The sequence below is a fragment of the Mobula hypostoma genome, chromosome 3 (assembly GCF_963921235.1).
Source record: "Mobula hypostoma chromosome 3, sMobHyp1.1, whole genome shotgun sequence".
NCBI lineage: Eukaryota > Metazoa > Chordata > Chondrichthyes > Myliobatiformes > Myliobatidae > Mobula > Mobula hypostoma.
This window is the reverse complement of record NC_086099.1, coordinates 133,107,723-134,261,155: the sequence shown is the minus strand read 5'-3', so window position 1 is coordinate 134,261,155 and position 1,153,433 is coordinate 133,107,723. Positions and strand designations below refer to the sequence as shown.

The following is a 1,153,433-nucleotide window of genomic DNA, read 5'->3' as shown; positions in this document are numbered from 1 at the left end:
ATGGAGATTTGTGTTCATTTCCGGTTACCACACTAAAGAAAGTGTTTGGTTGAGCTGCAGAGTTGTTCCATCAGGTTGTTGCCTGGATTGGAGAGACTTCACATACACACTGATCGTGGTTAATATCTGGAACTCACTGTCAGAGAGGGTGATGGAATCTAATGTTTAAAACCTTTCAAATGTTGAAAGGCCTAGACAGAGTAGATGTGGAAAGGATGTTTCCCATTGTGGGAGAGTCTAGACAAGAGGGCACAACCTCAGGATGGTGAATTTGTGGAATTTGTTGCCACGTGCAGCTGTGGAGGCCAGGTCATTGGGTATATTTAAGGCAGATAAATAGGTTCTCGATTGGACACGACATCAAAGATTATGGGGAGAAGCTGGGAACTGGGGTTGAGGAGGAGATAGAAAAAAGGATCAGCTATGATTGAATGGCCGAGCAGACTCGATAGACCAGATGGCCTAATTCTGCTCCTATGTCTTATGGTCAAAGGGTGTATCTGAAGGATGAAATAGTCAAGAGCAGTTTTGACATCATGGAAAAGACCTCACCTATATGCACTCAGTACCTCATTAATGAAAATATCTACTCAGCCAATTATGTGGCAGCAACTCAATGCATTAAAGCATGCAGATATGTTCAACAGGGTCAGTTGTTGTTCAAAACAAACATCAGAATGGGGAAAAAATGTGACTTAATTAACCGTAGAAGGATCGTTGGTGTCAGACGGGGTAGTTTAAGTATCTCAGATACTGCTGATCTCCCAGGATTTTCAGTCACAACAGTCTCTAGAATACAGAGAATGGCACAAAAAACAAAAAAATTCTAGTAAGCAGCTGTTCTGTGGATAAAAATGCCTTGTTAATGAGCGATCAGAGGAGAATGGCTAGACAGGTTCGATCTGATAGGAAGATGATTGCAACTCAAATAACTATGCGTTACAGCAGTGGTGTGCAGAAGAGCATCTCTGAACATGCAATACACAGATCCTTGAAGTGGATGGGCTACAGCAGCAGAAGACAATGAACGCACACACAGTGGCCACTTTATTAGGTATAGGCGGTACCTAGGAAAGTGAGTTACAATTTAATGAATTACACTCAATTGATATTTTTTGCCCCTATGTCAAACAGGTCTTAAAGACCCCTGTCAGGTGACTTCTTAAAGTTTTTAGTTACAGTGAAGTAAGCCCCAATTGCTCATATTTTCATAAATTACATCCCTCATAATGTTAGAAGTCTTTGTATCTTTATATTTATTGGTGTCATAATATCATAACATAAACCTGCTCTAATTAAATAGTAAATTCAATTTTGCCTTCATCTCTTGGTATCTAGCCGTTTAATGTCATAAAATAGCTTCTTTTTTTGAAGCTTTCCCTGTATTTGCACAATGAATACTTTTTCCATTCACAATCATGTAATTTCAAGCATATTTAAATGTACATTGATTACATTTTTTTAATTTAAATTCTCTTAAAATTTGGCCTACATACCAATAAAGATATACTGTTTCCCTTATCATCAGAAGGGGTTAGAAGAGGGAACACAAACCAATCCTCATAGAGGGATCGGAAGTGGTGAGAATGAGCAATTTTAAGTTGTTGGGTGTTAATATCTCTGAGGATCTACCCTGGTCCCAACATATTAATGCAGATATAAAGAAGGCGAGACACCTGCTATATTTTATCAAGAGATTGAAGAGATTTGGTTTATCACCTAAAACACTGAAAAATTTCTAAAGATTCACCATGGGGAGCATTCTGACTGGCTGCATCACCTTCTGGTATGGGGGAAGGGGTGGCTACACCACAGGATCATAGTAAGCTGCAGAGAATTGTTCAGTTGACTCCATCATGGGTACTAGCCTCTGCAGTATCCAAGACATCTTTAAGGAGCGGTGCCTCAGAAAAGTGGCTTCCATTATCAAGGACCCCCACAACCCAGGATATGCCCTCTTCTCATTGTTACAGAAGCCTGAAGGCACACACTCAGCAATTCAGGAACAGCTTCTTCCCCTCAGACATCCAATTTCTAAATGGACATTGAACCCATAAGCACTACCTCAGTACTGTTTTTTTACTACTTACCTTAATTTAACTATTTAATATACATATATACTTACGGTAATCCATTTTTTTCACTATTTTTATCATGTATTGCATTGAACTGTTGCCGCAAAGTTAACAAATCTCATGACTTTGGCCAGTGATATTAAACCTGATTCTGATCTATAACCTCTCGCTTCAGCAGTCTGAGGTACCCATCTCCTTCCAGCAGGCTTCAGTTATACTGATGCCTAAGAAGAACGTGGTAACCTGACTCAATGACTACCATCCAGCAGCACCCTACATCCATTGTGATGAAGTGTTTGAGAGGTTGGTGATGAAACATATCAACTCCTGCCTGAGAAGCAACTTGGATCTGCACCAATTTGCTTAATGGCACAACAGGTCAACATCAGATGACATTTTATTGGCTCTTGACTCAACACTTGAACATCTGGACAGCAAAGATGCAAAACTACAGTTCAGCATTCAATACTATCATCATCTCAAAACTGATCAATAAGCTTCAAGACCTTGGCCTCTCCTTGTGCAATTATATCTTCAATTTCTTCACTTCCAGTCCCAAGTCAGTTTGGACTGGCAGCAGCACCTCTTCCACAGTCTCCATCAGCACAGATGCACCACAAAGCTGTGTGTTTAGCCCCCTGCTCTACTCGCTTTACACTTGTGAACTGTGTGCCTAAGCCAAGCTCCAATACTATATTTAAATTTGTTGACAACATCACTGTTGTTGACCAAATCAAAGATGGTGACGAATCAGCATATGGGAAGGAGATGTAAAATTTGTCTGAGTGGTGCCACAACAACAATCTCTTACTCTTTGTTAGCAAGACCAAGGAACTGATTATTGACTTCAAGAGGAGGAAAGCAGAGGTCCATGAGCCAGTTCTCATTGGAGGATCAGAGTTGGAGAGGGTCAACAAACTACACTCCAGGACAAAGGAGGGAATTTATAGAGCCAGGGAAACTGGATGAAGCTCTAAATAACTATTTAGGATGGGTATTGACAAAGAAGGATATGGAAGATGCTGAGATCAAGAAGGGACATTTGTTGATAAGACCTTAATAGAAGCAGAATTAGGCCATTTGGCCCATCTAGCCTGCTGCACCATTTCAACATGGCAGATCCATTTCCCTCTTAACCCCATTCTCCTGCCTTTGCCACTCCCTTTCATCTTTCATGCCCTGCCTAATCAAGAACCTATTAACCTCCTCCTTATATACACCCAGTGACCTGGCCTCCACAACCACCTATGGCAAATAATTCCACAGATTTGTCACTCTCTGGCTAAAGAAATTTCTCCTCATCTATGTTCTAAATTGAAGTCCCTTTGTCTTGAGTGTGTCCCTTTGATCCAAGACTCCCCCACTAAATATAATATCCTCTCCATATTCACTTTATCTAGGCTTTACAACATTCAATAGGTTTAGATGAGATCCCCCCTCATCCTTCTAAATTCTAGCAAGTACAGCCCAAGAGCCTTCAATTGCTGCTCAGATGATAACCCTTTCATTCTCAGAATCATTCTTGTGAACTTCCTCTGAACCCTCTCCAATGTCAGCACATCTTTTCTCAAACAAGGGGCCCAAAACTGCTCAGGATTCTCCAAGTGAAGCCTCAGCATTACATCCTTGTTTTTCTATTCTAGTCCTCTTGGAATGAATGCTAACATAGTATTCACCTTCCTCACCACCAATTCATCCTGCAAATTAACTTTTAAGGATTTTTAAATGAGTATTCCCAAATCTCTTTGCACCTCAGATTTTTGAACTTTCTCATATTTAGAAGTCAGCTTTTTTCCTTCTACCAAAATGCAAGATCATACACCTTCCAACACTGAATTCCACCTGCCACCTCTTCGCCCATTCTCTTAATCTATCTTTCCGCAGCCTCTCTGCTTCCTTAACACCACCCTCGACTTACTTTCATATCATTTGCAGATTTTGACTACAAAGCCATCAATTTCATCATCCAAATTGTTGATACACAATGTAAAAAGAAGTGGTCCCAACACAGACCACGTTGGAACACTAGTCACTGGCAGCCAATTTGAAAAGGATCCCTTTCATCCCCCTCTTTGCCTCCTGCCAATCAGCCAATCCTCTATCCATTCTGGCAAATTTCCTCTAATACTCTGGGCTTTTACCTTTCTTGCTGCTTCATGTACATCACCTTGTTAAAGTCATTCTGAAAAATCGAAGTCCACAACATCAACCGATTCTCTGTCTACCCTACTTGTTATTCATAGAAAAACAGAAATCTACAGCACATTACAGGCCTTTCAGCCCACAATGTTGTACCAACCATGTAACCTATTCTAGAAACTTGCCTAGAATTTCTGTACCACATAGCCCTCTATTTTTCTGAGCTCTATGTTTTAAGAGTCTCTTAAAAGACCCTATTGTATCAGTCTCTACTACCTTCACTGGCAGTGCATTCCATGCAACCACCACTGTGTGGAAAAACTTACTGCTGACATCCCCCTTGTATCTTCTTCTAAGCACCTCAAAGAATTCTAACCGATTTCTCAGGCAGGATTTTCCCTCAAGGAAACCATGCTGATTTTACCCTATTTTGTCCTGTGCCTCCAAGTGCCCTGAAAGCACATCCTCAGCAATCGACTCCAACATCTTCCCAACCACTGACATCAGGCTAACTGGCTTATAATTTCGTTCCTCTGTCTTGCTCCCTCCTGGAGTGACATTTGCAATTTTCCAGTCCTTTGGAACCATGCCAGAATCAAGGGAGAGGAGGACATGGTGTTAAATGTCTTGAAAAATATTAAGGTCGATATTGCAAGGGTCTGATGGAATCTCTCACTGGATATCAGGACAGTGAATTGCTGGAGACTGTCTTGCTGGAGATCATTGGATGTCACAAAAGACTCTTGCAGGTTTCATAGATGAACGGTGGTGAGCATTCCGACTGTTTGCAATACAGCCTGGAATGTACCTTCCAACGCATAGGATCACAAGAGGCTTCAGAGGGCTGTAGACTTAGCCAGTTCCATCACAGGCACAACCCTCCCCAACACCAAGGACATGTTCAAGAATCAGTGCTTTAACAAGGTATTCATTATTAAATAACCTCACCAGACAGACATGCCCTCTTCATATTACTACCATTAGGGAGGTGGAGGGTCTGAAGACTCACACTCATCATTTTAAGAATAGTTTCTTCCCCTCCACCATCAGATTTCTGAATGGTTCACGAAAAGCATGAATTTGTAAGTGTTGGTCAGCATGGCTTTGTATGTGGAGGTCCTGTCTCACAAATTTGACTGAGTTTTTTTTTGAAGTGTTTACAAAGGTGATTCATAGGGACAGGGGAGTAGATGGTGTCCATTAGGCAATGTTTACACAAGTAGGATACTGTAAACCCTTCTTATACAAATGATATTCAGCCCAGAGTTTGGTAAAGATTGGAAATCCTTCATGTATAATTACAAATCAGCTCAATGAACAAAACACAAAGACAAGTAATGCTTAACTACGTGAGCACTATCATCAAGAAGCACATATTAAAGGAGGACATATTTTTTCAATATTTTCAGTATGAACATTACGCACAGAATGTTTAGAGTTCATAGCATAAACACAAACTGTACTTTTTGGATAATGGACAAGCAGCACAAATTCATTTCTTTGGTAATGCACTTTCAAAAGTGTGCCTTGGAGGAACTACCTACACACTTATTTTCAGATAACTCCACATATTATTGCTATATTTGTAATAAATCTCACTCAAACTTGGACATTTTGACTGTTTAGGAACAAAAATGGCAACTTTAACTACATTAAAATTGTTCAGAAGATTGTGACTAAAGGCAATTGTCTCAATTTTTATAACTACATTTATAATTTTATAACTAAAAACTGCTTCTCTGACCACTCAAATAATGCACTCTTCAAATATCACGGAACAGTGTATTATTTGAGTGGTCATAGAAGCAATCTTTAGTCAAGTTATAGTTCACTAACTTCCACCGAAGAACCAACAAGGTTTGCTTAATTTATCAATGTTTAACTGCTTTTCACCTATGGTTGTCTATTATTCAAAAAGTACAGTTTGTATATACGCTATAAACCCCAAACATTCTGTGCATAATGTTCATACTGAAAACATTGAAAAAATATGCCCTCCTTTAATATGCATTAATAAAAAATAAATAACAGTCCCATTTCATGTGAAATATAGTACCTATTTCATCAAAAGTTATTTGCAAAATAAACTTCTGTACATTAGCATGAAGGAGGAAGTCAGCAGGTTCAAAATCAAACGCAGAGGCAGAAGGCTGGTCGATAACTCAAGTTGAAACTCTGCATCAGACCCAATCCTAAAGCAGTGTCAGGATCCAAAATGTAGACAACAGAAAACAAACACAAGAGATTCTGCAGATGCTGGAAATTCAGCAGTTCAGGCAGCATCTATGGAAATGAATAAACAATCAACTTTTTGGGCGGACACCCTTCATCAGGAATTAAAAGGAAAGGGGAAGATGCCAGAATAAAAAGATGACGGGAGGAGGAAGGATGACAAGCTAGAAGGTGATTGGTGAAGCCAAGAGGATGAGAGGGGTGAATCAGGAAGCTGGGATGTGATGGGTGGAAAGGGCAAAGGGCTGGAGAAAAAGGAATCTGATAGGAGATGAAAGTGGACCATGGGAGAAAGGCAAGGGGGAGGGGCAGCAGAGGGAGGTAATAGGCAGGTGAGGAGAAGAGGTAAGAGTCCAGTGTTGGAAATAGAACAAGGGGGAAAAATTACCGGAATTAGAAATCAATGTTCATGCTATCAGGCTGGAGGCTACCAAGTTGCTCCTCCAACCTGAAACTGGCCTCATTGTGGCCATGGATTGACATGTCGGAACAGGAATGGGGATAAAAATTAAAATGATTGGCCACCGGGAAATTCGGCATTTTGCAGATGAAGTGGAGGTGCTTGACGTAACTGTCTCCAATTAACATCGGGTCCCACCAATGCAGAGGACACCACATTGAGAGCACCGGATATGATAGACGACCCTGACAGTTTCACAGGTGAAGTGTTGCCGTAACTGGAAGGACTGTTAGGGGCCCTGAATGGAGGTGAGGGAGGAGGTGAATGGGCAGGGGTAGCATTTCTGTTACTCCCAGGAGGGAGATTAGTGGAGAGGGGTAAATTGTGAAAGGAATCATGGAGGGAGTGATCCCTAAGGAAAGTGGAGAGTTTCAGAGAGGTAAAGATCTGTTTGGTGGTAGCATCCCATTGAAGGTGGCAGAAGTTGCACAGAATATGTTGGATGTGGACACTTATGGGGTGATAGGTGAGGACAAGAGGAACTCTATCCCTGTTAAGGCAGTGGAAAAATGGGGTAAACATGAATGTCAGGAAAATGGAGGAGATGCAGGTGAGGGCAGCATCAATGGTGGAGGGAGGGAATCCCCATTCTTTGAGGGAGGTGGTCATTTCTGATGTCCTGGAAAGGAAAGTCTCATCCTGGGAACAGATGCAGAAGAGATGAAGGAACTGAAAAAAGTGAATAGTGTTTTACAGGAGACAGAGTGGGAAGAAGTATAGTCAAAATAGTCATGGGAAATTATATGTTTATAAAAGATATCGGTAGACAGTTGGTCTCTAGAGATGGAGACAAAGATTGAGAAAGGGAAGATAAGTGTCATAGATGGACCAAATTAATTTAAGGGGAGGGTGCATGTTGAAGGCAAAGTTGCTGAAATCAACAGGCTCAGCATTGGTGCATGAATATAGTGCCAAGAGTTGGGGAGTATTACCAGGGAAGAGGTGCTGTCTGGTCTCAACATGGTAGAGGTCAGTCCACCACACTGCAACAACACCCTATGTCTCTGGATTTTATAAGATTGGGATTGGTGCTGAAAGAGTGGAAGGCAGTGCGCTCGGTGGGGGTAAGGTTTGAAGAGGAGAGGGGAATGCTGAAGTTGAGCCTGTTGATGTCTCGTCGGCAATGCGAGATGAAAAGATCCAGAGCGGGGTGTCCAGGAATAGGTGAGGTTTGGAGACGAGAGAACGGGCCATTGGTGCGTGGTGGGAAATCCTTGCCAAAGATGTCGGCTTGGAGATGGAGCCAATGGAAGAAGAACTTGGCATCATGTCAGGCGCGAAACTCACTGAGGTGCAGGTGAAGGGGGAAAAAGTAAGGCCCTTGCTGAGGATTGAACGTTCCGTCTCAGAAGGGGAAAGGTCAGAGGGAATGGTGAAGACCCAGCCAGGATTAGACCACAGATGCTGCCTAAACTGCTGAGTTCCTCCAACACTTTGTATTTTCTCTCCAGATTACAGCATCTCTTTCATCTATGTTCTCATTCGATGCTCAGAAGGGAAAGTTTTCTGCATTCAAAACTTGTACAGCTTTTGCTCTGCTTATTCATATTCATTAGTTGTGAAACATCAGCACACTCAAGAGGAGGAGGAAGGTGTTTTTTAAAAACTAAGTTTGTGCAATATGGCATTGTAAAATTATTTTCATAAGTTTCATTATTGGACACTAAAGTAGCAAAAGGTTAAAAAAGCTAAACATGGAATCATTCTCCAATAACTTATATATACTAACAGTATAAATAAAAGTCTGTTTCAAATTTACAGTACTAAATATTACATTCATTGTTTAGTACACTAACAAATAATCAGAGCAAACCAAAAATGAGCTTCTCAAATTCAAATGTATATATCAAAAAACTAAAACAATTTCCACATTAAAACTTATGTCAATTTGCAAATTTGTTGAATATATAAAACTAAGAGTTCCTTCAAAAGACTACTTGAGTTTTTCTGCTTCTCTAAAGAAAAATAGACTATTGTAAATATGTAAAAAATATAAATTTCACAAAGCCAAATCGTGTTTATATAATCCTCCTTTCCAATGCCTGATAAGTCAGTTTTCTCTGGGGAAGGTTACAAAAGCACAATAAATATAGCATATAACTAGACAATTTATTCTGAAGCTTTAAGCATTGATAAATTTTAGATTATGAACATGTATGAAAACACAAGCAAAAACCATATTTCAATTAATACTTTTATTTAGTGTGATACTTTTCATCTGTCCTATTGAACAATTTAATAGCTTAAAGTAAAGTTGAAAATTTAGATTTCTTCTTCAGTCTATTAAAAACCACCAAGACATTCTGATTGATATTTGTTCTTTCATTACAGAAATAAGAAAAAGTTGACAGTACAATTAGGCACACCGTTGACACTGTACAATGAAATGCACAAATTCATTAACAGCTATTTACCATGTGCTCTTAGGTTCCCCCTGTAGTTTACAAGCTGTGCTCGGATGAAGAATTTTCATCCATGACAAGTGAGTCTTACAAGGAGTGACAACCAAGACTTTTAAAACAAGTCTTTAAATAAACTTATGCATCAACAACAGAATGCAAGTTGTTGGGTTAAGAAGACTGCTAAACATAAGATTCAAAACATAAAAATTTTTCATTATTTAGATGCACACATATGCTAAAGAAAATATTGCACAAAATTAAAATTTCTGTACAAAGTATGAGTGTGGGTCTACTTAAATTAGTTTTCATGAAGAAATATGTCAGAATTAAGAATAATGCATCTAACAGATCTTACTTTCCTGATAATTGCAGAAATGGGCACTTTATTTCTGTGGCACAAGTGAAAAACCAGCATTCAGGAAAAAAGTCTGGTCAGATTAAAACGAGAAAACTATTTTTGTTTTAAACAGGACATTTAAGGCTAATTTCAATTACATTTGTTAGTGGCAACATTATTCTGATCAATCCTAATCAGAGCACTCACTTGTTACCTTGGACATTCCGACTTTGAAGTACATTAAAATCTCTGTACATTAAAATCTACAATCATGTCTGGAGGCTTTACAGTTGTATGAAAATACACGGCTCAGTAATTTCTTGATAATGGATAAAGCACAGACATGTACACGAAAAAAGCTCTATTCAGATGTTTGGGGAGTGCAGGCAATGGGAGGGAAGATAATCCAAAGTTGTGGATTATTCAGTTCAGTGAGCAAGTTTCCATTTAAGTCAAAATCCCAAAGGATCATTCCTGTCAATAGGAATGTTAATTTTGGACCTTCAGACTCTTTCACATTTCTACTCTCTAAATGTTACTTTTAACATCAATTTTAATTAACCATCACATCCTCTAAATCATGCAGTTTTATGTTTTGAGTTGTGCAGAGTTCATCGTCTCCAAGCTGGGTGCATACCAGTTTTATTCCAATGCAAAATCATTATAATTGTGCTTTGCTTTATCATTGGCAATATTGCTGCTACTCCCACTAACTGTCCACAAGAGAATTTAAAAGATGTACAATTGGTTTAGATGGCAACTACTTACAAGAAGACAGCTACAAGATGCAGCAGTTGGACCATGCATCTACAGCTCTTCCATTAGAAATTAATACAGATTTTCTTGATGAACTATGAACAGGTAATAAATATAAATCACTTATGGTACACAGGGGCATTATGAGCAAGAAAGTGCATTAGAAATCAAACACGGCAGACAATAATGTCTTCCAATGTAAGCCACTGAGTCATGGCTCTGGAGGCTAGCACAAAGGTGGCATTGTAATTGGAACTTAGCTTTGAGAGCCCCAGAGAAATTGCCATAACATAGACTGAACTAGAGAAGGTGCCTAAGATCCTCCTTCAGAGCACAGTTTTCATGCTTGGCAGCGTCACCTCTTTTGAGAGGAAGCAACTTGAGCAGACTGAGATTTTTGTTTGCATCTTTGCATTCGCTGCGATCGAGAATGCAATTTCATGAAGAGCTCTCGAAACTTATACTGTGGAAAAAGGGTTTCAAGGAAGCCTTCGAGAAACACATAAACCAATCTTCTGTTCAGCTGGTTATGTTGAAACATCTCAAAGACTCGTAAAATGCCCTTGCGTGTGGTTTCAGCTCCAATAATATGTTTTAGCTCATCTGGGGAAAGAAAGGCATGAAGATAGAATTAGTGAATGTTACAACAGGGTAGAATCTTAGTAATAGTTGGAACACAAGCTTCCTTTAAATATTCCACTGCTCCAAATAACCTAAAGTAAATCTAAAATGGGAAAAAATCTCCGAAGGAAGCAGGAAAGGTTTATCGGAGATGTGTAACATGATTCTGTTTTGTTAGCACCTACTAGTTCAACAATGTATGCTATACAGATTAAAAATAGAATATATTTCCAATTCTCCACTATTATCAATATGGCCTCTCAAACTCATTTAGTACTAATAAGTAGAGCTTGATGGTATGCCACTATAAATTAGGATATTGTCCTTTTAAACACAACAGCTCAAACCTAACTCTATGAAGAAGTCTTCTATTATTCTATGATATTCCACTCAACTCATCAGCAACAACACCTGACTAAATGTTCTCACATTAACTTGTGCAATAAAATTATAACTCAAGAGGCCTTGAGAATGAGGAAATATCTTACCTGGCATGATCATTAACATTTTAGTTTTAGCTGCGACTCTTGATCTCATTCTTACAGACTTTTCCCTGCGTGGTGCAGTCTCTGCTAAGATACCATTAGGCCAAAATGAATCTCTGTAAGCAAAACAATTATTTTCAAGATGTTATGAAACAAAAAAAATGAATAAAGGAAATGTGCGTAAATATGCGCTGTTGAATACCTGAATCGCTTTACAGTTTCTGCAACTTGTTCTGGTGAAGTCATCCAATCAACATGGTCCACTATTTTTCTAGAAATGGTGAAATATCATAGTTGATAACAGAACTTGTACAATTATTCTGAAAAATATTTCAATGAATTCATCACCTCCCAGCACTCCAAAAACATTTTGGTCATGTGCAATATCTGACTATAGCACGGTTTCATTCAACCTGCCCCAGTGAGCAATTTTGTATGCAAGAAACTTTACTCATGTATGAGTTCATTAATGCTTGAACTCACTGCCAGGTGCTCCAGGAAAGAATGTTCTGGTCATTGCGTTTTTTTCCGAGGAATTTGGGAAATGCCTAATTTGACAATACATAACAGATACTTTTTAAACCAAAATATTTTCCTTTTGATACTGATCTTAAGCCAATCTCTTCCTGAACAACATTTTTTTTCTTTTATCCTGAATAAATAAATATAATCCAATTTCAATCACAATTCAAAATAATGCTCAATGAGTGAAGCGAAGGGTTGCTGCCAAAGAGATCTGAAATATTCCATTTGCTGGAATTCTAGAAGCAACAAACCATCTGGCTTAATAATTTAATACAGCGATTAAAATAAGAAATGGGGGCATTAGAACAGTCACATCCCCAAAATTGTTTTGACAGCTGGATATGCCACAGTCTTATGCTTACCATTGTCAAAATTGTCAAAGGCATTCATGTATGTCAGATGCTCACAACATTTAAACACTGAATAAGCCATGCAAGCTTTCAACCCACTTGGAAAAAACCTCTGGTCTCCACAAAAATATTCCATTCCCTTGAAATGAATGGATTTTCCTGAAACAGGTCTAATTCAGCATACTTTCAGTGCACAGGTTCCCCAGCACAAGTGGTAGGAAACTGCAGGAAGTTGCAGCTCGATTACAAGCAGTCCATAAAACTGTCAAGATATAGGAGCAGAAATAGGTCATTAGGCCCATCGAGTCTGCTCTGCCATTCAATCATGGGCTGATCCAATTCTTCCAGTCAACCCCACTCCCTTGCCTTCACTCCATACCCTTTGATGCCCTGGCTAATCAAGAACCTATCTATCTCTGCCTTAAATACACCCAATGACTTGGCCTCTTCAACCACTCGTGGTAACAAATTCCACAGATTAACCACCCTCTGACTAGAGTAATTTCTCTGCATCTCTGTTCGAAATGGACGTCCTTCAATCCTGAAGTCGTGCCCCCCTCTTGTTCTAGAATCCTCTACCATGGGAAATAACTTTGCCATATCGAATCTGTTCAGGCCCTTTAACATTCTGATTGTTTCTATGAGATCCCCCCTCATTCCCCCGAATTCCAGGGAATACAGCCCAAGAGCTGCCAGACGTTCCTCATATGGTAACCCTTTCATTCCTGTGAATCTTCTCTGAACCCTCTCCAAAGACAGTACATCCTTTCTAAAATAAGGAGCTTAAAACTGCACACAGTACTCCAAGTGTGGTCTTATGAGTGCCTTACAGAGCCTCAACATCACATCCCTGCTCTTATATTCTATACTTCTAGAAATGAATGCCAACATTGCATTCGCCTTCTTCACCACCGATTCAACCTGTAGGTTAACTTTACGGTATCCTGCACAAGGACTCCCAAGTTTGCATATCTGCATTTTGAATTTTCTCCTCATCTAAATAATAGTCTGCCTGTTTAGTTCTTCAACCAAAATGCATGACCATACACTTTCCAACACTGTATTTTATTTGCCACTTCTTTGCCTATTCCTCTAAACTATCAAAGTCTCTCTACAGGCTCTCTGTTTCCTCAACACTACCCGATACTCCACCTACCTTTGTATCTTCGGCAAATTTAGCCACAAATCCATTAATTCCATAGTCCAAATCATTGACATACATCGTAGAAAGCAGCGGTCCCAACACTGATGCCTGTGTGACTCCACTGGTAACTGGCAGCCAGCCAGAATAGGATCTCTTTATTCCCACTCTGTTTTCTGTCAACCAGCCAATGCTTCACCCATGCTGGTAACTTCCCTGTAAATTCTATGGGCTCTTATCTTGCTAAGCAGCCTCATCTGCAGCACCTTGTCAAAGGCATTCTGAAAATCCAAGTACACCACATCTACGGCATCTCCTTTGTCTACCCTGCTTGTAATTTCCTCGGAGAATTGCAGTAGGTTTGTCAGGCAGGATTTTCCTTTCAGGAAACCATGCTGGTTTGGCCTATCTTGTCATGTGCCTCCAGCCACTCCGTAATCTCATCCCTAACAATCGATTCCACCAACTTCCCAACCACTGATGTCAGGCTAACAGGTCGATAGTTTCCTTTCTGCTGCCTCCCACCCTTCTTAAAGAGCGGAGTAACATTTGCAATTTTCAATCATCCGTTACAATGCCAGAATCTATCGATTCCTGAAAGATTATTGTTAATGCCTCCGCAATCTCTCCAGCTACTTCCTTCTGAGGATACATTCCATCAGGTCCAGGAGATTTATCCACCCTCAGACCATTAAGCTTCCTGAGCACCTTCTCAGTTGTAATTTTCACTGCACATACTTCACTCTTGAATGTCCAGTATACTGCAGATGCCTTCCACTATGAAGACTGATGCAAAATACACATTCAGTTCCTCTGCCATCTCTGGATCTCTCATTACAATATCTCCAGTGTCATTTTGTATTGGTCCTATATCTACCCTCGACTCTCTTTTACCCTTTATATACTTAAAAGCTTTTAGCATCTCCTTTGATATTAGTTGTGAACTTCCTTTCATAATTCACCTTTTCCTTCCTAATGACTTTCTTAGTCAGAACGCCAGCAATAAGGAAATCTTGTACTTTTGAGCTTGCATAAAAGGATTCAAGATAGCCAACTTTCTCCAAAAGAAGTTGTGTGCCACTAAAGTTGAGAGTGGAAATGGGGAGGGTAGGGGTGAGGAAACAAAGCAACAATCTGTGAAGACAACCAGCAATGTGAACTGCTCCAAATTACAAGCCGCTCTTTTGCTTCTAATGGGATAATGCTGCTAGTTCCTACTAGAATGCACCAGTCACTACTTGTGCATAGCAAAAACACCTTCTCAGAACTAGTCAAACTCACTGCAACTGAAGCCTTATTTTGTCACAATATTTATAGCACTGAAGTTTGAGATTACACAACATTCAGCCCTTTATACGATGCTATTAAGGGAAAACAATTTGGTGTTAACAAACCTGTTAATTGTGTCTCCATAGGTAGCCCGGATAAGTTGTTGAAGAAGGTTTTTGATGTTCCTTCTTAACCAGTGATTTCTTTCTTTCAAATCAAATACCTCATCCATTAGCAGCAGCATAACTCTAAGAGGAATATTGTCATCAACCTGTAAAAAGTTTCAGGATAAGTCAGTATCAATCTTGAAGTATTAAAAAATCTCTTAATAATGCTGAATTAGAATTTAATTAAAGTTTAAAATTGACTTGATCAATAGTTGCATATTCCGAGACAATTTCTCAAAACACTACTTATGATGTTCTCAATATTGTGTCTAGGTATTAAATTAATACATCTCATACAGTAACAGAGATGGCATCATAATCAATGAGCAGCAATACATTTCAATATTTATACATTTTAAGAAACAGTAATCATAGAGTCCTTGGCCCTCCACTGAACACCAAATATTCATTTTTACATCAATCCTATTCATGCTGATTTTATTCACCCCACATTTTTATCAGCTGCCCCCTCACCACTGATTCTGCCACTCAACTACACACCAAGGGCAGTCCACAGTGGCCAGCCAACATAACAATCTGCACACATTTTGGAATGTGGCAGAAAGTGCAGCACCAACTGGAAACAAATACAGCCACAAAGAGAAACTGAAAGCTCCATACAGTACATAGCACCACCAGTCACAAGTAAATTTAGGTCGCTGGAGCTATAAGGCAGCAGCTCTGTTCGCTGAGCTGCTGTCCTCTAATCCTTTAGAGCAGGCGTTCAAAACCTGGGGTCCACAGGCCCCTTGCTTAATGACATTGGTCCATGGCATAAAAAGGGTTGGGAACCTTTGCTCTCGCATGTGAATTTAAAATACAACCATTGTTTTAAGAATGGTGAATAAAAAGGATCCTAGATACATATAGAGCACTGCTTAATCATCATTCCATCAGCAGAGATAGAATAAATACAAAACTACAGGCAAAATAATTCCTTTGAACAAAAAGAAGTTAATCAAATATTAAGATTCACTGATTTCCCATAATGTTAAACACAAAAATATAACGCACATTATCATCCAGTTGGGCAGAAACACGAATATGTCCACTACCTTCTTCTGGCTTTAAAGGAGGAACCTGCAACAACAACAAAAAAAATTCGATAAGCTATTCTTATTTGTAATAGTAAAATTAAAGCAAGAAAAATATTTTTTAATATGGTATTTTGAGGGAACCTTTACATCTCCCAAATCAATAATGTTCGTTACAGTGCCAAGTTTTAAGAATCCTCACTGATTCCTGCCACACTGCCATATTGCATACCTGAATCAGATCATTTTATCAGTGGCAGCTGTGTCTTGATTCTGAACTTTCTCTACTCCAGACCTCACCACCTCTTTCTCTAGTATGATATTTCCTGCAGCCTTCTTCATTGATTGAGTTCTGCCCTAGTATCTCTATCTGGCTTGGTGTCAAAGTTTATTGTGAAGTGTCTTAAGATGTTTTAAAATAGTTACATTAGTACAAGTATTGTCGGAATACCTTTAAAAATGTATTCTTAATTTCATGTCCTAATTTATCAGACATTTTGCCCATATTGTCTGATACTTTTGTCATTCCTTCTGCCAGACTGTCTGGAAGTGATTTCACAACATTTGAAACATTTCTCATTGAGTTACGAAGGGGATTTACTAGCGTGTCCATCTGCAAAACACAAACAAGTTGCAGAGAATATATTAAAAAAATGACATGATTCACAGAAATTCTGCAGGTCAAATTATATATCTTACAATTAATAAAGCTTTTCACACAAAGAAAAATGTATATATTTTAACCAATTTCCTACTCCCCATTTAGCCCGTTTGGCATATTATCCCATTTTCAACCTTAAGACTGATTTATGCTTGTGCATCAAATCGACGCCATAGGTACGGTGTGGCTGCGAACCTTATGCAGTGCCTACGTGGATCCCTACGCTGTAGCCTGACGCGCATCTCTCCCAAAATGTAACTACGCGTCGCGGCAACGCAGACTGTAACAACTATGAGTGGTCCGCCTGGTAGCATCACATTTCCTCCTACGCTGCAATAGCTTCCCATTGGGCGACTGAAGGGCAGGGAAGGAACTCTGGCTGCAATGCAGTCCCTGAAACAGACCACCGAAATTATGCAGGACACATTTCGCTTTTACGAAAAAAGATGCTCGCTTCAAACTTGTTTACCCCGAGAAAGACTACCATGACCATGAAGCCTTGCACGGGCAGGTGTGTGTGCATGCATGATGTGCGCGAAATTGCAGAGCAACGCAGACACACCAACGCGCAAGTATAAATACTCACAACGGCGTAGCCCACTTGCGTAGGCTACGGCGTAAGGTGGCACGCACAAGTATAAATCAACCTTTATACTTCACTTATAACTGGTGAAGGCTCTTCATGAAAAGGCAACCTTTTTTTTGTAATGAATGATCAGGTGAAACTATAACATTTTTTGTATACATCGAAACTGGGCAGTTAAGGTAACTCATGGTACCGTTGGATATGTTTTAACCCAATAACCAGGCATAATTAGTAATATATTAGGAAATTGGACTTTGTGGATCATAGAAAGCAACTTACTGATGGTGGCATTCCCATGTGTCTACCTTTAAGCTCCTAGATGGTTGATGGTATGGAAAGCAGTAAGTGGTATGGTAATTGAATAGGCTCTTTAGTTCAGGATACTCTTCACCTATCTGCTGTTGTTGGGTAATGCACAAGATCTGGCCAGTGATGATCATGAAACTGTTGATAGTGAGAAGCTTCAGAATTTGCCCTACTTTGTGGACTGTACATTTCCATGATTTCCATTTGGTTGAGGGAATACCAGTGTTGTAGCCATTATGGAACAGCTTGGTTAGTGGGCAGATTAGCTCCATAGTACTTCATTTTTTCTTTTAGCTGGGCATTCACTGAGTCAGCATTTTGAATGAGATCAACTTTTTTAATATTACAGAGACCTAACCTTAATTGGTTGAAGATTTGTTTCTGTGTGAGGCACTATCTTCCCAAACATCCTATTTAGCATGGTGATAGAAAAAAATAGAAATGACTGGTGTCACGAGGATAACACAACTCTATAATGTAGCTAGCATTTCTACCATAATTGCCATAGATAAATGGTAGAAGTGGTGAGCACTAGATCAAACACATTTATTAATTATGCTGGTTTTCTTAACACCAATTGCACCAACCTGACAGCTACATCTTTCAGGATTGTCATTTTGTCAGTGGTGTGCTGCCAAGTCATTCTCAGTGGTTACGGATATCCTTTATTGTATAAAATTATATGTTCTTACTGAATAGTGCTTTGTTATTTCAACTGGTTCACCAGCATGGCTTGGGGACATGAGGGTGGATGGAGAAAACGCTCAGGGATGATGATAGATAAGTCTAGAACATTCATTGATAGGTATGATTCTGTAACTACTTCAGAACGCTTTATTAATCTTTGGGACAGTGCTCTCAAAATGAACTTTGCAAGATTTACATCAAAAGCTCAGTTAATTTGAGGTGTTTATGTTTGATTTTATTTTTACCATGTGTAAATGGCACACAATCAACTTACCATTGTAGTATGTAAAGCATGGGCCTGCTACAAACCTGGTTCACTCTAGAATCACTTGGTGGAGAAGCTTTCTGTAGGGTTTGCTTTCTACATGACTCCCTTCGTCCACTCGTCCCTCCAAACTGATCTCCCTTCTGGCACTTATCCTTGCATGCGAGACAAGTGCTACACTTGACCCTACATCCCCTCCCTCACTACCGTTCAGGATCCCTAATAGTCCCTTCAGGTGAAGTGACACTTCACCTTTGGTCTGCCTGAGTCATCTATTGCATCCGGTGCTCCCAGAATGGTCTTCCCTAAATCAGTGAGGGCCAACATAGATAGTGGGACTGCTTTTGCTCTGTCTGCCACAAAAAAGGGGGGGGGGGGGCAGGGGGAGATTTCAATTCAACATCCCATTCCAACATGTCGGTCCATAGCCTCCTCTACATTTATGGAGGGAAATAAACAGCCAATATTTCGAGCAGAGACCCTTCATCAGGAAGGAAGGGGGCCAGAAGCCTGAAATGTCGACTGTTTATTTCACTCCATGGATGCTGCTCGACTTGCTGAGTTGCTCCAGTATTTTGTGTATTGCTGAAGATTTCCAGGTTACGGCACCATAGTGGTTTACAGTATCAACGACCCAGGTTCATTTTCCTTTGTTTTCCTACCACAGTCCAAAGACTGGTAGGTTAATTGGTCATTGTAAATTGTCCTGTGATTAGGCTAGCATTAAATTGGGGGATTGCTGGGCAGCACAGCTCGAAGGGCTCAAAGGGCCTATTCCATGCTGTATCTCAATCAATCAACCTGCTCTGTGCACTTGGGCAATAGCTATCTATAGGGGGAGTGGGAGAGCACCCTCTAGGTCTCATGCAATTTTTTACTAATCCAACATGAAAAAAAGAGGCTTTGCTAAGCAGTATTATATAATATGGCCAACAGATGGCAGGCTTACCTTACGAGCAAAGTCACCTTTTCCTTTGCTATAGGCTTTATTTTCCAGAAAGTCATTAACATATGGTATCAAAGCTGGGCAAGCTTTTATCACTTCAGGGTTGATTAATAACTAAACAAAAGCAGAAAATGATTTGAAGTACTATGTTTTAATCATTTAATAGTGAAATATTTTGAATTTACAATAAACTTTCTTGAAAGAGACATTAATGGTTATTATGATAATGAAATCTAATTATTATGCTGTTTGGTTTCAATAGATTTGAACTCGTGAAACAATTTAATATCTTCTTACATTTTACAATCAATCAAGATCTGGTTTATTTGTTTCAATTAGCAATGCTATTTGTGCAGTTGGTCATATATTTTGATTTGTGTTTTGCTTTTAATATCTCATACAGAACTTACTTGAAATCACTTCAAAATAGAACAATTCTAAAAGCAGCAACCTTAAAATTAAAACACTGTATAGCAGTGGCTCAAAAGATTTACCTGCAAATATGTGTTGAGGTCTTTTTTCCTCTTCCCCAAGAACTCTTTGTCCATATTATTGAAGGTTTTTTTCCCAGGAAGTTTAAGATAAGTTGAAAGATGTTCGAACTGAATGAACAAAATATTGTCATTTTTTTCATATTATTCATAATTACATTCATTCAACTACATTTTGCATAGAACATTTACTCTAAGAATACACATTATATGGTAGATTCAAACCACAGCTGTTTAAATGGTACATTAATCCACTTCTTCTCATTTCCAGGTGTTAAATTGTAAGAATGCAGACAGATTAGTACAGGGCAGAGGGTACAGCTTTTGTCAACTGCTCCTTTTCAGTGGCAGCTGTTAAGTTCTCAGTCCTGCCAAATCTTATGCATTTTATGTGATACTTTAACATTTGCTGTTTCCCAAGCATAAGTTTGAGTTCTCATGCTTGGTAACAACAGGTCTGATAGTGAAAATTCTCTTTAATTCCTTGGATTTAAGATTGGTCACATATATTACCCTCTAAAAATACTCCATATATGTCACACAGGTGCAGAAGTTATGCATTTCTAAATCAAATCAAACTGAAAAATCAAACTGAAGTCAATGAGTGTTTTTGTTTTCATTCTGGGATTGGGAATACATGTTGGAAAAAATACTCTTGCAAATGAAAACTACATTACAGCATTGAGCTTGGTTTATGGGGAAATGCTTTGTAGACTGTGGGCAATTATTAAAGTACCCTTTTCAAAGATTTTTAAAGATTAAACCTTCTGTAATATTTCTTTGTAAACACAAAATGAAATGCTGCTTTCTTTAAATAATTAAAGTGCTGATTGTTGACTTCAGGAAAGGGAAGGAAGACAAACATGTGCCAATTTACATTGGTCGCTCTAAGTGGGGAGAGTCAGCAGCAATTCTTGATTAGTAAGGGTGTTAATATAATCGATTGACCTTCTCTGGGCCCAAATGCATTCATAAGGAAGACACACCAGTAACCTTGAAGAGTTTCACCTTGTCATTGAACACAAGACCAAAAGATATAAGAGTAGAATTGGGTAATTTGGCCCATAAAATCTGTGCTGCTCTTCCATCAGGGCTGATTTATTATCCCTCTCAACTCCATTCTCCTGCCTTCACCCAATAACCTTAACATCCTTACTAATCAAGAACCTATAAACTCCACTTTAAATATACTCAGTAACTTAGCCTCCACAGCCAGCTATGGCAATGAAGTTAAAAGATTCGCCACACTCTGGCTAAAGAAATTCTTCGCCATGTGTTCTAAAGGGACATCCTTCCATTCTGATCTGTGCTCTTTGGTTGTAGACTCCCCACTATAGGAAACATCCTCTCCAAGTCCACTCTACCTAGGCCTTTCAATATTCCATAGATTTCAATGAGATCACTCACCTCCCCAACATTCTTCTAAACTCTAGCGAGTACACCGCCTGAACCATCACATGGTCCTCATATGTTTCATTCCCATGATCATTCTCATGAACCTTCTCTGGACCCTCTCCAATGTCACCATATTCCTTCTGACATAAGGGGCCCAAGATTGCTCACAATTCTCCACATACTGTCTGACCAAAGCCTTATAAAGCCTCAGCATTACATCCTCGCTTTTCTGTTCTAGTCCTCTTGAAAAGAATGTTAACATTGCATTTGCCTACGATACCACCAATTCAACCAGCAAATTACCCTGAAGGAATCCTGCACGAGGACTCCCAAGTCCCTTTGCACCTCTGATTCCTGAACTTGCTTCCTGTTTAGAAAATAGTCTACATCTTTATTCCTTCTACCAAAGCGCATGACCATACACTTCCCTACACTGTATTCCCATTTGTCACTTTGTTGCCCATTCTCCTAATCATCTGCAAGATTAGCCAAAAAGGCATCAAATTCCATCATGCACATCATTGACACCCAAAGTGAAACGAAGCAATCCCAATACCAACCCATGCAGAACACAAGTCACCAGCAGCCAATCAGTGAATGCCCCCTTATTCCCACTCTTTGCCTCCTGCCAGTCAGCCAATCTTCTATCCATGCTAGTATCTTTGCTGCAATACCATGGGCTCTTATCTTGTTTAGCAGCCTCACGTGCAGCACCTTGTCAACGGCCTTCTGAAAATCCAAACATACATGAGGTGTAGAGAGTAGTGGGCTCCATCCAAAAACCTCCGACACATCCTACCCCATAAATGGTATTGTCTACAGGAGGCATTGCCTCAAGGCAGCACAATCTATCAAAGATCCCCTCCATTTGAGCCATGTCATATTTTCACAGCTACCGTGTGGCATGTACAGGTATTTGAAATCCCACGCAGCCAGGTTCAATAGCAGCTACATCCCTTCAACCACTCTGTTCTGGAACCAACTGGCAAAACACAAATCACTACAGTTTAGCAACACTGTGACCACGTTGCACTAAAATTGACTTTGTGATTTTTCTTAAAAAAACACTTAATTGTGTTTTAAAAATTATGTATAACCAATGTTTATGTGCTTTTGTTGCTGTTGCAACAAGTTTTTCATTGCACCAGTGCACAAATGCACTTGTGCATATGACAATAAACTTGACTTTGGATTGCAACTACTTGAGCTGTCACACTGTCTGTCTGTTAATCTGATATTAAAATCACAAATTAATGTCAAACCCAGAATACATACAACGTGTAGAAAGCACTAAAACCAAGATACTTGGTGCAATTAGCTCAAAGAACAAAGGTCAAAGAGCATGGAAACAGGCCATTCTGCTTGCCATATCTATGTTGACCAGTAGGCTCCCCCTTCTGTATTAATCCAACTTCTAATACTTGGCTCATGTAGCCACCGATAGCATATTTACTTTTTGTCCTTATGTGCTGATTATTGAATTGATACAAATAATTCTGCAGCTGATCTTTGCTGAAATACAAGGATAACATTTAATACAAATAAAAAAAGTCAACCATATTAATCCTAAAAGGATCAGAGAAAGATATACAGTATGTAACAGCATGGTAATTAAAATAAAAAACATTGAAAACCAAATCAATGTTGATCTTTTTAATAATTCATTCATAATGGGTAACAGTTATGTGAGTGTGTCATAATCTATTAAATATTTAGCTGTGCACAACCTCAATGAAACAATACTGACCAAATTCAAGCTTTACATATACAAACAAGTTTTAGATACAAATGCTTTTTGTAACCTGCTCGAGAAATACTGGGGGACAAAAGTATCAAGTATTTTAAAACACAGTAACTCATATACAAGTACACATTAATTTAGTTTTGCCTCTTGAGACTAAATACAAATGCTTGTGTTCCTTATCTAAGAAAATATGTGCTGGCGGTGGAGAAGGTCCAGAGAAGGTTCACAAGAATGATTCCGGGAACGAAAGGGTTAACGTATGAGGAGTGTTTGGTGACTCTGGGCCTGTATTCGCTGGAGTTTGAAAGAATTGGGGGGGGGGGGAGGAGTCATCTCACCGAAACCTATTGAATATTGAAACCACTAGATAGAGTGAATGAGGAGAGGACGTTTCCCCATAGTGGGGGAATCTAGAATCAGCCTCAGAATAGAGGGACATCTATTTACAATGCAGATGAGAGGGATTTTCATTAGCTAGAGGGTGGTGAATCTATGTATTAATTGCCACAGATAACTGTGGAGGCCAAGTCATTGAGTATATTTAAAGAGAGAATTGATAGGTTCTTGATTAGTCAAGGTGTCAAAGGTTACTGGAAGAAGGCAAGAGAATGGCATTGAAAGGGACAGTAAATCAGCCATGATGGAATGGCGGAGATGACTCGACAGTTCAAATAGCCTAATTCAGCTCACATGTCTTATGGTCTTACTTTTATTTATTAACTATTCAATAGACCTTCTGTTCTCAAGTTAATTCCAATCCTTTATGCACTTAATTCAACCATGCTTACTAACAATTGGACCCATGCTAGATTGTCAATAAAAAAAAAGTAAACAATGAAAACAAAATACAATAAGAAGCAACTGAACTTGTTTCTCTAACAGTAAAGATAGCTTGAAATCTTCAGTGTATGTCCTTTCCATGATTAGAAGAGAAAAATCAGCATTCTGGCACATTTGGAGCAAAAGATTAAAGAAAATGACTAGTGAATGGAATCACTAGTGGCAATTGCAAGTGGATGAGCGATATCAAATCTTAGACTAAAGCTTCCATCTTGTATTGGATGAGTTATCCCTAGTCCTAGCCAAATAGTGAGAAAGCATTAGTTATGCTTTGAGCAACGTTGAATAAGACATGTCAAAGTCAGATCACTGTTTGAGGATGCATGCCCCAATTCATCACAGAATAGAATATTAACAATAATTCAAAACTGGCGGCAAACCACTTTGGGACTTCCTGAAAAGGGAAAATAAAGCATTATACCACTAGGGAATGCAGGAAAGGTAATTTCTTTTGAAAAAGTGCTGATACTTTTTCTCAGGAAAGATAAAATAATAGGGCAACCAAAGAGATACTTAAGTTATGAATGGGGCAAATGTGGGAAACATTTTCTACTGATGTGAACAAGCATCTAGAGGAGCTTAAAATTTTGAGGCTACTGTATTTGAGCAAGCTGCAGTTACAGCAGCAGCCCATAAGTATCCCCAAAAGTTGAAGTAGAGATGGTGGAAAAATAAATCCTAGATCAAGTAGAAAGAGCAATATTTTTAAGACAGCGCCTTGAGCAGCGATAGTGAGTTCAACTGTGGAGGACAGTCAACTTTTAAACAACTCAACACCAAAATCCAAAAACTGACTTTGATCAAAGTCAGAATGGTCCACATTTTTAAGTTGCCATTTCGGTCATCTTCAGAGCAGTCTAGCACTGAATATGACAAAAGTGGCCAAAAAGTTGTCATAAGATGCACCAATTCTCTTGAGTCTCCAATTTCTTGTCTGGCAGATATACAAATCAACTAAAATGCAAAAGTATGAACTGCATATATTTAACCATATACTACCATGAGATTCATTTTCTTGTGGACATTCACAGTTAATATAAAGAAATGCAATAGAATCAATGAATAAACATACACAAAGACAAACAACCAATCTGCAGAAGACAAATTATGCAAATACAAAAAAAGTAAACAAAACAATAAATGTCAAGAATATGAGTTATAGAGTCCATAAAAGTAAATCCATAAGTTATAGAATCAGTTCAGTGTTGGGGTGAGTGAACTCTGGTTCAAGAGCCTGATGATTGAGGGGTAACAGCTGTTCCTGAACAGGGTGATGTGGGCCTTGAGATTCCCAAACCTCAGTCCTGATGGTAGCAGTGAGAAAACAGCATGGTTTGGATGACAAGGGTCTTTGATAATGGATGCTGCTTCCTGCAACAGCGTTACTTGTAAATATGCTCAATGGCGGAGAGGACTTTACCTGTGAAAGTTGTATCCACTACTTTTTGTCGGGTTTTCTTTTCAAGGGTATTGGTGTTTCCATATCAGGTTGTGATGCAATCAGTCAGTATACTCTCCATTGCGCATCTATAGAAGTTTGTCAAAGATTTAGATGACATGCTGAATCTGCGCAAACTTCTAAGACAGTAGAGGCACTGCTGTGCCATCTTTGTAATGGCACTTACGTGCTGGACCCAGGACAGATCCTCTGATACAATAACACCGAGAAAGTTAATCTCCTGATGAAGACTTGCTCATGGACCTCCAATTTCTTCCTCTTGTAGTCAATAACAGACTGAGACTGCTTCCAGTCTAGATGCCGCCTGCATACAACACTCCTTTAGTCAACATATTCCGGACAGATCATGAAACCATACATTTCACTCCTTTTATGTCTTTTACATTCATTTTTTTGTCTTCGATGTGATTTGTTTTGTCTTGCTGGAGCCTGTGATTGCTGTTTGAATGTATTTTAGGTGTTCCAGTGCTCTGCAGTCTCTGAGAAGATTCCTGGAGGCAGAGGTAGCATGCGGGAACCATGTGGCGAGAAGGGTTCGAGCTGATGTTCGACTCCATTTCACCAATTAAAGTGATGAGGGAGATCAAGGCAAATGCAGAAGATTGAAGATCATTTTGATGCTTCAGTGCTCTAAAGTCTCAGAGGATTCCGGGAGACAGAAGCAGTGCACGCGAACTTTGTGGCAACAAGGCTTCAGGACAGGGGTGGCAAGCCTTTGTTTGACTCCATTTCACCGATTAAAGAATCAAGGCAAGTGTGTTGGGTGAGTGCCGGCTGCCTGTTTTTTGATCAATCTGCTAGAGAGGGTGGTGGTGGATCCAGAGAGTGTGTGTCCCAGGTTTTCTGCGTTTTGGATGCAGACTATAGACATTTTTTTCCATCTAATAATTTTTTTAATATTATGTTTTTCGCTTGATCTTTGTTTCTTTGTGCAGGGAGGGGCACTTAGGGGGTCAATGTGACTGTTCCCTTTTCTTCAGTTTTTGTGCAGGAGGAAGGATTTGTGGGTTGAAGTGCTTATTCAGTTTTGTTTGTTTTTTTTTGTACAGGAGGAGGGATTTGGGGGGGCGGGGTTGAAGTGCCTGTTCTATTTTTGTTTGTTTTTTTTTGTGCGGAAGGAAGTATTTGTGTGGTCGATGTGCCTGCTCTGTTTTATTCAGTCTTTTGTGCCGGAGGGGAGATTCTTGGGGGTCGAGGTGCCTGCTCTGATTTTGTTCGTCTTTCTGGCGGGAGGAGGTATTTGTGGGATCGATGTGCTTGCTCTATTTTTGTTTGTTATTTTGTGTGTTGAGAGGGATTTGGGGGTGGATGTGCCAGTTCTGTCCTTTTTTTTTAACGTGCAGGAGGAGGGATTCAATCTCCCCTTTCGATTCAGCCAACAGTAGTGTCGTCAGCAAACTTAAATATGGCACTGGAGCTGTACAGTAGGGGCCAAGCACACAGCCTAATGGTTTACCTATGCTAATGGTGATTGTGGAGGAGATGGTGTTGCTAATTCAAACTGATTGGAGTCTGCAAGTAAGGAAATCAAAGATCCAATTACACAATGAGTTACCAAGGCCACAGTCTTGTAGCTTCATGATTAGGTTTGAGGGGATGATAGTGCTGAGTGCAGAGCTGTTGTCAGTGTACAGCAGGGTTTCTCAACTAGGGTTCTGTAGAACTATAGTGTTTTGTGAGTCGCTGGGTTTTCGTGACAGATATTTAAAGAAAGATATCTTTTTCTTAAAAAAAAAGTTGCGCAATGTGTGGTGTAATTCTGGCAGTGGTAGGCAGAGACCGAGCAGCCCCATTAGCAATCTCATTAGTAGTCTCTCAGCCCAGTATTGCAGTGGGGTCGTGTTTATTTGGTTGAGTCCATTTTGAGATTTTGAAGTGAGATAGGGGAGGCCGTTGATAATTGGTAAGCACTGTATTGCATAGAGGGGAGGATGGTAGGCTGATGAAGAGCATATGAAATTGTGTCTTAGGTCATATTTTTATTCATATTGCTTTGGGTTATGGTTTTTAGTTGCTTTACTATTCAACATTGTCAATAAATTTGCATATTGTAAATATTTAAAATCAATCTGCCCAGCCTACCTTTAGAAAAATTAAATCCCATTTTGGCTTAAGCCAGTTATTTAACAGAAATTTATTATGCTTGCCTTATGAGTTTTTAAAATTTATGAAAGAGAAAGGAAGAGATTAATTTCAAGAAAGGGAAGCTAAGCTAAACTGTTTTTTTCAAAAAAGGTTGCCTCAAAATTCATTCTCTACTCAAAAAAGCACTGACAACTATTTTTGATTATATCTACAATTTACTGATCACATACATATACCATGAGCTGTAGATATAATAACTTTTTTTACGCAGGGGTTCCTCCAGGGCAAAAAGGTTGAGAAAAGCTATGTAGAGCATCCTGATGTATGCATCTTTACTGTCTAGACGTTCCAGGATTGAGTGAAGAGCCAATGATATGGTATCTGCCGTGGACCTGTTGTGATGGCAGGCAAATTTAGAGTGGATCCAAGTTGCTCCTCAGGAAGGAGTTGATGTGCTTCATCATCAACCTTTCAAAGCACTTTATCAGAGTGGATGTAAGTGCAACTTGACGATAATCATTAAGGCAGTTTACCACGTTCTTGGGAACTGGAATAATTGAAGTCGGTTGGTACCTCTTACTGACAAAGCAAGAGGTTCAAGATATCAGTGAACACTCCAACCAGTTGAATAGCATAGGTCTTCAGGTAGCCCGTCATTACAAAGGAAGAGAGAAAATCTTTAATACCTAAATTTAAACCCCTACACTGCTAACATAACAAAACAATTTATCATTTCAGCATCTGTGGGAGAGCAGGTCAGTTTGGACATAGTCAAAGGGCCACCTTCTGTGTTCTAACAGTAAAGATAAAAGATAAAAATGAAAAACAAATTTGTTTTGGAATAAGAAACATAATTGAACATTCAATAAGGAGTAATTTAACGGCAACCATAGATATTCTGATCACAGGTAGTAAATGGATTTTAATAACAGAAATCGTGAATTTTTGAACCTAAACTTCTAACCAGAACTTCAACCAGAATCCCCAGTTAAAAGCTAAATGATTAATGTGTATACCAATCAAAGCAGGTGAAATTCATATTAACTTGTGAGGTATAGGCACCATCTGGCAAGCACACTCAGAACAAATAAGACAAACTTTAAATCTCTGAAATTTCCAGTAGAAAACAGAAGTGGTGACAGACAACAGGAATTCTGCAGATGCTGGAAATTCAAGCAACACATATCAAAGTTGCTGGTGAACGCAGCAGGCCAGGCAGCATCTCTAGGAAGAGGTACAGTCGACTGGACTAACTGAAGGAAGAGTTAGTAAGAGATCTGAAAGTGGGAGGGGGAGGGGTAGATCCAAAATGATAGGAGAAGACAGGAGGGGGAGGGAGGGAGCCAAGAGCTGGACAACGTTTCAGGCTGAGACCCTTCGTCAGGACTAACTGAAGGAAGAGTGACGTCCTTACCACCATTCAGGGCCCCAGACAGTCCTTCCAGGTGAGGCGACACTTCACCTGTGAGTCAGCTGGAGTGATATACTGCGTCCAGTGCTCCCGATGTGGCCTTCTATATATTGGCGAGACCCGACGCAGACTGGGAGACAGCTTTGCAGAACACCTACGCTCTGTCCGCCAGAGAAAGCAGGATCTCCCAGTGGCCACACATTTTAATTCCACATCCCATTCCCATTCTGACATGTCTATCCACGGCCTCCTCTACTGTAAAGATGAAGCCACACTCAGGTTGGAGGAACAACACCTTATATTCCATCTGGGTAGCCTCCAACCTGATGGCATGAACATTGACTTCTCTAACTTCCGCTAATGCCCCACCTCCCCCTCGTACCCCATCCGTTATTTATTTTTATACACACATTCTTTCTCTCACTCTCCTTTTTCTCCCTCTGTCCCTCTGACTATACCCCTTGTCCATCCTCTGGGTTCCCCCCCGCCCTTTGTCTTTCTCCCCGGACCTCCTGTCCCATGATCCTCTCATATCCCCTTTGCCAAACACCTGTCCAGCTCTTGGCTCCATCCCTCCCCCTCCTGTCTTCTCCTATCATTTTGGATCTCCCCCTCCTCCTCTCAAATCTCTTACTAACTCTTCCTTCAGTTGGTCCTAACGAAGGGTCTCGGCCTGAAACGTCGACTGTACCTCTTCCTAGAGATGCTGCCTGGCCTGCTGCGTTCACCAGCAACTTTGATGTGTGTTAGTGGTGACAGACAACCTTTTCAAGATTTGCAAATAAAGTTAATGCTAGAATCAAGAAATTCAAGTAACCTCATATACCACCTGGATAGTGTACAGTAACACACTTCATATACCACCAGGATAGTGTACAGTAACACACTTCATATACCACCCCGATAGTGTACAGTCCGTCACCTCATATCCCACCTGGATAGTGTACTGTCCCTCACCTCATATACCACCCGGATAGTGTACAGTGCCACACCTCATATACCACCCGGACAGTGTACAGTGCCACACCTCATATACCACCTGGATAGTGTACAGTGCCACACCTCATATACCACCTGCATAGTGTACAGTGCCACACCTCATACCACCTGGATAGTGTACAGTGCCACACCTCATATACCACCTGGATAGTGTACAGTGCCACACCTCATATACCACCTGGATAGTGTACAGTGCCACACCTCATATACCACCTGCATAGTGTACAGTGCCACACCTCATACCACCTGGATAGTGTACAGTGCCACACCTCATATACCACCTGGATAGTGTACAGTGCCACACCTCATTTACCACCTGGATAGTGTACAGTCCCACACCTCATTTACCACCTGGATAGTGTACAGTCCCACACCTCATATACCACCCCGACAGTGTACTGTCCCTCACCTCATATACCACCTGGACAGTGTACAGTGCCACACCTCATATACCACCTGGACAGTGTACAGTGCTACACCTCATATACCACCTGGACAGTGTACAGTGCCACACCTCATATACCACCTGGACAGTGTACAGTGCCACACCTCATATACCACCCGGATAGTGTATAGTCCCACACTTCATATACCACACCGACAGTGTACAGTCCCACATTCATATACCACCTGGATAGGGTACAGAACCTCACCTCATATACCAGCTGGATAGTGTACAGTCCCCACACCTCAAATCTGATTAAAATATGAACTTAAGCCTAGGGAAACTGCAACAGCAACAGCAAAATATACCCTAGATCTTAATCTGGCACAGTTTGTGATTTTCTTTGAAGCTAACCACAGAAACGTTAATTGTGAACATGGTTAACAAACTGCAGGATTCCAAAGATGTGTAATTTATTAAGATCATTCAGTAAAGAAGTGAGACAGGTGACCAAGAACTGCTAAGATTGACAAAACTAACCAGATAGGAAGTCTAAAAGAGGTCATTATTTGTTTGTTCGGGGAGCCAGAAACAAAAGTTGGTAAATATTATTTTCCTCTTTTATTGGGTTTTGGTGAGGATAGTATCTCTGGCTGTGTCCTTAGATCAGTTGGCAAGGGCATTAGTAGACATCTCTAATCTCACTCCGCTTCAAGGCCACGGTTCACTCCTGCTTTAAGGCGGCCACTATAATCCCAGTAAACAAGAAAAACAAGATAATGTACCTCAATGACTACTGCCCAGTGGCTCTGGCATCTACCATCATGAATTGCCTCAAGTAGCTGGTCATGTCATGCAACAACTCCAACTTTCCAGATAACCTCAACCCACTGAAATTTGCCTGCTGCCGAAACAACTTTACAGCAGATACCATCTCCCTAGTCCTCATCTCTGGAGCACTTCTGCTGATTTACATAATCAGATCTCCTTAACGTTTTCTAACTTTTCTAACTTGAGGCCATCATGAAGGAATGCCAAGAATTTTTCCAGAGTTATAAAATTATGGATATCAGATACTAATTAAAATGAGGACACACGGGTCTGCTGAACCCATCTTCAGGAAATAAAATCTGTTCACAATTTAACTTCAACTTATACCTTAAGGTTATTGAAACCAATCACGGGGTATGAGACATTCTGATTCTGTCCCATTGAAACAATGCAGCAGGAGTCGACAATGGTTAAATGGTAGTTAGTGAATGGTTCCAAGGTTGTCAAGCCAAGGAGTGGTAGTGGGGACAAGCTCCCACTACCTAAAAGTGCTCCTCACGGCATGCGCCTCAAATAGCCTCTGACAACCAAGTACAACTCCTGGCCTTCTCGTCTGGCTTAGCCTTTAAGCCCGATGGAACTGTTTCTACTAACAGGAGAAGGGGCGAAGGTGGTCCTGGCGCCTTAAAACCAGTGCTTCGGGTAGATGAAGCTCGTTAGTCCATCTAAGAGAGGGAAAACTCTGATTTCAAACCTCCGCTGCCTTGCGGCCATACCCACTCATGGGAAAGGCTTTGGGAGTAAATCCTGAGGACAAATCTGGAGCTGGAGGCCCTAAGGCAGTCCGACATTGCCTTCAATCTTGTTCTGGCAACTCCTGCGACGACACTGGTGCCAAGCTGTATCGGCCCTTGCCCTTCCCTTGGACAACGTCGGTGTCGTGGAGAGGAGAGACTTGCAGCAGAGGCAACTGCCGGTCTTCCATACAACCTTGCCCAGGCCTGTGCCCTGGAAACCATTCCAGGTGCAGATCCATGGTCTCACGAGACTAACGGATGCCACCACCACAGTTAATGAAAACTTCAGAATGCATTCAGGGATGGCTTTAAGTAACCATCTCCTTCATTAACATATCATTAATAGCGTATCACTGAACACCAACAAAAGCTTTTGGACTAGCCAACAGAATTGAATATTCAAAGCAGACATGCTACCATTGTAAACATGTATTTCTGCTAAATAACCTTCTTTGTATTCAAAATGATAAAGTACATGATTACAGCCATTGAAACTGAAGTTTATTGTTTTTGTTTTCAATAAGTACAAACCACTGTCAGGAGAGGTGAAAATTATTTTCCTTAGAAAAAGCTACTGTCCTTAATAGTCCCAGATACAACTTCTCTGTGGCTCAGTTCAGTCAGGTGCAGCAGACAGCAACATACAAATAGAAAGAAAAAAAACTGTTTGGTAGGATGACTCTGAAAGAGATGCACATACAATAGGGTGACCAAAATTCATCAATTCTTCAATAGTAATCTATAATTGCTTAGTGGAATTGGGGGGGGGGGGCCGGGAAGCTGGTTCCTTTAAACTTCTATATTACATAATTGGTGATCTCATTACATAAGTGCAGATGGGATGGTGGAATCAAAAATACACTGACTGAAGAAAGCAAAAGTAATTATCAGGCAGGACTTTTACCTGCTCAGTTATCCGCATGTGAAAGTCATGGAAATCGCTGTAGCGGCGATAAGTCTTCCAACCATCCTCACTTCCATCTGGGTTTCTCCTCCGAACAGTGATTGCATACAGAGCATAGGTCTTGCCATGGTCATTGCATACTCCTGCCACAGGATATGGTTCATAATCAGCATGGACTAGTCACAATGAAAAAGAAACAGAGGAGAGAAAAATGGAAACACAAACATCCATGAAAATGGGACAGAACAGAAGAAGAGAGGAGAAACCATGAAAAACAACAATATGAAGATAACTATAGAATGACAAATGAATGTAGACAGTATAGAAATATTCCATGTCTGTTGCCATTATTCCCAGTTCCCCAAGTGACGTTTAAATGATATCAAATATTTTCAATTGTGCTTCAATTTATGAGCTTTCATCTTTTATTTCTGGATTATAAACAAATGCGCACCACTGTTTTCTCTATCAGTCCTAAAACCCAATATAAGATTAGCTGTTAGCAGTAGATGAGCTTTTAATATGTCAAAGCTCATTGTAGAAAAGCCTTTTGCAAATTGATACGTTCACCATTATCACAAAAGTGTTCGCAAAATAGCTGAAACTAAAATTATCTAATGGAGTAGGAGAATATGGAGGATTCAAAAGGAGGACATCCTGGAGAGAGAATATAGGGAGTTAAATAGAGAACTGAAAAGAACGACCTCCAGGGTAATAATCTCTGGATTGCTGCCTATACCATGCACCAGTGAGGGTAAGAATAGGATGATTTGGCAGATGAATGCATGGCTGAGCAATTGGTGCAGGAGGCAGGATTTCAGATTCCTGGATCATTGGGACCTCTTCTGGGGAAGTAATGACCTGTATAAAAAGGACAGGTCACATCTGAAACCAAGTTCTTGTGGGCAGGTTTGCTAGCTAGAGCTGTTGGGGAGGCTTTAAACTAATATGGCAGGGAAATGGAAATCACCCAGTGATATGGCTGAGGATTGGGCAGTTGGCATACAAGTAGATGCAACGTGTTGTGAGACTGTGAGGAAGGACAGGCAGATAACAGACAGTGGGATAAGTTAAAGTATAATATAGAGACAAAATCAAAAAGCATGATCAATAGAGGACTAAAGGTGTTATATTTCAGACCATAAGACATAGGGGCAGAATTAGGCCAACTGGCCCATCGAGTCTGCTCCACCATTCAATCCTGGCTGATCACTTTATTGCCCTCCTCTACCCCACTCACTGGCCTGCTTCCCGTAACCTTTGATACCACGCCCAATCAACCTATCAAGCTCTGCGTTAAATACACCCAATAACCTGGCCTCCACTGCTGTCTGTGGTAATAAATTCCATAAATTCACATCTGTTTTAAATGGACACCACTCTATGCTGAGGCTCTGTCCTTGTCCTAGACTCCCCACCAGGGAAACATCCTTTCCACATCTACTCTGTATAGGCCTTTCAACCGTCGAAAAGTTTCAATGAGATCCACCCTTCACCCTTCTAAATTCCAGTGAGTACAGACCCAGAGCTATCAAACATACCTTGTATGATAACTTTCATTCCCAGAAAATTTTTCTGAACCTTCTCTGAACCCTCTTCAATGCCAGCACATCTTTTCTTAGATGAGGAGCCCAAAACTGTTCACAATACTCAAGGTGAGACCTCACCAGTGCCTTATAAAGCCTCAGCATCACATCCCTGCTCTGGTATTCTAGACCGCTTGAAATGAAAGCTAACATTGCATTTGCCTTCTTCACTCAGACTCTTTGAATGTATGCAGTGTACAAATAAGGTAGATGACCTTGTAGCGCATTTAGAGATTAACAGGTATGACTTTGAGGGCATCACTGAGCCGTGGCTGAAAGAAGATCATAGTTGGCAGCTTAACATCCAAGGACACAGACTGTATCAAAAGGATAGGCAGGTATGCAGAGGGGGTGGGGTAGCTCATTTGGTAAAACAATGAAATTAAATCCTTGGAAAGAGGTGAGGTAGGATGAGAAGATGTGGGTAGTTAACAAACTACCAGGGTAAAAAGAGCCTGGTGGGAGTGTGATGCAAGCCTCGGAACTACAGCCAGGGTGTGGGATACAAGTACCAGAGATTAAAAAAAATCATGTAAACATGGCAATGTTACCACAGTTGTTGGGGATTTCAATATACAGGGAGATTGGGAAAATCAGGTTGGTGCTGAATCCCAAGAGAAGGAATTTGTAGAATGCCTATAGGTTAGTTTTTTAGAGCAGCTTGTGGTTGAGCTCACTTGGGGAAGTCAATTTTATATTGAGTGTTGTGTAATGAACCAGATTTGATTGGGGAGCTAAAGGATCATTAGGAGGTAATGATATAACGTAGCCTGCAGGTTGAGGAGGAGAAGATAAAGTATGTTGTATCAGTACGATAGTGGAGTAAAGGAAATTACAGAGACATGAGGGAAGAACTGGTCAAAGATAATTGGAAGGAGACACTAGTAGGGATGACGGCAGAACTGCAATGGTTGGAGTTTCTGGGGCAACTCCAAAGGCGCAGGACAGATGTATCCCAAAGACAAAGAATTATTCTAAATGTTGGATGAGGCAACCATAGTAACAAAGGAAGTGAAGGCAACATTAAAGGAAAAGAGAATGCTTGTAATATAGCAAAAATTAGTGGGAAGTTAGAGGATTGGGTAGGTTTTAAAAACCAGTAGAAAGAAACTGAAACAAAAACATAAGGAGAAAAAAAGCTGAGATGTGAAGGTAAGCTAGTCAATAATATAAAAAAGGATACCAAACGTGTTTTTCAGAGATATAAAGAGTAAAAGGGAGGCAAGAGTGGATACTGTCCCGATGGAAAATAACGCTGGAAGGGTAGAAATTAATGATAAAGAAGTTCATCAGCCATAGGTATTTTTGTCAAGTCTTCGCTCTGGAAGACACTAGCAGTATGCCAGAAATCCAAGAATGTCAGGGAGCAGAAGTGAGTGCAGTTGCTATTACTGAGAAGGTGGTTGGAAAGCTGCAAGTTTTGAAGATAGATAAGTCACCCCAACCAGATGGACTACATAGACTCTGGGGTTCTGAAAGCGATAGCTGAACAGATTGTAGAGGCAATCTTTCAAGAATCACTAGACTCTGGAATGGTTTGGAGGACTGCAAAATAGTAAATTTCACTCCTCTCTAAGAAAGGAGAGAGGCAGGAGAAAAAGAAATTATAGGCCTGTTAGCCTGGCTTCAGAGAATATCTTGGAGTCCATTATTAAGGATAAGGTTTCAGGGTATTTGGAGGTGCATGATAAAATAGGCCGAAGTCAGCATGGTTTCCTTAAGGGGAAATGTTGCCTGATAAATCTGAGGAAGTAACAGGCAGGATAGACAAAGGAGAGTCAGTGAATGTTGTTTACTTAGATTTTCAGAAGGCCTTTGACAAGGTGCTGCACATAAGGCTATTTACCAAGATAAGAGCCCAAGGTATTACAGAAAAGTTACTAACATGGAAAGAAGATTGGCTGATTGGTAGGAGGCAAGGAGTGGGAACTTTCCTGGTTGGTTGCTGGTGACTAGTGGTGTTCCGCAGGAGTCTGTGTTGGGGCCGCTTCTTTTCAAATTGTATATTGATGACTTAGATGATAGAATTGATGGTTTTCTGGCCAAGTTTGCAGACAATACAAAGGTAGGTAGAGGGGTAGGTAGTGTGAGAAAGCAGAGTCTGCAGGAGGATTTAGATTGGGAGAATAAGCAAGGAAGTGGCAAATGTAATATAGAGTAACTAAGTGTATGGTCATTCACTTTGGTAGGAGTGAAGGTATATTTTCTAAAAGGGGAGTATACCGTATAGCCTACAGTAGAATAAGGTACCACTTCATGTATTAGTAACATGTGGTTGCATGTGCTATTAGGTGCATATTGATCTGTACGTGTGTGCCGAGTTCGGTTTCTGCCGGTAAAGAACCATGAACCTTAGCTCCAGTCTCCAGCGTTTTTATTAATAGCATTGATGTGTAACCAGGCCACATACACAACAAAGTGGCGACGAGGTTAATGAATCTACATCTTATCGGGAAGCTGGGTTTTAGTTGATAATGACACCCGGAGGAAGAGCGCAAGGAACAAGCCAAGGAGCGGGAGAAGGAGGCAGAGCGAAGCTGCGAGTCTGAAAGCAAGCGGGAGCACAGCTGGAGTTGGGAACATTGGGAGACCAAGAAATACAGTCGGAGCCGCAGCACGTCCAGCCAAGACCACCGGGGCTGAGGGTCTGCCTATCTCAGAAGGGAGATGGACTTTCCAGCAGGGGACCCATGGAGTGAGCTGTATTTTGGCATCACTCCGTACCCTTTACTCTCTTACCTGTAACCACTCTTAATCACTTTATCTATACCTACAATAATCGATTTATATCGCATTTATATCATTGAACTATGGCTTTTACTTACTGAAAATGAATACCAGAGCACGAGAAGTTAAAGAAGGCAAAGGTTCCAGCAGGAATGGGAAAAAAAATGGTGATTCCGGAACATCGAAGGAAGATCCGATAACTATGGCACTAACGAAGAAACTTCTAGAAGATAGTTAATCGAAGACTCACTGCAATTGAAGAAGTGTTGAAGTCGATGAAAGAAGAATCAAGAATATTCAGACGTGAAATTAATCAACATCAAGTCAGAATCTCGGAACTAGAATGAAGATGGCCGCAAAAGAGATTAAAAAAAAATTGAAGCTCTTGAAGGAAGTTTAACTTCAGTAACTCAGCAACTGGAACGTTATCAAGCTAAAACTATCGATCTTGAAAATCACTCCTGACGACAGAATTTGCGAATAATCGGTTTTCCTGAAGATGCTGAGACGGGAGATCCTACCAAATATTTTTCTAAATTGCCTATGGATGTGTTTGGCACCGATATATTGGAGGAGCCCCCACTAATAGATCGTGCACATCGTTCATTTCGTTTTAATCCGGAGAACTTGGCCAGACCGAGACCGACCATTATTTGGTTTCATTATGTCCATGATAAGGAATGAGTTATTCGAGCTGCTCGGAAGAAAGGTATGATCAAATTTCAAGAATTCAAGTTCAGAATTGTTGAGGACTACAGCCAAGATGTACTGAAAAAACGGATGGCTTTTAAACCACAGATGGCAGAACTTTATCATCTGGGCTATAAAATAGCGTTATTGTTTCCAGCCCATCTGACAGTGGTTATGCCGGACAACTCGCGTAGCCTGTTTAAAAATCCGATGGAAGCCCGAAGTTATTTCAATGATCTGCCTCCCTCTGCGGAGGATTAATTAATGTATCGTTTCGTTTTCTCTCTCGTCTTTGATTTGTATAGTTCGAGGGTTTTTTCCCCTTGATCTTGCGGTGTAGGTTCGCTTTATATTGTTAAATGATATTATGCTTTTCTGTTAGTGATCTTGTATATCTTACTCTTAATACCTTTTGAAAGTTATTTAGTTACAATTTTAATGCTTGTTTTCTTTCTGAAATGTTACTGGAGTATTATATTTTAAAATGGATTGTTTTCTTCTTCTCCCCAGAATCCTCTGTCTCTAACGTCACTTCCGATCATTTATATATGAAAAATTAATATAGTAGTACGATCTAACGTTTGATGTTCTCCGAAATATGAGTAGGAAGGAACTATTTGATGCTTATAAACGTTGTAAGATGTTTCTTATTGTTATAGCTAGTTTTTACTTCTTTTTAATATGGGTGGTATCTTTTTTGATAAACATATTTCTTTTGGGTTGCCTTCTGGAAAGGTGGGGTTAGGATTAGCTTTAGATTTAGCATTGGCCACTGTCTGGCTTTTTTCTAGGTTTTTGTGGGAGGTGGGTGGTATTTTGTTCTTATTTTTATTTCATTTTTGCTTTTTAAACGGCCTGACCTGAAACTACCAAAATGTCTGAAATGTCGTAACTTCCAGTTCCTCTTTGGACCTTTTTTCCTCTTCTGGGGTCATAAGTCCGTACTCTGGTTAACCCTTTACATACCTTATACTCGAGCTTATTATGATGGATAAGACTATCAATTTGGTTTCTTGGAATACAAATGGCTTAAACCACCTGATTAAACGGAAGAAAATTTTTAAAGTATTCCATAGGATAAATGATCATATTATTTTTGTACAAGAAACTCACGTCCGGAAAGAGGATAATCAGCATTTTTTTAGATTCTGGAAGAGACAACAGTACCACTTGAATTCACAGGTTAAAGTAAAAGGCATTTCTATTTTTATAGATCCGTCAATTTCATTTCTGCACTATGAGACGATTTCAGATTCTAATGGCAGATCTTTGTTGATTACTGGCTTGCTATTTAACAAAAAAGTTGCTATGCTTAATGTTTATGCCCCAAATGTTGACTCTCCTGATTTTTTTAAGAATCTCTTCACATCTCTTCCTAACTTAAATGACTATGTGCTGATTATGGGTGGAGATTTCAATTGTTGTTTAAATCCTTTGATGGATAGATCCAAGTTTAATCAAGTACTTCCGAACAAATCAGCCACCCTTATTAACTCTTTTATGACCGACTCTGGAATCTCAGAAATTTGGAAATTATTACATCCAAATGAGAAAGACCCCTAATTTTTTTCACATATATATCAGCACTATTCAAGAACTGACTATTTTTTTTAAAATCGACTCTCAATTAATTCCTCTTGTTACTGGTTGCGAATATGATTCTATTGTTATTTCTGACCATGCACCGTTGAAATTGTTCATTAACTTAAGGGATACATTTATTAATTCTAGACAATGGCGATTTAATACCACTTTGCTTCAAGATTCAGATTTTGTTAGGTTTATTGAGGAACAGATTAAGTTTTTCTTTACAATGAATTCCACAGAGGATACTTCCAATGGGACACTCTGGGATACTTTTAAAGCATATATTCGTGGACAAATTATTTCATGTACTGTCGGACTAAAAAAGCAAACTAATATGGAAATACTTAAACTGGTTGACAAGATTAAAGAAGTTGATAAGAAATATTCTATAGCTCCTAATCAGGAACTTTATAAACAGAGAATTGAACTTCAAATGGAACATAATCTCTTATTATCATCTTCAATTGAAAGTCAATTAACCAAAACTAAGAGTCAATTTTAAATACATGGTGATAAAACTGGGAAACTTTCAGCTAATCAATTGAAATCGGCCTCGGTTAAACGACAGATTCTTAAGATTCGTAAAAAGATGGCACTTTAACAGTTGACCATGACGAGATTAATAAATCTTTTCAAGAATTCTATACCTCCTTATATCAATCAGAATTTCCTGATGACTCTACTATAATGTATGAATTTTTAAAGAAATTGAATATTCCAAACTTATCATCTAATGAATGTTCAAAACTAGATGTACCTATTACAGCAGAAGAAATAAAGAACGCAATTTTTTCGATGAACTCAGGTAAAGCACCTGGCCCAGACGGATTTACAGTGGAATTTTTAAAATGTTTCTCTACTACACTGACTCCTTGGCTATGTAGTGTTTTTAGGGATGCAGTATCTATAGGTAAATTACCACAATCTTTTTATCGAGCTTCCATTTCCCTAATTCTTAAAAAAGATAAGGACCCTACTGAATGTGCATCTTATAGGCCTATATCTTTGCTGAATGTGGATTCTAAGATTTTTTCTAAACTATTGGCAATGAGATTGCAGAATGTATTACCTCAAATTATTTCTGCTGATCAGACTGGATTTATTAAAAATCGTTACTCTTTTTTTAATATTAGGAGATTAATGAATATTGTTTATACGCCTTCACCCAAAATTTCAGAATGTGTTATTTCATTGGATGCTGAGAAAGCTTTTGACAGAGTTGAATGGACATATTTATTTAACACGCTTGAGAAATTTAATTTTAGTTCGATATTTATATCTTGGATTAAACTGATACATCTTACCCCTTTGGCTTCAGTATTTACTAACAATCAAAGATCACCTCTTTTTCATCTATTCCGTGGTACTAGGCAGGGCAGTCCTCTTAGTCCACTACTATTTGCTATTGCTTTGGAACTGCTAGCTATTGCCATTCATGATTCCCCTAATATACTTGGCATTACCCGTAGAAATGAGCCTCATAAATTATCACTATATGCAAATGATCTACTATTATATATTTCTAACCCAGGAAAATCTATTCGGGCAGTATTAACTTTGCTTGCCCAGTTTAGTAGTTTTTCTGGTTATAAACTGAACTTTAAGAGTGAACTTTTTCCATTAAACATGCAGGTTCCCACTTAAAGAAATCTCCGTTTAGAGTGACTAATGACTATTTTACTTATTTAGGAGTTAAAATTACTAAGAGACATAAGGATCTATTCAATTTTAACCTTTTGCCATTAATTGATCAGGTTAAACAACTGATTACTAAGTAGTCCCCATTGTCTCTATCACTGATTGGCCAAATCAATGCTATTAAAATGATTATGTTACCTAAATTTTTATATTTATTTCAAATGATACCAATTTTTATTCTTAAATCTTTTTTTGATACTATTGGTTCTTAAATTTCCTCTTATATATGGCAAAATAAAAAAATACCTCAGAAATCTAAGAAAGAGGGTGGTTTGGCATTGCCTAACCTAAGATTTTATTATTGGGCAGTTAATATTCGATATTTAATATTTTGGACGCAAGACTGGAATACAACTCCAAGCCCATATTGGGTAAACCTTGAAGGCCACTCTGTACTAGGGTTTTCTTTAGCTTCCATTTTAGGAACTTTACTGCCTTTTGTACTATGTAAATTGAATAAACAAATGTTTAACTCTATAGGTAAACATACATTGCGAATATGGTTTCAATTTCGTAAATTTTTTGGCCTGAATGAATTTATGTTATCAAGTCCTATTATATCTAATTTCTTTTTTCAACCCTCGGTAATGGACCAAGCCTTTTTGATATGGAAAACAAAAGGTATAATATGTTTTCGTGATTTATTTTGGGATAACTGTTATATGTCTTTTGAGCAGTTATCTGAGAAATTTGATTTGCCTAGATTCCATTTTTTTTAAGATATTTATTTAGATATTTTTTATATACTACGTTGCCTACCTTTCTGATTTCAAATCCTACTTGCATTATTGATAAAATTTTAGGTTTAAACCCTTTGCAGGAGGGATTAATACCAGTGATTTATGATATAATTATGAAATTACAGCCAGATATATGTGATAAAATTAAAAATGAATGGGAACGGGAACTTCAACTTTGTCTACCTATAGAGAAATGGGATAAAATTTTTCAATTAGTTAGTACATCTTCTATATGTGCTAAACATACATTAATACAATTTAAAGTAGTACACAGAGCCCATATGTCCAAAGATAGACTAGCTCATATTTATTCCCATATAAACCCTACTTGTGATAGATGTCACACTGAGGTGGCTTCTTTAACTCATATGTTTTGGTCTTGTCCTCTTTTGGAAAAATATTGGAAAGATATTTTTGATATTATTTCAACAGTTCTATGCTTTGATTTAAAACCCCATCCTATTATGGCAATTTTTGGATTGCCAATGGTAGAACATAGATCTTTGTCTTCTTCACCCTGTCGGATGATAGCATTTGTCACTTTAATGGCGAGAAGATCTATTTTGTTGAATTGGAAGGAAATCAATCCTCCAACTACATTCCAATGGTTTTCTCGAACTATATTAAGTTTAAATTTAGAAAAAATTAGAAGTGCTATTTTTGACCCTTCGGTTAAATTTGAAGAAACTTGGAAACCTTTTATGCAACATTTTCATATGATGTAATCTGACCTTTCCAAATCTTTTTTTTAAACTTAAATTATATGATTAGAGGAGCAGAGTTGACAACATTACTGAACGTGTCTGATACAAGATATTGGTCTAGCCCCGTTTTGTTCTTTTTTTGGGTTTTTTTCTCTTTTACTTCTGGGGATTTTTTTTGTTTGTATATTTTTTCTTTTTATTTCTTTTTTTATGACTAATTTCATTATGAGTTTGGAAGGCTATTATATCTATGTTACTTAAAATCTTTTTTGTATATGCTGATTAAGATTATTCCAATCTCTTTATACGAACTTTGTTATTGAGTTTATAATTTTGAAAATCAAAAAGATTTAAAAAGAAAAGAAAGAAGGGAGATAAAAAGGAGCGACACGTGCATCTAGACGGAGTGCGCTCGTGGTGCTAGCAAAAAGGACACATGTGTCAAAAAGAAAACAAGGGGGAAACGGGCCTAAATTAACATAACAAAGATGGCGATGATTGGAACCATTACAGCATTTGATAGTGGCATTAAAGACTGGGCAACTTACATTGAGAGAGTGGAGTTATTTGTGAGGCTAATGGTGTTAATGATGAAAAGAAAGCCAGCGTCTTACTCAGTATTATAGGAGCAAAAACATACGGGCTGCTATGGAGTTTGTTAACCCCTGAAAAGCCAGCTGACAAAACGTTCAAGAAATAGTAGACACTCTCCAACAGCATTTAAACCCCAAACCACTGTCATTGCTGAAAGATTTAAATTTCACAAACGGAATCAGAGCAAAAATGAAAGCATTTCTGAATATTGTGCTGAATTGCGCTAATTATCAGAACATTGTCAATATTGCGGGAGGAGAGAGAGAAGCGCGCCGCCCTCCAGTGAAAAATAATATTGTATCTGTTAAGTAGGGGCTGTGGACAATTCTGATTTGATGTAGATAGACGTGAAAGCACAGAGGAACATCTGGAGAAATTTCTGAAACGCTAGTTTGCTGCTGTTGTTACTGCGCGATCCGGAATCTTTCAGAGGGAAGGCCTCAAAATCCCCGGCTTTGCCTGCTGTTGGCGACCGAGATTGAGGTCGAATCGTTCGGATAGAGATGGCGCTCAGTACGTGGAGTCGGAGAGCTGATCGGAGCCTCAAAGTTTTCGGATGACTCAGAGTCAAACTGTGATGTATGGCAGGAAGAGTTTTTCTTCCTTCTCCCGTCTGCGTGAGATGTGGGACATTTGAGAGACTTTGAACTTTTTACTGTGCTCGTGGACTTCTTCATCAAGCTACGGTATTGTTGCACTGTTGTAATTATATGTTATAATTATGTGGTTTTGTTAGTTTTTTCAGTCTTGGTCTGTCCTGTGTTTTGTGATATCACACCGGAGGAAATATTGTATCATTTCTTAATGCATGCACTACTAAATGACAATAAAAGAGGACTGCATGTCTTCATAATCTAAAAAAAAATATTTGGAGCTGGTCTATCAGACGTATTGAAGGGCAGGTTAGTGTGTGGCATGCACTGTGAAACCATAGAGAAGAAGCTCCTGGGTGAAAATGACCTTACATTAGAGAAGGCGCAGTAGGGGATGCTTCAGAGATACAACAAAAATCTCTGAATATGCTACAAATAAAATGTCACTGAACAGAAATGAAGGAAAGAAATGTTACCGTTATGGGAACATGTCACATGACCCTGATCGCTGTTGGTTTAAAGACAAAGAATGCAGAAACTGTGGCAAACAGGGCCACATTGGCAGAGTATGCAAAGCTACTAAACAGCAGAAAAAGTACAAAATACAGAGAAACAAGAAACCGCAGAAAGGAAAACACAACAATGTATACAAAATGGAAGGAAGCAGTTCTGATGAAAACGACTCAGATGAAAGTGAATTGTCTTGTCTGCAACTTCACAGCGTGAAAGAGACAGATGATTGAAGAGTAATAAGGATCACTCCACAAGTGGCAGCCGTGAGACTGAAAATGGAGTTGGACACAGGCTCAGCTTTAACGGTGATCTCAGAACACGACTACAAATGACTGTTTGTTCACATACCTCTGAAAGGAACTGAACTACTGCTAAAGACTTATGCAGGACAGAAAGTAAAAGGTAAAATTAAAGTGACAGTGACCTACAGAGACAAAACACAGCAGCTGAACCTCTATGTACTGAAAAATGGAGGACCACTGTTTCTGGGACGTGAATGGCTCAGGAAAATCCAGTTGGATTGGCACACTATCAAAGCACTAGATGTGTCAACAAAGGAGGGCAGCTTGGCAGGGAAGATGTCCGCAGCTCTCCTCTCACGCATTGTCGACTATCACAATGACGAGGAGGAGCTAGACAGCGTCGACGATGAGGACGAACGCAGTATCCGTGGCTGTGACTCGGATGAAAATACAGAGGATACAAGGGAGACAGATATTGCCAATAAGCAGGATGATGAAGACTACCTGGAAGTAAGAGATCAGATGTACCAGGAGAAATTGGCATCTCTCAAAAGACAGCTACAGCAGTTACAGGAAGGCACACTGAGGAATATCAGAAAAGGATGAAGAAACTAGATCAACAATACAAGGGAAGAATACGAAATGCAGAGCTTTCTTCTGCAACTGGAGACAGAACAAGTGAAAAGGAATTATATTAAAGAGAAGAAAGCTGCAATGAAGGAATTTAAAGATAAAAAGATTGAGTTAGAAGAAAAGAAAAAGATGATTGAGAATGAAAGGCTAACAATGGAACTCACAGGAGATTCTATGGAGGTAAAGCCAGTAATGACTAGGAAACTAAGGAGGAGACCTAATGACCCTGTTCCAATTACAGACAAAAGACGAAAACCTGCATCTGCAGTTAAATTACTTGTTAACAGATGAACAGATAATGGAAGATATGTGAACTCTCAATAAGCTTAAATCTCTGACAAGACCAAAATCTCCGTCTTCTCCTGAGTATCTTCCCAGCACTCCGGCTGAATCACCAGCACAAAGATATGAAGCATGAATAGAAGATGGAAAGTTAAATTACGATAAGAGATGTAATCATAAAGGTCAGGCTATCTATTTGGAATCTAAGGAGAATATGAAGATTGGCTGTGCAATTAGCTCAGTTGGAACAAATGAGATATGGGTAAGGAAGACAAGTGATAGCACAAAGATACGTATATATCTAGGACAGCTGCACAAAGGAGACTTCATTATACGGAGGCGATCTGCTGCCTAGAGCTGTTAGCAAGTTGGAGGCGCACATCTTCTTAACTCCCCGTGCTCAGAGGTCAACTTTTCATGACTTTTATATGGAAATTGGTACTAAAACAAGCAAGTTTATTGACAGACTGAAGAACATGCTATTTGAAGACACTTTTCAATGCCACCTCAGTTTTGATGATTGTACATATTTTTAAGAATAACATTCACCTTTTTGCGGATTTCACTTTGCTTTCGTCATCTTTCTAAGTTGGAGGTGACTACTCTTTATGATTGGAACCTGACAATTTGTGGATTGTTTAATTTATTCCAGACAATAGAGTGAAGACCGATTTGCTTCAGTGCCGGACAATCTAGAGAACCTCCCCACCCCTTCCCAGAGACTTGACTTATAAATGGGTCTTAGTCCAAAAGTAAAAAAAAAAGGCTTGTTATACTTTGATATTATTATGTGACTTTGTTATAATTTGATATTGTTACTAAGTAAACAAATGGTAGGCGTTTGTATGTTAAGGATAAACATATTTGTTTATCATACTGCCCCAGTAAAAAAAAACAGTTGATACACAATTAAAATAAAAGGGGAGGAGTGTACCATATAGCCTACATTATAATAAGGGACTACTTTATGTTTTAGTAACACGTCATTGCATGCGCTATTAGGCACGTGTTGATCTGTACGTGTGTGCTGAGTTCGGTTTCTGCCAGTAAAGAACCATGAACCTTAGCTCACATATCCAGCATTTTTTAATTAATAGCATTGTTGTGTAACCAGGCCACAAACACAACAGGGAGAAAATTCAAAAATCAGAGGAACAAAGGGAGTTGGGAGTACTTGTGCAGTACAGGTGCCCCCTGCTTTTCGAACGTTTGCTTTAAGAAACCTCACTGTTATGAAAGACCCACATTAGTTACCTGTTTTTGCTAATAGAAGGTGTTTTCACTGTTACAAAAAAAGGCAGCACGCGAAAAAAAAATCGGCGTGCACCTGAGCAGCCGCTCCTTCCCCGGATTTGGAACGGCATTCTCACTCGCATTGCTTAAACACGTGCTTGTGAGCATCCGTTAGCAAGATGAGTTCTAAGGTATCGGAAAAGCCTAAAAGAGCTCTAAGGGTGTTACACTTAGTGTAAAACTAGACATAATTAAGCGTTTCGATCGTGGTGAACGAAGCAAGGACAAAGTGAGTTTGGCTTGTGGAAGTTGACGAAGATGATGTTGAAGAGTTTTTGGCATCCCATGACCAAGAACTGATAGATGAAGAGCTGATGCAATTGCAAGAGGAAAGGATAAAATCGAAACCAAATGCAGTAGCGAATGGACCGAAAGTGAAGTTGTCCAGGAACTGAACGTGAAGTAACTGCGTGAGATTTTCGCTGCAATGATAAAGTACGACTTTAATTTTGAAAGGGTACGTCGGTTTAGAGCATATTTGCAGGATGGTTTGAGTGCTTACAAAGAACTGTATGATAGCAAAATGCGCAAGGCTCAGCAGTCAAGCATACTGTCGTTTTTCAAGCCTTCTACATCAGCCACCGCAGATGATGAACCTCCACCTTCGACATCGAGGCGGGCAGACATAGAAGATGACTTGCCTACCCTAATGGAAACAGACAATGATGAGATGACACCCCAGTGCCCCACCACCCCAACCCCCAGGCCGCGGACAGATACTGATTCGCGGAGAATGCAGCGGTAGCCAGGAGGCACACAGCGCATCTTTAAGAAAAAAGCTGAAATAAACAAGCTAATTAATTAGGTGCCGCCGACACGTAAATGTCGACACAATCGGCAATCGCCTCTGATCTGGGCCGACAATTACGTGCCAGGCGGCACATAATTAATTAGCATGTTTATTTCGGCCTTTTTCTTAAAGATGTGCTGTGTGCCTCCCGGTTACCACTGTACCCCTGCATTCTTTGCAGATCGGTATCGGTCGGCGGCCCGGAGGGTGAGGGCCACTGCACCACCCCAACCTCCAACGACTCAGCCTAACACACCATCATCAGTGTACTCGGCGCTGTCTTCCCAATTCCGGTAAGTGATACTACTACACTGTACATACATTATTTCTACTTTATATAGGCTGTGTATTTTTACGAGTTATTTGGTATGATTTGGCAGCTTCCTAGCTTAAAGGTTACTGGACAGTGTTTTTGCCAACAGCGCTTGCGTGAGATTTCTGCTGAGAGCGCTTGCGCCGTGTTTTTGCCGACGGCGCTTGCGTAATATTTTTGCTACAGAGTACAGTGCAGGCAATGATTGTGGAAAAGTATTTCTACTTTATATAGGCTGTGTATTTGTCATATCATTCCTGCTTTTACGATACGTTACTGTTATTTTCTGTTTTATGTGTTATTTGGTATGATTTGGTAGGTTATTTTTGCGTCTGCAAACGCTCACAAAATTTTCCCATATAAATAAATGGTAATTGCTTCTTCGCTTTACAACATTTCGGCTTACGAACCGTTTCATAGGAACGCTCTACCTTCGGATGGCGGGGGAAACCTGTATTCCCTAAAGTTTACCTTGCAGGTTCAGTCAGTGGTAAGGAATGCACAAGTAATGGTAGCATTCATTTCCAGAGGACTGGAATACAAGAACAAGGATGTAATGCTGAGGCTTTATAAGGCTTTAGTCAACCACACTTGGAGTACATGAGAAGTTCTGGGCCCTTTAGCTAAGAAAAGATGTGCTGGCATTGGAGAGGGTCCAGAACAGGTTCATAAAAATGATTCTGCGAATGAAAGGGTTAATGTATGAGAAGCATTTGATGGCTCTGGGCCTGTACTTACTGGAGTTTTGAAGATTTTGGGGGGTGGGGGGGCAATCTCATTGAAACCCGTTAAATATTGAAAGGCCTAGATGGAGTGAATGTGGAGAAGATGTTTCCTATAGTGGAAGAATTTAAGATGCATCCTCAGAATAGAGGGATGTCCATTTAGAACAGAGATTAGGAGGAACTTCTTTTGTCAGAGGGTACTGAATCTGTGAAATTCATTGCTACAGGTGGCTATAGAGGTCCAGTCATTGAATATATTTAAAACAGATGTTGATAGGCTCTTGATTTTTCAGGGTGTCAAAGGTTACAGGGAGATGGCAGTAGAGTGGGGCTGAGAGGGATAATAACTCGGCCATGATGGAATGACAGAGAAGACTATGGACCAAATGGCCTAATTCTGATCCAATGTCTTAAGGTGTAATGGACAATATATTTTCACCTCGAGGGTAATGGGAGTTTGAATTTACTTAGAAAGATCTGTAGAACAAGAAACCATCGTGCTTAAAGGGTACTAGAATCCATACTTGAGCTACATATAGGACTAGATAGATAAGTGTGGAAATTAGGAATAGGCTGGATAGCTCTTACTCAATTGCTATGCATACAGTGGACAAGTATCACCTTGTATATTTACTGTGATTAGATGACTTGAAATAATAACAGAATCTAACAAGTATTGGCTTTAACATACACATGACTCAAAAGCAAATTCAATTGTCTGAGGAAAAAAAACATTTTAGGCTGTTCTTGCATTAGAAATGCAAAGAAAAAACATGACTGTTTCAATATCACTTAAAGCACACAGATATTGTCCCAAACCTACATTTTTGGCGAAAAACTATAGTTTGCTTTAAGGCCTGGTGAGCAGGGCTTGAATTAAATATTTGAGCAGTGCAAGTCAAAATGAGCACTACGAAAAAACTGCTACCAGCCTGTTTGCCATGTGGATAGAAACAAAATATTTAAACTCCTTAGTATTTAATTTACACTGACAATGGAAAACAGCTGTTACCTTTGAAAATATCTGGCAACTCATTATGCATGCAACCCACTAACTTTTTCCATGAAACTATATAAAAAAATTCTGTTGCCTACAGAGGACTTTATATTCTGTAATCAAATTAACATCAATTGAAAAACTATAAAGTAGCTTTCCCTCACAGTAAAGCTAAACCACCTTGAAGATATGGAGATGTGAAAATAACAGATGGTGAAAAATGAACAGAAATGTAAACATATAAAGGGAGAATGATATTCAGAATAGAGGACATTGTCCAATTCAATTACTGCCACAAAGAGCTAACAGATCACTCGGAAAAGCATATTCCAAAAAGGCCAACCAAACTCCTGACAAATAAACCTTGTTTTACTTAAGCTTAATAGTAATGCACATGACCTGAAAATTCATCAATTAGCACTACGTATTTTCTGTTGTTAAATAGGGAGTCCGAATTTACAAGGAAAAACAAAGTGTTCTCCAGACTTCTAGCGTCTGGTGACTCATACCAACTCATACACTAATCTATAAAGAGTACAGTATGTATAAGTACTTATGTTACTGTTCTAGTTTGGCTCAACAAAAATGCTTCATTTTTGAATCAACAGGCATTATTTCAACTAGTGCAGCTGCTCTGTGAGCACACAAATCATAATGTATCTGATACATCAGCAAATTTTGCTATATTTGTGAAGTAAATCTAATAGTTAAGTGACATGCATACAAAATAACTAGATTTGTACACATTAACTTATCTGCAGGCTATATACTTCTTTTTACTTACCAGTGTCACTAATAGTTACTTGAAGTTGCAATGACTCTTCAGAACTGGTATTTGAAAGATCATCTAGTGACTAGAGAAGAAAACATACAAATTTTTCAATACAAATGTCAAATTAACTTATTTTCCAAACTGCTTAACTCAGCTCATTCTCACGAGTTGATTATGCACATATACTTTATGCCACCTAAATAATGATTGATAAAGCCTTCAGGATGACACAAAAAAATCAAATTATCACTAAATTATATATTTTCAAGGAAATTTGTTTTGATTATCAAAAGTAACAACCATTAATTACCAATACCCACAAAGAGAAAGATAGTGAGTGAAGACCTCTGGTTTCTTCACCATGCATTTACTTTTCTGAAATTTATTTAATTTTCACTTAAATGGAACCTGATCATATTAGAATAAGAATCAGCTTAATATCATCAGCATGTGTCATGAAATTTGTTGCCTTTATGGTAGCAGTAGAATGCTATATGTAATAATAGGGAAAAATAAAACATGAATTTAGCGAGTTCAGGGAGTTAGGTGCTAAGTTAATGGGCAGGAACTGTAGAAAATACTAATACTAATCTGTAGAAAATATTACTGATCTAAAGGCAAACCACAACTTATTTTGAAAACATCACCCAAAAGGAAAAAGATTGCTAAGTTGGGTATGCAACAGGAACAACAATATTTGATACATGGTGTTTGATACAAAGGAACACAATTATACAAGTGTTCATTCATTTCTGACATGAAACTGGACCAAACAAATAGAGATTCATGTTAAAATACTGACATAAGCAATTTAACTTCACATAGCTATCAAGTTTTGCCTCAAAGCACAAAGAAATAAAAGCCATAGCTTAGTTTCAGGATTGACAAATAGATAGAAATTAGGTTATTTTGTTCTATGCAAAAACAGACAAAGGTGATATCATCACATGATCTCAGTGAGGCAAAAGTCTCTTATAACTTACCGAATTTAAACTACCATTTGGAGAGCCATTGAAAGACTCTGGAGAGGGAAAAAAAATCAAAGTAACAATCTTTTAGTAAAGAACAACAAAATACACTAAGTCATACACTTAAAATTAAAATCACAAAGTATTAACAAAGAAAGATTACAATTTCCTCCCACGCCCCAAAGATTAGCATAACTGGCTAATGTAAATTACTCAATTTAGCTGGATGGTAAAATAGTCAGGGTGGAGTCGATCGGCATTTGAAAGAAGAGGTAATAGGAAAATGTATGGTTGTATGAGGTTGAAGGGATTTCTCTGAGAGTCTGCATGGACTCTGGGTTAAGTGTCATACAACTACGTCATAACAAACATGAAGACATGAAAGGGGATTGTTATTTTAGATAAATGCCTGTGATTTATCTAGTTTAAACAATTAACTGTTTAACATTTCAAAATCACTTAGCTACTGCATTACAAGATTGTGACAACCTTCACTAGTGATATGTGCCTTTACAAAGCAAATTAAATTCAATGGAGAAAACTGTAATGCAAAAGATTTTGGTGGACTGAATCCAAAGCAACACACGCAAAATGCTGGAGGATCACAGCAGGTCAGACAGCATCAATGAAAATGAATAGACGGTTGACGTTTTGGGCCGAGACCCTTCTTTAGGACTGGAAAGGGGGAAGATGACAGAATAAAAAAATTGAGGGGAGGGGAAGGAGGATGGCTCAAAGGAGATGGGTGAAGTTAGGTGGGTATAAAAGATTCAGGGGTGGAAATGAATCAGGGTTTTGATCTCAGGATTGCTACCAACGCCACCTGCTCGTGAGGCCAGAAATAGGAAGATTATACAATTTAACATGTGGCTAAGGAGTTGGTATCGGAGATTTTTGGATCATTGGGCTCTCTTCCAAGGAAGCTAAGACCTGTACAGAGAGATGGTTTGAATCTGAACTGGAAGGGGACTAATATCTTAGCGGGGAGGTTTGCTAGTGCTGCACAGTGGGGTTTCAACTAGAGTTGCAGGGGGGTGGGAACCAGAGTGGTAGAACAGTTAGTTAGTGGAGAGGTTGTGGAGATGGATATTGTTAAGACCTCAGACAAAGTCAGGAACCAAAAGTATGAGCATGGTGCAACTAATGTCCTGAGTTGCTTATATTTTAATGCAAGTATCATAGCAAATGCAGATGAACTCAGGGCATGGAACAACACCTTAATTATGATTTTGTAGCCATTAGTGAGAAGTGGTTGCAGGAGCGGCAGGACTGGCAGCTCAATATTCTGTGGTTCAGTTGTTTTAGATGCGACAGAGGGGGGGGGATTAAAGGAGGAGGGGTGACCTTACTAGTCAGAGAAAATATCACGGCAGTGCTCAGTTACAACAGGCTGGACAACTCAGCTAGTGAGGCATTATGGGTGAGAACTAAGAAAAGTGTGACTACGTTAACGGAGCTATCTTACAGACCACCCAACAACTGGAGGGTTTGAGAGAAAGAAATTTGGAGAGATTGCAGACTGATGCAAGAAACATAAGGGCATTATAGGAGGTGATCTTAACTTTCTACATATTGATTGGGACTCTCGTACCATAGAAGAACCATATGGGAAGTCGAGAGGATTGGAGGATAGCCAATGTTGTTCTACTGTTCAAGAAAAGTTCTAAAAATAAACCTGGAAATTTCAGGCCAGTGAGCCTGACATCAGTAGTGGGAAAGTTACTGGAAGGTGTTCTGAGGGACCAGATATATAATTATTTGGATAGACATTGACTGATTCAGGATAGTCAGCATGGCTTTGTGGCTGGCAGGTTGTGTCTAAGCAATCTTGTAGAGCTTTTTGAAGAAGTTACTAGGAAAGTTGATTAAGGCAAGGCAGTGGATGTTGTCCACATGGACTTTAGTAAGGCATTTGACAAGGTCCGGAATGGGAGGCTGGTCAAGAAGGTTCAGTTGCTCAGCATTCAAGATGAGGTAGTAAACTGGATTAGACATTGGCCTTGTGGGAGAAGCCAGAGTAGATAGTTGCCTTTCTGACAGGAGGCCTGTAACTAGTGGAGTACTGTAGGGATCAGTACTGGGTCCATTGTTGTTTGTTATTATATCAACGATCTGAATGATAATGTGCTTAAGTGGATCAGCAAATTTATGGATGACACCAAAGCTATCATGGCCTGCAGCAGAATCTGGACCAGATGGAAAAATAGGCTGAAAAATGGCAGATGGAATTAAATGTAGACAAGTGCAAGGTGTTGCACTTTGGTAGAACCAACCAGGGCAGGTCTTACACAGTGAACGGTCGGGCACCGAGGAGTGTGGTAGTACAAAGGGATCTGGGAATACAGGTTCATAAGTCGGTAAAAGTTTTGGTAATCTACATACAGCAAAGATGTAAATAACATGGAAAGAGTACAGAGACAATTTACAAGGAAGTTGCTGGGTCTGGAGGACCTGAGCTATAAGGAAAGATTGAATAGGTAAGGACTTTATTCCTTGGAATACAGAAGATTGAGAGATGATTTGATAGAGGTATACCAAAATTATGAGGGGGTATCAATAGGGTATACGCAAGCAAGGTTTTTCCATTGCGGATGGGTGAGACTACAACTTAGAGGTTATAGGTTAAGGCTGAAAGGTGAAAAGTTTAAGGGAAACATGAGGGGAAACTTCTTCACTCAGAGGGTCATGAGAATGTGAATCTAGCTGCTAGCACAATTTCAACATTTAGATAGATACATTATAGATCGCAAAGGAAATTATAGTGTCACAGAAGCATTACAAGTGCACAGATATAAATATTAGAAGAGAAGTAAAAAGAATAAAAATTAAGTTTCCACAACAGTTTAACAGGAGGGATCGTCACTTCCCTGGCTCTAGGTAGACTCATTATGGAGCCTAATGGCCGATGGTAAGAATGACCTCATATAGTGCTCTTTGGAGAAGTGCAGATGTCTTAAGTCTATCACTAAAAGTGCTCCGCTGTTGAGCCAAGTTTGCATGCAGAGGGTAAGAAACATTGGCTAGAATTGCCAGGATTTTCCATAATGTCCCTAAGTGAAGTTTGGATAAGTACAGGGATGGTAGGGGTATGGAGGCTGTGGTCCTGGTGCACGTTAATGGGAATAGGCAGTTTAAGTGGTCTGTCACGGACAAAATGGGCTAAAAGGCCTGTTTCTGTGCTGCATTTTCTATGACTCTACGAATTACAGTATAAAAAAAGTTAAATAAAGTACATAGTGCAAAAATAGAAATTGAAAAGTAATGAGGTCATGTTCATGGGTTCACTGTCCATTCAGAAATCTTATGGCAGAGGGGAAGAAGCTGTTTCTGAATCATTGAATGTGTGTTTAGACTTTTGCACCTCTGTCCTGATTGTAGCAATGAAAACAAAACACAACTTTGGTGATGAAGCTCCTTAATGATGGATGCCACCTTTTTGAGGCAACACTCCTTGAAGATTTCCTGGATACTATGGAGGCAGTGCTCAAGAAGGAGCTGACTAAGTTTACAACTGTCTGCAGCGTATTTCGATCCAGTGCAGTAGTACCTCCCTGCACCACCATCCTCCCCCAGACCAGCTGGTGATGCAGCCAATTAGAATGTTCTCCATGGAGAACTTTGCAAGTGTCTTTGGTGACAGACCAAATCTCCTCAAACTCTCAATGAAATATAGTCACTGTCACTCAGTTATCTGTCATATCTCGCTCCTATACACCTTCTCATCACCATCTGAAATTCTGCTAATGATAGTTGTATCGTCAGCAAATTTATAGGTAGCATTTGAGCTGTGCCTAGCCACATAGTCATAGGTGTAGGGAGCAAAGCAGTGAGTTAAGCACGCATCCCTGAGGTGCGCCAGTGTTGATTAACGGGGAGGTGGATACGCTATTACTGATCCATGCACATTGTCCGCATGGAGAGAACCGATGACGATATCAGCACAAGGTGGAGTAGGGCTGATGTTGAACAGCAAGGCGAAGAAGGCACTAAGGGGCATAGTCTCAGTTAGTGACAGAATCCTTACTGCAGAATTCGATGGAAACTGGGTGACATCTGTCATCATCTGTTAGTCTCCGCACAACTGCAGCGAGGAGGAGGTGGTGGAGGCCTTCTACAGTAAACTTCATGAAACTGTTACTTCAATACCGGCACATAACTTCCTGGCTGCACTCGGCGATTTTAATGCCCAGGTCGGACTCGAAGATGTTCCATGCTCATACCAAGACTTTACTAACAGAAATGGACAATATCTAGTTGATTTCATCCAGGAACACAGTCTCATTGCCGCCAACACACAATTCACACACAAGCCAGCTGGTAAACTGTGGACATATGAAAGCACAGCCTCCATCGACAGGAAACAGCTCGATTACATCCTCGTAAGAACAAAATGGCGTAATTGTGTGATCAATATAGATGCCTACAGCACCTTCAACTCAGTCAGTTCTGACCACAGAGTAGTGTCAATGCAAGTGAGACTGAGCCTGTGACAACCTAAAGCCACAGGTCCCAAGGAGAAGATAGACTGGAAGGCATTCTACTCACAACCTATTGTTCAAGCCCAGTACACAATGGAGGTGAGAAATTGCTTCGACCCACTGGACGGGGGGAGGAAGAGACTGCCACCGACCGCTATCAGCAGCTCACAGACGCACACACAGATGCAACAAAGAGTTTGCCTAATGTGAAGCGAATCAAGAAGAGCCGGATCTCGAAACATCCTGACGTCGTCGCAGCAAGAAGTGTGGTCAATGCTTGTCATGCCAAACTTAGAAGGAGCGAAACAGAAGAGCTAAGAGACAAGATCAAGACAGCAAAGAAGAATCTCTTTGCCACCTACGACCGACTGAAGGAAGAGGAACTAGCTGAGAGGATTAGACAGATAGAAGCTGCTAATGAAGACATGCAGCATGGAGAAGCATGGCGCCTAGTCAATGAGATTGGTAGATGGAAGAAGTCCCCATCAGGTCAAATAAGTGGTAAAACAGCGGAGGACCGTGCCCTGACATGGTTTACCCACTTTAAGAACCTGCTGTGAAGCCCTCCAATGATCACGGAAGAAGAAGAGGACATACCCACGATACTAACGCAAGTTGACATTGATGATGGCCCATTCACCACTGAGGAACTGAAGAAGGCCAAATATGCACTCAAACAGGGCAGGAGCGCTGGACCAGATGGGATACTGCCAGGTGTCCTGAAGAACTGTGACCTGGACGACACCTTGCTGGACATATGTAATACGGCACTGATGAAAGGTGACAAACCAGAACAGTGGTCACTATCAAATGTTACCCCAGTCCCCAAGTTTGGATCCCTCACAAAGATAGATAACTACAGCAGTATCAACTTGACCTGCATCTTAGCAAAGTTATACAATCGGATGTTCTTGAACAGGATTCGCACCGCCATTGACCCTACACTAAGATTCAATCAGAATGGTTTTCGGCAGAAGCACACAACAGTAATGCAAATACTTGCTCTCCGTAGGATCATCGAGGAAGTTAAGAAGAACAACCTACCAGCCGTGCTTACTTACATCGATTTTTGCAAAGCTTTTGACTCCATTCACCGAGGTAAAATGCGGAAGATCCGGAAAGCTTACGGAGTGCCAGACCGTCTACTGAGAGCAATAGAGTCCAGCTATACCAAAACCATGGCGAAAGTTGTATCACCATACGGAGAAACAGCACTGTTCGAGCTCCTAGCTGGTGTGCTGCTAGGAGACACTCTGGCACCCTACATCTTTATAATCATCCTTGATTACAGTCTGCGTCAAGCTACCAGAGATCATAACAAGCTTGGTTTTTACCATAAAACCATGGCGAACCAAAAGGGTCAGACCAGTTGCACTCACCGATCTCGATTTTGCAGATGACATAGTCCTCAGATGGAGGAAGCACAGCAGCTACTGACAAAAATGGAAATTGAGTGCAATAAAGTTGGACTTCACCTAAACACTAAAAAGACAGAGTACGTGGTGTTTAACTGTGACGAAGGGACTCTCAAGTCCGTAGAGAATGATACCATTAAGAAAGTCTTTGACTACAAGTACCTTGGGTCAAGATTGACGAGTTCAGAGAAGGACATAAAGATACGGAAGGCGCTGGCGTGGATGGCTATGAATGACATGAAGGGAATCTGGAAGTCGAGCCTGACCAGAGGGCTTCAAAAGAGGATTTTCATAGCAGTCATAGAGTCCATTCTCACGTATGGATGCGAGACGTGGACACTCACCAAGACAATGCGAAAGTCTCTAGATGGTTGCTATACACGAATGCTCCGGATGGCTCTTGACGTGAGTTGGCAACAGTACATGACAAACGTCGAGCTCTATAACAACCTACCGATGCTCACCACTAAAATCGAGGCGAGAAGACTGCAACTCGTGGGGCACTGTCTACGCCACCCCGAGCTACCTGCCAGCCTACTCATCATATGGGAGCCCAAGCACGGGAGGATGAACCCTGGGCATCCTCCAAGACTATGGTCAACACGCTCCTAGAAGACAGTGGCGCGGCTAATGTAGATGAACTGAACACACTGATGAGGGAGAGGGAGAAGTGGAGAGTCCATCATTGTGCCTGACGCCGGCCCCCTAGGCCTGAGTTGACATAATAGTAGTAGTAGTAGTAGTATGCACATTGTGGTCTTCCAGCAAGAAAACTTTTTTTCCATTTGCAGAGGGAGCTACAGGGGCCCAGGTTCTGGAGCTTTTTGATGAGAACTGTAGGAATGATTGTGTTAAATGTTCAGCTCTAGTAAATAAACAGCATCCTGACATAGGTAGTTATATTGTCCAGGCAGTCCAAGGCTGCATGAAGAGCCAATGACATCGCATCTGCTGTAGATCTATTGTAGTGATAGGCAAATTGCAGTGGGTGCAGGTTCTTGCTGAGACAGGAGTTAATTCTTTCCGTAACCAACCTCTCAAAGTAATTGATCACTGTAGATGTGAGTGCTACTGGACGATAGTCGTTAAGGCAGTTCACCCTGCTCTTCTTGGACACTGGTATAATTGATGCCCTTTTGAAGCAGGTGAGGACTTCTGACTATAGTAATGAGGGATTGAAAATATCCTTGAACACCTCCACCAGTTGGTTGGCACAGGTTTTCAGAGCCCTACCAGGTACTCTATCAGGGCATGTCACCTTGCGAAGGTTCATACTCTTGAAAGACAGCTTGACATTGGCTCAGGGACAGAGCTCACTAAGTCGCCAGGTGCTGCAGGGATGCTCATAGCTGGTATTATTCTCCCTTTCAAAGGGTGCTTAAAAGATGTTGAGCTCATCTGTGAGTGAAACATCATTGCCATTCATATTAGATTTCGCTTTGTAGAAAGTAATGGCCTGCAAACCCTGCCAGAGTTGACATGCATCCAATCTGCCTCCAACAGTGTTCAGAATTGTTCCCTTTGCTCTTGAGGTAGCCCTCCACATGTTGTACCTGGTTTTCTTGTACAGATCTGGGTTGCTAGACTTGAATGCCACAGATCTAGCAGACTATGAACCTCCAGGTTCATCCACAGCTTTTGATTTGGCTATGTACTGTTTGTTCTTCTAGGCACACTCATCCACACAGGTTTTAATGAAGTCAGTGACAGTGTGGCATACTCATTCAGGCTCGAAGATGAATCCCTGAATACAGTCCAGTTTACCAATTCAAAGCAGTCTTGTAGGTGCTCTTGTACCTCCCTTATCCACACCTTCTTGGTCCACACTACTGGTACTGCAGTCTTCAGTCTCAGGGAGTAGAGTACAGCCAAGTGAACAGACTTTCCAAAGAGTGGGTGTGAGATAGCAGAATAAGCACTTTTGATGGTGGTATAACAGTGATCCAGTATGTTGGTTCCTCTGGTACTAAAAGTGATTGGTTGGTAATAATTATTTCGAGACTTTTTCAAGCTAGCCTGGTTAAAATCCCTCAAAATCACAGGGAAGTTATCAGAATGCACTGCTTCATGCCAGTTGATTACGTTGCTCAGTTCACCAAGTATCTGTTTTCTCTGGCCTGAGATGGGGATGTACACCACTTATCAAGGTGATTGCTGAAATCTCCTGCGGCAGATAAAATGGACACTTGATTGCGAGATGTTCAAGGTTGGGTCAGCAGGACTGAGATAGCACCGTAGTATTTGTATACCACAAGGAGTTGATCATGAAGCATACTGCACCTCCTCTGCATTTGAAAGACTCAGCAGTCCTATCTTGGCGGGGTATTGTGAAACTGTCATACTGTATTGCTACATCCGGAATGGTGGGGATAGTCAAGATTCTGCGAAACAAAAATGCAACAGCTTTTAATGTCCCTCTGGTACAGCAATTTAGCCCTGAGATCTTCGATTTTATTTACCAGAGACTGTACATTTGCCAGCAAGATAGTTGGTATTCGGAGTTGAAAGCCACGCTTCCTTAGATAAACTTAGGAGAAAGGGAAGGAGGAGCGGATCCAAGGAGGTAATAGGCAGGTAAGAAGAGTAATGAGCCACTGTGTGGAGAATAGAAAAGGGGATGGGGAGGACTTTTTTTTTAAACTGAAAGGAGAAATCAATATTCATGCCATCAGGTTGGAGGCTACCAAGATAAAATATAAGATGTTGCTCCTCCACCTAGAGGGTGGCTTCATTGACACAAGAAGAGGCCATAGACCGGCACGTCAGAACGGGAATGTGAATCAGAATTAGTTGTTTGGACATTAGAAAGTTCCACTTTTGGTGGATGGAGTAGAGGTGCTCAATGAAGCGGTCTGCTACTTTACAGCTGGTCTTGCCACTGTAGAGGAGGCTGTATCGGGAGTCCCGTACACAGTAGACAACCCCAACAGATTCACAAGTGAAGTGTTGCCTCCTCTGGAAGGGCTGTTTGGGTCCTAAATGGAGGGAAGCAAGGAACTGGATGGGCAGGTGTAGCACTTTAGCCGCTTGCAGAAATAAGCGTTGAGAGGGAAGTTAGTGGGAAGGGACAGTTGGACAAGGGGGGAGGGGGGGAGATATCCCTACAGAAAGCAGACCGTGGGAAGAGATAGATAAGTTAGGTGGTAGGATCCCTTTGGAGATGGTGAAAGTTGTGGTGAATGATGTGTTGGATGCAGAAGCTCATGGGGTAGTAGGTAAGGTCATGAGGAACTTTATCACTGTTAAGGAAGCAGGAAAATTGGTTGATCACAGATGTTTGGGAAATGGAGGAGATGTGGGTGAGGGCAACAGAAATGTTGGGAAACCCTGTTCTTTGAAGGAAGAGGACAGCTCTGATGTCCTGGAAAGAAAATATGCATCCTGGGAACAGATGCGGCAGAGACAAAGGAACTGGGAAAAGGGAATAGCATTTGTACAGGAGGCAGGGTGGGAAGGGGTATTGTCAGGATAACTGTGGGAATCAGTAGGTTTATAAAAGATGCCAGTCGACAGCTTGTCTTTAGAGATAGAGACAGGGAGATTGAGAAAGGGAGGGAGTTATCAGAAATGGACCAAATGAATTTAAGAGTATGATAGAAGCTAGAGGCAAAGTTGATGAAATTGATGAGCTCAGCATGGGTGCATAAATAGCACAAAAGCTGTTGTCATTGTAGCACTGTAAGAGTTGGGGGACATTACCGGGGAAGGCTTGGAACACGGACTGCTCTACATAGCCAATGAAAAAGCAGGCATAGCTGGGGTTCATGCGGGTGCCCATGGTTAGACTGAAGAAAGTGGGAAGAGCTGAAGGAAAAATTCTTGAGGGTGGGGACCAATACTCCCATACAAAAGAGGGTGGTGGCGAGGAACTGGTTGCTTCTTTTACTAAGAGAGAAGAGAGCCTTAAGGCCTAAGTGTATAGGGACTGGACATCCATGATGAAAATGAGGCAGTTAGGGCAGGGAATTTCAAGTTAGTGAGGAGATAGAGAGCACAAGAAGAGCTGTTGATGAAGGTAGGAAAGAAATGAAACAAGGGAGATAGAATGGAGTCGAGGTATAAGGTCACAAGTTCATTGGGGCAGGGGCAGGTGGAGACAATGGATCTACCCGAACATTCAGGTTTGTGGATCTTGGGTAGGAGGTAGAAGTGAGCAGAGCAAGGTAAGGGAACTATGAGCTTGTTGGCAGAGGATGGGAGTTCTCCAGAGTTGATGAGGTTGGTACTGGTGTTGGAGACAGTTTTCTGATGGTCTGGAGTGGGGTCCTGTTAAAGGGGTAGGTATGAAGAGGTTTCTGAGAGTTGCCGTCTGGCCTCAGCAAGTAGAGGTCAGTGTGCTACAATAGCACCCCCTTTTGTCTGTGGGTTTGATGGTAAGGTTGGGATTGGTGCAGAAAGAGTGGAGGGCAGTGCATGCAGAAGGAGTAAGGTTTGAGAAGGAGAGGGGAGTGCTGAAGTCGAGCCTAAACAATATATTTTTAAATAGGAAAACAGACACAAGTATGTTATAATGTATTCACAAACCTTCGAATGGTTTCTTCAGAAAGGTGAGACAAGGGATGACCGACTTTATTAATAGGTGGAATTCAAGAAAGGTAGGACTAAACTATAACTTTATACTGCAGTGCTGTGCTCATTTCTTAACACTACAACTTAAGAAGGCTGTCCAGATCTGAGGGTTATAACAGAAGTGATCAACTTGAATGATAAGGCAACAATAAAATGCAGATTAGAGCTTCAGTTAAATAATGACAGTGGACATGGCTATTGTAAAGTAGGGAAGCATATTTAAAGAATGATCTTCCAACAGAATTGTGTTAAGATTAGAAATATAAGAGGCTTAATATAATATGCAACATAGGTGGGGGAGGTGAAGTAGTAAGAAGCTGTGATACAGCGGCAGGAAAGAGATTAATACAGAATACATTTATTACAAAGGAACTATTGAAAGATGGTCTTTTTATTTAACTACATACAACTTAGTAAAATTCAAATAAACAATTCCTGAACTATACACTAGGAACTTCATAAACCTCTGAAGTCAAGACTGAATATAATGATTTTACAACACAATTCACAGCTGCTTCCTGTTTGGATGGGACATGTGAACAATATTTTTTGTTGCCATTTAAACCTCTTCTTCATCTATCTTTTACCTCTTTACCTGTCATTTCCATTCCCCTTCATTCTGCCTTTTTATTATTCCTGCCTTATAAAGACCTTACCTTTGGTTCCTTGCTCTCCTCTCTTTTCATAATTTAGTTAACTGAGTTACAACTCTACATTCTCTCCTATTTTGACAAAGTTTGATGACCTGAGATATTAGCTATTTTTCTCTCTCTACAGATGACACCAAACCACTGAATTGCTCGATACTTCTTGCTCAATAACACAGAAAAATTGTACAGGTCGACCTTCACTAATCCGACTACCTGTAATCCGGTTCCTTTGATAATCCACACTGATTTCAAACTTTCCTCGCAACTGTAATTTCAAATTTTCCGGGACACCATACCAATATGCCGTGCATTTGTTCGGTTGCACTAGATCTGTTCACGTGTTGGCGTGCTCTTGTAAGCGCAGAGAGGCGATTCCTGCTTGTTTTCCTGCATTTATTAATATCATTTGCGTGAGGCATGGCCGCCCGGCACATGCCCGTCTCACCCGCCAGCAGCGGGGGAGCTGGCGCGTGCTAGGTCAGTCCGCATTCTCACCCGCCTGCCGGCAGTCACGCACTGCCCTCCGGCGTCGCCCGGCCGGCGCTCCGTTCTCTTCTGCCTACGACCTCAGATCAAACGTGGTGACCCGCTGAATTTAAACATATTACTAAGCAGAGGAAAAGAAACTAACGAGGATTCTCTCAGTAACTGCCAGTGAAGAGGGAAGAGCCAGCACCGAATCCCCGGACGTCTGGCGGTTGCATGAAATGTGGTGTCTAGAAGACCTCCTTTCTCTGACTTCTGCTTCTGACAGCCCCACACTTGCAAACATGTAGCTTTGCCTGAAGGTATATTAAACGTCTCACTTTAGAAGTGGAAGTGCTCAACTGTTCTATATAAGTTGACTCCTGTACATTTTACCTGTACCCTTTATTTTATCTGTGCCTGTACAGTATATTACTTTATTAAAATTTCACTTGCTACTCACTTAATATTTTTGTTTCATTATTATCTAACTTGTACTGATTTACACGAGTCACCTCTTTCTACCTTATTAGGAGAGAGAGAGCCTGCAGCATGTCAAACTATTGGGTGAACAATGTAGTCTTTGGGGTAACTGCAAGTCTGTGTCTTTGCTATCGTTTAGCTCATGCTTGAGTGCTGATAGTGGGTGCACTTTATTTTTTGCCAGTGGGGAGGGAGGGATTGTTGCTCCCTGCCGCTTACGCGCGGTGGGGGGTTCTAACATTTAACTGTCATTCATTTTTTGGGGAACTTCTCTGTTTTCATAGATGGTTGTGATGAAAAAGCATTTCAGGATATATATTGCATACATTTCTCTGACATTAAATGAACCTTTGAATCCTTTGATATTTTAAAGGTATGATGAGGCTGTTGTTTAATGTGATCCTTCTGTAATTCGGCATTGTCACTAATCCGGCACTCCTCAGGTCCCAATGGTGCTAGATATTAGAAGGTCGACCTGTACCAGTGAATTGTTTTCGACAATAAAGCTAATGTAAACCCACCTTTGAGCTTCCACTTCACATTAACATGATTTTTATAAGAGATGGGCATTACTTAGTGATAATGCAGCAGTTATGAACATCAAAATGATATAGTTTAGATCACCAAGACAGATGTCTATATGCAAGTAGTGATCAATAACTCTCAGAATATGACAGGGAATTACAATATTTAAAAGAACCATTACCAGACAGAACATAAAGGAATAGCCTAATAAAATGGAGCTTTCATTCAGAATCTCATGTAAAGCTAATTTCTTATGAATATAATGCTAAAAGTTTTCAGTAAGGTGATACGGTTATGTAATAATGGTTGCTCTAGCTTTAAACTTTGTGTACACAAACACATTATTCATACCCAAATCTCCATCATCTGATCCTCTGATACTAGGATCTTTCAACATGTCCAATTCAGCCAACATCCGTACATAAAGAGCATTTTGCCTGAAAGAGGGGTAGAATTGCTCATCCTTCAGCATCATGTCATAGACCTTAACAAAATGTAAATAAAATAGATCAGTTTTCTCAGGCATTATAGTCAAATTCTGTAAAAAAAAAGTCACAAGATGGCACTGCTGTGGATTAAGCCATTTTGACCCACGATACCTCACTATGCCAAGTTCCAAACTCATTCACATCACTAACAAGAAATTTACCAGCAGCCAGCAGGTACCAATATCTCTCACTCATTGTTCTCTGCAGAAACATGGAAAATAGGTATACGAATGGACTGCTTTACAGTTCAATACATCAATATTATATTCCCATTCTCTCCTTATTCTCCTTAATGTCTCCTATCTCGATATCAATGTACCCACTTAAGTATAGTCATCAAAATGGCCTTCACTACCTTGTGTGATAGAGAATTCTGCAGATTTACCATTCCGAGTGGAGAAATTCCACATCTTTGAGATAAATATCTTAAATTATATCCCGAGTTAGATCTGTCATTCTAAACAAAACACCTCCCTCAAAACTATAAGAAACATCTTTCCCATATCCTGTATTTGCAGCCGTGTCAGAATTTTGTATGTTTCAATGAGAAATCCTCTAATTCTTTTGAACAATTGTGTATACAAACTTAGTTAGTCCAATTGTTTCCCCCTTTCTTTCTGCCATCTCAGAAATCAGTCTTTTAACATGCTTGCTAAATGGCAACTAAATAGTTTCTTGGACAAAATGAATTCCACACGATGCTCCAGGTTTGGTTACACTAAGGTCCTGGATGGCTATAGCATGTCATTCCCTTTCCTGTACTCAAAGTCTCCTGCAATGAAGGCCAACATAATATCTCTCTTTTTAAACTCTTGCTGCACCTGCTTGTCTATCTTCAACAATTAGTACAAAGATTAGTAATCAACATTACTATTTAAATAATGTCCTTCTGTTTATATCACCAGCAGTTAACTTGATATATACTGCACCTGCCATCTGCTTGTGCACTCAGCTTCCCCAAAATACTTTGAATTTCCTTGCATCAGTTTTAACTCACATTCACAACCAGATAACATATATACCACTTGGTTACCATATCCAATCATTGATTGGATACGTATGGCACAGTAGTTAACGGTTCAATTCCGACCACTGGCTGCAAGGACTTCGCACACTCCCCCCCCCACCCCCCATGACTGTGTAGGTCTCCTTCAAAGGCCCAAGTTTTCTTCTAGGTTCCAAAAGATGTACGAGTTATGGTTAGTAAATTGTGGGCATGATATGTTGGCGTCGGAAGCATAGTGACACTTGTGAGCTGCTCCCAGCACATCCTCCTCTGCATTGGTCATTCAAGCAAACAATGCATTTCACTGTATGTTTCGATGTACGTGTGACAAATAAGCTAATATTTATCTCTTGTCTTTGATATATATTGTAATTAGCTGGGGATTCAAGCACCGATCCCTAAAGGTGCTCCACTGGTCACTGCCTGCCACCATAGGAAAGTCCTTATTTTAGCTCCCACCTGTTAACCAGTTTTTAGTTCATGCCAATATAATAACCAAATTTGCATATCAACTTCTTAATGAACTTTACTAAAGCCCTTGTTAAAAACCAAATACAAAATATCCTTTGATTTCCCCTCATCTATTCTGTCAGTCATGGACTCAAACAAATTCTGCTAGGTCTAGTCGGACATAATTTCCATGTGTACTTTGGTCAACCCCATTGATAACGTTTTAGGGTTCTGTAAATACACTCTTTAAGACTACAGCATTTTACCTACCACTGGTGTTACAGTAACCAGTCCGTAATTCCCCACTTTCTTTCTTCCTCTTAATTAAGTAGAACATAACAGTACAGACCCTTTAGTCCACAATGTTGTGCTGCCTTTTTCACCAAGATCAATCTAACACTTCCTTCCCACATGGGCCTCTTGAATCTATATGCCTATCTAAGAGCCTCTTGAACATGACTAATGTATCTGCCTTGACCACTCCAGTGACAGTGCATTCCATACTTATTACTCTTATGTAAACAATCTACCTCTGACATTCCCCCTATACTTTCCTCAAATCACCTCAAAAATGTCCTCTCATTAGCCACTGCCACCATGGAAAAAAGGGCACTGGCTGTCAACCCTATCTGTCTATTATCATCTTACATACCACTATCAGGTTGCCTCTGATGTTCCTTCACTCTAAGGAAAAAAAAACCTAATTCAATCAACCTTTTCTCATAAGACGAGCTCTCTAATCCAGGCAGCCTCCTGGTAAATATACTCTGTATTCTCAAAGCAGGAGGACAGAGCGGGCGATGTTGCTCTGTTGGTAAAAAATGAAATCAAATCATTAGACACAGGTGACATTAGGCTGGAAGGTGTTGAATCATCGTGGATAGATCAAAGGAACTGCAAGGATAAAAGGACCCTGATGGGAGTTATATACAGACCTCCAAACAGTAGTACGGATATGGTCTACAAATTAAAATGAGAGATAGAAAGAGTATGCCAAAAGGGCAATGTTACAATAGTCACGGGGGGTGGGGGGGGGTGGATTTCAATATGCAGGTAGATTGGAAAAATCAGGCTGGGTTCCAGAAGGTGGGATTTCCAGAGGGCCCATGAGATGGCTTTTTAGCGAAGATCGTGATTGAGCCCACTAGGGCAATGGTCCCCAACCACCGGGCCACAAAGCATGTGCTACCAGGTCACAAGGAAACAATATGATTTGGCGATATGAAACGATATGAGTCAGCTGCACTTTTCCTCATTCCCTGTCACGCACTGTTGAACTTGAACACCACCATCCCCCACCACCCGTCAGCCGGTCCGCAAGAGTATTGTCAATATTAAACATGTCCGCGGCGCAAAAACGGTTGGGGACCCCTGCACTAGGAGATCAGCTATTCTGGATTGTGAAATGAACCAGGACTGATTAAAGAGCTTAAGGTAAAAAAAAAATCCTTAGGGGAAAATGATCATAATATGATCAACTTTACCCTGAAGTATGAGAAAGAGGAAGTCAGAAGTATGAGTATTACAGTGAAGTAAAGGGAACTCAGAGGCATGAGAGAGGAATTGACCAGAATTGATTGAAAAAGAACGCAGGGATGACAACAGAGCAGCAATGGCTAGAATTTCTGGAAGTAATTCAGAAGGTGCAAGATATGTACATCCCCAAAGAGAAAGAAGTACTCTAAAGGTAAGATGACACAACTGTGGCTAACAAGAGAAGCCAACATACAAGGTAAAGAAAGGGCATATAATAGAGCAAAGATTAGTAGGAAGTTAGAGGATTAGTAATAAGAGGAAAAGATAGCCAGCGGATAAGAGTGGATAGCCGGCGCCTCTTCCCCAGGGCACCACTGCTCAATACAAGAGGACATGGCTTTAAGGTAAGGGGTGGGAAGTTCAAGGGGGATATTAGAGGAAGGTTTTATTTACTCAGAGAGTGGTTGGTGCGTGGAATGTACTGCCGGAGTCAGTGGTGGAGGCAGATACAATAGTGAAGTTTAAGAAACTACTAGACAGGTATATGAAGGAATTTAAGGTGGGGGGGGGGGTTATATGAGAGGCGGGGTTTGAGGGTCAGCACAACATTGTGGGCCGAAGGGCCTGTACTGTGCTGTACTATTCTATGTTCTATTTCAAGGGGACCAGAATATAAAAGCAAGGATGTAATGTTTAGGCTTTATAAAGTACTGGTGAGGCCTCACTTGGAACATTGTGAGCAGTTTTGGCCCCTTATCTTGAAAGGATGTGCTGAAACTGGAGAGGGTTCAAAGGAGGTTCACAAAAATGATTCCAGGATTGAATGGCTTGTCATATGAACAGTGTTTCATGGTTCTGTGCCTGTATTCACTTGAATTCAGATGAATGAGTGATGACCTCATTGAAACCTATAGAATAGTGAAAGGCCTTGATAGAGTGGATGTGGAGAATGTTTCCTGTCACGGTAGAGTCAAAGACCAGACAGCACAGCCTCACAACAGAGAGCTGTCCTTTTAGAACAGAGATGGGGAGGAATTTCTTTAGCTGGTGGTGAATCTGTGGAATTCTTTGTCACATGCAGCTCTGAAGGCCAAGTCGTTTTGCATACTTAAGGCAAAGTTTGATAGATTCTTGATTGGTCAGGGCATGAAGGGATAAGGGGAAAAGGCAGGAGAATGGGGCTGAGTGGATCAATCATAATGAAAGAGTGGAGCAGATTTGATGGGCCAAATGGCCTAATTCTGCTCCTATATCTCTAGTCTAATGGTCAAATATTTGTAAATCGTGATTTAGAAATGCTCTCCAATAAGTGGCCCAACACTAACGTAACACTCACTGGTATATAATTCCCAGGATTATCCCTATTACCTTTCTGAAACAGAAAAATAACATTTGCCATTGCCCAATCTTCTCGTACTATTCCTATGGCTAAATGAGGACGCAAAGATCATCACCAATGAAGCGGCAATAACTTCCCTTGCTCCCTGTACTAACCTGGGTATATTCCTTCTGGTCCCAGAGACTTATCTATCCTAATATTTTGCAAAAGTTCCGACTCATCCCCTTTCTTAACCTTGACACGTTCCAGCGCATTAACCTGTTCTTGGCTGACCATACATTTGACAAGATCCCTCCTACTGGTGAATACCAAAACAAAGATAACGACAATAAATTAATGAGAGAAATAATGGAATTATATTTGGCACTGTCCAATCAGTAGGACTGATCCACAGAATTTTGAGAGGTGGTAATCTACCAATGTTCACTATTTCCATGGTATCTTTTTAGTAATCAGGGATGCAATGGTCAGGGCCTGAGGACTAATCAGCTTTCAGTGACATTCATTTCTCCAGCACGTTTTAAAAAATAAAATAAAATAATTTCCTTTTATTCCTCCTTTGCATTTGAATTTTTGTTCCTTACTATTTTGGGGAATTTATTTCTGCCCTCTTTCATCAAAAAAAAAATTGAACCAATTGTACTGTTACTTCTTTGTTTCCCAAAACAACTCTAGTTTCTGACTATAATTTTCCACATTTGCCTTCACTAATTGTGGGAGGTTTAAAAAATATTTATGTTCCCACATCCTCTTAATTTTCTACTCTATCAAACTCCTGGACCTTTTTGCTGAAAATGTATTATTCTTTTATTGAACATACTTTTCTTTGAACATCATCAAATATTTCTGGTGTAGGATCCTCATAATTCAACTTTTCTGCCAATTTAGCAACCAGGTTATCATCAACATGGACTCTTGGCGATGCCTGGCAAAAGGAAAAACAGATTTTGATGATAAATGAAAACTCCACTGGATGTATATTAAATCACTGTTTAGTTTAGGTTGTTATTTGCGTACTTTGATGTTATCAGATATTTATGTGGACTAACTACCTACTTTTATGTGTAACTCAGAACAGTAGATTTCCCCTTTATTTAAAAAAGACAAGGAACTATTGTTAACATACTTACCATGATCACTGACAAATCTTACTAAATGGATAGAGATGCTACATTTCAATTTATGTTGTGGATAGTTACCTTGAAATATTAAGATTTTTCCTTTCATTCTAAAAAATAATAACCTGACTGATAGATGGTGGAAAGAGAGTGACTCAAAAAGCACACTCATCTGGAGTTAAGATTTAACTTGACAATACCAAAATATACATTTTATCAGAGCCAAGATAATAAACCTAAGTTTAATATTGTCAGGCATGATCAAACTTGTGTGGTGTAGGTGGGGATGATGGGGGAAGAAAGTCACTCACAGCTAGCAGAAAGAGGTGAAATCTTTAATACCCTTTCACCTTGTGCTTCATATCCACAGCATTCAATTTTCTAATTTAGTACTCAGAGAACAACATAAAACATTTAACACTGATATGCTGTCTTTATCAATTTTTCAACAAAACAAACTGTTCAGTTCTGCGAATAACAATGAAATCAATAATCAACTGCTTTTGTTTTTCATTTATTGGTGTTATATGGATGATAAATACTGGCGAGGCTTTGAGTAGAAAATTAATTATCTTTTTGATTGTGCACTACGATCTTATGAAATCTGGCTTGACATTTCATTCAAAAGATCATAACTTAAAGTCACATTTTTTCCAAATGTTGAACTGCTGAGCGTTTCCAACACTGCTTCTATTTCAGGTTTTCGAAAACTAGCTTTTCCCTCTTTTTTTAAGTTTAACAATTGAAGTAGTATGAAATTTTTTTTCATGCACAACATATAATATTAGAGAGATTATGTTCAAGGTTAATTAGAAGGATGTCTATCATAACTTCCTGATTTATCAGGGTATAGTGTTACTAGTAAATTCACAGTCACACATCAAGTATCAGTAATTGACTATTGCAACTCAGTCAAAAATTGGTGAAAAAATTCTTATTTATTAAAAATTGGGATTCATTGATAAAATCAAACATTTTAAATATTTTTGGCCAAGAATTCCACTATTGATTGAATAGCTTGATTTTGATTTTTAAAAAGAGCAGATTGCCTGAGATCAATATTGTATTCTTATTTTCTTTATTTTGTGTGGATTTTAAATACATCTCTGTGACAATGGGGTTCTTAGCTGAGTGGTCTGGTTTACTTGCACATCCCAAACGCACAGGTTTTGGTTGGTTAGTTTGATCCTCCAAGTTGCCCTAGTTTGGAATGGTAGAATCTGGGGATGAACGAGATGATGAAGGAATTGGAGTGTGGGATTCATAAAATAGGATTGGGTAGGATTAGTATAAAAATAATTTCCTGATCATTAACAGTAGACTTTTACTGGGCTAATTCTCCCTGCAACCTGCAAATGAATGCAATGTAAAATTGGTAAAATTAACAGTATATTATTGATTTATGTATACTTATTTAATATTTCAAAGGATGTTAAGTTGATTGCTGTCACACTACAAATTTTACGCAATTTTGAAAATCCTGGTTGATAAAAATCAAAATAAATGCATAAACATTTAAAAAGCCTTTAAACAGTATAAAAGAAAATTCCGCAAATACTACACATGATTGCACTACATTTCAAGTTAAAAAGAATAGCGTATTTACCTTTTCTGACAAATACTGATCATACACACCAACAGCTGCGGCACGCAGCAATCCTTTGGTTTGCTTACTCTGTCTTTCACCATCTTTATGTTCACTTTGCAAAACCAGCTGCTGTTGTGCAGTGACTCTGTATCCTTCCACTGTGAGCCAGAAGAAAAGATGCGCCTGACCTCCTGTTTGCTGCATATAATCTGGAACCCAAACAAAAAGTACCTCTGACAACCTGTAACAGCTTAAATCAGTGTATAATCACTGCATATAATTTCTCAGAAATTTTATGAGAACTTTCAAAGATAAAATCAAAAAAAATTACTAGATCTGCCAAATACAGAGTGAAAAACAAACTAATTGTTCCAAGGCCATTCTGAAAATTTTAAGAATTCACTTTGTGTATGATACTTGAAAGCTTATTACCAAGTAATAATGTGTCTGCACCTTCGTTGGCACTCGAGGTCACATAAACTGGAGTTTAAGCGCCAGTTTTAAGAAGTGAGCGGGTCTTTCTGCTGCACTTGACATCATGGACGGTTGTTTGAGGAGTTTAAGCTCCAGTATTGAATAGCGAACGAAGCCTGTCAGAATTTTGTGTCACGCTTGATATCATTTGGGTTATTAGACAATTAAAAGAAGTTACATTTAAGTGGATTGGCTATTGTGTGAGTGAATCAGGGCTAGAGTGCAGAACTGAGTCTTTGGCTTGAAAGACTTTGTTGAGGAGAGGCTGAGGCTAGGATGAGGTTCCTATCAAGTTTCTCTTTCTTCATGCACAGTTAGAGCAGTGGGAATGACAGTCAGGACTATGGAGTGCTCCTCTTGCAGGCATCCCTGATAACTACATATGCAGCTTCTCAAAGAACATGTTAGGGCACTGGAGCTGGATTGAGATTAAGGATAAGACCTACAGGGAGGTAGTCACATTTAACGTGCAGGAGGGAGGTAGCTTGATGACTGTCAGAAGAGAGAAAGGGAATAAGCATATCATGCAGAGTAATCTGTGGCTGTTTCCCTCAAGAACAAATATACTGCTTTGGATAGTGTTGGGAGGGTCGACCTATGCCTCTGGCACTGTGTCCACCACTGTGGCTCAGAAGGGAATGGCAAAAGAAGAGGACAGCAGTAGTTATAGGGAATTCACTGATTAGGGGAACAGACAGGAGGTTCTGTGGACAGGAACAAGGTTCTGAATGGTACGTTGGCCCCCAGATGCAGGGTCAGAGACATCTCGGATTGAGTTCACAGCATTCTAAAGTGAGAGGGTGATCAGAGGTCACGGCCCATGTCGGTAACAATGACATAGGCAGGAAGTGTGACAAGGTCCTACAAATTGAATTCAAGGCGTAAAATGTTAAGTTAAGGACAAAACCTCTAGGGTGGGGACCCCAGGATTGCTATCCATACCGCGTGCTAATGAGGCTAGAAATAGGAAGCTAGATTTTTGAATTATTCGACTCACTTCCAGGGAAGGTGGGACAGGTAAAATGGGCGAGCACCTGATCTGCAGGGAGACAAATATCCTTGCTACTCTGGATGTTTAAACTAGAATCGGAGAGGGATGGGTAACCAGAGTGTCATGCCACCAAGTGGAACAGTTGTGGGGAAAGTAAATGTAAAACCTATAGGCAGACAGGAACTGAAAGGTGGAGCATGGTGGACTAATTTTCCGAGTTGTGTGTATTTCAATGCAAGGGGAATTGTAGGCAAGGCAGAGGAAGTTAGAACATGGATCAGCACATGGATTTATGATATTGTCGCCATTTGTGATACTTGGTTGCAGGAGGGGCAGGACTGGCGGCTCAATGCTCTGGGGATCTACTGTTTTAGGCATAATAGAGGGGGAAGTACTAAAGGGGGAAGGGTGGCATTACTTGTCAAAGAAAATGACATGGCATTGCTCAGACAGAACAAACTGTAGGTCTTGTCCACTGAGGCTATGTAGTGAACGAGGGAACCATATTAATGGGATTAGAGGCCACACAATAGTCAGTGGGATTTAAAAGAGCAAATATGAGAGAGACAGCAGACCAACATTATTGTTTCATTTACAGCATTGTTGCAAGAAAAATAAGGTTGTGATGGTAGGTGATTTTAACTTTCCACATATTGACCGGGACTTCTGTAAAAAGAATGGATGGAATAGAGTTTGTCAAATGTGTTCAGTTGAGTTTCCTTATAGTGGTTCCAACTAGAGAGACCAATACCGAATATTGTATGAGGGAATGAAACAGGGCAGGTGACAGAAGTGTGTGTAGCAGAACACTTTGGATTTAGTGATGACAATTCCATTAATTTCAATATAATTATGGAGAAGGATAGAACATATCCTCAGGATGAGATTCTAAACTGGGGAAATTCCAATTTTGATGGCATCAGAAAAGATCTGACATGTGTGGATCGGGATAGAATGTTTACTGGCAAAGGTGCACTTGATAAATGGAACACCTTCAAAAGTGAAATTTTAACAGTAGAGTCAGTACGTTCCTGTCATAATAAAAGGCAAGAATAATAGGTTTATGGAACCTTGATTTTCAAGGCATAGTGAAGCTCTGGTCAGGAAGAAGAAAGAAGTGCATGGCAGGTACAGGCAACAAGGAAAAAGTGAGGTACTTGAGGAATATAGGAAATGCAAGACAACACTTAAGAGGGAAATCAGGAGGGCTAAAAAAATCATGTAGTTGCTCTAACAGTTCAGGGAAAGGAGAATCCCAAGGATTTCTAGAGATCTACTGAAAGCAAAAGGATAGCAAAGGACAAAATTGTTCCACTTGAAGAACGTGTGAGCTGAAAGACAGGGGTAAGATCTTAAGTTGATTTTTCCATCTGTATCCATTCAGGAAATAGATACAAAGTCTATAGAAATGAAGCAAAAGAGTAATGAGGTCATGGACCATAACTGTATTACAGAAGAGGTGCTTGCTATCTTGAGGCAAGTTAAGATGGATAAGTCTCCAGGGTCTGACAAGTAATCCCTTCAGATCTTTTGGGAGGTTACTGTAGAAAATCCAAGGGCCCTGGTAGAGGTACTTAAAAATACTCTTATCCTTAGGTGAGGTGCCGGAGGACAGGAAGATAGCTAATGCTGTTCTGTTGTTCAAGAAAGGCTCTAAGAACAAGCCGGGAAATTACATGCCGGTAAGCCTGACATCAGTAGTAGGTAAATTATTGGAAGGTATTCTAAAGGACAGGATATTTAAGGATAGACTGAGCCTGATTAGCAATAGTTAACATGGTAGGTCACGTCTAACCAATCTTGAGTTATTCGTGGAGTGTTACAACGAAAGTTGATGAAGACATGGCAGTGGACATTGCCTAAACGGACTTCAGCAAGGCCTATGACAAAGACCCACATGGGAAGTTGGTCCAGAAGGTTAAGTTGCTGAGAATTCAGGATGAAGTAGTAAACTGGATTTAACAGGAGAAGCCAGTAAATGGTTGCTTGACTGACTGGAGGCCTGTGACTAGTAGTGTGCCGCAGTGATTGGTGCAAGTCATTTGTTGTTGTTTGTCATCTACATGAATGATTTGGATCATAATGTGGTAAACTGGGTCATCAAATTTGTAGATGACACCAAGATTGGGGGCACAGTGGACAGTGAGGAAACCTATCTAAGCTTGCAGAAGGATTTGGACCTACAGGAAAAATGGGCTGAAAAGTGGCAGATGGAATTTAATGCAGACAAGTATGAGTTGTTGCACTTGCACTTCTCCAAGTTATTAGGACAAATCTACAGACTTCTTGGGATATACTTGCAAAGTTTGGAAAAGTGCCTTTTTTCATTACTAAGCAAAGTAGCTTGAGTTCTAATACGTTTCCTCACCAAGGGAAATAATTAAGGAGACTGACAAAAACTATGTTAACTAACTCTCAAGTAAACCACCAATCATCTAAATTCAAGTTATACAGAAGTAAGAATTGTGCATCCTGATGCACAAGTTGTGCATGCAAATTTAAAAAGATGCAATTTATGAACCATACATTTTTAGTGAAATAAATATTTTTCTTAAAACTAGAAACAGTAATTATTTTAAAATCATAGCATAAATTAACCGACCTTTGGTCTTCATTTCCCTAGGTGATTGGTAAATGCAAGTATTTTAAAATACTTACCCATGAAAAATTGTAATGCAACATTATTCATAAGAATACTGTCAAGGGGAATTGTGCAAAGTTTTCCGAAGTTTGCAGCAAGCTTGAGTGTATCTACATCCTGCAGATCAAAAATTAACAATTAGCAGCCGAAAACCTGCTGCACAATTTACATTTCAAGACTCCAGATTCAGCCATACTTCAAAGCAGAAAATAGTTATGAATGGGAAAACTATCACATCCAACAGATATTATAAGCAAAGATGTAATTTTTAGAAGCTATCTTACAAAGATAGGAAGTAGAATAAAAAAATGACTTTTTTGTCCATCTATACTATGGGAAAACCATATAAGAGAATGTAATACGATACATCACAGGAACAGGCCCGTTGACCCACAGTGACTTCGCTGGCTGGGATGTTACGTTAAGTGAATCTCATCTGATCTTGCATAGGCTATATCAATCCGATCCCTGCTCGTTCACATGTACGTTTAAGTGCATCTGAACCATTGCCTATTATATCAGCTTCCATCACCACCCCGGCAGCACATTTCTCTGTGTGAGAAAAAATGTACCATGTAGATCTCCTTTAAAATTTCCCCCTATCATTTTAAATATATGCCCTCCAGTATTTGACATTTTCATCTTGGGAAGGTGACAGAGGATCCACTCAATCTGTACCTCTCATAATTTACTTCTATCAGGTCATCCCCGAGCATCTGACACTCAAGAAAAACAATCCAAGTTTGTTCAATTTCTTATTGCAGATACTCTCTAATCCAGGCAAAGTATTTGTGAACCTCTTCTGCACCTTCTCCAAGGGTACCACATCCTTTCAATAATACAGCAACCAGAACTGCACACAATGCTGTAAAAGTGACCTAACCAAGTTTTATACGACTCTTCCTATGCTTTGCAAACATACAGATCAAACTGCCTTTTGGACATCACAAACACTTAACCCTTTTGGTAGTTGCCCACAAAAAAAAAATTACATCGGATTATTTAGAGCACTGAAGATTGGAGTTAGGCATATGGAAAATATTTTTAAATGTCTCAGTTATGGCAATACATGTAATAAAATTTATATTATTATATTTTTGAATAAAACCTTATTTTTCAATTAAATTTGTCATTAAAAATTATCACAATGCAGATTACAGCAAAGAGTATAAATAGCATTTAGAATTATATGAATTTCAAGTCTATGAAAAAAATAAATTTATATGTTCAAGTTTATTTGTTCAACCTCCAAAATTGAGTAGTGGCATCAGTAATATAAATGAAATTCATACAGCAATAGCTATAACTTGTTAGCATTTAGGACTACAATAAAGCACATGAAGAACCTTGCTTACAAATCAACAATCATGAAAGGCAGGGGTACTGTGCTTTGAATTCAATGCCTGAAACTCTAGAAGGATTGTAATTCACAATATAATGGGAACACTATAAATAAGAAACAGGAGTAGTAAACCAATTTGCCTATTAATCTTGCTCCACCAATAACGTTCCTGAACAACCAAATTTTCATCTCATAATCACTTTCCTGCTTCTTCTTCGTACATATTTCCTTGCAGTTCAAACATCTAAAATTTAAACATGAAAGCGAATTTGTTATCAAAGTGCATGCGTGTCACCATATACTACCCCGAGATTCATTCTTGTGGCATTCATAGTTAATTCAAAGAAATCAATGAAAAACTATACACTAAGATAAACTACCAATGTGGACAAGACAAATTGTGCACCATTCAGCCAGATTTTCCTATATGCTGATTCATCACCACCTTTTAATTTGGCCAACAACAGTGGTATCGTCAGCAAACTTAAAATATGGTCATGGAGCAACACTTAGCCTCACAGTAAAAAGTACGCAATGAATAGAGCAGGGGGCGAAGCACACAGCCTTGTGGTGCAATTGTGCTGATTGTGATTGTGGAAGAGATGTTCTTCCTAATTCGAACACTTTGGAATCTGCAAGTGACAAAATCAAGGATCCAGTTGCACAAGGAGGTATGGAGCCTAGGTCTTGTGGTTTATTGATTAGTTTTGAGGGAATGATATTGTTTCAATGCAGAGCTGTAGTCAATGAAGAGCATCCTGATGTATGCATTATTATCCTGATGTTCTCGGGCTGAGTGAATAGGCAATGAAATACCATCTGCTGTTGTGATGATAGGCAAATTGGAGCAGATCCAAGTCATTCCTCAAAAAGGAGTCAATCTGTTGCACCACTAGCCTCTCAAAAGACTTCCTCAGTGGACCTAAGTGCTACTGGATGATAGTCACTGAGGTAAATTACCACGTTCTTCTTGGGCACTGGTATAATTGGAGCCTGCTTAAGCAGGTGGGCATCTCACTTGCTGAACTGAAAGGTTAAAGATATCAGTAAACACTCCAGTCAGTTGATGAGCATAAATCTTCAGTACTCAGTCAGGTACATCACCTGGGCCAGATGCTTTCCGTGGGTTCACCTTCCTGAAAGGTGTTCATGTCAGCTCCCGAGATAGAAATCACAAGGTTGCTGGGGGCTGTGGGAGTTTGTGAAGGTGCTTCCATGTTCTGTTGGCCAAAGCGAACATTAAGGCATTGAGCTCAGCTGGGAGCAAAACCTTGTTGTCACATATGTCGCTTGATCTTACTTTGTAGGAAGTGATAGCATTCAAGCCCTGCCACAGCTGTTGAGCATCCATCCGTGATTCAAGTTTGGTCTGGAATTGCCACTTTGCATGTGATATAACTTTTTGGAGATTGTAGCTGGATCTTCTGTATTTTCTTTGATCATCAGACCTGAACACCACTAATCTAGCTCTCAGTAGATTGCAGACCTCTTGATTCATTCAGGGCTTCTGGTTGGGGAAGACTCTGAAAAAATTTGTAGGGATACACTCTTTATAAAGTCTGTGACAAGCATGGCATATTAATTCAGATCCTCTGAAAATCCTTGATCATGGCCCAGTCCGCTGACTTGAAGTAATCCCATAGCCGCCTGTAATCACCTCTCTGTTGTTCTTACCTCCAGTGGTTTGCTCTTTAGCCTGTACCAGTATCCCAGGAGGACGACGACAGCCAGATGATTGGATTGCCTGAAATACGGTGCTGGGATGAAATAGTAGACCTTCCCATCATGTGTACGATGGTCGAGTGTGTTGGAACTCCTGGTGCTGCAGGTGAAATACTGATAACTGGGGAGAGATTTCTTCAAACAAACCTGACTGAAGTGCCTGGCAGTAGTGTGAAAGGCATCGGGATAGGTTGTTTCTTATTTACTAATTGCGGCACTCAATACATCGAGTGCTTGATTAACACCTGCTTTAGCCGGTGTGTAAACTGCAGTCAGGATCACAGAGAACTCTCTCGGTAAGTAGACTGGATGGCACTTAACCAGTAGATGTTTCAGATTGGGAGAACGAGGATGTGGCAAGACTGCTACAACTGAGCAGCATAAAGAGCTTATGAAACATAGCCTCACACCTTGTTTTGACATCTACTTTGAATATTTTTAATGACCGTTCCATAGCTCTTGGAATTAGAATTCAAGAGTGCCACCGCTGTAAAGTATTCCTCCTTATCTCCATTATAAGTCGGTATTGGCTCACTGTGTCCCCTACTCAGCAGCAAGCTGTTAATACCTCCCAGAATCCCAACAACACCCACCCAATCAAATAGACCAAAATTGTATGCAATACTCCGTGCAATCTCACCAGAAATCTACAAATCTTCCTCTGGAAGTTAGTGAATATTTCTGAATTCATACATCCATTATCATTGCAGCCACTGCCTCAAAGAGCCCTTTTTGTGTCCATAAATTCCAGAGGATTTGTTGGACTCTAGTTCCCATAGTTTATTAATTGCGCTAGACAGCAAAGATTTTGCTTCCTAAATACTTTTAGGTGTATCTTACGGATTTTGAGTTGCGGATCATGAAAATCACTATGAAATTTCCCCATCCCTCACTATTTTTTAAAACCACCTATATTTGTTATTTCAATTCATAATTCAAATCAGAATAACTAATAGCAAGATTAACAAAGGCATTTTCATTGGTCCACAGATCAAACATGTCATGAATAACAGGCAATTTGAAGAACTTCTCATGGGACCAGAAAGAAAAAGTCACATGGAAGGCATTCAGGGATGTTGTTGAAAATTTTCTTGGCAACTACATAGTAGGAAACTACATGTAGCTGGCTGACAACCTGCCTCAGGCATGCAAAACCATGAAGTGCAATATCTCACTAAAGGTTAATTTCTTGCATTTCCATTTGGACTTCTTTCCTGCAAATCTTTGTGGTGTCACTAACGAGCATGGTGAAAGGTTTGGAGAAACAGTATCAGGGCAACTGGAATCCATCGATGCTGGCTAACTATTGGAGGACACTTAAGCAACAAGTGTCATCAACAAAACATTTTTAGCTTAAATTATTGTAAAGTGCCAGCACCGTCATGCAATTAAACACATTCTATTCAATAAGTTAATTTCTTGTTTCTCCAAATTCCAACCTGATACAAATAGTCTGAAATTACATTTGTGTTCCTCTTCAGGCAGTCTATCATAAACAAAAAAAAATTCTGAGGAAGAAACACTTCTGAAAGAAGTTATTGTCCAGTGTTATTCTTTCTCCTGTGAAAGAAATTGCTGCTTCACTACAGCTCCTTGATTATCTGTTATTGAGATATTGTTAGTTCCCTTCCACCATAAATACAAATCCAAAATAATTTAAAATCTGACATGGTTGAGTTTCTAGTGTCATCCTCTAACATCTAGGTATACTCTTTCTTTTTCCGTAAAATCTCCTGCAATATTTTCATATTATTTCTTAGTTAACTCTCACATTGTATCTTTTTCCTCTTTAGTTCAGTTACACTTCGCTGATTTCCAAAGATTCCCTAATCTTCATAACTGTGTATACATTTGAACCAATAGCACCAATGAAGGAAGATAAAACCACTGGAAATCAATTCCCTGGGTTTTAGGCAAATAAAATGGAACCAGTAGAGTGCTCTTACATCAATCTGTTTATTAGTCGAAAAATTTTGTAAAAAACAGATTCTATTGCCTGCTGTCTTTGCCAGAAAAATTAAATAATCTTCATCAGGCATGACCTGTCCTTTACAATCCACGCTGGCTTTTCAATAAGCTAAAAAATTTTCAACCTGTTTAGTCAATCCATTTATAGCCTTTATTCTGCGGCAATCACCCAAAAATGGAAAGCAAGATACCATGTATGCTGGTAGTATATATACAAAAAAGTAGAAGAAAACACTCAGCTTTTCTGATTGCATCTCTTAATGCTACCTGAACTCATGAGTAAACCGTTCTGAAACAATATAATTATGAAGAATTATAATGAACATGCAATGCTCCCAACTTCTTCAGGTAGTTTTAGGGAAGTGTCAGTACTAGTGCTACTTTGTTCATGACTATCAATTTGCTCCTGTTGGTTTTGAGTGCCTGTGTTCTTATATTAGCTACAAATAGATTTTAATATGCTGTTAAGTAAAGACAACGTCACTGTGCAGCATGTTCACTATTCCTGGTTTTTCACTTACAAACCTACTCTAGTTGACAGTAGTCCTGATCAATTTTTTAATAAAGCCCTACTTTTTCTTGATATCTCTGGCCAGTTTCTTTTCATTGACAGTATCTGCAGTAGTATTGCCATATTTATTTTTTTCTCTCTCCTAGTCTCCTGGATTAATGTTATTTCTGAGGGCAACCTAAAATGAAACACACAAATAAAAAACTCAAGTCTTCCATTACCGGTTCCACTGGCAAGTGATTCTCAGGGGTAGCTCCACACACACTTATGTTTTCCTGTTATTTTATTTACAAACTTTTTCAGTTTACTGTGAATTGTCAACATCATGATAAAGCTATTTATTCATATCTATTTCCACAACTCCTTGTTTTCAAATATTACATTGTTGTCTAGTGATGGCATTTTATTAATTAACCTAATCTGACACCCATCCTAATGCTCTGTTTATTGATTCAAGGACATATTGATGCAGAAGCTATTTTGAACACACAAGAATTTAAGTATCCTTTTTGAAATTAAAATCTCACATGCCCACAATGGTGAGCTAGAAGACCAAGAATGTAGACATGCAATACTAATACATTTGTTTGGAACAGTACTGTTGCCCTCAAGGGCTGGTATCAACTTTTTTTTTACCCTGATACACCAAATAGCCATTCTAAATAAAAAGTTTAGATTTACATTATGGTTGTGATGAATTCCATTTATAAACACTGAAGCATGGCAAGGAGGTAGAAAATATCCAAATAGTTTCATGTGCTGCATTTTAAATATAGAATGGAGATTAATTATTTTAAATTTTAAAAACACCAAGTGATCAATTTGCTAGTTTTAATTTGCAGTTCTAAGATCTTGCATCTGAAACATTATTTGTCATTTTTACTGACAGATTCTGGATATTTTTGTACTGATGTTTGTAGATATTCCTTTAAAAGCACATTTAATGCTGCTTTTGGACATTAAGGAAATCAAACTGCAGGAATGAAGACAGAAACCGCATATACAGTGGATTCCAGTTAATCCATGGTTAATCAGGCCAACTGCTTATTTGGGACATCTCACAACAAACGAAAACTAATCAAGAAAATAGCCAGGATTCCCTTTGTTTATTTGGGACAGAAGATTATTGCCAAACATTTTCGAACTGGCATCAGTTGTGTGCACTTATGTGGCCATTAGACACAACACCATGCTTAGAGTGAACAGTTTTTAAATAGCATCAGTTGTGTGTGCTTGTGTTTAAAAAGCAGTGATTTTTGCCAGATAGTTGATGAGAAATAAACAGCAAGACAATTCAGAACTGTTTTTTGCTCACTGTGATTTCTAGCATTCAGGTTTAAAGATGCCGGAATAGACTGGGAGTGAAAACGGTAACAATTTCACTACTTCAACAAGTTAGGAACTATGAAAAATTTGAAGGTATCGACAATCATCTTCAACGTTACATTGAAAATAAAGATTTGGAGGATGCAATAATTGAAAGCTTTGTATTAAGGCAGTGCATTATCTGCACTAGGTGTCTGCATTGGTTGTTCATTTACAGCCCATCAAAAGAATACGCAGCATACGGAGGAATTCCTCCATCGATGACCATTAGGAATTAATACAGTTTTACTGTACTGTAGTAGTAGTACTAACAATATTCTAATCTGTTCCGTATTTCATTTAAAAATGTAATTTGTGACTTGCCCTCTACTTTTTGAGGCTTCTATTTCTTTAATTCTTAAAAAAGATAAAGATCCCACTGACTATGCTTCATATAGACCTATTTCAGTACTGAATGTCGACGCTAAGATTCTGTCAAAGATAATGGCCAATCGGTTGGAGAATATTTTGGGTAAAATTATTTTTAGAGATCAAACAGGCTTTATACAGGGTCGCTATTCTTTTACAAATGTTCAGAGACTATTTAACATTTTATATTCGTCCTCTTTTAAAACTCCACAATGTGTTGCATCTTTGGATGCTGAAAAAGCGTTCGATTGAGTTGAATGGAAATATTTATTTAATGTTTTAGAGAAATTTGGCTTTGGTGCTAATTTTAATAATTGGATTAAAATCTTATATAAAGTCCCTATTGCTACTGTTGTCACTAACAATTGCAGATCTCCTTTTTTTCAGCTTTCACGGGGGACAAGGCAAGGCTGTCCATTAAGTCCTTTGTTGTTTAATTTAATATTAGGACCCCTTGCTATTGCTCTTCGTGAGGCTAAAAATATCCATGGAATTTTTGTGAAAGAGACCATGCATAAGATCTCTCTTTATGCTAACGATTTATTGGTTTATATATCAAATCCTGACGAATCTATTCCTGCCTTGCTAAAATTATTTAATGAATTTGGAGATTTTTCAGGATACAAAATAAATTTCAGTAAAAGTGAATTGTTTCCTTTAATTGATTCTGGTCTCTATATATGATAAAACTCCTTTTAAAGTCACGGACTCTTTTAGATATTTAGGTATTATAATTACTAAAAAAAAAATAAGGATCTTTATAAAGCCAACTTTGTTCCTTTAGTAGACTCTATGAAGTATTTATTTAGTAAATGGAGTCCACTTACATTTTCACTAGTTGGTCGTATTCGTATAATTAAAATGATGATTTAACCAAAATTTTTATATTTATTTCAGAATATCCCTGTTTTTTTGACTGGGAAGTTTTTTTGATCGGATTGATTCTATTATTTTATCTTTTATTTGGAATAATAAAAGACCAAGAATTAGTAAATGTCACTTACAAAAATTGAAAAAGGATGGAGGTCTTGCTTTGCCTAATCTAAGAATGTATTATTGGGCTGTTAATATGCGATACATGTCTTTTTGGTTATATTGGGTTGATAAGAGTGATCGGCCAATTTGGGTACACCTGGAACTGAAAGTTGTAAAACAGTTTTATTTAACCTCGTTATTGGGAGCTGTTTTACCTATACAATTAGCTAAAGTTGCTAATTTAAACCTGTATCCTGTGATTAAGTATTCTTTACAAATCTGGCTCCAGTTCCGCAATTTTTTAATCTTAAAAAATTTAAACTTTGTAGTTTAATTTATCGAAATTACTTTTTTAAGGCTTCTTTGAGTGATCCGATTTTTTTACTTTGGAAAAATAAAGGTATTAATTCTTTTTTGGATTTATTTAAAGAAGACAGATTAATGTCTTTTGAACAATTAATTGATAAATATTGTCTTTCATACTCACACTTTCTGCAATACCTTCAAGTTAGACATCTTTTACAAAAATATTTAAGTAATTTTGCTTACATATTGGAGGCTGACCTGTTAGATACTATTATGAGTATGAATCCTTCGATCAAGGGGTCTGTTGGAAGAATTTATAATTTATTATTACAATGGGATAAGCGTCTTTTATCTAAGATTAAACAGGATTGGGAAAAGGAACTCAATTTGACTTCTATGATGGAGGACTGGATGCTGATTTTGAAGTTGGTTAACTCTTCTTCAATTTGTGCTAGCCATTCATTGATTCAATTTAAAATTGTACATTGTTATCATTTGACAAAGGAGAGACTTTCTAAAATCTTTTCTGATGTTGATAGTTATTGTGATAGATGTAAAACTGAGATAGCTACACTGACACATATGTTTTGGTCTTGTTCTATATTGGAACAGTTCTGGAAGTCAGTTTTTTCAACAATTTCTAAAGCACTTAACATTAATCTACAACCTAATAAATTAACTGTGCTTTTTGGAATAATTCCTCAAAATATTCATGGTACTTCTGTGTCTGACCAACATGTTATTGCATTTGTTACATTGATAGCTAGGAGGACTATTTTGTTGAAGTGGAAGGATACATCAGCTCCCACTTTGTCACAATGGTTCTCTCAAGTGATGCTATGTCTTAGTTTGGAGAAAATTAGAAGTCGAACCTTTGAACCTTTATTTGATTTTGAGAAAAGATGGGGCTCATTTGCTCGTTATCATTTGACCCAATTGATAGATTTTTTCCATGATCTAAATGTAAATTTTTTTGGTATATTTTCTTTTCTTGCTGGTGTTTTGATGGTTTTTTTTTAGAAGCTTTTTGTATGACGCGTGGCTCCGGGGTTGTACACCTAATGGTTTTTTTTTCTGTTTAGTAGGTTTTTTTTGTTATCACAAATTTTTTTTTCCAGTCTTTAAGATAATGTCTTTTTTGAGACATTGTAAGTATTGTTACTTCAATGTACTCATGTTATTTCTTTTGTATAATATAACAATAAAAAGATTTGAAAAGAAAGAAAAAGGTAATTTGCTACTCAGTTTAAAAAGCTTCTCTTTTTTGTACCTTAACTATTTCCATGAAACTTTAGCTAATTGGGGCAGCCACTTAGTTGGCTCAAATGTAGCAATTAACTGGAATCAACTGTATAAACTAAATTTCACCTGTTTAACTTTTGAGCTGCAGAAATTATGCCAGTGTTACTTTCAAGGCCAAATTGGACAACAAACAGACAATTTATAACTTTTTTCAGATATGGTCGTTGCCATTGTTTGACAAATAAAATGATGCACATGTCTTTCCATGTCATTAATGATTTCAAGTTAAATAATATGTAATTTTAAGGTTGTTTCAGTTTTAATGAGTACACCAAAAGCAATTAATAAATACATTACCTTTCCGGAGTTTAATCGCTGTATCCTCGAATCACAGATTTTCTTCACGAAAAGTAAACTGTTCATCTGATTCTTTATGTTGCTTATATCTAAAAGTAAGGTTGCAACAATTAAGCAAAACCTGAATAGGTCAGATTTCTAAAATCTTCAAATAAATTTAAACATTAAAATATATACTTTCACATATTAAGTCACCTCAGATTAAAATAACGTACTCAAAGTCAAAGCATTAACCCTATTCATGTTTTGTCAAATAAACACAGGATAAATGACTGCTTGCAAGTTGCTTTTATTTCATCTTGGCATGATTTTTTTACATATATCTACCTAATATTCAGGATTTATAGATTTGCACTTCAAAACAACCTTTTATCTAAATAAACAGCTTGCCTAAGAAAGTATTCGGACAAGTTCTATAACTAAAATCTAATGATTCAACCACTTATTAAAATACAACAGACCAATCGGAAAGTGAAATACTTCTCTAATAACTGCTTCCTAACACCGTATTTATTATGAGATTTATGTGCTGAGATTGATGCTTATCAATTAAAGAGTGCCTTTATAGTTATTTCAACAAAAAAATAATGCATGAGTAAGATGGTTGATGAAATTAATGCCATCAGGACAAGAGAACCAGAGATATTCTCACAAAATAATAGCAAGTCTGCAAAAAGTTACTAAAATAAACTCAAACAAGCTTGAGTGTGAAAACAGATCTTGCTTGAAAACCCTTGGTACAACATAAAAAATGAAGAGATAAAATGAAACTACACAAACCAAAATCTGACTTGTACGTGACAGTGTATCACAATTCTTCCAAGAAATTAGATTATTTTGGTAATAGTTGGTTAGTTACCCACCACTTTATCTTATTCCAGTTGCCCCCTCATGCCCATTTCTCATCACAACCCATGTGCAAATGGTGGATTTTCTGAACAAGCAGGAGGTGCACATATTGTGCAAGCTTGTGAACCATAGATTGCATTCTTTCAAACGAAAGGATGCCCTGGTAGATTCTTCTTAGGAGTTAAATCTATTGGAGAATTTTTTTTGAAGGAGGTAGAATAACTGGGTCATGTTGCAAGGATTAAAAAACAAGGGGTCTACTTACATCAGCAGACTTGTAATTAGGAACTAAATCTAGCCAGGAAGTAAATGTGTCCAACAATTGAATTTGTGAAAGCAAGGACACTGTACAATGCAGTTTACCATAGAACATCTTACAAGCCAAAGGATCCAAAGTGGGTTATTCAAATAGAAGCTGACAAGTCCAACAAAGGGTAATTTTGAATGTTCAGGCTGTTGATTCAGAGGCCGCAACCTTCAAAGAGGCTTAAATATGTGATGACTATAAAGGAAAACCTTGAGCTAGGCTTCATGAACCTTTTGTTCTCCTCGGACTCTCACATGGTGATTGGTGAACCTGATGTTAAAATACTCCAGCACACTGATGTGAAGTCATTGTCTTACAATGCTACCCTACAGTCAGTCCATGAAAAAAAATGGCAAATAAATTTCTGCTGAGAAGTGGTGTAGGGGGGGCAGGCTTTCAGGCTCTTGGACCATTAGGATCTCTTCTGAGGTAGAGGCGACCTGTACAAAAGGGACAGGTTGCATTTGAACCAGGAAGTGACCAATATCCTTGGAAGGAAATTTGCTTGTGTTACACATGACTATTTAAACTAAATAACAGATACCCCCAGTGGTGAATGGGATCATGAGGAGCAAGTGTGCAGAGAAATTCTTCATAGTTGTAAGAATAACAGGGTTGTATTAGTGTGAGATTTTAATTTCCTCAGCATTGACTGGGCCACTCAGAGTGTTAAAAGCCTGGATGGGAAGAAATTTGTGAAATGCGTCCAGGAAAATTTCCTGAGTGCAATACTGGAACTTCACTCAGGGAGCGAGACCCAGAAAGTAACTGAAGTGTCAGTGAGGGATTACGTCGGCTATAATGACCATATTTCTGTTAGTTTTAAGACACTGAAGAAAAAGGATAGGACAGTTGCCTGAATTAGAGTCTAAACTGGATCAGGACTAATTTTGCAGGAATTGAGCAAACTCTAGCAGAAATTGATTGGGTGAGCTTGTTTGAAGGAAAAGAAATACATGGCCAAGTGGAAGGCTTTTAAGAATCTGATTATCAAGAGTCCAGGAGCAGCATATTCTTGTGAAAATCTGGGTAAGCTCAATAAGTTCAAAGAGCCTTGGCTAACGAGAGATATTGAGGCTCTGGTTAAGAAAAACAAGAAAGCATAGGTTTAGGTTAAGGATGAGTAAATGAGTAACTATAAAATGATTAAGGATTGTCTAAGAGGAAAATCAGGAGGGCGAGGGGAGGGTATGAGATGGACCTGGCAGGTAAGATTAACGAAACCCCAAGAGGTTCTACAGCTGTAAGAGTTCTAGGAAGAGAGTAGGTTCCCTTAGAGATCAGCAGGGCTACCTATGGCTCAAGTCACAGGAGACTGGTGGGACATTTAACAGACATTTCTCCTCCAAAAGTAGAGATGTTTTAGAGGACATTCACATTACCTGGGAAGAAGTATTTACAGTTTTACAGAGTATTCGGGCAGATAAAAACCCAGGGCTGACCAAGTGCTTCCTCAGACTTTGTTGGAGACCAGAAGAGAAATTGCGGAGACCCATGCTGAGGTAACTGCTTCATCACTAGCCACTGGTGAAGCTCCCAAAGAATGCAATGTGCCTAATATTGTTCCTCTGCTTAAGAGAGGTTAACGTAGTTATAGGGGATACAGCCAGTTCACACATTAAGATCCTGAACTGGGGTGGAACATATTTTGGAGCCGTTAAATGGGATGTTGCTTTAAAAGAGTGATGTCAAGAGCTCCAGGGCCTGCATGTTCCTGATAGGATGAAGGGCAAGAGCTGGCAGGTTCAGGAAACCTTGGATGACAAAGGATATTGAGGTTCTAATTAAGAAAAAAAAGAGGAAGGCATACACTGCGCATAAGCAATTGGTAACTCGCAAATCTCTTGACGATAACAGGAAATGTAGGAATTCACTTAAGAGAGAAGTTAGGACAAAAATAGGCTACGAGAAGGATCCTTCAAGCAAGGTGAAGCAAGACCCAATTTTTTTTTTTTTTTTACAGCTATATTACGAGTAAAAGGAGAAAACGAGTTCCCTAAAGATTCGCATGACTGCTGTGTGGAACCAAAGGAAATGGGTGAGATTTTAATGTATATTATTTCTCTTCAGTTTTTACTGTGGAGAAAATTATGGAAATAAGGAATGTTGTCTTAGAACACATATGAATTAGCAGGGAGGAGGTATTGGAGCCTTAAGATGCATTGATGGAAAAACTTCCAGGACCTGACCTGGTACATTCTCGGACTATATGGGAAGCTAGAGCAGAAACTATGGAGGCCCTTGCAGAGCTTTATGCTTCATCCCACAGTTGAGGTGCCAGAGGACTAGAAAGTGGCTAATATGGTACCATCATTTAAAAAAGGTAGCAAAAACAAGCCAGAAAATCACAAGACAGTGAGTTTGATATCGTCGTGGGCAAATTGCTGGAGAGGATTCTGAGAGACAGGATCTACCAACACTTGAAGAAACAGGGTCAAATTCAGGTTCATGTGTTTATCACATGTACATCAAAACATACATTAACAATCAGCATAACATAAGGATGTGCTGAGGACAGCCCACAAGTGACGCCACACATTCCAGCACCAACATAACATGCCCACAATATTCAGGAAACAATAGCAACAATAGCTCTCATTCTCACTAGTCTTCATCCACAGCACTTGCCAGCCCAACATCCGTCCACATGTCCTTTGTCCATATCATCACTGGTCTTAAAGTGTGCAGCACAGAACAGATCTAGACTCCTCACATCCCTGTCCTTCAACCTGATCCTCTGTCCCCAAAACAATCCCTACGAACCCAAAAGTACAACCGCTGCAAGTCTCAGCCACAATCTTGGAGACCAAAAGGCCCTCAGCATGTAATGCCTGACAAATCTCTGGGATCTTTGAGGAGGTAAGCCAGGAGGTCGATGCAGTTCGGGCAGTGGATGTTGTCTGTACTAACTTTAACCAGATCTTTGATAAGGTTCTTCATTGGCTGGGTAGTCTGAAAGATTAGATCACATGGGACCCAGAGGGAGATAGTGGACTGGATTCATAATGGCTTGCTAATGGGAAGCAGAAGGTGATCATGGAGGGTTTTCTCTCAAACTGGAAGCTTTGTGTCCAATAATGCGCCACAGAGGTCCGTGCTGGTACCTTTGTGGTTTGTAACTTATACAAATGATTTGAACGTGAATGCACAAGGCATTCTTAGTAAGTTTATGGGTGTGATTAAAATACTGTAGGTGGTGCTGTAGACAGCGTATAAGATTATCAAAACTTAAAAGGGAATCGTGATCAGCCAGGTATGTGGGCTGAAGACTGGCAAATGGCTTTCTATCCAGTTAAATGTGAGGTGTCATGTTTTGGAAGATCAAACCAGGACAGGATTTGTAGAAAGAATGGTAAGACCCTGGGTAGTGTTATGGATCAGAGGGAACTAGCAGTGGAAATGCATAGTTCAGAATCACAGGTAGATAGGGTGATGAAAAAGGTGTTTGGCACGCTGGCCTTCAATCAAGGCACAGAGTACAGGAGTTGGAAAGTTATGGCGGAATTATATATTAGGCATTGGTGAGGCCACACTTGGAGTATAGTGTAGATTTGGTCACCCGGTTATAAGAAAGATGTTAGTAAACTAGAAACAGGGGAGAAGATTTACCAGGATATTGCCTGGACATGAGAGACTACGTTACAAAAGGATGCAAACACCAGAACCTTATTCCATTGATATTAGGAGATTGAAGGGTGACTTAACATAAATATATAAAATCATGAACGACAGAGACAGGGTAAGAGCAGTCTTTTTCTCAGGAATATTGTGCTGAAGAAAGAGGGCAGATGGGAGAAATTTAGAAGGGACATCAGGGCTTCTTCAAGCAAATGGTGGCATGTATTTGGAATGAGCTGACAGAACCAGTGGTTAAGTGGGCACATTTGCAATGTTTAAAAGCCACCTGGATAGGAAAATGGATAGGAGAGGTTTAGAGGTCTATGGGACAAACATGGGCAAATAGGTCCAGTTCATTCACCAACACAGTCAGCAAGAATGAGTTGGTCAGAAGGATAGCAAGGACAAGCCAGTTAGATTGACATCACTAATGGGGGACTTGTTTGAGGTAATTCTGACGGATGAATTTCAACAAAGGTACATCAAACCAGAAGAGAACATTTACAATGAATGGCAGGGCTCTAGGGAGTACAACGGAACAGAGGAATCGTGGAGTATAAATGCATAATTTGTTGACAGCTGCTTCACAGGTAGACAGAGTGGTGAAAAAGGAATTTTGCATACTGGCCTTCAGCAATCAGGACAGTGAGTTACCTCAAGTTTCTGGTACAGGGACAACAATGTGATCAAGGATGTTACTGACTATAGAATTGAAGTCCATGCTTTTGGCAACAGGTCCTCCCCAAGTGTCGCCATCTATGGGCTTAGAAGAGCCATCCAAGAGTGCGCTGGTGAACATAGAGCTAACACTGTTCAAGTTTATGGAACATCACTTCTATGACAACGGGCTTGAGTCTGTACCTGCCAATGTTGAAGTTATCAACCTCCTGCATAGGACCCAAGCATCTCTTAGTGAGTCAAACCTATGGCTGCATAAGCCTGCTTCAGTGAAGTTGTTATAAAGAGTTCTCACTCGAGGACCATGCAGCAATTGTTAAGGACCTGACCTTAGTGAAGAAGCCACACCAATGCATCGCAGTTTGGGACTGCTGTGGAAAAAAACGGCAGGCACCCTCACATTTGCAGATTCAAGCAGCGATAATCCATACCCAGTGGGGAGTGTTGTCCACGGCAAACAGTGTGAATCAACCCCCGGGTTGGGTGGCTCCTGTCACTATCTTTAGGGAACTTCCTGCAGATATGTATGACTGGGACATGTCCCCTTCCAGAGGAGATACTCCATAAGTGGGAAGCCTGGAGGAACTCACTGTAAGATTTAAAGCAGCTGCACATTGCTCAAATATACGCAACAACTTCTCTCTCCAAGGCAGTACAACTAGTATTTGTTGCTTTGTTATTGTAGTTATACTGTAACTTTGAAAAATGGATAGAGAATTTGCATTAAGTCAGTTTTCCATAAGTCATAGTTTTGCAATCTTGGGAGCCCTTGTATGTATAAAATGCAGTTGGATGAGAAATCACCCTTACAGGTCTTGGCCATCTGGCTCCTACTGGCAACCTTGGGCTACTCTAAAATGAGGGTGAAAAGTAGTATTTTCAAATGCACACCCTATCCATTCTCAGATTTGGCACATTTTGTTTAATGCCTTTCAGTCATTTTTTAACCTCTAAATCAAAATGTTGCCAAATGCACAGTAAAAACAGGGCTGACAGCTTTGCTTAACCAAATTTGATTAAAAATATAGCAGGAAAGGAATTGTGTACCTGTTACATTTTGTTTACTTTTACTGAATGTCACTAATCTGTGACTGTATCATCTTTCTGAGACCTGCCTCTGAAGTTGTTTTGCTCCTCCCCAAAGACTGATGTTAAACATCACAGCAAAGTATTTAGTAGTGACCTCACAAAGGTCAGGCAGGGTGTGATCTGACTTTCAGGCAATTGTTTTGTTTTACTATGTGATTTAAGCATATTTAACTTTTATTTTGAAATGAGCAGTTTCAGAACTATATTACATCACTTCCTGTGCAGTCAGGAAGTATTAAGTAGGAAATCACATTGTCTGGCAGAAGGCCAAAGGTTTATGTTACGAGTGAAAGATGTTTCCATCTAAAGCTATCCTGGTGTTTCCCCAGCAGAAGCATTTCTTTTAAGTTGATGTTATATTGTTTAGAAGTTAATCTAAAGGTATTAATAAGATTTTGCTAAAACAGAATGTTAATTTTTGAGTTTATTAGATACTAACCTTGATGCTAATGGTTTACACATACTATTTACCTGTGGTATTTACTTGACAGGATCTTATTATATTTACCTGCAGGAAACCTTTAACCAAGTTCTTACTTATCTGTGTATACTTACTTGTGTAAACGGAACAAAACAGTGATAGCACTGCATTTTGTTTTACTCCTTAATCACTATGTCATGCCATTGTGTATGCAATAAATCCAAGAGGTCAGGATGCCATATCCTGACTCTCATGTCAATTTTTGAATGGAGTTTGGCTGACTGTCCAGTTGATTTTACAAGAGGCATTATGTTGCAATTGTATAAATCACTGCTGAGACTGCACTTGGGAGTACTGAGTACAACTTAGATCACCCTTTTATAGTAAGATGTGGTTAAACTGGAAAGAATATAGTAAGGATCTCCAAGGATTTTGCCAGGACTAGAGAGCCTGAGTCATAGATAGAGGTTAGCCAAGCTAAGTCTATTCTTCGGAATGTATAAGAATGAGAAGGAACAATACAAAAGTGTTTAAAAAGCCGGTCGTGAGCAGCGAGCTAACCAGACCTTTAAGGTCGGAGGAGGAGAGGCAGGTGTAGGAGTGAGTGCGGGGATTGGCTGAGAAGGAGCGGCTGATTTAAAAAGCTGGTCGTGAGCAGCGAGCTAACCAGACCTTCGAGGTCGGAGGAGGCAAGGCAGGCGAAGGAGCGAGTGCGGGGATTGGCTGAGAAGGCGAGGCTGATTTAAATAGCTGGTCATGAGCAGCGAGCTAACCAGACCTTCAAGGTCGGAGGAGGCGAGGCAGGTGAAGCTAATTACTGAAATTATCAGCTAATATAAGCAAGGCTCGCTCTAGGGGAGCGGCCTTGTCGAGGGAAGTGCCTTCTGAGATAAGTGCAAGTCTTTTGCTCAGGAGTCTTCGGTGAGGAGGGTGAGGGAAGAGACTACGTCACAGTTGGAGAGGGTGAGAAGTGGAGAAGAGATGACTGCTGGGCTGATTCAGTGTGCTGCGTGCATGATGTGGGAGGTCAGGGACACTGATGGTGCCTCTGGATCCTACACCTGCGGAAAATGTGTTCAGTTTCAGCTTCTGAAGGACTGTGTTGCAGCAGTGGAGAGGCAACTGGATGACGTTAGGTTAATCCGGGAGAACGGGAGTTTTCTGGACAGGACCTACAGTGAGGTCGTTACACCCAGGATACAGGAAGAGAGTAGGAGGACGATGCTGAGCAAGGAAAGGATGCTTGAAGTACAGGAGACCCCGGGAGATGTGCCTCTCGTAAACAGGTTCTCCCTCTTGGAAATTGTCGGAACAGAAGGCAGTGCCAGTCTGAGAGGCGGACGGGTCTGCGAGTCAACAATTGGTGCTGAGGCAAACCCGAGGAGACAGACGTCAGGCAGAGCCGTGGTAGTAGGGGACTCCATAGTGAGAGGTACAGAAAGGGGTTTCTGCAGCAACAGGCGGGATTTAAGGATGGTGTGTTGCCTCCCTGGTGCCAGGATCCAGGACGTCACGGACCGATTGCAAGGAATCCTCAAGGGTGAAGGAGAACATCCGGAAGTGGTGGTGCATGTTAGCACAAATGACGCAGGGAAGAAGAGGAAAGACATTCTACAGCGCGACTTCAGAGAACTCAGAAGAAAGCTGAAAAGCAGGACTTCCAGGGTGGTTATCTTCGGTTTGCTTCCAGTTCCCCGTGCTGGAGTGGTCAAGAACAGGGAGATAATGGATCTGAATGTGTGGCTGAGGAACTGGTGCAGGAATCAAGGATTTACATTCTTGGACCACTGGGGTATGTTTCGGGGTAAGGATGAATTGTACAAAAGGGACGGGTTGCATCTTAATAAGCGGGGCACCAGCATTCTGGCAGGCAGGTTTGCCTCTGCAACATGGGTGTGTTTAAACTAAGTTGTGGGGGGGAGGGGACGAACTGGAAACATAAGGATGGAGATAAAGGGAAAGTGAGAATAAGATAAGTTAAGAATGACAGCAGAATCAACAGAGCAGAAGGCTCAAGAAGGGATCGTACAGTATGGCCAAGTGATATAGGAACTGAGATGGGAGGTCAGGGGAGTAATGAATTAAAAGTACTGTATATGAATGCACGGAGTATAAGAAATAAAGTGGATGAGCTTGAGGCACAGTTGGAAATTGGTAAGTACGATGTTGTGGGAATAACAGAGACATGGCTTCAAGTGGACAGGGCCTGGGAAATGAATATTCAAGGGTATACGTCCTATCGAAAGACAGACTAATGGGCAAAGGGGGTGGGGTGGCTCTGTTGGTGAGGAATGATATTCAGTCCCTTGCGAGGGGGGACATAGAATCAGGAGACGTAGAGTCAGTATGGATAGAACTGAGAAATTCTAAGGGTAGAAAGACCCTAATGGGAGTTATCTACAGGCCCCCAAACAGTAGTCTGGATGTAGGATGTAAATTGAATCAAGAGTTAAAATTGGCATGTAGCAAAGGTGTTGTTACAGTTGTTATGGGGGATTTCAACATGCAGGTAGACTGGAGGAATCAGGTTGGTGCTGGACCCCAAGAAAGGGAGTTTGTGGAGTCCCTCCCGAGATGAATTCTTAGAACAGCTTGTACTGGAGCCTACCAGAGAGAACACAATTCTAGATTTAGTGTTGTGCAATGAACCGGATTTGATCAGGGACCTCGAGGTAAAGGAGCCATTAGGAGGTAGTGACCATAATATGATAAGTTTTAATCTACAATTTGAGAGGGAGAAGGGAAACTCAGAAGTGTCAGTATTACAGTTGAACAAAGGGAACTATGGTGCTATGAGGGAGGAGCTGGCCAAAGTTCAATGGAACAATACCCTAGCAGGGATGACAGTGGAACAGCAATGGCAAGTGTTTCTGGGAATAAGCGGAAGATGCAGGATCAGTTCATTCCAAAGGGGAAGAAAGATCCTAAGGGGAATAAGGGGAGGCCGTGGCTGACAAGGGAAGTAATGGACAGCATAAAAACAAAAGAGAAGAAATATAACATAGCAAAGACAAGTGGGAAGCTGGAGGATTGGGAAACTTTTAAAGAGCAACAGAAGGTAACTGAAAAGGTAATACGCGGAGAAGAAATGAGGTACGAAGGTAAACTAGCCAAGAATATAAAGGAGGATAGTAAAAGCTTCTTTAGGTATGTGAAAAGGAAAAAAATAGTTAAGACCAAAATTGGGCCCTTGAAGACAGAAGCGGGTGTATTTATTATGGGGAACAAGGAAATGGCAGACAAGTTGAACAGGTACTTTGGATCTGTCTTCACTAGGGAAGACACAATCAATCTCCCAGATGTAATAGTGGCCAAAAGACCTAGGGTAATGGATGAATTGAAGGAAATTTATATTAGGCAGGAAATGGTGTTAGATAGGCTGTTGGGTCTGAAGGTTGATAAGTCCCCGGGACCTGATGGTCTGCATCCCATGGTACTTAAGGAGGTGGCTTTTGAGGATGTAACTACGAAAATGGACAAGGGAGAGCCAGTGGATGTAGTGTACCTGGACTTTCAGAAAGCCTTTGATAAAGTCCCACATAGGAGATTAGTGGGCAAAATTAGGGCACATGGTATTGGGGGCAGAGTACTGACATGGATTGAAAATTGGCTGGCTGACAGAAAACAAAGATTAACGGGTCCCTTTTGGAATGGCAGGCGGTGACCAGTGGGGTACCGCACGGTTCAGTGCTGGGACCACAGCTGTTTACAATATATATTAATGATTTAGATGAGGGAATTAAAAGTAACATTAGCAAATTTGCCGATGACACAAAGCTGGGAGGCAGTGTGAAATGTGAGGAGGATGTTATGAGAATGCAGGGTGACTTGGACAGACTGGGTGAGTGGGCAGATGCATGGCAGATGCAGTTTAATGTGGATAAATGTGAGGTTATCCACTTTGGTGGTAAGAACGGGAAGGCAGATTATTATCTAAATGGAGTCAAGTTAGGAAAAGGGGAAGCACAACGAGATCTAGGTGTTCTTGTACATCAGTCACTGAAAGCAAGTATGTAAGTACAGCAGGCAGTGAAAAAAGCTAATGGCATGCTGGCCTTCATAACAAGGGGAATTGAGTATAAGAGCAAAGAGGTCCTTCTGCAGCTGTACAGGGCCCTGGTGAGACCACATCTGGAGTACTGTGTGCAGTTTTGGTCTCCAAATTTGAGGAAGGACATTCTTGCTATTGAGGGAGTGCAGCGTAGGTTCACAAGGTTAATTCCCGGGATGGCAGGACTGTCATATGTCGAAAGATTGGAGCGACTGGGCTTGTATACTCTGGAATTTAGAAGGCTGAGAGGGGATCTTATTGAAACATATAAAATTATTAAGGAATTGGACACGCTGGAGGCAGGAAGCATGTTCCCGCTGATGGGTGAGTCCAGAACCAGAGGCCACAGTTTAAGAATTAGGGGTAGGCCATTTAGAACGGAGTTGAGGAAAAACTTTTTCATCCAGAGAGTGGTGGATATATGGAATGATCTGCCCCAGAAGGCTGTGGAGGCCAAGTCTCTGGATGCATTCAAAAAAGAGATGGATAGAGCTCCTAAAGATAGTGGAATCAAAGGTTATGGGGATAAGGCAGGAACTGGATACTGATTGTGGATGATCAGCCATGATCACCGTGAGTGGTGGTGCTGACTCGAAGGGCCGAATGGCCTACTCCTGCACCTATTGTCTTTTGTCTAAAACTATGGAAGGTACAGGTTGGAGGATGGCAAGTCTTTCCCTTGGGGTAAGGGAGTTCAAAACTAGGGGGCATAGAAAGGAAAGACTTAAAAGGAACCCAAAGACCAAATTTTTCCATGGAGAGGATGGTAAAAATATGGAATGAACTGCCAGAGGAAGTGGTTGAGGCAGGTACAATGGTATAATTTAAAAAGCACTTTGATAAGTACATGGAGAAGTGGGGCATAGAGACAAACCACAGGAAATTGGGACTAGTTAGATGGGTACTGTGGTTGGCATGGACTCGTTGGACTGAAGTGCCTGTAACCACACTGTATTGCTCTATGATTCTATAACCATATTCAGATGCAAAAGCTATCAACTAATCTTTGCAGTAGAACTTTTATCTCATCTCAGTCAAAAGGACAAATCAACATAGTAAAGGCACTGAGCTGTGAAACTGCCAACTTTCAACTGAAACTGAAAACAAAGATCACAAAAATATTTGGAAGCCAAACTGTAACTCATCCCACCAGAACTTTCTTCCTTCCCGCTACTCAAATATTTATGGAGCAAGAAGGATGCAAGATGATATAGGTCAGTGGTGAGCAAATGGAACTGGAAAATAAAAATCCACGAAGTACTGAGTGACCTATCACCACACTAAAGCAACTACACGGACAATAATTCAAAAGCTTACATTTAAAAATAATGCTTCTCCCAGCTTATATTCCTTTCTCTGCATGTTAATTAAATTTCATCATTCTGTACTGGAACATAGTCAACTCACCCCAATATCTCAGCTGTTGTTTCATGGTACCAATTATAATCTACATATGGATTACTTGTGAACTACCATATTCACATAGTTAAAACAAACATCATTGTCCATTAATTTTTTTCAACCTGACATCTTTTTACAACATATAGCATACAACAGACCTGCCTCTTTGGATTTAAGAATGTTGGGAAATTGGGTTTTAGTTTATGGAAATTAATATGCTTTGTCGACATAATTGTTAATGTCCCTGAACTTTATAGCTGTTATCGTGCTCTTATTCAATAAGATGATATGATGAGTACTGAACTTATTTTAGTATTTTCTCATGACACAGGTAGTGGTAATGTAGCCACTCTATTAGGTACAACTGCACAAAAATGCAAACATCTAAACAGCCAATCACGTGGTATAAAATCAATGCATACAAGTATGTAGACATGACCAAGAGTTCAGTTATTGCTATACCAAACATCAGAATGGGGAAGAAATGTGATCTTAGTAACTTCAATGTGGAATAATTTTTGGTACCAAATGTGGTAGTTTCAGTACCTCAGGAACTGCTGATCTCCTGAGATTTTCACACACAGCAGTCTCTAGAATTTACAAAGAATGCTGCGAGAAACAAAAAACACATTCAAAACATCCAGTAAGTGGATAGGTGAAAACATCTTGTTTATGAAAGGTCAGAGGAGAATGACCAGACTGGTTCAATCTGACAGGAAGGTGGTAGTAAATCAAATAACCACGCATGACAACATTGGTGTGCAGAAGAGCATCTCTCGATGTACAACCCATCAAACGTTGAAGTGGACGGACGGCAGCAACAGAAGACCGTGAACATACAATCAGTGGTCACTTTACTTGGTCTCTCCTATAATGGTTTTCAAAGCTTTCCAACAATCCCATTCCCCTATATATTTCTCTGAACCCTATTCTTACGTGCCTATCAGCTTCCTAATACCCTTGCCACCCATCTACATTGGAGATAATTTACAGTAGTCAATTAACAAAATAACACATTGGGATGTGACAGGAAACTGGAGCACAAGGGAGAAACCCAAGAGGGCACAAAGAATACATGGAGCAGCTCAAGTCAGGATTGAACCTAGGTCACTAAGCTGCAAGGCAGCAGCAGTAACTGCTGCACCACTGTTGACTGTTGCACAACTCAACATGCTGTAGTCATCTCCCCAAAATATCTGTTTGGATTCTGAAGAAATCTGTGCTGACCAGTAAGATCTGGGGATGTAGATTTTTAATAAGAATTGCCATACCCCAACAGAAAATCTTTATGGCAAATGACAAAGTTTGCACCTGAATATCTCCGAAGCTAGAACTTTCCAGATGGTTTTTATTTTCACTGACAAGTTTATATTTATATCTCAGCCTTTAGAAAGTGTAAAAGCATGCAGAGCATGATTGAACTATCTGACCTAAAGCGATCTTCTGTTATTCCCTTTTTATTCCCGTTTAAACATTTCTATTATCTGAAGTGAAAGCAATTCCTATAGTTGAGAACCATGAGAAAAATAATTCTGAAACATGTAAGATGCAAGGTCTCCAGAACCCTATTAAGTAGCCAAAAGATGGCTTTAAATACAATCAGTCCAATCCTGATGTGTACATTGCTTATGGAAACACAAATACTCCATTTTGCTCTCCACTCAACTTAAAGAAACACAATTTCAGCAAAACCTTTTATATCAAGCAATTCCATGCTCTCAAATGTAGTAGCAGTTTCTTTTTTCTGCACAAGAAGGTTTCTTCATTATCACTCTGAAATATGGGCAAAATAGATTTGGAACATTTTCTCTACACCGTTACCCAAATGTAAGAGAAATCTAATATTATTCAAATTAAGAAAATATTTAAACTGCACTTAACTTGTTTATTTTTAATTATCTTTCCAATAAGCTTATTGTCAGCTATGTAAAAGATATTAATTTCGTTACACAAGAAAAATATGTTTGTGCCAATCATATTTTATACATCATTCTAGACACCTTTCAAAACATTTTTCACTACCAATTTTGACCAAATATTCAGCCTCAAGGTTTAACGGCATCCCTTACAAAACAAGACACCTTCCAATTAACACAAGACACCTTCCAATTAACAAACAAGAGAAAATCTGCAGATGCTGGAAATCCAAGCAGCATACACAAAATACTGGAGGAACTCAGCAGGCCAGGCAGCATCAAAAGAAAACATTTCAGGCCAAGACTCTTTGGTAGGACTGGTGAAGAAAAGCTGAGGAGTAGATTTAAAAGGTGGAGGAGGTGGCAGCAATTAACAACTTGTTCTCCTCGCCATTGAGGGTGCCATTATTACTCCAATACACAAGAATAACATACTTTAAAAGCCAGGGAAATCTAGAATAATTTAAATATCTACCATCACCAGCTGTATCTAAGGATCGAAGATACTGCAACTCTTCTGCAGCTTTATCTTTCACTGCTTCCAGTTCCACAACTTTGTCACTTAGTTTGATAATATTCAGAAAAGCTTCATAATTACAATTGGCATCACGAATCTGAAACAAAAATACCCCAACATTTCATAACCCCGTGCAATTTAGTCTCAATCAACAATTTCAATACAAAAATATCCCAAAAATGCATACTGTTAAAAGTAATATAAAATCTAAAATTTACTTTTAATAATTAAAACATACATTGCTGATTTTTTTTTGCGTGGCTGCATGCGTGAGTCTATGCGTGTGCGTCTGCGCGTGCATGTGCTTTTGTGCGTGTATCCGTGATGATGTCTTTTTTCATGGCTTTTACAAGGCACTGTGCGAGGGAGAGACTGTGTGGCGCACCACTCTGCAGAGACGTTTTCGCAGTATTTTCCCTTTTATTTTACGAGGTTGAGTTGCAATCTCGACACTCAACCCAGCACGGATGGAAAGCGTACTCGGGAGCGGACCCGACTAATTTTGAACCCGGGAACCTCCACTCCTGGGTCCGGCACTGATGTCGTTGCACCACCAGCCAGCCCACTGATTTTTCAACACATTTCAGTTGTTGATAATTCTCACTTGTTTACAAGTTACTGATCACTGAACTACCATTCCACAAAACATAAAAATTCCCAGTCATTGCCAGTACAACTGTACACAAACTGACATTTAGCAGTTAACCTTGTCTTCATAATCCTTAATACAAAAATGAACAAAGTGTGTTCTTTATATATCAGCCCTTATACCCCTTATTTCCTTTATTTCTCTAATGAGATACAGTTGTACAATAATCTTTTCTGTTTTGCTCAAATGTATTAAGTTTAACATTGTAGGAAAGAAATGCTTATCAAGACCATATCAGGCTTGGCATGATTTCATTAATCATGAATGTCACTTACCATCCATATAATATACTGATTAACAAAGTCAGGATCACTAAGCTGGTCAATTAACGGAAGAAGAATTCCTTTTGCCAAAATTTCCTGAAAAATTAGAGCAATTCTTTTGACTAGATTAGCATTTTGAAAATATAATGAAGCTTTTCAAAAATATACTCTTCATTAAATAACCAGATTGGAGGACTGAGTTATGAATTCCAAAGGCATGACTGCAAATCCTACTAATGAAAGTGGGAATTTAAATTCAGTTTAATTATATAACCTTCTGAATTTTGTAATTAAAAGTAAAGAACTATAGCACCAGGGCTGACTCTATAGTCTAGCTTATTCATTCATATTAACAGCTATTACAATGAAACAAGCAACAACTAAAATTGGATTGAACAAATAACAGCTAAGTTACTCCAATCTGGTTTATATTGTAGAATCCTCATGAGCTCTTGGGACCTGGTGTTTAAAATGAGAACAATTCCACTCAAACAGCAACCTTGCAGCTATCCTAATATCTTAAGGCAATTTGCCAGGCTTTCCAATTACAATTTCGGTTATTGCTTGACCAGCTGTAAAGGACAGTCACTAGGAGATTAATATCAACTTCAAACTCCCTGAAATAACATAACATTAGGTAAAACTAAAAAACTTCTCCAGATTGAAAGTGGAAAACTTCTTTAGATTACCATGCATCACTGCTATTCAGCTGATGAATAATGATAATGATCTAAGACCCTGAGACATGAAAGGGAGCATTACCATCCTGTATCCACAGAATCTCCTGTCCATTCTGCTAACAATTGAATCGCACCGCCCCCCCCCCCCCCACTTGTGAGCCACAGAACCAACCTCAGTGCAAGAGATCTGTCACTGCAGCTTTTCCCCTGGTAGGCCATTCAACCCCAACTCCTTCCCAACAGTATCCAAAGCAGTATACTCATTATTGAGGGAAATGGCCTGCCTATTCCCTATCCCTCTCCTGATCGTCACCCAGCCACCTGGTTCCTGCAGCTAAGGTGATTACCTCCTTGTAGTTCTCATCTGTCTCCTCCTCATTCTTCTGGTCATTCAGCTCCAGTTCTCTAACATGATCTGTATAACATTGTCTGTAAGGAGCTGCATCCAGGTGCAGATGTAGCCATCAGGGAGTCTGGAAGTTTCCCAGATTCCCCTCATCTTGCCTGAGGAGCACATCACTAATCTGTGATCCATTCTCAATAGTCTAGCTAGACTTATATAGTCAAAGAAAGATAAAACTGACAGAAACCTCAACCTAGTCTCTGCCTCTCCATGCCGTAGCTTCTTGAGTCACAGACTCAGCTCCCCATTCAACACAAGTCCATTCCAACAACGTCCGCCACTATGATAGCTGCTTCGCTTAAACTTCACTTCTTTTTGTTGACCCTTACCAAGTGCCTAATATCCCAAATAATTTCCAGCTCCACAGAATATTCCAACAGGCCCCACTCACATTTTAAATCTGATGCTGAAGTCTACAAACAACTGCTTCTGTAATTTCAAGTTCTGTAGAAAGCCCTGGTTTTTTATCCGAACCACAGAAGAAAATGGCTAATAGATGTTCGGAAATAAAGAAATCAATACTGAACATATTAACATGTAGGTCCTACACCCATGAATAGTTGGAAAAACTAGAATTTACTTAGTCCCTCATCACACTCCCAAACTCTTGACAGTGAAGGAAGTCACGTATTGGGAAAAGCCCAGTTTCATTAGCAAAATTCTTGTTCTTAAACAGAAAAATGTCATGAATCTAAACAAGTTAATGATTTTGTTCAGAATCTCATCACAATATCTATGAATGAACATTTACCTTTTATTAAGAAAGGCAGCTATACTACTACTCTGTAACATTTACAGTGACTAGGTCACAGAGATGCTTGCAATAACCCTTTCAAGAGGCATTGTAAACAAGCTAGATATATAAAAGGTAATGTCAATTGTTTTAGTCATGATACATATCATGGATCTCTAGAAAATATATGAATTTTTCAATTAAGCTGGCGCTACATATCTATATATAGATAGGTGCGTTAAGATGGTCGATCCAAAACCTGATGAAAACTTTAGGATTCACAGGGCTTCAATGACAATAAATTTTTTTGTCAATTTTGTTCATCCTCTGCTGCCCACCCATATTAAATTCAGTTTCATAACTTGCCAATGCTCGGACTAATAAGTCCTAATATTTTAATTGATCCTGCAGGTAAGGCAAATTTCACCAGTTCTTTTGAAACCTCCAGAATTATGAAGTGTGATCAGGAGAGAATCTTCTGTAGTTATGGATTATAATTTAAATATCTAATTGCCACAAAATTTAGCAGATATGATTTCAACCAAACGTATCTTTAGAAATGACTAAGCAATATTATTTGGCAGCTGAGAAATAGTTACAGCTCACATCACACTTTGTAATCATATAATCAGATTGAGAAAGAAACCAGCTCATCTCACCCTCAGGAAATATCTCATGTTCTTGTTATGGAAGTCTCCAGGAGGAAGAATCAAATACAATAGAACCTCACAGAGATCTCTCAAGAATGCTGTAAAAGTAAGCAACTTTAAATCAACAACTGTAAATGCCATATAGTGTAGCTTCCATAATTTTTTTTATCCCATTAATCATTACTTAAGTTGTAACCATAGCAGAACTAATTTAGATAAGAAATGTGTTTTTTTTCTATTTGTAGCATTTGTCAACCCACCAAAGAAAGCATTCTATCTGAGTGCATAATGGCTTGGCACAGTAACCGCTCTGTATGTGACCATAGGAAATGGCAGTGTGTGGCATAGTACATCACAGGAACTAGCCTCCTCTCCATGCACTCTACCTATACTTCTTGGCAGTGTGTGGAAACAGTACGTCACAGGAACCAGCCTCCTCTCCATGCACTCTACCTATACTTCTTGCTGCCTCAGTAAAGCAGCCAGCATAATCAAAGATCCCACCCACCTCAGATATTCCCTCTTCAATGGGGCAAGAAGATACAAAATCCTGATAGCATGTACCATCAAGCTCAAGGACACCCTACTGTTATAAAACTATTAACGGTTCCCTTGTACAAGTTGAACTCTTGACCTCAAACTATCTAGTTATGATCTTACAATTCATTGTTTATCTGCAATGCCTTTTCTCTGCAGCTGTTACACATCATTTATCGTTTTATCTTAATGCACTATGCAATGATATAATCTGTATGAACAATATGCAAGTCAAGCTTCTCACTGCATCTTTGTAGGTGACAATAATATATCAATTCCAAAAAATATATCCATCAAGGACAAGAAATATATACTTCAGTTCTTTTCCAATATATATTTTATTAATACTGTGTTCAGTGGAAGGATGGAGTACTTTATTTCAGCTCAATTCCTCTACTACACTGTTGAAAAAAGACATCTGTAAAGGAAAACTGAAAGCAAAATGTTTTAAAAGTTTACTAAGAAATAAACACAAAGTTACGCCACTACATTGTCATGCATTTTTTTTTATGGGAACAGCACTCACCATAATTTTTCTAAATATTCTTTGAATCTAGAGGCTTCTGGAAGACGTTGGGTTTTAAATGACAATCAACAATTGTCTTTATAATTTCTCTCCTTAGTTCCTACCATAAATGTATTCAATGTATTATATCTTGGCATACTATGGTATGAACTCACTACTTCTGGTCTTCTGGGGCAGGTGTGACCTGTACAAAAGGGGCGGGTTCCACTTGAATCCAAGAGGGACCGATATTCTTGCAGGCATATTTACAAGAGCTTTTGGGAGTGTTTTAAACTATTATAACGGGGGAATGGAACCAGAATGATAGAGCTGAGGATGAGCCAGCAGTTTTACAAGCAAATGATAGCTGTAACACGAATGTAAGGAAGGACAAGCCAATGCATGAATACAAATGCAGGCAGAGCAAAGAGTTAAATTGTACCACAGAGGCAAAATTCAAAAGGGAAAAGAATGCACAACTGAAGATGCTATATTTAAATATGTGTAGCATACAGAATAAGGTGGATGAACTCGTGGCACAATTAGGCATTGTTCGGTGTGACGTTGTGGGCATCAAAGGATATATTTTGTATCAACAAGACAGGCAGGAAGGTATAGGCAATGGTGTGGCTCTGTTGGTAAGAGATGGATTAACATCTTTAGAAAGAGGTGACATAGGGTCAGAGCATGTCAAATCTTTCTGGGTGGAGTTAAGAAACTGCAAGGGTGAAAAAAAAATTACAGGAATCATATATAGGCCACCAAATAGTAGCCAAGATGTGGCGTTGAGATTACAAAGGGAGCTGGAAAAGGCATATAATAAGGGTAATGTCACAATTATAATGGGGAACTTAATATGCAACAGGATTGGGAAAATCAGGCTGGTGCCGGATCGCCAGAGAGGGAATTTGTTGAATGCCTACGAGGTGGCTTTTTAGAGCAGTTTGTGCTTGATCCTAATGAGGGGAAAGGGTATCTTAGATTATGTTTTGTGTAATAACCCAGATCTTATTAGGGAGCATAACAAAAAAGAACTCTTAGGAGACAGTGATCATAGTATGATTGAATTCATACCGGAGGGGGGCGGGGGAGGGGGAGAGCTGGAGGGGAGAGAGAGGGAGGGGAGAGAGAGGGAGGGGAGAGTGAGAGAGGGGAGAGTGAGAGAGGGGAGAGTGAGAGAGGGGAGAGTGAGAGAGGGGAGAGTGAGAGAGGGGAGAGTGAGAGAGGGGAGAGTGAGAGGGGAGAGAGGGGGGGAGGGAGGTCAAAAAAGTAGCAGATGGAATACAATGTTGGAAGATGTATGATAATATAATTTGATAAAAGGAACAACAGTGCAGACTATTATCTTAATGGGGAGAAAATTCAAACATCAGAGGTGCAGAGGGACTTGGGAGTCCTCGTACAAGACTCTTAGAAGGTTAATTTACAGGTCGAGTCTGTGATAAAGAAGGTAAATGAAATGTTGGCATTTATTTCAAGGTAAAGAGAATATAAAAGCAAGGAGACAATACTGATGCTTTATAAGACACTAGTCGGGCCGTACTTGGAGTATTGTAAATAGTTTTGGGCCCCATATCTTAGAAAGAATATGTTGTTGAGAGTCCAGAGGAGGTTCACAAGGATGATTCCAGGAATGAAGGGGTTAACATGAGGTAGCTTTGGGCCCAGAATTTAGAAGAATGCAAGAGGGATCTCATTGAAATCTACCAAACCTTGAAAGGACTAGATGTGGATGTGGACAGGATGTTTCCTATGGGGGTATCCCGGACTAGAGGGCACAGCCTCAAAATTGAGGGGCGACCTTTTAGACCAGACGCAAGGAGAAATTTTTTTTACCCAGAGAGGAGTGAATCTGTGGAATGTTCTGCCATTGAAAGAGGAGAAGGCAAAGTCTGTGGGTACATTTAAAACAGAAGTTGATAGTATCCTGATTGGTCAGGGCACCAAAGGATATGGCAAGAAGGCAAATGTCTGGGGTTGAGTGGGATCAGGGATCAGCCATGATGGAATGGCAGAGCAGACTCGATGGGCTTGATGGCCTAATTCTGCTCCTACGTCTTATGGTCTTCAGTTTATATTAACTCCCATTCTACTCTGCTTGATAAAACAGCACATTGTTCCACAGCACAAGGGTGAAAGATGGCATGGAGAAGCATGAGAGAGGGGATGCAATGACAGACACAAACTGAAACATTTTAAAGATTGTGTGGTTACAGCTGAAAGAAAGGGGACATGCATATCTTATTTCAGGATTTTCTTTCAAATAGCTTGAGCTAATTTGAATATTAAAATCCAAATAGTTCCTATGATTTGGAGAAAAAAAAACGTGGTCAACTTATCATATTTTTGCTCCATGTTCTATGAAAAGTCCAACAACAAAACATTGTAAGTAAAACTTCTGACCTCTTGCTTAAAAATTCAGGATTTCTATGTTCTAGAAAAAGCCCTGAACTTACTGACATGCATATGTCTTATTGTTTTAGAAATCTATTTTTAAACTGAAGATTTAATTATAAATTTCTTTAACATGCGTTAATTATTTATGAGCTAGTCACTTTAGAAGACTGTACCATATAGAAAATAACTTCAAAATCGCTCAAATTATCAAGAAAAATAAGAAATACTGAACACAAGAAAACAAAAGAATTAACTATTTTGGAAAAGAACATCTTTATTAGAAATTTCTATGCTTCATAGTTAGGCTTTGTAAATTTTGTAACTTGCATTTTCTTCATAAACTGAGTTTCCTCTGCACAAATTAAACTTACCAAGATGAAGATAAACGTCAAAGTCAAGAAACAATACAAGGTGGAGATGACTTCAGGGAATTTATTAATTATGCATCTAATGATTTCTGCAACTTGCACATTCCAAATAAAGACTAATGATCCAAATTGTGCATACAAAAGGCAGTTTTAAGTTCTGCTAACTCTATTTCATTTCCCCAAAGAAATTGCCTGACTTGCTGAATAGCTTCAGTACATTCCTGTTTTAGAGTTTGTAAAATTTGCTTTTTTTTGGTTTTATTTTAAGGCTAAATATAAGCTAACTCAAAGGGCTGATCTATAACTGCAACAAATCACTGAGCAGAGGTATTGATCAGAAACACAGCATATCAAGTTGCATCAAGTACAAAGAAATAGATAAATTGATGCATTAGCCTTTACAATCATCATGCTTTAAAAGGTAAGTCTGTTCCTGAACATTTCTTTGAGCAAGGTGTTGTCCATTCTTCCCTGCTGTTTTGATTAAAGGTGCTTCCTACGATTGTGCTGCCCTCTCACCCCATATTTCATACCTATTTTTTTTTTATCTTCCATGCTAACAATTGATTTCCTTAGCTATTTCACCCTGATCTTTAACAAAAACTATTAATAGCCCCATTCTTTTTTTTTACAAATTTAGCTACTCCTTACTATCCTCACTTATTTTCTCACAGACTGAGCTACTTTTGAATGGGACTAACCAATTGTTTAGAGTTTTGTCACAGAAAGTGTCTTCCTCAGTGAACTGGTCCTTTGAGCACTTCAAACACACTTTTGCTCTCACTCTGTCACAGTTCTACCCTTAGTTTTACTTCTTTCAAGTACTATACCTATACCTCCTTTCTGGATTGCCTGAGTTTACTCTGTTTCTGATTATCTACATGCTTCCACTATAATTGCATGGTATAAATTGGCACTGGCCTTTACAATCAGCATGCTTTAAATATAATGATATTTCAGCACAGTCTTTATTAGTTAGCATCATTTTAACTGGGCATCACCATTTACTTCTTGACCTTGACCTCTTATTTTCTATTTGCTTTCATTACCTTTATAACATTGCCGGAAGATAATTATTAAGATACACCAAAAGCATAACAAGAAATGAACTTTGTTCAGATGAAAAATAGCTCCTTTCCATATTTGAAAACCCTTTTTAGTACAAAGGCTAAACAAAACAAACCTTCTTCATCTTTGCTTGAAGTACAAATGAGGTCACGGCACACTTCTCTCTCCATTTCTACTTCAACTTCAAAAAATGTTTCAACAAATTCTTCAGAGATATCTAAAATGACAGAATCACTGATCTTAATAACATATTGAAATCAACATTATTACTGCTGTTGACAGGTGTGTTTGATAATATTAGTTAAGTAAAATGCAGACAAGGTAAATACAGAAATCTCAACTTTTTTCATCAATAGTCAGGTTTAGAGGGTCTTGTCGAGCAACAACAAAGGCACCTTTAAACTGAACTCATTAGTTATAAAGGCTAATGCAGCAGCAGCAAGTTACTTTTTCCTTGAGGGGTGAAGTTGGGGTTGTAATAAGTACATTCAAATTCTTGAGATCACTAATCTTTTTAACTTTATGCTGTTTTAAGTAATGATCTGATCCACCTACTACACCCCCAAATGTATGATTTCACTTACCTTGGTTTAAATTCAGTTGCATTATCAGCTATTTCTACCATTATTCCTGCAACTGAATGACAGAGCAGACACGATGGGCTGAATGGCCTACTTCTGCTCCTATATCATATGGTCTTAACTTTATTCTATTATCAACATCAAGGCCATGGAGAGCAAGCTGCATCACTGTCTGGTATGGAGGGCCACTGCACAGGACTGAAAGAAGTTGCAGAAGGTTGTAAATCTAGTCAGCTCCATCTTGGGCACTAGCCTACAAAGTACCCAGGACATCTTCAGGGAGTGGTGTCTCAGAAACACAGCGTCCATTACTAAGGACCTCCAGTACCCACGGCACGCCCTTTTCTCACTGTTACCATCAAGTAGGAGGTACAGAAGCCTGAAGGCACACACTCAGTGATTCAGGAACAGCTTCTTCTCCTCTGCCATCCGATTCCTAAATGGACACTGAATCTTTGGACACTACCTCACACATTCTGTTTTTTCCACGTTTTTTAAAAATCTGTTCAATATACGTAATTGATTTATTTTTTTTTCTCTGCTAGATTATGCATTGCATTGAACTGCTGCTGCTGCTGCTAAGTTTACCAAATTTCACGTCACATGCCAGTGATAATAAACCTGATTCTGATTCTGCTACTGATTAAGAACTCTACCAACCAATTTGTGTTATCCATATGAAAAATTACCCTTTCCACTCCAAGTTGAAACTTCTTTGAACTCAAGTTTTTCAAATTTCATATTCACTTTCTTATCAAAATGGATGAGTCACATTCTTATATCAGGTTCAAAATGTGTATGCTATGTGTGAACATACTTACACCAAGAATTTTTGCCTGGAAAGAAATAATCAAGCTCTGGATTAGAAACACAGAAAACCTACAGCAGAATACAGGCCCTTTGGCCTACAAAGCTGTGTCGAACATGTCCTTACCTTAGAAGTTACCTAGGGTTACCCACAGCCCTCTATTTTTCTAAGCTCCATGTCCCTATCCAGGACTCTCTTAAACTTGCTACACAAGTTCTCCATTACAAATAAGAGGTTTCTTCAAAACAGTTTTGAAGTTCAAGGAATAAAATAGAAAATGTTATCTCTTCAGTTTCGTAAGAGCCAAACTTTAATTATAATTGATGTAGATTATAATACCACCATGAGTCTACTGATTGCCACTGCTCATCGCATGCATTTTCAGGGATAAAGGAAAATAATTCAAGCAAAAGTCAAGTAACACATTAAAGAGCAAAAGTAAAGTGCATGTGCATGATCTGGTATCATATTATTTTCTTCCTCAACAAGTAGGCAAGCAAAATAACTATTATTTTCTCCCCATTAGAGTTAATTAATGTTAATTTCATCCATCCAGAACTGATGGGGATTGTGTTTGCTTCAAACACGAAATAGTCACATTTAATAGCTTGGTCCCAACAGCAACAGCTTGAAATCAAGATGCATAATGTACTGCAAAGCCATAATAAAATCTCCATTAAAATTAGCATGCAATAATTTATTTCCAGTACTCAAGTTTGTATACTTCTGTTTAGCTTGATCCTCACTTTGCTTCCACTCAATGCTATCCAAACTCGTCCTCCTCCTATTCTCTCCCCTTCTGGAAAGCATACTTGGCCTTACACCTACATATCAACAAAACCATCACAAATTAACTGTCTCTGGGATCCTTTTGAATAGTTCGTGGCCTAAGGTAAAAGGAGATGAGTTCTACAGCTCTCGTCACCTGCACGTGCAGTTCAATTCTGAGTGATTATGCAGAAAGTTTGAAGTTAATAACCCATGTAGGAGGAGGAGAGTACGGAGGAACATCTGGAGAAACTTCTGAAATGTCCGCTTCGCTGCCGCTGCTACTATGTAGTAACTGGAATCTCCGGAGCAGAAGGCTCCGAATGCTCGGCTTTGCTTGTTTCGGCAGCCGGGGCTAGGTCGAAGGCGCTCGGCAGAGGATGGTGCTCGGGAGGCTGCACTGGAGAGGCTGGTCGGAGGCTCGAAGTTTTCTGATGGACGGACTCGGTGTCGGCTGTGGTCGGCTGCTTCCAAGGCATTGGCAAGTTGACGGTGCCTTGGAGGTTTATGACAGGGAGTTTCTCCCTTTTGCCGCCTGCTATCGGGGACTCAGGAGTCGATCGGGACTTAAGACTTTTTTTTTTACCGTGCCCATGGTCTTTTCTTTATCAAATTATGGTATTGTTTTGCACTGCTGTAACAATATGTTATAATTATGTGGTTAGGTCAGTGTTAGTCTTTGGTTTGTCTTGTTTTCTGTGATATCACTCTGGAGGAACATTGTATCATTTCTTAATGCATGTATGCATTTCTAAATGACAATAAACGAGGACTGAGTGTTCTCATAATCTAATCTCCTTCTACTTTAGGCCACGAACTTATCAATAACCCCTGCTGTGGACCACTTTCTGGAGGTCCAAGACACTGACTTCTACAAAGAAGGAATCCGTATGCTTCACGACCGCTGGACTAGGTGTGTAAATGTAAGAGGGGACTATGTTGAAAAAAAATATGCTAGGTTTTCTAAAATTGACACCTTCTACCTTTGGGCCACAAACTTATCAATCACCCCTCATAGAATCATTCCTCATACAAAGGAAGATGGCTGTAATTGTTAATGGTTAGTGGTCAGTCATCCCATCCATCGAATATCATTGCAGGATTTTCTCAGGACAGTTCCCTGTGCATACTAATATTCAATAGTTTCATCAATGACCTTTGTTGGATTCTGGTGTTTTTGATCCAAAGGTTCTTCAGAAATCAAGAATGAGGCATAAAACCTGTTGCCTAGGGCTGTTTTATTAAATGTTACAAGAACAAAGGATGATCATAGAAAGAGCTAAGAGAACAAAGAGACAAAGGCAAAAAAAGTTGTGATCATCTCATATTCTGACCAGAGATAACAAAATTTCAGTAATAGTGATATCAGTGTTAAAGATGCTCAGATTCAAGTGGTATGACACCTGCTACAAAAAACTAATAAAGTTCTAGAAAAATGCAAAAGCAATTGGTACCATAATTCCTGGATAATTCACTGAACAATTACATGCAAGTAGGTAATTTTATAAAAATACAACCAAATATAGGAAAGTTAAACAACAAGGAAAATGCAAGAAAAATAACAACTCTACACCCTAATCGAACACCTTTTTTCCATGTACTGATATCGACAAAGTTCATTTCTATTGGTAACTGTTCAGCAAATAAAACAGTTCTTGCCTACATGCAGGAAGACTTATGTTAAGATATGGACTAATAAATGGAAAGCAACATTCATGCCATATGCATGCCAAATAATACAATGACTAACAAGAAAAAGTTTAGCCATCTACTTTTGAATACAATGGCATCATAACCTCTGAGTCTACAACATCAATCCCTTGGGGAATTACATCAACTAGAAATTCAACTGGACAAAATAAAAATAATCTACAATAAAAATAGTATATGATAGAAATACTCAAGCAGGTCAGGCCACATCTCTGGGAAGAGAGGCAATGTTAAGGTTTCAGCTCAAAAATCCTTTGACAGACGTTACCCAGTCTTTGATTAGCCTCCAGAGTCACATAAATACTGTGGCTGTGAAGGATAATCAAGTGCTGGGTAACCCTCAATAAGCTATTATTTGTCATTCCAAAGATCTTCCACCATGCACAGGCATAATCAGAGGTACGATGGAATATTCATTATTTACTAAAATCATTGCAGTTACTCACTTGGACTATCCTGACTAACCTATCACCTGTTCCACCAAAAACAAAGGAACCAGGCACTTAAGAATGCTAGCATCCACATACTTCCCTGTCTCCTTCACTGAAAGGAATTCAAAAAGGTTACCATCTTCTATCAGTCAATTAGGTATAGGTAATAAACCATAGCATTGGTGGAGAATGCTCACATCTCCAAAATTGAAATTAAAATGTAATATCAATCTAGATCCAACACTGCAAGGTTATCTGAAAAGTTCTAGCTGGTGAAGATACGTGTGCATTCCATAGGGAGCTGGGCTACATCCACCGAAAATACACGAATAAAAAAATACAGATCAAGTTTTGATTCTCTTGCAGGTATCTGCTCAGGTATGATATTTGTTATTAAGTGACCTGAACGCTTTACCTTTTCAAGACCAGAGATCAAATAAACAACTGAGACCAAGTGATAATTGCCTCCAAAATGAATAGGCCATTAATTAGAACTAGTGCAAAATAATCATACAAATACCTAGCATGGTACGTTAGGAAGAAATAGCTAGTTTCAAGTCTGCCTTTGCTCAACTCACACATTGATATTAGCACCGCAAGCTGCCAAACTGCTGAAATGAACATTTGCCCTGTGCATAGTGACTTTGACTTCTTGCAATGTTCTACGCAATGTAAGGGGAAACACATGCCAAGGGATGTGAAGTGCCAGTGTGGCTATGGCCAGAGATTCCTGCATCCTCAGCTTCACCATTAATGGATAGCTAGATTCTCCTATTAGAGAAAATTGGACACAATGCTATACGACAAAAGTTGAGATAATCACTTCAAGGAAAATTTGAGTTTGAAATTTATTCCTTACCTTTTTTTGGTCTCAAGTCTTCTATCCTTTGCTGAGCTTTCCTGAACACACGAAGATGGGTAGCAAAGTCGTCTACTAATCGTGTTGTGAAGTATGGTTGCCAGTCTACTTCTTTTGACCTGATTTTTCATAGGAAAGTAAAATAAGCCATAAGGTCACGATTGACATTTTTCAAAACACAAATCACAAGATATAAATTCTGGAACACAGATCCAGAGTGATCCTTAGCAATTTGCCTGGTACCAACCTTACTGGCTTTATTTTCTATGACTACCTGCATTGATTTAAACATTGACACTGATTATGGATTCTCATAACTAGGAAAAACGATTCTTATGAGGAGTACACAAAGGCAAAGTCATCTACAAAGAAGAGAGGGGCAAAGGAGAAATATTCATATGCCAAAAGTTACAATGACCTAAAAGGATGATGGAAAGAGTAAATAGAAACCATCAGTGAACTGGCTGCTTCAGACTCAACTCCCCCCCAAAATATACATCTTACTACCATTAATAGGTCAGAAAGAGAAATGATGCTGCCTTTGATCAGTAAAGAATCTTTAAAATAAAAACAGGAAATATTGAACCTGTCAGAAGCTTAGGCAGCATCTATGAAAAGAGAGAATTATGTTTCAGGTGGAAGAACTTCTGAAGCTTTGATCTGTACCATTAACTTTGCCTCTTTCCTCAGATACTGCCTGATCCGCCGATTACTAGCATTTTTTGTTTTTTTTAAATTTCTGACTTTCAACATCAACAGCTTATTGATTTTTTTCCATTACTGCTCAATTCATTGCCACTTCTATCCCACCAATGCTGACTATGAAGTCTATGTCACCATTTGGTGCAATATCCATCTGCTTCTTATGTTGCCATACATTCCAGCAGCAACAGAGCATTTCCATAATACTCAGCAGAACAACACAGAACACAACAAGCAACAAAACAATAGAAAAACCAATCAGATTTCTTCCCTCCCTATCCACACACACAGGCAGTCCTCCAAATCCAGGACAGACTTCTGGGCTCCAGGCTTCGGCCATCGGGCTTTGACTTCCAAACTTGCAAATCAACCTTCCCTGTCCCTGAACCCAAACCTGGCCCCTAAATCCTCTCTCTGCCCCCCAAACCCTAAATCCTCTCTCTGCCCCCCAAACCATATTTGCGTACTAGGCTTTGGCTCCATTAATTTCAGCATATATTCCCATTATGCTATTTGGGATCATACCTTAGTAAGGATACTTAGTAATCCTACAGTCTTAAGTACCCTGGTCATGCATTATATTATATTACCACTGTCTCTAGACTACATGGTAATTCCATTTCATACCACTTACAAAAGAATTTCTTTCAAGTTCTTTCCATTTTCACTTTCTTTTATACTATATAAGATATTTTTAAGTAATTAACAGCCATTTTCTCAGTCTGATGCTTGGTAATGCGCTAGTATCACTGTTAAACTAACTTTAGGCAATCTCAAAACGATCAACCATTTGATAATTTGAACTGTATAAATAGACATACTTGTATAACACAAAGTTATCTACGGCACAAAGAATTACTCCAGCTACTTCTTGATCTACCTCAGTAATGCTGAATATTCTGAATGTGGGAATGGCAAAACAGTGAGAGAGTAGAAATGAGGTTAATGGAATGGATGCAGTAAAGCTCCCAAACTATTCCGGTAGAGTGAAATTTTCAGTTGAGCAGAAAGGAAAGTTATCAAAACCTCTGATAAATTGCTGAAGGTGACTGTGCCAGTAAAAAGGTTGAAGCCTAGGTGGTGTTGAGGAAGCAGGAAGTCTGCAGAAGGACTTGGACAGATTGGGAGAATGGGCAGAGAAGTGGCAGGTAGAATATAGTGTAGGAAAAGTGTATGGTCATGCACTTCAGTAGGAGGACATAGACTATTTTCTCAATGGGCAAGGAATTCAGAAATCGGAAGTGCAAAGGAACTCTGGAGTCTTAGTGCAGGATTCCCTAAAGGTTAACTTGCAGATTGACATGGTAAGTAAGGAAGGCAAATGTAATGTTAGCAATCATTCCAAGAAGACTAGAATATAAAAGGATGTTATACTGAGGCTTTATAAACCATTGGTCAGACCATATTTGGAGTATTGTAAGCAGTTTTGGGCCTCATGTTTAAGACAGGATGTGCTAGCACTGAGAGGTTCAAGTAAGTTTATGAGAATTATCCTGGGGACGAAAAAGTTAAAATTATAAGGAGCACTAATGGTTTCAGGCCTATACTTCCAGGACTTTAGAAGAACAGGGGGGAAATGTCATTGAAACGTACCGGAATTTGAAAGGCCTGGACAAAGTGCACGTGGAAAAAATGTTTCCGATACTGGGAGAGTCCAGGTCCGGAAGGCACAGCCTCAGAATGCAAGGACGTCCCTTAAGAACAGAGACAACGTTTGGCTAGAGGGTGCTGAATCTGTTTAATTCACTGATACAGACAACTATGGAGGCCAAGTCATTGGGTATATTTAAAGAGGAGGTTGATTGATACTTGATTAGTAAGGACTTCAAAGGTTACAGAGAATAGGTGGGTGAATGAGGCTGAGAGAGAAAATAAAGCAGCGATGATGGAATGGCAGAGCAGAGGTGATGGACCAAAGAGCAAATGTTTCAGAGTGAAGACAAATTGCCTTTGTCTTGAAACATTCGCTCTGTTTTCCTTTCTTCAGGTTTTCAGCATCTGTAATTTCATTTTCACTTACAAATTCAAATAAATGTTTTTGTTGTAGTAAACTATAAAATCACTATTGAGAGATCTTAGAAATATGTTGTGTATTTAGCAGAAAGGTAAAAAATAACATTTTCTATGATGCAGAAGTTCAATGACAATCATTAGAACCAAATTATTGTTACAATTTATAAAATTCATGAACATTTCAAATCAAGGTCTTGTTCAACTGCTATATGATGTTGGAATTCATACTCAAAGTCTCACTCTTTGAAGGAAAGCACACCAAATGCTTTTTGCATTATCCTACTTGAGCCAATTTCAAGGAGCTATGGACTTGGACCCCTAGTTCGCTCTGTTCATCTGTACAAGGTCTCTCCCATTTGTTTTATATATCTTACCAAAATGTGTCTGCCTATTAAAGGTCCAAGCAAGAAGTTTCAAACATTCTGACATCAGTACAGTCTGCATTTCAACTTATGTGGATTATATTCTATCTGCCAATTCTCTGCTCAACCTCCAGCTGACCTAGGTTCCACTGCATCTTCAGTCAATTTTCTTTACTATCTCCCACTTCACCATCTACAAACCTACAAATCTTAACACCAGTCTTCCAATTTACTGATATCCTATATTCCTTCCACATCACCCTCAATATTGCAAAATCTTAATATGCTTAATCCTTAACTTTCTTTCTCTAATCTAAAGGTCTTAAACATGCTAATTGTATTTCTCTCCACAGGTGTTGCTGATTGTGAGTATCTGAATTATTTTGCAATTTTCCACAAATAGTTAATATAAATTTTACTTTAACATTCATATTCATTTTTAACTGAATACAATTCTACACCACCAGTGTGCTACCAAGTGAATCCAACTTACCTTGTAGCAAACTGAACTAGTGCATTTTGTATAGTTTGTCTGACTTCAAGTAAAAATGATTCATCATTGCTTAGAGTATAATACCAGTATTGTATATAGTCCCTTAGTGCAAACTGGATGACCTGCAAAAGAAAATGAAAGATAGAAAGAACAAGCTTTTTTCCCAAAACCCTACCATATTTTGTTTTTTAAACAAAGCAGTTCTGGCAAAAAGATTCAAACATTCTGATACTACACACTTATTTAGAAAAACGTATGGAATAGGCCCTTTTGACCCTTTGAGCTGCCCTAACCTCACCATGAGACAATTTACAATGACACATGAACCTATCTGGTATGTCCTTGAACTGCATTTTATATTTGTGGTAACTGCATCATGGTAACTGCTATACTACTGTGGCACCTTATATTATTATAATAGTAGTATTAGCATAGTCCACATTTCCTTACCACCAGCACAATCTGCAAGCTAACCTTTAGGGACTCCCAAGTACTTTGCACCTTGGATTTCACTATGTTTTGATATACAGCTTCTATAAAAAAATATTCACTCCCCTTGGAAGTTTTCATGTTTTATCATTTTTTTTAACAACACTGAATCACAGTAGATTTAATTTGGCTTTTTGACACCGCTCAACAGCAAAGACTCTTTTGTGGCAAAGTGAAAACAGATCTCTACAAAGTGATCTAAATTAATTACAAATATAAAACACAAAGTAATTGATTGCATAAGTATTCACCCCCTTCAAGTCAGAATATAGTAGATGCACATTAGGCAGCAATTACAGCCTTGAGTCCGTATGAATAGGTCTCTATTAGCTTTGCACATCTGGACACTGCAGTTTTTTTTTGACAAAACTTTTTCTTTACAAACTGCAAAAGCTCTGTCAGGTTGCATGCAGATCGTGAGTGAACCCTAGTGTCAAATAGGCTGGTCCTGGACTGATTTCATAATTTACTGGCATAATTTATATATTACTATTTAACTATTTATGGTTTTATTACTATTATTTATGGTGCAACTGTAACGAAAACCAATCTCCCCCCGGGATCAATAAAGTATGACTATGACTATGACTAATAACCTTTTCACAGAGTTGCTTGAAGTGCTCTTTTGTCTTCATGGTGTAGTTTTAGCCAGGATATTGACTCACCGGCAGAAGGATCTTCCAGATACAGGTGTATTTTTACCACAATTGAAACACCTTGACTACACACAGGTGATCTCCATTTAACTAATTATGTGACTTGCAAAACCAATTGGCTGCACCAGTGATGATTTGGTGTGTCATATTAAAGGGGGATGAATATTATGCAATAAATTAACTTGTGTTTTATATTTGTAATTAATTTAGATCACTTTGTTTTCACTTTGATATGGAAGTCTTTTTCTGCTGATCAGCATCAAAATAAAACAAATTGAATTCAGTGTGATTCAATGTTGTAAAACAATAAAACATGAAAATTTAAAAAGGGGGGTAAATACTTTATACAGACACTGTACATCGAGACATACAGTAAAATATGCCATCTGCGTCAAATACCAACACAGTCCGAAGATGTGCTTGCAGCTGTCAGCATACGCCCAGTGCCAGCATAGCATGGCCACAAATTAGCAACCTTAGCCCATACATCTTTGGAGTAATGGAGGGCTTCCTAACCACAATCTGTGAGAATTGCAAATAACTTACTTACTTCACCGACGATCAATACCGGTGCACCTCAGGGATATGTGCTTAGCCCACTGCTCTACTCTCTCTATACCCATGACTGTTATGGCTAGGCATGGCTCAAATGCCATCTAGAAATTTGGTGATGATACAACCATTTTTGGCAGAATTTCAGATGGTGATGAGAAGGCATACAGAAGTATACCAGCTAGTTGAGTGATGTCACAGCAACAACCGTGCACTCAGTGTCAGTAAGATGAAAGAGCTGATTGTGGACTTCAGAAAGGGCAAGACTAGGGAACACTAACCAATCCTCATCCAGGAATTAGAAGTGGAGAGAGTGAGTAATTTCAAGTTTCTGGGTATCAAGATCTCTGAGGATTTAACCTGGTCCCAACATATCGATGCAACTATAAAGAAGGCAAGACAGCAGCTATATCTCATTAGGAGTCTGGAGGGATTTGGTCTGTCACCTAAAACACTCAAAAACTTCCACAGATGTACCCAGGAGAGCATTCTGACTGGCTGCATCACAGTCTGGTATGGGGGGTGGGGGGAGAAGGAGAGGAGAGAGTTGAGGAGAGAGGAGGGGCCTACGGCACAGGATCGAAGTAAGCTGCAGATAGTTATAAAATTAGTCAGCACCGTCATCATGGGTACTAGCCTCCATAGTATCTCAGACATCTTCAAGCAGTGGTGCCTCAGAAAAGCAACTTCCATCAAGGACCCCCTCCACCCAGGACACCCCCTCTTCTTATTGTTACCAACAGATACAGAATCCTGAAGACACACACTAAGTGAATCAGGAACAGTTTCTTCCCTTATACCATTCAATCTCTAAATGGACATTCAACCCATGATCATTACCTATTTTTTAAAATTTGTTTTCGCACTACCTATCTTAATTTATCTATTTAATACACACATACACACACATTAATCCAGATGCATGCATACACACATATACGCACACACATGCACATACATAAATGTATGCATACACACATATACGTACATATGTGTTTGTGTATGTCTATACATACATATACATACACACATATACACACACACTATTTACTGCAATTTTTTCCTGTATTTATCATGTATTCAATTGTACTGCTGCCACAAAGTTAACAAATTTCATGTTATTTGCCAGTGATATTAAACCTGATTCTTAAATCAGACACCAGAAGAATCCTATTGGAAACAGCAAGAACCTACAAACTCCTTATAGATAGTGGGAGGATTAACTGATCTCAGAATAGGTTCTTGATGGCACTGCTGATAATTCTCTCAGCTCGACATAAAACATTGTTACATGAATTTACCCTTACAAAGAAAAATGGAGCCACAAAGGCAACCTGAACCAATTGAGGACTACTCAAAGTAAAATTTATTATCAACATACATATATATGTCACCAAAAGTGACTGTGAGATTGATTTTCTTGAAGGCATACACAGTAAATCCAACACAATAGAATCAATGAAAGTCCAGACCCAAAAGGATGGACAAATCCCATGTGCAAAAGATAACAAACTGTGTAAGTACTAAAGAGGAAAAAAGCAGCAATAAGTGTCGAGAGCATGAGATGAAGAGTCCTTGAAAGTGAGTCCATAAATTGTGGGACCATTTCAGTGATGGAGCAAGTGAACTTAAGTGAAGTTATCTCTGCTGGTTCAAGAGTTTGATGGTTGAGGGGTGATAACTGTTCCTGAACCGGTTAGTGTTGGGCTGGATGTTCCTGTAACTTCTTTCTGATGGCAGCAACAAGGACAGCATGACTTGGACCGTGGGAGTCCTTGATGATGGATGCTAATTTCCTCGACCATGTTCCATGTAGATTTGTGCAATGGTGGGGAGTACTTTACCCGTGATGGACTGGGCCATATCCATTACTTTTTGTAAAGACTTCCCGCTCAAAGGCACTGGTGTTTCCTTACCAAGCCTTGATGCAACCAGTCAATATACACCAGACATCTAGAGCAGTTTTTCCAAAGTTTTAGATGTCATTCCAAATCTTTGCAAACTTTTGAGGAAGTAGAGCCTGGTGCATGAGTGTGTATGTAAAAGAAACAGGATTAGTGAGGTTGGTCAGAGGTCAGCACAGATGTGGTGAGCTGAAGTGTTCAGTATGACTATGATTTTTGATTGGTAGCAATTGTCTTATTGAAGATCTGGATAAAAGTCAGATTAAACACATTGTAATAGATGGTTGAAAAGGCTGTGCCATAGAAACTGATTTAATCACTGAATTAAATCAACAGAAAATAAATGTTTACAAATAGAGCTTTGAGCATAACATTAGATTGAAGATTAAGGACTGGGAGTGTAATTGTACAATTTAAGTGTCTTTCTTCAAACACACAGCATTTAACATTGTAATTTCAAGAGTAATTTTAAATTGGGATGGCATGATTTACTAACGGTTATCAAGATGAACCTGTGGTAATGTAGGGCCAAATGCATTGAAAATCAAAGGTGCCAGGCTACAAAAACAAAAATAAAATTAATACATGATAAATTAGGCTTGATGATTTAGTTCAGTAACAGGAGAAAACACATTCAGTGCCACTTTATCAGGTATGTTCATGATCTTCTGCTGCTGCAGCTAATCCACTTCAAGATTTGACGTTTGCACATTCAGAGATGCTCTTCTGCACAGCACTGTTGTAACATGTGGTAATTTCAGTTACTGTCATGTTCTTGTCAGTTTGATTCAGTCTGGTCATTCTCCTCTGACTTCTCTCATTAATAAGGTGTTTTCTCCCACAGATCTGCCATCCACGGATTTTTTTGTTGTTTTGTTTTTCACATCATTCTCTGTAACAGTAGCATAGCGGTTAGAGAAATGCTTTACAATGCCAGGGTTCAATTCCTCCCGCTGTCTTCAAGGTGTTTGTACATTTTCCCTGTAACCATGTGGGTTTCCTCTCAATGTTCGTTACCTCCTACATTCCAGAGACGTACAGGTTAGTAGGTTAATTGGTCACAAAGGTGTAATTGGGCAGCATGGGTTCATTGGGCAAAGGGCTTGGTGCTACGGTGTATCACTGACCTCTCTCATTAACAAGATGGTTTTCTGCACAGAATTGTTGCTTACTAGATTTTTTTTGAATTTTTCACATCACTCTCTGTAAACTCTAGAGACTTGCGAGTGAAAATCCCAGGAGTTCAGCAGTTTTTGAGAAACTCAAAAGCACCCTGTCTGGCATCAACAGTCATTCCACAGTCAAAGACACTTAGATCACACTTCTTCCCCATTCTGATGTTTGGGCTGAACGATAACTCAACCCCTTGACCATGTTTGCATGGTTTTATGCATTGAGCTGCTGCCATCTGATTGGTTGATTAGATTTTTACAATACAGGCAGGTGTACAGGTGTTCCTAATAAATGGCAACTGAGTGCATAATGAAAAACAAGCCAGTAGAGGAGATTGCTTGGTTAACATTCTGGAAATCACAAAATTTTGTCATTAGACAATTACTTTCACAAGGACCATAAATTAAAGAGGCCTACTTATTACCACCATGGGACAATTACTTACACACAATGAACATTAATTTGCCAGCAACAATTAAAATAACACTGTTGTTAGAATTTGCAGATGATACTAAAATGAACCATAGCCTGTCTCTGAATGTGAACAAAAGAGATGGTTGTTGACTTCAGGAGGACACGGAGCGACCACTCTCCGCTAAACATCGACAACTTCTCCGTAGAGATCGTTAAGAACACCAAATTTCTTGGTGTTCACCTGCTGGAGAATCTCATCTGGTCCCTCAACACCAGCTCCATAGCAAAGAAAGCCCAGGAGCATCTCTACTTTCTGCGAAGGCTGAGAAAAGTCCATCTCCCAACCCTCATCCTTACCACATTCTACAGAGGTTGTATTGAGAGCATCCTGAGCAGCTACATCACTGCCTGGTTCGGAAATTGCACCATCTCGGATCGCAAGACCCTGCAGTGGATAGTGAGGTCAGCTGAGAAGATCATCGGGGTCGCTCTTCCTGCCATTACAGACATTTACACCACACACAGCATCCGCAAAGCAAACAGCATTATGAAGGACCCCACGCACCCCTCATACAAACTCTTCTCCCTCCTGCCATCTGGCAAAAGGCACCGAAGCATTCGGGCTCTCATGACCAGACTATTTAACAGTTTCTTCCCCCAAGCCATCAGACTCCTCAATATCCAGAGCCTGGACTGACACCAACCTACTGCCCTCTACTGTGTCTATTGTCTTGTATATTATTTACTGTTATATTTGCACTGTTTTGTGCACTTTACGCAGTCCTGGGTAGGTCTGTAACCTAGTGTAGTTTTTGTGTTGTTTTACGTAGTTCAGTGTAGTTTTTGTATTGTTTCATGTATCACCATGGTCCTGAAAAACGTTGTCTTGATTTTATTGTGTACTGTACCAGCAGTTATGGTTGAAATGACAATAAAAAGTGACTTGACTTGACTTGAAGAAAGATTAACAAAACACAAAGAAGAAATAGTTTTGCAGAAAAACTTCATTAGGAAAAATACTCAATTCAGCAAATACTTGGGAGATTCATTGAGGTAGCAATTTTTTAAAGAAGTAAATAAAAAGAGATTAAGAACAGAAATCTGTGAATAGGCAATTGTTAAAAGCAGCAATACAAGCTGCTGTAATTATTAACAAAGTAAAGGGATTTACTAAAAATAGAGTGGAATAGAAATCTACAGGGTTAATGATGAATTTACGTAGAACTTTGATTAGAAAAAATACCTGTGCAAAATTCTCATCAATGCACTATACTGCGGTCTCTAAGAAAGTGATGAAAAAGTACAGAAATAATGAGAAAGTTGTGACCAGAAGTTGGGGAATTGAGACCTTATCGTTTTGGTTGCTTGATTAGGCACTCCAATGAAGCTTCCAACTTTAAGAAACCAACTGCAACTTTTTGCAACTCCCTTCAAGTAAATCCCAAGAGCAAAGGAGAAGCAATGGAGAAATGAAAGATGCACAAAGTACTGCAGAATTTTAAGGAATGCTAATTAAGCTGTCATAAACTGGGAAGACCTGAGTGATGCACGCTGGCTTTCCAAATTCTGAAGTAGCCACTAGAACTGTAATTAATATAATCCAAACTTGTTGTGTATCTAGCCAAATCAGCATCTCCAAAGCAATATAACAAAACCAGTATCTGCAAAACAAAGCATAAAATTTCCCTGTAATACTTTAGCTACAGAATGCAGGACAAATACAAACAGCAACTGCTGCTCCAAGAATCATTAACAAGACGAATGAAGGTGTCAACTGTAAAAACAAGTGGCACAAACATACAAATTACAGAGAACCATTTTAATCCCAAATGTTGTTTCAAGCTTGGTCCAAACATTTGAAAAAAAGAAACTTCAGAAATTAAGCGAGGATGCACAAAGTCAACAAGAACATTGAAGAGTCTTAATGATATTCAAGTTGACACAAATTGTAGTAATTCTGCACGTGTTGGCATTAACCTGGCTGGATTTCCAAAATCTTCAGAATCTCTTGTGTTTATAGCTCTAAGGATGCTGCCTTTGTTCACTAGAAGGCAATTGCCACATCCCCCAAGCCAACTTTTCAAGAATTCTTCAGCACTATGTACAGGATACAATTACTTTTGTTGCATCATCAAAAACTTCTTTCCATAAAAAAAATGCAAGCAGGAATGTTCAGTGTTTATTATGGAAAGGATCAATTTATATTTAAAAAACTAAGTGTGGAGGGTATTCAAACAAGGCATTGAATTAATACAATCAACGTACATATTCGGCACAGCATTGTAGGCTGAAGGGTCTGTATTGTGCTGTAGTTTTTCTATGTTTCTATTTAAAAATCTTCCACACTGAACCATTACATATGAATATTTTACGGTACATCTTTTTAAAAACTTCACAAAACTTAAGATCTGTTTTTCTTTACCTGCTGTAGAGGTTCATCAATTATACTTGAACCAGTCAAACGTCGGTCAATCTTTATTTGCCTAGTTTCACGTTTCATTTCTTCTAAAGCCTGGACCGAAGGAAACATTGAGGAATTGAATAGCAATTAGAACTGGCTGTGACAGAATACTATTTTCAGCAGCATTTATAGAAAACGAAAAATATCCAAGAAAGCTTACAACCTACAGTGATGTTAGAAAATTTGTGAACCCTGTAGAATTTTATCTATTTCTCCATAAATACAACCTAAAATGTGATTAGATTTACAATCCGCATTACATGCATTTGTTGGTAAGCGGGAATTTCCACCCATAGCAGTGAGAGGTTGAAAATGTCCTTGAATACTCCTGCCAGCTGGTTGGCACAGGATTTCAGAGCCTTACCAGGTACTCCATCGGGACATTCCACCTTGCGAGGGCTCATTTTCTTTAAATATAGCATAACATCGGCCTCTGAGACGGAGATCACAGGGTCATCAAGTGCAGCAGGGATCTTCACAGCTGTAGTTATATTCTCCCTCTTAAAGTGGCCGTAGAAGGCATTGAGTTCGTCTCGTAGTGAAGCATCACTACCATTCATGCTCTTGGGTATCACTTTGTAGGAAGTAATGTCTTGAAAAACCCTGCCAGAGTTGTTGTACATCCGATGTCATCTCCAACCTCGTTCAAAATGGTCTCTTCGCCTTTGATATAGCCCTCCACCAACATACCTGGTTTCCTGGTACAGGCCTGGGTTGCCAGACTTAATTGCCACAGATCTAGCCTTCAGCAGATGAAGTACCTCCTGGTTTATCCACGGCTTTTGGTTTGGGAATGTACAGCAAGTCTTTGTAGGCACACACTCATCCACACAGGTTTTAATGACATTGTTAACAACCAAACGTTTCTGGTAAATGATCAATCCTGCACGTCAGCTTGGAGGAATTTTAGATAATTTCTCCTTACAAAACTGCTTCAACTCTGTGATTTTGTTGGGCTTCCTAGCAGGAACTACTTGCTTCAGGTTCCTCCGTAACATTTCTATAGGATTAAGGTCAGAGCTTTGACTCAGCCATTCCAAAACAGGAATTTTCTTCTTCTTAAACCATTCTGTTGTTGATTTACTCTTGTCTTTTGGATCATTTTCTTGTTGCATTATCCAACTTCTATTGAACATCAGGTGATGAACCGTTACCCTGACATTCTCCTGTAAAATGCCCTGATACAATTTTGAACTCTTTGCAAGCTGTCCAGGCCCTGATGCAGCAAAGCAGCCCCAAACCATGATGCTCCTTCCACCATGCTTCACATTTGGGATGGGGTTTTGGTGTTGGTGTTGGTGTGCAGTGTCCTTTTTCTTCCAAACATAGCAATGTGCATTTCTGCCAAAATGTTCAACTTTATTCTCATCTCTTCACAGAACATTGTCACAGAAGCATTGTAGAATATCCAGGTGGTCTTTTGCAGACTTAAGACGGGCTCCAGTGTTTCTTTTGGAGAGCAGTGGTTTCCTCTGTGGTGTCCTCCCATGAACATCATTCTTGTTCAGTGTTTTTCTTCTAGTGGACAAATGAACAGAGACTTTAGTAAGTTCTATAGATGTCTGCAGATCTTTTGCTATTACCCCTGGGTTCTTTTTCCTCTCTCAGCAATGAACGCTGTGCTCTTGGTGCGATCTTTGCAAGATTCCCACTCCAAGGGAGAGTAGCAACAGTATCAAGTTTCCTCCATTTGTAAACAATTTCTCTTACTGTGCACTGATGAACACTCAGGTCTTTAGAAATGCTTTTTGTAGCCTTTTCCAGCTTTATGCATCTCTACAATTCATCTTCTAAGGTCCTCTGAAAGATGTTTTGATAGAGGCATGGTGCACATAAACAATCTTCCTCGAGAAGAAGCAGTCTCTGTCAGTAACCTGACTTTGTGTGTCTTTTTTTTAATATATATATATATATATATATATATATATATATATGGGGCAGGGCACCTCCACAACCCACACCTCCAATGTCATCACTTGATTACAACACTCGACTCCAAATAGCTTTTGTAGAAGGCATTACCTCAGAGGTTCACATACTTTTTTCCAACAAATACATGTAACATTGGATCATTTTTCTCAATAAGTAAATGAACAAACATAATTTTTTTTGTCTTATTTATTTAATTGGGTTCTCTTTATTTAGTTTTAGGAGTTGCGTGAAGATTTGATCACATTTTAGGTCATATTTATGCAGAAATTTTACAGGGTTCACAAACTTTCTAGCACCATTATAAGTGCAGATGTGAAGTTCAAATTATATGATAACCCAATCTATCTCTAGCTTATTATAAATTTGGACTCAATTCATGGTCTAGGATCTCAAAAAAAAAAGAGAACCATCTAGGAAACTTAATTTGAGCAGAAATTTAAATTTAACTATTTTTCTCTGAAGTTTTTATTCCCCAAAAGGTCTGTTTAAAAATGTATAAGATCTTCAGCACTATTTGCTTTTCATTTATAATAAAAACTGATGAACATTAGCAGCTCTATCAACTTCAATTAGAATTTTTAAATGTACTCAAAGCTTCAAATGCTGCAGAATATTATTTATCAAGCTTAAGCAATATTTCTTGTGATATTTTAAAACCTAGTTCTCAAAAGCACTTCAAACTCCACTCCAGTAACGTTACATCCTGTTTGAGGTTTTAAATTGCAACTTGCAGCTCAAAGCACAAGTTTCTGTACAGTGACAAGGGTTGAACTGTGCTCCATGTGGCAAGCAGATCTGTAGGGAATTTCTGCCATTCAGCAGTCTCACACAAGAGTTGCAATCAGTCTGAAACTTGCCAAATGATAAATGCCACTGTGTCAGTAACTTCGATCGGTCATTGAACTCCACAGAATCAGCGGAGATCAATCTTGCTAAAAATCGTCAGTATTACACAAGGAAAATTATCTCTCTCATCCTATATTAGGCATTTAGAATGGAGAAAGCAATGTATTTCAACGGACATTTTCAACCTATAGTAAGTGGAAGGCAAGAGTTAAAAGAAGGTCCATTGACTTGTCCATTTTTCAGGTGCTTTAACTTCACACTTTTGTTAAATTATTATTTGCAACAATTTTAACAGCGTCAAGAGTCTGAACATCGGAGATTTTTGAGAACTGAAAAGCCTTTAAGCTTTGGGTAAAGGCATAGCTCCAACCCCGTGTCAGACTTTTGTCGGAGCTTGTTATGGTGTTTGAGAGGGCAGTCCAAGGTTTACTCACTGTCATTCTCCTGAGTAAAAAGGACCAGTGAGATCAGCTATTTGTACTATATCAATTAGAAATGGGCAGGGACAACAGTCACTTCAGATGAAACAGGCTCAGTTGGGAAGCAAACTTCTGTTCGATTTATTGTATCCGCTATAGCCTCCTCTAAATCAATCAGAACCAGTGCAGGTTGGGGAATCACTTCACTGAGCACCTTCACTGTATCTACCTTAACAGCCAGGATTACCTGGTGGCCAGCCACTTTAATTCCACTTTCTATTCCCACACTGACACGTCTACCGCCAAGTTGAGGCTAGAATTAGAACAACAAACCCCAAATTCAGTATTGTTACTGTCCAACCTGATGGCATCGACATGGATTTCTCTAACTTCTGGTAACTATTCCCTCCATTTCCTACACCCACTTTGTTTTCCCTTATCCCTCTGGCCTCAATATTCTTTCTCTTTCCCCTCCCGTGCCCCTCAGCCACATTTTTCTCCCTATGGTTTCTCACCTCCTTCCCTTTATTCCATACTCCTCTTCCATCAGATTTTTCTTTAGCCCTCTGCCTCTTCCATCTATCACACCTCCCAGTATCTTGCAAAACTCATAACACCCTCCCCACCTACCAATCTCCATCCATTTAACTAGATTCACCTATCATCCACCTATTCGTGCTCCTCCAACTCTCTTCCCCTCCTCAACCTTTTTATTCTAGTTCTGCCTTCATTCTTTCCGGTCCTGATTATTTCCCTCCATAGGCCTGCTGAGCTCCTCCAGCCATTTTTGTCTGTTGCTCATTATTTCCAGCATCTGCAGTCTTTCTTGTGTCACATCTGGTTCAATTTCTTTTAAGGTACACTATTCTAACATTACCCTCACTCCCTGAATTTAATTCTAAGCAACAGTTATTCATGACAGGAAAAACAAAATTCTTTCTTTCCAGAATTCTACTGACATACAATTGAACTAATCTAGCATTATGAACAGAGGCACAAATTCATATTAAATTATTGGACTACATTAAGGTAAATGAAGCTGGTTCAAACAAAACACCTTACTTTGGGGACTCCTGTTGGTGCTGCAGGAAGAAAAGTCTGCTCACACTTTTCAAGATGTTTCTCAGAATTTGTCTTCCCAAAAAGCAATACCACTGCAAAACCCCTACAAAACAGGAAAGGCTGATATTCAAATTTCCAGCATTAAAATATTAAGATTCAATTGAAAACAATCCAAATCTAATTACAAGATTTGATTTTGCATCCATTTAGACAATTATTTTAGACATTCATGTACACTTACTTTAAAATAAATCATTGATGGCATACTGCTTACTGTATCTTGGATATGCTGACTGCAAATACTAAGCTTACATTTCAAATGGTCATTTAGCCTAATAATTGGGACCGAGAGAAAAGGTGACTCCTACAGTTCGGCAAGTATGCATTAAAAAGCAGTGCTTCACATGTATCTTGGCACTTGAACAGTGGCCAATCAAGAAATGGGGAAGTGAGAAGAGGAGACACACAGGTTGGCAAGTATGCATTAAAAGAACTTCGCTGTAGTTTCAGATTTAAACAGCGGCCAATCAGAGATCGGGAGTGAAAGAAGAGGTGACTCACATGTCAGAGATCGTGCATTAGAAAGCAGTACTTTGTGGGAGTTTCAGCATTTGAACAGCAGCCAGAGATCGAGAGCAAAAGACATGACTCACACAGGTCGCCGAGTGTGCATTAAAAAGCAGTGCTTCATGGAAGTTTCAGTGTTTGAACAGCGGCCAGGTATCGTGATTTATCAACAAGAGCAAATAAAAATAAGGCAGGGGTTAGTAGAGTGGCCTCTGTTGCAATGGATAGTCTTAAGTCTGGGGATTTGAGGCTTTAGTTCTTCAAACCTCCAAGGAAGAGAGGCCTGAGTGAGAGAAGCTGAGAAGCTGCAGGTAAATTATTTTTTGTCCTATTATTTATTGTTTGCTTCTTTATTCACAATTAGAGCAGTAGGGCAGCCAGGCAGGATAGTTGAATACTCCTCTTGTGGAATGTGGGAAGGCTGGGAGACCACCAGTGTTCCTGATGGCTTCAGCTCCAATCAAAGTTGCTGGTGAACGCAGCAGGCCAGGCAGCATCTCTAGGAAGAGGTACAGTCGACGTTTCAGGCCGAGACCCTTCGTCAGGACTAACTGAAGGAAGAGTTAGTAAGAGATTTGAAAGTGGGAGAGGGAGGGATGGAGCCAACCTGATGGCGTGAACATTGACTTCTCTAACTTCCGCTAATGCCCCACCTCCCTCTCGTACCCCATTCATTATTTATTTTTATACACACATTCTTTCTCTCACTCTGCTTTTTCTCCCTCCGTCCCTCTGACTATACCCCTTGCCCATCCTCTGGGTTCTACCCCCACCGTTGTCTTTCTCCCCGGGCCTCCTGTCCCATAATCCTCTCATATCCCTTTTGCCAATCACCTGTACAGTTCTTGGCTCCATCCCTCCCCCTCCTGTCTTTCCTATCATTTTGGATCTCCCCCTCTCCCTCCCACTTTCAAATCTCCTACTAACCCTTCCTTCAGTTAGTCCTGACGAAGGGTCTCGGTCTGAAACGTCGACTGTACCTCTTCCTAGAGATGCTGCCTGGCCTGCTGCGTTCACCAGCAACTTTTATGTGCGTTGCTTGAATTTCCAGCATCTGCAGAATTCCTGTTGTTGGCTTCAGCTCCAAGAAGTGCATCCAGCTGCAGCTTCCAGCATTATGCATTAAGTAGATGGAGCTGCAACTGGTTGAACTCCAAGTTATTTGGGAGGCTGAGGGGATGACAGAGAGGGCATATAAAGAGGTAATTACACACAAGGTGCAGCACATAGCAAACTGGGCGACAGTCAGGAAGGTAAAAGGGGTTAAACAGCCAGTGCAGAGTACCCCTGTGGCCATCCCCCTCAACAATAGGTATATGACTTTGGATACTGTTAAGGGATTGACATAGTAGAGGAATGTCACAGTAGTCAGGTCTCTAGCACCAAGTCTGGCTCTGTGGCTCAGTTGAAAGCGGGGGAATAAGAAGCGACCTATGGTGATAGGAGATTCGTTAGTTAGCGGAATAGAAGCAGGTTCTGTGGATGGCAACGAAATTCCTGGAGGGTACGTTGCCTCCTGCGTGCCAGTGTCTGGGACATTTCAGACTGAGTCCTCAGCATTAAATGGGAGGGTGATCAGCCAGAAGTTGTGGTCCATATACCAGGGATGATTGATAAGTTCGTGGCCTAAGGTAGGAGGAATCAATTTTAGAAAACCTAGCACATTTATTTTTCAACATAGTCCCCTCCTACATTTCCATACTTAGTCCAGCGGGTGTAAAGCATACGGACCTTGGACTTCCAGAAAATGTCCACAGCAGGGGTGATTGATAAATTCATGGCCTAAGGTAGAAGGAGATAGTTATACAGCTCTTGTTACGCACACATGCAGTTCTACTCTTTGAGTGATTATGCAGAAAGTTTGAAATTAATAACTCATCAGGGGTGATTGATAAGTTCGCAGTCTAAGGTAGAAGGAGATGAGTTATTAACTTCAAACTTTCTGCATAATCACTCAGAGTTGACCTGCATGTGCACATAATGAGAGCTGTATAACTCATCTCCTTCTACCCTAGGCCACAAACTTATCAATCACCCATCTGTGGACACTTTCTGGAGGTCCAAGATCCGTATGCTCCACGACCGCTGGACTAAGTGTGTAAATGTAGGAGGGAACTATGTTGAAAAATAAATGTGATAGGTTTTCTAAAATCGACTCCTTCTACCTTAGGCCACGAACATATCAATCACCCCTCGTAAGTACCAATGACATGGGTAGGAAGAGGGATGAGGTTCTGCAAAGTGAGTTCAGGGAGCAAGGTGCGGAATTAGATGGACAGGACTCCAGGGTTGTGATCTCAGGATTGCTACCTGTACCACAAGCCAGAACTATGAAGATCGTACAGCTAACACGGGGCTAAGGAGATTGCGTAGTTTTGGATCATTAGGTTCTCTTCCAGGGAAGGTGGGACCTGTACACAAGAGACTATTTGCACCTAAACTGGAGGGGGGGACTAATATCTTAGCATGGTTTGCTCATACTGCATGGGGAAGGAGGGAGGCAGTTTAAACTAGAGTGGCAGTGGGATGGAAACCAGAGTGCCTGAATAGTGGAGTGGTTGTGGAGACATGTTGTTAAGACCTCAAAGTCAGGAAACAGAAGGTTGAACATAGTGGGACTAATGTTCTTAGTTGCATACATTTCAATGCAAGAAGTATTGTAGGAAAGGCAGATGAGCTCAGGGTATGGATCAAGACATTGAAATATGACATTGTAGGCATTAGTGAAACATAGTTGCAGGAGGGGCAGGACTGGCAGCTCAATATTCCAGGGTTCCATTGTTTTAAACGCGATAGAGCAGGAAGGATTAAAGGGGGAGAGGTGGTGATACTGGTGTGGAAATATATCTGTAACCCTGAAGTCTTCATGAATTTGTAACCTTTGCAAAATGTAATATGAACAAGATGGAACCTACGAAATCCCAAGGAGCTTTGCTGGCTTGCATGGGGATATTTTAACAATAGAGATGAACAGGATGGAGCATCTAAAGAACAAATATGAAAATGAGATAGGGATAAAGATAACAGAGAATGTAATGTTATGGAAAGGGGCAACCTAATTACTATTCTCTTGCAAAAAAAGTATAGTGCTTTAGTTGAAACATAAGATTGAAGCTATTTTTTGCAGAATATAACTGACTAGAAAATAGAGCTTCCCTTGCAAGTAATAACTATGCAAAAATTGTTATCCACTCTGAATTTGTTGTAGTTTGTTACTTAATATTAGAAGACCTAACCGAACAGTACATGACAGAATTTGGAGGTTTGGAGATTCGCCTGTCTCAGTGTGACAGCGACACAGGAAATTCTGAGGACAGAACTGCCTAGGGGAAACTTCTCAGGATTAATGGTCACCAAAGGAAAAGTAAGGTGTTTTTCTTTTACCCTCGGCAGTTTGACTTCGGTCTTGTCTCGCTTTCGCCCTACACACGGCAATCAATGCTAAGGGCTTGAGCGGATCAGTTTCTCTAGTCATGATTCTGACACATTTAGCATGACGAGAAACTTTGAGAAAGAGTTGAACACTTTAGGTCAATCTGGAGTCTGAGACATTTGAAAGAGATGTGCACAAATGCACTGGATGCTTTTAGTATCAGGGAGACTTAAAGAGGTTGACCCAGCGTCTGGAACGCGTAAAAATTTCCTGAGGGAATATGAGAAATGAAATGAGTAAACCTTCCAATAATGAAAGGGTATCAGGGACACCAGGCCTCGAAACTAAATGCCGAAATTTATTAAACCCCACAGGACACTGTAGTGAAAACTGGCAAGTTGATACGATTATTGGTAAACCTAAATAGAACAAAATAAGGATAAAGTAAACAAAATGGGACAAGGTGTGTCTTTACCTGATCCAGACAGAGAAATCAGCACATGAAAAGAAAAAGAAACATTGGAAATCATACAATGAGTTTAAAGCAGATACAAAAGCTGCAGAGCCAACTTGTAGCCCAGAGAGGAATAATATGTGCTTTTGAATATAAAAGAGGGGAAGAGGATGAACATGGAAATATGGATTGGAATGACGTAGCATATAAAGTGACCAGATATGTGTATGATGAAGACTCCCCCCTCCCCCTGAGATACTATCAGAGAGTGAAGAGCCAGGGCAGGAAATCAAAACCAAAATATAACATACACTACTTCAGCAGCTGAGGGATATTGTAAAGGATATTGGGACATATGTGCATAGGGATGACTCTAGAGGGTGTTCCATGTAATTGGTTACCAGAGAGCAAAACACAGTGTAGGTGATAAATGAGGAAAAGAGATTGATTATAATGTGCTTGCACTTGAATGTACACTCCACTTTGCCAGAAGCACAGCAACATGCTGGGGGAATAAATTAGGAATTAAAGAACGCAATACTGACTGTTATGGGTAATAACAAGAGGACCCAATAGATGAGTTACATAAATGTTAACCGAGGAAAGAAGAACACCCCGCTTTCATTAGTGGATGGTGTTCCAAGGGATGTATGGATCAATATTAGACTGAGATCATTTAGGTCCAGAACCCACAAATAGATGGTTAAGAACATTAGAGTCTTATATTACCGACAAATCTAAAGAGATATTGGAACTGTTGGACCCTACACATACTGAAGCATGGGAGATGGACATGTGGGAGCTAGATTTTAACTTTAGGAATACTCCAGATGCAACTACAGTGTTTTGTCTTGAGAAAATACACAGTATATTGTGTGGGGAAATGCCAGTCAGGGGAGAAGCCATAATATGGGCCATTGTGCTCTGAGCTGTACAGCAAACAGTTCATGTAATTTAAATCCTAACAAAAATCAGACTGGAGTTGCAGAAGGGTCTGAGTATGCTGGAATTCTGGTTACTGTGGGGGAATTCATGGTTTAAATTTGTTGAACGTTGTTTACTTGTGCATGATGAATAACTTCCAACATTTCTGTTTTAGAGTAACACATTTCCTCAAATTTTAACTGAATATTGTGGTAATGGTTTAACCCTAAGAAACAAGAGATTTTACTAAAATGGTTTAAAGTGTGAATGGTTTGCATGTAAAATATGGCCACAACTGAGTTCATTTGAGTGACAGAAAATATGAATGCAAGTGTGTGTGTGTGTGTGTGTGTGTGTGTGTGTGAGTGTGTGAGTGTGTGAGTGTGTGAGTGTGTGAGTGAGAGAGAGAGAGAGAGAGAGAGAGAGAGAGAGTGTGAGTGAGTGAGAGAATGCTGTTTTTAAGAGACTGTGCCTTTAAGAGTTTGCATCAATGTGTTAATGTGTGGGGGGCCCCACCCAAATTTTTTTCTCTTCCTTAGTAGTTTGAAACATGCGTGAAAGCTTTTCATGTGGGAATTAACTGTATATACAGTATGCGTCGCTTAACGTCCACGATATGTTCTGTGAAATCGGACGTTATGTGATATGGACATTGTGCGAACACCATATTATACACTTAACAAACCTATATGGAGTACTGTAATGTACCTGTATTGACTAAATCCACGTCATTAGCAATTTCTCCATATCCGATAAAGGTCCCTCACGCATTTTTGTGAGCCTTGTAGTTTTCAGTGAAGCCTATCCTTTAACAGCTTCAAGAATTTTTTCTTTGTTTTTCAGGATCCTCATGATTGTTGAGTGCGACAACGCCTAGATCCCGAGCAACAGCGTTCACTGGTTTTCCACCTTCATATTGTTTAATAACCTTTTGTTTCACTTCCAAATCAATACTTTTCCTTTGCCTCTTGCTGCTACTATCACTAGGAGTGGTTTTGCTGCATTTAGAAGCCATGATGCACTTTACAGTAAAATTTTCAAAAGAAAATTAAACAGATAATGCTACTACACTCAAGAGACGCGCGATACACGAGACTGGTTACGTCTGCTACGTCACGTTCTCCGATCGAGACTACGGACGTATATGCAATCAGACGTTGTCCGAGTGAACGTTAAGCGGTGCGCATCTGTATTATATTCCACAATTATTTGCAAGGAAGAACAGTATAAGAGAGTTTATTTTGTTCCATTTTGACTATTTTTTTGTTTGTTTCTTTTTTTCATGGAAATGATTTTAAAGAAACTCAGATTCCATACTAGCCAGGTGAAATTTGGGTTAAGGGAGAAATCTGTGCATCTGTATTCCAGAGAAGACATGCCCACATTTTTGAGAAAAATGGACATTTGGGGGAAATTGCTTATTGGTAGCTAATTAAATTGGGAATTTGAAATTAACAATTTTGGAAAGATTCAAATATTTTTGAGAGCAATTTTAAAAGCTGCGCTACTAACAAGAATGCTGTCTTTTATAAGAGACTTTTGACATATTGATTTTGAGTTTGAGATTACTTGGAAAAAAGTTTGGATACCATTAGTTTTCGTCATGTAAATTGCAAATGGAAGGCGGTAAGGAATTTCCCCGCTGAGGGCTCTACCCTAATATAATAAGATAATGACCTCTTGTTGACCTCTCCAAGCAAGGAAGCCTGTGAGCAGGACTCCCTCTACTTTTTATATAAACTAGCTCAGAAAGGTCATAAAGTATCAAAGCAGAAAATACAGTTTGTACAACCAGGAGTTACTTATCTGGGACATAAAGTACCAAATTCCAGGATACAACGTCACTGATTAAGACTTGGATTGAAGTAATAGCTAGAGTTCCGCAACCAACGACTCATAGGGAAATGAAGTATTTCCTGGGAATGACTGGGTATTGTAGACAGTGGATTATAGATTATGCTACTATTGTTAGGCCCCTCCAGAAAAATATCTCTTCCCGGTCAACCAAATGTGTTATACTCCAGAAGATGAGAAAGCATTTAAATGTACAAAACAAGCAATGATATCTGCCCAAACACAAGGAAATCTGCAGATGCTGGAATTTCAAGCAACACACATAAAAGTTGCTGGTGAATACAGGAGGTCAGGCAGCATCTATAGGAAGATGTACAGTTGACGTTTTGGGCCGAGACCCTTCATCAGGACTAACAGAAAGAAGAGCTAGTAAGAGATTTAAAAGTGGGAGGGGGAGGGAGAAATCCAAAATGATAGGAGAAGACAGGAGGGGGAGGGATGGAGCCAAGAGCTGGACAGTTGATTGGCAAAAGGGATATGAGAGGATCATGGGACAGGAGGCCCAGGGAGAAAGAAAGGTGGAGGGGGGAAAGCCCAGAGGATGGACAAGGGGTATAGTCAGAGGGACAGAGGGAGAAAAAGGAGAGAGAGAAAAAGCATGTGTGTATATAAATAAATAACAGATGGGGTACGAGGGGAAGGTAGGGCATTAGCGGAAGTTTGAGAAGTCAATGTTCATGCCATCAGGTTAGAGGCTTCCCAGACGGAATACAAGGTGTTGTTCCTCCAACCTGAGTGTGGCTTCATCTTTACATTAGAGGAGGCCATGGATAGACATATCAGAATGGGAACGGGACGTGGAATTAAAATGTGTGGCCGCTGGGAGATCCTGCATTCTTTGGCACACAGAGCGTAGGTGTGCAGCGAAACGATCTCCCAGTCTGCGTTGGGTCTCGCCAATACATAGAAGGCCACATTGGGAGCACCGGACACAGTATATCACCCCAGCCGACTCACAGGTGAAGTGTCGCCTCACCTGTAAGGACTGTCTGGGCCTCTGAATGGTGGTGAGGGAGGAAGTGTAAGGGCATGTGCAGCACTTGTTCCGCTTACAAGGATAAATGCCAGGTGGGAGATCGGTGGGGAGAGATGGAGGGTACGAATGGACAAGGGAGTCGTGTAGGGAGCGATCCCTGCAGAAAGCGAGGGGGGGGGGAGGGAAAGATGTGCTTAGTGGTGGGATCCTGTTGGAGGTGGCGGAAGTTACGGAGAATTATATGTTGGACCCGGAGGCTGGTGGGGTGGTAGGTGAGGACAAGGGGAACCCTATTCCTAGTGGGGTGGCGGGAGGATGGAGTGAGACCAGATGTGAATGAAATGGGGGAGATGTGTTTGAGAGCAGAGTTGATGGTGGAGGAAGGAAAGCCCCTTTCTTTAAAAAAAGAGGACATCTCCTTTGTCCTGGAATGAAAAGCCTCATCCTGAGAGCAGATGCGGCGGAGACAGAGGAATTGCGAGAAGGGGATGGCATTTTTGCAAGAGACAGGGTGAGAAGAGGATTAGTCCAGATAGCTGTGAGAGTCAGTAGGCTTATAGTAGACATCAGTAGATAAGCTGTCTCCAGAGATTGAGACAGAAAGATCTAGAAAGGGGAGGGAGGTGTCGGAAATGGACCAGGTAAACTTGAGGGAAGGGTGAAAGTTGGAGGCAAAGTTAATGAAGTCAACGAGCTCAGCATGCGTGCAGGAAGCAGCTCCAATGCAGTCGTTGATATAGTGAAGGAAAAGTGGGGGACAGATACCAGAATGGGTTTGGAACATAGATTGTTCCACAAAGCCAACAAAAAGGCAGGCATAGCTGGGACCCATACGGGGGCCCATGGCTACACCTTTGGTTTGGAGGAAGTGGGAGGAGCCAAAGGAGAAATTATTAAGAGTAAGGACTATTTCTGCTAGATGGAGCAGAGTGGTGGTAGAGGGGAACTGGTTAGGTCTGGAATCCAAAAAGAAGTGGAGAGTTTTGAGACCTTCCTGATGGGGGATGGAAGTATACAGTGACTCGACATCTGTGGTGAAAATAAAGCCAGGGAACTTAAAATCATGAAAAAGTTTCAGAGATATCTGCCTCAGCTTTGGGCCTCCCAGACTATAGTGAGGAGTTTCACCTTTTTGTTCATGATGAGTGATTTTTTTTAAGATCATTTTGACTCAGAATCACAGGGAAAGACAATTGCCAATTGTTTCTTTCAGTGCCGAGAACCAATAGCCAGAGCTTTATCAGATAGTCAGTGGCAGCCCCTTGCCTTGCTGTGTACAGCACATGCTGACTCACTGTGCCAAGTAACACCTTATCTCCGCAAAACAAACTAAGTATGAAATCAAGTTATTAATAAGCCCAAATGTTAGAATTACTTGCTCTGCAAGTCTAAATATGGCTCCTCTTCTCCCCACGGAGGAAGACAGCGATCAACACTGCTGTGAAACCATTACACAAGTAATAAAACCTCATGTGGACTTTACTGATACTCCTATTGTTTACGCTGATTTAATTTTCTTTGCTGACAGTTTAGCTTTATGTAGTGATATGGGAAAACCATGAGCAGGAAATGCAATTGTTTCCCTCACCCGTGTTGTGGAGGTACAGCAGCACTTCCCATGTGTACTTCAGCAAAATAAGCGAGTTCTTTGTGCGTACTTAGTAAAGGGCAGATTGCCAATATTTATACTGACTCATGCTATGCCTTTGAAACAGCACATGATTATAGACAGATCTGGAAATCAACAGGGATTTTTTGACCTTGGATGGCTCCCCTTGAAAATAAAATTCAGTGCACATACAAAACGCATTGGTAGCACGTATTGGGTCAGACACCCTGAGCCAATAGGCTGGTCCTGGACTTATTTCATAATTTACTGGCATAATTTACATATTACTATTTAACTATTTATGGTTTTATTACTATTTATTATTTATGGCGCAACTGTAACGAAAACCAATTTCCCCCAGGATCAATAAAGTATGACTATGACTAGCATTAAGGGAGCCTAAACAGGTTGCAATTATGAAGGGCACAGCGCATATTGGACAAATGAATGAGGTCTCCAAGGGCAATAAAGCTGCAAATTGCACTGCAAGAGGCACCAAATAGGCCCATCCTTCTTGTGCCACAAACAAGCGGCCCCACGCAATTGGCCCTGATGACACTTCCCACTGTGGAGGACATACAAGCATGCCAGTCCACTGCTCAATCAACCAAAAGGGTAAAGTGGGAAAAGCTGGGTTGCATGCAACATGATGGTATTTCGCTTCACCCTGATGGTGGCCCCAGGTAAACTGATACCATGGATTGCCCGACATGTTCACAAGTTCACTCATGGGGGCAAGAGGAGAATGATTAATTAAATAAACCAAACTTGGTATGACCCTGGAGTATCTCAAGTCACAGATCTATAAAGAATGTATGAAATGTATCTTACAATATCTGGAAAAACTGGTATAAATAACAGGGATTTATACCATTAGGTTACCGTTTTTGTACACCTACAGATACTTTGTTGAATTGTCTTAATGTAAAGGGTATAAGTATGTATTAGTTATTATTGGTGTGTTCTCACGATGGTTTGAAGTGTTTCCTTATAGCAGCTGTCCCCAACCACCGGGCCGCAAAGCATGCACTACCAGGCTGCGAGGAAACGATATGATTTGGTGATTTGAGTCAGCTGCACCTTTCCTCATTCCCTGTCACCCACTGTTGAACTTGAACACACATGAGGTCGTTACCCACACGTCATCCATGTCAGCGCCGGAAGAAGATCAACTCCTCAAGCTTGCAAATGATGGCAGGCTGAAAAGTATGTTTGACATAACATCTTTGCCGGCATTCTGGATCAAAGTCAAGGCTGAATATCCTGAGATACCCACGAAAGCACTGAAAACGTTGCTTCCATTTCCAACATATCTCTGCAATGAATGCAACAAAAACTAAGTTGCAGAATATACTGGACATAAGGAACCCCCTTCGAGTATCGCTGTCTCCCATCACCACTCAATAGGACCGTCTTATTGCAGGGAACAAGCCCAGGGCTCCCACTGATTCACCGATACGTATTGGTATGTTGCAATGACTTTATATGTTCATACGGGGAAAATATGTGCTGTGTGTTTAATATCCAAACGTTACTTAAAATGTTATGATGCTATTGACTTATAAGTGACTTATATAACAATGACAGCACGGAAACAGGCCATCTCGGCCCTTCTAGTCCATGCCGAACGCTACCCTCACCTAGTCCCACCAACCTGTACTCAGCCTATAACCCTCCATTCCTTTCCTGTCCATATACCTATCCAATTTTTCTTTAAATGATAATACCGAACCTGCCTCTACCACTTCTACTGGAAGTCCGCTCACTTACTTCAAGCTCCCCTGTCTTCCCCGATAATTGACTTATCACTATATTCATGCGAGGAAAATATGACTGTGTATTTAATATTAAATTCATTAGATAAACCCTTTTAGAAACAAAATTAAGTGTATTAGCCACTTATCACCTATATTCCGGTCGTGATTAACACCCCCCACCGAACAGAATCGCCAAAAACCATTTGTAGGAAAATAAAAATCGGCACGTACACGCATGCGCACTGGTGGCCGCACAAGGTTTCATGGTCATTGTCCTCTTTCTCGGGGTAAACACAACGTATTTGACTGCTACTCTTGTTTGTTGGCAACTCTACCACCGCCCCCCCCCGCCCACCCGGGTCGATCGGTCCACAAGTATATTGTCAATATTAAACCGGTCCGCAGTACGAAAAAGGTTGGGGACCCCTGCCTTATAGAAAGAATGATGCAGTTACAGTAGCAAAATGTTTGTTAAAGGAAATAATCCCTCGATTTGGGATCCCCTGGAAACTATCTAGCAACAATTGTACCCATTTCACTAGTAACATAATTAAAGAAGCATGCAAAGACTTACAGGTGAATCAACATTTTGATTCTCAGTCAGAGGGTCTAGTGGAAAGGAGGAATGGAACAATTTATGAATAAACAGCAAAATGTGTGAGGAAAGTTGACTAAAGTGAAAACGTGCTGTCTTTGGTTCTGATGAATATTCGAGTCACTGCTAATAGAACCATTTGTTCATCCCTACACAAAATCATAATGGGACGGCCCTTGTGCATGCCATCAGATGTGCTACTGGAAGTTAAATAGGTAGACATACATAACCTGGACTATTGTTCTGCCCAACTATTGCTTTGCCCAAAAAAGCAGCATTACTAGTTGTTATCAACAGGTAAAGGAAGCCCAGCGACCATTAATAGACACTAAGTGCCACAGCATTAAGCCTGGAGATTACGTGGTGGTATATACATTAAAAGGAAGTATTTTTGGAACCTCTATTTGAAGAACCATTTCAAGTATTGCTGGTAATACAGCCATCAAGACAAAAGACATCATGGACTCACGCTTCTCACTGTAAAAATGTGACTAAAGAACAAAATATATAAAACCACTGAGACTCCTAATAAGAGTGGTTGGATTAGCTCTCATTTTTTCTTTGACAGATGTAAATGCCACAAACACTTTCTTACAAATGACATACAAATATGTAAACAGGACCAATATCATAAACTACAGGGTTTGTATGGATGTCCACGTACATACGGAAATGGGTGTGCCTTTTTTTTTAAACCCATGTCCTTTCATGGAACAGGTATAAACTGTTACTTTAATTGGTCCAAGTCTTCTGCCCTGGATGTGTTAGGTACAATGATGCTAGGACTCAGAAAACATAAACCCCTTCCTCCCCTAATCAGTACAGCTAAAATGTAATTGGGGGCAAATGGGGATATAAATTTGGAAACAAGTGTTTTACAGGATGAGATATACCTCTGTAAGATAACACTAAGAGTAATACCAGATAATACTAATCCCAGAGTGAAATGACTCAGTGTTGTCCCCGGGGAAGGTAACACTTGCCTATGATACTGGTGAAGCAGCATGGGAACTGATTAACATGGCATCAGCACTAGAAAAGTTAGCCAATGAAACTGTATATGCTCTTGCTCTTGATCAAACCCGACAAGCAATATCTACATTTTTGGCAAAATTGGTGGCTATCTGTACAGTAGCATTGCAAAAATTGAATGGCTTTGGACTTCATTTTATCCAAAAGAGGGAAGTGTGCCCTGATCGGACAAGAACATTGCAATTACATGCCAAATGAATCCAAAGACACACTGCAACTCACTTTGAGGATCATTTCTGAGATCACAACAAAAAGATTAAGGAAATGGGAGATCAGTTTCACAATTATAACACTCCAGCAACAGGATGGTGGGCAACTATCCAACCTATCAGTATAATCATTGGTATAATAGCTATTATTCTTTTGTGATTTAAGCGTAGTATAGTAGGACTAAGAAGAAGAGTATATTAAAAATGGGTCCCTATTGGTCTAGCCTAGAAAAAGAGAATTTTGCTCAACTAAAAGATCTGAGACTGCACCATTATAAGAATGTTTGAAATCACCTTGATTACTATACTCGTGCCTTAACAAATGTGTTCTGATGATTATATTGTCATGAAATGACAAGGGGGGGGGAATGTGGCAATATATCTGTAACCCTGAACTCTTTATGAATTAGTAACTTCTGTAAAATGCAACTGAACAAGATGGAACCTATGAAATCTCACGGTGCTTTGCTGGTTTGAATGGGAAGCACACAAGACTGTGTTTTATGGGAAGGAGCCTTTTTTTTAATGAAAAGAGTTTTGTTTTATGGCTGGGGCTGATGTATTGACAACAGAGATAAACAGGATAGAGCTTCTAAAGAACAAATGTGAAAATGAGATAGGGATAAAGATAATGGAGGAATGCAATGCTATGGAATGGAGCAGCCTAATTACTGTTCTCTTGGGGAAAAAAAATATAGAACTGCTTTGGTTGAAACAAGAACAAAACTATTTTTCAGATGATACTTGGTTGGAAAATATAACTTCCCTTGCAAATAAAATAATAAATGCACAAAAACTATGATCCACTCTGAATTTGTCATTTGTTACTTTATATTAGAAGACCTGGCTGAATGATACACAATAGCAGTCAGGAAAAATGTTACAGCAGTACTGAGTCAGGACAGAAACTCGTCTAGTGAGGATTTATGGGTGGAATTGAGGAATAACAAACGTATGACCATGTTAATGGGGCTATATTATACACCACACAACAGTCCGCTGGATTTAGAAAAACAAATTTGTAGAGAGATCACAGACTGCTGCAAGGAACACATGGTTGTGATACTAGGTGATTTTAACTTTTCACACATTGACTGGGACTTACATACTGTAAAAGGAGTAGATAGGATAGAGTTTGTCAATGTGTTCAGGGCAGTTTCATTAATCAGTACACATAAGTCCCAACTAGAGAGTGTGACACTTGATCTCTTAGAAAACCTACAGTACAATACAGGCCCTTTGGCCCACAATGCAGTGCCGAACATGTACCTAGTTTAGAAATTATCTAGGGTTATCCACAGCCCTCTATTTTCTAAGCTCCATGTACCTATCCAGGAGTCTCTTAAAAGACCCAATTGTATCTGCCTCCACCACGGTCGCCGGCAGCCTATTCCACGCACGCACCACTCTCTGTGTAAAAAACCTACCCCTCTATACCTACTTCCAATCACCTTAAAACTGCGTCCTCTCGTGTTAGCCGTTTCAGTCCTGGCAAAAAGCCTCTGACGATCCACACGATCAATGCCTCCCATCACCTTATACACCTCTATCGGGTCACCTTTCATCCTCCGTCGCTCGAAGGAGAAAAGGCCAAGTTCACTCAACTTATTTTCAAAAGGCATTCTTTCTAATCCAGGAAACATCCTAGCAAATCTCCTCTGCACTCTTTCTATAGTTTCCATATCCTTCCTGTAGTGAGGTGACCAGAACTGAGCACAGTAATCTAAGTGGGGTCTGACCAGGGTCCTACGTAGCTGTAACATTACCTCTAGCCTCTTGAACTCAGTCCCACGGTTGATGAAGGCCAATGCACCATATGCCTTTTTTTTGTAATTTATTTTTTATTGAGTTTCATCATCAAACAAACATTTCCATAAGATGTGTTTCCGATACTGTACATATATATCATATAATCATATTTGTCAGAAATCTCCACATAATATTTATCTGAGGTATACATCTACAGAAAGAAGAGGAAAGAAAGATCAAAAGAAGAAAACTATGTACAGAGTAGGGAGTGACTTTTTTTTTTACAACATATTCATTGATTGTGCAAAGAAAATCAGGCCTATGAGGTGTTATGTAGTTAACCCATTTTTTCCAGTATGAATAAAATTGTTCCAACTTATGATTAACAGATGTTGTTACTTTCTCCATTTTGTAACCATATGCCTTCTTAACCACAGAGTCAACCTGCTCAGCAACTTTGAGTGTCCTATGAACACGGACCCCAAGATCCCTCTGATCCTCCACACTGCCAAAGAGTCTTACCATTAATGCTATATTCTGTCATCATATTTGACCTACCAAAATGAACCACCTCACACTTATCTGGGTTGAACTCCATCTGTCATTTCTCAACCCAGTTTTGCATCCTATCAATGTCCCACTGTAACCTCTGACAGTCCTCCACACTATCCACAACACCCCCAACATTTGTGTCATCGGCAATTTTACTAACCAATCCCTCCACTTCCTCATCCAGGTATTTATAAAAATCACGAAGAGAAGGGGTCACAGTACAGATCCCTGAGGCACACCACTAGTCACCAACCTCCATGCAGAATATGACTGTCTACAACCATTCTTCGCCTTCTGTGGGCAAGCCAATTCTGGATCCACAATGCAAGGTCCCCTTGGATCCCATGCCTTACTTTCTCAATAAGCCTTGCATGGGCTACCTTATCAAATGTCTTGCTGAAATCCATATACACCACATCTACTGCTCTACCTTCATCAATGTGTTTAGTCACATCCTCAAAACATTCAATCAGGCTCGTAAGGCACGACATGCCCCTCACAAAGCCATGCTGACTATTCCTAATCATATGCCTCTTCAAATGTTCATAAATCCTGCCTCTCAGGATCTTCTCCATCAACTTACCAACCATTGAAGTAAGACTCATTGGTCTATAATTTCCTGGACTATCTCTACTCCCTTTCTTGAATAAGGGAACAACATCTGCAACCCTCCAATCCTCCAGAACCTCTCCCATTCCCACTGATGATGCAAATATCATTGCCATGGGCTCAGTAATCTCCTCCCTTGCCACCCACAGTAGCCGGGGTATATCTTGTCTGGTTCCAGTGACTTATTCAACTTGATGTCTTCCAAAAGCTCCAGCACATCCTCTTTCTTAATGTCTATATGCTCAAGCTTTCCAGTCCACTGTAAGTCATCCCTACAATGGCCAAGGTCCTATTCCACAGTGAATACTGAAGCAAAGTATTCCTTAAGTACCCCCACTACCTCCTCCGGTTCCATACGCACTTTTCCACTGTCATGCTTGATTGGTCCTATTCTCTTACGTCTTATCCTCCTGCTCTTCACATACTTGCAGGATGCCTTGGGGTTTTCCTTAATTCTGCTCGCCAAGGCCTTCGCATGGCCCCTTCTAGATCTCCTAATTTCATTCTTAAACTCCTTCCTGCTGGCCTTATAATCTTCCAGATCTCTATCACCCAGCTTTTTTGAACCTTTGGTAAGCTTTTCTTTACTTCTTAACTAGATTTTCAACAGCCTTTGTACACCACGGTTCCTGTAACCTACCATCCTTTTCCTGTCTCATTGGAACGTACCTATGCAGAACACCACGCAAATATCCCCCTGAACATTAGCAACATTTCTTCCATACGTTTCCCTGAGAACATCTGTTCCCAATTTACACTTCCAAGTTCCTGCCTGATAGCTTCATATTTCCCCTTACTCCAATTAAATGCCTTCCTAACTTGTCTGTTCATATCCCTCTCCAAATCTATAGCAAAGGAGATAGAATTGCGATCACCATCTCCAAAATGCTTTCGCACTGAGAGACCTGGCACCTGACCTGGTTCATTTCCCAATACCAGGTCAAGAACAGCATCTCCTCTTGTCGGCTTATCTACATATTGTGTCAGGAAACCTTCCTGAACACACCTTACAAACTTCACCCCATCTAAGCCCCTTGCTCTAGGGAGACGCCAATCAATACTGGAGAAATTAAGATCTCCCATGACAACCCTGTTATTATTGCACCTTTCCAGAATCTGTCTCCCTATCTGCTCCTCAACGCCCCTATTACTATTGGGTGGTCTATAAAAAAAACACCCAGTGGAGTTATTGACCCCTCCATGTTTCTAACTTCCACTCACAGAGACTCAGTTGACAATCCCTCCATGACTTCCTCCTTTTCTACAATAATGCACTATCTCTGATCAGCAGTGCCACGCCCCCACCTCTTTTGTCTCCCTCCCTGTCCCTTCTGAAACATCGAAAAGAGGTCCCAATGATCCATAAATCTGAATCCCTGCCCCCTGCTCCGATCCCTCAGCCATGAATTTATCCTCCACCTCACTCTATTCCTATACTCACTGTATCTCCTATTAGGGAATGAAACAGGGCATGTGACAGAAGTTTCTGTGGGGGAATACTTTGCATCTAGTGATTATAATGCCATTAGTTTCAAGGAAATTATAGAAAAAGATGGGTCTAATCCTCGGGTTAAGATTCCAAATTTGGAAAAAAGCAAATTTTGATGGTGACTGAAATAACTGGTTTAGGTTTATTACTGACAAATCTGTAGTTCCCAAGTGGGAAGCCTCCAAATGTGAAATTTTGCGTGTAGAGAGTTTGTATGCGCACGTCAGAATAAAAACACAAAGATAACAGGTTTAGGGAGCCTTAGTTTTCAAGAGATACTGAGACTAGTTAAGAAAATAAAGGAGGTGCATAGGAACAAATGAGGTACTTGAGTATAAGAAATGCAAGAGAACACTTAGAAAGAAATCAGGAGGGCAAAAAAAATGAGGTTGCTCTAGCAGACAAGGTGAAGGAGAATCCTAAGAGCTTCTAAAGATATGTTAAGAGCAAAAGGATGGAAGATCTGTATTTACTTGGGAAACAGACACAGTATCTATAGAAGAGAGGCAAAGCAGCAGCGAGGTCATGGACCCGATGCAGATTACAGAGGCATTGTTTGCTGTCTTGAGGCAAATAAGAGTGGACAAATCACCAGAGCCTGACAAGGTGTTCCCTTGGACCATGTGAGAAGTAAGTGCAGAAATTGCAAGGGCCCTAGCAGAGATATTTATATCATCCTTAGCGACAGGTGAGGTACCAGAGGATTGGAGGATAGCTTATATTGTTCCACTATTTCAGAAAGGCTCCAAGAACAAACCAGAAAATGATAAGCTGACTCGCTTGACGTCAGTAGTGGGAAAATTACTGGAAGGTATTTACATGTGGATAGACAGGGACTAATTCAGGATAGTTAGCATGGCTTTGTGGTGACATCTAAATCAATCTTACAGAGATTTTTGAGGAAGTTGTCAGGAAAGCTGATAAAGGCAAGACAGTGGATGTTGTCTACATGGACTTCAGCAAGGTATTTGACAATGTCCCACGTGGAAAATGTGGGTAACTGGATCAGCAAATTTGCAGATGACACAAGGATTGGGGGTGTAGTGGACACTGAGAAAGACTATGAAAGCTTGCAGTGAGACCTGGGCCAGCTGGGAAAAAAGGCCTGAAAACAGCATATGGAATTTAATGCAGACAAGTGTGAGTTGTTGCACTCTGGGAGTACCAACCAGGATGGGGCACTGAGGTGGGGGGGGGGGTCGAACAACGGAATCTGGGTCCATAATTCATTGAAAAAGGCATCCCAGGTAGATAGGGTCATAAAGAAAGCTTTTGGCATATAGGCCTTCATAGATCAATCTATTGAGTACAGGAGTTCGGATGTTACGTCGAAGTTGTGTAAGATGTTGGTAAGGCCTAATTTGGAATGTTGTGTTCAATTTTGGTCACCTACCTATGGGAAATATATAAATAAGATTGAAAGTATAGAGAAAAATTACAAGGATGTTTCTGGGACTGGAGGAAAGTGAGTTATAAGGAAAAATTAAATAGGTTAGAACTTTATTCCACAGAATGTAGGAGACTGCGGGGAGATTTGATAAAGGTATACAAGTTATGAGGGGCATAGATAGGGTAAATGCAAGCAGGCTTTTCCCACTAAGGTGGGGTGAAACTACAACTAGAGGTCATGGACGAAGGGTGAAAGGTAAAATGCTTAAGAGGAACATGAGGAGACACTTCTTCACTCAGTGGGTTGAGTATGGAATGAACTGCCAGCACAAGTGGTAGATGGGAGTTCAATTTCTATGTTTAAGACAAATTCAGATAGGTACATAGATGGTAACAGTATGGAGGGCTACAGTCTTGGTGCAGCTTGAAGGGACTAGATAGTTTAAATGGTTCGGCACAGATTAGATGGGCTAAAGGGTCTGTTTCTGTGCTGTAGTTTTCTATGACTATAATACTAATTATGACTACTATGGAGGTCTTGGCTCTGCTCAAATTGTAGTATCAGATTCTACCTTTTATCTCATTGCTCCAAGGTAACATCTCATCAATGCCTTTCAGTCAATTGCAGCAAGTTCTTTACTTTGATGCATAATTATCATTAGACAAAAGTGGTCACACAGTTAAATTAATTTTGTAAAAAGGAGCTCCAATTATGGAGTTCTACATCATTTGATTTTATGAGTTGGTTCTTGCTCAGATTTTTCATTACTGATAAATTTATCATTGAAATTTCACTGACTGAAATCAGAGATATTAAACCTGATTCTGATTATTTCGGTATTGATCCGAAGAACAGATTTAGAACACCATAACCAAAGCCCATTTTCACAAAATTAATTAATGAGCAGCTATATCCTCATTCCTGCAGATGCTACATTCAAAAGTCATTCCACTCTTTAAGAAGGAAGAGAGACAAGACAGAAAATTATAGACGTGTTAGCCTGACTTCAGTGGTCGGGGAAAAAAACTGTGGTTCATTATTAAAGTTGAGTTTCAGGATACTTGGAAGCATATGATCAAATCGGCCAAAATCAAAATGGTTTCCCTGAGAGAACATCTTGCCTAACAAATCTATTGCAATTCTGAGAACATAACACACAGGGTACACAAAGGAGTCAGTGGATGTTGTTTACTTGGATTTTCAGAAGGGCTTTGACAAGGAGTCACACATGAGGCTGCTAAACAAGAAGACAGCTCATAGTATTGATACAGGAATGATAATAGCATGGATAGAAGATTAGCTGACCAGCATCAGGCAGAGAGTGAAAATAACAGGGATTTTTTCTGATTGACTGCCAGTGATTAGGGATGTTCTACAGGGGTCTGTGTTGGGACCACTTCTTTTCACATTGTTTGACAATGATTTGGATGGCAATTGATGGCTTCGTAGCTTAGTTGGCAGATGATACAAAGATAGGCAGAGGGGCAGGTAGTGCTGAAGATGAAGGGAAACAGCAGAAGGGCTTGGATAGGTTAGGAGAATGGGAAAAGAAGAGGCAGATGGAATACAGTGTAGTGAAAGCACTTGGTAGAAGGAATAACGGTCTATTTTGTAACTGGGAAGAAAATTCAGAGGTGCAAATCATGAGAGGACTAGAATATAAAAGCAAGAATGTAATGTTGAGGCATTATAAGCCATTGGTCAGACCGTGCTTGGAGTATTGTGAGTAGTTTTGGTCCCTTCTGTAAGACAGGGTGCTGGCATTGGACAGTGCCCAGATCATTCACGAGAATAATCCTGGAAATTAAAGGGTTAATGTCTGAGGAGTGTTTGAAGGCTCTGGACCTGTACTTGCTGGAGTTTAGAATAATGAGAGGGGATCTTATTGAAACCGACCAAATACTGTTATGCCCAGATAGAATGGACATGGAGAGGTTGTGTCCTATAGTGCGTGAGTCTAGGACCAGAGGGCACAGCCTCAGAATACAAGGATGTTCCTTTAGAATAGAGATAGTGGAATTTCCTTATACAAAAGTTAGTAAATCTGTGGAATTCACTGCCACAGATGGGTGTGGAGGCCAAGTCATTGGGTATATTTAAAGCACAGGCTGATAGGTTCCTGATTAGTAATGGATTCAAAGGTCACAGGGAGAAGGCAGGGTAATGGGGTTGAGGGGTAAAATAAATCACCCTTAATGGAATAGCAGAGTAGATGTGATGTAACAAATGGCCTAATTCTGCTCCTATGTCAGTCTTGTGTTCTAAGAGAAATGAATGCATCTCCATTTTCTTGAAATTGTTTTAACCAACTTTGACTTTTATTTTGATGAAAACAACAATTTGTAAACTTTAGGTTAGGCATAAATCCACAATGGCAGCTAATTATACTCATAAATTCAAGTGAACTTTGAAAACCTGTTATCATAACAAAGCTTGACTGAAACCTCATCAGTAATACAGAAATACAGGTTTAAACTGCAGAAAACTGGCAAAATTTATAACCAGTATCATATAGTAGGAAAAAAATCAAAGGTTTATGCAGCAAAGTCTCTTATTTCAGCACTTTACTTATGGAACAACACCACTGAGACAATTAAAGAAACTGGAGATGTGAAGCACTACAGATCATTGTCTTGGTCATGTGTTACTTGCCACTCATCAGCCCATGCCCACTACCTGGGGTTTTGCTGCATCCATTGCTTCGTTTCTGATAATTTGCAATAAAACCTAACATTGTGCAATCAAACATCGTCTGAATGTTCCTGAAGCAGCAATTGAAGTTGGTTTAGCAGAGGTCACTTCCATTAGTAAAAACCAAGCGATGTTCTAGGGCGAATAATTGACCCTCAACAATCGCAACCATTTTTTCTTCAAAGAACAAGCTCAGTCATTGGAGTGTTTTCCCCCCTTCTGCTGATAGATTTCAATTTTATCGGGCTTCTTGATGTCACACTCAGTCAAAAAGCAAGTTAGATAAGGCCCTTGTGGCTAAAGGGATCAGGGGGCATGGGGGGGGGCAGGGGAAGGCTGGTACAGGGTTCTGAGTTGGATGATCAGCCATGATCATACTGAATGGCAGTGCAGGCTCGAAGGGCTGAATGGCCTACTCCTGCACCTATTTTCTATGTTTCTATGTATCTTGATACCAAGGGCAATGGCCTTCACCTCATCTTTGGAATGTAGGTCTTCAGTTCATATTTGGACCAAGGCCATAATGAGGTGCAGATTCTGGTAAAAATCTGAACAGAACATTGTTCATTAAGTTATCTCCAATAAGAGTTAATTGGAGATTGTTAACTGTCCTGTGAGTAGGCTAGGATTAAATAGGTGGGCTGATGGGCAGTGCGGCACAGTGGACTGGAAGCGTCTGTTCCACTCTGTAGCTCTAAATAAAATAGATTAAAATAAATCATGCAGTGGGCAATAGATTTCTTCACTTTGCTGAAGACCAGAAGCAGACTGTTTGGGAATAAATTAGCTGGATTTTTCTTGATAAACAGGTATTAAAATTCAAGCATATTACACAATGCTAATTAGCTTTAGGGTGCATTTATTCATATGGGATGATAAAATTGTGACATTAATAGAGTTCTAACTAAACAAAGGGTAGAAATGGATTCCAGCTATTCCTGGATAAAAGATATTTGAGACAAAAAGAGAATAAAACGAAGGAAGTGGCAGTACTGACCAATCAGTTGCAAAGCTGCAGATAGAATTTCCTGGAAAGATCATGCATTGAAATCTGCCTGTATTAGAGGGTATGAATTATAAGGAGAGGTTAGGCAAACTTGAGTTGCTTTCTTTGGAATGTTGGAGGCTAACCAAACATCTGATAGAAGTTTATAAAGTTATAGAGGCATGGACCAGTGCTGCTGGGACACAGGTCAGGTGCTGATCAACCCTGGATGGGTTCCCTTGTTTGAGGGTATCTAACGTTGAAAAACCTGAAGTCCCCAGGTAAAATCACTGATGACGTGTTCCAGCGCATCCTAGGATGCATCTCAGCATCAAGTACATGAGAATATGCATTTAAAGTGAGAGAAAAGGTTTAAAGGAGATGTGTGGGACAAGATATAGAGAGTGGTAAATAAATTAATTTAATTTGGAGATAAAGCATGGTCACAGGCCTTTCAGGTCCTACAAGCTAGTGCCACCCAATTACATCCATGGGATAAATTAACCTAATAATCCATGCGAGTGTTGGAGGAAACCCATGTGGTCACAGGAAGAACATACAAACAGCAGTGAGAATTGATCCCCAGTCACTGGCACTGTAAAGCGATATGCTAGCCACTATACTATGATGCAACCCTCAAGCACAGGCTGCTAGCAGTAGTGATCGAAGCAGATATAATAATGGCTTTTAAGTGGTTGTTAGACATGAATATGCAGAGAATGAAAGAACATGGATCATGCACAGACGGAAGAGATTTAGTTTAATCTAGTATAGTGCTTGAAGCAGACATTGTGGATGGAAGGGTTTATTCTTGTGCTATACTGTTCCATGTTCTGTATGGATATGTGGTTGAAAGAATGTTTTCATAATAGGATTTTAACAACCTTGGGTACTGGAATGAAAGCAACTGGTTAAGGAACAAAAAGTAACATGGTCTATTAAAAAATAAGATTTAAAAACTAACATTTAAAATGTACTGCCAGGGATAGTAGTTGGATAATATCCTGACTGGTTGCATCAGAGCCTGCATAGAAACACCAATGCCCAAGAATGGAAAAGCCTACAAAAGTGGTGGATATAGCCCAGTACATCAGAGGAAAAGCCCTCCCCACCATTGAGCATATCCATAAGGGTGCTGCCACAAAAAAGTAGCATTCATCGTTAAGGATACCCACCATCCAAGCCATGCTCTCTTCTCGCTGCTGCACTGGGAAAAAGGTGCAAGAGCCTTGGGTCCACAACACTGGGTTCAGGAACAGTTACTACCCTTCAACTATCAGGCTACAGAACTAGCATGGATAACTTCACTCACCTCAACAGTGAACTCAATCCACAACCTATGGCCTCACTTTCAAGGACTCTACAACTCATAGTAGTATAGTCATAGTCATACTTTATTGATTCTGGGGGAAATTGGTTCTCGTTACAGTTGCACCATAAATAATAAATAGTAATAGCACCATAAATAGTTAAATAGTAATATGTAAAAATTATGCCAGGAATTAAGTCCAGGACCAGCCTATTGGCTCAGGGTGTCTGACCCTCCAAGGGAGGAGTTGTAAAGTTTGATGGCCACAGGCAGGAATGACTGCCTATGACGCTCTCTGTTACATCTCGGTGGAATGAGTCTCTGGCTGAATGTACTCCTGTGCCCACCCAGTACATCATGTAGTGGATGGGAGACATTGTCCACGATGGCATGCAACTTAGACAGCACCCCCTTTCAGACACCACCGTGAGAGAGTCCAGTTCCATCCCCACAACATCACTGGCCTTACGAATGAGTTTGTTGATTCCGTTGGTGTCTGCTACCCTCAGCCTGCTGCCCCAGCACACAACAGCAGACATGATAGCACTGGCCAGCACAGACTCGTAGAACATACTCAGCATCGTCCGGCAGATGTTAAAGGACCTCAGTCTCCTCAGGAAATAGAGACGGCTCTGACTCTTCTTGTAGACAGCCTCAGTGTTCTTTGACCAGTCCAGTTTATTGTCAATTCGTATCCCCAGGTATTTGTAATCCTCCACCATGTCCACACTGACCCCCTGGATGGAAACAGGGGTCACCGGTACCTTAGCTCTCCTCAGGTCTACCACCAGCTCCTTAGTCTTTTTCACATTAAGCTGCAGATAATTCTGCTCACACCATGTGACAAAGTTTCCTACTGTAGCCCTGTACTCAGCCTCATCTCCCTTGCTGATGCATCCAACTATGGCAGAGTCATCAGAAAACTTCTGAAGATGACAAGACTCTGTGCAGTAGTTGAAGTCTAAGGTGTAAATGGTGAAGAGAAAGGGAGACAAGACAGTCCCCTGTGGAGCCCCAGTGCTGCTGATCACTCTGTCGGACACACAGTGTTGCAAGCACATATACTGTGGTGTGCCAGTCAGGTAATCAAGAATCCATGATACCAGGGAAGCATCCACCTGCATCGCTGTCAGCTTCTCCCCCAGCAGAGCAGGGCGGATGGTGTTGAATGCACTGGAGAAGTCAAAAAACATGACCCTCACAGTGCTCATGTCCAGGTGGGTGTAGACACAGTTCAGCAGGTAGACGATGGCATCCTCAACTCCTAGTCGGGGCTGGTAGGCGAACTGGAGAGGATCTAAGTGTGGCCTGACCATAGGCCGGAGGAGCTCCGGAACAAGTCTCTCCAGGGTCTTCATGATGTGGGAGGTCAATGCCACTGGTCTGTTGTCATTGAGGCCGCTGGGGCGTGGCGTCTTCAACACAGGGACGAGGCAAGACGTCTTCCACAGCACAGGAACCCTCCGGCGCCTCAGGCTCAGGTTGAAGACATGGCGAAGTACTCCACATAGCTGAGGGGCACAGGCTTTGACCACCCTGGTACTGACACCATCCGGTCCTGCAGCCTTTCTTGGGTTGAGACTTTTCAGCTGTCTTCTCACCTGTTCAGCTGTGAAGCCCACCGTGGTGGTTTCATGTGGGGAATAACTCATGTTATTATTATTTATCAACTAATTTCTTATGAGTAGTAGTATTTTTGTATTTGCACAGCTTTTCTTTTGCACATTCATTGTTTGTCTGTTTGTATGTATGAAGTTTTTTGTTGATTCTATTGTATTTTTTCTACTGTGAATGCCTGCAAGAAAATTAATCATTGGATGGTACGTGGTATATATTAATTTTGACAACAAGTTTTCTTTGAACTTCGAGGCAGATTCAATATTTGTGTTTAAAGTGAAGGAGGACAAGTATTTGAAAGGAAAGAATTTTCAAGGTAACAGTAAAAGAAAAGGGAGTGAAACCAGCTGAACTGCTCTTAAATAGAGTCCATGGTATAATATCTGCTATTACACAGAGAAAATCATATAGGCTTCTATGATAGTACAATATCAGAAAGCCAATATAGATAATCCATTTGGACTTTTGATTGAACTCAGTTGCTAATGTTTCAGCCTCATCTTTGGTACTCACGCTTGGCCCTATCATCTTTGAGGATGAGAATGTTCTTGAAGTCTCTTCTTCTTATCCACTCCTACTTAGAAAAGGCCAGAAATTGAGTAGCACAACAAACATTGACATAGTTAAGTGATTGGGATATTGGCAGATTGCTTAAAATCAAGACTCAACTGATGATTTCAGAGTAATACCAAGTATGAACAATCTCATAAATCAGGGGTCCCCAACCTTTTTAGCAATGCGAACCGGTTTATTATTGACAATACTCTTGCGGACCGGCCGACATGGGCGGGGGGGGCGGGGGGGTTGTAACGTTGCCAATGGACAACAGTAGCAGTCAAATACGTTCCGTGTTTACCCCAAGAAAGACTACAATGACCATGAAGCCTTGCGCGGGCACCAGTGCGCATGTGTGACTTGCACACTTGTGTACGTGGTAATTTTTTTCTACAAATCGTTTTTTTGCGATTCTGTACGGGGGGGTGTTAATCACGACTGGAAAATAGGTGATAAGTGGCTAATACATTCAATTTTGTTTCTAAAAGGGTTTATCTAACAAATTTAATGTTAAACACACAGCATATATTTTCCTCGCATGAATATACTGATAAGTCAATTATCAGGGGAGGACAGGGGAGCTTGAAGTAAGTGTTGAACAAACTTCCAGGTGAAGTGGTAGAGGCAGGTTCGATATTATCATTTAAAGAAAAATTGGATAGGTATATGGACAGGAAAGGAATGGAGGGTTATGGGCTGAGTGCAGGTTGGTGGGACTAGGTGAGAGTAGCGTTCGGCATGGACTAGAAAGGCCGAGATGGCCTGTTTCCGTGCTGTCATTGTTATACAAGTTACTTATAAGTCAATAGCATCATAACATTTTAAGTAACTTTTGGATATTAAACACACAGCACATATTTTCCCCGTATGAACATATAAAATCATTGCAATACACCAATATCGCTGAACCAGTAGGAGCCCTGGGTTGAATACTTGTTTCCCTGCAACAAGACGGTGCATCGAGGGGTGATTGGATACAGCGATACACGAAGGGGGTTCCTTATGTCCAGTCTATTCCGCAATTTAGTTTTCATTGCATTCATTGTAGAGATATGTTGGAAATGGAAGCAATGTTTTCAGTGCTTTCCTGGGCATCTCAGGATATTCAGCCTTGACTTTGATCCAGAATGCCAGCAGAGATGTTATGTCAAACATACTTTTCAGCCCACCGTCATTTGTAAGCTCGAGGAGTTGATCTCCTTCCCGCGCTGACATGGATGATGCGTGCGTAATGACCTCGCGTGCGTTCAAGCTCAACAGTGCGCGTGACAGGGAATGAGGAAAGGTGCAGTTGACTCATATCGCCAAATGATATCGTTTCCTCGTGGCCCGGTAGCACATTCTTTGCGGTCCGGTACCAGTCCGCGGCCCAGTGGTTGGGGACCAATGTCATAAATCATGCTTGTCCTGATGATTGTAAGTAAATTATCAATCAAGGAACACACCAATAATTTTAAGCACTCGGTTGGAAATATAATTGACTCCTATACTGGTAGGAAGATGCTGATAGTCCTAATCATTTGTAAACCTCATCTGGAGATGTGTACCTGAATCCATGTGATGGCCGTTGAAATCTATCATGCAAGTAGTTGTGTTAGGCAGCGCTTGCAGACTTGCTGGTCACACTGCATTCTGGAAGGAAAGCCCTCTCCCTCTGAGGAACAGGCATCCTGTGTGGCTACACCTGAGGTGAGAAGGACCCCAGCCAGGGTAGACCCATGCAAAGTTGTAGGGCCAGACAACATACTGTTTGGGTACTGAGGGATTGTGCAGCCCAGCTAACAGAGGTCCTTAATGAACATCTTCAGTATCTTTTTGCAACAGTCAACTGTCCCTGCAGGCTTCAAGTAAGCCACCATTATTCTGATGTAAAAGAGATGTAACCTAAATAATTACTGCAGTGGATCGTACAAAATCCCAACTTCCAGCTACAATGGGTACTTGCCTGTTCACCTACCATTCAAACCAGTGCACTGGCGATGCCACAGTCTCAGCCCTCCATTCAGTCCTTTCCACCTCGAAAACTATGCCTCATAAGCCAGGTTATTGTTCGACTTCAGCTCAGCATTTAACAAGATCGTCCCTCAGAGGCTGGTGGGTAAACTGTTTTCATTGCGACTCAACATCGCTCTTTGTAACTGGATCTTGGACTTTTTGGCAGAAAGACCAGTCAACCTCAGTTGGCAACTCCATCACACTGAGCATCGGTGCCCCAAGCTGCTGACTCATGACTGCACTGTCAAATCCAGCTCAAACTATATCATCAAGCATCATCAAACTGTGATTGGCCTCATCAGCAACAATGATGAGTCGGCATACAGAGAGGAGGTACGGAAATTGCAAGACATCGGTATGCAAGACACTGCAGAGGATAGTAAAAAATGTTGAGGATCACTGGGGGTCCCCCCTTCCCCTATTTGTGACCTGTACCGGGAGCTAAAGGCCCGAAGCATTGTAGAGGATTCCTACCATCCATCCCACAATCTCTTTGACCACTACCATCAGGGAGGTGGTACAGGAGCATCAGTACGAGGACTGCCAGACTGGGAAGCAGCTTCTTCCCTCAGGCTTTGAGACTAATGAATACCCGCCACCACTGAGGTCTCATCACAAGGACTGCAAACTGTTTATTGTACTGCACACTACATGCACTTTGAGTTATATTTATTAACTTATCTGAGGTAATATTTTGTTTTATATGCTATGTGTGATATACGTTTTGTGGGTGCACAGTGCTCCGAAGGAACATTGTTTCATTTGGTTGTACAGTCAGATGACAATACTCTGGAACTTGATTTATTTGAGACTTGGAATCCACCAATTTACATGCATTTCATAGATTAGATGGCAACAATGGGTTATATCAGATTAAAGATTAGTTTAGTCACATGCACATTGAAATAGAAAAACAATGAAATGCATCATTTACATCAAATCAGAGAGGATTATACTGGGCAGCCCACAAGTGCTGCCACACTTCTGATGCCAACATAGCATGTCCATAATTCACTTAACCCTAAGCATACATCTTTGAAATGTGGGACGAAACAAATGCTCCTAGAGGAGAACCATGAGGTCAAATGAACAAACTTCTTGTATATGTGGCCTGGTTACACTACAATGCTATTAATAAAAATGCAGGAAACGGGAGCTCCCTTATTATAAAGCAGTCCCGTATTATACTGTAGGCTACACAGTACAAAACTCATTAGACATTAATTAAAAACCCCAGCCTAACAGCTGGCGCTGTAAAGCATGGTGCTAACCACTATGCTACTGTGCGCCCCCTGCCCCCTCCAAAGTAAGAGATAGGAAGTAATCACATTTGGATCACACTGAGTCCAGGGAAGCCTGCCTCATTGGATACACATTTGGACAGATCGTAAAAAGCGGAGGTTTTGGTGGTAGGTTGGTCCTCAGACTGGAACCAATGTTGTTGGTCCATCGTTGTCTGTCAACTCCATCATTGATTTGGATAAGAATGTAAAGGCATGGTTGGAAAGTTTGCAGATGACACCAAAATGGGCGGTATAGTGGACGGTGAAGGAGGTTGTCGTCTTGATCAGCTTAACAAGGAATGACAAATAGAGTTTAATTCAGTTAAGCGTGAGATACTGTGTCTTGCAAAGTGGGATGTTCAGTGAACAGCAGGACACTGGGGAATGCTGTAAACAGAGGGACTTTGGAGTACAAGTACATGGTTCCCTGAAAATGGAGATGTAGGCAGACAAGTGGTGAAAAAGATGATACTACACTTGGAGCAGTGTTCAGGTATGTTCGCTCTACAATCTCAAAAAATTACAAGGATATTTCCAGCACTTGAAGGACTGAATTATAGAGAGATTGAATAGGTTTGGACCTAAATCCTTGTCGTGTAAAAGACCTGAGAGGTTCATAGAGAAGTACAAAATAATGAGAAGCATAGATAGGGGAAATCAGTCAATCTTTTTCCAGGGTTGGGGAAATCAAGATCTAGAGGGCACTGGTTTAAAATGGGGAGGGGGGTGGAAAGTAATTTCAAATAGGAAATTGAAGGGCATTTTTTTAAAACAAAAAATTTGTATCTGTGTGGAATGAACAACCAGAGGAAGTGGTTAAGGCAGGTACAATAACAACAACTTTTTAAAAGATAGTGGGACTCTTCATACAAGAGTTATACAACACAGAACCAGACCCTTCATCCCACCTGTCCATGTTGACCATGATGTCCCATCCATGCCAATTCCATTTGTCAGCATTTGGCTCATAACCTTCTGAACCCTTCAAATTCAAGGTTACTTCACAAACAAAAGTCGGGTATTGAGTTGATGCACAACCATGGAACTATTGTTTGAAGTGGTAATGGGAGCAAGTTCAGACATAACATGCTAAAGATGGTTAGATAAATGTTTGAAAATATTTTAAACAAGTCATGAGGAAAGTTAAATGAGTTGGATATCCACGGGCAAGCCTAATGATGCTAAATGTTCCGACATTTAGAATGAATGAACATTTAGATGAAAGGAATCATCTCAATACTTGACAAGCTTACAAACAAAGGCCTAGCTACAGGAGATCTACTATATGATTAAAATCTTGCCTGCCATCCTCTGTTGCAATCATACACCTCACCCAGCTTTACCTTCAGCTGAGATCTAACAGCATAATGCAGGTTTCTGTACAAAAGAGGCTTTTTGATGGATAGGCTGCTATTTTACTACTGCGGTTCAAATGTGGAGGGATGTCACAGAAGGCTCTAACATTATGACAAATAGATCCATCAACGAATTGTAAATAATAGGATATAAATCAGGCAGTGCACTACCTTGAAATTTTCCTAGTATGCTGTCATAGCAACAAGTGATAGCAACATATTATGTCATGACATTTACCAACAAAAATTGAAAGGTTAGGGTAGTTTAAGTACTGAGGGATCAATGTACATTAGACTCCAGCTCAAAACTACTTCATGACATATATACAAAAATTTCAGATTAAATTCAGCATCTGCCATTCATCTGCATCAGGCTATAACTTGCTGCAATTAGTATCAAATATGTAACATTTAATCTTCATCAAAAAGTGCAGTTGTTTATGAAATATCTTGTAAACGAGGATGCTGCAAAATTGAGAAAATTCTCTCAATAAAATCCCAATAACTTCCGCCACAAAGTTAAAACAATTATGCTAATCCTAGAGGCTTACATTTCCATCATGTACTCCTAAGCATCAGGAACAGCATACATTTAATACGCCCTGCCATCTTTGTGTCTTAACAGGAGCCAACAGATAGACTGGTGTGCCTTTGGGCTGTTTAAGGGTGTTTACTTCCAATATTTTGAGAATGTATGCTTCAGTTGAAACTAAGTATGTGAACTTTGAAGAGCTTTAACATGCTGCGACAAAACAACATTCCTTCCTGTCCCCAATACATGGAAAAATATATTACAGGATTATATCAAGTACAAGCTCTAACATCCCTTGGTTTTGAAAGGAAGATTAAAACACTCAAACACAAGAGACTCTGCAGAGATGCCGGAAATACAGAGCAACAAACACAAAATGCTGGAGGAACTCAACAGTCAGGCAGCAGCTATGGAAATGAATGAACACCGTTTTGAGGCGAGACCCATCTTCAGGACTGGAGAAGGAGCAAGACGCCAGAACGGGGCTGGGGGGACGGGGGAAGGGGGCAGAGACAAAGGAGGACCAACTAGAAGGTGATTGATGAAGCCAGGAGGGTGGGAAAGGGAAAGGGCTTGAAAACAAGAAATCTGATAGGAGATGAAAGTGAGCCATGAGGAGGTGACAGGCAGAGAAGAGATAAAAAGCCAGAGTAGGGAACAGATGAAGAGGGAAGAGGAAGGGGAAAAGAAATTGACTGGTCACATCAGGAGCACCGTATACAAGAGATGACACCAACAGATTCACATTTGAAGTGTTGCCTCACCTGGAAGGACTGGTTGGAGTCCTGAATGGAGGAGATAAATGGTCAAGTGTAGCATTTCTCTCACTTGCAGGGATATATGCCAGGAGGGAGGTTACTGGGGAAGGACAAATGGACAAGGGAATCACAGATGGAATGATCTCTGCGGAAAGTGGAGAGTGTGTGGGAGGGGGGTAAAGATGTCCATGGTGATAGTGTCCTGTTGAAGATGGCAGAAGTTGCAGAGAATGATGTGCTGGATTTGGAGGCTCATGGGGCAGTAGGTGAGGACAAGAGGAATCTATCCCTGTTAAGCTGGCGGAAAGATGGGGTGAGTGTGGATGTCCAGGAAATAGAGGTGATATGGGTGAGGGCAGCATCAATGGTGGAGGAAGGGAAACCCCATTCTTTGAAGGAGAACATTTCTGAAAGGAAGATCTCACCCTGGGAACACATGCAGCAGAGATAAAGGAACTAAGAAAAGGGAATAGCATTTTTACAGGAGACAGAGTGGGAAGGAGTATTGTCAAGGTAACAGTGGGAAGCAGTAGGTTTATAAATGATGTTGGTAATTTGTTTCTCTCCAGAGATGAAGACAGAGAGATAAAGAAAGGGAAGGGAAGGGTGGCAGTTGGAGGTAAAGGTAATGAAATTGCTGAGTGAGCTTAGCATGGGTGTATGAAGCAGCACCAATATTTATTACCTCCTAAAAAAAAAGACACTGTTTCTAATTCATGCTAAATCATGATTAATTTCCCTACATGTGGTTATTTGAGAAGAATCCTTTGTAAACTCCAAAATTGACAGATTTGAAAGCTGAACTAAAGAGCAAATGATGTCATTAACAATTCCATGAATTTAATTTAATTGACTTAGAATTGGCAATCAAATCAAGAAAATTACAGCAAACAAGACCTAATTTATCCACTTCCTTGTATCATTCTTAATCTTTGTTCCCTCACCCCTTTCAGTTTAATGACATCCTTCCCATTGCACGGTGAACAGAACTGTATACTGTATTCCATATTCAGCCTTGCCATCCCGTTGCACAGATGTAATGTAATGTCACAGCTCCTGCACTCAGTATCCTCATCACTGAAGGCATCATGCCAAACACTTCACCACACTGTGTATGTCACCACCTTCAAGGAATTATTTGCATTGCATCCCCAGGTGTAGCATTCTACAATGCTCCCAAGGGCCTGCAATTTATAGTGCAAGTCCTACCAAATATTACACATTGTATTTATCTGAATTAAACTCAACATCCTATTTCTGGCTTACTGGCCCAGTTGATCAATGGAATCTTAGATCTCCTTCTTCAGTGTCCATTGCATCAGCAACTTTAGAGTCAAGCTTATCAATCATGCCACCCACATTCTCATCCAAATCGTCAATATAAATGAACAGTGAACCCAGCATCAGTTCCTGTGGTACAACACTGGCCTCTCACTTTTAAAAGTCTTTCATTTGCCAGATGTCAGTTTTGAAGAAATCCCTGCCTAATTACCATTAGTATAGCCAGAGGTCCCAACCCATTAAACTACTGTTATACTAAGATGAAGAATGACTACCGTTCTGTGCCCAGATCATATTTCAGGAAATCTGATCAGTTGGTTGTCCTTCTCCTACCTGCATACAGGCAGAGGCTAAAGAGAAAAGTTCCAGAGATTTGGACAACAAAGAGGTGGTCACGGGAGGCAGAGGAAAGGTTGTGGGATTGCTTCGAGTCAGTGGACTACTGTTTGTTCAAGGACTCATCCGTGGATCTGAATGAATACATTATAGTTGTCACAGATTTTATAAAAACAACTGTAGACAAGTGTGTCAAATCATTCAGAGTCTTCCCCAGTCAGAAGACCTGAATGAACCGTGATATCGGCAATCTGCTGAGGGCCAGATCAGAGGTCCGGGTATGAACTCCAGAAAGTATCTCCTGGATGAAGTGGCAATTCCGGACTAAACTTGAATCAATGAATGATGTGACAATTGTGGTAGGGCTTGAATGCCTTTTATAAAGCAAAATTAAGAGACAGAGGTGACAACAGGGCTTCGCTTCCAGATTAGTTCAATGCTTTCTATACATGATTTTACTGTCAAAGCATGGAGGAACCATCAAAAATTCCCACAGACCAGACGACCCTATGATTTTAGTCTCTGAGGCTGATGTACAAGCACCCTTCTGGAGGGTGAACCCATGGAAAGCATCTGGCCCAAATAGGATATCTGGTCAAGAACTAAAGACCTGTGTTGATCAACTGGCTGCAATGTTTACTGAGATCTTTAACCTCCTGATTCAGTTGTCTACAGTACCCACCTACTTCAAGCAGGCTTCAATTATTCCAGTGCCTGAGAACAACATGGTAACCTGCCTCAATGACCATCACACCGTAGCATTAAATCCACAGTGATTAAGTGTTTTGAGAGGTTGATGATGAAACGTAACAACTTCTGCCTGAGAAGAGACTAGAATCTGCTCCAATTTGCCTACCGGGTCCATAGCAAAAGCCATCTCATTGGCTCTTCACTCAGCACTGGAACATCTGGACAGTTAAGATGCATACATCAGGATGCTCTTTATTGACCACAGCTCAGCATTCAATATCAACCCTACAAAACTAATCAATACACTCCTAGACATTGGCCTCAATACTTTCTTGTGCAATTGGATCCTCAACTTCCTCACTTGTAAACTCCAGTCCGTTTGGATTGGCAACATCTCCACCACAACCTCAATCAGCACAGGTGCATCACAAGGCTATGCTCTTATCCCCCTGCTCTACACTTACAGCTGTGTGGCTAAACACAGCTCCAATGCCATTTACAAGTTTGCTGACAACACCACTGTCGTAGGCCGAATCAAAGGTGGTGACATATCAGCACATAGGAGGGAGACTGAAAATCTGGCTGAGTGGTGCCACAACAACAACCTCTTACTCAATGTCAGCAAGACCAAGCAACTATAAATTCCTCAGCCTTATTTTAGTAGGCCTGCCCTGCCCCAAGCAATTATGTAAATGCAATTATGAAGAAAGCATGGCAGCACCTCTACTCCCTGAGGAGTTTGCAAAGATTCAACATGACATCTAAAACTTTGACAAACTTCTATAGATGTGTGGTAGAGAGAATATCAACTGCTGTGTCACAGCCTGGCATGGAAACACCAATGCCTTTGAATGGAAAATCCTACAGAAAGTAGTGGATTCTGTCCAGTCCATCACAAGTAAAACCCTCCCCACCACTCAGCACATCTACACGGACTGTAATTGCAGGAAAGCAGCATCCATAATCAGGGATTCCCACCACCCAGAACATGCTCTCCTCTCATTGTTCCCATCAGGAAAGTGGTACAGGAGCCTAAGACTCACACCACCAGGCTCAGAAGCAGTTACTACCCCTTCAACCATCAGTTTCTTGAACCAAAGGGTTGCTCCATCACTAAAATGTACCCAATCTGTGGACCCACTTTCAAGGGTTCATCTCATTTTCTCAATATTTATTGCTTATTTATTTATAAATATTATTCCTTTCTTTTTGTAACCATATAACAATTACAGCCCAGAAACAGGCCATCTCGGCCCTTCTAGTCCGTGCCGAATGCTTACTCTCACCTAGTCCCATCTACCTGCACTCAGCCCATAACCCTCCATTCCTTTCCTGTCCATATAGCTATCCAATTTTTTTTTCAATGACAAAATCGAACCTGCCTCTGCCACTTCTATTGGAAGCTCGTTCCACACAGCTACCACTCTGAGTAAAGAAGTTCCCCCTCGTGTTACTTCTAAACTTTTGCCCCTTAACTCTCAACTCATGTCCTCTTGTTTGAATCTCCCCTACTCTCAATGGAAAAAGTGTATCCACGTCAACTCTATCTATCCCCCTCATAATTTTAAATACCTCTATCAAGTCCCCCCTCAGCCTTCTATGCTCCAAAGAATAAAGACCCAACTTGTTCAACCTTTCTCTGTAAATTAGGTGCTGGAACCCAGGTAACATTCTAGTAAAACCCCCTCTGTACTCTCTCTATTTTGTTGACATCTTTCCTATAATCCGGTGACCAGAACTGCACACAATACTCCAAATTTGGCTTCACTAATGCCTTGTACAATTTTAACATTACATCCCAACTCCTATACTCAATGTTCTGGCTTATAAAGGCCAGCACACCAAAAGCTTTCTTCACCAGCCTATCCACATGAGATTCCACCTCCAGGGGACTATGCAGCATTATTCCTGGAACATTGCATAGTTTTTTTTTTCCCCTCTTTAGCACACTGGGTTTTATGCCTAGTTGGTGCTGTCTTTCATTGATTCTATAATGGTATTGGATTTATTGAATATGCCTGCAAGAAAATGAATTTCAGGGTTATACATGGTGACATGCATGTACTTTGATAATAAATTTACTTGGAGCTACCTGCAAAAGCTTCCCCACCATTCCCCCCACCCAATCAACTTTTGAAGGTTCCTATCCAAGATCAAAATTAGCCTAGCTTCAATTTAGGACAAACTTGTACACAATTCCTATCCTTTCCCCTAACAACTAATAGAAATAAGGTTACTGGTCCCGAGGTACTCCCAGACTAATCCTTTAGTTACTTGACCTACCTCAATTTCCACATCAAATGTGTCAAATATTGCCTCTTCTTTACTTTATACTTTATTGTCGCCAAACAATTGATACTAGAACATACAATCATCACAACGATATTTGATTCTGCGCTTCCCACTCCCTGGATTACAAATCGATAGTAAATATTAAAAATTTAAATTATAAAATCATAAATAGAAAATAGAAAAATGGAAAGTAAGGTAGTGCAAAAAAACCAAGAGGCAGGTCCGGATATTTGGAGGGTACAGCCCAGATCTGGGTCAGGATCCATTCAGCAGTCTTATCACAGTTGGAAAGAAGCTGTCTCCAAATCTGGACGTACGAGTCTTCAAGCTCCTGAGCCTTCTCCCAGAGGGAAGAGGGACAAAAAGTGTGTTGGCTGGGTGGGTCGTGTCCTTGATTATCCTGGCAGCACTGCTCCGACAGCGTGCGGTGTAAAGTGAGTCCAAGGATGGAAGATTGGTTTGTGTGATGTGCTGCGCCGTGTTCACAATCTTCTACCGGTCTTGGACAGGACAACTTCCCTCTTCATAATACTTGACAATTTTTTCCTGAATGCACTTAAATTCCTCCCCATCCAAACCCTTAATGCAATGGTAGCCCTTGTCTAAATACAAGTTAAAGTCCACTTCTACTGCAACCCTACTATTTTCACAGCTACAGTGATTCGCCTACATATTTGCTCCTCTGACAGCAGGAGGCCTTAAGTACAATGCCTTCTGTAATCACCCCTTTTCTTTCACAGTTCCCCCATACAACTTCACTGGACACTAAATAGAACATACGACAGAACAACACAGGAAGAAACCCTTCAATCCATGATATTGTGCCAAACTAATCAAGTTAATATCACCCAATTAAACCAATTTCTTCTGCACATGGTCCATATCCCTCCATTCATTTCATATTCATGTGCCTACTGAGGAGACTCTTAAATACATGCCGTAATGCTCTCCCTAATTAAAATCGTAACCCCACCCCCACTTTCTCTTAACTCATCCCATATTCATCCTGTGGCATCTGTACCCTCAAATATTGAGCTGCAAGTCCTGTCCTTCCTTCAGCCAGAGTTCTGCTATGGCTACAATATCTCAATCTCATCTACCTATTGATGCCGTGTGTTCATCTGCCTTGCCTGTCAGATCACCTGCATTGAAATAAATGCAACTTAATCTTTTTCCCTTGCCCCCTGCGATGCTCCAAACAGACCTGTTTACTGAATTTGCCTTGACCTTCTCACTATTGTTTTGGATCCCATCTCCCTACCACAATAGCAGCTCAGACATCAGAATGTTGTTTACTGACGACATCACATTATTCAATCATCCCATTCAAACTCTTCATCAAGCTTAAAAACTGGGGTCTCTGTACCTCCTACTGCAACTAGATACACAAGTTCCACACTGGTAGGCCTCAATGAGGATCATTAACAACATCTCCTTACTTGTCATCAACTCAGATGAACGACAAGCCTGTATACTGAGCTCTCTACTCTCGACTTACATGAACGTGTAGCTAAGCACAGCTCCAATGCTTTATAAATTCACCAATGACACCAATGTTATTAGGCAAACAAGAGTGAGACTGAACATCCGGATGAGTGCTGCGGCAACAGCAAACTCTCACTCAACAGCAGTAAAACTAAGAAAAGTTGGTTGTCGACTTCAGGAAAGGGAAGGGCAATCACGCACCAGTCTACACTGGATAAATCAGCAGTGGAGTCAGCAGCTTTAAATTCCTGAGTATTAATATATAGGATGACCTATCCTGGGCTTAAGTCTATATATGCAGCGACATCAAGGTGTGCCAGTATTTTTACTTTCTTAGGAGGTTAAGGAAATTCAGCTTATCCCGGAAAACTGGCAAATCTACAGATGCACTATTGAAAGTATTCCGACTGGTTACTTTATAGTCCTGTACAGCAAAGGAAATGCACAGGAATGCAATAAACCACAGAGAGTTATAGACTTGGTCCAAACATTACAGGTATATCATAAACACAAGAAATTCTGTAGCTGCTGGAAATCCAGAGCAACACACACAAAATGCAGGAGCAGCTCACCAGGTCAGGCAGCATCTATGGAAGTGAATAAACAGTCCTTCCAGGTGAGGCAACACTTCATTTGCAAATCTGCTGGGGCTGTTCGTTTACATCTGGTGTGGCCTCCTCTGCATTGGTGATAGCCGTTGGAAATTGGGGCTGCTTCATCGAGTACCTCTGCTTCATCTGCCAAAAGCAGAACTTCCATTTTCGGTCTGACATGTCAGTCCACTGCCTCCTCTTATGCCAAGATGTGGCCACTCTCAGAGTGGAAGAGCAACACCTTATATTCCCTCTAGGTAGCCTCCAACCTGATGGCATGAATATAGCTTTCTTCTTCCGATAAGAGAAAAAATTTCCCTCCCCCTCCCCTCTTCTTCTATTCCCCATTCTGGCCTCTTACCTCTTCTCACTTGCTTATCACCTCCACCCGTGTCCTCACCTCCTTCCTTCTCCCCTATGGTTCAGTCTCCTCTCCGATTAGATTCCTTCCTTTCCAGGCCTTTACCTTTCCCACCCACCTGGCTTCATCTAACACTTTCCAGCTATCCTCCACCCGACCCCTGCCCCACTTTTTTATTCTGGCGTCTTCCTTCTTCCTTTCTAGTCCTGAAGAAGGGTCTCAGTCCGAAACGTCAACTGTTTATTCATTTCTATAGATGCTATCTGACCTACCGAGTTTCTCCAGTATTTTGTGTGTGTTACATTACATCCACATCCTTCTTGTACCTGCGCAAACATGAACTTGTGCACATGATAATAAACTCAACTTTGACTTTTAAAAACCCTCTGAAGTAACTATCAAATCTTTTCAGCAAGATCAGTCCCTTCCAGTTCAGTTGCAAGCAGTCCATCTTGTACAAGACATATCTGTCCCAGAAAAGATCGCAATGGTCCAGAAGTATCAATCCCAGGCTTCTGTAGCAGCTCCTGAGTCATGCATTCATCTACCCTATTTTCCTTTACCAAGTCAGACTCAGATTTAATATCACCAGCATATGTCATGAAATTTGTTAACTTTCTGGCAGCAGTACAATGAAATACATGATATATAAATATAGAGGGGGAAAAATAAGTTACATTAAGTATATGCCTAAGTACAAAATAACAAAAAAAGTAGTGAAGTACGTTCATGGGTTCAATGTCTATTTAGAAATCGGAGAGGGGAAAAAGCTGTTCCTGAATCGCTGAGTGTGTGCCTTCAGGGCTCTGTAGCTCCTTCCCGCCATACTCATTAGCATGTGGCAATGGCTAAAACAATCAAAGGCAGCAATTCAGGGTTCTGCTTTTTAACTTCCTGCCTAACTCACTATATTCACTCAGCAGAACCTCATCTTTTTTCCCATGCATACCACTGGTACCAATTTTCACTATGACTTCTGCCTGCTTACTCTACACCTTGGGAATGTTCTGAAATGGCTCAGAGTTGCTTGACCTGGCACTCAGGAGGCAATGTGTCATCCTGATATTTCATTTGCAGCCACAGAACCCACTTTGTTCCCTCTAAATATGGAGCCTACTGCCACAACAGCTGCCTCCAACCTCTCCTACTGTGCATCAGAGCTAGTCACAGTACCACTGATCTGGCTGCGGCTCCCATTTGTAAGGCTATTCCCCCCCTCCCCCCCGCCACAAAGTATCCAAAATGATATATTATTAGTGAAAGAAATAGCCACAGGCAAGTCCCGCACGGTCACTCAGCTGCCTGTCACCGGCCTCTCTGATGTAACCACCCCACTATGGTAATCTCCGCATGACAAATGTTCGAGTCCAACTGTAGTGCATGCTGCTGAATGCGGTCCACTAAAAACTGCAGCTGGACATACTTCCCAGAGGTAAAGTCACCAGGGACAGTGATAGCCTCTGATCTCTCACATCAGACAAGAGAGGCATACAACTGCCCTAGAGGTTATTTTAACTACAATAAAACTAAAGAGAGATCGTCAAAAGACTTGCCTTTATCTTTCCTTACCAACTGGTCAACCTCTTCACCAAAAGTACTGCTCCACAATTGCCCATACTAGCTAATTTAATGTCAAAAGCATACTAAAACTTTATTTCTCTTCAAGGGTCTCATTCTCATGTTGTATTTTTGAAGCACACCTTTCAAAAACAGATACCATTTTTCTTATATTAATCAAAATGTGAAAAATGATAAAGAACTTACATTGAACTGATTTTTTAAAAATCCTCAACTAGAATACTGCATTCTATTCTGGTCACTGCAATGCAGGAAGAAAGGTTCGAGATAGATGGTACAGGAATGAGACTGGTGAATAAATTGCACCTGGGATTATTCTCCATGAAGCAAATACCATGAAGCAATTTAATAATGTTTTCTAAATAATTCCAGTCATTTCAGTTGAAAAATCAACTACCAGAGGAGTAAAATGTAATGGGATTGCAAAAGAACCAGGGGCAACTTATGGAAAAAAAAACTTTCACACAAATAGTCAGGATCTGGAATTGACTGTCTTAATGCATCAGCTTCAAGTTTATCATCACTATCTGCTAAGAAATTAAATCCATTGTTTTGTGGCAGCAGTAGAGTGCAAAGAAATAAAATAACTATAAATTACAAGATAAATAAATAGTGCTAAAAGTAATGACGTAGTGTTTATAGATTGTGCAGAAATCTGACAAAAAAGAGGAAGAAACTAGTTGTGGTTAATTGAGTATGGGCCTTCCAGCTCCTGTACCTCCTTCATGATGGTAGTAATGAAAAGACGGCATGCCCGAGACATTGAGGTGGATGAAGATTAAATCGTAAATTTCAAGAAGAATGTATAAACATACGCACAAGATAATAAAATGAGGTAATTATATCACCAACCTCATCAACTCCGGGGATTTCCCATCCACTGTCACCAAACTCTTAATTCCCTTACCCTACACCTCTTGTTTCTACCTCGTAACCCAAGATCCACAGGTACACCCTTTGTTTGTGCCTGCTCCTGCCCCACTGAACTTGTGTCTGCATACCTCCTCCGTTTTGTCTCCTTTGGTTCAGTCCCTTCCTACCTACATACTGTACATCCTTGACACTTCCTACGCGATTAATCTTTTCAATGACTAAGTTCCCTGGCCCTGATTGTCTCATTTTCACTGTGGATGTCCAGTCCTTGTACACTTCTACCACCCATCAGGAAGGCTTTAAAGCTCTCAGCTTCTTTCTAGACAACAAACCCAAAGAGTTCCCCTTCACCACCATTCTCCTCCATCTGGCAAAACTGGTCCTCACCCTTAATTTCTCCTTTGGCTCCTCCCAATTCCTTCAAACCAAAGGTGTAGCCATGAGCATTCTCGTGCAACAGTCTATGCACACCTGCATCACTCCCTAACCCTTCCTACACTACATCAACAACTACATTAGTGCTGCTTCCTGCACCCGTGCTGTGCTTGTCAATTTCAGCAACTTTGCCTCCAACTTCCACCCTGCTCTCAAATTTATTTGGTCCATTTCCGACACCTCCCTCTCCTTACTCAATCTCTCTACCTTGATCTCTGGACACAGCTTATCTACTGATATCTATTATAAACCCACAGACTCTCAGCTACCTGGACTATACCTCTTCCAACCCTGTCACTTGTAAAAAAAAAAAAAAAAAATGCCATTCTCTTCTCTCAGTTCCTCCATCTCTGCTGCTTCTGCTCACAGGATGAAGCTTTCCATTCCAGAAAAGCTGAGATTTCCTCCTTCATCAAAGAAAAGGACTTCCCTTCCTCCACCATCAACACTGCCCTCAGCCACGTTGTTTCCATTTCGCACACATCTGCCCTCACCCCATCCTCCCGCAGACATACCAGAGATAGGGTTTTTACTGTCCCAACATCCCCTACATCTAGCACATAATTCTCCGCAATTTCCGCTGTCTCCAGTGGGATCCCACCACCAAGCACATCTTTCCCTCCACCACCTACTTTCTACAGGGATCGCTTGCCACATGATTCCCTTGTCTACTCATCGCTCCCCACCGATCTCCTTCCTGGTACTTATCCTTGCAAGCAGAACAAGTGCCACACCTGCCCCTACACCTCATCCCTCATTACTATTCAATGCCCCAAGCAGCCCTGCCAGGTGAGGCGACACCTCACTTGCAAGTCTGTTGGGATCATGTACTGTACCCGGTGATCGTGGTGTGGCCCCTTGTATAGGTGAAACCTGATGTAGATGGGGAGATCGCTTTGTTGCTCTGTCTGCCACAAAAAGCCGAATTTCCCAGTGACCACCCATTTCAACTGTACTTCCTATCCCATTCCGACATGTCAGTCCATGGCCTGCTCTATTGCCTTGATGAGGCTAGACTCAGACTGGAGGAGCAACAAATTATATTCCATCTGAGTAGCCTCCAACCTGATGGCACGAACATCAATTTCTCGGTTCCAGTAACTGCCTCCCCACTTCCTCCCCTTCACCATTCTTCATTCCCGTTTCTCTCTCACACCTTATGTCCTGACCCACCCATCACTTCCCTCTGGTGCTCCTCCTCCTTGCCTTTCTTCCCTGGACTTCTGTCTTCTCCCATCAGATTCCCCCTTCTCCAGCCTTTTATTTCTTTTACCAATTATCCAACTCTTTACTTCACCCTCTCCCAGTTTCACCTATCACCTGCCACCTCTCCCCACTCCTTGGTCTGACTCCAACCCCTTCCTTTCCAGTCCTGAAGAAGGGTCTCAGCCCAAAACATCGACTGATTACTATTGAAGATGACTGGACATAGAACATAGAATAGTACAGCACATTACAGGCCCTTCAGCCCACAATGTTGTGCCAACCCTCAAACCCTGCCTCCCATATAACCCCACACCTTAAATTCCTCCATATACCTGTCTGGTAGTCTTTTAAACTTCACGAGTCTATCTGCCTCCACCGACTCAAGCAGTGCATTCCATGCACCAAAGACTCTGAGTAAAAACCTTCCTCTAATATCCCCCTTGAACTTCCCACCCCTTACCTTAAAGCAATGTCCTCTTGTATTGAGCAGTGGTGCCCTGGGGAAGAGGCGCTGGCTATCCACTCTATCCATTCCTCTTACCTCTATCATGTCTCTTCTCATCCTCCTTCTCTCCAAAGAGTAAAGCCCTGGCTCCCTTAATCTCTGATCATAATCCATACTCTCTAAACCAGGCAACATCCTGGTAAATCTCCTCTGTACCCTTTCCAATGCTTCCACATCCTTCCTATAGTGAGGCAACCAGAACTGGACACAGTACTCCAAGTGTGGCCAAACCAGAGTTTTATAGAGCTGCATCATTACATTGCGACTCTTAAACTCTATCCCTCGACTTATGAAAGCTAACACCCCATAAGCTTTCTTAACTACCCTATCTACCTGTGAGGCAACTTTCAGGGATCTGTGGACATGTACGCCCAGATCCCTCTGTTCCTCCACGGTACCAAGTATTTTGCCATTTACTTTGTACTCTGCCTTGGAGTTTGTCCTTCCAAAGTGTACCACCTCACACTTCTCCGGGTTGAACTCCACCTGCCACTTCTCAGCCCACTTCTGCATCCTATCAATGTCTCTCTGCAATCTTCGACAATCCTCTACACTACCTACACCACCACCAACCTTTGTGTCATCTACAAACTTGCCAACCCACCCTTCTACCCCCTCATCCAGGTCGTTAATAAAAATCACGAAAAGTAGAGGTCCCAGAACAGATCCTTGTGGGACACCACTAGTCACAATCCTCCAATCTGAATGTACTCCCTCCACCACGACCCTCTGCCTTCTGCAGGCAAGCCAATTCTGAATCCACCTGGCCAAACTTCCCTGGATCCCATGCCTTCTGACTTTCTGAATAAGCCTACCATGTGGAACCTTGTCAAATGCCTTACTAAAATCCATACAGATCACATCCACTGCACTACCCTCATCTATATGCCTGGTCACCACCTCAAAGAACTCTATCAGGCTTGTTAGACATGATCTACCCTTCACAAAGCCATGCTGACAGTCCCCGATCAGACCATGATTCTCTAAATGCCCAGAGATCCTACCTCTAAGAATCTTTTCCAACAGCTTTCCCACCACAGACGTAAGGCTCACTGGTCTATAATTACCCGGACTATCCTTACTACCTTTTTTGAACAAGGGGACAACATTCGCCTCCCTCCAATCCTCCGGTACCATTCCCGTGGACAACAAGGACATAAAGATCCTAGCCAGAGGGTCAGCAATCTCTTCCCTCGCCTCATGGAGCAGCCTGGGGAATATATCGTCAGGTCCCAGGGACTTATCCGTCCTAATGTATTTTAACAACTCCAACACCTCCTCTCCCTTAATATCAACATGCTCCAGAACATCAACCTCACTCATATTGTCCTCACCAACATCAAGTTCCCTCTCATTGGTGAATACCGAAGAGAAGTATTCAGTGAGGACCTCGTTCACTTCCACAGCCTCCAGGCAGATCTTCCCACCTTTATCTCGAATCGGTCCTACCTTCACTCCTGTCATCCTTTTGTTCTTCACATAATTGAAGAATGCCTTGGGGTTTTCCTTTACCCTACTCGCCAAGGCCTTCTCATGCCCCCTTCTTGCTCTTCTCAGCCCTTTCTTAAGCTCCTTTCTTGCTTCCCTATATTCCTCAATAGACCCATCTGATCCTTGCTTCCTAAACTTCATGTATGCTGCCTTCTTCCACCTGACTAGATTTTCCACCTCACTTGTCACCCATGGTTCCTTCACCCTACCATTCTTTATCTTCCTCACCGGGACTGCTGAGATACTCCAGCATTTTGGGTGTGTTGCACGTGAGAATTAAGAAGAGTTATGTTTAAAGAACTGGAGGTGGGAATTACTGGATTGCTTGAGGACAACCCGTATTGATTTTATGGACACTTTGATGATGTCATGATTCTTTGACCTAGATTTCAATGGAACTTGCATGAGGATCGCTCATCCTAAGTATCCATCAAGTGCAGAAGTCTCAGACTCAGTTATTATAATCAATGAATGCTTCAGCTTGTGTTTCACAAATGCTTCTTCCCACTCTTAATTTAATCTCATCAACATATTCCAGAAGGGGTGACAAAGGTAAGAAACAAGTTGAAATAAGTTCTGGATTGTATGCCAATTATGTGGCACCACAAAGTTCATAGGAATGATCATATTCTCACAGCCTTTTCACTGCAGTCATGAAACAGTGGATGCAAAATATCCCATGGAGTAGATCCACAGACACCAATGCAAAGTTCAACAGAAGGCAACTTTTAGAAAATGATGTTGGAACTTGTTTGAAATTTGAGGCTGAAGGCAGTTTTTAATAATTCAGTTCTAACTTGGAAAAAAAAATACTACAAATACTTAAAATCAGAAAAAAAAACAGAAAATACTGGGCAGGTCAAGAAACTGACACAAACTCAAATAATGTTTCAAAATTAATAATTTTTCATTAGACTGATTTTACTATCAGAAAACAAAAAATTATTACAGAACATTCCACATCAATGAATTCACCTTTTCAATCCAAATTGATATCTAAGCATTAATCTGTGCTTTTCTGCACTATAAATTTAACCAGTTATGTGCTCTACACTGTAAGCCTACATGGATTTATCTAATAGTTAAACTATTGTCAATAAATATTCTGATCAAGAATCACTGACCTGAAATCTTAATACAAAAACAAAAATACTTAGCAGGTCAAACCACATCTGTGGGAAGAAAGTCAACATTTTACATTGGAGACACTTTTTCAGAACTGGGTCATCAGCCATGTTTTCCATCCGAAAATGGTGACTTATTTTGTTAAGATCAACTCAGGGAACTAGGCACTGCATTCTTCCTTGAACTTAAGTACATAACAAATGAAAACTTTGCCTATAGAAATTAGTTATCACTATTACAACTGTTAATCACTTTAATGTCGGTTTCACTGCACAGCAATGCAGATGTTATATTTGCACATACTATCAAATGCAGTTGCTATCCAAAAGGATGTTCAATACATTCTTCATGATTTCCCACATTTTCAGTTCAAGCATCTACCTGTTATGACACCCTGGATCCTGGCAGCAAATAAAATTATTACACTACAAGCAGCTCCCTGCCAATTTCAATACAGGTGTCACCCACTTTTCGAACGCTCGCTTTAAGACACCTCGCTGTTACGAAAGGCCTACATTAGTTACCTGATTTCACTAACAGAAGGTGTTTTCACTGTTATGAAAAAAGGCAGCGCGCGCCCCGAGCAGCCAAGCTCCTCCCCCAGAACTACATTCTAGCCGGCAGTGCTTAAACACGTGCCTGTGAGCATCTGTGCTTCATGTGGATTTATTTTGAGCATCCGTTAGCAAGATGAGTTCTAAGGTATCGGAAAAGTCTAAAAGAGCTCATAAGGGTGTTACACTTAGCATAAAACTGGACATAATTAAGCGTTTCAATCGTGATGAACGAATCAAGGACAAAGTGAGTTTGGCTTGTGGAAGTTGATGAAGATGATGTTCAAGAGGTTTTGGCATCCCATGACCAAGAACTGATAGATGAAGAGCTGATGCAATTGGAAGAGGAAGGAATAACAATCGAAACCGAATGCAGTAGCAAACAGACCAAAAGTGAAGTCGTCCAGGAACTGAACGTGAAGCAAATGCGTGAGATTTTCACTGCAATTGACAACAATGATTGCAGAAAAGTACAACTTTAATTTTGGAAGGGTACGTAGGTTTAGGACATATTTGCAGGACGGTTTGAGTGCTTACAAAGAACTGTATGATAGAAAAACGTGTGAGGCTAAGCAGTCAAGCATACTGTCGTTTTTCAAGCCTTCCACATCAGCCACAGTAGACAACGAACCTCGACCTTTGACATGGAGGCAGGCAGGCATAGAAGAAGATGACCTGCCTGCCCTGATGGAAACAGACGACAATGAGATGACACCCCAGTGTCCCACCACCTCAACCTCCAATGACTTGGCCTATACACCATCAGTGTGCTCGCTGTCTTCCTGATTAAATTGATAGTACACTGTACATACATTATTTCTACTTTATATAGGCTGTGTATTTTTGTGTGTTATTTGGTATGATTTGGCATCTTCATAGCTTAAAGGTTACTGGAGAGAGCCTTCCTGCCGAGAGCGCTTGCGCCGAGTGTTTCTGCCAAGAGCGCTTGCGTGAAATTTTCACTGCGTGGACAATGCTTCAATGATTGCAGCAAAGTATTTCTACTTTATATAGGCTGTGTATTTATCATATTATTCCTGCTTTTATTATATATACTGTTATTTTAGGTTTTATGTATTATTTGGCATGATTTTGTAGGTTATCTTTTGTGTCTGGGATGCTCAAAATTTTTTCCCATATTAATAAATGGTAATTGCTTATTCACCTTACGACATTCCCGCTTACGAACCGTTTCATAGGAATGCTCTACCTTCGGATAGCGGGGAAAACCTGTATCACACTCTACATTTTATAACAGTATTACAAAAGATACACATTATTGCAGATCAGTCAGATTAAGCTTCCACAAGACTATTAAAAATGGAAAGAGATGGATTTTGGAACTGAGAAGGCAGATGTCTGTAGGACAAAAGCTGACACATATAGTGTCTCAAAAAAGTACTTAGCCCCATTCACATAAATGAGCATTCCAACAAGGGATTTTGATCAACTTCACTGAGAATTTTTATTTGTGAATCACGTGCTCCTCCCCCACCCCACAGAGGAGCCCAAAAACAGGGAAAGTTGTAAAGCATGGAAAAACTGATAAGTTCAAAAACTGGAATGTCAGCAGTTCAAAAGTATTCAACCCTCTTCGTTCAGTACAGAGTTTAAGCACCTCTTGCAGCCAATACAGCCTTTTTAGAACATAGAACAGTACAGCACAGTACAGGCCCTTCGGCCCACAATATTGTGCCGACCCTTAAACCCTACCTCCCATATAACACTCCCACCTTAAATTCCTCCATATACCTGTCTAGTAGTCTCTTAAATTTCACTAGTGTATCTGCCTCCACCACTGACTCAGGCAGTGCACTCCACACACCAACCACTCTCTAAGTGAAAAACCTTCCTCTAGTATCCCCCTTGAACTTCCCACCCCTTACCTTAAAGCCGTGTCATCTTGTACTGAGCAGTGGTGACCTGGGGAAGAGGCACTGGCTGTCCAATCTATCTATTCCTCTTAATATCTTGTATACCTCTATCATGTCTCCTCTCATCCTCCTCCTCTCCAAAGAGTAAAGCCCGAGCTCCCTTAATCTCGGAATCTTTTTGGGCAAGTCATTATTAGCTTTGCATGATGTGGTGGAGCAAGATTTGCCCATTTCTCTTTGCAAAATTGTTCAAGTGTGCCAAATTAGTTAGGGACTGGCTGTGGACAGCAATCTTGAGGTCTTGCCAGAGATGTTCGATCGGGTTAAGGTCAGGACTCTGACTGGTCCACTCAAGGACATCAATTTTCTTCATTTGAAGCCATTCCATGGTTGCTTGGGTTGTTGTCCTGCTGAAAGACAAATTTCCTCTCCAGATTAAGCTTTCTGGCATGGGCCAGCAGCGTTTTATCTAGGATCTCTCTATATTTAGAAGCATTCATCTTCCCATCACTACTGACCAGATTTACAGCCCTTGCTGCTGAAAAACATCCCAGAGCATAATGCTACCACCAAACTTTACAGAACGGATGCTGTTACCCGGCCAATGCACAGTATGAGATTTACGCCACACGTGCTGCTCAGTGTTGACGCCAAAACATTCCACTTTTGTCTCATCTGACCAGACAACCTTCTTCCACATCTTTACAACTAAGCAATGCTCTGCAAAGTCCTTATGGGCAAGGATATGCTTTTTTTTAAAAAAAGCAACATGTGTGGCATAAATCTAAAAGCTGATTTATACTTGTGCATACTAGCTTACGCCGTAGCCTATGCAAGTGGGCTACGCCATTGTCAGCATTTATACTTGTGCGCTGATGTGTCTGCGTCACTCTGCAATTCACCACCAAAACGCTAGTTGGCAGTGGGATTTCTATTCCACTGTGTTGAGTTTCTTGGTGTTGAAACTCAACACCAAGAAACTCAAACTTCGAACAATGGCAACTGAAACTGAAGGAGGGCGAATTTTCTGTATTTGCCCGGCCACTGAGAGACATGGACGAGGAAATGCATTTCAAATATTTTCAGATGTCAGTAGGTAGATTTGACGATTTGGTTCATCGTCTCCAACCATTTATTTTGCATCAGTGTACGCACAGAGACTGGCAATCACCATTCGAGTTTTAGCTTCAAGTGGAAGTCAACAGGCTGTAGCAGCTAGCTGCAAACTGGCATCAAGCACAGGGTCCTCCATAATTTCGAAGGTCTGTAAAGCTTTATGGAAAGCACTGCAGCCAGAGTTCCTTCCCTGCCCTTCAGTCGTCCAATGGGAAGCTACTGCAGCGTCGGTGGAAGTGCGATGCTACCAAGCAGACCAATCACAGTTGTTGCGGTCTGCGTCACCGCGATGCATAGTTACATTTTTGGGGAGGTGCACGTCAGGCTACGGCGTAGGGTACGGTGTAGGGTCCACAGCTACGCCGTACTTAACGGTGTTGATTTGACACACAAGTATAAATTGGCCTTAATACTGTGCATCAACCAGGTAATGCCATCCCTACTGTAAAGTATGGAGGTGGTAGCATCATGCTGTAGTGGTAGCATCATGTTATGGGGATACTTTTATGTGCAAGGACTGGAAATCTGGTCAGGATTGATGGGAAGATAAATGCTGCTAAATACAGAAAGATCTTGGATAAAAACATGCTAGCCTCTGCCGGAAAGCCTGAACTAGAGAGGAAGTTGGTCTTTCAGCAGGACAATGACTCAAACAAAACACACTGAGAGAAGAACCAAGGAGTGACTTCAAATGAAGAAAATTAATATCCTTGAGTGTTCCAGTATCCTGACTTTAACACGACTGAACTTCTCTGCTAAAACCTCAAGATAGCTGTCCACCACCAGACCCCAATTAACCTGACACAGCTTGAGCAATTTTGAAAGGAGGAATGGGCAAATCTTGCTCCATCACTGTGTACAAAGCTAAGAGAGACTTATCCAAACAGACTACTGGCTGTAATAGCTAAAAGGGGTGGCTTAACAAGTACTGAGGGAGTAAATACTTTGGAACTGCTGACATTTCAGCTTTTGAATTTTTAGTTTCTCGTGCATTACAATCTTCTGTCTTCTTTTGGACTCTACTGTGAAAAAAGGAGCATGTGATACAAAAGTACAAATTCTCAGTTAAACTGAGTGAAATCCCTCGTTGTAATACGCATTTATGTGAACAAATGGTTGGGGCTGAATCTTTTTACAGGGCATTGTGAATAGGTGAAGGAAGTCAGTGCAAGTCATGGAAGTGAGTTAACATTGGAAGCTGTGAGGATCAGCATGTTCTTTATCAATCTTATGGCTGTAGGCACCACTGACAAAAAATGCATTTATTACCAATTCCTGGAATCCCCAAATGAATCAGTTGCTAGGCAACTTCAAAATTAAGGATTAAAGTACACAGGCCTGGGACCAAAATTATAATTTACAGCCTTTGCATTATCAGTTCTAAAGGAACAAGTAAACAGCTAAATCCAGAATAATCTGAGCAACCACAGTCAGAAAAGGAAACAAAGTTTGCGCAACAAGGGCAATGTGGTTCAAGAGAGATTATTTGGAAGGAGGTTAAAGGTTGTCATTTTTCCTGGAATAATGGGCAACAGAACAATGCAATGGATGTTACAGTGAATTGGACTGAATTGTTTGGAAAGAAAAAGTATCATGCACGTTTTAAATGTTCAAAGTAAAAATCAATAATTCATAACTTGAGAAAATAGTTATTTCCAGAGGTAAGATAATGCTGATTGTTGACCTCTGTTCTGGAATAAAAGGGTAACCTGGCTGAGGATAGGAAAGTAGTATTTAATGTGATTCATGTGGTTAGTATTAACTGAGCTAGCTATGCAGGATATAGCAGTCTATTCAAATTAAACAGTACATGCCAGTGTTTATGCACCACACATGGCTCTCCTCAATCTTCAGATGTGACTAGAAAAAGAACATTCAACAATTTATGAATTTAGGCCTAAATGAACAGGCAAAAGGGAACATGAACGAAAATTAAGAATCCTGGGCAAGTTTTTCTTTCGAAAAAAAAATACCACCCAGGCCAGGGAGCTATTTTGAGAAAATTTCAGTAAATTGAAAGACTGATAATTAACTAAGATGGTAAGTGATCAACAGTACATTAAAACACTTTGCATAAGCTAGAAACTACTTATTTTAAAAAATTTATTTTTGTTCCATTTACAAGTGTCCAAGCTCACCAGTAGGCTTGGAAATCTAATTTAACATTTTCAACATTATACAGGTTTTATGAAAACAGATACACAACTGGGCAAAACAGCAAATTGGACTTCAAAATTTATGCTATTAAACATTTAAAGTATTAAAGAATGTAATTATTATGCAAACTAACATACAGAATATTACATTTATAGTTTATCTCCTGGATGATGCAAGATTAACATGCTTCTTAAAAAGATAAAAAAATATACTCACCCACCCACAAAGCACAGGATATAAAACGCAAAGTAAAATATAGCAAAAGGTCCAAAAGTGACTAGAAAAAGAACGACACCAAGGCATCCCCATCCCCATATGGAAACATCAGCCTGAAACAACAAAAATAAACTGTAAGCAAGAATGTAGTGCAGATGTGAACTCAAAAACCATTAGTTAAATATGTTCGATGATTTAAAAACTGAATTTGTAGGTTAAATGAGATAATGGGAAATCACAATCTAATTCACAACATGAAACCAATAAAAATCAAAATTTCACCAAACGTAAGTTTAACATTTCAGACAGCATTTTCTTAATAACTGACACTACATATGGAACCTACTATAAATGAGAAAGAACAAATTCTTAACCACTTTTTTTCCCAACAGGTAGAACCAAGACAACTCAACTAAATTTTTGACACTCCCAACTTGAAATGCACATGATGCCTGGTTAGGAGCTTGCAGACAAAATATTTTTTTCTAATCAACAAGTTCTGGCACCAGATCTGAAACATACTTGCCCTAACCGACTGAAATCCGAAACTGGTCTTCCCATATTATTTCAAAAATTCCCTGGCTATTTTTCAGGCACCTTCAATTCTTACATATACAAAAAAACTAAATTCCATATTGGCCTATTTTTCTACTAAACAAAAATGCATTTCTGCATTATTAATTGGTAAGGGCAAGATTGACAATTTGGGTATTGAAATGCTTTGCTTTACACCGATTACACACCAACTAAACTCACAGCAAATAACAACATTTTTCAGCCCACAGCCACAAATTTATTTACTAGAATTAGAAGCACACAGAAGTAAATATAACAAGATGCTAACAGCAACAATCAGCACTTTTAAAAGCCCAATTCCCACAAATACATTTTGAAAATGTCATAACTGGAAAAGCCAGCCATCCAATTCTAAGAGATTTAACTCTGCCCTCGTATTCCAAAAACCTAACATTTTACAGAATACAAACCAACAATTAAGTCTCTTACAGAGAATAGGTGAGAAATGCACTTGAAACTAATGAACATTCAATACTTGCACGTTCACTCTGAAATTACAAGTATTTTGAATGCAAAATCAGATTAAAGCTAACGAAGACCATGAATGAAATTGCTTTCAATCTACCAGCAATGTAAATAGTTCCTTAACTTTTGAAATCAAGGCTATAAGAAGTTTTTTTTTGTGTGTTAATTGGGATAACCTAACTCCACTTCAGTCTGCAGGCACCTTCTCAAGGTTGAGTTGAGTTGACTGCAATGCTCCAAAGTATGGCCAGTTCCCCTCTACTGACTCAATTCTACTTCAGTTACACTCAATTCTTCCAAATCAGATGTTTAGCAAAAGGAAAAGTACTGTAGGTCCATGTTGTGCAAAGTGCTTTGTTGGATATGTGAAATAGCTCTAGTTTCAATCCTAGTCTGACCAATCCATGTTTTTTCTGGTTCAATCTCTGACTGTAACAGTGCCACTTCCAATCAACAAAACAAACCCAAAAAGGTTTTATCACCTCTTTTCCCTTTTTCCACTCTGCTCTCACTTTAACTCAGTCCATCTGAGTTTGTACCAACTTCATACAAACCTCAGGATAGGGATTAATGATCACTACCCACTACAAAACCACAAATTCCCAGTTTCATTGAAAATATTTCCCCTAAAACAGGGATTCCCAATCTGGCAGCCACAGACCTCTTGCTTAATGGAATCATAGTCATAGTCATACTTTATTGATCCTGGGGGAAATTGGTTTTTGTTACAGTTGCAACATAAATAATAAATAGTCATATAATCATGAATAGTTAAATAGTAATATGTAAATTATGAAATAAGTCCAGGACCAGCCTATCGGCACAGGGTGTCTGACCCTCCAAGGGAGGAGTTGTAAAGTTTGATGGCCACAGGCAGGAATGACATCCTATGACGCTCTGTGCTGCATCTTGGAGGAATGAGTCTCTGGCTGAATGTACTCCTGTGCCCACTCAGTACATTATGCAGTGGATGGGAGACATTGACCAAGATGGCATGCAACTTAGACAGCATCCTCTTTTCAGACACCACCGAGAGAGAGTCCAGTTCCATCCCCACAACATCACTGGCCTTACGAATGAGATTGTTGATTCTGTTGGTGTCTGCTACCCTCAGCCTGCTGCCCCAGCACACAACAGCAAACATGATAGCACTGGCCACCACAGACTCGTAGAACATCCTCAGCATCGTCCGGCAGATGTTGAAGGACCTCAGTCTCCTCAGGAAGTAGAGACGGCTCTGACCTTCTTGTAGACAGCCTCAGTGTTCTTTGACCAGTCCAGTTTATTGTCAATTCGTATCCCCAGGTATCTGTAATCCTCCACCATGTCCACACTGACCCCCTGGATGGAAACAGGGGTCACCTGTACCTTAGCTCTCCTCAGGTCTACCACCAGCTCCTTAGTCTTTTTCACATTAAGCTGCAGATAATTCTGCTCACACCATGTGACAAAGTTTCCTACTGTAGCCCTGTACTCAACCTCATCTCCCTTGCTGATGCATCCAACCATGGCAGCGTCATCAGAAAACTTCTGAAGATGACAAGACTCTGTGCAGTAGTTGAAGTCCGAGGTGTAAATGGTGAAGAGAAAGGGAGACAAGACAGTCCCCTGTGGAGCCCCAGTGCTGCTGATCACTCTGTCGGACACACAGTATTGCAAGCACACGTACTGTGGTCTGCCAGTCAGATAATCAAGAATCCATGACACCAGGGGAGCATCCACTTGCATCGCTATCAGCTTCTCCCCCAGCAGAGCAGGGCGGATGGTGTTGAACGCACTGGAGAAGTCAAAAATTATGGAATTAGTCCATAAAAAAGTTAGGAACCCTTGTGCTAAGGTCTTTGGTGTCCTAATCATCAAAAATGTTCCGAGAATGCCAACTTCCACACCTATAGGCCCATTACTTTCCTTACCACTAAATTTTTCCCAAACCCAATGGACAAGAAGTTCAATCTCACTGACTTATTTCCTGAACTTCTACTATTGCTCCCTCTTTTCCATCCAGAACAAGGATATGATTACCTTATTCTCATCTTCTTCAATCTTCAAATTTGGAAAGTATCGACTTACTCAATTTCTAATACTTCCAACACATCAGCACTTAGAACCTTGCTCTCCTCTTTCATGTCAGCATTAATTCCCTTCACAATTGGGTGAATTGGAAAGGTCAGGTACATGCCCAATCGAGACAGCAGGATCCAGGCCCCAGATCGTACCGAAGTAACTGAACTTGATGCTTGGACGGCAATTTAGGCACCAGGCTAGATTGAAAAGGTCAGGGTGTCAGGGCCCCAAGGCAAGGGACGAGCCAGTTCAGCTCCCTGCTCCGCTCTGAACTAAGGATCTGGGGACAGGCTCTCTTATGTACTTCAATTCAGAATGCTATTTGCTTGTGGTTATTGTTTGCATAATTTGTTTTTTGTACACAGGGTTGTCTGTACACAAGGTGTTTGGGGTCTTGTTTGTTTTTTTAAAATGGGTTCTTTTGGGTTTCTTTGTTTCATGGCAGCCTGCTAGGAAACAAATCTCAAGGTTGTATAATATATACATACTTTTTGAGTGTAAATGTACTTTGAAAGCTCCAATCTATTGTTTCTAAATCTTCGTTTCCATTTAACTACAGGAATTGAACATGCACTCTTTTTGCATTTTCCCCTCTTATTGTCCAGGGCCCAAAATACTCCTCCCAGGTGAAGCAGGAATTTACTTGTATTACTTTCATTCAGTGCCAGAAAACCAAAATCAGATTGTATTTTCAGTGCAGCAAACACCGTTGGAGTAACTAATTAAACCTATATTTCCTTAATTGCTGTCCAGCCCTTTTAAGAGCTTTCCTGCACAATCTAGAAACTGACTGAAAAGTGCATCTTCCTTTCATGTCTTGAGAGAACTTAAACTGTGTGGATGTACGAATTCCTGCAAGCAAGGGATCAGGCGTCTGTTCACTTGCATCTTTCCCAACACACACACACCCCCACCTCCTCAAACAGAGCAAGCCTTATTGTCCTATAATAGAAGATATTTGCTTATTTTGTTAAGTTAATTGATAAACATTATTTTTACCAATATCAAAATGGAGCCGGCTTGTGCAAACATAAACAAATGCTGGGAAAATATAGGTTTATTTCCCCAGTTAAAATGTATCCCACTATGAACGTGATCCAAATGAACCATTCACTCAGATTTGATGTGTAAAGTGTTTGATCAACTGGAATATAATTGAGAAGTTATCTTCAAAAACAGCAGACATTCACATCAGACAGAAAATGAAGAGCCATGGCAATGCTTTCTCAAGCTAGAGGGGAAAGTAGTGATCAAAGCAGAAGCTGCAATTCCTATGGTTTCACAACACCGATATCTTGTCATACAAGTAAAAAGTCTCCAGAAGAGTTATGTAGTCAGTAGAGAGAACAGATCATTCATGAGCGTAAGGGGCTGGAGTCAAGGATATCAACAACTACTCAATGAGAATTTCTCTTTTGTGTTCACGGTAGTTGAGATGCTCATCAATATATGCGCTCCTAGCCATTGTTGCTCACAGCTACAATAGCTATGGTGGTAACTGTTACATAAAGATTACTTCATAAATGAAGGTATTTCACATCAGAAAGGAATTTGCTCCCCCCCCCCCATTTACTAGACATTTTATTTGCCAGTTCAATTCTTCTTCAATTCTCTAGTCACATCTGTCTTTGTTCTCCTATATAGTGTTGTGGCGTGGATGAGATCACCGGAGAGACAAGAGTTACTGGTAGATACCAAGCAGCTTCTTTATTCGACAGATCAAGGTACAGCAGGCATCATACGGACGGAGACGCTTTCGGTGGAAAGGTCTGCTAGCCCAATGTGGGCTCAATATTTATTTGCTAAACACAAAGGGCAGTCCCTATTTACAAAGTATAGCCAATGCATAGACAATGCTTTCTTTTGAAGCTACATACAAAACATCACACCTTCTGACTTCATCCTTTCCTCCTGACGCCCGCGTGCCTGGGTTGGTACTCACAGCCTTGAAGAATGCAAGTTAAATCCACAATACATTTATTTGGTACTTTACATGCTAATATAGAGGACAATTCATATTTATAAAGTATAGATAATATTGTCTTCGAAACTACAGCATCTGATCAAACTGTGGCATCAGCAGTGTCTGGTATTCACAGCTTTTAGGAAATGCATTGTTATGAACTCAATCCACAGTACTTTGTCAAACAGAAGACTGGTGGCCAAGCCATCTAAGTGTAAATGAATCATCTACCCAAAAACTCACTCTAGCAATAGAAACATATACAAATAGATAACCTACAGCACAATACAGGCCCTTCAGCCCACAAAGCTGTGCCGAACATGTCCTTTCCTTAGAAATTACCCAGGGTTACCCATAGCCCTCTATTTTTTAAGCTCCATATGGTTTCAAAGATGAATGCACTTAACGACTAACATAGCACATAACCTGAAATTGTTTAATTCAGAAAGTCTTCAAACATCTCTTACTTGCATCTTCAAAAATATATATTTATTACTTTCACAAAGACCCCAACTGAATTCAACCCATTCATTTTAACTCCCTTTACCCCCAAAACATCCATCATTAAGGACTTTCAATATCTAGTACGTGTCCTCTTCTCATTACTACCAAAGTGGTACAGAAACCTGAAGACCCATACTCTATAATTTAGCAATAGTTTTGACCCTCCAGCAAATTTTTGAAATAGTCCATGAACATTACCTTGTTATTTCTTTCATTTTGTACTATTTTTGTCTTGCACTATATGTTACCACAAAAACAACAATTTTCACGTCAGTGACAATAACCTCTGGTTCTGACTTAAAACTTGTTCGATCTCTAGCTTCTCCTAATTCTGAAGGAAGGTCTTCAACCGAAAACATCAGTTTTGTTTGCCTCTCCATAGATCAGGGGTTCCCAACCTGGGTCCACAGACCCCTCAGCTCATGGTAGGGGTCCATAACATAAAAAAAAATGTTGGGAAGCCCCTGCCATAGATGCTGCCTGACGTGTTGAGTGCTTCCAGTATTTTGTCTCTTTATTTTAGAAATTCACTATCTACAGTTTTTAAAAACTCTCCTGTAGTTTCTGTTAAGGATTATAAAAAACCTTTCCATTTCAATCGCATTTGTAAATATCTGCTGGAATTTCGTTTATTTTCCCTTTGATATATGCTGCCTGACCTCCTGAGTTCCTCCAGCATTTTGTTTTGCTCAAGATTTTCAGCATCAGCAGAATCTCGTGCTTCCACATCTGTGAATGCTTTGATTACTCTTTAATACATAAAAGCAGGAAACATTTCTTTTTTTGCTCTAAGAGTACGTGGCTATTTGTCTCTTTAACCCTAAAATATATACTTGAAGATTTCTTTCACTACCATATTCAAAGAAAATGTGTTTCCATGCTCCCACTGTCCTATCCCCTCAAGTCCCTTCTAACTGCTCTACCAATTAGTTCAAATCCATGTCGCATACTTTAGCAAAGGAAAATGTCCTTCATACAAACTCTAATAAGACCTCTCAAGTCTGTACACCTCAAGATTATCCTAAACCTCCCTCACTCAAAGGAAAATCTCAGCATTTCTCTTAGCTTCGGTACAATGTCTAGTCAATGCTGGGATGCATCTGTCCTGCACCTTTGGAGTTGCCCCCAGAAACTCCAGCCATTGCAGTTCTGCCATCATCCCTACTCGTGTCTCCTTCCAGTCATCTTTGACCAGTTCTTCCCCCATGTTTCTCTAATTCCCTTTACTCCACTGTCAAACTGATACATCAGACTATCTTCTCCTCCTCAAACTGCAGGGTACATTCTATCGTGTTATGATTATTACCTCCTAATAACAGGAATTCTGCAGATGCTGGAAATTCAAGCAATACACATCAAAGTTGCTGGTGAACGCAGCAGGCCAAGCAGCATCTGTAGGAAGAGGTGCAGTCGACGTTTCAGGCCGAGACCCTTCGTCAGGACTAACTGAAGGAAGAGTGAGTAAGGGATTTGAAAGTTGGAGGGGGAGGGGGAGATCCAAAATGATAGGAGAAGACAGGAGGGGGAGGGATAGAGCCAAGAGCTGGACAGGTGATAGGCAAAAGGGGATACGAGAGGATCATGGGACAGGAGGTCCGGGACGAAAGACAAGGGGGGGCGGGACCAAGAGGATGGGCAAGAGGTATATTCAGAGGGAGAAAAAGGAGAGTGAGAGAAAGAATGTGTGCATAAAAATAAGTAACAGATGGGGTACGAGGGGGAGGTGGGGCCTAGTGGAAGTTAGAGAAGTCAATGTTCATGCCATCAGGTTGGAGGCTACCCAGACGGAATACAAGGTGTTGTTCCTCCAACCTGAGTGTGGCTTCATCTTTACAGTAGAGGAGGCCGTGGATAGACATGTCAGAATGGGAATGGGATGTGGAATTAAAATGTGTGGCCACTGGGAGATCCTGCTTTCTCTGGCGGACAGAGCGCAGATGTTCAGCAAAGTGGTCTCCCAGTCTCCGTCAGGTCTCGCCAATATATAAAAGGCCACATCGGGAGCACCGGACGCAGTACATCACCCCAGTCGACTCACAGGTGAAGTGCTGCCTCACCTGGAAGGACTGTTTGGGGCCCTGAATGGTGATAAGGGAGGAAGTGTAAGGGCATGTGTAGCACTTGTTCTGCTTACACGGATAAGTGCCAGGAGGGAGATCAGTGGGGAGGGATGGGGGGGACGAATGGACAAGGGAGTTGTGTAGGGAGCGATCCCTGCGGAATGCAGAGAGAGGCGGGGAGGGAAAGATGTGCTTAGTGGTGGGATCCCGTTGGAGGTGGCAGAAGTTACGGAGAATAATATGTTGGACCCGGAGGCTGGTGGGGTGGTAGGTGAGGACCAGGGGAACCCTATTCCTAGTGGGGTGGCGGGAGGATGGAGTGAGAGCAGATGTACGTGAAATGGGGGAGATGCGTTTAAGAGCAGAGTTGATAGTGGAGGAAGGGAAGCCCCTTTCTTTAAAAAAGGAAGACATCTCCCTCGTCCTAGAATGAAAAGCCTCATCCTGAGAGCAGATGCGGCGGAGACGGAGGAATTACCTCCTAATGATCCTTTAGCTCCCCAATCAAATCTGGTTCACAGAATTGATTTTCTCCAAGTGAGCTCAACCACAAGCTGCTCTAAAAAGCCAACTTATAGGCATTCTACAAATTCCCTCTCTTGGGATTCAGCACCAACCTGATTTTCCCAATCTTCCTCTATATTGAAATCCCCCATGACTATCATAACATTGCCATATTTACATGCTTTTTTACCCTTTGTAATTTGTATCCCACACTCTGGCTGTTGTTCAGAGGCCTGAATCTCACTCCCATCAGGCTCTTTTTACCCTGGTAGTTTGTTAACTGTACCCACAAGGATTCTATATCTTCTGATCTTGTGTCACCTCTTTCTAAGGATTTAATTTCATTGTTTTAACCAAAAGAGCTACCCCACCCCCTCTGCATACCTGCCTATCCTTTTGATACAGTCTGTGTCCTTGGATGTTAAGCTGCCAGCTATGATCTTCTTTCAGCCACGGCTCAGTGACGCCCTCAAAGTCATACCTGCTAATCTCTAAATGCGCTACAAGGTCATCTACCTTATTTGTACACTGCATACATTCAAAGAGTCTGAGTGAAAAAGGCAAATGCAATGTTAGCATTCATTTCAAGCAGTCTAGAATACAAGAGCAGGGATGTGATGCTGAGGCTTTATAAGGCACTGGTGAGGCCTCACCTTGAGTATTGTGAACAGTTTTGGGGTCCTCATACAAGGAATATTTGACAGCTCTGGGTCGGTACTCACTGGAATTTAGAAGGATGAAGGGTGGATCTCATTGAAACTTTTCCACTGTTGAAAGGCCTAGACAGAGTAGATGTGGAAAGGATGTTTCCCGGGTGGGGAGTCTAGGACAAGGATAGAGCCTCAGCATAGAGTGGTGTCCATTTAAAACAGATATGGAGAAATTGCTTTAGCCAGCGGGTTGTGAATTTATGGAATTTATAAGCACAGGCAACAGTGGAGGCCAGATCATTGGGTGTATTTAAGGCAGAGCTTGATAGATTGGTTGGACATGGCATCAAAGATTATGGGGGGGGGGGCGGGAAGGTAGGTGAGTGGGGTTGAGGAGGGCAATAAAGGGATCTGCCAGGATTGAATGGCGGAGCAGACTCGATGGGCCAGATGGCCTAATTCTGCTCCAATGTCTTATGGTCCTAAATTCTCCTCTAAACTTTCTCCAGTACAATCACATCTTTTCTGTAATGTACATTTCTAGTCATTACATCTTGATGAAATCGTTTTGTATACCATTCTAGCACAACTTCACCACGCATCTGCTTCAGCTGTCAATAAATGAAAGCATCCCATGTACTTGTTTAATTACCTCCCAAATCTGTAAGCGTACAAGCTATCTGTTGCTCTACACATCTTAACATGTTGCATTTGTTCTAACCATACATACATATCCACGCATTTCCACCCACTGACAAAATCAAGCTATTCTTTAAAAAAAAGCACTTTTTTTTCTCTCTCTGAATTAATCTCTTCTCTCTTCCCAAAAGCTTACAAACTCATTCTTCATAAAAAGATACCTGGACAGGTTCACGGAGTGCCAAGTCGCACTCACGTCTACAGTGATGAAATACTTTGAGAGGTTGGTCATGAATAGCCTGAACTCCTGCCTCAGCAAGGACCTGGACCCATTGCAATTTGCCTATTGCCACAATAGGTCAATGGCAGATGCAATCTCAATGGTTCTTCAAACGGCTTAGACAACCTGGACAACAAAAACACCCATGTCAGGATGCTGTTCATTGGCTATAGCTCAGCATTCAATACCATCATTCCCACAGTTGTGATTGAGAAGTTATAGAACCTGGGCCTCTGTACCTCCCTCTGAAATCAGATCCTCAACTTCCTAACCGGAAGACCAGAATCTGTGCGGATTGGTGATAACATCTCCTCCTCACTTACAATCAACACTAGTGCACCTCAGGGATCTGTGCTTAGCCCACTGCTCTACTCTCTAAATAACCATGACTGTGTGGCTAGGCATACCTCAAATATCATCTATAAATTTGCTGAAGAAACAACCATTCTCGGCAGAATCTCAGATGGTGACAAGAGGGCGTACAGGAGTGAGATATGCCAACTAGTGGAGTAGTGTCGCAGCAACAACCTGGCACACAACATCAGTAAGACGAAAGAGCTGACTGTGGACTTCAGGAAGGGCAAGATGAAGGAATACATACCAATCCTCAGAAGGATCAGAGGTGGAGAGAGTGAGCAGTTTCATGTTCCCGGGTGTCAAGGTCTCTGAGACCTAACCTGGTCCCAACATATCGATGCAGTTATAAAGCAGGCAAGACAGTGACTATACTCAGTTAGTTTCAAGAGATTTGATATGTCAACAAAACACTCAAAAACTTCTACAGGTGTATCATGGAAAGCATTCTGACAGGCTGCATCACTGTCTGGTATGGGGGGGTGGGGGGAGCTACTGCACAGGACCAAAAGAAGCTGCAGAGGGTTGTAAATTCAGTCAGCTCCATCTTGGGCACAAGCCTACAAAGTAGCCAGGACATCTTTAAGGAGCTGTGTCTCAGAAAGGCAGCGTCTATTAAGGACCTCCAGCACCTAAGGCATGCCCTTTTCTCACTTTTACCATCAGGTATGAGGTACAGAAGCCTGAAGGCACAAACTCAGCGATTCAGGAATAGCTTCTTCTCCTCAGCCATCTGATTCATAAATGGACATTGAACCCTTGAACACTACCTCACTTTTTAAATATCTACTATTTCTGTTTTTTGCATGATTTTTAATCTATTCAATATACATATACTGTAATTACTTATTATTTTATTTTTATGTTTTCTTCTATATTATGTATTGCATTGAACTGATGCTGCTACGTCAACAAATTTCACGACACATGCTGGTGATAATAAACCTGATTCTGATACAAAAGGTTTCCAGGGACATGGGCAAATGGGACTGGTTGAAGGACTTGACTGACTTGATTGCACAGTGATTGCTTTATTCACCTTCTAAAGATCACTGCTAGTCTGGGTTTGCTTATTTTCGGATTCTCTTTTCCTGCATTCTAACCATTTTGATCTTTTGCAAGTGTAGAAGACCCGCAGTATCAGAAAATAAGCATGCTTCCATTCAACTTATAAACATTGCTTCCTTATCTTTGAAGGTTCCATTCTTCACCCTCTAATCTACGCCTTGTGCACTCATGACCAACCAGATTCTATTCTAATTCCATCTACAAGTTTGCAAATGATACCACTCCAGTGGGCCACATCTCAACCAATGATGATTCAGGGCACAGGGAGAGAACTGAGAGCTTAGTAGCATGGTGTCATGACAACCTCTCTATCAATATCAACAGAAGAACTGGTCACTGAATTCAGAAATGGGGGGGGGGGGCAGTGCAAATGCTTTTGTCTTCATCAACGTTGTTGAGGTTGAGGGGATTTAAAACTCAAGTTCCTGGCTGTGAATACCACCAGCAGCTTGCCCGGATCAACCATACTGATGATGTCACAACCAAGAAAGCCAACCAAAACCACCACTTCCTCAGGAGGTTAAAGAAATTCAGCATATCCCCATTGACTCTTTCTGGACATAACTGCATGAAACTACAGAATTTATTTTAGAGATACAGCACAGGATAAGCCTTTCTGGCCTTTTGAGCTGCACCCCCAGCAATACCTAATTTCACCCTAGATTCATGATGGAATCATTTGCAATGACCAATTAACCGACTAACCAACATGTCTTCATTGTGGACACAGCTCAGCATATCACAAAAACCAGTCTCTCCTCTATTGAAGATGTCTATACTTCATTCAATAATGCAATAAAATGCAAAAGTATTCAAGATGTTTTACATAATCAATTAGTGTTTGATGAACGTATTCTTAACATTTTTTTTAATGAAGGCCACGAGAAAAATACAGCTTGTGAAAGCATTATTATATACAGAAAACCTGAAACTGTAGCTTGGATGCTGTTTATGCAAGTTTGCACGTTCTCTTTGCAACACAAAGTTCGCACAATGTCCTCTCACATGTGCTGGTAGGTTAATTGGCTAATGCAAATCACTACCTATATAGATTAGTGGCTTAAAATTTAAGTTGGACATTAGTTGGACAGGGTGTAATGAAATGAGGTAGAGTCAAACCAAGAGTATTTTTGCCCTAGGAATCCGCCTGGACGAAAAAGGAAAAACAGCCTTCTTCAGTGTATCAGAGCTGTGCAACCCTGAAACAAGCCCTTCAACCCTTTTTGTAACCAAGTTGCTTACCTAAGTTAGTCTCATTTGCCTGCATCGGACCCGTATCCTTCTCATTCCTTCCTATTCATGTACCTTCCTTATATTCTTTTAAATGTCGTGATTGTACCCTCCTCTGCTGTTACCTTTATCACCTGTATCACATACGCACCGACTTTTGAAAAACTGACCTTCAGGCTTCCTTTAGCTTCCCCCCCTCCTCACCCAAAATATATGCCTTCCAATTTTACAATTCCCTACACCAAGAGAAGACTGACAAATCACCCTAACTATGCCTCTGATTGTTTTATATATCCTTCTACACTACAGGGAAAACAACCCATCCAGTCTTTCCTTATAACTCGAGCCTTTCAGTCCCAGTTACATTCTCCAGATGCTGTCTCTCTAACGTTCTGCAGTTCTAACATGACGTCCCAACTTTTTACTCAGCATTTTGACCAAGGCAAGGGTCCCAAATTTTTACCACCCTATCTACCTGCATTGTAATTTATCAAACTATACAGGTTTCCCCCGCCATCCCAAGGTACAGCGTTCCTATGAAATGGTTCGTAAGCAGGAAGGTCGTAAAGCAAAGAAGCAATTACCATTCATTTATATGGGAAAAATTTGTGAGCGTTTGCAGACCCAAGAAATAACCTACCAAGTCATGCCAAATAACGTATAAAACCTAAAATAACAGTAACATATAGTAAAAGCAGGAATAATATGATAAATACACAGCCTATATAAAGCAGAAATACTTTTCTACAATCATTGCCGCACTGTTCTCCGCAGCGAAAATCTCGCGCAAGCGCTCTCGGCAAAAACACGGTGCAAGCGCTCTCGGCAGAAACACTCTCTCCAGTAACCTTTAAGCTATGAAGCTGCCAAATCATACCAAATAACGCATAAATATACACAGCCTATATAAAGTAGAAATATATACAGTGCAGTATCACTTACCGGAATTGGGAAGACAGCGTCTGATGATGGTGTGTTAGGCTGAGTCGGAGGAGGTTGGGGTGGTGCAGTGGACCCAACCTCCAGGCCGCCGACCGATACCAATCCACGAAGAATGCAGTGGTAGCCGGGATGCACCCAGCACATCTTTAAGGAAGAAGCCGAAATAAACAAGCTAATTAATTAGGTGCCGCCTGGCACGTAAATGTCAGCCCAGATCAGAGGCGACGCAATCGGCAATCGCCTCTGATCTGGGCTGACATTTACATGCCGGGCAGCACCTAATTAATGAGCTTGTTTATTTCAGTTTTTTTCTTAAAAGATGTGCTGTGTGCCTCCTGGCTACTGCTGCATTCTCCGCAGCAATGTATCGGTCTGCGGCCTGGGGGTTGGGGTAGTAAGACACTGGGGTGTCATCTCATCATCATGTTTCCATCAAGGCAGGCAGGTCATCTTCTTCTATGTCTGCCTCGATGTCGAAGGTCGAGGTTCGTCGTCTGCTGTGGAAGGCTTGAAAAATGACAGTATGCTTGACTGCTTAGCCTCGTGCATTTTTCTATCATACAGTTCTTTGTAAAGAACCACTCTGCAAATATACCCTAAACCTACGTACCCTTTCAAAGTTAAAGTCATACTTTTCTGCAATCGTTGTTGTCAATTGCAGTGAAAATCTCACGCCGTTGCTTCATGTTCAGTTCCTGGACGACTTCACTTTCAGTCCGTTCGCTACTGCATTCGTCTTCGATTGCTATCCTTTCTTCTTCCAATTGCATCAGCTCTGCATCTATCAGTTCTTGGTCATGGGATGCCAAACCTCTTCAACATCATCTTCGTCAACTTCCACAAGCCAAACTCACTTTGTTCACCACGATCGAAAAGCTTAATTATGTCTAGTTTAACGCAAAGTTACGAGCTCTTTTAGGCTCTTCCGATACCTTAGAACTCATCTTGCTAACAGCTGCTCACAGGCACGTGTTTAAGCAATGCCAGCTAGAATGCACTTCCAGGGGAGGAGCTCGGCTGCTCGGGGCGCGCGCTGCCTCTTATCGTGCGCTGCTTTTCATCACGTGCTGCCTTTTTTCGTAACAGTGGAAACACCTTCTGTTAGCAAAAACAGGTAACTAATGTAGGTCTTTCGTAACAGCGAGGTTTCGTAAAGCGAACATTCGAAAAGCGGGGGACACCTGTATACATGTCCCTATCAGTTTTTTCAGATCTACAACACTCAAGAGACCAGCTATTTACTACAGTTTAATTTACCCAGATGCAATACCTTATACAGTATTTAACCAATTTAAATTCTGTCAGCCCACTTTTCTAGTTGATCTGGAACCTGTTGTAATCTTGGACAGTCTTCTTCCATGTCATAGCAATTACTATGTGGTCACAGATTTCACCATCACTTACACACACGAGGTTCAGACTTTAAATTTTCCTCAAACATTCTTTTATTGTATACTGGCAGCAAGTCATATGACAAATAGATTGGTACAGTTTGAGTAAAGGAGGATAGAAAATTTTTAAAAAACACTGCACCATAACCCCTTTACTGAAATGTAGTGTATATATGGGAAATCATGGCACTTGACAAGATTTCCATGATAGGCTCATCCAGAAAGTCATGAGATCCGTGGAAACTTGACTGCATGGAATCAGAATTGGTTTGCCCACAGAAGGCAGAGGGCGGTAGTAGATAGTATATTCTACCTGAAGGTCGGTGAATACTGGTGTTCTGCAGATATCTGCTCTGTGACCACCTAATCTTGATGGGTTTTTTTATATAAATGGTAGATGAGTAATTGAAAGGATAGGTTAGTAAGTCTGAAGATGACATGAAGATTGGTGATGTTGTGGAATGTATGGAAGATTGTCATAGGTTACAGCAGGACATTGACAGGATGCAGAGCTGGGCTCAGAAATGGTAGATTGAGTTCAAGCTGGAGAAGTTTGAAGTGATGCACTTTGGAAGGTCAAACTTAAAGGCCGGGTAGAGTATTGATGGTAGGATCTTTAGCAGTGTGAAGCAACAATGGGATTTTGGGATTGACATCTCTGGATCCCTCAAAGTTATCATGCAAGTTAACTGTATGGTTTGTTGGCCTTTATTAATGAAGGATTGAGTTTAAGAGCCAAGAGGTAATGCTGCAGCTCTCTCAAATGCTGGTTAGGCCACACTTGGAATATTCTGTTCAGTTCTGGTCCTCTCATTATAGCAAGGATGTGGCAGCTTTAGAAGGTGCAGAGGAGATTTACTAAAATGCTACCTGAATTACAACATATTTTATGAGAAAAGGTTCAGTGACCTACAGTTTTTCTCTTTTGGAGTGAAAAAGAATGAGATGACTTGATAGGTGTACACAAGATTATGAGAAACATAGATAGAATGGTCAGCCAACACCCATTCCCCAGGACAGCACTGGCCAATAACAGAGGACATCCACTTAAGATGGGTGTTGGAAAGTAGAGGGAAGATACAAGATATTTTTTTTCTTTAAAAACAGCAGTAGGCACCTGAATTGCATTACCAGGGATGGCAGTAGAGACTAATAAAGTAAGGACATTTAAGACACTCTTAAATAGACACACAGATAAAAGAAAAATGGAGAGTTATAGGCTGAGTAAAAGGGTGGGGAAGGATTAGACCGATCATAGAGTAGGTTTATATAGGGAAGCCCATAATGTGTTCTACCATTCCATATTCTATCTTCTCCACCTCAATGTTTCTAGCTTAGTTCAAGCTTAGACTTAGTTCCTCTTGGGTTCATAGGGAAATCTTTGGGGAAAGAGCGGAGACTTGGGAGTCAGGTTAGGGTTTAGGACAAGCACGTTGGGGAGTTAGAGGACAGGTAGAAATCCAGGTTGGAAGGCCATTGATCCCCATGGATGGATGTCAGACCAGCAAGCGTTGTGGACAAAAACCAGCGAGGTATTGGGTTGATGATCTCTTCCCCCCCGCCCCGCCAGTTGGTGGGTACCAGGATCAGAGAACCATAGAGACAAAAAGCACAAGTGCAGGCGACACCCCCCCCCACCCCCCCCCACAAGGTGGCCAGAATTCAAGGCCTGGATTTCAAGTCCTGTCTTCGGGGAAGCCTGAGGTCAATACCGAAGACTGAACCTTGAAGTTCAAAGTTGGTGAGTCTGGAAGTCAAGAACTGATGGACAAAACCCCTGGGTCTGCAAGTCTACTGTCAATGTCAGAGCCCCGATGTTGGAGAGTCCACTGGAAGCAGCAGTACTGGAGGCAGCCTATCCAGAGTTGGAAGTCTGTCCATATGAATGTGAGGGCTTGTTTTACTGTTGTTGTTTGTATTGTTCTGCTGAATACTGGGGCATGCTATGTTGGTACCAGCATGTATGGGTACACTTGCAGGCTGCTACCAGCACATCTTGTAGTTGTGTTGGTTGTAATGCAAATTACTCATTTCACTGTATATTACCATGTACATGTGATAAATAAATGGACCTGAGCTTTTTTATTGTTCTTATTCCTGTTGACTACATAGTTGTCCAAAATTGTTCACAACTATGTGTCCCCCTACAGCATATGGTGAGGCCGACATCAGAACATCTATCCAGAGGGCGAACTCTCACAGAGTGCCAGGCCTTGATGCTGAACCTAGTAGAGCATTGAAAACTTGTGCCAACCAACTGGCAGGAATGTTCAAGGACATCATCAATCTCTCACTGCTGCAATTGGAGATTTCCACCTGCTTAAAAAGGGAAACAAAAATCATACCAGTGCGCAAAAGTGAGTGACCTGCCTCAACGATTATCACCCATTGCACTCTCATCTACTGTTAAGAGGTTGTTCCTGACTAGAATCAACTTCTGCCTAAGCAAGGACCTGGACCAGCTGCAATTTGTTCATTGCCACAATCGGTCTATAGTGGATGCAGTCTCACTGGCTCTCCACTTGGCCTTGAATCACCTGGACACTAGCAATATCGAGCTCAGACTAATGTTTATTGGTTACAGCTCAGCATTCAACATAATCATACCCTCAGTTCTAATCAACAACCTCCAAACCTGGGTCTGTACCTCCATATGCAACTGGATCCTTCACTTCCTCACCAAGAGACCAGAGTCAGTACAGATGGGGAAAAAAAAACTTCTCCTCGCTGACAACCAACACTGGCACACCTCAATGATGCATGCCTAGCCCACAGCTCTACTCTCTCTACACCCACAGCTGCGTGGCTAGACACAGCCCAAACACCATCAATTAATTTTCTGATGACACAACTATTGTTGACAGAGTTACATATGGTGACGAAAAGGTGTACAGGAGTAAGATCATCTGGTTGAGTGGTGTTGCAGCAACAACCTTGCACCCATCATCAGTAAGACCAAGGAATTGTTTGCCGACATCAAGAAGGGGAAGTCAAGGGAATATACACCAGTCCTCATCAAAGGACCAGCAGTGGAAAGGGTGAGCAGTTTTAAGTTCCTGGGTGTCAACATCTCTGTAGATCGATCCTAGGTCCAACATACTGAAAAAAATTACAAAGAGGGCACAAATCAGCTGTATTTTCAATTTGGAGTTTGAGACTTGGTATATCACCAAAGACTCTTGTCAACTTCTACAAGTGAACCATGGAGAGCATTCTAACTGGTTGTATGGAGACGCCAAAATACAAGATCAGAATAAAACTGCAGAAAGTTGTAAACTCAGCCAGCTCCATCATGGGTACTAACATACACCACCATTTCTTGTGACTTGTATATTTTTTATGATTATGAATTGCAATGTACTGCTGCCGCAAAACAAGAAATTTCACAATATATGCCAGTGATATTAAACCTGATTATGAATACAGCAAAATTGCATAGCTGGGAGGGGGGGTTAATTTCCCCCTCCCCCCAATTATGGTTAGAAAATTGATTCCCAAGTGAACAGATTCTTTATTCCAGAGCAGGGAATATTCATTTGTAATGCTCTACACCACAAAACAGAAGTCTCAATTATGTTCATTTGAATGATTAATAGATTTCTAGATATTAAAGGAATCAAGAAGTATGTTGTAGTACTGAAAAATGGCACTTGGGCAGAAAATCAGCTATGATCATGACATCATAATGCATGGGTGATTAGGCTCAAAGGGCCAGGTGGCCCATTCTTCCTACCACTTTCTGTGCTGCAAAGTTTGACTTTAGTAGATACTCTGCAAGTGTTTTTTGCCTTGCTCTAGTCTAGGTTCCAATTCTATTTTCTGTACCCTTTTGGTAAGTGATAGATTTCGTAATAGTTCTGTTCCCTTTGTTATTTATCACACCACCGAAAAGCTGAGTGTTTTAAGCATTCTAAATGCTACTTCAACCAGAGAAAGGCACTATAAATAACCCCCTCCAGCCCCACCACTTATAATTAAATATATATATATTTAATACAAAATTTGAGTGCAGGCTAAGTTTACAATATTCCACTACCCCTATTCATGCAATCAACTTAAATAGTATCAAATCAGTCACCTGCACACATATACTTTGGGAACAAGTTAATGGCAGAACTTTACATAAATAGTAATTATATACATAAATAAAGCAGCAATTGGATGAAAAATTAGTTCAAATTCTATCATACTATCCGGCAAAATTTACGGACAACACAGTCATGTAGCAGTTAATAATGCTATACAGCGTTAGCAACCATAGTTCAATTCGCCACAGTCTGTAAGGAGTTTGGATGTTCTCTCTGTTACCATGTAGGCTTCCTCCAGATGCTGATTTCCTGCCACATTCCAAAGTCACGTAGGTTAGTTAATTGGTCACATGGGTATAATTGTGCAGCACCTGCTCACTGGGGCGGAAAGACCTTTTATCATACTGTACTTCTAAAGAAAATAAATATTCAGAAATTAAGTCAGTTTCAGCCATTTACAAAAGTTACTATACAACCCACTTTCATTTCCATTTTCCAAGCTGAGCAAATTCACATAGCAAAGAAATAGACTCCAACTACAGAGTTTTGCCATATTTGGCTGTGAATAGCAGTTAGCACGTCATCTGTGAAAAGAGAACCTTAACATTTCGAGTCCTAACCTGGCACAGTGAAGGCTAAGGAGAGACCTGATAGAGATTTAAGATTATGAGAATCAGACAGTAGACAATAGGTACTTTTCCTCCAGTGTTGAAATGTCTAAAACCAGAGGGCATGCATTTAGGGCAAGGGGATAAATTCAAAGGAGATAAGCAGGGCAAGTTTCTGAAACGGCTGGTGAGTGCCAAGAATGTGCTTTCAGGTGTGGCGCAGGTAAATATGACAGGGGTGTTTAAGAGACTCTTTGATAGGCACATGAATGTGTACACAATGCATGGACAAAGTGTAGCTAAAAGGGATTAGTTTAATTATTTGTTTAATTACAATATCATGGCTGAAGGGCCTGCTCCTGTTCCGTTCCATGATTTTTTGCTCTAACCTTTCATCAAAACTGGGAATGATGAAATATTAGCTTTAAATTAAAAAGAGGAGAAGGGATGGATCATGGATGGATAGGCCAGAGGAAGAAAATCTGACAGGACAAGGGTGCTGTTTTTACTTCAGATTTCCAGCTGCAGCGGATGTTGAGTATATAAAACACTCAAACCTTTGTAAGGCTGGTTTTATTTCAATTTCTAACATTTCTCCCATCGGGATTTGCAACCAACTTATGCGGGGTGGGGGTAATGAGGAAGAGAACATGTTCATATGAAAATCAACAAATTGGGAGTATCAGTACAAAAATGATGCTAAAGCACTTCTAATCATAATAAGATAAAACCAAAAGCACAGTATATGATCCATCTTGGCTTCAAGCTCTCTACAACTTCTGAATGGCCTTCAGCCAATCTGTAAGAGAACAACCAGAAAACAAAGTTTTCAACATCAACTACTTCCACAAGGATGACAGCTTATACTCCAGAACTAACTGTACAACTTCTTCCTGTGCTTAAAGCAATTTGTTAAATATGAGAACTTCGTAACATACATGCAGGAAGATCAGGACAAATCCCTAACTCACTGCAACTCAATCAATACAAGCTCAAGTGATGGAATATATTGCAGGTAGGCCTATTAAGTAACATCATTGTACAGTTTCAGTTCTACCAAGTCCACTAGAGTCTAGCTATTATTACAACAATTTATTTCCAGAGACACACAAGAACTTCCCTTAAGCAAATTACCAAGCCAGTGTAACAGCTATCTCTTAGCTGGAGTGTGAAACCATGATTCTCAGGTGGATATAAACAGTTCCATAAGCAGTATTTCCAGCCCCCCCCCCCCCCGCCAAAGTATGGTTATTCCTCGGATATCACAGAATCAAACAGTTTGCAGGAGCATGTTGTTGTAAATTGACTGAATCATGTAAACCAGCAATGAATATACTTCCAAAGTAACTTATAAACTAATCACTTTTGAGCTTTCCAGAAGAAACACAAATCATTAATCACAATAAGGTCTTCCTTTTTTTGCTTGCTATTAACTCTGCTAGACGCCTTAGAATATGCAGTTTAACTACCTGCATAAACTCCTTTCAACAAAAGTCACAAATTACTACAGAATTTTTCTAACTTAAATGCTTTCAAGTGTATCAAAGCAGTGGCTACTTAAAAGTCTCAGCTTATAGCATTCTCCTTTCTTCTGCCAAATTCAAATTCCACAAATAATCAGTATTAATTAGTTAAGAAATATTTATGTCAAAAGTATTACAGTCTACAACAAACTGATCATACATATAATATTTTTCAGTTGAATGCAAAACTTAAAAACAATGTTTTCATGCTATTTATAAAAATAGTACAATGCAAGCTCACATAGTGATGGGAACATTAAATTCTATAATGAGCCGCTGGTACATTTCCTGTATTCTAGTTATAAATGCATTTTAAGACATTAGCATGCTCCAAAGTAGTCATGGACCTAGATGGGATATATACAAGTTACCAAGCTGGAAACTTCAAAAAGCCTCTGGTCACAATCTTTCAATTTTCCGACACATTTGGGAAAGTTACAAAAAGAGAGGAAGTTCAACAATGTTTCATTCTTGTTTAAAAAAGGGGATAAACTCTGCAGTTAGAGGACAAGGAAAAATCTACAGAAACAATCTTGGACCACTGTTTTGGTGTTTGCAAATATAACAAAGTCAGACAATTTTACTAAAGGCTTTACTTGTCTGATAATCAGGATCTTTAAGGTTGCACTGGAGACACATCATGATGATAGAGATTTATTATATATTTTAAAAAGATTTACTAATTACTCTTTTAATGAAGTTTTCAAGCTTTTGCAAAATTAAAGCCTGTGTCATTAGGTTGCATACATCTTTGCTTAATGAACACAGTAGTGATGTGCTTTTCAGCTCAAAAAAGCAGCAAGAATCTAACAGATGCCAGGGATGAATTCAAGATTCATGACTTGCACTTCAGTACAGAAAGCACAACTTAAGCTTCAGTGTATAATTAATAACAAAGACAATAACTGACTGCCTGACCAATGAAACATAGAATGGACGTTAAATGACCTTGACAACAATGCTCATAACCTACATACAAATACAATAACCTTTACTGGTAGGTTTATTAATATAATGTAAAAACATGACTGCAGACAGAATGGCAGAGACAACATAGACTAGTGGTAAATTTTAATAGAAGTACCAAGACAAAGCTCTTTGAAAATTGACAAATTAGGTTTGAAATAACGTTGTTTCTGTGAACAAAGAATCAGTAGTGGAAAAAGTTTTAAAAAACTGGTCATAAGTTGATTGGAGCAACATGCTCTGTCGAACATACATTCAGATTTACCAGACTAACAACAGTGATGACAGACTTCAGTTACATGTAGAAACTGAAGCATCAGGAAAGCAGAAAAGTAGAAAAGGAGATTTGGGGCCGGCTAGTGGCACAATGACATCGGCGCCAGACCCGGGAGCGGAGGTTCCCGGGTTCGAAACTAGTCGGATTCGTCCCCGAGTATGCTTTCCATCCGTGCTGGGTTGAGTTTCGAGATCGCAACTCAACCTCGTAAATTAAAAAGGGAAAATACTGCGAAAATATCTGTGTGAGGAGTGGCACGCCACACAGTCTCTCTCCCGCTCTGCGCCTGGTAAAAGCCATGAAAAATCCATCATGGATGCACACACAGACACACAGATGCACATGCACAGACACGTGCGCACAGACTCGCGTGCGCACAGGCACACGCAAAAAAAAGGATATCTGATAGTTTAAAGTCATTTTGGATTTTATAGAAAACAAGGGACAGACAACTATACACAAGGTATAATTAGACAGCAGATTTATGATTGGTAAAATAAAAAAGATAAAGATTAGCTTTGTCACATGTACATTGAAACAGTTAAATACATCATTTTGCATCAGACAGCCTGAGGATGTGCTGGGGGGGAAGCCTGGAAGTTCTGCCATGCTTCTGCTGGCTACAAAAGAGTTTTATTCAACTTTTTGACATTCAAGTGAAAAGGACAAAGTGATTCCTGTAGTGAAATATAGGTTTTGCTAATAAATAAGAATAATAATTTGATCACATTTGCACTTTAACTCAAAAATCCCTAAACACAAGTGCTAGGTTTTATTAACCACTCCATTTACTTTCCTAAAGGATAATATTGACCAAGGCAGTTTGAATCTTGGCACTATCCTTTACCTAGGTCAATTACTGGGAAACAAAGTTTGTAGATAACAAGTAATGATGCATAAAGTGCTAAGAATTTTTTTAAAAATATCGTCAGCATTCAAGTACTTCAAAGTCAAAGTATTAATCTATCTTTTTAAATAAGAGATAACTATGATTTGAACTCTAATCTGTAACTACAAACAAAATTTAATAATCAGAAAATCAATTCAGCATTACAATGGCACCAGTTTTTTGGGGGTGATCTGTTTAGCTTTTTTCCTTGCCATGTTCTGCAAAAACATTTTGTATATTTTTGGAATTTTCTTCTTTCATTCCATATCAAAAATCAAAATAATTGATTCTCAATGTATTCTCAATGTTTTAAGTACATTTTAATCCAAAGTTTTTGTCCTGATGACAAGAAAAAAAAACACAAAAAATCAACAAGACAGAAATGAAAATAGGAAATGACACCAATTTTCATCAGACCAAGTCCTATCAGTGGAAAGGAAGCATCGTAAATATTTCGAATCAATGAGAACTGGGAACATTAGAAATAAAGTGAAAGTGAATGAGAAGGGTGGGGGTTGTCTGAGGAGCATGTGCAAAAAGAAATGATGGTATAATAGGGTGGAGAACAGGACCCTGAATGCCACATGGATCTGGTGTTGGTAAACCATAAACAAAGGATAAGAAAAAAAAAATCCAGACAACTATCAATACCCCAATTTTGGAATTATGAATGGACCGTTCTCTCCATAGTGCTCTAATTCACTCTATCACCTTTAAGGTGCAATTCACCTTCCCATTCAACTGAGATAGTTACAACATTTTTTTTTAACTTCCTCTGAAACACAATTTCCGGTTCATTTGTTGTATTTCTGCCAAGTTAGTGTATTATATTCTGTGATGATAGAAACCAGATTGGGCCAGCAAATGCCTCCTTTCCTTGTGCATGCATAATCCCAAACTTCTACTTACAAGCTATTTTAGTTCCCCTTTCCATTTTGATCAGCAATATTGTTCTGACTGCATTATCATTGCAAACAAGTTCAAAACAAGCTTCTGGAAAAGCACCTTTGTTTTCAAATCTTGGCACAATACATTCTTCATAATCCAATGAATACCCTGCTCATGGACTGCCTGTCCCACTCCCATGAGGGAAGAGGCTACGTAGCATCCACGCCAGGAACACCAAACTCAAAAGCAGTTACTTTCCCCAAGCAGTAAGGCAGATCAATACCTCAAGCCACTAACCCACCTTTCAACACCAACCACCACCACTACTTTATCATTTTTTTGTCAGCTAGCTTCACACACTCCTGTGCCTAGCAGCATTTTATACACATATAATCAATGTATATAAGCCATCTTGAGTATATAAGCTATCTATATTTATTGTGTTCTTTTTGTGATACATGAGATCCAGGGTAACAACTATTTCGTCCTCCTTGTAATGCCCTGGTTAAGATTTCTACTGTGATGCAGTGAGGCATTTTATTTTAGCAATTTTCTGTAAAAGCAGTATGCCCTGCTGGAAAGAGTGTTTTGGCGTCGGCTAAAAATAAGGAGCAATGTTGTCTAACTTAGCAATACGTCAGCTAAACAGGATTGTGGGATGAGAGAGAAGGTTCTAGAGAGCTGTGGGGGAAGAGTTTTCTGAAGGACAGTAGTCTGGTTTGGGGTCTATTAGCAGGAGCTGAGGAGCGGGGCACAAGGGAAGATGCCGCAGAATGCCGTCGGAAGGAAAGTCCCCATTGCAAGAAGTGCTTTGTGCAGATGAATGGCTCCAAGGAAAAAGGGCCAGTACTCCTAAGAGAGAGACAGTTCCTTCGAGATTGTCTTCAAGGGATGTTCAGAGTGTGGCAGGTGCTTTCACACAGACTGCGGGTCCAGCGCAAGAATAACAAATATACTCCCGACTTCCAGAATGAGCTCCAATGTTTATGAGCACATTGGATTGGTTTAACTGTATTGAGCCCTTTTATTTTTCTTTTCTTTTTCTGTAACTGATAAAGTTGAAACTTTGGTAAATATACCTTATTTATAATTTTATGCTGGTGTACTATCTATCAATTCTGGGTTACTGATAACAGTGTAAAGGCAATATCTTCACAGCATTACTTGCAACTTATGTTCACTTTATTGGAACATTCTAACTTTCCTGTTTGGTTGAACTCCAAATCATTCTGGCCCTAGACATATACTGCTTATGAAAGCTGATCTACTCACCACTGAGTCAGTGGCTGTAACAGAAAGCCAAGTTAGTGTACAAGCTCCAGTGAGAAGGTTGCAAGTACACTTGTGTACTAGAAAAGACACCAAACACCCTTGAATCAAATTCAAATAATCAGTCATTCCAGACTTTTAACTTTGCCTTCCTATTCTCTGGTATATCAGATTTCATCCTTCTCCTTAAATCAGCTTCAATAATTTTCACAGCATACTTGCACCACCCTATTTCAGATAGCTTCGCCGGTACTTGTGTCACTCTCCCGGTTTCAGCACAATTGTAGACCTTCCTTTTTGTTCTCTCCAACATGCCCACTTCTCTACAACTGAAATCCTAGATCAGATGAAAAGTCAGAGTAAATGGTACAAATCAATCTCTCTCCATGGATACTGCCTGACCTGGCATATTCCCAAAATTGTTTATTGCAGAATTCCAATACCCAGAGTAATTTCGCTTTAGCATTTATGTTGATGCAATAATAGGTATTGCACTGTAATTACATAAAACACTCTACATTGTTTTTTGGGAATGTTTCCAATCTTAAATCAATCTAGTTATGACTGCAGAAGTAACAAGTGCAGACTGTACTTTTTCTTACATATAAAAAAAATCAGTAGTTTCAAAGAGAATGAATATATGCATTATAATAAAAGTCAAGTACTCAGTCATTGAATGTGTGACTAAATCAAATTACGGATTTAAAATTTACTGCCAACAAACCAAGTTTTATTGCTCTATCCAAACCTAACAATCACTTCTCAGAGACTAGGTTATACTTAAAGTTGATACACATACAAAACGTACAACATACCATATATACTTACGCATATCTTCTCACTAAATTTAGTTTTAAAAATTAAAATATTCTGGATGTGTCAAAACACAGGCTCTTAGCTGTCTTGAACCAACATTAGTGCTGCCTTCATTTTACACTAAAGTTGCACCTTATTTAAGAGCTTAGAGCTGATTTATTCTACCATTTTTCATCATTTACACACACTTTAAATAGGTAGTTTTGAAATTAAACAAATACCAAACAACCTCACCTGCATAAATACCCAAAATTAAAAACTAAGCAACTGAAGATGAGAAATATGAAAATATACTGTATACTCAAGGCACTTGACCTCAAAGCAGCTTAAAAATACAAATTTGATTTTCACAACTTACACTGTACTTCTACTCATGCCAAGTTTCATCACAAATGCTTTCACAATCAAATTACATTCTGAATCTTCAAGCAAGTGTTAGCCTCCATCTCCTATACAAAATCATTCAAATGCTACAATTGAATACCACCCTATAGAAGTAGTTGGTAACACAAGTCTCCCCCTTTGCTCACATGAGCTGTTCTGGCACCATTCAACCACATATTCAATCTCCCTTCTATATCATGGCCTGATATGAAAACACCTATATTTAAGAACGGAAAAGGCTACAGGAAGTGGTGGACACAGCCCAATGCATCACAGGCTAAGCCCACCCCACCAGTAAATACATCTACATGGTGTGCTGCTACAAGAAAGCAGCGTTCATCTGAGATCTCTCTCATCCAATCCATACCCTCTGCTCAGCCTTACATCACACACCACCAGGTTATTACCTTATAACCATCAGGCTCTTGAACTGGTGTAGATAACTTCAGTCACCATTCTGAACTGATTTAAATACACTGTTCAAACAAATTCTCTGATCCACATATAGCATTAATTGCCTATGCTGGGATTTCAGCAAAGAACTTTTTTTAAAATTTAAAATGGAACTTATCAGAAATATCCGAAGTTACCAGTTTTTCCTTCCTCAATGGTATGCCAATGGCTTCTAGCACTATCTACCAACAATGCTTTAAAGGAGAAAAAGTGTAATGCCCATCGCCAGCAAATATCTAACCTCTAGTCCCTTCCTAACTTCCACGCTTTAACGTGCCATCTCAATGAATACACCAAAGGCAAGTAATTTCAGACCATTTTCTGATGAGTAAGGAAAAGCCATGAAAGAATTTAAACAAGATGCAATAATTAAAGCAAATAGTAATATTAAAGGATAACAACTAATTTTAAGCAATATTCAGATCCACCAACTACATTAAAACGACAGCTAAATTCATAAATCAGTCCAGAAGCAATTTGCAAATTGCAGAGATCAGTTCTAAAATTTTGACTGTATTCTTTGAAACACGAAAGGTTGTGTCAAGATGCCTAAAAGAGACTATTAATAAAGCTCAGCATGTTCTGTAATGCATTTCAAACTTAAATTACCTCAAAGTACTTTGAAATATTTTTGGAATTGAAGTCATGGCTGTAATGCAGAAAATACATGTAACACTGTTCCCATAGCCATACACTTTCCCTTGGGGAAACAAGATGAATGGTACAAGGCTATTATTTTAACAAAAGTTTTCAATGATTTTCTTTTGTAAAAAGTTAAAGGAAGGCGAGGCAAATAATTAGGCATGTATGCTGAAAAATTATATTCTGCTCAAGAAACCTGATGAAATTTTGTGGAAATGTTATCTCTGGCCTATGCAGTGACTTCTTAGACAGACCCTTGTGATCAAGGACAACTTAACTTCCACTGTGGTTTTGTGGGCTGAAGCACCTAAGGAGGTCAACAGGAGATAGGATATCGGGTAGGCAGTTTACTTGCTGATTAGGAATGCCCGAGTGTTGCGAACATCTCACACTATAGCGGAAGTTTAATTTCAACTCACACTGTGCAGCTGTTGCAAACCAACCATCACATATGCTTCACAGGGCAAGGTCTTGATCCAATGGCAACGGGATCCAAGACAAATGGCGATAATGCTCTGCTGCAACAGATAAGCATTTCTGCTTGAAAAAAACTTTGGGTAATAAAACTTATTGACAAGCAATCCATGATGTACAGAGCCACAAGAAACTCCCAAATAACAGAACACTGTCAAACACTAACTATATTTCAAAATTAGAATCCACTAAGAAATACAAACATTTCATTGAGAACAAACACAATCTTATGAACTCCTTCAAGACATAATGGTTTCTGGTTAATTAGACTATCAGTTAATGGGGGCAGCCACTTATTTGGGACAACTCTAGAAGAACAAAAACCACAAGAAAATAGCTGGGATTCCTTTCACTTTTTTGGGACGCTATGCCACTTAATTGGAACAGCAGATTGTTACTGAAGAGTTTCTAACTAGTATCAATCGAGTGAATTGCATGGCCATTAGTCACTACAGGGTGCTTGGAGCGAATAGTTTTTAAATAGCGCCAGTTGTGTGTGTTTGTGTTTAAAAAGCAGTGATTTTTGTCACTGATAGTTGGTGAAAAATAAGCAACAAGACAATTAAAAATTGTTTACCTTCACTGCAGTTTCAAGCATTCAGGCTTGGAGATGCCAGTTGTCACCAAAAATGAAAATGAAACCATTTCACTACTTCAACACTTCACACCTAGCGCAGATAATGAACTGCTTTCATACAATACCGATGACAATTGCATCATCCAAATCTTCATTTTTATTGTAATATTCAAGATGACTCACAATATCTTCAATTTTTCAATTCTTAACTTGGTGGTGAAACAGTTCCATTTTCACCACTGCCCGTTTCCTGCAAGTTTCTGAATTTACATTTGATTGAATTCAAAAGACTGAATCCACTATTGCAGTCAGCATTAGAAACTTTAACTGTTCCAATGTCAACAGAATTGACATTTCTTCAAATTCTTTTTCTAAGCACATAGGTCAGCACATGAGTGAATGTCTTAATTAAACCAGTCTTAACTTTCTCAGAAACGAAAGATTTGAAATCACAGTATTGCTGCGATTTTTGTCATAGTTCATAATAGTAGCTGAGTATTATTTTGTCAGTCGTACATTTTCTTTTCAAAATTGGTTGCGTTTGCAATAGGAACAGGGTCAAAAGTTTGCCATTCTCTTAGCTCATCATCAGGAAATCTATTATCCAAATGATTACACACATGTTGAACGAATCAAATAATAGCCACTGTTATCCATGTCAGAACTATGAGGTGCAAGTAGATCTTTCACTTTGTCACGGTATTGCCAAGCCCAACCAACTTCCATTCTATGTTTATTGTTACAATTTCTAACAGTTGCAACTTGAAACACTGACAATGTAAATACATTGAAGCTCTAAAATGTTTCATTGTGAAGTCTGTGGTACATTGTTTAGAAAATTTACCTATTATATTCATTCACACAATTACAGAGTAGCTCACAATTATATAAAGATTTTAGAATATTAGAAGCATTTCAAAATTAACATTACACTAAAAGCATTTCAAAATTAACATTACATTAAAGAAAATTCCAGCTGTGCAGTGTATGTGCGCAGGGCATTCTACTTCAGCAGGACTCTGCACCACACAGTTTAGAGGGAACAGCACTCCCAGACAACCTCAACCCACAGCAATTTACCTCCCATTAAAACGCATCTGGAGCAGATGCCATCTCTCTGGCACTTGCATCATCTCTGGAGCATCTAGACAGTAAAGACACCTGCGTAAGACCATGGTTCGTTGACAACAGCTCTGCCTTCAATATTATAATTCCAAGCAATCTCATCTCCAAACCTCTAGACCTGGGACTCAGCATCTTCTGTTGCAAACAGTCCTGAAGAGGAGTCCCGGCCCAAAACATTAACTGTTTATTCTTTACCATAAATGCTGCCTGGCCTGCTGAGTTCCTCCAGCATTTTGTGTGTTGCTCATCTCTGTTGCATCCTGGAATTCAAGAATCCAGTTGCATTCAAGCAGCAATATCTCCACCACAATTACCCTCAACACTGGTGGCCCATAAGAGTGTATTCTCTGCCACTTACTCTATTCCTTATACACTCAAGACCACATGGCCAGATTCTGCTCCAACTCCATTTACAAATTAGTCATAGAATCAGAGTCATAGAAAAATACAACATAAATCAGGCCCTTCAGCCCAACCAGATCCATTTAAACTGCCTATTCCCATCAACCTGCACTGGGACCATAGCCCTCCATACCCTACCATCCATGTACTGTTCAAAGCTTCTCTTAAGTGTTGAATCAAGTTTGCATGCACCACTTGTGCTGACAGCTCTTTCCACACTCACAACCCTGAGTGAAGAAGTTTCCCCTCATATTTCCCCTTAAACTTTTCACCTTTCACCTATAACTCTCTGGGTGCAGTGCCACCCAACTTCAGTGGAAAAAGCCTGCTTGCATTTACCCTATCTATACACCCAAGTTTTATATACATCTATTACTATATATCTCTTCACTATGTTCTACATTCCAAAGAATAAAGCCCGAACCTTTTCTTTCTTTTTTTTTGTAATTTATTTTTTATTGAAGTTCATCATCAAACAAACATTTCCACAACATGTATTTCAGATACTGTACATATATCATATAATCATATTTGTCACAAATCTCCACATAATATTTATCTGAGGTATACACTTATAGAAAGGAGAGGTAGGAAAGAACAATCAAAAGAAGAAAACTATGTACAAAGTAGGGAGTGATTTTTTTTTGCAACATATTCATTGACTTGTGAGAATAAAATCAGGCCTATGAGGTGTTATGTAGTTAAACCATTTTTTCCAGTATGAATAAAATCGTTCCAACTTATGATTAACAGATGCTGTTATCTTCTCCATTTTATAAATGTCCATTGTAATTTCCATCCATACATTTAAAGTTGGATCTCCTGTGATAACCATTTCTTCCAGACTCTCCAACATCCTTGTAATTTTTTGCTGTTCTCTTTCAACCTTATTTACATCTTTCCAGTTGACCAAACCAGGTATGCAGGTGACCAAAACTGCACATAATACTCTGTTAGGCCTCACCAATGTCTTATACAACTTCAACGTAACATCCTATCTCCTGTGCTCAGTACTTGGATTTATGATGCCCAATGTGCCATAAGTTTTCTTTACGACTCTATCTACTTGTGATACCACTTTCAATGAAATATGGACCTCTATTCTCAGATCTCTCTGTTCCGTCACACTCCTTAGTGTCCTACTATTCACTGTGTAAGTTCTACCCTCGTTAGTTCTAACGAAATGTAACACTTTGAACTCATCTGCATTAAATTCTAGTCCAGCTGGTCCAGGTTCCACTGTAAGCTATGATAGCCTTCCTTGCAGTCCACTACACCCCCAATCTCAGTGTCATCCACAAATTTGCTGATCCAGTTAACCACACTATCCAGATCATTGATACAGATGACAAATAGACCCAGCACAGACCCCTCTGGTACTCCACTAGTCACAGGCCTCCAGTCAGAGAAGCAACCATCTACCACCCTCTGGCTTCTCCCACAAAACCAATGTCTAATCCAATTTACTAACTCATCTTAAATGCCGAGCGACTGAACTTTCTTGACCAATCTCCCATGCAGGACCTTGCAGATGATACCACTGCAATGGGCTGTATCTCAAGTTGGAGTACAAGAAGTCTTGTGATATTATGTCATGACTTCCAATCTTTCCCTCAACGCAAACAAAACTGGGGACAGTGCACACACTCCAGTTGACATCAATAGCGTTGAGGACAAGAATATTGAAAGCTTCAAGTTCCTAGGAGTGAACGTAACTACGTAATTGCCTGCCCTGGCCTAACCATGCAGATGCCATGACAAAAAAAATGCTCACCAGCACCTCTACACATCTAAGAGCTCTTCAATCTCTCAATTGATATAATGTATTTTTTGCTTTTTCTGCCAAATGGAAAATTTCACTTTCTCACTTTATAATCCATCTGCCGATTGTTGCCCAGTCATTTAAACACCTTTTCCTTTTAGCTGCCATACATCATCCTCAAAACTTATATTTACACCATCAGCACATTTAGCAATCATAACTGTTTGTTTCGGCTAATTTCCCAACATACTGATCAAGAAATCCAGAATCTAATCCCTGAGGTGCAACAATGCTGAGATTTATTTTCTTACAGGCATTCATAGTAAATACAAAGAAACAACAGAATCAATGAAAGACTACTCACAAGATAGACAAGCAACCAATGTGCAAAAGATAACTATGCAAACACAAAAAAAAACAAAAAAAAATTAAACAATAAATATCAAGAACATGAGATAAGAGTCCTTACAAGTGAGTCCATAGGTTGTGGGAACAGTTCAGTGTCGTGGCGAGTGGAGATACCCACTCTGGTTCGAGAGTCTGATGGCTGAGAGGTAATAACTCTTCCTGAACCTTGAGGTGTGGGTCGTTAGGTTCCTGTACCTCCTTCCGGATGGCTGCAGCAAGGAGAGCAGGACCTTGGTGGTGCGGGTCTGTGATGATGAATGCTGCTTTTCTGCGATAGTGCTCCATGTAGACATGTTCAATGGTGGGGAAGGCTTTACCCGTGATGGACTGGGCTGTATCCACTACTTTTTGGAAGCTTTTCCATTCAAGGACATTGGTGTTTCCATTCCAGGCTAAAATTCCAGTTTAGATGACATGTTGAATCTTCACAATCTTCTAACAAAGTAGAGGTGCTGCCATGTTTTCTTTGTAATAGCACTTGTGCTATCATTTTGGCAAGTCAAAAGTTTACTCATGGCTACTCATGATTGCCTTCTGCCTTCTGAAAACTTTGATCACCTTCCAAATTTCCTCTATCCAAACTGGACAAATCAAAGATTATAAATAGTTGCCTATAACTGATAATACAAAGAAGTACCTACACAACAATCAATCCTTGGAGAGAAATATTGTAGTGCATTCAACATTTAGGAAGGATATTCAAAAAGGTGGTGGGGCAGCACTGTTAGAAAGGGATATCATCGGAACAGCTAACAGAAGGGATTTTGGCTCAGCGAATCAATTATAGAATTAGAAATCTGTTTATAAGGAGTTAAACAGCAGCAGAAAACATGGGTATAATCTGTTTATAGGCCACCAAAGAGTGAAGACATGGCTTATATAAAAAAGTTGGTGAACTGCCTTTACATGTATTTATAATCAAAGACAACTGAGGAAATATAAAAGGCAAATTGGCTGACAGACTGGAAATTGACATTCATAGGTATGACAATAGAATTTAAATTAATGTATACTTGCTGCATATCATACATTATTTTAAGACACAAAAATAGTAGGAAAAGTGAGAAGAAATTAGATATTTTTAAATTTGAAATTCTCAACGTTACCAAAAATAGTAGCATGCCTTAAGACTAACAAGGCTTTAGAATTAAAAAGATGACTAAAAAATTGACAAAGCAATAGACAATAAACTGAGGAAAAATAGATTGCAATAGCTTCAATTGGTAAGCACAAAAAATAAAGCTAACGAAGGAAAACTGGATGCTAAAAATGAAAAAAAAATTCATAATAGGATATAACAATGAGAAGGCAGAGAAATTAAGCAAATATTTTACGTGAAAGATGATAAAGCAGCCATCAGAAGTTCTGGAAAACTGAAGCTCCAGTGCCACAAGGAAAGTGGCATTATGAACAAAATTTACTCAGTTAGTGAGCCCAATACATTGATTAATTCCAAGAACTACATCCCAGAATTTAAGGGGGCTGTTAGTAAAAAAAAAATGGATTCCCTAGTTATTATTTCACAAAATTAAAACAGATGCTAGAATGTTCTCCTACAGAAATGTGGGATTGCATTTGCTAAACCTAGTTTAAGAAAACAGCATTGGTAGCTGGGAAAACCCTGGAATTCATAAAGAATGCAACATCAAGACATTTAGAAAATGAAGTAAATGGAATGCAGCTACATGAACTTGCAAAAGGATATCATGTTGACTCATCAACATACTGAGATTTTCAGGAAGAGCAGCTAAGGACAAAAATTACAGAACTTCTAACAATGATTCAGCAAGGCAACCAATGTACTATTTCCAAATTTGCTGCTTATTTATTGGCAGATTTGAGTATCATAGTAAGGTATCATTAATTAGAGGACCTCATTAAAACCATACCTGAGTATTGCTACAATTTATCTCCTTATGCTAAAAAATAAAGTACAGCAAAAAGTTACTGGTCCCTGGGACAAATCAGTTATACAGGGAGAGCCTAAGTATACTCAGCTACTTTTCTTCAAACTAAAATAAAGTGTGATCAACTTGAAATAAAAAAAATTGGAATAATGAGTAGGCCATTTGGAGCTACAATAAAGAAATTCCTTCAGTGATGAATCCTCTAAACCACAGAAGCTCAGACCACGGTTGCATCCAAAACAGATTTGTGGATATTGGACAATTAGAAGAAATGCGTGGATCAAGCAAACAGTAAACAAATACATTGAATTGCACGTTATGGTGTAGAAGGCTGAATGGGGAAACAGACTCGAAGGGCTAAATGCCACGGTGGTCTTTACGGGGAGAGAGTAGTAAAGGGGGCCAATGTGACATCAATGTTGACATATCAACTTATTAATAGTGACTTATTCACGAAAAAAAAACAATTATCACTGAGATGCAAAGCAGCCACAACGAATTCTCGCACCCCGAGATGCAGTGATTGGGTTGAAGGCAACTATGTCCACAGAGCCCAGATGCGCCCGATGGCCGAGATTGCGGGTAAAGGTGGCAGCAGGTTGTACGCCCACATTGCAGGTGTCCCCGGGAAGAATGGGGTTTGAAGCGATGGGCGTGGCGCCCGACAGTAGACAATGCGGGGCTAGTAGACGGGCTCCCCCAAATATACCCCCACCCACCGCCCCTGTTGCGGGTGTGCCGGCGGCCCTCACCTTACTCTGCGAGACAGCAGCAACGACTCACACACCTGTAGCAACTGTCAGAGGGGGCCGGCCGGTGAGGTACCCCACACCGCCGCCGGTCTGCCCCTCTCCTCGGGTTCATCATGAGGGCTCGCTATCAACCTATCATCTCCACCTCTCCAAACGCGGAGCGTGCTCCCCCCTTACCTCCTGGTTCATCCTTACAACACCCACAGCGAACTATCAGCCACCCGTGCAAACGCAGCAACACATCCTCTCGTCTCCTTGATTGGCTCCGGCGACTGTCGTTGGATCGGGACTGGCTCGCTGGTGGGATTACCGAATCACTAACCAGCCGGCCTCACTGTGCTTTTCGACCGTTAATCTTTCCGGAACAACTGCGCCGCCGCCATCTTAACACAGTTTACGTTTCACTGAGTCGGGGCGGGGTAATACAACGTGCCGTCACGGACACAACACCGCTCATTGGCTGGACTCGACGCTAGGGGCGGGTGTTATCTGAGCCACGCCCACGGTGGACAGGCAACTGGGGCCGCCGTCCGCACAGGCTTTTTCCTTCAGGTTGGATTGGTAAAGTACTTGGAGATGTAATGATGCAGGGTGAGATCTGGAGTGGCTCTGATGCATTTCCCACCTCCGCTCAAGATTCATCATTTGAGTAATGGGAACCAATGCCGTTTGCCAGAATGCCTTACACACCTGTCAATCCCATTTAGCCAAGCTTCAGGCGGGACAAGCAACCCAATTATCTTATAACACACATCAAAGTTGCTGGTGAACGCAGCAGGCCAGGCAGCATCTCTAGGAAGAGGTACAGTCGACATTTCAGGCTGAGACCCTTCATCAGGACTAACTGAAGGAAGAGTGAGTAAGGGATTTGAAAGTGGGAGGGGGAGGGGGAGATCCAAAATGATAGGAGAAGACAGGAGGGGGAGGGATGGAGCCAAGAGCTGGACAAGTGATTGGCAAAGGGGATACGAGAGGATCATGGGACAGGAGGTCCCCCCTCCCCCCCCCTTGTCTTTCTCCCCGGACCTCCTGTCAGTTTGGATCTCCCCCTCCCCCTCCCACTTTCAAATCTCTTACTAGCTCTTCCTTCAGTTAGTCCTGACGAAGGGTCTCGGCCTGAAACGTCGACTGTACCTCTTCCTAGAGATGCTGCCTGGCCTGCTGTGTTCACCAGCAACTTTGATGTGTGTTGCTTGAATTTCCAGCATCTGCAGAATTCCTGTTGTTTCCAATTATCATATGCCACTTTTTCTCCTTAGTTGTCCAGGAATTTGAGATTAGTTTTTTTTTAGATGAGTTATTATTGATTTTTGTATTTGTGGATGTGATTGGGAAGAAAACCTGTATTTTGCTAAACTACATGGGGTTATATTGTTTGTGAAAGAAAATTTGAGGGGCATTGGTAAAATTTACTTGCAATGAAGTTTGCTATCCTTCAGGATTTAGTATTTTATTTACGGAGAAAGTGGCTGATTTATTCTTATGGAAAAGAAGGTTGGCCAGAGGTAATATAGCCTTAAAAGCCATTATCTCATCTCTGAGAGAGTAAGCAAGAAATCCAAAGAACCCTCCCAAAAAGAAGTTTTGTTTCCCCTCAAATATCACCAGGCTGTGAGACATAATTAAATAGAGGAAGGTTAGCCTTCTTTTAGAGAGATGGAAATACATTAATTGACAACTGTACTGTTTCATGTATTGGGATCGCATTGTGAATTTTCCAACTGGCACAGGTTTGGACTTCTTATCAAATAGATGGTTGAAATTTATTTTAGGAGCATTGGAGGTCGGTGTAGTGTATTCAGTATTTAAGTAATTTGTAAATATATTGTTTGATTTAGCATTATTTGTTTGTTTACATAATTCATTATGAGTTATATGTAAGAAGTCATTATGCCACCATGTTATATGTGAGTGTCTCACTAAAAGAAAACTAAGTAGACAAATATCCTAGCTCCTGTGCTTTTCTTTCAATTAGGTTCTGCAGTTACAAAACATAATGATGTTAAAGAGGAAGTTTTAAAACAAACCTGAGAGGACTACCTATCTGTTGAAGCACAGCACATTTTCTTCAGAAGGAAAGAGAGACATATGAGGTTTTTTTTATAAAGGCAGAAAATTGACAAAATTAACAAGGAACGAGTATGGCCATGGGTTCATAAACTCTGAGTATTGAGTGATAACAATAAATTTTTAAAAACAGAAATGACTCAATACAACAGAGAGATAGACACATTCAATTGCACAATAGATAACTGGATGACATGTACTGAATGAATTGAGCAGTTGTTTTGAAGCAAATGGAATAGCCAATGAAAATCGAGTGCCAGTTTTGCTGAGTGCATTAGGTGGAAAAGCAGAGAGCTTGCTAAGAAGTTTAACTGCTCCAACCAAATCCGTCAAAATGGGGTTTGCTGATATTGTGAAAGTAATGCAGAAACATTTAGAACCAAAGCCATTGTTGATTGCAGAACACTTTGGGTCTCATAGTGGAATCACAGAACACAGGAGTGATACAGGACTAGGTAGCTTTGAAACCTACATTGTGAAAACTAACAAAAATGGCAAGCAATATGGCTTACACCAGAAGTGAATGGCAAATTAATAAAAATGGAATTGGGCACTGGCTTGGCTGTTTCAGTCATTCCGCAAAATGCGTTTGAACGGCATTTCAAACATACTGCACTGAATCCTGCAGATATCCAGCTATGTTGAGTGGAGCCCATGGGTAATGCCAATAGCCAAGAAGGATGAGTCTGTCAGGATCTATGATGATTTTAATGTCACCACCAACCCAGTACTGAAAGTAGATCGATACCATCTTGGCAGGATAGAGGTTATCTTTACAGAACTTTTTGGAGGGGGAACACTTCAGCAAAGTCGATGTAGCTGAGGCATACCTACAGATAGAAATGGAAGAAGAAGTACAAAGTGTTTCTCACTGTAAACACTCACAAAGGGCCTTATTGCTAAAATAAGGATATTTTTGGAATATGATAGAAAATGGCTTATTAGAGTACAAGAACCTTTCTGTTATTTCAGAATATTGAAAGGCCCAGATCGAGTGGATGTGGAGAGGATGTTTCTTATAGTGGGGGAGTCTAGGACAAAGGGGCCACAGAATAGAAGGACACCCTTTAGAATAGAAATGAGGAGGAATTTCATTAGCCAGGGGATGGTGAATATGTGGAATTCATTGCTACAGATGGCTGTGGAAGCAAAGTCATTGGGTATATTTAAAGTGGAGGTTGACAGTTTCTTGATTAGTAAGGGCTTCAATGGTTGCAAGGAGAACACAGGCAAATGAGATTAAGAGGGACAATAAATCAGCCAAGACAGAATAAAGGAGCAGACTCGATGGACTAAGTAGCCTAATTCTGCTCCTATGTCTATGGTCTTATTTTAATAGTGGTGCTAAATCTTGATTTATTGTTTCTATACTTGCCTCTAAATGAAAAGACTGTAGGTACAAACCCTACAACAGAGATTTTAACATTAATCTAGCTTGACCTTGATATTAATGGTTTACTGTATGATTGGAGAGGTAGCTTTCATTTAAACTTAAGCCTTATCTGCCAGTTCATGTAAACATGAAAGTTTCATAGCACTTTACACTTATGAATGCAGGATGTGCTCTGGCATTTTGGACAAATGTACTTCTGGCCAACATTCCATTCTTAAGCAATGAGGACAACAGCACATTAAATTGATTGATTCATAGCCAAATTAATCTTGAAAACAACAAATACTCTGTGTAACATACATCAAAGTTGCTGGTGAACGCAGCAGGCCAAGCAGCATCTATAGGAGGAGGCGCAGTCGACGTTTCAGGCCGAGACCCTTCGTCAGGACTAACTGAAGGAAGAGTGAGTAAGGGATTTGAAAACTGGAGGGGGAGGGGGAGATGCAAAATGATAGGAGAAGACAGGAGGGGGAGGGATAGAGCCGAGAGCTGGACAGGTGATAGGCAAAAGGGGATACGAGAGTATCATGGGACAGAAGGTCCGGGAAGAAAGACAAGGGGGGGGGTGACCCAGAGGATGGGCAAGAGGTATATTCAGAGGGACAGAGGGAGAAAAAGGAGAGTGAGAGAAAGAATATGTGCATAAAAATGAGTAACAGATGGGGTACGGGGGGGGAGGTGGGGCCTTAGCGGAAGTTAGAGAAGTCGATGTTCATGCCATCAGGTTGGAGGCTACCCAGACGGAATATAAGGTGTTGTTCCTCCAAACTGAGGCCTCCTCAAAGCCACACTCAGGTTGGAGGAACAACACCTTATATTCCGTCTGGGTAGCCTCCAACCTGATGGCATGAACATCGACTTCTCTAACTTCCGCTAAGGCCCCACCTCCCCCCTCGTACCCCATCTGTTACTCATTTTTATGCACACATTCTTTCTCTCACTCTCCCTTTTCTCCCTCCGTCCCTCTGAATATACCTCTTGCCCATCCTCTGGGTCACCCCCCCCTCCTTGTCTTTCTTCCCGGACCTCCTGTCCCATGATCCTCTCGTATCCCCTTTTGCCTATCACCTGTCCAGCTCTCGGCTCTATCCCTCCCCCTCCTGTCTTCTCCTATCATTTTGCATCTCCCCCTCCCCCTCCAGCTTTCAAATCCCTTACTCACTCTTCCTTCAGTTAGTCCTGACGAAGGGTCTCGGCCTGAAACGTCGACTGCGCCTCTTCCTATAGATGCTGCTTGGCCTGCTGCGTTCACCAGCAACTTTGATGTATGTTGCTTGAATTTCCAGCATCTGCAGAATTCCTGTTGTTTGCGTTTAAATACTCTGTGTACTTAATTTTGCATTAATTATGTGATTGTGTAAGACGCAATATAAATGTATTTTTGTTCGTGCATTTTATATCACTTTGCATCTGCTCTTAACATTACTTGTATAAGAAATGTACTAACATTGTAAACTAAAGGTCACTTGATAACATACCATTTATATCATAATGTAGAGCTTGATCAGAACTGGTTTAATTTCTGTAATCATAATTCGCCACTCTTCTTTTTGAAAATCTCATTAGAACAGTCAAATCAGCAGATCCTCATCCCCATGTTACAACTAGGCTATGATGGGATCAAGAATGCAGCATAGGTGATACGTTTTTGAAAGCAGAATGAACAACATCTTGGAAATGTTGGAGGTGTGTCATGTAAGCAGCTTCAGGTCACAGACTAATAATTAATCTATATTCTAAACTGGGTCCAATAATTTGTACTGATATGGCTTTGTATATTTAATTTCCATATCTAGCATAGTGACTGTCTTCAAGGAGAAATTAATTTTGACCTGAGAGTTCATGGTTTGCCGAGTACAAAAAAAAATTCAGGAAGAGATATTCCAAACTAGAATTGCCTAAAAATTGAATAAAATATTACAATGATTTTCTGTTCCACATGATCTCATTTTTATGAAAGATGAGACATCAATGAAAACTAGAAAATTACCGGAGACCTAGAGTATGGATTGTAATGTGGAAATGATATCCAACAACATGCAATACATTCCATTCTGCACATCCTCTAAGTTTCAATGGTGATGAGTTGATGGTTTTCTATGCACTAACATAAAATCATAGAACACTACAGCACAGAAAGCAGGCCATTCGGCCCTTCTAGTCTGTGCCGAAACTTATTCCACTAGTCCCATTGACCTGCACCCAGTCCATAACACTCCAGATCTCTTCCATCCATGTGCCTATCGAATTTATTCTTAAAACTTAAGAGTGAGCCCACATTTACCACGTCAGATGGCAGCCCGTTCCACACTCCCACCACTCTCTGAGTGAAGAAGAAGTTCCCCCTAAACCTTTCCCCTTTCACCCTAAAGCCATGTCCTCTCGTATTTATCTCACCTAATCTAAGTGGAAAGAGCCTATTTGCATTTACTCTATCTATACCCTTCATAATTTTGTAAACCTCTATCAAATCTCCCCTCATTCTTCTACGCTCCAAGGAATAAAGTCTTAACCTGTTCAATCTTTCCCTGTAACTCAACTCCTGAAGACCCGGCAACATCCTAGTAAATCTTCTCTGCACTCTTTCAATCTTACTGATATCCTTCCTATAGTTAGGTGACATGTGAATGTTGTTTTTTCAGTTAAGAGCTTGTTTGTCCATTTGCAGCAGCCAAAGGAGCAGAAGGGTGGAGGCAGCAGCTCTTTGAAAGTTTTTTTTAAATTAGCAGCTTGTTTGCCCAATTGTTTGTTTTGTAGGTACAGCATAATAGGGATGCAAGCTGTAGCGGAGCAGCCATTTTGGAGTGGCTGTGTTTGAGATGCAAGTGCTGTGATTGAGTCTAAGTGTATGAGGCTTTGGTAAGAGGAGCCAAGCAGGTACGTACAATGGGTATTCCCTTACAACTATTGTTCTTGTCAGAGAAGGTGGAATGTCAATTTATGCAGCAGTATGCTCCTGCAGGATGTGAGAGATTCGGGAGAGTGTCAGTGTCCCTGATGATTTCACCTGCACAAGTTCTGCCAGCTGTAGCTCCTGACTGACTGTGTGAAGGAAATAGAGTTGGAACTGGATGTGCTTAGGAATGTCAGGAATATTGACGGCATCATAGACAAGAGTTTTTTTTTGAGATGGTTGCATCTGAGGTACTGGCTGCAGGCAGCTGGTTGACCACTCAGAGAGGTAAAAGGAAATGACAGCCTGTGATGGATCTTCCTTTGGCCATTCTTATGAGCAGCAAGTATACCCCTTTCGATACTGCTGTGGTCATGACCACTCAAACTGGACCCCCTACAATTCGCCTACTGACACAAATGATCAACAGATGATGCAATAGCCACTGCTCTACATACTGTCCTTTCACATCTAGAGAGGAAGGATGCTTATGTGAGAATGCTGTTCTTGGACTACATGTCAGCATTCAACACCATAATTCCATCTGAGCTCGACAAGAAGCTCAGAGACCTTGGCCTTGACCCTGCCTTGTGTAGCTGGATCCTGGACTTCCTGTCAGATCGCCGGCCGGTGGTAAGACTGGGCTCCCTCACCTTCACCCCCTGACTCTCAATACAGGAGCCCCTCAGGGCTGTGTACTAAGCTCCGTCCTTTACTCCCTGTATACCCATGATTGTGTTGCCACCTACAGCTCTAATCTGCTAATTAGATTTGCCAACGACACTACATTGATTGGCCTAATCTCAATCAATAATGAGGTGGCCTACAGGGAAGAAGTCATCTCTCTGACACCCTGGTGTCAAGAAAACAACCTGTCCCTCAATGTCATAAAAACAAAGGAGCTAGTTGTGGATTACAGGAGGAATGGAGACAGGCTAAGCCCTATTGGCATCGATGGATTTGGGGTTGACAGCATTTAAGTTCCTCACCATCCACATCACCGAGGACCTCATGTAGTCTGTACACACCAGCTGTGTGATGAAAAAGGCACAACGGCACCTCTTTCACCTCAGACAGTTGAGGAAGTTTGGTATGGGCCCCCAAATCCTAAGAACTTTCTACAGAGGCACAATTGAGAGCATCCTGACTGGCTGCATTACTACCTGGTATGGAAACTGTACCTCCCTTAATCGCAGGATTCTGCAGAGAGTGGTGCGGACAGCCCAGTGCATCTGTAATTTACAAAGACAGGTGTATAAAAAGGTCCCGTCAGATCTTTGGGGACCCGAGTCACCCCAACCACAACCTATTCCAGCTGCCGCCATCCGAGAAATGATATCGCAGCAAAAAAGCCAGGACCAACAGGCTCCAGGTCAGCTTCTTCCACCAGGCCATCAGGCTGATTAACTCACGCTGATTTGAGTGTATTTCTACGTTACATTGACTGTTCTATTTATTATAAATTACTATGATTGCACCTTGCATATTTAGACAAAGACATAACGTAAAGATTTTTCTCCTCATGTATGTGAAGGATGTAAGCAATAAAGTCAATTCATCATTCGTGTTGTCCCCTGGGTGCTGGAGTTAAGGATATCTCAGAGCGGCTGCAGAACATTCTCTCGGGGGAATGTGAGGAGCCAGAGGTCATAGTGCACATTAGCACTAATGACATAGGTACAAATGGGAAAGAGGACCCAGTGAGAATAACAGGTTAAGAAAGAACTTAAAGGTGGTAATCTTTGGAGCCATGTGCTCGTCAGACCAAGAGCAGAAAGATAGATAAATGAATGTGTGGCTGAGGAACTGGTGCGAGGGTCGGTGTTTCAAGTTCTAGGATCATCGGAACAGCTGCTGGAGCAAGGATACATAAAGGATTGGGTGTGCCTTAGCTGGAGGAGAACCAGTGTCGTGGTTGAGAGATTCACTCGTGCTACTCGAACGGATTTAAACTAGCTTGACAGAAACGTGAACCAGAGCACCAGTTCAGAAAACAGGGATTGCAATGAAGGTAGATGTCATGACCAGTAAGAAAAAGATAATAGACACAACGGGATGGACAGAATGTTGCAAGGATCTACTCCTTAGTAATAATGATCAGTTAGGCACAGAGAGAATCTACAATACCGACAAGTACCTTTATTGTCTCAACAGAAGAACGCATGAATTTACATGATTGAAGACTTGTGTGCATACCCACTGAGCTTTTCTGACCTTCCATGAACAGTTAAAGAATTTGAAAGGTAATATCCGGAAAAAGAGTCGATGCTGGCCATGTGTTGCTCATGGTCCTGATCTAATCTCTGCACGTCCATAGCGTTCTCCACATCTGCAATGCTGGGTCTCTGGAGAGAGTTGTCCCTATTTTTCAATCGAAGCTTCTGCTTTATATTCATTTCTTACCAGTTCAAATGTTGCATTTCAGTGTTAGTGGCCACAGGTCATCTGACTGACATATAACACCTTCTTGTTGGCTCTGATCTAAGCCAGCATCCATTTATTGCCCTTCTTCCATAAGTGACAACAGGTAATTTTTGGCTGTTTATTCAAAATCATTTACCAAACCAGTAACCAGATCAAATCACTCAGGGTAGATATAGATCTCACCATTCACAAACCTGCGTGTTTTATCTAAGCAAAGAACAGCTCCCAAATAACTTATTTGGAAATTATCTCTAGTCCAGGAGATTACCCGGAGCATCATTGTGTCTACATTAAAATACTGACTGAGTCAAGCAAAACCAGTTCACAAAATGGAGGGTGCAGAACAGTTTCACAAAATGGTAGTTTCCGTTCCTTTGACCTCATGGCACGAACAAAGACAAATGGTTTGTCTACTTCCGCTGTCTTTGATTTATTCAAATTCACTGATTTGGAAACTGTAATTCTGTCTGGTGAACAATTTAATTCTAGGGATATTATGGTAAGGGTGATAAACTTCAAGCATGGATCAGTATGTGGAATTATGATCCTGTAGCCATTACAGAGACTGATTGAGAGAGGTACATGAATGGATGCTTTATATTCTAAACTTTTGATCTTGAAAAGATAGAGAAAGAGGTAAAGGAGATGGTGGGGGGGATAGTTGCGCTATTGATCAGAGACAGTACGACAGCTACACTCAGAGGGGACATAACAGAGGGTTTATCTATATGAGTTGAATGAATAAAAGATGCAATCTCTCTAGTATCATACTATAGACTGACCCCCTCACTCCCAATAGCCGCCAGGAAATTTAGGAACAGCTAAGTGGACTAATTAGGGAAAGATGTTAAAACAACAGGTTTTTGTATTGGGTGATTTCAATTTCCCTAGTATAGAGTGGCACCTCATTAGAGCAAGAGGTTTAGTTGGGGCAGAATTTACTAAGTACAGTATATCCTGAAAGGATTCTTTAATCAATACATAGATAGTTCAACAAGTTTATACCGGACCTGGTGTTGGGAAATGAACTTGACCAGGTGACCTTTCAGTGGGAGAACAATTAGAGAACACTGATCACAACTCCTTACGTGTTAAGATAGCTATAGATGAGGAGAAATATGGACCGTGTAGGAGAGTATTAAATTGGAGAGGGGCAAATTAAAAGAGTATTAGGTGACGACCAGGGAGAGTTAATAGGGAGCAGCTGTTTTCGTGCAAGTTCTCATCTGAGATATGGAGGGTGTCTAAAGACTAGGTATGTTCCAGTGAGAGGGAAGGACAAGGATGGCAAGGTAAGGGAACTTTGATTGCTGAGAGATGTGGTGAATTTAGTCAAGAAGGAAAATGAAACATATGTAACATTTATAAATATAAAATTGTACAGAGGATTATAACAAAGCCAGAAAAGAACTCCAGAAGGGAATTAGCAAAGCCAGGTGGAGCATGAAAAGTCCTTGTAAAAAGGATTGAAGAGAATCCCAAGGCGTTCTATACATAGATCAAGAGTAAGAAGATAACTAAGGAGTAGATAGAACCACTCAAGGATAAAGAGGGAATATGTGCTCTGAGCTGAATGATGTTGATGAGGTCATAAATGAATACTTTGCAACAGTATTGATTAAGAAGAAGGTCATGGAGGATAGAAAGATCAGTAAGATCAAGATAGTGAAGGACATAGTGTTGGGCCTTTGAAAGAGGATTATGGTGGATAGGTTCCCACAGCTTGATAGGATATACCTCAGGTTATTGAAAGAGGCAAGAGATGAGATTGCTGGGGCCTTGACAAATATTTTCATGCCATCTCTAACCAAGGCTGAGAACCCAGAGGACTGCTGAGTAGCTAATGTTCCAGTATTTAAGAAAGGAAATGGGGATAATCCTAGAAACTATAGACAGCTGAGTTCTACATCAATGGTAGGGAAGCTACTGGAGAGGATTCTTAGGGAAAGAATTTATGAGCATTTGGAATCCCATAGCTCAGTTAGGCACAGTCAGCATTGCATTGTACTGGGCAAGTCATGTCTTACTAACTTTGAATTTCTCAAGGGGTTGATGAAGGTAGAGCTGTAGATGTTGTCTAACTAGATTTAATAAGGCATTTGACAGGTGACTCATGGAAGGTTCTTCCAGAAGATTCAGATGCATGGGATCCGCAGTGAATTGGCTGTATGGATTCAGAATTACCTTGCCCATCAATTTTATTCTGGCTCGCGGTTTATGACTAGTGGTGTTCTGCAGGGATCCATATTGGAATCGCTGCTGTTTGTGATATATATGACCTGGATGGAAAAATATAGATGAGTGAGTTAGTAAGCTTACAGGTGATATGGAGACTGATGTTGTGGTTCGAGTATAAGACAGGCAAAGGAGATAATAAGATAGCAATCAGTTGCAAACATGGGCAGAGAAATGGTAGATGGACCTTCACCTGGACAAATATGAAGTGTTGCATGTTGGGAGATCAAATGTAAAAGGGAAGTACACTGTTAATGGGGCAAGACTGTCAACAATATTGATGTGCAGCGGGATCCTGGGCTCCAGATCCATTGTTTCAGAAAGTAATTACACTGGTTGATCGGGTGGATAAGAAGGCATATGGCATGCTCGAGGAATTGAGTTCAAGAGTCAGGAAGTTGTGGTCATTACAAACTTCAAACCACCTAGTACTGTGCCCCCTTCCAGCTCTGCTTCCCTCCCTGATGAGCTCAATTACTTCTACGCTCGCTTTGACCGAGAGAACAAGGAGGTCACCCTCAAAGCGGATCTCCCACCCGGTGAGCTGCCTCTCTCACTTTCCACCTCCAAAGTTTGCGCCACCCTGAGCAGGGTGAATGTACAGAAGGCAGCTGGTCCAGATGGAATACCTGGCCGTGTGCTCAGAGTCTGTGCAGGGCAGTTGGCTGGGGTCTTCACGGACATTTTCAATCTGTCTCTGCCCCAGGGAGTTGTCCCCACAAGCTTCAAGACCACCACCATCATGCCAGTGCCGAAGCATTCCACTGCCACGGGCCTGAATAACTTCCGCCCAGTTGCACTCACCCCCATCACTGCAAAGTGCTTTGAGAGACTGGTTCTATGACATCTGAAATCCTGTCTGCCCCCTGGACCCCCATCAATTTGCCTATCGCACCAACAGGTCAACAGAGGATGCTATCTCCACGGCACTTCACTCTGCCCTGATCCACCTGGACAGCCCCAACTCTTACGTCAGAGTGCTGTTCATTGACTTTAGTTCGGCATTCAATATTGTGATCCCTTCCAAGCTGATTGCCAAACCTCACCAGCTTGGTAATAGCTCATCCATCTGCAAATGCACCTTGGACTTTCTGACTAACAGACCCCAATCAGTTAAGTTAGACAATCTCTCCTCCTCCACTCTCACCCTGAATACCGGCGTGCCTCAAGGCTGTGTGCTGAGCAGTTTTATGTACTCCCTTTTCACCTATGACTGCGTTCCTCCATAATCAAGTTCACAGACGACACCACAGTGGTTGGCCTGATCAGAGGGGATGACGAGACGGCCTACAGGAACGAGGTCCAGCACCTGGCCGCATAGTGTGCCGACAACAACCTGGCCCTTAACACGCAGAAGACCACGGAGGTCATTGTAGACTTCAGGCATGCTAGGAGCCACACTCATGTCCCCATCTACATCAGCAGAGCTGTAATGGAGCTTGTATGAAACTTCACATTCCTTGGTGTCCACATTTCCGAGGATCTCACCTGGTCCCTGGACTCCTCCATCCTGATCAAAAAGGCGCAAGAGCGGCTTTATTTCTTGCAGAGCATCAAGAAAGCTCACCTCTGTCCCAGGATACCACTCTACCATTGAGAGTATACTCACCAACTGCATCTCAGTGTGATATGGCAGTTGTCCCATATTGGACCGCAAAGCACTCCAGTGTGTGGTGAAAACTGCCCAGTGGATTATGGGCACCCAATTGCCCACCATTGAGAACATCTACCATAAATGCTGCCTGAGCAGGGCGAAAAGCATTATCAAGGATGCATCTCACCCTAACCATGGACTTTTTACTCTCCTCCCATCTGGTAGGTGCTACAGGAGCCTTCACTCCCACACCAGCAGGCACAGGAAGAGCTTCTTCCCTGAGGCTGTGACCCTGCTGAACCTCACATCACAGCGCTAAGCAGTATTGCACCCATATTGTACCGTCTCGGTACTTTTATATTTGTGTGCTGTAGCACTTACTTCTTATTTGCAGTTATTTTGTAAATAACACTATTTGCATTTCTGTTTAGATGCTAACTGCATTTGATTAACTTTGTATCTGTGCTCGGCACAATGACAATAAAGTTGTATCTAATCTAATCTAATCTAATCTGGGGTAATGGAGGTATAAGTTGTCCATCTGTGCTGATCACCCCATCCTTGACTAAACTGTTCCACCGTGAACACGATCTGTTATGAGTCAACATGATGCTTTCAGATCAGGTCATGCATAGCACATACCTCCACCGCACCTCTCAGGTGTGTTTCTGGGGTACGGGACTAGCAAACCATTGTGCCTGTTATCACTGAGCAGCAGTGAACCATCTGATTGGCCTATCAGAGTTCTCTTTGGGAACTAGTTGACTTGATCAGCATTTCTGATCTGGCTATTGTTCACAATTGCACTTAATAAAAAAAGTCCATAAAACTCTGCTTAGGCCGAGTCTGGAGTATTGTAAGCAATTCTGGTTATTCCATTATAGGATGGATGTGGAGGCTTCAGTGAGGGTGCAGAAGAAGTCTGCCAGGATGTTGCCTGAATGAGAGGGCATGTTCTATAAGGAGGGATGAGACAAACTTCAATTGTTTTCCCTGGAGTAACAGAGGCTGTGAAGAAATCTGACAGAGGTATATAAGATTATGAGAGGCATATTGTAGAGGCAGCCAGTACCTTTCTCCCAGGGTTGAAATGTTTAATACCAGAGTGCATGCTTTTAATGTAAGAGGGGCTGAGTTCAAAAGAGATGTAATGTCTTGTTGGTGGTGGAGGTAAAGATGATAGAGGATTCAGGAGGTTTTTAAGTAGGCACATAAATTAGTTTCGTAGGAATATAATTAATTTAACTTATTTGGCACAACCATGTGATTCCTGTGCTCTACTGTTCTATGTTCTTGACTAAGCCAGCATATGTGTGATTTAAAGAGGATATACCAGGCAGAAGGCAATTCCTGATATTTTTCTATATTTGAGTGATTATTTTTGGCTCAATTGTCAACAAGAAATGTTAATTTCCCTTCATGGATTCTGTTTCACCAGCTGTGTTTTAGTATTTTAGTTTTTTTCCCACTCTGTTTTCAATTTCTGCAACATCTTGCTTTGATATCATTAGCCTAAACTTGCTTATGCTTTTTGTAGGTGGATCAGTGGGCTGAGGAGCAGGATGTATGGGATTGGAGAATCATGAAGCACTTTAAGATGGGAAATAGTTGCTTCTTTAAATTGGGGAACAAATGTGAGAGAACTTTGAGGAAAGCATTTCTGGCTCTATTGCTAATAGAAATACTAGTTGCTGTTGACACTTAGGTCTGTTTTAAAACTTGATTTTCTGACATGTGAAAGGAATCAACAGATTGATAGATAAAAATGACTGAGTTATATGTTAATTTTATTGCCGCATCCTGAAATCAAACAGTGTTTTTTTAATCAGAAGTTTCACTAATAAAGACAATTGTTGAAGCTATAGTTACCAAGGGATTAATTTTAATACATCAATTGCCGAAATTGAATTTTTACCGTAATATTAATAGTGTTTAAATACATCTGATATTTTAATCTGTTGCTATATTTATATTGCACATTATCCTGTTTGTAGAACAATATCGTTAAGGACATAGTTTTTAATCAGAAAGTCCAAACAATATGTAAGCCTGGGAACAACTGTTGTGCATGATCAAGTGTAGGTCAGGATTTTAAGTTTGTGACTGGTGAGCAATAATTACTGATTTCATTTGGTATGCCATGCTACAGAATTAACGGTTTGTGCAGGAGTTATATTAAATAATGCAGAGATAAGAAGACTGACTTCACTAAAATATATGAAATATCTCAAAGAAACCAACAAAGAAATTAATATTTATAAAAGATTCTATGTTAACAAAATGAAAGCAAAGAACCCTTTGGGCTAATAAAGACTTGTTTCAAGGCATAAGTAAAGGAATTTCTTCTCTTCTTTGGAGTCCCAACATTAACAGCAAATGGAGACACAAGACTGCAGATGCTGGTAATCGGGGGCAACGGACAAAGCAGTAGGAGAAACTCAGCAGGTCAGGCGGGAAGTGGACAGTCGACATGTTGGGTCAAGACCCTTCATCTGGACTGGAGAGAGGGGTGTGGGGGAGATGAATAGGGGAAGGTGTGGTACAAGAGCTGGCAGGTAGATTAAGGTAAGGAAGAAGTAGGTTGGGAAACATGTAAGAAGATGGTAGATGGAAATAATAAGGGGCTGCAGAAGATGGAATCTGATAAGAGAGAACAGTGGAACATGGAATAAAGGGAAGCATGTAAGGAGGGGAGCTGGTGGGAGAACTGTAAAGATGATGGTTAAGAGGGTGCGAGTAGGAAAAGATGGAGTGATAGCATCCAGTAGGATACAAAAAAGGTGCAAAGGGGTGTGGTTACTCAAAGTTAGAGAAATCAATGTTTATTCCTTCAGATTGAAGACAAACAAGATGGAATATGAGGTTTTTTAAAATCTGTATCTGACCTCAACAGGGCAATAGAAGAGCCCATGGACATACACTTGATATGGAATTATGAGAAATTCTCATATGCGAAAAGGCAGTTCTGGCCCAAACTTGAATCATTGAAGTATGCTCGACAGCTGTGGCAGGGCTTGAATGCTATTACTTTTACAAAATGAAACCAAGCAACATATATGTAGGTGACAACAATGCTTCACTCCCAGGAGAGCTCAATGCCTACTATGCTCACTTTGACTAGCAAAACATGGAGGAATTTTCACGGATTCTCACAAAACGCAATGACCCTGTGATTTTAACCACTGAAGCCAATGTAAGAGCATCCTTCATGTGGGTAAACCTACTGAAAGCTACCAGCCCAGATGGGGTACCTAGCCGAGTACTAAAGATCTGTGCTCATGAACTGGCTGGAGTGTTCATCAATATCTTTAACCTCTCGCTTCAGCAGTCTGAGGTACCCATCTGCTTCAAGCAGTCTTCAATTATACTGGTGCCTAAGAATAATGTCATGACCTGCCTTAATGACTATCTTCAAGTAGTACTTACATCCACTGTGATGAAGTGCTTTGAAGGGTTAATGATGAAACATATCAACTCTTGCCTGGGAGGTGACTTGGATCCACTCCAATTTGCCTGCCAGCACAACAGAGCCACAACAGATACTATTTCGTTGGCTCTTCACTCAATCCTGGAACATCTGAACAGTAAGGATGCATGCATCAGGCTGTGCTTTATCGACTACAGCTCAGGATTCAATACCATTATCTGCTCAAAACTAATCAATAAGCTTCAAGACCTTGGCCTCAATACCACCTTGTGCAATTGGTTCCTCAATTTTCTCACTTGCAGACCACAGTCAGTTTCGGTTGGCAACAACATCTCTTTCACAATCTGCATTATTAGCACAGGTGCACCACAAGGCTGTGTGCTTAGCCCACTGCTCTACTCGCTTTACACTTATGACTGTGAGGCTAAGCACAGCCCCAACACCGTATTTAAGTTTGCTGATGACACCACTGTTGTTGGCTGGATCAAACATGGTGATGAATCAAGCCATCAGGCTGCTCAGTACTTCCACCCTTTAACCCACCAACCACACTCCTCACCACCACCACTTTATCATGTCCTGTCACCTTATGTACAGAGACTTCTGTACCGAGCTTCACTTGATTTACATAAGATCAGTCTATGTACAGTATATAAGCTAATCATGTATTTATACAGTATTTAAGTGCTCTTTAATTGTTTTTTATACTTAGTGTTCTTTTTTATGCTGCATCAGATCAGTAGTTACAAACATTGTGTTCTCCTTTACACTGTACTGAAGAATGACAATAAACAACCTTGAATCTTGAATTGCTGGCACTGTAAAGATTTTGCTAATTCCTACACTACTGTGCCAAGAAGTTTGAGGAAAATTGAAACACAAAATCTGTGAAAAAAAAATAGCATCTGTGGAAGTTCAAGAGAGCCTTGGCTCAAATGTAAAGAATGGAAACGCTCAATGCAAGGGGTCAATATGCATGCATTTTAATCTGTCAGGTACCTTTGCCTTCAGTCTAACATCGTGAGTCTCCTAAATGTGATTAGCTTAGACAAATAGAAGATGACTCAGAAAAAGTAATTTCCAGATCAATCAATATGCTCCTAGATCTTGGCCTCAATACCTCCTTGAGCAATTGGATCCTCAATTTCCTCACTTGCAGACCCCAGTCAGTTCGGATTGGCAACAGCATCTCCTCTATGATCTCATTCAGCACAGGTGCACCACAAGGCTGTGTTTAGCCCCCTGCTCTACTTGCTTTACACTTGTGTCTGTATGGTTAGGCACAGCTCCAATATCATAGTCAAGTTTGCTGACTCAACCACTGTCATTGGCCAAATCAAAGATGGTGACAAATCAGCAAAAAGGAGGGACAATGAAAATCTGGTTGAGTAGTGCCACAACAACAAGCTAACTCTCAATGTCAGCAACACCAAGGAGCTTATTATTGACTTCAGCAGGAGAAAAGCAGAAATCTATGAACCAGTCCTCATCGGGGAAGATCAGACCAGGATAAGATCAGCATTTTTTTAAATCCCAGGTGTTACCATTTCAGCGGATCTGTCCTGGGCCCAGCATGTAAGTACAATTACAAAGAAAGCATGGCAGCACCTTTACTTCCTTAGAAGTTTGCAAAGATTCTGCATGACATCTAACACTTTGACAAACTTCTATAGATGTATGGTGGAGTGTATATTGACTGGTTGGATAATAGCTTGGTATGGAGGTACCAATGCTCTTGAATGGAAGATCCTGCAAAAAATAGTGACTACAGTCCAGCCCTCGCACCATTGAGCACATTCACACAGAGTGCTACCACAGGAAAGCAGTATCCATCATCAAGGACCCCCACCAGCCAGGCCATGCTCTCTTCTTGTTGCTGCCATCAGGAAGAAGTTACAGGACCCTCAGGACCCACACCACCAGGTACAGGAAGAGTTATTACTTCTCAAACATCAGGCTCTTGAACCCTTTTCCTGTACATGGTTCTAAATCCATAATCAAGTTCGCAGACAACACCACGGTGGTTGGCCTGATCAGAGGGGATGACGAGATGGCCTACAGGTACGAGGTCCAGCACCTGGCTGCATGGTATGCAGACAACAACCTGGCCCCTAAGACCCAGAAGACCAAGGAGATCATTGTGGACTTCAGGTATGCTAGGAACCACACTCACCTGCCCATCTACATCAATGGAGCAGTAGTGAAGCGTGTATCAAGCTTCAAATTCCTTGGTGTCCACATTTCCGAGGATCTCACCTGGTCCCTGAACTCCTCCATCCTGATCAAAAAGGTGCAACAGCGCCTTTATTTCCTGCAGAGCATCAAGAAAGCTCACCTCTGTCCCAGGATACTGACAGACTTTTACTGCTGTACCATTGAGAGCATTCTCACCAACTGCATCTCAATGTGGTATGGCAATTGTCCCGTATCGGACCGCAAAGCACTCCAGCATGTGCTAAAAACTGCCCAGCAGATTGTCGGCACCCAATTGCCCACCATTGAGAACATCTACCATAAATGCTTCCTGGGCAGGGCGAAAAGCATTATCAAGGGTGCATCTCACCCTAACCATGGACTTTTTACTCTCCTCCCAACCGGTAGGCACTACAGGAGCCAACGCTCCCACACCAGCAGGCACAGGAAGAGCTTCGTCCCTGAGGCTGTGACCCTGTTGAACCTCACATCACAGCACTAAGCAGTATTGCACCGACATTGTACTGACTCAGTACTTTCATATTTATGTGCTGTAGCACTTACTTTTTATTCGCAGTTATTTTGTAAATAACACTACTCTTTGCATTTCTGGTCAGATGCTAACTGCATTTCATTGGCTTTGTATCTGTACTCAGCAGAATGAGAATAAAGTTGAATCTAATCGAATCAAAGGGAGAGTTCAGCCAAATCAACATATTCATATGAAACCAGATATTTCATATTTAGAAGTAGGGTGGGGCTCACTATAGAAGAGATTTTCACTTTTTATTCTGTTGAGACATAATATAAGACCAGACTATATCCAGGATGCCAATGTTTACATCTTACATTTTCTTATCAAACAAATTTTATAGCAGGCACAATTCAAACTCATGACATGTGGAAGAGAGGAAACTGGAATTGCCTATCATAAAATAAACATATAATAACCAACATCTGTTGTTAGGGTTCAAAATTTGAAGTTCAATTCCAGGACTGTTTTTTAAGGTGTCTCTGTACAGTGCGTCCTCCCCATGGAGTGCATGGGTCCTCCAGTTCCCTCCCACAGTCCAAAGACATACCGGTGCGTTAATTGTAAATTATACCTGTGATTAGGTTAGTGTTAATTGGGGGTTGCTAGGGCAATGTGGCTCGAAGAGCCAAAAAGGATTTTTTCACTCTGTATCACTAAATAAATTAATTAAAATGTTATTTCTAGTTGTGAGGCTTGGTACAACTGGGCATCACAAGGTGAAATTCATAAAGTATTGTCATGCATTATGTTAAAATGAAATAATTAATCTTAGAATGAGTTTGAGTAGTAAATATTTGTAGGATAATTGACCTCAGGAAAAATTATGCCCAAGCTCTGTTATTTGATGCGCTCATTCATTTTATAGCATGGTTTGCCTGATTGATGTTAATGGAGAGAGTCTATTCTACACAGAATTTTTCAGTTTTACTTTGTGTTACTTATCATAGAATCAAGTACAACAAGCTTATAGCAGTTCAAGTTTTTTTTAAATGTCACAATGTGTCAGATATGCAATATTTCTTGTTTTATAGATGGCTGGTTTTTTATAGCTTGAAGACATTTTTATAGCTTCCTATTTTTCCAGGAAAGGTACTTGTGGCTCTCTTTAAAGCTTTCATAATTATCTTTCTGAACACAAATGCAATAGGTATTTAAATCAGACAGTAAATCTATTTAAACATATTTCTCTGATTGATAACTCCAGACACACAGAATTGGTAGAAGTTTTTACTCAGTTGTTTGCACTAAATAGACTTTAGCCCATTTGACAGAAGATGAATTTCTAACCTGACTACCTTTGACCAGTAGAGATATTACATATTTGGGATGAAGATATAATGTCACCAATTGTTTTCTCCATAAAACAATGCTTGATATCTGTATTGGAAGTCTCTCATAGGTGTAATCATTGCTGACTTATGATTGTTTGATAAATGGTGTAAACAAGACTATCAGAAATGAACTACAAATACACCAGATATCAACCTATTTGTGATTCAAGATGTAACTGAATTGCAATGTCCCAGTTCCTATCTTAACACCATATGGCTATTTCATTTCAAGATATTGCCATGAAAACAAGTAAACAATTGAGAATTGACATGTATTGTAGATTCAGCAAAAAACACACATCATCTAAAGCGTACCTTGCACCCCAAACTGAATTGCACCTTGGAAATGAGTAACTTTAACTATTTCATTATTCCCAGACAGTTTGTGTTCAATGAAAACAAGGTAAGAAATGGAGATTCAAAAGGTGGGTTCTGGTACAGCTGGTAAGCTCAGCAAATTATATTTACTTTTATTTGAAAGGTTGGTACCATAAGAGTGATGATCAGATGAATGTCATGATGGTATCAACATAGATTGGTAAGATTTTCCCAATGAGTCAAGAGGAATAGGAATATGTATCATATTCATCAGTTTTTTGGATCAATAGCTCATCAAAACTGAAGCAAGAAAGTAAGTGGGCTAAGTTAAAGAAAGGAGGACTAGAGAGATTGGAGAGAACATCTGATACAAAAGATACAAAAGCCTAAAAGCAAGACCCACGAGGCTCAAGGACAGTTTTTATCTCATTGTTACATGACTATTGAATGGCCCCTTAGTACGATAAGATGGACTCTTGACCTCACAATCTATGGCCTTGTAACTTATTATGTAACTGCACTGCACTTTCTCTGTAGCTGTAGCACTTGATTCTGTGTTCTATTATTGTTTCCCTTTGTACTACCTCAATGCCCTATTGTAATGAACTGATCTGTACGGATGGCATGCAAAACAAAGTTTTTCCAATATGCCTTAGCACATGTGACAATAATAACCCAATTTACATGCAGCGAAGAATAAAGTTGTCTTGGAATAATTACTTGTTAATTATTTATTGAGATACATAGTGGAGAAGGCCCTTCTGGCCCTTTGAGCCATTTTCCCAGCAATCCCCTGATTTAACCCTCGCCTAATCATGGAACAATTTACAATAACCAATCAACCTATCAACCAGTATATCTTTGTACTGTGGGAGGAAGCAGGAGCACCCAGAGAAAACCCCTGCAGTGATAGGGAGGACATACAAACTCCTTACCAGCAGTGGTGGGAAATGAACTCGGATTGCCTGTCAAGCATTGTGCTAACCACTATGTTACTGTACTTTCTCAGCAGGTACTGACAAGACAAGAAAGGGAACAAAGAAACAAATAGAAACTGAAATATCCAGCAGTAAAACAGTTATTACCTGAAATTGAAGAATTAAATTTGGTTTTCAAAAGCTGAAATGTGCAAAACAGAAGAGGTATTGTTCCTTGAGATTTGACTAGGCATCACTGGAACAGTTTAGGAGACAATAGGCAAACAATTGTTGTTTCATTCTTGTACAGGCTCCATTCCTTAAGTTTCTTCCATTAAACTTATGATGGTACTGGTTATGCTTCCTCTACCTCTTTTCCTTCTTTCATTCTTTTAGTTTGCTTTTTCTTCAGACAGGCACTGGTAGGTCTCTCTGAGGCTTTCATCAAAATCATTCTGAACGTAAATATAGAGACATTTGATTCAGACATTAAATCTGTTTCTTCAACCTACTCCTTTCTTTGAGAACTACAGGCACACAAAATAGGGTTGTTGGCACTAAGTGACTGAGATGAATCAGTATGTCTTCAATGCTCTAGCAGGGAACTTCAAAACTTCATTATCTTTGCTGCCAAAAAAAAGTATTGGAATCCTCTTGTCCTCACCTTCCCCCACCTCATACAAGCCTTCAACTCAATGGATCATCCTCCTTAATTTTCACTATCTTCAAAGGGATTCCAACATTGGATACATCTTCCTCTCTCCCCTCCTTTCAGCATTCAGGAGGGACCATTTCCTCTGTGATTCCCTGGTTCACTTTTCCATCTCCACAGCTCCACTACTTAAAGGACATTCTCATGTAACAGTGAGAAATACAGCACTTGCCCTTTTATTTAATTCTTCCCACTGGAGGGTAATGTAAATGGTGGAAATGTAGAAACCCCATTTCCAGAAAAGTTGGGATATTTTCCAAAATGCAATAAAAACAAAAATCTGTAATATGTTAATTCACGTGAACCTTTATTTAACTGACAAAAGTACAAAGAAAAGATTTTAAATAATTTTACTGACCAACTTAATTGTATTTTGTAAACATACACAAATTTAGAATTTGATGGCTGCAACACACTCAACAAAAGTTGGGACAGAGACATGTTTATCATTGTGTTACATCACCTTTCCTTTTAATAACACTTTTTAATCGTTTTGGAACTGAGGATACTAATTGTAGTAGATTTACAATTGGAAATTTTGTCCATTCTTGCTTAATATTAGACTTCAGCTGCTCAACAGTCCGTGGTCTCCGTTGTCTGATTCTCCTCTTCACGATGTGCCATACATTTTCAATAGGAGATGGATCTGGACTGGCAGCAGGCCAGTCAAGCACACGCACTCTGTGTCTACGAAGCCACGCTGTTGTAGCCCATGCAGAATGTGGTCTGGCATTGTCCTGCTGAAATAAGCATGGACGTCCCGGGAAGAGACATTGCCTTGATGGCAACATATGTCTCTCTAAAATCCTAATATACGCCTCAGAGTCAATGGTACCTTCACATGCATGCAACTCACCCATGCTGTGGGCACTGATGCACCCCCATACCGTCACAGATGCTGGCTTTTGCACTTTTCGCTGATAACAATCTGGATGGTCGTTTTCATCTTTGGCACGGAGAACTCGACGCCCGTTTTTTCCGAAAACTAGCTGAAATGTGGACTCATCTGACCACAGCACACGGTTCCACAGTCTTTCGGTCCATCTGAGATGAGCTCGGGCCCAGAGAACTCGCCGGCATTTCTGCATAGAGATGAGGTATGGCTTCTTCCTTAATTGTCAGAGTAGCATGACGGTTTCTTGGGCAGTGCCACCTGAGGGCTCGAAGATCACACGCATTCAACAGTGGCTTCTGCCCTTGCCCTTTACGCACTGAGATGTCTCTGTATTCTCTAAATCGTTTCACAATATTATGTACTGTAGATGTTGAAAGACCTAAATTCTCTGCAATCTTGCATTGAGAAATGTTCCTTTTGAACTGACTAACAATTCTCTCACGAATTTTGGCACAAAGGGGTGAGCCACGACCCATCCTTGCTTGCAAAGACTGAGCCTTTGAAGGACGCTACTTTTATACCCAGTCATGATACCTCACCTGCTACCAATTAGCCTGCTTAATGTGGAGTCTGCCAAACCGGTGTTACTTGAATATTCTGTGCACTTTTCAATCTTATTTTAACTTTGTCCCAATTTTTGTTGAGTGTGTTGCAGCCATCAAATTCTAAATTTGTGTATATTTACAAAATACAATTAAGTTGGTCAGTCAAACTATTGAAAATCTTTTCTTTGTACTTTTTTCAGTTAAATAAAGGTTCACGTGAATAAACATATCACAGATTTTTGTTTTTATTGCATTTTGGAAAATATCCTAACTTTTCTGGAAATGCGGTTTGTACATAATTCACAGCAAACGACATTGAGTTGGGGTTCACTTTGAGGTGGGTCTCACATGATGACATAATTGCGTAAAGGGTTTTTACTACATTTTGTGTTCAGGCTTTGGAGTTTAATAAAATGTGTTACGTTTTTTTCTTTAACATAAAATGTCTGACATTATTTTATTTGCAAAAACATACATTGGTGACCTTGGTGCTCTAGGATCATTTCAGAGATATTGAACATGTCAGCACACACAGTCACTTTGAAACTGCCAGAGTTTTGGGAGCAAGATGCCATGGCTTGGTTTGTACAAGCCGAGGCCCAATTCACGCTGTGAGAAATCCCGCTGATGACAATAATTTTTTTAATTTGGTAGTGTCAGTCAGTAATTCCTTGGACGCAAGAATGATAAGTCTACCAGAACACCCATGATAAATACTGATCACTGAAAACTCACCTTTTACAGACTTTGGACTATCGGAGTCTGAGTACGCCAAACAGTTGCTCTCCTTGCCCAGCCTTGGTGATGCCAAGTCATCAGAGCTAATGGACCACATGCTGTCTCTCCTGGGAAATCATCATCCTTGTTTTTATTTTAAAAGAACTCGTTATGCAGCAAATGCCTGCTCAAGTTCACATAGCCCCCGCTAATGCACCTGTGAAGGTCTACAGGGAGTTTGATACAATAGCTGATAGTCTACACTCAGCCAGGCAGTGGTGCATCATTCCTTCTCCTTTCTCGACCTCAATAAGCCAAGTCCCCCAACGTAAGTATGCCCACAGCTGTGAAACAGATGATGCTTGGCCTGTGTTTTTACCACCCTTGCTTTGGTACAAACATTAGGAAGTGCTGACCGTTTTGCAGATTCAACAGTGCCGGTGTATCAGAACATCAGAGGTCTGTGAACACAGTGGGTTCCCACTGCCAGGGTCATTTACTGATCATTCCAGGCACCCTTTTAGGTTGACACTTCCTGTGTGACACAGGTGCTCAAGTCAGCATGCTGCGAGCATTGCTAATTGAAGAGAAGGCAAAGAGCTCGGAAACCTCACTGGACGTCACCAATGGCAGCAAGATCCAGACTTATGGGACACGATGGGTGAGTGGGTGACATTACATGTCGGACTTTATCCTGGATAAAGTGGTTAGACCTCTGCTCGATGCAGAGTTCCCATGTACTCAAGGACTATTACTCGATCGTGAGAACTACTGGCTTGTGGATGTCAAGGACTCTGGGTCATTGTCCTGCTCCCCCAACAAATTCCCCACGACTCTATCAAGCACATGCCCCTCCGCAAATGAGTTTCCTCGACTGCTGGGCAAATTCCCAAACCTCACCAAGCACACGTTCTCCACCAGAATCACAAAACTTGGGGTCAAGCACCACATTTCTACAACTGGCCCACCAGTCCATGTCTGTGCACATAGACAACCATGAAATGGAAAGACCTGGCATTGTACACCAGTCGAATAGCCCCTGAGCTTCACCCTCCATTTGGTCCCTCTGATGGTGCTTGCTGCCCGTGTGGCAATTACCGAGGCCACCACCCCTGATAGTTACCCAGTCCCACACATCCAAGACTTCCGGCATATTTAGCCATAAAGCTATTTTTTCCAAAGTCGATCTAGTTAGGGGCTGGTTGGAGGACATTCCCAAAATGGCTGTGATAATCCTGTTTGGCCTCTGAGTTTCTGCACATGTCGTTTGGGCTGAAAAATGCAGCACAGACTTTCCAACGGCTGATGGACTCTGTATTAAATGACTTAGATTTTCTTTTCTGTTTATCTGGATGACATACTTGTCGCCAGTGCATCCAAACCCGAACATGTATCTCATCTCCACACACTTTTCAAGTGCATAAGCCAACATGGGTTGATTACTAACCCTGCTAAATGCCATTTTGGGTTGTCAGCCAGTGACTTTCTTGGGCATCATATGCAAAACCCCTTATACATGCAATGGCCAAAATATTAGACCCTTGGTCTGCAAGACAGCAACGCCACCTACATTTTAAGGTTTACTACTGATATACAACATATCAAGGGGAAAAATAATGCCATGGTTGATTGCCTCTCACAGTCAGCTGTTGAGGTCGTACACTTAGGGGTTGATTATGTCGGCATGGCAACCAACCAAGCTACTGACCTAGAGGTCCAGGCTTGCCGAACAGCAGTTCAGTGATATCTAGTATGAGGTCAAAGAATGCATTCCATTTTCAATCTCGAAACATTGCACTCTTGTGAATTCTTATGGAATTTAAACATTTCTTAGTGGTTTGGTGGAAAGAGAATGCCTTTCATTGACAGTGTTAGGCAGATAGGGACAAGTGTTATGGCTGCTCAGCACTGTGAGGATGGGTTTCAATGAGGTCACCCCTCATTCTTCTGAATTCCAGTGAGTAGAGGCCCAGAGCCATCAAACGCTCCTCATATGACAAACTTCTCAATACTGGAATCATTTTAGTAAGCCTCCTTTGAACCCTTTTCCATGTCAGCACATGTTTTCTTAGAAAACGGGTCCAAAACTGCTCACAATACTCCAAATGAAGCCTCACCAGTGTTCTATAAAGCCTCAACATTACATCCATGTTTTTATATTCTAGTTCTCTTGGAAGCAATGCTAACATCACATTTGATTTCCTCATCACGGACTCAACCTCAGATTTTTGAATTTTCTCCCCATTTAGAAAATAGTCTATGTTTTTATTCCTTCTACCAAAATGCATGACCATACATTTCCTGACACTGTATTCCATCTGTCACTTTTTTTGTCCATCGTAATAAAGTGAATGGTGGTAGGTTTTTTTTTAATTTTATTTAGAAACACAGCATGATAACAGGCCCTTCTGGAGTTTGAGTCTGTCTTATGCTTAAAAACAACAATGCATTTTAAACATATCATCCCTGGGCAATGTACACATGAGGTTTTCCAAAAATAAGAAGAATTTTTATGTTTTTTTTTATCCTAACATGTGTCTCATCTTTTGAATACATCTCACCCCCTCCCCCTTCCCGTCAGGGTGTGCGAGTTCATGGTGGACCACTTTACCAATCTAATATAGGGGTTCCACTCATTCTGAGGGGGTGGGATAAATCCTGCTGGGACAGGTTTAATATAGTCCATGGAGTCAGTTTTACCTACAGTCTTGCTTTCCTTCTGTGTTTCGATTACGCAGTCCTATCATTGATGACCTTGATAATCTGGGCAGTGATACAAGGAGGTTTCCATTTAGGATGGAAACTAGAGTCGAAATTATTTATCTGGCATGTCTTTTCTTGGACTAACTCTTATTTTGGTGAACTCCAGCCTGTCTTGTCAGGTTCCTCTGCTTTCTCTTGAGTTCCCTGAGGAGAGTTGTATTGGGTATAGGTGATGAGGGATATATTTAATTGGATATTATACATGAAATAATAAAGTGTAACATTCTTGTGTACTCTTATTTTTGCAATTGGCATATTGTTTATGGACATTTGCACTTCAGAGACAAGTGTAGCCCACTTTTGGCCTCCGGAGGAGACCAGTTTTGCTAGGCCTTGCTTAATCTCCTGATTCCTTTGCTCCACTGTGCCATTCAGTTATGGGTGGAATGAAGTGCTGTACTCCACTTGTATGCCTGCCTGTTCCCACATGGCCTGAAAGCCTTTACCAAAGAAGGAAGACCCTTGTTCGGCATGCATGCCGGTGGGGGTGCCAACATGTTCGTATATAGAGTTTCAGAGTGCTGTGATGGTTGTGGTCTCACTGCAAGAAGTTGAGCGGACTAACCACATATACTGTATCCCATACAAAGTTCACCTATCACAAAAATATACCTATTATTAGGTTTCTGATAAGGTGGGTTGCCTTGGGATGCCAGAAATGGGGCCCATATAATCAATTTGCCACATCTGCTTCAGTGCATTGAGTTTAGTTTGTCTTGTAGGAAGTGGTCTTGTGACTGCTCCTTTATGATAGGCAAGGCATTCTTTACATTTTGCAACAAATTGCTTACAGTCACTCAACATGTAGGGCCATCAGTATAACATGGCTAATTTTGCATGAGTGGCACATTCGCTGCCATGATTGTGTCTGAATTCTTCTTGGGCTTCTTGAGTCAGTGATTCCTGCTTGTGGGCATAAGAAAACATAAGAAGTGTTTGCTTCTTATATTTTAGATAAACTCAAACCTTATCTTTACCATCAGCTTCATAGTTCTACCATTTTGGAAATCCTTTGGAATTGGGTTCAATAGTATCTAAGAGAATTCGTAAAACATCATCCTGGTTATTTTTTATTTGTGGCTTAGTTACTACCAAAACCTTGACCTCCTTTACCATAGTATGGTTCATCCCAACAGCCTGTTTTGCTGGTTCATTGGCTCATCTATTCTCATACCTATGTACGTGGACTGCAGTATGCCTTGGGATGTGTAACACCTATACTAATGGTCAAGTCAATAATAATTCATAAATATTCCTCCACATGGACAAATATGGAAGTAGTCTTTCTCTGTGTGATCTCCATCCGGTAGTTGAGCAGATAGGAAGATCCCTTTCTAATATAATTAGCGTCAGTACATACCAAGACTGGATCTGTTGTATTTACTTTTTTTTAGACATAATTCTAGGGATTTAGCCTCTGCAAATTGAGATGTATGATTTCCTAAAGGATGCACTTGCAACTCACATGGTTCAGTTTGAGTTTCAGATAAAAAATATCCTTTTTTAATTCCTGCTGCTGCCTGTAATTAAATGAATGCATCTTTCTGGATTTTCATTACTGCTCCATCTGTGTTAAATTAAATTTTGTAAAATACTGGATGAATATCTGAACAGTTCAAATTAACAGTTTAACTTGTTGTAAAATCGAAGTACATAGTGAGTCTGCATGTTATACATTGAGGGTTTGTTAATGTCTGTTTACTGAAAGCAGCTGGATTCTTTCTTAGTCTCAGGCACCATTAAGATGAGGATGTCTTTTAATGCCTAAACGTCTGTTGGTCACTTTGATAGCTAGATGGATGGATCCTTTCTTAGCATCTGTCAAGTTGGTTTGATGCATTCATTTTTGGATTCAACACTTCAACTTACATCATATGTGATATTAATATTCTTTTGTAACTAGAGGAATATTATGTCCAAAATGTTAGTGGACTGATGGATAAGGGGTGACGATTAAAATGTCTAATTGATCTATAGGGTATGCTGAACATTGTGTTGATGAACATGTGTTGTTCGAATGAAACAAACCAGGCTGAGATGATCATAAACACAAGGGAGTCTGCAGCTGCTGGAAATTGAAAGCAACACACATGTAATCCTGGATGAACTCAACAGGTCAGGCAGCATCTATAGAAATGAGTAAACAGTCAAAGTTTCATGTCCTGAAGAAGGGTCTTGGCCCAAAACGTCAACTGTTCATTCATTTCCATAGATGCTGCCTGACCTGCTGAGTTCCTCCAGTATTTTGTGAATGAGGCTGAGTTAGTGGCATGAGAACAAAAGATCAAAGAGCTTGTCTGTCTCTGTGTGTCTTTCTATGCTTGTTTAAACTCATATTTATTGGGGTGCCTTTTGTTCGTTCTTTGGACCTTGCCGAGACCAAGGAATCACAATCAGGGCCTAGGATCCAGGGTGATTTTATGAGTGAGTCACAATTCAGAGTCCCTCGACAACAGCGACAATCAAGTGATGATTAAGAAATAGTGAGCCCTGAAATTTCTGTGACTTACTAAGTAGTATTTTATGTGGCTCTATTTTGCTTCCTACGATGATAAAGTTATTTTGTTGTGCTTGTATGCTTAATTGAGCCTTGTTAGGGTCTGATCAATCCACCCCATTACACTTTGGCACAGCGAGCAGGTCCAGGAAAATGTGGAGGTGAACAAGCAAGTTGAGCGATTCTGTACCCGACACTTATCGGGTCCCTGGATGGTTGGATAACTCTGAGGATTTTGTATCGCTAGCTAATGATCTGTGTAAGTTGGGTCCTCCCAGATGCAGGGAGAAGGCATTTGTTGAATTGTCTGACATTAAGCTTCCTTATGTAATATCACAATGCCTTAAGCATATAAATTTTTACTCAAAGAGGAATTCTCTGCCTCAAGTAGGGTGGATTTTTATGACTGTATTGCAACAGTTAAATACTGAAAAAGCTCAGCTCTCTGAGGAAATTATGAGACTGCACCGCGAGTTGGCCTATTTGTGTTTTCAGAGCACTACCTTAAGTAAAATGGCACGCAAAGCGCTAGAAGGCGGTGAGCTCTCTGCAATTAAACAAGTTGCTATGATACTTAGATTGGTTACTGTAAAACAAAGCACCACGTGGAATGCAGTTCATGACGGTGGATCCTGTAAAGGTCTGATCTATGGTCCTGAAGGAGGATTAGGATCAAAATACCTGGGATAAGGACGTCCGGTATGATGATGATTTGGATGGGAACGAGAACAATGTAATCGAAGTGTGCCCTCTCAGACATATAGAAGGTCAAGAGGAACGCTGGGATGCTGATGACCAAAATCAAGCCGCAGCGGCTGTCCCTATCACCACTGAGACCAAGTCAAGTCAAGTCAAGTTTATCGTCATTTAACTACATAAATATGTATAACATATATAACCATATAACGTATATAGGAATGAGGCAACGTTTCTTCAAACCAGGATGTAAAGCACAGCAGTAAACATAATACACATAACACACAATAACTTATGAAGATAAGGATAGAATCTACAGATGAATTACACGTAAATACAAACTAAAGTGCATTAATATTAAATATTGTAAGGTATGGAACAGATTAACCAGTGACACTTTGAATATGATGTGGCAGCAAGTTCAGAAGCCTAATGGCCTGGGGGAAGAAACTATTTTTTATCCTGACCGTTCTTGTTTTTATGCATCATAGTCTCCTGCCTGATGGTAGAAAATCAAAGAGGATATTGGTTGAATGGGTGGGATCCTTGATAATAGTAAGGGCCCTGTGTATGCAGTACTCCTTGATAAATGTCCCCGATGAATGGTAGAGAGACCCCTATGATTCTCTCAGCTGGTCCTACAGTTCTTTGTGAGGACTTCAGGTTCGATGCTCAACTGCCTCCATACCAGATGGAGATGCAACGTCAGAATACTCTCGATGGTGCTCATGTAAAATGCAGTTAAGGTGGTGTGAGGGGGGGAGCAATACTTGTCTCAATCTTCTCATGAAGTGGAGGCACTGCTGTGCCTTCTTGTTAAGGGAGGTGGTGTTAAGGAACCAGGTGAGGTCATCCATGGTGTGAACTCCAGAATCTTGGTACACTTAACACTGTCTACGGAGGAGCCATGTATCCACAGAGGGGGATGGTTTGTGTGCACCTTCCTGAACGCCACAATCATTTCCTTTGTCTTCTCGATGTTCAGGCTCAAGTTGTTCTTCTCACACCAGTCCACTTCCACTTCCTCCTTATCCTCCCTCTGGCCATTGCTCTTGATAATGTCAACCACTGTTGTGTCATCCGCAAACTTGATGACACGGTTTGAGCTGGATCCTACGACAGTCATGCCTCAGCAGTGTGAACAGCAGTGGACTGAGCACACAGCCTTGTGGAGTGCCAATGCTTAACTCAACGTAATGGGATGAGAGACGTAGCTTCCTACACAAACTGACTGTGGTCTTACTGTTAAAATGTCCGGTATCCAATTGCAGAGGAAGGTGTTGAGACTCAACAAAGACAGTTTCCCCACCAGTTTCTGGGGTATGATGGTGTTGAATGCTAAATTGAAGTCTATAAACAGCAGTTATGGACCACAATTCATAAATACCACCAAGTTAAAGAATTATGCTCAAAGGCCAGGGGAATCCTCACTAGCTAGCTCACATGCCTATGGGATTTAGAAGCCTCCCAACTGTTTTTAATGTGCATTGCATGAATTGAGTCAGTTCGTGTTATTAACAACAGACCCATTGGTCTTCCCTGAATTGTGGACAGTTCATGCTGATGGAGCTGAACGGTCCCTGTGGCCAGTGGTCATACAAGCTGTTCATGCTCGCTACCCTGCCCCTTTGGATTGAGATGCATCTCCTCATCCCTGGAAAATCCCTTGGAGGCTATTTCATACCTTTGTGATATGGTAATACAATTTGCTGTTTATAATAATAATGCCTTTAATGACCCTGAGGCTGTCCCCTTTTCCCTTAGTATGCTAACCTGATTGATGGAGTAGGGAGTCTCATCGAGAAGAGGCATCTTGCTGGCTCTGACACGGTCAGCTCAGGGTCAGACTGTAGCAGGGACGGACAGTCTATTGGCCCAACTTGAAGGGTCAGATGTAGATCGGGAATGGGTGCTGGTTAAAAGTGCTTTTAAACCCTGGCAGCAGCAGGGGTATTCTGAGTGCATGGTGAACGGAACTAGGAATGCTCCAAAGCAGCCGGTATCAAAGAGTTTCTCTTCTCGTCTTAGTAAAAAGGAAATGTTTCTGTCCCTGCTGAAGGCGTGGCTGGATGAGGAAAAAAAAATTGATGGCGTACCTACAGCTGTTTTTTATGTGTTATACCATGAGCACTGTGACCCAGGTGGGTTGCACTCAATAGCCCAAACAAAGGGACCGGTCACCCTTCTGGCCTGTACAGCGGGTTGTAATGTTAATCCCAAAAGCTGGACATTCTCCAGCTATATCTGAACTTAGGTGGACTGGAACCTGGAAGGCAGGTTACACAGCCCATCACCTAGGGTTCCAGTACCTCCACTGTTGCTATGGAAACTCGTATTTCCAGCATCTCAAAGGGAGACCTGAGGCTATCCGCACCTATTACCCTTTGGAGGTCACACGGAAATAAGCAGTGACGAATCACCCTGGTGGACACTGGGGCTGAGGTTACCTTATTACATGGGAGCCTGGATCTATAACCAGGGGAGCGAGGGAGTATTCAGAAATATAGGGGGTTAGTTACAGGCGCTGTATGAACAAAGGTCAGCCTTGCTATTGGGTCCTCCCTGGTCTGTCCCCCTGCTCTTCTCCCAGTTACGAAAAAACATTTTGGGAATTGATTTGTTAACAGGAATCTCTATCACACCACCTTTTGGCAAATTTGCTTTTAATATTAGGAAGGTGACTATTCTGGTTGGAAAGGCAAAGTGGAAACCCTTCACCATCACAAATAGTAATTGCCAAGCAGCATCATATCCTGGGAGGACATAAGGAAATCAGCGAGACAGTTGAGTCACTTTTAAACCTGGAAGTGCTTTGCCCTGCCTCATTCCCTTAAAATAGCCCTGTTTGGCCAGTTAGGAAACCTGATGGTTCAGGGCGTATGACCATTGATTATCGCCAGTTAAATCATATAAATCAGCTTGTAACAGCTGTTCTTGATATTATGACCCTGATCGAGGACCTTTCCAGTGGGACTGACAGTTATATTTTATTATTGATTTGGCTAATGCTTTCTTCTCCATCCCTGTTGTTGAGCAGTCCCAGGATCAGTTTGTTTTCACACAGAATAGCCTTCAGAACACCTTTACATGGCTTCCACAGGGATACGTCCATAGTCCTACTATTTGTTCTTTCTTTCTTTTTAAATCTTTTTATTGAGTAAGTATACAAAAAAGGTAAGCCATATAAACATTAATACAATGTTAAAGTATAATAAAATTCCAAAAGATAACAATACCAAAAAGAAAATACTACAAACAATGTAATTTAAGCATAAGAAACCAAGATAAGATAATAGTATACTAGATTTTATATATATCAATGGAAAAAAAGAAAAAAAAAACCCCAAAAAAAAACCCACCGTGCAACTAACTAAAAGCAAAGCAAAGCAATGGGCTAACTTGAAACCAAACAGAGTTAAACTTAAAATCACGTCCTCAATCCCGACCTCCATTAAAACAGTGAAAAAAAAACAAGAAGGGTAAATATTACATTAAATGAAAATATCGAATAAAAGGTCCCCAAATCTGTTCAAATTTAAATGAAGAATCATAAAGGTTACTTCTAATTTTCTCCAGATTCAAACATAAAATCGTCTGAGACCTACTATTTGTAATAGTGTGGTGGTACGGAATTTGTGTGAATGTGTCCTATCTCCCAGCACTAAAGTACTTCACTATGTAGAAGATGTGCTATTGTGCAGATCCTCTGAAGAGGAGTTTTCTGAAGCTCTTGGCACTTGGCTGGATCACATGTGAAATTAACCCCGATAAGGTGGAGGGCTCAGCTACGACTGTTCATTTTTTGGGAATACAATGAACTAAGCATGAAAGGATAATTCTGGATAAGATCAGAAATAAGATCCTAGACATAGTACCCCCTATGACAAAACCGGAAGTCCAATGCCTTGTTGGTATTTTGAGATTCTGTTGGCGACACATTTCCCATTTGTCAACCCTTGTCTGGTGTGACCAGAAAGAAATTTAGTTTTCTGTGGGCTTCTGAGCAACAATCAGCGTTTCAGGCTGCAAAGGAGGCCATTGGATTGGCCTTACTACTGTCTCCTTGACAAGAAGGTCTCCCCTTTGAACTGCAAGCTTCTGTTAAAGATGATGTGGCTGTGTGAAGCCTCTGGCAGAAATATAGAGGGAGGAATAAGCCTCTGGGTTTCTGCTCCTGAAAGCTTCCTGGTGCTGTCACCAGATACACAGCATTTGAGAAACAGCTTCGTGCCTGTAACTGGGCTTTAGTGGAGACCCTCTCTACCCTGACCTTCCTCTAATGGGATGGTTACTCTCTGACATACTCACTCATGAGGTAGGCCGTGAACAATAGAGGTCTATTGTCAAATGGAAGTGGTGTCTTTCTGAACAGGTATCAAAGGGATTGGATGGAATTGAGGGTAAAATACATGAATTGCTTGCTGAGTTTCCTCAGAGTATGTCACCCATATAGTGATATAGCTTATATAGTGGTAGGGAATTGTGGCCTACGTTTAGAAATTAAGGACCGACAGCTTTTAAAATGACCCTTGGCAGCTATTTGCCATGGGTGTGCCCTTGCTCAGATTTGGCAAATAGGTTATGTTGGTCCCTTCCTTTATAGAAGCAATTCCAGTATCTCTTCACTATGGTGGACATATATTCTGGTCTTTTGCTGGCAATCTCTACTGTTGAAGCTAATCAGGATGGTACCCTTTGAGGATTAGAACATGAGGATGTCTGTTGTTGTCAAGATGTCTGTTGGTCACTTTGAGAACTCAGTTGATGGATTCTTTCTTGGTGTCTGTCAAATAGGCTTGATGAATTCTTTTTTGGATTCAAGCTTATCCCTTATATGTAATATTAATGTTATTTAACATGATGTTCCCGCAACTAACGATCTCAGTTTAAGGACTCTTTATCTTGTTATTTCATGTCCCCATTATTTATTGCTACTTAGTTATATTTGCATTTGCACAGTTTGTTGTCTTCTGCACTCAACTTGATACTTCATTGATCTGTTATCATTACCATTCTGTAGATTTGCTGAGTATGCCCGCAGGAAAATTAAATTCAGGGTTGTATGTGGTTACATAAATGTACTTTGATAATAAGATTTACTTTGAACTTTCTGAATTTATCTTAGTAACTAAAGGAATGTTAAGTTCAAAACACTGGTGGACTAATGGACAAGGAGGGACCATTAAAGTGCTAAATTGATTTATAATGGTATGCTGAACACTGTGTTGATGAACACATGTTGTTTGAATGAAAGAAACCCAGCAGAGCTCATGGCATGAGAGCAAAAGATCAGAGAGTTTGTCTGTCTCTCTGTGTTTATGGAACTCCCTATTTGTTGGGATACCTTTCACTTGGTATTTTGGACTTCACCTAGGTTGAGGAATCACAGTCGGTGCCTTGAATCCAGGGTGATTTCACAAGTGAGTCAGAATTCAGAGATTCCCCAACAACAGTAACAATCAAGTGCTGACTGAGAATCATGAGCCCTGGTATCTTAATGGAAATCTTTGTGACATAATACATAGCATTTAGTGTGGTTTATTTGTGTTTTCTATTTTATGATAACAAACTATAATATGATTAGGAATAATCAGCATGGCTTTCTCAAAGGCAGGTCATGCCGATTGAATTTTTTGAGGTTGTGACCAAACACATTGATGAAGGTAGAGCAGTAGATGTAGTGTATATGGATTTCAGCAAGGCATTTGATAAGGTACCCCATGCAAGGCTTATTGAGAAAGTAAGGAGGCAGGGGATCCAAGGGGACATTGCTTTATGGATTCAGAATTGGCTTGCCCACAGAAGGCAAAGAGTGGTTGTAGCTGGGTCGTATTCTGCATAGAGATCAGTGGCCAATAGTGTGCCTCAGGGATCTTTTTTCACTTCACTTAGAGACATGGAACAGAACAGGCCCTTCCGGCCCACCGAGCACTGCCCACCTACTTAACCTGTTCTGGGACCCCTTCTCTTAGTGATTTTTATAAATGACCTGGATGAGGAAATGGAGGGATGGGTTAGTAAAATTGCTGATGATACAAAGGTTGGGGGTGTTGTGGATAGTGTAGAAGGCTGTCAGATGTTACAGTGGGACATGGATAGGATGCAAAACTGGGCTGAGTACTGGCAGATAAAGTTCAACCCAGACAAGTGAGAGGTGGTTCATTTTGGTAGGTCAAATATGATGGCAGAATATAGTATTAATGGTAAAACTCTTGGCAGTGTGGAGGATCAGGGGGATCTTGGGGTCCGAGTCCATAGGACACTCAAAGCTGCTGCGCAGGTTGACTCTGTGGTTAAGAAAGCATATGGTGCATTGGCATTCATCAAATGTGGGATTGAGTTTAAGAGCCGATAGGTAATGTTACAGCTATATAGGACCCTGGTCAGACTCCACTTGGAGTACTGTGCTCAGTTCTGGTCACCTCACTACAGGAAGGATGTGGAAACTATAGAAAGGGTGCAGAGGAGATTTACAAGGATGTTGCCCGGATTGGGAGAATGCCTTACAAGAAAGGGTTGAGTGAACTTGGCCTTTTCCCCTTGGAGCAACGGAGGATGAGAGGTGACCTGATAGAGGTGTATAGATGATGAGAGGCATTGATCATGTGGATAGTCAGAGGCTTTTTCCCAGGGCTGAAATGGCTAGCACGAGAGAGCACAGTTTTAAGGTGCTTGGAGATGTCAGCGGTAAGTTTTTTATGCAGAAAGTGATGAGTGTGTGGAATGGGCTGCCGGTGGCGGTGGTGGAAGTAGATATGATAGGGTCTTTTAAGAGACTCCTGGATAGGTACATGGAGCTTAGAAAAATAGAGAGATATGGGTAACTGTAGGTAGTAAGGACATGTTTGGCACAGCTTTGTGGAACAAAGGACCTGTATTGTGCTGAAGGTTTTCTATGTTTCTATTAGGCTTAAGTTACTTTGTTGTGCTTGTTCACTTATTACCACACTTCTAGACACTCGAATAGTTTGGGTCTGATCAACCTGTTATATCACCACAGTACCACATTTGAGAACAGTGTTCTAAGGGAGGTCACTCTATATTCGGTCATGGAGAAGATGCAAGGTAAGGGTTGTAAGTCATTGCTCTCAGGAATGTATTCCCACTTTAAGGTGTCATCTTGTAAAAGAATTTGCCATTAACCATATCTATTTATGGTAGCTCTCTCTTCATTTTTTGGTCATTTGCTATCATTTTCAAACTGAAAAATTTGTTTGTCTCCTTGCAGTGGTCTTACTGCAATAAGTGGATAGAATATCATACTAAGACATCATTCCAAGGCAGTAAATTTCAGTTCTGTTGGGGTGAAATTACCGAGGTATAGTGTATGGAGGCTTATATTTCTTCTCCCTTGTTATTAGCAGATGTCCAAAACAAAACAAAAAACTTGTTTTGGAGAAACACAAATTCACAGAACCACAGATACTCTTAACTGTTTTGTGGAGGTTTATCCCTTGCTGAACTCCATCAATTTCTCTTGTGCCTGATAATCTTTTGTGGTTAAAAACAAAATGCTTTCCATTTTTTAGTGTATACTTCTTGTATAAAGGTGTTGACCATTGAGCATAATCCGATATGAAAGCTCTAGCATAATTCAATTGCCCTAGGGTTGACTGTAAAACTTTTACTGTTTTTTGATATCCTACACAATCAACTTTTTTTTCTAAATTCAGGGGTTAAGCCACTTCTCTGATAGGTAATTACCATACTTAGGATATTTACTTCTCTGCGACACAGAGTTGCAATTTTTTAATATTAATTAGATTGCCACTGTCCATCAACCTTTTAATGGCAGTCTCGATCTGTGCTAAACGCTCGGCCAAGTGTCTAGTCTTCCTTAAAGACTATGGATGAGTCCTGCAGAAAATATCTGTGGACAATTCTGGAAAGCTTATGGGAGTCTGGTCCACTGATGTTGTGAGCCATTAGGTCAGAATCAGAATCAGAATCAGGTTTATTACCACCGGCATGTGTCCTGAAATTTGTTAACTTATTAGCAGCAGTTCAATGCAATACATAATACAGAAGAAGAAGAAGAAAATAACAATAAAAAATAAGTAAATCAATTACAGTATATGTACATTGAATAAAAATGGTGCAAAAACAGAAATAATATATATTAAAAAAGTGAGGTTGTGTTCACGGGTTTAATGTCCATTTAGGAATCGGATGGCAGAGAGGAAGAAGCTGTTCCTGAATTGCTGAGTGTGTGCCTTCAGGCTTCTGTACCTCCTCCCTGATAGTAACAGTGAGAAAAGTGCATGCCCTGGGTGCTGGAGGTCCTTAATAATATATGCTGCCTTTCTGAGACACTGATCCCTAAAGATGTACTGGGTACTTTGTAGGCTCATGCCCAAGATAGAGTCGACTAAACTTACAACCCTCTGCAGCTTCTTTCAGTCCCGTGCAGTAGCCTCCCCTCCCCCACCCCTGGCGTACCAGACAGTGATGCAACCTCTCAGAATGTTCTCCACGCTACATCTATAGAAGTTTTTGAGTGTATTTGTTGACATACCAAATCTCTTCAAACTCCTAATTAAGTATAGTCACTGTCTTGCCTTTTTTATAACTGCATTGATATATTGGGATCAGGTTAGGTCCTCAGAGATCTTGACACCCAGGAACTTGAAACTGCTCACTCTCTCCACTTCTGATCCCTCTATGTGGATTAGTATGTGTTCCTTTGTCTTACTCTTCCTGAAGTCTACAATCAGCTCTTTCGCCTTGCTGACGTTGAATGCAAGGTTGTTGCTGCGACATCACTCCACTAGTTGGCATATCTCACTGCTGTACATCTTCTCATCTCCATCTGAGATTCTACCAACAATGGTTGTATCATCAACAAATTTATAGATGGCATTTGAGCTATGTCTAGCCACACAGTCATGAATATAGAGAGAGTAGAGCAGTGGGCTAAGCACACACCCCCGAGGTGCACCATGTTGATCATCAGTGAGAAATTGATTTGAATTGAATTTACTTTATTTCATACATCCTTCACATACATGAGGAGTAAAAATCTTTATGTAACATCTCCATCTAAATGCAATGTGCAATCATCGTAATTTATAATAAATTGAACAGTCAATGTAATATAGAGTACACTTAAGTCAGCGTGAGTTCATCAGTCTGATGGCTTGGTGGAAGAAGCTGTCCTGGAGCCTGTTGGTCCTGGCTTTTATGCTGCGGTACCATTTCCCAGATGGTAGCAGCTGGAATAGATTGTGGTTGGTCCGCACCACTCTCTGCAAAATCCTGCGATTAAGGGAGATGTTATCACCAATCCACACAGATTATGGTCTTCCAGTTAGGAAGTTGAGGATCCAGTTGCAGAGGGAAGTACAGAGGCCCAGGTCCTGTAACTTTTCCATCAGGATTGTGAGAATGATGGTATTAAATGCTGAGTTATAGTCGATGAACAGCATCCTGACATAAGTGTTTGTGTTGTCCAAGTGATCTAAGACCATGTGAAAAGCCATTGAGATTTCATCTGCCATTGACCTATTGTGGTGATAGGCAAATTGCAATGGGTCCAGGTACTTACTGAGGCAGGAGTTCAGCCTAGTCATGACCAACCTCCCGGAGGAAATATTGTATCATTTCTTAATGCATGCATTACTAAATAACAATAAAAGAGGACTGCGTGTCTTCATAATCTAAAAAAAAAGGCATTTCATCACTGTAGATGTAAGTGCTACAGGGTGATAGTTATTAAGACAGCTCGCATGATTCTTCTCAGGCACCAATATAGTTGTTGCCTTTTTGAAGCAAGTGGGAACTTCTGCCTGTAGCAGTGAGAGGTTGAAAATGTCCTTGGTTGGTTGGCACAGGTTTTCAGAGCCTTATTAGGTACTCCATCGGGACCTTCCACCTTGTGTGGGTTCACTCTCTCTAAAGACAGCCTAACATCAGCTTCTGTGTACAAAGATCACAGGGTCATCAGGTGCAGCAGGGATCTTTACAGCCGTAGTTATATTTATTATGGTGATTTTTGGATTTAGATCATTTACATTTAGCAAATGGCTTTGGCTACCAGTCTTCTGTTCCTTGAGAATGTATTATGGATTTAATTTGGAACAATGCATTCCTTAAAGCTGTGAATACCAGTCTAGACGAAGCTGGCCTCTGTGGGATGGATGTGAATCAGGAGGCGTGAAGTTTGTATGTAGTTCCAAAAGAAAGCATTGTCTATCCTTTGTAAATATAGAATTGTCAAGCCCTACATTCGGCCAGGAGACCTTTTCACCGAAAGCGCCTCGATATGATGCCTGCTGTACCTTGTTTTGTCGAATAAAGAAACTGCTTTGTATCTACCAGTAATTTTCTCCAGAAATTTAATTCATGCAACAGCAATATTCTCCCTTTCAAAGTGGGAATAGAAGGCGTTGAGTTCATCTGGTAGTGAAGCATCATGCCATTCATGTTATAGGTGCTGTAAAGGCTGTGTAATGTCTACACTTACAGGAATTGGGTAAAACCAGAAACCATTAGCCAGATCTATACAAGATTTATTCTTTTTACGAGTCAATCCTTGCAGTATTTGTTGTAATGACTGTTGAATTAGGTGCTGTGTGTTTATTTAGGATGATGTAGTTGATGACCAATCACCATAGTCTGTCAGGTTTTGCTATGCCTAATATGGGTGAATTAAATCAAAAAGGTTCATTTATTGAAACCCCTTATTTCTAGAGGGAACATACATCAAAGTTGCTGGTGAACGCAGCAGGCCAGGCAGCATCTATAGGAAGAGGTGCAGTCGACGTTTCAGGCCGAGACCCTTCGTCAGGAGTCTAGTTTCCTGTAGGGATTGCTTTTCACTATAGTTGGGAATATGCCACTGTTTCTGGCTTGGGAAGGGATGACATCCTAATTTAGTCAGTTCAATATCAGCCATCTCATAATAGTTAGGATGTTGTTGTAAGTGGCCATAATATTTGTACTGTAGCGATGTGCTACACGTAGAGCTAGAAATAATGACACGCAGTCTGTAAGTTGCACTCGAGATTAGTTTATTCCAACTTCGCGGCACTGGCTTTTACTCAGTTCCGTTCCCGCCCTCTCCAGGCAGAAATGACATCAGAGGTGCATTACAAAAGTCTCTTCCCACACGCGGGCTTTCTCCCCTTGCTGGTGAAGAAGAAGGCCCAGCGCCATTTTGGGGCTGGCCTCTCTGCCAACACACGCTCCATTTTGTGAGCCCGTTCACCTGCGTAGAAAGTGGGTCACCATATTACAAAATATGTTTCAATTTCATTCTGATCATTTTACCCTGATGAGAGTTGAGCTGTTTTTAAATATGTATGTCTCGTTCATCTGGTGCATTTGCATCAGTTATTGGTTTCATTGTAGCGTGAATCCAACAGGAAGCATACTGTGTTCCTGTTAGAGGTTTATTACAATCTGGGTCAAGCTGGTGTAAGGACTTTACAGTCTACTTGTATTGTTTGTTAATTCCGTAAATCTGCATGGGAACTTTAAAAGTTGGGCATTCTCACTCGTTTTCATGTGTGCTATTATTTCAATTTTCCCTGTTGACTCACCTAGTTAATTGTCTTGAATAATAATAGAATTTAGCATTGAAATTTCTGCACCTATATCAAAATGGCAGGGTCAAATTTGCCTAAAATATGAGTTTTGGCATATGGAAAGGTGAGACCAGGTCTGTTTGAATTTTATTCTGTCATATGGTGCATTTTGAGTAGAACTGTGTCTGGAATTCGCCTGTGCAATCTCTATTACATTAACATTCCCTGAGCTGCAGGGGAGGGAGTGGACGTTCGGGATGGTTCCTGTCTCTTTGTCTATCTGGAGGATGAAAGGTGAGGCGGGTCTCGTGGTGTGTGGAGAGTTTCCTACTCTTCTTCATCATATCAATGGGGCCTCTGAATTTTTCCTCTGTCCCAGAAGGAATACCTTGGTCTAAAGCTTTCTTCCACAAAGAAAGGGGCTGGAGGTAAATGTTGTGGCCTAAACCTCCTGTCCAGCCATGCAGACTATGGGTGAATATCTCTGCCTGAGGCAGGTGGTCTCCAGGAAACTTATTTGGTTTGCTGATATGTCTTCCCTTCTGAGGGGCTGCTGTACAAGTATGCTGTGAATGTGATGAAGCTGAGAGATGAAATTAGTTTGATGGCAATGTTACTGACCCAACATTTCCTTTAGAGGGAAAATGGGAGGACCCTGTGCCAGCACTCATTATCCTTGTGTAGGAATTCTGCTATAACCATGTGGGACTGCATGATCTCTTCAACCACCTGAAATTGTTCATATATTGGGTGTTGTTAAGGGCTATTCTGCACATTCTATGGAAATTTTCACTAGGATAAAGGTATTTCATTATAGAATGAACTACATTGGGTCTCAGACTTCCCATGCCATTTGTTCTCTAAGCTGTTATTAAGTATTGGCTTTTCAATATTTCAGGAGATTGGAACCTCCTGGCACTATGAAGTACACACTTCAGAATTCCTTCAGCATCAGCTGGTGGTGTGGTGCATACTGCCTGCAAACTCTGAATAGTCAAATGTCTAGAAACCTGATTGGAAGTTTGCTTAAGCAGCTCCTTATACATGAATCTATCCCCAAATTCTTCTTCTACTGGTTATAGTCAATATTTTTATTGATTCTAGTGCATGTTCCCAAGCATCTGTTCTCCAGGTTTCATTAGCATCTCTGGGATTTACTGGTGTGGGCACTACCTCGTGTGTGCCTGGAAGGAATGCACAATATCCCCAGGCACTGGGATTAAGGTATGGGTCACCAGGCCCAATCACATAAGCATTTGTTTCCCATCTGGGTGCTTGGTTTCTGTCTGAAAAGGGGGCAATTTGTTGTCTCCAGGTTTGAATTATTGTTACATTGTTGGGATCGCATACAAATTGTGATTGTTTGAGGCCAGCAGGTCACACAGTGGGGTTTGGTCTGTCCAACCTGCATCCTACTCTGTTCATCTCTTCATCATTCCAGACTCTGACTTGAAGAATATGATATTCATCATGTTCAGTTTGAGGAGCAATTGGAGTTTTATCCCATATTTCTGATATATTATTAACACATTCATAATATCGACCAGTATTTGCATGCACAAATACCAGAACCAGGATATCGGCCCTTTTATAATACTAGGTGGGCTGCTAGACCACTTGTTGAGTATGCTCTGAGTTGGACTAGTGCTAAGTAATGAATCTTTCTAATGTACCCCACTGGTAAGCCTCAGGCTCGCTCAACTCACTTTCGTCTGGGGGAAGCAGCCTTCGACCCCACCAAACTGGGTAATTAAGTTTGTGTGGATGCTGTGTGATGTACCCCACCCTGACAAATAACAGAAAATACACCATATATGATTAAATGACTACAATTTATAGATATTACTCAAACTATATAATTAATAGAGATAAAATATAAAAGGAAAGTAAAAGGCGTCAAACTTATCAAAGTTCAACCTCTTGGTGCACAGTTGGAGCACAAGTAACGTGGTCCTCTTTCCACCATTCGATCCCCTCTGACCACCTCAACCCGCCGCCTGGGACCAACCTTGGTGGTCGACCAGACACTCCACACGAGTCTGTCTTCATCTCCTCTCTTCGCTGAAGACCCTGGACCTCAGACTCTGGCTCGGGGTCAGCCCCGTCGGCCAGCTCACAGCATCGCGCCTTCTGCTGAAAAACCCACGCATCACAATAGCTTACAGACACACAAGAAAGAATAACATCTCTCCCAATTGGTTTGTTCCTCCTCTTATCAATAATATAACCCAAACAAGTTGCTAGCGAGAGAACTTTCTCAGCAGTTAACATAACAAAGAAGCCATTTTAATTAGCCTATGCAGTAACATAAAAGAAGAAACCCCTTACACTAAAATAATACCTTTGGTATAACATGACTATGTTGGCTGCTGACCATGAAGGTTCTAAACTCAAACTAAGATCTTTAGCCCTATCAGATATGAGTACTCTCACTAAAGGGAGATAATACCTACCCAATCCTCAAAGACTAAGAATTCAAGATCCTTAGTATTTAGGAGAGGAAAGGTGGCTGAAAAATTCCACTTTAACCTGGGAGATGCCCAAATTTCAAGCCTATCAGAGAAGCCGGTGAAGAGCCTTGGCAAGGGTAACAACTCACTGAAGGACACAGCATCCATCAAAGGAGCCGGGGAAGAGCTACACAATGGTTGACTGCTGTGGACATATCAGAGTTGCTGAGCAAATTCAAAGTTTGGATTTATAAACAAGGTATTCTCCCTCAGATCCTGTGGCCTCTGCTAGTCCATGATGCCCCACTGTCAACAGCTGAGACTGTTTAGCCAGCACCTACATAGGCAGCTGGGTCTACCTAGGAACTTAAGCAGTGTCGCCCTGTGCGGGAAGAAAAGAAGACTGAAACTCCCCATCAGCAGCGTGAGCAAGGAGTTCATGGTCACCTGTGCAAGAGAAATGCTGCAATACAGAGTTCAACAACCTGAAGATCTCACACACTGGGATCGACGTGAGGACGGGTAGGAAGTGGAGGGTGCAGGTCGCAGTTGAACAAGCCAAAATGTGGCTGTGCTTAGTGACATTGGGATGGGCTTGCTTGGGTTGCTTTCCAACAGTCTGCTACAATAAGGTGAGGCTATCTGACATTGAAAGACCCGAAACACCCTGTGATCCTGGGTTATATCACTGATGATGTGTCTGAGTGTATCGCAAGATGAATCATTTTATCTGTAATTTCCTGTTTTTTCTCCATGGCAAATTTAGCTGTCAATACCCACTATTCAAGCAATAGGTCTGCTCTCCCGACCAAGGAGAAGAAACTTCCAGCTGACAAAGTAGTTGAAAATAAAGTTCATTTATTTACAGTGATACACATTTGAATTTGCACAACATTCTTAAAACACTTTTAAAACTCTCAGAGGATTTCTATCTTAAATAGTTATTGGCTAATTACAAACCATTTTGTAAATGCAAACCGAAGCAAAGAGTCTAACTTAAGAGTCAACTTGATTGCTTGAAACAACCCGAATTAAACAACCCATAGTCTTATACTGCATCTTGAGCAGTAATAAAGCAGGTGTAGTGAGCTAAACCTTACTTCACCCAGAAAGAATGTCCATTATCCAAAAAACTTGCTTGCAAAGCTGGTCTTTAGACAATACTTGTTTTAATCTCAAAATGATTAGTGCTTGCCACTTACGTTTCAAGAACTGAAGACTTACTTCCCTTTACTACCAGAAGGCAAAAAAAACTGTCAGCTGGAAATTTACTTACATCTGTTTGTAATCTTACAAGTGGCAGATGCTGTATTTAGAAAGCAAGATTAGCAAACAACAAAGAAAGAGAAAGAGGCCTACTGGCGAAGAAGTGAATGTAAGTCACACATCCTTCAAGAAAAGATAACTACGCAATTTGGCTCTGACCTACACATGCAGGAACATGACAACGGAACCATCTGTATGTTACCCTCCAACTTGGATAAATATTGTCTTTCTTTCATCTTCATTGGGTCTAATCTGTAAATTCCAACCCAAATGCACTTTGAGAGTGTCCTCACCAAAAGGACTGCAGCAGTTCAGGAAGATCTGTAAGGCAATAACTGCTGGTCTTGCCAATGACATCTATCTATCAAAAACCATGAATAGTTAATGTGATAAAATGTCTTTTCCTAATTTATCCAATTTAATTTGTTTGTGAAGTAGCACAAAATTAATCCACTTATACTTGTTTTAAAACATCTAAAGGTCTATGTATTTCTTAACAAGCCCTTTTATCCTTTCTGAATAACATTTCTTTTAAGATGTAAACTGCCCTTGTGCCATTGCTTTGGACTTTTTCAAGGGGATTTGTATTGTTCATCAGAGAAAGGGAACAAGACTTGGACTATTCAAGATTTTATGCAAGGATAAATTTGTGGTCAAAATATTCATCCGTTAGTGTTGCTAATTACACTTCCTAGTCTCATTAAAACTTGGTGCTCTCCTTCTGAAATCCATTCTTTTTGATGCCAATTGAGTGAATTTTAGGAGTCAAAAAACATATGCATAAAAAGATAGCATGTTTAACACTACCTTTTACGAATCAACTTCATGGCAGTGATGTAATCAAAAGGATTAAAATCCTTGACTGTTCTTACATAGGACTGGTGTCAGGTTTATAAATTTGCAGATTTTTCTAACTGTCTCAGCAACTTAATGAAAAATCACCAGACTCAAAACAAATGTTAAAGAAAATGGTACAGAGTTTGAACATCACACAATCCAGATTCTTAATCGTGTTTTATGTTATTCAGAACTATAGTCTGATCCATTTTAAGGTTCTTCATTCTAAGTTATTTTATACTCTTGTTATAATGAAAATTTTATAATTTTCAATATCAGCCACATTTGGTAATTGAACATCATGTCCAATAATCTTAATTGATTCTGAGTTCTGACAAAGGGTCTATCATCTGAAATGCTAACTCAGTATCTCTTTGTTCTGATGCTGCATAACCAGTTGAGCATTTCCAGAATCTTCTGTCTTTATCTCAGATTTCCAGCCTGTGCAGTTTGTTAAAAATTCTTTTAGCCTACTGGCTGTGCCATCAGTCTACACTACATCTGCTTTAAGGTGTTTCAGCTTTCCTTAGCAGTCCTTAATGTCAACAACATAAACACAAGCGATTCTGCAGATGCTGGAAATCTTGAGCAACATACACAAAATGCTGGGGAAACTCAGCAAGTCTAGCAGCATCTGTGGAGGGGAATAAACTGTCAATGTTTTGGGCCAACATACTTCATCAATACTGGAAAGGAAGGGGCAAATGTCTTTAATGGTAATATGATGCTTAACATAATTAAAATACTTTTTCCCATAAATTGTGCAAATAACAGATTTATTTTCCAGTCCATACACATAAACTGCTGGATGAAGTCAGCAGGCTTAGGCAGCATCTATGAAAATGGAACAATTGACATTTTCTTCTCCTTCAGAACTGGAAGGGAAGGGAAGGGGAAGATGCCAAAAAAAAAAGGTGGGTGGGAGGGGAAGGAGGACTAGCTAGTCCAGTAATCTTCTGCATACTGATAATTCTTATCTTTAATTGTTCATGGTAAGTGCCTCTATTTTCTTGGAAATTCTTTTCCTATAATTTGTAAAAATATTTGTCTATTTAACTTTTAGTTGTAAATTTCTGGATACCTATTTCATTAGTTTGACCATGAATTTCCTTCCTAATTATTTGTACATCTGCAGAATCCTTTTGCTATCTGAATATTCATAGAATTACTTTTCCTACCAAATTGAGTAATACTTCCAGCTTTTTCCAGTTTATTTAAATAGGTTCCACTCTTCCACTGAAGTTAAGAATTCATAATAAACTTTTTGATCAAAATTAAACTTATAAGAGCGTCTGCATAATTAGTATGATTGTTTTGATGATGACGTCATATTGTTGTCCCGCTTTAATTAAGTAAAGATTATGAGCCCTTTAAACACACTTTAGCTGATAACAGATACTGATTAATAAACTAAATTCTTAATGTTTAGTTAATCCAAATAGATTCAGTTACATTTGATGCAACTCCATCTCTTACAAGGACAGTTTAATATCTTTAGAAAATACAACAATAATTCTTCTCCTTTAAGCTTCCTGAAACACTTATAAACTTTGAGATGAAATTTTTTCATTATCTAGACAAGCTAAGTTTCTGCAAACTCTGCTGGCAGTCCCCAGGTTATGTAAGGGTTCTGTCCCATGAGTTGTTGCTAAGCCAATTTCTTTGTAAGTCATTGAAGTCCCTTTTCTACAGCTACCCATATGGTATCACCTTCTATACACCTGCTGTAATTCTTTTGTTTCATTGAGTAATTAACTTAACTCTATCTAAAATTAAACAATGACATATATGATGTATATATGCTATCAATCATTTTGTTTTCATTATTACTAGCTTGTTTAAAAAAAACAGAATTTGCATAAAATCAAATTTTATTGGCAGTATTCAAATTATCTAATGAGACATAGAGCTACTGATTCAGTAATTTATTTTCTTTACTTTATTTCTGGCATTTATATTTTAAGGATTAAACTGCTCCCTGTATCTTTGCCTGTAGGCCCTCCATTGATCAGGGTCGACCATGGATGTTGTGTCCTAGCTATCTATGCAAGCCAAGGCAGTATGATATGGAGAGCAAGTTGTTGCCCACGTAGCAAGCTCCCCCTCCCTAGGCAGCTAATAAATCCAAAGGAAGAGCAGAGACCAATGCACTTTGGCATCAGCGGCATCGAAGGAGTTGTCAGTCAGTACTGAACTCAACATAGGGATTCAAGCTCTGCATTTTTCCCAAAGCCTTCTCCATGAGTAGGTACAGCCGCAAGGCAGAAGAAGTTTGCGATCAGAGTTTTCCTTCTCCTAGGTGAGCTGCCAACCACAGCTGATGAGCCCCAGCTGTCTGAAGGAATTCATTTTAAGGCACTTTTGCCCTTTCTCCTGTCACTAGGAACAGTTCAGTCAGGCTTAGTAGCTAAACCACACATAAAGGCCAGGAGCTGGATTTGGTTCTCAGAGGCAATTTGAGGTGCATGCCATTGGAAGCATTTAAAAGGTAGTGGAAGCTTATCCCCACTACTCTCCCTGGCTATGTTAACCTTAAGGAACCATCCTCGTCCACTGGTTATTCAATAGTGAACTATAAAAGCTACTTCAGAGCTCTACCTTCCTGGGCTTGATTCCGATCCAACGTTCTCACTGTGGAACTTGCACATTCCCCCTACACCATATGTTTCCTTCATGCTCTGGTTTCTTCTCACATCCCAAGGATGTGTTACATTAGTTGGTGACTGCAAGATTACTCCTGGTAATGGGACGTTAATGGAAGAGTCAAGTATATATTAAGCATGAATGAGAGAATGGATTATAGAAAAATAATAGATTTTATTTTAAAATAATAGGAAATAGATTGTAGGAAAATTCTGTCCTGAAGAAGGGTCTCAGTCTGAAATGTCGACTATTTTTTTTCTGTAGATGCGGCCTGACCGGCTGAGTTCCTCCAGCATTGTATGTGTGTGTTGTTTTAGAAAAATAATTTGCTTCTTGGGATTGTACTGAGGGCTGGCATAGACATAATGGGCCTTCTATCCGTTGAGTGATTACAAAATGAAAGTGTGTGGCCACAACAGGAATCAACATAGTTTTAATTTATTTGAATAGTTGCTGAAAGCTATGTGGAGTTTGCAAAAAATTAATAGTGGTAGCCTATCAAAAAACATATCTTTCCCTCAGAAAATATTCCCATTGTTTATGGTCAGCCATTCCATCCTCTATAGAAGCCACAAGAGTGTTAAATTCAATGATAATACCACCCTTTTCCAAAGTGCCTTTCATTAACAAAAACTGCTGACAACAAAACTGTAAAACTATTATAAACAAGGGTGTAGATAAACTGATTGCAACATTTCCCAGGAAATCATTATGTGTTTTAAGCTCAACTCAATTACTTAACTATTGTTAACCATTCAATTACATTAAGTACACAGTGAAAATATGAGACAACTTAAATCTGCTGACTGCCTCCTTCCTTGTTCCCGTCTTCTTATTCTGACCTCTTCCACCTTCCTTTCCAGTCCTGATGAAGGATCTCAGCCTGGAACATCAAATGTTTATTCCTCTCTATAGATGCTTCCCAGCTTGCTGAGTTGTTCCTCTGGATTTCCAGCATCTGCAGAATCTCTTTATCATGTGCCCTGGGGAGGTTTGTAGTGTATTAGAAATGTTTCTCTAATAAAGGTTATTCTCAGGGTTCCACCTTTCATGAAGCTGCTACAACAAAATGACCAGGTGAAAATAAATAACTCCCGTAAAAAGGCAAAGATGAGACGGATTATCACAGTCATTTGCCCAGTGTAGGTATTACATTTTGTAACACCAAAACATAAAATTAATTGAAAGTAAAAGCATGGAGCCTGGAATGCATGCCTTAGTTTTGTTTTTGCTTTAAGTGAGACGCGCTCTCACAACATGGTGGTGTGACGGTGTATGCCATTTATGTACTTTTAATCCATAATGAATTATGTAAACAACAAAGAATCAAACAATATATATTTAAAATATTACTTAAATATTAAATACACAATAGTAGGGGAATCTGAAAACTAGCAGGCCTAGCTTGGTGAAAATGGAACAATTTAAAAGGGACATGAGAACTAGTTTTAATTTTACACAGAGGGTTGTGGATATATGTACAAGCTTCCAGAGGAAGTGGTAGAGCCAAGTACAAATAAAATGTTCAAAAGATGTACAGGTACATTGTTGGGTGGTGATGTGGCGATAAGTCTCTATCAAAGGAGGTGTAAGGTACTTCTTCCCTGCAGGTCACCCTTGGGCAAGGTGTAGCACCTGTTTAGCCCCCCACCCTCCGAGCAGGGTCATGTGTAGACATGGGAACAGTTTGGTCATATGAACTGCTGGTGCATATCACAAGTCTTGGTTATGCAACCATTGACGTCAGGCAGACAATCTCTGAAGAGTATTAATAATGGCTCAGGTTACCTGTCTTGTAAAGGCCTGCCCAGAAGAAGGCAATGGCAAACTACTTCTGCAGGAAACAATTGCCAAGAGCAATCATGGCCAAAGACAATGATTGCCCACATCAAACAGCACGGCGCATAATAATGATGATGACAAGTACATGGATAGGAAAGGTTTAGCAAATGGGAGGCATTTAAATAGGTATCTTGGTTGAGATGGAGAAATTGGGAAGAAGGGCCTTTTTCTATTCTGTATGACTATAACTCCATGTTCCTATAAGAGTGAAAGCAAAGAATAAAAAAAGTAGCGAACCCTGGGTGTCGTGAGTTACCAAATGTTGGATAAAGAGATGTACAAAACAGATGAGAGGAATAGGGAACTAAAATCAATAGGAGTATACATAGGGTGCATACATAGGGTATTTTTCCCAGGGAAAAGAACCAAAAACTAAGGGGCAAAAGTTCAAAGTAAGGGGGGAAAGATGTAAGAGGGATCTGAGCAGCAACCTCCTCACAAAGAGGTACATATGAACAAATTGCCAGAAAAAGTAGTTGAAGTAGGCAAAATTAGAATATTTAAAGGACATTTAGACAAGTACATGGATTGACACGTTTTAGAAGTGTTACGCAACCGGCAACAATGAATATTAAACAAGATAGGTTATATGAAAACAACCAAACACTTATTAAACATGTATAAACGATAAGAAAAAAAAAAGGGAAAACTTTAACCAGAGGTTAACAGGTACGCACCCATTCACCAACTTCACTCGGCTCTGGTTCTTAAAGTGTTAAATGCGAAAACAGTTCTTAAAGCAATACAGTCAGATATATTTCTTAAAGCGATAACTTTGAAAGTCCAACAGTTTCACACATTCAATTGGGAGAGACTTCTCTGGAGAAAGATTTCTTCACAGACGCAACTTTACTGCTAGTTCTGTCCACAGGATTCCCGATGCCGAAAATAAACAGTTTAAATCAACTGACCTTAAATTCCTTTAGAGAGAGAGAGAGCACCTTTTTGCATGAACTCTTTGCTCTTTCTGGCAAGAGTTATCTCGATGCAGGTACTTCCCCAACGAAGGCTCAATAAGGTCGATTCTTTATTAAACTGCCAAGCGATGCCGACTTCTCTTGATCCTGCACTTCGCTGAATTCTTCACTCTCCCTTCAAAACTGTCGGAATTGAGTAAATTGGCACATCCAGCCACAAATTTCCAGTTCAATAATACAATGTCTTGTAAGAGAACGCACCTTCCATTTTAAAAATGAAACTGCTTCACAAAAACAAACACGCAACAGAAACGGAGGCACAACACGTTCTACCTGGAAATCTACAAACTCAAAAACTAACTGCGTCACCTGGGTCGACCCTTATATAGTCACGGGGCACATGTCATCACATGACCTCACATTGGCGGGAAAATCACATCAGGTGACCTCCAAAAGACCATTACAGCATTCTCACTAAAAAAAACAGATCTCCTTAAGCATGTAACAGAAGGATATGGGGCAAATGAAACTAGTTTAGGAGGTTTGCTTGGTTGGCATTGATGCTGGGCTAAAGGGCTCATTTCTCTGCTTTATCACCCTATGATGCTAACTCTCAGTGAAATTACAGTCACCAGTTCAATGACATATATACTCAGTTGTCACTTTATTAGGTGGACCTGCTCATTAATGCAAATATCTAATCAACCAGTCATGAAGCAGCAACTGAACACATTAAAGCTTGCATAAATGGTCTAGAGGTTCAGTAACTTTTCAAACCAAACATCAGGATGAGGAAGAAATGTGATCTAAATGACTTTGAACATGAAATGATTGTTGGTGCCAGACAGGTTGGTTTAAGCATCTCAGAAACTGCTGATCTCTTGGGATTTTCATGCTCAACGGTCCCTAGAGTTTACAGAGAATGGTGCAAGAAACAAAACAACGCAAGTGAGCAGCAGGTAGGTCAGCAAAAATGCCTTGGAAATGGGAGAGGTCAGAGGAGAATGGCTAGACAGATTCAAGCTGACAGGAAGGTGACAGTAACTCATATAATCATGTGTTCCAACAATGGTGGCCAGAAGAGCTTCTGGGCATGAACAATATGTCAAACCTTGAAGTGGATCATGAAAATATACTCAGTGGTCACTGAATGTATGAGAACTGTCTGGCCTGCTGGGCTCCTTCAGCAGCGTGTATTTTTGACACATGTACGAGATCCTGTTGTTATTAATAATGATTTCAAATAATCAGTATAATTTTACAAGAGCAGAGAAAGTTGAGAGCATAATTAACAGAGGATCTTAAAATTACTGTATGAATAATTTTGCCAAAGCCCCTGTTTGTGGTTTATATCAATTTAAAACTGTATTAAGAGATACAGACAGGGCAGGAGAAATGTACAAACGTATATACTGTGTTAGAGAGTCATAGAGCACTACATCACAGTAACAAGCCCTTTGACCCATCCAGTCTGTACCATCGTGGTTTTTTGCCTAGTCCCATCAACCTGCACCTGGACTGTAGCCGTCCCTAACCCTCCTAACTATGTATTAGACCATAAGACATAGCAGAATTAGGCCATCTGGCCCATTGAGTCTGCTCCACCATTCAATCAAGGCTGGTCCTTCTTTTTTTCTCTTTCTCAACCACAGTTCCCAGCCTTCTCCCCGTAACCTTTGATGCCATGTCCAATCAAGAACCTATCAATCTCTTTCCTAAATACACCCAATGACCTGACCTCTACAGCTGCATGTGGCAACAAATTCCACAAATTCACCACTCTTTGGCTCTGCATCTCCGTTTTGAAGGAGCACCCCTCTATCCTGAGGCTGTGCCCTCTTGTCCTAGACTCACACACCATGGGAAACATCCTTTCCACATCTACTCTGACTAGGCCTTTGAATATTCGAAAGGTTTCAATGAGATCCCCCCCTCATCCTTCTGAATTCCAGTGAGTACAGGTCCAGAGCCATCAAGTATTCCTCGTATGATAACCCTTTCATTCCTGGAAACATCCTTGTGAACCTCCTTCGGACCCTCTCCAATGCCAGCATATCTTTTCTAAGATGAGGGGCTAAAACTGTTCACAATACTCAAGGTGAGGCCTCAGCACTGCCTTATAAAGCTTCAGCATCACATCCTTGCTCTTGTATTCTAGACCTCTTGAAATGAGTGCCAACAGATTCGTCAGGCAGGATTTTCCCTGAAGGAAACCATGCTGACTTTGTACTATCTTGTCCTGTGTCACGAAGTACTCGAACAACTCATAACAATTGACTCTAACATTTTCCCAACCATTGAGGTCAGGCTAACTGGTCTATAATTTCCTTTCTGCTGCCTTCCTCCTTTCTTAAAGAGTGGAGTAATGTTTGCAATTTTTTCCTCTGGCTCCATCCAGAGTCCACTGATTTTTGAAAGATCATTTCTAATACCACCACAATCTCTAATGCTACCTCTTTCAGAACCCTAGGGTGCAGTTCATCTGGTTTGAGTGACTTATGTACCTTTAGGTCTTTCAACTCTTTGAGCACCTTCTCTTTTGTAACAGTAACTGCACACACTTCTCTTCCTTCACACACTACAACATCAGGCACTCTGCTCATGTCTTCCAAAGTGAAGACTGATGCAAAATACTCATTTCATTCATCTGCCATTTCCTAGTTCCCCGTTATTATTTCTCCTGCCTCATTTTCTAGCCGTCCTATATCCACTCTCATTTCTCTTTTATTTTTAACATACTTGAAAAAACTTTTACTATCCAGTTTGATATTATTTGCTAGCTTGCTTTCATATTTCATCTTTTTCCGTCTAATGATTTTTTTAGTTGTTCTCTGTAGGTTTTTAAAAACTTCCCAATTCTCTATCTTCCCATTAATTTTTGCTTTGTTGTATGCCCTTTCTTTTGCTTTTACAGCAGCTTTGACTTCCCCTGTCAGCCTCAGTTGTACTATTTTACCATTCGAGTATTTCTTCATTTTTGGAATACTCATGTCCTGTACTTTCCTCATTTTTCCCAGAAACGCATGCCATTGCTGCTCTGCTGATATCCCTGCCAGCAGCTCTTTACAATTTACTTTGGCCAACTCTTCTCTCATACCACAGGAATTTCCCTTACTCCACTGAAATACAGTTACATCAGACTTTACTTTCTCCCTATCAAATTTCTAAGTTGAACACAATTATATTGTGATCACTGGTTCCTACGGGTTCTTTTACCTTAAGCTCCCTAATCACCTGCAGTTCATTACTTAACACCCAATCCAGTATAGCTGATCCCCAGTAGGCTCAATGACAAACTGCTCTAAAAAGCTATCTCATAGGCATTCAACAAATTTACTCTCTTGAGATCCATTACCAACCTAATTTTCCCAATCAACCTACATTTTAAGATCCCCCACGACTACCATAATATTGCCCTTTTGACTCACCTTCTCTATTTCCTGCTGTAGCCGGTGGTTACAAAGTTTTCAAAGTTTCTATTGCCCTGTGCCTGAGTTTGTATGATCCAATTCAGCATCAACCCCTTTGATCACAAACTAGAATGGATTTGTGGTCAGGCAGTGTTTCCACTTCTAAATTCTCTATCCTTGTGTTAATATCCTACTTCGCATTTGGCCCTTACCTATATCTGTAACTTTCTCTAGTCCTGTGACCATCCACTATACTCACAATATAATTTACTGCTACAAATAGTGGTTGAAGTGTACAATATGAACACATTTGAGTGAAGTTAGATAAATGCATGGCAGAGAAAGAAACAGAAGGCTCCACTGATAGAGTGAGATAAAAAGAGGGGAGGAGGAAAGTTCATTCACTGAGAGTACACCAGCATAAAGCTATTGGGCAAAATTGTCTATCTATGTGTTTGTGCATTACTGGACTAGCATTGAACTAACACTGTATAGAGCATAGTTCAAATCTCGTGACAGTTGTGGAATTTATGGTTCATTAATAATCTGGAACTTCATGGAAAAGAAATTCTGACTAATCTTAGTGTGATCAGCAATTATCCACAACCTCCGCCATCTCCAACGGGATCCTACCATGAGGCACACCTTTACCTCCACTGCTTTCCACAGGGATCTCTCTCTATGTGATTGTCCATTCGTCCTCCCCTACTGATCTCACTCTTGGCACATATCTCTGCAGCCATGACAAGTACTACACCTCCTCTCTCACCACCATTCAGGGGCCTAAACAGTCCTTGTAAGTGAGGTGGTTCTTCATCTGCAATATTTTTGGAGTTACATATTGTGTTCAGTGCTCCAGGTGTGACCTCCTCCTCATCGGTGAGACCCAATACAAACGGGGGGACCACTTCATGAAGCACCTTTGCTCTGTCCACTGCAACAGCCAGGATCTCTTGGTGGCCATCCATTTCAATTCATCTTCCCGTTCCCACACTGACATGTCTGCCTTTGGATCCTCTACCACCACAATGAGGCTATATGTAAGCTGGAGGAGCAACACCTCTTATTTTGTCTGGGTAGCCTCCAAGCCGATAGCATGAACATTGATGTTTCTAACTTCTGGGAATTTCTTTCCCCTCCGGCCTTACTCAGTCACCACCCTCCACCTTCTTAATCTGGCTTCTGCCCCCTTCCTTTCCAGTACTGATTCAATTTCAATAGGCTTCAATAGGTACATTTAATGTCAGAGAAATGTACACAATATACATCCTGAAATATTTTGTCTTCTCAAACATCCACAAAAACAGAAGAGTACCGCAAAATATGAATGACAGTTAAATATTAGAACCGCAAAGTCCCCCAGCTTCCCCCTCCCACGCACAAGAAGCAGAAAAGCAACAACTCCCCCTCCCCCACCAGCAAAAAAGCATTGGCAGCCCGCACCAAGCACTCAAGCATGCAGCAAAGCATCAATAAAGACACAGACTTACAGTACCCCAAAGACTACTCGTTTACCCGGTATTCAACATTCCACAGGTTCTCTCTCTCCCTAATAAGGAAGAAGTAATGTCTCCATTTCACAGCGAGAGCAGAGACATAACAAAACAACTCATTGATTTATGGTGTTAAAAGTCTGTTACATCGCTTTTTCTGTGCTCTGTGCCCAAAGAACTCGGGTCGCTGGGCACAGAGCCAGCAGCCAGCTTGCTGCTTTCGATCTTCCATGTACTCCCACGACACATCAGGCAGCAGCACTGGCCTCAAATCAGACCCTGTCCAGAGCCACGAAAATCCAGCACCCTGAAGGCATGCTAGTCTTCCAGGCTGCGTCCTTGGCATATCGAAAAGCGGCCAGTCGTGAGCCCTGAGACCGGGTCCCATTTCTGCAAAGAACTGAAGTCAGCATGTAACTCCAGGTCAGGGTCTTCAAAAGAACCTTGAAAGGGAAAAAAAAGAGATATCAAGGATAGAGACACAGCTGTTTCTGGAGATGCAAGCAGAGGAGTCACCGTTAAGCACCATCATCCTCCTAAGCTCCCCAACTGAAGTATCAACTGTTTATTCCCCCCCATAGATGTTGCCAGACCTGCTGAATTCCTCAAACATTTTGTGCCAATTGCTCAAAACTTCCAGCATCTGCAGAATTGTTTACATGTCTGTGCACCAGATTGCTTTCCAGGTATACCTGACTCCTCACTCACTCTTTGTGGGTGACTCTTAAGCGCCCTTTGAAATAGTCAAACAAGCTATTCAGTTGTACAATTACCATTATGCTCAAACCGAGAAGGAATTAAAGTACACAAAGTGCTATCGACCTTGACATACAACTCAGATATGGTAACGTTACTCCCAGATAGGTTGACCTTACAGTGTCCTCCTCTCAAACATTGGGAAGCAGAATCTAAAATGGGAAAGCCACACCAACACTGGTCAAAATAGTCCGATTTACTCACACTCACAGAATCATGTTTTACAATGTGCCAGACTCTTCTGCGGGTCTTTGTTTGTCTTGTCCCACTGCAGGATAGCGTCACCACAGGTTGATGCACAGATGACAAAGAATAGCCTTTCTCAACTACTGACCATGTGAACTCTTGTCTGGTCAAACACAGCAAGGAAATCTCTCCCTGATGATCGCCTGTCTTCCTGCAGCCAGTGAAGTGGTACTCTTCCACAGTGCACAGTACTTTGACGAAGCACTGGAATTAGCAATGTGCTCCCAATGAAGCGAAGGCTCAGAATCCTTCACCAAGACTGGCTTGGTCACACCATCACTGACTGAGCCCTGAAGGCCATAGTTGCTCCACTGGGTCTGTGAAAAGTACTACTAGAGGTGAACTAACAAAAGGGGTAAACCTACATGTTTTAAGCACCAGAGCACTGTTAGAAATGAATACTGTACTGTCTTTGTGAAGTTAGTGCTCCATCTTCACACCAAGGACACCTCCATCAGTTTGTGCCACGCTACAAATATATGAACTGAGCTAATCTCAGAGTAGCAACAAAAACAGAAGAGCTCGAAGAACTCAGCTAGTCAAGCAGCATCCGAGAAAAGAGAAACCGGTCAGTGTATTGGGTCAGTGAACCTTCCAGAAAAGGTTTGAAATATTGATTGGATTCTCTTTCCGTAGGTGCTGCTTGACTGAGTTCTTCTAGCAATTTGGTTTTTGATTCAACTTCCATCATCTGCAGTTTTGTTTGCAGTTATTTGTCTTAATCTCAGAACATCGGTAGCAGTTCAGATGGCCATTCCTAAGGTGCTGGGTCCTATCAGCAACAGAAGAAATCTGCACCAAAGACAATCTACTAACCTATAACTACTAAGCTAGGGAATCAGTCTTAGTTCAATGAGGAAAGCAGATGGGCATGCTAAGAGTAATACTAGGTTTATCGGACAATCATGAGACAATTTTGAAGCTACATATGTCTACTGTATATAGGTACTAAACAAAAACAGCATGCAGTAGATCTCAAAGTTGCTGGTGAATGCAGCAGGCCAGGCAGAATCTCTAGGAAGAGGCACAGTCTACAATTCAGGCCGAGACCCTTCGTCAGATTAGTGCGGAGGGAGTGGAGAGCAGAGCGTTCCGAAGGAGTGAGGTTGGAATGGGGACAAGGTGCGGTAAAGTTGAGACGGTTGATGTCCCGTTGGCAATTGGCAATAAAGAGATCCAGAGCAGGCAGAAAACCAGAGCGGGGTGTCCATGAAGAAGCAGAGGGTTGAAGACGGGAGAACGGGTCATCGGTGGGGGTGGAAGAGTCCTTGCCGAAGAAGTAGGCTCGGAGACGGAGACAGCGGAAGAAGAGTTCCGCATCATGGTAAACACGGAACTCGCTGACGTATGGGCGAAGGGGGACAAAGGTGAGGCCCTTACTGAGGACAGAGCGTTCTGCCTCCAACAGTTGAAGGTCGGAGGGGATGGTAAAGACCCGGCACGGATGAGAGCTGGGATCGGGGGGGGGGGGTGGAGGCTGGGGGTGTCAGTGGAGAGGGGAGGGTTGGGGTGAGAGGAAGATGGAGCCTCTGAGTACCCAAGAGCTGACGGTGGGATCTGAAGGAGATGGGATTGCAGAGTATTGGTGGGGGAAGGGGAGACGGGAATCACAATAGCAGCATATAAAGACCCGGCCTGGAGTTCAAGCCTGGAGTCGCAGTTGGTGGTTGCGCAATCACTTTGAAGGTGTCCATGGTCGTTGCTGGAGTCCGGGTTTTGAACATGCCCTGAGGTGTTGGAGCCGGCGAGATCAATCCGGGTTTTGAATATGCCCTGACGAAGGGTCTCGGCCTGAAACATCGACTGTACCTCTTCCTAGAGATGCTGCCTGGCCTGCTGCGTTCACCAGCAACTTTGAAGTGTGTTGCTTGAATTTCCAGCATCTACAGAATTCCTGTTGTATGCAGTGGATCTCATCATTAACATATCAGATCTAAGCTTGGCAAACCTACCTGATCTAACGGTGGTGCATAATTAAACAGGAGGAGGCTAAAACTTAAATTCTCATCCTCTATTATGGTGTGGCCCAGCATGTAAGTTCTAAACATAAAGCTGTACCATTTGTAACCACGTCCAGCTGAATAAGTGATCTATCTTGCCTCCTTCCAAGATCTTGACAATCACGCAAAACTGTCTTCAGATAATTCTATTCTGTCAAAGTGAGGACAAAATACAGCTGGCAGTACTTAACATAGCAAAGGTTTTGGGACCAGACAATACCCCAGTTTAGTATGAAAGATTTGTGCTTCAGAATTAACTGTGGCTCCAGCCAAGTTGGTCCAGCTTGGTTACAGCACTAAAAGCTATCTGACAAAATTGAAAATTGGCCTCATATGTCTTTTTCACAAAAAGCAGAATCAATCCAATAATGCTGCTCTCAATCATGAGCAGTGCCATCAAGTAGCACTTACTTATCAATAACCGACTAACCAATGCTGAGTTTGGGTTTCACTAGGACCAGCTTCAAACCTCATCATAAACTTTGTCCAAATATAGACCCAAAAATGAATTCCATGGGGGGGTTTGGGGTGGTAAGAGTGATTGCTTTTGGCATCAAGGCCGTTGAAGCCAACGATTATCAAAGGGAAAATATTCCAGTGATATAATCACACTTCACAAAAAGGCCGTGGTTGTTAGAAACCAATCATCCCAGCACCAGATTATCATTGCAGGATTGCTACAACATCCAAGGTCCAACTGCCTTCAAATGCTTCATTGTCTTTCCATCAAAAGGTCAGAGACGGAATGTTCTCTGATGATTGCACAATGTTCAATTCCATTCAAAACTCCCCAGCAAATGAAGTAATCTTCCTCTACACGCAGCAAGACCCAGACAATATTCAGGCAAGGCTGAACAGTGGCAAGTATTATTCATGGCACAGAAGAAATTGGCAATGGCCATCTCCCACTTTTCCTTGTCATTAAATGGCATTACCGTTGTCAACTCCCTTGCTGGCAACATCCTGGGGTTCCATTGTCCAGAAACTCAGTTTTTAAGGAAAAGGTCATAGACTGGGTATCCCTTGGTGAGTTACTTATTTCCTTACACCACAGAGTGTTTCCACTGCCTACAAGGCACATGACATGAGAGGATGGAATTTGTTCCACTTGTAGCACAAACAATTCCCTGAAAACTTGACATCATAAGAACAATGCAGATTGCTTAACTGACAAACATCAAACATTTAACAATTGAAAAATGATTCCCTCCACTACCAGTGCATAGAGGCTAAAATGTATACCATCCACCAAGAGCATTGCAGTTACTCCTCTGCCTTCTTTGAGAGCACCAAATTCATGATTTCTGTTGACAAGGGTGAGCAGCAAGGTATATGAGAACATCATCAAATTCATGTTACCTTCCAAGAACAAATATCATCCCAGCTTGAAAGTATTTTGTGAGTCTTTCATCATCATCTGGTCTATACCCTAGAACTTACTACCCAACAGTACTGGGATTAACCCATCAAATATCTGAAATAGGTCAAGTAAGTAGCTCATGGTAGCCCTTCTAAGGGCAATTAAAGATAGATAATAAGTACAGCCTTTAGCAGTGAAGCCCAAATTTTAAAACTGAATTAAAACTAAAACTTTGCATTGCCCTCTCTCTTGGTAACCTTGAGGGAACAGATTATTGGCAAAAGACCAGAGGTAACGCAAGCTGAATGTATGCTATGCAGCACAGCATTATGATTTAAAAGGTGCTGCCTAAAAGGACTGTAGTAACTTCTAAAAGGAAGTTAGGTAAACACTGAATGGAAAAAGTTACATGCAGATTGAATGCTCGAACAACGAAACCATGTGCCAAATGACTTTTCTCCACAGTAAACGAACAGAAGATAACTAAAAAACCCATAAGGAGGGAAAAGATGAATATGAAGGTAAGCAAGCCAGTAATATCCAAGCAGATACCAAATTTTTTTTTTGTTACAACACACACCCGACCATGCCAGACTCCGGGGTTTAGCCGCCTTAACTCTCCAAAATATGCATAGCTGGCATGGTCCCATTAAAGATTCAGGCCTGTCCCGCTAATTGGCGGCCATGTTTTGGCTCCAGAATTTTACTATTTAAAGAGCACCTGAACTGAAGTTCAGTACAGAATAATCAGCTCAACTTTGGATTCTTGTCTAGCATCTAGTTTAGAATCTTGTCTTCATTTCAGTCTCGTATCAATCATGTCTTGAATACTCCAGGGCTTGGGTCCTAACCATTCTCGCCTAAGTCTCTCGTCATGCTAGAGTCAGTTATCAAAGATATGATAACAGCACATTTGGAAAGCGGTGAAATCATCAGACAAAGTCAGCATGGATTTGTGAAAGGAAAATCATGTCTGATGAACCTCATAGAATTTTTTGAGGATGTAACTAGTAGAGTGGTTAGGGGAGAACCAGTGGATGTGGTATATTTGGATTTTCAAAAGGCCTTTGACAAGGTCCCACACAGGAGATCAGTGTGCAAACTTAAAGAACACAGTATTGGGGGTATGGTGTTGATGTGGATGGAGAATTGATTGGCAGACAGGAAGCAAATAGTGGGAATAAATGGGACCTTTTCAGAATGGCAGGCAGTGACTAGTGGGGTACCGCAAGGCTCAGTGCTGGGACCCCAGTTGTTTACAATATATATTAATGTCTTAGATGAGGGAATTAAATGCAGCATCTCCAAGTCTGCAGATGACACAAAGCTGGGCGGCAGTGTTCGCTGTGAGGAGGATGCTAAGAGGATGCAGGGTGACTTGGATAGTTTATGTGAGTGGGCAAATTCATGGCAGATGCAATTTAATGTGGATAAATGTGTGGTTATCCACTTTGGTGGCAAGAACAGGAAAACAGATTATTATCTGAATGGTGGCCAATTAGGAAAAGGGGAGGTGCAACGAGACCTGGGTGTCATTATACATCAGTCATTGAAAGTGGGCATGCAGGTACAGCAGGCGGTGAAAAAGGCGAATGGTATGCTAGCATTTATAGCGAGAGGATTCGAGTACAGGAGCAGGGAGGTTCCACTGCAGTTGTACAAGGCCTTGATGAGACCACACCTGGAGTACTGTGTGCAGTTTTGGTCCCCTAATCTGAGGAAAGACATTCTTGCCATAGAGGGAGTACAAAGAAGGTTCACCAGATTGATTCCTGGGATGGCAGGACTTTCATATGACAAAAGATTGGATTGACTAGACTTATACTCGCTGGAATTTAGAAGATTGAGGGGGATCTTATTGAAACATATAAAATTCTAAAGGGATTGGACAGGATAGATGCAGGAAGATTGTTCCCGATGTTGGGGAAGTCCAGAACGAGGGGTCACAGTTTAAGGATAAAGGGGAAGCCTTTTAGGACCGAGATGAGGAAAAGCTTCTTCACACAGAGAGTGGTGAATCTGTGGAATTCTCTGCCACAGGAAACAGTTGAGGCCAGTTCATTGGCTATATTTAAGAGAGCGTTAGATATGGCCCTTGTGGCTAAAGGGATCGGGGGTATGGAGAGAAGGCAGGCACAGGGTTCTGAGTTGGATGATCAGCCATGATCATACTGAATGGCGGTGCAGGCTCAAAGGACCGAATGGCCTACTCCTGCACCTATTTTCTATGTTTCCATGTCACAGTACAATTGAGCCTAACATGGATCCAGCAGGTATCAGAGCCTCTCATCAGCTGTGGCTAGCCACATCAAGAAAATTTTGAATAGAGCCTGGAGATAGACAACCTCCAGGTTGCCACGTACAAACTCTCACCAGGAGGAAGGCAGAGATGTTTCGGTAAGGCTATCAGTCGCTCTGCGCAGTCATTCCATCTTCCGATCCCAGAAGGATTCAGTGGTGACCCAGACTTTTGCCGCAGCTTCCTCACTCAGTATTCATTGGCATTTGAGATCCAGTCATCCGGGTTCCCTACGGAGTGTGGAAAGTTGGCCTTCATGATCTCTCTCCTAACCGGGGGACACCTGGCCTGGGCCACCACCTATTGGGAGCAGAGGTCAGAGATTTGCTCCAATTTAGAGAATTCATGGATGTTGGAGCAAACAGAGCCTTGGACCATCTGATGAAGGTCCGTTAGGTTAGTTGGTTGGCAGCTGACTATGCTATTGAGTTTCAGGCTTTGGCCAAGGAGAGTGGCTGGACTGGGGAGGCCTTGACCAGTTTGTACTGCCACGGACCCTGAGGCAAACTAAAGATGCCCTTGACTTGGGAGAGCTGCTAGAGGACTTGGAGGCTCCGACCGATCAGTCCATCTGCCTTGATAATAGAGTGAGTGTGGGATAACCTCAAGAGGTCAAAGAGGGCTAGCCTGAGCTTGGCCTCAATGCGTCATGGTTCCACTTCATGACCTCAGACAATAACCAGCCTGTCTTCTGCTCAGGATCCTGTTGAACCCATGCAAATAGGCCGCCAATGAGAGGCCCTGGCATTGGAGTTCAGGCTCCTGCTATTACTCAGGGAATATTGTCCCTTGCCGGCTGAATGTCATGGAGTGAAAACTGATGAGAGGTAAATAAATCTGTGGACTCTGGGGAAGCTGGTAATTTCCTGGACTTGGGAACCGCCCACCGGCTCAACATACTTCTGCAAGAGTTGAGCCAGTCCATGCCCAAAACAGCCCTGGGTGGTCGTCCTCTTGGTTCCAGGCAGATGCTACAGCAGACATCAGTTTTATAGCTGAAGATAGAGGAATATTGGAGGACATTTGTTTCTATACCATCGATTCTCCTCACATACGCCTGATCCTGAGGCACCCTTGGCTGTCCCAGCATAACCCTTCTGTGAATTGGAAGGTAGGGAGGATCATTGCATAGTCAAGTTGTTGAAAGAGGGTAGTTTTCTGCTTAGTGTTCTGACCCCCAGGCTCTCCCAAGACCAGCGGCCAACAAGGAAGCAGACTTTAGTTCAGGGTAATCTGGAGCCTTTGGGAGACCCAGTCCTACATCCAAGGGCAGACAAGCCGGCTCCAGCCAACAGGGCCATGCAAGTTCCAACCATGTGTAGTCCAGGGTGCACTGAAAGGGGTGGGGGGGGGGTGGAGAGAGAGAGAGGGAGAGGGAGAGGGAGAGAGAGAAAGAGAGAGAGAGAGAGAGAGAGAGAGAGAGAGAAAGACATTGTTTTCCAATTATCTCCCTCCCTTATTCTGACCAGCTGGTAGGCACTCTGTAGGTCCAACTTAGAGAAAATTGTGGCTCCGTGAAGGGGTTCAAAAGCAGAGTTGATAAGGGGCAGTGGATACCTATTCTTTATGGTGATGTTATTCAGGCCACTGTAGTCAATGCAGGGGTGCAGTTAGCAGTTATCTAGACATTAGCGGCCCACTCAGGGTGGAACAATGAGGCACTCCAAGGAGTATTTCGGAATGGCCTCAGTGACATGGTAAAAGACAAGTTGGCGGCAAGAGATGACACCAACCGCCTGGATTCTTTGATCTCCTTAGCCACCAGGTTGGACAATCGTCTCCGAGAATGCCATAGAGAAAGAACTGGTCGTCCACCACCTTTGGCCACTACATGACACTCATTACCGCCTCCCACCAGAACACGCCTCTCTCCTCCTCCTGCTCCTAGAGTAGCTCCCAGCCCGGCAGTTTCCACCGCCCCGGGAGAAGAACCCATGCAGCTGGGACGGAACCACCTTTCCCCCACAGAACGACTATGGAGATTGAGAGCGGGTGAGTGTCTATATTGCAGTCAGTCCGGCCGCTTCCGTGCTACCTGTCCCCTTTGGCCAAAAAGGGAGCACTCACCAGTAGAAAAGGGGACTCTGGTGAGCCAGACAACATTCCCTTCTGTTCCCCGAACCTGGTTGCAGCTTCAAGCTACCTTACGTTACAACCAACAGTCCCTGCCTCTGTCAGCACTAGTAGACTCTGGCGCTGAGGGAAACCTTTTGGATGAAGACTTAGCTTTCTGGGCTAGAATTCCTTGTGAGCCGTTGAGAACCCCTCTGGAAGCCCGGGCACTGGATGGTAGACTACTGGCCTGAGTCACACACTGCACACCACCCCTGTCTCTCCTTCTCTCCTGGAACCATTGGGAACAGGTACGATTCGATTTAATTTCCTCTCCTCAAGCCCCTGTAGTTCTTGGGTACCACTGGTTAAGCAGTCATAACCCCGACATTGACTGGTCCACCGGGAGGATAGTCAGCTGGAGTTTGTTCTATCGTTCCACTTGTCTCCAATTAGCTCTTTCCCCAGTGGAAGTCACGGCAACCTCGTCTGCATCTGAACCCCCCGACTTATCCAAGGTTCCAGCACAGTATCACGATCTGGGAGAAGCATTTAGCAAACAACGGGCTCTTTCCCTGCCTCCACACCGCCCTTACAATTGCGCAATTGACCTTCTCCCCGGAGCCCCCCTACCCACCACTCGGCTGTATAACTTGTCTCGACCAGAAAGGGAAGAAATGGAGGCTTACCTAAATGACTCTCACGCAGCTGGCATTATCCGACCCTCATCTTCCCTGTAGGTGCAGGTTTCTTCTTTGTGGGGAGAAAAGACGGCTCACTGCGCCCCTACATTGACTACCTTGGCCTGAATAATATCACCATAAAGAATAAGTATCCACTGCCCCTTAACAACTCTGCTTTCAAGCCACTTCACGGAGCCACAATTTTCTCTAAGTTGGACCTGCAGAATGTCTATCAGCTGGTCAGGATAAGGGAGGGAGATGAGTGGAAAACAGCTTTTAACACCCCTCTTAGTCATTTCGAATATCTGGTCATGCCTTTCGGTCTCACCAATGCCCCTGCCGTCTTCTAAGCCCTGGTAAACGATGTCCTTAGGGACTTCATTAACCATTTCATTTTCATTTATTTGGACAACAACCTAATCTTCTCCCGCAATTTTCAGGAACTCACCCACCATGTACATCAGGTTCTTCAGAGGCTTTTGGAGAACAAGCTACTCATTAAGGCAGAGAAGTGCGAGTTCCATGTTCCTTCTGTCAGTTTCCTGGGTTACATCATTGAGAGCAGGCCAGTGAGGGTGGATCCTGAAAAGATCCGGGTGATGGCAGAGTGGCTAAAACCCACAACGCTCAAGCAACTCCAGCGATTTCTGGGGCTCACAAACTTTTACCGTCGCTTCATCAGGGACTACAGCGGGGTGGCAGCGCCCCTTACTCAGCTCACCTCTCCTGCAACCCCCTTCCACTGGATCCCCGAAGCAGACTCAGTCTTCTCGGAGCTAAAGAGGCATTTCACTTCCGCTTCCCTCCTGGTCCAACCTGACCCCTCACGCCAATTCATTGTGGAAGTCAACGCCTCTGACTCTGGAGTGGGAGTGGTCCTCTCCCAATGCTCTGGCCCAGAAGAAAAGCTCCATCCCTGCGCCTTCTTCTCTCGTCGTCTATCCCCCGCCGAACAGAACTATGACGTTGGGAACCGGGAGTTACTGGCCATCAAATTCGCTCTGGAGGAGTGGAGGCACTGGCTGGGGGGAGCTGAACATCCATTCATCGTCTGGATGGACCACAAGAACCTTGCATACATCCAAACCACCAAAAGCCTAAATTCCTGCCAAGCCCGTTGGGCATTATTTTTTGGCTGTTTCAGATTCACCCTCACCTATCGTCCGGGGTCCAGGAACGGGAAGCCCGATGCTCTCTCCCGTCATTACGTCTCCGAGGAGCACCTTCCCAACCCCGAGACCATCCTTCCACCATCCTGTGTGGTGGCTGCCCTCACCTGGGAGTTCAAATCCATAGTCAAAGAAGCCCAACGGACTCAACCTGACCCAGGCAATGGACCCCCCAGTCGCCTCTTTGTGCCTGACTGTTCGGTCTCAATTCTCCAGTGGGGGCATACTTCTCGTTTTGCCTGCCATCCCGGAATCGATCGAACTCTGTCCCTTCTGAAGAGACATTTCTGGTGGCCCACCATGGATGCTGACACTCGCTCCTTCGTCTCTGCCTGTTCTGTATGTGCCCGCGGAAAAGCCTCCCATCGACCACCTGCTGGGTTGCTTCGTCCCCTACCTGTCCCTGGCCGCCCTGGTCCCACATTGCTCTGGATTTTGTTACTAGACTACCCCCTTCACATGGTAACGCTGCTGTACTCACCATGGAGGACCGCTTTTCCAAAGCCGTGCACTTCATAAAACTCTCTACAAACTCTCTACAGCCTGTGAAACAGCCGACCTCCTTGTCCATCATGTCTTCCACCTTCATGGAATTCCCTCTGACATCATTTCTGACAGGGGGCTCCCAATTCATCTCTCAAGTCTGGAGATCCTTTTGTTAAGCACTTGGAGCCTCAGTAAGTCTGTCTTCCGGCTCACCTCTGCAGACTAATGGTCAAACAGAACGAGCAAACCAGGATTTGGAAGAAGCACTGCGCTGCATAACTGCCAACAACCCATCATCCTGGAGCACCCATCTCATTTGGGTAGAGTACGCCCACAACTCCCTGGTCAGCACCACCACCGGAATGTCTCCCTTCGAATGCTCCCTCGGTTACCAACTCCTCTGTTTCCTACCCATGAAGATGACGTTGCTGTGCCTTCAGTTCAGACCCATCTCTGCCAGTGCCGCAAGGTCTGGAAGGATGCATGCGTGACGCTGCTCCGCTCAGCTGACCACAACCGGAGGATTGTTGATTGCCATCGAATTCCTGCACCTAATTATCGGCCTGGTCAGAAGGTTTGGCTCTCTTCTAAAGTCATCCCCCTCAAGAATGAATCCAAGAAACTCGCCCCTCGCTACCTCGGGCTATTCAAGATTGAGAGCATTGTCAACTCCTTGGTGGTCAGACTCAAATTGCCCAGATCCATGCATATTCATCCCACGTTCCACATCTCCCAATCAAAACCTGTGTCTGTCAGCCCTTTGTGCCCTCCTGCCGAACCTCCTCCACCTGCCTGGATTATTGACGACTACCTAGCGTACACTGTCCGGAGAATACTGGATGTGCGCCGCTGAGGCAGGGGTCTCCGGTACCTGGTCGATTGGGTGGGATACGGCCCTCAGGAGCGCACCTGAGGGGCAGAAGTGAGTGTAGTTGCTATTACTAAGGAGAAGGTGCTTGGGAAACTAAAAGGTCTGAAGGTAGATAAATCACCCGGACCTGATGGATCACACCCCAGAATTGTGAAAGACGTAGCTAAAGAGATTATGGAGGTATTAGCAATGGTCTTTTAAGAAACACTAGATTCTGGCATTGTTCTCGTGGACTGAAAAATTGTAAATATCACTGCTCTCTTCAAGAGGGGAGAAAGGCAGAAGAAATGAAATGATAGACTGACCTCAGTGGCTGAGAGGATGTTGGAGTCAATTGTTAAGGATGAAACAAACAACATGCAAAAAAAAACAACAAACTATGCAAATATGTAATAATAATAATAATAATAATAACAACTAAATAAATAAGCAATAAATATCGAGAACATGAGATGAAGAGTCCTTGAAAGTCCGTCCATATGTTGTGTGAACAGTTCAGTGATGGAATGAGTAAAGTTGAGTGAAGTCATCCCCTCTGGTTCAAGAGCTTGATGGATGAGGGGTAATAACTGTTCCTGAACCAAGTGGTGTGGGTCCTGAGACTCCTGTACCTTCTTTCTTATGGCAGCAGTGAAAAGAGAGCATGGTCTGGGTGGTGGGGCTCCTTGAGGAAGGATATTGCTTTCATGCGACATCACTCCATGTAGATATGCCCAATGGTGGAAATAACTTTACCTGTGTTTTGCTGGGCAATATCCATTACTTTTTTTTCCATTTTCCATTCAACATCATTGTGTTTCCATACCAGGTGGTGATGTAACCAGTCAATACGCTCTCCACCACACATCTATAGGAGTTTGTCTAGACCTTAGATATCATGCCGATCTTCGTACACTTCTAAGGGAGTAGAGGCACTGGTGAGCTTTCTTCGTAATGGCACTTACATGCTGCGCCCAGTACAGATCCTCTGAAATGATAACACCGAGGAATTTGAAGTTGCTGACTCTCTCCACCTCTGGTCACCGAATGAGGATTGGTTCATGGTCTTCGGGTTTCCTATCAACTGCTGGGTTTAATTTTGTCTACATGCTTATTTTAATTAAGGGCTGGTGGCAGTACTAATAGAATATGTCAATTGAAGGTCATTGAGTTGAATTGAATTGACTTTATTACTTACATCCTTCAAATACGAGGAGTAAAAATCTTTACGTTACGTCTCTGTCTAAATGTGCAATTTATAGTAATTTATAATAAATATTATATACAACAGGACAGTCAGTATAACATTGAAATAAGTTGTGTCAGCATGAATTAAGTAAACAGTGTGATGGCCTGGTGGAAGAAACTTTCCCAGAGCCTGTTGATCCCGGCTTTTACATTGCGGTACTGTTTCTTGGATGGTAGCAGCTGGAACAGTTTGTGGTTGGGGTGACTTGGGTCCCCAATGATCTTTTGGGCCCTTTTTACACACCTGTCTTTGTAAATGTCCTGATTAGTGGGAAGTTCACATCTACAGATTTGCTGGGCTGTCCGCACCACTCTCTGCAGAGTACTGTGATTGAGGGAAGTACAGTTTCCATAGCAGGCAGTGATGCAGTCAGTCAGGATGCTCTCAATTGTGCCCCTGTAGAAAGTTCTTAGGATCTGGGGGTCCATGCCAAATTTTTTTTTAACCATCTGAGGTGAAAGAAGTGCTGTTGTGCCTTTTTCACTACACAACCATTATGTACAGACCACATGAGATTCTCGGTGATGATTATGCTGAAGAACTTAAAGCTGTTCACCCTCTCAAACCCAGATCCGTTGATGTCAATAGAGGTTAGCCTGTCACCCTTCCTCCTATAGTCCAGCTACTTTGTTTTCGCGACAGTTCAATGTCTATGAGTTGATCACACATCTGCGTAACACTTTTCCAATTTATTTCACTGATTCCTAAGAATTTTCTTTAGCCAATCCTTAAGGTGTAACAGCATAGATTCAGCTCTTGTCATACTTCCACCATTTCTTGCAATCAGAATACATCTTCTCTTTAAAGCATGCAAGTTATCCTAAGGCACTTGTAGGGTTCAACCCCTTCTACTGGTTCTTGCCATCATCTCCACAGCTTCTGGACAGTAAAGACACCAACTTTAGATAATTGTTCATTGACTGCAATGCCATTAATATAATTCCAAGCAAACTCATCACCAATCTCCGGACACCGGACATCAACTCCTCCCTTTGCATCTGGATTCTCAATTTTCTGATCAACAAATTGCAATCAATAAGAATAGACAGTGACAACTCTGCTACGATTATTCTTTTTATTTATTTAGAAAGCCAGCATGGAAACAGGTCCTTCTGTTCCAGCAAGCCACTTTGGGAGCTGCAGTGTGTCATAATGGCTCAAGCAAAATTTAAAAGCAGCAAGCAAAATTTCTGGATAACTTATGATATTCAAATAAGTTTCCACAGATCTGGAAGGATGCACGTGCGGCCCTGCTCCGCTCAGCTGACAACAACCGGAGGATTGCTGATCGCCATCAAATTCCTTCACCTAATTATCGGCCTGGTCAGAAGGTTTGGCTCTCTTCTAAAGACATCCCCCTCAAGAATGAATCCAAGAAACTTGCCCCTCGCTACCTCAGCTATTCAAGATTGAGAGCATTATCAACCCCTCGGTGGTCAGACTCAAACTGCCCAGATCCATGCATATTCATCCCACATTCCACGTCTCCCAAATGAAACCTGTGTCCGTCAGCCCTTTGTGCCCTCCTGCCGAACCTCCTCCACCCGTCCGGATCATTGACGACCACCCAGCGTACACTGTCCATTTTCCTCGTATGAACATATAAAATCATTGCAACACACCAATATTGCTGAATCAGTGGGAGCCCTGGGCTTGTTTTCCTGCAATAAGACGGTCCTATCGAGTGGTGATGGGAGACAGCGATACTCGAAGGGGGTTCCTTGTGTCCAGTCTATTCCGCAATTTAATTTTCGTTGCATTCATTGCAGAGATATGTTGGAAATGGAAACAATGTTTTCAGTGCTTTTGTGGCTATCTCAGGATACTTAGCCTTAACTTTGATGCAGAATTCTGTCGGAGATGTTATGTCAAACATACTTTTCAGCCCGCCGTCATTTGCAAGCACAGGGAATTGATCTTCGTCCCGCGCTGACGTGGATGACGCGTGCGTAATGACCTCACGTGCATTCAAGTTCCACAATGGGTGTGACAGGGAATGAGGAAAGGTGCAGCTGACTCATATCGCCAAATCATATCGTTTCCTCACGGCCCGGTAGCACATGCTTTGCGGCCCGGTGGTTGGGGACCACTGAGATACAGTATTCAAAAACGCTTCAAGTTGCATCACTCACTAAATTCCCAAAGTAACAATAATAAACTCTTTTTTTGTTGTTGTTTGGAAGAATATTATATATTATAAATAAAGTACTGTATCTATTCAGAGTTTTGAAATGATTTTATTTTTCATATGCACCTGTAACATTATATTTAACATATACTAATACCCATAAACTGTTAAAACATAAATATTGACTGCATATTAGAATAATTAGTACCGTGGACCAAATAAAACTTTATCATCTAATGGAGACTATGGAGAGTGGGGGCACAGAGGTAAATGAAAGTTGTAAATAGGCCATGATCAGAAAAGTTTGGGAACCAGTGGGGTACAAGATGCAGCATTGCTGACAACAAAACATCCCCTCCCAGTGAGCTTAGTGCATTCTATGTCAGCATTACTGACAACAGCACATCCCTTCCCAGTGGGCTGAGTCCATTTTATGCATGTTTTGAATAGAAGGGGTTTGGAATGTTACCACCCAGCTTGACAGCCTCCAATATACCTGAACTCACAGTCACCGTTGCATATGTAAGCTCTGGCTACTGGAAGGCTAGTCCGTGGAAAGCATATGGCCAGATGGTTCCCTGGGTCACATCCTTAGATCCTGCATAGATCAGCCGGAGGTGGTATTTGCAGACATTTTTAACTTCTTCCTGTGGTTCCCACATATGTTAAAGAGGCCACTACATCCCATTATCTAAGAAAAACAAGATAACATGTCTTAATGACTATCACCCAGAGGCTCTGACATTCACCATCATGAAGTGCTTCAAGAAGCTTGTCATGGCATGCATTAACTCCATTCTCCCAGCAACTGCGACGTGTTGCAATTCACCTATGACGTGCCAGTTCCCTTGCATTGCACTCATCTCTAGAGCATCAGGACATAAAGACACCTATATAAGACTACTTCAATGCACTGTTATAATGAATAGATCTACAGGAACAGTATGCAAAACAAGTTTTTGCTGTACCTCGGTACATATGACAATAATATACAATTTACTAGTTTCTGAATTCTAAGCAAAGCAAAAGTACAGTACAATGTGCAGATGTAAAGCAGGTTAATTATTTGGCAAAACTAATATACTAATTAACTCAAATCTGATCACAGCTCTCATACTGCTTATATCTCTATAGAATTCATAACTTAAACAAAGTATTCTTTAAGATTTAGTCTCCAGTGTCGTGAGTGAAATTGGTCAAACTCCCAAGAATGGCAATGTGTTGATGACCAGAAAGTTTCTTGTGATGTTAATCAATGAATAAAATAACAGTCAGTGCAGTCCAGAGAATTTTCTTTCTAATAATGATGTGAAATCATTGAACCCCAAGTCAACTCTCATCAAGAAGCAACATCTCAGTACTGCTACACTACACCACTTCACTGAATTGTCATTCTACATTTTATGTTTAATTCTACAATTTTCTGACTCATAAACAGGGATTGATTGATTTCTAGATAATGACAAAATAAATGGATGTGGGCTAATACAGGAAAAAGGTGTTAAGGTAGAGGTTCAGCTGTGAAACTGAATGGTAGAGTTTTTGCCGAAGGCAGAATGGCCTACTCTTGCTCCTACTTGTACCTAAAATGGTTTAATGACTTAGATTAGAATTTTTCTTCGTACATCTTTTTAAATATTGAAAAAATAGCAACATTAGCAAAAGGTACAAACTGGAAATGAGTATGAATATCATGAAATTATTCATTAAGTTGTGTCTGAACATAACTCTCATTCTGCCTCTTTGCTGTGATAGAAATACACATATAAATTTGTAGATGTCTGAGACAATGACAGGCACCTCTGTATCTGACAGAATAACAAAGCTTTTGATGTTTAATACATGTCACACATTTCATTCATGTGGGCTTTCATTTTAAAAACTTGCTAACTTCTTTAGTGACCGTCAAGGTGGGCAAAATGAAAGTCTGTTATTCTCAGTGGGGAATTTGAAAAGAAGAAAGCAAAGTTTTGGGTTGAAAAGGGAAGCATAATGCATTATGGTTCAATAACTAATAGTAAAGATATGATAAACAGAAGGTTTTCTGTATGGAATGCAGCAGTTTAATCATTCTCTTAATCGGAAATGCAGCTTAAATAATTCAAGGTGTAAGATGACATCAAGATTACTTGGAGCATAAGTAGCAAGTAGAAAATCATGAAGGTCTATTGCACTTTAAAAATTTACACTCTTGCTTCCATTTTCTAACACAATTCCTCTTCTATTACATTATAGTTAACTGATCAGATGTTTGGCACTCACTGGTCAGCAGGAAATGTCATTTCTGATTGAGTACAGTATAGAAAATGAATTGCCTCCCTAAAATTTCAGCAAATATAGGAAGCATTTCTAATATTATTGACTGTAGTTCTATCCATTAGGATGAAAAGGGTTGAAAATATTATTTATATTCGGTATTGGTATTTGCTATTCTAAAAGCTTCTGGGGACAAGATCAAAGACACCTATTATTAATACTGTGAAGGTTGAATCTGAATACACAAATAGCTCAGCTATTGATTGATCATACCTGTGGCCATGTTTAATGTGACAAGTTAAGCCTCGTCTGGAACCTTCCCTGATCTCCATCCCAATTGTAGCCCCCCTGGCCAGCCTCAGGGTCGCTCGGCTCGCTGTCGTCTAGGGAAACAGCCCTCGGCCCTGCCAAAGTGGGTAATTAGTTTGTGTGGATGTTATGTGATATACCCACCCCGCCCAAATAACAGTCAACACACCAGATATGATTAAATGATTTATAGTTTATAGATAGTACTGGAACTATATAATTAATAGAGAATAAAATATAAAAGGAAAATAAAAGGTGCCACACTTATCAAAGTTCAATCTCTTCGTGCACAAACAGTTGGAGCTCAGGACCCTTCTTCTTCACCCTGCGACCCCTCGGACCACCTCGACCGGCTGCCTGGGACCAACAACGGTGGTCGACCAGACACTCCACACGAGTCCGTCTCCGTCTCCTCGCCAAACGTCCCGCTCGGGGTCTGACTTCATTAGTGGACTCACAGCGCCTGGTCCATCCTCTGTCTCTCTCTTCCGCCTTTTCCCCCCAAAACCCCATGCATACCAATCTTCCAGATACACCAAAATCATAATAACTATCCCAATTGGTTCGTAACTTCTTCTTATCACTGCCTAACCCAAAACAAGCTGCTAGCGCGAAACTTTCTCAGCGTTTAACATAACAAAGAAGCATTCCCAAGTATAACATAATAAAGAAGCCATTTTAATTAGCCTATGCAGTAACATAAAGACGAAACCCCCTTACACTCTCTCCCCACCAAATAAAGTAATGTCCTCATGACCTCGAAGTAACTCGCCAACCAGTCCTGCAGACACACAACACACACATACACAGATACACACAGTGACAGTGCTCCCCAAACAGTGGACCTCACGCCCGTCCCATGGGCGTTACATAGGCCAACCTATCTGGGAGCTTCTTAACCCTCCGAGACCTCCGTACCCCCTCACCTAAACCCAAAAGGCTCAGACACTACTAGGGATACCTCGGGCCTGCTTGCCAACTCTTCTCTCACTCAGGCCACCATTACAGCTCGGAGCCCCTGTCCCGTGTCCGGAGCCCCGCTTCTTTTCCTTCCTGGTCCTGCTGTAACTCAGACTGCCCACAGCTAGCCCTCCCCACTACACCTGACTCAGTGGGAGAAGGGCCAAAGATCTCATCCTCAATCACAGGGAAGGTAGCAAAAGGCAGCATGCACCACATGTGCAGCACATCATCCTTCGAATCCATATTCTTCCTCATCCCTTCGATCGGTAGCTGCTGTTTAAGTTTCTCCAAACAGAAACATTTAGCCGGGGCTACCCCTTCAGCCTCCTGCAGTCGAGACGTCAGCTTCTTCGGGGACTCCTTCAACTCTCGCCACAGCCTCAGCAGTTCTGACTCAGGGTTCCTGGCCATCTCAATCTGGGATGCAGTTACACCACCAGCTTCTTCCACCCTGACCTGAAAAGCAGCAGTTAAAGGATGTTTAGCCTCCAGTTTTTTCATCCTGATGACATCTTCCAGGTCAACTTTCAGCTTTTCCACTTCATTTAAACTCATGATAGTCATCTTCAGGTTCCTTTCAAGTGTCTGCCTCCCTTTTCCGAGATCTGTCCTCCATTTCTTCACCTCCTCGGGAGTGTAATCAAACTCCCCTCCATGGGCTCTTAGTTTTCTGTTGGCCTTAGTCAGAACACTTCCTTGATCTTCCCCAATTTGTAAGTCTTCCAATTTTTTCTGAATCAACGTCTTGAGTTTCTGCTGATCCCTTCGAAGGTGGGTCATAGTTTCTTCTCGCTGGATTAATTCATCAGTACATGACCGCAGTGTCGGCTTGAAAATTCCGTTGCTCCTTCTCTACGTTGACGAGCGTGAATTCCAAGTCTGCAATGGTCGTCCCACAAGCGCGGCACTCCGTCTCCAGCCAGCATTTCTGAGCACTCAGTTCAGCGGTGCACGTCCCCTCTCTCCCCTGTGTCTCATTCAGATTGATGACCTGGGTTTCCATCCCCAGGTCCAACACCAGGAAGTTCAGCTGGTATATCGGGTCATTTTTCTCACATTGCACCAAACTCCTCCGGCCAAAAACTCCTCCACATTTGACACTTCGCTTTAGTCGCCCAGGATCAGCCACTCACCTCGCTTCATAGTCCCCCTAAGTGAATCCAAACTCCAGGTGATCATCCACATATGCCAAAACTCCACACACCTTCACTTCCCCCATGGTCTTCCTCATGCCCCGCGGGAAGGATGCAGGGGCTCTGGATATGCCCCTGGGCATCTTCTCGGATCAGAAGAATCCTAGAGAACCAATAATGGCCGTCTTTGGCTCGACAGCCGCACTCCTCGGGATCTGGCAACATCCTCAGATCCAGCACATTAAACCACGTCGCATAATCCACACACACGCTGCCTCCATCTTCCACAGTGCCAGGGTCCAGTTGCCGCGACCTCTCTCTCACTGAGGTGTCTTCAGTGGTCAACTCCCCTCCCTTGTGGTAGTTCGGAGCATCTACTAAGAGGGTCTCACCCTCAGCTACTTTCCCCAGGCCGTACCACCGCTGGGTCTTGCTTAAATTTGGTACTGGCTCAAGGCTGCTACACATGTTCTCAGAAGCAACTCGACACATTGGGTGCCCAGACAATGCCCCCATGAACTCCAGAGTCATTAACCAATCACTGTCTTCTGGATAACTACTGGCACTGGTACCCAAAGTCTCCGGTGCCCTTGCGGTTGTCAAGGGTAAATGCTTTAGACACCGGTTGTAAAACGAACTGTACAACAACTTGACCTGCGCCCCGGGGTCGAGGATGGCTTTAGCATCGATTCCTTCTATCTGTAATGACACCCTGGGGTGTGGTCCCTCTTAGCCTTCAGGAATAGTGTCTTTTCCTTCGGAAGTTCATTGGTACATTGCTGGGAACATGCTTCCCCGGAGACCCCAAGCCATTCCCCCACTGGGCCTCCTCTAAGTTTCCCAACATCTCTCTGATCAGCTGAACAACTGAAGGAGGGGCTGATCCCCTGAAATGATCCTCCTGGCACTGCAAACAATTTAGCCGCCCTCCTAGCCAGAGAAGACAGACTGAAAACTTTCCCCCCCTTTCAAATAACTGACAGTTGTCACTACGGTGTAAGTGAACCTGACAGCTCTAACACCGTCACCAGCCCACCTACATAAATTTCGACCAATCCTTGTCGCTCTCCCTCAACCGAGCACTGCCACTCATCTAACAACTGAGAGATCTGCTCCGCCCACATCTCGCACGCCTCTGCTCCCCTTGGGATGGACACTATCCCAAGCGCAGGCGGAGCCTGCCAGAGCCAGAACATTTATTCGCATACACTACCTCCAAATCAGACCACTCTTTGCACTCTCTCCCAACAGCATGGACAGCCCCGAGTTCCACCTCTAACTCGTCAATGCTAGTCTGAACTTGAACAAAGACCTCACCCACCATGCATACATCAATAACCAGCAATAACCCACAGAAACACACATTACTGTTTTAAACAGGGCAACCACTTAGCATACCAGTAGATCCAATCCCGGACGAGCCCCCACAATATAGCCCCCCTGGCCAGCCTCAGGGTCGTTCGGCTTGCTGTCGTCTAGGGAAACAGCCCTTGGCCCCGCCAAACTGGGTAATTAATTTGTGTGGATGCTGTGTGATGTACCCCACCCCACCCAAATAACAGACAATACACCAGATATGATTAAATGATTTACAGTTTAAAGATATTACTGGAACTATATAATTAATAGGAAATAAAATATATAAGGAAAATAAAAGGCGCCACACTTATCAAAGTTCAATCTCTTCGTGCACAAACAGTTAGAGCTCAGGACCCTTCTTCTTCACCCTGCAAACCCTCGGACCACCTCGACCGGCCGCCTGGGACCAACAATGGTGGTCGACCAGATGCTCCACACGAGTCCGTCAACATCTCTGAGGATCTATCCTGGGCCCAACATATCGATGCAGCTACAAAGAAAGCAAGACAGTGGCTATACTTCATTTGGAGTATGAGGAGATTTGGTATCTCATCAAAGACACTCACAAATGTCTACAAATTTATTGCTGAGAGCATTCTAACTGGCTGCATCACCATCTTGGGGGGGGGGCGGGTGCGGACTACTGCACAGGATCAAGGTAAGCAACAGAGAGTTGTAAACTTAGTCAGCTCCATCTTGGGCAATAGCCTCCATAGTATCCAGGACATCTTCAAGGAGCGATGCCTCAAAAAGGCAGCATCCATCATTAAGGACCCCCATCACTCAGTACCGGCCCTGTTCTCATTGCTATATCAGGAATGAAGTACAGGAGCATCAAGGCACACATTCAATGATTCAGAAATAGCTTCTTCCCCTCTTCCTTTCGATTTCTGAACCCATGAACAGAACAGCACAACTTTTTAAATTTTTATTTTTGCACTACTTATTCAACTATTTAATATAGGAGGGGTGATTGATAAGTTCGTGGCCTAAGGTGGAAGTAGTCAATTTTAGAAAACCTAGCACGTTTATCTTTCAACATAGTCCCCTCCTACATTTACACACTTAGTCCAGCGGTCGTGGAGCATACGGATCTTGGACCTCCAGAAAGTGTGAACAGCAGGAGTGATTGATAAGTTTGTGGCCTAAGGTAGAAGGAGATGAGTTATACAGCTCTTGTTACATGCACATGCAGTTCAACTCTTTGAGTGATTATGCAGAAGGTTTGAAGTTAATAACTCATCTCTTTCTACCTTAAGCTACGAACGTAACAATCACCCCTCGTATATACTAACTGCATTCAGATTTTTTTCTCTATTATTGTGTATTACATTGTGCTACTGCTGCAAAGACAAGAAATTTCACAGAATATGCCAATGATATTAAACCTGATTCTGATTCTGATCTATTATGCTATCTGAGGAAATACTCCCTGAATCATAATGTGGTTTACACTTATCTAGAGGCACTACAGACATGATCTTCACAGCATGCCAATTACAGGAAAAATGCCATGAACAAAGGCAATCCTTGCACTTGATTTTCATAGATTTGACAAAGGGATTTGATACAGTAGACTGCCAAACTATCAGGTGTATACTATCAAGACATGGCTGTCCTGACAAGTACTCATGAATACAGGGGCTACTGCACGATGGCATGTCAGCCACAGTAGCTGCAAAGGTGGTACTGGTTCAGAACCCTTCACTATCAAGACAGGAGTCAAACAGGGCTGCATCAGCACCATCTTTATTGCTGCCATCTTTCACCTCATTGGCCAAGACATACCACAGGGAATCCTAAATGTATAGAATGGACAGCAGGCTTTTCAACCTCAACTGATGCAAGACCATGAACAAGGTCAGCACCATCTCCATCATGGAGCTTCAGTATGCGATGGCAATGCTATCGCTGCACATTCTGAAGATCTCCAATGTATCTTGTTGCTTTGCCAAGGTATATAGAGCCTTAGATCCTGTCTTGAATGTATAAAACACACAGCTCCTATATCAGTCCCTGCTCAACCAGCCTCCATAAAAGTTGATGATATCATCCTTGAAAATGTAGACTACTTTTCCCTACCTTGGCAGCATTCTCTCCTCAAATGCAGACATCGGCTCAGAGATCAACCAGTGCCTGAGTAGTGATAATGGAGCCTATGCAAGATAAAGGAAAAGAGTCTTTGAAGACCACAATCTACAGGTCCAAACAAAACTTTTGTTTTATAGAGGAGTTGCCCTTCCTACATTACTGCATGGAGCTGAAACATTGACCACTTACAGAAGACACTTGAAAGCCCTAGCACAATAACACCAAAGACACTTACAAAAGATTCTGAGGATCAGCTGGAAGAGCAGATGCCCTAACACCAGAGTACTAGAACAGGCCAGTGTGAACAGCATCTCCACCATAATAAAGCAACACCAATTCCAATGGATAGGTCATGTCATTCAGATGCCTAACTCATGTCTCCCCGAACAGATCCGTCACTCCCAGTTGAAGGAGGGTCAGAGAGCCCCTGGTGGGCAAAGGAAACGCTTCAACAATGTCATCAAAATCAGACTGAAGAAATTCCACATTGCATCTAAAATCTGGGAAGACATTTGACTCAATAGATACACCTGGAGGAAATCCGTTCAAGAAGGAGATATACTACATGACAGTAACTACTTCCCACAACCTATGTACTCACTTTCAAAGACTTTTCATCTCATATTATTGATAATTATTGTGTTTTTTTTTCGTTTTCAAATTTGCACAGTCCGTTGTCCTTTGCACTTTGGTTGTTTGTCCATCCAGGTGTGTGAGGTCTTTCATTGATTCTTCTGTTTCTTGTGTATGCCTGCAAGAAAACAAATCTCAGCATTTTATATGGTGATATATATGCACTTTGATGATAAATTTACATTGTTTTCTGTACATTGCACTAAGCACCCAATCTTGGTGTCATCCATAATTTGCTGATCCAGTTTACCACATTACCATCCAGATTTCTTATATAAATGAGAAGCAACGACAGACCCAGTACTGATCCCTGTATCACCCCACTAGTTACAGGACTCCAGTCAGAGAGGTAACCATCTATTACCACTTTCTGGCTTCTGCCACAGAACCAATGTTGAATCCAATTTACTACCTCATCTTGAATTCCAATTGAATTAACCTTCTTGAGCAACTTCCTAATGGAACTTTGTCAAAGGCCTTGCTAAGGTCCATGTAGACAGCATCTACTACATTTGCTTCATTAACTTTGCTTGTAACCTCCTCAAAATCTTCTAATATTGGTTAGTCATGACCTTCTATGCACAAAGCCATGCTGGCTGTCCCTAATCAGGCCCTGTCTATCCAAATACTTACATATCTGGTCTCTTAGAATACCTTCCAATAATTTACCCACTCCAGCCCATAATTTCCCATCTTATTTTTAGAGTCTTTTTTGAACAACAGAACAACATTAGCTATCCTGCGGTCCTCTGGCACCTCACCCGCAGCCAAAGGTGTCCTCTGCCAGGGCCCTTGGAATTTCTGAATAGTCTCCCACAAAGTCCAAGAGAACAACTTGTCTGGCCCTGGGGATTTATCCACCAGAATTTGCCTCAAGACAGCAAGCAATTCTTTTTCTGTAATTCATTTATATGGATCTTGACCTCATGGCTATTTTGTCTCAGTTCGATACACTCTGTGTCCATCTCATGAGTAACTATAGGTGCAAAAATTCATTTTAGGTCTCCCATATCACTTTCAGCTACGCACAGAGATGACCTCACTGATTCTCAAGTGGACCAATTATGTCCCTTACTATTCTCACACTCTGAATATATCTGTAGAAGCTCTTGAGATTCTCCTTCACCTTGCCTACCAGCACAACCTCATGTATACTTTTGCCTTCCTGATTTCCCTCTTAAGTGATCTCTTGCATTTCTTGTACGCCTCAAGTTTTCCATTAGTTCTTGCTGCCTACACCTGCTATGCAACCTCTTCTTAAACAGGGTTTATTATCCCCCAAGAACTAAGGATCTGTAAACCTGTTAGCATTGCCTTTTATTCTAATGGGGAGATACCAACTGACTCTCAACATTTCACTTTTGAATGTTTCTTACTTACCAAGCATCCCTTTGGCAGAAAACTATACTTCCTAGATTCTTTATGATGCCACCAAAATTGGCCTTTCTCCAAATTAGAATCTCAACTTGAGGATCAGTCCTATCCTTCTCCATTATTATCTTAAAACTAATGGAATTATGATCATGAGATCCAAAGTGTTCCCCAACACACACTTCTGTCACCAGTCTCAGAATACATGGGCCCATTTAGAACAGACGCTAGGAGCAATGTCTTTAGCCAGAGGATGGTGAATCTATGGAATTCATTGCCACAAAGGCTAAGTTAATGGGTATATTTAAAGCAGCGTTTGATAGGTTCTTAATTAGTAAGGGGTCAAAGGTAATGGGGAGAGGCAGGATAAAGTGGTCGAGATGGATAATAAATCAGCCATGATGGAATGGTGGAGCAGTCTTGATGGGCTGATTGGTCTAATTCTGCTCCTTCTTCTTATGGTCTTCTGGGTGTTCCTTCTACTGACTGCCACCCAGTTACCTGTGCCCTGCATCTTCGGTGTATTTCTTGATCAAGAAGCTAATAGTCACATTAGATATGATCGACTGACTCTTCTGAACATCAGGAAGACGGCATTTACACACAACTTCTTCATCTACACTGGGAACCCTTGCTTATGCGATCCATGGGAGGCTTATTTATTATACTGCCTCTACTTTGAAAGCGGCTCCGGAGGCAAGGGAGAAGAGCCGGCATCCTGGTGAGGTTGAGATGGCGTGCTAATCAGCCGCTACTCCCTAGCATACTCCTGCCTAATGTTCAGTCCCTGGACAGTAAGCTACATGAACTGAAAACAGAACCTTTTATTAGTGGGAAACAAAGGAATGTAACGTTTTGTGCTTTGTGGAGACCTGGCTGATGGAGGAGATACTGGATCACTGGGTTCTCCCTGTTCCGGGCAGACAGGTCTAAACCCTGTCTGGGAAGAGTAAAGGAGGTTGGGTATGCTTCATGGTCAATAATGCTTTGTGTGACCGCAGGAACATGCATGCCCTCAAATCCTTTTGTTCCCCGGATCTGAAGTACCTTGTGCTGTTGTGTGGACCTTTCTGGCTGCCTAGGGAGTTCGCGGCTGTTATTATCACAGCTGTGTATATTTTGCCGCAGGCTGGTACTGGCCTGGCTCTCAAGGAGCTGTACGAGACCATCAGCACCCTGGAGAATGGGTGCCTTCATCGTCCCCAGAGACTTTAATAGAGCATTGCTGTCTAAAATCTCTGAAATTTTGTCAACACATCCAGGTGAGCACACGGATTGATAGCATACTCAACCACTGCTGCTCTCCCTTCCGCAATGCTTACAAGGTGCTCCTCTGTCTGCTGTTTGGGAAGTCGGATCGCTTCTCCATCTTGCTTCTGCCCATGTACAGGCAGAAGCCGAAACAAGAGGCAGCCATAGTTAAAACTGACGACTGTTGGTCTGACCAATCGGTCTCCATGTTACAGGACTGCTTTGATGATGTCAACTGGAATGCCTTTCGCAATGAGGATGTCTCTGCGTTTACAGAAGGGGTCTCAAGCTTCATCTGGAAGTGCATCAAGGACGTTGTTCCCCCAAAATTGGTCATGGTCTTTCCAAACCAGAAACCCTGGATCAGTTCCATTTGTGCTGCATTTACCATGTGAGACAGTGTTTACATTGTCATTAACCAACAGGAACTCAAGAAATGCAGCTACGGTCTACGCAAAGTCATCAAAGCAGCAAAACGGCAATATAAGGACAAGATCTGTACACAACTCTCCACCAGCAACACATGCAGCTTGAAGTACACAGTTATTTCCAATGAGTGGACAGCATCCCAGGGCGGGTACTCAGGATGTGCATGACACAACTGGCTGGTGTGTTTACAGCCACTTTTAATCTCTCCTTCTCCCAGTGTAGAGTGCCCTCTTGCTTCAAAGCATCCACCATTGTTCCTGTACCTAAAAGGACCAAAGTAACATGGCAAAAGACAGAAGCCAGAATAAGATGGGGAAGGGGAGCAGTACAAGCTGGCAAGTTAATTGAGACCAGGTGAGGGGAAGGTGAGCCAGTGGGATGAAGTAAGAAGCTTGGAAGTGATAGGTGGAAGAGGCAAAAAGCTGAAGAAGAAGGAATCGAATTGGAGAGTGCAATGGACCATGGAAGGTGGAAAACCAGAGGGAGGTGATGGGCAGGTGAGGATAAGAGGAAGCGTTGGATGGTAACCAGGATATGGAGTGAGAAAACAGAGAAGGAGGAGGGGTAAATAATTACCAAAAGTTAGAGAAATTGATGTTCATGCTACGAGGTTAGAGGCTACCTCGATGGAATATGGGATGTTGCTCCTCCAAGCTGAGTTTGATCTTCTTATGGCACTAGAGAAGGCCATGGATGAAGCTTCTTACTCCATCACGTCTTCCACCTCACCCATCTTCCTCTGCACCTGGACTTACCTGTTACCTGCCAACTTGCACTCCTCACTCTCTCCACAGCTTATTATTCTGCCTTCTGCCCCCTTCCTTTTCAGTTCTGTTGAAGGATCTCAGCCTGAAACATTCCCCTCATTCCCCTCTCCAGATGCTGCCTGAGTATTTTGTGTGCACAGATCTAGCCAACCTAAGCTTTTCTTATACGCTTCCCTGCCATCCTAAGAACAATCTGTGTATATAGGAAATAGATCCTTCAATAATAAGGAGATCAAAACTGCACCCAATATACCAAGCTTGTTGCTGTTTAATTGCTTGCTGCATGCTGTATGTTTGCTTTTAACAATGGGTGCACAAGGGAACCCAGGTCACATAGGGTATCAATATTTCCCAATCTATTATCACTTAAATAATAGTTTGCCTTTTTGTTTTTCCTAGCAAAGTGAATAATTCACATTTAAGCATGTATACTTCATCTTTCATATATTTTCCCACTCACCCAACTTGTCTAAATCACATTGAGAGGCATCTTTGTGTTTTTCCCACAATTCACCAACCATTTCAATGTGGAGGTGAGACAAAGAATGCATAGTGTTGAACACTCTACAAAAATACTGACCGTGACATACCACTCTTTTATTCCCCAAACACTGAAATAATAGCAGACTTCCTAACCAGAAGACCACAATCTGTGTGGATTAGTGACAACATCGCCTCCTCGCTGACAGTCAACACTAATGCACCTCTGGGGTGTATGCTTATCCCACCGCTCTACCCTCTATATAACCATGACTGTGTGGCTAGGCATTGATTAAATACCATCTGTAAATTTGCTGAAGATACAACCATTGTTGGTAGAATCTCAGATGGTGACGAGAGGGCGTACAGCAGTGAGGTATGCCAACTAGTGGAGTGGTGTCACAGCAACAACCTGGCACTAAACGTCATTAAAACAAAAGAGCTGATTGCAGACTTCAGGAAGGGTAAGACGAAAGAATACAAATCCTCATAGAGGGATCAGAAATAAGAGAGTGAGCAGTGTCAAGATCTCTGAGGACAAAGAAGGCAAAACAGTGGCTATACTTCATTAGGAGTCTGAAGAGATTTGGTATGTCAACAAAATCACTCAAAAACTTCTATAAATGTACCGTGGAGAGCATTCTGACAGGCTGCATCACTGTCTGGTTGGGGGGGGGGGGTATTGGGAGGGGGCTACTGCACAGGACTGAAGAAGCTGAAGAGGGTTGTAAATTTAGAATGCTCCATCTTTGGTACTAGCCTACAAAGCACCCAGGACAGCTTCAAGGAGCGGTGTCTCAGAAAGGTAGCGTCCATTATTAAGGACCTTCAGCACCCAGGCCATGCCCTTTTTTCACTGTTCCCACCAGGAAGGAGGCACAGAAGCCTGAAGGCACACACTCGGTGATTCAGGAACAGCTTCTTCCCCTCTACCATCTGATTCCTAAATGGACATTGAACCCTTGGACACTACCTCACCTTTTAAATATATATTATTCCTGTTTTTTGCATGATTTTAATGTATTCAGTATACATATACTGTAATTTATTTATTTATATTATATTTTATTTTGTGTTTTTTTCTTCTATATTATGTATTGCATTGAACTGCAGCTGCTAAGTTAACACGTTTCATGGCACATACTGGCAATAATAAACATGAATCTGATTCTGATTTTGATAATAAAATGCCTTGACAAATAAATGTTTCCAAACATTCCAACATGTTAGATATCCCCGATAAAATTATTCCTGTATAATTTGGGGCAACCATTCTATAGACTGTCACATGATGTAAAAATACTGTTGGTGCTGGGTGATAAATTTGACCTTCCAGGAAGTAATCCTATTGAAATTACCAAAAACGTAGAGAATGGAGATATCAATGTTGTGAGTACACTTTGGGCGATCCAACAATCTGTGGCCTATGTAAAACATTGAGAGAAGAGAGAATGGATTGAAGAAGCAACAAAAAGAAGAATCTATAAAAATTGATATTATCCACAGTGTTGGGATACTTCCAAGTTTATTGCCATTTAGATTATGAGGGCACGCAGTCCTCTTTTATTGTCATTTAGTAACGCATGCATTAAGAAATGATGCAATGTTCTTCCAGAATGATATCACAGAAACACAAGACAAACCAAGACTAAAAAAACTGACAAAAACCACGTAATTAATAACATATAGTTACAACAGTGCAAAGCAATACCGTAATTTGATGAAGAGCAGACCATGGGCATGGTAAACAAAAGTCTCAAAGTCCCGATAGCCCCATCATCTCACGCAGACGGTAGAAGGGAGAAACTCTCCCTGCCATGAACCTCCAGTGCCACAAACTTGCCGATGCAGCACCCTGGAAGCACCCGACCACAGCCGACTCTTGAGTCCATCCGAAAACTTTGAGCCTCCGACCAGCCCTCTGACACTGAGCACCGAGCACCATCTCTGCCGAGCGCTTCGACCCCGGCCCCGGCAACAGGCAATAGGCAAAGCCAAGGATTTGGGGCCTTCCCCTCCGGAGATTCTCGATCACACAGTAGCAGCAGCAGCGAAGTGGGCATTTCAAAAGTTTCTCCAGATGTTCCTCTGTGCTTCTTATGTCTGTCTCTATCAAATCAGGATTGTGCATGGTACCTATTTAACAAATACGATAGCATATCGGAGCAGTCGCGCACGCTGCGTCGCGCCGCCATCTTCTCCTCCCCTGCCATTTCCCTGATTTCTCATCCATTTATGGCAGAAATGATCTCTTCAAAAGCATCCATACCAAAACCTTCAATTTAAGACCTGTCCAGTCGTAATAAAATAACTCTAGAGATGCTATAGTTTAACCCTGTGATTATGCAGTAGCAAAGTATGAGCGTATAAAAAAGTTATTCTACATAATTGACATCATTACTTGTAAATGATTCTAATAAATATAGTTATCCATATATTTTGGTGTATGGATTTGTTTGTTATAACTTTCCTGTACAGAAGTATTAACAAGCTTTCTAAGTACCCATGAGCTAAAGAAGTTCCTGCTCTTCCATTCAATTCAGAAAGTGGCAAAGATGATAATTGTCCTTTTCCCTTAGTCTGTGTGATGATATGCTTTTCAAACTATTTATCTTTACTCTGTATCCTCTATGGCTTATCATTATTGCATGTTGCTGTTCTCTGCTCGATCGAAGAGAACTGAAAGAGCTTTTTCCAGCTTATTTTTCTATACATTTATGCTATATTCTTGTACAAAATCACATTATCTGAGTTCCTATTTCCATGAAAATATTACACCTGCCTCCTCTTAATGGTTTGCTTGGTTCTACAGATAAGCATTAAATAAGAAATTGGTATAGAGTACAGAACCTTCCTTGTACCAGGTGGTTGTTTTTTACAGAAATGTTCTTACTTGCATCAGTTTCTTATGGCTGTCATATTTTAGTAGCATTCTTCTCAATTTGCTGGACTTGCAGGTAAAAATAATTACTTATGTTTTGTTTCTATTTGTTCATGGGAAATGGATATCACATGGTTGCTAGGCATTTATTTCCATTAGTAATTGCGTCAGAGGTGTTAGGAGTTTGAAGAGATTTGGTCTGTCAACAAACTTCTGTAAATGTATCGTGGAGAGCATTCTGACAGGCTGCATCACTGTCTGGTATGGAAGGGTGGGGCCGCTGCATAGGACCAAAAGAAGCTGCAGAGGGTTGTAAATTTAGCCGGCTGCATTTTGGGTACGAGCTTACAAAGTATTCAGGACATTTTACTTCAGTGGTTGGTAGGTTGATGGAGAAGATCCTGAGAGGCAGGATTTATGAACATCTGGAGAGGCATAATATGATTAGGAATAGTCAGCATGGCTTTGTCAAAGGCAGGTTTTGCCTTACGAGTCTAGTTGAATTTTTTGAGGATGTGACTAAACACATTGATGAGGATAGAGCCATAGATGTAGTGTATATGGATTTCAGCAAGGCATTTGACAAAGTATCACATGCAAGGCTTATTGAGAAAGTAAGGAGGCATGGCATCCAAGGCGACATTGCTTTGTGGATCCAGAACTGGCTTGACCACAGAAGGCAAAGAGTGGTTGTAGATGAGTCATATTCTACATGGAGGTCGGTGGCCAGTGGTGTGCCTCAGGGATCTGTTCTGGGACCCCTACTCTTCATGATTTCTATAAATGACCTGAATGAAGAAGTGGAGGGATGGATTAGTAAATTTGCTGATGACACAAAGGTTGGGGGTGCTGTGGATAGTGTGGAGGGTTGACAGAGGTTACAGCAGGACATTGATAGGATGCAAAACTGGGCTGAGAAGTGGCAGATGGAGTTCAACCCAGATAAGTGTGAGGTGGTACATCTTGGTAGATCAAATATGATGGCAGAATATAGCATTAATGGTAAGACTCTTGGCAGTGTGGAGGATCAGAGGGATCTTGGGGTCCGAGTCTACAGGGCACTCAAAGCTGCTGCGCAAGTTGACTCTGTGGTTAAGAAGGTATATGGTGCATTGGCCTTCATGAATCTTGGGTTTGAGTTTAAGAGCCAGGAGGTAATGTTGCAGCTATATAGGACCCTGGTCAGACCCCAGTTGGAGTACTGTGGTCAATTCTGGTCGTCTCACTACAGGAAGGATGTGGAAACTATAGAAAGGGTGCAGAGGAGATTTACAAGGATGTTGCCTAGATTGGGGAGCATGTCTTAGATTATTAGATTATTAGATTATGAGGACACACAGTCCTCTTTTATTGTCAATTAGTAATGCACACATTAAGAAACACATTATGATATCATTCCAAACGGCCGCGCGCGCTGCGTCGCGCTGCCATCTTCTCCTCCCTCCCTTACTGAATATAGATTGAGTGAACTCGGTCTTTTCTCCTTGGAGCGATGGAGGATGAGAGGTGACCTGATAGAGGTGTACAAGATAATGAGAGGTATTGATCATCTGGATAGTCAGAGGCTTTTTCCCAGGGCTGAAATGGCTTGCATGAGAGGGCACAGTTTTAAGGTGCTTGGAAGTAGGTACAGAGGAGATGCCAGGGGTAATTTTTTTTATCAAGAGAGTGGTGAGTGCGTGGAACGGGCTGCCAGCGATGGTGGTGGAGGCAGATAAAATAGGGTCTTTTAAGAGACTTCTGGATAAGCACATGGAGCTCAGAAAAATAGGGGGCTATGGGTAACCCTAGGTAATTTCTAAGGTAAGGACATGTTCGGCACAGCTTTGTGGGCTGAAGGGCCTGTATTGCACTGTAGATTTTCTATGTTTCTATCTTCAAGGAGCGGTGTCTCAGAAAGGCAGTGTCCATTATTAAGGACCTCCAGCACCCAGGGCATGCCCTTTTCTCACTGTTACCATCAGGAAGGAGGTACAGAAGCCTGAAGGCACACACTCAGCAATTCAGGAACAGCTTCTTCCTCTCTGCCTTCCGATTCCTAAATGGACATTAAACCCGTGAACACAACCTCACTTTTTAAAATATATATTATTTCTGTTTTTTTGCACGTTTTGTACACTGTAATTGATTTATTTATTTATTATTATTATTATTATTTCCCTCTTCTTCTATATTATGTATTGCATTGAACTGCTGCTGCTAAGTTAACAAATTTCCCAACACATGCCGGTGATAATAAACCTGATTCTGATTCTGGAACAACTGGACTCAGTGTGGTGAAGGGAGTCGAACAGTGCTGCTCGGTGTGACAATCCAGACCATTTTGTAATAGGCCCGCAGAATTAGACTGTCAAAAAGTGACCTAAATGACAATTATTCTCATCCCTTACTCACATCATCCAACAGTGGTCTTCCTTAATTAATATTCTCCATTGCTTATTAATATTACTTCATTTGGTATTCCATGTTCTTTTGAAAGAATATATTGAAGTTGAGTAAATAAAGCATCTTAACAATGTTACCTTTTGAAAAAGAGTTTTCATGGATTCATCAGACCATTGCATATATGGTATATTTTATACTACTTAATTCCCAAATTGGAGTTAATAGGTGTAGTTTATAATAATATACCAAAAACCTGCTCAGTTAACTCTCGGTTGCTGAACTAATAACTACTCTCAGGCTTGAATAATTTTAACATACTTTCTGTGCTATCACATATAATTGACTATTCTTCTTTACAAGGTTGAGTAGTGAGTGCAATAACTGCAGAAGACATCCTTTCTGAACCTGATGAAAAATAGATGCAACATCCAGTAAAGTCCTTCTCAAACCCAAACCATTAAAGCCAGTTAAAATACTAAATGTTCTTAATAACTCTGTGAATCAATAACAAAACCCTTTGTGCCCTACAGCACAAAATATGGTTACCTACAAAACCATGAGGCATAGGATAGCTATCTGATAGTGCAAAATAAAAGGGACGTTATTGCCAACAAAACAAGGTCACAGAGTAATAGCAGTATCTTCTTAAACTTTTCAAAGCTGTAACCAATTAATTCCACCCCCCCCCAATCACCAGCAGGAAAAACCATTAGAATAGTTGCTCCCATAATTTATTGATTTATGCTGTGATTTATTGTCATTGAAGCCAATTAAATTTATAAGTAAGAACCTCATTTAACTGCTTTCCTGCATTGACAGTTTGAGATTACATCATCTTTTCTTTGTTGTAGATCGATCCTTAATTTTAAAGAGTATGAATAAAAAGTCAAAAATGAGTCTGATTATTATCTAGTACAGTATATCTTTTGAAATCTTCAGGCATGATGGTTTAACTAATCATAATAGCAGATATTTTTCTGCTGTCACTGAATCTGCTAGTTTGCAGATGATGCCACTGCAGTGGGTCACATCTCAAGTAATGGTGATTCAGCATACAGGAAGGAGACAGAGAGCTTCACGATATGGTGCCATGACAAATATCTTCTCCTCTGGCCGGTGGTGTAGTGGCATTTGCACTGGACTTCGAGGCGAAAGGTCCCAGGTTAGAATCCGGTCAGCTCCTTGCATGCTTTCCATCCGTGCTGGGTTGAGCTGTCAACTTGGCCTCGTAAACGAACAGACAGATGCTGAAGAAACAGCAAGGCTGCCACCTGATGCGCTGCAAGGTGCGAAGAGAAACAACAATAACAATGTCAAGAAAACAAAAGAGCAACTTGAGAAAGGGGGCAGTGTATGTGCTCCTATCTACATCCACAGTACTGAAGATGGGAGGGTTGTGAACACCACCAATAGCCTGTCCTGGTCTAACCACATTGAAGTCATGACCAAAGAAGGCTCACCAATGCTTTTACTTCCTCCAGAGGCTAGAGAAACTTGGCATGTCCCTGGTGACTTTTACCAATTTTCATCAATACACCACAGAAAACAATCTGTCTGGATGCACAATGACTTGCCATGGCAACTGCTCTGAATGTGACCACAAGAAACTGAATAGAGTTGTGGACACAGCTCATCGCATCACAGTGATGCCTCCCCTCTCTGGACTCTGTCTACACTTCTCACTGCATCAGCAAAATACCCAGCAAGATGATGAATGCTGCTTTCCTGCAGCAGCACACTGTGTAGATGTGCTCAATGGTGGTGAGGGCTTCACCTTGATGGACCGGGCTGTATCCCTACTTTTGTAGGATTTTCCATTCAAGGGCATTGGTGTTTCCATACCAGGCCGTGATGCAAACAGTCGATAAACTCTCCACCACACATCAATAGAAGCTTGTCAAAGTTTTAGATGTCATGCTGAATCTTCACAAACATCTAGCGATGTAGAGACATTGCTGTGCTTTCTTTCTAATTGCACATAGGTGCTGGTCCCAGGACAGATCCTCAGAAATGAAAATACCGAGGAATTTAAAGTTGTAGACCCTCTCCATCTCTGATTCCCCGATGAGGACTGGCTCATGAACCTCTGGCTTCCTCCTCCTGAAGTAAATAACCAGCTTCTTGGTCTTGCTGACATAGACTGAGAGGTTTGCTGTTATGGCCCTATTCAGACAGATTTCCCTCCTTAAGGCTGATTCATCACTACCTTTGATTCAGCCAAGGGTAGTGGTATTGTCAGCAAATTTAAATTTGGCATCGGAGCTGTGCTTGACCACACAGTCATGAATGTGAAGTGAGTAGAACAGGGGGCTAAGCACACAGCCTTGTGGTGCACCAATGCCGATGGAGATTGTGAAGGAGCCGTTGTTGACAATCCAAACTTACTGGGATCTGCAAGCTATCATTAAAGAAGAAATAACGAGGTATCTGGAAAGAAGTGGATCCATCAGGCAGACACAGCATGGATTCAGCAAAGGCAGGTCCGGTTTGACAAACTTACTAGAGTTCTTTGAGGATATAATGAGCACAGTGAATAGAGGGGAACAGATGGACATTATTTTCTTGGATTTCCAGAAGGCGTTCAATAAGGTGCCATATAAAAGACTTATCCATAAGACAAGGATGCATAGAGTTGGGGTGATGTATTAGCATGGAGAGAGGATGGTTAACTAATAGAAAGCAGAGAGTTGGGAAACATGGGTGTTACTCTGGTTGGCAATCAGTGGTGAGTGGTGTACTGCAGGGGTCGGTACTGGGCCCGCAACTGTCACAATATACATTAACGATCTGGAAGAGGGGACCAAGTGTAGTGTATCTAAGTTTGCTGATGATACTAAATTGAGTGGAAAAGCAAATTGTGCAGAAGATATAGAGATTCTGCAGAGAGATATAGATACACTCAATGAGTGGGCAAGGGTCTGGCAGATGGAGTACAATGTTGATAAATGTGAGGTCATCCACTTTGGAAGGAAAAATGTAAGAGCAGATTATTACTTTGGTAAAAAATTGCAGCAAACTGCTGTGCAAAGAGACTTGGGAGTGCCTGTGCATGAATCACAGAAGGTTGGTTTGCACGTTCAATAGGCTATCGAGAAGGCAAATGGAATGATGGCCTTCACTGATAGAGGGATTGAATTTAAGAGCAGGGACATTATGCTGCAACTATACAGGGTACTGGTGAGGCCGCACCTGGAGTACTGTGTGCAGTTCTGGTCTCCTTACTTGAGAAAGGATATACTGGCTTTGGAGGCAGTGCAGAGGAGGTTCACCAGGTTGATTCCAGAGATGAGGGGGTTAGACTATGAGGAGAGATTGAGTTGCCTGGGACTGTACTCACTGGAATTCAGAAGAATGAGAGAAGATCTTATATAAACACATAAAATTATGAAAGGGATAGATTAGATAGGGGCAGGAAAGTTGTTTACACTGATGGGTGAGGCTAGAACTAGGGGACATAGCCTCAAGATTTGGGGGAGTAATTTAGGATGGAAATGAGGAGGAACTGCTTTTCCCAGAGAGTGGTGAATCTATGGAATTCTCTGCCCAAAGAAGCAGTAAATGTACTTAAGACAAGGTTGGATAAATTTTTGTATAGTAGGGGAAGTAAGAGTTATGGGGAAAAGGCAGGTAGGTGGAGATAAGCCCATGGCCAGATCAGTCATGATCTTATTGAATGGCGGAGCAGGCTCGATGGGCCAGATGGTCTACTCCTGCTCCTATTTCTTACGTTCTTATGCAAGTGAGGAAATTGAAGATCCAATTGCACAAGGAGGTATTGAGGCCAATGTCTAGAAGCTTATTGTATAGTTTAGAGGGGACAGCAAGGAAGACTGTCAATGTTTGGAGCTTGGAGCTGGATCTGGACAGCTGGAAAAATGGACTGTAAAATTGCAGATAGAAATTAATGTGGGTAAGTGTGAGGTGTTGCACTTTGCCAAGAGTAGAACTTATACAGTGAATGGTAGAGCATAGAGGAGTGTGATACAACAGAGGGATCTGAGAGTACAAATCCATAATTCTTTGAATGTGGCATCACAGGTAGATAAGGCTCTAAAGAGAGCTATTGGCATATTGGCCTTCATAAATCAAAGTACTGAGTACAGCACTTCGGAAGTTATGTTGAAGTTGTTTAAGATGATACGAGACCAAATTTGGAGCATTGTGTGCAGTTCTGGTCAGCTACATACAAGAAAGATATCAATATGATCGAAAGAGAACAGAAATAAATTACAAAAATGTTTCAGGGACTTGAGGATCTGGGTTATAGGGAAAGGTTGAATAGGTTAGGACTTTATTCTATGGAGTGTAGGAGATTTGATAAATGTATAAAAATTATGAAGGGTTTAGGTCGGGTTATACCAAGCAGGCTTTCTCCACTGAAGTTTGGTGAAACTTGAACTAGAGATTATAGGTTAAGCGTGAAAGGTGAAACATTTGAGAGTGTTATGAGTGGAATGAGCTGCCAGAGGAAGTGGTGGATGCTTTTTCAATTTCAATAATTAAGGGAAGTTTGGTTAGGTATATTGGTATGGAGGTTGTCTTGTCCAAGATCGGAAGAAGCTGCAGAAGATCGTGAACACAGCGCAGCACATCACACAAACCAAACTTACGTCCTTGGGCTCACGTTACACCGCACGCTGTTGGAGCAGTGCTGCCTGGATAATTAAGGACACGACCCACCCAGCCAACACACTTTTCGTCCCTCTTCCCTCCGGGAGAAGGCTCAGGAGCTTGAAGACTCGTACGGCCAGATTTTGGAACAGCTTCTTTCCAACTGTGATAAGACTGCTGAACGGATCCTGACCTGGATCTGGGCCGTACCCTCCAAATATCCGGTCCTGCCTCTCGGTTTTTTGCACTACCTTACTTTCCCTTTTCTATGTTCTATTTATGATTTATAATTTAAATTTTTACTATTTACTATTGATTTGTACTCCAGGGAGCGCGGAGTGCAGAATCAAATATCACTGTGATGATTATACGTTCTAGTATCAATTGTTTGGTGACAATAAAATAAAGTAAGTAAGTATATGGACACGAGGCATATGGAGGACTATGTTCCAGATGCGGAATGATGGGACTAGGCAAAGTAACAGTTAGGCATGGATTACATGGGTCGAAGTGTTTCTTTCTGTACTGCAGTGCTCTATGACTCCATACCACTAGGTCACTAAAGATATTTAAGAAATATGACACTAGACAGAGGATCGGCCAATCTGAGTCCGGCCCTCCGAGTCAATTTGATGAGGCTCAATGAGTTAAATGTTTTCATGATTTATTCCAGCTTTTATTTTCAATTTTTTGTTATCTTCGAGGAACATTTCATTTTAGGTTGGTTCCACTCACCTCTCCCGATGATTTCCCCACCAATCAACATAACCCACAGCCCAGACCCTGCAAACATCTGCTCCCACTTTCAACTTATTTCGTCTATTTTTCCCAGTGTATAATTGGGAAAAATAGGTTAATGGAAATGTAGGACAAATGAAGTGTGTAGGATTTTGCCAAATTAGTATATATGAGTGCTTAAAAGTTGGCAGTGGGCCAAAAGGCCTGTACGGTGTGTGTGATGTTACGACCTAGATTATATTCTCATTGTGTAAGGATAGATAAAAAAAATTGATCCGGACTAAAAAAGTGAAAAGAAATTTTAAACTGTTAATTGACTTCAAGGGGTGGGGCAAAGTCAAGCTGGTGAAGCTTGATCACCATGTCCAGCAGCATCCACCCTCGCTGCTGAAGTTTCCTCAGAGGTAGGTCCTCCATTAACCGGGATTGACCAGACATGTTGTGTCCTAGCTGTCTGTGGAAGTCAGGGCAGTAGAACATGGAGAGGAAGCTGTTGCCTGTGCAGCAGGCTCTTCTCCTCTACGCAGCTGTTGAATCCAAAGGAATCTCTGAGACTGATACAGTTCGGCATCAGTGTTGTCGCAGGAGTTGTCAGTCAGCATTGAACTCAACAGAGGACTGCCTTTGGGACTCCTGCTCTGGAATTTTCCTCAGGGTTTATTCCTGAAGCCTTCCCCAGGAGTGGGTATAGCCACAAGGCAGCAGAGATTTGAAATCAGAGATCTCCTTATCGTAGATGATCTGCCAACCACAGCTAATGAACCCCATCAATCTGATGCAACTGGCTTTAGGGCACCACCAATCCACCTTTGTCCCTTCCCTGTCAATAGAAACAGTTCCGCTGGGCTTAGTAGCTGAGGCACATGTGAAGGCCAGGAGCTGGACTTGGTCGTCACAGGCTATTTGAGATGCGCAACATTGGGAGCATTTTGTAGTTAGTGGGAGCTTAACCCCGCTACTTACAACCTTCAGGAACCAGTTTCCTCAGAAGAGTCTGCAAAATATAACAGTATTATTTCGGCATGTGTACAGTTATAAAAATAGGTAGATTTGCAGAATCAAATATTTACAATGGTAACAAGCAGAACCCCTCTGAATATTCAAAATCTGATGGCTGGTCCTAAAGCTTCTGAGCACATAACTCTTTTGTTATATGAATAAGCAACTATTTAGAATATTAAGTGACAAAACAGACCTGTCCTGGACTGTGACTTAAGTGGCTGGGATACACCTTTAACAATACATTAATTCTGGACATGGTCACTTAATGCCTTCTCAAATCTCATCCTGAAGTTTCCAATGACTACCATTAGCATGAACATTCACCTGTGGTCTCCATTGCATGGTTTCAGTGGTACAGAATCAGAATGTTCCACACTCATTGATTGGTTAAGATAACTTTACACTATCAGTTAAAGTGTGGAAAATTAAGAGACTACAGATGCTGGAATCTGAAGCAACAAACAACCTGCTGGAGGAACTCAGCTGTTTGTACATCATCTCAGTTAAATTGCCAACAGCAGGAATTCTGCAGATGCTGGAAATTCAAGCAACACACATCAAAGTTGCCGGTGAATGAAGCAGGCCAGGCAGCATCTCTAGGAAGAGGTGCAGTCAACATTTCCGGCCGAGACCCTTCATCAGGACTAACTGAGGGAAGAGTTAGTAAGAGATTTGAAAGTGGGAGGGGGAAGGGGAGATCCAAAATGATAGGAGAAGACAGAAGGGGGAGGGATGGAGCCAAGAGCTGGACAGGTGATTGGCAAAGGGGATATGAGAGGATCATGGGACAGGAGGTCTGGGGAGAAAGACAAGGTGGGGGGAACCCAGAGGATGGGCAAGGGGTATAGTCAGAGGGACAGAGGGAGAAAAAGGAGAGAGAGAGAAAGAATGTGCGTATATAAATAAATAACGGATGGGGTACGAGGGGGAGGTGGGGCATTAGCGGAAGTTAGAGAAGTCAATGTTCATGCCATCAGGTTGGAGGCTACCCAGACGGAATATAAGGTGTTGTTCCTCCAACCTGAGTGTGGCTTCATCTTTATAGTAGAGGAGGCCGTGGATAGACATGTCAGAATAGGAATAGGATGTGGAATTAAAATGTGTGGCCACTGGGAGATCCTGCTTTCTCTGGTGGACAGAGCGTAGGTGTTCAGCAAAGCGGTCTCCCAGTCTGCGTTGGGTCTCGCCAATATATAGAAGACCACATCGGGAGCACCAGACGCAGTATATCACCCCAGCCGACTCACAGGTGAAGTGTTGCCTCACCTGGAAGGACTGTTTGGGGCCCTGAATGGTGGTAAGGGAGGAAGTGTAAGGGCATGTGTAGCACTTGTTCCACTTACAAGGATAAGTGCCAGGAGGGAGATCAGTGGGGGGGGATTGGGGGTACAAGTGGACAAGGGAGTCACGTAGGGAGCGATCCCTGTGGAAAGCGGGGGGGAGGGAGGGAAAGATGTGCTTAGTGGTGGGATCCCGTTGGAGGTGGTGGAAGTTACGGAGAATAATATGTTGGACCCGGAGGCTGGTGGGGTGGTAGGTGAGGACCAGGGGAACCTTATTCCTATTGGGGTGGCGAGAGGATGGAGTGAGAGCAGATGTGCGTGAAACGGGGGAGATGTGTTTGAGAGCAGAGTTGATGGTGAAGGAAGGGAAGCCCCTTTCTTTAAAAAAGGAAGACATCTCCCTACTCCTGGAATGAAAAGCCTCATCCTGAGGGCAGATGCGGCGAAGACGGAGGAATTGTGAGAAGGGGATGGCATTTTTGCAAGAGACAGGGTGAGAAGAGGAATAGTCCAGATAGCTGTAAGAGTCAGTAGGCTTATAGTAGACATCAGTGGATAAGCTGTCTCCAGAGATAGAGACAGAAAGATCTAGAAAGGGGAAGGAGGTGTTGGAAATGGACCAGGTAAACTTGAGGGCAGGGTGAAAGTTGGAGGCAAAGTTAATAAAGTCAACGAGCTTTAGGATTCCAGACCTAATCAGTTCAAAGCTCTCCGCTTCTTTTTGGATTCTAGACCTAATCAGTTCAAGGCTCTCCGCTTCTTTTTGGATTCCAGACCTAATCAGTCCAAAGCTCTCCGCTTCTTTTTGGATTCCAGATCTAATCAGTTCAAAGCTCTCTGCTTCTTTTTGGATTCCAGATCTAATCAGTTCCCCTCTACCACCACTCTGATCCGTCTAGCGGAATTAGTCCTTACTCTTAATAATTTCTCCTTTGGCTCCTCCCACTTCCTCCAAACTAAATGTGTAGCTATGGGCACCCGTATGGGTCCTAGCTATGCCTGCCTTTTTGTTAGCTTTGTGGAACAATCTATGTTCCGTGTGTATTCTGGTATCTATCCCCCACTTTTCCTTTGCTACATCGACGACTGCATTGGCGCTGCTTCCTGCACGCATGCTAAGCTCGTTGACTTTATTAACTTTGCCTCCAACTTTCACCCTGCCCTCAAGTTTACCTGGTCCATTTCCGACACCTCCCTCCCCTTTCTAGATCTTTCTGTCTCTATCTCTGGAGACAGCTTATCCACTGATGTCTACTATAACCCTACTGACTCTCGCAGGTATCTGGACTATTCCTCTTCTCACCCTGTCTCTTGCAAAAATGCCATCCCTTTCTCGCAATTCCTCCGTCTTCGCCGCATCTGCTCTCAGGATGAGGCTTTTCATTCCAGGATGAGGGAGATGTCTTCCTTTTTTAAAGAAAGGGGTTTCCCTTCCTCCACTATCAACTCTGCTCTCAAGTGCATCTCCCCCGTTTCACACACATCTGCTCTTACTTCATTCTCCCGCCACCCCACTAGGAATAGGGTTCCCCCGGTCCTTACCTACCACCCCACCAGCCTCCGGGTCCAACATATTGTTCTCCGTAACTTCCGCCACCTCCAACTGGATCCCACCACTAAGCACATCTTTCCCTCCCCCCCCCACCCCACCGCTTTCCGCAGGGATCGCAGAGAGAAAAAGGAGAGAGCGAGAAAGAGAGAGAATTAGCTTCACACTCAGGTTGGAGGAACAACACCTTATATTCCGTCTGGGTTGCCTCCAACCTGACGACATGAACATTGACTTCTCTAACTTCCGCTAATGCTCCACCTCCCGTCGTACCCCATCCGTTATTTATTTATATACGCACATTCTTTCTCTCTCTCTCTCTCCTTTTTCTCCCTCTGTCCCTCTGACTATACCCCTTGCCTATCCTCTGGGTTCGCCCCCCGCCCCCCTTGTCTTTCTCCCCGGACCTCCTGAACCATGTTCCTCTCATATCCCCTTTGCCAATCACCTGTCCAGCTCTTGGCTCCATCCCTCCCCCTCCTATCTTCTCCTATCATTTTGGATCTCCCCCTCCCCCTCCCACTTTCAAATCTCTAACTCTTCCTTCAGTTAGTCCTGACGAAGGGTCTCGGCCTGAAACGTCGACTGTACCTCTTCGTAGAGATGCTGCCTGGCCTGCTGCGTTCACCAGCAACTTTGATGTGTGTAAATTGCCAGCAGGTTTTGTTTCCTGAAGATTTGTTTGAGAGTCTCTTGTAACCTCATTTTAATTAACAGCTGTTATACAAAATATCATATCTCCAGAATAATCCCTAATAATTACAATAAATATAATTATAGCAACATTCTTCCTCTTTAAGAAAATTGAACAATGGAAAAAACTGTTTGTAGAAATTACTGATCCACTATATGGTATCAGCTTAAGTTTGAGAGGAAACTGCTTTGCCAGTATTGAAGAATTAATTATTTCAGGCTATTTGCAAAAAAAAAATCACAGGCATATCTGCACTCATAATTGGAATTTCCATTTCGTTTTCACTTGTGCAGCAAAATAAAAATAAAATATATAGATGACGTGGTGACATTATAATTGTGAACATTTAACTTTAGCGCAGACAAAAATGATCAAGAATACAGTTTTACATACATTTATTTTGTAAATAAGTTGTGCCTGCGTATTCATAGTATTATTTTTTAAAGAAGCTGGGGACCGATGCCCAATGTGGTCACCAATCTTGACACAAGTCTCAGCACAATAGACTTCAGAGCTAATAGACGTATTGATAATCAATGTAGTATCCTTGAAATATTTGTTTTGCTTTTCCACTTATAAATGTTTGCTACTTAGCAATATCCAACATACATAGTGACATTTTCATTTTTAACATAATATCTATATTTATATTTTTTTTCAGTGAACCACCACATAATACATACAGGTGCATGTGTAAAATGCAATATCTGATGTAAAAATAAAATCCTTCCACTTTGCACTTGTTCTGGCTGAAACCTCCACTTGGGGGTGATGTTGTACTGAATGCCTGTGATCAGAGCAAAAGGTCTATAAATAACATGTATTTACATTTGAAATCTAGATAATAAGCTATAGGAAAAAAATGTTGACTGATAAGCTATGTACCACTTTAATCCTAGCATAAAGGTATATATAACTTGAGCATCATATCCCTTGAGCAGTTGCAGTAGCCTGCATACTGTATGGTTTCTAATGTCAGGTTTCTATTTTTTGAAAGACAAAATAACATGTTCTTGATTACAGAATGAAAGAAATGTGAGGCCCTTTCACTGAAATCATAAAATTCTAAACATTTCGTAAATCTGGCACAAAACAAGTAACTTTTAGAACCTAGTAAATGTGAAGGAATCCATTGCCTTTCTCATTGCTGTCATTAAATAAAACACCAAAAATAGAAATGTGACTGCAATTGCCCACCATTGAAATTCAGAATGAAACATTATTATAAATGAGTTCCACATTAAACTCTTAGCAGTGTAAGAGTTAGGCAGAGTTAATTGTGCACATTTGGAATTGTTAGACTTGAGAAGATATAGTTATTTTATTGTTTTGTATTGTTCATTTGGTTCTTTGGTTTCAACAACCAATGAATTCATCTGTGTGATAAATCTATTTTCGTAATTAGTGATAATTTTTCAAAACTCGTTAGATTCTGGACTAGTTCCTGAGGATTGGAGGGTGGCTAATGTAACCCCACTTTTTAAAAAAGGAGGGAGAGAGAAACCGGGGAATTATAGGCCGGTTAGCCTAACGTCGGTGGTGGGGAAACTGCTGGAGTCAGTTATCAAGGATGTGATAACAGCACATTTGGAAAGCGGTGAAATGATCGGACAAAGTCAGCATGGATTTGTGAAAGGAAAATTATGTCTGACGAATCTCATAGAATTTTTTGAGGATGTAACTAGTAGAGTGGATAGGGGAGAACCAGTGGATGTGGTATATTTGGATTTTCAAAAGGCTTTTGACAAGGTCCCACATAGGAGATTAGTGTGCAAACTTAAAGCACACGGTATTGGGGGTAAGGTATTGGTGTGGGTGGAGAATTGGTTAGCAGACAGGAAGCAAAGAGTGGGAATAAACGGGACCTTTTCAGAATGGCAGGCGGTGACTAGTGGGGTACCGCAAGGCTCAGTGCTGGGACCCCAGTTGTTTACAATATATATTAATGACTTGGATGAGGGAATTAAATGCAGCATCTCCAAGTTTGCGGATGACACGAAGCTGGGTGGCAGTGTTAGCAGTGAGGAGGATGCTAAGAGGATGCAGGGTGACTTGGATAGGTTGGGTGAGTGGGCAAACTCATGGCAGATGCAATTTAATGTGGATAAATGTGAAGTTATCCACTTTGGTGGCAAAAATAGGAAAACAGATTATTATCTGAATGGTGGCCGATTAGGAAAAGGGGAGGTGCAACGAGACCTGGGTGTCATTATACACCAGTCATTGAAAGTGGGCATGCAGGTACAGCAGGCGGTGAAAAAGGCGAACGGTATGCTGGCATTTATAGCGAGAGGATTCGAGTACAGGAGCAGGGAGGTACTACTGCAGTTGTACAAGGCCTTGGTGAGACCACACCTGGAGTATTGTGTGCAGTTTTGGTCCCCTAATCTGAGGAAAGACATCTTTGCCATAGAGGGAGTACAAAGAAGGTTCACCAGATTGATTCCTGGGATGGCAGGTCTTTCATATGAAGAAAGACTGGATGAACTGGGCTTGTACTCGTTGGAATTTAGAAGATTGAGGGGGGATCTGATTGAAACGTATAAGATCCTAAAGGGATTGGACAGGCTAGATGCAGGAAGATTGTTCCCGATGTTGGGGAGGTCTAGAACGAGGGGTCACAGTTTGAGGATAGAGGGGAAGCCTTTTAGGACCGAGGTTAGGAAAAACTTCTTCACACAGAGAGTGGTGAATCTGTGGAATTCTCTGCCACAGCAAACTGTTGAGGCCAGTTCATTAGCTATGTTTAAAAGGAAGTTAGATATGGCCCTTGTGGCTACAGGGGTCAGGGGGTATGGAGGGAAGGCTGGGTTCTGAGTTGGATGATCAGCCATGATCATAATAAATGGCGGTGCAGGCTCGAAGGGCCGAATGGCCTACTCCTGCACCTATTTTCTATGTTTCTATGTTTCTATGTAACTTTATTTTAAAATGCTGATTAATGTACACACTTGAGAAGTATACCTAGCTCTGGGATAAAGTAAAACTGCCAATTCAGGAAATAATCTTTGTTGCTTCTAAATTGAAAACATTTTCTGTCTTTATCATTTGGTGATAGACCAAGCATGCACACATTTTGGGTACAGTTTGATTCTTTTAAAATAAGGTTTCTAATAAGTTTGTGTTAACACTCTTTTGATGTATGGTAGAAAGGAACTAATATAAACTTCAGCTGAAACATTTTCCTGAAAGAACTTTCCATCTGGCAAAGATGGCAATGTTTTGATAAATAAAATCCTTGGGGATATTTTGGATGTCAAGCTTTCATGATGTTGAGAATGGAGAAACGATTAACACATGTTCAAATGAAGATTAAGCAAATTGAAAATTAATTATCTTAAGTTCTCTTTACTAGAGATAATTTTAAAAAACTCATTAAGATTTTAGCAGCAACTCTACATTACCAGAATGAAAACTAATGAAACTATTGGGTAGTAGTGATGACTGTTCTCCTTTACGTTTCTCAGACCTGGTCTACTGTAGAAGGCACCTCAAGACATTGGAATGATACTGCCAAAGCTGTGTTGGAAAAAGTCCTAAAACCACCTGAAAGGACAAGCTAACCAACCTTAGTGTTCTCTCGTGGACCAACATCCCCTGCACTGAAGATGCTTGGATTGTACTCAAAGCTCTCAGTTCTAGCTTCAGGAGTACTGTTCCATTCTTTATCAAATCTGCAGTCATTATGCTGCTGAAAAAAAACCAAAACTACACCACTTAGTCTTTGTAAACTGACTTCCCTACTTCTGGCCCCATTGCCTCTCTGAAGTCATTAAGTCATGCATCACAGAAACAGGCCCTTAATGTTCTTGCCATCTATTGAATACCTATCCATCCTAATTCTTTTTATCCAGCACTTCGACCATAGTTTACAACGCCAAAGCATTTCAAGTGCTCAATTGAATATTTCCTAAATGTTGTGAGCATCTCTTCCTGCATTATCCACCCACCTAGATTTAAATTATCCTTAGAGTGAAAACATTTCTTCTTCATATTCTATCTAAATCTCTTCCCTCGTACTTCAAATCAATGCTGTCTGATTCTAGACAACTGTGTAAGAGGACAGTTTTTTTTTGCTATTATTCTCTCAGCTTCTCATCATTTTATATACCTTAATTAGATTTCCCCTTAGCCTTCTCTACTTGGATGAAATCAATCCTATCCCGTCCAAGTCTCTTCAGAGCCAAAACACCTCACCTCCAGGCAGCATGTCTCCTGTACCCTCCCCAGGCCTTACAGCCTTCCAAATTTATGCCAGTTTTGCTTAACATCAGGTGGTTTGCATGGACAAGTTGAGCTTGAAAAAGGCTTGAGATGAGAGAGGAAAGGTTTCTATCCCAGCAAATTTACAAAGATAGTTTCGGCAGAATTCATATGTGACATCCAATGTAATAGTGATACAACTTCTTGACCAACTCAGCCTGTCTGCAGCTTTTGACAATCTTACAGTTTCTCCCTATTGCCTAGTCATAGGGGACCACAAATACTTCATTCATATTCAATCATATCCATAACATTACTTTCTTTTTTTTCACAGTTAAATTCTTTTATTAGTAAGAATACTTTCAATTTACTTTCAATTTTTCTCTCTCTCTCTTACTTTATTTAGAGATACAGTGTGGAATAAGCCCCTCTGGCACTTCAAGCTGTGCTACTCAGCAACCCTTGATTTAACCCTAGCCTAATCATAAGACAATTTACAATGACCAATTAGACTACTAACCTGTAAGTCTTTGGACTGTGGGAGGATGCAGAGGAAACGGATGCATTCCACCAGGAGGATGTACAAACGCCTTACAGAGGATGCTGGGATTGAACTCTGATCTCCCCAAACTATAATAGTGTTGCACTATCTGCGACAATACTGTGGTGCTGTATCATGATATACCCTCTATGTCCCACAAGATCCACCCTAGCCCCTCTTTTTTCTAGTCTCTGCACTGTTTCTTAACATCGTCAGTGAAAACAGAATCAGTTTCCTCATGAAGGTTAATAACAACCACCATCTTCCTTAATCTTGCCAACATCTCAAACTGCTTACCTGATATTGATGACTGAATGAACAGAAATTTCTTCCATTTAAATATTGAGCCCATCAAGTCTGCTCCAGCATTCTCTCGTAACCATTCTCCTGGCTTCTCCCTGTAACCATTAAATGTTCCTCATATGTTAACACTTCCGTTCCCGGCATTATTATCATAAACCTCCTCCAGAACCTCCCCAATGCCAGCACATTCTTTCTTAGATATGGGTCCCAGTACTACTCACAATACTCCAAATGCAGTCTGAACAATGCCTTATAAAGCCTCAGCATTACATCCTTGCTTTTAGACTCCAGTCCTCTCAAAATTAATCCCAACATTTTATTTGCCTTCCTTACTGCCAACTGAACTTGCAAGTGAACCTTTAGGGAATCCTGCACTAGGACCACAAGGAATCTCTGATTTCTGAATTTGCTCCCGGTTTAGAAAATAGTCTATGCCTTTATTCCTTTCACCAAATTGCATGCCCATACATGGCCCTGCACTGTATTCCATGTGCCACTTCGTTGCCCATTCTCCTAACCTGTCCGAGCCCTTCAGCAGACTCTCTATCTGTCTGAAACTGAACTACAGTCTTTGCAGCCTTGAAATCACATTTAGTTGGTTTTCGTAACCCATTTAATTTTATTTGCACACGACAAGATGGAAATATATGAGCTGAATGTAAATGTTTTTGAATGTTCAAATACTTATACAGTAATTTAATTGACACTTAATAGCGTACCCACCTGGTCCCACTGATTGTATTCACAGAATAGAACGTAAAACCTATTGCACCTAAACATGAATTAACAGGATAGATATTTATTTTAATTCGACAATGTTTACCATTTTTATATATGAATGCAGTATAAACCATGCGTGTGCAAATCAGCATTGAGAATCTGGATGCATTTCCTCTACTTAATTTTGTAACAACCCTTATCTGTCAAGTACATTACAAACACTATTTCTCAGTTGCCATGTATTTATTCTGCTGCCTGAATGTGGTACGAACAAGCCTTGTATTTATTAGACTCCTCAGGTTATTGGATTGCTATTTTTAGAAAACCCGAGCTGTGTGTTGCCACTAGTGCGGGCTCTGATCACATCTCGGTGGCAGACTGGATTTTCTAACCATTAACTATCTCTCTTCCTCATCCCGCTTCCAATGAATATGGCGGGGTAGAGTCGATCGGAGTTCGCCCAGTTTCTCGCCCAATTTCGTAAACTGGGACAGACGGGAAGAAATCGCTGCCGAAAGGTCAGTCGTTGCTCCAAAATCCAAGTAATCTTGCAGTGCTTTTGTGATCCGGAGATTAGAAGGTCGCATTCGGCTACGAGTTGGGAGTGGCAGAAGGCAAAATGTTCAAAACAGTATTACGAAGTGAGAATATTAATTGTGCACTTCTCTAGAAGTCAGTTTTCAGAAGTAGCAGGACGCTTACAGTGTATTGACTGCGTGTAACTCGCGCGGGGACAGAGGCAGGTCGCCCGCTGATCAACATATTTGCAAACTGTTGTAAAATAAGTTAAATGGACGTGAAACGACATAGTTCAGTTGAGTGAGAGAAGACTCAAGAGCGATATGCTAAGAGAATACTAATCAGTCCCCCCTCCTTGTCACCTTCACATCTCTCCCTTTTTCGTTCGCAGTCTTGCTTGCACTGAGTTAGTCTGGCGTACAGGTGGTCAGTGCATTTATTCATCAGTAGCCTCTTCTTACATTTGTCTTTCGCTGTTACTAATGCAGAGTCCATTTGCTGTAGATGCAGTTGTTACATATTTGCAGTTCATTTGGATGTAACTACCTTTACTACCCCCCATATATTGTTCCCAATGTACTTATATGATATAGTTTTCATGTAACGGAAGGCAAAAACTGACATTTCCAACAGAACTGGATTTCAGTCGGCTGGTCTAAAATTTAAGCTGCACCTCGGTAGACAACACATTAGCAAGCAGATTACCAAGCACACACTTGGCGGATTTACGTTTGTTTGCATGTTTCCTGATTATATTGCGTCTTTTGAAAAGGAGTTACGCGTTTTCGCATGTTGTTAATCTACACCCGCAACAGTTTATACAGCTATGCAGCAATCAAATAGGGGGAGATGGCTTGGGAGTGGTGGCTGGTCTCCAGATTGTCAGAATCAGAATCGGGTTTAATCATCACTGGACTATGTCTTGGAAATTTGTTGTTTTGCAGCAGCAGTTCATCATTAAAACAAAACATTAAAATTATGATAAGAGATACATGTAAACAAATAAATTAAGTAAGTAGTGCAAAAAGAGAGCAAGAAAATAGTGAGGTCGTGTAGGTGGGTTCATTGTCCATTTAGAAATCTGATGGCCTAAGGGAAGAAGCTGTGCCTGAAACACTGAGTATGTGTCTGTTCTCCTCCTTGTTGGGAGCAATGAGCGGAGGGCATGCCCTGGGTGATGGTGCTCCTTAATGACGGATGCCACATTCTTGAGGCACCATCTTTTGAAGCTGTCCTAGATGCTGGGAAGGCTAGTGCCCATGATAAAGCTGGCCCAGTTTACAACTTCCTGCAGCCTTTTCCAATCCTGTGCCGTGGTCCCTCCATACCAGGCAGTATTGCAACCAGTTAGAATGCTCTCCATGGTACACCTGTAGAACTTGTGAGAGTCTTTGATGACATGCCATATCTCCTCAAAATTCTAATGAAGTACAGCCACTATTGTGCCTTCTTTGTTACTGCATCACTATATTGGTCCCTGGATAGATCCTCAGAGATACTGACACTCAGGAACTTAAAACTACTCACCCTTTCCATTGATAATATTTGGATGAGGATCTTGTGTGTGTTTCCTTGATTTTCCCTTCCTGAACTACACAATCAGTTCCTTGGTTTTACTGATGTAGAGTGCAAGGTTGTCGTTGTGACACCACTCAACCAGCTGATCTACCTTGCTCATGTATGCCTCCTCGTCACCATTTGAAATTCTGCTAACTATGCTTGTCTCATTGGCAAATTTATAGATTCAATTTGAACTGTTCCTAGCAACACAGTCATGGATGTAGAGAAAATAGAGCAGTGGACTAAGCATGCGTCCTTGAGGTGCATCAGTGTTGATTATCAGCGAAGAGGAGATGTTATTTGCAGAGCCTGTGGTCTCCTGGTGAGGAAGTCAAGGAACCGGTTGCAGAGAGAGGTACAAAGGCCTAGGATTTGGAGGTTGTTGGTTAGAACTGAGAGTACAATTGTGTTGAATGCTGAGTTGTAATCAATAAACAGCAAACTGACATAGGTTTTGCTGGTGTCCAGGTGATCTAAGATTGAGTGAAGAGTCAGTGGGATTGCATCCACTGTAGACCTATTGTGGCGATAGGCAAATTGCAGAGGGTCCATGCCATGCTTAGGCAGGAGTTGATTCTGGCCATGACCGAGCTCTCAAAGCATTTCATCACAGTGATGTGAGTCCAACTTGGCAATAGTTGTTGAGGCAGCTCACCCATCTCTTCTTGGGCACTGGTATGATTGTCACCCTTATGAAGCAGGTGGGAAACTCTGACTGCAGCATTGAGAGATTGACAAGTCCTTGAACACTCCCACCATTTGGTTGGCACAGGTTTTCAGAGCCCTACTAGGTACACCATTGGGGTCTGAAGCCTTGCAATGGTCCACCCCCTTTCTTGAAAGAGGTTCTGAAGTTAGCCTCCATGACAAGATGGTGCCGGTGAACCATGGTGATGTTCTGCAGACCTCTTTTGAATTACTCACAGTGCAATCTGTAGCATTTATTTTCCCTTCAAGCAATGTACTTTTAAATCAAATTAATGATCTACAGTTTCATGATCTTCTGAAGATCTCTGCAGACTTAACCTCAAGTGGCGAAGGCTCGTTGCCATAGTTGGAAGCAAGGTGGAGTGGGGGGGGGGTACTCAAAGCCAAGGTGAAACACAGAGAGATGAGACCCCCTCTACCCAGCATCTTGCAAGCAAATGTGCAGTTGCTGAAGAATAAAATTGATGACCCGAGGGCAAGATTGCTGTATCAGAAGGAAATGAGACATTGGTGTGTTCTATTTTTGACTGAGACATGGCTTAATCCCAGCGCACCAGACAGAGGGATCAGACCTGAAGGCTTCTCGATTCATAGGATGGACCGAGCTACTGATTTGTAAAAAACTAAAGGTGGAAGTTTGTGCTGCATTATCAACTCTCGGTGGTGCACTGATGTGGCGGTTTTGTCAAACTCATATTCCCCCAACCATGAACAACTAACAATCAAATGCTGTCCGTTCTATTTACCTAGGGAGTTCTCCTCCATAATCCTGACAGCAGCTTACATACCACCAGTGGCCGACTATAATCAAGTGCTTGGATACCATCTCCAAACAAGAAACAGTGCATCCCCACACAATTCAAGTCATATTCAGGGACTTCAACCGGGCTTCTTTGCAGAAAACCCCACCCAGTCACTATCAGCATATAACATGTAGCACCAGAGGTTCCAATACACTAGATCACCTACTAACTAGATCACCTAAGGAATGCCTACTGTTCTATGCCTAGACTATTTTGATTCTCCTTCTCCGACTTGCATACACACAGATGCTAAAGAGCAAAGTTCCAGAGGTTAGAAAAACAAAGAGGTGGTTGTGGGAGGCAGAGGAGTGGCTACTGGATTGATTCGAGTCAGTGGACCGGACCATATTCAAGGACTCACCTGAATAAATAAACAATGTTTGTAACAGACTTTATTAGAACAGTTGTGGATGAGAGTGTCCCCATTAAATCATTCAGAGTCTTCCCTAACCAGAAGTTGTGAATGAACCGTGAGACCTACAATCTGCTGAGGGCAAATTCAGAGGCATTCAAGTCCATTGACCAACAAAGTAATACAGGGAGGGAGGGGAAGATGGCAGCACGATGCAGCTCGCAGTGGCCACTCCGGTGGTGATGTCTGTTATTTGTCAAGTAGGGTGCCGTGCACAATCCTGATTTGATGGAGACGGACGTGAGAGCATGGAGGAACATCTGGTGAAACTTCTGAAATGCCTGCTTCGCTGCTGCTGCTACTGTGTGGTCCAGAATCTCCGAGGGGAAGGCCCCGAGTCCTCGACTTTGCTTGTTGCTCAGCGGCCAGGGCAGGGTCGAAGTGCTCAGCAGAGGATGGTGCTTGGAGAGGCTGGTCAGAGGCTCGAAGTTTTCGGACAGACTCAGGGTGCTTCCAATGGTGCTGCATCGGCAAGTTGTCGCCGCTTGGAGGTTTATGGTGGGGAGAGTTTTACCCTTCTGCCGCCTGCTGGAGATGATGAGGCTATCGGGACTTTGAGACTTTTTTTTTACTGTGCCCATGGTCTGCTCTTTATCAAATTATTGTATTGCTTTGCACTGGTGTAACTATATTTTATAATTATGTGGTTTTGTAAGTTTTAGCCTTGGTTTGTCCTGTGTTTTCTTGTGATATCATTCTGGAGGAACATTGTATCATTTTTTAATGCATATATTTCTAAATGACAATAAACAAGGACTGAGTGTCCTCATAATCTAATCTAAAAAAAAAGTTATAAGAGGTCCAGGAATGATGTCCAGAAATCCATCTTACAGGCAAAGTGGCAGTTCTGAACTAAACTTGAATTAATGAAGGTTGCTCTACAGTTGTGGCCGGGCATAAATACTATCACCTCTTATACAATTAAAGCCAGATGAGCTCAGTGCCTTCAGTGCTTGCTTTGACCGTCAAAACATGGAGGAACCATCACAAACCTCTGCAGCCCCTGGTGGTCCGGTCATTTTAGTCTCTGAAGCCAACATGCGAGCAAGCTTCATGAGGGTGAACCGAAGGAAAGCGTTTGTCACAAATAGGTGCTAAAGGCCCATGCTGGAGAAGGTGGCTGGAGTGCTCACTGAGATTGTTAACCTCTCGCTACCGCACTCTGAGGTACCCGCCTACTACAAGCAGACTTCACTTATTCCGAAGCCTAAGAAGGACATGGTATTCTGCCTCAAAGACTATCATCCACAGTGATGAGGTGGTTTGGGAGGTTGATGATGAAACAGATCAACACCTGCCTGAGAAGCGACTTGGATCCGCTGCAGTTTGCCTACCGGAACAGCAGGTCCACAGCAAAAGCCATCTCATTGGCTCTTCACTCAACACTGGACCATCTGGACAGCAAAGATGCATAACCAGGATGCTTTTTACTGACTACAGTTTGGCATTCAATACCATCACCCCCTCAAAAGTAATTGATAAGCTTCAAAACCTCAGCCTCAATAGCTCCTTGTGCAATTGGATCCTCGATTTCCTCACTTGCAGCCCCAATCAGTTTGGATAGGCAATAACATCTCTTCCACAATCTCCATCAGCACAGGTACACCACAAGGCTATGTCTTAGCCCCCTGCTCTACTCACTTTACACTTATGACTGTGCGGCTAAGCACATTCCAATGCCGTATTTAAGTTACTTGATGACACCACTGAATCAAAGATGGTGACTGATCAGCATATAGGAGGGAGATTGAAAATCTGGCTCAGTGATGCCACAACAACCACCTTATAGTCAATGTCAGCAAGAACAAGGAACTGATTCTTGACATGAGGATGAGGAAACCAGAGGCCCACGAGCGAGTCCTCATCAGAGGATCAGAGGTGGAGAGGATAAACAACTTTAAATTCCTTGGTGTTACCATTTTGGAGGACTTGTCTTGGGCCCAGCATATAAGAGCAGTCATGAAGAATGCATGGCAGTGCCTCTGCTTCCTTAGAAGATCGCAGAGATTCGACATGACATCTAAAACTTTGACAAACTTCAGTAAATTTGTGGTGGAAAGTAGAGTGACAGGCTGCACCACAGCCTGGTATGGAAATACCAATGTCCTTGAATGGAAAATCCTACAAAAAGTAGTGGATACAGCCCAGACCATCACGGGTAAAACTCTCTCCACTATTGAGCACATCTACATGGTGCGCTGTCACAGGAAAGCAGCATCCATCTTCAGGGACCCCTCACAACACAGGTCGTGCTCTCTTTTCACTGCTGCCATCAGGAAGAAGGTACAGGAGCCTCAGGACTCACAACTCTCGGTTCAGGAGCAGTTATTATCACCCAATCATCAGGCTCTTGAATCAAAGAGGATAACTTCACTCAACTTCACTTGCCCCATCATTGAAATGTTCCCACAGCCTATGGACTCACTTTCAAGGACTCTTTCTCTCATGTTCTCGGCATTCATTGTTTATTTATTTAATATTATTATTTCTTTCTTTTTGTATTGCATAGTTTGTTGTCCTTTGCACAGTGCTTAAACGCCCAAGTTGGTGCGGTGTTTCATTGATTTATGGATTTATTAAGTATGCCTGCAAGAAAATGATCTTGGGGTTGTGTATGGTGACATATATGTACTGTGATAATAAATTTACTTTGACCTTTGACAGAGATGACAGGGTCACTGGATGCTGAGTACATTTGTGCAGGTGTAGTTTTATTCTCCCTTTCAAAGCATGCATAAAAGGCATTGAGCTAATCTGGGAGTGAAGCATCACAGCTATTCATGATGTTAGGTTTCACCTAGCCTACACACCCTGCCAGAGTGGATGTGCGTCCCATTTCATCTCTAACTTCCATCAGAATTCTTTTTCCGTTATTAAAATTGCCTTCGTAGTTTGTACCTGGACTTCTTATATAGTTCTGGATCGCCAGTCTCGAATGCCACAGATCTAGCCATCAGCAGATTATGAATCTCAAGGTTTATGCGCGGCTTTTGGTTTGGGTATGTCTGGTATGTTCTCAAAGGCACACATTCATCCACACAGGTCTGTGACAACAGATTCAGAGATGAGTCCCTGTATATTGTCCGGTCCAATGACTCAAAGCAGTCCTGTAAGCACTCCCCTGCCTTCCTTGACCATGCTTTCTTGGTCCTTACCACTGGTGATTAAGAATGCTACTGTGATTGAAAGATGTTTAAAGAAGATTCATTTGATTGTTATAAGTAAAGGGATGTTAAGCACTGAAATATGAATATAAAATATAATTAACATACACTTTGAAGATTCTTTTCCAAAGATTTAGACAAAATTTGCATTCATTTAAATTGTGGTGTGTCATGGCGAAGAAGAATTCATTTAAATGAGAGTTGATAGGCATTGAGGGCCAAATGTTGGCTTAAGGATGAAAAGCAGAGGTGACAAAATTAGAGAATGATGGATGATAAAGGATATTGAAAGTTTGATCTGGAGAAAGCAGAAACTTGGCAATATGAAACTGAGATCAAGAGAGTCTACTGAGGAATATAACTGGTGAAGAAAAAAACTTAAGGAAGAAATTAGGAGGGAAAGTGGGACAAAAATATCATCAGCAAATATGATTAAAGAGAATTGTAAAATTTTCTAGAATATAGAACAGTACACCACTGGACAGACTATTTGGCCTATGAAGTTGTGCCAGTCTTGATGCAAACTTATATTAAATGCCCTCTTTCTGTTGATCGCCATATTCCCTTCATGGTCATGTGTCTATCTAAAAACCTCTTAAACTTCACCAAACTGGCTGATTCCATTATTACTCTGTCGCCCATTCCAGGCATCTACCCACACCCCTTCATGTAAAAAACCTGCCCTCATGTTGCCTTTATATTTCCCCTTTCTAACCTGTGAAAGCAGGTATTTGACTTTTATGCCCTGGGGACAAGATTCCAACTCTCTGCTCTGTCTATGCTTCTCATAATTTTAAAAGCCTCTTTCAGGTCTCCCCTCAGCTCCGATGCCGTAAGCAGAACAACCCAAGTTGACAAGTTGTCCCAAATTGAACAACTTGTCTTTATAGCTAATGGCCTCTAATCCAGGCAGATTCATGATAGACCTCTTCAGCACGTTTTTCATGCTCAACACATCTTTCCTATAATGGAATACTCTCAAGAGTGGTCAAACTAAAGTTTTATCTTGTTGAAGCATGACTTTCTTATTCTTATATTCAACACCCCTACCAATGAAAGAAAGCCTTCTTTATCACCTTTTCCACTTATGTAGCTATTTTCGGCTACCTATTGATCTGGACCCTAAGGTCACTCTGTACTTCAATACAATGATGATGCTGAAGATAAATTGTATACTTTCTCCTTCCATTTGACCTCCCAAAGTGCAAAACCTCAGAACTTATCCAAATTAAACTCCATAAATTCTGTAAGTATATTAGAAGCAAAAGGGTAGCCAGGGAGTGTGTGGATTCCCTTAGGGATCAAAGTGGTAATCCATGTCTGGAGCCAGGTGATCTGGGCAGGGGCCTAAATGAATACTTCTTATCTGTATTAACCAAGAGAAAGGACATGGAAGATGGTACATTCAGGGAGCAATAAATGGATAATCTTCAACAGGCTAGTATTAAGAAGGAGGAAGTGTTAGACCTGTCATAATTAGTTGTTGATAAGTTTCCAAAGCTGGATGAAATCTATCTTAGTTTGCAATGGGAAGCAAGGAAGGAGATTGCTTGGATCCTGATGAAGAAGGGATAAGACAAACAACTGAACGTTGGTGAGACTCATGCCAGTGATAGGAAAATTACTAGAGAAAATCCTAAGGCAGAAGACATTGTCTACATAAACTTTAAGATTCAAGATTGTTTAATTTCATTTCCAGTACACAAGTGTAAAGGAAAACAGAATAATTGTTACTCCAGATCTGATGCAGCAGTCAAGAAAAAACACAATAAGATAAAGAACCAATAATAGAATAACACAATAAATATAAATCCATAAGATAGTTTATATACATGGTTTGATTGTACGTACATAAAGTATTGCTAGGTACAGGAGAGTCTGGCTGGGCAACGAAATCTGGGCCCGGAGCAAGTCGCTGGGTGGTGTGGTCTAGGCTAGGAATGAGTCGATGGGTTGCAAAATCCGGGTCCCAATCCCTTTGCAGCAGCAGTTCCTTGGGTTCCTAGTGCAAGGTACCTTACACTGTTTAGACAATTTAAACACCAGCCAGATGGACTGAAAAGGCAGGATGTTGGTCAGGACAAGAGTTGATTTCTCTCATTCTTCGCAACAGTCATTGCCGTGGCGCTGAGGCAATGAAAACTGGCCCAGCTGCTGTGCTCCATGCCTGCTAATATGATGAACTGGTAAGTGAGGCTTTGGGCTTACTCCAGCTGCTCTGGGGTTCAGATGTGGGGGCTCATTTTTGGTTCAGAATGCTATTGTTTTCTTCAATTGTTTGCATGATTTGTATTTTTTCTCTTCCTCTTGAACATCAAGTGTTAGTCTTTTAGTTCTATTTTTTATTCTTTTTTTTCTTTAAATTGCGTTGTTTTGGATTTCTTGCTTTATGGCTACCTGTGAGCAAGCAAATCTCAAGTTCGTATCATTTATACATTCTTTGGTAATAAGTAAATGTTTTTAAAATGTCTGTGCATAAGGTGACTCTGAGTGGAAATGATAAAGTAATGTTGGTGGGTTAGTGGATGGAGAGTTGATCAGCCTTACTACTTGGGGCAAGGAACAGACTTTGAGTCTGGTGGTCCTGGCTTTGATGCTATGTAGCCTCCTCCCTGCGGGGAGTGGAACAATCAGTCGTTGAGCAGTCTGGGGGGAGTCTTTCAGGATATTGCTGTCTTTTTTTGGCACCTTTCTGTAGATGTATTCTTGGTGATGTTTAGATTGGTGCTGGTGATACATTGGGCCATTTTGATTGCCCATTTTAGAGCCTTCCTGTGCACCACAGTGCAGTTTCTGTACCATGCAGTGATGCAACATGTCAGGATGCTCTTTACTGCACATCTGTAGAAGGTAGTTGAGCATTGAAGTGCAAAATCCAGCTCATTTCTCAGAAACTACTCAGAAAGTAGAGCCATCCATAACCGTTCTTGATTGTGTAGGATGTGCTTGTGTGAGACGTGGACTCCCAGGAAACTGAAACTGTTTGCAGCTTCCAATAATGTGCCGCTGAAGTATGTAAAGAGAGGTGTGAGTGGTGTGAGATCTCCTGAAGCTGATAACTATCTGCTTTGTCTTGTTGACATTGAGGAAGATGGTATTTGCCTGGCACCAGTCCTTGAGCTCTTCCACCTCCTCTCTGTAGGTCATCTTATCATTGTTGGTGTTGAGCCCTACCACCGTCATGTCATTGGTAATCTTAATGTGATACCCGGGTGTTGGCTGTATGTGTGAGCAGTGTGTACAACAGGGACAGCATACAGCCTCCAGAGGGGGCACCTGTGTTTAGGATGATGGGGAAGGAGGAGCGTGAATCCTAACTACCTGAGGTCTGTTGGTTAGGAAGTCCAACACCCAGTTGCATAGAGATGTATTTAGACCAACGAGTTGGAATCTGTTCACCAAGGTCTATGAAACAATAGTGTTGAATGCTGAACTGAATTCCTGAAACAGCCTTCTGACATAAGTGTCCTTGTTTTAAGACCATAAGACGTAGGAGCAGCATTAGGCCATTCAGCCCATCGAGTCTGCTCCGCCATTCCATTATGGCTGATCCCAAGTCCCACTCAACCCCATACACCTGTCTTCTGTCATATCCTTTGATGCCCTGACTGATCAGGAAGCAATCAACTTCCGCCTTAAATATACACATGGACTTGGCCTCCACCACAGTCTGGGGCAGAGCATTCAACAGGTTTACTGCTCTCTGGCTAAAAATTTTCTCCTTACCGCCATTCAATTTTGAGGCTGTGCTCTCTAGTTCTCGATACCCCCACCTACAGGAAACATCCTCTCCTCATCCACTTTATTTAGTCCTTTTAACATTTGGTAGGTTTCAATGAGATTCCCACCCCCCCCACCCCTCCACACTCTTCTAAATTCTAGTGGGTACAGGTCCAAAGCTGCCAAATGCCCCACATATGTTAACTGCTTCATTCCTGGAATCATCCTCGTGAACCTCCACTGGACTGTCTCCAATGGCAACACATCCTTTCTAAGATATAGGGCCCAAAACTATTGACAATACTCTAAGTGCGGTCTGACTAGTGTCTTATAAAAGCTCAGCATTATCTCCTTGCATTATTTCAGCATCATTCGATTCCGCTTGAAATAAATGCCAACATTGCATTTGCTTTCTTTACCGCAGAACCCTACTGGGAGTCTTGCATGAGGACATCTATATCCTCTGCACCACTGATCTTTGAACCTTCTCCTCATTTAGATAATAGTCTGCACTATTGTTCCTTTTACCAAAATGCATTATCACACATTTCCCACTGTATTCCATCTGCCACTTCTTTGCACATTCTTCCAATTTGTCTAAGTCCTGCTGCAATAGCATTGCTTCCTCAGCACTACCTACCCCTCCACCTATCTTCGTATCATCGGTAAATTTTGCCACAAAGCCATCAATTCCATTATCTAAATCACTGACAAACAATGTGAAAAGCAGTGGTCCTGATATCGACCCCTGAGGAACACCACTAGTCACTGGCAACCAACACAGAAAAGGCCCCTTTTATTCCTACTCGCTGCTTCCTGCCTGTTAGCCATTCCGCTATCCATGACAGTATCTTTCCTGTAACACCGTAGGATTTTTTCTTTCTAGGTGTCAGTGTCAGGGCCAGGTTCATGACAGATGCTACGGCACCTGTCATAGAGTGTTTTTGTCAGTAAGTATGTTCAATGTGGTAGGAATGGGGACTTTAATGTGTATCATTACCAACTGTGCAACACACATTATGATGTTTGCCATCAGTGTCAACGTTCATACTTGTTTACTTCTGAAGAACCTCTTGATCATGTCTGCATGCTTTTATGCATTGAGCTGTAGCCATGTGATTGGCTGATTAGGTATTTGCATTAACAAGCAGGTGTACAGGTGTACCTAATAAAGCGGTCACTGAGGGTGGATCCACTACTTGGATGTGAATGTATGAGGCATAGTTAGTAATTTTGCAGATGACGCAAAGGTGATGGTATTGTGGACAGCAAAGATACCCTAAGTTCACAGCAGGACATAGATCAGACGGAAAGTTGTACAAAATATTAACAGGTGAAAGTTAAGCCTGATAAGTGCCAGATGATGCATTTTCTGAAGTCAGATTTGAGTAGGACATATGGCAGGGCACTAAGGAAAATTGATGAACAGACAGACTGCTTGTTTTCAGTCTATCATTCACTCAATGTGGCAACAGGATGGTATAGGCATAAAGCATACTTGCCTTCATAGGACTGGGTATTGAATATAAAAGTTGGGAGGTTGTGTTATAACTTTATCAAACAGCAGTTCCTGTCATCTCACTATAGGAAGAATGTAGTTGTGCTAGAGAGCATGAAGAGGCGATTGCTTGGTTTGGAGGAGCTGAATTATCGAAAGAGATTGGTGAGGCTGGGTTTGTATTCTTTGGAGCAAAGAAGGCTGAAAGATGACCTGATAGAATAGAGGTGTATAAAATTGTGAGGCATAGATAGGGTAGATGGTCAGGATCTTTCCCATGGTATGGGGTATTAAAACCAAGAGAACATAGGTTTAAGGTGAGAGGAGTTTTAAAGCAGATTAGAAGGGAAAGGATTTTACTCAGGCAACAGTTGATCTGGAAATCAGTGCCAAAGGTGATGATGGAATCAGATAAATTCACTAAGTTTAAATAGGTAAGGCATAGATCAGAGGTTCCCAACCTTTTTTATGCAATGGACCAATATCATGGTGATCAGGCTGGGAACCCCTGGCATAGATGGTGTGGAAAAATTGGATGAATGTTGATGGCCAACATGGTAAATATGATCATAATGGCTGAAAAGCCTGTTGCTCAGTAAGTTCTGTTTCTAACAGTAAACTAAAACAGAAGAAAATCTGGCCATCGTCTCTGAAATACACTATATATGAAATGTATTGAGTTACTCGTCTGAGAACATGTTAATGTTCATACAATAAATAATTCATAACCAATCAAAAATCAAGTATATATTTAAATATATATATCATATCCTGGTGCAGAGTCTCAAACTTTTATCCACCCCTTGGCCTCTACAGATGCTGCTCGACTCACAGGGTTCTTCCAGCGGTTTACTTTTACTCCAGATTTCAGCATATGCAATCTCTTGTGTCTCTATCATAGTTCCTTCTTCATTAAAGAAAAGCATCAAATAACTTCTGAAAAGAGATTTCTGGCAATCAAGAACCTTGAAATGCAGCATTCCATTACAGTTGATTTCATATAGCACTAATTTGTTAGCTGGAATGACAAACCTGTCAGGCCTCGCTAATGGTAATGATACAAGAAAACCAGCTGCGTACTTCTGCAGGTTGAACAACATTTGGATAAGGTACTGAATGTTGCAGGTAGCAAAGTGTATACTTTGGGTAGAGGACATCAATGTCCATCACCAAGAGTGACTTGTTAGTATTGCCACTGACTGAGCTGCCCTAGCCCCAAAAAAGCATGGCCACCACTGTGGAAGTTAGTGAGTGATAAACCCATTTGATCTTGACCTCACCCGTCAACTTTGGGCAGATGCATCCACCAATGATAGAATTGGCAGAAGTGAGCCAATTCTTGGGGACACAGTGCTAACAAGTGACACAATAACCCAGACATTAATACGAAGTTTGGACCATTCAATTCTAGAGCTCATTACAGCTTTCATCCACATATTGTCTAATGAGCTGAATTTCAGAGGTGATGGGAGGTAGGAGTGAATACCCTTGATATCAAGCTGCTTTTAAATGTGTTTGGCATTGAGATGTCCTGATAAAACTGATGTCAATTAGAATCAAGGTGAAAACAATCCTGTGATCAGAATCATGACTTGCACAGAGGAAGATGATTGTGGTTGTCAGAGGTAAGTCAACCTAGTCCTAGGGTATCATTGCAGGAGTCCCTCATGCAGTGTTTTCAGCCCAACCATCTTCAGCTGCTTCGCTGATGATTTTCCTTCCATCATAAGATCAGAAATTGAGATATTTCCTGATGAGTACATAGTCATCAATTCCAGTTGCAAGTGAAGCGGCCTTTACACGTATGCAGTAAGAGCTAGACCAGAACTGGGTTCCACAGACCCCTCAGTTAGTGGTAGGGGTCCATAGTACATTGAGCTTTTCTCTAAAGTTTTCAATATTTGCTGTTTCTTCTTGTTGACTATTACAACCAAACTTCTACTCTTGAGTTAAATTCTTGCCATATCTTAGCTATTCAAGGTATCTATAAATACTGAACACTTTTGGTGAGGAACTAAAGTTCTTCATCACACACGTTAAGGTAAATCAAGCTACAATGCATAAGCCAAAGCCAAACTGGTGGAGGAACTCAGCAGCTTGAGCCGCTTCTATGGGGAGAAAAGAATTGTCAGCATTTTAGCCCCAGGCATCAGAACTGAAGTATACAGGGAAGATAGTCTGCATAAAGGGGAGAGTTGGTGGGCTGAAACAAGGGCCAGTGGATGATAGGTGGATAAAGAAGGGATGGGGGATGTTGAGCAAAGCTAAAGATGTGTGTGTGTGTGTGTGTGTGTGTGTGTGTGTGTGTGTGTGTGTGTGTGGGGCGGGGGGCGGTAGAATTGGGAGACAGAGGCAGGTAGGTGATAGGTAGAAGCGGACAAGTTTAAAAAAGGCAGATGGAGTCACATGGGGAGAGAAGGGTAATGATGGAGGTAGAGGGTGAAGGATGATAAAGCGGGGATGCAAAAGGTATGTGCTAGAATCTGATAAGCAAGAAAGGTGATAATGGGGAGGAGAGATGAATGGCAGGTAGAATCCTATGTGGGAGGGACTCTCGTTGGTGAAATGTTTGGGTAACCGGTGCATTGAATTTCAGAAGGGAGGAAATGTTGGGGATTTGAAGTGGAGTTTGGTGAAGGGAACAGAATGGGAGGACAAGTTGAATCAGTATGGTGGATGCTTATGATTAGATTTTTAAGGTAAAATTGAAAAAAACATACTTAAGACCTCAACAAATTAGATGAGTCATAGTTTCAAAATAGTGAGAAAACTGGAAAGTGATTATAGACTAGTATCCTCTGAGCTCATAATATGGAGGTTTTGTCAATGTGATCATCAAGTCTGTATGGAGAAAATCAGAAACGAATAAAATGATACAAGTTGAAAGTTGAAGCTGAACTTTGGTTGCTGTAATCTGTCTCTGTATGCAGCTTGCCCTTTTTAGATAAAACAGAAACTGAGGGCTGTGACAGTTTCTTCCTCTTCTTAAAAGTTTTGTCTGACATTTATTTTCTGTACTTTGATCAAGGTGCCTGGTAATACAAGTGCAACAGATATATTAAGTCTTGCTATGATAACTTTTTTTTTAGCACAGTTCCAATATCATAATGTAAAATGTAACCCTTGAGCTACTGGCTAATATTTTATCATCTTGCTTTCTTTATCTTTTGCAAATGAAAATGAGGATGCTGCAATAATGGAAATTCTACAATTAACAATCACTTTCTACTTGTGATTCAGTCAGAATAATTCACACTAGCTTTGTCTTGCCTAGTAAATACACCCAGTGCTGGTTACATCAATGAGGTTTGCTGACAATACCACTGTCATGGCTGAATCAAAAGTGATGACAAATCAGCATATAGGAAGGAGATTGAAAATCTGGCTAAGTGGTGCCATAACAACAACCTCTTACAAAATGTCAGCCAGACCGAAGAGCTGATTATTGGCTTCAGGAAGAGGAAAGTAGAGGTCCATGAGTCAGTCCTCATTGGAGGATCGGAGGTGGAGAGGGTCAGTAGCTTCAAATTCCTTGGTGTTATTATTTTGGAGGACCTGTCCTAGGCCTAGCATGTAAGTGCAATTACAAAGAAAGCATGGCAGTGCCTTTACTTCCTCAGGAGATTGCAAAGATTTGGCATGACATCTGAAGTTTTGACAAAGTTCTATAGATGTATAGTACAGAGTATATTGACTGACAGCCTGGTATGGAAACACCTACAAAAATCCTACAAAAAGTAGAGGATTTGGCTCCTTCCATCACAGGTCAAGCCCTCCCCACCATTGAGCACATCTACATGAAATGTCGCAGGAAAACAGCTCCATGATCAGGGACCCCCATCACCCAGAAAATACTCACTTCTCACCGCTGCCATCAGCATGATAGTACAGGAGCCTCAGTTTCACGAATAGCTATTATCCTTCAACCATCGGGCTCTTAAACTAAAGGAATAACTTCGCTCAGCTTCACACGCTCCATCATTGAAATGTTCCCACAACCTATGGACTTGCTTCCAAAGACTCTTCATTGCATGGTCTCGAAACTTACTAATTATATATTTATTATTATTCTTTCTTTCTCTTTATTTGCCCAGTATGTGTCTTTTGCACACTGGTTGAATGCCCAGGTTGTTTCGGTCTTTCATTGATTTCCTTATGGTTATTATTCTGTTACGGATTTATTGAGAGTGTCCACAATAAAACAAATCTCAGGGTTGTATATAGTGACATACATATACTTCGATAATAAGTTTACTTTCAACTTTAGCAGTGATGCATGAACAAAGGTTTTTTTGTGACTAGTATCACTTAAAGCTACTACTACTACAACTATGCTACAAAAGTGAGCAGAGATATATTGTTGCTGCACGGGAGAGTAACAGTGCCACATGATAAACTGCAGATTGTAAAATTTTCTGACCATGCATGTACTCCAGAAAAACTCTCAGTGGGATGAGGCACTGTAGATATAGTATAATACTCTCAAAAACAGATCAGGCTTCAAATACCTGGATGTATTGCCTTAAGTGCAATGACTTTACATTTGTGCTCAGTAAATACCTCTTCAAATGCTATATCCCACCATCTGCCCCATTAGCTCAGATCCCCCTCACTTCAGATCGTACTCATTTCATCATCGTGTTACCATCCCTCACTACCGAAAACCCATCAATCAGCAGTCGTTGAATATTCACAGTTGCCCCAGACACCAGCATATCTCACACTGTAGCACGACTCACACCCACCTTTCTCAGCTTTACATATAACCAGCTATTCAACACACACAGACTGTTGTCACCGACATACTTCTCTTGCCTTGTGTGAAGCAAGCAACTGAATAAAACTGCCATTAAAATATAGAGGCCAGGCAAAGTGATAATCCTTTACTATGGAGAAGAAAGCCATTGCCATTAATAAGGTTGCGGCCAGTGGTTAGGCAGGAATGAAACATGATCTAATTACCCAAATTTGTACTTCTGCCTTCCACTCTCATTTCGTATCACAGTTTCGTCTATTTCAAAAGTTGCAGTTTGTATCAGGACATTCCATGTCCTGGTTGGAAAATACAGTGGTTTCTGGTTAATTGGGAGACATTGTAACTAGTACATTTTGGCCCAATTAAATGGCTGCCCCAATAAATGGATATTTCATAGAATTAGTTAAAAAGTATAAAAAAAGACAAACCACTGTTTAACTAAGTATCTGTTTATGTATTTTAGAAACATAGAAAACCTACAGCACAATACAGGCCCTTCGGCTCACAAAGCTGTGCCGAACATGTCCTTACCTCAGAAATTACCTAGGGTTACCCATAGCCCGCTATTTTTCTCAGCTCCACATACCTGTCCAGGAGTCTCTTAAAAAAAAAACCCTATCATATCCACCTCCACCACCGTCGCTGGTAGCCCATTCCACGCACTCACCACTCTCTGCGGGGAAAAAAAAACTTACCCCTGATATCTCCTCCATACCTACTTTCAAGCACCTTAAAACTGTGCCCTCTTGTGCTAGCCATTTTCTCAATTAGTTCTTTGTTCTTTAAGAGTTGGCCCAAATAATCCACTGACTCTATAAGCTGATGGCCCAATTAACTGGAATCCACTGTATTTAAAGGACAAAAAGTGATGAGATAGCGAAGATGAAGAAAATTCTTCACCAGATTTATTACTTGTAACCGATAGTCAAGTCTTCAGAATGTTCATAATTTGGAAGACAACCTAAAATCATTTGGTGTGACACAATATATTAGGGTCCTACAACTAGGACCTAGGCCAGGGAGAAGCCACATCTGAACACTTTGATGGTACACGATCTCTACAGTAAAGAACTTCAACAAGTGTGTGAGGGAGGATAGGCAGGTGGTAGAGAAGGGACATGCTCAGATGTGTCTACTTTAATGTAAAGAGTATTGGGAACAAAGTGGATGAGCTCATAGCATGGATCAGTACTTGGAGCGATGATGTGGTGGCCATTACAGAGACTTGGATGGCTCAGGGACAGGAATGGTTACTTCAAGTGCCGGGTTTCAGATGTTTCAGAAAGGACAGGGAGGGAGGCAAAAGAGGTGGGGGCGTGGCACTGTTGATCAGAGATAGTGTCACAGCTGCAGAGAAGGTGGACATCATGGAGAGGTTGTCTACGGAGTCTCTGTGGGTGGAGGTTAGGAACAGGGAAGGGTAAATAACTTTACTGGGTGTTTTTTATAAGCTGCCCAATAGTAACAGGGATATTGAGGAGCAGATAGGGAAACAGATCCTGGAAAGGTGTAATAATAACAGAGTTCTCGTGATGGGAGATTTTAATTTCCCAAATATCGATTGGCATCTCCCTAGAGCAAGGGGTTTAGATAGGGTGGAATTTGTTAGGTGTGCTCAGGAAGGTTTCATGACACAATATGTAGATAAACCTACAAGAGGAGAGACTGTACTTGATTTGCTGTTGGGAAATGAACCTGGTCAGGTGTCAGATCTGTCAGTGGTAGCATTTTGGAGATAGTAATCATAATTCTATCTCCTTTACAACAGCATTGGAGAGAGATAGGAACAGACAAGTTAGAGAAGCATTTAATTAGAGTAAGGGGAATTATGAGGCTATCGGGCAGGAAATTGGAAGCTTAAATTGAAAACAGATGCTCTCAGGAAAAAGTACGGAAGAAATGTAGCAAATGTTCAGGGGATATTTGTGTGGAGTTCTGCATAGGTATGTTCCAATGAGACAGGGAAGTTATGGTAGGGTACAGGAATCATGGTGTACAAAGGCTGTAATAAATCTAGTCAAGAAGAAAAGAAAAGCTTACAAAAGGTTCAGAGAGCTAGGTAATGTTAGTGATCTAGAAGATTATAAGGCTAACAGGAAGGAGCTTAAAAAGGAAATTATGAGAGCCAGAAGGGGCCATGAGAAGGCCTTGATGGGCAGGATTAAGGAAAACCCCAAGGCATTCAACAGGTATGTGAAGAGCAAGAGAATAAGGCGTGAAACAATAGGACCTATCAAGTGTGACAGTAGGAAAGTGTTTATGGAACAGGAGGAAATAGCAGAGGTACTTAATGAATACATTACTACAGTATTCACTATGGAAAAGGATCTTGGTGATTGTAGTGCTGACTTGCAGCAGACTGAAAAGCTTGAGCATGTAGATATTAAGAAAGAGGAAGTGCTAGAGCTTCTGGAAAACATCAAGTTGGATAAGTCGCCGGGACCTGATGAGATGTACCCCAGGCTACTGTGGGAGGCGAGGGAGGAGATTGCTGAGCCTCTGGTGATGATCTTTGCATCATCAATGGGGACGGGAGAGGTTCCGCAGGATTGGAAGGTTGCGGATGTTGTTCCCTTATTCAAGAAAGGGAGTAGAGATAGCCCAGGAAGTTATAGACCAGTGAGTCTTACTTCAGTGGTTGGTAAGTGGATGGAGAAGATCCTGAGAGGCAGAATTTATGAACATTTGGAGAGGTATAATATGATTAGGAATAGTCAGCATGGCTTTGTCAAGGGCAGGTCGTGCCTCATGAGCTTGATTGAATTTTTTGAGGATGTGACTAAGCACATTGATGAAGGAAGAGCAGTAGATGTAGTGTATATGGATTTCAGCAAGGCATTTGATAAGTTACCCCATGCAAGGCTTATTGAGAAAGTAAGGAGGCATGGGATCCAAGGGGACATTGCTTTGTGGATCCAGAACTGGCTTGCCCACAGAAGTCAAAGAGTGGTTGTAGACAGGTCATATTCTGCATGGAGGTCAGTCACCAGTGGTGTGCCTCAGGGATTTGTCCTGGGACCATTACTCTTCGTGATTTTTATAAATGACCTGGATGAGGAAGTGGATGGATGGGTTAGTAAGTTTGATGATGACCCAAAGGTTGGAGGTGTTGTGGATAGTGTGGAGATCTGTCAGAGGTTACAGTGGGACATTGATAGGATGCAAAATTGAGCTGAGAAGTGGCAGATGGAATTTATCTCAGATAAGAGTGATGTGGTTCATTTTGGTAGGTCAATTATGTGGCAGAATATAGTATTAATGGTAAGACTCTTGGCAGTGTGGAGGATCAGAGGGATCTTGGGGTCTGAGTCCATAGGACGCTCAAAGCAGGTTGACTCCGTGGTTAAGAAGGCATACGGTGTATTGGCCTTCATTAATCGTGGAATTGAATTTAGGAGCCGAGAGGTAACGTTGCAGCTATATAGGACCCTGGTCAGACCCCACTTAGAGTACTGTGCACAGTTCTGGTCGCCTCACTACAGGAAGGATGTGGAATCCATAGAAGTGGAACTGAGGAGATTTACAAGGATGTTGCCTAGATTGGGGAGCCTTAGGAAAACAGGTTGAGTGAACTCGGCCTTTTCTCCTTGGAGCGACGGAGGATGAGAAGTGACCTGATAGAGGTGTATAAGATGATGAGAGGCATTGATCATGTGGATAGTCAGAGGCTGTTTCCCAGAGCTGAAATGGTTGCCACAAAAGGACACAGGTTTAAGGTGCTGGGGAGTAGGTACAGAGGAGATGTCAGGGGTAAGTTTTTTACTCAGAGAGTGGTGAGTGTGTGGAATGGGCTGCTGGCAACGGTGGTGGAGGCAGATACGATAGGGTCTTTTAAGAGTCTTTTGGATAGGTACATGGAGCTTTGAAAAGTAGAGGGCTATGGTTAAGACTAGTAATTTCTAAGGTAGGGACATGTTCGGCACAACTTTGAGGGCCAAAGGGCCTGTATTGTGCTGTAGGTTTTCTATGTTCTAAGTACTTTATTTGGAGCAGTTACAGAAGGCAGTTGTATTGCTTGGTGTAATATCAGATGCTGATATGGTTCAGCGCCAAGAGGACACACAGTCTTGTGTATAGTTAGGAGCCAATTCTCAACACAAAGAAATGAAGGTCATGTCCACTTGCATCTTTGTATAGCCTATGCTCCTAAATTGTCTAATGGCTGATTCCTACCCTCTATTTCAGCTCAAGAAGAAATCAACTAATTTCTAAATGCTGCAGTGAAAATTCATACTCCTTTTCCTATCATGCCAGTTTAACTTCACTGCCATTATCCCCAGGCTGTAGTCATGACACTGGATCACAAAAGTATCCAGACATTTATTCTCCATAGATCACTAGGACTGCTCAAATACCAGCCCAGGAACATTGTAGTTACTCACTGGAGCTCTTAGAGTGACAGCATTTGTCATCTCACCACTGACATTCCATGGAAAGTCTTTTATAGCTATTGCGTGCTCCACCACCAAAACCATCTTCCTCATCCACTCAGTTAGATTTCTAAAGAAACTGTTCCATCATGACTCCCTGACGCACTTTTCTGTCTCCACTAACTATTCTGGGTCCGCTGGTATTTCCCATGCAACCACAGAGATTCAACTTCCGTTCCTTTGCTTCTGAGCTTCTCACCATCCAGGGCCCAGCACTGCTGAAGATTGTCTTCTAAGGCCGCTTTTAATATTCCCCAGTGGAATGTAATAAAAAGTCCTGAGTGCTTAGAGAAGGAATCCCGTAACCATGGAATTTAGCAGGTCAAGCCTCATCAAGAGCTGTTAAGTTTAAGGACTGTTAGGAGACAAAATTGGAGGAATCCAGCTACCTTAGAGTATTTTGGGGCTGGAGGAGATTAGAGAAGGAGAGCATTGGTGATTTAATGTGGTTCTGTTTATTTGTGACTCTTTTACACAGTCTGTCACTGGCAGGCTACCAAAAAGTTGTTGCACAGATTGCTCTTGCCACTGTACTTGACAAGGCAGTGCTGTCATGACAGGAATATTGCACAATAGAACACCACAACTCTTGATATTTACTTTACTTTACAGGCTCCTCCTGCATGACAGAGCTGGTGCTGACATTGCTTCAGTGCATCTACGCAATAATATACTGGGCAGTGCATACTCTTCGCTCAAAGGGTAATGAGAGTACAGAACGAGCTGCAGCAGAAATGGTGACTGTGCATTTGATTTCAACATTTAAGAGGAATTTGGTGAGGTACAAGGATGGAAGGGGTATGGAGGGCATTGATCTGGGTGCTGGTTGATGGGACTATAGCAGATAAATAGTTTGGCATAGACTAGATGGGCTGAAGGGCATGTTTCTGTGCTGCAGTGTATATTTCTATAACTCTGTGACTCTTTGCAGTGTGTATGCCACCCCTGTGAGTAGTTTTGTGCATGAGAGTCTAAAGTATTTCATCTGCTGTCGGTCCTAATCACCACTTCTTGGTTTAGCTTGGTGGCTGAAATATAACCAGGCCAGTGCAATGTCAACAGACTGGCATTACCATGCATGATTTGTCACCAATGTTGGTAGTCAGCAGCTGAATGCTAAAGGATTATAACCCTTCTTCATTTGTGATATATCTGCACTGAAGTTCATGGGACTGCACAGATGCCACAGTGTAGAATCATCACAAAACCGCCTGTGAAGAGAGGATAAAATATAGTCAGGACTCTGAAAGAGGAATATCAGTGACCTTTATTGAGAACAATGGAACCTAAGACATGCTTCCCAAGAACCTATAAGTTCATAGACATAGTCAACTCGATGGTTGAGAGTGGAGTCTTTGAGAGTGGAATTGATGATAATTGTTACATGTAATCCCCTGGTAACCCTCAGGCTCGCTCAACTCACTTTCGTCAAGGGGGAGCAGCCTTTGGCCCCGCCAAACTGGGTAATCAAGCTTGTGTGGATGCTGTGTGATGTACCCCACCCCGCCAAATAACAGACAGTACACCATATGCGATTAAATGATTGCACTTTCTAGATTTTACTAGAACTATGTAATTAATAGAGATAAAATATAAAAGGAAAGTAAAAGGTGCCAAACTAATCAAAGTTCAACCACTTCGTGCACAACAGTTGGAGCTCAAGAAACGGAGTCTTCTTTCCACCATTGGAAACCCTCTGACCCCCTCGACCCGCCGCCTGGGACCAACCACGGTGGTCGACCAGACACTCCACACGAGTCTGTCTTCGCCTCCTCTCCTCGCTGAAGACCCTGGGCCTCGGACTCCCGTCGGCCAGCTTACAGCATCGCATGTCCTCTCTCTGTCCCCATCGCGCCTTCTCCCTCAACACCCACGAAAAGAATAGCTTACAGACACACAAGAAAGAATAACATCTATCCCAATTGGTTTGTTCTCTTATCAATAATATAACCCAAACCAGCAGAGAGAGAGAGAACTCCTTACATCGCAGTTATTATTACAGAAAAGCCTTTTTAATTATAACATAACAAAGAAGCCATTTTGTTAGCCTTCACAGTAACATAAAAGAAGAAACCCCTTACTTACAGAAGCAGCTTGCATTGTTTTCATTGCAGTTCAGGTTGGAGTACTCTTCCTTATATCTTTCGGCTCAGAATCGTTTTATACATCCCTATTCCCTCTGCTTTCACTCCTCTTTGTACCATTCTCCATGACAAATAATTAAGCATTTGTAGAGAAACCATGAACTTAACAAAAAACACACCAGAAACAAGAGGAAATCTGCAGATGCTGGAAATCCAAGCAATGCACACACCAAATGCTGGAGGGCTCAGCAGGCCAGGCAGCATCTTTGTAAAAGAATACAGTCGATGTTTCAGGCTGAGACCCTTCAGCAGGACTGGAGAAAAAAAGATGAGTAGATTTAAAAGGTGGGGGAGGGGAGAGAGAAACACAAGGTGATAGATGAAACTGGGAGGGAGCGGGGTGAAGATGAGAGCTGGGAAGTTGATTGGTGAAAGAGATAAAGGGCTGGAGAAAAAAATACATCAACTCCTGCCTCTTCACTCCCCAAAGGTGATGGCTACTGTAAATAAATCTGAAAGGCAACAGACAATTCTAATCATTGTCAAAGCCTACAAAAAACAAATATTTTGATTACAATCATTGATTGTTAATTCCAATAAATATTATTGGGCACTTTTCCTTGCAGTGTTCAGGCATGCAAGTTTAAAGACAAGCACTTATTAGAGAGCGGAACTCCAAAATTCTAACAGTCGTGTCAATTTGAAAGTTGCAATCTACCTACCATTTACTTATGGCAGCCATTACTTACAGCTGGGCTACTCTCTTTGTTGTTAAGACATCCAGTATGATTTACATGTGTTTGTGTATCTCATACCAATTAGAATTCATAATCAAATCTATCGCACCTCAAGAGACGGCATAGTATGAAATGAAATTTTGCTACTATTAGTATCCTTGCCATTAACACTGGTTAGAACAGACGTTATCATTTCACCCTGAGCTATTCTGTCATTTTGGTTTCAAAGAAAACCTTGTCTTTTCCTCCTCTGCACAACGTTAATGCATTTGACACTGAAACACTTAACCTTGCTATTGTCCTCTTCACTATTCAATTGTTTTTGTATGGCCACCTTCCAAATTATGGGAAATCTTTTTGTAAACTTGTCTACATTTCCTTTTCCCTTTTTTAATGGTCCACCCTAGAATCTATTTTCATGATTTGACAATTTGTCACTGTTCTAGGTAACTATGTCTAATTATTCCTCTTGGTTATACAGTATATCAGGGTTTGTTGTTCATTCCCAGAGCATCTTTAATATTAAAGAAAGATGTGTTGCATTGTGATCAGTTCAAGTGATTCATAGAAATGTTTTGCAATGAATCATCTGCACAATTATACATTTTCTAGACCTTTTTTATTATCTTATTATTTTGAATTTGTTTTCATTCAAAGGCAGTTCCCAATTTTGCACACAATTATCAACGGTTTAACTGTTCTTAAAGGACATGCTGTTAATATAAATATCTGACTCCTAGTAACGGTAGCTATGGCATGAATCATGATTGAGGATAATGTATGTATAATATCACCTAGGAAATAAGGGGTAGTAATACAGAAGTTGTTAGAGCAATTGCTTTAACATTGAATAATATTAAAGCATATCAATGTTCTTTTTGACCATTCTAGGTTCACACTGATACTGCCCTCACCTGCACTTCCTCTATTTCCCACATACAGTAACTCCCCTCAGACCATCCTCCCAAAGTCACAACAGGGATAGAGTTCCTCTTGTCATTACCTACCACCTCAATGGCCTCTATATCCAGCACATCATTCTCAGTAACTGCTTCTATCTTCCAGGATCCTATCGCTAAGCATATCTTCCCAGCCTCACTGCATTCTGTAGGAATTACTCTCTGTGTGACTCTATCGTCCACTCATCCTTCCACGCAGCTCTCCCTCCTGGCACTTATCCCTGGAAGTATAACAAGTGCTTCTCTCTCCTTACTCACCTCCACTCAGGGCCTCAAACAAACCTTCCGGTTGAGGTGACGCTTCACCTGCCACCTGTCGGGGTCATTTATTATATCCAGTGCTCCCTATGTGGCCTTCTCTACATTGGTGAAACCCAACACTGATTTTGGTCTGCTTTGTAGAGCACCTTTGTTCCGTCTGCTGTAAAAGGCAGGATCTTCCAGTGGCCACCCATTTCAATTTGACTTCCCACTCTTATTTTGAAATATCTTTCCATGGTCTTTTCTACTGTCATAGTGAGGCCAAACTCAGGTTGGAGGAGCAACACTTCATATTCCTGCTCTGATGATATTCAGAGTGATGAATATAATGGTGATCATATTCTGATGATATGATCATTGATTTCTCCAGCTTCCATAATTTCTGCCTCCTCCCTCTTCCTCTCTTTTTCCATTTCCCAGTTCTGTTTACCTTCTCACCTCTTCACTTCTCCTCACCTTCCCAAAGCCTCCCTCTGGTTCTCTACCTCCTTGTCCTTCTTCCATGGTCGACTGTCCTCTCCTATTAGATTTCTTCTTCCTTCGCCCCTTACCTCTTCCACCTATCCCCTCTCAGCTTCTTAATTCATCTCTCCTCCTCCAGCCACCACCTTGCCCCTCTTCTGATCTCACCTATCACCTGCCAGCTTGTGCTCCTTCTCTTCTCCAGCCCTCTTATTCTGGGTTCTGTGCCCTTTTTTCTCCAGTCCTGATGAAGGGTCTTGACTCAAAGCATCAGCTATTTATTCCCCTTCATAGCCTGACTTACTGAGTTCCTCCAGAATTTTGTGTAGTTGCCCAAGATTTCTATCATCTGCAGAATCTCCTGTGTTTATAATTGGCCATAATGGAGTGTTGTTATACATTTGGAGTTTATCTAAATCAAATAACTTAATTTTCACAAATTGGAGAGCCATACAATTTTATAGAGGCTTTCAAATAAGATATTAGATTGTAATGAAAAGAGAAATGCAGTTAAATAGGATGTTTTTGTTGTTTTCAACACTTAGCAGTGGGTTAAGGTAGTTATCTCATCATTGGCACTGGCATCCATTGTTCAGATAATTATATTTTGGAAATTTATTTAAAAGTACAATAATACTGCCAGAAAGAAAAAAAGCAAGGGATAATTTTCATACAATTACACACAAGGAGTTTACTCTGTCCATTGTGCTTGTAATAGCTGTTTAAAACATTTGCAGCAACTTTTCTTTTTCAGACCAATGAATATGCTGATTTGGAGCAAGACCAAGTTAACAAAAAATGGTCAAGCGCACTCCAGCAGTTAAAAATGATTGTAATCTTAACTTTGCTTTCTCATCTACCTGTGGAATCTGTTTACTCCCTTGCTTTTCAAGAATCTATTTAGCTCTGCATTTACGTATTCAAAGACCCTTTGAAGAACAGGACCTCAGAGAAAAACTTACCTGGACCTGCTTTACTAGGGAGTAAGCTCACAGAGATGCAGGTGGATGCACCACTAGTGTCCTGGATTGCAGACTACCTGTCCAGATGGCCACAGTGTATGAGATTACAGATCTGTGTATCAGATACTGTGGCTGGCAGCACAAATGCACCTCGGGGACAGTCCTGTCCCCCTTCCTGTTCACCGCCTACTTCAGATACTACTCAGAGTCCTGCCACCTGCAGAAGTTTCAGCAGCTGTGGGCTGTATCACCCAGGGTCAAGAGGCTGAGTACAGAAATGTGGTGAACAACTTTGCTGGGTGCTGTGGGCTCAACAACACCAAGACAAAGGTGTTGGTGGTGGACTTCAGGAAGTTCAAAACACCCTGCACTCCCATCTCCGTCAAGTGAACAGATGTGGAAGTCGACCGGGACTACAAATACGTGGGAACTCACGTGGACAATAAACTGGACTGGACTGAAAATACTGGGGCTCTGTACAAGAAGGGATAACGCAGAACAATACAGCACAGGAACAGACTCTGGACCCATGATGTCTGTGCCAAGCATGATGGCAAATTAAATTAATCCCTTCTTTCTGAATGCCACTATCTACCTCTATCACCACCCAGGCAACGTGTATAAGGTACCTACCACTTTCTGACTTAGAAACTTACCCTGCACATCCCCTTTAAACCATGTCCATCTGACCTTAAATATATGCCCTCTAGTATTAGACCTTTCTGTTCTGGGAAAAATATTCTGGCTGACTGCCTTATCATAATTATACTAACTCTGTCAAGATTCCCTCAGTCTCCATCGCACCAGAAAAAAAAACAATCTAACTTTGTCCAACCTTTCCTGTTAACTAATATCCCCTAATCCAAGCAGCATCCTGGTAAACCTCTTCATCACTTTCTCAAATCCTTCCTGTAATGGGGAGGGAAACTAAAACTGCAAGCAATACTCCAAGTGCAGCTTAATCAATATTTTTTTCAACTGTGTAATGATAAAATTACCATTCACCTTCTTCACCACTCAGTCTATTTGCACTGCCACTTTCAGAGAGGTATGAAGAAAATCACTAACGAGGGGACGACGTGCTGCAGAGGGCGTGGCAGATAACTGCAAAAATAGATGCTGGATGACATCTGAACAATTCTACTACTGTGGGAGATCCTGCCGTCTATGGGCAGGGGACTCAGAAACGGACACTGGACGATGGGGTAGTGAACCAGCTTGGAATGGTGCAGCAAAGGATTATAATGTCAGAAGAATATAAAGTGCCTGATAAAATGGTTGGATTCCTAATTGGCAGGGGAGGAGAACAGATATCACGAATACAGATGGAATCTGACTGCAAAATACAGATTGCATCTGATAGTGGAGTTCTTCCAGAGACGTCCTGCACGTTAACAGGCTCCCCAGACAACATTGATTTGACAGCTATATGGACAGGAAAGGAATGGAGGGTTATGGGCTGAGTGCAGGTCGGTTGGACTAGGTGAGAGTAAGAGTTCGGCTCGGACTAGAAGGGCCGAGATGGCCTGTTTCCATGCTGTAATTGTTATATGGTTATATGGTTAACTTAACCCCAAGATCAATGCTCTTACAGGCCCTGTCGTTAATTTACATCAGACTTAATTTACAAAGCCATGCTGACTGTCCCGAATTAGCCCATTTTCTTCCAAACATGAATTAAACCCTGTCTCTAGAAGTAGCTTCCCTACCACAGTTGTGAGTAGGGTTGCCAACTTTCTCAATCCCAAATGAGGGACAAAAGTAGCAGTCAAATATGGGACACTTGTGTTTACCCCGTGAAAGACTACCATGACCATGAAGCCTTGCGCATGCATGATGTGCACATGCGTGTACGTGTCGATTTTTTTTCTATAAATTGGTTTTGACATAATCTTCCCGATTCTGATACACTGTATGTACATTATTTCTACTTTATATAGGCTATGTATTTATCATGTCATTCCTGCTTTTACTATATGTTGGTGTTATTTTAGGTTTTATGTGTTATTGGTATGATTTGGTAGGTTATTTTTTGGGTCTGGGAACACTCAAAAATTTTTCCCATATAAATTAATGGTAATTGCTTCTTCGTTTTATGCCATTTCGGCATGAACGGTTTCATAGGAATGCTCTACCTTAGCGGGGGAAATACGGGACAATGGCCGTTCCATATGGGACAAACCAATTTAGCCCAATATACGGGATGTCCCGGCAAATACGTGACAGTTGGCAACCCTATGTTCAAGTTCAACAGTGCGTGACAGGGAATGAGGAAAGGTGCAGCTGACTCATATCGTTTCCTCGCAGCCCAGTAGCACATGCTTTGCGGCCCAGTACCGGTCCGCGGCCCGGTGGTTGGGGACTGCTGACTTAATTCAATTGTTCCTTTACTCTTTATTCTGAAATAGTTTAGTCTTGCCTTACCATTATAATATGCAAATTTTAATCTATCCATAATAATGTAAAATTATTTGATGAACAGAGACTTTTAAGCTTTAATACAACAGATACTGAAATAAGTGAGGCAAAAGTGCATGAAGTGCGTGTCCGTGTATGTGCTTTTTTTTTCTACAAATTGGTTTTGGTTTAATCTTCCTAATTCTGGTAAGTGAAACTACACTGTACATACATTATTTCTACTTTATATAGGCTGTGTATTTATCATGTCATTCCTGCTTTTACTATATGTTAGTGTTATTTTAGGTTTTATGTGTTATTGGTATGATTTGGTAGGTTATTTTTTGGGTCTGGGAACACTCAAAAATTTTTCCCATATAAATTAATGGCAATTGCTTCTTCGCTTTACGCCATTTCAGCTTACAAACGGTTTCATAGGAATGCTCTACCTTAGTGGGAGGAATAAGGGACAAGGGCGGTCCCGTATGGGACAAACCAATTTAGCCCAATATACAGGATGTCCCAGCTAATACGGGACAGTTGGCAACCCTAGTTGTGAGGCTGACTGGCCTAGAGTTAGCTGGATTATATTGATTTCTTAAACAAAGGAACAATTTGGCTACTCTCCATTCATCTGGGATGGACCCCGTCTGTTACTGGTGAGTATTCAAAGATCTCCAAGGAGAGTGATCTAAGGTGGAATATTGGATCGCTTGCATAAATCACCTGTGGTGCAAGGCACTTTTGCAGAAATAGGCCTGCTTCGCTTTTAGTTAAAGCGGATCTGCCAGACCAGGCTTCAGTATGCAATGTTACCTTGGTACCAAACCACATTAATAGTTTCCTTATTGCTCACTAGCCTCTGGCAATCTCCCCGCTAGTCAGGCTTCCATCCACCTTCAAGCTGAAAAGACTTTCTGAATGCAAGAACATATGCAGCAGCCTATGGTACTTTAGGCCTTGAACACTACTGAATCTTCTAGCTTGTGTCAACCACAGCAGACTGTGCCTTCAGGAATCCAGGCTTTATTAAGAATACAATCAGCATAGCTGGACAGCTGAAAGGTGGGAAACATCTAAATGTAAGAACTTTTGCCAGTATTTTTCCTCGAGGTGAATGTATATGTGAGCTTAGAATCTAGTAGAAGTTTCTGTAAGAAACAGAGAAAAAGATTAAAGATAAACATTAGCTTAATTTATAATATGTACATTGAAGCATACAGAGAAATACGTTGTTTGCATCAATGACCAGCACAGTTCGAGGATATGCTGGGGGCAGCCCACAAGTATTGTCATGCCGGCAATAACATAGCATGCCTACAACTACTTACTAACCTTAACTCAATACCTTTGGTGTGTAGGAGGAAACCACGCAGTCACGGGGAAAATGTACAAACTTCCTCCAGACAGCAGGGGGAATTGAATCCCTGATTTCTGATCGCTAATGCTGTAAAGCAATGCGCTAATTGCTATGCTAACGTGCACCCCTATTCATTCAAACCTATTAATTTTGACAGACGTGGTTAACTTGAATAGCTATTTTATAATTACTCAGGTTAGTCTTTTGCACAGTCACATCCCAGTCTGAGATCTTAACACAGAACCAGCTATGTGTAATAAGCAAGTATCCTGTTTCAATTTCAACATTGTTATTCCGGCTTCTTTTTTGCCTGGAGTGTATAGAATTTGTAAATTAAATGTAATATCCCCCGTGGAGGAGTTTGCAGCTTTTGACAATTCAACAAATTTGTACTGAGCTCCAGCAAGAGAGCCAGGATTAAGTATAGTTTTATATGGTTATTGTATATTATTCTACAAAATAGAATGAGATTCAAATATCACCAGATTGATTCCTGGGATGGCAGGACTTTCATATGATGAAAGGCTGGATCAACTAGGCTTATACTCTCTGGAATTTAGAAGATTGAGGGGGGATCTTATTGAAACGTATAAAATCCTAAAGGGATTGGACAGGCTAGATGCAGGAAGATTGTTCCCATTGTTGGGAAGTCCAGAACGAGGGGTCACAGTTTGAGGATAAAGGGGAAGCCTTTTAGGACCGAGATTAGGAAAAACTTCTTCACACAGAGAGTGGTGAATCTGTGGAATTCTCTGCCACAGGAAACAGCTGAAGCCAGTTCATTGGCTATAGTTTAGAGGGAGTTAGCTATGGCCCTTGTGGCTAAAGGGATCAGGGGGTATGGAGGGAAGGCTGGTACAGGGTTCTGAGTTGGATGATCAGCCATGATCATACTGGATGGTGGTGCAGGCTCGAAGGGCTGAATGGCCTACTCCTGCACCTATTTTCTATGTCTCTATGTTTCTAAAAAAGGTTACTATTTTTATATTACTATCTCTCTGGAACAGGATGTCTTTAGATTGTAGGTCTAATTAATTAAAACGAATGCCTTGTTCAGGCTATTGAGGTAACCATAGGTTTCCTTTTGCTTGCAAGTTTAATTCTTAATGTGGACAGAACGACATGGGATTAGTGCATTTAGGTGCTTGACAGTTTGTGTGGCTTCAAACAAATTGAATGGCCTTTTACTATGACTCCGTATACATAATTCCAATATTCACTTCAATTTTATCTCTCCTCAAGCATAGCTTGACCTTTTGGGTATGCCCAACTGCTGAGCATATCACAGCTTTCATGTTCTATTATTCATGTTTTCCCTTTTTAATTGCCTTAATTTCCTATTTTCATCTTCTCTTGTTTCCATCGATCAAATCAACTTGTTTACAGCTTATCCTCACGGCAACCCTGATGCCATCCAATTGAAAATGTTCCCTTTGTCCTATCCATCTCATCCCTACACACTCTTCAACTTAAAACTAACTTCTGTTTCCCTCTTTCACAGTTCTGATGAAAGGTTTTAGACCTGAAACTTTAACAACTTCTTGAAGTGCTGGTGTTTCTAGCATTTCTGCTTTTATTTTGGATTTCCAATTTCTGTAGCTTTTAGCTTTTGTAAATTGAATTCTTGCTTTGTTTGTTTATTCTCACATTCCCTAATAATTAAATGAAACTTTGGTGTTGGGCATTTCCTGTGCACTGATTGAGTAGAATGCTCTTTCAACATTTGTGAGAATTGGCATAGTGACTTTCAGTACATGCCAGGAAGATTAAGCCTGAAGAAGGGACTCAGCTTAAAATGTCAACTGTTTATTCATTTCCATAGATGCTGCTTGACCTGCATCCTCCAGCATTTGTGTGTGTTGCATGGGATATGGCAATCTAAGGGAGAGCTAAAATCTAAGAACTTACCAGGGTTGATGAAGGTTTGCTTGGTGGCAAAATCTACAGCCTTCACTGTCAGATAAGTCACTGATGAACTCTGGGGAAGATATTCTGACTCTGTGTAGAACAAAAAAAAATGTTCCTTAAAGCAAAAGAAAATAGAATAGCTTATCTCAAACAAGAGAAAACCTGCAGATGCTGGAAATCCAAGCAAAACACACAAAATGCTGAATGAACCTGGAAGGGTCTCAGCCTGAAATGTTGACTGTACTTTTATCCATAGATGCTGCCTGGTTTGCTGAGTTCCTTCAGTACTTTGTGTGTGTTGCTTGAATAGCTATTCCTTTCTTTCTGTTTTACAACATTGACAATTAATTTACTCTACATCTTTTCACCTCTGAAATTGAGCTATATTTATATTTATTCTTCAATTGAACTAAGTCCATAACAACCAGATTTTTTGACAATTTCACCTAATCTGACTAATAAAAGAAACATGAATAAATATTGTAAAAATAAATTTTAGACATTTATGCTCTTCCTCCCTGAGCTGCATTGACCTTATTCTGAAGTGATGGCAGCAGCCCTGAAGAAATTCTAAGATATGTATTTCATAATGAGATCTCTACAGTGAAATCTACGGAACATAAACCACAAATGTGGATGTACTGGAGAGCTGGAGGATAAGCAAAAAATGAAAGGGTGTATCATTCATATCAAGTTATCTTGTAGGTTATTTAAATCCAACATATAACAAAAAATAGATTTTTAAAGCAGTAGTTTAAGTTTATTTTCCTGCTGATGGTCAGGGAGGATCTGGAGGCTAAATCTCTGCTTTGGCAATTGCAGATTAAAATCTCTTCATAACATTCCTATAGCACTCATGCTCTGGAAAACAAGTCAAGTCTCTTATGAAAGTGAATATTACTGTAAGCATGGAATTTGGAACAGGAGATGTTGTTTCACGACCATTTTTTTTAGAGCTGTACGCATAAATGTATTTCAGCATTATCCATTCTCTGCAAATCAAACAAAGGAGAGATGCAACAAAACTGAAATAAAAATAGGATATGCTGGAAACGCTTAGTGAGTCGGGCAGCTTCTGTGGAAAGAGAAGCAGAGTTAAGACATCAGGTCACAGATTTCTCTGCAATCTGCATCAAATCCGCATATGTCTTATGTCACCTGAAAACCCTCCTCAATTTTAACATCAAAAATTGAGGCAATAATTGTTTGAAAGTGAAAGAATGCATGGGTGGCACTATCTTATTGTTCTTAGACCATAAGACCACAAGATATAGAAGCAGAATTAGGCCATTTGGTCATTCAAGTCTGCTCCGCCATTTCATCATGGTTGATCTAATTTTCCTCTCAGCCCTAGTCTCCTGCCTTCACTCTATATCCCTTCAGGCCATGAACAATCAAACAATCTCTGCCTTAAATATACATAAAAACTTGGCCTCCACAGATGACCGTGACAATGAATTCCACAGATTCACCACTCTCTGGCTAAAGAAATTCTTCCTCATCTACATTCTAAAAGGACACCCCTCTATTCTGAGGCTGTGCCAGTCAGCCTTAGACTCTCCCACCATAGGAAACATCCTCTCCACATTCACCATATCAAGGTCTTTTACCATTCGATAGATTTCGATGAGGTCACCCCTCATTCTTCTGAATTCTAGTGAATACAGGCCCAGAGCCACGGAACACTCTTCATATGACAGGCCATTCAATCCTGGAATCATTTTCAGGAACCTCCTTTGAAGCCTCTCCAGTTTCAGCACATCCTTTCTAAGATAAGGGGCCCAAAACTGCTCACAATACTCCAAGTGAGGCCTCACCAGTGCCTTATAGAGTTTCAACATTACATCTTTGCTTTTATATTCTAGTCTTCTTGAAATGAATGCTAACATTACATTTGCCATCCATCACCCAAATCATAGACATCTATATAATTAAAAGAATTGGTCCCAACACAGACCCCTATGGAACACCACTAGCCACAGGCAAACGGCCAGAAAAGGTTCTCTTTACCTCCTGCCAGTTAGCCAATGCTCCATCTATGCTAGTATTCATGACTTGGCTTCGCGAACGAAGATTTAGGAGGGGGGCTGCCCACATCTTCTGCAGGCTCGCTGGTGGCTGACGAGGTCAATTCAGGACAGGCAGGCCTGGCCACTGCGGCTGCAAGGGAAATTCTGTTCTGGGTTTGGTGCTGCTGTGTCATGGTTCTTCCTCCTTCTCCTTTTGTCCTCAATACCAGCCCTACGTGCGTTTTCAAAAGAGGAGACAGAATGGTGTGTCGCCAGGCCTCGCGATCGTAGGCTAGATTAGACCACTGGCGATGGTCAATGTGACAGGCATCAAGAGATTTCTTCAGAGAGTCCTTGTACCTCATCTTCGGTGCCCCTCTGTCATGGTGGCCAGTGGAGAGTTCACCATACAGCACAATCTTGGGCAGGCGATGATCCTCCATCTTGGAGATATGTCCTGCCCAGTGCAACTGCATCTTCAACAGCATGGCCTCGATGCTGGTGGCCTCCGCCTGTTTGAGGATTTCGATGTTGGTGACGAAGTCACTCCAGTGGATGTTGAGGATGGTACGGAGGCAGCGCTGGTGGAAACGCTCAAGGAGTTGTAGGTGGTGACGGTATGTGACCCACGACTCAGAGCCATACAGGAGGGTGGTTAGTACAACGGCTCTGTACACGCTGATCTTTGTGCCTTTCTTCAAATGCTTGTTGTTCCAGACTCTTTTGTACAGCCTGCCGAATGTGCTGTTTGCCTTTGCCAGTCTGTTGTCAATCTCTTTGTCGATCTTGCCATCTGACGAGATGGTGCACCCCAGGTAGCTGAACTGGTGGACTGTCTTTAGCTCTACCTCACTGTCGATGATGCGGGTAGGGTGGTAATCTTCCTGAGGTGCGGGCTGATGGAGGACCTCTGTCTTCAAGCTGACTTCCAGTCCAAAGAGCTCGGCAGCCTCTGCGAAGCAGGATGTTATACGCTGCAGGGCTGTCTCTGTGTGGGCAACAAGGGCAGCATTATCTGTGAAGAGTAGCTCTCGGATCTGTTGCTCCAATGTCTTGGTGTGGGACTGTAATCACCTCAGGCTGAACAGGCTGCCATCGATGCAGTATCAGATGTAAACACGGTCCTTGTCATCAAGGTCTTCTGTGGCCCTTTCGAGCATCATGCTGAAAAAGATGGTGAAGAGAGTCAGCGCGAGGATGCAGCCTTGCTTTACTCCATTGTCTATTGGGAAGGGTTCTGAGAGGTCGTTGTTGTGTCTGACTTGGCCATGCTGATCTTCATGTAGCTGGATGACCATGCTGAGGAACACTGGGGGGCATCCCAGTTGTTCCATGATTTGCCACAGACCTTCCCTGCTCACGGCATCGAATGCTTTGGTAAGGTCGACAAACATCACGTACAATCCCTTGTTCTGTTCCCTACATTTCTCTTGGAGCTGCCTGAGAACAAATACCATGTCGGTGGTGCTCCTGTTGGCTCTGAAGCCACACTGGCTCTCTGGGAGGTGTTCTTCTGCAATGATGGGCACCAATCTGTTCAGGAGTACTCTTGCGAGGATTTTTCCTGCGATAGAAAGCAGAGTTAACCCCCAGTGGTTAGAGCAGTCAGACTTTTCTCCCTTGTTCTTGTACAGGGCGATGATGACTGTATCACATAGGTCCGTGGTAGCTTACCTTGTTCCCAGCAACAGACAAAGAACTCATGGAGTTTGGTGTGTAACGCTGGGTCCCATGCTTCCAAATCTCAGGTGGGATTCGATCAACTCCCGCTGCCTTGCCACTTTTCAGCTGCTCGATGGCCTTGACTGTCTCTTTAGGGTTGGAATCTTGTCCAGTTCTGTTTCCTCTGGCTGTTGTGGAATGTGATGAATTGCTGAGTCTTGGACCATGTGGTTGGTGCTGAAGAGAGTCTGGAAATGTTCCGACCACCGGTTCAGGATGGACGCCTTGTCTGTGAAAAGCGCCTGATCGTCTGCACTGTGCACGGACTCTGGACCTGATGCAAAGGGCCGTACACAGCTCTCAGGGCTTCATAAAACTCTCTGTAGTCACCGGTGTCTGCACAAAGCTGAGTTCTCTTTGCGAGGTTGGTCCACCACACATTCTGAATCTCTCGAAACTTGCCCTGGAGGTTGCTGCATACAAGGCAGAAAGCTGCTTTCTTATCAGGACAAGATGGCCGAGCAAGGTGCGCCTGGTGAGCGGATCTCTTCTTCGCCAGTAATTCTTGGCTGTCCTAGTTGTTTTCATCAAGCCAGTCCTTGTTCTCCTTTGTGGAAAACCCTAGGACTTCTTCAGAGGTTTGCAGGATGGTGGTTTTTAGGTGTTCCCAAAGCACTTCTGGAGAGAGTCTGTGGGAAAACTGAGATCCTGAAGCCTCGACTGAAGATTTGTCTGAAAGTCAGCTTTCACTTCAACTGAGTGGAGGTTGCCAACCTGAAACTTCTTCCTTGGAGCATTTCCTCTCTTTAGCTCGGGTTTGAAATGGAGACTGAGTTTGCAGCAGACAAGACGATGGTCCATATGACACTCTGTGCTGGACATCACTCGGGTGAGTAAGACATCCTGAAGGTCTCTTTGGCACACCAAGATGTAGTCTATGAGGTACCAATGCTTGGACCGAGGATGGATCCAGGTTGTCTTCAGACTGTCTTACTGCTGGAAAATGGTATTAGTGATGGTGAGTTGCTGCTCTGCACAAAACTCTAATAGAAGGTGCCGGTTGTCATTGCAGTTTCCAACACCATGTTTGCCAAGTATTCCTTTCCAGGCTTCTTGGCTTACTCTGGCATTGAAGCCGTGAAGGATGAAGACCTTGTCGTCTTCAGGGGCGTTCCATACGAGATTGTGCAGATCAGTGTAAAACTTGTCCTTCTCTGCAGGATCCGCTTGAACAGTGGGGCATGGTGCTTGGCTCGAAGTGGGAGGCGCATGGAGATGATGCGGTCGGAGTGACCTATTGGCAATTTTTCAAGTTTGGAGGCAATGGAGTTCCTGACCATAAGGCCAATGCCAGAAAGGCGACTCTCAGTCTCTGGCTTGCCTGACCAGTAGAGGGTGTAGCCGGCACCATGTTCTTGAAGGTTGCCTTCCTCTGGGAAGCGGACTTCACTGAGAGCAGCGATGTCTTGAAAGTTCGTGCGCAACTAGAGCGAAGTGTCGTTCTAGGTGACCTCTGTCTGCTGTATCGACCATGGTTCTGATGTTCCAGCATGCGAGCTAGTAACTTTCTTGTAATACCACAGGCTCTTATCTTGTTACGCAGCTTCATGTGTGGCAACTTATCAAAATCCAAGTACACAACATCCACTGATTCTTTGTCTATCCTGCTTGTTATTTCTTCAAAGAATTCTAACAGATTTGTCAGGCAAGATTTTCCTTTAAGGAAACCATGCCGACTATGGCCTATTTTATCATATGCTTCCAAGTACCCCAAAACTTATCCTGAACAATTGACTCCCAACCACTGAGGCTAGTCTAACTGGCTTAAAATCTCTTTTCTTCTATCTCTCTCCCTTCTTGAAGAGTGGAGTGACATTTTCAATTTTCCATTCTCCTGGAGCCATGCCAGAATCCATTGATTCTTGAAAGTCCATTACTAACGCCTCCACAATATATTTAGCAACCTCTTTCACAGCCCTGGGGGGGATACCATTTGGTCCATGTGACTTATCTACCTTCAGATCTTTCAGTTTCCCAAGAACCTTCTCCCTAGTAATGCCAACTTCACACACTTCTGCCCACTGTCACTCTCAAACTTCCAGCTTAGTGCTAGAGTCTTCCACAGTGAAAATTGATTCAAAATATTTAATCAGCTTGTCCTCCATTTCCTTGTCTCCTATTAGTACCTCTCCAGCATCATTTTCCAGTAGTTCGATATACACTGTCACCTCTTTTTTACACTTTATGTATCTGAAGAAACCTTTGGTATCCTTCTTATTGTTGTAAGGGTCAAGGATGTCTCTGATCGATTGCATGACATTCTGAAGTAGGAGGGTGATCAGCCAGATGTTGTGGTGCACATCAGTACCAATGACATAGCAAGGAAGAGTGAGGAGGTCCTGGAGAGTGAGTATAGAGAGCTTGGTAGGAAGTTGAAAAGCAGGACCTCGAGGGTGGTAATCTCAGGATTGCTACCTGTGCTACGTGCCAGTGAGGGTAGGAATAGGATGCTCTGGAGGATGAACAAGTGGCTGAGGAACTGGTGTAGGGGGCAGGGTTTCAGATTTCAGGATAATTGGGACCTCTTCTGGGGCAGGTGTGACCTGTACAAGAGAGACGGGTTACACTTGAACTACGGGGGGACCAATATCCTTTCAGGGAGGTTTGTTAATGCTATTGGGGGGGCTTTAAACTAGATTTGCAGGGGGATGGGAACCACAGTATCAGAGCTGACAGTGTGGCTGGGGTGAAAATAAATCATGTTAAAAGTTCAAGCAAATCCACTAATAGAAAGGTTGTGAGTGGTGGTAAAAATCTTCTGAGGTGTATATATTTCAATGCTAGGAGTATTGCGGGGAAGGCGGATGAGTTGAGGGCTTGGATTGACACGTGGAATTATGACGTTGTAGCAATTAGTGAAACTTGGCTACAGGAGGGGCAGGACTGGCAGCTTAATATTCCAGGGTTCCGATGTTTCAGATGTGATCGAGGCAGAGGAATGAAAGGTGGGGGAGTGGCATTGCTTGTTAGGGAAAATATTACAGCAGTGCTCAGGCAGGACAGATTAGAGGGCTTGTCTACTGAGTCCTTATGTGTGGAGCTGAGAAACAGGAAAGGTATGGCCACATTAGTGGGATTGTATTACAGACCACCCAATAGTCAAGGAGAATTGGAAGTGCAAATCTGCAGAGAGATAGCAGGCAACTGCAGGAAACATAAAGTTGTGGTGGTAGGGGATTTAATTTTCCATATATTGATTGGGTCTCCCATACTGTTAGGGGTCTAGATGGTTTAGAGTTTGTAAAATGTGTTCAGGAAAGTTTTCTAAATCAATATATAGAGGGACCAACTAGAGGGGATGCAATATTGGATCTCTTGTTAGGAAACGAGTTAGGACAAGTGACAGAAGTCTGTGTAGGGGAGCACTTTGGTTCCAGTGATCATAACACCATTAGTTTCAACTTGATCATGGACAAGGATAGATCTGGTCCTAGGGTTGAGGTTCTTAACTGGAAGAAGGCCAAATTTGAAGAAATGAGAAAGGATCTAAAAAGCGTGGATTGGGACAGGTTGTTCTCTGGCATGGATGTGATTGGTAGGTGAGAAGCCTTCAAAGCAGAAATTTTGAGAGTGCAGAATTTGTAAGTTCCTGTCAGGATTAAAGGCAAGGTGAATAGGAATAAGGAACCTTGATTCTCAAGGGATATTGCAACTCTGATAAAGAAGAAGAGGGAGTTGTATGACGTGTGTAGGAAGCAGGGAGTAAATAAGGTGCTTGAGGAGTATAAGAAGTGCAAGAAAATACTTAAGAAAGAAATCAGGAGGGCTAAAAGAAGACATGAGGTTACCTTGGCAGTCAAAGTGAAGGATAATCCAAAGAGCTTTTACAGATATATTAAGAGCAAAAGGATTGTAAGGGATAAAATTGGTCCTCTTGAAGATCAGAGTGGTCGGCTATGTGCGGAACCAAAGGAAATGGGGGAGATCTTAAATAGGTTTTTTGCGTCTGTGTTTACTAAGGAAACTGGCATGAAGTCTATGGAATTAAGGGAAACAAGTAGTGAGATCATGGAAACTGTACAGATCGAAAAGGAGGAGGTCCTTGCTGTCTTGAGGAAAATTAAAGTGGATAAATCCCTGGAACCTGACAGGGTGTTCCCTCGGACCTTGAAGGAGACTAGTGTTGAGATTGCAGGGGCCCTGGCAGAAATATTTAAAATATTGCTGTCTACAGGTGAGGTGCCGGAGGATTGGAGAGTGGCTCATGTTGTTCCGTTGTTTAAAAAAGGATCGAAAAGTAATCCGGGAAATTATAGGCCAGTAAGTTTAACGTCGGTAGTAGGTAAGTTATTGGAGGGAGTACTAAGAGACAGAATCTACAAGCATTTGGATAGACTGGGACTTATTAGGGAGAGTCAACATGGCTTTGTGTGTGGTAGGTCATGTTTGACCAATCTATTGGAGTTTTCCGAGGAGGTTATAAGGAAAGTGGATGAAGAGAAGGCAGTGATATTGTCTACATGGACTTCAGTAAGGCCTTTGGCAAGGTCCCGCATGGGAGGTTAGTTAGGAAAATTCAGTCGCTAGGTATACATGGAGAGGTGGTAAATTGGATTAGACATTGGCTCGATGGAAGAAGCCAGAGAGTGGTGGTAGAGAATTGCTTCTCTGAGTGGAGGCCTGTGACTAGTGGTGTGCCACAGGGATCAGTGCTGGGTCCATTGTTATTTGTCATCTATATCAACGATCTGGATGATAATGTGGTAAATTGGATCAGCAAGTTTGCTGATGATACAAAGATTGGAGGTGTAGTAGACAGTGATGAAGGTTTTCAGAGCCTGCAGAGGGACTTGGACCAGCTGGAAAAATGGGCTAAAAAATGGCAGATGGAGTTTAATACTGAGGTATTGCACGTTGGAAGGACAAACCAACGTAGAACATACAGGGTTAATGGTAAGGCACTGAGGAGTGCAGCAGAACAGAGGGATCTGGGAATATAGATACAAAATTCCCTAAAAGTGGCATCACAGGTAGATAGGGTCGTAAAGAGAGCTTTTGGTACATTGGTCTTTATTAATCAAAGTATTGAATATAAGAGCTGGAATGTTATGATGAGGTTGGATAAGGCATTGGTGAGGCCGAATCTGGAGTATTGTGTTCAGTTTTGGTCACCAAATTACAGGAAGGATATAAATAAGGTTGAAAGAGTGCAGAGAAGGTTTACAAGGATGTTGCCGGGACTTGAGAAACTCAATTACAGAGAAAGGTTGAATAGGTTGGGACTTTATTCCCTGGAGTGTAGAAGAATGAGGGGAGATTTGATAGAGGTATATAAAATTATGATGGGTATAGATAGAGTGAATGCAAGCAGGCTTTTTCCACTGAGGCAAGGGGAGAAAAAAACCAGAGGACATGGGTTTAGGGTGAGGGGGGAAAAGTTTAAAGGGAACATTAGTGGGGGCTTCTTCACACAGAGAGTGGTGGGAGTATGGAATGAGCTGCCAGACGAGGTGGTAAATGCGGGTTCTTTTTTAACATTTAAGAATAAATTAGACAGATATATGGATGGGAGGTGTATGGAGGGATATGGTCCGTGTGTGGGTCAGTGGGACTAGGCAGAAAATGGTTCGGCACAGCCAAGAAGGGCCAAAAGGCCTGTTTCTGTGCTGTAGTTTCTATGGTTTCTATGGTTATTGGGTAGCTTACCTTCGTATTCCATCTTTTTTAGTTGCCTACTGCTGGTTTTTAAAAGCTTCCCAATCCTTTAATTTCCCACTAATTTTTGCTCTATGATCTGCCTTCTCTTTTGCTTTTATGCTGTCATTGACCTATCTTGTCAGCTATGTTTGTGTCATGCTGTGTTTAGAATACTTCTTTGAGATGTGCATATTCTGTGCGCTCCGAATTGCTCATGGAAATTCCAGCCATTGTTGCTCTGCCATCATCCCTACCAGTGTTCTTTTCTAATCGATTTTGGGCAGCTCCTCTCTAATGCCCCTGTAATTTCCTTCATTCTACTGTAATACTGATACATCTGACTTTAGATTCTACTTTTAAAATTGCAGGGTGAATCCTATCATATTATGATCATTGCTTCTGAAGCGTTCCTTTACCTTAAGCTCTTTAATCAATCCCAGTTCATTGCACAACATCAAAAACAGAATAACTGATCCCCTAATGGGCTTAACCACCACATGCTCTAAAAGGCATCTCATCAACATTCTAGAAATTCCCTCTCTTGGGATCCAGTACCAACCCTTTTTTCCCAAACTACCTGCATATTGAAATCCTCCATGACTATCATAACATTGTCCTTTGACATGCATTGTCTATCTCCTGTTGTAATATGTAGGCCACATCTTTACTGGAGCTCTTTGAATTCAGCACATTGAATAATTATTTCATCTTTAAGTTGTCACTAAAAGCAAGGCTGCTTGAATATTAATTATGACCACAGATTCAGGAAGGATCTATGATACAACACAGATACAACAACAGCTTGTTATTGACCCCACTAGGGGATCGGCTGTACTGGATTGGGTGTTATGTAATGATCCAGAGTTGATAAAAGAGCTTAAGGTTATGGAACCTTTAGGGAACCCTTAGTGATCAGCCAGCTGGTGGCGAAGGCTCCCGAGTTCGAATCCAGCTGGCTCCCTTGCACACTTTCCATCTGTGCTGGGTTGAGCGTTGAGCTAGCAACTCGGCCTCGTAAATATAAGAAAGCCAGCTAAATAAATGCTGTCATGACAGCGTCCCGATGACTCCATTCGGAGTTAAGGGCTTTCTTCTCTTCAGCGAACAGTAATCACAATCACTTTGAAACTTGAGAAAGAGAAACTAACTTCCAATGTGTTGGTGTTTCAGTGGAATAAAGGAAATTACAATGGCATGAGAGGGGAATTGTCCAAGGTTGACTGGAAAAGGAAACTAGCAGGAAGGACAGCAGAGCAACAATGTCTGGAGTTTCTGCGAAAAATGAAGGAAGTGCAAGACAGATATATTCCAAATAAGAAGAAATTTTTGAATGGAGAAAGGGCACTACCGTGGCTGACAAGTGAAGTCAGAGCCAAAGTAAAAGCAAAAGAGAGGGCATACAAGGAAGCCAAAGTTAGTGGGAGGATAGAGGATTGGGAAACTTTTAAAAACTTGCAGAAGAAAACTAAGAAGGTCATTAGAAAGGAGAAGATGAATTATGAAAGGAAGCTGGCGACTAATATCAAAGAAGATACTAAATGTTTTTTTTAATATATGAAGGGTAACAGAGTTGAGGGCAGATATTGGACTAATAGAAAATGATGCTGAAGATATTGTAATAAGAGACGCAGAGAAGGCAGAGGAACTGAATGTGTATATTGCATCAGTCTTGACAGTGGAAGTGATCTGCAGTATACTGGACATTCAAGAGTGTCAAGGAAGTGAAGTTTGTGCAGTGAAAATTACGACTGAGAAGGTGCTCAGGAAGCTTAATGGTCTGAGGGTGGATAAATCTCCTGGACCTGGTGGAATACACACTCCAGTTCTGATGGAAGTGGCTGGAAAGATTGCAGAGGCATTAACAGTGATCTTCAAAGAATAAATAGATTCTGGCATTGTCCCGGATGACTGGAAAATTGCTAATGTTAGTCCTCTATTGAAGAAGAGTGGGAGGCAACAGAAAGGAAACTATAGACCTGTTAGCCTGACATCAGTGGTTGGGAAGCTGTTGGAATCGATTATTAGGGATGAGATTACGGAACACCTGGAGGCACATGACAAGATATGCCAAATCCAGCATGGTTTCCTGAAAGGAAAATCCTGCCTGACTAACCTACTGCAATTATTTGAGGAAATTACAAGCAGGGTAGACAAAGGAGATGCAGTAGATGTGGTGTACTTAGATTTTCAGAAGGCCTTTGACGAAGTACCGCACATAGGGCTGCATAGCAAGGTAAGAGCCCATGGAATTACAGGGAAGTCACTAGCATGGGTGGTGCATTAGCTGATTGGCAGAAAACAGAGAGTGGGAGTAAAGGAATCCTATTCTGGCTGGCTGCCAGTTACCAGTGGAGATCCACAGAGATTGGTGTTGGGACTGCTGCTTTTTACAATGTACGTCAATGATTTGGACTATGGGATTAATGGATTTGTGGCTAAATTTGCCGATGATACAAAGATAGGTGGAGGAGCGGCCAGTGTTGAGGAATGAGAGAGCCTGCAGAGAGATTTAAACACTTTAGGGGAATGGGCAAAGAAGTGGCAAATTAAATACAATGTTGGAAAGTGTATGGCCATGCCCTTTGGTGGAAGAAATAAATGGGCAGACTACCATATAGATGGGGAGAGAATTCAAAATGCAGAGATGAAAAGGGACTTGGGAGTCCCTGTGCAGGATACCCTAAAGGTTAACCACCTCGTTGAATCGGTGGTGAAGAAGGTGAAAGCAATGTTGGTATTCATTTCTAGAGGTATAGAATATAAAAGCAGGGATGTGATGTTGATGCTCTATGAGGCACTCGTGAGATCGCACTTGGAATATTGTGTGCAGGTTTGGGCTCCTTATTTTAGAAAGGATATACTGACATTGGAGAATATTGAGAGAAGATTCACGAGAATGATTCCAGGAATGAAAGGGTTACTGTATGAGGAACGACTGGCAGTTCTTGGGCTGTATTCCCTGGAGTTTAGGAGAATGATGGGGGATCTCATAGAAACATTCTGAATGTTAAAAGGCCTGAACAGATTAGATGCGGCAAAGTTATTAAGGGAGTCTAGGACAAGAGGACATGACTTCAGGATTGAAGGATGTCCATTTAGAACAGAAAAGAGGAGAAATTACTTTAGTCAGAGGGTGGTAAATCTGTGGAATTTGTTGCCATGAGCAGCTGTGAAGGCCAAGACATTGGGTGCATTTAAGGCAGAGATAGATAGGTTCTTGATTAGCCAGGGCATCAATGGGTACGGGGAGAAGGACGGGGAGTGGGGATGACTGGAAGAATTGGATCCGCCCATGATTGAATGGCGGAGCAGACTCGATAGGCTGAATGGCCTACTTCTGCTCCTATATCTTATGGTCTTATGGTCTTATGGATTTGGAGACAAGAAAAAGAACTGGGGATTAGTAGCCATCTGTTTTTTTTAATCCTCTGATTGTAAAAGTGTAAATGTTCATTATGATTGTTGGCAATCAGCCTCTTCAATCTCTGGTGCATGATTATCAGGGCATCGAAAATAGAATGAATGACAAACAAACAGCTTTTGGTAAAACCAATTTGTTCAGTTTTAAAAGATCTAGTGAGTAAATCAAATTGCATAAGAGAGGTAAAAGCAAGGTACCTTCCTACAATAATCCTAACTAATTTTGTCATTATTTTCTCAAAATGACATTATTGTTTTCTTTACATACCAAATGCATTTCATAAGATGTTGAACACCTTACCCACTAATACTTTTTTTTTATATTTATTTGTTCATGGGCTGAGGAGACCACTTGTTTCCCCTTATTGCCTCCAAAATGATTGAAAATTGGGAAGGTATCCGCTGACTTTACAACAATTTATCCATTCCCTTTCACACCTGTGTGAAGTAAAAATGTTGAAAAACAGTGAAATGTAATACTCACACTCCATCCAACAACAGAACACCTAACATGTTGCCAACTCTCAGCCCCACTCCTGCCCACATTCTTGGTTCCAGATCTAGTCACACTCTTGCTCGCTTCCTGCTGAGAACCACATGCTGACAATAGATAGCCAAGGTAGAAACGGGTGAGCATGGTCATCACCACGTTGAACAGGTTTTAAGCGTAATACATCAACAGTTGCACGGTCTAATTCCCATCAACATTACACATGGAAAGGTAGACCAACATTATCGTTTCATTTACAACATTGTTGCAAGAAACATAAGGTTGTGACAGTAAGTGTTTTTAACTTTTCTCATATTGACTGGGAATCCCATACTGTGAAAAGGAGTAGATGTGCTAGAGTTTGTCAACTGTGTTCAGGAAAGTTTACTTAATTAGTACATAGAAGTCCCAATGAGAGAGTGTGCAATACTTGATCTCCTATTAGGGAAGAAACAGGGTAGCTGACAGAAGTTTGTGTAGGGGAACACTTTGCATCTAAGGTTTATTTATTATCAAAGTATATATCCCTATGCAACTCTGAAATTTGTCTTCTCCAGACAGCCATGAAACAAAGAAAGAACATTACAGTCATTCAAAGAAAAACATCAAACCCATTCCCCCCCTCCCATACAAAAAAGAACGGCATCCAAATCATCAACCATCCACCTTCCGTGCACAATGAAACAGGAACATTGACTTCCAAAACGCACACCCGCCCCTGCACAATAAAACAAACAGAACACTAACAGAGCATTAACCCCCAAATATTCTCCCCTCACATAACAGAACAGAAAAGGAATGGGCGACTAAAAGAAAACACAGAATATAAAAACCATAAGTCTGAAACAAGTCCACAGTCCATAAACGCAATAGTCCAATCCATAAATTCAGAACCACGATATCACCAGTATTCATCAAAAGACAGGGACACCACATGAGGCAGAGAAGCCTACCCACATGCCACAGCAAGGCACACAGTGACAGGCTTCTCACAGTCTCTTTCTTCAGCAGTGATCAAAAGGTAGGTAGTCAGCACCGAAAGTCTCGCTCACCTTCGGCATTCGCCTCCGTCTCAATCTAGTGATCATAAGGCCATTAGTTTCCAGGTAATTATGGAAAAGCATAGGTTGGGTCTGCAGACTGAGATTCTAAGTTGGAGGAAGACAATTTTGATGGTATCAGAAAGGATCTGGGAAGTGTGGACTTGTAAGGATGTAGTTGGTAATTCGGAGGTCTTCAAACATGAAATTTTGAGAGCACAAAGATTGTATGTGCCTGTCAGAATAAAAGGTAAGGATAACAGATTTAGAGATCCTTGGTTTTCAAGAGATGTTGAGGCCCTGGTTAAGATTAAAAAAGGAGGTGCATAGCAGGTATTGGCAGGTAGGAACAAATGAGATACTGATGAAGTATAAGAAATGCAAGAGAACACTTAAGAAAGAAATCAGGATAGCTTAAAGGAGTCATGAGTATGCTCTAGCAGACCAGGTAAAGGAGAATCCTAAAGGTTTCTATAGATATGTTAATAGTAAAAGGATTGCAAGGGTCAAAATTGGTCCTCTAGAAGATCAGAGTGGTAATCCATGTGTGGAACCAAAAGAGATGGAGGAGATCTTTATTTTTTTTTACACCTGTATTTACTTAGGAGATGGATAGAGTTTATAGTTCTGAGGCAAAGTGTAGTGAGATTATGGACCCTAAATGGATTACAGAGAAGGAGGTGCTTGCTGTCGTCAGGCAATTCAGGGTGGACAGATCACCAGGGCCTGACAAGATGTTCCCTCAGACCCTATGGGAGACAAGTGCAGAAATTTGAGGGGCTGTTTCAGCGGTATTTAAACCATCCTTTGCGACAGGTGAGGTACCAAACAATTGGAGGAGAGCTAATGTTGCTCTGTTGTTTAAGAAAGGCTCTTAATAAACTAGGAAATAAAGGCTGGTGAGCCTGATATCAGTAGTAGTAAAATTATTGAAAGTTATTCTAAGAGACTGAATATATGAGTATTTCGATAGACAGGGATTGACCAGGGATAGTCAGCATGGCTTTGTGCAGGGTAGATCATGTTTAACCAATCTTAAAGATTCTTTCCGGGATGCTAATAGGAAAATTGATGAAGGCTAGGTAGTGGATGATTTCAGCATGGAGTTCAGCAAGGCATTTAACAATGTCAAACCTGAGCGGTTGGTCAAGAAGATTCAGTTGCCTGGCATGTAAGATGAGGTTGTAACTTGGATAAGACGTTGGCTTTATGGGAGAAGCCAGAGAGTGGTAATAGATGGTTGCCTTTCTGACAGGCGGCCTCTGACTTGTACTGTGCCGCAGGGATCGGTGCTGAGTCCAATGTTATTTGTCATCTACATCAATGATCTGGATGATAATATGGTTAACCGGATCAGCAAATTTGTGAATAACTCTAGAATAGGGGGTATAGTGGACAGCAAGGGACCACTATCAAAGCTTGCAGCTGGATCTGGACCAGCTACAAACATATGCTGAATAATGGTACATAGAATTTAATGCAGTCACTTTCAAAGGACCGACCTGGGTAGGTATTACACAGAGAGCAGTAGGGCACTAAGGAGTGTGATGGAACAAAGAGATCTGGGCATACAGTTCCATAATTCATTGAAAGTGGCCTCATGGGTAGATAGAGTTGTTAAGAGAGTTTTTGGCACATTGGCCTTCATCAATTAAAGTATTGAGAACAGGAGATGGGCTGTTATGTTGAAGTTGTGTAAGATATTGGTGACACCTAACTTGAAGTATTGTGTGCAGTTTCGGTCACCTACCGACAGGAAAGGTTGAAAGATTACAGAGAAGATTTACATGGATGTTGCTGGGACTGGAAGACCAGTGTTATAAGGAAACATTGAACAGGTTAGAACTTTATTCCCCAGAATGTAGAAGATTGAGCGGATATTTGATTTAGGTATATAAAATCATTAGCGATCTAGATAAGGTAAATGTAAGCAGACTTTTTCCACAGAGGCTGCACAGGACTACAACTAGAGGTTGTGGGTTAAATGTGAAAGGTAAAATGTTTAAGGGGAACATGGGGGAGCTCTCATTCAGAGAGTGGTGAAAGTGAGCAACGAGCTGCTAGTGCAAGTGGTAGATGTGATTTTGATATTAATGTTCAAGAGACGTTTGGATAATATATGCATGGGAGAGGTATGGAAGCTATGGTCGGGGTACAGGTCAATGGGACTAGGCAGTTTAAATGGTTTGGCAAGGACTGGATGGGTCAAGGAGCCTGTTTCTGTGTTTTCTCTGATTCTATGGTAGTCACATCAAGATATAACTCATAATGAGGCAAAAGATTTTAACCAGAGCGCTTAGGGTTCTTACTGAAAGGCAGTCTTGAAGTGTTTTATATAAGACTTCATCTTTAAACATCAACAAAAGCTTCCCTTCCCAATCTAATGCATGTATTTTTGATAATGTTAAATTACTTTATGAATCAGCAAATGCTATACCTTCGGCCAGTCAGTATAAGAAGAACAGGAAGGTATCTCCTATGCACTGACTTGCTGGTGGTGGTGTTTGATTTCAGCAACGCTACCCATGTGTCTCCTTACAACACTCGTATTATCCCATTACAATATTTATGCCTGAGGTTACGGCACTGCCAGTATTGCCAATTGGAATACACCCACATGAGGTATAAACAGGGATTGAATTTCTGCAGGTTTTGTTTCACTAGATTCGAAGGAATGTCCAAAGCTCCATTAATCCAGGCTTTGACTCTAATGATATTATTGCAAGCTTAGAAATATGGTTGAGGGAAGGAAAGTGACTACTGTTTGGTCAGTTTCAATATCATCATGGAAAAAGGTAATATTGGTTCTTGAGTTAAGCTCCCAAAATGAGAGCAGACAGATTGTGATATTATAAACCAAGACATGGAATAGGTCGGTTGAGAGCGGCTGCTAGAGGCAAAACAACATCAGACAAGTGGGAGGTGTTTAGAAGTGAGACAGTAGGAGTTCAGATTCAGCATGTGTGGGTAAGAGTTAAAAATTGTAAGTATCCTAGTTGGGTGTCCTGGTTAACAAAAGGGTATTGAAGATTTGATAAGGGAAAATAAAGGAAGCCTGTGTCAGGTGAGGTAAGGTAATTATTATAGAATAGGTCACTTGACTTTTATAAGGGATGTAGGAAAACACTAAAGAAGGAAATTAGAAGGGGGAAATGGGCCAAGTAGGGTTGAGGAGAATGATTAAACCTTTTATAATTCTGTTGGAAGGAAGTGGGTAGCTAAAAAAAAAGGAATAGGTCCCCTTGGGACCAGAGGGGCAATCTATATGTGGATCCATGGTTTATAAGTGAGATCCTCATTGAATACTTCTCCAGGCAAAAGGGCATGTAGGCTGGAGAGTTAAGGGAGGAGTTTGGTCAAACATTTGTATTAAGAAGGAGGAAGTGCAAGAAATATTGGAGCACATTAGGGTAGATAAATCCCCAGGGCTGGTTGGGATCCATAGGTGATGTATGAGATGTCAGAAGAATAGGTAATTTTGTCCTGTTATAATAAGACCATAAAGACATAAGATATAGGAGCAGAATTACGCCATTTGTCCATTCGAATCTGCTCCACCATTTCTTCAAGGCTGATCCAATTTTCCTTTTAGCCCCAAATCTCCTGCCTTCTCCACCTATCCCTTCATGCCCTGACCAAAAGGGGCAGTAGAGATAAGACTGGAAACTACACCCCAGTAAGTCTTACTTCGGTGTTGGAGAAGATTCCGAACTACGGGATTTCCAATTTTTGTTGGGACCCCATGGTAGTAGATAGCGTGACACTATTACAGCTCAGGTTGTTGGAGTTCTGACATCAATATCGAAGTCATCTGTAAGGAGTCTGTACATCTTTCCAATGGAATGCTTGGTTTTCCTCTGGGTGCTCCGTTTCCTCCCATAGACCAAAAATGTACCAGTTTGTAGGTTATTGTGATTAGGTTAGGGTTAAATTGGAAATTGCTAGGGGGCGTGGCTCGAAGGGCAAGAAGAACCTGTTCTGCGCTGTATCTCAATAAATTAAAACAAATTAATTCATGTTTACTTGGAAAACCCATTTTCACTCTCTGTAAAGCTACTCTATCCTTTTACAATTTCCAGTTTGGATATATAAATGCGCCATTCTTGCTGGTGGGATGAGTTGGCGCCAAATATTTTTGCATCTGTTGCAACTGGCAACATTTACCATCTACTTGGTATTTGCAACAAATGAATGGAATTGCTCAAAGATTCTTGGAAGCTTTGCTGTATCATTCTACTAAGTACCTGCAGGTTCCTTTGCATGTGCAGGAGAATGTTTAACACAAAAATACTTACCGTTAATGGTTCTCTTACATCAAAAGCTTAATTATGGAACCTGGATTTTGCTTTGAATGATACTTTGTCAGTAAAGTGTGGAAGAATAACGTACTGTTATTTTAAGTGATAATTTTGTCAGCGGTGGCTCTTGAACTGTTGCGTAAGAGCAAAAGAGAGAACATTACTTGAACTCTTACTGACTCTTCCTTCAGTTAGTCCTGACGAAGGGTCTCGGCCCGAAACGTCGACTCTACCTCTTCCTAGAGATGCTGCCTGGCCTGCTGCGTTCACCAGCAACTTTGATGTGTGTTGCTTGAATTTCCAGCACCTGCAGAATTCCTCGTGTTTAATGTTTGTTTGTTTTGATTTTTTTAAATTTCCAGTAATCACTGAGCTAACCCTTCTGAAACTGATGAATCCCCTCTGCTCACTAAAAATTAACCCCAATATCGTCATCAAAAGTGACAAGTGTGAATGTGGTCTGCTAAACTGGCCTCGACCACATAGAGGCTGAACACCAGGCTCACATTCACATCTAGATCATGATCCCATCAGGCCACTGGCTTCCAGACAATTACTGATCTCATTTCCCTGGAACGGCTTCACACCCTGGCTTCCCACCATAGAGTCTCTCAGTTCTGCACTGGCCTCTTCTCTCTTCTGCCCAAGATAAACAATCAGGATTGTCCAGGCAGCCTTCTTAACATTGGCTTAGTTTTTTCTCCCGCAAGTGCAGAGGCTGAGCTGATCACTCTGTCCCAGAGCTCTGTGTTTCACATTTTTTCATGTCCCTTTGTCTGTATTCTCACTCTTTAACTGCAGTCATTTCAGAGCTTTTATTTCATTTTCTTATTTCTAACTGCTTCTATTAACTCCATCAATTAAATGACTACCACTCAGTAGCACAGATCCCTGTCATTATGACGTGCTTTGTACCACTGGTAATGGCACTTATCAAAAACTCCGTTCCTGCCACACTGGACACTCATCAATATGTTTACCGACAGAAACACTTTACGACAGATGCCATGGCATGTGTAATGCACATGGCCCTGACACACCTAGAAACAAGGTCACATGTCAGAATACTGTTTCTTGATTTCAGTTCGGCATTCAACACAATTATCCCACAGACTTGGTGAACAAACTCCTACTCCTCAGTCTAAATACACCACTGTGCTGGGTGTTGGACATCATAACCTACAGACCTCAGGTAGTCAGGATGTACAACCACTCCTCCCTCCCCATCATCCTCAACACAAGTGGCCCCAGGCCAGTATGCTGAGCCCACTGCTATACCCTCTGCTCACACGCAGCTGCATGACCAAACACATGAGTAATCACTTTGTTAAGTTTGCCAGTGAGATGATAGTAGTGATGTGGGCACGTGGCCAAGTGGTTAAGGCATTTGACTAGCGATCTGAAGGTTGTGAGTTCGAGCCCCAGCCAAGGCAGTGTGTTGTGTCCTTGAGCAAGGCACTTAACCCACACAGTGCTCTGCGACGACACTGGTGCCAAGCTGTATCGGCCCTTGCCCTTCCCTTGGACAACATTGGTGTCGTGGAGAGGGGAGACTTGCAGCATGGGCAACTGCCGGTCTTCCATACAATCTCGCCCAGGCCTGTGCCCTGGAGATTGAAGACTTTCCAGGTGCAGATCCATGGTCTGGATGGTAGTGGGGCTCATCATCAACAATGATGAGACAGCCTACAGGGTGGAGATGGAAGAGCACGAGGCCTGGTGTCAGACAGTTAGCTTCTTCCTCAATGTCAACACGATAAAGGAGATGGTTATCAACCACAGGAGAACTCGCACTGCTCTCTCCCCTCTTTACATCAGCAGCACAGCAGTGGGAACTCCGAGCAGTTTCAATCTATTGAGAGTGCACATCTTGCACAACTCATATTCCAGAACAGAACACATCATAGAAACATAGAAAACCTACAGCACAATACAGGCCCTTCAGCCCACAAAGCTGTGCTGAACATGTCCTTACCTGAGAAATGACCTAGGGTTACCCATAGCCCTCTATTTTTCTGAGCTCCGTGTACCTGTCCAGGAGTCTCTTAAAAAACCCTATCGTATCCTGCACAATCAAATATGATCTAGTGCTTTCCCAGCATATATGATGAATAAACACTTCTCGGGCTTCTAGCGGGGTACAGGTATCAATTATAACTGATGTTTCATCAGGAATGAAGATGGCGGAGTTTGTCATCGAAACATCAGTTATGATTGAGACCCATACCCATCTGAAAGCCCAAGAAGAGTTTATTTATCGGTCATTGCTGAATTGTCTCCACTGCTCTGCCTTTGGGTCAAGCTTCCTCTACATTTCTTGGCAGGATGGGTCAACTAGGACTATAGATGAGAACTGGGAGTAAATAAGCTGCAGGTGATGAGTTGGAAACATGTGGCAGGTGACTCCTGGTAGCTGAGTGGAGACTGGGAGCTGCCTGCCTGCGCAGTCCTAACAGGAACGACACCCCGCCTCTCTACATCTCCTATGGCCAGCACCCAGCTGCTTAGGATGATTGGGATGGGACCTGACAGGAAATGTAGAGCAGGCCTGGCCCAAAAACAGAGCAGTGAAGATGAATCAAAGTTCAAAGTAATTTTTTTATTGAAGTACATATATCTCACCATATACAACCCTGAGATTCATTTTCTTGTGGGCTACTCAATAAATCCAATAACCATAATAAAATCAATGAAAGACCAGACCAAAAGGGTGAACAACCAGTGTGTAAAAGACAACTGTACAAATACAAAAAGAAAGAAAGAAAACAGAAATAATATTAATACTAAATAAGCAATAAATATCGAGAACTTGAGATGAAGAGTCCTTCAAAGTGAATCCATATGTTGTGAATTATCTCCTCTGGTTCAAGAGCCTGATATTGGAGGAGTAATAACTGTTCCTGAACCTGGTGGTTTTTTGTTGTAAGGCTCCTGTACCTTCTCCCTGATGACAGCAGTGAGAAGAGAGCATAGCCTGATGGTGTGGGACCCTTCTGATGGAAACTGCTTTCCTGCGACAGTGTTTTGTGTAGATGTACTCAATGGTGGGGAGAGCTTTACCCGTGATGGACTGGGCCGTAAACACTATTTTTTGGAAGCTATTCCGTTCAAAGGCACTGGTGCTTTCATAACAGGCTGTGATGCAGCCAGTCAATATACTGTCCACCACACATCTATAGAAGTTTGTCAAAGTTTTAGATGTTATGCTGAATCTTTGTAAACTCTTAAAGAAGTAGAGGCACTGCTATGATTTCTTCATAATTGCACATGTGCTGTGCCCAGGACAGCTACTTCGAACTTAAAGTTGCTAAATCTCCACCTTTGATCCCCCATGTCTGTCAGCACGTGGCCAAGTGGTTAAGGCATTGGACTAGTGACCTGAAGGTTGTGAGTTCGAGCCCCAGCCGAGGCAACATGTGTTGTGTCCTTGAGCAAGGCACTTAATCACACATTGCTCTGCTACAATACTGGTGCCAAACTGTATGGCTACTAGTGCCCTTCCCGTGGACAACATTGGTGTCGTGGGGAGGGGAGACTTGCAGCATGGGCAACTGCTGGTCTTCCATACAACCTTGCCCAGGCCTGCGCCCTGGAGAGTGAAGACTTTCCAGGCACAGATCCATGGTCTCGTAAGACTAACGGATCCCCCAATGATGACTGGCTCATGGACATCTGGTTTCTTCCTCCTGAAGTCAATAATCAGCTCCTTACTCTTGCTGATGTTGAGTCAGTGGTTGTTGTTGAGGCATCATTCAGCCAAATTTTCAAACTCCCTCCTATATGCTGATTCATCACAACCTTTGATCCGGCCTATGACAGTGATGTTGTCAGCAAACTTCAATATGTCACTGGAACTGGGCTAAGCCTCGCCAGTGTAAAGTGAGTCAAGCAGGGGCATAAGCACACAGCCTTGAGGTGTACCTGTGCTGATGGCGATTAGTTTTGAGGGGTGATCATTGAATATCAAGCTGTAGTCGATAAAGAGCATCCTGATGTATACACCTTTGCTGTTCAGATGTTCCCGGGTTGAATGAAGAGTCAATGACATGGCATCTACTATAGACCTGTTGTGTCGGTTGCCAAATTGGAGTGGAACAAGGTTACTTCTCAGGCAGGAGTTAATACGCTTCATCACCAAACTCGCAAAACATGTCATCACTGTGGATGTAAGTGCTACAGGATGATAGTCATTGAGGCAGGGTATCATGTTCTTCTTAGGTACTAGTATAATTGAAGCCTGCTTGAAGCAGGTGGGTACCTCAGAGTCTTGAATCGAGTCATTAAATATCTCAGTGAACACTTCAACCAGTTGATCAGCACAGATCTTTAATGCTTGGCCAAGTAACCCATCTGGGATGGATGCTTTAAATGGGTTCACATTGGCCTCAGAGACTGAAGTCATAGGATCATCAGGGGCTGTGGGAGCTGGTGATGGTTCCTCCATGTTTTGATAGTTCATTAATGACTTTAATATGCTAGCTGGAATGATGGGTGAACAAGGACTATGGATCAGAGCTGGGTTAAATAGGCTTCAGGTGATGAGTTGGAAATGAATGGCAGATGACTCATGTTTGCTGGGTGGAGACTGGGAGGTGCCTGCCTGACACGTGATTCAAATAAGAGACTAAATCACTATTTTCCAGCTAACAACATGAGGCAGTCGGTGTCAAACTGCTTTTAAACATGAATAGCAGACTGGCCAGAGAGGATTTAAGGAGTGTTAGTTTCTCTTACTGCTGCACTCTGTCAGTTAACAGGAACTCCTCTTGTGTCAGTTATTCTCTCTTGGTGTTCATCCTATTGCATACATGTCTTTACTCTCTCCACTCTTTTCCTTTTCCTGCAATTTAGATTCAGGATTTACTCATTCATCAATCTGAAGTGTTAACTGTGTTTCTTGCCCCATGCAGTGCCTATAAAAAGTATTCCCCCTCCGCCCCACCCCCTGGAAGTTTTCATGTTTTATTGTTTTACAACATTGAATCACAGTGGATTTAATTTGAACTTTTTTGACACTGATGAGCAGAAAAAGACTATTTCGTGTCAAAATGAAAACAGATCTACCAAGTGATCTAAATTAATTACAAATATAAAACACAAAATAATTGATTGCATAAGTATTCACCTCCCCTCCTTTAATATGACACACCAAATCATCACTGGTGTAACCAATTGGTTTTAGAAGTCACATACAGTAGTTAGTTAAATGGAGACCTGTTTGTAGAAAAGTGTTTTCATTGACTGTAGTAAAAATATATACTGTAGGTATCTGGAAGGTCCAACTGCTGGTGAATCAGTATCCTGGCAAAAACTACACCATGAAGATGAAAGAACACTCTAAGCAACTCTGCAAAAAGGTTATTGAAAAGTACCAAGTCAGAGATGGTTACAAGTCTAAGTCACAAAATATCCCTTCGAGTACAGTTAAGTAAATTATCAAGAAATGGAAAGAATATGGCACAGTTATAAATCAGCCTAGAGCAGGGCATCCTCAAAGTCACTGAGATGGGAGAGACTTCACAAACAACAACTGCTGCCCGGGTGCTTCACTAGTTGCAGCTTTCTGGGAGATCGGCAAAGAGAAAGACACTGTTGAAAAAAACTCACATGAAATCTCGGCTAGAGTTTGCCACAAGGCATGTGGGAGACTCTGAGGTCAGCTAAAGAAGGTTCTATAGTCTGATGAAACAAAATTGAGCTTTTTAGCCATCAGACTAAACGCCAAACACCGCACATTATTAAAAACACACCATCCCTACCATGAAGCATGATGGTGGCTGCAATATGCTGTGGGGATGCTTCACTGCAGCAGGCCCTGGAAGGCTTGTGAAGGTAGAGGGTAAAATGAATGGAGCAAAATACTGGGAAATCCTGGAGGAAAACCTGATGCTGTCTGCAGGAGAACTGTGACTTGGGAGAAAATTTGTTTTCTAGCAAGAAAATGACCCCAAGCATAAAGCCAAAGCTACACAGGAGTGGCTTAAAAACAACAAAGTTAATGTCCTGAAGTGACCAAGTTAGAGACCAGACCTTAATCCAATTGAGAATTTACGGCTGGGCTTGAAAAGGGCTTTTCACTCACAATCCCCATGCAATCTGAAAGAGCTTGAGCAGTTTTGTAAAGAAGAATGGGGAAAAATTGCAGTGTCCAGATGTGCAAAGTTGTTAGAGACCTATCCACACAGACTCAAGGCTGTAATTGCTGTCAAGAGTGCATCTACTAAATACTGACTTGAAGGGGGTGAAGACTTATGGAACCAATTATTTTGTGTTTCATACTTAGAATTAATTTACATAACTTTGCAGAGATCTGTTTCCACTTTAACATGAAAGAGTCTTTTTTTTGTTGATCACTGTCAAAAAGCCAAATTAAATCCACTGTGATTCAATGTTGTAAAACAATTAAACATGAGAACTTCCAAGGAAGGTGAATAACTTTTATAGGCTGCCAGACCTGGTGAGTTTCTCCTGCATTTTCAGATTTATTTTAGATTTCAACATATGACATTTTTTTGTGTTTTTCTTGAACAAACTGATGTTTGGCAAATATACATGTAACTCACTCTCTGGACTATCACTTTAAAGACCATGACCCAAAAAGCAAACTGCTGAACCAACTCAACAAGTCAGGTACCATTTGCTGAGGGAAATGAACAGCCAACATTTCAGGTCAAGATTCTAGCACTCCTTGCATTGCTTTTTTTTTGTGTTGTCCATTTCCCTCTGAAGTTGCTGCCTGATCTGCTGAGTTCTTCCATAAATTTGCTTTTGCTCCTCATTCCAACATCTGTCGTCTTCTGAATATACTAGACTATTGCCAAAAAAGTTCAGAATAATAAATATCTCACAATATAGCTCTCTGATCAAGACCACTCCAGAGTTGGCTCACATTACTTAGCCTGAGGTTTTAGTGTAACAGCAAGAGGGTGAATATTTCAGTGGTGACATAAACAAGTGAAGAATAATGAAGTGCAATACAGAGAGCTAGACAGACAAACCAGACAATTGTGCAATATTGCAAAGGAAGAATAGCTGAATCAAAAATGCAATGAAGTAGAAGGCCATATTAACAATAGCAAAGAAATGCACAAGAAAATTAAGGAAATTGCTGGAATTAAGAAAACCTCCTCTGTAGGATGCATAAGATCAGCAGATGGATACATACTAACAGATCCAGATAAAGTATGTGAGAGGTGGATTCAGTATATAGAGCAGCTGTCTGAGGATAATAGAGCCGAACCCCCAGATATTAAACACCCTAATTCTGGCCCACCTATTACCAAAGAAGAAATAACTAAAGCGATGAAAAGCATGAAACATGGTAAAGCACTGGACCTGATGAAATTTCAGTGGAAATGATACAAGCCCTGGAAGATCTGGGCATAGATATTCTTTTTGAACTGTTTAATGGCATATATGAGTCTGGTGTATTGCCTGATGATCTCTTGAAATCGGTATTTATAACTCTGCCAAAAACTCCTAGAACTATTGACTGCAAAAATTCTCGAACAATCAGTCTAATGAGTCACATAATAAAGATTTTGTTGAGAGTTGTTCTGAGTCAAATTAAAAACAAGTGAAAGCCAGAAACTTCTAAACTGCAATATGGGTTTATTGAGGATAGAGGAACTAGGAATGCAATTGTTCATGCTACGAATGCTTTCAGAAAAGGCCATTGAATATCAAAATTATGTCTTTTTATGCTTTATTGATTTCACTAAAGCATTCGACAAAGTGCAACATGAAAAATTATTTCAAATTCTCGCTAAACTAAACATTGATGGAAGGGACCAACAACTGCTTCAAAATTTATATTGGAACCAAACAGCAGTGGTAAAAATTGATCATAATATAATCAGTTGGACTAAAATTCAAAGAGGAGTTAGACAGGGATGCGTTACCTCACCGGAATAGTTTAATATCTATAGTGAAATGATTCTCAGAGAAATAGAGACCTAGATGGGACAAAAATTGGAGGTGTTAACATCAACAATATAAGATATGCAGACAATACCACCCTAATAGCAAGTGCTGCAGAAGACCTACAAATCCTCCCAGACAAAGTACTGTAGTACAAAGAAGTGCAGATTTTGGTCTAACCTTCAACTATAAAAAAGACCAAATGTAATATCAAAACAGCGGGATACTCCCAACTGCCAATTGTACTTAGATTGAACAAAAGACCAGCTTTAATTACCTTGGTAGCTTTATATCACAAGACGCTAGAAGTAAAGTAGAAATAAAAAGAAGAATTGCCATTGCCAAAACCAACTTCCAAAAAATGAAACCCATTTTTACCAGCAGACACATTTCTATGACAACAAGGCTTAGGCTGCTAAAATGTTACATCTGGTCAATTTTGTTATATGCTTCTGAATCGTGGACTATAACACCAGAACTCCAAAGAAACTTAGAAGCAACAGAAATGTAGTTTCTTAGAAGCATGCTGAAAATATCATATAGAGATAGGGTAACTAATGAGACATTACTCCAATGTGCCCATACAAAAAGATCTTTAATGAGAATGTTAAATGAGAGGAAACTTAAATTCCTGGGCCATGTCATCAGGAAGGGTGAAATAGAATGCCTTACATTACAAGGCCGTATGTCTGGGAAACGCAGTAGAGGAAGGCAAAGAAGAAAATATATGGACACTGTGAAACAACTAACAGATCTAAGTGTGTGAGATATTATTGATGCTGCATGGGATCGTTCGATGTGGAAAGGCATGATCGTCCAAGCGTGTAACGCGCACGGCACATGAAGAAGACATAAACAATAATGAAAAATATCAGAATAGGGTATAAGACACAGAACAGTACAGCACAGAAAAAGACCCATTGATCCACCATGATGACAATCCAATTAAACCCATTTCCCTGCACATGATCCACACCCTTCTCTTCCCTACTTGTTCATGTGCCTATCTAAATGCCCGTTAAACATTGCTATTTTATCTGCTGCCACCATCTTGCCTGGCAGCACATTTCAGGTGCTTACAACTTCTATCATGTTGCCCCTCAGTTTTTGACTTTTCAAAGAAAACAAGTTTGTCCAACCTCTCCTAATAGCTTATGGTTAAACCTCTCTAAATGCAAGAAAATTGGTTAACCTCTTTCACATCCTCTTCAGAGTTGACATATCCTTCCTGTAGTGTAGCCAAAGGAACGGTTTAGGAACCTGAAGATTACCTGAAGAAATAATTAATCTGTTACTGATGTGAAGCAGCGTACCTGAAAAGCAGAGAATTGAATTAATGTGAATTCAGGCCAAAAAGAAACTGTGATTCATTTATTCATCATAATGAAGGGTGCACTCATTTAATTCTGTAAGTCCTGATGCAAGGTCATGACCCGTAATGTCTACTATCCCTCTGCCTCCACAGATGATGCTTGGCAACGTTTTGGGCAAAATCCCTTCACTGGGACTTCATTTTTCGCTTCAGATTCCAGCCTCTATAGTCGCTTGTGTCTCTACACCTATTATTATGTTCCATCTTTAGACAAAGGCTGTAATTAGGTCTGGAGTGTACATAACCTTTTGTCATTCAAGCTAATTGAACACCAAGTAATTTTGATGATGCTTCCATGACTTTGCAGATGACTGAGAATAAGTTGATGGAGTGGTAGTTGGATATATCCTGTTTTTTTTCTTAATGACACAAATGGATCAAATTTTTACTGTCATTGCTGATGTATTGCAACAATTGGACAAGAGCCACAACTCAGTCAGAGAATGTGTTTAATGTCACAACCAGGTTAATGCTGATTTCATAACCTTGCACCATTAGCATTAGGATCATGGGGACTAAGCTGGATAATTTAGTCCATTTGTCATTGAAGGTGCTTATAAACACTTCCGCTTTGTCCTTTAATTAAATCAGTATTTTGGTTAATTTAGTTTCTCATGATGTGAAGAGAAAAAGAAATGATTAACTGAACGTGACCCTCATTGCCAGTAATGTGTGATCTTTTGAGAGGACATTTTAATTGTTTCTTGTTGCTATCATGAATTGAATGCAATAATCCACAATTCATTTCATGCTGGAAATTCCTCAAATGGCCATTAACCTTATGAGAAGATTGGTGGAAACCCAATTTATGTTATGTAGCAAGGCATAAGTATTTACAATGAAGTTATTTTCAATCAAGACAATATTTCAAAGGAATTCATTGGTGTGGACTCCGAAATTCCTCAAGCTCAACCTATACAATTATAGTGAGTTCAAAATACCAGTACAAATCAGATATAGGTGTTAAATTTAATTTTCCATGATAACAGTGAACAGGATATTAACAATAAATGAATTAAAGCAGTTATTTGCTTAAACATAATTAATATGAAAGTGGGAAATGACTCAGAGCTACTTCCATGATGAATTTGATATCATTATTCAAATTATGTATTTATTTTTAGAAGCTGTTTCTTAATTTATATATAAATATTTTCAGAATATGCAATTAGATGAAATTCAGTGTTAAATACTTTTAGTATGTTAGACCCAGTCTAACAAGTAGCTAATCAACTAAAGTTGATTAAAATTAATTAAGAGTTTTATAGATTTAAAAGGGTTTTTAGATCTAAACCTAATGGTGTGCCTGAAAACCCTAAAACTGAGATAAAAATTGCTATGCCTTTATTGGTATTCATAATTTGCTTCTGGGAATTTTGTGCAAATATCAGTGTCAAAATATAAATCAATTCCAGTGCACAGTCACAATGACATTAGAGATTGAGGCCTAATATTTAGCATGATGTTTCAATGAAACACTGAAACATAAATCAATAACGGTCAATAAATGGAAAATTAGGGACTTTCCCAGAAATCATAAGATCTGTAGTAAGGAGATTTAAATGAAAAGTCATTCAAAGCATTTCCACTGTTTTTCTTGAATCAGTACGACAGTTTTACTTCAATGTTAAACTTGTCAGTCTGTGACATGCTGGTTTCCCACAAATTCTAAGTTTTCAAAGCATCTCTTCCATTCTTTCCCTCCTCCCTGCTGTTATTGAAATGTTACATGATGAATTTGTATTTCTCCCATTTTGCTGTATCACATCCAGGAGAAGAAATGTATTATAAAGTTCAAGACCCTGAGAATTTAACCAATGATTGGAAGCAGCTGGTACGATTTCCTTGTGCAAAAAGGAAGGAAGACAGAAGATGGGGAATGAAATACCATTTAGTTTAACATTTATTGCTGACATTATGCTAGAGTTAAAAATCAAAGTCCTCCTGGAGGACTATAGCCTTGTCGTGGTTTGGAGGATTGCGTGCCTCATTGACCCGGAGAGCTATCTTAGCTGGAGTCAGGGCTTTATATTTTGGTTCTTCGTTGGGTTAGCCATACCAAATAGGTCAAAGGGCTGATGCCAGACCAAGAGTAGTTCACTGGTCCTCCAGGTTCAAGGGTTCAGCTCAGGGCTAACAACCCTGACTGGTAAAACAAATTTGTTACAGAAACAGCAAGCCTTCTAAATCTGAGTGGCCAAGAACAGATGGATGGAGGACCAGCCTTCATCACTGCCCTGAACACCAGCATGAGTAACAGGCAGTAAGTAAGTGATAATCAAAGTGGTAATAACTAATCATTTCAGGAATCTGATCGTCAACAAGCTAGTCAACATAGTTGAATGGTAAATCATATTTTGCTTGAATTCGTAGATGATTTGACAGGGAGAATTGATAGAGCGGGTCCTGGAAGTATAATGTATTTATATTAGAGGCTGAAGCTTAAATTAAGAGGCCAAGCTTTTGGAGGAAGTGTGTTAGCAGTGATTGAAAATAGGCTTTCACATAGAAAACAGAAAAATGAAATAAATGGTTCTCTCTCACCTTGTGATGGAAGGAGACAACCAGCTATGCACCTCAGAGGTTAATTCTTGGCTCTCAAAATATCATGCTGCATTTTCAACTTTATATATGTGTGAATGCCAAAACAAATGAAATACTTCCCACATTCATCATGTGCACACTTGATTAGCACTGAGAATGTCAATGTCTTTTGTTCTTAAAACATCTGATCTTAAAGAATTTGATATTGCAGTACATCTGTCCAATTTTCAGTTCACTTAAATTACAGTCTGTTTTCCAAGTCTGTATATCTGCAGTAAAATGCATTGCTAACCAATTCAAAGGCATTTTTAAAATATTAAAAATGACCTCTGTTGGCATTCAGTTGGGCAATCAACAATGTTGAAATAAACTCTTATTTTAGATCCATCTGTAAAACAATTTTGTTTTTAAGGGTGACTCTTTATATTTTCCCTTTAGGGTCCTTCTTGGTTTTGTGGTTTTTGTAATGAACAGAGCTTTTGTAGAAGCTGCTACATACTCTGCACCATTGCATAAGAATTCGCTGATCAGAAGTACTCAGTGACAACAGAGTTATGAGTTCTTCAATACGTCCAGGTGAGTAGAATAAGTTTTGTAATTCTTCCATTGTTTTTGTAGATGCTGGTCTTTAAACTTCTTGAAGTTTTAAATCATTTACCTCATAGTTTACATTGTCTGTGTTTTTCTTTGAATGCTTTTCTACCTGGGATTGCCTGTTTTTGTTTTCAAAAATCCCATTGGGATAAATTACAGATTGTGCAACATGAAGTCATATTCACTGTTGGAAGCAAACAAGCACACCCAACTGCATAAGATTACATAGTACTTTATAACTATGTTGTATATTAGTATTTTGTTAAGATTGTGAAGCAGATTAAATCTGAACAATTGTTGCTGGTTAAAAGATTTTGATGCAACTGAGAATTATTGATTGATTTACACACACCATTAGAATGTACAAGATTTTTTTGATCCTTGTATAGATTTAGGTTTATTTCATTGATAGATAAAAGTTATGTTTCTTTATCCATTTGTTGTTAAATATTTTATTTGGCTCAACTCCTGTTTAAGTCAGAAATGAATTAGGTCATGTCTTTATTTCAAATGTGGAGTGGGATTGAGTATTAGGTGCCATATTTATCCATGGTCTAAAGGAAAAAAAGGAAATTGAGGATCTTGTAATATTTGTATTTCTTTTTTCAAAGATGTTATTCCATAGTAAGAGAAATTGGTATACTTATTTGCCCCACTTAAGTTTTTAAACTTTACTAGAGAAATGAACATATTTAGTGAATGATCCTTTACAGAGGTTGAGTGTTGCTGGATTGAATGCAGTGATTATGTTTGTTCTATTTTTTATCAAATGGATGTAAATATTCTTGATGTAACTTATTCATTGATCTCTCTCTCTCTGAAATGTATGCTTAATTTGAAGCTGAGAGTTCCAAGTATCCAAAGTTTTTCATAATGTTGATGGGTAGTATTAAATTTGTAACGTCACATGCAATTATTGTCCAGTTCGCTTAATATTTGTGAATTGTGACAATGTCAGTTATAGTATTAGTCCAGCAAAGTAAAGTTTGTCTAATTAAACTCACTGTGGCGGTTTCTGAAACTAAACTGGAGAATAGCTGGTTATTTTTCAACCAGCGGTAGTATTATGAGTATGAGAACAGTTGGATTGTTGTAAGTTCCATGCATTCACCTGGTACAGTCTATATGTGTCTTCTGTTGTGCACAAGGCAAAAAGGGGATGGGAATTACCATTAGCTTGCCACTTCTGTCCTTAGTTTAATATTTCATTGTCTTCCCTCTCAAGCATCCTGTCCATTTGATTCAGCTTAATTTTCTTATATACTGATGTGAGTGAGGTCAGGGCCTCTGTCGGTCAGAGTTGACCATGGATATTTTGTCCAAGCTCTCTGGATATGCAAGTCTGAGCAGTACGATATGGAGAGCAAGCTGTTACCGATGTAGCAGGCTCCCCCTCTGTGCACAACTGATGGACCCAAAGGAATGACAGTGACTGATACAGTTTGGTACCAGCAGCATCGCAGGGGTTGCCAGTCAGCATTGAGCTCAATGTTGGACTGCCTTAGAGACTCCATCTCTGGAATTTTCCTTTGGGGTTTACTCCCAAAGCTTTCCCCATGAGTGTGTATAGCCGCAAGGTAGCGGAGGTTTGAGGTCAGAGTTTCCCTTTCCCTAGATGAGCTGACGATAATGCCCCGTCTGCCCGAAGCAACTAGTTTTAAGGTGCCTTTGCCCCTTCTCCTGTCAGTGGAACAAACTGGTATAGTGTCGATAAAAGGACACTGATCCTTCGATAGCTATTTCTTGGGCTCACGCAGTGGATGGTACTTGTCATCAAAAGTGGCGCAAGATCCCTCAAAGTTGTCAGTGCTGAAGTTGTAAGTGATCTGAAGTGAGGCTTATATCTGTAGAAGCAGTAACTTCCTTTGCTGGGTAGGAGAATTGTCCCAGCCATTTGGAAAGTAACTAAAAAGAAAGAAAAAATGTTAATGTGACTGTTTTTCTCTATGCCTGCTTTTCCCCCACAGCTAAGCAAGCAGTATAACCTACTTGTTCCATTAATGCAGTTTCTCAAATGAGCTTCACTTGTACACTTGTTCCAGCCACAATCCATGCCCCCTTTGAGAGATGGGTACTGTCTTCAAACAGAGCAATTTGTGCTATCTAATCAATATATTGGCTCTCTGCCGAAGCAACCAGTCTCCAGCAACCAGAACAACATGGTTATTTCTGGGTGGATGTTATCGTTCTGGAAATGACAAATAATATGAATGATGTCTGCCTCCTTCATTCCACTCAACAGATGCACGTTGTCTGGGCATCACAATCCATGCACCTGTTTTTCAGAGTTACTGTTTTTCTCAGTTATGATCGCTTGTTCAGTTCAGGAGTGTTGACTTATGAGATGATAATTCTGTTAAATGAAATGTTTAGTAGTGTTCATGATTATAGTTTTATGTTGTTCAACCTGTCAACAAATTTGATGAGAACTAAATTGCTTCTTGAGGCTTTCTTTAAAAGTGAAGTACATCCTTCCTATTTACACAGCTTTTCCAACACTAGTGAAAAGATAATACTATATCCCACATTCTAGTATTGTTTTTCCTTTTGTGCTATCTTCTTGTACTTATGATCCTTCTGGATGGCGAGCAAAACAAAGTTTTTTACTGTACCTTGGTACATGTGATAACAATAAACCACTTACCAATTAGCATCTTGCTATTGCTGATGTTTCAATTGGTGTAGTATTCTGTACGATGGAGGGAGGATACAAAGCTCCAAACTCAACAACAAATGTTTGTCTCTCTGTATATAATCAACTGAAGGTGACAACATAAGTAACATATTGTAGGTGGTGTAAATTTGAAATTAAACAGAATATATTGGTCAGTCCGAATCAAAGCTGGTGATGGATCAGCATATAGGAGGGAAATTGAAAATCTGGTTGAATGTGCCAGAACAACAAACCCTCGCTCAATGTCAGCAAAACCAAAGTGCTGATTATTGACTACAGGGAGAGGAAACCAAAGGTCCATGAGCCAGTCCTCCCAGGGGGAATCGGAGGTGGAGAGGGTGAGCAACTTCTAAATTCCTTGGGGTTATCATTTCAGAGGATCTGTCCTGGGACCAGCACGAGTGCCATTACAAAGATGGCATGGCAGAGCCTCTGCTTTCTTAGAACATGCGCAGATTCGGCATGTCGTCCAAACCATTGACAAACTTCTGTAGATGCACAGTGGAGAATATCCTGACTGGATGCAGCATGGCCTGGTGTGGAAACACCAATGCCATGAACCGAAAAGCCTGCAAGAAGTAGTGGATTCAGCCTAATCCAACAGGGGAAAAACCCTCCTCTGTACTGGGCACATCTACAAGGAGCACGGCCGCAAGAAACCAGCATCCATCAAAGACCATCCAGGCCATGGTCTCTTCTCACTGCTGCCATCGGGAAGGAAGGTAGTTATTGTGACATCACTGAACCAGCGGAGCTACCTCGTTTCTGTACATCTCCTTGTCACTGTGAAATTCTGCTCATAACAATTGTCATTGTGAATTTATAGATGGTGTTTGAGCTACAGAATCATGGGTATAGAGAGAGTAAAGCAGCAGGCTGAGCACAAATCCTTGAGGTGCGCCTCTGTTGATTGTCAGTGAGGAGGAGATTTTATTTTCAATCTACACTTAACCGCATGGATGTTATCTGTTATTGTCTTACCCTGTTCTACCTCAATGCATTGGTATATGACAAGTTTTTCACTGCATCTCCATATATATGATAATAAAATAACAGTTTCAATTCTGAATGGTACCAGACAATGCTTGATTCTACTTTTAATAAGCACATTTTTGAGTAGTTGTAGCTAGAACTCAGATTTAGTGAAGCACAAATATCTGAGGGTTGTTGCTGGAGGGAATACAGAAATAGAGATAGCTGAGTAAGCTGTTTGGAAATCAGCATAAGAATTTTCAAGTTTTTGCTTAACTTAGAGGAAATGAGGGTCAGTAACCTCATATTCTGTCCCAGTGAAGTCTAAGGTGAGATTGAAGGATAGCATCTCATCCATTAATTAGACAAATACAGATTCCTGGACTCAGCAAGATTCAATAGTTTCAGACAGTGATTGAACTATTCACATTTACATTTCTTGTAGACTCACTTGCGAATAGGATGAGCTTAGTGGGGTGATTAGCATAAGTAAATTGACCATAGTCTGATCCATGATGCTTTTTAATACTATGATGCTTCTATCCTGTAAGCACTGCCTTTTACCTTTGCTCCATCATTTCTTTTGTCATTTGATCTTTGCTGCATTCTACTTAATCAGTGGGCCTTCCATTTTGTTCTTTCCTCACTCCAATGTTCTTTTCCAGAGAAAAGATCTTTTTACCTCAAGCTTTCTGCAGTTCTGATCAAAGATCATTGACAAGATATATTAACTCTGGATTTTTGATGCCTCTGAGTACGTCAGCACTTTCTGTTTTTATTATATCATTTAGACTCATTCCAATCCAAAAGTATTGCAGAACTAAACTGGTTTAAATTCAGCAGTAATAATATAAGTTTGCACTGGAATAATTCGGAATGTAAATCTACTACTGACTTCTGTGTAAATGAGGCTTGAATTTGTTGTCTCTTTATGTAGGTTGATTAAGCCTGCTTAGATATATATTTTAATTAAAAAAAAGTCAAATCACAGACAAGACAAAATCTGCAGATGCTGGAAATCTAAGCAACACAACACTGAAACATCGACTGTTGACTCTTTTCCGTAAATGCTGCCTGGTCTGCGGAGTTCCTCCAGCATTTTGTATGTGTTGCCTTAATTTATTTGCAAACATTTAACAAATTGATTGGAAAAACTGCTGCTCTGGGTAATGCTGAGTTTTTTGAAGATTTTTTATCAGTATCAATCATTAACACATGTAACGGAAAGCTCTATTACCATTCCTAACCTGGGTCTTGTCGGTTGGAGGAAATTTTACAGATTCTGAAAGTTGCTCACCCTGCAATACCTCATATTGGTTTACCCAACAAACTTGAGTGTAGCTGGCTTGTGGAAATCACTACAAATAATGGTTTCAATATCTTTGTATATTTAGGGAGACTTAATTTATATACATCTTGATCAGTAGGCGGAAATGTGGTTTTATACTTCCTATTCATTCCAGGATTTATCTTGAACCTGGATCAATTTAAGCTTAACGGCTAATAACTAATGATGAATTTGTTCAAGGTTCTTTTTGAACCTGTTAGCCGGGTTGTACTAGAATAGGTTCAGCACAATATTCATTGAAATAATTATCTTCATGCACGTGTGTACTCACAATACAACTCATCTAGGTTCTCTGTATGTTCTTATATATTAATAAAATCTGTTGCTTTTCCATTTCCATGTGTATAAACTGCACAAATCTGTGAGACTATTAACATTTTGCTAAGCATGCTGTCAGCCAACTCTCAGCTAGCGACAGTTTTCCTTTGTGATTCTGTAGTGGGTAAGGAGCAGGGGTTGAATAGACCAGAGTAGGGGATGAAATATGCTTAATAATACCCAGACATATAATTCTACCACATCCAGTAAACACCCATAACGTAGATACTGTAAAAGTAAAGTTTTCCACTTGTGAGGCACGTACATAAGCCACAATCTAAACTGTAAATTCAATTGGCAGTAATAAATTACAATCTTGATGCAGTAACTGCAAAATAAAATTACGGAGGCTGATGATCAGAATGAAAATTGTGATGCTGAGTTCTCCCACACATCTCTCTGAACTGTTAGAGAGAATTGCAGTCAAAAACACACAGAAGTTCTGCAAATTTGGATAATAGGCAGTCTAAAGTCCAATCTGTTGTCTTTCTTATGTTTGTTTTACTTCCACATTTATTGGTAACTTAGGGAGAAATAAACTTATTTTAGCATTTACCTTTTTCTTTTAACACACATTATTTACTTTAATTAGTCCTGGTCCTTAAAGACAAATGCAAACACGAGGAATTCTGCAGATGCTAGAAATTCAAGCAACACGTCAAAGTTGCTGGTGAACGCAGCAGGCCAGGCAGCATCTCTAGGAAGAGGTACAGTCGACGTTTCCGACGGTACAGTTAGTCCTGATGAAGGGTCTCGGCCCGAAACGTCGACTGTACCTCTTCCTGGAGATGCTGCCTGGCCTGCTGCGTTCACCAGCAACTTTGATGTGTGTTGCAGTAAAGACAAATGTTCAGGTTGTTCGATCCAATAAATGCAAGCACCTTATTGCTGACATTATAGCCAGCTACTAACTCTAAAGGGTTTAATAATACACCAGCAGATTTCCCAATGCAGTGAATCAGAGGTCATGTTTTTCATAATAGGGATCTCATGAATAAAGTGTGATAGGCAAAGAGGGAAGTGTGACTGATAATGGAAGTGGTTTATGGAGCACATTTTTAAGGTGGTTTTGGAGAAGTTGGGTGCTCTTATTTTAAAAATAATGAGGCAAAAGAGTTCAGAAAATGAATTAAAATTTTCATTTCTCTTTATGAGTTGTGGCAGGAGACTTTACACGTAGCAACACCATGAATGTATTTTCTGGGAGAATCATATTTTCCAGTTGTACTTCGGTGAAGAAACATTTATATTGACAGGTTAAATGTGGAAAAACTAAAGCAAGAATTGTGATAATCTTCAGACGATTAGACTTTGGAGTAGAATTAGGCCACATGGCCCATCGACTCTGCTCCACCATTCCATCATGGCTGATTTATTATACCTTTCAACCTCATTCTCCACCTTACCTTTGACACCGTGACTAACCAAGAACTCATCAACCTCCCTTTATACTTAATGACTTGTCCTCCACAACCATCCGTGGTAATGAACTCCACAGATTCACCACCCTCTGACTAAAGAATTACCTTCTCATCTCTGTTCTAAATGGATGCCCCTCTATTCTTAGATGGTGTCCTCTGGTCTTACACTCCCCCACTCTGGGAAACTTTGTCTAGGCCTTTCAATATACAATAGGTTTCAATGAGATTCCCCCTCATTCTTTTAAATTCCTTTGAGTACAGACCCAGAGCTATCAAATGCTCCTCATGCATTAACTCTTTTATTCCCACAATCATACTCGTGAAACTCCTCTGGATCCTTTCCAATGCCAGTGCATCTTTTCTTACATAAGGGGCACAAAACTGCTTATAATAGTCCAAATACAGTCTGACCAATGCTTTACAAAGCCTCAGCATCACAGCATTGCTCTTACATTCTAAAGCATCAAAATGAATGCTGACATTGCATTTGCTTTTCTTACCACCAACTCAACCTGCAAATTAACCTTAAGGGAACCCTGCTTTTATATCTACTACCAAAGCCACTTCATTGCCTATTCTCCTAATTTCCTCAACTCTACTTGTCCCATTTATCTATCACTGTATCATCTGCAAACTTGGCCACAAAGCCATCAATTCCACATCAGATCATTGACATATAAAGTGAAAAGAAGTGGTCTCAATACTGACCCTCATGGAACACCACTAGTCGCTGGCAGCCATTCAGAATAGGCTCCCTTTAGTCTGATTCGTTGCCTCCTGCCAATTAGCCAATCTTCTATCCATGCTAGTAACTTTTCTGTAATAGCACATGGACTCTTAAATTGTTAAGCAGCCAGTCTCATGTGTGGCACCTTGTCAAAGGTCTTCTGAAAATCGAATATACGAACAACATTCAATGACTCTCCTATGTCTGTCTTGCCAGTAATTTCCTCAAAGAATTCCAACAGATTTGTCAAGCAAGATTTCGTTTTGATGAAACCATGCAGATTTTGGACAATTTTATCATGTGCCACCAAGTACCTGAAACCTCATCCTTAACAATGGACTCCAATAATCTTCCCAACCACTGAATTCAGGCTAACAGGCCAATAATTTCCCATCTTCTGCTTCCCTCCCTTTGTAAACAGTGGAGTGGCATTTGCAATGTTCCAGTCTTCCAGGACCATTCCAGAATCTAATGATTCTTGAATGATCATTTCTAATGCCTTCCAAATCTCCTCAGCTTGTTCTTTCTGAAGCTGGGGTGTAGACTATCTGGTCCAGGCAACTTATTTACCCTCGGAACTTAAAATTTCTGAAAAATCTTCTCTCTAGTAATAGCAACTACACTCATATCTGTCCTCTGACACTCACAAATTTCTGGCATACTGCTGGTGTTTTCCACAGTGAAGACTGACACAAAATACTTATTCTGTTTGTCTGCCATTTCTTTGTCCCCTATTACTATCTCTCCAGCATCATTTTCCAGCGGTCTAATATCTACTCTTGCCCCTCTTTTATTCTTTATATATATGTAAGAAAAAAGCTTTTGTTATCCCTTTGATATTTTTGGCTAGTTTACCTTTGAGCTCAGAAAAACATTTTAACCAAGAGGGTCTGTGGAGAAACGCCCTCAAATTTGGTGGCCTCTGAGTTGGGTCTGCATTCAAACTGCTGCTGAGGATAAACATAACTATAACTTATGGATCAATCTCATACCCAATCACAGGATTTAGGTGAGGCTGGTCACAACTTCAACACAGCACTCAAACTTTCTTGCTGTATTATTACACAAGAATGGAGCTAATTTTCAGGGCAAATGGGAAACTATCACTTTCTCTGCAGGATCGAAGTCTCCTCAACTACAGTCATGGAATTGCAGGACACAGGTGACTCTGCATTTGTGTATTCATTCATTTTTACATGGATACTGCACATTTATACATCATCTCAATGTTAAGACCATAAGTTATAAGAACATTATAAGGCTGTTCAGCTCGCATGTCTGGTCCATCATTCAATCATGGCTGATTTGTTTTATTTAACCTAATTCTCCCACCTTCACCCACAACCCTTAACCACTTCATCAATCAAGAAACTACCACTTTCTGCCTTAAGTCTACCCAGTACCTTGGCCTTCATTTTCCTCTATAGCAATTAATACTGCAGATTCACCACACTCTAGCTCAAGGAATTCCTCCTTGTTTCAGTTTCAAAGGAGGTTGTGTTTTCAGATCCTGGACTTTTCCATTAATGGAAACATCCTCTCCATATCCACTAGCGAGCACTGTGAGGGTCATGTTTTTTGACTGCTCCAGTGCGTTCAACACCATCCGCCTTGCTCTGCTGGGGGAGAAGCTGACAGCGATGCAGGTGGATGCTTCCCTGGTATCATGGATTCTTGATTACCTGACTGGCAGACCACAGTACGTGTGCTTGCAACACTGTGTGTCCGACAGAGTGATCAGCAGCACTGGGGCCCCACAGGGGACTGTCTTGTCTTCCTTTCTCTTCACCATTTACACCTCGGACTTCAACTACTGCATGGAGTCTTGTCATCTTCAGAAGTTTTCAGATGACTCTGCCATAGTTGGATGCATCAGCAAGGGAGATGAGGCTGAGTACAGGGCTATGGTAGGAAACTTTGTCACATGGTGTGAGCAGAATTATCTTCAGCTTAATGTGAAAAAGACTAAGGAGCTGGTGGTAGACCTGAGGAGAGCTAAGGTACCAGTGACCCCTGTTTCCATCCAGGGGGTCAGTGTGGACTTGGTGGAGGATTACCAATACCTGGGGATACGAATTGACGATAAACTGGACTGGTCAAAGAACACTGAGGCTGTCTACAAGAAGGGTCAGAGCCGTCTCTATTTCCTGAGGAGACTGAGGTCCTTCAACATCTGCCAGACGATGCTGAGGATGTTCTACGAGTCTGTGGTGGCCAGTGCTATCATGTTTGCTGTTGTGTGCTGGGGCAGCAGGTTGAGGGTAGCAGACACCAACAGAATCAACAAACTCATTCGTAAGACCAGTGATGTTGTGGGGATGGGACTGGACTCTCTTACGGTGGTGTCTGAAAAGAGGATGCTGTCCAAGTTGCATGCCGTCTTGGACAATGTCTCCCATCCACTGCATAATGTACTGGGTGGGCACAGGAGTACATTCAGCCAGAGACTCATTCCACCGAGATGCAACACAAAGCGTCATAGGAAGTCATTTCTGCCTGTGGCCATCAAACTTTACAACTCCTCCCTTGGAGGGTCAGACACCCTGAGCCCATAGGCTGGTCCTGAACTTACTCCATAATTTACTGGCATAATTTACATATTACTATTTAACTATTTATGGTTTCATTACTATTTATTATTTATGGTGCAACTGTAACGAAAACCAATTTCCTCCGGGATCAATAAAGTATGATTATGAATATCCAGGTCTTTCAGTATCCAGTAGGTTTTAGTGAGATTTCCCCTCATTCTACTGCCCTCTATCAAGTTCAGGGCCCAGAGTCATCAAACACCCCTCATACAGCGTTTCATTCCTGGGATGTTCTTGTGATGTTCTGTGGCCCATTTTCAGGGCAAGCACATCTTCCCTTAGATACCGTCCAGAAAATTACTCACGATATTCGAAATGCAGTCTTAATAATGTCTTAGAAAGCTTCAGCTGTACAACATTGCTTTTAAGGCTTAAAAATTAGCTTTATTTGTCACATGTGCATTGAAACATACAGCGAGCTGTGTTGTTTCCATCAAATCAGCAAAGTCTGTGCTGAACAGCCCGCAAGTGTCACCATGCTTCCCGCAGCAGCACAGCGTGCCCACAACTCACGGACTCTAACCATACGTGTTTGGGTTGTGGGAGGAACCCCTACACTGGAGGAAACCCACATGGTCATGGCAAGAAAGTACAAACTCCTTACATACAGTAACAGTGAAAGTGTTACACTTATCATTATGCTACCGAGCTGCCCCCACTATATTTCATACAGTGTTACTGTCTAGTACTTTCAACATAAATTGTAAAATTCCATTTGCTTTCGTTACTGCTAACTCAAACTGTAAGCTAACCTTAAGGGATTTCTGAAACAAGACTCCCAAGTCCCAGAGATGTTGGCATCTCTTATTAGGGTTGCATTATTTTTTTAAAAACTCAATCACTCAATGTTTCAGTCATTTAGAGACCATTTACTTTTCACATTATATTTTGTTTGAAATAAAATCTTCTGTGCAAGCCACTACATAAAATATCTGGATCAGGTACCTGATATTTTCCATGCTAGAAGTTAATCTGAAATTCATGTTACAGAAACCACTTGCCTCCTTCCTTGATCCCCAGACTGTCTATAATTTATAGTGTTATGTGTGATGAGGAAATATGGCTACTATTGGATAGGGAAAGCAATAAGAATTGTAAATATAGATCAAACCTTTCAACATCTAAAATACATGTTCAGGATTAATATTTTGGGATAAGCAATCCTGCAAAATGTTAATAAATGTTAGTACATCATTACTGATCAATGGTGTAGATTTCATATTCTGCAGTTCTGGACTCCAACTAGATGCACAATATCTTAAAAATCTGGCCTGTCAATCGCCCCCAAAGTTTTGTGCATTTAAGTAAAATTGATTCTCATTCTTTTCTCAGTTAATTCCCCCAGCCCAAGACAAACTGTAATTGTGACTTTATACAGCATTGACTCCTGTGGAAATGTATCATCCTCTGGTTCAGTGACCAAAAATGCAACACATTATTTCAGATGAGGTGTCAAGAGCCCATTACAATCTCAGACTTCCGTGCCTAATAATGCAATTTTGCAGCAGTGAAGTTCATTATATGCCTGCCTTGCCTTCCTAATTACTTGCTGAACCTGCATGTTTGCTTCACATCTCAACAGCCCACAGAGAGTGATCCCTCTCTTTACTTGTAACTACAAGTTTCTTTTCTATTCTTATGGCAGGTAACATCACATTTTTCCATATTACACTCCATCTGCCACCTTCTTGCTCATTTGCTTAAGCTGTTCATGCCCCTTAATTACCTTTTGTGTACTATCCTGTAAAAAAAGTTTGAAAATCCGCATGCAATTTATTCACCAGCATATTAGTGTCAGCCTTGGACTTTAGATAGCTTGCTTTCTGCCTTGTGAAATATTTGGCATTGAATGTGTTTCTAATTGGCGTACTCTCAGAAAACTCCCCACAGGATTTTTCTGTACATGTAAGAATTAAGATTAGTCTTTTTCTTCTCCTGATTGTGGTCTATGTTGTGCCTTAAAAAAGTATTCAGCCCCCACAACTATTTTCACATTTTACTGTCTCCTTTTCTAAATTTAAAATATGTTGAAGTAGGAATTTTTTGAGCTAATCTACAAAATATTGTGCATTATGTCAGATCAAAAGAAAAATTGCAAACCTTGTCAACAATTTACTAAAAATTAAAAACCAAAATTGCGAGGTTGAAAAAATATTCAACCCCTTTGTAATTACTATGCTAATGTTTCTCAGGTGCAATATATTATTTTACCAACTCACCCAATTCGTTAATGGAGAAAATTGGAGGATCACCAGTTTTCAATGAATTAATCAGAATAAAAACACCCTCTCTCTGTGAAGTCCAACAATAAGGTAGATTTTCTTCAGGTCAAACCAAAATAAAGACAAAAGAGTATTCAAGATAAATCAGGGAAATCGTCATAGAGAAACACCAATCTGGAGAAGGATGCAAGACCATCTCAAAGGCAATGAAGATACCTCAGAGCTCAGTGCGGTCCAATGTGGGGGAATAAAATGAAATCACAGCCTCACGTGCTTAGGTTAGGTAGCCCCTCTGTATTGCAGAAATCAGTAGCTGTAACTGGAGATGAACTTCATTGCTCCATAATCTCTAAGGTAGGCTTGCACTAAAAGGGAACTGTGTCAAGGAAGAAGCACCAGCTAAATAAGCATATCCTTGCATGAAAGGACATTGCAAAGCATCACTTCGAAGAAACTGTGGTTGTGTTTTGTTCTGTTTTTCGTTGGTGTCTGCTCTCACCGTACAAAAGGGGCAACACCTTTCTGTCCCTTGTTAGGGCGGGAGAGAGCCTGTGGCATGTTGGAATTGTCAGGCGAAAAATTAGTTCTTGGACTGCAAATCATGGTCTCTCTGGAGCTTTGCTATTGCATGTTTGTTGGCTGTGGGTGCTAATGTTTCCTACTGAAATAAAGGGGGGGGGATGGGTTGATGCTTTACTGCTACTTGTGAATGTGAGGGGGGAGAGGGGGCTCTGGGGTTTGCTATCATTCATTCTTTGAGGTTCTCTTTTGTTTTCGTGGATGTCTGTAAAGACCAAGAATTTCAGGTTGTATACTGTATACATTCTCTAATATTAAATGGAGCTATTAAACCATTGGAGCTCTTGTGGTCAGATGAGACTAAAGTGGAATAATATGGCATCAATGCTAAACAGTACATGTGGCGTAAATCTAACATTGCGCATCTGCCAGGCCACACCATCCCTACTGTAAAGTATGGTGAAGGTATGGTGAAGTATCATGCTATGATGACGCTTTTCAGCATAAGGATTGGAAGTCTGGTCAAAATGATGGGAAGCTGAATGCTGCTAAATACCTAGAGATCCCGAATAAAAACTTGCTAGTCTCTGCCAGAAAGCTCAAACTGGGGAGGAAGTTTGTCTTTCAGCACGAAAATGACCCGAAGCACACTGCCAGAGCAACCATGGAATGGCTTCAAATGAAGAAAATTGTTGCCCTTGAGTGGCCCCGTCAGAGTCCTGACCTTAACCCAATCGAACATCTCTAGCAAGACCTTAAGACTGCTTCCCAACTAACCTGGCACAGCTTAAGCAATTTTGCGAAATGGGCAAATCTTGCTCCATCACATAGTGCAAAGCTAAAAGAGACTTATCAAAAAAAGAGTACTGGCTGTAGTAGTTGGAGTGGTGGTTCAACTAAGTACTAAGCAAAGGGGGATGAATACTTTTGGATTGCTGACATTACAGTTTTTGAATTTTTAGTTTTCCTTGGTTTTTGGGCTCTGCTGTGGGGCGGGGGGAGAGACAAGTGATTCACAATTAAAAATTCTCACTGAAATTGATCAGAGGCCCTCATTGTACTACACATTTATCTCAGCAAAGGGTTGGGGGCTGAATACATTTTCAAGATACTGTAGATGTATTATGTGCCTCGATGATGTATTTTCAGACTGATCACCAAATACTTACACCAAAAAGCATATTGTGTATGCAGAATGGCTAAGCAAGACATCCCTACAGGTAACCAATTTCTATTGAACAAGGTTTGTTCTAAAATATCAGAAAGATAGAAATCTTAATTATGTATACTATGAGCCAGGTCATGTTGTGTAACATTCTGTCACAAGTTATGAACTTCTCTGTACATGTGGTCAAAATAAGTCCAAGACAACCTTCTGCTGGTCAGACAATGGTGCATCAGTTCTGTCATTGAGCACAGTGGTGCTGTAATGACTCAGTGGCTGGGTGTACCTCAAATTCAAACCCAACTTTAGGTCATGGATGGCTGTTGTATGAACAATAACCCAATTTGTATGGGGTCACTGACACTGTATAAAAAGGGAAGTACTCTAATTATTTTTGCTTTAGTTTTTACTTTTTGTTGCTTTGTTTTTAATTATGTCAATTAATGGGGAAAGGGATTACTCTGTAAAGTATTAAGGATTGAATGGGCTAAACACCTCAGGAAATACCTCTTGCTATCAAAAATATCTAAAATCTGAGTTGGAGGTAATTAAAAACATTTGCAGATGACAAAAAAAAGATGGTAGATGGTGACGAAGGATATCCAAAATGACAGGGGGACCCTGATCAGCAAGGTCAGTGGACAGGGAATGCCTTTCAGTTTGGTGAGTGGTAACTATTGTATTCTGGGAAGTCAACCCATGGTAGGACTTAAGGCTGATTTATACTTGTGCGTCAACTTGACGCCATAGGTACGGCATAGCCGCGAACCCTACAAAGCGCCTACGCAGATCCCTATGCCGATCCGTATGCCGTAGCCTGATGCGCACCTCTCCCAAAATGTAACTACGCGTCGCAGCAACGCAGACGGCAACAACTATGATTGGTCCGCCTGGTAGCATCGCATTTCCTCCTATGCTGCAATAGCTTCCCATTGGGCGACTGAAAGGTAGGGAAGGAACTCTGGCTGCAATGTTTTTCATAAAGCTATACAGTCCTCCGAAATTATGGAGGACACATTTCGCTTTTATGAAAAAAGACACTCGTTTTAAACTTGTCTACCCTGAGAAAGACTACCATGACCATGAAGCCTCGCGCAGGCAGGTGTGTGCGCATGCATGACGTGCCAGAATTGTAGAGCGATGTAGACACACCAACGCACAAGTATAAATGCTCACAATGCGTGTAGACCACTTGATTAGGTTACGGCATCGAGTTGACGCACAAGTATAAATAAGCCTTACAGTGAACAGTAAGGCCCCAGGGCATGCTGGAGAAGAAAGTGATCTTGAAGTACAAGTACATTAAAAGTGGGGTCACAGGTAGACTGGGTGGTGAGATGAAATTTGGCTTTCTGGTCTTCATCTGATAGGGCCGGGTCATTATGTTTCAGCTGTACAAAACACTGAGAACACACTTGGAGTTGGTTATTCTGTTATTGGAAAGACACCATTAAGCTGGAAAGAATATATGAAAATATTGCCAGAACTGAATTATAAGGAGAAGTTGGGCAGGCTAGGGAAAGTCCTTGGAGCACAGGAGATTGAGGAGTGACTTTAGAGGTGTTAAGATCATGGCAGGTGCAGATAAATTGAAAGCAGTCTTTTTCTTCAGGAAATGGAAATCAACATAAAAAAAAATAGAGGTTTAAGGTCATTGAGGAAAGACTTAAAAGGAAATTGAGAGAAAGCTCCATCACACAGAGTTGGAAGCTAGAAAGTAGTGGAGGTACAATAACATTTAAGAAACATTTGGACAGATAAACTATCCTATCACTATAGTAGTTAACAGTATAGTATACCTGTTAACAGGATGAATGGCCACAGGGCAACACCACTCTGACTACCTACTCTGCTTTTCCTGGTCGTCATACATGTCTGTAGACTTCACCTTGAGTGTGACCAATTTACTAAAATTCTAATATATGATATCTGCAGTCTCCTAGATGGCCTTAATTATTTGTTTTTATTTACTTATTGAGGTTGTGTGGAATAGGCCCATCTGGCCCTTCAAGCCACACCACCCAGAAATCCTCGATTTAATCCTAGACTAACATAGGACAACTTGCAATAACTGATTAACATACCAACTGGTATATCTTTAGACTGTGGGAGTAAACTGTACTGTAAAGCATTGTGCTAAACACTCCGTTACTGTACCACCCCACATATATCCACGTCCAACTACTTGACCTAGTTTGTCAGGAGCCGCAACTCGGTGCGCCACCCACAGACGTAGTTATCATCTTTTCTTACTTGTGACCCTTCACCAAAGCCTTAACTCCCCAATCTCACTTATTCTTCCCCAAAAGTCCACTTGACTTAACCTTACCTTCCTTTTATTGGATGAAGTGTCCTCCAATCAGCCAATCAATGAGACTTGCTTTTTTAAAAGCTCTTGTTTTTACTTCAAGCAACTGGGGCACATACTAAGTTTCTTTGCACTAAAGAAAGCCTCTTCACACCAAACAAAGCTGCACAAAGAAAGAAAATATGGGGACTCTTTGGCAAAATAAACAAAAGGAGGAGAAAGGTGTATCAAGTGATGATGTAGAACACAATGCTCCTACCCAAAATCCATAAACCTGACTCTCTGGCAGGCTGAGCAACACACACAAAATGCTGGAGGAACTCAGCAGACCAGGCAGCATCTATGGAAAAGAGTAAATAATCGGCATTTCTGGCTGAGACTCTTCATCAGGACTGGGGAAGAAAAAGATGAGAAGTCAGAGTAAGAAGGTGGGGGGAGGTGAGGAAGTTAGGCCTATTGTTTCTGCCTGCTCCTTCCCTACAGAACGTGTGTCCTTGCCCATCAACTCCATTTTGTCCTCCTTGGTTCAGTCCCTTCCCCTGTACATGTGTGACACTTCATGTGCTCTCAATCACTTCAACCACTTTAAGTTCCCTGGCCCTGAGTGTCTCATATTCACTCGAGATGTTCAGTTCCTATATATTTCTATTCAACATCAGGAAGGCCTTAAAGCTCTCTGCTTCTTTTTAAACAACAGACCTAACTAATTCCTCTTCACTGCCACATTCCTCCATATTGCAGAACTGGTTCTTACCATCAACAATTTCTCTTTTGGCTCCTGCCACTCACTCTACATCCAAGGTGTAGCCATCAGCAGTCTCATGAGCTCCAAATGTGCCCGCCTTTTTTGTTAGCTACATGGAAAAGTCGATGTTCCAGGCTAAATGGGGAACACTGGCCAACTTTTCCTGCACCTATGCTGAGCTTGTCAAGTTCATCAACTTTGCCTGTAACTTCCATCCTTCCATCAATAATTACTTGATCCATCTCAGACACCTCTCTCCACTTTCTTAATCCCTCTGCCTCCATCTCTGGAGACACACTGTCTACTAATACATTTTATAAACCTACAGCTATCTCCAGTGCTCCTCTTATACAACCATTGTTGGTAGAATCTCAGGTGGTGAAAAGAGGGTGTACAGGATTCAGATATGACAACTAGTGGAGTGGTGCTACAGCAACAACCTGGCACTCAACATCAGTGAGACAAACGAGCTGATTGTGGTTTTCTGGAAGGATAAAACAATGGAACACATACCAATCTTCAGAGGGATCAGAAATGGAGAGAGTGAGCAGTTTCAAGTTCCTGGGTGTCAAGATGTCTGAGGATCTAACCTGGTCCAAACATATCGATGTAGTCATAAAGAAGACAAGACAGTGGCTATACTTTATTAGGAGTTTGAAGAGATTGGCATGTCAACAAATACACTCAAAAACTTCTATAGATGTACCATACAGAACATTCTGACAGGCTGCATCACTGTCTGGTACGGAGGGGACTACTGCACAGGACTGAAAGAAGCTGCAGAGGGTTGTAAATTTAGTCAACTCCATCTTGGGTACCAGCCTACAAAGTACCCAGGATATCTTCAGGGAGCGGTGTCTCAGAAAGGCAGTGTCCATTATTAAGGACCTCCAGCACCCAGGGCATGCCCTTTTCTCACTGTTACCATCGGGTAGAAGGTACGGAAGCCTGAAGGCACACACTCAGTGATTCAGGAACAACTTCTTCCCCTCTGCCATCTGATTCCTAAATGGATATTCAACCTTTGGACACTACCTCACCTTTATTTAAAATATTGTGAGGACACTGAAGCAGGGACCCAATTGCAGACCAAGTACTGTGCACACTGTGATATTTAGTGAGTAGCAAATCCAGGGGACTAACAAAGTCAGTGTCAAATTTCAGGCAGAGATCAAAACATCCAGAGAAATCCAAAAACCTGAATTGGGAAACAGGCAGAGTCGGTATTCCAACAGACAGAGTACAGATACGAATGCTAGAAAGGCACAAGAAAATTCAGTAGCACAATCCAGCAACAAACAGGTGGAAACACGGGACTGAACTACACTGAGCAGTTAACAGAGATGCAGATGATAGGTGGAGCACAATGAGACACAGGTGGCAACAATACAGGTAATAATGAGAAGCAGATGAGAGATAGATTACTCAGTAATAAAGGGTAGGAGTAAAGCAGGAGTGGGGATAGGAGAACATGACAGTACAAAACCACAGACTGATAGTTAGGGGGAAACACACAAAAAGACAGAGTTCAAAATGGGGTACTGTCAAATATACAGTATTTCTGTTTTTTGTACATTTTTAAAATCTATTTTATATATGTATACTGTTATTTATTTATTATTATTTTAGTTATTTTTCTTCTCTTCTGTATTATGTATTGCATTGAACTGCTGCTGCTAAGTTAACAAATTTCATGTCACATGCTGGTGATAATAAACTTTTTTCTGATTCTGATTCCCACCCTGTCACTTATAAAAAATATTATTCCCTTTTCTCAGTTCCTTTGCCTACATCTGTTCTCAGGATGAGATGACCTTCTTCTTCAAAGAACAGGATTTCCCTTCCTCCACCATCAATGCTGTCCTCCCTTGCATTTCTCCATTCTGGAAATCCATCCTCATCCCATCTTCCTGTCACAAAAGTACCCCCCCCCTTCCTCCCCTACACAACAACCTGGCTCTCAGCTGGCACTGCTCTCTATGCTCTACACTTATCTACTTGTCCATCACCACTGCTCTCCCTCCTGAAAGCAAAACAAATGCTACACTTGCTCCTTCACCTCCTCCCTCACCACCATTCCGCCACAAAAAGTGGGCTTTCCCAATGGCCACTAATTTTAATTCTACTTTTCATTCCCATTCTGACATGATGGTACATGGTCTCCACTACTGCCATGAAGAGGGCACTCTAAGGTTAGAGAAGCAACATCTCATATTCCATCTGGGTAGCCTCCAACTTGATGGCATGAACATCAATTTTTCTATCTTCCGGTAACCTTACCCCCTCCCCCTTTTCTATTTTTCCATTCTGCATTCTGGCTGCTTTCTTATCCCTTTTCTATTCCTCACCTGCTCATCATTTCCCTCAGGGTCCCCTCCTCCTTCCATTTCTTCCATGGTCCACTCTCCTCTCCTATCAGATTCATTCTTCTTCAGCCCTTTACATCTTACTCCTATCACCTCCCAGCTTCTTGTTTCATCCCTCCTTCCCCTACCCACCTACCAGCCTCCTTTCTTGATTTCACCTATCACTTGCCAGCTTGTACTCCTTCCCCTCCCCACACCTTCTTATACCAGCTTTTCTCCCCCTTCCTTTCCAGTCCTGATGAAGAGTCTTGGCCTGAAACAGTGACTGTTTATCTCTCTCTACAGATTCTGCCTGACCGACTGATTTCCTACAGCATTTGTGTTTGTTGCACTGTATGGAATGATTTATGTACATTTGTAGCTGACACGTGCTGTAAGGATAAGGCAGTCAACTTTTGGATGGCAAATCCATTGTCTGCACCCTTTTCAGCTAGAAAACAACTATTCCACTGCTCTCCATAAAATTGTTTGTCAACATTTAGTTCTCAGTTCAATTTCCCCATTACTTGAACCAAAACAGGGTACAGACCTGATGTTATCAAGCAATTATCTTTATTTAACTGTACACAATGTTATCCATCTAACTGTTCACAGTATTAACTGTATACAATTTTCACTGATTGGAAGCATTCTATCTGGATACATAAAGCCTTGGTATGGGAACTGCTCTGCATGAGACTGCAACACACCGCAGAGCTGTGTACACAGCACATCACAGAAATCGACCTTCCCATTGTGAACCCCGTCTATATATCTTGCTGCCTCAGTAAAGCAGCCAGCATAATCAAAGACCTGACTCACCCTGGACTTTCTCTCTCCTCCCCTCTCCCTTTGGGCAGAAGATATAAAAGTCTGAAAGTGCATAGAACCAGGCTCAAAGACGGCTTCTCCCCATTGTTATCAGACTTTTGAATGGACCTCTTGTGCGATAAGATAGGCTCTTGATCTCTCTATCTTGCATTTTACTGTACACTTGCTCACAACATTGTCTGTAGCAGATACACTTTATTCTGCATTTGGTAATTGTTTTAACTTCAATGCACTATGTAATGCTTTAATCAGTTGTTCGTTCGTCATTGTCGATGAAGACCTTGACACTATGATGGTGTCGAGACTAGCGCATGATTTGGATTTAAGTGAGGGAGAGTTGCGCAGCATCAGCCTCACTCTCTCTTCCCAATTCCCATCTGGATTCAGTGGCAAGACAGAGTCGAGACGGCTGGAGATGAGACTAGGTGCAGTGGATGACCAGGACGTCTTCTGTGTCTTGTCCTGCTCTACACATTCCATGACGCTTGCAGAGACCGCCTTCTTGACCGTTGGACCTTCCATTGGTCTCGTCCGCTCAATCTGCCAGAGTCTGTCTTCAATCACCGAGGGTTTGAGACCCATCGGCTACCCTCACCTGGTTTAGGTGGCTTGTCGAAGCCATGGCCCGGGGTGTGGCTGCTGTCGCATGCAAACAGCTATAGGGAGCCACAGGTGAGAGCTGAGTGCCAGGTGGGGACCAAAGGTGGGCTAACCGCCTTGAAAAGGACGCAACGTGTTCCCCCACCAGAGGTGCTACCCCTCTCTAAACCCCCATACACCCCAATTTAATCAGTATGAACAGTATGCAAGATGAGCTTTTCATTGTACGAAGGCACGTGCAACAATAATAACAAAACGGCAGTATCAATACGTTTTTCATTCCACTACCCCGATGAAGTACCAACGTGCTTCTTTATACAAATGGTGCCACCCCTCCAGCTTTACAGGAGGTGCAGGAAGGTAACTCTAACACCTGAGATGCTCTTGTCTGATATGTTGAGGCTTTTGAAGTTCACGAGAACCCCACCACTGCTCTCCACAACTCCATGTGTGCTGGAGAAGTCTTGGCGATCTGCTGCAAGTTTGCTCATGGAGCTGCAGTTACAGTGAGCATCCTTATGGAGAGTGTGAAGTAGTGTGAGCAGCATGGACTTTTGATCTCAACTTCCATTTCTGTAGCCCTGGCACCATTTCTCTCATGGCCTCCTGCAATTTATATCAGCAATGACCAATGACTTGCTGCAAGTAAGCAACAAGGCCCATGCTTAAAAAAAACTGTTGGCAGAACTCAGTGGGGTGAGTTCCTTGACCACACGACCCACTGCTTGACTTGCTGAGTTCCTCCAGCTTGATATTATTTTGCTCCAGATTCCGACATCTCCAGCAAAGAGACTGCCCCTCCTATTTGAAATGGTATTCATGGTTTGCAAGCCCTCTGTAAATTCTGTGAATGCCTCTCCTGAACAGAGCTATTTCTAGCTTGGCAGATTAATAATTAGGAAATTGTGTTTCTTCTGCAATTTTGTTTAAGCCATAAACTTAATGTGTTTTATATGGAATGGAGCATTTAAATGATACATCTGTCATTTATTAAACTATCGTACAACCATCCACCTTATATAGCCCTCTTGTTCTATTTTTGTAACAATTGAGATTTTACTTTCAGACATTAAACATGTTTGGCAGAGATTGCTTTGACTATATTTAAGATCTCAAGCTAACGTTGTGAAAAGGGCTGAGTTCATTTGATATTATTACTGACATAGAAAACACTTTATTAAGCCACATGGAATAAAGACCAAGTCCCTGTTTTTGAGATAATTGCACAAATTTAAAGAATAAAAGTTGGACTTAAGTGCAGTTCCATTAACTCTTTTACCATTTCAAAGTCTTTTAATTTGTATTCATTGACTTTTAACTTTTTAAAATTATGAACTAGATTTTCCAGTATCAGTGTATTGCTTATTTCGTACATTGTGACACAAAATTGTCCATGTATCAGGGGAGCTCTGCATAAGCCATTGGAGCTTTTTCCATCAGGCACTACACTCATTTGGCTGTTACTGTACCACTTCAGGCTGTCAAAATACAGGGTCGAGCTAGCTGATGTGGTCTGTTGGAAAAATACTTGCATTCACTTGGACAGCGTTTACTTTTAGTGTCTTTACAAGATGGGTGACCCCAGCTATTATCAATACTCTTCAGAGATTGTCTGCCCTGGTGTCAGTGGTCACATAACCAGGACTTGTGATGTATAGCAACTGCTCATACAGCCACCCACCACCTGCTTCCGTGGCTTCACGTGACCCTGCTCAGGGCTAAACAGGTATTATATACCAACTCTGTCCTTGAGCACATCAACAAGTGTGTAGATAGTTACATCACAAAAACAAATAAAAGTTTTCCCCAATCAGAAACCATAGATGAACAGAGAAGTTCACCTCCTGCTCAAAGCCAGAGATTCGGCCTTCTGGTCTGGAGACCGGGAAGCTTACAGCTCAACCAGGGCCAACCTGAGGAGGGGAATCTCTCAGGCTAAACACATATACAAACAGAGAATCGAGGAGCATTTCAACTCTCAGACCCCCGGTGTATGTGGCATGGCATACAGGTCATTACAGACTTCAAACCACCTAGTACTGTGCCCCCTTCTAGCTCTGCTTCCCTCCCTGATGAGCTCAATTACGTCTATGTTCGCTTTGACCGAGAGAACAAGGAGGTCACCCTCAAAGCGGATCTCCCACCTGGTGAGCTGCCTCTCTCACTTTCCATCTCCGATGTTTGTGCCACCCTGAGCAGGGTGAATGTATGGAAGGCAGCTGGTCCGGATGGAATACCTGGCCATTTTCTCAGAGTCTGTGCAGGACAGTTGGCTGGGGTCTTCACGGACATTTTCAATCTGTCCCTGGCCCAGGCAGTTGTCTCCACAAGCTTCAAGATCGCCACCATCACGCCAGTGCCGAAGCATTCCACTGCCACGGGCCTGAATGACTTCCGCCCAGTTGCACTCACCCCCATCATTGCAAAGTGCTTTGAGAGACTGGTTCTATCACACCTGAAATCCTGTCTGCCCACTATCCTGGACCCCAATCAATTTGCCTATTGCACCAACAGGTCAACAGAGGATGCCATCTCCACGGCACTTCACTCTGCCCTGACCCACCTGGACAGCCCCAACTCTTACGTCAGAATGCTGTTCATTGAATTTAGTTTGGCATTCAATACCATGATCCATTCCAAGCTGATCGCCAAACTTCGCCAGCTTGGTATCAGCTCATCCCCCTGCAATTGGACCTTGGACTTTCTGACTAACAGACCCAATCAGTTAAGTTAGACAATCTCTCCTCTTCCACTCTCACCCTGAACACCTGCGTGCCTCAAGGCTGTGTGCTGAGCCCTCTTCTGTACTCCCTTTTCATCTACGATTGCGTTCCTGTACATGGTTTTAACTCCATAATCAAGTTCGCAGACGACTCCACGGTGGTTGGCCTGATCAGAGGAGATGATGAGATGGCCTATAGGGACGAGGTCCAGCACCTGGCCGCGTGGTGTGCCGACAACAGCCTGACCCCTAACACCCAGAAGACCAAAGAGATCATTGTGGACTTCAGGCATGCTAGGAGCCACACACATGTCCCCACCTACACGAACGGAGCTCTAGTGGAGCGTGTATCAAGCTTCAAATTCCTTGGTGTCCACATTTCTGAGGATCTCACCTGGTCCCTGAACTCCTCCATCCTGATCAAAAAGGTGCAACAGCGCCTTTATTTCCTGCGGAGTATCAAGAAAGCTCACCTCTGTCCCAGGATACTGATGGGCTTTTACCGCTGTACCATTGAGAGCATACTCACCAACTGCATCTCAATGTGGTATGGCAATTGTCCCGTATCGGACCGCAAAGCGCTCCAGTGTGTGGTGAAAACTGCCCAGCGGACTGTCGGCACCCAATTGCCCACTATTGAGAACATCTATCATTCTATCATAAACGCTGCCTGGGCAGGGTGAAAAGCATTATCAAGGATGCATCTCACCCTAACCATGGACTTTTTACTCTCCTCCCATCCGGTAGGTGCTACAGGAGCCTCCACTCCCACACCAGCAGGCACAGGAAGAGCTTCTTCCCTGAGGCTGTGACCCTGCTGAACCTCACATCACAGCACTAAGCAGTATTGCACCCATATTGTACTGTCTCAGTACATTTATATTTGTGTGCTGTAGCACTTACTTTTTATTCGCAGTTATTATGTAAATAACACTTTGTATTTCTGGTCAGATGCTAACTGCATTTCATTGGCTTTGTATCTGTACTTGGCACAATGACAATAAAGTTGAATCTAATCTAATCTAATCTAATTATACCTTCCCCAAGTGGGACCTGCAGTCTAGCCTTGCATCTGTTTGGTAGAGATGCATCTCCACCACGTATGTATAGGTATATCTCCACCTGTACACTTATATAGAACATATAAAATGTGTAAAGGTGACATTGGTCAACTGTAATATCCAAATGACCTCTTGCCCTTTGTAAATGAATCATGGAATTGTATTTGCCACACAGTGTAAACCTCGCACTAGAATGCAAGTCCTTGCAGCATAGACCTCCCCTGTGCTTATGCTCTTCCAAAGGAGTATCAGTTTATTTAAGGTTTATTGGAGTTGAATTAGAATCAGAGTCAGAATCAGGTTTATTATCACCGGCATGTGTCATGAAATTTGTTAATTTAGCAGCAGCAGTTCAATGCAATACATAATAGAGAAGAAGAAGAAAAAAAATAGTCATTCAATTAGAGTATGCGTATATCGAATAGATTAAAAATCATGCAAAAACAGATATAATATATATTAAAAAAAAGTGACGCAGTGTTCACCGGGTTCACTTCATTCCAGAAAAATATAGTAAAATATTGGGTGAAGGATAAAATCGTTTACTTTTTGTTGCTTTTTACAATGAGTACTGTAAATTGAATACTGGCCCTATCAGGTCTTCACATAACCAGGATCATAAAGTGAGGGGTCAAAAGGAAAGAGTTTTCAGAAAGACATTAGGAAGCCACAGGCTTGGAGAGCCAATTCCCTAAAAATACTTTAGGAGCACATTCTACCTTCATTAGTCAGTGGAAGCTAATGTTTTGTAAGACGATGGTGAAGGAGACACATGTTTGCTAGCTGCCGCAGACAGAAAATCAGACAGCAGTCAAAAATCTGCACTTGGTGTGTTCTGGCTGTGGGGTAAAAGTTGTTGCTGCTCTTAATTGCTTCACTTCCACATTGTTCCATGCCTCTTTGGCTAATACATTTTTACCATGTACAGCATATTGCTACATCACACTGCTCTCTGCTTTCAAAGGAGGAAGCCTGCTGCTTTGAAAGTCCCAGAGATTTTTAGCGTCACAGAGGTTGATAAAGCAATAGCCTGCATTTACAATCTGTTCCAGGAAATTTGAATTCCCTATATCCTAGTCTAAAAGCTGCTCATCGTCAACATGTCTGCCTGAGAAGTGTGCACAATTTGTTCAGGCAGTCCATTATGCTTGCTGTACTTAAGCTTTTATAGGATAGATGGATAGTTTATGAGGAATGAGAACTATGTCTGCTATGCTTGGCACTTCATTACAGTCTGAGTTGAGGGCTCCTGATCATGCTGGAGTTATCATTTTAGTCACAACTGGGGCCAGTGAGGAAAAGGTGAGGAAAAGATTAGGCTCGGCTGTCTGAGTCACTTCACTGCTGTGATAGTCTCCAGAGGGAGTTGTCTGCTAAATGTTACAAATCCTGTCCATCACAAGGGTAAAGCTCTTGCCAGCTGTGTAGTGGCATAAGGATGCAGAACAGATGTATGACAGCGGATGGTGAGAAAGAGAGGCATCTCCAAACTGGCATCAGGTGCTGAATTGTCATGGGTAAAGTATCATTTCAGAGACTAGAGTGCTGTAGTGCTGCAAAAAACTCCTTATCTCATGCTCTTTCCAGCACCTCCAGCACTCTTGATTAAAAATTCTTTGAGTCTTCCGTGATCTGAAAAGACACTAAAGAGTGCTTTATCTGATTCAACATAAAGCACAACTAAACCCATTAACAACCATGAGCTTTCCCTGCAGTCCAATATTAATGTAATGCTCACTAAATGCAACAAGTGTGAATGCTTCTCCCCATTACAAACAGAAATCTCAGTCTGTACCACAGAGGAAGATAAAGTAACTGGCAGCTTTAAAACAACTGAAGGTGGTTTTCCAGGTCACATCAATTAACTTCACCAGATAATATATTTCATTTTGGGCTGGGTTCTCTGGAAACATTCATATTTCAGGCCATGGAAATGAAGTTTCAACCAGAATCCTATTTCCACATCTGTCTCTTATAATATTAATGTTCATGTTGTTAAGTTCTTTAGGGAATTTGTTGAATTTATTGATTAATCGCACAGTTTGTGGATTGGACTCTGTCATTTACGTTATGATGTGTTTCTGGTATCTACCGCTCCTTTTTTGATATTTTGGGCAATTCTGAATTGGGGTGGCTTACGAATAACAAACACTGAGCTTAACTGAATATGACTGGACTCTTTCGATTTTTGTGTGGTATATTATGTGGTTTTTACTGTTCTTTTTGTTGCCATTTATGCAATTTGTTTTTTTTTTGCATGGTGGGGGGTGGTTGATGCTATTTTTCTTTGAATGGGTTCCATGTTTTTTTTCTTTGTTTTGTGGCTTTCTGTGGGGAAGACAAATCTCAGGGTTCTGTGCATATGAACTTTGATAATAAATGCTCTTTGAATCATAAGTCTAGCTGTGCAATGTGTTATCCTGTATTATCCTAACAACTCATCTGTTTCCAGTCTTAGTAAAAGAACAATTTTTAGAAGCGAGTTTAAACACTAAAACTTCACCAAAGTAGTTGAGAAGACTTGAAAGCTGAAATGTTCAATTAGCGAGATTTTATGCCAGCCCTCTTAGGAAGGCCCTTCATTTTGACGATGATTTGCTTCCACTATGGTTTTGTGGGTTTGAGGTGTCTGATGAAACTTCTACAGATGGGACAGGAGGTGGTTGATGAGGTTGGTGGGTGGGTGGGTGGTTCGTGGGATGGTATACTCCATCCACCATTTACACTTCTGTGTGTTTTTCGATGCATGGATACAGATTTCTCAATCCTGAATGCTTCATCTGCTTTTTGAGTGGTTATGGGTGTGAGATTCTCAATAATGGGCATTCGCTGATGTCATACTGAAACTAAGAGATTTGGTATTTGAATTTGGATTTAAAGAAGTTGTCAAAACATCATATGTAACAATTGATGGACCATTTACAAAGAAAATAAAACTGAAATTGTCTCTTAACTCGAGTATAATTATCAGTCCTTTTAAAGCGATAACTTAGGTTTATAAATGTATACCTTGTGGATATGTTATGATGCAGAACATTGGAAGACATTATTTTTTCTGAGTTTGATATTGTTCCATTTTGTTATGAATAATGTCACACCTCACTTTCAAATGTGCCCGATGAGAGTCACCAGTTGGAAAAAAACTGATAGTAAGCCGCAACAGCGTGTTAATGCCAGGTGAAAAAAATGCAAAAGTTGCCCAAAAGTCGTGAGGAAAAGAAAGTATTTACAAATAGACAACTGAAAACAAACACGTGTGAACAAAAATTGACAAATTTACAGAGGCTTTCTCCATAACACACTTCGTCCTTAACTTTCCAATAGAATATTCACCAACTGCCCAAACCAACCCCCACACCCCTCAGCAAAGCCAAACTGAGAGTTTAAATCTGCCTGTTCCCACTAACCCAGGTATTATTTTAGGATGCCCCAAACTGTCCCGCTGGTCTTTTGGGGCTGTTCTGCTGTCTACCCCAATGTAATGGGGTGAGTGAAAATAAATGAAACTGTTTGGAATGCCTGTGTCTGGAATACTTATTTTTTATGAGTTGTAAACCAGGAAACACGTTAGCTGATGGGATTGTTTTGATTAGCCAAGCTAGTGATTGTTTTACTGTTGGGGTGTGTAAATGGTGAACTCCCAAGAACTGTAGAATGGGAGGGCAAAGTGTGTGAACTACTGGGGAACTAGACCAGGGACAGAACGAGGAGGAATGACTAACCGGGAAAGGGACAAGATTAGCGGGAGGGTTAGAATTGCCAACCTGTCACAGGCAATGTGGGCTTGAATACAGATAACACATGCTTAATACTAAAGTGAACACAGAAGCGAGGTTTAATAAAGTTTGAGACTTAGCAAGCAAACATGATGCAGAATGTGTAATTGCCTCATATACCTCAATATTGGTAATGAAGAAAATAGAGCAGATTCTCATAATGAATTATAAAAACAGAAGAATCATCAGCAAAGCAGGCAGCATCAATGGTGAGTGAGATTAAGAGGAGTGTGGAAACGGAGACCCACTATGGATAGAAATCCAATGTGAAGCAGAGGCTTGATGACTTTAAATGAGCGTCTAGGTAAGCAAAGAGCTGGGAAATTGTAGTATTTTCAGAATATTATTTTCTATTTGTTGGCTTATCCTAGCAGATAGAAGCAAGGCAGATACTCCAGACCTAAGGTGTATGCATCCTGTGCTATGCGGGAATAGTATATTTGATCCCACAGTTAAGGTGAGATAAGGCAGAGATGGAATACAGGACAGTGAGGCAGAGAAAATAAACTTACATAGGGTATTTATGAAACCCATGAGAGCACCTAGTCCTATGAAAAGTATTCAGTACTAATGGTGAAGAGATTATCCCTTGGGCATGCAACTGGAACCAAAACTAAAGCAACCAGTTCAGGGAGACGGGGAGGAAAAAGACAAAAAGAGCAGTGGTTACTGGGATTCTGTCGACTGAAGAGCAGACAGGTATTTCTGTGACTGAAGAAGAGATTCCAGAAAGCTATGTTCTAATACCAAGAAGCAGGATCAGTTGTCTCTGGATCGTTTCATTAGGAATGTGTATGTGAGTACAGATATAGGAAAATACTAAAGGCAAGTGCATAGCTAGAGTTGGTGTATCAGTGAGTGCTTTAGATTCTTCAGACCATTGATAGAGAAATAGTATATACTGTATGGAGGCTGGATGCATTGCACCTCAACGAGCTGAGACCGATTTTCTTCAGGGAAGGTTTCAGCACTGAAAGTAAAGGTTCATCCTAATTTAACAGAGGCCTGGGCACAGCAAGAAAGCATCGCAAAGGAGAATGATGATGCATAAAGGATTGAAAGAGGTTAGTACAGCAGAAGTGACAGTGTAACAGAAGCAGGAGTTCCTAAGGTTGCTGCCTGGCCTGCTGCATTCCACCAGCATTTTGTGTGTGTTACTTAGCCCCTTGTCTGTTCAGTGTTCTGATCTGACTCTGAACTCCATTCTGCGTTTCCAGCTACTACCAGTAATCCTTTGTGCCCTTGTTTCTAAATATCTCTCCTAAAGAATCGAAACATTCCTTAAGAACTTCTATGCCTTGGGCAAGTCCTTTCTTCCTGTTCTAACCTCCAGTAGATAAAAACCTAAGTTGCCATCCGTCCCTCCTAGGAGAACTGTTGCACACCAAAGCAAAACACACAAGATGCTGGAGGAACTTAGCAGGTCAGGCAGCATCTATGGAAATGAATAAACAGTCACTATTTCAGGCCAAGGCCCTTCTTCAGAACCTTCCTAACTTCATGCCAAGGTATTAGTCCAGTAAAAATTCTCCCATCTGATTCAGGGATACACAGAATGAAGGGAACTGTGATAGCTTGGACAGAAAATTGGCTAACAAACAGGGAATGGAGTAGCAGTGAAAGATTGTTTTTTTAAATTGGAAAGAGACTGCTCAGTAGTGATTTTAATTCAATTTTGCAGGGTGAAGTTTACAAATCTTCAAATGTCACAAAACTTGGAGGCATTGTGAACTGTGTGAAAGACAGTAACAAACTTCAAGGAGATATAGACAGGCTATTAGAATGGTAGAAAGGTAGCAGATGAAATACATTGCTGGAAAAGTGAAAGTGTTACATTGTTGCAGGATAATTGAGAAGAGGTAGTATAAAGCAGTTACATTATTTCAAGTTCAAGTTTAGTTTATTGTCATTGGACCGTACACATGAATACCGCCAAATAAAACAACGTGTTCTTCTGGACCACGGTGCACAACACAGTACATAGAACTCACATACACAACACATAAAGTGATATTACCACAAATAAAGTAACAAATAATGAGGTGCATTTAGGACACAAGTTAAAAAGTGAACAGAACAATGTTACTGCCACTCCATACAGTACATGATGAGTCATGGGTGGTGGCAGGGAGGTCAGTAGTCTTATGGGCTGGAGGATGAAGGTACTTCCCATTCGAACAGTTCTTGTCCTAATGCTATGGTGCCTCCTGACTGATGGTAGTGGGTCAAAGAGATTGTTGAATGGATTGGAGAGATCATCGACAAGCTAAGGGATCTGTATACACAGTACTCTGATAAGATAGATGGAAGAGAGACACTAATGATCCACTACTTAGTCCTCACAATCTTTTGTAGGGACTTGCCGTCAGATACCTTGAAGTTCCCATACCAGACAATGATGCAGGACACTCTTGATGGTACTCCTGTAAAAAATGGTCAGAATGGGGAGTGGGGAGGAGCCTCACTAGTCTCAATCTCCACAGGAGGTGGAGTCACTGCTGGGCTTTCTTCACCAAAGAGGTGGCGTTTAAGTTGTCCATTGCGTACACTGCTAGAAACTTGATGTTCTTAACTCTCTCTATGGAGGAGCTGTGTACGTGCAGAGAGGAGTGGTCAGCCTGCGCCTTGCTAAAGTCCACAGTCATTTCTTTGGTCTTCTCCATGTTGATACTCAGATTGTTGTTCTTGCACCATTCTACCTCCTCTCTGTACGCCATCTTGTCGTCGTTGTTGATGAGGCCAGCCGTGTTTTTCCATCAGCGAACTTGACGATTCAGTTTGAATTGAATCTAACAGTGCAGTCGTGCATCAACAGTGTGAACAGTAACGGGCTGAGCATGCAGTCCCGGTGAGCACTGGGGCTAGAAGATCAATGGCATCTGGGTTACATGTGTATTATTTGTTGAAAATAGCAGGCATGTTTTGAAAGTAGTTAAAATATAAAAGGAATTGTGTAGTTTGTAAAGAGAGAGAGAGAAAGAAAATTCAAAAACAAGAATACATGATATACCTCTGTAAAATTCTAGTTAGGCCACAATTTGAAAAACGTGCCCAATTCTGGCCAAAATATTTCAGGAAAAATGTGAAGGTTCTGGAGAAGGTATAGAAGAGTTTTGCCAAAATGATTCCAGGAATGGTGAATTTCTGTTTTGTAGATTGACTGAAGATTTTATTTTCTCTCCTTGGAACAGATGTTGTTGTAAGACAATCATTAGGAGTATTTGAAGTTGTGAAAGGAATAGGAAGAATGAATAGAGAAAAACTGTTCCTATTAGTAGAGAGGTGAAGTAGTTGGGGATGTAGAATGAAGATAATTGGCAAAAAGAGGAGTGGCGTGAGGAAGAATAGTTAGGGTCTGGAATCTAACACCAGGACTGTTGGCAGATTCAATTTGAGCATTCAAAACGGAGATGGAAAAATATGAAAGGAAAGAATTTGCTGGACAATAGAGAGAGAATGGGAGAGTGAGAGGTTTTGAGCAGTATAGACATGGTAAGCAACAGGTGTCTATGCATTTTGTAACTATTCTGTTTGTTTCTTTGAAAGCGAAACAGAGGTAATGATTCAGGTTGATGACCATTCTTCAGAATCCATGAACTTTATGAATAAGGTTTTTGGGTAAAGGTATATACAAATTTCGTCAGGCACACTCAATGTATAAAACTTAAGAAAGACATAAGAACACCATTAATTGGTTAACTTTAAATAAAGCACGTGCGGCCACTTCGGTGGTGATGTCTGTTATTTGTCAAGTAGGGGACCATGCACAATTCTGATTTGATGGAGAGACGGACGTGAGAGTATGGAAGAACATCTGGAAACTTCTGAAATGCCCGCATCGCTGCCGCTGCTACTGTGTGGTAACCGGAACCTTCGGAGCAGAAGGCCCCGAAATCTTCGGCTTTGCGTGTTTCAGCAGCCGGGGTGAGATTGAAGGTGCTCGGTAGAGGATGGCGCTCGGGAGGCTGTATCAGAGGGCTGGTCGGAAGCTCGAAGTTTTCGGACGGATGGACTCAGTGTCAGCTGTGGTCGGCTGCTTCCAAGGCATCGGCAAGTTGACGGTGCTGGAGGTTTATGGAAGGGAGTTTCTCCCTTTTGCCGCCTGCTATCGGGAACTCGGGAGTTGATCGACTCGGGGACTTTTGAGACTCTATTTACCGTGCCCATGGTTTGTTCTTCATCAAATTATGGTATTGCTTTGTGCTGCTGTAACTATATGTTATAATTATGTGGTTCTGTCAGTGTTAGTCTTTGGTTTGTCCTGCTTTCTGTGATATCACTCCAGAGAAACATTGTAAGAAACATTGTATCATTTTTTAATGCATGTATGCATTTCTAAATGACAATAAAAGAGGACTGAGTGTTCTCATAATCTAAAAAAAATCTAAATGTATCAGAAGTACACCATGGTTCGTAAATTTAGAGAAACAGTGATTTTTCCACTGGAGTTGTGAAAAGCTCTCAGATTAGAGCAAAGGAAATGGGGAAGATTGTCTCTTCTGATTGAAGATTGGATAATGTTTGTAGTCAGTTTAAAATTGATACTAAGGGAGAAAAGAGTCAGAGAAGAACAATTCAGGAGTGGAACCCTGGCTTCCAAATTTAGGTTTTGGACCAGCCTGCTCCTATGGGTTGTTCTATCCAAAACAAAGCGAAGACCATCAATCGTGTGGTCTTGCAGATGAAGAAATTATCAATGATGGAAGATGCTAAATTATCTCTGCATGTCGAGAAGCTAGATTCTTGTTTTCTAACCAGATCTCTGCAAGCACCACACTCTCTGCCTCTGCCCCATCTCCTTCGCTTGCCCATTGCTGTCCAGGCTACTGGGCCATCAATAAGTCTCTTTACTCTAAATATATTTGGGTCTTTGAATTGATCTTCATGACCAGAACGTCCTCAGACCAGTAGAGATGTTTATCAATATTGAAGGATTGTATAATGTTTTGTTACAACAACTCTCAGTAATGCTATGTTTTATGCAAGATCATTTTTTGAAATATACTGACACCACTGTTTACGGTGAGCTTGCCAAATGCAATTATTTGAAACTGCCTCAGGAAAACTTATGAAAATATTATCCGATATTGTATGTTTTTCATTCCGTTGGTATTTGAGCATCTTTTGTGTTTTTGCCAAATGCATAATTGTGATACTATCTTAAACAAATATAGCTGTAATTAGTTACCAGTGCCCAAAATGAACCTCAGATATGCAGCTGTTATAATTCTTGGCAATGCGGTTGAATATTTATGTGTTGACCATAAATGGTGAATATACCACACACAGCAATTTCATCGTTTAACCTGAAAGCTCTTTCCATCAAAATCAGACCTAATATCACCAGCATGTCATGAAATTTGTAAACTTTACAGCAGCAGTGCAATGAAATACATGATAAATAAATGTAGAGAAAAAAACAGTGTAACCCTAAGTATATATATATATATATATGTATATATATATGGCTATTAACTAGTTAAGTGAAAATAAGTATTGCAAAAACAGAAATAAAAAAGTAGTGAGGTAGTGTTCACGAGTTCAATGTTCAGGTAGAAATCAGATGGCAGAGGGGAAGAAGCTGTTCATGAATCACTGAGTGTGTGCCTTCAGGCTTCCGTACCTCCTTCCTGATGGTAACAGTGAGACGAGGGCATGCCCTGGGTGCTGGGGATCGTTAGTGATGGATGCCGCCTCCCTAAGGCACCACTCCTTGAAGATGTCTTGCATACTTCAGAGGCTAGTGCCCAAGACGAAGCTGATTAATTTTACAAGTTTCTGCAACTTATTTGATCATGCAGTGCACCCCCCCCCCCGCCCCATACTGGATGAGGATGGTACATATGGAGAAGGATCTTTAACAAGCTGTTTATGTTTATTCAATGAAAAGCTTAATATTCTGGAAAGTTAAGAAGCTGTGCTTTAAATATGCGAAGAAATATAACTTTGAAAGGAATCTTAGCATTTACATGAAACCTGTAACTAAACACATTTAGCCATCATCAATCTATTAACAAGTTGCTACTTATTGATTAGGAATCGGCACTTCATGTAAAATAGCCATAGTGTTCACATTGGCTATTGTTTACTTGATCACATGCTGAAGTTGTTACCCAGCTGCACATCTCGTTGGACATTTTTCTCCACCTTTCATCTCGATTTTTTTTTTGTGTTGGAATTGAATGAATTGAAAAAGATGCAACAATGGCAGGAAACCACTGGATCTCCAGTGCATGCTGGAACCAACATTGCTCTCGAATTTATGGGGTACAAGACTGGGGGGAAACATGGAGGGATAACTGTGGAGGATGAATTCGTGTAGATAAATTAGATACAAAAGTGAATGGAGTATGAAAAAAGAGACAAAAAAAATTATTTTGAAACAACTTAGATAATCGACGTGTAATTCAGTAAGTAATTAGTAGACCATAGCTTACATGGCTCAATGACTGGTCAAGTGAGGATGATTGACATTTCATGAACAACTGTTGTTGTGGAGTGCTGTTGAGTAGTCATCAACTCATGGCGTCATGGTGACCCTATATTTCGTGGCAAGATACGGAAGTAGATCGCCAGGCTTTTCTTTCACACAGATGCTGCTGTTACCCAGGTTGGGGCCCGGCCAGATTTGAACTCAGGCCTCAAAGTCTAGTGCCGATGTCACTACACCACCAGCCAGTAGTATAAAACCATCATGTTGTTTTTCAAAATACTGTATATATTGATGCTCTGTTGAAAGCCTTAATGCCACCACAGCCAATTGAGCAATTCCAGCACATTGCTATAAAAAAACAATGGGGCTATGGAAGGGTGCCAAGCTGACTGTCATCCAGATTATACAGATAAAGGAGCTCTGTAAATGCATAAAACAACTAACAAAATCTGGATATTCAAAATAAATTGAGTATCGCAGATGAAACAGTTATAAAATAATTATTTGCCCATGTGCACTCAGTGCCCGCTTTATTAGATACCTCCTGCATCTAATAAAGTGGCCATTGGGTGTATATTCTTTGTCTTCTGTTGTTGTAGCCCATCCACAGGATTTGACATGTTGTGCATTCAGATGTTCTACTGCACACCACTGTTATAATGTGTGGTTATTTGAGTTACTGTCACTTTCCTGTCAGCTAGCCAGTATGGCCATATTCCTCTGACCTCTCTCATTAACAAGGCACTTTTGTCCAGAAAACTGCTGCTTACTGGATGTTTTATGTTTCAGCACTATTCTCTGTAAACTCTAGAGACTGTTGTGCGTGAAAATCCTGGGAGATCAGTAGTTTCTGGGATACTCAAACCACTCCGTCTGGGCCCAACAATCATTACACAGTCAAAAGTCACTTAGATCACATTTCTTCCCCCATTCTGATGTTTGGTGTGAACAACAACTGAATCTCTTGACTAATATTCCCTCTAATTTTTAGTAGTCAGTGTGCGCAAAAATCTTATGTTGTGCAAGGTTTTTTCCTGTGACAAAAGTATGTGCACACAGAATACACACATGGGACAGTTTATGTAGGTTTACAAAATATTTGATGTAAAACTACACAGAATAACAACAAAATAACATACATATTTAAGTCACACACACAAAAAATGCTGGTGAACACAGCAGGCCAAGCAGCATCTATAGGAAGAGGTACAGTCGACGTTTCAGGCCAAGACCGTTCGTCAGGACTAACTGAAAGAAGAGATAGTAAGAGATTTGGAAGTGGGAGGGGGAGGGGGAGATCTGAAATGATAGGAGAAGACAGAAGGGGGAGGGATGGAGCTAAGAGCTGGAAAGTTTCTACTATTTTGTTAAGCCATTCAACTTTAAACAAATTTGCAGTTCTTTTGCGCTTCACATCTTTCGCGTCTTTTGAATTTGACATAGTGAATCAATATTTTTTCCAATAAAAACTTAGTAAGCCATCTCCAGGATTTGAACAGATCTTTGTAAACTTTATAATATGAACACTGTCCACCAAACATGGCTGCCGCCGTGATGCAGCTGTACAAACCGGAGCAGGATAGGTGAGGTGACGTAAATTGGTGACATGCATTGTGGGATTTGAAAAACTGACTAGCTAGTTAACAGAAACCGTTAGCTAAAAGATTATTTTCAATAAGTATAATTATTAACAACTACATTATTTTAGGTAACTAAACTTTTGTGCGCACATTAATTTCCTTTGTGAGTTGGTTGAAAAATGTGTGTGCGCGCGCACATGCACACAGCTTAGAGGGAACCATACTCTTGACCATGTCTACATGCTTTTACACATTGAGTTGCTCCCACACAACTGGCTGATTAGATCTTTGCATTAATGTGTAGGTTTACAGGTGTACCTAATAAAGTGGCCACTGAGTATAGTTATAACTATTGTATTTAGCATATTTGACAATGAGCAGACAAATGTTGAGGACATGAGCAGAAGCTTGGTCAAAAAGATTACGTTTAAGCAGCTTCTCAACAAGGAAAGCTGGAAAGAAGCAGAGATTTGGAGAGAAAAACTCAGAGGTGAAACCTTTGGGAGTTAAAGAAATGACTGGTAATAATGGATCAATTAAATTTGAGAGTTTTCCAGAAATCAAAGTACAATAAGCAGAGATATCTTGCAGAAAAAGGAGAGATTTCAAAGATACCTGTGAATGAGACCTCTAAGTAGACAATGGTTGTCCACTGCAAATTTGATTCATGACTGCTGTCAGAAACTGGTTAATTGAAGATCAACAGCTTTGATGGAAGTATTCTATAAGATCATGCCTGTTGAAATACAATCTTCCTGCTCAATTTCTATATACCTTGATTTCATCAGTATCTTAAAATGCATTGGTATCTGTTTCAAATACAGTTGTTGACTGAGCCTGCACAGCTATTTATGCTAGAGAATAGCACCATTCGTGTGAAAGAATTTCTCCTTATTTTAGTCCTCAGTTAGCTACCCTTTATTTTGAGATTGTGACCGTCACCACACCCTGCCCCCTCCAGCCAGTGCCAGACTTCTCAGTCAGGGAAATATCCACCCATATCTACCAAGATGATATTTCTAAGAATTTTGTACACTTCATTGATATTACTTCTCATTCTTCCAAATTCTAGAGAATAGAGGCCTAGTCTGCAAAAATACACATTTTGTGACAAACATATCTTCCCAAGAACAAGGCTTGTTAAAATTTATTACCCTCCCATGATCAAAGTCTACTTGCATGTCAGCTTGAAGTTACTTCTGTACAAAAGGCAGCCAGGTCATTTGAAGCATCAATATTTCCCAATTTCACACCATTCAAAAAAAAAGATTCAGAATTTCTTTTACTTCTTTTTACCAAAATGGACAACCTTGCATTTTTCCATATTTCTCTCACTCACTTTCTCTTAGGCATTCTTGACATCCTTATCACTGCTCACATTTCCATTTTCTTTTGAGTCATTAACCAACTTAGAAATATAACATTTGGTCCCCTTAGTCAAATTATTGACACAAATAGTGAATAGTTGTAACCCGACACTACTCTTCTTAAGCAGCCACCCTGAGAAGAACCATTTATTTCTAGTCTTTTTTTCTGTCTGTTAACTAACATCTCATTACTTCTTTCTTTTCAAATCTTTTTATTGTTATATTATACAAGAAAAATAACATGAGTACATTGAAGTAACAAACACTTACAATGTCTCAAAAAAGACATTATCTTAAAGATTGAAAAAAAACTTCGTGATAACAAAAAAAACCTACTAAGCAGAAAAGTGAGAAAAAAAAACCCATCTCATTACTTCTAATTCTATTGCTCCAGCCTTGTTCATCAATCCCTTGGAATCAAGGAAATGAATTAGTCCTGAAATAATAAGTATTTGTTACATCATTTCTTTCTGAAAATTATTATATTTCATTCAATAAAATCAAATCTCAAATGTAAGATACATGAGAGCATGTATACCCTAACTACCCATTGAACAGAGTCAGTTTTCAAGTCCTGAAATGCTTTTGCAATAAACTTATTTCAAAACGTGAAAGTTGTTTTTCCTTATAAGGAATACTCTTTTGGTGAGGCCATTTTTAGATAAGTTATCCTTTCCTAAAAAAATCCTTTTTCCATGTTACCATTATTATTTCTGGTTCAGGACTATTTGGAGACTTGAGATGAAGGAAGGGATTTAACCTTTAAGGCATACTGTGGTAAAACATCTCTTATACTTTGAATTCAATGGTACTAGACATTTAATCTGTTGTATTTCTACTGGGTGTTTTAAACCTAACAAACATGGTTGGTGGAGCTTTGAACTACTGCTGCATTTCACCACTTTTACATGTTGTTGAAGCTGCCAGAATGACTGCTGAGAAATCTTATTCTGATTGAATCATTTGTGGAATTTGGCTTTTATTGTATATATCATTGATTTTCTGCTCTTTGTTCTGAGTGAAAGTCACTGAATTTAGTGTTTTCATTTTATGAACTACTAATTAATGGTGCTTGAATGTGAACACATGGAAATGCACTTATTCAGTGCAAACAAATCATGAGAGAGAGTACGCTGCTTTTGGTGAACATAGGCTTGAACCTATTATGGATTGTAAGGCATTGTGAAGACAGAAAATGGCATTTCATTGACAGAAAGGAGACCTCACCAAGTCAGTAGATCAGTGGCTCCCAAGCTTTTTTAGCTATGGACCAATACCATTAAACAATGGGTGCATTGTTGGAACCCCTGCAGTAGATGGAACTTTAAGTATGAGAAGTTTGTGTTGTGGTGTGATTTCACTTATGTCTCGCTGCACTGTCTTCATATTCTGTCTCGCTGCACTGTCTCCATATTCAGTCTCACTGCACTGTCTCCATATTCTATCTCGCCGCACTGTGTCCCCGCATTCTGTCCCGCCGCACTGTCTCCCCATATTCTGTCTCGACGCACTGTCTCCATATTCTGTCTCGACGCACTGTCTCCATATTCTGTCTCGCTGCACTGTCTCTCCATATTCTGTCTCACTGCACTGTCTCTATATCTGTCTCGCTGCACTGTCTCTCCATATTCTGTCTCACTGCACTGTCTCTATATCTGTCTCGCCGCACTGTCTCCATATTCTGTCTCGATGCACTGCGGCTCCATATTCTGTCTCGATGCACTGGCTCCATATTCTATCTCGATGCACTATGTCTCCATATTCTGTCTCGATGCACAATGTCTCCACATTCTGTCTTGCTGCACTCTGTTTCCACATTCTGTCCCGCCGCACTGTCTCCATATTCTGTCTCGCCGCACTGTCTCCATATTCTGTCTCGCTGCACTGTGTCTCCATATTCTGTCTCGCTGCACTGTCTCCATTTCCTGCCTCGCTGCACTGTTTCCGCATTCTGTCTCACTACACTGCGTCCCCGCGTTCTGTCCCGCTGCACTGTGTCCCCGCATTCTGTCCAGCCGCACTGTCCCCATATTCTGTCCCGCCGCACTGTCTCCCCATATTCTGTCTCGACGCACTGCCTCCATATTCTGTCTTGACGCACTGCCTCCATATTCTGTCTCGCCGCACTGTGGCTCCATGTTCTGTCTCGATGCACTGTGGCTCCATATTCTGTCCCGATGCACAATGTCTCCACATTCTGTCCCGCTGCACTGTGTCTCCACATTCTGTCCCGCCGCACTGTCTCCATATTCTGTCTCGCCGCACTGTCTCCATATTCTGTCCCGCCGCACTGTCTCCATATTCTGTCTCGCCGCACTGTCTCCACATTCTGTCCCGCCGCACTGTGTCCCCGCATTCTGTCCCTCCGCACTGTGTCCCCGCATTCTGTCTCGACGCACTGTCTCCATATTCTCTCTCGCCGCACTGTGGCTCCATGTTCTGTCTCGATGCACTGTGGCTCCATATTCTGTCTCGATGCACAATGTCTCCACATTCTGTCTTGCTGCACTCTGTTTCCACATTCTGTCTCGCCGCACTGTCTCCATATTTTGTCTTGCTGCACTGTGTCTCCATATTCTGTCTCACTATAGTGTGCCTCCATATTCTGTCTCGCTGCACTGTCTCCATATTCTGTCTCGCCGCACTGTGTCCCCGCATTCTGTCCAGCCGCACTGTGTCCCCATATTCTGTCTCAACGCACTGCCTCCATATTCTGTCTCGACGCACTGTCTCCATATTCTGTCTCGACGCACTGTCTCCATATTCTGTCTCGCCGCACTGTCTCTATATTCTGTCTTGCTGAACTGTGGCTCCATGTTCTGTCTCGATGCATTGTGGCTCCATATTCTGTCTCGCTGTACTGTCTTCATATTTTGTCTCGCTGCACTGTCTCCATATTCTGTCTCGCCGTACTGTGGCTCCACATTCTGTCCCACCTCACTGTGGCTCCACATTCTGTCCCGCTGCACTGTGTCCCCACATTCTGTCCCGCCGCACTGTCTCCCCATATTCTGTCCTGCCGCACTGTCTCCCCATATTCTGTCTTGACGCACTGTCTCCATATTCTGTCTCGACGCACTGTCTCCATATTCTGTCTCGCTGCACTGTGTCTCCATATTCTGTCTCGTTGCACTGTGTCTCCATATTCTGTCCTGCCGCACTGTCTCCATATTCTGTCTCACTGCACTGTGTCTCCATATCCTAGCTTACAGCACTATGTCTTCATTTGCTTTCATTTTATCCTCATAAACGCTATGCAAGGCAAGTTGTATCTTGGCATATGTAACAATAATGAACTAAAACTAATACCAAGAAAAGCAGAGAATGGAAGAGATCAAAATTGCCTCTGCTTCTAAAGATGTGTGATTTCTCCCACATGACTCATGCTTTTGGGCTCTCCAAACAAAATTGTCCAAACAGTTGACAAGAAGAGAAGACTTTAAAAAAAAACATGTTGGTTTTTTTGGCATTGTTCCGTAAAGAGAACAACAGTAATCTAAATAATCCTTGACTGTATATTTTGCTTAGTTTTGGGCTAATCTACTCAAAGAAATCTGTCAAAGCCTTGGATGGGGTGCAAAAGAAATTTATTAGCACATACAGTGGATGAGTGACATTGTTCACAAGGAGAACCTGGGGTGGTTAGTGTCTTCCTGAAAGCAACGTGAGCTAAGAAGAGATATGACAAAAAATTAAATGAAGTTCTTTCCAAGGGAGTGATTTGTGGACAAGGGAATTGGTGGTCATGAGACGCAGATTCTTGCAACTAATCTGATTTAAAAAATGTGTATATGGTCCAGTCCATCCATGCATAAAGCCCTCCCCAGCACTGAGGAAATCATAATCCATCATCAGGGACCCCTACCATCCAGGGCTTGCTATCTTCTCACTTCTGCCATCAGAAGAAAGTTACAGGAACCTTAAGACTCACAATCTCAGATTCAGGAGCAGTTATTACCCCTCATGCATCAGGCTACTGAACCAAAGAAGATAACTTTACTCAACTTCATTTCATCATTGAAATGTTTCCAGAATCAATAGACTCACTTTCAAGGACTTTTCATTTCATGTTCTCAATATTTATTGCTGATTTATTTATTATAATTATTATTTATTTCTTTTTGTATTTGCACAGTTTGTTGTTTTTTGCATACAGGTTGAACGCCCAAGTTGGCGCTTCGTTGATTCTATTATGGAATTATTGAGCATTCCTACAAGAAAATGAATCTCAGGGTTGTATATGGTGACATAAATGTACTTAGAACTTTACCTCATTGCAGAGGCCAGCATTTATTACAATCAGAAGAGATTCTGTAGATGCTGGAAATCCAGAGCACGACACAAAATTTTGTAGGACCTCAACAGATATGGAATGGAGTAAACAATTGACACTCTGAACCAAGATCCTTTATCTGGTTTCAAAAGGAAGGGGGAAGGAGGCAGAATAGAAAGGTGGCGGGGGGGAAGGGGAAGGAGTACAAGCTGTCAGACCGTAAGTTAGTCCCGCTGAGGGGGAAGGAGGGTGGATGTGGGAGGAGGAATGAAGTAGAAGATGAGGGGAGAGGGGTTGAAGAAATAAAGGACTCGAGAAGGAGGAGTCTAATGGGGGAGGACAGAAAGTGAAGGAGGAGGGGGCATAGAGGGTGGTGATGGGCATGTGAGGAGAAGAGAAGTGTAAGGGAAATGTGAGGGAAAGCGGAGTGAGGAATGGAAAAGGAGAAAAGGAAGGATGGTTAGAAATCACTGGAATTTACAGAAATCAATGTTCAAGCCATCAGTTTGGTGGCTAACCAAGTAGAATATGAGGCTTTGCTCCTTTAATCTGTGTTTGGCCCGATCATGACGGTAGAGGAGGCCATAGACAGACATGTCAAAATGGAAATAGGAAGTTGGATTGAAATGGGTAGCATTCAGAAGATCCTATCTTTTGTGGCAGACAGAGTGAATGTGCTTGACAAAGCTGTCCCATAATCTGCACTGGGCTTCACTGAAGTAGATGAAGCCATACTGGGAGTACTGGGCAGACTCACCTGTGAACTGTTACCTCACCTGGAAGCACTGTTTGGGGCCCTGAATGATGGTGAGGGAGGAGGTGCAGGAGCAGGTGTAGCACTTGTCCTGCTTACAGGGATAAGTGTCAGGAGACAGATCAGTGGGGAGGGATGAGTGGACAAAGAAGTCATGTAGAGAGCAATCCTTCTGGAAAATGTGAGGGCTATAGTGCATGGAGAGAAAGGTATGCTTAGTGATAGATCCTGTGGAGTTGGCAGAAAGAAGGGAGAATGATTGTTGGATACAAATACAGACAATCTCCCTTTTATGCGAGAGGAAGAATGGGGTGAAGGCAAATTGTGCAGTAAATGGAGGGGATGTAGGTGAGGGCAGTAACAGTGATTGTGGCAAGGAAATCCTGTTTTTTGAAAAACGAGGACATCTCAGTTGCTCTAGAATGGAAAGCCTCATCCTGAGAACAGATGAAGCGGAGATGGAGGAAATGAGAAAAGGGAATAAGATTTGTGCAAGTGACAGGGTGGGAAGAGGTATTGTCAAGATAACTGTGAGAATCAATAGGTTTGTAATAGATGGAGGCAGAGAGTTCAAAGAGGGAGAGAAGTTAAAGTACACGATGACATGAAGGAATTTGGAGGTAAAGTTGATGAAATTAAATAGCTCAGCATGGGTGCAGGAAGCAGCTTCAATGCAGTGATCAGTGTAGCAGGAAAACAGCTGGGGAGCTTTACCACAGTTGGCTTGAAACATGGACAGTTCCACATAACTGATGGAAAGGCAGCATTTGGGCCTATGAAGATAGGCACGGATTCACCTTGGGTTTGCGGAAAGTGGGAGAAGCCAGAAGAGAAATTGTTGAAGGTGGTAGTGGAGGCAACTGGTTGTCTGTTGTTCAGAAAGAAGTGGAGAGCTTAAATGCTTTATTGATGGAGGATGGAAGTGTATAAGGACAGGACATCTATAGTGAAAATAAGATGATCTGGGCCAGCGAACTTCAAGTGATTGAAGTGATGGAGAGCACGTGAAATGTTACAATTGCAGGTAAGAAGGGGCTGAACTAGAGGGGCAAAATGGATTTGAGGGGAATGTGGGTCAGGGGCAGGCAGAAACAAAAGGCCTGCTGGCAGTGTCAGGCTCGTGGTAGGCTGTAGAAATGAGCGGTATGGAGTATGGGAACTAAGAGGTTGGTGCCAGTGGATGGGAGATTTCCAGAGTCAGTGAATGAGGTTGGTGATAGTGTGGGAGACAATGGCCTGGTGCTCCTTAGTGGTCCTGTGCAAAGGGTAAGTAAGGCGAGGTGTCTGAGAGCTGCTAGCAGCCTTCAGTAAGTTAGAGGTCTGCCTGCCAGATTACCACAGCTCCCCACTCTTCAGAGGGTTCGATGCTGAGGTTGGAATTGGTGCAGAAAGGGTGGGGTGGAAGTGCGTTCAGAGTTGGTGAAGTTAGAATAGAGGAGTGGTGGAGTTGAGATATATGATGTGTCTTTAGCAGTTAGAGATGAAATGATCCAGAGTGGGCAGAAGGCCAGAGTGTGGTATCCAGGAAGAAGAAGAAGTTGAAGATAGGAGAACAGGTCATTGTTGAGGATGGGGAATCCTTGTCAAAGAAGTCAGCTCAAAGACATAGGAGACAGAAAAAGAGCTCAGCATTGTGGTAGGCATGGTACTCATTCAGGTGTAGGTGCAGGGAGAGAACAAAGGTAAGGCCTAGCAGGGAATAAACCATTCTGCCTCAAAAAGGAAAGGACAGAGGGGATGGTGAAGACACGGCAATGATTAGAGCTGGGGTCAGGGGATGGTAGAGGGTTAGAGGGTTCAAAGGAGAAAGGAGAGTTGGTATGGTCAGGGAAAGTGTTATGGGAAGAAGATGGAGGGTAAGGGAAATGAAGGGATAAGAAGGACAAGGGAGCCCCAGAGACCAGGAGTGGTTGAGGGTTAATGGTAGAAGAAGAGGTGCAGCAGGGCCCAGTGGATCTGAGAAAGGTCTCGGCCTGGAGGTAATCTGCCAGAGGTCCAAGCTGGAGCTGCAGGTGACAGTGCCATATTCTTTTCTCTATATTCTCACTTTGTTTTCACTTATTAGTAAGATAACTCTGTTTATAGTTTTGCCCAATGGTTGCCCAATTTTACTCTATCAGAGCCTCCCTGCAGCTTAACAAGCTTCTTCTGTTTCCTTTCCAGTTCTGATTAAGTGCCTTCAACCTAAAATATTTTCTCTGTTTCTCTTCCCACTAATCTGGGTTGACCTGCTGTGTATGGACAGCATACTATGCTTTTATTTTAGTTTCTCAGCACCTTTAGGTTTTTATTTTAACTTTCTCTGTATGTTAGAATGGCTTCTGTAGTTTGAAAGGGAGTACATGTAAACTGTTCATGCAGGAAATGAGGAAACGAGGGGAAAAGCTACTATACGCACCAATACAAAGTTATTTTCCCTTTTCTACCGCACCTTATAATATTGTTTTATTTGCCGGTAATAGTTTAACTTTATTTTCACTCATCTCTGATACCTCCTAGTTGTTCACTCTCATTTTGCTTTTATTAATATTTTTAAAAATCTTGAAGCTTACTTATTTTGACAACTTTGTAGGCCTCTTCCTTTAATCTAATCTGACCAATGAATCATTCATTGGATGTTAAATAATGCAGCCATAAATCCAATTAGCCTGACAGCAACAGTAAAGAACATGATAACCTCCATAATGAAAAGTGTATTCATCGGACATAGAGAAAATCATAACACAATTTCAAGGTGTCAGCACAGATTTGTGAAGTTAATTCATGTTAGCATGATTTGGTATGTGTGGCATATTTGGGTTTTCAAAATAGTTTAGATAAGAGCATACAAAATTAAATCTGAGTTTGGAGTTAACAGGAATGTACTGAAAACAGGATGGAATCTGATATTATTGTTCAGTTAGCAAGCTATTGAAAATAGGGTACAGTGGCTGTCTTGACAATTTATAATGTGCAATAATGACCTCCTATTCGGCAAAACAGAAATGCTGGAAAAACACAGCCAGATAGGCAACATCAGTGGAAAGAGAACAAAACAGAATGCTGGCAGAAAGATGAGAAAATCTGCAGATGGTGGAAATCCAAGTAACACACAAAATGATGAAGGAACTCAGCAGGCCAGGCAGCATGTATGAAAAAGAGTAAAGAGTCAACTTTTTGGGTGAGACCATTCATCAGGACGCTTCAGCGGAATGCTGGCAGAACTCACTGGGTCAAACAGTATCATTTTGGGATGAGATCTCACCTCAGGACCACTTTGAAGAGGTTTTCCTCTGCCAATTTGGAGAAGTTATGCACCTTATAACTTTTGCTTCCAGAGATGCTGTTTGAGCCACTGAGTTCTTTCAATATTTTGTAATTGTTCTAGATTCCAACATCTGCAATCTCTTTTGTCCTCAAAGAATAAGAAATTAATGTATCAAGTCAGCAACCCTTCCTTAAAACAGGGTGAAAATTAGCAGTGTTATAGTTTTGAGGCAGATCCTGGTGCAGTAGTGTGGTTAAAGACAAAATAATATATGGAGATGGGTTAAGGCAGATCAGGAGATAAGGAACATAAGGGTAATCATTAGTGAGGTGCTTCAGGTCAAAAGGGACATCAGCATAATAATGAAAGATAATGGGAGAGCATTTTACCTGAAGTTGCGAAATTCCTGTTCTTTTTAACGCTTATTAGACATTGTTCCTGTAGCTTATATGTGTCAGGGAGGGAAGCCACAGATAGACAAATTGGAATAGCAGTGTGATTCAAAATGAATGTGGCATGCAACAGGAAACCCAGTATCATCCCTGTGGAGCAACACACATCAAAGTTGCTGGTGAACGCAGCAGGCCAGGCAGCATCTCTAGGAAGAGGCACAGTCGACGTTTCAGGCCGAGACCCTTCGTCAGGATGAACTGAAAGAAGAGCTAGTAAGAGATTTGAAAGTGGAAGGGGGAGGGGGAGATCCGAAATGATAGGAGAAGACAGGAAGGGGAGGGATGGAGCCAAGAGCTAGACAGGTGATTGGCAAAAAGGATATGAGAGGATCACAGGACAGGAGGTCCAGGGAGAAAGACAGGGGGGAGAGGGGGGAAAATCCCAGAGGATGGGCAAGGGGTATAGTGAGAGGGACAGAGGGAGAAAAAGGAGAGAGAGAGAAAGAATGTGTGTATATAAATAAATAACAGATGGGGTACGAGTGGGAGGTGGGGCATTAGCGGAAGTTAGAGAAGTCAATGTTCATGCCATCAGTTGCAGGCTACGCAGATGGAATATAAGGTGTTGTTCCTCCAACCTGAGTGTGACTTCATCTTTACAGTAGAGGAGGCCGTGGATAGACATAGCAGAATGGGAATGGGACGTGGAATTAAAATGTGTGGCCACTGGGAGATCCTGCTTTCTCTGGCGGACAGAGCGTAGGTGTTCAGCAAAACAGTCTGTGTCAGGTCTCGCCAATATATAGAAGGCCACATCGGGAGCACTGGACGCAGTGTATCACCCAGCTGACTCACAGGTGAAGTGTCGCCTCACCTGGAAGGACTGTTTGGGGCCCTGAATGGTAGTGAGGGAGGAAGTGTAAGGGCATGTGTAACACTTGTTCTGCTTACAAGGATGTGTCGGGAGGGAGATCGGTAGGGAGGGATGGGGGGGGGGCGAATGGACAAGGGAGTCGTGTAGGGAGCGATCCCTGCTGAAAACAGAGAGAGCAGGGGAGGGAAGATGTGCTTAGTGGTGGGATCCCGATTGGAGGTGGCAGAAGTTACGGAGAATAATATGTTGGACCCGGAGGCTGGTGGGGTGGTAGGTGAGGGCAAGGGGAACCCTATTCCTAGTGGGGTGGCGGGAGGATGGAGTGAGAGCAGATGTGCGTGAAATGGGGGAGATGCGTTTGAGAGCAGAGTTGATGGTGGAGGAAGGGAAGCCCTTTTCTCTAAAAAAGGTGGACATCTCCCTCGTTCTGGAATGAAAAGCCTCATCCTGAGAGCAGATGCAGCGGAGATGGAGGAATTGCGCGAAGGGGATGGCATCTTTGCAAGAGACAAGGTGAGAAGAGGAATAGTCTAGTCACCAGCAACTTTGATGTGTGTTGCTTGAACTTCCAGCATCTAACGAATTCCTCGTGTTAGCGTTTTTAAAATCATCCCTGTGGACTGAGCACAAAGCAATCACCCAATCTATGTTTCCTCTCTCTGAGAAGGCCACAATGTGAACACCAAATACCGTGGACTAAATTGGAAAAAGTGCAAATTGGCGCTGCTTCATATGTATTGAGTGTTTTGGTCACTGCTTGTTAGGATGGGGAAAAGTGAAATGACAGATGTTGCATAGAAACAGAATTAGGCCATTTGCCCCATCAAATCTTATCCACCAATTAATCACTGCAGATCCATGTTCCCTCTCAGCCCCAATCCCCTGCCTTCTCCCAATATCCCTATATTCCCTTACTAATCAAGAATGTATCAATCTCTTCCTTAAATATACCCAGTGACTTGGCCTCCAAAGCTCCCTTTGGCAGTAAATTTTTACAGATTCACCCCTCCCTGGTTAAAATAATTCCTCCTCGCCTCCGTTCTAAAAGGATGCCCCTCTATTCTGAAGCTGTGTCCTTTGGTCTTAGACTCTACAAAGGGAAATACCCTCTTCAGATCCACTCTATTGGTTTCAAAGAGGCCATCCCTCATTCTTCTGAATTCTGGTGAGTAGAGGCCCAGAGCCATCAAACGCCCCTCATGGGAGAAGCCTTTCAATCCCAGAATCATTTTTGTAAACTTCCTTTGAACCCTCAGCACATCCTTTCTTAGATAAGAGGCCTAGAACTGCTCGCAATACTCCAAGTGAGGCCTCAACAGTGCTTTATAAAGCATCCTTGCTTTTATAGTCTAATTCTATTGAAATGAACGCTAACTAATGGGCCGGCTGGTGGTGCAATGACATCGGCGCTGGACCCGGGAACGGAGGTTCCCGGGTTCGAAACCAGTCAGGTCCGCTCCCGAGTACGCTTTCCATCCGTGCTGGGTTGAGTGTCGAGATCGCAACTCAACCTCGTAAAATAAAGGGAAAAATACTGCGAAAATGACTGTGTGAGGAGCGGCGAGCCACACAGTCTCTTTCTCGCTCTGCGCCTTGTAAAAAAAAGCCATGAAAAAGACATCATCACGGATGCACGCACGCACATAGGCACATGCCAAAAAAAAATGAAATGAACGCTAACTTTGCATTTGCCTTCCTCACCACTGACTCAACCTGCAAATTGACCTTTAGGGAATCCTGCACAAGAACTCCCAAGTCCATCTTGTCTAGTTGCATGGAATGAACTTTGTTATGTTTATTGACAATATGTGACTGGGTGGAAAATAAGTAGTGAGGAATTTACAAAAGAAAAACACACAAGGTTATAGACTAATCAGGTAAAAAGATGGCTTATCAAAAATAATGTTTACAGGTAGAAACATTATACTTTTAAAAGACAACGGGGCATCTTCAAAAGGCATTGTATGTGTTTGTTGCACTTAAATAGGAACAGCAAGTGACTGGGGCAGTGGGGAGTGGAGGGGAGATGGTGCAATTAGTGGATATTTGAGTTTTTATTACAAAAAAGCAGAAGAGGGTAGGTATCTTACTGTTGTCATGTAAATCTATAGATGATACTAAAGTTTGGTCACCTTATCCAAAAAATCCAATAGAATGAGCTACAAGAGGGTACATTTTGGGGAAGTCCAGAACGAGGGGTCACAGTTTGAGGATAAGGGGGAAGCCTTTTAGGACTGAGATTAGGAAAAACTTCTTCACACAGAGAGTGGTGAATCTGTGGAATTCTCTGCCACAGGAAACAGTTGAGGCCAGTTCATTGGCTATATTTAAGAGGGAGTTAGATATGGCCCTTGTGGCTACGGGGATCAGGGGGTATGGAGGGAAGGCTGGTGCAGGGTTCTGAGTTGGATGATCAGCCATGATCATAATAAATGGCGGTGCAGGCTCGAAGGGTCGAATGGCCTACTCCTGCACCTATTTTCTATGTTTCTATTTACATCAGACTGATACCGAGAAGAATGTGAGGGTTTGTCTAATGAGGCATTAAATAAATAATGACTATCAATCAATGCTAAAGTTTTCATTGAAATACACAAGATTCTTAAAGGATTTACACTGAACGTGCTTCTCCTGGTTGTAGAGCCCAGAACTGAGAGATCTCAGTAACTAAATAAGCTGGGGAGGGGATTGGGGAAGGTGGCAGCTATCTATTATGATACCTATGAGGAGAAATCTCTTCACCTAATGGATGGTGTGGATATTTGGTGTCTACTGCAGATGGCTGTGTATCTGTTTGTAAGGTAGAAATTGTATACTTTTGTATATTTTTATTGTCTATCACTGTACTTCACTCTGTGATGTCCTTGACAATCTTGGGCTCTGTCCTTGCTTTTGTGTCATTGTGTGATTGCTTTCTATGCTACTTGTATCTCTTTGCAATATTTCTATTTTGGATTTGAATAGCATAAAGCAATACGGAAATGAAACATGTTAAAATCATTGGCGTAAATTGATTTGGGTTCAGTATCCATTTTGCAAGTCCTTGTTGGGCCATATTTGTATATTGAGCAAGAATAGCTACAGCTCAAGAGGTAATGATTTGATTGCAAAAACTTAAGGACACACCTGGAAGGTAATGTTTAAATGAAAATAATTTAATCTATCCTACCATTTTTATAGAATTCTGGGGGTTTATCTCCGGAGCCTCTCAAAGAGTTGAATCTATTGATTAGTGTCACAGATACAATAGTTTAAAATTAGAAATAATGTCTTCTCATCCTTAAAAGCCCCAATTATGCTGCAGAATGTATATGACTGAACCTTCATGTGGATGTGGTGGAAATTTTACTATTAATATTTTAATAAATAAAAATCTGTTAAGAAGGCATATGATGTGTTGGCCTTCATTAGTTGGGGGATTGAGTTGAAGGGCCATGAGGTAATATTGAAGCATGATAAAACCTTGTTAGATCACTCTTGAAATATTGTGCTGATTTCAGGTCCTTCATTTATAGGAACGATGTGGAGGTTTTAGAGAGGGTGCAGAGAAGATCTACCAGGATGCTATTTGAACTAGAGGACATGTCTTATGAAGATAGACTGAGTAACCTCAAGCTTTCTCTTTGGAGTGAAGGAGCATGAGAGGTGACTTAATAGAGATGATAAGAGGCAAAGATAGAGTGGATAGCCAGATACTTTTTCCCAAGGCAAAAATGGCTAATACATGAGGTCATAATTTCAAGGCGATTAGAGAAAAGTATGGGGAAATATCAGAGGTAAGCTCTTTACACTGAGTGGTGGGGGTGTGGAATGCCTTGTCAGAGGTAATGGTAAAAGCAGATACATGAGGGGCATTTAAAAACTCTTAGATGGGCACACAGATGATAGAAAAATGGAGGATTATGTAGGAGGAAAGGGCTAGATTGATTGTAGGGCAGGTTAAAAGGTCAGCACAACATTGTGGATGGAAGGGACTATACTGTTCTATAATGTTCAATGTGCTATGAAAAGGTCCAAGGGAGCGAAACTGGAATTAAATTCAAAGGGACATCAGCATTGCATCAGCTCTCATTCTCCAAAGTCAAAACAGGAGATTGTGATGATACTTCTTCCATCGTGAAGACATTGAAAAAAAACCATAACCAATTGAAGGAAACATAACTGTTAATTGTAGACATTTTCATCCTACAGATGAGTTCACTTTGCAGAGGGCAAAAGGTTTGAGTTCCTGGGGAAATATGATCCAGATTCTAGCAAGTTCTAGTTGAGGAGCATCTGCAACAGTGTGGGACCACCAGCAATATACTCAGTAGCTGAGTACTGTGCACCTCCTGGGCCCAGGTAAAACTCAACCACTTTGGTGATGCCCAACCCAGTAATGTGATGCAATGCATCACTGGTACACTTAAATCTACATGGGCTGACAGTGCCAAGAAAATTGTTTTTCTCGATCCATATTTCAGGACACTTTGACACAGTCCAATAAAATGAGTAGAAATACATCCTATTTCAACAGTTCATTACAATATCACCTGCCAGCATTTGAAGTGCTTGTGGATTAATACACTCCGTGTTCAACAAGATTTTTTAAAATCCAAATGGAACTTGGAATGCCTACCTGACAAAAGATTGCAAGTAAACACCTTAAGAATGACCCAACGCAGGAGATTTCTAATTTTGACCTTCACTTTAGTCTATGGTCATCACTTAATTTCGTCTGCACAAATGGCTTATGTGGACAATTGATGCACAAATTTAAGTTAAGCACTTCAGACTCAAACTGAAAAATTACATTTGTGATTCTGCTGTAACACTAGAAAGTCACATGAAAGAGGGAGACATTTTAACTGGATTGATGCCGAGCAAGCTGTTACTATGAATATGGCACAAGCATAAAATGTTAAAAAACAATTAACAAAATATGTTTCTGCCTAAAGAAGTTTTGAGTTAAGACCAACTGACCAATTTGAATTTGTAACCTATATCTTATGAGACCTTTCTTTAGCACTCAGTTAAATCTGCTGCCCTCTGCATCTCCTGGAGAATACTGCTTTGCAATGGAAGGAGACTGAAAAATACAAGAAGATTTTATGTAGCAATTTATTTTTAGTACGATATTTGAAAAGGATGAGCTATTGTAAATGTCTCCTCTCTATTTCAACATAAGAAGTCTTACAGGCAGGGAAACCATAATTAGGAACAGTGAGGGAAATGTTTTTGGCTATCTGGCTACTTCGTGAGAAACTCACCTTATAACGTGATGCTGTGAACCTGTAAATAACACAGAAGATTTGAATAACTTTGATCTGTTTAAAATGAAATAAATTCTTTCATGTGAAGTGACCCTAACTGTGCTTAATTAACTTTTAATAATAACATTAATTCTGTTCTACTGAACAACTAATAATTATTGCATATCATGTAAAATGCTAAGTTACTGGTTTTCTTTTTTTATAAAATAAATAATATACTAATTAGTTATGATTATTTATATTCAAATAAGATTTAATAACAGAATATGTTCAACGATGGCTGCAATGTGCTGTTTATAGAAATGTTTCTTGCATTTAGATTGATTGATTCATATGGAAACTGCTGTAACTTCAGAGCAGATTCATCTAAAGTAATCTTAGCAATTTTATGGAAATCTGTAAGCAAGCAAAGTGCTAAAAATAGTTCGTTGTTTTAAAGAAGAACATATGGTCTCGAAAAACAAGAAGCTATTTTACATGGTAATGAGTGCACACAGAAATTCAAGACTGTGCTTGCAAAACCTTATTTACTTATAAATGTGACAAATTTGAAATAGAAACTGCTTTTGGATCTAATGGATTCAAAATTCAAGATTCATGAAACTGTAATTTATAACAATGAACATATATAAAGCTGAACAAAGGCTGAAATTCTGCAAACCCTTTGCAGATTTCTTGCTGGAGTTAAGATGGGAAACCCAGGGAACCCACAAAGAATTTCAGGCCAGGCTTTTTTTTTATATGGTGAGGAGCAAGACAAAATTACATTTCTCAGTTCCATTTTTCATGATGCTGGAAATTTGAGACAAAATGTGGTCATGCAGTGGTATGTAGGTTTAACTCTTATTGTATGGCTGTGGTCAAAGATGGAATAATTTAAAAAAGCTTGTTAGTTCCAATATATGCAATTTAAATGTCGAACTGACATCTGTTCCTTTTTCATAAGAAACTTACTTTGTGGGAGGTTTATGCAGAGCACATGATAGATTTTCTAGATGATATTCGGAACATGGAATATCGATTAGTCTAAATGGTGATGTAGAATCTTGTGTTTATAATTGGGAAATGGCTGTTTATGTCAGATTAACATAAGAAATAGAAAGTGCAGTGTAGACTTTTGTCTTTAGTGCTTTCTCAGATCACAGCTGATCTTTTAGCTCAAAATGCCTTTTCTCCAATAAATTCTCGAATATCTGAAAATCTGTCATTGACTGGCCCTCCACATTGTTCATGCACAGAGAATTCCAAAATATCAAAACTATAAACGCTTCAACTAATTAAAAACTAATGCCGTCACTGCGGTTCAAAAGCATTAATCTGGAACTAAATTAATATCGCTCCTTTAACAGTGTTCATCTAAGTCACTGATCTTCTTTCCCAGAACAGGGACTAAGGTAATCAGGGAGTGTGGTTGTCTCTGTGCTTCAATCAAGACTTGAGAAGACTGAAACAAACAATTACAAAGAAACCCTCAATAGCTGGAATGTGTGCATTCTCACATGCATGATTGTCACCTTCATTCTTAATATTCCAGGTGCAGTTTCATGAAGATCTTTGTGTAAGCACTTTTACTCATATGCCCAATTCATATTGCATTGAGGGCTTACATAACATTTGCCTTCCTGGTTGCTTGCTGTACATACATGTCCCTAAATGTACCTTCAGTGGTTCATATATAAGAATACCCACCTCTCAATTTCTTATATCAAAGATTTCATTACACTTTTCTATATTATATTCTATATTCCATGTACCTGCTTATTCACTTTACCTATCCTTAGCTCACTGAAGTCTCATTGAATTTTCCTTATTGCATACACAGCCAAGCAAAGAACTTGATCCACTCGACCAGTGTTGGTGCCATCTGTGAGCAGCTGGGGAATCCCTTGCTCCTATCTTTACTTCTGAAGTTGCTTATTTTTGCACACTTGGTTCTAATGTTCTTGTTCAATAAGATATGTCCAACTGTGTTATGTCATTTTACCAACTAACTTTAAATTTCAATGTCTAGTGTAAATAAGGATGCACAATGCAGAGCCTACTACATTTACATATGAATTTAATACTCTAAGTTTCACATCACACTTTCTTTCTATATATTATTTGCAATACAGCTTTTCCCCAGGTATTTAAATGTGTGTATTTATTCCATAACAACATACATGAATATAATGCATTGAGACATAGTTTCTCATGGATGCAAGTCTACTAACCAGCAACATAGGTCGAGAACTTAATTTTTCCCTGGAAGGGTGCTTCACTTTGGCAGTCCATGGCAACACAAGTAAATTTTTCATCTGTAGCAAGAACCACAAGTGCATATTTTTGAAGGTCATTGTGCATCACTCACAGGGGAAGGAAATTGCAAACATGGAAAATCTCAAGGTAAGTCCCTCTTCATAATTAGCAATATATTTTTTAAAGTTTTGATTGATAACATACTGCATGGCACATAAAACATTCCACTATGCAGGAGAATTTTTGGAGACCTGGTTTGTTTTTTTCTGTCTGCTGTGCATACGACACAAAGCATTACAAATTAACTCTGAGAATCTGTAGGATTTCAGTCCTTTCTAACTTTGGTGCTCAGATTTTGCAACTGTTCTGATGGTGAAAATGCCAGTATGCTTTGTTATTAGATTGTGAAGCTGACAGCAGATTTTGGACAAAAGAAATCAAATATAGAAATCCAGAATTTACATCTCCATGTGTGAGATGTTGTTGAAATCATAGAATTGATGAGAATTTCATTTTTTTACACCTTAGTTAAAGGTGTATACTTGTGATATTAATTTGACAAATGAACATTTCTCTGGCCCTGAAAACATTTCCAACGCCTACAGCCTTTTCTATTTTCCATCTCTTAAACTTTTTGCGCTAATTTAATCGAAGTCTTGTATTAACTCCGTCACTGGAAAGTACAGGTCAAAAGATTTTCTGTGTCTATGTTTTATGACAGTTTGTTTGCTGGCCACTTTGATCTACTCAGCATTGTCAATGAAGCCTTTGTGTTTAAAAAAAAGGTAATGAAACAGAATGAAATAATGAACATCCATATACTACTGATATGTATTCTAACGTCAGTGTTGGGAAAGTGCAGGGATTATGCAAATATAAACCAGATGCAGCTGGAGAATTGTTCCTGATTGACTCATAATGCTGTGAGTGATGGATTGCCATTTAATATTCGAGTCTCTGTGGTTTATCATTCCCGCGCATCTGTTTGCTGATGTGATACAAGATCAACAGGAGGATACTTAATCTGACATTTGAGTACTGTTTTTGAGTGGTTATGTCTTTTCAATGTGAACTGAAGTAGGGCAAGATCATCTGCATATTTCAAAGGAGAAAAAATATTTTTGATATTTCCAGATCCCACTTCTCCCTTAAACTACACCATTATTAGCAAATAAGGATGATATGATCCATCCAGTTTTCAAATTTGAAAACATCTTTCTTTTTCATATAAAGTAGATTTAACTCTGAAGCAGCAGATCCGATGGCATCTGTAGAGAGTACAAGGTAGGGTTAGTGTTTCAAGTCAATGGCTTCAGTGGTGTTTCAACTCAGCAGGTCAGGCGGCATCAGTGGGAAGAAATTAACAGTTGACATTTTGGGTCGAGGCCTCATATGAATGAGTAGTCTCAACCCAAAGAGTTGACTGCCTATTTCCCTCCATAGCTGCTGCCTGACCCACTGAGTTCTTCCAGCTCCTTTGTGTGCTGCTGAAAAGTTATACCCTGTTATCCCTTTTTCACAAATGCTGTCTGATCTGCTGCAGGTCCTAGTTTTGGTTTCATGAGCAGGTCCCGGCATCTATGGTTATCAGCTTCACTACTTTCAGTTGCTTTTCCTCCTTCTCAGTTTTGTAGGTTTTTATCCTCATTTCACTGCATTGTTCTTCATTTTCTGAAACCTTTTTACAGGTCCCAGTCATATGTTTTTGTTTGATTGGGCTTCTCCAGGATATACTACAACTTAGAGAGCTGAAAGATGTTAATTTGCCATTGAAAAGGGTTCACCACTCCTTTTTCCTTCAACATCAGACCCAGTTTGCCATTTGTGTAGCTCCAAATATATCACTCATTGCTATGAGCCAGGTTGAAGTCTGATGAACAGAATATTGACATAATCCTGCATGGCATTGTAATTCGGTCCAGTCAACCCAATTTTCCTGACTAAGTTATTGACTGGTCTAAAGCTACATAACTTGATGCGATAGGAAATAAATATTCTAGGGCCTATATAGCTTAGTATCAGTTCAACGTGGTGGGAGAGGTTGATTCATTATAGAGCCTAATGGCTGAGGGTAAGAATAACCTCATATAGCACCTCTTTGGAGCAGCACAGTTGTCTTAGTCTTTAACTAAAAGTGCCTCTCTGTTCAGCCAAGGTGGTATGCAGAAGGTAAGAAACGTTGTCCAGAATTACCAGGATTTTCCATAGGGTCCTTTGCTTTACCACGACCCTCCAGGGTGCCTAGTTTGACTCCTATAACGGAGCCATCCTTTTTAATCAGTTTATTGAGCATGTTGGCATCACCTGTGTTGCATAGAAGATTGTACTGGTGACAATACTGGTAGAACATGTGAAGAGGGGCCTGCATACTCCAAAGGACCCCTGTTCCCCCATGAAGTAGAGGTCACTCTGGCCCTTCTTGTACACAGCCTCTGTGATGGTGCTCCACTCAAGTCTGTCATCCAGGTGCACCCCCAGTTACTTGTAGGTCCTCACCACATCCACGTCCTCAACTTCAGTAGTAACAGCGAGCAGTGCAGGCTTAGTCTTCCTAAAGTCCATCAGCATCTCCTTTGCTTTACTAAGATTGAGCGACAGATGATTCAGTTTGCACTATTTGACAAAGGTTAATTTAAAGATGATGTGCAGTTTCTCCAGATGATCTGTGTTCTGCATTCATGGAGATGGTGTCAGAAAATATTGCTTTTCTAAATGTGGGAAAGTGTTTTTATGGACTGTTTAATAATTGTTCTTCAAGTGGTTTCCATTTTGTCCTGTAGCATTTAGGCAACTGCTCAGTAACATTTAATAGAGATGCTGCACATGCATTTTGTGTTGAAATTTTACTGAGGGATTTAAGGGTGTATTTTCTCAATTACCCTGGAAAATTGTATTTGTTGGAGAGAAGCTCAATAAGCCATGGTAGTGCTGTATAAGTTATGACCCTAAGGAATTTTAAGGCACACTGTGAAAAGTTTGCTACTTTTGATTAAATTTGACACTGTTGATATTGGGTTAGTCACTTCAGCACTTTTTAACTTGTACATCAATAGCAAATCAGGCAATGATGAATAATTTCTCGAATAGGAAATTATTTTTTCATTCTTCTGAGGACTAGCTCTCTGACTACTTAAAACTGCATTCATAAACACAAGAGATTCTTCAGATGCTGAAAATCTTGAGTAACACCCAGAAAATGCTGGAGGAACTCAGCAGGCAGGTAGCATCCATGGAAGGGAGTAAACTGCTGATGTTTCAGGCTGAGTCCTATTATTTATTAGGACTGGATAGGAAAGAGGCAGAAGCCAGAATAAGAAGCTGGGTGGGAGGGAAGAATTGCAAGCTGGCAGGTGATAGGTGAGGGAGAAGGAGAGTGGGTGTGGGAGGAGAACGAAGTAAGAAGTTGGAGGTGATAGCTGGAAGAGGTAAAGGGCAGGAGAAGAAGGAATTTAATAGAGATTAGATTAGATTATACTTATTTGTCATGTACATTGAAGAATTGAAATGTACAATGAAATGCATTGCTTTGCATCAAAGACCAAGATAGACAGAGGATGTGCTGGGCTAACCTGCAAGTGTCACCATGCTTCCAGTGCCAAGCTAGCCAAAATATCTCATAGGATAGGACAGTGGACCATGAAAGAAGTGGAAGGAGGAAGGGCACCAGAGGGAGGTGAAGGGCAGGTGAGGAGAAGGGAAGGGAGGAGAACCAGAATGTGGAATGAGGAAGGAGACATTACCAGAGGTAAGAGAAATTGATGTTCTTACCATCAGGTTGGATGCTACCCAAACAGAATATGAAGTGTTGCTCCTCCATCCTGAGTGTGGCCTAATCGTGGTAGAAGAGAAGGCCACGGACGGACATGTTGGGATGGGAATGGGAAATTGAATTGAAACAGGTGGCCACTGGGACATCCTGCATTTTGAAGGTGCTCGACAAAGCAGTCCCACAATTTACTTTAGGTCTCACTGACATAGAGGAGGGCACATTTGATACAATAGATGACCCTGAGAGACTTGCAGGTGAGGTGTTGGCTCATATGGAAGGGGCGTTTGGGACTCTGGTGATGAGGGGAGAGGTGTTGGCATAGGTACGGCACTTATCACACTTGCTGTGTAAGTGCCAGGAAAGAAATCAGTGAGGAGGGATGAGTGGCAAGGGAAACATGTAGAGAGTCATTCCTATGGAAAGTGGAGAGTGGGAGGAGGGAGGGAAAGGTATGCTTAGTAGTAGGGTCTCTCTCATTGCAGATGGCGGAAGTTATGGAGAATGATGTGTCAATATCATGGCGGTAGGAGTATGAGATCAGGGCAGGTATGCTAGGAATGAAGGAGAGACGGATGAGGACAGTACTGATGATAGTGGAAGGAATGCCCCTTTCTTCGAAAAACAAATGCTCTAGAATGGAAAGACTCATGCTGAGAACAGAGGTGGTGGAGGAGAAGGAAGTGAGAATAGGGAATGGGAATTTTTGCAAGTGACAGGCTGGGAAGAGATATAGTCAAGATGTGAGAATCAATAGGTTTGCAAAAGTTATCAGAGATGGAGACAGAGAGACTGAGAGTCGTGAGAAGTGTCAATGATGATCCAAATAAATTGGAGGGCAAGGTAGAAGTTGGAAACAAAGTTGATGAAATTGTCGAGCTCAGGATGGGTGTGTGAAGCAGCACCAATACAGTTGTCAATGTAACGTAAAGAGTTGAGTGTTTTCAGAGTAGGCTTGGAACGTAGTCTTTATACCAGCTTCTGGAGCTTTGTGTTGTGCGATGAGCACTTTAAAAACGTAAAAATGCAGCAGTCTGTTTTACCTATGAGACAGCTAGTGTTGGATATCTGTCCCACAGGAAAGGGCGCAGCTTGCTGATAACACCACTTCAATCTAACAGAAAATGTAAATCCAGTGTAGTTGCTGTGATTGGAACTTCTAATGACCAGTTAATTAAGCATTCTTTTGGCAAAGCAAAAAAAGAAAGCAAAGAAAGAGGCAATCCATTGCAATTTTAATGCATGTTACTGAATGCAAAGCTGTACTGTAAAAGAGAAATCAGAAGCAGATTTATTATCATTGACATATATAGTGAAATTTGTTGTTTTGTGGCAGCAGTACAATCTGATGGCAAATGGGCAGAAGCCGTTGCTAAAATATTGAGTGCGCGCCTTCGGGCTCCTATACTTCCTCATTGATGGCAGGAATAAGAAGCGAGTATGTCCCGGATGAAGAGGATCCTTCATGATGGCTCCTACCTTCTTGAGTCATCACCTTTTGAAGATGTCCTTGTTGGTGGGCAGTCCAATACCTATCATGGAGGTGGCTGAGTTTACAACCCTCTACAGCTTTTTCCTTTTTTCAGTCCTGTGTTTTGGTGTTTCCGTGCCAGCAGGTGATAGTCAGAATGTTCTCCATAGTACATCTGCAGAAATTTGCTAGAGTCTTCAGTGACATAAGAAATCTCCTCAATCTCTGAATGAAATATAGCTGCCGGCATGCCGTCTTTGTAATTGTATTAATATATTGGCTCAGGATAAATCTTTCATCATGTTGACACCCTGGATCATGAAGCTTCTCGCCTTGTTGTGGTGGTAAGCAAATCACAATGGGTGCAGGTCCTTGCTCAGTTGGGAGTTAATTCTTGCTATGACCAGCTTCTCAAAACACTTCATCACAATAGGTGTGAGTGCCACTGGGTGGTAGTTGTTGAGGCAACTCTCCCTGCTCTTCTTGTATATTCTTGATAATAGTATATTATTGTATTCAGAAATCAAAAATAAGCAGTTTAAAGTTTTGTTTGAAACTGAAGAACCAAGGTGAGTCACAATTGTTGTGTTCATTATTGAGGGATAGTGCAGAGCACACCAGGATGCCAGCATGCAGGATTCTCAGTGGAACTGTATTGCTTGTACAGTATGTGACCTCCTCCCACGTGGTACTGTCTGACTGAGTGGCATAGGGATAACACTGTTAATTACCAATACATCCCCCCTTCTTGAAAAAAAAGAAAAGCTAGGTACGTACTTTTTGTCTCTAGAAATGCATTGAAGTTAAAGTCACTGAAATTGAGTGATTCAGTTCACTTTACCCATAGCACATAACTTATGCTCCTTACATAAACATAAAAAATTGACAATATTATAAATGTCTTTCTGTTTGTTTTTAACAGTCTCTCTCTTTGTTTACCTCCTTTTCTCACCAATTCCTATTTTTAAGAGAAGTTTCATATTGTGAAATGTTTTCAACATTGGAACTCTCTTTAACAAACACAAAATCTAATGGAAGCCAGGATAGACTACCTGAACACTCTGGCAAAGTGAAAGGATTATTCTGCCTCTTTAATCACTTGCCCTAAGCTATTAGACTATGGAGTATATCTGTGGTGGGACAGACATACGACCGATCCATTATATGTTCCTGGAAGTGTTAGAGAGGATGGAGATTCTTGAACAGGTGAGTCCACGTCAAGTAAGTAGTCCTCATCATAAGGATCAGGCCACACTATTTCTTTCTCTACTTTTCGTGGACATTGAAGGTGCACAAGTGCAAGCCTGTTCTGTCTGATTTCACCTTGTGATGTTTGAATCACAAGCAACCATGGTGCATGCTGCCCAACTATTGTTACCTTGGTGAATTGGTCTGAAATCCCAACAGTTTCACTACTCGTGAGCAGTGACAAAGATGTTGCTCTGTGTCTGAGATCATGTATGCTCCTTGTTTTCTCACTCTGTGATGTCCCAAAATTTCTCACTTTGTCCAAGTAAATGAGGTTGGAGAAGGGAAGGAAGAACAGGCAGGCTCGTTCATTTTCCGGCCCATTGACAGCTCTGCTGCACTATAGCCATTCACAAGAGGTGTGGAGCGATAAGCTAGCAGTGTTTTGAAGGGGTCTTTAGCCTTCAGTAGGAGACTCTGAACAGTTTTCCCTGCTTTTTCAGCTTCTCCATTTGTCTGTGGGAAATGTGGACTGCTTGTCTGGTGTTTGAACTCACGGTCTCTAGCAGAGGTTTTGAATTCTAAGCAGCTGAATTGTGAACCGTTGTCTGACGCAAGTTTCTCTGGTATTCCGTGGTGAGTGAATACAGCTTTCAGGTGCTGTATAACTGCTGCTGAGGGTGAGGACAGCTTGGAAACCTCAACATTCCATGAGTGGTAATCCACAGTGAGAAGATAATTATATCTTTTCAGCTCGAATATGTCTGAGCCTGCAATTTGCAATGGAAAGGCTGGGAATTCTGTGGGACTGAAAGGATCAGAATGAATTTTGTGCAATTTCCTGCATGCTTCACATTGCTTTACATAATCTCCCAGGTGACCACACAGATTGCCTTGCTCTTAGGCAACATTGTTTGATGCCTTGATGTCCCTGGTGGATTTGACGGATTATTTCTCTGTGCATGTGTTGTTGTTGTTGTTCGTCCATCGTATGTCGATGAGGACCTCAACACCATTATTGATGGTGTCGAGACTAGCGCGTGCCTTGGATTTAAGTGAGGGAGAGTTGCGCAGCGTCAGCCTCACTCTCTCTTCCCAATTCCCATCTGGATCCAGTGGCAAGACAGAGTCGAGATGGCTGGAGATGGGACTAGGCGCAGTGGATGACCAGGACGTCTTCTGTGTCTTGTCCTGCTCTACAAGTTCCACGGCGCTTGCAGAGACCGCCTTCTTGACCGTCGGACCTTCCATGGGTCTCATCCGCTCAATCCGCTGGAGTCTGTCTTCACATGCTGGGATAGACAACTCCCTATCACACCGAGGGTTTGAGACCCGTCAGCTACCCTCACCTGGTTTAGCCGGCTTGTTGAAGCCGTTGCCTAGGGTGTGGCCACTGTCGCATGCAAACAGCTACGGGGAGCCACAGGTGAGAGCTGAGTGCCAGGTGGGGACCAAAGTGGACTAACCACCTTGAAAAGGACGCGACATGTTACCCCACCAGAGGTGCTACCCCTCCCTGACACCCCATCCACCTCTGTTCATAGAAGCAGGAATAATGTCTGGAGCTCCTTAGCAGTAAACCATCAAGAAAGGTGAGTGTGTTGCTTTCAAACCAGAAAGGTCTGAGTTTGTGAACTCCTTTTGGAACAGCTGGCCATCCATGCTCACAGTATTCCATGATGTTGCTGCAGATTTGGTCCCTTTATGACTCAGTGTGAATTTTGTCCAGTTTAATTTGTGATGCAGCAAAGTTTTCACACACCACAGCTAACTAGATGTTGGTATCTTCCATGAGGGCCGAATCAGCTTCCATCTGCTCACTTTTGCATGGGATCCTTGACAGCGTCTGGTGTTGTGAAAGATTTGCGGGGGACAGAGTCACATGAGCCTCATTCTGAATCTTTGCAGATGTGGAGGCAAGTCATCCAAGTATTTTGAGCTGAGGAGGCTGACAGGTGGCTTATGGCCTGTTTCAAGTAGGAATTCAGTTCCTACCAAGTAGCAGCTAAAGTGTGCGCAAACCCACATGAGAGCCAGTGTCTCATTTTCGAGTTGGGCGTAATGCTGTTTAGTAGGAGTCAGTGCTCTTGATGCATATGCCACCAGTTTCCAGATACAACTGAAGTCTTGCATGAGCACTCCCCCGAGGCCAAAGGAAGAGGTGTCTGCTGAGACCTTGGTTGTGTTGATCAGATCAAAGAATTCCAATGTTGGTGGAGAGACAAGATCTGCAGATGAGTACATCATCCATGTGGCGGACTACAACTTCCAGTCCCTCCAAGATGTTGTTTAGCTTCATTTGAAAGAGTTCAGTGGCTGGTGAGATTCCAAAAGGGGATCTGTTGAAGGCATAGCATCCGTATGGTGTGATAAAGATTGTGAGCTTCTGTGACTCAGGAGCTAAGCGGATCTGCCAGAACCCTGAGTTTGCATCTAGTTTGGTGAAGAACTTAGCTCCATGCAGCATACCTAAAGTATGTTCAACAGAGAGCAGAATAATCTCCTGCCTCACTGCATTGTTCAATTTTGTTAGGTTAACACAGATCTTCACTGTGCCATCTGGCTTGGGAAATAAAAACAGTGCCCACATGCCAGTCAGTAGTTCCATTTACTCTAGTTATGATGTCAAGTCCCTCCATTCTTTCAAGTTCAGCTTTGACTTAGTTCATCAATGGGGCGGGTATACACCGTGCTGTGGTCAGAGAGGAGGGCACCACTCCTGGCTTTGGAAGGATAAGGTACTTCTTTTTCAGTCCCTCCAGGCCTGTGAACAGCTCTGGATACTTCTCCTGCCACTCAACATTATTTATTGAATCCAACCTTGTAATGATGTTCAGATTCTCAATGGCATGTCATCCCAGTGGTGGTGAGAAGAGATTCTCAACAACGTAGACATCCTCTTTTAATTGTTTCTCATTTTTACGAATAGAAGTTGTATACATTCCTATCACACTGAACTTATGGTTCCCTGGCCCCATGAGCACTTCCTTTGGGTTTACTGTAATGCCTGTTTTCTTTGCCAGTTTTGTGAAGGGACATTTGGGGATGGCCGTGGGATCTGCTCTAGTGTCCATTTTGAATAACATTGCCTCATTTTGCAACTGGACCATAGTACACCAGCCTTGTCTAATTGAATCTAGAGCCACAAGGAAACTCTCTATTCGTCTGAATCATGATCTTCTTTAACATCCTGACGAACTGCTTTAGAGTGACACTGATTTTTATAATGGGAAACTCAATTGCATTGGTGACATTTCCCTTATTTTGCTGGGCAGAGCTCTTTGACATGGAATGGAGACATTTACTTGTCCTGGAGTTGGACATTTTACCTGCTCTTTGTTTCGCTTGTTTTGTTTTGAGCTCTAATATCACCTTGTTCTGTTAGTTTTGACTGTACCTTGTTTGTATCCTTTTTGTAAAACTTCTAGCTTTACCTCAGCATCGTTCTTATCCCTGAGTTCTGCGCGTTGCTGATGAACATTCTCACTCTGCCCGACCATAGTAATAGCTTTCTCTAGTGTGAGATTTGCCTGCAACAATCCTGTCTCTAATGAACTCATGCTTCAGATTTCCTTATGTTGTCTGGCAGGGCATACAAAGCTGTGATGAAGTCATTTACACTTTTATCTGGCTCCTGTTTTCTGAAGTTGAACTTTGCCCTCTCACATATCACATTTCATTGTCCTGCACTGTCTTGTATTCCTTTCTCTAAGCATCTGTCAGTTCTTATCCAACCATGATGTCATCTGCTTTGTCACCCATGCAGTATATCAGTGTGCTTACTTGATGCTCTTCTGAAGCCTGAGTGAGATTGCTTGTAACCCTAAATCTCTCAAAGAATCTGAGTCATCTCTCAATGTCTCCTGATTTGTGAAATCAAATGTCTTAAAACGCTTTATTAGATAAGTAAATGTAGATACTGTAGGTATTTGCTCCATTTTCCTGTTTGTTTGTTTATTTATTATTTTATTGATTTGGGCTGTTAAAGTCTTTTCTGTCACTGAGAGTTTGACTGACTTCTCTGCTATGTCTGTGTCTCTGTGCACACCTCCAGGCTACTGGCACACAGATTATGACAATGTATCCACTTTCGGGTGTAGCTTAAATGTGTTGCCTAGCAACTCTAGCACTTTCTCAGCTCATGCCTCATGATGCATAAATTCAGCAACTATCGTAGGCAGTTTAGTAGGACGAAATGCCCCTGGATATCTTTCATAGATACATGCGGAGAAGTACAGTCTTATTGTAAATTGTTTCTTGTTAGGGATCTCACGTGGTGTGTAACACCAATTCATCGATGATCAACCATTTCTGACACCATATTGTGTTCATTATTGAGGGATAGTGCAGTGTACATCAACATGCCAGGTACTCACTGAACTTTATTGACAACCTTGATTGTGCACTATGTGAACTCCTCACATGTGGGAGTAGCTAACTGAGTTGCATAGGAATTACACTGTTAACTGCTGTTGTGCTCTTTATACCAGAGGTCCCCAACCTTTTTTGCACTGCGGACCGGCCGACCCGGGGGTTGGGGGGGGTGTAAGGTTGCCAACGGACAAGAGTAGCAGTCAAATACGTTGTGTTTACCCATAAAGACTACAATGACCATGGAGTCTTGCGCGGGCACCAGTGCGCATGCGTGTACCTGCCGATTTTTTCCCCTGCAAATTGTTTTTGGCGACTCTGTTTGGGGTGGGGGGGTTGTTAATCATGAACGGGATATAGGTGATAAGTGGCTAATACACTCAATTTTGTTTCTAAAAGGGTTTATCTAACGAATTTAATATTAAACACACAGCGCATATTTTCTTCGCGTGAATATAGTGATAAGTCAATTATCAAGGGAGGACAGGGGAGCTTGAAGTAAGTGTTGAACAAAGTGGTAGGGGCAGGTTCGATATTATCATTTAAAGAAAAGTTGGATAGGTGTATGGACAGGAAAGGAATGGAGGGTTATGGGCTGAGTGCAGGTCGGTGGGACTAGGTGAAAGCAACGTTCGCACGGACTAGAAGGGCCGAGATCGCCTGTTTCCATGCTGTAATTGTTGTATGGTTATATAGATAAGTCAATAGCATCCTAACATTTTAAGTAACGTTTGGATATTAAACACACAGCACATATTTTCCCCGTATGAACATATAAAATCATTGCAACTCACCAATATCGCTGAATCAGTGGGAGCCCTGGGCTTGTTTTCCTGCAACAAGATGGTCCTATCGAGGGGTGATGGGAGACAGCGATACTCGAAGGGGGTTCCTTATGTCCAGTCTATTCCGCAATTTAGTTTTCGTTGCATTCATTGCAGAAAACTCCGCTTCGCAGAAAAATGTTGGAAATAGAAGCAACGTTTTCAGTGCTTTCGTGGTTATCTCAGGATATTTAGCCTTGACTTTGATCCAGAATGCCGGCAGAGATGTTATGTCAAACATACTTTTCAGCCCGCTGTCATTTGCAAGCTCCAGGAGTTGATCTCCTTCCTGCGCTGACATGGATGACGCGCGGGTAATGACCTCTCGTGCGTTCAAGCTGAATGGTGGGCGTGACAGGGAAAGAGGAAAGGTGCAGCTGACTCATATCGCCAAATCATACCATTTCTTCGCGGCCCAGTAGCACATGCTTTGCGGGCCGGTACCGGTCCGCGGCCTCGTGGTTGGGGACCGCTGCTTTATACGTACCGCGGGTTACTAAGAACAAATCATATTCTGGAAGAATAAGAACTAGAACTTTTATTTAGCACAGCAAACAGCAACCTTGTTTTCACCATACAAGTTTCGCAATCATTCCATCATTTCTGCGCATGCTCCGAACTCTGTCCAATCACCTTCTGACACGTGATATCACCACATCTTCCTTTCCTTGAAAAGAAAAACAATTAGCAACATTAACCAGATCAAATGCATAATTTAACATGTCTCTATCAGTCTCTCTGGGGGGATTTACGAACACCCGTAGACCTTCTAAATGATTCACACAGTTCTTCTGTTTCGTTGTTATTTTCATGTGTTGTCTGGTCTGCATCGGTTAACTGAAACTCTGAAGTTGGCTCTTTCTTGAGGTCTTTGAGAAGAAATTGCAATTCATTCATTAACTGTGTGATCTCTTTTTTATGCTGAGACGTCATCATTTCAATAAAACGTCTCAATTCCTTCACTTGTGCTTTCACTTCTTCAACTGGATCCTGAGGCTTGTCACTCTTTGGCTTCAGATCCGTATTGTATTGTCCTGGCAAGTTTGGCCTCTGTCCACCGTATTCTGACTCTGTATCACTGTCTGGGACTAAGACTCTTTTTCCCAAATTCAGTCTCTCACAGGCAGGTAAACCCAGTATTGACTGTACATTCTTCGGCATGATCACAAATGAAAGCGTGTGCACCATATTTTTGTGTGATACTTTTGCCACACATGTTCCTTTAACTGGAATGTCTGCACCTGAATACCCAGTCACTTTTATATTTGTCTGATGCAACTTTGGTCTTGGTTTTAATGCATTAAACTCAGATTCTGTAAGAACATTTACTTGTGCTCCAGTATCCTGTTTAAACAGAATATTGTTTTGGTTCACTTGCAATGGAATAGTCCAGTCATTCTTACTTTGCTTATTTTCACAAAGCACATCTATATAAAACTCCTCACGTTCATTTTCAAGCACTGCATTTACTCGTTTTATTTTCTTTCTACTTCTGCAACAGCATGAAAAATGATTACTCTTAACGCAGTCGTTGCACATTTTCCGATACGCTGGACACTTTTTTGGTCAGTGCTGCCGCCCACAGCGATCACATAATTTTTTTCTTTCAGATGACTTCTTGCTCTCTGTCGGTTTCATTGTCGCTTCATTACTTTTTCTAATACGTTCACGCTTTACAGCGTCTACGTTGCAGTTCTGAATGAAAAGCTCTTTAGCCTGCGAGGTCACGGTTTCCAAAGCTTTGCAGAGAATTAAAGCTTTTTCCAAATTTACATCTTGTTTTCTTAACAGTCTTTCTCTCAGACCATTATCCCGAATGCTGCAAACAATTCTGTCTTTAATGAGAGAGTCTGTCAGTTCTGCAAACTTGTATGTTTTCCTATGGTTTCTCAACTCCGTAACAAATTGATCTATCGTTTGTACCATTCACACATCACATTGCGCTTGTGTGTACAAAATGCTTTAAACTTGTCGATTATCACTTTTAGATTCAAACTATCTCCATTCTCAAAAGTAAAATGGTTATATACCTCAATTGCATTGTCCCTTATTACATGGAGTAGAATCGCAGCTCTCGTTTTTTCTGATTTATTTTCTGCTCCGATCACCGATAAATAAATTTCAAAACGCTGTTTAAATTTTTTTTCCAGTTTTCAGCTATGTTTCCAGTCAGCTGAAGTGTTTTCGGAGGTTGCCACCCTTACATTTGTAAAGCTGTTAGCAAACACTAAAAAAGATTGCACTCTTTTTTTTCAATTATCTTCACTTCTTCCGTGTTTAGCGAACATATTATTCTTCCAGACCGACTTTGACACCATGTTGTGTTCTTTATACGTACCATGGGTTACTAGGAATAAATCATATTCTGGAAGAATAAGAACTGGAACTTTTATTTACAACAGCAAACAGCAACCACCATACAAGTTTCTGCGCATGCTCCGAACTCTGTCCAATCACGTTCTGACACGTGATATCACAACTGCCATTGCAACAATATTGAAGGAAAAGTTAACATAACATCAAGAGAACTAACAGCTTGCTCCACTTTCACTAATATCACGGGTAATCTTTTACCTCAGCACACTTTCCTGTAGTTCCCCCAAAATTATTGATTCCCAAGTTACCTAAAGATCTGTACTCAACAACAGGGATGAAAGAAAAAATAACTTAATTTTGAGAATACTGAGTGAAGGTTTTCTCTGATCTCTGTCCTCAGTAGCTGACCCTTTAACTTGAGGTTCTCGGCAGTCCAGCCAAGGAAAGCATCATTCCTCTACCTACCGTGCATAAACTCAAAAAAGTGTTGTATGTTTTATTTAAAACACCTTTCTTTTTCAGAACATTAGAGGAATACTTCAGGTTTGCTTACTCTGTCCTTACAGGACAAACCCACCTCACACATCCCAGGGAACCACTGGTGAAACTTTTATTGCACTTCCTCTATAACCTTCCTGATACTGGAAAACCACATCTATACATAATATCCCCAGTGAAGTTTATTAGGACCCCATGCAATTACAGAAATCTTGTGCTCAAATCTCCTTGCAATAAAGGCCAGTGTATCACTTGCCTTCCTAACTGTGTGTTAAACCTGCTCCTTAACTTTCAGGGATTTATGTACAAGAACTCCCAAGTTACTTTGCACACCAATTGTTGTTAACTCAGGCTTAGCGCTTTTTTTTGACAATAATATATGGCTTTTCCTTAGACTTACCTTTAACCTCCCTTATTGTCCTGAACTGGAGTACTTTTCCTATTGGTTTAATGCGCCTTTCACTGTGTGCTAAACTTTGGAGTAGTGCTTTAAAGGTTAGGCATTACTTACCTTTTAGCTTAGTTTTCCAATTTACCATAGCCAATACTGTTACCTTCAACAGATTTGGGTGCAAAATTCCTGGTAGATCCAAAGGAGAAAGTGAAGTATTGAAAGTGCCATCTTTGGAGTGAATCCATCTGTCCAACTGGTGGGTGTAAATGAGCCTGGAGATAACTTGTGTACGTTTGTTTTAACTTTTAAGTGAGGCGTGCAGCTACGATGTGCTGGGGTGCCCCTACAATTTGCTGGTGTGCTATTCTCATACTTTTACATATAATCTGTAAATAATTATTTAAACAAACAAGAATGCTTAATAAACAGTATATTTACAATACTACTAAAATATTATTGAAATACTAAATACACAACACTCTTCCCCGATTAATTATAAACTCCAACTCAATGCAGAATGCATCCCAACTTATATGCATATATACGCAGTATGCTATATAATACATTCATTATATAGACATTCACAGTATAGTAAATTTTAAATTGTGCCATTCAGGCCTGAAGATTCAATCACTGTGGAGGATTTCTTACTCTTGTGGATAACATCTTTCTTGATAAGGGGATCATTCTGCTTGGCAGGTGAGTCTTGTGGCTGTGAAACAATTGCAGGTTCTGGAGCCTCCTCCATGGTGGTTGAAGAAGTTGAATCTGGGACTCCAGGAAGTGGATTCTGACAGCTCTGGCCACCATTCCTAAACTGATCGATGTGTTGTCTCCAGATCATATCAGAGTGTAGGAGAGTGGTCCAGTTCTGTTCTCAACCTTTCTGAATACCCACTTTTGATTACCCTCTGTAGTCCTCCACTAGTGCATATGGCTGGGCGATCTGGAAGACCGTGTAAGGAATCTGGAGCAGCAGCTGGATGACCTTTGACTCATAAGGGAGAATGAGGCAGTCGTAGATGAGAGCTACCGGGAGGTAGTCACACCTAGGCTGTCGGAAGCAGGTCGTTGGGTGACAGTCAGAGGGGGGGAAGCGAAGGTGAGCAGACAGGTAGTGCAGAGCACCCCTGTAGCCATTCCCCTGAATAATAAGTTTACCGTCCTGGATACTGTTGGTGGGGACGACCGACCAGGTGTGAGCCATGGTGGCAGGGCCTCCGGCACTGAGTCTGACCCGGTGGTGCAGAAGCATGGGATGGAGAAGAGGAAAGCTGTCGTCATTGGAGATTCTATAGTCAGGGGAACAGACAGGAGATTTTGTGGATGTGAGAAGGACACATGGTTTGTTGCCTCCCGGGTGCCAGGGTCCGGGATGTCTCTGACCGGGTGCACGACATCCTGGTACAAGAGGGAAAGCAACCAGAAGTCGTGATACATGTTGGGACCAATGACATAGGCAGGAAGAGGGATGAGGTCCTGAAGTGTGAGTTTCGGGCACTAGGCAGAAGGCCGATGAACAGGACCTCAAGGGTGGCGTTCTCAGGATTGCTGCCAGTGCTATGTGACAGTGATGGTAAGAATTGGAGGAGATGGCAGTTGAATGCATGACTGAGGAGTTGGTGCAGGGAGCAGAGTTTTAGATTTTTGAATCATTGGGATCTCTTCTGGGGAAGGTGGGACCTGTACAGATTGAATGGGTTGCACCTGAACTCAAGGGGGAGCAATATCCTTGCAGGTAGGTTTGCTAGTATGGTTCGGGAGGGTTTAAACTAATTTGCAAGGGGGATGGGACCCAGAACGATAGAGCAGTGAAAGAAGTGCATGGAATAAAGCCAGATCTAACATATAGAGAGGCTTTGAGGAAAGAGAAGCAGAATAATGGGTGTAAAGGTAGTAAGGTAGAAGGGCTGAAATGTGTGTAGCTCAATGAAAGAAGCATCAGGAACAAAGGTGATGAACTGAGAGCTTGGATACATACATGAAATTATGATGTAGTGGCCATTACAGAGACTTGGCTGGCACCAGGGCAGGAATGGATTCTCAATATTCCTGGATTTCAGTGCTTTAAAAGGGATAGAGGGGGCAGAAAAAGGGGAGGAGGGTGGCATTACTGGTCAGGGATACTATTACAGCTACAGAAAGGATGGGTAATGTAGCAGGATCCTCTTTTGAGTCAGTATGGGTGGAAGTCAGGAACAGGAAGGGAGCAGTTACTCTATTGGGAGGATTCTATAGGCCCCCTGGTAGCAGCAGAGATACAGAGGAGCAGATTGGGAGGCAGATTTTGGAAAGGTCCAAAAATAACAGGGTTGTTATCATGGGTGACTTTAACTTCCCTAATATTGATTGGCACCTGATTAGTTCCAAGGGTTTAGATGGGGCAGAGTTTGTTAAATGTGTCCAGGATGGATTCCTGTCACAGTATGTGGACAGGCCGACTAGGAGGAATGCCATACTAGATCTAGTACTAGGTAATGAACCGGGTCAGGTCACAGATCTCTCAGTGGGAGAGCATCTGCGGGACAGTGACCACTGCTCCCTGGCCTTTAGCATTATCATGGAAAAGGATAGAATCAGAGAGGACAGGAAAATTTTTAACTGGGGAAGGGCAAATTATAAGGCTATAAGGCCAGAACTTGCGGTTGTGAATTGGGATGATGTTTTTGCAGGGAAATGTACTATGGACATGTGGTGGATGTTTAGAGATCTCTTGCAGGATGTTAGGGATAAATTTGTCCTGGTGAGGAAGATAAAGAATGGTAGGGTGAAGGAACCATGGGTGACAAGTGAGGTGGAAAATCTAGTCAGGTGGAAGAAGGCAGCATACATGAGGTTTAGGAAGCAAGGATCAGATGGGTCTATTGTGGAATATAGGGGAGCAAGAAAGGAGCTTAAGAAGGGGCTGAGAAGAGCAAGAAGGGGGCATGAGAAGGTCTTGGCGAGTAGGGTAAAGGAAAACCCCAAGGCATTCTTCAATTATGTGAAGAACAAAAGGATGACAGGAATGAAGGTAGGACAGATTAGAAATAAAGGTGGGAAGATGTGCCTGGAGGCTGTGGAAGTGAGCGAGGTCCTCAATGAAAACTTCTCTTCGGTATTCACCAACGAGAGGGAACTTGATGATGGTGAGGACAATATGAGTGAGGTTGATGTTCTGGAGTATGTTGATATCAAGGGAGAGGAGGTGTTGGAGTTGCTAAAATACATTAGGACGGATAAGTCCCGGGGCCTGATGGAGTATTCCCCAGGCTGCTCCATGAGGCGAGGGAAGAGATTGCTGAGCCTCTGGCTAGGATCTTTATATCCTCGTTGTCCACGGGAATGGTACCGGAGGATTGGATGGAGGCGAATGTTGTCCCCTTGTTCAAAAAAGGTAGTAGGGATAGTCTGGGTAATTATAGACCAGTGAGCCTGTGGTGAGACTGTGGTGGGAAAGCTGTTGGAAAAGATTCTTAGAGATAGGATCTCTGGGCATTTAGAGAATCATGGTCTGATCAAGGACAGTCAGCATGGCTTTGTGAAGGGCAGATCGTGACTAACAAGCCTGATAGAGTTCTTTGAGGAGGTGACCAGGCATATAGATGAGGGTAGTGCAGTGGATGTGATCTATATGGATTTTAGTAAGGCATTTAACAAGGATCGACACGGTAGGCTTATGCAGAAAGTCAGAAGGCATGGGATCCAGGGAAGTTTGGCCAGGTGGATTCAGAATTGGCTTGCCTGCAGAAGGCAGAGGGTCGTGGTTGAGGGAGTAAATTTGGACTGGAGGGTTGTGACTAGTGTTGTCCCATAAGGATCAGTTCTGGGACCTTTACTTTTCATGATTTTTATTAACAACCTGGAGGTGGGGGTAGAAGGGTGGGTTGGCAAGTTTGCAGATGACACAAAGGTTGGTGGTGTTGTAGATAGTGTAGAGGATTGTCAAAGATTGCAGAGAGAAATTGATAGGGTGCAGAAGTGGGCTGAGAAGTGGCAAATGGAGTTCAACCCGGAGAAGTGTGAGGTGGTACACTTTGGAAGGACAAACTCCAAGGCAGAGTACAAAGTAAATGGTAGGATACTTGGTAGTGTAGAGGAGCAGAGGGATCTGGGGGTACATGTCCACAGATAGAACATAGAACCTAGAACATAGAACATAGAATAGTACAGCACAGTACAGGCCCTTTGGCCCACAATGTTGTGCCGACCCTCAAAATCCTGAAAGTTGCGTCACAGATGGATAGGGTAGTTAAGAAAGCTTATGGGGTGTTGGCTTTCATAAGTCGAGGGATAGAGTTTAAGAGTCGCGATGTAATGATGCAGCTCTATAAAACTCTGGTTAGGGCACACTTGGAGTACTGTGTCCAGTTCTGGTTGCCTCACTATAGGAAGATTGTGGAAGCATTGGAAAGGGTACAGAGGAGATTTACCAGGATGCTGCCTGGTTTAGAGAGTATGCATTATGATCAGAGATTAAGGGAGCTAGGGCTTTACTCTTTGGAGAGAAGGAGGATGAGAGGAGACATGATAGAGGTGTACAAGATAATAAGAGGAATAGATAGAGTGGATAGCCAGCGCCTCTTCCCCAGGGCACCACTGCTCAATACAAGGGGACATGGCTTTAAAGTAAGGAGTGGGAAGTTCAAGGGGGATATTAGAGGAAGGTTTTTCACTCAGAGAGTGGTTGGTGCGTGGAATGCACTGCCTGAGTCAGTGGTGGCGGCAGACACACTAGTGAAGTTTAAGAGACTACTGGACAGGTATATGGAGGAATTTAAGGTGGGGGGTTATATGGGAGGCAGGGTTTGAGGGTCGGCACAACATTGTGGACTGAAGGGCCTGTACTATGCTGTACTATCCTATGTTCTATGTTCTATGTTCTATAGGACTGCTTGTCCAGGAGTGAAACTTTGAACCTCCTTGTTTGGGGAGCCTTCAATTTGTCTCAACTCATTGTCCTGCATATCCTTCTGAGACTGGGTTTCAGCAAATCCAAATGTGAATGGAAGGGACAACGCAGGAACACCATAGCGCTGAGTTGTTGGTTGGGGACTGTGCTGCATTGTGATATGCAAGGAGGAACTTGGCAAGCTTCTGATTCAGGGACGTTGTAGTTTGTTCTGCTTTCATTGCTCACAGTGCTTTCTTTAGACTCTGGAAAAATCTGTTTGCCAAGTCATTTGTAGCTGGGTGGGATGGTTTAGTTGTAATATGGTCCATAGTCACAGTTCAGGCCACCAGGTAAAGTTTTGTGCCAACACTTTCATTTTGACCATGCATGTAGCTTCTCCAACACTTTAGCTCTCAGCTTGGATGGTAGAACTACTCTCAACTCCTACATAAGGCAACCTTCGTCAAGGGCAAGTTCATCCCAGCGCTGGTAAAACTGTGGAATCTGGAGCTTCTGCAGCACATTCCAGCCATTTTGGGTTGTCAGGTAAACCTGAGACAGAGTTTTCTGTTTTCTTTTTGGATCATCTCTGCCATCATAGAGAGACACCCAACTTAAATGAGGTAGAATACGTCAAAAGGAGTGTCATCTTTTGTAAATTTTTTGGGTATTTCCTTTACCAAGGGTAAACAGGACATCAGCATTTCCAAGGTTAGGCATATTTTTCTTTCGACCTTGTAATTGTGTCCTTCAAGACACAGCATCCATCTCTGCATTGGTGCTGCTGCTTCTGAGTGGAGCATACCTCACAGTGCTTTGTCCATTGCCATTTCTTCCTGACCTCTTGTAATGACTTCAAACACTTTGAAATAGTGAAACATTTAGAAAGGAGTGGTTCCATTAGACAGACACAGCATGCATTCAGAAAGGACAGGTCCTGTTTGACAAACTTATTGGAGTTCTTTGAGGACATAATGAGTGCACTGGATAGAGGGGAACAGGTGGATGTCGTATACTTGGATTTTCAGAAGGCGTTCGATAAGGTGCCGCACAAGAGATTTATAAATAAGATTCAGATGCATGGAGGAAGTGTATTGGCATAGATAGTATATTGGTTAACCGATAGAAGGCAGAGAGTTGGTATAAATGGATGTTTCTCTAGTTAGCAGTCTGTAGTAAGTGGGGTGCCACAGGGGTCGGTGCTGGGCCCGCAGCTGTTTACCATTTACATTGATGATTTGGAAGAGGGGACTGAGTGTGGTGTAGCAAAATTTGCTGATGACACTAAACTGAGTGGAAAAACAAGTTGTACAGAGGATGTTCAGAGTCTGCAGAGGATATAGATAGGTTAAGTGAGTGGGCCAAGGTTTCGCAGATGGAAATCAATGTTGGTAAATGCGAGGTCATCCACTTTGGAAGGAATAATAGAAGAGCAGATTATTGAAATGGTGAAAGATTGCAGCATGATGTTGTGCAGAGGGACTTGAGACTGCTTGTGCATGAATTGCAAAAAGTTGGCTTGCAGGTACAACAGATTATTAAGATGGCAAACAGATCGTTGGCCTTCATTGCTAGAGGGATTGAATTCAAGAGCAGGGAGGTCACGCTGCAACTATGCAGGGTACTCGTGAGGCCACACCTGGAGTACTGTGTGCAGTTCTGGTCTCCATACTTGAGGAAGGATATACTGGCTTTGGAGGCAGTGCAGAGGAGGTTCACCAGGTTGATTCCAGAGATGAAGGGGTCAATCTATGAGGAGAGATTGAGTCACCTGGGACTATACTCTCTGGAATTCAGAAGAATGAGAGGAGATCTTATAGAAACATACAAAATTTTGAAAGGGATAGCTAAGATAGAAGTAGGAAAGTTGTTTCCATTAGTAGGTGAGACTAGAACTAGGGGACATTGCCTCAAGATTCAGGGGAGAAGATTTAGGACGGAGATAAGGAGAAACTGTTTTTCCCACAGAGTGGTGAATTTGTGGAATTCTCTGCCCAGGGAAGCAGTTGAGGCTTCTTCACTAAATATATTTAAGAAGCAGTTAGATAGATTTTAAAATAGTAAGGGAATTAAGGGTTATGGGGAAAAGGCAGGTAGATGAAGCTGAGTTTACGGACAGATCAACCATGATCTCGTTGAATGGCCTACCCCTGCTCCTATTTCTTATGTTCTTATGACTCTTCTTCCATCTCCATCTGCAGGTAGGCCTCAACTAAATCCACTTTGCTGAAGTGTTTCCCTCTAGAAAGTTTGTAAAGATATCCTATATCCTGGGCAGAGTGTATAGATCTAATTTCAATACTGGGCTGATGGTGACCTTAAAATTACCACAGGTCCTGACAGATCTCTCATTCTCGGCTACTGGGACCACTGCACTGCCCATAGGCTCCACTCAAGCTTGGAAAGAATTCCTTCAGTCTCCATGTGATCTGGCTCACTGGCCACTTCACCACGGATTGTATATGGAACCAGACGGGTTTTGCAAAACATAGCTGTGACATTTCTATTTAACAAAATTTCACCCTTGATATGTTTAAGTCTTCCAATGGCACCCTTGAACATTTCTGTGGCATCATCCAGTACCGTTCTTAACTCACTTTCAGTTGACTCTATTGGAGGGAATCTGTCATGGTGGATGGATTTCCAACCAAACTGTAGTTGTCACAGGTACTCTCAACCCCACAATGCTTGCCCTGCTGTTTTTAATACATTTACCACAATGCGGTTTGTTCATTGTTGTACTTCACTACAACAAATGTCATTCCCACAAGAGTTATCTTTTTTCCAGTATAAGCTCTTAATTAAATATCTTCAGGCTTCAGATCAGTATCTTTGAAATGCCATTCAAACTCATTTTGTGGAATGAGTGAAGCAGATGGGCCAATGCCAATTCCACTTGAATTAATCTGATATTCACTTCGGGTATAAGCCGTATTACTTGTCTCTTGTTCGTTTTCACATTATTAAATCTTAAGGCTACCCAGTGCTGTGTTACCCCCATCATTAACCGTTTTATTTTATTAACAACATGCAGATTAGTGCTCATTTTGAAACAGCAACATTGAAACTGCTCTTTATACAGTATGTGTCCTACTTTGTTGCATTTTCTGCAAGTTTCACCTTTGAATCTGTATTAGTCTGGTGTATCTGGGTCCCTGCCACAATAGTAATGCCAGGCTGGTTTCTTTGTCCACTGTAACTTTGTCCACGCTCACTTTTATTTCTAACTGCAACTCACTTGCATCTATGTTTGTAGTTTCCACTGAGACAACTATTTCAATTGGTTTTTAAAATGTAAGTTGTGCTTCAGTTAGGATCATTTTTTGAATGCTTTCTTGTAAGATTTAAGAACATAAAAGCATAAGAAATAAGAGCAGGAGTAGACCATCTGGGCCACCGAGCCTGCCCCGCCATTCAATAAGATCATGGCTGATCTGTCTGTAAACTCAGCTCCATCTACCTGCCTTTTCCCCTTAACCCTTAATTCCCTTACTATTTTAAAATCTATCTAACTGTTTCTTAAATATATTTAGTGAAGAAGCCTCAACTGCTTCCCTGCGCAGAGAGTTCCACAGATTCACCGCTCTCTGGGAAAAACAGTTTCTCCTCATCTCCGTCCTAAATCTTCTCCCTTGAATCTTGAGGCAATGTACCCTAGTTCTAGTCTCACCCACCAATGGAAACAACTTTCCTATTTCTATCTTAGCTATCCCTTCCAAAATTTTGTATGTTTCTATAAGATCCCCTCTCCTCCTTCTGAATTCTAGAGAGTACAGTCCCAGGTGACTCAATCTCGCCTCATAGGTTAACCCTTTCATCTCTGGAATCAACCTGGTGAACCTCCTCTGCGCTGCCACCATAGCCAGTATACCCTTCTTCAAGTAAAGAGACCAGAACTGCACACAGTACTCCAGGTGTGGCCTCACCAGTACCCTGTATAGTTGCAGCATGACATCCCTGCTCTTGAATTCAATCCCTCTGGCAGTGAAGGCTGACATTCCATTTGCTGTCTTAATAACCTGTTGTACCTGCAAGCCAACATTTTGTGATTCATGCACAAGCACTCCCAAGTCCCTCTACGCAACAGCATGCTGCAATCTTTCACCATTTAAATAATAATCTGCTCTTCTATTATTCCTTCCAAAGTGGATGATCTCGCATTTACCAACATTGTATTCCATCTGCCAGACCTTGGCCCACTCACGTAACCTATCTATATCCCTCTCAGACTCTCCACATCTTCTGTACAATTTGCTTTTCCACTCAGTTTAGTGTCATCAGCAAATTGTACTAAACTACATTCAGTCCCCTCTTCCAAGTCATCAATGTAAATGGTGAACAGCTGCGGGCCCTGCACTGACCCCTGCGGCACCCCACTCACCACTGACTGCCAGCCGGAGAAACACCCATTTATACCAACTCTCTGACTTCTTTTGGTTAACCAATCCACTATCCATGCCAATTCACTTCCTCCAACTCCATGCATCCATATCTTATTTGTAAGTCTCTTGTTGGCACCTTATCGAATGACTTTTGGAAATCCAAGTATACGACATCCACCTGTTCCTGTCTATCCACTGCGCTCATTATATCCTCAAATAACTCCAGTAAGTTTGTCAAACGGGACCTGTCCTTTCTGAATCCATGCTGAATCTATCATTTCACAAGCTTAATGATCTCTCAGTGCATCATTAAGTCCATCAGTGAATTGACAATGCTCAGACAATTTCTTCAATTCAGACATGAAATGGACTCTCCTTCCTTTTGATTCCGCTAATGAAACCTAAAGCGCTCTGCAATCAACAATGATTTTGATTCTAAATGATCCTTTCACGATATCAGCAGAGCTCATTTTGGCTGGTTTGGTTGGAGCAGTCAGACAACTAAGCAAACTATATGCTCTTCTACCCAAAGCACTCAGCAAAACTGGTTCTTGTTTCTCATTGGTTATTCCATTTGCTTTAAAATGTTGCTCAATTCGCTCAGTATACAAATTCCAGTTATCTCTTGTACAATTGAATGTGTTTGTCTTTCTGATGTAGCCAGCCATTTCTGCTTTTTAAAAAGTTTATGATTATCACCCAGTATTCAGTGTTTATGAACCCATGACTGTGTCCATTTTCTGCCTTGTTAAAAGCTCAATCGTCTCCTTTTTCTAAGAAGCATGTGCTGCGCTGTTTTTTTTTTAACCACCATTTCTCTCTACACTTTTTAAAAACTCAAATGTCTTGCTGCACTTTAACAGATAGGTAGCAATGTTGGATTTGTTTTAAAACTTACTCATTGCCACTGTTATGCTTTATAACTCCAAAACATAAAATGAATCAAAATCAAAACACGGAGATGGGAGGTAACTTGTTCACGTTTGTTTTTACGTTTAAGTGAGCCGCACGTGTATGACGCAGTGGGTTGATGACGTATGCCTTTCATGTACTTTTACATATAAACTGTAATGAATTATTTACATGAACAAGAATGCTTAATCAAATAATATATTTACAATATTACTCAAATATTACTGAAATACTACATACAATGGTAATGATGCAATACTAAAGGAGTTTAGAGTTATCTACAATATCTAAGCTTACATTTGTCTTTAATCAATGTTACTGATTACAGGTTAAATGACTGCTATTATAATCTTGTTAATGTTGGCATGTTGTGTGCAATTGGCTGCTGTGATTCCGACAATAAAAGAAACCTTGTTGCCTTCATCTCTCTTGAGACTTCCTTAAATGACTGTACAATGAAAAACTCTTTCCTTTTCATGCTCTAGAATAATTGATTTTTGAGAGATCTTGTGATCTGGGACTTGAAGCTTCCAAGTTAAGCACAGGCATTTTGCCACTTCCTATACTAGAAGAGTTTTTTTTCCCTCTTTTTCAGCTTCCAGATATTATATTGCAAGTTTCATTCTGAGAAAATTCTGTTGTTTGTCCACTCTCTATATTGGGTGTCAGCAGACCAATGAAAGAGCTTGTGAGAAGCTACAGTGAAATTTGTTAGAATGAAATCCTGTACTTTGTGTGTTTCCTCTTTGTCAAAGCAATCTACAAATATTGAAATATTCAATGTACTTTCGGTCAAGATGGGCTAAGCTGCCATCTCTGTTGAGGTCATGCTCTGAACTAGTTGTTTTTTTTAGTTGTATTTTAGGTCTGCAGGGATGTTTTGGGGACAGAGTGGTGATTCAGGTGTCGTGTTAGAGTTTAGGGAGAGTGATATGGGGGAATTAGTGGTCAGGCCAGAGACAAAACACGTGCTCTGCTTTTGAAGGCTAGTGATGTGAACGTGCGATGAAGGACATCCGTGGCCCATCTTGGCCTTGCAGACCTGCAAGGATGATGGCTGGTGACCGCACCTGCCCCCCACCAGGTCAGTGAGCTGTTGTTGGGTTCTGGATTTGGAGTTCTGCATGGGCAGGAGGCATGATCAATTGTGGCACCCCATGTATGTTAAGTCAATGAGATTGGAATTTGAGGCCTAGTGTTTGGAATCCTGTTATTTGAGTGTCTAGAGTTTGAGGTGTGGAGATTGGTTGCTCACCTAGTGTTAATCGTCATTGGTAAGACTGGGGTCAATACCGAAGCTCAAAGCTGTAAATTGATTGGAAATCCAGAAGTCTGTAGAAGCCTGTATCTTCAAGTCTCTGCGTGTCCACTGGGAAAAATATAGCCCAATGCCTGAAAGTCTGTGAGTCCGGTGGAGGCCAAAGATGGCTGGTCCTGCGGTTGGTGAACTGTGTGTGTGCATGGGTGGGAGAGAAGAACGGGGCTTGTTTTGCTGTTGTTGTTTTGTAGTGTGTTGTGTTCTGTTTTGTGTGATCATGCTATTTTGGCTGGAATGTTGCATCCTGTCCCATCACATCTTTAGGCTGTGTTGGTTGTCAATGCAAACAAAGCATTTCATTCTATGCTTTGATGTACATGAGATAAATAAATGAATCTGAAGGGTGCTTCTTCAATTGTGTCAGCTGTAACCTTGCTTCCTGAAGATACAGTGGTGAGTCATTGTTAATGCCATGCTTTGAAGTTTATTCCAGTGCTCAAGTCATTTCCAAAGAGCTTCTTGTATAAATAAAACAAATCAGTACGAATCAGATTTGTTATCACTGGAACATGAAGTGAAATTTGTTATATTGCAGTAGCAGGACAGTGCAAAGACATAAAATTACTACAGATTACAAAAAATAAATGTGCAAAAAAATCAATGATAAGGTAGTGTTCATGGGTTCATGGATCATTCAGAAATTTAAAGGTGATTTAAAGGTGGAGGGGAAGAATTTCTTCCTAAAATGTTGAGTATGGGTTTTCTGGCTCCTGTTCCTCTTCCCTGATGGTAGTAATGAGAAGTGGACATGGTGAGGGACATTCATGATGGATACTGTCTTCTTGAAGCCAGCTTCTTGAAGTTGCCCATGATGGTGGGAAGGGTTGTGTCCATGATGGAACGCTCTGCAGCCTCTTGTAATCCTCTGCACTGGGGCCTCCACATCAGGCTGTGATGCAACTAAACAGTATGTTCTTGTAAATCTATCATTTTTTTAAGAGTCTTTGGTGAAATACCAAATTCCCTCAAACTTGTAATGAAGTATAGCCACTGGCATGATTTCTTCACGATTGCATCAGTAATTGGCCTAGGGTAGATCCTCTGAGGTGTCAATGCCGAGGAACTTGAAGTTGTTCACTCTTTTCATCAGTGACACCTCAATGATGATTGGTGTGTATTCTCCTGACTTGCCTTTCGTGAAATCCATAATCAATTGTAAATGAATAAACAGATGGTAACAGTGAGATTCTAACTATAATATTAATAATTATGCTGTTAAAGTGTTATTGAAAATTAAATTGATTCATTAATATTCTGTTGGTATTGAAATTTATCATTCAGTATAGTTCATGCCAACTTGATTACAAAATAGTGCAAGACCGGATAGACTACGGAGGTGAGAACTCGTTCAGTATAAAAAATGATTTGTACAATAAGCAAAGAACTAGTCTACCATAAAATGGAAGAATGTGACTGGAACATATAAAACAATGCAGCTGAATATGGAGCAACAGAAGGCGGTCACAGATATGTGTGGTATTAGGATTAAGAATTTTTGGTCATAGTATTAAATTAGTTCGAACAATTGATCTTAATGTTTAGCTTTTTCAGTGATTACTGATTCAATGCTTTTGTGATATTTAGAGTGTGAGATCATGTTGTAGTTAGGCTTCGATTATTTAAGGAAAGAGCCAAAGTCAAAAAAATCTGTAAGAATCAGTGTTAGTAACTTGAGAAGCGATTTACTATTTAATTGACAAAAAAAAGAGATACCAGGAAAACTGTAAATGAACAAGGAGGAGTTTTGGTACAAGTTTGGCAAATGCGTAGAAGGTAGACAAAACTGTCAAGTTAGAGCCCCCTGAATGTAAAAGGCAGACAGGATCGATAAGGGTAAATGCAAGTCTGAAGGTGTCGTATTTAAATGCGTGCAGTATACTGAATGAGGTAGATGAACTTGCAGCACAGTTGCAGATTGGCTGCTGTGATATTATAGACATCACTGAACCGTGGCTGAAGGAAGATTATAGTTGGGAGCTTAATGTCTGAGGATACACGTTGTATTGAAAGGACAGGCAGGAAGAAAGAGGAGGCGGTGTTGCTCTGTTGGTAAAAAGTGAAATCAAATCATGATAAAGAGGTGACATGAAGTGGGAAAGTGTTTAATTATTGTGGATAGAGCTGAGGAACTGCAAGGGTAAAAAGACCCTGATGGTAATTGTATACAGACCCCCAAACTGTAGTAAGGATGTGGTTTACAAATTACAATGGGAGATAGAAAATGCTTGCGAAAAGGACAGTGTTACAGTAGTGATGTAGGACTTCAATACGCAGGTAGATTGGGACAATCAGGTTGGTTCTGGACTCCGGGAGGGGGAATCTCTCCTGGAGATGAATCTCTGGAAAGCCTATGAGATGAATTTTTAGAGTAGCTTGTGGCTGAGCTCACTGGGGGTGCAGCTATTCTGGACTGTTTGTTGAGCAATGAATTGATAATTGATCAGAAAGCTGAAGGTAAAAGAACCCTTGGGTGTAAGAGATAATATGATCGAATTCATCCTGTGTTTTGAGAAAGAGAGGCTAAAGTCAGATGTATCAGTATTATAGTGGAGTAAAGGGGATTACAGAGGCATGAGAGAGGAGTTGGCCAGAGTTGATTGGAAAAGAACACTGGCAGGGAAAACAGCAGAGCAGCAATGGCTGGAATTTCTGGAAGCAATTCAGAAGGCATGGGATATATACATCCCAAAGGTGAAGAAGTATTCTGAAGGAAAGATAACACAACCGTGGCTTATAGGAGAAGTCAAAGCCAAAATAAAAGCCAAAGAGAGGGTGGCTATACTTCATTAAGAGTTTGAAGAGATCTGGTATGAAAACAAATACACTCAAAACTTCTATAGATTAGATTATGAGAACACTCAGTCCTCTTTTATTATCATTTAGAAATGCATACATGCATTAAGAAATGATACAATGTTTCTCTGGAGTGATATCACTGAAAACAGGACAAACCAAAGACTAAAACTGACAGAACCACATAATTATAACATACAGTTACAGCAGTGCAAAGCAATACCATAATTTGATGAAGAACAAACCTTGGGCACGGTAAAAAAAGTCTCAAAGTCCCTGAGTCGATCGACTCCCGAGTCCCCGATAGCAGGCGGCAAAAGGGAGAAACTCCCTGCCATAAACTTCCAGGCACTGTCAACTTGCCGTTGCCTTGGAAGCAGCCTACCACAGCTGACACTGAGTCAGTCCGTCCGAAAACTTCGAGCCTCCAACCAGCCCCTCCGATACAGCCTCCTGAGCGCCATCTTCTGCTGAGCGCCTTCGACCTAGCCCCGGCCGCTGAAACAAGCAAAGCTGAGGAGTTGGGGCCTTTTGCTCTGGAGATTCCGGTTACCACACAGTAGCAGCAGCAGCGAAGCGGGCATTTCGGAAGTTTTCCAGATGTTCCTCCGTACTCTCATGTCTGTCTCCATCAAATCAGAATTGTGCACGGTCCCTTACTTGACAGATAACAGATATCATCACCGGAGAGGCCACGCGCGCTGCTGTCGCACCGCTATCTTCTCCTCCAATGTACCGTGGAGAGCATTCTGACAGGCTGCATCACTGTCTGGTATGGAGGCTACTGCAAAGGACCGAAAGGAGCTGCAGAGGGATATAAATTTAGTCGGCTCCATCTTGGGTACTAGCCTACAAAGCACCGAGGACATCTTCAAGGAGTAGTGTCTCAGAAAGACAGTGTTCATTATTAAGGACTTCCAGCTCCCAGGGCATGCCCTTTTCTCACTGTTACCATCAGGCAGGAGATACAGAAGTCTGAAAGCACACACTCAGTAATTCAGGAACAGCTTCTTCCTCTCTGCCATATGATTCCGAAATGGACATTGTACCCTTGGACACTACCTCACTTTTTAAATAAATATTATTTCTGTTTCTTGCAATATTTTTAAATTATTCAATATATGTATACTGTAATTTATTTATTACTTTATTTTGTTTTTTTTTCTTCTATATTATGTATTGCATTGAACTGCTGCTGCTAAGTTAACAAATTTCACAACACATCCTGCTGACAATAAACCTGATTCTGATTTGGATTTAATAGAGCAAAAATTAGTGGGAAGTTAAAGGATGGGAAAGCTTTTTAAAACCAACAGAAGGCACCCAAAAGAGTCATTAAGAAAGAAAAGATGGAATATAAAATTAAGCTAGCTAATAATATTAAAGAGCATACCAAAAGCTTCTTCTGAAACATAAAGCATAAAAGAGAGGCAAGAGTAGATTTGGGACCATTGGTAAACAATGCTGGAGAGGTAGTAATGAGGAACAAAGGAATGACAAACTAATTGAATAAGTATTTTACATCAATCTTCATGATGGAAGACACTAGCAGTATGGTGGAAATTCTGGGTGTCTGGGGTCATGAAGTGTGTGAAGTTGCCATAACTAGAGAAAAGATTCTTGAGAAACAGAAAGGTCTGAAGGTAGATAAGTCATCTGGACCAGATGGTATACACTCTAGGGTTCTGAAGCAGGTGGCTGAGCAGATCATGGAGGCATTAGTAATGATCTTTCATGAATCACTAGGTTCTGGAATGGTTCCAGAAGACTGGAAATTTACAAATGTCACTCCACTCTTCAAAAAGAGAGAGAAGCAGAAGAAAGGAATAGGATAGTTAGTCTGACCTCAGTGTTTGGGAAGATGTTGGAGTCAATTGTTAAGGATATGGTTTTGGGGTACTTGGAGGCACATGATAAAATAGGCTGTAGTCAGCATGGTTTCCTCAAGGGAAAATCTTGCCTGACAAATCTGTTGGAATTCTTTGAAGAAATAACAAGCAGGATAGACAAAGGAGGATTGGTAAATGTTTTGCATTTGGATTTTCAGAAGGACTTTGACAAGGTGCCACACATAAGGCTGCTTAACAAGCTACGAGCCCATGGTATAATAGGAAAGATTCCAGCATGGATAAAGCAGTGGCTGATTGGCAGGAGGCAAAGAGAGGGAATAAAGGAGTCTTTTCTGGTTAGCTGCTGGTATCAGGTAGTATTCTATAGGGGTCTATGTTGGGACTGATTCTTTTTACGTTATATGTCAATGATTTGGATGATGGAATTGATGGCCTTGTTGCAAAGTTTGCCCACAATATGAAGACTGGTGGAGTGGCTGGTAGCTTTGAGGAAATACAGAATGACTTAGATAGATTAGGAGAATGGGCAAAGAAATGGCAGATGGAATACAGTGTCGGGAAGTGTTTGGTCATGCATATTGGTAGAAGAAATAAAAGAGTTGACTGTTTTCTAACTAGAGGGAAAATACAAAACAAAAATGGGGCACAAAGGGACTTGCAGTCTTTGTGCAAGATGCCCTAAAGGTTAATTTGCAGGTTGAATATGTGGTGAGGAAGGCAATGCAATGTTAGCATTCATTTCAAGAGGACTAGAATATAGCAGCAATGATATAATGTTGAGACTTTATAAAACACTGGCCAGGCCTCACTTGGAGTTTTGGGCCCTTTATCTTGGAAAGAATGTGCTGAAACTGGAGAGGGTTCAATGGAGGTTCACAAACATGACTCCTGGTGTGAATGGCTTGCCATATGAAAAGCATATGATGGTTCTGGGCCTGTATTCACTGGAATTCAGATGAATAAGGGTTGACCTCATTGAAACGTATCGAATGGTGAAAGTCCTTGATAGAGTGGATGTGGAGAGCATGTTTCCTATGGTGGGGAATCTAAGACCAGAGGACACAGCCTCAGAATAGTGGGACATCCTTTTAGAACAGAGATGAGGAGGAGTTTCTTTAGCAGAGAGTGGTGTATCTGTGGGATTCGTTGCCGCAGGCATCTGTTGAGGCAAAGTCTTTATGTATACTTAAGGCAGAGATGGATTGATTCTTGATTGGTCAGGGCATGATGGGATACAGGGAGATGGTAAGGTATTGGGGCTGAGAGGAAAATTGGGTTGGCCATGATGAAATGACAGAACAGACACAATGTGCCAAATGGCCTAATTCTGCCCCTATATCCTATGTTCTTATGAATGAGCAATGAAATAGAGGTTAAAATAAAGCAGAAATCATAAATTGATGACTAAAGTCAGATGCAGAAAACAATCCGAACAGAGTAAGTGCAGGCACCTTCAGGGGCAAACAGAAACGGACAAGAAGTTCCACCATGTCAGTACTTGGAAATATAAATAACCAATCTTTGGCAAGTCAGTTATCTGTCTCTGTTCTGATTGTTTTTCCATTAAGCACTAACATGATGGAGTATCAGAAATAATTAGGTTTTATTAGATTCTGATGTCTGTGTCTATCCAATGATGATGCCTACAAGAGAAGGTCCCCTTTAAATAACTACCATACAAAAGCAGCTTAGCATTCTATACAGGCAATGAAAGTTTACATAGGGAATTAATATGATCCAAACATCTTTTTTTCTGGAGGGTCTCTAATATTGATTCCAAGATTCCAGTCTTTCCGAGGAGGATTGGAATCTCTCATGCATCTACCATTTTGTTAAGGTACATCTGGGAAAAGGATGCTTTGTTAATACAGTGCGTAACTTGGGAATTCCAATATAGAATTTACATCTAAATGTAAATGTTGAGACTGAAGCTGATTGTGTTTTTATTAACCAGGTGAATTGAAATAACCTAATGACTGAATGGTCAGTCCTGGTCCCCAGATGCACTGTATGTTAATGTTAAAATGGAGCCACAAGTTAGCTTGTTTATATGTTCTTGTATTTATTCACATTGCATAAGCCACCCAGACTTAGTTCTTATCTCCCTTTTTGCAGAAGAAAGTCACTGATGCACTCAGTCTTTTTCCTAAAATCAATGCACTTGTATTGGAAAACTTTACTTCCAAGAGTTCTCCTTATTTATTTTCAGCTTCAGTTAAAAAAAAAGTTTTAAGTTTGACCACTGAGCCTATAAAAATTGCTAATATTGAATAAACTGTCTCCATCTTCCGGTTTAAGATGGTGCTACCGAATGCATGCAACAGTTCACTGGCAAGAAATTCAACTGAAAATACTACTAATAGCACCTCTTATGAAGTAGATTGTGGTAAATTATCACCACAAACAATGAAGAAGCGAGTGAAGGCAAAGCAAATTCAAGGGATGAACCGTGCTAGTATGCTGCAGAATTGACGCAGATGGAGTGAGCCATTTGTAGAGGAGAACCTGAGGTAGGGGAGTTTCGGTGTCCCTACAACTGGTCCGAGTGTGAAGTTGGATCGCTCTGGGTGGCGAACCAAGTTGGAGAAATCGAGAGTAGTTTCGGGCTGGGCAGCGAAATCTAGACCTATAGCGAGCCACTGGGTGGTGTGTTCTAGGCCGGAAGCCTTTCATGGCAGCAATGCCTGGGTCCTAGTGCGAGGTACGATATGCTGTTTGGACAATTTAAGTGATATACTGGAAAGACAGGGTGTTGGCCTCAGAGGCAAGAGCAAATTTCACTTGCTCTCCCACAATATTCACTCCTCTCTCCATGGCTATGAAAGCTACCCCCAGCTGCTCTGTACCCGCTAATATGATGGACTAATACCAAAGCTGGGGCCTGCTCCAGGCAGCTCTGGGTTTCAGATCTAAGTATTAATTTTAGTTCCGAATGTTGTTGCTCACATCTATTGTTTGTGTGATTTGTGTTTTTTTCCTTTATCTGCACATTGGGTACTGGTCTTTAATTTTTTTTTTAATTGGGTTCTTTCGGGTTTCTTGCTTTGTGGCTGCCTGTAAGCAAACAAATCTCAAGGTTGCGTAATTTATATATCCTTTCATAATAAATGTACTTTGATCTTTGAATCTTTGATCCAGGGCACCACAAAATATTGATGTTTGGTGTTAAACTTTGGTGGTTATATGGTGCGTGGCCAAGTGGTTAAGGCGTTGGACTAGCGATCTGAAGGTCGCGAGTTTGAGCCAGAGCTGAGGCAGCGTGTTGTGTCCTTGAGCAAGGCACTTAATCACACAATGCTCCAGTCCACCCAGCTGAAAATTGGTACTGGCAAAATGCTGGGAGTTAACCTCGCAATAGACTGGCGTCCTATCTGGGGTGGGGGGGTGGTGTAGTCTCGTTCTCTCAGTTGCTTCACGCCACAGATGCCGGCATAAGCATCAGACTTTGACTGATGGTTATGAGCTGATTTAATTCACAGTATAAATGCAAACAGTGTTGTAAAAATACCAGGACACTGTTGCCCACTTTACTTTTTAAAATAAATTTTAAGCTATATTTATTTTGAAAAATCAAGATACTTGGCATTTTTTGAATTGAGCTATATTTAAAGAAATTTGTGCTGAAGTTTATTTAACATGACTGGTTTATACTCTGTTGTGAACAGCATCAGAACAAGAATGCTGGTTTCTATTTTTTGGGTGATTTCACAATGGCAGGAAGTTATTCATGATAGAAGAATTCACGTAACAGAACAAGAGATTGGTTTATTATTATCATTAAAACTGAAATACAGTGAAAAACTTGTTTTGCATACCGTCCATACAGGTCAATTCATTTTCTAAAGTTCAGATATACAGTACGGAATAGGTGCTCCTGGCCATGCTGAAAGTAACCCTCGATTTAACCCTGACCTAATCACGGGGCAGTTTACAATGACCAATTGTTACTAACCGGTACGTCTTTGGACTGTGCAAGGAAAAAGGAATAGCTGGAGGAAAGCCATGCATTCCACAGGGAGGATGTACAAGCTCCTTACAGAGGACGTTGGGTTTGAACTCTGAACTCCGACACCCCGAGTTATATTAGCATCATACTAATTACTAAGCTACCGTGGTGCCCAATTCATTGCAAAGGTGCACTGAGGTAATGTAGAATGAAGAGTTACAGTACAGAGAAAATGCGGTGCAGATAGCCAGTAAGGTGCAAGGTCACAATGAGATAGATTGTTAGGTATAGGAGTCCATCTTATTGCATTAAGGAAACTTTCAGATATCTTATAACAGCAGGATAGAAGTTATCTTTGTGCCTGCTATTATGTGCCTTCAGGCCTTTTTTTTAACCTTCTGCATGATGGGAGGGAGAAGAGAAAATGTCCAGGGTTGTGGGATCTTTCATTATGGTGACTGCTTTTCTGAGGCAGTGATAAGTATAGACAGATTCTCTGGAGGCAAGGCTGGGTTCCATGAAGTGTTGATCTGTATTCATAGCTCTCTGCAGTTTCTTGTGGTCATGGGAAGAACAGTTGCCATACCATACCGTGATGCATCCAGAAAGGAGGCATTCATAAAAATGGGTGAGGATCAAAGGGGACATGCTGGGACATCCCAAGCCCACACTTTGGCTAGTCTGATCACCTGGCTACACTTCAACTCCAGGCAAACAGGTAGAGACTGAGGACCACAGCACCAGTGGAGAGGTCAAGGGAGGTGGAGAAGTGTTTACAGGACTGCTTTGAACTGGTGGACTTGATCTTATTCACGGATTCATCTTCAGATCTGAATGAATATGCCATAGTTGTCATCAGCTTCATCAAGACTTATGTAGATGAGTGCTTGCCTTTGAGAACATATTGTATGTACCCAAACTAGAAGCTGTGGATGAATTAGGAACCTGTTTAGGGCTAGATCTATGGTGTTCAAAACTGGTAATCCAGAACTCTACAAGAGGTTAGATATGGCTTTTGGAATGCCATATTAAGAACAGGAAGTCAATTCTAAATGAAATTAGAGACACAATCAGTTGCACGCCAGCAATGGCAAGGTTTGCAGGCTTTTAGTTCCTACAAGGTGAAACCTAACATTATAAATGGTTATGATGCCTCACTGTCTGCATAGCTGAATACATAGTTTGAAATGGAAATAAAACTATACCCGTGCAAATCTATGCAGCATCTGGTGTCTGTGATCTTTGTCTCAAAAGCCGACATCAGAACATTGAGTCATGCATATATTCTCATTATAGTTTATATTATTTTTTATGTATTGCACTGTACTTCTGCCACAAAACAACACGTTCCGCAGCATATTTATGCGGTTGAGGTACAGTGTGGAATGGGCCACCCGGCCCTTCGAGCCACACCTCCCAGCAGTCCCCTAATTTAATCCCAGCCTAATCATGGGACAATTTATAATGACCAATTAACCTACCAAATAGTATGCGTTTAGACTGTTGGACTGTAAAGCATTGTGCTAAGCGCTATACTACCATGCCAGCTCAGAGGAGGACTTATTAGCAGGAAGGAACAAATGAGGTACTTGAGGAGTAGAAGAAATGTCAGTGATGATAAAATCTGTTTCTAATTCTGATGCTAAATTTCTTTAGACTTCTGAGGATATAGAGGTGCTAGCAAACTTTCTTATCTGTGTCGTCAACTTGGTTGGACCAGGAGAGGCCATTGCTGATGAGCACTACTATGAACTTGAAACTCTTGTTGTTGAGTACAGGAACCATGAGGTAATGTTACTCAGCTGATCAAGGTCCCCTATAATTTCCGATAACCAACTTCATTGTCTACTCTAATACATATTTTAGTGTCATCTGCAAAATTATTAACCATGCCCTGTAAATTCTTATACAAATTATTGCTGAAGATGGTAAGTAACAATGGGCACAGCACTGACCCCTGAGGCACACCACTGGTCATAGGCCACCAGTCTGCGAATCAACCTTCCATCATCATCCTTTGCATTCTACCGTCATGCCAATTGTTTATCCAGTTGGTCAACTGCCTCTGGATTCCTGGGTCTTCCTTTTGGGGGAGAATTTAAAAAGAAAGGTCCACTTTACACATACCCATTAATCTTTAATGGGTATTAACCCTTTTTAAAACAGTCACGAAGTGATTTTTTTTTCTCTTTCCAGGGATGTGAATCTTCATAACTTTCTTCTTCAAAGGCCAATGGAATCAGTCTTTGATATTTTCAAGGCAGCAGTAGATCAATTTTTGATGAATGTGGGTGGGATGGGGTGAAAATTTACAAGACTACAGCGATGAGATTACAATCTATTCAGAACAGTCGTGGCCTAGTTCTGCTCACAGTCTGAATGATTTTATAAATCCTTGGGAAAAGAGAACATCATTCCTCACAGGATCAGAATAGGATCTAGGAGATACCAAAACAACATTTATTTTATTAAAGATCTGCCTGGCAAAGTGATATTTGGTTGTGTAGATTTGTTTACATTGTATTTACCTTGGGAAAAGAGATATCATTCCTCACAGGATCAGAATAGGATCGAGGAGATACCAAAACAACATTTATTTTATTAAAGATGTGCCTGACAAAGTGATATTTGGTTGTGTAGATTTGTTTATATTGTATTTACACTCCTTACTATTTTGGTATAGTTATGTGCAGTCTATCAATCAGTATTTACTGTAATGTGGAGTTCAGTTAGCACAGGTGCTCCCATCAGCGAGAGGGAGGGCCATAATTGGTAAATACAGCTATTGGTGTCGACAAAACCACTTCCTCTGACTGATTGCTGCTGCTGGTGCAGAAAGGCTGTAACGTGGGTCCTGAGAACTTGTATTCCAACCAGCAAGCTACTGTAGGTTAGCTGAGCTTCTGAGGAGAGATGAAAAGTAGGACTGGTGAGTTCTTGATTTCTAGAGTGTTGTTTCTTTTATTAAGATTATATACATATTTAACTGTTTAAATTTTATATTTGAACAAGATATAGGAGGAAGATGGAAAACAGTGATAATTGATGAATTAATGTTGTTAACACTGTGGGAAGACGAGAAACTTCCAAACTGCATGCACTTTGCAATATTAGCACACTGAGAAAAATTTCTATGCTTAGTTAATGACTCAAATATAGAGATTCTATTCATTTCGTAAAATGTTTAATGCTTTTATGTGTACAGTATGTCACTAAGTAGCAGTGCCAGCAAATACTGAATGACTTTACTGATTACCACCAGCATTTATTTTAGTACAAAACTCTGGTGCAAGTGAAACTGATGTCATGTCCATATTCTATCATTGCATAAATTGCATTCAGATTGTGCAGGCTTGACTCAAAATATAATCAATTTGTCATATTCAGCAGTAATCTACTAAATAAAAAAAATGTCTGCCTTTTCCGATGGTGATTGGTCAAATGTGAACTATGTATATTTGGTTCTGATCTCATTAAAATCACAATTATTCATCAGCTGATACTCCTTCACTCCTCTATCCCTATGCAGATGAACTGCTACCATACCAGTACTATCACATGATGTAAACAAATTTAAAATGTTATCATAAAAGAACATTATGTTTAGATATATAATAAAGGAAATACATTTTATGTGGTTAACAATTGAGACAGAAGGAAATGTAGGACTGACTTGATATGAAGTTTTAATAGAATTGAGCTCAAAAGTAGATGGTCAAAAATTAATAGCTGCAATCTGACTGTTAGTTGGGTCTCTTTATGTTAGAATCATGATATGAGTAATAAGATGTGGATAATGAGAGAACTATCACTCTTCACGTTGCTCAGATATGTTCCATCTCTCACATGCAGTCTTGATAGGTATTATTTGGAAATTTTTTTAAAATCAGTTTCTGCAATAATAATGCCTTGTTCTGATATTCCCTTTTGCATGCTTAATGCAAACAAATTGGGGACTGTAATCAGAAAATCGGGTGGAGTTTTTGTTGGATCGCTTTCAGTATCTTTGTTTTTTTTCAGATCGTCACATGGACTGTCTGCCCATTTTTGCAAAGATCTGGGCAAACAAAGATTTTATGTACAAAGTGGACATTCAAACTATTGACACCATTCTGGCTCCCAGCTCCCAGCCATTAGTCCCTTTCCCACTTCTCTTTAATTCCTCGTACCCTACAACTTAATCTCTCTCACATAGAACCGTCAACTCTCCTTTGAATCTTTCTACCATTAACCTGCACAAAGGGGTCATTTCTGATTTGCAACCAACAGGTAGCATGTCTGTGGGAAGTGGAGGCAACCGGAGCACTCTGAGGACGACCAGACAGTTAATTGAGAGAACGCGCAAACTGAGATCGAGATTGGACCCACATTAATCACTGCACCGTTATGCTGCCTTACGATCCTGCAGTTCATTGTGTTTTCAGAAATATTGAAAGTGAATCAACAGCCCCAGTCCAGTCTCCCATAGGTATCATTCTACCCGTCGTCTTTGAAATGTCAAAGACCTTTCAGGGAGTCACCAATTACATCATCAATCCATTATAATCAACTCTAATGCTTTTAGTAAATTTCAGAGGCTTTAATACAATAATTAGCAAATTAACTCCTTCCTGAGGAAGTTAAATGACTCTGTTGTAAAATTCTGAATAGTTGAATGAATAACAGGTCACAATAACTGTGTACTGAACACTAAAGTGGTTATATTTCTGGGTGAATTGGTGTCATCCCAGGGGAGGAACTCTGCTTCAATAATTGGGCGAGACTCATGATTGCAGGCAATAAGCAGAGGGGTTCCCATGAGGGAGGTTTATTTGAATTATACTACGATGCCCTGATAAAGAATACCAGTTTTCCCTAATTTGGCAATTTTCATACCAGGCATTTTTAGCTGATTGCCAAGTGAAAGTATGTTATTCTCATCCCCAATCCCTAACTGACACCTCAGGTTTAGCACTGCATGATAATTTAAAAATCTGCTAAAAGCATCTGGCACAAGCGAATCTATTGACTGGTGCAGAGCTGAGTCACATGCATGAGAATGCTTTAATTTTGATCACTTGTTCACTGGGATCGTTATTCTAAGTTGGAAACAGTGTATTTTATGTGAATCCAGTCCTGGCAAAGAGCATTACAAAAACAAGAACTTAAGATTTTACTTTTTGACCTCTGAAATTAAAATTGAGCTAGGAAATCTTGTTGAGTTTGACCACCCACCATGTTAAGAGCCTGAAATGTCCATTTCCAAGCTTACTACCTAAGGTTATTGGCCTGGTAACATTTCTCATGTGATGTCTGAGTAAAAGCAAAGACTATCAAGAGAAGAACAAAGTTAGAAACATGAGTAGGTGAAGGTCAGGCTGCTGTGCCAGCTCGTGCAATATCTTGGTCTACAAGTCAACATTATACAACCTTAAAACTATCTGAACAGTTCTAAATATGTCTGTGAATAATACTATCTCTATTCACAAAGCTTTCATTTTCTTGTAAGTACAGTGCTTTGGCCTTCACTTCCTGACTCAGACATAAAGGTACTGGGTTACTTTTAAAAAGGACGCTTTCATTTCTGTATTATGATTGTGTAGTAGTAATTTGCGCAGAAGCGCTACAGTATGTGCTTGTGATTTATATTTTTTTAACACTAAATACTGAACCGAATTCAAAGTGGACAAACTAGATAGTTCCGGAAAATAGACATGTCTCACATTGTGAGGTTAACTAGTGCTAATTGTTTATAATACAGGCAGAATGCCCACTTTCTATTGCCTGCTTATCAAGATTACAGTTTCCAGTTTGTGTGCATGACTGATAAATACCAATTAAGACTAGAATGTGCTAGCCTGCTTATTGTAAATGGGATGAAAACTAGGGAGGTGTATCATGGATGGAACTGCTGAAAAAGTTGTTGAAAAGATTCATATTGACATGGAAAATAGCCAATTTGGGAAAGAGCAGACTGCAAGATATGCTGATGCTGTGCAGTCTTTTGGCAGCGGAAAGTCGTGCTCTATCCTTGGGGCCAGGAAGATCTTGAGATGTATTCGCACATGGCAGTGAAATCAGATAGATACACCAATTAATGCCAGGAGTGAAGCTCTAGAAGTAAATGCAGTGCAGTGAAATATTTCAATGACTTGAATTTGCCTACATTCCATCAACAGCATTCCTAGAAATGGATTCTGCTTGAGGAACCCCACTCCCATTAATTACTCAGCAACACCACCTATCAGTCAAAAGTTATTTATGTGTTAATTTCACCTTCCCACGATTAGTATTTTTTGCATCTCTACACCTACAGTTCACACCTTATCCATACGCCAGCTATTCTAACATGCTGTGCATTGCTTCATTTCTCAGCTTCTTAATGGACATGGAAACTTACAACTCAGGGGCTTTATGAGGTCAAAAGAGTGAATATATCATGACGGTTGCATTATGTTCAACATTTACAGCAAATGAAGCAGATCAATGAGCTGGTAGATGGTAACTAACATTAGCATCATAAAAGTTTTGGCAATGACCATTTCCAACAACAGAGAGTCAAACTAATTATGCTGTGGCTGCATGAGGAAATCTGAAGATGGGTAGGTATCCTGTGGTGAAAGACTTACCTCTTGACACTCCAATTCTTTCCACCATTTACAAGGCACAAGCAAGAGTTGGACTGTTATTTGTACCATATACAGAATACATTGCAGTTATCACCCAGAGTACTTTCCTGAGTATCTCATCGACTAAGTGATCTGCACTGCCAAGAGTAAAATCTTCAAGTGCATATGAACACCATCATATACAGGTTCCTGTCTGAGTTACCATCATCCTGACTTGGAACTATATTTGCTCTTTCTTTATCATTGCATGCCTAAATTCTGGAATTACCCATCCAACTATATTGTGTGAGTTCCTCAACCAGAGGTTTGTCATAGTTCATCATTTTCTCAAAAACAATTAAGGATGTTGCCTTAATAGACATGTTAGCTTTGCTGATAAAACCTAAATTAAAAATGTGGGAAAAAAGAACAAAGAACAGCAATGTATATGTATGACTGCATGTCTTAATCCCAGAAAGAGACATTTATGAACAACTGTTACTGAATCCATGGCTGGAGCTGTCTTTGAGTTTATTAAAAATGATGGTTTCTTTCTTTTTATTAAGTGCAATCGTGAACAATAGCCAGATCAGAAATGCTGATCAAGTCAACTAGTTCCCAAAGAGAACTCTGATAGGCCAATCAGATGGTTCATTGCTGCTCAGCGACAGAACACAAAAAATTCATATGTCAAGTACATAGAACAGGCACAAGGGTCGCTAGCCCCTGTAATTTAGAAACACACCTGAGCAGTGCGGCAGAAGTATGTGCTATGCATGACCTGATCTGAAAGCATCATGTTGACTCATAACAGATCGTGTTCACGGTGGAACAGTTTAGTCAAGGATGGGGTGATCAGCAGAGATGGACAAATTATACCTCCCCTACCCCTTTGTATCTTATTTCTTTGTAATCTATAAAGCTTTAAGATTATAAAACATAGGAGCAGAATTATGCCATTTGGTCCATTGAGTCTGCTCCACCATTCAATCGTGGCTGATTTATTTTCCCTCTCAATCCCATTCTCTTGCCTTCTCCCTGTAACCTCTGTTGGCTTGACTCATCAAGAACCTATCAACCTCCACTTTAAATATACTCAATAACTTGGCCTCCTCAGCTGTTTGTGGTAATGAATTCCACAGATTCACTACCCTCTGGTGAAAGATATTCCTTCTGTCTGTTCTAAATGGAAGCCCCTCTATTCTGAAGCTGTGCCCTCTGGTCTTAGACTCATCTACTAGAGGTGAGTCTAAGACCTATCCAGACCTTTCAATATTTTATAGTTTTCGATGAGATCCTCCCATGTTCTTCCAAACTCCTGCAATTACAGGCCTAGGCCATCTAATGGTCTTCTTATGTTAACTCTTTTCGTTCCAAGCAACTTTGGCCAACTCCTCTGTCATGTCTCTGAAATTCCCTTTACTTCACTGTAATGCTGAGACATTTGACTTTATCTTCTCCCTCTCAAACTGCAGGATGAATTCTATTACTGTCTCCTAAGGGTTTCTTTATCTTAGGCTCCCTAATTAAATCTGGTTCATTATACAACACCCAGTCCAGAATTGCCTTTCCCCCAGTGGGCTCAATCTTAATCTGCTCTAAAAAGCCATCTCATTGGCATTCTGCAGATTCCCACTCTTGGGATCCATCACCATCCTGATTTTCCCAATTTGCCTGGCCTGCTTATTGATATTCTCCATCACTATTGTAACATTGACCTGAATACACTTCATTTTTTTCCATGCCACAAGCTGTGATCATTTCACATGCTGTAGATCACATGATCATAGAGTTAGAATAATTGAATAGCTATATCATTCTGTGGCAATTTGGTGCATCCAAGCTTTTGCAGGCTTTATCTGAGCAAATCCCCTAATCCCATGGACCTAATCTTTCCACATAGGTTTGTACATTATTACTTCAAGTGCCTGTCCAATTAACTTTGATCATGATCCTTAAAAGAAGTGAGTTGCAGATTGTTCCTAATGTCTGTGTAAAAAACCCCCACTTTCCTCACATCTCCCTTGTATCTTTTAACCAAAATTTTAAGTTTAAGTTCCCTGATTATTGAACCATTTACTAAGGGGAATGATAACCTAAACCAGACCCAATCTTGTATACCTCCATCTTTTTTCAAGAAACGTTTCACTAGCTTCTCCAGAGAAGGTGGGCATTTGACCCAACATATTGATACCAATCAAACCTTAAAAATATAGTCCCTCATCCATAGAATCCATTCCAGCAAATCCCGGCACCTTATCAAGATCCTCACATTCTTTTGAAAGTGCAGAGATCAGAAGTGGAGGTAGTCGGCTGACCCATATTCTGTATGAGTTCAACTTAACTTATGATGAAAGGTTGTTGATATGAAATGCTAATTCTGTTTCTTCCTCAGGAAATGCTGCCCAATCTGTTGTTTATTTCTAGCATTATCTATTTTTATTTTAGATTTCCAATGTCTGTAGTATCTTGGTTTTGTTTCAAAATTACTTGTCTGTTGTTTTAATTTAAGTCCCTGTTTATGAATCCCAGTATCAGATGCATTTCACTAACTGTTACATCTGCATGAATTGCAGTTTTCAGGCCTTTAAACATAACCCTATGTCCCTCTGTTCCAGCACACTTTTTATATCCATGTATGTGCTAAATGTATGCTCATATGTCAAATCAGGCAGTAATAAAAAGTTACTGAACTGGTATATTAATAACTGGAAGCCAGTTTTTGAATTTGTAGCTTTTAGCTGTTGCACCAGCTCACAGTAGATTGAATCATTAGGCCACTTTCTGGAGGGTGAGGGTGGAGCTCATCTGAGGCAGCCGCTCAGGCAGTGAGGGTAAACAGAAGGGGAGGGCAAGGAGGATAGAAAGCTGAGAGGGAGGGGAAAGTGTAAAGGGATTTTTTTGGGGGAGGGGATATCAGTATGGAAAAGTGGTAATCGCAATGCACTGTTGGCCTGATGGACCCTATGCTGTGGCCAACTCCAGACATCTACTTGAGTCCCTTGTCACAAAGGAGCCAGAGTATTTATTAGGGCCAGAGGACATGTCAATAAGTGTAGAAATGCTGCATTATTTTTCAGTGTGGCCTACCTGCAAAAGAACAGCATCTATGAATCAATGTTGGGAGAACCAGTGAAATTAAAGTCTATTGACTGTTTACTAGCACCAAACCTTCACCTTTATTTATGGTTCCCAAATGTGTGATGCTTTCCTAGTTATATTCATTGTGGACAACGAAGGTTTATTCCAACTGCTGTGCAAGAAGCTAATGGGCTATATGTTAATGATGTCGTCACACGAGAGGAATGACAAGAGATTCTGGCTGTTCCATTTTCCCAGAGGGCCATACTTCTTTAAAAATGTACACAAACACTCAAATCAAATGCAAAGCACATTTTCTGTGGGAATGATACATTTAAAAGAAGCATACATTTTTTCAAACCCAGTTTCGGGCTATTATTTTTTATTCTTTCTGTTAAAGTGCATCATATTTATGCTCCTTGGTTTTAATTTTCACATGCTGCATACTCACATATTAACCCTATCCATGTCCTCCTGTGTTTTATTACTAGCTGTCCTCATTACATTGTGTACTCCCTTTGTGTCATCTGCAAAACTGGAAATTTCACTCTGCATAGCAATGTCCAAGTTGTGGCCCCAGTTATCCAAAGTCATAGAGAAATGCACATTGGGGAAAAAGCCAGCCAGGGTACCCATCAAGGTAGCCCTATTTGTCCAGGTTTGGCCCATATCCCTCTAAACCTTTCCCAACCATATACGCATCTGAATACCTTTTGAATGTACCTGCCTCAAACATTTTCTCTGAAAGCTCATTCCATATACTCACCTCCACATGAGTATAGCAGTAAGAGTAATGCGGTTACAGTGCCAGTGATCGCCAATCAGGGTTCAAGTCCTGCTACTACCTGTAAGGAGTTTGTATGTTTTCTCCGTGACTGTGTGGGTTTCCTCTGAGTAGTTCAGTTTCCTCTCACGTTCCAAAGGCATAACAGGTTATGGATAGTGAGTTATGGGAATTCTACGTTGTCCCCAGAAGCATGGATATGGCCGTGGCACTTACTGGCTACCAAGTACAATTCTCTCTGATTTGATTTGTCACAAATGACACATTTTGATGCACATGTGACAAATAAAGCTAATATTTAATACTCTTAATTTATAATCTTCAAAAAGAAGTTGCTCCTCAGTTCCCTTTTAAATCTTTCACATCTCATCTTACACCTGAGTCCTCTGTTTTTTGGTCTCCCTTCCCTGGGAAAAAAAGAATATTTTCATCCACCCTATCTAAGCCCCTCATGATTTCACACAGCTATATAAAGTCACCCCTCAGTCTCCAGTGCTGAGAAGCAGGAAATGCTGCTTAGCTCACTGGGTTCCTCCAGCAAATTGCTTTCATGGTCCAGATAATAACTTCTGCAGACTTTTGTATGCCCACAATATTCTAAATATACTTTGTCCCTCTATCTATTGATCACTTTCTTTTACAGTAACTGACCGCACTCCTCAGTTTACTACCTGCTTTAATTTACCTGCCAATAAAAGACTATTGCTATTTCTTTTATGTTAAGTGTCATTTTCTAGAATACAATACACAATTTTGTAGTTTTCTGGGTTTAATGACGCCCCTCCAGAAATTCCACTCAGCACTTCCCATTGCAAATCGAGAATGCACAGATGGATTCTTTTTGACAGTTGCGGATTTAATGTTGTCATACTTACTGCAAATGAAGTTGATCCAAGCCCTGTCTACCATTGGTGGCTCATAACCAAGATTTCCTAGCACTTGAAAACACAGAAACTGCAGGTGCTGAAAAAGTAGAAAATACTGGAAACACACAACAGGTCAGGCAGCATCTTTGGAAAGTGAAATAGTTAGCATTTTAAGTTTGGGGTCCTTTGTCAGAATTGGAAAGGAATGAACACAGGTTAGATTTAGTTAGGAGGGAATGTGGGGGAGAACAAAAGGGAACTGCTAACTGTGGTAGTTCAGAAGCAGATAAAATCAGAGTAAGTTTATTTTTCTGTGCACTGTGTTGCTAATGGCAAGGCTGTGGGTCCTGGGCAATAGGCCAGATCATACAAAAAGAAAAGAGAAAAAAAGTTAGTCCTGTTTTTCCTGCATCTGTGTAATTGTAACCTCATTCTGAGGAATTGCAATGAGTTCTCCTTTCCACATAGGGAGCTTAAACAGGCCCAAATTTCTTCTCTTTGAAATTACAGCATCAATCTGTTTATTTCTTTTCCATTCAAAGAGCAAGTATATTTCATTTTCAGAAAATTACCTAAAGTAATTTGAAATGCAGCTTTCTCTAGAACTAGCATTAGATCCTCCTTGGTTAAAAAAATTAACTTGGACCTTTGTTTTTAAATATTTGTCTTACAATCTATGAGATTGTTTATTGATTTCAGTAGGGGTTATTTACACTTTAGGAATTGGCTTTGAAGAAATATTATTTGGTGCAGTAATTATGTTACATCATATTAGTTGAAGCATTTAAGCCCACAGTAACTAATGTGCCATAACACTCAACATTTTGAGCAACACACACAAAATGCTGGAGGAACTCAACGTGCCAGGCAATATCCATAGAAAAGAATAAACGGTCAACGTTTTGGGTTGAGATCCTTTATCAGGACCTGATGAAGGGTCTTGGCCCGAAACTTTGACTGTTTACTCTTGGCTCCGAAAACTCCCCCACACCAGAAATATGTAGGTAAAGAACGTAGGTTAACTTTTCAATTCATTACTGAAAGAATATTGCTTGTCAGGGTCGAATGAGGAGTTGTGCTAAGGTTTGGCATGCTTGCTCAGGTAGAAAAATCTCTTGGCTATATCTTGGGGAAATGTTGATTTCTCCCTTGTGTCCTGTGCACAAAATAATCTAATTATATGATCATGATTGGACTCTTTTTGTAGAAGATTGCTGTACACAACTTACTTGTAATTTTATTTATTTATTGATTGAGATACAGCAGGAAATAAGCCCTTCTGGCCTTTCAAGTCATGCTGCCCCAGTGATCCCCGACAAATCAGTTTAACCCTAACCTAATCACAGGTTTACTTACGATGACAAATTAACCTACTAACCTATAAGTCTTTGGACTGTGGGAGGAAGCCCACATCTTCCATGGGGAAGATGTACAGACTGCTCACAGATAGCACTGGAATTGAACTCGGAACTCTATAACACCCCGAAATGTGATAGCATTTCTTTAACCGCTACCCTACTGTGGCATTTTTAGACCAACATTACAAGCTTAGTTGTGTTAATGAGACATTGAGAAATAAAATTAATTATCGGATGATTGTATTCCTTACATTAACGGCTAGAAGATCTATCTTATTGATTGGAAAGAGGTCAATCCTCCTACATTTCAATGGTTTTCTCAAACTATATCATGTTTAAATTTAGAGAAAATCAGAAGTGGTACCTCTGATCCTTTGGTTAAATTTGAAGAAACTTGGAGACCATTTATTCAACCTTTTCATATGATGTAGTTTGACCTTTTTCGAATCCTTTTTTTTAACTAAAAATATACAGATAGAGGAGTAGAGTTAACGACATTAATGATTGTATCCGATGTAATATGTTAGCCCGACTTTGTTTTAGTTTTGCTTAGCTTAATTTAGTGTGTGTTTTTTTTCTTTTCCAGATTGGTGTTTTTCTTTCGTTTTTTTTCCCATTTATCCTTTACCATATTCAATTATATTTAGAGTTTGGGAGATCTAACATACTTGTACTATCAGCAATTTTATATTTGCAAATGTTAGTTATCAATAATGTAATCCCATTCTCTGTTTATTAATATTATTGCTATGTTTATAATTTTGAAAATTAATAAAAAGACTGGAAAAGGAAGAGAAATAAAATTAATAAGGCAACTTGATGTAGGTTCAACCTACCAAAAATTAATATAAGGCCAATCATAAAACATCCTTTCGTACACAAAAATGATTTCTTTGTGAAATGGACACTGGAAGCAAAGGACTTAAATTAGACGAAGGAAGTTGCATGCTACGTGACAGCTGGTTGTGGTTGTTAGTGAATGAGCAAGCCAGGGAGATCGAGATGGGTTTTCTGATTAATATATCAGCACTAGAATAAAAGAAATAGGAGAAAGATTGGACTATTCAACCATGTGAGCCTTCTCCACCTTCTGGCTGTTTCCATTTCAAGACCACTTTCCTGCCCTATCTCCAGATCCCTCAATTTCTTTAGTATTCTATAATCTAAGAACTTCTGTTATGCTGGGCCTCATAACCTTCTGAAGCAGAAAATTCTGAAGAATCACAATGAGAGTGAAAACATTTCTCCTGATTTCAGTCGTAAATAGGCTACAGTACCCTGTATGTTAAAAATGTGACTTATTCTTGGCCGCTTAGATGAGGAAATATTCACTTTGCATCTATCCTGCCATCTCCTATAAAATGTTGCATGCTTTAATGAGGTAATCTTTTATTCTTCTTAGCTCTAAAGAAGGACTGCTCCACTTAATCTCTCTTCATAAGACAGACCTAGCATCCCAGAAATCAATCATATCAATCTTTACTGAACTTTCTCTGTTGCACATATAATCTTTTGTCAGATGAAAATTATATAGATCTGTTTTGTGATCATCTTGCATTGTTGTAAGCCTTCTTAGTTGATACAGCTTGAGTAACTCTGTTGCCTGTATTGGCTGTGGCTGATAATTTCTATTCAAGATTCTGCTATCAATGTAAATTAGATTATGAATATATAGTTCTCATCTTGGTACTTACAGGCAGAAGACTTTTGAGTATGAGGAAGCAGCTGTTCGTGTCTTTTCACTTCTGGGCAATTTGCATGATCTAGGAGCTTCAGGAAAAACCTACTTTTTGGATTGGCCGAGTGAATAAAACTCATGAAGGAGGTGCAACTACAGCTGTCAGGATGCCACTGAGCTCCAGGACTGGTTCCCGAGCTCACAGCAGACTGCAGCTATGCTCGTGACCTTTGTGATTAAATCCATCCGGTAGTTGCTGGAAAATGGCTGTCTGATAGATTCAAGAATTTCACATCAATCACCAAAAAGATTTCCATCTTTTCATCTGCTCTATGTCAAGCTGAAGCCATCTAAAGCATAAGCCCCAGAGGCCAATATTTCTATAATCAGCAAAAAAATAAGGCTTGGTCCAATTTCACTATCATTTATGGGAATTTTTTTACGTGATATCTTCCAGTTGTGGAAGAAATATGTACCCAGAGTGATAATTTTTCGAAGTCTAAATGCGTACAGGCAGGGCAGAAGCATGATGTCTTTTTTTCAAAGAAGCAATGCCATTTTAGAGTTATTGGTATTTTCAGTGAATCACCCCTTGCTCAGTGGCAAGCATTCTTTCATACTCAAAAAGTTTCGATTCATGTTCCACTCCAAGGACAAAATTCTAGGTTGACATTTCAGTTGAGAACTAAGGAACTTGCTGGGGTCACTGTCTTTCTACTTAGTTATTAACCTGAGGCTCCTACAAATGTGAATGGACATATGGTTCATTTTCTGCTGCAAGTGACTTAGCCCAGAATTCTAACAATGTTTTACTTTCAACCAATGTAGCTAAAAATAGATGATCCAGTCATTATTAGGTTGTTGTTTGGTGTTTTTAAACTTGATGCCATAGCCCCTAAATTACAACAGTGAGCATATCTTTGAAAAGTTAATTTACTGGCTATAAATTATTTTCAGACATCCTGAAAGAGACGAAACTCTAATCTTTTGTTCTAGGTGAACGGTCTCAAGAATACAACTGGAAAAATGATGTACAATAAAACAGAATTAGGAAATAAACAGTGGAATAATAAGCTACACAGACAAAATGCTGGAGGAACTCAGCAAGTTGGGCAGCATCAATAGAGGGGAATAAACGGTCAACATTTCGGGCTGACAACCTTTATCAGGACTCAAGATACCCAGCAAAGTAGAAACACTTATGAGAACAATAAGCTGCTAAATGGGAATTTTAACTTGAACTCAAATCCATTAGAATAAAGTATATTGTCCACGGTATACACTTTTAGGGTTATAATACCATTGCATGATAATGACGTTCACACATTGGCAGAATTGTAAATGTTTCAGTGAGGAGTCAGTGATAAATATATAAGGCTCTGATTCACACTGACCACAGCACATTAACTTGACCTTGACAAGGCTGGGTGGGGTCATTTCACTGAGCCCCATTTTTCTACCTTTATTTTGAGCTTTCCATTTTTCCTGCTTAGCCTTTGTGATTGGATACCTGTTTTAAAATTTGCCTGATTTATTACAAATCTTTTCATTCCAACGTTTCCCCTCCACCATTGGGGATCAGCCCATCCAGTGTACATGCCTGGGGATTCCTGTGTTACTATAATTGGAAATTGGTCTATTGTGATATGTATGCATTCTTCTCAAAGTTGTTGCCCTTTACAATTAAATATTGCTGTCATAGTAGCAATAATTAGGCTCTGTGAGGTGTGATTTTCTTTGGCATTATTTGGCTCCTTAATGTTCAAGATCAGACTGTGGATTTTCATTTCAAATAATAAAAGATACTCCAAATATTTTTGCTATGGTGAAAAAAATATAAATTGCCTTTGCTATCCAGAATATATAAGCTGTTTCTCTTTCTTAGGCTCTTAAATCCATACTTAAAATCAAGCAGTTTTTCTATTTTAGCTTTTAGCACCTGACTGCTTGACTTATTGCAGTGATCTTCGTGTACAGCCAAAGAAGCAAATAAGTTTACAAGGATATTGAGAGAAGAGGACAAGAAAAGTAAGTGGAAAGTGAGAGTGAGTGGGTGGGTGCCTGGAGCCATGAAGAGTGTTGTGGAACTAGGAGAAGCAATGTTGTTTCATGTGGTTCAGGTTTTTTTTTAGAATTTCAATTTACCTTTAGCATTGATGGTTTGTAGGCCACATCCATGTCTTGCTAGACTTATAGAGCAGTCATGAGAAATGCAGCACACAATGCAGCTGAGTTAATTATCCCCCCCCCGATAATTTCTACAAATTAAATGCCTCCTTATTTTTTTCATTTTTCCAGTTCTGATGAAAGTGTGTCCTTTGAATTATCCACAGAATTCACCTTTTGTAGAATACATAAATGTATCAGTTGCCATCTGAGTGACTGCGTATGCGAAACAAAAGTGTTTCATTCTCTTGTATTTCATGTTGAATTGATTGCAATGGAATATTGGTGTCAATATGCTGTGGGTATTACTGTATGGATCTCTTTCTTATAGAGCAATGACTCCCCTTACTTAGCACTATGTATGGACTGTTAACTTACCTATGCACATTGATCTGTTGTCTATGCATGTGTATTGATTTGCTCTCTCTCTTGCAGCAATGTGAATACACCATTTAAAGGCATTTCCTGTGTGAGTGTTTTTATTTAATTGATATGCAGTTCCACGGTCACAACAAATTGGTAATGAAGCTGGGATATCATGGTACACTTGGTCCATTGATCTTTGCCAAAATGCTGGAGCTGATGTGACGCCAAAAATGAGATGATTATACAGGATCAGTCCCTTGTGAGTGTTGATTCTGAGGAATTTCCTGCTTGACTCCCTCAATCTCCATTTGCAAATAGGCTTGTGCCAAGTCAAACTTTGTAAACCTCTCCATGCCTGTCAAAGAAGCAAAAATATCTCTTATTTGTGGTGGCGGTACTGCACAGTACACAGCACTGGGCTGATGCTCACCTTGAAATCCCCACATATGCGAATGGCTCCAGCTTTTCCGTTCTTGATCACCAGGACAATGGGCATGGCCCAACTGCTCTACTCAACCTTGGAGAGAGTTCCAAATGCCTCGAAACTCTGAGGTTCAGCTTCCAGTTTACGCCATAGTGCATAAGGCACTGGCCACGCTTTATGCAATCTTGGTGTTGCAACTTCATCCATTTCAATTCTGGCTTTCATACCGATCCCCCTTCTCAAACACCTTCTCATTAGCATTAAGCAGCTGCAATTGCCTGTTGATGACTCATTGAGAGCTTTGATTGTGTACCAGTCTAGTTGGATTTGATTGCGTGAATAGTCAGAGTCTTTATTCCAGGGCTGAAATGGCTAACACGAGAGGGCACAGTTTTAAGGTGCTTGGAAGTAGGTACAGAGGAGATGGCAGGGGTAAGTTTTTTACGCAGAGAATGGTGAGTGCATGGAATGGACTGCCGGCGATGGTGGTGGAGGCAGATAGAATAGGGTCTTTTAAGAGACTGTTGGATAGGTACATGGAGCTTGGAAAAATGGAGGGCTGTGGGTAACCCTAGGTAATTTCTAAAATAAGTACATGTTAGCACAGCATTGTGGGCTGAAGGGCCTGTATTATGCTGTAGGTTTTCTATATTTCTATGTTTCATTCACATCCAAAAAAGTGCTGGTTCTCCACGTTTTAACACATAAAGCTCTAACTGCTGTGTTTTGCCTCCATACATCACATTCACCTTCAGTTTGTCTTTGGGAGACACTTTTTTTGCCTCTGTAGGTCTTTAACATCATTGAGGTCTTCTCTAATGGTAGCTTAGAAAACAGTCTGTTGTAGTCAGCCTCTGGAATTATAGACAAAGCTGACCCTGTATCCAACTCCATTTTCAGTTTTACACCAGACACATCTATTGTGAGCCAGATGATTTTGTGATCTGCTTCAGTAGTACTATGCAGTTCTAGGCATGACAGCTCACCTTTGTCAGACTCTGTTTTGTCTGATTCTGTTTCACACTTCGATACTTCATGCATTTGCTTAGTTTAGTGTTTGAAACTTTTCATCCTTTGACTGGTTCCATTTTGTGAAATCTAAATCTCTCAGCTATTACCAGTGGTTTAGGGCACAAGTGATTTTGTAAAATTGTAACTATTTCTTCAAACGGATTACTTGCTGGCCTTCTGTAAGAGCTTTTATGTTTTAGCACCCATTAAATTAATAAGTGTGGCAGCTTTCTTTCCCTCATCCACACCATTTGCCTTACAATACAGTTCAACCCTCTCAATATATGACTCCCAGTCTTCATTAGCACTATCAAATATGTCAACTTTCCCAACTGAAGTCACTGCCATGTTAACTTTCACTTTAATCTTGTTAGTTGTGCATCTTTCACTATGTATTATGCAGTTACTCACACGTCCCTTTGTTAGCAAGGATATTAGCATCCCTGACAGCTTCCTCTGTATTGTTTTACTCTTTCCTCTCACTGTCTCATCACGTAATCATCCCATAACTGGTGCATTTGGTGATATTCTCTAACATTCAGGTTTGTACTCATCACCAATTCGTCCCAGGAATAGAATGTTACCTCCCAAACAATGCTGTAGTGCTGCACCCATGAACAAAGTGGGAATGGACAGGAAGATGTGAAAGAGAATTCAAGAAAACAAAGAGACTAATATTATCAGATGAACTGCTCACCCATTATGACCTATCTCTGCCCACCAGACTGGTATGCAATGTGTCCCCTATGGCATTGGTGCCATTTTGTCACTCACTATGAAAGATGGATCTGAACGTCCAATTGCGTTTGCTTCAAGATCACTGACGTGTGCAGGACGCAACTACGTACAGAGGCTTTTAGTCTAGTATGAAGAATAAAGAAGTTCCACCACAACCTCTATGGACAAAAGTTTTCTCTAGTGACAGACCACCAGCCTTTGTGTCCATTTTCAATCCCAGGAACCGGTACGTCTGCTACCCCATTGCATATTTGGGCACTTTTCCTAGGAACCCACTCTTATGACGCAGAGTTCAAGGGTACCAAACAACACAGCAATGCTGATGCTTCTCACATCTTCCACTGTTGGCAAGTGAAGAAGAAAATCTTCATTCTGTGATCCAGCAGAGGTGTTCCACACTGCATTGGTGGACCAGTTACCGGTAACAAGTTCTGAAATACAAAGAGAAACAAGGAATGTTCCGACATTGTCAAAAGTCTATGACATCACCATGCAAGGGTGGCTTGCTCATGGTAATCCTACGTTTCCAGAGTTCTCAGTGAGATGAGACCAACTGTCTGTATGTCAAAGAATGATGATGTGTGGATCTTGTGCTGTGGTTCCTTCTTAACTGAGCCCCAGAGTGTTAGAGAATCTGTATGAAGCACACCTGGATACAGTCAAGATGAAGAGTCTCACCTGAAGTTACGTGTGGTGGCCGGGGATAGATAGACAGATAGAAGACTTGACCAAAACCTGTTCAGGATGCCAAAAAGTTCAAAATGCACCCCTACTGGCACTGTTACACCTGTGGCAGTGACCATTATTGCCATGGCAAAGAGTACATATTGACTTTGCTGGCCCAATTAATGGACCCCGTGTTTCTGATCGCTGTGGATGCTCATTCAAAATGGCTAGGGATCGTACTGATGAAATCAACAACATCAGAAAAGGCTCTTTCGGCTCTGAGAGCTATCTGCACCAGAAATGGGTTGCCTGAACAAATTGTGAAAACAATACACGTCAGAAGAGCTTAGACCATTTATGAAGAAAAATGGCATCAGACATTCCAAGTCGTCTCATCTCCACAGAACGACAAATAGGTTAGCTGAAAGCTTTATCTGAACCTTCAAGAGGTCCATTAAAGTGATGGACAAGGAGGACATTTCTCTAAAGCACAAGAAGGACAATTTCCTTTTTGTGTATCAGAACTCTATTCTTGTGACAACCAGTCAAACACCTACAATGCTGTTTGAGCTGGAATCTGAGATCTCGCATAGACCTTCTGAAACTAGACCTATGGAGGGAAGTACAGAGTAAACAGTTCAACCAGTTGCCAAGTAAATCAGCAAGGAGCTTCCAGGATGGACAGGAAGTCCAAGCGCGTGGTTACCGAGAAGACAAGTGGACACCCGGTAGGATAGCTACAAGAACTGGACCACTGATGTACACAGTGGATGTTGATGTTAATACATGGAGATGTCATGTCATGTGGACCAGATACTGGATGCTCAACCAAAGAACGCACCTGAGTCGATTGCACCCAACAAGACGGACACATTACAGTCACCGACTTACCTCTCAGTGATGATCATGTCACTGACAGCAAAATGATACCGGCAAATGAGAATGTTTTCTTTGACAAGACACCTGCCAAGCCTGATGCCACTTCCCAGGTCCAGAGGCGCTATCCTAAAAGAAACAGTGTCACCAAAAAACTGAATCTGCAGTATAGTGAAGTTCGTTATGGACCGTTATTGTGTGAAAGCATGTTTATTTGAATACGGTTTGTGAAAGGGAAATTGAATGTTCTGTACATATACAGCTTTATGTTACATTAATCTAAAGGGGGAGGAAGTGTAAAGTATGGATCTTTTTCTTTTAAAGCAATGACTTCTCTTAGCACTATATATGGACTGATAACTTGATCTGTTGTCTACGCATGCATATTGATCTGCACTCTCTCTCTCTCTCTCTCTCGCTGCAATGTGAATACACCAGTTAAAGCCATCTCCCGCGTGCATGCTTTAATTAATTGATATGTATATGTAGTTACACAGATGCAACAATGGGTGTTATTATGTAAGGTGACTTCATATATCTAAATATGTCAGGAATCTGCAAGTGCCAAGATTAAGAAGTTGCATCAATCAGAGTGGGAACTTACTTTTTTATTCCTGTGTATTAGAATTTCCAAACCAGGCCATGATGCAACCAGTCAGAATACTTTTCACTGAAAGTTTGCCAGAATTTTCACTGACATGCTGAATCTCCTTATACTTATTAGAGAGGAAAGGCATGAATTCTTCCTGGGTAGAATGGATCCTGTGAGTCAGATAAAGGGACTGTGTTTTGACAAATGAACATCACCTTATTCTGAGATCCACTTATGCTGTGGGGGATGTAGGAACCCCAGCTGAGCAGACTACCGGCCAAATGGACTGAGAGGCACTACGGGGATCTGTAATTAGCAAATGCTGGTCAACCAAAAGTTACAGACTCTAACCTAAATGAAATATCTATAGAAAATAGTGGTTCAAATGCTACTTTGCAACAACTCAGTCAATGAATAGAGTGCATTGAATTCAAGCATTTCTATCCATGTAGACTGGTGTAGTGACCCAACTGTAGGTAGTGACATACTGATCTAAATGAAAAAGTGATCTGATGAGATTCCTTAGGAAAATGAAGAGAAACCATGTGGCTTAAAGACTTCTTCACTACCTTATCCACTTTCATGGAATGCGGGACTTAAACCCCAGGACCCCCCTTTACATCAATATTTCTTACGGCCTTACCATTTGACTTCCAAAAATACATCACCCTGCTCTTGTTCGGACTAAATTCCATCTGTCTAGAGACTGAGTGAATTCACAAAATTGTTTGAATTTACAACAGTATATTGATGTAAGCAATATATATATATTGTGTAATCTCATATGTGTAAGCACTTTTATTAAGTCCTGTTTTTAATAGATAAGTAGCAGAGTGTACATAGAGATAATACTTATGAATTGATTAGACTCTTGATATGCTGTTCTGCCCAGTTTAGCTCAAAGTTACTGACTTCAACAGAAGGTTCTCTGCTTGCAGCGCTATCTAATTTTATTTGCATGGATAATCAGAACCAGCCAGAACACAGACATTAAAAAATGACATTTTGAATGAATGAATGAATGAAATTTATTTCGATCAGTACAAACATAACAAAAAGCATCATTTTCAATGATGATTTCATAAGACAAAATTAATTACCAAAAAAAAAGATTTAAACAGTGACTTTGATTACCTCTTGTGCATTTACTTATGAGGGGTAGGTTCATGGTTTTGACTGTTTTACCTCTATTTTCCTGCTATCCCAAATGTGAACATCAGGATAGTCTCTAGCCACCACCCCCCCCCCACTGCCACTGAAAATAGGTCATCCCTTGACACCCTCCATCATCCACCTATAATCATGTGATCATAAGAAGTCACAAAATTGTCATAGCAGAGAAGATGGCTATTCAGCCCATAGAATCAACCTTGGCTTTCTATAAGAGCAGCTCATTAGTTCTCTTTATTCTGTACATATTTTCTACATTAAGCATCATCTGTCATGTTCCTGTCCATTTCACCAGCTAGTCTACATCCTGCTATAACTTATTGCTAGCCTCCTCGTAATGTAAAACAACGCTAAATTTTATGACATCTGCAATATTAGAAATTCTGTGGATTGGACCCACATGTCAATGTCATTAATGTTGGTCTTGAAAAACAAAGGTTCATCATTAGTTCTTAGAGAAGGTCACATTCCTCCAAACCAGACAAGCATTCACCATAACCCTCTCTTGGTCAGCCATCTTCGTATCCTTCCCCTTCTATGCCATGTGCTTTTACTGAGCTGACATGCATGTTATGAAACATATTATTTAAAGTCTTCAGGAAGTAATCCGTATATTCTTACTCTTGTTTACTACCCACACTTGTATATTACCTCCAAATCCATGTGATCCATATTTATTCAACAACTTCCTGTATGAGACCTTACCAAAAGTCTCCTGAGGATCTAAATATTCCACATCCATTTGGCTTCTTCGCCCAACCCCCGTCTATTGGATTATCCTCAAGGAACTTCAAATCTTTTGAACCTGCTCACTCATTATTTTTTGTGTCTTGTTAATGCATCTGATGGATTCCAGCATTTTCCAGGTACCGATGTCAGTCTTAAAGGTTGGTAGTTTCCTGTTTCCTCTCACTTTCCTTTTTAAATAATGCAGTTCATTTATTACTTTCCAATTGGCAAGAAAAAATCTGGAATCTTGGAAGCTGCCCACAATTTCTATAGGCAAAATTGTTAATATTCTGAAAGGTAGATCATTATGTTCTTGGAATTTATCAGTTTTCTGTCTCATTCATTTATCCAGTAATATTTCTTTACTAAAACTGATTCCATTCCTTTTACTTCTTTGGTTGCATTGGACTCTTAGTTAGGGGAGTCTTTTTATGCATCATGCAAAAAGTTTATTTAATACCTCTGCTCTTTTTATATTCTTTATTATAACCAAGAGCTTCATTGCGGTGTCAGAGGACTATGTGGGCAGCTTTCTTCTACAATGTGCTAAAAGTAATTTGAAAGTTATGAACTATTCAAGCATTTGCTGTGACAAAATTACTGTTCTCGTTCAGTCGTGGAGTGGATTTTGAACTGACTTTTCCACAAATGAAATTGAGCCTTTATTGTGGAGAAGAAATAACATTGAATAGTATAATTATGGTGATTATATGATTACATCAATATAATGAGTATTTTGATGCACAAACTATTTTGGACCAAACAGGCTTGTTAATAATGGATCATGAATATTAGATATTCTGCAGGATGAATTCAATTTATTTCTGGTTTGTTTAGTGCATTGAAAGTTTATTTTAAAGATAGGAAATTCAATAAAGTATTTTCTCCTTTTTATGATAGATCCAAACTGTATTTAAATGGGCATTATAACAACAATTATTTTTGATTGCGTAGTGCTTCCCCATTTACCTTTTCTTCTCTAACATTGAACATGAAAGTGCAAGATGCATATTATTTCCTTTGGTACTATATTGATGCCAGAAATTAGGAAAAGTAGTGAGATACAGAAATTGAGTTATCATGGCAGCAGTGAGAAATTCCAATAATTTCTTCCCATTATCAACCAACATGTATGTAACAGATAATAGACTGGAATCATAAGACAATAATTTATTAATCTGCTGATGTTATGAAAAAGTTTGAAAAGTTTATGAGTTCTGAAACTACCAGTTAGCCAATAACAATAAGGAGTTCTTGCCCCCAATGTCTCACTCTCTCACCGTGAATTTATCTTTTCAAGGAATATTCAACAGATGTTAAGCTCCTAACTAATTGAAAATTCATATCGTCTGTTTCAAAACTGTATTAACTGCATACTAATTTGACTTTTAAATTATGTTAGCATATAATCAAGTGGTGCTACATGTGGCAAAATGCAATGCAAATTTTCAGTTTTAAGGTCCATTTAGAAGCACTTTAATAATAGAGCATAATGTCAATATAATTAAATAGTTTCATACATCTTGAAAAATTACTGTGCATACTTTTAGCTCGGTGATATCGACTTAATGTTGCTCAACCTTGTCAGCAAATTAAGCAGCAAAGTCACAAATTGTTTCTGAATGATAGGCATGTTCAGGGCATTCTCAGATATTTGAGTTTAATTTGTTTTCATTTTATGCAGGAGTTCAGTTAAATAAAGTTTAAAGCTGAAAGGGAATGCCTTGTTGTGTAGTGTGAATATAAAACTCACTATCTGAGGTAAAAATAGATGACATGATAATGTTTTTCTGTTGGTGCTGCACTAGTTGTCAGCAAACAGGTCAAAATTAAGTTTCTGAGCATTTTTCATTTTCATTCTGATTGCTTGAATTGCAGTAGTAATTGCAGTAGTTTTGCTACTAAGTATTGGGTCTTCTGTGGTCTGCATTGCTATGCGAATGACAATTTTGTTGCTGAGCCAATCAGAGTTATTGCTTTTGTTAGGGTAGCCATTGGAGGAATCTCAGAGTATCTATTCTTTGATACATATTGCAGCCTCCAGGTCTAAATAAATCGAATTTGGGTGCTATTTGTTCTAATCACATTTGCTGCATGCAAAATATGCTGAATGACAATTCAAAATTTTAATATAGTTTGTAACATACTCTGCTGTCCAAAAGAGGTTACTCATTTAATAATTATAACTTGTCACACACTTTTGGTTCTTGGTGAGTCATGTTATAAGGTGCCTTTAAGCTGTTGCTAAGACTGTGATGTGGCTGCATTTCACCTTGGTTATAGCCTTTGACCTCTGACCTCAATGTTTGATGCTTACCATTGCTGCTTTGCCATGGGATGGTATAGAGTAATGTAATTAGGGGAAATGTACTTAATTCACAACTACCAACATTGACAAAAAATGCTGGTGAACGCAACAGGCCAGGAAGCATCTATAGGAAGAGTACACTTGACGTTTCGGGCTGAGACCCTTCGTCAGGCCTAACTGAAAGAAGAGATAGTAAGAGATTTGAAAGTGGAAGGGGGAGGGGAAGATTGGAAATGATAGGAGAAGACAGGAGGGGGAAGGGATGGAGCTAAGAGCTGGAAAGTTGACTCCAGCAATGACCATGGACACCTTCAAGGTGATTGTGCAACCACCAACTGCGACTCCAGCCTTGAGCTCCAGGCAGGGTCTTCACTTGGTGCTATTGTGACTCCCGTCTCCCCTTGCCCCACCACCACTCTGCAACCCTGTCTCCCTCACATTCCATCATCTGCTCCTGGGCCCTCAGAGGCTTCATCTTCCCCTCACTCCAACCCTCTCCTCGCTACTGACACTAACAGCCTCCCTTCCCCTCCCCCCTCTGATCCCAGCTCTCATCCACGCCGGGTCTTTACTATCCCCTCTGACCTTCCAGTCTCTGAGGCAGAGCACTCTGTCCTCAGTAAGGGCCTCACCTTTGTCCCCCTTTGCGCACACCTCAGCCAGTTCTGCATACGCCATGACGCTGAACTCTTCTTCCACTGGCTCCATCTTCGAGTCTACTTTTTCGGCAGGGACTCTCCCACCCCCACCAATGACCCCTTCTCCCGTCTTCAACCCTCCTCCTCTTCATGGACACCCCACTCTGGTCTTCAGCCTGCTCTGGCTCTCTTCATTGCTAACTGCCGACGGGACATCAACCGTCTCGACTTCACTGCACCTTGTTCCCATTCCAACCTCACTCCTTCCGAACGCTCTGCTCTCCACTCCCTCTGCACCAATCCTAACCTTACTATAAAACCCGCCGATCAACGGGGTGCTGTTGTAGTCTGGCATACTGACCTCTACCTTGCCGAGGCACAGCGACAACTCACTGATACCTCCTCTTATTTACCCCTTGATCATGACCCCACTGAAGAGCACCAGGCCATTGTCTCCCACACCATCACCGACTTTATCCGCTCAGGGGATCTCCCATCCACTGCTACCAATGTTATAGCTCCCACACCTCGCACTTCCCGTTTCTACCTCCTACCCAAGATCCATAAACTTGCCTGTCCAGGTAGACCCAATGTCTCAGCTTGCTCCTGCCCCACCGAACTCATTTCTGCATACCTCGACACTGTTTTATTCCCCCTTGTTCAATCCTTCCCACCTATGTTCGTGACACTTCTCACGCTCTGGATTTTTTCAATGATTTTAAGTTCCTTGGCCCCCACTGCCTTATTTTCTCCATGGATGTCCAGTACCTATATACTTGCATCCCCCATCAGGGAGGTCTCAAAGCTCTCTGCTTCTTTTTGGATTCCAGACCTAACCAGTTCCCCTCTACCACCACACTCCTCCGTCTAGCGGAATTAATCCTTAATAATTTCTTTTTGGCTCCACCAACTTCCTCTGAACTAAAGGTGTAGCCATGCACACCCGTATGGGTTCCAGCTATGCCTGCCTTTTTGTTGGCTTTGTGGAACAATCTATGTTCCGTGCCTATTCTGGTATCTGTCCCCCACTTTTCCTTCGCTACATCGACGACTGCATTGGCGCTGCTTCCTGCACGCATGCTGAGCTTGTTGACTTCATTAACTTTGCTTCCAACTTTCACTCTGCCCTCAAGTTTACCTGGTCCATTTCCGACACCTCCCTCCCCTTTCTTGATCTTTCTGTCTCTATCTCTGGAGACAGCTTATCTACTGATGTCTACTATAAGCCTACTGACTCTCACAGCTATCTGGACTATTCCTCTTCTCACCCTGTCTCTTGAAAAAATGCCATCCCCTTCTCGTAATTCCTCCGTCTCCGCCGCATCTGCTGTCAGGATGAGCCTTTTCATTCCAGGACGAAGGAGGTGTCCTCCTTTTTTAAAGAAAGGGGCTTCCCTTCTTCCACCATCAATTCTGCTCTCAAACGCAGCTCCCCCATTTCACGCACATCTGCTCTCACTCTATTCTCCCGCCACCCCACTAGGAATAGGGTTCCCTTTGTCCTCACCTACCACCCCACCAACCTCCGTGTCCAACATATTATTCTCTGTAACTTCCGCCACCTCCAACGGGATCCCACCACTAAGCACATCTTTCCCTCCCCCCCTTTTTGCATTCCGCAGGGATTGCTCCCTACGCGACTCCCTTGTCCATTCGTCCCTCCCATCCCTTCCCACCGATCTCCCTCCGGCATTTATCCTTGTAAGCGGAACAAGTGCCCTTACACTTCCTCCCTCATCACCATTCAAAGCCCCAGACAGTCCTTCCAGGTGAGGCGACACTTCACCTGTGAGTCGGCTGGGGTGATATACTGCATCCGGTACTCTAGATGCGGCCTTTTATATATTAGTGAGACCTGTCGCAGACTGGGAGATTGTTTCGCTGAACACCTACGCTCTGTCCACCAGAGAAAGCAGGATCTCCCAGTAGCCACACATTTTAATTCCACGTCCCATTCCTATTTTGATATGTCTATCCACGGCCTCCTCTACTGTCAAGATGAAGCCACACTGAGGTAGGAACACCACCTTATATTCCGTCTGGGTAGCCTCCAACCTGATGGGATGAATACTGACTTCTCTAACTTCCGTTAATGCCCCACCTCCCCTTCGTACCTCATCCATTATTTATTTATTATTATTATTAATTTTGTTTCTCTCTCCTTTTTCTCCCTCTGTCCCTCTCACTATACTCTGGGCTTATCCCCCTCCCCCTTTCTTTCTCCCTAGGCCTCCCGTCGCATGATCCTCTCCCTTCTCCAGCCTTGTATCCCTTTTGCCAATCAACTTTCCAGCTCCTAGCTCCATTCCTTCCCCTCCTGTCTTCTCCTATCATTTCGGATTTCCCCCTCCTCCTCCTGTCTTCTCCTATCATTTTGGATCTCCCCCTCCCCCTCCCACTTTCAAATCTCTTACTAGCTCTTCCTTCAGTTAGTCCTGACGAAGGATCTTGGCCTGAAACGTTGACCGTACCTCTTCCTAGAGATGCTGCCTGGCCTGCTGTGTTCACGAGCATTTTTTGTGTGTGTTGCTTGAAATTCCAGCATCTGCAGATTTCCTCGTGTTTACTACCAACATTGAGCTGGGGTTTCACTTTAAGAGCATGCTCTGATGTAATGACACTGCTATGTAAAGATTTTCAGTGTGCTTTTGTGTTTAGGTTTTGGAAGTTCAATAAAATGTGTTACAGGTTTCATTGAACATACTATTTCTTTTATTTGTGAAACCCTACAATGGTACAACATCTTTCACAGCTTACATAAGCAACTTCAGCTCAGTTCTTTGATGTGTGTTATTGCCTTGCATATGTAGAGTTCCCGATGCAAAATTGCATCTAATGCACTGTACAAATTACAGATCTCAAGGCCATGTGCTAATATTCCCATCCACAAATCAATATCCACTGTAGCAATGGGAGAAATCAAAAGTAAACAATTTCTATTGCATTAAACTTCTCCAAATGCACTGTTGTTGGAACCACTTTCATTGTAGTGTAGTACAAATACAGCAAGTTGCCAGTTCATCCTTGCAGAGAGAGTCACAATAAACCATTTCTGTTGGGTTGCAGATAAATGTACAGACTTGAAACATAGTCTGTCATAGAATTACATATTAAGGTCACAGGCACTGGCACAAGTTTGATTGATTTTTGGATTGCTGGATAGCTGGAATGCTCATATTGGCATCTTTTGGACATACAGTATGTGAATTTAGAAGACACTCTGTATCTAGACTTATCACTGAGTCCGTGCCATTCTATTATCACCAGATACTTTCATATGCAGTCCCTTGGTGTTCATTTCAATGTTGTCCCCATGTTTCATTAACATTTTCTACATCAGGAATTCCCAATCTTTTTCACACCATGGACCCCTACCATTAACTGAGGAGTCTGTCATCCCCAGGCTGAGAACCTCTGCTCTAAATTATATGATTATCAGAGACATTTGGAAATGGGGAAATCACTTTCAGATTATGAGCTGGGAGGCCTCTGGATCACTGGGAATTACAGAGTTGCAAAACATTGGTACAATCCTGAGGCTAGCGCAGGGCTTAACTCAAGGCATGGGTGGGTTTCGTATCAATTGTAGATGCTGGAAATCTGAAATAAAATCACAAATTTCTGGAAACACTCATCAGGTCAGGCAGCATCTGTAGGATGAGAAACAGGTAATGTTTTCAGCTCCAAAGCCCTTTCTACTGATGCTGTGTGACTTGCTGACTGTTACCTGCATTTTATATTTTTATTCCAGCAATGTTGGGCTTGATTTTTCTACCATGTCAATAACGATGATTGTGCATCTTCTGTTGACAGTAATATATTGTATTGTTGAATAAAATTTTCTTGTGTTGAGCTTGAAGGTGCTTGCTAATATACTGGGTCAAATATACAAGGAAACTACTATGTTACAGGAAAATGCTGAGACCATGACTTACTCTCAGGAATTAACAGGTATTAATGGTCAATTACATATTTTCATCTTCTTTTCTCATTAACTTCAATTTTGTGTGAATAGGATCATAAAAGGCAAATTGTAATTTCACAGCTACTTTCAGACACAGGAATATCCTGTATTACTTGTCTTAACTGAATTATCTTAAAGTGTGGTTACTTTTGTGAAATATATTATAAGATGATGACGTGGTGATATCTGGTGACATTACTTAAAATTCATTTTTGTCTTGTATTCTAAAAGTACACTTCTTTGTTCTTGATGCCATAATGAAGGAAAATACCACCTCAGCATCCACCTCAGAACTTTGTATGTTTCAAAAGATCATCTCTTTTTGTTCTTAACTTAAATAAATGTTGACCTAACCTTCTGCATTGATCTGCATAAGACAATCTTTATCTTCGATCTAATGAAACATAATTCAATGCAACTATATCCTTCCTTAAATAAGATTTTAAAAATGTTTGCAATGCTCCAGGTATGGTCTGACCAGTATTTTGTACAGTTGTTGCAACTGTTCATATCTTTGTCCTCAATCCTGTACCCTGCAATCAAGGGTAATATCCATTTAATTTCCTAATTACTTACCTTGCCTTTGTGTTAATCTTTTGCATTTCATATTTCATACATTCACCAGTACTCTCTCTCCATTTAATCAATAAACTACATTGCCATTGTTCCCACCAATATCAATAACTTAATAATTTCTTACATTTCCCCACATTATTTTCTATGTGCACAATGGTTATTCACTCACTTAGCCTGCCTCTTTCCCTTTGCTTTCATTTTGTCTTTTCACAATTTGGTTTCCTACCTATCTTTGCATCAATAGAAAATGTAGCCAAGATGCACGTAATTTTTTTATCTGACTCATCAAGTTGTATTATAAGTGGTTAAGGCCTCATCACTGATCCATAAGACAGAAGATACAGGAGCAGAATTAGAGTATTTAGCCCATCGAGTCTGCTTCACCATTTCATCATGGCTGTTCCATCATCCTCTCAGCCCAATCTCCTGCCTTCTCCCTCTATCCCTTCATGCCTTGACTAATCAAGAATCTATTAAATACACCCAATGAGTTGGCCTCCACAGATGCCAGTGGCAATAAATTCCTCAGATTTACCACGCTCTGGCTAAAGAAGTTACTTCTCACCTCCCTTCTAAATGGATGCCCCTCTATTCTGAATGTGCCCTCTGATCTTAGACTCAGCCATCATAGGAAGTATCCTCTCCACATCAACTCTATAGAGGCCTTTCAGCATTCTTTCTTTCTTTTTAAATCTTTTTATTAATTTTCCAAAATTATAAACAGAATAACAATATTGATACAGAGAGATTGGAATAATCTTATTGTTGATAAACATGTACAAAAAAATTTTCAAATAATACAGGTGTAATAGACTTCCAAACTCTTAATATAGTTAATGATAGAGAAAAAAGAAATAAAAAAATACAAAGAAAACCCCCCCAAAAAACAAAAGAAACTAAATACTAACCCCCCAAAAGAAGCAAACGGAACAAAACAAGGCTGGACCAATATCTTAAATCGAATATGTTCAATAATGTTGTCAACTCCGCTCTTCTATTCATATATTTTAAGTTAATAAGAAGGATTTGGAAAGGTCAAATTACATCATATGAAAACGTTGAATAAATGGTTTCCAAGTCTCTTCAAATATAACCGAAGGATCAAAAATGTCATTTCTGATTTTTTTCTAAATTTAAACATGATATAGTTTGGGAAAACCATTGAAATGTGGTAGGAGGGTTGGTCGCCTTCCAGTTTAATAAAATGGATCTTCTGGCCATTAAAGTAACAAATGCGATCATCCGACAGGCTGAAGAGGATAAAGAGACCTTTCAACAATTCTATAGGGTTCAATGAGATCCCCCTTTATTCTTCTGAACTTCAGTGGGTACAAGCCCAGTAACATCAGATGTTCCTCATATGATAAGCCTTTCAATCCCAGAATCATTTTTGTGAATCTCCTTTGAACTCCTCCAGTATTATCACTTTCTTTCTTCAATAAGGGGCCTGAAACTTATCATAATACTCCAAGAAAGACCACACCAGTGCCTTATAAAGCCTCAGCATCCTCAGCAATCAGAGAATGGAGTCCATGAATGGCCCAGCAAAGTCAATATGTGCTCTTTGCGTGGTGAAGACGGCCACTCCCATGGGTGTAACAATGCCTGTTGGGGGTGCATTTTGAAATTCTTGGCATCTTGAACAGGTTTTGGCCAAGTTTTCAATCTTCTTGCCTATTCCCAGCCATCACATGTAGCTCCGAGTGAGACTCTTTATCTTGACTGTACCCAGGTGTCCTTCATGCAGAGTCTCTAACACTCTGGTGTGCAGATTAGAAGGAACCACAACACAAGATCCATACATTCCGTTTGCCTTCTTAATAACCTTTTGTACCTGCAAGCCAACTTTTTGCGATTCATGCACAAGCACTTCCAAGTCCCTCTGCACAATAGCATGCTGCAATCTTTCACCATTTGAATAATAATCTGCTCTTCTATTATTCCTTCCAAAGTGGATGATCTCGCATTTACCAACTTTGTATTCCATCTGCCAGACCTTGGCCCACTCACTAAACCTGTCTATATCCCTCTCCAGACTCTCCACATCATCTGTACAACTTGTTTTTCCACTCAGTTTAGTGTCATCAGCAAATTTTTCTTGGCTACACTCAGGTCCCCTCTTCCAAATCATCAATGTAAATGGTAAACAGCTGCAGGCCCCCCACTCACCACTGACTGTCAACTGGAGAAACACCCAATTACACCAGCTCTCTGCCTCATCAATTCCAGTTCATTGCACAACTTCCAATCCAGAATAACTGATTCCCTGGTGAGCTGAACCATGAGCTACTCTAAAAAGCCATCTCAAAATTCCCGCTCTTGGGATCCAGTACCAACCTGACTTTCCCGATCCACCTGCATATTGATATCCCACACGATTATTGTAACATTGTCCTTCTGACATGAATTTCCACCACCCGTTGTAATTTGTAGATCACCTCTTTACTACTGTTTGGAGGTCTATATATAAATCCCATAAGAATATTTTTACCCTTGACGTTTCTTAGGTCTACCCACAATGATTCTACATCTTCTGATCCTGTGTTATCTCTTTCTAATGATTTGATTTCACTTTTTACCAACAGAGCTACTCTACCCTCTCTGCCTCCCTGCCTGTCCTTTTGATCCAACGTATATACTTGGATGTTAATCTACCAGCTATAATCTTCTTTCAGTCATGATTTAGTGATGCTCAATCCAGTTCCCACCCCCTTGCCAAATTCGTTTAAACCCTCCCGAACCGGTCTGGAAAACTTACCTGTAAAGATATTGTGTCCCCTCTGGTTCAGGTGTATCACATACCTTTTGTACAGGCCATATCTTCCCGGAAAGGATCCCAGTGATCCAGAAACATGAGCCCCTGCCCCCTGCAGCAGTGCCTCAGCCACACTTTCATCTACAGTATCATCCTATCCTTACCCTCAGTCTTGCTTTGCACAGGCAGCAATCCCTTAACATCTCCTCACCTTTCCTGTCTGTGTCATTGGTGCCAATGTTCACCAAGAGTTTCAGCTGCTCACCCTCCCACTTCGGAGTGCCATGAACCCAATCTAAAGCATCTCTGACCCTGGCAACTGGGAGTAGCCTGGTGAGAGAAAGCCACTCGAACGCTGTCTTACTCACACAATGGCCACTCCGCTTGCCCCTCCTTATTTTTGAGGCATCCTAAGGCATTGCACTGAGTGCTGCTTTCCAAACTAATATTTTTTATTTGTTAATCTTCTCGTCATGCCACTATATCCTTTCAAACTGGGTTGGCTCTTAATCTGAGTGGTAGTTTGTTATGTAGCACCTTATAAAATGATTTTTACAATCCAAATCATCAACAAGTTCCACTTTGTCCACTCTACTAATCATTTCCAGTTTTACAGCTCGGCCTGCTCCCACTGACACCTCCCAGCCTGCACATGCAGCTAACACCCCAGCCACCACCCAGCTGAAGGGATTGACCTGCTGCTCATTCCAGACTCATCACCTGCAGCCTATTTAACCCCACAGTCCTTGTTCACCCTTTGAAGCAGTGGGCCTCAACCAGCTACTCCTAACTTTCACGCTCCCTTGTTGCCTGTTGTGTTTAGTTTCTGCTGTCCATAATTTTGTGGATCTTCATAGCTTGCTATTTTGTGGTTTATTATTAAAGTTATCATGCACTGCTGAATCATCTCTGATGCTCTGCAACGAATTGCAAATAAAAAGATGGCAGCACAGGAGAACGTGTCTTAGTTTCATTTTAACTTTAAGTGAGGTGAGCATGTATGATGTGGTAGTGTGATGTATGCTATTCATGTACTATTACATATAATCTGTAATGAATTACTTAAGCAGTGTACTTAATGAAACAATATATTTATATTATTACTCAAATGTCACTGAAATATTAAATATACAACAATCTTCCCTGCATAGCTATGAACTCCAACTCAATATAGAATGCTTCTCAATGATATAAACTATACTATATAATACAAATACTATATAGGCATCCATAGCATAGTAAATTTTAAATTGTCCCATTCAGGCTTAAAGATTTAATCACTCTGGAGAACTTCTTATGCTTGTGGGATAACCTCTTTCCTGACAAGGAGGGGTCACTCTCTTTAGCTGGTGAGATTTGTGGCTGTGAAACAGTTTCAGGTCTGGAGCCTCTTCCATGGTGGTTGTATGAGTTGAATCTGGGACCGCAGGAAAGTGGTTCTGGCAGCTTTGGACACCTTTCTTCTGGATGGGCTTGCATCCTGAACATCGCCATTTCCTTTACCTTTTGGAAAACCACCTCACACTGCTATATCCATTGCCATTTCTTCCAGTTCTGTAGTAATGTGCTCAAGCGGGTGGAGCATAGTGGCCAGGTTTGGCAGGAACCTGTTGTAATTGATAAATGCTGAAAAGGATAACTGTGACACATTGTTTGGCCTTCGAGCATCCACCACTGCTTGAATTTTCTCAGCACACTTCTGTAAATCTTGGGCATTAATGGTGTGACTACAGTTAGTGATGATCAGTTTAAAGAACTCATACTTGTTGCATTATGTTTTGAGCCCATAATCTTCTAATCTTTTTAACACTGCCTTGACATTTTGGAGACGTTCCTTGTTATCCTTACCGGTAACAATGGTGTAATCCAGGTAACACTGAGTATCTGGGCAGCATTGGTTTATAGCTTTCTGCCAGAGTGCAGGTACAGATACTACTCCAAAAAATAAGTTTATTATAGCCTTGGTGAATGCTTATGGGGAGAAACACTTTGTCTCCTCTTCAATCTCCATCTATTGGAAGGCCTCAGATAAGTCCAGTTTCCTAAGTGTTTCTCTCCATTTGCAATGATCTCCTCTAACCTGAGCAGAGGGTATGGATTTCAGTACTGGGTTGATGGTGGCCTTAAATCACCACAGATCCTGACAAACCCATTCTTCCTGGCTACTGGGACTACTGTGTTGTCCATAGGCTCCACTGAAGCTTGGAAAGAATTCCTTCAGTCTCCATGTGATCTAGCTCACTGGCTACTTTATCAAAGATGGTATCAGGAACTAGCTGTGCTTTGTAAAACTTGGGTTTGATGCTTTCATTGAATACAATTTTATCCTAGATATGTTTGAGTTTTCCAATGGCATCCCTGAAAACAGTTGTGGCATCATTCAGTACCCTTCCTAATTCATTTTCAGTTCATGCTCTTGCAGGGGGTAAGGCATGCGAATGGTGGAACTCCATCAAGTTGTAGTTGTCTCAGCCACTCACAATTCTGGCCCTTCTGATTTTACCACATACAAGCCCAATGTGTCTCGTTGTTTGTTGTATTTCACTGTTATGAATATCATTCCCACCGGAGTTATTTTTTACTCCAGTAAGAGTTTTTAGTTGGATATCTGAAGGATTCAGTTCAGTAACTTTGAAATGACATTCAAACTCATTTAGTGGAATAACTGTTTAATTACTTTGCTGTTTACTTCTGGTGTAAACCATATTGCCTGCTTCTTGTTAGTTTTCACATCTTAAATCTCAAGTCTACTCAGTCCTGTGCTACTTTCATCATAATCAAGTTGTTCATCTATAACATGCAGTTAAATGCTCTTTTTGAAACTTCAACTTGTCTCCTTATCTTTATCTCTTCCTTGTGCAGTCCATTTATTTCTGTCTGCCTGATGTGTTCTTTGTGTGTGTCCTGCTTTGTTACATTTTCTGTCAGTTTCATCTTTAAACCTGTATTGGTCTGCTGTATATGAGCTCCTGCCACAATGATAACACAATTTGTTTATCCAAGCAGGCCTCCATCTAGACATTGCAATTTTGTGCATACTCACTTTCATTCTTGACTGCAAATCAATTGCATCTCTGTCTGCTGTTTCCATTGATACAGTAATTTTAACTGCTCTTTAAATGTAAGTTGTGTTTCAGTTAGGAGCCGTTTTTGATTGCTTTCTTTGAAGATTCCGCAAGCTAAACAAATCTGTCAATGATGTATTGATCCTATCACTGAACTGACAATGCTCAGACAATCTCTTCAATTTAGCCACATATGCTGAAATGGACTCCCTTTCCTTTTGATTCCACTTACGACAGCTGAAATGTTCCACAATCACTAGTGGTTTTAGGTTTAAATGTATATGCATTGCTTTCGTGATATCCTGATGAAGGGTATTGGCCTGAATTGTCGACTATATTCTTTTCCATAGATGCTGTCTGGCCTGCTGAGTTCCTCCAGCGGTTTTGTGTGTTGCTTGGATTTCCATTGTCTGTAGATTTTTGCTTGTTTATGACATCAGCAAAGCTCATTTCAGCTGGTTTGGTTGAAGCAGTCAAAGTCCTAAGGAAACTGTATGCTTTTTCACCTATTACACTCAGCAAAACTGGCACATGCTTCTCATTGGCCATTTTATTTGCTTCAATGTTATGTTTTGTAACTCCAAAACATAAAACTAATTGCAACAAAAAGACAGGAGCCCAGGAGAATGTGTCTTAGTTTTGATTTTACTTTAAGCGAGGGATGACGTGGCGGTGTGATGACATATACTATTCATGTACAATTACAATAAACTATTTAAAAAGCAAAGAATACATAATAGAACATAGAATAGTACAGCACAGTACAGGCCCTTCAGCCCACAATGTTGTGTCGACCCTCAAACCCTGCATCCCATATAAGCCCCCACCTTAAATTCCTCCATATTCCTGTCTAGTAGTCTCTTAAACTTCACTAGTGTATCTGCCTCCACCACTGACTCAGTCAGTGCATTCCACGCACCAACCACTCTCTGAGTAAAAAACCTTCCTCTAATATCCCCCTTGAACTTCCCACCCCTTACCTTATAGCCATGTCCTCTTGTATTGAGCAGTGGTGCCCTGGGGAAGAGGTGCTGGCTATCCACTCTATCTATTCCTCTTATTATCTTGTACAACTCTATCACGTCTTCTCTCACCCTCCTTCTCTCCAAAGAGTAAAACCCTAGCTCCCTTAATCTCTGATCATAATGCATACTTTCTAAACCAGACAGCGTCCTGGTAAATCTCCTCTGTACCCTTTCCAATGTTTCCACATCCTTCCTATAGTGAGGTGACAAGAACTGGACACAGTACTCCAAGTGTGGCCTAACCAGAGTTTTATAGAGCTGCATCATTACATCGTGACTCTTAAACTCTATCCCTCGACTTATGAAAGCTAACATCCCATAAGCTTTCTTAACTACCCTATCCACCTGTGAGGGAACTTTCAGGGATCTGTGGACATGTACCCCCAAATCCCTCTGCTCCTCCACACTACCAAATATCCTGCCATTTACTTTGTACTCTGCCTTGGAGTTTGTCCTTCCAAAGTGTACCACCTCACACTTCTCCGGGTTGAACTCCATCTGCCACTTCTCAGCCCACTTCTGCATCCTGTCAATGTCTCTCTGCAATCTTTGACAATCCTCTACACCATCTACAACACCACCAACCTTTGTGTCGTCTGCAAACTTGCCAACCCACCCTTCTACCCCAACATCCAGGTCGTTAATAAAAATCACGAAAAGTAGAGGTCCCAGAACAGATCCTTGTGGGACACCACTAGTCACAATCCTCCAATCTGAATGTACTCCCTCCACCACCGCCCTCTGCCTTCTGCAGGCAAGCCAATTCTGAATCCACCTGGCTAAACTTCCCTGGATCCCATGCCTTCTGACTTTCTGAATAAGGCTACTGCGTGGAACCTTGTCAAACGCCTTACTAAAATCCCTATAGATCACATCCACTGCACTAGCCTCATCTATATGCCTGGTCACCTCCTCAAAGAACTCTATCAGGCTTGTTAGTCATGATCTGCCCTTCACAAATCCATGCTGACGGTCCCTGATCAGACCATGGTTCTCTAACTGCCCAGATCCTATCTCTAAGAATCTTTTCCAACAGCTTTTCCATCACAGATGTAAGGCTCACTGGTCTATAATTACCCGGACTATTCCTACTACATTTTTTGAATAAGGGGACAACATTCGCCTCCTTCCAATCCTCTGGTACCATTCCCGTGGACAATGAGGACATAAAGATCTTAGCCAGAGGCTCAGCAATCTCTTCCCTCGCCTCGTGGAGCAGCCTGGGGAGTATTCCGTCAGGCCCCGGGGACTTACCTGTCCTAATGTATTTTAACAACTCCAACACCTCCTCTCCCTTAATATCAACATGCTCCAGAACATCAACCTCATTCATATTGTCCTCACCATCATCAAGTTCCCTCTCATTGGTGAATACCGAAGAGAAGTATTCATTGAGGACCTCGCTCACTTCCACAGCCTCCAGGCAGATCCTCCCACCTTTATCTCTAATCGGTCCTACCTTCACTCCTGTCATCCGTTTTTTCTTCACTTAATTGAAGAATGCCTTGGGGTTTTCCTTTACCCTACTCGCCAAGGCCTTCTCATGCCCCCTTCTTGCTCTTCTCAGCTCCTTCTTAAGCTCCTTTCTTGCTTCCCTATATTCCTCAATATACCCATCTGATCCCTGCTTCCTAAACCTCATGTATGCTGCCTTCTTCCACTTATCTAGATTTTCCACCTCACTTGTCACCCATGGTTCCTTCACCCTACCATTCTTTATCTTCCTCACTGGGAGAAATTTATCCCTAACATCCTGCAAGACATCTCTAAACATTGACCATAAATCCATGGTACATTTCCCTGCAAAAACATCATCCCAATTCACCCACGCAAGTTCTAGCCTTATAGCCTCATAATTTGCCCTTCCCCAATTAAAAATTTTCCTGTCCTCTCTGATTCTGTCCTTTTCTATGATAATGCTAAAGGCCAGGGAGCGGTAGTCACTGCCTCCAAGATGCTCACCCACTGAGAGATCTGTGACCTGACCCAGTTCATTACCTAGTACTAGATCTAGTATGACATTCCCCCTAATCGGCCTGTCCACATACTGTGACAGGAATCTGTCCTGGACACACTTAACAAACTCTGCCCCATCTAAACCCTTGGAACTAGTCAGATGCCAATCAATATTAGGGAAGTTAAAGTCACCGATGATAACAACCCTGTTATTTTTGCACCTGTCCAAAATCTGCCTCCCAATCTGCTCCTCTGTATCTCTGCTGCTACCAGGGGGCCTATAGAATACCCCCAATAGAGTAACTGCTCCCTTCCTGTTCCTGACTTCCACCCATGCTGACTCAAGCTATGTATTTACAATATTACTGAAATATTGTAAATCTTACTCATATGTTACTGAAATATTGAATACATAACATTAAGCTTTTCCTTACAAAGTAGAATTATATTGAAAAACAATTTGACCTGTGTGATATGAAGGTTGCTATTAATTAAATTCCTCATTAGGATCTGCTGTCACAATGATCAGTTTTACTTTTAAGGTTTCTGAATCAATTTTTGGTCTGGTAACGCACATACTTTAAGTCATTTCCACAATATTCAATTGCAAATTAATATCAGCTGCTCCAAGAAGAAACTTCTTCGGTATATTTCCGTTAAAATTTGATGGTGAAAAGTTTCAACTGTTTAAAACTTGGTGTGGAATTTCCAGTACTTTTGTTTAGTGGTTTTATTATTTTGCATTAAAGTCATTTTAGAGAGAAAACAAGCTGACTACAATGCAGAAGTACCTATCAAGAAGCATTTTCCCCATGCAAGAAGGTTCATCAACCTTAGCAGAGGCTTTGATCCATTTGCAACTACACTGCCTTCATATCAACACTGGGGTCATGGTGAGTACTTACTCAGTGGTGAATAAAGAATTGCAAGATTGATTGTAGTTATAATATTTCTACAACATTTAACATGTAAGACTTAGTTAATAAGAAAATGAAGTTACTTGAGTGCATTTAAAGCTCAAAATGGTGACTTCTGTGCTACTGGACATTTTCAGACAATTATAGGCTTTGATCTAAAGTTTGAGAAAATGCTTTATTAGTGAGCTTCTTGTCTGTTAAAAACAAAGTGACAGTATCATACTCTAACATTTTATCTGAAGGCTGGATATAAAGTGAAACATAGTGTTGCATAGTTCTTGCTTCACATCATTGGACTGATTATTTTGGTTTTCATTTTCTGTAAAGGCCACAGGGCTCATAAAATAATATACTTTGTCCATCATTCAAATAACTGAGGTTGCTGCTTGTACTTCTTTGTTTAATCTCCAAGGTTCTGTAAAGCCTCACTCCAAACATCTTTTTTTGAATGATTTACCTGTGGACAGTTTTGTTCTTCTCTTGTGAAAGGCACAAGTGTTTCTGGTTGCAAAGCATGATTGTGCATCATTTAATTTTTAAAATCTGTAGTAAAAAGCATCAGAGAAAATATCAGTCCTTCCAATAAATAGAAAGTAAATCAGACAGCATCCAATGACTGCAGAAACACAAGATCTGGAAATCAGGAATTTGCTGATCAGTTTATCCTGTTTTTCCAGAAGCTTTAGTACAGGCATATCTCACGATGATACTCCACTGAAAAATCTGTGAGAATATTGTATTTATTCTCTAGAAGGCCATTAAACTCACCAGGTAAAGTTAAAGCTTGTTTAATCTGATGTATGAAGATTTTACTTTCTAACTGTCAATTAATCTGGCATTGAATGTTGTTTGATTTCTTCAGATTGAATTATTATTGTAGATTTTAAAATGTATTCCTGTTCATTTAGTTCTGTTCAAAAGTTCAAAGTAAGTTTATTATCAAAGTACATATATGTCAGCATATACAACCCTGGGATACATTTTCTTGTGAGCATACTCAATAAATCCATAATAGAATAATAACAATAATAGAATCAATGAAAGACTACACAAACTTGGGTGTTCAACCAGCGTGCAAAAGACAAATTGTGCAAATACAAAAAGAAAGAAATAATAAAAATAAATAAATAAGCATTTGATAAATAAGTAATAAGTATCAAGAACATGAGATGAAGAGCCTTGAAAGTGAGTCCATAGGTTGTGGGTACATTTCAATGATGAGGCGAGTGAAGTTGAGTGAAGTTATTTCCGCAGGTTCAAGAGCCTGCTGGTTGAGGGGTAATAGCTGTTCCTGAAACTGGTGGTTCCTGTACCTTCTTCCTGATGGCAGCAGTGAGAAGAGAGCATGACCTGGGTGGTGTGGGTCCCTGATGATGGATGCTGCCTTCCTGTGAAACCCTTTGTGTAGATATGCTCAATGTCAGGGAGGACTTTACCTGTGATGGACTGGACCATATCCATTACTTTTCGTCGGATTTTTTGTTCAAGAGTATCGGTGTTTCCATAGAAGGCTGTGATACAGCCAGTCTATATAATATCCACCACACATTCATAGAAGTTTGTTAAAGCTTCAGATGACATGCCAAATCTTTGCAAACTCCTAAGGAAGTAGGTGTGCTGCCATGCTTTCTTCATAATTGCACTTACGTGCTTCGGCCAGGACAGGTCCTCTGAAATGATAACACCAAAGAATTTAAAGTTGATGACCCTCTCCAACTCTGATCCTCCAATGAAGGCTGGCTCATAGCGTCTGGTTTCCTCCTCCTGAAGTCAACAATCAGTTCCTTGGTCTTCCGCTAATGTGAACATTGACTTCTCAAACTTCCACTAATGTGAACATTGACTTCTCAAACTTTCGCTAATGCCCCACCTCCCCCCGTACCCCATCCGTTATTATTTATATACACACATTCTTTCTCTCTCTCTCCTTTTTCTCCCTCTGTCCCTCTCACTATACCCCTTGCCCATCCTCTGGGCCTTTCCTCCCCTCCCCCTTTTCTCTCTCCCTCGGCCTCCTGTCCCATGATCCTCTCATATCCCTTTTGCCAATCAACTGTCCAGCTCTTGGCTCCATCCCTCCCTCTCCTGTCTTCTCCTATCATTTTGCATCTCCCCCTCCCCCTCCCACTTTCAAATCTCTTACTAACTCTTCTTTCAGTTAGTCCTGACGAAGGGTCTCGGCCCGAAATGTCGACTGTACCTCTTCCTAGAGATGCTGCCTGGCCTGCTGCATTCACCAGCAACTTTAATGTGTATTGCTTGAATTTCCAGCATCTGCAGATTACCTCGTGTTTGAGCTTCTTGGTCTTGCTGACACTGAGTATGAGACTGTTGTTGTGACACCACTCAGACGGATTTTCAATCAAGCGTGGATTGGGACAGGTTGTTCTCTAGCAAAGATGTGATTGGTAGGTGGGAAGCCTTCAAAGGGGAAATTTTGAGAGTGCAGAGTTTGTATGTTCCTGTCAGGATTAAAGGCAAATTGAATAGGAATAAGGAACCTTGGTTCTCAACGGATATTGCAACTCTGATAAAGAAGAATAGGGAGTTGTATGAAATGTATAGGAAACAGGGGGTAAATCAGGTGCTTGAGGAGTATAAGAAGTGCAAGAAAATACTTAAGAAAGAAATCAGGAGGGCTAAAAGAAGACATGAGGTTGCTTTGGCAGTCAAAGTGAAGGATAATCCAAAGAGCTTTTACAGATATATTAAGAGCAAAAGGATTGTAAGGGATAAAATTGGTCCTCTTGAAGATCAGAGTGGTCGGCTTTGTGCGGAACCAAAGGAAATGGGGGAGATCTTAAATAGGTTTTTTGCGTCTGTATTTACTGAGGAAACTGGCATGAAATCTGTGGAATTGAGGGAATCAAGTAGTGAGACCATGGAAACTGTACAGATTGTAAAGGAGGAGGTGCTTGCTGTCTTGAGGAAAATTAAAGTGGATAAATCCCCGGGACCTGACAGAGTGTTCCCTCGGACCTTGAAGGAGACTAGTGTTGAAATTGCAGGGGCCCTGGCAGAAATATTTAAAATGTCGCTGTCTGCGGGTGAAGTGCCGGAGGATTGGAGAGTGGCTCATGTTGTTCCGTTGTTTAAAAAAGGATCGAAAAGTAATCCGGGAAATTATAGGCCGGTGAGTTTAACATCAGTAGTAGGTAAGTTATTGGAGGGAGTACTAAGAGACAGAATCTACAAGCATTTGGATAGACAGGGGCTTATTAGGGAGAGTCAACATGGCTTTGTGCGTGGTAGGTCATGTTTGACCAATCTGTTGGAGTTTTTTGAGGAGGTTACCAGGAAAGTGGATGAAGGGAAGGCAGTGGATATTGTCTACATGGACTTCAGTAAGGCCTTTGACAAGGTCCTGCATGGGAGGTTAGTTAGGAAAATTCAGTCGCTAGGTATACATGGAGAGGTGGTAAATTGGATTAGACATTGGCTCAATGGAAGATGCCAGAGAGTGGTGGTAGAGAATTGCTTCTCTGAGTGGAGGCCTGTGACTAGTGGTGTGCCACAGGGATCAGTGCAGGGTCCATTGTTATTTGTCATCTATATCAATGATCTGGATGATAATGTGGTAAATTGGATCAGCAAGTTTGCTGATGATACAAAGATTGGAGGTGTAGTAGACAGTGAGGAAGGTTTTCAGAGTCTGCAGAGGGACTTGGACCAGCTGGAAAAATGGGCTGAAAAATGGCAGATGGAGTTTAATACTGACAAGTGTGAGGTATTGCACATTGGAAGGACAAACCAACGTAGAAGATACAGGGTTAATGGTAAGGCACTGAGGAGTGCAGTGGAACAGAGGGATCTGGGAATACAGATACAAAATTCCCTAAAAGTGTCATCACAGGTAGAGAGGGTTGTAAAGAGAGCTTTTGGTACATTGGCCTTTATCAATCGAAGTATTGAGTATAAGAGCTGGAATGTTATGATGAGGTTGTATAAGGCATTGGTGAGGCCGAATCTGGAGTATTGTGTTCAGTTTTGGTCACCAAATTACAGGAAGGATATAAATAAGGTTGAAAGAGTGCGGAGAAGGTTTACAAGGATGTTGCCGGGACTTGAGAAACTCAGTTACAGAGAAAGGTTGAATAGGTTAGGACTTTATTCCCTGGAGCGTAGAAGAATGAGGGGAGATTTGATAGAGGTATATAAAATTATGATGGGTATAGACAGAGTGAATGCAAGCAGGCTTTTCCCACTGAGGCAAGGGGAGAAAAAAACCAGAGGACATGGGTTAAGGGTGAGGGGGGAAAAGTTTAAAGGGAACATTATTGGGAGCTTCTTCACACAGAGAGTGGTGGGAGTATGGAATGAGCTGCCAGACGAGGTGGTAAATGCGGGTTCTTTTTTAACATTTAAGAATAAATTGGACAGACACATGGATGGGAGGTGTATGGAGGGATATGGTCCGTGTGCAGGTCAGTGGGACTAGGCAGAAAATGGTTCGGCACAGCCAAGAAGGGCCAAAGGGCCTGTTTCTGTGCTGTAGTTTCTATGGTTCTATGGTTCTAACCTCCTATATGCTCATTCATCACCACCTTTAATTCAGCCTATGACAGTGGTGTTATCAGCAAACTTGAATATGGATTTGGAGCTGTACTTAGCCACACAGTTGTAAGTGTAAAACGACTAGAGCAGGAGGCTGAGCACACAGCCTTCTGGTGCACCTGTGCTGATGGAGATTGTGGGGGAGATATTATTGCCACTCTGAACTGACTAGAGTCTGCAAGTGAAGAAACTGAGGATCCAATTGCAGAAGAGGAGTCCAAGGTCTTGAAGTTTATTGGTTAGATTTAAGGGGATGATGGTATTGAATGCTGAGCTGTAGTTGGTAAATAGCATCTGGATAGATGCAGCTTTGCTGTCCAGATATTCCATGGTTGAGTGAAGAGCCAATCAGGTGGTATCTGCTGTGGACCACTTGCGCCAGTTGGCAATTTGGAGTGGATCCAAGTCACTGTTTAGACAGGAGTCAATATGTTTCATCACCAACCTCTCAAAGCACTTCAGCACTGTGGATGTAAGTGTTAATGGATGATAGTCATTGAGGTGGGTTACCACATTCTTTTTAGGCACCAGAGTAAGTGAAATCTGCTGGAAGCAAGTGGTTACTTCAAGCTGCTGAAGTAGAGGTTTTAAAGTTCTCAGTGAACACTCCAGCCAGTTGATCAGCACAGGTCTTTAATAATTATCCAGGTAGCCCATCTGGGCTGGATGCTTTATGTGAGTTCAACTTCCTGAAGTCTGCTCGCACGTTGGCCTTTGTAATGTTCTCAATATTTTTCTCTCCCTCTATTTTGCATTTTGTGTATGATTAATATTGAACCTAATACCCCTAATTTACGTTGTGTTGTTTAGATTGCACATCTCATTAAGTTTGATTGAAGTGTAATTGGTTAATGTGATCCACAAAATTCCAGATGCATTGCAAGTGGTGCTGTGTTGAAACAGATTTCTGATCATAGCAATTTCTAGTGCAAAGCCCTGTAGAAAATTTTATCATTCAGATGAGGGGTTATTATCACTGTCTTATATGACATGAAATTTGTAGTTTTGATGCAGCAGTACAGTGCAAAGACATAAAATTACTACAAATTAAAACAAATATATAGTTAAAAAACAGCATAATGAAGTAGTTTTCATGGGTTCATATAGTAGACTATTCAGAAATCTGGTGAAAGAGGAGAAGAAGCTGCTTCTAAATCATTGAGTGTGGGCCTTCAGACCTTTGTACCACTTCCCCAATGGAAGTAACAAGAAGAGGGCATGTTCTGGATTGTAGGTATCTTTTGAGATGGATGCCAACTTCTCGAGGATCAGCCTTTGTAGATGTCTTCGACAGTGTGCAGGCTTGTGCCTGTGATATTGCTGGCTGTGTCTATAACCGTTGGCAGCCTCTTTCAATCCTGTGTTTTGGAGCCTCTATATCAGGCTGTAATGAAACCAGACAAAATGCGTATAGCCACTGGTGTACCTTCTCTGTGATTGCACCAATGTATTGGACCAGGAGAGATCGTACAAGATGTTGACACCCAGGAACTTAAGGCTGCTCACCTTTCCACTGCTACCCCGTCAATGGGGATTGATGCATGTTCTCCTGATTTTTCCATTCCTGAAGTTCAAAGTCAATTCCTTGGTTTTGCTGACTTGGAGTCGAGGTAATTATTGCAATACCATGGAAGTAGACAATCTACCTCCATAAGACCATAACCATAAGACAAAGGAGCAGAAGTAGGCCATTCGGCCCATCGAGTCTGCTCCGCCATTTTATCATGAGCTGAACCATTTTATCTTATTTAGTCACACTGCCCCGCCTTCTCACCATAACCTTTGATGCCCTGGCTACTCAGATACCTATCAATCTCTGCCTTAAATACACCCAATGACTTGGCCTCCACTGCTGCCCGTGGCAACAAATTCCATAGATTCACCACCCTCTGACTAAAAAAATTTCTTCGCATTTTTGTTCTGAAAGGGCGCCCTTCAATCCTGAAGTCATGCCCTCTCGTACTAGATTCCCCCATCATGGGAAACAACTTTGCCACATCCACTCTGTCCATGCCTTTTAACATTCAAAATGTTTCTATGAGGTTTCCCCTCATTCTTCTAAACTCCAAGGAATACAGTCCAAGAGCGGACAAACGTTCCTCATATGTTAACGCTCTCATTCCCGGAATCATTCCAGTGAATCTTCTCTATACCCTCTCCAACATCAGCACATCCTTTCTTAAATAAGGAGACCAAAACTGCCCACAGTACTCCGAGTGAGGTCTCACCAGTGCCTTATAGAGCCTCAACATCACATCCCTGCTCCTATACTCTATTCCTCTAGAAATGAATGCCAACATTGCATTCGCCTTCTTCACTGCTGACTCAACCTGGAGGTTAACTTTAAGGGAATCCTATACGAGGACTCCCAAGTCCCGTTGCATCTCAGAACTTTGAATTCTTTCCCCATTTAAATAATAGTCTGTCCGTTTATTTTTTCTGCCAAAGTGCATAACCATACACTTTCCAACATTGTACTTCATTTGCCACTTCTCTGCCCATTCTTCCAATCTATCCAAGTGTCTCTGCAGACTCTCCATTTCCTCAGCACTACCGGCCCCTCCACCTATCTTCGTATCGTCAGCAAACTTAGCCACAAAGCCATCTATTCCATAATCCTAATCGTTGATGTACAATGTAAAAAGAAGAGGCCCCAACACTGATCCCTGTGGAACACCACTGGTAACCGGCAACCAACCAGAATAGGATCCCTTTATTCCCACTCTCTGTTTCCTGCCAATCAACCAACGCTCTAACCATGTATGTAACTTTCCTGTAATTCCATGGGCTCTTATCTTGTTAAGTAGCCTCATGTGTGGCACCTTGTCAAAGGCCTTCTGAAAATCCAAATATACAACATGCACCGCATCTCCCTTGTCTAGCCTACTGGTAATTTCCTCAAAAAATTGTAATAGGTTTGTCAGGCAGGATATTCCTTTAAGGAATCCATGCTGAGTTCTGCCTATCTTGTCATATGCCTCCAGGTACTCTGTAACCTCATCCTTGACAATCGACTCCAACAACTTCCCAACCACCGACGTGAAGCTAACAGGTCTATAATTTCCCTTTTGCTTCCTTGCCCCCTTCTTAAATAGCAGAGTGACATTTGCAATCTTCCAGTCTTCCGGAACCATGCCAGAAGCTATCGACTTTTGAAAGATCATTGCTAATGCCTCCGCAATCTCCACAGCTACTTCCTTCAGAACACGAGGGTGCATTCCATCTGGTCCAGGAGATTTATCGACCTTTAGCCTATTCAGCTTCCTGAGTACTTTCTCTGTCATAATTGTGACTGCGCACACTTCTCTTCCCTGCCACCCTTGAGTGTCCGGTATCCTGCTGTCTTCCTCAGTGAAGACTGATGCAAAATACTTGTTCAGTTCCTCTGCCATCTCATCATCCCCCGTTACAATTTCTCCAGTATCATTTTCTATCGGTCCTATATCTACTCTCACCTGTCTTTTACTCTTTATATACTTGAAAAAGCTTTTAGTATGCTCTTTGATATTATTTGCTAGTTTCCTTTCATAGTTAATCTTTTCTCTCTTAATGACCTTCTTGGTTTCCTTTTGTAAGGATTTAAAAACTTCCCAATCCTCTGTCGTCCCACTAATTTTTGCTTCCTTGTATGCCCTCTCCTTTGCTTTAACTTTGGCTTTGACTTCTCTTGTCAACCACAGTTGCATCCTTTTTCCACTCGAAAATTTCTTCTTTTTTGGAATATACCTGTCTTGCACATTCCTCATTTCTCGCATAAACTCCAGCCACTGCTGCTCTGCCGTCTTCCCGCCAGTGCCTCTTTCCAGTCAACTTTGGCCAGTTCCTCTCTCATGCCACTGTAATTTCCTTTACTCCACTGAAACACCGACACATCAGATTTCGGCTTCTCTTTTTCTAATTTCACAGTGAACTCAGTCGTGTTATGATCACTGCCTCCAAAGGATTCCTTCACCTCAATCTGTCCAATCACCTCCGGTTCATTACACAATACCCAATCCAGTACAGCCGATCCCCTAGTGGGCTCAACAACAAGCTGTTCTAAAAAGCCATCTCGCAGACATTCTACAAATTCTCTCTCTTGAGATCCAGTTCTGACCTGATTTTTCCAATCTACTCGCATGTTAAAATCTCCCACAATTATCATAACACTGCCCTTCTGACAAGCCTTGTCTCAGTCCTATACACCACCTCATTGTCATCTGAGATTTTACTAACTATCCTGGTGTCAGCTGCGATTTATTAATTGGTGTTTAAGTACCTGAATGTTCTTTGTTAAAATTGGGGATATACATTTTTTGACAATATATGTTTAGAATTCCAATATTCTCCACATCATGAAGTCAGGAGCTGGACCGTGTAACTGAAGACACTTATAATAGAAGCTGACAGGAAATGTATTTTTCTCTAAACTGTTGGGTTCTTGATAAAGAGACTCATCTATCTGTATCATCAGGTTCCCAAGTGAAAATAATAATTATCTCCATGCATCAGTGACTAAATAGGCATAGTTTGTCTTAGCTTTCTGCCTCATTAAGATATCGTATTTTATTTATTCATAAAAATGTAACTTTCAAATTAAAGATAAAAGTAAATTATTTAGCCCTTTAGTGAAATTAAGAGTGATATACACATAAGTAGATCTAAATCCGTTTACGCTCATCCATGGAAAATCTCTCAATTTATTTGAGTGATCACCAACCCTTTGATGGTAAAAAATGTTCAGGGTTTTTATGAATGTATTTTCAGTCCTTCAGAGATAAGAGGTCAAAATCCCAATTTCAACATGCTTGCTTTTAAGAAATTCTTTCTTAAAAAATAATTTGTACTGTACACTTCATACGATTGGTTATTCCTCTAACAATCTGTTGTCAGCTATTTGTTCTGCTAACAATAATTGCCGTATCTGCAAATTATGTACATTTCCAAATGATTCATATATTTACTGGGTGTCTCAATAATCCTGGGAATGCATTTTATCAGGTTCCGAATAATAATCATAGTCCATCCTTTTATCCTAACTCCAACTTCCCAGCCTCCAAATACAAGTGTTTTCATTTCATGTATAAAGCTTGCATTTATCCTATCAAGCTCCTAAGTTTTTTTTAATATATTTTACTATAACAAAGAACAACTGGCAAAAAATTCAGCACACCTTAAATTCTTTGATGAAGTAATGTAAGAGGAACAAAGGGTGATATAATAGACAAATCAAAATAATCTACTACAGAATTAACTGCAGACAAATCTCAGAATGTCTTTGATAGGGAAGAAATAGCAGAATGAAAATTAACCTTCAGATCAGCAAACACATAATATTGCTTGAAGACAGATGGCTAAAGTGGGAAGGAGATAAGTTTTCACTTTGGGAGTTGGAAAAAGAATGTGAAATATCGTGGTGAGGCAATTTTGAGGAATACACAGTCATATAGTTAATGGAGAAGAAAAATACAAGAGGACAATATCAATACATTAACCTGCACCAGTGCTCTGCATAATTTGTATACTATGCTTGGAATTTTTTACAGTACTCTGAGGATCGTCTACACATGTTCAACATGATTTATCTACTTTTTACTTTATTTCTCCAGATTATAAAAGCCTTTGTTAGGAAAAGTTTAGCAACACTATTCCACAGCAGATGAGAAATAATTGTGTTACTTCTAAATGAAAAAGAGAATTCAGGATAAAGTTCCATAACCAAAAAGTGGTTACAATGTGGAACTTGCTACCATAAGGTGTATGAGAAGCACAAGGTGCATTTAAAGGACCCTAGATAAGCATATAAGAATAGAATATGTTGCCAAGATTCAATGAGATATGGCGAGAAAAGTCTTGAGTAGAATATACATAAGGCCAAGATTGTTCAGGTGAATTCCTTCTTTCTGAGCTGTAAATGTTGTGCAAAGCTCAATCAACATTTTTGTCCTTTCCTTCTTCATTGTGGTCTTGTCTGTATCTATTTATAAGGTACCACATTTCTCTTAACAAGTTTACAGAAAGATGGTTATCGCCAAAATTGACACTTCTTATAAATTTGTTTTCAAGTACCATTTTGCATCTTATCATGACCTTAATAGCATTTGGTTACTGATGACAGACTTACTTACTTCCTGCATTTCTTAGAATTGCATTCAGTGGCCACTTTATTAGTTACCTCATGTTCATAGTGTTCTGCTGCTGTAGACAATCCACATCAAGGGTTGACATGTTGTGCGTTCAGAGATGTTCTTCTGCACACCACTGTTGTAACATGTAATTACTTGCCTTGCTGTCAGCTGAAATTATCTGACCATTCTCATTTGACCTCTCTCATTAACAAAGAATTTTCACCCACAGAAGTTCCACTCACTGGATGTTTTTTTGTTTTTCGCACCATTCTCAGTAAACTCTGGAGATTGTTGTACTTGAAATTCACAGGAGATCACAGGATAAGCTTCTGAGATACTATTGCCACTGTGTCTAGCAACAACAATTATTTCATAGTCAAAGTCACTTAGATCACATTTCTTCCTCATTCTGATGTTTGGCCCCAGTCAGTTTGGATTGGCAATGGTATCTCCATAATCTCCATCAGCACAGGTGCACCACAAGACTGTGTGCTTAGCCCCTTGCTCTACTTGCTCTACACTATGGCTGCGTGGCTAAGCACAGCTCCAATGCCATATTCAAGTTTACTGATGACTTACTATCGTAGGCTGAAGCAAAGATGGTGATGAATCAGCATGTAGGAAGGAGTTTGAAAATTTGTCTGAGTGATGCCAAAACAACAACTCAATGTTAGCAAGATCAAGGAACTGATTATTAACTTCAGGAGGAAGAAAACAGAGGTCCATGAGCCAGTCCTCATCAGAAAATCAGAATTGGAGAGGGTTATCAACCTTAAATTCCTTGGTGTTATTATTTCAGAGGACCTGTTCTGGACCCAGTACATAAGTGCAATTCTGAAGAAAGCATGGCAGCGCCTCTACTTCCTTAGGAGTTTGTGAAGATTTGGCATGACATTGGAAACTTTGACAAACTTCTCTAGATGTGTGGTGGAGAGTGTATTGACTGGTTGCTTCATGGCCTGGTTTGGAAACACCAATGCCCTTGAATGAAAAGTACTACAAAAAGATGTGCATGCAGCCCAATCAGTCACAGGTAAAACCCTCTCCACTACTGAGTACATCCACACAGAATGCTATTGTAGGAAAGCAGCATACATCATCAGGGACCCCCACCGCTCAGGCCATGCTCTCCTCTCACTGCTGGCATCAGGAAGAAGGTACAGGAGCCTCAGGACTCACACCACTAGGTTCAGGGACAGTTATTACCCCTCAACCATCAGGCTCCTGAACCAAAGGGGGTAACAACACTCAACTTCATTTGCCTCATCATTGAAATGTTTCCACAACCTATGGACTCACTTTCAGGGAGTCTTCATCTCATGTTCTCAATATTTATTGCTTATTTATCTATTATTATTATTATTTATTTATTTCTTTATGTATTTGCACAGTTTTCCTGGGTGGTGTTGAGCTTCATTAGTGTTGTTGCAGCTGCACCCACCTAGGTCAATGGAGGATATTCTATAACAGATTATCCAATTCGAGGAAATATTTTTGGATAAAAAGAGTTAAGTCTTTAAATCATAGGATACATGGTGGGAGACACAAGACACCGCAGATGTACCACACAAAGTGCTTGGGTCAGCAAAGGAAATGGAAAGTTGACATTTCCGGTTAAATCTTTTCATCTGGAATCCACTTGAAGGACTTTGATATGAAGGATCTCAGCTCAAAACTTTGACTGTCCATTTCACTAGATGCTGAGTTCCTCCAGTGCTTTGTGTATTGCATAGGATTTACAGTTTTTGATATTTACGTGGGTGGTTCCATTTAATTTCTGGTCACTGGAGAACCTCAGTATGTTGATAATGGAACATCCAACAATGGTGATGTCTTTGACTGTGAGGTTTGGGTAATTATTCACTCTGTTCTGGGAGATGGTCAATCCCAGACACTTCTGTGCCTTTACACATATTGTCTACTTGTATCATATTTCCTCTGTAACTGTAACACCATATTCTGCATTCTGTTCTGCCCTTCCATTTGTACCACCTTGGCATATTAATAATGATCTGTGTAAATAGCGTGCAAAACAATGTATCTCAGCACATGAAACCAATGACCAATTACGAAGGTTACTTGCGACTTGATGCCGCAAGCCTGAATGTTTTCCAGATCTTCCACATGTCAGCATGGGCTCCTTTTTTTTCCAAGAAATTGCAAATAGAATCAAACATTTACCTCTTTTTTGCAGATTTCCTCCTGTGACATTTGTTGTTTCTGTAGGTCTGTTAGTGGAGGAAAGGTCTGAATAAATTAATTATTCCAGATTCCCTATTTTCTAGTGCATCATTCATGATCAGAATAGCCTTGTGGCAATTTCAAATGCAATATTTTACTGCAGCTTACCGAATATGAGGAAGCATTTCCACAGATGTTTATATTTCCTCTATGTTATTTAGTGGAAGCCATTTGAACCACTGAGTCCTTTCTGGCTTTCAGAGCAATACCACAAATCCCTTTCTCCCACCTATTTCCCTCTAATGTGTTTTCTCACACATGCCTATTAACTCCGATGCTGCCACCATCTAACAATGATGCAAAGTCTTGTGTCCCAATTAACCCGTCAGCCACCAGATCATTGGGATATCGAATGACATTGACTCAACCAGCAGAAACCCATTGGTGTCACATGGAGAATTAAGGACAGCCTTGATGACTTTGTGGTCAAGTGTGTGGATGAAGCAATGACAGGTGGAGGGGCAGGGGCAGGTAGTGTTGAGGAAACAGTGAGTCTGCAGAAGGAGTTAGATTGGAAGAATGGGCAAAGTGTGGCAGATCGAATATAGCATAGGAACAAGTATGGCCATGTACTTTGGTGGAAGGAATAGAGGCATTGACTATTTTCTAAGTAGGGAGTGAATTCAGAAATCAGAAGTACAAAGGGACTTGTGAGTCCTAGTGCCGGATCCCCACAAGGTTAATTTGTAGGTTGATTCATTAGTAAGGAAGGCAAATGCAATGTAGGCATTCATTTCAAGAGGACTAGAATATGAAAGCAAGAATGTAATACTGAGGATTTATGAGGCGTTTGTCAGATAACATTTGGAGTCCTAAGGAAGGATGGGCTGGCATTGGAGAGGGTCCAGAGGAGGTTCACCAGCATGATTCCAGGAATGAAAGGGTTAATGTACGGAGACCATTTGATAGCTCTGGTCTTGCACTTGCTGGAGTTTAGAAGAATAAGGGGTCATCTTATTGAAATATAGTGAATATTGAAAGGCCTGGATAGATTGGACATGGAGAGGATGTTTCCAATAGTGGGAGAGTCTAGGACCAGAGGGCATAGCCTCAGAATAGGACTACGTTCCTTTAGAAGAGAGACAAGGAGGGATTTCTTTATCCAGAGGGTGGTGAATCAAGGAATGCATTTTCATAGATGGCTGTGGAGGCCAAGTATCGGGTATATTTAGGTGGAGGTTGATACGTTCATGATCAGTAAGGGCGTCAAAGGTTACAGGGAGAAGACAAGAAAATGGAGTTGAGAGGGAACATAAATTAGCCATGATCATATGGTGGGCTGTCTCGATGGGCTGAATCACCTAATTATGCTCCTATATCTTATGGTCATATGGAGAATGTTCAAATTTCAAATGCAGAATACTGGAGGGAATGATTGAAGCTGGGTTGCTGGTGTACCATTGTGTTACATATAATGAAGTACTCTTTGCTTTCATATATGGAAACCTATTTTAATATTTTGAATGCTTAGGTAAGAATATCTTACTTTAAGTCAGTTGATGTAATAACTGATAGACGACACTAGATATGATTTGTTTAATGACAAAGTTTTAGTAATACTTTAAAAAAAATTGCCGTAATGTGTCTCATGTGAACCTCTCAAAGTTCAAAGCAAATTTATTATCAGTGTGCATATAATGTACCGTATACCACCTTGAGACTAATTTTTTAGGCATTTACAGTAAATAAACACAATAGAAACAAAGAAAAACTGTGCACAGATGGACAAACATCCAATGTGCAAAAGACAGCAAATTCTGAAAATACAAATGGAAAATAAAAATAAATAAATAAATACATAACAAATATTGGGAACAAGTTGTAGAGTCCTTAAAGTAAGTCCATAGGTTGGGGAATCAATTCAGTGTTAGGGTAAGTGAAGTTATCCACTCTGATTCAGGAGCCTGATGGTTGAGGGGTAATAATTGTTCCTGAACCTGGTGGTGTGGGACCTAAGGCTCCTGTGCCCTCTTCCCGATCGCAGTAGTGAGAAGAGAGCATGCCCTTAGTGGTGGGGATCCTTAATGGACGATGGTGGCCAAACATTTTAATTCAGATTCCATGTTGATCCATGGCCTCCTCTTGTGCCACGATGAGGCCGCACCTTATATTCCGTCTGTGTAGCCTCCAACCTGATGGCATGACTATCAATTTCTCCTTCCAGTGAACAAAATTTCCCCACCCTCTTCCTCTATTTCCTACTCTGACCTTTCACTTCATCTCACCTTCCAATTACTTCCGCCTGGTTCCCTCCTCCTTCCCTTTCTCCTATTGTCTACTTTCCTCTCCTATGAAATACTTTCTTCTCCAGCCATTGACCTTCTCCACTCACCTAGTGAATGGCTTCACCTTTCACCTTCCAGCTAGCTTCTTTCCCCTCACCTCACCTTTTATTCTGGCATCTTCCCCGTTCCTTCTCAGTCCTGAAGAAGAGTTCGGTCCTAAACATCAACTGTTTACTCTTTTCCATAGATGCTGCCTTACCTGTTGAGTTTCTCCAGCATTTTGTGCATTGTTTTGGATTTTCAGCATCTGCAGACTTTCTCATGTTTGTGAGCCTGATGGATGCTGCTTTCTGGTGACAGCACTCCTTGTAGATGTGCTCAGTGATGGGGAGGGCTTTATCTGTGATGAACTGGGTGGTATCCATTACATATTGTAAGCTTTTCTATTCAAGGCTGTGATGCAACCAGTCAGCATATTCATGTTGAACGAAATCAGGAAATGAAAGTAAAGCTTCATTAATTTCTTACCTAAAGGTGAGAAAATACATGGTTCAAATTAAGCATGTTGTTAAAAATAAATGAGTGTTAAAATGTGAGATGGTCGTTGAATGTACTCTCTTAAAGGTGTGACTTCAATGTTATTATACACTTCCTTTACATATATATGTAAACCACCATGCAAGATTAAGGAGATAAAGTTGACCTGTAATTCAATACTAGTTCTACTCCTTTTCTCTCTATATATTGCACATGGAAAATAAATTTATAAAAATGAAAAATCAAAGTGAAATGCCAGGTGTCGTGCTTGGTGAAGTAGCTACATGTTTGTCAAGTGGAGAAGGAAGTTAACTTCTTTACTTTCTACAAACTACTTTTGTTTATCTCCTCTTCTTCATCCATTTTGTATCCTCAATCCTCTTCTCAATAGGGTTGGTGATTGTTTTAAATTGTGTTGTTCTGTGCTATCCTGTCCCTCTGCAATTAAAGTAATGCTGATATTAGGAGAATTCAGGTTGAAGCTTATTATTGTGGGCATACCTACCTAGGGTATAAATCCCATGAAAATGAGCTGTTTGCAGCAGCAACATAGTACATGGCAAATATAAATTACATAATTTAAAAAGTTGTACATAATTTGCATGACACAATGCACAAAGAGTAACATGATTACATTGATATGAGTTAAGGAGAATATCGTCCAAGGTAGAATTAGGGTTATTCAGGTTAGTTCAAGAATCTTTAAGTTAGTTAAGTTAGTTCAAGGGTCTTTAAGCTTCTGTGCCACATTCCTGATGGTGAGGATCCATGATGATGAATATTGCTCTCCTGAGATGTTTTCTCTTACAGATGTCCTTGATGGTGGGGAGAACTGTATCCATGATAGAACTGACAAAGTCCATCACTCTCTGTAGCCTCTTGTGTTTCTGTGCATTGCAGCTTACATGCCAGGCCATGATACAAGCAGTCAGAATGTTTTCCACTAAAATCTGTAGAAGTTAGTCAGAATCTTCAGTGACGTGCTGAATCTCCTTAAACTCCTAATAAAGATCATGGCATAGCATCTTCATGATTGTGGGATCTATGATAAATTCACTGAGATGTCGACACACAGGAACTTGAAAGTGGTTACCCTTTCCACCAGATCCTTCAGTGAGGACTGGTGCTAATTTGCATGACCTCCCCTTCCTAAAGCCCACAAATAGCTCCTTGGCTGATGTTGACGGCAGGACTGTTATGACACCACTCAACCAGCTGAGCCATCCTATGAATTTACAATATGAATTCATGAAGATACTTGTCTATTTTTCCTACTTTACAAAAGTGACCTTGTTTCTTAAGTATTTCACTGCTTCTCAGAGTGTGTTGGGAATTCTATGGTTGTGAAAGATACTGTAAATATTTTTCTTGTCTCATTGTCTTCTCTCCTCCATGTTGCAAGTGCAGAAGAGCAAGACTGCGATTGTAGCTACAGTCCTTGGCCCAGATGACATAATAAGAAAGGAACACATCCAGTCAATTTGGATAAAATTATTCCTCTTGAGTCCAATAGTGGCAATACTAAGTTGGCAGAGTCAGTGGAATGCACATTATCTAGTATTAATTTAAACTCTTTTCCTATCACAGGATGAAATGAGACTAAGGAAAATTCTCAGAACCTCTTCCGCCGAACTGGATCCTCAAATGTTAATTTAGTTGTCAAATAGATGTGGATAAATAATTCATTCATGATAAAATAAGATAGTCACTTTCTGGTGTTGCTAATTGTGAGTTGGAGGATCTGCTCTTTTATCAGAACATCAGTATCAAACCATGACCATATATTATAAATCTTTATGTATGAATGCCCAAAATAACATTTAAAGGATGGAAAATGCTGTTCTTGCATGGGAACAATAGTGTAGCAGACTTGTCGATATTCTTCCTCAGCTCTTACTCTATTCCAAATTCTGAAGTAAAGCTGATTCCAATGACAGAGAAGCAACATATTCCAGAGTGGCTCCTTTATCAATGTCTAAACTGGCTCAGGTGTCAAAGAGTGTCATGAAACATCCGCCATTTCTATTTCTATAAGTGTCCGGTGATTTCCTGGATCCTTTATAATTGATAAAGTCTTCAAAAGGTAGAGTTTAAGATGTTTACTTCAAACCAATTACTTTCAGATAGTTCTCAGATGTCAGAGTACTGTGTTACAAGAATCACCCTTGTAAAAATAATCAGGGAGGCACAGAGAGAATCTGTAATTACCGGTAAGTACCATTATTGTCTCAACAGACTAACATGTGAACTTACACATCCAAATACCTGTGTTTCCCTGACCTTCCATGAACAGTCAAAGAACAGAAAATACAATACCGGTTAAACAGGAGTTTCTGCTGCAGACCAAATGTTTCCTTCAGTCCCATTTTGAATCTCCACCTATCCGTGGGGCATTTCACATCCACAATAGTTGGTCTCCTACAGAGTTACTGCTGCCAGCAAACTTGATGTGTCTGCTTTTATATTCATTCCTTACCAATTCAAATGTTGCATTCCAGTGTCTTCAGCTGTAGGTCATATATCTGACCTTTAACATCTTCTTATTGGCTCTGCTCCAGGCCAGCATCTTTTTTTTTGCCTTCTTCCCAGCAAGTGACAACTGATCATTTATGGCACTTTATTCACAATCAGCAACTAGCTTGAATCACGCAGAATAGATACAGACCCCAGCCGTCAAAAACCTGCATGCCATATCCAACCAAAAACACCTCACAAATAACTTCTTATTTGGAAATGATCCCTTGTTCAGCAGATTGCCTGAAGCATTGCTATGTTAATTTTGAAACACCGATCAAGCCAAGCAACTAACTTGTGAAATGGAGACCAGAGTTTCTTCATAAAATGCAGACTCCATCTCCTCCCTCATGGCAAGAACAAATGCAATTGGTCTGTCTGCTTCCACTGTCCTTGATTCATTCAAATTCACTGATTTGTAGACTGTAGTTCTTTCTGGCCATCAACTGCAAGACTAGAAAAATGAGTAGAAACTTGCAAAGAGGAGAGGGTGGCTGGGGATGGGCACGGTATGTTAATAACAGCCCAAATCTCCCCAGGGTGTTCAGTGAAAATCTCACCTATCTGAATCTGCTGAGAGTAATTTGTGAGATAATTGTTCTTCCGAAGAATGTCCTCTTTGAAATCTGCCACCTGCTGAACAGAAACTGTCTGACATCATCGCATCGTCATCTACAGAGCCTACAGAGATGGAATGTAGAAGTTTTGCTGACTACTCGCTGTGCAGAACCTATTCTCTCCTTTGCATAACAGGGGCTGCAAAGGAAAGAGCCACCAGGATCATCATAGAGGCTGCTTAGCGAGCCTCCAGATGACTATGGATCAAGAGGTGTGACTCATGGACCAGCGCTGCTGGGACAAAAGCCAGGGCCTGATCAACCCTGGCTGGGTCACCTGGGCAAGTGATTCTGATATTGAAAGACCTAAAACTCCCGATGATCCCGGGTTCCATCACTGATTATGTATCCTGGCACATCCTAGGCTGCATCTCAGCATTATAAACAACTTGATGGTAGTGACTCTGGCAATGAACATACACTCAAAATAATGCTGCTTGAATAAAATTGACCGATGATGGATTTCTTTTCCAATAAGACTTAAATGATTTTTCTTCTCTATGATGAAAGTAAAAGAATATTCTCAGCAGTTCAGGCAACATCTGTAGAGAGATGGAAAGAGGGTCAACGTTTCATGTCTGACCTTTCATTAGAACATTTTTCCCAATTTGTTTTACACTTGCCAGAAGCACCAGCAAATAACTAATCTACTCCAGAAGTCAACTGTCATTGAATATGTTCTTTATTGTTTCGTGAGTGTTCACATGTCTGTTTTGTGATCTATCACATCCAATAGATATTCCAGTTCCTCAGTATTGAACTGATGTAATACCATACATTATACAGGCTACAGATCCTGGCAACAGTCCTGATGCTTTTCTCCTGGAGCAGCCTGTTGTGCCATCCACATTTCAGTCCCAACTACAACCCCAAAGGTGATGATTGATATCCGTTGAGTCCAACGTGCATGCCTGTGGAGGTGTCCTTGACAATACTTGCAAAGATCTGTCCTGCTGTAGGTCTTTTGGGATAATGCACAGCCATAAAGCAGGAGTACAGACAGAAGGAGAATGAACACACTTTCTGACTGGGCTACCCACAATTTATCCAAATTCAATATTAATATGCACAATAACAATTCATCCTTTGCCAATAATTTGTCATTTTGCCAGACTGTAAAAAGAAGTCAACATAAGTTAAAGGTATAATGTCTAAATTAACTTTCAAAATCAATGTGTGGAAAGTTACATGGGAATACCAATTCATTTTCATTAATACTAGGTTTATCACTGTTAATATCCATATTGTGTGCACACTTGCTTGTCCCACTTAGACAGCACCAACTCAAGTATGAAAGGTAGAATTCTGAGCAGCCTGGGTGACAAGCAACAACTTCGTGCACCAGCCATGTTGGAAATACCAATGATAGTAAACTGAAAAAAAAAAGAACACCACATTTGTGCCTTTGAAAGTAATTGTCTTTCACCTGGGATGATGTGGTCTGCCTATCCTGCAACAGAAGCTGAAACATCAGCCATGAAATCCTGGAACCATGAGGTTCTGATGAACTATTTTTGAACGTTAGTTCTATTTTTCTTTGCACAAATGTTGCCTAACCTGTTTAATGTCTCTTGAATTTTAATTTTTTTCCAAAATATCCAGCATAGTGTTTTGCTTTTATACACCCACGGAGATGGTTTGGTGAACTATCCACTGAAACACACACAAAATGCTGGAGGAACTCAGCAGGCCAGGCGGCATCTATGGAAAAGAGTACAGTCGACATTTGGGGCCGAGACCCTTCAACAGGTCTGGAGAAAAAAAGATGGGGAGTCCGAGTTAGATTAGAAGGTGGGGGAGGGGAGGAAGAAACACAAGGTGATAGGTGAAATCAGGAAGGGGGGAGCAGTAAGGTAAACAGCTGGGAAGTTGATTGGTGAAAGAGATACAGGGCTGGAGAAAGGGGAATCTGATGGGAGAGGACAGAAGGCCCTGGAAGGAAGAAAGAAAAGGGGAAGGAGCACCAGAGGGAGGTGATGGGCATGTAAGGAGATAAGGTGAGAGAGGGAAAAAGGAATTTGGAATGTTGAATGTAGGTCATTACGAGAAATCAATGTTCATCCCATCAGGTTGGAGGCTACCCAGTTGGAATATAAAGTGTTGCTCCTCCAACCGGAATGTGGCCTCATCGCAACAGTAGAGGAGGCCTGAAATGTCGGAATAGGGATAAGAAGTGGAATTAAAATGGGTGGCCACTGGGAGATCCAATTTTTTTGGGCAGACAGTGAGTAGGTGCTCAGAGAAGCAGTCTCCTGATCTATATTGGGTCTCACCGATACACAGGAGGCCATACTGGGAGCACCAGATACGATATATGACACCAACAGACTCACAGGTGAAGTGTCACCTCACCCGGAAGGATTGTTTGGAGGTAGCGGAATTTATGGAGGATTATATGCTGGACGTAGAGTCTGGAGGGGTGATAGGTGAGGACAAGAGGAACTCTATCCCTAGTGAGGTGTCAGGAGGATGGGGTGTGGGCAGACGTGTGTGAAATGGAAGAGATGTGGTTGAGGGCAGCTTTGATGGTGGTGGAAGGGAAGCCTCTTACTTTGAAGAAGGACATCTCTTTCACTCTAGAATGAAAAGCCTCATCCTGAGACCAGATGCGGCAGAGACGGAGGAATTGAGAGATGGGGATGGCATTTTTACAACTAACAGGGTGGGAAGACGTGTAGTCCAGAGAGCTGTGAGAGTCAGTGCGTTTATAAGAGAGATCAGTAGATAAGGCTGTCTCCAGAGATTGAGACAAAGAGATTGAGAAAGGGGTGTGAGGTGTCAGAAATAGGCAGGGTGGAAGTTGGAGGCAAGTTGATGAAGTTGACGAACTCTGCATGGGTGCAGGAAGCAGCACCCATGCAGTCATCAATCTGGATTTGTGGGGGGGCCAGGCAACAACTATGGGAAAGAGTAAACAGTTGACGTTTCCGACTGAGACCCTTCATCAGGAATCAGGTTTCCCAATTTCTCTGTGCACTGAGCCACTGCTTTCTTACTCTTGACGTTCCTCAGTTGCTAGTGAATAATGTTATCAGAGGGATAATAGAATGAGGAAGTTAAAAATTAGAAAGCAAAATGCTACAGATACTGAAAATCAGGAGCGATGTGTACATGATGTTCCAGGAGCAGTTTCATCAAGGCTCAAAGTATTTTCTGTGAGTTATTTTTATACACAAATTATTTTGCAATAAAGGTCAGTGTACCCTTTGCCTTCCTGTTTGCTTGCTCTTCTCATATGTTAATTTTCTGTGGTCTATGCATGAAGAAAGTGATGTCCCACTGATTATCAATACCTGCCAATCTCTGATCTTTTAAAAATATATACCTGTTTTCTCACGATATATTCCATCTGCAATGTACTTGTATTCAATTGGCTCTCTCCATCCCCCTGAAACTACCGAATCACATGCTGCCACTGAGTTTTGTATTGAAGGACGGTTTGGTATGAGCATATGGAAATAACCTTTGGTTTCAGCCAAGCCACAGATCACACAGTCATTAAAGTTATTCCAGTTTCCCCAGCACACTTTTCTATAGAAGATGGGATCTAATCTTGCCCCTTTGTGGTGCTTTGTAGCTGCCGTTGTTGATGTTCTTTCACCTTGGCTTACAAAGGGTGTCAGTGGTGTGTTTAACTAATATGCTTGCAAATTCTGAATAGATGCCAAGGTGCGAAAGCTGGACAAGGCTTGCAGCAATTCTGTTTGTGAAATTTTGGTAGAGCAGAACATTAGTTACATGATTGATAGAGGTTCTTCTTCGGATGGGATTTGATGTCAATTGTTTCAATTGCAGTGTGAGAAATTAGTGTTGTATTCGCTCAAATATGGCATTTCAGGATGTGTGCACTAACTCTGAGTATGTATCGTGTATAGGCAGAAGAGAATTAGTTTAATTGTGTTCAGTGCAGAAATTGTGGGCTGAAGAGCCTGTTACTGTGCCTTACTGTTCAATGTTCTTGTATTCTGGCAACTTCTGCAGCCACTACATACTTCCCTTTTTAGAGCTGCGGACTGGGTTTAACTGCAAAAAGAAACACATCTGATGTTGGATTCTTCTTCTTCAGGATTTTGTCAGGATTAAACATGATCTTGGATTCACTGCTGAAGTGATAAGCTAGTAGGCAGTGTAGATAGAGCTGGTTCACATTTAATCATACAAAATTCTCGATCAGAACCACACTACGGTAGCAATGAAGGTAAAGTAGTCAAGGTTGCTGGAATGTAGGGTTGCAGTTATAAAGAAAAACTGGATAAGCCTGGCTTTATTCTCATGGAATGGAGCAGATTGTCAGGTGACTTTACAGAAGTTTATACAATTAATAGAGGCATGGATAGTTACAGTCTCTTTCCCCAGGCCCCAGGGCAATGGTGACAATGAGTAGAGGGCATGTGTTTAAGGTGAGAAAGAAAACTTTAAAAGAGATCTGAGGGACAAGTTTTTCCACACAGCTTGTCAAAATCTGGAAAGAGCTGCCAGTGGAGGTAGGAGAAGCAAATGCATTTTACAATGTTTAAAAGGTATTTTGTCGGGATTTTAGAGAGTAGGGTAAAGAGAAATGTGGATCTAATGCAGGGATTAGTGTAGACAGTCATACCAGTCACTGGGCACGCTGAGCATTATTGTGCTGTATGTTTCTATGATTCTGTGAAGCAATTCACAGTTTATTTATTAACCGTATTTGGATCAATAATTGTGGTTTAGTCAGGCATTGCAAACCCCATACCCACTCCTAAGGCTGACCCCTTTTTATTCAAGGAGTGCACATGAAGGCCTAGTGCCAAAGTGTCATCTGAGTATGAGGAAGCTTGCAAAATATATATGCTTTAATTATAATCCAGATTGAATTAAATTATGTTTGCAGTGTTTGAATATATCAGGCTAAACAGATTGATACAATCTAAACAAAAGCATTAGCCTAGTATAGTTTACCTATAATTTAATCTGGTGCTGTGATTTACAAGACTCAATGCTGGGGTTCTGTTTTTAAAATCCCCTGTTATTACTGCACAGTGGAATCATACCTATGAAACTTACCAGGAAATGTTATCACTACATCTAAATCTACTATTAGGGTATTATGACATCAATTCTGGGGACATGAAGGATACATAATACATATCACTGGTGAAAATCAGTGTACAATTGCAGTGTGGCTTCTTAATGAGAATAATCATATTAAGGGAGTGATCTGCATCCTCACATGAAAGCACAGGCACGTGAGGATTTGAAGAAATCTTTGAGCTTTGGCAATTAGTGTTTGTTACATATTATGTTGTGATTGATTAATTGCGGATGAACCAAAGCATTGTATTTTATTGAATTGTTTTAAAAAAGCCAATATAAGATGCCAGTAGATCTTTGATGAAATCATTTATCTGAAAGGAAAACATTTGGTGTCTTAGAAAGCTGACTCAAATTCCCTCAGCATAAAATGTGTGCAATAAAGGAACAGCAGTTATAATGGGTGACTTCAATCTACATTGTAGATTGGGTGAACCAAATTGGTAAAGGTGCTGAGGAAGAGGATTTCTTGGAATGTATGCGGGATGGTTTTTTGAACCAACATGTCGAGGAACCAACTAGAGAGCAGGCTATTCTGGACTGGGTTTTGAGCAATGAGGAAGGGTTAATTAGCAATCTTGTCGTTAGAGTCCCCTTGGGTAAGAGTGACCATAATATGGTGGAATTCTTCATTAAGATGGAGAGTGACATAGTTAATTCAGAAACAAAGGTTCTGAACTTAAAGAGGGGTAACTTTGAAGGTATGAGACGTGAATTAGCTAAGATAGACTGGCAAATGACACTTAAAGGATTGACGGTGGATATGCAATGGCAAGCATTTAAAGGTTGCATGGATGAACTACAACAATTGTTCATCCCAGTTTGGCAAAAGAATAAATCAAGGAACGTAGTGCACCCGTGACTGACAAGAGAAATTAGGGATAGTATCAATTCCAAAGAAGAAGCATACAAATTAGCCAGAGAAAGTGGCTCACCTGAGGACTGGGAGAAATTCAGAGTTCAGCAGAGGAGGACAAAGGGCTTAATTAGGAAGGGGAAAAAGATTATGAGAGAAAACTGGCAGGGAACATAAAAACGGACTGTAAAAGCTTTTATAGATATGTAAAAAGGAAAAGACTGGTAAAGACAAATGTAGGTCCCCTGCAGACAGAAACAGGTGAATTGATTATGGGGAGCAAGGACATGGCAGACCAACTGAATAATTACTTTGGTTCTGTCTTCACTAAGGAGGACATAAATAATCTTCCAGAAATAGTAGGGGACAGAGGGTCCAGTGAGATGGAGGAACTGAGCAAAATACATGTTAGTAGGGAAGTGGTGTTAGGTAAATTGAAGGGATTGAAGGCAGATAAATCCCCAGGGCCAGATGGTCTGCATCCTAGAGTGCTTAAGGAAGTAGCCCAAGAAATAGTGGATGCATTAGTGATAATTTTTCCAAACTCGTTAGATTCTGGACTAGTTCCTGAGGATTGGAGGGTGGCTAATGTAACTCCACTTTTTAAAAAAGGAGGGAGAGAGAAACCGGGGAATTATAGACTGGTTAGCCTAACGTCGGTGGTGGGGAAACTGCTGGAGTCAGTTATCAAAGATGTGATAACAGCACATTTGGAAAGCGGTGAAATCATCGGACAAAGTCAGCATGGATTTGTGAAAGGAAAATCATGTCTGACAAATCTCATAGAATTTTTTGAGGATGTAACTAGTAGAGTGGATAGGGGAGAACCAGTGGATGTGGTATATTTGGATTTTCAAAAGGCTTTTGACAAGGTCCCACACAGGAGATTAGTGTGCAAACTTAAAGCACACGGTATTGGGGGTAAGGTATTGATGTGGATGGAGAATTGGTTAGCAGACAGGAAGCAAAGAGTGGGAATAAACGGGACCTTTTCAGAATGGCAGGCGGTGACTAGTGGGGTATCGCAAGGCTCAGTGCTGGGACCCCAGTTGTTTACAATATATATTAATGACTTAGATGAGGGAATTAAATGCAGCATCTCCAAGTTTGCGGATGACACGAAGCTGGGTGGCAGTGCTAGCTGTGAGGAGGATGCTAAGAGGATGCAGAGTGACTTGGATAGGTTGGGTGAGTGGGCAAATTCATGGCAGATGCAATTTAATGTGGATAAATGTGAAGTTATCCACTTTGGTGGCAAAAATAGGAAAACAGATTATTATCTGAATGGTGGCCGATTAGGAAAAGGGGAGGTGCAACGAGACCTGGGTGTCATTATACACCAGTCATTGAAAGTGGGCATGCAGGTACAGCAGGCGGTGAAAAAGGCGAATGGTATGCTGGCATTTATAGCGAGAGGATTCGAGTACAGGAGCAGTGAGGTACTACTGCAGTTGTACAAGGCTTTGGTGAGACCACACCTGGAGTATTGTGTGCAGTTTTGGTCCCCTAATCTGAGGAAAGACATCCTTGCCATAGAGGGAGTACAAAGAAGGTTCACCAGATTGATTCCTGGGATGGCAGGACTTTCACATGAAGAAAGACTGGATGAACTGGGCTTGTACTGGTTGGAATTTAGAAGATTGAGGGGGGATCTGATTGAAACGTATAAAATCCTAAAGGGATTGGACAGGCTAGATGCAGGAAGATTGTTCCCGATGTTGGGGAAGTCCAGAACAAGGGGTCATAGTTTGAGGATAAAGGGGAAGCCTTTTAGGACCGAGATTAGGAAAAACTTCTTCACACAGAGAGTGGTGAACCTGTGGAATTCTCTGCCACAGGAAACAGTTGAGGCCAGCTCATTGGCTATATTTAAGAGGGAGTTAGATATAGCCCTTGTGGCTACGGGGATCAGGGGGTATGGAGGGAAGGCTGGGGCGGGGTTCTGAGTTGGATGATCAGCCATGATCATAATAAATGGCGGTGCAGGCTCGAAGGGCCGAATGGCCTACTCCTGCACCTATTTTCTATGTTTCTATGTTTCTATGTTTCTATAACTTCAAGTCAACATTACTTATTTAATGACAAACTGTTCAAGGTTAAAGTTTAACTTTTGGTCATATGCGTAACGTGGCAACGTTTAATTATTAATATTGTTTATATGTTTGTCATACCTTTGCTACTTATTTTAATTGATTGCAATATTTCATTGGTATTTTTCAATTCTGCTCTGGACTAAAACATTCCCATTCTTCGTAACCTGAGTTTAATATTCAGCTTAGCTTTTTAAGTTTGGAACTGTTAGAGATAGTAAGTGTTATTTTGTTCATCAGTTTGCTGGAAATACTAAAGTTCTTAGCAGCATTTCCACATTAAAGTTTAAAAATTGATAATTCCTCAATATTATGGACTTGCAGACATTGAGCCTGTGTCTAACCTAGTAGACTTGAAGAGACTCACAGAATATGCTTTGGATATTGGGCCTCAACTTCTGGACTTTCAATCGACTTTTGGACTTGGATCTTCAGTATCTATGCCGGGGTCATAGATGATGACTTTTGAGAACTCTGGATGAGGACCTTGAACCCGAGGCCTGACTTTCAGACTGACCATGATGGGACACCAATCATTACGCCTCAAACTCTGGTCTCACATTTTACATACAGAGAGACCCTCATGCCTCATGCCCGCATGGAACTCTAACCCTAGAATAAGCAGATGACTTGTTGACCTGGGGCACCACCAGCCCTCATACTCACTGGTTTGTGGCCTGACATCCGACCCTGGATATCCTTTGTCACAAGTCCATGTTGCTGGCCTTTGAACGCAGAGCAGAGGCCTAGACCAGCCTGAGCTCTTACTTCCCCACATCCCTGCATTTAAACCCTAATCTAATTCCTAAATTCCCTCTCTGTCCCCAAACCATCCCTATGAACCTAAATTAAAAAACTAAGTCTGAGCCACAACCTCGACAGAGATCACATCTTGGTGCAATTTTGACTGGATGCCATCTTGGCTCATCACTAAACTGACAGTGCATTTGTGCTCTAGTTTTCTATTATATATTATATCCTTACACCATAGTACTCATCCAAGATTATTCGATGATCAACCTTGAGAAATGTCGGTTTGTGTCACTTTTAAATGTTTGATTCATGATTGGCATTTAACGATTTTAAATAGCTGGTCAAGATAGTGTTGGACTCTGGTCAAGATGGCGCTGGGGAATCATGGCAATCTTCTGCTGGCTACATACAATACTTCTAAATGTGCCTCTTCTGAATGACTGTCACTGTAATTTGCAGCATGTAATTTTCCTTTAAGCAATCTACTTTTAAATTGACAATCATTTACAGATTTCATGATCTTATGAGGACTCAGTGAACTTAGCTCTTAAGCAAGGCGATATGGTACCTTGAAGCAGATGAATCTTCATGGCTGGAAGTGAAGCGAGGGAGGGGACTGCAAGTTAGGCTGAAACATGGGGCGGGGGGAGTGAAACCCTCTCTACCCAACATCTTGTTAGCAAATGTACAATTGCGGGAGATAAAATTGAGGACTTGAGTGCAACTTTGAAGTCGTTTTCTTCTTCTTCTTCTGCCTTTCAAATTTGAAGTACAGGAGGGAAATGAATGATTGTTTGACGAAGTACCTGGCCAAGTACTAAAGACCAGTGCAGATCAACTGGGTGGAGTGTTCAGTGAGATCGTTCACCTTGCACTCCGGCAGCCTGAGTACCTACCTGCTTCCAGCAGACTTCACATATACCAGCCTCAATGATAATTGTCTAGTAGCACTTACATCCACAGTGATGAATTGTTTTGAGAGTTTAGAGATGAAACATATCAACTCCTGCCTGAGAAGTGACCTGGACCCGGCTCATTTACCTACTGGAGCAACAGGTCTACAGCAGATAACATCTCATTGGCACTTCACTCAACCCTGGAACTTTTGGACAACAAAGATGTGTACATCAGGATACTCTTCATTGACTACAGCTTAGCATACAATACCATCATCCCTTCAAATCTAATCAATAAGCTTCAAGATGTTGGATTCAATACACACTTATGCAATTAGATCCTCGATTTCCCCAATTTGCAGACCCCGGACAATTTGGATTGGCAACAATATCTCCTCCCATGATCTCTATCAACACAGGTGCACCACAAAGCTGTGTGTTTAGACCCCTGCTCTACTCACTTTACACTTGTGACTGTGTGGCTAAACACAGCTCCAATGCCATATTTACGTTTGCTAATGACGCCACTGCTGTAGGCCGAATCAGAGGCAGGGACTAATCATCACATAGAAGGGAGATTGAAAATCTGGCTGAGTAGTGCCATAACAACAACCTCAAACTCAATGTCAGCAACACCAAGGAGCTGATAATTGATTTCAGCAGGAGAAAACCAGAGGTCCATGATCCAGTCCTCATTGGAGGATCAGAGGTAGAGAGAGTCATCAACTTTAAATTCCTCCGTGTTAGCATTTCAGAGGACATGTCCTGGGCCCAGCATGTACGTGCAATTACAAAGAAAGCACGGCAGTGCCTCTACTTCCTTATGTGTTTGCATAGATTGGCATGATATCTAAAACCTTGACAAACTTCTATAGATGTGTAGTGGAGAGTATATTGACTGGTTGCATCACAGACTGGTATGGATATGCTAGTGCTCTTGAATGGAAAATCCTACAAGAAGTAGTAGATACAGCCCAGTCCATCACAACTAAAGTGCCCATTGAACATCAGTCTATACGAAGCATTGTTCCACGAAAACAGCATCCATCATCACAGATCTCCACCACCCACTCCATGCTCTCTTCCTGCTTTTTCCAACAGGAAGAAGGTACAGAAGCCTCAGGACTCACACCACCAGGTTGGGAACAGTTATTACCCCTCAAACATCAGGTCCTTGAACTGAAGGATTCACTCAAGTTTACTTACCCCAAAATTGAAATGTCCCCACAATCTATTGACTCACTTTCAAAGACTCTTCATCTCATGTTCTTAACATTTATTGCTTATTTTTATTATTATTATCATTATTATTATTATTATTACTTTTTTGTATCTTCACAGTTTTTTTATCTTTTGAACATTGGTTGAATGCCCAAGTTGCTGCAGTCTTTCATTGATTCTATTTTGGTTACTACTCTATTATTGATTTACCGAGTATTCTCACAAGAAAATGAATGTCACGGTTGTATATGGAGATATTTATATACTTTGATAATAAATTTTACTTTGACCTTTGAGTAAATTGCTTATAGTGGAGTGTCAATTTAAGTATGAACAACTTGCTTAAAGGTATATTCAAGTTTAATAGTCATTCAACCATACACAGGAATACAGCCAAACAAAACAGTGTTCCTCTGGAACCAATCTTCAATAACCAACAGTTGCATACCGCACATATAGCACCTATAATAATGATTGAAGAAAAACACGGTTATAAATAATGTATATGAAAATTCAATAATAATATAGCCCGTATCCCTGATTGTCATGGCCTGTAGATTGATGGTACATGGCTGTTGCCCTGGAGCTATGTTTCTCCAAGAACATGCCACCGCAGTTCCTCATCTTGAACATGCGCAGTTCCAGAGAAACACAATCCAGCTTGTGTTCCTGGGAGTGGACACTGGAGAGCAGTGCCAATGAGAGGGGCCAGCTCCCAATCCTGTACAGAATCCGACAGCACACAGCCAGCCCTGGCATTCCTTTACTGTCCAGCCACATCAGACAACCCCAAGGCGTGAAGGGCTTCTCTGTGCAACAACCAAGGCATCGCAGCTCCCCTGCCATCAGCCTCACCAAGCAACCAGTGAATCGGACTCGCAGTATTCTACATTACCAATGTCCAGCAGGGTCTTGCAATCACAACAAAAGTGTCCAAGACAGTCACACGCACTGTCTGTTGAACCATACTCCATACCCCGCCTCTGATGCCTTTTTCCTGGGGTGGCTGAATCAGGCTGCAAAACGGAGTGCAAGAAGTCCAGCTCGATAACTATCCCAGCAACTCAGTAGTGGGTAGACCTGCAGTAGCTGATGTTCTTAATAACCAGTAGTGTCTTGCAATCATAAAAAAGATATAAAAGGTGAACAATCACACCTTTGTTTGGATCCAGAGAGGCTGCTGCATCCAAACGCACCACCACCTTACCTTACGCAGACAAGAGATGATCTGCAGGTGCTGGAAATTCAAGCCACACACACACAAAATGCTGGAGGAACTCAGCAGGCCGGGCAGCATCTATGGATAAGAGTAAACAGTCGACATTTTGGGTTGAGATCCTTCATCAGGACTCATCTTACATATATTTTAATAAATATTTAGACAGATTATTTCTGCATTTCACAGCTTCTATCTTTCCTCCAAGAATACTGTATCTCACAGTTATTTATTGGTGATAACCATTACACAATTCTATATATCTCACCCCAAAAATAAAAGCACGCATGCGGGAGATGGCTTTAACTGGTGTATTCACATTGCAGAGAGAGAGAGAGAGAGAAGAAGAATATGTGGACAACAGCACATCTGCAGACAACACAACAGATCCATACGTAGTGCTAAGGAGAGAAGATATTGCTCTAAAAGAAATAGATCCATACATTACACTTCCTCCTCAGTTAGATTGATGCAACTTCAAAATGTATATGTACAAAACATTTAATTTCCCTTTCATAAACCCATATTCCAGATAAACATGCTTTCACAATAACAGTCCATAACTATCTTCACAGTTTTAAAGGTTCAGTCTTTCAGGTGGTGCTTTACTTCTTAAAGGATATTACCATTGGACCTGTGGTGTGGCATCAGGTTTGGCAGGTGTCTTGTCAATGATAATGCTTTTGTTGCACTTCTGGACCTGTGGAGTGGGATTAGCTTTGGTAGGTATCTTGTCTAAGACAAGGTTCTTGGTTTCTGGTTTCTGGTGTCACATTGCTGTCGGTGATATCATCACTGAGAGGCAAGTCTGGTGACTGTAATGTGTCCATCTTGTTGGATGTGGTCGACTCAGGCATTTTCTTTGGTTGAGAAGTCAGTATCTGATCCACATGATGTCTCCATGTCTGAGATCCAATATCCACTGTGTACATCAGTTCTTGTAGCTATCCTACCGGGTGTCCACTTATCTTCTCAGTATTCATGCCTTCGAACACCCTGTCCAATCTTAAAATTCTTTGTTGCTTCAGTTGGTAACTGGCTGAACTGATTATTCTACACTTTCCTCTGGAGGTCTGGTTTAAGGAGGTCTATATGAGATCTTAGATTCCTGTTCATGAACAGCATTACAGGTGTTTGGTTTTTCATTGAATGAGCAAAGTTCTGATACACAAAAGGTAGATGTCCCCTTGTGCTTTAGAGAAATGTTCTCCTTGTCCATAGCTTTAATGGATTGGAAGGTTTGGATAAACCTATCAGCTAACCCATTCATTGCTCTGTGGTGAGGAACTGACTTGAAATGTCTAGTGTCATTTTTCTTCATGAACAGTCGGAATTCTTCTGACACGTATTGCAGTCCGTTGTCACTCACAACTTGTTCTGGTAAGCCATTTTTGGTGAAGGTAATTCTCAGAGCAGAGACAATCTTTGCTGAGGTGGTTAACTTCATTGGTGTAACCTTTGGCTGCTTTGAATGAGCATCCTCAGCTTTCAGAAACATGGAGTCCATGAATGGCCCAGCAAAGTCAATATGTATTCTTTTCCATGGTGACGATGGCCACTCCCACAGGTGTAACAGTGCCTGTGGGGGTGCATTTTGAACTTTTTAGAATCCTGAGTAGCTTTTGACCAAGTCTTCAACCTGTTTATCAATTCCCTTCTCAAATACCTTCTCATTAGCATTAAGCAGCTATGAGGGTCTCTGGTTAGCGCTACCATTTGGGTTGCCATTGCCTGTTGGTGTCACTCTGAGAGCTTTGACTGAGTACCAGTTTAGTTGGATTTTTCTCAACCATTCACATCTGAAAAGTGCTGGCCCTCCACTTTTCAATACATAAAGCTCTAACTGTTGCGTTTGGACTCCCTATGCCACACTTACTTTCAGTTTGCCTTTTGGAGACACTTATTTCTGTGTAAGTCACTGAGATTTTCTCTATGATATATTAGAAAACAATCTGTTGTGGTCAGCCTCCAGAATTATGGACAAATCTGACCCTATATCCAGTTCCATTTTCAGTTTTACACCAGGTACGTCTATTGTGATCCAGATGAATTTGTGATCTACTTCAGTTATACTAAGCAGATCTAGGCGTGACAGTTCACCTTTGTCAAACTCTATGTTGTCTGGTTCTGTTTTACATTCGGTAACTTTATGTATTTGCTTAGTTTTGAGTTTGAGACTTTTCACTTTGTGGTGCTTTTTGTTTGCTTTTTGCTTTCTTGCACACTCCCTCTATTTGACCTGGTCTGTAAGACTTTCTACACACTTTTTCCTTGAATCAACAGTCATGTGCATCATGGGAGGATTTGCCACATCAATAACATTTTTGGCTTTTTGCACCATTCAGGGACATTTTGTGCATTTCACCTTCTAACCTCCTTTTCTGTAGACCTGTTGCATCCTTTGAATTGAATTGAATTGAAATGAATTGACCTTATTACTTATATCCTTCCTATACATAAGGAGTAAAAATCTTTACATTACATCTCTGTCCAAATGTGCAATGTGCAATTTATGGTAATTTATAATAAATTGTATGTACAACAGGACAGTCAATAGAACAGAAATACAATTGTGTCAGCATGAATTAATCAGACTGATGGCCTGATGGAAGAAGCTGTCCTGGAGTCTGTTGGTCCTGGCTTTTATGCTGTGGTACCATTTCCTGGATGGTAGCAGCTGGAACAGTTTGTGGTTGGGGTGCCTCGCATCCCCAATAATCCATCGGGCTCTTTTTATACGCCTTTCTTTGTAAATGTCCTGAATAGTGGGAAGTTCATATCTACAGATGCGCTGGGCTGTCCATACCATTCTTTGCAGAGTCCTGTGATTGAGGGAAGTACAGTTCCCATACCCGGCAGTAATGCAGCCTATCAGGGTTCTCAATTGTACCCCTATAGAAAGTTCTGCAGTCTGTAATGATATTTCAATGGCCAATACCCGGTCTAAGGTTTGGTCTCTTTGAGCCAGTAGCCTCTTTTGAATGCTTTGACTGTGCATGCCACGTACAAACCTGTCCTTTAATAGATCACAGAATCCATCTCTAAAGTCACAGTACTGGGAATGTTTGCACAGTTCTGCAATGTATTCAGAAATGCTTTCATCTTTTGACTGGTTCCTTTTGTAAAATCTAAATCACTCAGCTATTACCAACAGTTTAGGATTCAAGTAATTTTGTAAAATTGTAACGATTTCATCGATCGTCTTGCTTGTTGACTTTGCAGAAGTTACTCATTTTTGTAAGAGATTGTACATTTTAGCACGTATTTAGCTAACAAGCAAAGGGGCGGCTTTTGCTCCTCCACGTTGTTCATGTTACAATACAGTTTGACTCTGTCGATATATGACCCCAGCATTCATTGGCTTCAAATTTGTCAACTTCCCCGAATAAAGCCATTGCCACATTATTTTCACTTGAAATTCAGCTCATCTTTCACTATTACTGATGCGTTCTTTGGCTTTCTCGTGCTGTTTAACTTTTGCTGCTTTAGCCTGTAAATGTTGGTGCAGTATTCGTCTCCAACTTGTATCTGTGCACCATTATGTATCAATTAAGTAAAAGCATGCATGCGGGAAATTGCTTTAGCTGATGTATTCACATTGCAGTGAGAGAGAGAGAACAATGCGTGTGCTTAGAAAGCAGTGCATGCGCAGACAACAGATAATATATAATGATAAAGGAGAGGGGTCATTGGTCTAAAACAGGCGTAGGCAACCTTAAGCACAAATGATTTTCTAGCATGAGTTATTCATTAATTTGAGGCAAAACATAACTAGATGTATTTAGATCGATAATTCCCATATGTCAATTGTTTTATGGCATTTATCTGGTCCACTATCCGCTCATTAATACGTGATCCGACCCACAGAAGCAAAAAGGTTGCCGACCCCTGGTCTAAAAGAAATAGATCCATACATTACAACAGGTTCAGGAACTTGCATTAGAAATGTGAAGGAGAGAAAACAAGTCAGTTTTAGGTAGCAGAGAAGGTGGTGGAGCAGCTTAGGCAGAACAAACAGAATGTCCCTGACAGAGTGGGACCAGATGACCTAATATGGTACTGAAATCATATTCAAGATCAGATGAAGTGTAATGTGTTGCTCGTGCTAAGGCTGTAGTACATGACCAGCAGACCCACCATACACAAAATGGAAAAAGAAAAAAAAATGAAAATGTGAGATAAAATGAAAATGACAAGTGGAAATGGCTACTTTTGATATGACAGAAGGTAAGTGAGCGCAGTTAGAGAACTGAGCATTGAATTTTGCAAACTCCAACAGGCAGATTGGATCTTGTTCCTCAAGTTTGTGGTGGATCTTATAAATAGAAAATATTAGGTAACTTGCTATTTAAGTCTGACTGTATCAGAACACTCCATTTCTGCCTACCACATTTTTGACTTGGTTTTCTTTTTCTGAATAGTCTGGCTTGTTGGATGTGTCCCAAGGTTATCATTAGCAGCAGACAAAGAGGCTTAATCTGATCTTGAATGCTACTGCACATTAAGTCATTTGGCTTCATCCCATCAGCAATATCAACTTCTCTGCTGTCTAAAGCTAACTTGTTTTCTCACTTTCCAACTTATAATGAAGGGTCCTGGTCCTAAAACATTAATTGTTTCCTTTTCACAGACAAGGTCTGACCAGCTCAGTATTTCCAGTGCAATACACAAAATTATATTCTCATGAAGGGTCTTGGCGCAAAATGTTGCATGTTTATAGAATATAGAACATAGAAACCTACAGTATATTACAGGCCCTTCGGCCCACAATGTTGTGCCAACCATGTGACCTACACCCCTTCATAGTTGCTGAATGACCTGCTGAGTTCCTCCAGCAATCTGAGCTTTGCTCAGGATTTCCAGCATCTGCAGAATCTACTGTGCTTTTTGAACATTTCTAGTATTTTCTGCTCTTAATTCAGATCTTCAGCATCTGCAGTTTTCTTTAATTATCCATACTTTCCATTGTGCTCCAAGTATATTCAGCATGTTTAAGTTGTTGCTTTGTTTAGATTAGTTTAATTAGCCCCAGATACTTTTATGATACCTATGATGACTGTTTAACTTGCTTGTGATTTATTGTACATGGAAATTTCCAGATTGCCTTTTTTTAATTTTCTAAAATCATAGCAAGCTCAGCAAACCAAAATAATTTTGCTGATAACTTACAAAAACCTTAATAATCATATCTGTTCAAACTTTATGCTATTATAAATAATACATAAGTTTTCATAGATGGCCAATTAATCAACAAAGTGCAGTATAATTGCAATAATGGAACTATAATTGACTGCATTTTTTTTTAACTTTCTTCAAACATTGAACACCTATGAACCAACGGGCTGAGAACTATCACCTACTCTTTTGCCTTGTAATGTAATTGACCAGATCTATTCAACAGCACTTATCACCAGCAGTTTGGTTACACTGCTCCATTTCTAATGTGAACCTCGTTTCATCAAGGTGAATCAGCAAATTGACTTGTATCCAGTTTTGACAGGTCAAGAGCACCCTCACAACAGAAATTCACCCATACTCTTGTTAACTTTGGTTTCTTGTTGTCTCTGCAACATTGTTCTTTGAAAGTCTTTCAGTGCCATTGATCTTGCAGCAGTAATTCACTTTACTGCAGATCAGATTAATTGCTATTACCGCAGGACAGCTAAAGCTCGGCAAAACGAAAGGTACAAACTTGCTTAAAAGCCAAAGCACGATCAACAATAGAAGAAAGAGAACATTTGTTAAATTTTACAGACTTTGTGAATGATTGTAGGTTTTCAAGGCCGTGTTACCTTTTAAGCTAGTACTGTATACACATCTAACTCTTGCAGTAATGATCAGCTCCGGTATGAGTGGGTGTACATTGAGAAAACAAATCAGAAAGCTTTCTAGCATCAATAGCAAGTCTGTTGAAGTGCTTCCTTATTAACATCCACTAGATGGGGAAACCCCAGCAAAATTAAGTTACTGTCCACAGCAAAAAGAATAAAATGTTTATAGCGCCAGCTGAAATGAATTGTAAATAGCAATGATGCAACATTGTTATTTTCATGATGAAACCACGAGGATTCAATTCTGAGAAGTAATCTTGATCTATAAGGAGACAAACGTATTGCTGTTGGCTCATCTCACCTTTTAAATCTGTCATATGGTTCTTTTTCTTTGCTTCTTGGCAGTAGTGCTGAGTTCAAAACTCAGCATGAGCATTATGGCTACTTTTTGATTGACAACAAAAAAATGTAAGCATTCTGACTTTCAGTATGCTTATTCTACAATCTGGCTTGAGCATCTTTTACGGAGATGTTAAAGATAACAATATTGGCCACCATCCTACCCACTGTATGTTGTTTGGAAAATCAGAATACAGAAATACTGCAGACAGGTAAGAACACAAACAGTATTTTTGAAATCTATAACTGTTATTCATACACATATATAATGCACTGGTTGTTCACTCCTTTAGCTTTGCATAAACAAAGGCCTTGAATTTGATCTTCCACAGTGAGCCATTCTAGGAGTAGCACACACAAGGTCTAAAAATAACCTTGCATTTTGAATCATCATTGACCTCATTTTCATGGGATGTCTGCTGATTTATTAGAATGCCTCAGCAACCTTGCCCACTAACATTTATTGCTTTGATAGTCATAAATCATAGTGACTGCAATGGAGAGGTGACAGATATTACAAGATGGACTGATTTACTCTTCTCAGACATTATCAATTAGCATACGACATGTAGAAATTTCACTATTACTGTCAAGAGCTGAGTTTAATTTTTTGTTTTAGAACGTCAACATCTATGTTAGATGTTGAGTTTCTGGTCTTGGTTACACTTGTGCATCAAATGGTTGCTTTTTATGCAAAGTTGTTCTGGTGTATGCTCTTAACATGGGGATTATTTTATGTCACCCTTTAACAAGCTTTTAACTTGCATTAACAAGCATTAACTCTTCTCTCACAAAGGCAAGTATTATATTATTTATTCTATGGTTGATTATTAAAATAGCAACATAGACTTAACCTTTGATTTTTAATCATCACTTTTCTTGAACACTTCTCCCTTATTTAACATTTCCCCGAGTCTGAAGTTTCTCACTGCTCCAAGCAAAAAATCATGAACTGAAATTTGAGTATTATCAATCCAGTCACAACATTATCAACCAGATTAAATGTCAAATACAGTAGTTTTCCAAATCCTCATACACAAGCTCCTAATCACAATGGCATCAGTGTGAGGGGACTCAAACAGGCGAAAGGACAAACAGCAAATTTCTGCATCTTCTCAACTGAATTGACATAGAAAAGCAATGAGAGAGGCCTTGGAATATATCCCATGGTTTCTCTGTCTGTCAGAGGTGGATCACGATGACTGTGGAAATGGAGTGTATGTGGTGCACACAAACATTCATCGAGCCTTTGACCAGATGATGTTCACGAGACTGCTGGAGAAAGTCTAGGGTTAAGGAATTAGGGGATTGAGTTACAAAACTGATGCCCTGATAAGCAGGGAAAGAAGTCAGATTTAGAGGCAGTTCTCCATGTGGCAGTGTTCTACTGATTACTGCATGTGAACTTCTTTTAAACATCATGTACAATTGGAATTTATTTACGTTTGGGATTAAAGCATCACTTATTGCCCTTAAGAAGGTGGTATTGAGTTGCATTAATACATCTGGTGAAGACTTTCTAACCATGCTAAAGGGTAGCAATTTTGAGCACTTAGACCCCATAAGGGTTAAGGAACAGCAATATAAGGAACAACCTGCATGTGGTCATATTCTATTGAGAACCTCTGACTTGAATCATAAAACTTGATGTATTCTCTCTGTTTTAGCAATGGCAGTTTCCAGATGACATTCCGTATTGATGAAGCTAAGCAGAGTTGGCCCAGTATCTAGTCCAATCCTCAGGGCTTTGAAGGGAACTAGAACTGGCTTGTAAACTTTCATTTAAGTACACAAGCGGCTGCATATCCCTGTACATTGCATTTTAAGGAACTAATAGGTCTGCCGCAAAATGGTCTCACTCACTTTCACATGGGAATTTATTTAGGCTTTGGAATGCTCAACTCTGTTCTCTGAAATTGAGTTTTGTTGCAACTGTGTGACATCACGAACATGGAAAAAAATTAAGCCCCATCTATCTTCCACCTTCCCCTACTATTGTGGAAAAACATAAGCGAAAATATATTTTTAAGGCTCATGAAATATGCTAATTGCAGTAAGTGCCATGGCTAACTGGAAAACATATAAACCTGTTCTCAGCCTCCTCCACTATGAAGAAGAGGCTAGATATAAATTACACGAACAACACCTTGCATTCTACCTGGATAGTCCACAACAAAGCAGCACCAATATGGAATTCTCTGATTTCTGATCCAACTGGTCCTCATCAAAGTACCTTTTTCCACATCGCCATGCTCCACATCTACCCATCACCCACACACCCTTGCTATCTCCCTCCACCTTCCTCTCCTATCTGATTCCATCATCTTCAGCCCTTTGTTATTTCCCCCTATCATCTCCAAGCTTCTGACACCATTCACACTTTCCCCTACCGCCCTCCTCACTTGACTCCACCTATGAGAATCAGAATCAGGTTTATTATCACTGGCGTATGTCATGAAATTTGTTGTTAGGCGGCAGCAGTATGATGCAATTTGTAATAAAATCGGCCAGAACATGGTTCATCCCCTCCATTCACTTTTTTATACTGGCTATCACCCCTTCATCTTTCTGTCAAGAATGAAGGGAGATGAGTTAAAACAGTAGTCCCCAACCTCCGGGCCGCGAAGCATGCAGGGGTGCAGTGGTAGCCGGGACGCATCCAGCACATCTTTAAGAAAAAAGCTGAAATAAACAAGCTAATTAATTAGGTGCCACTGGGCACATAAATGTCGGCCCAGATCAGAGGCGATTGCTGATTGCGTAGAGCAAGTGAAATCGGCACTTGGCGGATTGTCGAAGATTGCAGAGAGACATTGATAGGATGCAGAAGTGGGCTGAGAAGTGGCAGATGGAATTCAACCCGGAGAAGTGTGAGGTGGTACACTTTGGAAGGACGAACTCCAAGGCAGAGTACAAAGTCTGTGGCAGGATACTTGGTAGTGTGGAAGAGCAGAGGGATCTGGCTGTACATGTCCACAGATCCCTGAAAGTTGCCTCACATGTAGATAGGGTAGTTAAGAAAGCTTATGGGGTGTTAGCTTTCATGAGTCGAGGGATAGAGTTTAAGAGTCATACTTTATACTTTATTGTCGCCAAACAATTGATACTAGAACATACAACCATCACAGCGATATTTGATTCTGCGCTTCCCGCTCCCTGGATTACAAATATTAAATATTAAGAATATTAAAAATAGTAAAAATTAGTAAATATTAAAAATTTAAATTATAAATCATAAATAGAAAATAGAAAAATGGAAAGTAAGGTGGTGAAAAAAAAAACGAGAGGCAGGTCCGGATATTTGGAGGGTATGGCCCAGATTCGGGTCAGGATCCATTCAGCAGTCTTATCACAGTTGGAAAGAAGCTGTTCCCAAATCTGCAGCTCTATAAAACTCTGGTTAGTTCACACTTGGAGTACTGTGTCCATTTCTGGTCGCCTCACTATAGGTAGGATGTGGAAGCATTGGAAAGGGTAAAGAGGGGATTCACCAGGATGCTGCCTGGTTTAGAGAGTATGCATTATGATCAGAGATTAAGGGAGCTAGGGCTTTACTCTTTGGAGAGAAGGAAGATGAGAGGAGACATGATAGAGGTATACAAGATATTAAGAGGAATAGATAGAGTGGATAGCCAGTGCCTCTTCCCCAGGGCACCACTGCTCAATACAAGAGGACATGGCTTTAAGGTAAGGGGTGGGAAGTTCAAGGGAGATATTAGAGGAAGGTTTTTTACTCAGAGAGTGGTTGGTGCGTGGAATGCACTGCCTGAGTCAGTGGTGGAGGCAGAAACACTAGTGAGACTACTAGACAGGTATATGAAGGCATTTAAGGTGAGGGGGTTATATGGGAGGCAGTGTTTGAGGGTCAGCACAACTTTGTGGGCCGATTCTGTCTTCTATGTTCTATGTATTAAACCTATGGTGTTGACTGTTCATGTATTATTGCATGTTAATGAATTTTAGTGGAGGAAACATGTAGTGTTTACACTGAATTATTTCCCGTCATTTAAAGTGGAAAAGGTTTAAGTCTTTGGTGTGCCCATCACGAAACTTGCTCAGTTTTTGACAGCAGACACAATTGTGGTCTTTAGGGGTCACTTGAACAGACATGTGAACATGAAGGGAATTGGGAGGGTGGTGTGGGATATGGATCGAGTACAGTTTGATGAAATTAGTATTGTTAGGCCCGTTCCTGTGCTGCACGGTTCTACATTCTGCATTCTACTTTCCATATTTTGTGAGAGTTAAATGTCATAGAATATTAAACACAAGTGGTGTTTTTATCTTTAAAGACCTCTGACAAACTGTTCAGCTTCCTTTAAAAGGATTTTGACTTGTGTTCATGTGCCTCTCTTAGAAGGTAACATTAATAAGACCATAAGACATAGGAGCAGAATTAGCCCACTCCCATCGAATATGCTTCGCCATTCCATCATGCTTGATTGATTATCCCTCTCAACCCCATTGTCCTGTCTTCACCCGGTAAAGTTTAATGCCCTGACTAATTAAGAACCTATGAGCATCCGCTTTAAATATATCCAATGACTTGACTTCCACAGACATCCGGGGAAATGACCTCCACAGATTCACTACCCTATGACTAAAGAAATTGCTTCTCATCTCTGTTCTAATTGGACATCCCTCTACCCTGAGGCTGTGCCCTCTGATCTTAGACTCACCCACTACAGGAGATATCCTCTCTACATCCCACTCCATCTTGGCCTTTCAATATTCGACAGGTTTCAAAGACATCTCCCCTCATTCTTCTAACCTCCAGAGAGTACAGACCTAGAGCCATCAAACATTCCTTACAGGTTAACCATTTTATTCCTGGAATCATTCTTCTGAACATTCTCCACAGCCTCTCTAAAGCCAGCACATTTTATTGTAGATCAGGGAATCAAAATTGCTCAAAATACACCAAGTGCAGACTAATCAATGCCTTATAAAACCTCAGCATCACAACTTTTCTCTTATATTCTACTCCACTTAAAACGAATGCTAACATTGCTATCCTTGACTTCACCTGCAAGTTAACCTTGAGGGAATCCTGCATGAGGACTCCCAAGTCCCTTTACACCTCTGATTTCTGAATATTTCTGAAAAATCTTTTTGTATCCTCTTTTATACTAATGGCTAGATTACCCTCATATTTAATTTTTTTCTCTACTTATGTTTTTTTGTTGCCTTCTGTTTGTTTTTACTAATTTCCCAATTTGTAATTTCCAATTTTTTTTTGCTCTATTGTATACACTCTCTTTTGATTTTATGCTGTTTTTGATTTCCCTTGCCAGCCATGGTTTCCTCATGTTCCCTTTGTAATCCTACTTCACCTTTGGGATGTACCTAGCCTCGCCTTCCAATTTGCCCCAGAAACTCCAGCCATTGCTGTTCTGCTGTCATCCCCGATAGTGGCCCCTTCCAGTCAACTTTGGCCAGCTCCTCTCTTTTGCCTTCCTAGTTCCCTTAACTCCACGGTAATACTGATACATCTGACGCTAGCTTCTCCCTCTCAAACTGCAGGGTGATCTCCAGCATATTATGATCACTGCCTCCTAAGGATTTCTTAGGAGGAAATTAAGGAGATTTTACTTACTTTACTTTTTTACTTTCACTTTATTGTCACCACACAATTGATACGAGAGCGTACAATCATCACAGCGATATTTGATTCTGCGCTTCGTGCTCCCTGGAGTACAAATCGATAGTAAATATTAAAAATTTAGATTATTTATCATAAATAGAAAATAGAAAAGGAAAAGTAAGGTAGTGCAAAAAAACTGAGAGGCAGGTCCAGATATTTGGAGGGTACGGCCCAGATCCGGGTCAGGATCCGTTCAGCAGTCTTATCACAGTTGGAAAGAAGCTGTTCTCAAATCTGGTCGTACGAGTCTTCAAGCTCCTGAGCCTTCTCCCGGAGGGAAGATGCTTGTAACTCAGCATATTAGGAATGTTGGATCTCATTCCATGTTTAATGTTCTGAGTGACCTTCTCATCTTGCGAATGATAGTATCTTTTCAATGCTGTCTTCCTTTTCGGAGAATGAGGATCAGTAGGCAATCAGAAATATATGAATTGATGTAGTGGCTTTATTTATTTAGTGACGTGTCCCAGGCTATTAAACTGTGGTGCATCTGTTTGCTATTTGCTGCATTGTAGACTATCAGCTTCCAAATCTCCTTGTTGGAAGAATAGTTCTAACATTTCAGCTGTCAATGTATTCAAAAATGTTCCTTTGGATGATTGCTAGGAGAGATATTTTAGCTATAAGGTTGGAGCAGAGAAACTAGGATTGAATATTTTGGCACAAATGTGCAAATGAGCTCCTGGGCCTATTCAAGAAGGCCATTTACGGGTCCAGGCAGTGGGTGGTTGAGGGTCTCTACCTGAATCAACAAGCTTCCCCCTTCCAGGGTTATGTTCATGCCCGAGTGTCCTTGGAGAGGGACAATATGCGATTACTATTCGTTCTCTAGGGGATATCTGAGAATGGTAACTCCCCTAGGGATTTGAGTGCTTTGCAGGCAATAGTAATCGTATTCTAATTCAAAATCATTAAAGGTTTTGTAAACTTTTAATCATTGTGTATATTTTGTGGTTGAATAAACTTTTGTAACCTTGTTAAAAAAGATAACAAAGCTTGGTCAACAATTTCAGGAACTAAAAAGCAGCCTTACTTACACTCGATGGCCACTTTATTAAATACATCTGTACTAACAAAGTGGCAACTGATTGTATGTTTGTGATCTGCTACTGCTGTGGCCCATCTGCTTCAGGGTTTGATGTAATATGCATTCAAAAGTACTCATCTGCACATCATTGTTGTGGCACATCATTGTTTAGATTGTTGTCGGCTTGCTGTCTACTTGAAACAGTCTGGCCATTCTCCTCTAACCTCTCTGATTAACGAAGAACTGCCCTCAGTTTGTCGCACCATTTTCTGCAAACTCTAGAGACTGTTGCTAATGAAGATCTCAGGAGCTCAGTATTTCCTGAGATACCCTACCCACCCTGTCTGACACCAACAATCATTCCATGGTCAACATCACTTAGATCATATTCCTTGCCCATTCTGCTGTTTGGCCAGAACAGGAAGTGAACCTTTTGACTATGTCTGCATGCTTTTATGCATTGAGTTGCTGCTACATGATTGGCTGATTATATATTTACATTAATGAGCAGGTGTACAAGTGTACCTAATAATGTAGCCACTGAGTGGAGATGCATTTGTCATACATTTTGATGTTTATAAATGTTTTTACAAAAGCTTCTTTCACAAATTAATAGCAATTACTTGGTTATTGAATGAGGCTACAATTAGCAGGTGAGGATAAGTTTAAATATTAAGATGTTTAAATTCAGTCCATCTGTTTATCATTCTAGCATAGGTAGAGGTTACTTTATGATATATTGTATGAGTTTAACCATGAAATTGGGGAGATTAATCTGTAGATGATATTCAATTGGAAATGCTTCCTGTTAGATTCCCACCTGCATCTGGAATGCCATGCTAATCAGAATGAATCACTGGGGAACTCTGAATACAGAATTTGAAGAGAATTGTTGTCAGGCTTTGAAAATTGAAGATGGAATACACTGCAGGGTAGTGTATGGTTGTGTACTTTGATAGGAGGTATAAAGATGTAGACTATTTTCTAAATGGGGAAATATTCAGAAATTGAATTTGCGAAGAGACTTGGGAGTTTTCGTGCAGGATTCCCTGAGGGTTAACTTGTGGGTTTGTCTGTTGTGAGAAAGGCAAATGCAATGTTAGCATTCTTTTCAAGAGTACTGGAATATAAAAGCAAAGCTGAGGCTTGGTAAGGCATTGGTTATACCACATTTACAGTATTGTGAGCATTTTGGGCCCTTTATTTAAGAAAGGATGTGCTGACGTTGAAGAAGGTTCAAAGGAGGTTCACAAGAATTATCCTAGCAACAAAATAACAAACATAAAACATTGGAGGTACTCAGCAGGCCAGGTAACATCTAAGAAAGGAGTAAACAGTCGACGTTTCAGGCTGAGACCTTCATCAGGACTGGGGAAAAAAGGATGAGAAGTCAGAGTAAGAAGGTGGGGGAAGGGGAGGAAAAACTGCAAGGTGATAGGTGAAAGCTGGAGAGAGGGAGGGGTGAAGTAAAGAGCTAGTATGTCGATTGGTGAAAGAAATAAAGGGCTGGAGAAGGAGGAATCTGATAGGAGAGGACAGAAGGCCATGGAAGAAAGGGAATGGTGAAGTGGTGGGGGTGGGGGAGCCATTACTGGAAGTTTAAGAAATCGATGTTCATGCCAACAGGTGGAATACAAGGTGTTGTTCCTCCAACCTGACTGTGGCCTCATTGTGGAAGTAGAGGGGAGGCCATGGATAGACATACTGGAATAGGAATGGGAAGTAGAATTAAAATGGGTGTCCACTGGGATCTCTCATCTTTTCTGACGGATGGAACGTTAGGTGTTCAGCAAAGCAGTCTCCCAATCTATGTCATGTCTCACCGATATACAGGAGGCCATATCGGGAGCACTGGATACAGTAGTCGACTTCAACAGATTCTCAGGTGAAGTGTTGCCTCTCCTGAAAGAACTGTTTGGGGCCCTGAATGGTAGTGAGGGAGGAGGTGAATGGGCAGGTGTAGCACTTGTGCTGTTTGCAAGGATAAGTGCCAAGAGGGAGATCATTGGGAAGGGATGAATGGACAAGGGAATCACATAGGGAGTAATCCCTGTGGAAAGCAGGAAGTGGGGGAAGGCAAAGATATGCTTGATGGTGGGATCTTGTTGGAGATGGCAGAAGTTATAAAGAATTTTATGCTGAGGGTCATGGCCCAAAACATCAACTGTTTACTGTTTTCCATAAATGCTACCTGGCCTGCTGAGTTCCTCCAGCATTTTTTGTGTGTTGCTTGGATTTCCAGCATCTGCAGATTTCCTCGTGTTTGTGACTGATCTCCCTCTTTGCACTTATGCTTGTAGGCAGAACAAGTGCATGGCTGATTAGGTGATCCTGGTGCAGGGATTCAGCTTCGTGGACTTTTGGGATCTCTTTTGATGTAGAGGCAGTCTGTACAAGAGGAATGGGTTGTACTTGAACCAGAGGGGGCCAGTACCCTTGCAGGGAAATTTGCTAATGCTACATGAGAGCATTTAAACTAGATTGATTAGAACAAGTCATGGGATAAAACAGTAGTCCGCAAGATCAAGTTCAGTAATTAGGATATCCAAGAGCTCAATAAAGGAAATTTATTTCTGTGCTCAAGATCAAACAGAGAAAGCAGATGAAGTCGGACTATGAATTGGCTCTGAGCACCAGGATGTTATGGCCATAACAGAATCACGTCTGAGAGAAGGGAAGCACTGGTTATTTGTACTCTAGTGTACAGATGCTCCAGGTAAGCATAGGAGCGTTGTCTTTTCAATAAGAGGATTGTAGCAGTGGTACTTAGAGATCACATTCTTGAGGAATAACCAGTGAGACCATATGGGTCAAACTTGGAAACACAGCAGGGAGTGTCACTCTTGTCGGACTGCATTAACAGCGTGATGTGAGGAGCAGGTACGTAGATAAATTGTTCATGGTTGTAAGAATAACAGGGTTATCTTAGTGGGAGATTTTAAGTTCTCTGTTATTGATTGAGCCACAGTGAGTGCTAAGGGCCTGAACAGGGTGTAATTTGTGAAAGGTGTCCAGGAAAATTTCCTGAACAAAATATAAAGGACCATACTTGGGAAGATGCTCTACTGCACCTTCTCTTTGGGAAAGTAACTGAAGTGACAGTAAGAGAGCACTTTGGTTCTGGTGACCATAATTCTATTAGAATCAGACTCAAGTTTATTTATCACTGGCATGTGACATGAAATTTGTTAACTTAGCAGCAGCATTTCAATGCAATACATAATCGGGCAGAGAGAGAGAAAAAAATAAAATATAACATAATAAACAAGTAAATCAATTATGTATATTGAATAGATTATTAAAAATGTGTAAGACCAAGGAAATGATCCTGGATTTCAGGAAGGGTAAGTTGACGGAACACATGCCAGTCCTCATCGAGGGTTTAGCAAGAGAAAGGGTGATCAGAGATCCTCAGCATCTCTGAGGATCTATCCTGGGCCCAACGTATTGATGCAATTACAAAGAAGGCATGACGGCAGCTGTAACTTATTAGGAGTTTGAGAAGAATTGGTATGTCACCAAAGACACTTGCAAATTTCTACAGCTGTACCATGGAGAACATCTTACTCAGCTGCAAAATGGGCACTAGCCTTCCAAAGTGCAATCCATCATTAAGGATCCCAATCACCGAGGACATGCTGTCTTCTCATTGCTACCATCAAGGAGGAGGTACATGAGCCTGAAAACACAACTCACTGCTTCAGGAACAGCTTTTTACTGTCCTCCATCAGAATTCTGAACGAGCAATGACCCCATGAACACTTGCTCAATATTTTTCCTTCTCTTTTTGCACTACTTATTTCATTTATTTTTTAGATATGCTGATTGTAATTTATAGTTTTTATTACTATGTATTGCAATGTACTGCTGCTGCCAAACAACACATTTTATGGCATATTCTGATGACATTAAACCTGATTCTGGTTTTGATAGTGGGAAGAATACTGAAGATAATTCTGAGGAAGAAGATCTTGCAGCATTTGATTGGACTGAGTCTGATTAGCAGGAGTTGGAATGGACGTGTGTGGAAAGGCATTCTTGATGTATGTTTTAGAGTTTTTTCAAGATGTAATCAAAAAGACAGATGAACTTGGGGCAGTAGATGTTGTCTATTTAGACTTTAGCAATACTGTCAATGAGGTTTCACATTGAAGGCTGGTCTAGAAGGTCCCATGGAATGCAAGAAGAACTAGCTAAGGTAGATTGAAAATTGGCTCAGATGTAGAAAGCAAAGATTGGTGGTTGAATGTTATTTCTCAGAATGGAGGCCGGTGATTGGTGGTGTGCCACTGTGTTGGGATCATTGTTAACTTAGATGCTAATGCACAAGTTTTGATCAGCAAGTTTGCAGATGACGCAAAAATACGAAGTGCTTTAGATAGTGGAGATGTTGTCATAATTTATAGGGGAATGATCGGTAGGGGAAATGGGTTGTGGGGTGGCAAATGGATTTCAATACAAATATCGAGGGATGCATTTTGGAAAGGCAAATCTATGTAGGACTTACAGTATGCTTTGAATAATAGGCACTCATCATCAGCATTATTATGTGCCATGTCATATGAACGGTGCGATCATGGTCTCATGACCATGATTGTTCTTGGCAAATTTTTCTACAGAAGTAGTTTGCCATTGCCATTTTCTGGACAGTGTCTTTACAAGATGCGCGTGACCCCAGCCATTATCAATACTCTTCCGAGATTGTCTGCCCAGCGTCAGTGGTCGCATAACCAGGACTTGTGATGCACACCAACTGCTCATATGACCATCCACCACCTGCTCATATGACCATCCACCACCTGCTTTCATGGCTTCACACAACCCTGATTGGGGGGCTAAGCTGGTGCTACACCTTGCCCAAGGGTGAGCTGCAGGCTAATGGAAGGAAGGAGCACCTTACACCTCCTTTGCTAGAGAAGCATCTCCACCCTGCCACCCAAATAAACACTAGGGAATGTAATGAAACCGAGGCACTCAGGAGTACAATTGCAGAATTCATTGATAAAAGTGTTGCAGGTAGACAGGGTGGTGAAAAAGACTTACAATGCACCGAGCTTCATCAAACAGGGTAATGAATACAGGAGTTGGGTCATGATATCGCAATTGTATAAGTTGTTGATGAGTCTGCACTTGAAATACAGTGTACAGGTTTGATCACCCCGTTAAAGGAAAGTTTGGGTAAACTAGAGTACAGTAATGATTGACGAGGTTGTTCCCAGACCTGGAGAGCCCGAGTTCTAGGGAGTCGCCTGTCTAGGTCCTTATTCCTTGGACTTTATGAGACCATTCATGACCTCATAAAAGTGTTTAAAATTATGGAGGCCTAGATAATGGATGGTAATAATCTTTTCCCCAGGGTAAGGCAGTCCAAAACCAGGAAGTGTAGATTTAGGGTGAGATGGAAAGAGTTAAAAGGAACCTGAGAAGCAACTCTTTCATGCAGAGTATTTGGGATGAGCTGCCGGAGAAATGCTACAACAGGATCATTTAAGACATACTTGGATAAGTGCATAGAGGGCATCAAGGGATGTGAGCTAATACAGGTAATTGGGATTAACTGGGTTAACTCATAGTCAGCATGGAATCATTGGATCAGAGGACCTGTATCCATGTTGTATTGTTCGAGGTCTCTAAATAGAAAAAAAATCATATTAGTGACAGGGGCAAGAATTCAGGGACACAAGTTTGAAATTTTGGACACATATAGAAGAAACATCTGCTTGATGAATAGGATCCAGAATTCATTACCTTCAAGGGTGGAGGAAACAAAATCATTTGCTGTCCTCAAAAGGAAATTGGATAGACATTAGAGAGAATAGTCTACAGGATCATAGAGAGATCCAACATGAAAGCAGACTGTTTAGCCCAGTGACTTCTCACCAGCAATCAACTGTCCATTCATACTAATCCTACATTATTTCCATATTGTTCATTACTCTACATTCTTATCATCTGCTCCAGATTTTAGCACTCACCAATACACCAGGGGTAATTTACAGTGGGCAATTCATTTACCAGTGCCGGAGAAATGAGACAAAATGAATGCAGTCACAAGAAGACCATGCAAACTCCACAATGACAGCACCTGAAATCAGGATTGAAACCAGATCTGGTGCCAACTTAGGTGTATTAAAGCTATGGTTCATATAGTGTGCCACTGTGGGGAAAGAGCAGGAAAATCTAATCAGGGTCATTGATGATTGATGGAAGAATAAAAAAAAACTTCTTAATTTGCTATATGTCTTCTGAAACTATTATGCTGTAAATAGCTTTCTGACATTTTGTCCCAATGCTAAGAAAGAAAATATTTAACTCCAACTATTGTAAGTATGTTCCTTTCAACTACATAGAACTATGAAAACTTGTAAGTAACTGCAGATTAGTATGCCTTTGTTTTGCATTAAGACATGGACTATGAGACTGAAATATAACAATTTGGCAAAATATTAAGGAAACCCCCAGAGGAATGGACTCACTGGCAATTTCTTTTAGTAAAGGGCGGAACTTGCACGGCAAGTAATGGCTGAAGGAAATTTAGATCATCCAAATTACGTAAATCATGGAGATAGTCAATAGTGTGGCATAAAATGAATGCTGCAACATCAAGCAAATGAAGGAAGTTTTAACTGCCTGGAAAGCCATCCTCAGCCATGGCACTAACTGCCTTAAACATCGTTACTGCAGCAGTGCTATTGTTGGGATATGTCAGCAGAGGTATCTGGCATGTTTTCAAAAAGAGAGAGCAAATATGTCCTGAAATTAATATCTATTGTTTCTGATAGAACAAGACTTCCTCAGTACCACATTGAAATGTTGGCCTGCATAATTTGCTCGACTCTTTGAACTGAGGCTTGAAGCCATTACCAGCAAATTAGAGACAAGAATGCCGCAGCACAGTCTAATGTAGCATGCAGGAAAAAGTGAGCTGTTTAAGCCAGCCTAATCGTCGATAAAGCCTCATGACCTCAAATTACTTACAATTTATCACAAGTTTGCACTGAATTAACAATATGCAGGCTGTAAAATATGTAGAAAATTTAAACAGTCCACTATGTTCATGTAGTGCTATAATAAATTAGAAAAAAGAAAGGGGGCTTCGAGTGAAAGATACAGTATATAGCATGGAAACAAGCCCATCAGCCCATCCTGACCAAGATGTCTGTCCTTGCCAGTCCCATATGTCTGCTTTTAATTTATATCCCACAAAATATTTCCATACTTTGAAATTGTATCTGCCTCTACAGATTCATTTGGCAGCTCATCCATACACCTACCATTCTCTGTGTGTAAGTTCAGAATCAGGTTTAATTCACTGGCATATGTTGTGCAAGTTGTTGTTATGTGGCAGTTGTCCATTGCAATGTATAATAATATAAACTAAATTACTGTAAGAAGTATATGTATGTGTGTGTATAATATATATAAACAGTTAAATTAGATCGGTGGTCAGGTAGTGTCCATGGGTTCAATGTTCATTTAGAAATCTGACAGAGGGGAAAAAGCTGTTCCTGAATCATTCAGTGTGTTCCTTCAGCCTTCTATACCTCCTCTCTGATGGTGGTAATGAGAAGAAGGCATGTCCAGGGTGATTAATAAAGGCATCCGTTAGTCTTGCGAGACCATGGATCTGCGCCTGGGAAGTCTTCACTCTCCAGGGCACAGGCCTGGGCAAGGTTGTATGGAAGACCAGCAGTTGCCCATGCTGCAAGTATCCCCTCTCCACAACACCAATGTTGTCCAAGGGAAGGGCATTAGGACCCATACAGCTTGGCACCAGTGTCGTCGCAGAGCAATGTGTGATTAAGTGCCTTGCTCAAGGACACAACACGTTCCCTCGGCTGGGGCTCAAACTCACGACCTTCAGGTAGCTAGTCCAATGCCTTAACCACTTGGCCACGTGCTCACAGGGTTATTGGGGTCCTTAATAATGGGCGCTGCTCTTTTGAAGATGTCTTGGATGCTACGGAGATAGAGCTGATTGTTTACAACTTTCTACAGGCTATTTCAATCCTGTGCAGTGCTCTCTCCCTTACCAGAAGGTGATGCAGCCAATGAGAATGCTCTCCATGGTACGTCAGCAGAAATTAGCAAGTAGACACTTGGTGATATACTAAATCTCCTCAAACTCCAAATTAAATATAACTGCTGTTGTGTCTTTGTAACTGCATTGATATGATGGGCTCCGGATCGGTCCTCAGAGATATTGACACCCAGCAACTTTAAATTTCTCACTCTCTCCACTTCTGATCCCTCTATGAGGACTGGTGTGTGTTCCCTTGACTTACCTTTTCTGAAGTCCACAATCAATTCTTTGGTCTTAATGATGTTAAATACAAGGTTGCTGTTGTGACACCACTCAACCAGCTGATCTATCTCACTCCTGTACGCCTTCTCATCACCATCTGGTTTTGCCAACAATAGTTGTGTTGTTAGCAAATTTATAGATGGTATTTAAGCTGTGCCTAGTGTGACGAGAATACACATAGATGTTAGCTGTCCTGTGAGATCAGCAGTTGGTCTGCCACCTGTCCTCAGGGGAAGGAGAGATAAGGAACAATGGAGCAGCATCTGGAGATGTGTAATGAAGGGACGGGAGAGAGAGAGCTGTCTGGAGTGGCTCCCCCTTTGAACCCTGAACTGTTTGAAGTGATGGACAGACGATCTGGAGATGTGTAATGAAGGGACGGGAGAGAGAGAGCTGTCTGGAGCGGCTCCCCCTTTGAACCCTGAACTGTTTGAAGTGATGGACAGGCGATACCCCCGCAGGGGGATAAAAAGGGACAGGTTCGCTAAGGCAGGACACACACGACACCCGAGGTAACAAGACCCTGGAAACGGTGCGCCTCTCACGAGTCGGTGGGAAGTGCCGGACAACGCACAGGGTGGAAAGGTACGATCAGCGGGAACCCGGTGTGTGTCCGCCCTTGCTTGGGTGCCGGGTTCACTGCAGAGGATCGACCGCATCTGGAGGAGGGGTCACAGTCGGTGATCTCAGGTGACATCACCAAGGACCTGCCCGAAAGCTGCTTGTGAGCAATTATCGCCGGTCTGTGAGTGGAAGCCGTTTCTGAATGATCAGTCGTTCTCTCTCTCCCTCCCACCACGTTGTCCATCGCCATGGCAACGACTACTGCGAACTGAACTTCTAAATTGGACCGAACTTTGTGTCACTTTGAAATTGGTCATTTATCCCTAGACAACGATAGAGCTTGATTGATGCTATTATCTTAATTCTGTGCACATGTGTGTTTATCATTGCTGAACTGTTGCATTTATTATCCTTTCGATTACTGTGTTGCTTGTTTCTTTAATAAAACTTTCTTAGTTCTAGTAATCCAGACTCCAACTGAGTGATCCATTTCTGCTGGTTTGGCAACCCAGTTATGGGGTACGTAACATAAGTGGGGGCTCGTCCGGGATTTTGAACGTTAAATTTGGGACGGAGTAAATTGATTGGGTTAAAATTCCCGAAAGAAAGAAAAGACAAACAGCAGAAATGGAGGCTGAGGAATTTATAAAGGTGCTGACCTTGGAGGCATTAGAGGATGCCAGGAAATCGGAATTGGTAGCTGTGGCCAAACGGTTGAATCTTGCTAAGGTGAAGTCGACAATGAGGAGAGAGGAGATACACAGAGCTATCGTAGAGCACTATGTATCTAAGGGTGTGTTTCCCCAAGGCGAGCTGGGGGTGGTGTCTATTGAAAAACCTGCTGGAGATGCGGTACAGGTACAGCTTGAAAAACTGAGACTTGAGCAAGAGTTCCGGGTACGGCAGTTAGAACACGAAGAGAAGCAGTTAGAAAGGCGGGAGAAGGAGAGAGAGTTAGAAAGGCAGGAGAGAGAGTTAGAAAGGCGGGAGAAAGAGAAAGAGGTAGAAAGGCAAGAGAGAGAGACAGTTGGAGAAAGAAGAGAAAGAGAGAGAGAGACAGTTGGAGAGAGAGGAGAAAGAGAGGCAATGGGAGCGAGAAGAGAGAGGGAAACAGAGGGAAAGGGAATTTGAGCTGGAGAAGTTAAAGATAAGGGCCGAGCAGGGGCTCGTGCCGAACCAAGGTGGAGGGTTCCGGGTGACCCAAGAGGTTAGGCTGGTTCCCCCATTTGACGATACCGACGTGGATCGGTACTTTCTCCACTTCGAAAAAGTGGCTATAAATCAGGACTGGCCGAGGGATAAGTGGGTTGTCTTACTTCAGAGTGCACTGAAAGGGAAAGCCCAAGAAGCTTACTCCGCTTTGTCCGCAGAAGATGCCCAGAGGTATGAGGCGGTAAAAGAGGCCATCCTCAGGATTTATGAGTTGGTCCTGGAGGCATACCGGCAGAGGTTCCGGAATGCGAGGAAGCAGTGGGACCGCACGTATTTGGAGTTTGCCCGTGAGATGCAGACACATTGTGAGCGTTGGTGCGCCTCGAAGGGGGTAGAGGGGGATTATGACAGAATGCTACAACTGATCCTGATTGAGCAGTTTAAAGGTTGTGTCCCTGAGGGTATGAGACCCTACCTCGATGAGAAAGAGGCAGCCACGTTAGCCGCAACTGCTAAGTTAGCGGATGAGTATGTGTTGACGCATAAAATGAAGTTTTCCCCGAGTAAAGGCTACCAGAAGGGTAGTCAGGACGGCGGGGTGAGTCCGCCGGAAAAGTCAGAAAGTAAGCCGGGGACTAGTGAAAAGGATAAGGTAGACCGGGAGCAGTCTGGTAGGAAGTCTCCTGGGGTCATCTGTTATAATTGCGGGACAGTCGGACACTTTACGTCCAGGTGCTTTGCCCCAAGGAAGGAGACGGGGAAAGGAAAAACGGGGGTTCTGAATGGCTGTATCGAGCTGTTAAGCGAACTGCTAGGGAAGGACAGGTCTGAAAAAGTTCAGGAAGGGCGCGAGAGGTTTATCTCGGCCGGATTGGTGTCAGTGAAGGAGGGGTTAAAACCAGTTCCAGTGCGGATCTGGAGGGACACGGGAGTGTGTCAGTCACTAATACTGAAGAGTGTATTAGAGTTTAGCTCAGAGACCCAGACTGGGGAGGTAGAGGTCAAAGGTGTTGGGGAAGGGACAGAGTCAGTCCCTTTGCACCAGATACACTTACAAAGCAACCTGGTCTCTGGACTAGTCACGATTGGGGTGAAGTCCAAATTACCGATGAAAGGCGTGGAAGTCTTGCCCGGTAATGACATCGCCGGGGGAATCGTGTTCCCAATCGTGAGATTGACAGGTCAGCCTGCCAGCAGTGAAGCCCCGCCCATGGACTCACAGGTTCATCATGGGGCTGCGGTAATGAATTTAGCTGCGGTGGTAAATTTAGCTGAAACGTTTCTACCAGTCTTGTACGAGACGGGGGTAGAAAATGAAAAGGAGTGTAGTGAGACAAGAGGTAGTGAGGGAGCTGGGACAGACGTAGCAGTAGCCAGGGAATTTGTGCAGACGCAGGAGTGAGACGAGGGGCTGATGGTTTTGGCAGAGACAGCTCTCTCTGACACAGCTTTAACAAGGGAACTAGTAGGCTATTGTGTGGAGGAGGAAGTGCTAAGGAAAAAAGGGAAATCAAGTACAGTACCCGTAGATGAGGAGTGGGGGGTGGTGCAAAAGAGTTATGGAGATGAGGTTTTTAACATGGCCCACGAGGTGCCCCCCGGTGGACATTTTGCGGTGCTGGAGGAAACAGTTGGTGGAATCATGAAAGAGATTTACCGGCTGCCCAGGGGGAAGAATGTTATTGATCATGACCAACGCGAACTGAGACGGTCACCGGCATTTGAAATGCTAACAAACCTAGTCGGTGTTAGCGTGGAAATCAATGAAGCTAGGGGCCCCCCAATAAGAGAAAAAAACCATTTTGAAAAGATTAGTATGGGATCGATCAGATGGGAGAAGGCTATTGTTTTGGCCAGGTCTACTGATAGGGTCTCTCCCTTAATCCCCGAACAAAGCGACTCTTTAGGAGAAATTAAACGACTCGCACCCGTGTGGTTGATTGTCCCGAGGCAATGCAAAGAACTGGGACGTTGGGTGATGTCTGTTACAATAGGTCAGCCTAGCAAACAACTCCATATATAATGAGTAATTCAGTGACTAAAGGGCTGATGAACACAGAGGTATGTATTGGCAATTTAATACGGCTGTCCGAAGCCAGCTTGATAGTGAACCTTGAAAAAAATAAGTTCGGCCACGTGAAGGTCACTTACCTGGGAATTGTGGTGACACAGGGGCAGCTGGCAGCGATGCAAGCTACAGTGCAGGCTATCTCTGATATCCCAACCCCGACAGACAAGAGGGCGCTCAGAAGGCTCTTGGAGATGGTGGGGTACTGTAGGAAGTTTTGCCATAACTCTGCGGTCACTACCCCTCCCCCTCCTACTAAGCCCTTGCGAGAGGAAACTAGGTCGGAATGGGACGACTCTTGTTATTGTGGTCCGGGACGAAACCAAATGAGAGGTTACATTGATCGCAATTCATCACTGTTTTTGGCCACTATGAAGTTTGCTGAGTTGGAGCCTGGTCTAAGGAATTATTAATAACACCTATAAAAGAAACAGAAAATGTGATGACTGTCTGTCAAGGTGTTGACAACTTCAAATTCCCTGTATTTGCCAAATAGCTGATAACGATGTATATTTGTGTGTATCAAATAATGTATTCAGGTTTGTAATTTTTACCTCCCGGTAAAAATCCTTAAACGGAGGAAGTGTGACGAGAATACACATTGATGTTAGCTGTCCTGTGAGATCAGCAGTTGGTCTGCCACCTGTCCTCAGGGGAAGGAGAGATAAGGAACAATGGAGCAGCATCTGGAGATGTGTAATGAAGGGACGGGAGAGAGAGAGCTGTCTGGAGCGGCTCCCCCTTTGAACCCTGAACTGTTTGAAGTGATGGACAGGCGATACCCCAGCAAGGGGATACAAAGGGACAGGTTTGCTAAGGCAGGACACACACGACACCCGAGGTAACGAGACCCTGGAAGCGGTGCGCCTCTCACGAGTCGGTGGGAAGTACTGGACAACGCACAGGGTGGAAAGGTACGATCAGCGGGAACCCGGTGTGTGTCCGCCCTTGCTTGGGTGCCGGGTTCACTGCAGAGGATCGACCGCATCTGGAGGAGGGGTCACAGTCGGTGACCTCAGATGACATCACCAAGGACCTGCCCGAAAGCTGCTTGTGAGCAATTATCGCCAGTCTGTGAGTGGAAGCCGTTTCTGAATGGTCAGTCGTTCTCTCTCTCCCTCCCCCCACGTTGTCCATCGCCATGGCAACGATTACTGCGAACTGAACTTCTAAATTGGACCGAACTTTGTGTCACTTTGAAATTGGTCATTTATCCCTAGACAACGATAGAGTTTGATTGATGCTGTTATCTTAATTCTGTGCACATGTGTGTTTATCATTGCTGAACTGTTGCATTTATTATCCTTTCGATTACTGTGTTGCTTGTTTCTTTAATAAAACTTTCTTAGTTCTAGTAATCCAGACTCCAACTGAGTGATCCATTTCTGCTGGTTTGGCAACCCAGTTATGGGGTACGTAACACTAGCCACACAGTCATGGGTGTAGAGAGAAGGTATCATGGAGCTCTGGTTCATCCCTGTTAATTATGTCTCTAGTTTGTCTAGAGCCTGTTTGATGTGGGCCTGAGGTGGAATGTACACTGCAACCAAGACAATGGCTGTAAACTCCTGCGGCAGATAAAATGGATGACACGATCACTAGACGTTGCAGTTTGGGTGAGCGGGACTGCAACAGAACCGCCACGTTTACACACCGTGAAGAATTAATCATAAAACATTCTCCAGCTTGTCTGCCTCTGAAAGACTCAGTGGTCCTATCTTGGCAGTAAATTGTGAAACCATCGAGTTGTATCATTGTATCTGGAATGCCAGGGGATATCCAAGTCTCTGTGAAACAAAAAATACAACAAACTCTTGATGTCCCTCTGGTACAGCAATCTTGCTCTTAGGTCTTAGATCTTACTTTCCAGAGACTGTACATTTGCCAGCAGAACAAATGGTAGTGGAAGTCAGACCCTCATCTCCTTAAGCAAACTTTTAATCCAGCGAGGCACCCTCTGTTCAGCTGTCTTAAAGGAGAACTGCACTTGTGATGGAAGACTGCGGTCTGAGATTCATCAACTTTAAGTAGTCATAGACTTTTTTAAACACCTAACAAATCTTTCTACTGTATTGTCTATGGCTGTTGCTGTCAATTTCAGCTGTAGTGGGGTAAAAGGCAGTGGCCATCCACTTTATCCGTGCCCTTTCTGTCACAATGACGGGGGCATTGGGAGGAAGGGTGGACCCAAATGCAAGACACATCTTGTGAGGTTAATTAGATTTACTTTATTGTTCGATACCAGGAGAGCAAGGCAGGAGCAGGAGTAGCAAACTGGACAAGGACTCAGGACTACGACTAGGCTGGGACCAAGGATCTGGGCTTGGGCTTGGAATTGGATCCCAGATCTAGAGGAGACATGAAGAGGCTAGGCTATGGACTCCGAGCCAGAGACTGGGCAAGGACCCAATACCTGGGTCTTGCCTCGGGCTTGGACCCCAGAACTAGGCATAGACATGACATGGGCTAGGGAGAGGAGGAACATGGAAAACAGAGCCTCGGTCTCGGGAGAGCAGGTACATGGAACCATAGACACATACACAGAACACAGAGCCGGGACCCCTCCTTGGGTACAGGACATGGGCCGGGACTCGCACACAGAACAGAGAGCCGGGACCCCTCCTTGGGTACAGGACATAGGGCCGGGACTCATGACCCTCCGCGGGGCAACGGCAAGACGGCCTGACTTACCCGACGGAGGCGAGGAAAAGAAAAGACAAGACATGACTCCTCGCGGGGCAACGGCAAGATGGCCAGACTTACCCCATAGAGGCGAGGACAAGACACGACAAGACATGACTCCCCGCGGGGGCAACAGCAAGACGGCCAGACTTACCCCACGGAGGCGAGGACAAGACAAGACAAGACCAACACGAATGAACACCGGACAGTACCTATCTAGCTCCGGTAATGGATCTAGACCAAAGTGCAGGCGGGTACTGCAGACGAGGTCTAGAGACGAGAGGGGCAGAGAAGGGATTCAGACAAGGGGGTAGGACAGGAATCACAGACCGCCAGGGCCAGGACTTGACTCAGAACTGGGAAACCGCCAGGGCCAGGACTTCACTTGGAATTTGAATGCCCCTGGGGACAGGACTTGACTTAGTACTTGACTTAGTACTTGAATGCTGCCAGACCCAGGACTTGACTTGGAGCCTCCGGGTAGTGGCGAGCTCTCGACTCGGCTCGGGAACAGTAGACAGCGGTTCTTGATTCCCTTCGGCGGGTTAACTGACGGACTCACCTCGGTGAGGAAACTTTGCAGGCTCACTTTGGCAAGGTAACTGGACAGGGTTGCTCCTGTGAGGAGAGGCGAATTACCGGCACCCGCTTCAGCAGAGACTAGGCTTGCTCCGGCCAGATGACATCGGCACACCGTACCTTGGATGACTTTGCCGATGCTCCCACACCCAACGGCTGAAAGCCGGAGACTATAAACTACTGGTTCAGCCGAGCGTTAATTGCCTCTAATCATCAAAGTCAAGGGGCATGGGAAAACAGGGAATCAACGGTCCGGATCGTAACATAAACAAGGTAAATTTAAAGGGACCCTGATCCGGACCATGACACTTTCAGTATATCTTAGTGTTACAGGTAATGCAGACTCTGAGGGAGTGATGGGTGCAGGTGGGCAGTATGAATTTTTGCTGAAGTTTTACCAGCCTTCCTCTGCTGGGAGGATTACAGAAATGTTGGAAAAGCTCTGTCAATAAAATTAACATACTTTCTTCGCAAAGTCTGCAACTCTCCCACATTAGACACACACAGGAGGGCCTCTGGTTAGAAGCCCTGGAGTCCAGTTTGGAAATAATGCACAACTTTGCATTGATGCTCCCAAATTTACACCCTAAGAAAAATAATAAAATTCACGGGACAGTTTCCTTCAGTTTGTCTTGCTTCATTGGTCTATCTTTGAGAAGCATTCGTCAGAAGAAAAGTACTTGGCAAAAGCACTAGATGCATGAGTCTGCCACTGAGCCTTTGTGAAGGAAGAGCAACAAGGTACAAGGAGGCCACTAGGAAATCCTCAGAGTTTATCTTTGTTCCTGGTGCTCAGTGAGTGCACCTGTGAAGGGAATTGTGACAAAGGGCCATATTATGAATACAACACAGACTCACATAACATGAGCTCCCATCAAATGTGAGAGCTTTAATTTAGCCCTGTTGTGGCTGACTGACTCATAAGAGCTTCCAAGATAGGGGTTGAAGACAAAACATTATTCCAGAGGTTTGGAAACCTCCAAATTTACCCATAATCAATTCTAGCATTTGTCAAATAAAGCAGCTTCTGTTTTCAGATACTTTTCTACGTAAGTGCAGAAATTTTATGAAGTTTCTCTATGGAAGAATTTTTCTTTAAAGTTGACTGAATGAGCATGTGGAATGTGCAAAACTAGCTCAACTTTCTAGATATAGGGGTTTCTGCTGATTTCAGAATAATGACTTCTAAGTAACCACTTGTTTGAAAGTACATGGGGAAATTGTATCATTGCCCACACAATGACATTCCCAAAGTGTTTAGTTTCATTCCAGTTAATCCTTTTCTCTTTTACCATTTACTGATAAATTACTGCCAACAAGAATCATGACTCAGAATTACTTTTTCCTCAGGCTGATTCCAGCAAGACAAACATCAGTTTCGACCTCAACCTGAACCTGAACCTGAAATGTATTGTTGGCATCAGCTAAAAGTAGATTCTTTAGAAACCTGTAGACAAATATCCCTATCATACTAACATAGAATGCAAGTGCTGATTTAATTATGATGTACATACAGAGCCTACCATTGCATTCCGGGAATGTAATCTGAGCACTTGATTCATGCAAAACTCAATTAAGGATAAACATACAACCCTTACTTTAGTCAACCATAGACATAGTGGTCCCAAGGTTTAAATCACCTGCCTTGTTCACTTGTTGTTCCTTTCAGAATTGCTCACTCATTTCACCAAAAGATTTGGATTTATTTCTTTGATCTTTAGAAGATTTGATTTAACTAAATGTTTAATTTCTCACATGAAATCGTCATTGGATGGCAGGGTCCACTTCATATTTAATGAATTATTTATTGGTTTGTCTGCTGTTGTGTTTTGCATTTCTCATATCAAAGTCTTCTGGTTAAGATGGTGCTACCGAACAAGTGTGATAGCTTCCTGGTAGTCAAAGAGCTAAGAAATCTGACTAAAAACATCAAACAATTATCACCACAAACAGAGAAGGGGTGAGCGATGGTGAGGCAAGTTTGGGGGATGAATTGTTGCAGATAGAGTTCCAATACCTGGACAGCAGACCCGGGAGCAAGGTTGGATGACACTGGGCACCGTAAGGAGAAGACAGGGCCTGGATAGTGGAGATTCAGTTTTGTCCTCTTTTTTCCCCTTTAAATTGGGTTCTTTTGGCTTTCTTGCTCTGTGGCTACCTGTGAGCAAGCAGATCTCAATGTTGTGTAAATTGTATATTTTTTGATAATAAATGTACTTGAACTTGAACCTTAAATAATTGAAGCAGCTACTTCATTAGCATAAACTAACCTCTGCATTCTGATAAATATGATGAATTTATGAAAACAAGATGACTTTCTGCAGAAGTAGGTGCAATTGAACATTTGAGCTTGGTTCAATAAAAGAATTGTGTCTTTGGACAAATGTGGTCACCTTTGGAGAAATGTGGTCTCTAAGTGTAGCCTCATGTATATAAGATAAAATTGGCTTTATTTGTCACAAGTCCTGTGCGTTGTTATGTGTGTACATAATAAAGAACTTGCGTTCCCAGTGTGCAATGCGTGCGGATCATTGGGAACCGGAAGTGATGTTGGTGACGTGATGTTAGCATGCGCTAAAGTATGGAGTTCGAAGCCCATGACTGGAATCTCCTAATGTGTTAATGTTTGAAAACCCACACAAAGTTTGTCTTTTATCAAGAACAAGCATTAACACCCTGTATATAGAAACATGCAGTGAAATGCATCATTTAGCATTAAATCAAATCAGTGAGGATTATGCTGAGCAGCCTGTAAGTGTGGCTATGCTTCTGACGCCAACACAGCATGCCCACAACTCACTAACCCTAACCACACATTTTTTGGAATGCGAAAGGAAACTGGAGCACCCAGAGGAAACCCATGTGGTCATGGGGAGAACGCACAAACTCCTTACAGACAGGAGTGGGAATTGAACACTGATCTTATACAGCTGGAGTTGTAAAGCATTGTGTTAACATGTGACTTCACTAATGCTGGAATACACTCAATCTTTAGACCTAGGTGTACTGTATATACTTGAGAATGTGGTGAACCTTTAAATGCAATGGTAAACACTTGGGCAGCAAAAGGTTAATGGTTCGAGCAGCATCTGTCAGGGGAAGGAATTGTTGACTTTTGGACTGAAGCCTTTATCAGGATTCAGCATCTGCAGGCTCTTGTATTTCTGCAAATATGGATGTAGTGACTCTTTAGATTTAGCTAAATGTGCCTGGGGATGCACGAAGACCATATGTGTGAACATATTTGAGGATATACTGAACCTTATTGATTCAAGTGTATGTTCTTGGAAGCCTATCTTAGAAATAGTCCATTGGCTTCTGCTGTGAAGTGCCATGAGGTTGACCCTGCACTTCACTATGGAGTTAATTACATCTCCCTATCCAAGCTGCTGTTATTGGCATTGGCTGCATTAGTCATATCACTGTATCAGAAACAAGGTGTTGTATTAGCAATGGGATCCACCTTATCCGTGGAAAAAAAAATAGCAAGGCAGTGGAACACAATCAGCAGTTGGAAGATTTTAATTGTTGACTTTCAGCAAAAGTCCCATATCTTGTTAGCTTAAGAAAGGTTACAGGAATGGAAAATTATTTGTCAGTGTACAGAGCTCAGGCATTAGCCACACCACTAAGTTCAAAGTACAAAGTAACATTTTTATTAAGGTACATATATGCCACCATATACAATGCTGTGATTCATGTTCCTGTGGGCATTCACAGTAAATATAAGGATCACAATGGAATCAGTGAAAGACTGTATCCAACAGGATGGACAAACAACCAATCTTCAAAAGACAACTAACTGTACAAATACAAAAAGAAAAAAAAAAGCAACAAATATTGAGAATGTCAGATGAAAAGTCCTTGAAAGTGAGTCCATAAATTGTGGGAACAGTTCAGTGATGGGATAAGTGAAGTTATCCCTCTAGTTCGAGAACCTGAACCTGGTGGTGTGGGTCCTGAGGCTCCAGTACCTTCTTTCTGCTGGAAGCAGTGCGAAGGGAGAATGATCAGGATGATGTGGGTCCTTGATGATGGATGCTGCTTTCCTGCGACGGTGCTCCTTGCAGATGTGGTCAATGGTGGGGAGGGCTTTACCCATGATAGACTCAGATGAATGCACTACATTTTGTAGGATTTTCCATTCAAGGGCATTGGTGTTGCCATACCAGACCGTGATGCAACCAGTCAATAAACTCTCCACCACATGTATGTAGAAATTGGTCTAAGTTTTAGATGACATGCAGAATCTTTGCAAACTTCTAAGAGAGTGCAAAGGTTAATTTCTCAATGCATCTATCCATATAGAACTCTGAAATTTGTCTTCTCCAGATAGTCACAAAACACCCCCACACACACAAAAAAGAATGGCATCCCATTCATCAACCCCCAAAACCCTACTCCATTTGCACAAAAATGGAACAAGAACATGGAACCCCAAACAACTTCTCCCCCACACAAAAAATTAAAAAAACACTAATAAGAAAAATACATTATAAAAACCATAAACCTAAAAAAAGTCCACAGTTCACAAATGCAATAGTCTAATCCATACATGTAGAACCATGATGCCATCCTACGAAAACACCAACATTCATTGAATGAGAGAGACAACACACAAGGCAGAGAGGCCTACCCTCCTGACACAGTGAGCCACACAAAGCTAGGCCACTCACAGAATCCTCTCCAGCAGTGATCAGAAGGAGGGCAGTCGGAGCTGAACTTTCGCTCGCTGTCCGCAGTTGCTGTGATGTCTCAAGTCAAGGCCACTGCCATGTTTTCTTTGTACTAGCACGTATGCTGGACCCAGGACAGATCCTCTGAAATGACAACATTGAGCAGTTTAATATTGCTGACCCCCTTCACCTCTGATGCCCTGATAAGGACTGGCTCATGGGCCTCTGGTTTCCTCCTCCTGATGTCAATAATCAGCTGTTTGGTCTTACTGACATTGAGTGAGAGGTCGTTGTTGTGGCAAAACTCAGCCAATCTCCCTCCAATATCCTGATTCATCACCACCTTTAATTTGACCAATGACAGTGGTGTCATCAACAAACTTAAATATGGAAATCAATCTGTGCTTTGCCTCACACTATAAAGTGGACAGAACGGGGGCAAAACACACAACCTTCTGTACCTGTTTTCCACATTCTGTTATCTGAAATTAGATAGTTGTGTTCTAGATCATAAAAGCAAAATGCATGAAAGTGAAATCAACCTGTATTCTGGTGGAATTCCAAGGAGGTAATGGAGGGTACAGCTCTAAATCTACCAAGGTACTCTGAATTATCTGCAGTTGCTGTATTTTGTATACAGTTTTTTTTAACCAAAGTACTAAATCAACTACTTGAACAGTTTTACAGGAGCTCTGGTAAAGTTCAATAGTTCCATTTAATATCAGAGAAATGCATACAATATACATCCTGAAATTCTTGCTCTTCGCAGACATCCACAAAAACAGAAGAGTGCCTCCAAACAATGAATGACAATATAACCCCAAAGCCCCTCTACTCCCCCTCCCATGCAGAGCAAAGCAATGACCCTCCCCCTCCCCTACTTATTTCAGCAAAAAAGCATCAGTACCCTCCACCCTCCAAGCAAGTAAGATCAAAGCCACCAATGAAGACCGTGATCTGCAGTACAACAAAATCTAAGCATTCACCTGACAATTCGACATGGTCTCTCTTTCTCTCCCCCTAATAAAGGGAATGAGAGGTATCCTGCTTTCAAAGCGAGAGAGGAGACATAATAAAAATCTCACTGATTTGTGATGATAAGGTCTGCTGCATCGCTTTTTACTGAGTTCTCTGACTTGAAAATCAGCAACAAACTCTCCCCCACCAATGAGAGAGAGAGAGAGAGAGCAGTTCACCAAGTATAGAATTGATCCACTGCTCCCAGTGTTCTATTTCCCCCTGTAAACACTTCAGCTAGTGGCACTGACACAAAATCAGCCCGTCAACAGGGCTGCCAAGCCTCAGAACCCCAAAAGTGTGCTTGTTATCGAGACCTCATCATTGGTATTTCAAACAGCGGCCGGCGTGACCTCTTGGGAGAGGGCCCCACCGCAAAGAACCGAGGTCTGAGTGTAGCTCCAGGTCAGGGTCTTCAACAGAACCCCATCCACCCTGAAAAGGAAAAACAGAGACATCAAAGGTAGAAATTAAGCTGTTCCCGCAGACGAGCTCTAAGGAGTCGCTGTTAAGCACCATTGTAGCTCTGCCCTATTGTTTGGCAAATTTACAAACAGCATGCATCACATTCAAGGCTCATGTTGTTTCTGTAAACTGAGTACTTGGATGTGCTCCCACACATTTTTCATCTATCAAATCAAAGACTAGAAAGTTTCAGAAGAGTTGGAATGGAAAATATGAAAGATTCTGTTCCAGAATCATAATTTTGCCACAAATAACCTTCCCTCTGAAGGCTCTTGTTTTCTTATTGCTCTTTAGGTACGTGCATAAAAAAACTCCCCTTAAGGCACCTGTCTGTGGTTAAAGTTTGCAAGAAACTGCCCAGTTCTGTCCTTTTCCACTGTCAGCTCACTTGGAACAAACAACAATTGAGATTTTGTAATCATACACTCAAAATTATGGGAAGAAAATAGACAATGGCTGAATTGTCTGTTTGTTTTTCATACTTAACTATATTCTTGTTCCGTAACTTCCAATGTTCAATATATTAAGCACATACGGTCGTATAATGTCTTCCTCTTAAATGTCCTGAACATTATTAAAACAACAAATTCTCTCTTTGTTTTTCAATGCAGTTGAATATTGCAACTAAATTAAGGAACACACACAATATTCTGGAGGAACTCAGCAAGTCAGGCAGCTTCTATGCAGGGGAATGAACAGCACTTATCCTTGTAAGCGGAACAAGTGCTACACATGCCCTTACACTTCCTCCCTCAACACCATTCAGGGCCCCAGACAGTCCTTCCAGGTGAGGCGACACTTCACCTGTGAGTCGGCTGGGGTGATATACTGCGTCCGGTGCTCCTGATGTGGCCTTCTATATATTGGCGAGATCCGACGCAGACTGGGAGATCGTTTCACTGAACACCTATGCTCTGTCCGCCAGAGAAAGCAGGATCTTCCAGTGGTCACACATTTTAATTCCACGTCCCATTCCCATTCTGACATGTCTATCCACGGCCTCCTCTACTGTAAAGATGAAGCCACACTCAGGTTGGAGGAATAACAGCTTATATTCCGTCTGGGTAGCTTCCAAACTGATGGCATGAACATTGACTTCTCAGACTTCTGCTAATGCCCCACCTCCCCCTCGTAACCCATCCGTTATTTATTTATATACACACATTCTTTTTCTCTCTCTCCTTTTTCTCCCTCTGTCCCTCTCACTATACCCCTTGCCCATCCTCTGGGCTTCCCCCCCCTTTCCCCTTTTCTTTCTTCTTAGGCCTCCTGTCCCATGATCTTCTCATATCCCTTTTGCCAATCAATTGTCCAGCTCTTGGCTCCATCCCCTCCCCCCCATCTTCTCCTGTCATTTTGGATCTCCCCTTCCCCCTCCCACTATCAAATCTCTTACTATTGCTTCTTTCAGTTAGTCCTGATGAAGGGTCCCGGCCCGAAACGTCAACTGTACATCTTCCTATAGATGCTGCCTGGCCTGCTGCGTTCACCAGCATTTTTTGTGTGTGTTGCTAATCAATGTTTCAAGCTCAGGCTCCTCACCAGGTATCAGCCCAGAACTTCCCCTCTTTAAATGCTGACTGACTTGCTGAGTTCCTCCAGCATTTTGTGTGTGTTGCTCAAGATTTCCAGCATCTTCAGAATCTCTTGTGTTTACTAATTTAAGAATACTACAGCCACAAATATCCAATATCTAGGGTTTCACCTCTGCCAGCTTTAAAACAAAAGCGGAAGATTGGTGTTACCATTAAAATGATATATACATAGATGATGGTGAAGTGCTGTTGAGCAACAATTTTTTTGTGGTAGCAAACTGCCTCTTATACAAATAGCTCAAAGGGTTCTGTTCTCTGCAGATAGCATGAACGCTAAAACCACAAACCAAGTTCACAACTGCACGAAAGCGAGAGGTCTGTGTCTATTTGTGGAACTTTTGTTAAAGATAGAGAGTACTTCCTGTGGCTTTACATGAATGTTTAATGCTGTAAGAAAGTATTATTTATTATGCTAGTTAATATATGGAAAATACAGAAGAACAAACCAGAACTCTGCATTTGTTGTTGTAGAGAGTGGATTGTGAAACTGTCTTAAGTTCTAAAATTGGGGTATATTATAATTTAACACCATGTTTATCCCAAGGTCTAGAACATAGGATATAGGAGCAGAATTAGGCAACTTGGCCCAGTGAGTCTGCTCTGCCATTCCATCATGGCTGCTTTATTATTCCCCTCAACCCCAATATTCTGCCTTATCTCTGTAACCTGACTAATCAAGAACTTATTAGCCTCTGCTTTAAATATACTTAATGACTTGGTCTCCACAGCCATCCATGGCAATGAATTCTTCTAAGGCCGTGCCCTTTTGTTCTTGACTCCCCCACCATAGGAAACATCCTCTCCACAACCACTTTATCTAGGCCTTTCAATAGTTGATAGGTTTCAATGAGGTCTCCCCTCATTCTTCATTTATCCTGCAAGTACAGACCCTGAGCCATCAAATGCTCCTCATGCATTAACCCTTTCATTCCCAGAATGATTCTCATGAACCTCCTCTGAACCCTCTCCAATGCTAGCACGTCTTTTTTCAGATCAGGGGCCCAAAGCTGCCCAAAGTAATCCAAGTGCACTTTGACCAATATCTTATGCAGCCTCAACATCACATCCTTGTTCTTATACTCTAATCCTTTTGAAATCAAAGCTAACATTACATTTGTCTTTCTTACCACCGACTTAACCTGCTTGACCCACCAAGTGTAACTGCCATTTTATGTTCAAGGGGAAGACGTACAAACTCTAAACTCCGATGCCCCAAAGAGCAATAGCGTTGATCTAACCACTAAAGTTAATTTTTAGAGAATCCTGCACACGGACTCCCATGTCTCTTTGCACCTCTGATTTTTGAATTTTCTCCCCATTGAGAAAATAGTCAAACTTTTTATTTCTTCTACCAAAGTGCATGACCATACTCTTCCCTACACTGTATTCCATCTGCCATTTCTTTGCCCATTCTCCCAATCTGACCAAGTCCTTCTGCAGACTCCCTGCTTCCTCAGCACTACCTGCCCCTCCCTCTATCTTTGTACCATCTGCAAACTTGGCCACAAAGCAGTCATTTCTGTCATTAAAATTGTTGACATATAACATTAAAAGAAATGGTCCCAATACCGACCCATGCCCAATACCATTTGTCACTGGCAGCCAACTAGAATAGGCCCCCTTATTCCAATTCTTTGCCTCTTGCCAAACAGCCAATCTTCTATCCATTCTAGCATCTCTCCTGCAATACCATGGTCTCTTATCTTGTTATGCAGCCTCATGTGTGGCATCTTGTCAAAGCTTTCTGAAAATCCCAGTAAATAGCAACAATTGACTCTATCCTGCCTGTTATTTTCTCAAAAATTCCAATTTTTTGGCACTCTGTGAGGAAATAAAAGGCAGGATAGTCTAAATAAATTGAGGTTGCTCTCATTGGATTCATGTATTTCTACAGGAAACCACCAGTTGATCTTCATTCTTCTATATAACCTATGCATTTACTGAAAGCTTTTGTTACTTAGACTTTGAAAAATTTGTAATTTTTTAAATAATTGGCTCCCATTAAATGAAGAGAGGAGATCTTTGTAAGCATTTGACAATGATAATAGTAGCGTTTTCTCTCAAAATCTCAAACCTGCTGTTGAATCTCAAATCACTACTTATCTTTCTACCAGTTCCAAGTCTGAATCTCTCCAATCATGCTTTCTATTTGAGCCAGGCAACATGACAACTTCACTTGAAGCTATAATGATATCCTCTGTGTCTGTGGATCTGTTAAATTATTAACCTAATCACCTTAACCTATGTAGCTTTAGACAAAGTTAACTATATTGTTTACCGACAGAGCTTTTTCTCCCTTCAGAATCAGGTTTAATATCATTGGAAAAACACACACAAAATGCTGGAGGAATTCTGCAGGCCAGGCAGCATCTATAGCAAAGAGTACAGTGGATGTTTCAGGCTGAAACATCGACTGTACTCTTTTCCTAGATGCTACCTGGCCTGCTGAATTCCTCCAGCATTTTGTGTGTGTTGCTCAGATTTCCAGCATCGGCAGATTTTCTCTTCTTTGTGATTGGATTATTATCACTGGCATAGGACAAGAAATTTGTTTTTGCATACCTTGAAGGAACACTCTCACTAGATTGTAATCTTAAGAGCATAGTTATAACCAGAAAATCCTAGCCAGGGCTACTCTTCCTGTCCTTACAATATTACTTCAGGAGAGCTTCCAGAATCTATCCTTGTGCAGTGCTTCTCCCCGCTCCCTTCATATTGATGTGATTAGCTCTGATGACATCTAGAGGTATAAGGTCAACTTTCCCATGTCTGCTGATAACATCAACCCTCCAACTCCACCCATTCTGTTTATTGGCTCAGAACTGTTTTAACTGCTTGATCTAGAACTTTCTTTGCAAAATTTCAAAAAGATGTTGTACAGTTAAAAATTAACTGAACCCAATTTTGTACACATTTCTTGCTGCCTTCATATCCAATGGGAAATTCAACTCCTGACTTTTCAGCTAGATTTTCATTTTCCATGACCTTGTTTCTCAGGCGTGTAACTTTCCCAAATGCTTCAATAGCAGTACAACATATAAAACTCATCTCCAGTGTAATTTTGAATTTTAAAAATGACTCACTAGAGGTTTCTTTACCATCTTATTAAATTAACATTGTGGGTGCCTTTTATGTGTAAAACACCCTTAAATGTAACGATCTTCATTTACAAGTATTATAGAACACTATTGTCAGACGTCTCTTGTGTGGTGCAGATCAGCATTCCTTACTGATCATTCTCATGCAACTGACTATTGTTTTCAGATCAGTGAAGTCAAAAATCTCTCTGCATGCAATTTTGACAATTGTTATTGTCATGTGAGAAGGAGCTTCACTTTAGAAAAAAATAGAATTAGGGCAAACACAAATCCCACTATTAAGCCAAGGGTCAAATTTTCTGAATGGTGCTAAGATGCCCAGAATGGGGCATCATGGTAGTCTAGCGGTTAGATCGATACTATTGCACTTTGGGGCACCGGAGGTTGGAGTTCAATTCCACCACCATCTGTAAGGAGTTTGTACTCCTTCCCTGTGAACGTAAAATGGCAGGAACACTTGGTGGGTCAAGCAGCATCAGCAGAGAAAAGAAAGAGTCAATGTTTAAGGTTAATGAGACTTCATTAGAACGTTTAAATTACAATCAATCAATCCCTCTTACAGTGAACATTATTTGTTGATAGATGTGGAATATCACTTCAATTTCATTTTATCTCTGTCTTTTTCTCAATGTCAAAGAATTAACTAGTCTGGTACAGTCATGCTATTTTCAGACCCAAATTTTACAGTAAAGATTCTGCAATCGGACTGGTTTTGAAGATGCGGAGTGGTCTAATCTCAGGTTTTATATTACCTGTTGCATGATATGGCCTTCCAATCACTACAAGTTCTGGTGAAATGTCTATCGTTCCTAAATGAAAATTGGGCTATATTTTTATGGCAAACTATCTACTCTGCATCTGAAGGTGAAACCAATTGATGTCAGTTTTGGAGGAATGCTACAATGTAATGTCACTGCAATTTTCTTACAAGAATATTTTGCATCCAACTTTGAGAATAAGATTAGAGAATTTCTACTATATGCCACTCAATAACAGCTAATGTTATATTTCTGTACTTGCATGTAACAGCAGGTGACTTGTGACTTACACATATGGCCCAGAGGGCAAATAAATTAACAAAGCCACTAGAAATATAAGTGATCTCAAAATTTTGTGATCTCGTTTACATTCTGGAAAATGGTTGGGGTAAAGCTTATGTGTATCTATTAACATTACTATATTAAAATCATAGCCTATTGCTGGCTGGTGGTATAGTAGCATCAGTTCCGGACTTCGGGATGAAACGTCCCAAGTTCAAATCCAGCCAGCTCCCCTGCACGCTTTCCATCCATGGTGGGTTATGAGCTGGTGATCTCTTTGGAAACTCACCCAGTGGAAGGCAATGGCAAACCACTGCTGTAACTTGCATGGTACGCGGTTCCCCACTACATCAGGGAGGTGTGGAGAGAAATCGTCCGCTAACTGGAGAAACTTTGGACAAGATGTACCTTTCCTTAATTACTGACGAATGCTCCTCCATGTGTGCCAATGTGTTAAAAGAATGTTCATTCCTGCTTTTGAGTAGTTTGTAAGAAGCATATATTAAAGTTTGGAAAGCAAAAATGAAATCTTTAACAATTGTATTCAGTATATAAATGTTTACCTGATATTGCAACAGTAGTTTTTCAAATGATCTTCTGTATAATTGTTAAATGCATATTAAATGTCTCTGTATATAACGTAAGCCATATTATCATATTAGTTATTGATTAGACTGTGACTGTATCACAAAGTGACAATAAAGAACTAATTTGTGAAATCACTGAGCACATAGCAAGCAATGATGAAGGAACTCAGCAGGCCAGGTAGCACCTATGGAAAAGAGTAAACAGTCAATATTTCAGGCAGAGACCCTTTATCAGGACTCCCTGTATGATTTTCATGACTTTTGTTCAACTGGGTGTCTGAATTGGAAGAAGATTATTTAAATATATATCCTTGCCTCACTGAATGCAAGAAGAAAAGTTCTGGAGTCAGCCATTTAACTCCTCATATCTACAATTCTATTCATTAGGATCACTGCTAATCTTTGACCAGTGTCATTGACCTCAAACCCCTTCATTTCTTCAAAATCCATCTGAAGTTATGGCTTTATCTTTTTGTAAATGACAAGTTATTGGCATGAACCTTCTCTTCCAGGAGACATTTTCCAATATGAAGAGTCCACCAAATGGTTGCTCACACCTGTGAATATTGTAAAGTGCCAATATTTTTTCCCTTAAGTAAACTGCTGCGAAGTGCTATTGAGATATCTTTATATGTGCATGTTGCTTTTTGTCAATGAAAGTATGACATTTCATGTTCATAATCTTGTGTTCATATTTTTCATAGTGTCCATTACATGACTAAGTAGCTCATCATTTTTAGTGAATGAGCATTTGAGGTGATCATGATCAGTTATGGAGTCATAGAGCCATACAGTATGGAATCAGGCCTATTGGCCCAACTTGGCCCTGCCAGTTGTTGCCTATCAAGCTTGTCCTACCTGCACACGTTTGTCCATAGACCTCCAAACTAGTGCTTCTCAACCTTATGCTGCTCGTGGCCCACTTGTAATTTACATTTACCTCTGTGTACCCTACCCTCAATAGACTCCATTTTTTTGCTCAAATATTGTTTGGTCAACTGTATTAATTATTCTAATATGCAGTCAATATTTATGTTTTAACATATTGTATTTAACATATATTATTATATGTTAAATATAATGTTACAGGTGTATATGAAAAATAAACTAATTTCACAGTTCTGAATGGGATACTTTATTTACAATACCTGTAATATTCTTCCAATGAAAAAGCATTTAATATTGTTACTTTTGGTATTAGTGAGTGACGCAAACTGGAGTGTTTTTGAATATCTGGTTGCAACTTGGTCAAAGATAATCAAAGATGACCTCTTTTCAAGACATCAAGACAGTTACAGGCTATTGATAGGAGGCATGGAGCTTGACTAATATCATGTTCAACTACAAACGTTTGTAGATCAGAAGTGGAAAGTCCAATTAAAAACAACTTTGCTTTCTCCCAGAGTGTGGAATCTCATTTTGAATATCACTCGTTATCCAGAAATGTTGCTTGCTGCGTTTGAATTTTGCTTGAGCTAGTATATCACTCTGCAGCTCAATAAGACAGTCTTGCATTTGGTATCAACATCATTCACATTCACCCCAAATGGATCACCCCAAAAACATCAGGCACAGCATTTTTTAAATGAACAATGAATCCTGTGTATCTTCCTACCATCAAAGCAGTACCATCTGTTGCACAGGCCATTATATTTTCCAGCAGAATATTGTTTTCCAAGAAATAGCTCTTTACTTCTTCAAAAATCGTTTTATCTTTGGTATCTGTCTTTTGGGGAAAAAAGCATTTGCTCCATAACCTGATCATCATTCAAAAACCAAACATAAGTCAACAAAAGGGCTTCACTATCGCATAATGTGCTTTCATCGATTTGCAGGGCAAACTTCTTCCAGTTGTGCATCTAGTTTATTTATTATTATAATAATTGTTTTTTTTATCTCTTCTATATTATGTATTGCATTGAACTGCTGCTGCTGCTAAGTTAACAAATTTCACGACACATGCCAGTGATAATAAACCTGGTTCTGATTCTGAAAAAAAGTTATTTTCCCACATCAACTGACATTCCATCAATGTGCCTTCATACTGATGAGTTGCTCAAGGGGATAGTTTGAATAGTTTCATATGCACTCTGATTCATAACAGTGGAAATTACAACAGTGTTGTGATTACGTTAAGATATTAGGATTTGCGATATAAGTTTAGATTTCAGATAGGATTCATGAGCCAGTTTAGCATAGATAACAAAAGGCAATTTATCATTTCAATGTTTGTTCTAAAATTAACTTTAACCAGCTAACGCATTTGAACCCAGTAAAGATCATTGTTAAGTTCACCTGCTAAATATTGTGTGATTGATAACTAATAATAAGTTGCAGCCCACTTATAATCCTAGTCCAAATGTCAAAATCCAATGGTTTGATTTCTTGTAGCAAGTAATTGCTCAAAAACACAAATAGTTCTCAGATTGTGAACAGATAAAGTAAGTGTCCATTATGAAACTGTATCAAATAAGTGGATCAATTAATTCCTCAACTTTGTTACTCTACGCATTCACACGCTGAATGCATGAGTGGTGAGTGGAACTGACTTATCATTGTCACCATGAGAGCTTTCGCCTCTACAGTCCATCAGCAACTTATGGCTGCTGGTGCAGGGTTGGTAACTGGCAGACCCCAACACTGAATGAGCTGAGTGTACTGGGAGAGATCAGCAAGGCCTGTCAGAGCAGACCAAACTTTCTGTTTCCCCTAACCCAATGAAAGATTAAATTCAAGAGATGGTTTCTAATTGTTGATCAGGAGTCTGGTTCAAATGAGGGGAGTACAAGGGCTCACATTTCAAAGCTTTCTACCACAAACTGCACACTGAGTTTGGCCATTCCTAAAACCCCAGTTCCTCAAATGGTCACCTGTTCAATCCTGAAATGCAGCATGCTTAAGCATCAAGTTAATGGGACAGAAAATGAACTGAAACTGCTTGCCTGGAACAGATCAATATTGATCAAATATATCTTGACTTTACAGTAATTATCTCGAGTTTGATAGAATCTTATTCCCACTCCTTTTCTATAACTTTTCCTGACATATTGAAGCCCACTCTCTTTTCACCTTGTTAAAACATAACAACAATTAAGTATTTTTCCATGCATGAAAATGTGCATTGAGACTATACTATACAGGATCCCATGCCAACCTTTTACAAAGCTGCAGAGAAATGCTTTCTGAAGTGTATTTAATATTTCAGTAATATTGTTTGATTAAGCATTCTTTGTTGTTTACATAATGCATTGCAGGTTATATGTAAAAGTACGTGAATAGCATTGTGACATCATGCATTATAAGTGCGTGCCTCACAAAAGTAAAAAATGAGTGTAAACGAGTTTTCCCGGGCTCCGTGTTTTTCTCTTGATTAGTTTTATGTTTTCGAGTAACAACAGAACAGTGGTGAAGAATAAATTTTAAAATGAACCCAGGCCGACTACCTACCTCTTTTAGTGCAGCGAGACATTAGAGTTTAAAAAAAAGCATAGCACGCTTTCTTTACAAGAGGGGAGAAATGGTCAAGTAAAAGGGAAGTGTAGCATGGTTTTTTTTCTTCATGTTACAAGAGAGACCTTCAAGCTAAAAAAGAAATGTAGCACGTGTCTCTTTGGAAGAGGGTTAGAGACAGCTGAGTTGAAAAAAGGCAGAAAATAGACAAAATTCACACATTCATAAACAGTGATAATAATAATTAAAAAAAAACAGAAATAGCTGGCTATATCAGAGAGTCGATGCTTTGATTGCTCAAAAGATAATTGGCTGATGTATAGTGAATGAAATAGCCAATGAGAATCGAGTGCCAGTTTTGCTGAATGCAATAGGTAGAAAAGCATACAGTTTGCTTAGAAGTTTCACTGCTCCAACCAAAGTGAGCTTTGCTGATGTGAAAGTAATGCAGGAACATTTAGAACTGAAACCATTGCTGATTGCAAAATAATTTAGGTTTCATAAGCAGAATTGAAAGGAAGAGAAGTCTATTTCAGCTTGCGTGTCTGAATTGAAGAAATTGTCTGAGTATTGACAATTCAGTGATGGGCTTAATGACACACTGAGAGATCACTTAGCTTGTGGAATCTTACAAGGCATTCAAAGGTGGCTCCTAATTGAAGCACAACTCATATTTAAAAGAGCAGTTGAAATTACTGTATCAATAGAAATTGCCATTAGAGGCACAATTGAGTTGCATTTAGGAATGAAAGTGAGCATGAACAAAATTGTAATGTCTAAACAGAAACCAGTCTGGCCAAACAAATTGTGCTACTGTTGGGACAGGGTCTCACATACAGCAGACCAATGGAGGTTTCAAGGTGAAACTTGCAGAAAATACAACAAAGTAGGACAAATATAAAGCATGTAGGGCAGACAAAAATAAACGGACTGCACAGGGAAGGGAAAAAAATTTAAAAATCAAGTTGTAGTTTCAAAAACAGCCCTAATCTGCATGCTGTTGATGAAAAATCTGATAATGATGAGATTGACACAGGACTGAATAGATTTGAGATTTACAATGTGAAAACTGACAGAAGACAATCAAACACGAGGAAATCTGCAGATGCTGGAAATTCAGGCAACACACACAAAAAATGCTGGTGAATGCAGCAGGCCAGGCAGCATCTGTAGGAAGAGGTACAGCTGACGTTTCGGGCCGAGACCCTTCATCAGGACTGGCCTGAAACGTTGACTGTACCTCTTCCTACAGATGCTGTCTGGCCTGCTGCGTTCACCAGCATTTTTTGTGTGTGTTGTTAGGAGACAATCAATGTGGCTTACACCAGAAGTGAACAGCAAGTTCTTTAAAATGGAATTGGAAACTGGCTGGGTTGTTTCAGTTATTTCCAAAATGAGCTTGAATGCCATTTCAAAGACATTGAAATGAAGCCTGCAGATATCCAACTAAGAAATCACAGTGGAGAAAAGGTGACTCCTGTGGGAATGATATTTCTAACAGTGAAATACAACAACAAACAAGTCAGATTGGGCTTGTATGTTGTAAAAACAGAAGGGCCAGCATTGTGGGGCCGTGACTGGCTGAGACAACTACAACTTATCAACTTGATCTGTCCTCCATTTGCATGCCACGTATCCTGCAATAGAGTTAAATGAAAGTGATTTGAGAAAGGTACTGGATGATGCCACAGCAATGTTCAGGGATGGTGGATGGCATTGGAAAACTCAAACATATCAAGGGTAAAATAGTGTTAACTGAAAACACCATGTCCAAGTTTTGCAAAGCCTGTCCAGTTCCTTGTAATACCTGTGACAAAGTAGCTAGTGAGCTAGATCGCATGAAGGTTGCAAGAATTTTTTTCTAAATTTGAGTGAAGCCCAAGAACAATGCCGGTTATCCCAGTAGCCAAGAAGAATTGGTCTGTCAGGACCTATGGTAATTTGAAAGTCACCTTCAACCCAGTACTGAAAGTATATCAATACCCTCTGTGCAGGATAGAGGATATCTTTGCAAACCTTTCTGGAGGGAAACACTTAAGTAATGTGAACTTTGCTGACGCTTTGCTAAAAATGGAGGTGGAAAAGAGTCCGAAGTGTTTCTCCCATGAATACTCACAAAAGGTTTTATCACTATAATAGGCTTATTTTTGAAGTTGCATGTTCACCTGCTCTCTGGCAGAAAGCTATGGACTAGGTGCTGTAAGGCTGCACAGGCCCTCAGCATTACCAAGATGACAAGGAACATATCCAAAATTTCAAGGTAGTCTTAAGATGATTTTAAGATTATGGGCTCATAGCACGACAGCAACGTGTGAATTCTTTAAAACAACCACCACTTATTGTGGTTACACCATTGGTGCTAAAGAATTACTCAAATGTATTGAAAAAATTCAAGCCGTGATGGATTCTCCAAAGCCAAAGGACCCGTCATTGTTGCTGTTCTTTTTAAAATTTGTCAATTGCTATAATAGGCTCCTGTCAAACCTGGCTACTGTGCCCTACACTATGAACTTATTATTATAGAATTGGAAGAAGTGGCAATGGACAAAGCACTGTGAGTTGGCTTTCAAAAAGGTAAAAGAAATGGTGATGTCGGACACCGTATTCACATATAATGATCCATATTGTGCAGTGAAACTTGCCTGTGATGCCTCACCTTATGGTATAGGTGCAGTCATGTCAAATATTTTGAGTAATGGGAGTGAACACCCTTTTCCATCGTGTTCCTTTACTGCTGCAGAGAAAAATTATGTACAGAATACCAGGGAAGCCTTTAGTCTAGATTGGGGTGTAAAACAATTCAACCGGTGCCTTTCTGAAAGGTAAACTGGTGGCTTTCAAAAAGGCAAAGGAAATGGTGACAACAGACACTGTATTCATAGATCCATATTATCCAGAGAAGTTTGCTTGTGATACCTCACATTATGGTATAGTGCAGTCATGTCACATGTTATAAGTGATGGATTTGAACATCCCCTATAGCCTTTGTATCACATTCCCTTACCACTGCAGAGAAAAATTACGCACGGGTTGACATGAGTCTGGTTTGAAGTGTAACATGTTTCAACCAGTACTGGTATGGGAGAGAGTTCACCCTCATTACTGATCATCAACCATTGCTGTCCATTTTCAATCTACAGAGGGATGTTTCACTAACAGAAGCAGCACAATTGGGCTCTGTTTTTTCAAGGACACAAGTACAATATCAAATTCAAGAGGAAGACTAATCATTAAAATGCTGGTGGATAGTTTCGTTTACCCTTGGAAAAGGAAATACCTGAAAAATTTACAAAAGAGGACACACTTTTTTTTTGGCGTGTGCCTGCGTGCGTGCGAGCCTGTGCATGTGTGGCTGCGTGTGCCTGCGTGCGTGCGAGCCTGTGCACGTGTGGCTGCGTGTCCGTGCGTGCGCCCGTGATGATGTCTTTTTCATGGCTTTTACAAAGCGCTGAGTGAGAGAGAGACTGTATGGCACGCCACTCCTCACACAGGCATTTTTGCAGTATTTTCCCTTTTTATTTTACAAGGTCGAGTTGTAATCTCAGCACTCAACCCAGCACAGATGGAAAGCGTACTCAGGGGTGGACCCAGCTAGTTTCGAACCCGGGAACCTCCGCTCCCGGGTCCGATGCCGATGTTGTTGCGCCACCAGCCGGCCAGAGGGGACACCCCCTTGATGTATTCTTGCTAATGTAAATCGAAAGTCTCTCTATTATGTTGTGGGGTAAATGAAATCACCAGAGAGACAGAATTACTGGTATATACAAAGCAGCTTCTTTATTCAACACAACAAGGCATTGCAGGCAACATACGGACGGAGATGCTTTCAGTAGAAATGTCTGCTAGCCCAATGTGGGCTCGATAAACACAAAGGACAATTCGTATTTACAATGCTTCCTTTTGAAGCTACATACAAAACATCACACCTTCTGACTTCATCCATTCTTCCCAACGCCAACATGTCTGGGCTGGTATTCACAGCCTTTAAGAGTGCAAGTTAAATCCACAAAACATTTATTTGGTATTTTACGTGCTAACATAGAGGACAATTCATATTTATAAAGTATAGATAAGGCTGTCTACGAAACTACCTGTAAACTTCACACTTCCATCCGCAGCGTCTGGGCTAGTATTCCAGTATTCACAGCTTTTAAGAAATGCATTGTTGTGAACTCAATCCACAGTACTTTGTCAAACAGAAGACTGGTGGCCAAAGTCATTTAAGTATAAATGAGTCATCTACCCAAAAACTCAGTCTAACATATTACAACTAGAAAGGAAAATCAGAAAAGAACCCACACATGGCCACCCAAAATGACTGGAATTCCCAGTTCCCCCATTTTTACCTATGGCAGTATGAACTTGCCCTTAATGGGGGTTGCCTTATGTGGGGACCGAGATTTGTTATACTAGCTAAACTGAGAGATAAAATGCTGGAGGCGATACATGCCGGTCATCTATGCCTGATCAAGATGAAAGCGTTGGCTTGAAGCTTTGTCTGGTGGCTTGGGATAGATCAGCAGATTGAGCAGCTTGCCATGAACTGTCCAGGATGCCAACATGGCTGGAAGAAAGGTGTCCAAATCTGTCAGAACCACATACTACAGTCCCAATGTCAATTCTTACGACCACTGCAGAGGAGGCCCAGAAACTGAGGTATACATTATATAGATGAAGAGAGAGCATTGTTTCATATATGAATTGAGATGTATTGTATATTGAGTTGGTTTATAGCTAAACAGGGATGTGTGTTATGTATTTAATATATCAGTAATATTTGAGTAATATTGTAAATATGTTGTGTAATTAAACATTCTTCATTGTTTACATAATGCATTACAGGTTCTATGTAAAAGTATGTGAATGGCAGACATTATTATGCCACCACATCATAAGCATGTGACTCACAAAAGTGAAAATTGAGCATGCACCAGTTATACTTGGCTCTGTGTTTTTCTTTTGATTAGCTTTATGTTTCAAAGTTACAAAACGTAACACCTTGCTGTCATACAAGATGTCTGATGTATTGTACATAGTAGACTTGCCAAAGAGTGGGAGCTGTATGGAGCTGCTCAGCTCCCTGCCTCTTAAATCTGATGAGATGCTACACTGTGAGTGATGAACATCAAATGAAGGGATTGTGATTGTTCCAGACCTTGCGTTGGTACATTGCCTATTCTGACACCTCCGATGGATCAGAATCAGGTTTAGTATCACTGGCATATGTCGTGAAATTTATTGTTTTGCGGCAGCAGTACATTGCAATTAGTAATAATAAGAACTATAAATTACAATAAAGTATATGTATGTATACTGTAGGCGTGCATTGAGAACTATATATTAAATAAGTTATCATAAAAAATAGGGAAATGAGTGAGGTAGTGTTCATGGTTTCATTGTCCTTACAGAAACCTGATGGTGGAGGAGAATAAGCTGATCCTGAAATGTTGAGTATATGTCTTCAGGCTCCTGTACCTCCTTCTTGATCGTAGCAATGCATTGAGAAGAGGGTATGTCCTGGGTGATGGGGTCCTTAATGATAGATGCTGCCTTTTGAAGGTGTCCTGGATACAGGGGAAGCTAGCGCCTATGATGGAGCTGGCTAAGTTTATAACTTTCTGCAGCTTTTTCGGATCCTGTGCAGTGGCCCCCCCATTCCAGAGAGTGATTGCAACCAGTTAGAATGCTCTCTGTGGTACATCTGTAGAAATGTGCGAGCGTCTTTGCTGACATACCAATTCTCTTCAAATTCCTCATGAAATATAGCCGCTGTTGTGTCCTCTTTGTAATTCCATCAATATGTTGGGCTTAGGATAGATTCTCAGAGACGTTGACATCCAGGAACTTGAAACTACTCACTTTTTCCACTTCTGATCCCTTGATAAGAATTGATGTGTGTTCCCTTGACTTCCTCTTCCTGAAGTCCACAATAAGCTTATTGCCACAAAACTAATCAACCAACTGATCTAGCTCACTTTTTCACGCCTCCTCGTCACCATCTGAAATTCTGCCAGTAATAGTTTATCGATGGCATTTTTATAGATGGCATTTGAGATGTGCCTAGCCACACAGTCATGGGCGTAGAACGAGTAGAACAGTGGGCTAAGTGTGCATCTTTAAGGTGTGCTAGTGTAGATTGTCAGTGAGGAGGAGATGTTATTTCCAATCTGCACAGACTGTGGTCTCCAGGTGAGGAAATCAAGGATCCAGTTGCAGAGAGAGGTACAGAGGCCCAGGTTTTGGAGCTTGTTGATTAGAACTGAGGATATGATTGTGTTGAATGCTAAGCTGTAGTCAATAAACAACAGCAGACTGCTTTAAGTGCACATGTCCAGTGAATAGCCATGGAAAAATTATGTACAGAAATCTTGCTGGCACTGAAATGTGATCATCTGGAAGTGTTGCATTGCTGGTGCCAGTAACTTTTCCCTTGTTTAAGCTTCCTGTATATTCTATCTTTCCTTTATAATATCGAGAAAATCTGACTGGAGATTGGCTTATTCATTGGCTTGAGTCTCTTCCTGATTTGTTGGTAGATATATCAAAGGAAACACTGAACAGAAGGTTAATGCTTAACCATGTGAACATTTATATTATCCTCACTAAATCAATCGCCAGCCATACCTGGAAAGATATGTGGAGCCAGACGGATGATAAAAGCCAATACTCTATCCAAGATCCATTCGAAGAGGGCCCAGGTGCATAGTACAAATATATCAAGACCTGAGTCATACCTACATATGGCAAGTAGGGCATATTAAAACTGTAAATTGAACATCCTCAAGTTGCCAACCAATCCAATTTACCATGCTCTAACCACAGCGAACGAGGTCTGGGTGATAATGAATAATGATGCCTAATACTTTCAAATGGATCATATTCATCAATTTAGAATTCTACTTTGTTATTTAAGTACTCAGTTAAAAAAAACCTTCTCCTATCAACCATTATTCAGATAAACTTTTCTCTCAACTTTGTTATAGATCTAAATTATATCTTTCTTGTCAATGTGGTTTTGGGGATTATTCCAGGTGTGGTCACTTGCTCCCTCTACTGGTTAGTCTGCATTTTGAACATGTTATGAACATGGTGATTCTTTTTTGTTTCCCTTTCAGTTGAACTTGAATGCAACCAAAAAAGTGGACAAATTCCCAGAACTACTTGTGCTCCAATCTGGACATAAGATTTTGGTGTGATGAATGCTGTTTTCTCTATTGTGCTCAAAATTTACCATAATAGATAAAAGTATTTGATAAAATATCCCCTCCTAATGAATAAGGCTTCCCAGAAATTAAGGAGCTGCAGTTTTTTAATACAAGCCAACATCCCTTGCCATGAGCACAACAGGAAAATTTGCTGTGTTTATATGATCCTAATTTCTCTTTGTAACGTTTTTTCAGTTTTTATATTTAACCCTTACTTTAAATAATATTACTGATGTTTGAAGAATTTAGCCTCTGCCCTGAAAGCTTGAATCTCAGGAGCAGCTTGTTTCCATTCCTCATTGACCATTAAGCACACAATCTCACATGTTCAAAATGACCAGGAAATGACCTTGTTGGGATTGTGGATGTGAGAATCAAATATCTGTTTTTTTCCATCAAAGTGAAAAGTCAATGGAAAATTGATTTGAGCTTGAGGCTAGTATAAACTGACAGCCTGGCAATCAGATCACATTACATGGCTCACCAGGACTAATGTTGGCTTTTTATCTCTCCTTTTTATATCTTTGTGTTAAAGTCACATCAGTTAGCTGTCTGAATAGACATGTTTACAGAAGAATTAACCCTATAAAGTAGCACCATATGATAGGTTTGGATTTTAGGAGGTTTGGCAGAAGCCAATAATTAATGCTGCCAATCGCTGATGTCATTCTCTTGATATATTCAAATTACCCTGAGGAATATAAAATATGATGACCTGCCAATCTGTATCAACTTTAGTTTAAAAGGAGCCACACTGAATTCCAAGAAGTTGACACTCAAGTTTCAAACAGATTTTATAATGCAATTGAGTATTAGCATTGTTTGTATGTGTTTTTCTGAACTATTAGATCATCTGAAAGTATTCCATTAACATGGAGTTGAAAAGCATGGAAACAATGGTTGAGCTTTGTTGGAAGTAAAATGTCAAAATGTTTAAATCAAAGATGAGGATTTTGTTTTTGTAGTGAGAGCCGAGTTTTGGAATATTTATTAAAAATGTGTAGATAGGTGCTTGCTAAGCAAGGGAATGAAAGGTTACCACAGGTAGAAGGAAATGCAGAGCTCAGGTTGCAAGCAGATCAGCCATGCAATCAAATCAGCTATGATCTTATCAAATGGTGGTGGAAGGGCCTGTTGGCCTGCTGCTGTTGTTAGTTCATCAGCCTGTAGCTGCTGATATGCATTCTCTCTGCCCTGTGCTCACTGATCTACATTGCATCTTGTTTAAGCAATACCTCAGTTTTAAAAAAAACTCACCCTTGATGCAAGTGCTTTCATATTCTTGCCCCTTCTGATTGTTGTAGCCTCCTCCAACTCTACAACCTGTGAAATATATGGAATCCTTCAAAACAGTTCTCCGGAGCATCCAGCATTTTAATTGAGCTATAGCAGCTTGTCATGTCCTCAAAAATATTTATTCGTTTCATTTATTTAAGCATCTTGTTTAAGTGCTAAACCTCTAAAAGAGAAGAATTTGGGGTCCAACTGCATTGGTCGATGTTAAACTAACTTTGCTAGGTAAATGGGACTGCTGGTGGTGTGGCGATTGTTCTGCCGCCAGCTCCTGAAGTGCACTCTAAATTCCTTAATTTTCTACCCTTTTGAAGTCAATGATTTATCAGTTTGACTGCTGCCAAATAACATGCAGAAGGTTCACATAACCTGTGCTTTGTACTGTTCTCCAAGGTACTGAGAAAAGTCAGCTTTGTATGTAATTATCAGTCAAGCTCTAGTGAAAGATTGGAGTTTCACACCCTGTACCCTGTCAAACATGGAGTGCAGATTAATAATAATTAGAGTTGAAAGAACAATTTGGCCACTGTGTGGATAAGTGTGTTAAATCAAAGTTTGAGTGGGCTTCATGCTTGTGAGTGAGATTGCATTCCTATCTCCACAGGGGGGCAATATCATGCGTGTAACTATAGCCCCATTGGAGAATCCCTGAGGAGTCATAGCTCTTTTAACATACTGATCTCATAAAATGCCTGCAACATCTCACTCTCTGCAGCTTCCTTTTTGACTGCGTACTATCAAACTGCTTTTAAATTCTGTGCACAGGTTCACTGGATTAAGTTCAATTACAGTCTCAGGAACTGGCACCAAACCTTAAAGTAAGGTTTTCTGATACCTCACTGTAGAGAGAAAAAAAAACACAGTAGGGAAATTGCAAGTACCTTTTTAATTCTTTTTAATTGGTGAAAGTATTTAGAATGTCAGAGTTCATTTATAACTTGCCATTCAATTCACCACACTCAAGATCCTAATCAGCTAATTTTCAGGATCCAATATCAGCTAATATTAGGACCAATACTGCAATACTGCAAAAAATAAACAAACCTGTCAACATTCTTGTAAATGGTCTCCACACTCTTTCTTAGTAATATTTTTCCTGCAGGTAGATGACCAGAACTGCACACAATGCTGAAAATTTTGCCTCACAAATGTCTTATGCAACTTCAACATAAAATCCCAACATCAGTACTCTGGTTTATGAAGGGCAATATGCTAAAAACCTTATCCACCTGTGACGCCACTTTCAAGGAATCCAAGTTCCCTTTCATCAACATACTCCTCAGTGCCCTACCTTTTACTGTGTATGGCCAACACTGGTTTGTCCTCCCAAAGTACAGCACCTCACACTTGTCTGATTTAATTCCATCTGCCATTTTTCAACTCAATTTTTTCCATCCGGTTTAGATTCTGCTACAAGCTTTGATAGCTTCCTCACTGTCCACTGTATCCCCAATCTTGGTGTCATCGGCAAGTTTGCTAATTCGCTTTACCACATTGTCATTCAGATTGTTGATACAGATGAAAAACAACAATGAACCCAGCATCGATCCATGTGGCACTCTACCAGTCACAGGTCTCCAGTCAGACAGGCAACCATCTGCTACCATTCTGTGACTTCTCCTACTAAACAAGGCTCCCAACACTCTGAACTACCTGGACCAGCCTTCCATGCAGGACTTTGTCAAAGGCCTTGCTAATGTCCATGGCCTGCCTTTCATCAAATTTCCTGGTAATAGCCTTGGAAAAACTCCAAAACTTAGGTTGGACACAAACTACCATGCAGAAAGCCATAGTGAATCTCCTTAATCAAGCTCTATTTATCCAAATATTTAAATATTCTGTCCCTTAGAATACCTACAAATAATTTACTCACTACTGACACAGACTCACCAGCCTCCTGGTTTATTCTTAGGGCCTTTCATAAACAACAGAACAACATTAGCTATTGGGACCTCACGTGTAGTTAAGGTTGTTTTAGATACCTTTGCTAAGCCTCTGCATTATCTCCACTAACCTTCCAGAGGATTCAAGCGGACAGCTTCTCAGGCCCTGGGTGCCTATCAACTCTTAATTTTCTTCAAGATGGTAAGCACCTCCTCTTGAGTAATCTGTATACAACCAATGAGCTGGCTACTGTTTTGCTTCAGTTCTACAGACTTCGTGTCCATCTCCTGAATAAATACAGGTGCAAAAAAATATACTATGATCTTCCACATCTCTTTTGCCTCTATGCATAGATGACCACGCTGACATTTGAGTGGACTAATTTTGTCCCTTGCTATCCTTTTGCTTCTAATATATCTGTAGAAGCCCTTGGGCTTCAAATTGTCTCCCAGAGAAAACTTATGCTTTCTTTGAGCTCTCCTGATTTCCCACTTAAGTGTTTTCTTGCATTTTTTCAAGCACTTCATTTACTCCTTTACTTGATATGCACTTCTTTTTTTCCTTAACCAGGGCCTTAGTACCCCTGAAAAACTAAAGGTTACCGAACCTGTTAGCCTTGCCTTTTATTTTAATAGGAACATAAGACATAGAAGCAGAATTAGGCCATTTTGCTTAAATATATGTAAAGACTTGGCCCTCACAGCTACCTGTGGCAAAGAATTCCATTGATTCACCACCCTCTGGCTAAAGAAATTCCTCCTCACCTCTGTTCCGAAAGGATACCCCTCTATTCAGAGTCTGTGTCTTCTGGTCTTAGACTTGCCCACCATAGGAATCATCCACTCTACATCCACTCTATCAAGGCCTTTCACCATTTTATAGGTTTCAATGATGTCATCCTTCATTCTTCTGAATTCTAGTGAATACAGACCCAGAGCCATCAAACATTCTTCATATGACGAGCCATTCAATCCTGAAATCATTTTTGTGAACCTCTTTTAAACCCTCTCCAGTTTCAGCTCATCCTTTCTAAGATAAGGGGCCAAAAGGGGCCACCCCCTATATACATTAATGATTTAGATGAAGGGATTAAAAGTAACATTAGCAAATTTGCAGATGACACAAAATTGGGTGGCAGTGTGAAATGTCAGGAAGATGTTATAAGAATGCAGGGTGACTTGGACAGATTGGGTGAGTGGGCAGATGCATGGCAGATGCAGTTTAATGTGGATAAATGTGAGGTTATCCACTTTGGTGGCAAGAACAGGAAGGCAGATTACTATCTGAATGGTATCAAGTTAGGAAAAGGGGAAGTACAATGAGATCTAGGTGTCCTTGTTCATCAGTCACTGAAAGTAAGCATGCGGGTACAGCAGGCAGTGAAGAAAGCTAATGGCATGCTGGCCTTCATAACAAGGGGAATTGAGTATAGGAGCAAAGAGGTCCTTCTGCAGCTGTACAAGGCCCTGGTGAGACCACACCTGGAATATTGTGTACAGTTTTGGTCTCCCAATTTGAGGAAGGACATTCTAGCTATTGAGGGAGTGCAGCGTAGGTTCACAAAGTTAATTCCTGGGATGGCGGGACTGTCATATGTTGAAAGATTGGAGCGACTGGGATTGTATACACTGGAATTTAGAAGGCTGAGAGGGGATCTGATTGAAACATATAAAATTATTAAGGGATTGGACACGATAGAGACAGGAAACATGTTCCTGATGTTGGGGGAATCCAGAACCAGAGGCCACAGTTTAAGAATAAGGGGTAGACAATTTAGAATGGAGTTGAGGAAAAACTTTTTCACACAGAGGGTTGTGGTTCTGTGGAATGCTCTGCCTCAGAAGGCAGTGGAGGCCAATTCTCTGGATTCTTTCAAGAAAGAGTTAGATAGAGCTCTTAAAGATAGCGGAGTGAAGAGATATGGGGAGAAGGCAGGAAAAGGGTACTGATTGTGGATGATCAGCCATGATCACAGTGAATGGTGGTGCTCGCTCGAAGGGCTGAATGGCCTACTCCTGCACCTATTGTCTATTGTCTAAAAGCTTCTCACAATACTCCAAGTGAGGCCTCACCAGTGCGTTATAAAGCCTCAACATTACATACTTGCTTTTATATTCTAGTCCACTTGAAATGACTGCTATCATTGCATATGCCTTCCTCACTATAGGCTCAACCTACAAATTAACCTTTAGGGAATCTGGTACAAGAACTCCCAAGTTCATTTGTGCCTCAATTATTTTTTTTGTATTTTCTCTCCATTTAGAAAATAGTCAGCTTTTTCATTTCTTCTTAAAGTGGATGACTATACATTTCCTGACACTGTATTCTATCTGCCATTTCCTTGCCCATTCTCCTAATCTGTAGAAGTCTTATTGTAGAATCTCTACTTCCTGAAAACTATCTGCCCCACCATCTATCTTCATATCGTCTGCACACTTTGCGAGATAGCCATCAATTTCATCATCCAAATCATTGACATATAATGTAAAAAGAATTGGTTCCAACACAGACCCCTGTGGAACATCACTAGCCACCAGAAGCCATCCAGAAAAGGCTCACTTTATTCCCACTCCTTACCTCCTGCCAGTCAACCACTTCTTTATCCATGTTAGAATCTTTCCTGTAATACAGTGGACTCAATGCTTGTTAAGCAGCCTCATGTGCGGGCACCTTGTCAAAGGCCTTTTTAAAACCCATGTACACAACATTTATCACTTTTTCCTTTGTTTATCCTGCTTGTTATGCTAACTTCACTCACTTCATGACCCCTGACGCCTGGAACTTCCACCATACTGCTGCTAGTGTCTTCCACAGTGAAGACTGACGCAAAATACTTATTCAGTTTGCCCACCATTTTGTTGTCCCCCATTACTACCTCTCCAGCATTGTTTTCCAGCAATCTGATATCCATTCTTGACTTTCTTTTACATTTCATGTGTATGAAGAAACTTTTGGTATTCTCATTAATATCATTGGCTAGCTTACTTTCGTATTCCACCTTAACCTTCTTAATGACTTCTTTAGTCATCTTCTGTTGTGTTTTAAGAACTTCCCAATCCTCTAACTTCCCACTAATTTTTGCTCTATTATATGCCCTCTCCTTGGCTTTTACGTTGGCTTTAAATTCTCTTATTAGCCATGGTTGTGTCATCTTTCCTTTAGAACATACTGTACGAGCTCTGTACACTCAGTATCTCACCCGCTTACCAAGTATCTCTTTTTTCAGAAAACAACCTCTCGTTCATGATGCCATCAAAATCGGCCTTTCTCCAATTTAGAATCTCAACCTGTGGACCAGTCCTATCCTTCTCCATAATTATCTCAAAACTAATGGAATTATGATCACTAGATCCAAAGTGTTCCCTTACACACACCTCTATCATTTGCTCTGTTTTGTTTCCCAATTGAAGATCCAGTATCACACTCTCTTCATTCGGAAACTTTCCTGAATGCGTTTGCCAAACTCTATTCCATCCAGTCTTGTTACGCTGTGGGAGTCCCAGTCTATATGTGGAATGGTAAAATCACTGACTATCACAACTTTATTTTTCTTGCAACTGTCTGCTATCTCTCTACAAATATGCTTAAGTCCTGCTTACTTTTGTGGGGAGGGGGTGGGGTGGGATTAGTCTATAATACAATAACGTTAACATGGTCTTCCATTTCTTATTTGTCATTTCCATCCATATAGCTTCAATGGACCAGCCTTCCAGTCTGTACTGTCTGAGCACTGCTGTAACATTTTCCCTGACTGATATGGCTCCTTTCCCCCTTTAATACTTCCCCCTCTGTCATATCTAAAACGACGGAAGCTCAGAACACTGAGCTGCCAGTCCTACCCCTCCTGCAACCGAGTCTCATTGATGGCTGCAGTAGCATATTTCATGTGCTGATTCATGCTCTAAGCTTATCTGCCTTACTTATAAGACTCCTTGCACCGAAATATGGACACAACCCAGAGCATTAGCCCCGCCATCCTCATCCTTTTGGTTCATGTCTTTGCACCCTATAAATCACGTCATTGCCAGCAGCTGCTTTGTAGGTGGCACTCTGCCCGGGAAGATTTTGCTTTCCTGTACCACATCTGAAATTTGAGCAGAAAATCCAAGATGACAATTCAGTGCCATCCTGAAGGAGTTTTGCATAGTTCTGTCTGGCATCTTTCAGAAAATATATTGAGCCTGATTTTGCTTTCAGATTGATTCAAAAATCCTATGGAATTATTTTTGAAGGAATCCATGGATACCTCTGTGGTAAACCATGTTGTAACTTGGCTACCTGTCTGGACACACCCCTCTGCTGACTGCCCCTGTGGCTCCTCCCACAGAATCCTGTATAAAGGTATTCGTCTTGCCCCTCCCCCTCAGTCCAGGGGCAGACATCACTGTGGAGGTCGTATTGTACAGCGAATAAAAGCCTTTCAGTATTTTTACTAAACCTCAGTCTTTTGGAGTAATTGAAGGTGCTTCAATTTTATTCACTGTACATTTTAAAACATGGAACAGGCCCTGAGACCAGAAAAATTAGACCTCCATCCGCAAATGCCTGACGCTGGAAACGCTTTCGAACTCTGGATGGCCTGCTTCGAATCGTATCTAGAGGAGATTAAAGTGACCGACCCCGTAGCGAAGTGCAGAGTTCTACTCTCCAGGGTCAGTCCACAGGTTTATTCGCTAACCAGAGACCAGCTGAACCACGACGGCGCGATGAACGCACTCAAAAGACAATACCTGGGGCCGATAAACAGCGTCTATGCTCGGCACCGTTTAGCAACACGGCAACAACGGTCCGGGGAATCGAGTGCTGAGTTTGTCCGGGCCCTACAGACACTCGTGCGGGTCTGCAATTGCCAGGAGCTGACGGCGGCGCAGCATGCAGAACTCCTAGTGAGAGACACCTTCGTCACGGGGACCAGGTCAGTGTACTTGCGCCAGCGGCTGCTGGAAAAAGCCGATCTTACCCTAAGTTCGGCAATCGAGCTGGCTGATATGTTGGAGGCCGCTCTGCATAACTCCGAGGCTCTCCAGGCACGCGATTCCCCGATGGCCTCGTGGGCGCCGCAGACCCCACAACCTGCCGGCGAATCGACCTCGGCTGCCGCCAGTCGTGAGTCCGCGAAGTGCTACTTCTGCGGACTGGAGAAGCACCCCCGGAAACGCTGCCCGGCCCGACAAGCTACCTGCTCCAGCTGCTGAAAGAAGGGCCACCTCGCCAAGGTCTGTAAGTCAAAACCGCGAGCGGGATCGAGCAGCGCCGCGTGCGAGACGTGGGGGTCGCCATCTTCCCTGCACACTGCCACCACGTGCGAGACGTGGGGGTCGCCATCTTGCCTGCCGCCATCTTCCCTGCACGCCATCACCACGTGCGAGACATGGGGGCGGCCATCTTGGTCAGCGCCACCTCCCACTGCCTACGACCAATGGGTGCTCACGGGGCACCCCACCACGCCGGACCAAGACAGCGACCCCACCCTGGCTTCTGTGACCCTCGACCAAAGCGCTCCCCACCAGCTCACAAGGTCAATGATGGACATCCTGGTGGAGGGGCACAGGACAAGCTGCCTGTTTGACACAGGCAGCACGGAGAGTTTTATCCACCCGGCCACGGTGCAGCATTGTGGACTCATGATACGGCCGGTAAGTCGGAGGGTCACCATGGCCTCCAGGTCGCATACAACAGACATCTGGGGGGATTGTGTAGCGGCACTAGCGGTGCAGGGCACAGAATATCGGGACTTTATGTTACTGGTCTTGCCTCAACTGTGTGCCCCTGTGCTGTTGGGGTTGGACTTCCAGAGCCACCTGAAAAGCGTGACAATGAAGTATAATGGGCCCCTCCTGCCAATTACTGTCATAAATCCCCTGTTTTGTAGAGATATGTCACGTACCCTGCTACTGACCACACACACACACTGACCCGCACATCCCACCCAACATCATGCCAACTGCCGTACTACCAACACCACTTGCGGCCTCTCCACCCTCAGGATCCCTCCCCCACCGCTGTTCGCCAACCTGACCCCCGACTGTAAACCTGTGGCAACTAAAAGCAGGAGGTACAGCGCGGGGGACAGAGCTTTCATTAAGTCGGAGGTGCAGCGGCTGCTCAGGGAGGGGATCATTGAGGCAAGCACAAGTCCTTGGAGGGCGCAAGTGGTGGTTGTTCGGAACGGGGAGAAGAATAGGATGGTCGTGAACTATAGCCAGACCATCAATAAGTTCACGCAGCTCGACGCGTACCCTCTACCCCGCATCGCGGATTGGGTCAATCAGATAGCACAGTACAAGGTGTACTCGACCATAGACCTAAAATCCGCTTACCATCAGTTCCCCATCCGCCGGGAGGACCGCCCTTACACTGCCTTCGAGGCGGACGGCAGGCTTTATCAATTCCTGCGCGTCCCCTTTGGTGTCATGAATGGTGTATCTGTCTTCCAGAGGGCAATGGACTGGATGGTGGACCAGTGCCAACTGAAGGCCACGTTCCCATATCTGGATAACATCACCATCTGCGGTCATGACCAGCAGGATCACGACAACAACCTCCAAAAATTTCTCCAAGCGGCCAAATCTTTCAACCTCACCTATAACAAGGACAAATGTGTATTTGGGACCACCCGACTTGCTATCCTTGGGTGTGTCGTGGAGAATGGAGTCATTGGCCCTGACCCTGACCGTATGCGCCCCTTGTTGGAACTCCCTCTTCCCAGTACCCTCAGAGCCCTCAAAAGGTGCCTGGGCTTCTTTTCATATTACGCCCAATGGGTCTCTAACTATGCAGACAAGGCCCACCCCCTGGTCAAGTCCACCACATTTCCCCTCTCTGCTGAGGCCCACGCGGCCTTCAACCGCATAAAAGGGGACATTGCCAAAGCAGCAATGCATGCGGTGGATGAGGCCATTCCCTTCCAAGTAGAGAGTGACGCCTCCGACTTTGCGCTGGCTGCTACCCTCAACCAGGCAGGAAGACCAGTGGCGTTCTCCTCCCGTACCCTTCAAGGCCCTGAAATTCGGCACTCCGCGGTAGAGAAAGAGGCCCAGGCCATAGTGGAAGCTATAAGGCACTGGAGGCACTATCTTGCCGGCAAAAGGTTCACCCTGCTAACTGACCAGTGCTCAGTCGCATTCATGTTTAATAATCAGCAGCGGAGCAAAATCAAAAATGATAAAATTCTGAAGTGGAGAATTGAACTCTCCACCTACAACTATGACATCATGTACAGGCCTGGGAAGCTCAACGAGCTCTCCGATGCCCTATCCCGGGGAACATGCGCCAGCGCGCAGATCGACCAGCTATACGCCCTACACGTAGACCTTTGCCACCCGGGAGTCACCCGGCTTTTCCACTTCGTGAAAGCCCAGAACCTGCCTTACTCCCTTGAGGAGATCAGGATGATGACCAGGGACGGCCAAGTCTGCGCAGAGTGCAAACCGCACTTCTACCGACCCGAAAAGGCACCACTCATCAAGGCCACCCACCCCTTTGAGCGACTGAGTGTTGACTTTAAGGGCCCCCTTCCCTCCACCGACCGCAATGTGTACTTTCTTAACGTAATTGACGAGTACTCGCGGTTCCCCTTTGCCATCCCCTGCCCCGACACCACTACCACGTCAGTTATAAAAGCCCTGCGCAAGCTCTTCACTCTGTTCGGATACCCATGCTATATCCACAGTGACAGAGGATCCTCGTTTATGAGTGACGAGCTGCGCCAATATCTACTGGCTAGGGGTATTGCAACCAGTAGGACCACGAGCTATAATCCCCGGGGGAATGGACAGGTGGAGAAGGAGAATGGCACAGTGTGGAAAGCCACACTCTTAGCCCTCAGGTCAAAGGGACTGCGGGTCTCCCGCTGGCAGGAGGTCCTTCCCGAGGCACTCCACTCCATCCGCTCCCTGTTATGCACAGCCACCAATGCCACCCCTCATGAGCGGCTCTTTTCTTTTCCCAGAAAATCGACCACTGGAACCACCCTACCATCTTGGGTGACGTCCCCGGGGCCAGTGCTGCTTCGGAAACATGCGAGGAGCAATAAATACTCCCCGATGGTCGAGAGGGTTCACTTACTTCATGCGAACCCCCAGTATGCCTACGTGGTTTTACCTGATGGGCGGGAGGACACGGTCTCCATCCGCAACCTGGCGCCCGCAGGAGCTCCAGGCCCCTACCCTGAACACTCCGTGGTGACTATTGACCCCGTACCCACCAATGTATGTACCTATGAGACACCGTGCACCCCAAACCCTATGCAGACACCACACGACACTCCCATACCGGGCGCGACGCACACGCACGAGGGATTACCGATGCCTAACGTGCTGGCACCTGAAGTCAGGCCGGAGCCAGCACAACCGCCATCGCCGGTGCAATCACCGCCGGTGCTACGTAGATCACAGCGACGGACTCGACCGCCTGATAGACTTAACCTGTAAATATACTTCTTGTAAATATTGTCAGTCACTTCACCCCGCGGGACTCTTTTTAAAAAAAGGAGGGGTGAATGTGGTAAACCATGTATATATGTTGTAACTCGGTTACCTGTCTGGACACACCCCTCTGCTGACTGCCCTTGTGGCTTCTCCCACAGAGTCCTGTATAAAGGTGTTCGCCTTGCCCCTCCCCCTCAGTCCAGGGGCAGACACTCACTGTGGAGGTCGTATTGTACAGCGAATAAAAGCCTTTCAGTAATTTTAACAAACCTCAGTCTTTTGGAGTAATTGAAGGTGCTTCAACCTCTCTTCATTTCTCTTCAATTATAATTGCATTCAATACTGGTCACCCTATTTCAGAAAGGAAGTTGGGGCTTTGGAGGGGGTGCAGAAGAGATCTACCAGGAAGTTGCCTGCATGGATTAGACAGCATGTACCACAACGAAAAGTGGGGCAAACTTAGGTTGTTTTCTTTGGAGTGGCTAAGGATACTTTATAGAAAGTTATTAGATTATGAGAATCAAAGAGTAGACTGAATTATCTTTATCCCAAGGTCAAAATATCTAATATTAGTGGGCATGGATTTAAAGTGAGAGGGGGTAGGTTTAAGGGAGATGTGAAGGCAGGTTTTTTACATAAGGAGTAGTGGGTGCCTGGTGTGCACTGCCAAGTGGGGTGGTAGTGGAGGCAACTACATTAGGGGTGTTGAAGAGACTCTTAATCGGGCACATGGAGGTCCAGAGAATGGATGCAAATGGACATTGTGTAGACAGATGAGGTTAATTTAATTAGGTGTTTAATAACTAGTTTAGTTAGTTTGGCACAACATCATGGGTTGAAGGGCTTGCTCCTGTGCTGCAACACACACTGATTGCTGGAGAAACTCAGCAGGCCAGACAGCATCTACGGAGAAGAGTACAGTCGACGTTTCGGGCCGAGACCCTTCATCAAGACTGGAAAGAAAGATGAGAAGTCAGAGTAAGGAAGTGGGTGGAGGGGATGAAGAACAACAGGGTGATAGGTGAATCCAGGAAGGGGGGAGGGGTGAAGTAAGGAGCTGGGAAGTTGATTGGTGAAAGAGATACAGGGCTGCAGAAGGGGAAATCTCATAGTAGAGGACCGAAAGCCATGGAAAAAATGAAAAGGGAGCACCAGAGGAAGGTGATATACTGCTAAGGAGATAAGGTGAGAAAGAGAAATGAGAATGGGGAATGGTGAAGGAGAGGGGGTGGAGGTTTGAGAAATCACTGTTCCTGCCATCAGGTTGGAGGCTACCCAGACAGAATACAAGATGTTGCTCCTCCAACTTGAGTGTGTGGCCTCATCACGATAGTAAAGGAGGCCATGGACTGACAGGTTGGAATAGAAATAGAATAGAAGTAAAACTGGTGGCCACTGGGAGATCCTGCTTTTTCTGGCACATGGACCATAAGTTCTCTATAAACTTCCATAAACGTTCACTTCATATCGTGTATATTTTTATTCCTAACATATAGCAGTTGGTTTATGATCAATGATAAATGAACACAGGGCAAATGTGGTTTCAGTTTTATTGTGGGTTTCTGCTTATTCCTACCTGAAAATTAGTTCTTATCTGTTGTGCTGTTTCTTTGATATGAAGACTACTCACTGTGTAATTAAAATGGGAGGAGAAAGAGCTGTAGGGGTTAGGAATTTAATCGGGCCAAGGGAGCAATCTTGTTGCAGGCTAGGGGAAATCTAGGTTGCAGGTGGGAATTTGGGAAGTTCCCTAGATCAGACTGAGTGGAAGGAACTGGATTTCTACAGGGGCACTATTGAGAGCATCCTGCCTGGTATAGGAACTGTACTTCCCTCAATCGCAGGACTCTGCAGAGAGTGGTGCGGACAGCCCAGCACATCTGTAGATGTGAACTTCCCACTATTCAGGACATTTACAGAGACAGGTGTGTAAAAAGGCCCCAAAGGATCATTGGGGACCTGAGTCACCCCAACCAGAAACTGTTCCAGCTGCTACCATCCGGGAAGCGGTACCGCAACTTAAAAGCCAGGACCAACAGGCTCCGGGACAGCTTCTTCCACCAGGCCATCAGAATGATTAATTCATGCTGATACAATTGTATTTCTATATTATATTGACTGTCCCATTGTACATACTATCTATTATAAGTTACTATAAATTGCACATTGCACATTTAGACGAAGACGTAACGTAAAGTTTTTTACTCCTCGTGTATATGAAGGATGTAAGAAATAAAGTCAATTCAATTAAGCATTCAGGGTGTTGGTGAGGAGGTGATGAGATTCCACAGTTCATGGCTTGGGAGAACTGAGCATAATGTTGCAGTTTTGTACTGTGGGAGAACTGTGTTCCTAGCCCCAAGAAGAGCATTGAAAACCTAGCTGTCTGTAGACTACATAATGACAAGCTCTCCTGGGCTAATACAGACCAAATTTCCCAAGGAATGACATCATTTGGTCCAAATTTGACCCAGGATTTGCCACCGATGTACAACATTGAATCTTGACCAGAACTACTTGGCTGAATTCCTGGAATGGTGCAATTTGACCTGGAAGTGGTCATGATCAAGATTCTGCTCTCCAAGAAGATGTTAGTGCAACATGTAATGTTGAAAATGGTAACTGCTGTACGTCTGCATTTCTAAATGTGGATATTAGGTTAAAAAATCTTGCTGAATGTAAGTGATACAGAAACGAAAGAATTTCCGTTTATTTCCAGCTGCCATTCTTTATAGGTGCTGAGAGATTTTTGTTTGCACACTTATCTCTAGAGGAACTACACTCCCTGATTACATAAACAGAAATATTTTTACCTGCTCATTGCTGTCACCTTCAATTCTCTACTCAAACATCTCATTTGTTTCAATGGTTCTGGGACTTGTGCTTTGTGCCACCTTCAACCTCTATTCAAGGCTTTGAACTGTAGAAATGTCTGCCAGGAGGAAAAGGGATTACAGTGACTTACGAGCTTGGGGTGAGGGGGGCATTTTCCTTCCAGCCTAGCATGTAATTTGCTGAACAAACCTTGTTGCGTGGTTATTAATGCAGGAACAGTGTCACTTTCAGTTTCAGAATGCGGCGACAAGCTGTGTTTTATGCATTAAATTATGATGGCCATCTTAAAAGAAGATCATTATCTCTCCTCTCCTGCAATTTATATATTTTGGTTGCATTTACATGTAACAATAAAGTGGTTTATCTCTTGTCTGAAATGGATTTTTCCCTGACCTCTGTAATCTGGTTTTGATATAAAGATAAATTTGTTGGATTTTAAAAATTATTTCAAAACAAGTCACTGTTTAGGAATACTGAGAGTGTTGATGTTATTCCCGATTATCAATAATCTGTTTTATTTGCTTCTGAATACTCTTCAAATAAAGAGTTCTATTAACATAGTACTGTTGACCTGCCATATGCATTTCAATTGAATATGATGTAAGGTACTTGGGACACAGCAATTTCCCATTAACCAAAGTGCAAAAATGACAAATAATTTGTTATATCAAGTAATATTAATTGAGATTAAAAGTGTTTAGGGCACCACAGATGATTAAGTGCTTTTCTGGCAAGTTGTACTTTGGAACTGTACAAGGACATCTGAAAGATTAGATAGAGTCTCATTCAATAGACAGAAGAGAATGTGGCACTTTCTTATTTTGAGTATTGGAATGCCAGCTTATATTATTTGTTTAAGTTGCTAGAATTAAATTTGAAGCTATAGTTTTAGGCCAGAGGTACGGACAGCCCAGTGCATCTGTAGATTCTCTCTCTCTCCCTCTCCCTCTCCCTCCTTGATATATTAATCGCTAAAATAAAAACAACTGAATTAGCTTTTCTTTTAGAATCTGTCTAAACAGATACGTCAAGTTAATTATTAAGCTGCAGTGCCTACTCCAAGTATATTTTCTTTGTTCATATTTTAAGAAGCACTCTGGAAAGTTTCTGAAATTCTTTGTATACAAAATATTGTATTAAATGCCTTTTGGGTGTTAACTCATTCATATCAATGCCAAGAATGAATATTTCACCTACGATGAAGGGTCTATTATATATTCATTGGATAGTAGCCTACATTCAGTTATTTTTTACATTTCTGTGCAAAAAAAATGGAAGTTTTAAATTACTATCAGGCAGCAAGAAATAAGATCAATCAAATTATAACATTTTCACAAGAAATACAGACTTTTCTAGCAACAGTAAGAAGTGTGCACTTAGCACTTATTGATATGATATATATCCACGTCTTTCATAGACCCAAATAAGCCCTACCTATGGAACACTGAATACCTGCTGTAAAATGCCTGGCTGTCAATTACGTAAAAGTTAATTATTTATAACATAATTATGAAAAAACTTTACAAATTATATAAATGTTTACCACTAGTGAAATTGTGAAAAAGAACACTGAGAAGCAAAAAAAAAACTAATCCAGAAGATGAGTGTGAGATTTACATCAGCAAAGAAATTAACATTATTGCACTGGTTGTTCTAGTTTTCTGCAGTAGCATATCCAAAGTTAGTATAATCCACGAAAAATATGCTATTTTAAAATGAATCGTGTTTGCTGCAAATCAAGTTTACATTAACTTTTGTAGTAGAGCTGATGGTCTGATCCAAATATTGAGATGGGATATTTGATTTTGCATACAGTTGAAACCCCATATTTTCTCGAAAAATTTCTGAAGATTAATTGGTCGAATTATGAACATCAAGAGTTTCCATTGGCATTGTCACTCATCTGATCTAAATGGAAAGGTCATATGCCACTTTCGTTGGCTTGTGTATGTCTTTTTGTTTGAGGCTTGAAAATGCACAGGTCATTCAGTATTGTGCTGACAAAATTATTCCATACAGAACATTTCACTAACAAGATCCCTGTGTTAAGTCACTTGATATAAACTTCTCTAGAGATCTCGGTAGAAATTTGGCAATGATTTATTTTAGGAGGCAAATTCACTATCACTCATTTTCCACTGATATTCACTCAGAGAATTATTATATTATGTCACTGTGGCATATAAATTTTGCTAAAGATTCAGATTTCCTAAAAACATAAACATTTGCTTAAACACAATTAACCAGAATGCCATATATGTAAATGTTGGGGAAGCAGGATGACGTTGGAGTGGCAGTACCCTATAGCTAAAGTACATGAAACAACGTAATTGGTTTTATCTTCAGATTTGTTGATGCATTTATTTCATTGATCAGTAAATCAGTAAACTGGGTTTGTATTACAGTGAGCTGGTTAATATTCCATTGTGTGTTATAGTTCCTTAGGGAACTGCTACCTAGTTTGCCAGCCCTGTTCAGCCCTACGTTGATCTTCATGTCTGCGCGCTGCTGCACAGAGGAATGGGATGCTCTGGAGATCACCAGTGATGCACTGCTGAGTGCCTCCAGAATGCAGAGGGAAAAGGGGCCAGCAGTCTGCTTTAAAAGATTTTTGTTGTTCTTGGGTTTTCTTTATTTTTTAGTACATTTATGTTTTTGTAATTAACGATGATGCAATATTTCCAATGTTGTCATATTTGAATTAACTTTGAATTAACATCAGAAGCATTTAATTCAGTGAAAGATGCCTTTGACAGCAGTGAGTTGTTCGATGCCAAGGTGTAAGGCAGATGGTTAGGTTACTCCTTAGATGTCTGGGTAGTGCCAGTAGTGGAGGTGGAGACTTGGGTTCTGCCACTTGAAGCCTGGTATCCACTTGTGGCCACCCCACCTTGCAGAAGAACCTTAGTATACAGGCCTCTACTACAGACCATCCCAGTGATGCTGCAGGAGTTAAGCATGGCTGCAAATATCAAGTGAGCCAAGTCCAAAGGGTAAATCAGGTCGAGCATGAACCATCAAAGGGAACTGCTCACTTCTTTGGTGAAAGCATGAACTAAAGCTCTGTGTGGTCTGCCAACTCTGAAACTGGTTGCAGAACAAAACTGGAACATAATTGATGGAACTTGGCGTTAGGAAACTGCATGGATTGTCAGGGATTCTGAAAAAAAATGACAGTAATTATGCCTTGTAAAAGCAAAAGTATAAAATATTTTTGAATGAAAAAATCATGCTTTAGGTTTAGTAATAAGCCCTTCTTTCTATTGCTTACTAAAGTCAGAATCAGAATCAGAATCAGATTCAGGTTTATTATCACCGGCATATGACATGAAATTTGTTAACAGCAGCAGCAGTTCAATGCAGTGCATAATCTAGCAGAGAAATAAATAAATAAACAAATAAAATAATAATAAATAAACAAGTAAATCAATTACATATACTGACTAGATTAAATAAAACATGCAAAAACCGAAATACTGTGAAGAAGTGAGGTAATGTCCAAAGATTCAATGTCCATTTAGGAATTGGATGGCAGAAGGGAAGAAGCTGTTCCTGAATCGCTGAGTGTGTGCCTTCAGGCTTCTGTATCTCCTACCTGATAGTAACAGTGAGAAAGGGACATGCCCTGGGTGCTGGACGTTCTTAATAATGGACGCTGTCAGAATGCTCTCCACGGTACAACTATAGAAGTTTTTGAGTGTATTTGTTGAAAGTGTAAATGAAGGAAGTAAATTATGATAGGTGGTTGGTCAAGAAAGTTCAGTCACTTGACATTCAAGATGAGGTAGAAAATTGCATTAGACATTGGCTTTGTGGGAAAAGCCAGAGAGTGGTACAGTAGATTGGGGGTGTAGTGAACAGCTATAAAGTCCAACAGGGCTTGCAGAGGGATCTGCATCAGCTGACAAAGTGGGCAGATGGAATTTAATGCAGGAAATAGACCATAAGACCATAAGACAAAGTAGCAGAAGTAGGCCATTCGGCCCATCGAGTCTGCTCTGCCATTTTATCATGAGCTGATCCATTTTAACCTATTTAGTCCCACTGCCCCGCTTTCTCACCATAACCTTTGATGCCCTGGCTACTCAGATACCTATCAATCTCTGCCTTAAAGACACCCAATGACTTGTCCTCCACTGCTCCACACTGCCACAAGGTGTTGCACTTCGGTAGGACCAACCAGGGTAAGTCTTACACAGTGAATGGTAGGGCACTGAGGATGCTAGATATGGGAATACAATTCCATAATTCATTGAAAGTGGCATCACAGGTAGATAGAGTCTTAAAGGAAGCTTTTGGCACATTGGCCTTCATAAATCCAAATACTGAGCACAGGAGACGGAATGTTATGTTGAAGTTGTATAAGATATTGATGAGGCCTAATTTGGAGAATTGTGTGTGGTTTTTGGTCACCTACCTACAAGAAAGATATGAATAAGTTTGAAAGAGTACAGAAAAGGTTTACAAGGACGTTGCTGGATCTAGAAGACCTGGGTGGTAAGGAAACATTGAATAGGTTAGGGCTTTATTCCTTTAAATGTAGAAGATTGAGAGGAGATTTGATAGAGGTATACAAAATTATGAGCAGTATAAATAGGGTAAATGCAAGCAGGCTTTTTCCACTGAAGTGGGGTGGGATTACAACTGGAGGTAATGGGTTAAGGGTGAAAGGTGAAAAGTGTAAGAGAAACATACAGGGAAACTTCTTCACTCTGAGGGAAAAGTGTAAGAGAAACATACAGGGAAACTTCTTCACTCTGAGGGTCATGAAAATGTGGAACGAGCTGCCAGCAGAAGTGGTGCATGCGAGCTTGATTTCAATGTTTAACTGAAGGTTGAATAGGTACATGGATAGTAGGGGTATGGAGGGCTATGATCATGGTACAGGTCAATGGGAGTAGGCAGTTTAAATGTCTTCAGCATGGACTATGATGATGACCTAGAGCAGGGACTTGTCTACCTGCAGCTCCAATAACTTGCTGCTTCAACCCAGATAAGTGTGAGGTGATTCATTTTGGTGGGTCAAATATGATGGCAGAATGTAGCATTAATGGTAAGACTCTTGGCAGTGTGGAGAATCAGAGGGATCTTGGGGTCCGAGTCCATAGGACACTCAAAGCTGCTGCACAGGTTTACTCTGTGGTTAAGAAAGCATTGGTCTTCATCAATCGTGGGATTGAGTTTAAGAGCTGGGAGGTAATGTTGCAGCTATATAGGACCCTGGTCAGACCCCACCTGGAGTACAGTGCTCAGTTCTGGTTACCTCACTGCAGGAAGGATGTGGAAACCATGGAAAGGGTGCAGAGGAGATTTACAAGGATGTTGCCTCGATTGGGGAGTATGCCTTATGAGAATAGGTTGAGTGATCTCGGCCTTTTCTCCTTGGAGTGACGGAGGATGAGAGGTGACCTAATAGAGGTGTATAGGATGATGAGAGGCATTGATCATGTGGATAGCCAGAGACTTTTTCCTAGGGCTGAAATGGCTAGCATGAGAGGGCATAGTTTTAAGGTTCTTGGAATTGTGCACAGAGGAGATGTCAGGGGTAAGTTTTTTATGTAGAGAGTGGTGAGTGCATGGAATGGGCAGCCGGTGGTGGTGGAGGCGGAAGTGATAGGGTCTTTTAAGAGACTCCTGGATGGATACATGCAGCTTAGAAAAATAGAGGACTATGGGTAAGTCTAGGTAGTTCTAAGGTAATGACATGTTTGGCACAGCTTTGTGGGCCACATGGCCTGTATTGTGCTGTAGGTTTTCTATGTTTCTATGCTTCTAATTGCAGAGCAATTAATTCAATTAATATTAGAAAATGCTGGAAAAACTGAGTAGGTTACATGGAAACTATGATTACTCTGTAATAATGAAGGACATAGTTAATTAATGATCTCTATCTGTGTAATAGGGACAAATTAAAATGTGGGACAACATCTGTAGAGAGATAAAAACAAAAAATGTTGATGATTTTAAATATTAACCCTATTTCTCTTTCCACAGAGACTGCCTCTCCTGATAAGTATTTACATGATTTTCTGTTTCAGTGCATATATTAAAAACTTTGTATTGTTTACTGAGTAGAATTAATTCTTTGCTTACATCTGACAAAATAATGCTTTGAATATTTCAAATCAACCAGCACTATCAATATATGGACATTTCAATTAACTTCTATTGAACTAACTTTTCAATAAATCAATGAAACTAAAACCTCACACCTGTACAATTAACTCCTGATACTCATCAGTAAATAACTGCTTGAAATTTTCAGGCACAGTTTGTTTCTTAAGTACAAAGCAAAACTCTATTACACTTGTCTCCATTCCATCATCTTCACAAACCAGATGTCCCAATGGTATCATGGCACCTTGACTTTCACCATCTAAAAGATAAAACAAATCAAAAAAATCCAAATATCTTCAGATGCTGCCAATCTGAAATAAAAGCAGAAATAGTGGGAAACTCTCAGCAGATAAAGTAGTATTTGTGTGGAAAGAATCAGATTTAATGTTTTAAATCAAATGTCCTTCATTGGAACTTCTCCACTTGAAAATGGCACAGTGGACAGCACAGCAATTGCTTCTTGTTTTACTGAAGTATTAGCCTAGATTCAGTAGCCATATCTTAGAAACGTGTTTCTACTCTACAACCTTCCTGCTGGGAGGTGAGAGTGCTTCCATGAGCCTTGGTTAATTCAATTGGATGGAAAATTTAAATTTGACTTCTTTCATTAAATCATTGCTTTACCTATTAAAGGTGTGGAAGAACGTATGGGTAAAATGGAAATGAAGACTAATTTTTTTGGGATTCAAATGCTGGCACAGAGGTTATCTATGAGTCCTACATAACTGACCACTGTAATGCAGAAATATCCTCCTAATTTTACACCTTTTTCTCAGTCCATCAATGATATGCTATAAAAAAACTGATTTTTCTTCAAAGTGTGAATCTAAACCTCTGAACTTCTAAGGAATATATGATCAATTTTCCCCATGTTCCTGTAAAGCTTCAAAATCAATCCCTTTCAATAATGCAAAAAAAACTCTACTAACTGTTATGGTTGCACTTTATACTTAAATTACAGATCAAAATGGATAGTTCTGTAAGTAACACGTGAATTCCTGAAGGAGGAGCTATTGGAGAATGTAAATAGCTCTCTCTCTCTCTCTCTCTCTCTCTCTCTCTCTCTCTCTCTCTCTCTCTCTCTCCCCTCATCTTCTACCTAAATGGAATTAGTAGATTTGTACATTTTGTATCTGGCTCAGAGTTTGGTTTGATATTATTGTCGAAAAAATGCTATGAATAAACAACCCATTGTTTTACATGCAAATAGATTTGAATTATGCCCAGTCGTTGAATTTTAACTGATGGATGGGATGTGTGACTAAATGAACAAAACACCTAAATTTCCACATCAAAGTACAATGGTAATTGTTGAAAGAATGTGTCATTGTTGCTCTGGGTATTGCTTGTAATTGTGCTTTCTGAAGTGTGAAACACAGACATTTTTCATAATAACAAAACATGTGAAAAATACCTGTAATAATTCCAACAGAAAAATATGCTCATTCTGTCTTATTTTATGAAGCTTTTGCATCACTTTGCTGACTTAAATGGAGATCAATCTGAGGATTTTCAAATAAAGTTCACTCCAGATTGAAAGCACCAAACACAATTTACAATATTTACTATTTTTCAAACCTTTTTATTTTCTCTCAATCTATGGGCATCTGGAAATTACGGCAATTCTGTGAATTTCTTACCTCTTTCTCAGCAAGTTTGTGTCTTTGGTAGAATATTTCAGAAAGTCCTTCAAGATTCAACGATTAACCTTAATTTAGTCTTTGTTGCCCAAAGGCTCCATGAAAGAGGTTTAAACGGTCCATTCTCCTGTGTCTCCTGAAACAATTACCATTGGAACCAAGGCCCAGGCAGGTTTTGACCATCTGTTGGTTTTAAGGATATACTGTTCTGACTATGAACAGGTTAAACTGTATTAATTTGATAGCTTTCAACAGGGTATTATAAATATATGGAAATGTGTGGGAGGGCAGTCATTTTAGCTCCTCAGCCAATGTACATGTCATCAAATACTAGTCGGATAACATCTTCAGCAAGTAGGAAGTTGTATTTAAGCATTCATACATTTTCCCAAGTTCCATTTCTCCTCATTGTTTTATTCTTATAGATGGCTGAGACTGGTAAAGTGTGTACTGTTCAACGTGGCCTTTCCTCCCAATATTTGAAATTGTTACCAACATAGTGCATGCAGTAAAAGTTTAACTTCTTACTTTTAGCCTCCTCTTCTTCTGAATGTCAAACTCTTCCTCTGCATTGCTGACCATTTATTTGCAAAGCCGCACTTTCCATATTCCTTTCAGCCTGAAACTATGCTACCAATCTCCAGAGTCTTATATGTAAATCTTACACCCCAGAGAAGCTTCAATGCTGTCAAAGACCATACTCCAGAGTCATGTGATTCTTCCATTTCCTTATTGGTGTTACTAAAATCCAGAATCAGTCAGTGCTATAAAAACATAAAACCTCTTTGTGGTGTGCAACTGAAAAGATATTGGTTCTATTGGTGCTTCCAGTCTCTATATCCTGCAAGTGATTATCCTCAATAATTGTACACCGCCCAACCTCGTGCGTTCGCAGGAGTGCACTAAATTTTTTTGGGTGACCATTACATATGCCTTATCTTCGTACCCTTCAAATTTCCATCTCTGTATTGGCAATGATCAGACTTGCATGGGATATGAATTAATTCTTGGTTGCATGCAAGATGAGGTGTATTCAAATCCATTTCTGAAGTTATATTGTGATGGAGATTCAGAAGTGGAGTTCAGTGGGTGTATGCTACCAGAAAATATTTGGCCTGTAAAGCGGGCAATCATTTTCTGTCTGACCAGGCTTCCTGAATCTCTTCTAAACTACACATCACTCTTACCCATGTCCTGTCACCTAATTTACCATTTCGTATTAGCCCACCAAAAGTGCACGCTATTACTTCCTATTATTCTGTGGGGAGATATACAGTAGAGAAAATGAGAAAAGACAATGTTAGACATAAAAAATACTTGAACAATGAGAGTCTGAACTGTCCGTAACAGTTGGAGATACCATTTCATTTTTAAGTTTCACAGAATAATAGCACTATAGGTAAATTGTACTATGTATTACATAGTGTTACATAGTTCAGGAGGGAGCTATTCCAATGGTATGGGTTCTACCTGAATCATGTTGGAACCATGTTCCTGTGGATAGGGCTTGAAACTGAAGAGTAGGGGGTGGGTTCAACAGCTTGGAAAAGTACGAATAAAGTAAAAGAGAAGGAGAGTGCAGGAGAGGTTACAGAAATCTCCAGAATAAATGCAAAAAGTTTAGAAAAGAATAAACATATGATAGGATCTTAAGATCATAAGATTAGATCTTCCAAGGTAAGGGGTGGGAAGTTCAAGGGGGATATTAGAGGAAGGTTTTTCACTCAGAGAGTGGTTGGTGTGTGGAATACCCTGCCTGAATCAGTGGTGGAGGCAGATACACTCATGAAATTTAAGAGACTACTAGACAGGTGTATGGAGGAATTTAAGGTGGGGGGTTATATTGGAGGCAGGGTTTGAGGGTTGGCACAACAATGTGGGCCAAAGGGCCTGTACTGTGCTGTACTATTCTATGTTCCAATCAAGATGGCGCCTGCATGCAATGCTCTTTCAATCGACAACTTCTGGATTGATCATGAAACCCTATATTTCACTTCTTTTATGTCTTTTACATTTGTTATGCATGGATATCGGGAGAAGAAGAAATTCAGAGTTGTATACTTTGATAATAAATGAACCTTTGAACCTCTTGAGCATTTAACTTCAGGTAATATGGAGACAGGCTAAACGTGTTATATTTGAATTCACTCTGTATACATAATGTAGATAATCTTTAGCACAGTTAGAAATTGACAGGTATGATGTTGTGGGCATCACAGAATTGTGGTTGAATAAAGATCACAGCTGGGAGCTTAACATCCGAGGATATACGTTATTGTTGTTGCGTGAACATGGTTACTGGAAGTACTAGTAGATGTGAGCAGATGACTACACCCCAACGTTCTGAAAGTGGTAGATTCTGAAATGGTTCTAGCGGACTGGAAAATTATAAGTGTCACTCTACTCTTTAAGAAGGAAGGGAAGCAAAAGATAGAAAACTATAGGCCAGTTAACCTGACTTCAGTTTTTGCAAGATGTTGAAGTTCTTTATTAGGGATGAGGTTTCAGGGCTACTTGAAGGCTCACGGCTTCCTTAAATGGAAATCTTGCATGACAAACCTGTTGGAATTCTTTGGGTAAATAACAGGCACGATAGACAAAGGATTTTCAGAAGGCCTTGGACGAGGTGCCATACAAGAAGCTGCTAAAGAATATAAGAACTCATGGTATACTGGAAAGATACTCCCATAGATGTAAGATTGACTAACTATCAGAAAGCAAAGAATGGGAATAAAGTGGTCCTTTTCTGGTTGGCTGTCAGAGTCTAGTGGTGTTCCATAGGAGTTGGTAGTGTATCTACTAATTTTCACATTATTTATTAATTATTTGGATGATGGAGTTAATGACTTTGAGTTCAAGTTTGTGAATGATCCAAAGATAGGTGGAGGGGCAGGTAATGTTGAAGAAGCAGGGAGTCTGCAGAAGGACTTGGACAGATTAGGAGAATGGGCAAAGTGGCAGATGGAATACAGTGTAGGGAAGTGTATGGCTTTATACTTTGGTAGAAGGAATAAAGGTATGGTCAATATTGTTTATTGTTTATTTATTATTTATTTTTTTTCTCTGCTAGATTATGTATTGCAAAGAACTTCTGCTGCTAAGTTAACAAATTTCACATCACATGCCAGTGATAATAAACCAGATTCTGATTAAAAACAGGGAGAAAATTGAGAAATTAGCTAGAAACTTGGAAGTCTCAGTTCAGGATTGCCTTGCAGTTTGAGGTGGTAGTCAGGAAGGCAAATACAATGTTAGATTAGATTAGCATTCATTTCGAGAGAACTAAAATCTTGATGCCATCTATAAATTTGCTGATGACACAACTATTGTTGGCAGAATTTCAGATGGTAACAAGAAGGCATACAAGAGCGAGATAGACGGCTAGTTGAGTTGAGTAATAACATCCTTGCATTCAATGTTAATAAGACCAAGGAATTGATTGTGGATTCAGGAAGGGGAAGCCGAGGGAACACACACAAGTCCTCATCAAGAAATCAGCAGTGGAAAGAGTGAGCAGTTTCAAGTTCCTGGGTGTCAATATCTCTGAGGATCTATCCTGGATCTAACATTTTGATGCAATTACAAAGAAGACACGATAGTGGCTGTACTTCATTCGGAGTTTGAGGAGAATTGGTACATCACCAAAGACTCTTACAGATTTCTACAGGTGTATTGGGAAGAGTATTCTAATTGGTTGTAACACCATCTGTTATGGAGGGGCCACTGCCCATCGTCGGAAAAAGTTGCAGAAAGGTGCAAATCGAGCCAGCTCTATCTTGGGCACTAGTCTCTCCAGCACCCAGGACACCTTCAAAAGGGAATGCCTCAAAAAGGCCATATCCATCATGAAGGCCCCCATCACCCAGGACATGTCCTCTTCTCAATGCTACCATCAATGAGGAGTTACAGGAGCCTAAAGACACACACATTTCAGGAGCAGCTTCTTCCCATCCCCTAACAATTTCTAAATTGACCTTTTGCCTATCACCTGTCCAGCTCTCGGCTCTATCCCTCCCCCTCCTGTCTTCTCCTATCATTTTGCATCTCCCCCTCCCCCTCCAGCTTTCAAATCCCTTACTCACTCTTCCTTCAGTTAGTCCTGACGAAGGGTCTCGGCCTGAAACGTCGACTGCGCCTCTTCCTATAGATGCTGCTTGGCCTGCTGCGTTCACCAGCAACTTTGATGTGTGTTGCTTGAATTTCCAGCATCTGCAGAATTCCTGTTGTTTGCGTTTAAAAACACCACCTCAATATCTTTTGCTCTTTTTTTGCTCTACTTACTTAATTTTATACACAGACACACACACACACACACACACACACACACACACACACACACACACACACACACTCACACACACATTAACATAGAAGAAGATGAGTTATTAACTTCAAACCTTCTGCATTTTCACTCAAAGAGTTGAATGCACGTGCATGTAACGAGACTGATATAACTCATCTCTTTCTACCTTAGGCCACGATCTTATCAATCACCCCTGCTATGGACCACCTGGAGGTCCAAGATGCTCTCGTTACATGCACGTTCAGTTCAACCTTTGAGTGAAAATGCAGAAAGTTTGAAGTTAATAACGCATCTCCGTAGGCCACAAACTTATCAATCACCCCTGCTGTGGACCACTTCTACAAAGAAGGGATCCGTATGCTTCACGACTGCTGGACTAAGTGTGTACATGTAGGAGGGGACTATGTTGAAAAATAAAAGTGCTAGGTTTTCTAAAATTGACTCCTTCTACCTTAGGCCATGAACTTATCAATCACCTCTCGTGTATGTGTGTGTGTGTGTGTGTATATATATATATATTCTTTCATAATTTGTAGCTTTTATTACCATGCATTGCAATGTACTGCTGCTGTAGAACAATATATTTCATGGCATATGTCTGTGAAATTAAACCTGACACTGATTCTAAAAGCAACGATATAATGCTGACACATTATAAGGCATTAGTCAGACTGCATTTGAGAGTATTGTGAGCAGATTTGGGTCTCATATTTAAGAATATCTAGGAGTAGATTTTCTGATATTGAAGAATGTCTTGAGGAGGTTCACAAGAATTAACCCATGAAGGAAAGGGTTAATTTATAAGGAGCATTTGACGGCTCTGTGCTTGTACTCACTGGAGTTTAGAAGAATGAGGGGGGATCTCCTGAAGTCTACTGCATATTGAAAAGCCAGAGGGAGTGTACATAACCTGAGGATGTTTCAAATGGTGGTAGCGTGTACGTGGGATCGGAAGGCACAGCTTCAGAATACAAGGACATTGTTTTAGAACAGAGATGAGGGGGAATTCTTTCAGCCAGAGGGTGGTGAATCTGTGGAATTCATTGTCACAGACAGCTGTGGAGGCCAGGTCTTTGAGTATTTTTAAAGTTGAGGTTGGAAGATTCTTGATTTGTAATGGCATCTAAGATTACGCAAGAATGCAGGAGAATGAGCAAAGGAAAAATAAATCAGCCATGATTGAATGGTGGAGCAGACTGCATGGGTTAGGTTAGGATTAGGGTTGAATGGCCTCATTCTGCTCTTATGTCTTATGGTCTTAACACTCATGTGTCATAAATCTGTGTTCCTTCCGGTTTAAGATGGTGAAGCACAGGGACGACTTGCTGGCAGCAGACCAAACTACTAATTACTTTATGAGTCACACTTTTGCTTGAAAATAATCACAGCAATCGATAGCCTCAACTTTCCTTTCAGAGCTGAGGTTTTGAACAATCTGTATGACCTGCCACTTCTGTAGTGTGAATTGACGTCTCAGTGTGCAGGACAGTTGAGGTGTAGTATGTACAGGCTGAATCAAGGCAACGGGGCTGAGGCCCAAGAGCAAGTGGCAGTGTCCAGGTTTAAAACATGGGACGACTCGCTGTTTAACTGATTGAAGTACTGGGCCATACTGAAAAGGTCAGGGTGTTGTGAGACTCCACGAGTTTTACTCATGTCTACACTGAACTGAGGCTGTGGCCGCCAACTAATTCACTCCTGAATCGGCTGCAACTGGTTTTGTGACTGTGGACTCAGTTTTTGAACTTCAGTTTTGAATGTTAATTTCTTACTTTTATTGTTTGCAGAATTTTTTTCTCTGCACATTGGGTGTTAGATGTTTTTTTTTAATGGGTTTCTTTGTTTTGTAGCTGCCTGCAAGGAGACAAATATGGAGGTTGTATATAGTATTCATACTTTGATGATAAATATGCTTTGTACTTTGAACTTTGGACCCACTCTTATCAATGCAATGGAATACCTATTACCTACGCCAATATTTTCCAAGAGGAATTACAGTGGGGGAGAAAAGTTGGTGTCTCATTCAGAAAAATTTACTACTGAATTAAATTTATTTGCACCTTGTTTTTTTTTCACTTTTTCTCTTTGAAGTAACCTTCTGGCATCATAGGAACTGAGCCTTCAGTGCCTCGGAACTTCCCAAACATTCAGCTGTGGAACATTGAACACAGGCAACTAAGGATGTGGTTACATAATACTAGTCACAATCCCACCACTGCACCGAGTGTCTTCAGCACCTGCTTTATAAGCAGGGAGCACAATCTGACTACACCCTTGTCCGTTATCCCATATTAACACACTATACCAGACTAGGCTTTGAACAATCTATCAAATGCCGCCTGCTGCTGTGTTGTCTACTGGAGCACAATGGCCACCTGCATTCTCAGGATGTGATCACACCCTGCCCTAAACAGCTGTGCCTTGCTCTGTCTTACCTATCCAAGTGACTGTGTAACCTTTCAAATATCTGCAACCAACTCTCTTGTCAATGCAGGCTGTCATGGTGCGGTGGCATGTTTCAAACAGCTGTTTCTATTTCAACCTAATTTCATAAAATTGTTACGCCTAATCTCCTGAACAAATTTTTTTACTTTTCCCTACAAGCAGACCATGAATTGTGAGAGCAGAGTAAATTTCACTCCCAGGACTTTTTAACAGCACCATGCCGATGAGCTATGTGAATTCATAATCCAATTAGGATTAGACTGTATGGAGTTCCAAGGGAGTTTGGTTTAAATAAATTTTAAGCATTTAGTTGTCACAAGTTTGGTTTGATGCAATCATTGGGCACAACTGAAAAGAGTGCACAGTTTAAAGTTCATGATCTGTGGACAGAAGCGGAAGAATAGTCTGGACAGAATGTCTGCTTTTAATAACATTATATTCGCATCCGCTTTGAAACTTACAGCAGCTCCCTGCTTCCAGTTGAATTAATATGGAAAGCTCAAGCTGAAATTGGAAAAATCATTATTACTATAGGTAACATTAAAGCTTAAGCAAAATGTTGTGATTAACATAAACCAAGACATTAACGTAGGTGTAAAATACAATAAATATAGACTATTTCAAACTGAATTTACCCAAGAGCTACTCATTCATAATAGATGAAAATTAACTAGTATTTTTGTGGTTGTAAATTGAAGGACCTATTCACAGACAGAAGTCTGTTGGAAATCAGTCCAAATGAGCATTGGAGTGAAAGTGGCTGTTAAGCGGCTGGTAAGAAGTTTACTGGTGATATTAACAACAGTAGATCGATACTGCATGAAGGAAACTATGCATGTTAAGCACTTGCAAACTAAGCGATGACATCTGTTTAAATATTTTAGGATGTTTATATTGTTTGCAAATAGCTAATGAATACTTAAATTTTCCATTGTTGCAGTTCCATATTTGAATAGCCTCAAGCAGTAAGTTTACAAAGTGTAACTCCACACATGCAAAATCTCTTTTATCAACAGCACATATTACCAAGTTAAATCAAATCTTCAACTTAAAGATTTAGAAGAAATTTCTTGAAAATCATGACATGAAATCATTGTTCCTTTGTGAATCTACTTCTGGAATGTGTTCAGCATGATTCAGATCCTGCTTGGTTTAAATTCAATATGATAGTCATATTTAGAATTTAATGGGAAATATGTCAAAATGAGCTTAAGAAAACAAAAACTACTGAAAGAAGTCATAAACACAAGGGATTCTGCAGATGCTGGAAATCTTGAGTAACACACACAAAATGCTGGAGGATCAGGCAAGTCAGGCAGGATCTAGGGAGAGGAATAAACAATTGATGTTTTGGGCTAAGAACCTTCGTGAGGAAGTCTTCCAGGATTTTGTGTGTATTGCTGAAAGACGTCAACAGGTCAAGCAACGCCTGTGGAGGTAAAGAGATGGTGATCATTTCCGGTCGAGACCCTGCATCAGGACAGAGCATAGAGGGGGATAGCCAGTTTGCAATACGATGCTCTCCTAAGGGGTTGTCTATAGGTGGATCCTCGGGTGGTTGCAGTGACCGATCTGGAGTCCACATATTCTGGTGCAGTGTGGGCAAGAGTAAGCGGTGGCTGTGATTAGTAATTGGGTCTTTTGGTTGGTCAATCTGTCCTTTGGCAGCTGTCACTTCTTTTCTGTGGCACAGCAGAGGCTGCTGTCATATAGTGCAGCCCCCGTCTTGAACAGATTTCCTCCAGGTGTATCTGCTGAGTGCCACATCTTCCCAGAGTTTAGATGTAATGTTGGATTTCTGCAGGCTGATTTTGAAGTTATCTTTCAAGTGTTTCCTTTGTCCAAATGAAAGCATTGGCTCGAAGTTTAATCTGGTGGCTTGTGATAGATCAGCAGATCAAGCAGCTCACCATGCACTGTTCAGGATGCCAACGTGTTCAGAGGATGCCAAGAACAGTGCCCCTCCATCCCTGAGAGTGGCCTGCTTTACCCTGGCAGAGGATTCAGCCAACAACTCACCAGCAATTTTGTTCCTGGGTCATCCCTTGATGCCATCTGGAGACGACACATCAATCAGTTGAGCAGAGCAGTCAACTGTTAGAGAAGAAAGATGTCCAGAGCTGTCAGAATCACTTCCTGCAGTCCCAGAGTCAACTCCTACAACCACCACAGAGGAGGCCCCAGAACCTGAGATGGTTTCACAGCCACAAGTCTCACTTGCCAAGCAGAGTGATCCCCTTTGTCAGGAAAGAAGTTATCCCACAGGAGTAAGAAATTCTCCACAGTGATTAAATCTGATGAAATCTTTAGGCCTGAATGGGACTATTTAAAATTCATTGTGCTGTGGATAGTGGACATTTGTATAGTTGGTGTGTGTGTAATTTGGATACACTCTATATTGAGTTGGAGTTGGAGCATGGAGCAGTGTTGTGTGTTTAAAATTTCAATCATATTTGAGTAATATTGTAAATATATTGTTTAATTAAGCATTGTCTTTTGATTACATAATGCATTGTGAATTATATGTTAATGTATGTGGATTGCCTACATCATGACGCTACCAAGTGATACGTGCGTACCTTGCTTAAAGTAAAAGCAAAACTAAGACACACTCCTGGGCTCCCTTCTTATTCTTGCAATTAGTTTCTGTGTTTTGGAGTTACAAAACTTATCAGCTGCCACATAGATAGTGCTTGACCTACGGTGTTCCTTCAGGTATGTTGTTTGGTTGTCCTCTTCAGTACTGCCTTTTCACTGGCCCTCAGCTGTTAATGAATTTTGTTATGGTAGGTCTATATCCAAAACGGTTATTGGTGCCCTGTATGTGCAATTACTCAATAATGTGCATTTTAGAAGCAAAACAATTCCTAGGCCCTTATACTTAGTTTGTTGCATTCAATAAAAGTATTTCATGTTCTCCCACTCCCATGGAAGAGAGGGGTAAAAATCATAAAACAGATTAAATAATTCAATTTATTACCCATTAAACTTTGCTCTACATAAATCGCTCTGGAGATTGTATATGATAGGAAGGCCAGTGTCTTTAGAGAAGTGGTATTTGGCTAGATAGATTCTTTCTCCTGGTTATCTTCTGAATTCTGCAATTACTTTTCATAGTTAATATGCATCTTCCTGTTCCATGATAGTAAAGTTGAAGCAACGAGGCTTCATTTTGAAGCACTGCACTCAAATCCCAGCACAATGAAGTATTCAACATTTGAAAATAATTATTGCACTTTTGGAAAGATAGTGATTTAGACTTTAATGGACAAGGTGCTTAATCTTGTCTAATGATATTAATAGACTAGAAACAAATGCTTCACAGTATTTCTTATTATTCCATCTGCAAAGGTTAAAAGTAGAATGTGGGAAGCAAGAAAAATTAGTCTAGATTATTGGAATGACACAATTTTCTTCCTATCTGGGAATGTGCAGAAGACAGAAGAAAGGGGCCTCATAAAAGTTATGATTTTCAAGACATCAGCTAAAAAGAACACCAGGGAATAAATGGGGGTGCATAATAATTGTAATGAGTGCAGCGGCAAAGTGTTCTGATTAAACAAGTAGAAAGAGTTCTTTCCTGCACAGAATTTAAAGCAAGTTGAAACTTGTGGGGAAAAGCTCTTAAAGTTTGTACTTCTGAAGTGCTGCAGTATAAGTTTTCGCTTTTCATTAATGAAGTTGAAAATCCAAAGGAATGCTCTTAATCCCGGATACATATGCCATTTGTATGATAATTACTGTGGAGGAGTCAGCGTTTGACAATACCGAAATATTTGTGTTCTTACTTTAGTTGTTTCTCAGTGAAGAGAATCCGAGAAGCTACAAGACTCTACTGAATCAATGCAAACATTGAAACATTCCTGGAATGTCTACATTTTCACATTTTAGTTACACTTAAAAGAGGACAAAGAGGTTCTTAGAAAGAGAAGATCAGTGAGGAAGCTTGAGCTTAGGCCCGATGTGTTATAAATTAGTTTTGTAACAATACTTTAATCAGATTTTCTTGTTAAATTTAATGTATTTTATGATAATCGAAAAGCATGGGTTGTGCTTGAATCCCGGAGGACCAACATCCTGGCGGGGAGATTTGCTAAGGCTACTGGGGATAGTTTAAACCCCAAACTGAAGAGACGGAGGAAGGGGTGGTTGGCTCACAAATAGAGAAGCTTGGAGACAGTGCGAGAGGGAGGATAGGCAGGTGATACAGAAGGAATGTGCTCAGACTGATGGTTTGATATGTGTCTACTTTAATGCAAGGAGTATGATGAACAAGTGGATGAGCTTAGAGCGTGGATCAGTACTTGAAGCTACGATGTTGTGGCCATTAATGAGACTTGGATGGCTCAGGGGCAGGAATGGTTACTTCGAGTGCCAGGCTTTAGATGTTTCAGAAAGGACAGGGAGGGAGGCAAAAGAGGTGGGGGCGTGGCACTGTTGATCTAAGATAGTATCACGACTGCAGAAAAGGAGGAAGACATGGAGGGATTGTCTACGGAGTCTCTGTGGATGGAAGTTAGCAACAGGAAGGGGTCAATAACACTACTGGGTGTTTTTTATAGACCACCCAATAGTAACAGGGACATCGAGGAGCAGATAGGGAGACAGATTCTGGAAAGGTGTAATAATAACAGGGTTGTCATGGTTGGAATTTTAATTTCCCAAATATCGGTTCGCATGTCCCTAGTGTGAGGGGGTTAGATAGGGTGGAGTTTGCTAGGTGTGTTCAAGAAGGTTTCTTGACACAATATGTAGATAAGCCTACAAGAGGAGAGGCTGCACTTGATTTGGTATTGGGAAATGAACCTGGTCAGATGTCAGATCTCTCAGTGGGAGAGCTTTTGGAGATAGTGATCACAATTCTATCTCCTTCCCCACAGCATTGGAGAGGAAAAGGAACAGACAAGTTAGGGAAGTGTTTAATTGGAGTAAGGGGAAATATGAGGCTATCAATCAGGAACTTGGAAGCATAAACTGGAAACAGATGTTCTCAGGGAAATGTACGGAAGAAATGTGGCAATTGTTCAGGGGATATTTGTGTGGAGTTCTGCATAGGTATGTTCCAATGAGACATGGAAAGGATGGTAGGGTACAGGAACTGTGGTGTACAAAGGCTGTTGTAAATCTAGTCAAGAAGAAAAGAAGAGGTTACAAAAGGTTCAAAAAGCTAGGTAATGATAGAGAGCTAGAAGATTATAAAGCTAGCAGGAACGTGCTCAAGAAAGAAATTAGGAGAGCGTGAAGGGGCCATAAGAAGGTCTTGGTGGACAAGAATAAGGAAAACCCCAAAGTATTTTACAAGTATGTTAAGAGCAAGAAGATATGACTTGAGAGAATAGGACCAATCGAGTGTGACAGTAGAAAAGTGTGTATAGAACCAGAGGAGATAACAGAGGTACTTAATTTGTACTTTTCTTCAGTACTCTCTACAGGAAAGGATCTTGGCAATTGTAGGGATGACTTAGACCAGACTGAAAAGCTTGATCATGTAGATTAGTGGTCGCCAACCAGTTGATCTTTGAGACTTTCCCAGTAGATCCTGAAAAAAATGAAAAATAAATACACAAATACATTATGCCTGATAAACCTTTTGATGCAAATATGTAGCAGCTTCTACTTTGAAAACAGACCACTCTACAACTTCATGCCCAAAAGGAACAACTTTATCTAGGACGGTAAAACGATATTCGCATACAGAGTTTTTCACTAATGTGCACCGGGCAGAAAAGACCAGAGGGAAAACCCTGCAACCCTGGAAACAATCTCTCTTTACAAATAGCTTTCCGTAGCGGAAGTATTGCTATATTACCATGATCCTAACTGGTGTTAACTTATCTTTATAATGCTCACATTACAACACTTCTCCCCTTTTAAAATTGAACATTCCCCAAATGTAAAGAAATGGGAAACAAAAACAGTGGTGTCATTAGCTTAAACACAAAATAATCTGCAGATGCTGTTGTCAAAGGAACACTCACAATGCACTGGAGGAACTCAGCAGGTCAGTCAGCATCAGTTGAAAAGATTAGTCGACGTTTCGGGCCAAAACTCTTCGTCAGGACTGAAGGAAGAACTTTGGGGAGGGTTTGAAGAATGCTGGTAGTTGAAAAAAAACAGTAATTTGAAAGACAAAGGGGTGGGGGAGGGGAAGCAGGGAGGTGATTGGCAGGAGAACAATGCGCAGTAGTAGAAGGAGTGGGAACTATGAGAGAGGTGATGTGAAATAGGGATACAGGAAGGGAGGGGGAGGGAATTACCGGAAGTTGGAGAATTCTATGTTCATACCAAGGGGCTGGAGACTACCTAGACGGTATATGAGGTGTTGCTCCTCCAACCTGAGTTTAGCCTCATCATGGCAGCAGAGGAGGCCATGTATGGACAACACTTGGCAACACTTGGCAATAGGTGAAGCAACAAGTCACTTGCGAATTTGTTGGGGTCATCTATTGCATCCGGTGCTCCCGGTGCAGCCTCCTCTACATCGATGAAACCCGATGCAGATTGGGAGACTGCTTCGTCAAGCACCTCCGCTCCGTCCGCCAAAACAGACAGGATCTCCCGGTAGCCACCCACTTCAACTCTGCTTCCCATTCCCATTCAGATATGTCCATACATGGCCTCCTCTACTGCCATGATGAGGCTAAACTCAAGTTGGAGGAGCAACACCTCATATACCATCTAGGTAGTCTCCAGCCCCTTGGTATGAACATAGAATTCTCCAACTTCCGGTAATTCCCTCCCCCTCCCTTCCTATATCCCTATTTCACATCACCTCCCTCATAGTTCCACCTCCTTCTACTACTACGCATTGTTCTCCTGCCATTCACCTCCCTGCTTCCCCTCCCCCACCCCTTTGTCGTTCAAATTACTTTTTTTCAACTACCAGCATTCTTCAAACCCTCCCTAAAGTTCTTCCTTCAGTCCTGACGAAGGGTTTCGGCCTGAAACATCGACTAATCTTTTCAACTGATGCTGACTGACCTGCTGAGTTCCTCCAGCACATTGTGAGTGTTCCGGTGTCATTAGCTTGCATACCCCTGAAACTTATACTCGTGTCTCAATAACAGTTTACCAATACCATGAAAGTTGAGGAGCTGAAGTCGGGGTTGAAGGCCCAGCAAACATGCTGCTCAGAGGACGTGGATCGACAAGTGTTAAAGGACTTGTCACTCTGTGAATATTTTTCATGACGGTTCGATGAATCCCTGGATGTAATGCAAACAGCTCAGTTTGTTGTATTTGTCAGAATGGCTTTCCAGGATTTTACAACAAAGGAGGACTTCCTCACTCTTTTGCACTTAAAGGAGAGAACGAGAGGTGGGGATATTTACAATGAGTTTTTAAAAAATGTCCGTGAAAATGACATCCCCATTCATAAACTGGTGGCAATTACTACCGATGGGGCCCCAGCAATGCGCAGTGTGCACGTTGGTTTTGTAGCACTGTGCCTTAATGACCCTGATTTTCCCGATTTCCTGGATTAGCACTGTGTGATTCATCAGCAGGCCTTGACTGGGAAGGTCGTGGACTTTTCTCATGTAATGACACTGGTGGTCAAACCGATAAACTTGGTTCAAGCAAAAGTGTTTCAGCACCGCTTATTCAAGGCGCTATTGGATGAGCTCGATGCCGCTATTGCCTGTTTGATATGCTAGTTACGGTGTTTTCGTGGTTGAATTAATTTGAAAGTTTGTCAAAAGCATTTTATGTAATTAAAATACAATTAGCCCAAATAAAAGGCCTCAAGTTGGAAGTACAATCTGAGCTGTTTCATCTCTAAATGATTTAGTAGGTTGATCGTGCCTTTTAGTAAGGCCGAGGTAGGGGATCTTGGGCTTAAAAAGGATGGTGACCACTAATGTAGATATTAAGAAAGAGGATGTGCAGGAGCTATTGGAAAGCATCAAGTTGGATAAATCACCAGGACCAGATGAGATGTACCCCAGGCTACTGTGGGAGGCAAGAGAGGAGATTGCTGAGCTTCTGGTAATGATCTTTGCATCATCAATGGGGACGGGAGAGGTTCCAGAGGATTAGAGAGTTGCGGATGTTGTTCCATTGTTCAAGAAAAGGAGTAGAGATAGCCCAGGAAATTATAGACCAGTGAGTCTTACTTCAGTGGTTGGTAAGTTGATGGAGAAGATCCTGAGAGGCAGGATTTATGAACATTTGGAGAGGCATAATATGATTAGGAATAGTCAGCATGGCTTTGTGAAAGGCAGGTCACGCCTTACGAGCCTGATGGAATTTTTTGAGGATGTGACTAAACACACTGATGATGGTAGAACAGTAATGTAGTGTATATGGATTTCAGCAAGGCACTTGACAAGGTACCCCATGCAGGGATTATTGAGAATGTAAGGAGGCATAGGATCCTAAGGAAATTGCTTTGTGGATCCAGAACTGGCTTGCCCACAGAAGGCAAAGAGTGGTTGTAGACAAGTCATATTCTACATGGAGGTCGGTCACCCGTGGTGTGCCTCAGAGATCTGTTCTGGGACCCCTATTCTTCGTGATTTTTATAAATGACCTGGATGTGGAAGTGAAGGGATGGATTAGTAACTTTGCTGATGACACAACGGTTGGAGGTGTTGTGGATAGTGTGAAAAGCTGTCAGAGGTTACAGCGGGACATTGGTAGGATGCAAAACTGGGCTGAGAAATGGCAGATGTTCAACCCAGATAAGTGTGAGGTGGTTCATTTTGGTAGGTCAAAGATGATGACAGAATATAGTATTAATGGTAAGACTATTGGCAGTGTGGAAGATCAGCGGGATCTTGGGGTCTGAGTCCATAGGACATTCAAAGCTGCTGCACAGGTTGACTCTGTGGTTAAGAAAGCTTCCGGTGCATTGGTCTTCATCAATTGTGCGACTGAGTTTAGGAGCCGAGAGGTAATGTTGCAGCTGTATAGGACCCTGGTCAGGCCTCACATAGAGTACTGTACTCAGTTCTGGTCACCTCACTACAGGAAGGATGTGGAAACCACAAAAGGGTGCAGAGGAGATTTACAAGGAAGATGTCTAGATTGGGGAGCATGCATTATGAAAATAGGTTGAGTGAACTCAGCCTTTTTTCCGTGGAGTGACAAAGGAAGAGCGGTGACCTGATAGAGGCGTAGTCCCCCGGCCAGCCTCAGGGTCGCTCAGCTCTCTGTCATCTAGGGAAACAGCCCTCGGCCCCGCCAAACTGGGTAATTAGTTTGTGTGGATGCTGTGTGATGTACCCCACCCCGCCCAAATAACAGACAATACACCAGATACGATTAAATGATTTACAGTTTATAGATATTACTGGAACTATATAATTAATAGAGAATAAAATATAAAAGTAAAATAAAAGGTGCCACACTTATCAAAGTTCAATCTCTTTGTGCACAAACAGTTGGAGCTCAGGACCCTTCTTCTTCACCCTGCGACCCCTCGGACCACCTTGACCGGCCGCCTGGGACCAACAACAGTGGTCGACCAGACGTTCCACACGAGTCCGTCTCCGTCTCCTCTCCTCGCCGAACGCCCCGCTCGGAGTCTGACCCCGTTAGCGGACTCACAGCACCTGGTCCATTCTCTGTCTCTCTCTCCCACCTTCTGCCCCAAAACCCCAGGCATACAATATCTTCAGATACACCAAAAACATAACAACTATCCCAATTGGTTCGTAACATCTTCTTATTACAGTCTAACCCAAAACACGCTGCTAGCGCAAGAACTTTCTCAGCGTTTAACATAACAGAGAAGCATTCTCAAGTATAACATAACAAGGAAGCCATTTTAATTAGCCTACGCAGTAACATAAAAGACGAAACCCCCTTACAGAGGTGTATAAGATGATGAGAGGCATTGATCATGAGGATAGTCACAGGCTTTTCCCCAGGGCTGAATTTGCTAGCATGAGAGGGCACAGTTTTAAGGTGCTTAGAAGTAGGTACAGAGGAGACGTCAGGTGTAAGTTCTTTACACAGAGAGTGGTGTGTGTGCGGAATGGGCTGCCGGCGATGGTGGTGGAGGCGGATACGATAGGTTCTTTTAAGAGACTCCTGGATAGGTACATGGAGCTTCGAAAAATAGAGGGCTATGGGTAACCCTAGGTAATTTCTCAGGTAAGGACATGTTCGGCACAGCTTTGTGGGCTGAAGGGCCTGTATTGTGCTGTAGGTTTGCTTTGTTTCTATGTTTTTATAATCCTAATTGCAGAACTCATACTTGCCATGTGTTCCTTTATGATTTCTTGTAGTTTTTAAAGATGTATCAATTTGCATTTGTGATTGTTCACTAATGGAATTAGTTTTGCACAGTTTTTATGTATGATGATACACTTCCCTCAGGTTTAGTCATGCCTACCTACCTGTAAATCTGGGGCCAATTGCTCCTCTCTTACTTCATGGCAGGTTAAACAAACTTGATAAATAACTTCCTGTCATTAGATGCTTGCTTCCTTTAGTGCACAGGAATGTGGGCAGTTGTTTGTGTAAGTACTATGTGTATATGTATCACTGTGAAGACTTACACAATTGATTTATTTGAAAATTTTCATTACGTTTCAAACAATATAAATCAATGTTACCAAGGGTAGAATTTTCAAAATAACACACTGCAAAAATATCACAGGAATAAATTACAGTGGCATGCAAAAGTTTGGGCACCCCTGGTCAAAATTTCTGTTACTGTGAATAGTTAAGTGAGTAGAAGATGAACTGATCTCCAAAAGTCATCAAGATAAAGATGAAACATTATTTTCAACATTTTAAGCAAGATTAGTTATTATTTTTGTTTTGTACAATTTTACAGTAAAAAAAGGAAGGGAGCACTATGCAAAAGTTTGGGCACCCCAAGAGATTTGAGCTCTCAGATAACTTTTACCAAGGTCTCAGACCTTAAGTAGCTTGTTAGGGCTATGGCTTGTTCACAGTCATCGTTAGGAAAGGCCAGGTGATGCAAATTTCAAAACTTTATAAATACCCTGACTCCTCAAACCTTCTCCCAACAATCAGCAGCCATGGGCTCCTCTAAGTAGCTGCCTAGCACTCTGAAAATTAAAATAAATGATGATCACAAAGCAGGGGTGGATTGATCATGCTTTGGGCTTGTGTTACAGCCAGTGGCACGGGGAACAATTCACTGGTAGAAGGAAGAATGAATTCAATTAAGTACTAACAAATTCTGGAAGCAAACATCACACTGTCTGTAAAAAAGCTGAAGATGAAAAGAGGATGGCTTCTACAACAGAATAATGATCCTAAACACACCTCAAAATCCACAATGGACTACCTCAAGAGGCACAAGCTGAAGGTTTTGCCATGGCCCTCACAGTCCCCAAACATCATCGAAAATCCATGGATAGACCTCAAAAGAGCAGTGTATGCAAGACAGCCCAAGAATCTCACAGAACTCTTCCTTGCCAAAGGAAGAATGGGTGAAAATCCCCCAAACAAGAATTGAAAGACTCTTAGCTGGCTGCAGAAATCATTTACAAGCTGTGATACTTGCCAAGGGGGGTGTTAATAAGTACTGACCACGCAGGGTGCCCAAACTTTTGCTTTGGGCTCTTTTCCATTTTTGTTATTTTGAAACTGTAAAAGATGGAAATAAAAAAGCAATCTTGCTTAAAATATTAAAGAAATGTGTCATCTTTAACTTCATGTCTTTTGGAAATCAGGTAATCTTTTACTCGCTTAGCTATTCACAGTAACAGAAATTTTGACCAGGGTGCCCAAACTTTTGCATGCCACTGTACAAATATCCTGACGACACATTATGCACTTATTCAAAGTGTGGATTTTATCAAGAGCTGGGAACATTATGAGCTGACCATACACAGAAGTGGATGACCATTCCCTCACACAGTCTCAAATTATTTTTACTGTTTCAGTTTATTGTTCTAAATTATATCACAAAACAACAGTGTAAGCAAAGAAGATAAGGCTTTCTTCAGTAGGGAATTGAAAGATGAAATTAGGGTGAAAATTTTCCTCTAATAAAATTTGCACTTTCACTTTTGTCTTCAGTCTTTCACAGGTACTCTGTTTCAGTGATGTATTAATGTCCTAGCTCTTTGTTTAAGTAGAGATTAGGGAATTTTTACATCTTCATCAGACAACAGAAACAGTTTAAATTTGATATCACATCAGAAAGCCAGCACTGCGAGAGTTTACAGTGCCACAGTGAATTGTTGCCTGAAATTAGATTTTACTTTTGGATTGGAATTTGAATCAAGACAAAACAAATCAGAGACAAGTATACTACCAGTTAGTGGAAACCCTAATAATAGCTGTGTTTGTCCTGAAGCTAAATCACCAAAAGAACGTTGTAAACATATGGGTAATAAAATGGAATTTTAGAGAGAGAATATGAAGAATGAATGAAATGGAATTGCCACGTCTTGAGATGACAAGATTGCAGATGAGGAGTTCAGTAGCAGATGTGAGTGGAGAGGTTGCAGAGGTTCATCTGGATGTTGCCTAGATTATATATCATTAGTAATATTCAGAGATTGGACAAACTTGGGTTGTCTTCTCAGATATATCTGAGGCTGTATGACAACCTGCTAGCTGTATATAAAATTATGAGAGATGTAGATACAGTAGTTATATAGCAACTTAATCTCAGGGTGGAAATGTTAAATACTAGGGGGTACTGATTTAAAGAAGAAGAGTAAAATTTAGAGGAGATGGGTGAGGCATGTTTTTAAAACAGATGGTAATTGTCTGGAAAATACTGCCAGTTTGGGTGGCAGAAGCAGATATGATGGTGATAATTAAGGCCTATTTATACAGGCATATCAAATGGAGAAACATGGATCATGTGCAGGGCAGATAGAAATAGCTTAATATGGCATGATGCTGTGCACGGATATGGAGTGCCACAACCATGGATTCGGCAGTGCAGCAGATACGGCAATTGTGCTTGTGAATATGCACGTGTCAGCTAATTATTATTTCGTTGTGATAGTATTTAAGTCCATTCATTCCATCGTAGTACATGTCGAGACTTGGACACAGCAACGCTTCGCTGCCTGTTTGCATTCTGCCTTGCCTGAGAAATTGGACTGTCGAGTCAACTGACCTTGAAGACTAGCGGTATTCGTTTTATTCCTAGTTGTTCTTTTTAGTCGCAGTGTAGGCTTCGTTTTCCATTTGAGGGTTTTAGTTAACAGCCCTGTTTGGCCTAGCGTTTATTGCTTTCTTTTCCCTTTAACACTGTTCACATTAAAGTCTGTGAACTATCGATATGTTTCAGTGTCTTTCACTCCGCATTTGGGCTATGTCTGCAACCCAGTGATATGCAGAGCCTGCTCCTATGCTGTACTTTCCTACATTCTATTACCTAAAGCAGTGATTGCTTTGGGCCATGTCCAAGTGCTGGAAATAATCTGGCTCACTGATGCCATGATTATATTATGGTGTGAGCTTATCTCTGTAATAAATATGTCTCTTTGACTAACACTCAGTTAAAAGCTATGGATATTTGTTGATTCCTTCTACATTAACTCATACCATTTTAATATTTTAACTGTACACCAAATTCACTCTGCTTGTTGAACATATGAACTTCAGTTCAATAAATCTTATTGAACTGGATTCTTCCTTTACAAGATCATTAATTTGTTGCTTACTGAATATTGGTAAGTAAGAAATGATTTGGTCTTTCAGTTCTCCAAGTAGACAAATCCACCATAGAATTAATCTGGTATCTAGACTCAGGATTATACATTGTCACAAATGCAAATTTCTATGCCACAACTCCATTAGATTAGGTCAGGTTTGATATTCATAAAGTAGAAGCAAATCATAATTAAGTGAAACATTTATAATTGCTCATAATTTTTAAACATCCACAAAAGTGAAAGTTAATTATTTTCTGCTAAATTCATCTCACTCTGAGGTGAAGCTTACACGTTGCAATTAATTGCCAGCTTTCAGAGTATCACAGCATCAGTAATTAGTATCTAATTGATCTCCACATGCAACCTGGAGTAATTGATGTTAACATCTGTCTGACCTTTTGATATATCTATTTATAGCCAAAAGTCCTTGTAAATAATTTTCACCTTCTCTGCATGGATAATAATCTGGTGGACCAGATCATCTGTCCTTTTCAAACTGAGGTAACACATTTTTCATTCAGAAACACACATTTAAAATTTGTCTAATTTTTGGTACAGGCTTCAGAATCAGAAACAGGTTTAATATCACTGGCATAGATCATGAACTATGTTGTTTTGCAGCAGCAGCACAATGTAATACATACCAAAATGACTATAAATTACAATAAGAATGTATATTATAATAAATTAACTAAGTAGTGCAAAAAGTGAGCAAAAAAAGTGCATTGTTCATGAGAAAGAGACTGTCACTAAAACATCCAGTCTGTGTCTTCGGGTACTGTACCTCCTCCTTGATGGTAGCACTGAGAAGAAGGCATGTCTTGGGTAATGGGGGCCTTAATAATGGATGTTGCCTTTTTGAGGCATTGCCTTTTGAAGAACTTCTCGATGCTAGGGAGGCTAGTCCCATGATGGAGCTGGCTGAGTTTACAACTTCTTGCAGCTTATTCTGATCCTGTGCAGTGACCCCCCCTCCAAATCAGATGGCAATGTCATCAGTTAGAATGCTCTCCATGGTACATTTGTAGAAATTTGCAAGAGGATTTGGTGATACTTCAAGTCTCCTCAAACTCCTAATGAAATATAATCGCTGTTATGCCTACTTTGTACTTGCATCAATATGTTGATACCAGGATAGATGTTTGGAGATGTTGACACCCAGGAACTTGGAAGTGCTCACCCTTTCCACTGTTGGTCCTTTGATAAGGACGAGTGTGTGTTCCCTTGACTTTCCCTTCCTGAAGTCGATGATCAATTCCTTGGTCTTGCTAACACTGAGTGCAAGGTTGTTGTTGTGACACCACTCAACCATTTGGTTTTCTATGCCTCATCAGCACCATCTGAAATTCTTCCAACAATAGTCATGTCATCACCAAATTTATAAATGGCATTTGAGCTGTGCCTAACCATGCAATCATCAGTGTAGAGAGAGTAGAGCAGTGGGCTAAGCACACATTCTTGAAGTGCACCAAGCCTTAATCCTCTGCTCAAGAATTGAGTGTCATGAGAAGGAGATGCTATTTTTGATCTGCACTGAATGTGGTCTCCCAATGAGGAAGTCAAGGATCTAGTTGCAGAGGAAAGTACAGAGGCCCAATTTTAAAACATATTGATTAGCTCTGAGGCTATGATGGTGCTGAACACTACACTGTAATCAATAAACAGCAGTCTGACGTAGCTATTGCTATTGTCCAGGTGATCCCAGGCTGAAAGGAGAGCCAGTGAGATTGCATCTACTGTAGACCTATTGTGGCGATCGGCAAATTTCAGCAAATGTGCAGTCTCTGGAAAATAAAATTAAGACCTCGGAGCAAGGTTGTTGTACCAGAGGACATAGCTGTGAACTTTGCTTCTCGGAAACCTGGTTATCCCCCTGCCAAAACTGACCCATCAAAATTGATTTTTTTCATCAATCACTTCTTTTATCATTGTTTCAAAGATTCTCTTCTGAACCTTTTCGTTTCACCATATAATTGGCTGTATACATTCATTTCTCATTTACTACTTTCCTCAATTGCACATCACCAAATACATATTATATAACTTGCTTTTCTTTGTCATGCAATAATATTCCCATCAATTTATAGTGGAGGATTTAGAGAAAAGGGTCCAGAGTTTAATCTACAGTAATATACTAAAAAATAAACACACATTGAGTTAAATGTTCTCTTTTCAATATAAATCTATTTTCAATAATTGCAACAGCAAAGCTCATGAAAACAGTTGCAGTATTTTTAAATGAGGATATTTAGTGCATATCCTAGGGCGCATGGAGGCTGATTGTAATAGGAAAATGCAGAAGAGGATCGTTCTATCATTAGCATGGTAACAACTTTGGAAAGTGACAGCACAGGGACTAACATCCTAAGGCTGTCACTTCAGTTTCTGTAAAGGAAAATACCTGACTTATTTTCAGCACAGAACCATAGGGTCCCTCCTTGTACTTAGACAGAAACATCCAAAAATAGCAGAATACATCTTCTGTTAAGAAATTGAGACTTCAGTAGCATTTATGTCCACTGAGTCTCTGTTAAATGCTTTTGGGATAATTGTGTGATAAACTGATGGATTTCAGTTCTGTGCCTACTGACAGTGGACTTAGACCTAAGGAACAGCATGCATTGCCCAGCTTCTATGTATATACTTAATGCAATATGAACAATTTTCTTTTTAACTACAGGGCTAGTGGCTTTAGATTTCCAAACTCACAAACGAAGCTTTAAATCTCTGCCCCAAAATTGTTTTATCTTCATGTGTCACCTTTATCAACATCTTATATGTTTTGGGTAGAATGTCACAAACACATGAAAATCTGTAGATGCTGGAAATCCAAGCAATACACACACAATGCTGGAAGAGCTCAGCAGACTAGGCAGCATCTGTGGAAAAGAGTAAACGGTCGACGTTTTGAGCCAAGACTTTTCATCAGGATTTGTTCTCTAAAGTACTGGCTTCTCAGTTTGCTAGAAGGATTGGTAATTTCTAATACTACAGCATATTTGGGAGATGGAAGAAATAAAGGTTAGGACGGTTTCTTGTCTTGGCCAAATTAATTGTTGCGGTTAAGGGAATGAAGAGTATAATGGGAAATAGAAACAGATCATCATAATAAACTGTCTGATGATGTGACTTCCCTGTGTCCAGTCACTTAAGACCATGTTCTTTAAACTGACAAATGGTGTATTATCGAAAAACCCTTACTTGTTTTTCCCCTACTGTTGTAGCTTCTGTAGTCCCAGAAATAAAGTTAGGATTCTCTGTGCGTCCTCACAGTGGAATGCATGGGTTTTTCCTGGGTGCTCCAGTTTCCAGCTACGTACCGGGTAGCTTATTTGGTCATTGTAAATTGTCCTGTGACTTGGTTGGCGTTAATCGGCATTATGGGGTTGCTGGAGTAGCGTGGCTTGAAGGATCAGAGTGGTCTACTTGGTGCTGTGTTGCAAAATAAACACTAAAAAGGCCACCACACAGATTTGCTCTCAATGGTTAACACTGCACTGGTCTGATGTGTTGACTCATTTGTTGTATATTGAAAGGCCTAGATAGAGTGGATGTGGAGAGGATGTGTTCTATAATGGGTGAGTCTAGGACCTGAGGGCACTGCCTCAGAATAGAGGAATGTCCACTTAGAACACAGATAAGGAGGAATTTCTTTAGCCAGTGGGTGGTGAATCTGTGGATCTCATTGCATTGGACAGCTGTGAAGGCCAAGTCATTGAATATATTTAAAGCAGAGGTAATAGGTTATTGATTAGTTAGGGCTTCAAAGGTTATGGGGAAGATGCAGGAGAATAGGGTTGAAAGGGATAATAAATTAGCTATGGTGGAATGGCAGGGCAGACGCGATGGGCTGAATTCTGCTCTTATGGCTGATGGTCATGCTCTAAGCTTATCTCTGAACAAAGCTAGGAATGTGTGTCAGATGTATAGAATACCATCTTCTTGAAGTTATAGTTAGCATCAAATCGTAGAACTCCAATTGGTGATAGTAGGTGCGGTAAAGTGATTGCACTAATCACTACACTACATGCAGGAAACATGCAGATACCAGCCTCTAGGTGCAAGATGCATTCTATTTTTATCTCATCTCTGAAGGTTAAAATTAAAATTATCTTATTCATTTCAGATTCAAAGTCAAATTTATTGCAGACGCTGGAGGTCAGATGTGTAAACGGGAAATGCTGGAAACACTCAGTGGGTGAGACATCTGAGGAAAGGAAAACTGAGTCAGTATTTTGGGTCCAAAGCTCCTCTTCTGCTCCACTTTTGACCTGAAACATTAACTTTGGTTCTCCTTCCACAGGTGCTGCTTGACCTGCTGAGTGTCTCTCTGTCCCTCTCAATATACGCCTTGCCCCTCCTCTGGGTTTCTCCCCCCGTCCCCCTTATCTTTCTCCCTAGGTCTTCTGTCCCATGATCCTCTCATATCCCTTTTGCCAATCAACTGTCCAGCTCTTGGCTCCATCCTTCCCCCTCCCATCTTCTCCTATCATTTCAGATCTCCCCCTCCCCCTCCCACTTTCAAATCTCTTACTATCTCTTCTTTCAGTTAGTCCTGACGAAGGGTCTCAGCTCGAAACATCGACTGTACCTCTTCCTAGAGATGCTGCCTGGCCTGCTGTGTTCACCAGCAACTTTTATGTGTGTTGCTTGAAATTCCAGCATCTGCAGATTTCCTCGTGTTTGACTGTTTCTAGCAATTTTTTTTTTGTTCTTGTTTTTTTCTTTTAGAATCTGTAATGGAAAGTGCAAGTAGGGAAGAGCAGAACCTTCAGAGTTTAGAAAACAATGTTATAAAGAAAGGCAAAGGAAACCTCCTATTCAGTTTGGAAAAAAATATGACTGGGAAATGGCATTATATTGGTGTCAAGGTAGTAAGTATAATACGGAAAAGTAGGTTGGAACCTCAAAAGTATATAATTAATAAAGTCAAATTATTTTTTATGATATATGGTGCCAAGACCCACATTTTGGGTGCAGTATGATTCACCAGAGCATTTTATACTGTAGTTACAAACCTTGTGTTCTGACTGTAAGGCCAAAATTTCCAGTAGTGATTTTGAATATGCTGTGACTGCTTCTGACATATGAACTCATAAAAATTAACAATAATCTATGCATACAGTTAAGTCTCCCTGGACCTATCACGCTTTCCATTTCATTATTTAGAAAATGAATTGATTATCCTGTTTAGGCCCAAAGTGAATAACTTCAGATTTCCAGTATAATGGAATCCATTTGTAGATTTTTAAAAATTTATTTGCTAATATCCTTTTCATAATCTAGTTGTACCACTTTCAGTGTCTACTATGTCATCCATTTTTATTTCATCAAGAAACTTAAGTGTCTGTCTTCTGTCCCACCATCTAAGCTATTAATTAATATTATGAATAGCTGAAGCCTCAGCATGAATTCCTGTGGGGAATTACAAGTTACTTTGTAGCAATTTGAATACCTACTTATTATTTTTGCTACCTTATGTGGATTAACCAATCTCTCAGCAGGTCAACATTTTGTCTCAGTTCCTCGAATTTAATTTTAGCAAAAATTATGTATTATTATTGGGAGCTTCCTGAATGAACATACAAATAAGATCAACAGGTGCAGTATGTTCCATACACTGCTTTAACCTCTTTATCAAAACTTACATCGTGGTCTCTCAAACATAATCTTCACTTCACAATGGACTAAACGGATTTCTTTATTCTAGCTGGTTTATGATACGAGTATCATTTCTATAAGGGAGATATAACATACGATGGGCACACAAGGGATTAATTAATTTATTAATTAAAATCACACAATTTGTATGCTTTTGCATGCACAATTTGTATTAATTTTGTAAAAAGAGTATCAGAACAGAATTTTTCAAAGGTATCCTTATTTAATGGAAAAATATACATTGTCAGTTCTTCCAGCAATGAAATGTAATAGTGACTGATTAAACAATGCTATGTGTTATTATTATGAACAAGAGCAATTTCTGTATTAAAACAATTGGATTAATTCACTTCAGAAATCATGTCATGGGTAGAAAATATTAAGATGCACTCACACAGTAGGTGGCAGGGAAGTGGTCCTGAATTCCTCTTTGACAGAAGAGCCTTTATTCAGAGATTGTATTACTGTAATTCATGAGCTTTGTACCGGAAATCCTTGTCAAATACCACCCACTGAGTTCACTGACCAGGGAATGATGTCTCTGAAAGTAATTTCAATTTACCAATGAAGCTTTTGTATTTATTGAAAAGGAAATGGCTTTAATTCTGTTACACTATTAGTTTCTGAGTTCAGGTAAAACTGAATATACAAGAAAAATGTTCAGTTTAAAGCTGGGTGAGAAATAATAGTCAACTATTGTTCACGTGCTAGCTTAGATTTAGTTGTCAACCTTTTTAACTTTGCCTGTTATTACTCCCTTCCACTGTCAAAGCGAAATACAGGGACAGATCTTCCAAGGGTTATTGAGTCATCCAATCTCACCTGTCACATGGTTTCTGTGGCTGTGCTCCAGATACTAAACCAATAGCCAAAGTCCTGCAGAGTAACGAACTTTTCTGACTTTAAGTGACCGACTCTGCCATTTATTGACTATGAGATCCAATGGACTCTCACTTCCAGTCTTGCTGTCACATACGGTTGTGAGTTTTTGCCTTTCTTTTAGACAGGATGTTCATTTCTTGATCAAGACGTCATTCTGCTGTATGACTGATTCTTTCACTCCCTTTTGAGAAATCCCATTATATGTGGCACAGAAGGAGGCTACAGTGTTTTGGCCGATAAAATTCTCTACAGATTCGTAGAGCAACAGATTTCCTAGTAATTTTCCCTGTAATCTAATCCTCACACATTCACGCCAACATCCACTCAATTCTTCCATTCCCTACACACCAAAAGCAATTAGCAGTGGTCAGTTAACTGACCGATCTGCAAATCTTTGGAACTTAAAGGGAAAGCAGAACCGTAGCAGAAACCCATGCTGTCACAGGGAGAATATGCAAACTCTGCAATGAAGGTCAGGATAGAAGCTGTAAGGCAGCATCTTAGCTACCTGCCCCATTGTGCTCTCCATTGGCACAAATACATTCCAATCTTCATCGGTGCTTGGAAGTTAAGGCCCTTTATAAACATGATGGTAATGTTGACAGTTATATCTGTGCTTGTTAGACTTGTTCTGGATTATTGATCAGGTGGCAGACATCAGATAAGATCAAAAGGTTGCCAGGCCATCTTTCCAATTTGAAGTTCTTGCAGAGAGCACTAGCCTACAGCTAATCATGATTAACATTCTAAATGCAAGTAACTCTCTGGGAAACTACCACAGCTCTTTGTTGTTGGGTGGCTCAACCCTAACAGTCTCACTCCCCATGTCTGAACAAGGTAAAACTCTGAACAGTTCCAGTGCACTGCTGCTGCTAGGTTTGCCAGCAACAAGAAACCTTTGCTGATGCAAGGACTGGGAACCTCCACACAGACTCCAAAGTTCAATGGAGGACAAAATTTTTGCAGCACCCAATTGCCAATCTTGTGAGCCCCTGACAACAGATTTTGAAATGGATACCACACATTGTTTGCTTATCCTGTGATACAAAACGTCTGTAAGTGCTGACAGTCAATGAAAATAATTGCTGTCAGAATATTGGAAGATACGCTGCATAAAGTTATTTATTTATCTATTTTGTTATGCATTGTGAAGCAAAACCTTGCGACTTTATTATGTCTTTTGTTATCATGACATCTTTTTTGGCTGGTATCCAACAAATTTTTCTGTTGCATGGCAGAAAGTGGTCCTGTAATTAACTTTCATGGATCCCATTCTTGCTTCTCAGAATAGCAAATGGTGTTCATAATGAGAGTCTAAGGTTCCACTTGGGTTCTCCACCAATCCGGACCATAATTGGACTAGAGGGGAAAGCCAAGTCCGTAAATATTTTAAAATGTTTAATATAGTTCATTTTCCTATTCAAGTAAAACGTAAGGAGGCCAGATTCCTGGAAACAGTGACATTTTCTTTGCAATCAGACTCCACAATTTGAAATGCATTTACATGGAATGCACTCATCAATGGAATAGCAATAGAACACATGCTGCACAGTAATTTATTTTAGAAAAATGTTCCAGTAATTAACAAGCTTTAGGTTGCTTCAGAAGTTAAAATGATGTTTATACAAATAGACAGCCCATTAGCACATCAGCATTTACAATAGAGGATCTGGAAAATGAACAACAAAACCATATACAATTCAAAATACTGTGATTATTGTCATCTCAACAGAAAAAGGTTTCCATGTAAATTGACAGAACAAGATTGAAAACAAATAAATTTAACAAGTGCACACTACAGTTGACTTTAATTGTAATTTTAAGGAGAATCATTGGAGAATAATGAGAGTATATATGAACATGGGAGGAAGGGCCATGATCATTGCAATGAAAAAGTGTCAGCTAATGGGAGTCAAATGCTGAAAATATTGAAAACAAAACACATTTGGAGTTTTAGAATTAGAATTTTAAAAAGTTCTAGAATTATTAAGTTCCATAGGGCAAAGGAAGAAGAGTGGGTAGATAATATTGTTGGTACCGTATTGGTCTTCTGGATGTTGCCATGCACTCAGTAATTCCACAAATCACTGTTCCATTATCAAAATAAGGGGATCTAAGAAATCATAACAAATCAATTCAATTTGAAAGAGGTTATGATGCATGGTTGTGATCCATTACAAGACAGACAGTGCAACAAACTTTTGCCTCCTGATCGTTTCAATGATTTCAGTATCTTAACCAGGGCTGACTGTACTGTTGAAAAAATTGAATATATTATATGGAAGTTAATGTTATTAATGACATGCTCCAATTAAATCTAACTTGCAGTCTGTAAAACTTTGTAGAGGAATTGTGGCTTGAACCAGTGCTATCAGTCATGCACAAAGAGTTAATGATCCAGAAAATATTGGAAGAGGACAAAATTGAAAGAAACATAGAAACATAGAAACATAGAAAATAGGTGCAGGAGTAGGTCATTCGGCCCTTCGAGCCTGCACCGCCATTTATTATGATCATGGCTGATCATCCAACTCAGAATCCCGCCCCAGCCTTCCCTCCATACCCCCTGACCCCTGTAGCCACAAGGGCCATATCTAACTCCCTCTTAAACATAGCCAATGAACTGGCCTCAACAGTTTGCTGTGGCAGAGAATTCCACAGATTCACCACTCTCTGTGTGAAGAAGTTTTTCCTAATCTCGGTCCTAAAAGTCTTCCCCTCTATCCTCAAACTGTGACCCCTCGTTCTGGACTTCCCCAACATCGGGAACAATTTTCCTGCATCTAGCCTGTCCAATCCCTTTAGGATCTTATACGTTTCAATCAGATCCCCCCTCAATCTTCTAAATTCCAACGAGTACAAGCCCAGTTCATCCAGTCTTTCTTCATATGAAAGTCCTGCCATCCCAGGAATCAATCTGGTGAACCTTCTTTGTACTCCCGCTATGGCAAAGATGTCTTTCCTCAGATTAGGGGACCAAAACTGCACACAATACTCCAGGTGTGGTCTCACCAAGGCCTTGTACAACTGCAGTAGTACCTCCCTGCTCCTGCACTCGAATCCTCTCGCTATAAAGAGGGGTCCTTCTGGACATATGCTCAAAAGCTTTTGGGCCCAGATAGCCATAGGAACAATATCCAGTAATCTAGTCATATGGCAGGGGATGGGAACCAGTATGATAGAGCAGAGGATGAGCCTGCAGATTTACAAGTAGATGATGTGTAAAACATGAATGTAAGGAAGGGCGTCAATGAGTGGGTACAACTGCAGGCAGAACAAAGAGTTAATCATACCACAGAGGCAAAATTCAAAAGAGTGAAGGATGCAGGACTGAAGGTGCTGTATTTAAATGCACGTAGCATTCAGAATAAGGTGGATGAACTTGTGGCACAATTAGAGATTGTTCAATATGACGTTGTGGGCATCACTGAGTTGTGGCTGAAAGAAGGTCATTGCTGTGAGTTTAACAACAAAGGATATACTTTGTATTGAAAGGACAGGGTGGAATGTAGTGTGGCTCTTTTGGTAAGAAATGGAATTACATCTTTAGAAAGAGCTGACATAGGATCAGAGAATGTCAATGTTTTTGTGAGTGGAGTTAAAAATTGCAAAGGTAAAAAACCATCATGGAAATCATATCTCGGCCTCCAAATAGCAGCTAAGATGTGGGGTTGAAATTGCAAAGGGAGCTGGAAAGAGCATGTAATAAGGGTAATGTCACAATTGTAATGGGGGACTTCAATATGCAAGGGGATTGAGAAAATCAGGTTGATGTCAGATTGCAAGAGAGGGAATTTGCTGAATGCCTACAAGATAACTTTTTAGAGCAGCTTGTGCTTGAGCCTACTAGGGGAAAGGCTATCTTAGATTGGGTGTTGTGTAATAACCCAGATCTTATTAGGGAGCTTAATGTAAAGGAACCCTGTGGAGGCAGTGATCATAATATGATTGAATTCATACTGCAGTTTGAGGGGGAGAAGCAACTGAGACTGTATCAGTATCGCAAATGAATAAAGAGAATTACAGTGATATGAGAGAGGAGCTTGCCCATGTGGATTGGAGGGGTTACTGGTGGGGATGATGGCAGAACAGAGATGGCTGAAGTTTCCGGGAATAGTTCACAAGGCGCAGGATAGATATATCCCACAGAAGAATATTTTCTCAAATGGCAGGGCTAGGTAACAGTGACTGACAAGGAAGTTAAGGACTGCATAAAAGCCAAGGAAAGGGCATAAAAGTTAGCAAAAGTGAGTGGAAGTTGGATGATTGGGATACTTTTGAAATCCAACAAAAGGCAACTACAAAAGGTATAAGGGAAAAGATGTAATATGAGGGCAGACTAGCCAATAATATTATGCAGGATACTAAAAGTATTTTCAGTTATATAAAGAGTAAAAGGAGGTAAGAGTTGATATTGGACCACTGGAAAATGATGCCGATGAGGTAGTAATGGGGGACAAGGAAATGGCAGAGGAACTTAATAAGAACTTTGCTTCAGTCTGTACTGTGGAAGACATTGGCTGTATGCCAGAGGTCTGTGAGTGTCAGGGAGCAGGAGTGAGTGCTATTGCTATTACAAAGGAAAAAGTGATAGGCAAACTCAAAGGTCTTAATGTGGATAAGTCACCTGGACCAGATGGACTACATCCCAACATCCTGAGAGAAGTTGCTGAAGAGACAATGGATGTATCTATTCATGACCTTTCAAGAATCACTTGATTTTAGCAAGGACTCGATGGGACTGAAAAATTGCAAATGTCACTCCACTCTTTAAGAAGGGAGGAAGACAAAAGAGAGGAAATTAGCCTAACCTCAGTGGTTGGGAAGGTTTTTGGAGTCCATTATTAAGGACAAGGTTTTGGATACTTGGAGACTAATGATAAAATAATTCGAAGTCAGCATGGTTTCTGTAAAGGAAATCTTCCCTGACAAATCTGTTAGAATTCTTCGAGGAAATAACAAGCAGAGTGGATAAAGGAGAGGCAGTGAATGTCATTTACTTAGATTTTCAGAAAGCATTTGATAAGGTGCCTTGCATGAGGCTACTTAACAAGATAAAATCCTATGGTGTTACAGGAAATGTACTGGCATGGATAGAGGAATGGTTGACAGGCAGAAGGCAGCGAGTGGGAATAAAGGTGACATTTTCTGTTTGGCTGCCATTTACTAGTAGTGTCCCTCGGGGTCAGAATTGGGACCACTACTGTTCACATTGTTTGTCAATGATTTATATAGCGGAATTGATGGCTTGTGGCAAAGTTTGTGAATGATATGAAGGTAGGTGGAGGAGTAGGTAGTGTTGAGAAAGCTATGCAATTGCAGCAGGAATTAGACAAATTGGAAAAATGGGCAACAAAGTGGCAGATGGAATACAGTGTTGGGAAATGTATGATAATGCATTTTGGTAAAAGGAACAATATTGCAGACTATTACTGTATTTAAATTGGAGAAAATTCAAACATCAGATTTCAAAGGGACTTAGGAGTCCTCATATAAAACTCCTAGAAGGTTAATTCACATCTGTGGCAAAGAAGGCAAATACAATGTTGGCATTTTTTTCAAGGGGAATAGAATATATAAACAAGAAGATAATGCTGAAGTTTTGTAAGACACTAGTCAGGCTGCACTTGGAGTATTGTCAACAGTTTTGGGCCCCTTATCTCAGAAAGGATGTGTTGTCATTGGAGAGAGTCCAGAGGAGGTTCATGAGGATGATTCCAGGAATGAAGGGGTTAACACATGAGGAGTATCTGGCAGCTTTGGGCGTGTACTCACTAGAATCTAGAAGGATGAGTGGGGATCTCATTGTAACCAACCGAGTGTTGAAAGGACAAGATAAGCTGGCTGTGGAGAAGATGTTTCCTCTGGTGGGGTTATCCAGAACTAGAGGGCACAACCTCAAAATTGAGGGGGTGATCTTTTAGAACAGAAGTAAGGAGGAACTCTTTTCGCCAAAGAGTGGTGAATCTGCGGAATGCTGTGCCATAGACTGCGGTGGAGGTCAAGTTTATGGGTATATTCAAAGTGGAAGATACCTGATTGGTCAATGCATCAAGGGATATGGAGAGATGGCAGGTGTATGGGGTTGAATGGGATCCGGGATCAGCCATGATGAAATGATAGAGCAGACTCAATAGGCTGAATGGCCTAATTCTGCTCCTATATCTTACGGTCCTGAAGGCAAGGATGCAGTTTTCTATGTAAGTAGAAGGAAAAGCACTATTTTCTCTTCCCAGTACTCATCAACATAAAACATGGGATGATGGATGCCCATAATATTAAGGATGTTTGCACCCTCCCCTGGCTGTGAGTGGATGAGTGACTTTAAATAAGTGGTTTAAAATGGTGCATAAAACCTTATATGTCATATATTTTCAACCGTGCCAGTGGCTTCAAGTTAGCTTTATCAATCTTCTGTTTACCAAAAATCCCTCATAGTTAAAACTCACAGTTTTAACTCCAATCTCATTCTTTCAGCATTGCTGCATGCCTCTCATCTATAAGGTATAGTTTCCCCATAATCCCTCCTCCTCTCACTCCTTTTCAGCTGCTTCCAATTCACCTGGTGACATGAGCTGTGCTCTCTCAATGATGAGCTTGCTAAGGATACAGCAGATTCCACACAGGCCATGTGGCACTCACAAAGTGATATGCTGGCAATGATTGGAACACATGCTGACTCTGTATTCTAACTGATCCTTTATGTTTCTGGTTTGCAGCAAGAGAAAGAGAAATATATTTATTTACTTTTCAAAGAAAGTTTCAAAAACTTCCTTTACACAGTCATTGATGCTAAACAGTGGTGCATTGCAAATGCACGCACAGTCATTGCCAGAGTAATTCTAGCAATTATTTGAATTGCAACCCTTGCCTGCCCTGAGTTTGCTGTTATGTTTATGGAAGGCATCATATTTCAGTGAAGAATATCTTCCAGGGTCTTATGGGAAGTGTGGCAGAACAAACATTTTTGAATTCCCTGAACTCTGTAACCTACTGGAAGTTTCGCTCCCCTTTTTCTCCCACTCTTTCTCCCTCTTTCCTCCTCCTCCTTGCTCATTTTCCTAGTCATGCTAGATTCCAAGAAGATTCCTATTAATACCCTCTTTTCTGGAAACTACTGATTTTGTCCAGAAGTCTTATCACCAAAAGGTCCTTCAGTGGATACTACAGCACCATCTGTAGATCTTTGTAGCCTGAAGTATGAACAGCATCAAACTCGGAAAAATACAGCAGCATAGTGGTTCGGCTCCTCCTAGCTCCGACATTCCACACTCAATCCTGTCCACTGCCTATGTGAAGTTTGCACTTGTCCCCATGACTACGTGGGTTTCCTCCATTCCTCCCAAAGACAAGCAGGTTGACGGCTTAATTGGCCGCTGTAAGTTGTCCCAAATATGTGGATGAGTGGATGATTCTTTGGCTGGGGCATTGAGGAGCGTATGAGGGAAATAGAAAAAGTATTAATTGAAGATTAATGTAAATGGGTGCTTGATTGTTGGCTCAGATGCAGTGGGCGTAAATACCGCTTCCATGCGGTATCATTCTCTGACTCCAATGAGAAAGAAATTGACTAGCAATTTATAACAGTGGGATAATTATTGTAAAGAGCACTGGATAGAAGAAGTTCCTCCTTGGTCCTGAGGGTGAAAGGTTTGTTGCATGAAAGGTAAGTTTATACTTAGCACATCTGTAGGAATAAGGATGGGTAACTTGTCATTGGCTGCAAGTTCTGCCTATTATATTGTTTCCTCTATTCTTTGATAAATTTATTGATTATAACTGCAGTAATATGTGGGGTGAAATTAACAACTGAGGCACAAGGAATGAATTAGCCATTTCTTGATGGTGAGTCACTAACCTACATTGGAGGTAATTTTGTCAATGCCCAATGAAAGTTGGATGAGACTTAATTGTGCAGTAGAATGATCCATTGTATCTTTTAAACTAAGTAGATAGGATCACATGTCAGATAGGCCATGAAAGTAAGGACCAGATAGACTGTTAGCGCCAGTGAAACCATACTTCAGTTAACAAAAATACCATAGATTTTCTATATTTTTCATTGTGTTGCAATTCTCTATCATATTTTTAAGACAGATATTTTGCCTATAATTTATCAGAATGAGAATCAGGTTTAATAACAGTGGCTCACTGTATGTTGTGGAATTTATTGTTTTGCAGCAGCAATACATATACTACACAAAAAACTAATTTACACACATATATAAAATTAAATAATTAGTGCAAAAAGAAAGAAAAGTTGAGGTAGTGTTTATGAGTTGTTCTATTGTCCATTCAGAAATCTGATGATGGAGTGGAAGAAGTTGTTGATAAAATGTTGGATCTGTATCTTCAGACTCATGTACCTCCTCCTTGTGCAATGAGAAGAGAGCATGTCCTGGGTGATCAGAGTCTTTATTGATGAATGTCGTCTTTTTGAGGCATTGCCTTTTGAAGATGTCCTTAACAGTGGAGAGGCTGGTGTTCATGATGGAGATGGTTGACTTTGCAACCCTCTGCAACTTTTTCCAATCCTATGCACTGGCCCCTGCATAACAGATGGTGATGCAACGAGTTAGAATCTGTAGAAATTTGCTGGCGTCTTTGGGGGCTTACTAAATTTTCTCAAACTCATAATCAAGTGTAGCCACTATTGTGCCTCCTTTGTAATTGCAACAAAATGTTGGGCCCAGGATAAATCTTTAGAGACGTTGATATGTTGGAACTTGAAACTACTCATCCTTTCCACTGCTGATTCCTTGGTAAGGACTGGTGTGTGTTCCCCAGATTTCCACTTTCTGAAGTCCACAATCAATTCCTGTGTCTAACTGATGTTGAATGCAAGGATATTTTTATGAATCCACTCAACCAACTGATCTATCTCACTCCTGTACACCTCCTTGCCACAGGCATTTTCCGGTCTAGTCATAGTAAAATTAGTAATTATATGCAGATAAGATGATGGAAGTAGATAGGAATATTGATGTGCCTACATGTGATATTGCATATGTAGAATTAGTTACTCTGTGTGTTTAATTCCCAGTAAGACCTGAATCAATTCTCCTTGTATTGCCTCATATTACATCAAGAGAACATACCTAATTCTTATCATCATATACACAATGAGAACCCATCTTCCAACAGGTATTATCTGAAACAAGTTTAACTGACATAATATATTCCATGTTATTTTTGTAGCCTTGCAGAGTAGCAAGGGATGAACAATTTCCCAACCTTACAAAGTTAATTATCTGAACTCTGAAGAGTGAGTGTCATGATACCATCTATAAATAAAGTTCTGAAACCTGTAGGTAAATAAATCTTCCAAACAGAGCACATCTATTTACAACAGATTGTTGTGATACAACTTATTGTGATTAGACAGCCTCGTCAACCTCCTGGCAACACAGATTTAAAATAAATACGTAGACCACCTACATAGCTAAATGCAACGAAGCTTAAAAAGAATGGAAAACAACAGTTAATGTTACAAAGTTTTGACATCTCCAAGCAATTAAGCCTGTAAAACAAACAGGATTTTTAATGCTTAATATAAAAACATTAGGACATCAAAGAAGCTGTGGTTTTTCAATGTCTTTAAATGTAATAGTTATGTTCAATGCTTATGGTCATTCCAATACATGTTGATTGCTGTATGGAACAGTATTCTCTTCTGAGGTGTTCTCCAATTAACAGGCAAACAAGAAAGTTTTCTGCTGTAATCTGATCATCCTAATTTATGATTATAAACTGTTTAGAGTTCCCCAAGTTTTTGATATATCCCCCACCCCAAGAAATAATGGAGAGTTAGAATATCTGATTTGAACCAACTTGCTTTATCATCCTTGCTTCTACATTTCAGTTACACTGATCACATACCATGTTTGTCATCTGTATTTCACTGTCTCAGTCATCTCCTGAATTTTAGCAATTCTTTACAACTGGGTTCTAAAGTGCATTCACCATTGTTGGGTGGGTAACGTGAAAGGTAAAAGAAGATTCCCAAAGCATTAGTACCTGGATGTTGAATTCCAGTTAATTTTGGTGCGTTAAGAATGTACTATACTTTACTCTTGTGTCTAATTTGGGGTCATTAAAACTATCACAAAATGGGAGTGACTTTTCTTTGGGAAGTTGTTATTGTGCTTGCTTTATTCTCTTCAGAGCTTGCATGTTCACCGATGGCGCCTCTAGCTGGCTGCTGCTTCATTCATACCCTGCCTGCAGGCAAGTGGGATGAGGTAGGGTCTGGGAGTGTGGCTGGTAGAAAGGGAGAAAAAGATGGGAGGGGAGAAATTGGAGATTAAATGAGGGTGGAAGTGACCCAAAAGCTTGTTGCTGCTGTTGGACTCCATTGCAGCCTTGGATTTGATCATGGCTGATGAAATCATGGTGCTGGCTGTTTAAGCAGGGGTAAGAAATATGGCTCTCCCAATCTCCTGGCAGAGAACCTACCCTGACACATGAGATGTGCCAGTTACATGCTGTGTCACACCTACAGGCAGAGGCATAATTGGGGCCTGAAGATTACAGAGCACAGATGTCTTTATTGGGTTGCTGGCAATGAGATATTATCAGGGTTGAGTAGAGCTGTATACAATATATAAAAATCATGTTGTGGTGGGATCACTTAAACTCATTCACAATGTACTATATTTGTTGTGTTTGGATCATGTCACCTGCTTGTTGAATTGTGATTGCTTTATTAAATGTCATATTCTTCAAACCAGTCATGAATACATATGTCAGGCTCCATGCACGTTGATTAAATTGGTTTAAAAGTAGAAACAGTTATTGAAGATCTATGCATTTATGTGTCATAATCCATAATTTTGCATAAATCCAGCATGATAAGTAACAGACAGACTGAGGTGTACTTCCAATTTAACTGGCTGAGAAAAAAATTCTATTTCTGGATTTCAGCACACAATCCCACAACTCCATCACATAATTTATTACATGCAGTAAAAGGAATTTTACTACTATGCAATGAATTGAAAACCTACTCTATTATTTCACCAATCTCCAAATATGACCCATGATCTTAAACTTTAATGTCAGCTTTTTTATGATTGCTCAAACAAGATATGAACATGAGACATCTTGCCTGCAGGAATTCTTATTCTGCTTTTGTTTCTTAAGCAAATACGTACTTTCCTCTTTCATTAGCAAGCCATAACTGCAGCAAGAATACTTCTTGCAATTTTTTCAGTTTTTCTTTGTTTAGGCTCAAAATGCTCCCAAAACCAGGCAAGGTAGATCACAGCTGAGTTTGAGATGCAGACCTGATAAAATCTAGGTCTGAAAGATGATTCATTCATGAGACTTTGTCTCTTGGTCTCTTGTCAGAGAGACCATTAATGTGACTAAAATCAGCATGCTATCCCATACAAAGGGATACAGAATTGGGTGACCATCATACAAAATGAATTTACTTTTTCATTACATGTATTTGGATACAGCTCTGTATTGACTTCCAGTTATTAGTGCAGTGACTCTGACAAATCACCTGATTATTCTATAAAGCAATGTTTTATGTAATTCCTTAAAGGAAGTCGCCAATCATTTTTCCACAATGAAAAATCTTGCATAAAACCTGGCTAAACTGATGAGCATCTAAAAGGAAAAGGCAAACAGAAAACGTGTGTATTTAGTGATTTGAGAAAAAAAACAGTCAGCCTCATTAGCAAATATAAATGTTGTCATTCTTTCTAGGTTTCTATATGTCTCACTGATGTCTCAAAATGGCACCTATGAAGTGTGCCCTCTAAGTACAGTAATTGTTTTAGGAACAGTTCTGTTGTGTAAGTACAGCATTCATTGTAGCAGCATGATTTCACCTCAGTGATTTTAGTTTGCACCCAGATCAAATCGATGAAATGAACTTTCACCTCTCAACATTGACAATGCAGGTTCCGTTTGGACCGTCCATGTCACAAGACTGCCATTAGTTTCAAGGATCAACTTTATTCACCATATACAGTACAGCTGTATGTATTAGGAGTTTGCTGAGGTGTGTTGGTGTGACATGCAATAGAAGTGAACAACACAAATAAAGTTAGACATTAAGGTACAAATATAATATAAAATGTGCATAAATACATAAATATCAACATGTACGTACAACGTAAACAACATTATAAAAGTTCTGAAGTGTTTACATGCGGTGTAGTGATTGAAGTAAAAGTTGGAGGGGCTTGGGGTGGGGGGTCTAACTAGAAGGGTTGATCAGATTAACTGCCTTAAAATGGCATGAATTTGGAAAAGGCAGAATGCTGAGTGAGTAATGTCTGCAATGACTTTCCCTCCCTGATTCTTTTTACTGGACATATGCAGTATAAGAACTGTGGTGATGCTGGACAGCAGCCAATGACCTTTTCTGCTGACCAGACAGCTGGCTGTAGTTTTCATATATTGTGAGAGGATGCCTCACCGAACCAGGCAGTGATGGCTGATGTGAGAACGCTCTATATGATGGCAGTGTAGAATTGCACCGGTATGTTCTGGGGAAGATGGAACTTTGCCTCTAAGTGGAACTAAACTGATAATCTCACCCAAAAGAATTTAATGCTAAGACAGCAAGGATTTCCTGATGGCGCTCACAGGTGAGATGTGGTGCCATGCAGCTTTGCAGTCGGATGTACTGTAGCTGACTTGGGGTGCTGTAGACTGATGTAGATAGGAGAAAAAAGTAAAAGAAAAAAAAGGGGCCAAATGGATAAGTTACACGACAAACAAACCACTCTTGTCTAAATATGAAGGTTTAACCTGTCACCCAAAAGGTCTGGCAATGTGTTCCATGTCTTAACTACTTCTGAATTTTGTGGATTTGCAGGCTTGAGAATGGTACCTTTGATACCATGGATACCAAAGTGATGATTAAATGCTAAAGCTCAATTCACCCTGTACATAAAGACAGCCAGCATTAGTCTGAACAATCCCTGGTTTGCATGTAGGAATTTACTATAATCACCAAGATAGCATCAACAATGTTGAAATAAAGAGTATAATATTGTCTAGTGACTCCAAGTGGAAAATGTTCATGTGAAAATTCTTGAGACTGAATCACAAAAAAGTTTCCTTTCATCTGTGAAGAATGACATTTTCTACAAGTTACCAGGTGGTGGTGAGCTCCTACAAATATCACATCATTTGCAACGCCGTGGTTAAGTTACAGGCTGCGTAAACCAGAGATTTCCCCTGTGATATTCCCGATCCTCTCAGGATTTTCACCCAGTACTTCCTAGCCCATGGATCTTCTCTCTATCACTCCGATCCTCACTTCCTGCATCCTCCTGTCCAATTGACTTGCTGAGCCAGCAGAGAAATGTTTTCATTGACATGAAGTATGAAAGATCTATTTCATTATGCACAATACCTTGTCCCTCTGGCACAATAGAATTTTGCCGCAGGAAGACCTCAAGCGAAACTGGCAGAGTGTACTTTCCCTGTCCTGTACAGCTTAATGTACTGCACAGCTTTCGGTGCTGAAACATTTTTAGCCCAAAATCTCTTCATTGCTTTAAAAATGGCTTGCAACATTACACGGAGGCACAGAGAAGTGCAATGTAGAAGTGGTTCTTTTGGGTGCCTGTTCAGGGTTCCACAGGGTCCTGCAAAACATCTTATTTGGCCAACCTCCGTACCTTAAGCAGCATTGTGTGTGCATGCAATACTACTACTAAAGATATTCATATTGGCTCTGTATGATGACTTCACACTCAGCCGCAGTGGCTTCTATGGGGCAACGAGAGATGTTATTGTCTTTTGCAAACATCTTTTACTGTCGCAGGACCCTGCCGGGCATTAAGAGCTTAAAGTACTGCAGGCCTACCCCATCAGCAAGTTGCTTGTTAACGGAGAAACTGAAGGAGCTGGACTTGGTGCGGATCGTGCTGCTGCCTGTGTCAGAGAGTCCGTGCATGAAAGCTTGTGCAGTCAACAGCAAGTGATTACCTTAGTCACTTTTCCTGTGACTGCAACACCCTGTTGGATATCGTTAACGTGGTATGCTGCAAATCCGATTCACTAATCTATTGGCAGATAGCACGGGTGGATAGAGGGGCCGAGGGGCCTTAGTCATAGTGAGGACAAGGTCTCAAGCCAGAGTGTTGTCTGTTTACAGCCGCACAGGAGAGATGCTTTGGAGACGGCGCCCTCCACTGGAGCGGTGTGGTGCTGCACCCAAGCTGGAGTCTGTGCTGCCCCAACTCAATGTTTCCTAGGCAGACCACAAGCCATATTGTGTTCTATTGCAGAGGTCTGCAACGTTTATGGACTCAGAGATTTGGACTATATATATTTTTGTGTGACTATATTTTATTGATATCTTATATATGCTTGCTATCTTATATGTGCTTTGTGCTGTGTATGACTACTAGTACTGTGTGTTGCACCTTGGCCTCATTTGGCTGTATTCATTGGCATTTATGTATGGTTAAATGACAATTAAACTTGAACTTGAACTTAAAGGCCGAATGCAGTGTAGATCCTGTGGGATCACAATCAGCTCCAAGCAAAAAGTAATCAGTATAAATATTTTTTCAAATTGTATACACTAGGATATAAACAGGGTGTAAATGTCATGAATTCAAGTTTTTAATTTGTGTTCTTTGTTGTCAAACATTATCAGTGGTATCTTAAAAACAATAGCAAGTGCTTTACCTTTTCTGTAATCGATGAACAAATTGACATCTCTCCAGATCTCTCTAACATGATCACTGTGTTCAATAACCAGGCTGATTACTGAACTTCCTGCAAAATTTTATAAACACCTCGGTAGTTTAGGTGAAATGTTTGCTTGCATAACAGTATGAATATTGTGATGTCTAATTCAATTTTAGCTGCTCTTTTCATACTCTCTCATTTTCTTTCTCTCTTTCTCCAACCATTCTTCCTCCCCTATCTTTCCCACTCTCTCTCCCCCTCTCTCCCCTCCTCTCCTCTCCTCTCTCTCTCCTCCTCTCCTCTCTCCCCTCCTCTACTCCCTTCTCTCCCCTCTTTTCTTCTCCCCCTCTCCTCTCTTCCCTCTCTCTCCCCTCTCCTCTCTCCCCCTCCCCCTCTCCCCTCCCCTCACCCCTCCCCTCTCTCCTCCCCCTCTCTTCCCCTCTCCCCTCCCCTCACCCCTCCCCTCTCCCCCTCTCCCCCTCTCTCCCTGTCCCCCCTCCCCTCTCTCCTCCCCCTCTCTTCCCCTCTCCCCTCCTCCTCCCTCTCTCCTCTCCCCTCCCTCTCTCCTCTCCCCTCCCTCTCTCCTCTCCCCTCCCTCTCTCCTCTCCCCTCCCTCTCTCCTCTCCCCTCTCTTCTCCCCCTCTCTCCCCCCTCCCTCTCCCCCCTCCCTCTCCCCCTCTCCCTCTCCCTTCTCTTCCCCCCCCAGCCTGACCACCCACCATTGCTGTTTTGCAGCTGATGTGATAAAAATTGACTGCCTCACTGATTGCAAAAAGTCAAACAATCATGCCATCAACTAATTCACTTACTGACGTATTAACTTATATGCATTAATAGGCCTAAATAGGACAGAGGAGCTCAATGACGCACATTAAAGATAAAAATGGCACTGTATTTGTTTTGTATCTGGTCCACCCAGACTAAGCTATTTAAATGCTAATTAAAATCTGGCAACATTAATTTAGTATAAGAAGTCTAAGTAGTACCAACTGTTTTGTAATTTACTGCAACTGACAATAATGTTTAAAATCTATTAATGTGAAAACTGTCTTACGCTAAGGAAAACCCAGCTGCTTCACAGAGTGATTCTGAGGTTGGGTGATTGTTTTGTCAAAAAAGATTAAGGGAGCTGAGTTTACATGCACTTGAATTACCAAGAACAAGAAGTAATCTTGTAAAGTGGAATACGTTTCTATGGGGCCTGACAGGGTGTTTGCTAGGATATTGTTTACCGTGGCTCAGTTGTCTAGAACCAGGGAGTGCAATTTCAAGCTAAGGAATTGGTTATTCTGGGTAGAGATGAGATTATATTTCTTCAAAGTAAATTTATTATCAAAGTTTGTATATTTTAAAACATACCACCTTGAGATTCATTTTCTAGCAAGCATTTACAGGAAAAAAACACAATAGAATTTATGAAAAGCTGTACATAACAGCCAAAGACTGTCAAAAAATGAATATGCAAAAGAATACAAACTGTGCAAAAAAAAATGTACTGAGGTCAAGAGTTGAAAGGTGAAACTGTAGGTGAGAACTTTAAAAGTTCAGAGTAATTGGTTGTGGTTGAAGCTATCCATAACTATTCCTGAACCTGGTGGTGTGGAACCTCAGTACCTCCAGAAGGCATCACTGATGTCGTCTGTTCAAAGGTACTGTACTTTACAGGCTGAGTGCACTGATGATCTTTAGACATTGAGGGAGTCGAGTAATATGGAGTAAAGGATGCTGAGCATTAGCCTAGTTGAGGTGTATAACATTATGAGAGGCATAGATCAGACAGAATCTTGTGCCCATGGTAGGAGTATCAAAAAGTGCACACATGTTGAAGTTGAAAGAGAGGAGTATTAAATACTTTCTAAGGAGAAAAGTTATTTTACACCGCACACTCGCTGCCAGAGGACATGATGGAGTCAGATAAATTTCAGACAGGCACCTTAGCATCAGAATCAGGTTTAATAATACTGGTGTATGTTATGAAATTTGTTGTCCTTGTGGCAGCAGTACAATGCAATACATAATATTAAATAGTTAATTTAAATAAGTAGTGCAAAATTATTTTTTTAGAAAGGTAGTGAAGTAGTGTTCATGGTTTCAATGTCCATTCAGAAATTGGATGGCAGAGAGGAAGAAGCTGTTCCTGAATCATTGAGTGTGTACCTTCAGGCTCCTGTACTTCTCCCTAATGGTAGCACTGAGAACTGTGCATGTCCGGGGTGATGGAGGTCCTTGTTTCTGAGGTATCCCTCCCTTGAAGGTGTGCCAGATACTGCGGAGGCTAGTGCCCATGATGGAGCTGACCAAGTTTACAACTCCTTGAAGCTTATTTCGGTCCTGTGCATTAGCACTTCCCCCTCCATACTAGGCGATGATGCAGACAGTTAGAATGCTAGCCATGATGTAATTGTAGAAATTTACAAGTGTCTTTGATGACATACCAATTCTCCTCAAACTCCTAATGAAATATAACCACTGTCATATCTTCTTTGTAGCTGCTTTGATATACTGGATCCAGGATAGATCTTCAGAGATGTTCACACCAAGGAACTTGAAATTGCTCATTCTTACCATTTCTGATCCCTCTATGAGGACTGGTGTGGGTTCCTCATCTTACCCTTTTTGAAGTCCACAATCAGTTCCTTGGACTTGCTGGTGTTGAGTGCAATGCTGTTGATGCAATACCACTCAACTAGCTCCTGTATGCCCTCTTGTCACCATCTGAAATTTTGCCAACAATTGTTGTGTCAGCAGAGTTATGGATGGCATTTGAGATGTGCCTAGCCATGCAATCATGGGTTAGAGAGAGCAGAGCAGTGGGCTAAGCACATATCCCTGAGGTGAGCTAGTGTTGATTGTCAGAGAGGTGGAGAAGTTATTTCCAATCTGCACAGACTGTGGACTTTTAGTTAGGAAGTCAAGGATCCAGTTGTAGAGAGAGGTATAGAGACTCAGGTTTTGGACTTTTTCATAAGAACTGTAGGAATAATTGTGTTAAATGCTGAGCTGTAGTCAATAAACAGCATCCTGATATTGGTATTGTCCAGTTGATTCAAGGCTTCATGAAGAGCCAATGAGATCACATCCACTGTAGATCTATTGTGGCAATGGGCAATTTGCTGAAACAGGAGTTAATTCTAGCCATAACCAACCTCTCAAAGCATTAAGATAATGTATAGGAGGGTAGGGATCTAATGCAGGTAAATGGATTATTGCAGATGGGCACAAAGGTTGGCATGCACTTTGTGGGCTGAAAGGCCTGTTTTTCTCTGCTGTACAACACTATGACTCTGAAGTTAGCATAGGAAAGTGAAATCGAGGTAAAAGACTGAGCCATTAATCATTGAATGTTGGAGCCACTTTGGAACAAAATGCATCTTCTCTACTGACTCTTGGGAGTCCCTAGCCTATAAATGTCTAAAATAATTAGTGAATATTTGAGATAGTCAAATAAGCTCAAGCCCACATATCAGAAACACTCAGAAGTATTGCACAATGCCACAATGTATGCCCACCTTACATCCCATGGAGAAGTCTATAGTCCCCACAGTGACCCAATCAGTTGCCTCAGAACCCACAATAATGGAGTGAAATCACATCAAATTTCTTGAGTGTTGATGGGCCAGAAGTTCACAGGAGTTGGTGAGGATGATGCATTTCTTCAAGGAAGCTTTGAACTTGTATATTTTCCTCTGTCCATCTAATAACCTTTCATGACAAAGCTTGGCATGGGATATCAGATTTGAGTGGCTGGTCGTGGGCATATGAATATACAGTAGGTGCTGCCCAACTATTTGATTGAGGGTAACCTGAGCCTCAGTATTGGAGATGTTGGCTTGGGAAGAGATACTACCACTGATTGACTTACCCTTCCAGTGAATTTGACTATTGTAGTTAGTAGAGTGCTCATAAACATATAAGATGGCCGGGAATGTGACTGCCTGGTAGACAACAGTTTTATGCCAAATCTGAAATCTTAAAATCATTGAACTCTCTTTTCTTCGTCCAAAGGTTGTGTTGGCATCTTGAAGATAGAGTTTAATCAATTTTTAGATATTAATGGAATTGTGGATTATGAGGTTAGTGTAAAAGATTCAGGTAAAGTATTTAGCTATTAATTTATTGAAGGTGAGGGTGAATTTCATCATCAAATCTCCTTGAGATATCCATAAAGTGTCCCCTGAGATATACAATCTATATCTCTAAAGTTTCATTGTGAAGCTGTCTGTATTGAATGGTTTAACTCATTTGATTCTAATTTATTTTATTCTTCTTGATTCCCTTGTCCTTAGCTTAGTGAAGTTTGTGCCCTGCTGCATCTGTAATATGCTGCAGCTCTTCAACAAGAATTCAACATTTCTACAATCAGGTTTATGATTTATCTTCTACTTTCTTCCACAATTAATCGTAGTTCTTTCAGCTAGCTGTTTCCCAAATCTGACATCCTCAGTTCCTAATCATCTCAACCTCACTCCTCTGCCTTGATACTCCTTCAAATTGGTTTGTTTTACCAAGCTTTTATTGTATCTGTCTTACTACGTCCCTTGGCGATTCATTCAATACAACTACCAACCCCTTTGTCAAAAACTTATCCTTCAAATCTTTTTTCTTTTAAATTAACCCCTCTCACCTTAAACCTACACTGTCTAAATTTAGACTGACTCACCCTTGGAAAAGGACTCTGATTATTCATGACAGTGATATTGATATTAGTCTCAACCTTCTTTTATATTTTACTGTATGTGAGACAAATGCTCATCAGGCGAAAGACAATTAGGTGAGAACAAACAGAATTGTACCCAAACTCGACTACATGTTCAAAAGTTGAGATAAAATTGGTAGAAAAAGGAAAATATATAATAGGAAATTTTACAGAGTATTGGAAAAATAGCCCCATTATAAAATTGATGGAAAAATTGAATATACTACACTAAATGACAAAACCTGGAATAAATGTTTCCAAAGCACAAAAGAATTGGGGAAGTACTCATTGGGGATAATGCATCCTATTCTGTATGGGACTATTTGCAAACTTACTCGGTTGGGCACCATAGGAATGTCTCACATTGTGTTTTTGGGGTTTCGAAAAACTTCTGAGATATACCTGGCAAACAATTATTAAATAACTATTCACATCATTGTCAGGAAAACATTTGGGTAAAATACTAGTTGTATTCAATGAACTAAAACTGGTGTTGAAGGAGATTTTATATGCTAGACAGTTGTCAGATCAGTGTTCAATATCCTGTCCTGCCGAAGCGTCTTGGCTCGGAACATCAACTGTACTCTTTTCCATAGATGCTACCTGGCCTGCTGAGTTCCTCCAGCATTTTGTGTGTGCTGCTTGGATTTCCAGCATCTGTAGATTTTCTCTTGTTAGTGTTGGAACCTTGTGCTTTTCACTCCCTTTATTAATGAGTTGGGGGAGAAATTTGGCTTTGACCACTATTGTTAAATGTGTGCATGACTCAGAGGAACCAAAGTGTGGCTGATAAATATGCATACATATATTCTGCACCGTGATTCAGACCCAAAGTGTTCCTTACTAATCATTGGCTGATGAATTACTGCAGTTTGACCATTTTAAATTAAAACTATAGTGAAAGTATACTCTATAATGTTTTGTAAAATAGAAATGGACATCATTTTAACCTGGACAATCAGTGGAAGATACTGGAGAAAAATCTATTTAATTGATGTTAAGTGAAAAGCTTTTTCTGTGTTCTTGCAGAGCAGAAGCACAATTTTCTCAGCAATACAATTCTCTGCTGTAAGATTCCACACGGGAGTGAATTTTCATCAGAATTGTCCCAATTGTTTGTTGTAGCTTTGGCAGAAGAAATGTGGAAATACTGAAAAATATCTTAAACAATTCCATTGGAATGAAAGTAGTCAGCCAGGAAAATTGTAATGGAATTTCAGGGCGGAGCACCTGATGACCATGGATTCCCATTTGATATAATGCCTGTCTCAGCTGTTATGCTGAGGCACCCAATTGTTGCCGATCAGTTCCAACAACATCCACAACAATAACTTCTATTTATATAGAGTCTTCAACAGAAAATAGAATACAGGACAGGAACAATTCCTTAAACCTACCATGTTGGGGCTGTCCATGATGCCACTCTAAGTTAATGATGTCTACCTGCACATGGTTTGTATCCCTCTATCTTTTGACTGTTCATGTGCTTGTCTAAATGCCTTTTTAAACATTTCTATCATATCCGTTTCTACCACTTTCTCTGGTAGTTCATTTCAAAGCAGTCACCAATCTGTGTAAAATAAACCTGCCTTGTACACATCTTTTAAACTTTTTCCCTCTCATCTTGAACCTATGTTCTCTAGTGTTTGACATTTCCACCCCGGAAAAAAATACTCTGACTACCTCCTCTATCCTGCAGTCATCTTCCAGCACCCCAGAGAAGATCAGAGTCAGAATCAGGTTTAATATCACTGGCGTATTTTGTGGAGTTTGATGTTTTGTGGCAGCAGTACGTTGCAATATATAATTATTATACATAAGAAGAAGAAAACTATAAATTACAATAAATATGTATAAAAATTAAATAAAATAATTAAGTAATCCAAGTTTGTCCAAATTCTATGATAGCTAATACACTCTCATCCAAACAGCATCATGGTGAATCTCTTCTGAAATCTTTTCAAAGACTCAATATCTTGCCTTTGGAGTTGTGACACAATGCTTCAAATGAAGTTTAATACAGCAGCAACTTGAAAGTCCAGCATTTATATGCAATGCTCAGACCAATAAAGACATACACCTTTCTTTTATCAACCTATTGCATTGCACACTTCCATGGAACTATGGACTTGAACCCCAAGCTCCTCAATGCTTTTCAAGCTCCTGCATTTAATGTATATCTTGCTTTTGCATTTGACCTTCCCAGAAATGCATCACCTCTCACTCAATCTACAGTTCACAGGTTGGTCCTGATTATCTAAATCTTGGTTCAAGTGAGAAGGCAGAAAGCGAAATTGTGAGTCCTTGTGGGTGAATTCCAGAAGTTGTGCCTTCAGCAGCAAAAGATAACAATGCAATTAAGTCCTTGGCCAGGAAAGGAGAAGTGTGAAGATTTCAAGGGATGTGATGCTGGACAAATTTAGGAAGGTAGGAACTGGTAAAACACCCAAAGGGATTTGTAACCAGCATTTTTAGAAGTGTACTTAACTGGAAGCAAATGAATTTTGTTCAGATTCATTTAAAATGGACCTTGCATCTTTAGATAACTTAATATTTATAGGTAGGAGGAAGGTGGATATCAACCAGGAGATGCATTAGGATTTTTACGTCATAATATAAAATTGTTTTAAACAAGTTATAACGTTGTGTTTTTGAGGAAATTGGAAATATCTGCTTTTTTTTTGCTCTGGAAAGTCAATTAGATTCTATGCGCTTATTATTATGAAGCTGTATATGGCTTCCAAGTCTCAAGTTCTCCATTCAAATAAGTGGTGCCAAAGAAATGGAAGATGTGGATTTAGGAAACGTTGCAATGGTTTTGATCATGACGAGGCTGTTTTATCATATCAAGGTCACAGACAGATTGAGAATCAATTTTTCTCAACAAATGGATAAACTCTATGTTATGCTATTAGTCCTTAAATTCAATTTCTTACAAGAACAAAACTCCAAAACACCTGGTTTGTAATCATCACCTGGAACATACTGATCCAGAACTTGCTGGTATCACTTTTTCCTCCAGAAATGTTGTGCATTGCCCTCACATGGTAATATTTTGTTGGCCTAGATGCAAAAAGATTAGCGTAGTGGCCTAAGGCATCTCAGTCTCCATCAGATGGACTTATAGTCTCATTATTATTGTCTAAATGTGGAGAGAATACAGGTGAGTAAAATTCTGGTCTACATGTTCTAGTGAATGAATGGCAAAAAAAGATGGGCCCAACAATTATTTCAGAAGGTAAATAGCATTTTGGGAAGGAGGTTGGCATTTAGTAAATGGGAGGTTTTATTACAGTTGTACAGGCTGTAGGTGAAGCCACAGCTTTGATCCTCTTACCTAAGAAAGGATATAGCTGAATTGGAGGTTGTTCAAAGGAGATTCATTCAGCTAATTCTGGAGATGTGTGGGCTGTCCCACGAAGAAAGCCTAGATGGTTTGTGTCTGTATTGCTTGGAGTTTAGAAGAATGAGGAGTGACCTTATTCAAACATAAAATTCTAAAGGAATTGACGAAGTAGTTGGTGAGACATTTCTACTAGTGAAGAGTCATGCACTAGGAGACATAGCTACCAAAATGAGGGGATAGCCAGTTAAAACTAAAGTGCACAAAATATCTTCTCTTAGTGGGTAGTGAACCATTGGAATTTTCTACCTCAGAGGGTGGAGTAAACCAGATTATGAGATGTATGTAATGTGGAGATAGATAAATATTTAGAGAATTGAAGAATTGAGGTTAAGGGAGAACTGGCACAAAAGAGAAGTTGAGGTCAGTATAGATCAGCCAGAGTCATACTGAAACTCAGTTCTCCCTCTTTGCCTTGAGCTTTGCCAACTGGGAAAAATAAAATATGATTTTTTTAATATAATATAATAATAAAATGCTTGAAACAGCAGGTTGGCCAGCACTTACAGAAAGAGGAACAGTGTTAAGGTTGTTAACAGGTTGAAGTCCTGAGTACCAGAGTTGTACAGGTACAGCTGCTTCCTCCCAATTCCAGCGAACCAGCTTCAGTCTTGACCCAAATGCAGGCTGTGTGCAGTGTGCATATTTTTCCTGTGACTGGGTGGGTTTACTTCAGGTGCTGTGTTTTCCTCCCACGTAACAGAGTTAATGGGCTGCTAAGTTAATTTGCTAGAATCTGGAGGGGATTGATGAGTGTATGGGAAAAGAATTTCAAAATGATTAATATATAGGATTAATATAAATTGGTGATTCATGGTCAACATGGGCTATCGGATAAGCATAAATAATGAAAACAGGATCATTTCAGCGAAGAGTAATATAATTTCATGTATGTGGAAATGCACATTATTTTGAGATGTGAAAAATTAGGACCTATATGTTCCCAAATTCCCAATTGGCGTTCCTGTAGGCAAAATTTCATTCCAAGAACACACATTTTTACATTGTTCTCCTATATTTATGATGTGAGGTCAATGTGAAATTTATTCTGTGATTGCTACAACATTATGTATTTTATAAACTGAAGCAAGCAATATACTTTTGCTTCTTCCTCTAAAATCAAATACTTCAAGTTTGCCATAATAGTCTGCTGATCTATTCAAGTAATGAGCAACAATGGAGAGTCTGTTGGGAAACAGTAAGTTATTAGTTCCAAGAGACTGTGAGTGGTTCTCTGTATATCAAGCAAAATTCCAGCACTTACATTTATTAGATTAGATTAGATTCAACTTTATTGTCATTGTGCCATGTACACATACAAAGCCAATGAAGTGCTGTTAGCATCTAACCAGAAATGCAAAGAATAGTGTTATTTACAAAATAACTGTGAATAACAAGTAAGTGCTACAGCACACAAATATAAAAGTACTGAGACAGCACAATGTGGGTGCAGTACTGCTTAGCGCTGTGATGTGAGGTTCAGCAGGGTCACAGCCTCAGGGAAGAAGCTCTTCCTGTGCCTGCTGGTGCGGGAGTGGAGGCTCATGTCGCACCTACTGGATGGGAGGAGAGTAAAAAGTCCGTGGTTAGGGTGAGATGCATCCTTGATAATGCTTTTTGCCCTGCCCAGGCAGCGTTTATGGTAGATGTTCTCAATGGTGGGCAATTGGGTGCCGATAATCCGCTGGGCAGTTTTCACCACATGCTGGAGTGCTTTGCGGTCTGATACGGGGCAATTGCCATACCACACTGAGATGTAGTTGGTGAGTGTGCTCTCAATGGTACAGCGGTAAAAGTCCATCAGTATCCTGGGACAGAGGTGAGCTTTCTTGATGCTCCACAGAAAATAAAGGCGCTGTTGTGCCTTTTTGATCAGGATGGAGGACTTCAGGGACCAGGTGAGATCCTCGGAAATGTGGACACCAAGGAATTTGAAGCTTGATACACGCTCCACTACAGCTCCATTGATGTAGATGGGAACGTGAGTGTGGCTCCTAGCATGCCTGAAGTCCACAATGATCCCCTTGGTCTTCTGGGTGTTAAGGGCCAGGTTGCTGTTGTCACACCATGCGGCCAGGTGCTGGACCTCATCATCCCCTCTGATCAGGCCAACCACCGTGGTGTCATCTGGGAACTTGATTATGGAATTAGAACCATGTACAGGAACGCAGTCATAGGTGAAAAGGGAGTACAGAAGAGGGCTCAGCACACAGCCTTGAGGCACACCGGTGTTCAGGGTGAGAGTGGAGGAGGAGAGGTTGTCTAACTTAACTGATTGGGGTCTGTTAGTCAGAAAGTCCAAGGTCCAATTGCAGAGGGATAAGCTGATACCAAGCTGGCGAAGTTTAGTGATCAGCGTGGAGGGGATCACAGTATTGAATGCCGAACTGAAGTCAATATTTAACAGCATTCTGACGTAAAAATTGGGGCTATCCAGGTGGGTCAGGGCAGAGTGAAGTGCTGTGGATATGGTGTCCTCTGTTGACCTGTTGGTGCGATAGGCAAATTGATGGGGGTCCAGGGTAGTGGGCAGACAGGATTTCAGATGTGATAGAACCAGTCCCTCAAAGCACTTTGCAATGATGAGGGTGAGTGCAACCGGGCGGAAGTCATTCAGGCCCATGGCAGTGGAATGCTTTGGCACTGGCATGATGGTGGCGATCTTGAAGCTTGTGGGGATAACTGCCTGGGCCAGGGACAGATTTAAAGTGGCCGTGAAGACCCCAGTCAACCGCCCTGCACAGGCTCTGAGCACACAGCCAAGTATTCTATCCGCACCAGCTGCCTTCCATACATTCACCCTGCTCAGGGTGGCACAAACATCGGAGGTGGAAAGTGAGAGAGGCAGTTTACCAGGTGGGAGATCCACTTTGAGGGTGACCTCCTTGTTCTCTCGGTCAAAGCGAGCATATCAGGGAGGGAAACAGAGCTGGAAGTGTATCCACAGCAGGAATGTGTGTACTTATGCTAGTAATGATTTTTAGTTTTTAATGTACACTTAAGTGCATTAGTTCCTTTGATTGTCTTAAATTTCTCCACAAAGTACAAAGCTTTGTAACTCCATTTAAGAGGTACCAAATAAAAATCCATTCTAATGATGGCCGCTGTGCTTACCCCTGCCTTTCTTTAATTTATTGTTGCGAATCAATCCCAAACACTGATTGATCGCTGACTAAAGCTCTTTTACTCTGTAGCAACCATTGCTGCCTTTTCTACTCAGGCAGTGGACCCGATTGAGATCCCCTCCTCTCAAAACTTCCGCTGTCTGGATTGGTCACTGCTTAAAACTCTTTTTCATCATGTGAGTGATGGATTAGAATGCAGAATTTAACTCCAAGCTAGAAAGCCAACAGAGAGTGCTTTAGCTCCCATGAAGCATGATGATAAAACATTCATCTGCCTAAGTTCTGAATTTACACGGTGGATGTTGTGTTCACAGGTAACATCAGTAGTGCTACTTCTGTGATTTTTTATTACAATTTCTCTAGGTGATTTGACATCAATAATCCTAGCGTCTCCAGAATATTGGAGGGTTGGATGTGTGTGAGTGGCAGGTGTGGTTTGAAGGCTAAATTTATAGGGATATAATGCAGAGGTCTGTCTTTTGTCATTTGTGCAGAGGAACTATGTTTGTTCAACAGTAAACTGTCAGTCTTATGCTAATTTCCTGTGACTTTTTCTTACTTGCCTCTTGCTTAATCCTGCCAAAATTGATCTTATTAAATCTTCGAAAGGATGCCATTTGCCCAGAGCACAAAGCAAAGCATCGGTGATTTCCTTTTTCACTGTTTCCAGACCAAAGATCCAAATATATGGTTGGATGCAGGAGCTCTAGTAAACTATGTATTTAAAATATTGCAACAGATTAAACCATACAACTTCAAATTAACCTCATGGCATAACAGAGTAACAGAGGTATTACTTTGGAGTAAAGTATCACAAAAGCCAACTGGACACTTCATTGATAAAACGGTGCCGTAGTGTTGAAGGTGCTGATTTTCAGCCATTTCCCAAGGGACTGCTTGGACAAGAGTGTAGAGGGTGAGTAGAAAGAGTTTACTGGCCAATATTAATCTATTAAACTGTTCCTATTAATTGATTATTTCACTGTTGATGTGGGAATTGTCTATGTATAATTTATATATTTCTAAAGCTCTTAAAATTAATCTACAACCTAATAAATTAACTGTGCTTTTTGGAATAATTCCTCAAAATATTCATGGTGTTTCTGTGTCTGACCAACATGTTATTACATTTGTTACATTGATAGCTAGGAGGACTATTTTGTTGAAGTGGAAGGATACATCAGCTCCCACTTTGTCACAATGGTTCTCTGAAGTGATGCTATGTCTTAGTTTGGAGAAAATTAGAAGTCGAACCTTTGAACCTTTATGTGATTTTGAGAAAAGATGGGGCTTATTTGCTCGTTATTATCATTTGAGCTAATTGATAGATTTTTTCCACGATCTAATTGTAAATTTTTTGGTATATTTTCTTTTCTTGCTGGCGGTTTGATGTTTATTTTTAGAAGCTTTTTGTATGAAGCATGGCTCCGGGGTTGTACACCTAATGTTTTTTTTCCTCGTTTTTTCTGCTTAGTAGGTTTTTTTTGTTAATCACAAATTTTTTTTCAATCTTTAAGATAATGTCTTTTTTGAGACATTGTAGGTGTTGTTACTTTAATGTACTCGTATTATTTCTTTTGTATAATATAATATAACAATAAAAAGATTTGAAAAGAAAGAATCTATATAAAGTATAACAAATATAACTGCAGTTCAGAAGAACTCTTTTTATTCCTGAAGAGTCTTGGATTCATCAGATAAATAGTAAAATGTAAGCTACATCTTTTCACATTTTCACCTGCTGCATTTCCACAGTAAAGATCATGTGCCTGTTCCGATGCTATAAAATCTGCAGCAATGCTAATCAATATCATAAGGGGTCCCAGCAACATTGTACTTTAGCAAGATAGTAGACTGTATGACTGAAGTGGAAATCTGCTTATCAGCTAATACTTCATCCATTGAGTGCATTTTGGAAAATGGCTGCATAAAACTGCCTTATAGTGAACCTCGTCATTGAACTGAATTCCATTTTAACTTTGACGCATTCTTAAAAAGCTAGTAAGTTACTAGCTAGTAAACTAGTAAGGGAAACTCAGCAGTATGGGTAGCATCTGTGGAAAAGAGTATAGTCAATGGTTTGGGTCATGACCTTTCACCTGGATGAAGATTCTCGGCCTGAAACGTCGACCGTACTCTTTTCCATAGATGCGGCCCGACCTACAGAGTTTCCCCAGCATTTTGTGTGTGTTGCTTGGATTTCCAGCATCTGCAGATTTTCTCTTGTTTTTGAAGTTTTACAGTACTGTGCAAAAGTTTTAGATACATATATATAGCTAAGGTGCCTAACACTTTTGCACGGTACTCTATATTAGGTATTTCCGGTTACCAAATAAGACTTAATGCTATTGAGCTAATACAAAGCCAAGTACTTTTATTTCTGTTTCCCAACCAGCTTCTTATTTTAACGAATAGCTCTATATATGTGCCTAAGACTTCTTGCATGGGACAGTTTTAAGAAGGGGCATGATTTATCACTACTTATGCAATAGCTTCAAGTTTGGATCTATAATTAAACTGGGCAAATGTGAATGGTTTCGACCTAATGTAAATTGATGATCTGGTGATACAGCATCTATTCTAAGTACATGAGCAAAAATAGAAGTCGATACATTTTCAGACATTGCAGTAGGACTAAATAGAAGCACTTCCAGCTGAAGGACCGGACAGCTGTGCACTGTTTACACTTACAGTGATATTTTTCAAATGCATTAGTATAATTCAATCTCCTGCCATACGTGACCTATTTTTGGTTAACAACAACCATTGTTCTATTTTTGTTGACTGTGGACTGTGTTGTCATTGATTCATATAAACATGTTTTATTACTTGCTTTAACAACTTCGAGGGGCAGAACAGATTTAAAAGCAATGGTCTGTGTTAACTCGAGAACCTTGCAAGGAAAGGGGAGAGAAACCTTCTGTCGGCTGCTGTTGAAGCACCTTTCAAGCTGGTTTCAATTTCCTCCACAAGACAAACCAAACAGACTAAAAAGAGGTAGAAAAAGTTTAGGTATGCAGAGGGGAGTTCAGGCTTCTTTTTATAACTGATGTCTTTTTGGCTGGTTTGGAGTATAAGAGAGAGCATGAGAATCAGCTTACAGCTTCAATGTGTGTACGCTTATGAAGTCACTTGTGTGTGTGTTTGTGTGTGTGTTTGTGTGTGTGTGTGTGTGTGTGTGTGTGTGTGTGTGTGAGAGAGAGAGAGAGAGAGAGAGAGAGAGAGCGGCTTACAATGTAGTGAGATGCAAATCATCTGATTCAGGAATTAGAGAGGAAATGACTAATGGTAACGTTTTATGTGGCTGAAGTGAGGACAAGTGAAAGATGCTGCAGACTATTTATGAGACTGAATTATGTTTCTCTTCAGATGGGGTTTCTGAGCAAGAGCAACCATTCCAGCTGCTGGCTTCACAACGAATGCATAATATGCTCACCTCAGGTAAGCAAGTTTGCTTTCATAGACATACGGCATGAATGATGGTGTTTTCTTGATTTACTGTTAAGTTATTATACTTAAACTCTTTACTCTATGTTTAATAGAAACCTGATAGAACCACAGGGAAATTGTGTTCTATTAGTGAGGATATAATCAATATAATATAAACAATTTATTTCAGAAATTTACATTTTTAATATTATTTGAAGTTGCTTTTATATATGTTACACGTGGTTAGAGATCAATTTCTGATACAATATGTTCGTGTAGACGATATACAATTTAATAGCACTGAAAGATAGTTCAGTTACTTCAGTTTCCTGCTATTATCATTCCTCCCTCTGAAATGCTAATTTTAATTTTAATGCTTATGAACAACATACCAGAGCGAAAGTGAACATTGGAGACTTTGTGCCTGTGTTGTCTACACAACTCTGGGTGTGCAGCTTTTTTACAACCAGATGTTCTCTGAGTCTACAGTGGAGTTCACAGTGAAAGAATGATGGTGCAGATTCATAGTTTAGATACATAATATTTCTTTTGATAGATACCGGTTTCAGCAGGGTAATTGTGCGGGTTCTGTCCCAAGTGAACTCTGCACTTTCATCCGGATTTCCCTTAAGTGAGTTGATACACATTTCTGATCTGTCACTTCTCGTCATCTCCGCTGGAACTGTCAGTGGAGGGGTGGTGTCCAGGACAATGCTTCAAGAAGAACATTCTCTGATAGAAATAACGGGCCCTTTGAATCCTTTCTTCACATGCCTGTTCAATTTTTGAGGATATCCAAATAAGGATACACTTCCAGCACCAGTTCCTAACAAGTCTTTTCTGAAAACTCAGTAAAGTGTGAGAATGCAGGGCACATAACAGCAAAAATAACAAAATAGTGAAGAAGCCAAAGAAATATTCCTGGCCGTGAGCAGGCTGTAAGTTTGGGCGGTTAACATGAGTGAATATAAAATGGATAAACTATGTGCCTTTCTCAGACTTTCTTACCACAATATTTTGCCTCATCTTCAGCAAGCTTCCTGCTAGGGAGGAGTTAATTTTTTTCCCACCATTGTTATCTCTACACCTATGTCCTTACAAGTTGTTAATTTTGTTGTTAAATTTGCGCAAGTTTAAGTTGGGTATAAATCATGTTAATTTAAGTTTATGTTAAGTTATGTTTATCCTTGTCTTCAAATGCACAGTGCTGCAGCTGCAAAATGTCTGTTTTCATAGCATTTACACCATGTGTATGTATGTCCATGATAATAATAAACTTGACTTAATGAACTCCGGGGCAAATAAGAAAATGTGTCTGAAAATCAAACCCTCAATTCTAGCACCATGATCGTATCTCCTGGACAACTATGATCTCTAATCTCTTGCAAACTTTTCAGATGTGACACGTGGACCTACAGTAGGCAGTGTAAAGCACTCGAGAAATAACACCTTTTGTCTCTTTCCAAAATCTTACAAGTCTAGTGGCAGGAGAAGCACTAATTATTCTCAGCCAACTCCAGCTGGTCACGTGTTCAACACAAGACTACCAAACCTGTCACCAACTGTTTCCCTCTCCACGGTTGCTGCCTGACTTGTCAGGTCTTCCAAAAATTTGGATTCTTATCTGGCAAGAGTGTCTTTTTTAAAGTTAACACACAAAAAAAAAATTAGAAGGTTGAATTTTTAAACCAATCAGCTAAAATGATCATATGGCAGTCATAGGCTAATGAACTGTGTCCGTGAGAAAGAATAAGCTGGAAAGTGCCAAGTGCATGTCAGTTTGGTGTGCAGGGGACCTGCAGCTAATTTTTTTCATGTATGTGACCAGAGACGTCATGTATGATAGGTTAAGCTTTATGCACTGTACACAAGCTTTTGTCTGTTGGTCATTGTGAAACTAAACTGACATGGCTGAGTTGTTGTCTATAGGGCTTGTAGAGCAGTGGGGAGTGGTGTTTGAGAACTGGAAGAAGTGTGTAGAGCTCAGAGGGGAGTTACGAAAAATGTAGGAAGGATGGGTTAAAGAGGGTAGTGAAAGAGTTGGCTGAGGAAAGGATTAGCCTGTTGTTACTGAAAGGAAGATTGGAGGTTGGATACAGCGAAAAAGAGATTGATAACAGGTTGTGGTTAGGGGTCAAATAAGCAGTAGGAGAGATAGGGATTGGGAAACAGGTATTTGGTGAGCATATGTGAGGGAATGTGGTAAGAGGGAAACTGGCAGATATACCAAACAATCATGGGTCCTGAGAACAATGTAACAAGAAGGATACATGCCATATAAGGTCATGTTAGATGGGTTGCACCTTTGCACAAATGCATTTTTGGAGGACTTAAAGCACAGATTTCTGAACATCTACTAATAAAGTTTTAAGTTTTGTGATAAAATCAGAATCAGGTTTATTATCACCGGCATGTGACGTGAAATTTGCTAACTTAGCAGCAGCGGTTCAATGCAATACATAATCTAGCAGTAAAAAATAATAATAAATAACCCAGTAAATCAATTACATGTATTGAATAGATTAAAAAGTGCAAAACCAGCAATACTGTATATTAACAAAAACTGAGGTCGTGTCCAAAGATTCAATGTCCATTTAGGAATCGGATGGCAGAGGGGAAGAAGCTGTTCCTGAATTGCTGAGTGTGTGCCTTCAGGCTTCTCTACCTCCTACCTGATGGTAACAGTGAGAAAAGGGCATGCCCTGGGTGCTGGAGGTCCTTGATAATGGACGCTGCCTTTCTGAGACACCGCTCCCTGAAGACGTCCTGGGTACTTTGTAGGCTAGTGCCCAAGATGGAGCCGACTAGATTTACAACCTTCTGCAGTTTCTTTCGGTCCTGTGCAGTAGCCCTCCCGCCCCCGCCCCCCATACCAGACAGTGATGCAGCCTGTCAGAATGCTCTCCATGGTACAACTATAGAAGTTTTTGAGTGTAATTGTTGGCATGCCAAATCTCTTCAAACTCCTAATAAAGTATAACCGCTGTCTTGCCTTCTTTGCAACTACATCGATATGTTGGGACCAGGTTAGACGCTCAGAGATCTTGACACCCAGGAACTTGAAGCTGCTCTCTCTCTCCACTTCTGATCCCTCAATGAGGATTGGTATGTGCTCCTTTGTCTTACCCTTCTTGAAGCCCACAATCAGCTCTTTTGTCTTACTGACGTTGAGTGCCAAGATGTTGCTGTGACACCACTCTACTAGTTGGCATATCTCACTCCTGTACACCCTGTCATCACCACCTGAGATTCTACCAACAATGGTCGTATCATCAGCAAATTTATAGATGATATTTGAGCTACGCTTAGCCACACAGTCATGGGTATATAGAGAGTAGAGCAGTGGGCTAAGCACACACCCCTGAGGTGCGCCAGTGTTGATCGTCAGCGAGGAGGATATGCTATCATGAATCTGCACAGATTGTGGTTTTCCGGATAGGAAGTCAAGGATCCAGTTGCAGCGGGAGGTACAGAGGCCCAGGTTCTGCAACTTCTCAATCAGGATTGTGAGAATGATGGTACTTAATGCTGAGCTATAGTCGATGAACAGCATCCTGACGTAGGTGTTTGTGTTGTATACATAATTGTATACATAAAACAATTGGGCTATGGTAATACAATTTCTAGGTAAGTAAATTCCTAAAACTTGAGACAGTTGGTATAAAAAAATTTTATTAGAAAAGAAAATAGTTTATTTTCACATTCTAATTAATTTCTTTGAAATATTATTTTGTAAACAAGATAAGTTATCTTAATGAAAGAAGGAAGTTAATGTGAAATGGTTTGGGAAAGATTAAAGAATTGAGTGAAATGAAAGGGTTAAGAGAATGAATGGAAGTAAGATGATAAGTGAGAAAAGTTGAGACAGATAAATAAAGACAGACTTACTTGTAACACATACTGGAAATTCAACATGTGTTGTTAATCAATTTTTAGTAATTCAGTTGAAATTTTTTGGGGTGATTCTGCTGGAGTTTCAAGCACAGCTTCTTGCCAGCACTACTAAATGGGGAAATTATATTTCTACTGTTTATATCTTTTACAAGTTGAAATCAGTTTACTAATCTGAATATCTGTAACACTATTCCCGAGCTATTATGGATGGAAATTAATGTTCTTTTTTCGACTTTCAATTTCACAATTACATACATTATAATGGAATTTCAATTATTTATGTCTAACCTCTTGAGTTGAAATATGGGAGGGCTCCATATAGTCCAAGGATGATACCCAAAATGGTATTATCCCCATAGAAGAAGGAGAAATTAACAAGGAAGTTGGGGGGGGGGGGAGTGGGAAATGCAAAATGTATGAAATGTTTCTCAGCTAGCTGTGCTATATGTTAAAATTATCCCACCAGTTGATCTTGCTAATGGAAACACTAATTGTGTTGCAGGACATATTTGACATATTTAAAGTAGTTATAATAACTATTAAGACTTTGTGGATAGAATTTAAATTTGAGTTTGTGAGTTACAAAATATAAGAAATAGCAGATTTTTTAAACATAATCAGCAATTTTTTATGCAAGACACACAAAATACTGGAGGAGCTCAGCAGGCCAGGCAGCATCTATGGAAAAGGGTACAGTCGACCTTTCAGTCTGAGACCCTTCAGCAAGACTGGACATAAAAAGATGAGGAGTCAGAGTTAAAAGGTGGGGAGGGGAGGGGAAGGGAGGGAGAAGCACAAGGTGAGAGGTGAAACAGTGGTGGAGGAAGGAGAAGCAGTGAAGTAATGAGCTGGGAAGCTGATTGGTGAAAGCAATACAGGGCTGGAGAAGGGGGAATCTAATAGGAGACGACAGAAGGCCCTGGAGGAAACAAAAGGCGGAGGAGCATCAGAGAGAGATGAAGGGCAGTTTTTTTAATGACATTTTTGATTTCAATTGCTATTCATTAATTAAATGTATCTTGACTCGGTTATTGTGGCAGTGTTGTAATACATTATACATATTTTTCAACACAATCAGATAATGGAAATTGTAGACATCTAAGGGAGGTTAATGTTGCCTTTTCAGTGAAACTCTTATTGATAAAATGTTAGTAAAGTTATATAATCTTATGGAAATCCATTGCCATAGTGTGTTGATAATGATATTCTCGGGTATTCCTTTCTGCTTGTTATAATATTGACAAATACCCAGTAGGATTATGCGGTGTAAAGTTATCAAATAATTTCAGCTAGAAATTCATATGTAGCAATAACTTCTCAAGATTATATGGTTTTTTTGATGATACAATTGTAATGTTAATAAGTTATGATTCTGTGGCTGACTCAGGGAGCGGGAGTGATCGTATTTGTGCTGAGATTAGTGGCATCAACTATGCACCAGTGAATTCTGCACACCACACCATCAAGAAGATATATTAGGCTTGAAGGGAGTGCTGCATAAATTTAGCAGAATGTTACCTGAATGCCAGGATTAAGTTATGATAAAAAATAACAGAAATTAACACTATATTCCTTGGAATTTCATAGTTCAAGGATTGATTTGAATTACATTTTCAGGACATTTAGAAAAATGCAGGGTAAATACAGGTTATTTTTGTTCATCAGAAAATCTAAGAGGACATGGTTGGAAAATTAATGATAGGCGTTATGCTTCTTCTTTATAAAGACAAACAGCGTGGGTTTAAATGCTAACACATTTATTAACAGGAGATGGTCATGTCTTCTTGCGCCACACTTTAGCATGTACTCTCAGTTCACCAATGTCCCCTCTGGTTCTGAGTAAACTGCCCACATTGCACACTGGGAACTGAAGTTCATTATTATGTACACACATAATAGCAAAGAAACCATACTATCCCCTCATAGACCTGCAAGAAACAATAGTGCTTTCCAACAAACATATTTACATTTTTCTTCTTCAGATGTCCGTCGATTTTGATGTTGACTGAGGCCTAGGCAAGGTTGTATGGAAGACCGGCAGTTGCCCATGTTGCAAGTCTCTCCTCTCCACACCACCGATGTTGTCCAAGGGAAGGGTACTAGGACCCATAGAGCTTGGCACTGGTGTCATCACAGAGCAAGTGTGGTTAAGTACCTTGCTCAAGGACACAACACGCTGCCTCAGCTGAGGTTCAAACTAGCGACCTTCAGATCACTAGACCGATGCCTTAACCACTTGGCCACGTGCCACACATATTTACATTTACTTCAATTGTAATGAGCAAATACATCCCTATTTTCTTAACAACTCACAATCAGTCTCTGAGGTGGTTTATTAATCCTTTTTGGTCTACTTTTGTCTCCACAGATGTATTGCTTTCACTTGGCTGTGTTAATATTAATGTCTTTTTGAGAACTCTGAACAGTAAGTTGATTTTTCACGTCTGCTGTCCTCTTTGGTGTAGTGACAGATGACGTGTCATAGCTGTGGGTTGAGCTTGTGGTCGTAGATTCAAACGGTTCCCTCTCAGAGGTGTTCCATATTCCATCTGGCTCTGGTAGGAAACATGCAGCAACTTCCTCTTGTACTTATCCTTTAATGGACCATGTGTTGGAATCAAGATCTCGGATTTGCACTTGATCTCCAGGTTTCACGACTGGTAGGCTTTTTGCAGTCTTGTTGTGATTCTGTTTCTGTTTTTCTTTCCCTTTCTTCTTAGCCTGGTCTGCTCCATTTGGTGTCAATAAGCTTTCGTGTACTGGAAGGTTATGCTTCGGTCCATCACCATTTGGGCTGGTGAAAGGCCATTCTGCACTTTTGTAGATCATTAGACTTTCCTGAGAGTCCTCTCGTCCATCTCTTGCCTTCTTCATGAGCCAGTTCACTACCTTGCCCAAACTCTTTGCTAGGCCATTAGGTTTTACATAGAAACATAGAAACATAGAAAATAGGTGCAGGAGTAGGCCATTCGGCCCTTCGAGCCTGCACCGCCATTTATTATGATCATGGCTGATCATCCAACTCAGAACCCAGCCTTCCCTCCATACCCCGTGACCCCTGTAGCCACAAGGGCCATATCTAACTTCCTTTTAAACATAGCTAATGAACTGGCCTCAACAGTTTGCTGTGGCAGAGAATTCCACAGATTCACCACTCTCTGTGTGAAGAAGTTTTTCCTAACCTCGGTCCTAAAAGGCTTCCCCTCTATCCTCAAACTGTGACCCCTCGTTCTAGACCTCCCCAACATCGGGAACAATCTTCCCGCATCTAGCCTGTCCAATCCCTTTAGGATCTTATACGTTTCAATCAGATCCCCCCTCAATCTTCTAAATTCCAACGAGTACAAGCCCAGTTCATCCAGTCTTTCTTCATATGAAAGACCTGCCATCCCAGGAATCAATCTGGTGAACCTTCTTTGTACTCCCTCTATGGCAAGGATGTCTTTCCTCAGATTAGGGGACCAAAACTGCACACAATACTCCAGGTGTGGTCTCACCAAGGCCTTGTACAACTGCAGTAGTACCTCCCTGCTCCTGTACTCGAATCCTCTCGCTATAAATGCCAGCATACCGTTCGCCTTTTTCACCGCCTGCTGTACCTGCATGCCCACTTTCAATGACTGGTGTATAATGACACCCAGGTCTCGTTGCACCTCCCCTTTTCCTAATCGGCCACCATTCAGATAATAATCTGTTTTCCTATTTTTGCCACCAAAGTGGATAACTTCACATTTATCCACATTAAATTGCATCTGCCATGAGTTTGCCCACTCACCCAACCTATCCAAGTCACCCTGCATCCTCTTAGCATCCTCCTCACTGCTAACACTGCCACCCAGCTTCGTGTCATCCGCAAACTTGGAGATGCTGCATTTAATTCCCTCATCCAAGTCATTAATATATATTGTAAACAACTGGGGTCCCAGCACTGAGCCTTGCGGTACCCCACTAGTCACCGCCTGCCATTCTGAAAAGGTCCCGTTTATTCCCACTCTTTGCTTCCTGTCTGCTAACCAATTCTCCACCCACACCAATACCTTACCCCCAATACCATGTGCTTTAAGTTTGCACACTAATCTCCTGTGTGGGACCTTGTCAAAAGCCTTTTGAAAATCCAAATATACCACATCCACTGGTTCTCCCCTATCCACTCTACTAGTTACATCCTCAAAAAATTCTATGAGATTCGTCAGACATGATTTTCCTTCCACAAATCCATGCTGACTTTGTCCGATCATTTCACCGCTTTCCAAATGTGCTGTTATCACATCCTTGATAACTGACTCCAGCAGTTTCCCCACCACCGACGTTAGGCTAACCGGCCTATAATTCCCCGGTTTCTCTCTCCCTCCTTTTTTAAAAAGTGGGGTTACATTAGCCACCCTCCAATCCTCAGGAACTAGTCCAGAATCTAATGAGTTTTGAAAAATTATCACTAAATTTTGGGTGATGTGGGCTTGAAGTTACATGTCAAAATCCCCAATCATTGACAAAGGATTCAAATTAACGGCTGGAAAATTATGGACCATTGTCTGATACCACCTCATATGGAACTCCATGCGTCACAAACACAGTTTTCAGGAAGTTGATGACCGATTTGCTGGATGTTGATTACCTCTGGGTAATTTGAAAAGTTGTCTGTTACAACAATGTGATGTTTCCCATATAGTCAGTCTGTGGTGTAAGTGGTACAGTCACCTTGCCACTTCAGTCTGTAGGTAAGACTTACTTCAAATGAAGCAGTGGTCTGGCTGATGTCTTTGTTCATTCTTGGCCCATACATCACTTCATGAGTTCTTTGTTTAAGTTTTGCCTCACCAAGATGCCCTTCATGCATCTTCTGGAGCATTTCCTGGCATAGCAATACTGGAATCACATATGAGTTCCCTTTGAAGACCACATCTTCCACTACAGACAATTCAGTTCTGCATGCTTAAAAGTCCTGAATAGACATTGGATGGTCATTCTTAGTTGCTGGCCATCCTTTCTGTATTGTCTCTTTGAGGACTTTCATTGTTTCATCTGTCCCCGCTGCTGTCTGAATTTTCTCTGTTCTATTTGGAGATACTGGAGTGGAGGTGACAATCATGTCAACATAGGCCTGTATATCAGTGTTAATCTCTTGACCGCTCTTTTCTTTCCTGTTGACTGCTCGAGACAATGCATCAGTGGCAAACATATATCCTGGCGTATAGAACATCTTCATGTCGTATTTCTGCAGCCTTATCAACAAGCGCTGTATTCTCGTGGGACAGTCATTCAATGGTTTGGACAAAATTGAGTCCAATGGTTTATGGTCTGTTTCCACTTCACAAGCTTGTCCATAGATATACTGCTGGAAACTACAGCATGCATCTGTGCTGGCAAGAAGCTTTTCCTCTTTCTGTGCATAGTTGACTTCTGCACTTGTTAAAGCCCTTGATGCACAGGCCACAGGTTGCCATGTGTCATCATGCTGCTGCAGTGGTACTGCTCCAGGGCCGTACTGGGATGCATCAGCTGAGATCCTAGTACACCTTTCCAGATCATAAAACTTCAGCATGTGCTCTTCGGTTAGGATTCCTTTCAGCCTCTGGAAGCACTCGTCTTGCTCATGAGAACAATTCCACTCATTTTGTTGCTCAAGGAGTGATCTATGTGATGCAGACACAGTAGATATTTGAGGGATGAACTTAGACAGGTAAGTTGCCATTCATAGTAAACATCTCACCTCCTGTTTGTTTTGGGGCCTCTCCATGTTCTCAATGGCTAGTGCATTTCTTCGGTCAGGCTTCACTCCCTCATCCCCTGTGAAAGTCAGTGTCTTAACTCCAAACTCACATTTCTCTTTATTTAATTTCAAATTGACATTCCGTGTCATGTCTAGTGTCTGTCTCAGTCGTGCATTATGTCTTTCCTTGGTGGACGCCCAAATGATGATGTTATCGATCATGGTCTTGACTCCATGTATGGCCTCAAAGATCATGTGGATGGTTTTCTGGTAGACTTTTTTGCAGACAGGATCCCATACAGTGACTTTTAACACCTCCTGGTGTGTTAAATGTGCAGTGTCTTGAACTTGCCTCATCAAGCTTCATCTGCCAAAACCTAGACAACATCTCAAGTTTGTTAAAGCACTTGGCACCTGCAAACCAGGACATGATCTCCTCCCATCTTGGCTATTTAAAATGCTCTTTCTTGATGGCTTTATTGAGATCTCTTGGGTCCATTTTTATTTTGCACAATGACCAGCGAGTTCACCCAATCTGTCGGTTCTTCCATTTTCTATATGACATTTATGTGTTCCATGCTTAATAGTTCTTGTTTGAGTTTGTCTCTAAGTGCCATCAGAACTTTCTTGCATGCATGGACAACAGGAGCTATTGCCTCATATACATGAATTTTCTGTACACTAGGTAAGCAGCTGCACTCCTCAAAGGCATCTGTGTACTCTTCCATAAGTGAAGTGTGGTCATGTTTGGTCTGTGAAGCCACCATGAAAGCTCTTTGCACCAAGTTGAACATTGCACAAACCTAATTCACTCAGACCTAATATTGGCTGTACTCGCTTTCCTATGATCAGTAGCTGTGTCTTTAGGTGCTGCCCCTTGTGCTTGAAGGTCACCTTACAGCCCCCTTTTACTGGAATGTCCTCTCCAGTATAGCTTGTCACTTTTAACTTCACTGGGTAAATCTTGCTTTTTATTTTGAGAGTCTTGTAATCATCCATGGATAACAGGTTCCCTTGGACTCCAGTGTCAAGCTTGAATGGAATTACTGTATCATTCACAGTCACTGAACACTCCGTTCTGTCCTTGCAGCACCAGCAGTCTGCAGCGTATCTACAAAAACTTCCTCAATTTCTCTTCAACACTGTGCACCTTCCTCTTGGTAGCTTCAGCTTTGCAGCACTTGGCAAGATGATTCTTCTTCCCACAATTATTGCAGGAATTTCCGTAAGCTGGACAGATTTTTGGGATGTGCCTAGCTCCACATTTCCTGCATTTGCTGTTTGAGCTTACCTCTTTGCTAAGCTGTGCTTTGGGAAATGCCTTGTGCCCTGCATGTATTTCCACAGCATGCACTGGGTTGTTTCTGCCCTGTGCAGCTCCTTAGCTTATGCCCGTGTGGTCTCCACCGCACTATACATATTCACAGCCTTTACTAGCATCAAATCTTTTTCTCTGAGATTCCATGAACTATTTGGTCTCTGTCTAGTAAGTCTCTCAAGTCTCCAACTCACAGGACTTATTCAGTATGTGAAGTTCAGCTAAGTATCGGTCAACACTGTCTTTGCTACTGTTCACAGGATAATAATTTATATCCCTCAAATGTGATGTTTTCACTTGGGCCAAAATACTCCTGAAATTTGTCATTAGAGCATCCAATATAAAGACTGTCTCATCAATTTGAAAGCTGTTGTAGATGTCCAAACCATCTTCACCAATTACATGTAGAAAAATAGATGCTTTAAAGTTTTCCTATGTCCCACTGGCTCTGCTTGGGGCTAAATATATATCAAATCACTGTTTGAGGCATTTCCGACTTTCAGTTAGATTGCCAGTAAACTGCATAGATGCAGGTGGACTTAGGTTATTCATAACAGAATTTTTTGAGCTTCTCTCAGCTGAATCTCTTGGTGAACTTCGAGACAGCATGCTCCCTTGCCAGCAGCTTGTCTCCTTTGGAACCTAGCGTCTCTTTCTTAGTCACTTGTGGTATTCAGTTAATGCTCTGATTTAAACCTCATGCCAATTTCTGACACCATGTTGTGTTTGTTCTTTGCAAAGACAAACAGCATTGGTTTAAATGCTAAAACATTTAACACGAGACAGTTATGGCTTCCAGTTCCACACTTAAGCGCGCTCCCAGTTCACCAATATCACCTCTGGTTCAGGGTACGCTGCCCACATTGCCACATTGCACACTGGAAACTGAAGTTCTATATTATATATGCACATAATAACATAATAGGCTTTTCAAGCATGGCATTTTAAGTAGTTTTGCAGATGAAAGTTTAATATTTTTAGCACTGGGGTAAAAACTCATCTGCAAATGCCAATTAACATGAGATCAATTGTGAAATTTGAGTGTGAGATTAATTTTTGTTAATGAATGCAGTTAGTACTTTATATACAAACAAATAAAGCAACCAAACCTTTCCTGAATGTACTTCATCGGAGCTGGCCAATTATACACAATAGCTGATCACACCTTACTAATCCGCGTTAGGGAACTGGAGTTGCAGCTCGATGACCTTTGTCTGGTCAGGGAGAGTGAGGAGGTGATAGAAAGGAGTTATAGGCAGGTGGTCACACTGGGGCCACGAGAGACAGACAAGTGTGTAACAGTCAGGAGAGGGAAGGGGAAGAGTCAGGTGCTAGAGAGTAACCCTGTGGCTGTCCCCCTGAACAATAAGTACGCCTGTTTGAGTACTGCTGGGGGGTACAGCCTTCCTGGGGGGAAAAAAGTGGCCATGCCTCTGGCACATAGTCCGGCCCTGTGGCTCAGAAGGGTAGGGAAAGGAAGAGGAAGGCAGTAGTGATAGGGGACTCTATAGTTAGGGGGTCAAACAGGTGATTCTGTGGATGTAGGAAAGAAACTCAGATGGTAGTTTGCCTCCCAGGTGCCAGGGTCCAGGATGTTTCAGATCACGTCCATGGTATCCTGCAGTGGGAGGGAGAACAGCCAGAGGTCGTGGTACATTTTGGTACCAATGACATAGGTAGGAAAAGGGAAAAGAGAGTTAGGAAGGAAGCTGAGAAGCAGGACCACAAAGGTAGTAATCTCAGGATTAGGGATTGGAGCAGGGGCAGGGATTCAGATTTATGGATCATTGGGACCTCTTTTGGGGCATGTTTGACCTGTACAAAAAGGACAGGTTGCACTTGAATCCCAGGGGGACCAATATCCTGGTGGGGAGGTTTGCTAAGGCGACTGGGGAGAGTTTAAACTAGAATTATTGGGGGGGTGGGAACTAAACTGAAGAGACTGGGGAAGAGGCGGTTGGCTCACAAATAGAGGGAGCTTGGGTACAGAGTGTGAGGGAGGATAGGCAAGTGATAAAGAAGGGACGCACTCAGACCGACGGTTTGAGATGTGTCTATTTTAATGCAAGGAGTATTATGAACAGAGCGGATAAGCTTAGAGCGTGGATCAGTACTTGGAGCTATGATGTGGGGGGATGGCTCAGGGATAGGAATGGTTACTTTAAGTGCTGGGTTTTAGATGTTTCAGAAAGGACAGGGAGGGAGGCAAAAGAAGTGGGGGTGTGGCACTGTTGATCAGAGATAGTATTACGGCTGCAGAAAAGGTGGAAGTCATGGAGAGGTTGTCTACGGAGTTTCTGTGGGTGGCAGTTAGGAACAGGAAGGGGTCAATTGTGTGTGTTTTTATATGCTGCCCAATAGTGACAGGGATATTGAGGAGCAGATAGGGAAACAGATTCTGGAAAGGTGTAATAATAACAGAGTTGTCATGGTGGGAGATTTTAATTTCCCAAATATCAATTGGCATCTCCCTAGAGCAAGGGGTTTAGATGGGGTGGAGTTTGTTAGGTGTATTCAGGAAGGTTTCTTGACATAATATGTATATAAGCCTACAAGAGGAGAGACTGTACTTGATTTGGTATTGGGAAATGAACCTGGTCAGGAGTCAGATCTCTCACTTGGAGAGCATTTTGGAGATAGTGATGATAATTCTATCTCCTTTAAAATAGCATTGGGGAAAGATAGGAACAGACAAGTTAGAGAAGTGTTTAATTAAAAGGGGAATTATGAGGCTATCTGGCAGGAATTTGGAAGCTTAAATTGTGAACAGATGTTCTCACGGTAAGGTACGGAAGAAATGTTGCAAATGTTCAGGGGATATTTGTGTGGAGTTCTGCATAAGTACGTTCCAATGAGACAGGGAAGTATGGTAGAGTACAGGAACTGTGGTGTACAAAAGCTGTAGTAAATCTAGTCCAGAAGAAAAGAACAGTTTACAAAAGGTTCAAAGAGCTAGGTAATGTTAGAGATCTAGAAGATTATAAGGCTAACAGGAAGGAGCTTAAGAAGAAAATTAGGAGAGCCAGAAGGGGCCATGAGAAGGCCTTGGCGGGCAGGTTTAAGGAAAACCCCAAGGCATTCTACAAGTATGTGAAGAACAAGAATATAAGACGTGAAAGAAAGTGTGTATGGAACCAGAGAAAATAGCAGAGGTACTTAGTGAATACGTTACTTCAGTATTCACTATGGAAAAGGATCTTGGTGATTGTAGTGAAGACTTGCAGTGGACTGAAAAGCTTGAGCATGTAGATATTAAGAAAGAGGATGTACTGGAGGTTTTGGAAAGCATCAAGTTGGATAAGTCGCCAGGACTGGATGAGATGTATTCCAGGCGACTGTGGGAGGCAAGGGAGGGGATTGCTGAGCCTCTGGCGATGATCTTTGCATCATCATTGGGGACGGGAGAGGTTCCGGAGGATTGGAGGGTTCGAATGTTTTTCCCTTATTCAAGAAAGGGAGTAGAAATAGCCCAGGAAATTATAGACCAGTGAGTCTTACTTCAGTGGTTGGTAAGTTGATGGAGAAGATCCTGAGAGGCAGGATTTATGAACATTTGGAGAGGTATAATATGATTAGGAATAGTCAGCATGGAATTGTATTCCATGCTGTATTGTATTCCTAATATGATTAGGAATAGTCAGGCTCGTAAGTACGAACCTGACTGAATTTTTTGAGAATGTTACTAAACACATTGATGAAGGAAGATCAGTAGATGTAGTGTATATGGATTTCAGCAAGGCATTTGATAAGGTACCCCATGCAAGGCTTATTGAGAAAGTAAGGAGGCATGGGATCCAAGGAGACATTGCTTTGTGGATCCAGAACTGGCTTGCCCACAGAAGGCAGGGAGTGGTTGTAGATGGGTCATATTCTGCATGGAGGTCGGTGACCAGTGGTGTGCCTCAGGGATCTGTTCTGGGACCCTTACTCTTCATGATTTTTATAAATGACCTGGATGAGGAAGTGGAGGGATGGGTTAGTAGGTTTGCTGATGACACAAAGGTTGGGGGTGTTGTGGATAGTGTAGAGGGCTGTCAGAGGTTACAGGGGGACATTGATAGGATGCAAAACTGGGCTGAGAAGTGGCAGATAGAGTTCAACCCAGATAAGTATGAAGTGGTTTATTTTGGTAGGTCAAATATGATGGCAGAATATAGTATTAATGGTAAGACTCTTGGTTGTATGGAGGATCGGAGGGATCTTGGGGTCTGAATCCATAGGACGCTCAAAGCAGCTGCGCAGGTTGACTCTGTGGTTAAGAAGGCATACAATGTTTTAGCCTTCATCAATAATGGAATTGAATTTAGGAGCCGAGAGGTAATTTTGCAACTATATAGGACCCTGGTCAGAGAAGTAGGTACAGAGGAGATATCGGGGTAAGTCTTTTACTCAGAGAGTAGTGAGTGCATGGAATGGGATGCCAGCAATGGTGGTGGAGGGTATATTTTAAGAGACTTTTGGATAGGTACATGGAGCTTAGAAAAAGGGCTATGGGTAACCCTAGTAATTTCTAAGGTAGGGACATGTTCGGCACAACTTTGTGGGCCGAAGGGCCTGTATAGTGCTGTAGGTTTTCTATGTTTTTGTGTTTCTATTAATCCAGTTTATAATTTGGTAAGAATGGTTTAGAGATCTGACAGAAATTATTTAAGGCTTCCTTCTTCCCATCATCCCCTCTTCATTCCTCTGAGTTCCCATCTTCCTCTTGCCCTACTTTCCCTGAATACACCATCTCTCCCCTCTATTCTGACTCTTACAAATCTCTACCCTTTTTGACCCTTGCTCTAATCCCTGCCATATCTTTACCATCCCCTCCTACCTTCTCCCCTTTTAGGTGGAATGTTCTGTCCTCAGCAAAGACCTTACCTTTGTCTCCCACATGCCTACATCTCAATGAGTTCTTCACCCGCCACGACACTGAGCTCTGTTTCCATCTCCGAGCCTACTTCTATCACTTCCATCTCTGAGCCTACTTCTTTGACAAAGATTCCCCTCCGCCTCCACTCCCATCTTCAACTCTCTTCTATCTCTTGGACTTGCTGCTCTGGTATTCTGCCTGCTCTGGATCTTCCTATCTCTAACTTTTGATGAGACATCAGCCATCTTGACTTTTAACACTCCTCTGACCTATTTAGAGTTCACACTCTTCTGAATGCACAACCCTCTATTATCTTCACACCAGTCCCAACCTTACCATCAATCTCAGAGAACAGAGGAGTGCTGATGTAGTCTGGTGGATTGACCTCTATCTTGATGAGCCCAGGTGGCAACTCTCAGAAACCTCCTCTTACATAGTCCATGAAAAAGACCCTAAAGAGCATCAGCCCAGTGTCTCCTGCACCAGCACCAACATTACCATCCACTGCCTTCAACTTCATAGTTCCCTTACCCTACACAGCTTGTTTCTATCACCTACCCAAGATCCATAAATCAAACAGGCCATTGGGCACATTATTTCTGCCTCTTTCCGCCCCACTGAACTGAATAATTTGAATCCATTGTGTCACCCTTGGTTCAGTGTGTTCCCACCTACATCCATGACACTACACACACTCACATTCACTTCAATCACTTTAAATTCCCTGGCCCTGATTACATAAATAGATATCCAAACCTTTTTAAGGAAGGCTTTAAAGCTCTCTGCTTCTTTCTGGAAAGCAGACCCAACCTGTAGCCCTCCACCACCATCCTGCTCTGTCTGGTGGAACTAGTCCTCACCCTCAAAAATTTCTCTTTCGGCTCCACCCACTTTCCCCAAAACCAAGGTGCAGCCGTAGTCACCCACATGGACCCCAACTCTGCTTCCAATTTTGCTACATGAAACAGTTCATGTTCCAAGCCTTCCTGATAATGTTCCCCAACTCTTTCAGTGCTACAATGACAACTGCTTGATGTTGCTTTGAGCTTGTCAATTTCATCAACTTTAACTTCAACTTCCGCCCTGTTCTCAGATATATTTGGTCCATCTCTGACACATCTCTCCTGATTCTTGATCTCTCTATCTCCATTTTCGTTATATGATATCTTTTATAAACCTGCTGACTCTCACAGCTATCTTGACGATACCTATTTCCACCCTGTCACTTGTAAAGATCCTATTCTTTTTTCTCAGTTCCTTTATCTCTGCCTCACATGTTCTCAGGTTGAGGCTTTCCATTCCAGAACGTCTGGGATATTCCCCTTCTTCAAAGAAAGGGGTTTCCTTTCCTCTATGATAGCCACTGACCTCACTGGTATCTCCCCCATTTCTTGGAGGTGCTCCCTTGCCCCATCTTCCCACAGCCATAACAAGGATAGAGTTCCCCTTGACCTTACCTACCACCCCACGAGCACATCTCCATAACTTCCACCATCTTCAGTGGGATCCAGCCACTAAACACATCTTTTCCTCCAACTCTCCACATTCCAGTGGGATAGCTCCCTTATACACTTGTCCTTCCGCACTGATCTCTCTCTTGGCAGTTAACCCTGCAAGTGGGCCAAATGCTTACAGTCCATACACTGCTCAATCACCACCATACAGGGCCCCAAGCTGTCCTTCCAGATGAGGCGACACTTCAGCTGTGGGTCTATCGGAGTCATCTACTATATCCAGTGCTCCTGATGTGGCTTCCTCTACATTGGTGAGACCTGACATAAATTGGGGAATAGATTCATAGAGCACTTTCACTCCATCCACCATGAAAGGCAGAATGTCCCTGTGCACCTCATTTTAATTCAACTTCCCATTACCATTCAGACATGTTGGTCCATGGCCTCCACTACTGCCACTCTCAGGTTGAAGAAACAACACCTCATATTCTGTCTGGGTAGCCTCCCAGCATGGACATTTAGCTTCCCATAACTTTTTCCTCCCCCTCCCGCACTTCCCTCTTTGTTCATACCCTTCCGGTTCCCCTTTTACCTCTTCTCTTCTCACCTTTCTATCACCTCCCTCTGGTGTCTCTCCTCCTTCCCTTTCTCCCATGGTTCACTCTCCTTTTCTATTAGATTCCTTCTTCTTCAGCCCTTTACCTCTTCCACCTATCACCACCCAGCTTTTCACTTCATCTTCCTTCACCTCACCCTTCACCCTTCTGCCTCACCTGGTTTCTCCTACCACATTCCAGCTTGCACTCCTTCTCTTCCCCATACTTTCTTATCCTGGGTTCTTTCCTCTATCTTTCCGGACCAGATGAAGGGTTTTGGCCTGAAACATTGACTGTTTATTCCATACCAGGGAACCTGCCTGTCTTGTGATTTCCTCCCACATTTTCTGGATTTCCAGCATCTGCAGAATCTCTTGCATTTAGATTTTTTTTAAAAAAACAACAATGATTGAAACACTTAAGCTTCTGATCACACTTGGAGACAGGCTATTCTGTGCATAGTTAAAGTCAGATCAATGTTTTACTCAATGGATTCATGCTGTGCATCAATTCATCATCATTTTAATAAATACAAGCCATGCAGTTTGCATTTAGAATTTCCCAGGTAGGTGAGAGCTTTGTAGTATTTGAAGGACCCTGTCTGTTGACATACTGTAGTTCTTCTGGTAATGACATGAGTGTTTGCATTCACTGTAAAGGTCCTTAAAGTGGATGGAAAGAAAAGTTCAATTCTTTCTCCAAAGGCTTCCTTATGGGCTATAGTAACTATTTTGACCTTTGTGGAAATTGCAGGATATAGTCCTCTTCTCCCTCCTCACCAACTTTTAGAATTGGATTCTCAATCTATTTCTCTATCATTTGCCTTTGATAACTTTGTGGAAACTGAATTTTCTAATGCAATCAATTCTAAAGGGACACTCTGGTAACCCATGGTTACCAATTAAGTTAATTAGATGAATATTCTGAAATATAGTTAACAAATTGAGTGAGAAACATGCACAGTATTTGTTCATTGTGTATAATACCTCATTTCCAGTCATATGTTATTCAATTGTATGCTTAAACCTGGTGTCTTTCAATTGAACCCCATAAGCTCAGAAGTAAAGGCAGAGAGATTACTTTTCACCACCTGTTTCTTAACAACAATATCTGCACAATTTATAAATTATGTGTGGTACAATTTTGTCTTTGCTAACTATAGTCATACTGCGGATTGCAAAATGTCCACAGTACAATATTTAGTTCAGGGTAGAAAGCCTTCTATTCTCAGTTCCAACGATCTTTGTGTGTTTCCTATATCCAGCTTATGGCACTATCAGAACATTTGAGCTGTTTCTTAAAATAACAAGACTTAATATAAACTAGAGTACTTAGATTTTAGTTACATATTTCATCATTTTATGGTAAACTGATTGTTTGCACATTTCTTTTGGAAACCACATCTTTTTTAAATCAAGAAACATTGCAATCTTTCACGCCAAGATTGTGATCTCAAAGCACAGTGTCAGTATTCAGTTGTATTTTTAAATGACATTAAACAATATTGACTCTTGAAACTTTAATTCAGATCCTTTCTCATATTCAGTACAGTAATAGTTAATCAAATGAGTTGAGTGCAAGTTTATTTTGTGACAATTTTAGGTTTGTAGCATTGTGGGCAAATACTCTTAAACCAATAGGTAGATATACATATTGATGAACACCTTAGGGGTGTGGTGGGGGAGGGGGGAAATGGTATTGAAGCCTCCTCAGAATTGCATTGGCAGTTAATAGTTTTCACACTACAATCAGGTGACAATTTCAAATTCCATGCCAGGCTCATCACTGAGAATACTGGAAGACGTTTACAAGAACTTGTATATATTGTATGTTTTAGAAAAGAAGCAGTAGCTCTTTTATTTTTTTTGTGTGTATTTTACATATACAGGAAAAGATAAAAAGTGCTGTAGTGGTTCCACTTTCTTCCTTCACTGTACCTGACCTCTGAGGTGATGTGGCAATTATTGCAAAACCAAACAAGGTGAAGGTCATATGCTCAAGTATTATCATCTTTTTTGCTTTCTTTTTCTCCCTCTTTCCAATGTACTTCTGCTGGATTGTAATTTCATAGTAGTTGTTCACTAATTCACCAAAGTACCAATTTGATTTGGATGAAGCCAAATAATAAGCAGTTATTGTGTTTTTGACCATGGACACCATCATTATAAAGACACTGTTCTGGCTTGGTACTCATACATTAACATAAACAATGATCAAATAAGGTATTGTCACAGCAGTATTTACTACAGCCTCTCTGTCTGGTCTGCTCTGAACAAGATCATGGCAGATTAAACTTGGGCTCAATTCCACCTTACTCCATGATTCCCAAAAATCTTGGATTCTGCAAAAATCTGTGCAAGTTACCACTGAAGACTTTACACTTAATGACTGAACTGCCACAGAGGTTTTAGTTTTGCGTAAGGCATTGCAAATCCTCTGACAGATGAATTTCCACCCAATCTCACTCGTCAGAGGTGAAACCCTTATTCTGAGACAATGACTCCTTCTCCTAGACCCCTGCATCTATCACATTACACCTCTACAGAATCTTATGTGTTTTAATGTATCTCTAGAGTGTCGGATTTGTCTGCTCAGTATTTGCTCAGCAGGCAACCACCTTATCCCACAGATCAATCTTGTGAATCTTCACTACATCAGCGGCAGGTGTGTGCTACTTTAAATAAGGAGACCAAAATAGTATACAGTGCTTTCTGTGTGATCTGATTAAAGGGCTGTAGAATTGTAACAGACTGTGGTTGCTCCTTCTCAGCCCATTGTCACCTGACAAAGACTTCATAATCTTAAGATGCTTCTCAACCACAGCAGCAGCTAACTACATCATGCTCTCCTGCTGTCCGAACAGGTAGGAGAACCATTATACTGGGTGGAATATGATCTATGTATGGAAAGAAGAAATGGGAAAATGGAAATGAGGAAAATATTAAAGTTTCAGTTGTGTTAATTTGTATTTCAGTTAAAACATTAGAAGCTGTTTATCATCTTTTTGCCTTTAATGAAATGGTTGAGAAATCGTGCAACATCCAATGCACAGGAGAAGTTTTTATGATGATGGCATGTCAGTGTGGATGAGGATTATTTAAATCATGGTGGCTGAGATAGACAAGAAATAGTTTACTGCATCACCATGGCACATTTTGCAAATACCATGGGTTTCTCTCTGCACAATCTAAGAGATGATGTCCTGTTTTATATTCAGTACCTGTAGATATGTTGCTAAATTTATTATGATATGTGAACACCTGAAGGTGAGCGTTGTACACCTCAGGTGCATTTCTGAAGCCTCCTGGTGGTTACTTTCAATATCCTTTTATCAACTACCCACCCTACAACCACAACCATCGTACACTCTCCATCTGCCATATTTCCCTCTTCTATAAGGCAAAGATAGAAATGAAACTTTTTGGGAAATATAATATGCCCTGTTGAAGCAGGGACTCGAAATTGAATGGAACATAGCAACATTATACTAAATAATGGAAGAGTAGATACATGAAGAGTGTTGGCGCGTGGCCAAGTGGTTAAGCCTTTAGTTCAAGTGATTTGAAGGTCGCTATTTCGAGCCTTGGCTGAGGCAGCGTTTGTGTCCTTGAGCAAGGCACTTAACCATACATTGCTCTGCAAGACACCGGTGACAAGCTGTATGGGTCCTAATGCCCTTTCCTTGGACAATGTCGGTGGCATGGAAAGGGGAGACTTGCAGCATGGGCAACTGCTGGTCTTCCATACAACCTTGTCCAGGCCTGTGCCCCGGAAACCTTCCCAGGCGCAAATCCATGGTCTCATGAGACTAATGGATGGCGAAAAGATACATAAACAAAATCATATTGTTGAAATGTTAATTAGAAAATAAGGATTATGCAAAACTTTCAAATATCTATGCATTGCTCCTTAAGTTTAGTTCTGCCATTTCCCTTGCAGTCCGGTGTTCCAGTTTCATGTAGGCACAATTAAGTGAAGTGTTCAACATGAAGCGTTGTCACAGGAAAGCAGCATCCATCATCAGTGATCCCCATCATCCTGGTCATGCTTTCTTCCCGCTGCTGCCATCAGGACCAAAGTACACAGGTCTCAGGACCCACACCACCAGGTTCAGGAACAGTTATTACCCTTCGACCATCAGGCTCAAATAAAGCGGATAACTTCACTCAACTTCACTTGCTCTATCATTGAAATGTTCCCACAACCTATGGACTCACTTTCAAGGACTCTTCATCTCATGTGCTTAATATTTATTGCTGATTTATTTATTGTTGTTGTTCTTTCTTTCATTTTGTATTTGCACAGTTTGTTGTCTTTTGCACTCTAGCTAAATGCCCAAGTTGTGGGGGGTGGGGGGGGGTCTTTCATTGATTCTATTATGGTTATTATTTGATTATGTATTTACTGAGTAGGCCTGGAAGAATGTGTATCTCAGGGTTGTATATGGTGGCATATATGTACTTCGATAATAAATTTATTTTGAACTTTGAAGTCTGAGTAACTATAAACTAACGTGAAAGTGGCAGGAGTTGGAATATTTCACAACCAGCTGGTGGAATGGTGTGGAGAACAAATCAAATTTCATTGTCTTGCTGGTTGGATTTTGTGCCTGTGGAATAGAATGAAAATTTCTGGTGCTCGATCCATGACAGCATCCTTTGTAATGGTTTTCAAAGGAAAACAGTAGTGTAAGACATTTGTTTCTCACCTTACCCTTAATGGTAGCTTCTTTATGAGGTTCATTGGTTTAAAATAGCATCCAGTTCTAGAACTCGTCACAGAACTCAGGATTCTAATTAAGTCCAGACTCAAAGGCGTATTCCCTAATATAAGTGCTGGTGAATAGAGTAGAATTGTGCTGCACCATTCAGCTCTATGTGGAGATAAATTTCAACTTGATTCTGCCCAAAGGGGGAGGTTACCAGCTGTCTGGTGAAGAATATTTAGCATTTCCCAGCAAAGTAAAATAAAAAAATGCAGTGTCAGTGAGAGTAGGTTCCTTGCTAGATTACACACAAGAGAAAATCTATAGATGTTGGAAATCCAAGCAACACACACAAAATGCTGGAGGAACTCAGCAGGCCTGGCAGCATCTGTGGAAAAAAAGTACAATTGATGTTTCAGGCAGAAAACCTTGCTAGATTTTTGCTCTTAATGTCAATAGAGGAAGTCTTACAAAAAAAATTGAATCGTATGTTAGTTCAAACGCAGTTTTTCGGTTGAAGTAGTACTTTACAAAATGCCGAAGTTATGATGGTTGCAGTATACAACAATCAGTGTCCTGATCTGCATAGTAAGTGTTTTGTTTATCTTCCCTGGGAGTTAAGGACTGATGCTGTTGTTATTACATGGAACCTATCAAATGTTACTTCATTAAGAAGATATTTGACAATTTTACACACTGAGTGGTGCAAAACTGTTCTGTATTTAAGAAAACAATCAGAATCAGGTTTGTCTGCCTTACATGATGTGAACATTGTTGTTTTATAGCACAAGGACAGTGCAAAGACATAACATGATTATAAATTGCAAAAGAAATAAATAATGCAAAAATATTGAATAATGAGGTAGATTAGAGTTCATGAGTTTGTCGACTCTTCAGAAATCTGATGGTGAATGGGAGGAACTGTCTTGAATACCTGAGTGTGAGTCTTTAGGGTCCTGCTCTGTTGTATTTAATATCGCAGTTATAACTGAGTAATATTGTAACTACCTGTATATTGTCTGATTAAGCATCCTTGTTTGTTTAAATCATACATTACATATAAGAATATGTGAATGGCATACATCATCATGTGACCACATCATATGTACATGCCTCACTTAAAGTAAGAAAGCAAAAGTAGACTCATGTTCCTGGTTCCCTTGTTTTCCTTTCAGTTACTTTTTATGTTTTGGAGTTGCAAAACATAACATGTACCTCCTCTACTGTGGTTGTAATGAGAAGAGGGCATATCAAGGATGGTGAGGGTCCTTAATGTTTGATTCTACTTTCGGGAGCAACCACTTCTTAAAGATGACCATGATGGTGATTTAAAGAAAATAAAGATGCACTTAACATTCTAGTGTTTGTCAATGACAACAGACACCTTACTTTTATTTCCATTTCATAACCCAGGCATATTTTGCACAAATGTGCTTGATGTTGGACCAAAATAAAGTGAGGCTTTGGGGAATGGTGTAGCTTGAGGCAAAGCAAGTATATTTATGTAGCACTTCTTGATTTTCATCTTTTATCTTATCTGTTTATTTTAAGCTGTTGCAATTGCCCCAACATACAATGGCCATGTGTGTGAATTTTGGCGAGAAAACATAAAACTCAAATATTTCAGAATCTTAAAAGAGAGCACTTTATTTAAGCATTTCATTGTCGCAGGTTGCAATGATTTTGTTGCATACCTGTTAATGTCCAATATCTGGACAAATTAAAGTGTGATGCAGGGATTGCAGCAGCAACTTATTTCTCTTTACATTATGGTGAGAATGTATTGTCTAGTGCCAGTTAAATTCCCTTTCCTAATAGAAAACAAATTGGTTTATTCTTCCTCGAAGAAAAACAATCAGCCTTCAAACCATAAAGATTTATACAACCGCTATAGCACTTCGTATCTTTCCCTGTATACGTAAAATACACACAAAAAAAAAAGAGCTACTGCTCCTTTACTGTGTACATACATCTATTGATGCTTCTGGACACATCTTCAGTGATGTTCCTGGAATCATCGGGTGTTTCGGGTCTTTCAACATCATACAGCCTCCTCCAGGTGACCCAGCCAGGACTGATCAGACCCCAGCTTGTGTCCAGATGGCTAGCTTCTTATGACTCCATGGCTCCCCTCTTTTGAGCCACAGCCATCTTGAGGCCCTCTCTGCCGCATCGGTGGTACTGCGGATGGTTCTCCTCTTCCTCTCTCCCTGGATGCCTAAAATGCTGAAGGCTCTAACTAAAGAACGGGCTATGAATCCCCTACAATCACCCTCCATTGGGAGACACCTCGCTCTCCATCCAGCCTGCTGACAGTTGCTGACCAGTCCTGCGTACTTGGAGAGCTTCCTTTCAAAGGCCTCTTCCAAGCTATCTTCCCATGGGACTGTCAGCTCCAGCAGCACTACTTGCTTAGTAGACTCAGACACTAGGACAATGTCTGGTCGCAGGGTGGTGGCTGCGACATGGTTGGGGAACTTCAGCTGCCCTTCGAGGTCCACCAACAGCTGCCGGTCCCTTGCAGAGGTCAGAATGCCTGCAGATGTTCTTTTGGCAGGTATTGGCAGCTCCCCAGCTCTGACAAAGGCAATGGTCTGCTTGGAGGGTCGGGACCGCTTCGCCCACTCAACTCCTGCGCTTCAGCGATGGTCTTCAGAACCTGATCGTGCCTCCACCTGTACCGTCCCTCACCAAGTGCCCTTGCACAGCCGCTGAGGATATACTCCAGGGTTCCTAGCTTAGAGCACAGTGGGCACACAGATGACTCTGCCTTGCCCCATGTGTGCAGGTTTGATGGGCTTGGAAGCACATCGTACACTGCCTGGATGAGAAATTGGATGCGGTGTGGTTCGGCTTTCCAAAGATCAGCCCAGGTCACTTTCCTCTCAACCGCATTCTCCCATCTTGTCCAAGCTCCCTGTTGCTTCATTCCCACCGCCTTGCAGGCTCTCATCTCCTCCACTACTGCTCTCACCTCCTCCTGAACTAGACGATGCCTTTCCTTCCCTCTGGTGTCCATTTGGGGAGTTGGAAAGGATCCTAGCCCAGCTCGGCCTCGTATGACCACTCCCACCAGCCTCCTGTGACACAGCCTCGCCTCTGCCTCCTGAACAGCTTCCTCTGCCCTCCACTTCCTGCCAGTACTTACTTGGATCCCTGCTCTAGCCACCTTCGGGTCACTTGAGTCCCTATACTGTAGCACTTCTCTGGCTCTTGTTACCTTGAATTCTTCCTCCAAGGATTTGAAGGGCAGTTGCAGTTTGTTGTGGTGTCCATAGAGTGCGATGCTGCTCAGGCTCTTTGGCAGCCCCAGCCATCTCCTGAGGTGGTTGCTAACCGTCCTCTCTAAGGTTTCGACTGTCAAGATCGGAACTGCATAGACGAGGAGGGGCCACAGGATTCTGGGAAGAATGCCATGCTGATACACCCAGGCTTTAAACTTCCCAGGTAGGCCAGACTTGTCCACAGATTTCAGCCAGCCACCCATCCTAAAACAAACAATATATACAAGTTCTTGTAAACTTCTTCCAGTTTTCTCAGTGATGAGCCTGGCATAGAATTTGAAATTGCCACCTAATTGTTGCGTGAAAAACTATTAACTGCCAATGCAATTCTGATGGAGGAGGCTTCAACACCATTCCCACCGCGCACCCCCCCCCCCGACAGCCCCAAGGTGTCCATCAATATGTAGGTCTACCTATTGGTTTAAGAGAGGACTACTGTTTTTTGATCAGTGACCAAGTGGCTTTGGGAGCCTACTATGCTTCAACAGTTGTCCTAACCATATTCAATACGATCTGGTGATATTGGCTATTATTTATACAAGTTTTGCAATTGAATTACAATATTTCTGTTGCTGGGAACATACTCCAGGTAAGTTCTGTAAGTTACATACTTGTCTTTTGTGAAGGCACTCCCAAACTCCTACCCTTGCCTCATCATCCTCACAATCTGGTTACTAGGCTGTTAGCTTGCCTGATTGTTATCATAATAGCCAATCATGACCTATATTAACCTGATTTGATTTCCCCATTGCTTCTCTGACACGTCCTATCATTCTCCTACAACATTTTTCTCTCCCAGGATCTTCCGGCACGCAACCTTATGACCCTTGATCAGATTCCATGACTTTCTGCTTTCCCTTACTACATGCATGCTGAACAACTGTACGAAGGAATGGCCTTCAAATTCACTAAGTGCATAAGGCCAAATTGAAAAAGCTTTTAGGGTCACGTATCGTAACTTCATGTCATGAAGAGCAGATTAAAGGGGAAGTTTAATATATGTACTTTAAGTTGTTGAGAGGTTTTAACTAAATTTAACTAAACTTGTTGCACTGGTAGGAAGATCAAAGTTTGGAAAGTTACAATAAATAGCAAAAGGTCAAATGTTAGATTAATGTTTTATTTACACAAAGCATATTGATAAGGCCTTCTGTGTCATATGAGATAGTGGGGAAACATTTTTAATATTAACTTTTAAAAGAGTTAAGTTTTTGAAGTGGAACTTTTGTTGGATTATAAGTAACGCGCAAGGACATGGGAGAATTGGTAAGATCTTTAAAAGAGGCTACAGCAATATAATGGATAAAAGAAACCTTTTCTATACCATTTGACATTTGAATTCTATTATATAGGTATTCCCTAAAATGTAGCTGCAGACATTTATCATCTGATGTAGTAGAGTCATAGAAACATGCAGAAAAGAAATGGGTCCTTTCATCCACCACATCCATGCCAATCTTTTGATCCATCTTTAAAATGCCATTTGCCTATGTTAGGATCATACTCTTGGAGACCTTGCCAATTTAAGTGTCTGTACAAATGATTCTTAAATGTAGCGAGTGTTTGATTCCACCGCCTCCTCTGGCAGCACGCTCCAGATGGTAACTGTTCTCTGTGGAATAAAACATATTCATCGGAACCCCTTTAAAGCTTCTTCCTCTCACTTTAAATCTATACCTTAATGTTCTTGATACCCCTACCTGGGTAAAGATTTCGACCATATGTATGCCTTTCATAACCTAGTTCTTACATCACTCAGGCCACCCCTTGACCTGCTCGACTCCAGGAAAAACAACTGATGAAAGCAAACATGCCATATGCCTGCTTCACCACCCTGTCTGCCTGCATTGTCTGTTTTAAGGAACTATGGACTCCCACAGGTCTTATCCTGATCTGATTTTTTAAAACACATTACTTGTCAGTATTAAATTCCGTCTGCCAATAATAGCCCAATTTTCTAACTGATCTGAATCCTTAGGAAACATTTCCTGCTGCCCACAACATCACCATTTTTTTATTATCTGTTGGCTTACAAATCATATATTTTGCATTCACATCCAAGTTTTTAAATTCAATTTTATTTTATTGACATACAGCACAGAGTAGGCCCTTCTGGGTCTTCAAGCCATGCTGCCCAGCAATCACCCAGTTTAATCCCAGCCTAATCATGGGCCATTTTACAATGACCAATTAACCTACCAGCTGCTACGTCTTTGGACTGTGGGAGGAAACCGAAGCACCCGGAGAAAACACAGGCAGTCATGGGGAGAACAGACGAACCCCCTACAGGCAGTGGTGGGAGTTGAACCCAGGTCGCTGGTACTGTAAAACGTTGTGCTAACCACTATGCTGCTGTGCCAGCCCTTGTTTATGTATATTACAAATACTGAAGGTCCCAGCACTGTGGTACGCCACTAAGCACCCCATCTAATCAGGAGAAATATCCCTCCCCCACGGTGTCACACATATATGCTGGAGGGACTCAACAGCTCAGGCATCTACAGAGGAAAATGGAGATTTAACGTTTTGGGTCAAGACCCTTAACTGGTTGATTATGCCTCCCTCACTACCACCACGGGTTTTCTACCACTACACTTTGCCTTCTATCACCACACTAATTTAGTACCCAAGTAGTCAACTTGCCTTGGATTCTGTGTGCCTTAACCTTCTGGATCCAGTTTACCATGCAGACCCTTGTCAATGCCTTCCTAAAATCCATATAGACAACATACACTACCCTGATATCCTTTGTCATCTCCTCAGAAAACTCTGTCAAGTTCGTGAGACAGGATATCCCCCTCAGCTCCTTCCTTTCTAAATGGGCACAAATCCCATCCCTTAGGATTTCTTCCAATAATTTTCCTTCCACTGGCATTTTGTTACTTGGCTTATTCTGCCGCCCTTCTTAAATAAAGGGATAACATTAGGTCACTTCCAGTCTACTGGTGTTTCACTTTTGGCTAACAAAGGTATTAAAATCTGTGTCAATCCCCAACAATTTCCTTCTTGGATTTTGGGATTGGCCCTGGAAATTTGTCAACCATTATGCATTTAAAGGCATCTGACATCCCCAGCTTCTTAATACTTACATTTTCCAGATAATCAGTATATTCCTGCCTGAACTCACTATCCTCTGTCATTTTCCTTGGTGAATACAGATGAAGAGTATTCATTTAGAACCTTGCCCATCTCTGCTGGCTCCACACATGGATTGCTGCTTTGGTCCCTAAGGGGACCCACTCTTTCCTTCACTATCCCTTTGATTCTAATATACTTACAGAATATTTAGGATTCTCCTTAATCTTACCTGCTGAAGATACTTCATGATCTCTTTTTCCTCTTCTAATGTCCTTCTTAAGCTCTCTCCTATAGCTTTATATTCCACAAGGTACTCATTTAATTGTAGTTATCCCTTTCTGATGAATGGATAAAGGTTGTTGAGGTCAAAATTGAATTATCCATGACCTTAATGAATGTCAGAACAGAATTGTGGACTTAATGTTATGCTTCTGTTTCAGTAATGGCAATCATAAAACCATATTTGATTCACTAATCTTAATGTAAGGAAAATTTCCATTCTTTCCTGTCTTTCTTATATCTAACACCAGGCAGGATAAGGTTGAATTTTAACTGCTTTCTTGGTTCAGTATCAATTAAAGATATGTACAGGTAACCTCCAAATCCTGTGAACAAATCAATTACAAAATGAAGCAAAACCCACAATTGGCTTATTTCCTGGTTCTGGAGACGAATGAAGGCCATTCATTTCCATCTTTTTCAAAGAAATATCAATGGATTTCAAAATTTAATACTAAAATACTGGTAAAAAACATAAAATCTTATTCCAATGGAATTTGGCATATTATTTTTGAGAAAGTATGTGATCTTATGATTAACTATATTCTTGTTTCATTGCTATTTAAACTTCCTCCATGTATTTATCCCAATTTTAAGAAGACCGGATACATTCACCACCTGGGATGACTGGCAGAAAAAAAATGGACACTGTCATGACACAGCAAATAGAAATTATAATTTCACCCTGTCTCTCATCTTATTAAGAATTTAACAATAACTAAGCTATCAAAAACTTGGAAGAAATGCAGCCTTAGCAATTATTTATGGCCTAAAAAATTCTTTCTTTTAACATTCAGCCAAGCTTTCTGAGTAGATTTGGTGAAAAAGTAGCACATCTAACTGGAAACATCATGCCTTTCGGTCCTTTCAGTCAGTTTGATAGGTAATTTGGTCTCTGCTTAGTATGCGCATTTCAGATACAATGCTTAAAATAACCGGGTTTTACTGATGGAGCTCACTTACAGTAATGTTCTGCAATGTAAGCACGAAGAGGATGACTCACAGTCACACATTGCAAGTGTAGAGCTCAGTATGAAGAATAACCTGATGATACTGCCAGTATTTTGAGTATCCTCTGAAAGGGATTATTCTATTTAAATTGACAGTCTTCCTGTTTTGGAAGGGTATGTGGCCATGTTAACATGTCTGGGGTTTAAAATAAGAACTTTTTTCCTGCTTTTGCTTTGGTTAGTGTTTAAAATAGCCCTCAGAAATTTATAGTCTGATTACATATAAAACACAGAGCTTAAAACATTCTCCTAATAAAGTAATAATCAGTTAACTTGTACTTAACCATTTACTTGTACATCTTGGGATCATATTAATTTTTCTTTTTTTTAATTCAATTTACTTTTGTGCATGTTTTGTAAATGGTTATAAAAGCAAGATCTGTGCTAATGCTGAAAATTCAAATTGAAAGCAAGTATTGTGGAAATATTGAACAGGTCAGACAGTATTCCTGGAAAGAGAAGCACCAAATTGATTATACAGATCATCAGTCTGTTTCTCTCTTCAAAGATGCTGTCTGACTAATTGAGTATTTCGGGCATTCTCTTTTTTGTTAATTTTAAGGAATACTTAATTATCAGATTAACCCCTGCTACCATCAATCCTTGCAGGCATATATTATAATAAATGTAGTACTGTAATATTTTGATTGAGATTGCATAGCATTGCTTAGTAGAGAAAAATAGATCTCATATGGTGCCTAGAACAATATTCATCTCTTAATCAATTCTTACAAAATAAATTAACTAGTTTTACTTAAATTGTAATTTGTGTGATTGCTGTGTAAATATGATCAGTTGTGATGAAATAATGATGTAGCAACTACCATTCAGAAATAATCATTAACTCTGAAGTATAATTGCCTGGTATCCTTTCCATAAAGTCCTTTTCCCTTGATGTTCAAAGAGAGTTTAATGAAGTCCTTAATATAACTTCAGTGGAAGATACATAGAGGTTTCCATAAAAGTATGGCTGCAATCTAGGTGGGTTTTTCCCTTGCTCTTTATGAGGGCTGAATAGATGTTTTTCACTTTATAAAGTAAATGGGCAGGATAGGAGTTCTGGTCCACTAAAATGAGAACTGGATTGAAAGAAAATGAAATACTTCCTCACAGACAGGACCCAGGTTGTAAAAATAGGGGACAAGCTCTCCTCTACAATCACTCTGAGCACCGGTGCCCCACAAGGTTGTGTACTCAACCCTCTGCTGTACTCACTGTACACCCATGATTGTGCTGCCAAGTTTCCATCGAACTCAATATGTAAATTTGCTGATGACACCACAATTGTAGGCCATATCTTGGGTAATGATGAGTTTGAGTACAGAGAGGAAATTAAGAACCTGGTGGCATGGTGCGAAGACAATAACCTATCCCTCAACGTCAGCAAGACAAAGGAATTGGTTGTTGACTTCAGAAGGAGTAGCGGACCACACGACCCCATTTACATCGGTGGTGCGCAAGTGGAACAGGTCAAAAGCTTTAAGTTCCTCGGGGTCAATATCACAAATGACCTGACTTGGTCCAATCAAGCAGAGTCCACTGCCAAGAAGGCCCACCAGCGCCTTTACTTCCTGAGAAAGCTGAAGAAATTTGGCCTGTCCCTTAAAACCCTCACTAATTTTTATAGATGCACCGTAGAAAGCATTCTTCTAGGGTGCATCATAACCTGATATGGAAGTTGTCCTGTCGAAAACCGGAAGAAGCTGCAGAAGATCATGAACACAGTGCAGCACATCACACAAACCAAACTTCCATCCTTGGACTTACTTTACACCACACGCTGTCGGAGCAGTGCTGCCAGGATAATCAAGTACATGACCCACCCAGCCAACACACTTTTCATCCCTCTTCCCTCTGGGAGAAGGCTCAGGAGCTTGAAGACTCGTACGGCCAGATTTGGGAACAGCTTCTTTCCAACTGTGATAAGACTGCTGAATGGACCCTGACCCGAATCTGGGCCGTACCCTCTAAATATCCGGACCTGCCTCTCGGGTTTTTGCACTACCTTACTTTCCCTTTTCTATTTATGATTTATAACTTAAATTTTTAATATTTACTATCGATTTGTATTCCAGGGAGCGCGAAGTGCAGAATCAAATATCGCTGTGATGATTGTACGCTCTAGTATCAATTGTTTGGCGACAATAAGGTATAAAGTATACTGCCAAGGATTGTCTCCCTTGCTCATTTGCTGAGGAGAATATTGGTGAGGATAGACAGTGCTGCCCAAGGCATATGGATCAACAAATTTTTTTAAGGATGCAGCAGACAAATTGAAAGAGATTATTTTATTCAACTATGACTCCATCCTTTCTGCCCATGTCCAACCTCTTCCCCTTATGTTGCAACACCTCTGATACCTCTGCCAATTAGACTGTTTTCACTTGCATATTCCCAAATGGCTCATCTTTACCATCGATCTACCATCCCACTACACTTCCATACTATTCATGAACATTCTGCGGGACCTATGTCGTGGTTTTACAAATGACAAAGAAGCGCCAAAGATTCTTCAAGATATGTTTAAACTTTAATTTGCAAAGTAAAGCTGAGACAGACAGTGGGCTAGCCTTTGAATGCCCACCACTGAATGCCTGCCTGTTTTTTCACACAGCATTCTTTATAGCACCTCTTCTGGGTTAACAGCATTAGCATACCGCTGTAAGTTTCACTCTAACTAATAAATAAATTATTCATCTCTCTTACTTGGCTACATTCGTTTTTCTCGAGGGGTTAAAAGTACACAGGTTTCATTCAATGGTTACATAGTTGTAATACCATAGTAATTCCACGCACTCAGTAACAGACACTTAATGCATAGTAAAAACCTGAATAAACACTTGATGCACAATAAAAACACACTAAAATAAACACTTAGAAAACAGAGTGCTACAATATTTTCCAATATAATCTCTCCTTTGAGACATAAAAGGTCTCACATAGAGAGAGGAAACTATGAATCCACACACAAAAGCTCAAATAAACTCCAGAATTTACTCCCAAATCTGGGACAAACTATAATTTCTTGTGCTTAGAACTCGAAGTGTTCTCTCCCTACCTTCCTAGGCCACTGAGCCAATAGCCTGTCCCTTCGTGTCTGAGACAGGATAAAAGACTCAGGAGCCTTTACAGTCTACTGCCACATTATCATTTCCCTCCTGTACATCTTGCATGTCGTGTAAGCTGTAACAATACATCATCGGTGTTTCTCTTTCCACTGGGCTTGATTCAGCAATTTCCAGGAGCATCGGAAAGCGTTTTGTTGCGGCCCGGACTATAAGAGACTTGAGACTCGGAAGAAAACAGCACAAAACAATCGCACGGCTTACCAATAAAATACCTACAGTTATCGCTATCTTGGTTAGCCATGCTCCCCATCCCCCTAGTTTAATATCAAACCAGTCAAATAACTGATATCCGAACCCTGCATTTTGTCTAACTTCTCTTCTCAGACTTTTCAATTTGTTCATTGCTCTGGTAAATGATCCCTCTGGACTGGTGTTATTTGGTATAAAAGTACAGCACTGTTCTCCAAACATTACACAAACTCCTCCTTTTTCTGCCAACAGCCAGTCTAACACCTGTCTATTCTGCCACGCCTACTAGTTGCATCCAGCTGTTGTCTTAGTGCCTCCAGTGCATCATCGGTGTAATTAATGAATCTCTGTTGATTATAATATATATAATTTATCCACTCAACGTTTTTGCTGACCCCTATTATAGATGTAATTGCTTCCCAGCCAGCAGCAATCTCGTTTCTTGCCTTAAACTCGTTAGGTATACCTCTTGGCTGTCCTATACTATCGATTCGGATCGTCGAGTCAGGTTCATATTTTCGCCTCTTCCGCCGCAGTGTCTGCTGCTTTGGAGCGTCAAATTGTACTTCAGGGGATAGTACAACTTCTTGAATCAATATAACCCGTGTACACGTACCTGCCCAACTAAGGGGAAGCGTGGATCTTGGGCCTGCCTCCATTCCGCACAACCACCATGTGTCTGCTAATGGAATGTTCTGGACATCCAATGCACCTTTGGGTGGAGGGGTACCTACTATGTATCTTCGGCCTGGGGTTACATCCCAAGTCTGGACGCAGTTACCCCTAAAATGGCCAACCGAAAAAGTACCTGCCGTGTAAAGCACTCATAATTCAAATGATTCTGCATTATCAATCTTCCCACTGCGAGGGTCTGACTTCTTTTACTAATGGCCCAAGATCTGCTTTAATTACATTTATGGGCGAGCACATTTTGATCGAATTGTGAAGAGGCTTGGGATAGCATACACCATTAAGGGCAATGTGGGGTGTTATCAATACATTTCTGATAACAAGGATCTGTCCCGCTACAAACTCCCATGCTGCAAGTCTTGACTACACTTGGACACTGCCCAGCACACTGCCCCCTCTGCTCCTTTCGCCATTGCGTGCAGGTGGAGGAGTTATAAGGCATGGAGGCTACGAGTTGCACGGGCTTCGCCCTGGAGCACAGATAACAATTCTGTCTCTCCATTATTCCTGCTGTGTATTATGCCCATTGGTGCCACTAGCTAGTATGTGTCTGTTGCCACTGCAAAGAGGTAACTGTTGCACTCCGCTTACTCCTTTCTTTTAAGGTTTGTGGAGTCCTAACATTCCTATGCCATATCAGCCAAATTAATGGTTTCCAAGTCCATACAGGGGTTTGTGGGTGTATCACACCACGGGGCAAAACTGGTTATTCCCAAGTCATCCTCACTGTGTGAAGGAGTACTACTATCCACAACCTCATCCTTTGGGTCACCAGACTGGTTCTCAAACCCAAAAACTTCCCTTATGGTCTGATCAAACTCCTGTGACAACTTCTTGTTCTTCTTGTCTGTCCCCTGCTATCTGTTCCTCTTCACCACTTACCTCGGGCTCCACACCTAACTTTACCTGCGGGACTACTCTGGTGCAGTGATTGAGATGGTACCAGGTGGAACGTCCCTCTACTTGAACTGCAGTGGGTGACGCCTTGGTTACCATAAAAGGCCCTTCCCTTCTTGGTTCGTTCCACTTTCTTCGAAAAGCTCACTCATAGACCTGATCTCCTGGCTTGATTGGTCCTTCCCTTTGCACAATCTCCGGCTCTTTCCGTTTTTCCTGTGCATAGATTGACTTATGTATCATGGTTAGTTGCTGCATGTATTGTTTTAGTTCTACTTCCAGTTGTTCCAAGCTAGGCCCTTTGTATGGTCCTCTCCACTGGGGCACTGGCATGGGCCTTCCAATTAGCAATTCATGTGGAGTTAGACACGTCACTCGATTAGTTTGCATGCAGTAACTCATTAACGCTAACGGCAGCGCGTCAATCCAGTTGAGTTTAGTACCCGCACAAATTTTATTCAGTTTGGTTTTTAGAGCCCCATTAATTCTTTCCACCATGCCCTGCGATTGAGGGTGATACACACATCCAAACCTCTGCTTTATTCTTAGCGCTTGCAATACTAATTTGACCACCTTTTGGATAAACGCTGAACCATTGTCTGAGCTGACTTTTGTAGGCATTCCGAATCTTGGGATCACCTCGTTTGTCAGGAATTTTACCATTGTTCCTGCCCCTTGATCTTTCGAAGGTACCGCTTCTACCCATCTGCTGAATCTGTCAATTACTACTAACATGTACCTTTTCCCTCTTACTGTCCTTATCATATCTATGTAGTCAATCAGTAAATGTTTAAATGGCCCTTCGGGCACAGGTATATGACCTATTGCGGTTGTAATTCCTTTCCAAACATTATTCTGTGCACATACCTCACACTTCAACAGCACATGGTCTACTGAAGCCTGTAAATAAGGCGACCAAAATCTGTCCTTTTTTTATTTTCCTTATCACTTCCCCCCTTGCACAATGATCCGCCCCATGCGCATATGCCGAATCAGTATAAATGTCTACTTTCTCACCTTCCTTCATTTCGCAGGCTGCTATCAGGGCTTTGATTTCCGCTAATTGAGTGGAATACGGTTGGGGGCAAGCTTCCATTCTACTAGTCTTAAAGCTTGTCTGATCCTGCTGCAGTACTGAGAAACCAGCATGGTTTCCATCGTAATCCCTATAGCAGGAGCCATCCACAAACAAAACCTTTTTATCTTCATCTTCTAGTAGTTCGGATCGTAAATCTGCTCTTAATTTGACAAATGCCATTGTTTCCCTTACACAGTCATGGGGTTCTCTTTCATGACCCAAGGGGACGTAATCAGCTATATTACTGGTAGTACATCTCTGTATAGTTATATCGGGAAATGTCAGTAACATTTGATATGCTGCTATTCTGGCTCGTGTCAACATGAATTTACCTCTTTCCAGTAATTCTGTTACCTTGTGATGTGTGTACAGGATCGCAGGGTAACCCATGGTCACGGATGATGCCTTTTCATAGGCATAGTACAATGCTGCTAGTCCCTGATAACAGGGTGGGTACCCCTGAGCCACTTCATCCAATTTCGCACTATAGTATGCTACTGGTTGTTTTGCTTTTCCTGTGCCCGTCTCTTGTGTTAGAGCTGCTGCGACATAGCCTTCCTGCCGGTTGGATACATACAAATGAAAGTCCTTTTCATAGTCAGGCAAAGCTAACGCTGGGGCTGACTGCAATTCCTGTTTAATGGTATTAAATGCTATTTCCACCTCCCTTGTTATCACTGGGTAATGTCCCTTCCCACCTGGGTTCTCTGGGCACCCCTAGCATCTTGCATAGGGGTTCACGGGTCCGCCTGTGCTTGTGGGGGCTGATCCTTGGCTAACCTGCCGTTCCCTTCTCATCGGTCCCTGCTGGTACGTGACGGGCTGTGACCTGAGTGGACAGTCTCTTCTCATGTGTCCTGGCTGTTTACACCCCCAGCACAGCCTCTCTATCTCTCTCCCCTTGTCTCCTCACTGGCCCTCTTTGTCCATAACCTCTCTGTCCCCCTCCTTGGGGTTTCCAGTCCTGTCTGGGCTGCTGTTTAAATTTACTCTGTTCCTGATAGGGCATTCGTAGGAATGCTCCTCCAAAGACGTTTATTATTGGCGTGGGGTTTTCTGGCCCCTGTCTGACAGCGCGACCGGTTCCTCCACACAGTGGTGTTTCATTCATCTCAACGGTTGCACTCAAATCGGGTGCTACTGGTAGCATCTCTTTTCCCTTCTCTTTTTCCTTCTTTTTGAGTTCTTCAAGCTGCATTTGCATTAGCTTTCTTTGCACCTCTTCCTGCTGCTCAATCAGCTTCTGTTTGTCTTTCCGATATTTCTCAACCGCATGGACTACATGGTCTCTAAATTCTTGTGAGTTCTTTGACATCAGTCCGACCACTTCCTCCAGTTTAGATTTAACTTGCAGAGACATTGTGTCCAAAACGGTGGTTCGGAACGGTATGGTCATAAACGAGTTGCCTTCCACTTCTTGCTCAGTCTCCAGTCTCCACCATTTTAACTGATTTTCTACATAGGCTGCTGGATTCTCCGTATCCCCCAGCGGATCCCCTTTCAAAGCTTTGGGGTCCACTTTGGGTGGGTAAAGCCTCCTGAGGGCCTGCCATACCTTCTGCCTCACTTGGTCAAAGCTGGTCCCGTCAGTCATTGGGTTGAACGCATTTAGTAGTCCAGCCATTTCCATCAGCTCTTTTAACTTGGAGGTTCCCATCAACCCTATCAGCAGTGCCTTCAAATCTCCCATAGCCAATAACCATCCCATAGTTTCTTCTTCAAAAGCTCTAATCCATTTCCCTGCTCCTTCATGTAAACTAGGCAGGGTGTTTTTCAGCCCTTCCAGGTCCTGGGAGCCCCAAGGAACATACTGTACTTGTTCTGACCCTTTTACTAACAACGACATCACTTTTTCCTTCTCTCTCCGTATTCTGATTTTCCTCCTCACCCGACTCCTCATATTTTCTTCTTTCCTTATCGGTATTCCAGACTTTAAACTTTCCCTCCAGTTCTAGTTCTCCTGATAATACAGGACACTGTTTAAGAGGCTCCTTCTCGTAATAAGGTGGGGGGGGGGGGTTCTACATTTCTCAGGTCTGGGTATAGAGTCGATTCTGTTTCTCCTGTGGTTTACCACACTGCTTTTCTTGTTTCTCAGTGTCTTCTTTACTTGCTACTGATATTCTTGCTCTCTTTCTCAATCTTTCTCTCTCCATCCTAAAGAGTTTTAACACTTCTTGAAGGAGACTAGTGTTGAAATTGCAGGGGCCCTGGCTGAAATATTTAAAATGTCGCTGTCTACAGGTGAGGTGCCGGAGGATTGGAGAGTGGCTCATGTTGTTCCGTTGTTTAAAAAAGGATCGAAAAGTAATCCGGGAAATTATAGGCCAGTAAGTTTAACATCGGTAGTAGGTAAGTTATTGGGGGGAGTACTAAGAGACAGAATCTGCAAGCATTTGGATAGACTGGGACTTATTAGGGAGAGTCAACATGGCTTTGTGCGTGGTAGGTCATGTTTGACCAATCTATTGGAGTTTTTCGAGGAGGTTACCAGGAAAGTGGATGAAGGGAAGGCAGTGGATATTGTCTACATGGACTTCAGTAAGGCCTTTGACAAGGTCCCGCATGGGAGGTTAGTTAGGAAAATCCAGTCGCTAGGTATACATGGAGAGGTGGTAAATTGGATTAGACATTGGCTCGATGGAAGAAGCCAGAGAGTGGTGGTAGAGAATTGCTTCTCTGAGTGGAGGCCTGTGACTAGTGGTGTGCCACAGGGATCAGTGCTGGGTCCATTGTTATTTGTCATCTATATCAATAATCTGGATGATAATGTGGTAAATTGGATCAGCAAGTTTGCTGATGATACAAAGATTGGAGGTGTAGTAGACAGTGAGGAAGGTTTTCAGAGTCTGCAGAGGGACTTGGACCAGCTGGAAAAATGGGCTAAAAAATGGCAGATGGAGATTAATACTGACAAGTGTGAGGTATTGCACGTTGGAAGGACAAACCAACGTAGAACATACAGGGTTAATGGTAAGGCATTGAGGAGTGCAGTGGAACAGAGGGATCTGGGAATACAGATACAAAATTCCCTAAAAGTGGTGTCACAGGTAGATAGGGTCGTAAAGAGAGCTTTTGGTACATTGGCCTTTATTAATCAAAGTATTGAGTATAAGAGCTGGAATGTTATGATGAGGTTGTATAAGGCATTGGTGAGGCCGAATCTGGAGTATTGTGTTCAGTTTTGGTCACCAAATTACAGGAAGGATATAAATAAGGTTGAAAGAGTGCAGAGAAGGTTTACAAGGATGTTGCCGGGACTTGAGAAACTCAGTTGCAGAGAAAGATTGAATAGGTTAGGACTTTATTCCCTGGAGCGTAGAAGAATGAGGGGAGATTTGATAGAGGTATATAAAATTATGATGGGTATAGACAGAGTGAATGCAAGCAGGCTTTTTCCACTGAGGCAAGGGGAGAAAAAAAACCAGAGGACATGGGTTTAGGGTGAGGGGGGAAAAGTTTAAAGGGAACATTATTGGGGGCTTCTTCACACAGAGAGTGTGGGAGTATGGAATGAGCTGCCAGATGAGGTGGTAAACGTGGGTTCTTTTTTAACATTTAAGAATAAATTGGACAGATACATGGATGGGAGGTGTATGGAAGGATATGGTCCGTGTGCAGGTCAGTGGGACTAGGCAGAAAATGGTTCGGCACAGCCAAGAAGGGCCAAAAGGCCTGTTTCTGTGCTGTAGTTTTTTATGGTTTCTATGGTTTCTATCTCCTGTTTTCTTTTTTTTCTCTCTTTTCTTGGATTTATCTCTTGGTTTGTGATTTTTAATCAGCGCCTCCATTTCTTCACATAAACTGAAATCAAATGTTCCTTCTTTCGGCCACTTCGTGACCAGATTTTTGGTTCCTTTTTCCCATTTTTCTGAAATTTCCACGATCTTACCTTGACACACCAGGAATATTTTGCTCAATATTTCTACCACCGTTGGTTTCCCTGTCATGTTATGCTTTCCCTTTTTAAGGTATTTTTGACGTCTCACACCTCAGTAATACTATTTTCTCTAACCTATTTCTCTATCTAGCCTTACGGTTTCTTCTCACTCGCGTCTAAATTATCTACTTAAGCTATCCTTATCTTCTACTCTGTTCTGCCCGTGCAGACCCCTTTCTTGGGCGGTATCTGCAGAACTTCCTTTTTGCACCTCGCCTATTCAAACCCTTACTTTTCTTAAGGCGCTATTCACGAGGATTTTCTCTTTTGCACCTCGCCTACTCAGACCCTTACTTTTCTTAAGGCGGTATTCACGAGGATTTTCTCTTTTCTTTCTTTCTCTGCCCGTTCAGACCTTCGTCTCGTACGAAGCGGTATCCACAGGGACTTACCAACACCACGTGGATTTTTCTTACTTAACTTCTCGTTACCTTATTCATACTCAACCCGCACCCTACTGCAGTGTTCTTGATTAATCCTCCGAGCCTCCTTTTAACCCTGAATTCTGCCAGATTCTTTGAATCAGAGAGACCCTTCGGCAGTTGTTTCACACTTCTGAGTCCCCGAGATCTCCACAAAAACCAACAGAGTTCTTAGTCCAAATTGTCGCGAAAAAGCGCTTACCTTTGTTTGGGTGCACCCTGAATTCTGTTAGCTCCGTGGAGGTCCCCCAGGGACCGGGAAGCGCCCTCAATTTGCCATTTCCTTCTTCCATGGGTCTCTTCCCGATCCTGCCCGACTATGCCAGTTTTGTCGTGGTTTTACAAATGACAAGGAAGCGCCAAAGATTCTTCAAGAAGTGTTTAAACTTTAATTTGCAAAGTAAAGCTGAGACAGACAGTGGGCTAGCCTTTGAATGCCCACCACTGAATGCCTGCCTGTTTTTTCACACAGCATTCTTTATAGCACCCCTTCTGGGTTAACAGCATTAGCATACCGAAAAGGTATTTAACAAGATGCTACAACGAGGCTGGTGCCCAAGTATTGGAAAAGAAGTATATTGGCAAGGACTGAAAATTGGCTGTCAAACGGAAGACAGACTTAGAGTAAATAGGTTGTTTTCAGGCTGGAGGGATGTAACTAATGGAATATCTCAGGGGTTGGTTCTTGGCCTTCATTTACTTATTACTAACATTAATGGCCTGGAGGTTCGTGCAGACATAAGGATACTGTGATTTCCTACAGGATGGGTATATATATGTGTGTGTGTGTGTGTTTGAAGTTCAGAGGGATCTAGGTATTTGAGTATGTGGGACACAATCAATTAGAAGGCAGTTAAGAAGGCAAAGGTCTTTATTATGAAAGGGTTGGTGAGTTTAAGAATAAGGAAGTTTGCGACAGTTTGAGTAGTATGTTGTTGAAGCCACACCTGGAATCCAGTGCATAGTTTTGGTTCCCTTTCCAAAATAAAAGGAAATAATAGAATTGAAGACACTCCTAAGTAGATTCTGTAGGATGAGTCTTAAGATGAGAGGGCAGTCCTGCAAGAGATGCTAGAAAATTTGTATTTATATTTCATGGTGTTTGGAAAAATAAGAGAATCTTATTCGAATGTACAAGAGCCTAAAAGGGCCTTACAGGGTCAATGTTAAGATATTGACACTTGTGGAAGGTTTGAACAGGGGGACATAGCTGCAAAGTAAGGAGTAGGTCATTTAAAACTGAGGCAAGAAGATTTTTTTCCCCCAGAGGGTAAAAAATCTTTGTGAATCTCTGGAATTCTCAACCCCTGAGGGTGGTGGGTATATAAAGTTAAATAAGTATTCAAAAGGTTGATGAAATGAGCTTATAGGTGACTGACACACAAGAGAATATAGTCCAGCATAGATCAGCCTTAATCGAATCGAATGGCTGACCTGTTGGCCTATTTATGATTCAACTGTGTCCTTGTGTATCAGAATTGGTTATAATTCATCTGTTAGTTTTAACAGCACAATCACTATTGCATCATGACAAGTTAAGTGGAAGTAGCCTTTGTGCACCACAGTTGGGAAGAATGCTAGGACCTATAGTTTTGCCAGTGGCTCAAGGTGGGTGAAATATTCAGTAGAATACTAAGCTTTCCTCAAAATTTATTCTTTTTTGTGGTTGTCGGTTCCAGAAGAGTAAAATGATCTGATAGTTGGGAAGGCCATGGAAAATTTGCCAATGCTTCCCTGAGATTTTTCTTGATCTCCCATTTGTGCTGGTTATTAAGGTATCCTTCTGAGTTTGCCACCAATGTGACAGCAACGAAATTTACACTTACTTTGATGTTAGTGGCCTCTGTCTGATATGATGCTGCAAATTTGCCAGCGACCCCACTAGCCTTAAAACACCCCATCTTGTTGATCTCGGAAGCTAAGCAGGCTCAGACATCAATAGTACTTGAATGGGAGACCGCCTGGGAATACCAGGTGCTGTAGGCTTCGGGGCATTATGGTAGCATCGTGATTAGCATGATGCTATCACAGCCGCAGCGACCCAGGTTCAAATCCTGCCATTGCCTGTGATGATTTTGTGCATTTTCCCCATGACTGTGTGGATTTCCTCCAGATGTTCCAGTTTCCTCCCACATTTCAAAGGCATAGGGGCTGGTAGGTCAGCTGGTCACACGGGTAGAATTGGACGGTGCAAGCTTGTGAGTCAGGGGGCCTGTCACCATGCTGTTTCTATGAAGAAGTTTCCTCAGAAGGCTCCAAACACAGAGGCCTGAGTGTGCAAAGGGTATAGTTTTTACACAGTTAAAGCTGCCATTATCTATAGCTGTGGAGAGATGCAAGTATTGCTGTATATTTTATAGAGTCCCCTGTTGAATGAGGTTGGTGCAGGAGACCATTAATCTCAGGAGTCTGACAGAGAATATACTAGACTCTGAAAGTGTTTTGCTGCAACAATGAGTAGGGGTTAAAGAGGTAATTTCATGGTGAGTCCATATTGGGATTATTCAATGTGAATAAGGACAGGAAAGAAACATTATATCGTACGGCACTGTGAGGCAGGACAACCTGTCCTCAGCAAGGGCCTTACCTTTGTCCCCATTCACCTGCATCTCAGTCAATTCTGTGCCCACCACAGCACCGATCCTCTTCTTCTGTCGCCTCTGTCTCAGAGCCCAGTTCTTTGGCAAGAATTCCCCACCCCACACCAGTGACCACTTCTCCCTTATCTAATCCTTCTCCTCTTCTTGGACACCCGGATCTGGTTCTCAGCCTGCCCTGGATCTTATCATCTCTAATGGCTGTTGAGACATCAACCAGCTTGACATCAGTACTCCTCTCTCCTCCTTAAACCTTACCCCCTCTGAACAGCACTCACCATCCTAATCTCATTATCAAACTCATGGACAAGGGGAAGTGCTGTTGTAATCTAGCGGATGGATGTCTACCTTGCTGAGACCAAGTGGCAACTTTCAGATACCTCCTCTTACTTACCCTTTGAAAAGGACGTCCTCAGGCCATTGTCTCCCACACCAACATCAACTTGGGAGATTTTCCATCCACTGACATCACCCTCATAGTTTTCTTACCCTGCACTGCTCATTTCTGCCTTCTACCGAAGTTCTACACACCTGACTGTCTGGGTAGACCAATTGTCTCCGCCTGCTCCCATTCCACTGAACTCGTGTCTGCATACCTCAACTCCATTTTATCCCCTTGTATTCATTTCCTTCCCACATTCATGTGCAACACTTCACATGCTCTTGATATTTTCAACAGCTGGCCCTGGCCCTGATCACTATGTTTTCACTGTGGGTGTCTGGTCTCTAAGCACTTCTATCCCCATTGAGGAGGTCCTAAAGGTCTCTGCTTCTTTCTCAATAAAAGTCTCAGCAGTTTCTCTCCACCGCCACCATCCTCATCTGGCAGAACAGGTGCTCAGCCTCAACAGCTACTCTTTTAGTTCCTCCCACTTTCTCCAAACTCATGAGTAGCCATAGGCACCCACATGGCCCCCAGCTATGCGTGCTTTTTTGTTGGCTATGTGGAACAGTCCATGTTCCAGGCCTTTCCCTGATAATGTTCCCTAACTCTTTCTGTGCTACATTGGTACTGCTTCTCTGAGGACAAACTGTCTACTGATCCCCATGGCTACCTTGACTATAGCTCTTCAAACCCTGTCTCCTGTAAAAATGCCATTTTTTTTCAATTTCTTCATCTCTACAACATCTATTCCCAGGATGAGACTTTCCTTTCCAGCACATCAGAGATTTATTCCTTCTTCAAATAATGTGATTTTGCTTCCTCCATCATTGATGCTGCCCTCACCTGCGTCTCCTCCATTTCCTAGGCACCTGCACTCATCCCATCTTCCCGCTGCCTTAACAAGGTAGATTTCCTCTTGTCCTCACCTAACTCCCAATGATTATCCACATCCACATCACATCACATCCACATCATTCTCACACAAAAAGCACAACAAAGTGAGAAATCTGAAAGACAAAACTAAGTAAATGCATAAAGTTACCGAATGTAAAACAGAACCAGACAATATAGAGTCTGACAAAGGTAAACTGTCATGCCTAGAACTGCATAGTATAACTGAAGCAGATCACAAAATCATCTGGATCACAATAGATATGTCTGGTGTAAAACTGAAAATGGAGTTGGATACAGGGTCAGCTTTGTCTATAATTCCAGAGGCTGACTACAACAGACTGTTTTCTAAGATACTATTAGAGAAGACCTCAATGATGCTAAAGACCTACACAGGCAAAAAAGTATCTCCCAAAGACAAACTGAAGGTAAATGTGATGTATGGAGGCCCAACACAATAGATAGAGCTTTCAGTATTGAAAATTGGAGGGTCAACACTTTTTGGATGTGAATGGCTGAGAAAAATCCAACTAGACTGGCACTCAATCAAGGCTCTCATTGTGACATCAACAGGCAATGGCTACACACATGGTAGCACTAACCAGAGGCTGTCACAGCTGCTTAATGCTGATGAGAAGGGACTAGATAAACAGATTGAAGACTTGGTCAAAATCTGTTCAGGTTGCCAAAGAGTTCAAAGTGGATCCCCACAGGCAGTCTTATACTCATGGGATGGCCGTCGTCACCATGGCAAAGCGTACATATTGACTTTGCTGGGCCATTCATGGACTCCATGTTTCTGATTGCTGTGGATGCTCATTTGAGTGGCCGGAGGTTATACCAATGAAGTCAACCATCTCAGCAAAGGCTGTCTCTGCTCGGAGGACTATCTTCACTGGAAATGACTTACCTGAACAAATTGTGAGTGACAATGGACCACAACACATGTCGGAAGAATTCCAACTGTTCATGAAGAAAAATGGCATCAGACATTTCGAGTCAGCTCCTCACCACCCTGCAACGATTGGGTTAGCTGAAAGGTTTATCCAAACTTTCAAGAAGTCCGGTAAAGTGATGAACAAGGAGGACATTTCTCTACAGCACAAAGTGGACAACTTCCTACTGTGTATCAGAACTCTGTTCATGCGATGACAAATCAAACACCTGCAATGCTGTTCATGAACAGGAATCTGAGATCTTGCATAGACCTCCGGAAACCAGATCTACGGAAGGAAGTACAGAATAAACAGTTGAGCCACTTGCCAAGTGAAGCTGTAAGGAGCTTCAAGATTGGACAGGAAGACCTAGCATGTGATTACCGAGAAGACAAGTGGACACCCAGTGGGATAGCTATAAGAATTGGACCATTGATGTGCACAGTGCAGTGGATGCTGGAGATCAGACATGGAGATGCCATATTGGCCAGATACTGGCTGCTCAACCGAGGAACACACCTGAGTCGATTGCATCCAATAAGACAGTCACACTGCAGTCACTGGACTTGGTCTCAGTCGTGATGTCACTGACAGCAACATGACACCAGAAACCAAGTTGTCTTAGATAAGACACCTGACAAACCCGATGCCACTCCACAGGTCCATAAGGGTTTTCCTGAAAGAAACAGAGTGCTACCCAAAAGACTGAGTCTTTAGAACTGTGACAATTATTGTGAATGCATGTTTATTTGGAATATGGGTTTATGAAAGGAAAATTCAATGATTCGTACATATACAGTTTGATGTTGCTTTCCTCTAAAAGGGAAGGAAGTGTAATGTATGGATCTATTTCTTTTAGAGCAATGGCGACCACCCACCCCCCCCCCGCCAGCACTGCGTATTGATCTGTTGTCTGCTCATGTGCTGTTGTCTACGCATGCATATTGTTCTCTCTCTTGCTCTCGCTGCAATGTGAATACACGAGTTAAAGCCATCTCCCACGTGCATGCTTTTATTTAATTGATATATAGTTGTGCACAGACACAATAGGATAAAAATATCAGACAGGACTGCAGCAAGCTACAAGGTAGTCAGGAAGGAGTTGAAGAAAGGACTTAGGAGAGATCAAAGGAGACATGAGAAGGCCTTGACATGTAGGATTAAGGAAAACCCCAAGGCATTCTACACATACTGTATGTGAAGAACAGCAGGATGATTAGAGTAGGGATAGGACCAATCAGGGATGGGAAACATGTGTTTGGATGAGGTTGGGGAGTTCCTTAATAAATAGTTTGCTTCAACATTCATCAGTGAGAGGGATGTTGATGAAAGTTCCCATTTCCCATGGTAGGGGATTCTAGGACAAGAGAGCACGACTTCAGGATTTATCTATTTGGAATAGAGGTGCAGAGAAATTACTTTAGTCCAGAGGATGGTAAATCTGTGGAACTTGTTGCCACGTGCGGCTGTAGAGGCCAAGTCTTTGGGTGCATTTAAGGCCGAGATAGATAAGTTCTTGATTAGCTAGGATATCAAAGTGTATGGGGAAAAGGGAGGGGAGTGGGGATGACTGGAAGAATTGGATTAGCCAATGATTGAATGGTGGAGCATACTCGATGGGCCAAATGGCCTACTCCTGCTCCTATATCTTATGGTCTTGTGCTCTTATAGAAATTGAGGTCAGCATTGAGCAGGCTGATATACTGTAATATATTGATGTTAAGGTAGAGAGAGTATGCACTGGAACATTTGAGAAAACTTTAGGATAGCTAAGTCCCTAGAGCTGGACAATTTATACCCCTGATTACTACTGGAAGTGAGGGAAGGGATTGCTGTGCCTTTGGCCGTGAGGGAATGTTGTGGCTCTATAAAATTATGGTTAGATCAAACTTGGAGTATTGTGTTAATTTCTGGTCACCTCTTTATAGGAGGGGTTGTGGAAATTTGAGAAAATGTGCAGAGTTGATTTAGCAGGATATTACCTGGATTCGAGAACATGTTTTAGGAAGGTAGGTTGAGCGAGCTAGGGCTTTTCTCTTTGTATTGAAGGAGGATGAGAGTTAACTTGATGGAGGTGTACAAGATGAAAAAAGGCACAGATCAAGTGGACAGCCAGAGACTTTTTCCCAAGGTGGAAATGGCTAATATGAGGTGGCATAACTTTAAGATATTTGGAGGCTAGAGGTAGGTGCGTGGAATAAGGGGTGGTGGTAGAGGCCGATACATGAAGAACATTTAATAAACTCCTGTATAAGCACATGGATGAAAGAAAATGGAGGGCCTATGGGAGGGGGAGGGGTAAGTGTTAGATTAATTTGGAATAGGTTAAAGGGGCTGCACAACATCATGGGCCGAATATCTTGTACTGTTACATGTTCTATGTTCTAAATAAATAGTGTCAAGAATGTGGATGAATATAATAATAAATGAAATCCTGGTATAAACAAATTATGTTTAGAGTAGCACATAATTAATATTTCATCCAGATGACATTTCAGTTGAACTGAAATATTGGAGTAAATTTAAACCCTTGAGATCATAAACACTTCTTGAGCTTCCAGCCAGGTACAGATGTTCATCTTAACTGATGTTTGCATGACAAACTCCGCCATCTTCAATCAGGGATCCCTGATGAAGATGGCAGAGTTTGTCATGGAAACCGTTAAAATTGACTCCTGTACCCGACTTGAAGCCTGAGAAGAGTTTATCCGTCGCAGATACTGGGAAAGCACAGGAACCTTTTTTCCTAAGAGCAATCTGCCAATTCCATTTACTTATTTGTATGCTCATTTGGCATCTCCTTCAGATTTTCAATATCTTAAATTTCCACTTCAAACAAATCCCCACTCTGTGACCTTATTTCAGGTCAGTGTAAAGGTCAAGGTCTAGTTCTGATGAAAGGCCATCAAACCGAAAAACATAATTCTGTTTCAGCCTGCACCTGGCCTGATGAGTATTTTACTTTTATAATTTGTTTTTATTCATTGTGTATGGTAAGAAATCTGAGTTGATTAACAACATTACAGAAAATTGCTATTTTAGTTTTCTTCTTTTACATCAGAATTAATTAGCTTAATTAATTAATTACTTCATCTAAATGCTTTGCATTTTTAAACCATTGCATAAAACTTCAAGTTCATTTTACAAGTTCTGTGGTCTTTTGTGCAGATTTTATGTTCAAAGCTAAAAGAAACAAGGATGAGGGAACAGTCTTTCAGCCCATCAATCCAAGTGCATCACCACATGTTGCTCAACTAGTTATATTTTCATTCTGACTCAGTGAAGATACAGATTATCAAAGGGGAATTTTGAAGCCGTTTTGAATTCATTTGTGGTAATGAGATAAATTTAAATGAGTAAGTTAGTCTCAAGTCATGCAATAAATAGAAAATATTTGAAAGGTGTCACAATTGCATAGCAACATTCTCAGAGATTCATGCTTTCAACTTCATCAAATTCCTTCAGAGAAATGGAGGAGACTATCATTCTTTATAAGATTTGTTCACTTTTGATGAGGACATTTTATTTAGACTTTGTTTTTACTAATAGTTACTGTCTCATCTCTGTGTAATGAAATCAATGTTAATACATGAACAATTTTGACAAAGTACTAGATGTTCATGATTAATATTGATTAATGACTTACAATAACCTTAATTGTAAACATTTGATGGTCACCATGAGGATTGTTATGTATGATTGGGAATTCTTGGCTATATGATCAATTGGCCACTATTTAGCCATCTGAATTTTGAAAATTTTATGATTAAACAATAGAAAATTTTTATCATAAACTAAAAAAAAAACATTTTCTGGCAGTGTTTGTATGTTACTGGTGTTTTATTCTTGACCAAAACTTTTCAATGAGCTGCAGCCTAATTTCATCTTCACTGCAACTTAATGAGAGTGTGTGGTTTTTGTCAGTGCTTATAAATACATTCGAGTCAGATTGTACATTGATTACACTATCTAAACTCATGGTTTAATATTAGTATCAGGCTCTTTCAGTTTAGTGTTTGATAACTTTGTCTGTGTGTATAGTTTCCTTTCACTGTGGTTTCACTAGAAATAACTATCTTTCAGATACTGTTAGCATTTACTAAATTAAGGGCAGCAGTTATATTTTTAGATGAAGGTGAAGTACAAAGTATTTGCCTTTTTGGGTCATGGGCCAATCTCTATGTTGCTTCTGTTCCTAACTTTAAACATGCATCTCAAATACTGCTCTTTCCCAGGATGAAAACAAAATGGCACTCTTGGAGTGAATGGGATGGGAGATGGGATAGAACAATCAGGAGTTGAAGAAAGCAGAAGTAAGAACAAAATATTCCAGCCATCAAAACTCACAGTGTAAGAACAAAATAAATATACACATATTTGGGCATGCAGTCACTTAACCTAATTGGTCATTTGTTAAGATCCTGGCTGACCCTTTACCTTGTACACGTTCCTGCTCATCCCTACACCACTATGATTCTTTTAGAGTCAACCGCACACCCTTCACCCCACTCTTGTTCACTTAACTTTCACACAAACTGAGACTAAGAGCTTGATATTTTGACCTTCAAATAGCTGTACTCCAATTCTCTTTGAGGTTCAAGAGGTCAAGGTTCCTCTGAGGCGGTCCTGCATGGCAACTAATCTGGAAGGTTAGATTGTATGGAATCCAGGGAGAGATAGCTAATTGAATTCAAAATTGGCTCAATGTTAAGAAGCAGAGAATGATGGTCTAAGGTTGTTTCTTAGATTGGAAGCCTGTGACTCATGCAGTACAACGGGGGTTGGTGCTTTGGTGCTGGGACCTTTGTTATTTGTCATTTATATAAATGATTTGAACATGAATGTATAAGACTTGTTAGTCATTTTATGGATGGTGGTGAAAATGTAATATTGTACACAGTGAACAAGGTTATCAAGAATTGCAAGGAGGCCTTGATTATTGAGAATAGGTCTGCTAAGTGGGTTAATAGTAGGCAGGCGTCAATCCCAGGGGATCATGGGTTTGTGCCTTTGGTGGACTATGTCCACTCTAGGGTGGGAAGATTTGAAGAACCGGCTGTTGCCCATGCAGTGGGTTCCCCCTCTCCATGTCTCTGATGTAGTCCAAGGGAAGGGAAAGTGCTGATTCAGTTTGGCACCAGTGTCATCGCAGAGGTTGCCAGAGTGAAGTTGTAAACAACATCAAACTGCCGGAGGAACCCCGGCTCCATATTTCTTCCTTGGGGTTTACTCCCAAAGGTGGGTATGGCCACAAGGGCTAATGATTGGCAAATTGGCTTTAATTCAGATAAGTATGAAGTTTTGCATTTCGGGAAATTGCATCAAGGTAGAACTTATACAGTGAATAGTTGGGCCCTGACAAATTTTGTGGAACAGAGGCAATTGGATAACCAGTATTTACTTCACTAAAAATAGGCGTGGACAAGGTGGTGAAGATAGCATTTGCCAAGCTGATATTAAGGGCATCAAGGCATTGAGTATAGGAGTCGGGACATTATGTTCCGTTTGTACAAGATATTGGTGAGACTGAATTTGGAGTGTTATTTTCAATTGTGTATGAAGGATACTGCCAGTACTTGAGCAAATGGGTTATATGCAGAGATTGAGCAAGCTAGGATGATATGCCTTGCAATGAGGAGATTGAGGGGTAACCTTATAATAGGGTGAACACTCATAGGAAAGGGGAGATAAAAACTAGAATGCATAGGTTTAAGGTGAGAGGAAAAGGAATTAAAAGCATCCCGAGGAGCAACTTCTCCTTTCAGAGCATGGTGCATAAATGGAATGAACTGCCGTGGAAAGTGGTTTATGTATATATCATGACATTTAAAAAAAGAAACTTGGGGCTAGCACTATGGTCAGCATGGGCAAATTAGGCCAACGGGTTTATTTCCATGCTATATTACTCTCTGAATTTGTGACTCTATGAACTGACAGTAGGTGGCTGGCCCTGCAACCAGCAAACCATTCCAACCACCCAACTGTTGTATATCCTGGTGGGTGCTGGCAATTTCAATCCACCTGCCAGCTAATGGGTCAAATTTCTGTTTGCCAGTCATTGTGAATTTGGACAATTCATGTCTATAAGACTTATGATTGACCGTACAAAGTAAATTTATTGTCGAACTCCATATATATCACCTATATACAACCCTGAGATTCATTGGGACATGATGCTAGAGCTCAATAGCTCAATCTTATTTTTCTGACAGTAATACAGTGCGATAAATAGTTCTATTGTAGATTTTGTAAAGAAAGGGGAAGAATGGTTTATTGTTATCTGTTGACATACCATGGCAGTCAGAATACAGAAAAAAAAACACCTGCTGTTATTGTTTCTGTAATTCTGATAATATTAGGTTGTAAACGTACCGATAAAAGGTTGCAGATAATTAGCACAAAATGTGATTGATGGTCATGTGTTTCATTAATTCCTCCGGTTATAAAGCATAATACAGTCAGGATTCTAAGTAGAAATATACTCATTGGGAAAAGCTGACATAATAGTGAATTTTACTTCATTTTTATTTTAAAACAAATTTTAACAAGAAGGAAAAATAAAGAGTGCTAACTAATGACAAGATGTTTTTTCATAATCTAATATTGGGTTTCATGTATTTTTTCTTTCTGATTTTGCCACTTTTTGATTTTCTGAGGTCTTGTATTTTGTTTTAATTAACATCCCATTTTTCAAGAAGTTCGGGGGGGGGGGAGTGTGGTGCAAAGGACTGGAAATTATAGGCTAGTTGGCCTGACTTCAGAGGTGAGGAAGATATTGGAGTCTATTAATAAAAATGCCATTTCATGGTACTTTGAAGCAGATGATAAACTATGCCAAAGTCAGCATTGTTTCCTTAAGAGGAAATCTTGACTAACAATCTGTTGAAACTATTTGAGGAAACAACAGGCAGGATAAACAAAGGAGAGTCAGTGGATGTTGTTTACATGGAATTTTCAGAAAGCCTTTGACAACATACCACATTGGGCAACACCAAACAAGGTAAGAGCCCAGGGTATTACAGCAAAGATCCTAGCATGGAAAAAAGATTGATTGAGGCAAAGGGTGGGAATAAAGGGGGTATTTTCTGGTTGGCTGCCGGTGATTAGTGGTATTCTGCAGAAGCCAGTGTTGTTATCATTTCTTTTCACATTATATATCAGTTCATCTGAATAATGGAATTGATAGCTTTGTGGCCAAGTTTGCAGACAATACATAGCTAGGTGAAGGGGCAGGTAGTTTTGAGGAAGTAGGGAGCCTACAGAAGGAATTGGCATATTAGGAGAATGGGCAAAGTAGTGGGACATGGAATATAGAGTAGGAAAGTATACGGTTATGCATTTTGGGAGAAGGAATAAAGATGTAGAATATTTTCTAAATGGGGAGTGAATTCAGAAACCTGAGGTGCAAAGGGACTTCAGAGTACTAGTGCAGCATTCCCTAAAGGTTAACTTTCAGGTTGAGTTGGTAGTAAGGAAAGCAAATACAATGGTAGCATTAAATCTGAGAGGACTAAAATATAAAAGGAAAGATGTAATACTAAGGATTTATAAGGCATTGGTCAGAGAGCACTTGGACTATGGTGAGCAGTTTTGGGCACCTTATCTAACAAAGAGTGTGCTGGAATTGGAGATGGCCCAAAGCAGGAATGATCCTGGGAATGAAAAGGATGAGGAATATTTGACGGCTCTTTGGAATTTAGAAGAATGAGGGGGATCTCATTGAAACCTATCGAATATTGAAAGGTCTAGATAGAGTGCATGTAGAAAGGATATCGCCAATAGTGAGGGAGTCTAGGACCAGAGGCCACATCCTTGGAATAGTAGGCTGTCCCTTTAGAACTGAGATGAAGAGGAATTTCTTTAGTCAGTGAGTGATGAATTGTGGGATTCATTGCCACAGACAGTGAGGAGGCCAAGTCATTGGGTATATTTAAAGTGGAGGTTGATAGGTTCTTGATTAGTAAGGGTGTCAAAGGTTACCTTGGAAGTAGGTACAGAGGAGATGTCAGGGGTAAGTTTTTACACAGAGAGTGGTGAGTGCATGGACTGGGCTGCTGGCGATGGTGGTGGAGGCAGATACAATAGGGTCTTTTTTAGAGACTCTTGGATAGGTACATAGAGCTTAGAAAAATAGAGGGATGTGGGTAACCGTAGGTAATTTCTAAATCAAGTACATGTTTGGCACAGCATTGTGGGCTGAAGGGCCTGTACTGTGCTGTAGGTTTTCTATGTTCTATGTTATGGGGAAGAGGCAGGAGAATGGGGTTGAGAAGGATAATAAATCAGCCATGATGGAATGGCAGAGCAGACTTGCTAGGCTGAGTTGTCTAATTCTGCTCCTTTGTCTTATGGTCTTATAGAAGGAAACATGGATTATAAACACTTCCTTATAATTGAGAATCTTAGTGACATTTGAATGTTGAATATTTCAAAAGAAGATATTTTTATAATGTTGTTTATATCCATTGGCTTTTCTCTCAAACAGAGGATCTTATTGTTTATTGAAAAGACATTAGCTAACCAATTAATTTCCTTCAACACACATAAAAATTGCTGGTGAACGCAGCAGGCCAGGCAGCATCTCTAGGAAGAGGTACAGTCGACGTTTCAGGCCGAGACCCGTGTCCTGACGAAGGGTCTCGGCCTGAAACGTCGACTGCACCGCTTCCTAGAGATGCTGCCTGGCCTGCTGCGTTCACCAGCAACTTTTATGTGTGTTGCTTGAATTTCCAGCATCTGCAGAATTCCTGTTGTTTGCGCAATTAATTTCCTTGTTAACTTTCTTTTAGATAATAGCAGTATCACAATAGTAACTAGCTCTGCTAGAATGATTGAATTGTTTACTAATTTGCCTTCAGATCAAATAAACTTCTGAATCGGAATTCTTACACTGTTGTATTTTGTGGTACTTCCATGTAATAGGACTAATTTTCATCCTGACATATGTACAGTTTTGATTTTCTTAACTTTGGAAAGATATGCTTACTCAATATTGGGTGTAACAAATGTTTACTGGATACATTTCTAGGATTAGGGGGTTTATGAATGACAGGCTTTTTTTCTATGGAATTCAGGTGCTATCATGACATCCCAGTGAAATGCTGATGCTTCCCCTTGTAGTGAAGTTGAGAACTAAATGTCATAGCCCCAGGCAAAGGAGTCAGGAGTTTAGAACTTGGGTAAAGAGATATTTCTTCATTAAGCTCTACTCATAAGTTTATGAATGTTCAGCTGATGTTTATTCAAGAATGACTTTGAAAGATTTTTCGACTGCAAGGGAATTAAGAGATTTGAGGGTTTCAAACTGCGGTTTTTAAGATTATAACTTGCATTTAAAGGTCATATAGTTCGTATTGCAATCATTCTGTCACTGGAAATATTGTCATTGTCAGGAAAGTAAAGAGGATGTAAACACTCAGCCAAAGCCAAAATGGACCAATGCAAGTCATAAAGAAATGTAGGAGTATGAAGTAAAACAGCAGTGATGTGAAAAGAAACAGAGTTAATATCATAGGCCAAAGGCCACTTATCTGTGTACAGTAGATAAAAATGCCATTAGTTTTCACGTTCCTATCTTTTACCAGGCCTTGCTTGTTTTCCATAGTGCAACAAGTATTATTAAGCTTTTAAATATATGTCTTTGAAAGTGTGTTTTGTACAAAAGCCTTGAATTCATCAGCAGAAAATATCCTCAGTTATTTAACAGCTGATAATTGGACGCTGAGCCAAAGCATATTGCAGCTTATGGGATAATGAATAATATTTTGGATCACATTTCATGGATAGTATGGAGTCCTGGAACATACTTATTGAGTTGTTACTGAATTACAGGCTATGATGCCGCAGACAAAGGCTATGCAGTCCAACGTTGCCTTTGCTGGCTCTCAGAGATTTCATGTCTCCTGTTCAACTATGTTCCTACCATAAGCCATAGACATACAATTTTCTCTTCACTTACTTTTGAAGGTTTTAGTTAAAACTGCTTCCACCATTGATTCACAAAGCAATTTCAAGATCATAATTTACTGCAGTTAAAAATTATGTGGCAAGCATTCGGTCCATGATGACAAATGAGAAGAGCTGGTTTATCTCAACTGACGTCTTTATTGTGACAAGCACAAATACAGACAGGGTGCTGTGACCTGGGGAGAGAACCCACTCAGTCACATACAGATGGGGGAGGTGGTGATCACACATCCCAGTTCACCCCAGTTACAGCCGGAGTGACCCACAAGCACACATATGAACAACTGTATAACCCAGGCTAAAATGTAACAATAAATGAACTTGGACATGCCAGCATAATCCCATGAAAGCATTTTAACACAAGAACAATAAACAGCTCCAGTCCTTAGGAATGCTGGGGCAGGCTGTCAACCATGCCTCCCTGGAGTGCCACACTACTCCCACTTGAGGGGGGGTCAGCTGTTCCTGGCAACCCAAGAGTCCACAACGAAGTCCAAAAGTCCCAGTAGTCATCAACACTGCTGCGTGGGGCACTGGGGGTGTTTCTGGAGCCCTCCCCCCTCCCAGGGGAGGCATTAATTGGTGAGGCCCAGGAATGTGGGGGAGGCATACTGCTCAGTCTCACAACTTGGCCCCTGTGTCTTAAGGTGCTCTTCAATCTCGTCGTCAATTTCTAATCCCCCTTCCTGACACCAGTGTGGTGAACATTCGGCCCATGATGACAGATGAGAAGAGCTTGTTTACCTCAACTGATGTCTCTGTTACGACAAGCACACAAATGAACAGGGTACAATGACGCGGGGAGAGAACCCAGTCAGTCACATGCAGATGGGGGATGTGATTTTTGCACACCACGGTCACAGTCAGGGTGACCCACAAACACACATGCGAATAACTGCATAAGCCAAGCTAAAATGTAACAATAAATGAACCTGAACATCCGACCATAATCCCATGAACGCTTTTTAACACAAGAACAATAGTTGTTGGGGTGGGCTGTCGACTATCCCCCCCCCACCCCGGAGTGCCACAACAATATGCTTCCTCATGTTGCCTTTTTTGACAGTCATTCTATCATCAGATGTAGTTCCTCATTGTTCATACTATAAAGGCAATGATAATCTCTATCAAATCTCTTCTTGACCTTCTGTTGAGCACAGCTTTATCCAACTCACTGCAGAATTAAATACATACATTAGTGGAAGTTGCAGTACAGGTCAATATGTCACTACAAGTGCAAGCCAAGGATCTGTTGTAGAAAGGATAGTTATAAAACATTTTGAAGATTTTCTCAATTTGAATTGATCCTTGGTTAGTCCATGATTAGTGTACAGCTTACCATATTACAAAAATATCAGTGGGACCAGAGATGGTGCAAATAGATTTAATAAGCTGATTCTAAAACTGAGAGATTACAATCATTTGTAAAGAATAAATAGGCTACCTCTCTTTACTCTAGAAAAAAAAACATCAGAAGAGCCACATAATGAAACTTCTTTAAGATTATAAATTATTTTGATGGAGAACGCATGGAGAGTTTCCACTGTGGAAGGAATTAAGTTCATTGTCATCAACATAGAATGATCAAGAACAAATATGAGAAATATAATGAAATGAAAAAGAACTTGTATAGACAGATAATTAAGTATTTTTTAATGTTTTCACTGCCAATACCTGCATTTATCATCTCACTCTGAGATGGTGAGTTGCTCTGTTTTATATAGATGGTATACAGACTATGACTAAGACACCAGATTGTACGTCACCTCTCAAATGCCAGGGTCGGGGATAGAAACATGGAAACATAGAAAACCTACAGCACAATACAGGCCCTTGGGCCCACAAAGCTGTGCCGAACATGTCCTTACCTTAGAAATTACCTAGGATTACCCATAGCCTTCTATTTTTCTAAGTTCCATGTACTTATTCAGGAGTCTCTTAAAAGACCCTATCATATCCGGCTCCACCACCATTGCTGGCAGCCCATTCCACACACTCACCACTCTCTGTGTGAAAAACTTACCCCTGACATCTCCTCTGTACTTACTTCCAGGCACCTTAAAACTGTGCCCTCTCGTGCTAGCTATTTCAGCCCTGGCCTACAACATTCCAAAGGGGGAGGGTGAGCAGCTAGATGTCTTGGTACGCATTGGCCCCAATGACATTGCTAGGAAAGTTGAGGAAGCCCTGAAGAGAGATTTTAGGTAGCTAAGTTAAAAGCTGAAAAGCAGCACTGCTGGAATAGTGATCTCTGGTTTGCTGCCTATGCCATGCATCAGTGAGAGTAACAAAAGAAACATTTGGCAGATAAATATGTGGCTGAACGACTGGTGCAGGGGACAGGAGTTCAGATTTCTGGATCAATGGGATCTCTACTGGGGAAGGTACGACCTGCACAAAAGGGACGATTTACATGTGAACCTGAGGAGGACCAATATTTCGTGGGCAGGTTTGCTAGAACCGATGAGTATTTAAACTTACTTGGCAGGGGAGTGGGTACAAGAATCATAGGGCTAAGGATAAGGCAGTCGGTTTAAAAACAGAGGCAGTGTGTAGTGAGACTGCTAGCAAAAATAGGCTGATAATAGGGCAAAATTGCTCTCAGTGGGATGAGTTGCAATGTGAAAGGGGGACAAAATCGAAAAGGATGGTGAATGCAGGAGTGAAGGTGTTATATTTGAATGCACACAGTATGCGGCATAAGGTAGATGGAACTTGTAGCACTGTTACAGATTGGCATGTATGATGTTCTGGGTATCATTGAATCACAGCTGAAAGAAAATTATAGCTGGGAGCTTAAGATCCAAAGATACACATTGTATCAGAAGGAGAGGCAGATAGGCAGAAGGGATGGCGTGGCTCTGCTGGTAAAAAATTAAATCAAATCCTTAGAAAGAGGTGACGTAGGATCGGAAGATATAGAACCTTGTGGGTAGAGCTAAGAAACTGCAAGGGTAAAAAGACCCTGATGGGAGTTACAGTATATAAAAGCCTCTGAACGGTAGCAAAGATGTGGGCTACAAATTGCAACAGTAGATAGAAAAGGCATATCAAAAGGGCAATATCATGAAGTTTTTAATATGCAGGTAGAGAGGAAAAATCAGGTTGGTGCTGGATCCCAAGAGAGGAAATTTGTACAATGCCTACAATATAGCATTTGAGATCAGCTCATGGTTAAGCCACTAGGGGATCAGTTATTCTGGATTGGGTGTTGTACAATGAACCTGACTCGATTAGAGAGCTCAAGGTAAAAGAACTCATAGGAGGCAGTGATCATCATATCATAGCATTCACCCTGCAATTTGAGAGGGAGAAGCTGAAATCAGATGTATCAGTATTACAGTTGGATAAAGGGAATTACAGAGGCATGAGAGAGGAGCTGGCAAAAGGGGCACTAGCAGGGATGACGGCAGAGTATCAATGGCTGGAATTTCTGGGAGCAATGCAGGAGGTGCAGGATATAAACTGTAGTGTTCTCGTGCAGTGTGTTGAAACTCTGACTAAACACCAAGTTAAACCAGAGTCAATGAAGACAGAGTCGTAGTAAGGTTAACCATTTACTGTTCACACTTCCACATTAACATCGTATGGTGAAAACTGTTGATAAAAAAAATACAAACATATACAGCGTCTGTTTCGTTCTAGAGACCACGCGCGCTCTCTTCTTTTAACGAGTGTCTCCAGCCGCCCCAAGTAGGGAGCGAAGCGGGTCCCGTCAAACCGCTGCCGGGCCTGAGCCCACCCCGCGTAGAAATTGAGAAGCTGACACGTGCGCTACCCAAACCGCCGCTTCCTTAACAGAAACCGTGTTAATATTTTTACTTCAAATACTTCCATAGGAACTTACGGCGTTGCTTCTATAATGTTTCTTTGTGAGTAGACACGGAGCTCTTCACGATCATGCTGCACGCATGGCACCCACCTTTACACCTTCCCGAACCGGAGGTTACACATAAGACACAGAGAAACCGGAGGTGATGTCATCACATGCCGCAATATACCATAGACAATGAATTTACCTTTGCTATACTGTAACTTAATTATCAACCTTTAACTTTAACTAGAAAATAGTTACAAACAAATCATTTAAAGCGTAGACCCAGCAAAGTCAAATAAATGCCTTAAGGGCAACACACTCCCCACCTGACCTTTGTAAGGTCACTAGAAACATGGTATAGAATTTTAGTCTCTCGATCAGTCTTTAGGTAGAAGTAGAACAACCTCTGTAACTGGTCTCAGGTTTCCTTTTCAGGGTTTGTTGTAAAGATGTGAGCCGGTTGACTGCCTGCTCTTTGTTGTTTGCTAAGCGCTGGCGCGGTACTCTGAATGGAAGTGGGGTGACCCAGTTGTTTGCTTCGTCTCTAAAGACCTTTGTGTCCATTATTTTTAAGAAGATGGTGTCTTCCCCCGATGGAGCAAGTTTATTATTGTGCTTAGTTTGAGCAAAGACTGACAGTCCCAGTGTCTTCTCAGTTACTTTACTACGCTCGTGCCTTTGTTGTGCTTCCTTGATACATGCAACACTTGTGGAGGGCTGAGAAATTGAATGGCGGCCTCTCTCTGGCACGTTAGTCTTGAACGTGTTAACTGTCGGTTTGTGTACGTTGCCAGGGCACACCTCTCCTATCACCGCCCAGCCCAGATCCAGACATTGGGCGAAAGGGGCGTTGTGTGGTCCATTGACCTGCTGCCTGACTTTGTGCATCCTAAGAACGTCTCTTCCGAGTAGCAGGAGTATTTCTGCTTCCAGATCCAGTTCTGGGATGTGCTTGGCAATGTGGTGGAAATAGGGCTGGTGTAGCGCCGTGCTTGGCGTTGGAATCTCGGATCGGTTATTCAAGATCTCATTGCACTCTAAGAGTGGAGGAAGACTGATGACAACTTTTCCACCCAGCGAATCGAGCTGGAAGCCTTCTGCCTTCCTGCCGTATGTTTCTGCGATACCAGAGCAAGTTCTGAGGTAGTATGGGAATTGTTTACCCTTTACGCTGAACAACTCGAAGAACTCTGGTCTCACTAGTGAGCAGTTGCTCTAGTTGTCCAGAATTACATAGGCTTTTATGGCCTTGTCTTTGGCTCCCTTAGGGTATACCTTAGTGAGGCAGATCTTTGAGCACGAACGGCTCGACTGACCTGGACTGCAAACTTCTGTGCAGCTCGAGCTGACAATAGTTGTATCAGAGTGATGCTCTCCCTCCCTGCCGTCCTCTTGTGGGAGTGGAGGAGCCTTGGCGGTTTGCAGTGATGGGCCGGGATGCATGGCTCCATCATGATTAGTGCTGTTACATTCCGAGCACTTTACGGGGAACGTACACTCTTTAGTAAGGTGGGAGGCAGAGGAACATCACCTAAAATATATTCTTTTTGTCTTGAGAAGGGCCTTTCTTTTGTCAGATGGTTTGTTTTGAAACATTCTGCATTTTTTGAGGGGGTGGGGTTTGTTGTGCAATGGACAATTCTTGCTAGGGTCATCGTTGATTGCGGAGACTTCGGCTTTATGCACTGAGACGGGTTTATTGATGACAAAATTCTTCGAAAAGGGTTTGACTGGGTTGGTGTGAGTGGTGGTGTTGCCTTGATTCATGAAGCTAGGGTCGTTTCGCCTCTTCGCCTCCTTGCACACAAACCTACTAAAATATTCAAAGGGAGGGAATCGACCACCGTCCTCTTCCTTGAACTCTGAGCCAATAGACACCCACCTTTCCTGCAGCCCAAATGGAAGTCTGTCCACAATTGGTCCAACTCCGCATGAGGTATCCAGATATGACAGGCCAGTTAAATAGCTATCTTCTTTAGCACCTTGAATCTCCATGAGTAAGTCTCCAAGTTCTCGTAATTTAGTGTGGTCCTTGGCTGACACCCTGGGAAAATTGTCCAGCCATTGAAATAGCGCCCTCTCAATAATTTCAGGGGCTGCATAGCAGTCCCTAAGTCTCTCCCACGCATTGTGTAAGGCTAGCTTGGGGTTGTTGATGTACACTGAGCGTATGCGTTTCACCTGTTCACTTGATTCCTTTCCCAGCTATTTAGTCATAAGGTCCAACTCTTGGATTGCTGTGAGCTGGACTCCGCCAGTGGCACTGGTGAATGAGGAGTACCACGCACGGTAATTTTCAGGCTTATCGTCGAACTGGTACAGTCCTGAATTAATGAGGTCTCGTCGCGCTAAATACTGTGTCAAGGGTTCTGCTGCAGGTGGCGTGCTAGCTGGGGAACATATGACTGAGCGTGTACATTCATGATGGGATTTGATCTTTGACTTCAGCCTTTGTCTCTGATCTCACCGGATCTGGTAGGTTTGGGGTCAGGAAGTATTCGTAGTCAGCCCTTTCATACTTGAGTTTGTGGCAAGGTTGCAATTGTGAGTTGTCTTCCCCAGGTGGACGTGATGCAACGAAACTTCCTTGTGATTTCACATTAGATGGGACACCAACAGGCAAGTATGGAGAGGGAGAATGAATCTGCAGGTCAATTTGAGATTGGACATATTCGCTGGTGCGTTCCAATGTGGCCCTTCCTGACATAGATTTTCCTGCTTCGTCTAGAACGTGCATTTCTTCAGCATTTTCCAACACTTGTGCTTCCACCGCGGCCGCATCAGCTTCTCGTTGTAGCGTCTAACTCTGTATCTATCCTTGCCTTTTCCAACTGGTTTTCCGCTTCTCTGGCAACCTCTTCCATTTTCAGTTTTGCTTCTTGGTTAGCGTATGACGCTCGCACCTTGGTGGCTTCTGCTTTAGCCCTTGCAAGGGCAGCCACACTTGTCGACATCCTACAGCTCTTGGCGCTGAGTACAAGTGACTTGATGCTTGATCGCGAAGCCATGATACCACTTGTTGAAACATCTAATGATTTCGCCTTTTCACTGTAGTGTTCTCTTGCAGTGTGTTGAAACTCTGACTAAACAGCAAGTTAAACCGGAGCCAATGAAGACAGAGTCATAGTAAGGTTAATCATTTACTGTGCAAATACAAACATATACAGCGGCTGTTTCATTCTGGAGACCGCGCGCGCTCTCTTCTTTTAGCGAGTGTCTCCAGCCGCCCCGAGTAGGGAGCGAGGGGGTTCCCGTCAAACTGCCACTGGGTCCGAGCCCACCCCGCGTGGAAAGTGAAAAGCTGACACGCGCGCCACCCAAATCGCCGCTTCCTTAACAGAAACCGCGTTAATATTTTTACCTCAAATACTTTCATAGGAACTTACGGCATTGCTTCTATAATGTTTCTTTGTGGGTAGACACGGAGCTCTTCACGATCATACTGCATGCATGGCACCCACCTTTATACCTTCTCCGAACCGGAGGTTACACATAAGACGCGGCAAAACCGGAGGTGACGTCACCACATGCCGCGATATACCATAGACAATGAATTTACCTTTGCTATACTGTAACTTAATTTTCAACCTTTAACTTTAACTAGAAAATAGTTACAAACAAATCATTTAAAGCGTAGACCCAACAAAGTCTAATAAATGCCTTAAGGGCAACACAGAAACAATGGCAAGAAGAAGTAGTATTCTAAACAACAGACACAAAGTGCTGGAGGAACTCAGCAGGCCAGGCAGCATCTACAGAAAAGAGCAAACAGTCACTGTTTCAAGCCGAGATTTCCCACATCTGCAAATTTTCTCTTGTTTGTGAGTGGTATTCTAAAGGAAGGATGATGTAACAGTGGCTGGCAAGGGAAGTCAAAGTCAAAGAGACAGCAAATAATAGAGCAAAAATTAGTGATGGCTTAGAGGATTTGGAAGCTATTAAGCACCAACAGAAGGTAACTATAAAGTCTTAAAGAGGGAAAAGGTGGAATACGAAGGTAAGCTTGCCAATAATATTAAAAAGTATACCAAAGGGTTATTTGGATAGATAAAAAGTAAAAAAGAGGCAAGAGTCATTATCAGACCACTGGAAAATGATGTTGGAGAGGTGGTAATGGAGGAAATGGTGAATGAACTGAATAAATTTTTGCATCAGTCTTCAGTGTGGAAGACATTAACAATATGCCGGAGGTTGAACAGTGTTAGGGGACAGAAGAGACTGAAGTTGCCATTACTATGGAAAAGGTACATGAGAAAGTGAAAGGTCTCAAGGTAGATTAGTCACCTGGACCAGATGGTCTAGACTCCAGTGTTCTGAAAAGGGTAGCTGAAGTGATTGTGGAGGCATTAGTAATTATCTTTCAAAAATCAATATATTCTGGCATGGCTCCGGAGTAATGGAAAATTACAAATGTCATTCCACGTTTCAAGAAGGGAGAGAGGCAGAAGAAAGAAAATTATAGGTCAGCTAGTCTGATCAATAAGTTAGTTGAAAAGATGTTAAAGTCGATTGTTAAGTATGTGGTTTGGGGATATTTGGAGGCACATGGCAAAATTGGCCAAAGTCAGCATGGTTTCCTTAAGGGAATATCTTGCCTGGCAAATCTGTTGAAGTTCTCTGAAGATATAGCAAACAGGATGGACAAGGGAGAGTCGGTGGATGTTGTTTATTTAGATATTCATGAAGCAGCTTAACAAGTTAAGAGCCCATAGTATTACAGGAAAGATACTTACATTGACAGAGCATTGGCTGATTGGCAGGAGACAAAGAGTGGGAATAAAGGGAGTATTTTCTGGTTGGTTGCCAGTGGCTAGTAATGTTCCACAAAAGTCTGTGTAGGACTGCTTCTTCTTACATTTTATATCAATGATTTGGATGACAGAATTGACGGATTTGTGGCCAAGTTTGCAGACGATACGAACCTAGGTGAAGAGGCAGATAGTGTTGAGGAAGCAGGGAGGCTACAGGTTCTTGATTAGTTAGGGCATGAAGGGATACAGAAGATCTCAGAGAGATTAGGAGAATGGGCAGAGAAGTGGAAGATAGAATACAGTAACAGGAAGTGCATAATCATGCACTTTGGTAGAAGAAACAAAAGCGTAGACTATTTTCTAAATGGGTAGAAAACTCAAAATTCCAGTGTGCAAAGGGACTTGTGAGTCCTCATGCAAGATTCTCTAAAGGTTAATTTGCAGTTTGTGTTGGTGGTGAGGACAGGAAATGTGATGTTAGCATTCATTTTTAAAGGACAAAAATCTAAAAGCAAGAATGTAATGTTGAGGCTGGATAAGGCACTGGTAAGGCCTCACTTTTGTGAGCAGTTTTGAGCCCCTTATCTAAGAAGGAATGTACTGATATTGGAAAGGATTCAGGGGAGTTTCACGAGAATGATCCAGGAATTAACGGGTTACCATATGCGGTCCAATAGGTGGCTGTACTTGCTGGAATCCAGAGAGTGAGGGGGATCTTATTGAAACCTATCGAATGTTGAAAGGCCTCGATAGAGTGGATGTAGAGACGATGCTTCCTATGGTGGGGAGTCTGAGATCAGAGGGCACCAGAACAGAGATGAAGAGGAATTTCTTTAGCCAGAGAGTGATGAATTTATGGAATTTGTTGCCACAGGCGGCTGTGAAGGCCAAGTCATTGGGTGTATTTAATGCAGAGGTTGGTACATTCTTGATTAGTCAGGACATGAAGGAATAAGGGGAGGAAGGCATGAGACTGGGGCTGAGAGGGACATGGATCAGCCATGATGAAATGGTGGAACAGACTTGATGGGCCAAATGGCCTAATTTTGCTCCTATATGTTATGGGCTCATATGGAGCATGCAAAAAAGAATTTGAATGACTTGTTTAGTCGTTTTAGAGGGTCAGTGTAGATCAGTTATGTTTCCATGTGTCTGGTGTTCATATTAGTCAAGTTGAGGAAAGCTGATAGATTTCAGTCCTTGAATTAGTTTAGTAAATTATATGGGTTCCTAACAATTAGGTAGTTTCATAATTATTACCAATGCAAAATTCATTTCATTGACTGATTTTAAATTCTCCAGCCGGCATGGTGAAATTGGAGCTCATCTACAGAGCATTAGTTTAGCCATCCAAGTTACTAATCCACTGATGTAATCACATTTATATTGTAGCTGTTACCGTAGGGAGTGTTTGAGATAAGTAATTGTGTGCGGTTTTCAGGAGAAACGAAATGATATTTACTGAGAGAAGGGAGCAGGAGGTTGTGCTGAATGAGTGATGTATAGAAGTTTGGGAGTTTCTTTGAGAAGAACAAACTGTAAACATTGGCATAGATTATTTTAGCCTGATTCTGTGATAGTCCATGTAATTAAATTTACTTATTACCACTGCTGTATGATTCTTTACTTCATTGTACAATTTGTCAGCCTATTTGGCCTTCTATTTCCCATTATTTTGTGCCTTATGACTTGTGTTAATTACCACAATAGTTCCCTGCTGTTCCTTAATTCAACCAAGCTGATTTTGTGTTTGATGCCCCCATCCTCATCATCCTTTCGAGTGTTGTAATGGATTTTTTGATTAATAAGAGTACCTCCTTTTCTCTTCCTTCAGTTAGTCCTGACGAAGGGTCTCGGCCTGAAACGTCGACTGCACCTCTTCCTACAGATGCTACTTGGCCTGCTGCGTTCACCAGCAACTTTGATGTGTGTTGCTTGAATTTCCAGCATCTGCAGAATTCCTGTTGTTTACCTCCTTTTCTCTCCTTCCTTTTCTTTTCTGAATATCTTCTATCCAGCAATATTCTTTGCAAAGTTCTCAATCCTCCTCTTTGAGCCATCATATTGCAGACCCCATGGCAATATGTCTGTAATTCTTAACTTTTATTTTTTATCCCCATAATTTGATAGATATCGAAACACTACCTTAGATATTTCTTATTTCCCTTGCATTGAGAACTGGAGAGCAGCTTCCAAAACCTTTTCCCTTCGGAAACTGGGCTAAGTTATATTGTTGATCTGTGTCCCTCTTGCCTCTCAAGGGGATTTTGTTGTTGCTTGTTGGCAGGGATTATTGGATCTAGCAATGAGCGATAGACTTGATGGTCTTTTAACATTCCAACAATTTCAGATGTCCATAGGTCTGAGTAAATTATAGGCTGGCTGGTGGCATAGTAGCATCAGCACTGGACTTTGGAGCAAAGGTTCATGAGTTCGAACCCAGCCAGCTGTCCTGGCACGCTTTCCATCTGTGCTGGGTTGAGCGTCGAGCTAGCAACTCGACCTCATAAAAAGGAAATTGCCTGCTACAGAAACATCAACTGGAAAAAAAGTTGATGGCCTATGCTCTCTCGTGAGTTTAAAAGGCAATTTCCTTCCTTCCTATAGGTCTGAGTGAGCATGCAGGGAATTCCTTATTTGTTATTATATTTGTCAGCTGCGATCATTTAGGACATAATTATTGGTTTACAAAATGCATTATCATCTACCTTTGACCTTCCATTCCCTCCACTGTGCTGTAATCACTTTATATGGCTGCATTGTAACCAAGAACTCAATCTCCTCCCAAGTATTTGAGAGCAGATCAGTAACATTTGCATTCGTCCCCCTATCCTTCTGCTCTCTGGTTTTGATAGACCTTCAAATGTCAAGACTATTTAAATTTTGTTCCACACTCTGTGGACTGTGTGGTCCCTCATTGCACAGTTGGGTGTAGGCTGGGTAGTTGCAATTCTTACTGCATCAGACGAACTGCCAGGACTGGAAGGAAAATTTTTCTTTGTTGGAGTGGTGCAGTTGTGTATTCTGTGCACCAACAGATCTTCAGTATTTGTTCTTCCTTGAAGCCTTATCGGTATTGAAAGCCTGCAATGTTTATCATTGAACTTACGTTATAGATGGGGAAAAGGCAGAATGGTGTAGTTCCATTTTATTTTCACATTCCTGTTCATCCTAATATAAATTAGCATCTTCATTCTCTATTTTTATTTCTGGCAGAATGTCTTGGAAATGTTATGAGATGATGAAGTTGGTGGGAATTCACTGGTCCGTGGTCTATTCTGGTCCTCAAGAAACCACGCAAATATAAGAGGAGATTCACTGGAAGTGTAGGCCTCTGCTATGTCACTGCAGATACTGAGGCAAGCTTTCCACTGTCTGTAGATTGCTGGTGACCTGCTCTTAGGTTACACTCTTTCTTCTAGCGTGAGTGTTGGCACATTCTTCCAGTGAAAGCTTAGTTCCCATGTCCCACTGCAAGTTGGGAAAATGTAACTATATAAGTAGCTAGTACTGGTAGGTGAGGGAGACTCACCATCAACTCACTGGCTGTCAAAGCTGTCATTGTTATTGAATGCTTGAGAACATTTTTGTTATTGTACTTGCAGCTACTGATAATTTTAAGATCCTTTTACACACTGTTCCTCTGTCAGGTTTTACTAAGCTCAATCAGAGCTGTGGAAGTTCAGAATGCTGGAGAAGGTTGAGCAAGAAAGGGAAATTCTGCTGGGAAATTCAGACAAATCCAGCTTAAAAATGCTGGTGCCTAGTTATTTTGTGGAATTCTTCTTTTTACCTCCAGTCCTGGAAATATTGGGACCAATTGGCCTGACCCATAGCCTCAGACAATGATCATTACCCTTGAATAACCTTAAGGAGCATCTTCAAGAACCTAGAAGAAATGTATTCATCCCTTTTAGATTGGCCCAGAACTTCCACCAATGTTTTTGGGTGTAATTATGCTGGACTTTCATTTTGAATATGTGCAGATTAGTTAGAGTCAGACAAATGGGCCAGCAAATGGCATTTTTGGCCTCCTTTCTGACTTTACAGAATAACCTTGTCCCTAGTGGACCTGGATCAGACTGGAAATCCATAGCGAATATAAGAGAAAAGGTGAAGATACAAACAAGTTTTGATATCCCAGAAAAATGTATCATTTTGATCACATCATTCTGCCGGCTGGTGGCGCAGTGAGATCAGCAACGGACTCCGGAGCGAAGGTTCCCGAGTTCGAATCCACGTCAGGCCACCCCCGAGCACGCTTTCCATCCGTGTCGGGTTGAGTGTCGAGCTGTTACTCGTGCTCATAAAAAAATACAAGAGTGGAGTTAGGAACGTTCATAACGTGACCCGGTTAATCCTGACAGCACGTGACAGACAAGAATGGCTGAATGTCTGGTACGGCACACTTAAAAAAAATCACATCATTCTAATTTCCTTTGCCAATAAGTGAATTTGAGTCTTTTACACAGGAAATTGATCCAGGAATTGGCCAGTTCCCGAGTTCCTGTAAGACATCTTTACTCTCTGCCCTGGTGTCAGTCAGAAATAGCCTGTTTTAGCCTAGAGTGTCATTACAGAGTACAGATTAGAAAGTAACTTGATAAAATCAGCTTCGTTTTATACCATGCTAATTAAAGAAGTTACCAAAAAATTCTGAATATTTGCCTGAAATAGCAGCAAGTAAATAAATTCCATTGATTTAGCCTCACAACATGGTTGCTTTCCTCTGATAACAGGTTAGTGTCTTATATCACAATTTGCATTCACTTTCTGGTTGATACGAAGATAAAACACATATTCTTTTGCTCTGTTTCCTGTGCCTTTGCTTGTGCATTCCAGTCATTGTAGTTGTAGTTTGGCTTTATCGTGCACGACTGAACTTGCACTAATGACAAAGTAGAGTCAACCCAAACGTCAGAGTTTCAGCAGAAATGTGAGCCATTTATATCCCCCTTGAGACCCATATTAGAGCTGCTTCCAAAACGGGACCCAGCAGAGGTGTAAAGTGCTCTAGCTACCACTGGAACTCCCACACTTGAAATAAATATGAATTGGTCCTAATTTCTGGGAAGTCAGAAAAGATTGGGAAATGGACCTACCATTTGAACAAAATAGCTTTATTTATCAAATCTCCATGGGCATTACTCAAAAGAACAATGTAGTAAAGCCTCTCTGGCAGATTGAGGCATGAATGAAACCACCCTGAAATATTATGGGCAGACTATGTTGTGTTGCTACAGTGTCGAAAGCTTCCTTTTGATAGTGTGTGCCTGACAAGAGCTACTTATGGATGTCACTTGTAACACAAGCAAAAAGATTTGGACGGGTAATCTTGACAATCGTGATAAATTATTGATTTGAAATGCATAGCTGCAACTATCACTGAGTCTGTTGATGTCATTGTGCTAAGAACTTTGCTGAGACAGAGGTAGTGATGAGGGGATAGTGGATGGACTTGACCTTTGACCATCCAGTATATCTGAGGTTCTGAATATAATTATGTCTGAAAAAAAAAATCAGTTTTGTTCATTTATCCAAATCCTCTGTTCCTCATATTTTCTTGTACTAAATGTAGGAATAGTGGTTACCCTATTATTATAGATGGTAGAAAAAAAATCTATGAAGGTAGAAACAAAATATATAAAGAACAAGCTTGCTTGGTGAGTCTGAGCAAAATGAACAGCAATTCAGACAGAATGACAATTTGATAATTGGATGTCTGGCATTACCTAGCTTCTTAGCTGTGGTCCCAGTGTTAGTAATGAGAAATTGGCATGATTGGAATCTCCAAAAAAGGAATAATGTACAATTAGTGTAAGTCTTGGGCAGGTATTTAGGCACAAACGGCAAACAGTGTTTTATAGATTTGCTGCAGAATACTGCTAAGGGTAGGTACTCTATGCATTCAGATGGGGTTGTAGTGTATAGAGATGGACATTTCTGAATGCAATAGAATCGGAAGAGGAAAGTAGAAATAGAAAATAGCCATCGTAGTTAAATATTTTAGGAAATAGTTCCTTTCAATAATTGTGATCTTGCTTTTAACATTGTGGGAGAGGTAGGAAAAGATCTGGCAGTAATTAAATGTTTGCGAAAAATAGATATTCGAGTCCTTGATTTATAGTAAATATAGTTCTTGTCATTTACATAGAGCATTTGTCTTAATTATAGTATTAACACCCATTTTTCGATTTTCCTGCTTGGTGCAATGATTAAATGCAGTATGGGGAGGAGTGTTGCAAGTTCCACAATTTCAGCATACATTTGGAATCTGGGCATTTAGATTGCTCAAGATCATGTCTCTGCTCTGAATCCACCTCATTTATAAACTTGATCTCCTCAGCAGGTGGAAGGGCCGTGAAATATTTATTTTCCATTGCATGTCTCATGGTATGAACAGGACTTGGAAGCAGTAAATTAATTTCTTCTTTTGTGCTGCAGTTTAAATAGCTTCAGCCTATTTCAGCCATATATATGTCCTTTCCACACATCGAACTGAAGTTAAACTCCAATGCTAGTTAAGATGATCCTGCAAGACAACATTGCTTAGTAGGTGGGGTGAGAATCCAGAATTCTCAATGCTGATCACAATTCAATCACCGAGTCACTGCCAGGAGGAACTGAATGGTTTTAGAGCTTACCTCCAAGCTTAATCCATGACCTTCAACATGTAGCTTCCCATGTGAGGGACTGCTAGCTGAAGAGCTGCCAGTAACTATGAAATAAGATTAAATGAATCAAAATTCATGGTGGATCTCTTGGTAGACTGCCATTTTAATTCCACTACCCCTTCTTATACTGATATGTCTGTCCACAGCCCCCTTCACTGCTAGGATGAGGTTAAATGCAAATTAGGAACTGCATCTCATATTTTGCCTTGGCAATCTCCAACCTGGTGACGTAAACATTGAATTCTCAAACTGCTGATTACTGCTCACACTCTGTCTGTTTTTCACCTTTCTCCTTTCTCTCCTCCTGGTCCACCTTGACCCTATTATCTTATCTCATTCCCCTCACCCATTCACTTCATCTGCCCATCACCCACACGCTTCTCCCACTGGTTCTGTTCCCCACCTTCCTGTCACATTCAATGTTCCAGTCCCTCTCCTATCAGATTCCATCCTCTTCAAATCTTTGGCCCATCCAACTAACATCTCCCAGCTTGTGACATAATTCCCACTCTCCCCCCTCTCTCATCTGCCTATTATGCATCTCAGCTAGATCTACATCATCAATCAACTCTTCCTCCACCCCTTTCCTCCACCTTTTATACTGGCTTTGATCCTTGTTTCTTTCCGGTCCAAATGAAGGATCTAGACCAAAAGTGCCAACTGTCTAGCCTGCCATCCACCCGCCCCCCCCCACCCATCCCCCACAGATGCTGCCAGAACCACTGAGATTCTCCAATGCTTTGTGTGTTGCTACAAATCCAGCCCCATTCATTTTATACTGTTGTACCAACAAAAATAAAGTCAGTTCTTAAGCAATGAATCTGACAAGACAGTAGATGATAGCACCACCTTCTGGCAGGGAGGAGGACTTAATGGGATCATTTAAAGATGCTGTACATTTCCAATGCTGAACATTTAAAAAAATTATTTGTCCAGCATGCCCATGGCTAATAACCTTGGTGCAAGCTAGAATATCAGCTGCAGACAAAGTGAGAATAGAACATAACTTGCTGAGCTTATAAACATTGCTGGAGAAGATGATATAGTGATTAACTTACTGGTCTAGCATCCAAAGGCAGTTTGTTGATCCAAGGACATAAGTTGGATTCCCTGCATGGTAACAGTGAAATTTAAATTCACGGAATTGAATGAAAATAAAATCCAGGATTAGAAGTCACTAATCACAAACCCAAATCACATCTGATTCTTTTTTTTGTGTTGAAAAGAAAATCTACCATTCTCAACTCAGACATGCTGATGCACTTGACTCAAAATGCTTTGTCAGTTTGTACAATAATACATTGTAGACTTAAGAGTGATATCGTCATCTAAAGAACAAACGAGAAGTATGAAACAGGCCGATATCCTACTAGTTGTTGAATTCCCTTCCTTTCCCTTTGCAGGTTATTTAAATTAGTCAAGCTTTGCCGACAGGATCAATTGTAGTCCTTGGAATATACGTGGAATAAATAGCAAGATGGTGGTGAACCATGCTCATATGTTAAGGACTGCTTACAAAACATCTAAAGGCACTTCTTGAATTACTCTCACTGCAAACTGCAGCCTGTAATTCCCTTTATGCAATATCCTTTTTAACTGTCTTAATGACTGGCAATTTCACAATCTTCTGAAAGACTCTCAAGCATGCAGGTACAGCATCTTTAAGCAGACAAGAGCCAGGGCTGGAAGAGGGGCAGGAAGGGAGGTGTTCAAGCCATCCTGAGATGCTACCCAGCATCTCATGAGCAAATGTGCAGTCGTTGGTGAGTCTTTGGGAATTCAATATCTTTAGCCTTTCACTTTGGCAGTATGAGGTACCTGCCTGCATCAAGCAGGCTCAATTATACCATTGCCTAAGAAGAATAGTTCAAAGACTATTGTCCAGAAGGACTTGCATCTGCTGTGATGAAGTGCTTTGAGAGGTTGTTGATGAAACATACCAAATTCTGCCCGAGAAGCGACTTGGATCTGCTCCAATTTGACTACTGCCACAATGGAAAAATAGCAATCAACCCTGGAACAACTGGTCAGAAAAGATGCGTACATCAAGATGCTTGGCATTCAATACTATCATCCCCTCTGAACTAGGCAAAAGGCTTCAAAACTCTGGCCTTAATACATCCTTGTGCAAGTGGATCCTCAATTTCCTCATTTGTGGATCCGAGTCAGTTTGGATCAGCAACAAAACCTCCTTCACAATTTCCATCGGCACAGGTGCACCACACAGCTCTGTGCTTAGCCCCCTGCTCTACTGGCTTTATACTTATGACTGTGAGGTTAAGCATAGCTGCAATGCCACATTTATGTTTGCTGATGACACCACTGTCGTTAGCTGAATCATGTGTGATGATGAATCAGTACATAGAAGGGAGACTGAAAATCTAGCTGAGTGGTAACACAACAACAGCCTGTCAATGTCAGTAAGACCAAGGAGCTGATTATAGACTTCAGGAGGAGGAAACAAGAATTCCATAAGCTAGTCCTTATTGTGGAATCAAAGATGAAGAGATCAGCAACTTTAAATTCCTTGGTGTTTTCATTCCAGCGGGTCTGTCATGGGATCAGCCCATAGATGCGATCAGAAAGAAAGCATGGCAGCACCTCTACTTTCTTAGAAGTTTGCAAAGATTCAACATGACACCTAAAACTTTGACAAACTTCTATAGATGCGGGGTGGAGAGTATATTGGCTGGTTGCATAATGGCCTGCTATAGAAAAGCCAATGCACTTGAATGGCAAATTCTACAAAAAGTAGGTATATGGCTCAGTACGTCATAGAAACATAGAAACATAGAAAATAGGTGCAGGAGTAGGCCATTCGGCCCTTCGAGCCTGCACCGCCATTTATTATGATCATGGCTGATCATCCAACTCAGAACCCCGTCCCAGCCTTCCCTCCATACCCCCTGATCCCCGTAGCCACAAGGGCCATATCTAACTCCCTCTTAAATATAGCCAATGAACTGGCCTCAACTGTTTCCGGTGGCAGAGAATTCCACAGATTCACCACTCTCTGTGTGAAGAAGTTTTTCCTAATCTCGGTCCTAAAAAGCTTCCCCTTTATCCTCAAACTGTGACCCCTTGTTCTGGACTTCCCCAACATCGGGAACAATCTTCCTGCATCTAGCCTGTCCAATCCCTTTAGGATTTTATACGTTTCAATCAGATCCCCCCTCAATCTTCTAAATTCCAACGAGTACAAGCCCAGTTCATCCAGTCTTTCTTCATATGAAAGTCCTGCCATCCCAGGAATCAATCTGGTGAACCTTCTTTGTACTCCCTCTATGGCAAAGATGTCTTTCCTCAGATTAGGGGACTAAAACGGCACACAATACTCCAGGTGTGGTCTCACCAAGGCCTTGTACAACTGCAGTAGTACCTCCCTGCTCCTGTACTCGAATCCTCTTGCTATAAATGCCAGCATACCATTTGCCCTTTTCATCGCCTGCTGTACCTGCATGCCCACTTTCAATGACTGGTGTATAATGACACCCAGGTCTCGTTGCACCTCCCCTTTTCCTAATCGGCCACCATTCAGATAATAATCTGTTTTCCTATTTTTGCCACCAAAGTGGATAACTTCACATTTATCCACATTAAATTGCATCTGCCATGAATTTGCCCACTCACCCAACCTATCCAAGTCACTCTGCATCCTCTTAGCATCCTCCTCACAGCTAACACTGCCACCCAGCTTCATGTCATCTGCAAACTTGGAGGTGCTGCATTTAATTCCCTCATCCAAGTCATTAATATATATTGTAAACAACTGGGGTCCCAGCACTGAGCCTTGCAGTACCCCACTAGTCACCGCCTGCCATTCTGAAAAGGACCCGTTTATTCCCACTCTTTGCTTCCTGTCTGCTAACCAATTCTCCATCCACATCAATACCTTACCCCCAATACCGTGTGCTTTAAGTTTGCACACTAATCTCCTGTGTGGGACCTTGTCAAAAGCCTTTTGAAAATCCAAATATACCACATCCACTGGTTCTCCCCTATCCACTCTACTAGTTACATCCTCAAGAAATTCTATGAGATTCGTCAGACATGATTTTCCTTTCACAAATCCATGCTGACTTTGTCCGATGATTTCACCGCTTTCCAAATGTGCTGTTATCACATCTTTGATAACTGACTCCAGCAGTTTCCCCACCACCGATGTTAGGCTAACTGGTCTATAATTCCCCGGTTTCTCTCACCCTCCTTTTTTAAAAAGTGGAGTTACATTAGCCACCCTCCAATCCTCAGGAACTAGTCCAGAATCTAACGAGTTTTGAAAAATTATCACTAATGCGTCCACTATTTCTTGGGCTACTTCCTTAAGCACTCTAGGATGCAGACTATCTGGCCCTGGGGATTTATCTGCCTTCAATCCCTTCAATTTACCTAACACCACTTCCCTACTAACATGTATTTCGCTCAGTTCCTCCATCTCACTGGACCATCTGTCCCCTACTATTTCTGGAAGATTATTTATGTCCTCCTTAGTGAAGACAGAACCAAAGTAATTATTCAATTGGTCTGCCATGTCTTTGCTCCCCATAATCAATTCACCTGTTTCTGTCTGTAGGGGACCTACATTTGTCTTTACCAGTCTTTTCCTTTTTACATATCTATAAAAGCTTTTACAGTCAGTTTTTATGTTCCCTGCCAGTTTTCTCTCATAATCTTTTTTCCCCTTCCTAATTAAGCCCTTTGTCCTCCTCTGCTGAACTCTGAATTTCTCCCAGTCCTTAGGTGAGCCACTTTCTCTGGCTAATTTGTATGCTTCTTCTTTGGAATTGATACTATCCCTAATTTCTCTTGTCAGCCACGGGTGCACTACCTTCCTGGATTTATTCTTTTGCCAAACTGGGATGAACAATTGTTGTAGTTCATCCTTGCAACCTTTAAATGCTTGCCATTGCATATCCACCGTCAATCCTTTAAGTGTCATTTGCCAGTCTATCTTAGCTAATTCACGTCTCATACCTTCAAAGTTACCCCTCTTTAAGTTCAGAACCTTTGTTTCTGAATTAACTATGTCACTCTCCATCTTAATGAAGAATTCCACCATATTATGGTCACTCTTACCCAAGGGGCCTCTCACGACAAGGTTGCTAATTAACCCTTCCTCATTGCTCAAAACCCAGTCCAGAATAGCCTGCTCTCTAGTTGGTTCCTCGACATGTTGGTTCAAAAAACCATCCTGCATACATTCCAAGAAATCCTCTTCCTCAGCACCTTTACCAATTTGGTTCACCCAATCTACATGTAGATTGAAGTCACCCATTATAACTGCTGTTCCTTTATTGCACATATTTCTAATTTCCTGTTTAATACCATCTCCGACCTCGCTACTACTGTTAGGTGGCATGTACAGAACTCCCACCAGCGTCTTCTGCCCCTTAATGTTACGCAGATCTACCCATATCGATTCCACATCTTCCCGGCTTATGTCCTTCCTTTCTATTGCGTTAATCTCTTCTTTAACCAGCAACGCCACCCCACCTCCCCTTCCCTCCTGAATATTGAATATCCCTGAACGTTGAGCTCCCATCCTTGGTCACCCTGGAGCCATGTCTCTGTGATCCCAACTATATCATAATCATTAATAACAATCTGCACTTTCAATTCATCCACCTTATTACGAATGCTCCTTGCATTGACACACAAAGCCTTCAGGAGCTCTTTTACAACTCTCTTAGCCCTTATACAATTATGTTGAAAAGTGGCCCTTTTTAATGCTTGACCTGGATTTGTTGGCCTGCCACTTTTACTTTTCTCCTTAGTACATTTTGCTTCTACCCTCACTTTACACCCCTCTGTCTCTCTGCACCGGTTCCCATCCCCCTGTTGTGAACTAACCTCCTCTCGCCTAGCCTCTTTAATTTGATTCCCAACCCCCAACCATTCTAGTTTAAAGTCACCTCAGTAGCCCTCGCTAATCTCCCTGCCAGGATATTGGTCCCCCTAGGATTCAAGTGTAACCCGTCCTTTTTGTACAGGTCACGCCTGCGCCAAAAGAGGTCCCAATGATCCAAAAACTTGAATCCCTGCCCCCTGCTCCAATCCCTCAGCCACGCATTTATCCTCCACCTCATCGCATTCCTACTGAATACGTTTACATGGAGAGGTGCCACAGGAAAGCAACCTCCACCACCAAGACCATGCTCTCTTCTCACTGCTGCCATTAGGGAGAAGGTACAGGAGCCTCAAGGCCCACACAAGATTCAGGAACAGTTATTACCCCTCATCTATCAGGTTCTTGTATTGGTGGGGATGACTTCACTCAACTTCACTTACTCCATAATGGAACTCTTTCCACAACCTATGCCCTCAGTTTGGAGGACTCTTCATCCCATGTTCTTGATATTTATTGCTTATTTATTTAGTATTTTTACTTCTTTATTTCTCTTTTGTATTTGCACATTGTTGTCGTTTGCACATTGGTTTCTCATCCATCCGATTGGCTGTGGTCTTTTGTTGATTCTATTATGTTTCTTGGATTTACTGAGTATGCCCACAAGAAAATGAAACTCAGGGTTGTATATGGTGGCATATATGTACTCTGATGATAAATTTACTTTGAAGTTGAACTTTAAAGCTTACCTCCTGTGTATAAATATTGTTTTTGCAAGTCCTTGCCTGTGGATTGGGAGATGGACAATATTGAGTTAAGTTAAGTTTGCAGTGGATATATAGATCTCCTTGGTGTCTTACTTGGTTTTGGTAGAGATTTGTTTATTTTTTTTCCTGTCCTTTGGGGAAGCACCTGGACTCCAATTGTTTCCTCCTGCAGATAGCTTGCTGTGAGCATTGTTTTTTTCTCGTTACTTGCATTATAATTTAACTCTAAGTTTATCTGCTTTGAAACCAACCATGAAGAAGAGAAAGAATCCAGCTTCTAGTCTGAGGATGATTTGATTTCCTTGGCTTCCATTTATTTTCCCTGAGCTGAAGTTCTAAACTTTAACCGATGTTTCTGGCTGACTTCAGTTCTCAGATTGGAAACCCACTGTAAAAGAAATCATAGCATATCATCATATTGTTCCAACTATGCTTAATTAGTCATAGATTATATGCAATGCAGACGTGTTGTGATGGCATGGGTGCATGCATTAAACTGGACGAAAGGTCGAGATTCACGAGAGAGCAGGGAGCAGAGAGGAAGTGCAAATGTGAATACAGATAACTCCTCTGCAGCTGATCAAAATTATATTCTAATACTTTGTTCCTTTATTATGGTTCAATCAATGATGTAGAGGTCACCAGCACTGCATTTGTTGCTTACCTTTTACTGCTCTTTAATCCACAACAAAGCATTCAAAGCTTTTGAAGGGCTCAATTGGCTATTCGTTAGAAGCTAGAGAGGACATAATTGTACATAATCATGCAAGGATGTTAGTGAACAAAATAGGGTTTTACAAAAAATGGAGTAGCTTCATTGCGAATACTAGCTTTTTTTAATTCTGAAATTATTCAGAGAAAAAAAAATATACTTCCCACCTGCTGTGGTAAGATTTAAATTCCTATCTTGGATCATTGGTTCAAGTCCGAATTTGCTGGCACTGTTTCATAACCACAATGTTATTTTACCCCATCTGTGTGGAATACTCAAGAAGAATGGTCAAACTGACAATACATTCAAATTAGAATTGGCTTTGAGAGCACATTAGTCTGGAATTTAGAACTTAAGATCATTTTGCTATCATATATGTCCTTCTGATTTCTGGACCACCTTCAAGGTTGAAACTTATTGAAATATATAGTCAAATATTTCCGAATTGCTTAGTGAAGAGTTTATTGCAGAAGGAACAAGGGACTCATAAAATAGATTTGTGGGTTTGTGTTCATGTATATGTGTGTGTATGTGTGTGTGTGTGGTGTGTGTGTGTGTTTGTGTGTGTGTGTTTGTGTGTGTGTGTGTGTGTATGTGTGTGCGTGTGGTGTGTGTGTTTGTGTGTGTGTGTGGTGTGTGTATTTGTGTGTGTGTGTGTTTGTGGGTGTGTGTGTGTGTGTTTGTGGGTGTGTGTGTGTGTATGTGTGTGTGTGTGTGTGTGTGTGTGTTTACGCGCGTATGTGCTCTTGTATTTGTGAATCCACTCATGCATTTGCACATAGAACAGCTGAAGTGGGAATTGAATAAATAAATTTACAATTCAAAAGTACTGTAATGTTTGAAATCTGATTTAAAACAATGGAGCGTTCCAAGGAAAGATCTGCGTGTGCAGCTCTCGAAGAAGAAGCTTTACTTATGCACGACTTGAAATGTTGTTACAGCTGGTTAATTACTATTTGGTCAACCAAGTGAATTTCTGTAATTTACTGTTAAGTATAACTTTCCTGCAGTTTGTATATAAGCCAAAAAACTTTGCTTCATTTTGCAGTGTTTTATTTTCTGCTGAAATTTTGTTAATAAGAATTTACCTTTTAATTGAAAACAACACATTCCTATTAATCATATCAGTTTGATTATAAAAGTAAATTACACCTGTCATATGGTTGCACAAAAGACCCCTTACAACAATGTACATGTAAACCTTTTCACCATTGCTCCTCCATGTTGACCTTCATTCTTTCAGTATGTTCAGACTCATCACATCCATCTTCAGAGAGAAAAAAATGTACTATGTAGTGACCACCTGTAATGATTTGTGACAACTTTTTCATTTTTTTAGTCTGAATCCAATGATTTAGTTTTTGCCTGCTCCTTCTGCCCCATCACTAACCAGCATTAATAAGCACAGGTACAATTGTGTACAAGTGTAATGAAAAATTTACTTGCAGGACCATCACAGGCACAGAGCATCATATCAGCAGAATTCACAAGAAACTAGAAGTTAGACACAATCTGTATCAGAGAGCAGTGTCAATGGTGGATTTGAAGATGACCTTGGAAATATGTTTAGCCACATGGCCACGTGTATATAGGGAGTAGATCAAGGGGCTAGACACCTTGAGGTGTACCTGTGATGATGATCAGTGAGATTGAGATGTTGTTATCCGTCCTCATGGATTGAGGAATGCTGGTGAGGAAGTCGAGTATCCAGTTCTTGAAACTTGATGATAAGCGTTGATGGGGTGATTGTGTTGCAGTCAATGAACAGCAAATTGGTGCATAAGTTGTTGTAGATTTGGATCACAAAAACATCAGGAACCAATACCTAAGACACAACTGTTGTCAGAATCTGAGATGATGATGAGGTGAACCAGAATGAGATAGAGTGCTGTTGCAACAACAACTTTGTACTCAACATCAGTAAGACCAAGGGATGCTTGTGGATTTCAGGGAGGAGAAATTGGGTTAACACACCAGTCCTCATCGAAGAGTCAGTAGTGGAAAAGGTGAGCAGATTCAAGTTCTTGGGTGTCAACATCTTAAGGAATCTACTAGCGTATTGAGGCCCCAACTTATTGATGCAATTACAAAGGAGGCATGCCAGCGGCTGTACTTCATTAGGAGTTTGAGCAGATTTGGTGTGTCACTAAGGACTCTAGCAAATTCCGACAGATGTACCATGAAAAGTACTCTGACTGGTTGCGTCACCATCTTGGTGTGGGGCCATCAGTGCATGGGATTGAGAAAAGCAGACGGAGTCTGCTGGGGTGTAGACTCAGCCAGCTCCACCACAGGGACTAGACTACCCATCAGTGAGACTAGACTACCCATCATGGGGACTAGACTACCCATCAGTGAGACTAGACTACCCATCATGGGGACTAGACTACCCATCATGGGGACTAGACTACCCATCAGTGAGACTAGACTACCCATCACAGGGACTAGACTACCCATCAGTGAGACTGACTACCCATCATGGGGACTAGACTACCCATCAGTGAGACTAGACTACCCATCATGGGGACTAGACTACCCATCAGTGAGACTAGACTACCCATCAGTGAGGCTAGACTACCCATCATGGGGATTAGACTACCCATCAGTGAGACTAGACTACCCATCACGGGGACTAGACTACCCATCAGTGAGACTAGACTACCCATCAGTGAGACTAGACTACCCATCATGGGGACTAGACTACCCATCAGTGAGACTAGACTACCATCAGTGAGACTAGACTATCCATCATGGGGACTAGACTACCCATCAGTGAGACTAGACTACCCATCATGGGGACTAGACTACCCATCAGTGAGAACATCTTCAAAAGGCAGTGCCACAAGAAGGCAGCATCCATCCATCATAAAGGATCCCCACTATCCAGGGCAAGCCCTCTTCTCATTACCACCATCAAAGGGGAGATAGAGAAGCCTGAAGCCACACACTCAATATTTTCGGAACAGCTTCTTCTCCTCTGCTATCAGATTTTTTGAATGGTCCACGAACCCAACGTCACTATTTTGCTCTTTCTTTGCACTAATTATTTATTTATTATGTTTCTGGTAGTAACTTATATTACTTTTTAAAATATATTGTACTGTGCTGCTGCCACGAAACAAAAAAATCACAGCATACATCAATCATAATAAACCTGATTCTGATTCTAACCTGTCGGACCTAGGCAAAGTAGAGCAGATCCAGATCTTTTGTGAGGCAGGAGTTGTTTTGTGCCATAACCAATTTCTCAGAACGCTTTATTACCGTTGCTGTATGTGTTAGTGGACAGTCATTATTGAGACAGGTTAACACACCCTTCTAAGCTTAAGTCTACCTTTGGATAATGTGTGTATTATCTTTTAAATGTTGAAAATAGCTGGAAGATTTGTGTTATGTTTCAAAATGCTAAATTAAAAAGTCTCAATAACGAACAGTAGATTTTTTGGTAATTATTAGAAACATTTTCAATGGTCTCATCCCAAGAATGTTACGATATTATTGTCAATTAGTTCTTAGGATGTGGGTGCTCGTGACAATGCCAGATTTTTTATTTTGTCCATTTGAATTTACCTTTGAATGGAGTGATTTACTTGACCACTTCAAAGTCTGAGATTGTTGATAGAAAAGTGGGCAGAATTAAAAGAAAAACAAGGTTTCGCATGGGGTTGGTGTAAATGGGCGCATTGAGTTCAACGTGAACTTGGTAGGCCTAAGGGCTGGTTTCCATGCAGAATGACTATGACTTAATGGAGAGACACAGGAGACCACAAAATGATGGAATCTGGAGCAAAAGGCAATCCTCTGGAGGAAAGGAAAGGAAATGTCAGCATTTTGGGTTGAAGTCCTGATGCACAGTTTCATCTTTTCAAAGTCCTTGTTCTGAAGGTACTCTTACAGTGTCACTGGGTGGTAGATCCCTGGATTTTGATGCAGCTATGATAATGGATTGGATGGGGAGTGTTTTGGAGAAAACTTGCACTCAGATGCCCTTCACGGTGGTAGAACATGCAGATTTGTGAGGCGATGTTGCAGAAAGCTTGGCAGGTTGCTGAAATGTACTCTGTAGATGGTACTGTATGATCTAACAGTGGAGGACATGCATGTTATGGTGGTGAATTGGGTGCCAGTCAGGTGGGATGCTTTGTTCTAGATCAGGGGTTCTTTGGTTGCGTTGCGATGGGTGGAGAAAGCTGGACAAGTCAAAGTGTTGATATGCTCAGATTCATCCTTAGTTCTAACAAGTTTAAGGTCTTTTCACTCAAACAGTCAGCAAGGTGTACTTTATGAAGTCCTTCAGTCAGTCACAAGAATTGCAAATCAGGGAGGTCAGGTAAAATTTCTATGGGTACCAGCACATGTAGGGGTGAAAGGGGAATGAGAGGGTGGATGAGTTGGCAAAGAGGACATTAAAGAAAGAAAATATAGAAATGCATATTAGTATCAGTAAAGCAGAGGTTAAGTGTGTAATCTGGGAAAAAATCAAGCAAATGTGGCAAGAAAGATGGGACAGAGAGGGGAAAGGGAGGCATTTATATCAAATACAAAAGAGTGTTGCAGGTAGTGGAAACAGAAGAGAGGAAACTGTGTGGACTAGGTTAAGGCTGGGGCATTGTGCATTAAACAAAACATTGAAAATGATAGGGAAACACCAGACAGGATTGTGTGAGGAATGTCAGGAAGAGGAGTCAGTAGAACATGTAGTTCTGAGTTGCAGGAAGTATGGGATACAGAGAGAGATGATGAGAATTAATCTAAGGGAATTAGGGGTGCAGGAATTCACATTAAAAGTGTTGCTGGGCATGTGTGAGAGAGCACAGGTCAGGGTATTTTTAGCTTTCGTAAGGAGTACAGGGGCTCCAGTTTCTTTCCACATTCCAAAGATATATGAGTTTTTTAGGATAATTGGTCATATTGGTGTAATTGGGTGGCACAGGCTCACTGGGCCAGAGGGGTTTGTACCGTGCTGTATCTCTAAGTAAATAAAACTTGTCTACCAGAGATGTAAACTAACATTTATCAATTCAGTTCTGAACATTGTCCAGATCTCCCTGCTTATGGACATGACCTGATTCACTCTGTGACGTCTTGTGAATATAATTGAACGTGGTGCAATATTAATGAACATCACTGTGTTTGGCTCCATAGTGGATTAAGTAACTGATCCGAGAAATTCCTGTGGTAAAACTATAAGGTTTGGATTGACCTTCAACAGACACGACCATCCTTCATTGTGCTAGGTATGAAACTATGCAGTGGAGATGAGTTTCCCTCAATTCCCTATGATCTTCAGCTTACTAAGTATTCTTGATCCTGGCTTGACATATCATCACATTGAACCCATTCATTTCAATTAATTTTTGCTGGAATAAAGGTGTAGCTATAGGTACTTGCAATGGGCCAAAGACATATTTTGTCTTTTTGAAGCTTTCATCCATTGTTTCAGGGAAAAGAAAATAAAACCAAACACTCTGTGATAAATTCTTATAAAGATTATTTTTCCTCTTTGCTCCTTAGATGTCATGAACCTAGCTGTTCTTTTCCCAACTCTTGTTATTGTGCAGAACTTAAAGACCAAGCAGGAGAGTCACTGTTTTATACACCGTATTTTCCCATTTTACTGAACCAACTGCAAAGGGAAATCTTGGATTTACTGTGTATTCCACAAAATCCATAATTTATTTTCGAAGTAGTGTTTAGTACACAAAGGAGCCTGGTTATGTGCAGAGGCATACACGGCAGGCTTGGATATCACTTCTGTGATTCCGAATTACATATGCTTGGCCAATGGAAATGCACACCATACTCAGTGTTTTTGAGTTCTCCTTCATTATTGGGTAAAGAAGGCCCATTTGCGGTCCATTGTTGAAATCCCATTTCAAGTAAATCAGATAAGTCAAGCACTTTCCTTAGATTCTTTTCTCAAGTGATTCGCACTCCTACATCAAATCACACTGCAACATTGACCTACCTCCAACCCCTGTCACAACTCCCACTGAAACATCCAGAGTATGACTGCTGCCCCTAAGCCTAACCCTAATGCGAGGCAATCCACACCCACGTTCCCTTGTCTGAGCCCAACTAAACTGCTGATTAATTCCCTCCACTAACTAATCCTCAGTGCTTGATCCCCAGAAAATTAAGTGCTGCTCCTGTATCCCTCCATGATGTCTTTCAACGTCTCCAGCAGCAGATCAAAGACCTCCTTGGTTCTTGAAGATCTACTAACTCCAAGTGAAACCAAGGGACATAGGAGCAGAATTAGGTTGTTCGGCCCATCTACTCTGATCTATCATTTCCCTCTCATCCCCATTCTCCTGCCTTCTCCCTGTAAGCTTTCACATGCTCAATCATGAGATTATCAAACTCCACCTTAAATACACCCAATGACTTGGCTTCCACAGCCACCTGTGGCAATAAATTCCACAGATTCACCACCCTCTGGCTAAAGAAATTCCTCCCCATCTCTGTTCCAAAGTGACATCCCTCTATTCTGAGATTGTGCCTTCTGGTCCTAGACTCCCTCACCATATCTCCACCCTCTCTCCACATCCACTCTATCTAGGCCTGTCAACATTCAATAGGTTTCCATGAGATCCTCACTCATTCTTCTAAAGTTCAGTGAGTAAAAGCCCAGAGCCATCAATTGCTCCTCATACATTAATCTTTCATTCCCAAAATCATTTTCATGATCCTCCTCTAAACCCTATCCAATGTCAGCACATTCTTACTTAAATAAGGGGTCCAAAACTAGTCACAATACTCCAAAGGAGGCCTCACCAGTGCTTTATAAAGCCTTAGCAATACACCCTTTATATTCTGGTCCTATCCAAATGAATACTAACCATTTTCCTTCCTCACCACTGACTCAACTTGCAAATTAACCTTTAGTCCCTTTGCACCTCGAATTTTTTGAACATTCTCCCCATTTAGAAAATAGTCTATGCTTTTATTCCTTCTACCAATGTGCATGATCATACATTTCTCAACACTGAATTCCATTTGTCACTTCTTTGCCCATTCTCCTAATCTGTCAAAGTCCTTCTGCAGCTTCCCTACTTCTTTAACACTACCCGTGCCTCCACTTATTTTCGTATCATCCACAAACTTGGCCATGAAGCCATCAGAAACCAGAACTATCCCATATCAAAGCCCTTCTACTTCAGCCCCTTTCTCCCTGGTCTGCAACTAGTTTACTCAGTATCACCGGTTTAATGTACTTCTATTCCATTTCCGGGCCAAATTGGAATTAGACCCTTTGTTCATTTCACTTTTGCTCCTTTTTCCTTCTCTTCCTCTGAACTTGATGTTTCAGATTTTCCTTTCCAGCTGCTTTATGATTTAATTGGATCCCCATGGTACCATTGAAAGAAGAACAGAGGAATTTTCCCTAACTCCTGAAAATGTTTATTCCCAAAATAATGCCATAAAAACAGAATATCATGCATCTCAATTACTCTATGTGGGGTCTTTTTGTGTATACATTGGCACCCAAGCACTTTGGGTAACCTGAGGAAGTACAGGTGATGTGTAGGTTGAACTTCTTTTTATAGAACAATGGTTTTATATTGAACTTCTGAATTGGTTTATATGCCATCTGCTTTGTATTTATTTTCCTGATCCATAGCGTTGAAAAAGATGAGAAATGTAGATTTCACTGGCCAGTGTATATATGGGATGTGTTCCATCTTTATTGTGCTTTATGTCAACTCTAGTCTTGTCTGAAGCCTCATGAGTAGTTTGTGGATGTGGCTGATGACATCTATATATACAGAGCAGCCCCAGCTGCTGAGTGACTAGCGAGGTGTGTTGTTATTTGAGCATGTTGGAAGACCTCTGAATGTGGAGATCAGAGAGTTAGTGAAGTTCATTATATTCATGGTGGATATATATTTAAATTATTGGAAACTCTAGATAAAATTATCACATCTTGTATATTTAGGTAGACATTGTTATTTTTAAGGGTGTATGACATGGTAGGCAGGGAATTACTGTAAGGGTGGTATCACAATATGTTCACTTCTTTGTGCTTACATTGTTTAAATGTTTTTTTTTGCTGTCTCAGCAAAAGGAGTGAAGGCTTTATGAAGTATACAGGGCAAGGAACAAAAAACATAAATGTTAAATTAGGAGGAGGAAGAAGAAGAAGAGGATGAAGTATTGTCGCAAAAAGGAAACAGTTAGCCAACATTGTACTGGTACAGGGCAGACTAATGGTGCTGATTGTAGAGCTCTTCCTTCAGTTCCAAAGACCAGGGCTCAGTCTTGCTTCCTAATGCAGTCTGCTTGGAGTTTACACATTATCACTGTGACCACAGAAGTTTCCTCCAGATGCTCTGGTTTCTAGGTAGCGTGGTAGTGTGGTGGCTAGTGTAATGCTTTATAGCACTAGTGATCAGGGTTGAATTTCTGCTGCTGTCTGTAAGGAGTTCTCCCTATGGATTTTCTTTGAGTGCTCTAGTTTTCTCACACCTTCCAAAGACATATGAATTAGAAAGGATTAGTGGGTTGTGGCCATCCCATGTTGTCCCAGGAAGCATGCCGATACTTACAGGTTACCCCCAAACACACGTTCTGAATTGATGGTTGTTGATGCAAATGACACAGTCCATTGTATGTTTTGATGTATGTGTGACAAATAAAGCTAATCTTTCATCTTTCCTCCAATATCTTGAAAACTAGGTTAATTGCTTCATAATATGAAACTACTTACCGTGGAATGGAACTGCGAAACCTTTTCTTGATAACTCTGATATTATCCACAGGCTCTCATGAACAAAACCCACACTGGCATCCTACACATTTGCAGTTGAAAAGTCTGAGCAAAGGAGGTTGGTCAGAAAGATTAGAAAGACCACGGAAGGTTTGTGAGATTGAGATTTTAGAGCTTTCTTTGAGGGTAATGATCAAAATCAGTGGGTCAGCGCTCAGATTTCCTCTACCCAATAAAGCTTAATGATGAGTATTTTATGGATAACTTAAACTCATTTCTTTGGAGTGTTGTATGGAAATTTTATAATCCCTTGCCTGGCTGATACAGATAGATGCATAAGTATGACTTACACAAGAGCTTGGTTGAACTTCTGGACTGACAGAAAATGGACTGGAATATTTTGTTATTTATTATCACTGACATGTGATGTGAAATTTGTTTTGTGGCAGCAGTACGGTGAAAAACCATAAAAATGCGTACATTTCAAAATTAAGTAAACAGTGCATGAAGGGAATAATGAAGGATCATGGACCTTTCAGAAATCTGATGGCAGAAGGGAAGAAGTTGCTTTTAAATAATTCAGTGTGGGTCTCCTGGCTTCTCTACCTCCTGCCAGATAGTAGTAACAAGAAGAGGGCATGACCCAGATAGTGTGGTGTCCACAATGATGGATGTCATCTTCTTGCTATGTTTCACTTTTGGAAAGAATCAACTTTAATTAGCTGTTTATAGGCGAAAATAACAGCACTGTATAATTGAAGTTATAGGTAATAATCTTTCCAAAAATGTTTTCCAAATTCTAGGAGTTCTCTTGATTTGAACATGATAACAAAAGAGACTTGTGCTTTTATTGCCAAAAGCTATTCTTGGATTTTCTTTCCTGGTGTTATGCTGTCTATTTGCCCACAACTCTTATCACAAAGGAGAAAATAATCTTCACATGTCAAGTTTTGAGTTTCTTAAGGACATTTTGTAGAATCTTCAAAATGATAATTATTTCAAATGTTACATTAATAACTTGCAATTATTGAATATTCTTCTACAGAAATGAGCTAATCAATTGCTCATTTACAGTATTCTAAGATCATAGCTATCACCTGACCTATTCACAAGATGCAAGCTGGTGTAACAGATTAGTATATCATGTCCTATCAGTTAATATGACATCCTATACAGTGATTAAAGATCATTTAATCTGTGAAGCTATTTGACCCATCAGGTTCAAAACAAGCCCCAGGGAAGCGATCCTACTAAAGTGATTTCTCCCTGTCCTTATTTTCCTGTACCACTGCAACTTATTCTCTTTCATGAATGTCCACCCTTTCAATCGTTCTCCCTTTTAAGTACACTAAGGGTAATTTACCGGAACTAATTAACCTATCTGTCCATTTACAGTACCCTGTATGGTGTTTTATCCATTAATAAATCCCTCTCATTCATTAATGTCCTGCAGGAACATATATTGATCATCTTTACTCGTCTAACTTGTACTTGACTTTAGTCACACCAGTTCTCTATGCTCTAACATACTTTCTGACATATTAAAGGGCAGTTTGGGATGTGCAATAAATGTTGGCTGAGCCAGCAACATTTAGACTATGAACAATGAGTTAAAAATAAGATACAGCCACATTTGTTCCAGTATGCCTTCCAAACCCAACCCTGTTCGATATGAAAAAGAACCAGGCATTTATCTTCAGTACATAGGTGTACCTTTCCTAAAAATGAGGGAGTATCAGTGGACACAGTTGATTGTAAAGGCAGGGACACATTAACACCTTGCCTTTTCCCCTCCTGCTTCAGAGGAGGTTCATGAGAATTATCCTGGGAATGAAAGGGTTAATGTATGAGGAACATTTGATGGCTCTGGGTCTGTGCTCACTGGAGTTTAGAGGAATGAGGGAGGTCTCGTTGAAACCTATCGGATGTTGAAAAGCCGAAATAGAGTGGATGTGGAGAAGATGTTTCCCACTGTGGGGGAATCTAGGACCAGAGGACTGCCTCACAATAGAAAGACCTCCCTTTAGAACAGAGATGAAGAGGAATTTATTTAGCCAGTGGATGGTGAACCTGTGGAATTCTTTGCCGCAAACAGCTGTGGAGATCAGGTCACTGGGCATATTAAAGAGGAGATTGATATGTTTGTCATTAGTAAGGTCATCAAAAATTACAGGAAGAGGGCAGGAGAATTGATTTAAGAGGGGTAATACATCTGCCGTGATTGAATGGTGGAGCAGACTCGATGGGCTGATTGGCCTAATTTTGTTCCTCTGTATTATGATCTTATACTTATCAAATTGTACAAATAAATAGCCTTGCTGGGAGAAGTCAGCAGAGGCTGAGGGATGCATGTAGATCCTTCAACAACTGCAACAACTGGGGAATGAGGAGGGCGATACAGTTGGAAGAAGGACTGATCTTTCAGATTAGTGCAGAGTTCCTGCTGTGGTTCTTAAATTATGGATGTGATTAGGCTCCAATATATTAGCATGAGGTGCTCGGAGATGTTCCCTGCTTTCTTTCTGCTGACCAGAAGATCACCTGAAATAGGGGAGTACTGAACAAGAGTCAAGCACTTGCTTTGCAAAGTGAAGCAAAATTGGAGGTAGAGCAGTTTGTTATTCCAATGCCAAAATAGGAAACAGTCTTGTGCTCTCTGAAAAGCAACATCGAGAAAAAGAGGACTGGTAATAAAGTGGAAAAAGAAGATTGTTGGCAACTGAATCACAAAGTACATTGAAAGTAAATTGATTTTAAAATAGCTAATTTATTAATTTCTATTTGTTAGATACAGTCAGTGGCCACTTCATTAAGTGCCTCCTGTGTATAAACCACTGACTGTGCATTCATTGTCTTCTGCTGTTGTAGCTCATCCACTTCAAGGTATGACCTGTTGTGCATTCAGTGATGCGCTTCAACACACCACTGTTGTAACGCATGGCTGCTTGAGTTACTGTCGGCTTCCCATCAGCTTGAACCAGTCTGGCCATTCTCCTCTGGCCTCTCTCATTAACAAGGCATTTTCATCCACAGAACTGCTATTCACTGGATGATTAGAAATTTGCATAAATTAGCACAGGTGTACCTATTAAAGTGGCCACTGAGTGTATTTTACATATTCGTAATTTTTTATCAGTCTTTCAAATAGACCAAAAATACAACTAATTCATGTAAACTGGTGGCCAGGTGGTGGCACAACGGGATCAGCGCTGGACTCCGGAGCGAAGGCTCCCGAGCTCGAATCTGAGTCGGGCCACCCCCAAGCAAGCTTTCCATCTGTGCTGGGCTGAGTGTCGAGCTAGCCACTCGGCCTTGTAAAAAAAAAGGGTCGAGTCAGGAACGTTCATGTCGTGACCCGGTTAATCCGAAAGGGGACCAATCCTGACATCACGCACCAGACAAGAATGGCTGACTGACTGGTGTGACATGCTAAGAAAAAATGTAAAGTGGTGTCAGAGAAAATGACAGATTCCCAGTTCCTTCTGTTAACAGTTCTCCCTGGGTGGTTCAACTTCATTCAAACCAACTTTTAATGTGCTGTGTCCTACATATGCTTTGAATGGATGGCATTTGTGATATACAAAGGACAAGCAGTCCTGCAGTGAGTAACTGTGACTCAGCCTTTGGACCACAGTCTTCCCATTACAGCACAGTTTGGTGATTGCAATCTCCTGCTGCAATAAAATATTCATTTGCTTTCCCTGCACTTATCATGCAGTATTTAAACTTTTCCAGTAAACTGGGTTATATTTAGTCCCAAATGCTGGAATATATATATATAGACTACAGTCCAATGAATTGGACCTATGATGCCTACTGGTTTTTGGAAACATGTTTTCTTTTTCTCTTGGTTTGTTTTCCCTATTGATAACTGCAATATAGACAAAGCAGCTAATATACCCCCAGAAAGCTAATAGTTTACTTTCCATTGAGTGCATTCTATTAATTTAATTAAGACAATATGATATAATCTGAATGTTGATTCAAAATGATTTTTATTCAAGAGGCTGTGAGAAAATAACCCTAATTATCACATTTTATGTAAGCTTTCAAAAAAAGCATGCTTTAATATTTTATGAGCTTGAGAGAGAGAGAGATAATGGAATGCTCTTGGCTGACCAAAATTCCCTTAAGACATCCGTTATTTTAGACATGTTCCTTCACTCCTTTGATGTCCAGTATACTCGAGAGGCTGTTAAACTGGAGGGAGTCAGTTGATGAATTGTGTGTGCGTATGGATATATGTTGGTTTTGGAGTGGGATGTGGGGGTGTCGTGTGATTGGTTTGATAGCATTTTGCTGGCCCTGTTCAAGTTGAAGCACCTGAAGAAAGACAAAATAGCATTGTCCCACAGAGATGTCATGATCTCACTGTGTCATGCAGCAACACATCAAACCCTTGCTTAAAGGGTGGTAGACTTTTTTTTCCATCACTGGGATTTCCAAGTTGGATATTGTATCTGGACATATCAGTAATTAAACACATGTCTAGATGAACTCTGTGACAGCCTGAGTTTTACCAGACCGACCACAAAGTGATCTCAGAAGAGGAAGGGATACTGCCACAAAATGGGCAAAATGGAGCATAAATCAGCATTTCAGATTTACAGCAAAAAAATATTATTTCAGATGTGGCGTAGCAGAAAACAGGTGCATACGTTGAAAGCTGCCAAACAGGCCGAGTACACAAAGGGTTGGCTATCAGCCCTCATTTATCTATTATGTGTGGTCTGTGTACTTTAGGGACAGCCAGCAATCAGGATGTGCTTGCTGAGGACTTCCCAGGAGCCAGCAGTAGGGTATCTAAACAATAAAATCTTATGTTCAATGGCTAAATGTAAATCTGCTTTAAACCAGCATGAAATTGTACTAAAATTCAATAATTTTCAGTTACTTCTTTGTCACATTTGGTAGATGCAAATCTGAATATATTATTGGATCACATGTGCACATCAGTGAACAAATTGACAAATGATCATCTTCCATCATAAGCTACACAGTATTTATCAGAATCTTTCTCTTGAAAATACTTAATCTTGTAATCAAGGTTCACACAAATTTAGTTGTTCATTAAAGAAAATAACAGGATAAAACACTGGTCAAAATTTCAGAGGTAGTAGCTTTTAGCATCTTGTACTCAATTTTTAACACATTTCAAATTTTATTTGTATACATTAGTTGGACTTAGGAGCAAAAATTAAACAGGTTCAATAACAGGTGCACACTCCACTGCCAGAAAGCCATCTCCCATTAGACCGCAGAACAGTATTGAGAAAATATATTACCTAACTCTTAAAAGTATTTTGTTCAATATTTTCAACCTCAGCTTTAAATATCTATCTATTTTACGAGATTTTGAGAATTCATGTTGATTTGAATCATTTGAAGTTGTATTCCTGGGTGGCAGTTCTTAGTTGAGCCAGCAGGTGGAGCATCATGCAGATAGGGTCCTGCCTTGGGTCACCCTGGCCTCCAGGGAAATAATTCCAAGGGTAGATTTTGACTTTGTTGTACATTGTAAATCAGGAGCTAATTTCTCCCATTTGGAACTTCCATTTGCTTAAGGGACTATCATTCAACCATTATTATTAAAACAGTGGTCATGTGTATTTTGTAGGATGAATCCACACACAGGTTGGCTGCATTTCTCTGCATTTGAGTTTCACAAGCACTGAGCCTTGGAATTTCCTGCGTTTGTGAAAACCACTCAATGTTAGAAATACTTCCTTTTCATTTGATCTCTTTTTTTTCTTTTTGAGCTTTGTATCTGTCATTGTTTAATATTTCTTCACAAACTCAGAATGTGTGTCACATTGTTAACTTGTTTGACCTACTACCTCTTGCCAATGAACTTAATTCAGGTTACAACACCTAAAATTGTTTTCCTTGTTTTGATAGCTGGTGTTAGGGTCTATGGATTAGGAAAATGTACATGATAAATTTAAATATAAACATTTTCAAAAGAGACAATGCTATGTATTCCTTTTCTCTAAATAGTTGAAGTCAGCTCTCCACTGCCATTGGCGCTACAGTCAACAACCCCAGTAGATTTAAGATCTGATCTGCGGATTGCAATGCCTGTGGTGGACGCGGCTGCCAGGAAGACCCAGCTGCAGCAAGAGCTGCTCCTTCTACAGCATCAACACCAACTTCAGAAACAGCTTCTCTTCGCTGAGTTCCAGAAACAACATGAAACCCTCACCAGGCAGCACCAAGTCCAGCTTCAAGAGCACCTCAAGGTACATCAAACCCAAACAAAATGCACTACAAATGGAGAAAGTGATGAGCAATGAAGTACTTTGAGATTTATTATTAACAGTTTAACGACGTTGTTAAATAGATCACAACAAAGTGCTTTTCCATACAACCATGGGTGTAAAATACCTTTTGTTGTGACATTACTGTTCTTTTAAATGAAAACAATGTCACTGTTATTTTGTTTTTGCCAGCTATTTCATCCTGGTGTTATGCAGTAGATTTCCAGCACTTCTTCTGCATAACTACTTTAACCAAGTAGTTCACCCACATGATGTACACCCACATACAAGTTCTCCAGTCTGCAAATTGGAAATTATTTAAACGAGTGGAAGTAATTACTTGTTTACACACACAAATTGCTGGAGGAACTTGGCAGGTCAGACAGCATCTATGGAGAGGAATAAAGAGTCAATGTTTATTATTTGTTTACATCCCACAACCCACCCAATGGTTTCAACCCCCACTTGGAAAGTCACTGGGCTAGAGAAAGATACAGACTTTGAAGGACTGATGGGGCATCCACTCCTATCATCCTCTCAGACTGCTGTTAGGGCAGATTCAGGACCTCTGCTGTCTCACAGCTCAGAAGGATTGAGCACATAGCTCTTGGGAGCTCAGCAACTGCTTTAAGCTGTGATTCCCTCATCAGATGCCACAGAGAAACGGCAACACCTACACATGGTTTCCCAGTTGATCACTGGTTATTGCTTCATTTTTGAGGTTTCTGCCAAGAGACAGATCCTCTCAATAAAAAGCAGCCCTGATTAGGTAAGTCAGATCATGGTAGAGTTTGGCTTGAGTCCATGTCAAAAACTTCATGCCTGTGCGGCTATAACATTAGCCTTATTTAACTTTACTTAAATCATACTTGATAAGATTTGTCCAATAATTGAATTTGTGCTCCGACTTGCAAATTTATTATAGTATAAATATTTATTAAAAATTTACCTATTGCTCTGTTATTCCATTGCACAAAATGGCATATTTTAGAACAGGTATCATTTCCCACGATCAAGCAATTGCATTCGCATCCCTGTCATAACTGCAAGATTATAGCATTTCAAAACAACTAAGGTCTTTCAAATTTTATTTAAGATTAATTTCCTAAAATTGGTCGAAAATTTCCACTCCAAAGCTGCAATACTGCATGGAACTGCCATCAACAGTGCAGTTTCAGGTCTCCTATGTGAGTGTGCACAAACACAGAAACCCCAACTTTCCACTCAGTTGATTTTCTCATTGTTGTCTGATGTTAGACTCACAATGTAGTCCAGCAAGGTTATTTTCAAAATTGAAGAAGAGCTATGAGTGTGGGTTGGGGGTGAATTGGTAAATTACAGGTAATTTTGTATTGTTAATTAATTGATTTCTGACACTTTAACAAAATGTAATACTTATTTAAAACTTATACCTGGCAAAATATTCATGCCGATTACTGAAAATAATGATAGAAGTCAAATTTGCTCATCAGATTAAATTAAAGACTTGTGATATTTAGCATCCTGGTACATCTAAGAAAATGTGACTATCATCCATGTTGTCTGTGTTCTTCAAAGTAAGCATCTTTACAGCCAGGGCATCCATCTTGCTGAACCAACTTGCCCGATGGTCTTTTCATGCCTGCTGACAATACAATATGCTGTATGAAACAAGCAGTGAAATTTTGACAGTGCAGACCATCTATAGCTTCTTCACCACAAGGTGAATCACCTTGTTCTGCTTCAGCTCAGGGGCAAACCAAGGCTGATGAAAGTGAAGCTTGTCTCACCATGGCAGGTGAATGTAAATAACCAGCAGCCCAGCAACTCAAACTCAGCATGCTGTGGTGGAGACCAAACACACAGTAGCTTGAGCCACTCCTTTGACCAGTGCTCAAGAGATAATCGTAAAATTGATTAGCTCCTCTGTAATGTTTGTGTCCTAAATGCTGTTGTCTACATTTGAAAGCAACAACAGGAATTGCTAGCCATACAACATCAGCAGGAGATTGTGGAGCAGGAACGTAAACTGGAAAAACAGCGGCAGCAGCAAGAGCTCGGAAGACAACTACATGAGCAGCATCTTCTGTCACTTCGAAGCAAAGAAAGGGGCAGAGAAAGTATGTACTTAAGTCATTTAATCCAGTCTTGCACTTACTGTTTAAATTACTTTGTATGAAAAATCCACAGAATTCTTTAGAGTCGAATATTGATCGCAGCTGTTAGTGGAGCCTGCAGTAGCGACGATGCAGTACAATATGGTTGATCCAATCAGAAGAATAGGAACTTAGAAAAAATCAAACACAAGCAGGTGGTTTGGCCCTTTGAGCCTTCTCTGTGATTCAACGTTAGCATGGCTGATTCTCCATTTCAGTACCATTTCCCTGCTTTCTCTCCATATACTTTGATGCCTTTTGTGTCCAGATTATTAATTCAGAATGCCAATGGTCTATTTTGCTTTTATTAAAATAAATAGTTCTGGTAAATAAGAAACAGCTTTTATTTTAATTGTTATTTCCTGACCTTTTCCTTTATCTCTGAATTTTATAATTTAATTTAGCAGCTTTGGACAGAGGAGGAGGGGAAAAATCAACATTCTACTCTTGACTTCTATATAATTTTCTAGAAACTTGATAAGTAGAACATTGGGGATATTTGGCTATACTCAATGATCTTCCATGTGCTACAGCAGTTGAGCAGGAAAATTGCAAGGATAGTCCACAAATAACTGTTATAGGATCAGGCTTGGCTGTGATACTCCTCCATTGCTAAATCTTTTCACAAGAAAGAAATATAATTATCTGAATACTTCTGTGATAAATCACAGAAGTATGATAATATCATTGAATGACTACTTGACTCATGGCATTGCTATTGATTATACAGAGAGAGGAAATGCCTTCAGCACATCATCAGCAGCCAATTCTACCTTTTAGGTTAGTTTTGAAGCTTGCCTGGTTGAAATCCGCCATAATTATCGGGAAGGCTCTATTTTATCCCTGCTGATCATGGAGCTTAGCTGCTTCAGTGTCTGCCTGATGTTGGCCAGAAGTGGAATGTACACCAGTACCAGGATGATGGTGGAAAACTCCCTCGGAAGATAGAAAGGATGACACTTGACCACTAGATTTTCCAGATGAACAAGCAGGACTGAGACAGAACTCCCATATCTATGCACCACAATGAGTTAATCATGAGTATACTCCACCTCCTCTACCTTTAGAAGACACAAAAAGTGACCTATCTGTTCAGTTAATGGAAAAACCCTCGAGCTGCAGTGCTGCATCCAAAATAGTAGGATTGAGCCATGTTTCCATGAAGCAAAATGCACAACAGTCCCTAATGTTCCCCTGGTACATCGATCTTGCTCTGAGGTCTTCAATTTTATTTTCCAGAGACTGTACATTTGCTAGCAAGATAGTTGAGAGAGAGGCGGGTGGGGTCTAAAGCCTTGATGTTTCAATCGTGCATGTAGCCCAGCATCCTTTCCTCGCTTCCTTTATTTTCAAAAAGGAAACTGCACTCGTGACCTGAGTCTGCAGTCCAGGATCCATCAATTTTGAGTATTCATGGATCTTTTTTTAAACTATCTTAGAACAGTGCTGCTTGCTGTGACTGTGAATTTCACCTGTAGTAATCCAGAATGGGAATATTTGATAATTCCCATTGGAGCTGCACGCAGCGAGTCTCACCTTATTGGCACCATCTTTCGCAAGTGATGGGGAATTACTAATTATGTATTAATTGTATAACAGTTCCTTATAATTTTCTGCTTATTTTAGTAAATATGCAGAAGGCACCAGTTGGCACCAGTTATTATTCCAAGAATCCTGCCAGATGTGATGGAATATCAGATTCAAAACCCAATAACATGCTAACAATAACGGTAGCATTGTCAGTTTTCTTCTGTTTTTATTAATAACATACCTTGATCGTTGGGTGTGAGCTTTGCTGACTGAAAATTGTGAAAACCATCAACATAGTGAAGGGAACTTTCAGTAAATACCAATAGTTGCACAATATGCAACAAAATATATGTGAGTGTTAGACATCACACAGTTATTCTGATATATAAACAGTGCTGCCAGGAAACAATTTAAGTATAAAGTGGTTCCAAATGCTCTATCCTGGTACATATTTTCAGCCAGTACTCAGTGGAAAAAGGTCAGCTTCTGACGCCAGCAAACGCAATTGTTAATAACTGTGTGACAACAGTAAAGCCTTCAGACTTTGCAGTTACTTCACTGCTTGTACTTTTAAAGTACTCATCTATGTAGCACAGAAAAAAGGAAGGAATTGAACAAATGCATCAGTGGGAAGCTTGTCTTTAGGGGACAATTCATTTCTTTGAAGTTTCTATGCTTGTTGAAAGGGGTCAATACACAGATCCAATAGGGACCCACATATTTCATTAGCATGAATTAATTTGGTGCATGGTTCACTCTTTCCTAAAGTCAATTGGCTTCTGATTCATTTAAATGATGTTTCTGTTTGGCAAAGGTATTGATGTTAAATTAATAACAGATCTGGCATTTTCAGAGTGCAAGAGGAAGCCTGTTTTTGGGAAAAGCACAAATAGTAAATGAATTTCATAGCAGTGTGGTGGCAATAGAACCACAGGACATGTGACATTTTTCGAAAGCCTAATAGCATTTTGCCATTTAGTTGCTCCACCCAACATGGTGATCACTGATTTGTTTAATACCATTTGTAATGGAACACCCTACCATCTTTCAGTTATGCTATCAGCAACAATTGGACATACTTTACTTATGCTACAAGACAGTACGTGTGCTGCATTTTCTTTCCAAATTTCAGCAGTCTGAGGTACTCACCTGCTTCAAGCAGGCTTCAATTATACCACTGCCTAAGAGGAAAGTGGTAACCTGCCCCAATGATTATCATCCAGTAGCACTTACATTCATCGTGATGAAGGTTTTGAAAGTTTGCTGATTAAACGTATCAACTCCTGCCTGAGAAGTGACTTGGATCCGCTCCAATTTGTCTACCATCACAACAGGTCCACAACAGATGCCATTTCATTGGTTCTTCACTCAATCCATCATTGCTGAACAGTAATGATGCATATATCAGGATGTTCTTTATCAACTACAGCTCAGCATTGAGTGGCATCATCCCCTCAAAAAGATTCAATAAATTTCAAGACCTAGGCCTCAATACCTCCTTGTGCATTTGGATCCTTGATTTCCTCACTTGCAGATCCTGGTCCGGTCAGATTGGGAATAACATCTGCTCCATGATCTCCATCAGTACAGGTGCACCACAAGGCTGTATGTTTAGCTCCCTGCTCTACTTGCTTTACATTCATAAGTGTGAGGCAAAGCACAGCTCTAATGCCATATTTAAGTTTGCTGATGACACCACTGTCTTGGCCGAATCAAAGGTGGTGGCAGATCAGCATGTAGGAGGGAGACTGAAAGCCTGGCTAAGTGGTGCGACAACATAAACCTCTCACTCAATGTCAGCAAGACCAAGGTTCTGATTATTGACTTCAGGAGGATGAAACTGGAGGTCATGAGCCAGTCCTCATCAGGTGATCAGAGGTGAAGAGGGTCAGCAACTTTAAGTCCTTTGGTGTTATCATTTCAGAGGACCTGTCCTGGGCCCAGCATGTAATTGCAATTACAAAGAAAGCATGGCAGCACCTGTACTTAATAGTTTGCAAAGATTTGGCATGACATCTAAAACTTCGACAGACTTCAACAGATGTGTGGTAGAGAGTACATTGAGTGGCCGCATCGCTACCTGATATGGGAACACCAATTCCCTTGAGCGTAAAATCCTAGAAAAAGTAGTGGATATAGTCCAGTCCATCACAGGTAAAGCCCACCCTACCATTAAGCACATCTACTTTGATGAGCTCTGATCAGTGGCCAATTCATGCATCAGAAGTTTGGAGAGGAGGGGACTTCAATCAGATCAACTGCTTATGGGTAAAAGCCAGGAGAGGGTCACGGCAGCGTAATAGAGCTTTGACCAGCAATCAATCGGCGCTTGAGAATGATTGGTAAGACCAAATTAAAGGAGGGCAGGGGCAAGCACAGTGGCCATTGTCAGAGTGGTGATCTTAAGGTTTTACCTCTTCAAGGCTTTATCAAAGAGAGGCTTCGCTCAGCGAAAGCAAAGGAAAGAAAAGCTCAAGTTTTTTCTTTCTCTTCTTCACGTCTGCTTAGCGAGGGACAATAGGGATGACAGGCAAGACAGTGAAATGCTCCTCTTGTGGGATGTGGGAAGGCGGGGAGACCTCCAGTGTCCCTGATGACAACTGCGAGAAATACATCCAGCTGCAGCTTCCAATAAACTGGATCATTTGGGATGCTAAGGGAGTGATAGATAGGACATTGAGAGAGATAGTTACACCCAAGGTGCAAGACACAGGAAACTGGGTGACAGTCAGAAAGGGGAAAGAGGTTAAGGAGTCAGTGCAGAGTACCCCTGTGGCCATTCCCCTCAACAACAGGTATATCACTTTGGATACTGTCGGGGGTGGTGGTGGGGTGGGTAGGGTCATGACCTAACAGATGAAAGTCACAGTGGTCTGGTCTCTGGCACTGAGTCTGCCTCTGTGACTCACAAGGGAAGGGGGGAGAAGAGGAACATTGTGGTGATACGGGATTTGTTAGTTAAGGGAATAGACAGGAGGTTCTTTGGGCAAGAACGAGATTCCTGGGTGGTATGTTGCCTTCTGGGTGTCAATGTCCGGGATATCTTGGATTGAGTCCTGAGCATTCTTAAGTGGGAGGGTGAGCATCCAGAAATCGTGGTCCATTAGGTACCAATGACATGGGTAGGACAAGTGGCAAAGTTCTACATAGTGAGTTCAGGGAGCTAGGTGCTAAGATATAGGGAGGGAACTCCTGGGTTGTGATCTCAGGATTGCTACGCACACCACGTGCTAGTGAGGCCAGAACTAGCCAGATTACACAGTTTAATACGTGGAGATGATTCTTGATTGGTCAGGGCATGAAGGGATATGGGGAGAAGACTGGGGCTAAGAGGAAAATTGGATCAGCCGTGATGAAATGTCAGAGCAGACTTGATGGGATCAATGGCCTAATTCTGCTCCTATATCTTATGAGGCGCTGTTGAAAGAAAACAGTATCCATTATCAAAGACCCCCACAACTCAGTACATGTTCTTTTCTCACTGCTGTCATCAGGAAGAAGGCACAGTAGCATCAGGACCCAGACCACCTAGTTCAGGAACAGTTATTACCCCTCAGCCATCAGGCTCTTGAACCAGTGCAAAGTACTTCACTCATCCAATCACTGAACTGTTTACAACCTATGGACTCACTTGCAAGGGTTCTTCATCTCATGTTTTCAATATTCATTGCTAATTTATTTATTGTTATTGTTTCCTTTCTGTTTTTTGTATTTGCACTGTTTGTTGCTTTTTGCACCAAGTCGGTCCTGTTAGGCATTGTCTTTAATTGATTCTATTATGTTTCTTGGATTACTGGGAATGCCCGCAAGAAAACAAATCCTAGGGCTCTATGTGGTGAAGTATACAGTATGTGCTTTGATAATGTATCTATTTTGAACTTTGAAGTTAATTAATCTAAACAGCCCTTTAATTACCTAATGATCTGAATGTTCGTTGTTTCAAAGATCACAATCGATAAATATAGAGGATGGCATTTAGTTACTTCCACTCTTATGTTTGCTGATTTCAGCTGGGACAATAATGAGGCATTTGCTCAGCTATCTTTATGAAAGGCACAGCAACCTTTCTGTTCCTAACGATTTCTAGGCTTCTGTTAAGAATATATCAGTTCTCATTCCATTGATGCTGGCTATATTATACATGAATGTGGGTCAGGTAAGTGTAGGAGTAGACTTGGCTATGATGTCTCTGAACAGTCACATAGTGTGCCAACATCTGTTCTAGTTCATAAGTGAAAAGTCGCAACTTTGCTCACACACAGGAAGGTCGTTAGCTCTAGGGAATTCTATTTATTCAAAGATACTGCACAGTAATAGGCTTTTCTAGACCAATGAGCCTGTACTGCCTACTTACACCCATGTGACCAATTAACTGTACGTCTTTGAAATATGGGAGAAAACCAGAGCACCCAGAGGAAGCCCGGGCGGTCACAGGAAGAATGTACAAACTCCTTACAGACATTGGCAGAATTGACCCTGGGTCGCTGGCGCATTACACTATGCTACTGTGCTGCCCAAGTAAAGAAAGGAGAAAAGAAAAAGGTTTCAAGGAGATCCAGGGTTAAACTATGCCATTTTCATTGATGCCAATGTCTTGCCATATATATTGCAGTTAAAGTTGGTAGCCATTGCTTACAAATGCTGAAAATAACAGGAATTAAGAAAATCAGAACATCAGCACATTAGTTTCATATGTTCCTACCATCTATTGTATTATACCCATAAAAGTTTTATTCTCAATGGGAACCAATCAATGTTTGATTGCTGATGTAGATTTCTTCCCCCCCACTCCCCGTCTGGTTCTTTAATTTATTAGCAAGGACAGTTGGGACCAGACAACTCCACTGCCACCCCTGTTCCAACCCCAGCAACCCTTATATAATTACTCACAATTTTAGCGGATCAATCCAGGACAATTGACTATTAAACAATTAAGACCCAGCATCAAGAAACTTCTCCACAACCAATCTAAAGAGACGGCATATTATATTGATTTTCAGAGCATCTATTGCCAATTCAAAAGATTCTGCTTTCCTTTTGAAGCTAAAAGCTTCCTTATTGAAAGAGTGAGTGAAGTGCTGCTGGTGAACATGCCCAACATCCAGGAAGTGGAATAAGAGATTATTAACCCATACAGAATAATGATCAGGCAAATGTACTAGAAAAGTTTACTGAAGGAGAAATTGTAAAAGATAAACAGAGTATCAGAAAAATACCACATTTTACTTTATTTGTCCCTGTACCAGATGAACAAAATCCTATTTTCCTGCAGCTGATCTTCCAAAGTGATCTCCTGGCACTCAGCACATTCCACATCAATAGGTCACATAGTACCTTGTCTCATTATTGAAATAGCTGATTCCCAGACAAATCCAAGGTCAGATCTTGTAAGAACTTCAGTTTCATAGCTGGGCTTGCCATTGATTTCAGCCACTGAGAAGTTTCCTGAAGAGAATCCTAATTCACTTTGCCATGAAAGACTGGCATAAAAATAGGAACCCATTCATTTGAATAATATTGACATCCCTCTGGAGAAAGATAAGTGCAGTTAATTGCTCCAGTTACTTTACATTATTTATTTAAATCTATTTCAATATTTTTAAGTATATTTCACTGAGTTATAGTGAAAGGCTGAATAGGTAAGGACTTTATTTCCTGGACTGTAGGAGAATGCGGAGAGATTTGATAGTGTTATACAAAATTATGAGGGGTATAGATAGGGCAGATGCCAGCAGGCTTTTCCCACTGAGGTTGGTGAGACTAGAACTAGAGGTCATAGGTTAAGGGTGAAATGTGAACTATTTAAGGAAAACATGAGGTAATAGGACTAGGAAGAATAACTGTTATACTGTCTAGTCCCAAAGACTTGTACCTGGACAACAACTCTCCATACCCTTCCCACTCACGCACTTATCCAAACTTCTATTAAACGTTGCAGTGGAGCCTGCATCCACTGGCAGCTCATTCCGCATTTGCACTACCTCTGAGTGAAGGAGTTTCTCCTCAGGTTACCCTTAAATATTTCACGTTTCACCCTTAACCTGTGACTTCTCGTTCTAGTCTCATCTAACTTCAGTTGGAAAAGCCTGCTTGCATTTACCCTGTCTATACCCTTCATAATTTTGTATAGATCTATTAAACTTCCCCTCATTCTCCTACACTCCAGAGAACAAAGATGCTAAACTGTTCAAGCAACACACATCAAAGTTGCTGGTGAACGCAGCAGGCCAGGCAACATCTCTAGGAAGAGGCACAGTCGATGTTTCAGGCCGAGACCCTTCGTCAGGAACTGTTCAGTCTTTCTCTATAACTCAGTTCCTCAAGTCCCAGCAACATCCCAGTATTTTTTTTTCTATACTGTTTGAATCTTACTGATGTCTTTGCTGTAGATAATTTAAGCTGTTAACAGACCAGAAATGTGAACTGAATAGCTGGCCACATGATGGCATAGATTGTACATTTCAGAGAAGTGGAAAGAAGATGATTTGTTCCCCCCCCCCACAATTTAAGGGCCAGTTCCTTTGCCTAGGCTGAACAGAAATGAAAGACCTGTGCATTATAAGGTGGTATTGTGTATTTCCTGAAATATTCTGTGGAAGATTAGCTGTTAGCTGTGGTGTGCTCTCCAAAGTGTTCCCAACTTCCACACCTGCATGCAACAGCATTGAATTATGGAATGCACTGGAGATCAGATATATCTGAAATCTGACTCACCATTGAGTCTTCCTATTAATGGTGTTGATAATCTACCTTTACGGTAAAAGAATACCTAAGAATGTTCCATATTTTCACTGTTTTCTTTTAATTAATTAAAGATGATTAATTAAATTTTAAATGAAATGATTACATTAATTTTAAATCTGCTCCAATTGTTTTTAAAAGTTCTTGCTAATAGGAGGCATATAAGACAATTATCAGGTTTACTAGCATGAACCTTCAAAGAGCATCAGGGTCCCAGGATGCAGCTCCTGATTCTTGGTTGGCCACCAATCACATTCTGCTCCGCCTCATAGTGAGGCTAAGCTACGAGGCCTGGAGATGTTCAGCAGCTGGATGACTGAAGTTGTGCAGAGTAACTATCGGAGGCAGGTCAGATCAAATTATAATCTGGCCTGATATTTTTGATTCATTTTCAGTGCTTAAGTCTGTGATAATTATTAAATAAATTGTTTTATAATTTGTTTTAAGGTTACTAAGTACTTGTGAATAACAAATGCACGAAGGCCGACAGCTTTGACAGCTGTTGAGCCTGGAGCAGAGCCTTGCCTGCTGTCACAGCTAATCTGTGTGTGCAGCACAGCTGGGCAAACCCTAATGTCGTGCTCTGCTGGGACCTTCTTTCCCAATGGAAGACTACATTAGCAGTCAAGCTGCAGTATTGGCGTGGTCCAACACAACAGAAGGATGTCCAAATATTATAACTGCTAAGTCCCACAAACTTCCTGATCACCTGATTATAAAAGTGCTTCTTTATCACTGTGCTTGAGTGAACATGAGAAGCTTAACACTTGATGTTAATAGTTAGTATTTGAAGTAATATATCAGTATTTCAACCATCTTTAGTCACCAGTTCCATTACTAGTCATGTGCTTTTACTTCATGTGCTTACATTTAATACTGTGCTTTCACCCATAATTAAACGTAAACTTTTTCCCAAATGACGTTTGCTTAGCATGCTTCATTCTTTGTAACGAAAACTAAATGAAGTATTTCTTTCAGGTGCAATGGCCAGTACGGAGGTGAAACAGAAGCTTCAGGAGTTCCTGTTGAGCAAGTCAGCCAAAGAGACTTCAATGAGTGGACAGAGTCATTCTGTCTCACAGCATCCCAAGCTCTGGTACCTGTATGTATCATCATCCAGCAAATAGCAATTAAGTTTTACAACAAAACTTCATAAAATGATTGTGTTGAATTGCAAGAAAGTAATTTCATTTGTCCTTTATTCATTATTTTCCATGTTTTGCCTATGCTTCATTTGGCCAAAGCTTGCATTTGTTCCACTAGAGTAGATTGATTAATAATGTGAGACTGAATAAGTTATTTTAATTGAAAGAAAGAGATAAAAATCAGTTATATAATTGAGCCATTTTCAACATTACTTAATGAGACAGAATTTGTATTTAAACTGTGTGATGTCTCTAAGGATGTCGCAATATGTTCAGCTATGATGAATTAATTTGAAGAAACTGTAGTTAAATATATCATCTGCACTGTGAAATCTAATTTGATGTGAAAGAAATTAATCTCTTTAACATAGTGAGAGGAATGTTGCTCAGGGCAACCCTTTGATGCCAGTACAAAATGCATAAAAGAATATTGGCTCCCAGTTGTTGCTTTTTGGATTCATTTTCTTTTGTGGAACTGAGGTATAGAGGTGAATAAAACTGTCATCTTATATCACTAACAAGAGAAAATCTGCACATGCTGGAAATCTGAGTCAATGTTTCGGGCTGAGATGTTTCGGCAAGACTGGAGAAAAAAAAGGCTGAGGAGTAGATTTTAAAAATGGGGGAGGGGAGAGAGCAACCGCTTCGTCGAGCACCTCCGCTCCGTCCGCCACAACAGACAGGATCTCCCAGTTGCCACCCACTTCAGCTCTGCTTCATATTCCCATTCGGATATGTCCATACATGGCCTCCTCTATTGCCATGATGAGGCCAAACTCAGGTTGGAGGAGCAACACCTCATATACTGTCTGGGTAGTCTCCAGCCCCTTGGTATGAACATAGAATTCTCCAACTTCTGGTAGTTCCCTCCCCCTCCCTTCCCCTATCCCTATGTCACTCTGCCCCCTCCCCCAGCTGCCTACTACCTCCCTCATGGTTCCACCTCCTTCTGCTTCCCATTGTGCTTTCCCCTATTCCTTCCTCACCTTTCCTGCCTATCACCTCCCTGCTTCCCCTCCCCCACCCCTTTATCTTTCCCCTTACTGGTTTTTCACCTGGAACCTACCAGCCTTCTCCTTCCCACCCTCCCCCCCACCTTCTTTATAGAGCCTCTGCCCCTTCCCTCTTCAGTCCTGACGAAGGGTCTCAGCCCAAAACGTTGACTGTTCATTTCCACGGTTAATGCCCGACCTGCTGAGTTCCTCCAGCGTGATGTGAGTGTTGCTTTGACCCCAGCATCTGCAGAGTATTCTGTGTGCGGGTGACATGAAATGTCAGCTGTATTTTTTTCCATAGATGCTGCCTAGTCTGCTAAGTTCCTCTGGCACTTGTGTGTGTTGCTATCAGCTTATATTCTTGTTTGTGTTTAGTGGAGGTAATGTGAGATATTTCAGACTCAGGATCAGGATTATTGTCACTGTTTTAAATGATGTGAAATTCTTTGTTTCCTCGAGCAGTACAGTGCAAAGACATAAAATACTATAAATGCAAAATAAAAACATAATCAAAAAATAATAGTAGTAGGCAGTGTTCATTGGTTCATGAACTGTTCAGAAGTCTGATGGAGGGGTAGAATGTAGGTATTCAGGCTCCTGTACCTTCTCCCCGATGAGAATAACCAGAAGGTGGGAGAAGATAGTACTTCTAACAACGTAATTTCAGTATTGCAGTGAGGACACCTTTAAATAATAAAGAAGATTTATATTGGTTGATTCAGGATGACACTTACTTCCTATTTCAGTATCGCAAAACTATCCCATTTCACTGGACTCATATAAAAAGAAGTCATATCCCACTTGGTTTACAAGGTCATCTCTAGTTGACCCTATAATTTCAATTTCTAAGGCTGCTGTCTGGGCATCTTTCAAGAAGGTGAATTCCTGATAGGCAACTCAACCAGACAAAGTACATGGCCAAGTACTAAACATCTGTGCAGATGAACTGCCTGGAGTATTTACAGACAAATTCAAACTCTCTCTCCTATGGTCTGAGATCCTGTTTGCTCTGAAAAGGTGCCCGAGAAGAGCATGATGATCTGCCTCAATGATTACTATCCCATACCACTTACTATAATGAAGTGTTTTGAGAGGTTGGTTATGTTGCAAATCAGCTCCTGCATCAGAGATGACCTGGACCTGCTCCAGTTTGCATACCGCTATATCAGGTCAACAGCAGATACGATTTTTCCAGTTCTACGTTCTGCTCTAGATCACCTGGCCAACAGAAACTCATACATCAGGCTTCAGTTCATTGACCACAACTCAATGTTTATCGCAATCATTGTATCCAAAATAATCACCAAACTTCAAGGTCTGGTCATCTGTACCTCCTTCTGCAAATGGATAGTCAATTTCCCCATCAGTAGAATTTTAGACAGTAAGAAAGCTCTTAACAATCTTTTATGGATATACTGTTAAAACTATTCTGAATGACCATAAGATAAGATATAGGAGCAGAAGTAGGCCAATCAGCCCATCGAGTCTGCTTTGCCATTTATTCATGGGCTGATCCAACTTTTCTAGTCATCCTCACTCCCCTGCTTTCACCCCTTACCTAAGCAAGAACCTACCTGGTTGTATCATGGTCTGTTAGGGCAAGTTGGATGTGCAAAAATCTAAGAAGCTGAAGAGATTACTGGACTTTAGTCAGATATATCATGGGCTCATCTTTTTCCACCATTGGGTAGTATCTAAAGGAGGGACTGTCACAAGAGGACACCATGCAGCATCAAAAGATCTCTAACATCAGGGCTATGCCGTCTTTTTGCAGCTACCATCCAGCAGGAGGTACAGAAGCCTGAAATCCCACATCACCAGATTCGGCTACTTCCATTCAACTATTCAGTTCTTGAACCAGCTGACAAAACTGTAATCACGACAGTTTATCCCCCTTGGTTCTGTTCCTTCCCACCTACATCCAAGATACTTGACTTGCTCCCAATCTCTTCAACAACTTTCAATTCCCTGGCCCCGTCTGCCTCATTTTCACATTGGATATATGGTTCTTATTCACTTCTATCCTCCATCAAGAAGGTCTTAAAGCTTTCTGCTTCTTTCTAGACAAAAGACCTAACCAGTTCCCCTCCACTACCACTAACCTGCAGATGGTAGAGCTGGTCCTCACACTCAACAATTTCTATTTCGATTCCTCACACTTTCTCCAAACCCAAGGTGTAGTCATGTGTACCCACATGCGACCCAGCAATGCCTGCCTGTCCGTTGGCAATGTGGAACTGTCCATGCTACAAACTTTCACTGGTAATGCTCCCAAATTCTTTGTGTGCTACTTCACACTGAGCACTGCATTGGTGCTTTAGGCATTCATGCTGTGTTCCTTAATTTCATCAACTTTCCCTGCCCTCAAATTCATGTGTCCATTTCTGACACCTCTCTCTCTCTCCCCTTTTTGATCTGTCTCCATCTCTGCAGACAGACTATTTACTGATATATTTTATAAATCTACTGATTCTCAAAGCTATCTTGACTATAATTCTTTCCACCATGTCTTCTGTATAAATGCCATTCCCTTGATTCATTTCCTTTCTCTCCACCTCATCTGTTCACAGGATGAGGCTCTCCTTCCAGAATGTCAAAAATGTCCTCCTTTTTCAAAGAAAGTGGTTTCCTTCCCTCCACCATTGATGCTGACCTTACCCACATCTACTCCATTTCCCAGACGTCCATCCTCAACTTATCTTCTCCTCCTCCCTCTTCTTTCTTCTTCTATTCCACTTCTAGATCCCTTCTTGCCTCTCCTCTTCATGTCTCACCTGTCTATCGCCTCCCTGTGGTGCCCCTTCTCCTTCCCTTCCTCCCATGGTCCACTCTCTTTGCCTCTCAGGTTCCTTCTCTTTAGTCCTTTACCTTTTCTATCTAACACCTCCCAGCTTCTCACTTCATCCCCCTTTCCCCTCCCACCTACCTTCCTCCTCACTTGACCAGTCTGATCACTTTGCATTGAAATGATTTTTTTTGTTCTAATTGTTTCTTTCTAATTAAAGTTGTATGTAATTCAAGTTTATTTTATTTACTTGTGAATATTGCTTATATGATGCTTTGTGGCTGTAATTCTGCTGCAAGGATGTTTTTCATTGCACCTGTGCTTACGTGTACTTGTGAATATAAAAATAAACTCGACTTTGACTTCAGTATTGACCACAGCAACTTATAGTGCTAAATCATTCTATGTCTAAATTTTCCTTTGCTTTTGGTTCTCAAAAATGTTCCCCTTAGGATGTGTGCTTTCATTAGATGGCAAGTTAAAATTGATAACATTTAACACTAAACTCTGAACCATCTCAAACTTATCCATTGCTCTATTTTAGTAGGAGCAGGATGGAAAGTCCATTGCGTAGCCCCACAATCTTAGGATTAGAGAAAGTTGAGGGGGCCAAGCACGCAGCACTGTTGTGTGCCTGGATTGATGGTCAGTGAGGAAGAGGAGGCAAAGTTTTCCATCCATACTAATTGTGATATCCCAGTGAGGAAGTCGAGGATTGGTGAAGTGAGGTATAGAGGCTCAGGACTTGGAGCCTGATGGTCGGTTTGGAGGGGAAAAAGGTATTGTACACTGAGCTATGAACAACAGCTTGACATGTACACTCAGTGGCCAATTTAGTGGGTGCATCGTGTACCTAATAAAGTGGCCCCTGAATGTATGTTTGTGGTCTGCTGCTGTTGTAGCCCATCCATTTCAGGGTTTGATGTGCTGTGCACCCAGGGTTGCTCTTCTCCACACTAATACTGTAGTGTGGTTATTTGGCTTACTGTTGCCTTTCTGTCAGCTTGAACTAGTCCAGCCATTCTCCTCTGACCTCTCTCATTAACAAGGCATTTTTGCCTACAAAATAGCCAATCACTGGATGTTTTTTTTGTTGTTTCTTGCACCATTCTCTGAAAACTTTAGACGCAAGATCATAATCTAATCTAATCTAATACTGCTGTGCTGGAAATCAGCAATTTCTAAGATACTCAAACCACCATGTCTGGCACCAGCAATTATTCCATGGTCAAATTCTTTTAGGTCACATTTCTTCCCCATTCTGGTGTTTGGTCTGAACAACAACTCTTGACCATGCCTGCATGCTTTTATGCATTGAGTTGTTGCCACATGATTGGTTGATTAGAAATTTGCATTAACGAGCAGAGTACCGGCGTACCTAATAAAGTGGCCAGTCAGTGTATGCTACAGTTGTCTGGGTTGTCCAAACCAGAAGTGAAAACCAATGAAATAACATCTGTTGTAGACAGGAGCTGATATGAAGCAGTGGCAGCCTCTTGATGCATTTCATTAAGGCGGATGTAAACTCTACCAGATGGTACTAATTGAGACAGGTCATCCCGCTGTACTCGGGTATTGGTAAAAGTGATACTATCTTGAAGCAGGTGGGATCCTCAGACTGCAGAAGTGAGAGGTTGAAGATGTCTTGAACACTCCAATCAGTTGGTCAGCAGAGGTCTTTATACTCAACCAGGTATGTCATTAAGGCCTGACACTTTGCAAGGGTTCACTGTCCTGAGAATGTTCTGTCTTCAGCCTCCGGGACTGAGATCACAGCGTCATTGGGAGGTAGGTGGACTTGTGCAATGGGTCATTATTCTCTCTCCCAAAGTGTGTATAAAAGGCATTGATGCCATCAGAGAATGATGTGTCATTGCAGATTCTGTCATTTGAATTCACCCATCGGGAGCTGATGGTGTGCAAACCCTGCCACAGCTGTCTTCTGTCCACATGTCTCTAGCTTCACCCAGAGTTTCCTCTTTGCTCGGAGCAATAGCATTTCTGGGTCATACTTGGACTTGTAGTGTTTGGAATACTAGTCTTGACATATCTAGCCCTCAGCAGCCTACTAATTTTCATCTTCATTCAGGGCTTCTGGTCTGGGAATATCTGATATGTTTTTATAGGTGTTAATGAAGTTAGTGATGACCGTGCATGCTCACTCAGATCAATTGTTGAATCCATGAATTTGTCCCAGTCAAATGATTCAAGTTGATCCTTTCATGGACTCCTCTGCCTCTCTTGACCATTCATACCTTCATGGTCCTCTCTACTTATGCACCATCTCTGCCTGTAAGCTGGAAATGGAAGCATGGCCAATTGGTAAGGTTTTCCAAAAGAATGTTCACAATATACTGTCTGATCCCATCTAATTGAAATTTCTCCAGAACATTGCCTCCATAATTTGAGACACTTGATATCTGTTCCACTAACTCTTCACTTCAGTCACCAGAACCTCCCCCTAGCTTTATCCCTGACTTAGCAAATGCTAAAATTAAAAGTTTGTGAAAAGGGTCTCAATTTGTATGGTACCAGACCTCATCTCTGGACATTTCAAAGTTCAAATGAGTTGATTATCTTTAGGGTTCAGTCAGTCTTACCATGACTGATACACATACTTCCAACTCTAATTACAACAGGAGATAGAAAAAGCATGTCAAAAGGGCAATATTATAATAGTTATGGGGCATTTCAATATGCAGGGAGATTGGGAAAATCAGGTTGGTGTTGAATTCCAAGAGAGGGAACTTGTAGAATGCCTATGAAATGACTTTTTAGAGCTGCTTTGGTTGAGCAGACTAGTTAAAAGGAAATGTTGGATTGGGTGTTGTGTAGTGAGCCATATTTGATTAGGGAGCTTAAAGTAAAGGAACCCTTTGGAGGCAGTGATTATAGTATGATAAAATTCACCCTGCAGTTTAACAGGGAGGAAATAAAGTATCAGTATTACAGTGGAGTAAAGGGAATTACAGAGGCATGAGAGAGGAGCCGGCCAAAGTTGATTGGAAGGAGACACTGCCAAGGATGATGGCAGGCCGGCAATGACTGTAGTTTCTGGGGGTAATTTAGAAGGCACAGCAGAAATATATCCCAAATAAAAAGTTTTCTGAAGGTAGTATGAAGCAACCGTGGCTGAAAAAGGAAGTCGAAGACAGCATAAATGAAAAGAGAGGCCATATAATATAGCAAAAATTGGTGGGAAACTAGAGGATTGAGAAGATTTTAAAAACCAAAAGATAGTAACTAAAAGAGCAATAAAAGAGAAACGATGAAATAAGAAGATAAGCTAGCCTTATGTCATGTACTTTGATAGAAAGTGATTAGGTCATGCACTTTGGTAAAAGGACTAAAGGCTTAGACTGTTTTCTCAATGGGGAGAAAATTCAAAAATCAGAGATGTAAGGGGACTTGGGAGTCTGCGTACAAGATTCTTTAAAAGTTAGCTTGCGGGTTGAGTTGATGGTAAGGAAGGCAAATGCAATGCTAGCACTCATTTTGAGATGACTAGAATATAAAAGCAAGGGTGTAATGCTGAGGCTTTATAAGGCATTAGTCAGGCCATATTTGGACTATTCTGAGCAGATTTGGGCCCCTTATCTTACCTAAGAAAGATGTACTAGCACTGGGCGGGGGGTGGGGGGAGGTTCAGAGGATATCCAAAAAGAATGATCCTGGGAATGAAAGGGTTAAAGTATGAGGCACATTCATGCCCTGTACTCACTGGAGTTCAGAAGAATGAGAGGAGATCTCATGGAAACCTACTGAATACTGAAAGACTTATATATATTGTGGATGTGGAGATGAAATCTGCTACAGTTGGGGAGTCTAGGATTAGAGGACACATTCTTAGAATACAAGGATGTTCCTTTAGAACAGAGATATGGAGGAATTTCTTAAATAAGAGGGTGGTGAATATTTGGAATTCATTGCTACGGACGGCTGTGGAGGTCATATCATTGGGTATACTTAAAGCGGTGTTTGATAGGTTCTTGATTATTAAGTGCATCAAAGGTTACAGTGAGAAGGCAGGAAAATGGCATTGAGAGGAATTAAAAATCAGTCATGTTGGAATGGTGCAGCAGATTCAATGGTCTGACTAGCCAAATTCTGCTCCTGTGTCTTATTCCCATTTTGAATAACTGATCTGGTTGACTGTATTCAGTGATTTTCATTTTTGTGTTTCCTCTAACATTCTGAGCTGAATTTTAACCCCTAACGAGGATAGAGTGAAGTGTTAGAATATTATGGGTCTCATGCCTGGACTGTAATTTGATTCCATCCAATCTGATTCTGAGATTAACAGAGGTAGGATCAGCAGCTTCTATGTGGTGGGTTCCCCATTTATAAGTGCAGTCAGATGCATGGAATTAATCTTAGCTGCTTGTGTTTCCCAGCAAACTGAAGACAGCTCAAGGGAGAAGGCAAGTGTTTCCTTACAGTCCAATAACCTCTGCATATCGCCAGTCCCATTAGACACCTTCCTCCAGGTCACATCTCCATCACTCCTCCCTCAGCTCAAGAATTAGACCCTCCTCTGGAGTTCCTGGGGTGGTCCAGCCAGACGAGAATCCAAATCTGCCAATCAGACTGGCTTCAGGTAGTGAGCTTGTCAGACCAAAACAATGTAGACTGCTGAGTCTAATCAAATTTAAAGGTGATTTGATAAATTATTTGGAAAATAAATGCACATGAAATCAAATGGATAAATGGCAATGGAAAGTGATTGATAAAAATTACTTCACTTAAATTGGCATCGGGACTGACAAAGGGTGAACTGAAAATCTTCCTTCTCTGCCATTTATACACTCCCCTTATCTGATGCTGAGCTGACATTGAAACAGTCTAGCATTCTGTGCTGGAAACCTTTGAAAGAAGGTTATGATTGAGACAAAATTGCTTATAGGCTGAACAGAAAGTCTGAGTTCGATTTCCTAAAATTGTAAAATGTTGCAATTATCTCTTTGCAATACACAGACCATGCCGGAGGAATCCAGTAAGTCAGGCAGCATCTATGGAGGGGAATGAATGCTTGATGTTTCAGGACGAGAACTTTCATAAGACCATAAGACCATAAGAAATAGGAGCTCCTTTGACCTGTCATGTCTGCTGTGCCATTCTATCATGGCTCTCAACTCCATTTTCCTGCCTTTGCAGAAACAATGCTGACTTTGGCCTATTTTATCATGTGCCTCCAAGTATCCTGAAAATTCGTCCTTCATAATGAACTCCATATCTTCCCAAGCACTGAAGTCAGGTTAACTGGCCTATAATTTCCTTTTCTCTGCCTCCCTCCCTTCTTATAGAGTGGAGTTACATTTACAGTTTTCCAGTCCTCCAGAACTGTTCCAGAATCTAGTTATTCTTGAAAGATCATTATTAATGCCTCCATCATATAATCAGCTACCTTTTTCGGAACCCTGGGGTGCAGTCCATCTGGTCCAGGAGGCTTATCTACCTTCAGAACTTTCAACTTCCCAAGTACTTTCTCCTTAGTAATTGCAGCAACACCCACTTCTGCCCACTGACACTCTCACATCTCTGGCATTCTGCTAGTGTCTTCCACAGTGAGACTGATGCCAAATACTTATTAATTTAATCTGCCATTTCTTTGTCCCCCATTACTACCTCTCTAGCGTTATTTTCCAGTGGTCCCATATCAACTCTTTCCACTCTTTTATTCTTTATATATCTGAAAAACTTTTTGTATCCTCTTTTATAATATTGACTAGTTGGTCTTCATACTTAATCTGTTCTTTTCTTGTCACTTCTGTAGTTTGCTTTTTAAAGCTTCTCAAATTCCCAACTAATTTTTGCTATATTATATGTTCTCTTGTTTCCTTTTATGCTGTCTTTAACTTCCCTTGTCAGCCACAGTTGCCTCATCCTCCCTTTAGAATACTTCTTCATCTTAAGGATGTATCTGTCCTGTGCCTTCAGAATTGCCCCAGTAACTCTGGCCATTGCTGTTTTACCATCTTCCCTGCTAGAGTCTTCTTCAATATGTCTAGCTCCAGCTTCTGTAAATCCATTTACTCTACTGTAATACTGATACATCTTACTTTAGCTTCGCCCTCTGGAACTGCAGAGTGAATTCTACCATATTATGATCAGAGTCTTCCGAGTGTTCCTTTACCTTAAGATCCTTAATCAAATCTGGTTCTTTACAACGACACCCAATCCAGAATTACTTTCTCCCTAATGGGTTCAACAACAAGCAGTTCTAAAATCCCATCTTGTATGGCATTCTACAAATCTCCTCTTTTGGGATTCACCAACTACCCAATCTGCCTGCCTGTCGTTTTATTTCTTGACTCTCTGGAGAAGACAATTATCAGAGTTGTGTTCTACATGCATACTTTGACAATAAAATGAACCTTGAACCTTGCTATTCAAATCCTCCAGTGCCCTTATCATATGGCTTTTCCATCTCCCATTGTCAATTATATCATACATCCTGGCTACTGTTTGGAGGCCTTTATATAACTCCTTTCAGGGTCTTTTTACCCTTTCAGTTTCTTAACACTGCCCACATGGAATCTATGTCTCCTCTTTCTAAGGATTTGATTTCATTTTTTGTCTATGTTTCTACCCCACCCCCTTTGCCTTCCTTCCAGTCCTTTTGTTACAATGTGTATCCTTGGATCTTAAGCTCCCAACTATAATCATTACTCTTTTTGATTTTCCCCATTTTACACTTCAATGGTTCCATTTAAAAACAGAGAATGTATACAATGTAGAACATGAAATTCTTACTCTTCACAGACATCCTCGAAACAGAAATTCCCAAAGAATGAATGATAGAAAAATGTTAGAACCTCGAAACCCCGCCACCCTTTCCCACACACAAGCAGCAGCAAAGCATTGAACCTTCCCCCTCTCCCTCCCCCCACTTGTTCCAGCACGAAGCACCAGCGCCAACCACCCACCAAGCAAGCAATAGCATAGCATCCAAAGACTCCACGATCTGCACTCCAACAAAAAATCTGCAGTCCATTACCCAGCACTTCAACATGCCATAGGCTTTCTCTCTCATACTAACAAGGGACAGAGAGGTGTCACCCTTTCCGCAGCGAAGGGGAGACCAACAATTCGCTGTTTCAACGTTACAGCCTGAAGCGATGCTTATTCGACCTCACTTGTCTCAAGAACCAGCACCTTCCCTCCACCACCATCGAGGGAGAGAGAGCAAGAGAGAGAGCGTAATCGCCTGAGCGCAGAGGCCTCTGACTTCTGCACCCGATGTTCTGATCTCCGCGACATTCCCTTTGGGGACATTGGCGAAGAATCGAGTCATCCACAGGGGCTGCCCAAGGTACCGCCCTGAAGGCATATTTCTTCCAGGAGATACTGAAAATGCTAAGCTGCCTGGCAAGCTCCAGAAGTGGGAACTCACCACCATATAGAAATGCAATTTGAGTGCAGCTGTAGATCACAGACTCTGACAGGACACCAGCCACCTTGAAAAGGAAAACAGAAACATTAAAGAGAAGAATTTAAGCTGTTTCACAGATGAGCTCGAAGAAGTTGCCCTCTGGTGTCATCATAGCTCCTCCCCCTTCAACTTATTCCACTGGCTGCTATTTTACCTTATCGTCTGCTTGACCTTCCTCACAGTCTCACACTGCACAGTGTACACAGGGGGAGCATACAATCCTGCCTTTGGCTTTAACTTAAGCTTAAGTTCTACAATCGGCTAAATGTTTCCAAATGTCTCAGCACCCTTAGCCTCAGTATGTTCTCAGCAAAGCCTGTTAAGCCAAAGCCTGACCACTCTAAAGGCTGATTTATACTTGTGCGTACTAGCTGGCACCATAGCCTATGCAAGTGGGCTATGCCGTTGTGAGCATTTATACTTGTGCCTTTGTGTTTCTGTGTCACTCTGCAATTCCGGCACGTACACGCATGTGCACGTCATGCTTGCGCACACACCTGCCCGTGCAAGGCTTCATGGTCTTGGTAGTCTTTCTCGGGGTAAACAAGTTTAAAGCGAGCGTCTTTTTTCGTAAAAGCGAAGTGTGTTCTCCATAATTTCGGAGGTCTGTAAAGCTTTATGGAAAGCATTGCAGCCAGTGTCCCTTCCCTGCCCTTCAGTTGCCCAATGGGAAGCTATTGCAGTGTAGGAGGAAATGCGATGCTACCAAGCGGACCTATCACAGTTGTTGCGGTCTGCGTTGCAGCGACGCGTAATTACATTTTGGGAGAGGTGCGCGTCAGGCTACGGTGTAGGGATTTGCGTAGGGTTTAGGGCTATGCCGTACCTACGGCGTCGATTTGACACAGAAGTATAAATCAGCCTTAATTCTGGCCCACGAATTGAATGGCTACTTTGCTTACACCTCGCTTCTTTTCATTAGCCTTTGATAAATTACTAATAACCCAAGGAATCTTCCACTTGGCAGTCAAGTCCCAACAGGCCCTGGTCGCTTTTTGAATCTGGCACGTAAAGTCTTCCAGCAACTTCCTTCCACTCACTCTGCAATCTCCCACTTGGTGGATTAAAAAGGACTTGAAAGGAAGGGGGCAAAAGGTAGGGGCAAGGGAAAGAGTAAGGAGGGAGGGGGGAAAATTACCACAAGTTAGAGAAATTGATGTTCATGTCATCAAGATAGAGGCTACCCAGATGGAATATGAGGTGTTGTTCCTCCAGCCTCAGTTTAAACATGGTGGTAGAGGAGGCCATGGGCAGACATTTCAGAATTCGAATGGAATGTGCAATTGAAACAGGCTGCCTCTGGGAGATCCTGCCTCTTGCAGCAAACAGTGTGAAAGTGCTTGACGAAACGTGAGGGAGAAAGGTGAGCAGGAATAGGGAGTCACATAGAGAGCAATCTCTTGGAAGATCAAGAGGGTAGGAGGGAAAAATGGGCTTCTGGTACAATTCTGTTGAAGATGGTGGAAATTACGGTGAATGTTGTGCTGGATGTGGAGGCCTGTAGAGTGGTAGGTAAGGATAAGGAGAACCCTGTTCCTGTTATGATGGTGGGAGGATAGGGTGAGGGCAGATGTGTGGGAAATGGAAGTGTTGCGAGAGAGGGCAGCATCAATGGTGGTGGAAGGGAGCCCCAGTTTTTTTCTCCAATGGAAGGTCTCATCCTGAGAACCAATGAGCCAGAGATGAAGGAACTGAGAAAAGTGATCTGGTCAACTAGTCCCTCCTGATTGATCTCTCCCTGACATTAACCCTGCAAGGTTTACGAGTGTTACACCTGCCCCTACATCTTCTCCCTCACCTCATCACATTCACAATCCCAGTCATTTCAGGTGAGGCAACACTTCACCTGCAAGACTGTCGAGATCATCTATTGTATCAAGTGCATTGCTCTAGATGTCCAGCATCTGCTGAATCTCCTGTGTTTGCAAACATCTTAGTTCAATTGTAAACCATTTAATGCAAGTGGAATATGAAAAAATAGAGAGAGCTGGAGGAAGAAAAGACCATGTCTATATTAAATTGGGAAGGAAATATTCCATAAGTCTGACTCGTGATAATCTAATTGGCTCATACTGATAGAAGTGTATAATTGATTCAATAAAATTATTTTAAACTCAAGGTGAAAATACTTATCTGTGAGATGGTATAAAGCCTTTAATATGATTATATTACTCATTGTTCATTGTATTCGTGCAGGGGAGCCCACCATGCTTCATTGGACCAGAGTTCATCACCGCAGAGTATAACCTCTCCATCTTACAAACGACTGTTACCAGAGATACAGAGCATGAAGGATGATTTCCCCTTACGAAAAACTGGTCAGTTAAAAATCAGTTTTTATCATTTTATTTGAGAATTTTTTAAATACAGCTGAAATATTTGCATTTGAACAGGATAAATACGTTACTCACCAGGAGATACTTCTGTACTGAGGAATCTATAAAATTATGTACATATAAAGAAACTTGATGATTTTACTTTTGGCCTGGATATTTGATGCCAACCTTTTCTTTAAGAATAAATGTTTTTCAAGAGCACCCTATTTATACAAGGAATAGGGAATGTTGGAATGTCCCGAATGGTCTCATTAGTATAAAGGATGAATAAAGTATGAAGCTTTTAAAAAATGTTTTCTAAAAATATATCTGAAGAATGATCTATTCCTATAGTGACTTGCTGTAATTTCACTCTTCTAGTTGATCTGCTAAGAACTTCCCAACTTTTCTTGCTGTAATACTTTGTATTCCATTTTTTGAACTGCTCTTGAAGTAAAGCCATGATCCACTTATTGCCATGTAATTTCACAAGTTATAAAAGGATATTGTCTTCTGATGCTGGACACACGAGATCCTGCAGATGCTGGAAATGGAGAACAAAATGTACAAAATTCTGGAGGAACTCAGCAGGTCAGGACCTCTTTCATCAAGTCCTGAAGAAGGATCTCGGCCCAAAACATCAACCGTTTATTAATTTCCATAGATGAGTTCCATCAGAATTTTGTGTGTGTTGCTACCTTTCTCATATTTTCTTGTTGAAGACTGATGTTGAGGAGGCACCTGTCAGTACTCATTAGGTGTCTGATAGGTTGCCTTTCATGTGATGGTATATAACAGTAAACTGACTGATCTTAGATTGTCATAATTTAATAGCTAGTGCAACAGGAAAGTTATCAATTCCCTATGTGGCATTGAGGGATTGTGGTACAGACAGTTACGTTTAACATATTTCCCTTCTAACTCATCTTTGGAATCACACAAGTAATACAGACCCCTAATTCTATAGTTATAGATATTAGTTTGATCATATTTTAATGAGGCATACTCTAAGTAGTAAGTGCATGAGCATGCATTTTCCAACATTGTATTGCATTTGCCATTTTTGTCCATTCTCCTAATTTGTCTAAATCCTTCTGCAACCTTTCTATTTCCTCAACACTACCTGCCCCTCCACCAATCTTCGTATCATCTGCAAACTTGGCAACAAAGCCATCTATTCCATCATCTAAATCATTGATAAGTTAGAGTGATTTTTGGTGTAGGACATATACATTTAACAATTGACTTTGGCTACCAGTCTGCAGATCTGAAAATGTATTGTGCATTTAATTTAGGGTGCAGCTCTGAACAATGAGTTCCTAAAAGCTAAGAATCCCAGTCCAGACAATGCTGATTAAAATTCACTTGGATGTCTATGGTGTAGATGTGAATCAGGAGGTATGAAGATTGTGTGTAGTTTCAAAGAAAGCATTGTCCATACATTGTAAATATGGAATGTCTTTTGATGTTTGCCACATAAAATATCAGCCCCATGTTGGGCCAGCAGTCCGTTCCACTGAAAACATCTGCATATGATGCCTGCTGTACCTTGTTCTGCGGAATAAAGAAGCTGTTTTATATCTACCAGTATTTTTTTCCGGTGACTTCCTACACACAACAACAGATATACAGCATTAAAAAAAAAGCGCAGTCCCAGCATCGACCCCTGTGGAATAGTCACTGACAGCAAAACTTATTTTCCTACCCATTGCTTCCTACCAATCATCTAATGCTCTAACTATGCTAGTAACTTTCCTGTATTACCCTGGGCTCTGAAAGTCCATATATACAACATCCACTGCATCCCCTTTAGCTATCCTACTTGTAATCTGCTCAAAGAATTTCAACAGGTTCATTAGGCAAGATTTTCACTTAAGGATACCATGCTGACTTCATGCTATCTTGTCCTGTGTCACCAAGTACTCCATAACCTCATCCTTAACAATTGACTGCAACATCTTCCCAACCACTGAGGTCAGGCTAACTGATCTATAAGTTCCTTTCTGCTGGCTTCCTCCTTTCTTAAAGAGTGGAGTGACATTTGGAATTCTCCAGTCCTCTACCACCATGTCAGAATCCAATGATTTTTGAAAGATCATTACTAATGCCTCCACAAACTCTAAAGCTATCTCTTTTAGAACCCTAGGGTACAGTTTATCTGGTCCGGGTGACTTATGTACCCTTAGGTCTTTCAGCTTTTTGAGCACTTTCTCCCTTGTAATAGTAACTGCACTCACTTCTCTTACCTCACACCCTTCAACATCTTACACACTACTAGTGTCTTCCACAGTGAAGAACGATACAAAATGTTCATTTAATTCATCTGCTATCTTTTTGCTCCCCCCTCCCCCGTTTGTTATTTCTTTAGCCTCAATTTCCAGTGGTCCTTTCTCCACTCATTTTTTAGTGGTCACGCCCCAAAAAAGTATCCAAAATGGTGTATTTATTATTGAGAGGAATGACCATGGGATGCTTTGTGCTAACTGCCTATTCACAGTTCCATTTCTCCTGACAGTCACCCAGCTACTTGCCTCCTGCAACTTAGAAGTGACTACTTCCCTGTTTTTCTGATCGACTATCTCCTCACTCTCCCGTACAAGCCGAAGGTCATAAAGCTACTGCTACTGATCCCTAATATAGTCTTCAAAGAGCTGCAGCTGGATGTACTTCACGCAGATGTAGTTCCCTGGGAGACTCTGGGTCTCCCAGGACTCCAACATTTGGCATGAAGAACACAGAATGGCCATTTACTTGATCAGGCACAGTAAGAGAAAAAAAGGGAACCTTAACAGAAACTTACCCAGAGCTAAGGTCCCTTCTGAGCCGAAGCCTCCTTTGAGCCAAAGCCTGACAACCCCCACTCTCACGACTGGCCTACTCCCAACAATGGCAGCCCCACTTGTCCCTTCAGCATTTTATTTAATTCATTGTGTTCTGCTCCCGCTGGTGATTGAGCCGCCGGAATGAACCCAAACGTGTGTGAAGTGCTCCTTTTTGAACAAGCGTTGCTGACCTGCGAGGAGCCTCCTCGCTGTGCTCTGCTCCTGCCACTGATTTTATATAGCTTCATATAAAATCACAACACACCTGAAAGAAATTGCTCAAAATCAAATCGGTGCTCTATTCAACAAATGTGGAAGCTTTTTTTTAAATTCACAATTTGCATTAATATTAGTTGAGGGAAAAATTTAGGCTGAATATTAGCAAAACTCCCTTTCTTTAGAAATCCATCCCCACCTCAGTGGTAACACACATCAAAGTTGCTGGCGAACGCAGCAGGCCAGGCAGCATCTCTAGGAAGAGCTACAGTCGACATTTCAGGCCGAGACCCTTCGTCAGGACTAACTGAAGGAAGAGCTAATAAGAGATTTGAAAGTGGGAGGGGGAGGGGGAGATCCAACATGATAGGAGAAGACAGGAGGGGGAGGGATGGAGCCGAGAGCTGGACAGGTGATTGGCAAAAGGGATACGAGAGGATCATGGGACAGGAGGTCCGGGGAGAAAGACAAGGGGTGGAGGAAACCAGAGGATGGGCAAGGGGTATATAGTCAGAGGGACAGAGGGAGAAAAAGGAGAGTGAAAGAAAGAATGTGTGTATAAAAATAAATAACGGATGGGGTACGAGGGGGAGGTGGGGCCTTAGCGGAAGTTAGAGAAGTCGATGTTCATGCCATCAGGTTGGAGGCTACCCAGACGGAATATAAGGTGTTGTTCCTCCAACCTGAGTGTAGCTTCATCTTTACAGTAGAGGAGGCCATGGATAGACATGTCAGAATGGGAATGGGATGAGGAATTAAAATGTGTGGCCACTGGGAGATCCTGCTTTCTCTGGCGGACAGAGCATAGGTGTTCAGCAAAGCGGTCTCCCAATCTGTGTCGGGTCTCGCCAATATATAGAAGGCCACATCGGGAGCACCAGACGCAGTATATCACTCCAGCCGACTCACAGGTGAAGTTTCGCCTCACCTGGAAGGACTGACTGGGGCCCTGAATGGTGGTAAGGGAGGGAGTGTAAGGGCATGTGTAGCACTTGTTCCGCTTACAAGGATAAGTGCCAGGAGGGAGCAAATGGACAAGGGAGTCGCATAGGGAGCGATCCCTGCGGAAAGTGGGGGGGGGGGAGGGAAAGATGTGCTTAGTGGTGGGAGCCCGTTGGAGGTGGCGGAAGTTACGGAGAATAATATGTTGGACCCGGAGGCTGGTGGGGTGGTAGGTGAGGACCAGGGGAACCTTATTCCTAGTGGGGTGGCGGGAGGATGGAGTGAGTGCAGATGTACGTGAAATGGGGGAGAAGCGTTTGAGAGCAGAGTTGATAGTGGAGGAAGGGAAGCCTCTTTCTTTAAAAAATGAAGACATCTCCCTTGTCCTAGAATGAAAAGCCTCATCCTGAGAGCAGATGCGGCGGTGACGGAGGAATTGCGAGAAAGGGATAGCATTTTTGCAAGAGACAGGGCGGGAAGAGGAATAGTCCAGGTAGCTGTGAGAGTCAGTAGGCTTATAGTAGACATCAGTGGATAAGCTGTCTCCAGAGACAGAGACAGAAAGATCTAGAAAGGGGAGGGAGGTGTCGGAAATGGACCAGGTAAACTTGAGGGCAGGGTGAAAGCTGGAGGTAAAGTTAATTAAGTCAATGGGCTCAGCATGTGTGCAGGAAGCAGCACCAATGCAGTCAGTGGTGCTAAGTACGCTATGGAGTGCCAGTGGCTCATTCTGTCTTCCTCCAATTCCAAAAAGTTTGTTGGCGGAAATCATAGCATGACTGCTGACAGATCCCGACTGGGACTGACACACCAGGGAGTAGGAAGATCTGGCGCCCAGTATCATGATGGGACTGGCATCAAGGAGGAGATGAAGCTTGGGATTTGCAACTCATTCAGGCCTGAACCTATGTTCTGGGCCAGGTTTCTATGCAATTTAAAATAAAGCCTAAAATTGTGATATACCACACTGACGGTACCGGTGTTAAATTTGTACCCACCAGTATCAGGTGTGAACGTTTAGGGCTGGAAATAGATATGGAGCAGGGAAAAAATTAACGCTTCAGATTGATGATGAAAATTTTCCTTTACCACAGGTACTGCAGGCCTGCTAAGTATTTTCAGTACAGTATTTCTATTTCAAAATTACAGCATTTACATTTTTGGATACAGTATTCATGGATATAACTCTGATATATAACACGGGGTACAATACAGTTAGTTGCTGATCTGTCAGAAGTATTGGGTACAATTTAGTTACTGGCACGCATGTATGACACATCAGTGTCATAATCCTGCATCATACATCATCACTATATAGTACAGATGGGATCATTTCTGTCACTGTAACAATGGGAAATACCACTATTAGATACAGGTTTCTTTTTGGCAATGACTGCAATTTCAAAGAGCTATTTCACAGAACTATTTCAAGGTTGATGCTTGTCACATTCTTTGGATTACCAACTGTACTTGTTGGAGATGGTCACATTAATCTGAAATTGGAGGGATCCCAGAAAAGGGGACTGTTTTTTTTTAAGGCTTTGCAGGCAGGAAATGCATTCGGCTTCCTGAACTAGTGAAGTGTGAAATTTATGCCCTATGAGAGGAAGGTGAATAAAAAATTAAGTGTTTTATAATTTTGGAATAGCCTGAAATGATGCCTTCAGATTTTACCTCTGAGTGTAATCACACACTTTCTCATGGTGTAAGAAGTTGTCATATTTCAGGAATGGATAACAGTCAAATTCAGCATTCTATTTTATTTTTGTACTTTTGCCTCCTTCATATCATTTTAATGAAGTGCTTACTGTGACAGGAGACAGTTGGACCCAATGACCTTTTGTATCCAAAATGTGAGAGACAGTGAGTCTCACATTGAAGCCTACAATAATGCATACATACAGCCTGTCCATTTATTGTTTGAGTACAATTTGACAGCCCTATTCTGATTCAAAGCTGAGATCACTCTTAATATATCCAAGCTGAGCTGGTTTGTAGGAAGAATGATTTACTGAAAAATTTTCTTAAAGTGTATGGATAATTTTACTCACTTGAAGGACCTCAATTGCTACAAGTGCACTTTGGAAATGTAGGTACGTGAGATGAATGATTTCTGACCAACTCTTTAATCAATTAGAATATCATGTGCCTGAATTTCAGTGACGGAGGATAGAATCCTTGGTTTGAACTGTGAGTTTGAAGCCACCTTATAACTTTTCCTTTCCATGGATATATGAAGATGAAGCAGTACCTGAATTTAATAAAATGATTGCAAGGATTGCGCCAAACTGCAGTGATTCATAATGCTTTGTAAGATAATTGTGTATCTTCAGTCAGTGCTAATTTATGGGGAAGAAAATATATAGAGTGTCTACTGAGAATTAAGTCATCATATTTAAAAATAGTAATTTGCCATGTAAAAATTTTGTTTTAGCTGTTATTACTCAATCTGACAGCTCCAGGGTGTGTCTGATTCAAGTGCAGATTAAAACTGCTATATATTTCAAACCTATCCTCAACCCGTTTCTTCTGGTTTTTGTCAATGTGGGTGGAAGGGCAAGCTGACAACCTATTGATAGGGATCAGTCACTGAAACTCTATCTTGCGTTCATTATTACTGTGTTGGCTTGGTTTCTCATTATTTATACTGTAATTCCAAGTACATTTACGGTACTTCTTGTGAATGAAATGGAACAGAAATGTTTTCTCCATGCTCAACAATTTGAACTCTCTGTTTGGCCCAAAATGTCAGCCTCCTCCTTATGATTGTCAATTTCCCATTTATTTATTCATGTGAGATGCAACGCAGAGAAGGCCCTGTTGGCCCTTCGAGCTACACCGCCCAGCATCCCCCAGTTTAATTCTGGCCCAATGACGGGACAGTTTACAATAACCAATTACCCTACCAACCAGTGCGTCTTTGGACTGTGGGAGGAAACCCACAAGGTCATGGGGCAAACGTACAAACCCCTTACAGGCAGCAGCAATCATTGAACCTGGGTCACTGATATTGTAAAGTATTGTGCTAACCACCACACTGCCGTGCCACTACCATCTGATCTTAGACCCTCTTCCTTCCCATCAGCTATACTTTCTGACCCCAGCCTCAAAGTAAATATTGGGGCTTCGGGCATATTAGTTATTTACTTCAATTAGTGTTCATCTTTACTTTCAAAAGTTATTTCTCCATTGCTTTCACATCATTATCCACGCACATGTTTATGTCAGCTCAGTGCTCACCCATAGCCATTTTCCAGCAGGGGAAAATGAAGAGTACTTGAAGCATGGAACTCTGGCTTTCATACCTAGTCCAAGTTTCATGATGTCAGATTTGTTAGCCAACTCCTACTGAGCTCAGATTACCACAGCAGAGATCAGAAATCCAGTCTGGAATCATTGGCCCTTATGGCTGTGTGTGAATCCATAACATGCTCAGGGTAGAATTTGGAGTAAACTAAAGTGTTAAACAACATTGTACATGAATAACAATATAGTGTAATTACTTCATAGTCCACCTGGCTGGAAAGTACATACATTTCTTAAATATGTAATTGCTTGTCACTTGTAAATAATTTTATGATTAGGTATTATAATTATTACCTCTTTGAAAAATTACAAGATATAGTTTATATCTATAATGTTGACCTAAATTGATCTAACGCCTTTGCAAGGCTACAGGTACATAATCTATGGCTCATTTCCTTTACTGGTCTACAGATGAGTGACACACCTGAAGTATTGGACCTTGAGGCTGCATTAATCTGACGTTACTACCACAATAGATATTCGGGAAAAGTTTTCATTCTGAAAATAGTGTTCAAAAAATATTTCATAAATGGTCATATGCCCTGTTTTCTCCATCATCAGCAAGGACTTGATTGAAAAAATTGACTTTTTCATATTGTAGCCCCCCACCATTTAGTATGCAAATCAAATGTACCACCTGACTCAGGAACAGGTTCTATCTCACTATTATCAAACTTCTGAACTGACCTTTCAAATGCTAAAAGATGAACCTGTCACAAGGATCAAACATCATGAAGGTTGTGTTGTCTAACTGGTGCCGGGGTTTGGGACATCTCTTCAGCCTTGCAGAGGAATTAGAGTGGGAGAGGAGAGATCTAGTTGCTGTGGTCCATGTGGGTACCAACGATGTAGGAAGAACAAAGAAAATGTTCTGCTGAGGAAATTTAAACAGCTGGGGACTAAACTAAAATACAGAGGTAAAATGGTGATAATTTGTGGTTTGAAAAAGGATCTAGTGCTTTTCTGGAACATGTATGTCGAATAAACTCTTCTCTGCCTTCCAGCCGGGTACAGGTATCGATGACGAACTCCGACGTCTCCAACAGGGATGATGCCTTGGCATGTCTAGTCCGGTGATACTTGTACCCCCATGGTCCATCCCTCCTTGTTTGCAAGTAAATTCCAGTTGTTACTTAGAGCGAGACCTTCATCTTTGTTAGAATCTTTTCCTATGGCCAGGTCGGTTGGTGTTTACAGGATTCTCTGTGAATGCGGAACAGCTAATTTCAGCCAGGTGGGATGTACAGGAGAGCAAGGAGGTGTATCTATTTGGTTAACCTGGAGAAATCGGTGGTAGCAGAAGATTGTATTCACAATGGCCATAGGATTGACTTTGATGGCACAAAACAGTGCCAATGGCTTTTGGGACCACCGGGTAAAGGAAGCCATTGAAATAAACTGGAGGAAATTCTGGACTAGTTCCTGAGGATTGGAGGGTGGCTAATGTAACCCCACTTTTTAAAAAAGGAGGGAGAGAGAAACCGGGGAATTATAGGCCGGTTAGCCTAACGTCGGTGGTGGGGAAACTGCTGGAGTCAGTTATCAAGGATGTGATAACAGCACATTTGGAAAGCGGTGAAATGATCGGACAAAGTCAGCATGGATTTGTGAAAGGAAAATCATGTCTGACGAATCTCATAGAATTTTTTGAGGATGTAACTAGTAGAGTGGATAGGGGAGAACCAGTGGATGTGGTATATTTGGATTTTCAAAAGGCTTTTGACAAGGTCCCACATAGGAGATTAGTGTGCAAACTTAAAGCACACGGTATTGGGGGTAAGGTATTGGTGTGGGTGGAGAATTGGTTAGCAGACAGGAAGCAAAGAGTGGGAATAAACGGGACCTTTTCAGAATGGCAGGCGGTGACTAGTGGGGTACCGCAAGGCTCAGTGCTGGGACCCCAGTTGTTTACAATATATATTAATGACTTGGATGAGGGAATTAAATGCAGCATCTCCAAGTTTGCGGATGACACGAAGCTGGGTGGCAGTGTTAGCAGTGAGGAGGATGCTAAGAGGATGCAGGGTGACTTGGATAGGTTGGGTGAGTGGGCAAACTCATGGCAGATGCAATTTAATGTGGATAAATGTGAAGTTATCCACTTTGGTGGCAAAAATAGGAAAACAGATTATTATCTGAATGGTGGCCGATTAGGAAAAGGGGAGGTGCAACGAGACCTGGGTGTCATTATACACCAGTCATTGAAAGTGGGCATGCAGGTACAGCAGGCGGTGAAAAAAGGCGAATGGTATGCTGGCATTTATAGCGAGAGGATTCGAGTACAGGAGCAGGGAGGTACTACTGCAGTTGTACAAGGCCTTGGTGAGACCACACCTGGAGTATTGTGTGCAGTTTTGGTCCCCTAATCTGAGGAAAGACATCTTTGCCATAGAGGGAGTACAAAGAAGGTTCACCAGATTGATTCCTGGGATGGCAGGTCTTTCATATGAAGAAAGACTGGATGAACTGGGCTTGTACTCATTGGAATTTAGAAGATTGAGGGGGGATCTGATTGAAACGTATAAAATCCTAAAGGGATTGGACAGGCTAGATGCAGGAAGATTGCTCCCGATGTTGGGGGAGTCCAGAATGAGGGGTCACAGTTTGAGGATAACGGGGAAGCCTTTTAGGACCGAGATTAGGAAAAACTTCTTCACACAGAGAGTGGTGAATCTGTGGAATTCTCTGCCACAGCAAACTGTTGAGGCCAGTTCATTAGCTATGTTTAAAAGGAAGTTAGATATGGCCCTTGTGGCTACAGGGGTCAGGGGGTATGGAGGGAAGGCTGGGTTCTGAGTTGGATGATCAGCCATGATCATAATAAATGGCGGTGCAGGCTCGAAGGGCCGAATGGCCTACTCCTGCACCTATTTTCTATGTTTCTATGTTTCTATGAAAAGAATTTTAACCAAGATGAAGGTCTCACTCTAAGTAAGAACTGGAGTTTGATTATAAACAAGGTGGGAGAGCAGAAACCTGATTGGATAAGGACTAACCAATCAGGAGGGACAGACTATGGAGGTAAGAATACCACCGGACTAGACATGCCAAGGCATCATCCTTGATGAAGATAACAAAGTTTGTCATTGAAACATCCATTATAATCGATACCTGTACCTAGCTGTAAGCCCAAGAAATGTATTTTTAATCTTTGGATTGTTATTTGAGCAACGTGCAAATTGGCACAGTGTCAGACAGCTTAATATGTTGCTGTAGGTGTAGAAGTCTATTTGAATTTCTGGGAAATCGGCACGAGCACTGGGAAAGGACGGAGCTGTTCCGATGGTAGGAGCTCCACCTGAACCATGCTGGAAACAGGGTCTTGGCAAATCACATAACTAGAGCTGAGGACAGGGCTTTAAACTAAATAGTAGGAAATGGGTTCAACAGCTTGAAAATGTGTGAATAAAGTAAAAGGAAAAGAGAATGCAGGAGAGATTGACAAAGTCTCCAGAATAATGAAAAAAAGAGTTTAGAGAGGGGTAAAAATATAACTTTAAGCACCATTGGGACAAAATTGTAAAGAAGAGTTATGATTACAGGACTGAAGTTGTTATATTTGAAATCAGGAAGTATATGAAATAAGAAGATCTTTTAGCGCAGTTAGGAGTTGTCAAAGTTATAATGTTATGGACATCACAGAGTCATAGTTGAAAAAGATGGAAGTTTGTAGCTTAACTTTGAAAGATACATATAGTTGCACCCATAAATTTAGAACCAGTGCCAATGTTCACCTTTGGCATAAAACTAAAAGTAGCTTGTGGCTCCACACAAGTGAAACTAAATACAGGTGTTCCCCCGCTTTTCGAATATTCGCTTTACGAAACCTCACTGTTACGAAAGACCTACATTAGTACCCTGTTTTCGCTTTCAGAAGGTGTTTTCACTGTTACGAAAAAAAGCAGCGCGCGGGGAAAATCAGCGTGCAATAAAAGGCAGCGTACGCCCCGAGCAGCTGCTCTTCCCCGGATTCAGAACTGCATTCTCGCCGGCATTGCTTTAACACGTGCCCGTGAGCAGCCGTTTGCAAGATGAGTTCTATGGTGTCGGAAAAGCCTAAAAGGGCTCGTAAGGGTGTTACACTTAGCGTAAAACTAGACATAATTAAGCGTTTCGATCGTGGTGAACGAAGTAAGGACTAAGTGAGTTTGGCTTGTGGAAGTTGATGAAGATGATGTTGAAGAGGTTTTGGCATCCCATGACCAAGAACTGATAGATGACGAGCTGATGCAATTGGAAGAGGAAAGGATAACAATCGAAACTGAATGCAGTAGCAAAAGTGAAGCAACTACGTGAGATTTTCGCTGCAATGATAAAGCACGACTTTAATTTTGAAAGGGTAAGTAGCTTTAGGGGATATTTGCAAGATTGTTTGAGTCCTTACAAAGAACTGTGTGATAGAAAAATGCGCGAGGCTGAGCAGTCAAGCAAGCCTTCCACATCAGCCACAGCAGACGACGAACCTCGACCTTCGACATCGAGGCAGGCAGTCATAGGAGAAGATGAGCTGCCTGCTCTGATCGATGATGAGATGACACTCCCGTGTCCCACCACCCCAACCCCCAGGCCGCGGACAGATACTGTACCGATTCACGGAGAATACAGCAGTAGCCGGGAGGCACACAGCACATCTTTAAGAAAAAAGCCAAAATAAACATGCTAATTAATTAGGTGCCGCCCCACAGGTAAATGTCGGCCCAGATCAAAGGTGATGCAATCGGCACTGATCTGGGCCGACAATTACGTGCCGGGCAGCACCTAATTAATTAGCTTGTTTATTTCGGCTTTTTTCTTAAAGATGTGCTGGGTGCGTCCTGGCTACCGCTGGACCCCCATGTGCCTCGCGGTAATGTATCGGTCGGCGGCGTGGAGGGTAGGGACCACTGCACCTTCCAACCTGCGACGACTCAGTCTAACACACCATCATCAGTGTGCTCAGCTCTGTCTTCCCAATTCCAGTAAGTGATACTACACTGTACGTACATTATTTCTACTTTATATCGGCTGTGTATTCTTACGTGTTATTTGGTATGATTTGGCAGCTTCATAGCTTAAAGGTTACTGGAGAGCGCTTGCGCCGTGTTTTTGCCAACAGAGATTTTCTGCCGATGGCACTTGCGTGAGATTTTCGCTACCGAGAACAGTTCAGTAATGATTGTGGAAAATAATTTCTACTTTATATAGGTTGTGTATTTATCATATCATTCCTGCTTTTACTATGTGTTACTGTTATTTTAGGTTTTATGTGTTATTTGGCATGATTTGGTAGGTTATTTTTGGGTCTGCGAATGCCTACAAAATTTTCCCATATAAATAAATGGTAATTTCTTCTTCGCTTTACAACATTTTGGCTTACGAACCATTTCATAGGAACGCTCTACCTTCGGATGGTGGGGAAAACCTGTACAGAAAATTAGAAACTGTTTTTTAGTGATTCCCCTGATCCTCAACAGAATGAATTAATATGAACTTCAAATGTTCATATATTCTCAATATCAGAAACAGTAGAAATGCCTAAATTTCGGTGATCAGGAATAACAGGCTTTTTAATTATGCTGAGCAACCACTTGCACGAAAATTAAAATTAAAATTAAAATCCCATTCCATCAGAATAACATTTAAACATTGCATGACATATGGAATAATAAAAAAAAATTCACTTAACCCAATTGTAGCCTCTAATCTTCATTTTAGTACCTGTACAATGGTTAAAATATGAGCTATATTTCCTTTTTACTTCCTGTTTTGCTACCAGTGGAAGTTTTAGAATCTGATCAGCGTTTGGACGCTGCTTGTAATGTGGCCGGACAGCACAGGTGGCGCCATACTCAAAGGCATGTCAGAATTTAGGAAATCCACGCTTTTGAGCTGACTAAACCTCTGTGGGCATTTTCTTTAGATCAGTAGCAACTATGGCCCTTTTACAGTTAACTACAGCAACCACACTGATGTGAAAATAGAACCTGAAAAGAAATTGAAATGTTCCCTGAGCTCCCTGATTAAATGAAAACATGCAGATCCTATATATATTTTTGCATAAATACTGTTGTAAATGGCTAATTAAAAGCAGATCACTGCATGCAAACTGAATAAATATTTACTACAATGTAGATATTTGTACCACAGCAGGACAGAGCAGCAAATGCTCCACCATAATCAGTCTTGCATGTAACATGCCTGTAAGAAACAAGTTAGAACTTTGTTTAATAATAATGTCAATGGGATTTATAAGGAGTTTGTTAATATCAAGTGTTCACATAAGTCGATTTACTGGTATAGCAATCAATTCAAGTTACGCATTTTGCTTTTCATATAAGCGAAATGACAAGACGGAATTGTGCTGCAGTGATGTGGGCAGTGTTAGACAAGAGCTACGTAAAAGGTTAATGAAAAGACCAGAGCGCTTTAATTGTTTGCAGATGAGGCCACAATGAAGCATGTGAGTTTCCGATCAACACATTACAGGGTATTGCACACAGCAATAGCATGAGCCATAGTTTACATTACATGTCACCAGAAAAAACAGATGGGTTCTAACCTTATGTCCTTGGATCGATAACCTTATTGGTCCTGTGTCAGCTGACCTCTTGTCCTGAAGCTTTTCCAGGAAGAGCAACAGGAACAAGGATGACATATTCCAAATGACCCTAAACTAGTGAGATGACCATACTGCTTTGCCCAGACTCTTGGGACTACAAAGAGCCTGTGGCATCTCCACAGGACTATTTCTTGATGACATTTCATAGGAACACCCACAGAATTGGCCAGACTTTTTGGCTGGACTTTAGGGTGACCTTTAACACAATGGCAGGCTGTTTCCTTTCCCTCCCCCAAGGGCTAAAATTTAGCCTCATCCAAAAATCATGAGATAATCCAGCATTTGTATACGAGTTCCTGCAATGTTGGCTATTCAAAACCAGACTGATTATAGCTAATCTTGTATTTATCATCTCAAAACAAAAAATCATATCATGAGCCTTGTTAAGAGTTTAGTTCTATTTTTAATAAAAGTTTATCTTACTGCTCCACTGGTCTGAATAACAGTACTAACCAGATTACTATTATATATCAAATACAGAGAAACACCAATCCTGATGACATAACCTCTGTTTTATATCAGTCCAAGAGCTATCAGAATACAGCTGTTGAGTGATGAGTGAAAATGAGGCCTGATAGTTCAGTTTGAATAATATTTGTGCTGGTGATAATGTATAATGCAGATTTGAAGAAGCGCCATAATATACATCAAAGTTGATTGCCACACGGGATATTAGAATTATTATATTAATCCTTTCCTGCCATATGAATTCGATAATATTAGGTACAAATTGACACAACTGCGGAAATGTGCCCCTGTTTTCAGTTTGAAAGTAAAAGGTTCAAGTGCCCAAAGGGACAAAATTATAATGGTACATCATCCCTTAAATATACATATATATATACATTTTCCTTCAGCAAGTCTGGGGGCAACTTTCCCTGTGATTCCTGCAGCTGTTCTCCCTCTCACGAAAATAATGAGGTTTTTGTGATGTTAAACTGCACGGGCCACATTCAATCTTTGTGTCAACTGATGCTCTGGCATCAGCCTGTATATTGTTTCCTCCAGGAGTAGAAAATCTGTTGGATTTATGCTCCTGTTATACCAGTTAGTCACATCTAATATAAATTGTCTGTGATCAAAGTGGCAAAGTATTTTTAGCAAAGCATCAATAAACTCAGAGTCTGAATCAGAAAGTCAATATTATTCTGTCTGCTTCCTTTTCAAAGAAATAACAAAATGAAGGCATATGATGTTTGCAGTGAAGAATAAACTAGAAGACTGTCAGTCTTAGAAAATATGATTGTTGATAGATGTTGGGGCACAGAAATGAAAAGATGTGTTATGGCAGGTATGAAGAGCACACAAGCTCAGCCACTCACTTCTATAACTGTCGAGTAGACTGGAGGGGCCACGTAGATGGCTTCAGCACTTGTTTAATCTCTGCCAATGTGAGGACTGGCTGACGTAATTTTTATTATGAAGAACACGTTAATATCCATTTGGGACCATTCAGCAACATGCTCTATCTCTTGATATATCTGTGTTGATGGGGAAGTGGAATAATAGACTTATAAGATAGCGAGTGAAACACATTGTATGCTGTCTCCACATCTCTCAAACTGATCATCCTTCATGATTTTAGGTTTATTCCCAAGTATTACCATTAAAAAATAATTACTTAACGAAGATATTTTATTTGTGTCAAGAAAGAAAGCCATAGTGTTATAATATGTTCTACGTGACATTGTTCTACATAAACGTTGTGTGCCTGGTGATGTGCAAGACATCCATTTCCTTTAAGTACAACATACGGTGCGGTCGAGTGGGTGCAACTTGTCCAGTAACTTGTCTTCAATCCAGACCTCATTGCATATTCTCCTTTTTAACTATGAGTGTTTCCCCTGGGTGCTCCACATACCAAAGGCATATGACTTGGTAGGTCCACTCCTTTCTGATTCAAGTATCTGCCCAAATGCCTTTTAAACACTGTATTTGTCTCTAAGCCGGCTGGTGGCACAGTGACATCAGTGCCGGACTCCGGAGCGAAGGTTCCTGAGTTCAGATCCAGTCGGGCTGCTCCTGGGCACGCTTTCTATCCGTGCCGGTTTCAGTGTTGAGCTCGCAACTCAGCCTTGTAAAAAAAAAACTGTACTGTGAGAAGGACGTGGGGGACCACTCACAGAATCTTTCCTCCAGGACAACCACTTGAAAAAAAAAGTGGTCGCCAAGGCTCTGGCAGAGTATGGCAAACACACAAAAAAAAATTGTCTCTACCGCCTCCATCAGCAGCTCATTACATACAACCACCATGCACTGTGTGAAAAACCTATCCCTCAGATCGCCGTTAAATTTCTCCCTTCTCACCTCCACCTATGCCCTCTGATTTTAGGCTCCCTTACCCTGTGAGGGCGTGTTAACTCTGATGATCCATCCTATCTGTGTCCTTGATATCCTTTTAGAAGATATAATATTATATCATATCTCTGTAAGATCAGCCCTCTGTATCTAATGCACTAGTGAGGACAAACCCAACCTGTCCAATCTCTCCTTAGAGCAGAGGAATTCCACATAAATAGATGTAAAGTTTATCAGTGCTCACTAACAGTGACTTCCGTCCTTTTGATGCACATAAGCCATCAAGCTGCAGTCAGCATTGCTTTAAGTTAGCTGAACAGTGTAGAGATGTGACAATTGACCTCAGCACTCCTCAGAAATAGAGGTATACAGCATGAAACTGGCCTCTCACTCCACCATAAAATCATGTCATAAAAGGAGATACAGCATGCAAACTGATCACCCAGCACCCTTTTGTACTTGTCTTGCTTTAATCAAATGGTTTTTTCTCCACACATTCTGATCAACTTCCCTCCCCTTCCGATTCTGCCACTCACCTGAACACCAGGGAGAGCTTAAAATAGTCAACTAACCTGCCATTTTGCACATTTTTGACATATGGGAGAGAAGTGTTTCATTTGAAGGAAACCCATGCAGTTGTAGGGACAACATGCAACATCCAGGCAGACGACATCCAAGGTCAGAATTGAACTTGGATCTCTGAGCTGTACTGGCGTGCCAGTCTGATGTAAACATCCACGCTGACCTTTGTATTGATCTGCACTGATACCATTTTCCTACATTTCACCTGGTGTTCTTAAACAGTGATTCTTTCATGATTCTTTCTGTGGTTAGACAGATGTAAGATCAAGATCAAAAGTGATGCCCCCCTTCCCATACCTCCCCACTTTTAAAGGTGTGTACAATGGACAGAATTGCTATTCCACAAAATATAAAATCTCATTTGAAGAACCCAATTTGAGGAAAGTGAGAATAGGGATGAAACCTATGGACCATATCCTATTGTGGGTCTATGAGTTTGCATAAGGCATTAAACTGAAAGAGTTGTAAAGCAATGATTATAACACAGCTGATTTCCGTAATAATGTGGCATGAGTGTTAATAGGTCCTATATGCTCCCAAGTCTGCCAAGACTTGCCCATTAGCAAAATTGTACAGGACTCTTATAAATCAGCATCTCCTGCTTTTTCTGTAGGTTTGGAAAACCTATTAAGCACCATTAAGGCTGCAAGAAAAAGAAAGTAAAAGCCTTGTGAATTCTGAGTGGCTCATAACCATGTCATCAGTCACAAATGTTCTCTTTAATTTTCTCTTGGGGAAGCAGTAGAACCAAAAGTGATACCTCCTGTTGCCTTTTACTATTACAAATTACAAACGTACAATCATGCTCAAGTTTTGCTTAATTCTACTGTGCACTAAAGGAAATAGCTTTTAAATCCTTTTTGCTTAACATCACATTGAGTTACAGTAACACACACTCATGCCTTTTAAACTGATCTGCTGTATAACAAAATATACATAATATGGTAATTAGCATAGAATGTGTAAGGTAAGATTTCCCATGCATGTCTGCTGTGAAGTGGGTTTAGACTTTTACATTTAATGAGTGGGGCTTTAACTGAATCTATTTATGCGTTTCTACTAGTTATTTTATTCAAACTACTTCAGTGTCATCAAAATTAATGCGAGTTAAATTTAAATTTATTTTCAGTGCTTGCTTTCCTTTTAGTTCTTACTTATTCTGTCAGCTTCCTCTATTGACCTACCATTGCTTATGACTGTGTTGTGCTGTTTCAGTGCCACTGATATTAATGAAAATGTGGAAGAGGGAGATTTCAATCCTATTCCTTAGAAGTATTGACTATTAGATGGTTAGCCAGGTTAGAGAGTGGGTTTGGAGAATTGCGATGGGGCCTCCCACCCTCAAAGATGAAAAATTAAGTAAATAAAAAAATCAATTTGCATATCTAGGCAATGAAATAGAAATTTTAAACACTACATTATGGGATCCTGATTTTAGAATGATTAGATTTGCATGCTTGTTTCTCAAGGACCTGAATTAAATTTGTAAGGTGAATATTTCTTAGTGATAAGCGGAAGTATAACGATGTAGAGAGAGCTGAGCCAAGCATCAACAATTAAACAAACAATACCAATAATTTGATATTAAATTGATAGTTGTATTTAGACTAGAGGGTGTCTTAGGTGGGAGCTGAAATTATCAAAGTGCAATAGCTGGTGTTTTTTTCTTGACCTGGGTTATAGCATATTTAAGAGTTCAGTAGACAGCATATTTAAGGATTCAATAGACAGATCTTTGCTACCTGTACTGTATCTAATCACAGATCTTGCAGTTGTTTGTTTCAATTTTAGAGGAAAAGAATAGGAAATACATATTTTTTCAGCAATGGAATCTCCAGGAAAAAAATATTTATCACTAAATTGCTGAAGTAAAATGCAAATAAACAGGAACAAGTTATTATCGTTCATACGACAATTATCATTGTAAAACATTAAATTAATGACATTTTTGGGCATCTGTATCACAGAAAGATTTCAGACATTAGAAGATCCAATGTCAGCAGGTGTGTAGCATCTGCAAGGTTACATCACTAATTCACTTTATACCCTACATGTAAAATGGGCTGTGTGAATAATGACTTGCTGATATGCTGTGCCTAATGCACACCCGCTTTTCTTTTTAAAAGCATTTTTGAGAAAGCTCAGTAAAGTGTGGAGAATAAATATCTAAATTTAGAGGCTTGAGTTGAAGGGAAATGTTATTGCTGCTAAAAGTGAGAGATTGAAGGGGATTTTTAGACATGTATCTCTTTTGATATTGTCATTGACAAATCAGAAGGAGATTCGTGTTGGCATTTGACATCTAGCATAAGTCAGAGATTAGTTGGACAGTGAGAAGAACACTTCCAGTGATTCCCTACATAGTTATTAGCAGGAGGATTTGGCTTAATAGGCGTTTGAAAAGTGAAACTGTTAAAGGAATAACTGCTTGGATGCACAATCGTGGTACTATGTTACTCATTAAAAAAGCACATTAAAATAAACTAATGCATAAATTGCCAAGTTATTAAATTCGATTTGAACTTGAATATATATTGAACCTTGGCTAAAATGTGCTCTTGTCATTCAACTTTTTGCATTAAAAAAGACTTTCTTCTTCATGGCCTTAATTGTGAAGTTATTTTTAATAATAGTTGAAGGCCTTCAGTGGGTGATGCAAGGTTTTGAACCAAAACATCCACAGTTCCTCATTGCCTCAGATGCTACTAAACCCTTTGAGTTCCTCCAACAGATCGTTTGTTGTTCCAGATTCCAGCATCTATAATCTCTTTGTGTTCCTAAACTCAATGAAACATAAATAAGGAAAGGATTAACACAGAGAATAGCTACTAAGGTTCTCACTCTTCCCAAGCGTTCAATTAAGAGTTTCTAGCCCTTAATCTTATATGAAAGTATATGAAGATTTTCTTAGTACTTGACGTTATGCATTTCCCCTTAGCATCAGTTTGATTTGTCAAATTAGCAATAATTTATTACCATCGGATAATAAAAGCCAGGCTGAGGTGAACTGATGTTTGAAAATTATTTTTAGGGTCCGTGAAGGTTGGGGCATAATCAGACATTTAAACACAGAACATAGAACAGTACAGCACTGTACAGACCATTTGGCTCATATTGTTTTGCTGATCTTGATGCTAATTGATACGTAATGTCCTCCTCCTGTATATTGTCCATCCCCCTATACTCCAAGAAAAACAACGCACGTTTATCCAGCCTTTCATTATAGCCTATACCTTCTAATCCAGGCAGCATCCTGGTAAACTTCTTCTATACCCTCCAAGTAATAGTGAAATCAGGCTACAGTTTTATATAGCTGACTTTCTTACTCTTATACTCAACAACTCGGCCAGTGAAGGCAAGCGTTCCATGTGCCTTCTTTGCCACTTTCAGTGAACTTAGAACCTGAAACCCGAGATCCCTCTTTAACTGAATCTTATTAAGGGGTCTACAATTAACTGTATACTTTCTCCTTTTGTGCAACACCTCACACTTGCCTGGATTAAACACCACCTGCCACATCTCTGTCCATATATGTAACTGATCTATATCCCACTGTATTCCTTGATAATCTTTTATACTGTCCACAACTCCACCAGTCTTGGATTCATTCAAAAATTTGCTAATGCACCCATTTATATTTTCATCCCAATTACTGGTATATATCACAAATAATAAAGGTCCCAGCAGTGATCCTTGTGTAACATCGTTAGTCACAGACCTCAAGGCATAATAACAATCTTCCACCCCTACTCCTTTTCTTCTATGGGCAAGACAGTTCTGAATCCAAACTTGCAATTCACCCTGGACCCCATGCATGCTTATCTCCTGAATCAATCTCCCAAGAGGAACCTTATCAAATGCCTTACTAAGATCCATGAAGATGATATCCATTGTCTTATTGTCATCAAGCACCTTTATTACTTCCTGAAAGTCTAAGGTATGACCTGGCTTCCACAAAGCCATGCCTTTCTAAATGTGCTTAAATCCAATCTCTCAGCATCTGTCCAATAGTTTTCTTACCACTGATATGAGGCTCACTGCCCTATAAGCCCGACAATCCCTATTTCCCTTTTTGATCAAGTCCTCGAGGATCTCACGTGTTACAAGTGAGGACATAAAGCCCCAGAAATCTCCTCACTTGCTTCTTTCAATATTGTGTGATATATGCTATTAAGCCCTGGGGATTTATCCAACTTAATACTTTTCAGAAAACTCAAACATATCACTCCTGTTTTCACTACCCTCCAATTCTCTTCTACTTGGGTCAATACTCATTTAACACCTCTGTCACTTGCTCTGATTCCAAACACAAGTTATCCTCTTTTTCTTAATATAACTGTAAAATACCTTGGCATTATCCGTTACCCTGCTTGCTAAGGACATTTAATTGCCCCTTTGGCCTTCTCAATTGCCTGCTTGAGTACTTTAGTGTATCTTTATATTCCATAAGGGCACAGCCTGATTTTAGATCCCTAAACCTTACGTATACTTCCTTTTTTGTCTTGACTAAACTTAGGACCTCTTGGCTTATCCAAGATTCCCTGACCTCATTGTCTTTACTTCCTTCTTAAGTAATAAACTATCTTAAAACATATGAGTTATGGTCACTATTCATAGAATGAATGGAAATGATTAAACTTTATAGTTTCAATATTTCCACTGTTGCTATATTGTCTAATCAATAGTTCATTCTGCAAGAGATATGTGGATGAAATTAGAATTGGATAGGGATGCAACATAGATGGAATTGTTTTTAGCATTAATGGAACTAGAGATCAGGGGGTGCAAATCATGAATCATCAATGCTATAAGGTCAATTTTGCTTTACTTCCAAATTGAATTACAGACAGACACCACAAAATATTGTAACTTCTATAAACTCAAGAATTCTATTTCAATTCTTTTAAAACTTGTATCGGACATATTCATTTATAATTGATAAAAGACAGTTTCAACTTTACAGCAAAGCAAACTTAGATGACATTAATTGGATATTAATCCTTAGCATCATAATGGAAGGATTGAGCATTTACTCAGGGAATTTCAATTTGCTTTCCTCTAGCACTGGTCTGCCACATTTCTGCATTTGAACTATATTTATTTTATATCTGATGTGAAGTAAAACTAATTTTTCCTTATAATACTCTATCTGAAAGAGCTCTTGCAGACATATATGACATCAATTACATCTTTCCACATGTGCTTCAAAAATTATACTGTGATTGCTTTACCAGGATGACAGTGCCCTTTAACATCTCCCCTCATGGCCATGGATTTCACAGGTGTAAAAATGATTTCAAACTAGCTTTTGCAATGGAGTCATTTTGCCCTTTGTTTTCACTGCTTTACTGAATTGACATGCAAAGCAATGAAATCTTTTTGCCACCAAGTTCTACAGAAATATTGACAGCTTCCAAGGAAGTCATTTCCTGTTTTCAGATTTTCAAGTATTTGCTTTTTGGCCACCAGATCACTGCCTGTTCACTGTGAGCCCCCTCCCCCATTTCCTGTCTGTCCTCATTAAGCCTTGATTTGAGGTCAGCACATAACAGCGTCCACACAAAGCTAGCACTTGTTCTTTCTAAATGTTATCAAACACGCTCGATTGGCAGCTGTCATCTGTAAAGAAAACAATGTTGAATGAAGCTTGACAGGAATCTTTGTTTTTTTATAAACAGGCTATTTTTATGATGGTGAGGTAGGATCAGTTGATGACCTCCAAAAGAATACAGGATGAAATTCTTTTGCAGTATAAATCAACACCACATTAATTACATTTTTACAGCTGACGGGTTCACTATTTGTTTGAAATGATTCCATAACCTGTATAAGCTTTATGACATTAGCTTGGCTACTTTTTCCATCACATTTAATCACACTTTTATTAAATATGAACAATGCATACGCGGCTAACTGGTTTGTCATCCCTGGCTTCCCACTCTTGTGTTAGGTAAGTAGCACATTGTCATTTAAGAGAACATGGTTCCAGAGAATTTTTGGCAAGTTATAGTTAAAGCATCTACAATGTTTTCATATACTTTCTTCAAAACACTGTATAGAAACCCACCTGGTCCTTGGAACTCATGACTTTTTGTGACATCATACCCTTCATTACTGTCACTTAGTCATCTTATATTAATTTTGCTGGACTCCCATCCTGAATCATTATTAGTTTATTCAGAGTATTTGGTTCGCTAATTCTTATTCTGTACTCTAAATGCTAACACAATTATAATTAAACAGTATGTTGACATTTTTTCAGTCATTGTTTTTAAGGGATTCATTTTGCTCCTGTTTATTCACTTCCCCCTTCCACCAGCATTTTCAGAATACTTTAATGTTGATTTGCCAAGTCTTGGCAACACCCCATTGCCCACCCCTTTCTCTGACTTATTGGCTAGCTACTCACCTGTACTTTACCATTCTAAGATGAAAGAGGATATACAAGGCGTTTGACCGGACATTCAATGGTTGAAGTCTTTCAGGCTTGAGTAAACATTTCAGCACCAGATAAGCTTTGACAGGGCGGTGTTGGCCAGGTTATAGATATGGCAATTGACCACGGTATGTATATGTGTTTAAAGTCTATCTTGAAGTCAAATGTTACACAATAACACAATTAGTCTGCTATAGATCCAATTTTTCCCAATGAGTGGAATGGGTTTATGGTGCAGACCAAAGGCAATGGCTTTGATCATTTTAGTGTTTAGTGGAGAAAATTCTTATTCATCTGAGATTGCAGAGTGGGCAATGCTACCGTGCCAATTCAACTGCAAAGATAAAATAATGTTAGCATTTTGTGCAATAGATGGATGGGAATAAGATTTAGAATTGATACTGTAAGGATGAAATTTGCAGATATTATTGGGAGTGTTAAATAAGGACATTTCCCAGTGATCAATCATATATTTCATTAGCAGTTACAGAGACAATGACTGACCTGCCAAACTTACAGAAATTTTTTGTCTCATCTTTTAAACTATTGCTTTTCCCTCTTTGAAATCTCTGTATCTCTCATTATAGAAAAGTTGAATTTGTAGCTAAAGATCTCTAACAGAACACTGAAGGCTCCCCCCAGATAAAATTATAAATAATTTAGCTTTGCTCGGCAACTTCCTAACACAGTGAACTTGAAACAAAATTATCTCAGTATATAAGGTAACAAAACCCATGTCCCATCAAATTGCCATTATTTAGATATAAGTTTGGCAGGACAGTCATTGTCTCTGTAACTGCTAATGAAATATATGATTGATCACTGGGAAATGTCCTTATTTAACACTCTCAATAATATCTGCAAATTTCATCCTAGCACTAGTACTCGCACATTGAACTGTGATTCAGGGAGTGCACTTGAGGTAGTGGTAGGCTTGGAGACTCAAATGTAATTAAAATTGAAATACAATGTACATTTCATTACATTTTTTCAAGCAAAGGTGCCAGATGAATGTTGCCATTGGGCATTTCTATCAGCTAGATGATGCTCTTTTGTGGTGGAGAGCAAGATTTTGCTATCATTGGATTTCCAGCATCTGCATATTTTCTCTTGTTTCTGCTATCATATGAATCTTTAGTAACATGCCATAGGAATAAAAAGTCAAGGTCATCTGTCAGGAGACTATCGAGAAAAAACATTGATGGATCTATTAAATCAAGCCCACTGTGATAATACAATACTCAGTACACATTTTTTAAAATATTTTTATTTACTGGAGATCTTATAGTGATTTAGTAAGATATGTATTGTATAATTATAAACTAAGGCAACACTGAGGATCATTGCTGAGTCAGATCGTTTGTGGTGATCATACCTGTTTCAAAACAACTTGATCATTTAAATAGCATTCCAGAACATCATATCTCTGGTAATGTGGGGTAATTTGCCAGTGAGAAATTTGAATTCCCAGTAGTAACAACATTATGTTTTAATACATTATCCATTGTTCTCTCCATTTAATTACACTACTGGGAATGTGATTCAGCTGTTTCAAATTCTTCTAGTCATAGTTAATTATACCCACTACGTATATAACTGTTGGTTTATTTCCTTTATTTTGTTTCTGGAAATTTAAAGACTGCAGTAATTGTCATCTTACAGAATGATGAGTCCCAATCCATTGAATGATAAGTTCTAATAATATGAGGCTTGCATGCAAGAACATTATCAAGAGAACTAGTCACCAGCCCATGCCAGTGGAAAGACAAATGCTCAGGTCTGAACTGCTAATTTCAGCTGTTATACTTTGGAAAAAATGCAAAGGAAACCAAGTCCTTCATACACAGTGATAGTAAAATCAAAGGGAAAAGACCTCTAAATCTGGTTTGCAATACCTCAATCTCAAGTAGCAAGGTTTAAGGAGATCAATAGTCCAGTCGGAATGGGGAGACGATTGAAAAACTTACCCAAAGTCTTAACTAGGTCAATTTTATTATTGCTGTACCTTGTTGGGTTCAGTCCTATTTTATGTTAACTATGAACTTAACTTAGTATTTGCCATGATCTACAAGTAACATGTTTAACTGAAACTCACAGCTGTTGTTTTAAATAAAATGCTAGGACATATAATTATTAAGTAATTAAGCATAAATTGTTCCAAGAATTGTTGGCTTTATTCTCAGAAATGAATGTAGAGAATGTAAATCATTTATTGTAGCACAAACCAATCCTGGTTGATGTAATACCAGGAAAAATTCTGAATAAAAAAACAGGGGTGGCATGGTAGCATTGTGGTCAGCACAACGCTTTACAGTACCAGCGTTCTTGGTTCAATTCCTGCCACTGTCTGTAAGGAGGTTGTACATTCTGCTTGTGACACCATGGGTTTCCTTCAGGTGCTTGCGTTTCTTCCCACAGTCCAAAGACCTCCCCGCTGGTAATTTAGATGGTCATTGTAAACTGTCCCATCATTAGGCTAGGTGAGGTGCAGCTCAAAGGGCTGGAAGGGCCTTTTCCATGCTGTATCTCAACAAAAATAAACTTCATTAAAATTCTGAATGTCGAAAAATGCCTGGAGCTCCTTCAAATGATTAATTAGAAAAATATGGACACTGAACTCAAGAAGAATATGGTTGGAGTTGTGATCAAAAGTTTGGTGCACAAATAAAAGTGATAGAGTACATAGAAGAAATCAACAGAGGGGATAGTGAAATATAAAATGAAAGTAAATACAATCTGTGGCAACACACAATATACTGGAGAAACTCAGAGGGTCATGCAGCATCTATGGGAGGAAACAAATTCAAGTTCAAGTTTATTGTCATTGGACTGTACATTTATACAACCAAATGAAACAGAGTTCCTCCAGACTATGTTGCACCCACAAAATATGCATCACACTCAGCACATAAAACAATATATTGCCACAAGTATAATACAAAATAGAACTCAAAGTTCATGTAATGTGCAGCTCAGGTAAATAGTAAACAGGACCATATTGTAAACAGCAAGTAGCTTGCTGTCCTAATGACGAGACCTCGATGGTGGCAGGGTATATATTAATATCACAGCCTGAGGGAAGAAGCTGTTACCCAGTCTGGCAGTCCTAATCCTGACGTTCCTGTACCTCCTTCCTGATGTAGTGGATTAAAAATTGTGGGAAGGATGATAGGGATCCACAACAATGCTTTGGGCCCTTTGTATACAATGCTCCCAGCAAATGCCACAAGTAGAAGGGCGGAAGGCTCCAATATCCACTTGGTGATTTTTACTAAGCTCTGTAGGGTCACCATTCCATGCCAATGTTCTGCATCAGCACTAGAGTAGTGAGGTGAGATGGCCACTATAGAGAGGAGAAGGGGTGTAGTGAGAGGCAGATAATAGATAAATAGATGGGAGGTAACCAAAGTGAAAGAGGAAAATAAAAAAAAAACAGATGGAGCAATATGGGGGGTGGTGAATGTGGAAAGCAGCTGCTAGAGGAAGAAGAGCAGGAACACAAAGTGTTATCAGCGCTGAACTTGGATAAGTAATGGAGGTGAGAATGGGAACTACTGAGGAGAGGTTGGAACCTGATATGGGTGGAGTGGGACAGAGAATCTATGTGTGTAATGCAGGGATGGAGCCAGGAGGGAGAAAGGGGTGAAGATAGGTGAAGTGAGGCTCGAGGAGGGTGCGAAAGGGGTAAAAAATAAGAGGACCACAGGATCGATAGCAGGGAGAGAGTGAGATAAAATGGGGGGGGGGGGTGCAGAGAAGAAAAGAAAAAAAGGAAAGTATGGGGTTACCAAAAATTGAAACACTCAATATTCACATCATTGGATTGTAGACTATCCATGCAGAACATAGGGTGTTGTTCCTTCAGTTTGTGTTGGGCTTCCTTCTGGCAACAGAGAAATCCAAGGATGGGCAGGGCAGTGTGTAACTGGAAAGGGGTGTATAAATAGTCTGCAATTGGGAGCTCAGTTTGGCCATTGTGGACTGAGTGTAGGTGATCTGTGAAACTGCCACTGAGTCTACGCTCGGTCTCGCCAATGCAGAAGAGGCCACATCAGGTTTATCAAATATGAATGCAGTGGGCACTGGAAGAGATGTGTGTGGGCCTTTGCCTCACCTGATTAGGTTCCTGGGAAGTGGTGAAGGAGGAGGTGTTCAGATGAGTGTTACATCCATTACAAGGACAGGGGAATATTCCAGGGATAAGGAAAGGATGAGTGTGGAGGGATGAGTGGCCCAGGGAGTCATGGAGGGAGTGGTCCCTGCAGAAAAGAATGGGGAGCAGAAAATGTGGCTGGTGGTAGGATCTTTTTGTAGTTGGCAAAATTAGCAAAGGATGATATAGCGGAAGCAAAGGTGGAATGGTGAGGACCAGGTGAACTCTGTTCTGTCTGGGAGGAAGCAAGGTGAGCCCAGAAGTACAAGAAACAGGGGAGATCTGAGACTGGTCTCTCAACCACATCAGTAGAGAAGCTACACCTCCTGACAAAAAGGGGAATATTTCTGATGTCCTGGAACCGGAAGCCTCATCTTGCGGGAAAGTGCAGGGGAAACACAGAAATTGGTAGAAAAGAATGGCATCCTTACAAGAGGGAGGGCAGAAAGAGGTGTAGTCGAAGTAGATATGGGAGTTAGTAAGTTTATAGTTAATGTTAGTGGGTAGTTTGTATCCTGAGATAGCCATAAAAAGATCTAGATTACAGATACTTAGACTTTCTTGCCTCTCTCCTTCTCTTTATATTGGCCATCTTTAAATCCTGATGCAGATTTTGACCTGAAATATTGACGGTTTCTTTCCAACCACAGGTACTGCATAACCCATTGAGTTCCTCCAGCACATTCTTTGTTGCCCATGATCCCAGCATCTGGAGTGATTTATGTGTTCAATACAATCTGTGGAATTTGTTGTGGTGTTCTACAAGGACACAGGAACAAGTAAATCATCCTTTATTGAATATAATTAACACACAACAGGAATGGATGAGACATCGGTGTATCAAAAGTTATACCGCATGCTACACTCAGTTCTTAGAAGGTTCAAAGGTTCATTTATTATCAAAGTATGAATCCATATACCACTCTGAGATTCATCTTCTCCAGATAGCCATGAAACAAAGAAAGAATATGAACGTTCTTCAGCGAGAAACATCAAACCCTCCCCCCTTCACAAAAAAGAATAGCATCCCGATTATCAACACCCAAACCCATCCCCGCACACAAACCACAACAAGAAGATCAACCCCCAAACCCCCTCCCCTTGAACAACAAAACGGAAAAGGAACGGGCGAAAAACATTGAATATAAAAAACGGAAGTCTGAAAATCCGGTTTTAAAATGTGCTACACTTCCCCTTAAAAAATGTAAAAAAAAAATGCATTTTAGAGAATATATACATACAGTAAGTTAAAGCAGGGGTTAAAAATAATTATATGAGACTGTTATATAATTAGCTAATAGTCATAGTCATACTTTATTGATCCCAGGGGAAATTGGTTTTTGTTACAGTTGCACAATAAATAATAAATAGTAATAGAAATAGTAATATTACTATTAGTAAATAGTAATAGAAAATAGTAATAAATAGTTAAATAGTAATATGTAAATTATGCCAGTAAATTATGAAATAAGACCAGGACCAGCCTATCGGCTCAGGGTGTCTGACCCTCCAAGGGAGGAGTTGTAAAGTTTGATGGCCACAGGCAGGAATGACTTCCTATGACGCTCTGTGCTGCATCTCGGAGGAATGAATCTCTGGCTGAATGTACTCCTGTGCCCAACCAGTACATTATGTAGTGGATGGGAGACGTTGACCAAGATGGCATGCAACTTAGACAGCATCCTCTTTTCAGACACCACCGTGAGAGAGTCCAGTAATACAAACACATATAATTATATTTAACTAAATATTTAGCTACAGATTAACATCTACTCATTTCTTTAGTACTGAGCTATTTTTCCCTTTAAATTTACCTATGAAACATTTGCAATATATTCCTAACCACTATAAACACAATAATAACATCTTTTAATTCTAATCTTCCTTCAGTTTTCTCATTTTTATGCTTTGAAGTGTTCACTCCAGTTCATATCTTGTCTACTGCCTTGTCTTCAGTTGGATATCGGATCATTATCACTATTGAACATAGAAAACTGTTGCCTTTGTCTTAGCCTCTGTATTACTTCCAATGTATGCATTTTAGCCATAAATAGTTTTCAGACTCTCTTGATACACCTTGGTCATTCTATACTGATCATATTCAATATCTCTACAAGTGAAACATAGTCATAGAGCTGCACAAAACAGAACCAGAGTGAGCCCTTTGGCCCAACTCATCTCTGTCAATGCCTATTTGCTCCGATCCCATTTGCCTGCATTAGGCCAATGTGCTTCTAATTTTTTCCTATCCAACTAGCTTTTAAACGTTATAATTGTGTCTGATTCAATCACACCCTCTGGCAGTTCATTCTATAAAATAATTAATCTAAGTGGTAAATTTGCTTGTCAGATCTCCCTTAAGTTTCTCTCCTCTCACCTTAAACCAGAACCCTCTATTTTAGGTGAAAACATCATGGGAAAAGTACTATCTAGCTACCCCAGCTATGCCCCTCATAATCATATAAACCTTCAAATTTCCTGTTCTCCAGAATGAACTCAGCCAATCCAGTCTCTTATAACTAAAGATTCCAGGCAACATGCTGGTGAATCTCATATGTACTCTTAGTAATTCTTCCTGTAGTAACCAGACCTATGCAAAATGCTGTGAATGTAGACCAACAAGTTTTGTACAACTGCAACATAATGTCTCAAGTTTTAAACTCAATGTCTTGGCTTACGAAGGCAAGCATGCCAAATGTCTTCTTCACTATCCTATCCACCTGTGTTGTTATTTGCAAGAAACTATCATCTTGCACCCCAAAGCTTCTCTGCACATCAACATTCCTAAGGTCCCTGTCATTGGCTATACATGCCCTGCCAGTATTTGACATCTCAAAATACATTACCCTGCACTTCAAGTTCCACATGCTCAGGTCAACCAGTCGCTATGAACTTGATTCAGGAATATCATCCAGCTTCTTGTTCCATGCTTCTCACCATCCATCTTACCAGTGTATTCGTCTGATGGCATTCCTAACGCCCTGATGAAGATTATCGCCATCATCCCTTCTTACCCTCACCTTCCTATGCTGAAAGTGTTTATCATATTTGATCAGCATTTCTGGTCCACTTAATGCTGTATCCCCGAATATTGTCTTTTAACTTTATGATACCTCTGCAGATGTTTTCACATTGGGCATCTTCCATGCAGTGAGATCACTATCATTATATTACAACATCTACTTAACTTGCTGCCCTGCAGCAAAGTGAACATGTGTACGTCAAGCTGGCAGACATTCCAACAGTCAACGTTTGGTTTCACTTAATGTTCCAGAGGAGATGTTCTTCACCAGCTCTGAGTGTAACCCCACTTATGAGAATATCATCAACGTACGCTTGAGTCTGTATCACTTAATCTTTTTGCAACTGATTTGGATCATTCTGGTGGTGTGCATTGGCCGAGCTTCTGATTTGCCTCCTCCCCGAAAGTCTTCCATTTAGCTGTTTAGTTCAAATCCTTGCCAAAGCTTCACATTACTCTTTAAGTAGAAAATGGGATGTTAGAATCAGAAGTTTGGCAAATGGTCACATGTGAAAAATTATTTATTCTGTGAACTGAACATTAACTTCTTAAAATCTTGAGGCTTTTATGGTTGCATTTAATGCACAAATACCTAAATTGTTTCCTTTTATTAATTACTCAGACTCACTTTCTGGGTGTCTCACAGTTACCTTCTGCCTTCCTTTTTACATATCTATGAAAGCTTGAGTTTTTTTTAAATGTTACTTGCCAGTTTACTGTCATAATCAAATTACTTCCAACTTATCATTTTTTTTAATTTCTTGCAGCTGGTCTCAATATGGTTCTCTGTCCTCTAGTCTGCTGCTAGCTTCTGGCATATTCTAGATTCTCCTTTTTGATTTCATATTTTTCTTGACCTCCTTTGCTAATCATGGATACTTCATCTTTCCTGATGAGTTCTTCTTACTTTTTACATTTTTGTTTAGAGTTATCATAATAATAATAATGTTATGAAATATCTCATTAAAAATTGGCCATTAATTATCTCTGAAAATTCTTTTATCCTATCTGCTCAGTTTACTTAAGACAACTCAAAGTCCAAGTTCAAAGTACATTCATTATCAAAGTATGTATGCTATGTACAATCTTGAACTTTGTCTCCTTACATGCCGCCACAAAACCAAGAAACCCAATAGAATCCATAAAAAAAAGACCATCAAACACCCAATGTGCAGCAAAGAACAAATCATGCAAACAATAAAAGTAAGCAAATAACATTCAAAACTGAAGTTTGCAAAAGTGAATCCACAGCTGATCCAGGAGCCCATTAGTTGCAGTTCAGCCCAGAGGTGAATAAACCTCATGAGCAGCGAACTGAACACCGTCCTGTTCCCCACCGCCGGCTCAACACCCTAACATTTAAATCTGATCTGGCGCTTATATCGCCCAAGCAGCAGGTCATTCCTTACTTGCAGACCCAGGCCCTGCTGCATCGATACGCTCTCAGGCCTCTACATGACCTTCCCAATCTGGCCCGAGGCTTAAATCGGTCAAACATCCGCTGGTTCCTCACTTTCGGGCCCGAGCCCCACTGCCTCAACTCTGCCTCGTCTTAGTTCTGTCGCTTCGAATTGCCTCCCAAGTCCACTCCAACAATGGTCAAACGTTGGCTCAATCTCCACTCTTGGGCACGGGCCCACCAACTCAATTCAACCTGTAAACTCCATGCTGCAACCATCCTGCACCTTTGAGACTTCAGTTCACGCCACAAAAATGCCAGGTCATACAGGCATTCAAAAGCTCCAACCTGAAAGGAAAGTCAGGCTATTGATTGCAGTAATGGTTTTGGGGAAAAAAAGCTATTAGTGGAGTAGTTAATAGTTTTGTTCACTGCCAGCAAGTTGTTGATGTGCTTCACCACTGCCATCGTAAACCAGGCCACTTTCTTCTTACCTTCATCAAAGTTGCTGGTGAACGCAGCAGGCCAAGCAGCATCTATAGGAAGAGGCGCAGTCAACGTTTCAGGCCGAGACCCTCCTATAGATGCTGCTTGGCCTGCTGCGTTCACCAGCAACTTTGATGTGTGTTGCTTGAATTTCCAGCATCTGCAGAATTCCTGTTGTTCTTCTTACCTTTGTGTTTGCACTTATTTATATTGAGCTCACTAGTTCTAGACCTGAGGTATAAACACTCAAACTGAATCTGAAATGCTACCATATTGTGAATTGTAATCATAACATCATTATTAATTCAACTCATTATAAATGGCCAAATTTAAAATGGTCTATGTTCTTGAGTAGTTTCATAATGCATTGCTTTAAGAAGTGGTCCACAAATTCCCCTTCTGTGGTGTCCTTGCTAGTTTGGTTAACACAGAGTAAAATAATCCATGATGATTGTGTTCTCTGCTTACACACCTTCTGTATTTCTACATTTATACATTGAGAGTGAGACAACACTTTGGAGCACCTTAGATCACATCTATTTGTATCTTCTCTTGCTTGCTATTCCTTATTTCCATCCAAATCGATTCCATAACATGCTCTATTGCTTTTAGCATTCGCTCCTTTGAAAATGTGAACCATGGTTTTGTTACAGATGGTATACAGGTTATAAACAATGGTTTTGTGACAAGTGGTATACAGGTTATAAACCGAGTAATACACCAAGTTTTTCTAAACTTGTGACTTCCATCACCACTTTGAACAAACAAAATGGTAAAAAATTAATCCAGAATTCCATTTCATAAATTGATGTCACAGTCGACTACTGTTACTTAACGGATATTTTGGACTTTAATAAAAAAAAACTCAACCTGCTTCACCTAACTGCCCATATCCTTTCATTGCTGATTCAGTAATGGTGAAAAAACGGCAACTAACCTATCTATTTACAGCTAAGCAGACTAGGATATACGTCTTTTCTAGTTCTATGCAAAGCCTCTTCTCAGTCCATTCTTCAATGAATTATGTAAGCGTACAGCACAGAAACAGAGCCTTCAAGCCAGCATGCCCCTGTCGACACTTGGGCTCAGCAACACTGGCCCATTTGCCTGCATTGAAGTCATATCCTTCCATGTTTTGTCTATTTAAGTGCTGGTCCCAATGGCTATTTAAGGTAATCATTGTACCAGATTCCATCACCTCCTTCAGCAGCATATTCCAGGAAAAAATTAATTTACCCCTCAGATATCTTTTTAAAATTCCTACCACTCACCTGAATCTCTGTGCTCTTGTTTTTGATACTCCTACTATTCAAAAGAAAAGATTTGAACTACCTACTCTTAGACGTGCCAAGACTTGGCATACATGAGCTTGTTTGTATTCATTAGTTTTGCTTGGACAGTGTATTAGCAAGGTACTGTATTCACCATCAGATGCTTGTGTGGCAGGCGGTCAGGGCTTAAAACCTAGAACAATACAGCTTAGTATTTGCCCTTAGGCTTACGATGTTGTTCCAATCTTTTAACCTACTGCTTCTCTCCTACATAGCTCGTAAACCGCCATTTTCTTTTTATACATATGCCCATCTAAGTGTCTCTTAAATGTCTCTATTGGTTCAGCTTTTGCCACTTGGCAGTACGTTCTAGCCACCTACCACTCAATGTGTAAAAAAGAATTACCTCTGATATCTTCCCTAAAATTTTCTCCACTCACATTAAATGGATGCCCTCAGATATTGACCATTGCTGTCCTGGGAAAAAGACTGTCCGCTATATCTATGCTTCTTATAATATTATCCACTTTTATCAAATCACCTCTAATCCTCCTTCACTCCAAAACGAAAAGCGCTATCTTGCTCAACCTTTCCTCATAAGGCACGTAAGGCTTAAGTTGTTAATGAAAGTGGGTCCAGAAAGTGAGCTTGTGCTTGAGGGATTGTGATAGGCAGAGGAGCAAGGACTCAGGCTCTTCATAAGATTGAGTGGGCCCAGAGTTCGATTGATTGATTTTGATGGAGAGAGCTTAGGAGCTGTGATTGCAGGTGAGATTGGGCACCCAAGTGAAAACACTTGCGGAAGATGTATAGTTTAATGAGGAGCCTTTATGGTATAGCACCCCTGCACTAGACTTCATGACATGGGAGATGCTGAGGTTGGACACATTCAAGTGATAATATTTACAAGCCACATATACACGTAAACATGATGGAAGTGATATCAAAGCATGCAATACTGCTCCTTGGCTGATACAGCTCATCAGGGTACCTTTGTATACTCATATACCAGTGTTTAAAAAAACTTAAATGACAGCTTCGGATTAAAATTCTCATGGAAATTAAGTCATATTACGAAGTGGGTAACACATAAATGAATTTCTAGGCTTATAATTTTTAACCAGGGAATTAGAGGTAAACATTTAAACAAAGATCTATTTGCTTATTTGGTATAAAAATGATAGGTGTACAATATTAAAATGTCAGTAATTATCAATAAATTACCATTATTAATTGAAAAATAATTAGAAAGGCAAATGATGTGGAGCAGAAAAGCAGACATTTGTGCAATATAAAATTAGATTGAGATGTAATGATTGTGGCAGGCAAGAAGTGACTTAACGCTACAACTAAACACAATATAAAACACTGTAACTAACTTGGGGAAGGAAGAAAAAGATAAAAGTATTCAATTTGCCACCTTTGACTTTTCATATTTTCCCACAGTCAGACACCAACTAGCAAGAAATATTTGTAAAGACGTAAAGTCAAAGAGTCATACAACACTACAGCATAGAAACAGGCCTTTTGGCCCATCTAGTCCATGCTGAAATGTTATCCTGCTTAGTCCAACATCTGGATCATAGCCTTCCATACTTCTCCCATCCATGTACTTACTAAAACTTCTCTTAAATATTGTAATCAGACCCATATCCATCACTTCTGCAGGCAACGCAATCCACACTTTCACCCACCTTCTGAGTGAAAGATTTCCTCTTAAATATTTCACCTTTCACCTTAATCTATCTCCTCTGGTTCTAGTCTCACGTAACCTAAGTGAAAAATAGTCTCCTTTCACATTCCCTATCAATAAACCTCTCAATTTTGTAGACATCTATCAAATCTCCCCTCATTCTCCTATGATCCAGGGATTAAAGTCCATCTTACCATATAACTCAGGTTTTCAAGTCCCTGCAACACCCTTGTAAGTTTTCTCTATAAATTTCAATCCTACTGATATCTTTCCCGTAGGCAGAACTGCACACAATTCTCCAAATTTGGCCTCACTAATGTCTTATGCAACTTCAACATAACATCCCAACTCCTGTATTCAAAAATGTGATTTATGAAGGCCAACATGCTAAAAGCTCTCTTTATGACCCAATCCACCTGTGATGCCACCTTCAAGGAATTATGGATCTGTATTCCCAGTTACCTTTGTTCTACTACATTCCTCAGTGCCCTACCATTCACTGTAAGTGCTCTACATTTGTTTGTCCTGACAAAGTGCAACACCGCACACTTGTCTCTATTAAATAACATCTGCCATTTTTTCAGCCTACTTTCCAGCTGGTCCAGATACTGCTGCATGTTTTGATGGCCTTCCTTGCTGTCTAGTACCTCCCACGCCCAGTCCTGAACTAATCTGGAAATTTGCTGATGCAGTTTATGACATTATCACCCAAATCATTAATATAAATAACAAACAACAATGGACCCAGCTCTGGTCCCTGCAGCACACCACTCAGTCAGAGAGGCAAACATTTACTGCTATACTTTGGCTTCTCCTGCGAAGTCAATGTCGAATGCATTTTCTACTGCATCTTGAATGCCAAGCAAATGAACCTTCGAGACCAGCCTTCCATGCGGCACTCTGTCATAAACCTTGCTAAAATCCAAGTAAACAATGTCCACTGCCTTTTCTTCATCGACTTTCCTGGTAATCTCCTTGAAACACTTTAGAGACTGGTTAGACATGCACAAAGTCATGTTGACTATCCCTAATCAAGTCCTGCCTTTCCAAATACTTATGTATCCTGTCCCCTAGAATACCTTCCAATAATTTACCCATTTACCAGCCTATAATTTCCTAGTTTATTCTTCAATCCTTTCTTGAACAACAGAACAACATTAACTACCCTCTCATGTGGCCCAAGGGATTCCTTTTCAGGCTCTGGGCTCTTATTTACCCTGATTTGTCTCAAAAACAGCAAGCACCTCCTCTTATTTAATCATGATACAGTATGTTCCATGATCTCACTACTATTTTGCTTCAGTTCTAGACTCCATTCTCTGAGTAAATGAAGATGCAAAAAATCCCGTTAAGATCTCCCCCATTTCTTTTGGGTCTTTTGCTGACCTTTGAGTGGACCAATTTTGTCCCTTGCTATCCTTTTGCTCTTCATATATCTGTAGAAATAATTGACATTCTCCTCAATCTTGTCTACTAGAGCAACCTCATGCTTTCTTTTAGCACTCATGATTTCCCTCTTAAGTGTTCGCTTGTATTTCTTAGACCCAAGTACTTCATTTGTTCTTTGCTACATCTCCTTGATATGCACCTCCTTCTTCATCTTAACCAGGGCCTTAATGGCCATCAAAAATCAAGCTGTCCTAAACCCATTTGCCTGGCCTTTTATTCTAACAAGAACATACAAACACTGTACTCTCAATATTTCACTTTTGGAGACCTCCCACTTACTCAGTATTCCTCTGCTGGAAAACAACCTATCCCAATCAGTACCTGCACCAAGTCAGACCTATTCTGATGCCATCAGAAATGGACTATCTCTAAATTAGATTCTCAACCCGAGTACCAGTCTTATACTTCTCTGTAATTATCTTGAAATTAATAGAATGATAATCACTAGATTCAAAGTGTAACCCACACATAATTCTGTCACCTGCCCTGAATTGTTCCCTAATAGGAGATCCAGTATTATACACTCTCTTAGTTGGGACCTCCATATATTCATTAATGAAACTTTCCTAAACTTTCATAAACTCTACCCTTTCCAGTACATTTACAGTATGAGAGTCCCTACCAATATGTGGAAAAGTTAAAATCACCTACAATCACAATCTTACTTTACTTGCAACTGTCTACTTTTTTTCTACAAATTTGCTCCTCTAAATCCCATTGACTATTGGGTGATCTATAATATAATCCCATTAATATGGCCATCCCTTGAGCTGCCAGTCATGCCCCTCCTGCAACCAGGTATCAGTAATATATATATAATATTATTATTCTACGTGCTGTTATCTGCTTTAGCTACAACACTCCTTGCATTGAAATTCATGCAGCTCAGAACTTTCATCTCACCTGCTCAAACTTTTAGTTGCTGTCTTAGTATGTAGGTTTAAAACCTACTTTCCCTCAACCACTTCACCAGCTGCCCTGGCACTATTGTTCTCAATCCCTGCAACTCTAGTTTACCCACCGCCCCCCCACACCCCACTCCAGTGCAGTACTAGCAAACCTTGCTACAAAGATATCAGTTCCCCCTCCATTTCAAGTGCAAACTGTCCCATTTCTACAACTTCTGCTTTCCCTGGAATACTGCTCGATGATCCAAAAATCTTAAATCCTCCTCTAGCACCATCTCCTTAGCCACGTATTCAATTGCATTATCTTCCTATTTGAAACCTCATTAATACATGGTACGGGTTGCAATCGTAAAATCACCACCCTGAAGGTCACATCCTTTAACCTAACACCCTCATCACCCTTCCTGACTATGTCATTGCTTGCCCTTCCCCATAAGAATGGTATGGACTTGACCTGGGATATCCTTGACACTTGGACCTGAGCAGGCAACATACTGTACCATCTACTTCACTGGCTTTTCTTTCTCTCTCTCTCTCACACTCTCTCTCCCCTTCTCCCCTCTCTCTCTCTCACACTCTCTCTCTTCCTCCCCCCTCTCTCTTCCACCACTCTCTCTCTCCCCTCTTTCCCCCTCTTCCCTCTCCACTCTCCGTCCTCTTCTCTCTCTCCCTTCCCCCTCTCCTCCCCCTTTCTCTCTCTCTTCCCCTTCTCTCCAACTCTCTCTCTTCCCCTATTTCTCTCTCTTCCCCACTCTCTCCCTCCCCATCTCTTCCTGTCCCCCTCCCTTCCCCCTCTCTCTCTTCCCCCTCTCTCTCTTCCCCTCCCCCTCTCTCTCTCGTACTCTCTCTCCCCTTCTCCCCTCTCTCTCATACTCTCTCTCTCTTCCTCCCCCTCTCTCTTCCACCACTCTCTCTCCCCTCTTTCCCCCTCTCCTTTCCCCCTCTTCCCCTCCACTCTCCATCCCCTTCTCTCTCCCCCTCTCCTTTCCCCCTCTTCCCCTCCACTCTCCATCCCCTTCTCTTGCTCTCCCCTCTCTCTCTTCCCCTTCTCTCCACCTCTCTCCCCCTCTTTCTCTCTCTTCCCCACTCCCCCTCCCTTCCCCCTCTCTCTCTTCCCCTCCCCCTCTCTCTTTCTTCCCCCCTCCCTTCCCCATTTCTTTCCGTCTCCCTCCCTCTCCCCCTCTCCCTCCCATCTCTCTTTCTCTCTCCCTTCTCTCTATCCCCCATTTTACCCCTCTATCTCCCTCTCCCCTCTCCCCCTCTCTGTAATTATAAGAATGACCTCAGACCAAATGTGTTTCTGATGTATCCACTTTGCAGACAGCTATCTCAAAACATTTGATGTCATATGTACGTCAAAATGGCCCATTTCTAAACATCTCAAGTCAATTAGTAAAGCTTAAATGCCATCCATGTCATTAGTAAGCATTCATTACTGGAAACCACAGACTGCTCTTTAAGTCTGATTTCAAAACTTTCTTAAATGAGTTGAATGAAACCTCCCATGAACATAGAGCTCACTCCTCCTTACCTTTAAAACGTTATTGTACTATTGTACTTACACATGGTTACTAGTGTTATGTACTAAGATCGAGTACTGTATTAACAGTTTGTCTATATGTTGACAAATTGCATTGGATAACTTGCAAAATGATTGTGATAAAGGGAGTGCAGCACATGCCTAGAATTTGCTTTAGTTTTCAAACATTTAAATATTCAGAAATGCTCTCTTTCGTTTGATGTTGTGGTACTCGCTGAGTTTGTCAATTAGCTTGCAAACGTTTCATCACCAGTCGAGCAGACATCCTCAGTGCGCATTTGTTGGTGTTTCTCTCTGGGAATGCTAGCGTTTATATAGGCCCCCGTTCGCTTGCCTCGGTCCTGAATGGCTACCCCTTCAGTTGACCTTTGAATTCTTTGGCTGCTGCACGTTTGTAGATTGCATCTATTTTGATATGTTTGTTTATGGAGTTATCAGACTAAAACTATGCTCCTAAAAGCTCTCATGCCTGCTTTGTGTTTGCCTGTGCCAGAACCTCCGCAGTGTCCCAGTTAAAAGTGGAGCCCTTCTCGGTCTTCATGTACCGAGATCAGCGACAGTGGATCATGTCTCCGTACCGCCAGTTTCTGTTCAGATAAACAAGTTGAGAGTTTGCGTCCTGGCCAACGCTTTTTCAATTTATTCAAAAATTCTACAGCTTGTGGCTGTCTAGACATTTGATTGATCATTGTGCAAGTGATATTTTGTAATGGTAAAGTAAAGACCTGTTCTGTCTTTGATTTGTTAGTTCAATTCACCCCAAACCTGGGAATTATGGAACTGGTACAAATGTACAGCTTAGAGAGTAGCCATTCAGTCCATCATGCTTTTGCCAGTCAAAAAAGAGCTGGCTAGCCCAATTCCAACTTCTAGCACTTGATCTGGAATCCTGGAGCTCTTCAAGTGCACCTCAGAATCAGATTTATTATCACCCTCACATGAAATGAAAGTTGTTGTTCTGCAGCAGTAGTACCGTGTAAAGACATCAAATTTCCATAACTTACATAGTAAATCAATAGTGTTAAAAAAAAGGAATAGTGAGATTGTATTCAGGGGTTCATAGACGGTTCAACGATCAGATGATAGAGGAGAGGAAGCTAGTCCTGAATCATTGAGTATGTGTCTTCAGGCTCCTAAATCTCCTCTCTGATGGTAGTAATGAGAAGAGGGCATGTCCCAGATGTGAGGGTCCTTAGTGATGGATGCAGACTCCTTGAAACATTGTTTCTTGAAGATGTTCTCGATGGTGGGGAGAATTGTGCCTATGATGGAGCTGGATATGTCTACATCTTGTGATCCTGCACGTGTAAGCCTTCATACTAAGCTGTTGTGCAACCAGTCACAATGCCCTCACCATACAGCTACTGAAATTTGCAAGAGTGTTTGGTGACATACCAAACCGACTCAAACTCCTATCAAAGTAGTGCTGCCTTCTTCATGTTCTCATAGATGTGTTGGCCCCAGAATGGATCCTCGCAGATGTTGGCACCCAGGAGCTTAAAGCTGTTCATCCTTTCCATTGCTGACCCCTCAATGAGAGCTGGCGTGTCTTCTTCCAACTTCCACTTCTTGAGGTCCACAACCAATTCCTTGGTCTTACTGGTACTGGGTGTGAGGCTGTTGTTGCAACATCACTTGACCTTTGGATCCATCTCACTCCAGGATGTCTGTTGCCATCTGAGAATTCAACAAAAGCAGTATTACCATTGACAAATTTATAAATGGTATTTGATCTGTGCTTAGCCGCACACTCATGAGTGTATAGAGAGTAGAACAGTGGGCTGAGCATGCATCCTTGAGGGGGAGATTTTATCACCAATCTGTACTGACCATGGTCTCCCTATGAGGAAGTTGTGATCCAATTCCAGGGGGAGATACTGAGGCTTAGAGTCTTGGTAATTAATACTGAGGGGATAATGGTATTAAGTGTCAAGCTGAATTGATAAACAGCAGCCTGGTATACGTCTTGCTGTTGTCTAGATGCTTCAAAGCAGAGTGGAGAACCATAGAGATTGTGTCCACTGGAAATCTATTGCAGCAGTAGACTAATTGCAATGGGGACATGTTCTTGATCAGGTAAGAGTTAATTGTAGCCATGACAAACCTCTGCAAACATGTCATTACCATAAACTTGAGTGCTACTGGTTGACAGGTTGGTGAGGCAACTCTGCTCTTCTTGGGCAGCGGTATGATTGATTATCTTTAGAAGAAGGTAGGAACCTCAAACTACAGCAGTGAGAATATGAAAATGTTTTCAAACACTGTGCATTTGGGCAGCACAGATTTTCAGTTCCCGGTCAAGTACACCCATCAGTATGGTAATGTAATGGTTAGCTCAACGCTTTACAGTACAGGCAATCTGGGTTCAATTCCTTCTGCTACTTGTAAGGAGTTTGTATATTTGCCCCGTGACCAAGTGGGTTTCCTCTAGGTGCTCTGGTTTCCTCCCACAGTCCAAAGGCATGCCGGTTGATAGGTTAATTAGTCATTGTAAATTGTCCAGTGATTAGGCTAGGATTAAACTGGGGAATTGCTCTGCAGTATGGCTTGAAGGACCGGAAGGGCCTATTCCATGTTGTATCTAAACAAATAAATAAATAAACAAACTAACAAGGGCTTCTGCCTCTATTACCCTTGGACTGCAGCTTCCCACCAGCCACTGGATGATTTCCCCTTTAATTCTTCTATTAGTTCTTTTAAATCCATACCACCTAGGTTTGACCTCTCCATTTAGAAAAATAGGCCCTTGCTATTTCCTATATCTAGGCCCTTCATAGTTTTCTACACCTCAGTTAAGATCCCCCTCAGCATCTTCTGTTCCAAAGAAAACAGTCTCAGCTTATCCAACCTTTCCTCACAGCTATAATTTTCCGGTCTTGGCAATATCCTTGTGTACCTCCTCTGCACTCTCACTGCATTCTTATTTATTAAATGTTTTTAAAATTCTTCTGAAATGACATGAAAAGCAGACTCCACGATTATTGCTACCTACATCCCATTTAAGATAACCATTTTGCAGTCTTTGCTGCCTGTGAGTGTTTATCCTTCAAGGATCAGTCTTGGAATTTGCCTTATAGGCTGATTGCTGTGGTTTCAAATGTCTGCTCAGTTTCCCTCTTTTAGCTTGATAAGCACTTTAAGAGGGCCTTTCAAATGGTAGCAGTGCTGATGAACTGGTATGACGCAGTTTTGCAGCTGGGTTTCTGGAGAGGCTGAGCCCTTGAGTCAGCAGTTCTTATGAGATCTGCTCCCTGTATGGATGGGAGTGGAGTCTGTAGGAAGGATGAGCAACTGAAACATGCCACTGTGATTCAGGAGGCCATTAAAAGTGGGGGTGGGGGTGGGAGAGAGAGTAGAGAAATGTTGCTGTAAGTGGGGATAGCATAGTCAGGGGAACAGACACAATTTTCTATCACAGAGATTGAGAACCCTGAAGGCTGTATTGCCTGCCCTGTGCTGGGTTCAGAACATAACATATCACCTCCAGAAGAATTTGGAGTGTGAGGTGAAAGATCTAGTTGTCATGGCCCATGTGGGTAACAACAAAGTTGGAAGAGCAAAAAAAAGAGGGAATGTGAGCAGTAGGGGATGAATGAAAATTAGGAATCTAAAAGGTAATAATCTCTGGATTGTTTCCTGAGTCACATCATATTGACACAAGGTTAATAAGATCAGGGAGTTAAACATGTGTCTCAGAGAATGATGTTAGAGAAGTGGGTTTGAATTTGTGGGATATTGATACCAGTTTTCAGGAAGGAAGGAGCTACTCCAGTGGTTCACCTGAACCATGTTGGGACTAAGTTCTTGGCAAATTGTATAATAGCAATAATACAATTGTGGAGAGGGTTTTAATCTAAATAGTAATGAGATGGGTTCAAAGATTTTGGCAGGTATGGATTAAGTAAAAAGAGAGGGCAAGCGAGGTTACTGAAGTATCCAGAATAAAATGTGTGACAGAAAGTTTTGAAAGCGGTAGGAATTAATCTTCTGGTAATATGAAGGCAAAATTGAAAATAGTGATGAATACAGGCATAAAGGTGTTATATTTAAATACCCACAGAATATTAAGTAAGGTAGATGAGCTAGAAATTGGCAGGTACTGTAAGCATCACAGAGTTGTGGTTAGAAAAAGATCACAGCCGGGAACTAAACATTCAAGGATGCACATCCCATTGAAGAAGTTAGGCAGGTGAGCAGAGTGGTTGGGGTGTCTTTGTTGGTAAAAAAAAATGAATACAAATCCTTTGAAAGACGTGACATAGGATCAGAAGATGTAGAATCGTCGTGGGTAGAGTTTAAGTAATTGCAATGGTGAAAAGTGCCTGATGGGAGTTAAACAGGCTGCCAAATAGTAAACAGGATGTGGGGTACAAATTACCACAAGAGATAGTCACGGTATGTAAAAAGGGCAATGTTATGATGATCATGGGGATTTCAATGTGCAGGTAGATTAGGAAAATCAAGTTGGTAATGGATTCCAAGAGAAGGAATTTGTAGAATGCTTATTAGATAGCTCTTAGCGAAACGTGTGGTCAAACCCAATGAAGGAACAGCAATTCTGGATTTGGTGTTGTGCAATGAACCAGATTTGATTCGAGAACTCAAGCTAAAAGAACACTTAGGATCTGATAGAATTCGCCCTGCAGTTTGAGAAGGAGAAGCTAAAATTGGATCTATTGGTATTACAATTAAGTAAAGGTAACTACAGAGGTATGAGAGAGGAGCTGGCCAAACTTGATTGAAAGGGGGCACCAGCAGGGATGATGGAAGTCCTGTGATCACTGAGGCTTCTGGGAGTAATTTGGAGGATCAGTTCATACCAAGTGAAGAATCATTCTAAAGGGAGGATGAGGCAACTGTGGCTGACAAGGGATGTCAAAGACAGCAAAACAACTGAGAGTGGACATCAACTGGAAAGGTAGAAATGGGGGTATAGACAAATGGTAGATGAACTTAATACATATTTTTCATCCATCTTCAATTTGGAAGACACCAGTAGCCTGTCAGAAATTCAAGAGAATTAGGGGGCAGAAGTGAGCATGGTTGCTTTTACTAAGGAGAAGGTGAAGAGAAGCAGAAAGGTTTGAAGGTAGCTAAATCACCTGGACCTGATATTCTATACCCCAGTTTTCTGAAGGAGGTAGTGGAAGAGTTTTTGGAAGCATTAATAGTGATCTTCCAAGAATCATTAGATTGTAGAATGTTTCTGGAAGACAGCAAAATTGCAAATGTTACTCCTCTTTTTAAGAAGGCAGGGAGGCAAAAGGCAGGAAATAAGTCAGTTAGACATTTTTCAGTGGTTGGGAAGATGTTGGAGTCCATTATTAAGAATGAAGTTTCATCTACTTGGAGATACATGATAAAAAGTTTAAAGTCAGCATGGTTTCCTTAAAAAGAAATCTTGCCTGACATATTGGTTGGATATCATTGTGAAAGTAACAGGAAGGATAGTTAAAGGAGAGTCAGTGGATGGGGTTTACTTGGATTTTCAGAAGCCCTTTGACAAGGTGCAGCACATGAGGCTGCTCAATAAGATAGGAGTGCATGGTATTATGAGAAAGATACTAGCACAAATAGAAGTTTGACTGACTGGCAGAAGGCAAAGAGTGGGAATAGGGGGAGCTTTTTCTGGTTGCCTGTCAGAGATTAGTGGTGTTCCACAGGGGTCTGTGTTGTTTCTGTTACTTTTCATGTTGTGTGTTAATGATCTGAATGACAGAATTGATGGCTTTGTGTCCAAATTTGTGGATGATACAAAGATAGGTGGAGGGGCAGGTTGTGTTGAGAAACCAGAGAGTCTGCAGAAGGACATAGACAGATTGGGAGAATGGGAAAAGAAGTAGTAAATTGAATATTGTGCAAGAAAAAATAATGTCATGCACTTTGGTAGAAGGAAAAAAGATGAAGACTATTTTCTAAATAGGAAGTGAATTCAGAAATCAGAGCTGTAAAGGGACTTGGAAGTCTTAGTGCAGGACTGCCTAAAATCTGACTTTCAGGTTGAGTCAGTAATAAGAAAGGCAAGGGCAATGTTAGCATTCATCATGAAAGGACTAAAATGTAAAAAGAAGGATGTATTCTTGAGGCTTTGGAGTATTGTGAGCAATTCTGGGCCCCATATCTAATGAAGGTTGTGTTGGCATTGGAGAGGATCTTGAAGAGGTTTACTAGAATGATCCCAGGTGAAGGTACGATGAGCATTTGATGGTTCTGGGCCTGTAATCACTGGGACCTGATTGAAATCTACCAAATATTGAAAGGCCTGTCTAGAGTGGATGTGGAGAGGAAGCTTTCAATAGTGGGAGTGTCTAGGACCAGAGGGCATATCCTCAGAATAAAAGGCTTCCCTTTAGAACAGAGATGAGAAGGAATTCCTTTAGCTAGAAGGTGATGAGTTGTGGAATTCATTGACAAAGACAGCCGTGGAGGCCATGTCACTGGGTACATTCAAAGTGGAGATTGTTAGATTCTTGATTAGGAAGGCCGTCAAATGTTATGGAGAGAACGTAAGAGTATGGGGTTGAGATAGAAAGTAAATCAGCCATGATTGAATGGCAGAGAAGGCTTGATGGGCCGAATGGCCTAATACTGCTTCTATGTCTTTTGATCTTACGGTCTTACAGTATGGTCCAAGGCAGGAAAGCACACCAGATCCATGACCTAATCTTTACAGCTTGATATAGCTAATTCACAAGTGCTGCTACAATATGCATCTCTCAGTATTCTTCCATCAACCTGCTGAACTCAGCACCTTGACCAGTAGCACCATCCATGTAGCTTGGCATTTATGTCAGCAGGAGGGGTAAAGGTCACAGATAAAGATATCAGAGTGAGAGAGGATGGGGAATTTAAATAGCAGGCAGCTGGATGTTCACTGTCACTCATGCTGCTGACTTCAGATGCCTTTCAAAGTTATCACCCAATTTGTGTTTTTTAAAATTCGCCATCCCTTCTCACTCCGAGATATTTGTCTGTGCCCTCCTGCACTGTTCTACTGAGGCCCAACATATGCCTGAGGAGCAGCACTGTATCTGCAGGTCTTCTGTGGGCAAGTTTCCTCTTACAGGATACAATATCATATTCTCTAACTTCAGATAACTCAAGCTCTTTCTGACTATTTCAGATTTGTCAGTATAGTTGGACCATTGAGTGTAGAGGAGATCACACTGTGAACAATGAATGCAGTATGCTAGACTGGAAGAAGTGCAAGTGAATCATCGCTTCACCAGTTTAGGTTCCTGAACATGTGTGGGGAAGAGTGAAGGGACAGGTTCTGCACCTTCTGCAGACAAATGGAAAATTTCTGTAGGGTGGGAATGGTGGGCAGAGATAGAAGACCTGAGCAAAGAGTCACGAAGAGAGCACCCCCATCAAAATATTGAAATGAGAGGGGAAGAGAATGTGTCTGGTGGCAAAATACTGTTGGAGCTGCTGGAAATAGCATTGAAGTTTAAGACTTGGGAAACTTGGTTCTTGTTTTATCTAGAAACAAAGGGTGTGAAAGCGTGGGTACAGCAAATAGATGAAATGTGGTTAAGAGGGGAAGCCCTAGCTCAGGAAAATGGAAGATATTTCAGGAGCACATGTGTGACTGTCTCTTCATCAGTGTAAAACTGGTGGAGATGGAAGAACTTTGAGACTGGAATAGAGTCCAAACAGGATGAGTGGATGAAGAAGATGGCGCCAGAGAACAATCCGGCCAAAGGTGACATCCTTCAGGCATTTCACAAAACTACTTTTTTTACCTTTACTTCTTAGTCCATCAAATATGATTCTGCTACTCAGCTTAGAAGCTGTGATTTACATTTTGGTGTGATTTCGGGCTGATGAGAGAAATGTCACTTTGCTGTCTCGAAGGGAGTTCAGTAAGGTTTTGAGTGGGGTGTGCAGCCTAGAGGCTCCATGATCAACCCAAGATTGACTCCATTTCTTGATGATCTCACTGATTAAAGCGCTGAGCAAGATTGAAATCAATGAGGACGACAGCGGGAAGTGAGCACATGCTTAGCACCCTCTGCCTGCTTTTGTCTGGTCTCTGTCTCTCCCTCGCACTTGCTGTTGCTGGAGGGAGGAATCTGTTTGAAACTGGTCTCTTTCTTGCTGCTCCCAGAGAAAGGTGTCTGCATTTGAGTTGTCTCTCTATTCCTTACGCTGGATGTTGCCGGAGGATGGTGCCGGAGTCTTGTGTCTTGGGCAAGATTTAATTGAAGCGGTTTGTGGTTGGACTCTGAATTTGAGGTTGCTCATTTTTTTTATTGCTATGTTGCACGATTTTGATCAAGGCGGACTGGCTGTGCTGCTTGCAATCAACGAATGACACAGCACTAAATTGAACTGAAATGTACTAAACTGAACATTCCTAGACTGTCTCAATGGCTTTGTGGTTCGATGTTTTATATTCTGTGTTTTTTCGCTCATTTTCTGCCATTTACACAATTTGTTCTTTTTTTGCTCGTTGGGTATTTGATGTTTTTTTTTTGAACAGGCTCCATGGTGTTTCTTTGTTTTGTGGCTGTGGAAAGACGAATTTCAGGGTTGTATACTGCATACATACTTAGAAAATAAATGTACTTTGAATGATTGAATCTTTGACATAAAGAAGTAAGGTCAAGATTACTGCAGGCGTCTGAGGATTGTCTTGATAGCTGTCATTATCTCCTGAGTGGAGGCAAAGAGATCTAGAAAGGAAAGAATTCAAGATAGACCAGTTAAGGTGAGAACAGAATGGTAATTTGCAGCAAATATGATGACTTTTTAAAAATTCTGCATGACGGGAGGTAGTAACACCAATGCAATGTTCTGGAAAAACTATTGAGGAACTGGGCCTGAATAGGACTCAATCAGAGACCTATCTCACCAAAGGAGAGGTGGAACTTGGGTCTATATGAATATCTATAGTCACACCTTTGATCTGGGGAAAGTGATTGAACTTTTTTTTATTACTTTCATCAACTTTACAGTTTGACCTAACACCTGGAACTCTACTTCATGCTGAATATTATATATAAGTTACATGTGGAGAACATCAGCAATGGGAAAAGCTCACCTCTAGTGACAACTGCATGGAGTGTAAGTTGTGTGAATTTATTAGCACAGGAAGTAGAGAGAGCTTGTATGTTAATCTTAACTCTATCCTACTACCCTCCTATTTTCACTACGGGTCAGTAGTGTGGTATTTTCTTCTTCAGGAAATAATTAGTTTCACAGCACTGTTTATCAAAATTAAAAGCTGTTTTATTCTCATGAAAGCTTTTTACCCTCTCTGAGAATTTCCACTGAATCATACAGCACCTTTTCAAATACTGAGGATATATTTTCATCCTCTCAAATGCACTCCATCAAGGTCAACAACAAAGTCAAAGAACTGTTCAAAAATCATTGAAACGTAGTGGAGAGGTAAAACTGCACTCAGTAACAAAGTTATTGGAGAGACTGGAGATTCAGGAATGATTGTTACTGAAGACTGTGCTGTGTACATACATCTATTGATGCTTCTGGACACATCTTCAGTGATGTTCCTAGAATCATCGGGTGTTTCGGGTCTTTCAACATCATACAACCTCCTCCAGGTGACCCAGCCGGGGCTGAACAGACCCCAGCTTGTGTCCAGATGACTAGCTACTTATGACTCCATGGCTCCCCTCTTTTGAGCCACAGCCATCTTGAGGCCCTCTCTGCTGCATCGGTGGTACTGCGGATGGCTCTCCTCTTCCTCTCTCCCTCGGTGCTCAAAATGCTGAATGCTCTAACTAAAGAACGGGCTACGTATCCCCTACAACCAACCTCCACTGGGAGACACCTCACTCTCCATCCAGCCTGCTGACAGTTGCTGACCAGTTCTGCGTACTTGGAGAGCTTCCTTTCAAAGGCCTCCTCCAAGCTATCTTCCCATGGGACTGTCAGCTCCAGCAGCACAACTTGCTTAGCAGACTCAGACACTAGGACAATGTATGGTCGCAGGGTGGTGGCTGCGATATGGTTGGGGGAACTTCAGCTGCCCTTCGAGGTCCACCAACAGCTGCCAGTCCCTTGCAGAGGTCAGAATGCTCCCAAATATTCTGAAAATGTTTGTGGAAGATTGAATACTATTCACATTTTAGGTATCAAATCAATCACAAATTCTACCTAGGAGCTTAGGCATTTCTTAAGCGTCTTAAACACTAACTTGATAACACAAAGGGTGCATGAAAAGGACCCAAAGGATCATAAGGGTCACCCCAACCACAAACTGATCCAGCTGCTCCCACCTGGGAAACAGTACCGCAGCATTAAAGCCAGGACCAATAGGCTCCAGGACAGCTCCTTGCACCAGGCCATCAGACTGGTTAATTCACACTGACACAATTGTATTTCTAAGCTATATTGACTGTCCTGTTGTATATCTTACTATACATACTATTTATTACAAATGACTATAATTTGCTTATTGCACATTCAGATGGAGAAGTAATGTAAAGATTTTTACTCCTCATGTATCTGGAGGATGTAAGAAATAAAGCCAAGTCAATTCAATTCAATCCAATAAGGAAGATGTGGTTTATTAGTGAGGACATCTATCTCAGATTGTTCCAGTTGCATTGAAGCATTATGAACTACACCAAAATAGTTGTTACACGATAGAGGGAACAGAAATGAAGTATTCCACTTCTTGAAAGTTTCCACCATTTAGTTCAATCTCAGCTACACACTGTAGTATTTTATCCACAACACTCAGACTAATAGACATATAGTGGACACAATTCTGAAGCCTGCTGTTGACTGAGCCTCAGCAATTTTTCAAGGAGAAAATTCCTGATTTTGACAACCCTTTATTTAAGAAATGTTTGAGTGTCACAGTCATACAGCACATAAACATCCCCTTCTACACTACTAACTGTCCATCTATACTTAAGTCAACACTACCTCAGCCACTGATAAACAGTAGAGCTTTCAGTTCATGCTCTCTTTCGCCGGTCTCCCCAACTGAGGGCAGTTTTTCTCTTTCTACCTACCAACCCATCTGATCATTGAAACATTCCATCTAATTATTTAATTTCAAGGGAATGCAAGTTTAATGTTTGGAATCTGACCTTATAATTTAACCCTTTTGGTCTTGGTATCATTCTGGTGAATCTATATTCCTGAAGGCTGTTTTGATTGTCCCTTACCACTTCATTTTATTCTAACGTGAATGTTGTTATAATATATTCCTTCCATTAGTTATTGTACAACTTGCAAATCAAAAATACTTCGAGCTCAGGCTATTCCTCCTTCGTCCATAAGAAAATGCTTGCAGAATGTTATTTTTGCCTGCAAATAGAATAGTTCTTTTTTTTTCCCACACAACAATTACAGTGGTGGAGCAAAGTGAGAGAGCATACTGATGTAGTTGTAAAGCTGTTAAATCTTCTCTCCTGTGTGAGCAGAGTTTCAGGACGCTTGGCAGGAAGTGTTCTGTTTATACGATTGATCTGAATTGGAACAAGGGATGAATATATAGCCAAAAATAGAAACTAATTTTTGCAGCTGTGCATAAAGCAGATTTGCAGATAATTCCAGTTTCTTTCAGCCTGCCCTGAAGAGATCTCACCAAACCCAGAGGATTTGCATTACATTAGTCAATGGGTCTAATGGAAATCTCTTTACTGCTCAGTGGTACATGATTATAAATAAAATGACTCTGAGCAGAACTGAAGTGTATTTCCCTGCCTTTTTTTTTCTCCTGGAATGATTAGTGAGGTGGCTTGATTGAGCAGAGTTACTACTGATGGTCTTTCTTAGGATGCCCAGAGGACGAATTCCACTTCCTCTTGGTTTTTTTCATGTTCTTATAGCCTGCAAGGAGGCCTGTTATCCTATTGTACACTATTGCTTCCTGAGGCACTGTCCATTCCCTGGCCTGTTCATGAGCCACTCGATATTTAGGTGGTTTTGCAATCCAGAGGGTAGACGCCTCTTGATTTATGTAGCTGATAAGTATTACAGTGTTTCACAGTACCTCACTTAGTTAGGCTTCTTCAGACGTCAAGTTAAATCATTATTGTCAGCTGCATTATGGAGAAAGGAATTGTCAGATCATCCTTTTCTGTAGTAGTTCAATTACAACACTCCCAACTTCTTCAGTTAGCTGAGAAGCAGCTATTGATTGAACCCAAGTGTAACACTGCATTTTCATTAACACATCATTGATGCCAGAGTGTTGAAGTGAGACAAGTGACTCATCTTCTCACTCTGCCAAGCACTTCCACAATTTACAAGTTGTAAAGCTGATTTACAAGTTGTAAATCTCTCCATTTGCCTGGCTAACGGCTTCCAGTCAAGATGACGCTGAGCTGCAATCTCCATTGAAGGTTGTGGCTCAGATTTATGCTTTTGTTTTTTAGTGTGTAGAGATGGGAATGGGGTGCAGGTGGGGGGTTGTTAGGGGTCAGTTCCATCGTCAGTGGTGAGTCCTGGGGTCAGTGCCGAAGATTGAATCCTGAAGGTTGATCAGAATTCCGAAGGTTCAGGCTATATGACCAGCCCTGAGTCTGTGAGTTCACTGGGGAAGTTGAAACCCAAAGTCAGCATGTTTGCAGTCCGGCTGGAGGCTGGAGACAGTATGTCTAGTGATGGGGGACTGTGTATGTGCATGGGTGGGTGGGAGGAAGGAACAGAGCTTGTTTTGCCGTTGTTCTTTTGCTACTTGTTGTGTCCTGTTTTGATCTGCTGAGCATTATGCCATGCTACGCTATGTTGGTGCTGGAACGGATAACAACATCTACAGGCTGCCCCCAGCACATCCTTACAGTGTGTTGGCTGTTGATGCAAACAATACATTTCACTGTATGTTTCAATGTACATGCGATCAATAAAATGAATCTGAATTGAACAGTAATTCTGACAATACTCAAGGAGTGGAACTACCAAGGACCAAGCGTGTTTGTTATAGCAACAACCAGCCTTGACGACCAGTACATTGTAGCTGGAGACTATACCATTCACAAAATACACCATTATTAGATACCAATCTACTCCTTAGCACCTCCCAAACTGTAATCACTACCACCCAGAAGGACAAGAACAGCAGACCCCCTCCAGATTCCCTTGCAAAACTAACACTCCTGCTTGGAAATTTGTAGCCTTCCCATCATCACTGGTGATATAAAGCCTGGAATTCACTGATCTACAAGGGCTGTGGGAGTACCTTCTCCAGAAGACTTGAAGTTGTTGATGAGAAAGGCCCACTGCCACCTTTTGGAGAATTAGAGATGGGCAGTAAAATGCTGGTGTCTTGGTAGATTGGTTCATTGTGAGATATGAGAGCAGAATTAGGCTATTTGGACCATTGAGCCATTCCATCGTGGCTGATTTATTATCTCTCTCAACGCCATTCTCCTGCATTCTCCCTGTCACCTTTGATGCCCTGACTAGTCAAGAACGTACCAACTGCCGACTTAAATATACTCAATGACTTGGCCTCCATAGCTGCCTGTGGCAGTGAATTGCAGTTTCACTACGTTCCAGCTAAAGAAATTCCTCATCCCTGTTCTAAGTTAACATCCCTCTATTTAGAAGCTGTGCACTGGTCCTAGACTCCCCACTATAAGAAATATCCTCCCCACATCCACTCTATCCAGACCTTTCAATACTCAATAGGTTTCAACGAGATTCTCCCCCTCCTCCATTCTTCTAAATTCCAGCGAGTACAGGCCCAGAGCTATCAAACACTCTTCATATGTTAACCCTTTCATTCTGGGAATCATTCTCATGGACCTCCTCTAGATCCTCTCCAATGCCAGCACATGTTTTCTGAGATAAGGGGCCATAAACTGCACAGAATACTCCAATTGCAGCCTTATGAAGCCTCAGCATTATATCTCTGCCCTTATATGCTACATGGACTCTACATGGCTTGTTCCACCAAAGTGAGACAATATCTGTGGTCCAACTCAAAAATAAACTGTCCTGAATTGTCACTGCTATTGGCTCCATAATTTAAGTGTCAGTGTTTTTATATATATAAAAAAAATTGGGTGCTGATCAAAGAACTACAAAATTCTAAAATTCTGATCTAAATCCTTAATTAATATTAAATAATATTATTGCAGGAAATGATGAATTACAAAAAAATAAATTTTACTTGCAATCTGATTTATGAATAACTGTCAGAGTGAGAAAAATACTTTCTGAATCTTTATAACATGAGGGCTGTGTGGTTGGCCTAGTCTATGTGGATTTCAGTAAACCTTTGAAATGTCTCATGGGATGCTGGCTGAAAAGGCAAATTGCATCCAAAATTTGCTTGGTAATAAGGTACAGAGGGTGATGTTGAAGAGTTGTTTCTGTAATTGAAAACCTATGTCAAATGGTGTACCCCAGGAATCATTGCAGTGATCCTTGCTGTTTCTTAGATACATCAACAATTTGGATGTGAATATAGGAGGTATAGTTTGTAAGTTTGCAGATGACACAAAAGTTGGTGGTAGTGAGGAGGATAGTTTTAGCCCATAGTACGTATGAGTTGGTAAAATGGGCAGAGCAAAGGCAAATGGTGATTCATCCTGGAAAAAGTAATGGGATGTATTTTGGAAAGACTGGTAAGATTAAGTTATGCACAATGAATAGTAGGGCCTTAGAGAGTATTTTAAAAATGAGGAGAGTTCGATGTACAAATCTAAGATTCCTGAAGGTAGCAACAGAGTAGACAATGTTTAAAAACGCAGAAGTGACACTTGCCTCCATTAGAAAGGACATCAAATATAAGGGTAGGGAGGTTCTGGTAAAAATTTATAAGATGCCATTTCATTGGCTCTTTACTCAACACTGGAAAATCTGGACATCAAAAATGCATACATCAGGATACTCTTTATTGACTGCAGCTCTACATTCAAAGCCATCATCCCCTCAAAACTAATCAATAAGCTTCAAAACCTTGAGCTCAATACCTCCTTGTGCAATTGGATCCTCGATTTCCTCACTTTCAGACTCCAGTCAGTTCAGAGTGCCAACAACATCTCCTCCACAATCTCCATCAGCACAGGTGCACTAGAAGGCTGTGTGCCTAGCCTCCTGCTCTACTTGCTTTGCACTTATTATTGTGTGGCTAAGCATAGCTCCATTACCATATTTAAGCTTGCTGATGACGCACTGTTGTAGGCTGAGTCAAAGGTGGTGATGAATCAGCGTATAGGAGAGAGATTGAAAAACTGGCTGAGTGGTTCCATAACAACCACCTCTTACTCAATGTCAGCAAGACTAAGGAGCTGATTATTGACTTCAAGAGGAGGAAATCGGAGGTCCATGAACCAGACCTCATCGGAGGACCAGAGATGGAGAGGGTCATTAAATTTAAATTACTTGATGTTATCCTTTCAGAAGACCTGTCCTGGGTCCAGCATGCAAATGCAATTATGAAGAAAGCACAGCAGCACCTGTTCTTCTTTAGTTTACAAAGATCTGACATGGTGTTTATGACTTTGACTAACTTCTATAGATGTGTGGTGGAGAGTATATTGACTGGCTGTATCACAGCCTGGAATGGTAATGTCAATGCCTTTGAATGGAAAATCCTACAAAAAGTAGTGGATATGGCCTAGTCCACCATGGGTAAAGTCCTCCCCACCCATTGAGCACTTTTACACAGGATATTGTCGCAGGAAAGCAGCATCCATTATCAGGGACCTCCACCACCCATGTTGCTGCTGCCATCAGGAAGGTGGTACAGGAGCCTCAGGACCAATACCATTAGTATCCCTCAACCAGCAGTATCTTGAACCAGAGGGAATAACTTCACTCAATTTCACTTGCCCCATCACTGAACTGTTCTCACAACCAATGGACTCACTTTCAAGGACTCTTCATCTCAGGTTCTCAAAATTTATTGCATATAATATATATATATTTTTTTTCTTTCTTTCTTTTGTATTTCCAGTTTGTTGTCTTTTGCATACTGGTTGTCTGCTCTGCTGGTATGATCTCTTGATCCTATTATGGTTATTGGATTCATTGATTATATGGTGACATATGTGTACTTTGATAATAAATTTACTTTGAACTTTACTACTTCTCCTTCATTGTTGGGAATGCGTTTCTTTGGAGCTAAAAATATTTTCAGGTGAAGGTTACCTCATAAATTTTATTGGACCTGCAGGTAACTTGAATCCTTTTTAATATGATGACAAAATAAATGCCTTTGTAAAACATGTACTAAGTGACATTCATCTTAAGCTGGTTTGAAGAAGGCACCAAATCACTTACAGGCTATTAACTAAGTGGAATTTGGTTTAAAAAAAAACTGAAGAGGAGTTTTTGTTTTTTTCAAGATCACTTCTGTATGCCTATTCCTCTGGCATCCTCTGTTTTAATTTGTTGATCTCTGTCTATCAGGCATGAGATTGAAAGCATTACGTGGAAGATCCCCTTTGCCTGATATGTACACAATTGCATAATATTATCTTAACACTGCAATACCACAAAACTAGATTTTCAGCTGGCCCACCGATGTAGCTTTTAAAACAAAAATAAACACAATGACACATACTTCATTTGGAGCTGGAATATGTTTCTTGGAATGGTTATGCTGGAAGACCACAGAATTGTTAGCTGAATAGCAAAAAAAGAACAGAATGCTGCTGTGCCTTGGACACTGTAGCGATCTCCAGAAAAGCTGGAATTTTGCCTAAATCCATTTCTTGCCTTTGGTTCTTCTGAACTTCAAATTAAACACAGCACTGAAAATTATAGAGGAAAACACCAGAAAGTAGAATACCAGTTATTCTGTCTTTCATTTAATCGGTGAATGACATTGCAGTACATTTTACCGTGCAGACTATGGGGGATATTAAAACTTACTATGAACTCCTCCTGTCAGATTCATCGGGATCTGCACATTCTCCATAATGCCAGGATTTCAGGCTTCAAAAAACCACCCGCTTTCTCTTTGCCTCCTCATACCTGGGGCTAAATTATCCAAATAAGTTTTAAAGTTTGTGCAACTTTTCTCCATGGAGCTCATGGATAGGATTCTACTTTTGAGGGTCACATAATCAAAGAATTGTTACTTCATTCAAGGAAACCATTTAACCCATTGAATCCATGTTGGTTCCCAGTAGAGCAATGTAGTTAATCCACTACCCTGCTCTTTCCCTATGGCCCTACATCTTTCCCCTCTTCCAAATGGAAGAAGGGTTAAGGTAGTGAATGAATTTTGCGTACTTTCTGACTTACGGACAAAATAAACTTATGGACTTTAAAAACAGATTTTTTTGTTACCCAGAAATTACCTAGATCTAGAAGCTGCTACGCTTTTTATTTTAAGTGCCTCACCAACAACATATCACCTCAAGTCTTTCCATTGAGACCCTTTCAGAAGATGCATCAAACTTTTTGGTTTCTCTTTTGGGCTCCAATCACCATCCTAACTGAATTATTAGTTCTTCTCCACCATATTGCTTACAATCTTCACCTCACCAACTCCCAATCACGAATGAGAACACACACACACACCCCTTCTGTTCAGAGCAGCACCCTGGAAGAAGCCAGCTGGGCTTTCACTCTTCTGACTTGGAAACAGAGACAGGGGATTAAAATTGGTTCTGTCATTAAAATTGGCAGAATTTGAGTGAAGCTTAGATTATCATCCTGCCTTTAAGCAAATATTCATGTGTCTGACTAAACATCACCCTGCACCCTGTATATTGTTTTACTTGTATGTTTGAGCAGGAATGGACATTTGGAAAGGATGGTTTGTTTTATTATTTTGTTTAGAATTACTAAATTCTACTCTGGAATACAGAATAAATAGTAGTTCAGTTGGCAAAATGGGAGATAGATTTCAGACTCGATGTTGCATGTTCTTTCAGTTAAATTAGTCAGAACCGCTATACAACTATTGGAATGAAGATTACATTTGGCATTAAGAAAGAATGGTTTATAACAATACATTGAGATATTTCATGACTTCAACACATTCTTACATCCCTTATTATGATTAAAATGGTTGAAATGTAGACATTACTGAGATCAGTTAATCATTTCAGTTGGACTTTGGAGTACTCACACACTCTTTTTTGAAGTAATGCCACAGAGATACTTTCTACCTGTTGAAAAGGCGGAATTGCCCTTGGTTCAACCTTTTCCAACAGGAAGAACTTTAGCAGATATCATTCGCTCAATGCTTATTGGAATGCCACATTGGTTGGATAATATCTGAATAGGTTTGAACCCACAACTTTTTAAGTCAAGTGATAAGACCGTTTGCACTAAGCCATGGTTAACACCACATAATACTTCCTTTTCTGGCCTCTAATGTTGTCATGACAATAGCTATAAGTATACAGTATATGTTTTATTGCCGACTAAAATAAAACACAAGAGAAGTCATTTTGCAACCTTATCAAATGCCAAGTTAACTGGGAACATATCACGTTGTAGAACTGTATGATTGAAATTCATGGAATTGAAGACTGAATGGCCTCCATTAAGGTTATTGATCAACAGGATTTCAGGAAATGTAAAGTTTATTTTTTTTCCTTCTTACACTATTTAATTAGAAAATCCATAAACATCTTGGGGCAGTTATATAATGTTTTCCATTTTTAATTCATCACACTGGTTGCTGAATTGGTAGGGTGGTCTGGTTTCCCTCCACGTCGTGAGGAGGCGTAGGTTGAAAGGCCAATTGGCCCCTGTAAATTGACCCTAGTTTAGTGTGTACATGAGTGGTAGAATCTATTGATGGGAATATGAGGGGAATAAAATGGAATTATAGGATTAGCATAAGAGGTGCTTGATGAGTCTGTGCTATGTGGGCTAAGAGCCCTTTTCAGTTTCATATGACCATATAACTCAAAGTGAATTAATACAGTATAAATCCTACTATTATGGAGAATTATTTTTTGAACTCTCTGAACTGAAGATGTAAGTATGCAGAAAAAGTTATGTTGGAGTCCTACGTATCTAACAATAGGGAATTTTTTAAAAGGTGATTTATAGTATTGAAACTTCTGCCATCCTTTCCAAACCTTTTCACTACTGATGATTCCAGTTATGGCAGAGCAAGCTGGTGGAGCTTTCTTCATACCTTTGGATAGCTTGAGGAGGCCATCTGTAGGTTTTATCGTTTCTATTATCTAAAGATGAAATGCAAGGTCTCAACCCAAAATATTGACTGTCCCTTATCCTCCATAAACTCTGCCTGGCACATGAATTCTTCCAATGCCTCCTATTTTGAGGAAGATGAAGTACTATCCCTACTTTTTAATTTCTTGTGTCCTCTGCTTTTGCACTGACAGACTTGATTTGAAAAAAAAATTTGATTGAGTTGAACTACTTCCAGGAATATGAGTGAAAGGTGGTCTAAAGGGCCATACTGAGTTCTCACCTTGTGGAATAACCAGATTAATTCAAACAGAGTTTAGATTCCTGCTATATTTAAACTAAATCTTACTTGCGATTTTTTTATTTTTAATATATTCAGTCAAATTCATTTTTCTAGCCTCACATCACTCTCCCTGATACATTATATGAATGTTATTTTGATTCTCTTTGTCCACACCTGATGTTCTCATGTCTTCACAGCCTCAGAGCCAAACTTGAAGGTGCGTTCCAGGTTAAAACAGAAAGTGACAGAGAGGAGGAGTAGTCCCTTATTGCGCAGAAAAGATGGTACCATTATCAGCATCTTCAAGAAGAGAACGCTTGAGAGAACAGGTACAGGTCATCCCAGGGTTACAAGTGGATCCCCTTTTCTCAGATATTCCTTTAGACAGTTTGGTCTATAATTCAGAAAGTACAAAAGCAAAATCACTCAATATGGTAACCATACATCCACAGTATTGCAGTGAATGTTTTCAAAACCACTTAAGGCAGATAAGAAAGAACAAAAGTGGAGAAAGAGAGGAATCTAGTTCTAGCACTTGGAATGAACATATGCCAGACCAGACTTTTGAATGTATTAATATTACGGTAGCTCGTTCAAATGTAGAGGTGTCCATAAGTTGGGTGCATGTAACCCAAGGACAGCCTTTAGTAGGGATGAACACAATGCTCTTTATAAAAGCTGGCATATTCTTTATGGATATCTTTATTCTAACGTCCTGGCTGTGAGGCAGCTTTATACAATGACACAAATACTCAAAACAGCAAATTAAATCTGCTCCTTTCAGAAGAAACAGTGGTTTTTGCTGGGTCTGGGAGTGAATTAGACCCAGGTCATGGAAGAAAGTTCAGATGCTAAATAAGAAAACATAGCAGCAGGAAAAGTTACTTCATTCCAAATGACTGTCTGTTTTTGTTTGATCTTATCCCTGAAGACCTTTCTTATCATATTCCTCTAACTGGCTTTTCCCTAGAACTATAGCTAATTATGTTTTAAATCAATTAAAATTAATGTCTTAAATGGCCGTCCCCAATAACAATCAAAATCCGTTATCTTAAATGTAAAAATAGTCCCACCTCACATCCTTTCTTATTTTTAATTAATTTCAGCTAGTTTCTCATACTAATATGGCCCTTGGCTCCAGTTAATGTGCTTGCATATATCAATTTTGTTAACTTCCTTCAGGATTTTAAAAATTTCTTTTAGGTTATTCCAAACTAAACTTTTTGGAAGGAATTTTAAACTCTTTTACTTTTTCTCATAACTTAAGTTATAACCAATATGACTTAGAAATCCTAAGAAGGCAAATACAGGGATTTCGGCCAGTCAGTCATTTGGTTTCGGTCATAGTACTTGGAGTAGAACACCTCAAGGATAGGAAATAGGATCTGGTATAGGGGATCAAAAAGTTATTGTTGAATTTTCATTCCATCACTGGGGCACAGCAGTAGTAGAGAAGACAAAAGGATGTTAACCCTTAACAATGGGACTGAGTATTTAATGCTAGGAAAAAATTGAGCCTCAACCTCCTACCTAATTCATGTATAAAATAAACTTAAACAAATTGAACAGTTTTACCATTACATCATATTTTGCTAGCAATGAGCTTGAATCACCTTCATTTAGTATTTCCAATATTAGAAATGTTTGGCATGTGGAAGCCGCCATTTCAGTATAATATTCAAAGAAGCAGTTAAGTGGAGAGATAAAACTGTAATGTTTACTTTACTTAGAAATCAATGAAAATTAAGAAATCTGTACTCATAGAAGAGCAATATTCTGATTGGAACTGTTTAAATAATGTTCAGGTTTTATTTCTTGTTTTAATAATGCAGATACCAATCAATGCTATCAATATCCATCCAGCAAATTAGGCAGCTTAAAAGCAGCGAGAAACAGAGGAAATTCAAATTAGAACTGAAAATATTTAGATGTTAAATTTAAAAAATTGTTTTTGAGTGCATTGCAAATGAAGGCCTACATGGAATATCTTTTAGGCATACTAGGCAACTAGGCTCTCTCCATTAAACTCCCTGGGATCTTACCACTTACTGTGTACATTATACCCTATTTGATCTTCCAATATGCATAATTTAACACTTTACTGGATTAAATTCTATCTGCCATTACTCCTTCTGATTTCCCAAATAATCAATATCTTGCTGCAGCCCAAGGTAATAATTCTTGCTGTCTACAATATTTCAAATTTTCATATCATCTGTGATTTTACTATTAAATCTCTTACATTCACCTCCAGCTGATAAGTGTACATCACGAATGTCAGGGGCCCCAGCACTCGAGTTACAGACTTCCAATCAAAAAGCAACCATCCACCATCACTTTCTGCCTCCTAGTGCCGAGCTAATTTGGATTCAATTTGTCATCTTGCCTTGTTTGCCATGGGCTCTAACTTTTTGAACTAGTTTACTACACAGGGCAATCAAGGCTGTACTGAAGTTCATGTAGACAATATTGACTATGTCAATATAATTGGTACCTCTTCAAATATTCAGTCAAATTAGTGACACAGGGTTGTTTTCAAAGATACATAGGCATCAGCAGCAGCCATTGTGTCTGTTATGTGAAAAAAGTTTTTTTTCCAAAGGAAGCAATGAAACTGTCCATACTTCTTAAACGTTTGAAGAGAACACCCTCTGATGAAGTAAACACAAACTTGGCTTATTTTCAGTCACTTAGTGAAAACTTTCAGAAATGGAAAACACTTCAAAATACGTTTGCCAGCATTTCAAAACAAAACAGTGATGTTTTTAAAAACGCAAACACGAGGAAATCTGCAGATGCTGGAAATTCAAGCAACACACATCAAAGTTGCTGGTGAACGCAGCAGGCCAGGCAGCATCTCTAGGAAGAGGTACAGTCGACGTTTCGGGCAGAGACGCTTCGTCAGGACTAACTGAAAGAAGAGGTAGTTGCGTTCACCAGCAACCTTGATGTGTGTTGCAGTGATGTTTTGTATGTTTTGTTACGCATTTGATTGCTCATGGTTAAATCTGGAAAGCCCTTTGCAATTGGAGAAGAACTGATTCGACCAGCAGTAAGGGAGGTTCTGAGTACAGTTTTGTATAAGTCACCTGACCAAATGATTAAAGCAAATCAGCTCAGTGACAACTCTGTTCAAAGATGAATAGATGAATTGTCTATGAATGTGGAAGACATATTGTGCAAAAAAACTTAGGGCAACCAAATTTGTTCTGTAGTTTGATAGTTAACATTGCTAGCCAATGAGTCTTTGCTTCTTGGTTATGATAATTTCATAAAAGATGGAAGCATGGTTCAAGAGTTGCTACTGGCAAGGGGACTAGAAACAGATACAAAGTGGAAGTCAATATTTTATGTCGTTGAACAATTCTTCAAAGAGAAGGACATTGCACTCACTAACATTATTGCTTGTGCAACAGTTAGGGCACCATCAATGACAAGTTGCCACCGCTGGGTTATTATTTTCATGAAAAAAAACTGTAGCTAATATATTTACCATTCACTGTAATTCACAGATGTCATCTTGTCACAAAAAACCGTAGCTATCAGCTGCACAAATCATTAAATACTGTTATCACAGCGGTAAATAAAATCAAAAATCATGCTCTCAATTCTCGATTATCTCAAGAGCTTTGCATTGAGAATTATTAACAGTTTGACTGCTTGATGTTTCACACAAAAGTCAGGTAACTCTCAAAAAGAAACTGCCTGGGATGCTTTTTGAAACTACAATAAAACTGCAGTATGGAAAAAGGTCAAGATATTCTTTATTGCACTTCCAACATCATATTTAGTGGAGTGCAGTTTCAGAGCAGTCACCCAACTTCTTTCAAAGCAATGAAACAGACTGCAAATTACTGAATGTAGGGATCTGAAACTCCTGAGTGACATTCAGCCTGATGTTGAGAAGCTGATATCATTGCACTAAGCCCATCCATCTCATTGAAATGTGGAAAAGCAATGAAGTAGTGAATTGTTGGACTACAATGTACAGGCTAAAATTGTTGATGAAAATTGTTTTTACTATAATTAAAAATGGAGAAATCATTTTATTTGTAGCTCTAAATTGACGAATACTTTTTGCAGTTATTTGTCACTGCTTTAAATTTGCAGTTTCTATTTTCTTTCACAGTGCACTGACAATAAAAAATCTTTATAGTTTTATGTAATGGGTGGAAAAGGAGAGGGGGCATTGGGGATATGGACTGGTAAGGCAAAAAAGTTTGGGAGCCATTGATCTCACCCTTCCCTCCTACATAGCTCACCATTTTCTATCATCTATGTGCTTACCGAAGACTTTCTTAGATGTCTCATTTCATGCACTCACCACTCTTTAGGCAAAGAACTGATACTCCCCCCTATACTTTCCTCTAATCACTTTAAAATTATGCCCCCTGGTATTAGCCATTTCTGCCCTGGGAAATAGTCTGGCTATCCAGTCGATATATACCTCTTATTTTGTATACTACTATCAAGTCACTTCTCAACATTCCTAGTTCAAAAAAGAAAAGCCCTGGGTTGCTTAACCTATCCTCAAAGGCACATGCTCTGATCCAGGCATTCTCTGATAAATTGCTTCTGCACCCTCGCTAAAGCTTCTACATACTTTAAATAATGAGGTGATGTGACCAGAACTGAATACAATATTCAAAGTGTAGTTTAACCAGAATTTTATGGAGCTGCAACATTACCCTGCGGCTCTTGAACTCAGTCCCCTGGCTAATGAAGGCCAACACACCATATGCCTTCTTAACAACCTGGTCAACTTGTGCAGCAACTTTGACGGATCTATGGATGTGGACCTCAAGATCCCTCTGTTGCTCCACTCTGCCAAGAATCTTGCATTCCACCTTCAAATATGGCCTCCAAAGTGAATCACTTCACAATTCTCCATCTACCACTTTTCAGCCCAGCTCTGCTTTCGGTCAATATCCAATTGTAACCTGTAAGAACCTACTGCACTAAGGACTTGCAAGTGGAACAAATCTCTTTTCAATCATTTGTGCACATTAAAAATTTTGACCTAAAGAAGGAAAATCATTGATCAAACAGCTAAAGTTATTTGGGGTGAGATCACTTTTCTCAAGAAATTCTGCAGTCTCTTGTATGAATGGTTTCCGAAAACCACAACGATCTTTCTATTGGGTAGAGAATTTAAAAGATCCAATACCTTCTGGATAAAGACATTCTTTTCTCATCTCAATCCTTAATGGCTAATCCCTTACTCTCAAACTGAAGCCCCCATTTCTGGACATCTTAGCCTGTATACACTCACATCAGGGTCTTTTTACCCTTGAAGTTTCTTAACTCTATCCTCAAGCATTCTACATCTTCAGATCCTATATCACCTCTTTATAAGAATTTGATTTCATTTTTTAACAAACAGAGCTACACCACTCCCTGTCCCTCCCTGCCTGTCGTTTTGATACAATGTGTATCCTTGGGTGTTAAGCTCTCAGCCCTCAGCAGATTCCGAATCTCCTAGTTCATCAATGGCTTTTAATTTTGGTATGTCCGGTATGTTCTCGAAAGCACACAGATCTTGATGAAGTTGGTGACAACCGTAGCGTATTCATTCAGATTCAAAGATGAATCCCAGAATATTGTCTGGTAAACTGACATAAATTAAGTGCTCCTGCACCTCCCTTGACGTACCTTCTTGGTCCTCAGCACTGGTGCTGCGTACTTTAGTCTCTGTCTATATGCCGGGAGTAGAATTACAGCCAGGTGATCGGACTGCAGTCACTTGTCATCAGCAGTCACTATGGGACTGCTTCTTGATTCAAGTTTAAATGGAGACTACACTCAATTCCAGAGGCAATTGATTCAAAACTGAATATTGCTGATTAGGTTATTTTGAGTAAGAGGCAACAGGTTACCTATCCTTTATATAGCCTTACTGATTAGGATAAAGCAATGTGATTAATTTAGTATTTTATATATACAATTTTTTTTTTGGAAACAAAACAGACAAAGACTATATTCTAGATTATGAGCAGGATGCCAACTCTGCTGGGACCTGAAATAACAGTCTCCAGTAACACAACATAATGAGCTCTCTCCTACTGTTGCCTCTAGCAGGCCTGATAGTGATCAGTGATACACATGAAACAGGATCAGATCATGACAGCTGGATTTTTTTACTTGGACAGTGCAAGAGTTAGTGCTTACAACATAAAGTTTCATTGTATAGGAGTACTCAAAACAAAAATGGACCCCCAATATCTCAATTTCTACAGAGGATTCTTTTATCATTTAGTTGTGGGTTTAATTCCATCTCTGAACTAATGTACAGTATTCATTTGGATGTTAGTTAAGGAAATGTCTATAACTAAAATAAAACACAGGTTCAAGTTTATTGTCATTCCACCATATACTTGTATACCACCAGATGAAAATCTTCCTCTGGACCAAAATGAAAATAGCTTAAGAATAATAAGGTTCATTTACTACACAATTAAAAATTAAACAGTATAAAGCAACTGGCACTTCACTCGTGATGTGAACTCAGTCGTGGCAGGGAGTTCAGAAGTCATACGGCCTGGGAGAGCAAGTTGTCTCCCATCCTAACAGTTCTTGTCCTAATGCTGCAGTACCTCCTGCATGATGGTAGGGAATCAAGGAGATTGCTGGGTGGATGGGAGGGATCATTAACAATGCTAAGGGCCTTGCATAAGCAGCATTTCTGATAACTATCTCTGACTGGTGGAAGTGAGACCCTGATGATCCTCTCCACAGTCCTCACAATCCTTCGTAGGAACTTGTGATCAAATGTCTTGCAATTCTCATACTAGTGTGATGGTATTGGTTGCTGAACACAAGTTCTAAACTTAAATAAAGACCTTAAGCCATATCCGATATAGATAGCCACAGGTACCCTCACTAAAGGGAGGTTATACTGTAACTACCTACTCCTCAAAGATTTGTTCACATTCCTGTTTATTCTGTACAGCAAAGTTAGCTACCAACACCTACTATTTGAGCAGTGGGTCCCCACTTCCTACAAAGGAGGAGATATTTCCATCTAACAAAGTAGTTTAAACACAGTTCATTTATTTTTTACAGATACTCACTTAAATCCAGACAATATTCTTCAAACACATTTCAAACTCAGAGTTTTTCTATCTTAAACAATTTTCAAATTACAAATGATTTATAAAACACAGAAGTATTTCCAAAACACATACATATTTCCTGTAAGCTGAAAAAGCATACAAAAGAGTTGCTGCAAATGAATCATCTGTGCAGAAATCAAAAGTGAAGGAATGGATTCTAGTTCCCCATATTTCTGTCATTCTTCTTGATGTTCTTTGCTATTCCTAATAAGCCTGGCTACTCTCTATCTTTCTATTGTTTCTTTGTCACTTGGGTGACTTCACAAGTATATGATTTCCCCCCCCCCCCAAATACCTTTTTACACAAATAGGAAAAAAGCTTCGAGAAGCACAGCTCCAAGATTCCCAATATTAATGCCGTGAAGCTGTCTGAGCACACAAACCTTCCAACTATTAACAATCAGCTATTTGATGTGCTAAGTGATAGTATGAATTTGGTCTGAAAGCTTCTTTGAACTAAATAACTTAACCATATTTTCTGATTTGAAACAAGCCCAATTAAATAGAAAGACAGAAAACCTACAGTACAATACAGGCCCTTCGGCCCATAAGGCTGTGCTGAACATGTCCTTACCTTAGAACTACCTAGGCTTACCCATAGACCTCTATTTTTCTAAGCTCCATGTATCCATCCAGGAGTCTCCTTAAAGACCCTATAGTCTCTGCCTCCACCACCGCCGCTGACGGCCCATTCCACACACTCACGACTCTCTGCGTACAAAACATACCTGACGTCTCCTCTGTACCTACTTCCAAGCACCTTAAAACCATGCCCTCTCGTGCTAGCCACTGCATCTCCTAAGAAGTTAACCCAGGTGCTGTTTGCAAAGCTGTCCTTTTAACTTCAATCTGATTATTGCTTGTCATTTTTATTAAGAACTGAAGACTGGCTTCCATTTATGACAAAAAGCTAAACAATGAATAATGGTTAGAAGTTTAACTTACTCAAAAACAACTCTTTGATCTCTAGAGGTTTCAGCTGCAGCATTAGAAAGCTAAGCCTGGCAAAAAAGAAAGCCCTCCTGGCCCTGGATAGTGAATATCCATCACACCAGATGGTGATGCAGCTAGTTGAGACCTTCTCAGTGGTGCTCCTGTAAAAGTTTTTAGAATGGGGGAGAGGGAAGTCTCAATTCTCCTCGGGAAGTGAAGATGCTGATGTGCTTTCTTCACTAACAAGTTGGTGTTGAGGGACTAGGTGAGACTGTCTGTTATGTGCACACCCAAGAACTTGATGCTCCTAACTCTCTCCAGGGAGGAGCTATGGATGTGCAGTGATGAGTGGTCAGCCTGCACGTTACTGAAGTCCATAATCATCTCCACATTGCCTTGTCCACATTGAAACTGAAGTTGTTGTGCTTGCAGTATTCTACCAGCCACTCTACCTCCTCTCCGTATATCATCTCGTCATCGTTGTTGATGAGGCCTGTTGTGGTGTGGATAAGATCACCGGAGAGACAGAGTTACTGGTAGATACAAAGCAGCTTCTTTATTCGACACAACAAGGTACAGCAGGCATCATATGGACCGGGGATGCTTTCGGTAGAAAGGTCTGCTAGCCCAATGTGGGCTCGATATTTATTTGCTAAACACAAAGGGCAATCCCTATTTACAAAATTATAGACAATGCATAGACGATGCTTTCTTTTGAAGCTACATACAAAACATCACACCTTCTGACTTCATCTATTCCTTCTGTCGCCCGCATGTCTGGGCTGGTACTCACAGCCTTTAGGAGTGCAAGTTAAATCCACAAAACATTTATTTGGTATTTTACGTGCTAACATAGAGGACAATTCATATTTATAAAGTATAGATAAGGCTGTCTTCGAAACTACCTGTAAACTTCACACTTCCATCTGCAGCTTCTGGGCTTGTATTCCAGTATTCACAGCTTTTCAGAAATGCATTCTTGTGAACTTAACCCACAGTACTTTGTTAAACAGAAGACTGGTGGCCGGAGTCATTTAAGTGTAAATGAATCATCTACCCAAAATTGCTCTAACAGTCCCTCCTCTTGGCTCTTCTGGACAAAAATAATAAATTTGTACCAGGAAAGGCCAACCTGGAAGGATCTACTCAAATAGGGCAGCAAAAACGCCCCGTCTCGAAACTCCCCCCCAAGTTTGGATGCCTAGATATCTATCCTAGCATTCCCTATTCACTACCTGCCACTATTAAGCAGAGAGGCTGTTCCAAGTCTTTAGGAAGATGCAGCTCCTTTCGTGTACCTGTTGGCTCTTTCCCTGCAGGCTGACTGCAGCTTAATCACATTCCTTTGTTTTCAGCCCTTTATCCTTTGGTCGCTGAAACTCTCCTTCAAGGAGCACACACAGGCCTTCTCATCGATGTACAGGAAGGGGTTGGGGTGGCCTTTACGTAAATGTCTGCAAGTACCTCTGCCCGGTGGCACCCCCTTCCAAACTGTCTGGTCGATCACTGGCCCAACTGCTGAAAAGGCCCCAACTCCTCAGATTCAGGGTGACTGTTTTCAGGTGCTGTGTGCAGTTTGAAATGCCTTCGAAGTTGTGAAACTTGCCGTCTCTGCTTTAACTTAAAAAATCCCTCCCCATCTATTTTCCAATAATTTTCTATTCTATATTGTAAAATTAATCATCTACTTCTGTTTTTTTTTATAAACAGAGTACCATCATCATCACACTTTAGCAGGCTATTCATGGTTTTCCAACATAGTGTCTTCTGCCATGCTCTTGGCATTTTCTGCCCTTGCGTTTTCTCCGGGTATGTTTTCATCAGCTGTGGTCATGTCTGGCATGGCCAGCTGGTGTTCCTCTCTTAGGTTCTCTGTAATTACATGGTTACCGGGTACACTTGGACCCTGCTCTGTCTCTGGGAGCAACAAGAGGCTGAGTCATATGCTTTAACCTGAGTCCTGTGTTTCCACTGGCTGCCTCGCCGAGTCTGTACACTGACACATGTATCATTGGTTAAGAGTACCGTCTGTGGTCCTATCCACCTGGGGGCAAACCCTGGCCCTTCTGGCAGCACCCTCACCATAACTTTGTTGCCAGGCTGTGGAAGGACTATCCCCTTTCCCTCTGGCTCTGTCTGATCAGTGATTCGCTGTTGTGTTTCGCTCGGTCCTTTAATAGTTTAAGTTGGTTACAAAGGTCTTTCTCATATTGGGTCATTCTATCCCTGTAAGCCCCAGGCTCCCCGCAACCCGTAATTACCCTATAGGGGAGTCACATTGCTCGCTCCGTCAATAATTCATAGGGTCTGAGACCCAACGTGTTGTTCACGCTTACACACAATCTCATCAGGATTCCTGGTAATACATCAACCCATGTCTTTCCTGTCTCAGCTATAGCTTTGGCTAACACATTCTTGATTGTTCGGTTCATCCTTTGTACCATCCCTGAACTCTGGTGGTGGTAGGGTACGTGGAACCATTGTCGAATCCCTAGCAGTCGGCACATTTCCTTCATCACTTTCCCCATGAAATATGCTCCCTGATCTGAATCCCAGCTTCGGAGGATTTCCTGAACTAGGATCCATGCAGCGGTGCGGGTGGTGCAGTCCCCTGTTGGGAAAGCCTTACCCACTGGGTGAAGTGATCCATAACTACCAGACCGTAGCTTTTCCCCTGCTTTTTGGAGGGGCCCTGTGAAGTCTATCTGGATGTTTCCCAAGGGTCGCCTCGGCCAAGGCTGATCTGCTAGCTGTAGCTTTCTGCCCTTACCAGGGTTATGCTGGGCACAAATGATACAACGGTGGCAGAATTTCTCAACATGCCCGCCATCCCTGGCCACCACTAGTCCTGCCGAAGGGTTGTGATCATGCTCTGCGTTCCCTGATTCATTGCCCCATGATATAACTTTAGTAGTATCTGTCTAATACAGGGTGGGGCCACCGTGACTCTTCCCTCCCCATGTGTCCAGCTCCCATCTGGTCCCTCCTTTGCTCCTTTTCTCCTCCATTTTCCATTCTCTTCTGCCTCTACCTCTTCATATCATTTTACTAAGCTGGCTTCTGTCGTTTCCTCCTGCACACTTGCAACTTGAATTGCCTCTTGTTCCCCTGCTTTATTCACAGTAATGTCTTCCCTCAGAGGAACTGGGAAAACTATGTTCTGGAATAGCTGCAGTCTCTCTGAATATCCCCTGGTGTTTTTGTTCCTTCACTATACCCTGAGCAGCGGTCAGTGTGTCAGTTTGTATAGGGTCCTGCTTTGGGGGTTTATACAGACCCTCCTCTATTTTAAGCAACATACATCAAAGTTGCTGGTGAATGCAGCAGGCCAAGCAGCATCTGTAGGAAGAGGTGCAGTCGATGTTTCAGGCCGAGACCTTTCGTCAGGACTAACTGAAGGAAGAGTGAGTAAGGGATTTGAAAGCTGGAGGGGGAGGGGGAGATCCAAAATGATAGGAGAAGACAGGAGGGGGAGGGATGGAGCCGAGAGCTGGACAGGTGATAGGCAAAAGGGGATACGAGAGGATCATGGGACAGGAGGTCCGGGAAGAAAGACGGGGGGGGGGGGACCCAGAGGATGGGCAAGAGGTATATTCAGAGGGACAGAGGGAGAAAAAGGAGAGTGAGAGAAAGAATGTGTGCATAAAAATGAGTAACAGATGGGGTACGAGGGGGAGGTGGGGCCTTAGCGGAAGTCAGAGAAGTCGATGTTCATGCCATCAGGTTGGAGGCTACCCAGACGGAATATAAGGTGTTGTTCCTCCAACCTGAGTGTGGCTTCATCTTTACAGTAGAGGAGGCCGTGGATAGACATGTCAGAATGGGAATGGGATGTGGAATTAAAATGTGTGGCCACTGGGAGATCCTGCTTTCTCTGGCGGACAGAGCGTAGATGTTCAGCAAAGCGGTCTCCCAGTCTGCGTCGGGTCTCGCCAATATATAAAAGGCCACATCGGGAGCACCGGAAGCAGTATATCACCCCAGTCGACTCACAGCTGAAGTGATGCCTCACCTGGAAGGACTGTTTGGGGCCCTGAATGGTGGTAAGGGAGGAAGTGTAAGGGCATGTGTAGCACTTGTCTATTTTAATTGGGTTTATCTTTACTCGACCACAATCTTGCTTGTGTGTAGCCCACACTGCTGGGAGCTGCTGAACTCCCATACGGGCTGCAGTCTCTGATGATCAGGGCAGCTGCGACTATACTAGGCAGGTTGTGTATTCTGTTGGTTGTGCGCATTCGCTGCCCCTGACTCGTCCATATTATTTCTCCCTTTCGCGTATCTACAACAGCTCCTGCTTCCCTCAGGATGTCTATTCCAAGGATCATGCCCTCATTATTTGGACATACCCAGAAATACACTGGAATCTGCACTCCCCCGATTTCCAGTATTTGCGACTCATTTCTTTCTGCTTTTACTGTTTTCCCTCCTACACCCCTGATATAACTGGTCTGTCCGGTTGTTGGTAAGGGTAGGTCTGTTAGGTCTGTTATCGATACCGATGCCCCTGTGTCCACTATCATATTGCATTGCCGTCCCCCTAACAATGCCGTTGTGTACATCCGCAGGTCACCAGCACTAGCAGTGAAGCCTGCTGCCACAGCTTTTTCTGCCCTAAGAGGCGCTGTTACTAGCTCTTTGATCTGATCGACAGTCAGACTGGTTGCTGGTGGGGTGAGTGACTGGGTGTCTGCCGTGACCTTCGCCTGGGTTTTCCCCCTCCCTTTTGGACACTGTCTCCAGCCATGTCCCGATAGGGCACAGCTGTAGCATATCAACTCCTTCATTGTCTTATACCTGGTCCGGCAGTCCTTTGCTGGGTGCCCTGGCTGCTAGCAAGCAAAACAAAACTCTCCGGGACATCACAGCAGCTGCACCCACTATACCCATTTTACGATTTCTCTTGCCGTTTCTTTGGTCTATCTCACTGGCCCAGGAAACTATCGCAGAGTAGTTGGACCCCACCGTGATGCCTAAATCTAAAACTTCCTGGTGGTCTGAGCTCAGGCCTTCCTTCAGCATCTTTAGGAAGACTGGGTCATCCCTGCCTGCATTATCCAACCCTGAGTACTCCTCATATGCTCTATATTTACGTTCTGCATAATCCATGGCTGTCTCGTTAGCTTTTTGAATCACTGCCATTATCGTTCCCCAGCTACTCTTGCCTCCTTCCAGCCACTGCCTCACTTCCCCTTTAAAAGAGCGATATCTTTCTTCATTACTGGTGCTCCCAGTTGTTGTCCATGTACCATCCCGCACCCCTTGAGCCATCCTGTCCCACATATTCCTCGGCACTTTGCTTTTACCAAAGCGTGTATATCTTTAGAGTGCATCTGGTGAATTTCAACCATTTCCTCGAGCTTTTGCCAGAATTCTGAATTCCCACAGGTGACTTTAAGTGAGGGCAACTCAGACAAGAGGCTCTGTTTCTCCACAGGGGTGAAGGGCTTATGAATGGTCATCAAGGTCAAGGGCTGGCTCGGATCGTCAGCATTCTCAACCTGATGTTGCCTGACCTCAATAGGTGCCATTCTGGTAGATCTATCTGGGTAAAACATCTCCCTGAGATATCCCCACACTACGCAAAATATCAAAGATGGGTACCAGTTAAACAGCATATAGTTAAAACTGCAGAGTATGTATTCCACAATCTGCCACTTTTGAGTACCTGAACTCATGATGCCTGCTGTATTCCTTTGCATCACTCTTGCAAACACATACGCTAAAATGCAGCTCCCTGAAAAGTATACACGCCCCTACTCTAGCATCTTGAACCGTACCGTCGGTTACCACCTTTCGCAACTGGTGGCTTCGTCTCACCAAGTTAACCAAGTTAACACGTAAAGTTTCCTCACTTACATAAACACACATGCACACAACGCACTACTTTTATATCTACCAGCTCAGCTCTCCGCGTTCGTGATACCTTGTGTTCCCGTGTACCACCGACCCGAACAGATCCAAGCGTAAGTGCTATTTTAGAAAAATACTCACCAGCTTAGACTGCCAGGAATGCTGGCCACACGATGGGTCACGAAGACATCCCACTCCTGACACCAAATGTTATGGCGTGGATGAGATCACCGGAGAGACAGAGTCACTGGTAGATACCAAGCAGCTTCTTTATTCGACAACGCAAGGTACAGCAGGCATCATACGGACCAAGACACTTTTGGTGGAAGGGTCTGCTAGCCCAATGTGGACTCGCTATTTATTTGCTAAACACAAAGGGTAATTCCTATTTGCAAAGTTATAGACAATGCTTTCCCTTGAAGCTACGTACAAAACATCACACCTTATGACTTCATCTTTTCCTCCTGATGCCCGCATGTCTAGGCTGGCATTCACAGCCTTTAGGAGTGCAAGTTAAATCCACAAAACATTTATTTGGTATTTTACGTGCTAACATAGAGGACAATTCATATTTATAAAGTATGGATAAGGCTGTCTTCAAAACTACCTGTAAACTTCACACTTCCATCCGCAGCGTCTGGTCTTGTATTCCAGTATTCACAGCCTTTAGGAAATGCATTGTTGTGAACTCAATCCACAGTACTTTGTCAAACAGAAGACTGGTGGCCGAAGTCATTTAAGTGTAAATGAATCATCAACCCAAAATCGCTCTAACAAGGCCAACCACTGTTGTGCCATTAACAAACTTGATGATGCGGTTTGAACTGGATCTAGCAGTACAGTTATATCAGCATCATGAACAACAGCGGGCTGAGCACCCAGCCTTAAGGGGCACCAATGCCCAGCATGATGGAGCTAGAGATGTTGTTGCCAACATAGGCTGACAGTACTCTTTCAAGAAGTCCAAGATACATTTACAGAGAGAGGTGATGAAACCAGATGAGAACAGTTCACCCACCTGCTTCTGAGGGGTGATTATAGAAACATAGAAAATAGGTGCAGGAGTAGGCCATTCGGCCCTTCAAGCCTGCACCGCCATTTATTATGATCATGGCTGATCATCCAACTCAGAACCCTGCCCCAGCCTTCCCTCCATACCCCCTGATCCCCGTAGCCACAAGGGCCATATCTAACTCCCTCTTAAATATAGCCAATGAACTGGCCTCAACTGTTTCCTGTGGCAGAGAATTCCACAGATTCACCACTCTCTGTGTGAAGAAGTTTTTCCTAATCTCGGTCCTAAAAGGCTTCCCCGTTATCCTCAAACTGTGACCCCTCATTCTGGACTCCCCCAACATCGGGAGCAATCTTCCTGCATCTAGCCTGTCCAATCCCTTTAGGATTTTATACGTTTCAATCAGATCCCCCCTCAATCTTCTAAATTCCAACGAGTACAAGCCCAGTTCATCCAGTCTTTCTTCATATGAAAGTCCTGCCATCCCAGGAATCAATCTGGTGAACCTTCTTTGTACTCCCTCTATGGCAAGGATGTCTTTCCTCAGATTAGGGGACCAAAACTGCACACAATACTCTAGGTGTGGTCTCACCAAGGCCTTGTACAACTGCAGTAGTTCCTCCCTGCTCCTGTACTCGAATCCTCTCGCTATAAGTGCCAGCATACCATTCGCCTTTTTCACCGCCTGCTGTACCTGCATGCCCACTTTCAATGACTGGTGTATAATGACACCCAGGTCTCGTTGCACCTCCCCTTTTCCTAATCGGCCACCATTCAGATAATAATCTGTTTTCCTATTTTTGCCACCAAAGTGGATAACTTCACATTTATCCACATTAGATTGCATCTGCCATGAATTTGCCCACTCACCCAACCTATCCAAGTCACTCTGCACACTCTTAGCATCCTCCTCACAGCTAACACTGCCACCCAGCTTCGTGTCATCCGCAAACTTGGAGATGCTGCATTTAATTCCCTCATCCAAGTCATTAATATATATTGTAAACAACTGGGGTCCCAGCACTGAGCCTTGCGGTACCCCACTAGTCACCGCCTGCCATTCTGAAAAGGTCCCGTTTATTCCCACTCTTTGCTTCCTGTCTGCTAACCAATTCTCTATCCACATCAATACCTGACCCCCAATACCGTGTGCTTTAAGTTTGCACACTAATCTCCTGTGTGGGACCTTGTCAAAAGCCTTTTGAAAATCCAAATATACCAAATCCACTGGTTCTCCCCTATCCACTCTACTAGTTACATGCTCAAAAAATTCTATGAGATACGTCAGACATGATTTTCCTTTCACAAATCCATGCTGACTTTGTCCGATGATTTCACCGCTTTCCAAATGTGCTGTTATCACATCTTTGATAATTGACTTCAGTAGTTTCCCCACCACCGACGTTAGGCTAACCGGTCTATAATTCCCCGGTTTCTCTCTCCCTCCTTTTTTAAAAAGTGGGGTTACATTAGCTACCCTCCAATCCTCAGGAACTAGTCCAGAATCTAACGAGTTTTGAAAAATTATCACTAATGCATCCACTATTTCTTGGGCTACTTCCTTAAACACTCTGGGATGCAGATCATCTGGCCCTGGGGATTTATCTGCCTTCAATTTACCTAACACCACTTCCCTACTAACATATATTTTGCTCAGTTCCTCCATCTCACTGGACCCTCTGTCCCCTACTATTTCTGGAAGATTATTTATGTCCTCCTTAGTGAAGACAGAACCAAAGTAATTATTCAATTGGTCTGCCATGTCCTTGCTCCCCATAATCAATTCACCTGTTTCTGTCTGCAGGGAACCTACATTTGTCTTTACCAGTCTTTTCCTTTTTACATATCTATAAAAGCTTTTACAGTCAGTTTTTATGTTCCCTGCCAGTTTTCTCTCATAATCTTTTTTCCCCTTCCTAATTAAGCCATTTGTCCTCCTCTGCTGAACTCTATATTATATTAAATGCCAAACTCAAGTCGATAAATAGCATCCTGCCATTCAAAAGGCACCATTTTCCAGCTGGGACAGGATGGAGTGGAGTGTAAGGGCTATGACACCATCAATGAACAGATTAGAATGACAAGCAAACTTGAAAGATTCAGTGTAGCAGGAAGATGGGACTTGATGCAATTCATTACTAGCTGCTCAAAACACTTCATTATTGTTTAATTGAATAGCTCTGAACAATAGTTGATAAGGCAATCAATGCATTTATACTTAAAGCTGCTGTGACACCCCCTATAGCCCTGACTGTTGATGTTATTTTAATGCTAGCAGCCGCTGATGATAAAAAAAATTACGTTGTTCAGGAAGTTAAGATTGATTTGTTGAGCCATGAGGCCCTCACATGCTAGAAGAGTGAATACACCAAATCCATTCTTTTTTTTACTCATGTTTTGGGCATCTCTCTTTAGGCCAGCATTCATTGCACATCCCTAGCTTCCCTTGAACAGAGCGGCATTTCAGAACCTTGTGCATTGGTTGCTCTGGAGTCACAAATAGGCCAGGCCAGACCAAGAAAGAATGGCAGATTTTGCCTTCTGAAGGACCTTAATGATCAGATGGATTATTAAATCAATCTTTTGTGGTCATCATTTTTCCCCGCATTATTTTGAATTTGCGTCAGTAGGCTTTTAGATAACCAGTCCTGCAAAAGTCTGAGATGCAAAGGGACTTGGGAGTCTCTGTGCAGAGCAACCTAAAGGTTAACTTGCAGGTAGAGTCGGTGGTGAGGAAGGCAAATGCAATGTTAACATTCATTTCAAGAGGCCTCAAATACAAGAGCAGGGATGTGATGCTGAGGCTTTATAAGGCACTGGTGAGGTGTCATCTTGAGTATTGTGAACAGCCTTGGGCTCCTCATCTGAGAAAAGATGTGCTCACATTGGAGAGGGTTCAGAGGAAGTTCACAAGGATGATTCTAGAAATGAAAAGGTTATCATATGAAGAATGTTTGATAGCTCTAGGTCTGTACTCGCTGGAATTTAGAAGGATGAGGGGGGATCTCATTGAACCTTTCAAATGATGAAAGGTCTAGACAGAGTAGATGTGAAAAGGATGTTTCCCATGGTGGGTGAGTCAAAGACAAGAGGGCACAGCCTCAGAATAGAGGGGTGTCCATTTAAAACAAAGATGCAAAGAAATTTCTTTAGCCAGAAGGTGGTGAATTTGTGGAATTTATTACCACAGGCAGCTATGGAGGCCAGGTCGTTGGGTGTATTTAAAGCAGAGCTTGATAGGTTCTTGATTGGACATGGCATCAAAGGTTATGGGGAGAAGGCCGGGGAGTGGGGCTGAGGAGGGACACAAAGGATCAGCCATAATTGAATAGTGGAGCAGACCCGATGGGTCAAATGACCTAATTCTGCTCCTATAGCTTATGGTTTTATGGTCTTATATCCACCATACCCACCATGGCCATAAATAATTAGACATAATGGTTAGTGAGAGCATCATCTGAATCCTTAGGTTCAAAGACAGGCTCAAAGTAACTCGGGAATATTGATTTTGATATTTTAATTTTTAAATCCTTTCTGCATGTCTTCAAGGAAGGATTAAAGATAGACAGTCGTTTTACTGATAATCAACTCAGAGTTAATGCTAAGTAGTTGTATCACTAACGTATTATCCAAGAATCATTTGGATAAGGCAAGTGAAATATTTCTGTTGCACAGGCCCCATCTATTGGCAGTAAATAGAATAGGACCTATCTGTAAACTGTTGCAAGTCACCCACAAGACAACAGTCTGTTTGAATGGGCAGAGTGGGGCAGTTCTCCCGTCTATTACATAAACATAAAATGTATTGCAAGACCCGGTGCTGTGTTGTGCAGATATTCTTGGTCTTTGAGTTGTGCTCAGCTCACCAGCTTCAGCCAATGTAGTGATAGAAGTCTGAGTATACAAGGGATAAGGGAAGAAAAATGTTAGCCAGCCTTCCAGTTTCTAACTAATACACATGCCGTATATACATGCGGTCGGTCACCTAGTGGGAACAAGATGTAGTTTAGTCGTGATGTCTCAAAGGCCTGCCAGCACTTCTAGTCTAGCTCACACACGATGGATGCTAGTCCTCAGAGAACAGGATGCTCTTGTGAGTCATGTTAAGGTTAAATTAAAATCACATTTTAAATTTCTGAGAAAAATCAAGATACAGTTTAGAATCTATCCTCATTATTTTAGTTTGGGCTGATGAAAACTCCCAAAAAATTCACTGGATTTGATAAAAAGAAAATCTAAATCAGCTTGAAATACTAAACAAGACCTTTTTAGAAAATGTAAACATTCTTCAGATTCTGCTTGTGGCATAAAATAGGGAGACTGTGAAGTCTTTGTTTTACTGATATCATTTATACTGTGGGTACCTTGTCCTGCTAGAGCTTTTGACATGATTATTCTTTTCTTCTTAAAGATTCCTCAGTGTGCAGCAGTGCCCCAGGATCTGGTCCAAGCTCACCCAACAGTAATTCCAGTAGCATGTCAGTGGAGAACGGATTATCAAATTCACCTGCTGAGGTAAAACTTTAAAGTTCTATATGATTGGCCATTGTACCTTGTTAAGTTTTGTTTTTGGTTTTTACACTCACAACACCTATCTTAAAAGCACCAACTCATCTGCTCCATCCTCTTGCATGCTCACTCTTCACTCAAATGGTTTTCTTTTCCTATAAATTATTTTTGGCACTGACATCCGCAGAAGAAAATTCTTGGGGAATAATTTACACAATAAAGCATTGGAAAAGGCAGCTTGATAGAAAACAGCTGAGATTGAAGGTGTGCTGTCAAAGTTCTGTGAATGACTCATCCGCTTGATGTTTGAACCCCCCTCAGCCTTTGCGATATCATTTATAGATGAGTGCTCTGTACAGTTATACTTAGGTCTACAGTGGGATTTTGATGACAGCCAATGCATGATTCTTTTGCTGAGAAGCATGAAAAAGCTCTTATATTTCTCATAATGATTCAGTAGGTAAAAAAGTGTACAGGTATACAACCAGGGATGGGTTGTTGGTGAAGAAAAGAAACACAATTACCCCATTGCTTCACGAAGATCGGGAGGCTCAATGGATTAACACTCAATTCTGCCAAAATATCTGGAAACATTGGAAGAGTGGTTTCTTTAGGCAGTGTTTTCAGTTTATAAGAATACTATTGATAAAAATAGGTAAAATGTATTCTACTCATAGCTATATGCAGAACCAGAGCTGTGTGCTACAGCACACAATTTGAAAATTATTCAGATACTGTATCTGCATTGGTGGGGGGGGGGTGGAATTCCTTGCTTAAGCTATTCTCAATACTACATATGAGATTGACCCTTAATTTTTATAGATATAGTACCTCAGAAACATTTGCAGTGTCAGTCACGCTTGCCAAGAAGGGCCCATAAGCCAAACGTAAAGCCACTTTACTCAGCAGTAGGGAGATAGTTGTTTGCTAATGGACATCAGCCCCATAATAGCTACCACTCAACTACAATGTCTGAGTCACCGAACCATCAGGTGATGCCATATTACTTTAGGTTTTATCACTTTATCACCCTCATTACTCTTCCTTATTGACCTGTGCCACTGAGCTCATTGTACAACTAAATTGAAAACACCTGCCAGAAATCAAAAGGAAGTGACAATCCAAACCTATTGGTTAGGACTAAAACATCTTTTGGGTGTTGTGTACAATAATAAATAGCCAGTGTCAAGTTTAACACAGTAACTTAATCTGCGTTTTTGTGATTTTCTCAAGCAGCCTGAGCTTCAGGACAGTGGTTTATCACATTATCACTGCACCTCAGCAAAATCACAGCCTTAAACATTGTCTGCAATCTATTAGTCTATATATGTGATAGGAATTTGTAGAAAATCACTTTCCCAGATGTTACCTGATAGAAAGCATGTCTTTGAATAACAGTACATTAAAGTCTGCAATTACAATTAACATCTCGTTGTTTAAGCCTTTGTAGCCTGGGGTAGCATTACTTCATCAAAAGTATGACAAGGATAGTTGACTAGAACAAGACAGATTATTGAGAATTACACATTTTCTGTTATTACCTCAATTACCCTGCCCTACTATCATCATTATGAAATTTATGTCAAATATTATACAAGTTAAAACTGGTGCCTATTTTAAAAGTTGCAATAAATTTATGTACCACTGGCAGAAAAGAATATTCCAAAGCTAAAGGTTTTAGAGAATTAATAGGCACAAATTAATAGACTTGTGTTATGCATGTTGAACACAGAATCTTGAGTGTTGGTTTGTTTGTGTCTCAGCTGTTACATTAATTATCAATCATTATTAATTATTAAAGTTATTACATTATTAGCTTGCTAACTCAATTAATTTTTTTTAAATTTAAACTGATTAGATACTGAATTATTTCAAAGTGGCGGTGTATTTTGAGGCCTCGATAAATCCTGGGTATTTCCTGCATTAGCAGACAATCAATATTATGACACCTTTGTTTTCAGTGATCTGTGTATGTGTAAAGACTCTGTGACCTGATGTTTCTTGTCAGAATGCCCCCATAAAGCCTCAGTGGGAGGCTCTGCTTTGAGCAAAAACACTCCGTGTTATTCTTCATGTTAAGAACCAGCCAAAGCCTGCAAGAGAAACAGCATGGTATACGTTGCTTGCTTTTTAATGTTATTTTTTTGTCCAGGATAATTGATATCTCAGAGCCTAAAGGTCTCAAAAACGGAGGTGACAAATTATTATAATTCTGTCAGGTCGGGATCCCGTATGCTGTTTCCTTCAAGGAGGTGTCTCACTTTTAGAATCACAGATGCTTTTTTGTTTGGGAAGTAAGCAATGATTGTTGCTGCACTGTTACACTGGGTGTTCTTTTACATCCCGGTTTCTTCTCTGTGGTCAGAGTCATGTTACAACTGGGAGCCCCCAAGAAGCAATAGAAGAAAAGGGAAACTGTGTAACCTTCTCTTGTGTTTTCGAATGCAGAGTAGAACATGGGGGACTGGAATTGATCTAATTGGAAAACAATTCAGCCACCTATCCTGTCCTTGCTGCTAAAATTTCAGCTACTATTTAAGAAAAACAAAAGTATATATGGAATTAGTTCCTACTGCATGTAACTGCAATGAGATATAGTGGAAGTTTGACCAGTTATAACTATGCAGATTGATGGCATTATTATAAGCACAGCTTTCAAAGAGTGGTATAAATCCAGCAGCACTTCAATTCAGAATATTATCCTATTCCAGGGAACAGTTCAGTGAATGGCAAGTGAAGTTGAGAGAAGTTATCCCCTCTGGTTTAAGATCCTGATTGTTAAGAGGTAATAACTGTTCCTGAATCTGGTAGTGTGAATCCTGAGTCTCCTATATCTTCTTCCTGATGGCAGCATCGAGAAGAGAGCATGGGCTGTATGATGGGGTGGGGGGGGGGGGAATTCCTGATGATGGATGCTGCTTTCCTGCGACAGGGCTACATGTAGATGTACTCAAAAGTTTTAAAGGTTCAATCATTATCAAAATATACAACTTTGAAATTTTCCTTCTCCAGGTAGCCATGAAACCAAGAAAGAAAAGAATGGCAGCATGATCAATAACCCCCAAATCCCTCCTCCCCAGACAAAAAACAATTAACAACAGAACAGATGCATCAACCCCCCCAAATCACCCTCCCCCGCACACAAAAAAACAAGAAAGATAGCACGAGAAAACATAATACAAAAAATTCCCCCGGCCGTATCCACTACTTTTTGTGGGCGTTTTTGTTCAAGAGAATTGATGTATGCCAGGCCATGATAAAATATACTCTACAGAACACACCTATAGAAGTTTGTCGAAGTTTTAAATAGCAAAATAGCTAAATCTTCACAAAATTGGAAGAAAGTAGACTCTGCTGTGCTATCTTCATAACGGCACCGATGTGCTGAATCCAGGATAGGTCCTCTGAAATGATAACACAGAGGGATTTAAAGTTGCTGCCCATCTCCATCTGACGAGGGCTGGCTTATGGACCTCACTTTCCTCCTCCTGAAGTCAATAATCAGCTCCTTAATCTTGCTAACATTGAGTGCGAGATTGTTGTTGTAACACCACTCAGCCAAATTTTCAGTCTTTCTTCTGTATGCTGATTCATCACCACCTTTGATTTGACAAATGACAGCACATTTAAATGTGGCAGTGTAGCTGTGCTTAGCCTCACCGTCTTAAGTATAAAGCGAGTAGAGCAGGGGGCTAAGCATACAGCCTTGTGGTGCAACTGTGCTGAATGAGATTGTGGAGGAGATGATTTTGCCAACCCAAACTGACTGGGGTCTGCAAGTGAGGAAATTGAGGATCCAGTTGCAAAAGGAGGCATTGAGGTCAAGGTCTTGAAGCTTATTAATTAGCTTTGATGGGATGATAATATTGAAGGCTAGCTGTAGTCGATGAAGAGCATCCTGATGTTATGCATCTTTGCTGTCCGGATGTTCCAGGATTGTGTGAAGAGCCAATGAAATGACATCTGCTGTGGACCTGTTGTGGTGAGAGGCACATTGGAGTGGATCCAAGTCGCTCCTCAGACAGGAGTTGATATGTTTCATCACCAACCTCTCAAGGTACTTCATCCCAGTGGATGTAAGTGATTGGGTGATTGTGAATGAGGCAGGTTACCACTTTCTTCTTGGGAACTGGCATAATTGAAGCCTGCTTGAAGCAGGTGACCAAACTGAGAGGTTAAAGACACTCCAGCCATTAGATCAGCACAGGTATTTAGTAGTTGGCCAGATCCCTCATCTGGGCTGAATGCTTTCCGTGGGTTCACAATCCTGAAGCATGCTCTCACATCAGCCTCAAGGACTGAAATCACAGGGTCATTGAGGGCTTTGGGAGTTTGTGAATATTCCTCCATTTTTGATGGTCAAAGCGAGCATAGAAGGTATTGAGCTCATCTGGGAGCAAAGTCCTATTGTCACCTATGTTGCTTGGTTTCACTTTGTGAGAGGTGATAGCATTCAAGCCCTGCCACAACTGTTGAGCATTCTTCTGTGATTCAAGTTTGGTCCAGATCGCCACTTTGCACATGAGATGGACTTCTGGAGATCGTATCTGGCTTGATCACCAGACCTGAATACCACTGATCTGACCCTCAGCAGACTTCAGATCTGATGGTTCATCCAGGGCTTCTGTTTATGGACATCTCTGAATGATTTTGTGGGGAGACACTCATCCACAACTGCTTTAATAAAGTCCATGACATGGGTGTATTAATTCAGATCCTCTGATGAGTCTTTGAACACAGCCCAGTCCACTGACTCAAAGCAATCTGTAGCCAATCCTCTACATCCTGCAACCACACCTTCAATGTCCTTATCTCTGGAGCCCTGCTCTTTACCCTCTGTCTGTATGCAGGTAGGAGGAGGTCAGCCAAGTGATCAGATATTTAAAAACACAGTCTAGGAATGGAACGGTAGGCATTCCTAACCGTAGCATAGCTATGGCTGAGTGTGTTTGGACCCTGTTATTGCAGGTTATATGTTCATGATAATTGGGCAGAGATTTCTTCAAACAAGCCTGATTGAACTCCCTGGCAATGATTTGAAAAGTACCAAAGTAGGCTGATTCTTATTTGCTGATGGCAGCACTCAAAATCATGAGTGCCTGAAGAACAGCGGCCTTTGGCGGTTTGTAAACTCTGGGAAGGATTATGGAGGAAAGCTATCTTGGTAAGTAGATTGGTGGGCACTTAATGATTAGATGTTCCAGGTTGGAAGGACAACAAGACTGCTGCATCTAAGCATCACAGAGAGTTTATCATGACAGATAGAAACCTACCTTTTGCCTTCTTCAAATCAGTGGTCCAGTCAGTCCATCCTGTGTATCGAGCAGAACTCAAACCTTACTGATGTATGCGGCATGTCATAAGTGAGCCATGTCTCCATGAAACACAGAATGCAACAATTCCTTATTTCCCAATGACACTGCAATCTTTCCTTCACATTTATGTACATTTGCTGACAAGATTTCAGATGGAGGGAGTTTCAGTCCATGCTCTTTCAGTTGAGCTTGGATTCTTCCACTCCCCCCTTTGTCTTGGCCATGGTGATGTACCTTTGTCCACTTACATGTACCTGCATGCTCCACTGGGCCCTTCAGAAGGTGGTGAAATTGCCGGTTCGTTAAGATGATAGAAAATTACGTTACTTAAGGGGACATTATCGGATGCATATTGCAGTGAGAGTAGTTCTGAAGAAGTATATTTGGAAGTTTTGTAAGCGCCTTCAACATCTCACTGTGGTTCACCAGTGCCATCTTGCCAGCTAATTCAATTAAACCCTTTTGTTTAGATATGTGGTATCCCACAACAGATGCAATACCTCATACATCTATCTGAAGTTAAAGTTCAAAGTAAATTTATTATCAAAGTACAATATTTCATCATATACAACCCTGAGATTCCTTTTCTTGCAGGTATAGTCAATACATCCGTAATAAAACATTAACCATAATAGAAATAATGAAAAGTCCTCACCAACTTGGGCATTCAACCACCGTTCACGAGACAGAAAATGTGTAGATAAGAAGAAAAGAACTAATAATAAAAATAAATAAGCAATAACTACTGAGAAGATGACGTGAAGAGTCCTTAAAAGTGAGTCCCTATGTTGTTGGAACAAGTTAATGATTGGACAAGTGAAGTTGAATGAAGTTGTCCCCTCTGGTACATGAGCCTGATGTCTGAGGAATAGTATTTGTTCCTGAACCCAGTGGTGTTGGTCCCAAGGTTCCTGTACCTTCTTCCTGATGGCAGCAGTGAGAAGAGAGCATGTCGTGAGTGTTGGGGGTCCCTGATGAAGGATGCTGCTTTCGCATGACAACACTTTGTGTAGATGTGCTCAGTGGTGCGGAGGAAATTTAAAGTTGCTGACCCTTTCCGCCTCTGATCCTCTGATGAGGACTGGTTCATGGACCTCTTGTTTCCCCCTCCATATATTCATTTCAAATGCACTTTATGAGTTTCATTTGACCATATGCTTGATTGGAGGCTTTACTTAATTTAAATATTTAAATAAGGTAATTGAAAGAACTGTCTAAAAGCCTATAGGAACTCACAGTCTGCTCTGAACAGCCATTCACAGTAGGATTTTGCACAATGGGTGCAAGTTTCTGCCACTCTGTGTAGAAATAATTAGGTCTCCAGCCACTATGATCCATCACATGCATTTACCAATTTAATGTTCAATAAATGTGTTTGTCAGTTTGTCACTTAAACTTGAGGTAATGCTTCAGGAGATGTGATGTGGTTTATGGACAAAATGCAGACTGTTTTCCTTACAACCGCAGGCCTCACAGCACATTACCTGGACAGCTTCACAAGGAATGATTCTAAACAATATAATTGAACTGAGGGACTGGAATTGAGAGAAAAAAAAAATATCTGGTGTAAAACCTCCGCAATGCGACATTCACAATCATCCTCAGGCAACAGCTGAAAATAAACAATAATGTCCAGTTGATGAATGTGTGTTATACATGTCTGAAGCAAATGTAACCATACTGTCGTCATGTTTTCCCAAGTTATCTCAATTAAACATAATGTCCTCCAGAAGCTGGAGCTGCTTCCAGAACTTGAAATGGATTTCTTAATTATGCCAATCAGTTTCCCGCAATAGAATAGGTCTACAATATTTAAAATAAATGAAAACATTGAGAATTTTCACAAGGTTGGACAGTATCTATGAAGAAAGGACTTTAATGCTTCAGGTCAATGACCTTTCATCAGAACTGAATCAGTGATTATATTTTTCTTTCATTACAAGCTTTTCATCTCCCGATTAGCTTTGCCTATCAAAGGTAATGTACACCAGCTCAAAAGGGCAAAATGTTTTAGATAGAATTGCAACAACTAAGCAAGAATGGTCTCCACAGCTTTATCACGTCAATCATAAAACCACTTTCATAATTCCTTCACAAATTCCATTATTTGCAGTTTAATGCACAAGATTAATGTTGGCCGTTTTAAGAATGTAGGAAGCTATGTTTAAATTTCCCACGTGACTTAGGAGCATTTTAAAACTATCATGAACTGCAAGACTTCTAAGTGAATTATATATGTTAGCAATTACCAATAATGGCCCTTCAAACTTTATAAGTTTTATTGTGAGCTCTTATAAGCCTCTGCCTGAAATTAGGAACGGAACCTACATTCATTGACCTGTAGCACGAAAGCACAGTCCCAAAAGTCATGGCAGTCTGAGAACAAAAATATCTGTATGTGTAGAAAATAATACATGCCTGGGAAGTAATGGGAAACTGCATCTGATATTCAGGGTCAGCTATTGTTCATTTGTTTGTTTGTGAACTTCATTTCTCAGAATATCTGCCAAGATTTCTGCAGGCCCCATCTATTTTCAAATAAATTAGAGAGAAAATTGATTCCATAGCATGTCTTCACGTTCTCCATTTAGTTCGACTTGCCTGGTTATCCTTGCCTTTGTACAGCTGTTCTGAAGTTCCACTGGGAATATCTGACTAGCTGGAATGCGACTGTAGCATGCAATATGATATCATCATTGTACCCCCTGCACATCAGAACAAAGTCTCCTTTACTTGCATGTCAGGAGTGCAACTTTATAAAATCTGCATCTACCCCTTCTGATTTAAATTCTTCTCATGTCCTGTATGGGTCTGTATAGGAGCCAAGCAGCCTAAACATACGTGACAATGTGAACTAAATGTATTGGTTATATTGAAGATGTCAACTTAAGAATATTGTGTTAAAGAATAATGTATCATGAGCAGCCAATAACCTTGAGTGACTAAACACACTGTGCTGGTGTCTAAAACTTTTACAATACATTGAGATTACCTCCAGCACTATCTAATTGCAAATCCTTACTGCCTTCGTGATGAACATCAATGGAAGGAGAGTTGAAGTGTTTCTATGAGAGCTGTCTAACTTATCCCCAGATTTCTCTATCTCTGCTGTACATAGGTGCTGCACAATATCCAGATAAGCATGAAAATCTAATCGTATGTATTGATCTCAGATCAGATCAAAATCCGAATTTAAACATCAACATCAAAGTACATTTATTATCAAAGAATGTATAAATTATACACCTTGACATCTGTTTGCTTGCAGGCAACCACAAAGCAAGAAACCCAAACAATCCAATTATAAAAAGAAAGATCATAACCACTGTGCAGAGAAAGAGGGAAAAAACACACACATCATGCAAATGATAGAGTCCTTAGATCCGCTGCCTGGAGCAGCCAGAATAGTAGGCCCAGGCCTCGATCTCAGTTCATCACATTTGTTCTGTAACTGCATTACTCTGTAAAAATATCGCTACTCTGAACTGGTACCTCCTTTGAATGCTTTCTTCACAAATGGATGGGCCCCTGAGAATTCATAAAATTAGTGCTTTGGGTACAGGTTGACAACCATTTCTAATCCATTGTGGCACTCCCAACCCAATCTCTCCTATTATCCGTGAATTCCATTGTATGCCTCAGAATGAGTTATGCTAAAGCTAAGGGTTGAGCTTCATGTTGTGCCCATTGTCCTTCACACTAGCAGTTGCAGCCATATCATTTGAATTGGGATGGATCAGTGAATGCAATATATCTCCCCTACACATCACCATCATTGCCAAATATTACTCTGTGTATCCCAGCTCCTGTTGTCTCTCTTGCCTCCTTGCATTTGATTTATCCTTGGAATGAGTCAAAGGATTATTTATTCTCTCGAAACTCTAACATTAGTTGGAGTACATAATAATCTATCATGTAGATTATCTACAATAATGTAGATAGATATTGTAGTATTGCTACTGTACCTTAAGCAATAAGCACAGCTCTAGCATGAATCCAGGGTAGTGGGGCCATTATCAGTCCATGGAACTGGTCCTTGTTCTTGGCTGGAAGAATTACCAACTGGAGGCAGAATATTTGCTCACATGGTATAATAGTGTAGTTTCTTATTGTGAATTCATCAAAGAGAACCACTGAAATTTCTGGAGCAATTTACCTAACTGCACTTTTAGACGCAGAGTTTATGACAAAATGAAACTTGGAGAAAATGAAGGAAAAAAGGTGGGCTTGCTGCTGAACTGAGGCCAGTGCCATGATGGCTTGGAGGTGGTAGATTAGATTCCAGGCCTTTCTTCATTCCATTGCAACTTGTAGCAGAAGCCTAATGGTCGGAGTCTGGTAGTTTAGGGGCAGCTTCAAAACCAAGTGACTCGATTCACTACAGCCTGAGTCTCCCAAAATTATTTGCCAGGGACTGGCAGCTGTGCCATTGTTACCCTTCCAGTTTTCAGCTTTGGTTATTTATTTTTCCCTTATATTTCAATTCAGAATTTCTTGGTTTCATATACAATTCACCAATCCCAAAAAATTGCAAGCAAAACTGTAGTAATCTGAAAACTGGATATATTTAATTCAGGCCAAAAGTAATACCAACTTCGGAATGTTTTCAGATCAATTTCACCACATGATATGGTATGGCAACTTAAAGAATAGGCAAAAGAACATTGTCAGCCAATTCTACATTGAGGCTGTATTTCTTTTCTAATTTCACCTTCCGGGTATTTAATGTTCTATAAATCGGATTGTGCTGCCGCATGGCCAAGTGGTTAAGGCGTCGGTCTAGTGACCTGAAGGTCGCTAGTTCGAGCCTCAGCTGAGGCAGCGTGTTGTGTCCTTGAGCAAGGCACTTAACCACACATTACTCTGTGACAACACCGGTGCCAAGCTGTATTGACCCTAGTGCCCTTCCCCTGGACAACATCGGTGGCGGCGTGGAGAGGGGAGACTTGCAGCATGGGCAACTGCCGGTCTTCCATACAACCTTGCCCAGGCCTGCGCCCTGGAAACCTTCCAAGGTGCAAATCCATGGTCTCACGAGACTAACAGATGCCTATTATTATTAAATCTGATTAAAAAAACAGTGAGATAAATGTCTTTGTACTGGTAGTTGTCCTTTTTAGAGTTTAATAAAGCTGTCAGACTATCTAAGACCTACTTAGATGTCCAGAGGTGAAAGTCTAGCCAGCTGACTTCACAAATGCTTACCATAATTCAACAGGTGTTTGACAGAATGCCAAAAAACATAGGTCAAATCAAGATATCCAGCTTCTGGGCTTCTGGTGTTTGTTCTGCCTGCAGCATATAAAGCCACTGACATGGACCAGGCTCCTGATTAAGCCAAGGTAGGGATTTCCTGCTTTGGGAGTTATCATTACCCTGCTTGGGAAAGAGTTGAATAATTCTTTGGAAACCAGCATGCCCAATGAGAATAGGACAATAGTCTGTTAAATGTCAAATATGGCAGAACTCTAGGGGACCGAGGAATGAAAATAATCTGGACTCCCAAAAACCTAATAGGTAAGATTTCTTTCAGAGTTAATGAAACTGCTCCCAGGACTGAACTGGAAGAATATATTTTGTAGCATTCCAGAAAAGTGGACATGCAGTGTACTATAGTTTTCATATGGGCATCATTTTCCAAATCAGTGTTTGATTGAAGTGACCCTTTATTAACTTAGATACTCATAATGAGTCAGTATCAGGCACCCCAAGAAACTAGTGTCCTGATTTGGTTTAAGTGCAAACGTCAGTGCAGGAATGGAATAATAGAATCCCTTTCCGAGTAGAAATTAAGGTGACACTGGTAAAGCACAGTGACGCCATGCTTGCAGCAAACAAAACAACTAACTAGTCTATTCGTCATACTTTTTCTGGAAAAAGATCACTGTTATCAATATCACAGAATAGGTACTAGTATGGATAAAGCAGTGGCTGATGGGCAGTGAGGCGAAGAGTGCAAAGAGTGGGAATAAAGGGAACCTTTTCTAGTCGGCTGCCGGTGAGAAGTGGTTTTCCACATAGGTCTGTATTGGGACCGCTACTTTTTACGCTACATGTCAATGATTCAGATGGCGAAATTGATGGCTTTGTGGCCAAGTTTGCAGACGCTCATGGAGAGGTAGGTGGAGCGGCACGTAGTTTTGAAGAAGTAGAGAGGCCATGGAAGGACTTACGCAGATAAGGAGAATGGGCAAAGAGGTGGCAGATTGAATACAGTGTCGGGAAGTGTATGGTCATGCACTTTGGTAGATGAAATAAAAGCATAGACTATTTTCTAAATGGAGAGGAAATTCAATAAACTGAGGTGCAAAGGGACTTGGGAGTCCTTGTGCAGGATTCCCTAAAGGTTAGTTTGCAGGTTGAGTCAATGCTGGGAAAGGCAAATGTGATGTTAGCATTCATTTCAAGAGGACTAGGGTATAAAAGCAAGGATGTAAATTTGAGGCTCTATAAAGTACTGGTGAGGCTTCACTTGGAGTATTGTTTTGGGTTCCTTATCTAAGAAAGGAGGATGTGCTGACATTGGAGAGGGTTCAAAGGAGGTTCACAATAATAATTCTGAGATTGGAGGGCTTGTCATATGAGGAGCGATTGTTGGCTCTGGGCCTCTACTCACTGAAATTCAGAAGAATGAGGGGTGACCTCACTGGAACCTATCAAATGTTGAAAGGCCTCGATAGAGTGGATGTCCAGAGGATGCTTCCTTTGGTGTGGGTGTCTAAGATCAGAGGACAGCCTCATAGTAGAGGGACATCCTTTTAGAACAGAGATGAGGAGGAATTTCTTTAGCCAGAGGGTGGTGAATCTGTGGAATTTATTGCCACAATGGCTGTAGAAGCCAAATCACTTGGTATTTTTAAGGTGGAGGTTGGTAGATTCTTGATTAGTCAGGGCATGAAGGGATAATGGGAGAAAGCAAAAGATTGGGACTGAGAGGGAAAATGGATCAACCATGATGACATGGCATAGCATACTTGATGGGCCAAATGACCTAATTCTGCTCCTTTCTCTTATGATCTTATGGTCTTAATAGCTTGTAACACCTGTATGAGCTGGCATTTTTGCAGTGTTAACTGAAGTCTTGAAGATGCAGAACGGTTGTGTCATAGCCTGTATGGGCCAAAAGAGGTGGCAGGGCCCAGGCCCAAGATTGAGAAATGAGACAATGTTCGGCCATTGCTGGAGCAAGCGTGGAGCCAATTCGAAGCTGCAGATCCGAAGCGAGTCTGAATCAAAGTGGTGCGGCTCAGGCTCGAGAGCAAGGAGCAAGTCGTTGTTTCACAGATTTAAGCACCAGGCGAGATCAGAACGGTTCGGTATGGTCTGACTCAAGGTGGCAGGGCTTGGTCCTTGGACCATATTGAAGTGGCAGGGCCCAAGTCCGAGAGTGAAGAGGTACCGGAAGTTTGGAGAAAATTAAAGCACTGGGCCAGATTGAAAATGTCAGGGTGTTAGGGCCAGAGGTAAAGAATGGGCCAGTGTTCAGCTAGCTGCTCGGTGCGGATTGCTCACCTCTGCGCTGAATTAAGGTGGTGGCCTGCAACTAATGGAATAGTGGACCTGCTGCAGTGATGACTGGCTTCACGGCTATGAACTGACTTTTGTGACCTTTAGTTCTGAATGTTATTTGCTTACTTCATATTGTTTACACGGTTTTTATGTGCTTCGGGTATTTGACGGACTTATTTTTACCGGGTTCTATTAGGTTTCTTTGTTTTGTGGCTGCCTGTATGGAGACGAATCTCAAGGTTGTATATAATATATATATACTTTGATAATAAATGTACTTTGAACCTTCAAAAGTCCAAAGGTCCATCTATTATCAAAGCATGTATCCATATATAACTCTGAAATTTGTATCTCTTCAGAGAACCATGAAACAAAGAAAGTTGTTCAGAGAAAAACATCAAAACCCACCCCTTCCCCATACAAAAGAGAACAGCATCCCGATCATCAAACCCCTCCAAAATCCCTGTTCTCCCACACAGAATGGAACAGGAACATCAATCCCCAAAAGTAACCCCTCCACAGCTCAAATAACAGAACACAACAGAACACCAACCCCCAAACCCCATCCCCTTGCACAGCAAAATGGAAAAGGGACAGGTGATAAAAAACATAGAATATAAAAACCATACGTCTGAAAAAAGTCCGCAGTCCATGAACACAATGGTAGCTTCAAAATTATTATAGCTTTTTTCTCCTAAGTTACAGAGACGTGCTCCCTACAAGAGTATCTCAGTAGCAGGCACTTCATTCGTCCAGGCTGAGGGAGACTGGACTACATTTATTCTGCTAAAGGTCCCCATGCACTTTCAGGAAAAAGACAAATATAAACCGTAGCAAACTTCAGCTGGAAAATACATAATATTTATAGAGTGCCTCTTGCTAATCTCTGTAATGTTTAAGATAGTTTCCATCGTTGAAGGATTTTGACTGCTAGATACTATTGGAACATAGGAAGGAGCAATTAATTTGAACAAAACAAACCACAATACAATAATGACAGATTTTTTTGGTGATGTTGTTTGAAAGATGAATATCAGCAAGAGAAATAGGGATAATTTCCCCAGCTCTTCCTTGAAATAGTGTTAATGTACTTTTTATGACCACGAAGGGAAATACATTTTTTTAACATCCCTTTGTAATTGTGGCACCTCAGAAGAGTCAAGAAGACTGATACCCTCCTCAATGGTACACTAAAGTTTTAACTCAGATTTTTACGTTTAACTCTTTAGTGCATGACTGGAACCCTCAACTTTTTATCTCTGATGTGAGTATATTAACAGAAGAGGCATGACTGACATCAAAGAAGCCATTATATTTTAAGTTTTGAGATAAAAAGTCCCATTTGAGAATGGTTGATTTGGTCTGAGTATAGGTTCAGGCCTATTCACAAAACCTCAAGCAATGTGGCAGTTGTCACAATACAGGCAAAGAAAGGTAAATTCATTGAATTGTGTACAAGGTGTGCATTCTAATGAAATATTAATTAAAAAATAAAAATATCTTGTAGGTCTCGACGGCAAGCCAAAATTCTGACAGACACACCATTCAGGGAACAGCTCTTACAGGACAGTTCAGACGAAGTACTCCTTTATCTGCTTTCTCGCCACCCGCTCCTTTTGATGGGAAGGTTAACAGCTCCCATCAGGTTCTGCTACAACATGTATTTCTGATGGAACAAGCTCGGAAACAGGGTCCACTTACAGGTGGTGAGTTGAATTGATAACTGAAGCATTTGGATTCTCACTGAAAGGTCATACTATAATTGCTCTAAGCTTTCATGAAAACTTTGCTTCAGAACTTTGCATAAAAATAAAAAAAGATAACCTTATACTTCTTTTATATTACTTCTGTTTTCAAGTTGGCATCTTACAGTATTTTGTGCAAAGCTTAAAGAAAGGATGTTGTTTATAATTAAATGTAGAATATTGTTATCAAAGATATGCAGACAAAACCTCTCTGCACTCTTTCAGAAGTAATATACAAAATATAACTTACTGGAAAATGGACCTGTAAGCGTGACTGTTGGAAATTCTAAATTATATGTTGTTCGTTTTTGAGTATTTTGGATTACCAAAGAAAGTGAATTGCACAGCTTTGTAGTATATATGTCATTTTGTTTACTAAGTATCACAGGTTTCCCCTCCTTGCTAGAAAATTCATAAACGTAGAAATTTAATGATTTTATATCCTCTTCAAAAGCAAAAAAGGGTTTGCTCCAAGTTGAATATGGCAGGAAGTGCATGATCATTCTATCTTGGAAGTGGGATGTCTGCTGTGTTGGGTCAGGGCATCAAGGATGATCTCATGAAGCATTTTAAATGCCTATTGTAATACTCACATAGGGGATAGTATGCTGGGAAAGTGCTTAGGTGAAATTGAATGGTTTCAATACTGATCTGTTATTGATAAACTCAGCCAGAAATTCATTACCTGGTTTAAGATGGTGCTACTTATTGGTTTGAGTGAAAAATTTTCGGTGGCCAATGAAACAAAAACACAACTAAATAGCTTGTTATTCACACTTTTTCTGGTAAACAATTGCTGCTGACAGCGGCCCTTGGCTTCCATGTTGGAGTTGAGTGCAATTGCCTGTGCGATGTGGCATTTTTGGGGTGTGGCTGGAGTCTCAATGGGACAGAACGGTTGCAGCACATTCGAGCTGGAGTGGACTTGGAGGCAATTCGATACGACGGAGCTGAGGCGTGGAAAGATCTGAGGTTTGATTGATTAAAGCAGAAAGCTGAATTGGAGAGGTTGGATACTGGCCTTATCGAGGCGACGGAGCCCAAGCCTAAAGGCAAGGAATGACCTAACATTTGGACATTTTCAGCACCGGGCCAGATTTAAATGGTTGGGGTGTCAGTGTCCGAGGCGAGATATGGTCCGATTGGCTCACTGCTCTGTGGAGTTTGCTCATCTCTGTGCTGGACTAAGACCTTCTAAACTGGCTTCTGTGGACTTCTGAATTGGCTACAGTGATGCCTGGCGTTGTGAGTTTCTGTTCTGAATGCTGTCTGCATGATTTGTGTTTTTTCTCTCTCTGCACATTGGGTGGGCAACAGTCTTCTTTTGTTTTTAATGGGTTCTATTGGATTTCTTTGTTTCATGGCTACCTGTAAGGAGACGAATCTCAAGGTTGTATAAAGACGAAGGGTCTCGGCCCGAAACGTTGACTGTGCTTCTTCCTATGGATGCTGTCTGGCCTGCTGCGTTCCACCAGCGTTTTTTGTGTGTTGCTTGAATTTCCAGCATCTGCAGATTTCCTTGTGTTTGCGTTGTATAAAGTATACATGCTTTGATGATAAATGGACTTTAAATTTTGATCTTTGATTATCAATGGTAAGAAACATAGTGAAGCATTATCAGTTTCATACAGGTCAGTTCACGGTATGTTCTTTCAAACTTACTTCAATCAGTTTGTCACCATTTTACTTGTGTCTCTGTCTGGCATCCTCCTAAGCAATGGCTCAACATCAGAGCCAATCTCAGTAAAAACGGATGTCAAACAAGGCTTGGCATTGCAATAAAACTTGTCTTAAACAGACTTGCCAGAATATTGCACGCTACCTCCTACAGAAGTGAAGCATATCTTCAGAACTAATAGGAGGCTGAGAGAGTCATGGAGAGATACAACGTGAAAACAGGTCCTTTGGCTGATCGACTCTGTACTAATCATTAAGTACACATTCAAACTAAATCCTAGCCTTGCTCATTTTATTCTCCCCGCAATCCTATCATACTCCTCCTCCTTCCAGATTCCACTGTTCATCTACGCACTAGGAGAAAGTTATGGTATAGTAGCCAATTAACCTACCAACTCAGATGTTTTTGAAATATGGGGAAAGCCTGAGCACCCAGGGTTCGTAGGGAGAACAGGTAAGATCGACAGAGACAGTAGGAGATCAGGATGGAACCTAGGTCACCAGAGCTGTATGGCAGCAGACATGCCACGTATAACTGTGTTCGCTAGCTGTATAGTTCATTCAGCTAGTGAACATAGAGCTGTGTCAGAATCAAAGTCACCCAAGCCTCAGTGATTGAGTTCAGTATGTAGATGACACTTGTGTTTGTGTGTCAAGCTTCAGCCACTGTTTATTTATTATTAGTTTAGAGATACATTACAATAATGGTCCCTTCTGGTCCAACTAGCCCACAGCACCCGATTATACCCATGTGACCAATTAACCTACAACCATGTACATCTTTGGAATGTGAGAGATAACAGGAGCACCCAGAGGAATTCTGTGCAGTCCCGAGCGGGGGGAGGGGTGGAGGAATACACAAACTTCTCATATACAGTAGCGGAATGATTGTGTTTTCTGATTTTATTTTCAATTACCAACATTAGCAGTTCCCGTTATCTGTACTAATGCTGAATGCAGTTTAAACAATTGTGTTGTAATGATAAGCATTCTTTAGGTCTGCCCATGAGACTGGAAAGAGAGAAACAAGCAAAGACCGTTTTCCCAAAGTTCATACTCATAGTAGATCTTCAGAGACCATTCTGAGGGACACTGATTATATTATTAATATTCTTAATCTGCTGCCCACATAATCTCCTTCATAATCTCCTTTCAATGCAGTCAGCGAGATCATGAGCAAATGGCTTGAATAATTTGCACACTAGAATATCCAGATTCAGGAATTCTGAACAGACTGGAATAAATACCTTATGCAGTGCCTCTTCAATACAAATCTTCTTCAGATAAAATGTATAAGCAAAATTCTTTATTAAGGTGGGATTCAGTAAAAAAATTAAATCTGAATGTAGTAGCTGACCGTTAAAGTTAAAGGCAGTTTCTCTAAGTATGGAAATGAATAAACAGTGCTGTTTTATGCTGAGGCTCCTAATCGGGATTGGAAAGGAGTCGGGGTGGGGGGAGAACCAGATTAAGAAGGTGGGGCGAAGGGACAAAGTACAAGCTAGAACGTGATATATGAAGCCAGATGGGTGGGGATGGGAAGGGAAGTAAGAAGCTGGGAGGTGATAGGTGGAAAAGGTAAAGGGCTGTAGAAGAAGGAATCTGAGAGTGGACCATGAGAGACAGTGAAATAGGAGGGGCATTGCAGGGAGGTGATAGGCAAGTGAGGTGAAGAGTAGAGTTAAGAGGGGGCAAAGTGGGGAATTGAAGAAGAGTTAAGGGGGAGTGGTGGAGAAATTACCAGAAGTTGGAGAAATTGATTTTCCTGCCATCAGGTTGGCGGTTACCATATGTGATGGTAATATGTGATGTTGCTCCTCCAACCTGAGAGTGGCCTCATTGTGACAGTAGAGGAGACCATGGACTGGCATGTTGAAATGGGGATGCAAATTGGAATTAAAATGGTTGGCCACAAGGAAGTCCTGCTCTTTGCGGGTGGAGCAAAGGTGCTTGACAAAGCGATCTGGTAATTTATGTCAGGTCACTACCAATATAGTGATGGCAGGATACAGTATGTGAACCCAACAGGTTTGCAGGTGAAGGCTTGCCTCACCTAGAGGCCTGTATGGAAGTGTGGGAGGAGATGGGTAGGCTCGTGTAGCACTTCTTCTGCTTGCAGTGATAAGTACCAGAAGTGAGATTAGTGGGGAGGAGCAAGTAGACAAGGATATCCCAGAGCAATCCCTGTGAAAAGCAGAGAGTGGGTGGGGAGTGGTGTCCCATCCCAACTTGTCAGTCCATGGCCTCCTCATCTTTTGTCTGGGCAGCCTCCAACCTGATTGCATGAACACTGTGGCTCCCTTCTTGCTTCATTTCACCTCCTCACATGCCTAAAACCTCCCATGGTGCCCCTTCTCCTTCTCTTTCTCCCATTGTTCACATTCCTCTCCTATCAGGAATCCTTCTTTTCCAGCCTTTTTCACCCATCACCTTCCACTTCATTACCCATCTGGCTTCATCTATCACATTCTAATTTGTATTCCATCCCTTCCCCCCACCTTGTAATTCTGGCTCCTCGTACGCCTCATTGGATGCTCAGAATTCAGGAATAAATTTGATAGATTTTTGGATTTAAGGAAAATGGATATCAGGTGGTAAATTGGAGATTGGATGAAAGAGCCAGCCAAAATTTTATTACGGAGGCGTATGAGGATCCAGGGTCAAGAATCCATATGGTGCACTCTTTTTCTGTTTCGTTCTCTGTTCATTAAAGAATTGTTTCTGGTTGCCATTTGAACATACTTGTGTTCGTATGAGTATGAATGGATAGGAATCAAATAAAAAAGAACTGTTGATGCCAGTAATCTAAAGTAAAAACAGAAAATGCAACCAGGCCTTCAGATAGTCAAGCAGATCCAGTGATTAAAAAAAAAGTTAATGTTGCAGATCAAAGAAATGGAAACCCTAGGGAAAAAAAAAAAATTTTAAGTGGCTGAAATGGTAATGGGTGAGACAAAGAGAATATTTGTGATAGGATGGAGCCAGGGTTGCTGGGGAAATGAACTGGAGGGATCACCCAGTCAAATGAGTTAAAAGGAACTGTTAGGATGTAGTAACTTAGACAAGAAGAGTGATACTGTATGTTGATAACAGAGGACAGTTGAATATGCCCAATAGTTCAAACTATAGTAACAGAGAGAGATAAACTGGGAGAATATCAAGTTCAAGTTCAAGTTTAATTGTCATTCAACTATGCACATAACATGTTCACAGCTAAACGGAACAGCATCTCTCGGGGCTAAGGTGCAAAGCACGGTCCATACGGTCACATGTAGTTACAATAGCACATACAGCCACAAAAATAATATTACCACAAGTCCCCAAGTGGCATAGCCTGAAGATTGATGGTGCATGAGATGTTGTGCTGGAGTTGCGTTTCTACCAGAACAAACATGCAGCAGGTCATCATCCTGCGCTGTGTCAGCAACAGACGATGGCAATCCAGCTTGTCTTCCAAGGAGTGAACACTAGAGAGCAGCACCTGCGGAGGACCAGGCCTGGAAATGCCAGACCTCAACCTAGCACAGATTCCAGTGCACCTTCTGTGCCTCTGTTCTCTCCCAGGTTGCCTCAGGTAGCTCCTCACCTGAGTGACTGTAACAGGTTACAGCATCTCTCCGTGCAACACCCGAGGCCACACAGCTCCCTGGCCATCGGTCTCACCAATCAACCAATGAATCAGACTTGCAGTATTTTATATTACCAACGTCCAACAAGAAAAATGTTCATGACACACACTTGCACCATTTATTGGACCTGAAGAGGCTGATGTGACCAAATACGCCGCCATCTTACTGGAAGATATCGCAGAAGGGTGATCTATAGCCAGTGCTCAGTTTTAATACGGAGAGAGAAAATAAATTCCCTGAAGTTGGAGAATTCAATATGGAGCAAGAAGGCTGTATTGTACCCGAATGGAAAATGAGATGTTGTTCCTGAAGTTTGCATTAGGTCTTGTGGCAATGCAGTGTAGGTAGTACAATTTGATTCTCTTGCGCATAATAACATCTCTGTGAGCAGCTTTCAGATACAATTGAGGCTACGTCCACACTACGCCAGATAATTTTGAAAACGAAGCTTTTTCTCTTTGTTTTGACTCTCTGTCCACACTAAAACATTTTCATCCCCCGAAAACGGAGATTTTCAGAAACGGTCTCCAGAGTGAATAAATTTGAAAATGCCTAATATCCGTTGCAGTGTGTACGGGGTAACCAGAGCTTTTTAAAACTGCTGTCATGACGTGCTGGAACAGATGACAACAGCGCGGCATTTCATTGTTTTCTTCTTAATATTCTTATTACTACTTTATTGTCGCCAAACAATTGATACTAGAGCGTACAATCATCACAGCGATATTTGATTCTGCGCTTCGCAGAACTTAACAATTTCAGAACAGACGGCAACGAGACTGAAGCCAGAAGAGTTAGAAATGAACTCACCAAATACTTTGACCTATAGCTTACTGAATAAATAAGTATTCTCACTTTGCCCTGTTTTCTGTCCTTGCTTGTATGAAGATGGTTTACCTATTTATGCAAGTACTTCTCTGACAATAGATGTGTGACAGCCTAATGTAATATTGTATGGAAATACAGGATAACACTGATGCAGACATGTTTTATACATCTAACAAGGTGCTTTATTAATGCTACAGAGTTAGTCAGTTTTCCAATGTTCGTTGTCAGCTGGGTCATACTGTCTGTGAACTCCATACGTTCCAGTATTTGTTTTTTTTTAGTTTTAAGTCCTCCTGCATGAGAGCCAAGAGCAATTCCTTTTAAGTTTTTCTACTCTGTAACTGGACAAACGCGCACCAAGTATACCGTTTCCTCTTCACTTGTTTTCTGTGTGTCCTGCGCATACCCAGTAGGAGGAGATTCGCCCACATATCTGTCTAATGTGGACAGAGATATTTTGAAAAATGCTTAGTGTGTACACCTGTCGTTTTTACTCAAAACTGGCATTTTCAAAATTATCCGGCATAGTGTGGACATAGGCTGAGTTTCTAGCTTATGTCTTATCCTCCTTCATGAATATTCCAGTTTCCCTTTACTCAATGTTAATCTTCACTGATTCAAGTTTGCAAGTTAGAAATGTATTACTAGATTCAGAAATAGGTGAATTTAGGAAGAAAAATGAATCATTTGGGGTTAAGAATTCTGTTCATAATGCTTTGCCCTCTGTTGGAAGATGCGTATGTATAAATATTGGAAAATGATAGGGTATGATGCCCAGGTGTACAGCAAAGAGGATAAATGTGTCGGAGACCGCACAGAATATGGAATGAATATTGCAGTCGATTAAAACAATGTGCATTGACATCTGCAACCTGAATCCATTTTCTGCCCAAACTAAGAGCTCATAAGTTTTCTCTCAGTCATACAACTTTAAAATAAAATGTTTTTGCTAAGTTTGAGACTATTTTCTTGTGTATGGCTAGTGATATTAAGTGGATTGGAATGCTCAAATGGATCATGAGAAATCTATTATAGAAAATTAGAACAATGCAGTGCTCTCAGTCTTAGTAAGACCACAACCAATGATCACAGAAGATGCAAAGGAAGACAGTTTACCAGGGCTAGTAGATCTAAGCAAGATCAGTTACTTACCCCTCTATAGAGAAAAAGAGAAACATAGATAATCAAAGTATGTGAAAGTGTAACTTAAACATGACTGTCCATTATAACTGGAGGCCTCCTTCGACCAGAGTTGACCATAGATATTGCATCCTTGCTGTCTAGATATGCAAGCTTGGGCAGTACGATATGGAGAGCAAGCTGTTGCCTATGTATTAAGCTCCCCCTCTCCACACATCTGATGAACCCAAAGGAATGCCAGAGACTGAGACAGTTTGGTACCAGCAGTGTCACAGACATTGCCAGTCAGCATTGAACTCAATGTAGGACTGCCTTAGGGATTCCAGCTCCGGATTTTTCCATCAGGGTTTACCCCCGAAGCCTTCCCCATGAGTGAGTATAGTTGCAAGGCGACAGAGGTTTGAGATCAGAGTTTTCCTTCTCCTAGATGAACTGCCAACTATGGCTGACGAGCCCATCTACCCGAAGCGACTGGTTTTAAGGTGCCAGTATCCCGCCTTTGTTCCCCTTCTCCTGTCATTAGAAATGGTTCTGCCAGATTTAGTAGCTAAACCATACGTGAAGGCCAGGAGCTGGACTTGGTTGTCAGAGGCTATTTCAGACACACACTATTAGGAAAATTTAATAGGTAGTGGGAGCCAGTCCCCATCACCATCCCTGACTATAACAATCCTCGGCCATTATGGTCTATAATAAGTCAACTTGTAGCCAGGGAAGTGATGACCCCCTCTTGTTAGACAGTTTGAGGTAACTTATTTTTTTTATTCTTTCTTGCTTCTCTTCTAATATTTGTATATCTGTGCACTTGTAATGCTGCTCTGACACTGTAATTTCCTTTAGGATCAATAAAGTATCTATCTACCTAACCTTAAGGAAACCTGTTATAATTCCCACATCTGATGCAACTGGTCACAGGATAAATCTGGTCACAGCCATTATGTGACAAGAAAAATCTCTGGACATTATGATCTGATTGTCAGCTTAAACAGCCTTTCACAGTTGATTTAATTAAATATTCATGTGGAAACAAACCTGGATTAAAGCTGTTCCTGGGAGTAATCTTCATACAGGCTGTGATCGCCACTGCATCCCTAACTCAGGGAGTTGAGTCTCTGCAGGCCACGTATAAAGACATAATAGAGGAGAACTTCAGTTTAAAAGCCAGCAGATCCACTTGGATAGTTGTCCTGTGTTGATGACATCCTTAAGGATTTTAGGCTGAGAAATCTGTCTGTTGACCCTACACTGATCTAGAACTGGTGGATTGTCAGTGAGTTTTGTGGGGAAAATGATGGCAATCCACAGAACAGGAACTCAGTCTTTCTAATTCATGTAATTCATCAAACACAGTTTAGTAGGTTTAGTATGAACATAGCACATGGATTGATACAGAATAGCAGCAGACCCTTTGAGCCACCATGCCTCTAACGACCATGATCCCATAGAAAACCAATCCCATCTGCCTGGATATGGTCCATATCCATCCACTCCTGGCCTGTTCTTGTGCCTTTCCAAATGCCTCTTAAATGCTGCTAACGTATCTGTTTCCACCACTTTCCCTGACAGTAGGTTCCAGTTACTGACCACACTCTGTGTAAAAGAACTTACCTCATTCATCATCTGTGCTCTCAAGTAATTAAAAGGATCTGACTATCCTATGTATCCCACTCACAGTATTGCATACTTCTGTCATGTCACTCCTCAGCTTCCAGTGCTCCAGAGAAGACAATTCATTTTGTCCAATCTCTTGTAATATCAAATGCATTTCATTCCAGGTAACAATTTGGTGAATCTATTCTGCAGCTTCTCCCAACTTCCTTTATCTTTTCTGTAATGTGGCAATCAGAATTCTACACAATACTCCAATGTGACCTAATAAAAACGTGTTTGAGGTTTTTGGTAATTCAAAAAGAAATATGACTTAAATTTTAAGTATTTTAGTTATCCCTGCATGTTTTTGAATATGTTTTGCTGCCATCTCATTCCCTTCGAAACCACCTTCATATAAAACCCAACAAGAAGGGAATTTCAACTCCCTGCATTAAAATTATTGAGATAACTGCTCCTCATTCCTAAAGCATCTTATTATTTTTACCTCAACAGAATAATCCAGTAACTCCTAAACAATGTGGTAATGGTTAGAAGATGAGTTTTCAACCTTAATGATTTGGCTTTTATTTTGAAGTAAGATCTGAACACAAATTATTCTGCTCATTGATTTACTATAAGGAAAGGAAAGGCTGTTATAAGGAAAGATTGAATAGGTTAGGACTTTATTCCTTGTAATGTTGAAGATTGAGAGGAGATTTGATAGAGGTATACAAAACTATGAGGGGTATAAATCAGGTAGATGTAAGCAGGCTTTTCAAAGCTGAGTGAGACTACAATTACAGTTCATGGGTTAAGGGTGAAAGGTGAGAAGTTTAAAGGGAACATGAGGGGAAACTTCTCACTCAGAGGGTTGTGAGAGTGTGGAATGAGCTGCCAGTGCAAGTGGTGCAAGCAAGCTCGATTTCAACGTCTAAGAGAAGTTTGGATAGGCACGTGGATGATTGGGGTATAAAGGGGTACAGTCCTGGTGCAGGTCAATGGAAGTAGGCAGTTTAAATTGTTCAGCACAGACTAGATGGGCCGAAGGCCTATATCAGTGCTGTATGCTTCTTTGATTCCATGACTTTATAACACAGAATAACACCATTTGGACCATTAGGTTCATGCTAGTTCCCAAAAGAGCAATAATATCAGTCAATTTACCTCTTTCTAGGCTCTATCCATGATACCCATGATCCAGGGTAGTTAAGAAAGCTTATGGATTGTTAGCTTTCATAAGTCGAGGGATAGAGTTTAAGAGTCGCAGGGTAATGATGCAGCTCTATAAAACTCTGGTTAGGCCACACTTGGAGTACTGTGTTCAGTTCTGTTCGCCTCACTATAGGAAGGATGTGGAAGTAATCGATAGGGTAGGGTACAGAGGAGATTTACCAAGATGCTGCCTGGTTTAGAGAGTATGCACTATGATCAGAGATTAAGGGAGCTAGGGCTTTACTCTCTGGAGAGAAGGAGGATGAGAGGAGTCATGATAGAGGTATTAAGATATTAAGATAAGGTATTAAGGTACAAGATATTAAGAGGAATAGATAGAGTGGACAGCCAGCACCCCTTCCCCAGGGCACCACTGCTCAGTACAAGAGGACATGGCTTTAAGATAAGGGGTGGGATGTTCAAGGGCGCTGGAGGTTTACTGTCTGCGTGAGATGATGGGACTTCTGAGAGACTTTGAGACTATTACTGTGCCATGTTCTGTTCTTATCAAATTACGGTATTGTTTGCACTGTTGTAACTATATGTTATAATTACGTGTTTATTGTTCGTCTGTAACTCAGTTTGTCATGTGTTACCGTGATATCTTTCTGGAAAAACATTGTATTATTTCTTAATGCATGCATTACTAAATGATAATAAAAGGGGACTGCGTGTCCTCATAATCTAATCTAATATTTGAGGAAGGTTTTTTGCTCAGAGAGTAGTTGGTGCGTGGAATGCACTGCCTGAGTCAGTGGAGGAGGCAGATACACTAGTGAAGTTTAAGAGACTACTAGACAGGTATATGGAGGAAATTAAGGTGGGGGATTATATGGGAGGCAGGGTTTAAGGGTCGGCACAACATTGTGGGCCGAAGGGCCTGTACTGTGCTATACTGTTCTATGTTCTATATAATAACCAAGAACCCAAAACATGGCAGCGAAAAACAAACCATTGACAATACAGTATTTGGAGGAAAGTCTGCCACAGGAAAATAGTGCAGCACCCGGACACCACACTGGACATTCCAGTGATGCACTGCGCATATTAGGAGCTGTAAGCATCAGTGCATTGATAAAGTTGTCACAAGAAATGACCTGGTGAAGCTAAATATCCACAGTTCTCCTTATCTTCATGGATAAGGTATCCTAGTCAAAGATTTGTCTGCAGGTCCGGTTGAAGAATGAGGCATGGAATTACCTTACTCATTGAAGGAAGATTTCCTGAGACAGAATCTGAAACTCAAAGGGAAAACTGTTCAAGTCAATGATATTTCATTAGACTTGACGTATTCACTCTGCTTCTGCCTGCACAGATACTACCTGAACTGTTCAATGTCTCCAGCATTTTCTGCTTGCTTTTCCCAAGTGACATCTAGGTATTTTTATTTTATTTTTATTTATATTGCGATGAAGTGTGAAATAGGCCCTCCCAGCCCTTCGAGCCATGCTGCCCAGCAACCTCGGATTTAACCCTAGCCTAACCAACACCAGCTCTCACAGACAGTCTGTCTCTCTGAAACGATGGGTAACAACTAAAGTAAGTACTAACACAAGAAAACCTGCAGATGCTGAAAATCCAAAGTAAAATGCTGGAAGCGCTCAGCAGGCCAGGTAGCATCTATGGAAAAGAGTAAACAGGTGAAGTTTTGGATCAAAACCCTTCATCAGGACTGGAAAGGAAGGGGAGAAGTCAGCATCTTACTTAAAGTAAGTGAACTTTTTTTTTTACTTTCCTCACACAATCAGCTATCACCTTCAAATGCTTCACTAGGTCAATGCTTTGCCCCTGGAATCAATGGTGAGTCCAGTGGTGGAGTTGGGGCAGAGAGCTCTGGGATTCTGAGATCCAGTTCTTATAAGTCTTTGGTGTTACCAAAGATGGAGATAATCTGAATAACAAGCAGGAACTAAATAGTGTGAGAGCCATCAACAAAAGGTAAGCAAAGCATTAATTATTTTTCTGTTGGTATACAAAAGGAATTCTTGTTTGTAACAGCTAAAATTGGAACAACAAGAAATCTAACACTTAGTAAATACACAAAGAACTAAAGCATAAAGATGAATAACAAGAACAAGAACAATTTTTGAGGCTAGAAACAAGAGACAATATGCAGATGCTGGAACTCCGAGTAACACACACAAAATGCTAGAGGAACTCAGCAGGCCAGGCAGCATCTCTGCAAAAGTACAATTGAGGTTTCGGCCCAAAACGTCGACTGTACTTTTTCCCATAGATGCTGCCTGGCCTGCTGAGTTCCTCCAGCATTTTGTGTGTTTCCAGGATAGAATATTCCTTCTACCATCCCTCATTTCCAACCAGAAGGCCATTTAAAAGTATAGTAAATTGTCAGGCTGTACCTGAAGCTGAGTTTCTAGGGATGACAGAGGACTTGTCTGATGTTCTCTCAGCACGTGGACCCGGAAGTCAGCCCACATCTTTGACCCAGCATTCTGATGGAACACTTCAATCATGATGTGGAAGTTTCAGGAACTTTGCTGCCTATTTATATCCTTCCGCTATAAACACATTGCTCATATCAAAGCTGTAGTGGTGTTGAATATTTTTAGAACAGCTTTAAGCACTCTGATCTGTGTTTGGTTTTATCCGCATTCAACTTTTATGAGTCTTTACCGTCATCTTAAAAAAATCTGAAATTAACTGGAAAAAAATGTGACTATAAATACCAGCTTGAACAAAGGATTGACATCAGTTTTAAATTTTTATTTTGGCATCAATTCATATTGGATCAAAGTATTATTTTCTTTAAAGTAGAAGTTGAAAGAAATTAATTGAAATACTCTTTACAAGCAGAGTGTCAGTTAGTAATATGCAATGGACTTCTTTCATGGAACTGCTGCCAAAATTGTTTAATCTGATAATAATCTCATTGGAAGTTACAGTATGCCTTTTCTGTTGGGTGGAGACTTTTGATTTCTTTTGTTCTTCATACTGGCTTTGGAATCATGCAGCCATAATGGCAAGCTTTAGGTTGTATTCTTCATTCCCATGCATAGCTAAAGTATTCATCCTTATTTTCATTTAACATCCGATTGGGATTCACTGCTTTCAAAGCATCGGCATTTGATGTCAATCAGAGCCTCAGGACTATGATAAAGGTGCAAGATACCTGAATTTCCTGGGGTGGGTTTTAATATGAATATAATAGTGAAGCAAATATTGTTCACTATTTCTTATATGCAATTCTCACAGTAACTTCTAGCAACTACATGTTTACAATTTAACACAAAAATCTGCATTTTGTTTTCGGAGATGCCCTATTCTTCTAAAAGCTTTAAATAATTCATTATCTGACTTACTGCTAATAAAACAAGACAGTGTGCAGTTTCACCATCTATGGGAAAGATGCAAATTCAACTTGTAAAGCAGAAGTGGCGGGGTTGCTCTGCACTTTAAAAAGCATGTTGAATTTTATTAACTGCCCACCAACCTGGCTGACATTTTACTTTCATGACTCTGGAATTCATACGTTCAATTACATAATTATTGTGTTATTTTAATGTATTTTTCAAATTTTCCAGTGCAGTGCTGGCATTTTTCTCTCTCTTAATGCACTGTTGTGTTTGTTCTTTATTTAATTTTCTTTACATGAATTGTTATTGCATTCAGATTTTAATTAACAACTTGTGACTTAGAGTTTGACCTGGTCATTAATGGTACTTCAATCTGTTTAGTCAAAGAGATACCCTGTTGCCTAGTTTTCTTACATAGGTCAAAATTCTTGTGGAGAGTGCTGACCTTTTTGAATGGTTGTCTGCTTGGCACGCAAATTCCCGTCAGAAATACATGGTATAGAGTGAGCCCAGCCGTTTGTTTGTAGCCCGTGGTAGAATGCATCCCACTATCGATGGAACTTGAGATTGAAGTAGACATTTTGTGTTATCAAATACCTTGTGTTGTCACTTTGAAGGTTGTGCCTTTGGCTGGGAGGAAATTATGACTTAGCACAGGTGACTAATAGTTTGTAAATAGGTTTAATCACCTATGCTAATTGTTAATAATATGAAATGAAAATGGCCTATTCTGTGCAGCATTTGATGAAAGCAGAAAATGGGCAGTAAGACACAGCTAGAGGGGAAGATCACAAATATATCACAGTCTTTAACTGTTACAGAAACGCAGTAATATTATCTTCAAAATCACATCTCATGAAAATTAACGAAAATTTAGGAAGCTGGTAGTGGTGGGGCCAGCCCCATATTTCTAGTTGTGAATCTACAAAATGCTCTGCATTTAGGGGCTGGATTTGCATTGGCTTTTGCAAGGCACTAAGCTCAGAAACTTATCTAGCTAGTGGAATACTCTAGTGAAGAATCATAAAACAAGATACATTCAACAACTGTAATCCAAATTTTTGTTGTTCATTTACCAGAGATTGTCTTACTCAAACAAAAGCAGGTTTTACCTGTTTCTTACTCTGCTGATACATAATACCTTTATTTAAGGATGCTGCTGACTTTTTTGTTGGGTTTCTGATTATCACTCATTATGAATAAAATTAACCATTTTAGTTTTTCTCTGGTTGTTGTAGTAATTTCCACTATTTAAAATAAAATATTTTGGTATATTAGAAGCTCTTATAAAATCCAGTAAGTGGTCAAAACATAAGTACAGTTTGCAAACCATAGAGGGGCATGCATTCATACAAACCGAGATGTAATTCTACAAGAGCTAAGAATGAAAATGTTTTGCATGGTCTTTAGGAAGAGCTTTCATTTTTGCAGATTACGCATTAGAGACTATCTCAGTGTTCATTTGCTGATTGTTTCGTTTACTCGCAATTCTTTTGTTCTCAAGTTTAGCTCCTGGTCTAGTATCTAGGCATGCTCCATTTTTGATCCATTCAGGTTGTATGCATAATCTAGTTAGTTGTATCCAGTTACTTAGATTATACACTGGAAGATGAATGCCGAGGAAATTTTGATACTGAGGCCTAGCCTCGTGACTTCTCATAGCAGTGGCTCAGGTGGATGTTCATTGGCTTTCTCAGAGACCTGGACATTTAGGTATATTTTAGCATATCTTAAGGCCCAATGTTGTTCCTTTTAATATTGTCTTTAAAAAAAACACACTCGATCATGTCGATATTATCTTCTGAATGATAGAGGGGACCTAAAAATGGTTGTACAAATCTAAAGTAAATTAATCCCAAACAGATAAAGTACTTTATATCAAAGTTGCTGGTGAACGCAGCAGGCCAGGCAGCATCTCTAGAAAGAGGCGCGGTCGACGTTTCAGGCTGAGACCCTTCGTCAGGGCCTTTTATTTTAAAAGCCGGTTATTTCTTTTATTTTAAAAACCGGTTATTTCTTTTATTTTAAAATTCCTGGGTCCTCAGAGGCTCCATCTTCCTCTCACCCCAACCCTCCCCTCTCCATTGACACCCCCAGCCTCCCCCCTCCCGCCTCTGATCCCAGCTCTCATCAGTGCCGGTTATTTCTTTTATTTTAAAATGGTCCTGACGAAGGGTCTCAGCCTGAAACGTCGACTGCGCCTCTTCCTAGAGATGCTGCCTGTCCTGCTGTGTTCACCAGCAACTTTGATGTGTGTTGCTTGAATTTCCAGCATCTGCAGAATTCCTGTTGTTTGCGTTTTTAAGTACATCAGTAGTTTGTTCTTCAAACTCTGATGTTCTTCAAGCAGCATCTGTGGAAGCAAAGGGATGTTGACATTTCACCTGCCTCGCCCTTCCCTCTCACCTCATAATATTGGCTATCTCCCCTCCACACCGTCAGTCCTGATATAGGCTCTTGATCCAAAGCAACAAACATCTCTTTACCTCCATAGTTGCTGGCTGACAAGCAGAATTCCACCTTCATTTTTGTTTTGCTTAAAGGGAAGGGAAAAAGCTAAATTCACGTGGAGGAGAGAGAAATAGAAGATGTAGTAAGGAGAAGAAGACGTGTATTTATAAGAAGAGAAGCAGAGAAAAAGAATCTACAGAGAGTGAAAGAGAGAAAGCAGACAGGAAAGGGAGAGGGTGGGGAATGTAAAAGATGACTGAATTGTGGAGCAGTACAGTTGGAGAAAATTGAATAGATTTTTTGAGCAAGAAGGGAAGTGAAGATTTTCTCTTGAATAAATGCAGTGCATTTTGTAGATGGTATCCATTCGGAACCACTCCATCAGTGGAGGGTAGACAAAATGTTTAGGGTGGTAGGTGAGGTGTCAATGAAGTAGGTTTGTTGAGCTTCATGAGAGTGGTTGCAATTGTACTCATTGAAGCAAGTGGAGAGTATCAGGTATTAGACCCTCACCGTCTTCATGTTACCACCATCTGGGAGGAGGTACAGGAACCTGAAGACTCACATTCAAAATATTAGGAACAGCTTCTTCCCCTCTGCCATCAGATTTCTGAACAGTCCATGAACCCATAAACACTATCTCATTACTCCTCGTTTCCATTTATTTTGCAACATGTTGTAATTTTCATTATAATTTTTTATGTATTGAACTGTGCTGCTGCTGCAGAGCAACAAATTTAATGACAGAAGTCAGTGATAGTGAATCTGATTCTGATTCCACCCAGCCTCTCAGCTCTTATTTATTTAAGTGCTTTATCTGGGTTACTAGTCACTGACAACTAGAGGAAGTTGATAGTGTGGAACTTGGTGATAGTGTTGTCATTGAATATCAAAGGATGATGATTAAACCCTCTCCTAGTTGGAAAGGTCAATAACTTGAACTTCTGTGGTATGAATGTTACTTGCCATTTATCAGCCCATAGTTAATTCAGAAACAAAGGTTCTGAACTTAAAGAGGGGTAACTTTGAAGGTATGAGACGTGAATTAGCTAAGATAGACTGGCAAATGACACTTAAAGGATTGACGGTGGATATGCAATGGCAAGCATTTAAAGGTTGCATGGATGAACTACAACAATTGTTCATCCCAGTTTGGCAAAAGAATAAATCAAGGAAGGTAGTGCACCCGTGGCTGACAAGAGAAATTAGGGATAGTATCAATTCCAAGGAAGAAGCATACAAATTAGCCAGAGAAAGTGGCTCACCTGAGGACTGGGAGAAATTCAGAGTTCAGCAGAGGAGGACAAAGGGCTTAATTAGGAAGGGGAAAAAATATTATGAGAGAAAACTGGCAGAGAACATAAAAATGGACTGTAAAAGCTTTTACAGATATGTAAAAAGGAAAAGACTGGTAAAGACAAATGTAGGTCCCCTACAGACAGAAACAGGTGAATTGATTATGGGGAGCAAGGACATGGCAGACCAATTGAATAATTACTTTGGTTCTGTCTTCACTAAGGAGGACATAAATAATCTTCCAGAAATAGTAAGGGACAGAGGGTCCAGTGAGATAGAGGAACTGAGTGAAATACATGTTAGTAGGGAAGTGGTGTTAGGTAAATTGAAGGGATTGAAGGCAGATAAATCCCCAGGGCCAGATGGTCTGCATCCTAGAGTGCTTAAGGAAGTAGCCCAAGAAATAGTGGATGCATTAGTGATAATTTTTCAAAACTCATTAGATTCTGGACTAGTTCCTGAGGATTGGAGGGTGGCTAATGTAACTCCACTTTTTAAAAAAGGAGGGAGAGAGAAACTGGGGAATTATAGACCGGTTAGCCTAACGTCGGTGGTGGGGAAACTGCTGGAGTCAGTTATCAAGGATGTGATAACAGCACATTTGGAAAGCGGTGAAATGATCGGACAAAGTCAGCATGGATTTGTGAAAGGAAAATCATGTCTGACGAAACTCATAGAATTTTTTGAGGATGTAACTAGTAGAGTGGATAGGGGAGAACCAGCGGATGTGGTATATTTGGATTTTCAAAAGGCTTTTGACAAGGTCCCACACAGGAGATTAGTGTGCAAACTTAAAGCACACGGTATTGGGGGTAAGGTATTGGTGTGGGTGGAGAATTGGTTAGCAGACAGGAAGCAAAGAGTGGGAATAAACGGGACCTTTTCAGAATGGCAGACGGTGACTAGTGGGGTACCGCAAGGCTCAGTGCTGGGACCCCAGTTGTTTACAATATATATTAATGACTTGGATGAGGGAATTAAATGCAGCATCTCCAAGTTTGCGGATGACACGAAGCTGGGTGGCAGTGTTAGCTGTGAGGAGGATGCTAAGAGGATGCAGGGTGACTTGGATAGGTTGGGTGAGTGGGCAAATTCATGGCAGATGCAATTTAATGTGGATAAATGTGAAGTTATCCACTTTGGTGGCAAAAATAGGAAAACAGATTATTATCTGAATGGTGGCCGATTAGGAAAAGGGGAGGTGCAACGAGACCTGGGTGTCATTATACATTGAAAGTGGGCATGCAGGTACAGCAGGCGGTGAAAAAGGCGAATGGTATGCTGGCATTTATAGCGAGAGGATTCGAGTACAGGAGCAGGGAGGTACTACTGCAGTTGTACAAGGCCTTGGTGAGACCACACCTGGAGTATTGTGTGCAGTTTTGGTCCCCTAATCTGAGGAAAGACATCTTTGCCATAGAGGGAGTACAAAGAAGGTTCACCAGATTGATTCCTGGGATGGCAGGACTTTCATATGAAGAAAGACTGGATGAACTGGGCTTGTACCCATTGGAATTTAGAAGATTGAGGGGGGATCTGGTTGAAACGTATAAGATCCTAAAGGGATTGGACAGGCTAGATGCAGGAAGATTGTTCCCGATGTTGGGGAAGTCCAGAACGAGGGGTCACAGTTTGAGGATAGAAGGGAAGCCTTTTAGGACCGAGATTAGGAAAAACTTCTTCACACAGAGAGTGGTGAATCTGTGGAATTCTCTGCCACAGCAAACTGTTGAGGCCAGTTCATTGGCTATGTTTAAGAGGGAGTTAGATATGGCCCTTGTGGCTACAGGGGTCAGGGGGTATGGAGGGAAGGCTGGGGCGGGGTTCTGAGTTGGATGATCAGCCATGATCATAATAAATGGCGGTGCAGGCTCGAAGGGCCGAATGGCCTACTCCTGCACCTATTTTCTATGTTTCTATGTTTCTATATCTAAATGTTGTGTATTGTGTGCCTTGCTGCATGGGGTGCTTTGTGAATGAAACTGAGAATTGTGTGACCATCAGGAAACATCTCCCCTCTTGACATAATGATGGAATCACAGGCATGCTCTCATCATAAACCTATGTGTTCCTGTTGTGTTTTTGCTTGTGCATGAGAAGCATGGTTTCCTTTCTTATAAAAATATAACAATGTCACAAACAATTATCAACAAAAAATTAAGTCTCAGCATTGGTTTATTTAATGAGTTTGGCTTACCAATTATATCACTACCTCTACAGCCATACAAAATATATGCCTGAATAATTTGTGAAGGTTTTGTTAATTTTAATTTTTAACTCCTTTATTTATTTTCACTAAATGGTGGCATCTGGGTTGATGGAGGCTGTAAATGTTAGTCTACGGGAAGTTTGGATGATGAGAAGCTACAAGGATATGTGGATTTGATTTGAGAATATTTGTGAGAATAATATCAACATACTGTAGTTTAAAATTGCTTTTGTAGCTAATATTATGACACATTTAATAAGAAAACAAACCCTCACAGCACCATATAATGGTATTACAGGTGCTGCAGTTAAATATTGACAGATTTTATTAGACAGAACCTCACCTCAGAGCTTTTGTATATTTTGAAAGGGAATGGAATGACCATATCAGCAGTTTTAAGATATAATGGATTTCTTACTTTGGTTCTGTTAATAAATACTGGCAAATAGGGAAATAATATTTTAGATAATAAAAACAGAAAATGTTGGAAACACTCGACAGGTCAGGCAGTAGCCAGGAAAAGAAAACAAAGTTAAGGTTTCAGGTTGAAGACTCTTTGTTCTGAGTGCATTTTCTGTTTCTTTTTAATTTAAAATTACCAGTATCTGCAGTTTTTAATATCTTCCATCTTTTAGGTAGATGTTCTTATTTAGATCAATTATACTTAACCAAATGGCTTACAAGTTCATTTTTAAACAATATTAATTGCATTTTTAATTTCCCAGTAAAATAAGTGACCTTGTTGTTGTCCCATTATACCATCAATGCAACATCATTCAAAAAGATTTATTTTCCTTGGTGTAAAAGCATTGTAGTTACCTTCATATTAATAAGCAGAATTAATAACCTTGAGAATATCTTCTAATTTGCATCAAGCTTGAATTATAGTTGTAAAATAATCATTGCATTGAAGTGAGCTAATTGAGTGAATTCCATTTTGTGTAGCTCTCACAGTAAACAATTTCATCAGAATTTCATATTGAGTTACACTTCCATCACCCGTAAGCTGCAGTTTGGTTCATTATTAACCAGATCACACAACATCACATATTTTGGTGTTATCACAAGTCACTGATATTATGCAAAACTATCACCTTGCAGCAATTCAATGATCCAACATGGAAAATGTGTTTTTTCAAGTGCAAGTTTAATTGTCATTCAATCATACATGAATACCCATGAATACACTCAAGCAAAACAGTGTTCATCTGGGGCCAAGGAGCAAAACACATTTCCAACAGTCAAACACAACACAAGCACATATAGCATATATAAGATAGCAGTAAACATATGGTCATACGAAAATATATATAATGTAGCCCAAATCCCTGAGTACATGGATGTCATCAGCAAGAACAAGTCCACAACAGTCTGCAGATTAATGCAATCCAGGTTGTCTTCCACCGAGCGAACACTGGCGGGCAGCACTGGGACCAGCATGGACGTTGCGCCAAACCGCCTCCGGTGTCGTCTCTACTACGCGGCTGCAACAGGCACCACTGTGGCATGGGACCTAGTCCAATCTGCAACCGACGCCCTGCTGTCCCCTCGCTGTCAGGCCCACCAATAAACCGGTGAACTGGACTTGCAGTATTCCACATTACCAATAACCAATAGGGCATTTACTGCAAACCACAAGAGAAATGACTTGAGATAATCACTTGCTGTTAGACTGCACACTGCCTTCACACACCGACTCTGACACCTCTCTGCAGCAGGCAGCAACATGGTCCACACCAAGTCCAGCTACAGTATCTGGAAAGATTCATTAAGGAATTGATAATTGTTATGTTTTGGAACTCCAAAAACTAATCAAAAGAAAAATGTGGAGCCAGGGATAACCTGTCTACTTCATTCTTACTTTAATGAGGTGTGCAGTTATGAAGTGATGGCGCAATGATGTATGCCATTTACATACTTTTACATATAACCCATAATGAATTATGAATGCTTAATCAAACAATATATCTACCATATTACTCAAATATTACTGAAATATTAAATGCACAACACTCCTCCCTGTTTAGCTAGAAATTCTAAATCAATGTAGATTACATTCCAACTACAGGTACTGTGTATACACAATAGTTTATATAATACAGCCACTATGTACACATCCACACCATAGTAAATTTTAAATTGTTCCATTCAGGCATAAAGATTTAATCACTGTGGAGGATTTTTTACTCTTGTTAGATAACGTCTTTCCTGACAAAGGGTGTCAATCTGCTTGGCAGGAGAGACTTATGGCTGTGAAACAATCTCAGTTTTGGTGTGTCCTCCATGGTGGTTGTGGGAGTGGCTCTAGGACTGCAGGAAGTGGTTCTGAGAGTTCTGGGCACCTTTCTGCTCCAACAATTTACTCTGCTCTCCTCGACTAATCGATGTGTCATCTCTAGATGGCATCAGACCCAATCTGCACTGTGTAGGAGAGTGGTCCAGTTCTGTCGTTAATCTTCCCAAATACCCACTTTTGATCACCTTGTAGCCTCGACAGGTCTGCTTGTCCAGGAGTGAAACACTCAGCCATCTTGTTTGCAGATACCTCAATCTGTTTCAGCTGTTTTTCCTGCATACTCCTGAGATTAAATTTGAGGAGGTCTAAGCATGAGATGACCCAGGAACAGCATAGCTGGTGAGTTGTTGTTTGTGGAGTATGTTGAGTTCAGATATGCAAGGAGCAAATTGGGTTACTTCTGATTCAGTGTCAGTGTAGTGTGTTCTGCTGGTGCTGTTTGCTGTAAATTCTTTCGACTCTGAACAAACCTTTCCACCAAGCCATTTGTAGCTGGATGATACGGTGCAGATGTAATATGTCTTATTCCATTCATTTTCAGGAATGACTGAACCTGTTCTGCAATAATCTCTGGTCCATTGTCACTAACTAAGTGTTCTGAAATATTAGTCCTTTAGAAGAGGCTTTATAACACATCAACAGTGTGCGAGGCTGTAGTGGAGACTATTGGGAACACTTTTGGCCACATTATAGCTGCATCCACTACTACCAAGAAATTTGTGCCCATGAATGGTCCGGCAAAATACGCACGAATCCTCTGCCAGGGCAATGCAAGGCGTTCCCAGGGATCGAGAGGTGCTGCTCTTGGCATCCTCTGGACATCCCGGCAGCCCAGACCATGTATTGCAAGCTGCTTGATTAGCTGATCTATCCCAGGCCACCAGATAAAGCTTCAAGTTAATGTTTTCATATTGATCACACCAAGAAGACCTAGCTCCTCTAACACTTTAGCTCTCAACCTGGATGGTATAGCAACTCATGTCAATGGCAGGTTCATCCCAGCGCTGGTAAAAATGGAAGAACTTGAATTTCTGTTGCACATTCTAGACATTTTATGTGGCCATGTAGACCTGAGACAGTGTGGAATCTTTTCTGGTTTCCCTTTCAATCATCTCTGCTGTGTTAGCATGACTTTCAATTTGCATTTTTCAGCTGTTTGCTCTTCCAGAGTAAATGAGACAATCCATCAGCATTTCCATGATTAGTCATCCTCTTGAATTTAATCTTGTACTTGTGTCCTCCAAGAAACATAGACCATCTTTGCATTTGCGGATCGAAATTAGACACTAGTGATTGATGATCAGTAATGAGGGTAGACTCTCGCCCATACAAGTACTGTTAAATTGTTTTACCTCCCCCCCCCCCCCGCCAAACCATACTCAAGTCCTTTCTGCCAGTTTGTGCATAATTTTTCTCTGCAGCAGTTAGGGAACGTAATGCCAAGGCTATGGAATGTTTACTTCCATCACTTGTAACATGAGACATGATTGCACCTACACCATAAGGCAATGTGTCACAGGGAAGCTTCACTGGACGATGTGGATCATAATGTATGAGTACACTGTCTGCTTGTCACCATTACCTTTGCCTTCTGGAAAGCCACCTCACACTGCTTTGTCCATTTCCATTTCTTCCTGACCTGTAGTACTGAGTTCAAGAGGTGGAGCACAATAGCCAAGTTTGGCAGGAACCTGTTATAGTGATTGACAAAGCCTAAGTAGGGTTGCAACTCCGGCATGTCCTTTGGCCTTGGGTCATCCACCAGTGCTTGAATTTTCTCAGGACACTTGTATAAGATTTGTACATCAATGGTGTGATCACAATAAGGGATGTTTGGTTTAAAGAATTTGCATGAATTGTTTTGTCCTGCTTTGTATCCATAATTTTCCAATCTTTTCAACACAGTCATCTTCACTGGTACACTGCCCTGATTGCAAGGGCGGCTTTGAAACACCTCATCCATAGCTTTCTGCCAGAGTGTAGGTGCAGATGCTGCTCCAGAAATAAGCCTCTTATAGTGATAAAGCACTTTGTGAGTGTTTATGGTAAGAAACACTTTGGACTCTTCTTCCATCTCCATCTGTAGTTAAGCCTCACCTACGTTCTCTTTCCTGAGGTGTTTCCCTCCAGAAAGATTTGCCAAGATATTCTTTACCTCAGGCAGAGGGTATTGATGTACCTTCACCACTGGGTTGGTGCTGCTGGTAAAATCAACACAGATCCTGACCGACCCATTTTTCTTGACCAAAGAGACCATTGGTATTGACAATGGGCTCCACTCAATCCTGGAAAGAATTCCTTCAGCATCCGTGCAATCCAGCTCACTGGCTACCTTATCATGGGTGGTAGAAGGAAATAGACAGGCTTTGTAAAGTGGCATTTTTATTTATAACAATTTAGCCCTTGATGTGTTTTGCTGTGCCATCCCTGGACACTGCTATGGCATCATCCAGTACCTTTCTTCTAAATACACCTTGAGTTGACTATTGCAGGGGATGTGGCAAGCAAATGATGGATGGATCTCCAATCAAGTTGCAGTTGTCTCAGCCACTCATAGCCCCACAATGCTGGCCCCCCTGAATATCATTCCCAAAGGAGTTGTCTTTTCTCCAGTGTGAATTCTTAGTTGGATATTTGCAGCCTACAGCTCACATTCTTTGAAATGCCATTAAAACTCATTTTGTGGAATGACTGAAGAAGCTCAGCCAGTGTCCATTTCCATTTTAATTAATTTGCCATTCACCTCTTGTAAGTCATATTAGTTTTCACATTTAAATCTCGAGGCTACTCAGGCCTGTGTCACTCTCATCGTTATCAAATTTTCATCAACAGCATGCAGATTAATGCTCTTTTTGAAACTGCAACTTGACTTTTTATCTTTATCTCTTCCCTGTGCAGTTCATTTATTTCTGTCTACCCAACATGCTCTTTGTATTTGTCATTCTTTGTTGCAAGTTTTACCTTTAAATTTGCATTGGTGTGGTGTATGTGAGCCCCTGCCACAATGGTAACACAATCAGTTAGGAGCCATTATTGAATGCTTTCTCCTAAAATCTCACTGTTATGGACTGTATCAAAGCTGGTGATGAATCAGCATACAGAGAGAGATTGAAAATTTGGCAGAGTGGTGTAATAGCAACAACCTCTCACTCGATGTCAATAAGACCAAGGAACTGATTGTAGACTTCAGGAGAGGGAAACCAAATGTCAATGAGCCAGTAATCATTGGAGGATCAGAAGTGGAGAGGGTCAATAGCTTTAAATTCCTGGGTGTTACTATCTCAGAGGACTTGTCCTGGACCCATCGTATAAATATACTTGTGACAGAAGTGTCAGTAACTAGAGGATACGTTTTTTTTTAAACAGTAAGTATTTGTCGATAGAATGAGAGGCATCATGAGCAGAGTACAGTAGGATGCAGTACACTATGTGAAAGGTGGTAGAAGCAGTTTCAAGTGGAGTTTTTGAAAGAATTTTGGACAGATGCTGGAAGAGGAAGAAGTCATGTGGTTAAGAAAAATGAGCAGGAAACAGTCATTAATACAATGGATTTTATAAAACTCTCTTTGTTAAAAACAAAGTGCTTTCTAGATTTATGCCAACAATGAAATGGTGTAGATTTACATATAGACTTGTAAAGCAGTATGACCCCAATGTTATCTGCACAATGAAAGCAATTCCCCTACATTTTTTTTTATTCTCTTTATTGTAACATACTCTATAACCTCGGTTAACTTAAAACTTTCAAAATCTCAGTAGTAACATTCGTAATATTGGACTGCGGGATTTTTAATATCTATATACATAAACAAGTACTGAGATGTCTAAATGGAAGACTATGTGGTCAAAGGATCTGTGCATTGGTATTGGAGAAACTCAATTCACCCAAACTGGATATAGTTGAGATGAAGAATCTCAACTCAAAAAGTCAATAGTCCATTTCCCTCTACAGATCCTTCCAGATCTATTAAGTTCCTCCTGCAGCTTGTTTTCATCTTGCTCCAGATTTCAGCTTCTGCAGTCTATTATGTCTGCATGTAAGAAGCCCTGGAAATGTTTTGAATTCAGTATACTGGGAAACACAAGAATTTTCAAAATGCACTCTTCAAAATACCTGGGCAATCCCTGGCAACAAAAGGAATTGAAGAAAAAAATGCCTCCATTCCTTACATTCAAAGGCTTCCAAACAGGTGTTTCATTTTAAGTTCTGAATTAAATTAGTTCCCTCAGATCCAACACTTGTTGTAATTGTCTCCAATTTGAAACAATGTGGCATTGTAAGTTAACATCTCCAAGCAACTCATAAACTAACTATTCTACTATATTTCAGGTGTGGTTCCTCTTCATGCTCACTCTTCATTGAGAGTAGCAGGCGAGAAGCTGTCACCAACCCTTAGATCTGCCAACAAGCTGCCACGCCATAGACCGCTAAATCGAACATACTCTGCTCCACTCCCACAAAACACACAAGCTTTGGCACAGCTTGTTGCTCGGCAGCAACACCAACAGCTCTCGGAAAAGCAGAGGCAGTATCCGCAGCAGGTATGGATGAGCAAAGTCAGAACTTGCTTCAACTCAATAACTTGTAGTAGTTGCCATCTAAAATGGGCCTATGTGTGCAGAAGGCTGCTTTTTATGAAAATCTTTAGCCAGTCATGAACCCTTTAATCTAAATGTATCTGAAATGACAGTTTCCTATAGTAGAGACAATCCAGCCATTTACAGAATTGTGGTTCTCTCTCATTATTTCAACTCTCACACACAGCAAGATGTAAGATCTCCATACTAGTGTAAATGTTGAAGATTAAAATCAACGAAATGTACAGCATAGAAAGAGGCCCTTCCAGCCAACCTCATCCTTGTAGATCATGATGCTTATCTACCTTTATTCCATTTTTCTACCTAAAGCCCATATCCCTCCATGTCTTTTCTATCTAAAAACCTACCAAACAACTTTTAAACATTGTGATTGTATCAATTTCCACTATTTCCTCTGGCAGTTCATCCCAGATATTCATTACCTACTGTCACAGGCTGAACCAGATTGGGGCTAATCTCAGTGTCGTGTTAGTAGCAAGTTAACCTTCCACCCCACATCCAATCCATCATTAATACAGGAAGCTCTGACTCTGAACCATTGCCTGTTGCAGTCCTTGCATCTATTACTGTAACCCTGAAACTTGGCTATTCATATTCTAATGCTATACCAAGTCCTTTTACCTCTGTGTTTGCTGATCACAAGCCTCAGGCATCTCAGATTTGGAATTCTCAGTCTTTCAAATGCATTCATCCATCTGAGAAATCCACCCCTGCTATAGTGACTCTCAATGTCACTTCATTGACATTTCTGACTTTACCCACCAAGACTGAGAACGTGAAGCTGCAAATTCTTCAACTCTCTTTTTCTCTCCTCATAGGGTGCTCCTTCAAAACAATCCTGAGAGTAGACTTTAATCATTCCTCTTAATATGTCTCTCTTTGACTGTACATTTTTCATTTGTGCGTCTTAGATGATTTTTGTGTCAAATTTGTATGATTAATGCCCATTACTGTGGTTGTTGTCTTACCATTCATCATAGGCTGTGTATTCAACAGGGAATTTCTTCAGCCCTATTGATCAATGAATAAATTCACTGAGGAAATTTGGTTTAAATATTATTACAAACATACCTAAAACTTTAATCATTGTTTTCAGTCACTCTTTATTATTGTTCTCATTCATTAACTATTGATTTGCACGCCAACCTTTTGAATTGGTTCTTGTTTCAGTACTCCTAGGCTTTTACAAGAACATTGGGATTTCAAAAGATGTGTTGACCTATTCATTGATCACAATATAAAAAGTTACTCCCTGCATGATATTTTCACAGTCCCTATGTTCTTGCGCCAAAAAATAAGATATGTCTCCCACCAGCTGAGACAGACAGGTATTACTTTCTTTGATGTGTTTTCTACTAAGACTCCTGCAGTCATTCAATGACTCATTTAGTTGCATTCCTTCTCTTTCTCTCTCTTTTGCTGGTTTATAGAGTCCTGTAAATTATGTACATTTTAATTTCCTAAATTGAACCAGTTGTAAATGAAAAATAAAAATGGTTTGTAGGGTAAACTTTTTTTTTAAGCAAAGCTTTGGGAGTACATTAACTTTTGTCTGATGAAATGCTATAAATAAAGTGAAGGGATTGCCTTTAAGTTTTATATCTTTAGTTGTCTGCTTTTTTAATTTGTAGTACAGGTATTATTATAGCACTGTGCAATTCAAAAGCACCTATAAATATAACTCTCGTTTCATTTTTAAAGGAAATTTTAAGACAACTAAATTCTCCTTGGGGTTCCAGCTGGGTACAGAAAGCCCGAGAAGAGTTTATTCATCATATAGGCCAGGAGAGCATTTTTTTGCTACTTTAAGATTTAATGCAGCAAAAGTCATATTCGTATGATCTCAAAGTTATTTGCTACATCATAAGTCCATTCCAACATTCAAGCTTATTTTGTTTTTTAGAAGAATAAACTGGCTATTTCAGGTTACTCAGTCCTTTTCTGTATTTCTATAAATGATTCTCCTTCAGATTCTTAACCAATTCACGTTTGAAGTTCCAGATTAAAACCATTTTCAGTGCTTCAGCAGCATCCTTTACTCAACACTTAAGATCTATTTTCCCAGCTCCAATGATCATTGACCAATGGAAATGGCTTTTACAACTTACTCTGTTTAAACACAGATGAATGTGTACACAGCATCAAATCTCCCCACACCCTTCGTTGCACCAGTGAGAACAGCCCCAGTCTAACCTTATTGCTGAAGTCCCTCATTTAGGCAAATGTTCTCAAAAATCAATTCCATGACGAAGACCTTTACAAAATTCCTAAAGTAGGCTGAGCAGAAATGGGTGCTATTCTCAAAATTTTCCTAACCGTTGTTATAGGTAACCCAACTACCTTTCTATTCAGTGCTTTTGTTTAGGAAGTTAAGGATCTGCCATGCTTTACTAACTGCTCTTTCACAAGCCCTGCTACTACGAAAATTTTATGTGCCTATGTAGCCAGATTCCCCTGTTCCTGCATTTGCTTCAGTACCGTTCCATTTTACCTCTTGTTCCTTCTTTTCTGGTAGAGATAGAACTTGCCAAATATATGCCAATCAACAGGCTAGCGCAATTTTGGTCTTCAATCACAGGACTGTAATCAGCTTTCCAAATTACTAGCGAACCTATTTGGTATTAGTTCAATGCTCTAGAAACTACTATGCACAGAATAGTTTTCATAACTGCAGCAATGATTACCAGTAATGGCAAACCACTTCTGGAAGCAGTTTTCCCTTGTAAATGGGTTGATGGATCACTGTTAAATAAGCTAAATGAAAAGGACTTAACCAATCTCAAAACAGACCTAGCCTTAACTGTCCATAACAGTAATCTATGTGGCACTGATTGAGCAAACTTCTACCTCTATACCTATGGCAGATGTTGCAAAGAATGGAAGTTATACCTGGATGCAGAGTGGCTAGCTGTTCCGATTTAGAATCTAACTGACGTGCCTTGCTTTGTAACAATTTCCACAGACTCAGTTTATAAATCCACGCTGCTAAGTCATTACAATTGGTAGATTGTACTTGGGATCAGTCTCCCTGAATTACTAATGAACACTGTGAGCAAGAACATTTCACAATTTCACATTTGTGCTAACTAGATTTACTCCTAATCTGAGAGCTCACCTTCATACATGCATGCAAATTCTCTGAAGGTTTTCTGTTTCACATCGCGATCCCTCACCTTCTGCAAAGAAAAATATTTTCCTTTGGAGTAGAGGAACACAAGAAAATAAAAGCAGGAGTTGGACACCACATGCCGAAGGCCTGCCCTCACATTCAAATAGGATCTGATCTCTGTTGGCCTTAACTCCTCTTCTACGCCTGTTCCTCATAACTCTCAATTCCTCAATATTTCTAATATTTATCTATCAACATGTCACATATACATGAAAATCTGGTCTTCACCATCTTCATTGGCAAATAATTCCAGAGACTCATTACCCTCTGAGAGAAAGGTTTCTATTTCTCTGGGATTTAAAACGCCAAATCCTTTATTATGCGGTTATGTTTGCTTGTTTGTTACTTTCCAATTAGTGAAAACCTCTCAACTTCTACCCTGTAACACACCCTTATGTTCTTGTGTTTGAATTAGGTCACCCCTCAGTTTTCTGAACTCCTAGGAATTTAGACCCAATCTGTTAAGCCTCTCTTCATTGGAAAACCCTGCCATCTCAGGATTTGATGATTCTTTGTCTACACTTCTTGCTACCTTAGTAAAACAGCCAACAAGATCAAAGACCTCACCCCTTCTCTGGTCATTCTCTCTTCTTTCCCTTTTCACCAGGTAGAAGATACAAAAGCCTGAAAGCCTGATGTGCCAGCTGACTCAAGGACAGCTTCTATCCTACTGTTATAAGAATGTTGAATGGTCACCTGTTAAAATAAGATGGACTCCTGACCCCACAATCTACCTTTCACATTGTCTGCACGCACTGCACTTTTTCTGTAACAGTGATATTCTGTTATTGTTTTTGCTTGTACTACCACAATGCATTGTTGTAATGAAATAATCTGTATATACAGCATAGAAAACAGATTTTCACTGCACCTTGGTACATGTGATACTAATGCAGAATATTATGTTACAGTTACTGAGAAAGTGCAGAACAGGTAGAGAAAGTGCATAAGGTCATGATGAGGTCAATTGATAGATGATGTGTTCATCTTTATTGTATAAAGGATTCACTCGTGTGTTGTATCTCCAAAATAGATGCTGTCCTTGAGCCTGCTGCTATATGTTCTCAAGATTACATATCCTCTGCATCAATGGGAGGGGGGTGGCAGAGGAGAGAATGGCCAGGCTAGGAGGGAATCCTTGATTATGCTCTTTGCTATCCCGAGGCAGTGGGAAGTGTAGATAGAGTTAATGGAGGAGAGACTGTTTTTTGTGACGCACTGACCTGCATTCACAGTTCTGCATCACTTTTTGCAGTCCTGGGCAGTGCAATTGCCACACCAAGGTGTGATACATTCCTATTGAATGCTTTCTGTGTAAGAATTAGTGGGGCTCCTCATGGAGAGTGGAAAAAAACCTTAAATGCCACATGAACTGATTAATTTACTTGGTCTTTGGCAGAATGAAGTTTGGAGAGGACCAATTTGGAAAATCTACTTGGGATCTTTGACTAGCTCTTTTTAAAACTTTACAGTGTTGACCTTTGCATGTGCTTTTATATGACATGATTGGTTGATATTCTTAATCCCTACTCTGGTTTTCTGGTTATCCATTATGGTACATAAATGGACGTTTCAAATTTGCAAAGCTATTAACTGTTATGTGAAGTCATACTAAAATTTCTGACCATAGATTTCTATTTCAAAGTTTAGCATGCAGATAACCATGTTGATGCTTTGAAAGATGCCCCCATCTGTGATAGCCTGGTGTTTTTCTTGGAATGTCCTCTCCATTCATGTTAATTCTAATTGATCTCTCCCAATGATGGCAGAATACCAATTAGCAGCGAAGTAATCAGATCACAGGTTATGGGATGATACTGTATGTGGTCCAAACCATATCATGAACAGCCAGCAGTGAACTGCCAAATATCTTCCACTTAGCAAATTGAAAGTGCTATGATACACAATGATAGTGTTCTCAGAGTGAAGGCTACAGTCTAAGGAAAAGAGATAATCCATTTAAGACTAAAATGGGAGAAATTACTTCTTCTGTAGTGGCAAACTAGTGATATTCATCACACAGTAAACAGTTGGAGCCAAGTAATGATTATATTAACAAAGGCGTTAGATATTGTTCTTAGGGCTACAGAGATAAAGAGATACAAAACAAAAGCAGAAACAGGTTTAATAATTGTCTGCATTGGTTTCTATGTTTGTTTCTATGAAAGAATAGTGAAAAATGATTCAGTAACAATTCAACATATAGACCATAAATCCATAAGATATAGGAGCAGAATTAGGCCATTTGGCCCATTGAGTCTGTTCCACCATTTCATCATGGCTGATCCATTTTCCCACTCAGCACCAATCTCTTGCCTTCCCAACCATATCCGTTCATGCCCTGACTAATCAAGGATCTATCAACCTCTGCCTTAATATACATACAGTCTTGGTCTCCACAGCTGCTTGTGGCAACAAATTCCATAGATTCACCACTCTCTGGCTAAAGAAATTCCTCTTCATCTCCATTCTAAAAGGAGATTCCTCTATTTAGGATGTGTCCTCCGGTCTTAGACAGTGCAACATAGGAAACATCTTCTCCACATCCACCCTATCAAGGTCTTCCACCGTGCGATAGGTTTCAATGAGATCACCCCCCATTCTTCCGAATGCCAGTTAATATAGGCCCAGAGCCATCAAACGGTCTTCATTTTCATGTACCTCCTTTGAAACTTCTCCCACTTCAGCAGATCCTTTCTAAGAAAAGGAGTCCAAAACTGCTCACAGTACTCCAAGTGAGGCCTCACTAGTGCTTTATAAAGTCTCAACATTACATCCTTACTTTTATATACTTGAAATGAATGCTAACATTGCATTTGCTTTCCTCATCACAAATTCAGACAAAAAAATAATCCTTTAGAGAATCCCAAGTACCTTTGCTTTTCAGATTTCTGTATTTTCTTTCCATATAGAAAATAGTCAACCCTTTCATGTCTTCTACCAAAGTGCATGACCATACACATCCTAGCACTCTAAAAAGCCATCTCAAAGGCATTCTAGAAATTCTCTCTCTTGGAATCCAGCACTAACCTGGTATTCCCAATCTACCTGCATATGAAATCCCCCATGACAATTGTAACATCACGCTTTTAGCATGCATTTTCTATTTCCAATTGTAATTTGTAAACCACATCCTTATCACTGTTTGGGGTAACTGTATATAACTCCTATCACGATCGTTTTACCCTTGCATTTCCTTAGTTCCATTCACAATGTTTCTACACCTTCTGACCCTATGTCATCTCTTTCTATTGATATACTTGAAGGACAAATGCTTGACAAATGGTGAAAGGAGAGATGTGGGTTAAATCAATATCTCTTTCAAAGAAGCAAATTAGGGAAGAATGCCCATCTTCTGCATTATATGATTTCATAAGTCACAGAAGATCTACCCTTCCTATGATATTTAAAAATATATCCATTTAATAAAACAGTATAGTGTAATTATCATTGTTAATCTTTTAGAATTACACATAAGAGCTAATCTTATGATTTAGCATTTTTGCTTTTATCTCTGTCAAACAGCAAAATTCACACGAATCCATGATTCAAGATGCTTTTAGCCAAAGCATTCTCCAGGAAGTTGACACTCACAAAATTAACTGCATAGTAATTATATATATTTTGCAATAGTGTTGAAATGCGAAAAAGATTTCCCTTTTATTATATTGCCATAAAATGGATCACTTGTGCCATTTAGATAGTTATTATTGAAGATCTTTATTTGTTGCAGACACTTTCTAAATCCCATGTGCAGCTTCAACAGCGGGAAAGGCATCCAGAGGAGACGGAGGAAGAATGCAGCCAACGGCAAGTCATACAGGAGGATGAGGGGCCTCCCTGTGGTAGCAGCAGGAGCAACAGCAATAGTGTCTATCAGAGAGCAGCAACATACACTGCACAGGTGAAAATGGAGCCGTCAGACAACAGTGATAAAATACACCTAAAGCAGAACAATCCTGTGGAACAGAGCACAGTTTTTCACCAGGTAAATGAAGGATCATATAACCCAACGGTATCCAAAAAAGGAGAAGATGCAATAGCTTGAGTGAGTGTCAATACGTTTGTCCCTTTCATAAATAGCAGAATCAATCTTATTGAATTATTTAGATCTGTGTTTGTTAGAAGTGGATTCCATAGTTAGAGGAACAAACAGGAGGTTCTGTGGATGTGAAAGAGACACCCAGGATGGTCAAGGATATATCAAATCATGTCCACAGTATTCTAAAGAGAGAGAAGGAACAGCTGAAAATCATCGTATATATCTTGGTGCTATTGATATAGGTAGGAAAAGAGAGTAAGTCCTGACGAGAGAATATAGGGAGTTAGGCAGAAAACTGAAAAGCAGGACCTCCAGGGTAGTAATCTCTGGAGAGATTCCTGTGCCATGCACCAGTAAGGGTCAGAATAGGATGATTTGGCAAATGAATGCTTGGCTGAGGAATTGGTGCATAGGGCAAGGTCTCAGATTTCTGCATCACTGGGATATCTTACGGTGAATGGATGACCTGTACAAAAAGGATGAATTACACTCAAACTCAATGAGGAACAATAACCTTGTAGGCAGGTTTAAACTATTTTGGCAGAGGGGTCGGAACTGGAGTGATAAGGCTAAGGATAGGGCAGTTGGTGTACAAGCAGGTACAGTCTGTAGTGAGACTGTGAGGAAGGACAGGCAGATGATAGGGCAAAATTGCAGTCAGTGGTATGAGTTGCGGTGTAATGGGGGAAAAATCAAAAAGAATGATGAATACAGGACTGAAGGTGTTAAACTTGAATGCGTGTAGCACAATTAGAGATGGGCAGGTATGATGTTGTGGGCATCACTGAGTCATGGCTGAAAGAAGATCATAGTTGAGAGCTTAACATCCAAGGATGCACATTGTATTTAAAGAACAGGCAGGTAGGCAGAGGGGGTGAGGTGGCTCTGTTGGTAAAAAATGAAATAAAATCCTCAGAAGCAGGTGACAAAGGATCAGAGATTTAGAATCCTTGTGGCTGCAAGGGTAAAAAGACCTTGATGGGAGTTATATACAGGCTTCTGAACAGTAGCCAGGATGCAGGGTACTAATTACAATGGGAGATAGAAAAGGCATGTAAAAAGGGCAATGTTATGATTAGTCATGGGGGATTTCAATATGAAGGTAGGTTTAGATATTCAGTTTGGTGCCTGATCAAGAGATGAAATTTTTAGACTGCCTACAAGAGCTTTTTAAAGCAGCTTAAGATTTGAAGCTACAAACATTGTACAAGGAGAAAGGCAATTCTGGATTGGGTGTTTTGTAATGCACCAGATTTGACTAAGGAGCTTAAGGTGAAGGAACCCTTTAGAGACAGTGATCATAATATGATATAATTCATCCTGCAGTTTGAAAGGGCGAATCTCAAGTCAGATGCATCAGTGTAACAGTGTAGTAAAGGGAATTGCAGAGGCCTGAGAAAGGAGCTCACCACAGCTGATTGAAAGGGGACACTAGCAGGGATGAGGGCAGAACAGCAGTGGCTGGAGTTTCCGGGAGCAATTTGGAAGGCTGAGGATGGATACATCCCAAAGATGACGAAGTATTCTAAAGGCAGGATGATGCAACCATGGCTGACAGGGGAAGTCAATGAGAACATAAAAGCAAAAGAGAGGACATATAACAAAAATAAGTGGGGAGTCATAGGATTGGGAAGGTTTTAAAAACCAACAGAAGGCAACTAAAAAATCATGAGTGAAAGGATGAAATATGGTTAAGTTAGCCAATAATACCAGAAGTTTATTGAGATATGTAAGGAGTTAAAGAGAAGCGAAGCTGTATCTCAGTTAAGTAAAGGTAACTACAGAGGCAATAAGAGAGGAGCTGGCCAATTTTAATTAGAAGGGGACATCAGAAGAGATGATCGATGTTGTGTACTTGGATTTTCAGAAAGCCTTGTGATGACTGAAGTTTCTGTGCATAATTTGGAGGATGCAGGATGGAGAACAAGGCAATTATGGCAGATATGAGAAGTCAAAGATAGCATAACAACAAAAGAAAGGGCATACAATATAGCAAAAATTTGTAGGATGCTAGAGGATTGGGAAGCTTTTAAAAACCAATGAAAGGCATCTGAAAAAATCAAGAAAGGAGAGAAAAGGTTTAATATAAAGGTAAGCTAGCCAGTAATATAAAAGAGGGTGCAAAAGGGTTTTTCTTCCAGATATTTAAAGAGTAAAAGAGAGGCAAGGGTGGACGTCAGACCACTGGAAAGGTAGAAATGGAGGTACAAAGAAATGGTGAATGAACTGAATATGTATTTTCAGTCTCTCTTCACTTTGGGAGACACCAGCAGTATGCCAAAAATTCAAGAGTGTTTGGGTACAGAAGTGAATGTAGTTTCTATTACTAGAGAAAAGGTGCTGGAAAGATCTAAAGGTAGATAATTTGCTTGGACCAGATGGAGTACATCCCAGGGTTCAGAAAGAGGTAGCTGAAAAGATGTAAAGGCGTTAATAATGAAAGAATCACTAGATTCTTGAATGGTTTCAGAGGACTGGAAGTTTGCAAAAGTCACTGCACTCTTTAGTAAGGGAGGGAGGCAGAAGAAAGGAAATTATAGGCTAGTTAGCCTGACTTCAATGATTGAGAAAATGTTGGAGTCGATTGTTAAAGGTAAGGTTTTGGGGTACTTGGAGACACATAATAGTCAGAATGGTTTCCTTAAGGAGAAATCTTGCCTGACAAATCTGTCGGAATTCTTCGAGGAAATAACAAACATGTTAGGCTAAAGAGATGCTGTGTACTTGGATTTTCAGAAGGCCTTTGATAAGGTGCCGCACATGAGGCCACCTCAACATGATAAGAGCCCACAGTATTACTGGAAAGATACTGGCATGGATAGAAGATTAGCTGACTTGCAGGAGGCAAGGGTACTTTTTCTGGTTGGCTGTTGGTGTCCAGTGGTGTTCTGCAGGGGTTGGTGTTGGGACTGCTTCTTTTCATGTTGTATGTCAATGATTTGGATGACAGAATTGGTGGCTCTGTGGCCAGGTTGTGGACAATACAGAGACAAGTGGAGGGGCATGTAGTGTTGAGGAAACAGGAAGATTGAAGAGGGATTTTGACAGATTAGGGGAATGGGCAAGGAAGTGGCAGATGGAATATAGTGCAGAAAGTGTATGGTCATGACCTGCTGGAAAGAGAAAAAGTGCAGACTATTTTCTAAAAGGGGAGAAAATTCAAAAATCACAAATGCATAGGGACTTGGGTGTTCTTGTGCAGATTCCCTAAAGGTTAACTTGCAGGTTAAGTTGGTGGTATGAAGGCAAATGAAATATTAGTAGTAATTTCAAGAGGATTAGAATATAAAAGCAAGGATGTGATGCTGAGGCTTTAAAAGGCATTGATCAGACCACACTTGGAGTATTGTGAGCAATTTTAGGCACTTTATCTAAGAAAAGATGTGCTGGTATTGGAGAAGGTCTGGAGGAGCTTCACAAGAATGATTCTGGGAATGAAAGTGTTAACGCACTAGGAGTATTTAATGGCTTTGAGCCTGTACTTGCTGGCACTTAGAAGAATGAGAGGGAGACCTATTAAATATTGAAAGGCCTAGGTAGAGTGGATGTGGAGAGGATATTTCCTATGGCTGGGGATCCTAGGACCAGAGGGCACAGCCTCAGTATAGAGGGACATATATTTAGAGCAGAGATGAGAAGGAATTTCTTTAGCCAGAGGGTAGTGACTCTGTGGAATTCATTGCCACAAGCAGTTTTGGAAGCCAAGTCACTGGATATATTTAATGTGGAGGTTGATTGGTTCTTGATTAGTGAAGGCATTAAAGATTCTGGGGTCGGAGGTGTTGGAGGGGGTGAGAGGGTTTGGAAGGCAGGAGAATGGCATTGAGAAGGATAATAAATCAGCCATGATGGAATGGCGGAGCCCACTTGATGGGTTGAATGACCTAATTCTGTTCCTATGTCCTATGATCTTATGACTTATGTATCTCGAAACATTATTAAAACAAAATTAATTTAATTCTTTAAAGATGGCATTTTATAGAACTATGATTTTGGGTATTACTGAAGCACTGAGTATTATCTTACCTTAAGATGGTAGAGCTATTTGAACAGATTTACTAAGTAGGAAAAACTAGATGGATGGTGTTGAATAAGCCAAGGAAACAGTTGTTATTCAGCATCTGTAATATGCTGATGTGGTGTCAAAGAGTTAGATCAGAGAAGTAGTGTGACTGACTCATATGACAACATCAACTTTAAATTTATTGCTGTTGGAAATATTGCCCCTTGTCTCCATTTATCACTTTTATCCTGACTGTTGATTATTTTTTCTCTGATTGCATTAATCCGTGTATAAATGATAGCTTGTGAAGCTTCCCGAGGTTAACAGTGGGTCCCATGACAAAACTTAATACAGAGCTTGAGATCACAGGAAACGTTACTTGTGCAGTTTAGTGCCAGAATGAAAACGGCAAGCAGGGCCTTTTGGGACTTCCTACAGAGCTTGAGATCATTAGTATCAGTAGGCACTTGGCAAAGGCCAATATAAATAAATTAGGTATAAGTGTGGCAGCCATTATGGAAACAGCAATTGTTAGAACTAGAGTCCTCGACTTCCTCACCGGAAGACCATTCTGTGTGTGTGGATTAGAAATAACATATCTTAGGGAAGAGTTGTCTTTGCAATTGCATCAATATGTTGGGCACAGGATAGGTCTTCAGAGGTGTTGACACCAAGGAACATGTAACTTCTCACACTTTCTGCTGCTCATCCCTCTATCAGGAATTGTGTACGTTCCCTCAGCTTCCCCTTCCTGAAGTCCACACATCAATTTCTTGGTCTTATTGACATCTGTTGTTGTTCTGACACTACTCCATTAGTTGATCTATCTCACTCCTGTACGCCTCCTTGTTACCATCTGAAACTCTGCGAATAATAGTGTGTCATCAACAAATTTATCAATGTTGTTTCAGCTGTGCCTAGCGACACAGTTGATATAGAGCGAGTAGAGCAGTGCACACATCCTTGAGATATACCAGTGTTAATTATCAGCAAAGAGGAGATGCCATTTCCCATCTGCACTCGCTGTGGTCTCTCAGTGTGGAAGTCAACGATTCAGTTGCAGCGGGAGATACAAGGCCCAGGTTTTGGAGCTTACTGATTAGAACTGAGTGTAGGAGGATGTTGAATGCTGAGATGTAATCAATAAACGGCAGCCTAATGTAGGTAACACACATCAAAGTTGCTGGTGAACGCAGCAGGCCAGGCAGCATCTCGAGGAAGAGGTACAGTCGACATTTCAGTCCGAGGCCCTTCGTCAGGATTAACTGAACAAAGAGCTAGTAAGAGATTTGACAGTGGGAGGGGGAGGGGGAGATCCAAAACGATAGGAGGAGACAGGAGGGGGAGGGATGGAGCCAAGAGCTGGACAGGTGATTGGCAAAAGGGATATGAGAGGATCATGGGACAGGAGGCCCAGGGAGAAGGAAAAGGGGGAGGGGGGAAAACCCAGAGGATGGGCAAAGGGTATAGACAGAGGGACAGAGGGAGAAAAAGGAGAGAGAGAGAAAGAATGTGTGCATATAAATAAATAACGGATGGGGTACGAGGGGGAGGTGGGGCATGAGTGGAAGTTAGAGAAGTCAATGTTCATGCCATCAGGTTGGAGGCTACCCAGATGGAATAGAAGATGTTGTTCCTCCAACCTGAGTGTGGCTTCATCTTTACAGTAGAGGAGGCCGTGGATAGATATGTCAGAATGGGAGTGGGATGTGGAATTAAAATGTGTGGCCACTGGGAGATCCTGCTTTCTCTGGCGGACAGAGCATAGGTGTTCAGCAAAACGATCTCCCAGTCTGCGTCAGGTCTCGCCAATATACAAAAGGTCACATCGGGAGCACCAGACGCAGTATATCACCCCAGCCGACTCACAGGTGAAGTGTCGCCTCACCTGGAAGGACTGTCTGGGGCCCTGAATGGTGGTAAGGGAGGATGTGTAAGGGCATGTGTAGCACTTGTTCTGCTTACAAGGATAAGTACCAGGAGGAAGATCAGTGGGGAGGGATGGGGGGAACGAATGGACAAAGGAGTCGCATAGGGAGCGATCCCTGCGGAAAGCAGAGAGAGCAGGGGAGGGAAAGATGTGCTTAGTGGTGGGATTTAAACGCAAACAACAGGAATTCTGCAGATGCTGGAAATTCAAGCAACACACATCAAAGTTACTGGTGAACGCAGCAGGCCAGGCAGCATCTGTAGGAAGAGGTGCAGTCGACGTTTCAGGCCGAGACCCTTCGTCAGGACTAACTGAAGGAAGAGTGAGTAAGGGATTTGAAAGTTGGAGGGGGAGGGCGAGATCCAAAATGATAGGAGAAGACAGGAGGGGGAGGGATAGAGCCAAGAGCTGGACAGGTGATAGGCAAAAGGGGATACGAGAGGATCATGGGACAGGAGGTCCGGGAAGAAAGACGGGGGGGGGGGTTGGGGGGGACCCAGAAATGGGCAAGAGGTATATTCAGAGGGACAGAGGGAGAAAAAGGAGAGTGAGAGAAAGAATGTGTGCATAAAAATAAGTAACAGATGGGGTACGAGGGGGAGGTGGGGCCTTAGCAGAAGTTAGAGAAGTCGATGTTCATGCCATCAGGTTGGAGGCTACCCAGACGGAATATAAGGTGTTGTTCCTCCAACCTGAGTGTGGCTTCATCTTTACAGTAGAGGAGGCCGTGGATAGACATGTCAGAATGGGAATGGGATGTGGAATTAAAATGTGTGGCCACTGGGAGATCCTGCTCTCACTGGCGGACAGAGCGTAGATGTTCAGCAAAGCGGTCTCCCAGTCTACGTCGGGTCTCGCCAATATATAAAAGGCCATATCGGGAGCACCGGACGCAGTGTATCACCCCAGTCGACTCACAGGTGAAGTATTGCCTCACCTGGAAGGACTGTTTGGGGCCCTGAATGGTGGTAAGGGAGGAAGTGTAAGGGCATGTGTAGCACTTGTTCCGCTTACACGGATAAGTGCCAGGAGGGAGATCAGTGGGGAGGGATGGGGGGGATGAATGGACAAGGGAGTTGCGTAGGGAGCGATCCCTGCGGAATGCAGGGGGGGGAAGGGAAAGATGTGCTTAGTGGTTGGATCCCGTTGGAGGTGGCGGAAGTTACGGAGAATAATATATTGGACCCAGAGGCTGGTGGGGTGGTAGGTGAGGACCAGGGGAACCCTATTCCTAGTGGGGTGGTGGGAGGATGGAGTGAGAGCAGATGTACGTGAAATGAGGTAGATGCGTTGAAGAGCAGAGTTGATAGTGGAGGAAGGGAAGCCCCTTTCGTTAAAAAAGGAAGACATCTCCCTCGTCCCAGAATGAAAAGCCTCATCCTGAGAGCAGATGCGGCGGAGACGGAGGAATTGCGAGAAGGGGATGGCGTTTTTGCAAGAGACAGGGTGAGAAGAGGAATAGTCCAGATAGCTGTGAGAGTCAGTAGGCTTATAGTAGACATCAGTGGATAAGCTGTCTCCAGAGACAGAGACAGAAAGATCTAGAAAGGGGAGGGAGGTGTCGGAAATGGACCAGGTAAACTTGAGGGCAGGGTGAAAGTTGGAGGCAAAGTTAATAAAGTCAACGAGTTCTGCATGCGTGCAGGAAGCAGCGCCAATGCAGTCGTCGATGTAGCGAAGGAAAAGTGGGGGACAGATACCAGAATAGGCACGGAACATAGATTGTTCCACAAACCCAACAAAAAGGCAGGCATAGCTAGGACCCATACGGGTGCCCATAGCTACACCTTTAGTTTGGAGGAGTGGGAGGAGCCAAAGGAGAAATTATTAAGAGTAAGGACTACTTCTGCTAGACGGAGCAGAGTGGTAGTAGAGGGGAACTGATTAGGTCTGGAATCCAAAAAGAAACTTAAGTTCCCTGGCCCACACCGCTTTATTTTCACCATGGATGTCCAGTCCTTATATACTTCCATCCCCCATCAGGAAGGTCTCAAAGCTCTACGCTTCTTTTTGGATTCCAGACCTAATCAGTTCCCCTCTACCACCACTCTGCTCCGTCTAGCGGAATTAGTCCTTACTCTTAATAATTTCTCCTTTGGCTCCTCCCACTTCCTCCAAACTAAATGTGTAGCTATGGGCACCCATATGGGTCCTAGCTATGCCTGCCTTTTTGTTGGGTTTGTGGAACAATCTATGTTCCGTGCCTATTCTGGTATCTGTCCCCCACTTTTCCTTCGCTACATGGACGACTGCATTGGCGCTGCTTCCTGCACGCATGCAGAACTCGTTGACTTTATTAACTTTGCCTCCAACTTTCACCCTGCCCTCAAGTTTACCTGGTCCATTTCCAACACCTCCCTCCCCTTTCTAGATCTTTCTGTCTCTGTCTCTGGAGGCAGCTTATCCACTGATGTCTACTATAAGCCTACTGACTCTCACAGCTATCTGGACTATTCCTCTTCTCACCCTGTCTCTTGCAAAAACGCCATCCCCTTCTCGCAATTCCTCCGTCTCCGTCGCATCTGCTCTCAGGATGAGGCTTTTCATTCCGAGATGAGGGAGATGTCCTCCTTTATTAAAGAAAGGGGCTTCCCTTCCTCCACCATCAGCTCTGCTCTCAAACACATCTCCCCCATTTCACGCAAATCTGCTCTCACTCCATTCTCCCGTCACCCCACTAGGAATAAGGTTCCCCTGGTCCTCACCTACCACCCCACCAGCCTCCAGGTCCAACATATTATTCTCCGTAACTTACGCCACCTCCAACGGGATCCCACCACTAAGCACATCTTTCCCTCCCCTGCTCTCTCTGCTTTCTGCAGGGATCGCTCCCTACACGACTCCCTTGTCCATTCGTTCCCCCCATCCCTCCCCACTGATCTCCCTCCTGGTACTTATCCTTGTAAGCGGAACAAGTGCTACACATGACCTTACACTTTCTCCCTTACCACCATTCAGGGCCCCAAACAGTCCTTCCAGGTGAGGCAACACTTCACCTGTGAGTCGACTGGGGTGATATACTGCGTCCGGTGCTCCCGATGTGGCCTTTTATATATTGGCGAGACCCGACGTAGACTGGGAGACCGCTTTGCTGAACATCTACGCTCTGTCCGCCAGAGAAAGCAGGATCTCCCAGTGGCCACACATTTTAATTCCACATCCCATTCCCATTCTGACATGTCTATCCATGGCCTCCTCTACTGTAAAGATGAAGCCACGCTCAGGTTGGAGGAACAACACCTTATATTCCGTCTGGGTAGCCTCCAACCTGATGGCATGAACATCGACTTCTCTAACTTCCGCTAAGTCCCCACCTCCCCCTCGTACCCCATCTGTTACTTATTTTTATGCACACATTCTTTCTCTCACTCTCCTTTTTCTCCCTCTGTCCCTCTGAATATACCCCTCTTGCCCATCCTCTGGGTCCCCCCCTCCCCCGTCTTTCTTCCCGGATCTCCTGTCCCATGATCCTCTCGTATCCCCTTTTGCCTATCACCTGTCCAGCTCTTGGCTCTATCCCTCCCCCTCCTGTCTTCTCCTATCATTTTGGATCTCCCCCTCCCCCTCCAACTTTCAAATCCCTTACTCACTCTTCCTTCAGTTAGTCCTGACGAAGGGTCTCGGCCTGAAACGTCGACTGCACCTCTTCCTACAGATGCTGCCTGGCCTGCTGCGTTCACCAGCAACTTTGATGTGTGTTGCTTAGTGGTGGGATCCCATTGGAGGTGGCGGAAGTTACGGAGAATAATACATTGGACCCGGAGGCTGGTGGGGTGGTAGGTGAGAACCAGGGGAACCCTATTCCTGGTGGGGTGGCGGGAGGATGGAGTGAGAGCAGATGTGCGTGAAATGGGGGAGATGTGTTTGAGAGCAGAGTTGATGGTGGAGGAAGGAAAGACCCTTTTTTAAAAAAGGAGCACATCTCCAGTCCTGGAATGAAAAGCCTCATCCTGAGAGCAGGTGCGGCGGAGATGGAGGAATTGCGAGAAGGGGATGGCATTTTTGCAAGAGACATGGTGAGAAGAGGAATAGTCCAGATAGCTGTGAGAGTCAGTAGGCTTATAGTAGACATCAGTAGATAAGTTGTCTCCAGAGATAGAGACAGAAAGATCTAGAAAGGGGAGGGAGGGAGGTGTCGGAAATGGACCAGGTAAACTTGAGGGCAGGGTGAAAGTTGGAGGCAAAGTTAATAAAGTCAACGAGCTCAGCATGCGTGCAGGAAGCAGCGCCAATGCAGTCGTCGATGTAGCGAAAGAAAAGTGGGGGACAGATACCAGAACAGGTTCGGAACATAGATTGTTCCACAAACCCAACAAAAAGACAGGCATATCTAGGACCCATACGGGTGCCCATAGCTACACCTTTAGTTTGGAGGAGTGGGAGGGGCCAAAGGAGAAATTATTAAGAGTAGGGACTAATTCCTCTAGACGGAGCAGAGTGGTAGTAGAGGGGAACTGATTAGGTCTGGAATCCAAAAAGAAGCGGCGAGCTTTGGGATGGAAGTATATAGGGACTGGACATCCGTGGTGAAAATAAAGTGGTGGGGGCCGGGGAACTTAAAATCATCGAAAAGTTTAAGAGCGTGAGAAGTGTCACGGACATAGGTAGGAAGGGATTGAACAAGGGGGGATAAAACCATGTCAAGGTATGCAGAAACAAGTTCGGTGGGGCAGGAGCTAGCTGAGACAATAGGTCGGCCAGGACAGGCAGGTTTGTGGATCTTGGGTAGGAGGTAGAAACGGGAAGTGCGGGGTGTGGTAACTATAAGGTTGGTAGCAGTGGATGGGAGATCCCCTGAGCAGATAAAGTCGGTGATGGTGTGGGAGACAATGGCCTGGTGCTCCTTAGTGGGGTCATGATCGAGGGGTAAATAAGAGGAGCTATTCCCCTAATGTAGGTATTGCTGTTGTCCAGGTGATCCAATGTCTAAAGGAGAGCCAGTGAGATTGCTTCTGCTGTAGACCTATTGTGGCCATAGGCAACTTGCAGCATGTCCAATCCTTGCAGAGGCAGACCCAATTCTGGGCATGACCTAGTTCTCAGAGCTTTTCAACACAGTGCACGTGAGTGCAATTGAATGATAATTGCTGAAGCAGCTCACCCAGCTCTTCTTGGGCATTGGTATGATTGTCACCTTTCCGAAGCAGATGGGAACCTCCAACTGCAGCAGTGAGAGATCGAAGATCTCCTTTAACACCCCGGCCAGTTGGTAGGCACGGTTTTATAGGACCCTCAATCAGGGCTTCACTCCTTGCAAGTGTTCACCCTCATGAGAGAGGTCCTGGTGTCAGCCTCCAAGACAGAGATTACAGGATCACAAGATACTGCAGGGATTCACATTACTCTCTCTTTTCAAGTGTGCATTAAAAGTGTTCAGCTCCTCTGGGAGTGATGCATCACAGCCATTCATGATGTTGAGTTTCACCTAACACTAAGCATTGAGCAGAACCTTGATGAATGTGTGGACAGCATAGAATAGACTAAAAGCTGGAACATGTCTATGTTAAGAAAAGGATGTGCAGGAACCTTTGAGAGTTTGATTAGACAACACCTGCAGTATGGGTGCAGTTAACATCATCTAGTTAGAGGAAGGATGTCATTTAGCTGGAAAGGGTACAGAAAGATTCAAAAGGATATTTCCAGGACCTGATAAGGGGTGACCTTATAAAGGTATTTAAGATCTTTACTAGTCTAGATATGGTGAATGATTATAGATTTTTTTCCCTCAGGTTAGGAGAATCTTAAACTAGATAGCATAGATTTAAGGTGAGTGGGGAAAAGGTTAAAGGGGGCCTGAGGAGCAACTTCTTCACCCAGAGGATGGTTGACGTGCGGAACGAGCTGCCATGGGGTAGTGGTAGAAGGTAATTCAGACACAATGTTTAAAATCTATTTTTATAGATACATGGCTAGGAAAATTTAGAGGGATATGGGGCAAACAATAGAAAATGGGATGAGCTCAGCCAGACAACTTGGTTGCCATGAACAAGTTAGGCCAAGGGGCCTGTTTCCATGCTGTGACTTTATCACAAGATGGCCTTTCACACAACATTTTCTCAGAAGTTGTTTCTGCTGCTACATTTATCATTATAAAATTCAGATGACCCACGATTATTTGTCTTTATACATTGGGGAATGTTTAAGAGCTTCTGATACTGAGAGACTGCCCTGGAAAAGGAAAAGAAAGTGAATAGTTATTGGACTTTCCACTTCCTTTTCTGGGAGGTTCCAGTACACCCTATAGGTTTTCTAGTCACAGTTGTATCATGACTTCAAAAGCATCTGAATTTTAAAAAAAATTGCAACAGTCAACAATTTTCACATTCTGCTAGTTGTCATATAAGTGGTATAAGATTGAGTCAGAATGATTTAAAGACTAAACAAGCTCTTTTACTTTGCTTTGGTCAAAATATATTCATATAAAACTTTGATGGAAAATAGTCTGATCAAGTTTCATATTCATTTACCACTGATGAAGAGAAAGATTATATTTATTATCCAAGCATTTCCTAAGTCCTGTTTATCTTGAATCTCATAGTTTCATGTTGGCATTGAAATAGGAGAGAAGCCTTGTTTCCCATGGGCGTGATTTTTGCTTCATTCAATGTTCAGATTTCTGTTATATGCCAGATACAGGATTGTGCAAAAGTCTTAGGCACCCTAGAATTTTTATGTGGTTTTAAATGGTGTGGCCTCCTGAGAGCCTGGATCTCAAAATTATCGAGGCTGTTTGGGATTACCTGGAGTGACAGAAGCAAGTGAGACAGCCAAAGTCTGCAGAAGAACTGAGGTAAGTTTTCCAAGATACTTGGAACAATCTACCTACCAATTTACCTATAAAACTGCACAACAGAGTACCTAAGGGAATTGACACAGTTTTAAAGACACAGGATGGTCATACCAAATATTGATTTGACTATATTTTTAACTGTTTACTGCTTTTGCTAGTTTTTTTTTGATATTTAGAAACTTTTCAATGTTTTTGAAAGCAACTTTGCTTTACAGAATTCTTTTTACATGTGTTTAAGACTCTTGCACAGTACTGTTAAGATTTGTGTAAGGTTTTGAATTATTTTTCCTCACCATTTACAGTGACTGGGAAACCATTCTATCTTTGAAACTGAAAATCATACTCGGATGTACATAAATGCAACACAAGAAAATAAGCCTTTCTTACCCCTCTTCATGTCTTTCTCCTCCATGTGGCAAATCTTTACTCTCAGACAACTATTGCCTTGAATTGCGTGCAGACAACAGCAATAGTTCATGTATACTTTTCTATATTGAAGAACTATTTTCCAGTAAAATAAATGGGTGGGTTGATGAATGAAAATTTGAAACGTTACTTGAATTGTTGAAAGTATCTAGTGTATCCAATTTTACCAATTGCTGTTTCTCTCAAAAATTATATTTGTGCATAAACAACTCACAGTTATGCAGTAGTTTTGTTTGAAATCATAATTTGAGTAATAATTTATTTGGATTTACATTAGGTTGCAGAGGAAGGGAAAGATGAAGCTGCAAACACTCTGAAAATAAGCAAAATGGGGTGGTGCAGTTGCATAGTGGTTAGCGCAGTGCTTTACAGTGCCAAGTGCAAGATCGGATTTCAATTCCCACTGCTCTCTGTAAAGAGTTTGTATGCTCACCCCATGACTATGTTGGATTTCTCTGGGTGCTTCAGTGCGACCCATATTGGAAAGACGTATGGTTATGGTTTAGCTTAGTGAATTGTATGCTATCTTTGTTCCGGAAGCATGGGAACATCTGCGGGCAGTCCAGCACAATCCATGCTGAGTTGATTCACAAAATGACACATTTCAATGTAATTTTCAATGTATATATGGGAAATAAAGCTAATCTTTTAAAATGACTGAATACAAGCCTTGGAGAACAGAAGGTCATTGTTGCAGTGAAATAGAACTTATCTGTGGGATAGGAAGTGGATATTGAAGTTGGCAATAAATTGTGGTTTGCTCTGAATGGCAGATTACATGTTGGGTATCTGAAGCCTGGAAATAACAGCAGGGTCAGGGATGAAGACATGATAAGAACAGTGTGGCAGAGGTAGAAACTCAACCAAGTTAATAGTTTGGATATGAAATTAGCAGCTACATTGCATTTTTAAAGTAATATGGTCCTGATTTTGTATTGATGCTTTTAAGCTGGACAAAGCCTTTTGTGCATATGATCCATTCATTGTCAAGTGAGAATTAGCAAGAGAATAAATAAAGCTTGTCATAAACATAAACATAGAGGTTTCTCATTTTTCACGGGTGACTTGTAAAGGTACTTTACATGATATAGATGATAATGAATAGTAGAGTGCAGTTATGTGGCACAGGTGGAACCAGACAAAGGAATGCGAATATGTAGGATTTATCTAACCACTGAGCTACCAGTTGAACTGCATGTTTTGGTGCAAGCATGATGTTCCCCCCGTATGTATGTGAAATATTGCATTCAGTTGGGCAGGAGAGTCATGTGATGCAGCTCCTCTGCATCAACATGTCATTTTTACACATGCAAGTCTTGCAACTTAAAGTCTTGATGTGTTAAGAGTAAACATGTGCTATCTTGTAAGTTTACCAGAACTTCTTTTTGGACATTCTTGCTGCATTGTGATGTGTTTGCGAAGACATTACAAATGTTAGGTTAGAATGAGCAATGACTGTGATCCAACTCTACTGGTGGTAAAGCTAACTTGAAAAGAAATCTAGGAAGATTTTCATCAAATGCCTACCTGAAAGCCTACGAGTTGTTTAGTAGGATTGCAGTTGAGACTTAAACAAGGTAACTGACAGCATGGTATTAAATCAATAGACACCAAATTGTTACTGTTTAAAGAAAATAGGGATGCTGAATTAGGTGATGATCTGCTGAGGAACAGGTCAGTGACATTCAGAACTGGAAATCCAGGACGTCCAGGTATGTCCTCCAGAAAGCCATCTCACATGCGCAGTGGCAATTCCAGACCAAGTGGAATCACATAAGGATGCTCGACAGCTATAGCAGAACCTGAATGCCATCATCACCTACAAAACAAAACTAAGCATCATAAATGACAAGATCTCCCAGTTGAGATCAATACCTTTTATGCACTTTTTAACAAAGAGAACATGAAGGCACCTTCATGACCACCCCCCCCCCCCACCAAGGTTCTGCAGTTCAGCAGAGAAGATGGGGTGGTTCTGTTGGTAAAAATTGAAAGCAGTCCTTAATAAGATGTGATGTAGGATCAGGAGATATAGAAACCTCATGAGTCAAGTTAAGAAACTGAAAGGTAAAGTACCCTGATGGGAGTGATAGACAGACCCCTGAATAGTAGCCAGGATGTGGAGTGCAAGTTACAACAGAAGGTTGAAAAGTCAAGTAAGAAAGGGTATGTTACGATGATCATGGAGACGTCAATTTACAGGTGTACTGGGAAAATCAGGTTGGCTCTGGATCACAAAAGAAACAATTTATAGAATGCCAGCTGATGGTTAAACCAAAGGCAATGCCTATATCAGGCTGCTGTTGAAGGTTTCCTTTCCAGGACTACTGCATCTATTCCTAGCCTGAGGCTTTCCTTTTCAGTACAGCCACATCTGTTCCCAGGATGAAGCTTTCCTTTCCAGGACGGTCAATTTCAACAACTTTGCTTCAAATTTCCACCCTGCATTAAATTCGCTTGGTCCATTTCTGACACCTCCCTCCCCTTTCTCGATCTCTCTGTCTCCATCTCTGGAGACAAACTGTCGACTGACATCATTTCTAAACCTACCAATTCCCATGACTACCTTGATTATACCTCTTCCCATCCTATCTCCTGTAAAAATGCTATTCCCTTTTCTCAATTCCTTCGTCTCTGCTTTATCTGTTTCCAGGATGAGGCCATACTTTCCAGAATATCAAAGATGTCCTCCTTCTTCAAAGAACAGTGTTTCCTTTCCTCCATCAATGATACTGCTCTCACCAGCACTTCCTCCATTTCCCAAACATCTGCGCTCACTCCATCTTCCCACTACCTTAACAGTGATACAATTCCTCTTGTCCTTATCTACCACCCTAAGAACTTCCACATCCAACAAATTGTGTGCAACTTCCACCTTCTCCAAAGGGATCCTCCCACCAAATCGAAGATTTTAAAAATCAACAGAAGGCAATTAAAATAGCAATAAGGGGGTGAAAGATGAAATATGATGGTAATCTAGCCAATAATATAAAAAAGGATATCAAAAACACTCTCAGGTACATAAAGAGTACAAGAGGGGCAAGAGAGGAGATTGAAACTCTGGAAAATGATGCTGCAGAATTAGTGATGGGGAGCACAGAAATGGTGGATGACCTGAATGAGTACTTTGAGTTAGTGTTCTGTGAAAATACTATCAATATGCCATAAATGGAAGAGAGTCAGGGCAGAAGTGAATGTAACTGCTATTACTAAGGAATAGGTTCTTGGGAAGCTTCTTCCCTTTAGTAATAGCAGTTACTCGCAACTTTCTCAGAAAGGTCTGAAAATGGATAAACCACCTCAACTGGATAGACGCACCCCAGGGTTCTGAAAGAGGTAGCTGAAGAGATTAAGGGGGCATTAGTAGTGATCTTTCAAGAATCACTAGATTCAGGATTGGTTCCAGAGGACTGGAGAATGACAAATTTCCTAGTAAAGTTACAGGCCCAAATAAAATGTAAAGCAGGTATTTCAGCTATTTCCTCTTCTTCACACAATTCATTTCTTTACAGTCACTGTCAGAATTCCTGTTTTTTCTTTCCATACTGATGAGTGACATCAATGATGGAAAAATGCAAGGAATACCTTTAAACTGCATTCACTAGAATGTGACATGGCCTGTGTGTGATTCTTTGGAAGTATGCCAGTGTTTGTTTTCGACCTTCTGTTAGTCCTTGAGAGACTATTCAAGTAAGAACAAAGGATTGTGAGTTTATTTTTCTTTGTATCTGAGTGTACACTCCAGCAAATATATGATTAAAATGATATATGTTGTATATCAGGCCCAACAGACGTAGAATAAAAACTATATTGATTTAAAGACATATTTATTTAAAGTAAAATAATGTTCAATAGAACTCAGCTATTTATCTGCTAAATCAGTAAATGGGACAAGCAGCTGTTAACTTCAATGCCTTATGACATTCCATTTTAGATACATTACTTTAAAGTGGGTGACAGGATGATGGAAAAGAACTTGCAGGTGAATGAGAAGTTTTAATGACGATAAATGCTGAGAATTCTGAGCTGCATTAAAAATGCATTGAAAATGATGAAATCGTAAATAGGTAAAAATATTAGGAGAACTTTAAACCCCAAATACATTTTAGGACTGGGTTAGCTGTGACAAGTTATAATTAAAAATTGTAAATTTGAACCATGCCATCCAACTCCCTGAACCCACTTGCTTTCAGCTTTAACTGAGGTAGAAGGATCAATCAACTCTTAGAAGGTGGATTGCTGATTTAAATATTCAACTGGAATTGCATATTGTCTTTCAACTTTAACATGGAGTGACTGGGTTTACAAAAATGTTTTCTGGGTCTTGGGAAATCTGCAATGCAAAGGGCGGGGGGAGATAAAAGTAGTTACCATCAAAAATAGCATGTACATCCGGAGAAGCAGGAGTATTTTTCCCGAACCTAGCAAGTAAAACTCTTTTCCAATCTTTATGATTAGGCAATCCCTCTGGAACTCTATTCCATTATCCTGTCATCCTGTAATTAGATCTCTCCCAATGACTGGAAATCCCTTGGAGTGACCAGTCATTAACATTTATTTTTCCGCTCACTCTGAAAGACCTCCACCAACCTCCCATCATTGGTCCCGGATACTTATTTGATCCCTGTTGTAATCAATAGTTCTTAAAAATTAAGGCAGCCCTCAAAATGCTTGTGACGTTTACTACAAAGAACCTCCAATATAGCATTTCTTGCCTGATAGGGAGCCAAACTTGCCCAAGAGATTGTCTTTCAGTCAGAAAAAGTGTTAAAGATGAATATCAGAGTTGTATTGTACATGCATACTTTGACAATAAAATGAATCTTTAAATACAAATCTACACACACCTTGGTATAAAACATGATAGGGTGTTCTGAGAAACAGAAACTCCCCATCCTGATCTAAAGTGCACCCATGATTGAAGATTCTGCTTCAGAAATCATTAATCCAAGAACTTTTCTTAGGTTCAGCCCTGTCTCCATGCATTTGGCTGATCTGAGGTAACTCAAGGAGAGATTGTTTTTAAATTTAGAGATACAACACATTAGCAGACTCTTCTGGCCTCGCTAGCCAGCACTGCCCAATTATCTGCAAGTGTCCAATGAACCTACTAACCTGTACGTCTTTGGAATACGGGAAGAAACTGGAGCGCCTGGAGGAAATTCATGCAGTTACTGGGAAAACGAACAAACTCCTAGCAGGCAGTGGCAGGAAATAAACCTGGGTTTCTGACACTAATAGTGCCACACTCCCACTGTGCTGCCATGCCACTGTCACAGTGCGAAATGTATTAGAATAAGTTATACACAAATGTGCAAACATCATGAAATCATAAAGCACTACAGTACAAAAACAGGCCCTTGAGCAATTTAGTCCATGCTGACCTGTTTTTTTTGCCTCATCCCATCTACATGCGTCTGGTCCACAGCCATCCAGGCCTCTCTCATCCATGTACCTATCCAAACTTCTTTTAAATCATACAGTTGAACCTGCATCCACCACTCTGCTGACAGCTCATTCCACACTCTCACCATCCTCTGAGTGAAGAAGTTCCCCCCTCATGTTTCCCTTAAATATTCCGCCTTTCACCAAATACCTATGACCTCTAGTACTAGTCTCACCTAACATCAGGGGAAAAACCATGCATGAATTTACCTTGTCTATAGCATTCATAATTTTGTATATCTCTATAAGATCTCACTGCATTCTCCTACACTCCAGGGAATAAAGCCATAACCCATGCAGCATTTCCCTATAACTCAGGTTCTCAAGTCCCAGCAACATCCTTGTAAATTTTCTCTGCATTCTTTCAAGATTATTGATATCGTTCTTGAAGGTAGGCGACCAAAATTGAATGCAATACTGTATTACAAATTTGGCCTCATCAACATCTTATATAACTTCAACATAACATACCAACTCCTGTACACAGCAGTCTGATTTATGAAGAACATTATGCCAAAAGTTATTTCTATTACCCTATCTACCTATCATGCTACTTTTAAGGAATTATAGATTTGTATTTCCAGATTTCTTTGTTCTACCTCACTCCTCAGTGCCTTACTGTTCACCATATAAAACCCATCCTGGTTGGTGGTGGTCCTCCTAAAGTGCAATACGTAATACTTGTCTGTATTAAATTCAATCTGCCACTTTCAGCCCATATTTACAGCTGGTCCAGATCATGCTACAAACTTCAATAGTCCTCCTTGCTGTCCACTAAACCCCAGTCTTGGTCTCATCTGCAAATTTGTTGATCCATTTTACCACATTCCTATCTAAATCATTAATATAGATGATAAACAACAACAGACCCAGCACCGACCCCTGCAGCAGACCATTAGTCACCAGCCTCCAGTCAGAGAGACAACCATCTATTACCACTCTTTGTTTTCTCCTGCTAAACCAAAGCTGAATCCAATTTACTGCTTCATCTTGAATGTCAAGTGATTTAACCTTCTGGACCAGCCTCTTCTGTGGAACTTTGTCAAAGTCAATGACAACATCCACCACCTTTCCTTCATCAACCTTTCTCATAACCTCCTCAAAAACTCAATTAGACTGCCTTGGCACAAACTACTATGCACAAAGCCATATTAAAGAAAACCCTAATCAGGCCCAGTCTATCCAAATATTTAGATATCTTGTCCCTTAGAATACATTCTAATAATTTGCGAATGACCTACATTTGGCTCACTGTAATTTCTCGGTTTATTCTCAGTGACTTTCTTGAACAATAGAGCAACATTAGCTATCCCCCAGTTTTCTGGCACCTCATCCATGGCTAAGGTGTTCTAAATAACTCTGGGTCTCTTGCAATCTCTGCACTAGCCTCCTGCAAGGTCACAGGAGACACATTGTTAGGCCCGGAGATTTATCCACCCTAAGTCAGTAAGCACCTCCTCTTCTATAATCCAGATATGGTCCATGACCTCACTACTCTTACGCCTTGGTTCTGAAGATCCTGTGTCTGTCTACTAAGTAAATACAAATGCAAACCATTCACTTCAGATCTCCCCCCATCTCTTTCAGCTCGATGCATAGATGACAGCACTGATCTTCAAGAGGAACAATCTTGTCTCTTGCTCTCCTTTTACCCTTAATATATCTGTAGAAGCCCATGGGATTCTCTTTCAGCTCATCTGCCAAAGCAACCTCAAACCCTTTCTTTTAACCTTCTTGATGTGTTTTCACTAAAATGGTATTTATTTAAAGTAATCATCTGACAATTTTGTAGGAACCCACCATCCATTTAGTTAAAATAAAACAAGTAAAATTAAAATAAAGACATTAAATTTGATTAAATTTAAGATAATGAAATTATAGAAGCAAAAAACAGAAAATGCTGGAAATATGCAGCAGATTAGGCAGCAGCTGTGGACAGAAACACAGAGTTAAAGTTTAAGGTCAGCAATCTATGATTGGGTCAATGTTCTTCTCTGTTCTCTCTCTACAGATGTTGAGTGACCTGCTCAGTATTGCTAGCATCTTTTTCTTTATTTTATGTTTCCAGCATCTGCAATTTCTGCCTGTCAATGTCAATCAGTTCTGCTCTTAAATTCTGATATATTTTTCAATAAAAATAATTCCAATGGTCAGATAATTTGAATCAAGAATATTGAGTAAAGAAAAATAGAGTATAGGTGCAAACTTGTGAATTTTTCAAGTAAACAACGGTTGAAGTATTGTTTTGAGCTTCGAGAATTTTACCTTGCCTTCTCCCAATATCTGCTGAATTAAAGCTAATAGTAAATGTTTTCAGTCGATTGAGGTGAACATGATGTTTTCTAACTCTATAGCATCTGAATCCAGATTCATTACTGCCATAAGCTCCAATTATATCCCTAGGACCATATGTTTCACTGACATATGTATATTATTTGTGTGAATAAATTGCTTTCCTCATCTCACCACCTTCATTTGTGTAACATTGATGAGATGTCAAAAACCAGCAGATAACTGATTTCACTTTCACATGATTTTCACTTTAACAGTTCCACGGGAGATTTTATAAATATGGACTTTCTGACAGCAGAGAACATAACTAATTAACCATCACTGCAATTCACATATCTTCTTTCATTCAGGACTACTCGTTATTATTAGAACAAATTGAAGGTTGATATCTAAAGTAGGTATAAGTGAGTGTGACCTGCCATTTAAATGTGTTGCTAAGTAGCAATGAGTCACCTCAAATTCTTCCCCCCGAATGGATATATTCATCTAGGTCATAACCCAGTATAATGCAATGTCAGTTCCACAAAGTGGATATATTTGGATAAGCCAGGATTTCACATCTGGATTTATACTCATCTTTGGGCTTTAGGAATATCAATTTTTTTTTTCCTGTCCAGAATAGCCCTATGCTTCTTGCAGAGGAATGTCTTGTCAGGGTTTCTGCTGGAATCATAACAGTGATTTCTATGTGCAGATTATGTTAGACACGTCAAAGAAATGAAATGTGTGCTCACGCTTTGGACTTTAATTCAACAAATTTGTCAAGCAAACCCACAATGTCCTTGAGATTTTTATTTCTTTATATTTTGCAATGTTATAACCCAAAAATATGTACTGTTATCATTAGTCAAGCCGCAGATGACCGAATACTCAGATATTTGCAGAGAATAAACATATTTCAAATTCTGGGCCACCCTTTGTGCATTTCAAATCTGGAAATATGCGTGCTTTACCTATTATGAAAACACATTTGAATGGAAAATTAAGTGACATAGTATAATTGTGCCGCTTTCTGCTAGAACATTGTCTTTATTACTCCATTCCTTGTCTGAGTTTACATTTATTGAAAACATCTTTTTCAGCTTGAAGCTTTGTTAACTGTTTACATGAAAATGCAATCTTTAATCTAAACGTCAATCACCAAAACAGAAGTAGGCACCTTGAGCCCTCATCAGTGAGCCAACTACTTTCATAACCCACTAAAATTACTAAGCTAAAAACTAAATATGCCCACCATGTATAACAACACCCACACTCTGCACAGAATGTGAACATGCTGAGTGTTTCTCTCTGATTTCCTTACGAGCTCTTCTTTCTCCTGCCATTCTCATACAGTTTTAGCCACTTGAATTCCCGCAGCTGAAGTGGTCTCCGACCTCTCTCTTATCCCTGAAGCACAAAATCAAGACCTCTGAGCTTCTCACACCACTGGTGTGCATGCAGAACAATCTGCTTACAAGCTAACTGAAGAATATGAGTTCAGCTATCAAGACAAATTTCATAGAACTCTTTTTGGCCAGAAGATTAAATGATTAGAGGAAATTGCAGGCTGAGCAGATGGTGGTTTGGTGCCTTTTTACTGTCAATTAGATGTGAAAACCTCTGCGGCTAATAGGGAGAGCTGTTAAAATGAAACTTGACGGAGTGCTCCTTATGCTGTGTTTCAGCAATAACGTTATTCCACACAGGTAAGCAGGAAATGCCTTATAGAAACAGGAAGTAAAAATGAATCATGCAGTCGTGAATGAAAAGAATCCAGTGAAGGAATGAAGGAAGGGTAGAGGACAGGCACTGATACTTCACTGTGGGAGTTTTACACAATAGTAGCAAGAAATTATTTCTTTGAAAATAATTGTGCTAAGAACTTCACTGAGTAAGCAGGCTCGAAGGGCCGAATGGTCTACTTCTGCACCTATTGTCTATTGTAAGTCACAAATTTATGGTTTCATGTTCTTATGGTACTAAGATATTTTGTTTCCAGCTACACATTTTAAGAGAGTAACAATGGATATAAAATTGTAAATATTTATGTATTAGTCAGGGACTGGAAATCCATTTTTGACATGAGATTACATTTATAACACATTTTGTGTTATTAAGTGGCTCCAATGAAATCAAACATAACATTGATTGGGATCCTTCCATTTTGCACATTAAGACTTTGTCTTCGTTCCAGCAGGGAGGTTGGCAGAATCTGTGAATATTGCATCCCTTCATTATATGTGTCCCATCTTGCACCCATATGGTCCAGATTTTCTATCCTACTTCAATAGGATAAAAAGAGGATGCAAAGCTACCAAGCTGAAAGAACCCTATCAGCTCACTCTCTGGATACACAATTTTAATTGTTCCAGCGTGGAATAGTCAGTAAGCATTGGGCTGAAACACCCACCATTGTATTTGACACAATGTTATTTACCTGACTGCACTTAACTTTTGCATCCCTCATGGGATGGTTTACACTAGTAGCCTCCAGTTTATGGCCCTTCCATGAAGCAGGGTGTCATACAGCATCGTAGAATAATAGAGTGGACTATAAATAGCAGGCAGGCCTCCGGAGAGGTACTGATAATCAGGGATAATATCACTGCTGCAGAAAAGGAGGATAGCTTCGAGGGACACACACAAAATGCCGGAGGAACTCAGCAGGCCAGGCAGCATCTACGGAAAAGAGTACCATCAACATTTCTGGAGGCCTGATGAAGAGTCTTGGCCTGAAACATTGACTGCTAACTCTTTTCCATAGATGCTGCCTGGCCTGATGAGTCCTTCCAGCATTTTGTGTGTGTTGCTTGGATTTCCAGCATCTACAGATTTTCTCCAGTTCATGGTAACTTCGACCGATCGCCTACTGAGTCAGTGTGGGTGGAGGTTAGAAACAAAATGGAAGTAATCTCTCTATTGAGAGTATTCTATAAACTCCCAATAGCAACAAAGACCAAGGAACAGATCGAGAGGTGGATTTTGGAAAGTTGCAAGTATAATAGGATTGTTGTCATGGGTGACTTCAACTTCCCTAATATAGATTGGCACCTCCTTAATGCAAAAGGTTGAGATGGATGGAATTTGTTTGGAGGGATTCTGGTACAGTATGTAGATAGGCTGACCAGAGGAGAGGCTATACTGGATCTGGTAATAAGCAATGAACTTCGTCAGATGACAGCTCTCACAGTGGGTGAGCATTTCGGAGACAGTGACCACAAATTCCTGATCTTTACCGTAGCTTTCCATAGGAGCAGATGGAATGGGAAGGTTTTGTGGCTCCCCAGGGGTTGTGGTGGACAGTCTACCCCAGCATTCCTAATGACCAGTGTTATTTATTGTTCTTGTATTAAAATGCCTTCATGGGATTATGCTGGGATGTTTTAGTCATTTATTGTTACATTTTAGCTTGGGTTGAACACTTATTCACTTGTACGTTTGCGGTCATCCTGACTGTAACCGGGGTGTGTAATAATCATCTCCCCCATCTGTATGTGACTGAGCTGTTCTCTCCTCAGTTCACAGCACCTGGTCTGTTTTTATGTTTATCACAATAAAACTGTTGTTGAGTTAAACGAGCTTCCTTGTCTGTCGTCGTGGACCAAATGCTTGCCACCTTGGTGTCAGGAGTTGGATGAGAAATTGCCGACGATACTGAAGAGCTACACAGTCGGATGGAACACCTTAAGACTTGGGCAATAAGTCGAGGGATTGAGCTGTTTGTCTCCCCCACACCTCTGGACCAGGCTCCTGAAGAGGGTACGCCCACCCAGAAGGAGAACCCAGGGAACCCTGACAAGGCGAGTGTACCCAGGCTGGCGGACACTGCTGGCCCCCCTCGAGCACATGACCGCAGGGCCCTCGTAGCAGCTCTGTAGAGGCATTTCGAGCGGAGGCCCCTGGAAGAAACAATAAGTGAAGAACTGTGTGGCAGACGGCGCTGTGTCAGAGAAAGCCTGAAGGCGTTTGCAGCAGATCTCCACCACAGCAACCCCGGTTCTTTGTAAAGCTGCTGATGTTGAAGTGTCAGGAAATGCGAAGCGCGTGAGGCCCTGGGGGAAGTACCACTCAGAACCCCCAGCAGAATCCCTCTGAGGTCGCCTCCCCAGGAGGGCAGTTTGGCCGAAGAGCTATGCTTACATGCGGACCGCAGGGTGGAGGACATCAGATGCTGTGCGTTGGCGGACACACATCGACTACCACCATCATTCACCCGGGTGTCCTGCTCAACACGGACCAGCCATCCACCGCCTGGGTGGACATCGACGTCAGTCCAGCTGGCTGTGGTCACCAGCGACTGTGCAGCGATGTGAGGGAAGCGGTGGTTGCACGTGTCAGTGGAGAGAAACACAGCGGAGCATGAGGTGTGGCTATCTGACATCCAGGAGTCCTGCATCAATGGGCTAGACCTGCTGTCCCACTGGGGGGCCTGTGTGGATGTGCTGGGGGCAACACTCTACCTCAGTACTGAAGCCATGGCTCTTCAGCAGGACAGCTCAGGAGAACATCCAGCTGTACACCACACCAGCTGTGCTCATGTTCAGGAGGGAGCTGTGCACGCTGGTGGATTTGGTGTTCGGCCTCCTTCCCGAGCTAGTCACTCCTGAGGTGGGCAGGTTGGACTACCTGCAGCACCTCAGAGGGGCACTTGTGGGCTCTTCCCGATGAGACTTGTCAGAGCCAAAGCCCAGCCAGTGGCCTCCAAAAACAGGCTTATGATGCCCGCAGATGAGGACTGGACATTTCTGGGGGATGGGAGTCATGTATGCCCTGTATCTAGAGAGCCGTGCCTGTCACAGCTTAGCATTGCCCTCTAACTGGTCGGAAGGCACACCACATGCCAGTCAACATTTCACCCCTCCCAACTAATCAATGCACACTTCACCATTGGCCAACTTAACTGGATTAACCCGTCTAGCACCAAGCTGTTGGCCCCCCCGGTGAATCACCTGGGCTGGACCCTCCAGCCCCCTGACCTATAAAGGGTGCTACATGTACTTGGCTCACTCTCTTTTTTGCTATCTTGGAGGGACCACCCCGCTGTTGGTGAGTTGTGTATTGAATAGGGTTTTGGGAGCACTTATTGTTGTCCCTGTAGCAGAGAGCCGTGCCTGCCCATAGTCAAGGGGTGGCAGGCATCGTAGTTACTTTTCCCTTGCTTGTATATGTACCTGTATACTGTCTGCACACCGTTTTCTCATGTATTGTACTGCCGACCTAACTTTTCCCACGCTTGTCTATTCTAAGCGCGTTTGTGTGAATATTGTAGCCACTTGTGTTGTCCCCAAGCTCTTCTCCCCTTGTAAATAAACTCCTTATTGTTAAAACTGTGTGTCTAGAATCCTTGCCTTGATACCCAAAGAATCTGTCTCATTTCCATTACAACTGGGACTGGAAGAGATGCTCAGCTGAATCTCTGATGTTATGTTAACGCAATAGAAAGGAAGGACATAAGCCGGGAAGATGTGGAATCGATATGGGTAGAGCTGCGTAACACTAAGGGGCAGAAGACGCTGGTGGGAGTTGTGTACAGGCCACCTAACAGTAGTAGTGAGGTCGGAGATGGTATTAAACAGGAAATTAGAAATGTGTGCAATAAAGGAACAGCAGTTATAATGGGTGACTTCAATCTACATGTAGATTGGGTGAACCAAATTGGTAAAGGTGCTGAGGAAGAGGATTTCTTGGAATGTATGCGGGATGATTTTTTGAACCAACATGTCGAGGAACCAACTAGAGAGCAGGCTATTCTGGACTGGGTTTTGAGCAATGAGGAAGGGTTAATTAGCAATCTTGTCGTGAGAGGCCCCTTGGGTAAGAGTGACCATAATATGGCGGAATTCTTCATTAAGATGGAGAGTGACATAGTTAATTCAGAAACAAAGGTTCTGAACTTAAAGAAGGGTAACTTTGAAGGTATGAGACGTGAATTAGCTAAGATAGACTGGCAAATGACACTTAAAGGATTGACGGTGGATATGCAATGGCAAGCATTTAAAGGTTGCATGGATGAACTACAACAATTGTTCATCCCAGTTTGGCAAAAGAATAAATCAAGGAAGGTAGTGCACCCGTGGCTGACAAGAGAAATTAGGGATAGTATCAATTCCAAAGAAGAAGCATACAAATTAGCCAGAGAAAGTGGCTCAGCTGAGGACTGGGAGAAATTCAGAGTTCAGCAGAGGAGGACAAAGGGCTTAATTAGGAAGGGGAAAAAAGATTATGAGAGAAAACTGGCAGGGAACATAAAAACGGACTGTAAAAGCTTTTATAGATATGTAAAAAGGAAAAGACTGGTAAAGACAAATGTAGGTCCCCTGCAGACAGAAACAGGTGAATTGATTATGGGGAGCAAGGACATGGCAGACCAATTAAATAATTACTTTGGTTCTGTCTTCACTAAGGAGGACATAAATAATCTTCCAGAAATAGTACGGGACAGAGGGTCCAGTGGGATGGAGGAACTGAGCGAAATACATGTTAGTAGGGAAGTGGTGTTAGGTAAATTGAAGGGATTGAAGGCAGATAAATCCCCAGGGCCAGATGGTCTGCATCCTAGAGTGCTTAAGGAAGTAGCCCAAGAAATAGTGGATGCATCAGTGATAATTTTTCAAAACTCATTAGCTTCTGGACTAGTTCCTGAGGATTGGAGGGTGGTTAGCCTAACGTCGGTGGTGGGGAAACTGCTGGAGTCAGTTATCAAGGATGTGATAACAGCACATTTGGAAAGCGGTGAAATGATCGGACAAAGTCAGCATGGATTTGTGAAAGGAAAATCATGTCTGACGAATCTCATAGAATTTTTTGAGGATGTAACTAGCAGAGTGGATAGGGGAGAACCAGTGGATGTGGTATATTTGGATTTTCAAAAGGCTTGTGACAAGGTCCCACACAGGAGATTAGTGTGCAAACTTAAAGCACACGGTATTGGGGGTAAGGTATTGGTGTGGGTGGAGAATTGGTTAGCAGACAGGAAGCAAAGAGTGGGAATAAACGGGACCTTTTCAGAATGGCAGGCGGTGACTAGTGGGGTACCGCAAGGCTCAGTGCTGGGACCTCAGTTGTTTACAATATATATTAATGACTTGGATGAGGGAATTAAATGCAGCATCTCCAAGTTTGCGGATGACACGAAGCTGGGTGGCAGTGTTAGCTGTGAGGAGGATGCTAAGAGGATGCAGGGTGACTTGGATAGGTTGGGTGAGTGGGAAAATTCATGGCAGATGCAATTTAATGTGGATAAATGTGAAGTTATCCACTTTGGTGGCAAAAATAGGAAAACAGATTATTATCTGAATGGTGGCCGATTAGGAAAAGGGGAGGTGCAACGAGACCTGGGTGTCATTATACACCAGTCATTGAAAGTGGGCATGCAGGTACAGCAGGCGGTGAAAAAGGCGAATGGTATGCTGGCATTTATAGCGAGAGGATTCGAGTACAGGAGCAGGGAGGTACTACTGCAGTTGTACAAGGCCTTGGTGAGACCACACCTGGAGTATTGTGTGCAGTTTTGGTCCCCTAATCTGAGGAAAGACATCCTTGCCATAGAGGGAGTACAAACAAGGTTCACCAGATTGATTCCTGGGATGGCAGGACTTTCATATGAAGAAAGACTGGATGAACTGGGCTTGTACTCGTTGGAATTTAGAAGATTGAGGGGGGATCTGATTGAAACATGTAAGATCCTAAAGGGATTGGACAGGCTAGATGCAGGAAGATTGTTCCCGATGTTGGGGAAGTCCAGAACGAGGGGCCACAGTTTGAGGATAGAGGGGAAGCCTTTTAGGACCGAGATTAGGAAAAACTTCTTCACACAGAGAGTGGTGAATCTGTGGAATTCTCTGCCACAGGAAACAGTTGAGGCCAGTTCATTGGCTATATTTAAGAGGGAGTTAGATATGGCCCTTGTGGCTACAGGGGTCAGGGGGTATGGAGGGAAGGCTGGGGCGGGGTTCTGAGTTGGAGGATCAGCCATGATCATAATAAATGGCGGTGCAGGCTCGAAGGGCCGAATGGCCTACTCCTGCACCTATTTTCTATGTTTCTATATATCAGGTGTGGTTGCCTGAGAAGTGGAAGGCAGTCATGCTGCACCAGGACTGGCTGGCACCGTATTGGCCCTAGGCTACCGCTGATCCAGCGAGGCTGACGGAAGGAAGTGAGACGCCGGGTACCCCTCCTCTTGCCTCTCCTGTGGGCACCAGAAACCCCAGACGGCAGTGTTGGCTGCCACTGAGACTTTTGGACTTTGTTGTGGACTGGCTGACCCTTCCAGTGGGAGCAGTGTAGCAATCCGGGTGGGGGAGGGGGAAGAGTAGTCGACAGCCTGCCCAGCATTCCTAATGACCAGTGCTATTTATTGTTCTTGTCCGAAAATGCTTTCGTAGGAATATGGTGGAATGTTCAAGTTCACTTATTGTTAAATTTTTAATAGGTTTCAATAGGTACACTTATTGTCAAAGAAATGTATACAATATACATACTGAATTTCTTTTTCTTTGCAAACATCCATGAAAACAGAGGACAACAGGAATTCTGCAGATGCTGAAAACAGAGGAGTGCCCTAAAGTATGAATGCCAGTTAAATGTTGGAACCCCAAAGCCCCCCTCCGCCATACTTCCCTCCCACCCATGTATATGCAGCAGCAAAGCAACAATGCTCCCCCCTCCTCCACCAGCAAAAAAGCAATGGCACCGCCCCCCCCCCCCCCCACCGAGCACTCTAGCTTGAAGCAAAGGATCAATAAAGATCCAGACTTGCAGTACTCCAAAGACTACTCATTCACCCGGTAATTCGACATACCATAGACTCTTTCTCTCCCTAATAAGGGAAAAAGTGATGTCCCATTTCACAGCGAGAGGGAGACATAACAAAGCAACTCGCTGATTTATGGTGTTAAAAGTCTGTTGCGTTGCTTTTTTCCGAGCTCTGTGCCCAAAGAACTTGGGTCTCTAGGCACATAGCCGGCAGCCAGGTCACTGCTTACGATCTTCCGTCTCCCATGATGCACCAGGTGGTGGCACCGACCTTGAATCTGCCATAGACCCCTTAAAGTTACAGTGCCAGTTGATTGGGTTGTTAAGAAGGTACAGTATATGGTGTGCTGACTTTCATTAGTTGGGGGAATTGAATTCAATAGCTGTGAGCTAATGTTGCAGTACTACAAAACTCTATTAGATGACATTTGGAATATTTTGTTCAGTCCGGTCATCTCATTATAGGAAGAGTGTGGAAGCTTTAGATAGGTATTTAGAGGAGATTTACCAGGATGATGCCTGGATTAGAAAGCATGTTTTATGAGAGTAGGTTGTGCGCACTAAGATTTTTCTCTTTGGACAGAAGGAGAATGAGAGGTAGTTTGAGAGTTATACGCAATGATAAAAAGCAGCAAGAGCCCTTTTCCCAGGGTGGAAACAACTAATTCAAGGGAGCATAACTTTATGGTGTTGGGAGGAAAATATAGGGGGAATGTCAGAGGCAATTTTTCTTTATAGAAATTAGTAGGTGCATGAAATGTGCTGCCAGGGGTGGTGGTAGAGGCAGATACATTAGGGAAATTTAGGAGACTTTTTGTTAGGCACATGGATGAAAGAACAATGGAAGCCTATATGAGAGGGTGGGGTTAGATTGATGTTTGACTAAGTTAAATTGTTGGCACAACATGATGGGCCAAAGGGCTTGTACTCTGTATAATATAATATAATATACTTCTATATTCAATGCTCCTGACTATGAATCTAATGTCGACTGCTTCTCAGGACATATATCAATAATTTCATCCTTTTTGTATAAATTACTTGTGTGATTTGATACAATCCAATAGTGGATCATAGAAACAAATTAATGCTAATTTAATGGAAGACTTTCTGCTGTCACCTTCACAGCACAACAGCTTCTGTTTGACTGCTCCCAACTTATGAATGAACCATGAGACTTATTGCAAAAATTCAGCGTTAAAAGAAAGAACAGAATAAACAGAATCAGCTGTAGCTATTTAAGTTATTGATCATTACGTTTGAGAATTTAGTTTTCTTGATTTAAATAGCATCCTAATGAGAACACTGGTCCCATGATAGTGAGTCTAAATCAATTGGCAAACTTCATTGCCAGAAGGCTAAAAGCTGTTTCAATCATAAAGCAGTGGATCACTTAGCAAAATACATTATGAAGAGAATTCTGGAAGTAGAACAGCTCCTGGAATAAAAACAACTTAAGCTGCAGACAACCTAAAGCTTACCAAAATAAATAACAGATATCTCAAAAAATTATGAGGTAGAAAAAGGGAAAAAATAGTTTTTATTTTTTAAATGTGGCAGCTGTTAGAATCCAAAAAAATTTACACATGAACTAAAATAATAGTGCTAACTAAGCACTCTTCCACTGAGAGGGTCACTTAAATTCCCAAGGAAAAGAACAATATTTAAGATGATTGCACACTGTGAAGTGTTTAAATTACAAAATTAAATATCATCCAGAGGCCTGTTGAAAAGAATGGGAATTGATTCATCAGATATCCCACAATACATCCAACTTAGCATGCTAAAGAAGCAGGAACTAGCACAATACTGCGGCAAATGTTCTGTGGTATACCCAAGTTTATTATTACAGAGTCAGGGTGGGGGATTTGTTCGTGAGGGAAAAGACATGCATTTCTGTGGCCAGGAGTGAGATCCCAAAATGGCAGGTTTCCTCCTATGTATCAAGACCAGGGATGTATTGATCCAGGTACATAATATTCTGAAGGGGAAGAAGGAATAGCTAGAAGTTATAGTACATGTTGCTACTAACAAAATAGGTAGGAAGAGGGAAAAGATGCAAAGTGAATTTAGGAAGTTAGACAGAAGATTAAAAAGTGGGATATCTAGGTAGGATTATATTCTCAGGATTAACCTAATTGAACTTGCTCGTGAGTTTCGAAATGAGAGGATAAGATATGGTGTTATTCCATGAGCCACATGGAAGGCATAAATGGGAAAACCTTTATTGTTCAGGAGAGAGAGCCCAAAGGGGTCCAAAAGAATCTCACTTACCTGTCACAATGTTTTATACTTCTTCAACACAAAGACAGCAATAAACAATTAACCACAATTTCAATTGCTGTAACGTTTGCAATATAGTCAGGTAAATTTACAGATTTCCATATTTACAGTGAAGACATCCCAACCAGCAGAACCCCTTTGAATATGAAGGAACAGCTTCTTCCCATCTGCCATTAAATTTTTGAATGGACATTGAACCCATGAACAAGATATTAAACCTGATTCTGATTCTGAATATTCAATCCTGGTGCCTGTTCATAAATCCTTGGTATCAACTCCAGATACCCAGCATATACCCAGCATATACACTGTAACCCTTTTTGTTACAGTGTTGAGGGATGGATCTATGAATATACAACCAATCAGAAAGTTAAATGATAAAACAGATCTGTCCTGAACTGTGCATTAAGTGGCAGGCAAGGACAGCAGCAGGATAGTGGCATTAACTGACAGGGATTATAACAGAAACATTCATCTGTTGTCTTTTGCTACATAGTTTCAATGGGACAGGGATGTTCCACACCCTTGATTGGTGTAACTAGCCACAAAGTATCAGTTGTAAGTTAAATTGTATACAAGTATTATTTCTGGTAGACTGGTTCTCATGCTAGTGGTAGTCCATAATTTTGCTATCTATAATTACATAGTCACAGAATAATCTTTAGCACAGGGAAGAAGGCTTTAGATATTCCGATGATTGGGATCACTTCAGGGTTGGTATGACCTGTACAAGAAAAACGGATTGCACCAAAACCTCACAGGGAGGTTTGTTTTCCACTACTCCTGGATGTGTAAACTAATTTGACAGAGCAGCGGGAAACTCAGTAAACGTCAGGCAAATGGAGAGGTTTGCTGGATGTAGGGGATAAGTTAAGCAAGTCCAATGGGGAGAGCAGACAGGGACATGTTAGAGAGCTTGGGAGGGCTGACGGGCTCGGCTATCCCTTTAATGCAAAGAGCCTCAGAGATTAGTCAAATACGTTTAGAGCAAGAGTTATGCAGAATCATGATATTATTTAAATCTCAGGAGCATGGTTATGGGAAAGATAGGACTAGCACTTAATATTCCAAGGTATACTAGCTTTCAGCATGACAGGAGTGGAGTGGTGGTGGGGAGGAGTGTAATGTGACTGATTTAAGAGAGAGCATTACAGCAATAAATATTGTCTCAAATAATTTCATACTTTTTACCCTCCTAATTTCCTTCTTAAGTTCTCTCCTACAGCTTGTATAGTATATACTGTACCTCAAGAGATGCACTTGGTTCCAATTGCCTGTATCTGTCCTGTTTTATTTTGCTTCCCAATCAAACTTCTATTAGTTTTGTTATCCAAGCTTCCTTAATTTTGCCACGTTTGTCAAACTCTCACAAGTTCTCCTTTCAAAGATTCCTTCTTGCCAAATATTATGTTACCCACAAGCATCAGCTCCCAAACTTCTTTCACTAGGTCCTTTTTCATTCTATCATTCTTTCCCCAATTTAGGAACATAATTTGAGGACTAAATTTATCCTTTCCCATAACTACCCATGAAATATTCTGGACACGTGTATTTAGGAGAATTCCAGGACTTTTTATGAATATCAGAATCAAGATGGTAGCCAGGAATTAGTGAATCCTGTTGGAAACATTGTTGTATGTGTGTGCTGTAAGGAGATGTGGGTAAGGCTGTGATGAATACTTCTCATCTGTATTCAACAAGGAGAAGGACATGAGAGATAGTGTGTTCGGCAAGAGGTACTGTATGTTACTAGTTCAAAGACTGTGTGTGTTAAAAAGGACGAGGTGTTAATTGTCATGGAGCACAGAAGAGCTGATAAATCCCTTGGACTGGATACCATGGGATACCATGGGAAGCAAGGAAGTAGATAGCTGGGATCCTGACTGAGATTTTTGCATCTTCATTAGCCACAGATGAGGTACCAGAAATCTAGAGGCCAACTAGTATTCTTCCTTTATTTAATATGGTAGCAGGGATAAGCCATGTATCTAAAGGCAGGTGAGCCTTATGCCCATGGTAGGAAAAGTGCTGGAGGAAATTCTAAGTGATAGGACCCCTCTATATTTCAGAAGGCAGAGACAGATTAGGTATAGTGAACATGGTTCAGTGCAAAGGAAATTCCATCTGACAAATTTGAGATTTTTGAGGAGGTAACTGAGGAAATTGATGAAGGCAGTGGAATAAACTTCATCTTTATGAACTGTAGTTAGGCATTTAACCAAGTCCTGCAAAACAGGCTGATCCAGAAGGTTAATGCATGTGGGATTCAAAGAGAGCTGGCTAATTGTATCAAAAATTCACTTGGTGATAGGAAGCAGAAGTAGATGGTAGAAGGCTGCTTTCCTGATTTCTACTCTGTGACCAGTGCTGCTGGGACTTTTGCTCTTTGTGATATGTTTATAGAAGGAATAATTAGTAAATTAATCATTGCCTAATGCTACCACTGAATATAGATTGGTAAGTGGCAAGTTGCTAAACAATATTGATGAGCAGAGTGAACTTTGGGGTTTAAGTTCATAGTGGCAACACAGATAGATCAGCTGGTAAAGAAGATATTTGTCCTGCCTGCCTTCAATGGGAATAAATGTGAAATGTAGGATGTCAAAGTTGGATTTGGAGTATTGTGTGCAGTTGTGATCACCACAGTATAGGAAGGATGTAACTCTGATGGAGATTCACCAAGATGTTACTTGGAGTGAAGGTGTTTAGTTATGGTGAGATATAGGATAGGCCAGATATATAGGATGATTCAATAAGTAACATCCATTAGGTAGATACACAGAAAGCTTTTTTTTCCCCATTTTAGAAATATCAAAACAAAAGATAAAGAGATAGAAAAGAAAGATTAGCTTTAGTTGTCACATGTACATCCAAACATAAGTGCAATGTGTTGTTTTGCGTAAATGTCCAGGATGGGGTGTGCTGGGGGCAGCCTGCTAACGTTGCCATGCTTCCAGTGCTAACATAGCGTGCCCAAATAACCTGTACTGAAGGGGTCTCAGTCTGAAACATCAATTGATAGTTTATTTCCATGGATGTTGCCTGGCCTGCTGAGTTCCTGTCTGGTTCTGTGCAATGAGACAAGTAAAACTAGTGATCTTGTTGTTAGGGATCCTCTTGGAAAGGTTTATGAATGATTTAGAAGTGGAAGATGCAATAGTTCAATCTAAAACCAGTGAATTATGCCTAAACTATGAGACTACAATGGGATGAGGGAGGTTTTGGTTAGTATAGTGTAGACTGGGAACACGGGCTATATGGTTGGACAGCTGAGGAACAGTGGAAGACTTACAAAGAAATTTTTCACCATGCTCAACAAAAGTATATTTGGGTTAAAAGCAAGGATAGTAAGGGTGGGGAGAGCCAGCTTTGGATAACTAAGTAAATAAAAGAAGGCATCAAACTAAAAGCTCGTGCATACAAAGTCGTCAAGAGTAGTGGGTAACTGTCAGGTTGGGAGAACGTTAAAAAGTAACAAAGTACCACTAAGTGATCAATAAAGAAAGGGAAGCTAGATTATGAAAATAAACTAACACAGAATATAAAAACAGATAGTAAAAATTTTTATAACTATAGAAAGCAGAAAAGGGTGGCTAAAGTGAATGGAGGTCCCTTGGAGGACAAGAAGGGGGAATTGATATTGAATAATGAGGAAATGGCCAAGGTTTTGAATGATCATTTGGTGTCGGTCTTCATGCAAGCAAATTGTGCGGAAGATACGGGGTGTCTGCAGAGAGATATAGATAGGTTAAGTGAGTGGGCAAGGGTCTGGCAGTTGGAGTACAATGTTGGTAAATGTGAGATAATCCACTTTGGAAGGAAAAATGAAAGAACAGATTATTATTTAAATGGTAAAAAAATGCAGCATGCTGCTGTGCAGAGAGACGTGGGAGTGCTCGTGCATGAATCACAAAAGGCTGGTTTGCAGGTGCAGCAAGCTATCAAGAAGGCAAATGGAATGTTGAATTTAAGAGCAGGGCAGTTATGCTGCAACTGTACAGGGTACTGGTCAGGCTGCAACTGAAGTACTTTACTTGAGGAAGAATATACTGGCTTTGTAGGTGGTGCAGAGGAAGTTCACCAGGTTGATTCCAGAGATGAGGGGGTTAGACTGTGAGGAGAGATTGACTCGCCTAGGTCTGTACTCACTGGAATTCAGAAAATTGAAAAGAGATCTTATAGAAACATATGAAATTATGAAAGGGATAGATAAGATAAAGGCAGGAAAGTTGTTTCCACTGGTAGGTGAGACTAGAACTAGGGGACATAGCCTCAAGATTTGGGGGAGTAGATTTAGGAGGGAGATGAGGAGGAACTGCTTTTCCCAGAGAGTGGTGAATCTGTAGAGTTCTCTGCCCAATGAAGCAGTGGAGGCTACTTCGGTTAATATGTTTAAGACAAGGTTGGATAAATTTTTGCAAAGTAGGGTGATTAAGGGTTATGGGGAAAAAGCAGGTAGGTGGAGATGAGTCCATGGCCAGATCTGCCAGGATCTTATTGAATGGTGGATCAGGCTCGATGGGCCAGGTGGCTTACTCTTGCTCCTATTACTTATGTTCTTATGTTTCAATACCATTGGCGGGAGGTGCGGAAGACAAAAGTCATTAATTCAAATGCAGCTTTTTTCCATTCACCATCAGATTTTGACTCTATGACTCGATTCTTTCTTCTAATTTATGTAGCTGCCAAGGAGCATTCCAATAATTCTCATTCCACCCTAGCTTCTGATTTTTGGCTAGTCTTTACCTGAGATATGGTAGATAAAATAGCCATTAAATTCAAGATACACTTAAAGATAATGAAAGAATTGCAAGATCAGATTCACTGCAAATATTGTCATCACACATACATTTAGCAAAAATAAATTAATTCTTTGGAACCAAATGAGAATTAATTTGCTTCTAATTGAGTGAAGAATTAATTACATTTTAAGTTACAATTTATATCTAATTTAATAATACGTCTGAATCCAGATGTACATATTTAAATACTACCTGCATTGTAACCTATAGTACCATGTTATCAGCATAATCATCTAATACTCAAAAATCCTTAGCAACAAAGCATTTCCCTTATTTAATCATCCACACTTAATTGCCTTGTATGTCATGTATCTAACAAGACTTTACATTTTACTCAAGTGTAAGGTAATTAAAATATTATTTACAAGAGCAACGAAAACTCAAAAGATAATTTCCCTTTATAGTTATGTGCAGATCAGAATTATTTCCTTTATCACAACTACTTGACATTATTTCACTGTAATCATGTCACAACTGGACTATCAATGCCTTGTATCCATGTCATTTTACCTCTAGGTAAAGCTGTTTCTTTTCATAAATTGAAAAGTAAAATTTGTTTGGAAAAGTAGTAACACCAGGGTGAGAGGCCAGTTTAAACTCCAATGTTTATTGCTGACTGTATTAACTAATAACCTTCACATCATAAAGTAAATGTGGGAATAATGGCTTTTCAAATTAATCATTTGAACATCAGGGGAGTTGAAAATCAGTAAGGCTCCTGTTTTGTGATGCTTTGTGCCTTTTGTTATCCAGCTGATGTTTGTGACACAGAAAGAGTGGAATATATTTGTGACTCTCCTTACATCTGTCTTTAGCATAATTTATTTGTAACATTTTAAAATCAAAATGGGTTGGTAATAAGCAAGCAATAAGGTTAAAATTTGTTTTTGAAGTTAAGTAACTCTGTAAACCACCTGAACAATATTATGACATCATCTCTAAAAATCAAATTAAGTCTTCATTTTATTTCTGGCTTTCATTCAATTCCATGTGTACCATTCATGAATGAACAACTTAAATTATTGCAAAATCAGTTTGATTAATATTCATACTAAAATAGTATCCTTTAATTAATGTTGATACTAGAATTGTCATACCTCTAATGCCTTATCATCATAGTAATATAAGGATATTAATAAATATTTAAGCAGTTTCATAATTATAGTGGTAATTGCAGTCAGTCTTAAATCACATTGAAAGGTGGCTGAGGTATGATATTAAAACAATAACTGAATTCTGTTTGATAGGTGGTTGTAACATTGAGCAGCTTGCAATATCTACATCACCTGCATGCTTTATTATTTTTTAAAAGATGTTGAAGTAGTACAGTGCCCTCAATGTGTTACATTAATATAAACATATCAATGTTAATTACCCTCTTTGAATGCTCAGCTATTTTATTTACTTGCCTTTTCCCATTTTATAGATTTCCTTCTGCTTCAGCTCAGTCCCTCACGAAGGGGAGAGCGTGTTGGCTTTCTCCCATGCCTCAGCCTGTGGTGTTCTACAACCACAGTCAAAGAGAAGCATGATCCCACTATGGGAATAATCTCCCTTTTTGCATTTCCTTCCAATGAAAAACACAAAGCCTTTATTTTCTTGTGAAGCAAGACCTTAACTACAGGTGACAAATCGTTGAATATTGAAATTTTAAATTATGGGTTTATTTTTCTTTTTAGATAGGAGATGTGAACTGAGTTGTCTCCATTGGGTCAGAATCTGTACTAGGGATTAATAAAATTTACTTCTCATTTCTTTATGTCTCCCTAGAATCTTGTCAGTTACATCGATTTTTGGAATATTTTTCCTGAATACTTTTTCAAACCAACTTCAATTCTGCTAAAATAACTTTGAACTGAAATGTTAATTCTGTATTTTCTTCACTTTTCTTGCCTGAAATGCAGCATTTTTTAAAGTATTTTCTTTTCTATTTCCGATTTTCAGCATCTGCAGTATACCTTTCTGACTAAATGACTCTTCCTTCTTAGTTTATCTCCAGACCAGTGTTATTAATATCTCCATCATTACACCACTAATTTAACAGGCAAATTACTTACCTCCGTTTTCATGAAATTCCATTTGGATTAATTGTTAAATTCCAGTGATGGAAGCATAACATGCTAGTTACCTGATTTCAAGGAAAAGACATTGCTAACTATTTATGACTGTTTCAGATAACAGGACATTCTATAAGAAAGGGTCCCGCTGCACGAGTTTGCCTTCAAATTAGTTGCTTTGTCAGAGACGTAGTTCTTGGAAACTCATCTGATGACTTTCAGCCCAAAATTACCTAACTGTAAAAGAATCCTCTTTCTTCGTTATTAACCTGTTTCAGCTTATATTTCAAAAATTGTTGATATTTTTGATGCCCTAATTCTCTCATTGATTTTTTTCTTCACTGGATAGTTTACAAACTGTGTTGGTGGGAACGCTAACTTTGTGAATAGTTGCAAAGCAAAATGCTAAGGTGGAGTCCTTCAAGAACCTAGGGATATTTTTATTATTTATAATAGTTCACAAGATGTAGACGTTCTGAATTGAGGAGCCATTCAGAGTCAATCATATTGGTGGTACTGGAGCCACATGTGAGCCAGAGTGGGGAGGACAGTAGATCTCTCCTGAAGTTAATTATTCAAATGTATTTTTTGCAATAATTCAGTAGGTTTATTCATTCCATTTCTGGGATTAGTTTTCATTAAAATGTAATGTTTATTTAAATATTTGAATTTAAGTTTACCAGCTGCCATAATGGAATCAAAACTCATGTCTCTAGATCAGTGGTCTGGAATACTGGCAGCTAATTCAGCAATTTATCCATCTTTTTATACTGGTATCTTCCCCCTTCCTTTTCAGTCCTCAAGAGGGGTCTTAGCCCAAAACATTGACTGTATATTCACTTCCATAGATGCTGCCTGACCTGCAGAGTTCCCCCAGCATTTAGTGTATGTTATTCTGGATTTCCAGTATCTGCAGATGTTCTCGTATTAATGATTTATCCAGTTTGCTAGTTTACGCATAACGTAGGGGATTAAGCAAAATTCTGATATGACATGATATCTGCTGCCATTAGTTTTACTTTTATTCAATTAGATGTCTTGACAAACCTGATTTGCAGTTTATTATCTTAGGAGCACAGCCTGTAGAAATGTTATTTATCCATCTGTGATAGAAATCCAGGGGGTATGTGGCATCTCATACCAGCTTACAAGTTTATGTGAAGAGAAGGGCTCACATTGTTTATCACAGATATATACTATTCTCCTTTCTTCATATGGTACTCTTACATTAAGTTATGGAGTTAGTTCAAATGTTTGTCTGAGGAGATAATATTTTGCTCTGGACTCAAAGTAATTATCAAGAGAACACCCAAATTATACCTGCGTTATAACTGTGCTAAGTGTAGGTATCACCATTAATTCAATAGGAATTTATGCCAGCGAGGTTAAGAACAGTCAGAAGAACATAAATTCCTTGGTGGAAAAAAAGACTGAAAATGTAATAAGTATTTAAGTCTATTGAAAAAATTGTCAGCCATTTGATTCATTAGCTGTTATTCCAACAGTTTTCCCACTTTCCCTTCCACCCCTCCTCCCAACACTGCAGAGTTTACTTCACGTTTGGTGCATGGTTTTATGAGCACCGAGCTCCTCCTACATGATATTATCCTTGTAGGTGGCTACATAATACCAATGGGTTAGGGTGGGGGTTGGAGGGGGAGAAATTATAATATAATCATCCATCTTAAGTCGAGGAAAAGATTGACGGACTGTATTGAGATGAAGGAACTCTGTCTGATGTTCCCCAAAGGAATCGAGGGAGATGAATTGTGGCACCCCTTTTGCTTCCCTGAGATCAGGTAACAGTATCGGTCAGGGATCAAACCTGGGAACCCACTGGTAGTTACGGCTCAGCTGCTCATTAGTTTAACCAGCTGAGTCATCGGGGACCCATATGTTATTGAAAGGAATTTTTGCGTTCATTGCTTTTGGTTTGTTTTCTGAAATGTTTCACCAGTAGTAAGTGCTGTTGTGGCATTTTTACTCTGCGAGTTCCTTATGAGTAATGGTATGTGCTGAACCTAATGAGAGATCATTCTGAAAATAAAATGTAAAATGTTTCCTGAAACTAAAAGATCTGTTAAGTTACACTTTGAAAACAACAAGCTCAGCCTCACTGGAAATGTCAATGATACTGAAGTTCTGCTTCATTGAACAAGTAGCTTATTGTAGGTTAGCTTGCTGAATGCTGTAGCTAAGAGGAGAATAATTTCTTTACGAATTTATGTGAGGACTGAACAATCTTTGTGTGATCTTAATTCCTGAATTGATATTCTTTTTCTTACTGCTCATGATATTCCACTTGAGTTATTTCTATCAGTTATAATATTCATGTAATGAAAAGTATAATTTCATGAAGAGAAATTGCCATACTATTCCAGCAACTAGCTTGTGAACACAAGATCGAGAAGCAATCTCACATTAATACATGGTCCAGCTCATTGAGTCCTTGCTCTAGAGTGAGGAGATATTTCCAAATCATTTGTTAGTGGTAACACTTCAACAATTGTTTTAAAGTTAGATTTCCACTCCAGAGACTTGAGCACAAAATGTCGAGGCTAACAAATCAGAAGTATACTGAAGAGGAGATTCTTTGGTGCCGTTTAAGGGTGGAGGAAATGCTCTGGGTCATATTTACCTCCCAAACAATCAAATTGCTTTAGGAAGTTATGGTGTATAATTTGGCCACCATGATCCTAATATTACAGGGTGACTTGATTTACGAGAAGTAATTCATTTTTGCAAGTAAGTTTTTTTTAGATGTCTTGAGAATAATATGAAAATAACATGCAGTATAATACAAATCTAATTTTAGTCAGTGAAAACTAATGGCAGATAGACAAAGTTAAATCATCTCACTATAATAATTAGATGAATAATTCCAACAAAAATCTGAAATTTGTTTATCTGAGTAGTAGAAAATAATATTTATACATTGATTACAGCCCCTTTTCCAATCCAGATTTTGCATTCATAATTACTAGCCTTTAGTAAAAAATGAATTTGAAGAACAAAAACTGGGCAAGAGCACCCACTAACCTTGATTAATACAGGCTAAGAGAATTATATGTTAGTTTGCACTTAATGTTATCCATAACCAATGATGGAGGGATGTTAATAACATAAGTAATAGTTTGTAATATTACACCCAAAATAGCCATTTCCTCTTTGCTGCTTTTGGTGCTGTCGGATTGCATTGGATGATTTGACATTCAGAATACTTACCACCATGAGAATTACTGACATAACTGTATGAATGTATGTGTCTAATATTTGCTGGGTAGTGAGCACATTCCACAAGTATTTGCAAGCTTTGTGCTGGTGGCTTCCTTCCTAACCACATGCTCCACTCAAGCAAACCTAGCAAACTCTTTGCCTCTGAACTTCCATATTCTAAAGGCTGAACCTATCATTAAGGACCCCAGTCACTCAGGACATACCTCCTTCTCATTGCTATTTTCAAGGTGGAGCTACAGGAGCCTGAGAACACATACTCAGTGTTTCAGGAACAGCGTCTTCCCTTCCACCATTAGATTTCTGAACAGACAATGAACCCATGTACACTACCTCACTATTTTTTACTTTTTGCTTCCTTTTTGCACTTATTTAGTTTATATATATGTGTGTGTATATTAATGTGATTAATAGTCTTTTTATTAATAGGTTTTGCTCTGTACAGCTGCCACAGAACAACAAATTTCACAACAAATGCCAGTGATATTAAGCTTGATTCTCATTCTGATTCTGACTCTTAATATAAATGTATGCTTCAAGCTTAATGATAATATAGTAAAGAAATATATGGAAGAGTAGGATCATTAAATTACAATAATTAAATATCACTATTCATGTTATAAATGCAGGTGTTTTAACTAAACATTAAAATAACTATAATTGATGAAATAATAGTGTAAAAACTAGAAAAAATCCATATCCTTGCTCCAAAATAATTCATTAGATGCAGCAAAAGCCATTACTCATACACCTTGTCTCTTGTCATTTTCAACCCTCAATTTTTGAAAATGTTTTACTTCTAAACTATGTAACATGTTCCACGGAGAAAGGATTTACTGTTACACTTCCTGTGTGGCCAAACATATGGATAAGATGTTTCCTGCCATTAATTTAATTACAAGATTCACGTGCCAGCCTGCAGGCATGTCAGTAAAGTATCTAATTCCAGAGCTCTTTGTGAAAGATGAAGGGGACTCACTGCTTTACCTATTATTTAGTTATTTTTTGCAGTGTTTATACAAGAGCTTTCAAACAATTTTGTTCAAGAAATGCAGTCAAGGAAGACTTCTTAGTGTAGAAATGATATGACATGAAGGCCTGCAAATCTTAAAATAAGTGCTTGTGTGCTTGATGTGACAGGCAGTATGTGCACAAATTTTAGACCATGATTTCTTTCTCAACTGAATGGTAAAAAGACATTCAGGCCCCACGACTGAAATCTTCACATATAAGAAGTGCTGTTTGAAGCCTTCTTTATCAAACTTCTTTTTTTGCCCTGGATGCAAATGATGCTGGCAATAACTGCGTTTAGAAACTCTCAGTGCATTTAAATAGAATGCCACCATTTGACCTGAAACTTGAGTTCTATTTCTCTTTCCGCATATGCTGCCTGACCAGATGAGTGTTTCCGTCATTTTCTGTTTAAAATTTCTCATATCTGCAACTTGAAAAAAAAACTTTTGCCAATATGTATACTCAGTCAACTAATTAAGTCTCTAGCTGGGATGGTTCCAGTGCTATGACAGGAAAGAACACACACACACAGAAAATCTATTTTGCACAGAACTGTACTGCAAGAACAGGCTCTTTGGTTCACAGTGTTGTGCTGAACTAATCCCTTTTGTGATCTGTTATTCACGTACCTATCCAAGAGCTTCTTGAATGCCTCTGTCAGATTTGCACTCACCCTCACTCCAGACAGCACATTCCAGACAGCCACCATTCACTCTGTTAAAAAAAATGCTCCATACATCTCCTTTGGCCTTTAGGTGTGCAAGTTTCACTAACTAAAATAATCCTGCAATTCAAGGAGAGAGTTTCTGCAGGAGATTAATTGATAAAATATCTTCGGAGGAATTGGATGGGTCAATATTTTTGTCATAGTGCATTCTTTTATTCATTTCAACAATTCAAAATTGAATTTACAGCTTTGTATTTAAAGACACGAGTGCGTGACACAATGTAGAAGAAAAGTATTTTCATTCCCCAAATCAGCAGGGTGCTGCACACCAGCTCGGAGTCACATTTCAGTTCCTTGCTTCATCTGACTCCCTGTTTATTGTTCCAGATGCAGATTTCCTTCAGAGTACAAAATGGACATATTTTTCTCATCAGGGCCTCTACTGTTGCAAATGGACTAGAACCATTTTTGAAACCACCAGCCCCATACAGCTGAGAACAAGCTAAATCTACCTCAGAGATCTTTATAAAATAGACTAAGCTAGGGACCCTCCATATTGCCTCCTAAGAGGGAGACTGCATGGTTGTGGGCTGAAAACCCAAGGCCATTTCTGGAACATTCTACCTTTCAAATGAACATTTGAGGATTACAAACAAGAAGAAATCTGCAGATGCTGGAAATCCAAGCAATACACAGAAAATGCTGGAGGAACTCAGCAGGCCAGGCAGCGTCTATGGAAAACAGTAAACAGTCGATGTTTTGGGCTGAGACCCTTCATCATGACTGGAGGAAAAAGTTGAGTCAGAGTAAGAAGGTGGGGGGGGGGAGTGGAGGAAGAAGTACAAGGTAGTAGGTGAGAGGTGAAACCGAGGGGGGGGGGGTGGTGTAAAAAGTTGGGAAGTCGACTACTGGTAGACCTAAAGGGCTGGAGAATGGGGAATCTGATAGAAGAGTCCATGCAAGAAAGGGAAGATGAAGGAGCACCAGAGGGAGGTGATGGGCATGTAAGGAGATATAGTGAGACAGGGAAATGGGAATAGGGAATGGTGGAGGAGGCGGAAGGTGGGGGGCAATTACTGGAAATTTGAGAAATCGATGTTCATGCCATCAGGTTGAAGGATGCCCTGATGGAATATAAGGTGTTGCTCCTCAAACCTGAGTGAGGCCTCATCACAGCAGTAGAGGAGGCCATGGACTGATATGCCAGAATAGGAATGTGAAGTATAATTAAAATCTGTGGTCACCAGGAGATCCCGCATTTTTGCGGTGGATTGAGTGTAGGTGCTATGTGAAACAGTCTCTCAATCCATGTCAGGTCTCACCAATATACAGAAGGCCACAGTAGGAGAACTGGATACAGTAGGTGAGCCCGCGAGACTGACATGTGAAGTGTCGCTTCCTCTAGAAGGACAGTTTGGGGTCCTGAATGGTAGTGAGGGAGGAGGTGTAGGGGCAGGTGTGGCACTTGTTCTGCTTGCAAGGATAAGTACCAGGAAGGAGATCAGTGGGGAGAGATGAGTGGAGACGAGGGGACAAGGGAGTCGTGTAAGGAGCGATCCCTGCAGAAAGAGAAAAGGGGGGGAGGGAAAGATGTGCTTGGTGGTGGGGTCCCGTTGGAGATAGCAGAAGTTATGGGGAATTATGTGCTGGACACGGAGGTTGGTGGGTTGGTCTATCAGCTACCACTTGTACGTCTTCCTCCCCTCCCCCTCTTCTTACTCTGACCTCACCTTTTTTCCCAGTCCTGGTGAAGGGTCTCGGCCCAAAACATTGACTGTTTACTCTTTTCCATAGATGCTGCCTGGCCTGCTGAGTTCCTTCAACATTTTGTGTGTGTTGCTAACATCTGAGGATAATGATTCTTCAGGAGAACTAAGTCTTATATTTCGTCCATTCTCAGTTTAGCTATAATCTTTCATAATACCCCTGGGAAATGAAGGCGTAAGAATGAATCAATTAATCATTTAGAAGGAGAGAATACCATATCAGTTATTAACTTTTACCTTCTGAAGCCTGGGTGGCATTGACTTTATCTCATGTGCAAGCAGCAGAAATTGAGGATAAAATCTAAGTAGTAATGTTTGAATATAAAAGTTGGCAAGTCACAATGCAGCCGTATAAAACTCTACTTAGAACATATTTGAAGTATTGTGTACAGTTCTGATTGCCTCAGTATAGGAACGATGTGGATGCTTCAGAGAGGATGTGGAAGTTTCATCAGGAAGCTAACTGGATTAGGGAGTATTTTCCATAAAGGGGGTTGGAAAAACTTGGATTGTTTTTACTAGAGTGTTACAGGCTGAGAGGTGACATGATAATCGTTCATTCGTTATGTGCCGTGTTGTATGCTGTGTGTGATCATGGTCTCTCTATGACCATGGTTGTTCTTGGCAAATTTTTCTACAGAAGTGGCTTGCCATTACGGCCTTCTGGGCAATGTCCTTAGCAGATGGGTGGCCCTAAACATTATCAATACTCTTTAGACATTGCCTGGTGTCAGTGGTCCTATAACCAAGACTTGTGATATGCACCAGCTGCACATATGGACTATCCAGCACCCACTCCCACGATCGGGGCACTAAGTAGATACTACAGCTTGCCCAAGGGTGACCTGCGGACTAGTGGAGGGAAAGAGTACCTTACACCTCCTTTGGTAGAGACTTATCTCCATCTCACCACCCAGAGATGATAATATAAGAGGGAAAGTTAGGGCAGATAGTCAAAGTCTTTTTTCCAGGATGGAAATGTCAAATATTAGACACCATAGTTTAAGTTGAGTGGGGGTAGATTTAAAGGAGATGTGTGGGGTATGTTTTGCTTGGAACGTGCAGTCATGGGAGGTGGTAAAAGCAGATATGATAGTAATATTTCAGAGGTATTTAAGCAGGGATATGGATCATGTACAGGCAGATGTGATTAGTTTCATTTGGCATCGTGGTGAGCACAGACAACGCAGGGTGAAGACACTGCTCTGATCTATACCGTTCTGTGTTCTGTGTTTAGACATTCTTGCCTCAGCACTCCACATTAGAAATCATTCACCCTGATTGAATGGACATCAAAGAAGGCCTTAGTACTCTTAAACTGAAGGAAGGGTGTTGAACTTGTCATTTCTATTGCAGATAAATTATGAGGAATAACTAGATCAAGGTAGAACATGATAGAGGGTAGAATCTCATCCAAAAACGAGGTTTGGTAATTCTTCAAGAAAGCTGAGTCATACAGCACAGAAACAGGCCTTCTGGCCCAACTAATCCATTCTAAGTTGTCTGCTTGAGCTTGTCCTATTTACTGTTGTTTGCCCCATATTCTGTTAAACGTTCGCTATTCATGTACCTGCGTTGAACATTCTAATTGTCGCCACCTCTGCCACTTTCTCTGGCAGCTTGTTCCAAGTATTCACCTCCCTCTGAGTGAAAAAGTTCTCTTATAAATCTTTCCCCTCTCACCTTTAACTTATACCCTCTAGTCTTAGATTTCTTTATCTGGGATAAAGACGGTGGCCATTCCCTCATGAATTTATAAAACTCTGTAAAATCAGCCCTCAGCTTCCTATGCTCCAGGGAAAAACATCCCAGGCTATCCAGTCTCTTCTTATAGCTTAACCCCTCAATTCGAAGTGAAAATCCATATTGATCTTTCCTGCACCCTTCCAACCTAATGACATTTTGTCCTACACCAAAGTGATTGGAACTGCACACAGTATTCCAAACTTAGTCTCACCAGAATCTTGTATGGCTACATCAAGAATCCCATTTCTTGTACTCAGTGCTCTGACCGATGGAGGCCAGCACACCAAATGCCTTCTTCATCTCCCTGTCTGTCTGTGTCTCCACTTTCAGGGAACTGTACCCCTATTGCTCTCCTGTAACACTTTCCAAGGCCATAGAAACCATAGAAAAACTACAGCACAGAAACAGGCCTTTTGGCCCTTCTTGGCTGTGCCGAATCATTTTTTGCCTAATCCCACTGACCTGCACACAGACCATATCCTTCCATACACCTCCCATCCATGTATCTGTCCAATTTATTCTTAAATGTTAAAAAAGAACCCGCATTTACCATCTCATCTGGCAGCTCATTCCATACTCCCACCACTCTCTGTGTGAAGAAGCCCCCACTAATGTTCACTTTAAACTTTTCCCCCCCTCACCCTTAACCCATGTTCTCTGGTTTTTTTCTCCCCTTGCCTCAGTGGAAAAAGCCTGCTTGCATTCACTCTATCTATACCCATCATAATTTTATATACCTCTATCAAATCTCCCCTCATTCTTCTATGCTCCAGGGAATAAATTCCTAACCTATTTAACCTTTCTCTGTAACTGAGTTTCTCAAGTCCCGGCAACATCCTTGTAAACCTTCTCTGCACTCTTTCAGCCTTATTAATATCCTTCCTGTAATTTGTTGACCAAAACTGAACACAATACTCGAGATTTGGCCTCACCAATGCCTTATACAACCTCATCATAACATTCCAGCTCTTATACTAAATACTTCGATTAATAAAGGCCAATGTACCAAAGGCTCTCTTTACGACCCCATCTACCTGTGACGCCATTTACTGCTCTGTTTTAATTTACAAACCACACTTTGCACTTGCTGTAGTTAAATTCCACTCACCATTCTCTGGTTCTGTTCTCAGGTTGGTCTAGACCCACTTCTAAACTTAGATAATCCTCTTTACTATCCTCCACACCACCAACTTTTGTGTCATCTGCAAGCTTACTAACAAAATAAATGACATTCTCATCAAAATTGTTAATATAGATGACAAACAACAGTGATCCTTGTGGCACACCACGATCGCAGGCATCCTATCTGGGGAAAAAAGCCCTCCATTCCTACCTCTGCCTCCTAAGAGTGAAGTGACATCAGATGAAAACAAATATATTTATTACCAAAGAAATCCCGGTGGCAGTACACCTGTGGGTAAAGGGTGTTTTTGAATCATAGTACACACTTAGTTAAAGAGGGTCGTGGTAGAAGTATGTGTTTACTCTTAGTTGTAGTTGGAATATTTACCTTTTTTTGCTGGGAGGTTAATGTTTTTACCCAAGCATTGGTGAGGAGCTGAAAAGGTAAAGCTGTGGATACTTTTAGGCAGATAGGCCCTGGATGCTAGCTGAAATGCCTGTGTTGCTTGCAGTATCTGAAATGGACCTTTGGACCCTCAGTTTCCTATTGATTCTTTAAATGGTGGAATAAATTACCTCAAGGTAAAATCTGGCAGGTGCTGGAAAAATGAAATAAATCAGAAACTGTAGGAAATGCTCAACAAAGCAGGTAGCATCGGTGACTCCAATTCAGAATTGTAACTTTGCTTTGCACGAGGACCCAACTTATAATCAGGTTTAATGTTTAATGTAACAGGAAACATATAGATGGGTTGGAATTGACTTACACCGCAGACCAGACATTGTGGATGTCAGCCTTCTTCTGAGAAAAATACTCTCCAGGGACTGAATGCTTGCCAAAGGTTGATGTTGTAATGAATCTCTCTGCATAGAATTCCTGGTCAGTGCCAATGAGTGCTGCCTCTACCATTTCTAAAGAAATAAGAGGCTTAAGACAAATTGTTTGTTATTTGAGCACATCAAACCTGTTCACATTCATGTAACATTTGTTATTTTACCAGAAATGTTCACTGACTTAATTTAAAATAATCCGTGGTCTATTTTACACCTACCTCTTTCTTTTTGGCCTCTGACAGCTTAGTGCTTAGGCATTTTGTGTTTCTGTCAAAATCAAATCTCACCCCGTACCGTTTGCAATATTAGCAAGTGGCATTTTTAAGAGGAGAAGTGAAGCAGCAACATGTACATACAGAAAGCGTAGAAGTCAGTAGCTTGTAAGTGAATTGGAATTTGTATAACTCCCAATAGTTTATGAAGTGCTTTGGAGAATAGATGCGAAAATGCAATCCATGAATTTTTAATGCCTTAAATGTATTTTAATAATTCATGGTTGCTAAAATGTACAATGCCTTGTCAAAGTATTCAACCCATACCCTTTGTTCACATAGCTGAGTATTACAACCAGGGATATTGATCAATTTCACTGAGAATTTTTATTTGCTCATTTTCTTTCGCATTGGAACCCAAAAATGGAAAATTCTAAAGCATGAAAAATTAAATATGCAAAATTTGAAATGTCAGCCTTTGAAAAGTATTCATCCCTCTACACTCAGTACTTAGTTAAGCTATCCCTTGCAGCTACTAGTCTGTTTGGATAAGTCTCTATTAGCTTTGCACACTGTGATGGAGCAAGATTTGCTCATTCCTCCTTGCAAAATTGCTCAGGCGGTGCCAGGTTAGTTGGTGAGTGGTGGTAGACAGCAGCTTGAGGTCTAGCCAGAGATGTTCGATCAGGTCAAGGTCAGGACTCTGGGCCTCTCAGGAACATCAATTTTCTTCATTAGAAGCCACTCAAAGACTCTGGTAATGAACTTTTGGCTGCTGTCTTGCTGGAAGGCAAACCTGCTCCCCAGTTTAACCTATCGGGCAGACGCTGGCAGGTTTTTATTCAGGATCTCTCTGTATTTAGCAGCATTCATCTTCCAATCAATCTTAACCAGATTTCTGGTCCTGCTGCAGCAAAGCGTCCCCATAGCATGATGTTGCTTTCACCATACTTCACAGTAGGGCTGTGTTACCTGGCTGATACACAGTATTAGATTTACACCATGCGTACTGCTTAGTGTTGAAGGCAAAGAGTTCTACATTTGTATCAACTGACCATAAGACCTTCTTCCACATCTTCACAGTATCTTCAAAATGATGCTTTGCAAAGTGTTTATGGGAATGTATATGTTTTTTTTTTAAAGCCAGTGCTTCTTCCTTGCCACTCTTCCATAAATACCCTTTTTGTGCAAGGCCTTAGAGATTGTGGAGCTATGAACTTCATCTCCTGTTCCAGCCACTGACTTCTGCAGCTCACTCCGGGTGACTGTTGGTCTCACTGTAGACTTTCTTACAGGTGCCATTTTTCTCTGGCCACTTAAGTTTAGAGTCTTCCCCAGATTTGTGCTTCTCTATGTTAATTTCCCTGACTTATCTTGAAAGCTCTTTTGTCTTCATTTTGGTTTGGTCCAAAGAAAATCTACCATATTGTTGGACTTAGCAGAGAGACAAGGTATATTCTTATGAATTCATTGAAAACAGGTGATCCTCCAGTTTTCCACATGAACGAATTGGGTGAGTTTGTAAGGTAATATTGCACCTCAGGAAGTTAGCATAGTAATTACAAAGGGGATGAGTACTTTTTCACCCTCAATGTTTTGTTTTTTTAATTTTTAGTAAATAATAGTAAAGGTTTTGGAATTTTTCTTTTGATTTGATATGATACACAATATTTTGTAGATTAGCTCAAAAAATCCTACATCGATATATTTTAAACTTAACAAAAGAGACAGTAAAATGTGAAAATAGTTGTGGGGCTGAATACTTTTTCAAGGCTCCATATATGGCAGAGCAATGTGATCTGTATGTTGGAAGCTGTTATATTGGAAATATTTGCATTTTGTTTCTTTTTCTGAACAAGTAAGAGAACAAGACAATTCAATGTGCCATTTTTACATAAAACTCCACTAACCATGACTTAGATCCCTACGTATGAATTATTTTTTTCCAAGAAGGATTTAGGCCTCAGTCTATTATAAACATGGCAGTCTAAACAACTTTCAAATGTTTCCTTTCCACATTTCAATCAAACTGCTAGCTTCATATAAAATATAATTTTTATTTGTTATTCAATGTTTACATAATATTTCCAAAATGGGGATATATCTGAATGGCTGCCAATATCATCTTAAATGACAGATATAATAGTATTTCCAGTATGGCATCTAACTGAATAATGATTGCCAAGATGTTATAGAAAATCGATGCTAAGGTCATTGTTAATTCACTGCCAAGTTTACTTATTTGAGGTGGCCATTTTTCCATTCTACAAGGTGTTTCCATAGCAAAGAACAATCCACACTAGACGTTATTTTCAGTACCCAGAACTTACACATGCCCTGAAATCTGCGTCTTGTTTTACCTCTGCCTTGATTCGAGTTATACTTAACGTTTTAACAAAATCTGTAAATAAAGTCTGACCTGTAACTGTGATTGTGGGTCAGACACAGATATAAACTTTTGGATAAATTCCTGGTGTTACCAAGTCTTTGGAAAATTTGACAAAATTCTGTGTTTGGCTCTTTTATCCCATTTTCATCATCATAAAATAAGCACAGTGTCTTTTTTTACTGGAAAGTAAACATTTGCCAAATCCTGTTAACAGGACCATTCTGTATTTAAAATCTCTTACTAGCTGATAAACCTTTCCCAAAGAATCTGATTGTATTTGCAATTATTTATGAATGGGATTGTGCTTGATCCTCTGAAGCATAAAACTATCATCAGTTCTTATGTCTTCTTCACTTATGAATAGCAACAAGATATATGGTCTAACAAAATATTTGGTCTACTTAAGCAAGGAAGATTCAGGCAACAGATTGGAACTATTTTTGCTTTATTGCATTTTCAGGGGTAGCAGATGCAGAAATCTTAGAGAGTGCTGAAGGCTTTTGTAGGTTACTGCTCAGGATGATAAACCATGTTCTTCTTTCAGGCAGCATTGCAAATAGGTAACATCTGTTATTATATCTATGTCCCATCTTAAGTGACAAAATATGGAATATATTTGCTGTGGAGTCCTGGTTACTTTGCATTCAGCTTGTATCTAGTGTGATAGGAACTGCATGAGATGAGGAGGTGTATGGTCATCTTGCCATGAGCCAGAGATGTGTCACTATTTTAGTCTGGTTTGATTCCTTTTTCAAACTTCATAAGGTTTTCGTCTATTTATTATGGCCAATTAATTTATCAGCCTGCACACCTTTGGGGTGTGGGAAGAAACTGGAGCACCAGAGGACATACAGGGAAAATATGAAATCTCTACACAGATAGCAGCGGGTGACAAGACGGCTGCTGAGTTACTTAACCTCAGAGGCACCAGCTCTACCATCTATTCCACTGTAACATCCCGTTGTGCTACAGTGCTATCCTACCAAGCCAGCTGTGCTGCCCTGTTCCAGTAAAGTTTGGCTTGGCCTGAATTCCGGAGGACGTAATCATGAAAAAAGCACCTCAACCTCTGTACTTCACTAGCAGTTTCATGAAATTTGCTATGTCACCAAAGCCTCCAGCAGATGTCTGCAAATATACCATGGAGAGCATTCTGGCTGGGTGCATTGCAGCCTGGTTTGGAGGCTCCACTGCACAAGATTGAAAAAGGCTTCAGAGGGCTATAGACTCAGCCAAGTCTATCACATACACAATCCTCCGTCACCGTCAAGAAAATCCTAAAATGGCAACGCCTCAAGAAGGTGGCACCCATCCTTAAGTACCCTCACCTTCGGAGACATGCCTCTTCTCATTACTGCCATTAGTGAGGAGGTACAGAAGCCTGATCACCCACATTCAATGTTTTAGGAACAGTTTCTTTCCCTCCACCATCAGATTTCTGAACAGTCTATGAAATCATGAACACCACCTCACTATTTCCTTTTTGCACAATTTATTTATTTTATTTTATTTTTCATTGTAACTAAGATTTTTTCTTATTTTTTGCACTGAACTGTTACCACAGAACACCAAATTTCACGACACACTGTCAATGATAATCAATCTGTTTCTGATTCTGATTCCAGTAAAGTTTGGTAGTAATCCATCCCTGCTTCCCCATGCAGACCTCAGGTAAAGAGGTAGTTGGTTACAAGAAAGATTTGGGTCTTTACTGGCTTCTGGCTGGTATCTGGATTGTCTATAAAGTTGAATTTGACAGAAATGAGGTGGCAAAATTTCCTATGTAATTATAACTGTTTATCTCTGCCAAAAGTAAGTTAAAATTATGTTTTGTTTAATGCTCATAATAAGCTGATATAATGGCTAGCCGGCTGGTGGCATAGTGGCATCAGCGCCGGACTTTGGAGCGAAGGCTCCCGAGTTCAAATCCAGCCAGCTCCCTTGAACGCTTTCCATCCATGCTGGGTTGAGCGTCAAGCTTCTAAAAAATAAGAAAACCTGCTAAAAAAAAATACTGTCATGATGATGTTCCGATGACTCCGCTCGGAGTTAAGGGCTAATGGCTGCTTAGACTCAAGCTGGTTCCATGAGTGGTCTTGTTATAAATGACCTGGGTCTTGAGTCTTTCACTTCATTCGGAATTTGGGAGATATTTTTATAGAACAGATAATAATGGAAATTGTGGGTGACAGTGAGATTGTGGCTGTACAAATCATGCTATGTGAGAACACAAGAAATTTACCCTGTTTTAGAGTCAGAGAGTCATATAGAGAGGCCATTCAGCCCACCATGTTCACACTGCTCCTGTACTATCCACATTAACCCTACTTACCCTACTTATTCTGTCGATCCCTATGCCTGGTTCATTCCCACACAGTTGACCAGGCTGTCACCCTTTCAAATCCACGTGAACTCCATCCTGAACTCTATTGAAGGTTCTGTCTTCGCACTAACATCACTAATGTGTTAGATCAGGCGTAATGTGATGAGTTGATGCTTTAATAGATGAACGAATTCATAGAAAATAATTAAACGCTCAGAATCTCATATGATCTTGCATGTGTCAATGGAAATGTTGCAGAAGAATGCCAAGGAATTTCACTTTGTGGAAGATATAAATTTGAAAGCAGCTAACTTCCATGAAACAGCAGTGACAGCTGCAGTTCCAAAGCATATACGTGGCACTGATGTGCATTTCTGCCACTAATAAAATTAAAATGATTTACTGCACGATATATCCTTAGCATAAAAATATAAAGCTAAGCTAGTCATACCAAGCATCCTCGATGGTGATTTCCTCACATATGTTTTCGCAGTGAACAACCAAATCTACACATTATTAAAGCTAATGACACTAATAGTGGATTGGTGTTATAAAGCAACCTGTAACTATGTTGAAAATTTTAACATGGCATTGATTGGAGAAGGGATATATATCAAGATCCCAGTTTTACTCCCTACTTTTCTTGTCATCCCACAAGGCATTCATAATAAATAAAGATAAGTGTATGACATGAGCAGAATGCTGATATTGTTACTGATAGATCTATTTGAGTAAGTCCATTGAAGAACAGTATGGTGAGCATGAAAACTATAACTGAGATGAGACTTTTACTTGTCGCAATGATCACTAAATAGAATACCATTAACTGTAGCTGTTCACTAATTGACCAACATTGATGGGCAACCATTAGCTCAGAAATCTAAAGCTAGTGCGTAAAGAGAGGTGTTCATCATGAATGAAAACTGGAATAAAATGGCAGATGCAGAAAATCAAAAATAAATGCTACAAAAGATTCTGGAAGCATTCAACTGGTCAAGTAGCATTTGTGAAAAGAAGACCCTTCAAAGGTTTTTTGGTTACATACAATAACACTGTTCTCTTTCCAAGAATGCTGCCTAACTTAGTAAATATTTCCAGCATTTTCTGTTCTGTTGAACATAAGTGTTACTCAGTCATGCTTAGACGTATCATTGAAAAAGTGTGCAAAATGTTCCAATACATACACGAATTACAGATTATATTTCTCATACTTGTACTGAGCTTTGGTAAAACCAATCTACTGTAACCAACATGCTTGAAGAATTGGGTGGATGAAAGGTTAGGTAGACTGGATGGAATGGTGAGGACAGACCAGAGTCACCGAGTGGAGTGGTACTAAGAGTGAAGAAAATGGAAAATCGATTACAAGGTGATAATAAATAAGGCAGTGTTTTTTTTTAAAGATGGGCCCAATTACCACCTTCATAGCATCTACATGAGAGTTAACAGAGAGTTAACATTTTCACCAGATTAGATCTGTCAACTTTACATGGATAAAATGAGATATTCGGCAATTAATATACATAAAGAACTGTTTCTGTACACAAACCTATTTCATGGTGTCAAGTCACCTCCAAAAATCTTTCAAGCTCTCATAGATGAGTAACTGTATGTTATAGTGTGCCAACTTTTCAATAAAGCTGACATTCTGATCACTGCAAGTGCTAAAAAAGAAAATATTTACGTACTAAGTGTTCCAGAAGCTATATTAATATATTGTAAACCTCATAAGAAGCAAGTATATATTACAGGATGAAATACTTTGCCTTGCACTAAACATAAATACAAGGGGATTTCAAACAGTCAAGAAAATTGTGTTAAAATTATGAAGGCAAAGAAAACTAAAAACATTCTAAAGGTTGGATGATTTCTAGCATGGACAGTACTATTTTCCAGGTCTTGCAACAGTACTGATGCCATTAAGTCAAATCACTGAAAAAAAGATAAATGGAAATGGAGTAGGAGATGTAATAATTGTGAAGTGGATAAGGGTCAAGAAATATCATTACATATAATACGTGTGAGGACAAGCTGCTCAAACTGAGAAAGAGACATTAAGAAGACCAAAGTGGGGTGTCCATGAAGAGGAGGAGGGTTGAAGATGGGAGAAGGGGTCATCGGTGGGGGTGGGAGAGTCCTTGCCAAAGAAGTAGGCTCGAAGACGGAGCCGGCGGAAGAAGAGTTCAGCATCATGGCACATGCGGAACTCGCTGAGGTGTGGGCGAAGGGGTCAAAGGTAAGGCCCTTACTGAGGACAGAGTGCTGTGCTTCAGAGAGTTGAAGGTTGGAGGGTCCTGACGAAGGGTCTCGGCCCGAAACGTCAACTGTGCTTCTTCCTATGGATGCTGTTTGGCCTGCTGCATTCCACCAGCATTTTGTGTGTATTGCTAAGAGACATTAAGAATGCTTGAAAGATAAACAGTTTCATCAATTCGCTTTGGACAAAAAAGTTACAGACCATAAGCCTTCATTGGCAATTCTTCTTCAGAATCTGAAATAATAAGTATTACTCCATCAAAAATACAAAGGCCCTTTATCCTACCTCAGTTTTGATCAATACACATTAGGGCCTGCTTTTATACACAAAACTATGTTTTGAAGTCATCTTCATGATGATAAGATCATGAGAAAACACAATTGATTCAAAACTTTGAAACGAAACTTAGTTGTAGATGCATTATTAACATTACCATGTAAGAATTTAGATTCAGGGTGCTAGAAGAGAGATTTTTCTATTTAAGATAGGGAATTATTTTCTGACTGTAACAATGCAGATAACCAAAATGAAACAAAATTATATTGTTCTCAGGTGAGTATATAAGAAAACCTTGAAAGGGTGCATTGAATTAGACAAATATCCAAATGAATGCATGAATTGTCAATAGAGCAGAGGATGCTAAATGAAGACACAGAGATGATGCATTAATTATATTGAAAATACAAATTACAGGAGATGTTTTGCAGAGCATACTGTTTTTATGAGAGTGAATGCAAATTCCACAAGCTTTGCTTACTGGCTGGGACTAACTAAAGATAAATGTGACATCTTCTTGATTGTAGGGATATACTGAACCAAGTGCTGGTCTCTTCCTATCCATCACCTGTACTCCAAAATTTCAACAGATAGTAATGCACTGTTCGGTTCCTTTGAATCCAACATCAAAAATTAGTCTTCCTTTATCCTAAATGCACCTTCAGACAACACTGGCCCCACCCAACTCCTTCCCCAACTCAACTCTTCACACCAATCCCTTCACCAAACAGAGGTCCTCCTTCTAATCCAATCAAGTACTAAGTACTATTCTCTTGGTCCTGAATGAATGCTGGTCCCTGCTGCCAAACATGCCCTGTGACCCCCTTTCCCTTCCCTGGCATCCCTTTTGGGATTGTGGCTACTAATCTCTTGAGCCTGGGAACAGGAAAGGACAATATGGTCCAAGCAATCAATGCAACATCTTTCTAAGTCACCTTGATCTGTGCACTAGAACTTCAAGATGAACATAATTTGACAGGTTGTAAAGCGATCCAAAAGAAGAACTACAAATGATTAACTACTCAATCATAAACAAAACCGGCCAATTTCAATTCAAGCTTCACTGAATGCCCAAGTAACTTATTGTTTTTAAATACTGAAGGTTTCATGAAGATAAATTTCATTTCCCTCCCCTTGTCACAATAGGCAGAGAAGGAAAATCAGCAAATTTATTTTAACAGACAAATTTCCAGTCATCACTGCAGCCAGTCCAATAACCCATTAGTTGCAGTCCACAGCCTCAGTTCAGCACAGAGATGAGTACACATTGCAGACAAGTGAGCTGAACCAACTTGTCCCTCACTTCTGGTCATGACACCATGACCTTTTCAATCTGGCCCTGGGCTTAAATTGTCCAAATCTCGAGTCGCTCCCTGCTGCTTTGATGTGCTCTCGGGCCAGGGTCTCACCGCTTCAATTCAGCCCATACGGGACCTTTCCAATTCAGCTCTGTGCTTAAATCAATCAAACCTTGGGTCTTTCCGAGTTCTTGGGCCCAGTTTCCGCCTCAACTCTGTCGCATCGAATTGCCTCCAAGTCCGCTCCAGCAAAGGCAAAGCATTAGCTCATACCCACTCTCGTGCCCCGGCCAAGCTGCCTTGATTTGGCCCGTACGCGCCACGTTGCAACTGTTTTTCATCTTTGAGATTTTATTTCACACTCCAAAGGTATCAGGTCATATAGGTGGTTCAAAAGTTCGGCTCCAAAAGGAAAGTTACGGGTTATTGATTACAGTGATCATTTACCAGAAAAAGTGTGATTAATAAAGTAGTTAGTAGTTTTCTTTGTTTTTTTTTCGCCACTGGCAGGTAGTGCTGAGCTTCAGTAGCCCCATCTTGAAACGAGAGTTGACGGGAATCGTGAGAGAACTCATTGACACATTGAAGTTTTGCAGATTATTTCTCACTCACATTGAGATAATGAATCTTAACTGCTGCTAGTAAAATAAATGCAATAGTTTAAATTATTGCTCCAACCAATGCTTTACTGCTTTAACCAATATGTCAGCAATATCAAAAGACTCTACCACCATTAAGTCATGAATCAAATGAAGAAAAGAACCATTTGTTTTTAATAGTGTTTGGTGTCTGCTTATAAATTGCAGTCAGAAATCCAAATCTCTGTTTAGTTGTTTAAATTTGCCGCTGGGATTTATGATATCAATGGAACTGTTTATTGAATTGGTGTCACAGAATTTCTGGATGGTCATCCTATATCTTCTATATAATACACAAATTAATGATTTTACTGTTAGCGTGCTCATTTTGTCTACATCAAAATAGTATGCCTTCAAATGCTCCCTATCTCTTAGTTAGTATATATGCTGTAATAAAGAAGTGCTTCCGAATTAGTGTATACTGTATGACTTGTGGGATGACAAGATTAGAGAGTAAAATTGAGATCTTGATTGATATTTCTTCCCCAATTAATGCAAGGTTTGAAAAAAAAAGTCTTGATATGTCTGTGTGCAAAGAAAAAATGCCTGGAAATTCTAAATAAGTGTAGTTCCTTGCTTTATAAATCACACAATGCCAAATACATCCCTGGTCTAAGCTTTACCCTTTTATCCAAATCATGCTTCAGCAATTTTCAAACTGCCTAACATGTAAAGACATGAAAAAGAATTAAATGCTCTTTTAAGGAAATAAGCTATATTGTTATGAAGAATAACATGCATTTGGTAGTGAATTTAAGACAGTAATTGAATCTCAAGGCCCTCCTGAGATTCAGAAACTAATCGAGCCTTGCCATGCAAATTGAATCACACAATTTAAATTACTGCCTTGTAACACATTGCTAACCATCTATTATTACCTGTTTAACTAAAATAAAATGCATATTATACTGGTATGGAGAAATTTTGGAGTGTTTCACCTTTTTTTATGCTTCTGCGATAGGCAATCAAACTGATTTATTATCTGTGGGCTGGTTGAACACCCAGTGGAGTAATTATGCTACAAAGAAAATAATAACCAATCACTGTAACATTAGGCTGTGTTGAACTGAGCCTTCAGATTTCATTTGTGAAAACATTTTAACTTAATCTGACTAAAATGAGCATGTCAGGTGGCTTTAAGACCAAATAAGAATGATTTTATGTTTTCTGAGACTGTCAAACTGTACCTTTAGAATGCACTGTGGCGTGGATTGTGGTTTAGTCCCAGAGCAGGCACAATTGATAATTTAATCAAAACATTTTGATGAACCTTGAAGTTACAGGATTGTGATAGTAAATCAGCAAGAAATCTGAGTTTAATCTGCTGTTTTTCTCGAATATTGTAAATGTTATAGTAGAACTGATTTTGTAATTTAGTGGTTTTAGTGACTAAACATTCATAAGTCAATTATTTAAGCCACTTTCATTTTCAAAGAACACATTTGATTTAGATACGCATCAAGATGATTGGTTATTAATTACATTTATAATAGAATAAATACTTAATGGAGATAATGACATAGAAAATAGGCATTGAAACAGTCACTAATTAACACAGCTTTGCTTCAAATTAGTGAAATAGAATGAGCCTACTTGAGAAATATTCCAATGTTTAATTATCTTTAGAGACTGTGTGATTGATGATGATTATTTTATCGATTTTGAACTGATCATTACAGAAAAATAGAATTCTTTCCTAATGAGAAGAGTTACTGCTGGTCAGCTTCTCCTGAAGTTTGTGATTTGTGCTAGGACATAATTCTCTGGTCAAATTCATAAGGGAAGGAGAGTAAAGAACAATACTAGAGAGATTGAATAACTTTGGCAGATCAAAGTACACCTTAAACAGAGTGTCAGAATCTGCCAAAGGAGGAGAAAGTGCAGCATCAATATTTCAATAAAAGAGCAGGGTTAAAATAGTAAAAGGCTCACAATGTTAATGATAGTGATACATCAGGATCTAGATCAATTGGGAAAATGGTCAAGAGTGAAGTGCTGTATGTTGGTAAGTGGCAGGACCTCCACAGTGAATGGCAGGGTCCTGAGGAGTGTTAATGAACAGTGAGACCTTCACTTCCAAGTACATAGTTCCCACCAAGTGGTAAAACAAGTGGACAGAGTGATAAAGAAGTCATATGGTATGCTCATTTTCATCTGCTATCGCCTTGACTACAGAAGTTGGGATGTCATGTCTCAGTTATACAAAGTTTTGCAAAGGTGATAGTTTGAGTAATGTGTGCAGTTCTGACTAACATGTTAGCTAGAATGTGATTAAGCTACAGAGGATGCAGAAAGATTTCACAGGAATATTGCAAGGACTGGAGGGCTTGAGTTATGAAGAAAGATTAGTTGGCTGAGATTGTTTTCCCTGGAGCAAAGGAGCCTAAGGAGAAACTTTATAGAGATTTATAAAATCATGAGGGACACAGGTAGATAGAGAGTCACAGATTTTTTCCCTAGATAGGGAAGTCTAAAACTATAGGGCACAGGTTTAAGTGAGAAGGGAATAATTTAAAGGGGATCTGTGTAGAAAGGTTGTACATAAGGGGTTGTGGGTACAGGTGTCCTCCACTTTACGAAAGTTCGCTTTACGCCACTTCGTTTTTACGAAAGACCTACATTAGTGCCTGTTTTCACTAACCGAAAGATATCCAAAGAGGATTTTTGCTTTTACGAAAAAAGGCACCCTCTTTAAACTTGTGTTTATCTCGAGAAAGACTACCATGACTGTGAAGCCTTGCGCGGACAGGTGTGTGTGCATGCGTGTATGTGCCAATTTTTTTCTACAAATCGATTTTGGCTAAATCTTCCCGATTCTGATAAGTGAAACTACACTGTACATATATTATTTCTACTTTATATTAGCTGTGTATTTATCATATCATTCCTGCTTTTACTATATGTTAGTGCTATTTTAGGTTTATGTGCTATTTGGTAGGTTACTTTTTTGGGTCTGGGAACACTCAAAAATTTTTCCCATATAAATTAATGGTAATTGCTTCTTCGCTTTACTCCATTTCAGCTTACGAAAGGTTTCATAGGAATGCTCTACTTTCGGATAGCGGGGGAAATCTGTATATAGAATGAGCATCCTATGGAGGTGCTAGAGGCAGGTACGATCACAATGCTTAAAAGACATTTTGACAGGTACATTGATAGTAAAAGTAGAGATGTGAGCCAAACACAGGCAAATAGGATTAGCACGATGGGCATTTTAGTCAGCAAGGAAGAGTTGGAAGGATGTGTTTCTATTGTGCATTACACTATGAATCTATTTGAAGGGTGCTCAACTTGAGAGTTTGGTACAAAGGAAATTCTATTTCCTAACATAAACCTCTATCTTAAACTGGGAAATTATGCTGCAAAGAAAGAATGTAAATAGGGTGGTTCTCAGGGGGAACAATTTAGTAAGTTTCTCTACAAGAGACTATAAGTTTCTTACATTAAGGAATGATGACAAAGATTGATGAGTTGCAACTACTGCACAATGTAGGGTCTTCAAGATACTTCATGTACCCTACAACACTTTGTAAAGAGGAACTGCCTCTAACTGTTTGATGTCCAGGTCAAATTTTCTGAGGTTGAGAGGCAGTTGGATTCACTGCAGATCATAAGAAAATCTGAAGGCTTCTGGGATTACTTGTTCCAGGAGATAGTCACCCTGTGGCTGCAGGGAGTTCAGGAAAGTAAGTGATAGCCATCTGTATGGGCAGGGAATGATGGAAAGTTCAGAAGTCTTCAGAGTATGTGTCCCTCTCTCAAACTTGTTATCATATTAAAAAAATATAGCAGTAAGTCTAGTTTAGAGAAAGGATCTTTTAGAATAGCAGGGTAATGCAACAGTTAGCTCTGCTGACCCACAGCTCTAGGAACCTGGGATAGATTCAAGTGCTGTCTGTGTGGAGTTTGCATGTTCCTTTCTTGACTTGACTTTTTTTTTGTTGTGTGCTCTGGTTTCCTCCCACCTCTCAAAGGTATGTTGTAATTGGCTACTGTGAATTATCCCTTCGTGTAGTCAAGTGGCAAAAAGAATCTTAAATGGGAAAGAATGAATTATGAGGGTACAGAAAAATAAGGAGAGGGGAAATGAGCCTGAAGGAATTGCACTTTGGAATGGTGAATCATATTAATCAAATAAACATGCCACCAAGGCTCAGAGGAGTGTTCAGAGAGAATAGAAAAATTTAGAAATTCAGTAGTTGTAAGGATTTGCATGAACATGAATTATTGTAACCAACATGAGTTACATTTGATTTAGTACATCAGCAGTACTAGAGTAAAGGACTTCTTAGAAAGGGTACAGCAAATATTTGAATGTATTTGGTGAGCAGCCAGAATCGGAAAGAATAATAAGAGAGAATGTAGATTAAATAGCACAGTTCTGAACAGGGGACCCCGGGTGTTTGCCGTATGTTAATGAAACGTTGAAAGAGGAAAGGCATGTTGAGAGAATAGATGGTGAGTGAATAAATAAGCTTCTTAAATAAAGTCATTGAATGAACAACAAAAAAAAAGGAAAATTGAAGTTGTCTGAAACACTGCTTAGGCCAAAATTGGAATATTGTGCCTGCTACTGGTCACCACACTTGAGAAGTTGGAAGTTTAGTGAGCTGTGAGGAAAAATAAATATGAATTTGTGATATAAGCAAGATAGTGGAATGGTCAAACAAGCAGAGAGTGAAACAATGCAGGAAAATACAAAAAGAATGGGGAAGAACAATATAAATTTGAGGATACAATTCTAGTAGATTCTGTTGATACTTGTGGATAGATGAAGAAAATTAAATGGAAAGTTGAGAAAGTGGTTAAAAACATACAGGATACTGAGCATTAGAAGCAGCATTGCAGTACAAGGGCAAAGAAGCCACAGTGAACCTTTATAAAACACTGGCTCATCACAAACAACTAATGTAGGAATTCTGAATGCCATGGATTTGAACACCTTAGAGGGAGTTTAAAAATATTTATTTAAATGATTTAATGAAAGAGGGAGTTTATTCATGTGATTTAATTAGAAAAGCTGAGACCCTTCTCCTCAGAGCAGAGAAGTTTGTGGTGTTTCAAATTATGAATGGTAAAGTCAGAGTAGATAAAGAGAAATAGTACAAGCTGATGGATGACGAAGATCCAAGGCACTTAGAATGAAGGAGACTGACAAAAAAAATCACATGTAACATGAGGAAAAGCATATGTTTTATGCAGCGAGTCGGTTAGAGTCTAAAGTGCATTACATTGATTTGCAAAGAAATAAATTCAGTTATAACATTTGAAACGTAACTAAGTAAGTTTTACAAAGGAAAGAATCTACAAAGCTTTGGGGATCGGGTGTTGGACTGGTACTGACTTAATAGCCAAATGGTCTCCTTGCTGTTAAGTGTCTGCAATTTCTCTGATAAAGTACAGACAAAAATTACGAGAATGAGTGAGTGATGGGCAATTTGAGCTAAAGGATTGAACTGAAGAATGAGGTTTATTTTCCTTGGATCAAAGAAGTTTGAGAATAGGTTTCATGGAAGTGCACAGGGATATGGCTTGTATAGATGAGTTGAGTTCAAGTTTATTATCATCTGACTATACATATATAAAACCAAATGAAACAACATTCCTCTGGACCATGGTTCACCCACAGTACATGTATCTCAAACAGCACATAAAACAAAATATTACCATAAATAAAGGGAAGGTACGTTGCATCCGGAGTTTCTCCAGTTAGCAGATGATTTCCCTCCATGCCTCACTGACGTAGTGGGGAACCGCGTACGAGGCAAGTTACAGCAGTGGTTTGCCATTGCCTTCTGCCGGGTGAGTTTCCAAAGAGATCACCAGCTTGTAACCCAGCACGGATGGAAAGTGTACAGGGGAGCCGGCTGGATTCAAATTCGGGACCTTCCGTCCCGAAGTCCGGCGCTGATGCCACTATGCCACCAGCTGGGTCATTACCATAAATAAGTTAATCAAATATAACTCCAAATGCATGTAAAGTGCACAGCACAATTAAACAGTAAACAGCTTGCTGTCCTAGTGACGAGACCTCGGTGGTGGCAGGGTATTCATTAATCTCACAGCCTAAGTGAAGAAGCTGTTATCCAGTCTGGAAGTCCTAGTCCTGATGCTCCTGTAGCTCCTTCCTGATAGTAGTGGGTCAAAGAGATTGTGGGATGGGTGGTAGGGATTCTCAACAATGCTTTGGGCCCTTCGTGTACAATGCTCCTGGTAAATGTCACAAATAGAAGTGGGGTGGGAGGGGGTGGTCCTCTCAGTGCTTTTTACTAACCTCTGGAGTGTCTTGCCATCCAATGCCTTACAGCCTCCGTACCACACAATGATGCAGCCAGACAGGACACTATCAATGGTGATTCTGTAGAAAGTTGTTATAATGGGGGCAAGGAGTCTTGTACACCTCAATCTCCTCAAAAAGTATAGATGCTGCTATGTCATTTTAACTAATGAGGAAGTGTTGTGGGTCTAGGTTAGATTGTCTGCTACGTGCACACCAAAGAACTTGGTGCACTTCACTCTTTCCATGGCAGAGCCATTGATGTGAAATGGAGAGTGGTTAACCTGTGCCTTCCTGAAGTCCACAATCATCTCTTTTGTCCTGTCTACGTTATGACTCAGGTTGTTGTTCTCACACCATTTGACAAGCCTCCCTACCTCCTCTCTGTATGCTGACTCATCATTGTTGCTGATGAGGCCAACCACTGTTGCATCATCAGCAAACTTGATGATGCACCTTGATCTGGGTGTGGCAGTGCAGTTGTGAGTCAGCAGTAGGATGAGCATACAGCCCTGGGGGCCACCAGAGCTCAGGAGGATGGAGTTTGAGATATTGCACTGACTGGCGCCTTTCAATCAAGAAGTCCGAGATCTAGTTACAGAGAGGGGTGTTGAGTCCCAACAAGGACAGTTTGAACCAGCCTGTGAGGGATGTTTGTGTTAAATGCTGAGATGAAGCTGATGAACAACAACCTGGCATATGAGGCATCATTTCCTAAATGGGACAGGATGGAGTGGAGGGCTGAGGCTATGATATCGTCAGTGTTCTGATTTGAGCACGGTGAACTGGTAAAGGTCCAATGTAGCTGGAAAGTAGGATTTTATATGATCCATTACCAGTCACACAATGCAATTCATGATTATTGAGGTCAATGCCACTGTGCAGGAATCATTTAGGCTAATTACTATCACTCTCTTGGGCATCGAAATGATGGTGGTGGCCTTGAAGTTGACTGTTGCAAGAGATACGAAGGGTGATTGATAAGTTTGTGGCTTAAGGTAGAAGGGGTCAATTTTAGAAAACCTAGCACATTTATTTTTCAACATAGTCCCCTCCTACATTTACACACTTAGTCCAGCGGTTGTGGAGCATACGGATCTTGAACCTCCAGAAAGTGTCCACAGCAGGGGTGATTGATAAGTTTGTGGCCCAAGGTAGAAGGAGATGAGTTGTACAGCTCTCGTTACATGCACATGCAGTTCAACTCTTTGAGTGATTATGCAGGAAGTTTGAAGTTAATAACTCATCTCCTCCTACCTTAGGCCACGAACTTATCAATCACCCCTGATGAGTTATTAACTTCAAACTTTCTGCATAGTCACTCAAAGTGTTGAACTGCATGTGTGCGTAACAAGAGCTGTATAACTCATTTCCTTCTACCTTGGGCCACAAACTTATCAATCAGTCCTCGTATTAAAGATGTCCTTTAAGATTTCTGTTAGCTGGGCTACGTAATCCTTAACACCTGACTAACTGTATCGTCTGGCTTTATGCAAGTTTACCCTGGACAGGATCCTATCCCACGTGGCAGTAGCCAGACAGTGTGCCTGTTCCTCATGGAGCGAGGTGCCTTACTCAATGTCACATCATTCATTGCGTCATGGAAGGCATTCAGCCTATCAGGAAGGGAGGAATCACTGTCATTGATGCACAGTGTGAACTTGTAGAACCATACAGCACAGGAACCAGCCACTCAACCCACAATGTTGTTCCGAACCAGCTAAAAAGCAAATCAGAAACACCCAAAGGAACCTTAATACTCATTAGGAGGCCCAACATTTCCTCCTCCTTGACCTCTACACACCCTAACGTATTTTTACATTCAGCTCTGATCTCCTGGTCCTCCATATCCTTTTCATTGGTAAATACCAAAGCAAAGTACTCATTAAGTTCCTCACTCACATTTTCCACACCCAAGTAAATGTTCTGCCCTTTATACTTGAGTGGCCGCAGCCTCTCCCTAGTTATCCTTTTGATCTTGATGTATGTACGGACAGCCTTAGGATTCACCCTAATCCTACTTTCCAGGGACCTTTCATGGCCTCTCCTGGCTTTCCAAATTCCTTCTTTAGTTCTTTTCTGGCTTCCTTATACTCCTCATATTCTTCATTTGATCCTTACTTCTGAAGCTTTACATTATTTTCCTCTTTCTTCTTGACTAAATTCGTCACCTTCTGAACATCCAATGTTCTCTTATCTTTCCTTCCCCATCCCTCCTTCTAACAGGAACATACCTTTCCTGTACTCTGTGCAATTGATCTGTCAACACCCTCCAGATGTCTGACGTGGACTTGCCAGAGTGAAGGTGTTCCCAATTAATGCTTCTTGGTTCCTGCCTAATGCCCTCATAATTTGACCTACTCCAATTTAAAACACTCCTGCCAGGACCATATCTATCCTTATCTACTGCTATCCTGAAAGTTAGAGAGTTGTGGTCACTGTTCCCTAACTGTTCACCCACTGGAAGGTCAGTCACCTGACCGGGCTCATTACACAATACCAGGTCCAGTATCACCCCTCCTCTAGTTGGACCATCTACATATTGATTTAAGAAACCTTCCTGGATACACTTAACAAATTCTGCCTCATCTAAACTCCTTGCATTAAGAAGGCCCCAGTTTATATTAAGGCAGTTGAAATCCCCCATGACAACAACCCTATTATTTTTACACAGTTCCTTAATCTGATTACGTATCAGTTTCTCAAAGTCCCAGTGGCTATTAGGGGGTCTGTAGTACAATCTTATCAGTATGATTGCATCCTTCCTACTCCTGAGTTGAACCCAGATTGGCTCAGGGTCAGTTTCTTCCATTTTATCTCCCCTGAGTGCAGTTGTGATATTATCACTGATCAGTAGTGCAACTCCTCTCCCCTCTTTTACCTGCTCCTCTATCTTTTCTAAATCTTCGAAAACTGGGTACATTAATCACCCATTCCTGCTCCTCTCTCAACTAAGCTTCAATATTGACCACAACATTGTAGTTCCCTGCACTGATCCATACTCGTCACCCTTGCCCACAACACTCCTAGCATTAAAATATATACACCTCAAACTATGTGACCCCACGCACCTATTATTTCAATTTTGCCTTCAGATACTTCCCCTGACATCTACCTCTGGTCTGATCCTTCCCTTACTGACTTGGGACTTCAGTTTCCAGTGATATGGATGGAAATGGGGCTCCATTTCCCATAACAATTGTAATCTGTTATGGTTTCTATACATCTGCCATGTATGTCCCAAAAATGGCTGTGAATTTTCTGTGAGCACCCTCGCTTTTCCCTCCTGATGGCGTGGGACTTATTTCCCCTACCAGAAGGCAGCATCCTGATCCCTAAGCAGTGCATGAACCTCTGCAGTCAGCAATGGTTTCTGTTTGCCCTGCCAGTGTAGTGTTTAATCACGATAACATCCTCAATACACTTTCCCATGTAGCCAGTCACTGATCCCACATATTCATCAATGTTGACTTGATGATTGTAGGCATCCACCAGCCTGAATATGCTCTCGCCCATGCTTTTGAAACAGTCCTGTAGCACTGAGGTGGCACCGTCTGGTCAGGTCCTGATCTCTCTAGTAAACAAGTTTGACTCATTTAACCAGTGGTCTGTCTGCAGGGATTAGCAAAATGGATACGTGGTTTGAATATCTGAGGTTGGGACAGAGGGTCAGCCTTGTAGTGTCCACCAACATTGGCACAGACCAGGTCTTCGCAAGATTTTGTTTTTTTTTCTCGTGCAGGTGGGGGGAGTTGATGTCTTTTCTTTCAACTACTTCTATGGTTTTTCTGTATTTTATGGCTATCTGGAGAAGACAAATCTCAGAGTGGTATTTTGCATACATATTTTGATAATAGAATGAACCTTTTAACCTTTGAACCTATGAACTTTTCTCTCCTCTGGTTGCGAAGTTGACATGCTAGTAAAACTTTGGCAGAACTATTAGAAGTAATCAGTTCCTATTGACAAATGGCTGCAGGATTTTAAGATGTAGATTTTAAGCAGAACTTAAAGGGGCACGTAAGGGATTTTTTTATTCACAGGGAATATTTATAATTTGAATCTGTAATGTTGATGGAAACAGAATCAGTCCTAATACTCAATAAGTAACTGTAGATACTTGAGGGGTAATAACCAAGAAATGCAACCAGCTAGACTGCTCCATTAAAAGCTGGCCAAATGGCCGTCTTCTATGCTATGATAGCTATGTGATTTTGTGACTGAGACTGATGGGTAAGGCAAATGCTTATGATTACAAGACAAGCAGAGAAGTGAAAGATTGTTCAGGAGGTGATGCAACTATCAACAGTTCTGAAACCACATGGGGGCCTGAAGTAAAGTGAAATTCTTCGACCTAACCAGAGCTTCAATGAAGATGTGTAGGATGATTGGAGTGGAACTGGGAATGAAATTGGCGGGAGTCCAGAAATGTGTAGCCACACTTGGGATTGAGCAGAGATATTTGAAAATGTGGTCACCCAGCCTGTGGTTGGTCCCCACAATATATCAAAGACAATGTTGTGAGAAATGAATACAATCTGCTAAAATGAAAGAAGTTTAAGTGTTTTGCCTTGAAGTAGTAATTGGAGCTCTAAAGAGTGGAGAGGAGGAAGATGAAAAGGTTTCATCTTCTGAGCTTGCAGTGGGAAGAGGTAAGTCAATTAGTTGTAGAGCAGGACGTCAAAAAAGAGTGGTGGGTTATGAATTGAAAACTGGAGGGGCAATAGGTTTGTTAACATCGTGAAGATACTTTGTGCTTCTTGGCAAAAGGGAAATCAGTGCTATACAAAACAATGGATGGAACAAAATTTTTTCTGGAGGGCTGATTGGCAATGAGCATGGAATAAGGAACAAACAAGTCCAATTCAGATCTGTTCTGATGTCTGCATAGATGTGCATCATACAAATGTCACTGTGTAGTTAGTTAGGCTTTCCTTTCCAGCTGAAGTGGGTTTAAGGAGGGTGGGAGATTGGTGTGGGGGACTGGTTGAATGTGAGGTGTGATATTACTAGTAATATTTCCACCATTATCCCCAAATGTCTGAGTACCTTGGCACCTTTCCCATTTTAAGTTAATGTTCAACTAACCCACTTATACCGACTGATCACCATGGTTCAAGTGAATATTATTATACCCAGCATGCTATTTGGTTTGTGCTTCTTTGCAAAAAAAAACAGTGCTGGATTAGAATTCTGGGACAAAACACTGGAAGGGACAAAGTTCAGGGTTTCTGGCTTCCATAAAGAGAAGTCCCTAACATGGGAATAGATTTAACCAGTAGCTCTCTCCATTGAAAGACCACTGTAGCCCTAAGCAAGCAGCAACACAATGCAGTGTTTATTAGCCAAACTTATTGCATTATGACATTTAATTGAATAGACAGAGTTTTAACTAGAATATAACCAATTAAAACATAAGGATCATATTTCTTCTTCCTGATCCTTCTGCAAAACTAATAGTTTTATTTAAGAATAACTGGAGGCCATTTTATGCATTTTTCTTGTATAGTTGTTTATGTAAAGGGGATTTCATGTTCATTTTTAATCCTGATTGAACTCCGTGTGTTTTTTTTTAAATCCTGGAGCCAAGGGTGGGGGAAATCAGATAAAGTAAAGGTTAAATCTGATACATTTGTGGATAGAACTGAAAGCCTCAGCTATTACTAGATAAGGAGAAAGGGTGTTTATTGTCAAAATAAATCATCAACTATCCGAGATAATGTTAAACATGCTTTTGTACAGATTAATTTTACTTTTTCACTTTAATGAGATAAAGGGTGAAGGGGCAGAGCACCTCCTGTGTTCAAAGAGTATCAAGTGGATTAGACCTGGTTTATCTCAACATCTGATTGGTATATCTGACAGTTGATATGCAGCTACCATCATAGCCTGATTAATGAGGCAGCATTTGGGTGACTGGCTGGCAAACTTGGCCTCCCTCAGCAGGAGGGGGCATCAATAACTAAATCTATCCCTCCATTGATCTACTTGAGTATCACCACAAAGACCACTGCACTGATTAAGATGCCATTAATTTCCTGGCTGGGTCCTGCACTTTGTTCCCTTTGATAGCCCTTCTTGATCTTGACATCAGACGTTTGGGTTTCTGGAGTGAAAGTCTCACAGTCAGGGAAATCAGCAACATTCATTTCCTTGAGATACTTGGCACTGAATCAAAAGAAATTCATTTGCATGTTGGGTAAAGTTTGAAAAAGGGATGATGTAGTTCAACATAAAATTGAATCCCATGGGTTCAGAACAATGCACATTTGTTTGGTAACAATTTCGGTGTATTTTCTTTTTTAGTCTAATTACAGTCATGCTTCACCTCATTATTAAAGCTTGAGTGTTGAGTGTTAGTGATTTAATATGCAAACTGTAAGCATTCAAACAAACTTGAACTGTTATGAAGTTCAGTCAGCATGACAAGCTTTCTTTCCTAAATGAATCACATATGTAATAATTGAATAAAATATTTTGCTAAAGTGTTTGAAGAATTGTAATAAAGATTTCTTTTTTTTATGTAATGAAAGCAATTTTGGTAAACATGGGAATTTTATAAGTTAAACACATCATCTGTGAATTTAAGAGCTTATTAAGTAGTATGATGGATGAAGAGGAATGGTGTTTGCTGATTAATAATTGTTCACATCAAAAATAATATTTATAGCTACAGATTAAATGAGAGATGAAAATAATTTTATAAAGTAGCGATAAATAGTACACAGATGTGCTTCTTAGTTATTATCAATATTTTACAGAAAAAATTGATTAACTACAAAAGGAAAGGAAAATGATTATTGTTTCTCGGCTGACAAATTGGACAGAAATGTCTAATTTTTAGGCACTTCTAAAGAGCCTGAGGTACATCTAATGGGTTATTCAGATGTATTTGGTGGCCACATTAAGCAGATGTTAAGTTCCTTACAAATGTCAGTGAAGAGTTGGATGCTGTACCAAAGAAAGCCAATGAAGTATTTTTTAGGGCTGGCTGTGTTTCTTTTTCCCATTCCTTCATCAGTCTTTCTTTACAACTCGATGGAGGTGAGTGCACTTCCCAGTTATGCTGAGTCTCTACTGAAACCACTTTGGATGCTGGTATACCCTCACAACTTCATGTACAACCTTCAAACACTCTCACCTCACTACCCCAACTCTTCCCTTCTTCAGCCTCTTCCCAGGCGTCACTCTAAATTAGTGTTAAAATCATTTTCAAATCAAGAAGTTTGTAATATTGACAATACTGAAATATTTTATGTTTTGATCTTTCCCTCTCCAATTCCCATTCTACATTTTCTCTGGTGAATAAAGAAGCTGCTACTATAATTTTACTGAACTTTTTACTGTTGAGAGGCATGCAAGATGTGTGATGGCAGACTTCACCTTGCAAATTGTTCTTCTGATTTGGGAAAAAAAAGCACACTGTATCTGCCTGCTGGTTTCCACCAGCCTTCCAGTGACAATATTAGCAAACTCAGGGCTGATTTGTACCTGGCTGGAACAGGATGTAATTTTGGGCAGCCAATACCCTTTCCTACAGTACTTCTGTACTCCATCATTTAAACCTTGAAAGGAGGATTCCAGTTGAAAGGTCAAAGTCATAGTTTGTTGCTGCTTTACCCAGCTCCATTGCATTTTTATTCCCGGTATTTTGCTGCGCTGTTTACTGTCAGGCCTTTCACAGAGAATAGGGGCTTTGAAAGCTTCAGAAAATATGAGAGAGGCTCTTGACTGCAGCTCACACTGGACCTAAGTAATGGGCAATTTCTGTCCGATACTCTAGGGATCTCTGACCCTGTAGAATAAAGACTCCGATAGCACAGTGAAGCACAGTCTGCACTGTATTGCTTGAGGTACATAAGATATAGTAGGATATGAAAAGTTAAAAGAAAATGCAGGTGATATAGATAGCTGGAATAGAATAGGAGTGGTGGAAATATTCTGCAGACCAGGCAGCTCATGGAAAGAGAGACAGACACCATCTCAGGTTGAAGACCTTTTCTCAGTTCTGCCTGAGTGTTTCTAGCACTTCATGTTATTATTTTAAAGCAGTACATAATCTTTATGTCGCTAGCACCTCCCAAAGTGCCTGCTAAAAATCTCCTTCACGTCAGAACATTGAAGAACTTTGTGCTCAGCATGCTCTTAAGGATCAATTATCTGTAACTCCCAAATGTCAGAGAATATTGGAAGCAGAGAGGTCAATGAATTGTCAGGATTGTAAGAACTACCAAGCATTGTATGAGAATGAAAATAATTCAATTTCTTCAATAATCAGCATGTATGCAGTGATCAGCAGCACATTTGCAGGTCTGCCATCCATTTACAGTGGGACAACCACTAGTAAAGAAGAAAATCCTCAGATTTAAAGACCAATTATTCCCCAGAGAAAAGCGTGCACATGAACTGGATACTTTGAGACTACTCGCCTATCAGAAATACCATTTAGCAGATCAATGGGGCCTTTGCCAATGAAACAATGGATGGCAGTACCTCACAGAGAAGATGTCCTGATTCATTATGATTTTGTCTGTGCCTCACAATCTGGCAATCATAATTTTGTGAGTATTACCACCAGCTATTGTGGGAAAAGGGCTGAATGCAGTCATCTCAGCAGGAGGAAAAGGAGAAAGAGCATTTGATAAAGTTCCCTGTGGTAGGCTTATGCAGAATGCCCCAAGCCATGGGACCCCATGAAAGTTGGCTGTGTGGATTGCTCATAGAAAGCAGCGGGTGGTTGTAGAAGGAGTGCATTCTGTCTGGAGTTTGGTGACGAGTGATGTTCCACAAGGATCTCTTCTGGGGCCCCTGCTCTTTGTGATTTTTATAAATGACTTGGATGAAGAAGTGGAACGGTGAGTTAGCAAATTTGCAGATGACACTAGGTTCGTTGGAGTTGTGGATAATGTAGAAGGCTGTCATAGGTTACAGTGGGACTTTAACAGGACGTAGAGACAGGCTGAGAAGAGGCAGAAGGAATTCAACCTGCAGAAGTGTGAAGTTGAGTCCTGCCAAAGGGTCTCGACCCAGAACTTTGACTGTACTCGTTTCCATAGATGCTGCCTGGCCTATTGAGTTCCTCCAGCATTTTGTGTGTGTTGCTTGGATTTACAGCATCTGCAGATTTTCTCTTGCTCGTGAAGTGATTCTGGTTAGACCACACTTAGAATATTGTGTTCAGTTCTGATCACCTCATTATAGGAAGGATGTAAAAGTTTTAGAGATGATGCAGAGAAGATTTACAAGGCTACTACCTGGTTTAGAGAACAAGGCTTATGATGACAGGTTGAGTGAGCCGGAGGATTTCTCTTTGGAATGAAGAAGGAGGAGAGGCAATTTGATAGAGGTGTACAAGATGATAAGAGGCATATCCAGTGGACAACCAGAGACTTTGGAAATGCCTAATGCCGGGGGCATAATTTTAAGGTGATTGGAAGAATGTCTGGGGGATATTAGAGGTAAGTTTTCTTTACATGGAAAGTGGTGGGTACATGGAACACACACCAGGAGTGGTGGTAGAGGCAGATATGTTAGGGAATTTAAGAAACTCTTAGATAGGCACATGAATAGCGATAAATGGAGGGCTATGTGGGAGGAAAGGTTGAGATTGATCTTAGAGTAGGTGAAAAGGTCAGCACAACATTATGGGCCAATGGGCCAGTACTGTTCTTATGTTCAACATTCTATGATAACTTTGTGGCTATGTCACTGGATTAGTAATCCAAAGACCTGTGTTGAGATGTATGTATTTAAATCCTACTACTCCAGCTGTAGTATTTAAATGTCAAAGAATTAAAACCAAGCATCACTGGTCACTTTTTAATATTTATTCATTATCATTTTTTCTGGGGATTTGGGCATTGTGGAGAAGGCGTGCATTTATTGCTGATCTCTAGTTTTGGAAGATGGTGGTGAGCTTTTTGAACTTTTGCAGCTCTACTATGGTGTGCACTCCCACATTGTAATGGGGTGAGTTGCTCAGGGAACTGGTTCCAGCAATGGCAAAGACCTGCAATCTATTTCCAGTCAGAATGATGAGAGAAATCTGAAATTGGTGATGCACCAGAACTGTTCCTTTTTGCTGTTAGATGTTATGGGTTTGGGAAGGTGAGTAACTGCAATGCATTTTGTAGCTGATACACATTACAGACACTCCACTGCCCATGGAGAGAAAGTACAGTGTATATGGGTTGATGGATTTGGCTGGCTTTCAAGCTGTCTACTTTGTTCTGAGTGATGTTAGCACTGCCTTCATCCAAGCAAATGGAGACTGTTATTTTTCATATTCTTCATTTTACCTAATAGATGATGGGATACCTTTGGTATGTCTGGAGGTGAAAACCCAAACTCAGGCTTGCTCTTGCAGTAACAGTACTTGTGTGGCAGGTTTTGTGGAGTTTCTCATCAGTCGGGATTGTGAGAATGTTGATGGTCAGCAATGGTAATGCCATATAAGTACCAGGAAATATCCATAACCAACAAGAGATGTTCTGAACACTTAACATTCTTGGTGATTAAAGTTTCCACCATGCCTATCTGAAGATGGATGAAATACTCTCTATATACTTGGATTAGTGCAGGTCCAAGAATGCTCAAAAGATTTCACACCATCAAGGGCAAAACAGCACACAGGATAGCTCCCATCCAGCCCCGTATCTTTCTTTTTACAGTTTACAGCATGAACAAGGTAAGGGTACATTAAATAGAGCTTTTCAAATCTATTATAGGTACCTTCCCAAAAGATAAGGCCCTGAGGCACACGGGAGCACTACCTGAAAGCATATAGATTTTTTGTCATTTCTGTAGGGCCAGAATCCTGACACTTTGTATCTTACCACTCTATTTCACTACACAGGCTGCCTTCTGAAGTACAGACAGAATCTGATGCTAACTGCTGTCCTCACTGGAAATATTCATACCTTAAAAATTAAAATAAGAAAATGAAATAGATCACGATTGTGTCAGAAAATTATAAATAAATGTCCTGCTCTTGAAAGAGACATTCATTTCAATCAGAGAATGATTTATTTTCTCTTAATTTTTTTTTACTGCCCATTATGCCTCTGGCATTTAGGGCAGTAATGAAGGCACTCGACCTTTGATGGTGTTCATGGCTTCCTTGATTGTGTCTGTGGCTTCCTCTCGGTTCTCACTACTGTCAGTCATACAAGTCCTGAGTGGAGCCTCAAGAATACCATCACACTCAAATGTAGAAGGATTCTTCATTGCAGTTTCTGTAACAATTTTGTTTTACCAGTCAGGGTCGTTAGCCCCGGAAGGCTGGTGGACCCCACTTCATCTGGCCTCTACCCTTTGACCTGTATGGCATGGGTAACCCTAGTGAGAGCCAAAGCATAAAGCCATGACTGCAGCCAACTTACCTCTCTGGGTCATTGAAGCATGCAAGACTCCAAATCATGACAAGGTTGTGGTCCTCTTAGAGATCTTTTAATGAAGACTCAATAAAATATTAGTTGAGTGACAGGAGGCAAAAAGTGGGAATAAAGGGGGCCTTTTCAAGTTGGATGAAAATAATTAGTGTTGTTCCACAGGGGTTGGTTTTGGGACCGCTTCTTTTCATCTTAGATATATATACATATGTCAATGGTTTGGATGACACAATTGATGGCTTTTTGTCCAAATTTGCAAGTGATACGAAGATGGGTGGAGGGCAGGTAGTCAGGTCGTGTTGAGGAAACATGGCGTCTGTTTAGAGAGATTGGGAGAATAAGAGAAGTGGCAGATGGAATAAAGTGTAGGGAAGTAAGTGATCATTCAAAAACCAGAGGTGCAAAGTGACTTGGGAGTTCTGGTGCAGGATTCCTTAATGGCTGACTTGCAGGTTGAGTGAGTGGTAAGGAAAGCAAATGTAATGTTAGCATTCATTTCGTGACTCTTCTTTCACTGCCCATTTTCCATCATTTCTTCTTATTTGCAGCAAAATCAAAGTATGCAAACATGTCACAACCAACAGCAACAATAACTACACAGAAAAAATGCTGGTGAATGCAGCAGGCCAGGCAGCATCTATAGGAAGAGGTACAGTCGATGTTTTGGGTCGAGACCTTCGTCAGGACCTCAGCCCGAAACGTCAACTGTACCTCTTCCTATAGATGCTGCCTGACCTGCTGCGTTCACCAGCATTTTTTTGTGTGTGTTGCTTGAAATTCCAGCATCTGCAGATTTCCTTGTGTTTGCAACAATAGCTATTTAACTTTGCCTGCCCTCTCCCTCCAACCCTTAGTGGTTATGGTTAGTGCCTATCCCAGAAGTTGCCTTGCATAATTCATTTGCCCTACAAAAGGCAGCCCAAAAGTGTTAGCTGATGCAAAACTGTTGGATGATTGCTGAGAATTTTGAGAAGGTTGTTCCAATATCTTCCTGGGGTACTCTTGAGAGTTTGGGGCATAAGTCTTGGGCCATAACTTGTTGTGTTTCTCTTGAGCTGTGACACGGGTATTCTAGATCGGCCATCTGATATGAAAAAATGGTAGGAGAGAAAACAGGAATACCACCTCCACACCCAGAGAGCACCATAGGTCAGAATTGAACACAGGTTACTGGTGCAGTAGTGCAGCATGCCGTTGTGCCAGTGTCCTTGAATGTCTTGGGTAGGTGATTAGACTTTCCTTTGTTGGAAATAGTGATTGTCTACAACTTTGGTGGTGTGAATGTTACTTGAATCTTATTGTCTTAATCGCTATTTCTACCACTACCATCCCCCACCCAGTAAATCCACCTCACAAAAACCTGTCACAAACCAAACCTTGGCTGTAGTCTTGAACTGATGATGAATTTGAATGAATGCTTTTCCTGTCTGTGTGATGTGATTTGAACAATAAGATAATATATCCTTACCTATCTACGTTTTTTTAGCTTGTGTAACGAAGTTTTGAAATTGTTAACAAAGTGCATGTGAGATCATTTCAGAAAAACAAATAGTAGTAGGAGAAGGAAAGTAATGGTAGATACGCAGCAAAAAGAAAATATGGCGACAGTGAAAACTTACTTTTACAACCAGTATAATGTTACATTAATGCAGCATCTTTTCCCTCTGTTAGCTTAAGATATAGCTGATTAAACAGTGCTCAATATACCATTTTAATATGCCCTGGGAAGGATTGTAAATGAAGATCTACAGATATGATTTCTTTAAAAATAGGGGTCAACCTAATTTCACCATTGTACTAAAACTAAAGATATACCATGTTCATGGAAATCTTCACAACACACCCTAAAGTTAATGGGTGTATGAACTCCTTCTAAAGCATCTTTTTAATGTTTTGTATTGGCTTAAGGAGTGAATAAAATTTGGGAGAGCTACACGGCAGCCTGTTTGTAAACCAGAGGCCACGATTCCCTTGTATGGTGGTGTTGTACTTGCTATCTCATCTCATCATGATGCTCATGTCTGCATGAGATTCTCTAGGAATTTATTTTTTTATTTTATTGGAAATAACAAAGGCTAAAGAAATGTTGTTGAATAATACACACATTCAAACCATATCCATAGCAGCTTGAATGCCTGTGGGGCTAATTCGTAGAGAATATCACCCCCTCCCCCCTTAACTTCAACCCACCACCCCCCATCCTCGTCACTATTTGTTCCCACTTCCCATCTAGCCCAGGGACACAAGCCAGCTGTGAAATATGAACTGCTGCCCCTGCTTTAACTAACTTGATACAGACTAAAAACCAAAACTGAGATCTTCCTTATTTGTGCCTTTGCATTTTCTCAATCAGGTGCTGAGGTAGGAAACCTTTCCTTTAAACTGAGAAAAACATTGCATCATGGAGTCATACACAAGTTCTAATGATAAGTGAAAGCTGCCAAGAAGTTAGAAATGCCATTGACATTGTGTTTTACACCTACGAACATGTTATAAGATGAACTAAATAGAAATTGATGTATTTTCATAGAGCAGTTCCTGTCTCACAAAGTAGACATAACTTTTTTGGAATTTTTCATTCGCATTTTATATTCTGCTTAAAACTATTAAAAGTGCAATGGGATCTGACAAGCCCCAATGATAAACCCAGCCAGATTACCATTGGCTGAAGTTCCAACAGCACACTTGTTCTCTGCAAATGTCAGGCAACTTCATGGTGATCTATCTTCATCCAACTTTCAATATTTTGTGTCTTTACAATCATATTTATGTCAGAAAATTCTACATTATGCTGAAGCTATTATTTTGACCCCTTCCAATATTTGGGGTAGGAGATTTTCCGATCTCTCAAGAATAAAGGATATTTAATTAAATTGACTGCATAGTTAATGAAAATTTAATTAAGTAATTTATCTGTATGAGATCAGTGCTGTTTTCTTTTAATAGTGTCTAGCTTTTCTCTAGCGGCAGACTTCAAAAAAGTTCTCCAGAATGCCATTGCTAAATGAGTTATCCTTCGTCATATATCTAACATAAATAGCCCAAGGAGCTTCTGAAATGGAATCATAATGTCAAAAATTTCTTTGAAAGGTTTGCCACACTTTGCTAATATTGTATTTCTTTAATCGCTGCTCTTTATTTGTTCGACTGACCTTGCAGTACTGGGCAGAAAGCACACTGCAATATCAAAGCCCTTCACCCCTGAGCAAGTGAATGGCTCTTTTGGAGACTTCCTGCTTCTGACAGCTGAAAGGAATTACTATAAACACTATTTGCTGTCTTGCGGGCACTGAGCTGTCCAATTGTTGTGACTCTTCTTTATAGGGGTTGCGGTAGTTAGTAATTGCTTAACATTAGGTGAATGCCTCATTTAGAAATAATTGATTTATTTTGAGAAAGTCCACAAAAAATAGCCTTGTAATCAATAGATCATTTTGTCAAAGCATGTCTAACTTCCTGATTAAAAAATCAACAACAAACCCTGTGTCAATATAAAACCGGGTAAGAAAAACAGTTAGCTGCGAATTTATGTGAATACAATATGAATTATAGTCTCTATCATCATTCTAAGCAGCATCTCTTAACATTACAAGCATCAGTTTATAAGTTTTCAAATACTGACAACTACTTCATAAAATGCACTATCACCTTCTGTAATAAATATTAAATATTTGGACAATGCACTCACAAGAGCAAGAATGCAAAATGTCCTTTGTTTTTTAACTAAGGTAACTAGAAATCCTGTAGGGTTTTCAGAGTAACATTCTATTATTAGAGAAGTGTCAGACCTGCACAGGCAGGCACCACTCAGTCTCCACCCAGCTAACAGGAATCACCTACCACTCATTTCCTACTCATCACCTGCAGCCTATTTAAACCCAACTCTCATCTACAGCCTCTGTTCACCCATTGAGCCAGCTGGCCTCAACCAATTCCTTTTAGCTTGCAGTTACCTTGTTGACCGTTGTGTTTAGTTGCTGTTCTCTCTTGTTCTGTGGCCCCTCGTGGCTTGTCATTTTGCAGTTTATTAGTAAAGGGCCGTTTACTGCTAACTCATCTCTGCAGCTCTGCTTTTGGGTCAGGACTCCCCTACATTTCCTGACAGGACGATTGACCCAGCGGAGTTTGCTTGCCCTAACATACTTATTCGCCAACATGAGTTCATGATCCAGAAGCAGCAGGAAACCATTGACCATCTGCTCACCACTCTCAACCAACTCTCCATCTTCATACAGCAAACCCATGCCACTCAGCCTCCTCCCTCAGAGTCCTGGATTCCAGTGCTCGAGCACCTCAGTGGATGCCCATCCCAGTCCCCAGCTGGTGCAGGATTCTCCTTTGTCAAAAAGAAAGGTGGGGGACTTTGTACCTGCACTGACTACCATGGACTCAAACCTAAGAACCACTACTCTCTCCCCTTGATAGATAGCACATTCAAAACATTTTGCAGTGCCCAGATCTTCACCAGACTGGACCTATGAAACACGTGTAGCCTGATCCGCATCCACCAGGAGGATGGACCCATTCAAACTTCCTCTAACAGTTACAGCACTTCTTGGGCTTCTCCAATTTCTACAGCCATTTCATCTGAAATTACAGCCAAACTGCCACACCTCTCACTTCCATCACCCGGTCACCTACCTGCAGATAATCTGGTTTGCAGATGCAGACTACACTTTCAAGGAGCTCAAGAGAGGCTTTGCTACCACTATCTGAATGCCTCCTGGCCTTTTGTGGTAGAGGTAGACGCATCAGACATAGGAGCCTGGACGGTCTTCTCCCAGCACCTTCTTGCAAGTTCAACTCTACACAGCGCTGAATTGGAGTAGGAGACAGGGAACCACTCACCATCAAGTGGGCCTTGGAGGAATGGAGACATTGGCTGATGGGAAACATTGAGCCTTTCCTGATCTGAACTGAACACCAGAACCTTATATCCATACAATAGACCACCAACTCAACCTACGTCAGGATCGTTGGGCCCTCCTCTTAGAGCAAATGAACTTCACCATCTGTTACCAACCTGACTCCAAGAACAATAAGACAGATGCCGTCATGACAATTTGACCCAGCTGAAATGGACAAATTCCACACCGCTCTCGGGTCATCCAGGTGCATGACTTTCTCTGGGTTTTCTGAGATCACAGATGTATGTCATTTCATCACTGCCTGCTTCCTATGCGCCCAATCAAAATCCTCCAATCAGTGCCCTTTGGGCTTCTGTGGCCCCCATGGCCTCTTGACGGCCATGGTCCCACATCACAATGGATTTCATAATGGATTTGCCACTTTCCTCTGAAGCCATGGTGATCATGACAGTGGTGGGCCATTTCTCCAAGGCGGTCCACTTCATTGCCCTCCCCAAGCTTCTGTCAGCCACTGAGATGGCAGAACTTGTTCTCCAACATGTGGCTTACCTCCATGACTTCCCTTGGGTCATCATGTTAGTCCACAATTCATCTCCCACTTCTGGTTCCCTCCTCTACACCCCCATAACTTTGCCCTCTGGCTATCATCTGCAGACCAATGCTTAGTCAGAAAGGGCCAATCAGCAAGTGGAGATGTTTCTGCAATGCCCTGCCACCTCTAACCCTTCTACGTGGAAGGATTACCTGCTCTAGGTCAAGTTGCTCCAAAATTTACACTCTGCCTCTGCCATGGGTATGTCACCCTCTGACATAGCTACCAACCCCCGTCATTCCCTGTAGAGGAGCCAATGATGGAGGTCCCATTCTCTAGGGCACTGATTCACTGCAGCCAGAATGCTTAGAAGAGAGCACGCAGTTCAAAGACGTAATGATTAGTAGATTAATTGATCATTGGAAAATAGTTTCTGATTAGGCTAGTATTAAATAGATGGGATGCTCGGTGGTGCAACTCATTGGGCTGGAAGGGGTTGTTCTACCGCTAAATAAATAAATAAATAAATTCATAATTTAGATATAATTATATCCCTGTAAATTTTCTCTGTGCGCTTTCAATCTTATTGATATCCTTCCTATAGGCAGGTGACCAGAACTCCACAAAATACTCCAAATTTGGCCTGACCAATATCTTATACAACTTTATTATAACACCCCAACTCCTGTACTGTGGACTCTGATTCATGAGGAACAAAAGCTCTCTTTACAACCCTATCTACCTGTGATGCTACTTTCAAGGAATTATGGATCTGTACTTCCAGATCATTTTGTTCTACCAGGTGAGGCAACACTTCACCTACAAATCGTCTGCTCCAGTGCTCCCGATTACTCCCCTCCCCCTTTACACATTGGTGCGATCCAGTGTAGTTTGACAGACCACTTTGTCAAGCACCTTCACTCAATGGGCAAAATGCAGGATTTCCAGTTGGCCAACCATTTTAATTCCAATCCTCATTCCTATTCTAACATGGACTCTACTGTCGCAATGAGGCCGCTTTCAGGTTGGAAGATCAACACTCATATTCCATCTGGGTAACCTCCAAGCTGATGGCATGAACATCAATTTCTCTAACTTCCAGTACTTCTTTCCCCTTTCCCTTCCCAGTTCTTCAATTCCCCAGTTTGGGTCCCCTCTTAGCTCTTCTCCTCACCTGCCTATCACCTTCCCCCGGTGCCCCTTCACCTTGCTTTTCTCCCATGGTCCACTCTCCTTTCCTATGAAATTCCTTAATCTCCAGCCCTTTACCTTCCCTACCTATGACCTCCCAGCTTCTTACTGCATTTCCCCCCTCCCCCACCCTCCTGGCTTCACCTATCACCTTCTAGCTTGTATTCCTGCCCCATACCCAACCTTCTTATTCTGGCTTCATCCCACTTCCTTTCCAGTCCTGATGAAAGGTCTCAGCCCGAAATATCAACTGTTTATTCATTTCTATAGCTGAGTTTCTCTAGCCATGAACCATGTCTAAATGTGAAGTGATCTCTTCAAATATTGGGGGGGAGAAAAAGAAAATGTTTTTGAAAACACTAACCGGCATCCACAGAAAGTAATATAGCTAATAATAAATTTTGATAAAGAGACTAGATCTGAAGTATTCCACAGAGGTACTGCAGCTCTATGTAATCAACGAGTTGCTTGCTGACTAATTATGTGGAGCCAAAATATGTTATTAATCACCCATTGACACTGAAATCTCTCAGACATTCTGGCTGAAGAAGCACAGCAAGGCGGGTAGCTCTCCCAATTAGAAATGAGACTCAAGAGGCAATATTGGACTCTACCCAGCATCCTGCACCCATCTGCTAAGGGCACTTCCTCCAAGTCTGATGCATGTTTTATACCTGAATAGCAAAGAAATGGCACTCATTGCTCTTTCCACAATGAACTGGCAATTTAGAATAACTTACCTGAGTAGTTTGAATATCTTATGTCGAATTCTTTAACGAAGGTTTCAGCTCTTTTTCTTGTATTTCTTCATGACTGAGTTAAAATAATGCAGAAAGAATTTCCAATGAGCATCTTGAATTCTGTAAATAATATCTTGGTTTATTTCAAGCTCTTCAATGTGTTTTCCAAAGTCCATAGTGTAGGTTTGAATAAAATGACAATCTGGGATGTGATGAATGATCAGATGTAATTGAATCATTAATTCTATCACTATTTTCAAGCGGGAACAAAATGCAGAAGAATATCATATGGGAGGTTTTCTCTTCTTTACCCTTCAATGTTACTGAGTTGCTATCTTTGGAGTGGTGGCATATCTCACCACTTAGATTATATATTATAAAATCAAGGAAAATCAAGTACTTTTGGATCTGAGTCCTTGGCCTCTTCCGGCAAGATTGTGGCGTAACTGTTTGCAGTGGCTTATACAGGGTCAATAAAAGGTGCTACCATTCTACTTAAACAAATTTCTAATGATCACAAGATTCTGGTTTACATTAAGCACTTAATGTACTGCAGGTCTACATCATCAATGAGTTGCTTGTTGACGGAGATAATGAAGGAGCTGCAAATGTGTGGCTGTCTGAGTCGATGGAGGCTTACAGTCAAATACTGAGTGGCTGTGATGACCGTTTTTTCTTGTGATCACAAAACCCCTTTGGACATTGTTAATCTCATATGTTGCAAATTCAATTTGCTGATTTATTGGATGAGAGCAGGGACAGATAGAGGGGGCCTACCCCTCAGTCGTGATTGTGATCATGTGGGTGCTTACTGTGTGTGTCTGTTGGTAATATGTCTTTACGCCTTGACCCTGTAGGAATGCTGTCTCACTTGGCTGTATTCATGAGTATTCACATATAGTTAAATGACAATTAAACTTGAATTGAATTGTCAAAGTAATGGCAGAAAATACATTGCTGCATGTGTATGAACTTGACCTAAACACACATTGAACATGGCTGTATATGTAATAAAAACAAGCAAAGTTTCTGCTGCAGTTAATTTGCCATTATGTAAAATATGCATATTCTTAAATCTATATATTTCATTTGAATTCCCATATTCTCATATTAACTGAATTGGCTATTACACATGAGTTTGTTCTCCACAAACACTAAACTAACTTGTATGACATGCTTGGCTGTAGGACTGCGAGCACAATAAGTACATTTAATTTTCATCAACCATTTTAGGGTACATGAATAATATCTGTAATAAACTATAAAAGATACTCTACCAGCTTTCAGAAGTAAGACCGGAAGATACAGCAGCAGAATTAGGCAATGTGGCCTATCGAGTCTGCTCCGCCATTTCATCATGGCTGATCTATTTCCCTCTCAGCCCCAATCTCCTGCCTTCTCCCGTAACCCTTCTTGCCATTCTAAAAGGGTCTGTGTTGCAGCTGCTTCTTTTTATGTTTTATGTCATTTCAAGAGGACTGGAATAAAGAAGCAAGAATGTAATGTTGAGGCCTCACTGTGAGCAGGTTTAGGCCCCTTATCTAAGGAAGGATGTGCTACCATTGGAGAACTTTTAAAAGAGGTTCACAAAAAGTGTTCTGGGAAAGAAAGGGTTATCATACGAGGAGAGTTTGAAGGCTCTGGGCCTGCACTCATAGGAATTTAGAAGAATGAGTGAGTATCTCATTGAAAGCTATCGAATATTGAAAGGAATAGATAGAATGGATGTGGAGAGGATGTTTTCTATAGTGCTGAGTCCAGGACCAGAGGGCACAACCTCAGAACAGAGGGACATCCATTTAGAATGGAGATAAGGAGGAATTTCTTTATCAAGAGGGTGGTGAAACTTTGGAATTCATTGCATGGACGGTTGTAGAGGGCAAGTCATTGAGTATATTTAAAGTGAAGGTTGATTTGTCAGTGTGTCAGAAGTTACGGAGTGAAAGCAAGAGAATAGAATTGAGAGGGATAATAAATTAGCCATGATGGAATGACAGAGCAGATTTGATGGGCCTTCCGCTCTTACAGTAAACACTGAAGGGAAGACCATCACTGGAATGTAGCACAACTTTTGCAATAGTATTAAAGCCTGAGCATGAGGTTGAGCAGTGCTTGTGAAACTCAAACAGTTTGGGTTTTATGTCTAACCTGGTCCTAGTATAAGTTAGAATGAGAAGTAAATAAAAATGCAGATTCTAAAAATCTGAATTTTAAAGAAAGAAAATCATGGAAAGACTCAAAAAGTCAGATTATATCTGGGTACAGAGCACCCATCAGTATTTCACATCCAAGACACTTCTTTGGATTTTGCTAACAACTAACAGAGAAACATGGCCAGACAAATAAAACACACTTTTGATGACTTTTGTCACTCAGGAGGGGGACAGACCTTTTCATCCTTGAAATGTCATAGCTCATCAGCGAACCGAGTAAGACATATGTTCTGAGTACTCAGCAACAAATGCTCATCTTGCACTCTTCCAAGATAATACAGTAGATTTCCATATTGGATAGATTGAACTCTGGGCATTTGCCCGAAAATAATGAATAATTTTATACAAGATGCTGAATCACAAGACAACATGTAAGTGAATATGGAAACAAGAATCAAAGCATATTTTGCTGAAATTGTGGTTTCTAGTTCATTATGATTCAGTGAAGAAGAGGTTGCTTTCCTGTGATACATCATCTTACAGCAATGACATAGTTTCATCACAGATTATGGAGAATGGAGCATTCATCAAGGTCGCTTTCTGAAACAGAGTGAAGTACTCATAACTAGACAAGAACGGTTTACTTATTATTTCTAGAGTGATAAGAACTTCACATAACCAGAACTTTACATACCAGAACTTTATGATTTTTATGGACTATATACCTATGTAAGATATCAGCTAGACTACAGAATGAGTACTGGCATTTTATGATTATAATTACATTCCAAAGCACAGTGGACAGGGTGGACAGTTCTGTTATGATATGGATGTGATAGTCAACTGCCTGTAGGTGTAACTCTCTGCCAAAAGTCTGTCGCTACTAGAATAAGTAGCATTACAGTTACAAACCAATAGTTTGCTAACATTATAGGATGTGATCCTACCCTTTCATGGGTGCACAAATACATTCAGTGACCACTCTATTAGGTATAACTGTAAACCTACTCATTAATGCAAATATCTAATTAGCTAATCATGTGCAGCAACTCAATGCATCTAAGCATGTAGACATGGCCAAGATGTTCAGTTGATAATCAGGCCAATCATCAAAATGAGAAAGAAATGTGATCTAAGTGTTTTTGACCATAAAAAGGTTGTTGGTGCCAGATGGGGTGGTTTGAGTACCTCATAAGCTGCTGATTCCATAGGATTTTCATGCCCAACAGTCTCTAGAGTTTACAGAGAATGGTGTGAAAAACAAAGATAAAATCCAGTGAGTGGCAGTTCTGTAGGTGAAAATGCATTGTTAATGAGAGAGGTCAGAGGGGAATGACTAGACTGGTTCAAGCTGACTGGAAGGCAACAGTAACTCAAGTAACTATCCATTACAACAGTGGTGTGCAGAAGAGCATCTCTGAATGTACAACATGTTGAACGTTGTACTGGATGGGCTACAGCAGTAGAAGAACACGCCAGGTTCTGCTCCTATGGCCACCATATTGGATACAATCCTGTATCTAATAAAGTGGCGACTGAGGTATACTCAGAAAGGATGAGAAGAAAAATATGAAAGGAGGTGTTATTACTACACTACAGAAAGAAGATGTGAGCTTGCTAACCAGGAAAGGTGTGGTTCGTTGAAAATGCAGAGATGTTGTTCCATCACTGGAAATAACGATATGAACAAACTGTGCCTGAAGATACTGGTGAATTTCTAACGTCCATTTATGGGGGAAATGGCCATGAGCAAGGTAGATGCACATTCAAAGTAGATATAAACACTCCTTTGAGATGCTTCTACATCTCAAACACCAATCCTGAATTCAAGAATGAGCTTGGCTGCACATACTGTAGACCACCAGAATTAATTGTGATGCGTTAAGGAAACAACTTCACCTTGCATGATTTGTCACAATATTAGGTATCTGGTTTAAAGAAGATTTATTGAATTAGACCAGTTTCATTTGTGGTCTGGCTAAGTTATAATCACATGAATAAGTGTCATCAAGAGCACTTAGATATCATTCACTGTGGCTATTTGTTGAACTTGAAGGGGCAATACCTTATATTGAAATAGTGCTGTCCCATTATATTGAAAGTTCAAAGTAGATTTATTATCAAAATACATATATGTCACCATACACTACTCTGAGATCATTTTCTTGCTGGCATTCATAGTAAATATGAATAAGCACAATAGAATCAATGAAAATCTACACACAAACAATGAAGGGCAAAAACCAATGTTCAAAAGTCAGCAAGTTGTGCAAATGCAAATAAAAAAACAAAATAAATGAGAAATAATTATTGAGAACGTGTTGTAGAGTCCTTGAAAGTAACTCCATAGGTTGTGGAATCAGTTTAGTGCTGGGGTGAGTGAAGTTATTCACTTTGGTTCCGTAACCTAATGGCTGAGGGATAATAACTGTTCCTGAACCTGGTAGTGTGGGACCTAAAGCTTCTGTACCTCCTTCCTGTGTGATGAGATCATGTCCTGAATGGTGGGGATCTTTACTGATGAATGCTGCCTTCCTGTGACAGCTCTCCTTGTAGGTGTGCTCAGTGTTGGAGACGGTTTTACCCGTGATGTTCTGGGTTGCATCCACTTCTTTTTGTAGGCTTTTGTGTTGGTGTTTCCATATCAGGCCATGATTCAACCAGTCAGTATACTCTCCACCGTGCATCTAGAAGTTTATCAAAGTTTTAGATGACATTCCAAATCTTCACAAACTTCTGAGAATGTAGACATATTACCGTGCCTCCTTTGTCATGGTACCTTATGTGCGGGACCCAGGATAGATTCTTTGAAACGATAACACTGAGGAATTTAAAGTTTTAACCCTCACCACTTCTGATCCCCTGGTGCAGACTGGCTCGTGGACCTCTGGTTTCCTCCTCCTGTAGACAATAGTCAGCTCTTTGGTTTTGCTGACCAAAAGCAAGAGGTCATTGTTGTGGCACCATTGGCCAGATTCTCCTTCTCCCTCCTACAGTATGTGCGGATTCATCACCACCTTTGATTCGGCTACGGTGGTGTCATCAGCAAACTTAAATGTGGCTTTGGTGCTGTGCTTAGCCTCACAGTCATAAGTATAAAGTGAGTAGGGCAGAGGGCTAAGTCGACAGCCTTGTGGTGCACCTGTGATTGAAATGGTTAAACGGAGGGAGACACACCTTGAAATGATGTGTAACCATCTCTTGCACCTCACTAAGCACTGGAGGAGTTCACTGGCTCATGCAGCATCTATAGAGGGAAATGGACAATCAACATTTCGTGTCTAAACCCTTCATCTGGACTGAAAGTGTAAATTGAGAAGTTGTTCATAACGTGGAAGTAAACCACCTGGTGGAATGAGTTGGTAAATAATGATCTATTTGTTGTTGCTCTTTAGTGGAGCAGAGCTTCTCTTAACCTATTGACCAGTGAATGCATTTTACTTGATTTTTGAATGGTGTCTTAAGGACACCAGTATCAAAGTGAAATTGGCAGACTGTACATGGTAATGGCAGTGTGAAGTTTCAAGTCAATTTCTAGCTTCCAGCTTAATGAAATCACTGATGAGATCTCAAACAAAGGTTAAACTGAAGATCCTGTCTCAAATCAAGACATTGGAAGAACAGCTACATATATATACATATATATGTATGTATGTGTATATGTGTATGTGTGTGTATATATATATATATATATACATACATATATATATATATGTGTGTGTGTGTGTGTGTGTGTGTGTGTGTGTGTGTGTATATATATGTATGTATGTGTATATGTGTGTGTGTGTGTGTGTGTGTGTATGTGTATATATATATATATATATGTATGTATAGAAAAACTTTGAATCATAAAATAATTAGTATATTGCCCTGTTACTGTTCCATGCGCCAGAGTTGCATATACTCTAGACTTCAAGGAAGTTTCAATTGCTTTGTTAGAGAATGCTGATTATTAACAAAAAAATAGAAGTTGCATGCTGTTAAGGATGGGATGGCAGTTGGATCATCTGGGTCATTTCACCAGGCATGGTCCACATATCTGAAGTGATTACAGGAAATCTGCACAATACCCAGACTGCCTGTGACATATCAAGGACTACACTGAAGAATAATTAAGAGTCAACGCTAATTTTGTGCAATTTTCTCTGCAGAATATTGAAACTCATTTGGTACAAATTCACAGCAAACACTGCTGTTAAAATTATCCTGAACTTTAAAAGTGATCTTAACCATAAGAAAACAAAGCAGCTTTGGTGGAATCGATTTAATCTAGTCTCAGTTGGATAATATTTTTCACACCACTGTTTCTGTCACATTATTAACCTTCTGTTAGCTGTCAGATAACGGATTAAACAGACATTTTAAAGCTCATGATTTCCAGATGTCAAAAGAAATTTATGACAAGAGTTAAATAATTTTGTTAAATTTGAATTTTGTGTGTAAATTACCATACATTTTGCAGAGATCTAAAAGTAAAAGAATAATTTCAATCTGAAAGACACAGGACTATTCCAGGCAAATAATCATTCTTTATTTGATTATGTGACGTAATTATGAAATATGTGGATGAATTTTTGATCTGCAGTATAATTTCCAGTCTTCCCTGAGACATGAATTAATTTCTCCAACTGAAACCTGAGCACTGAAATCAGGACAGTGTAAGTGCTTTCCTTTAGGAAGTAGTTATTAACCATTATGGCTGGTGATAATAATGATCTTGACTGAGGCTTATACTATTTTAATCAATGGCATTCTTTTTGCTGGCATTGGCTTGGCCTGATAAATTTGATTGGCTCTGCTTTATCATGCCACTTCTCATGATGTAAACCTAGCTGAAAACTTAGAATCATAGAGCTAAGTTTAGCTTAGATAAATTATATAAAATGAATGATGTCAGATTGGTTATGTGCCTTACACTAGAGGGCATGCATTGAAGGTAAGAGATGGTAGGTTCAAAGGGGATGTGATGGGTGTTTTTTACTCAGAGAGTCATGGATACCTGATATGGTGGTAGAGGCAAATGCTTTGGAGGCTCTTAAAAGACGTCTGCCTTGGCACATGGATGTAAGGAAGATGGAGAGATATGGGCATTGTGTGGTTAGGAGGATTAGTGTTTGGGTGTTTTGATCTGCTTTTTAGCTGTTTTGGCATGATATTGTGGGCCAAATGGCCTGTTCCTATGTTGTACTGCTCTATTATTTGTCCCTTCCTGGCTGGTGGCACAATGGCATCAGCGCCGGACTCCGGAGCGAAGGCTCCCGAGTTCGAATCCAAGTCAGGCCACCCCCCGAGCACGCCCCGTGCCGGGTTGAGCGTCGAGCTAGCCACTTGGCCCCTCATAAAAAAAAGAGTCGAGTCAGGAACATTCATATCGTGACCCAGTTAATCCGAAAGGAGAACAATCGTAACACCATGTGTCAGACAAGAATGGCTGACTGTCTGGTGAGACACACAAAAAAAAATCCCTTTCTTTGGAATCAAAAATTAACATTAGGCCATTTATTTACAATGCAGATATTTACAATTAAAATTGATGAATATGTTAATATTAGAGTTTGTAAATTTTCAGTCATTTTATTATAGATGTAATATTCTTGATGTAAGTATTGGGTCTGTTAAATACTTAAGGTTTAGATTATGATCAGTGGTTGGTTTTTTATCAGCTGCATCCTGTCCCCACAATGTATATTTTCCAGCAACAAGCATCCTTTCTTATTTTTGAAAAGTTTAAAAACATTTTAATTATTATTGAGTCTAGGAATGTCTTTTGATGATAAGCAGGCATGTGTTCTGAAAGTAGGAACCCTGACTGATTTTTCCAATCATTAATCCAGAGGTGCTGAGTTTAGTTGTAGTGCCCTAGCTGAGCTCAGTTACCCCAGCACAGACCAATACAGAAGCTCAGGTTATACTGGTATGGGAATAGCACAGTACCAGCTAGTATCAGACACGATGGGACATCTGTGCACTAAGCTACCAGGACAGCAATCCATCTTCTAAATATTTTAGATTCTGACTTGGCCACTGCTCTTAGAAATTATTTACACCATGGACCTGCTTTGAGTTATTATGTGTATTATGTGATATGGAAGAATGAGTCACTCTTTTAATTAAGTGCATTCATGATATATGAAATTCACTGGTTTCAGTACAGCACAAATTGTGCATGATTCTGAAAAGTGTAATGCAACAGCAGCAATGAAAGCAATATTTTCACAACCCAGCTGAGAGCTCATTTAGCAAACTGTGGTGCTATTAAAGGGAAAAAATGAACATCATTTTGCGCCCAAGCTCTTTCCCTTATTTCTGTTTTCCCTCACACTCCAGGTAGAGAAATGAAATCAACTACTGATTAAAATGCTGAAGAATTATTAGATTTCTACAGTAACCAGCTGGTGCAATGTGCTTAGTGTATTATTATTATTATTATAACAATTTGCAAGCAATTTAATCACCCTCGAAAGCTGTTATTGAATACCTGAACAAATGGTCTGTTGACTTGATTCATGAATCTTGAAAACAAGGATTACATTGCAGGCATTTTGGAATAAATGATGCGGCTAGATTGCTGTTGGACTTCGCCTGCAAATTTCATTTCCCTACTCTACATTGCACTGAATGTTTGCAACTGTGTGGTTCCTAATATCCACATAACAAAGCCCCTTCACAAAGAAGAGCAGTCTGCACCCAAGGAAAACCAAAGCTGTCCATGGTCCATCCAGGTGCTCCCCTGCTTTTCCACAGTTTCCGGAAATGTTACTAACAATCTGAGAATTTATCAAGAGTTTAAAAGACAATTTTAGAACTCTCTTGAAGATACTTGCAACTCAGCAGATGCAGCTCTGTTGGGTAGAGAACTCCAAAGATTGACAACTGTCTGGATGAAATTTCTTCTCACCTCAGTCATGAATGTGTGTACCTCCTTTTTCTCTCTATTTCAAGTATTTCCTTACTTCATTAGAAAGACAAAACCAGGAAGACAAGACCCGCAGACAATATTTCCAGAGTAGATTTTATTGAATGGTGGAGGAGGCGAAAAGATTGAATGGCCTACTCATGCTTCTATTTCTTATCCCTAACAATCATAAAATATTGATAAGTATGTTGAATATTCAAAGGGGAAAAAAGTAAATTAGAGAAGGGCGTAATTTCAATTAGATGGAAACAGATCAAATTCTGCTATTTAAACACTAATTGAACTAGAGGCCTTAAAAATAAAGATGATTCAGCTCCTGTCTAGATACAGTCCAGTGAGGGAGATGGGTGGAGAAATTAAAACAAAAGCTTTATGAACAAAAATACAGATAGTAAAATTGAGCGGGGAGCAGGGATTAAAAACATGTGACAGCTGCCAATTAACCCAAGTAGGAGCCAGTCTGAATAAAGGATGTTCAGAGGGTAAATAAAACAGGAATGAGAGAGAGCATGAGAGGAAAAAGGAACTGGCAGAAAACATAAAAGGGAGCCAAAAGATATTTTAAGGAACTTAAAATTATTTTATTGGCATGTCAACAAGAAATAGATTGCAAGAGGAGCGACAGAGTCAATCAAAGATAAGAAAGGAAATGTACTCATGGAGGAAAAATGTATAGCTGAGGTATTAAGTGAGTATTTTACATCCTACTAATGTCACAGCAAAGGAAGATGTAATTGGGGGTCCAATTGAGGTAGAAATTGCTACTAAAGAGGAGGCACTAGAAAGATTGGTTCTGCTCACCATGGATAAATCAGTTGCTCCAGATGCAATGTGTTTTATATTATTGAGGAAAGAAAAGGAGGAAACTGCAGAGGTCCTGGCTGAAATCATCTGAACATCAGCAGATTCAGAAGTGGTGCATGGGAATAGAAATTTGCAAAATCTTTTTCAAAAGAAGGTGTATGAAACTCAGTAACTATAGACAGATTAACTTAACCTTAATGTGTGAGAATGCAATAAACTAATAATCATGGACAAGTTAATAAACTGATGTAAATTGATTAGAGAAAATCAACATAGATTTATTAAAGACAAAATTTGTCCCACTTAGAGCAGCTGAGAATTTTTTTTGGAAGTACACAGAAATATATAGTAGATATATTCAGACAAAGCTTCGAATTCGGACTGTTACATTTTCCAATATGTATTGTCGGAATTGATCTGTATTTGGTGAAATGGCCACAACCTCCAAATGTGCAAATGACACAAAACTTGGAGGCATAGTGAACTCAGAACAGGATAGTATATTTCAAAGGGACATAAGGCAGACTAGTGAGGTAAACAATTTGTTGGCAAATGAAGCTTCCTGCTAAGAAATGTAAAGTAATACACCTTTGTAAGAAAATCAAGGGAATGCAATATATTAAAGTGTACAATTCTAAAAGTGGTGCAAACTGTGAATCTATAAGTACATGGTTTAAAAGAAAATGGAAGAACAGTCTGAGAAACAATAGGTATGGGTTTTATAAAGAGAGGCATAGTACAAGAGCAAGAAAGTCATGATGATCATTTATAACATACTGGTTCATTAACAACTAAAATATTGTGCCCCATTCTAAGCGTCAATCTTTAGGGAAGATGTGAAGACCTCATAAGATAGTTAAGGGATGTAATGGAGGTAGTCAAAACACAAAATGTACAGACAAATTAAACAGAAAGTACTGCAGTGTTCCCAATGGCTAACCTTAAAGAACAAAGGCAAACAAAGTTGATTCACAAAAGTAAGCAGAAGTGCCAGAAAACAAAGCCCTTCTGCTCAGCAGATAGTTGGAGACTTCTTTGTTCCATCAAGGATAGTGGGGGAGGGGGGGATGAATTCAAAAGTAGTATTCAAAAGGGAGCTGGATAAGATCTGAATATAGTTCTATAAACATATCCACCTCTTCCTCCTTTGTTAGCTTCTCCCTAAAATTTACCTCTTTGACTAAACTTTTGGTCAGTTGCCCTATTATGTCAGCCATTTTATTTTTATTTACTGCTGTATTATTGATGCTACATGAGTATTGGCTGCTGTTTCTGTCTAATAATTTTTATTTGCAGATTTACTCTTCTATGATATTCCTAGCAATTTAAAGGCCTGCTTTGTAGGTTAAAAGTATATGCAAAAGTCATTACTGTATGCATTGCTTTAAGGAATGTAGGTGTTGTTATAAATTATAAACTTCAGGCACTTCCATATAATGAGAACATTGATAAATTAATTGCTGTACAAAGAAACAGTACAGTAATATTAATTATGAAACAAAGAAGTTTTTCTGCTGCAATGTAGTCTAATGCAATAAATTTCAAGTCTGCATCATTATTGATTTCTTCTTTTTTCTTCAATTCAGTCATTTTTAAATTCCCTCACATTATGCAATATTTCTAATGCACTAATTTAGTGAACTTCTTTCCAAAGCCCCAAAAATGAAATTCAAATCATTGTCATCCATGCATTCGAATACATGCATGTGTCCTGACATAATATGGTGGCCAATGCATAATTGCTGTCCTCCTTTGCTCTGTTGGCAATGGCCACTTTTCCCATGGTGGGAAATTGCAGAGAAAAGGTCTTTGTCCTTGATCACACTTGCAAGGATATGCATGGTACAACATCTAATTTCCATGCTTTTGCCCCTAACTGGCATGGTCCCCTGCATTGCACCTCTCAAAATATGGAAGCATACAGTAAACTGATGAACATCTAGCTCAGTCCCTTTCTTATAAAGATCAACTTTCATTTTCAGCTTGTTTTTCTTAACTGCTTTCAGCTGTGTAGCTGAGTGCACAAGGCTTCTAAGTGTTAAGGCTGTATAATTTTCACAGAAAGAGAAAATCATACTTCAAAGTTAGACAGCTACACATAAATGCCATGCAAGATTAAATATATTCGCAATGATAAAGTTTTATCATGCCCATAACTTAGCATTCCCATTGCCATATCATTACAGCATATTTTCATTTTGAGATATTTGTAAAATGCACATACTTTCTTCTTTATATTGCTTTAGAATTAATATTTTGACGTGAGTCAGAAGTTTCAGGAAAGAACACAGTCTCAGAAGATACAAAATAAGTTCAAGAAACTTCTTTTGCTAAATGGTGGCAGTGACTGACAGGGTGAGAACATCTGCTGAAGGGATTTATTGACTAGGTTTCAGGTCTTCACAGTGTTTATTATGGTTCTGACCTAATGAACTTCATTTGTTGACATGTTTCTCCAAGTGCCTTTTTTGATCCCTCTCACATTTCTTCCTACTGTGTTGTTTCTATGGTAACCTCAGCTCCTGGATCATCAGCGTGTCCACCAGCTTGGAACATACCAAACTCAGATGGCTATGGTTGGCATGACAGGATCAGAGAAGCACAGGCCTGTTTCCAGAACACAGTCATCACCAGCTTCTTCCACATTACCGTATCCCTCCATGGACCATCCTATAAGACGTGTCCATTCCACTGGTAGGAGTTCAAAAGGAAATCTTTAATATGCACTATTACTTCTGTATTTTTAGGAGCTCAACTGATTCCAATGCTGTAAATAACACAATTTGCACTTTTGATACACTTTGATTACTATTTGTTTTTTTTTTATAACTGTTCAATGTTATGTAAATCCTTAGTTACTCAAAATTAGAGATCAGTTGATCAGTCAGAACTAATTTGGTTTTAATCTGTGATATTACAACCAATTTTAGTTTAAAAGCAGTCTGGAATACATGGTGACAAACTACCATTGGTACTAGATGTTGAGTTTGAATGGACAGCTTCTGTCTTAAACCAGAGAACTATAGCTCAACAAAATGCATAACAATTGTCTTATATTTGTAAACATTTGCTGAATGCAGCATGTCATATGGATATGATATCTATGTCACTGATATATTTTCTAATGAAATTGCTTTTCCTCTTTTTCTCTCCCATCATGTTTAGCTGACAGGCAGTCTTAGAACAAGGAGGATAAAAAGCAAGTTTTAAGCTCAACCCAAAAAAAAGTTCTCCTTCTTTTGAAAAACAGATAGAGTGTAAACTAACTATTTGTAAAGTTTAGTTAATGTTGTATTGGAAAAAAATATAGGAGGAAATTCTCTGGCCCAATGAAGCTGCAAACATTTAATTCTGGAAAGAAATAATAAACTGAACTAAAATGACATATCTTTTAGCAAAAAATGGGGAGAGAAAAAGAAATTATTTTATTTTATGTTGCTTTGGAAGATAAAAAAAGTTCACTTTCATAAAACATGTATAATGTAAGAGATTATTGTAAAACTGTTCAAAAATGACAACAATTGCCTTTTGATTTAATGAGAAGATTCTTCAGTTCTGCAACGACGCGAATTCAGAAAATATTCTGAGTTTTATAAAGGATGAACTTTCATTTATGTGTACCCTTCATATCTTCAGGTTTTCTACCAGGGAATTGCCGCCAAAGTATAGTCCCTGTTGTAATATAGGAAAAAATGTTACTTTTGGGAGCCAGCCTTTTCATTCTTGTAGTTCCATGTCTGGTATATTTATTATTGCAAATATTCGTTGGAAACTTCAACAGCTAACATTCTGAGGTACAACTAGAGAAATTTCCAGCAGTTTAACATGCTTATTGTTTACATGTCATTTCTTTTCCTTTCCAAGGTATATTTAAATACCAGCATTCATACACCAATGCTGCCTTTCCAATTGGAAATCATAATATGATTTTGGGATTTGGGTTGGGGTGAAGAGGAAGGAAGACAAACCATGTCCACAAATGCATCCACAGAATTTGATGCATTTCATTAATCAAGGCAATGATTGAGCAAAATCTTTAATTGCATATATTCATAGCCATGTTAAGTCAATGTTAAACTTTAAAACAAAAGTTTGTATTATTTTAAGATGTATTTTTTCTTAATGTTGCTTCTAAAACAGTTATTGGACACCAGCTTCAAAGTTCTAATTACAAGTGATGTATATTTTAGCAATTTTGTTGCAGAAGTCGGAAGGCCATTAAAATGTATTGATGTGTTGAATAATAAAAAAATAAATAAATAAAACATACACTTTATTTCTTTCTGTGTTATGTCCAGAATATTTAAACTGGCATTCAAGATGCACTTTAATGATCTTCAAGTGTACTTGATTATTGAAAAATTTAAAAAAAAATTCCTGCTTGTGTGTCCATATAAATAAAGTGCTATTACATTTTTCTGAAAAATATGCAGTAGGTCTCAAGTTTAAGTAAAAATCATGTCCTGTAATATCATGTGCTTTTACCTTACGTGGTCCATCATGTCACTGATTTTAGTCTCCTTCTGACTGTGCAAGAAATGTATCCTAAAGTGTTTTCGGCTTCCGATTGATAAAAATTAAATGTGCACTACTTCACATTTTCAGGAACACAACATTCCTTTTAAGAAACTGGTTCACTTTACAACAAAATTAAATCCAAATATATATAACAGATTGTAGAACATAAAACAGAACAGTACAGCTCAGGAATAGGCCTTGTTGTGCCAAACCAATTAAATTAATAATCAAATGGCCAACTAAACTAATCTCTTCTGCCTACACAATGTCTATATCCTTCCATTTTACTCACATTTATGTGCCTATCTAAACAGTCTTTAAAGTCTCGAATGTTTCTGCCTCTATCACCACAGTAGGCAGCACATTCTAGACACCCTCTACTCTGTGTAAAAAAAAACCGTCCCTCACACCTCCTTTGAACTTCTCCCCGCTTACCTTAAGTGCATGCCCTCTAGTATTAAACACTTCTACCTTGGAGGAAGATATTGTCTGTCCACACTACCTATACCTCTTATAATCTTATGAACCTCTGTCAGTTCTCTCCTCAGCCTCTGCCGCTTCAGAGAAAACAACCCAAGTTTGTCCAACCTCTCGTTATTGCACTTGTTCTGTTACTCGGGCAACACCCTGGTGAACCTTTTCTGCATCCTCTCCAAGGTCTTAACATCCTTCCTATAATGGGGCAACCAGAACTGTAAGCAATTCTTCAGATGCACCCTACTAGAGTTTTATAAAGCTGCGTCTCCTGACTTTTGAACTCAAGGCCTCAACTAATAAAGGCAAGCATGTCATATGCCTTTTTAACCATCTTATCAACCTACGTAGCTACTTTTACAGAGCTATGTACATACACCCCAAGATCCCTCTGCTCTGTGTGCTATCTCTTTGTATTTGACATACCAAGGTGCAACAATTCATATTTGGCCGGGTTAAACTCCGTCTGCTATTTCTCCACCCATTTCTGCAACTGATCCATATCCTGCTGTATTCTTCCCCAGGCTTCTATGCAATCCATAACATGTTCTCTTCTCACTGCTGTCATTAGGAAGGAGCTACAGGAGCTTCAGGACCCTCACCACTGGGTTCAGGAACAGATATTACCCTCAAAAATCAGGTTCTTAAACCAAAAGCGATGACTCCACTCATCTTCACGCACCCCAACACTGAACTGTTCCCACAACCAGTGGTCTTGCTTTCAAGGACTCTTTATCTCATGTTCTCGATATTTATTGCTTATGTATTTTGTTTTCTTTTTGTATTTACACAGTCTTTTGTACATCGGTTGTTCATCCATTTTGTTGTGTGCAGTATTTCGATGATTCTCTTGTGTTTCTTTGTAATTTCTGTGAATACCTGCAAGAAAATGAATCTTAGGGTTGTATATGGTGACATATATGTATTTTTAAATAAATTTACGTTGAATTTGGAACCAATCTTCACATCATCTGAGCAACACTTTCAGTACGCTGGATGAACTCAGCAGGTCGGGCAGCATAAGTTAGAAACGATGAATCGATGTTTTGGGCAGGAACCCTTCATCAGGACTGAAGAACGGAAGATGGGGAAGGGTTTTGATTTTGATTTTGATCCTTCCCCATCTTTCATTCTTCACTACTGATGAAGGGTTCCGGCCCGAAATGTTGACTCATTGTTTCTAACTGATGCTTTCCGACTTGCTGAGTTCATCCAGCATCCTGAAAGTGTTGCTTTGATCACAGCATCTGCAGATTATTTTGTGTTTACTTCACATCATCTACAAACTAACCCAACCCTCTACATTTTCATCCAGGTGGTTTATATGCAACACAAACAGCAGAAGCCCCAGTACAGATCCCTGTGGAACACCACTAAGCACAGACCTCCAGCTAGAATAAATCCCTTACTGTCACAAGGGGTGCTGGGAATGGACCCAAATGCAAGACACAGACACTGAAGTACAAGGAACAGGACTTGACTAAAGTAGGGACGTGACAGGATTCAGGCAAGGAGCAGGCACAAGAACGCAGAGTTGGGCTAGGGAAAGCGGGACAAGGACTAGGAACCATGGACTAGGAGACAAGGCTTGGACTCCGAGCCTGAGACTGGACAAGGACCCACCACCTGGGTCTTGCTTCAGGCTTGGACCCCAGAACCAGGCAAGGACATGACATGGCTAGAGGCTGGGGTCTTGGGTCTTGAGCTTGGCTTGGGATCCTCGAGGTTTGGGGTCTTGGGTCTTGAGCTTGGCTTGGGATCCTCAAGGCTTGGGTTCTTGGAGCTTGGCTTGGAATCCTCAAGGCTTGGGGTCTTGGGTCTTGAGCTTGGCTTGGGGTCTTGGGTCTAGAGCTTGGCTTCGGATCCTCAAGGCTTGGCATAGAAAATAGGTGCAGGAGTAGGCCATTCGGCCCTTCGAGCCTGCACCGCCATTTATTATGATCATGGCTGATCATCCAACTCAGAACCCCGCCCCAGCCTTCCCTCCATAGCCCCTGCCCCCGTAGCCACAAGGGCCATATCTAACTCCCTCTTAAATATAGCCAATGAACTGGCCTCAACTGTTTCCTGTGGCAGAGAATTCCACAGATTCACCACTCTCTGTGTGAAGAAGTTTTTCCTAATCTCGGTCCTAAAAGGCTTCCCCTCTATCCTCAAACTGTGACCCCTCGTTCTGGACTTCCCCAACATCGGGAACAATCTTCCTGCATCTAGCCTGTCCAATCCCTTTAGGATCTTATACGTTTCAATCAGATCCCCCCTCAATCTTTTAAATTCCAACGAGTACAAGCCCAGTTCATCCAGTCTTTCTTCATATGAAAGTCCTGCCATCCCAGGAATCAATCTGGTGAACCTTCTTTGTACTCCCTCTATGGCAAAGATGTCTTTCCTCAGATTAGGGGACCAAAACTGCACACAATATTCCAGGTGTGGTCTCACCAAGGCCTTGTACAACTGCAGTAGTACCTCCCTGCTCCTGTACTCGAATCCTCTCGCTATAAATGCCAGCATACCGTTCGCCTTTTTCACCGCCTGCTGTACCTGCATGCCCACTTTCAATGACTGGTGTATAATGACACCCAGGTCTCATTGCACCTCCCTTTTTCCTAATCGGCCACCATTCAGATAATAATCTGTTTTCCTATTTTTGCCACCAAAGTGAATAACTTCACATTTATCCACATTAAATTGCATCTGCCATGAATTTTCCCACTCACCCAACCTATCCAAGTCACCGTGCATCCTCTTAGCATCCTCCTCACAGCTAACACTGCCACCCAGCTTCGTGTCATCCGCAAACTTGGAGATGCCGCACTTAATTCCCTCATCCAAGTCATTAATATATAGTTATTAATACAGAGCCATGTCTCTGTGATCCCAACTATATCATAATCCCAACTATAGCATCTTGAGTCTTGAGGTTGGCTTGGAATTCTTGAGGCTTGGGGTCTTGGGTCTTGAGCTTGGCTGCAGGCTGGGGTCTTGGGTCTTGAGCTTGGCTAGGGATCCTCAAGGCTTGGGTTGTTGGAGCTTGGCTTGGGATCCTCGAGGCTTGGGTTGTTGGAGCTTGACTTGGGATACTCGAGGCTTGGGTTCTTGGAGCTTGACTTGGGATCCTCGAGGTTTGGGTTCTTGGAGCTTGGGGATCCTCGAGGCTTGTCATCTTGGGTCTTGAGCTTGGCTTGGAATTCTTGAGGCTTTGGGTCTTGGGTCTTGAGCTTGGCTGCAGGCTGGGGTCTTGGGTCTTGAGCTTGGCTAGGGATCCTCAAGGCTTGGGTTGTTGGAGCTTGACTTGGGATCCTCGAGGCTTGGGTTCTTAGAGCTTGACTTGGGATCCTGAAGGCTTGGGTTCTTGGGGCTTGAGCTTGGCTTGGGATCCTCGAAGCTTGGGTTGTTGGAGCTTGACTTGGGATCCTCGAGGCTTGGGTTCTTGGAACTTGACTTGGGATCCTCGAGGTTTGGGTTCTTGGAGCTTGACTTGGGATCCTCGAGGCTTGGGTTCTTAGAGCTTGACTTGGGATCCTGGAGGCTTGGGTTCTTGGGGCTTGAGCTTAGCTTGGGATCCTAGAGGCTTGGGGTCTTCGTCTTGAAATGCGGAGGCTGATAACTCGGAGACTGAAGCTGAGAGACAGACTGGGAACTGAACATCAACATAGAACCGGGACTTATCCTTCGACAAGCCAGGATTCATCTTTAACACAACACAAACATGAGACAGGACAGAACATAGACATAGAACCGGGACTTATCCTACGACAAGCCGGGACTCGACTTCATCTCCACACCAAGGTGGGACAGGTCTCTCCGTCAGGTAACGGCAGAACAGCTGGACTTATCCAACAGAGGCAAGGACAAGACAAGACAGGTCCCCCTGCAGGGCAATGGCAAAACGGCCTGGCTTACCCCACGGAGGCAAGGACAAGAAGAGACAAACACCAAAGAACAACAGACAGTTCCATCTCTGCTCTGGGGAAGCTCCGAGTCTCAGTGCGGCCAGCAACCTCAGCTGGCTGCGGAAACAGCCAGATCCCTACCTAGCTTGGAGTGGCTGGCAGCCACTCAGCTGGCCCGGGAAACAGTCGAATCCATACCACAAAGACCACTCCAACGAGTGGCAACAAGGCTCCATGAAGCAGTAGTCCTCCAACCAGGCCTAGAGATCACAAATGGTTTTACCAGCCTTCCATCAGCGGGTTGCTCCAAGGGGGACTGACGAGACAAACCAGCAGCCCACACTCAATCCCAAGGCTACTTATATTGCAAGCCCAAAGATGGGAATGAGCTGCCTATGATTAACTCAAACAAGGGTCAGCTGGAAGACCCGGAGTCCCGAGTCCACGGACCGGGCCGTGAACCGCAATGGGGACTTCACAGACCGGACCATGACACTTTTTTTAGATTATGAAGACACGTAGTCCCCTTTTATTGTCATTTAGTAATTCATGCGTTAAGAAATGATACATTATTTCCTCCGGTGTGATATCACAAAACACAGGACAAACTGAGACTGAAAAAACTGACAAAACCACATAATTATACATATAGTTACAACAGTGCACAATACCATAACTTGATGAAGAAAGTCCATGAGCACAGTAAAGTTCAAAGTTTCTCAAATGTCCCACATCTCACGCAGACGAGAGAGGGAAGAAAAACTCTTCCTGCCATGCCAACCACAATCCGACTCTGAGTCATCCGAAAACTTCGAGCTCTGATCAGCTCTCCAACACCGAGTACTGAGCAGCATCTCTGCCGAAAGATTCGACCTCCTTCTCGGTCGCCAAAAGCAGGCAAGGCCGGGGATTTTGAGACCTACTCTCCGAAAGATTCCTGTCCACACAGTAACGACAGCAGCGAACGGGCGTTTCAGAAATTTCTCTAGATGTTCCTCTGTGATTTCATGACCATTCTCCATCAAATCAGAATTGTCCACAGCCCCTATTTAACAGAATTGACATCATTTTTCACCGGAGAGCTGCGCACGCGTGGTGCGCTGCCATCTTCTCCTTCCACTTACAGCACTACCCTCTGTGTTCCATGGCAAGCCAAATTGAATCCAAATGGCCAAATCACCATGGATCCCAGGCATCTTCATCTTCTGGATGAGCCTCCCATGAAGGACCTTGTCAAGCGCCTTACTAAAATCTATGTATACAACATCACAGTTCTATCTTCATCAATCACCCTCATCACCTCATCAAAAACCTTAATTAAGTTAGTAAGACATGACTTGCCCCACATAATGCGATGTTAGATCTCGATAACCAGATTGTGGTTTTCAAACTGCTCATAAACCCTATCCCCAAGAAATCTTTCCAGCAACTTCCCTACCAATGATGTGAGCCTCACTGGTCTATGGTTTTCAGGGTTATCTTTGGTTCTGTTCTTGAATAATGGATCAATATTTGCTACTCGCCAGTACTCCGGGACCTGGTCTGTAGTCAAGGCCTTAGCAATCTCATGCCTTACCTTTCCCAATAACCTGGGATATATCCCATCAGGCCCTGGGGACTTAACCATTTTTATGCTCTTTAGGAGACCTAACACTACCTCCTCCTTTACCTCAAAACACCCTAAAATATCAATACACTCAGCACTGATCTCCCCATCCTCCATGTCAATCTCCTTAGTAGATACTGATGTAAAGTACTTACTAAGGACTTCACCGACATCCTCTGCATCCAAGAAAAGTTTCCTTCTTTATTCTTGTGTGATCTTACCCTCTCCCTACATATCCTCTTGTTCTTGATATATGTATGAAATGTCTTGGAATTCTCTTTAATTCAACTTGCCAAGGACCTTTCATGGCCCCTCCTGGCTTTCTTAATTCCCTTTTTAAGTGGTTTCTTTATAATCCTCAAGGCTTCCATTTGATTCTAGCTTCCTAAGCTTTACATACTTTTTCATCTTAACTAAATTCATCACCTCTCTTGACATTCAAAGTTCTTTTACCTTGCCATCCTTGTCCTTCCTTCTTACTGGAACATACCGGCCCTGTACTTTGTCCAGTTGATCTTTAAACTCCCTCCACATGTCAGATGTAGATTTGCCCAAAAATAGCTCTTCCCTGTTAATTCTCCCTAGTTCCTGCCTAATGCTTGTAATTTACTCCGTTCCACTTTAATACTCTCCTGCAAAGTCCATTCTTATCCTTATTTGTAGCTGTCTTAGAACTTAAGGAGTTGTTGTCACTATTCCCTAACTGTTCACCCGCTGAAAGTTTGGTCACCTGTCTAGGATCGTTACCCAAGGCCAGGTCATGTACAGCCCCTCTTTTTGGTGGACTATCTACTTACTGATTTAAGAAACTCTTCTGCATACACCTAACCAATTCTGCCCCATCTAAACCTCTTGTATTCAGAAGGGCCCAGTTTATATTCAGCAAGTTGAAGTTCCCCAAAACAACAAACTTGTTGGTTTTTACATCTTTCCTTAATCTGCCTGTATATCTGTGGAAAGCAATTATGTGCTCTGACAGATTGTACACTAGATAGATTGAAAGCACAACGATAGACTTGTTTTTGACTTCCATTCTACAGAGCATTTATGTGGTAAAAGCTACAGAAAAAGAACACTTCAAATCAACTCTCCTTCGCTTCTTGGCTTATTTACAGTGTATGAAGTGGTCTCAAATCAAAGGTTTCAAAGGTACATTTAATGTCAGAGAAATATATACAATATACATCCTGAAATGCATTTTTTTTGCAAACATCCATGAAAACAGAGGGGTGCCCTAAAGAATGAATGACAGAACCCCAAAGTCCCTCCCACATGCAAGTGGCAGCAAGCAACGAATCCACCCCCCCCCCTCCACCAGCAAAAAAAGCATTGGCACCGACCATCGAGCACTCAAGCGCTTCACCCAGCATTTAACATACTACAGGCTCTCTCTCTCCATGATAACGGAGAAAGCTGTGTTTCTGTTTTCACAGCGAGCAGTGTGACATAACAAACAACTTGCTGGTTTATGAAGTTAGAAGTCCACTACATTGCTTTCTTTGAGTTCTGTGCCCAAGGTTCACGAGTCTCTGGGCACATAGCTGCAGATGTTCTGACTCCCCCAACGATAAATGGGTCTTCTTCCGTGACACCAACCCTCAATCTGCCCGTCTCCAGAGCCCCGAGATTCTAGGCTTCCAAAGCCAAGCTGGATTCTTAGGCTGAGCCCTTAGCTTGCCGAACAACGGCTAGTCATGAAACCCCGAGAGCGGGTCCCATTCCTGCCAAGAACCGTAGTCAGCATGTAACTCCAGGTCAAGTCTTCAAAAGAACCCTGAAAGGGAAGAATTAACATATTAAAGATGAAAATAGAGCTGTTTCCGAAGATGCAAGCAAAGGAGTTGTCGTTTAGCACCATCGTCACTTTGCTCCGCCTTCTTAGTGGCCTATATCCCATTATTTAGCAACTTCTTAGTGGCCTATATCGTATTATTTAGTAACTTTTTGGTGGCCTATATCCCATTATTAAACATAGTGCATGTCACGATTGCAAGTATAGAATATAATTCTCACAAAGCCAACAACAGTCAATCAAATTCAACTTTCCGGTCCAATCACTCAATAGACGACAGGGTCATCAGATCATGGATGGACAGAACCTTTTCTATTTGTTGGAGACAAGGAACTAACAGTGAAGCCTAAACTGCAGAATATCAGAGGCCCTCCAGGGTAATGAGTATTTCCTTAAGGCCATTTTCACAAAGATTTCCTCAATCTTTTCAATTACATCTTTCCTCTTCTTCCTTGCTGGTTGGTAAACATTTCAGCAAACATTCTACAAAAGACTAATTGCCGATAAATTAGAGCAAACCAGGCTTCACATTTCGGTTCCAATCTTCATTAACTGAAACTTAGCTAACCTGAAAAAGCTCATGAAATAATTCACCCCAAACAGATGAGAAACCTTAAGTAAATTTCCATAACCATTTGTATGTATACAAGTCCTACTACAAACACATTAACAATAAAAGATTATTTCCCTTCCACTGAAGATCTAGTAGGCATCACTCTTAGAGATGCTGGTATGTTCGGAAATAGTTGAGGAAAAATGAAATGCAAACTAAGTGAATAGATGGACAAAAGCCCTGATGCCTACAGAATAATGGAATGGAAGCTTCAAGTGTGATTACAGTGGGAGGTGGAACAAAGAATGGGACACAGAATTACTGGAAGCCATTGTGGTAATCTTGCTGAATTTAATACAAGGAGCTGCGGAAATTGCAGATGATCAAAATCTAAGGCACATCCAGCAGGAGAGATGGAAGGATCCCAATGCAACAGCAAATTGTGAAAGGAGGGGTAGTGAGATGGAAAGAGTTGGTGGTGGCTAACTGGAGTGGTTGAGATCATGTCCGCAGATTTTCTGAAGATGGCAGGCACACCCTTAGATCTGCTTGCCCCAGAAAGTGAAGTAGCCTGAATGTACTGCACCCTACAACTACTTGGCTATCCAGCTAGAAAAATGACGCAATATGTCTGTTTTTGCTGAATTCACCTATACCCATCTCCATCTTGAATATATCATATCAAGGATTTGCATATCTTGTGTGTGTGTGACTTCTGTGATTGCACAAAAACACTGGAACAGCATGTGCTTTTGCAAGTATTTAGATTTTGTATCAATATTTCAATACATTCTATTTGATTTATCTAATGTAAATGATAGCCTGGTGAGTATATCATTAATGTATCTCTGGGTGCCTGTATACTCAATATAACTATTTCCTGTTGAGAGGGGAATCTAAAGTTGAGGCTTCAAATTCCATAGTAATCAAGCAGGCCTACAACACTTCACGTATTTGTTTTACAGATTCAAGGTAGATGATATCCAAAGCTCATTTTACGAAACTCAACATTTTTTTTTACTGTGTGCATGTTTTCTTCCACACTATCTGAGGTAATTCAATTCTTTTTCTCAAATTTGATTTAAATATACATTCTCATACACGCACAGCATAGTGATGGGTACATACCAAGCACTTAACCATAGGAGTATATATAACAAAATAATTGATCACGCTGCAATTCTGTGAAGACGACATTTCTAGCCGATGCTGAGGATTTCGGAAGATCCATTTGCTCTGATTTTTCCAATCTGGAAAATTTTACTGTGGCAACAGCAGCTGGATTTTAAGTTGCTGTTTCAGTCTTTTCTTGGATGCTGTGATTATTAATTCTTATCTATTCCACTGAAACGTTTATCAAACTAATATTGTCTAGTATTAAACACATTTTAATAGTATATATACAAAAGTACTATTAGAAAGAGTGGGAATGCGTAAATGAATTCTAACCACTGTAGCCAATTGGTAAATATTGCAGCCAGCAATATTAACATCAATCTTTTATTGTTGTGGAACCAAGGCAGTGTGCTTGTTTCAAAAAGTACACTCCGCTTGTTTTTTGTTCTCTTGTTTTGTTTATTTCACTACAGGTATAGTGTATGAGACCATCATTTTTAAACATTAATGTACCTGCCCTAGCCACAACAGCCACCCCAAGCATGCTGGAAGATTACAGAGCATTCGGCTAAAACTGAAGAAGAAAGGTTTGCTCAGCACCTTAGAGGTGAGATTGGAGTACTTGGAATCCCTCACTTTTGTGTGCTGACATTATAATTTGAACTACAGTCCAGTTTCTATGTATAACTGCTTCTATGTATTGAGCTGACTCCTGCTTGATTTGCCCACATCATAAATACAAAAGATTCTGCAGATGCTAGAAGTCTTGAGCAACACACATAAGGATTGACGAGAGGTCTCAGTTCAAAACGTCGACTATTTATTCCCCTCCATAGATGCTGTCTGACTTGTGAGTTCCTTCAGCAGTTTGTGTGATGTGCCCAAGTGCTTGAAATCACCAACATTTCACCCAATAGGCTCTTATCTGGCATAGACACATGGATGCAATTATTCTGGCCTATTCAGTTCTGGAATCAGATGACAAGGCTTCAATGGTCATAATACTGAGGTCCTGCCCCTAGAACACAATGAAAGTCTTTGGGATGAGGTATTGCAATTACAAGCTTTTTTGTGTGTTGCTATTTAAGTTAGAAAAACATAACACCTTGAAGTAAAAAAAGTGGAAAACATAATATTGAACTATTTTTCCTTTATTAATTTACACCATGTAGTTCTCAGAAATAGGCCCTTATAAATTTCTGACAAAATACAGCACATATATGAAAAAATGGTAATAATAGTTAGGAATTTTGATTACCCTTGCGATCGCCGTGATCGCACAAGCATAAAGAGTATGAAATTAGGTAGAGCTCCTGAAATCTGTTCAGGAGAACATTTTCTTTATCAGTATGTAGCAAGTAGCAAGCATAGCTAGAAAAGTTCTTTCTCCTAGTCTGAGGGAATAAAGCTAATCAAATGGAAAGGTTTACATTGGGGGAGACGATTTCTGATACAGGAATCTTACTTCAATTACATTCAAAATTGTTATTGAAAAGGGGAATGATAATACAGAAGCAATAATTTTAAAAAGAGCTAAGGCCTAGGAGATATGATACAGTACATGGGATATAGTACTTTCAAGAGGCTGAGGGGCTGATAGGACAAAAAGAGAGGTAGTTACACCCAAGGTGCAGGATACAGGAAACTGGGTGACAGTCAGAAAGGGGGATGGGGTTAATGAGCCAGTACAGAGTACCCTTGTGGCCATCCCCCTCAACAACAGATATATCACTTTGGATTCTGTCAAGGGTTGACTTATCAGAGGAAAGTCACAGTGGTCAAGTCTCTAACACTGAGTTGCCTCTGTGACTCCAAAGGGAAGGCAGGAGAAGAGGCACACTGCCGTGATAGGGGATTTGTTAGTTAGGGGAACAGACAGCAGGTTCTGTGGGCAATTAACGACATTCATGGATGGTATGTTGCCTCCTGGATGCCAGAGTCCGGGATATCTCGGATCGACTCCTCAGCATAAATGGGAGGGAGAACAGCCAGAAGTCCATGTAGGTACCAATGACGTGAATAGGATGAGTGACAAGATACAGCATAGGGAGTTTAGGGAGGTAGGTGCTAAGTTAAAGGGCAGGACCTCCAGGGCTGTGATCTCAGGATTTCCACCTGTGCCAATTGCTAGTGAGGCCAGAACTAGGAAGATTGTATAGTTCAATGTGTGGCTAAGGAGTTGGTGTAGCATGGTGGGTGTAAGATTTTTGGATCACTGGCCTCTTTACGAGGGAAGGTGGGATCTGTACAGAAGGGACAGTTTACAATTGAACTGAAGGGGGTCTAGTGGGAAGATTTGTTAATGCTGTATAGTGGTGTTTAAACTAGAGTTGCAGGGGGATGGGGGACAAAATCGAAAAGGGTGAATACAGGACTGAAGGTGTTATATTTGAATGTGCACAGTATACAGAATAAGGTAGATGAACTTGCAGCTTTGTTGCAGATTGGCAGGTATTATGTTGTAGACATCACTGAAGCATGGCTGAAAGAAGGTTACAGCTGGGAGCTTAATGTCCAAGGGTACACTTTGTATCAAAAGGACGGGTAGGAAGGCAGAAGGGGCAGCATTGCTCTGTTGGTAAAAAAAGAAATCAAATCATTAGAAAGAGGTGACATAGGGTCAGAAGGTGTTGACTCATTATGGATAAAGCTAGGGAACTTCAAAGGTAAAAAGACCTTAAGGGGAGTTGTATACAAACCCCCAAACAGTAGTTAGGATGTGGTCTACAAAGTTCAATGGGAGATAGAACATTCATGTCAAAAGGGCAATGTTACAATTATCATGGTGGATTTTACTATGCAGGAAAATTGGTAAAATCAGGTTGGTACAGGATAGATTGCCCATCAGATGGCTATTTAGAGCAGCTGCAGTTGAGTCCACTAGGGGATCAGCTGTTCTAGATTGGGTGTTGTGCAATGAATGGAATTGATTAAAGAGCTTAAGGTAAAGGAACCCGCAGGGAAGAGTGATCATATTATGATTGAATTCACCCTGAAATTTGAGAAGGAGAAGCTAAAGTCAGATGTATCAGTATTATGGTGGATAAAAGGAATTACAGAGGCATGAGAGAGGAGTTGGCCAGAATTGATTGGAAAAGAACACTGGCAGGGATGATGGCAGAGCAGCTGTTGCTGGAAGTTCAGGAAGCAATTCAGATGGCACAAGATATACATCCCAAAGAGAAAGAAGTATGCTAATGGAGAGGTGACACAACTGTGGCTAACCAGAGAAGTGAAAGCCAGCAGTAAAGCCAAAGAAAGAGTATATGCTGTAATAGAGCAAATATTAGTGGGAAGTTGGAGGATTGGGAAGCTTTTTAAAAACCAACAGAAGGCAACTAAAATGGTCATTAAGAAGGTAAAGATGGAATACGAAAGTAAGCTAGCCGATAATATGAAAGAGAAAACCAAAGTTTCACCAGATACATGAAGTGTATAACAGAGGTGAAAATGGATATCAGAATGCTGTAAAACTATGCTGCAATGAGGTACAACGAATTGCCGGATAAAGTAAATAGTATTTTGCATTAGTCTTTACTGTGGAACACACTAGCAGTGTGGTGGAAGTTTCAGGTGTCAGGGGTCATGAAGTGTGTGAAGTTACCATAACTAGAAAGAGGGTTCTTGGGAAACTGAAAAGTCTTAAGGTAGGTAGATCACCTGGACCAGATGGTGTACAACCCAGTGTTCTGAAAGAGGTGGCTGAAGAGATTGTGGAGGCAATGATCTTTCAAGAACTGCTAGGTTCTAGAATGGTTCCAAAAGACTGGAAAATCGCAAATGTTACTCCACTCTTCAAGAAAGGAGAGGCAGAAGAAAGGAAACTATAGGCCTGTTAGACTGACCTTAGTAATTGGAAAGATGTTGAAGTTGATTATTAAGGATAAGGTCTCAGGTACGTGGAGGCACATGATAAAATAGGCCAAAGTCAGCATGGTTTCCTCAAGGGAAAATCTTGCCTGACAAAATTGTTGAAATTCTTTGAAGAAAGAACAAGCAGGATAGACAAAGAGAATTGGTTGATGCTATGTACTTGGATTTTCAGAAGGCCTTTGACAAGGTGCCACAAATGAGGCTGTTTTATAATCTACGAGCCCATGGTATTAGAAAAAAGATTCCAGCATGGATAAAACAATGGCTGATTACCAGAGGCAACAACAGGGAATGAAGGGAGCCTTTTCTGGTTGGCTGCTGGTGACTAGTGGTGTTCCACAGGGGTCTGTTTTGGAACAATTTTTTTTACATTCTTGTCTAAGAAAGAGGACACAGCCTCAGAATAGAGGGGTGTCAGTTTAGAACAGAGATGAGGAGGAATTTTTTTAACCAGAGGGTGGGAATCTATGGAAATTTTTTGCCACCGACAGCTGTGGAGGCCAAGTCTTAATGTGCATTTAAGGCAGGCATTGATAGTTTATTGATTAGTCAGGGATACCAGGAGAAGCTGGGTGATTGGAGCTGAGAGGAATATTAGATCAGCCATGATGAAAGGTCGGAGCAGACTCGATGGGCCAAGTGGCTCCTATATCTTATGGTCTGATGGTCTTATGTACTAGAGTAGTGAAGGGGTGAAACTAAAATTTAAAACTGAAAAGAGGGACCATAAAGATTATTGGTAAATAAAATCAGGAAGACCCTAAGAGTGTTAAGCTCATTTGAAACAAGTCCTATATGTCCATAGGAACTGCCAGGTATTCTTCATACTAATACATTTACCAGTACTCCTCTGTCTTGGTGATTCAGGTGTTCATTTAGATAGTTTTAAAATATTGTCAGAGTATGTCTCTCCATAACCTTCATGGGCAGCGGATCCTAGATTGCAATAGTTCACCAGGTGAAAAAAAAGATTGCCTTCAGTAAAGTAGATCCCTTCTATGTAGTCCTGACGAAGGGTCTCGGCCTGAAACGTCGACTGCACCTCTTCCTACAGATGCTGCCTGGCCTGCTGCGTTCACCAGCAACTTTGATGTGTGTCCCTTCTATTTTACTCTTCAGCATTGATCTATGCCCTTTGCTGTTGGAAATTTTTGTTTAGAGGAAATATTTTTCAATATCCTCCTCATCTAGTCCCTTCATAATTTTGTGTGCCTTTGTCAGGTACCCCCCTGAATATACTCTGCTGCAGGGAAAACATATCCAGTTATCCAATCTCTCTTCACGTTCAAAACATTTCATCCCAAGCAATATCCTGGTAAATCTCCCCAATACACTGACATCCTTTCCAGTGAGCAGTAACCAGAACTGCATTTTACTCTTCAGCTGTCGTTAAAAACAGATTTAATAAAGTTGGATCTTGACCTCCGAGCTCTTATATTCTATGCCCCACTTAATGAAGGCCAGCATGTCAAAGTTCAAAGTACATTAATTATCAACGTATGTATACATTATTAAACCTTGAGATTCATCTCTTTACAGAGAGCCACAACACAAAGAATCCCAAAAGACTCCATTAAAAAATGAAGACCATCAAACACCTAGTGTGCTGAGAGAAATAAACAAATCATGCAAATAATAAAAAATAAGCAAAGAGTGTTCAGAACTGAAGTCTTATGAAAGTGACTAAGCCAAGCATCACTGAAGCTGGATCAGGCCACCACCTCCGTACAGCACAGAGCGTAGTAAACACTGCAGAGCAGTGAGCAGAACTATGCAGAAATGGGCAGAACCGACCCTTCCGTCACCTCCAGTCATGAGACCCTGACCTTTTCAATCTGGCCTGGCACTTAAATTGTCCAAATATTGGGTTGTTCCTTTCTCTTGGACTGCTCTGGGGCCTAGATCCTGCCACCACGATTCGGCCTGTACCTAACCTTTCCACTTCGGCCTGGTAGCTACATCGATCATATCTCTTTCTCACTGTCATCATTAGGATGGACTTTTAAGCCAAGATCTTTTTGTTTCTTAAAGCCCCTTAGGGCACTACCATCCATAGTGTATGCTCTAATCATATTTAACCACCCAAGATACATCACTTCATGCTTATCAGAATTAAATTCCACCTGCTCAGCTCATCTTAATCACTTATCAATATCATTCTGTAGCCTAAGACTATCTTCCTCACTGTCAAGTACAAATTTATTAATCCTGACTCCTACACTCCTACCTAAATCACTAATATTAAGATATTTTATAAGTTTATACATAGAAGGAGAAAACAAAAGATAGTCTGTGAGTGGAGGCAGAATGTTGTTGTTTGTCATCATGGATGAGGTATGTGCATGTGAAAGTGGAAACATGAAGTTTTGGAAGTGTTATAATAAAGAGGATATATAATTGTACCTTGTATCTTTGAAAATACTGCAGGTAAGTCAACAGACCTAGACAACATGTTTTATTAGGCTCTTCAAACAAGTAAGTGAGGAAATAAGACAGGTTCTGACAATTAGATTTGCTCTTCACATTTACTAGTGGCAAGCTGAACTGGAAAGTTGCTGATGTAGGACCATTGTTCAAAATAGAATAAGTATTAAGATAAATCCGTCCAATATCCACAACTATTGGAAAAGACTCTGAAAGTCAACAGTTAGGTACCCTTAATTTGGCAAAATATAATCAACAAAAATATTTTTTGATGGTAACATATATGGTGCAATCGACATAGACTATTCCTTTGGCAAGTAAAAGCTGCAAATTCAATTAAAAAAGTGAGAGAAAGCAAAAAGAGACTTTAATGGAAGTTTATGGCAAATAAGGAGCTGTATGCACTGAAATTTCTCACGTTTCTGTACTTGGCCCTTTGTTCTTTTCTATATTAATGACTTGAATTTAAGCATTGAAGCCATGATTAAGAAGTTTGCCAGTGATTCCAAAATTATAGAAACATAGAAACAAAGAAATATAGAAAGCCTACAGCAGATTATGGGCCCTTTGGCCCACAATGCTAGGCCGAATATGCACTTATCTAGAAATTACCTAGGGTTCCCCATAGCCCTCTATTTTTCTAAGCCCCATGTACCTATCCAAGAGTCTCTTAAAAGACCCTATTGTATCCATCTCCACCACTATTGCCGGCAGCCCATTCCACACACTCACCTCCCTCTGCGTAAAAAAACTAGCCCTGACATCTCCTCTGTACCTACTTCCAAGCACCTTAAAACTGTGCCCTCTCATGTTGGCTATTTCAGCTCTGGGGAAAAGCCTCTGACTATCCACTTGATTATCTGTGTGCTTGTAGTGTGGTTTACGCTAGAAAGTAATATCATGGTTTGATGAGCACAGAGTGAAAAGGACATTTAGTACAGAGAAATGTACACTGATACTTCAGGGAAGAACAAACAAGGTGAATGAATACACAAAGAAAACTGCAGGATAAGAAGAAATGCAGAGAGACAGAGAAATCTTAGAGTGTACATTTATAGATCCATGAAGGTAGATACATTGGTTAAGAAGTATAAATTAATATTTGGCTGAGTACAGAATATAAGATAAGGTCTGTATGAAATATTTATTTAGAGATACAGTACAGAACAGGCCCTTCTGGTCCAACGAACAGCACCATCCAGCAACCCACCCATTTAATCCTAGACTAATCACAGAATAGTGTTGGCGCGTGGCCAAGTGGTTAAGGCATTCGTCTAGTGATTTGAAGGTCGCTAGTTCGAGCCTTGGCTGAGACGATGTGTGTGTCCTTGAGCAATCACTTAACCGCACATTGCTCTGCAATGACACCAGTGCCAAGCTGTATGGGTCCTAATGCCCTTCCCTTGGACAACATTGGTGGTGTGGAGAGGGGAGACTTGCAGTATAGGCAACTGCCGGTCTTCCATACAACCTTGCCCAGGCCTGCGCCCTGGAAACTTTCCAAGGCACAAATCCATGGTCTCATGAGACTAACGGATGCCTAAAAAAAAATCACAGAATAATTTACAATGACCAATTAACTTATTAAATAGTATGTCTCTTGATGAAGCCAGAGCTAATGAAGCCTGGACTCTGCATTGCAGATTTACAAGGATATTACCAGGGCTGAAGGATTTTATTTATGAGGAATGACCTATCAGCCTAGAGTTACTTCATTTGAAACAATGGAGACAGAGGGAGCAAAAAAACAAACAGATGTTGAAAATTTGAATCAAAAACAGAAAATGCTGGAAACACTCAGTAGATCAAATAGCATCAGTGGGTAAAGGAACCGAGTTGATATCCTCTGTCAGGTTCTCTGGAGGGATTGAAAGGAAGTGCTTTGACTGTGTGAACAGAAAGGTTCCTACTTCTGTCAGCAGAAACATGGTTAACAAGGGAACAGGAATTTGGTTAAAAAACTTGGGATGAAGTTGAGGAAATTTTATCTCAGGAATGTGGAATCTACAACTCTGTGTCTAAAATGGTGATGGAAGCAAATACTGGTGGCTGATAATAGAGCGAATTTCAGGGGCAGAGGATCATGAGGAAACTCTGCTATACTGCAGGATTAATGGGAGCTAGCAATATTCTGAGATTCATCTTCAAGCCTAAATATTGTCACCGATTTCATCAAAACCTGTGTGGATGAGTGTGTGCCTTCGAGAATATACCAGACATGCCCAAACCATAGACGAACCAAGTGCTTTGTAGTTTCTTGAGGGTTAGATCTGTGATATTCAAGACCGGTGATCCAGATCAATACAAAAAGTCCAGGTACGACCTACGGAAGGCTATTTTAAGAGTAGAAGAACAATCCCGATTGAAGCGAGGCCAGAATAGGATGCTCTTCTGTTTTGGCAGGGTTTGCAAACCATTACTTTCTACAAGGTGGAACCTAATATCATGAATGGCAATGATGCTTCCCTCCCGGATGAACTCAATGCCTTTTATACACTCTTCGAAAGGGAGAATAAAACTATAAATGTGCGAATCTCTGCAGCATCAGGTGACTCTGTGATCTCTGTCACAGAGACCAACATCAGAAGATTTTTCAAGAGGGTGGACCCTTACAAGGCTTCAGGCCCCAGTGGAGCACCTGGTGGGGCTTTGGAAACCTATGAAGCCAATTGGTGGGACTGTCAAGGACATCTTCAATTTCTTACTGCTGCAGTTGGAGGATCACATCTGTTTCAAGAGGGTGACAATCATACCAGAGCCCAAGAAGAGCAGGGTGAGCTGCCTCAACAGCTATTGCCCAGCTGCACTCACATCAACCGTGATGAAATGCTTTGAGAGGTTGCTTATGGTTAGAATCAACTCTAGCCTAAGCAAGGACCTGGACCCACAGCAATTTTCCTATCGCCACAATCGTTCAACGATGGATGCAATCTCATTAGCTCTCTACTCAGCCTTGTATCAGCCATGATTGAATGACGGAACAGACTCGATGGGCCAGATGGCCTGATTCTGCTCCTGTGTCTTATGGTCTTATCACCAAGATAACAGCAACACCTATGTCAGGCTGCTGTTTATTGACTACAGCTCAGTGTTCAACAGAATCATACCCTCAGTTCTAATCAACAAGCTCCAAAACCTGGGCTTCTGTACCTCACTCTGCAGCTGGATCCTTGGCTTCCTCACTGGGAGACTACAGTCGGTGTGAATCAGAAATAACATCTCCTCGCTGGCAGTCAACACTGAGACAACCTCAAGGATGCAGGCTTAGCCCACTGCTCTACTCTCTTTACACGCATGACTGTTTGGCTAGACAGAGCTCAAATGCCATCTGCTAATTTGATGGCCCGATGTTGTTGGCAGAATTTCAGATGGCGAAGAGGAGGTGTTCAAGAGTGAGATAGATCAGCTGGCTGAGAGCTGTTGCAACAACAACCTTGCACTCAACATCAGTAAGACCAAAGAATTGATTGTGAATTTCAGGAATGGGAAGTCGAGGGAACACATATCAGTCCTCATCCGATGACAGTGACTATATTTCATTTAGAATTTGAGGATACTTGGGATGTCACTGAAGACTCTCACACATTTCTACAGGTGTACCGCAGACACCATTCTAATTGGTTGCAACACTGTCTGGTGTGGAGGGGCCACCACACAGGATGACAAAAAAGTTGCAGAAAGTTGTAAACTCAGCCAGCTCCATCATGGGCACTAGCCTCCCCAACATCAAGAACATCTTCAAAAGGCCATGTCTCAAAATGGCAGCATCCATCATTAAGGAACTCCATCACCCAGGATATACCATCTTCTCATTGCTACCATCAATGGGAAGGTACTGTAGTATTCCAGCTTCTTTTCTTCCGCCATCAGATTTCTGAATGGACAATAAACCCTTTTCCTTCTTTTATTTAGCTTTTTTTGCACTGCCTATTTAATTTTTTTTTTCTCACCCCTTACGGGTGCTGTGTATGTGTATCTTTCCTTCAATCTTGGGTCCTCTACCAGAGGCCTGGGAGCCTGAGGGTTCGGTGCAGTATCCTTGCTGTTCCTAGTAGGGCTCTCTTCTGGACCGAGATCTCAGATGTTGTTCCCGGGAGTTGTTAGAGCCACGCTCCTTATTCAGGTGTCACTGCTCCAAGTGCTCCTATCACCACCGGGATTGCTCTGGCTTTAATCTTCCACATCCTTTCTTACTGCTCTTTCAAGCCCTAGTATTTCTCTAGCTTCTCATATTCTTTCTTCCTAATGTTACTGTCATTTGGGATTGCCATATCTATTGCTATTGCTTTCTTCTGATCTTTGTCTAGTATCACTATGTCTGATTGGTTGGCCAGTACCTGCTTGTCAGTCTATATTGGAATTCCTACAGGATCTTAGCTCTGTCATTCTCCACTACCTTCTCGGATGTTTCCCATTTGGACTTGGAAGTGTCCAGTCCATACTCAGCACACAGTTCCTGCAAATTGGTTGTGCCATTCAGTGTATGCTGTTCCTGCCTGCATCTTGCACTCTGCGACTATGTGCTGGATGCTTTCAGCAGATTCCTTATGCAGTCTGCATCTCGGGTCTTGTCTGGTGTGAAAGACCCCCGCTTCTATTGATCTTTAGTTCAGCGCCTGTTCTTCTGCAGCCATGAACAACATCTCTGTACTGTCCCTCAGCCCTGCCAGTTCTACTGATTGGTAGGACTTTCTTATGTCAGCCTCCTCTGATATTTGATGATGGGACATCCCATGCAGTGGTTTGCTCTGCTGTAGCGTCTGGTCCTCTGGCTTGCTTCACGAACTTCCATTTCCATATCCTATGGCTGCTGTTGGAGGCATTCTCCTAGCAGGTGGTCCGCAGGGCCCATCTTCCTGACCTACTCATGGATGTTCCGCATTCCTTTCAGGACTATAGCTTTGACACTTCCAAGTCCTCATCCTCCTTTATTCTGGTGGGTGCACAATCACTCGATGCTGAACTTTGGATGGGATCATCTATATATTGTTAGTAGTTTCCGGGTCTTGATGTCAATGGCTTCTAATTTGTAACTTGGCCAGCACACTATTGTGGCTGGGCATCTGATGACTGGTAGGTGGAATGTATTGATGGCTCTTTCCATTCAGCTGGCTTTTTAGGACATACAGTGGCATGCAAAAGTTTGGGTACCCCTGGTCAAAATTTCTGTTACTGTGAATAGTTAAGTGAGTAGAAGATGAACTGATCTCCAAAAGTCATAAAGTTAAAGATGAAACATTATTTTCAACATTGTAAGCAACATTGTATTATTTTTGTTTTGTACAATTTTAGAGTGAGAAAAAGGAAAAGAGCACAATGCAAAAGTTTGGGCACCCCAGGAGATTTGAGCTCTCAGATAACTTTTACCACAGTCTCAGACCTTAAATAGCTTGTTAGGGCTATGGCTTGTCACAGTCATCGTTAGGAAAGGCCAGGTGATGCAAATTTCAAAGCTTTATAAATACCCTGACTCCTCAAACCTTGTCCTAACAATCAGCAGCCATGGGCTCCTCTAAGCAGCTGCCCAGCACTCTGAAAATTAAAATGAATGATGCTCACAGAGCAGGAGAAGGCTATAAGAAGATAGCAAAGCATTTTTAGGTAGCCGTATCCTCAGTTCGTAATGTAATTAAGAAATGGCAGTTAACAGGAATGGTGGAGGTCGAGTTGAGGTCGGGAAGACCAAGAAAACTTTTCGAGAGAACTGCTTGTAGGATTGCGAGAAAGGCAAATCAAAACCCTTGTTTGACTGCAAAAGACCTTCAGGAAGATTTAGCAGACTCTGGAGTGGTGGTACACTGTTCTACTGTGCAGCGACACCTGCACAAATATGACCTTCATGGAAGAGTCATCAGAAGAAAACCTTTCCTGCATCCTCACCACAAAATTCAGCGTCAGAAGTTTGCAAAGGAACATCTAAACAAGCCTGATGCATTTTGGAAACAAGTCCTGTGGACTGATGAAGCTAAAATAGATCTTTTCGGCTGCAATGAGCAAAGGTATGTTTGGAGAAAAAATGGTGCAGAATTTCATGAAAAGAACACCTCTCTAACTGTTAAGCACTGGGGTGAATCGATCATGCTTTGGGCTTGTGTTGCAGCCAGTGGCACGGGGAACATTTCACTGGTAGAGGGAAGAATGAATTCAATTAAATACCAGCAAATTCTGAAAGTAAACATCACACCGTTGGTAAAAAAGCTGAAGATGAAAAGAGGATGGCTTCTACAACAGGATAATGATCCTAAAGACACCTCAAAATCCACAATGGACTACCTCAAGAGGTGCAAGCTGAAGGTTTTGTCATGGCCCTCACAGTCCCTTAACCTAAACATCATCCAGAATCTGTGGATAGACCTCAAAAGAGCAGTGCATGCAAGACGGCCCAAGAATCTCACAGAACTAGAAGCATTTTGCAAAGAAGAATGGGCAAAAATCCCCCAAACAAGAATTGAAAGACTCTTAGCTGGCTACAGAAAGCATTTACAAGCTGTGATACCTGCCAAAGGGTGTGTTACTAAGTACTGACCATGCAAGGTGCCCAAACATTTGCTTCAGGCCCTTTTCCTTCTTCGTTATTTTGAAACTGTAAAAGATGGAAATAAAAAAGTAATCTTGCTTAAAATATTAAAGAAATGTGTCATCTTTAACTTTACGCCTTTTGGAAATCAGGTCATCTTTTACTCACTTAGCTATTCACAGTAACGGAAATTTTGACCGGGGTGCCCAAACCTTAGCATGCCACTGCATATATACTTATTGTAATTTATAGGTTTTTATATTATTATGTATTACAATGTCATGTTGCCTCAAAAACAACAGATTTCATGATGTGCCAGTGATATTAAGCCTGATTATGATTATGATAATCAGAACTGGAGGGGAGGAGAAGATGGCAGCGCGACGCAGCGTGCACGGCTGCTCCGAAATGATATCGTATTTGTAAGTAGGTACCGCGCACAATCCTGATTTGATGGAGACGGACGTGAGAAGCATGGAGGAACATCTGGAGAAACTTCTGAAATGCCTGCTTCGCTGCCGCTGCTACTGTGCGATCGAGAATCTCCGGAGGGGAAGGCCCCAAGTCCTCGACTTTGCCTATTGCCTGTTGCCAGGGCCGGGGTCGAAGCGCTCGGCAGAGATGGTGCTTGGTGCTCGGTGTCGGAGGGCTGGACGGAGGCTCAAAGTTTTCACACGGACTCAAGAGTCAGCTGTGGTCGGGTGCTTCCAGAGTGCTGCATCGGCAAGTTTGCGGCGCTGGAAGCTCATGGCAGGGAGAGTTTTCTTCCTTCTACCATCTGAGTGAGCTGATGGGACTTTAGAGAGACTTTGAGACTTTTTTTTACCGTGCCCATGGTCTGTTCTTTATCAAATTACGGTACTGCTTTGCACTGTTGTAACTATATGTTATAATTATGTGGTTTTTGTCAGTTTTTTTTAGTCTTGGTTTGTCTTGTGTTTCTGTGATATCATCTGGAGGAACATTGTATCATTTCTTAATGCATGCATTACTAAATGACAATAAAAGAGGACTGTGTGTCCTCATAATTTAATCTAATCTAACCAGTCTTGAATTTAGTGGAGAGTAATATTATCAGATTGTAAACTTGGTATTCCAGTCAATTATTTCTATGTAGATTCCTGATAGTGAATTTACTTTTTTGTGCTTTCCTCCTTTAATGAACTGAAGTTTGAAAAGCCACTTTGGAGGAATTGCAGATGGTGCACTCTCTTTAGCACTAACCCCTTGGCAATCAAAAGTTGGATTTAAGGAATATGCTGGGTCTGTTGAGCTGCCTTCTGACAATCCTGGCTGAAGTTGGACAAAAGGAATATGCTGTGTTCATTGTGCTACCTTCTGATAACTCTGGCTGGTGTCTATTTAGCCTTCAAATCTATGCTGGTGCCCAATGCCACAAAACTGTTAGCCTCTTACTTCTTACTCTCATCCCACAGTCCTGAATATTATTTTCACTTAAAAGCAAACAACTTTCACCTGAAAGCACAGATTGATTCTGTTTCTAGCTCAGCAGGTTTCTGATCATAAATCATTCTGCATCAATACAGATTCAAAACAATTTATTTACCTTTTCAATATTTCTACATACATGATGGTTGTCATTTCTTCTGAAGAACCCCAGTTTACAAATTGATAGAGTAATGGGAAATTTAGAAAAAACACGGTGATATTATGTTTGGAAACTAGAAGAACCCTAGCATCTGAACCCCAGCAGGACTGAAAATTATTGATATATTGAACCAAATGAGAAAAAGCTTAATTTTTACAAGAGTATAGCGGCTTTGTGGAAAACACTGGAACCAGAAATGCAATTTTCATACTACGGATGATCTGTGAACGAACTATCCAGGTACAAAAAGACATCTACCTATGTTTGTCGAAGTCCTGACGAAGGGTTTCGGCCTGAAACGTCGACTGCACCTCTTCCTAGAGATGCTGCCTGACCTGCTGCGTTCACCAGCAACTTTTATGTGTGTTGCTTGAATCTCCAGCATCTGCAGAATTCCTGTTGTCTACCTATGTTTCATCGACTATACAAAAGCTTTTGACACTGTCAGACAGCAAGATCTTCTGGAAATGCTTCAAGATCTTGACATAGATGGGAAAGATAGACGTTTCTTAAGAAACTTACACTGGGACCAGACAGCATCCATCAGAATAGAAGGAGAAGTGAGTGAGTATGTGAATATCATGAGAGGAGTCAGGCAAGGTTGTGTCTTTTCGCCAGACTTATTCAACCTGTATAGTGAAAATATCTTGAGAAGTATCAAAGACATCAAAGGATTCACAATTGGAGGCCATAATATAAATAACATCAGATATGCTGATGACATCGTATTAATAGGTGACTCAGAAACAAAACTTCAAGAACTACTCACTATAGTGGCAGCAGAAAGTAATCGCAGAGGCCTCTCAATCAACACCAAGAGGACAGAAAGCATGGTCATCTCCAGAAAGACAAACATCCCACAATGTGTGATCAAGATCGGAAATACAAACATCAAACAAGTCAATAAATTCAGATATCTTGGCAGCCTAATAACAAGTGATGGCAGGTGCGACACAGATATCAAATACAGAATAGCAATGGCGAAAGAAGCTTACCAAAAAATGAAGACCATATTAACAGACAGAAAGATGAGCACGTACACTAAAAACGGAATACTGCAGTGCTACATTTATTCTACCCTGACTTATGGAAGTGAATGCTGGACCATTTCTCCAGCAATGGAAGAGAGACTAGAAGCAGCTGAATTATGGTTCTACAGGAGAATGTTAAAAATATCATGGACCACACACACATCAAATGAAGTAGTTCTCAGAAGAGCCCAAGCAGTTCGACCACTCATACAAACAATAAGAGAAAGACAACTCAGATTCCTAGGACACATCATGCGGAAAGATGAACTAGAAAAACTTATACTCTCTGGAAAGATTGAGGGGAGTAAACCTAGAGGAAGACCTCAGCTTATGTACATCAAAAGCATAGCCAGGTGGCTACACATCGAGGAAATGGAAGTCATCCAAAAAACGAAGGAAAGATCTACAGTATATGGAAAACCATGGTCACCAAAGTCCGCATCGGATATGGTACCTAGGCAGATAGACATAGCACTATTCTTAGGTAATACAGATAATGTTCAAAGCTGAATTTTCTAATTGCTAAACAACTTTCCGAATGTTCCTGTCAATTGAATTCAATGGAAAGGAACATTGAATTTATATAAGAGACAAATTACTTCATATTGCATGTAATTTTTTTTTAGAATTTTTACAGGGAAGCCACACTGATTATAATGATGCATAAGGGACTTTAGAGAACAGTAGAAATGAATACCATGCATATATTGGCTGGCTATAATTCAACCAGCCTTGATGGGAACAATGACGTGAGAGCATCCATATCCCAGAATTCAGAAGTTACAGAAAAATTCCACTAGGATTTTCTTGATAATCAATTTGAGGCTAATTTTATGATTTACATACTAAAGGAAAAATAACTCCTCCATTGTCCCACACACCATTGAGAGGGATGGAAAGAGATATTGGTGAATCTGTGGAATTCTCTGCCACAGGAAACAGTTGAGGCCAGTTCATTGGCTATATTTAAGAGGGAGTTAGATATGGCCCTTGTGGCTACGGGGGTCAGGGGGTATGGAGGGAAGGCTGGGGCAGGGTTCTGAGTTGGAGGATCAGCCATGATCATAATAAATGGCGGTGCAGGCTCGAAGGGCCGAATGGCCTACTCCTGCACCTATTTTCTATGTTTCTATGTTTCTATATTGAGACAGATCCTATTATTCCTGCACTAACCCTGGATTGCTGATCCTGCTAATACCAAAATGGCCAGGAGACAGATGAGAATTATTTCTGACATAGAATGTGAGCTACTTAAATTAGAAGCTGTATTTTATTTCATTTAACTGTAACAATAGAGCGCGAATCAGGTCTTTTAACCTTTTAAGCCACACCACCCCAGCATCCCTACAACCCTGATTAGCCTTAAACTAATCACGGGACAATTTACAATGACCAATTAACCTACCTGGCATGTCTTTGGACTGTGGGAAGATACTGGAGCACTTGGGGAAACCCATGCGTTCTACAGGGAGGACATACATAGACCCCTTTCAGAAAGGCACCTGATTTGAATTCTGAACTCCAGAACACGGCATGCTGTAAAAGTGTTGCACTAACCACTACGCTAAGAGTCCAGCAATATTCTCTCTCTTTGCCATGTACAATGCTCAAATTTCTGCCTGTTAAACATCAAGTGAGTCGGATTCCTGGAATAATTTTCTATCCTTCCACTTTGGGATACTTCAATCTTTTTTTAAATTTACTCCATTTCCTCCTCCAATTCATATGCAGGAGGATATCCATTGGGCAGTTCAAAATAAAACAACAAACTAAAGCACATGTTAAATACTCAACCTGGTTTAAACCAGACAAAAAATAAGAGTTGAATAAAAGTGCAGATAGAGGCTTTCTCTCAGCTACTTCTTCCAAAAAAAAGGAAGTTCAAATATATGTTTGCTGCAGTCCAAAGAAAGAGGAGAGAAGATAGAAAGTTAGAAAGTAATAGGTGGTTATGAAGAGGGAATAATCCTGATTAACTAAACCCCATACATGAATCGCTTGTGAGGTTACACAGGCTTGAGTGCTTTTTTTCCCATGTAATTCTACCTGATTCTGGTGTTTATGATAAGGAACATGGCTTCAACAATGTCATCCAGCAATAATTAAGCATCAATTTCTTTTTCTTTACCTATCTCATCTAGGATCTGCCACAGAAAATTTCTTCACTACTCTCCCTTGTTTTAGGATAAGTAAAATTGGTTGTTGTTCATTATAAATAATTGGGTTGCTTTTAGTTCCGTCCTCTACTGTATATTAGGCCTTTCTCATGCTTTCCTTAGTCTAACAGCTGGAGTATTCCTAACCATTCTCAAGCAAAACACGTTCGTCAGTGAGTCACTGAAACAATGTTCTCTAATGTTTAACTCCAGATGGAAAAGTCATCACTCGTGCCCTCACCGTGTGACACTTTAAGCTGTCTTTTCTACTATGCTTTACAAATATTCTCCCATATTAAATATTAAGAAAGCACTTGCTCTTTGTGATGCAATGTTACCTCAGAAAATATGTCATAAAGTAGCATTTTCTTAGAATTCCCCCAGATCAATCAACCCCCCCCCACCCTTTACTTTTAATAGGACTGATAGTCTGACCTCACCATTCACCAGACAGGAAGAAGCAGTCACTGAGATTTACTGATGAGAGGCACTGATGATTTACAAACTAGTGGAAATATTTGTCTTGCAATATATCTTACAACAGCAATAAAACAAAGCTCTTAGTGATTCGTCCTAAATTAAAATATATCATAAAAGTCCTCTGGAATTTTAATTTTGACTTCTAGATGCAAACTCCACCCTCCCCAACAAAAAATAAAGAATGTTAATACGGACTCCTCTGGTAAATTGGAGCAAGGCATGCTTCAGGAAATGAAACAAGCTCATAAGTAAGTCTTGTGTAATGATGATCCAGTAAACATGAATGAGAAAACCAAGATTTAGTGAGGTTGCAAACAACACATATTGAAGTAAATAATGTGCAGCGGTAATTGCTGGAAGTCTCTTAAAGTGCACTGTGGTTGGAGTGACTCACAATTGCCACTACACTAGCAATTTATGACTAATTCAACTATGGTAATGCTTGTGGCTTTGAGTCCTACAATGGCCTGAATATTTGTGGAGTGATTACCGATGCCAAAAATTATAACCATCCTAAATTCTAGATTAGTGGCTGAAAACTGTACTGAAACTGAGCCTATTGCATCAGTTAATACACACAAAAAAATACATATGAAAGTTTGCAGCCTCTGCAGCAACAATTTGTCAAAGTATGTCTTTAAAAGTGGGGATGCAACACTAAACATACTTTGATATGACTCTTGAAAAAAGTACTTTCAAGAGTCACATCAAATTGTTATAATGTGAAAAAATAACTAGTGACAATTCGAAGTGCATTGTGAGTCTTTCAATATCTAGATAGGGAGAAGACAGAGGGAGCTCATATTTTATGTTCAGAACTGATATAATGCTGAAATTTCTAATATCTTCTGCTTCAACATATTTCCTAATTACTAACAGCTTTTGCTTGATTTTTAGAAGCATGAAAGCATTTTTGTTTCTAAATTGGCATGTTGTTATACACAAGAGTAGAGTGACAAACAACCGAATTGACATTTGAATGTTGATTCATCTTAGCTTGAAAGTGCATTTCTTTAAAATAATCAGAGCCTTTAATCTCCTTGGTGGGTGCAAAGAAAACTGCAAAAAGGAACAAGCCAGATTTTATGACAATACCATCATCAGCTGCTTTCCTTCAACTAGCTTTGCAGCGTTTGTTGTCATTTATAACTTGGCCCTGAAACAATCCACAATTCTCTAGGCACGCTTAGCAAATTGATAACAGATTCTTTTCTCCAATTGCATGGCTCAGAGGAGGCAATTCCAATCATCACCAATGGCAGCAAATATTACTTTTTGACAGGATCATAAAAATATAAAAGGACTGTGCCCATGACATTGGATGAGAAATGAGTTCTTAGGTTGGCTAGGGTTAATATATCTAGATTAGCTTGTGGCTGGGGGTATTTGATGTTAGCAAACAGGATATGATTTTATATAAGATGGTTTCTTTACTGGTGCCCTGGAGAATTCCCAGCATACATCAGAGAATACCAGTTGGCTTGTCTTGTCTGAATTGGGGCAATTCATTGAAATTGTGCCTAAAAGCTCCAGGATGGTAAAATTGGTAGAAAAATAACATTGGACTTCTTTCACTAGTGACTGGATCATTAGAATTAAATTTGACGTGAGGTGAGTCAGTTGCATTGCATTCTGACAGTAATTTCATTAGTGAGGCACTTGATTAAGAGCAGTATCTTTCTGAGCTCAAAGCATGAATTGTTAACAGTAAAATCACAGTAGTGGGAACTTTTTAAGAGTTGTAGTCAATTTAAAAGAAGTAAATAAACAAAACCTTGCACATCCACATGCCAATGGGTTACTACTATGAAAATATGTATGTGACATGATGTGGATTCTGCAGCTGTGTGTTACTGTTCTTTGTAATGGCTAACTCTATTTCCCTTATGACATATTATGCAAGAACAGATGCAATAGATTCAGTATATGATTGTCTCTGAACTTGACAATGAGCAAATGATAAGGCCATTGGGACCAATAGTCTGAGGGTGTAGTATTCAGAAACATAAATATTAATTTTCTTCAAGAAATAAAAACACACCATACTGAAATTTCCTCAAAGAAAAATTCATGCAGATATGATTTAAATATTTCAAATTAATTTGAAAAAAATCTTTTTCAGTAAATCATGCAACGTCTCTCAGAGCACCAATTTCACATGCATACTTATATTATGTATCTCTTATTGATATTTAATTTCAGATTTAGCCAGAATAATATTGAAATGCATCCATGTAAATGTCAAACATGACTCATATATGAACAAAGTGATATAGTGCTTTTGGACACAGACTTCCAGATCAAGGGTCCGGGTTTGAATCAAGTCCAGAGTGAAAAATTGAAAGCCTCCAACGCCAGCTGCAACAGTTCTGTGTGAAATAAGGTTATGTCATTTCTGGCCCATTCTCAGTAAACCTACAGCATGGAACTATCCCTGATCTGACACTAATTGTGTACAATCACGCATTAATGGGCCACGAAGGTCCTCGGTATACAATATAGAAAGGCACCGAGCGAGCTGTTCCGAGGTCGCCATTAAGCAATGTTATTGGATAACATAGAAGAATCTGTTTTCAGGAAACAAAAAGGCCAAAAAATGCAAATTTTTCAATTCTATTGGTTTGTCCGATAGCAGATGCAATAAAAGGGGCTCCACTTCTCTGCCAAGTGAACTCATTGGGTGTTTGGCGTAAAGAAAGACAAAATCACGATTAATCATGCAAAAGGAAAATTATATTGCTGATATGATGATTAAACATGATTACTAATTAAGTTTTCTGTTAACTGTAATTAACTGAAGGGTTTTCACTGTAGGACAGTTCCTTCCAACAAGCAACAAATATAGTGTCAAATTAATATATTCAGCGATTGTCATATTTAGTTATTTCTGAATGCTAACCCTGTGACTCTGCTGAACCTCACATCACAGCGCTAAGCAGTATTGCACCCATAGTGTACTGTCTCAGTACTTTTATATTTGTGTGCTGTAGCACTTACTTTTTATTCGCAGTTATTTTGTAAGTAACACTATTCTTTGCATTTCTAGTCAGATGCTAACTGCGTTTCATTGGCTTTGTATCTGTACTCGGCATAATGAGAATAAAGTTGAATCTAATCTAATCTAATCTAAAGTCCCGCTCACCCAGGGAAAGTGAACTCGCTATACATCGCCTCTCCTTTCCTGGTGTAGTGATCGCCGCGTGGTCACTGTCTGACCTGCTAGACAGGAGGCCACTGCAAATGGGCTCTCCTACATTACTCTGTCCGTAGCAACACTTTCTCGTCGGTGCCCCCCCCCCCCACCGAGCTTGCTACGTCATGGCACGACCAAGTGTCTAGCGGTATAACTGGATGGGTAGGCTGTGCTCATTGGCCTTGGTTGGCAGCCAGCCTAAGAGAAGGACAACTCTGAATCCAAACCCCAGCGGGGGGGCTCGTTAGCGTTTTCAGGCCATCCACCTAGGAGAGGGACACTCCGGCGTAAACCGGAGGACCTCGCTGTCACTGTCCCAGTTTGCTAGGCTATGGCAGATGAACCCTGGGTGTAAAGGGTGGGGCCAGTATCATGCACACTGCACTCCACCTAAAATACTATTGCGCAGGCCGAAGGACACACCTATGCCTATGACCATCCTCCCTGATTTGCAGCCGCTGTGGCCGGGCCTGCCTGACCTGTATTGGCCTCCACCAGCGAGCCTGCAGTAGACATGGGCAGCCCTCTTCCTAAATCTTTGTTCACGAAGCCAAGCCATGAAATGAATGAATGTTTACAAAAACATGCATTGCTTCTTTAACTGCAACATGTTACCCACTCAAAATGTTACCAACGTTACTGACATCAGTAGTGGGTAAGTTATTGGAAAGTACTCTAAGGGACCGGATATTTTTGGATAGACATGGATTGAATAGGGATAGTCAACACGGCTTCATGTGTGGTAAGTCTTGTCTGACAAATTTTACAGAGTTTTTCAAGGAAGTTACCAGAAAAGTTGGTGAAGGCAAGGCAGTGGATATCGTGTACATGGGCTTTAGCAAGGACTTTGACAATGTTCCACATGGCAGGTCGATCAAGAAGGTTCAGACAGTTGGCATTCAAGATGAGCTGCTAAATTGGATTAGATATTGGCTTTGGCTTTGTTTGAGAAGCTGGAGAGTGGTAGTAGATGGTTGATCCTCTGCCTGGAGGCCTGTAACTAGATGTGTGCTGAAGAATCAGTACTGGGTTCTTTGTTGTTTGTCAGCTATACCAATGATCTGGATGATAATGTGGCAAAGTGGATCAGCAAATTTGCAGATCACACCAAGACGGGGGGTGTAGAGGACAGTGAGGAAGACTACCAAAGCTTGAAGTAGGATCAGCATCAGCTGGAAAAATGGGCTGGAAAATGGCAGATGGAATTTAATACAGACAAGTGTGAGATGTTGCATTTTTGGAGGAAAAACCAGGGCAGGACATACATTGAGTGGCAGGGTTCTGAGCAGTGTGAGGGGTCAGAGGGATCTGGGAATACAGATGCATACTTCCTTGAAAGTCCAATCGCAGATAGGTGGGGTTGTAAAGAAAGCTTTTTTTCATAAATCAAAGTACTGAGTATAGGTGTTGGGATGTTGTTGAAGTTGGACAAGATGTTGGTGTGCATAACATGGAGAATTGCATGTCTACCTACAGGTGGATTTCAATAAGATTGAGAGAGTGCAGAGAAAATTTATAAAGGTGTCACCAGGACCTCAGGGCCTGAATTATAGGGAAAGGCTGAATAGGTTAGAAATTTATTCCATGGAGTGTAGAAGAATGAGGAGAGATTTGATAGGGGTATACAAAATTTTGAGGGGTATAGATAGGGTAGATGCATGCAGGCTTTTTCCACAGAGGCTGGGTGAGACTAGAAATAGAGGTCATAAGTTAAGGGTGAACAGTGAAATAATTAAGGGAAACATGATTTGCAAGGGGGATGGGACCCAGAGCGATAGAACAGTGAAAGAAGTGCATGGAGTAAAGCCAGATCTAACATACAGAGAGGCTTTGAGGAAAGAGAAGCAGAATAAATGGTGTAAAGACAGTAAGGTAGAAGGGCTGAAATGTGTGTACCTCAATGCAAGAAGCATCAGGAACAAAGGTGACGAACTGAGAGCTTGGATACATACATGGAATTATGATGTAGTGGCCATTACAGAGACTTGGCTGACACCAGAGCAGGAATGAATTCTCAATATTCCTGGATTTCAGTGCTTTAAAAGGGATAGAGAGGGTGGAAAAAGGTGAGGAGGGGTGGCATTACTGGTCAGGGATACTATTACAGCTACAGAAAGGGTGGGTATGTAGCAGGATCCTCTTTTGAGTCAGTATGGGTGGAAGTCAGGAATAGGAAGGGAGCAGTTACTCTACTGGGAGTATTCTATAGGCCCCCTGGTAGCAGCAGAGATACAGAGGAGCAGATTGGGAGGCAGATTTTGGAAAGGTGCAAAAATAACTGGGTTGTTATCATGGGTGACCTTAACTTCCCTAATATTGATTGGCACCTGATTAGTTCCAAGGGTTTAGATGGGGCAGAGTTTGTTAAGTGTGTCCAGGACGGATTCCTGTCTCAGTATGTGGACAGGCCGACCAGGGGGAATGCCATACTAGATTTAGTACTGGGTAATGAACCGGGTCAGGTCACAGATCTCTCAGTGGGTGAGCATCTGGGGGACAGTGACCACCACTCCCTGGCCTTTAGCTTTATCATGGAAAAGGACAGATTCAGAGAGGACAGGAAAATTTTTAATTGGGGAAGGGCAAATTATGAGGCTATAAGGCTGGAACTTGCGGGTGTGAATTGGGATGATGTTTTTGCAGGGAAATATACTATGGACATGTGGTCAATATTTAGGGATCTCTTGCAGAATGTTAGGGATAAATTTGTCCCGGTGAGGAAGATAAAGAATGGTAGGGTGAAGGAACCATGGGTGACAAGTGAGGTGGAAAATCTAGTCAGGTGGAAGAAGGCAACATACATGAGGATTAGGAAGCAAGGATCAGATGGGTCTATTGAGGAACATAGGGAAGCAAAAAAGGAGCTTAAGAAGGGGCTAAGAAGAGCAAGAAGAGGGCATGAGAAGGCCTTGGCGAGTAGGGTAAAGGAAAACCCCAAGGCATTCTTCAATTATGTGAAGAAAAAAAGAATGACAGGAGTGAAGGTAGGACCAATTAGAGACAAAGGTGGGAAGATGTGCATGGATGCTGTGGAAGTGAGCGAGGTCCTCAATGAATACTTCTCTTCGGTATTCACCAATGAGAGAGAACTTGATGATGGTGACGACAATATGAGTGAGGTTGATGTTCTGGAGCATGTTGATATTAAGGCAGAGGAGGTGTTGGAGTTGTTAACATATATTAGGACGGATAAGTCCCCGGGGCCTGACGGAATATTCCCCAGGCTGCTCCACAAGGTGAGGGAAGAGATTGCTGAGCCTCTGGCTAGGATCTTTATGTCCTCGTTGTCCATGGGAATGGTACCGGAGGATTGGATGGAGGCAAATGTTGTCCCCTTGTTCAAAAAAGGTAGTAGGGATAGTCTGTGTAATTATAGACCAGTGAGCCTTACGTCTGTGATGGGAAAGCTGTTGGAAAAGATTCTTAGAGATAGGATCTCTGGGCATTTAGAGAATCATGGTCTGATCAGGGACAGTCAGCATGGCTTTGTGAAAGGCAGATCATGGAGGATTGTGATTAGTGGTGTCCCACAAGGATCTGTTCTGGGACCTCTACTTTTCGGGATTTTTATTAATGACCTGGATGTGAGGGTAGAAGGGTGGATTGGCAAGTTTGCAGATGACACAAATGTTGGTGGTGTTGTAGATAGTGTAGAGGATTGTCAAAGATTGCAGAGAGACATTGATAGGATGCAGAAGTGGGCTGAGAAGTGGCAGATGGAATTCAACCCGGAGAAGTGTGAGGTGGTACACTTTGGAAGGACAAACTCCAAGGCAGAGTACAAAGTAAATGGCAGGATACCTGGTAGCGTGAAGGAGCAGAGGGATCTGGGGGTACATTTCCACAGATCCCTGAAAGTTGCCTCACAGATAGATAGTGTAGTTAAGAAAGCTTATGGGGTGTTAGCTCTCATAAGTCGAGGGACAGAATTTAAGAGCCGTGATGTAATGATGCAGCTCTATAAAACTCTGGTTAGGCCACACTTGGACTACTGTGTCTAGTTCTGGTCGCCTCACTATAGGAAGGACGTGGAAGCATTGGAAAGGGTACAGAGGAAATTTACCAGAATGCTGCTTGGTTTAGAGAGTATGCATTATGATCAGAGATTAAGGGAGCTAGGGCTTTACTCTTTGGCGAGAAGGAGGATGAGAGGAGACATGATAAAGGTGTACAAGATAATAAGAGGAATAGATAGAATGGATAGCCAGAGCCTCTTCCCCAGGGCACCACTGCTCAATACAAGAGGACATGACTTTAAGGTAAGGGGTGGGAAGTTCAAGGAGGATATTAGAGAAAAGTTTTTTACTCAGAGAGTGGTTGGTGCGTGGAATGCACTGCCTGAGTCAGTGGAGGAGGCAGATACACTAGTGAAGTTTAAGAGACTACTAGACAGGTATATGGAGGAATTTAAGGTGGGGGGTTATATGGGAGGTAGGGTTTGAGGGTCGGCACAACATTGTGGGCTGAAGGGCCTGTACTGTACTGTACTATTCTATGTTCTATGAGGGAGAAGTTCTTCACTCAGTGGTGAGATTGTGGAATGAGCTGCCAGCTGAAATGATGGATGTGGGTTCAATTTCAACATTTAAGAGAAATTTGGATAGGTATGTGTATGAAAGGCTACGGAACAGGTGCAGGTCAACAGAAGTAAGCAGATAATTTGGCATGGTCTAGATGGGCCAAAGGGCCTTTTTATGTGCTGTAGTGTTCTATGACTTGATGTTATTGAAAGTGAACTAGTTACGATAGAATTACATAAATCATGCAAGACAGCAAAATACTGAAAAAAATTTTAATGGACAGTCGATATTTGTCAAGAGCCCTGTGTTTACACATGGTGAGTAAACAGATACATTTAATAAACATAACCTTGCTACTTACTGCAGTATATTTTAATCAATTAGATTGTTTCCTGTGCCTAAAATACAGGAGGTAAAATAACATTTTAGAGTAGTACCTGTAAAATTACAATGCATGCCTTCTGTTAATATCTAATATGCTAAACATTTAAATGGTTTTCTTTTTAACTTCTTTGGAACTTGTTTAACAGAGTCATGCACATACCACCGGTCCATGTCTCATATCAAACTACTGTGGCCTGTGTATAACTGTCTTGCAAAGTAATCCAGATCCATTCCATGCATGTAATGTTGTTTGTAAAGAAGACTAAACACAGAATTGCAGTGAGGCATGGCAGGAATGTATTTCTATTGGACATGGCTGTGTATAAAAAAGAATAAGCAACCCATGTCCAGAAGGTCCATTCAGCTGGCCAAGAAGGAAGACTAATGTTATTGTACATTGGCTGTCATCCTGCCAGCCCTCCCTCACAGATTTGTTTCTCTTTGCTGTCTGTTTGCTCAGGTGGACAGTGACACCATTTGGAATGAGATGCACCCGTCCAGTGCAGCAAGCATGGCTGTTGGCTGTGTCATTGAGCTAGCTTCTAAAGTGGCCTCTGGAGAGCTAAAGGTGAGGTCCAACTGCGTTGTGTGTGGGAATTACTGAGAAAGCAAAAGACAATAAAAGTTAACTCAAATAGTGTGGCATGTTCACTAGGAAATGAATTGGATAGCTGTGTAACTGTAAATATAAAAGGTAACAGCCTGCAGAAATCTGTAAAATAGATTAATTCTAATGACGTATTGTTGTCTTTCTACTGGTCTTTTAACTTCTCCTTTTATTATGCTATAATGTCTGGTGAATCATAATTCTCCACAAACAAAACACAGTGCAACCTGTCAGTAACAAACCCAGAAGTGATGAGAAGTTTTTAAAATACACAGCCTTGACTCGTTTTATGGTGGTTATAATCTGTTTATGTGTTTCTAACTAAGTTCATTTTTGAGAAGTTACTATAGCACCAAACAAAATATATAAAAATTGGGAAAAATAATGAAACTCTGGAGAGTATTGAATATTAAACCCCTCACATGGAAGTTTTTTGTTCTCATTGTGTGGAATTCATTTACAGAGGAAATTTGTAATGACTTAGTCAGCCAGTCCTTGGGTGGACAGGTTAAAGGGAAACTATATACTCTTTGTGACTACAATTTGACCTTAATGTCCTAGGCTACCAGCAGGAAATATTTGTATGTTTCTCTTTCTATAATGAGGCAGAGAGTAATCTCAAGACTATCACATAGCTACAGAATTGTGAGCATCATCTGGGGGAAAAAAAATCAGATATTTTTTAACGTCATTATTATCATCTTCACTCATTCACATCACACAGACTATGAAATCAAACAAGCTCATGATAACATTTTAAACAATTGATCAATAACCCCTACTCCAAAACCAGCAGGTAATAAATCCCTGGTAATATTGGCAGGTGTACTCTTTCCTTCTTTAAGTATACCACATTTACATTTACTCTCTATGTTCATAATTCCTTCCATTTAATCCTCCAGTCGACCTAGTGCTAAAATGTTAAATTGAATCCTGCGAGCTCATTCTCCACCCCAGTTAAGTTAAAACAGACATTATCCTCATACCATTTGTTCTGAACTAGTCTGCCTACACTCCATTGTTACGAAGGCTCCTACAGGCAACCCAATGCTGCAGTCCTTAGTGTTTAGTAATGCTTATCCATTGTTGGTCCATACTTGCAGAGTCTGAAGAAAATGTTGAAACAGATTGCTTCAATAATAGATAATGCTGATGCCTTTTCCTTTTAACATAAAGGTTGCTTCAGGGCAAAATTATAGCTTGCAGAAAAATGCCTTTATCTTGCCTGGCTAGGAATAATACACAATTCATACATAATTGCAAATAAACCAAGAGGAATAAAGAACAATAAAAATGCTCCTAATATTAATCTGTAGATCTTGCAACCTGTACCCTGCTCCATATGGACGATTTATACATCTCTTCAGCTAAGACATGTGATGTGGTGCATTATGGGATGCTTTGCCCAGCAGGTCCACATGTAGAAGATATCTGAAGATAAATAACTATACCTGGGAAGGATGAGGAGTATAAAGTGGCACATGACTACAAGAAAAAAAGATCGATAGAATTTTCTTTTAGCTATTATGAGCTTAGTGGATGCATATATTAAATAATATATGAAGGCAAACTGAAATTTAGTTTGCACTTCATTTCTCAGCACAAACCATGGTGGATATACAACAGTTCCTATCTCTGCCTTAGTCAGTCTCCCGAACCTGAATTTGTGCTTCTACTTGTGTACTCCTGGGACACACTTGGAAGATGTATGCTCACCTGCTTCCACTCAGATAGATCTTGATCAGTCCTTCCCAGAATGTCTGATATTACTCCCCTGAGGGTGATAGGAGTTATTAAGGGGGCAATGATGGTAAAGGGGGTGAGGGGGGTGCTCGGTAGCAAGGGGGTAACTGAGGTATTTCAGGCTCAGATAAAGAAATTAGTTACTTTTTTATAAGCCAGGCATGAGTTCTGAGTCACAGAAGGGTTGTTCAATGTTCTGAGAGTTATGTGATTATTGGATTGTACTTTATATTGGTCTCCTTCGGATTTTCGGCATTTTCTTCCTTGTGGCCAACTGGCGAGTGGTTGATTTGTTAATTCTTTGTCTGTGAGAAAGGGGGTTGGGAGTTTTGATGCTACAGTCGCTGTTCTTTTTTCTGAGTGAGGGTGTCAGGGATTGTTAATGTCGCTGTTTTTTACTGTGGGGGAGGGGTTAGAGAGTAGTTGCAATTGCTGCTACTTTTTTATGTGGGACAGAGAACTGGGATTGTTATTGTCACAGTTGTTTTCTGCGGGGGAGGGGTTGGGGATTTCTTGCTATTGTTACTGTTCTTTTTCTGGAAGTGAAGGGGTTGGGAATTGCTATTGTTGCTACTGTTTTCCCTGTGGGAGGGGTTGGGAGATTCTGGGGTTTGCGAGTATGTTACTTTTTCTTGTTCATGTGGGGGTGGTAGTTGATGTCATTTTTTTCAACAACTCCCCTGGTCTTTCTATATTTCATGGCTATCTGGAAAAGACAAATATCAGAGCTGTATTGTACATGCATACTTTGACAATAAGATGAACCTTCGAACCTTTGATTCTCAGTGCCTCATAATTGTCTACAACGATCACGTAATCAACTCATCTTTTGTTAACCGGCCATTCTCTTTGACTTTGCTCAAAGTGCAGTCTAGTTTTGAAAAGCAAGGAAACGCTTCTGTATTTGGCATATTATGAGAAATCTAGACTGAAGAAATCATGTTATTTCTGGGCCTGGCCTGCGCAGTATAGTGTTAGCTAGTATGATTTCTGGACTCTAATCGGACAGTGATGCAATTCCTATAAATTAGCCTATGACATTCAATAGGGTAAAGTTTAGAATCCACCATTTTGAATGGTCTGGTTGCATTTCTCTACATTTCTCTAGCCTATAGCTCAACCGAGGTATCACTGCTCCACTTTCTGTACGTTGAGGCAAAGTCAGGTTTGCCTCAGTTATTATGACTTCAGAATTTTATTGATCGCAATGCTTGAGGTTAGGCTTAAACTAGAGGCAAAGGAGAACTTGGCTTATTTTCGGACATAGAGAAAATTTTCAGAAATGGAAAACACTTCAATACATGTCTGCCAGCAGTTCACAACAAAACAGTAATGGTTTGTGCACTTCATACAATATTTCATTGCTTATTGCTAAATTTGGAAAGCCGCATACAATTAAAGAACTCATTCTGCCAGCAGTATGGGAGGTTCTGAGTACAGTTTTACATAAGCTGTCAGACCAACTGATTAAAGTGATTCCACTCAGCGACAACTCAGTTCAAAGATGAAAAGATGAAATATCCAAGAATGTGAGAGACATGTTGTGCAACATTCTTAGGACAACAGAATTTGCTCTGCAGTTTGATACTCAATTTTGCCATGCAACAAATTTTTTCTTCTTGCTATGTTTACTTCATAATAATTGAAAGCATGGTTTAAGAGTTGTCATTTGTAAGGGGACTAGAAACAGATAAGATGGGGGGGTCAATATTTCGGGTTGTTGAGTAATTTTTCAAAGAGAAGGACATTTCGCTCACCAGTATATTATTTGTTTGTGCAGCAGATGGGGTGCCATCAATAACAGGACGCCACCGTAGCTTATTACTTTTTTGAAAAAAGCTAGACCTAACAAATTTACCAATCAGTCTGTAATCACAGACATCTTGTCATAAAAAACCTAAGTGATCAGCTGCACAAATTATTAAATATTGTTATCATAGCGGTAAATAAAATCAAGTCTCATGCTCTCGATATTTCAAGAGCTTTGTATTCAGAATGATGAAAAGTTTGAACACCTGCTGTTGCACACAGAAGTCAGATGACTCTCTCTCAAAGGGAAACTGCCTGAAATGCTTTTATGCACTTTTTCAAACTGTAGTAATCAATAATCATTCAATAATCAACCCAAGAATATTAGGCTTGACATTGCTTATTTGTCAGAATTATTTGTTATGTTTAATGGAATCAATCTTCAATTGCAAGGAAAAGGTGTGAATCTTATCAAAGTCAAACCAATCATCTCCACATTTCTGTCCAAGTTCTTCCCATTTAAGTGTAACATTTGGATCGTGACCTTTTCCAGTTTCTGAGCCTCTCTGTGTTGGAAGAGAAAGAAGGAATACCAGGTGATTATCCTCAAGTGCTCACCTGGGTGAGCTGCATAAACTTAAAGAGATTTCCTGCTGAAGGGTTTCAACCCGAAATGTCAACTGTACTCTTTTCCTAGATGCTGCCTCCAGCATTTTGTGCATGTTGCAAGAGATTTCAAGATTGTCTCTCAATCCATATTCCAAATCCCTGAACACTTGTAAAGAGGAATTAATAGGAAGGATGGATGAAGAACTGATTTTGTTACAAAATGTCTTTGAGCTGAAGCCAAAGTTCAAAAAATCATACCAAGTCTTTTGGGTGCACAAAGAAACCTCTGAGCATTACCCTGCACAATGGGAAAAGGTCAAGATGTTCTTGCCTTTTCAACACCATGTTTAGTGGAATGTGGTTTCAGTGCAGTTGCCCAACTTTTTTCAGAGCAACAAAACAGATTGCAAATTACTGAATGTGGAGACCTGGGACTCTTTCTAAGTGCCATTCAGCCTGATGTTGGGAAGCTGATATCTCTGCACCAAGCCCATTCATCACATTGAATGGTGAAAAAAGCAATGAAGTAGTGACTACTAATGCAGACTCTAAAATTGTTGGTGCAACTTGTTTTCAACTTAATTATAGAAAAAGTTTTATTCGTAACTTTAAATAGATTTGAATATTTTTTGCAATTACTTGTCACTGCTTTCAATTTGCAGTTCCTATTTCCTTTCATGGTGCATTGTAAATCAAAATCCTTTATCGTAGTCATGTAATGGCCAGAAAGGGAGAGGTGGGGTACTGGCGATATGGTCTGGGAATCAAGGGGGAGGTTACAAAAAAAAAGTTTGGGAACTACTGAACTAGATGATACTTTCCTTCTAGTTTCCATGTTCCCTGACCAAGATGAGTATAACTGGTCAGCTGCATACCTGAATTGATGGTTTGAGTTTAAATAATCTCATGTTCCTGCAATAGTATATCATTATCATTCCTATTTGTTAAGCAATACAACTTCCAGTTAAGAAAGGATACATTTCTAGTCTACTGCAATGAAATCCACATCATATCCTTTCATTGATACAGTTCACCGCCTTTGGAAAACAATTCATATTTCTCATATAGTTTCCCATTAATGTTGGAAGCTCAATGCTGGTTCTCAGATTAATCCTATCAATCTCATTCCCCAATTTATTTCCCTGCAATTTATTCTCCCTTCAATTAAATTTCCCGTTAGTGTCTATTGATCCATAAAAAATAACATCTGCCAATCCAGTCCAGTCGGCTTCCCCTGTTGTAGAAGCAAATTGTTCCTGGTGACCAGAGCTCTTTAAAGCTCTCAAACCATAATCTAACTGGTCTTTTGTACAGTTTTTTTTTTGCATTTTTCTCTTGTATTCTATGTCTCAGCAAATAAAAAAGAATTATTTTCTAACTCTTATCCTGCCATGGTTAATTATCTGAGAGTATACAATCCCTCTTCTACACCATTTTGTAAGCTTACAATTCTGTAGTTGCTTGTTGCATTTTCTCCAAGTACGCTTTGACAGGAAATGTAGAGGAGGCTTGACCCAAAAGCAGAGCAGCAGAGACAATTTAGCAATAAGGATAAATTGCAAAATAATAAGCCATGGAACAAGCGTGAACTAAACACCACAGGCAAAAGGTAGCTGAAGACGAGGAGCAACTGGCTGAGGCTGGCTGCTTTGACGAGTGAAATAGGGCTGTGGAAACGAGTGACAGGTATTTCCTGTTACTGGATGGAGACTGGGAGGTGCCTGCCTGTGCGGGCCATGACACCCTTCTCTGGACTGAACTTCATTTGCCACTTTTTATCCGTACTGACTGGACCATCTATATCTTTGAATAGTTCATAGCTTTGGTCCTCACTCTCAACCATAAGGTGATCTTTTCTTTCTTCTGAAAAATATTTATTACATCCACTATATTAATTCACAGAACAACATGTAAGAGACAGAATATAGAGTCCTGTGGTATCCCACTGGGAAAAGCTTTAGAGTCACACAAATATCCATTAGTCTTCACTCCTTGCCAGTTTAAGATCTAATTTACTAGTGTTCTGTTTATCCTATGGCCTTTTGTTTTTTTGAGAGCTTGACTTTGGGTACACATTTTTGGGGACTTGACAAAATCATTGGTATATTTCTATATACATTTGTAGATGACATCAAAACTGTTTCCTCAATCAAGTCTTTTTATTACTTTCTTAAGATATTCAATCAAGGTAATCAGACCTGACCTCCTTTTAATAAGGTAATCTAGAGTGTCACAAACACAAGAAAATCTGCAGACAACACACTCACACACACAAAATTTTCGGAGGAACTCAGCAGGCAAGACAGCATTTATGAAAAGAGTAAACAGTCGACATTTTGGGCCAGGACTCTTCATCAAGACTGGAAAGAAAGAGGAGAAGTCAAAGTAAGAATGTGAGTGAGGGGAGGAAAAAGTATAAGGTGGCAGGTGATAGGTGAAACCAGGAGAGGGGGAGGGGCTGAAGTAAAGAGCTGGGAATTTGATTGGTGAAAGAGATAAAGGGCCAGAGAAGCGGGTTTCTGATAGGAGAAGATAGAAGAACATGGAAGAAAGGGAAGAAGGAGCACCAGAGGGTTGAGATGGGCTGGTAAGGTGATAAGGTGAGATAGGACAACATGAACAGGGAATGGTGAAGGGGGGAAGCAATTACAGGAAGTTTAAGAAATTGATGCTCAAGCCATGAGGTTGGAGGCTACCTAAACGGAATATAGGAAGTTTCTTCTCCAACCTGAATATGGCGGTAGAGGAGGCCATGGATTGACATGTCAGAATGGGTATGGGAAGTAGAATTGAAATGGGTGGCTACTGGGAGATCCTGCTTTTACTGGCATAGATGATCGGCAAAACTGTCTTCCAATCCACATTGGTCTTAACAATGTAAAGAAGGCGACACTGGGAGCACCAGATAGAGTAGATGACCCCAGTAGACTCACAGGTGAAAGTGATAGCTCACCTGGTAGGACTGATTGGAGCCCTGAATAGTGTGAGGGAGGAGGTGTAGGGGCAGGTGTAGTGCTTGCTCCGCTTGCAAGGAGAAATACCAGGAAAGAGATCAGTGGGGAGAGATGAACTAACAAAGGAGTCATGTAGGCAGTGATCCCCGCGGAAAGCAGGAAGTGAGGGGTGGGAAAGACGTGCTTGGTGGTGGGATCCCATTGGAGTTAGTGGAAGTCACAGAAAATTATGTGTTGGACATGAAGGTTAGTGGAGTGGTAGGTGAGGACAAGAGAAACCCTATATCTGATGTGGCGGCAGGAGGATGGGGTGAGGGCAGACATGCATGAAATAGAAGAAATGTGGGTGAGAACAGCATTGATGGTGAAGGAAGAGAAGCCCTTTTTATGAAGAAGGAAGTCACCTCAGTAGTTCTGGAATGAAAAGCCTCATCCTGAGTGCAGATGTGATGGAGGCAGAGGAAATGAGAGAAGGGGATGGCATTTTACCAAGTGACAGGGTGAAAAAATGATATAGTCCAGGTAGCTGTTAGAGTCAGTGGGTTTATAAAAGATATCAGTAGATATACTGTCTCCAGAGATGAAGACAGATCAAGAAAGGGGAGGGAGGTATCAGAAATGGACCAGGTAAATTTGAGATCTCTCTTCGGGTGCTTACCCTTGCAAGCTAAACATATGCCACACCTGCTTCTACACTTCCTCCCGCACTACCAGTTTGGGCCCCTTCCAGGTGAAACCACACTCAGGTTGGAGGAACAACACCTTATATTCCATCTGGGTAGCCTCTAACCTGATGGCATCAATATCAATTTGATTCAAATGTCCGGTAATAGCTCCCCCTCAACTTTCCCCATTCCTGTTTCCCTCTCTCACCTTATCTCCTTACCTGTCCATCACCTCCTTCTGGTTCTCCTCCTGTTTCCCATTCTTCCATGGTTGTCTATACTCTCCTATCAGATCCCCCCCCCTTCTCTGGCCCTTTATCTCTTTCACCAATTAACTTCCCAGCTCTTTACTTCACCCTCATCCCCTCTCCTGGCTTCACCTATCACCTACCACTTTATATTTCTTCCTTCCCTTCCCCTACCTTATTACTCTGACTTCTTTTTCTTTCCAGTCCTGATGAAGATCCTGGGCCCAGAACATTGACTATTTACTCTTTTCCATATGTAAGGGGGTTTTGTCTTTTATGTTACTGCGGAGGCTAATTAAAATGGCTTCTTTGTTATGTTATAATCGGGAATGCTTCTTTGTTATGTTAAACGCCGAGAAAGCTTTGCGCTAGAAGCTTTTTGTGGGTTAGGGGGTGATAAGAGGATGATATGAACCAATTGGGATAGTTGTTATGACTTTGGTGTATCTGGAAGTTTTTGTATGCGCGGGGTTTTGGGGCAGAAGGCAGGAGAGAGAGAGAGACAGAGGATGGACCAGGTGCCGAGAGTCCGCTAATGGTGTCGGACCCCGAGCGGGGCGTTTGGCGAGGAGGGGAGATGGAGATGGATTCATGTGGAGCGTCTGGTCGACCACCATTGTTGGTCCCAGGCGACCGGTCGTGGCGGTCCGAGGGGTCGCAGGGTGAAGAAGAAGGGTCCTGAGCTCCAACTTTTTTTTTGTGCACGAAGAGATTGAACTTTGATAAGTGTGGCACCTTTTATATTTTATTCTCTATTCATTATATAGTTCCAGTAATATCTATAACCTGTAAATAATTTAATTGTATCTGGTGTATTGTCTGGTATTTGGGCGGGGTGGGATACATCACACAGCATCCACACAAACTAATTACCCAGTTTGCCGGGGCCGAGGGCTGTTTCCCTAGATGACAGCGAGCTGAGCGACCCTGAGGTTGGCCGGGGGGCTACAATGTGGGGGCTCATCTGGGATTGGGTCTACTGGTATGCTATGTGGGTGCCCTGTTTAAATCTGTAATGTGTGTCTCTGTGGGTTATTTGCTGGTGATTGCTGTATGTGTTGTGGGTGTGGTCTTTGTTCGAGTTCAGGCCGGCATTGACAAGTTGGAGGTGGCACTCGGGACTGTCCATGCTGTTGGGAGAGAGAGGAAAGAGTGGTCTGATTTGGAGGTAGGGTCTGCGAATAAATGTTCTAGCTCTGGCAGGCTCCGCATGGCGTTTGGGATAGTGTCCACCCCAAGAGGGGCGGAGGCGTGTGAAACATAGGCAGAGCGGATCTCTCAGTTGTTAGATATGTTAGATGAGTGGCAGTGCTCGGTTGAGGAAGAGCAACAGGGATTCGTTGAAAGTTTGAGTAGGCCGGCCTGTGATAGTGTTAGAGCTGTCAGGTTCACTTACACCGTAGTGATAGCTGTTAGTTATTTGAATGGGGGGGGAAAGTTTTCAGTGTGTCTTCTCTGGCTAGGAGGGCAGATAAATTGCTTGCAGTGCCAGGGTGATCATTTCAGGGGATCAGCCCCTCCTTCAGTTGTTCAGCTGATCAGAGAGGTGTCGGGAAACTTAGTGGAGGCCCAGTGAGGGAACGACTTGGGGTCTCTGGGGAAGCACGTTCCCAGCAATGTACCAATGAACTTCCGAAGGAAAAGACACTATTCCTGAAGGCTTAGAGGGACCACGCCCCAGGGTGTCATTACGGATAGAGGGAAGCAATGCTAAAGCCATCCTCGACCCCGGGGTGCAGGTCAAGTTGTTGTGCAGTTCGTTTTACAATCGGTGTATGAAGCATTTACCCTTGACAACCACAAGGGCACTGGAGATTTTGGGTACCAGTGCCAGTAGTTATCCAGAAGACGATGATTGGTTAATGACCCTGGAGTTCATGGGGGCATTGCCTGGGCACCCAGCGTGTCGAGTTGCTTCTGAGGACATGTGTAGCAGCCTTGAGCTGGTACCAAATTTAAGCAAGACCCAGCGGTGGTACGGCCTGGGGAAAGTAACTGAAGGTGAGACCCTCTTAGTAGATACTCCGAACTACCACGAGGGAGGGGAGTTGACCGCTGAAGACACCTCAGTGACAGAGAGGTCATGGCAACTGGACCCCGGCACTGGGGAAGATGGAGGCAGCGTGTGTGTTGAACATGTGAAGTGGTTTAATGTGCTGGATCTGAGGAGTGGATGTTGCCAGATCCTGAGGAGTGTGGCTGTTGAGCTGAAGACGGCATTATTAGTTTCCTTGGATTCTTCCGAAACGAAAAGATGCCCAAGGGCATATCCGGAGCCCCTGCATCCTTCCCCCGGGGCATGAGGTAGACCATGGTGGAAGTGAAGGTGTGTGGAGTTTTGACGTATGTGGATGACCGCTTAGAGCTTGGATTCGCCTGGGGGGACTATGAAGTGAGGCGAGTGGCTGAGTCCGGGCGACAGAAGCGAAGTGTCAAATGTGGAGGAGTTTTTGGCCGGAGGAGTTTGGTGCAATGGGAGAAAATTGACCCAACATACCAGTTGAACTTCCTGGTGTTGGAACAGATGGTGGTGGACCTGGGGATGGAAACCCAGGTCGTCAATCTGAATGAGACACAGACGAGAGAGGAGATTTGTACCGCTGAACTGAGTGCTCAGAAATGCCGGCCGGAGACTGAGTGCCGCACTTGTAGGATGACCATTTCAGACTTGGAATTCAGGCTCGTTAACGTAGAGAAGGAGCAACGGAATTCCGAGCCGACACTGCAGTCACGTACTGATGAATTAATCCAGCGAGAAGAAACTATGACCCACCTTCGAAGGGATCAGCAGAAACTCAAGACGTCGATTCAGAAAAGATTGGAAGAAGCTGGTGGGGTAACTGCGTCCCAGATTGAGATGGCCAGGAACCCTGAGTCAGAACTGCAGAGGCTGTGGCCAGAGTTGAAGGAGTCCCCGAAGAAGCTGACGTTTCGACTGCAGGAGGCTGAAGGGGTAGCCCGGCTAAATGTTTCAGTTTGGAGAAACTTAAACAGCAGCTACCGGTCAAGGAAATGAGGACGAATACGGATTCGAAGGATGATGTGCTGGACATGTGGTACATGCTGCCTTTCGCTAACTTCCCCGTGATTGAGGAAGAGACCTTTGGCCCTTCTCCCACTGAGTCAGGTGTAGTAGGGAGGGCTAGCTGTGGGCAGTCTGAGTTACGGCAGGATCTGGAGGAAGGAAAAGAAGTGAGGCCCTAGATATGGGACGGGGGCTCCGATCTGTAATGGTGGCCTGAGTGAGAGAGGAGTTGGCAAGCAGGCCCGAGGTATCCCTAGTAGTGTCTGAACCTTTAGGGTTTAGATGAGGGGGTACAGAGGTCTCGGAGGATTAGGAAGCTCCCAGATAGGTTGGCCTATATAGCGCCCGTGGGACGGGCATGGGGAGCACTGTCAGTGTGTGTATCTGTGTGTTGTGTGTCTGCAGGACTGGTTAGCGAGTTATTTAGAAGTCATGAGGACATGACTTTATTTGGTGGGGGGAGAGTGTAAGGGGGTTTTGTCTTTTATGTTACTGCGGAGGCTAATTAAAATGGCTTCTTTGTTATGTTATAATCGGGAATGCTTCTTTGTTATGTTAAACGCTGAGAAAGCTTTGCGCTAGAAGCTTTTTGTGGGTTAGGGGGTGATAAGAGGATGATATGAACCAATTGGGATAGTTATGACTTTGGTGTATCTGGAAGTTTTTGTATGCATGGGGTTTGGGGGCAGAAGGCGGGAGACAGAGACAGAGAATGGACCAGGTGCTGTGAGTCCGCTAAGGGGGTTGGACCCCGAGCGGGGCGTTCAGCGAGGAGGGGAGACGGAGACGGACTCGTGTGGAGCGTCTGGTCAACCACCATTGTTGGTCCCAGGCGGCCGGTCGTGGCAGTCCAAGGGGTCGCAGGGTGAAGAAGAAGGGTCCTGAGCTCCAACTTTCTTTTTGTGCACCAAGAGATTGAACTTTGATAAGTGTGGTGCCTTTTATTTTCCTTTTATATTTTATTCTCTATTTAATATATAGTTCCAGTAATATCTATAAACTGTAAATCATTTAATCGTATCTGGTGTATTGTCTGTTATTTGGGCAGGGTGGGGTACATCACACAGCATCCACACAAACTAATTACCCAGTTTGCCGGGGCCGAGGGCTGTTGCCCTAGACGACAGCGAGCTGAGCGACCCTGAGGCTGGCCAGGGGGGGCTACACATACATGCTGCCTGGTCTGCTGAGTTCCACCAGCATTTTACGTGTGTGCTAATCCAGAGTGTTTTTGATTAGTGTGCTTTTTTTTCCAAATTAAGCATTATACTGTCCCTAAAATTTGATTTCAATAACTTTCCCATCACCTAAGTATACTCAGTTTCTCCCTTCTTCCTTTTTTAATACTCTCATATTAGCAGTCTTCTAATCCTCCATCATCATGCCTGTATCCAGGGAGGACAGAAAATGATTGTCAGAGTGACTGCAATTTCCTCACTTGCAATGTTTACCGTCTGTTGTATATTTTTTTGTTCCCCATCAGCATGTAACTCACTGGTCTTAACTCCACTACTGCGAGATTGATGACTTGCTTGTGGAAGAAAAGCTTAGCTGCCCTTGTTTATGTCAGTGCACTTGCATGAACATTTTGATGAAGGCATTTCCATGAAGTGTTCTTTGCACCGAAATATTCCCGATACAGTGTTTTCCATAGGTACATTGAGTATTATCTTGCCTTTGTCCTTGTACACATAATTTCAATCACTCTGGGCCTTCAATGGCCTTCTCATTGTGAATACTTTGTAAAAATTATTTTTCAATCCACATCATACAGATTTTTTCTTCCCAAATACAGGTCACTTCTTCAATGTTGCTGTTTACATACTTGCAAAATCTAAACCACGTTGATTATATTTCTTTTTTGCCTTCTGTCTGATACTTCACTACATATGCTTCTTCCAGATGTTCATCGAGAATTTCTATACTATACTTATACACTTTCAGAGCTTGCATTCTATAAATACTTACCTGAAATTAACTTTCTCTCTTGTAGGGGCCATTCTCTCCACTGGACTCATGAATTCCACAAACTAATTCAATCTCTGAAAAGTACACCCTCTAGTTCTGTCCCTGTCAACAATTTTAACTTTGTTAGTACAAGTATCAAAAGATTCTCCCTGCTGCTGGTTGCCCGTAAAGAAGAGATAATGGTAATTGGTTCATTTCTCAAATGTCAACATGCAAATCTGCAGTGGAACTCACAGCTGACATTCCATCAAGATCCATTATCCTGAGCCTAATCTTGTTATCCTCAGCCTGGTTCCGTGGTGCAGAAGGGAAAGAGGAAGATGAGGAATGCAGTAGTCATAGGGGATTCCATAGTGAGGGCAGCAGGCAGGAGGTTCTGTCAGCCTGATAGAGATACCTGCATAGTGTGTTGCCTCCCAGGTGCCAGGGTACGGGATGTCCCGGATCGGGTGCAGACTATTCTGAAGGGAGAGGGTGAACAGCCAGAAGTCTTGTACACATTGGTACCAATGGCATGGGTAGAAAAAGAGAGGAGGTCCTGAAGAGAGAATTCAGGGAGTTAGGTAGGAAGCTGAAAGGCAGGACCTCCAGGGTAGTAATCTCAGAATTGCTGTCCATGCTATATGCTAATAAGCACAAGGATAGCATGATCAGGAATAATATTGTGTGGCTGAGAGACTGGTGTAGTGGGCAGGGCTTTGGGTTCCTGGATTATTGGGGCCTCTTCTGGGGGAGATACGAGCCGTACAAAAAGAACCAAAAGGTTCAGGTTACACCTGAACCAAAAGGAGTCCAGTATCCTAGTAGGCAGGTTCAATAGAGCTGTTAGGGAGGGTTTAAGCTAATTTGGCAAGGGGATGGGAATCAGAGTGATAGGGCTGAGGAAGGGGAAAACAAACATAAATCAAAGATAATGTGCAACAGAGAGCATAGAAAGAACAGGCAGGAGATGAGGCTTAATCAAAGCCAGTGGGATGAGTTACAGGGCTATAGAGGCGTGGTGCAGTTAAATCAGAAAGCAACAAATACTGGACTGAGTGTGTTGCACTTGAATGCACGCAGCATAAGAAATAAAATGGACGATCTTGAAATTCAGCCACAGATTGGCAAATATGGTGGTGTGGCCATCTCTGAAACTTAGCTAAAGAGAAGTCAATGTTCATGCCATCAGGTTGGAGGCTACCCAGACGGAATATGAGGTGTTGTTCCTCTAACCTGAGTGTGGCTTCATCTTTACAGTAGAGGAGGCCATGGAAAGACAGATCAGAATGGGAATAGGATGTGGAATTAAAATGTGTGACCACTGGGAGATCCTGCTTTCTCTGGTGGACAGAGCATAGGTGTTCAGCAAAACGATCTCTCAGTCTGCGTCAGGTCTCGCCAATATATAGAAGGCTTCTATATCATTGACTTTTCTAACTTCCGCTAATGCCCCACCTCACCCTCACACCCCATCCATTATTTATTTATATACACACACATTCTTTCTCTCTCTCTCCTTTTTCTCCCTCTGTGCCTCTGACTATACCCCTTGCCCATCCTCTGGGTTTTTTCCCCCCTCTCCCTTTTCCTTCTCCCTGGGCCTCCAGTCCCATGATACTCTCATATCCCTTTTGCCAATCACCTGTCCAGCTCTTGGCTCCATCACTCCCCCTCCTGTCTTCTCCTATCATTTCAGATCTTCCCCTCCCCCTCTCAAATCTCTTACTAGCTCTTCCTTCAGTTAGTCCTGACGAAGGGTCTCGGCCCGAAATGTCGACTGTACCTCTTCCTAGAGATGCTGCCTGGCCTGCTGCGTTCACCAGCAACTTTGACGTATGTTACTTGAATTTCCAGCATCTGCAGAATTCCTCGTGATTGCTTTGACAAGGCACTGCAGGTGAGGCTGCTTGGCAAGATAAGAGCCCATGAAATTACGGGGAAGTAACTTGCGTGGGTGGAGCATTGGTTGGTCGGCAGAAAACAGAGTGGGAATAAAGGGATCCTATTCTGGCTGGCTGCCGGTTACCAGTAGAGTTCCACAGGGGTTGGTGTTGGGACCGCTGCTTTTTACGATGTATGTCAATAATTTGGACTATGCTATTAATAGATTTGTGGCTAAATTAGCCAATGGTACAAAGCGAGGTAGAGGAGTGTGTGGTGTTGAGGAAACAGGGAGCCTGCAGAGAGACTTAGATAGTTTTGGGGAATGGGTAAAGAAATAGCAAATGAAATACAGTATTGGATAATGTATGGTCATGCACTTTGGTGGGAGAAAGGGCAGACATCCTGCTTCGGATTTGATTCGAAGAAGGAGTCTGAGAGTCTGAGTGGGAGTGCCGAAAAAGAGATTTTTGAAATTTTCGTTATTTTTTTTTCTCCAACGGCTTTCTGAGAGGCGGGACTGCGCAGGCGTGTGACGTCGGGCAGTGCAGCGCGGCAGATTTAAAAGGGCAGACATCCTGCTTCGGATTTGATTCGAAGAAGGAGTCTGAGAGTCTGAGTGGGAGTGCCGAAAAAGAGATTTTTGAAATTTTCGTTATTTTTTTTTCTCCAACGGCTTTCTGAGAGGCGGGACTGCGCAGGCGTGTGACGTCGGGCAGTGCAGCGCGGCAGATTTAAAAGGGCAGACATCCTGCTTCGGATTTGATTCGAAGAAGGAGTCTGAGAGTCTGAGTGGGAGTGCCGAAAAAGAGATTTTTGAAATTTTCGTTATTTTTTTTTCTCCAACGGCTTTCTGAGAGGCGGGACTGCGCAGGCGTGTGACGTAGGGCAGTGCAGCGCGGCAGATTTAAAAGGAACAGAGCCTCATAGAGCGGGCAGCGTAGTTTGCGGGCGGCGGAGTGAGCCGGGAGCAGAGTGAAGACTTAAGGGCTTCGGCTCACCGGGCTTAGGCGGAAGCGGGCGAGGCGAGGAAGGTTTGACATTCATTTTCTGTTGCTATTTGAGGAGAGGGGCATTATGACTGTGAGGGCAGTTTGCTGTTCTCGGTGTCGGATGTGGGAGGCCCTGGAGTCTCCAAGCCTCCCGGACGTCTACATCTGCGCCAAGTGCATCGAGATGCAGCTCCTAAGGGACCGCGTTACGGAACTGGAGCTGCAGCTCGATGACCTTCGTCTGGTCAGGGAGAGTGAGGAGGTGATAGAGAGGAGTGGAAGGCAGGTGGTCACGCCGGGGCCACGGGAGGCAGACAAGTGGGTCACGGTTAGGAGGGGGAAGGGGAAAAGGAAGGTGATGGGGAGTACCCCGGCGGCTGTGCCCCTTAACAACAGGTACTCCTGTTTGAGTACTGTTGGAGGGGACAGCTTACCCGGGGGAAGCGACAGTGGCCCTGCCTCCGGCACAGAGTCTGGCCCTGTAGCTCAGAAGGGTAGGGCAAGGAAGAGGAGGGCAGTTGTGATAGGGGACTCGATAGTAAGGGGGTCAGATAGGCGATTCTGTGGACGCAGTCCAGAGACTCGGATGGTAGTTTGCCTCCCTGGTGCCAGGGTCCGGGATATTTCTGATCGTGTCCAAGATATCCTGAAGTGGGAGGGTGAAGAGCCAGAGGTCCTGGTACATATAGGTACCAATGACATAGGTAGGAAAAGGGATGAGGTCCTGAAAGAAGAATATAGGGAGCTAGGAAGGGAGTTGAGAAAAAGGACCGCAAAGGTAGTAATCTCGGGATTACTGCCTGTGCCACGCGACAGTGAGAGTAGGAATGCGATGAGGTGGAGGATAAATGCGTGGCTGAGGGATTGGAGCAGGGGGCAGGGATTCAAGTTTTTGGATCATTGGGACCTCTTTTGGCGCAGGTGTGACCTGTACAAAAAGGACGGGTTACACTTAAATCCTCGGGGGACCAATATCCTGGCAGGGAGATTAGCGGGGGCTACTGAGGTGACTTTAAACTAGAATGGTTGGGGGGTGGGAATCAAATTAAAGCGGCTAGGTGTGAGGAGGTTAGTTCACAACAGAGGGATGGGAACCAGTGCAGAGAGACAGAGGGGTGTAAAGTGAGCGTAGAAGCAAAAAGTACAAAGGGGAAAAGTAAAAGTGGCAGGCCGACAAATCCAGGGCAAGCATTAAAAAGGGCTAAGAGAGTTGTAAAAGAGTGCCTGAAGGCTTTATGTGTCAATGCAAGGAGCATTCGTAATAAGGTGGATGAATTGAAAGTGCAGATTGTTATTAATGATTATGATATAGTTGGGATCACAGAGACATGGCTCCAGGGTGACCAGGGATGGGAGCTCAACGTTCAGGGATATTCAATATTCAGGAGGGATAGACACGAAGGAAGGGGAGGTGGGGTGGCGTTGCTGGTTAAAAAAGAGATTAACGCAATAGAAAGGAAGGACATAAGCCGGGAAGATGTGGAATCGATATGGGTAGAGCTGCGTAACACTAAGGGGCAGAAGACGCTGGTGGGAGTTGTGTACAGGCCACCTAACAGTAGTAGTGAGGTCGGAGATGGTATTAAACAGGAAATTAGAAATGTGTGCAATAAAGGAACAGCAGTTATAATGGGTGACTTCAATCTACATGTAGACTGGGTGAACCAAATTGGTAAAGGTGCTGAGGAAGAGGATTTCTTGGAATGTATGCGGGATGGTTTTTTGAACCAACATGTCGAGGAACCGACTAGAGAGCAGGCTATTCTGGACTGGGTTTTGAGCAATGAGGAAGGGTTAATTAGCGATCTTGTCGTGAGAGGCCCCTTGGGTAAGAGTGACCATAATATGGTGGAATTCTTCATTAACATGGAGAGTGACGTAGTTAATTCAGAAACAAAGGTTCTGAACTTAAAGAGGGGTAACTTTGAAGGTATGAGACATGAATTAGCTAAGATAGACTGGCAAATGACACTTCAAGGATTGACGGTGGATATGCAATGGCAGGCATTTAAAGGTTGCATGGATGAACTACAACAATTGTTCATCCCAGTTTGGCAAAAGAATAAATCAAGGAAGGTAGTGCACCCGTGGCTGACAAGAGAAATTAGGGATAGTATCAATTCCAAAGAAGTAGCATACAAATTAGCCAGAGAAAGTGGCTCACCTGAGGACTGGGAGAAATTCAGAGTTCAGCAGAGGAGGACAAAGGGCTTAATTAGGAAGGGGAAAAAAGATTATGAGAGAAAACTGGCAGAGAACATAAAAACGGACTGTAAAAGCTTTTATAGATATGTAAAAAGGAAAAGACTGATAAAGACAAATGTAGGTCCCCTGCAAACAGAAACAGGTGAATTGATTATGGGGAGCAAGGACATGGCAGACCAATTGAATAATTACTTTGGTTCTGTCTTCACTAAGGAGGACATAAATAATCTTCCAGAAATAGTAAGGGACAGAGGGTCCAGTGAGATGGAGGAACTGAGCGAAATACATGTTAGTAGGGAAGTGGTGTTAGGTAAATTGAAGGGATTGAAGGCAGATAAATCCCCAGGGCCAGATGGTCTGCATCCCAGAGTGCTTAAGGAAGTGGCCCAAGAAATAGTGGATGCATTAGTGATAATTTTTCAAAACTCGTTAGATTCTGGACTAGTTCCTGAGGATTGGAGGGTGGCTAATGTAACCCCACTTTTTAAAAAAGGAGGGAGAGAGAAACCGGGGAATTATAGGCCGGTTAGCCTAACGTCGGTGGTGGGGAAACTGCTGGAGTCAGTTATCAAGGATGTGATAACAGCACATTTGGAAAGCGGTGAAATGATCGGACAAAGTCAGCATGGATTTGTGAAAGGAAAATCATGTCTGACGAATCTCATAGAATTTTTTGAGGATGTAACTAGTAGAGTGGATAGGGGAGAACCAGTGGATGTGGTATATTTGGATTTTCAAAAGGCTTTTGACAAGGTCCCACATAGGAGATTAGTGTGCAAACTTAAAGCACACGGTATTGGGGGTAAGGTATTGGTGTGGGTGGAGAATTGGTTAGCAGACAGGAAGCAAAGAGTGGGAATAAACGGGACCTTTTCAGAATGGCAGGCGGTGACTAGTGGGGTACCGCAAGGCTCAGTGCTGGGACCCCAGTTGTTTACAATATATATTAATGACTTGGATGAGGGAATTAAATGCAGCATCTCCAAGTTTGCGGATGACACGAAGCTGGGTGGCAGTGTTAGCAGTGAGGAGGATGCTAAGAGGATGCAGGGTGACTTGGATAGGTTGGGTGAGTGGGCAAACTCATGGCAGATGCAATTTAATGTGGATAAATGTGAAGTTATCCACTTTGGTGGCAAAAATAGGAAAACAGATTATTATCTGAATGGTGGCCGATTAGGAAAAGGGGAGGTGCAACGAGACCTGGGTGTCATTATACACCAGTCATTGAAAGTGGGCATGCAGGTACAGCAGGCGGTGAAAAAGGCGAACGGTATGCTGGCATTTATAGCGAGAGGATTCGAGTACAGGAGCAGGGAGGTACTACTGCAGTTGTACAAGGCCTTGGTGAGACCACACCTGGAGTATTGTGTGCAGTTTTGGTGCCCTAATCTGAGGAAAGACATCTTTGCCATAGAGGGAGTACAAAGAAGGTTCACCAGATTGATTCCTGGGATGGCAGGTCTTTCATATGAAGAAAGACTGGATGAACTGGGCTTGTACTCGTTGGAATTTAGAAGATTGAGGGGGGATCTGATTGAAACGTATAAGATCCTAAAGGGATTGGACAGGCTAGATGCAGGAAGATTGTTCCCGATGTTGGGGAGGTCTAGAACGAGGGGTCACAGTTTGAGGATAGAGGGGAAGCCTTTTAGGACCGAGGTTAGGAAAAACTTCTTCACACAGAGAGTGGTGAATCTGTGGAATTCTCTGCCACAGCAAACTGTTGAGGCCAGTTCATTAGCTATGTTTAAAAGGAAGTTAGATATGGCCCTTGTGGCTACAGGGGTCAGGGGGTATGGAGGGAAGGCTGGGTTCTGAGTTGGATGATCAGCCATGATCATAATAAATGGCGGTGCAGGCTCGAAGGGCCGAATGGCCTACTCCTGCACCTATTTTCTATGTTTCTATGAAATCAACAGGCAGACTATTATTTAGACAGGGAGAAAATTCAAAATGCAGAGATGCAAAGGGACTTGGGAGTCCTTGTGCAGGATACCCTAAAGATTAACCTCTAGGTTGAGTCAGTGGTGAAGAAGGCGAATGCAATGTTGCCATTTGTTTCTAGAGGTATAGAATATAAGAGCAGGGATGTGATGTTGAGGCTCTATAAGACACTCGTGAGACCACACATGGAGTATTGTGTTCCGTTTTGGGCTCCTTATTTTAGAAAGGATATACTGACATTGGAGAGGGTTCAGAGAAGATTCACAAGTATGATTCCAGGAATGAAAGGGTTGGCGTATGAGGAATATCTGGCAGTTCTTGGGCTGTATTCCCTGGAGTTCAGGAGAATGAGGGGGGATCACATAGAAACATTCCGAATGTTAGGAGGTCTGAACAGATTAGATATGGCAAGGTTATTTCCCCCGGTAGGGGATTCTAGGACAAGAGGGCACAACTTCAGGATTGAAGGGTGTCCTTTTAGAACTGAGATGTGGAGAGATTACTTTAGTCAGAGAGTGGTGAATCTGTGGAATTTGTTGCCATAAGCGGCTGTAGAGGCCAAGTCACTGTGTGTATTTAAGGCAGAGATAGATATGTTCTTGATTAGCCAGGGCATCAAAGGGCATGGGGTGAAAGCAGGGGAGTGGGGATGACTGGAAGAATTGGATCAGCCCATGATTGAATGGCAGAGCAGACTCGATGGGCCAAATGGCCTACTTCTGCTCCTATACCCTACAGTCTTATAGTCTTTCTTTATGCACTAAGCCACAGTAAAATTATCAAGAGACAAGAGCTACTAAATAGATTGGATCTCTGCCTCTCCATCCTTCTCTAGGATACATAGAGAATTTTTTAAAGTTCTTCTTTTTTGAAAGTGGCATTATTTTGAAAACCTGATATTGAGCTGCCGCAGTTTTTCAGGTGAGGTTACTCCCTGAACGACATAGCTGCAGAATTACGCCATTTGGTCCTTTGAGTCTGCTCTGCCATTAAAGTTCAAGTTTAATTGTTATTCAACCATACATGAATAACCATGAATACGGCAAAATGAAACAGTGTTCCTCCTGGGACAAGGTGGAAAACACAGTACCAACAGTCATCCACAGCACAAGGCACATACAACACATATGAGATAGCAGTAAACATAGTCACACAAAAAAAAATTATAGCCCAAAACGCTGAGTATCTTGTCCTGTAAATTGATGGTGCACGAGTGTTGTCAGCAAGAACAGGCAGTTCTCAGCAGTCCTAAGATGAAACTATGCGCGCACTTATACCATTCAGCCTGTCTTCCACTGACCGAGAACTGGAAGGCAGAGCTGATGGGAGGAGTCAGCCTTCAATCCAGCAGAAATGCTGCTCCACACTGCCTCCAGCATCTCCCTTCCTGGTCTGCTGCACCAGGCAAGCACGTGGCATGAGGCCTAGATATCACTACAATTGAGGCCAAGCAGCTCCCCTGCTGTCGGTGTCATTGATAAACCAGTGATACCAACTTGCAGAATTCTACATTACCAATGCCCAACAGGATCTTGCAAGCACAAGAAAAACATTCAAGGCAACCACTCACTGTTAGACTGCTGCCCGCAATAATGCAGCGGCTTCAATGACTCTGTGTAGCAGGCAACAAACAGACCGCAGCAAGTCTAGCCCCTCCTGCTCCTCCAATAATAGCGTCAATCTGAAGTAGCTGAAGTTCTTAATATCCAGCAGTGTGTTGTGATCATAAAAAAGTTTAAAAAGGATAAAAACATGGCTGATTTATTATCCCCCTCAACTCGATTCTCCTGCCTTCTCCTTGTAATCTTTGATGCCATTAATAATCAAGAAGGTATCAACCTCTGCTTTAAATATGCTCAACTTCTTGGCCTCCAAAGCCATCTGTGGCAATGAATTCCAGAGTTCCACCACCCTATGGCTAAAGAAAGTCCTCCCCATCTCTGTTTTAAAGTGACATCCTTCCACTCTGAGGCTGTACCCTTTAGTCCCAGATTCCTCCACTGTGGGAAATATTTTCTCCACGTTCAGTCTATCTAGGCCTTTCAATATTCAATAGGTTTCAATAAGATCCCCCCATATTCTTCTAAACTCCAGTGAGTAAAGGTCCAGAGCTATGAAACGCTCCTCATACATTAACCCTTTCATTCCTGGGATCATTCTTGTAAACCTCTTCTGAACTATCTCCAATGCCAGCACATCCTTTATACATAAGTGGCCCGAAACTGCTCACAATACTCCAAATGCAATCTGACTAATGCCTTATAAATCCTCAGCATTACATCTTTGCATTTATATTCTAGTCCTCTCAAAATAAATGACAACATTTCATTTGTCTTTCTTACCACCAACACAACTTGCAAGTTATCTTTTAGGGAATCTTGCATGAGAAATCCCAAGTCAATTTGCACCTCTGATTTCTGAATTTGCTCCCTGTTCAGAAAGTATTCTACATTTTTTTTCCTTCTACACTTCCCTGTACTGTATTCCATCAGCCACTTCTCTGCCCATTCTCCAGATCTGTCTAAGTCCTTCTGCAGACTTCCTAAATCCTCAACACTACTTGCCTCTCCATCTATGAGGGGTAATTGATAAGTTTGTAGCCTAAGGTAGAAGGAGTCAATTTCAGAAAACCTAGCACATTTATTTTTCAACATAGTCCCCTCCTACATGTACACATGTTAGTCCAGCGGTCGTGGAGCATACGGATCCCTTCTTTGTAAAAGTGGTCCACAGCAGGGGTGCTTGATAAGTTCGTGGCCTAGGTTAGAAGGAGATGAGTTATTACCTTCAAACTTTCTGCATTATCACTCAAAGATTTGAACTGCACATGCATGTAACAAGAGCATGTTGGACCTCCAGGTGGTCCACAGCGGGGTGTTTGATAAGTTTGTGTCCTTAGGTAGAAGGAGATGAGTTATACAGCTCTTGTTACATGCACATGTAGTTTAACTCTGAGTGAAAATGCAGAAAGTTTGAAGTTAATAACTCATCTCCATTTACCTTAGGCCACGAACCTATCAACCACCCCTGCTGTGGACCACTTTCTGGAGGTCCAAGACTCCAATTTCTACAAAGAAGGGATCCGTATGCTCCACGACCGCTGGATTAAGTGTGCAGATGTAGGAAAAATAAGTATGCTAGGTTTTCTAAAATTGACTCCTTCTACCTTAGGCCACAAACTCATCAATCACCCCTCATATCTTTGCATCATACACAAACATAGCCGCAAAGCCATCAATTCCATCATATAAATCATTATATAATGGGAAAAGAAGCAATCCTAACACTGAACCCTATGGAACGCCACTACTCATCAGCAGCCAAAAAGAATAGGCCCCTTTTATTCCTACTCTTATCCTCCTGCCAGTCAGCCAATCTTCTTGTGGGCTCTTATGTTGCCTTATGTTCGGCACCTTTTCTGAGGCTTTCTGAAAATCCAAGTGTTGTTGACTTTGGGTTACAGGATTCTTTGCAATGGCAAAGAAGGTGTAATAAATTTTCAAGTTCAAAAGGTAATTGTTATGTTTTATAACTCAAAAGCATAAAATTAATCGGAAAAAATATGGAGCTGTGAATAATGTGTCTAATTTGTTTTTACTTTTATCAAGACGCACATGTGATGTGGTGGCACATTAAATTATGCCATTCGCGTACTTTTACATATAACCCATAATGAATTATGTAAACAAGCAAGAATGCTTAATCAAGCAATATATTTACAATATTACTGTAATACAATGTAATATTACAATATTACATAATACTCCTCCCTGCGTAGCTATAAACTCCAACTCAATGTAAAATGCATCTCAATTCAAATAGGCCTGAAGATGTAATCGCTGTGAAAGATTTCTTACTGGATTCTGGCATGGTTTCAGAGGACTGGAAAATTCCAAATGTCACCCCACTCTTCAAAAAGCGAGAGAGGCAGAAGAAAAAAAAGTATAGGCCAGTTCACCTGGTGTCAGTGGTTGGGAAGATGTACAGCTGTTTGTTAAGGATGAGGTCTCCAGGTACTTGGAGGCACATGATAAAATAGGCCAAAGACAGCATGGTTTCCTGAAGGGAAAATCTTGCCTGAAAAATCTATTGGAATAGTTTGAGGAAATAACAAGCAAGAGTGACTTGGATTTTCAAAAGGCCTTTGACAAGGTGCTACACGAGGCTGCTTAACAAGATAAGAGTTCATGGTGTTATAGGAAAGACATTAGCATGGACAGAGCAGTGGCTGATTGGCAGGAGGTAAAAGTTGAGAATAAAAAGAACCTTTTCTGGTTGGCTGCCGGTGACTAGCACTCATCTTGAGAGGACTAGAATGAAAAAGCAAAGATGTACTGATGAGACTTAATGGTGACGCCTCACTTGGAACATTATGAGCAGTTTTGGGTCTGTTATTGAAGAGCAGATGTGCTGACATTGGAGAGGGTCAGAGGGGGTTCACAAGAACGATCTTGGGAATGAAAGGGTTATTGTAGAGGAGCATTTGATGGCTCTGATTCTGTACTCATGGGAATTCAAAAGAATGAGGGGTACTTCACTGAAACCTATTGAATGTCGAAAGCCATAAATAAAATGGATGGGGAGAGAATGTTTCCTCTAGTGAGGGAGTCTAGGACCAGAGGATACAACCTCAGGATATAGTGATGTCCATTTGGAATAGAGATGAGGAGGAACTTCTTCAGCCAGAGGGTGGTGAATCTGTGAAATTCATTGCCACGTGTAACTGTGGTGGCCAGTTCATTCGATGTGTTCAAGGTGGTGACTGATAGATTCTTGATCAATCAGGGCATGAAAGATTACAGGGAGAAGACAGGAGAATAGGCTTGAGGGGGAAAATTGCATCAGCCATGATGAAATGGTGAAGCAGACTCAATGGACTGAATAGCCTAATTCTGCTCCTATGTCTTATGGCCTTATAATGTCTCTCCTCACAATGGGGGTGGGGCAGGGGAGATCACTCCGCCTGACAAGTGCGATTTGTGACTGTGAAACAATCCAAGGTTTTGCGGCCCTCTCTGTAGTGGGTGTTGAAGTTGACTCTGGGACTGCACAAGTTTGTTCTGACAGCTCTGGACACCCAAGAGCTAACTTTTGATCATCTCCGCAATTCCTTGCTAGAATTGCTTGTCCAGGAGTGGGACATCGAACTTTGTTTGAAGAGCCCTCAATCTTTTTTTGTTAAATTTTATAATTGTTTGTCCTGCACACTCTTTCTGGGATTGGGTTTGAGGTGATCCAAGCTTGAACGAAAGGGATGACCCAGGAAGAGCATATCTGGATATACAAGGAGAAAATTGGAGAGTTTCTGAATAGGTGTCAGTATAGTGTGTTCTGCTGAAATTGCACACAGTGCATTCTTTAGACTCTGGGCAAACCTTTCCATAAGCTATTTGTAGTTGGATGGTACAGTGCAGATATAATATGTCTTATTCCACTTATTTTCAGAAATGACTGAAACTGTTCCACAACAAACTGTTGTCCATTGTCACTGACTAAGTGTTTTGGAACACCAGTCCTTAAGAGGCTTCTCAAAGCGTCAGTGTGAGGTTGTAGTGGAGGCCATTGTGAACACTTCTGGCCACGTTGTAGCTGTATCCATTACTACCAAGAAATCTGTGCCCACGAATGGTCCAGCAAAATCCTCATGAATCCTCTGCCCTGCTTCAAAAAGGCAACAATTCTTCAAGTGCCTAAGAAGATTACTTGAGTACTGAGTTGCCTTAATGACTATTGTCCATTAGCACTCACATCTCTGGTGATGAAATGCTTTGAGGGGTTGGTCATGGCTAGAATGTACTCCTGCCTCAGCAAGGGCCTGGACCCACTGCAATTTGCCCATTGCCACGATAGGTCTAGGGTAGACACAATCTCAATGCCTCTTCACATAACCTGAGATCACCTGGACAATGCAAACACTTACATCAGGATGCTCTTTGACTATAGCTTAGCATTTAACACCATCATTCCTAAATAGACATTGAACCCATGAACACTAGCTCACTTTTTTTTTTTTTTTTTTTTTAGTATACATATTATTTCTATGCCTAGATGACTGGCAAGCAACTTCTCCAATGCATTAGCTCTCAGCTTGGATGGTACAACAACTCTCCAATTCTCAATATCCACAAAGGCAACCCACAACCCACATCCCAGCTCTGATAAAAATGGGAGATCTGGAACTTCTGTGACACATTCCAGCTATTTTAGGTGGCCACAGACTTGAGACACTGCAGGTTCTTTTCTGGTTTCCCTTTGGATCATCTTTACTGCAGTAGGGAGAACTTGCATTAGGGGGAATACATCAAGAGGAGTGTTCTCTGTAAATATTTACCTTTCCAATGATAAACAGGACGATCTATCTGTCACAAGGGGTGCTGGGAACAGAACCAAATGCAAGACACAGACACTGAAGTACAAGGAACAGGACTTGAGTAGGAACACAACAGGATTCAGACCAGGGTAGGGACAAGAGTGCAGACTTGGGCAAGGGAAAGTAGGAACCAGGACTAGGAACTATGGACTAGGAGACAAGGCTTGGACTCAGAACCCAATATTGGACAAGGACCCAGAATCTGGGTCTTGCCTCAAGCTCAGACCCCAGAACCAGGCAAGGTCATGACATGGCTTGTGGCCTGGGTTCTCAGGGCTGGGCTGCAGGATCACTGAGGCCTGGGTTCTCATGGTTCAGAGACAGACTGGGAACTTTCCATCATATAAAGCCAGGATTTATCCTTTGAGAAGCCAGGACTCATCTTTACACAACACTAACATGAGACAGGACAGAACATAGAGCCAGGACTTATCCTAAGACAAACCAGGACTCAATTTCTCCACACCAAGGTGGGACAGGTCCATCTGTTGAGTAACAGCAGGATAGCCAGATTTACCCAACAGAGGCAAAAATAAGACATGTACCCCCCACAGGACAACAGCAAGACAGCCAGACTTACCCCAGAGGTGAGGACAAGACATGACCCACCCCCCAGCCCACAGGGCAACAGCAAGACAGCCTGACTTGCCCCACCAATGCAAGGCCAAGAAGAGACAAACACCAAAGAACAACAGACAGTTCCATCTCTGCTCTGGGGTAGCTCCAAGTCTCAGTTCAGCTAGTAACCTCAGCTGGCTACAGAAACAGCCAGATCCCTACCTAGCTCAGAGTGGCTGGCAGCCACTCAACTGGCCCAGGACTCAGCCAAATCCATACCACAAAGACCACTCCAACAAGTGGCAACAAGGCTCTATGAAGCAGTGGTCCTCCAAACAGGCTAGAGATCACAAATGGTTTCATCAGCAGATTACTCCAAGGAGGACTGATAAGACAACCCAGCAGCTCACATGCCATCCCAAGGCTACTTATATTGCAAACCCAAAGATGGGAATCAGGTGCCAATGATTAACTCAAACAAGGGACAGCTGGAAGACCCGAAATCCTGAGTCCACGGACCGGACCATGAACTGGAATGCGGACTTCACGGACCGGACCATGACACTATCAGCATTTCCACGATCAGTTGTCCTCTTGAATTCAATTTTGTAATTGTGCCTTCCAAGAAACAACACAAACAGAGCCCATCTCTGCATTTGTGCTGCTGCTGTTAGTGGAACACCCTTTTGTGGATTGAAAATAAACACAAGTGGGTGATCATCATTAAGGAGGGTAAATTCTCACCTCTACAAGTACTAGTTGAAAGGTTTTACACCCCAAACCAGATTCAAGGCCTTTCCGTCATTGTGTGCATAATTTTTGTCTGCAGCGGTAAGGGAACGTGATGCAACAGCTATGAGATTTTCACGTCCATCACTCATAACATGTGACATGGCTGCACCTACTGTATACCATAAAGTCAGGAGTCACAGGCAAACTCCACTGGACAATGTGGATCATAATATGTGAGTAAAGTGTCTGACGTCACAATTTCCCTTTGCCTTTTGAAAAGCCAACTCACATAGCTTTCTTTCCGAGCTGTAGTAATGAGTTCAAGGAGTGGAGTACAGTAGCCAGCTTTGGCAGGAACCTGTGAAATTAGTTGATAAATACTAAAGAGGAACATGCTTTGACATCTCCTTTGGCCTTGAGCGATCCAACACTGCTTGGATTTTCTCAGCACACTTGTGTATAATCTTGGCATCCATGGTGTGACCACAGTAAGTGATGCTTGGTTTAAAGAATTCACACTTGTTGCATAGTGATCTGAGCCCACAATCTTCTAATGTTTTTAACAGTGGCTTGAGAACCTTGAGATGATCCTTGCCATCCTCACCAGTAACAATGGTGTCATCCAGGTAACACTGAGTGTCTGGGAAACAGTGCAACACCTTGTCCACAGCTTTCTGTCAGCACGCAGGAGGAGATGCTATTCCAAAAACAAGCCTATTATAGTGTCAAAGCCCTTTGTGGGTGTTATGGTGAGAAACACTTTGGACTCTTCTTCCATTTCCATCTGTAGTTAGGCCTCAACTGTTTATGAACCTGTGAATTTGTCTTTTTTCTGCCTTTTTTTTACCTGAATGCACTTCAACAGGTAGGTAGTTAAAACATTCTCGTCACTACTGCTATGTTTTTTTAACTCCAAAATGTAAAACTAATTGAAAGAAAAAGCTGGGAATAACATGCCTACTTTGTTTTTACTTTTAGCTAGAAACGCACATATGAAATGATGTATTGACATATGCCATTCACATACTTTAACATATAACAATGAATTATGTAAACAAACAAAAATGCTTAATCAAACAATATAGTTGCAATACTACTCAATAATTACTGAAATATTAAATAAACAACAGTAAACAGATAGTCATATCTCAATACTTGAAAGTTTTTTTGCTGGTAGAGAGTATGGTTTTGGTAGGAGCACTTGGAGAATCTAGACAAGTAACAGCAGTGCAGGTACAACATACTTCATGCACTGTGCAGAGGAGATGGAAGCTATGAATTCTTAGGATGGAAGGCAAGTTGCTAATCAGGCAATTTTAAAAACATAAGCATGAGGAATTCTGTAGATGCTGGAAATTCAAACAACACACATCAAAGTTGCTGGTGAACGCAGCAGACCAGGCGGCATCTCTAGGAAGAGGTACAGTCGACGTTTCGGGCCGAGACCCTTCGTCAGCACTAACTGAAGGAAGAGCCAGTAAGAGATTTGAAAGTGGGAGGGGGAGGGGGAGATCCAAAATGATAGGAGAAGACAGGAGGGGGAGGAATGGAGCCAAGAGCTGGACAGGTGATTGGCAAAAGGGATATGAGTGAATCATGGGACAGGAGGCCCAGGGAGAAGGAAAAGGGGGGGGGAGGGGAACAGAGGGTGGGCAAGGGGTATAGTCAGCGGGACAGACGGAGAAAAAGGAGAAAGAGAGAAAGAATGTGTGTATATAAATAAATAACAGATGGGGTACGAGGGGGAGGTGGGGCATTAGCGGAAGTTAGAGAAGTCAATGTTCATGCCATCAGGTTGGAGGCTACCCAGACGGAATATAAGGTGTTGTTCCTCCAACCTGAGTGTGGCTTCATCTTTACAGTAGAGGAGGCCGTGGATAGACATGTCAGAATGGGAATGGGATGTGGAATTAAAATGTGTGGCCACTGGGAGATCCCGCTTTCTCTGGCGGACAGAGCGTAGATGTTCAGCAAAGCGGTCTCCCAGTCTGTGTCAGGTCTCACCAATATATAGAAGGCCACATCGGGAGCACCGGACGCAGTATATCACCCCAGCCGACTCACAGGTGAAGTGTTGCCTCACCTGGAAGGACTGTCTGGGGCCCTGAATGGTGGTAAGGGAGGAAATGTCAGGACAAGTGTAGCACTTGTTCCGCTTACAAGGATAAGTGCCATGAGGGAGATCAGTGGGGAGGGATGAGGGGGACGAATGGTCAAGGGAGTCACATAGGGAGCGATCCCTGCGGAAAGCAGGGAGAGCAGGGGAAGGAAAGTTGTGCTTAGTGGTGGGATCCCATTGGAGGTGGCGGAAGTTACGGAGAATAATATGTTGGACCTGGAGGCTGGTGGGGTGGTAGGTGAGGACCGGGGGAACCCTATTCCTAGTGGGGTGACGGGAGGATGGAGTGAGAGCAGATGTGCGTGAAATGGGGGAGATGCGTTTGAGAGCAGAGTTGATGGTGGAGGAAGGGAAGCCCCTTTCTTTAAAAAAGGAGGACGTCTCCCTCGTCCTGGAATGAAAAGCCTCATCCTGAGAGCAGATGCGACGGAGACAGAGGAATTGCGAGAAGGGGATGGCATTTTTGCAAGAGACAGGGTGAGAAGAGGAATAATCCAGATAGCTGTGAGCATCAGTAGGCTTATAGTAGATATCAGTAGAAAAGCTGTCTCCAGAGACAGAGACAGAAAGATCTAGAAATGGGAGGGATGTGTCGGAAATGGACCAGGTAAACTTGAGGGCAGAGTGAAAGTTGGAGGCAGAGTTAATGAAGTCAACGAGCTCAGCATGCGTGCAGGAAGCAGCGCCAATGCAGTCGTCGATGTAGCGAAGGAAAAGTGGGGGACAAGGAGGGATAAAACCATGTCGAGGTATGCAGAAACGAGTTCGGTGGGGCAGGAGCATGCTGAGACAATAGGTCTGCCAGGATAGGCAGGTTTGTGGATCTTGGGTAGGAGGTAAAAACAGGAAGTGCAAACTATAAGGTTGGTAGCAGTGGATGGGAGATCCCCTGAGCGGATAGTCGGTGATGGTGTGGGAGACAATGGCCTGGTGCTCCTTAGTGGGGTCACAATCGAGGGGTAAATAAGAGGAGGTATCCACGAATTGTCGCTGTGCCTCAGCAAGGCCCCACCAAACTCGTTTCTGCATACCTCAACACGGTTTTATCCCCCCTTGTTCAATCCCTTCCTACCTATGTTCGTGACACTTCTCACGCTCTTAAACTTTTCGATGATTTTAAGTTCTCTGGCCCGCACCGCTTTATTTTCACCATGGATGTCCAGTCCCTATATACTTCCATCCCCCATCAGGAAGTCTCAAAGCTCTCCGCTACTTTTTGGATTCCAGACATAATCAGTTCCCCTCTACCACGACTCTGCTCCGTCTAGCGGAATTAGTCCTTTCTCTTAATAATTTCTCCTTTGGCTCCTCCCACTTCCTCCAAACTAAAGGTGTAGCTATGGGCATCCCTATGGGTCCTAGCTATGCCTGTCTTTTTGTTGGGTTTGTGGAACAATCTATGTTCCGTGCCTATTCTGGTATCTGTCCCCCACTTTTCCTTCGCTACATCGACGACTGCATTGGCGCTGCTTCCTCCGTAACTTCCGCCACCTCCAACGGGATCCCACCACTAAGCACATCTTTCCCTCCCCTGCTGTCTCTGCTTTCTGCAGGGATCGCTCCCTACATGACTCCCTTGTCCATTCATTCCCCCCATCCCTCCCCACTGATCTCTCTCCTGGCACTTATCCTTGTAAGCGGAACAAGTGCTACACATGCCCTTACACTTCCTCCCTTACCACCATTCAGGGCCCCAGACCATCCTTCCAGGTGAGGCGACACTTCACCTGTGAGTCGGCTGGGGTGATATACTGCGTCCAGTGCTCCCAGTGTAGCCTTCTATATATTGGCGAGACCGGACGCAGACTGGGAGATCATTTCGCTGAACACCTACGCTTTGTCTGCCAGAGCAAGCAGGATCTCCCAGTGGCCACACATTTTAATTCCACATCCCATTCCCATTCTGATATATCTATCCACGGCCTCCTCTACTGTAAAGATGAAGCCACACTCAGGTTGGAGGAACAACACCTTATATTCCGTCTGGGTAGCCTCCAACCTGATGGCATGAACATTGACTTCTCTAACTTCTGCTAATGCTCCACCTCCCCCTCATACCCCATCCGTTATTTATTTATATACACACATTCTTTCTCTCTCTCTCCTTTTTCTCCCTCTGTCTCTCTGATTATACCCCTTTGCCCATCCACTGGGTTTTATCCCCCCTCCCCCTATTCCTTCTCCCTGGGCCTCCTGTCCCATTATCCTCTCATATCCCCTTTGCCTATCACCTGTCCAGCTCTTGGCTCCATCCCTCCCCCTCCTGTCTTCTCCTATCATTTTGGATCTCCCCCTCCCCCTCCCACTTTCAAATCTCTTACTAACTCTTCCTTCAGTTAGTCCTGACGAAGGGTCTCAGCCCAAAACGTTGACTGTACCTCTTCCTAGAGAAGCTGCCTGGCCTGCTGCGTTCACCAGCGACTTTGATGTGTGTTGCTAATCAAGCAAGCTCCTTTGTCCTGTCTGGTGTCAAAATGTTAGGGAATTGGAGATGCTTTCATCCAAGTGAGTGGAGAGTGTTGTGGCTGTGTTTTATAGGTCATAGAAAGGCTTTGGGCAGCGGGCAGTCAGTTATTTGCTGCAGCATAGTTAGTCTCAGATCGACTCCTGTTCTGATCGTCTTTGTGAATTTTAGTCGTGGTGAACCCTAAGATGTTGATGGTGATGCTCGGAATTTGTCAGCAGTAATCCCACTGGATGTTAATGGTAAATGCTTAAATACTTATTGGAGATGGCCATTGCCTCATACTTCTACAGCACAAACGTTACATGCCGTTTAGTCATCCATGCTTCAATATTGTCTGTCTTTCTATATGCAAGTATGGATTGTTTCAATAACTTAACAGTTATGAACCGATTTGAAAATTGTGCATTCATCAGTGACTACTGCACTTCTGATCTTAAGATGGAACAGGGGACAACGGACACTACTATGAGGAACTCCTGCAGTAATATCTTCAGGTTTAGATGAAAAACCTCCAACAACCACTGTGCAAGGTCTAGTTCCAGTCATCAAAGTGTCTATCCCTTGATTCCATTGACTAATTCACTTGGAGATCTTGATGTCACGTTCTGTCAAATGCTGCTTTGATATCAGTCACTTTTAACACACCAATGGAACTTTGCTCTTTGGTCTGTATTCGGATCAAGATTGTGATGAGCTCTGGACCTGAGCTTGTCTGGCAAAACCTAAAACGCACATTTGTGAGTACATTGTCATTGAATAAGTACCAATTTACAATTTTTTTAAGGCAGCTTCCACGACTTTGCTGACATTTGAGGATGTACTGGGCAGTAATCAATCAGATTGGATTTGTGCTGCTTTTTTTTGTGAGTAGGGCATACCCAAGGAATCTTCCACCTTGTCAGCTTGATGCAACTTTCCTGGGACAGCTTGGCTAGAGGGATTGCTAGCTCTGTCTAATCAGCTCTGCCCTAGTCTCATAGCATTTCTTGTATCCAATGATCTCGGCTATTTCTTGATGTTGTGACAAGTCTGAAGAGTAATATACTTAATTTAACAGAACTTAAATGTTAAAAATTGTGGAAAGTCATTTGTTTGTTAATATATATCAAAAAAAACTGCTGTAGAGCATAGGAAGGCCAAGGTAAGTTTGATGTTCACCATGATCTATTTGCATACTGTCTGTACCTGATTTAGACTGAATAAGACCTCAAAGTATACAAGACTTATTCTTACCCATCACTTCCTATGCAGCCCATGTCTATTAAGTGTTTTAAAAACTCATTCATGGGATTCCAAAACTAACTGTGCTGTTGATTGGCTGGATGCGTACAGCAATAACCTTAAGACATTAGAGCTCAAGAAATAATATTCCAAACCCTTTTTATCATGGGAACATACCTAGATTGTTGATGAAGCATGGTCACTTGTAAGGCCTCTCGTTGAATTAGTTTTAGCTGCCAAGCTTTAATTTGTTTGCTTCACAAAACTGACACTTATCCAATTGACTACCCTTAATTTGGAATCATTAATATTCGTCTCAGACCATATTTAACGCCATGAATCTCCCGAAGCTTGTTCTGACATTCACTAAGATTGTGGTTTATCCTTTGCCTCATTGCTACTTTCCTGCCTATTTCTCTCGATTACTTTAATAGCTAACTATTTCTGACCTGGAAGTTATCCCTTCATAGTTAGTATGCATTCATAGAATGCTGAGGAATTTAGCACCTGTTGGACAATTACAGTGGCATGTTTGAGGACCCAGTCATATACACCATTTGAGAAACACAAGGTAATCTACAGATGCTAGAAATCCAGAGCAACGCACAGAAAATGCTGGAAGAATGCAGTCTCTTACAGAATCATAGCAAAAGCCACAAGGCATCAAACCTGAAAGCAGTTAATGCTGGTTGGGAGTCCTTCCTGCTCTCACTTCAGAATTGTAGCATCAAACCAGTATTGCAATTTGCATTTTTCTTGTCAATATTAGCGTGACATGGATTTGGTGTCTGGTATGATTTGCACCACAGATGTCCAATGGGTGTCATTGTGGAATCAATCAGATATCATTTGGCAGAGTGAATTTCTTGCCCATTGTAGAACTCACACAATTTTATTCCACTAACTTCCTTTCCTCACACCTCAATTCATAGAAACATTTTGAGCTGCATTATACACTGGAACACCCTTTCTATGTGCCTCTCACCCTCTGATTTTCTCTCCTCCTCAGTATCCATTGTTCTTTAAATGCCTTCAGCTATCCCTGCTAAACTCCCACTTACACTGCATGATGTTCCTTTCCTCAGTCTCTAGTGCCTTGGGACATTATGTGTATTCAAAGCGCTTAAGAATGCAGGCCATTGTGACACTGACCTCTCTGTTATATGGTCAGCTGCTAAGAAAATAGAGACCAGATTTATGCTGAGCGTTTACCATAACCAAATCTTACAGTTGTGTATAATGAAGCACTTTGCACTGTGCAGTTAAAACAGTCTTATCCCATATTGGTAATAATGTGTTTTTGGGGAGTGGGGTGGGTGGGTGACTGAAGACTTGCACTGTGCATTATAGTTAGACTCTGGTTCCTTTCAATTGCATATAAAATAATTGTTGAGCTGGGGGTAATGATGAGGGAAGAAGCATGGGGGAGGGGAAGGAATACACGGGTGTGTGTTAATTTTCTACTTTAGTTCATGGAGGGATGGCAGCATGCTAATTCAAGGAACTGCTGAGAACTTTGTAAATGCTAAACACAAAAATGTTCTGTTTATTCCATCACAGTCAGCTTTCGATTTACATGCACTGAAACAAAAATAAATAAAGGATTCAAAGCCCACGGAAATCTGTCATTAGATTAAAGCAGTATTTATTTTCTGTTTTATAGAATGGATTTGCTGTTGTCAGACCCCCTGGCCATCATGCCGAACAGTCCACTGCCATGTAAGTACCAGAGGCATTGCCTGTTTTAACAGTGCTGGGGTTACTGCCAGTCACCTGCATAGTTCTGGCCTCTACAAAACTCTAATTATTAACAGATGGCTGTAAAACCAAAAGGAAAAGCTTTCTAGGTACTCCCAGAAGCCTATTTATGACCACAGAGATCATATAGCATTTAAAAAATGCCCCAGATCATTATTTATAGCCATTTTCCTGACAGATTTGCCTTTTTATTTCTCTCTTTTCTGTATTCCATAGGGGTTTCTGCTTCTTTAATTCTGTGGCAATTACTGCCAAGTACTTGAAACGCAAGCTAAATATAGGCAAGATATTAATCGTGGACTGAGTATGTGTGCATAATTTATGAACATGCTATTTGGTTATTTTTGATATTACAGTTCACTAAGTTCAGATATAGGTGGCTGCCATTATGATAATTTTTTAAATCAAAGATATTTAAAATTGGTGCTTGTTTCAATTATTCTGTTGCTTGGGAGTTAATGTTATTCTTTTACTCTGTGTCAGAACAAATAGCTGGCATAATGATCCATACCAATGTAATAAGTTGCTTAGGGCAGTGCCATTTATACCACCTTTATATGTCACGCTTCTTAAACTAAGATATATTATTGTAGGAAAGCACAGTAATATCACAAGAAGATTTGGAAGGAATAATGGAGGACATCACAGGCTTGCTCTCCACTCTGTCGCTAAATTTCAGAATAGTATCATCAAAGGTTTAGCAGTAGATAAGATTGCAACACAAAGCAACTGTCAGTTCTGTCTGCCAATTCTCTATGAGTTGTAAACCAATTTCAATCCCATTATGTGCAAATTATTCCAATCACAAATGAAAGAAAGAACCATCCGCAAAAGACGTTTTTAAAAAATAGAGAGTTATTATCAGCTGTTCTTATAGCAAGCATGTTTAGTAACATAAGAAAAGCTGATCTTTGTACCCTGTCCTATCATTTTTTTGTAGAATAAATAAGGGGATTGCTTAATGATTGAGAAGTAAAATTCAGTAGAAATATTTCAGATTATCAGTAGGAATTATAGAATAATTACACTTGAAGTTATATTCAAATACTTCACAGAAATTGTTTTAATGCAATAAAATGTTATCATTAATATCACGAAATAAGTGATTTTTTGGTAAAATCACTGATTCCCCCCCGACTGAGATCAGCTTAGGAAGTCCTCAGCTCCTTGAAAAGAACTTTACATACAATTGTAATTAAGATTCTGATCTGTAGGACAACTTTGGAAATATTTTAAAGGAAATTAATATGAAAGATCAGTAATAGCATAATACAACATTGTGCAATGATAAAAATTCACAGTGCTGAATGAGATCATACAAGCATTGTGGAAAGAACAATATAATTAACCACATTCCAAACCTTATATGTTTTTGCCATCTCTTTTTAAATATGCAAAAATTGCCTTTTTTAAGTATTATTATTTTGACTCTTCCATTGTTTCTTCTAGTGTATTCTATGAGCTATCAATGTCCCCTAGATGAATCTCTCTTCTCATTGTTCTCTTCCTCCATCGACTTGTAGTCATCATCATCATCATTATGTGCCATGCTATGTCCTACTGGAGTACTTGAACTACTTTTAACTTTTGCAGGAGTTTAGAAAAAGTTTGAATAATGAATGAAGTAATAAGTCTGTTTCCTAATTCATCAGATATTGACATAGTGTTTCTCCATGACCTTTACAAAACCTTTATAACTAAAAATTTCTGTTGGATATCTTCATCCACTCCAAAATATTCTGAAAAAAGGACAAAAATCTCCCCACCCCGGAACTATTTCCGTGAAATCCTCCTGACTCATGTGTTTCATGATGGCTTGTTGAGAAATATCAGATTAGAATTCCTATGTAAATACAGTAGAAAATTCCTATGTATTTAATTTACAGTTTAAATGGGTAGCCTCTTCTAGACCTCTTAAATATAACTCAAAATGTTGCAAAACTCTGCACATTGTTGATATGATTAATGTGCTTTCAAAGGAACTGAATATTGGAGTTGAAGTTGGCTTTGGCTGCAGTGCAAGACACACTTTGTAAATCTACAGTCTGTTTCACATTGTATCCAGTTTTCTAGAAAAGCAACACTCGTGCAAACTGTCTGCCAATTCTCTATGAGCTTGTAAACCAATTTCACTCCCATTATAAATTATGCACAAGTTATTCCAATCGTAATAACAGTTGCCAAAATTTAAGCAGTTATATTATGGATAATGTTATTATCAAGCAGAAGTGTATCAGTAGTAGCAGATGAAATGTATTTCAACCCACTTGCCCCTTGAAACAACATTAAGCACTTCCAGAAATTTTGCAGCAACCTGCAGATTAAAACTCCTCTCCTGACAATTACTTTCTACCCTTATAAAGGAAAGTAATTTCTTAATTGAATAGATAGTCCTCGGTTTCTCATTAGTAGGCAAATAATACCTGTCCAAAAATAAGGTATGTTTTAGGGTGAAGTTACATGTCTGCTGTCCTAAGATTCCTCCAGAGTGTTAACTAGATGCTTCCTCCAGTTCGAGCTTATTTCACAACTTGTTACACATTGCTGCTGGGAACTTTGATGTGGCTGTTCTCTGCTAAATATCTTCAAAATCTACCCTTCAATCCAGTGAGGTACATGTCCCTCACTTTTTACATCGTTTATATACCTATTGGCCCATCTCAATTTGTCCTTCGGGATCAAGGATGACTTGCTTTTACATCAGATCTGTGGGTTCTGAGATAACTGATGAGGCCTATGTGTGACACACAGATATTAACACAGGTTGAATAGATATACTTGGTTTGGCAGGCAGATGGGAGGTCGTACATACCTTCCACTATTTATGCTCAGCTTCTGTAGGCATGCATTACTAATGTCCACAGGTGTATTTTATGGAACAATGGAAAAAGTATATTGTATGATATATGGACAAACATATTTCTGATAGTGTCTACCAGGACCCCACTGGAAAAATTGAGTAGCCAAAGTAAAATAAATCTAGGCCCTAAAACTATGGTACATATCATGCCAAGCAGAGTTCTGCCCATACAGGTTTTTCAAAAAATTGCATTAAAATATACTTTCATTTTCCTTTTCAACAATCCTTGCGGTCCTTTTCTGTGGGACTGTTGAAGTAATAGAGTTTGCTTGCAATGTTTTTCTTAGGAACTGCGTTTTGTCAGAAGAAGGAAATGTTTGTTGTATTGATCACTCACCCCCGAGGTAAAAGGACAAGGAGCTAATTACTTATTCTAACCACCTTAAATATATTGAACTTAAGCTATTATGCGAACTATAAACTATTATATTTAGCTATCAAAAAGCAAAACAAAAATACTTTAAACAAACTCAATCCTGGAATTGGCAAACTCAGCTCTGCTCCTCCATGTATCCGAAGTAACTATACAGCTACAGTATAGCAGTGAGGGGACTACTACTGCTCCACACAACAATTATGGATAGTAGGAAGTGAGTAATAAGGCTGTAATTTAATTGAAGGTCTTGGATAACATCATAAACCACAAGAGCAAAGTCCAAGTGGTTTATGGACGTTTTACAAACCCTGAGATTAAATTGCAACCTTTTACTTTCTCAAAGACATCTGTATTGCTTTTTGTTAATATAGACCATGATATAAAGAAACTGAGAGTTCTATTATAACAGCAAGCTAAACTCATTGAAATATACTGTGATAACTTCAGTAGTATATTTGCATGATTCATATTGAGTGATATTATGGAGAAATGATTAAAATCTGTAATGCAGTCTCAAGGTTCAGATATCTTTTAGATCTCAAAGCTAAATTCAAAGAGATTGAATATTCATCTAAGCCCTTGAATCTCTTTGAAATCATCCAATTATATATCTTCTAAAGATGGAAAATATCAAAACCAAAATATAAAAGGTTTATTGCATTTTGAACTTGATTTTTTGCTGCCAGAGATTCTACATCAAATGAGTAGTTAGAGCACGTTGTGTACTGAGTGGTACCATAAAAAGAACTTCATCCAAAACACATCTCCTTGCTCATTTCTCAAATGAAGTCTGGCTTGTCAATTATCCGCAATAGATTCCAGCCCCTCAGTTCATCCCATTTAAAACGTCATTATGCTGCCAAAGCCAAAATACTTCCATTTAACATCTCTGCCCATGACCATCTAATCAGTGGTTCCTAAAGTGGGCAATATCACCCTCCTGCGGGGTGCTAAGACTTCATAAGGGGTAATAAAGATAAAGGGCATTGGAGGGGTGCTCGGTAGCAAGAGGGGTTGCAGGCTTAATTTAAGAAATAAATTACTTATTATAAGTGTTTGATCCTCAGTATCTCATAATTGATTACTATGATTATACAATCAATTCAACTTTTGCTAACCTAATGCTCTCTTAGACTTTGCTTGAAGTACAATCAAGCTATCACTGCCCAACTTTATGTACCTTAATGCAGAGAGTTAGGTTTTGCCTGAGCTGTGATGACACATAACTTTCCCCTTTACTGATCACAATATTTGAGGCTGGAATTAAGCAATAGGTGATAGAAAGTGGTCATTAATCCATAACAAAAATGGCAAAAGCAAACCAAGTGAAAAAGGAGTATAAAACATACAGTGTGGAACCTGACCACACATACCTGACGAAGGGTCTCGGCCTGAAATGTCAACTGTACCTCTTCCTAGAGATGCTGCCTGGCCTGCTGCGTTCACCAGCAACTTTGATGTGTGTTGCTTGAATTTCCAGCATCTGCAGAATTCCTGTTATTTTAGTGTGGAGTATCCGAAATATGGATTAATACCAGCACCAAACAACCAACAGCAGCCAATGTGTTTCTTGTGTGAAAAAGGTTTTTTTTTGTCAACTGAGGCAATAAAGCCACCCAGGCTCCTTGAACATTTGATGCAAGTACACTCTGGTGAAGTAAGAACTTAACTTACTTTCAGTCACTTAGTAAAAACATTCAGAAATAGAAAACACTTTGAAACAAGCTTACCAGCATGTCACAACAAAAAGCGACGGCTTGTGTGCTTCATACAGCATTTCATTGCTCATTGCTAAAACTGCAAGGCCCCACATAATTGAAGTAGAATTGATTCTACTAGCAGTAAGAGAGGTTCTGAGCACATTTTTGCAAAAGTCACCAGACCAAATAACTAAAGTGACTGTTCAGCGACATATCTGTTCAAAGGTGAATAGATGAACTGTCTATGAATGTGGAAGATACTTTGTGCAACATACTTAGGACAACAGAATTTGTTCTACAGTTGGATGAGTCCACTTCGCCAGGCAACAAATCTTTGCTCCTCGGTTATGTTGACTTCATAAAAGGTGAAAGTATGGTTCAAGAATTGTTATATACAAGGGGACTAGAAACAGAAATGAAGGTGGCATCAATATTTTGGGTTGTTGAGTAATTTTTCAAAGAGAAGGACATTCTGCTCACTAATATTCTTGCTTGTACAACAGATGGGGCCTCATCAATGGCTGGATACCACCATGGTGTTATTACTTTCTTGAAAACAACTGCACCCAGCATTTTTACCATTTACTGTGTAATTCACAGACGAAAAAAAACCTAAGTGATCACACATCTTTAAAAACTGTTATCATAGCAGTAAATAAAATCTAGTCTCATGCTCTCAGCTCTCAGCCATTCCAAGAGCTTTGCATTGAAAATAATGAACAGTTTGAATGCTTGCTGTTGCACACAGAGGTCAGATGGCTTTCAAAAGGAAAGTGCCTGGAATGTTTTTATGCTCTTTTTGAAACTCTGATTAAAATTCTTTGAAGACTCGAATGCTTTATTCAGTAATCAACTCAAGAATATTAGGTATAACTTGGCTTATTTGTCAGAATTATTTGCAAAGTTTAATTAAATCAAACTTCAGTTGCAAGGAGATTATGTAAATCTTATCAAAGTCTAACCAATTTTCCCCAGATTTCTGTCTTAGTTAACCCTATTTAACTGCAACATTGACTGTCCTGACCTTTTCCAATTTCCAAGCTTCTCTGAGTTGGAAGAGAAAGAAAGAATACCAGATGATGATCTTCAAGTGCCCACCTGGGTGAGCTGCATAAAGACAAAGAGATTTCAGGATCCTCCCTCAATTCAAATTCCGGATTGGAGCCAGGTTCCTGAACACTTGTAATGAGGAATTAACAGGAAGGATAGATTAAGAACTGATCTCACTACAAAATGACTTTGAGTTGAAGCCAAGGTTCAAAAAGTCGTTTCAAGACTTTTGGTTGGAGAAAAAAATCTTCGAATATTATCCTGCACCCTGCACCGTGGAAGAAGGTCAAGATGTTCTTTGTCACCTTTGTATCATCATATTTAATGCCACACAGCTTCAGTGTAGGCGCTCAACTTCTTTCAAAGCAAGAAGCAGACTGCAAGTTACTAAATGTGGAGATCTGAGACTTCTTCTGAGTGACATTCAGCCTAATGTTGAGAAGCTGGTATCACTGCAGCAAGCCCATCCATCTCATTGAAAGGTGAAAAAGCAATCAAGTGGTGAACAGTTGAACTACGAATGTACGCTCGAAAATTGTTGATGAAAATTGTTTTTACTCTAATTAAATAAAGAAATATTTTTATTTTTAGCTTTAAACAGATTTGAATAATATTTTGCAGTTATTTGTCACTGTTTTGAATTTGCAGTTCCTATTTTCTTTCACTGTGCATTGTAAATAAAAATTCTTTATAGTTTTTATGTAATGGCCGAAAAGGGAGAGAGGGACACTAGGGATGTGCTCTTGGAGCCAAGGGAGTGGTAATCCAAAAAAGTTTGTGAATCACTCATTCTCCTATCCCTTTTCCCAACTCCCACCATTGCCCTTTTAATGGAGGAACCTTCAGCTGAGTCATTGTTCTGTTTTTTCTTATTTATTTTTTCAGTATTTCTTCCTATCATAGAATCTAAATCCACTACTTCTATTGCAATCCACATTATACTGTATGAATCATAAAAGTACTGTGACATGCCAAACAATGCAGGACTAACAAGTTGCAGTGGTTTGTCAAAAATAATTTGCTATGAAAATGCTATGTGCGTTGCATATTGTAACAAATGATTTTGAGGAAGAAAGTTAAAGTTCAATGACTTTTGTATGTTAACAAAATATATGTGATCTGAATGAGTGATTGGGAATGTACAGAATATGCCACTTAAATAAAGATATACAGTGTTTTGCAACTAGCATCTGGTTAGTGCTGAAAACTTCTTAGCACCTTTAAAAATAACATACCACTCCATCAAGCATTTAAGTTACAAATAATAATGAAAATGACCAGTCTGTGTTATAGCTACAATTACATTGGCCTTGAAAACTAAATATTGATAAATGGATAGAATATATTTAACTGTTCTACCAGTTCACAAGGTGATGCAATAAGCTAATGAGAGGAAATCAAGCTTGGCATCAAATAATGATTTGGTCCCACCTGTAAGTAACTCAAGTACTTTTTCCAAATGATAAATCATTTCACCACAATCCTGTACAATAATCCATGAAATAAGTTAAAAAGCATTTATACGAAAACTGCGTATGTTCATGGCCACTTGCAAGATAAAGGATGCAATCCCAAAGGATGTATGTATCCCAAATGTATTCAAAATGTTTAGGGTAATTTAAGTTTCGGTATAATTCCAGCAGTGGAAATCTTTCAACAATACATTGATTACTTTTGAAAAACATACATTTCACAACAGGCCAGAAAACAGGCTTGGAAAGAAAAATTGAAATAATCCATCATTGGGGCTGTATGTAACTTGTCTAAGAGAAATGAGCCCAGGCCTTTCAACAGCTAACTTAGCTGGGAGAGGAATGAACATTTTTAAAAATCCTAATATTTTACATCACTTCCTCCAAAAGTAATGCTACTTCCTCAAAGTCTCATATGGTACTTTGGAAATGTCTAGGATAACTGAAGTTATTGCAGTGGACTTCATGAATACTACTTTTAGAAACTTAACTTGGCATTAATTTGAAACCCATTCAATTGTTTTGCTGTACATATTATGTAAAAAGTTGTGCATCTTTTTATAGTGTAACACATGATTTTCTTTTGAGGCTTTGGAGACTTATTCAAACAGCTAATTGATCCTGAGGGGTTATGAACTGTTAGCAGTTAATAAGTCATAAAATTCTTGTCTAAAGTGAGATGCTAGATTCCATCACTGAGGACCTAGAATATAAATAACTAATGGAGAATAGAGCTGGGATTTCTCAGTGGCTGCTCTATTGGAGTCTCCAGGGCATGTTTACTATGGTTTCCTGAACAGAGAAACGAGCTTAAAAAATGAGCACATTAAGAAGTAATTTGTTTGAAGATTCAGGAAGTTTGAGAGGAGGAGGAGGGGGGAAGGCAAAAGTGACCTTTAAAGCAGGGCTAGACGTTATTACATTTGTCATTTGTTTCCTTTCACCTTTAGGATGTTCACCATGGTAACGGTACACAGCAAGCCTTTTATAATGACCCCAAGGTGCTTTATATTTCCCTCCACTGTTATGATGAAGGAAACTTCTTCCCTGGTAGCGGAGCCCCAGACGAAGTAGGTTGCATTTCTCATCGGCCTCTTTTATCGTTCCAGTCTAACTGCATTGCATGATTATTTCTAATTATCTCATTCTCCGCTGTTGCACTTTAAATTGCTGTGGATTGCAAAATTGTCCACTGGGACTGTGTCCCAGCACAGACCAAGTGCATGGCCCCAACCAGTGCTTGTCAAGCATCATCTGGCTGATTTTGCCATGTGCTTTGAAGTTGGTTTCAAAGGTATTTTAAGCAAAATTATGTATTTATTTTTCTTAGAGCTGTTCTGTATTCAGGTTGGAAACGGTCCTGGTGAAGGCTTCACTGTGAATATTGCATGGACAGGTGGTCTTGATCCTCCTATGGGAGATGTAGAATACCTTACAGCATTTAGGTGTGTACCCACCTGTAGTGATACTTGAAGTTCAAAGCTTTAAATTTTTTTCACAAAGAATATTGAAGAAGTGTGTTTGATTTAAATCTGTGTCAGATGTATTTTAATATATTGCAGATTTCTTGAGCTATTCACAGTTGCGTTTTTCACTTTTTTAGTTTAAAATGTAGTTATTCATTTTTACTTGCAAATAACAAAATGGAAATGGATGCTTGTAGTGTGCAATGAGAGAATTTCAAGCATACTAATAAATTAGTATTTCAAGCATACTAATAAGTCTGAGTGAACAGATTAGAGAAATGAGAAAAGGCATAATAACAGAACGAAAAAGGAATACTGCTTTTGTTTTGGCAAGTGGCTCATAAAATTAAATGATTTGCTTAATAAATCTAGAACAACTCCACAGTGTCCATATTGCTGCATTAAGCTGACTGTCTCCAGCATTTTAGCCGGAAGTCCAATCTGTGTGTTGATATATTTCTAAGGAAGAATTTTCTGATTCTATCACTCAAATCTATGCTTGCCTAAAGTTCCCAGTCTCTTGAGTATCTCCTCATAATTCTGACATTTGCTACTGTGTTTCAGTCTTCGGGCTATTCTGTAAATTGGCTTCAGTGTTTGACTCTGCCATATTTCTTATTACCCAACTTCAGTGGCCAAGGTGTAATAAGTCATAAAAACATGAAAACAGACCATGAAACTCTCCAATTCAGCACTGACCATTAAACACGCATTTTACTAAATCCTAATACCCTATTCCCCCAACAATTTCAACAGCTCCTCACTTTCTGCTGAACACCGACACATTAAGGGAAATTTACAATAGTCAATTAACCTATTAAGCGCCACATCTTTGGGATGAGAGAGAAAAGCAGACAACCTGGAGGAAACACACAAGGTTACAGAGAGAATGTATACAGTTCACTCAGATGTCATTGGAAGTCATGAATGAATGTGAGTGACAGGAGAAGAAAGGCAACGTTTCATAAACTGAGTCAAAGGGCCATTCAGAGTACTACTGGAGCAATATATAGTTAGACTATTAATATTCACTCTGATATCAATTCCAAGACAGGTCAGGAGAGTACATAATCTATTTTGGCATTATTGATCCTGCTCAAGTTAATGATCAAGTTAATGATTAATTAATCAAGTTAATGCAGCAGTAAAAGCCAATTTTTTCCAGCTTCGTACTATTGCCAAAATCAAGCAGTTTCTCTCTTTCAAAGATCTCGTGAAAGTCATCCATGCCCTTATATCCTCCCGCTTGGACTACTCCAATTCCCTGTATACTGGGATTAGTCAGCTGTCCCTGTCCCGTCTGCAACTGGTCCAGAATGCAGCAGCCAGGCTCCTGACAGGTGCCCGGAAGAGGGACCATATTACGCCTATCCTGGCCTCCCTATACTGGCTGCCAGTACGGTTCAGAATTGATTTTAAGATTCTCCTGTTTGTTTATAAAGCCCTGAATGGCTGCACCCCCCCCCCCCCCACTTATATCACAGACCTTGTAACACCTTATTCTACTTCCAGGTCCCTCAAGTCGGCTGACTTGGGGTTCCTGGCTGTCCCATGATCTAAATTTAAGCTCAGGGTGACCGCGCCTTTGCTATTGTAACCCCTAGACTGTAAACAGCATTCCTCTCCCTATCAGATCTGTCCCCTCCATTGACTCTTTTAAATCCAGGCTCAAAACTTACTTTTATTCACTAGTGTTTGAATCCCCCTGATGTGGCTGATTTTTGGCCTGTGCCTAGGCCCTTGTGTTGTTTCCTTTGTGCCTATAAGCTGTTTGCATTGTTGGTTATTTCTGTGTTTCTTGTATTTTGCTCTGATCTGCACGGCACTTTGGTCAATGTGGGTTGTTTTTAAATGTGCTGTATAAATAAATTTGACTTGACTTGACCTGACTTGCTACCTATAGCTTGGCGATATTGAGCGTCAAGTCTCGATTGACTTAATTTCACTCTTGGCTATTTCAACATAATTTTTGCTTTCTACATATAGTACTTTACATTTGTTTGCAGTAAATTTGATTTGCTACCTTTAACTTTACCATCGTCTCTCATTTGGTAAATGTAGGTTTTCAGCATCCAATCTATTGCCATTAATTAAATAAAGCTGGCACCGTATAGAGTCATGGAGATTCTATTCAGTGGTTATCACCATCCTATTGTTTCTTCTCTCATCATTGCCAATTGTTCCTTAACATTCTGACATCTTCTCATCTTCAGGGGTTTAAACTTAGTGAAATATGTTACCTTTAGGACGTTATCAAATATGAAGTATTCAAGGTTTGCCAGGCATGAGGTTTACTGAGTGATGTATTTTAGAGTTTATTTTGTCTCAAACCATTGAAAACCAGGTTGTCTATATGGCATATCACATAGCGTGCATGATATGTACAAGACCTCTGAAAATGTGCATTGGTCTTCTGCACAAACCCCACTATTTTGATTCTGTTCCGTAACAATTTTCCTGCTTCAAGAGACTAAGTTAGATTCCAGTTAAATGGGCCATTGCTTAGTCAGGACATCCACTTATTTGTGAAAACTCTTAAAGAAACAAAACTAATCAAGAAAATAGCTGTGATTCCCTTCCTTTATTTGGGACACTATGCCGCTTAATTGGGACAGGAGACTGCAGCCGAACAGTTTGTAATGAATATCAGTCACCTGTGGCTCCTGCCTCTCCATTCACAGCCCCCACTTTGCCTGGTCATTCATTTCACTACAGAGTTGGGGACCCACCTGCTGGACCAGAGGAAACCCATGCCGACATTGAATGACCTTTTCCATGTACCCTCAAACAGTTACAGCGTTCAATGGGCTTCTCCCTCTTCTACAGCCATTTCATCTGAAGCTACAGACAAATTGCCGCTTCTCTCGCCTCTCTCACCAAGTCACTTACCTCACAAATAACCTGGTTTGCTGCCACAGACCACGCCTTTGAGCAACTCAAGATGCGCTTCACCACCACTCCCATTCTCCACCATCCACGGATCTCTTGCGGTAGATGTGGACACATCAGGTATGGGCTCCTCAGCCAGCTTTTTCCAGTAAGGAGAGGACAGGATGGCACGCCCTTGTGCCTTCTTCTCGCACAAGTTCAACCCCACCCAGTGCCATTATGGAGTAGGAGACAGGGAGATACTTGTCATCAAATGCGTCTTCAAAGAATGGATACATTGGCTGATGGGAAACATTGAACTCTTCCTGATTTGGACTGACCACCAGAACATCATATGCAGACAACAGACCCCCCAACTCAACCCACATCAGACTCACTGGGCAATATTCTTCAAACAATTCAACCCCACCATCTCCTACCGACCAGGTTCCAAGAATACAACGGCAGATGCTCTGTCACGACAGTTCAGCCCAACTGAAACGTAGACCAACAGTGAGCCCAGCATTCCATCCTCTCAAATCCTCACCCCAGTTGTCTGGGACCTTGAGAACCAGATCTGCCAGGCCCTACCACATGAGCCTGCTCTGGTCAACACACCAGACAACCACATGTATGTGCCAGCAGCCGTACGCTCTGACACGCTCCAGTGGGTCCGATCCCCACCCCTCCCTGGCCATCCAGGCACATGATGAATTCTGGGTTTTCTGGTTCTGGGGGCCCACAGTGATCGCAGACGTACATCAGTTGGTTGCTACCTGCCCTCAGTGTGCCAGTCCAATTCTCCAACCAGCTGCCCTCTGGGCTCCTGTAGCCCTCACCAGTCCCCCGATGCCTGAGGTCCCACATTGCCATGGATTTAATTACAGGATTGCCTGCTTCCAGTGAGGCCATGGTAATCATGATAATAGTGGACCATTTCTCCAAGGTGGCCCACTTCATTGCCCTCCTCAAGCTTCCGCCTGCTGTTCAGACAGCAGACCTGGTTCTCCAACATCTAGTTAACTTCCATGACTTCCCTTGGGACGTTGTGTCGGACTGGGCCCAGAATTCATCTCCTGCTCGTGATAAAACTTCTGCTTCATCCTCCACACCTCAATGAGTCTGTCCTATGGCTATCATCTGCAGACTAACCGTCAGTCAGAAAGAGTCAATCAGCAAGTGGAGAAGTTTCTGTGATGCTTAGCCACCTCTGTCCCTTCCAGATGGAAGACGGATCTGCTCTGGGCCGGTCTGTCCTACAATCTACACACCTCCTCTGCCACAGGTTGTCGCCCTTTGAAGAGCTTCATGGTTACTAACCCCTGTTGCTCCCCACGGAGGAGCCCACAATGGAGGTCCCTTCTGCCAGTGCGCTGGTTCACTGCAGCAGGGTGCTTGGAAGAGGGCACGGAGGGCCATCCTCACTGCCAACCATACCTATGTACTGCTGCCAGTTCAACCGGCATTGGCATCCAGCCAGATAACTCCAGCCTGGGGACCATGTCAATCTGTCCTGCTGAGATGTACCCCTGCACATTGACTCACACAAACTCTTGTTCCACTTCATTAGCCCCTTCAAGATCACCCATTGCATCAATCCAGCTGCCACCATCACTAAAACAAAAAGAAATCGTGATTGAGGCAATCAGGTGGATTGCACAAAGATTTAAATGGGAAGGTAAAGTTCTTTCATGTACTTCCAAAGTAACTCTCGCTGTTGTAAGACTATTTTGTGCATAGTGCATAGTGCTTGAAAGTGTAGCACTGCTATAAGATTTTGCTGAAAGTTTTTTTAAAATAAGCTCTAACCAGTTCATCTATCGTCTCTGCTTTGCATAGTGACCTTTACCCTCGCTTTTCCTAAAATCCAAAAACAGCCAATGTTGATGAAACATATAATGGCTCCTTTCCTGTGCAGTAAAGTCGGCTGTAAAGTCTGATAATTAAGGTAACCAAGGAGGCTGAGCCCAGCAGGCTAATGGTGCACCAAACACTTTTATAACTTCAAACGATATCAAAGTCACAGGAGTGGGCTCAGAGTTGAACTGGTTTGAATTAAGCTCACTTCCACACGCTCTGCCCAAAGAAAGCTCCAGACTTCTGGATTTCATTACAGCTAATTATCTTATCTTTTTCATCTCAGGCTTGACCCTAAGGCTGGTAGGCAGCTAGTCAGTATGTTTGTGTGGTTGTTTTAGAAAGCCTGTAGTCATTCAATGTCCCAAGGACCTGCTAAGTAAAACACTTACCCCCTGCCTCTGATAATTAAATATGATAATAATGCAAGTCCAAATAACCTTACTTACTCTTACCTTTAATTGTATTGTTTACCATGTAAAACATTCAAAATGGGTTATTTTCATGTTTTGTTCACACAGTTTGATGATGAAAGATGTATTGTTCAGATTGTGAACTTGATATTTACTTCCAATTTGAAAAATTTCTGATTATTGTACAGAAGAAAGGGTTGAATAATAAAGTCCTGAAGTTCACCCTGTCTTCCTCGCGGGAAGCAGGCACGTAAGTAGCAAAGACTGTGGATTTCTGCTTCTTACTACTTTCCCAATAACCTTCTGCTCACTGCCATTTTAAGTGTCGAGCTTTTGCTAGGGTAGTGGTGTCTGACTTAGGTAGGCAAGCATCTGATTAATATTCAAATAACAGACTCTGCTGATAATAGTTTGGGCCCCAGTGTGATTTGGTCTTTGGTACCTGGTACAACAGCCATCACTAAAACTTGTCAGTGAGTAATTTGGGACAAAATAAGCCAAGGAAATATTTAAATTTTTGAAGATTTTTTTTGCAAACTGGGATAATACATTGTCCCATAATAGCACCTCCTGTGACCTAGATTCCACCAGAACCTCCCTACCATGCTTGAATACAGACACGTCAACCTTATCTTGAAAGTTACCACTGTGCTGGGAATAATTTCCCTGAGTACCTGGCGGCAGCAGCATTTTGATGAACAAAATCCTGCTTACCGGGTTTGAGTGGCAGTTAGTTTTATAAGCAGTTAAAATGGTCCAATTGCAAGCTGATGCTACACTGAGTATTTCCTGTGTATTAAGGTCCATGCATGACCTAGCAAGCCGTGAATAAAATCAAGACTGTTAATGAACTAATTAAACTTTGACAAGATAGGAAAATCAATCTCATAAGCAAAATTGTTTCTCTAATGTCTAGTTTTGTTTGTTCAAATATATTAATATTGTCTGCAAAAATTGTGTTTTATTTGAAGCACTGGAAGTCTAAGAGGACAATAGACAGTGTAAGCCTTGAGGAAAGCATTTCATTCATCCATTACTCTTTAATTTAAATGGCAGAAAGTAGACAATTTCTTTGCAGAGTGGGAATTGGTACAGGTTTGTTTGTTGTAACTGAAGTTTATGTGAGTTGACATGGATGAGTACCAAGGATATTACTGGATAAATTGATGCTCAAGATGATAACAACGAAGATAAGACATCAGCAGCAGTGGGGTGAAGTAATTATGTAAATTAATATTGTAAATGAAAGCAGACAAGGGCATTCATTCATTCTTCCTCAGCTTGAAGGTATCCAGTTAAGTCAAACCTTTCCACAGGAATGGGATAAGCAGAATTAAGTGTTTGAACATTATTGCATTGCCTAGTAATTCTAAGTGCACAATTTATCCTTGGTCCCCAAAGTGCTAATCAGTGCCACCAATGTGCACATTGAAATGTTGATAAATTGGGATTGATCTTTACCTTTGCCACTTGTATGGTTATCTGGGTGGGAAGACTTCATAGCCTTTATAAAACACACTTTATTTTCACTCCATTGTGGTGGGTAATGTTGCTGGAAAAGATTTCCCAAATAGGCTAAAGTGGGAGTTTGGAGAAACTGAAGGAAGAGAAAGAGGTTCAAAGTTAAATTGATTTGCTAGGAAACTGTACACCAAAGGAACTTGGCACGAACAGCTAATGGGAGAATTTTTGGCAGAGTGAGAACTGGTTTGGACTAAGAGAAGTTTATGTGAGTTGACATCAATGAATGCCAAGGAAACTATTGAACAAATTGATGCTGGAGATGATGATAATGAAGATAAGAAGTCAGTAGTAGCAGGGCAAAGTAATTGAATAAGTGAGTAACGTAAGTAAATGAAGATAGCCCACAATGAGACTTAACAAGATTGAGTGTTGATGATATAAAGAGAGAATGCTGAAAATGAAATTTATGGATGTTATTTTTATCTGACTATATATTTATTTGTTTCTCTGTATTTGCATACATTGTCTTCTTTGCACATTGGTTGTTCATCAGTCTCTGTGTGTAACTTTTCTTTCATTCTATTGTATTTATTTCATTCACTGCAAATGCCTGCAAGGGAATGAATCTCAGGGTTGTATATGGTGATATAAGTGTACTTCGATAATAAGTTTACTTTGAACTTTGAACTTTGAAGTTCAGAAATCGTACACCACTCTCAAAAGAAAACCACTATATATCTTGGCTATCATTACACACCCTATCTCTATTAGATCACAATACTCCCTACGAAATACCACATCATCATTTATCCAAACCAATACTGGGCCACCATACACCCTCCCTCATATCGGATCATTATACATTCTGCCCAGTTACATATCAGTACAGACCTGCCCCAGAATCAGGACATTATACTTTCATCATGAATTATAATCTGCATATATTTTTCACTCAATATTAAGTTATTTACATCCTGCTCAATATTAAATCATTGTGGACTGTTCCCAATATCAAATCATTGTGAATCCTACCTAGATTAAAGTCAGTATGCACTTTGACCAGTATCCCATAAGTATAAATCGTAATAATGGATATTGTATGCCCTGATGAAAACCAGACCATATGAGATCTGTCCTGTTTTCAACATTATCTCCCTTACTTAATATTAAATCATAATGAATCCTTTTCAATATCTGATCTTTATATAAACTGTTCACTACCAGATCATTACATTATGTTCCATACTGGATTATATTGCAGCCTGAAAAACAGATTGGTTTTTCAATATCACTAGTACCAATATGAGGTATACCGTCTGGTATTGACGTTCAGAAATAATTATGACTCAGTACTTGTTAAAAAACTGGTTACAGTGTACTCAACAACCTCAGCGACTGTTAAAAACCAAACAAAAAATGAAGATGCCGAAGTCTGAGAATAAACAAAAATGCTGAAAACAGGAACTGTCAACTTTTGTTTTGCTTTTCAATAGCATACTGTCAAGTTTGACAGTACCATCGCTTTGAAATGAAACAAAAGTATAACATAGATGCTGACCCATTCTTGGGACTACAATATCTTTATAGATTTGAAAGTAATACTGCACAAGTGAAGAGTGCCTGCTCCTGTGCTGTACTGGAGTTACATCTGAAAATACATTATCATCATGTAAATAAAACAGCAATAATTATAGAGTCTTTGCATTACATATTGCCTTTAACATAACATCTCCACTCAAAATGAAAGGCAGATAATTCAAATAATGTTGTTCCTGTTTTTGACATTTTTTTTTGTTTACTCTTGTCTGCAGTTATAGTACATGTTCAAAATAAAACAGTGTTTATAAGATAATCTTGATTCACTTTGGATGAATTAAAGCTAGAATTCCCTTATAGAGTTTGTATTGCTCTAAAGCTGCAAGCACAAGCTTGTCTAAAATTCATCTAGTCTAACCTATTTTCAGATTACTGTCTGGCTTGTAATATACAGTAAATTTTGCAGCAAGCGGTGTTATCACACATCTTTCCCCCGCCCCTCCAACCCCCAGCCTTAACAGAGAGACTATTTCCTCTTATATATCAAATCCTTCAGGATGTTTCAGTGAAAGGATTTAGTTAGGAAAGCTACAGGAGCAAGGGAGTTTGCTCACTCAACTATACTTTTTAAAAATTTTCAGTGTCAAAGTTACCTTAATTTTCCAAATATTTGTTAGTATGAACCTAATTCATTATCCTCTCCACCAACAGATCCAACACTCTAACCCGCTCCACATCACTGCCATCCTCTTCACCACAAAAAAATCTTCAGTCATCACATTGTGGAAAACATTTCATGGAAAGTAAGTTAGTTTTTATGAGTTAAAATTTTAATTATCACTTCACACGACAGTTGAAAATACCTGATTCCAGCAGTTTGTGTTCAGTCCATGTATGGATTTGTTTGAATTTACATTTCACATTGCACTAAAAGCCATTGTATCGTTAGTTACGATGATGTTAGCATACAGAAATTGGAGTTAATTGCCTGAACATGGTTGAAGTTTTTCAAGGGAAGCTGTTTTTTTTATTCCTGGAACCAAGCTGACTTTTCCATTCTGGCATTTGTTAGCACTTATTTCATTACAAGTTCATCCACGAAGTTTGCACTTGGCATTTTGGCACCAGATCTGAAAATTTACTGAAGTTTTGCATTTTTCATTTTATTTCTTTTCAGCTCATTAAATGCATACTGTTGAGTAGCTGTTCCATTAATATTTTGCTTTTATTATTGAATACCTACATATTTCTGAACGGTTCTTCCCGCTAGTTTATTTATGCTTACCACGTCCTTGTCCATGTCCGTCTATTTTTTTTTGTTCCTTCCCTAAAGAAGTAGACAAGCTTATATATTCAGACCCCAAGAATTTCATTCTACATTGGAGATAACTGGTACATGAGATTCCATCACTGGACAAAGGAATGAAGTAACGGAATGGAAATATTATTCCTATTTCTGCATTTACAACTACAACTTCAATTGATACAGCACCTTTAACATAGCCAAGTCATTCTTAGGGACTTCTCAGTAGTTCTGTGACACAATGAGAGAGACTCACGTACTGGCACATTGAAAATATTATGATAGGTAATCAAAGATTTTGTCAAGGGGTAGATTTTAAGGAGTATTTTAAAGGGGAGTGATTAGTTGTAGACTCATACAGCACAGAAACAGGCTCTTCTGGTCACATATCAGCAGAATTTAGGATGTTTTAGGATGACTAAACAGTGAAACAAGGGAACACAATAGGAGTTTACTAGAATAATAGAGGAAGAACGATTTACATTTATATAGCAACTTGTACTGCCTCAGGATATTCTAAAGCAACTTTACAGTTAATACGGGCTGTTAGAGAGCCAAATCATAGCACAGAGCAAACTGCTTCAATGTTGCTGAGAGATGTGACCAGAAAAGTCCGATTTTATGACATTGATTAAGGGAGAATTTGGCCAGAACACTGGAAAGTTCTTTTATAAAATCAGATATTTTACATTTACATCACTATATGAATATTATGTTGAAGAGTCAGCTGAGGTTTTGTGCTCAAGTCTCTAAATTGTAATGAACCTATTCACTTCAAAGGCAAAGTCAATGTCAAATTTATTATCAAAGTACATACATGTTACTGTATACTATCTTAAGATTCATTTTCTTAAAGAAACACAACATAGTTCATGAGCAATTTATAATTTATAAATAAAGACTAACAAACAACAAATGTGCAAAAAAGACTAATTGTGCAAATAAAATAAATAATATTGAGAACATAAGTTGTAGGCTCCTTGAAAGTGAGTCTGTAGTCTGTCTATAGGCTGCTCAAAAGTTAGAGTCCCTGTATTAAATAAATAATGCAAAGATAAATTCCTGGCTTAGAACAAGAGTAACATAATAGCATACTGGCTTATTGCTGTCTAATCAGTCGCAATCATTAGCAAAATGAAGGAAGGCATCATCAACAATGCTGCCAGGCAACACTTATAGATTCATAGTTTATGTCAGACATGTGGTGTTTGGTTTGCACTACTTTTTAGAAAAATTTGTTATCATGCAGCTTGTGATGAAGATAATTTAACCTGTACTTCTTATCAGTTGAAGGCCAGCTATACCCCATTTCCAGAAAAGTTGGGATATTTTCCAAAATGCAATAAAAACAAAAATCTGTGATATGTGAATTTATGTGAACCTTTATTTAACTGACAAAAGTACAAAGAAAAGATTTTCAATAGTTTCACTGACCAAATTAATTGTATTTTGTAAATATACACAAATTTAGAATTTGATGGCTGCAACACACTCAACAAAAGTTGGGACAGAGTTAAAATAAGATTGAAAAGTGCACAGAATATTCAAGTAACACCGGTTTGGAAGAAACCACATTAAGCAGGCTAATTGGTAGTAGGTGAGGTATCATGACTGGGTATAAAAGTAGCATCCATCAAAGGCTCAGTCTTTGCAAGCAAGGATGGGTCGTGGCTCACCCCTTTGTGCCAAAATTCGTGAGAGAATTGTTAGTCAGTTCAAAAGGAACATTTCTCAACGCAAGATTGCAGAGAATTTAGGTCTTTCAACATCTACAGTACATAATATTGTGAAAAGATTCAGAGAATTCAGAGACATCTCAGTGCGTAAAGGGCAAGGTTGGAAACCACTGTTGAATGTGCGTGATCTTCAAGCTCTCAGGCGGCACTGCCTAAGAAATCGTCATGCTACTGTGACAATTGTAGCCACCTGGGCTCGGGAGTACTTCGGAAAACCATTGTCAATCAACACAGTCCGTCCCTGCATCCGGAAATGCAACTTAAAACTGCATTACGCAAGGAGGAAGCCATACATCAACTCTATGCAGAATCGCCGGCGAGTTCTCTGGGTCCGAGCTCATCTCAGATGGACCAAAAGACTGTGGAACCGTGTGCTGTGGTCAGATGAGTCCACATTTCAGGTAGTTTTTGGAAAAAACGGGCGTCGAGTTCTCCGTGCCAAAGATGAAAACGACCATCCAGCTTGTTATCAGCAAAAAGTGCAAAAGCCAGCATCTGTGATGGTATGGGGGTGCATCAGTGCCCACGGCATGGGCGAGTTGCATGTATGTGAAGGTACCATTGACTCTGAGGCGTATATTAGGATTTTAGAGAGACATGTGTTGCCATCAAGGCGACGTCTCTTCCCGGGACGTCCATACTTATTTTAGCAGGTCAATGCCAGACCACATTCTACACGGGCTACAACAGTGTGGCTTTGTAGACACGGAGTGCGTGTGCTTGACTGGCCTGCTGCCAGTCCAGATCTATCTCCTATTGAAAATGCATGGCGCATCATGAAGAGGAGAATCAGACAACTGAGACCACGGACTGTTGAGCAGCTGATGTCTTATATCAAGCAAGAATGGGCAAAATCTCCAATTGCAAATCTACTACAATTACTATCCTTAGTTCCAAAACGATTAAAAAGTGTTATTAAAAGGAAAGGTGATGTAACACATTGGTAAACATGCCTCTGTCCCAACTTTTGTTGAATGTATTGCAGCCATCAAATTCTAAATTTGTGTATGTTTACAAAATACAATTAAGTTGGTCAGTAGAACTATTGAAAATATTTTCTTTGTACTTTTGTCAGTTAAATAAAGGTTCACATGAATTAATATATCACAGATTTTTGTTTTTATTGCATTTTGGAAAATATCCCAACTTTTCTGGAAATGGAGTTTGTATATGGAACTTTGATGAGACAGTGTTTGTAGCACTCCAAGTGTTTTGGTCTTCATGCCCAAGGATGTATGTACTGTATATGCCTTAGAGTCATGCAGTATAGATGGATTATTGAGATGACAAAATTGTTCATGAAGACATATTGAGAAAAACACAATGACTTTAGAAGAATGGGAAGTAACTTGTTACTGATGTGCATGTTGAGTGCAGCCTTAGCTTTTCCACATCTGTATGTATGCTTCCAAGTATTCCTTATACTGGAGAGGCAGGGCTCTTACACCAAAATACTGCCAGCTGGGGCATATAGGCGGGGATGGGTGATAGCTATCTAACTCACTTCCCATGATACTGCCTGTCAAAACCTGTCTAATACTTTGAATAATCTTTGATCTACCTAACATTCAAAAGTGTAAAAAAATCAGTTAAATGTGAAACAACAAAAATAAAGTATTTAAAAAATAACAAAATCAATCACATTTACTGTTCCTAATATTCAAAAGGATATAAAAATCATTGAAGGATAATGAAAGAATTGAGAATAAAATAATTTTAAAAATACAACCAAATTAAGATATTTAGTTTCACTTAAAGCACTTAGAAATACTTAAAAATACTTAAGTGAAATTAATTAATGAAAAATAACTACCTGAAACTTACTCGCATCGAACTGAATAAACTCAGTGTTTCTGCTCTAAGCCAAATCTGCTATAGGTTCAGCAGGGAAAATCCCAGAGTAGTTGCTGGGGGATTGTATTAGGTTCTTCTTCTCCCACTGGGCTCCAGGCAAAGGCCTACAATTAGGAGTAGTCAGCATGTTTGGAATCTTGCTCTGTCCTGGAACAAGAACTTTGCCGAAGGGGGAGAAATGCTTTTAAATGGGTGTGGAACTTTTGTTTCTTTTTCCCCAGTAAATTCTAATTCTGAATTGCTCTATCTATATACTACTGAATTAGCATCTCCTGAATGTCCTATTCACAAGAAGCAGGAAAAATCTAGTCTGGCTTATTGCTGTCCTATCAGTTGCAATCATTAGCAAAATGAAGGAAAGCGTCATCAACAATGCTGCCAGGCAACATGTCTAGATTCATAGTTTGTATATGGTATAAAATCACACTCGTCAACTCAACCTATCAAGACAACCAAGACATTTAACTATGCTAATTCCATTTGCCTGTGTTTGGCCCGGTTCTCTCTCAACCTTTCCATATGATTTTTAAATATTATAATGGTATCTGCTTCTATCATTTCATCTGGAGGCTCATTCCATATATCCACTACCTTCTGTGTGAAACAGGTACTCAGATCCTTTAACTATATTCCTGCTCACTTTAAGCCTACTGTACATGTGACCTTGTTTAACTTACAAAATGCTTTACTTCCAATTTGCACAAGTTAAATTCCATCATGATGCCCTTGTTCACTTACCCAGTTGTTCTATATCTTGTTGTATCCTTACAATCTCCATCACTGTCTTCTACATACGATACCACCAATAGTCATAGTCATGGTCATACTTTATTGATCCCGGGGGAAACTAGTTTTCATTATAGTTGCACCAGAAATAATTAAATAGTAATAAAACCATAAATAATTAAATAGTAATATGTAAATTAGGCCAGGAAATAAGACCAGGACCAGCCTATTGGCTCAGGGTGTCTGACTCTCCAAGGCAGAAGTTATAAAGTTTGATGGCCACAGGCAGGAATGACTTCCTATGATGCTCTGTGTTGCATCTCAGTGGAATGAGTCTCTGGCTGAATGTACTCCTGTGCCCAACCAGTACATTATGTAGTGGATGGGAGACATTGTCCAAGATGGCATGCAACTTAGACAGCATCCTCTTTTCAGACACCACCGTCAGAGAGTCCAGTTCCATCCCCACAACATCACTGGCCTTACGAATGAGTTTGTTGATTCTGTTGGTGTCTGCTACCCTCAGCCTGCTGCCCCAGCACACAACAGCAAACATGATCGCACTGGCCACCACAGACTCGTAGAAAATCCTCAGCATCGTCTGGCAGATGTTAAAGGACCTCAGTCTCCTCAGGAAATAGAGATGGTTCTGACTGTTGGTGTCATCTGCAAACTTTACTCGCCAATAATCTGCCAACTAAAGCTAACACCATGGGAAAAATACTCAAATGGTTGTAGTCATACCTTCCACAGAAGAAAATTATTGTGATTGAGAAGTCAAAGTCAACATAAAATCCAAAGAGAGGGCATATAATAGAACAAAAATTAGAGGATTGGGAAGCTTTGAAAAAACCAACAGAAGGCAACTAAAAAACTCATAAAGAGGGAAAAGATGGAATACAAAGGTAAACTAGCCAATAAGATTTAAGAGGAAACCAGAAGTTTCTTCAGATATATAAAAAGTAAACTAGAGGTAAGAGTGGATATCGGACTGCTGGAAAACATTGCTGTTGATCTAGTAATGGGAGATAAGGAAATGGCAGTCAAAATGAATAAGTATTTTGCATTAGTCTTCACTGTGGGAGACACTAGCAACATGCTGGAAGTTCAAGAGTGTTGGGGGCAGAAGTGAGTAAAATTGCCATTACTAGTTGCCATTGAAAGGCCTGAAGGTAGACAAATCACCTGGACTAGATGGTCTACACCACAGGGTTCTAAAAGAGGCGGCTGAACAGATTGTGCAGGTATTGGTAGTGATCTTCTAAGAATCACTAGATACTGGCATGGATCGGGAGGACTGAAAAATTGCAAATGTCACTCCAAGAAGGGAGAGAGGCAGAAGAAAGGAAATTATAGGCCATTTAGTCTGACCTTAGCGGTTGGGAAGATGTTGGAGTCGATTGTTAAAGATGTGGTTTTGGGGTACTTGGAGGCACATAATAAAATGGGGCGAAGTCAGCATGACTTGCTTAAGGGAAAATCTTACCTGACAAAGCTTTTGGAATTCTCTGAAGAAGTAACAAGTAGGATAGAGAAAGGTGGTATTGCTATATTGTAACTTTATTTGAATCTGAAGAAATTTGAGAGGTCTCTTCCCAGTGGCTCTATGAGAATAGCTGAAGAAGATGGCTCACCACCATCTTGTTAAGGCATTTAGAGATAGACAATAAACTTTCCAGTAACTCCCAAACCCTGGAAAACAAAATTAATACAGTTATGACCCCAGTTTCTTCAGTACTTGGGCATAACAGGGGAAGGAAGTGGTGTAGTGGATACTAGGTCGTGGCTGAGTGGGGACACAGTGATGCCATCCAGCATCAATAATATTATTTGAAGCAAGATAAAGAAATTGGATTTTGTGGAAATTAATAAGTAGGGTCTTCATTTAATTGTTAAATCAACATAGAATTTCTGTTGGACATCAACCTTAATTCTGGGAATGATTTTGGAAGACCCTCCTTTTCCATGGGCTTGAAAAATTTCTCTTTGAAAGTATTTCAAGTTCATTGTCTTAAGTAGTTAATTCATTGCCTGCAGTTTGCATCCTGGTTTATTCTACTAGGGAGCTCATTGTTTCCTGAGGCATTTTCTCCCTTATAGGCAGTATATATCAGCCCTCATGGCAGCTACCATACTGTCACGGGAGATTGACCATTGTGTCAGAAGGATAAGGAAGTGCAGACAAGCATAGACGTGAAATGAGGGAGGTGATCACACTCACAGTGGATCCTTCTCATTTATCAGTAATAGTGAAGAAGAATGTATTTGACACGTCTTCACCAAGAATGTGGTCAGTGAGTTATATCACCTACTCCAACCACAATCCAGCCTGGTTTCAAGATCAAAGACTGTTTACTGTCATTTCCAATACACAAATGTAAAAGAGAATGAAATAATTGTTACTCCAAATGCAATGAAGCACAAAAAAGCTCAATAAGAACACAATATTTAAAAAAATGATAAATATAAATACATAAGATAGTTTATATACATTGATTGTATGTCCATAAAGTGACAGTGGGCGCAGGACTGTCTGTAGATAAGGTGACTCTGACAGGAATGATAAAGTAGTTGTTGTAGGGTGTGTAAAATGGTTAGTTAGTGGGTACGTAAACACGAGGAATTCTGCAGATGCTGGAAATTCAAGCAACACATATCAAAGTTGCTAGTGAACGCTGCAGGCCAGGCAGCATCTTTAGGAAGAGGTACAGTCAACATTTCGGGCTGAGACCCTTCGTCAGGACTAACTGAAGGAAGAGCTAGTAAGAGATTTGAAAGTGGGAGGGGGGAGGGGGAGATCCAAGTTAGTTAGTGGGTGTTTAGTTAGAAGAGTTTAGTTTAGTGGAGGTGTTAATGAACTTAACTGCTTGGGGGAGGTAACTGCTATTGAGTTTGGTGGTCCTGGTTTAGATGCTACATAGATAGGAATGGGACAAACAATCCATGAGCAGACTGAAAGGGATCCTTTATAAAGTTCCTGGCCCTTTCCTGACTCGTTTCTGTATACACGTCATTGATGGTGGGTAGACTAGTGCCACTGATGCATTGGACAGTTTTGACTGTCCGTTGTAGAGTCTTCCTGCCTGCTGCAATGCAGTTTCTGTACCATGCAGTGATGGAACGTTAGGATACTCTCCACTGCGCATCTATAGGATGTGAGTGTAAATAAGCATACCCCTGCTCTCTTCAACCTTCTCAGAAAGAGGCGTTGATAAGCTTTCCTGATTGTGTAGGATGGGTTCTGGCATCATGAGAGATCGTTCGAGATGTGCACTCCCAGGAGTTGCGAGAGTGTCACGGGGCAGAAGTGATTGTTGTTGCTTGGAAAACTGAAAAGTCTGAAGATAGGTAAGTCAACTGGACTAGATGGACCATACCCCAGGCTTCTGAAAGAGCTCATGAGATTGTGAAGACATTAGTAATGATCTTTCACGAATCATTAGATTCTAGAATGGTTCCTGAGGACTGGAAAATTGCGAATGTCACTCCACTTTAAGAAGGGAGGGAGGCAAAAGAAAGGAAATTATAGGCCAGTTAGTCCAACTTCAGAGTTTAGAAAGTTGCTGGAGTCTATTATTAAGGATGAGGTTCAGAGGAGGTGCATGAGAATGGTCCCAGAAATGAAAGAGTTAACATATAAGGAGCATTTTATCGCTCTGGTCTATACTTGCTGGAGTTCAGAAGGATGAAAAGGGATCTACTGAAACCTCTCGAATGTTGAAAGGTTTCAGTGGAGTGGATATGGAGAGGATGTTTCGTATAGTGGGGGAGTCTAGAGGGCACAGCCTCAAAATTGAGGGATGTCCATTTAGATCAGAGATGAGGAAAAATTTATTTAGCAAGAAGGTAGTGGATCTGTAGAATTCTTTGCACAGACAGCTGTACAGGAAATATCATTGGGTATATTTAAGATGGAGGTTGATAGGTTCTTGATTAATCAGGGCATCAAAGGTTACAGAGAGAAGGCAGGATAATGGAATTAAGAGGGGTAATAAATCAGCCATGATGGAATGGCAGAGCATTGAGCAGAATGGCTTAATTCTGCTCCCAGGTCTTATGATCTTCTGGTGTTAGAAGTTCTTCACAGTTTCAACTCCAGCACTGCTGATGTAAAGAAGGGTGTGATTTGTGGGAGCTGGTCCTGAAGTTAATGACCAACTCCTTTGTCTTGTTGACATTGAGGAAGAAGTTACTTGCCTGGCACCAGGCCTCAAGTTCTTCAGTCTCCTCTCTGTAGGCCATGCCATCGCTGTTGGTGATGAGCCCCACACTGTCATGTCATCAGCAAATTTGATAATGTGATTATTTAGGTGTTTGGCCGTGCAGTCGTGTGAGCACAGTGTACAGCAGTGAGCTTAGTACACAGCTCTGAGGGGTTGGGGGGAAGGGGGCATTGTTTATCCTGACTGCCTGGGGTCTGTTGTTTTGAAGTCCAACACCAGTTGCACAGTGGTGTATTTAAACTGAGGAGTAGGAGTTTATTTACGAACATCTGTGGGGAAAAGAGTTGAATACTGAACTGAAATCTAGAAACAGCATTCTGAAATATGTGTCCTCATTTCCTAGATGTGTCAGGGCCAGGTGCAATACAGATGCTGTGGCATCTGTCGTAGAGCAGTTCTGTTGGTAAGCAGATTGGTGAGTGCCCAGTGTCGCAGGAATGGAGTTTTTGATGTGTGCCATTATCAGCCAGTCGAAGCACTTCATGATGATTGGCATCAGTGCCACCGAGTAGTCGTCATTTAGTTCTGAAGGTGTAGATGTTGGTACAGGGATGATGGTGGCTGATTTGAAGCACGTGGGGACAGCAGCATGGGTGAATGAAATTTTGAAGATGTCTGTGAAGACATCAGTGAGCTGGTCTGCACATTGCCTGAGTACTCAGCTTGGGGTGCTGTCTGGCCTGGCTGCCCTACAGGCGCCAACTTGGTACAGAGCCTTTCTCACATCTGCTGCTGTTACAGACAGTGGCTGCTCATCGCGGGGCGGGGGTGTGTGTGGTGAGGGTGGGGGTGTAGCTTTTCTGTTCGGCATTGTGTTGCACGACTTGAATCATGCATAAAGGTTGCTTAGAGCAGGGAGGACGGTGTCACTGGTACAGTCAGCACTGTTCTCCGTTGCGCAGTGCGTAATGCCCTTAATGTCCAGCCACATATGCCAGAGATCATTATCAGACAGATGTTCCTGAATTTCTTATGCGTAGGCGGTCTTTGTCGTCTTGACAACTGAAAGGATGCTTCTCCCCAGCTGCTCTGAGAGCTGTTCTGTCTCCAGACTTGAAGGCAGCATCCCAAGCTTTTAGTAGGGAGCACACCTCTGCATTCAGACAGGACTTGTGGTTTGGTGAGAGATGACCATTTCTGGGGTAACAATGTCGTCCTGTGCCTCTTCCGCTTTAAGCGGCGCCCTTGAACATTTGCCAGTTAGTCCATTCAAAACTGTCCTGAAGCATAGAGTTTGCCTCATTAGGCCAAAGAGTGATGGTCCTCTTGACTGGTTTCCCGGGTGGAGAGAGATGCTGAAATCCGGAGCAATGCACAATCTGCTGGAAGAGCTCCAAGGAGCATCAATAGGAGGGAAGAAATCATCAGTGCTTTGGGCCGAAACCTTGCATCAGGACTGAAAATGGAGAGGTGAGATGGCCAGCATTGTGAGGGGATGGGGAGTGCTAAGAAAGGGTTCCAAAGTGTTCGCAGTGCCAGGCAATTGGTGGACTGAGGAGAGACGTAAGATGAAAAGCAGGTAGAGCCAGGTAGGGGAGGTGAGTGGGGGGTGGGTGGAGTTGGTAGACTGTGGCAGGTGAATAATACCTGGAAGCAGACAAAAAGAAAGAAGAAATGGAAAAATGTATGGCGGGGATAAACAGTCAACATTTCAGGCCAAGGCCCTTCATCCGGGAGCATCTCAGCTTGAAATATTGACTGTTTATTCCCCTCCATTGATGCCGCCTGACTTGCTCAGTTCCTCCAGCATTTTGTGTGCGGTGCTGAAATCTCCAGCATCTGCAGAATCTCTTGTGTTTAACAACAGGTGAAGCAAGGTGGGAGAAGGGGAATATGGAGCTGGAGACAGCTGCTGGCGGGAAATCAGCAGGGACACCAGTAAAGGAAGTGAGAATGGAAACTATTAGAGGGGGAAGGTGATCAATAGTTGGAACCAGATGGGGATGTCGGATGAGAGTAATGGGTAGAAATCTCTGTGTGAATTTGTTGGATGCAGATGGGGAAGTGGGACAAGGATGGGTGAAGGGGGTCTGGAGGAGTGAGGGAAGGTGGAACAAAAATGGGAGGACTAAATAATCAGAAGGAGAAGGGGATGGCAGGTGGGGTGGGGGGGAACAAACAAGAAAGGGAGGATAGCTAAAATTGGAAAACACAATATTCATGCCATTGGTTTGTAGGCTACTCAGGCTGTCCAGTGAGTTATTCCAGCAGACTGTGTGTTAATTCAACCAGGTACTAGTTCATTCTCAGAGTACCACCCATGGGTGTCACAGTCTAAAAGATGTTTAACATCCCTTATTATGGCATTAGTTCCATTATGCAACCATAGATGACCAAGATGGTACGGCACAAAGATAACCATCAGTAGTTTGGTCTTCCTTCACTTTCGGTAGAGAGAAATTGCCTCTGGAACTTTGCAGCATCTACACACAAAGACTTAGCCAGCTGATGGCGTTTCTTTTCAGCTCAACCTAATTGTTCCAACAAATTCTTGTTTTGCTTTAACGGTACTTTGTACTGCACACATTGTCAAATTGAGACCATTTACTTGTGCCAAGAATGAATCAAGAGTAATGTTTATTATTTTGGAAATTATCATTTGCATTCTTGAATTTAAATCATTCAACACTATGACACATCATAACTTCCAGTGCCATCTTTCTGAATACTCTCATTATACCTAAATCAAGAAAAGGAAACTAAATTAAACCTAAAAAAGTCAAAGGTCTTGAGGTCCCATCCCAACTTGTGAATTAGAATTGTGCAAATAAATAACCAATTTTACGAGAATAATCCACTCAAATTTAAAGTCTAGGTTGTGCTAAATTATCTTAATCTACATGTGCCTACATAACTTTGGTGGTGGGTGTGGAAGAGAGGAAATTTGGTTGGTGGATATGGCGAGTTGCTGAAACCAACCCATTGTACACTAATGTTGTTTTAAAAAATCAGCCTTGTGAAAGTATCTGAGTATGTTTTGTAACTAATAAAAAAAAGGGACTGTTTTCTGCCTTTTGTCTAGAAATACTCTAAATGCAAGTTCAAACGCAAAGCTCCTCTCTGCAGTCTCTTTAATTTGCAGCTGCAGTTTTTAAGAACTGCGGCCTTGTGTTATTCTCTGCCTCTGTTCACAGCAAGCTTCCATAGCCAGGCCCAATCCATGCCAGAAGCTTGCTGTGAAATGTAATAAAGTTAATCTCGGGAAGTCCTGCTGGATAGGCCCAGTGGAATTTCACCAAGCGTTTTGTTCACCACAAAATTCACACCCCTTTAGTCCCAGAAATTATCCAAAGAGATTGTTAAATGCAAAGCAGAACATGGCAGATTATTTTATTATTGATCCTCAGTACAAATCATGGAGGAAAGGAGTCCAAGCAGGATTGTACATATAAACTTTTCACTCAAATGAGTGAGCAGAAAATTGGAAGTGATTTATTTTGATAGTAAGATCCTCCTGGAACAATATTCCTCTGTGTGGCACACAGAGCTCTTGTTACATGTACACATAAGGATAATCTGCTGAATAGATATTCATATTTTTGTACATCTTCCCTTTTTTGTATTATGTAATGGATGGCATGAATTTCTTACTTAGTCCAGATTTCACTATGTGAAAACTAGGATTACCTTGATGGTACTGTATCAGTAGTGATCTTTCAAGAATCACTGGATTCTGGAATGGTTCTTGATTATTGTCACTCCGCTCTTTAAGAAGGGAGGGAGGCAGCATACAGGAAATTATAGGCCAGTTAGCCTTACTTATGTGGTTGGAAAGATGTTAGAATCCATTAAAAGTGAGATATTGGGGTACTTGGAGGCACTCAATAAAATAGGCCAAAGTCAGCACAGTTTCCTTAAGGGGAAATCTTGCCCGACAAATCTTTTGGAATTCTTTGAGGAAATAAAAAGGAGGGGTAAATAAGGTAGAGTCAGTGGATGCTATTTATGTGGGTTTTCAGAAGGCCTTGGACAAGGTGCCTCACATGAGATTGCTTAACAACATAAGAGTGTGTTATTTCAGAAAAGATACCAGCATGGACAGAAGATAGATTGACTGGCAGAAGGCAGAGAGTAGGAATAAAGGGGGCATTTTCTGATTGACCACTGGTAACTAGTGGTGTTCCACAGGGATCAGTGTTGGGACTAATACTTTTCATGTTATATGTTACTGATCTGGATGATGGAATTCATGGCCAGGTTTGTGGATGATGCAAAGATAGGCAGAGGGGTGGGTACTGTTAAGGAATTATGGAGTCTGCAGAAGGAGTTGGACAGACTAATACAGTGGGAAAAGGTGTGGCAGATGAAATACTATGCAGGAAAGTGAATATTCATGCACTTTGGAATAAAGACATGTTTTCTATAGTGGGGGGAGTCTAGGACTGGAGAGCACAGCCTCAGAATAGAAGGATATCCATTAGAACAGAGATCAGGAGGAATTTCTTCAGCCAGGTGATAGTGAATTGGTGGAATTCATCACCACAAACATTTGTGGAGGCTAAGGCAATGGGTATAGTTAAAGGAGAGGTGGATAGGTTCTTGATTAATAAGCATATCAAATGTTACGAGCAGAAAGCAGGACAAAGGGGTTGAGAGTGAAAATAAATCAGTCATGATTGAATTGTAGAGCACACCCAATGGGCCAAATTACGTAATTCTGCTCCAATATATTATAGATTCATTCCAGGAATTCCTTTATGTCTGGGGTAGAAATCACACGGCACCTTATGAAGGAATTATGGTGCAATGTGTTTTGTGGCCTGTAGGTGGGGAGCTTGAATTCATTGAATTCTGCAAAAATAAGGCCAAAACATTCAGCTGCATCTAACAAAAAGCATATTGAAAGATTGAAAATCACACCATCTCAAAGTAAAACAATTTTCCCTAAATATCAGTATAGAGCAGTCCTATTGATTGTACGTTGATTGTACCACCAAACTCAAGGACACTGTTATAAGACTCTTGAATGGACCTCTTAGATGAAAAAGGTAAATTCTTGATATCTCAGTCTATGTTCTCATGGCTGTTGAAATTTCTTTGTCTATCAGTATTGTACTTTTTCCTGTTACAATGGTGCTATATGCTGCATTCTGTTCTTTTTCATTTTGTCCTACATCGATACCATCCAAGACAGAGTAACTGGTCTGGATGGCATGGAAACAAAAGCTTTTACAGTACCTTGTGACAATAACTGAATTACCAATCACCATTGATTAGAGTCCTAGAGCACTACAGCACTCAAACCAGCCCCTTCACCCATCTAGTCCATGCCAGAGTATTATTATGATGAGCCCCACTGGTGAACCTCCCGACCAGGATATTGGTTCCGCTCCAGTTCAGATGCAACCCATTCTTCCTGCCCCAGAAAAGGTTCTAATTATCCAAGAATCTGAAACCCTGTCCCCTGCATCAGTTCCTCAGAGCAGCTCCTCTGGGACATCCTTGACCCGAGCACCTGGGAGACAACACACCATCCCACTGTCTCATCTGTGGTCATAGGATCTACTGTTCATCCCCATAACTATGGCGTCTCCCATCACTATTGCTCTAACTGACTTTACCCTTCCCTGCTGAGCTTCAGAACTGGCCACAGTGCCATTGGTCTGACTGCTACTGTTGTGCCCTGATGGGTCATCCCCACAGCGGTATCCAGAGAGATATACTTGTTGCTGGAGAAATGGTCATAAAGGAACTTTGCACTAACTGCTGACTCTCCTTACTTTTCCTGGTGGTAAACCCATCTACTATTTGAAAGCTGCACTCAGGTTGTGGCCACCTCAGTAAAAGTTTTATCTATGAAATTTTCAGCCTCCCAGATGGTCCTGAGTACATCATCTCCAGCTCCCGTTCCTTGACCTTGGCAGACAGGAGCTGCAGTTGTAGTCATCAGGGAAGCTGTTATGTACCTGGCAATCCCACATCTTACAGGAGCAACATTTCTTATTCACTATTCAGTGAAAATCAGTGTTATCCTGAGTGATAGCTTCCTGGCCTCAGAATTATTCTAACATGCATCTCCGACATATATTGCATCCACATTTTGCTGATCATCATAACTTTAACGTGGTCAATGACAGTCTCGGCACAGCCATTGGTATTTGTCTGCATTTCAAGCTTCACCAAGGTGCCATCATACAAAGAAGACTCTTGTTCTTACAGAGACCTCAATTTCTTGCCAGGTAGGCCAACCTCCAGTCCTGGAGCATTGTGATTGGAGTCCCTTATTAAAGAACTGTCCAGTATTTGAATAGAAAATTATCCAGTTGCATATTTAAAATGTCAAAAAGATATAAGAAGGTTGAGAGTTGCTGAATGTTGCAAAGGGCTTAAAGAAGGCCAATGTAAGGTAATACTTTTGTCTACAACAATTAGAGGTGAAGGGATAGAGTGTGGTGTGACGTAGAGTGGAGCAGTGGAATGATGGAAGGTGAGGTGACTGGAACGGGAAGGGGTACTAATCAGCATATTACTTCAAAATAATATGGTAGCAATCTTGACTCTGTGGGTCCTTTGAACCAGACAACATGCATCTTCTAGATGATGGTTTACCAGACTTCGGAAGACCCTGTCAAAAAGCCCAGGAGCATGATCCTTGCTCGAGGCAATTACTAGTGCACCAGAGTGAGATAAGTTGTAATCTCCACAAGCGGATATGTGCTGGATTTTGCCTTTTGGCACTGACTGTTGAGCTCCTAGCTGTATGTTTAAGTGCTGGCAACTGTGAAAAGTTTAACTAGGCTTTTCAATAACATCACTGTCTATTTTACACAAGGGAACTTGATAATTTATTTTCCTTTAACTGCTGTTGCATTTTATCTTTACTGTATCCAGATTCTCAGCCATTTCTTGATAACTGGTTGAATGAATTGAATTCGCTGAAAATTGTTTCACATTACAACGGGGACTTAAGGAGGAAGGTGGGATGAATCGCCTACATAGTGCTTGTGGCTGTAACGATTGAAAATGATTAGACTTGTTTCAGGCACCTACATGATGTGCATTATTGTTGTTGGAGATGAGGATGTTCTTGGATTTTTCTCCTCTTGTTAGCATCAATCACAACTATTTATTGCCAAGACTGCAGAGCTTTGATTCGAATGTGGGATTACTTAGCTCAATCTGTTGCTTGTTGTTTTTGCTGATTACTCGGCTTGTGGTCCAGTTCATCAGCTTTGTTAGGCTGATACTTCATTTTTAATTATCCTGTTGATGCTCCCAGCAGGAATTTCTCCACTGCTCATTGAACAGAGATTCATTGTAATTATGGAGACATCAAGCCACGAACGAGGCTGCAGATTGTGGTGGAATGTTATTATGCTTTCTCCCATTTTGAAATCTGCCATCATTCCCTAATCAGGGTTTTTATATCACTTAAAACTCATGGAAATGTGGTTATCGTGATTGCCTTTAGAAATAGACTAGTAAATCTCTTAGTGTTGGGGCAATTAAGGATGGGACAAGCTTTGCCAGCAAAGGCCATAATTGTGTGCAAATAATTTTTGTAATTCATAAATTTGATTTTTCTAATTTGTAAATATTTGCTGCTCCCTCAATAAATTTATTAAGCTACTCAGAAGGAACACTATCCTGAAGGAAGGTATGCTATGTACAGTGAAAATTTCAACAATATATTTTTGAAATCCTCAATCTGATCCAAGTGCCCAACTATGAGACCTAGCACAGACTTTGGCCCATAGAAAAACACCTGATTTACATGAGAATGCATTTTTTGTAGAACTTTGTTGCCCATTTTGCTTTTCTGCTGGAAATTTAGCATCTACCTAGCATTGAGAAGGAAGGAGTTGCTTAATTAATGCCTTCTTAATTGCCACAAACCCTCTCAAGCTCCAACCACAACCTTGCAGAAAACAACAGCCTATTTTTTGGAAGTCAACCACACAAAATGCTGGAGGTACCCGGCAGGCCAGGCAACATCTATGGAAAAGAGTAAACAGTCAATGTCTCAGGGAGAGATCCATCATTGGGACTGGAAGAAAAAGATAAGAAGTTAGAGCAAGAAGGTGGGGAGAGAGGAGGAGGAAGTACAAGGCAGTAGGTGATAGGAGAAATCAGGGGAAGGGGGAGGGGTGAAGTAAAGAGCCAGGAAGTAGTTTAGTGGAAGAAATAAAGGGCCTGGAGAAGGGGGAATCTGATAGGAGAGGACAGAAGGCCATGGAAGATAAGGAAAGGGGAGGAGCACCAGAGGGAGGTAATGGGCAGGGAAGGACATAAAGTGAGGGAGGAAATTGGAATGGAGAGGGAGGGGGGAACAATTACTGGAAGTTCAAGAAATTGACGTTCATGCCATCAGGTTGGAGACCACCCAGACAGAATATAAGGTGTTGCTCCACCAATCTTAGTGTGGCCCCATTGTGGCAGTAGAGGAAACCAGGGACCGACCTATAGGATTGGGTATGGTAGGTAGAATTGAAATGGGTGGCCACCAGGAGATCCCACTTTCTCTGGTGGATGGAACATAGCTGCCTGATGAAGCTCCTGTTTCGCTTTTACTTTTTGGAGTCTAGACCTTCCAGGGCTTCAGGTGGTTTCTCAATGGAAACTATAGGTCTTCCAGGATTTGTATAAGAATTTGTAAATTTATGAAATGATTAAAGAGAAAATATTGCTTGGCCCATTGACTTCTGTGCCTATATTTCAAATGTGCCCTTCCAGTAGGTGGGCCTCTGGATCAGAAATATACATTCATCAAACTTTCTCTTATAATATACCCCAATATGGTAAAATATAACATTTTGTATTGTAAAGGAGAGAAATTAATGCTGGCTGTTCCATCCTTAGAATTAAGGAAAATCTTCAATAATATGGCGGACAATTTGATGTTGCGATATTAAGTGTTGGTATGATAAGATTATCAGCAATAATTTTTACCTAAATGATCAAACACAACACTCTGCTGTTCTACAATTTCTTGCCGATGAAGTATATAAATAAGCAATGATAGGACATCACATCAGTAGAGTTGAATTCCTTTGTGCTATTATAAATACCTCGATTAACCAAATTCCTGTGTGTTCTATTTTATTGTGCTTTACTAACCAGTTAAATGGAAATTGATTAATCATTTCAACAGATGATTCTGCACGCAAACTTTTAACCAACAAGTCAAGCTAATTTGCCAACTCAGAGGGATTTCAGCCAATAGTTGTGGTAATCCTCAAAATGAGTGTAATTGAAACTGGATTTCAAGTTGAGTTTACTGTCATATACACAAGTACATGAATGTACAGGTCCAGTGAAAAGCTTACTTGCAGCAGCACCACAGGCATAAAGCATAATATAAGCAGCTTTCACATGGAAAACATAAATTAAGTATAAAGTGGACACAATTCTGACAAGAAGCAACATAATTGGAACAAAAGTAAGTCCACTTTAGTGCAAAGTGATCATCGTGCAGCTGAACTGTGGAGATTAGGATTTTGCTGGTTGGTTCAAGAAGCCAATGGTTGAAGGAAAATAATGACTCTTGAACATGGTGTTGTGGGACTCCAGGATTCCGTAACTCCTGCCAGATAGAAGCTGTGAAAAGACAGCACAGCCCAGATAGTGGGAACCTTTGATGATAGATGTTGCCTCCTTGAGGCAGCGTCTCCTGTAGACACCTCCAATAGTTGGGAGGGATGTGCTCATGATGTACCCAGTGATCTTTGCAGCTTCTTAAATTCCTGTGCATTTGAATTGCTATTCCTGACCATGATGCAACCAATTAGGATCTGTGCTTCTATAGAAGTTTGCTACAAAGTTCAGTGACAAGTTGAACCTCCTTCACCTCTACTTTCCTTATGATTTCATCTACGTACTGAGCCGAGGACAGTTCATCCAATGTGTTAACACGCAGGTGTTTAGATCTGCTTAGTCTCTCCACTGCTGGTCCCCCAATATAGACAGGTGCATGCTTGCCTTCCTTCCCCTTCCTGAAGTCAACCATCAGCTTTTTAGTTTTGCTGACAATCAGTGAGAGGTTGCTGTCGCAGCTCCACTAAACCTCCTGCTGTATCTCACTCTGGCAAGCTGACTCATTACCACATCTGATTGACCCAACAACAGAAGCGTTGTCAGCAAATTCAAAGATGGCTTTGGAGCTGATTTGAAGCACACAGCTTTGTCTGCATAGAAAATAGACGTGTACACTGAAGCAGACAAATACAGCATGTAAGATCTTACTTTCAGGGCATTAATGATAGGTTATGTTTGATAAGGCTTTCAACTAATTAATGCACAGCTTTGGAAACATTTTCACAAAATGCTACAAGTTTTGGAATTAAATTACAAATCTAATGACTAGAAATAATTGAATCCTTCACTGCATGTTTGGTATCACTTTCAAAACAGGTCATCAGATATTGGCAACGTTGATTTTGGTACAAAATTCATTTCCCTATCTGTGGATTTTGAATGGCATAGGCCACTCACACAATAGCACTTCCAAGTAAAATGGTTTAGGCCTGCTTCAATGCATGTAAAAGGGCCCAGATCTTTTTATATATGGCAATTGAGTCTGACATGAATCCTCCAAACTCTTAGTTCTTTTTATGATTTAGAACAAAAGACCATTAAACAGAGGAATAAAATTAAGTCATCTGGCTCATTAGGTCTGCTCTGTCATTCCATCATGGCTGAATTATTACCCCTCTAAACCCCATTCTCTTGCCCTCTCCCTCTAGCCTTTGTCATACTTTCTAATCAAGAACCTATCACCCTCCGCTTTAAATATATCCAATATTTATTTATGCAAACAACAGGAATTCTGCAGATGCTGGAAATTCAAGCAACACACATCAAAGTTGCTGGTGAATGCAGCAGGCCAGGCAGCATCTCTAGGAAGAGGTACAATCGACGTTTTAGGCCGAAACCCTTCGTCAGGACTAACTGAAAGAAGAGTTAGTAAGAGATTTGAAAGTGGGAGGGAGAGGGGGAGATCCAAAATGATAGGAGAAGACAGGAGGGGGAGGGATGGAGCCAAGAGCTGGACAGGTGATAGGCAAAAGGGATACGAGAGGATCATGGGACAGGAGGTCCGGGAAGAAAGACAAGCGGGGGGGAACCCAGAGGATGGGCAAGGGGTATAGTCAGAGGGACAGAGGGAGAAAAAGGAGAGTGAGAGAAAGAATGTGTGTATAAAAATAAGTAACAGATGGGGTACAAGGAGGAGGTGGGGCATTAGCGGAAGTTAGAGAAGTCGATGTTCATGCCATCAGGTTGGAGGCTACCCAGACGGAATATAAGGTGTTGTTCCTCCAACCTGAGTGTGGCTTCATCTTTACAATAGAGGAGGCCGTGGATAGACATGTCAGAATGGGAATGGGATGTGGAATTAAAATGTGTGGCCACTGGGAGATCCTGCTTTCTCTGGCGGACAAAGCGTAGGTGTTCAGCGAAGCGGTCTCCCAATCTGCGTCAGGTCTCACCAATATATAGAAGGCCACATCGGGAGCACCGGACCCAGTATCGCAAGTGAAATGTCGCTTCACCTAGAAGGACTGTCTGGGGCCCTGAATGGTGGTAAGGGAGGAAGTGTAAGGGCATGTGTAGCACTTGTTCCGCTTACAAGGATAAGTGCCAGGAGGGAGATCAGTGGGGAGGGATGGGGGGGACGAATGGACAAAGGAGTCGCGTAGGGAGCGATCCCTGCGGAAAGCAGAGAGAGCAGGGGAGGGAGAGGTGTGCTTAGTGGTGGGATACTGTTGGAGATGGCGGAAGTTACGGAGAATAATATGTTGGACCCGGAGGCTGGTGGGGTGGTAGGTGAGGACCGGGGAACCCTATTCCTAGTGGGGTGGTGGGAGGATGGAGTGAGAGCAGATGTGCGTGAAATGGAGGAGATGCGTTTGAGAGCAGAGTTGGTAGTGGAGGAAGGGAAGCCCCTTTCTTTAAAAAAGGAGGACATCTCCCTCGTCCTGCAATGAAAAGCCTCATCCTGTGAGCAGATGCGGCGGAGACGGAGGAATTGCGAGAAGGGGATGCCATTTTTGCGAGAGACAGGGTGAGAAGAGGAATAGTCCAGATAGCTGTGAGAGTCAATAGGCTTATAGTAGACATCACTGGATAAGCAGTCTCCAGAGACAGAGACAGAAAGATCTAGAAAGGGGAGGGCGGTGTCAGAAATGGACCAGGTAAACTTGAGGGCAGGGTGAAAGTTGGAGGCAAAGTTAATAAAGTCAACGAGCTCAGCATGCGTGCAGGAAGCAGCGCCAATGCAGTCGTCGATGTAGCGAAGGAAAAGTGGGGGACAGATACCAGAATAGACACGGAACATAGATTGTTCCACAAACCTGATGGCATGAGCATTGACTTCTCTACCTTCAGCTAATGCCCCACCTCCCCCTCGTACCCCATCCGTTATATATTTTTATACACACATTCTTTCTCTCACTCTCCTTTTTCTCCCTCTGTCCCTCTGACTATACCCCTTGCCCATCCTCTGAGTTCCCCCACCCTTGTCTTTCTCCCCGGACCTCCTGTCCCATGATCCTCTCATATCCCCTTTGCCAATCACCTGTCCAGCTCTTGGCTCCATCCCTCCCCCTCCTGTCTTCTCCTATCATTTTAGATCTCCCTCTCCCCCTCCCACTTTCAAATATCTTAGTAACTCTTCCTTCAGTTAGTTCTGACGAAGGGTCTCGGCCTGAAACGTCGACTGTACCTCTTCCTAGAGATGCTGCCTGGCCTGCTGCGTTCACCAGCAACTTTGATGTGTGTTGCTCCAATTTTTATTTGTTTGCTCCTGCACTCCAAGATCAGATCATCACATCTCATCCAAATTTATTCTGGCTCTCCATCATAAAAATTTGACCTGAATGTGACCTAACATTCTCTTAGCCATCCATCTCTATTCTCCAAGACGACCACAACCTTGTAGTGGTTTGGAGGCTCGTGTGCCTCAATTACCTGAAGAGCTATGCAGGCTGGAGTCAAAGCCTTCTGCTTTGGCTCTTGGTAGGGTCATCCATGCCAAACAGGTCAAAGAGTAGAGGATGGACTAAGTGTAGTCCATCGGTACTCCAGTTTTGGGGGTTCAGCTCAGAGCTAACAACCCTGACTGGTTAAACAAAATGGTTACAGATATAACAATGAAGAATCCTTCTACGTCTGAGTGCAACAGTATTCCTGAGTCACCACCCAAAACTTGCATGACTGACAGTAGTAAAAACCAAGAGGAAACTATTGACATGATGATGGAAGCCCTGGACACAATCGGAGATGGAATATCTTTATTGCTGCCATAAATACCAGTGGCATAATGGGCAGTAAGTGAGTAATTCATCACTATCCTGACTTTCTTTCAGTTTGCATTCTGCTTCCTCACCAACGAGATCCTACTCATCTCAATTGCTTCCTGACACCAACCACCTGATCATTTCCCAAGCCCTCCTTTGTAAGCCATTGCTACCCTGATCCTAATTTCTTACCTTGCTCTCAAAGTCACATTTCCTCAACAATGCTCCAACATATCCCTTTGAGTCTCAAACCTTCCCCAAATTAATCCTGGTAAAACTGATTATGCTGAACAATTATTTGTTTTTTTTCTTCTTCAGAATGCAGTGAATTAACAACAAACACAATACTGGTAATCTGCTTCCCACATAGGTTCATCTTTTGTATTTTTCCTAACTTTAATCACCGTTGAGGATGAGTGCTTCCATGTTTCATATTCTCCTCTATTTTACTGTGTATTTTTATAGTACTTACCCATTAATCCGGGAACAATTGTCACATCATAAGAAAACTAAATGCATTGTGTACGGCCAAGCTGTCATCCTGTACCCTGCCCAGTAGTATGATGTTACATTCTCAGCTAGCAATCCATCAATGCACACTGCAATCCCACATCCATAGGACTCTTTATATCCCAGAGCATGAACAATCCCAATCTTACGCAATGTTTCAAAGTTAAACAATATTGTTATAACAAAGTTCCAAAATATCAGAGTTGATATGAGCTCCATGTCCTATGAATTCACATATAATTGACACCTGCAGATTTGTTACTGCTACTTATTTCAGTTGTGTTTGCTCCATGCCTTGGGTTGGCGTCAATGTCTCACCCAGGAAGAATGGTTCTATCATCCAACAACGTACAAAGCATTGGATCACTCCATGTTCAATACTGTTGTATGCATAAGAGTGACAATTCTCAGGCACAGGATAGCATAATCACTTTTGAGTTTATTCCTACTTTCCAAAAAGTGCTGGAGGCTTTTCAATTCTTCTGCACGATACAATCACATTCCTTGGAACAGTATGAAATTCTGATCTCCATTTACTATTCACTGCCTGGCATGCTAATACATGAGATTGTGACCAGATACTAATGCAGTCACTTTTTATTATCGTATTTTGTTTCATATGCATCTGCACAAGCATATGCTCTTAAAGTGGTCCCAGCATCCTGCAAGAGCCCCAACACTCATTTCAGGGTTTCTACCATGACTGTGAACATGAGCACAGTAGGTCAATGTCATCGAGCAATTTATTGCATACCTTTGGCATATTGCAACCACAACTCAATGAGATGGCTGCTGGTGCTCTTGAAGTTTCCTTACTAGTACGTAACACATGTATACTGAGTAACTTATTGATCCAGCTTTAAAGATAGCTTTAGGCTTTACAATCATGTTTGCAGATTTCACACATTTTTATGTAATCTTCTCTGGAACTAATGCTCATCCTTGGAATAGCACCATCCAGTTTCATTTATAATGCTCATAAAGTTAATCAATCTGTAATTAGGAATAGTTTCCATGCTATACACACACATCAAAGGAAACTATAGTATGCATTATAAATCTGTCAAAGGTCATTCAAAGTCTGTTTAGGACCAACAGTAAAACTCAGCAGGCCAGGCTCAGGAATAAAATAACAGCTCTCAATTGGCACATATTAAAAGAATGCTATGAAACTCAATGCCTGTTAATGGATGCACTCCTCTGGGACTCATCTGCTTAGCATCACCACAGCACGTCTGCGTTGAATCTACTGTCTGAAATAGTGAATCTGTAGATAACTGCTCGTTGAATGAATAAGGTTAGCAAAGAAGGTTCCATTTAAAATTGTTGGAAGTGTGGCATATTGAAAAGTAAATATAGATTCTACAAATTGAATTCCTCGTGTGAAACTACTTTTTCCACCAAGAGCATGGCCTGGCTATGTCCATATCTAAATTCCTGATCCACATTTCCTGTGCTCGTGTCTGTGAGCCAGAAACATTTGTAAAATGAACCTTCTGTACATACCAAAAACAAGCACAACATTTTGTAAGTCATTTCAAGGCCTCCTATTCCAAAGTGCTTCTTATAAAGTACTAGAGTGGATTATTTGACAATAGTTTTAAGCTATCAAGCCAAACACCGGGCTCAACCTGCATGTGGAAAGTGTGAAGAAAAGACAGCAGGATTCATAAAGTTTTGGTTCTCACATCACTTCCTGACCAGCATCATTTGAAAACTGTACAAACTTGCTTCTGCATGTGTACACAAGATACCCAGAGACACAAGTGTTAGGTTATGGCCCAAGTGCAGATGGGGAGATGCTGAAGCAGGTGAGCAGTTCACTGACCTTTAATAAGAACTGTGCAGGAAAAAGGGAAAAAAACAATAAACACTAGGCCAACAGGGCTATTAACTAAAATGCTCAAACTGAAAGCTAACACCAACACTGTGAATAGGAAGCAGTAACTTATTACTAAATGAATACTGTTCCTTTACAGCATCAAACAAAATAATTGTCTTCTTTCCAGAACAAGGATGAAGGTAAACAGGGAGTGTAGATGTTGCTGTGCTTTTGGTCAAGTCTCAACGAGACTGGAATGAGAGAAAGGGAGTTAAATACCACCACAATGAAAGACTAATTGGCTTGAACATGCATACTCATGAGCATAATTGCCGAACCCATTCCACAGCCCTTGTGCGAGGGTGCGCAGACCGTGTGGCAGAGTCCATGGTTGTGACAGGTCCCCCTCCATAGGTGCAGCTCCCAAGACACAATAGAACTGTGCCTGCTGGAGGTTCTGGGTGAGAGATTTATGCAGAAAGGAATGTCATGGACCAGAACACAAGAATGTTCCTCCGGACCATACCCCTCCCAATCCACAAGATGCTGAACGTGCCAAGAGGCACTATACAGAATAGACCAGGGGCCCATCCAACAAGCCGGCAGAAGGGGCTGAGGAGGTAACTGGAGCAAGGGCGGAGGTAGTCACTGGCTTGAGCTGGGAAACATGGAGCACTGGGTGGATCTTCATGATGCTGGTAGGCACAATCTATACGAGACCTTGTTGATAGCCTTCTCAACTATGAATGGTCTCACATAGCTGAGACTAGCTTACGGCTCTCGACATTCAAAGGAAGATCTCCAGCTGCCAACCAAACCTTCTCCTCTAGCTTGAAAGGCCTTACCTATTGGCAGAGCCGATCGTCCTGCTGGGCATGTTGTTTTTGATCGCACTGCAGAGAAGCCCTGGCTCATCTCCAGGTGAGCTTGTAGAACTGTTCAGCAACACAAACTCCCACATCAGTCTCCTGGTCAGGGAAGAGCAGTGGCTGAAATCCCTTCTGTCATTCAAAGGGGGACAATACCAGCGGAGAACAACTGGAGATTATTGTGGCCATTCTCTGCCCAAACCAATTGGGAGCTCCAGGACATGGGGCTGGAAGAGTTACAGCAGCACATGGCTGTCTCCAGCTCCTGATTCACGTTCTCAGTCTGGCCATTAGAATGAGAGACCAGATGAGAGGCTGGCTGTGGCTCCCACAAGACAACAAAGAAACCTCTCAAAAATGAGATGTGCACTGCGGTTCTCGATCAGACACCATGTCCTGAGAGAAGCCGTGCTGAACCATGAGGGTGGCAGTCTCAACCTAGGAAGGGAAATGAAAGTGGGTAGCCTTGGACTATCAGTCCACAACTACCAGAATGGTAGTATTTCCCTCAGATAGGGGAGGACCAGTGATGAAATCCACTGTGAGTTGGGACCAGGGACAGTGAGGCACAGGTGGCAGACATAGCAGACCCATAGGGTGCTGGCATAACATATTATTCTGGGCACAGGTGGGACAGGCAGAGACAAAATCGTCGATATCCTGGGATATAGGTGGCCACCAAAATCGTCTCTTGATGAATTCCAGGGCCTGTAGAATTCCTGGATGTCCAACCAGACGGGAGGGGTGACCCCATTCCAACACTCTGAGCTGCACCACAGCAAGGACAAACAGTTGGTTGGGAGGTCCCCCACCTGGGCCTGGATCTGACTGTTGAACCTCCACTTCTATTCCCAAAATTACTAGAGCAACAATATACTGTATGAGTGGGGAATGATGGGCTCAGAATTGACGTTGTTCTAGGGCACGCTAAACTGCCAGGCGAGAGCATCGACCTTGGTATTCTTACTGCTGGGATGGTTGGTGAAGGTGAAATTAAACCAGGTGAACAGGCTTGTTAGGAATTGAGTTTCTTAATGTCCCAAAAGTAGGAGAGGTTCTTGTGATCTGTCCATACCAAAATGGGATGCTCTGCCCCTTCAGCCAGTGTCACCCCTCTTCCAGGGCCTCCTTGACAACCAGATGTTCTTGGTTCCTGACATCATAGTTACATTCGGCCAGAGTCAAGCAACATGAAGGAAAGCACAGTTGCAGCTCATTATCCGCAAAATGTACAGCTCCAGTGGTGACAGCTGATGCATCCACTTCGTCGATGAATTGGTTGGAAAATGCCTGGCGTTTGCAGAACTGAGGCACAGGTGAAGCATTGCTTTAGTTCTGAGAATGCTTGGTCTGCTTCACTTGTCCAAAGGAATCCTGCAGAGATCTTCTTAGTGAGTGCATTTTAGTGGGAGACATGATGGAACTGAAGTTTCTCATGAGGTAGTGATAAAAGTTTGCCAATCCCATGAAGCTCTGTGCCTGTTTGACCATAGATGGCTTTCACTACTCTGTGACAGCCTGAAATTTACAGGGGTCCATTTGAAAGAGGTGAGTATACAGTCCAAAAATAAAACTGCTCTTTATGAAACTCACTCTTCTCTGGCTTGGCATAAAGATTATTCTTGGGGAGCCATCCGAGAACCCTCCAGGCATGCTTGACGTGTTCCTGGCAAGAGTGGGAATAGATCAGAATGCTGTCCATATACACAAAAACAAATTGATTCAATGTGTCCCGGAGCATTGTTGACTAGAACCTGCAAAAAAGCAGGTACATTGCCCAGACCAAATGGCATCATGATGTATTCAAAGTGACCAGTGGAGGTACTTAATTCTGACTTCCACTCACAGCCTTTTTGGATGTGAACCAGGCAGTAATCATTGTGCAGTTCTAGCTTCAAGAATATGGTTGCTTCCTGGAGATGTTTGAACACAGAGGAAATCAGGGAAGAGGGCAGCCGTTCTTCTCAGTGATGTTATTGAGGGACATGGCTTGCTATCCTTCTTGCTCACAGAAAAGAAGACCACCACTGCTGGTGAGGATGACAGACAGATGAATCCTAATGCCAAAGTTTCCTTTATGTATTTTTCCATAGCCAGCATTTCTGGACGAGAGAGGAAAAAGAGCCAGCTCTGGGAAGAACTAATACCAGGTAAGAGGTCACTGGCACTGTTGTATGGCAGGTGTGGAGGCAGAGAGGTGGCTTTATTCTTACTGAAGACCTCAAGAAGGTCAACATATTCAGCCACAACACCAGACAGGTCCACACTGGCAGTTGGCACAGGAGGGGATATGCTGGCAGGAACTTGAACTGGTCCCGGGCAGGTACACAGACAAGGTGGCCTCCACATTTTGAGTGCCTTTAGGGGCAAATTGGTCTGTGAGTTGTGTCGAGAAAGGCCAAGGAAGGCCAAGCACCATCAATTACTTTAAAAGATGGGTATCCTCTTTTACTGGGTGCTTGGGACATGATGCCCTGAAGTGACCTAGATCGCCACAGTAGAAGTAGGAGTTTATCCTCTAACGCTGATCTTGTTCCTTCTGAGATAGGAGCATGCGCCCCACCTGCATAGGCTCCTCTGTGTACTGGGCACTGGGTGACGGGGGAGAGAGTGAATGCATACAGTGATCTCAAGAGTAGCAAGCTTGAAGCATTTTTTTCCTCTGTGCTAAGCAGTTACCGGGTTGTCAATTTGAATGGCCCAATTGGTTGGGTCACCCAGACAGTCCAGCTTGTCCTGCACTGTGATTTCATGCTGAATGCCTGGGCTCAGCTCACACCGGAAAACAATCATGAGGGATCTTGCGTTCCATCCCATGCAGAACTTTCCTCATCCCTTTCCCTTGGAGCAGGTCCAGGAGTCGATGGACTGCCTCCTGACCCCATACTGGAAGATCAAACGCTCTCTTGAACTCAAACACGAGTTGTTGGAAGGACTGGGCTGTGGGGGAACCTTATTTTCATAAAGCATTGAGCAGGCTAAGTGTGGTTCCCAATCTTTTTTTACGCCACTGAGCCCTACCATTAACTGTGAGGTCTGTGGACCCAAACTTGGGAACCACCTGTCACCATGTAAGCCAGTTTACAAGCGTCATCACCGAACTAAAAGCAACACACATCAAAGTTGCTGGTGAACGCAGCAGGCCAAGCAGCACCTGTAGGAAGAGGTGCAGTCGACGTTTCAGGCCGAGACCCTTCGTCACGTCTAACTGAAGGAAGAGTGAGTAAGTCCTGACGAAGGGTCTCGGCCTGAAACGTCGACTGCACCTCTTCCTACAGATGCTGCCTGGCCTGCTGCGTTCACCAGCAACTTTGATGTGTGTTGCTTGAATTTCCAGCATCTGCAGAATTCCTGTTGTTTATCACCGAACTAACCTGGCTGGACATGGAAAGTCAGTTTCCAAGCCATCGGGGTCTCCGGAGTATCTGCCAGGTGGAGGAGCAGCCGGCTCTGATCCAGAAATTGCTAAGGGAATCAGGGCATTTGTTGCCGAGACAGATGAGACTATAGCAGAGAAAAATGTCAGAGATGCTGTGCGTAGGACTGCCCTGGATGAAGGTTGCTGCTGCTGAATTGTGGCAGTGAGAGCAGCAATGGCTGCCACATGATTCCATCTGTCTTTGGTCAGTTGCTAATCCATCGCTGCGAGCAGTGACCCTTGTTCTTCTTGTTCATACCGGGCTTGCCAATATGAAAGCAATTGCTGCCCTGTGCCCGTCACTTCAGCCAACCTAGACTCTATTGGTTTTAACTTCTCCTCCACCTGACCAAGGAACTTCAGACTGGCAGTGGCTGACACTCCGCAAATAGTTGTCGCACTGTATGAGCCACATCAGCCAAACAAGCCTCGACTGACTTGATCTTCTCTCCTATCTGCCAATGAAATTCAGGATGAAGGTTAGCTGTCTGCTCTCTGTTGACTCCGTTTTAGTTGGATGAGACCTGCTAGGACAAGTGTGCGGTTATCGCCCAAGTGCAGAGGGAGAGATGCTGAAGTGGATGAGCAGTTCACTGACATTTAATAAGAACTGTGCAGCAAGAAGGAAAAACAAACAAGAAATGCTATCCCAACAGGGCCATTAACCAAAAGTCTCAAACTGTAAGCTAACAGTTGGCTAGGCTGCAGTAACTTATTATTGAATGAATACTGCTCCTTTACATCATCAATCAAAAAGCTAGTCTTCTTTCCCAGAACAAGGCCAAAGGTGAGTAGGGAGAGTAGATGTTGCTGTGCTTTTGGTCAAGTCAAAAAAAAAAATGAAATGAGAGGAAGGGAGTTAAATACCACCACAATGAAACATGAATTGGCTGGAACGTGCATACTCACAAGCGTGATTGCCAAACCCATTCCACAATCTGCCTGACACCCAGTGGTTATGAAATCTGGATGCTCTTCAATATTAGGACTAGGCCAACTGTACGCTAAGATTATACTACTAAAAGTTCAAAAATAGGAAATCCCTACTTAATTAAACATTGATAAGCCTGGCATCAAGTGGACTTTTGTTGTAACTGGTATCCAAGGAATTGAGACCATCTCAGAATCACAATCACAATCTCATAAAAACGGTCTCACATTTAATAGTTTTACAATATCCTGTAGTTTCTTACCTATTAACTTAAAAGTAGGACTTGTTTTGAATCGATATGTTTCTGTAGCTTTATATCACTGTAATGGAAGAAATGTTGGATCAAGCCTTTTTTTTCACTTTGGGATTGCTCATTTGAGCACTCTCAATTGAAAGAAGCCAGAGGCCCTGAAATTCCATTGGGCTGCTTCCAGTCTCTTAGTGTGCACTTGGCAGCAGATCTGCAGAACCTTTGGAGAAATGACATAAGCAGTCCTTTCCAGTCGTTTACACCGTTTCTCTGGGACTTCTGCCAGTACCCCACTGAGGTAACAGCAGGAGACTACCAGAGCCCCCACAGAAATGTCAGAGCCAGCATGTTTTAACTCCTCTGATTCCCAATTTTAACAAATAGTTTCAAATGGAATAATCCTTGTTTTCCCAACCCATAATTAAGGGTCTGTGCTGCTTGTTTTAAAAGCACAAACAAGGCCTAATGTCCAGAGAATTTTAGCAAAAGAGCAATGCTATTGGTTTCTTCATATGTCCAAATGAAACTTAAAGAATGTCTAGTCAAACTAGGATTGCATTGCACAAGTCAGTGGGTGCAATGGATAATAAAGCTTACGAAGTCAGACCAAGTTATGAAAAAGAGGCATAAAGACATTTGTGAGAGAAGGGAAGAGATGAGAGGTATGCATGTGTGTGTCTATGTGCATGAAAGAAAGAGAGGAAAGTAAAATAAAAGAAGATTGCCAAATTAAGGAACTGAGGGAAGAATTGAAGAAGGAATGGGATAATATTATTCTAATGGATCAAAAGAAATAGGAAAAGAAGGAGAGAGGAGAAGGAGGAAAGAAACAATAGGGAAGGATAATGTGACTTGGAAAGTGATGATGAAAGGATGGGACATACAGTATTGTGCAAAAGTCTTAGGCACCATAGTGCTCTCTCTCTCTCTCTCTCTCTCTCTATATATATATATATATATATATATGTGTGTGTGTGTGTGTGTGTGTGTGTGTGTGTGTGTATGCGTGTATGCCTAAGACTTTTGCACAGTACCTTCTAGTGGGTAAGAGTAAGGTACACTAATAGCAAGAATAGTAATATAATTGTGGAAATAGTAATGGTGAGAAATACCACAATATGGCAAGCTTGAGGGAGGGGAATAGTTTGAGGGAACAAAATAGAGAAGGTAGGCTGAAGGAATAAACAATTTCTGGCTGACTGGTGATTGAAGGCTTAAACTTCAGAGCATATTTTATTGTTTTGATGGTGGCAATGAAATTATTCGCTATTCAGCTAGGAAAGTAAGTCACAAGACCTAAATACTACACAGGAAGGGGGGACACATTGGGAAAGAAAGTGAGTGAGGAAAGCCATAGGAAGATATATGTCTTATGGAACAACAGTGCAGGATTGGAGTTGATTCATAGAACTGCATAGTGATCTTCAAGAACTTATTAGGCCAATGGACTGCAAATCCTTTCCTTCCAAAAGTCCCAGGCTGGTAGGCTAGACCTTTGCAAAGAGAGGCCTTGAAATTCAGCAGCCTAACAAGAGAAAGTGGATCTAGTAATAAGCCAGGAGTCTAGTGAGCAAGCCTAGTGAGAGAGGGAATAAGTTGTTCAGGATGATTGAGGTGATTTACCAGCATGAGCAGGGTAGTCTAAAAGAACAGCTTTAATGCCCGATCGTTTGTTAAAAACACTATTGTTTCCTTTATGTCAAGATATTTGCTTTTCCAGTTATCACAAAACCCAAGCCACTCCACAACTATATAAATAAGTAAACTCTACAATCAATCCCGTGCAAACAGAGATGTTTTTATACTCATATTTCATAACTCATAATCTATGGGTTGGAAACTTCATTTATTAAAACAAAGATAGGTGATAATGGGAATTGTAGAAAGCAGTAGGATATAGACAAGTTATGTGAACGGGTAGGGACATGACAGATTGAATATAATTTGGAAGAATATAAAGTTAACCACTTTGACGAAAATGTATCAAAGGAAGAGTGCTTTTTAAATGGTGAGAGATAGAGAAGTGTTGGTTTTCTTGTACACAAATCACTGAAAGTTAACATATAGATACAGTAGGGCTAACAATCTGTTGGCCTTTATTGTGAGAGGATTTCAGTTCAAGTGTAGAGACATTTTGCTCCAATTATAATGTGTCCCACTGGTTACCATCTGGAATATTGTATTGTATCTCTAATGGGAATGTAGCAAAATTTCTCCAATTTATTTCTGGGATCACAAGTTTGTTGTATAAGGAGAAATTAAGCACACTGGGCATATAGGTACTTCCTAGAATTTAAAAGAATGGGAGGTAATTTCATTGAAACATACCAAATGCTCATGTGGATTGTCAGGATAGATTTAATATTTTCTGGCTGGAGCATCTAGAGTTAGGGGTCAAAGTTTAAAGGTAAGAGATCAGCCATTCAAGAAAGAAATGAGAGGAAATTTCTTCATTCTGAGGGGAGTCAATTCTTTATTTCTCTACTAAGAGGGCCGCAATTGTTTACTATATTAAAGGCAGCAATCAATAAATATTTAGACTTAAATGAGGATTAATGGCTAAGATGTTACTGCAGGAAAGCAGCATAAATGTAGAGTCAGTCTTAATCTTATTGCATGAATATAGAGCCAGCCATAATCTTATAATAAACTTTATTCTATTTCTACATATATTCTTATGAACACACTGATATATTACCATCAGTGTGAGCACGTGGCCAAGTGGTTAAGGCATTAGACTAGCTACCTGAAGGTCGTGAGTTCGAGCACCAGCCGAGGGAACGTGTTGTGTCCTTGAGCAAGGCACTTAATCACACATTGCTCTGCGACAACACTGGTGCCAAGCTGTATGGGTCCTAATGCCCTTCCCTTGGACAACATTGGTGTCATGGAGAGAGGAGACTTGCAGCATGGGCAACTGCTGGTCTTCCATACAACCTTGCCCAAGCCTGCGCCCTGGAGAGTGAAGACTTTCCAGGCACAGATCCATGGTCTCGCAAGACTAACGGATGCCTTTACTTTATTACCATCAATATGCATAAATGATATTAATATTATGGTGGTTCGACTTCTAATTGTGACACAATGGCCTATGACCTTACATAATGAATATTGAAATTGATCATTGTGATTTTAATGTAACTAAATACTAAAGTCATTTTATTCGATTCACATACTCAGGGGATTATTTTACCTAGAGACTGCAGATGATGGAATCTGGGGCAACAAACAATCTGCTGGAGAAACTCAGCAGGTCATGCAGTATCTTTGGGAGGGAAAGGTCAAAGTTGATATTTTGGGTTGAAGTGTTGCAGTCAGGATTGGATTATTTTACCAGTTTAGCCCCTTGACTCATCTAGGTGACCAATTTCACTAATTTGTAAGAGTAATCTTGAAAAATACTGTGGGTAAATAACTTCTCTAGTTAAGAATCTGAAGCTGATTAGAAATCTGACTTGACTATAAAATATAAAGTTTGTGTTTGGAACAGGACTTTTCAAAATAAAGACTTGCTGACCACATTCTTAAAATGTAGACCATTGACATGAAATCAACTTTCAAGGATCTCTGTACAAATTTATGGAAAGATATATTTCTTCAAAGAACAAAGCAGACACTGAATTTTTCCAGGTGGCTCGCAGTGAGAATGGTTAGGAATTTACTGCAGACTCGTTCATAGTTTTTATCATTGTCCCACAGGACCGTGGTCATGCCAATTGCCAGTGAGTTCAATCCAGATGTGGTTTTGGTGTCAGCTGGTTTTGATGGAGTCGAAGGTCATGCCTCTCCATTGGGTGGATACAAAGTCAAAGCCAAATGTAAATTGTTCCAGCTCGGTGCTGTAACCAAGATTACACAGTAGGAAAACCTGTGAAAAGCAAACATTCAAAGCACAGTTGTTAATTTGGTTTCAATTTTATCGGTTTATGTCCTTCTTCCATTGTAGCTTAGCTGCTCTTTTCCATGCCTGTGAGAGATGTGACAAATGAGTCAGATGTGCCATTTCATTGGCTTCTCAATCAACCCTGGAATAGCTGGAGAGAAATGATGCATACATCAAGAAGCTTTTTATAGGTTACAGCGCAGCATTTAATATTATTATCCCCTCCAAACTAATCAATAAGCTTCGAAACCTTGACCTCTTTACCTCTTTGTACAAATGGATTCTGGATTTCTTCACTTGCAGATCCCAGTCTGTTCGGATTGGCAGCAACACCTCCACCACAATCTCCATCCGTGCAGGTGCACCAAAAGGATGTGTGCTTAGCCCCCTGCTCTATTCACTTTCCATTTATCACTGTGAGGGCTAAGCACAGCTTCAATGCTAGATTTAAGTTTGCTGATGACACCACTGTTGTCCACAGGTGGAATCAAAGGTGGTGACGAGCCCACATATAGGAGGGAGATTGAAAATCTGGCTGAGTGGTGCCATAACAACAACCTCTTACTCAGTATCAGCAAGAACAAGGAGCTGATTATTTAACTCAGGAGGAGGAAACTGGAGGTCTGTGAGCCACTCCTCATTGGGGGAATCAGAGGGAAAGGTCGGGTCAGCAACTTCATGTTCCTCGGTGTTATCATTTTAGAAGATCTGTCCTGGGCCCAGCATATAGGTGCAATTATGAAGAAAGCGTAGCAGCACCTCTGTTTCCTTAGGAGTTTGCAGAGATCTGACAAGCTTCTATAGAGGTGTGGCGAGAGTGTATTGATTGGCTGCATCACAGCCTGGTATGCAAACACCAATGCCTTTGAACGGAAAATCCTACAAAAAGTAGTGGATACTGCCCAGTCCATCCCAGGTTAAGTCCTCGCTATCACTGAGCACACCTATATGGAGGGTGTTGCAGGAAAGCAGCATCCATCATTAGGGACACCCCTCACCACTACCATTCATGTCATAGTGCTGCCATCAGGAAGAAGATATAACAGCCTCAGGACACATACCACTAGGTTCAGAACAGTTATTACTCCCCAACCATCAAGCTCTGAACCAGAGGTGATAACTTCACTTACCCCGTCACTGAAACTGTTCCCACAAACTCTGCACTCACTTTCAAGGACTCTTCATCTCATTTTCTTGATATTTATTGCTTATTTAATTATTTATTATGTTTTCTCTGGTTGCCTGCCCTGTTGGTGAGGTCTTTCATTGATTCTATTATGGTTATTGGATTTAATAAATATGCTCACAAGAAAATGAATCTCAGGGTTCTATATGGTGCCATATATGTACTTTGATAATAAACTTACTTTGAACTTTGAATTTTGAGTCTGCAGACTACTGCACAACTTCACTGGCAGGAAGGTTCTTCATTACTCCTCCCTCCAAACTGTTGAAATTGGCTGAGTTAACTGGCCCAGACTCCAAAACTTATTTCAGCTCAGAATTTTTTTTGACTGATAGCAGTTTTACAGTCTTTCAAAATAATAAAAAATTGTGGAAAACATTTGTGGAAACGTGTCATTTGGCCAAGTTTAAACCATTACTTTATACTTTCAACAGTCAAATCTAAGAACCAGGTTGTGATCTCTATACAATTGGATAGATTTTACAATTTTCCTTTCTCAGTGGGGGATTCTGCAGAATTGGATCACATTTTGTTAACTGGCTTGCAGAGGTCAGCATTGTCCATAGAATTAAGTGTTCATTCATTTCAAGACATTGGAGTGCAAAATCAAATAAAACAAAACTAACTTCTTGTAGAACTGTTTACTTTTATCCTGATGCAATCGCAGATTCCTGTGACAATCATTAACTGTCTGAGTAGCCAGAAGGAATCTGAAATGACGAGCTATCCACCTATTTCAATTAACTTCCAAGTGATAACAAGTGTGCATATCACAGCATAATGACAACATGCGCACAATCACTATGCACCTTTACTGTAAACTATTAATCAGGCACAGAATTAAGGGACAATAAGGTAAAAACAACTTTAATCTATGGATAAAAATAGATGCAGCTGAAAGTATAAAAATACAAATTGAACTAATTCCTAAGGATACAATTTCTCAGTACCCTCTTTCACTGTAGAATTTGCTCTTCTTAACAACACCAACAGTAACATTATGGAATGTAGTCAAACAAAATCTGACAGCAATTTACTGAATGGGATATTAAGACAGAAAGAGACAATTTATTAGAAGAGTTCTGAAGGAAATTTAGCAGACAAGTAGGAATGTAGAGCTGGAATATAGGGGGACAGTTCCAACAGTTGGAACCATGGGAAGACCATGGTCATTGATAATGGAGTAGATCATTCAGCAAATGCTCCAGGAAACAGAAAAAATAAGACTGTGTCTACTTCATAGAAATGTGTGGTTGGAGGACAATATAGGTGGGCAAGTCAAGGCCATGGAGAGCTTTATAAACAAGGCTGAAGAATTTAAGTCAGGGACTTCAGGATAGAAGACAATATAAAGGTAGAAAGTAATAGAATTATAGATGAAGCAGGATTACTCAAGCTAAAACACAGGCAATATTTCTGGATTCTGTCAGATTTATAGAAGTACCCAATAAGGATGCTATCTCTGGAGAAAACAAAGACATGGGGTGGGGAAGGTGTGAGGGGTAAGGGCAGAAGAAGGGGGAAGAAACTTCAATAGCAGATAAATAGTGGGAGAGCTAAATTCAGGTGTTATCAGGACAATCTTAAGGATGGCATTGATAAGTTGTCCAGAGTCAAATATGACACTAAAACCTAGAAAATGGATTGAAGAATTATTAGCTTCGGTATTTTATGCATAAATTACACATAAAACAGATGCTGGTCATGTATTGAGGTACTTTCACCCACTTCAGGACATCCTGCCCACCAGGAAATTGAACAGGCTTAATTCACCTCGATGCAGGACTCTCCCATAGTGATTTACAATTGTTAGAGTACTGAGAAAGATCACCGTCTATCTGCCCTTGCTGCTACATCCGTAGGCTCAGATGTTTGTGGCATTAATGACCTAGTCATGCCTATTGGGCAAACCCATAACATGAGGGGCTCCATTGCCTCCATTTTACCCCTTAAGCCTTCTCTGCACTCCAATTTCTCCTCAAATTACTCCTCCCTGATTTTCTCCTCCCCAAATTTACCTTCTCAATTCCCTCCCTCCTTTTTTGTGGTCGCTCCTGTTCCAATTCTGATCTCACCCCTGCACAACAACATCATGGTTCACACCACCTCATCTTTATAGCAGCCTGGGTATCTTCCAGCAACATACTCTCTAAAGTGCATTGACATGCTTCATGCATCCAACAGGCACTACACAAATGGAAACAGTAACTGGAGGCTCCAACAGCAGCTACCATCTGTGAATAGGCAGCTTATATTTTAACACTTTTATATGGGAGCAACCTCAGTTATAACTTTTAAAGTGATGATATTCCAATTTAACACGTTTGATTTAATAATTTAGCTAGTTTGGCATTCAGGAAAAAAAATATCAATGGCTACTCTCAGCAAAATAAGAGAAATCCAAATTCAAGGCACAAGTTTGCAAACCATATGCTAGAGTATCAGCCATTTACTAAGTAGCAAAGTGGAATCAGTGGTCACAAAACAGTTTGTGGCAGCAGAAGAAAACAATAGCTTTGAAGTCTGAATATCTTCTCGGAGGATCTCCCACAGTGCCTTATCCACAATGGCAATATTCAGCTAACATCTGTCTACTATTTCAAACATCAGTGAATGGTATTTACCAGATATACAATTTGTTTGGTGACGTCCTGCATTTTTTATGTACTTCCTGCTTCTTTAAGGTATGACAATTATAATTCAGGCTTCAAATCATGTTTTTCTTCAGTCAATTGCAATTTTTACACAGAAAGATACAGTATATGTGTTATACCTGGGAACAAAATTAAAATGTCTTGTTTTACTTCTGGTTAACTTTATCACTAGTTGAGACAAAATCATCTGAATGTTCAAATATCATTAGAGGAGGAAGTTAGGAAAAAATTGGGGAGCCATGATGAAGGTAATTATCATGATGATTAAGATGATCATTAAAGATTTCAAAAAAGTTATGGAACCGAGAAAAGCAAGGGAAACAAAATGAAGTATTAAATTTTGAACCTTGGATTTCTTATGCTTTAAGAGCTTCTCAGTTTAGGCCTTCGGAGTGTCTCAGGGGTCTAGTTTTTTATGAGTGGGAGAATGTGAACTTTTGAAGATTTGAAGGCAGTTTCCATGTTTATGTAAATATGGTGCTATTTTTGTTTTGTGCATGGCCTTCCATGATTACTGCCTCCTGCAGCCTTTGAATTTTCCTTTCACTGGGTTAGGTTTCTGTGGAGTAATTTGTTTTGGCACAAAATGTTCAGTCCCCACTCCAAAAAATTTGACATCCTTCCTGAGAAGGCATCATAAATACAAGCTAAAGTTATGAAAAGTGTAGAAGAGTTCACGATTCTAGGACAATTGACAATAAATAATAGTAACTTTGCAAAATATCTGGGACAACTTTCCACAAGATGCTATCATTTTGCATAGATCAGGCAGGGCTCCAAGGTGACCCTCACAGTTTGGAAGCATGCTCTTCCACCTCATGAATATGATCAGAGACTACCATATAGTTCACACAATGAAGGTATTCTAACATGGAAATAATTTTCCTTCCAAGCATTTTACATGACCAATTTGTGACCAATCTCGAGGAGAAGCACTACTTAGAGTATCTGTCTACTTAAGGTGATGTGAATTATTTTATCAAGTACTTAAACTGAATTATCTCAGTATCATAGTCCATTCTCCTATGCATTTCAAACGTAAACCACAGAGTAGATGAATGATATTTAAAAGCTCAAGAGATTACCCTGTAACTCATTCCACTGCAGGGATTTAGGGACAGGGAAGGTCATGCTGATTCTGAGGAGACACTGATGTATGTCTCTGTGTGTCTAAGCTGCATGTGGTGATTAGAAACCATCTGTTCTTTGGTCTGCTAACTCTCAGGCTTTCACACCCTGCTTGTGTCTAGAGATTGGGCAAGTCCTAGCTCCAGGGAGCCTGAGGTGTCATGATGTTATTGTCTGGTTTCATTTACCATTCAGAGAATGGGGAATGACATGTTTTGAAAATTTCTGTTGAGAATCAGGTCACAAGAAGATATTTCTTACACTTACATATGCATTTTATATAGAATTATTCTGTTAATACATATTAAATTCTGAAAGTGCAAAATGAGCTATAATTTATTTTAAGGCATTTAATGCATTGCATTCTGTAATTTACATTGCCCAGTATAAATCTATGAATGTCGTTGTTAAGTTATACAAATTTACAACTAAATGGAAGCTACTATTGCATTTTTTTTTGCTATATCAGAGTTTAAAAATATCAATGACGGGTTGCGTGACTTGGCTTTACAGCATGTTGATGTACTAACTTGCTGTGCTGGAAAGTGGTACGGTTTGGCTCCACTTTTGAGATTCTCGAGTGATTAATCTAAGACAGTCTAAAAGGGAGTCCATTTCATCCTTGCCACTGTTTCATGTACTTCCCAGAGTTCAAGGGCAGAACTGAGTGAGCTGAAAATAAAGGTTCTCCATCACTGCTGGTTTAAGAACTAGTATCAAAAATGAAAAGTCTCAAAAGAAAGAGATAGCAACCAATAAAGTAAAAGCTGAAATGTGTTTCTATATATATTTGTCAGACGTTGCGGATATACTGCAATTTCTATAATTATTACTTTGTCCACTGATCTGTATTATTCTTTTTAAGATTAATTCCTGCAAAGAGGAGCAAAAGGAATGCAAATAATATCCACATTGATTTCAGGATTATGTTTGAGTGCTTGTGTTTTGTGTTACTGATCTAAATAAGAGCTAGTTTTATTTATCTTATGCACCGAATGTTCATGTTTGGCAGTATAAAGTTATTTTTGAAACAAATGTTGCAAATGCAAGTTGTGGCTTTTAGAAACATAGAAACATAGAAAATAGGTGCAGGAGTAGGCCATTCGGCCCTTCGAGCCTGCACCGCCATTTATTATGATCATGGCTGATCATCCAACTCAGAACCCTGTACCAACCTTCCCTCCATACCCCCGATCCCTTTAGCCACAAGGGCCATATCTAATTCCCTCTTAAATATAGCCAATGAACTGGCCTCAACTGTTTCTTGTGGCAGAGAATTCCACAGATTCACCACTCTCTGTGTGAAGAAGTTTTTCCTAATCTCGGTCCTAAAAGGCTTCCCCTTTATCCTCAAACTGTGACCCCTCGTTCTGGACTTCCCCAACATCGGGAACAATCTTCCTGCATCTAGCCTGTCCAATCCCTTTAGGATTTTATATGTTTCAATAAGATCCCCCCTCAATCTTCTAAATTCCAACGAGTATAAGCCTAGTCGATCCAGTCTTTCATCATATGAAAGTCCTGCCATCCCAGGAATCAATCTGGTGAACCTTCTTTGTACTCCCACTATGGCAAGGATGTCTTTCTTCAGATTAGGGGACCAAAACTGCACACAATACTCCAGGTGTGGTCTCACCAAGGCCTTGTACAACTGCAGTAGTACCTCCCTGCTCCTGTACTCGAATCCTCTTGCTATGAATGCCAGCATACCATTCGCCTTTTTCACCACCTGCTGTACCTGCATGCCCACTTTCAATGACTAGTGTATAATGACACCCAGGTCTCGTTGCACCTCCCCTTTTCCTAATCAGCCACCATTCAGATAATAATCTGTTTTTCTGTTCTTGCCACCAAAGTGGATAACCTCACATTTATCACCATTAAATTGCATCTGCCATGAATTTGCCCACTCACCTAACCTATCCAAGTCAGCCTGCATCCTCTTACCATCCTCCTCACAGCTAACACTGCCGCCCAGCTTCATGTCATCTGCAAACTCGGAAATGCTGCATTTAATTCCCTCATCTAAATCATTAATATATATTGTAAACAACTGGGGTCCCAGCACTGAGCCTTGCGGTACCCCACTAGTCACTGCCTGCCATTCTGAAAAGGTCCCGTTTATTCCCACGCTTTACTTCCTGTCTGCCAACCAATTCTCTATCCACATCAATACTTTACCCACAATACCGTGTGCTTTAAATTTGCACACTAATCTCCTGTGTGGGACCTTGTCAAAAGCCTTTTGAAAATCCAAATATACCACATCCACTGGTTCTCCCCTATCCACTCTACTAGTTACATCCTCAAAAAATTCTGTGAGATTTGTCAGACATGATTTTCCTTTCACAAATCCATGCTGACTTTGTCTGATGATTTCACTGCTTTCCAAATGTGCTGTTATCACATCTTTGATAACTGACTCTAGCATTTTCCCCACCACCGATGTCAGGCTAACCGGTCTATAATTCCCCGGTTTCTCTCTCCCTCTTTTTTAAAAAAGTGGGGTTACATTAGCCACCCTCCAATCCTCAGGAACTAGTCCAGAATCTAAAGAGTTTTGAAAAATTATCACTAATGCATCCACTATTTCTTGGGCTACTTCCTTAAGCACTCTGGGATGTAGACCATCTGGCCCTGGGGATTTATCCGCCTTTAATCCCTTCAATTTACCTAACGCCACTTCCCTACTAACATGTACTTCCCTCAGTTCCTCCATCTCACTGTACCCTCTGTCCCCTACTATTTCCTGAAGATTATTTATGTCCTCCTTAGTGAAGACAGAACCAAAGTAGTTATTCAATTGGTCTGCCATGTCTTTGCTTCCCATAATCAATTCACCTGTTTCTGTCTGTAGGGGACCTACATTTGTCTTAACCAATCTTTTTCTTTTCACATATCTATAAAAGCTTTTACAGTCAGTTTTTATGTTCCCTGCCAGTTTTCTCTCATAATCTTTTTTCCCCATCCAAATTAAGCCCTTTGTCCTCCTCTGCTGGACTCTGAATTTCTCCCAGTCCTCAGGTGAGCCACTTTCTCTGGCTAATCTGTATGCTTCTTCTTTGGAATTGATACTATCCCTAATTTCCCTTGTCAGCCACGGGTGCACTACCTTCCTTGATTTATTCTTTTGCCAAACTGGGATGAACAATTGTTGTAGTTCATCCATGCGATCTTTAAATGCTTGCCATTGCATATCCACCTTCAACCCTTTAAGTGTCATTTGCTAGTCTATCTTAGCTAATTCACGTCTCATACCTTCAAAGTTACCCTTCTTTAAGTTCAGAACCTTTGTTTCTGCATTAGCTATGTCACTCTCCATCTTAATAAAGAATTCCACCATATTATGGTCACTCTTACCCAAGGGACCTCTCATGACAAGATTGCTAATTAACCCTTCCTCATTGCTCAATACCCAGTCTAGAATAGCCTGCTCTCTAGTTGGTTCCTCGACATGTTGGTTCAAAAAACCATCCTGCATACATTGCAAGAAATCCTCTTCCTCAGCACCCGTAGCAATTTAAGTACCTACTCTAAAATAATGTTTCAGTACCAGTGGCAGAGGACTCTAACATCATCAACCCTTTCCTTTTAATGAAGTACTTTACCAGAATCAGAATCAGAATCACAATTCTTCTTATTATTCTTCTTACAGAAACATCTGCATGATGCTGAGCTAGGCCACATCATCAGTGATGTTACCTGGGTCGTCAGGTGTTTTAGGTCTTCCAACATCATACACCCTCGCCCAGAAGACCCGAACAGGGTGGATCAGACCCCGGCCTGTGCCCTAGCAGCAACCCACAGATCTGCCCTCTTTATCTAGAGCCATCTTGACGCTTTCTCTGCTGCATCTATCGTGATAAAAATGGCTCTCCTTCTTCTTTCTGCCATGATTCCAAGTGCAGTGAACACTTTGCAGAGAGACTGGCCTGCAACACCATGACACCCGACCTCCACGGGTCAACACAACACTTTTCTCTGCAGCCTCTTCTTTGGCAGTTCATTAGATCTTCATACTTCGCTCTTTTCCATTCGTAGGCCTCCTCCATGCGTTCTTCCCACGGTACGGTAAGCTCAAGCATAAGAACTTGCTTCGATGAGTCGGACCACAATGCAATGCAGTCTCTGTGATGTGGGGAGGAAACTGCAGCTGTCTTCCCAGGTCTGCTTTTAGCTTCCAGTCCTGTTCAGTGAAGAGCAACCTGGTTGCTTTCTGGTGTTCTGTTGGTCTTTCCCCCTCTTTGACGAAGCAGATGGTATTCTTGACCAGACTTGTTTTCCGGCAGATGTTAAGCGTGCTTCAGATTGTCTCAGCAATTGTCCCGAGGACCTGGTCATGCCGCCACCGATATCGGTCATCGGCAAGAGCACTAGGACAGCAGCACAGTATATGCTCGAGCGGACCGGTTTTCTCACAGAGGGGGAAAGCTGGTCGTTCTGCAAAGCCCCAGCAGTGCAGGTTGGATGGGATAGTAAGGGCATTATAAACAGCCTGGATAAGGAACTTGATGTGGTGTGGATCCACCTTCCAGAGATCGTTCCACATGATCTTTCCCTCGATCACCTGCTCCCATTTGGTCCAGGCTCCTTGTTGTTTCATTGCCACTGCTCTGCTGGTCCTCTCCAGCGCTTTGTGACACAGTCACACCTCAGCTTCTTCCACTGCAGCTTCTGATCTCCAATTTCTGCTAGTTCTCACTGCCAACTCTTGCTCCGGCAATCATTGGATCTGAAGATTCCCGGAAATGCAGCACCTCTCTTGCTCGCAAAACCTTGAACTCCTCCTTGATGGATTTCAGGGGGAGCCTCAGTTTGCAGTTATTCCCATACAGAGCAATGCTGCTGATGGTCCTTGGTAAACCCAAACATCTTCACAGGAACTGGCTGACTACCCTCTCTAATTCAGCAACAGTGGAAACTGGAAACTCATGGAGAAGCTCATGGAGAACTCATGGAAACTCATGGATTCTTGGTAGTATATCGTGCTAGTAAATCCATGCCTTAAACCGCTCTGGAAGGCCAGTCCTGTCAACCTCTTGCAACCATTGTTCAAACTCCCCACAGGTGTTTCTTATTGCTGCCTTATCTCTGAGTGTTGCATCAAACGTCTTCCCAAGACTTTTAACAGGGCTCTCTGTGATGGTAGGAATTGGAATGTCCTCAATAGAGAAACAACATTTCTTCTGTACTCTCCCCTTCTTCTGCACAACAGATCTTGATTCTGCAGGCTTAAAGGACATCCTTGCCCACCTCATCAACCTTTCCATCCCCTTAAGAATCCACCTAGCACCAGGCACGGACTCCGTAGTGATAGTCAGATCATCAATGAAGGCTCGTATTGGTGGTTGGCAGTTCCCAGATCTTGACTTCGGGGCTTGACACTCTGGCTCTGCAGATTATTCATTGCCAGAGCAAAAAGGATGACTGAGGTGGTGCAGCCTGTGATGATACCAATCTCCAGCCTGCACCAGTCTGATGTTATTGGCCCTGTTGAGACTGTCAGCTGGAACTCTTTGTAGTAGTCCATAAGGAGGCCTCTAATTCCTTCAGGAACGTGATGCCTCTTCAGAACGTCTTCAACAACCTTGTGGGGTAATTGATTCATAGGCATTGGCCAAATCCAATCACAAAACCACTAAGTCACCCTTATTCTCCCTGGCCTCTCTCAGGAGCTGTTTGATGACTCCAGTGTGCTCCAAGCAGCCTGGTACCCTTGGAATGCCAACCTTCTGGACGGAAGTGTCAATGTAATTGTTCCTCAGGAAGTACTCTGTTACGAGCTTTACCACCATGCTGAAGAAGATCTTCCCTTCAACACTCAGCAAGGATGTTGTCCTAAACTGGCTGATGTTCTCAGAGTTCTCTCCTTTTGGAATCCACACTTTGTTTGCATACTTCCATTGCTTGAGCAATTTGCCTCTCTTCCAGTTGACTTTGAGGATTCTCCACAGCCGCCGGAGAGGCCGGGGGCAGCGTTTGTAGATGTTGGAGGTGGTGCCACTCGGACCAGGAGCTGAGCCAGCTCTGGCTTTCTTGACTACTTGCTGAACCTCCTTGAAGAGAGGCTCTCGAATGTCGAAAGCCTCTGTTGGTTCTGAGGGCAACACAGTCTCCCAGTTCAACTTCTCTGTCCGAGTTACTGAAGGTGCTTCAAAGGTGGCGGTCCATCTGTTCCTTTGTGCAGGACAACTTTCTACTTCTCTTCTGACCCAGCAGCTGTTTGGTGAACTGAAATGGTCACTGATAAATGCAGATCTTTCCTGTGCTCTTTCTCTCCTGCACCTCCGATGTTCCGCTATTCTCAGGGTTATGAACCTTTTCCTCAGCATCACACACAGTTCTTCCAGTGGTGCCCTTTCCTCATGGTTTGCCAATCTATGTTGTTGCTTGAGCGCCTTGAGCTCTTTCCGGATGTTGTGCATTTTGGTGGCTCTGTTGTTTTTAACATATGGCTGTTTGGCCCTCTTCTCTTCCTCGGTACCAAATCTTTCTGCTGCCACAGTAATGATCACTGCTGTCATTAACTGCAATCTTCTCTCCACACCACCTTTGGCCACTGTTTCCAACACTAGATCTACATCCTCATCAAATCTTTGCCACTCTGCTGCCTGGCAGGCTTTGGGCCATCTGACCTGCATGGTCTGAGATGTGATGTTGAGATGCACAGGCATGTGTCATGAAATTTGTTAACTTAGCAGCAGCAGTTCAATGCAATACATAATATAGGAGAAAAAAAATAGATAAATAAGTAAATCAATTACAGTAAACGTATAATGAACAGATTAAAAATCATGCAGAAAGGGAAATAATATAAAATAAAAAAAGTGACGTAGTGTACACGGGATCAATGTCCATTTAGGAATTAGAGAGATGGTAGAGGGGAAGAAGCTGTTCCTGAATCGCTGAGTGTGTGCCTTCAGGCTTCTGTAC

At 41.1% G+C, this 1,153,433-nt stretch overlaps 2 protein-coding genes, 2 long non-coding RNA genes and 1 pseudogene across 14 annotated transcripts; 1 reads left to right on the top strand and 4 right to left on the bottom strand.

Moving 5' to 3' along the window:
* Positions 1-9,114: 9,114 nt before the first annotated feature.
* snx13 (sorting nexin 13) lies at positions 9,115-216,885 on the bottom strand. Of its 5 annotated transcripts, none has more exons than XM_063043758.1 (26): positions 216,625-216,872; positions 181,608-181,720; positions 129,221-129,323; positions 124,923-125,012; positions 117,313-117,434; positions 113,743-113,861; positions 108,701-108,802; positions 103,720-103,808; positions 101,257-101,340; positions 100,291-100,429; positions 85,486-85,574; positions 75,346-75,445; positions 71,241-71,431; positions 69,337-69,441; positions 64,109-64,241; positions 51,188-51,225; positions 50,217-50,286; positions 32,726-32,901; positions 19,939-20,046; positions 19,448-19,558; positions 16,445-16,606; positions 15,974-16,039; positions 14,918-15,063; positions 11,710-11,778; positions 11,511-11,623; positions 9,115-11,004 (listed from the first exon to the last, which is right to left on the bottom strand). In XM_063043758.1, the coding sequence occupies exons 1-26, from the start codon at positions 216,634-216,636 to the stop codon at positions 10,757-10,759; spliced, it is 2,898 nt and encodes a 965-aa protein (XP_062899828.1). In that variant the 5' UTR covers positions 216,637-216,872; the 3' UTR covers positions 9,115-10,756. The 5 variants fall into 5 exon arrangements, with proteins under 5 accessions (XP_062899828.1, XP_062899829.1, XP_062899831.1 ...); XM_063043759.1 differs by having other exon boundaries at positions 32,726-32,868; positions 216,625-216,871; XM_063043761.1 differs by lacking the exon at positions 181,608-181,720.
* Positions 216,886-257,605: 40,720 nt separating this feature from the next.
* On the bottom strand, positions 257,606-261,803 carry LOC134343555 (uncharacterized). Of its 2 annotated transcripts, none has more exons than XR_010017263.1 (3): positions 261,777-261,803; positions 260,042-260,257; positions 257,606-257,805 (listed from the first exon to the last, which is right to left on the bottom strand). It is a non-coding gene; the product is annotated as an uncharacterized LOC134343555 (long non-coding RNA). The 2 variants fall into 2 exon arrangements; XR_010017264.1 differs by having other exon boundaries at positions 260,042-260,254.
* Positions 261,804-322,614: 60,811 nt separating this feature from the next.
* On the top strand, positions 322,615-1,018,215 carry LOC134344259 (histone deacetylase 9-like). Of its 6 annotated transcripts, XM_063043751.1 has the most exons (15): positions 322,615-322,730; positions 385,803-385,940; positions 515,744-515,887; positions 676,477-676,548; positions 769,114-769,355; positions 771,322-771,472; positions 780,758-780,881; positions 794,333-794,454; positions 853,112-853,243; positions 872,239-872,342; positions 886,668-886,866; positions 912,878-913,089; positions 920,049-920,303; positions 1,016,291-1,016,465; positions 1,017,636-1,018,215. In XM_063043751.1, exons 2-15 carry the CDS (start codon positions 385,919-385,921, stop codon positions 1,017,719-1,017,721), a joined length of 2,040 nt encoding a protein of 679 aa, XP_062899821.1. In that variant the 5' UTR covers positions 322,615-322,730; positions 385,803-385,918; the 3' UTR covers positions 1,017,722-1,018,215. The 6 variants fall into 6 exon arrangements, with proteins under 6 accessions (XP_062899821.1, XP_062899825.1, XP_062899824.1 ...); XM_063043755.1 differs by lacking the exon at positions 515,744-515,887; XM_063043754.1 differs by lacking the exon at positions 853,112-853,243.
* LOC134344260 (uncharacterized) lies at positions 746,896-748,171 on the bottom strand. Its single transcript, XR_010017404.1, has 3 exons — positions 748,141-748,171; positions 747,053-747,126; positions 746,896-746,940 (listed from the first exon to the last, which is right to left on the bottom strand). It is a non-coding gene; the product is annotated as an uncharacterized LOC134344260 (long non-coding RNA).
* Positions 1,018,216-1,103,043: 84,828 nt separating the features above from the next.
* On the bottom strand, positions 1,103,044-1,153,024 carry LOC134343743 (uncharacterized; annotated as a pseudogene).
* Between the last annotated feature and the right edge of the window lie 409 nt (positions 1,153,025-1,153,433).

Coding starts and splice junctions, on each gene's coding strand:
- snx13 (XM_063043758.1), bottom strand. Junction 125,013..129,220: donor CACCAACAGGAGTCCCCAAA/GTAAGGTGTTTT, acceptor CCTTCGGTCCAG/GCTTTAGAAGAAATGAAACG. Junction 50,287..51,187: donor CAAATGGTAGTTTAAATTCG/GTAAGTTATAAG, acceptor TTTCTTCTCTAG/TCACTAGATGATCTTTCAAA.
- LOC134344259 (XM_063043751.1), top strand. CDS start 385,919: ATGAGTTCTTCAATACGTCCAG. Junction 794,455..853,111: donor TTTCCCCTTACGAAAAACTG/GTCAGTTAAAAA, acceptor ATGTCTTCACAG/CCTCAGAGCCAAACTTGAAG. Junction 853,244..872,238: donor GAGAACGCTTGAGAGAACAG/GTACAGGTCATC, acceptor TTCTTCTTAAAG/ATTCCTCAGTGTGCAGCAGT.